The 1031335-nt window shown below is 48.9% G+C and overlaps 5 protein-coding genes and 1 long non-coding RNA gene across 11 annotated transcripts; 3 read left to right on the top strand and 3 right to left on the bottom strand.

Moving 5' to 3' along the window:
- Positions 1-135418: 135418 nt before the first annotated feature.
- On the bottom strand, positions 135419-163005 carry LOC138520522 (trichohyalin-like). The gene is made up of 5 exons (XM_069632870.1): positions 162795-163005; positions 161218-161325; positions 160814-161018; positions 137460-139266; positions 135419-137344 (listed from the first exon to the last, which is right to left on the bottom strand). The coding sequence occupies exons 1-5, from the start codon at positions 163003-163005 to the stop codon at positions 135419-135421; spliced, it is 4257 nt and encodes a 1418-aa protein (XP_069488971.1).
- A 77453-nt stretch (positions 163006-240458) lies between these two features.
- Positions 240459-743112, bottom strand: LOC138521888 (uncharacterized). 2 transcript variants are annotated; one of them, XR_011283158.1, is made up of 2 exons: positions 742316-743112; positions 240459-240901 (listed from the first exon to the last, which is right to left on the bottom strand). It is a non-coding gene; the product is annotated as an uncharacterized lncRNA (long non-coding RNA). The 2 variants fall into 2 exon arrangements; XR_011283157.1 differs by lacking the exon at positions 742316-743112 and adding an exon at positions 323930-323957.
- LOC138522122 (E3 ubiquitin-protein ligase TRIM39-like) lies at positions 324040-414780 on the bottom strand. The gene is made up of 6 exons (XM_069635379.1): positions 414302-414780; positions 409062-409157; positions 389228-389458; positions 384059-384081; positions 326779-326891; positions 324040-324074 (listed from the first exon to the last, which is right to left on the bottom strand). The coding sequence occupies exons 1-6, from the start codon at positions 414767-414769 to the stop codon at positions 324040-324042; spliced, it is 966 nt and encodes a 321-aa protein (XP_069491480.1). The 5' UTR covers positions 414770-414780.
- A 21506-nt stretch (positions 743113-764618) lies between the features above and the next one.
- Positions 764619-924011, top strand: LOC138521885 (E3 ubiquitin-protein ligase TRIM17-like). 5 transcript variants are annotated; one of them, XR_011283154.1, is made up of 6 exons: positions 764619-764834; positions 785186-785281; positions 834581-834601; positions 834699-834725; positions 870618-871169; positions 923569-924011. XR_011283154.1 is itself a non-coding variant. In XM_069635051.1 (5 exons), exons 1-4 carry the CDS (start codon positions 764640-764642, stop codon positions 834711-834713), a joined length of 327 nt encoding a protein of 108 aa, XP_069491152.1. In that variant the 5' UTR covers positions 764619-764639; the 3' UTR covers positions 834714-834725; positions 923569-924011. The 5 variants fall into 5 exon arrangements, 3 of the variants coding, with proteins under 3 accessions (XP_069491152.1, XP_069491151.1, XP_069491150.1); XM_069635051.1 differs by lacking the exon at positions 870618-871169; XM_069635050.1 differs by lacking the exons at positions 834581-834601; positions 834699-834725; positions 870618-871169 and adding an exon at positions 809466-809696.
- A 28342-nt stretch (positions 924012-952353) lies between these two features.
- LOC138520523 (GATA zinc finger domain-containing protein 10-like) lies at positions 952354-953166 on the top strand. The gene has a single exon (XM_069632871.1). The coding sequence runs from the start codon at positions 952354-952356 to the stop codon at positions 953164-953166; it is 813 nt and encodes a 270-aa protein (XP_069488972.1).
- A 33637-nt stretch (positions 953167-986803) lies between these two features.
- Positions 986804-988108, top strand: LOC138520524 (uncharacterized protein F54H12.2-like). The gene has a single exon (XM_069632872.1). It carries the CDS (start codon positions 986804-986806, stop codon positions 988106-988108), a length of 1305 nt encoding a protein of 434 aa, XP_069488973.1.
- Positions 988109-1031335: the final 43227 nt, after the last annotated feature.

Consider the following 1031335-nt stretch of genomic DNA (forward strand, 5'->3'; position numbering starts at 1 on the left):
GCAGCATTGCTAGAGACAGAATGTATTTACATGCAGCTGCTACCCAGAAGGCAATGCTAGAGGCAGGGGGTATTCCCATGCAGCTGCGACCCAGACAGCAATGCCAGAGGCAGGATATATTTCCATGCAGCTGCGACCCAGGCAGCAATGCTAGAGGCAGGATGTATTCACATGCAGCTGCAACCCAGGCAGCTATGCTAGAGGCAGGATGTATTCCCATGCAGCTGCGACCCAGGCAGCAATGCTAGAGGCGGGATTCCCATGCAGCTGTGACCCAGGCAGCTATGCTAGAGGCAGGATGTATTCCCAGGCAGCTGCGACCCAGGCAGCTATCCTAGAGGCGGGATGTATTCCCATGCAGCTGCGACCCAGGCAGCAATGCTAGAGGCAGTATGTATTCCCATGCAGCTGTGACCCAGGCATCAATGCTAGAGGCAGGGTTTATGTATTCCCATGCAGCTGCGACCTAGGCAGCAATGCTAGAGGCAGGATTAATTCCCATGCAGCTTCGACCCAGGCAGCAATGCTAGAGGTGGGATGTATTCCCAGGCAGCTGCGACCCAGGCAGCTATCCTAGAGGCGGGATGTATTCCCATGCAGCTGCGACCCAAGCAGCAATGCTAGAGGCGGGATGTATTCCCATGCAGCTGTGACCCAGGCAGCAATGCTAGAGGCAGGGTTTATGTATTCCCATGCAGCTGCGACCTAGGCAGCAATGCTAGAGGCGGGATGTATTTCCATGCAGCTGCGACCCAGGCAGCAATGCTAGAGGTGGGATGTATTCCCATGCAGCTGCGTCCCAGGCAGCAATGCTAGAGGCCGGATGTATGTCCATGTGTGCATGTTGCACATCCGATTTCATTTTAAATGCAGAAACGTTGCCAAAATCGTTTTTTGCCCCCTGTTCTCTGAATCCAGCATTGAGCACCATGAGGAGTGCCTATTCCAAGATTGCGGTCCGAGAACTGGCTGACTAGCACCTCCACCTACCCCTGCCTAAGCCCAGCTCCCTGGCTCCGGATAGGCTACTGGTGCTACTTCTTGGCCTATCGGGCGCCAGCAGGCATAAAGCCGGCCCACCTCACCAAAGCACAGGAAACAAGGCTGCTTCCTGTTCTCAGCCTGAGACCTCACAGACCTACGACCTACAGTGGAGCAGGAGCCCCATCTGGGCACTGCAGGAGCAGTGTTCAGGCTAGGATGAAAGAGCCCCCCTCCAGAGCATTTCTGGTAAGCAGATTGCCATTCTGCAGCTACTTTGCACAGCCGCTCGAAAAATCATCTGAGCACTTTTAAATTCCGAAGTGCGTGCATGTTGCACATCCGATTTTATTTTAAATGCAAAAACGTTGCCAAAATCGTTTTTTGCCCCCTGTTCTCTGAATCCACCATTGAGCACCATGAGGAGTGCCTATTCCAAGATGGCGGTCCGAGAACTGGCTGACTAGCACCTCCACCTACCCCTGCCTAAGCCCAGCTGCCTGGCTCCGGATAGGCTACTGGTGCTACTTCTTGGCCTATCGGGCGCCGGCAGGCATAAAGCCGGCCCACCTCACCAAGGCACCAGCCTTCTGCCTCTGCCGGAATCCCTGTGTGGCTTACCCCAGCACCCATGCCTCTTGAGGGTAACATTAAAGCCTAATGGCTGGCATTTTGTGACTGTCTTTAAAAATTTCAGAACGTGTCTGCATTTAACTTGTGCTCCGTGCCCAGTACACCCTTCCAATCTACTCCCACCAGCAGCTGCCGAAGCCTAGGACTTCTCTGCACTAAGTCCTGCTGCTCACCCTACTGCTCGCCATGCTCCCGTTTGTGACTGTAATATATCATGTGCCTATTCTCAAAACGGTACTGAAACACAGGTAGGGATAAAACAGACCTCTTGCTCTGTGCGCATACACTTGTATAAACAAAAAGACAGTCCGATATTTACTTAGGTGTCACTGAACACACTTCCCACAGCAAAAAAGTGGTATCAATTATCACAAAATATTATTAAGATTCTAAATTTCATAAAACAATCATAAAAATTATCATCGTACATAAAACATATACATTATGCTTAAAACCACACAAGTAGAAATACCATAAGTACGGCAAGTTTTCAGATGTTCTATAAGGATCTTACATTGTGTGTACGACTCACACTCTGATTCCTATGTCACAATACTAATGGCCTATTTCCTATTGGTATAATACAAACAACCCGACTTGTAAAAGTTTCTGTCCTTAAGATACAGTGATGTAGGACATTCCTCAGGGGAAATTGTCTTGTGCCGCAATTTAAAAATTCTTCTTTCCTAGGGGAGAACTCTGTTGGTCAAAAAAATGAACACCCTATTAGTATCTAGTCATTTAGTATCAATCTCTATTTACATAAAACATGTATACCCTCATCCCTCCAAGGGTAAAAAGTATGTTTTAAATTACATACCTCTCTGCTCAATAATGAATCTTGGGCTTTTTCAGTTAAATATTGTAGATTCCCGATTTCTTCAGGTATTCTAGCGTTTCCTTATCTCTCCCTTCTATCTAGTAGTGTGTAAATAGGGCAAAAAAATATATGGGATTTAACACAATCTCCCATATGTGTCAACTTCCCAGGCTAAAAAAATAGGTTAAAAGTCTTACCTATGTCAAAGCAGGGTTATGCTACAGTATGGCTGAACATCTTGATCCCAAGTATTCTGTAAGGATTTTGCGAGAATGTACAAAAAAGAAATAACCAAAGCCAAAAAGAACACCTTCAATGACAGGATTGAGAAAGCTAAATCCAACACTAAAGAATTATTCTCCATCCTCCGTGAACTAGAATCCCCAATTCAACCGGTAGACCATGCCCCAAAGGATAAAGTATGGTGTACTAACATACAAAATGCTCTATCGAATAAAATCCTGTCATTACAATGCAAAATTGCAAAAAAAAGGCCTCACTACCACTCACTGACCAACAAACTAGTCAACCTTCGCTGACTAGGACGGTTTATAGTCATAATGTCGACAACAAAAATGTCGAGTCAAAATGTCGAAAAAATAATGTCGAAAAAAAAAATGTCGACTTTTTTTTCAATGCATTTTTTTTTAAATGGGGGGGTTCCCCCCCAACCCCCCTTTTTTAATTTTTTTTTAATTTTTCCCTTTTTTAAACTCCCGAACCCCTAAAATAAATATATAATTAAAAAAAAACGAAAGTCGACATTTTTTTTTTCGACATTTTTTTGTCGACATTTTTGTCTGTCGACATTTTTTTTTCGACATTATGACTGACCACCGACTAGGACAACCACACCTTTTAGATTCAAGACTATCTCCATAATTGAAAAAGAAAAAATAATACTCTCCCTCAAACCTTCTAACTGTAAAGGCGACACGTGCCCAGCACAGATAATAAAGGATGCAGCTAGAGACCTAGCCCCTTTTATCTCCAAGCTGATAAACTCCTCATTTAAAACTAATACAGTACCGGCCAATCTTAAAGAATCCTGGGTTTTACCATTACTTAAAAACAAACTCTGGACCCCTCTATCCCTACCAATTACAGACCCATCACCACTGTGCCATTTCTACTTAAAATTTTAGATAGAGCTGCTTACACAGCCTCTCCATGGCACTGAAATAGCGCTGTTAGACCTTAAGACACAAATTGAAGAACTAAAGGATAATGGAAAAATAGCTTTGCTACTCCTACTGGACTTGTCGGCAGCGTTCGACTTGGTGGACCATGCAGTGTTATGCAACCACCTCCAATCTGCCGCCAACTTCACCAAAGATGCTATAGCTTGGGTCCAATCCTTCTTAGCTAACCGACCAATGAGAGTCTTCTCTACTTCAGCCTCTGCCGACCCCATTAAAATAACCTGCGGGGTCCCACAAGGTTCCTGCGTCTCCCCTACTATGTATAATATCTTCACCAAGCCTCTGTTTGACAAGTTGGATAGACTGGGTGTCACCTACACTAATTATGCAGATGACACACAGATCCTCATACCCCTTTCGGGCAACTTCGAGACTGACTCAGCCTTGGTGAACAAAATATACACCCTCATTCAGGCATGGATGCCATCCCATGGCCTCTGCCTGAATGACAAAAAAACAGAATTACTAATCTTAGGTTCTGAAGCTAATATCCAAAAACTCAGCCCAAACTACACATCCTTCAACATTGATAACAACCCTGTCAAGGTGATGTCTGTAGTTAAAAATTTAGGATTCTACTAAGACTCCTCTCTCACTCTTAAAAAGCAAGTCAATTCCCTTGCCTCATCCACAACGTACACTTGCAAACTCATCAGAGCTTCCAGACCATACCTCTCGAGAGCGAGCTGCACCACACTAGCCAACGCTCTTATCATGTCAAGATTAGATTACTGTAATGCCCTGTACTCAGGAGCCAACAAATACATTACAGACAAAATCCAAAGACTGCAGAATAACGCCCTGAGGGCAGCATTGAACATCCCTTACAGAGAGCTTTTACCGAATTCAGGAAGGAGGTTAACTGGCTGAAAATAACGGACAGAATTCTCCTCAAAACAGCATCCCTCACCTCCAAATGCCTGAATAACCTAGCACCCCATACCTTATGGATAAAATTACCAGGAGAACAGCTACCCACCCTACGAGATCTGCTAACTCATTCATGTTAGAGATTCCTAGGTTCAAACGCTCGACAGCAGGAGGAACCAGTTTCCCTGTTAAAGCGGCACAATGTTGGAACAAATTACCAATTGACCTCAGACTAGAACAACCCTATCCTATATTCAGACATAAGATACTCAATTGGCTACACACTAATGACACCTAACTGCCGAACTACACTTCTACCTCTCCAGCCCCTACACGACCCTTTGTTCCCTCAAACTACACTGTAGATTGGTTAACTATACACGCATGGTCGTCTGTTCTGTCATATTTGCATGCACCATGGATACACGTTAACGTAGACATGTAAGGTTGTATATACATATCTGTATATGTATGTGTGCATATATTGTTACTCACGATAATGCCTCCTTGACTTACCAAGACCATTGCTTCATATTTAATGTATCTTGTACCTGTATTTTTGCTCCGACTGCAATCACTGCTCTATGTATTGCTACCTTGTACTGTAACTAAGTTTTAAGATTTCTTGTTTCTGTTGCGCCCGTCAACCTAAGGGCTTGGTGCGCATTACCAAACAAATAAACAAACAAACAACAAACAAACAAACATGCAGCTGCGACCCAGGCAGCAAGAGGTGGGTTGTATTTCCATGCAGCTGCGACCCAGGCAGCAATGCTAGAGGCAGGGTTTACTTCCATGCAGCTGCAACCCAGGCAACAATGCTAGTGGCGGGATGTATTTCCATGCAGCTGCAACCCAGGCAGCAATGCTAGAGGCAGGATGTATTCCCATGCAGCTGCGACCCAGGCAGCAATGCTGGAGGCAGGATGTATTCACATGCAGCTGCGACCCAGGCAGCAATGCTAGAGGCAAGGTTTACTTCCATGCAGCTGCAACCCAGGCAACAATGCTAGAGGCGGGATGTATTTCCATGCAGCTGCAACCCAGGCAGCAATGCTAGAGGCAGGATGTATTCCCATGCAGCTGCGACCCAGGCAGCAATGCTAGAGGCAGGATGTATTTCCATGCAGCTGCGACCCAGGCAGCAATGCTAGAGGCAGGATTTATTTCCATGCAGCTGCGACCCAGGCAGCAATGCTAGAGGCAGGATTTATTTCCATGCAGCTGTGACCCAGGCAGCAATGCTAGAGGAAGGATGTATTCTCATGCATCTGAGACCCAGGCAGCAATGCTAGAGGCAGTATGTATTTCCATGCAGCTGCGACCCAGGAAGCAATGCTAGAGGCAGGATTTATTTCCATACAGCTGCGCAGAAATAGAGAAACTGGCAGAGTATCACTGTCCCAAAAATGTGGCCGCCGAGCACAAAAACATCAGTGTTTTATAGGGTTTAACACAAGGAGACATGTACAGAAAAGTCAGTAAGATATCACATTAACGATGAACATCCCAACAGAGCATTCTTGCCACTTCGGAGGGCTTGGTTTTGCATCTGCATATGAGACCTGCACTTTGCTCGGCCTAGCCACATGATACAGACCACCATTGACAGCGGATCTTACCATTACATGCAACAAGACCTCATCCGGGGTCTAGCACCCATGTGATCCCAGTGCTGGATCTCAGGCACCTAAACATGCCTTCTTTGGTGTTGTCTAACACGTCACTGGGCGCACCAGCACCCTGGGCAGAGGCTAATGTCCTGCTTGCATTGCTTTATTTCATTCATTGCGTTTTCTTATGTGATGGGGTAAGGGACCTGACCCTGTCAAGAGGGGATGTGGACCCCTCTCAGCCTGGGGTGGGAGGCCTACCAGGGTTTCCCCAGGGCCAGTCCTACCTCATAGGTGGTCTGTGAGAGCTGGGGGGGCCCAGTCCCTGTCCCTTCTACATGTGCCAGTATGTCTGAAATGAGTACCACCTTTTCTTGCTCGATACCTGTATTGCACAATCTGCTGGACAGTCTTTCATTTTGTCCCATAGCAATACCTTTCCCAGAAGGCAAAGTGGAGGAAAAAAGAATGAGCAACACAACCCGGAGACAGACAGCGAGAAATGATGAACCGGCGGAGCATTCCCCGCATCAAAGTAACAATTCCAGTGCAACACAGACCTGCATTCTACCTTCAACAGGACTGTGGAGTGGTGTACACCTAGAAGTGGCGATCCCAGCGCCGTGTGCACCACAGACACTCATTTTACCTGCAACAGGAACGCAGAGCGAAGCGGCGATCCCAGTGCTCTACATGCCACAGACATTAAATGTACCTGCAATGGTGCCATGGAACGGTCCATACAGTCAAGCGGCAATCACAATTCTCAGCCCATTACGAACTGGGACATTGCCTTTGTTGAGAGTAGGCCACCATTCCAGAATACTGGCGGGCCTGTGTTCAAAAAGGGGGGTGGGGCTTAACACCCATTATATGTCTTTGCTTAACTGTAATGCCACCCCTAGGGGGAAGAAAGACAGCATTTGGCCCAGGGAACGAGCTCTGGAAGTGACCCAATGGAGGGGGAAGGAGGAGGATAAAAAAGGCATACATGAAACAGGACGGTGCGGTTTGTTTGCATGAAGTCAAGGGAAGAGAAGGAGGACCAAAAGACAAAGTGGAGGAAGACCAGTGCAGAGGAGACTGTAGAAGGATTGCTGAAGTGTGCAAGATGAGGTATTGGTTGGTGAGAAAAAGTGGCACTTGTGTGCGAGGGTGCGTGCAAGGTGCGAGAGTGAGACTATCAGAGTAGACGTGAGTGAGAGTGAATAAGAAGGTGACTAGGGGAGTGAAAGGAGAGTGACTGTGAGAGTCGTAGTAGTTAGGGAGGGGAGAGTAGTAGTAATGTAGGGAGTAGTGATAGAAAGGAGGAGGAGAATAGGAGTAGCACGAGAACATTAGTAGGACAGAAGGGAAGAGAGAGAGAGAGAGAGAGGGAGAGACAAAGGAGAGTGGAAGAAAGAAGGGGAGTAGAGTAGAAAGTAAGGCGAGAAAGGATAGAACATCAGGGCCAGGCGTACAAGGGCGTGAAAGGAAAAGACCAAGTGGGACCCGAGTGTGTGGAAGGCATCTCTTCTTGTAGAAATGATATTGTATGACCGTGGTTAGGTTTCACCTTGATTGTTCCCATGGGGAGTTAGATGGAAAGGGTGTTTGCTCTTAGGCCATCACAAGCAGGCAGGCAGCATTTGAGGCAGTAGAGGTCACCGATCTCTAGAGACCATCCTGGGGTACAAGGACATCTGGGCTAAAGAGAAAAGTGCCCACACTAGATGAGAGAGGGAGGAAAGGCCCTTAGCAATCCCCTTTGCACTTTCTCTAATAAATACCTTTGAATTGTCTTTGAGAGTTGGTAACCCCCTTCTAAGAATGGCATGGCTGTTCTGAATAAGCTTTTAAATATACCTCCCAATCCATCGCCGTACATGACTAGCGCCCCGTGGAAGGCTGGCATTCCATGACCCACCTGGGCCATGTAATAATCCCTGTAAAGGTAAGGGTCCCCATCGTTTTTCACCACCACCATAAGTAGTCAAAGCTGTTATAAGCTGGGAGGTGTAGTTTTGTGATCACCTTGCCAAACTTGAATGAGACGGGAGCTGCCTGCTCATCCATTATCACAATGTTGATGGTGTGAAAATGGTCTTTACACACCGGCACATAGTCTCTTTTGATATACTGAATATGCACAACCCTATATGATATGATAGTTCCTTTATATAGCGTCTATACACAATGTGTTTCAAAGCGCTTCAAGGCAAGGGAGGGAACAAGGGAAAATACAATGACATTCTTGAGGCCATGAACAGTAAGGATGTGGAATTAACTATCGTACTGGGCCTGACGACATTTCAGATAGTGCAAGAGCTAAGACATAGATAAGGAAGGGAGGGGGAGAGTGGGAAGGAAATGGAGACAGACAGGCGACTACCGTACTAGGCCTGACGACATTTATGGTAGAGGCGGAGAAAAACAAAAGGTGAGGGAGAGGGGTGCAGAAAGGGAGGGGAGGAACAAAACAAGCAACTATCGTACTAGGCCTGACAACGTTTCAGATAGTGCTGGAGGGGGGGGGGCAGTAAGGGGATGGGGGAGCGATAGACGAGGCTGCTATCATACTAGGTCCAGGGACAATTCTGATAGAGTAAGTACATAGAAGAAAGTAAGGGGAGGAGGGGAGGAGATAGGAAAAGGGAGAGGGGAGGAGAGAACAGAGAGTAAGCAGTCAAAAATAGTGGAGAAGCAAGAGGGGAGAGCAAATACAACTGCAGAAGTCAGTAGTAACACATAATGTTGCAAGCCAGGATACAAGATGAAGATGGGAACAGCATGATTCAGGGTCACCATGAGTACAAGATGCAAAGGAAGTCCAGCATGAGAGTTGAGATAGGGTAACGCACTGTGAATCAATGAAGTCCATAAAAGTAAAATCCAGCATTGGCCACAAGACGGTGATGGTGAAACCATAATGTAACAGGACAGACTCCTGTGTGCGGGAATGGGGGGTACAAGGGAACAACACGGGGGGACCAGAGAGGGTAGGGATGGCCTGTGGGGACAGAGGGTGTAAACACATGTTGGTGCATGCTTACCTGCTGTCTTAGAAGGGGTTCGGGTCCTGGATCCTCCTGGTCCAAACAGGAATTGCCCTTTTCTTTGACTGCCCTTCGCTTTGGACGCCCAGGCGAGAGACGCCCTTGATCTAAGAGTTAAGAGCAGGAAGGAAGAGGCAGGGCTAAGAAGGTGGGTGGTGCTTAGGCCAGGTGACCTAGATCCACTTACACCGGCTCCCCAGCTGCAAAGGAAAAGAGGCTGGAGGGCTCCTTAAGTAGGGGAAGGAGCGGCAAGCAGGAAGGCACCAGGTGGGCGGGGCTTGCTAAGTGGTGAAAAAGAGCAGCAACCAGGAAGGCACCAAGTGGGCGGGGCTTAGGCCAGGTGACCTAGATCCACTTACACCCTTGATTGGCACAATTCTGAGCCGGGGCACGTAACTGTCACCCACCCTCTGAGAGTCTAATATGTCACAGTACAGAAATAGAGCGTGGAACCCCCGTTAATATCCGCCAGGTTTTGTTGTGAGGATCATATGCATTTATGTTCTGTACCATTCCCAAAACCCTAAAGACTTTCCCAGTGTAGGTGAATTTGGTATCTGGGTCGGGCGTTATAATAAATATTTTCATTAAACGGGTGTCTAGAGTCAGTTTGATATCACAGCGGTTTATGAATTCCGCTTTGCTTCTGGAAAAAGTGTGCCAGGTATGAGGATACTGTTCCTCTGTTAACACAACTTCACACAACCCCTTTTAAAAAATAAATCTTTATTTTACTGTTTTCAAAACTCGCCAGCCAATCTGTCAACCTATTCAAACATTTACACCAACCCCTCGCCCTTGCTCCCCCCCCAATTGCAGTTGCTAATGAATACCATGAGGCAGTCAATCGGATAGCAATCACCATATAAATATCCACCTAAGGGACATATCTTAAGAGTCTTCCAAATTACCGGACCCACAATTGTCTTTTACAAAAGAGAGTGGAAGGACATTAGCTGGCATACCTGCCCCCCACCACCCCTCTATACATACACCCAGGCTGATTTTCAATATTTATCCCCCTTACTCTCATACTTGTGGTTGTTTGGTTCCCTTAGTTCCCTCCTTCTGCACGCTCCTCACCTGAACTGCCGGAATCGTTGTCCGTAGACTGTAGGTTTCGCCTGGCCAGGTAATCCTTCTCCCTACTTGGATGAATGTGCTTGTCACGGAAGGAAGCCACAGTTACCGCTAGGAAACAGCAGTTCCGTGGCCCCTTTTCCGGAATCAAGCCAGAGGAAGCGAAAAACCCAATCGGGAAGAAAAAACCCTTCATAGCACTTGAGCTCTCTTCTTTTTCCTCTCCGTAGGTGTCGGTGAAGGCTGAGCAGGATGTGAATGAGCAGAATGGCGTGAAGATCGAGCAGCGCCTTTGAGAGGAGCGATGAGTGAAACAACGCTGGCAGAAGAGACCTCCGGAAGGTAAGCCGGTGACGGGTGAGTCCGCCCAGTAGCTCCGAAGGAGAGCCGGATTCGGTAGGGAAAGGAAGAGAGGGCAGAAAGGGATCCGGGAAGACCAGCCAGAAAGGCGGAAGAGAAGGGAGACAGAAACTGGTAAGATGGAGAAAGGCAAGTCCGGAGAAAATAAAGGAACCGGACCTAACGAAAACACAGGGGAGAGCCCAAGGGAAGAAAGGCAGGCGTCAGCAAAAGCACTTCGCGGGAGCAGCGAAGCGGAGGACAGCGGAGCGAGGTAAGGCCGCAGCAAAACAAGGAGCGCCAAGCCTCGGGAGCGCATAAACCCGCAAGGGAGACTTCCGATGCGGGTGGCAATGCGGAGTCTGCTGGGAGAAAGGAAGTTTTAAAACTCCCGGCAGGTTCCGCCCACAAGGAATGGCCGAGAATGATGACCATAGAAAGAGGACTAAAACTCACCGCCCCTGTGCCGCCACCTGTAACGCGGAAGAATCCGCCAATCGCGGCGGCGGCGGATGACAGTATGCCCCCCCCCCTAGAGCGTGGAACCCCGGGTTTCCCCGGGTGCAAGCGATGGAATCTGGCAAGCAACCGAGGGGCATGCACCTGAGAAGCTGGTTCCCAAGAGTCCTCCGACTCAGGATAACCCTTCCAGGAAATGAGGTATTCCAAACGGCCCCGATAAAATCTGGAGTCCCGAATGGTAGAGACCTCATATTCTTTCATGTCCTGTTTGGGGAAGGAAGGAAGACGGGGCACCGACCTGTGGTGTGGATCGGGAAAGAATGGTTTGAGAAGAGAGGAATGAAAGACAGGGTGTATACGACGGAGAGTGGGGGGAAGTCGAAGACGATAAGCCACCGGATTGACCTTAGATATAATGGGAAAAGGTCCCAGAAAACGAGGAGACAGTGTAGAAGGACGGACCCACTTGGGCAAGAACTTTGTGGACAGCCACACCCTGTCGCCCGGCTTCCAATCCGGACAATCCCTGCGATGCTTGTCCGCTTCCTTCTTTGTACGTCTCCTGCTAGCTTACAGGCTGCGTAAGGTGGTGGAATGAGCCTCCGTAATATTCTGCAACACGTCTTCAACTGCTGGGGAGTTGGTAAAACTGGGCATCAAAGGCAGGATGGATCTTGGATGAACTCCATACGTACAAAAGAAAGGTGAGTAACCAGTGGAAGAATGTTTGGCGTTGTTGTAGGAAAACTCCGCTGTAGGGAGCAAAGCGACCCAATTCTCCTGATGAGTAGTGACGTAACACCTCAAGTATAATTCCAGTGTAGCATTCAGCCTCTCGGTCTGTCCGTTGGTTTGCAGATGGTAACCAGAGGAAAGAGCACGTTCGATTCCCAATCGGTGGCATAGCACTGACCAAAACTTAGAGACATACTGACTACCGCGATCGGAAATAATCTTATCCGGTAGGCCATGCAGACGAAAGATATCCCTCTCAAAAACCTCTGCCACCTTGGATGCAGTTGGGAGACCTGGAAGAGGGGAGAAATGTGCCAGCTTGGAAAAAGAGTCCATAGTAACCATTATGCAAATACAGGATTCGGATGGGGGGAGATCCACAAAGAAGTCAGTAGAAATGTGTCCCCATGGGCGAGTAGGTACGTCTGCCTGCTTCAGTAAACCCAAAGGTTTGCCTGACTGGTATTTAGCCCTGGCACAGATGGGACACGACTTGACATATTTCCGAGTCTCTTCTCTTAGAGTGGGCCAAAAGAAAACTCTCGAGATGAGTTCCAAGGTGCTGTTCCATCCTCTATGTCCCGCGGTGCGTGAGTTATGACACCAGCCTAAGATCTTTTCTCGCCAGGGACCCTCTGGAACGTGCAAGCGTTTCTTATACAAGACCCAGCCATCCTTCATTTGGTAGAGAGATTTGGGAGATAGAGATAATCGAGGTAGCTCTTGCATAGCCGCTGCTCGCACTTCTTGGAGGAAGGAACCAGCCAGGGTTAGAATCCGATCCTTGGGAAACATAGGTTTGGTGCTGATTAAGGCCTTTTCCTTGCTTGAGTCCTTGCGAGATAATGCATCTGCCAACTGATTAGATGTTCCGGGGATGTAGGTGATCTGAAAGTCATATTGTGAGAAAAGGTAGGCCCACCTTGCCTGCCTGGAATTAGTGCATTCCATCTCCTGTAGAACGCTCAAGTTCTTATGATCAGTTCGGATAAGAAACCGGTGTCGGGCCCCCATGAGTAGGTGACGCCACTCCTCACAGGCAAGTTTCATAGCCAACAGTTCCTTCTCCAGAACTGAATAGTTTAGTTGGCTAGGAGTGAGAGTCTTAGATAAATACGCGACAGGATGTTCCACTCCATCGACAGCCTGAATTAACACTGCTCCAATGGCAATAGCTGAGGCGTCGGTTTCCAATATGAAAGGTTATGTCTGATCCGGATGTTGCAGGATCGGAGCAGAACAGAAGAGACCTTTGAGATGATGGAAACTCTCCTCCGCTGCGGTTGACCATTGGAATGGGACGGTGTCCTTCTTCAACAGTCGGGTAATGGGATATACCACCTCAGAGAAATTGGGAATTAATCTCCTGTAGTAGTTAGAAAGCCCATGGAATCTTTGAACCTCTCTGACAGTAGTGGGAGCCGGCCATTTGAGTATGGCGTGTACCTTGTCCTGGTCCATGCTAATCCCATCTTCAGATAGCACATATCCAAGGTATTGCACAGATGGAACTGCAAACTTACACTTTTCAGCTTTGACCAACAATTTGTTCTCCTGAAGACGCTTCAAAACCTGCGTGACTTGCAATACGTGTTCCTTCATGTTCGAGGAGAAAATCAATATATCATCAAGGTAGATGATGACCGAGACTGACAGAAGATCAGAAAACATTCTGTCCATGAACCTTTGAAATGTAGCCGGCGCATTCACTAATCCAAAAGGCATCACTTTATACTCGTATAAGCCGAATGGGGTGCAGAAGGCAGTTTTCCACTCGTCTCCTTCGGCTATTCTGAGCAGATGGTAGGCATTTCTTAGATCGAGCTTGGTGAATATTTTCGCCCCCTGGACTGTCTCAATAATGTCGGTAATGAGGGACATCGGGTACCGATCTCGTATGGTGACTTTGTTTAGGCCCCGATAGTCAATACAGGGTCTAAGCTCATTAGAGTCTCTTTTTTTATGAAGAATAAAGGAGCTCCCGCCGGGGACTTCGAAGGTTGGATGAGTCCATTCTCCATGTTGGTATCCAAATACCTACGCAACACCTGTTTCTCCATCTGCGTGAGGGAAAACATTCTTCCAAACGGAACCAGGGCATTGGGTTCCAAATCGATGGCACAGTCCTCGGGCCGATGTGGTGGCAATTCGGCATGCAACCGTTCCTGGAACACTTCTGTAAAGGTGGAGCAATAGCTGGGAAGAGCATGGATACATATGTGGTGATTAGTGAAAATCTTTACCGGCTGGAGGTCTTCCCTGCCTTCCACAGGGAGACAGTTCGTGGCACAGAATGAGGAACGGAAGCTCAACTGGTTTTCAGTCCAGTTAACCCAGGGGTTGTGTTTGCGAAGCCACATGATGCCCAGGATTTGTGCAGCCCGGATGATGTCAAACCTCAAGATTTCAGAGTGTTGATAGATTCTCATGGAAAGATCTTCTGTGGTATGTGTCAAAGGACCTGAAGACAGGGCGGACCCGTCTACTCCTTCAACCTTCTGTCCCTCCTTGCGGGCAATCCGGCGTAACCCTTGCTTATCGGCCCACAAAGTGTCAATAAAGTTGCCCGCGGTGCCACAAGGTTTCAACCTGTTTCCCTTTTAATTCTAGGATCACTGGAAGTACCGTAAGTCTGGAGTCTTCTCGGAAATCGGGGGAGGAGATGGATAAAGAAACATAGAGACGTTGAAAAGAGTTTGGTAACCCTCGGACACTGGTCCCTATTTGTGCCGAGGGAGTTCGTTTCCCGACCTCCTACTTGGTAGTTCAGTGCAGTCCTTGAGAAGATGTTGATCGGAACCACAATATGCGCACAGACCCTTTTCTCTTCTTCGCCTTCTCTCTGCAGCGGATAGAGGGGCCCTTGTGGCACCGATCTGCATTGGTTCGTCTGGAGTTGTCGCTGAGGAGTGACCAGGGAGAGAGTGCAAAAAGGAGTCCGATGAGGATCCGGAACCTCTTTGTTTGCGACGCTCTGTCTTTCATTCTTGGAGCCGATATTCTATGTGAAGAGCGTCAGCTAATAAGTCCGAAAAGGTGGGTGAGCGAGGAGATCTGGCCAGTTCATCCTTGATCTCTTCCTTCAAACCCCTCCGGAAAATGGCGTACTGCGCTGTCTCAGGCCATCCTGCTCCGGCTGCCAGGGTCTTGAACAAGGAGATATATGACAGGACATCCAAGTTTCCCTGTCTAACGTCCAGCAGATCGTCACAGGCCGTGAAAGACAGTTCAGGGCGTTCAAACGTCTGTTTGAGTAGGTTCCGAAACCCTACATAATCCTGAAGAATAGCATTACCGCTGGTCACCAACGGAGTAGCCCAAGTTAGTGCATTTCCAGTCATGTTGGAAATTAGAAATCCAACCTTGGCCTGATCCGTTACGAAAGTACGGGGCCTGAAAGTGAAGTATACTGTGCATGCTTCCAAAAATTCTTTCACCTTCTTTGGAGAGCCGTCGAATTTGCCTGAGGAAAGTGCCATGGCTGGTAGTTCTGGAGGGGAGGGTTCTCTTGCGGTTACCATCTGTTTGAGGAGCGCGTTCTCTGTCTTCACCCCCTGTAATTCTTGGGACATAGCTTGAAAGGCTTTCCATAATTCCTGCACCTGCTCTTCAGCTGACATCTTATAACTCTTTGACGTTGCAATCTGTGGTTGTTTGGTTCCCTTAGTTCCCTCCTTCTGCACTCTCCTCACCTGAACTGCCGGAATCGTTGTCCGTAGACTGTAGGTTTCCCCTGGCCAGGTAATCCTTCTCCCTTCTTGGATGAATGTGCTTGTCACGGAAGGAAGCCACAGTTACCGCTAGGAAACAGCAGTTCCATGGCCCCTTTTCTGGAATCAAGCCGGAGGAAAGGAAAAACCCAATCGGGAAGAAAAAACCCTTTGTAGCACTTGAGCTCTCTTCTTTTTCCTCTCCGTAGGTGTCGGTGAAGGCTGAGCAGGATGCGAATGAGCAGAATGGCGTGAAGATCGAGCAGCGCCTTTGAGGGGAGCGATGAGTGAAACAATGCTGGAATAAGAGACCTCCGGAAGGTAAGCCGGTGACTGGTGAGTACGCCCAGTAGCTCCGAAGGAGAGCCGGATCCAGTAGGGAAAGGAAGAGAGGGCAGAAAGGGATCCGGGAAGACCAGCCAGAAAGGCGGAAGAGACAGAAACAGGTAAGATGGAGAAAGGCAAGTCCGGAGAAAATAAAGGAACCAGACCTAACGAAAACCTAACGAAAACACAGGGGAGAGCCCAAGGGAAGAAAGGCAGGCGTCAGCAAAAGCACTTCGCGGGAGCAGCGAAGCGGAGGACAGCGGAGCGAGGTAAGGCCGCAGGAAAACAAGGAGCGCCAAGCCTCGGGAGCGCATAAACACGGAAGGGAGACTTCCGATGGGGGTTGCAACGCAGAGTCTGCTGGGAGAAAGGGAGTTTTAAAACTCCCGGCAGGTTCCGCCCACAAGGAATGGCCGAGAATGATGACCATAGAAAGAGGACTAAAACTCATCGCCCCTGTGCCGCCACCTGTAACGCGGAAGAATCCGCCAATCGCGGCGGCGGCGGATGACAATACTCTGCAGAAAGGCTAACCATTCTCCTTCTCGCATCATGTAGCAAAGCTGTAATGTTTTCCATCATATATATTTCCTTAGCCTTGCACACCCATCTCCTTTCAGCTGGCCTACGTTCCCTTTTCCATGCAATAACCAAACAGACTCTAGCGGACAACAGCAGAAATGTAACCATATGCGGAATAGACTTCACCCCCCACAATCTTCTTCCAGCCCAAACAATACCAGTACTAGATCTTGCTATCTTTCATTCCCCCCCAAACCCCCTGATCCATCCCAGTACTTCCTTCCAAAAGCCTGCCCCTTAACACAGGACCACCACATGTGCCAATAGGAGGCTTTGAGACCACAACCCTGCCAACACTTCGGGTCAACCGCGGGAAACATTCTGGAAAGACGCACTGGATCGTATTGCCATCTATATAGGAGTTTAATCCTGTGCATCTTATATCGGCATGCAATAGATGGTTTATATGTTCCCCTGCACATTGCCTCCGACAGAACCTCATCTATTTCCCTCCCCATGTCCCATTCCCATTTACCTTTGAAGTTCTCAGTACTCTTTCCCCTTGTCGCCAACAAGGCCGCATAAAGGCCTGAAATCCCTATTCCACATGTGTGTGTCCAAGATCGTTTCCACAGGAGTCTGGTCCCGCTGTATCTTAGCCTTCCACTTCTCAGCTGTCACAGCTCCTTTCAGCTGCAGGCCCATCAACACAGAAAGCTTGCCAATCCCTAAAGAGGTCTCCAATTCCAGTATGGAAATATATTTCCCCTTCACCCACAATTGACGGCCCACACTTTCCAAGCCCGCCTCGTACCTTTCCGGAAATCTCAGTGGATCAGGCACGTCGTCTCTCACCGGTGGCACCCACAGATGACTCAAGGGAGATGGCCATGATGTAACCTCCTTCATCCCCAGATGCTGTCTCTAAACATCCCATAGCACTGCCAAAATACCATGTTCCCTAATCCTATCTAGCCCTATATCTAAAATGGGAGTAATCTCAGCCATCAAATAATAGATAAAACGGTCCTAGTCGTGTCAGTCAAAATCATAGGATTTAAACTAGAAAACCTAATGCCTGCCCTCACTCTATTACAATAAATGTGCACAGGGATAATCAAAAATGAAAATAGTGTTTCAAAAAGGAAATGTCAGAAATGGTGTAACACTCTTTCCCCACATTTGAAGCACAGGGTATCAGAGGAGATGAGAAAAAGGTAGTTGAATTACACACTGTTCCTTAAGAGAGACACTGTGGCTTTTGGGTACACATCCTTCAGGTCTCCCTCCAATCGGCCCCTCAGGTTTCCTTCACCCAAGTCTGGGTCTTTTCTTAAACAAAGTTCAAACACAGTTCAAAACAAAGGCTTCCCTCAGTCCGGGTTCGAACCTGCCTTAATTCACAACACACAATAGATCTCCCTCAGTCGGGCTCGGATCTTTGTATTTCAAAAGTTCCAATTAGATCTCCCTCAGTCGGGCTCCGATCGTGAAATTTCAAACACAATGTCAAAGTAGATCTCCCTCAGTTGGGCTCGGATCTCGCTAATCAAAAGTTTCACCAAATCTCCCTCAGTCAGGCTCGGATCTGGTTATTTGGGAGTTCACAGTTCAATTAATGTACATTCACTTTTACATTGAAGACTTTTGACTGGGTCAAAGGGTTTCACTCACACCTCTGCCTGACCACTTCGACAATCACATTTTCCTACATAGGCTTCCCTCAGCCGGGGTCGAGCCCATCGCCTGAAATATCTTATCAAGGTTTTTTGTCACAGATTTCACAACCTCTCACCATTGTCTCTTGGTATTTATAGTTTTACTGTTCCTAGCCTTTTGTAGTTTCCCTTTTTCTTCACTCTTTTGCACTCATATCGTTCTGAATGAGTTTTAATTCTAGACCGCGTTACTTTCTTACTTTGTTTTCCTACACCACACACATGAAAAGGATTTTACAGAGTCTTTCGATTGTGCACAGGGTTTAGCTTGACCAGTTGCAGGACCACTCTGTTACTTTGTAATGCATGCAGCAAACTTCAAACATGCCTTCCACTTGTCAGCGTTGGCGCAGATTTCCCCAGTGATAAGGTACGTCTGGCATATTACAGTCAGGAAGAGAAGGATGGTGTTCTGCAAATACTGAGGGAGAGTGGGGTGAAGGTGATGGATTGCATGGATAAAAATATAAAAAGTCCCCGCTCTGAATCCTTTTGTAGGCCTGGCTAAATAATAGGCTAGTCGCAGTGTGCAAATCGTAAATTGATACCGGGACAACAAAAGGGCTTTAATACAAAAATGGGACTGATATAGCTGGTCCAAAGCCGCTTCCAGGCCTGCATAGGGTTCCAGCACTAGCAAATGTATGTCTTTTTTATACTCGTTTCAGTAACCGTTTGTGACCCTCTGTATATCCAGGTTACAGATACACTCACGTTCTTGAGAGTTCTCAAAATTAGGAACGTCCATTTTCAGAAGAGGTATTATTTCTTTAATGAGCAAGCGCGGGACAAGGACTTTGAAAACACAATCTGCATCCGGCTTTTCACTTTTAGAGGGGTCAGTCAATGTGTGAAACACTGTATGTTAACGTTTGGGTTTTCCAACATCTGTTACGCCACTTGTTAGTAAAGTAATAATCAGCCCCTTGTTCATATAACACTTTATCCACCACAACCCTCAGATAATGGCTAGATCTGAGTTGTAGATTTCTACTTTTTAGCCAGGATCACAGGTACACCGTATCTCTCTCAAGGTTTTAAACTTTTAACAGTAGCAGGGTGTACCGTCATACCTAGTATGTTATAAACATTGTTCAATGTTTAAAGACTCTATCAGGGTCTAACATGTCACATATTTTTCGAATAGCACGCATCATATATGAATGAGACATTTGTGTGCATCTTGTTGCGGGTCATGGTAATGGTGGCCATAACAATCATTGTAATAATCACGTTTCAAACACTACTTTACCACTGCAGCTGTTACGCCTTGAACAGACATCTCATCTGGCAGTCAAATGTTTTCCATCCCTCTTTCAACTTTTAGCAGCTCCTCTGCAAATTGACAATCCTTACATACATCTTTTCTAATTCCAAGTTTCCCAAGAATAGTAGAAATGTGTTTTCCGCACAACACTTTCTTAAGGATGGCAAAAAGTGTCTTTTCGAACAACAACTTTTGGATAATAGTAAAGAAAATTTCTCTTTTAAACACCACTTTTCAGGGATGGCGCGCATCCGAAGAGCTTACCAAGTGTGGCTGTTTGGCTGGGACCTCTGCTTGCGCCTCAGGCAGCTTGCCTTTCTTTTGCCTCATGGATAACGCCGTCTGCAAGAAGAAGTTCAAGGCTGCTGTAACAGCGACTCATCTTACTCTTGCCTCGTCAACTTTACAACTCCGCCTCCCCCCCGCCTCCAGCCCGCCTCTAACAGCGTCACACTTCCTTATTAGCACTGGTGCACGCGCACCGCGTGCGCGCATCCGAAGTGCTTATCAAGTGTGGCTGTTTGGCTGGGACCCCTGCTTGCGCCTCAGTAAGCTTGCCTTTTTTTGCCTCGTGGATAACGCCGTTGGCCAGCAGACTTTCAAGGCTGCCGTAACAGCGACTCATCTTACTCTTGCCTCGTCAACTTTACAAGTGAATCTGGACTCTCACAACTTGAACTTTTCTTAGTAATAGGAGCGCAGGTTTCCCGCGTTTCCCTGTGTCTCTATATGCTGATACCTTCTTAGGAGATTGAATAACATACTCTTCTTTCCCCACAGCTCCGCCTCCCCACCCGCCTCCAGCCCGCCTCTAAGAGCGTCACACTTCCTTATTAGCACTGGTGCACGTGCATCGCGCGCGCGCATCCGAAGTGCTTATCAAGTGTGGCTGTTTGGCTGTTTGGCTGTTTGGCTGTTTGGCTGTTTGGCTGTTTGGCTGTTTGGGTGGGCGGTGAGTGCGGGGGTGCAGGTGTTCAAGGACTCACTCTTGTGACTTTACGTGTTATTACACATTGTAATTTTTGAATGAGAACTTTGTTTGATATATGTACAGATTGCTTAGAGGCTAGAAACTTGCCTTATCTTTGAATATTGAAGCAACTGTTGTTTTACGTCTTTTTACGTCTTGGGCAGGCTTGAAGGGCAGAAAAACTGTTAGCTGCAGATTGGTTAGTATTCCGGCGAGAGTAGTAAAGTAAGTGATCTGCAAAAGGCGAAAGAACCAGCTGTTGTTAATCTGAACTATGGTAAAAAATCTGAGAAGTGGGAAATGTTGTCTTAACGGTTCCCCGAATACAATGCCTGGGGGCAATTTTTCAGATGAGGACTTGTCGGAAGAGCCCATAAATCAGGCAAAAAAAAGGGTGGAATGGGGTGATTGCAGCAGCGAGACTCGAATTTCCTGTTCTCAATAGTATGAATCCATGCAGCGCTTTATCGAACACCTCCACATATACTGGTACACAGTTGTTAGACTCTCACAATGCCCGATTAGATACATCAAAGGACAAGGGTCTCGACTCCAACGATAGCCATGTTTACCGCATAAATCCAATGTGCAACGTCCCAATCAATGACAATTCACTCCTGGGTGCTGTTGGTGATGTGTCCGCTTTTCCTCCGTCTGACACATCTCTAGTGGCCCCGGTAGTCCTGGCAGAGTTACATAGTCGTACACGACTATCCAATGGTCCATCAACACCAGCCTCAGGTTCACATGGAATCAGAGACAAGGTCCACTTTCATGCTGCAATTGCGGCCAATTTGAAACAGCTAAAAGAGAACGGGACAAAAGACTTGAGTCTAGCTGCAAATAGCACCAAGCAAAAGGCTAGCTCTCCTTCCCATGAGCATGCTGGTAACCCTAGGGATTTAATTTACCCGCAATCCCCCGTCTTAGGCCTTGATCTACAACAGCACAAAGGCTGATCCGACCAGATACGTCTACCTAACTCCTCTTTACCTTTATAACCACTGGAAGACACACTAATAGACCTTAATCAACAGGAGCTTCAAAACTTCCCGGTATTGACTAGGATTTTGAACCTGCTTGATAATGGGCATGAATATACCCATGATGCTATCAATGCTTTAAGCACCTCTAACTCAGAAATTTCGAACACGTTAAGCAGAATTGAAGGGTTCATGATGGCCCAAGAAAAATGTCATACATTCTGGGTGACCCAACTACGCAACGATCAGCAGCTTGCTCAAAAGTCTCACATGTCTTCATTATGCATCACACATGAACAGTTTACACAAACTGACCTAATTACTGATGCAGGAAGCAACTCGCAGAAGACATTTGCCCAAATTACACAACTACAAAACCCTCTTGTTGCCAGGCGTAGCCTGTCCCATGGGCCTGACTACTTAGAAATTGCCAAATTACAGCACGATCGCATATTGGTTCTGGAAAACATTCTCGTGGCAGCCTATCTAGTCCCACCCGAGATACTGAGGGGAGAACAGACTGGGAGCCCGCTTACAAAGGTGCTTTCTGCTAATAATATGCCGGACAGTCCGTCGGCCTTCACCGATTTGATTGATCTCAATGTAGCCTCTCACGTGGCGCCCCAATTAGTTCTTGAAGTCCCCTTAGAACAAAGTGGAACACAACAATCCCCTTCTTTATGTCTTGGAAAACTAAAAAATTACATGCAAGAGCACAGAAAAAGCAGGCACAGGCTAATGCTCAAACTGCCAATACTGACACTCTAGATAAAACAAAAATAAATCTAAAAAACTACAGAACTTGAAAGTCAGATGTCCTAACTCGCTTATTAAAAACATCGCTTTAAAATCGCCTGACGACATGGTTATTGACCTGAATAAATTGAACATAGAGAGTCAATCACAATTGGAGGTTAATAAGAGTCACCGAAATGACAGCCTTCCATTACCCGCACGATCTCATGTGAAACTACAAGACACGATAGAGGGGGCACAAGATCTTGACAAGGGTGTTCCCTCACAAGGTTCACCTATTTTAATTCAAACCCACCTACAAAGATTTTTTGAGAAAATGGATAAGAAAATCACATCCATGTCAGCACAAACATCAAATAATCCCATTAATACAGCAGGTATGGACAAAAAAGAAAGTGGGCTAATTGGTGTTGGGTCCGGTGAAAGTGAGCATGCTGCACATAATAACGCAATGACAGACATGTTGGTTGTTAAAGAAAAAACTGAGGGGTGTACATTACCTGTCTGGTGACAAACCCACCATCGTCCCTAGCTAATTCTGATTCCTTAAAATTTAAAGCAGCGACAAATGACAGAGCTGATGAGGCTGTGCTTAACGTGGCAAGCTCTGTAGCAATTAAGGATATATCACCAGAGATGAAACTGGTGATGGGGTATTGGGGTATGGGGTATTGGGCAGACCCAACTAAGATAGATAAACCCAACTTAAACCGAGCTGCATTGATGAAAGTTTTTCACCAAATACCGGCCCTGCGTAATCTGGTCTCTGAGGATTTAGACTGGATTAGATTACCTCACTCGCCCAATCATCGCATGATTTGTAAATTCCAAACGCCCATAATTGCTTCTCTAATTTGGAACTATCATAAAGACCTTGAGTTTCTGGGCTATAAACTGTTTGCCTGCTACTCCATGGAGGAGGCTACAAGCTTTATTGAATATCAATTGCCTGTATCAAGGCAAGAGTCAAATACTAACTCAAGGGATTTCCAGCTGGCAACGTTGAATGAAAAAGTAAGAGTACAATCTGAGTCAGTAGCATAGATACTTAACGGTCTTGCCTGGCTGGAACCCTTGATGAAATCCATAATTAATGACATACCAGTGAAGGAAAAATCATAAAATAATGTCATTGGGCCTCATTACGAGGTGGGCGGTAAGGGATTACCGCTACCGGTAAGGGCACCGGTACCGGTAAATTCTTACCGCCCTATTACGAGTTCCCTTTTCTGGTCCTCCCTTAAAGCCTGGTTTTACCAGGCGTTAAGGACGGGACCCGCAAAGGGACTTTGGTGCTAATAACGGTACCGCAATTTGTGGTACCGTTATTAGCGCCTTCCCCATTCCCATTGAGCCCTATGGGGGCTCAAATGGGAATGGGGAAGGGCCCTGGTGAATGGGGAATTACCGCCCCCGGCAACCTTGGAATGGGGCGGTAATAGCTCCATTCACCAGGGCGGAGTCGGTAAGGCCTTGGAGGCAGCCATGGCGCTAATAGCGCCATGGTTACCTCCAAACTCCTAATGAGGCCCATTGTGTTGAATTCATGGAATTGCTGTGGTTTCAATAATCTTGCATTGTGGTTTAGGAAGCTGCCTCGTAACAAACATCCGGCAATAATTATCTTACAAGAAACTATGACAATTTCAGATATTCATTTGGAGGGGTACTCTTCATTTTTTAACCATGCCGAAAAGGGCTTACTTGGGCGATCATGGGGTGGTCTTGCCATCTTCGTGAAAAATGTGTATTCCATGAAAATACAGCGGGTGTTGCAAGTAATTTCAATCCGGCACACACCCAAGTCAAAGCCCAGCACGTAGTGCACAACTGAAACCCTTATTTATATTTGTCTATAAATTCAATATTCTGAACGATATACCACTCATATCACACCCTTCTCCTGAGACCCCCCGGTCACACTGAACCAGGAATCAGGCTAGTTTGCAATGGTAAATATTTATTTATGTAAGAATTTAATCACAGTATATTTTAATAGGTAAACAACAATCACCAATGGGGTGATGGAACACTGAATAATGTCTTTAATACACTAGGAATAAGTAAGGAGCAAAACAAATGCAGCACAGAAAATAATACTTTTGTGTTTGTTCAGATCAGATAGCACTATGGTTAGAGGTTCCCCCTGCAACACCCCTCAACCCCCAATAGGCAAGGTAAAGAGATGGGAAGAGAGAGCAGGTATTCAGGAATCGCACAAATCAGACAGAATATCAGTCCCACCTTCCCCCATAAAACACAAGAGAAAAACGGAATGGACTTTTCAGCTGTCAGGTTGGCTTTAAAGGTGTCTTTAGAATTTACTGGGCAAAAACACCAAATATGGTCAAAAATACTTAAATTATTGTAAATTCCTATCGGAGCCGCTTTGAACAGTTGCACACAATCACAAGCAATTATTTAGTCCCAAGAAAACATTTGAAATCTTAAAGTCGAAGTCGGAAACAAACTACAGTTATTTCACACCTGTAAACATTTCTCAGATTTGTAATTCGCAGCAAACTTTTCCTTGCGCGATATTCGCTATAATGGGAGAATCGCACTGTTTTGGGTTCTATGGATAGCTACAGATGTTAGGTACAAGTAGGAGTTGAAATTTCATTTCTATCATAAAAATGGAGGGAGTTAGTTTTAGAGGTTTTAGTGAAAGTCGTTTTTTAAATAGGCCTGAGGATGGAAAACAGAAATGCACTTTTGAAAATTACAAATGGGTTTGCTTACACTAGAGGATGACTATGAAAAAGCGAATACCACAGAGGGATCTTACAGTCACGTGATCAGTGTAACCCGCCTACTGTGGAAACTCGACTTCTTCAGATAAGAAAAGAGCCAGCGCAAAGGTAGTTCTAACAATACCGGCTCTGAATGAAAGATAGGATGGGTATGAGATAGGGATAAGACAATGCAAATATACTATGGGCCACAGTTCTTCCTATTAATATTCACAGGATATGTTTTTAAATGGGACCGTGAGCTCTGGTCATTGGATTGGGTCTGGTCTAGGAAAGACAGCCCATCAGGCACAGTACTGGATCAGCTAGGCCGGTCACCGGATTTGCACAGGATCTGTGGGTATTTTCATCAACTGGATAGCGAGTTTCCTCAGGCAAGCCTAGTGGTGGCAAGCCAGAGAATTTCAGGATACTGGTTCAAAAGGCCCTCTCAGACCACACAGCGCTTCATTGGGTGGAGAGAATAAATTTGAGGATTTGGGCCTTGCTGAAATCAATAGTTCTCTATTGCTGGCAAGAGTCTTGCCCTCTGGATCTGGAAGAATATTAAAGCTGGATGTAGAATGCTGAATCAGAGTGCTTCGCCGGAATCAGGAAAGTGAGTGGATCTGTGAGTCCCTATGTAATGTCAGCTGTCTCTATTTATGCTTTAAAATTACATCACAAAGCGGGGTGTGGCCCGGCTTAACTAAGCCTGCCCCTGTGAGCTGGGATAGGATCAAAAATGTATCTCCGCCTTGCAATTTGAGTGATTGGATCAAGGCCGGATGATGTCACATTTTATGGTTTGCTTTACAGTCCTCAGAGACCTCCCTTTAGCCACTGGTCTCAAAATCGGATTTGATACTAAATGTACATTTCTACATTGGTCACCTTTATACAAATCACACACAAAGATGCCATATTTTATGAAGCAGCTATTCCTCAAAACCCTGCAGCGGTGGGATCTTGTCTCAACTTTCTACAGAATTTTGTCCTTTTCGCTATGAACACAATTTCCAAATTTTATGCACATTTCCACAACTCTGTGTGTTTAACATAGGGATGTGCGTGTACATTTTCACAATTCTAACATTAATACCTTTCTCATAAAACCACATATATTGCATTCCTGTCCAGAACATGTCACACAGTTCTACCGCCTCTTCACACGTGCAGCCAGAAATTAGATTAACAACTCTGTCCTTTTCATATTTTTCACCACTTTGAATAACAAGTTATGAGTCCTTTAAAAATTGTTCATTGTTCATTCTTAACAGCAGATGCTTGCTTGGCTCCACCCCTTTGTCTCTCCTGGGAGTCCAGTGCATCCCCTTCCTTGGGGGAAGTTCCTTCCAGGAGAGTTCACGACCACCTTCACACCTCCGCTTCCTGGGCTGAAAGGCTTGTCATTGTTCCTTCTCTTTCTGTAGACAAGAGTCTGTTCTGACCCGCAATTAGCATCTCCCAGTGAGTTTCTGCTGAGAGGAAGGCCCTCCTCCTAGGAGAAAAAAACCCTGCTTTTCCAGTTCTTGCAGCGCAACCAGGCTAATTAACTTCTTAAATCCAGCAAAAACCACATTTGTTGCATCAAACATAAATACATTAGTTTCTTAGCCTTAAAATCTAGGGGTTCAAAAACACAACTCAAATATGTATTACTTTTTGGCAACAATCCTTTTTATGTTTGCTGATCCAGCAGACTTTTAGTTTTACCTTGCTTTTAAGTTTCATCAGCAACTCCTCTGACAGCTGTCGTTCAGGTAGCCCTGGGTACTGCTCCCAGATTTGGGCATGGGCTGTCAGTTTTCAGACAATCCAGTTTGTCTGAAGAATGTTTTTCTCTTCACATTTGGACTTTGTATGTTCACAATACTTCATTAGATACATGGATTTTAGCACCAGGCAAGATTTTGAATGTTGAGGGGTGTTGTGTTATAGGCATTTTGGAGTTTTTGGCAACAAAGCAAATGTCATTTGTTGGCACATTTTGGAGTTTCACTTGCAAAGTGCTGCTTCTCTCTGCACTCTGTTTGCTAGTCATGGAGCCCACTGGCACATTTCTGCAGGGTGTGCTCTATTCCACTGAACACGCACCATGGGTGGCTGGTTGGGCATCCCTCTTTTTGTGTGCTGAAGCACACAGTTTTTGTAAGTTTTTGACGTGCACGAGGGTTTTGCCGCCATTGTTGCCGTTTCTTTCACCATAACTGGCAGGGTGATGCCGCATAGCATAGCGGAGTGGGTCAATACATCCCACAGAGCCCCCCCTCCCGACTTGGTTTTGACCTCCCTTCAAGGGGAAGTCAGGACATTGGGATGTTCTTTCTGTCCGTGTGGAGAACTTCAGTCGCTTCTCCCGTCAGTGCTGAAGGCGACCCGCTCTCCTTGCCGGTTCTGGTCAGGAGTATTGCTGGTTCTGGTTGGGCATATTGCTGGTTCTGGTTGGGAGTCAGGAGCGGCACTCCGGGTTCCTTGGCCTTCCTCCTGGTCCCCGAGTGGTCCTCCTTGGTAATCCTTTGGATGATTCTTAGTCCAGATGCTAGAAGATAGAACATAACATGGTTATGGATATTTTCCCACTACTGTGTCCACACGTCATCTGGGGATGTCAGCAGTGGGAAAGACACTTGCATTGGTTATAATTGGCAATATTCCCCATCTATGTTTACTAATGGTCTTAACACTCTTCTTGCACATACACGGTGAACATTTAGTGATTCTTTACGTTTCCGGATTTCCCCCCTCTGGGTTTCCGGTTGGCTCCTCCATTTGCCGCAAAGTATGCCTTGGATGGCAACTCTTCAGCTGGTTTATGTGGACCCACTTGTCTTCTCCTTCTGCCAAACTGCCCTTGGGGATGCAGATTCTGTAGGTGACTGGTGAGATTCTGTCCACAATTTCAAAAGGACCCCACCAAGTTGGGAGGAAATTGCGCTCTTTGGCTTGGTTCCTTTGGAAATTGTACAAGTAGACTCGGTCTCCTACTTGGTATTCCTTTTTAGTTGTCCTGAGATCATAGTCGGTCTTCATACTGTCTGCAGATCTATCTAGATTCTGCTGAGCATAGGCAAAAGCATGTTGAAGGTGTTTTCTCGGATTCTCAACATACTCATGAGTTGTGGAGGCATTTATCAAGGTCTCCTCTTGGGTTCTGTATAGCAGATGCTGGGGTAGCACCATCCTTCGTCCAGTCATCAGCTCAAATGGAGAAATATTTGTTGCAGAAGAAGGGGTAGATCTGATGGTCATCAGGACAAGGGGTAATTGAATGTCCCAACTTGGCCCAGAATCTGCCACAAACTTTTTTAATATGCTCACAATAGTTTTATTGTACCTCTCAACTCCACCACAAGAGGACAGCCGGTAGGCAATGTGTAGTTTCCTTTTGACCCCAAGTATCTCCCACATATTTGTCATCACTTTGCTAGTGACGTGGCTACCTCGGTCTGACTCAATCCTTTGGGTAGTCCAAAATGCGAGAAGATGTGATTGATCATCAGGGCAGCTGCTGTTTCTGCCTTGCAATTTGGGGCCGGGAGACATTCCACCCATTTAGTGAACAAGCATGTTACGGTCAACATGTACTTGTTCCCCCTAGAGGAGCGAATAAGGGGCCCGATAAAATCGACTTGCAAATCTGACCAAGGCAGTGTCATCCCCCTCTTTTGGAGGGGAGCACGGTGTGTGAGAGATTTTGGCTGACATTGTGCACACACAAGACACCCCTTCAAGTATTGGTCGAGGTCCTGCCCCATGTGTGGCCAGCATGCAACCTCTCGCAAGATTTCTAATGTCGTATGAAACCCCCGATGACCAGCTGTGGCCGCATCATGGGCGTGACTTAGCATCAGGCTTCGGAATGAGGTAGGGACCACCCACTGTTCATGGCCAGGTATGGATTTCCTCACCAACAAACCCTCTTGGATTCGGAACGTTTTTGGACATTTCATGAACACTCTGAGGTCCTCTTTCCCAATGTAATCGGTATCCGTCAGGGAAAAGTTCTCAGGGTCCTCAATGTGTTGATAAAACTTACCAATTATTGGATCCCCTTTTTGAGCCGTAATCAAATCAGCATCTGGGGTCTCCTTACTCCATTGTGCAGTTGAGAGTTCATTGTGAGCATTTGTCTGGGACCTAGTGATAGCAGTGACCTGGATTTCCCCCAACAGGGACTCGATCTCAAGTAGATCCCCTTGGATGGCTCAGGTTTTGGCCAGCTGATCAGTTAGGTCATTTCCAGTTTTGTCTGGTCCCTCTACTTTAGAAGGAACCTTGATCTTTTTCCAGTAGATGGTCATCCCATCCGAGGTAACCAGATCATCAATATGTTGTATTAATTTTCTGTGTTTTAAAGGTTTATTATTAGCACATAGCATGCCTCTGGTTTTCCAGTTAACCAGGTGCTCCACGAACCCATTCCGTACATACTCTGAATCAGTGATTATGACCAGTTCGTGGAGTTGGTGTTGGACGGCAGTGAGGATGGCTTGATGCACAGCCATCAGCTCTGCCACTTCGGGGAACGATTTTGTACCCAGCGGAGGGTTCTGGGGCATCATTCACCTGTGCATTCCCCACGCCGGCCACAAGTTCCTTTTCCCCGTTGTTGTCAACATGGTAGGAGCACCCATCCACATAGACCGTGGGCATTCCCTCATACTTGTCTTCTTCATAGACCTTGTGTGGGGAATTAAGGTATGCCTCCATGTTGTCCTTGATTTTAAGACTTTCGTCCGCAAGACAGTTTTCTCTGGCACAATCATGCAAGCCAGCCAGACCTCGTGAGAGGGGTCTCTTCTCGTTTTGGCTATATCTGACCTCCACAGGAAAGCCATGCATTGACAGAATCCAGGAAGTAATTCGGGAATTACTCACATTTCTGGCCGGATTCTGTCACTTTGAAGATATTGCAAAGGTTGGTGTGGAGTCTCCACTATGATGTGATCCCCCTGGATAAACGGGCGGCAATTCTTCAATGCCCACACCGTTGCCAGGAGTGCCTTCTCACAATCGTTGAATTTTTCCACCACAGAGGATAAAGTCTTACTCGCATAGGAGATTACTTTATTGACCTTGTCATGCTTTTGATATAATACTGCAGTCAAGCATGTATTTGAGAACCCTGTCTCCAAGAAGAACTCCTTGTTTTTGACAGGGTAAGCTAGGCAAGGCGCTTGTGAGAGGCTTCTTTTGAGTTGTCTGACTGCCTCGGCTTGTTCTGGACCCCACTCCCACTTGACCCCCCCTTCAACAGGTGGATCAGGGGTCTCGTGATTTCTGCGTAGTCCTCAATGAACTTTCTGCTGTAATTAGTCAGTCCAAGGAGGCTCTTTAGTTCCAGCAGAGTTGTGGGGTCTTTTATTTTCTGGAGAGCTTCTACTTTCTTTTCCTGGGGACAGAGACCCTCCGGAGTTATCTCATGCCCCAAGAAATTGACACGGGTTCTGCAACACTGTGCCTTTTGGAAAGAGAGTTTTGCTCCGGCAGCCCTCAACTGTGTCAGAACATCACAGATCTCCGCTATGTGTTCCTCCACAGTTGAGCTTTGGCCAGGTTACCCCTTTCACCCAAATCGGGCATGGCCTTATGCAGAAAGATGTTAAATTCATTGCCGGAGTTGATGTATCCGAAGGGAGTCTGGGTCCAAGTGTACTGCTGTCCCCCGAAGGTAAAGGCCAGCCTGTATTGGTCCTCCCTACTGACAGGTACAGTCCAGTACCCATTGGTCAGGTCAATTGCAGTGAATACCTTTGACCCCTGGATCTGGGCCAGCCCTTGGTCAATGTAGGGAAGAGGCCATCGGGAAGTATGGCCCCTTTTTTTGAGCTCCCTTAGGTCAGCACAGAGTCTCCACTGGCCGTTTAGTTTCAAAATCCCCAGCACCGGATTATTGAAGGTGCTGTGAACTGGACGAATTATCCCACGGGACTCAAGGTTCTTAATTATTTCAGTAAGGGACTCCATTGATGCGAGAGGCAAGCGATATTGCTTCACAAACACTGGAGTCATGCCAGGGTCCGTGGGAATTGTTGTTGTGTGGATGTCGGTGCGACCACAGTCATATGAGTCCAGCGCAAAGAGATCTTGAAAATCTAAGAAAACTTGTTTCAATTTTTGCTTTTGCTCCAGAGTCTCACAGGCATCAGCTAGGTTGACTCTCTCTTCAAACATCTGCCTGAAGCCCGGAAAGACTTCTGGTTTGGCTATCTCAGCGGCCTCCTCCAGCTGGGTGGAGAGGTCCCTGGTCAGAGTATTGACTTGGATCGATGGCTTCATGTTGGGAAGGCAGTCCTGGTGGACTTGGAAGATCACCTCATCCCTCCTGAAGTCACAGGTCACATATTCCTTACCATAAGGGCAGGAAGAGTACACCAGGAAATTCCCCCCATGCCGGGTGAAGATCCTATCTGGTGGTGTGTCATTGTCGCTATCACTGTCAAAACAGTCCTTGGGGATTGGTCCTAACAGTTTGTTACCTAAATCTATGGAAAAATGTCGGTCATCAACCGCCATTCCAATAATGGTGCCTGCGCCCAGAGTGATACTCTTTAGGTCGCTGTTATCCACCTCCTATTGGAATGGTGTTGTGTTCTATATTGACTAGTGGTGTTGGGTTTACCCCCAACCCTTGCTGTTGGAAATGAGCATTGAGATGAACATAGGCGTCAGAATTTTTCAGTTTCTGTCCTCTTTTAATTTTTACTTCCAGTGAGAATTGTTGGGTCCGTTCTGGGATGGTGACTTCCTCTCCAATCTGAATTTCAACTGCATATGCAGCAGTTGAGCTGACCGAAATGCTTTCTCTGGGTCATCAAAGTCCATGGGATTACCCGCTAATCGGGATGAGGCTTTGAAGTTTATTAGGTCCAAACTAATGGCAAAGCGATTGAGAATGTCACTGCCTAAATAAAATACAGCAGGGACATCTCGCACGACCCAACAATTATGGACTATGCTCTTGTTACCTATGGCAATTTTGAGCATACACCTGCTAGGCAGGAGATGTTTAGAATTGGGTGTTTCCAGGTCCATTTCCCATTTGTCTACCAATTTAAATGTGGGAATGGCTGGATCTTTTGGGATTTTGCGGAACATGGCCTCGCTGATGATGCTCTTACCGTTGTTCACACACACTCGGGAGAGAACAGAGTCCTTCCCTTCATTTAACTGAATAGGGATGAACAACTGTTCTCCATTTTTCTGAATGTCAGCCAAGCTTTGAGCTGATTTCTCCTCATTTTGGACTATAGGAGTGGGATTTTCTGATTGTGAATTTGTATAGAATTTCAGAGTGTTCCCTTCCAGTGTGGAATGCCACCTTAGACTGGAAGGAAGGTTGATTTTCAGAAATAGAGAGGACTCCCCATCACCAGTTTGTTGTCCTACTGCAATTACTGTCACGTCAGGGATTCGGTTATTTTGGAAATGGAATTCAATTTGGTCAGGTTTTTGTTCAACCATGTGGCATGTGCCATTTAAACTAACATGGTTGACACTGTGTTTTAATTTTATTGGTCGGTTAGTCTGGGTCCAGAGGACCTTGTTTACACAATCTATGAGGGGAGACAATCTACGCAAAATGTCATTCCCTAGTAAACATGGTGTGCCCTCTGGAGTCACAACTATGACCGGGTGCTTCACCTTGTGTCGCCCAATTTTAATGTCTAAATCCTCATTCCCCTCGACAGGAATTTAATTCCCATTGAAGTTCTGAAGTTGTCCAGGAAGAGGGGTGAGAGGGATTTGGTATTTCTCCCCCTTCCCGAATTCAGCTGATCAAAGGCCCTTTTTGACAGAAGGGTGGCTTGGGATCCAGTGTCCACGAGTGCCAAAATTATACATTGCCCCTGTATTTGGACCGGGGCATAAAATCTTCCCTCCTTTTCCTCAGGGGGCAAAAATAATGCACAATTTTGGCCAATTAGTGGGTTAATTTCCTTGCTTTGGATTCTGACAAAGGGGTGATTTGGCCAGGATTTTGTTTGTGATCTTGGGAACCTGTAAGAAAAAGGTGGCAATTGGATATGGGGGAGGTTTTGGGCTCCCCTGGTTCTGATTCTGGGCTGCCCCCCCCCCCTTTTTGGAGGCACTCACCAGAATTGGTTTGAACAAGGGGATTTTCTTGCTGGTCATTCCGGGGTTTGATGATGGGCGGTTTTAACTCGGTCCCCACATCTACCCAGTCTTGATCAGAATCTCTTGGGACCCATTTTTCTTTGGGAGGAGTTCCCCCATCCCTGAAGGAGAAGATCCTTTTTCCAGAATCCTCTGAGGACGCCTCTCCTTCAAATTGGAAAATTTGCACCTCCTCCACAAAATGGGCCTTTTTAGGCTCTTTATTTCTCCTACCCGCTCTCTGTTCCTTAGGTTGCAGATTTTCGGGGGCAGGAGATTCTGGTTCTGGCTCCTGGGTTTCCAGGGGCTTTCCACAAGTGGGGAAGGAAGCTTCCTCTAAGGCTTTACACCCCCCTTCCCCTTGTGCCTCCTCCCTGAGAACCGGTGGGTTGTCAGGGTTCTTCCCCCGTCATTGTTCTGGAGCACCACACCCTTGATTTGAGGAGTTCTGAGTCGCCATGCTCATCTGAGGGTTCTGTTGAGCCCTCAGCATGCGACCCAGATCCTGTGCCAAGTTCTGGACCTGGCGCTCCAGTTGGGACACCCGCTCTGGCTGGTACGGGGTCCTCTGGTCTACCCTTGGTTGATCACGGGAAGCGTAACTGTCCCTTCTCGCATAATACCCCTGGTTGGGATAGTTTTGGTACCCCTCCACCCTTGGCCTCCCCTCTCCCAGATTGCGCTGTCTGGGCTCAGGAAAGTGGGGAAAGAAAGAAGGGTTGTTTTGGGGATTGACATTTGGTGGGTACTGGGGAAGGAAACTCAACCCGGCATTTTGGGAATTACTGCCCTCCTGGGGAAAGTGAGGAGGGAAGTTTCCTGGGTTGGTAGCTGCCTGGTTGGATCCCCCCCCCTTGGGCTGGAGGAGTCCACACATAGCCCAGGATGGGTCTGTTGCCCTTTTAGCGGGGGCTGATGTAGTCCGGGGAGTTAGGGGTCCCATTTGTGGGGTTACCTCCCTGACTCCCTGTTTGGGATTGGCCCGAGGGCCTTCTGGGTTTTGGGTTGGGTAGGATTCTGCGCAGGAAGGTTTTTAGGCCCCCCCATCTCCAAATCTAAAATGGGGGCAACCTTCACCTTAGCAGCAGCAGGGGTGTTGGATGGTTTTGGGTTTTTATTAGCACTTTTACTCTCTACTGGCTTCTGCACTTCGTAAATGCGAGTTGCTTGTTCAATGACCCAGTCTAGTGATCTTTTCTCATGAAAGTCCCTCACCAGCTGGGTCATAATATAGGGAGGGCGTGAAAGAAGATATTGATAAATTCCCTGCTGTCTGTGCGCACCCTCCTGGTGGTCTGCGCAAAGGCACGTTTCAGCCCTTGGACAAATTCTTGTGGGGCCTGGTCTTCCCCGCATTGCAGGTTGTAGGCCACCTTGCGGGCCTCCTGAGGGTTTCTATGGATTGAAAAATCCTTTAAGATGGCCGCCCTATATGTGGACCATCTTAAGTGGTTCTGATCCTCCAGCCCAGCAAAGAAGCCGGAGTATTCAGGTGAAAATGTCCACCATACTATGTATTGACATACTGAATACAACTTTAGCTGTTCTTCAGGTGGAAAGTCTCCATCATTTGCTCCATCATTTGCTCAAACAATTCGAGGTGCTCCCAAACTGAATATTTGCATTGTTATGGTAGGGCGTGATGATGCTCCTAATAGTCTTGATTTGCTTCAGTGGATATTTCAGTAAGGCTCTCTTGACTTTGTTGGCCTTTTTAGTTTTGGTCACCCTTGTCCACTCATCCTCTGACTCAGAGGCACTGCTACCAGAGGTGGCTGTCTGATCTTCTAGGCTCTCCCTAATTCTGCGAGCTTGGGAATGGCTGGCAGAATGTGGGGGCCTAGTCTCTTGAGACCGCTGGTGCTCAGAAGAGTCTTCTGACTCTCCCTTGCTCCCAGGATTGGCTGAGTACCCTCCCCCACTGTCCTAGCTGGGAAGAGGTTTTTAGGATGCTCTTAGTGGGCCTATTTTCATGGAATTCTCCACCAAATTTTACTGACTGATCTCTAGGTAGGTTATATTTCTGAGGATCCAGTTCTCTGATTCTCCCCTCACTGGAGTCTCCCTGATCAGAGAAGATGGCCCTAGCATTTGGGAACCTGCACATAGATGCCCGCCCATCCATTTCTGGGTCCGTGGGAATTGTTGTTGTGTGGATGTCGGTGCGACCACAGTCATATGAGTCCAGCGCAAAGAGATCTTGAAAATCTAAGAAAACTTGTTTCAATTTTTGCTTTTGCTCCAGAGTCTCACAGGCATCAGCTAGGTTGACTCTCTCTTCAAACATCTGCCTGAAGCCCGGAAAGACTTCTGGTTTGGCTATCTCAGCGGCCTCCTCCAGCTGGGTGGAGAAGTCCCTGGTCAGAGTATTGACTTGGACTGATGGCTTCATGTTGGGAAGGCAGTCCTGGTGGACTTGGAAGATCACCTCATCCCTCCTGAAGTCACAGGTCACATATTCCTTACCATAAGGGCAGGAAGAGTACACCAGGAAATTCCCCCCATGCCGGGTGAAGATCCTATCTGGTGGTGTGTCATTGTCGCTATCACTGTCAAAACAGTCCTTGGGGATTGGTCCTAACAGTTTGTTACCTAAATCTATGGAAAAATGTCGGTCATCAACCGCCATTCCAATAATGGTGCCTGCGCCCAGAGTGATACTCTTTAGGTCGCTGTTATCCACCTCTATTGGAATGGTGTTGTGTTCTATATTGACTAGTGGTGTTGGGTTTACCCCCAACCCTTGCTGTTGGAAATGAGCATTGAGATGAACATAGGGGTCAGAATTTTTCAGTTTCTGTCCTCTTTTAATTTTTACTTCCAGTGAGAATTGTTGGGTCCGTTCTGGGATGGTGACTTCCTCTCCAATCTGAATTTCAACTGCATATGCAGCAGTTGAGCTGACCGAAATGCTTTCTCTGGGTCATCAAAGTCCATGGGATTACCCGCTAATCGGGATGAGGCTTTGAAGTTTATTAGGTCCAAACTAATGGCGAAGCGATTGAGAATGTCACTGCCTAAATAAAATACAGCAGGGACATCTCGCACGACCCAACAATTATGGACTATGCTCTTGTTACCTATGGCAATTTTGAGCATACACCTGCTAGGCAGGAGATGTTTGGAATTGGGTGTTTCCAGGTCCATTTCCCATTTGTCTACCAATTTAAATGTGGGAATGGCTGGATCTTTTGGGAGTTTGCGGAACATGGCCTCGCTGATGATGCTCTTACCGTTGTTCACACACACTCGGGAGAGAACAGAGTCCTTCCCTTCATTTAACTGAATAGGGATGAACAACTGTTCTCCATTTTTCTGAATGTCAGCCAAGCTTTGAGCTGATTTCTCCTCATTTTGGACTATAGGAGTGGGATTTTCTGATTGTGAATTTGTATAGAATTTCAGAGTGTTCCCTTCCAGTGTGGAATGCCACCTTAGACTGGAAGGAAGGTTGATTTTCAGAAATAGAGAGGACTCCCCATCACCAGTTTGTTGTCCTACTGCAATTACTGTCACGTCAGGGATTCGGTTATTTTGGAAATGGAATTCAATTTGGTCAGGTTTTTGTTCAACCATGTGGCATGTGCCATTTAAACTAACATGGTTGACACTGTGTTTTAATTTTATTGGTCGGTTAGTCTGGGTCCAGAGGACCTTGTTTACACAATCTATGAGGGGAGACAATCTACGCAAAATGTCATTCCCTAGTAAACATGGTGTGCCCTCTGGAGTCACAACTATGACTGGGTACTTCACCTTGTGTCGCCCAATTTTAATGTCTAAATCCTCATTCCCCTCGACAGGAATTTAATTCCCATCGAAGTTCTGAAGTTGTCCAGGAAGAGGGGTGAGAGGGATTTGGTATTTCTCCCCCTTCCCGAATTCAGCTGATCAAAGGCCCTTTTTGACAGAAGGGTGGCTTGGGATCCAGTGTCCACGAGTGCCAAAATTATACATTGCCCCTGTATTTGGACCAGGGCATAAAATCTTCCCTCCTTTTCCTCAGGGGGCAAAGATAATGCACAATTTTGGCCAATTAGTGGGTTAATTTCCATGCTTTGGATTCTGACAAAGGGGTGATTTGGCCAGGATTTTGTTTGTGATCTTGGGAACCTGTAAGAAAAAGGTGGCAATTGGATATGGGGGAGGTTTTGGGCTCCCCTGGTTCTGATTCTGGGCTGCCCCCCCCCCCTTTTTGGAGGCACTCACCAGAATTGGTTTGAACAAGGGGATTTTCTTGCTGGTCATTCTGGGGTTTGATGATGGGCGGTTTTAACTCGGTCCCCACATCTACCCAGTCTTGATCAGAATCTCTTGGGACCCATTTTTCTTTGGGAGGAGTTCCCCATCCCTGAAGGAGAAGATCCTTTTTCCAGAATCCTCTGAGGACGCCTCTCCTTCAAATTGGAAGATTTGCACCTCCTCCACAAAATGGGCCTTTTTAGGCTCTTTATTTCTCCTACCCGCTCTCTGTTCCTTAGGTTGCAGATTTTCGGGGGCAGGAGATTCTGGTTCTGGCTCCTGGGTTTCCAGGGGCTTTCCACAAGTGGGGAAGGAAGCTTCCTCTAAGGCTTTACACCCCCCTTCCCCTTGTGCCTCCTCCCTGAGAACCAGTGGGTTGTCAGGGTTCTTCCCCCGTCATTGTTCTGGAGCACCACACCCTTGATTTGAGGAGTTCTGAGTCGCCATGCTCGTCTGAGGGTTCTGTTGAGCCCTCAGCATGCGACCCAGATCCTGTGCCAAGTTCTGGACCTGGCGCTCCAGTTGGGACACCCGCTCTGGCTGGTACGGGGTCCTCTGGTCTACCCTTGGTTGATCACGGGAAGGGTAACTGTCTCTTCTCGCTCGCATAATACCCCTGGTTGGGATAGTTTTGGTACCCCTCCACCCTTGGCCTCCCCTCTCCCAGATTGCGCTGTCTGGGCTCAGGAAAGTGGGGAAAGAAAGAAGGGTTGTTTTGGGGATTGACATTTGGTGGGTACTGGGGAAGGAAACTCAACCCGGCATTTTGGGAATTACTGCCCTCCTGGGGAAAGTGAGGAGGGAAGTTTCCTGGGTTGGTAGCTGCCTGGTTGGATCCCCCCCCTTGGGCTGGAGGAGTCCACACATAGCCCAGGATGGGTCTGTTGCCCTTTTAGCGGGGGCTGATGTAGTCCGGGGAGTTAGGGGTCCCATTTGTGGGGTTACCTCCCTGACTCCCTGTTTGGGATTGGCCCGAGGGCCTTCTGGGTTTTGGGTTGGGTAGGATTCTGCGCAGGAAGGTTTTTAGGCCCCCCCATCTCCAAATCTAAAATGGGGGCAACCTTCACCTTAGCAGCAGCAGGGGTGTTGGATGGTTTTGGGTTTTTATTAGCACTTTTACTCTCTACTGGCTTCTGCACTTCGTAAATGCGAGTTGCTTGTTCAATGACCCAGTCTAGTGATCTTTTCTCATGAAAGTTCCTCACCAGCTGGGTCATAATATAGGGAGGGCGTGAAAGAAGATATTGATAAATTCCCTGCTGTCTGTGCGCACCCTCCTGGTGGTCTGCGCAAAGGCACGTTTCAGCTCTTGGACAAATTCTTGTGGGGCCTGGTCTTCCCCGCATTGCAGGTTGTAGGCCGCCTTGCGGGCCTCCTGAGGGTTTCTATGGATTGAAAAATCCTTTAAGATGGCCGCCCTATATGTGGACCATCTTAAGTGGTTCTGATCCTCCAGCCCAGCAAAGAAGCCGGAGTATTCAGGTGAAAATGTCCACCATACTATGTATTGACATACTGAATACAACTTTGGCTGTTCTTCAGGTGGAAAGTCTCCATCATTTGCTCCATCATTTGCTCAAACAATTCGAGGTGCTCCCAAACTGAATATTTGCATTGTTATGGTAGGGCGTGATGATGCTCCTAATAGTCTTGATTTGCTTCAGTGGATATTTCAGTAAGGCTCTCTTGACTTTGTTGGCCTTTTTAGTTTTGGTCACCCTTGTCCACTCATCCTCTGACTCAGAGGCACTGCTACCAGAGGTGGCTGTCTGATCTTCTAGGCTCTCCCTAATTCTGCGAGCTTGGGAATGGCTGGCAGAATGTGGGGGCCTAGTCTCTTGAGACCGCTGGTGCTCAGAAGAGTCTTCTGACTCTCCCTTGCTCCCAGGATTGGCTGAGTACCCTCCCCCACTGTCCTAGCTGGGAAGAGGTTTTTAGGATGCTCTTAGTGGGCCTATTTTCATGGAATTCTCCACCAAATTTTACTGACTGATCTCTAGGTAGGTTATATTTCTGAGGATCCAGTTCTCTGATTCTCCCCTCACTGGAGTCTCCCTGATCAGAGAAGATGGCCCTAGCATTTGGGAACCTGCACATAGATGCCCGCCCATCCATTTCTGGGAGGCGCTGACCTGTCAGTCCCATATTTCCCATTGTGTTGAAGTCTGCCATCCATGTGGCCCTTGGTTCATATGAACCGGTGGACATGATGGTGGCAGAGCCTGTTGAATTGAAGGGATTAAAGTCCCTGATGCCAGGGATCCTGAGGTTATGCTCAGGGGGTTCCATCTCCCATCTTACCTCATCTTTTTCAGCCCCTATTTCCTGATGACATGCCAAAATCTGACCCTTTCGTTCCTCTATTAAGGCCTTATAGGTCTCTATGATTTGTTCTTGCATGGCTATCTGTTTGTGGAGCCTATTGTTCTTTTCACAGAGAGCCTCATTGTCTCTCTGTGCTTCCTGCCTGAATTGGGAGTATTGGGCCAATTTTTGCTGCAGGAGACTCACCTCCTGAGTTTGGTCCTTACTGGTCTGATTATTCTTTTCCAAGGCATCCTCCACCTGCCTGGTGTGCTCTAGTAGCTTTTTGTAATCCATTTTGATTTCACCAAATTCCTGAAGGGACAGATGATTTTCTTCTAACTTTGTTTTTAAATGGCTGACTTCCTGGCCTAAGGTGTCCCTTTCCTGACTTAGAGTGCCCCTCTGTGCAGCCAGGTCGTCCCTCTGCTTTTTAAGTGCCCCAGCTTTCTGGCGCTCCTCATCAAACTCTGTTTGGGATTCTAGGTCCTTAATAATTAATTCATTATTTTCCTCTTTTAATTTGTCTATCTGGTCTTGTAAGACGACCATCTGTTCTACACAGATACTGTTAAAATGTAATTGCTGCTCCAGCTTTTGTTGACTCTGTTGTAGAGAGTCCAACCTTTCCTGACACTCTTTTTGCAGTGTCTGTATCTGGGTGTCTTGCTCTGCATTCTTTTGCAGTAAGAGAGCCAGATCTTCTTGGAGTTTGGCGGCATACTGCCTAGCCTCTGTTTCAGATTCTTGGCTACCCTGGAGTCTTTGCTCTGCAGAGTCCAGATTGCTCTGGATTTTCTGCATTGCTTCCCCTTGCCTCTTTGTGAAGTCTACATGGTCTGCGTATTTTTCCTGTATGACTCCTATGTGGAGGTAAAGGTAGGCCGCTATTTTGGCAATTTTGCATTGCTCCTCTTTTATTTTAGGGGTCATGTACAGCTCTATCAGGTTTGTCAATCCGGAGCCGGAGAACTCTCGACGTGTAGCCGTAGAATTCTCCTTGCCAATGTCTCCCTTTGTATGCCAAAAGGAAAACTACAAAGGTAGCAATTAGCCGAAAGACAGGATCGCTGCAGCAGCCGATGAGCAGGAGCCGAAGGGTGGTTCCTTGGACCCCCAGAGGACGGCAGATGAAGACCCCCCGAATGGAACTCAGGAGACAGGACTCAGATGCAACTTCACAAGAGTAAGAACAAAAATACAATAAACACATGGACCATATCTAAGTAGGAAAGAACATGACAGTACACCAAAGGACATTAACTGAATGGGTTTGGACACTTACCAACAGCTTTCCGAAGTGTCGTTAGGGAGGAGCTCTGCAGTGCCCAGCCTACCCTATAACCGACGACACAAGGACGCCTAAACGGTACAATAGGCAGTCTCTAGTCCGTCCCTGTCCCGCCGGAACGAGGACGCCTCACGAGCTAATGCGCCAAGTGGAAGTCTCTAGTCCGGGCGCAAATTACTGGGCAATGTAGGCTCTCTCCAGGTATTGTATCAGAAAGCTTGACAATCCCTTAACCAGTTGTGGGATGTTCCGGAGGATGTTCCGGGTGCAGTGTAGAAATGAAGTCCGAGTCAACGAGGTGCGGGTACAGAGGTAACCAATTCGAGAGGCGGGGCCAGTCCAGATGGATTTCCGAGTTGGTAATGTGCGAGCAGCGGAGTACAAAATCAGCAGGCAGTTGCAGGTGAGGTGGCGTTCCGAGTCGGCAATGTGTGAGCAGCAAAGTATCAAATCAGGGGGCAGTTGCAGGTAAGATAGCGTTCCGAGTCGGCAGGTTGCAGGAGGGTTCCAAACCAGAATCGAGGATACTGGGGAATATTAGGGATGGAACGGGGACAAGGTAGGGCAGATCAAGGTAACTAGAACAAACGGGAAACAAGAACAAGAGTTGGAGCAAACCAGCTAGCCCTAAGATTGAAACAATCAGAAGCGGCGAGTGCAGTCACCCGGAAGTGTTTTAACGGGTGGCCGTACGAGCACGTGACTCCTCCCCCATAAAGCACAATAGCGTTGTTTGTGGAGCGGCAGCCATAGTCGCCATGGTAACGTGGTCGCTGGAGTTTTGCAATGATATCGGCGTGGTAGAAGCTTTATGACCTTACATGTATGATAATGGGTAGAAGGCAAAGTCTGAAAGGGAACCTTCCTCGGGGTATTCCTGACCGTTCCCCACCTCAAAGAAGGCCTCCTCCTTTCCGCCCAGAAATCAGCAATAAGTAGAGGGGCATGGATGTTCCTAACCGGCTCCCAAGTTCTGTCCTCCGGGTCGTACCCTTTCCAATCCACCAGATATAAACGGTTCCCATAACGAACCTTAGTGTCCACAATGCGGGATACCTCATACTCCTGTGAACCCTGCACATTGACAGGTAAGGGACGACAAGGCAACCTGGTGGTAGGCAGGCACGGTTTCAACACGGAAACGTGAAAAAACGGATGTATGCGCCAATCCGTAGGCAACTCCAAGCGCACGGTCACAGGATTAATGACAGCATTCACCCGGTAAGGTCCAACAAAGCGCGGTAAGAGGAATCTACGGCCAGGTATGTGCAGATTCCGGGTTGCTAACCAGACCTTGTATCCTATAGTGTATACGGGTGCCGGGGCCCTATGAAGGTCCGTGTGGATTTTATGCTGCAATTTGGCTTTCTGGAGTTGTGCAGACACCCCATCCCGGATCTTGGTCAGATCCCTTACACAGGCAGTAACAGCAGGGTTAAAAGGTGAGGACATCGGTTGCAATGGGAGCGTGCGTGGATGCCCTCCGTACATAGCATAGAAAGGCGAGGCTCCAGTTGAGGTATGGACTGAGTTGTTATACGCAAACTCCGCCATGTCTAGGAGAGAGAACCATGATTCCTGATATTGTATCGTAAGGCATCGTAGATATTGTTCCAGTGTGGCGTTTAATATTTCTGTTTGACCGTCCGTCTGGGGGGGGTAAGCGGTGGAAAAACGATCTTGTATACCCAGGGAGGCGGTCAAAGCGCGCCAAAAACAGGAAGTGAATTGTGATCCACGATCCGAAACAATAATGTGAGGTAAACCGTAATGCCTGAATACATGGTGTAGGAAGAGCTTAGCTAGTGCCGGAGCTGTCGGAAGTCCTTTACATGGGACGAAAAGAGCCAATTTGGAGAAATAATCCACTACCACCCATATAGTATCGTGTCCATGGATGCAGGGTAAGTCAACTATGAAATCCATGGATATCATTAACCATGGTTCACTGGGTAAAGGCAGGGGTTGCAAAAGGCCAACAGGTTTGGCCGAGGGAACCTTGCACTGAGCACAGACGGCACAAGAGGCTACACACTCTAGAACGTCTTTGGACATTTGTGGCCACCATGACCAGCGCCGTAAGAGTTCTAATGTTTTCCTACCACCTGGGTGAGCTGAAAACTTGGTATCAAGGCACCAGTGCATGGCTGCACAGCGCGTTCCTGAGTCGGGTAGGTAAACCAAACCGTTGTGATACGGAATGCCCTGAGACAAAGCCAGTCCCAGATCCTGAATCGTGGGTGCGTTCTCCTCCGCCCACTTGATAAGGGCGGAACGTAGAGGGTTTTGTATTCCGCATGCACAGACCACTTGCGAAGGGAGCAGAACGGCACGTTCGTACAGAGCGGGTGGACAAGCAGTATGCATCCTGGAAAGAGCATCGGCTTTGGAGTGCCAGGAACCCGGTCGGTATGATATCTGAAAATGAAACATGGCAAAAAACTCGTGCCAGCGAGCATGCCTGGTGGTGGTGCATTTCACCGATTGCAAGGCCAATAAGTTACGATGGTCGGTGTAAACACGGACCGGAACTGCGGGTCCTAGTAGGTGATGGCGCCATACTAGGAATGCATCCCGAATGGCCAGAAGCTCCTTTTCCGTAATGGTATAGTTGGTTTCATAGGCCGTGAGTTTTCTAGAATGGAAAGCTACTGGATGTAACTCTCCGCTTTCCCTGCACTCCTGTGACAGTATAGCACCAACAGCTACATCAGAGGCGTCTGCCTCAACCACAAACGGGAGGTCAGGGTTCGGGTGCATCAACACGGGGGCAGTTGTGAACGAGGATTTGAGCTGCTCAAAGGCCGCTTGGGCCGTTGGATTCCAAGAGAAACAAGACTTTGAACTGGTGAGTGCAGTAAGAGGTGCCACAATACTAGAAAAGGCTTGAATGAACCGTCTGTAGTAATTGTCGAAACCCAAAAAGGACTGTAGTTGTTTCAGGTTAGAAGGTGTTGGCCATTCCAGGACCGCCTTGACTTTAGTGTCGTTCATTTGTATTCCTTTGTCTGTAATGTTGTACCCCAAGAATTCAACGGATGTCACATGGAATACACACTTCTCTAATTTGGCGTACAAATGGTTTTCCCTGAGTCGTTGAAGGACAGAGGACATGTGATCAACGTGGGTCTTATAGGACGGGGAATATATGAGGATATCGTCTAGGTAGACCACCACATATGTGTCCAAAACATCCTGAAACACATCGTTGATAAAATGCTGAAAGGTGGCAGGGGCATTACAAAGGCCGAACGGCATGACACAATACTCATAGAGACCGTATTTTGTCTTGAAAGCCATCTTCCATTCATCCCCTGTGCGCATTCTGATGAGATTATAGGCACCCCTGAGGTCCAATTTCGTGAAGATCTTAGCCCTGCCTAACTGATCCAAGAGCACAGAGATCAAAGGTATAGGATATTGGTTTCGTATCGTAACTGCGCTCAGTTCCCAGTAGTCTATACAGGGACAGAGATCCCCTTCCTTTTTTGGAACAAAAAACATGGGCGAGGCCGGCGGGGACCGGGAAGGGCGAATGAAACCCATATGGAGGGCCTTGTCAATGTATTCCTTCAAGATGGCATCTTCTTTGGTAGTTAAAAAATACACCTTGCCATTAGGTATCTTAGCGCCCGGAATTAGGTCTATCGGGCAGTCATATGGGCGATGAGGTGGCAACACCTCGGCACTCTTGGCATTGAAAACATCCTGGTACGAGGTGTACTCTGAGGGCAATGTCGTGTTCACCACCGCTCCCACCGTGGGTGCGACCTCAAGAAGAGCTTGACAAGGATTCAGCCCACGCGGGCGGTTGGAGTAACAATGCTTAGTGCAGTGCTCTGATGGAAATGACACAGTACTCCTGGTCCAATCGACACTTGGATTATGTTTCTTTAGCCATGGTAAGCCCAGAATGAGCTTAAACTGGGGTGCAGCAATGACGTCAAACACGATGATTTCGGTATGGCCCGTATCGGTCTTCATGGAAAGTGGTTCAGTTTGTTCTGTAACCAACCCTGACAAAAGCGATGAGCCATCCACCGCACTAACCAACTCCGGGGGACTCTTGGCGTTGAACATGACCCCTTTCTCACAAGCGTAAGAAAGGTCTATGTAATTTCCGGTAGCTCCGGAATCCAGAATGGGTTCCCCGACCCATCTATTGCCTGAGACAGGTTGAAAGACTGCCGTAACTGTGACTGGAGAGACGCCTAGAAGTTCTAGGTTTGTTGGACTCAGTAGAGGAACCCCATCTACTACCGAGTCACGGCGTTTCCCGATTTCTTGGGTTTCTTCGGGCAGGCCTTGAGGAGGTGGTCCGGAAACCCACAATAGAAACAGAGGTTATGTAGACGCCTCCTTTCTCTTTCACTAGGCCATAATGGACCATTAATGGCTCCAATTTGCATGGGTTCAGGTGCATTAGACGGGACCACAGAGGGGATGACCAAGACAGGCATTGTTTCCCTTTTTTCACCCTTCCTCTCCGCCCGTCGGGCATAGATTTGAAGAACCAAATCCAATAGTTCATGAAAATCAGTTGGTACCACCGGAACCGTGGCTAGAACATCCTTCAGATTCTCTGAGAGACCTCTGTAAAACAGAGAGGACTTCTTATCCTCTGGCCAGGCTGTTTCAGCAATCAGTTGGTTAAACTTAGCTATATATGTCAAAAGAGACGAATCACCTTGTTTGATCCCCAAGAGTTCCAACTCGGTAGCTTGGGTTTCCCATTGCTTCCAACAAGGCATCGCAATCAAATAGTAGAGGACTACCCACTTCTAGTAAGGGATTTGCCCATGTGGCAGCGTTACCAGCCAAATGAGACAGGATAAAGGCCGCCTTGGTGGCCGAATCAGGAAAAGCAGATGATCTACACAGAAAGTGTAGGCGGCACTGATTCAGGGAAGTGCGGTAGAATTTGGGATCCCCATGGAACCTTTCCGTGGGCGCCAGAGGATGAGGCGAGGCCATGACCAATGAAGGCTGAGCCGGGCCTGGGGGGGGCCGCAGCGGCTGAACCAGAGGAAGTCGCAGGAGGGGGTGTGGCTGTACTGGACGAAGCCCGAGCCTGTAACTCATCAATCCTGGCTTGGGTGGCATTATGCGCAGCCGTCATATCGGTTCGCAATTCTGCCATGAGCTGCATAAGATTAACCAGAGTGTCATTAACATCCATCTTTCGGTTTATGTTATATAGGCTTCTGATTCTATCAGGTTTGCCAATCCGGAGCCGGAGAACTCTCGACGTGTAGCCGTAGAATTCTCCCTGCCAATGTCTCCCTTTGTATTCCAAAAGGAAAACTACAAAGGTAGCAATTAGCCGAAAGACAGGATCGCTGCAGCAGCCGATGAGCAGGAGCCGAAGGGTGGTTCCTTGGACCCCCAGAGGACGGCAGATGAAGACCCCCCGAATGGAACTCAGGAGACAGGACTCAGATGCAACTTCACAAGAGTAAGAACAAAAATACAATAAACACATAGACCAGATCTAAGTAGGAAAGAACATGACAGTACACCAAAGGACATTAACTGAATGGGTTTGGACACTTACCAACAGCTTTCCGAAGTGTCGTTAGGGAGGAGCTCTGCAGTGCCCAGCCTACGCTATACCCGACGGCACGAGGACACCTAAACGGTACAATAGGCAGTCTCTAGTCCGTCCCTGTCCCGCCGGAACGAGGATGCCTCACGAGCTAATGCGCCAAGTGGAAGCCTCTAGTCCGGGCGCAAATTACTGGGCAATGTAGGCTCTCTCCAGGTATTGTATCAGAAAGCTTGACAATCCCTTGACCAGCTGTGGGATGTTCCGGAGGATTTTCCGGCTGCAGTGTAGAAATGAAGTCCGAGTCAACGAGGTGCGGGTACAGGGGTAACCAATTCGAGAGGCGGGGCCAGTCCAGATGGATTTCCGAGTTGGTAATGTGCGAGCAGCGGAGTACAAAATCAGCAGGCAGTTGCAGGTAAGGTAGCGTTCCAAGTCGGCAATGTGTGAGCAGCGAATTGTCAAATCAGCAGGCAGTTGCAGGTGAGGTGGCGTTCCGAGTCGGCAACGTGAGAGCAGCAAAGTATCAAATCAGCAGGCAGTTGCAGGTAAGATAGCGTTCCGAGTCGGCAGGTTGCAGGAGGGTTCCAAAACAGAATTGAGGATACTGGGGAATATTAGGGATGGAACGGGGACAAGGTAGGGCAGAACAAGGTAACTAGAACAAACAGGAAACAAGAACAAGAGTTGGAGCAAACCAGCTAGCGCTAAGATTGAAACAATCAGAAGCGGCGAGTGCGGTCACCCGGAAGTGTTTTAACGGGTGGCCATACGAGTGCGTGAGTCCTCCCCCATAAAGCGCGATAGCGTTGTTTGTGGAGCGGCAGCCATAGTCGCCATGGTAACGTGGTCGCTTGAGTTTTGCAATATCGGCGTGGTGGAAGCTTTATGACCTTACATGTATGATAATGGGTAAAAGGCAAAGTCTGAAAGGGAGCCTTCCTCGGGGTATTCCTGACAAGTGCTTGATGTAATGGCCCCTTGTCCTGCCAGATATCAAGATTGATTTCTGATTTCTTGTTTTATTCCCTGCAGCCATACCTATTCGTCCTGTTCTAGCCATTCACCCCTGACAAACAATTTGTGCAGTAGGTGTTCCCTTGCAATATTGATTTCCACTGGGGTCGCCATTCTGGAAATATACATTTCCTTCTGGCTTATCTCAGGGTTACTTTACTTTTGCAAACAGGCCCAACTCCTTTGAGTATTTCTTTTGAGGGGTGCTTATACAGTGTAGCACAGTATGATAACCCAACAAGGTGTATGTACCCTGTCAGCTAGCACGCTGTGTTAGACTGTCACGAGTTGTATGTCTAATTCAGGACCTCGCGACGAGCCCCCAAGCTGTAAGTGATTTCAATCCGGCACACACCCAAGTCAAAGCCCAGCATGTAGTGCACAACTGAAACCCTTATTTATTTTTGTCTATAAATTCAATATTCTGAACGATATACCACTCATGTCGCACCCTTCTCCTGAGACCCCCGCCCCCCGGTCACACTGAACCAGGAATCAGGCTAGTTTGCAAAGGTAAATATTTATTTATGTATTTAGAATTTAATCACAGCATATTTTAATAGGTAAACAACAATCACCAATGGGGTGACGTAACACTGAATAATGTCTTTAATACACTAGGAATAAGTAATGAGCAAAACAAATGCAGCACAGAAAATAATACTTTTGTGTTGGTTCAGATCAGATAGCACTATGGTTAGAGGTTACCCCTGCAACACCCCTCAACCCCCAATAGGCAATGTAAAGAGATGGGAGGAGAGAGCAGGTATTCAGGAATAGCACAAATCAGACAGACAGAATATCAGTCCCACCTTCCCCCATAAAACACAAGAGAAAAACGGAATCGACTTTTCAGCTGTCAGATGGCTTTAAAAGTGTCTTTAGAATTTACTGGGCAAAAACACCAAATATGGTCAAAAATACTTAAATTGTTGTAAATTCCTATGGGAGCTGCTTTGAACAGTTGCACACAATCACAAGCAACTACAACTATTTCAAACGTGTCAAAATTTCTCAGATTTGTAATTCGTGGCAAACTTTTCCTTGTGTGATATTCACGATATTCGCGATAAGGGGAGAATCGCACTGTTTTGGATTCTATGGATAGCTACAGATGTTAGGTTCAAGTAGGAGTTGAAATTTCGTTTCTATCACAAAAACTGAGGGAGTTATAGAGGTTTTAGTGGGAGTCGTTTTTTTAAATAGGCGCGAGGATGGAAAACAGAAATGCACTTTTGAAAATGACAAATGGGTTTGCTTACACTAGAGGATGACCATGAAAAAGCGAATACCACAGAGGGATCTTACAGTCACGTGATCAGTGTAACCCGCCTACTGTGGAAACTCGACTTCTTCAGATGAGAAAAGAGTCAGCGCAAAGATAGTTCTAACAATACCGGTTCTGAATGAAAGATAGGATGGGTTTGAGATAGGGATAAGACAATGCAAATATACTATGGGCCACAGTTCTTCCTATTAATACTCATGGGATATGTTTTTAAATGGGACCGTCAGCTCTGGTCATTGGATTGCGTCTGGTCTAGGATAGACAGCACATCAGGCACGGTACTGGATCAGCTAGGCCGGTCGCCGGGTTTGCACAGGATCTGCCCTCCTAGTCTGTGGGTATTTTCATCAGCTGGATAGCGAGTTTCCTCAGGCAAGCCTAATGGTGGCAAGCCAGAGAATTTCAGGATACTGGATCAAAAGGCCTTCTCAGACCACACAGCGCTTCACTGGGTGGAGAGAATAAATTTGAGGATTTGGGCCTTGCTGAAATCAATAGTTCTCTATTGCTGGCAAGAGTCTTGGCCTCTGGATCTGGAGGAATATTAAAGCTGGATGTAGAATGCTGGATCAGAGTGCTTCGCCGGAATCAGGAAAGTGAGTGGATCTGTGAGTCCCTATGTGCTGTCAGCAGTCTCTATTTATGCTTTAAAATGACATCACAAAGCGGGGTGTGGACCGACTTAACTAAGCCTGCCCCTGTGAGCTGGGATAGGATCAGAAATGTATCTCTGCCTTGCAATTTGAGTGATTGGATCAAGGCCGGATGATGTCACATTTTATGGTTTGCTTTACAATCCTCAGACCTCCCTTTAGCCACTGATCTCAAAATCGGATTTGATACTAAATGTACATTTCTACATTGGTCACCTTTATACAAATCACACACAAAGATGCCATATTTTATATAGCAGCTATTCCTCAAAACCCCGCAGCGGTGGGACCTTGTCTCAACTTTCTACAGAATGTTGTCCTTTTCGCTATGAACATAATTTCCAAATGTTATGCAAATTTCCACAACTGTGTGTGTTTAACATAGGGATGTGCGTGTACATTTTCACAATTCTAACATTAATACCTTTCGCATAAAACCACATATATTGCCATTCCTGTCCAGAACATGTCACACAGTTCTACCGCCTCTTCACACGTGCAGCCAAAAATTAGATTAACAACTCTGTCCTTTTTATATTTTTCACCACTTTGAATAACAAGTTATGAGTCCTTTATAAATTGTTCATTGTTCATTCTTAACAGCAGATGCTTGCTTGGCTCCACCCCTTTGTCTCTCCTGGGAGTCCAGTGCATCCCCTTCCTTGGGGGAAGTTCCTTCCAGGAGAGTTTATGACCACCTTCACACCTCCGCTTCCTGGGCTGAAAGGCTTGTCATTGTTCCTTCTCTTTCTGTAGACAAGAGTCTGTTCTAACCCGCAATTAGCATCTCCCAGTGAGTTTCTGCTGAAAAACAGCTTTTCCAGTTCGTGCAGCTCAACCAGGCTAATTAACTTCTTAAATCCAGCCAAAACCACATTTGTTGCAGAAAACATAAATACATTACTTTCTTAGCCTTAAAATCTAGGGGATCAAACAACATAACTAAAATCAGTATTCCTTTTGGCAACAATCCTTTTAATGTTTTGCTTAACTAGCAGACTTTTAGTTTTAGCTCGCTTTAAAGTTTCATCAGCAACTCCTCCTCACAGCTGTCATTCAGGTAGCCCCGGGTACTGCACCCAGATTTTGGCATGGGCTGGTAGTTGGACGCTCTATTTGAGCCCGAGCTGAAGGTTTTTTTTTTTACTCGCTACTACAATGGCAAGGTGATGTAGGTTTGAGCCCTTTAAAGCTGGACAAGTCGTGTCACTTTTTTTTTTACACTAGGGATGACATAAGATTGCAGTGAGTGGGAACATGTTTGAAGTGGGAAGGGAGGGTTATAAGGACCAGGACACACTCATTGCCATTGGGCAAGGCCTAAAATGTATTCTGCCTATTTGCTCTATTCTAGACTTGGTGAAAAAATGTAATTTTCCTCTTGTAGTACATCAGAGGGGAGAGTGCATTGGCAAAGTAAGAGCCTGGAGAAAAGCAGAGCGCCTTCCGCATCTCATGTTACAATTGAGGTAAGATTTGGGCTGAGAGGATGAGATGAGCTGACTACTACTAGTGGGAGGAGGGCCATGCAGGCCTATTGATGCCACTATCCATATGCCAGACAAGTCGGCTTTGTTGTTGTTGCAAACCAGCTTCTAGCGCTTGCAGACTCACTGCCACTCCAACCTCCAGTTCCTTCCCAATACCTTCAATCAGGCGTGGACTGGCCTATAGGGGTAGACTGGCCCATAGAGAACTCTGGAGATTTTCCGGTAGGCCTCTGCACTCTGGGCCTCTTGTGTGATATCCTATTTTATTTACACATTTTCTCATGGGAAAAGGGTTGGGCTTGTTGAAAATGTGTAATAAGGGGCCACTTTGAAAATTATTTCCAGGGCCTCTTTTGGTCCAGTCCACCCCTGCCTTCAATCCGCCCGCCTCCTTCCCCAACCACGCTCTGTGATTGGGCCTGTTGCCCTGTGTTAACTTCTGCGAGGGTCCAAGACCCTTGCAGGCTTACCAACCAGCATGATTTAACATCGTGGCTGGAAGGTAAGTTTGGTGTTTTCTTGTTTGTGTATTGTGTCTTGTTGAAAATTTGACTTTTCCTGGCAAAATAATATTTAAGACAATGCTTATACACACGTGCGTGCTATACTGCAATAACTGCAGTATACCGTCATTTCAAATTAAGGTTATCATACCGTCAAAAAATCTATATCGTGACATCCCTACAGTGTTTCTATATACCTGGGAATGATAGGCAGTCCTTGGCCTTCTATTCACAGAATATTGGAAGAGGTCATCAATATGTTTTATGGGTGGTTGAAGGGGACTGTCACATATCGCTAAAGGGGAAAGGGGGTATGTGTTTTCATCTGATGGTGCCGGGTCATCCCCCCGAGGGTCGCCTCCCCCATGTGTCTCGGGAGGATAGCTCAGGGGCAACGTGCTCGCCTTGGAAGCAAGACGACACGGAGCAACACAGGTTCGATCCCGGGTCTGCGCTCCTCTGGGTATTGAGGGTGTTATAAATAACCTATCAAATCATACCATATAGCCGCCCCCAGGATGAGGATCAGATAGCAGCTGCCGTCCCCTGGCCACATGGGGAGAGGCTACCTCCGGGAAAGGAATGATGACATCATCAGATTCATCACACTAGACATAAAACAATGTAGAATACTAAGGAATCAACAGATACAGTTCATAATATTAACACTAATTAAAATAAAAAACAACTCAATTCGTTAATGTAGGGTTACCCTCCTGGTTATTGTGATAGCTTAATCAGTAGGTTTCTTCTATTCCAGGCTCTGTGAATACATTTCACCAGGAGATAAATTACATTAAGGTGCTGAGTGAATTTACAAAGAATAATGGCATTATCGAGACTACGAACATGGTAATAATTTACAAGCGGCTTTAAATGTCTAACCCTCAAATCTCTTAAGCGGTCACACAAGTACATAAAGGGGGGGCCCGCCTCTTCTCCAATCCCACAAATAGGGCAGATGCTACTGCTCAAGCCACTCCATACACTGGGGAAACTGGCCGTGCACAATGTGTTCATTCTGAATTTAGAATAATAAAGTGCACGTGCATGTGGAGGGAAAAAACATCAAGATACTCTTCATATCCACAATCTGGCTTGTATGAAGGATACAAGGGCCACAGTCTCAATTGTGTACAAGAAGCCACTATTCTTGTGCGTGATAATGCCGCAGCTGCGCGTCTCACTGCAGATTTCGATTCAGTGTTCATTGATGGTGGATTTTGCCAGTAATCATTGAGGTCCGGGGCAGATGGCCAGTTCTTAACATGTAAAAGCCAGGGGAGTGAATGCCCCCCTTCAGAGACATGACATGCATCAGGGATTACCTGTAACGGGTCAGGTCCGGCGAGCTCCATAGCCTAACCCAGTTCAGCACTGGTCTTAAGCCCAACTCTTCCATAATTGGGCGTAGGTCAGCCTCCATATGAATTAGCGCATTGGGGGCGCGAAGAGGGACCATAAAGAGCCTTTTTAAGAACATGTTTTCAACTGTGGCCAAATCGTGGGCACTGGCGTAACCCCATATATCTGCCCCATAGAGTGCAACTGCTTTTGCCAGCATTTTGTATATCTCGGTGGCCGGGGTAACATCCCCACCACAGTGTCTATGTAGACATGTCCTTACTGCCCCGCTATTTATCTCTAGGGTAACACATGCTTTTCAAGTTGGGCTGTCCACAGGCAATTTTCAGCAAACCTTAGTCCTAGGTAGTCATATGTTGCCACCTGGTCCAACCTTCTCCCGTCCACACTAATATTTAATGCACAGCTTTTAGAAAATTTAGGTCTAAAAACCATAGCCTTATTCTTGCTAACGTTGACCTCAAATCTCATTTGCTTGCATTTACGTTGTCTCCAGGAGGACTGCATCACCCACAAAAAAGAGCAGGAAATCTATCAATGCCCAATCTTGGGGGTCCAAGCTACCCTTTCCAAGTTCTCCAATAACCTCATTGATATAAATACAGAAGAGCAGTAAACCTATCAATGCCCAATCTTGGGGGTCCAAGCTACCCTTTCCAAGTTCTCCAATAACCTCATTGATATAAATACAAAAGAGCAGGAAACCTATCATCGCCCAATCTTGCGGGTTCAAGCTACCCTTTTCAAGCTCTCCAACAACCTCATTGATATAAATACAAAAGAGCAGGAAACCTATCATCGCCCAATCTTGCGGGTTCAAGCTACCCTTTTCAAGCTCTCCAACAACCTCATTGATATAAATACAAAAGAGCAGGAAACCTATCATCACCCAATCTTGGGGGTCCAAGCTACCCTTTTCAAGTTCTCCAATAACCTCATTGATATAAATACAAAAGAGCAGTGGGGCAAGCACGCACCCTTGCCTTACTCTCTTGGCAACTTCAATGGGGCTGGTCCCCTCTCCCGCTAGCCCCCATTGGAGGACTACCGCTAGATTTCCTGTGTATAAAGGCTGAACAAGAGATCATAAATTCCCCAGGATTTTTCTATCTTTAAGGACCTGCCACAACAGGTCACGTGGCACCACATGGAACGCAGTCTTTAGGTCTATACTGCGTATATTTTTACTTTGTTAGGGAGAACCTACTTCTGGAAGATGAGAAAGAAGGAAATCCCTGATCCAAAGTCCTTTTGCCGCCTGGGAGCAGCCTGCAGAGGACTGATGATCTCCTGCGAATCGGCCAACTCCTGTAGATGCCTGAGCAAGGCCTTCGCCAAGATCTTTCCAGAGGCGTCCATCAAAGATATTGGATGATAGTTTGCGGGAGACTCTCTCCCCACTGTTTTATAAACTGGGACAATTGCCGCTCTCCGCCAAGACTCTGGGACCATTTTATGATTAATGAGTGGTAGCATCCTCCGACACTGCGGGAGCAGTGCGTTGCTCAGGAGCGAAGCAGGAGCTTCCTCCATTTTTCAGGTAGGCCTTCTGGCTTTCTACCTAGCACAGGACTCCGCTCGATTTCTTCCTGTGGCGAAGTGCAGCTACAGCACATTACCGCTGCAGCGCAGCCCGACGATTTTGCCGCAGCTGCAACGTGCCTTTGGCTGCTCTGCCCTTCACAGCCCGACATGTTAGAATCTTCAAGAGTGCCTGGGCGCCATTCCAAGATGGCCGCCCAGCAACCATAGGCACCTTGCCATTGTGCCTGGACCTTCTTCCGGACCTGCCTACGCTCCCATTGGCCACCCATGTTCTTTAACGGGCCAATCGCTAACCGGGAGGCGTAAGCCGGCCTTAGCACGAAGGCCTGCACTAAGGCTTCCTGTCCCAGCCTGTCCACGCCTTTCCTAGCCGCTGGCCGGAATCCCTGCTCGGAACCGGACTTCTCGCAGAACTATACGGTATTTTGTTGCACATCATAGGTCAATGCCTGTTCAGCCTTGTACTTCACACTGTCCTTGTCTACCATAGCTGAACTGTGCTCACCACCGTACTGCTTGCCGACAGCCTCTTAACAGGCTTACAACTATAATGGACTACCATGCTACGCGGCCCTGCTCTATTGTGTTGCAGCCTGCCCCTAGCGGCCCTGCCCTATTGTGTTGCAGCCTGCCCCTAGCGGCCCTGCTCTATTGTGTTGCAGCCTGCCCCTAGCGGCCCTGCCCTATTGTGTTGCAGCCTGCCCCTAGCGGCCCTCCTCTACTGTGTTGCAGCCTGCCCCTAGCGGCCCTGCTCTATTGTGTTGCAGCCTGCCCCTAGCGGCCCTGCTCTATTGTGTTGCAGCCTGCCCCTAGCGGCCCTGCCCTATTGTGTTGCAGCCTGCCCCTAGCGGCCCTGCCCTATTGTGTTGCAGCCTGCCCCTAGCGGCCCTGCTCTATTGTGTTGCAGCCTGCCCCTAGCGGCCCTGCTCTATTGTGTTGCAGCCTGCCCCGAGCGGCCCTGCTCTATTGTGTTAATGCCAGCTTGACTGTACATTTGTTATCTACAAATGCAGCCCCTCGGCACACACCCCACAGCGCCTATGCACCTCGCTTCTTTATCCGCCATCTTCATCCTATCCCTCTCCCTTTTGGCCATCTGCAGCATGTCACCCACGCACCCAGACCAGCATGCCCACCCATGCCCCATTCCACCATCTGACCTCATATACACCACACCATTGTCGGCACTCCAATCCACTCGCAACCACAGTACCAATCCTATCGGACATCACCCACTCCACCTCAGGCTCTGTAGACTAAGAACACGCACCAAACCCCTCCTAGCTCTCCGCAGCACCCCACCCTCCACTCTCCTTAGGAACACCAGACTCAGCTCTCGCACCCATACATCAGTCGCCCAGCTTCAGCTCTCTGACCATGCCCATCACCCTAGCACCCATCATGCCACATCTATCACGCCCCAGCTCCCCACACCCAAACACGCACCACCCACCTCCAGCACCCCCAGTGCCAATACACACACTCCACTACCAGACTTAAATTGTGCACTCATTAACGCGCGCTCTGTCCACGTCAATGCCATCAAAATCAATGACCTTATCACCACCCACAATCTTGACCTACTTGCCATATCTGAAACCTGGCTCCATGAAGCCTCCAGTCCATCCATCCTCCTCGTACTCCCACAAAACTATACCATCCTCAGACAGGACCGTAAAAACTCTAAAGGCGGTGGGGGCGTCGCCCTCATCTTTAAAGACTCCCTCACCATAAGAATGGGTAATCAACAATGGGACAACAACGCTGATCTCCTCACTGCTAAACTAGCCCTCTCCCCTAACTGCACCATAAACTTCTTTATCACCTACAGACCACCAGGTGCACCCTCCACTGACTACCAAAAGCAACTCCTTCAAAACATAGGCAACAACCTCAAAAGCACCACTAAAAGCATCCTTCTAGGAGATATCAACCTTGGCCTATATGACCCGAAGGACAAAGCAGCCGCAAATTTAGCCAAAGAACTATCACACATGGGGTTCGAACACAAAATTACTGCTCCCACGCATAACAAAGGCAGATCCATTGACTGGATAGCTGATCACAACTGCTCATCTGCAATCACCTCCATCTCAGCCCTCCCATGGACGGAACATTACCTCATTCAATTCTCCGTTCCTACCGCGCCTACCCACAAAACCCTAATTTATGCCCCTCCAGCTAAAGTAAGAAGCTCCAAAAAACTCATTGCCTCCAACCTCGCCCCTCTCCTCGACATCCCTGGACTCAAGCCCCCATTTACTCAGGACCCTACCTCGCTCGCCAACATCTATTCCAGAGCTCTCACTGAATCCATCGAACTCATTGCCCCTCTAGAAGAAAAAAAAGGGAAAAAATCAATGCACTGCAACTCTTGGTTCACTGAAGAACTATCTGACCTTCGTACCAAGAAGCGCAAAGCTCTATCCAAATGGCAATCAGCGCCCAACCAATCTTCTCTTAACGATTTCAAAGAGATCTCATTGACCTACAAAAAAGCCATATTTCACGCCAAATCCGAATCCTATAACCAGAGAATCACTAATGCCAGCTCCAAATCAAGAGAAATATTCTCCATATTTAAAGAACTCACCACACCTGCCTCCAGCCCAGACGAAATCATCAAGGATGAAGCATGGTGCGCAGACATTCAGTCAGCCCTCCTCAATAAAGTCAACACTCTCCAAAACAAAATAGCCAGCCAACGCAAAGCTCTCAACACTCCCACCTGGTCGCCCACACCTCCCACTAACAGCCCTCTCCCTAAAACACCCCTTTTCGACTTCAGAGAAGTCTCACCCTCCACCTGCAAAGGGGATATCTGCCCACCCTCCTTAATCAAAGAGTGCTCAGAATCCCTCACCCCCATCATCACGGCTTTCATCAATGCTTCATTCACATCTGTAACCGTACCACAATGCCTAAAAGAAGCCTGGGTTCGCCCGCTCCTGAAAAAACCCTCTCTCGATCCTTCCTCCCCGAATAACTATCGCCCCATCACCACCGTCCCCTTCCTCCTCAAGATCCTAGACAAAGCTGCACACAATCAAATCCAACACTACCTGGAAACCAACACCATCGTAGGCAAAAGACAATCAGGTTTCCGCAAAGGCCACGGGACTGAAACTGCCCTTTTAGATCTAAAGAATCAAATTACCAAGATAATGGACACAGGAAAACCCGCTCTCCTCCTACTCCTCGACCTCTCTGCAGCATTTGACCTGGTCGACCATAGCATTCTTACATCTCACCTCTTCAATGCTGCACACTTCTCTCAGAAGGCAACCACTTGGATCACATCCTTCCTTGAAGTTAGGGCCATGAAAGTGTACTCAGACCAGGCCAGCACCCCCCCCACCACAATAAGTTGTGGAGTCCCACAAGGGTCCTGCACTGCACCGACCCTCTACAACCTTTTCACCAAACCCCTCTTTGACCTACTGGACTCCCTCAACATAGCTTACACAAACTACGCCGATGACGCGCAAGTTCTCCTCTCCCTCTCCGGAGACTACGACCTTGACTCAGAAGCCCTCCTCAAAATCTACTCCACTATCCAAACCTGGATGGCTACCAATGGTCTCTGCTTAAACGGAGACAAAACCGAAATCCTCATTTTAGCCCCCAGCGAATATCTAAACTCAGCCCCGATTACTCTCACATGACTATCGACAGTACTAGCATACCTGTCTCCACTGCCGTCAAGACCCTAGGAGTCTACCTGGACGCCACAATCTCGATGACCAGACAAACTAGCGCCATCGCCTCAGCATCTGCTCTGACCACCAAACTCATTTATGCCATAAAACCCTACCTTACCACGCACAACTGCCTCTCCATAGCCAGAGCTACTATAGGAGCCAGACTGGACTATTGCAATGCCCTTCTGGCAGGCACATCAACTAAAAACCTAAGCAGGCTCCAAATAGTGCAAAATAATGTCCTGCGCGCTGCACTACACATCCCCAAAACTGACCATATTTCACAGACCAGAAGACTCGTCCATTGGCTCCCAGTCAAGGAAAGAATCAACTTTAAAATTCTCACTCTCACGCACAAATGCATCAATCACTCAGCACCCCCCTACCTATCTGAAACTATTATAAAGAACTCCTCCATCCGTCCTAGAAGAAGCCATCACGCCAACCAACTCTGAGTTCCCTCTGTAAAGAGAGCCAAAGCTGGCAGCATTGGCTTCCCACACTTAGCACCCAAGCTCTGGAACGCCTTCCCCAACTCACTAAGAGCAGAACCTTCGCTGCACTCCTTTTGCAAATCCCTCAAAACTACACTATTCAACTAACATCCTCCTCCCTCACCAACACCTGCTCGCATACATATGCTACGAAATGTGCCCTGTAATAATAAAAATTGCTTTGTAACCATTCTTCCTTCCATTGTAACCAGATTATTATGTCTTCATTTAACAGCGCCAGGATGCCCACGGGTTGACGTGCGCTTTAAATAAATTCGAATAAATAAATAAATAACCTCGTTGGGGACATGCTCAGATACCGCTTGTGCATGCGCTTGGGAAGCTCATTGGGGACATGCGCAGATTTTGCATGTACACGTGCTTGGGATGTTCATTGGGGACATACGCAGATACCGATTGTACACGTGCTTGGTCAGCTCAGTGGGGACATGCACAGCTATGCATGTACACGTGCTTTGGATCCTCATTGCAGACATGCTCAGATATGGTGTGTACACGTGCTTTGGCAGCACCCCACGGACGGCATCACGCAGCGCCCCATGTGCGCCTCGCACTCGTCTGGGACACCTTGCAGCGCGTCGCCGTTCTCGGCTGCTGACTGTACAGTCTTGTAAACAGGCACGACAGACCGGCGGACAACAGTGCAGGGATTAGCTTCCCACACGGCATTCGTTTCAGCAAGTCACAGCTCAGCAATATTAACGAGTCCTCTCAAATACAGCAGGAATTCGCGGGTTCTGTGCAATAATCTTTACATTTGCTGCTTCTCTTAAACCTCCTCTTTCCTTGCGACCTGCCGCCCCACCCCCGTCTTAACTGTGTACTTACCTGCCCATGGCTCTTTCCTTCGTGGTTAGTCCCAGGGGCCTGCAGATATGACATGTACAGCTGCATACACTCATCTGTATTGGAGAACACAATTAGAGGAGAGGAAAAAGCAATCTTCTTGTTTCGTTAGTTAAATAAAACACACAGGCAGACTGTCCCTATAGTGAAGAACACCCTGTCCCTATCCCACTGGATCTCTCCCTAGGAATCGGATGGTGCACCGCCTATCTAAAAGGGATAGCAGAAGGAAATCTCCCTAACCAACAATTGTATGTATCAATCAATAGAAAATCAGATGTAGATCAACAGAGTACCACTTCAAGACAGAAACCATTCAATTATGTCTTTTTTTTCAGAGTGATATGGACTAATCCTATCGTCTGGAATGTCTCTCTATGTTTTAACCTCAGTTTCAAAAGGAAGTCCTAACAACTCAAACCTTGCTCTGATGATATAAAAATATTATGCTCCTCAACAGAGCAGAAAAACCTAGAGGAGGCTGATACAGCTAGAGCAGAAAACCCTAGAGGCTGATACAGCTAGAGCAGGAAACCCTAGAGGCTGATACAGCTAGAGCAGGAAACCCTAGAGGCTGATACAGCTAGAGCAGAAAACCCTAGAGGCTGATACAGCTAGAGCAGAAAACCCTAGAGACTGATACCTGTTTGTGACATGTGCACATGTATTAGGTTGAACATCGTCATCTGCATGAGAACACTCATGCCTGGTTGGGTCGACCGGTTTCGATAACCATAGCGATTAGGGTCATCTTCTTCAGGACCATTTGTTCTTATAGTGGGGTTCCCTCCCTATCTGGATCTCTGTTGTGATCCAGGTGACACCTCCGCTTCCCGGATTCTGTGTAGTGGTTGTCCGACACGTTTTGGTAACACAGCACATCAGTTTCTGATGAATGAATCTGCTTCTCTTAACATCTTGGCAATTGCAAGTGTGTTGCAACGCGTGTTTTTCTATAATGGCTAGCTCAAACCATAGAGACGCCCGCCCACAGCGTACGTGTATGAGTAATGCCTCGCAGCTTTTTGACATACTGAGGAATACCCAGATGAAACATAGCTTGCCATTATCGAAAAACACTGCTTCGTAATACATACCGAGCAATGGCCCCTGTCATCAATGCAATAAATAGTACTGGTCCTATTGCTGCTGGTTTTTGACATTTTTATGTCTATTGCCATGTATTCTTTTCCAACCCAGACCTGCAGCATTCCTAGCCCGTCAGCTACTTTGGTGTTTGACGCAATGAGCTCGCTGACTCTGAAAGCCCCAAAATATGCCATGGAAAAAGCAGTTTTAAATAGTTGTACCTCATAGTCATCTGAGCACCCCGTTTGTAATAAATTCAGCAATACCACTCATTTTTCAAAGTTTAGCGGGCACCTCTTATCCTTGTGCTCGCCTTCTACCTTCCCCCAACCTTTTAGTGCCTAGCTTATTAGTGCACTGTGGCTTGGATCAGATCCCCCTTGCATCTTGGAAAAATATGCTACAGCCGCTAAATGCCTCTTTGCCCATTCCCTTTTCATTTTCTGGGTATAAGCCCATTCTAAGAACTGGTTAATATCTTTTGTTGTTAGCAATTCTGCATGCCCTCTCTGTGTAATTTTCTGGACCATTTGCAGACACCTACTATATTGATTTACAGTGTTTGTTGCTAGAGCTTTCTTGGCGAGCCCTAGCAATAACCCCGGAGCAGGGTCTGTGCACACGCTTAGTGATGTGCTCTTTTTGGCTCCCGTTTTTGAGGTGCCTGATATGACATTTCTCTCACCTTGGTACTGGCCATCCGGCGTTGCGTTAGGAGATTTAGTCATTTTTCGGTCAATATGTGTTAGGAAAGATTCTCATTTATGTGAAGTTTTCCCTCCACTTGTGTATCCCCCAACTTTTTTGCTGCTGTTTTACACCATAGTCTGACTTTACCAGGGGAGCACAGCCTTCTGCTGCACTCCCCTGGGCTTTTCGCTCACTTTTTATGGGGAAACTGACATGCCCTTACAGACAGTACTGGGAGACTTTGTTTCCCTTAGTCCTTGTCAATGTTGCAACTTTTCTGTAACATGTTGCAAGTGCACAATGTACCTTACAGTACAGTGCGCTTGGGTCCTCTAGCCAATTTCAAAAGGCCCTAGATACTCTCGAAGGATTTTTTAGGAGAAGTGCAGATGTGCCTTGGACAGGGCTGGTGGCAGCTTATCTTTTCATATATTTGTAACCCTTTCCTGCCAGGTAAACCGTGTTTACCGCGTTTGGCACAAATAGGTGGCCTGCCTCCAAAATGGCCATGCCACGAAGTTCTTTTTTGTCCTTTGGCCATCTTGCCCCTAAACCTTCCCCAGGTCGAGCCGACCCTGGTCAGTCCTTATTTGGGCATGCATTCTCCCGCGAAACGCCAAGCTTTTGCAGGCTTCTGCATGCCTTGTGTGTGTGCTTCCAGAATGTGGGTTGGACTGTCTGGTTCCAATAAACATCCTGAGTGCCAGAGTCTGGTGTGCTGTGAATGCCTGGGACCACCGTGGTGCATGATTTGTCTACGTACGGTGTGCCTATATGTGAGCAGATCTCCCACTGAGTCCTCGTAATTTTGGTGCAAAGGAGATTCTGGATAAGAGAAGGCTCCAAACACCCATACCATGTCGATCTCTGGCTCACTGAACAAAGGATAGGATCCAAGTATTCTGAAACTAAGAAGCCGAGTCGAGGAACCACTGGTGACCCGCTGGAAGGTTTGGCACCCTGGACCCCTCTGCATCTGATCGAACTAGAAGGTATGCGAAGATGCTTTGACCCATTTGAATAGTGGGACCAACTATTCTCGGCACCTTCATCAACCCCTGCAAGTAAGCCTTCTTGGAAATGTCCCTGGGCCAATCAGTGTGCTGACCAGCTTGCGCAGGACCTTTTCTCTGATACCGCCGCTGTTTCGAGGAGGCCCTTGAAACTTGGTACATCGCATGCTCTGTGTTCACGGCACTGTCACACCGAATTTCGTGCATTTGGCATTCCCAGGTCTGAAGTAAAGAGAGAGCGCCCAAACCGGAGTACACGCGGTTACCATGTCGCTTAGCCATGGTGACAAACTTTGCAGGTGCCTTGCAGCTGTGCCCCTCTACCCTGAAGCCTGCTACAGTGAAACTGGCCTGATCCATCCACCAGGAGCAGAGAAATTGCCACTGTCCCGTTTGGGAATCAACACTGTATCTTCGTTGCTGAAACCCGCAGAGCTGCAGAATTGCCGCATTTGAACCTGCAACCGAATTAGACTCGACTGCCAAAGTCCAGGCCAGGGGTCGGTGAGTACTTGCAATCCTTACTGGTGACCCCTAGCGCATCCACCTGTTTTTACGCACGAGTGGCTCCTGAGGGTCCCTCTCCTTTCCGTAGATAGCCTGAGCTCTCATACCATTCCCAACTTCTGGAACCTGTTCTGCCCCGTTGGGTAGACCCTCTACGAATAGTGGGAACCTATTCTGCATCACCTCACCCACCTTCCTGAGCTGCTACAGACCCTACAAGAGACCCTGTTTAGCCCATCTGCACTACCGCGTGCGCCAGCATTGCAAGTACATTTGAGCAATAGGCTCCCCTCTTCTTAGGGACTGGACTGCCTTTCAGTTAGGATTGTGATTTCTGCAGAACTGCCTAAAGACTCTGCACTACCTGCTTCCTTCCCTTTCTAGATTGTGGACCCATTTCGTGCATTAACCCTTTAGGCCACTTGGTCTTGTATATATATATTGTAGAAGGATTGTGTTGGTTTAACAGTGTTACCTTTATTAACTATTGTGTTGAAACTCAAAGGCCTTGAATAAATGTATTTGCATTTTGAATATATATGCACCTGACTGGGAGTGATTTGTAAGTGTCCTTTACTCTGTGTGCTCATTGAGGTCTTTCAGTCACCCTCACCCCTCCTGAGACCTAGTCTTGACCGCCGCCAATGCTACCTTGATTGGTCTGGCTTGTCCAGAAGGTTACCCTGTTCCAGGAAACTAGTCTGGCCTTCTGAACCTCTGCCCACCAGGTCAGAGTTCAGAAATCCCTCTTAACAATATGTCCCAGCAGTTTATGGGTATTTCTGTCCTCCTGGAGTCCGCCTCTGGCTTCAGTATGTGAAAAGTGTGCCACTGAAAGCGAGACAAGGCATCTGCAATGTTATCATCTGCGCCGGCTATGTGCTTGGCCCTTAATTCGAAATTGTTCTTCAGTGTTAAGGTAGTCATTGCCCTTAGAATTTGTAAGACTGATCGGCACGTGGTAGATTTTCTATTTACGATTCCCACCACTGCCATGTTGTCTGAGCATGCTATCAGTTCTGTATTAGCCAAGCGTTTGCCCCATACTTGCAGTGCTAGCCAGATTGGAACCAATTCAAGCAAAGTTATGTTCTTGGTCAGGCCTAGAGCGTGCCCCGTTTTGGGCCATGGTCCTGCGCACCAAGCATTCTCCAGTTTTGCACCATACCCCTTGCTATGACCATTTATAACGCGGACGTATGCCCAAAGGCACCTTGGCGCGAAGTAGTACATAGCAATAACACAGAAAAGATACCAGGGACGAGATTGGCAGAAAAGTGTGGTCTTTAGTAGACGGCGGAATGCCAAGTAGTTCTCAGTGGTCTTCAGCTTCAGAGGAGATTATTCCACAACCTACCAGCCACTACAGAAAAGGCTCTTGTTAAGGATTTCAATCAGGCGACACACACCATGGTCTCGGCCTAGTATGTAGCGCACACCTGAGATGCTTTTCTCCTTATTTTATGCAGATTCAATTTGAGATGGTACACAACTCGTATCACACCTCCTTTTCAAATACCCCGGGTCACAATGGACCATGAACCAGGCTGGTTGGTAAAATGCAATATTTATTTATTTATTTTAAAATTCAAAAGAAATCATACAATTTTTAATATGGGGCAGCAATCACCAATGGGGTGATAATTACAATGAGAATGTAAGCAATGCACTTGGTTTAACCCTCTAGTGGAAAATATACAAAACACCAGGGAATAGGAGCACTTTTGGATTTAGGAAAGATAGCACCCAAGTTAGGATTTCCCCCTGCAATGTTCCCTCAACCCACAAATAATTGAATTCTGAATAGATAGAAAGACACAGCAGGTAATCAGGAATAAAATGCGGAAAACGGAACCCAAATCTGACCTTCCCTCACCAAATAAGAGTGGAAAACGGATTTTAAACCCCTTGCAATGTTATGAAATGACACTCAGAAATGGACAAATGAATAATTAATGTGCGGTTAAAACTCTAAGGTAAATACAATTTCTCACTAAAGCAATAATGCATAGACACTAACAATCACCAGCAATGGATTACCAAGAGCATACAATGGAAAACTGAGTGGAAAGTTTAAAACGGATTGCAGCAAAATGACACATGTAAATGTTGCATTTCCTTTCAATTTCCGTGCAAATTTACTCAAATGGTTTTTAATAAAAACGGGTGAAATACTCTGATTTGGAGTGCGGTCTTTGGGCTGGGCGATAGGTATATATCACAGGTACAACATAGAGGTCTGTAGCTGGTGAATTGAGAGAGATTTGGAAGGTAGAGTGAGGTTCGTTTTTAGGAAAATATAGCAGCGAAAAAGAGAAAATTGTTTTTTAAAAGTGGAAGGCTAATATTACTTAAACTAGATTTAATAGCTAAGAGAAAAGGAACGCCACCCGTGAATATAAAAATTACGCTGCAGTTGTAACCCTTCATGCAGTGTACTCCTTTTCTTTAGGGAAAATTAATTTATAAACACAATATCGCTAATGATTTATGATCTATGCAAGACAGGAATGAAGAGAAAAGTGGCGCTAACGCTTGGAGATCAAGGGCAAGAACACAGACAATTCTGACAGTTTCAACAAGTTACCAGGATAAGGATAGGATGGCTTAGAGAGTGGGATAAGGACAAATGCAAGACAAGGTAGACTATGGATTTCTATGGGGTAGGGATTATACTTACAGTCCACTTTTAGTTTGGGATTTTTGGGCCGTCGATGGTTCTGGTCACTACACGGCAGCGCGCCTGGTAAAGGACAGCTGGGCCAAAGACAGCTGGGCAGGGGCGGGTCACCGGATGGTAATTCTGGTCACTCGATGGCACAGGTACTGAAGGCAAGCGTCCCCAAAGCGCACCCACCCCCCAATAGGAGAGGCAGTAACGGACACACCCCAGGAGGGAATGAGACCAAGACAAGTGCGGGTGATAGTAAAGGGTTTTTATCTAAGTCAAAATAGGGCATGCAAAGAACTCTGCAAACTCTGAGAGCGCTCTGTCTGACAATAGCAAAGACAGTCCTACTTATTACAAAACTACGTCATGCATGACTCACACTATAGGGGGCACATAGTTTCAGGGATTGGGTGTCGTCGACTAGATACTATACAATGTATAATGTTGCGGCTCCAGGATTGGTTGGCGTCCGTGCGGTGCCACGAGTGTTTGATGGTCAGCTGGGCTCATCGGGGGTGGAGCGCTGGGCTGGGCACAGCTTGCAGTGATGATTGGTGCCCTGTCTAACACTTTGCCCTTGTGGCTTATACACTTTCATTCATCCACACCATCCAGTGCTCTCGATGACCTTATAACTCATGGCGGTATCGTGACCTTATGTTTGAAGACGAGACAATAGAGCTGATATATAACAGGGAGGTTTGGTGCTTATCAGCTGCAATGGTACCTTGAAAGTAAGGTGGCCCCACAGGTTCACTCATGGGGCAAGGATGCAGGAGGCAAGAGGGGTTATCCTGTTGCCCTGTCATGGTGCTGTAGAGAGGGAAGGTATTTACAATCTATTGGTACAAGGGCAGGCGCCCCCCTTCATCTTAGGCCATTAGTCTGGGGTTAGCGGGGATACCAATGGGTGGTGGGGGGCCTGGGGCTGGTGCTCTGTAGTTGGTGGGATTTAGGACCAGGTGGCTCATTACTCATAAAGCCGGCAGTGGCAGCCTCTTGTCATGGGGGAGGTGAATGTCTGGATCGGGTCCAGTGAGAAAGGGAGGGGAGGCCTGGCTACACTGTTCAAGCACCAGCTATCCCTGGAGGGCCGGGGCGGGGGAAGGGGAAGATGGCCTTGTAGCTTGGGGCCTGTCTCCGCGCTTGCCCATGTACCATAGTTGGGGTGGGGGGAAGAATACCAACACGGGGATCATATACTACTTATACATACATTTCTACAATAATAAGATTATATGTTTGAGAGTTATATCACGTTACACAAAATTACATATTGGCAGTCAACATACGAACATGAGGTAGCCTTAGGCTGGAGTGTGTGCCAAGAGGCCAGGACGTAGCATATCATAATGGGTGTAAGAGGTTTCATAGGTTTCTTATACATTTCAAATAAACATCAGCACTTTCTATTCAAAAGCGATCCCACAATACTCTTGGTCCACACATCTCCATTTTAGCAGCAAACGTTAGTCGACAATGCACAGGTTACAGGAGTATAGATATATTTATATATATATATATATATCACAGCATAGGAGGTCTGGGGGCCTATCTACGAGAGAGATGCCATATATTTTCTTTGGGCAGGGTACAGGGTCAGGTCATACAGAACTGAGCTGGTTTTTGTTTCTTACTCACCCTGCCTGGTGACGGCTGGGACAATGATGTGCTGCGGAAGGTTAAAGAGTTACAGTGTCTATTTTGTTGTTGTTCGTGTCTAGTTTCTCGTGAGAACGGGCCTTTGGAAGATTTACCAAGGGATGGAGGCTGGGGAAGGGTGGCACGGTCAAGTAAGGGTCAGGCTGCAGCTTCTTGTGTATGCAAGCTGTTCTAACTGCGGGGAATCAGAGTGCCGTTTACAAAATGGAGTCGGTTCAGTGTAAAATGGAGTCTATCCATGCCACGTTATTCTAGGCAGGCAGCCTTATGTGTCGGTCTGCAGCCGCCCCGTCACCTGGGCCCTGGGACAAGGAGGCCGCCGACGAGTCACAAGTCTCCTCCAGGGTGGGAGATGTATGCGAGGGGGGGTCTTGTCGACCTGCCCTCCCCTACATTTCCCCCCTTTCGTTACTTAAGTAACGAATAACGCAGCTCCCCTAGACGTTCCTGTTCCTTTTCAGCTAGCACTGCCTCCTCCCACGCTGGAGTTCCCTTAATGGGCATCCAGGCTCTGCACACTGCTCGGAGGCTTTCCCCCCTTCGGGCATATTCGCCTGGTGTACAAGTCATATATATACATCCCCCATCCCCCTCCAGGTCCACCCACACCTCTGTGTACCATTCCAGTTCTAAAGGTTCCTTTATTGTAGTGTGATACAATCTATCCACTATATCCCCATCATAGTATATTGGTACCATCCTGAATTTTGTCTCGGCCTCTTCCCCTGTCTGTACCTGTGCCTCTTGTTTGACTGTTGCCACGCCTCTATCGCTGCCCACTGTCACCATCATCATCGCTCCTTTTGGTACTGCATCTGCGCAGCATCGAAGACCCAGCTGACACACGCAAAAAATCAGGAGCAAAAATACAATCATGGGCATTAGTATTTTGAAAGCCAGTCCCATCCACGAAGGTACCCATGAAAAAATATTGTCGAACCAAGTGCTTGGCTGTGCGCCTCCTTCGGTCCTCATGCGTTCTCCTAAGTTGTGCACTGCGGTGATGACGTGTGAAAGGGTGCCATTGTCTGCGTCTTCAGAAGGTACAAAAGTGCAGCACGCGCTTCCAATTTTTCGGCAAACACCTCCATCCATCGCTGTTAACAGGTCTAGGACATACCTGTTCTGCATTGTCATCAGCCTTAGGGCTCTTAGCTCCACCTTGATCACATTGAACCCTTCTTCAGTGTCGTTGGCCAGTTGGATCAGCTCCCAGCGTGTGATTTGGAGCCAGTCTGCGTTTGCATGTGCTTGGATGCCAGGAACGAGGGAGGCGAAAAAGGTCTCAGCCGTGTTGAATAGTCTATAGTGGTCTGGGATTTGTGCCAACAGCTCTGTGGATTCCGAGGATAGGTAGTTGGATGACCTTCGTTTCCTGGACACGACCCCTTCGGTATTGTCCTTTGATACAGCATATAGTTGTGGCTCTTCAATCTGCCGTGTCTCCTCGGTGCCCTGAGCCGTGTGCAGCCGCCCTCCTTCGATGTGGCATTCTGGAATCACCATTAGAGCAGAATGGAGTGTTGCCATGGAGCATGTGCCCCTCCATGATGGTGGGAGGTGCAGATACGCTTGTTTGCCGCATACCCAGTAAGTGTCCATGAGGGCTGCGGTCCCCTTTCTCATATCTGGAATTGTAAGTGTTTTGTTGCATTTTTCATTTGAGCCCATGTCCATTTTTCCTTCTCCTTTAAAACACAGTTCATATTCTATTTCCTTTTGCAGTTTTAATGGTTTTTCGATCGCACTAACCCATGTTAGTTTTGATATGTGTTCAGACCAGACTGGGGTGCAGGTTCTCAAGATCCATTGCAGCCTTTCTGCTGGAACCCCTCGCAGTGCTTCAGCTTTGCATATTACCACTTCGTCTTGCCACTTGTTTTCCAAAAATAATGTTCCTTTGATCACAAAAAATGGTTCTTTAAGGCACACTACTGCTTTTTGCCGGGAGTAGCATGTTTTCTCATTCTCCATTACTTCGACCATAACTGTGTGTGCCTGGAAGGTGTTCCTAATTCTGCACAGTGCAAGATGAAGGAGGCATTGGGCGGCAGTAAGAGGCAATTCTTGCGGCAATAAGACCTTAGGTGTACCTGATGCATGGGGAATCAATGAGCAGACATAGCAGCTCTCGTTTGTCGTTTGTTTTGCTGTTGAGCTCATGTCTGCGTACCATTTATTTGACTGATGGGGGTGTCGGGGGTCCTCTATTGTGTCCAGCCCTAGGCCAGAGTACTCATCATATTTATTTCTCCCCGCTCCCCTCCTTTTCCTAACATTCATTAGGGCTTTTCTAGTGGTCCTAGCTGTTTCTAGTACTGCTTCTCTATCCCTCGCCCCCCCCTTTGCCCAGTCATCATATAATATCATAAACTGATGAGCCATTTCCTCGTTCTGTTTTGTTGTATCTGTAACATCAACATTGTGTGTAGAAGGAGTGATTGTTTTTGTAGGCGGGGTTGCAGTTGTTGCATAACCAGGATATAGTAGAAGGGTCACGATCATTCAGGTCATATATACTAAAATTTCTTGGAACATGCGTTGGAGATGTGGTATCATTCCGGGGGCCATATGTCCATATAAGTTTAAAACCATCCCAGATTAAATAATGTCCTTCTTTAATCATCCCTGTTTCATTTCCCATGGTTGTTGCATTCTTCCCCCCGTCATTTATTTTGAACAAAATGAATGATATTGTTGCATAGGTCACCAGGCCAAACATTATGGAAAAGAATATAATCACAATTACAGTCAACCCACACTCATACGAATAAGTACGCAGATCAAAAGTACTATTTCTATTACTACTCTGTCTATCCGTTGCAGGCCGCCTGTCCGTTGCCATGGTTTCTCCTATACATTAAAAAATAAAGTGCATTAAGCATACTTGTGCAGTCATTTTTTGTAATTGAAAATTGAGGGGATACACGAGAGAGGGAGAGAAAGAGAGAGAGAGAGAGAAGAGTACACAATAATATAGGTACATATTTACATTTCTTTTTCCATTTTTTAGCTTTACAATTATACTCATAAAAAGGTAAGTGGCACAATTGTATTTGTAACTTTTTTAATGCTGTGAGATTTTACTTTTGTTTACACTGTGGATTTATGTTTCTCACTCCTGTACTGTTTCAGTTTCATCTGTTTCTGGACTATTAGTCGGGCTCACACTGTTATAGGCTTTTCTTACATCTGTTGAATGTATCCAGTATCTCAAGCCCTTAACTTTTACCGCGGTTGGTGTGCAATACACCACCTCATATGGGCCATGAAATCTTGGAGCACACCACCTACGCACGAAACTCCTGACATAAATCATGTCACCTGGCTCTAGTTGCCCTTTTGGATGTTCTTGATTCAGTGTTTGTTCCCCCCCTTCCTCCAGTGGGGTGAATGCTGGCGCTAGCTGTTGAGCAATGATGCGTGCTGCTCTTGTTAATTTCGTTAAATAGTCATGGAACTCTTCCCCCAGCACAGTGGGGCTTTTGTGGGCATCTGACTGTCTGCGGATGGGTGAATTGGCGGTGTGCATTCTCCTTCCTGTCACAATTTCATGCGGTGACAGGTGGTGGTCTTTGCTCGACTGATTTCTCAGTTCGAACAAGGCCAAGGGAAGGCAATGCACCCAATTTTTCTTCAAAGTGAAGCAGAGTTTTGACAGTCTTCCTTTCAATAGGTCGTTTATTTTTTCCACAACACCATTCCTTTGTGGATGATAAATAGAGCACAGTTTGTGTTTAATACCTAGCATGGACGTTACCTCTTTGAAGAGATCATTTACAAAATGACTGCCGTTGTCTGAGCGGATTACGTCACAAATTCCCCAGCGCGGGAACACTTCCCTCACTAGGAACTTTGCAGCGCACTTGGCATCTGGCCGTGCACAGGGTCCTGCCTCCACCCACCTTGAAAAAGGGCAAACCACTACAATCATGTATCTAGCTCCATTACATCTTTCTCCCATATCTGCGTAATCAATATGTAGCTCTCTGAATGGACCTATTGGCTTTGGTATTGTTCCTCTTATTGTTCTCAGAGTCATTCCTGCGTTATAAATTTGACACGTTGTGTACTCCATTGTCAATTTTGAAAGCTGTTCCTGTAAACCGGGAATGAACCAATGTTCTTGTATCTCTGCGGCAATGTGTTGCTTTGTGTTGTATGCCGGGAAGTGTAGTTGTTGGAAAGCTATTTCTAACAATGCAATGGGCATGACCACCTTCCCTGTATTTGTTTGTCGCCACAACAAATCAGTTGCTGATTGGCTGCAACCTCTCTTTTGCCAGAGCTCTTTTTCTTCTTCTGTTGCTGCCCCTTGTAGCTCCAGTATTTCGGATACAGGTAGACTGTTATACCCTTCAGGAAGCTCATTATCCACTTGTTTTCTTATTAGGTACTCACCTGCTCTTTCTTTCACTAAATAGGAGGCCTCTTTCGCTGCGGCGTCTGCGGCCGCGTTCCCTAAAGAGACAAAATCAGTGTTTGCGGTATGTGCTTGGCATTTCACTATTGCTACCACTGAGGGGTCCTTTAGGGCTTCTATCAGTTCTTTTAGTAGTTGTGCATGCTGCACTGGGGACCCGTCGGCTCTAGTAAATCCTCTTCTTCCCCACCTTGCCAGTCTTCCATGCACCGTTGTGGTCATGTAGGCTGAGTCTGTGTAGATAGTCACTGCACATCCTTTTGCAGCACGTAGTGCTTCGATCAGTGCTATAAGTTCTGCCGCCTGCGCGGAAAAGTTGGCTGGTAGGCGCTGCTGTACTAATACTTCGTACTCACCATCTTCTAGCCGTACCACTGCTATTCCTACGTGTTTCTCTCCTGTTTCAGAATTTATGGATGCTGAGCCGTCTATGAAGAATATTTCGCCTCCTGTGAGTGGGTTCTCACTCACAAATACTGCTCCATTCTCTTCTGCCTGAATGGTTACACAATCATGTGCTTGTATGTCTTCTACAGTACATGGTTCTGAGATGAATCGTGCAGGGTTAACTACTTTGCATCTTACTACATGTATGTTAGCGCTACACAGTATTACTTCATATGCAGTTGCTCTCTGTGTTGTTAGCGTGCTTTTTGATCTTTCTAGGATTGCGAATAGGTTGTGCTCCACGTATAGTGTCAGTGAACATCCCATCACTATCGTGGCACTTTTCTCAATTGCGAATGCAGCGGTTGAGAGGGCCTGTTCGCAAGCGAAGTGTCCCTGCATTACCGCGTCAAGAGTTCCACTGTATTATGCTAGTGGCTTGTGTCCAAGTGAGGTTTTTTGTGTTAAGACTGCTGTCATGAGTGCTCCTTTGCAGTGTGAAAATAGATAAAACTCACGCTCATAGTCTGGGTTCGCGAGTACTGGTGCGCTTGATATCAGTTCTTTGAGGGAATCAAAAGCATCACATATTTCTTTGCTCCAGTATATGTCTGTGTTTTCTTTTTGTGCTTCCTTGAGCCCTTGAAGCAGGGGCCTAGTGTATGCTGCGTAATCCAGGATCCATGCACGACAGTAGTTGCACATGCCTAAAAATTTCTGCATATCTTTGACTGTTTTAGGTAGCCTAACTGCTGATATTGCGGCTACTCTGTCAGGTATTATTTTCTTGCCGTCTTTTGAAATTAGTTGCCCTAGGTACAGTACCTCGCGCTGACAATACTGCAATTTTTCTTTGTCAACCATGTACCCCTTCTGGGCTAGTAATGTTAAGAGGGCAATTGAGTCTTTTCTGCACTCCTCCTCGTTTTTGCTGCAGATCAGTAGATCGTCTACATATTGGATAATTGTGCTGTCTGACGTCATGTTTCCGAGATCTTCATGTAAAATTCTGTTGAATATGCTGGGACTCTCACAATAACCTTGGGGTAGCCTGCAGTGTTCGTACCTTCTCCCCCCTAGTGTGAATGCTGTCAAGTACCTGCACTCTTCTGCCAATGGTATGGAAAAGAGTGCATTTTTTAAATCCACCACCGTGAAGTGGGATGCATCTTTCGGTATACTGCATAGTATTGAGGCTGGGTTCGGGACCAAAGGAAATTCCTTTTGGATGACATCATTGAGTGGGCGCAGGTCTTGGACCATCCTCCATGCCCCTCCTTTTGCTTTCTTGATGGGATATATGCATGTGTTGCACGGGGAACTCGATGGCACTATTATTCCTTGTGCTAATAGGGCATCTATTGTCTCTTTGATTCCTTCCTCTGCTTCTCTGGACAATGGGTATTGTTTTACTCGTGGTAAAATAGCGCCTGGTTTTGGGTTTATTCTCACTGGGTCAACCCCATGAAGTAATCCTACATCATGGGGGCCAGTCGTCCACAATTTGTGTGGTACCGACTGCATGTCATCCTTAAAGAAGGAAGGTGGTCTTCCCCACCACAGCCATCAGTTGTATAGGCACTTGTCTCTGCTGGATCATTACTTCACAGGGGATTGCTATTTCCATTATTATTTCCCCCTCATTTTCTGAGTCTGAAAAAAGGTCCTCATCTGACAAGTCTTGGAGTGCAATGTCTGCGTTAATGCACAGCACTGTGCGCCACTCGCAGCCATGCATGTCCATGGCAATGACCGCTATTCTTTTTGCTGACACTTGCACTGCATGTATGTCTAGGGACAGTATTGGGCGTGCGACCGGTCGAAACACAAATTCTGCCGGTACTCTCCAATCTAGTTTCTTTAGTTCTGGGATCACTCGGGCTAGTGTTTGTAACCCAGAAATGAACATGTGGTCGTCCACTGGTATGCCGCATATTTCTGGGCATGTTGCCCGCAAATATACCACCAACATCACTCTCATGGGGCATATACCAGGTGTCGAGCACACTATTCTTCCCCTTTCAGTAAAGGAAATAGTCATATTCAGTTTGCTGAGGAGGTCCCTCCCCAGTAAGTTTATGGGGGATTGTTCGTAATACAATAAGGGGGCTCTTACTGTCTTACCCCCCACTGTTATATCCAGATCTTCTGTGTAAGGAACTTCTACCACCGCCCCAGAGAACCCCTGCGTCTCTAATTTACGATTAGATAGTGGAAACCGGCCTTCACGTATGCATGACTTCTCGGCTCCAGAATCAACCATAAAAATAAATGGTTTATTCTCTATCTCCGCCCCTATCAATGGTTCCTCTGCTGCATTGAAGGTCGTCGACAGTACTGGACACGCAAGTACTCTCTGTGGGCTGTCCTATGCTGGGTGTCTTGTATTTCCTCCTGGGCTAAATACATTACCTGATACCACCGCTACCCCCCCATAAGGTGCAGGTGCGCCATTAGGTGTTGTGGTGAAGGGGTTGTTTCTCGTGTGAGGAATGTGCTCGCTGCTCTGTGTTTGCTGATGAGCATTGTTTTGGTGTTCTCTATATTGTTCCTGTCCTCTCTGGTCCTGTTGTTCTTGTCCCCCTTGTCTGGGCAGTCCATAGGGGCTTCCTGGGTGGGGGTGCCCATAATGCTGTGGTGTTCCTGATTGTTTTGGTTGGGTCTATCTCGACACTCCCGTGAATAATGTCCCCACTTTCCACAGTTCCAGCAGCTCCCTTGCCCCCCTCTTGGTCCTGGTCCACCCCCACCACCATTTCCTCCATACCCTTGACCGCCTCCTCTACGCCCTCTGTACCCACCTCTTCTGTTCGTTGGGTGCCAATTTTGCCACTGCTGCCCTCCATAATCTTCCTGTCCATTCCACTGCCTTTGCCCGTTGTCTGTCCAGTTTGCCGCCATTCTCCCTTGTATTGCCACCACCCCTTCCTCCTCCTCAAAGTCTTGGTCATGGGGGAGTGCAGCTACAGCCGCAGCGACCTTCACTAACTTCGTTTGAACTAACTTGGCCTCGTCTGCCAATCTTTTTTGTGCTATTTCCTTCTCCCTCTCTTTGATCCTTTTACAGTGGTGCACGATTATGCTCTGTATCTCCGGCCAGCCTTTTGCTTCTACTCCGGCTATTTTGTCAAGCACCTTTTGCACTTCTTTTGGCAACCCCTTCTTTATTATAAAATAAAATAATGACGTTGACTGGTCATAAGAGGTACCCGTTTCAGCTCTCAACATCTCCTGCACTCGAAAAATATAATCCATGGCTCCTCCCCATCATTCATAGTGCATTGCATCACTGACTGCATATCTGGCGTATCTGGAAAAGTGTCCCTTAAAGCATCCCACACACGTGCACGCACGGTGTTGAACGCAGCGCCATCATGACGGTCGCTGTCTAATGTGATGCCTGGGAAGCCCGCTTTTGCCCATACTCTATCTGCTTGGTCCCCCACCGCTGATACTAGTAAACTTTTAACATCCCCTATAGCCAGTGGCACCCCTGCGGTGTTTTTTTCAAATGCATAGATCCACTTGCTGGCCCCTCCAGTCAGCGGGGGCAATGTCTTTAACAAATTTGCCTTATCCATCTGCGTCCAAGGAATGTAGTTTGGTCTTCCTGCCCCCCTGTGTAACAAGGGAAGCTGTAACCGCCCCCCTCTTCCTCTACCAATACTCACCTTTGGCCCTTTCTTTCCCACTACCGCCGTTCTTCCCACCCTATTTCTTAGCCTCCCTGTCCATTCGGTTTCTACTGCACGACTCATTGGTGTTTAATGGAAGTTCATTAAGTCTCCCCCCACAGCTATTCCCGTTCTTCCCGCCTCTCGTTCCTCTTCCTCTATTTCACACCACAATTCTTCCCTGTCCGCTGTTGCGTCATCGACTCCTTCTGCGCTCTGGTCAAAGTCGTGGGCTCCTAACTCTCTGACACTTGTGGGTTCTTCCTGTATTCTGAACAGTACCTCTCCTTTTCTCCATCCCTCCTCCCCTGGTTTACTTAAACTCTGGGATCTGGATGATCGTTCTGATTTTGAGGAATTTGGATCAGTCTGCTCACACATGCTCTGTATTCGAGGCAACTCTTCCCTGGCAATTGACAGTCTTGCGTCTAAATCCTCTGTGAGCTTGCATATGTTTGCTGAGGGAGTACTTACCTGTTCACTTCCTCTGGGGCTGTCATATGGGGGTGGGGCTGTTGCTTGTGCTGGATGGGCTGGCGTGCTGGTGGGCACATAGGTGGGGTCGCTATACCCTGTCGCGGCCATTGGTTTATTCAAAAGGGGGTATAATTTTATTACTTCTGCTGATCCCTTAGTCCCTCCACTGTCCTTGCCACCCTCCGCTTTGGCAGATGGGGCGGCAGTGAGGGCAGGTTGACCGGGGGATACTTCTGTTTTCTTGAGAGGGGCTATTTCTTCAAATAGTCGCCACAAGTCTAATATTTCCCTTCTGTTATGGAACTGTTTACCCTTGTATTTTATGAATATGCAGGTGGCTACCATATCCAGGACACTTTTTTCGAACGACCCTCCTTGGGGCCATACCTGAGGGAAACCCTCCCCCTTCAATTCAGTAACCCACTGGTCGTGGTATTTGCTAATTCTGTCAGCATAGCCTGTTAGGCTTCTGCAAATATGTGCTAAGGGCGTCTCTGCACCCATTCTCACTTCTTTATTATTGGACTCCTTTTATGTCGGTTCTATGTCACTATGTGTGTGCAATAGTGTGCATGTGGGCCTTTTTCACAATTTCGACAAATCAACTTTCGAAAATTACTTTGCATTTAGTTCAATGACATTCAAAAATTTTAAGGTCGGGCCCGCGGCTCTCCCTTTCACTTACCAGGCCAAACTTACATTGACCTTACCATCTTGATTCAACTTTGTCAATTATAGGTACATAAAACATTTAGAGATAACAAAATAAAACTGAACTTGCAACAGACCTTATATACAACATATAGCGTTAATCCTCCCTTCCCTTGCCCTGCGCTTCTTAACTATAGCGCCCCTCCCTTTTACTGTTCTACCCCTTTCCCTACGTTTTTTGTTTCAGCCTTACAAAAAGAAAAAGAAGAAAAATAAATAAAGCTTGTTTCTAATGTCGTCACTGTGTCTCCTTTTCTCTCAGACACCTTATTTTATATCACTTATTCCCAGCACTAGTCGAGATAGCACTACGCGGCGCCGCCTTCTACCCCCTCGCGGTTGTAGGATCCCTTCCTTTTTTATTCCTTATACACCTTGTCCTAATGGCCATATGCAAAAAGTGAAAGATAAAGTATGATAGATTAATAGATTTTTCCCCCTAGTTTTCCCCTTAGGCTCTTTTTTGTTTTATCTCCGTTTAACATCACTCGCACTTTGTACTCACGTGTCTGCCTTGATTCGAGACTTCTCCGGACTCGGTCCGTCCAAGCGGCGCGGCCTCGCACTTCAACGGACCCACCCGGCTCCGGCTGGCAGTACTGGGTTTTTACAAGCGGGACCCTGAACCCCACTGTTATGAGCATGCGCACGACTATGCGTACCAGTTGCCGTAGGTGGGCGGTCCTGTTGAGCGGGCGAGCCGTGCGTCTCCAGGTGGGCCGGGGCTGTCTCGTGCCAGAGGGGACAATCCTTTAAGTTCAAATTTCCATCACGTCGGGGTCACCACTGAAGGCAAGCGTCCCCAAAGCGCACCCACCCCCCAATAGGAGAGGCAGTAACGGACACACCCCAGGAGGGAATGAGACCAAGACAAGTGCGGGTGATAGTAAAGGGTTTTTATCTAAGTCAAAATAGGGCATGCAAAGAACTCTGCAAACTCCGAGAGCGCTCTGTCTGACAACAGCAAAGACAGTCCTACTTATTACAAAACTACGTCATGCATGACTCACACTATAGGGGGCACATAGTTTCAGGGATTGGGTGTCGTCGACTAGATACTATACAATGTATAATGTTGCGGCTCCAGGATTGGTTGGCGTCCGTGCGGTGCCACGAGGGTTTGATGGTCAGCTGGGCTCATCGGGGTGGAGCGCTGGGCTGGGCACAGCTTGCAGTGATGATTGGTGCCCTGTCTAACACTTTGCCCTTGTGGCTTATACACTTTCATTCAACCACACCATCAAGTGCTCTCGATGACCTTATAACTCATGGCGGTATCGTGACCTTATGTTTGAAGACGAGACAATAGAGCTGATATATAACAGGGAGGTTTGGTGCTTATCAGCTGCAATGGTACCTTGAAAGTAAGGTGGCCCCACAGGTTCACTCATGGGGCAAGGATGCAGGAGGCAAGAGGGGTTATCCTGTTGCCCTGTCATGGTGCTGTAGAGAGGGAAGGTATTTACAATCTATTGGTACAAGGGCAGGCGCCCCCCTTCATCTTAGGCCATTAGTCTGGGGTTAGCGGGGATACCAATGGGTGGTGGGGGGCCTGGGGCTGGTGCTCTGTAGTTGGTGGGATTTAGGACCAGGTGGCTCATTACACATAAAGCCGGCAGTGGCAGCCTCTTGTCATGGGGGAGGTGAATGTCTGGATCGGGTCCAGTGAGAAAGGGAGGGGAGGCCTGGCTGCACTGTTCAAGCACCAGCTATCCCTGGAGGGCCAGGGCGGGGGAAGGGGAAGATGGCCTTGTAGCTTGGGGCCTGTCTCCGCGCTAGCCCGTGTACCATAGTTGGGGTGGGGGAAAGAATAGCAACACGGGGATCATATACTACTTATACATACATTTCTACAATAATAAGATTATATGTTTGAGAGTTATATCACGTTACACAAAATTACATATTGGCAGTCAACATACGAACATGAGGTAGCATTAGGCTGGAGTGTGTGCCAAGAGGCCAGGACGTAGCATATCATAATGGGTGTAAGAGGTTTCATAGGTTTCTTATACATTTCAAATAAACATCAGCACTTTCTATTCAAAAGCGATCGCACAATACTCTTGGTCCACACATCTCCATTTTAGCAGCAAACGTTAGTCGACAATGCACAGGTTACAGGAGTATAGATATATTTATTTATATATATATATATATATATCATAGCATAGGAGGTCTGGGGGCCTATCTACGAGAGAGATGCCATATATTTTCTTTGGGCAGGGTACAGGGTCAGGTCATACAGAACTGAGCTGATTTTTGTTTCTTACTCACCCTGCCTGGTGACGGCTGGGAAAATGATGTGCTGCGGAAGGTTAAAGAGTTACAGTGTCTATTTTGTTGTTGTTCGTGTCTAGTTTCTCGTGAGAACGGGCCTTTGGAAGATTTACCAAGGGATGGAGGCTGGGGAAGGGTGGCACGGTCAAGTAAGGGTCAGGCTGCAGCTTCTTGTGTATGCAAGCTGTTCTAACTGCGGGGAATCAGAGTGCCGTTTACAAAATGGAGTCGGTTCAGGTAAAATGGAGTCTATCCTTGCCACGTTATTCTAGGCAGGCAGCCTTATGTGTCGGTCTGCAGCCGCCCCGTCACCTGGGCCCTGGGACAAGGAGGCCGCCGACGAGTCACAAGTCTCCTCCATGGTGGGAGATGTATGCGAGGGGGGGTCTTGTCGACCTGCCCTCCCCTACAGTACCTCTGGATGCAGTTAGTGGGCAGCAAGCCAGGCTGGTTCAGGATGCAAAAGGTACCGCAGCTTTCCCCTTTTTAATGGGAAATTATTGGGTTGATTCTGGATCAATGGCCTTGCTGGGAATAGGATCAGCACTGCCTGGGTTTTGCAGTGGGCCTTGGAGTAGGGTCAGCAATGCTTTGGCCTTGTAGTTGGAATCTGGACTCAGCAGGATGAATGGGACAGGAACGCTGGCACCGGAAAATTAGGAAGAGTGTGTCTAGAGTCTTGTCAGGGACTCTTATTTATAATGCATAGTGACATCATCAAAGTATATGGCTGGGCAGGCTTAGCTAAGCACACCTCTAACTGACGTGATTGGTCCGGGGTGTTAGTCTCCACCTCGCTCTCAACTGGTTGGATTTCAAAGCCGGAGGGCAGATTTATGATTTGAGTTTACAATGTTCAAAAACCTCCCACAGTTATTTTAGCCAAAATCCGATTTTGCTACAAACGGAACATTTATACACTTGAAATCTCGCAAATTATATACACAGGTTACATATTTTGTGTACAGCAGAGCACTCCAACTCTGCAATCCGTGAGACATTGTTTTGCCCTTCTAATACTTTTTGGTAATTTTGAGTATGAACGATTCGGCCTAAAATTCCATAACTTTATTCACATGTGTGGAATATTATAAGGGATGTAAGTATATGAATTCGCATTGGCATCATGCATACTTTCCTGGTAATCCCTGATTCTTTGCCATTTCCATTCCCAAAGGGTCAGTGAATTCTACCATGTCTTAAATGAAAGCCCATAAAATGTTTACATTTTTACAAAGTCTTGCTGCAGAGATAAAAGTCTTTACATTTTTATTCATAAATAGTCTTTGGAAGCATATGGCAGTCCTTTGTCTGTCACTGGACCCTTTTTTTCTTTCTTCAGCTCCCACCAACTGTCATTTCCTCCAGAGCAAGGTGGGGGTTTCCCATCTGGATTGAAGGTTTATTGCCCCCTGCCCACTTCACACTTCCTTGTCCTGGAAATTCCATTGTCAGTGGGTTCAGCCTAGACTAGATTCTGTCCAACCTAATAATTATCACTGGGGTGTTAGTATCTGCTGAGAGAGGCCCTCCTGTTGGTAGAATTCCCCCCAAGCAGAAACCTATTTTTTTCTTTTGGAACTTGCAAAATCCAGCCAATATGGTTTAACAGTTTTACTTTCTTATATTTGGTCCTGAAATAAACAAGCCAGTTGAATAAAATGACCAATGTGTGTGTATTTTCCCCAGCAACCCCTTTCACATTGCTAGGTAATGGCAGGCTTTCATTCAACAGTTTACTTTTTAAAACTGGCATTTTCCTCCTTGAGTTTGCAAAGCCCATTTTACATGTGTGGTGAAAAGCTGGCATTTCTTTTTAAATATCAGGTTTGCATCTCCCTCCGGATTCCCACACTGTTTTACAGCTATAGTTATTTCCTTGTATGCAGGAGTTTTGTTTGAAGCAGAGATGCCTTGAAATTGACATGGCTCAGATAGCTGGAGTTTCTTTGAACTACCGAGTTTTGATACTTTGTGATGAAATGAACGCGTTTTCCTGTGTGTGAAAAGTAAAGCTCCTTGTTGATTTGACAGGGCCTGTCATTCAGAAATCATGCCTGGTTTTGCTGAAGCACAATGAGATATACTGGGAATGGCAGGGCCTTCTTAATCACAGTGATTTAAGGAAAAACAGATGGAAATAGCGTCAGAGCAGCATTTTTTTAAAGGTGAAAAAGTTTCCTTTTTAATATGGATTTTGGGCTTGCAGCAAAGCAACGCTGCTTTTTCACTTTATTCCATCTGTATATGTCAGAACACACTGGCACGCCCCCTCGGCATGTCCCCTTGTTCCATCCTGCCCAATGTATGCTTGGCAAGATGGTGCAGCCATCTTTTTGTTGCTGCACAACGCAGTTTTGCGGCCATGGTGCTCACAGGAGCCAGCGCAACCATTTTGCTGTTTCTGCCCAAATGCAGCTTGGTTTTGGTGAAATTCTGTTCAGTGGGTCAATGTAGCCCACAGATTCCTCCCCCCCCCCTGACTCTTCTGAGATCCTTGTTGAGGGAGAGTCGGGCAAGGTGGGCTTCATCAGTCAGGAGTCCTTCTTCCATCAGAGAGCGGAACGCCCCGATCCTCTCGCTGTCTCTCGTTGCAGCGTGGAACGACACCCTCAGCTTTCTCTTGGATCTTCCTTTATGGTGTTGAGCGATACTCCCAGATTTTCTTTGATTTCTCCCTTCCAGATTGCCGGGGAGGTCCTCCTTGGTCTTTGAATAGGTGCAACCAGTACGAATCTATTAAATAAATCAGAACTGGTTACTTCCTTTTCCCACTAACTGCCTTCCAATAGGGTTGACAGCAGTGGGACACGCATGCATTCAATAATAACAATTGATAGTGAAGAAAAATACTCCCTGGTACATCCTTATACTTATAAATCCATTGTTCCATTCTGATTCTTCTTTTTCTTATTCTCATGCTTCAGATGTCTCCTCTATTTGATTCTCTCTGGGATCCTCAATTTGCTGCAAAGTGACAACTCTTTAGCTGATAAATATGGACCCATTTCTCTTCTGTCAATTTGCCTTTGGGGATGCGGATTCTGTATGCGACAGGTGACATTTTATCTACAATTTCAAAAGGACTGCGCCAACTGGGCAAAAATGCACGCTCTTTGGTCTGGTTCCTTTGGAAATTCTACAAGTAGACCGTGTCTACTACTTGGTAATCTTTTTTGGTTGTTTTTAGATCATATTGAGTCTTAATACTTCTGCAGATCTTTATAGATTCCGCTGAGCGTATGCAAAAGCATGTTGAAGGTGTTTTCTTAGATTCTCAACATACTCATGAGTTGTGGAGGCATTTATCAGTGTCTGCTCCTGTGTTCTATAGAGCAAATGCTGAGGTAGTACCATCCTTCGTCCAGTCATCAGCTCAAATGGAGACATCTTGGTTGCAGAAGAAGGTGTAGATCTGATGGCCATCAGGACAAGCGGTAATCGGATGTCCCAACTTGGCCCAGAGCCTGCCACAAACTTTTTTAGAATGCTCACAATGGTTTTATTGTACCTCTCAACTCCACCACTAGAGGACAGCGGTATGCAATGTGAAGTTTCCTTTTTACCCCAAGTATCTCCCACATCTTTGTCATCACTTCGCTGGTGAAGTGACTACCTCTGTCTGACTCAATCCTTTGGGGTAGGCCAAAACGCAAGAAGATGTGCTTTATCATCAGGGCAGCTGCTGTTTCTGCCTTGCAATTTGGGGCCGGGAGACATTCCACCCATTTGGTAAACAAGCATGTTACGGTTTACATGTACTTGTTCCCCCTAGAGGAGCGAATCACAGGCCCGATGAAGTCTGCTTGTAAATCTGACCAAGGCAGTGTCATCCCCATCTTCTGCAGGGGAGCTTGGTGTGTGAGTGATGTTGGCTGAAATTGTGCACACACAAGACACCCCTTCAAGTATTGGTCGAGGTCCTGCCCCATGTGCGGCCAGTATGCAACCTCTTGTAAGATTTCTAAAGTAGTGTGAAACCCCTGATGACCGGCTGTGGCCGCGTCATGGGCGTGACTTAGCATCAGGCTTCGGAATGAGGTAGGGGCCATCCACTGGTCACAGCCAGATATAGATCTCCTTACCAACAAACCGTCTTGGATTCGGAAAATTTTTGGACATTTCATCAACAACCTGAGGTCATCTTTCCCAATGTAATCGTTATCCGTCATGGGAAAGTTCTCAGGGTCCTCAATGTGTTGATAACATTTACCAATAATCAGATCCCCTTTTTGTGCCGTGATTAAATCAGAATCCATGGTCTCCTTACTCCACTGGGCCGTTTAGAGCTAATTGTGAGCATTTGTCTGTGACCTAGGGATTGTAGTGACCTGGATTTCCCCCAACAGGGACTGGATCTCGAGGAGATCCCCCTGGATGGCTCTGGTTTTGGCCAGCTGATCAGCCAGGTCATTTCCAGTTTTGTCTGGCCCCTCTATTCTGGAATGACCCTTGATCTTTTTCCAGTAGATGGTCATCCCACTAGAGGTGACCAGATCATCAATATTTTGGATTAGCTTGCCATGTTTAAGCGGTTTATTGTTAGCACATAGCATGCCTCTGGTTTTCCAATCAACCAGGTGTTCCACAAACCCGTTCCAGACATGATCTGAATCAGTGATTATGACCAGTTCGTGGAGTTGGTGTTGGATGGCAGTGAGGTTGGCCTGATGAACTGCCATCAACTCTGCCACCTGACTACTACAGGGACCGATTTTGTACCCAACGGAGGGTTGCGGGGCATCATTTACCCAGGCATTCCCAATGCCAGCCACCAGTTCCTTTTCCCCGTTGTTGTCAAAATGGTAGGATCACCCGTCCACATAAACTGTGGACATTCCCTCGCACTTGTCTTCTTCATAGACTTTGTGCGGGTGTCAGAATCCAAGGTAGAACTCGACTTGTACCTGTAGTGTAGCCGTCGAGTTCTTTCTACCAACGTAACCCTCTGAACACACAAGGTAAAATTACAGAGGGAACACCACACGAAGACCAGGCACTGCAGAGGGAAAAAAGGGATGATTACTTGAAAAAGCCAGGCAATATTTCAAGGTAGCAATAGTAGAACAAGACGGTAACACTAACCAGAGATATGACTCTTTCTAACAGATAGGGGTCTTCTCAAACGTGATGGTTGGACCAAGATGTGATCTACAATACATAGGAAACCAAATGAGCCAAGACAGACTGAGGAGCAAAAGAATGGAATCACAAGGAACAGTACTTACCAGTCCTTGGGTTGTGAAATCTCTAGCAGTCATATGACACCCAGTGTATCCTATCCCTAACCCGATGGCACGAGGACGCCTGGATGAAGGGAGGCAGTCTCTAGTCCAGAAACTATCCCGCCGGCACGAGGACGCCTAACGGCCTCAGAGCGGTTTATGGACAGTCTCAAGTTCAGCGCTCTTAGATAATACACTGGGTGTAGCAGACTTTCCAACAGACAGGAGTGATGGTATAATGATCCCGGCGATAAACAAGTAGTGTTCCAAATCCATACGCCGAAGAGCCAAAACAAGTTGACGCAGCGTTTTAGTAGGATGACAGACGAATCCACAAGTAGATGAGGAGTCCGGAAGAAAGCTGGTTCGGTACACAGGTAAGCAAGCAGAGTTAATTCAGCAGGCAGGAGAGGAGTCCGGAGGCAAGCTGGTTCGGTACACGGGTAAGCAAGCAGAGTTGAATCGGCAGGCAAGAGAGGTGTCGGGAGGCAAGCTGGTTCGGTACACGGGTAAGCAAGCAGAGTTGAATCAGCAGGCAAGAGAGGGGTCCGGAGGCAAGCTGGTTCGGTACACGGGTAAGCAAGCAGGATTGAATCGATAGGCAATGGAGAAACAAATGGACAATCCGAGTCACAAGGGAATAGACACAAGGCGAGGAGACAGGAGCAAGAGGATATCAATAGAAGCAAAACGAAACAACGTAGAGCCGCGATTCATTCAGAATCAGAAGCGGCGAGGTGAGCAACTCAGAAGTCTAAATAGGTTGCCATGGAACCCACGTCCCCTCCTTCATGATTACGCTGCGTATGGAGAGCCACGGCAACCCGTGTCCACTGGTCCTAAGGAACCGTTTACGGGAGAAACATAATGAGACATCAGGCAAGCGCCGATTTAATGGATTTTTGTTCCTTTTGCCCTGTCTAATGCCGTGTATTGCAGGTTTGACTGATAAGGGACCAGTTAGCATAGGAGGGATCCTGACAGCTGGGAATTCAGGTACGCCTCCATGTTGTCCTTCGTTTTAAGACTTTCGTCCTCGAGACAATTTTCTCTGGCACAATCATGCAAGTCAGCCAGACCTTGCGCGAGGGGACTCTTCTTGCTTTGGCCATATCTCTCAGAATCTGTAGATTTGTCACTCGCACTTTCCTTCCCACTAGCCCACTCCTCACCTGATGATTCTGTGGGGGTCTTTACGGATTCGTCTGATGAGCTTTCCGGCTTTTCCCTCCAGGCTGTCTTTGTCTTTGTCTTGACGATCTTATTCTTCTGTTTGACGAAATAGGAGCGAGATCCCCCGGAGGCCACCTTGCCTATAAGCAATTAACCCGGCAGCGGGGAACTCCGGGGAGCCCACTCCAAACCAGGGAAAAGCCTTGCCGAAAAACCCTGGAAGATTATGTAGCTGTAGCTGGCAGGAAGTTGTTGGCGTGTGTCCGTACTTCAATAACCAGCATGCACTAGTAAGTGTTCTTTGTGAATAGGTATTACGGTCCAGTGCGGAACAGCACAAACAGTACAGTACTCCAAAGAACTTGGACAACGAAGAGTTCCCAGCAAAAAGGTGTCCGATGGCAAATAAGACGCTGAAGCAGGTGTGAGTATTAGAAGGCAGCGCAGAGCGCGTAAAGCAGCGGAAGCAGATAACAGACAGGAAAGCGGAACATACGGGAGTAGGAACCGCGAACAGCGGTAACGGAAAGACACGGGCAGATTAACAGGTAAGGAAGACACAGGAAACACAGAGTAACCACTGGAGGCAGAGCACAAGCGAGGTGTACTCAAGTCGGCAGCAAGAAAGTTGCAACGCACAGGTGTTCTCCATTTTCCGGTACTTGTAGGCAGTACAACAGAAAGACTAGACCGCACCTTGCAGTTACTCGGAGTCTAGTCCTTCTTCCATATCGCCCATCTGCTCCATACTTTCCAAGGGCGATATATGACAGTATGACCCCTTCTCAGCGGTCCTCCTCCCGGTTTACCCGGGTGTAGTCGATGAAACCTTCGGATGAGTTGGGCTGCAGAGATGTGACTGACCGGTTCCCATGAACTTTCTGATCTTGGGTATCCTTTCCATAATACTAGATACTGTAAGGTGCCTTTCTTGTATCTTGAATCCAATAATCTGGATACTTCATACTCCTTCGATGTTTCAATGGGTAGGTTACCGGTTCCTCTCTTCCTTCTTTTTCGAGGATCTTCCACATATTCCTTTAGTAAAGAGGTGTGAAACACTGGATGTATCCTTTGGAGTTTTGCAGGAAGAGCCAATCGAAAGGCAACTGGATTGATCTTGGCAGTAATCTTGAAAGGTCCGATAAAACGGGGAGAAAACTTTCCTTGATGTACCCATCTGGGCAAAAACTTGGTAGATAACCATACCTTGGTACCAATGTCCCATTGTGGATTGGGTCTTCGCTTAAGATCAGCCCACTTCTTGTTCTCTATACGGGAGGTTTCAAGATTAGACTTGGTGTTTTTGTGAAGAGACTGAAGGGTGTCCAAAAGATGATCCACAGAGGGAATGTTAGTAGACACCGGACCAAACAGAGGAATGTGTCTGGGATGAACACCGTAGGTACAGAAAAAAGGACTCATGCCTGTCGAGGAATGTCTTGTATTATTATAAGAGAATTCTGCCATAGGAAGTAGGTGAAACCAGTCATCTTGCTCCTGATTACAAAAGCACCTAATGTATTGTTCCAATGTTGCATTAAGACGTTCTGTCTGCCCATTGCTCTCAGGGTGGAATCCTGATGACAGTGATCTTCTTATACCCAGGGTCTTGCACAAGGCAGTCCAAAACTTCGAAGTGAATTGTGAGCCTCTATCCGAGACTATGGATTGCGGAAGACCATGTAGCCTAACCACGTCTTTCAGAAACACCTCCGCAGTGATACTTGCTGTCGGTAGACCTTTCAATGGTGAAAAATGCGCTAGTTTACTGAATGAATCCACAGTGACCATTATGGCCGTATGTCCATTGGAAACTGGAAGGTCTACAATAAAGTCTGTGGAAATGTGTTGCCATGGCCCATCTGGTAGAACGTCCTGTTGAAGTAAGCCTAATGGCTTACAATAAGCATATTTATTCTGAGCACATATGGGGCACGTAGCCACATATTCTTTGATGTCTTTTTTCATGGCAGGCCACCAAAACTGTCTAGACACCAATTCCATGGTGGCAAGTTGACCCTTGTGTCCTGCTGATGGGATGTCGTGACACCAAGCCATGGCCTGTTCTTGTAGATCCTGAGTGGGTAAAAATAAAGCATTTTTCATAAACGCCAGATTTCCTTTTTGGGTAATTCCATAGTCGTCTATCTTTCTGTTATTCTCTTGGGCTTTCTGTACTTGTTGAAGGAACGTGTTAACCATATTGATGAACCTTTTCCCTGCTAGAAGAATTTCTGGACCTTGATATCCTCCACAGTCACTCCCGTGACTGTGGGAAAGGGCATCTGCTAATGAGTTATCCTTTCCTGGTAAATAGGTGATTACAAAATCAAATTGAGAAAAAAAATAGGCCCATCTGGCATGTCTGGAATTTCGGCATTCCATTTTCTGTAACACCTTTAAATTCTGGTGATCTGTACGAACTTGGAAAGGACACACTGCTCCTTGTAATAAGTGTCTCCACTCCTCGCAGGCCTGTCTTATGGCCAGAAGTTCTCTTTCCAGCACTGAGTAATTTCGTTCACTGGGACTAAGGGTTCTGGAATAATAAGCTATAGGGTGTTCCAACCCGTCTTCTTTCTTTTGTAACAAAGCAGCTCCAATCGCTCCTCCTGAAGCATCGGTCTCCACAATAAATGGTAAGGATTGGTCCGGTTGTCTCAGGATAGGTGCTGTCACAAATGCTTCCTTAAGCCTTTGAAATGCCAGATCCGTCTTCTGGTCCCAGAGAAACTTGACTCCCTTTTTAAGGAGATTAGTAATAGGAAGGATGATGTCTGAAAAGTTTGGTATAAACTTGCGATAAAAGTTTGCAAGTCCCAAAAACCTTTGTATATCCTTAACTGAATTGGGTGTGGACCACTGGGTTATAGCATGAGTTTTGGCTGGATCCGTCTGTACCCGATCTTCAGAGAGGATGAATCCTAAGTAGGGTACTGTAGTAACTTCAAAAACACATTTATCAGGTTTGGCCAATAGACTATTGAGTCTTAATCTGTGGAGAACTTCTTTGACGTGTTGACGATGTTCAGTCAGAGTATTAGAGAATAAGAGAATGTCGTCCAAATAAACCACAACAGAGGAATACAACATGTCTGCAAATATCTTGTCCATGAAGCGTTGAAACTGGGACGGTGCATTTACCAAACCAAAGGGCATAACCCTGTACTCGTAGTGTCCCAGAGGAGTCCTGAAAGCTGTCTTCCATTCGTCCCCTTCACGAATACGAAGTAGGTGATAAGCTCCTCGAAGATCTAATTTGGTAAAGAGATGTGCTCCTTGGACTGCCTCAATAATGTCTTTCATTAAGGGCATAGGATACCTGTCTCGTATAGTCAGACTGTTCAAACCCCGGTAATCGATGCAGGGTCTTAGTTCTGTGGTTCCTTTTTTCGAGATAAAAAAAAGAGATGCCCCTGCTGACGATGAGGATTCCCGTATGAGGCCATTATGTAGGTTGATTGACAGGTATTCCCTCAATGCCTCCTTTTCAGGTAAAGATAAAGGGAACATCCTTCCAAAGGGTACTTCAGCCTCCGGAATTAGTTCGATCTTGCAGTCTTCTTTTCGATGAGGAGGAAGATTCCTCGGTTGGGTGTCTAAGAACACGTCCTCGTATTCCAGGTACTGGATGGGAATTGCATTGACACTGAGGACGGTATTTTGTATTGTTGGAAGCACACAGGACAAAGCGGGTTCATTAGTCAAACACTGTTGAGCACAATACGTGGATCTGAACTCTACTGTGTTAAGTTGCCAGTCAATTGCCGGGTTGTGTTTTCTGAGCCATGGTATGCCTAATATGACTGGAAAATGAGCTGCTCGAATGAGATCGAAAGATAGGTACTCAGAATGATTTGACACTCTGACCCGTAATTCCTGTGTTTCCTGACAAATGGGTCCGGAAGTCAAAGGTGTGCCATCCACTCCTTCTACTCGAATCGGTTTGATCTTAGGACGTCGAGGCATGTGGTGTTCATTAGCCCACTTATCATCTACGAAGTTACCAGCAGCTCCACAGTCCAGCATGGCTAAACATTCAATAGGTTTAGTAGAGTGCCAGTCTAATGTAATGTAATCTTAACCACCATCAGTGTGTTATTGCTGATCAAAGCTGGCTGAGCATTAGCACAGGGATGCATAGATGTCTCCCCTTCCTTATCCCTGTTCAAGGTTGGGGTCTTTCGTTTCCCTGCTTTCTGGGAGGTACTTCTGGGCAATTTCGCAACAAATGTGTGTTGGACCCACAATACATGCAAAGTCCAAGATCCTTGCGTCTCTTCCGTTCGTTGGCTGTAAGTGGTCCTCTCGCAGTTCCTATCTGCATTGGTTCTTCGTGTTGAATCCTTTCAGGTACTGAGGGTAGGCTAGTGAAAGGTACTAAAGACCGGGGCTTCCTCTTCTCAGCTTTCCTTTCCGACATGCGGAATTCTATCTGTAATACCAATGACACGAGTTCCTGAAATGAAGCAGGTCTGGCTACTCTGGCCAGTTCGTCCTTTATGTCTTCATGCAGACCCCGACGGAAAATTGCCTGCTGTGCCGTTTCGGGCCAACCTGCTTCACTTGCCACCTTCTGAAAACAGGTAACATATGTCTGTATGTCTGAGTTTCCTTGACGTATGTCTAATAGGTTTTCAAAGGTGGAGAATAAGACTTCAGGCCTCTCGAATCTTTCTTTGAAACGTGTTACAAAGGCACCATAGTTATTTAACGCTGGGTCTGAGTTTGTCACTAGTGGGGTGGCCCAGGCTAGGGCATTACCAGCTAAGTTCGAAATTAGAAAACCCACTTTTGTTCGATCCAACTCGTATGTCTTGGGCCGAAAAGTATAGTGTATTGTGCAGGCATCCAGAAACTCCTTCAATTTCCTAGGGTTTCCCTCATATTTACCGCAAGGTAGGGATAAAGGAGGTAGTTCTCCTCTGTAATCTTCTCTCTGTTGCCTCAATGCGGCATTATCAGTTTGTAGGGTTTGTACTTCAACCCTCAGAGCTTGTATGGCGTTAACCATCTCCTGATACTGTTCAAGACTAGCCATCTTCTCTTGGCGTTGCAATCTCTCAGAATCTGTAGATTTGTCACTCGCACTTTCCTTCCCACTAGCCCACTCCTCACCTGATGATTCTGTGGGGGTCTTTACGGATTCGTCTGATGAGCTTTCCGGCTTTTCCCTCCAGGCTGTCTTTGTCTTTGTCTTGACGATCTTATTCTTCTGTTTGACGAAATAGGAGCGAGATCCCCCGGAGGCCACCTTGCCTATAAGCAATTAACCCGGCAGCGGGGAACTCCGGGGAGCCCACTCCAAACCAGGGAAAAGCCTTGCCGAAAAACCCTGGAAGATTATGTAGCTGTAGCTGGCAGGAAGTTGTTGGCGTGTGTCCGTACTTCAATAACCAGCATGCACTAGTAAGTGTTCTTTGTGAATAGGTATTACGGTCCAATGCGGAACAGCACAAACAGTACAGTACTCCAAAGAACTTGGACAACGAAGAGTTCCCAGCAAAAAGGTGTCCGATGGCAAATAAGACGCTGAAGCAGGTGTGAGTATTAGAAGGCAGCGCAGAGCGCGTAAAGCAGCGGAAGCAGATAACAGACAGGAAAGCGGAACATACGGGAGTAGGAACCGCGAACAGCGGTAACGGAAAGACACGGGCAGATTAACAGGTAAGGAAGACACAAGAAACACAGAGTAACCACTGGAGGCAGAGCACAAGCGAGGTGTACTCGGAAGAGGAACGCCACCCGTGAATATAAACGTTACGCTGCAGTTGTAACCCTTGACGCAGTGTACCCCTTTTCTTTAGGGAAAATTAATTTATTTTAACACAATATCACTAATGACTTATGATCTTTGCAAGATCACAAATGAAGAGTAAAGTGGTGATAACGCTTGGAGATCAAGGGCAAGGACACAGAGAATTCTGACAGTTTTAACAAGTTACCAGGATAAGGATAGGATGGCTTAGAGAGTGGGATAAGGACACATGCAAGACAAGGTAGACTATGGATTTCTATGGGGTAGGGTTTATACTTACAGTCCACTTTTAGTTTGGGATTTTTGGACCGTCAATGGTTCTGGTTACTACACGGCAGCGCGCCTGGCAAAGGACAGCTGGGCAAAAGACAGCTGGGCAGGGTCGGGTCACCGGATGATAATTCTGGTCACTGGATGGCACAGGTACCTCTGGATGCAGTTAATGGGCAGCAAGCCAGGCTGGTTCAGGATGCAGAAGGTACCACAGCTTTCCCCTTTTAATGGGAAATTAGTGGGTTGATTCTGGATCAATGGCCTTGCTGGGAATAGGATCAGCACTGCTTGGGTTTTGCAGTGGGCCCTGGAGTAGGGTCAGCAATGCTTTGGCTTTGTAGTTGGAAACTGGACTCGGCAGGATGAATGGGACAGGAACGCTGGCCAGGGGCATAGGAGACCCATAAAATCTGGGGGGGACAGGGGACACCTTGGGGACTTTGCTTTTTTAATTTATTTATTGTGTTTTAGTCAAAGAACTCGACTTTTCACAAAATTAAAATAGCAGTATGTATTAAATTACATATATCATCACTGTATAAAACAAGAGAAAAGAAGAAAAGAAAACCGTAGAAAATTAAGAAAAAGAAAAGCAGTTCAGAGTATAAAATCCTCCCAGCGATGAACATTTAGAAAGATCTTTTATAATACTCTCACCTGCACTTTATGTGCAGATGCTTGATGGAGTTTCCCCAGCCGATCCTATCCTATTCCACTTGAGCCCCTTTATAGCAGCAGTGTATGGGCTGCAATCATACCTCGGCACCAGGGTATTCATTGGATTTACATGGATAGCGGAACAAGTGCTGTTTTGAATCTCGAGGCTCTGCTTTATTTTTTGCTGGGTCACCTTGTGGTGGCCGCTATTAAAACTTGTCTACAATGCATTAGTCAGCTGGTAGTGGTTACCAAAAATGCAGTCTTAAAACAAGCATTGGCAACGGCAACCATTTGGGCTTTAATGTAGGCATGGAAAAGGCACTTGCCAAGCACTGCCATAGTGGTATTAGGTACCCACTGATGGTAGCAGCTGCAAAATGGTGCAAGTACCTGGACATTTAATAGCAGTGCCTGGCAAATGCCCAATACGTATACACAAGCAAACACTTGCCATTGCTGGTTTTTAGCAGGACTTCAGTGAAGGAAATGCATAGTGCTAATAGAGTGGATGAAGGCATCCCTGGCTAAGACATTTGTATTACACTAGTAGTATGTTCCCTGCTCCAGTTAAGTTAACTACACAGGGCTTTGTAGTAAACATCCCTAAATCTGTGGCTTTATCTAAACCAGAACTGGCACTTTGCGTGCCCTTTATAGAACATTCTAGTGTTTTTTTAAAGGAATAGGTTATGGTGTAAAAGGAGTCTGAGGCCCGTGTGGCCTCCATCCACCAAAAACCCATGAAAGTTGCCAAGATAGCCCAATTAACATGATGCTGTGTCGCAAGGCAAGATTCCAAGCACCCTGGCACCAGCTCCCACTACAGGACAGGTTAGAGGTGAATATATACCTAATTTAAGGTTAGTCCTGACTTCAGACCTAGGCTGCAGGTAGGATTGAGTGAAAAGGGAGTTGATGCAGGAATAGCCTCCTGCTGTGACTGTCTCTTCCTGGAGAGGAACAAGACAGGAGCGCAGATGACACTGGGGCAGTGAGAGAGCGTCGAGCCCGAGCCCTCACGTTCCCTCTAATAAATCCTCCCCATGCCGGCCTGCACCTGGAAGAGGGGGGCCACTCTGTGCATTATCAGGCCCAATCAATGTGCAGACAGGTATGGTGTAGTGGATATATCTGCAATTATTTCAACAAACGACTTCTAATCATCCTCGTGCAGGCCTCGTTAGCATGGATCAAGCGTTGGAAGAAGAGGCATTTGTGACTGCACCCTTTATCTGGGAATATGAGGCGAGACACCATTCTTCCTTGTACAAATCTTCCCTCTTCACCATTCTCTACTCCACATTCTCGTCTGCTGTACACCCTTTTCTCCCAAGTGCCTTCCCTGCACCCCACACCAAGTCACTCCTCTGACACACTGCCCTCTGCACTTTCTCCTCACTTGTCTGTACTTCTCTCTCATTTGCAAAACCTGAAGCACCTCCTATGCCATTTCTGCCCTACACCACTCTCCCTGTGTTCTGGTTTTTCCTGCACCCCTCTCTCCCCTGCACACACTGGTCACCACATGCTGCAAACCATCCCTATCTTTCATCTGCACTCCGTTCTTGTTCCCATCTCTCCCCTCTCTTGCTCCTCTTTTTTTCTGTCCTCTGCACCCTTTCTACCCTTTTTCACTTTGCAGTCCCACACTCTACTGCACCCCAGTCCCTCCCTTCCCATTCCCCCATGGCCAGCACCCCACAACTCTCATCTGTACACTTACTCAGCACTTTCTCCTCAGTCTTCAGAGCACCCTCAATATCCTGGCTTACATTTCACAGGTTTTCTCTTGCATGCCTTGCATGACCAACCACTCCATATAGCTTCTCAGAATAAGCTGGAACATGCATGCCAGATCCATTACCTTTAAAGGGCCTATAAATACCTGCAAGCATTAACTCTTAAATAGTCAGGAGCATGGATATTTGGAAGGGGGGACAGACAGAGAAGTCACTAAATCCACGTACTGCCAAGGCTCTACCCCCAAAATCTGATTGCACTGCGACCACTCAAGTACGCTGACAGAAACAGCCAGGCTGAATAAAACAGGGTGAAGCTTAGCCAAGACCTACAGAAGGTTTGCGCTTGATTTCTTTTGAGAGATGAGCAGGATGGGCACCAACATATGGTTTATTTTGGGCAGGGACAGAGTTCAGGTCTGTGCTGGTAGTATTTTGTTTTATGGAATATAATAACACTTTGGTCATAGTGCTTCATGCTAGATGTTTTCAGCTTCTAGGCAATGCAATAGCAGGTATTATTACCCTCATTTGAATGGTACTGAATTTATGAAAGGTTAAGTGGACCCGGCTGCTGCTGGGTTTGAACTAGAGAAATGCAGGTAGCCCTCATGTCAGAGACCAAGCTTTAGGTGTTATACCATCCAAACTTCAAGTAGGTGTGAGTTGGTGGGAAGAGGTGGAGGGGTGTGCCTTAAGTGAGTCCTACTGATATTAGAGTATACATCAAGTGTTTTCCCTTGCCTACATTAGACATTACTATGGAAAGGAGCACACATCCCGCGTAGCGGCCCTTCTTGAGATTGGCTCATCCTCATTTTTCTTTATATGATTTCATGAGGATTTCGTATGCTATGTCATGCTGATATCTCTGGCAGTGTCTGCACTTTGCAAGCCAGGCCTGGGGTACAGGGACATCTTGGAGAAAATCCAGTCTTTGCTAGATTGTGTGATCCTGGGCGAATCGTGTGACCTCCCTACTGTGCATTTCGTTTCTCTATATGTTTACTTGGGATCACCTAGAAGTGACTCAGTTGCCAATGTACACTTTAACGAAATGCCTCAATTGTAAATGTTCTAACAGAGTTTCTTGTTGCTCCATGTATGCTAAGCATGTTGAGTGAGTGCGAAGAGGGACAAAGTGTCACAGCAATAGATGTCACCTCCGGCTGGGGGACCGGGTCTCATTATGGGAAGCAGTTATAGATACATTCATAGAATTTGTAATGTTTTTTTGCAGATAAACGTGACAGGTACGGTCAGCTTGATCCAACTCTAAGGAAAACAACTAGAAACAATCTCAAAGTAACCTGGCGGTTTAGGGGCACTAGTGTAAGCAGCAAAAATAATCATCATGCCCTTCTCCTTAAAAAAGGCAATACATAATATATTAAACAGTGTTGTGCCTGGAATTTGTATAGAAACTGCATGTACATGTCAATACCAGCTCCCATTGTGCACCCTTGATCCTCTGCTGTATCGGTGAATGGCCTCCGTATTTTGTTTGTGTAGCCTTGCAAGCCCGTGTTGGCCAATGATTGGAGCTTAAATGTGAGCCCTGGCTGCCCATAAGCAAGGAAGAGCCATTCCAATGTGATGTTCCTCTTTGGCAGGGGCACACTTTCATGAATTGAAAATTGAAAAACCTGAGGGCGGCAGGGCCTCAGGTTTTTCAATTCATGAAAGTGTGCCAACGTCAGATGTACATTTTCTAAACACGTGCAGCGCATTGCAAACTGATCAGGGCATCCTGGCCTCTTAATGTTTCATCATGAAACATTAAAAGGCCAGGATTCCTAATCAGTTTTGCAATGTGCCACGCGTGCTTAGAAACTGTATACCTGACGTTGGCAATGTCACATTCCCTCTAATAATTCCCCCCCATGGCGCCCTGCACCTGGGAGAGGGGGGCCACGCCACTTGACTTACCTTTCGGTAGTTGAGGACTCAGGTGGAGGTCAAGTCGCAAGCGGACTAGGAGTCTGTCTCACTCTGTCTCCCTCAATAACACACGCTGTCACAGAGTCACTGGAGCATGTGTCGCTGCCTGGCTTCTCATTCGTTCAGGAAAAACTAAGGCTGAGGCTGCGCAGCAGTGCACTGCGCAGGCAGGGCACATGCAGTTTGTCCCCCGGCCTGGGCACGTTCATTATGCGCAGGCGCGGGGCACTGCAAAAGAAGTTGCAGACAGTCTACTTTAACTTTTGCAAGCCGACATCGTATTTTACACGCTGCAGATACTTGCCTAGTGTTCCAGGGACAGCTAAATCACCTGACCTTTCAAGATGGACGAATTCAGATGTTGGTAGTGGTGATCCCATTAAAAGCAAATTAGATCACAAATATTCTGGCGGTAATGAGGGATTACTAGTCCGCCCACCCTATTCTAGATTATGAAAAACCTTTGGTTTTTCGTGAGGGTGAAGCTGATCCCATGGAGGGTGGCACCCCTCAAACGAGGTTGATGTGAGGCTTACTTTTTGCACTTTGCGTAAACACATTTTGGAGAAATGTTTATTATATTTTGACCAGTTTGTCAGGGGCGCAATGAAGCCATTCTTGTTGGCACCATTTGAGAATGCCCTTAAGTACTACCTTGTAGGAAGCCTGCAGATGTTAATCTTCTCCATTTCAATGTCTCTCATTTTACTGTTCTAAGCGAGATAAAGGGCTCGGTTGGGCACATGAGACATGTGATTGACTTCTTCTCTACTGGTCTTTAAGAGGGACCGGTGCTTAATAATGGCCGCCTGGGTGCATCGCCTATGTACAGGGGCTGCTTTCCACATAGGTTAACGCTTTATAATACCCATGCATTCATTCATTACAGAATTCCGTGGCAGACATTTGATGGCCGTCAGAGGAACAGAAGGTTATGTAGGCACAACCAACATGTAATTGCCCCAGCCCTAGCACAGTCTCTGAAGTACCAGCATCTATAATACTTCTGGAATATTATCAATCAGTTTTTCTTTTACAGCCCACAGAAAGATACATGGACACACCCGACCCACCTGACACATGACTGCCTCTACTCCCCAGCTCCACCTTTCAACGACAGCATAAGAAATGCACACATTTAAATTTTATGCGACACCCCCTCCACCTACCAGCGCTGTGCTGTAGTTCCATTATCCCCTGCCCCCTTCTCTCTCCCGAACGTGTATCGCCCCCAGTTTGTTAGAGGCAACGTATGCTGGTTCTCCAAATATTGGACTGAGTATTGTAGAGTGCCAGGAATATACAAAAGCGCTAAAATATCGCCACGAGGGGAAGATTTTTTCTTTTGGGACTAGGTTCATCTTTCAAGGTTAATAATTTGTTATAAAAATGCTTCCAAAAATCTCACAGGAGGCGACACAGAGTGTCGGCATGGTGACTGATGTGGCCAAGAAGGGACAGCAACACTGACACAGTGGCCTGGCAACAAAGAGCGTACCCTGGCATTGACCGGCCGAGGGAGTGAGGGCATCCGTGGCAGTGGCACATGCAGCTCTCCATGCATAGGTGATGGAGAGCCCGGGGAGGGGCAAGGGTGGCACCACTGCAGTGGAAGGGGGGTGGAGGGCACACAGGTGCCGCTGTGGCACTGCATACAGCGGGGAGCGGTGGGCGAGTCACCTTGTGTGGCAGTGCATGCATTGTGGCCAAGGGGTGAAGGGAGGAGGCAGGGCCCGCAATGGGGCATTAGGGTTTAAGGAGTCAGAGGGGGGTGTGTTCTGGCATTACATGCGCTTGATGGGGGGAGAGAAAGGGTGTGTCTTCACACAGTGCGTGTAGTGGGGTGCAGTGAAATAGATGGGCTGTGTTTCGTCACTGCATGCAAGTGTTAAAGTGAGCTAGTGTGCATGGGTTCTGGGGGTGCTTTCTTTAGGCGTTGCATGCATTATGTTGGGGAGTGTGGGTGATCTAACACTGCATGCATTGGGGGAAGAACGTTATATGGTGTGTGTGCTGGCACTGTATGCATTGTGGAAAGAAAGATGGGTTTTGTTGGGGCACTGAAAGCGGTGGTAAAAAAATGCTGTGGTCTGCCACTGCATGCCAGCAAGGAAGATAGAGCGAATGTGAATGGGGGGGCAGTCAGCAATGCGCCCCCTTCCTCGCAACAGCCCTTGACCTAGGACTACAGCGACAAAAACACTGGATGAAAAGGTGTGTGTTCTGGCACTGTGTACTGGGCAGCAGGGAGAACAACCGGCGTGCTCTGTTACTGTGGGCAAGGGGCAGGGGCGTTCTGGTCCTGGACCCAGTGAGGTGTTTTATGGCACTGCAGGAATGAGACACACAAACGTGGCATTGAGGTGAAGGCGCTAGAGCAGGGGTCTCCAACCTTTATGTTAGCTAGAGCTACTTGTAGTGGAGGCCAACAGTGGAGAGCTACTAGCGGGTGATATTTGGGTGGGGATATTTATAAACCTCAGAATTTTTACCAATATATTTTTGGCCCGATTATTTCCCATCTATAAACAGATGGAATAACATATGCCTTCACAATTATATTAAGAACTTCAAAAACCTCTTTGTTGCATTATTATTTATTAGTAGCTGTCTCAAAAAGACAGATATTTGTTGGACTACCACACAAATATGCTGTTATTTATGTGCCCCTTCCTTTGCGATTTATGCCGGCTTTCTACATGCTAGTCACACTATTGTTTTCCAAATGAGCATTTCACACTTCCATTAAAAAAAACAAAAGTAATTTCCAAATTGAAAAATGCTGCTTGCGTTCACTAGTTTTCTTTTAAATGCTTTTTTTTGTCAGACCCCACACATACTCTGTTATTTTGTGTGCCCCACTGTGTTTTAGCACAGCTTATATTTATAAAGATGTTATATGCCTGTCAAACTGGTTAATCACAAATAAATGCTTCTGTTGTGCTGACAGCAGTTTTTAGGAAATTAAACAGTGGGTTCATGTGTGCCAACTTTTGATTTTCACTACAGGGGCAGAAATATCCCCACCTACGCCCTGAATATAAGCAAGCAACCAGCCCAACCCATACCCTGGCCAAACACATTTTATAACACTTTTTTTATAAGGTATTGCAAAAAGTCATATGATTAACAACCTTTAGTTTTGAATATATAACATCTCAGCATCGGTCTGTCAACCTGCTGAGATACCCTGGTAGGCTTCTTCTGTACAGCGTGTCTATGGATCGCTTAATGTACTAAAAGTCGGTGTACCTGTGTCATGAAAGTGATTTAAAGTGGAAATGTACAGTGTGGAGTTTGGAAAGAAGCCACATGAATGAAATTGCACAATTTTTATTAATATTATTTTGAACATTTCCAGGCGAGCGGCAGTGCTACTGTGATATTTTCATTGCGTGGTTACAATGATCCTGCCGCAGCCCCGCCGACATCTCTGGCAAACAAGAGCAGCTTGCTTAAGCAAGATTGTGTCGTGGGGGCGCACAAGGCCAACTGTGGTACTACAGGCGGCCTGCAGAAGCAGAACATGATACTGACATCTGTCAGTGTATTTACAAGTAGCTCCACATGGCACAGCAGCCAAGCTCCCCACCCTCAATTGGGACAACCAGGGTTCGGATCCTGAACACGGAAAATAGCCACAAAACACACCATTCAATAATTTAACTTAAGAAAGTGTATAAGACCGCTGCACTAGAGAAACAAATTCTGGGGGGGATAAAAGCTATTATACCCCCCCCCCCACTTAAAATTGTGGGGGGGATTTGTCCCCTTCATCCCCCCATGTCCTACGCCCATGACGCTGGCGCCGGAAAATCAGGAAGAGTGTGTCTAGAGTCTTGTCAGGGACTCTTATTTATAATTCATAGTGACATCCTCAAAGTATATGGCTGGGCAGGCTTAGCTAAGCACACCTCTAACTGACGGGATTGGTCAGGGGTGCTAGTCTCCGCCTCGCTCTCAACTGGTTGGATTTCAAAGCAGGAGGGCAGATTTATGATGCGAGTTTACAATGTTCAAAAACCACCCACAGTTATTTTTGCCAAAATACGATTTTGCCACAAACAGTACATTTATACAGTTGAAATCTCTTAGCAAATTATATACACGTTACCTATTTTGTGTACAGCACAGCACTCCAACTCTGCGATACATGAGACATTGTTTTGCCCTTCTAATACTTTTTGGTAATTTTGAGTATGAACGATTCAGCCTAAAATTCCATAACTTTATTCACATGTGTGGAATATTATAAGGGATGTAAGTATATAAATTTGCATTGGCATCATGCATACTTTCCTGGTAATCCCTGATTCTTTGCCATTTCCATTCCCAAAGGGTCAGTGAATTCTACCATGTCTTAAATGAAAGCCCATGAAATAACTTTTAAACTGCAAAATGTTTACATTTTTACAAAGTCTTGCCGCAGAGATAAAAGTCTTTACATTTTTATTTATAAATAGTCTTTGGAAGCAAATGGCAGTCCTTTGTCTGTCTGTCACTGGACCATTTTTTTCTCTTCTTCGGCTGCCACCAACTGTCATTTCCTCCAGAGCAAGGTGGGGGTTTCCCATCTGGATTGAAGGTTTATTGCCCCCTCCCCACTTCACACTTCCTTGTCCTGGAAATTCCATTGTCAGTGGGTTCAGCCTAGACTAGATTCTGTTCAACCTAATAATTATCACTGGGGTGTTAGTATCTGCTGAGAGAGGCCCTCCTGTTGGTAGCATCCCCCCAACCCCCAAGCAGAAACCTATTTTTTTCTTTTGGAACTTGCAAAATCCAGCCAATATGGTTTAACAGTTTTACTTTCTTATATTTGGTCCTGAATTAAACAAGTCAGTTGAATAAAATGACCCATTTGTGTATTTTCCCCAGCAACCCCTTTCACATTGCTAGGTAATGGCAGGCTTTCATTCAACAGTTTACTTTTTAAAACGGGCATTTTCCTCCTTGACTTTGCAAAGCCCATTTTACATGTGTAGTGAAAAGCTGGCATTTCTTTTTAAATTCGGTTTTGCATCTCCCTCCGGATTCCCACACTGTTTTACAGCTATAGTTATTTCCTTGTATGCAGGAGTTTTGTTTGAAGCAGAGATGCCTTGAAATTGACATGGCTCAGATAGCTGGAGTTTCTTTGAACTACCGAGTTTTGATACTTTGTGATGAAATGAACGCGTTTTCCTGTGTGTGAAAAGTGAAGCTCCTTGTTGATTTTTCTCAGAGTTGATTTGACAGGGCCTGTCATTCAGAAATCATGCCTGGTTTTGCTGAAGCACAATGAGATATACTGGGCATGGCAGGGCCTTATTAATCACAGTGGTTTAAGGAAAAATAGATGGAAATAGCGTCAGAGCAGCATTTTTTTAAAGGTGAAAAAGTTTCCTTTTTAATGGGGATTTTGGGCTTGCAGCAAGGCAACGCTGCTTTTTCACTTTATTCCATCTGTATATGTCAGAACACAGTGGCACGCCCCCTCACCGTGTCCCCTTGTTCCATTCTGCCCAATGTATGCTTGGCAAGACGGTGCAGCCATCTTTTTGTTGCTGCACAACGCAGTTTTGCAGCCATGGTGCTCACAGGAGCCAGCGCAACCATTTTTCATTTTCTGCGCAAATGCAGCGTGGTTTTGGCGAAATTCTGTTCAGTGGGTCAATGTAGCCGACACTCTACTGCCAACTCTCTGAAGATGAAACCTAGGGACCACCACCAGACGCTCACTGCTAGAGCGAAGGATCCGACTAGGGATATACGGAAGAAACTTATCCTGCAAGAACGTCGGTCTGACTTGATAGACTGCCCGGTGAAGAATACATAAAGATTTAAACACAATCCGTTGCTGCAATGGAAGCCAGTGCAGATAACGCAAAACCGGACTGATATGACTGCCGTAGGGAGTGCTGGTGGCAACTCGAGCAGCCAGATTCTGGAGAAGTTGTAGGCAGCGAATCAGGCAAGCCGGTTGGGCCAGAAAAAGAGCATTACAATAATCTATCCTGCTCAAAACCAGTGCAGCCACCACCGGCGGGCACAGGCGGATAGGAAGAAAAGGCAGAACTCTGCGAAGAACTCTCAGCAAACACTGACCAGACTGGCACACTGCGCTAACCTGTGTAGACATAGAAAGAGATAAGGACAGATGAACCCCCAGATTTTTCACCACTGTCACCGGAATAGGAAGAGTGCCCAGAGAAGCAGGTCAAAAAGAAGATGACCAAGATTAAGGTGTGGCCGAGGATCCCACCACCAAGACCTCTGTCTTGTCCCCGTTCAACTTGAGCCAGCTAGTGCCCATCCAATCCCCCATGGGCAAAAGGCAATCATACAATCGAGACGACACGTCAGCCCGGTCAAGATCTAAACGGACCAGGATTTGAGTGTCGTCCGCGTACGAATAGCACCTAAAGCCGTGAGAGTGGATGAGGGCAATCAGTGAACGGATGTAGATGTTAAATAACATCAGGGACAAGGCAGAGCCCTGGGGGACCCCACACAACAAAGAATAAAAAGAAGACAGAAAATGAGGACGAGAAACAGACTGGCCACGAATGGCCAGGAAGCAGGTAAACCAGGCCAACACAGGGCTCGATATACCTACGGCCGCTAGTCTGGAGAGGAGGAGGGGATGGTGAACCGTATTGAAAGCCGCTGACAGCTCAAGAAGAATAAGGGCTCCCACTCCACCATTGTCAGCCAGCGTAACAAGATCATCTATAACAGAGACTAAGATACTCTCTGTACTCCTTACCGGCCGAAAGCCAGACTGGAAAAGATCAAGAATAGCAGACGACTCCAAGAAGGAAGAAAGAGGAGGCGAAATCAAGGATTCAAGGAGCTTCATAAAGAATGTCAGTAAAGAAATAGGGTGGAAATTAGACAAAATAGAAGCATCCAGAGATGGCTTTTTAAGCAAAGGGCTTACAGTGGCTTGTTTTAGCTCAGCTGGAATAAGCCCATGGCAGCAAGAGAAGTTCATATCCTGGGTAACCAAGGGAATAATCCTCGGCAAGAGATCCTGCAGGACAGATAAAGGAATAGGATCCTATGGAGGCGCTGATTTAATATGTGAAATGGGGAATAAAACAGCTTCATCAGTGAACACCGGAAAGGTGTCCCAGCTCACCACAACTGGGGAGCTGATATCAGTCACGGTTGTCATAGGCCGGGAGTACTTAATGTTGTCACAAATATCAGTAATTTTTAAGTGAAAAAAGTCTGCCAATGCATCACATTGCGATTGGGACAAAGGAACTGTTGGAATAAAGCGTGCAGTAGAGGAAAAGGATTTCACAACAGAGAGGAGCTCCTTAGACTGATTAAGAGCATCTTCTATACTATTAGTGAAGAACTGCTGTTTTGTAGTCTTAATCAGCACCTGATAATTTCCGGTCCGATAGCACAGCGAGTAGAGCGCTTGCTTTGACATCTGTGCAGAGCCTGCTGATGCAGGTTCGAATCCCGGCAGGGCCAAACTCAGCCTTTCATCCTTCCGAGGTCGATAAATGAGCACCACACACCGTGGGTAATAATAAGCAGCGCTCAGATACCTGAGGGTTTGTAGTGCTATATAAATGCAAAATTATTATTATTATTATAGACAGAGAGGAAAATATTGCTTTATCAGCAGGGTTATACGCCAAGCACCATTTGCGCTCGGCTTGACGAACCTTGAGCTTTGCAGCTCTCAAGTCATCTGAAAACCAAGGTTGGGATGGATGATAGCGAACCTTTACATGCTTGGACGGCGCAAATCGATCTGCGGCCTGCAATACGTATGAGGACAGAGTAGAGAGATCTACAATACTCTCTTTACCGCAACTTGCCCTAACAGAAGAGGCAACATGAGACATATTTACATTGCGTCAATTTCTCCTAAAAATAGGATGTTTAGCAGGGTGGGGTAGCTGAGTCGTAAGCGGAACCGTAAAGGAGATCAAATAGTGGTCTGTCCAAATGAGCGGCATAACAGCAAAAACCACTACATCTGGGATGGCTGAAGAAATAAGGTCCAAAATGCCACCCAGCTGATGGGTAGGTTCAGTTAAGAGTTGCTTAAACCCCAAATCTGACAAGCTGTCAAGAAACTGCACAAGACAAGGAGCTAATGGAGAATTGACTGTAATGTTAAGATTGTCCAACACAATAAGGTTAGGGTAGCTTAACTGCAGTGAAGCCAGAGTATTTTTCCGTTGAAATCTTTTAAGAATTCTTCCCACACTGCTAGGTCCTTTTTGACTTCCCCTCCTAACCTTAAATGCAGATGTGGTTTCTCTTTCCCTCTGGTCTTCATTTCTAAACTTCTTGCAAAGACCTTCCCCTGCGGGATGACCGTGGCAGCGAAGGTCAGGCTTCCTGCTAGGGACTGTATTTCTTTGACTGTCCCCTTGTCTTTTAAAGTCAATGCTCTGATATTTCTGAGCAGTTCATCCCTTTTTGCTCTTGCTATCCTGCATTCCCCTGCCGCTGTGTCTATTTCAATTCCCAGAAAAATTAAGTTTGTATTGGGATGTGATGTCTTTTCCTACGCTAGTGGAATCCCCCAGTGTTTGGCCATTGCTATCATCTCCTTTAATGTTTGCTCACATTTCTTGGTTCCTGGTTGCCCCACCAGCAAAAAGTCATCTAAGTAATGGGTTACCTGTGCCTTTGGGTTTTGCTTTATAAATGCCCACTGGAAAAAAGAGCTAAACTGTTCAAAAAGTGCGCATGATACTGCGCACCCCATTGGTAAGCATTTGTCTATGTACAACCTGTTGTCAAAAGTGAAACCTAACCACGGCTGTGACTTTGGATGCACTGGAAGGAGCCTAAATGCTGATGCATTGTCCAATTTTGCCATTAGCGCATCTTTACCTGCTTTATTCATCAGCCTGAGGGCTTCCTGAAAAGGAGTGTAAGATACTGCTGTCTCTGTGACAGATATCCCGTCATCTACTGACTTGCCTTTTAGATATGATAGGTGATGTATTAGCCTGAATTGTCCTAATTCCTTCTTGGGCACTAGCCCTAAAATGGAACATATGAACTGGCTAAAAGGCATTTCATCCCATGGTCCTCCAATTCTCCCTAACTTCAATTCTTTCTGGATTTTTTGTTCCACTATGGCTGGGTTTTCCCTGGCAGATTTTAGATTGTTTGGTATTATAGCAGATCCATGCCCTTTGAACGGGAAGGTGACGCCTTCTGTAAATCCTATTTCTATTGCTTGGCTTATCCCTTTGTCAGGGTAGCTCTCCAATATGCCCCTTAAATTTGTTATATTAATGGGAGTCCTGCCTGGAGTCATGTTGCCTATCCCTGAACTAACTGTGTCTATGCTGTCTTGTTGCTCTGCCTGCCTGTTATTTAAACCCCTTTTTCTCTTTGTTTGTTCAAGGTTCTTCTTTTTTTGCTGTTTTGGTGGGCAATTTGGTACACCCATTGCTGCTGTGGTCCCCCCACACTTGGTGCATGCATGCTTGTATCTGAAGTCTCTACCCCATGAACAATGCCCCTTTTCATTTCCAGCATGTGACATTGTTTCTGTTGGGGTTATTTGTTTTGTTTGAATTCTGACCTCGGGTATTGGGCCTAGCCCCCCATGGCAGCTTTTTACGAAAGGGCTGTTCTCCCTATTTCGTTGCTCTGTGTCAGTGGCTTTCCCACTGTTGTTTTGTGAATTTTTTGCTTGTGCTGCGTTTTTCTCCCCACAACATGGTGATTTAGTTTTCAGTACCTCATGCATATATATGTTTGCATCCACTTGGTCCCATTCTATCTCTGGGTGAATTGTGATGGCCCTTCTGAACTGTTCGTCGTATGTGAGCCATACGTCTCCTTCAAATGTCTCCCTAACTTGCGTGATCTTGTCCTGGTAGGCAAAGAGTGCCATGCCTTGATTGGGGAATTTCTCGATGATAACTGAAGCCATAATGTTAAATGCTTTGCACCAGTTGTCATAATGTTGAGCCACCTGTGCTTTTCTGGCTAAGTTATTTTCCTCTATCTTTTTGGGATCCCTGTAAACATCATACCCCTTTAGTTCTGCCTCCAATAGTGAAAATATTTCAATAAATTTCCTTTTGCAACTTTTTTCCTTGGCCACTTGATCAATATTCCAGGCCAGTGACCTTTTGAATCTGTTCTGCATCTCTTTCTCTGTGTGTTTAATCAGGGTGGGTATGAACACCTGCGCAAGCCCAGCGTTCCCTTCTAGGAGTGTCTGGCCGGTAGCTTCGCTGTTGTTGCCCCCTGTTGTCTCTCCTAAGTTTGTCATTGTGGGTGCTGCCCCTGCGTTTCCTATTATGGTTGGCCCCCCGTTCGGGTTGCTTATTATCACTCAGGGTGTAATGTGTGTGCACCCCACTATGGCTGGTTCTTTGTCCACGCTGGCTTGGGCGTTGGGTTGTCCCCCTACCCATGCTTGCAAGTGCCCTCTCACAGGAGATCCAGTTTTCTCTTGTTGCCCCATGCCATTCTGGTTCTCTCCCAATTGTGGCATAATTTTTCGATTTTAGCGTTAAAAATGATTTCTTTAGCATTCCCCATTGCTTCTTGCTGTGGTATGTATTTGCTTGTAAACATTTCCATAAATGCAGTCATGTCAGTTTTATTTTTACCTTCAATCTTCCATTTTTTTTCAGTCCTTCTGTGTCTGCCTCCTCTGCTGTGGCTGGCTTCTCCGCCTCCTTCGCTTTCTCCTTGGGTGGTTCACTACTGTCCAACTCCACGATGTCATCTTCTTCATCAGAGTCCTCACCCAGGCACATCCATGTATCTTCTCTGCTGCTGCAGCCCACTCCACCAGTCTATTTCCTCCTTTTACTGATGCTGTTGCTGATGTTTCATTTGCCACGTTCCCTTTTTTGTTTGCATTGACCATTGTGGCCTTGCTTCGGGCTTCTGGCTGATTGTTCTGTTGAAAACACTGACTGTGTTGTCTGTGAGCCCTTCTATTCTCTTTTGGCTGCGTGTGTGCCAGCACACTTTGTATTTCCAAATTCTTAGCCAATGTGTCCCTGTGAGTCAGCTTTTGCTTTGGCCTGTACTCGTGTTATTATTTTTAGAAAACGGTGGCCGGAGTGTTTCCTTCGTATCTTTGTGGGTTCCCTTCTGCCTCGGTGTTCTTATTGTAACCCACATGGCTTCCGTGCTGTGCTGCAAGTAGTTTCTTTGCTGAAACTGACGAGATTGCGTGAGGCTGGCCTCTCCGTCTGCTGGGGTGGTGAAATTGACGAGATTGCGTGAGGCTGGCCTCTCCGTCTGCTGGGGTGGTTTCCTAGCAACGCCGGCCGGGATTCCTGGAACATTCACTTAGCGTGGGCACCCCAGTGCCTTGACCTCCCCCCCTCCTCCATGTCCTGGCCCCTCACTCCCCCCCCCTCCTTCCCTCATACCACCCGGCATATGTCATACATCACATGTTGAAAAAACAACTCAGACACCTTATAAAGTTGGAAGAGTAAAATGCCTCAGCAGCTTTATTTTGCATAAAGTCTTGGAGTTATCTTACAGGCGATCCGTAATTCACCACCACAGGTATACTACTGTGTGCGGCTACCTAGGCATCCCTTGCCCCCCCCCTCTCCCTTACCCTCCTCGTCCGTTGGACGCCTCAGGTTGTGCCCGGCCCTTGCTATTAACCTCTCTACCCCTGGCCGTTTGTAGATTTCCCATGAGCGACTTTTGACATAGGCCCCCCCTTTTTCTCTAGGTCTTTGTTGGGAATCCCCTGCCCCCCCCTCCCCCGACACTTCACCGTGTCCTGTGTTTGGGTCTAGGTAAAACCGGCAGCCACGCGGTGCCTCGCTAGTGATCAGGTTCCTATACCGGCACCACCACAAATGCCCCAATGTTACACATATCCCACATCCGTACGTTAAAGCCGACACCGCCCTCCGGTGCCGGCCCACAACTTTCTGCCTGCCTATATGGTCATCGCTTTGCGATGCCCGTCTATTTTTTGGCCTTTCTACTCTACTCTGTCCCCCCCTCCGTCCCCCAGGTGCCGCTTGTACCGGAAGCTCTATCCTATCTATGCTGCCCCCCATGTCTCCCTTCCGTCTTGCCGAGCCCCTAAATCCTCCCAGTTCCCTCTCCCCCAGGCCTCCCTGTGGAGTCTGGCCCAGTGCCCCCCCTGCCAGCGTAATATCTCTTAGGTGTACCCTATCCCATCTCCGTCCTTCCTTTCCCTCGCTTGCTCCTCTACTCACCAGGTCCCCAGTTTTTTGGGTCCCGCCAAACCCCCCCCTCCCTGCCGTTTCTGCCCCTCCATCTCCTAGCTCCATTTCCCCCCAGAGGCAGACTTCCCAGCCCTGTTCTTCCGTACCCCGTCTCCTGTCCCCCAGCTTTTGGTCCTTGCCCCCCCCTTATTCCTTGGGGCTGGCTTCCTCCCCCCTGTTCCCTCTATTCGCCTAGCCGCACTATCTTGGATCCTCCACCATCCTCCCCCTCATGCCCCCCTCCTTCCGTGAAGACTTCCCCTTACTGATTTTGTCACCGTTACCTGAGCCCCCCGTAGTCTCCACTTGCTCCCCCCGACCGACTTCCCTTGATGGCCTTGATTGTGAGTTTATGTTGATTCCCCCCCCCCGCAATTTTGGGCTTGGAATTGGCTCCCAAGTCCCCTACGTCCCTCCCCTTTTTCCCAGGGCCTCCCCTCAGCCTAGTACTCTTGGGGCGCCGAAAGATCTAAGCTGTTGGCTGAGCGTTCCCCTATGGGCCTGCCAGTACTTCGCTACAGGGATCGCAATGTAACTCCGCTGGGCGACCTGCAAAACAAAAGACAAATCATTACAGACATTTTGTTTCTTGGGAGGGTGGGTGGGAAACAAAATCCCCGATCCGGTGGGGGCAGGAAACCGAAGGAGAATGTGTTTGGAAAAAACCTGTGCCTTTATGAGGCCGGCTTCTCCCTCGGCTCCCTGCCCCGCCCCTTACGTTTCGCGCGCTCCCGTCCGCGGGCTACATGTTCCTCCCCCACCCCTGCCCCCCCTTGAGTAGAGGGGGGAGGAGGCCGGCTGGGCAGCCCCCACTAAGGGGCGGCGCCCGCCATGCCACCTTCGCTGGCGCGTTCGCCCGCCATAGCATTGGCACCCCAGTGCCTTGACCTTCCCCCCTCCTCCATGTCCTGGCCCCTCACTCCCCCCCCTCCTTCCCTCATACCACCCGGCATATGTCATACATCACATGTTGAAAAAACAACTCAGACACCTTATAAAGTTGGAAGAGTAAAATGCCTCAGCAGCTTTATTTTGCATAAAGTCTTGGAGTTATCTTACAGGCGATCCGTAATTCACCACCACATGTATACTACTCCGTGTGCGGCTACCTAGGCATCCCTTGCCCTCCCCCCCCTCACCCTCCTCGTCCGGTGGACGCCTCAGGTTGAGCCCGGCCCTTGCTATTAACCTCTCTCTACCCCTGGCCGTTTGTAGATTTCCCATGAGCGACTTTTGACATAGGCCCCCCCTTTTTTCTCTAGGTCTTTGTTGGGAATCCCCTGCCCCCCTCTCCCCCGACACTTCACCGTGTCCTGTGTTTGGGTCTAGGTAAAACCGGCAGCCACCCGGTGCCTCGCTAGTGATCAGGTTCCTATACCGGCACCACCACAAGTGCCCCAACGTTACACATATCCCACATCCGTACGTTAAAGCCGACACCGCCCTCCGGTGCCGGCCCACAACTTTCTGCCTGCCTATATGGTCATCGCTTTGCGATGCCCGTCTATTTTTTGGCCTTTCTACTCTACTCTGTCCCCCCCTCCGTCCCCCAGGTGCCACTTGTACCGGAAGCTCTATCCTATCTATGCTGCCCCCCATGTCTCCCTTCCGTCTTGCCGAGCCTCTAAATCCTCCCAGTTCCCTCTCCCCCAGGCCTCCCTGTGGAGTCTGGCCCAGTGCCCCCCCTGCCAGCGTAATATCTCTTAGGTGTACCCTATCCCATCTCCTTCCTTCCTTTCCCTCGCTTGCTCCTCCACTCACCAGGTTCCCAGTTTTTCGGGTCCCGCCAAACCCCCCCCTCCCTGCCGTTTCTGCCCCTCCATCTCCTAGCTCCATTTCCCCCCAGAGGCAGACTTCCCAGCCCTGTTCTTCCGTACCCCGTCTCCTGTCCCCCAGCTTTTGGTCCTTGCCCCCCCCCCTTATTCCTTGGGGCTGGATTCCTCCCCCCTGTTCCCTCTATTCGCCTAGCTGCACTATCTTGGATCCTCCCCCACCCTCCCCCTCATGCCCCCCTCCTTCCGTGAAGACTTCCCCTTACTGATTTTGTCACCGTTACCTGAGCCCCCCCCCCGTAGTCTTCACTTGCTCCCCCCCCGACCGACTTCCCTTGATGGCCTTGATTGTGAGTTTATGTTGATTCCCCCCCCCCCCCCCCCCCCGCAATTTTGGGCTTGGAATTGGCTCCCAAGTCCCCTACGTCCCTCCCCTTTTTCCCCGCCATTGTGTGCTTTCGCTTTGTTAAAGCACAGACTCGAAGCTGCTCCCGCCGCGCTCACTTCTGCGTGCCACCTTCTCCGGGATAGACTAGCTCTCAACTCACACGCTTTTGGCGGGTGTCACCCGCCTTCTAAACAGCTGACTCACCCGCCAAGCCTCCTGCATGCCCATTCATTTCAATGGGCCTCTCACCCGCCAAAAATAAAATCGGGTGTTTTCACCCGCCTTTGTGACACAAATGGTTGAGAGCTATGGGATGGTAGCTAAGCTGGGTCCTTCCTCAACGCTCTTCCGATAATAAGGTAAAGTACTCTGTTGTCCTCCGAGATGCACCAGATCAAGGTGAAGCTCCCGGGTGTACCCGCTGCCAGGCACGCACCCTCTCCCTTCTCCAGCATTGGATCTTTCATGGATTCACATGCTTTGAATATTCCCCGTCGTCAGGCTGGGAATCCCCGGTACATTATATAGACCCTTTCCCGTAGGAAAACTTTTTCGACGCTTATGCGTCCTATCCACCTCGTTTTGTATCATGCGTGCCCGTGCCGTCAGGACGTCATGATATAAATACAGGCCCCGCCCCCGCGCTCCCTCAGATTTCAACCGTCTTTCAAAGCAGTGGGATCTTCGTGTTACTACTAGTGATAACTAGATTGTTTTTTTGTCTGTTTCGCGTAAGCGAAGTTCAAATCTGGAGAATTATGTCTGGAAAGGCGTTATTTCGCCCATGTGCAACCTGTGGCCTCAAAAAGGTTTATGAAGGAGACGGCCACATGGACTGTATCTACTGTCTCCACCCGCACCACACGGCGGATACATGTGAGATATGCCAGGGTTTCTCCCAAAAAACCCTTAAGGACCGTAAAAGAAGGCTGGTCGACTGGCTTAATGACGGAGCGGGTGCCTACCCGGCTTCGGAAGTTGGCTCCACGGCCTCCAGGAGCAAGTCGGAGCCTCCATCGAAGAAGGTGCGGCCAGCAGAAATTCGCCCTGAGGACAAGCATAAGGGGAAACATGCTGGATCCTCCTCATCTCATAAAAAGCCCTCCTCCTCCTCATCATCTAAGACGGAGAGGCTGGCGCTGTCTAAATCCTCCTCAGGGGACCGTCCCAGGTCTTCCGTGAGTCGAGAAGCTTCAGCCGGGAAGTCGGCATCAAAATCGACAACGAAGTCTAAAGGCTCGACGACGACGACTTCCTCGTCGACCTCGGTGTCATTGACGATGCCTATTACCGTTCAAGCAGCAGCGGTTGGGATTCCTTCGTCGACGGAAACTCAGTCTATGGCTTGGCTGCCTGAGGTCTATGACCCGATCCCCCCTGAGGTCTTACTGCAGCCAGACACGGCCTGCTCGGCGGAAGGGGAAGGTGACATGGTTCTGCAGCCATTGGATTTAGGCTTACGGCCTTCCACGTCGACGACGACGGCGACGAGTGCGAGCGGGGGTATGGTACCTATATCATCCACGTTGCTGAACCCCCAGACAGTTTTGTCTCTGGATGTGCTTAATACTCTTCAGAAGCTACTACAGCGGCTGGATACCCAGTTCCCTCAACCTGGGACGTCATCGTCACTTCTGTCTGTACCTTCCGTCGACGAGCAAACTTGTACGGCTCGCTCGTCGACGAATCACCCATCGGCTCCCCAGGCGGTAAAAGATCGTCCTCGAGCTCAGGAGGAGGGTGAGTTGTCGGAGTCCGACTCTATACATGATGACTCTGGGTCAGACATCTCCCTGTCACCGTCGAGGGACCCGACATGGAATTCGGATGTAGAATTGGAGTCTACGAGGAGCCAGACACAGCCATCTCCCCCTGATGATGTGGGAGCCTTCCATGCAATGATGGGGAAAGCGTGTTCCGAATTCGGCTTGATTCCTGAGGAGCAGAGGAAAGACTGTTTCCTTTTTGACCATATGGGTCAAAGGAGAAAATCGGTATTTGCCATCCCAATCCTTGACCACGTGTGGCAAGAAGGTCTCAAAACGATGCGCCATCCGTTCTCGGAACCAGCCATAAAGGGACGGATCGAGAAAAAGTTTAAAGCTCCGGAGTCCACTCCAAAATGTCTAACATCACAGCCTTTGTCTGACTCGGTGGTGTCGGCGGCAGCAGCTAGGAAGGCCAGGGTCCAGCAAAAATGTTCAACGCCACCGGAAAGCGAGGCTAGGAGGCAGGACGCATTTGGAAAGAAGGTGCTCTCGGTCGGAGCGACGACAGTAAGAGCAGCCAATTCCTTAGCGATCGTGTCACGATATGATAGGGAAATGTGGCACAAATTAGCCCCTATCCTAGAACACCTGCCAGACGAACACCGAAAAGCAGCTATGTTACTGGTGCGGGACGGCGAGGAGGCCTCGAACCACGCTATTAATATCGCAGTGGACCTAGCAGAGTCTGGTTTCAAACAAATCAACCATGGAGTAGTGCTTCGTCGACAAGCGTGGCTCAAATGTACTACTTTCCGTCCTGAAGTACAGTACAAAGTCCTGGACATGCCATGCGAAGGGGAGCACCTGTTTGGCGAAAAGGTTGATGAAGCGCTGAAAGGGATGAAAGAAGACACGGATACTGCTAGGTCCCTCGGCGCCCTTCAAACGGGTAGAAATTTTCGCTCTTTTCGCCCTTTCAGAGGTGCTTCTGGAAACTCCCGCTTTGGAGCCTCGAGGGACCGTGGATTTAACAGGCCCTCGTACTCTTCACAAGGGTTCAGACGAGCGTCCCAGTCGGCACGTGGAAGCAGGGACTATCAAGCCTCCAGGCGGCGAGGCTCAGGTCCGTCGTCAACGAAGAACAAGCAAACCAGCAACCAATGACGGCCTTCGGAACGTCCTGGGGGGTCGAGTCTCTCATCACTTCGACCGATGGAAATGCATCACCAAAGATCGATGGGTCCTAGACACGATTCGCATGGGTCATGCGCTGCAATTCAAAGACAAGCCTCCGCGTCTTCCTCCTTTATTCTCGACACAGCCCCACCTCCAAATCCTACGACAAGAGGCGGAGCTTATGTTGCGAAAAGGGGCGGTAGAGAGAGTTCCTGTGGCACAGGAAGGCCAAGGAGTTTATTCCAGGTTCTTTGTTGTCAAAAAGCCAAACGGCAAATGGAGGCCCATTCTCGACCTGAGGGTACTCAACAAGTGGCTAAAGAGCCAAAAATTCAAAATGCTAAAACTCCAAGAGGTTATCAGATCGGTGCAACCCATGGACTATCTCTCTTCACTAGACCTTCAGGATGCTTATTTTCACATCCCAATACGCCCACGACACAGGAGATATTTAAGATTCGTCGTCGGGAGAAAGCATTTTCAGTTCAAGGTCCTCCCGTTCGGGCTCAAGTCCTCCCCCAGGACGTTCACCAAGTGCTTGGCCCCTATAGCGGCCCATTTAAGGAAGGATGGTCATCATGTCTATCCATATCTAGACGACTGGCTAATCAGAGGGTCATCCAAGGAACAAACACGAGACAGTCTAGGAGCCACAATGTCCATCTTACAGGAACTGGGCTTCGCAATAAACTTCAACAAGTCCTCAGTAGAGCCTTCGAGGACCTTGGTCTTTCTAGGAGCGGAGTTTCATACGCACACAAGCCTGGTGAAACCATCCAGCGAAAGAATTCAGAAACTTCAAAACAAGGCGTCGGAATGGAGCGGCGGTACCAGAGTCTCTGTGCGCAAGTACATGTCCCTGCTAGGGACCATGTCGTCCTGCATTCCGTTAATAAACAACTGCCGTCTGTTTATGAGGCCTTGCCAGGAATTTCTAGCGGACCGTTGGGCACAGAGCAGAGGTCGCTGGTCCGACAGACTGGTCGTCGACGAACAACTAGTTCAAGCACTCGGCTGGTGGAAAGTGTCTACTCACCTAACGAGAGGGATGCCTCTACTGGAACCAGAGTTCCAAAAGACGGTGGTGACGGATGCATCGCTGAGCGGATGGGGAGCTCATCTGGATATGTTACAGGTACAAGGCCAGTGGTCTTTGCAGGAGTCCTCCCTGCATATCAACCTGCTAGAACTGAGAGCAGTGCGATGGGCTCTGAAGTCTTTTCTTCCGCAACTGAGGGACTCGGTGGTGCGTGTCATGACGGACAACACCACTACGATGTTCTACTTGAGGAAACAAGGAGGGACACGTTCCAGGTCCCTATCGACAGAGGCACAGAAAATCTGGCATTGGGCCCTTCAACACAACATACAAATCTTAGCATTTCACCTACCAGGAGTGAAAAACGTGGAAGCCGATGCCCTCAGCAGAGAAATGAACGAAGTTCACGAATGGGTGCTGAACGACCAACAACTTCAACAAGTATTCAAGGAATGGGGACACCCTTCCATAGACCTGTTTGCAACGAAGAACAACAAGAAATGCCATCAGTACGCAAGCAGATGGCCTCAGCAGGGCTCACTGGGGGATGCGTTCTCATTCCCATGGACGAACAAATTCCTGTACGCATTTCCTCCTTTTCCCCTTGTCAGGAGGACGTTGCAATGGATCCTCAGGTACCCATGTCGGGTAATTCTGGTGGCCCCATACTGGGCCAGACAAGTGTGGTTTTCAGACCTACTACACTTAGCGGCGGCGGAACCGATGAGATTCCAGAAGACCCCCGACCTTCTGTCTCGACAGGAGGGTGTCGTTTGGCATCACGACCCGGACAGCCTCAAGTTGACGGCCTGGCTCCTGACTTCGCCGAATTTGGTCGGCTAACGATTCCGGAGGACTGTCGACGTATCCTGCAAGCGGCAAGAGCACCTTCCACAAACGCCTCATACGCGTACAAATGGAAAAGGTTCTGTCAATGGTGTGAGGATCAACCAGGTTTGGCCCCGCAATCGATTAGGCCGGAACAGCTCCTTCCATACTTGCTGTTATTAGCTCAAATGGGCCTGTCGGTGTCGTCAATAAAAGTACACCTAGCAGCCATTTCCAGGTTTACTCGTCGACGGCACTCGGCACCATTGTTCAGCGACCGCCTGATTAAGCACTTCCTTAAAGGCCTCTTTCGGAGTTTCCCTCCAGAGAAGAAATTTCCACCGGAGTGGAGCCTCAATCTGATCTTAACGTCTCTTATGAAACCTCCGTTTGAGCCAATGTCATCATCGTCTCTGAAGTTTCTGTCGTGGAAATTGGCCTTCCTGGTGGCCATCACTTCAGCCCGACGTATCTCAGAAGTTCAGGCTCTAATGGTGGACCCACCATACTTACGATTTTTCAAGACCAAGGTAGTCCTAGCCACTAACCCACAGTTCATACCAAAAGCTCCTTCGGTGTTTCATAAACACTCTTCTATCGTGTTGCCTACGTTTTTTCCGGAGCCATGCTCGGGAGCGGAGCGCATGCTACACACATTGGATGTAAAAAGGGCTCTCAAGTTTTATCTTCATCGTACGCAACCGTTCAGAGAAACGAGACAGCTGTTTGTGGCCTATGGGTTGGGTGCTAGAGGAAAAGCCATTTCAAAGCAAGGACTTTCAAGATGGGTGTCATCTACCATCTCGTACTGCCATTCCAAGGCAGGGAAGCCTCTTCTACGACGGCCAAGAGCTCATTCAACTAGAGCAGCGGCATCGTCGACGGCACTGTGGGCCGGAGTCCCTCTAGGGGACATCTGCATGGCGGCTACCTGGGCGACTACACACACCTTTACCCGCCATTACTGCCTGTCGCAGCAACATGCCGAAGACACCCGGATGGGACAGGCGGTGCTTCGACACCTATTCCAGTAAGGTAAGCCCCGGCTGCGGGGTGGCATCCTGTGGAATTTATGACTGTATGTGGTCCGTTTTTTCCCTATGTAAACTATTACTGATGTATACATAATCTTAGGGAACGGCCTTTTGCGAAGAATGTATAGGGGTTTGCATGCACACCTCCTCTTGGGGGTAGTACTGCTATGTAATCTATTCAAAGCATGTGAATCCATGAAAGATCCAATGCTGGAGAAGGGAATAGTTTCTTACCTGTAACTCCATTTCTCCAGCATTGGTATCTTTCATGGATTCACATGCGCCCACCTGCCTCCCCTGATCATGCAAACCGGTTCCCCCACTACTTTGGGGGCCGAAATCTGAGGGAGCGCGGGGGCGGGGCCTGTATTTATATCATGACGTCCTGACGGCACGGGCACGCATGATACAAAACGAGGTGGATAGGACGCATAAGCGTCGAAAAAGTTTTCCTACGGGAAAGGGTCTATATAATGTACCGGGGATTCCCAGCCTGACGACGGGGAATATTCAAAGCATGTGAATCCATGAAAGATACCAATGCTGGAGAAATGGAGTTACAGGTAAGAAACTATTCCCTTTCCTCCGACGCCTCCCAGAGCAGGGTGAAGCTCAAGGGAAGCAAAACCGACGACGAGCAGAACAATGCTCAAAGTGGAGAGATTTCTGCGCACGCAAGCGACTGCTCGGAGCACCAGAGAGAACTGACTTTCGAGGGTCAGCTCTCCCCTTATATATGTTTTTGCCATGCCCTCAGGCATGACTACTTCTTAGGGGCTTCTTTCCCCATGGCCGGCTGAAGCTGACGGCCATTCACACCTGGGTGTGGCCTGCCACCTCCCTTCCTGCATCTCACCGTGGCCCTGATGACTCCCCTATTGTTGCACCCTCCTTCCCTGCCATGTGTTAGGTGTTGGGATGGGGGTGTGCCAGGACAAGCGGTGCCAGGCTGCCTCCTCCTTTTTGTTTCTCATGGAAAGGCTGCTTGGCCCCCCCTTCCATGTTGTTACAATTCCCTTGCCCCCCCCCCCGATTACTTGCATGCGCCCCTCAACTCCCTTGGTCCCCAAGTCTGCAGCACTTGCCCATAAGCAAGGGGGGACGGGCAAAGAAAGTTTCAGGCGCCACGAAGGCCCAGCAGCAATGGACAAACGGAGCTATTAGCACCTTTTGCCAGAGTAGGGGTTTCGCCCAGGCTTCAAAGGAAGCCACCCCAGCAGGGCTGTTTTGGGGGGGGAAGTCCAGTTTTGGGCATCCAGACCAAGCAATTTTGTGCAAATAAAAGGCAGCATTCTTCCATTGGTAATACAGCATTCAGCTGTGCCACTGACGGTGGCCTGTGTCCTCCAGTGATGCAGAGACCGAACGTGCCTTGGCGAGCTGTATGTGACTGACAGAAGTGTCACAACAGTCAGGGAATCTGGTAAAGGGAAGAAAAATATCCTAAAGTTTTACACACAACAACGGTTATATCACACACAAACACTTTCAGGGAGCATGTTCAAATGATATTGTTGGAGTGACTTGTGAGATGTGAGTGAAGAATGTCCTCCATAGTGTTTTCTCTTCTGTGTGCTGCAGCCCAAGTATGATGTCATGGAATGTTGATGACAGTGTTCCTTGTTGAAGTATAATAAATGTTCTAAGGTGGTCAGTTGGAGAAAGAGCTGAAGGAGAGGAGTCTCTAAATGTTGGGGGTCTTCTTATGCTGTTATATACTAAATAAAACTTAAGAATCACTTACCTGTCTGCGCCAGCCTCTTCATAACAATGGCGACGAGGATGGGATGTCGAGGCCACAGCGGATAGGTGAGAGGAGACCCCCAGCAGCCAGCCACACCTGTTTAGCTCCGGAAGGCCGCTGAGGACCCGCGGAGGAACGGTCTGCACCGCCCCAGAGCCCGGGTGAAGAGAGGTGGTGGCCCCCCCCAGTCAGCAGGAGCCGCGAGTTGCCATGGGCTGCTCCGCATCGCATGTGCGTTGAGCGGCCCGTCGCGAGTCGCCGTGGGTTGCTCCGCGTCGCTTGCGCGTTGAGCGGCCCTCCAGTGTGAAAGACGGGACGGCCGTCTGGAGCCTCACCAGTCCCACAAGGAACTGATCCACATCGACTGGAGCAGGCGTGGCGGTAAAGTGGGGGCGAGCGGGCCCTGACAGGACCAGAGGCGCAAGGGAGGTTGCTCCGCCCCACTCCTGCGTCGAGCGGCCGCCCACCCTCGCAGGTGTAGTCTGCCGTTGTGCCCCTGGTGTTGAGCGCCCACCGTACACCTGCATCTTTGCCAAGTAAGTGCAAGTTTTGTTTCCGCCGCGGATCCTGCACGGGACCCATCCCCACGGTTGTTCGACCTGAACGAGAAGGAACCCTGTTCGAGCGAATTTACCGTATTCCTCAGAATAGAGGGTCAAGTTACATCAGGAGGGTGCCAAGACATTACCGTAACAGATGTAAAAGGGGGTAAATCAAGACTAATTCAGCATTCTTCTGTGTAAAATGCTACTGCAAGTTCTTTGAGGGGGCGGTAACCGAACTGTTGCAGCAAAGAGGGGTTTACAGTGACAGCAAAGGTGGTCCCAGCATCAGATTATCCCAGCATCAGATAGGAAAATCCTTTTGTGTCGACCCAGCAGAGAAGAGTTTTTTTTTTGTTACAACAAGTACATAAGGTCCTTAAATACAAGTGCAACAAAAGAAAAGGAAAAAACACTCTCTGAACTAGAATTGCAACTGAAGACATGGCAGCTTTACCCGGCATATCTGGACCACCCATATTTATGCCTACGCCAGGGGTGGCAAAAATTGCCTGGCCCCAATGGCGCAAGGGTTTTATGCATTATATGAAGGCGGCTGGGGGAACGGCATATTCCAGCGAAAGGAAGTTAGCGTTATTGCTTCATTTTTTAGGTTACGAAGGCCAAAGAATTTTTTGAGACTCTCCCTCATTTAGCAAGTGATGGAAGCGGGGATGAATTGAATGATTTCGAGTCGGCTCTGATGAGACTAGACAAACATTTCAACCCAAAAAGAAGCACGATTTTAGAACGTTACAATTTCCGCATGCGTGTACAAACCCATGGGGAGTCTGTTGAAGACTATGTGACTGCCCTCCGTCATCTGGCTCTAACGTGTAAGTTTCAGGGAAGTTTTGACGAGCACATCCGTGATCAATTCATGACACATTAATAACTTTTTAGTAGAGGGACAATTCCTCTCTTGCTCCATTGTGGTGACGTTTCACCATACTTTATTTAGAGACAAATGGTCTCCTTACCTGAAATCATAAGCAGGCTTTTTAAGGTTTAAGAATAATTGACCTACATTCCTGGGTCCATTATTGTTGTGTTGAACCGCAGCATACCATCTTGTCTACACCTCATGCACACACCTCTGTCGGAGGTGAATAAAGCATATCTAGGGGCTTTATAGCCAGCATAGATTACTAGAAAATACCTCCAGAGAATGTCCATGGAAGGATAAGTAGATTGGGTTCATCCTGTTTTTACAGTTCATTATAATTGCAAACAAAAACATTGTAGAAGTAGGGGTAGAACTTCTTTCTGTCCCTATTAGATAGGCGTTGCACCACCTCCTTCCTAAGGACAGCTACACCCAACAGGGATAGGGTGTTCTTCTGCCTAGGGAAGTCTATAGGGAACACATTTGATGTAATGAGTAAAAGGTTTCTAAAATGCATTTGAACATGCTCCCTGAAAGTGTATGTGTGTGATATGACAGAAGTGTCAGCCAGCCACAGCGTCGCGCAAACTGCAATTTGCGCAACGCTGTGTCTGGCTGGCATTTCTGTCAGTCACAGCTGCCTGACAATCATGATGGCGGGCTCATCTCTCCTCACTTTATGGAGACTGCCGGGGCCTGGCCCCGGCTGGCCCCGGACCATTTAAAGCAGTGGTGGCTGCTCACACTGAGTGCTCTGCACATTTTACCAATGACTGAACCGCGTCTAAACACCAAACTAGCACCAAATCAATGTGCCGGAATGGCTTTCGTGCTGAAATGGGCGTGCCGAAAGAGGAGCTGCGGCCAAAGAGCTGTGTCAAAATGGCCAGCGCAGAAAGGATGGCGCCGAAAAGGGCTGTACAGCACTTTGCAGTAACAGCTACTACCAATAGGTGGCAGTCTGATACGGAAGAGATGTACCAAGGACTGGGCTTTGTGAAATTTATTTTGGAGCTGGAAGGGTCTCAGAAATGCCCAGATTACTTCCCGGTAATCCCATTACACTGAGCCCTTCTCTCCCTCTGGAACAGCCTCCCTGCCTCTCTCAAACTTGGGCAGAACCACCTCCGGTTCCGGAAGCAACTCAAGACCTTCCTTTTCGCTTCCGCTTTCTCTCTTCCACTCCCCTGCTGATGAACCTGACTGCTCCGCGCACTGGTCACATGGTCACCCTCTGAACTCGGGGCCCCGGCTCCTGCATGTCCAGTTGCACTCGCACTGCCTCCGGTCTCCCCAGCACTTGAGATAGAGGACAGGGTCACGTGGACCATGACGTGGGAGGAGGGAGGAGGCCGAAAGGGGAATAGAAAATCAGTATCCTGTAGTTGTTGAATAAAGTAGACGTATATTCCTTCCCTTGGTGTGCGTCCTTACTTTAGCAGGCCGCAATGCCGTAACAACTGGCGACAAGGCTGTTTACTCCTGCACACCAAGATCCTCCTCCTTGGGCATGCAAGCGATCCCGCTGCGCTGTGCCTGCTACAGCCGCCGCCACCAGGCCGCATCCACGGCCGTCTTCCGACGCCGTCCCTGCGACACCGGGGGACACGCTGTCATGGCCACAGGCCCCAGAACACAAAAACCACACCATCTAGTGATGGGGGCAATGGGTCACTTGACTCACTTATGTCCCTTTGGGACCTATAAACACAGGGGCCCTAGCTGGACTCAGTGCTGGCGCCTTTGGCGCCAGGCTCATATAGAGATGTGAGCAGGAACACTTTATTTACTTTATTTCAGTACAGCAGTGCTTTTATTTTACAAGAACTTTCCAGGAGCTGAAACCCTTTATTCCAGAGAACATCCTCATGTGCTGACTTATCAGGTGTGGCTCCCTAGGCCTGGTCTTCATGTGCTGACTCATCGGCAGGGTGTGGCAGGCAGGCTGAACCTGGTGGGCGTGGCTACAGAAGCTCAGCTATATAAGCTGCTCCATCCTTAAGGCCGGTGCTTCTTGTTACTGTGCACTTGCGTGCAACGTGACGCTCACCGCCGCTTGGACCAGTTTACTTACCTTTGAAACCAGGCGTTCTCCTGCATACTCACCTCCAGGAAACCGGTGCTTCATCGCTTCATCTGCAGACTCATCTCCTGACATCCAGTGATCTTGATCCCGACGCTGCAGCACTGCACTGCGCATCCACGAACTCGGACCCTGTGAAGAAGAAGAAAGACAAGGTTAGAACATCCGTCCTAGGGCCGTGCCGCATTTGAACCCTGCGCGCCCCTAGTTAACAATTTACCAGCTACTGTACAGCTGCAGCTTCGTTCTTCATTCCCTCCGGCTGTCGCCTCGAGCTCCGCAGCTTCTGCCGGGCCGGCAACATCACCTGCAAGGGAAGAAAGCAAAAGAGCAAACATCAAAAGTGGAACGGACAGCAATACAAGACAACAAACTTTACAATACAACAAAAACAGACGAGTAAAGACAAAGGCAAACAGGAGCACTTACCTGAAGTATAGTGGCTTAGTCGTAGCAGGACTGGACTACCACGTGCAAGGGACCAGTGAAGGAACTCGGTCCAGATTATACAAGCGCCCCTGCCAGAAGCAGCAGCACAGAGTGCTCGCCAAAACTAATCAACAGTTGAGCTTTCCAGGGACAGCGCATCCCACGGGTACCACGGTTTGGGAGAAGGGGTCTGGAAGGGGATCAGGCGCACAAGCTGGCATATTCATGCCCCCTATTCTCCACCCAGGAGCAGACCCGAGCAGCATCATCTATTACCACCAGTCACCACATAAGCGCAGAGGGCAAAGTCGGACCCGAGCGACCTCACCCCCGGGAGGGCTGCAACCGTGCCCCAACGCCTCCGCAGAGACCAGGTGAGCGTAAAACCCGATCCCGGGCCCCCGCCTTCCTCCTCCTCCTGCTGCGCCACATGACCTCCATACAGGCGGTGCAAAGAAGTAGAGCACAGTCTCCATACCGCGCGGCAGTCCGCCAGCGGCTGGGGCACCCGCCAGACTGGAGCATGTGGAACTCCAGGTGGGTGGCCCCTTCTTCAGCTGATCCTGCGGCGCCTGCCTTTTACGACGCAGCGCCATAGCCTCAGGCTGCCCTCGTAAGGCCAGCCTCACCTGAGCTGGGCCCAGCCAGCCAGCCCCCCCCCTCCCAAAGCTGCCATTCTGGAACCTGCCCGTCCGGCAATCCTGCTTGGGCTTCCACCGCCACTTGCAATCCACCACCCGCCGGCTGCCATGAGGAGGGCAGCGCTGCCTGCCACAGCCTACGAAGAATAACACAATAAGTGGTACAGCCAAGATCATCAGACAAGTAGCACAACCACCTTCTTCCACCGCCTGCCACCATGAGTTCACCTCCTGGTCCTGCTGTGCAACCCCAGGCAATTCCAGTCCCCCCTATGAGATCCACAGCTACTGCATGGCGCATGCCACCCCCATTCTCAATGACTCTGCAGGTAGACAAAGGCCTGCGGTGGGTAGAATGGTTGGAGTACTTCAATACTTTCATTGCGGGTGAGGAAAACTCTCTGAAACTGCGCAGTATGTTCCTCATCATAGCTGGCAATGAAATCAAGACACTCATTAAGGCCATCCCTGCAGCCGAACAGCCTGATTTTGTGGCACTGGTCACAGCTCTCAACAAGAGACTTGTAATTGAGCCCAATAGAGACTATGAAAGGTACATGTTCAATCAGTGTACCCCGAGAGTTGAAGAAACAGTGGACAAATTCATCACCCGTCTGAGGATCAAAGGGGCACATTGCCAGTTCCATGCCTTCTCGTTGGACGAAGCCATTCGCCTGAGGGTAATTGAAGGATGCGAATCAGACGCTCAAGAAACAACTGCTCAAGAAACCACTCTCCATCAATGAGGTCAGTGAAATGGCCAGAATCTTTGAGAGAGTAGATGTACAAGCAACCCAGATGTCAGGTAACACCACGTCCAAGCAAGAGTGACCCGATTGCAGCAGTCCAACCCAGCAACCCAAGATCCCGGGACAAAAGTACTGGAGGGGGATACCAGACAGCCCCCAGGATCCAGAGGCATTGCTACCACTGCGGGATGGCGTTTTCCCATTCAGGGGCCTGCCCCACACTCACCCAGAGGTGTGGGAACTGTGGCAGAGAAGGCCATTTCCAATCAGTCTGTAGGGAGGGCAGGCCCTTCCCCACACCACGCATGCCACCACTGTCACAGTACCAGACGTACAACCGGACCCCGCAAAGCCAGACATAGCAAATGCGCCCGCACCAGCAAGGGCCGAGACAGTATGTAAGGGTAGTGGAGGACCACTACCCTGATGACGACACTCAAGAGCTCGAGACGTATGACCAGAACCAGCGGATTCGAGATGAATATGATGGACCGCCACAGCCACGCCAAGGCCAGTACGTGGCAGCGCCCCATGGGCTGGAATACGAGGGTGACAAGTATGCCCAGTACACCCAAGACGAATATGTAAACCTCATCATGGATGAGGGAGAAGCAAGAGAGGCACCCACAATACACGTGGAGATATGCGGCAGACAGTTCTGCTTCCTGGTCGACTCAGGAGCCACCGTAAACATCATGGGGGAGAAAGAATTTCATCAAATCCCCGACAAGCCAACGCTGGCCCAAACAGTGTCTAAGATTTTTCAATGGGGAGCTGACCTCCCTCTACACTCCATTGGGTACTTCAGGCGTCGGCTCATTCACGGAGAATGATCCACCACCACAATCATCCACGTGATCCGAAGCATGACCAAGGAAGGTGTCTACTTAGTTATAGCAGAGCGTGCTGTTTAGGGCTCATTGACATTCACGTCCAAGAAGGCGATACCATCCGCTCCACTGCCCCTGCAAGAGACGCAAAGGACCAAGTTTGCACCATTTGGGATGGTCATCCACACGGAAACCCCATCCCGAAGGACATAATTCTGAACAAATTCCTGCTCCTGTGTAAAGGACTAGGCAAGATGAAAGGTCCCCCCGTCAAACTGCACATAGACACATTAGTCCGGCCTGTCCCCCAACACCCAAGGAGAGTTGGGTTTGATCTACAAGCCTCTGTGTCAAACGAGCTCAATCAGCTTCTGGAGGACGGCATCATCGAACCAGGCACGGGCCCGACCCCGTGGGTCTCACCACTGGTGATCGTGCCAAAGGAAGGGGGTCGTCTGAGACTCTGTGGACATGAGGATGACCAACACCGCCATCCAGAGGGAACGACACCCCGGACCACGCATAGAGGACATGATCGTAAAGCTAAACAAGGCTGTCCTCTTCTCCAAGCTTGACCTCAATCAGGGTGTGACGTAGTCAGTCCCTACCATACCTGATAGGGAGAATCTGTATGGATGTAATGAATTAGCTTAACCAGGAAGTCCTGCATGTAGGGACTTTCCTCTAACGATTTCGTCTCTGTTTGCGTTTCCTAGGAAACGGGAGAGGAAGAGCGAGAAAACAATGGTTACAGCTGGGCATATTGAGCGGACGAAATTGACAAGCGGTTGGTGAAAGACGTCTACGCCGTTGCGTAGATTTGAGTGATAAAAAGTGATTGTAGTTTTTAAAAGTAGTAACGCCGTTGCGCACAGTAATGTAAACAGAGTAAGGCGACTGTTGTCACTCAAGAAGGGCATAGAAGAAGTGAAGCCGTGGGAGAGATCCGAAGACGGCGTCACGCTGTGGAGGAATCTGTGGGAGAGATCCGAAGACGGGGGCCGTGCTGCGGAGGAGGAGGAGGAGACGGACGACGAGGGAGAATAGCAGATAGAGGGACGGTGAGAAACCGGAGTGCAGATGTTGAAAAGCACTGTGGAAAACGGAGAGAACGTAACGTGCATTTAATCTGAATGAAAGAGTAAGACGGGAGGTTTCCTTTGAATTACAGCTACATACATGATGCCGAGTTGGGTGAACCAACCATAACCGGCAGGATATATTAAAGTGAAAGACTGTACTGAAAGAATATGTGCTGCCTGAAGGGTCGCTGACACGTACAAGGGAAGCAGAGGCCGCTCATCACTAAACGCGGCGTTGAATCCATAAAAGTAAGAGAGAGAGGGAGACAGAGAAAGTGGGAACGAAGCGGAACAGTGACATATGAGTTGTCTAATACATTGAACAAACTAAGATCAGAAAGAAAACCAGCTGATCCGAGACACAGATGACAAAATGAACTGAACGAAATGAAATCGAACGGTTTCAGAAAAAAAGGTAAACCAGGTTGGATTACCAAGAGAGAGAGAGAGAGAGAGCTCAAGCAGTGGGGAAAAAACCTGAACTTTAAGAGAAATGAGAGCTGAAAGACAAGAGTGACTGTGAAACTAAGAACATAGCAAGAGTTAGAACAGAGTATTAAGATATTCACAAAAGTAACAAAGTGAAAAGAACACTTAAGAGAACTTACCCAAAAGAACTTACCTGCTGGGGTCATTGATCCGATTTTCCTTCACCAATACAAACTGTATCCTGAAGTCTGAAAGACCTGAATAAGACGTATCCTTTTCTGTTTTACTAAAAGAAAGAGAATTAAATTAATAAAAGAATTGGGCTCTCTTTTAGTCCAAACAACCTACTTATTGGCTAAGAACTCATTTGTTTAACCTAACCTATCATTGAACCTACCACACAGGGGTATCATCAGATGGAGCTTCATCCAGAATCAAGGGGCATCACCACCTTTGCAACACATGACGGCCTCTTCCGCTACAAACGCCTATATTTTGGCATCTCATCGGCGGCTGAGATCTTCCATGAGGCTATCAGACAGGTCATCAGGCCGGTGAGGGGGGCACTAAATTACAGTGACGATATTCTTGTGTTTGGAAAGTCATGTGAGGAGCATGACATTGCCCTGCGTGCGACCTGTGCTGCCGTCCAAGGAGCGGGGCTGACCCTCAATATCGACAAGTGCCGATTCAGCAAGACCAAGCTGAAATTCTTTGAACATATTTTCTCTGCAGATGGCATGACGCCCGACCCCAACAAGGTCTCCACCATCTTCAACCTTCAAGAGCCAGGCCAGGTAGCTGACGTGAGATCATTTCTGGGGATGGCAGGCTACTGTGCCTGGTATATCCCACACTACGCCACCATCACTGAGCCGCTAAGGTGACTGCTACAGAAGGACGCCCCGTTTGCATGGTCAGCTGATTGCCAAGTGGCGTTTGACACCATCAAACAGGCTCTGGCCGAAGCCCGGAGACTTGCCTACGTTGACCTGGACTGGCACACCGAAATCATTGTAGACGCAAGTCCAGTGGGACTGGGAGTCATACTAGCCCAGACAAATGGGATAGACGCCCATCCCAGACACATTGTGGACTATGCCAGCAGGGCGCTGGCCCTGCCTGAGCAGGCCGAGAAGGAGAGTCTAGCAGCCATGTGTTACTCACCACTCTGTGGTAGGTCAATGACGTGGATGACTGCCCTTGGAGATGATGGGTGTACAGGAATCGATATTCAGCCTTCCGTCCCAGCTCCCCTGAGTACAAAACTCAGGCTTCCTCAAAGAGGGGCTCTTTTCTACAATGTACCTCTCTGCTATTTCGATTGGAACAGACAGAGGTGTCAATTGAATAAAAGGGTGGGGAGAACACGCACCGCCAATACCAATGCTGTAAAGAAATACAAAAGATATTATAAGATGCAGAGAAAACAACCAACCAATCAATACAACAGTATAATACAAGGTATACCTAAGTAAGTATTGGAGTGGATCTTCCCCGTGATGAACTACAAAATTAAAGAAGTAACCTTAATGAGTGAACATAATCTAAAGGAGATTATCTAAAGTATTGAACCCAAAACAACAGACCTGAATTGTGGGTATTTCTAGGATTGATATGGTCCAGGAATGGAGACAACGACAGGTGAAAACAACAAACAGGAATGTTAGTATAGGGAAGTAAACCCGGGCGGCACGAGGGTCGCACTAGTGTCGGGTTGGTGCAGAGTCAGCAAAGCGTTAATATGCACTGGATGGAGAGTCACAAATTGTGGAAATGCAAATCAGTGTCCCAAAGTTCAGCCAAGGAAATACCCAATCTGTTCAGACAAAAAAAATGGAGTGACAGAGGAGCGTTGGCAGGGCTCATCCTAAATAGAACGACTACAACGTGTTACCTGAGAACACATTTATCCAAGTGGAGCGTGGAGCAGCTGAGGAGTCCCGGATGGTTGTTCGCGGGGAAATCCAAGTGGAGCGTGGAGCAGTTGAGGAGTCCCGGATGGAGCTGAGGAGTCCCGGATGGTTGTTCGCGGGTAACCTGCGAGGAGGAGCTCGCGCCGGGGAACGTGTCCCGCGTCTGCTGTCAGCAGGCTGGAGTTGAAGTACCGCGAGGGCAGCAGGAAGCAGGGAAAACGATTCCAGAGAGAAACCAGAAACAGTCCGGGTCAAAGCCGTTACGAGCAATAGAAGTGCCAGAAGGGGAGGAGACGAAGCAATCTGGGAGCCAAGCGAGGGTCAGAACCAGGAAGTCAGATCAGAGGTTTGTGAGGGGTTCTCACGAAGGGAAAAAGAACGGACATAACCGCAGTAGTTAGCAACGCTATTTAGCAGCAGCGAGCCTCTTGAAAGATGGTGATTTTAAAGCCGTTGCGGGGGCGTGTCTTGCCATACGTCTCCCACGTACAGAACGTGTCAGCTGACACGAATTCCGCTGTAGTTTGTACAGGCGCCATAGCAACCTGTATCTGCTCCACAACTGAGCTTGCAGACGTGCCGTATTATGCCGGGAAGCCCGAAGTGTAACACCATGTGGGCGTGCAAGCACTTCCACAACTTCGTGATAGGGAAGAGGTTCACCCTCATCACCGATCACCAGGCTCTGCTGTCACTTTTCGTGAACCCCAGGACCAAGATGCCCCCCAGGATTGAGCGATGGGGCATCAGGCTCCAAGAATATGACTTTGAAATCATCCACAGACCTCGGGTGAGAATAACCCGGCTGACTATTTATCACGACACCCAACGGGCAAGCCCATGCCTAGACCCGGTGACACAGAGTACATTAACTATGTGACCTCGAATGCACTCCCACCGGCTGTCTCACTTGTGGCCGTCGCTTCAGCCTCAGCTGCGGACCCCTCTATGGCCCTAGCAATCAGCCTCACAGAGAGCAACAGGTGGAAGGACTACCGCCGGGCTGTGCTGAACCAACCAGGGGCGTGCCGAGACGAACTGGAAAGACTGGCCAAGGTGCACACGGAGCTGGCTGTAAAGGATAAAATGATGCTAAGATAAAATGATACTCCTGAGAGGGTGCCGAGTTGTCATCCCAGCGACACTCCGGTCCGAAGTTATCAAGACAGCTCACAAGGGGCACCGAGGCGCGGACAACACAAAGAGGCCGCTCAGGTGTCATGCGTGGTTCCCGTTTCTGGATGCTATGGTGGACCAGTGGGTGAGAAATTGCATAGCATGCCAATGCACGGCCAGGGCTGAGGCTCTGATCCCACTCCAACTGACGCAGATCCCAAAACACCCCTGGGAAAAGGTGGCAGTAGATTTCTCTGGTCCTCTTGAATCCGGGGAGTATCTGTTACTCTTCATAGATGAACACTTGAGATTCCAAATTGTGAAGAAGGCAACATCCACAGCGTTTGCTCACGTGGCAGCGATCTTTGATGAGGTGATAAGCGAGTGGGGAATCCCGGACACTATCAAGTCTGCCAATGGTCCACCATTTAGTGGCCATGAGTTTGCAGCCTTTGCGAAACATATGGGTTTTGCCCATCAGAAAATTATACCCCGCTGACCGCAAGCTAATGGGATGGCGCAGAGATTCATGGCCTCGATTAAGAAAACCTTACAAAGTGCCCGCATTGAAGGCGCTGACCCCCACCAAGCGTTCCGGCGACTGCTAAGGGACTACTGCAACACGCCTCATGAGGCCACAAATAAGACCCCTGCGGAGTTGATGATGACATATCAGGTTCGCACCCGCATTGTAAGACACCCGCTGAGCCAGCCAGAAGCAGATCAAGAAGTCATAAGAAGAGACACTGAGCGGAAGGGAAGAGCTGAGTGGAGACAGATGAAAGGAGAGGAGCCAGACCGAAAGAATTCCACATAGGGGATGAGGTGTTGGTCCAGGAAGCCACAGCCCGGAAGACGGACTCCTGGTTTGCCTCAAACCCCCTGCAGGTCACCGCTATTAAAGGGACGATGGTGACCGCCGCAAACTCTGAATTAGAGGTAACAAGGAACAGCTCATTGTTCAAGCATGTTGTTGAGAGAGAGGATGAAAGGCCTCCACCTCCCGATCCGGACCCAGAGCCTCGTGAATCCAGAATGATCTGTGGATTCCTCCTATGCTGCCGCATCAACACTTGGCAGAACCGGCTGACAGTCCTGAGGCAGGTCGAAGTGATGGACCCATTGCCCGTCCGCAACAAACCATCAGGGAGCCACTGCGCCTCGTCGAAGATTGTTGAAGGGAAGCAAGGACATTTGTCCGGGGGTGTTGTTAGAGGGTTCATGTCTCTTTAAGATAGAGATAGGCTCACGTGGACAGGGTCACGTGGGCCATGACGTGGGAGGAGGGAGGAGGCCGAAAGGGGAGGAGAAAATCAGTATCCTGTAGTTGTTGAATAAAGTAGACGTATATTCCTTCCCTTGGTGTGCATCCTTAATTTAGCAGGCCGCAAGGCCGTAACAGTCTTTACCTCATGGGAGTTCAAAAGCATTACACTGGATATTGTTCACGAACACTCAGGGCAGAAAGAAGTGCAACGTGTCCCTTTATCAGTGAGAAATGAATCATTCACGCACGACAATACAGCAGGTCCAAAAGAAGGACGAGGGGCACGCACGTACATCTTGCAGTGAGTGATAAACATGTCACTAGAAGACCACGTGGCTGCCTTGCAAATCTCATCAATGGGGACCCCCTTGAGGGCTGCCCAGGATGCAGCCATAGCCCTTGTGTCCTCTACACCCTGGGAGACCAGCTCGCTGGGGGCCCTGATCCTTCTACACAGGGTAGCAGTGGACGACGTTTCCCTGCATGGCCAGGGCCGAATGCCACAGAGTTGATCTCTCTTTCTACAAACGGAGGTTCGGTGAAGGTAAACCATAACCACCCTACCCACATCTAGGGGGTGGGGAGAACTTTCAGGAGAGATTGGACCCAATGTGGGGTAGACCAGATCCACATGGAGGTGAAAATCAGAAAGAACCTTAGAGCGGAAAAGAGGAGAGGGCAGCAGGATCGACCCCTGAAGAACAAACATAAGTAAGGGCGGGCTAAAAACAAAAGCACCCAAATCCCCCCCGATGACTGGCCAAAGCAATAGCCACCAAGAAATGACGCTTGTTGGAAAGGAGAGCGATGGGGATCGACTCCAGTGGGTCAAAAGGAGCAGCAGAGAGGACCCTAAGTGCCAGGATCACGTCCCAGGTGGGGGTAAGTGAGACCTGAGGTGGCGACGGGAGATCTGAAATCCCCTAAGTAAGCGACCTGCTAGGTCATCTACATAGGTGAGGGGAGCCCAGGATTTATGCACAATCCAGATGAGCTCTTAAGGAGGAGACGGCCAAACCCAGCGTGAAACCCTCCCTAAGGAACTCAAGCACCTGGATGGGGAAACAAACCATAGAGTCGCGATGGGCCTGGAGAAACCAGGCAAAAAGGATCTCCAGTGCCGAGCACAGGCAGTGACAGTGAAGGACCTGTTAGACCCCTGAGCAGCCACTGCATCCAGTGCCAAGCACAGGCAGTGAGAGTGAAGGACCTCTTAGACAGCATAGGCAGTGAGAGTGAAGGACCTCTTAGACCCCTGAGCAGCCACTGCATCCAGTGCCGTGCCTAGGCAGCGAGAGTGAAGGGCCTCTTAGACCCCTGAGCAGCCACTGCATCCAGTGCCGAGCATAGGCAGTGAGAGTGAAGGCCCTCTTAGACCCCTTAGCAGCCACTGCATCCAGTGCTGAGGATAGGCTGTGATAGTGAAGGCCCTCTTAGACCCCTGAGCAGCCACTGCATCCAGTGCCGAGCATAGGCAGCCAGAGTGAAGGATCTCTTAGACCCCTGAGCAGCCACTGCATCCAGTGCCAAGCATAGGCAGTGAGAGTGACGGACCTCTTAGACCCCTGAGCAGCCACTGCAAGCTCTGAGGACAGCACCCCCTCTTTCACACGCCCTAATCTTTCCAGAGCCAGACCGCCAGATGAAGACACCTAGGGTCAGAAAGGGACAGATGGACCATCATATGGGGTGTGGGCTGAGAGCGAGGGGAACACTGGCAGATGGAAGCTGAAGAAGGAGGGGAACCACCATGCCTTCTTTGGCCATCAGGCTGCAATAAGAATGATCCACAGCCTCTCCCTCTTGATACGCAGCAGGAGCTTCTGGAGGAGAGGGAAGACACTGAGACAAGCCCGAGGCCAGCTCTCTGACATGGCATCCACCCCCATGGCTTCAGGATCCAAGGCCAAGATAAAGAGCGGGGGGAGGAGAGCAACTGCTCGAGAAGTTAAGAGATCCACGAGAGGTATCCTAGTCGGGAGCAGATGAGATAGACGGTCTGGACCGACAGGGAGTACTCTACCTAGGAGGGAAACTGGCAGCCGAGGGCATCTGCTCTGGGGTTCAGGATGCCTGGAAGATAAGCTGCTCTTATTGAGGGCAGGGGTTCTCTGCCCCGTCCATGATCCGTGATGCACCTTCCTGCAGAGAATGGGAACGTGTCCCCCTGTCTATTGATTTAGGTCTTTGCAACCTGGTTGTCCATGCCTATAGGAACAACCATCCCCGGAGGTGCTGGCACAGGGTTCAGAGAAACTCCCAAATCGTAGAGAGCTCCCTCGAACAGGAGCACCTACAGCCATCCGCATATGACCACCGGCCCTGGGTGATCAGCTGGTTGCAGGAGCATCCCCAACCCCTCTGGCTGGCATACGTCCACTGTGCGAACAAACGGCATGGGGGGGCAAGGGGAAAACCTGCAAGGAGAATGGAGTCTGACAGCAACCATTCCATCTTCCTGGCCAACTCCATTGACATCGGTACCCAAATGCTGTAATCCTGGGAGGATCCCTGCCAATGGCCCAGAAGGTAATTCACCAGAGGCCTGAGATGGCATCTCACCCAGGGGATGACCAAGACCATTGCTGCTAGGCAACCCTAAATGGTCAGCCACTGGAGCGCAGAAGCCCCTCTGGTCCCCAGGCAAGCCAAGAGTTGTGATTGGGGCTGGCCGGCCCCGGCCCGGGGGAAAGGAGACCCACCCCCTTAATGTGTTGAACGAGCCACCCACACACTCCAGGATCTGGGTTGGTTGTAGTGATGATTTTGTGTAGTTTAGGAGCCACCTGAAGCGAGTCAGAGTGGTGCAGACCAGTTTGGTGTCCCGTGTGCAGTGGACCAGGGATGGGGCATGTATTAACCAATCGTCCTGGTACGGATAGAGAGCACCTCCCCTCTAGTGAAGGAGACCTATAAGGGGGGGCCAGGACCTTGGAGAACACTCATGGTGCTGACCTCAGTATGAACGGGAGAACCTGAAACTGAAGCTGTAGACCCTCCTCAGCAAACGGATTGAGCCTCTGGTTTCCAGGATGGATTCGCACATGTGAATAAGCCACTCCAGGTCTACTGAAGTTAGGATGTCTCCCGGGACCACTAGAGAAACAATGACCTGAAGTGCTTCCTGAGGTGTATTATCGGTCTCCCAAGTCCCTGATGGTTGCTTGACAAGGAATAGGATTCTCCTCTCTTGGGCCAATGGGTGACCAACAGCCCTGAGTCCGGAGGAATGAAAGTAACTGTATGAAGTAGCCCACTCAAACAATGTCCAGGACCTTGGCCTTGGAGACCTCCTTTTCCCAAATGGGGTGGAAGTCTTGCAGGCAATCCCCCACCACTGGACGAGGCAATCGGGAGGAGAGAAACTGGGGACCTGCGGGCAGTCAGGAAGCTGGCAGGGCATGACTAGCTTTGCTCTGGCGAGGATAGCGTCAAAGCTGCTCCTGCCCTGAAAGCGACCTCTCTAAGGTCCTCACGCCATCTGAAATCATCCCCGGGACTGGTACCTGTAACCACCCCTGCAGGTGTAGATGTCTGATGGAGGAAGATCACCTGTTCCCATCCTGGGCCTCCTTAACAGTTCCCCCAACTATGAGCCAATCAGAAGTCATCCAAGAAAAGGCAGACGAAGCAGAATGGCTCTCTGTGAGGCCCCCGCCTTCCGTATACAAAGCCAAAACTGTCTCCTAGTCATAATCTCTGACACACTCTGGCGAGTGATGGCTCTGAAGAGGTCATGGGAGATGTCTAAACTGAACACAATGTCATTCTTTAGAATCTCCAGTACATCAGCAGAGTCTGCCCTTCATCTAAGAGGGAGGCCAGAAGATGGATGCCCTTCAGCAAGGACTGGGTGGCACAGCCCGGGTATGTGTTGGCTCTGAGACCAAACTTAGAGGCCCCATAGGCTCTCAACCTTCTCATTGATGGGGGTCAGAAGGAGCCGCATCCAGGGTGGCCACTGATGTGTGTTTTGTAAGAAGGAGAAAGTAAACCTTGAGTGTTTAGGGGAACTCGGTAAAAACGAACCCATGGTTGGAATAGATTCTGGCCCACCCTCTGGGTATAGCTGCTTTCTCTGGACCCTTCCACTCTCTGAAGATAATGTTTTGCATGTTCTGGAGAAATGGCAGCCCTGTCGGAGGGGTGGTAAAGTAACGGCTATATGCAAACAGCGTTCCTTTCCCCACCTAAGGAGCATTCGTATCTCTCAGGTGCAGGTTCTGCAAGAGATGGCTGTGACCTCCTCAAAAATCTCTTTTCTCTGAAATTTCACAATTATGTTCCACTCAGGCTCATAATTCTCTGAGCCATCCAGGCCCTCTGCACCCCCAGTGGATGGGCCTATGGACCAGGGGTGGGGACCTGAGGGACTGACAAGGCAGAGGCAGCTGAGCATCAACAGCAGCATTCACAGTCTCAGTGATGAGGGCCTTCTACTCTGCTGCTGAAACAGTGATGGACACTGAAGGTTGAGTGGGGTCCATAGTGCCAGGAGGGCTCATAGGTGCCACTCTATGAGCTGGGGGTGAATGGTGATGTCTGTAAGAAGGTGATCTACTCAATGATCGCACCCACTCCCTGCTCCTCTCCCTTCTTCTAGAGAGGGATGTGGAGCACCTTAACTACCATGCTTCATTACTACACTGGAGCAAGCCAGACACAGCCATCATTTAGGAGCACTCACCTGTTTAAAACGGGAAAGGAGGCTCCACATCAGTCCTGGTAGGTCCTCCTCTCACTCCAGAAAAGCCACCAGCCTTCTCAGTCCCTCAGCGTCGTCCCTCCTGATCGGGGGCGTGTGAAGGAGGAGCTACCACCCGGACAGACGTGCAGTGGGCTGTGGCACCTGTCATCAATAGGAGAAGCATTATTCAGCCCTTAAGCCACTCTTTCCAGAGAGCGAGGGCAGAAGAGGGAAGTCCACAGCGGGCCATGGAGTTCCTCCTCAAGGGTGGTGCTAATGAAGGGGGAGCCTGAGTCCTTCTGGTGGCTTACTGGTAGAAGAGTCAGTAACGGGCCTACTATGGTGCAGACAGTTTGGATACATTTTCTTACTGTAGCATGACATTTTTCACAGCATCTAGGGTACAGCAAACATGATAAGTGTTATTACAGGGCTAGACTGGCCTACATTGGTGCAGCCAGTCTATACATGCTTCCTTACTGTGGCATGGCATTTGTTACTGAGCATCAAGTGAAAACAGACATGATAAACATTTTTATGTGGACAGACTACCCTGCATTTGTGCAGCCTTTCTGGCTACATTTTCTTTCTGTGGCATGGGATTTGTTTACTGGCATCAAGGGTAAAGTCATCATGGGTGTTCGTACACGGCAGACTGGCCTAAATTGGTGCAGGGAGTCGGGGCATGTTTTCTTAGTGTGACACAGCATTGTTATTTACAAAGCTAGTAGGAGTATGTTCTTACATGGGGATAATGGTATATATTGGCAAAGCCAGCATGAATATGTTTTCTTATACTATCATGAATGATATTGTGCACAAAGCAAACTTGAGTATGTTCTGATATTGGAAGGCTGGCATATATTGGTGGAGTCAGCATGGATATGTATTGGCACAGCCAGTGGAGTCAGCATAGATATGTATCGGCGCAGCCAGCAGGAACATGTTTTTTATATTGGCATATATTGTGAAAAAGGCATCATGAAAATGCTTTGGGAAATGCTCCTGTGCACTGTTGGTGACTTGAATCTATGAGATATTTTCGTAAGCTATCCTAAAAAAACTGATTGCAAACTTTGTGGCCATTTACCCAATTCTTAACAGAGAGTGTGTTATAAAAGGCACCATTTTAAACTTGTTTTTCGGGCTATCTAGCTACGCACAGCTGATCCTGATTATTTGTGGGAAACATTTATGCTCCTCCAATTAAAAAATTCACCAGACACCACTGCCAAAATGACTTCTTTAGAGAGGAGGGGTCCTCCTTCGACACAAATGCCCATTTCCAAGGCATCCTGCTTCACTTTGTGCATCCCAAGTATCACCTGCACCTCCTAGTTCTTGCCTGAGAGGAGACATATATATCTCGTTTGGACCCAAATATCGCCAATGCCAACTCCAAAAATCCCCACCTTGGACTCTTGAGTTCCCTGGAGCTGCTCTTGCTTGGCAGATTGCATTGGTTTGGCCCCTTGAGTTCCCTGGAACTGCTCTTGCTTGGCAGATTGCTTTGGTTTGGCCTCTTGAGTTCCCTGGAGCTGCTCTCGCTTGGCAGATTGATTTGGTTTGGCCTCTTGAGTTCCCTGGAGCTGCTCTCGTCTGACAGATTGCTTTGGTTTGGCCCCTTGAGTTCCCTGGAGCTGCTCTCGCTTGGCAGATTGCTTTGGTTTGGCCTCTTGAGTTCCCTGGAGATGCCCTCGCTTGGCAGATTGTTTTGGTTTGGCCTCTTGAGTTCCCTGGCGCTGCTCTCGCTTGACAGATTGCTTTGGTTTGGCCTCTTGAGTTCCCTGAAGCTGCTCTCGCTTGGCAGATTGTTTTGGTTTGGCCTCTTCAGTTCCCTGGAGCTGCTCTCGTCTGACAGATTGCTTTGGTTTGGCCTCTTGAGTTCCCTGGAGCTGCTCTCGCTTGGCAGATTGATTTGGTTTGGGCGCTTGAGTTCCCTGGAGCTGCTCTCGCTTGGCAGATTGCTTTGGTTTGGCCTCTTGAGTTCCCTGACGCTGCTCTCGCTTGGCAGATTGCTTTGGTTTGGCCTCTTGAGTTCCCTGAAGCTGCTCTCGCTTGGCAGATTGTTTTGGTTTGGCCTCTTCAGTTCCCTGGAGCTGCTCTCGTCTGACAGATTGCTTTGGATTGGCCTCTTGAGTTCCCTGGAGCTGCTCTCGCTTGGCAGATTGATTTGGTTTGGCCGCTTGAGTTCCCTGGAGCTGCTCTCTCCTGGCAGATTGCTTTGGTTTGGCCTCTTGAGTTCCCTGGAGCTGCTCTGGCTTGGCAGGTTGCTTTGGTTTGGCCTCTTGAGTTCCCTGGAGCTGTGGTCTGGCCTTTTGAGTTCCCTGGAGCTGCTCTCGCTTGGCAGATTGTTTTGGTTTGGCCTCTTGAGTTCCCTGGTGCTGCTCTCGCTTGGCAGATTGCTTTGGTTTGTCCTCTTGAGTTCCCTGAAGCTGCTCTCGCTTGGCAGATTGTTTTGGTTTGGCCTCTTCAGTTCCCTGGAGCTGCTCTCGTCTGACAGATTGCTTTGGTTTGGCCTCTTGAGTTCCCTGGAGCTGCTCTCGCTTGGCAGATTGATTTGGTTTGGGCGCTTGAGTTCCCTGGAGCTGCTCTCGCTTGGCAGATTGCTTTGGTTTGGCCTCTTGAGTTCCCTGGAGCTGCTCTCGTCTGACAGATTGCTTTGGTTTGGCCTCTTGAGTTCCCTGGAGCTGCTCTCGCTTGGCAGATTGTTTTGGTTTGGCCTCTTGTGTTCCGTGGCGCTGCTCTCGCTTGGCAGATTGCTTTGGTTTGGCCTCTTGAGTTCCCTGAAGCTGCTCTCGCTTGGCAGATTGTTTTGGTTTGGCCTCTTCAGTTCCCTTGAGCTGCTCTCGTCTGACAGATTGCTTTGGTTTGGCCTCTTGAGTTCCCTGGAGCTGCTCTCGCTTGGCAGATTGTTTTGGTTTGGCCTCTTGAGTTCCCTGGAGCTGCTTTCGCTTGGCAGATTGCTTTGGTTTGGCCTCTTGAGTTCCCTGGAGCTGCTCTCGCTTGGCAGATTGATTTGGTTTGGGCGCTTGAGTTCCCTGGAGCTGCTCTCGCTTGGCAGATTGCTTTGGTTTGGCCTCTTGAGTTCCCTGGCGCTGCTCTCGCTTGGCAGATTGCTTTGGTTTGGCCTCTTGAGTTCCCTGAAGCTGCTCTCGCTTGGCAGATTGTTTTGGTTTGGCCTCTTCAGTTCCCTGGAGCTGCTCTCGTCTGACAGATTGCTTTGGTTTGGCCTCTTGAGTTCCCTGGAGCTGCTCCCGCTTGGCAGATTGATTTGGTTTGGCCGCTTGAGTTCCCTGGAGCTGCTCTCTCCTGGCAGATTGCTTTGGTTTGGCCTCTTGAGTTCCCTGGAGCTGCTCTGGCGTGGCAGGTTGCTTTGGTCTCTTGAGTTCCCTGGAGCTGTGGTCTGGCCTTTTGAGTTCCCTGGAGCTGCTCTCGCTTGGCAGATTGTTTTGGTTTGGCCTCTTGAGTTCCCTGGTGCTGCTCTCGCTTGGCAGATTGCTTTGGTTTGTCCTCTTGAGTTCCCTGAAGCTGCTCTCGCTTGGCAGATTGTTTTGGTTTGGCCTCTTCAGTTCCCTGGAGCTGCTCTCGTCTGACAGATTGCTTTGGTTTGGCCTCTTGAGTTCCCTGGAGCTGCTCTCGCTTGGCAGATTGTTTTGGTTTGGCCTCTTGAGTTCCCTGGCGCTGCTCTCGCTTGGCAGATTGCTTTGGTTTGGCCTCTTGAGTTCCCTGAAGCTGCTCTCGCTTGGCAGATTGTTTTGGTTTGGCCTCTTCAGTTCCCTGGAGCTGCTCTCGTCTGACAGATTGCTTTGGTTTGGCCTCTTGAGTTCCCTGGAGCTGCTCTCGCTTGGCAGATTGTTTTGGTTTGGCCTCTTGAGTTCCCTGGAGCTGCTCTCGCTTGGCAGATTGATTTGGTTTGGGCGCTTGATTTCCCTGGAGCTGCTCTCGCTTGGCAGATTGCTTTGGTTTGGCCTCTTGAGTTCCCTGGAGCTGCTCTCGTCTGACAGATTGCTTTGGTTTGGCCTCTTGAGTTCCCTGGAGCTGCTCTGGCTTGGCAGATTGTTTTGGTTTGGCCTCTTGAGTTCCCTGGCGCTGCTCTCGCTTGGCAGATTGCTTTGGTTTGGCCTCTTGAGTTCCCTGAAGCTGCTCTCGCTTGGCAGATTGTTTTGGTTTGGCCTCTTCAGTTCCCTGGAGCTGCTCTCGTCTGACAGATTGCTTTGGTTTGGCCTCTTGAGTTCCCTGGAGCTGCTCTCGCTTGGCAGATTGATTTGGTTTGGCCGCTTGAGTTCCCTGGAGCTGCTCTCTCCTGGCAGATTGCTTTGGTTTGGCCTCTTGAGTTCCCTGGAGCTGCTCTGGCTTGGCAGGTTGCTTTGGTTTGGCCTCTTGAGTTCCCTGGAGCTGTGGTCTGGCCTTTTGAGTTCCCTGGAGCTGCTCTCGCTTGGCAGATTGTTTTGGTTTGGCCCCTTGAGTTCCCTGGAGCTGCTCTCGCTTGGCAGATTGCTTTGGTTTGGCCTCTTGAGTTCCCTGGAGCTGCTCTCGTCTGACAGATTGTTTTGGTTTGGCCTCTTGAGTTCCCTGGAGCTGCTCTCGCTTGGCAGATTGATTTGGTTTGGCCTCTTGAGTTCCCTGGAGCTGCTCTCGTCTGACAGATTGCTTTGGTTTGGCCCCTTGAGTTCCCTGGAGCTGCTCTCGCTTGGCAGATTGCTTTGGTTTGGCCTCTTGAGTTCCCTGGAGCTGCTCTCGTCTGACAGATTGCTTTGGTTTGGCCTCTTGAGTTCCTTGGAGCTGCTCTCGCTTGGCAGATTGCTTTGGTTTGGCCTCTTGAGTTCCCTGAAGCTGCTCTCGCTTGGCAGATTGTTTTGGTTTGGCCTCTTCAGTTCCCTGGAGCTGCTCTCGTCTGACAGATTGCTTTGGTTTGGCCTCTTGAGTTGCCTGGAGCTGCTCTCGCTTGGCAGATTGATTTGGTTTGGCCGCTTGAGTTCCCTGGAGCTGCTCTCTCCTGGCAGATTGCTTTGGTTTGGCCTCTTGAGTTCCCTGGAGCTGCTCTCGCTTGGCAGGTTGCTTTGGTTTGGCCTCTTGAGTTCTCTGGAGCTGTGGTCTGGCCTCTTGAGTTCCCTGGAGCTGCTCTCGCTTGGCAGATTGATTTGGTTTGGCCTCTTGAGTTCCCTGGAGCTGCTCTCGTCTGACAGATTGTTTTCAGACTGTATAAAATGGCTATTTAATATGATTAAATGTTACAGTAATGAACCCTGTCTCTAGAACGAAGTACCAATGCAGTTAGTACAAAATGGTGGGAGCCGCTCTACTGAGGAAGAACACGGTTCAAATAACTTGTTCTTGGGAATGTATTCCACTCAGGAGGGTCTGCAGCCCTGTTTTAGCTCACTGCACCAGAGGCGTTGCTAGGGGGTGGGGGGGCTAAGGGGGCTATAGCCCTGGGTCTTTTGGTTGTAGCCTCGGATAGAGGCTCAAGTGCTACAACCAAAATGCTGGCTAGCCCTGTGTCCCGCCAGTCCCGACAATAGCTTAGCCCCTGATCTTTTCCAGACCTAGCAACACCCCTGCACTGCACCATTCACACAAGGAAATATCCATTTGCATATGAGCCTGGTCCCACCCACAAGGGCAGTCCAACATGGAAAGGCAATTCTCCTCTGAACACGAGTACCATCAGCAACCCCAAGCATGTGCTTTGGCCTTGTTGGGCCTCATCACTTGGGTGAAGATGAGTCACTCTAAGGCACAGTGAGCAAGGGGTCCACGTCTGGATCACCCTTCGTGACTTAGGAGGAAACCCCAAGTCTTCCAAAAATACAAAATCATGAGAGTCCCTCTACTGAGAACGAACGTGGTTCAAGTAACCTGTTCTATGGAATGTATTCCGCTCAGGGGGGTCTACAACCCGTGCAGAGAACACTGGCCCCCTCCATCCTACACTTCAGGAAGGACCTGAAGACCCTACTCTGTAACGAACATCTTGCCAATCGAGGATTGCTCCACTCAACCCTACTTCTCCCAACGCGGAGCCCCTACTGCCCCTGCTCTTCCTACCCATTCCAGCTCCTCTGCCGCCTCCACACCCTACGTGTAACCCCTGGTGTGCGTCCCCTCTGTACAGCACTCCGCTGCTTCCCAGCTAGGGTTACACTCTATAAATCCCCTGCATACGCACATTCACTCTGGACATGGACAGTACGTTTCTTCCTCATAGGTGAGGACTGGTTGTCCAATCAGATGGGCAGATTGCTGCCCATGGCGTCCATGTTCCTGCCGGTGTAGCTCACTGACATGGGTGGAGTCTTTGGATATGGCGGGGAGGGTCACTTTCTAAATGCAAATAATGATTTCATGAAAAACAACCATCGTAGAAAAAGCTTGTGTGTGTGCGCGGGCGCAAGTGTGTGTGGTGTAATATCCTGTGTAAATAAATCTATGGAGGAAGCCTGAGGAATGACACCAGAGGGGACTAAGGCAATTGTACAGCATGGGCGCAAATGCAAGAAGGGTTTTGATAATGCCCGAAAAAGAACACACAAAATATAATGGACAACTTGGTATGTACATGTCATTCAACCCTCCCATGATTCAAGGACTTATAAAACAGTGCATTTAAAGATTATTTGGGAATGGGATTTTGCAGTGCCACCCGTGAATCGTTAGGGTGATAATGTTTACAGCTAAATTGTATACTTCTCTGTACCCCAAGTCTCCTGTAACAGAATAAACCGCCGAGTGGAGCGGGACAGTGAGCGGGCTGTTCTGCGGATTTTCACCCAGTAGGTGGGGGCTTGCTGGAGAAACTGCTCACTCTCAAACGTAGGTGTGCTTTCTCCTGTTTTTAAATTTGCATTTGAAAGTATTTAAAATTGCACTGTGAAACCTGGGCCTTTTACCCCCCTATACAGGACTCTCAAACTTAGGTGTGTTCTTCTCCTGTTAAAACTTAAGCGCCTGTCTTCTTGTCCAATTGTCAACTTGTCTCATCTCCCTCTTTCTCGTCTGCTTGCACCCTGCCCTGTGTCCTTCCCCCAGTGTTCTCCCCTACCCCTCCCAACTCCTTACTCTTCTCTCCTCTCCTCTCCTCTCCCTACCTACTCTATGGTGCTCTTTGTCTCTCCTAACTTTTCTAACTGCTTCTCCATCGACTATCCTGCCCTCCTCACTAAATCTGGTAGGGAGAAGTTTAAAAAGGACATCCTGGTCTCCAACCAAGGCCTCCCTATCGCTGACACCCATATCAGTGCCTCCTCCAGGCAAACTTTCACCGACATCTTCTTTGTCGTTACCTCGCCAGACCTATGGACTCTACATATGGTCTCTGTGCTTTCTCCCTTCTCTTCCTCTCCCATTAATGGTGCCACTCCTCTAGGGTCATCATTAATGTTTACTTGAATGGTACCGTCTTTGTCCAAGGCCCTCAAGCCAACCTTGTCCTCTTTGATAGATGCTTCCCGCGCCTCATCAATTTAATTTCTTCTCCTGCTGTCCCCTCTCTCCCCTCCACGGCTTCCTCGCCTACCCCTGCTGTCTTCTGCTTGGCTACCTTGCCCGCTCCTCCTTCCTCTTCTGTCCCCCCTCGGGCTGCTTCTACACCTCCGCAGGGTGTACCTCTGATTTGTACCCCTCTCCGGAAGACTTTCAAGGATGGCAAACTTCTCCACATTGCCACTCTAAACTCTCGCTCAGCTGTCAAACACTCCTCTGACATCTGCCGCCTCCTGGAGGAACTTGACCTCGATGTCCTCGGTCTCACCGAGACATGGTTCACGGCCAGCTCTGTCACGAGCTTCGACACTCTCCTCCCTGATGGCTATAAGATCCTCTCTGTGGCCAGATCCAACCGCTCCGGAGGGGGTGTAGCCCTGATCTTCCTTGAGTGGATTCCTGCCTCTGTCATTCCTACGCAGGCCTACTCCTCTTTTGAATGCCTCGTCTGCAGGCTCTCTCTCTCCTGGCCATTCCCTTACTGTGGCTACCATCTATCGGCCACCTGGTCAGATCTCCTCCTTCCTCTCTGAGTGGGCGAACCTCTCCTCTTCCTTCCTGATCTCAACCACTCAACTCCTCCTTCTTGGAGACTTCAACGTCCACCTGGATGCTTTTTGTCCTTCCACTGGACTCTTTTGTGACCTCTGTGACTCTCTCTCACTCGCTCTCGATTCTCCCCTCTGGCTCGACTCTGCAGGGCACACTCTGGATGTTCTGATCCCTTCAGACCTTCCCCTTTCCTCCCATCTCACCCTCTCTACCCCTCATGCCAAGCCAACTCCAACACTAGCACCTAGCTTCTCGGTTATCTGACCCATGAAGCGTGTGTCAGTTGGGGCTTTCACCGCCACTTTCTCACCCCCCCCTTTCCCCTTGGCTGACTCACACCCTGACACAGCCCTTTCCATGCTCCACTCTGCTATATCTGATACTCTCGATGTTCTTGCCGCTGTCATGAGGATCCGCTTGAAGCCCAAAGCCAAGTGCAACTCTTGGTACGACTCAGACCTCGTCACCCTTAAACGTAAGGCGCCTCCTCCAAAGGCAATACCAGCTCTCCGTCTGCACCAAGAAGAGAGCCCGCATCCAAGCCCAGGTCTCTGCGGCATCTAACAACTCGGCCGAACTCTTTAAAATAAATCTGCAAAGAGCTGGCCAATCCTGCTGCAGTCTCTACCTCTCCTGTCCCCTCCCAGGCCCTCTGCACGGCCCTACCTTCTCATTTCATCTCTAGAACTCAGGACATCCTGTCCTCTCTGTTCCTTTCCTCCGCTTGCCTTCTACTCCCTGCTCTTCCTTTGGCCCGTCTTCGGCCACCTCTCCTCCCTCCTTCTCTTCCTTTCCCCTGTTCTCCTCAGACAAGGTTTCTAGACAAGTCTGATCTATGAAAGTCTCATCAAAACAGGTTCACCCCTGTTCCTCCAAAACCATCAAGGACCACATTGACACCCTGCTCTGGCTGACTTCTGCAACCACTCATTTGCCACTGGAGTCTTCCCCCTCCCCCCTGAAGCACTCCCTTGTGCACCCTCTACTTAAGAAACCCTCTGCCGACTCTTCCTGCGCGGCTAACTATTGTCCAATCTCCATCACTCCTTTCCTAGGCAAACTCCTGGAAAAGCTGGCCATCTCCAAGCTTAATCTTCACTCTGAATCTGTTGGTTGTCTCCACGACCATCAGTCTGGCTTCAGAGCTGCCAGAAGCACAGAAACTGCTCTCCTGACCATCCGTGAAGACCTGCTCTCCAACCTTGATTCCAACACCCCTGTGTCCTCATCTTACTTGATCTCTCTTCTGCTTTTGACACGGTCAACCATGACATCCTGCTCAACCATCTCTGTGATAACCTGGGTATCACCAATCAGGCCCTGGCTTGGCTGACCTCCTTCCTCTCCGATCGACCCTCCCAGGTCCAACTTGGGCCCTTCCTCTCCTCCATCTCTATCTCTACCTGTGGTGTTCCCCAGGGGTCCAACCTCTCTCCCTGGCTGTTCAACCAATACCTGGCACTTCTCGCCCACCGCATTGCAGCTCCCTGCCCCAACTTTCAGTGCTATGCGGATGACACTCAGCTCATTTTCAGGCTACCTTCTGCCACCTCTTCTCCCTCTCTCATTTCTGATTATCTGTCCGCCATCCAGGAGTGATGCGCCACCAATGATCTCTGCCTTAATGCCAGTAAGACTGAGATTCTCCTCATCGGCACACCTGCTCCCCCTTTCCTGTCGCTCTCTGGCCGGCCTCTCTTGGCCCTCTTCCTGCTCCCACCTGTGAGGCTAAAAACCTCGGGGTCATCTTCGACTCCACACTTTCCTGTTCTACTCACATCTCTGACGTCTCTAAGAAGTCACACTACTAGCTGCACCTCCTCAGAGGTTTTCTTCCTTTCCTCTCCTTCCCCCAGAAGCTCACTGTCTCCAGAGCTCTGGTTCTCTCTAGGCTGGACTACTGCAACAGCCTCTTTCTTAATCTGCCTGCCTCTACTCTCCGCCCTCTGCAACTCATCCTAAACAGGACTGCAAGACTTGTCCTTGGCCTCAAGCCCAGGGATCGTATCTCTCCAGGACTGAAATCTCTCCACTAGCTCCCAGTGGCGGCGAGGATTAAGTTCAAAACCCTCTGCATTGTCCACAAGGCCTTCTGGGGCCTTGGGCCTCAATACCTTCAACTCTCTCTTCCTAAATATCTTCCTTCTCGAGCTCTTCGCTCATCAGCCTCCAACTCCCTTAGTGTTAGTTGCTTCTCCAAGCAGCGAGTAGGTGGTAGATCTCTTTCTTCTGCTGGGACCTCCTTCTGGAACAGCCTCCCTGCCTCTCTGAAACTTGAGGAGAATCATCTCCGGTTCCGGAAGCACCTCAAGACCTTCCTCTTTGCTTCTGCTTTCTCTCCTCCTCTCCCCTGCTGATCTCCCGGCTAAATCTGAAACTGGTTACCTGGCTACCCAACTGATCCCGGGCCCAGGTCCCCTCCCGCCAATTGCACACCAGCACTGCCCCCCTGGCAACCCTTGCACTCTGTGACTGTTTCTGTATCCCTACAGCCCCTACCAGCACTTGACACCTGATGTCTGCACTTACCCGTGCACTGCCCCCAGCTGGCCGAACTTTTATTTATTATTTATTATTTATGGTCTCTATTTTTTTTTTAAGGTTATCCTATGTACTGCACTGCCCCCTCCCCTTCCCCCCACACTTTTTCCCCTTCCCCCTTCCCCTGCACTTGCGCGATCTCAATGTCACCTGGCCTAGTAGGATTGCTGTCTCTGTCTTCCCTCTGTTTCCCCTCCCTTGCCTCGTGGCGACTTTAACACTTGTGTATAGGCGCGTTATAAATGCCATATCATATTATACCTGTTGTTCAGCTGTAACCTTCTATACATTTAAGTCCAGGCACCCCCGCTCAGTGGAGCGGGGCCGTGGGTGGGCTGTTCCCACGATCTCCTGCTCTTTGCATAGCGCCCCAAGCTGTATTGTAACCAGTGCTTTAAGTGGGACTCAGAATCGAGGAGGGCTCTAGTTAGTTCCCCCAATTATAGCCCCTCCTCACCTATGGGGTGTGGGGGCCTGGCAAATGCTTTGCTCCAAGGCAGTGGGAGCCAAACAGGAGAGCTGGGGCGCATTGGTATTATACCTTTGGTGTGCCCAGATCCTCCATTCTGTTCCAAATCAGTCTCCAAGTCCCACTGCAAGGCTGCCTCTGGGGGGTTGGAGCTTATGATTAAGAAACAAAAGGAGAGGCTGCGTGCAAAAAGGTATGATACCAGTGCACCCCAGATCTCCTTTTGTTTCTTAAAGAGAGTAGCTGCGTGGTTAAAGGGCTGCTTCCAGGTGTCGACAAACACATATGCAGCTCTTTAACCATGCTGCTCCTTGAGTGAAAGGGCTGCCTGCAGGGGGGTTAGCTCATCTCACAAAAAAACTGGAGGAGAGCTGGGGCGCCTGGCCTCTCCTTTTGTTCCTTAGTGAGAGGAGCTGACGCCCAACAGGGAGCCGTTTAGCCAAAGAGCTGTGCATGGTTAAAGGGCTGCCTGCGGGTGTCTGCGCGTCCGATTAGGGAAAAGGAGAGGCACTCCTTGGTAGGACTTGAAGAGGATCAAGGCTATGTGTATCACGCGGAACGCTTTACAGACACAAAGGCATTTGATCTGCATCTCCTCGCCTTTCTCTCTGCAAGTTTGCTGGGTTTTAACGTGCAGCTGTTGTCTACTAATTGGTGCAACACAGGAGGGGTTGAGGTGGGGGGGGGGCAGACTAAGGCAGCCCCTTTAGCTGTCGTGGCTTTCCTCACCCCTCAACTGGCTTGACGATTTTGTTCCTGATCTGACCCACGTTTTGGGAATTTTGTATACTCCTATTTTTGGGTGGTTTATTCATTTATTTTGTTTTATTGTGATGAAAAGAAAGGCGACATCTCGCCTCTCCTCATACGGCTGCAAAGGGGAAGTCCCACAATATGCTTTAACCAGTAAGTGAGGCCAATATACTGATAAATGACATTGAATAACTGGTATATACTCTTGATAATGCCGATACAGCTACAGGTGGCACAGACTAAAAACAACTGCACCATTAATGAAGAACTCGTTATCACTAATGATGAAACCCCCATTAAGAAGGGAAGTCCCCTCCATCCTAGACATTGTTGGCTCTTCCAATACGTTTACTGGCACGACCCCACCCCCACCTGTGGCCAATAAGAAACAGGTGGACCCTCTTGCCAAGTTTGAAACACTGAGACATAAGGACCAAGAGGGCGGTACAAATGATAAGATTCCTGCCATAATCCATACAGTCAAACCTACAGCTAGCCTTAGAATGTCAGCTAACTGTGCTTTAACCTCAGATAATGCCCGGGTGGAGCAGCACACGCCTATGCATAATGGAGCGATTGCCCCATGTGTACCCCCACCCAATAACCAAACTGCAGGAGCAGCACCAACATTAACAGCCACTCGGCTCTTACCCAGGATGACAACCAGGGGAGGCGTCCCAGACCCACAGCCAATAGCGTTACACCTTCTTATCCAAATGATGACAATGCCCTTCTTGCAATGATAACCCCAAAGCAACCATGACATCACCCTAGTAATGACAGCAGCACCACACTGCTAGATTTTACACCCTCCCACCCCCGGTGGGGGGGACCCAACTCATTCGCCCCTCCCCACCCCGCACCAGTCATTCAGAAAGCCAGGTTGATAAAATAGCCTCTCAGCTCAGGCACACCTGGATACATATCATCAAGGGGTTAATGATGGAAACTCCAGGCACTTTCAGGTGAAGTGGGGATATTGAAGAAGATGCTCATGATATTGACCTCAGAAATGGACTCACTGAGAATAGAAGTGCATGACAGCACTCAGCGCTGCTCTCAACATAACATGAGGTCTGTACAAGCGACTCATTATCCAAGGCTGGTGCGTGTGCTGCCCTCCAACCAGTGGAGTAACTTTGCTGAAAATGTTGGGGGGGACATGACGTCTGAAGAAAAGGTGCCCCAGCCAAATGAATGGGGTCAAAATGGTGTGCCATGAAAGTTGGGGGGGACAAACACCCCTGTCCCCCCCCTAAAATTACGCCCATGCCTCCAACAAGCACCCACCACACATTGGTGAGCACAGAACACTCCTCCCAAGCGCACACCACACCTTGGTGAGTACAGAACATACCTTCCAAGCGCCGTCCACACACTGGTGAGTACAGAACACACCTCCCAAGTGCACACCACACACTGGAGAGTACAGAACACTCCTCCCGAGTGCCCACCACACACTGGTGAGTACAGAACACACCTCCCAAGCTCCCACCACACACTGGTGAGTACAGAACACACCTCCCAAGCGCCCACCACACACTGGTGAGTACAGAACACACCTCCCAAGCGCCCACCACACATTCGTGAGTACAGAACACACCTCCCAAACGCCCACCACTCATTGGTGAGTACAGAACACACCTCCCAAGCGCCCACCACACACTGGTGAGTACAGAACACACCTCCCAAGTGCACACCACACATTGGTGAGTACAGAACACACCTCCCAAGTGCCCGCCACACATTCGTGAGTACAGAACACACCTCCCAAGCACCCACCACACACTGGTGAGTACAGAACACACCCCCAAAGTGCACGCCACACATTGGTGAGTACAGAACACACCTCCCAAGTGCCCGCCACACACTGGTGAGTACAGAACACACCTCTCAAGTGCCCGCCACACACTGGTGAGTACAGAACACACCTCCCAAGCGCCCACCACACACTGGTGAGTATAGAACACACCTCCCAAGTGCCCGCCACACACTGGTGAGTACAGAACACACCTCCCAAGCGCCCACCACACACTGGTGAGTACAGAACACACCTCGCAAGCGCCCACCACACACTGGTGAGAACAGAACACACCTCCCATTAATGCAACGCCGGAACAAGGAAACTAAGAGAATGATCTCTAGGCCCAGAGAGAAAGGTGCTACACACCTGAGAAAGGATAGGATGGAAAGTAGAGCGGCTGGATTAACCTGAACCCATAAGGCAAATATACAACCTATGAACACCACCCTCTCCTGAGGCGCCACAACAACTACGTGCCACAGTTACATCAGATGACATCCTCACAACCAGGAATTGCAGGCTAATATAGCTTACATGCACAAAGTACCTAAGCTACCTATAAACCAAACTGAAACCAATGTAGGCCTTACCAGGGCAGTTTCTAGGTAATATGGTGTGCCCAGGGCAAACAACATGTGCCCCCTTCATGCATTTGCAGCACTCCCATGACGCAAACTTTGACTCAACTGCCAAGCGCTACCTTACAATGCTCAAGATCAGTGTGGACCTGCTCTTGGATCCATGTGCCCAGCTGGGCTCCTGGACGTGCCCTAGGATCCAGGTGCCCAGCTGGTCTCCCGACCCTGCCCTTGGATCTATGTGCCCAGCTTGGCTCCTGGAGATGCCCTTGGATCCAAGTGCCCAGCTTGGCTCCTGGAGATGCCCTTGGATCCATGTGCCCAGCTTGGCTCCTGGAGATGCCCTTGGATCCAAGTGCCCAGCTGGGCTCCGGGACCTGCCCTGGGATCCAAGCGCCCAGCTGGGCACCTGGACCTGCTCTTGGATCCAAGTGCCCAGCTGGGCTCCTGGATGTGCCCTAGGATACAAGTGCCCAGCTGGCCAGACCCGCTGCATTTCTGGTGCACCATACGCCTACGGCTGCTGTTAACCTCTGCGCGTCAGATGTCCCTGCACTTCCCAAGGCCGGTGGGGGACTGGGAGCACTACGTGACACGGAGACAGCAGCCCAGTAGGTCCCTGAAAACGCCATAACAGCCGACCAAACATAAGGTGTTCAGGTACTGTGCCATATTTATACCAGGGAAGGAGGGGGGGGGGGGTTAAATAAGAATTCAATAAGGGACTGATGTGAAGGCTGACTCCTTCATAGAGTTAAGGACTGGGACGAGGAAGAGGGCGATATGGAGGCCATGGATCATTGAATGGATTGTTCTTGTATATATATGTTGGCAAGAGAGAGAGTAGGGTCCCTTTTTGACTCGCCCCCAAGTTTACAAGCAAAGTGTAAAGTCACTTTGTTATATTACAAATGCTGGCAGAAGGCCCCGGCAAGGCACAATAGTTGCCTCTTTACCATATCAGTGCTGCATAAACTAACATTTTGCCATGATTTTAAAAGTTCGCTGCTCATCAAAAGTGCAGAGCTCTCACGTTTCCCATGGTCATGCATGAGAAGGACGGGCAGTTGTGTTTTTGCTTTAAATTCAGGGACTTGTAGGTTTTTCCATTAGAAATTAAGGAAAACTACAAGTTCCAGAATGCAAAGGGAATAAACAGAACTGCCTGGCCTTTTCACGCATGGTCAGGGTAATCTTGTGATCTCAAAGTGGTGGTGTATGTACTTTTGATCCTGTTTTTTTGCACTCCTGTGGATGATCTGTGAACTGAAGAGGCTTTGAAGACCAGACCTTCAGAAATTCTTGGCTTTTATCGGGAAACCTTATGTGTTTAACAAGAGCTTCCAAAGCCTGAAGCCTCTTGCCTGGAGTGGTGCTATAGTGAAGATAACATCACCCTTTTGTTCCTGCAAGCTGCTGAGCTTTGGCCTCACAGGTGTGCTTGCTTTCTTTTTGTATACCTTAGCACTCTACACACCCACCCAGTCCGCGCATCTAGGCCTCAGTGATTCTGAGTGAGTAAATCTACATTGCACCAGACATTTCAGGGGCGCTGCTCGCCTTTCATAGCCGCTGGACATCAAAGATTCATGTGCTTTTAGGGCGCTCTGCTCGCTGATGTCCTGAGGCACATTCATACCTGCCTTTGTTGTGCCTCCCCCTCCCTTTGCACCCGGGCAGCCGCCCACTCGGCCCGCCCCTAGAAACCGGGCTGGGCCTTACGAATAAATGCACCCACTGGATGCGTCATGTCAGAGGACAGACGCATTTCCGGGATACGCGATGACACACTGCGTTGCTCAAGGTTGTCGCCACAAGGTCCAGCACTCGTAGATTTCATACGTATTGAATTTGAGGGATGCCAAGGTGGCCCACGGCCTCCTAGGTTTTGGAATATAGATCTTTACACCCCACCAACTGCAATATTGAATTAAGAGTGTACCCTCCGAGAACTATTATGCTCTCTGGCCCATATTCAAACTTGGCTCATGAGTCTAACTTGCCGCATCATGCGGTACTAGGTTCTCCAGCTCGGTTGTTCCCATGGGGGAGAAGTTATTCTACCAGCCATCGCAGCAATCCAAGCAGCCTGGAAGCGAGCAATGGGCTCAACCCCATTGATTGCCTAGCTACCAATCCCAGCACGCATGAACCTACCACACGCTATACCAGTGAACTGTCAAACCTACCACACGCTATACCAGTGAACTGTCAACGCCATTGATTGCCTAGCTACCAATCCCAGCCCGCATGAATCTACCACACGCTATACTAGTGAACTGTCAACGCCATTGATTGCCTAGCTACCAATCCCGGCCCGCATGAACCTACCACACGCTATACCAGTGAACTGTCAACGCCATTGATTGACTAGCAACCAATCCCGGCCCGCATGAACACAACACACTCTATACCAGTGAGCTGTCGACGACATTGATTGCCTAGCAACCAATCCCAGCCCGCATGAACCTCCCACACGCTATACCAGTGAACTGTCAACGCCATTGATTGACTAGCTACCAATCCCAGCCCGCATGAACCTACCACACGCTATACCAATGAGCTGTCGACGCCATTGATTGCCTAGCAACCAATCCCAGCCCGCATGAACCTACCACACGCTATACCAGTGAACTGTCACCGCCATTGATTGACTAGCTACCAATCCCAGCCCGCATGAACCTACCACACGCTATACCAGTTAGCTGTCGACGCCACTGACTGACCAGCTGCCAATCCCAACCCGCATGAACCTACCACACGCTATACCAGTGAGCTGTCGATGCCCCAGCCCGCATGAACCTACCACACGCTATACCAGTGAGCTGGATATACTCCAGGACACTGAAAGACTGACTTCCTGGATCATCGTGGTTCTTGCTAAAAATATGGTAAATGCTGAATGGTGCAATTATGTAGGTGTCAGGAATCGGCCCAGGAGCAGTAGGAGTCTGATTAGAATAGCACCCTCCCCGCCGCCTCACAGGAAACAGGATCAGGCTACATTGTATCAGCGGTTACGATCCGCTCGGTTACCTCGTACTAGAGGTTTCATGAACAAGCGCAAGAACCTGGTACGACCTCGTACTTCCGTGTTTGTGCATTGGCGGTTGCCATGGAGATTAGGGCAACGACGTCGACCCACATCACGGCAGTCGCACGTTCAAGTCAGCTGACCACTGCTAGATAAACTTTAGCCTTCAGGAAACTCGTTGCTTCTGATTTTGGATTGTGAAGTCTGCTACGTCTCCTGTAAAGAACCTTGTTTTCTGTCCCTTGGAAACCTTGCATTTTTCCTGCCCTTGTCCTGCTACCTTCCGTTCTGAGTCTTGCCTTTCCTTAACCTGTTTCCCTACCCCATACCTCTCAACTCACACGCTTTTGGCGGGTGTCACCCGCCACTTAGGCAGCTCTCTCACCCACCAAGCCCCCTACACACCCATAGGAATCAATGGGCTCTCAACCGCCAAAAGTAAAATCGGGTGTTTTCACCCGCCAAAGGGCCATGAAAGGTTGAGAGCTATGCCCTACCCGCTCCTTTACCCTTCCGACCTGCCCGTGGAACTATCCCCGTTCTACTCTTTTGCCAATTGTTGCCGAAGGTTTGGGAGCGAAATCCTATGCTACAGGTTTTTGGAGTAATCTTTCTTTTTCCTTCGAATCAGCGCATAGCAGCCTCCTGCTTGGATTTTGAAGGATAGTTTGTTTTGCGTTCAGTTTGGGGTCTACTCATTTATTTTCTAGCGGTTCTCTTTTGAGTGTTCAGGCCATCATTGAACTATTTGTTTGCTGTTTTTTGGTGGGAGGCTCCAGTGGTTTTCTTAGTATAAGGAGCCAGCACATCGATAGGGCAGGTAATTTCCTGATCCAGCTCTTCTAAGGGTTGCTAGACATGTGGTGATATACAGAGGTCTTAGAGCTACAGGTTTGATAGACCCATAAGAAGCAGAAACCAGATGAATGTCTGATAACTTCTGGGAGGGATTTGCACGGTCCATTGCCTGTATTATTGGCCTGGTGGCGGCAATTGCATTAGATGCGTTGGTGGTTAGACCAGGGTACAGAGATATGTGTAGCCTCTGATAGAGGGATATTTAGTGTCATTACACCATCTAGGACATGCCAGTTAATTACATTAGAATTGTTAGTGTTAGGCAAGAATTTATGTAGTAACCCTGTGTGAGACTGCACAACACTTATCTACTTGGTATTGGGTAACCCACCTTTTGATATAGGCCTGTACAACACACGTTGGTAGTGTGACTGAGCAGCCAGGCCTATCTCAAGAGGGGTAAATGTGAGCTGTAGAGCTGTTGCAATGAAATCCACAAATACAAGTAGCCAAGTAACACTTATACTCAAGGTTTTTGTTATAAATAATATTTATTTAACAGTAGTTTTTAAATAAGCATTCTTTAAAAAGGGCAATATATGTAACAATCAAATACACTTTCAAATACTGTTCCAGAATCAACACAAAGCTAGTAGATACTCTTTAGAGATGCTTCTTAAACTCTTCCTACACCCTGAGGTGGCTTCACTAACTAGGAGTATAATGGCATTTATATATCACTAGTAAACTTGGTAGATTCTGAGGTTTTGCAGAAAGGAAAGGTTAAGGGAAGGAAAGGGGTTAAACAGGTTCTCAGAGCATATGAGCACTTAAATCTTCCAATGAAGTCTAGATAAAAACCTTTCCCAGCAATAATGGTTAAAAACCAAGTTATCACCTATGAGGGACAGTAAGTATCAAAGTCAAATGGAGTAGAAGAGGCTGCGGGGAGCCAGGACAGCCAAAGTCTATAGAGCAGAGGCACTTCTTAGATAGCAAAGTCTTGCACAAAGTTAGAGTTTGTTGAAGAAAAATCACTGTAGGGTCACAAGCTGTTACACTTGTGAAGAGTAGAGCTGAAATCCACTCTAGCAAAGTAGCTACTGCAAGTCTCAACTGAGAAAAGCAAGCTATAGACACTGAGGTAAGTACCCAAGTCAGAACAGTTCAGCCAGTCGGGGAAGATGGTCCAGTGGAGTTCGTCTCAGGGTTAGTTGGTCTCACTAACCCAAGGGAAGAAGTCGTCCCTTCCGGAGCTTCTCTTGTCGATCAGAAAAAGGAGTGTCAGCACAGCAGCAGGGCTTCACCCTCGCCTTCGAAGCAGGTTTCTCCCATTCATGCACAGTCTAGCTGTCACTCAAACAGCAAGGTGGCTGTCCTGCAAGGACAGCCAGCCAATCAGGACTGGGTGCATTCAGGCATTCCTAAAGACAAAGGACAGCGGAGTTTCGGGAACATCCCTCAATTCCTGCCCTTCCAGACACACTGGAGTCCTTCGTCTCTAGGTATGCCTGAATGCAAGTAGTCCCGATTGCCTGGCTGGCTGTCCTTTTAGGACAGCCACCCTGCTGTGTGATTGACAGCCTAGGCTGTGCATGAATGGGAGAACCCGGCTTGAAAGGCGAGGGTTTTGGGACTACAGACCACTGGGAGAAACACCCAACGAAGAAACCGTGAACGAAGCTTGCTGCTACCTCCTGGACCTTTGAATTGCCCGGTGAAGACCTGCTGCTGTGCTGAACTTCACCTTGACAGAGAAGCTCCGGACGGAACGACTTCTCCCTGAGACGAACTCCACTGGACCACCTTCCCCGACTGGCTGTGCTTCTTCGTTGCTGTGAGAACAGAATGCCAGGGGTCGAGTGTCCGTAGTCGAATGAAACGTCTAAAATGGTAACAAATCTGGCTAGAAACTCCAGAAGTCTCCCAAGGACACTCCAGAAGCAAGACGACCAGATCCTGCGTCCCCTCACCAGAGTGCAGGACCCAAGGAGTGAAGGAAGCCCAACCGGTATCCGAGATCCGCAACAGTGCTGTTTGCTAAGCGATGAAACCGCAAAGTGCCGCTGAACAGAAAAGAGCCCTAGCTGCCGACGACCTCCCAAGTACCGCTGCAGAAGCCCTCCCTCTTGTCCCTACGACTGAGGCTCAGGAACAAGGGTCTGTACCGCTGTAGCAAGACAGAATCCAGTTGGACCACTCTTCTTCAAACCAGAAGTACTGTTTAGGCTTGGGGTACTTACCTTATTCTCTTTTAGCCGTGCCTTTCTCAGTTGGGAATTGCAGTGGCTTACTTTTTAGAGTTGATCTCAACTCCCTTCTCACAGGCTTAACAGCTTGTGACCCTACAAGTGATTTTTCTACAAACCAGTAACACTTCTGCTACATGCACAGATGCGTGAACACAAAACACAAGATGGCGCTGACCCCAGATATCAGCCCGGCCCCTGAGGGGGAATGGGCAGAGCCAACGATGTGGTGAAAGGACTGTTTGGGAGTTCAAACAAACCAATTATATTTGCAAAGAAATGTCCCCACCCACCTGAGAATGGTCAGAGAAGAGCTATCCAAGCAACCCAACATAATAGTTGCCTGCCACAAAACCTTCTGCCTTTCACCAACACCATTTCGACCACAATCTACCTACCCTGCTCCACTATAGCGAGAAATATTAGACTACGCCCAAGATTAACCAGACTCCATGAGCTGGAATCCAGAACAGCGCATAAACCATGTCCCCCCTCAGTGAAGACCAACGACCACACCAGCAAAAAACAACATCAGTTCAAACCTACACCCACCTTACCTTTTAAAATAGCTAGACAGGACAAACTATCCACCAATCCTCCCAACAACAATAACACTGCCAACATTAAGGGTGCATTACTAAACGCCAGATCTTTGGTGGCACATGCGATCGAGATAGCCGACCTGATCAGGTCTGACTTCCTAGCAATTACGGAGTCATGGTTACACGCAGCTGCAGGCCCTGCCCTCCTACTTGCAGTACCTGACAATTAGACCATTCTTAGAGTTGACAGAGTTGATGCCAGAGGGGGAGGCATAGCAATCATTGCAAAGTCCAATCTAGCAATGAGACTAGCTCCATCACCTGCGGTCAAATCCTGTGAACTACTTACCATTAAACTGCCCGTCTCTGACTCCCGAACTCTTACAGCACATATTATTTACAGACCCCCAGGTCCCATTGGTGCGTTCGAGGAGGACATATCGATAATACTTTCCGACAACACCAAAGCCTCCTCTCAAGTATTACTGTTCGGAGATCTAAACCTTGGTTTCAATGACCCTAAGGATCATCACGCGCTGGCGATAGCCAACATGCTCTCTGAACATGGCTTTATCCAAAGAGTGACCCAGCCAACCCATGACAAAGGCAGAACACTGGACTGGGTGGCTGACTTAAACTGCAATGCCTCTATAACCTCTATCACTCCTCAACTCTGGACTGATCACTTCCTCCTGTCATTTACCGTGGCAGCTAATACCCCTACCACGAAGATCAATTCCATAGCCCCTCCTATCCTCACTAGGAATAAAAAGAACATTACGACGGATACAATTTTACCCCTCGTTATCCCCATCCTCAATGCTCTGCCAGCCTCAGCCGACCCTGATACTCTAGTAGAGGAGTATAATGCAACCATGTCTAAAGCCTTAGACATTATCGCCCCATTAAAGCTGCGGAAAAGCAAACCCGGAGCTCACCTGAACTCCTGGTTTACTCCCCAACTCAAAACACTGAGAACAGAAAAAAGAAAACTTGAACTCCTCTGGAGACATTCACCCACTGAGGAAAACAAAACTAACATGGTCAATATCTCTGCCCAATATAAAAAAGAAGAACAAGTTACTTACCAACTGGTAACGTTCTTTCCACTGGATGTTCCTCCAACATATTCCACATCTTTGACATGTAATGTCCACAGCTGTGCTGCTTCGGAATCTTTTTCGGCCGAGGGAGGTCCTGCGTCGCTGGCGTCGGGTCGATGCCCCTCGAAGGCCTCCGTTGAGGGTGACGTCACCAGATGTTATAAATAGGACGCACGGCGCCCGTAGCCTCAGTTTATGTTTTTTCCTCCATAACGTGTAACCTGCTTGTACACAACTCCTGCTTGACTGCACGTGCCTTGCGGGAACGCAAGCTGCAATAGCATAGGAAATTCTTCAGAGGGGCAGGCTGGGTGGGCGATGTGGAATACGTTTGGAGGAACATCCAGTCGAAAGAACGTTACCAGTTGGTAAGTAACTTGTTCTTCAAATGAATTGTGTCCTCCAACGTATTCCACATCTTTGACAGACTCCCAAAGCAGTGTCAGTGTATGGAGGAGGGAGAAGAATTTAGAATACCCAATCAGATGGCAGAATAAAGCACCGCTTGACCAAAGGTCATATCCTGACCATGGAGCGTATCCAGGGAGTAATGTTTGACAAAGGTGTGGATGGAAGACCACGTAGCTGCCTCACAAATATTCTTAATAGGAACTCCCCGCTGCAGGGCTGTGGATGTAGCCACACCCCTAGTGGAGTGATCTCTCAACCCCTCAGGAGGGTCCTTGCCCGCCAATCTGTAACATTCAGTAATGGTGAGGATAATCCACCTGGACAAGGTCTGTTTAGTAACAGCCTGGCCCAATCAGCGTCCAGTGTATCCCAAAAAAAGCTGGTCGTCCACCCTGATCCTGGACATCCTAGAGATATAAAAGCTCAAAGCTCTCCTAGGGTCCAACCTATGAAGTCTCTCCTCTTCCTTACCAGGATGAGGGGGAGGATAGAAAGCAGGAAGTACCACTTTCTGGCTCAGATGAAACTCAGACACTACCTTAGGTAGGAAGGACGGACAGACGTACCCTCAATACAACCCTATCCTTGTGGAACACAGTAAAGGGTGGCTTAGATGAAAGTGCCTGCAATTCACTCACTCTGCGAGCAGATGTAACTGCAACCAAGAAAACCGTCTTGAAAGACAACAGTCTTAAAGGACAAGAGTGCAGTGGTTCAAACGGAGCACCCATCAGGAATTTCAAGACTAAATTCAGATCCCAAACCGGCACCTGAAAAGGTGACGGCGGCAACACATTCGTGAGCCCTTTTAGAATTTGGGAAATCAAAGGAATCTTAAAAAAAGAAAATTCTTCAGACGAGCGCTTGAGAATAGACAGCGCCGTCAGGTAACCTTTAATGGTACCCACTTGAAGACCCCTGTGGGCCAAAGAAAGCAAGAAAGAAATAACCATCGGAATGGAACACTGAAAACTATCGACATTGTTTCCTCTGCACCAGTCGCAAAACCTACGCCAACGGTACAGGGATTTGGTTGCTGGCCGCCTGGCCGAAAGCAACACCTCCATCACGTCATCCGGGAGGTCCCATTCCTTATATCTCAACCTTTCAGAAACCAAGCGTGAAGGTTGAGAGTCTTGACTTCTGAATGGAGAACCCCGACCCCCCCTCGCGTGACAGAAGATCCTTTCTGTGGGGGAAGACGGCGTGGAGGACAGATGGACATTTCTAGAAGGTCCGGTTACCACGCTTTCCTGGCCCAATCCGGAGCAATGAGGATCATGTGGGATCCGAAGCTCTGCAACCTCCTTAGCACCTGAGGAATGATGGGGACCGGAGGAAACGCGTACAGAAGTGGGAATGACCAATCCACGACAAATGCGTCCCCTAAGGCTCCTCTCAGAGGAAATTCCCTTGAGCAAAATCTCTCGCACTTCCGGTTGCCACCTGTCGCAAACAGATCCACTGGAGGGGTTCCCCAAAGGGCGAAGATCTCCACAAGGACTTCCTGAGCTAACTCCCACTCGTGGGAGACAGTGCTCTGCCTGCTCAGAGCGTCCGCCGCCGCATTCTCCTCTCCAGCTAGATGAACTGCCGAGAGTGATATTCCTTGCTGTATCGCCCAGAACCAGAGCTGCATCACCTCTCTGCACAGCGGGAGTGACCCTACCCCCCCTTTTTTGTTGAGGTAATGCATGGCCACTGTGTTGTCCGTCATGATCAGGACACTCTTCCCCTGCACAGACGGCAGAAAAGCCTTCAGGGCCAGCCTGATGGCACTCAGCTCCAACAGGTTGATGTGAAGTTTGGACTCGTACGGAGACCAACGACCACTGGCGGTCAGATCGTTGGCATGAGCTCCCCATCCTGTGAGGGAAGCGTCCGTCACCACCGTCACCACCGGCCACGGTTGCCAAAACGGCTCCCCCTTCATCAGATTCCCTTCGCTGGCCCACCACAGAAGATCCTGTGAGACCGAGAATGGAATCTGAACGCGATTCGACATCTTGCCTGAGAATTGCAACCACTGATCTTGAGAACCCATTGAAGGGATCTCATCCTCAGTCTGGCTTCTCGCACCAGAAAAATGCAGGATGCCATGAGGCCGAGCAACCTTAAGAATTCGAAAGCCGGAAGACTCTGGGCACGTGATGAGCCCTCACCTTGGTAGGCGAGCGCTTCCCCTAGGACGTGTCCAACACAGCCCCGATTTACTGGAGCTTTTGGGAAAGTGTCATATGCGACTTCTTGAAATTGAGGGAGAAGCCCAGCTTGTGAAGGGAGCGGCAGGTGAGGCTGAGATGAACCAAAGCTTGTTCGGGAGAAAGCACTCGGGTCAGCCAGTCGTCCAGGTAGGGGTAGATGTGAACCCCCCCTCCTGAGATACGCTGCCACCACCACCACAAGCTTGGTGAAGACCCTCGGGCGGAGGTCAATCCAAATGGCAGGACCCAAAACTGAAAGTGCAAGTTGCCAGCCGCAAACCTCAGGTATTTTCTGTGCTTTGGATGAATTGGCACATGAAAATAAGCATCCTGTAGGTTCCAGAGACACCAACCAATCCTGAAGTCGAAGGGCCTGAAGGACCTGAGAAAGAGTTACCATCTTGAACTTGTCCTTCCTGAGGAACTTGTTCAACCAAAGCAAGTCTAAGATGAGTCTCAGTCCCCAGTCTTTCTTTGGAATAAAAAAATATGGGGAATACCATCCCCTGTTCCTCTCCGCCACGGGCACCAGTTCTATAGCGCCTTTCTCCAGCAGGGTCAAGATTTCCTGCACAAGGAGCGGATCCAGAAGCTTCAAAGAGAGATTCCCTGGTGGATTGTCGTGAGGCCGCTTTAAGAAGGGAAAGCAGTAGCTGTGGTATATTGTATCCAGAACCCACGCATCCGAAGTAATAGCTCGCCATTCTTCGAGATGCTGTGACAGTCTGCCCCCAACCGGCGAACAATGGAACATGGCCTCATAGCTGTTTTGGAGCGGCTGTGGCAACGCCTGAAGTCAAAGAGGCAGCTGCCTGAGTGGCTTTGGCACCTCTAGTTCCCCGTCCACCACGGGTACCTTTACGGTGACCCCTTTGATTAGAGGCTCCGCTGGTTCTACCAAAAGAGGAGTAGTAACGAAAAGAACCCCCACCCTCCACTGTTGTCCCCTAGGACAAAAAGGTGGAGGTTGACGCACAGCTGCGCCCTAAGATTTAGTAGCAGCTTTGGAGTTCTGCAACCTCTCAAGGCTCTTGTCAGCCTTGCTGCCAAACAAATGAGAGCCATCAATGCGCATGTTCAGAAGACGGCCTTGCACATCCGGAGCAAAACCCGACTTCCGCAACCACGCAAACGTGTGTATCACGGTGCTCTCAACCATGGACCGGCTAACACTATCAGCCGTGTCCAACCCAGACTGAAGGGATTCACACATGGCATCCTTGCCATCCTGCACAAGAGCAAGGAACCCATCCCTTTCTTCTCCCTCGGGAAAATGCTTAGCCACTAGAGAGACACAATTCCACACAGTATGTGAAAATCTTGCCAAGGCACAGGTGGAGTTGGCCGACTTCAGTGCCATACTCCCATTAGAAAATACCTTGCGTGCCCAGCCATCGAAGTGCTTGTCATCCCTATCAGGAGGGGTGGTAGGGTACTCCGCCTGCCTCGAGGTGGCCGTGCCCGCCTGTACCACCAAACTCTCTGGAGTGGGGTGAGTGGATAGGTAGCTGGGGTCGCTACTGGATGGGCAGTATTTCTTAGTCAATGACTTGTTGACCGCCGGAAGAGACTCCGGGATCTGCCAAGCAGCCACCACCCTTTTTTGCAATGCCAAATGAAAAGGCAACACTGGGTCAGTGGATGAACCTGATCCAAAATATCAGTCAGGTCATCCTGATCGAATGCAACCGGAGGACCGGACCACCCGAGATACTCTGTAACTCTAGACATCAACCTCCTATAGGAGGATTCAGCATGAGCCCCAGGCTCTGGCCTACCAAACTCCACCTCAGGAGATGTGTCAAGGCCACTGGCATCAAGCAACGACTGACGCAACTCCTCCAACTGACTGTCTTCAGAAAAGAACATGTCAGGAGCCTCATGAGTTTTAACAGGCTCTAACTCCATATATGACCTCTCCTCATCCTCATAAATATCATGCAGAGAATGAAATAACTCCTTCCTAGGGACAGGAGCGTCCCTGGAGTCCCCAACAGGCCTCACAGTCTTGGATAAAGACTTTCTCAGAGGATCCACAGTAACAGGGGCCTCCACCGGCAAATTCCGGCCGAATTGCCCCCATGGCGTTGAGGGCGCTGATGGCTTCGGCGTCGACAGAGGCGCCGAAGGCTCCGAGGGCTGGATCAAAGGCAAAGCTCAGACACCCGCACTGGACGGACAGGGTGCCGACGGTGTCAACGCCAACCTCAAGCCCTTTCCAGATTTCTGCGGTTTCGTTGGGGACGAAGACTGAGACCTTGATCTGGCACGTCTCTGGAGATCCACTGGAGCCTTGTCCGAACGGGACCTCGACGGTTCCCGATGTTTATCGTGCCGCGTGAAGGCGCGCGAGCCACGGACCGAGACCGTTCCCTGCCGGCTTCTACCGAAGGCACGGATGGAACTGTGCCCTGGGATTGAAAAATCAGCAGCATTTTAATTTTTTTATGGTGCATTAGCCAAATCAAAAATATTACTTTTTACACAGTATAACGTAGAAGCAAAGCCAAGTACATACATAAAACATCAGGAATGGTATACACAGTGCATAAAAATAAGTGATGGGTTAACAGCGAAAAAAACCAGAAAACTTTCAAGGTATTAACATACCATTCAAAATAACCCCATTACCCAACAAATTCAGCTCTTTTAAAACGGAGACAACTTCAAATGTAAGAAACGTTTCATTGCCAGAGATTAGTCTGTCCCAGAATATGCCTGAGGAAAGAAAATTGCGATCATGCACAAAGCGCTTGAATCTTGCAACTCTCGTAAGCCAAGTCCCAGCACACTCAGTCAAGAGATGACGAATTGAGTGGGTTACTTTTGCGCTGCATTTATCACATAAGTCAGAGGTATAAAGATCGACATAGCGAACATGGAGGATTTCCAATGCTGGCAATAAATTAAGTCTAAGTCTTAGGAAGTCCATCCGTGTACTCGCGTTGGACGATTTCATTAGATATTGCGGGAGGAGAGACCTTGGTTTGTCCATTAGTAGAGGGGAAGAAGATAATTTAGCACTCCTCATTTTGTCCATAGTTCTTATCCAGTCCATTCGATGTAGACTTTCCTTTACCTTAAATGGATTTTGGATAAGTGTATCAGAGTCTAGGTCTGAGGGGGTAAGAAGCTCAACACATCGACCTCTCAAAGTATTTAATAAGAGATTGGAGGATTTCCTCATAGCAGCATCTAACACCTCATACAGCGAAGTCTATAGCATGAGATCCATTTCCACTCCAACCAATTTTTCAGGGAGGTGAGGCCAAGCTCAAATCTTAAGCAGGAAATCAGAACACAGTCTGGAAGACCTAGAGACTTCTTCCAGATTTTGCTTTCAATCTTGTCCCAGTCTAAATGGTAAGCCATCAGATTACATTGCATGCCAAAAATAAGAACAGGAACCACCTTCCCAGCATAAAATTTTACAAGAGGCAGGAGACAAAATTTACAATACTGTATGCAGATTTTTTTCATCTGGGAGACTAGTAGTTAACTACCTTTAGATCTATTGCAAGGAGAGGTCACGCCTAGTAGGAAAAGCAATGATTTTAGAGCCCAAGTAAGTCACCTCCTTAGATAGGGGAATTGTCGAGTTGTCTAACTACCAAAGAAAGGGTTTAATTTTCCTAAAAGGATGTTTAAAAACGATTATCTTAGATTTTTCGGGATTGATTTTGAACTCATTGACTTTTGTATACTCCCGCAGCACATCGAGTAAACGCTGCAAGCCGACTTGTGTTTGATCAAAAACAACAATGTCGTCAGCATACACTAACCAATTTATTTTCCAGTTACCCAGTCTGGGGGCCACCATTCCCCTAGATCCGACAGATAAAGAATGAAAAGTAGGGGTGCTATCAAACAACCTTGGCGTGCCCCCCTTTCAATCTGAACAGATTTGGACAGGACCCCCAGTTTGGACAGTCGGACTCTTAATGAGGATCCTACATGCAGTTCCACTAGGATCGAGAGTAACGAGTCCGGGATCCCCCACCGCTGTAATTTTGTCCACAGTCTATTCCTATTAATGGAATCAAATGCTTGCAAGAGATCGATCCAGGCTCCAAACAAGGGAGACCCATTCGTTTCAAGAGAATCAGAGCACAGACAGCCCAAAATAAGTGTGTTCAAAGAGGTGGAAAGCTGCCTCCTAAACCCTGTCTGCTGCTTTGGAACTATACCTTTGAGCTCTGCCCATTTCTCCAATTCTGACAGAATAAGGCCAGAGAAGATCTTCCCGTCAGCATCTAGGATGGATATAGGCCGGTAGTTTGATGGGTTTAATCTATCTCCCTTTTTGTAAATGGGAATAACAATGGACCTTCTCCATGACTCTGGGGGAAGTCTTGTAAGTATAACGTTGTCAAACAAGATCTTAAGACCTTTGACCATAGCCCTGGGTTCAACTTGAGGACCGCATTGCTCAGGCCATTAGGCCCGGTGGCCCTTGAAGAGGAAGATTTTTTTATCAATATCTCAATGTCCTCGTTAGTGTAATTAAGGGACCACTCTATAGTGCATGTAACCTTGACATCCTGGCATCCTAGTAGGCCATAGAGGCCAGAGAAATGTTCAATCCAAGTGGACTCCTGTATTACCGTTTCTTGCTGGTCATAGGGGGCCCCCCCACCAACCAATCCCACTATCGACCAGAAGTTTCTGGAGTTTTTTGCACATACAGCTCTTAACATTTCCTCACCCTTTCTTTGTTCTCTCATACCTTTCTGGGAACTTAGCCAGTTTCTTTGGGCGTTATTTAGTGCTTTTAATTCATACTCCTGGAGAAGGGGGTCCTCTATGTTTTTGTTTTTTAAACGTCTTTGCCGGCTAATGTTTTTTTTCCTTTGGTGGATTATAGCATCAAAGGGATATTTGGTGGACCTCATCCTCCTACTTTGTCCTGACAATGGGGGATTTAGATCCCAGAGGAAGTCACAGAACCTTAATGGCTGACCGACCCACTCCAATTGCGTGAGAGAGAGAGGTCGGTAACAGTTGTCTGCAGGTGATCTGTAAGGAGGCGGCCACCTCTCTCAAACTTAACCACACTGTTACCTGCATTATTTACAGTTAAGATTTCAGGAAAGACATGGGTCTTGCTTTATTTGCAGCAGTTTGTGTCACAGGTATCCTTCTTTCTCACCTGTTTTGCTAGTTTTGCGGAATCCTTCTCTGGGGTCTTCTTTCGTGCAGTTCGGCTCTTGTACAAGCCCGCTCGGCCGTCTCCGGATTCCAGGATTCGTTCAGCTTCTACGTCCGGGGCACGGGGAAAGTCCAGGAACTCAGATCAAGGGAGCACGCGGAGGAAATATGCGAGGTAAGGCAAAAAGGACAGGAGCTAGGAGTAAGAGGAATGAAAGGGGAGGTCCAGGATACAAGGAGCAACACAGTTCAAGAACGAACTACGGCCCACGTCAAGCCACAGCTATCGGTAGCGATGAGACGCGCGGAGCCGCAGGGGAGTGGCCAATTTATAGTACGTGCTGCATAGGACGTAAAGGTCGATAGACCGCGTTTCTTGCATACGGCCACGTTGGGAGTACCAGAGCATGTAACCCCCGACGTGCCAGGGACCAGGAAGACCAGAAGGGGCGTGATCGATGGATCATGACAGCATGCCCCCTACTAAAACCCGTTCCACCGGGTTTACCTGGATGAATTCGGTGGAACCTTCTGAGCAAGTTGGGAGAATTTAAATTCGAGACTGGTTCCCAGATACGCTCGCTGAGTGGATAACCTTTCCATTCCACCAGGTATTGAAGTCGACCTCGTCTATATCAGGAGTCACAAATACGAGAGACTTCATATTCCAACTGGTTATCAACAATCACAGGACTAGGTCTAAGAGTAGACCGGTTGGTTTGGATGAATGGCTTCAACAGAGATTTGTGAAAGACTGGATGTATCTTCTTCCAGGAGTCCGGGAGTTGGAGTCGAAAAGCCACAGGGTTAATGATTTCTTTTATAGAGAAAGGCCCATAATACCGGGGAGCCAACTTATTCGGTCTGAGATGTCGTGGCAAAAGTTTCGATGATAGCCATACTTTATCCCCAACAGAGTAGGAAGGCCCTGGTCTTCTCCTTGAGTCTGCATAGCGCTTGGTTTGGATTCGCGCTGTTTCAAGGTGTTCCTTGGCTTTACTGTGTACATTGATGAGTGTTTCAATCCAGGAATCAACAGTTGGAACAGGTGTTGGGTGTGGAAGAACAGAGGGTAAGACCGAAGGATGGAATCCTTGGCTGCAGAAAAAAGGGCTTGTCCCAATAGCCGAATGGTCTGAATTATTGTAGGCAAATTCGGCCACTGGAATTAAAAGTGACCAATCATCCTGGACTTGGGTAGAGAAACAGCGAAGATATTGTTCGAGGGTTTGGTTCACTCGTTCTGTGATTCCATTGGTTTGGGGATGATATCCCGAAGAAAGAGCTCGTTGGATTCCTAGTATCCTGCAGAGGTGTTTCCAAAACTGAGAGATGTACTGTGGTCCTCTGTCCGAAATGATCTTGGAAGGAAGTCCATGCAGTCGAAAGAGGTGTTCCAGGAAAATACCAGCAAGTTCTGATGAGGATGGTAATTTATATAGAGGAGTAAAGTGAGCCATATGAGTGAATAAATCGATGGTAACCATGATAGTGGTATAACCTCTGGAAGGCGGCAATTCCACAATGAAGTCTGTGGCGATGAATTCCCAAGGTCTTGTTGGTGGTCTTGGTTGTAACAAGAGGCCTGCTGGTTTTTGGATATCATGTTTATTCCGATTACAGACGGAACAGGATTGAATGTACATTTGTACGTCGGTCTTCATCTTAGGCCACCAAAATTGCCTTTGAATTAAAGGGAGGGTGTTGGAAATTCCACGATGACCGGAGTGAAGAGTATCATGGCAGAGAGTTATTATCCTTTGTTGTAGTTTCTGTGTGGGGATAACCAGGTTAGTATCCTTGAACAAGTATCCGTCCTTGGTTCTTAAGTCCCATTGATTTCTTTCTGAAAGTCCTTTCCAAAGTTCCGAAGTCTGAGTTTGCATGCGTATATCTTCCAGGAGGTTGTTTGCTTGAGCCACAAATATGGTATGAGGAAACATCTTGGGAAAAGTCCAATCCTCCGGGGGTTCGTAGTCAGGTCGTCGAGAAAGGGCGTCAGCAATTATATTTTGGGTTCCAGGAACGTGGTGAATCTGAAACTGATATTGGGCAAAAAAGAAGGCCCAACGAGCTTGACGACTATTCCTACATTCCAAGGCTTGCAAAACTTGTAGGTTTCGATGATCCGTGCGGACCTCAACCGGGAATTTAGCTCCTAGAAGTAGATGCCGCCATTCTGTGAAGGCTTGATGGATGGCTAGCAGTTCCTTTTCTAAGACGGAGTAATGGGCCTCACTAGGAGTCAATGTCCGAGAAAGGTAGGCGATGGGATGCTCCAGACTGTCCTCGAATTGCTGTTTCAGAACAGCTCCAATGGCATAATTGGAGGCGTCTGTCTCCACTATGAAAGGACGATTGAGATCAGGCTGAGCCAGGATGGGGCTTGTGTAAACTCAGTTTTTAACTGTTGAAAGGCCTCTTCTTGTGTCTTGGTCCAGAGAAAGGGAACATCTTTCTTTAACAGGGCAATGATTGGTTGGACAATCTCGGAGAAGGAAGGTATGAATTTCCTATAGAAATTAGCCAAGCCCAAGAAGGATTGGATCTGTTTCACAGAGGTTGGGCTAGGCCAGGATAATATAGCCTTAATCTTGGATTGATACATTCCGATGCCATCTGGAGTAAGGACAAAACCTAGGTAGTCAACAGTAGAAGCATGGAAGATGCATTTCTCAGGTTTCGCCAGGAGTTTGTTTTCGCGTAAGCGTTGTAATACAGCCTTTACATGTTCTTTGTGTTTGAGAGGATCCTTTGAAAAGATGAGAATATCGTCCAGATATACAATTACAAAGAGAAACAGCATGTCCGAGAAAACCCGATCCATGAATCATTGAAAAACTGCGGGGGCATTAGCAAGTCCAAAGGGCATGACCAGATATTCAAAATGCCCAAAGGGTGTTCTAAAGGCTGTTTTCCACTTGTATCCAGCTCTGATACGTATCAAATGATAGGCGCCCCTGAGATCCAGCTTGGTAAATATAACTGCGCCTCTTACTGCCTCCAGGATGTCTGAGATCAAGGGCAACGGATAGCGGTCATTTAGGGTACATTGATTTAGACCTCGATAGTCCAGGCATGGTCTAAGTTCTTTGGTGTCTTTCTTGGGTACGAAGAACAAGGAAGCCCCTGATGGAGATTTAGATGGACGTATAGTGCCGTTTGCAAGGTTTGTGTCCAGATACTCTCGCAGGGCTTTCTTTTCAGGTTCTGATAAGATAAACATCCTTCCAAAGGGAATTACTGCAGAGGGTTCTGTTTCGATCACACAATCTTCAGGTCTATGGTGAGGTAATGCTTGAACAATGGCAGAGGAGAACACATCAGAAAATTCTTGGTAATTTTCCGGAATCCGAATGATGTTGGAGACTGAGATTGTTCCTTGATGAATTAGAGGAAGTCCTTCCGACGGCATAGGATCCGTGTTAGGGTGTAGGCAGTGGGCCATACAGATTTCAGAACCCAGGAACAAGGATCCCGCTGTCCAATTGATATAAGGGTTGTGTCTTTGAAGCCAGGGCATACCCAAAACCATGGGGTAATGGGCTGACTTGATGATGTCAAACTTTATCTTTTCTCGATGTTGGTTAATAGCAAGCTCAAGCTCCTTGGTCTGAAGGGTTATGGGTCCTGAAGAAAGGGGTCTTCCATCAATAGCTTCTACAGGTTGCATGATTGTCCGGAATTCGTATGGAATATGGTGTTTAAGGACCCATTCATGATCTATGAATACCCCCATAGCCCCGCTGTCGACCATTGCTAGGATGGGATGTATCTCTTTCTTGGATGTTGACAAAAAGGCCTGTAAAATTACCAAGGAATTTTGTGCAGGAGAGTTCAAGGATGGAATGGAGGTGGAGCAAACATCTCTCTCCCGAACCTGGGCTCCTTTTAGGATCGGGAGCTGGCGTTTCCCGAGCGTCGTGGAGGGGCAATTGGACACTCTCTTACTAAATGTTTGGCGGGCGCACAATACATGCATAAACCAGTATGAATCCTTTGCATCCTTTCTTGGGGGGTTATGGGTCCACGGAAGGCCCCTAGTTGCATAGGTTCAGGCTCATTGCTAGGACTAGGAGCGCCTTTGGGGCTCGAGAGTGTTCCCAAGGAGCTCTTTTGAATTGGTAACTTGGTCTTTCTTTTCTCAGCTTTTCTTTCCTGAATGCGGAAGTCAATTTGTAAGGCGAGATCCATCAGGGCTTGATAGGAACTTGGGCGAGCTACTCTGGCGAGTTCATCCTTGATCTCTTCGTTTAATCCTCTTCGAAATAATGTAAAACAAGCTTCAGAGGACCAATCTGCTTCTTTTGCCAGTTGTTTGAAGCGAGTGACATATGATAGCATATCCTGGGTACCCTGATGGAAGTCTAATAGACGTTCCTGTGCGCTGAAAAGCTGTTCTGGGCGGTTGAACATGGTTTTAAGGGCTTCTATAAAGCCGTCGTAATCATCCAGGAGAGCGTCCCCTGAGTTAATCAATGGGATAGCCCAGGTCAATGCATTACCGGAAAGATGCGAAATGATAAAGCCCACTTTAGCCCTGGGTGTAGAAAAATAGTAAGGCTTAAACGTAAAGTGGACCAAACAAGAATCTAGGAATCCACAAAGGTTCTTAGCTGAGCCGTCGTATTTGTCAACGACCCCGCCTAGAATCACCCTCTCCTTTGTAGCTGACTCACGGGATAATACCAGTTGTTTTAAAGCGGCGTTTTCAGCTTTTAAGTTTTGCACTTCGGTCGTCAACTCTTGCATGGCACGCATAAGATCCTGTACGGCCGCTTCCATATCTGTATCAAAATCGGTCAGGTGGCGTCTCAAACTGTCACAGGTATCCTTCTTTCTCACCTGTTTTGCGGAATCCTTCTCGGGGTCTTCTTTCGTGCAGTTCGGCTCTTGTACAAGCCCGCTCGGCCGTCTTTGGATTCCAGGATTCGTTCAGCTTCTACGTCCGGGGCACGGGGAAAGTCCAGGAACTCGGATCAAGGGAGCACGCGGAGGAAATATGCGAGGTAAGGCAAAAAGGACAGGAGCTAGGAGTAAGAGGAATGAAAGGGGAGGTCCAGGATACAAGGAGCAACACAGTTCAAGAACGAACTACGGCACACGTCAAGCCACAGCTATCGGTAGCGATGAGACGCGCGGAGCCGCAGGGGAGTGGCCAATTTATAGTACGTGCTGCATAGGACGTAAAGGTCGATAGACCGCGTTTCTTGCATACCGCCATGTTGGGAGTACCAGAGCATGTAACCCCCGACGTGCCAGGGACCAGGAAGACCAGAAGGGGCGTGATCGATGGATCATGACAGCTTGATGGTAGCTTCTAAGATATTATGATCATCAATGTTTCCCTCTGTGATCCGAAATTCTGTACAGCTGTCAAAGAGGGGTTTACAGAGAAAGATGTAGTCAATGGTAGAGAATTTCGAGTCCCGTTGCCAGGTATGTCTACTGGGAATGTCCCGCCTAATATTACCGTTCAGCATGAACAAGTCCCAAGATGCACCACGCATAACCATTACATTTTTTTTTTTTAACGGATAGGTTGTCCTGTTGCGTTTTTACACATTGAGCGCTAAGATCACCCCCCCATTACAATCACATAATCATCAGGAAATTGAGAGGAAAAATCAACCAGGAGGTCCGATAGAGTTCCCAAAAAATCAACCAACTGCGAGGCCATCGGATTCCAATAGAGATTGAACAGGATCCAATTGGAAGTCGACTCCTCGTTACATATTTTCATTTGAACAACCATAATACCATTTTCCTCATTCGAGAGGAGGGTGGATGCCGTAAAGATAACATTGCTACAGAGGACCATCAAACCACCTGTCGGTCACCCTTTTGGCCCTTTAAGGGCCTGTTTCTGATAAGACGAGAAGCCCTCAACATTCACGGTATCTAAACACAACGTCTCCTGAAAAGCAATTAGATGGAAATTCTGAAAAATATAGTTTTTTAACATCCACCACAGTAAACCCAGTGCCTCTCGTGTTCCATGATAGGCATCTCACTGCATCCGTTGTTGGAGTTTCTGTTTGGGCAATCCCAATTTAAGGAAAATCTGGGAAATTATTTCTGGAACACATTCCCAGATTTTGGAGCTTGCCAAGGACAGATTTTCCTGGTTCACATGGGGATTAGACAATTGGTTCACCGGCCCCTGAGGCGCCCTTGACATGTTCACCTCAGGAGCCAACATTAAAACAAGAAAGCCTCTCGTAGACCAACCAGCTGCCGCTCCCAACACTATCTCAAAGGCAACTTAGAGTTCATTTGCAATTTTGCAATGTTAACGTCTGGATAGCAGGGAAAACTCAGTTGCTTAATGTCCGCAGTAGATATGAACCTCAAAGCTGGTATGAGGCTCATTTCCTTCAAGACTCTTGAGCGATTGACAGGTTGGAGATCATTTGGAAACTTTGATAAATTTGAAATAAAGATTGTATACCCTAATTGATCCCCCAAGGGACCTTTATTCTGCAGCTGTGGGTGAGCCACATTAGCTGCCAGAAGTGATTGAGTAGGTACTTTTGCCCCCCGCCCCAGTGTGGACCTCCCCCCTCTTTTTTTAAAAACACTTTATTTTTGGATCAAAGGCATACAGATACAACAAAACGGTACAGTATTAGTAAATTATTGTTACTGTTCAGCACCTCTCTCATTCTAATACTGTTCAAAAATGGTCAGAGTCTCTTAGCCTTTGAGTGTTTTCATTTTTCAGTTCCTTCACCCATTTCCCTCCACCCCCCTCCCCATACCCCACCCCCTCCCTGCTTTAACCATAACTTCAGGACACGGAGATCAACATGTGTGAGGTCCATGGATAGGGTTTGATTTGTGTTCATTTCCTCTTACTGTTGATGGAACTTATAAGACATGTGTGTTCCTGAGAAGACTGGGTTTGAAGTATTGGGCCTCTCTGTCGCTCACCCACTCGTGGAATGGGGTCCAGACCGTCCAGCACTGAGTGCGCATATTTACTCCATGGCCATCACTCCCCAAACCTTAACCCACCACCATGCTATTATGGGGCCCTCTTTGTTTTTCCAATTCTGCGCTAGAGTCATTCTTGCCGCTGACAGCAGGTGAGTGATGAGAGTGGCAGTCGCCCCTGACATTGCATATTTGTTGTCTATGGGGACACCTAACAGGATTGTTTTCGGGGACATCGGGAGTTCGACGCCAGAGATGTCCTTTATGTGGCTCAGTATTTCCTTCCAGTAGGCCACTGCTTTGGGGCATGTCCACCACATGTGGATTAGGTCTCTCTCTCCACAGTTTCTCCAGCAGTTTAGCGAATACGTCTTAGTAATCTTATGTAAGTGGTATGGGGGCATGTACCACCTGAGGCCCAGTTTATAGGCGGATTCTTTAATCGTGGTGCATCTGGAGGTATCATGTGCTCGTGACCATATTTTGCTCCATTCTTCCTCTGTTAATGACTCTTGCAAGTCTCTTTCCCAGTTCACTTGGTATGGGAGGCGGTCTGTCATTTGAGCGGAGTTTGTAGAGTCTGGTAACCCCTTTAGTTGTCTGACTCTCCTGCAGGGTTAGCTCTAGACCTGACGGTGGTCGTGTGCCCGCCCTTTTCACCGTTGGGTGGGTTATCCAATGCCTTATTTGCGCATATCTGTAGCGCTCCCTTTCCCCTATGCCGAATTTCTGCTGACAGTCTGTGAAGAGTAGTGGGGGACCATCTTTGTACATCTCTGTAAGGGTCAGGGTCTCGGCGCCGAACCAGCCCTCCCAGTCTTTTTTCTGGAGGCCCGGGGCGAAGTCCGGGTTGTGCAGTAGAGGCAAGTATGGGCCCAGACCTTGTGGGGTGCGTTTCTTTTTTCTGGCCATATCCCAACTCTGCAGTGACCATTTTGTTGATTCCAGGAGCGCTCCACCTCTTCCTCTGTGTTTGGCTTTCAGACCTAGCAATGTTATCAGAGGGGTCGACGTGACTGATTGTTCTATTCTGCACCATCCTTTTTGACCTCCCCCCTCTTTACCCGAGACTTAAATAGGGGGTCGTTTGGCAGGACCAGCTGAGGCACCTGGTTCACGGCCGAGACCACAATTTGCGGTACGGTCAAGGTCCTGGGTGATGTAGGGCAAACCTTTGCAGCCCGCGGCGCTTTAAGGAAGATAGGGGCAATCTTCACTTTCGCTGACATTGACTTCTCCGGTTTTTTCATTTTAAGGAAAATCGGAGCATTTTCCGTGGTGGCTCCAAAATGTCTGTTTGGCTTCCCACTGAGGCTCTTTTATTTGCAGGTGATGTCCCACTGGAGTCCACAGCGGAAGCTTCTGTGGCTACAAGTTTCTTTTGTTTTTTCTCCCCAGATAGCTTTGGATCTTTACTAGACTCCTCGCTTGAGGGCATTGGATTATTTTCTTTCGCACCTTTAGTTGAACGGTTCGTTTTAGGAACGGTATTTTTTGATTTGCAGTTTTTAATGGGTTCTTGCTGCTTTCTGTTGTCTTTTCCTTCGTTTCTTTGTTTTTCCATTAGATTTCTTAGACTTTTTCTTTGAAGGTTTATTATTAGTGGAAGATTCCACCATTATTACACTTTCATCGTCCTTTCCGACAAGCAGGTTACCCTCCGCTAAGTGAGCTAACCGGATGAATTCTTCCATCATGGAAGCTGAAAGCGGCGTATCGTCAGCTTCAGCCGATGGAACGGTCTGGAGCAAACCCGGATTACAGATAGAACACTTCGGGGAGCCTTCAGCTTAATTGCTTCTTCCAGTACGTTGTTCCGACTTTCCATCTCCCCTTGGAGAGCGGAGAGCTGACTGGACAGTGAATCAATTTTTTCCGAGTGAGTCTGCAGTTGAGTGGACAGCAGTGAAGTTGTTTCAGACTTAAGTTCATTGACCGCTGTTTTTAGGGCGACCATTGTCGATTCACTTACTTCCAACTCTTTTGTTACTTCCACGAGAATTCCGGAATGTTGCTGTACCTCTAATTTGATACTTTCACCAGGGAGCTCAATACAAAATTAAGTGCTACTATAGAGTTGGATCCCATCCCCTGGTCATTTATCATCACCGGGGAGAGGTGTTTATTAACAACCTCATCGTGGATACTTATAGTTTCGAAAGACCCCTTTTTCAGCCCTTGTACTTCTTCCCACATAGCTGACAGTTCATTCAGTTCATAGGATGAGTCCATTCCAATCACTGGAGCTTTTTCTTTTCCTATTTCACACGGCAAAGGAATAGGTGGATGAGATGTTTCATTAGGCAAAGACGCCAAAGGCGAATTATTCCGTGAATTTATTTGTCCATGGAAGACATTTTGGATTGCAGACTTCATAGTAGTAGCCGTCAAGGTATAGTTTCGGTCTGAACGCAGAAGAACTTTCAGGGGGGGATTTACTGGGGTAGGGGCATTGACCTTATTTTGTCAGCCTCCACTATTTAAATTCAGACCAGAAGTTGTTGGAAGCTGGAGATCGCTTGCAAAGGTGCTCTGTGATGGAAAAAAACACCCCCTCCCCCCATTTTTATATGGTCTAAAAGATGACACTGCTTCTATGACAGCAGGAAGACCAATAAGTGTGTTCGGAGCATTCAACTTAGTAGCTACAGCTTCTTCCACTACTGAGCTTCTCAGGTTGTATACTTTAGCCATGTTTGATTTTCTTGCCAATGTTGACAGACAAACCAGTACCAAATTAGGATAAAGGCAGATGAGCAATCAGTAAGGGCCACTGCTCCAAATTCCACTACTTAGTCAGCAATGTCCAAGATTTGAGAACAGATATGCAACACACTCAATACCAAAAAATTAATAAAAATAATAATCATTTTTAAAAAAAGGCAGCTCGTCCCACTCTTAGAGAGAGCAAGCGGGTAGCCCCCAGTGAGTACGGTGCTACAGACACCGCCCTCCGGACTCTGCTGGAAGTCAGTGACTTTCAAACACGGCCGCGTGGGTCAAAGATAATACCAGCAGTCCCTACGTAAGCGGCCAGTTGCTGTAAGCACGCAATGGTCGGCGCACCGAAATGCACTTGCCCAGGGTGTCACTTAGATTTGTGTATGTGAGGATTCTTTGTAGAGTATTTGGGCGCGCCACACCTTAGGCAAAAGTCCAGTGTACCAGCGGCTCAGAATCAGCCCCACTAACAGTTACATAGACACTAATAAAAGCAGTGCCTTAGCAGTTAGTGTGGTAAACAGTTACTCCACAAATCTTACCACAGGGTCCAGAATAACAGCAGGAAAATATAAAAGGCCACCGTAGCATCCACATCCTCAGCTCCCGCAACTCCCTGAGGGAGTTCTTTCTGCTGGCTTTTTCCAGCCCTTTGCTGTAATTGCAACCACTGTGGTCGTAGCCCCCATTGCCGCTCGGGTCAGCTACAAGTCAACTCTCTGCTCTGCAGCAATTCCCGCGGCGGCTCCCAAGGGTCCAACAGCTCCCACGGCACTCTGAATCCGCCCTCACAAAGTTTGCAAGGCTAGCAGGGCAGGACTAGAGGAAAGGACCTCTAGCATTTGCTCCCTGAATGCCTCCCATTCCTCAGTTGAGGACTTAGTGGGACAAGCCACTTTCCTCACGGAGCCATCATCTGACGAGGATGGGGAAGGCGACCGGTGACGCCGCTTCTGGGAGTGCCGAGACGAGGAGGACGAGTGGCGGGACCCACTCCGGGACCGAGATCCCCAGGATTCTTTCTGACGAGTCACCCCTCGAATCGTTGGTGGAAATACCCGTAGATTTCTTGGATTTACGAGGTTTAGAACCCCGACCTACCTGTAACTTCCCCTTACGCTCTCGCAAGGCCTTGGCAGTCAACGACTGGCACTTCGAGCAGTCGTCGGTATCATTTCGTCCACAGCACAAGCAGATGCGGTGCGGGTCCATAATAGACATTTTGGACTTACAGTCCCGGCATGTCTTAAACCCAAACCGCGGAGTCGGAGGAGTAGAAGCTGAAGACATTTTCTTCTAAGAAGATAACATGAGGCGCGCCGAGTTCTCGAAGCAAACACGTTTGTGGAAAAAACGGAACTGAGGCTACGGCGCCGTGCATCCTATTTATAACATCCGGTGACATCACCCAGGACGGAGGCCTTCGAGGGACATCGACGCAGGACGCCATCGACGCAGGACGCCCTCTGCCGAAAAAATATCCGAAGCAGCAGAGCTGTGGACATTACATGTCAAATATGTGGAATACGTTGGAGGACACAATCCATTCGAAATCATACGTACTAAACAAGAGACATATAATAACAGGATCCATCAAGCCAGTTCTAACTACCAAGGATTTTTTTGTGATCCTAAGGGAGTTGGAGGCCCCCATACCTCCCACAGACAACTGCCTAAAAGATAAACTTTGGTGTACCAACATCCAGAATGCCCTCTCAATCACAATCAACCACCTCCAGAACAAGATTGCTGACAAAAAAGTGAACTTAACCAACCCAATTTTTCATGCCAGCACTACGACGCAACCTACAAATCCGCCTCAACGCTTCAGATTCACAAGAGTTTCCATCCTCGAGGTGGAAAAAATCATCTCATCCCTCAAACCCTCAAACTGTCAGGGAGATAGCTGCCCAGCCCAGCTTATCAAAGATGCTGCGAGAGACTTGGGTCCTACTCCTCCTGAAAAAACAATCTTTAGACCCATCCATACCTACCAATTACAGGCCTATTACTACAGTACCATTCCTGCTTAAGATCTTAGACAGAGTAGCGTACCTACAAATTCAGAAGTACCTAGAGACCAATCACCTCCTGGAAGTCCGCCAATATCGTTTCAGGCCTCAATCGATTGAGATGGTTCGGCCACCTAAAGGAGCGTGTCATCTGCAAACAGGCTTATCTTACAATGTGTTTCCCCTACCATGACACCTCTGATCCCCCCATTGTCCCTGACAGACGCTGACCATGGCTCCATTACTAGCGCGTATATAAGCGGGGATAGGGGGCAACCCTGTTGTGTACCCCTCCCCAATGGGAACGACCCAGACTCCCTCCCGTTGATCGCCGCCGGTTTTGAATATAGGGCCGATAGCCAGCCCACCCATCTCGGGCCCATTCCCAGGGACGAGAAGACTTCCCCCATGAAGGCCACGCTTACCCTATCGAAAGCCTTCTCGGTGTCTAAGATAGTAGGAGCGGCCCTTCCTCCCGTACTGTTCGAGCTCAGCACGTGGAGAGTCTTTTGCATGCTGTCCGCTTTTGCCTATTTAACACAAATCCCACCTGATCCGGGTGGATCAATCGGGGGAGGTGCGTCTCTAACCATGTCGCCAGGATCCTGGCTAAGATCTTGGCGTCCACATTTAAGAGGGAGATAGGCCCGTAAGAGGCACAGTCTTCGGGGATTTTCCCCGGTTTCGGTATCACCGTTATCAGGGCCTGAAGAAATGTTGGGGGTATTGTGTCTTGCCCCCTTATCTGGTGGAACAACTTGGCCATGGGCTTCAACAGTGAGGACTGGTACTGCTTATAGCAGTCGGCCGTAAAGCCATCTTCTCCCGGGGCCTTCCCTGTCTTTAATCTTTTGATAGCCTCCACCACATCCTCCCCCATTATCTCTCCCTCCAGGGCCTCAAGATCTGCTTCAGAGAGCTTAGGGAGGTTCCGGCCAGCCAGGTAGCTCTGCATGTCCTCCACCGACTCCTCTTTCTGCTTGGTTTACAATTCCTTATAGTAATTCGCAAAGCATTCCGTGATCTCGTTCCCACCTGTCCGTCTCCTCCCGCCCTCGTCTCGGATGCCATCAACCCTCCTTTCTGTCCTACAGCCTCTTGCCCTGTGTGCCAGTAGAGTCCCCACCGTGTCCCCGCTCTCATAGTATCTTTGCAGTGTATACACCTCATCTTCCTGACCACCTCCCCAATTAGGACCATGTGCAGTGCCTGTCTCTTGTCCCTCATTTCCCCTAGGCGAGCCTCGCTATCCACCTCCTTCCGGCTGAGTTGCGACCGCATTGCTCTCAATTCCTTGCAGAGGTTACTCTCAATCAATGCCCTTTCGCGTTTCTTACGAGAGCCTTCTGCAATGAGCAGGCCCCAGAAGATAGCCTTTGCTGCCTCCCATACCATTGTCAGATCGGTCTCCCCAGTATCATTGGTCTCGAAGTAGGCCCTTATTTCCTTCCTCAAGAACTCCCTGAATACCTGGTCTCCAAGCAGAGTGTAATTACACCGCCATCTGCATCTCCTCAGGGCCTTAGGCAACTTCCAATCCACCACTACAAGCTCATGGTCTGACCACGTGATAGCCTCCACAGTAGGTACCCGAGCTCCCCTTCACCCTCCCCCGATACCAGCAAGAGGTCTATTCTCGTATATGATTGATGTGGAGGGGCAAAAGAATGTGTAGCCCTCCCAGACCCGGCCACGACCTGCGCCATATATCAACCCAGTAGTACTCTTGTAGAAGGTCTTGCATGGCCAGGTTGTCCTTTGCAGCCCCTCTCACCCCCGTCCCCTTTGCCGACCACCAATCCAGCTGGGGGTCCATTATCAGGTTGAAGTCCCCACCTAGACTCTCCACCCATTCATCCATTGTCTTGAACACCTGGCGAATGAACTGAATCTGGCCCACGTTGGGTGCATAGAGGGTAGCATTCCATCACATGTACTCTTTATTCCCAGGAACCTACCTCCAAAGCCTCTCTTGGTCTCAATATCCGCAAACTGGACCGATTTGCCCAGGAGTATACCCACCCCTTCCTTTTTGGAGGATTTATGAGAAGCTCAGAGGTTTCTGCTTATTTATTTCCCCTTAATCGGTGACTCCATCCCCTGTCGGTAGTGTGTTTCTTGCAAAAAGAGAACCACCAAGTTCTGTTTGCGGAACATGTTTCTCGTGAGGGATCGCTTATTTTGAGAATTTAGGCCCGTCGCGTTCAGCGTGCCAATCCGTCCCTGAACCATCACCTCTCCTTATACTGCATGCCCTGTATGGCCGGTTGGGCAAGGGGCCTTCCTTACCATAAGAATCCAAGACATTCCCTGTACACCACCCCCTTTTCCCTCCCTCCTCCCTCCCTCTCCCTTCCATCTCTTCCCTCCTCCCCCCCTCCTTCCCTCCCTTTTGAGGCGTCCATCTCCATTTCCCAGAATAACTGGGTTCAGTCGACGAACCATCAGGGACTCGTCCCCTGCCCCTAGTTACTAATCTAACAAGGTTTTTGCTCCTTCACCCCTAAGTCGGACCTGAAGTATTCAATGTGTCCTAATGGTCTCGGGTAGGGGTCCTTGAACCCCCCAACCCCCCCCCCACAAGTCTCTGTATCCCCTTCAACCAACCAGATCAAAAAAGCCTTTGGCAGATCCTGCAAACAACAGGCATAACCTTACAAACAGTGCATCACCAGCCCCAACGGTGCCGGCAGAAACAAGGAGAAAAGAGCGTGCCAACCGTGGCAATTTGTTAGGACATTGTACTCCCACTCAGCCGACCGGATCCCTGAGGGCACAGCAGAGGGTGCACGGATGTGCAGTTCACTTGTGGAGCAGTTTCTTTTCACTTCAAGTGTCCCCCAAAAGCAGCAGGGGGGTGTTTAGTTTTCTGAAATTTTCGGGTTCCTCTCACCATGTTTTCCCGTGGTTGAGTCCGGGCCTCCAGGACCCCGAGTCGGATCCATGTCTCCATTGTCCCGTTCCGCTGAGAGGCCCATACGGCCACCAACCAGGTCTTCCGTGACTCTCTGGATGTCCTCCTCGGCCACCAGATGGTGCCTCTCCCCCTGCCATTGAAAGGCCAGATAAAATGGGTGCCCCCAGCGGTACCTGACCCCTTTCTCTTGTAGCCATTTGGTGGGGCCCACATTTTCTCCTAATCAGCAGCGTGAGGGCCGAAAGATACTGGAAAATTGCCACGCTGGAGGCCCTGTATTGTATTTCCCGAAGACCCTTCGCCTTCTCCAGATTCCTAGCTTTTTCTCTGTACTAGTGTAGACGTGCCAACACTGAATGAGGGCCTCTCACTCCCCCTTCCTCCCCCGGCTCTGTGGACTCTGTCTATCATGACCCCTTCTCCAGCATCCGCTCTGAGGGCAATCCGCATTATGTCCTGCACTTTACCTTCCAGACTGAGCGGGGTCTCGCCCTCTGTTTCCACCAGGCCGAAGAAGCGTAGATTATTTCTCCTCTCGCGGTTCTCTGTGTCGTCTACTTTGAGGCGGAGCTCCGCCTCCCGACGTTGCACCTCCATGAATCTGGCCTCCATCTGTGTCTCTAGGCGCCCAGTGGACATTTGGTTCGTTTCGACCCCGTCCATTCGATCCTCCAGCGTGGACACTTTAGCCGTGAGGTCGGCCAGTTTGGCCCCCCATGTCCGTCCTCATCCCCCTCATCTCCTCCAGGATAGTTTGGATGTTGTTTTAAATGGAACTCATTTCCGTCGAGGCCGCATGGGGACCCCCGGCCTCCATCTCTGTGTCTTCTTCCTGGAACTGGTACTTCGCCAGGGCCTCCTTCCAGCTCATGGATTGCCCACCCCTGTCGCACCTATGCCCACCAGATGGGCGTAGCGCAGATCCACTGAGGCGTGGGTCAGCCTCATGGGGTCTAAGTCAGTGATTGTGGGTGGTGAGGCCTGTTCAAGGAGGTGAGGGGAGGTGAGGGGCGCCTCAGTATGGCTGGAAGTGGCTTGCTGCGCTGGGGGGGGGGGCTTTCCTATGCAGTAGCTATTTCTTAGGGGTGGATTTCTACTGGCTCTTCGTCCCCACAATGAGTGCCAGTGATGTCACCATCAGCCGATGGGGGGGCCCGCGACCTCCCCGCAGTGTACTCTTCGTGGGGCGTGGGGGTGGGTTTGCCCTAGTTTCTGCTGGGCGAGTCCTCTCAAGCCGGCTCCCACTCCTGACGTAGGATGAGTGTTTTTATGTGGAAGTTGGCCTCCTGTAAACATATGCAATGGACCCACCTTTAATGTGCCTCCCACGTGACCCCACAGGTGCTGCCAGGCACCGTGGTGGACTCTGTTCACCCCCTCTGGGCCTCGATCTGGTGGTTTCCCCTACCGTTCAACACCTCTGTAGGTCACTCGCCACCTCCCTGTCGTGCCAATGTACTGTCCCCCTGGATCTCTGCATTCCCTTCACCATACGTCTCTGGGCATTGTGTGATTTTAGATCTGGTCTCTGGGTATTGGGCCTCCTGTCTCTCTCACTGTTCACTGTGCAGTGCTCCTTGCAAGGCACGTCCCTGAGGGACAGGGGTGCCAGGCCCACTTGCTCCCCCACTGGCTTTGTATCTGCACCTTTCCCTTCCTGCCGGGACCTCTGGTGGTTGAGGGTGCACCAGGGTGCGTGGCTCCTTCCCTCAAGTGCTGCCCCCCCACAGTCTCATAGCCGGGGCCCCTTGGATACTATGGAGGCCACAGGCTCTCCAATCTCGCCTCCTGCGAGGGAGGGGGGGTATTTCACACCGCTTTCCTCACCATAGGTGCCGCTCTAATTGCTTTCTCCCAGTCAGCGGTGTTATGGGCACGCTCCCGCGTCAGCCTGGACTGGGAGAACCTAGCTGGACAGGGGGTTCCCACTGTTGATGTTATTGGGCCCGTGTGGCTTCCCTCAGGCCAGTGAGGTGTAGGTAGGGAAGCTTCCCGCTTGCCGAAGAGATGACAGCTCGGTGCCCCTCTGCTCCTCCTCCTCTCCCTGCCGGGGGCCCGGCAGACGCGCTCTCTCCCTCTGCTGCGTGTTGTACAGCCGGTGGGGGGAGGGATGGGGCGGGGAGTGCCCGCAGTGTCCGGGTCGCCCTGCCAGCTCCAAGAGTCTCCGCTGGGGTTATATAATGGTCCATGGTAGGGGTGCAACGGCTCCCGATGAGCCGGCGTATTGACAGTGCGGCACTCTGCTGCAGTGTCTCTGTATGCCTGGGGTCGGGCCTCCTCGTTCTCTCCCGCCGTCGTGTGCTGCGTGGCTTGGGGGGAGTGGTGCCTCCGGGATACACATAGCTGTTATAGGGTCAGGGAGCACCATAGAGTCCCGAGTCTTCGCCCCTCTGTAGATCTTAGGTTTTGCCGGCGATGTATTCACCTCTGGAGCGTGAAGGGACCCTTTCTCTGGGTTTTCTCCTCAGGTTTCCCAGGGCTAGGGACGGAGCGTACAGCTCATCTTGCCTGCACCCCCTGGTGGCCTCCCCAATACTTCTTTTGACCCCCCTCCCAGGCCGGAGGCGCCATGTCTCCCATCCCAAGACACCCTGGCCTGCCTCCATGCATCTGCGTTGCAAGGCACTTGAACCAGCCCTGAGCGCAATATGCAGGAACAGTGACTCAGCAAACATGCTCCGCTGGATCACCATTCTGTAGTGAGAGAAACAGTGCCTGTGACCCCTGTGCCACTGCAAGACCAAGACACTGAACAGTGACTCAGCAAACATGCTCCGCTGGATCACCATTCTGTAGTGAGAGAAACAATGCCTGTGACCCCTGTGCCACTGCAAGACCAAGACACTGAACAGTGACTCAGCAAACATGCTCCGCTGGATCACCATTCTGTAGTGAGAGAAACAATGCATGTGACCCCTGTTAGGCAAGATTGTATGCAGTACCCTTTGGGTGCACTACAAGAACCATGACCTCCTGGCAATAGGGACCCCACCTTTGGTATAAGTCTGAACTACACCGGTTGGTAGTATGTCTGAGCAGCCAGGCTTATCTCAAAAGGGGTCAATGTGAGCAGTAATGTTGTGACAGAGTTTCACAGTACAGTTATTCAAATAAACACTTACACTCTAGGTGTCTTGATAAAACAATTATTAATTTATTTCACAGTCAGTTGTATAAGCCTTCTTCAGAAGGGAGCAATATATATAACACTTTTAATACACTTCAAAACACACTCTGTTTCTCTAAATCAGATGATACCCATTGGGGATGGCACACAGACATTTCCTACACCCTCAGGTGACTTAAATAATTAGGGCACTGTGGACATTTGATTTATCACTGGTATATTTAGAGCAATACTGAGTTTGGTGCAAAAGATAGAATAGAGGAATAAAACAATGGTTTACAAATAATTTGCAAACAGGTAAGTACTTGTAGAACCTTCCAATCGGGTACTGTTACAGAGGAGGAGAAGAAGCTGAGCAGAACCATGATGACATATTGGACCAACTTTGCAAGAAATGGAAACCCTAACAGCAAAGGTTTGCCTACATGGCCAGTTTATGACATTGATGAACAATTTCTTGAGATAAACCTGGAACCGAAGATAGGAAAACATTTCAAGGAACAAAGAATGACTTTATTGAACAAAATATCTTCTGAAAAATCTGATGCCCAGAAGGAAGAGCATACAGAATTGTAATTAATCAAATAGACAAAAATGTGGTTTGTTTTTTGATTGACTGATTTTTTTAAAACTAATTTAAAAAAAGGGTTTTGTTTTTTGCTCTTGCAAAATATAGTTTTTGATGTCTGATACATTCTAGAATGTTCTTTGACGTGCATCATTCTGTAACAAAAATGATAAATGCATCTGTCCTCAGACAGAATATTATACTGTAATATTGTGGATTAGAGAAACAGTCCAGTCTAAAAAATAACTCATACACATGTCAAGGGGGAGCTGGAGATCTTCTTTGCAGGTAGGCAAAAAGTCTTGCACAATGTTTGTAGAAAAATAGAACACTTCAAAGTTCTCTTAGACATTACAGTACCTCTGGTTAGAAGAAATGGTTCCAGCTGGCTTCTGTTCCTGTGCAGCTCTGCAGATCCTGTTGTTCCTGAGCCTCAGTCGTGGGGACAAGAGGGAGGACATCTGGGGACTCCTGCTCTGCAATGGGAAGGTCAGCGACACCAATGGGCAAACTTCAATTCAGTGGTTCTTCACTGTTTCAGCTCCTTGCGTCTGACAGCAAATAGCAACACTGCGGTTCTCGGATACCACTTCAGACTTTCCTTGCTTCTGGGGTCCATCACTCTGTTGAGGTGGCTCAGTCTTGGTCAGTCCTGCATCAGGGAAGTCTGGAGGATCTTCCCAGCGCTCGGGTCTGACTTAAAAGCAATGCACACAATCTGGTGTTCCTCTCCCTGGCACTTCGGTTCCAGCAGCAGCAGCAGTGGTAATACACCCAGCTTCGAGAGGATGTCCAGACGGGCTTACTTTGCAGTTGATTGGTCCCACCAACTCAAAGGGAGAAGTCGTCCTTGCAGGGCTTCTCTAGGCGAGGCGAATTCGGAGCTTCAGCACAGCAGCACGGCTTCACCAGGCAAACCAACGGTCCAGGAGTTGCAGCAGGCCTCTCTTCCAAGTTCTTCTTTGGATTCCTTCGTCCAGTGGTCGACTCTGCCTTCAAAGCCTAAAAGCCTTGACTTTTATGCAGGTTTCTCCCATTCATTCCAGCGTAGCTGTCAATCACACAGCAGGGTGGCCAATCACCTTTGGGTGCATTCCTGTAACCAGGGGCATTAAGCACAGGGAGTTTCGGGCACCTCCCTCACTTCCTGCCCCTGCCAGACATACTGGAGCCAGAAGCGGGCTTCATTCGTGAATCCCGCCAAAGACAAAATGAACAAGGGGACCAAACCTGGTTTAGCTCGCAGAGTAAATCTCACGAAGGACCTTTCCAATAAGAAATGGCAAACAAAGAAGACCGGGCCATTTTGACAAAATGGGCACCCATGGGTGCTTTACCAAGGAAGCAATTGCAACCCGCGGTAAAAACACACAATGGTAGTAAAAAGTAAACCACTGCCACCAGCCATGAATTGTAGAAAGGCTAACATAAAATTGTTACAAGAGAAACTAGACAAAGGGGATACTAAGTAACCCCTCCACCACCCTCTGGTAAGATAGTGTGGGCTGGGTCTATAAAGTTACAAAATATAAGTTAAGTCACTTCACTGCTCTTGGAAACAGTCCAAGAGAAGGTATTCAACCTTTAAACCTTTGGGAAATCTAAGAGACTTCCCTGTGTCACTGCACTGAAGGTGCTGTGTGTCACAATGTAAAGATGATGCCTATGGAGTTTGTCAGACTCCAAAGTCAAAAGAAACAGAGAGGTAAACAGTCCTAAAGTCCAGCAAAAGAGCTGGGGGTCTCTAAGGTAGAAGGGAATTAGCACATTTCTGAGAATTCTCCCTAACAACCCCTGTGCCACTGCAAGACCAAGACACTGAACAGTGACTCAGCAAACATGCTCAGCTGGATCACCATTCTGTAGTGAGAGAAACACTACATGTGACCCCTGTGCCACTGCAAGTCCAAGACACTTAACAGTGACTCAGCAAACATGCTCAGCTGGATCACCATTCTGTAGTGAGAGAAACAATGCATTTGACCCCTGTTAGGCAAGATTGTATGCAGTACCCTTTGGGTGCACTACAATAACCATCAGGCGCTTGTATACACAGATATGCCGCATAGAATAGACAGCACAGATCATTATGCATTTACAGATACTTATACAGGGGAAGAACCTGAGCAAGCCAAGAACTTACAAATGACTCCGAGCAAGAAAGTGATCCGGAATCCAGAGAAGAGAGACTATAGATTCCAGTAAGTAAATATCCACCTAGACAAATAGAATGGGTTCAGACCAATTATGAAAATATTCTTATGAAATGAATTCCTTACAGGTCACAAGAGATATGGTGAGACTGTAGACAAACATTAGATGCATCATGCAGTACAGGTAGAACCTTTACTTCAAAATTATTTTTGGATTACGACAAGGGCTGAGTATACAGGAATTACTAGACACGTGGGTGGATAATACAGCAATCTAACAATCCATGGATATAGGCAATGGGTCCAGCATGGACTAGACGAGTAGATCCAGAACTGGTGGATTAGAAGTCCAAGCCTATCAGGACCTTGAGTGACGTTACACTTGGAGTCAAGGGCTGAGTATACAAGAATTACTAGACACGTGGGTGGATAATATAGCAATCTAGCAATCCATGCATATAGGCAATGGGTCCAGCATGGACTAGACGAGTAGATTAGATCCAGATCTGGTGGATGAGACGTCCAAGCCTATCAGGACCTTGAGTGACATTACACTTGGAGCCAAGGGCTGAGTATACAGGAATTACTAGACACGTGGGTGGATAATACAGCAATCTAACAATCCATGGATATAGGCAATGGGTCCAGCATGGACTAGACGAGTAGATCCAGAACTGGTGGATTAGAAGTCCAAGCCTATCAGGACCTTGAGTGACGTTACACTTGGAGTCAAGGGCTGAGTATACAAGAATTACTAGACACGTGGGTGGATAATATAGCAATCTAGCAATCCATGCATATAGGCAATGGGTCCAGCATGGACTAGACGAGTAGATTAGATCCAGATCTGGTGGATGAGACGTCCAAGCCTATCAGGACCTTGAGTGACATTACACTTGGAGCCAAGGGCTGAGTATACAGGAATTACTAGACACGTGTGTGGATAATATAGCAATCTAGCAATCCATGCATATAGGCAATGGATCCAGCATGGACTAGACGAGTAGATCCAGATCTGGTGAATTAGAACTCCAAGCCTATCAGGACCTTGAGTGATGTTACACTTGGAGCCAAGGGCTTAGCATACAGGAATTACTAGACATGTGGGTGGATAATATAGCAATCTAACAATCCATGAATATAGGCAATGGCTCCAGCACGGACTAGACGAATAGATCCAGATCTGGTGAATTAGAAGTCCAATCTCTAGCCAATTTATCACAGTGCACTCCTCTTGTTCCTTAAAATTTGATAAAGTATAAATTTTGTAGTGGGGTGCCGGGGAGAAAACCAACCCTGACACTAGGTTGTATAAACTATACTATAGACAACAGATAACCACACACTTGTGGATTTCTCCCGTCCCCTGCACACCCAAAAATATTGTAAACACAACCAATTAGTAAATGATTCCTATATGTTCAATTCTGTAATTCAAAAATAACACTTTGCTAATAACTCTTGTCTTATAAAAATTCTTTACTCAAAGAAATGTATATATACACGCTTATTCATTTATGTTAGACCATACATAATACCAAACTGTTGAATTTCAAATTTTACTTTGTTGATCATTTCACAATTCGAAATAGACAATATACAGTATGACGTTTGATTATTCAATAATAACCCATCTGGGCAATATTTTCTCGAATAATAATCCGTTAACTTGTGTCTCTACGCGTTTCGGGGTTTGATGCTCCCCTTCTTCAGGAGTTGTCTATTTTCTTCAAAGGTCTTGTAGTTCCATCTATAATAAACAATTTAGATTTATAGGTTTTAAATTCCATTATTCTTTTGTTTTTCACTGTCACTGTCACTTTAATTATGATCTCATAATTAACTAGGTGATTTTGACTAATTCAGTAGGGTTTCTCGCTCATTATCAGAATTGCCTGTTCAACTTAATGCCAACAATACCAGATAAATAAGAATAGTTCAATCCTTTTACACTAATCCAGTTAAAAATATACCCAGATGGGGTGTCCAGATTTTAGTCTGTTAACTTCTTTAGTTAGATCCATTAAAATATTCACCTGTGTGATACTTCCAATGGTGTCTCCCACTTCTGTTTGGAATCTCACCACTGCTTGTGCAGTAAGCTGCCCTTGGTGATGCAATTAGGTCCCTCCTAGTGCCAGTGATGCCCTTTTGATTATCTCAATGTGTAGACCGTTCTGTGAATAAAAGTTCACAATTTGTGGTAAACTGTCTCCCCAGTTATTGTATTACAGAAATTGTAGAGACTTTATTGCTTACCTATCTACTTGGTTGTTGATTAATTAATGTTGGCTGAATATTGCCCTTCGTGATCACTATTCGGAATTTGGTTCATCTGAAAACTCTCCTTTAGTTCTAAGGGAAAAAAATCCTTTGTCACTATATTGTCCTCTTAAAAATGGGGGGGGGTTGAACTTAAGGTCAATGTCATCATACATGTAAAACTCTATTTTCTATCTCCAACATTTACCTTGTCAGACAGAAGTCTCTGTATCTCTCACTCCCAAGCGCCAAATTCTGCAGCTTTGCATGCAAACGGCCGCAAAATGGCCACCGTTCTATTTATTTACGTACTATGTGTGACGTCATCACGTGATAACGCAATGACGTCATACGCACCACCATTCTGTCTTAGTTCGATGTGTTCGTTCGATGTATTCGTTGTTTATGTTCATATCTCATGGTTTGTCGACCTGCATGGATGATATCATCACATGCCGCTGTTCTTAGTTGTGGCTTTGTCCTTTAAGGATGGTTTAAAAAAGGCCCTTGTGGTGTCATTAGGCAAATTACTATCTGATGGGTAATTCCATATTTTTCTCCAGGGGTGTCTCAAGTTAATTCTGAGATCATAAACGTGCTCACAATTTGTTTTACCATTTCTTGGCAATGAAGATAAAAGTATATCCAACCATTAGACATTAGTCATAATGTATTGTTCGTTCTCTTCTGTACATTCTGAATTGTATATATAATGTATTCCCGTTCATCTCCATGACGTTACCACATTTAATTATGATTCGTGTCCATTTATTCATTTGAACTATATTTTTTTCATCATAGATATTGTATACAGTAAGAATAGATACACATTTTAGTACTTGATACTTTCTTGGACTCACCAGTTACTTTACAGACCATATTTATATCAATTCGTACTGTAATCTGAGTTGTTAATAATGCTTTTTATCTATGATCCACCCACATTCCAGATCTATTTGGTTTTTATGGTAGTCTATATTGCATGTATTCTACATATAGATTCACTTTCCTTTTGTTCACAGAAATACCCCAAGGTTGTATTCTTCATTCATACCCCTAGGTGACATGGAGTCCAGTTTCTAAATCCAATATATCTCTCTCTGATTTAATTTTTAGTATGATTTCCCCCACGTGGAGATCTTTTTACTACTTCCAAAATGATAACCTTTAGTTGTGAAATGTTGTGTTTGTTCTCATTAAAGTGGCGTGCAACTGGTGATCTTATATTCTTAGTTCTAATGTTGCTCTTATGTTCATGCCAACGTTCCTTGGCTTTTCTGTTCATTTGACCAATGTAAAATATTCCACATGGACAACTAAGTCCATAGATCACAGATTTTGTGTTGCATGTGGCATAATCCCTAAGTTTAATCCTCATACCATTGTATGGATGTCGTACATGGGTGCCTTTGATTATGTTGTTGCAATGTCCACAGTTTAAACACGCGAAGGTTCCTGTTTTTCTTGTTTGTAGAGACATCTGTTTCTCTTTTGGTGGTCTTTCAGCATGTACTAGCTGATCTTTAAAATTCCGGCCTCTTTTGTATGCTATGATTGGTGTTTTAGGGAACAATTTATTCAACTGTTGGTCCATTTCAATAATTCTCCAATTCTTTTTGATCATCCTGGCGACATGATGGCTTTGTCCCGAATATCTTAAGGCATATATGAATGGTGTTTCATTTGATTTCACTCTTGGAGTGAGTAATTCTTCTCTTGTTAATCTCTCTGTTTTCTCTCTGGCTCTCTCTATGATATTGTTTGGATATCCCCGTTTTCTGTATTTCTCAGTCATGGTGAGATTTGCTTCTTCCAATGTTGTAGGTGTCGAAATTATACGCTTCAAGCGTAGAAATTGGCTGTATGGTAGATTATCTCGTAGGTGTTCTGGGTGGTGACTCAGATAATGTAGTGAATTGTTTACATCTGTTTTCTTGTGGTATATGTTCGTTGTTATGCCTTGTGGTCCTATCTCCAATTCAACGTCCAAAAAATGTAATTTGGGTGTACCCACTTCCATGGTAAATTTTATTCTATCGTGAATTGAGTTCAGGAAGTCTAAAAATAAGTCGACATCTGTCCTTGTTCCTCTCCAGACTACAAAAATGTCGTCTATAAATCTCTTCCAAATTATCAGGTTGGACATCCATCTTTGTTCTGTTAATATTCGCGTGCTCTCCAAGAAGTACATGAATAAGTTTGCATATGCGGGTGCCATTGATGACCCCATGGAGGTGCCTGCTGCTTGTATGTAAAATTGATTACCATATCTGAAGTAATTATTGACAAGTATGATCTTACTTAGTTCCAATAGGAAGACTTTATTCGCTGTGCATTCGTTGGTGTTAACTAGCATCCATTCTAGGGCCTCCAGTCCATCTTGGTGGGGAATCGAGGTGTATAGACTTTGTACATCAAAAGATAATAGTGTGTCGTCTTCCCTGATTTCTGGTAAGTTCTTCAGTATGTTTAGGAAATCCGTGGTATCTTTCAAATATGTCGTAGTGGTCTGGACTAATGTTTGTAAGGCCTTATCTACATAGACTGCCAAGGGGTTAAAAATACTGTCAGTTCCTGCTACTATTGGACGTAGTGGTGGTGTTTGTTGGTTCTTGTGTATTTTAGGCAATCCGTAGAATACCGGTGTTATTGGAAATTCTTTGGTGAGAAATTTCTTGGTCTTCTCAGAGATCCATCCCTCCTCTGTAGCTTTCTCTAATGTTGTTTCGATAATGTCCTTTATTTGTTTAGTGGGGTCTTGTGTAACCTTAATATAGGTTCCTTCGTCATTTAGTAATTCTTTAATTCCATTGTCATAATATGTTGTATCCATTATGACTATTGCCCCTCCCTTATCAGCTGGTTTCAGAGTTAAACTCGCGTCATCTGCTAATTCTAAATACAGCCAATTTCTACGCTTGAAGCGTATAATTTCGACACCTACAACATTGGAAGAAGCAAATCTCACCATGACTGAGAAATACAGAAAACGGGGATATCCAAACAATATCATAGAGAGAGCCAGAGAGAAAACAGAGAGATTAACAAGAGAAGAATTACTCACTCCAAGAGTGAAATCAAATGAAACACCATTCATATATGCCTTAAGATATTCGGGACAAAGCCATCATGTCGCCAGGATGATCAAAAAGAATTGGAGAATTATTGAAATGGACCAACAGTTGAATAAATTGTTCCCTAAAACACCAATCATAGCATACAAAAGAGGCCGGAATTTTAAAGATCAGCTAGTACATGCTGAAAGACCACCAAAAGAGAAACAGATGTCTCTACAAACAAGAAAAACAGGAACCTTCGCGTGTTTAAACTGTGGACATTGCAACAACATAATAAAAGGCACCCATGTACGACATCCATACAATGGTATGAGGATTAAATTTAGGGATTATGCCACATGCAACACAAAATCTGTGATCTATGGACTTAGTTGTCCATGTGGAATATTTTACATTGGTCAAACGAACAGAAAAGCCAAGGAACGTTGGCATGAACATAAGAGCAACATTAGAACTAAGAATATAAGATCACCAGTTGCACGCCACTTTAATGAGAACAAACACAACATTTCACAATTAAAGGTCATCATTTTGTAAGTAGTAAAAAGATCTCCACGTGGGGGAAATCATACTAAAAAATTAAATCAGAGAGAGATATATTGGATTGAGAAACTGGACTCCATGTTACCTAGGGGTATGAATGAAGAATACAACCTTGGGGTATTTCTGTGAACAAAAGGAAAGTGAATCTATATGTAGAATACATGCAATATAGACTACCATAAAAACCAAATAGATCTGGAATGTGGGTAGATCATAGATAAAAAGCATTATTAACAACTCAGATTACAGTACGAATTGATATAAATATGGTCTGTAAAGTAACTGGTGAGTCCAAGAAAGTATCAAGTACTAAAATGTGTATCTATTCTTACTGTATACAATATCTATGATGAAAAAAATATAGTTCAAATGAATAAATGGACACGAATCATATTGAAATGTGGTAACATCATGGAGATGAACGGGAATACATTATATATACAATTCAGAATGTACAGAAGAGAACGAACAATACATTATGACTAATGTCTAATGGTTGGATATACTTTTATCTTCATTGCCAAGAAATGGTAAAACAAATTGTGAGCACGTTTATGATCTCAGAATTAACTTGAGACATCCCTGGAGAAAAAATATGGAATTACACATCAGATAGTAATTTGCCTAATGACACCACAAGGGCCTTTTTTAAACACTTGGAGCCAAGGGCTGAGTATACCGGAATTACTAGACACGTGGGTGGATGTTATGTTATTGACATTTGTAAAGCGCACGTATGCCCGAGGGCATCATGGCGCTGGAAAGAAAGCTACCCAATCGGGGAAGACCAGTGGGAGGGACAGACTTAGAACAGGATCGTTTTCAACGCTCTTCTGAATCCAAGGTGGTTAGCCGTGGCTCTAAGAGATGCAGGAAGGCTGTTCCAAAGATTGGCCGCGGCGAAAGAAAAGGCTCTCCCACCGAGCCTTGCCCAGTTAAACCTAGGGACAGTAAGCCGGTTAGAAGTAGCGGAACGTAGGTCCCGGTCCGGGCAGTATCGGGTGAATTTGAGCTGTAGAAATTCAGCTCCCTGGCCATGAATTGCCCGGTGAACAATGCACAGAGATTTAAAATGAATTCGCTCGTTGACCGGGAGCCAGTGCAATTGGTGGAGTACTGGCGTGATGTGAGCACCATAAGGGGAGCCAGTAGTCAGCCTAGCAGCAAGGTTCTGCATACGCTGAAGGCGGTGTATGAGGCCAATCGGTTGAGACAGGTAGAGCGAGTTACAATAGTCCAGTCGTGTGAGGACTAACGCGGCCACCACAAAAGGGCGGAGGGCTTCTGGGATCAGGGGCATAACCCTCTTGAGGTTTCGAATCTGGTGGTGGGTGGACTGGCACACGGCCTTGACCTGGTTGGACATCGACAGAGAGGCGGAGAGAAGAACTCCTAGGTTCTTTACTTTACTAACTGGATTTGGTAGCGGGCCTAAGGTAACGGGCCAAGAAGCAGAGGACCACAGGGAGGGGTTAGGAGGGCAGCCTACCAACAGTACCTCCGTCTTGTCCCCGTTTAACTTTAGCCAATTCTGATCCATCCAAATCCCGACTGCCTTAAGGCAGTCGTGGAGGCACACTGAGGCCTCAGACTGATCTTGATCTAAACGGATCAGGATTTGTGTATTATCCGCATATGAGTAACAATTAAGCCCATAGGAGCGGATGAGACAGATCAGGGCCCAGATGTAAATGTTAAACAAAATCGGCGATAAGGAAGATCCCTGCGGGACACCACAAGTGAGGGAGCACGAAGGGGAAAGAAACGGTGGCATACCAAGGGTCTGTGTACGGTCTGAAAGGAACAAGTTAACCAAGCCAGAACAGAACCAGATATCCCAATCTGTGAAAGGCGAGAGAGAAGAATGGAGTGATCCACCGTGTCAAATGCGGCGGAGAGATCTAACAGGATCAAGGCCCCAACTCCGCCAGTATCGACAAGCCTGGACATGTCATCTTGTACTGAGACCAGGACACTTTCCGTACCTCTCCCAGGCCTAAAACCCGCTTGGGCATGGTTAAAAATTTTGGAAGATTCCAAAAAGTAAGATAGGAGGGGTGTGACCAAAGATTCCAAAAGTTTAGCTAGAAACGGGAGTAAAGAGATAGGGTGAAAAATGGCCGGGGTAGTGGGGTCCAGAGAGGGCTTCTTAAGGAGGGCAATAACCCTTGCAGATTTCAGTTCAGGGGGAATAAACCCAGACTGGCACGAGTTATTAATTGCTAGTGTGATTTCAGTCAGAATGTCAGGAGCAATCACCTTCATAATGGAGGCAGGGATAGAATCCTCAGGGGATGACGATTTGATCTTTAAAGGCATGGTCTAGTAAAAAATGTTATTGTCCCTATGGGTCGGCCATGTTTTTTTAAGCCTAAGTGGCTCGATTTTAGAAAACTTTCCTATGGACCTTACCCGAGTTTTCGTCCATTAAACGCACGTGAAAACAAGCACCAGGGAGCCGCCATTTTCTGATAATCCTATCTTTTCCCCGATCGCCCTGGCTGACCTGCTTTTGCGGCACTAAATCAATTCCCCCGCCCCTGAGCCTGTCATCAGCAGACTCGTACCGCCCATTTCCCAACGCCAAAGCACGTCTCGTGTCAACATTCGCTGCGCTTCAGCTAATGACGTGTCGCCATGGAAATGGCAGGACGCCTCTCTCCTCAATAAGTATAAACAGACCGTTTCACAACACACAGCAGCCGATTTTCGATTCCATTCCTCTCTCTGTGTTACTTTGAGTATTCTGTGACTCGTTTCTGTGCTCTGGTCAGCTACCTTCGTTGCTTGTAGCCCATGTGAACAGATATCAGTACCACCGCTATAAATTATTTTAGTTTGTTTAACACACAATGGCTACAATAATGCCCTACATGTACGAGCCCGAGTATACCGAGGAGGAACTACTGGAAAGGGAAGCACGCGAAAACGATGGGGATTCGGACGGCAGTTGGCAGGACGAATCAACAGATGAAGAGCCTGGGCCTAGTCGAATGGACAGCGTCTCCACCTGGTGCACATGCAATCGGTGCGAGCTAATGCCAACTGAGGACGAGAACTGCTGCTGCTGAGAAAACTCTGGATGCCTGGCCTACATTTCGGAAGGCGAGCCACGACCGCAATGCATCACCGAGCTGCCAGACCTCAGGGCAGCCTGCCTCACACGGGCCGTGTTGAGAATAATGATGGTGCTTATGCACGAACTTCGAGCAACTGTTCGTCCTCGTAATCCGAGTAACGAGTAAGTATACTCTGCTTATCATGCCACTCCTATTTCATGTTCTTCTACTATATCCAAAATTACATCTACATATCATTGTAACGCATGTAAGTCATTCAATAGTGTGCATTGTCTAGATAGCATTTGTCCGTGTAAAATACCATTAGTTACAAGAATTGTCATTGACAACAAACGTTTATTAAACTTATCTGGGTCATTTAAAAACAGTTTGTTTCATTCCTTTTCACAGGTGGTACAGGCTGGTGGCCTATCGTTCCTTTACATGGTGGCTTCACGGGAGGCTTGGACACCGCGTTCGAAGAGTGATACCCGCCTGTGCCGTTCGTGCCATTAGAGAAACGTTCCCGAGTGACAGCGGTCAGTACAGGGGATTTTCTCTCGCTCTGCTGCAACCTGACCTGTATAACCTTTAAAGTCTTCTATTTTTGTGTCATGAAAATAAGATACAAAATAAAACACCACATATATTTTAACAACGTTTGTCTCGATTTTTTAAATGAATCAAGTGTGTCTCCATTCAAGGATGGACGTCAGACACCTGTGCAGGGTGGTCACTATCTATCTAAGCTAACATAACATATTATCGATAATGCATGCACCAAATAACACTTGTTCAAAGTCTTTCAGTAGGTTATGTCTCTATAAAAGTCACACATATATCTATACTATCAATTACCATTGGATTATACATGCCCTAGGGTCTTGGCCACTATAATACACCGGTTGAAGTGTGGGTCTGTGCTCACAAGAATCTCTGGTATGTGGCATTTGTTATTGATAAGCAACGATATACTATCATTGATATAAAGGCGATATACTGTATATTGATATAAAGGCGGTTCGAGCCGGTGGATGCGCGCTGGCATGGGGGGGCTGTCCGGGGCGCGAAAGGCCAAGGTGCCAAACTGCATGTACACTTCAAAAGGTGTCCCACGCCAAGGGGCCATCGGTCACATGGCCTACTCAGACCCCGTGTCTCCAGGCAGGCCTCCCCCGAGGCAGGCCGCCCCCCTGCAATCCACATAAGTGTGTCTCCATTCAGCAGTCTTCCTGTGCCTTATCTGCACGCCCCAGGGCCATCCATCCCACCCCCCTGTATCAAAGGCGGTTCACACCCGGGGATGAGCGCTGGCATGGGGGGCTGTCCTGGGCGTGAAAGGCCAAGGTGCCAAACTGCATGTACACTTCAAAAGGTGTCCCACGCCAAGGGGCCATCGGTCACATCGCCTCCTCAGACCCCGTGTCTCCAGGCAGGCCTCCCCCGAGGCAGGCCGCCCCCCTGCAATCCACATAAGTGTGTCTCCATTCAGCAGTCTTCCTGTGCCTTATCTGCACGCCCCAGGGCCATCCATCCCACCCCCCTGTATCAAAGGCGGTTCACACCCGGGGATGAGCGCTGGCATGGGGGGCTGTCCGGGGCGCGAAAGGCCAAGGTGCCAAACTGCATGTACACTTCAAAAGGTGTCCCACGCCAAGGGGCCATCGGTCACATGGCCTACTCAGACCCTGTGTCTCCAGGCAGGCCTCCCCCGAGGCAGGCCGCCCCCCTAATACCACGACATACATACGTCATTCATTCACAAACACACCCCAGTTTCTAATACTTTAAAAACCACTCGATATGTCTCATGAGAACATCTTTGTGCTTTGCAACTCAACTCTTGAACGTGCTACCTGGGAACCACTGAGATCTATGCTAATCTGCTTGTCGTCGTGCTATCCGTGAACTCTGTGACCGACCGCTTCGAGCATACCCATCAGTGCGCTACCTGTGGCCATCCACCTATTCTCCCGCAACATACTGCTCTGCTTGCTGAACCCAACTGTTTGTTGGTCAAGGTAAGGCCATGTATCCTGGTTATATTTCGCAGATTTTTAAATTTCTATCTATTTTCCAGTAGAGTACAAAATAGTGCTATGTTCATTGCTCTCATTGGTATTGACTTCAGTTTCCATTGCTATGCTATCAATAGATCTATTTATTTTCATCTGTGACTATTGTGATTGAATTGCATCCTTCGGGGGTCCAGTCAATAATGTTAGCATGTTTCCTTCTCGTGCAAGACAGAACATCCAAGGGACGAGTCACATGTTCAGATTTCAGACACATCAATTATACATTTCTGCAACTTATGCAAATACTAAGCAGCACATAATGAATTGGTATAGTTCCTGCGACCAAAACAAACCTTGCATTGATCATTGTATGATTAATTTACTTTTGTATCAAATCTTTACTCTTGAAGATTGTATAATAATGTCGATATTTACTTTTCAGATTTATCAACAATGCCTGCCTGTTCAATTAGCGGTTGCCCTTCGAAGACCCATGCGAAATCTGAAGGAGCTACAATGCATGTATTCCCGAAAACTGTTGATCGAATAACAGAATGGGTCAGTAATTGCGGATATCCACTGGATGAGCTGGAAAGTAGAGTCCAACAAGTCTTAGAGGACAAGAGGGGTGATCGATACTGCATCTGCAGCCGGCACTTTTCCTTGGACATGTACACAACTTCTTGGGTAACAAAGAAGAATAAACGGCGAACGACACGAAAATTGCGCGAAAACGCTATTCCCACTCTATTCGTCCACATTCCGCCACCGGTGAGTCAAGTGTCCGGATTTAGCTTTAGGCCTTGCGGTAGTGTGTAGGTAGCCGAATGGATTAATTGATATTGTAGGTGTTCTATCCCCTGTAATAATTTCGATATTGATATGAGTGTATAGTTTTTTGAATAATGACATTTATCAATATATTCTTTTTCGATTTCATAACCCACAAACGCAATGTATATATATATGGGGACAGGGAACTGTGCTGTATTGAGCATTTCTCAAGTATTCTGTCGCCTTACATGGCTATTTTTAATATTGGCATTTCATTATCAATCATTAATTGACCTTTACAACTTCTTGACTATCCCTTGAATCTGAAGCAAGAACATTCTACATCCTTGACGTGGTCGCAGTTATCAACCACTTCTAGCGCGTATCAGGTAATCTTACTAGGCTAATCCGCTACATACTTGTTTTATGCATGTCAAGTAATAGTTTTATTCTATCGTGTAATTATTTTACCGAATGTTTGGTTACTGCTTTCCAATTAATATACACCTTAGTTATCGTCCACTGGTGTTTGTTTTCAGTTATAAATAGTGTTATCCATACTAATGCAAGTACTGTCTTTCAGGGAGATGCTGAAGCGTCCGCCACATCTACAACGTTTCTAGATGTTCCTACCAGCAGGAGGTATGGATACTGACAGCTCCATCGAGCGTCATCATCAGAGCTGGAATTCTTGTCGTTTGATTGTTCTACACAATGTTTCATTCGTGGTTAGCCATTGATATGTACCTGTGCTGTCGACCCCAGGTGTGTGTTATGTTTTCACAATTGTAATCCTCACTAATGCAAGTACTATGTTTCAGGCAGTTGATGGAGCGTCAACCCCTACACTTGATGCAGAGCCTGACATTCAAGTATACGAATCGGCACAACAGCTTTTGGAAGTGCGCACTACATTTGCAACATCCATAGATATTCTTCAGCAGCACGAGGTATGGATACTGACAGCTCCATCGACCGTCATCATCAGAGCTGGAATTCTTGTCGTTTGATTGTTCTACACAATGTTTCATTCGTGGTTAGCCGTTGATATGTACCTGTGCTGTCGACCCCAGGTGTATGTTATGTTTTCACAATTGTAATCCTCACTAATGCAAGTACTATGTTTCAGGCAGTTGATGGAGCGTCAACCCCTACACTTGATGCAGAGCCTGACATTCAAGTATACGAATCGGCGCAACAGCTTTCGGAAGTGCGCACTACATTTGCAACATCCATAGATATTCTTCAGCAGCACGAGGTATGGATAATGACAGCTCCATCATGCGTGATCATATAACGTGATTCCATTTGCTATACTTTCTTCCCTATTAACGCAAGTGCTGTGTTTCAGGGAGACGACGGAGCTTCCACCACAATCACAACATTGAGATGATGCAGATGTAAAGGAATCGTTGAAATAAGTCGATGAAATGTGATCATATTTGGATTTTCCTTGATTCTTTTGGACAATGCATCTTTCGCGGTTATCTCTTTATATGTACCTGTGCCGTCGACCCCAAGTGTGTGTTGTGTTTCCAATATTGAAAAGCATACTAATGCAAGTACTGTGTTTCAGGGCGATGCGGATGCCTCCTCTCCAATACAACCATTCATGGCAGTCCATGCAGAGCCAGAGGTATGGATACTGACAGTTCCATCGAAATAGATCATCACTGGTTGAATACTTGTCGTTTGATTGTTGCACACAATGTTTAAATCGTATTTGGCTATTGAGATGTACCTGTGTGTTCGTTCTCACGTGTTTTATGCTAACAATATTTTGATACATAGTAATGAAAGTACTATGTTTCAGGGAGACGATGGAGTCTCATTCCTTGCTGTCTATGCGGATACAGAAAATATAGTCCTTGCAGCGCAAGAGGAAGGGAGGACATGCGGAAACGAATCGGAGCTACAGCGTGCAGATGTTGAAGGTCGAGTCAAAAAAGTTGCAAAGAAAAAAAAACAAAAAGGTTAGTTACAAACAGTTAATAACTTTAAAACATTTTTTGTGGTGGGGACTATTTTATGTTTTTTTCCAGTCAATTCTACTACACTCCATCTTGTGTTTAAACTGAACATCCCATTCCAATCTCTCCTCCAGTTACCCGTGGGCGTCAGAACTATACACACACAGACAGTGAAGTGAATGAGAGATGTGGCTTGCCAGACCATGTACACTATGGAGGAACTATTAATTGAGGCGAGGCGTGTTCAGGCTCGAGATGCTCATGTCCAATGGCCAGAACATGAATTAGCTGTGTTTGGAGACTACAGCAAAGTTGCATTGGACCATAGCTACAGTGCGACCGGACCACCACAAGAAGATGTTATTGAATGTATTGAGGATAGCTCTGAAGTAGTTGCAGATCAATTTACACAATCTACACCCGCCAAAAAATTGCCACCAAAAAACATGCCGACATTGTTGTGTTCTCCCATCAATGTTGAATTAGCAGATGTTGAAATGAGAGAGAATGAACCAGCCGCAGCATCCATAGACGCAACAATACTTGATAGCAGCGATATTACTTTCCAATGTGTTGACATCTCCACAACGTCAAAGGCCGAAACAACGTTGACGCAGGATGACAGTATAATGAAAGAGAGCAAATACATTGTATTTGACAGTTGTTTGATGGAAATTATAAGTATGCTGAAATGTGTGCGTTCCATTATAGGGAATGTATGTGGGAAGCCATTGATTAATGTGACTCGTCAAATGAAAGGCAGTAACGTCAAAATAAATGCCGCCTGTAGATTAAATCATAGGTTCTCATGGTCTGCACAACCAATGCTGGGGAAAATGCCAGCAGGCAATCTACTGTGTGCAGCTGCATCACTTTTTAGTGGCTCCAGTTAAGAAAGTTAGAGGCTTTCTTTCAGTTTGTGGGACTCCATTTCATTTCTAAAGCGCTGTACTACACATACCAACGTGATTATCTGTTTCCGGCCATTAGTGATGCTTGGAAAATTGAACAATTGTCTCTAGCAAGTACATTCGAAGGCAAACGATTCAGGCTAGCCGGCGATGGACAGTGCGATAGCCCTGGATTTTCTGCCAAGTACTGCACCTACCACTTTCAGGACATAGATAGTAAGAAAATTGTGAGTTCGGAGGTCGTGCAGGTAACACAATCTACATCCTCAGTGGCCATGGAGGAACTAGGATTTATAAAATCAGTGGAACATCTACAATCGAGGGGGATGCACATCGACCTCATAGCCATGGATAGACACGTTTCAATTGCCAAGACAATGAGAGAGCAGTTCCCACATATTAAACATCAATTTGACGTATGGCATCTTGCTAAATCAATCAATAAGAAAATCTCGGCTGCAGGAAAAAAAAAAGGTTTTGAAAGTATTTTGCAGTGGTCACATTCTATCATCAACCATCTTTGGTGGAGCTCAAAAACTTGTGAGGGGTCAGTGGAAATACTACTTGAAAAATGGCGGTCACTGATGCACCACTGTACCAACGTTCACCGCTGGACAGCAAATGAACATTTCCACCAATGTGAACATGGCCCTTTGTCCCCAGAGGAGGCACGGAAGAAGAAGTGGTTGATTCCATCTTCACCGACACACAAAGCCATTGAGAAGATTGTTTTCGACAAAACTCTATCAAGAGATTTGAGAGGACTGACAGAATTCTGTCACACAGGAGATTTGGAGGTGTTCCACAATATGTGCCTAAAGTACAGGCCAAAGCGCTTGCATTTTAGCTTTCGGGGCATGAAACATCGCACTCTACTAGCGGTCTTGGCCCATAACAGCAATGTCGGACGTGAACAATCTAGGACTAGGGGTAAAGTAAGGATGCCTCGCTACACTAAGGTGTTTTCAAAACGAAGTAAGCAATGGGTGATCAAACCAGTCTATGATGAAATGCAGTTCGACTTTGTGAAAGGCCTTATTTTTGCTGTGTTCGAGAAGCACAGATATGGAATTTTGGACGTTTCTGTGCAGAGCAGTGATCCATTGCCACCGAACATTGCGACTGTGCCATGCCCACCCGATGCACAGCTGATTGTGAAGTACAAATCGCGGTTTAAATAATTGCAATACGATTGTCTTTTTGTAAATAAATGTTATTGTACAGTGTACCTGTAAACCTAACCCCTAACTTCACCATCATGGGTGGCGAACAAGTTAGGCGTCATCTTTGAATTCTCTCTATTCACCTCACATATGTGTATGTATATATTTTTCTCATGTCTCATCTCATGTAAATGTAAATGCTGCGCACTGTTAACAGAGGGGAGGCTTGCGTATTGCAAATAATAAAACAAACAAACAAACAATAAATCTCACTTTTAACTCAACTCCTGTGGTACTTTATACTTTCCCTGACCTTCCGCCAAAAATTAAATGTCTCAATTTGGGCTGCAAAGCTCGCACACAACGGGGACAAAATTGGGGCACTTAGAACGCGCCAGCCAAGCGGGCCGTGGCATTTGGGAGAGAAGCCAGTTCGCATTTGCACATTGAGGCGCACTACATAGACGGATTCTAAACTTCAAGTTCTCATAGATGCCTATACTACGTGATGTTGCAAATAAAGAATGCGAAGGACAGTGCCCAGATGAGGCCCACAAGTCGCACTGGAAGTATAAGGGTCTATTGTTTTTTGACCTTGAGACAGGGACCATGCCGAAAGAACTACATTTGAAGGGAGTGCGCAATAACGTAAGAGACGATAAGGCAGAAAATTCAGAAACTAGACCGAGTTTCAGTTTTAGGTCAGTATACGAAAAATCATTGTCAAGAGCCCGGTCCGTTTTACAGACTGCATTACGAAGAGACACAATGGAAATTTCAAATATAATGTAACTAAATCTTTACACGCTTTTATACCGGAATGAAGATTTAATGAATGGATGCATGAATAAATGAATGAATGAAGAGCTAGGAAAAACAAGTAAAACTGTTCGTAGTGGGCACATGGGCATGCAGGTCCACTGGTCTCACCAATCTCGCTCCTTGGCCCAGCCACTTTTCCCTGCACTACGGGACTGTCTCTGTATCCTTCAGCCCCTTGTCCCGGCATTTACCTTGCACTTGCCACCAGCTGGCCCTATTATTTAATTTGTATTCAACTATCCTTGTACAGCCCATCCCCATGCGCGATCAGAAAGACACCTGGCCTAGTAGGATCGTTGTCTGTCTGCCCTTGTTCCCCACCTGCCTCGTCACGCCTAGAAACACTTGAGTATACGCGCGTTACAAATGCCATATCATATCATTCCTCACGCATGTAGACTGTCATTTATCATTGTGTGTTGGCCTCGATTTATCTCGTTACTTTTCGCATTTATGTTAGAGACGAACATACTCCATTGAACTACCCTTGCAAGCAAATAGTTTCTGATCGGCCGTAATAAATAAAATGAGCAATATTAATGAAGTTCGGCTAGCAAGACTAATTATCATTTTTTTGTTTTCATAACAGGTATTTGATCCCTTACTGCCACTGCCATCTATTTGAGACACCGGCGGATGGATTCTTCAGCAGACACCTGCAGCTTCGTGTCAACAACTGGAGCACGATCACCATATTATGGGACGATCGCCAAGGGCCCACATGCCCTTACGCTGTACTAGTGGCTAGAAGCAACATAACAACCTTTAGGCTGGACTAGTGCCTAGTTGATGGAACAGCCTTGCGGTTCACCGTGCTTCCAAAGTGATTCTTTTTACGAAAATGAACACTCTGTGTGCCATAAAGGAACAGCGCGTGACTCAAGATGAAATGGAACAGTTATTGCGGATACAGATAAAAGAAAATAAATGGCTTCCGGAGTTCATATGTCAATTGCTGAATATTCTCTAAACATTTAATGCCAAAAAAATGTACTTTACCAAATGTACCGTGTTGCTGTTTCATTGTAAAGTACAGTTTCATATTCCGAATTGTGGCGCGCTGTGTTGTGAGTTGATCTGTGTTGGTTTCCGGGTTCTGTGTGGAGTCGCGCAGAAGACGACTGGGCGCGTTTGCCTACGCAGCACAGTAACGTCACGGGGAGAGGCGGGGAATATGAATGTTTTGATAATGTCAGGCTCAGGGGCGGGGGAATTGATTTAGTGCCGCAAAAGCAGGTCAGCCAGGGCGATCGGGGAAAAGAAAGGATTATCAGAAAATGGCGGCTCCCTGGTGCTCGTTTTCACGTGCGTTTAATGGACGAAAACTTGGGTAAGGTCCATAGGAAAGTTTTCTAAAATCGAGCCACTTAGGCTTAAAAAAACATGGCCGACCCATAGGGACAATAAAAATGTTTACTAGACCATGCCTTTAACCATAGAAGTAAGAGACTCCGAAGAGGCTAATGAATGCACAATAGAAAAGAGTTTTTGGTTTACATATGGCGTGTTCAATTTTCTGAGCAAAGAAGGTGGATTTCGCCAGCTTTACACTCGCCAGGTAGGTAGACAGATTCTGTTTATATACATCTCTAAGTTCCGGATTATAGCCAATTCGCCATTTCCGTTTGGCTTGTCTGAGTTGAAGACGAGCTGTTTTTAACTGGTCAGTAAACCAGGGTTGAGAGGGGAGCCTACGGCCTTGAATCAGTTTCAGAGGGGCGCAACGGTCGGCAGCAAAAGTAAAAGAATGAGAAAGTGAAGCTAAAGATAGTTGCTTCAAGGGGACACAACAAGAAGCAATATGACCAGCGAGTGCTTTTAGATCGGCTGAGCGCCAGGAGCGCAGTGGCACCTTGGGGGGACAGGATTTACCAGGGGAAGTCATGGGTAAAAAAGAGCATGAAACTAAGTAATGGTCCGACCAAGTCACCGGCTCAATTGGACCAGAAGATAACAGAGTCTTTAGCAAACACTAAATCCAGAGTATTGCCATGTACATGGGTAGGAGCTTGGACCAGTTGATGCAGTTGTAAGTCTAAAAGACTGTCGGAAAGAGATGTAATTTCAGCCGGGTTAGACATATTAGAGTGCAGGTTGAAATCACCTAAAATTACAAGATTGGAAAAACGCAAGTTCAAATTTGCTATAAGGTCAGCTAGACCTTTGCCAAAGGATCCCAATAGACCCGGTGGGCGATAAAGAAGCAGGAGATGAATAGTCCTAGAAGGCGAGATGGAGCACCGGATGAAGAGCACTTCAATACTAAGTGTATGAGGGCAGGGTAGTTCCACCACGGTAAATTTCTTATTAAAAATAACAGCGACCCCTCCGCCCCGTTTGGGTGGCGGATGGTCGCGGTGAATAATGAGGTGGGTAGAAGGGATCGCTTGTACTATAGCCGGTGTCGAACACGGCGTGAGCCAAGTTTCTGTGAGGCACAGCAGATCCGGTTTCCTGCTAGTAAGCAGGTCCCAGATCTCGTCAGCATGAGCTGGGAGGGATCTGGTATTAAGTAGGCATAAAGAGGGGGTATCTAATGTGGGCTCCCCCTGAGCGGGGTTAGTAATGGGGGAGTGATCTGTGTTAGGGGTAGAATGGTTCCAGCCAGCTGGCCAGACTGTGTCAGCCGGTGCTAAGGAGAGCAAAGAACACCTATCCAGGGCATCCTTCCGACCCCTCCCGGCCCGGACGGGCACAGACGGGCTTGCGCGGGCGAGCGATCCAGCACATATGTGCGAGGATCGGGATGAAAACGAGGCAGGGGGGCTGGGCCCAAGGGCGTAGAAAGAGGACTGCTAAGTAGTCCTAGCCCGGCAAGCCCACCTCCAACTGCCGAACAAAGTAAACACAAAGCACACGCACACGAGACCGTTAAAAGCGGCTATTTAAAGCAGGCATTCTGAATCCTTCATCCGTACAACACAATAATACAGTTTAAAATGCGAGGGATTCTTGTCCCAATAGAATTAAAATAAAGCTAAAAAAGCAATCAGTAAAACGCTTCAATTAACGAGTCATCAGCTGTCCTCAAAGGGAGCAGCTTACCTCCCTCAGCGCAGGCGAGCGATCCAGCACATATGTGATGAAAACGAAGCAGGGGGGCTGGGCCCAAGGGCGTAGAAAGAGGATAATATAGCAATCTTACAATCCATGAACATAGGCAATGGGTCCAGCATGGACTAGACAAGTAGAGTAGATCCAGAACTGGTGGATTAGAAATCCAAGCCTATCAGGACCTTGAGTGATGTTACACTTGGACCCAAGGGCTGAGTATACCAGAATTACTAGACACGTGGGTGGATGCGCACAGGCAGGTAACATCTAGCAAGTGGGAAACCAATACTACGGCCAGCTAATGAATCCAAGATTAGAGTCAGTCATCACACATAGAAAGGATACGTACTGTATGATCTGTCTGTGTCCTGCTTATTGTTCCATGTATGTGCACCATGTGCTCAGACCAAATCGCAAGGAAATTAACTTTGGAACATGCTGCAAGGTGAAGGCTTACATATATAGTGCCTTCAAAGTATGAGTGTCATGCTTCAATGCGGTACATCCAGGTAATGCTTTAACTGCTTACTGTCACTGAACAAAAAGAACAGTCCAGGAAATGTGATGTCATCAGTGATGCCATTTGTGATGTCATCTTTGATGTTCTGGGCGTTATTATTCTGAGCAGTGCATGGTGGGGGTGTGAGGTATGGTCGCATAGCTTAGGATAACTGGTAAATTTCTTTGGTTTTCCGATTTTGTGCTGCAACCATAACGTCCCTTTAACGTTTTCTTCACTGAACATATCACGCGCACTGTTAATGTGATAAACTGGAGAAGATATAAGGAGTAAGTGAAGAAAGTAAGATAAGGCGGTAAAAGGAGCAGAGAGAAAAATTATACAAATGTTTTGTGCAAATGTTTAGAGAAGGGCAGATGGTCAGAGGTAAGTGCAAGTAGTTAGTAAAACTATCTCAGAAAATAAAACAATGATTTGATAGTTGCCAAGAGTCAATAGTGAGACATAAGTACAATCCAAACATAGAAAGGAACATATCATTGCACACATGAATGTGTATGTAGTTAGTGCAGCTGTGTAACGGGATATAATAAACTAATATTGAGCTGAAGACCATGTGGTTTGATAAGATGTCACCAAGAGAGAGAACAGCAAAAAGAAAATAATAAAACAGCTTTTAAAAAATACTAAATAATGTTAAAACGTACCAATGGATGTAAATTAACCCTTCCTAAATGAGCCACCAGGGGTCAGTGTTGGCTAGGGAATGGAAGACTAGCAGTTACCGAGAATGATAGTGATTCATAACCATGTAAAGTGGCTTTCGTACTTAGCCGTAAAATATAAGTGAAACTCCAAAGGACAGGAATGACTCCATTAGCAGGACATTATATAATAAATATTGCACATAAAACTAATATTGAAAAGCCCTTCTTGTGCGGAAGCGGGTGACGTATGAGCAAAGTTGCTACAGTTTTGAAATGTAAATTTGAGAGCCGCATATATGGGGGTGCAAAGGACGTCTCAAACTCAGATAATGGCAGGGCCCTAGTGTAGCCCCCCTCTCTTCCCGTGTAGACCCCAAATGAAATCTGCAAAACCACAGGAGCCGCTCGAACGAGGCACCCGCCAAAACCCTTAACCCCAGCCCAAAATATATATATATATATAACCTGGATCAAAATAGCAGTGCCCCTCCCTTTCAGGTACAGGACAGTAAACGCAGCCCCCAAAACTGAGGACAGTGCCCGCCCCCTCGCTCATTTCTTTCCCCACTAAAAAGAGGCAAAGGTACCCCCCAATTCTTAAGCGTCCCAGGACAGCGCCCGAACCCGAATGAAGTAAACCCCCCTAGAAGTAAACTGACAGGTGAGCCCCTCTACAACAGACACTGCAAGGGCGAGCAGTGCCCCCCCCCCAATAAAGACGAGCCACTGCCCCCACACCTATATACACCGCTAGTGAGGGCCCCAATCTCCACCCACAGACACAGCGCCCCCTCTTACCTGCAGCCCCCATGCCCCGCCCTCACAGACACAGCCCCACCTCGCCCCACCCCCACAGACACAGCCCCCCCTTACCTGCAGCGCCCCCTCACAGACACCCCCCCCCCCACAGACACCCCCCCACCTTCTTACCTGCTGCCAGGCTCCGCTGCTCTCAGTCCCCTCCTGCCCCTGGGAGGATCCGCAGCCCCCCCCCCCCCCCTCGGTGCTCCATGTCTGGAAGAAGGGCCGCAGGGTGCGGGGGAAGGGGGCCCCGGGGAAGGTGAAGAGCAGAGCCTGGTCCTGAGCATCGTAGTCCAGGAAGATGCCCAGGACCCTGGGGGGAGGGCAGGGGGTCAGGGAGGTGGGAGGGGAGGTGAGAGCCTGGTATTTATTTACCACCCCAGAGCCGCACTGTCCAGACTCCATCCGCCAATGGTACAGGGATTTTGTTGCAGGCCGCCTGGCGGAAAGCAACACCTCCATCACGTCATCCGGGAAGTCCCAATCCTTATACCTCAACCTTTCAGATACCAAGCGTGAAGGTTGAGAGTCTTGACCTCTGGATGGAGAACCCCAACCTCCCTCCCTCCCTCCCTCCCTCCCTCCCGAGCAGATCCTCTCGGCAGGGAAGACGACGTGGAGGGCAGATGGACAGTTCTAGAAGGTCCGGGTACCACGCTCTCCTGGCCCAATCCAGAACAATGAGGATCATGTGGGATCCGAACCTCTGCAACTTCCTTAACATGTCAGGAATGACGGGTACCGGAGGAAACGCGTACAGAAGTGGGAATGACCAATCCACGACAAATGCGTCTCCTAAAGGCTCCTCTCAGAGGAAATTCCCTTGAGCAGAATCTCTTGCACTTCTGGTTTGCACTGGTCGCGAAGAGATCCACTTGTGGGGTTCCCCAAAGGACGAAGATCTCCAGAAGGACTTCCTGAGCCAACTCTCACTCGTGAGAGACCGTGCTCCGCCTGCTCAGAGCATCCGCCGCATTCTCCTCTCCGGCCAGATGTACTGCCGAGAGTGATATTCCTTGCTGGATTGCCCAGAACCAGAGCCGCATCGCCTCTCTGCACAATGGGAGTGACCCTACCCCCTTTTTTGTTGAGGTAATGCATGGCCACTGTGTTGTAAGTCATGATCAGGACACTCTTCCACCGCACCGACAGCATAAAAGCCTTCAGGGCCAGTCTGATGGCCCTCAGCTATAACAGGTTGATGTGGAGTTTGGACTCCGACGGAGACCAACGACTGCTGGCAGTCAGATCATCGGCATGAGCAGCCCATCCTGTAAGGGAAGTGTCCGTCACTACTGTCACCTCTGGCCACGGTTGCCAGAACGGCTCCCCCTTCATCAGATTCCCATTGTTGGCCCACCAGAGAAGATCCTGCGAGACCGAGAATGGAATCTGAACAGGATCCAACATCTTGCCCGAGTATTGTGACCACTGAATCTTGAGGACCCATTGCAGGTATCTCATCCTCAGTCTGGCCTCTGGCACCAGAAAAATGCAGGATGCCATGAGGCCGAGCAATCTTAAGAATTCAAAAGCCGGAAGACGCTGGGCATGTTGAAATGTGTCCACCATCTGCACAATGTGATGAGCCCTCACCTTGGGTGGCGAGCGCTTCCCCAAGGACACGTCCAACACAGCCCGATGTACTGGAGCTGTTGGGAAGGTGTCAGATGCGACTTCTTGAAATTGAGGGAGAAGCCCAGCTTGTGGAGGGAGCGGCAGGTGAGACTGAGATGATCCATCGCTTGCTTGGGAGAACGTGCACAGATTAGCCAGTCATCCAGGTAGGGGTAGACGTGAATTCCCCCTCGCCTGAGATACGCTGCCACCACCACCATTAGCTTGGTGAAGACCCTCGGGCGGAGGTCAATCCGAATGGCAGGACTCGAAACTGAAAGTGCGAACTGGCAGCCGCAAACCTCAGGTACTTTCTGTGCTTTGGATGAAACGGCACATGAAAGTAAGCATCCTGTAGGTCCAGAGACACCAACCAATCCTGAAGTCGAAGGGCCTGGAGGACCTGAGAAAGAGTGACCATCTTGAACTTGTCCTTCCTGAGGAGTTTGTTCAACCAACGCAAGTCCATGATGGGTCTCAATCCCCCGTCTTTCTTTGGAATCAAAAATACCATCCTGTGTTCCTCTCCGCTACAGGCACCAGTTCTATAGCGCCTTTCTCCAGCAGGGTCAAGATTTCCTGCACAAGGAGCGGATCCGGAAGCTTCAAAGAGACAGTCCCCGGTGGATTGTCGCGAGGTCGCTTTAGGAAGGGAAGGCAGTAGCCGTGGGCTATTGTATCGAGAACCCATGCATCCGAAGTAATAGCTCACCATTCTTCGAGATGCTGAGACAGTCTGCCCCCAACCGGCGAAAAATGGAACATGACGTCATAGTTGTTTTGGAGTGGCTGCGGCAGCGCCTGAAGGCAGAGACAGCTGCCTGAGCGGCTTTGGCACCTCTATTTCCCCGACCACCACGGGTACTTTTACATTGCCCCCTTTGACTGGTGGCCGCTCGCGTCCTACTAAAAGAGGAGTAGTAACGAAAGGAACCTCCCCTCCACTGCTGTCCCGTAGGACAAAAAGGCGGAGGTGGATGCACAGCTGCGCTCAAAGTTTTAGCAGCAGCTTTTGAGGTCTGCAACGTCTCAAGGTTCTCATCAGCCTTGCTGCCAAACAAATGCGAGCCATCCAAGGGCATGTTCAGAAGACGGGCTTGTACATCCGGAGCAAAACCCGACTTACGCAACCACGCAAACCTGTGTATGACGGTGCTCGCAGCCATGGACCGGCTAACACTGTCGACCGTGTCCAATCTCGACTGAAGGGATTCACACATGGCATCCTTGCCATCTTGCACGAGAGCAAGGAACCCATCTCATTCGAGAAACACAATTCCACACACTGTGTGAAAATCTTGCCAAGGCACAAGTGGAGTTGGCTGACTTCTGCATCATACTCCCAGCAGAAAACACCTTGCGTGCCCAACCATCGAAGCGTTTGTCGTCCCTATCAGGTGGGATGGTAGGGTACGCCGCCTGCCTCGAGGTGGCCGTAGCCACCTGAACCACCAAATTCTCAGGAGTGGGGTGAGAGGAAAGGTAGCTGGGGTTGCTACTGGAAGGGCAGTATTTTTTAGTTAACGACTTGTTAACCACTGGAAGAGATTCCGGGGTCTGCCAAGCAGCCGCCACCATTTTCTGCAAAGTCAAATGAAAAGGTAACACTGGGTCAGAGGACGGACCTTGATATCAGTCAAGTCATCCCGAACAAATGCCTCCGAAGGACTAGACCAACCAAGATACTCAGTAACCCTAGCCATCAGTCTCCTATAAGAAGACTCAGCATGAGCCCCAGGCTCAGGCGTGCCAAACTCCACCTCAGGCGATGTGTCCAAGCCACTGGCATCATGGAGTGATTGACGTAACTCTTCCAACTGACTGTCCCTGGAAAAGACAGGAGCCACACCAGGCTCAGCAGGGTCAAATTCCAAATCTGACATCTCCTCATCCTCATAGATATCATCCAGAGGAAGAAACAACTCCTGCCTAGGGACAGAAGTAGGTCCTTAACAGGCCTCACAGACTTGGATGTAGCCTTCCTTGGTGGATCCACAGTACCAGGGACCTCCATTGGCAAATTCTGGCAAAAAGGCCTCAGGGCGACGACGGCTTTGGCGTCAACGTCGACAACAGCAGTGACAGCGCTGAGGGCTGGGGTGAAGGCAAAGCCTCGACATCCGTATCCGACGCACAACGTGCCGACGCCGACCTCGAGCCTTTATCAGAATTCTGCGGTTTCGCTGGGGACGGAGACCGAGACCTGGATCTAGCACGTCTCTGGCGATCAAGCTGAACCTTGTCCGAACGGGACCTTGACGGTTCCCGATGAGTATTGCACCAAGGATCCGGGCCCGAAGGCGCGCGAGCATCGGACGGAGACCGTTCACTGCCGGCTTCTTCCAAAGGTGCGGACGGAACTGTGCCCTGGGATTGAAAAATCGCCAGCATCTGCTCCCTGAAGGCTGCCCATTCCTCCGGAGTCGAGGACTTAGCGGGACAAGCCACTTTCCTCGCAGCGCCATCCTCCAATGAGGACGGGGAAGGCGGCCAGTGATGTCACTTCTGGGAATGCCTAGACGAGGAGGACGAATGGCGGGACCCACTCCGGGACCGAGATCCCCGGGAATACTTCCGACGAGTAGAGTCACCCCTTGAATCGTCGGTGGACATCCCCTTCGCAGATTTACGGGACTTACTGGGCTTAGAACCCCAACCTACCTGTAACTTCCCCTTACGCTCCCGCAAGGCCTTAGCAGTCAGCGACTGGCATTTCAAACAGTCGTCGGTGTCATGACTCTCGCCCAGACACCACAAACAAATACGGTGTGGGTCTGTAATCGACATCTTAGACTTACAGTCCTGGCAAGTGTTAAAGCCAGACCACAGAGTCGGAGGGGTAGAAGAAGAAGACATATTCATGAGGAATACACGATGTGCGCCGAGTTCTGGAAGCAAACACGTTTGTGGAAAAAACAGAACTGAGGCTACGTACATTTTATTTATAACATCCAGTGATGTCGCCCTTGACGGAGGCCTTCGAGGGACATCGACCCGATGCCATCGACGCAGGACACCCTCTGCTGAAAACTTTCCGAAGTAGCACAGCTGTGGACGTTACATGTCAAAGATGTGGAATACGTTGGAGGACACAATCCATCCGAGGGTGAAGCCATCAATGGCAAAGGGACCAGATGGCATCTCTGACATAGTATTGATAAAGGACCCTGACATGTGGGCCAAGCTACTGAAAAACATCTTCTCCCATATATGTAAAACAGGAGTCCTCCCAAATTCTTGCCATGAATCAATACTAATCCCCGTTTACAAACAGGGCCTCCGTACCGATCCTGGCTGTTATAGACTCCTTGTTATGCTGGATTGCAGCTCGAAAATCTTTTCTGGTATTTTACTTGACATGCTTGTTCGGTGGTGGGATGAAAACCATCTTCTGAGTAAACATCACTTTGGCTTCATAAAGGGATTTGGTACTAAGCATGCCCTCTGGGTACTTAATAATCTCATCTCTGAAGCCTACAGGTATCCTGGCGGACCATTATATGTTTGCTTTGTGGACTTTAGCTAGCTTTCGACACAGTCAACGACAGTAAACTGTGGGAGAAGTTAGAGATGCTGGGCATAGATCTTTGCTTGCTATACTTTATCAAACAACTTCACCATAATACCATGGTGAAGGTTCGCCTAGCACAGGATGACACTTTATCTCAGTCCATCGAACCAAATGTGGGCCTAAAGCAAGGATGTGTATTGGCCTCACTACTTTACAATCTCTATATGGATGACCTGGATAATGTGATGAAAGCTGCTCAATACCATCCACCGCAGTACTGGCAAGATGTAGAAAACATACTTACATATGTAGATGACATTGTTGACAGGGTTTGGCGTTCAGCATTCATTGAATGCTCTTCAGGCTTATGCAGAAGAAAATGGCCTTAGGATACATTTAGTGAAAACAAAGATAATGGTATTTGGCAGAAAAAGACATGGGAGAATGAAGTTTAACTGGCATTTGGGCCCCAACAAACTGGAACAAATAACCACATGTACTTGGGACTGCAGGTAAGGGCATCCCTGACCCACACTTATTTATATGACACCATAAGACCCGAGGTATGGGCCAAGTGGTTGGCTATCAAGAAGGTGATAGATATGTGGTGGGGACGCTCAATAGAGTCCAGGATAATTGCATACAAAACTGCTCTTGTGCCTGGGATACTGTATGCCCTGGAGACACTTCCAAGGAGAGCAATGAACTGGCTCTCTAAACTAGAGGGAAAGATTTTGAGGTCCCTGCGGCCTGCCAGTTAATGTCCCGGGGGAGATGATAAGACTGGAATTGGATCTGCAGTCGATTGTCTCCACCTGGACGGTGGCAGCCTGCAAATTATCAAGTCACCATAAGATTTGGTGGCGACAGGTACCTCTCTTTTCTGCACCCCAGCGTGGCACATGCAGAATGACACACCCGCAGTATATGCTAGAAAAGAACTAAATTAAAAGCAAAAGCTCATTGTTTAGAGTTTTCTTTGCCATGCTGCTTTGAGCAGGAGGTTCTGTTTTTTCTCAGTAAGCTTGATGCTGCAAGTAGGATCCATGATAGGATCCGAACTCTTGCGCTAAAAGAGGGAAGCCGAAAAAAGCGCATTACGCTCAACAAGGGAGGTTTTCTCAGGGCCCAAGGCAGAATTTGGTCAAGTGGCGTTTCCCCGCATTGATCTATTTCGCATTACAGCTGCGCCTGGACATTCCCCCAGTTTTTGGCGTCAGGGGAGGGTTTATGGTCTTTGCATCAAATGCATTCCATCGAAAATGGAATGCATCGAAACTTATGCAATGATAAACTGTCCATTGAATTACCATACATACAATGCAAAGTGTTTATGCATCGAAACCCTTTCATCGAAAAGGTCTTTGTTGTATAAACACTTTACATTTTTTGCGTGTTCATTCAATGAAACATGCCTAATGTTAAAACGTTACATGGAGCTGTCCAGTGCTGAAATCTTTAAAGTATTTCCGCACTGGCCAGCTCCATGTAACGTTTTAGTGTTTATTATTTATTGGGGGGGTTCCCCGATAACCTCCAAGGGCACCCCTCCTAACCCTAACCCATCCCTAACCCTTTTCGTGTTTATTATTTATTGGGGGGGATCCCCCCAACCTCCTCCAACTCCCAAGGCACCCCTCTAACCCTAACTCTAACCCTAACCCTAACCCTACAAAGCCATCGAAATGTATTAATTGAGTATGCTTTTCGATGGAAATGCATTTCAATGGATAATTTTCGTTGGATTTTTATTCAATAGTACATTTTTCGATGGAAAGACCTGATAACTCAGGGGTGCATGGCAGGGCATCCCATTTGAGCAGCGACTTTGTTGGATTTGTGGGCAACAAATAGAAACTACAGGACACATCCTGACGGTCTGCTCAAATTTGAGTGCCAGTTATGATAAAGCATATGACAAGTATAGGACGCGTGAGTGCGACCAATTTTGGAGTATGCTATTTGCAGCTGAGTCATATGTGATTATCTCTGCTGCACACCATGTCTGGCTCAGAGCTCAAAGTATGCTGGAACCATAGGGTTGACTCTATCGGGGCATTGTTATATACAAGGTGTACTCAATAGTCTCTACAGAGATGGAGAAACAAGAGAGTGTGTGTTATGGATTCTAATCTAGGCCTCTCAAAAGGATATTAATTGGGGAAGTTTACCTACCTCTTGGGGCTTTTTATTTTTTTATTGTATTATCCTTTTAACAATTGATTTGCATCGAATAATGGAAATGTAGGTAGTGAAAATTGGTCTTGAAGAATTAATTGTAAATAGCTTTTTTACTGACAGTGTAAAAAGTTGTTAATAACTATATGCACTGGAATAAAGAAAAAAAAATAGATGGAATTAAACCTTTGAAAACATCGCAGCATTACAGCTTACAGCCCCTCCTACATATATCTCGTTATCTGTGCCTGTCTGTACCTGATTTGTAGTTTTGCTCAGAGAGACATGTATTGGATGTTCAACTCCCCATTGAGCTACCACTGATCTTGTAAAGGGACTGGCCTGACATACCGAGCTTCAACTGGATTGCATATACAATGACTGACACCTAACCATCCCCTCCTGCCTTTCTGAGAGCCCTCTAACAGGGTGGGCTGTTTTTGCTTTATTCCCTGCTCTCCAGTTTCACTGACCCCTCCCCCACTTAACACAGTATACCACGTAGACCATGAAGATCGTAATGTGTTGGGGAGATGAACATCCAATACATGTCTCTCTGAGCAAAACTACAAATCAGGTAGACAGGCACAAATAAAAGGGTATCTGCAGGAGGGGATGTGTACGCTGTAATGATGTGATGTTTTTCAAAGCTTTCATTCCAAACCTGCCTGAAGAAGTGGAGACATTCCACAAATGTTTGCAAATATGCTAAATAAATTGCTTTTGTTAGCGTAATTAAGGTATCAACTTGTTTCTTTCTGGATGGACAAGTCGAGAAGGTCCGGGTACCACGTCCTCCGAGCCCACGCCGGAGCAATGAGGATCATCCAGGAACCGAACTTCCGGAACCTCCGTAGCACTTGCAGGATGACGGGGACTGGAGGAAACGCGTACAGCAGCGGGAATGACCACTCCACCACGAACGCATCTCCTAAGGCTCCTTTTGGAGGAAATTCCCGCGAGCAGAACCTTTCGCACTTCCGGTTGACACTGGAGGCGATGAGATCCACTTGAGGGGTCCCCCAAAGGGCGAAGATCTCCAGGAGAATCTCCTGAGCCAACTCCCACTCGTGAGAGATCATGCTCTGCCTGCTCAGAGCATCCGCCGTCACGTTTTCGTCTCCGGCCAGATGAACTGCCGAGATCGAAACTTCCTGCTGGATGGCCCAGAACTCGAGCTGCATCGCCTCCCTGCACAGAGGAAGTGACCTTGCCCCCCCTTTTTGTTGAGGTAGTGCATGGCCACTGTGTTGTCCGTCAGGATCAGGACATTCTTTCCTCGCACAGTCGGCAGAAAAGCCTTCAGGGCTAGCCTGACGGCCCTCAGCTCCAACAGATTGATATGGAGCCTGGACTCCGACGGAGACCAACGACCGCTGACTGTCAGCCCGTTGGCATGAGCTCCCCATCCCGTGAGGGATGCATCCGTCACGATCGTCACCTCCGGCTAGGGAAGCCAAAATGGAGCCCCCTTCATCAAGTTGCCTTCGACGCCCCACCACAGAAGGTCCCGGGCGACCGAGGGCGGCACCTGAACCGGGTCCGACATCCTGCCGGAGGACTGCGACCATTGCGTCTTGAGTGCCCACTGCAAAGATCTCATCCGCAGGCGAGCCTCTGGCACCAGAAGAATGCAGGATGCCATGAGGCCGAGCAACCTCAAGAACTCGAACGCTGGGAGCGTCTGGGCATGCTGAAACTTGTGCACCATCTGCTGAATGTGAAGAGCCCTCACCTGGGGAGGAAAACACTGCCCCAGGGAAGTGTCGAGCACTGCTCCGATGTACTGGAGCCGCTGTGTTGGCGTCAAATGGGACTTCTTTAAATTGAGGGAGAAGCCCAGCCTGTGAAGGGAGTGGCAGGTGACGGATAGATGATCCAGGACTTGCTCGGGAGAGCTCCCCCTGATCAACCAATCGTCCAGGTAGGGGTAGACGTGAATCCCCCCTTGCCTGAGATGCGCTGCCACCACCACCATGAGCTTGGTGAAAACCCTCGGGGCGGAGGTCAATCCGAACGGCAGGACCCGAAACTGAAAGTGCCAGTCGCCAACCACGAACCTCAGGTACTTCTTGTGCTTGGGATGGATCGGCACATGGAAGTAAGCATCCTTGAGGTCGAGTGACACCAACCAGTCCTGAAGCTGAAGAGCCTGGAGGACTTGAGAAAGAATCACCATCTTGAACTTGTCCTTCCTGAGGAGTTTGTTCAACCAACGCAAGTCCATGATGGGTCTCAATCCCCAGTCTTTCTTTGGAATCAAAAAATAAGGGTAATACCATCCCTTGTTCCTCTCCGCTACAGGCACCAGTTCTATAGCACCTTTCACCAGCAGGGACAAGATTTCCAGCGCAAGGAGCGGATCCGGAAGCTTCAAAGAGAGTTTCCCTCCCATGATGCCGCTGAAAGAAGGGAAGACAGTAGCCGTGGGCTATGGTATCCAACACCCACGCATCTGAAGTAATGGCCCGCCATTCTTCAAGATGCTGAGACAGTCTGCCCCCAACCGGCGGACCATGGGACATGGCCTCACGACTGTTTGAAGCGGCAGTGCCTGAAGGCAAAGAGGCAGATGCCTGAGCGGCTCTGGCACCACGATTTCCCGACCACCAGGGGTACTTTTTCGCTTGCCCCTTTGACTGGCGGCCCCTCTCGTACTACCAAAAGAGGAGTAGCAACGAAAGGAACCTCCCCTCCACTGCTGTCCCCTAGGACGAAAAGGCGGAGGTTGACGCACTGTGGCGCTCAAAGATTTTGCTGCAGCTTTTGAGGTCTGCAACCTCTCAAGGTTCTCGTCAGCCTTGCTGCCGAACAAATGTGCGCCATCAAAGGGCATGTTCAGAAGACGGGCCTGCACATCCGCAGCAAACCCTGACTTCCGCAACCGCGCAAATCTGCGTATAACGCTGCTCGCAGCCATGGATCGGTTAACACTGTCGGCCGTATCCAAACCCGACTGAAGGGATTCGCACATGGCATCCTTGCCGTCCTGCACGAGAGCAAGGAACCCATCCCTTTCTTCCCCCTCGGGAATATGCTCAGCCGTAAGGAAACACAATTCCACAGATTGTGTGAAAACCTTGCCAAGGCACACGTGGAGTTGGCCGATTTCAAGGCCATGCTCCCATCAGAAAATACCTTCCGGGCCCAACCGTCAAAGCGCTTGTCGTCCCTATCCGGAGGGATGGTAGGGTACGCCGCCTGCCTCCAGGTGGCCGTAGCCGCCTGAACCACCAAACTCTCGGGAGTGGGGTGAGTAGATAAATAGCTGGGGTCGCTAACAGAAGGGCGGTATTTCTTAGTTAGAGATTTATTCACAGCCGGAAGAGATTCCGGGGACTGCCAAGCAGCTGCCACCCTTTTCTGCAAGGTAAGATGAAATGGCAAAACAGGGTCAGAGGACGGACCTTGATCTAAAATGTCCGTCAGATCATCCTGCACAAAATCCTCAGGAGGACTGGACCAGCCCAGATACTCTGAGACCCTTGCCATGAGCCTCCTGTACGAGGACTCTGCATGAGCCCCAGGCTCAGGCCTAACGAAGTCCACTTCCGGAGAAGTGTCCAACCCACTGGCATCATGGAGGGTCTGATGCAACTCCTCCAACTGACTATCTCCAGAAAAAAGTGGAGCAACCTCAATGTCACCAGGGTCCTCAACCTCAGACCTTTCCTCCTCTTCATAAATGTCATCCAGTGGGATTTGAAACCCAGGCCTGTGGACAGAAGAGGGTCTGGAGGCTAAAACAGTCCAGTAGCCTTCCTCAGAGGATCCACAATATCCGGGTACTCCAGAGGCAAATTTCGAGAAAATATCTCCGAAGGCGCCGATAGCGCCAAAGGCTTTGACATCGAGAGCGTCGACAACCTCGACGTTGAGATCGCCGAGGGCTTAGGCGTCGACGGCGACACATGTGCCGACGGCGCCGTGGGCTGGTATGATGGTAAAGCATCGACGTCTGAGTTGGACAGACACGGCGCCGACCGAGTCGACGCCGGCACCGAACCCACCGTAGGTAACTGCGGTCCCGCTGGGGACGAGGACCGAGACCTAGAGACACGTCTCTAGCGACGGTTTGATTCCTTGTCCGTACGGGACCTCGAAGGCTCCCGATGCGAGTCGTGCCGTGAACCCGAGCCCGAAGGCGTGCAAGCCACAGTCCGAGACCGATCCTGGCCGGCTTCGTCAGAAGGCGCGACCGGACCCGTGCCCTGCGATTAAAAAATCGCTAACATGGATTGTTTAAACGCTGCCCATTCCTCCGGAGTCGAGGACTTCGTAGGGCACGTAACCTTCCTCGAGGCACCATCCTCCGAGGAGGACGGGGAAGGCGACCGGTGACGGCGCTTCCTTGAGTGCCGGGATGAGGAAGACGAGTTGCGGGAACCACTCCGGTACCAAGATCATCGGGATTCCTTCCAACGTGGAGAGTCGCCCCTCGAGTCGTCCATGGAAACCCCCTTGGACTTGGAAGTACGGGACTTAACAGGCTTAGAGCCCCTACCTACCTGGAGCTTCCCCTTCTGCAAGGCTTTTGCCGTCAGCGACTGGCATTTCGAGTAGTCGTCGGTGTCGTGCGACTCTCCCAGGCACCACAAACAAATGCAGTGGGGGTCGGTAAGCGACATTTTCGACTTGCAGTACCGGCAGGTCTGAAAGCCAGACCGCGGAGTCGGAGGGGTCGAAGAGAAAGACATTGTAATGAAGAATCACACGAGGCACGCCGAGTCTCACAAAGGTAACACGTTCGTGGAAACAACGGAACTGAGGCTACAGGCGCCGTGCGTCCTATTTATAACATCCTGTGACGTCGCCCTCGACGGAGGCCTTCGAGGGACATGGACCGACGGCATCGACGCAGGACGCCGTCTGCCAAAAAAAGTTTCCGAAGTGCACAGCTGTGGACATTACATGTCAAAGATGTGGAATGCGTTGGAGGACACAATCCATTCGAAAGAAAGATTAGCAGGCAGGGAAACACAGCAAGAAAGAAAGACAGGCAGAGAGAAACACAGCAAGAAAGAGGGAGGCAGAGAGAAACACAGCATGAAAGAAAGACAGAGAGAAACACAGCAAGAAAGAGGCAGGAAAAGAGAAACAAAGCATAGGGCCCAGTAACGATTCTAATTTTCCTCATGGACTGTCAGTGGTTGGCGAGTTGTCACATATCAGGGGGCAAAGCCCAGGGGGTCGCCCACTGCCTACACTTGAATTGACACAAGGGGGTGCTAAAAGCAAGGATAGCTGCACCCACAGGGCCCTTAGGGTCCGGAGTTTGTTCTGTGGCCAGGACACTTTCATTTTGAATCGTGCCCATATACTGGACTTGTTCCACGCTATTATCCCTCTACGATATTTATTGAGCAGTGATATAAAAACAGTCGATATATGTGAGAAAGTTACCAAACCTACTTCGATTGTCTTTTTCCATTCAGACAGTATTTTGTCATATGCATTGGAGCAGGAAAGCCTGATAGGACGTATGGGATATGAGTGTGTGCTGGTGGAAACGGAGCATGGCACGAGATAGTAGTGTTTTTAGAGTTCTTCGGAAGGTCCAGTAGGAGAGTTCAGAACGTAGGGTGGGAAGGAGGAGGTTCCAATGTTTGGCCGCTGTGGCTGGGAAGCTAGAGCATCCAGCTTTGGTCCTCTTGAATTTAGGCTGAGTGATGCGGTTGGCGTAGGTAGCTCTGGTGGGTCTGGATGAGGATGCTTTAGTGATTTTGTAACAAAGTAACAGTCCCGATCAATTGGCAGGCCACAGCGCCACTGCATGTGAGCACAAGCAACCACAGGCATGCTTTGACCTTGTAGTGTATCATCAGTGTGATGCAGCCTGATTCCCTGTTCACAGCAAGCAAGAAACCCCACACCTCGGCACACTGCATCATTTAGAAAGACTCATTAAGAAAACAAGAAAGTGAGGCATGAAAGGGATTAAGCCAACGCTTCCTAGCCACTGTTACTTACTCTTAGTAGCACTCGATTCCACTGTCTATTAGCTCGCAGGTGTGCCACTGCAGGAGACCACCATGTGCAGATCAGCTCTCTCCAATAGTCCTCGAGGCGGGAAACGGAGATCATGTGTGGAAGATGAAATAATAAGCAGCACACTGTCTCTATACACTGTGAGGAGCCAGGAATGAGACACAGACACAGAGAGCTCTTAGTTTTGGCTATAAACTTTGATTCAAAATAAAAGTGGGTTGGAAAATGCCTTCCTGTCCTATTCTAGGAGGTGTTTCCCTACCTCAACCAAAACTAAGGGTCTGTCCGTTGTCAAGATTTCCAAAGCAAAAAATGTCCTGTGTCTGAAATACTATTCCGGCCCTCACATTCTAAAAGAAAACTCTAAGGTGAAAGGGATAATGTCTTTGGGCTTGAAAGTGCACAAATGTTCAAAAAGAAAAAGGCGTAACTCCAAGGCAAAGGTTCTTAATGGATACAGTTCACAGTTCCAGGGGAGTACTCCCTTCCCCAGGTTTCCTCTGCACAATATTTTAAACTCCTAAGGGTCTGAGTCTTCCTTGGAATTCTATGATCAACAAAAAAGCAACGTGACTACTAGTCCCAATTCCACAGGCTACCTGGTGTACTCCCTTGCCGGGTGTCTTCTCCTCTTTACTGTAATATGTTCTCACAGTCTTGGTATATGCATTTCCAACGTGTGCAAGCATTCATGAAAACTCAGCACCAGTCGCAAACTGGTATCAATACTTCAGAAGGTATTGTGCTGGATACAACTAAATGAAATGGAAACATGATATAAAATCCGAGCACATAACAGTATTTGCAATGTACAGCAAGAAGTAAGGCAGCAGCCAATCGGTGCTGCTCTTACTCTTCAGTGTCCTCCAGCGGATTAACCACATCAAGGTGTCAAGATTTAGAATAATGCAATTTGTATGATGGTCAGAGCGAGAATTTGCAAATGGATTTGAAAAGGGTGGGCAGGTTCCGTGTAGTGAGAAACAAAGGGGCAAAGAATAAGACTCAATATGGAATGCAGTTTTAAAAGTTGGGAGGGAAACTGGTGGGTGTGCCCAAGCCCGTCCACCACCCAGTGATGTTCTGGCATCTTCTTGCATGGTGCTAAGTAGCTTCACCCTGGATACAACCTGATGATGGTCAGAGCGTGAATAGAAGTTGTGTATGGATTGCTACCACATTTCGCTGCAGGTCCAGCATTAAGGAGTAGATGTACCCAAGCGACATTCCATTATGTTGGTATAACCGGCTGCTTACTTCACACAAGGAATTCTATTGAATACATAATCTGCAGAACTAGACAGTCCATGTTGGCTTCTTAAATTCTACTAGACAAGGATAGAGTATTTTGTGGAAGCAAAGCCAGCTGGCAGATAGCTCCATGAGTTAAGCACGTGTCCCAGATATATGTGTTCAGTCTGAAGGTTTGAAATCTGTCAGGGTGGGGCCATCTCAGCGATTTATCCTTCTGGGGTTGTTTATTGAACACTATTCATTTTGGTACTCATAACACCAAAAGTTACAATGCTTAATTTGCAAATTGTTCCTACAGGGTTTGGCTGTTGGAAAAGGGGGAATTGAATACTTTCATGGTTCAATCTGAATGAAAAGGAGACCCACATCATGAAAACCAAACGTCTTACATACCAGGGGATTTTTATATGTTCGTGACCATTATTTATTTAGTGGAGGCTGGGCTGTGCGTCCAGAGCTATTTGGTGCTAATGTCACCCGATCTTCATGGCATCCCAAGGCCATAAGCAGCAATGGAGAGGCGAGTGTTGAACACTTGACACAAACTTCAGGAAGTCTTGGTCCAGCTTCAGAGGAAGGGGAATGAGCTTCCTGAGGATGGAGCATCATGAATGAATATACCAGGCCTCCGTCCCCCCAAACTCTCAACAGCTTGTTTTCTCTAGCCAGTTGATTCTACAAGAGGAACCTTGGGCACATGGGCAGATTATAGGGAAGGAAGTTCCTGGCGAAATATCCCAGAGTTCTTCCTCTAGCCCTTTCCTTAACTAGAAGCTGATGCAAAGCTTTTTGGGCTGGGATCATGTGACCACGGTGACAGAGTCAGAAGTTTACATAAGGAATGGAGTTGTAGGCATTTTGAAGCATTTTAATGGTCTCGGTCAGGAGTCTTGCATTCATAGCGTTGGCATAAGCAAGGTGACACGTTGGAACTGCCAGGAGGGCAATCCTTCAAAGGAAGGGTAATCAGTGAATTCAGATGGTGGAAGACACTTATGGGGTGTGAATGACAGTTTTGGGTCCAGTAGTCTTGCACGGTTTCACGCTTTCTGAGTGGGTTGTGGGAGTGACATGGTGGGGGGGGACCTCAAGCAGAAGACAATGGCAATTCTGATGGGCACAATATCAGGATCCATGTTTAGACGCACTGAGGCACAATCTGTTCTGATGCATCCAATCGTATAGATGCGACTGTCAAATCGCAACTCTTGCAGTGCCGGGAGTTCTTGCTGGCTGTGGCTTGACGAGTAGCTGAGAGTCATCAAGGTATACGTGGCAGTCCATATTAGGATTCTTGATCACGTGGCTCGGAGAGCCATGTATATTATGAAGACGATCTGTGATAATGCCAGTCCTTGTTGCACCAAGCAGATGATGCCAATTGACTAGACAGTGAAGGAGCATGTGATGATCATGGTGGGTGGAAAACTCCTCAATGACAGCATGATTGTTAAACTAGGCCTTGCACAGTAGACGTTTATGGGTCACTAGTTGGATAGCATTTGCAGGCTGGAAGCCGGTTTCTTTAACACATGATTGTGTACTTCGTAACCTTCTGAGTATCTACTACTTTGGCAAGACATGGGTTTTTGAGCAGTGTATGGAGCTGGCCAAGGATTCAACACTGCAGCGTTGCAGACATCCCTGTTGGCAATGTATCCTCAAGAGCAAACAGTATCCCAGACACATCTTGTTCTTGAGCTGGGGCCAACTCCAGAGTGGTGGACCAGGTGCTGTAAAACATGTCTATACCAAGTGATGCTACTACTGGAAATCAGGAGCTAATATATTCAATCAATATCACTTTTCCCATCAAATTATATTTTGAATTACATCACAGAGGGTGTCAGGATATCACAGGGAACCACGCCCCCGTCTGTTCTCACATGCAATTCTCAACACACCGCTACCACTCCTATGGGTAGTACCAATGGGATACGCTCTGTCTCATGCCATCCACGATCAGGTTCATGGAATTCTGCAATGTCATTTGCCCGTAAAACTGCCTTTCGTTCCCTTTGGGAGTTGCCATGGAGACGTTGGTCCGCTGGTCACAGACTACGGCGCACGCCGTTGAGCAGGAGCTGTGTTCAACGTCGTCAGGTGACTTGATCCATTTAAGCTCCGCCTTAACAGAGTCTGGTGCTTCTGATTGACGGACCTTGCCTTGCATTTTCCCTGAGTTACTGCCTCATCACGAGTTTGGCAGTAACCCTTGAATGCGGCGATAACGCAATTACCGCTGCATTTAAGGGTCCGCCAAATCACAGGTTTGGCAGATTTGCCTCCAGTTCAGAGCTGGGGGCAAATCTGCTGCAAATCCCCCGATTTTCCTCGCTATTACTGCCAGTGCTAATACCGCCGGTGGTAATAGCGCCAATCATTCCCCATTGAGCCCAATGGAGAATGGGAAATTCCCGAATGGGCCCAATGGGGACTAACCGTTCCGCCAAACCCGTGATCCGGCGCTAATAGCACTGAGGGGTTTGGCGGTAGGGCTAATAGCCCTGGTTAGCGCCCAACTCGTGATGAGGCTCTTAGTATAGATATCCTGGTTTTCGATGCTGTTTTGTTTCACAGACTTCTTTGCCTCCAGTTTTGTACCACAAAGCCAGAACCCTGCCGACTCGGATTTCCATCCCGGATTGCCTTCGTCTCCCTTTCTGTCATTGTCATTGCCTGCTCGTTGCCAAATTCAGTTTCCCTCTGGACTGCCCGTTACTCTACCCATCTATCCTGCCATCTGTAACCCGCTCCATCCAAATACTGTGCACGGACTAGAGACTGCCTCATGTGCATTTTCCTTCCTGGTCTAGGCGTCCTCGTGCCGTCGTGAATAGGTGGATTACTGGGACTTTTGTGGACACTTGCTAGGCGTCCTCGTGCCGGCGGGATAGTCTTTCTGGACGCTGCAGACTACAGGGAGGTTCTACATCATCCACCTTCTATCACGCCTGTTGTAAGAACAACCCTGTATGGTTTTCTTTTCTCATATTCTTGTTCCTATTATTCCACACTTATCTAGGTTTGTTTATTACGGGGGACTGCACATCTCTTTGATAATTAAAGTGCACTACTGGTATCATTTTTCTCGCAGTAAGGCCAGGGTATTGTACCAATGCTTAGATTGATTCATTGTCCTTTTTCTTGCAGCCGGTGGTGCTCCGTGTGCGTCCTCCACATCTTTCGATTAATTGATCCCTCTGCTGGTACTATTTAGCACAGCAGAGGGGTACATTGATAGGAAGAATTCTTCTCCTTCACAACGTGTGCAACTACCAGTATCAGCACTACAAATCTCCGATGGTACGGTAGGGGCTATTCTGACAGAGGGCTCCAGATGTAGTAATGTAAGAACTCTGTCTAATCCGGTTATTATGCAGAGTAAAAACAAAGTGAATGAATGAGTAGCTGCCTAGAAGCAGCACCTTACTTTGAACAATCCAAAAAGCACACAAATTGATTAGTAACTGCACATTCTTTAATGAAATTAAATCATTATTACAAATGTGATTACGATGCATATTTGTGGGAATCCCAAATGTCCAACACAGGGGAAAGTTATCATTCATATTGGTGATCCATATAGCCTTAAATGCCAGACTCCCAGAGCTTGCGAGCATCCCCATCTCCTAAGGTGAGTGTCTTGCCCCTGAGCTATTCTCCTGATATGATATGATATGGTATTTGTAACGCGCCTATACACAAGTGTTTCAAGGCGCGACGAGGCAGGGAGGGAGGGAAACAAGGGGAAGACAGACAAACGATCCTACTAGGCCAGGTGTCATTCAGATCGCGCAAGTGCAGAGGTAAGGGGAAAAGGAGAAAGTGCAAGGAGAGGAGGTGGGGGGGAAGTGCAGTACAAGGTAAGTAGCGTAATAAAATAATAAATAATAAATAATAAATAATAAATAAAAAGGGCCCGCTGGTGGCAAGTGCGAGGTAAGTGCAGAGCAAGTGCTGGGAAGGGGGGCTGTAGGGATACAGTGACAGTCCCACAGTGCAGGGGGAGCCAGGGAGGCAGTGCAAGTGGAGAGTGGCTGGGCCCTGGACCGAGGTCGCTGAGAGTGGCCCAGATGCAGGTTTAGTGCAGAATTCAGTGGGGAGTTAAGCAGGTTTAGCAGGGGAGAGGGAGAGAGAAGGCAGAAGCGAAGAGGAAGGTTTTGAGGTACTTCCGGAACCGGAGATGGTTCTCCTCAAGTTTCAGGGAGGCAGGAAGGCTGTTCCAGAGGGAGGCCCCTGCTGCGGAGAGAGATCTACCCCCAGCTCGTTGCTTCGAGAAGCGGCTGACCTTTTCTCTAAGTAAAAAAATAGTGTAATGCCTACAAGTCCTGTTCACTTTCCTACTCCTACTGCTTTGCCACCAGTGTCCTGTATGTCCCTCAGTCAAACAATGCTCCTGCGTAAAGGCATCTTACCCAGCCCTCCAGATAAGGTGCGTAAAAGGCCCTTTTACACACAGAAAGCAGCCCTTTTAATTCTTTCTTGCATACAGCTCACACAGGCTATCTACAGCAGCACCCCCGTAAATCATGGAGTGCAGTGGCGACGGCCTAGCCAGCAGCAGCTTGCAAAACCACTCTTTACTTTAGCAATCCACACAGTTCCTTGAAAGAAGCAACTAGGAAGAGTCCTGGTCTGTTTATTTTTTCAACACTCTCTGTTAATAATTCTATTAAGATGATACTTTGAGTAATGTAGAAGGGAATTTGTGTTTTGTTCGCTTTGTTCAACTGTCAGCATTTTGAATCATGAACATGTTTTTCACATTGCTTTATGACACATATAGTATTGTGTAAAATGAACATTGTCTTAAACAAGGGCTGCATTTGTGCTTAATTTTCCTCTGTTTTAATACGCTTTAATAGACACAGCGCAGTTGCAGCAGCATGGTAATTTCATACTTTGTGTTCTTTCCATCACAGAAGCACATCAATTGCATTTAATGGCTTGGGGTTCTGGATGTCTTGAAGTGTTAGGAGAGCCACCCAGCAAGCAGTTGTTTGGCATTTGTGAGAAGGAAAAGCTTTTGGTGTTCTAGATGCCTAATGCTTTTTCCATTGATTTCATGCAACTTTGCATCTCTGACGATTATTAATCGTATCCTACATATAAAAAATGTGTAGATGTCTGTGCACAATCTTTTTCCCATGTTACCACTAGGTGGAAGCAAAGCAACAGTTCACCACCAGCAAGAAAGAGATGCAAACCAGAAAGACTGTGTTTAAGCACCACTTTCACCTTTCAGAAGCATTCCAAATGCATGCTTAAAGAATGTTGATCGTAAAAGTAACAGCAAGTGACTTTAATGTATTTATAAAGAGCATGTTTATTTGATGAATACTAATATTAGGCCTAGTGGAGCTGAAGAAAGAAGCCATTTTGAAAACGTGCTACTGCAGAAAGAATAACAAAAAGTAGCTTAGCAACCAAAAATGAATTTACTTTTATGCTTATAATTTGCTGCATTAGCAAAACATATTTAGAGGCAAGCTTACACTTCCAAACATATATTGGGGCATGTTGAAATAGTTACTGGAAACATATGCCATTGTAAGAATATTAAGCCTTAATTGTACTTATGTTATGCATCTGTGCTGGTTATCTTCTGAAGACTCAAAACTGACCTGGATTCTCAGAGTTTGCCTGGCTCTACGAGTAAGCTTTTGAGTTAATTGGATAAGACTGAAATTCTCCCTGGTGAGCTTATGAAAACAGCCATTCGTTCCATTCAGACCAATGTACTGGAAAATATATAAAGGGTAGTACATTTGTGGGCAGGGTAGCAGTCTGATTGCATTGTGGACCTGTGTGTTCTTCTCTATGTTCACCCTGCAGTGCTGCTATTAAAGATTTGACCAAACAACTTCACCAGAGATCGAGTTCCACATCTGTTTTCCGCAACAATTTTGGGCCCTTACCCGAGAGAAGGCAATACGATTTGCCTTAATGGGCATCTCACAGAAGGGAACGTCCGTGGTTCAGGGAGCCTTTGGTCAATTTAAGAATGAGCCCGTTTTCTTCATAGGACGGTTCAGTAAGGAACAAGTTACTTACCTGTAACTGTTGTTCTCCAGCATGGGTCTGGCATGGATTCACATGCTCATGAATATTCCCCGTCGTCAGGCTGGGAATCCTCGGTAAAGAAAAAACCAGTATCAGTTTCGTTTCTGATCTGTCTTTCGTAGTAATAACCAATCACTGGTCTCTGCGTCATACTGACCACAGCCAATGACTGCCCTCTACCTAAGCACCGCCTCTGGCAGCCATCTTCAGATTTGGAAGCACGTGAAGTGGCAGTATGACCAAGTGAAGAGCCGCAGAGGGGTAGGCGGGAGGGTTCGCATGTGAATCCATGCCAGACCCATGCTGGAGAACAACAGTTACAGGTAAGTAACTTGTTCCTTCTCCAGCATGGGGTCTGGCATGGATTCACATGCTCATGAATAAAGAATACATAGCAGTACACACATGCACAACCACGGGAGGTGGTAAAGGCTCAACATTAAGCATCACATAAACTCAACATTAAGCATCTTACCTCCTCACCAGGCTCACCTCAGGCGAACAGGTTGCGCAGCACTGCTTGGGCGGACTCCTCCCTGGAATCCCGGTCGACGCAGTAGAATTTCGTGAAGGTGTGCGTCGACCTCCACGTAGCAGCCCTGCATATGTCCAGCAGGGGCACACCAGATAGGAACGCCGTGGTAGCTGCGATCGCTCTGGTGGAATGGGCTCTCGGACGGCCAGGCAGCGGTCGGTTTGCCAACCGATGACAGTACATGATACAGCCGGAGAGCCATCTGGAAATGGAAGCTTTCGAGAGAGCCTTCCCCTGATTGACAGGTCCAAAGTTCACAAAGAGTTGTGACGTCTTCCGAAAACACTTTGTGCGGTCTACGTAGAACTTCAGCGCTCTAGCCACATCCAGCGAGTGCAAAGTCCTCTCAGCCGGCGACGAAGGCGACGGGAAGAACACAGGCAACACCAAGGGTTCGTTGAGATGGAAGTCCGACGGCACCTTGGGCATGAAGGAGGGGTGCGTCCTGAGCACTACCCTCGTGTCGTGGAAAGTCAAGTACGGGGCCTTGCAGGAAAGGGCCTGGATCTCTCCCACTCGTCGTGCGGAGGTGATGGCCACAAGAAAAGCTGTTTTCCACGATAGAAACTTCAACGGGGCCGAGTGCAGAGGCTCGAACGGAGGTCCCATGAGCTTGGTCAGCACCACGTTGAGCTCCCACGCCGGGGCCGGAGCCTTCACCGGCGGGAACGATCTGAACAGTCCCTTCATGAACTCTTTCACCAGACGATGAGACCACAAGGACGTCCGCCCCGTGGTTCTGGTGTATCGGGAGATCGCAGCAAGATGAATCTTGATGGACGCGTGTGCCAGACCAGCTTTGGCCAGCGTCAGCAGGTACGGCAGTACTTGGGGAGCCGTAATCCGTAGAGGGTTAATCTTCTGTGCGTGGCACCAGACAGAGAACCTCTTCCATTTGTGTCCGTAGCATTTAAGAGTCGAGGACGCCCTGGCCTTTGCAAGAACCTCTCTGCAATCGGCCGGTATGTCGTATCCTCCAAACTCTAGCGCTGCAGGAGCCAGGCCTGCAAGTTCAGCGACTTCGGGTCGTGGTGGAGGATGGCGCCTCCTTCCCTGGAGAGTAGATCCGCGTCCGCCGGCAGCTTGATCGGCGGGGACGCTGACAAGTCCAGAAGGTCCGGGAACCATATCTGCCTCGGCCACGCAGGTGCGACGAGGATCATCCTGCACCGTGACCTCTTGAGCTGGTTGACGAGCCGGATTAGCAGAGGCAAGGGAGGGAACGCGTAGAGGAACAGGCCCTCCCAGGGGAACGAGAAAGCATCGCCCATGCTCCTCGTCTGGGGAAACCTGCTGGCGAACCTCCGGCACTTGGTGTTCGTCGCCGTCGCGAACAGGTCGATCTGGGGTGTGCCCCACCGTCGGAAGAGGCGATCCACCAGATCCTGCCGTAGTTCCCACTCGTGGCACGAGCGCAGCTCCCTGCTGAGTGAGTCGGCGATGGTGTTTTTTATCCCTGCCAGATGAAACGGCACCAGAAAAATCCCTTGGGCGACGGCCCAATGCCACAGGTCCTGCGCCTCCTTGGACAGCGCTGGGGACCTGGTTCCGCCCTGTTTCCTGATGTAAAACATGGTGGTGGTGTTGTCGGTGAAGATCCTCACCACCTTGCCCTTGAGGGACGGAAGGAAGGACCTGAGGGCCCAAAACACTGCACGGAGCTCCAGGACGTTGATATGCAGGGACTTCTCCGTCGGGAGCCAGAGTCCCCTTGCGTGCAGATTTTTGGTGTGCGCTCCCCACCCTTCCAGGGAGGCATCCGTGGTCACAGTCTCCTGGTGGGCTGGGGTCTGGAAGTCCATGCCCGCCGTCAGATGCGCGCGGGTGCCCCACCACCGTATCGCTCGTCGGAAACTCTCGTCGAGCTTGATCCTTTCCTCGAAGCTGCCCGTCGTCTGGATCCAGCGCGCATCCAGGAATTCTTGCAACGGGCGCATCCGGAGCCTGCACATGGGAATGAGGTAGATGCAGGAAGACATCATCCCGAGGAGGGACTTGATGGACCTCACCTTGGCCGCGTCGGCCACCAACATCCGTTGCACCTTGCCCAAGATGGTCCTGGTCCTCTCCTCCGACGGGGAGGCCAGAAGGGACACTGTGTCGAGCCTCGCTCCCAGAAACAGTGCGACTTGCGCGGGCACCAGGTGGGATTTGGCGTAGTTCACGGAGAATCCCAGGTCCGTGAGGAGTTGGACGGTCCTTGCCGTGTGGACCACGGCGAGCTCCCTCGTCTTGGCGCGGATGAGCCAGTCGTCCAGGTAGGGGTAGACGTGAATCCCCTCGCGGCGCAGCTGCGCCGCCACCGGTGCGAGGCACTTGGTGAATACCCTGGGTGCCGACCGTAGTCCGAAGGGAAGGGCTTTGAACTGGTAATGACGCCCCTGGACCACGAATCTGAGGAATTTTCGGTGCCCCTTTAGGATGGGAATGTGGAAGTAGGCATCCTCCAAATCCAACGACGATAGGAAGTCTCCTTCCTCCAGCTGACACAGGACGTGCTGGAGGGTGACCATCCGGAACTTCTGCGCCTTGATGAACTTGTTCAGACGTCGCAGGTCTAGGATGGGGCGCCATCCTCCCGTCTTCTTCTTCACGAGGAAGTATCGCGAGTAGACTCCGGAGCCCCGAAGCCTCTTTGGGACGAGTTCGATGGCGCCCTTTCTGAGCATCGCCTTTACCTCCAGGAGAAGTTGAGGGACGTGAAGTTCTTTCCTGGCCACGGGGGGGACGCGCGGGCACCTTCTTTGAAACTCGAGCGCGTGGCCCCGGGCCAGGGCGTCCAGCACCCAACGGTCGGTGGAGATGGACTCCCACACGCTGACGAAGCCCGCCAGCCGGCCTCCCACCGGGGTGCTTCGGTGGGGGCCCGACCCCACGGCCGGTTCAATCCTGCTTGGACGCGGCCTTGCCGCCTTGACCTCCTTGGCGACGACGGCGGGGTCCGCTAGACTTGCCTCGTCCTCTGTAGGCCTCTTGCGACGACGAGCGGGCCGCTTGACGGTAGGAAGCGAAACCGCCACCGGAACCTTTGGAGGCGCCCTTGCCTCCGCCGCTCCGAAACGGCGTTCGTCGTTGCTGCAGGACTCCAAGGGCCCTGGCCGTCTCAGTATCCGCCTTGATGGCCTGAAGGGAATCGTCCACTGTCTTCCCAAACAGGTTGTTCCCGTCGAAGGGCATGTCCAGGACTCTGGTCTGGACGTCCTGCCGAAAGTCTGTAGCTTTGAGCCATCCACGACGTCGAAGGCAAACGCCGTTGCCCAGCTGGCGGAACCCAGTGTCGGCGATGTCCGTCGCCACGGTGATGGCGTGGTCCGACGCCACCTCACCTTCCTGCAGGATCTCAAGGGCCTCCGCCCTCTTGTCGTCCGGCAGAAAATCCAGCAGGGGAGCTATCTTGTACCAGAGCTCCCTGTCGTAGCGGGCCACGATAGCCAAGGCGTTGGCCGCTTTAATCGTCGTCGCTGCCGACGAGATGACTCTACGTCCCATAGCATCCAATTTCTTTCCCTCGCCGTCCGGCGGGGAAGTTGATGTGGAGGCCGCACCCCCCCCGCTTTCTTCCTGGCTGCCGCGGAGACGACGGAGTCCGGGGTAGGCTGCGCCCGGAGGCATAGGGGGGCCGTGTCCGGGACCCGGTACTTTTTCTCGTACCGGTCTCTTCTAGCTGGCGTCGTGGAAGGGTTCTTGAGGAGGGAAAGGCCCTCATCCCAAATGTCGTCCAACAGAGGCACTGCGAGGACCGTCTTCCTCTTGGCCTCGCGCCGCTGATAAAGGAAGCCTTCCTTTTTCTTCTCCTCAGGGCAGAGTTGGAAAAGCTCGGAAGCCCTGGAGATCATGGAGTGGAAAGATCCGATCTCGTCGGGCGGAGAAGCCCTGGTGGGAGGCGACGACGGAATATCCTCGTCGTATGCCTCGTCGTCCGTACCCGTCGCTGCCGTGTCAGTCCCCGTATCATCCCCTCGGGTGGACGGGGAGGAGGGCTGGACGGGGCGCGACCGTTGAAAAGGAGGTGGTGGATGGATCCTTCTTTTCTTGGTAGGGGGAACACCAGAAGGTCCCGGTTCTGGATCCCCCGACGGGAGAGGTTCCTCCGTCGGTAACGGTAGCCTCGTCCTTATCTCGGAGCATAAGGACTGTATGGCCAACAAAATGGCCGCCGAGTTGTCTTGCGGCGCTGGCAGAGGGGAATCCGACGGGCGAGCAGGGGCCCCGTCGGTATCCTCGACGATGTCGTCGTCGTCACCTGCGTCGGGGTCCATTCCGACGGGCTGGCCTTCTTCCACGCCTAGGCCGTGGCTTAAGACCTCGATCAGCTCCTCTTCTGAGGTTGAGGCCGAATCTACGACGACGCCCTGCCCCCCCTTCTTCTTCCCCACGGAGGGTTTCACGGGGGTCCTATCGATGGGCACAAAAGAAGACTCCCTCCGAGGAGGCAGGGAGATTCTGGGCCCTGAGGTCGCCACCACTGGTGCAGCCTCCACAGGCTGAGCCAGGGCCGCCGCGACCGTTTCGATAGAGGGCTTGGTCGGATGGATCAAGGCCTTCACCACCTTAGGTGCGCTCACCGCCTTATCCTTGAGGGAGGGGGCACTGCCACGCTCCTCCTCTGCCTTAGAGCTCGACCGGGGCCTCTCCAGGAGCTTCGCCGGGTGCTCGGCCTTCCTCTTACCCGACCCAGAGCGTTGGCTCGTGGTTGATGGTGCCGGGGAGGGTGCGCCCTGCCTGGCGCCCGTAGAGCCCGACCGTTCGGCGCTCCCGGTGCCAGCGGACTCGCGGTGCTTGGCCTTATGTTGGGCCCCCTTCGCCGGGGCGCCCTCAAAGGTCTTAGAAGACCGCTCGGATTTCTTCTTCTTCTCGCCAGACGGGCTCTTACCCTCCAGCCAGTTGGCGAGACGTTGATGGCGGTCCTTCATGGTCCGTTCCGACATGTTGCCGCAAAACGCACAGTCCTTCTCCACGTGCGTCTTGTCCTCATGAAGGCAGTAAAGGCAGAAAGAGTGTTCGTCCTCCTTTAAGACGTTCTGCAGCTGGCATCCAGGGCAGACCCTGAACAGCTTTCCGGGCGTCGAGCTTCCCTTCTCCTGGGCCATCTCCGAGACCGGGCCTGAGAAGCTTCTGGAGTCCTCCGAAGTGTAGCTCGACGAAATCTTCACCCTTGAGGGGCGCAGACGAATCCGACACGGGTCCCCGTTGATCGGATGTAGGATCGGTGGAGCTTGAGGCTCTTTTGACCGAAAGAATCGAAGTTTTTGTGAAAAAAGCGCGAAAAATAGCACTAACGCTCGAGAGCAATAGCACGAGGATCCCAACACATGAACGTGCGGTAAAAATCTGAAGATGGCTGCCAGAGGCGGTGCTTAGGTAGAGGGCAGTCATTGGCTGTGGTCAGTATGACGCAGAGACCAGTGATTGGTTATTACTACGAAAGACAGATCAGAAACGAAACTGATACTGGTTTTTTCTTTACCGAGGATTCCCAGCCTGACGACGGGGAATATTCATGAGCATGTGAATCCATGCCAGACCCCATGCTGGAGAAATATATAAAATTGCAATGCGTGTGTCTTTATTTGTTTTATTGGGTCTTTCTCTCGGAATAGTTATTCTGGGTCTGTCGGGACGAGTACTCTTAAAACCCCACTTGGGCAGGGGACAGTTGACTGTCAGTAGAATTAAGCACTTGCATCCATACACTATAGTCTAAAAGGGGTTTTCGTAGTGTTGCAAGTCCGTATTCTTGCAAGAATGTTTCCTAGTTAAATGTAAAAAATAAAAAAGCCGTCCACACATAATACAAACCATCTGGACAGCCTCACACCTGTCCTGCAAGTCTCACCAAACATTATAACTGGGAATAGGTTGTGTAATATGGCAGACAGCAGAGAATATCATACAGGTTCCAAAAGGTGACCAGTGTGAAAGAGCTTGTTGTCTACCCATCTACACTTCCCAAACACAATTCATTTGTGCTGCCATAGTCCGGCTGCTTTGACATATGCGACTTTGGTGAACACTTTATTGCAGTTTCTGCTGAGTCACCTCAACTTCAGTGTTCTCTGGTGAAAGCGCCAGTGACAGGGACACTTATTTAGGTTGCCCCAGTTCCAGTGGCTTTTGTAAAGGAGACCCTAGTGAAAGACACTTGTCCTTTTACTAGTTTTCTATTTCGGTCCGGTCTAGCCTAGCAAAGGTATCTGATCAGGCTCATCTATCTTTTGCCCTTATGTGAGTGAAACCCTCGTCTACTTCCCTACACTGCCCGTGACATAGATCATGTCTCGACACAATAGCATGGGGCATAGTAAATGAGCATTAGTCATGAGCTGGTGCCGGGTTTGACAGTGTCTCGTCGCTATAGCATGGGGCATTGCAAAGAGCGGCACACGCTTCCTCATGAGCAAGTCCTTGTCTTAACCCTGCGAGAATGGAAAAAAGTCAGTTGAAGCAAGTGCCCCTCCCTCATAAAGGGAGTCCAGATTATTTTATGTACAGAAGTTATTTAGCCAAGATTTTTACTTTTCTGTATCAATGGCACTATTTTTTCACGGGGTGACATCACAATGCAATTCCCAGATGAAGGTACATTCAATCTTGATAAGATTGTCTTTCTCAGGGGAGCACTAGAGTCCCTGTGATTGAAAGTCCACCAAAAACAGTGGAATGTTGAGAGGCTACCAAAAGACCCCCCAAATGAAAGATCAGAGGCCTGAAGGAGGGAAATTCCAAGAACAGCTGAAAGAGTTAAAAGCAGAACAAGAAAAAGGTGTCAGTCCATAAAAGTAAAACAGACTTCAGTTGGCTTTATCTGCCACTCCAGGGGTATCTGTGATTAAAGGACTACTGCTCTCCAGGAGTACAGTGATGGGTAGAGGCTTAACCTCCAACTCAACCCACACTATTAAACCAGCAGTTATACCAATGATAATGGTGAAAGAGGCACAGCCTGAACGGTATACCTCCTTCTCCTCTTTGGTAGCGCGGGCTGAAGACAGGCTATGTCTTCAGGAGGGGTGTGAGCTGATAGCAGTAGCAACCCAAACAGCTTTAGTGCAATAGTTCCAAAATAAAATAGTGTCCAATCAAGGTTCTAATAAAAATAAGAGATAAAATGCAAACGACCCAATTAAAAAACAATAAAAACGCCCCATGAAAATTAAACACAGAATGCAGAAATATATGTGAAAGGGGCACCCTGAGTGGATAAGCAGGAGTGTTCAGGCAAGGATTTTTGTAAATGCCAATGTTTAAGGATACATTTTTGTAGAAAGAGGTAAAGGGGGGCTTAAAAGTCACTGCAGTCTTTAAGGCACAACAGGGGAAAGGGCCTCTTCAAACAGCTTTGTCTTCTGCCTTTGGGGGCTCAACAGTATTGAGCCAGGCTTCTAGGAGCTTCCTGAGGTGGCGATTCCGCATTGAGCTGGTTGACTCGGTCCAACACGTGGCGCTGTCCAAGCGGCAACAGGCATGTGGCACAAAGAAACTTGGGACAGGCAGGCGTTGGCAGTGTAGCTCACAAGTAGAGAGAGGCGGGAACAAGGGCCCATGGCTGATCTGTGACTTCTGGGCTGCTGGGAGATTCAGTACAAGGTCTTCAGGGGCAAGGTGAAGCCTTTCTTCTGCACCTCCCAACCAGGAAGGTTTGTACAGGCGGCATTTGCAGGGGTGCTGGGTACCAGTGCCTCAGTTACAGTAGGCCTTTCCCACACAGCAGTTCACCCATAATGTGCTTTTGGAATGGGTAAGGAGAACAGCTTTCCTCTTCCTTGGACCGTCCTGTCTTCAACTCGGTTTATAGTGAAAAAACCGAATTCCAAAATATCGAAAACAAAAATATCGAATCCAAAATGTCGAAAAAAAAAATCTCGAATTTTTTTTTTAATACGTTTTTATTTCGTAATGGGGGGGTTCCCCCCCCCCCCCCCAACCCCCTTTTATTTTTTTTTTATTTTACCCTTTTTTTATACTTACCTGAACCCACAAATACATATAAATAAATAAATAATTCAAGATTTTTTTTTTTTCGAGATTTTGGATTCGGGATTTTTGTGATTCGATATTTTGTTTTCGGTTTTTTGACCGACCACCCTTCAACTCTTCAAAAAACTGTATCCCCAACAGAGGCCAGGCAAAAACCTTGTTTCAGGCTCCAAATACGAATCAAAGAATGAGGGGATGTCCCTCTCCTTTTAAAAGGCAACATGTCACAGGGGATTCGTCTAAAGCAAGACTGCTGTAAGGTGCCCAATCCCTGTTGTAACAAGTGATACTTGCCTTCTGATATCATACCCAGAGTGCCTTGCCTTCCAGAAATGTGGAGGGCGCAGTAGTAGAGAGCCCTAACAGAAATCAAGATGGTGGACCCCCTCTCACAGCCACCTCTCCCTTCTGGCTACTCTAACTCCACTCCTTAACAGTGGTCAACACCCTGGTGGTAATTTGGCTTTATGTCAGTGATGCATTTGGAGTAATGATTCCTAGGAGATCTCCTGATGAGGATCCCTGAACCCTGAGAGTAAGGTGTTGCCCTGCCTACAGGAGGATCAAAAGGCACGATCCTGTCCATTGTTCCGCATGGCAGTCAGACCAGACACCTGTCCTTTCATAGACAAGTGTGATATAAAATTGCTATGGCTGTATAAGTGTGTGCTTTTAGTAGTCATCATGCCCTAACCAGGAATAGCTTATAATTAAAGATCCACATGCTACCAGACTCACTAAAGCATACATTAATGAAGTTTGAAAAAATAGGTCCAGACGATTAAAAATCCACCTCTGCCTGCAGAAACTGTGTTCCAGCAGCTGTCGGGTATTAACATGCGCCATTTGATCCTGTCCTATGCCATTGCAGGCCTGGTGCTACTGGCGAGCGCGCCAAGATGCTGTCTCAACAAAGGCCTGTGTATGCACTATAGTTTTGCCATGGAGCATAACCTCCCTTTCAGAAACCAGGTTACCTGCATAATGTTATATACATATCAAAAAGGCAAGGGCTTTCACACCCTTCCAGATGGCAATCCATCACAGAATCCCCACTGAAAGGATATCCTCAATCAGTACAATCCTGCTATATTAAATCATGTACCTGATTAGGAACCCAATCAGCCCCAAAAGGCGGCATCTACTTTGTCAATGCCATCCGGTGGATAGGTGCAATTATAGAGCCCAGATTTATCAGTCAATAAACCCCCTGCATATAGTCAGTTCATAAGATGTTGGGGAGGAGCTAGCGCTTTGTCTAGCGCCTTCCTGCACCCATCAAGCGCTTTACAATAAGGCAAGATTTCTCTAAGCACTATAGCACTGAGAAAGCTTTTTTCATGCAAATATAATCACCTACAGTCATGGCCAGCCACTAAATGAAAATAGTATTAAATATAAGGCCCAAATAATTATTTAGCTAAATATTTTAGTAAAACTGTTAAAGGGCTTAAAGCACACAGTGAATGCAGCCCGTTCTAAAAATAGACTGCATGCATTGCGTGGGGCCCGGCTAGCTCTAGCAGAAAGCACGAGGTAACTCAGCAGTTGTTCCTGTCCATTACAAGCCAATGGAGACTAAAAAAGATTCAATGCATGACATACAGAGTACTAGGAAGACCAGGGTTTTTCGTAGGAATTACTGTGTTGAGAGAATGGCGGGAAGATGTGTTTATGAATGAATGTTTATAACATACCATATTATGCTAAACAAGAGCGACAATGTATTCCTGCATAGGCAGCATAATGTTATATAGCTTGTCCCAAACGGAACCCAGCCATGCCAGAAGGAAGAACTGCAGCATCCCTTTTAAGGAAGAAGAACAGTTTTGGATGAGCTCTGCCAGTATCCAGTGACCAAGTTGAAGAGTATAAAGGCACCTGCTTGCCATTAAGTCTGCAGGACCCAGACATGGAAGACAGAATGCTGGTCGGAATGGCGAAGTCCTCTGCCATTCCCCTCAATCCTCATCTTTGTAAGGATTAAAGTTTGTTATCTCTTGCAAGATAGACTCATGACCTTAATTCCCTAGAGGGGTGCATTTACTCTGGTTTGAGCGTGATCAGGGGTACCCCAAAATATTTAAGGGGTGCTCCTGTAAGTTGGGGTTCCCTTTCAAAGAACAATGGGAGGTTCTACTTTGCAATTGTTTCCAGCTATTGATGTAATATGCGGTGGGTGGTTGATATCTAACTTTTGTGGCGCCCCACCCGCAGTAGCAGTTCAACAACCTCTGCATACTCAGATCCATTGTCTACAGTGCACTGCCATGCCCAGGGAAGCCTGCATCTGAGTAATCATCATAGGCTTGAGCCCTTTAAGAGTGGATTTAGTGTGTTATTCGAAACCCTAGGATGTTGTGCCCTAAATAATGTACTCTTTCTCTACATAGCTGCAACTTCAGTTAGGATGCTTTTGGCCCTAACTAGCTAATGCAGTAAACAATACTAAGGTATCTTGCTTACAAGCGCTGTAGGAGGGTGATGCTAGAAGTAGTTCATATACATGCTGAATTAATACAGAGTGCCCTGAGAATTTCTTAACAAGGTCTTTCTTCAGCTGTTGATAGAACAAGGTCAGAGATTCAGTGTTGCCCTAAGGAAGGCGAGTCCAAGTATACTGGATAGCATGATAACAAAAAGCAAACATGGATCGATTGTCTGGGTGAATCATTATATAGAGGCAAAAAGCAGAGCAGAGATTTACAAATGTAAAGTGTGTCACTGTCTGTGGGATACAGGACAATATAGTCGCTGGATTTGATTCTGGCAGAAATAAGGATAGCACTAGAGAGTTTACAGCACAGAGATCTTACAGAAAGCATTAGGTGTCCTTTCCTGGCTCCCACACAGGGAGTATTGGATTGTTACAGGGGTTGTCTGGATTATAATTCCCTGTAACCGTGGCAATCCCTGTTCCTGCTTTGCATCGCAACTGATATTGGTGAATTCTGGGTAGTAGTTTGGATTGGTCAACTTCAATTTAGATGGGCTCTGCATCCTGAACACATCCCACATCGTTATTGTGCACTGACCATAAGCAATAAGGGACCTGGGATAACGATTCAGTGAGATCTAGAGACATACTTTCGTTTGGGTCTGAATCTTGGGACGGAACCCCCTGAAGTGTACCGGCCACAGCCTTGGTGATACTGCCAGAGATGTCCAGGAATACTCTGAAGTGTAAAAGATAACATATTTCAGTTTGCAAAGAAGGTCTATGCCTGAAAAACCGACCATTGCAGAAGGACTTAGCAAGAAAGCATGCTTGCCCGTGATAGGACCTAAGGTAATTGATACTGGTTCAGTAACATGGTGTGGGACTGGAGTGTTGGAAATACCCACTGTATTAATCATAGTACACGACAGAGGGACAACTGGACAACCATCGGATTAGGCAGACTTTCTATCCCAGATCTACCACACATGAAATGGATTGCCCTTCAATTGTACACTTTGCATAGGGACTTTCCTGATCTACAGGTATCGATTCATGAGTTTTCCTCTTGGGCTCTCCAGGTTCCGATCATCTCGGGCAGCAGGCCATACATTGCTCGGGGTAAATCATGGCACATCCAGGTTAGGGAATCGGGTGGATTTAGGAGTAGGGGGTGGAAAGTTCCTTTGGGGCCTGTTAGGGAACTCAGTTTTCCAGTGGCTCTCCTGCTTACAATAATTACAGGCTGTGAGGCTCACAAATCTGCTACTCTGGGGATCCTGTACAACACCTTGTCCTCTCCCTCGGATGCTTATTTTCCACATCCTCTGGGCAACCCATTTCCCCTTTTGTTCCCGTTAGGCCCTTGAAAGGGATGAAACCCCTCCTCTACGCATTCCCAGGTAAACTAGCAGCAGGGGCATCACGTCTCACTCAAACCTTACCATCCAATCCTAACAAGAAAACACTCAGTCCACACCGTGCTCCCATGCACGTCCAACTCACAGAACCTCAACCACATCCCTCTTATCACTACCCACATGACACCTCCAAAACACACATGCAACCTCATGCTCATCAATGCTCATTCTGTAGTACCAAATGCAGTAGACATTGCTGACCTCATCACCACCCAACTTCGATGCACATTTTATCACAGAGACATGTTTCACCCCCATCTCTTCATACATCCTGGATGTACTACTCACGACAGGTTACAGCATGCAACTCAACAGTGCTACAACTGTTGACTAAAATCGAGGCCAACCTGTAAAGTCAATTATAACATTTATTGGAACGTAAAATACTATTTTGACTTGTGAGCGTGTTGCAATCCAGTTTTATGTGCAAGATTGTGCATTCTTGCCGGCTGGTAGCTACTGAAGACCCTCTTGACCTCTTCCCAAACCCAGGACAGAGTTTACAAATATAAAGTACTCTCAGGATGGGGGCGGGACAGAACACCCAATTCCGGGACAGTCCCGACAAAGACTGGAAGTCTGGTCACTCTAAATAAGAGTCATTTTGGGAAGCGGATGAGAGAGAGAGAGACTAGGGGAGGGACCTCACCTCAGTGCACAGACTCAAAAGGGAGAAGGGGAGAGAGGGTGAGAGGAAAGAGAAAATACATTGCATACTACAGACATCGTGGCCCCCGAGTGAGAGGGGGTGGAAAGACAGGGAGGGAGTGTGAGACAGGGACAGTCTCAGAGAGAAACACAGAGATAGGGAGAGACAGAGCGGTAAAGAGAGACAAGGGCATAGAGAGCGACACAAAGAGCGACACACAGGTAGACAGAGACACAGACATGAAGAGACAGGAACACACACAAGCACACACACTCTTTCTCTCATAAAAAAAAAAAACAACGGCACAAAGCACTGGGGGCAGTTTGGTAACGAGAGAATTTGTTGCCATCAGAAGTGTCATGGGAAGTGCCTTATTTCTTGTTTTATTCCAAGGTAACATGATTCATTGTATACACTGCCTGGGTTATACTTGGTCCTGTAAACTTGAGAAAGTGCTACAGAGGCAGGTCTGAGGAGGCTGGTGATGAGCCCAAGTGTGTAACCTGTGAGAAATCAAGTAAAATTGAGCAATTTGTGAGTACCAGCTCACCAGAAACAGCAGAGATGAGCCAAGCCTTAAATGTTTTATACATTCCTGAAAAAAACACTGCTTTTGACAAGAAACAAACCAAAATCATGTCTGTATGGATGTTTCCGGGTTAGAGGAGTGCTGATCTCTAAGAACTAGAAATCCAATACACAGCCACAAACCCTTCCCATGCTCAAGACAGAATTCTGCCCCCAACCACCCCCTCCTCTGGTGGCTTCACAAATAAAGAATGACAAAAAGGGGGTAGAAAAAAAAGAGAATCACCCATGTGGAAATGACATCACAACTCAAATGTAACTATGCAACATTGAGATGACACTGCAGTGACAATACTCACTGTTTCATCAGGCTCAGAAAGGCGTCAGACATTTTAGACATTGCTTCTTTTAACCCTATTCAAAACATGTCCCTGTTGCTGCTTATAGCTTTCAATATTGTATAAAATGGATGACACCATGCAATCGCTTATGTTCAATCAAAAGAATATTTATTTATTGGCTAGTTATTGGTTTGTTTGAATTTCACATATTGGCAAACATCCAGCATAGGAAAGCAGGATAATATTAATCATTTTTAATAAATCGTATATACCAGGATAGAATGATAGTTTGAAGAGGATGAATTTGTCATCTCCAGCTTCTTTCATACTGCTCCACAGACTTCTCTCAATTATTGTTATCCTTTATTCATTTCCCCCCAAGCATTGTCAATGAAACGGAAACTCTGGTCTCCCTGAAGAGGGAACATGTGAAGTAAATGTTTTGGAAAATTGATTTGATCAGGACGCCAGGTTTTCTCTTTGATGGAGAACCTCCTCTCGCGGAATGGCAAGGCATGTTCTCCCAGAATGGGACACCCACCTCCGTCGCCATGGACACCAAGTTTACTCATCACGGACGCCTTGTTCTCTGAGGAGGAATATTAAAGACAAAATGCAACCATTTTAGGATCAGTGAAGCAATGGCAGGAACACATCTTTATACTTTAACTACTTTTAGAATATTTCCATTCTAGTTCTGCATGTTAAGAAAAGCCTTGCCTTAAAAATATAAATGTATGTTTCTTGTGAATGAGGATAGTCAGTGCTCTAATACTTTGCTCATGCACACTATGGAATTGCGTTCCAATCCATTCTAGGCAAAATGTGTTGCAAATGCATTTCCTGCAACATCAGTACACCCAAGATTTTATAAGATACTTCGATAATCACATTTTATTGGCCACCTGGATAATGGAGATGACGTCCATAGCTTCTTTGGAACGATGAACATACAGATATCCAGAGTAAGGACTGCATTATAAATCAACATGTGGAAAATTCTTGCAAGCTACTTCCCCTGGCGATTCTGCATAATTTGCATGGTTTTATAACATAATATGGGGACTTTAGCTAACTGTCTATTGAGACATAGACATAAAAGATATCCGTGAATATCATGTGACCTCTTCAGCATATCTGGAATCGAGCTTGCCCGCTCTAGTGTAGCGGCTCAGACATTGAGATTGACACAGGAACATTTCATTTCATGAGCGTCACAGAATTGCGCACGTTGGAATGAAGGAAAGAGAAAGAGGGCTGTGGATTGACATGAGGAACAGGGATGCAGATATCACTACTTGTAGCACGAGATGCAATGAGCACATTCACACAAGAATGTGGTGTACACTCTGTGCTTAAGCTACAAGGGTGAATTCTACAGCTTTGGCATTTTTGAATTACAGACATGGCTATGACCAAATTAAGAAATCTTGAAAGTTAGAATATATCAAAAAACATGTCAATGATATACATAGGTTTTCTTGAAGCTGCCGGAAGACGGTTAAGGGGACCGAAACATGTACCCGGAGTGGCATGATATACTGTGGTAGTCATTAAGGAGTTTTTTTATTTATTGAATGGGCTAAAATTAATGGATCATCAAATCAAAGATGATAAAATGAACAGCTGGATGAATAGACCGGAACATCACGCTAAGAGTGTTCACCCCCTATGCTAGGGTACTCTATGCATAACCTTGTACCCCATATGTGATTTCTTTAGGGAAAGTGCACATAGGTGTGCCAGTCATTGCTGGGTTTGCATGGCATGCACATGTACAGGCTTTACAGCTAAACTATCCCCCCCGCATCAGAGGTACGAAGGTCCAGATTTTGCTGTTAGATCGATGATTTATCCAACATTGAACAGATTGACAAAAACTCCTTTAAACAACCATAGACACTGGATACAGACTATATTAAAAACCAATGTAACCCTTCAAGTGTCCTTAGTACCTGGGTATAAACACGAAAAGAGGGGTCTTGATTTGCTATAACGTATATGGCATACATTACTTACCATAATTGTATTTCTGATGCTTGTATCTGCTTAGATTCACATGCTTTGGATAGGCCGACAACTAGTGGTTAGTGTGGAGTATTGCATTACTTGTTTTCGAAGTTCGAAAAGGGACGTCGACAGGCCGCGTCTGTAATACTATCCCTAGTGTGACATACACGGTACACATGGTTCTTCATGCGTCAAGGTCCTCAGATTGTTTGTTTCTGACAGGAGGGAGCATGAAATGTGTATGCGAGTACAGGAAGGTAAAGAAAGGTGTAAGATGTCTATGTTCATTCAACTCCTAAGAGGAGAGGAAGGGTGGGCACATGTGAATCTAAGCAGAGACGCATCAGAAAGACAATTACAGGTATTTAATATTGGTCTTCTGAGGCTTGTGGATCTGCTTAGAATCACATGCGTTGCATAGACTAGTGAGCAGTACCTGGAGAAAGAGGTGGGTTTTAGGTACAGCAGCAAAATGTCAGCACCGCTTACCCCACCTGAGAATCACTCCTTGTATGAGTATCCACACAGTAATGTTGCTTGAAAGTGTGAACTGAACTCCATGTTGTTGCTTTGCAAATGCCTCCAATGGCACATTTGCAATGAAAGCCAGAGTACCACCGGTACCTCGAGTTGAGTGTGCTCTGGGTTTAAATGGCAAACTGTTCTTGGACAGAGAGTAGCAGAATTGGTTCAATTTACAATCCATCTTGAAATCGCTGATTTAGAAACAGGATCCCCCTTCTCTTCCTGCAGCTAAGGAGACAACGAATTGGTCTGTCTTCGTTAATGGCTTGGTCTCATCTAGATAGTAGATTACTGCCCTTCCCTCTCTGCCAGGTTTTTGCGGGTTTTGAAAGAACGCTGGAAGTTCTATTGACTGATTAACATGAAATTTGGAAATAAATTAACAGCACTGTCTTTATGAAAGAGCTTGCAGTTCCCAGACTCTTCTTATTGAAGTGATGGCTGTTATAAAAGCAGTCTTATAGGTGAGGGCCTTAAGACTAACCTTGTGCATAGGCTCAAAGGGGGGCCCATAAGCTTAGAAAGGATTACATTTAAGTCCCACCCTAGGGGCGGTGTTGAAATTGGGTGATAGTCTTTTGAACCCCTATATGAAAGCTTTAACCACGGAAACCCTCCAACAAGATACCTTGCTGTGTGAGGTGACCTCCTGGCTGCTCCCCCCTCACAGCGCCAAGATACCCTTGGGTGACCGAGCGCTTAATAAATACTATTAACGTATGCTGAGAACGCGGCTAGATGGACTTTAAGAGAGTTAAACACTAACCCTGATTCCAATAAATACAGCAGGTAGTGTATTATATTAGAAGGTGAACAGCCAATGGGGTTGACATTACTTGCACCATAACACAAAGTGTTTCCACTTGTTGAAATTACAATGCCTTGTGTTCGGTTTACGTGCTTCCTTTAAGATGTCCATGCATTTTTGAGGTAAGTTTAAATGTCCAAGCTCAATGACCTCAGGAGCCAAGCAGCCACATTCAGTGCTTGAGGCTGTGGATGGAGGTTTGATCCCCGACGCTGGGACATGTTGAAAGAGATCTGCAGTTTGACTGGTGGGAGAAGGGACATTTTGAGCAGGTGTGAGAACCATGTTTGATGTGCCCACATTGGAGCTATTAGGATCATTTTGAGATGTTCCTGGTGCATCTTGTGAACTATTTTGTTGAGAAGAAGTGTTGGGGCGGGGGGAAAGCATACACACATTTTCCAGACCAACTGATCTACAGTGCGTTCCCCTTGGACTCCGTTTGGGGAAACCTGGATGCGCAATCGTGGCATTTTGCATTCTCTTGTGTTGTGAAGAGATCCATGTCTGGATGCCCCCAGTCTTTGAAGACGTTGTGTTGAATGTTTGAGTGCAACTCCCATTCATGTTCAGTGGGAAGCTACATGTTTCTGCTTAACACGTCTACTAGACAGTTGCGTTCCCCTGGAACATGTTGTAATAGGAGGAAGATGCTCTTGTTGAGAGGCAAATTCTAAATCGTCTAAGCAAGTTTGGACAGACTTGGAGAGTGTGTACCTCCCTGTTTATGTAAAACATGGCTGTTGTGCTGTTCGTGAGGACTAAAACGGTCTTCCCTGACAGTTGGTGTTGAAATACTTGAAGGGCTTTGAACACCACTAGCGATTCTAGAAGGTTGATATGCTGTTTTCACATCAATTGTGTCCACACGCTGTGCACTGTCTGATGGAGATAATGTGCTCCCCACCCTGAACGTGATGCGTCTGTTGTTAGAGTGGCTTCCACTGCAGGGTTGAGAAAGTTTGCCCTTTAATCATTTTTCTATGGACCACCACTGCAGAGCCTGGACTACAGCTTGCGAAACGACCTCAAGATCGTCCCAGGGACTATTTGCTTGAAACCTATGGTTCGCCAGCCACTCTTGTATTGGACGCATGTGCAACTTTGCGTGTGGCACTAGAAACATACAGGACGCCATCATTACAAGAAGGCGCATTGCCTTTCGAACAGTTATCTGACAACCGGCTGTATAATGAGGACATTGAAGCAGTATGTTTTGGACCCTCTAGTTGGAGGAAAAGACTAAGGAGTCTTCGGTTTGAATTATTGCACCCAGGAACTCTTATTTGGCTGGGGACGAGACTTGACTTCTTCTCATCGTTTGAAAACCCCAACTGAAATAGAAGGTGCATTGTGTCCCGAGTGTGCTGCGGACATATTTGTGGTGTTTCTCCTGTTATGAGCCAGTCGTCTAGATAAGGGTACACTGGGATGGATTGCCTGTGTAAGTGAGCTGCCACCACTGCCAGTACTTTTGTGAATACCTGAGGTGCTGAGGCAATGCCGAAGGGTAGCACTTTGAACTGGTAGTGAGTGGACCCTACCTTATGTGGTTTGACATATCTGTTTGCTGGACGCAGGTCTAACACAGGGTGCATAGTTAAGTCCTCCTCTGGTACAAGGAAGTACACTGAATACATACTCTTGTTTACCTCGTGTAAGGGATCCAGCTCTATTGCTCCTTTTTCAAAAGAAACTATTTCTGACTGGAGTATCAACTGATGCTCTTGCGACATCTGGATCTTGGCAGATGGCAGCACGTTTTTTTCAGAAATTCTATGGATTAGTCTTTGGACATGGTTGACAGCACCCACTGGTCTGTTGTGATTCCCTCCCATGCGTAGGCGAATTGTGAAATGCAACCCCCTACTGAGGAACCATGGGAGGGAACCTGAATGTATTTGTCATTGCTTACAAGGGGCTGAAGAGCCTCTGAGGCTGCACTTCTACCCCAGACTTCCCCCTCACCCCATCTATAACACCTTTGAAAGGAGGACTGAAAGGGTGTGGTCTGTGCCTAAGATGAGTACCACGGGGAAAATGTAGATACATGCCCAAAATGGGATTGCGATGTTCTTGGATACGGAATCTAATTGTTCTTGAATAATATCCGATTGGGCTCTGTTGTAGCTGTTGTGTTGTTGGCTATTCTAGTTTGGTATCCCGCCGAGGGTGCAATCTTTTTATCTAAAGCATAGAGCTATATCCGGGGGAGCTTCCGCTGTTGACAACGGGTATCAGCTCTCTCCAGGTTGGTGACAACCATGGAATCAACCATGGAATCTAGTTTTAAATGCCCCCTAATTCACAATGTCTGAAGGTGGTGGTTTAAAGCTTTTTTCAATTCTAGGATGGACAGCTCTAGTGAGTGGGTGAGTTGTTAAAGATGGTAAAACCTGTTTTTTTATTGATTGTAATAAAGGGTTATATTGCCCCACAGACTCTTTTCATCTACGCATCTTCTTCAAATTCGTGCGTTTGAATTTTAAAGTGGTCTGCGGCTTTTTAAGCAGATCATTGAGTAAGATTTGGTCATCTATGGGTGAGTTTGCAACGGGTTCATCTGGGACATCGGGTGATTACAGTAAGTAATCATCTGGGTCATTGTACATTGATCCTCAATGAAAACATCACCATCAATATTATTGACACTATGTGAATGTGTTTGTGACACTCTCTACCCTGGGTGTTTTTACTGGGGGTTCTCTCGCTCTCATGGAAACATACATTTCTTTGATGGGGTGTTTTTCAAGAAAGTCAACAAAGGAAGACACCTTGTCCATGGTTTCTTCAAAACGTTGTTTGGTCCATGTGCCTGTTTTGGGGGTTTTATGTAAAGGAAACACTATTGCCTCTGGATTAACATTGTGGGAATCCTCATGTAAAGCATCAGATAGGCCTGATGAAGCCTTGTATTGTGTGGTCTTCGAAACGCTTTCTGTTGGTTTCAACAGTGGTTTTGGTGTACCGACAATGGTTTCAGTGCCTGCTTCGGTGCGAGCATATGTCAAACCGTGATAGTTCAGGGTTTTAGGCACGGTAACCATTATGCCCGGCGTCTGTTTATTCTTCGAGTCATGCGCCCAACCTGAGGGTCTAGGTGCAGCGTACGTCTTACGCATCGAGTCAGTAGCACTGGAAATGCTATTTGGTACCGGGGGGTCAACCTTTGACGGTTTTGTTGAGGTGTTGCTGGGGGTTGTGTGTTTAACGTGCTTATGTGTACCCCGTGTTTGTGTCCGAGTGCTTTTGTCACCAGGTGTTGCCTTCACAGCAGAGCGCTGAGCTGGGGACGAGCATGCAGGAGTCTGCCAACTCCTACACAGTGTCTTTAGCATCACTAAAGGCGCCGTAGCTGCCGGTTCTCCCTCTGACTCCTCTGCTCTGGTGGGGCAATCTGACCAGGCCTCAGCCTGCATGCCAAGCCAAAAACAAGTAATACAATACTCTGCACTAACCACTAGATGTCAGCCTATTGCAGAGAATCCTACGGATCACCAACTAAAACCCTATATAGAGTCTTGTCCCAGGTGGCAAGGAGGGCAGCTGCTTCCTGATCCCAATCCTGGGGGTGTTTTACTGTGGGAGGATCACCTGGGTGGAGACCAGGCCTAGGGAAGTGGGGAGATTGTGCAAGGTGAGACACAGTATTTTTCCTTTGAGAGGAACATTATTGATCCAGACACAGAGGAGTAATTGGCCCATTGCCATTTTTATACATCTCAATCGTCTATTGAAGATTGTAAGGAACTCACGGTGGCAACAGTAAAGACAGACACAAGTGAATATGCTTCAAGGGTGTTTATTTTAACAGTATGCAGGTTGGAAAAACGCCTAATCTAACCTAAAGCTAAGATGGGAGCAAGCTTTGACCATCAAATTAATAATAAGGCAGTCCTTGTGGAGTCTGGGCAAAACAAAAGGGCCTATACTACACAACCTATTGCCAGTCCTTGCAACTAATATAGAAAGTGTGTGGATAAGAGCTACAATAAAGAAAAGAAGTGTTCTCAAATGATAGTCAGCATGTGCTAGTCAGGGGACCCCCTTCCCAACGTTTTGAGCACGGGATAAGGTGGCACTTCTGAGCACAGCACAAACTCGAGCTTTCCCCAGCATGAGTTGACAGTTCTGCTTTCAAGCTATCAGGCTTTTCCGATGGTCTCTTGGCACAAAAGCCCCCATCCTTCGAGGACCTTATGTATTGCACAAACTTAAAGTTCCTTTCAAACGATCGTTAGGGGAGAGTGGTTCACCCCCGAGTCCCCCTCTTCAGTGCGCAGATGTCTCTCGATTTTCAGCCTCCCTCAGTCGGGTTCACTGTGGCTATTGCTTTACTCATTTTCTCTTTAATATTCTCCAGTCTTTTAGGTGACAACTTCACCTATGGATCTCCCTCGGCCAGGCTCAGATCCCTTCTTGTCTGTTCGCCTCCCTCTGTTAGGACAACACTTGTTCCTGTTGTATTCACAGGCCTTAATGTCTTTTTAAACAACACTCCGTGGATATTTCATCGCCTTCCTCAGTCGGGTTCACTACGGCCAATCATACAGAATTCCTTCTACCTGTTTTCTGCTTTGCTGGTCAAAGACTTTCGACTGTACAGAGAATTTGAAAAGACCCCCGTATGACTACTTTAACCCCTCTGGCTAAATCCCCACTAAGACCTTCTGGTATAGGTAGTTCGGGATTTTCCAGTGTCTCGAGTGAGCATTCACGTGGTGCTGGACCCCTCTTGTAGCTGGTTTTCCCTTAACGTTAAATGTTCTTTGAACTTCCCTTCTTTAGCCACTTTGCAACTTTCATTCAACACAGTTCGGTTTCTTATTTGCTCTCCTCTCGACTCACCGACTGTGATGAATTGTTTGGCTTCTTTGGCATCCGGAGCAAAGGACAGTACCATGGTAGCAGGCCCCTCTCGCTGTCCTGCTTAGGTAGGCTCTGTGTACTGTTGACATCTGCCGCCACACACAATAGCTAGTTTCCGCTGCCTTATAGTTCTGTGGAGGGAGGTTTTGCGGGTCTGAATTGGAAAGGGCAAGGTCGCTTCTCTCCTTGTTGCCCCTTCGATGTTCGCCGCCTTTCTCCTCCTCTTGAATTACCGTGCTGCAATAGCTGTTTCATCGTGCGGTCACCCTTGCTCGTACTCTGCTCTTGTGCTCCACATTTTATCCCTGTGAGGAAGGGAAAGGGCCATCAGGTGTGTGTGTGTGTGTGTGTGTGTGTTTCTGGTCAATTGCCTGACTTTGCCTGACCCTTGTGTTGGGACATGTTAGATAAACGGCTCTGGTGTTAGTCCATTGTCTTTCGTAGTGTGTGAAAGAGTTTGTGTCAGAAAAGGGGGGGGGGCAGTGTTTCGGGACATCCTATGTGGTAGGATGGGCAAAGGTGTTGAAGGAAGGGGATACCGCATCTCACCCATCGGTGTCCCACTCCCCGAGGACCCCCCATCCAGGCAATCCTCCCTCACTGGTCCACCCCCAGGAACTGGATCCAATAGCGATGGCAGTGTCCTGGCCACCTGGAGGACAGATCCCAGGGACTAGCTAGGGAGACACCTTCAGGTTTTTCACAGGATGAAAAGGTAAAATCTGAAGGAGTAATTCCACTTCGTGTTCAACCCAAGCCCATCTGAGGGACATAAAAGGCTGCAGCTTTTCTGCCCCTTCTGTTCCTCAAAGGACTAAATCCCATAATTCTTCTCTTCATAATATCTGGGGAAGAAAGTCCATTTAAATCCATGTGAAGAATTATAGAAATTGAATTTTCTAAAAATAAACTAGAAGTCCCAGAATCCCTCAGGGACTGAGAAGAAGAGGGCTGAAGAGGCAGGCAGGAGTCCAGTTCAGGCAGGCAAGCCTAATGGTTCTAAACAACGTTAGGGAATTATTCTTGAGGGCCTATACCTGAAACCAATTAGCCCATCTGAGGGGCATGAAAGGCTGCAGCAGGGAGGACCAGTAGAAAGAAGCTGGGGCAGGAGCTGGAAGGTCGGCAGTAGCAGAAGTAGAAGTAGAAGAAGCGGAGCATGCAGTCAGCAGTTCACAAGGAAGTGTGACCACAACAGGGACGCTGGACTAGAGAGGAGGCAGATTTCACCTGCAGAGTTGGTCCTGTGCTTGCAGACCTTATATAGCTCTGATAACACTGGAAGGGAGTGCAAGCAAATGGCAGTCTTTCAAGGTGCGCCTTATTGCTGTGAATGCAGAGCTGAAGTTGCCGTGGTTCCCAAGGCCCGTGTGCATAAGCAAGCCGAGGGAAACTGATGCGTAGCAGTCTCTCCATTGATGAGGCCGGATCGGAGACACCCGTGCAGCAGAGGGGTGTGGATCCCGAGAGAGCCCACAGAAGTAGCAGGAGAAGAAGCAAAGTCGGGAAGCAGCAGCAGCCAGCAATCATATTTAGAAGTCTGAAAGAGAAGCTCCATACTTCCAAACAGAAGAATTTCCTTGCCAGTAACTGCAACCAGCTTTAATTGTACTTGTGCTGTCATCTAAGTGAGTGAATGTAAACCACATAAGTGGAAAGTCTTTTCTTAAGGGGAAAGCCACATGCGCTGATATAGAAAGTTTGCTTATAGTGACAGCCTTTCTTTCCCTAAAATCAGTATTACTTTGTTGCTGGGTGGTCGCATGTCTCCAGTTAATACGCAGAATGTCATTGGCAGCCCGACTCAAATAAAACAGACTTTCCTAAAGTGTTGCAAACAACATTTTCAAAGCCCGCACATGAGACAATGTTTCCAATACCTTGGAGACCGAGTGTGGCTGAAAGATGGGAACGAGTCTCCCCTTTAAAGTGGCAGTTCGAGAGGGAAATTAAATGGTGTGTGCCTTATTTCATTTCTAGATTAACATATATATCATGCAACACATTAAAACCTGAAGTAGCAGTTGTAGAAAAAGTTGAGGCTGAAGCCAGAGCAAGTATTACCCAAGCCTATAGAGCGAACTCTATGGAAGTAAAAATCTTCTCTCCAAAGAATGATACACCACTGTTCTGAAGTTGTTGCCCTTATCTGCCCTAAACATTGTGCTCCTATCTTTTATTTGTTTATTTGATAATGTGGTGCACGAGGTTAGGGCAAATTCAGCCTCTCTGAATGAAATTCGTACTCTTCTATTGGCTTCAAGAATACAGGCTTTCGAATCCCCGAACTACTTGTCCTCGGGCTGCGGTGCTAAGGAGGTGGCCCAGGTGCCAATCCTTTCAACCAATTCCCCTCAAAGGAGCTCTAAATCGCCTGGTGACAAAGCCTCCATTATCATAATGGATAGTGAACCAACCACCTCGGCAAAACATCGGTTTTCGAGCAACAAGAAAAAAACAAAAATCATCAAGGGGTCCTCCCGCCATAGGAACCTAGGGTTGAGGAAATACCAGAGAACCCTATTTTGGGATGCGAGTTTCCATTCTGGATATGGCAATTTCCAGAAACAGACAGCGCTCGACTTCTAAAAAAGGTGTTACTCGGTCGCGTCCTAAATCCTTAGTCCGGGAATGTGGAAAAACGAAACCAGTGACCAAATTGATTCCTACCAACGTAGTGGAAAATGGACCATCTGTAATACACAACGGCACGGTCCGGCAGCCAGGACCGAGGAAAAAACGGAAGGGAACTTTCGGAAAAGCTCCTCAATTAGAGCGAAGGCAAGAGACCACTATGCCTATCGGATTATCTTGAAATCCTCAACAAATCCAGGTGGGCGCTCTCATTCCATCCTTCGTTCTACTGCTAACTGCAATGAGAAAGAAGGACCCGTGAGATTTTCAGAGGCTTATAAATCTACATCTCATCCAAACACCGCAGCATCCTCTTTTAAGGATGATGCTTCTTCTGCAATATTCAGAACTGGTCAATCCCCAACTCACTAGGATTCTACGCAAGGGCGGTATGAGAACTTGAAAACTAGGCAAACTGATCCTGGTTAAGTTGATTTCTCAGCCAGCCCCCTGACTCCGCTGTACTTGGAATCAGTTCTCGGGATGACTGGTCTATTCCATTAAGTAGAAAGGCTGCTGTCGCTCCTCTCTTCTATTCCGGAATTGTCGTCGATATTATCGTCAGATATTACATTTATTCATCTTTTTGACAGAAGTCAATTGGGTAGATGTGAGGTTTACTTCCATTCGAAGTTGATAGAAACCCTGGTATTCCAACATCAGGAGGAATTTTTGCTTAATGGATTTGATTGCTACTAAAAACAACAGCTATTCTGGAGGGCCCACACAAACACAATCTGTCGATAAAATGTCACTTTGAATATGATCGTCAGTGGCGCTCGCATAGACCCCGGCCTGGCGCTGGTTGGGGATGGCTTGCAGACACCTTGCCACCCGTCCCAGCTGTCAGACCCGGATTCTAGGACTTCAATCTTATGCTGGAATACTCAGGGACATCACTCATTTTTACATGCGCATCACTCTTCTTCTTGGGTTGATTTTGATATCATAATGTTCCAAGAAACCTGGCTCTTAGAAATGGCAGGTATTGACAGTCGAATGACATGCATTAATTACCGTAATAGCATTTCTGATGATTGTATCTGCTTAGATTCACATGCTGTGCATATGGTCCGACATCCAGTGGTAACCACAGAGTATTGCATCATGTATTTCGGGGACGTCGGCACAGGCATGTCTGTAACACTATCCCTATCGTGACGTGTAGTCTACCCAAAATCCCTCCCGCGCTGAGGTCCCTCTGATAGTATTTTTTCTGCCATGAGGGAGCCCAAGGCTATAGTGAGTGAGTACATAAAGAGAAAAAGTAGTAAGACGTCTATGTTCCTTCCACCCCGAGCGGGGAGGTAGGGAGGGCGCATGTGAATCTAAGCAGATACCGTAATAGCATTTCTGATGATTGTAAGTAATGCATGTCTTCTGATGCTTGTTAATCTGCTTAGAATCACATGCTGTGCATAGACTAGCGAGCAGTACCCAGAGTTGGAGGTGGGTTGTGAGAAGGAACAGTAGAGAAAAGATGTCTTAGTACTGCTTGTCCCACCTGAGAAAAAGACCTAGAATGAGTGTCTAGGCAATAGTGTTTTGTAAAGGTGTGTACAGAACTCCAGGTTGCCGCTTTGCAAATGGACTCTAGGGGAACATTTGCAATGAATGCTATGGATGCCCCAGTGCCCCGAGTAGAATGTGCTCTAGGCTTGAAGAGCAGTTCTCTCTTAGCAAGAGTGTAACATAGTGTGATGCATTTGACAATCCACCTTGAGATAGCTGATTTAGAGACAAGATTCCCCCTCTCTACCAGCTGCCACTGACTCGAAAAACTGGTTTGTTTTCCTCAGTGGTTTAGTTCTTTCCAGGTAGAACATGACTGCCCTGCGCACATCTAGTGTGTGTAGGCTTCTTTCGGCCATGCTAGTGGGATTCTAGAAAAAGGTAGGTAGTTCAATCGATTGGTTCACATGGAACTTCGAGATACATTTAGGCGTGAATCTCAGATGAGTGCGCAGAACTACCTTATCCCCGTGGACTGTAACAAAGGGGTCTAGCACAGAAAGGGCCTGTAGTTCGCTAACCCTTCTGATAGAAGTGATAGCCACTAGGAAGGCCGTCTTATAAGTAAGGTCTTTTAGACTTGCTTTATGCATTGGCTCAAAGGGAGCTCCCATGAGCCTGGTTAAAACCACATTTAGATCCCATCCAGGAGCTGGGTGAGAAATGGGAGGATAAATACTCTTAACCCCTTCCATGAAGGCCTTAATCACCAGTATTTTCCACCACAACACCTTTTGTTGTGATGTGGTGTAAGCTGAAAGAGCAGCCAGATGAACCTTCAGGGAATTGAAGACCAACCCTGTGTCCAACAAATGGGTTAGGTACAGCACAATGTGTGTGGGTGAGCAATCGATGGGATTGAAGCCCTTGGTATTACACCAGATAACAAAACTTTTCCATTGGCTGGCATAGCAATAACGGGTGTTAGGTTTTCTGGCTTCGCCGAGTATGTCCATGTACCTCTGAGGGAGCTGTAGGTGTCCAAACTCTATGACCTGAGGAGCCAGGCTGCTAAGTTCAGAGTTTGTGGGCATGGGTGTAGGGTCTCTCCCCTGTCCTGAGACAACATGTTGTACGGGCAGGGTAGTTTTACTGGTGGGGAGAGGGACATTTCCATTAGATGAGCGAACCAGGGTTGGCGGGCCCACATGGGGGCCAACGGTATCATGGTAAGTGGTTCCTGGTGCATCTTGTGCACTATCCTGTTGAGAAGGGGAGTCGGGGGGGGGGGGGGAAAGCATAGACAAATTTACCTGACCATGTTATCCAGAGACCGTTCCCCTTGGAGCGGTTCTGGAGGTACCTGGAGGCGTAGTCTTGGCATTGGGCGTTCTCCTGAGTCGCGAACAGGTCGATCTCTGGGAAGCCCCATTCTGCGAAGACGTTGGACACGATGTCTTTGTGCAGACGCCATACATATTCTATGGGCAGAGGGAAATCTCTGCTCAGCACGTCTGCCAGAAGATTGAGTTCCCCTGGAACATGTTGGGACAACAGAAACATCTTGTGTTTGAGAGCCCACATCCAAATGTTTTGGGACAGCTTGGATAGCCCTGGAGAGTGAGTGCCCCCCTGTTTGTTCAGGTAATTCATGGCTGTAGTGCTGTCTGTTAGATTCAGCACTGTCTTCCCTTGTAGTTGCATCTGAAAAGCCTTTAATGCCTTGGACACCGCTAATAGCTCCAGTAAGTTTATATGATTGGACGCTACTCGTGGGGACCACACACCATGTGCTGTCTGCTGATGCAGGTGAACCCCCCCCACCCATGAGAGATGAGTCTGTCGTGAGAGTGGCTTCCACTGCAGGGGTGGTGAAGGTTTTGCCCTTCAGAAGGTTTTCCCTTGACCACCACTGCAGAGAGAGAACGAGGGCTGGCAAGACAACTACCAGATCTTCCCATTGTCCGCTGGCCTAACACCACTGGCTGTTAAGCCACTCTTGCATGGGACGCATGCGCAGCCGTGCATGGGGAACCAAGTATATGCATGACGCCAGCATTCCTAGCGAACGCATGGCTTTGCAAACCATCACCTCCTGACTGGCTACATATTGAGGGATCTGAAAAAGCATGTTCTGAACCCTCTCGGAGGGGAAGACGAGGCCGTCTTTCGTCCGGATTAGAGCTACCAGAAATTGTTTTATTTTACTGGGGACTAAACTGGATTTTTTCTCGTTGATAGAGAAACTCAGACTGAACAGAAGGTCTACGGTCTTTTGGGTGTTCAAAAAGCATGTGTCGTACGCATCCCCTGTTATGAGCCAGTCGTCGAGGTAAGAGTAAACTGGGATGGACAGTCTGCGCAGGTGTGCTGCTGCTACTGCCAGGACTTTGGTAAACACCCTTGGCGCCGAGGCGATGCCGAAGGGCAGCACTTTGAATTGGTAATGCCTGTCCTCTATCATGAACCTTAGATATTTCCTGTGCGCTGGCAACATTGAAATATGAAAGTATGCATCTTTCATGTCCAATCTTGCCATGTAGTCCCCCTGTTTCAATGGTTTAGGACGATTTTCCCCGAATAAAAATGGTCGCAATGACCAAAAGTTCTAAAAGTGCTACCACCAAAGGTTCGAACACCAAAAGTTCGAACCTTTGGTGGTAGCATTGTAAAAAAAAAAAAGAAAACAGGGTCTGCGGGGGTGTCCCCCGCATCGCCCCACTCACTATACTTTATGGTATAGTGAGCGGGGGCTGCGGGGGACACCCCGCAGCCTTCCGTTTAAAAAAAAAGAAAAAAGAAAAGGACCCTGCACCGCCGGTTCCCGATCACGGAAGTTAAAAGGGAATTGGTGCTGCAGGAACCCAGCGTGAAGATGAAGGTAAGTGGGGTTTGTTTATGTTGGGGGTGTGGGTGTGCTGAGGGTGTGGGTGGGGGAGTGTTATGGGTGTGTTGTTTGTGTGGGTGTGAGAATGTATGCGTGTTCGCATGAGAAACGTGCAAACTTTTGGTAGTTCTCATGCAGACGTTTTGCCCGCAGTAATTTCAGCCGCGGGCAAATCACTTGGATTCGTTTCAACAGTGGGATCACCTCCTGTAGCGTTACCATGCGAAACCTCTGAGGTTTTATGCACTTGTTCGCTGGGTGCAAGTCTAGAACTGGGTGCATGGTGAGGCCCTTTTTGGGGTACAAGGAAGTACACTGAATAAATACCCTTGTTTACCTGAAGAATAGGGACGGCTTCTATGGCGTCCTTCCCCAGCAGCGCTTCCACCTCTTGATTCAGGATCTCCAGATGGTCCGGTGAGAGGCGCTGTGAGCGCAGTGGTCTGAATTGTGGAGGTTGGGCGAATTCCACGCAGTACCCGTGGGCGACCATCTTTATGACCCATTGGTCTGAAGTTATCCCCTCCCATGCCGTGAGGAAAGATGTTTAGCGCCCCCCGACCGGGGTGACATGGGAGGTGTTAGGGAGAATTCTCTGTTTAGGCTGAATTTCCTAACCTAGTGAGTCCCCCAGCAACGTTGCTGGGTTTTTGAGGTTTATTTCTCCTGCCAAGAGTTACTCTTTTTATCCCACTCTTGGACATGATTTGAGGTGTTCCTTTGACTATGTATGTGTTTTATGGGCTATGGGGTCTTTTACTCCATAGGGTTTCATGTGGTTTTGCTATGTGTGTTACAAAGCACCCTCCGTGCAGTAACACAGGGATGTCATAGTGGCTCCCAAACAGACTCCATACCCTGGGACTGACTACTGTCTCCCAGGGCATGTAAAGTCACCATTGGCTTTACTAGTCCCAAATTACCAACAGAACCAGTACAAACCATCCTATTGTGGACGTACTGGTAGGGGCAATTCGATTGCCCCTGGGTCTGTTGTTCGAGGGGGGTACTGTCCCGTCCCCCCTCGTCGAGTTTTGGCTGGTGGCAGTGGATACTACTCTTTATATTCGACCGTGAATATATTCCTATGGGATTTTCCCATTGTTCGAGGCCTATACTTTTTTACATAGCCTCTAACATACCGCCGGTTTATTTATTTAATATTAATTCACCGGTTGGTATTTTTTGCCAGAACTCTGTTTTAAAATGGCGTTTGTGTTCGCCTCTGTAACTCCAAACCAAAGGTCGAGCCCTTTGTTCCACTTTTAGCGGGCTTCTACACAGAAGCCCTCCAAAGTGGTGCCACTCTGTCTGGGTACCACAGGGGTTGTGGGAGGGGGTTTAGGCACCCTGGACTGAGTTGCATCGGCAACTCAAGTCGCACTCTTGTGTGATTGGCCCAAGTGGTGAGCCGCTCGGCTCACCACTTAGCATGTTTGATTGACAGCTAGGCTGTGTGAATGGGGGTTTTCTGCATAAAAGCAGGGCTTTGGGGACTGGAACTTCAGACGTCGCCACAGGACCAAAGAATCCAAAGAGGGAGAAGCTGAGCCGACCTGCAACGACGACACCACCGGTGGAGCCCTCCTGAACCGACTCACCACTTCTTCCAACGACAGAGGAGATCTTCAATCCGAAGAGTCTTCTTCCTTTGCCTGCCTTTTCGTCTGCCTGGAACCTCTCATGGCCGCCTTGCCAGTGCCCAACACCCTGGCAACCGGGATACCACGTTTGCACCACTACCGCGAAAAAGGGTAGTACCTTTTCACCGGAGAACTCCGCGGCTGGCTTCTTCCCTGGCAGTGCAACGACCTTGAGCTTTCACCCAAGTCGAGATCTTCTCTTCATCTGGACATCGCCACGACTTGCACCCGCTGCCAGGAACAACTACCTCCGCTGGAGGATTCTCTCCACTTTCAAGGTACTGTGTCCGCCTAGCCTCCCTCGCTCCGGTTTGTGTGGGGTATCTCTTAAATCCTCAACTTACCACTTGGGTTGGCCATAGGCTGACTAACTGAACTTTTCTGAATTGAACTCATTCCTTTTCGAACTCTCTGCAAGACTTTACCAGCCTTTTAAACTGCGTGATCTTGGGCACATTTGTGTTTTACTCTCTCCAAGAGGGAGCTGAGCCTCTAAACTTTTTGCTCACCAGTAGACTTTGACTTTCCTGCCTTGCTACGAACCTCTAAAGTGTTGTGTTGCGTGCTGTTCTAATTTCTGCCTTTTCCCTCCCTTTTTTGATAACTTATTGGAGTGCCATCTTTAGTTAAGCGCTCACCTCTGTCTGAAAATAAGTGGTGTTAACTAAGACTTGTCTGATAAGGACTAAAGGGAGGTGTATATATTTCTAAGTGACTGTGTTTGGAACTTGCTCGACATATTAGTGTTAGTGTATTTTACAAGTGTGTTTTTAAATAAATAATTATATACTTTATACCTAAGCTCTGGTCAGTGTTTGCTTGTGCTACTGTATCCTTGTACCTAATGTGTATACTCTATATACTGTCTAACTCTTCTTGAGAGAAGTCTGGCTGCTCAGCCACAGCTACCAGGTAAAACTGGGTAGTACAGACTGCTACCAATTGGGTTTACTGCCAACACCTGTAGTCCTAAGCCTTTTGCAGTGGTCCCTAAGGGAACTGCACAGGTTTCTGCCTAACACTGGTGTACAGCGGTGGGATTTGTATTGAGTATACATTCTAGTGTGCCTATAGATACCTTAGTGCAACTAACCACAAAGCTTAACACTAAAAAGTTTATTTTCTGAAAAAACCTGTCTACTATGGAAACTTATAGTCAAGAGTCCCTTGCTACAAAAACTACTGATTGTCTAAGAGTTCTCTGTCAGCATAAAAATCTGCTGACTAAAGGCAAGAAAATGGAGCCAATAGAAAGGTTGTTAGCAAACCAAAGTCTGGATGGTGGTTCAGAGGAACCTACCACTCCAGCAAATGTAGATACCAGTAATGATATTGATATTGATCAAAGTATTGATAACCTTGAGTCAGAGCCAGAAGAGGAGGGTGAGGCGGTTGAAACTGTCCCCCCTAGGCCTCTGTCTGCTCTGCCAGCTGTACCTACTGGACCCTTACCAGGTCCCACATGTAATCCTGCATATTTTGAACTAGAAAAAATGAAGCTTGAATTAGAATTCAAAAGAATTAATGCTCAAACAGAACGGCACCAAGAACTAAGGCTCAGAGAAATGGAGCTTAACCATGCACTTGAAATGAAAAGAATTGTCTGTTGAGAATACTTCTCTCTCTGGCTCCTCTAGAAGTTCCAGTCCAAAAAGACCCCGGATGCCAAAGGAGTTGATTGGTATGTATGAGCCTAAATTGGATGTGTTGGATTGGTTGAGTTTGTTTGAATATAATCATGGGCTCCAGGACATCACAGGTAATGCTTTACTTACCTGGTTGTTCTCTAGGCTTCCCCCTGTTGCAACTGATGCGGTAATGGAGTTGGGGGAGGAGGATAGAAAGGATTATGAATGTGTGAAGCTAGCTTTATTAGCTAGATTTTGGAAGACCCCTTCCCAGTATCTTAAGAGGTTTAGAACCCTCAAAAAGCATGATGGTACCCCTTGGGCTACCTGGGTGAGTGAAGGGTTGAAAAACAGAGGGATGGATTAAGGGTTACAAGGTGAACACTTATGAGGGAATGAAGAATCTTTTTATGTTGGAGTCAATTTATGATGCCTGCTCTCCTGAGCTCAGACAGCACTTGGCTGATTCAACGGAATTAGATTCCAGAAAACGAGCTAAGGCTGCTGACTTGTGGGTTGCCAACAGGGCTACTCACAAGGATTCTGAGGCTACTCAGAAGAAGTGTGAGGGGAAACAGCCTAAAAAGGACTCCAAAGAGAATTCTAATAATTCCAATCCCAAAGAGGGCCCCAAACAGAACCATAAGGGTAAGCAACAAGGGAAACCTAGTGTACCTTCTGGTGCCAAACCAGAAGGAAGTCAGAACAAGCCACCATTCCAGAAAGCATTTGGTAAATGCTTTGTTTGTGGTTCTACTGACCATGTGAAAGGAGATCCCAGATGTAAGGGTAAACCTTCAGGGGTCCAGCTTGTCTCCTTAGCCTTCGCTCCAGAGGAGGAAGTACAAATGGCAAGTGGAAACATTCTACTACTGGCTGATGAACCCATTGGAGTCTCAGCCAGTGTTTCTCTAGTGTCTCTGGGTTTGTGGGAACAACAGAATTTAGATGTCTATAATTCTATCCCAGATAATACTAAAGGAGTATTATAAGGACAGTGTCCAGGTGAATGGTCAGGAGACTCCTGCTATTGGGGACACTGGGGCCAGCATAACTGTGGTGGACAAATCTTTTTTTCAGCCTGAGGATGTTGCTAAGGCACCCAAACACCTCACCGAGTTAGCTGGAGGGCCTGTGCAGATGCTTCCCCAATTACCAGTTCTCATCCAGTATAATGACATGACTGTGAAGATACCTGTCAGAATACAAAGTGAGGTACCAGGAAGGGTTCTGTTGGGTAATGACTTGAAGACTCTTGGAGTTGTGTCACGTACCCCCAGACCTCCTAGTAAAAGGTTACAGGAGCTAACCAGACATGCAAGAGAGAGGACCATGAGGGGTACTCTCCAGGAGATGATGAAGAAGGATATCACTCCTACTCCACCGGAGTTGCAACTTGCTATAACAGAATAACCTGAAGCAAAGTGGAAACCTAAAGCTTACAGAACCTCTAAACCAGCAACCAGCACTCCGGTGCTGCCAACCAAGACTTTTCCTAGGTTGTCCAAAGTTACACCTGTAAATCCCCCTCCAGCTGAGGCTGAGAGGGTGGTACAACCCTGTGTGGTTGAACTAGACTCTGAGGAAGAGCTAGTGGAAGGCCAGGAACTCATTGGAGATCTGGATCCTGTTGACCATCCTGAGCTGCAGTCTTTACTGGCAGAAGGTGGACCCAACAGGGCAGACTTCATGAAGGGACATAGAGAATGTCCAACTCTGGAAGGTCTTCGCCACCAGGCAGCTTCTCAGGCTGACGGGCAAGAGCCTGGGAAGTATAGGTTGCACTGGGAAGATGGCCTCTTCTACAGTGAACCGACTGAGTCTGCACCTGGAGACTACAAACGACTTGTAGTGCCCCAAGGGAACAGACAACAGTTCTTGCAACTAGCCCATGAGATTCCTTTGGCTGGTCACTTGAGTTTTAAGAAGACTAAGGAAAGGATCTCTCTCTACTTTTATTGGCCAAAGATGGGGGCTGAAGTAGATAAGTACTGCAAGAGCTGCCACACCTGCCAGACTTTTGGTAAGGTTGGCTCCAAGAATGTGGCACCTTTAGTGCCTCTCCGAGTTGTGGGAGTCCCATTTGAGAGAGTAGGGATTGACATTGTTGGTCCCCTTGATCCTCCAACCTTCTCAGGCAACAGGTTTATACTTGTTGTAGTAGACCATGCTACTAGGTACCCTGAGGCAATTCCTATGAGGACTGTTACAGCTCCGGCTGTGGCTAAGGCCCTCCTTGGTATTTTTACCAGGGTTGGGTTTCCTGAGGAGGTAATCTCTGACAGGGGATCAAATTTTATGTACCACTACATGAAAGCCATGTGGAAAACCTGCAGAGTTACTTACAAGTTCTCAACAGCTTACCACCCTCAGACAAATGGATTGGTTGAAAGGTTCAACAGAACTATGAAGAGCATGATAGGTGCTTTAGAGGACCCCCTTCTACTGCCATGCCTTCTCTTTGCTTATAGAGAAGTCCCTCAGGAGGGAGTAGGTTATTCTCCCTTTGAACTTCTTTATGGCCATCCAGTCAGAGGTCCATTGGCCCTGATTAAGGTGGGGTTGGAGAGTGCTCCTACCCCCAAGCCAGTCAAAGTGACTGACTACGTGATAGGTCTCTGGAGGAGAATGTCACATATGATGGCAGAAGCTAGTGATAACCTGAAGGCTAGTCAAGCTTTGGTCAAGCACTGGCATGATGCCATGCCAGTGCTCAGCCACAGCTACCAGGTAAAACTGGGTAGTACAGACTGCTACCAATTGGGTTTACTGCCAACACCTGTAGTCCTAAGCCTTTTGCAGTGGTCCTTAAGGGAACTGCACAGGTTTCTGCCTAACGGGAGGGGACCTGGATCTGATGGTCATTTCTGACCAGAGGCTGCGGCTCCTCTAGGGTTGGGGCCTCTACCTCTGGCTTTGCCGCGACGCTGACCCCTTGGTGGGTAGTATGCAGGGCTTCCTGATGTTTGTCCAGCATTAAAGTTTCCTGTGCTGTAGTTGTTCTGACTTGCATGGGACTGCCCTCGAAAGGACAGACGGGAATTACCTCCCCTTTGGGGGGGAAGGTTTTTGAGTAATTTGTTGCAAAGAGTCTCAGGCTCTTTTATGGCCGTTTCTAGGGCCTCATCGGCCGCCTTCCCAAAGAGGTTCGTTTCTTCAATGGGTTTGTTGATGAGAGCGGCCTGTGTATCAGGCTTAAAACCTGAGTTACGAGGCCTAGCGTGCCGCTTAAGTAAAGTGCCCTGGGCCAGAGACCTGCCTGCTATTTCAGCCGTCTTTTTTATTACATTCTGGTTTACTTATCTGCCTTCAGCCACAATGGTGAGAAGCTTGGACCCGACGGGTTCTGGGACCTCCTGGAGACCTTCCTGTACTAGGTTCCACTGAGCATCAGCATAACTCGCCAGCAGCGTAGTGTTATTCGCTATGTGCGTGGTATATGCAGCAGCCGAGGTGACCTGCTTACCTAAGGCATACAACCTCTTGGATTCTCTATCCGGAGGCACCTCCCCCGTAGCAAGGGGTACTCCTGCCCGTCACTACCAGGGAATCGGAGGTGGCATGACCTTTGATGTATTGAGGGTCCGAAGGAGCTGGCCAAAATAATTTTTCTACTCTTGGGTTCACTGCACGGGTCTGAGCTAGTGACACCAGGGAGGGGGCCCATCTTCTTTTAACAGAATTAAGGAGGGGAATGGCCTGGCTTGAGGGAGGTTTCTCCTTGAGAATGTCTTCTACAAAATCCTGCACAGGTACCGCCTCTTGAGTAGTGATTTGAAAGTGATCAGTTGCCTTCCTTAATATGGCATTGAAGTCCATTTGGTCAACGACAGGCGAGGCCTGGAGAGCCGGGGTGGACAGAGGAGAATCCAGGCACAGAACATCAGTGTCCTGATCTTGTTGGGGGGAGCGTCCATGGGTCCGTCCCCACTTGCTGGGTTTCTTCCCAATTGTCCGTGGCATCCGCCTGGTCCTCATTGTAGCCCTGCAGGAAGGAAGGTGGTTCTTCTTCACTGTAAATGTCCTGATAAGTATCCATCTGAACGATGTCTTCATGATGGACGGGGACAGAGGGCTGATCTTCTTGGAAAAGTGAAGAAGATTCAAGATTAGGTTCTCCACAAGATCTTTTCGGGGAAGGATGTTCAGAAAAATTGATAATTTTTTCAAGACGATCCATACACCCTTCAAATTTCTCCCTTGTCCACTTAGAGGAACCAGAAGGGCGTACGGGTGGAAAAACGTCGTCTTCCGCCCTTTGACGCTGAAATTTGTCACCCAGGGTGTTGGAAAGAGGCTCTTCATAGGTCTCGCGAGAATCAGGGCACCATGGCGTATCTATAGATTTGTCTGCGGCCTGCCCCATGTTTTTCAACGGAACAGGTATAAGCCCAACCGCCGAAGTAATTCTTGCGATACAGTGTTCGATTATCGCCGAATCGGCATGAGTTAGTCGGTCCGGAGGCCTATCGGTAGATTTACCGCCTACTGTGGCGTTAGAGAGCCTAGCGGTCGGTTTTTCGCCTTGAGGCCTAGTCGTAATTTTTGGGCCTACCGGGCCTTTCGGGACCATCGGAGTGTCGAAATTCCGCGCTTCGATGTGTAAACCTGATTTAGGGGTAGCGCCCTTGTTTGTTTTGGAATGCCCAGTCGCAAAACGCTGCTGCGGATGCGGGGAAGGCTGTTGATCTGAACGATCAGAGGAATCCGCCTACATTTTCGACAGCCCTGCTGGCGCTTTCACCTTTTTCGACATACCCGCCGAAATAGGTGGAGGGGTGGTGTGTTTAGTGTAATGCGTTCTTTGTATGCCCCTGTCGCTGGGTGTTGTCCCCGAAGCGAGACTAGTGTCAGACCTTGAAGGGTCAGGGACGGGCGTGGCAGACCTAGAAGTGTCCGCCTTGAGGTCTATGACACCCACAACAGATGTTTATCATCAGAGGTGCCCCTGTCACTTTTCGGCGGGTGTGGCGGTGGAGGGAAGACATACCGTATGTGGCCCACCGCTTTACACAATGCTCCTTAAGGGTCTTAGGCCGAAGGAGTTTACAAGCCGCATACCGCTTTTCATCGTGATCTAAGGGGAGACAGGAGTTGCACGTCCTGTGTTCGTCCTTCCACGGGTATCTGACCCTACACTTAGGGCAGAACCTAAAAGGAGTCCTTTCCATTGCAAAAGGGAAAGATGACCGGACCTAGAGGGTGTAGAGGGGGAAAGAGGAAAGACATAACGAAAATATGGCCACCCAACCCCACTCTCCCTACTGTGAAGGCCGGCCAGAGGCCCGGCCACGTGGATGCTTCAGCCGCCAGATCTTAGGCGCCGAAATCCACCGCCGTAGAGAAATCCCCTGCAGTCTTCGTCGAAGTTGTTCCTGCCGTCGAAGTGACTTAACGGGGAATAACCAACACGTCGGTTTAAGATAAACAATGTCTCTTATGTAAGAGCTCCGCTATAGGGCGACCAGTTATCGGGGGGGGGGAAAAACAATCTGAGGGATTTCGGCGCGTGAGGGATTTTGGGTACACTACACGTCACGATAGGGATAGTGTCACAGACACGCCTATGCCGACGTCCCCTTTCGGTCCCCGAAAGACAATATGCAATACTCTGCGGTTACCACTGGATGTCGGACCATATGCACACCATGTGATTCTAAGCAGATTAACAAGCATCAGAAGGTTAATTACAAATCAGCTAGGAAAGGGAAATGAGGCTGACCAAAAGGAGGGCTGTTGACTGCAATCAGAGTTAGTTGTGGTCGCTCGATCAAGAACTGGTGTTGTAAATCAGAGGCCTTATTGGCAACAGAACTAATTGATAAATCCGGTCCAACTAAAATACATTTTTTGATTATCAACATCTATTTTAACTCGATTTTCTCTCCAATTGAGGGGCTATTAGAGGACTTAGACAATCTACTCCAGGATTGTATCAGCTTACCATCTTAGTGGTAAGGGCTCCAGAGATACACACGGTAGGGCCTGGTCATCTTTGTTTTCAAGATGGGGATTCAGCCACACAAACTTACTTTTTAATGGTCGCTGGGCAAAAACACCTACTTTAAAATACTTTTCCAGAATCAACACAAAGCTGGTAGATACTCTTTAAATATGCTTTTTACACACTTCCTACAACCGGAGGTGACTTCACTATGACAGTAATGGCATTTATATATCACTAGTACATTTTGTAGATTCTGGGTTTTGTAGAAAGGAAAGGTTAAGGGAAGGAAAAAGCTTAAAACAGTTTCTCAGAGCATGTGAGCACTTCAATCTTCCAATGAAGTCTAGATAAAAACCTTTCCCAGCAATAATAGTTAAAACCCAAGTTATCACCTATGAGGGACAGGACTTATCAAAGTCAAATGGACTAGAGGTGTCTGCAGGGAGCCAGGACAGCCAAAGTCAACTGGAGCAGTGTCTATGGAGCTGAGGCACTTCTTAGATAGCAAAGTCTTGCACAAAGTTAGAGAGTTTGTTGAAGAAAATTCACTGTAGGGTCACAAGCGGTTATACTTGTGAAGGGTAGAGCTGAAATCAACTCTAGCAAGGTAGCTACTGCAAGTCGCAACTGAGAAGAGCAAAGCTAAAGACACTGAGGTAAGTACTCCAAGTCAGAACAGTACCTTTGGTTAGAAGAAGAGTGGTCCAGCTGGCTTCTGTCTGATTTCAGCTATGCAGATCCTGGGTTCCTGGGCCTCAGTCATGGGGACAAGAGGGACGACTTTGGAGGACTCCTGCGGCAGCAATTCAGAGGTCGGCGGCAGCTATGGGCTCTTTTCAGGTCAGCGGCACTTTGCGGTTTCAGCGCACGGTAAACGGCACCACTGCGGATCTTGGATACCAGTTGGGCTTCCTTCACTTCTTGAGTACTGCACTCTGGTGAGGGGACTTGAGCTCTGGTTGCCCTGCTTCTGGAGGGTCCTAGGGAGACTCCTGAAGCTTCTGGCCGGATCACAGACGTTGCACTCGACTACGGATTTCTCGACCCCTGGCACTCGGGTTCCTGCAGCAGCGAAGAAGTACAGCCAGTCGGGGAAGATGGTCCAGTGGAGTTTGTCTCGGGGTTAATTGGTCCCACTAACCCAAGGGAAGAAGTCGTCCCTTCCGGAGCTTCTCTTGTTGATTAGAAAAAGGAGTGTCAGCACAGCAGCAGGGCTTCACCCGGCAATTCAAAGGTCCAGGAGGATGCAGCAAGCTTCGCTCACGGTTTCTTCGTCGGGTTGTTCTTCCCAGTGGTCGACTGTCTTCAGTCCCAAAACCCTCGCCTTTTAAGCAGGTTTCTCCCAATCAGGAATGGGTGCATTCAGGCATTCCTAAAGACAAAGGACAGGGGTGTTTCGGGAACCTCCCTCACTTCCTGTTCTTCCAGGCACACTGGAGCCAGTGGCGGGTTTCAGTACTGAAGCCCGCCAAAGGCAAAATGAACAAAGGGCTCAAACCTGGCTTGGCGCGCAGAGTAAAACCCAAGAAAGACCTCACAAACAGAAAATGGCGAAAAAAGAAGACAGGGCGATTTTGACAAAATGGTCACCGATGGGTGCTATACTGCAGCTGAGTATTCAGCCTGTGGTAGGAAAACACAATGGTAGGAAAATTAAACCACTGCCACCAGCCATTTAAAGTAGTGAGGGTAACAAAAAAAGTTACATGAGTAGGTGGGAAAAGGGGCCACTAAGTAACCCCCATCACTCCACATAAGATGGTGTGTGCTTGACCTACAAAGATAAAAAGGTAGGTAAAGTAAATTTCAGTTTACTATTCTTGGGAACTGTAGTTCACACAAGAAAAGGTATTTAAACCTTATGAGAAATCTAAAGGATTTCTCTGTGACACTGCACTGAAGGTGCTGTGTCACCATACAAAAAGTAGATGCCTATGGAGTTTGTCAGACTCCAAAAACAAAGGAAACACATAATCCAAATCAGGTCAAAACACATGAGAGAGTGAGAAAAAGGGGTCACTCACTCCAGGGTTAAAAATAAAAAGTCCTTAAGTCCAGCAAAAGAGCTGGGGGTCTCTAAGGTGGGAGCAATTAAGCACAAAAATGAAAATTCTCCCCAACATGGGATTTCGAACCAATTCTTTAAAGACAACGCCCCTTTGTGGGCTGACATCTTGTGTAGACTATTCCCCCACATTTCGGCTGGTGCAAATTGTCCTGCCTTCTGGAACAAAGCTATTATAGTCCCAATCTTCAAATCTGGGACGAGAACAGATCCAGCAAATTACCGTTCAATAGCCCTAATTGATTAATCGGGAAAGGTATTTGCTAAAATAACCTTGAAAGATCTCACAAAGTGGGTTGAGAGCAAGAATCTGTTAAACCCTTTGCAAAACGGGCTCAAGAAAGGGGTGGGGCATTGATAAGTGCCCTGGCACTGTCTACCTGCACCTCGGCAGAATTTTTTGTAAATCCATATATGTCGCAGTATTAGATCTAACCACAGCGTTCAATAACATCGATATAGCCAGCCTCGCTGCCCGAGAACGATGATGAGCTAAAAAACTGGAACTGGATACCGGTCGCGTTGACAAAATCCAATAGAAAAAATTAACGCCAGGCCGCTCCAGCTAAATCAACAATTAGCTGTGGATCATGGAACAAACGAGGATACAAACATCTTTTCCAACAGGAGTGGATGAAAGGGCTAGGAATTATATGTCTACAGGAAACCTGGATGATCGATCCTCCCATTTCTGATGCATATGACATCTGTTTTAACCCAGCCATTAAAAACGAGAAAGGAAGGCCGATGGCTGGCTTAATCACAATGGTCAAGAAAGAGCTAGGATACAAGATAACTGAAGCTACAAATGTAAATGCGTATATACAAGTGATCCATATGTCCAAACAAGATGAAGATCAAAGGGCTATAGATTCAATCCATCTTATTAACATCTACTGGCAACATAAAATAATGAAGCCAACGTGCTATATTGACATGATAACGCAATTGCTCGATGAAATCAATGAGCAAGTTGATTCGGCTAATATTGTACTCTGTGGTGACTTAAACATCAAGTGCATAGAAGATAACAAACACATCAGCGTACAGGAGTGATTCTACCATAGCTAAGCAATGGTGTATAGAGATGGAGGCACGAAAGATGCATACGCTAAATGGAAACACGCCAGGGGATATACCAGCTAACATGACCTGGAGAAGAGACAATCAGAAATCCATTTTAGACTACTTCTTTGTATCTGAGACTTTGCATTGGAGAATAAAGACCATGCAAATCCATGAAAAGCAAGAAAGCGACCACAACTTGTTGGAAATAACTCTGACCGATATAACTTCAGAACCCCGAGCTTACTGGAAACATGATGTTGTCATTGATTCCACAAGATTACGTCTGAAGCTTGAGGATTCCGATATTAAAGACATTACAGCAATGTACAAATACGAAAAAGATGTACTGGAATATGATCATATTCTCGCTCAATTCAAGGAAAAAAATCATGGCCTTAAAAGATCAGGCTTTGTACCAAAACATACATTTGATCTAGAAATTCTAAAACAGAAACGCAAAATGAGATCTCAAATACGAGCTATGCAAATAACGAATACTCCAGAAAAACAAGCAAAAAAAAACACCACATTATGCAAATGTACAAAAATTGGTTAAAGTCCCATAAATCGATCGTGACGCAATGCGATGCTGAAATGATGTTATTAAAGCTCGATAAAACAAAAACCCGAGACTTCTGGAGTGTAATTAACCAACATGGTACCTCTCAACAAGCAATCATGACAAATGCAGTAAAAGAAAAAGACTGGATAACTCATTACACCACCGTATACAGTAAAAATGAAAATGCAAAAGAGCTAAAATTCGCACCCGTAACATCGTGGGATTTAACCTTTGATCATGATGAGATCCTAACAATCATTAAAAATCTAAATCTCTCAAGAGCTCCGGGCCCAGATGGGCTGAGCAATCACATATTAAAACAGAATCCGGATGAATGGCCAGCTTCTGTCATGTACTTAATTGCGACTTCATGCTGTACCCCAAAATCCTGGAAAGGTGCTATTGTAGTCCCTATCTTCAAAAAGGGAGATAGAAGCAATCTGAAGGACTACTGTCCAATAGCACTTTTAGATGTCTTGGAAAAGGTATATGCAACAATGCTAACACGTAAATTAAATCAATGGATCCACACTACTAACCAAATGGACCCAAGACAGACAGGATTCGTGAAAGGAGTCGGATGTGCCTTGAATTTGCTAATTGTAAACATTCTAAAAATGGAAATGATAAGATCGGGCAAAAAAAATATACATCGCTGTCATAGATTTTGCTCATGCTTTGATAGCATTCCTCGAGAAAAGGTATGGGCCAAATTACACGCTTGGAAATGTCCCATAAATCTTCTATTGGCAATACGAGAACTGCACACTGAAACTAATATACAGATTAGACTTGACAGAGCTGGTAAATTATCGGAAGCTATACCGACCCATTGTGGAGCTAAGCAGGGATGCCCATTGGCATCCATAATTTTCTATTTATTTCTTTCTGACATAGATGTCACTCTTGAACAGATCCAGTCATTTCCACCAAAAATAAATGGTCAGCAAATAAGCCGTCTTCTCTATGCGGATGATCTAATTTTATTAGATCTTACTCCTATAAGCCTGCAAAGAAAACTAAATGCCCTAGAGAGATATTTTCAAACTAAGGGACTTACCATCAACACGACAAAATCTGAAATTCTCGTGCTAGAAAATCTTAGAGGCAGAAACAAAGGCAGAGTAGGAACAAGTTACTTACCTGTAACTGTTGTTCTCCAGCATGGGTCTGGCATGGATTCACATGCTCATGAATATTCCCCGTCGTCAGGCTGGGAATCCTCTGTAAAGAAAAAACCAGTATCAGTTTCGTTTCTGATCTGTCTTTCGTAGTAGTAACCAATCACTGATCTCTGCGTCATACTGACCACAGCCAATGACTGCCCTCTACCTAAGCCCCGCCTCTGGCAGCCATCTTCAGATTTGGTAGCACGTGAAGTGGCAGTATGACCAAGTGAAGAGCCGCAGAGGGGTAGGCGGGAGGGTTCGCATGTGAATCCATGCCAGACCCATGCTGGAGAACAACAGTTACAGGTAAGTAACTTGTTCCTTCTCCAGCATGGGGTCTGGCATGGATTCACATGCTCATGAATAAAGAATACATAGCAGTACACACATGCACAACCACGGGAGGTGGCAAAGGCTCAACATTAAGCATCACATCAAACTCAACATTAAGCAAATCTTACCTCCTCACCAGGCTCACCTTAGGCGAACAGGTTGCGCAGCACTGCTTGGCCGACCCTGGACTCCTCCCTGGAATCCCGATCGACGCAGTAGAATTTCGTGAAGGTGTGCGTCGACCTCCACGTAGCAGCCCTGCAGATGTCGAGCAAGGGCACACCAGATAGGAACGCCGTGGTAGCTGCGATCGCTCTGGTGGAATGGGCTCTCGGACGGCCAGGCAGGGGTCGGTTTGCCAACTGATGACAGTACATGATACAGCCGGAGAGCCATCTGGAAATGGAAGCCTTCGAGAGAGCCTTCCCCTGATTGACAGGTCCAAAGTTCACAAAGAGTTGTGACGTCTTCCGAAAACCCTTCGTGCGGTCCACGTAGAACTTCAGCGCTCTAGCCACATCCAGCGAGTGCAAAGTCCTTTCAGCCGGCGACGAAGGCGACGGGAAGAAAACAGGCAACACCAAGGGTTCGTTGAGGTGGAAGTCCGACGACACCTTGGGCATGAAGGAGGGGTGCGTCCTGAGCACTACCCTCGTGTCGTGAAAAGTCAAGTACGGGGCCTTGCAGGAAAGGGCCTGGATCTCTCCCACCCGTCGTGCGGAGGTGATGGCCACAAGAAACGCTGTTTTCCACGACAAGAACTTCAACGGAGCCGAGTGCAGAGGCTCGAATGGAGGTCCCATGAGCTTGGTCAGCACCACGTTGAGCTCCCACGCCGGGGCCGGAGCCTTCACCGGCGGGAACGATCTGAACAGTCCCTTCATGAACTCTTTCACCAGACGAGACCACAAAGACGTCCGCCCCGTGGTTCTGGTGTATCGGGAGATCGCAGCAAGATGAATCTTGATGGACGCGTGCGCCAATCCAGCTTTGGCCAGCATCAGTAGGTACGGCAGTACTTGGGGAGCCGTAATCCGCAGAGGGTTAATCTTCTGTGCCTGGCACCAGACAGAGAACCTCTTCCATTTGTGTCCGTAGCATTTAAGAGTTGAGGACGCCCTGGCCTTTGCAAGAACCTCTCTGCAGTCGGCCGGTATGTCGTATCCTCCAAACTCTAACGCTGCAGGAGCCAGGCCTGCAAGTTCAGCAACTTCGGGTCGTGATGGAGGATGGCGCCTCCTTCCCTGGAGAGCAGATCCGCGTCCACTGGCAGCTTGATTGACGGGCACGCTGACAAGTCCAGAAGGTCCGGGAACCATATCTGCCTCGGCCACGCAGGTGCGACGAGGATCATCCTGCACCGTGACCTCTTGAGCTGGTTGATGAGCCGGATCAGCAATGGCAATGGAGGGAACGCGTATAGAAACAGGCCCTCCCATGGGAACGAGAAAGCATCGCCCATGCTCCTCGGCTGGGGAAACCTGCTGGCAAACCTCCGGCACTTGGAGTTCGTCGCCGTCGCAAACAGATCGATCTGGGGTGTGCCCCACCGTCGGAAGAGGCGGTCCACTAGATCCTGTCATAGTTCCCATTCGTGGCACGAGCGCAGCTCCCTGCTGAGTGAGTCGGCGATGGTGTTTTTTATCCCTGCCAGATGAAACGGCACCAGAAACATCCTTTGGGCGACGGCCCAATGCCACAGATCCTGCGCCTCCCTGGACAGGGCTGGGGACCTGGTTCCGCCCTGTTTCCTGATGTAGAACATGGTGGTGGTGTTGTTGTCGGTGAAGATCCTCACCACCTTGCCCTTGAGGGATGGAAGAAAGGACCTGAGGGCCCAAAACACTGCACGGAGCTCCAGGACGTTGATATGGAGGGACTTCTCTGTCGGGAGCCAAAGGCCTCTCGCGTGCAGATTTTCGGTGTGCGCTCCCCACCCTTCCAGGGAGGCATCCGTGGTCACTGTCTCCTGGTGGCCGGGAGTCTGGAAGTCCATGCCCGCCGTCAGATGTGCGCGGGTGCCCCACCACCGGATCGCTCGTCGGAAACTCTTGTCGAGTGTGATCCTCTCCTCGAAGCTGCCAGTCGTCTGGATCCAGCGCGCATCCAGGAACTCCTGCAACGGGCGCATCCGGAGCCTGCACAGGGGGATGAGGTAAATGCAAGAAGACATCATTCCGAGGAGGGACTTGATGGACCTCACTCTGGCCGCGTCCGCAACCAGCATCCGCTGCACCTTGCCCAGAATGGCCCTCGTCCTTTCCTCCGACGGAGAGGCCAGAAGCAACACTGTGTCGAGCTTCGCTCCCAGAAACAGTGCGTCTTGCGCGGGCACCAAGTGGGACTTGGCGTAGTTTATGGAGAATCCCAGGTCCGTGAGAAGTTGGACGGTCCTTGCCGTGTGCTCCACGGCGAGCTCCCTCGTCTTGGCTCGGATGAGCCAGTCGTCCAGGTAGGGGTAGACGTGGATCCCCTCTCGGCGCAGCTGCGCCGCCACCGGTGCGAGGCACTTGGTGAACACCCTGGGTGCCGACCTTAGTCCGAAGGGAAGGGCTCTGAACTGATAGTGACGCCCTTGGACCACGAACCTGAGAAACTTTCGGTGTCCCTTTAGGATGGGAATATGGAAGTAGGCATCCTCCAAATCCAACGACGACAGGAAATCGCCCTCCTCCAGCTGACCCAAGACGTGTTGGAGGGTGACCATCCGGAACTTCTGTGCCTTGATGAATTTGTTCAGTCGCCGTAGGTCCAGGATGGGACGCCATCCTCCCGTCTTCTTCTTCACGAGGAAGTATCTTGAGTAAACTCTGGAGCCCCGAAGCCTCTTTGGGACGAGCTCGATGGCGCCCTTCCTGAGCATCGCCTTTACCTCCAAGAGAAGTTGAGGGACGTGATGTTCTTTCCTGGCCACAGGGGGGACGCGCGGGCACCTTTTTTGAAACTCGAGCGCGTGACCCTGGGCTAGGGCGTCCAGCACCCAACGGTCGGTGGAGATGGACTCCCACACGCTGACGAAGTTCGCCAGCCGGCCTCCCACCGGGGTGCTTCGGTGGGGGCCCGACCCCACGGCCGGTTCAGTCCTGCTTCGACAAGGCTTTGCCGCCTTGACCTCCTTGGCGACGACGGCGGGGTCCGCCTGACTTGCCTCGTCCCCTGTAAGCTTCCTGCGACGACGAACGGGCCGCTTGACGGTAGGTGGAAAATCCGCCGCCGGAACCTTTGGAGGCACCCTGTTTGCCTCCGCCGCTCCGAAAGGGCGGCCGCCGTTGCTGGAGAACCCCAAGAGCCCGGGCCGTCTCCGTGTCTGCTTTGATGGCTTGAAGGGAATCGTCCACTGTTTTCCCAAAAAGGTTGTTTCCATCGAACGGCATGTCCAAGACTCTGGTCTGCACGTCTTGACGGAAGTCAGTAGCCTTGAGCCATCCACGCCGCCCAAGGCACACGCCGTTGCCCAACTGGCGAAATCCAGTGTCAGCGATGTCCGTCGCAATCGTAATGGCGTGGTCCGACGCCACCTCTCCTTCCTGCAAGATCTCTAGGGCATCCGCCCTCTTGTCGTCCGGTAGGAAGTCCAGCAGAGGGGCCAGTTTGTACCACAGCTCCCTGTCGTAGCGGGCTACGCTGCAGACGAGATGACCCTGCGTCCCATCGTATCCAATTTCTTTCACTCGCCGTCCGGCGGGGAAGTCGACGTAGAGGCCGCACCCCCCCCAGCTTTCTTCCTGGCCGCCGCGGAGACGACGGAGTCCAGGGTCGGCTGTGCCCGGAGGCACAAGGGGGGCCGCGTCCGGGACCCGGTACTTCTTCTCGTACCGATCCCTTCTAGCCAGCGTCGTGGATGGGTTCTTGAGGAGGGCGAGGCCCTCATCCCAAATATCGTCCAGTAGAGGCACGGAGAGGACCGTCTTCCTCTTGGCCTTGCGCCGTTGATAAAGGAAACCTTCCTTCTTCTTCTCTTCCGGGCAGAGCTGGAAGAGCTCGGATGCCCTGGCGATCATGGAGTGATACGATCCAATCTCGTCGGGCGGGGAAGCCCGGGTGGGAGGTGACGACGGCAGATCCTCATCGTAAACCTCGTCGTCCGTACCCGTCGCGGCCGTGTCAGTCCCCGTATCATCCCCACGAATCGTGGACGGGGAGGAGGGCTGAACAGGGCGCGATGGCTGAAAAGGAGGTGGAGGATGAATCCTTCTTCTCTTAGGGGGAGGGCTCCCAGAAGGGCCTGGCTCCGGGTCCCCCGTCGGGAGCGGTTCCTCCGCTGGTGGTAGCGGCAGTCTCGTCCTTATCTCCGAGCATAAGGACTGTATAGCCAACAAAATGGCTGCCGAGTTGTCTTGCGGCGCTGGTTGAGGGGAGTCCGATGGGCGGTCAGGGGCCCCGTCGGCACCCTCGACGTTATCGTCGTCTCCTACGTCGGGATCCCTCCAGACAGGCTGGTCTTCTTCCACGCCAACGCCGTGGCTTAAGACCTCGATCAGCTCTTCCTCAGAGGTTGAGGCCGAATCCACGACGACCTCCTGCCCCCCCCCCCCTTTTTCTTCTCCATCGGAGGTTTCACGGGGGTCCTGTCGATGGGCATAAAAGAGGACTCCCTCCGCGGTGGCAGGGAGACTCTGAGCCCCGAGGTCGCCACCACTGGTGTAGCATCCACAGGCTGAGCCAGGGCCGCCGCGACTGTCTCGATAGAGGCCTTGGCCGGATGGATTAAGGCTTTCACCACCTTAGGTGCGCTCACCGCCTTCTCCTTGGGGGGAGGGACACTGCCTCGCTCTCCCTCCGATGGGGCCTTTGAGCTCGACCGGGGCCTCTCCAGGAGCTTCGCCGGGTGCTCGGCCTTCCTCTTACCCGAACCAGAGCGTTGGCTTGTGGTTGATGGTGCCGGGGAGGATGTGCCCTGCCTGGCGCCCGTAGAGCCCGACCGTTCGGCGCTCCCGGTGCCAGCGGACTCGCGGTGCTTGGCCTTGTGTTGGACCCCCGTCGCCGGGGCGTCCTCAAAGGTCTTAGAAGACCGCTCGGATTTCTTCTTCTTCTTCTTCTTCTCGCCTGACAAGCTCTTCCCTTCCATCCAGTTGGCGAGACGTTGATGGCGGTCCTTCATGGTCCGCTCCGACATATTGCCGCAAAACGCACAGTCCTTCTCCACGTGCGTCTTGTCCTCATGTAGGCAGTAAAGACAAAAGGAGTGTTCATCCTCCTTGAAGACATTCTGAAGCTGGCATCCAGGGCAGACCCTGAACAGCTTTCCGGGCGTCGAGCTTCCCTTCTCCTGGGCCATGTCCGAGATGGGCCTGAGAAACTTCTGGAGTCCTCCAAAAGCGTGGCTCGACGAAAAGAAACGGTGATCGGATGAAGAAACGGTGGAGCTTGAGGCTCTTTTTGACCGAAAAATCGAAGTTTTTGAGAAAAAAAAAAATGCACTAACGCTCGAGAGCAATAGCACGAGGATCCCAACACTTGAACGTGCGGTAAAAATCTGAAGATGGCTGCCAGAGGCGGGGCTTAGGTAGAGGGCAGTCATTGGCTGTGGTCAGTATGACGCAGAGATCAGTGATTGGTTACTACTACGAAAGACAGATCAGAAACGAAACCGATACTGGTTTTTTCTTTACCGAGGATTCCCAGCCTGACGACGGGGAATATTCATGAGCATGTGAATCCATGCCAGACCCCATGCTGGAGAAAGTAAATTCCGCTGGTCATTAGAAAAGACGTTCCTTCAAAACACACCATCAACAAGATACTTAGGAATGATCAACAATTCAAGTATTAATGACGCACCTTGGATTGCTAGTGTTAAATCTAAATGCCAACAATTGGCAAATCAAGCATGCATCATCCACAAAAAATATGGACAATACTCACTCCTCCCAGCCTTGGCGTTTTACAAACAAAAAGCAGTTCCAGCACTCATATATGGAGCAGAATGTGCATTTGGCGCCCCATGGCAGCTGTGGAATTCCCTTGAAAATACCTTTTGGACTAAGGTCCTTCATTTACCCCAAGGAACTCCGACGGCGTGCATCAGATACGAACTTGGGCTAATATCAATCCACGCCAGAATCTGTTGGAACACGCTAAATCTCTATTCGAAAATAACTAACATAAATACTCCTATCCAATTTGAGATTTTAAAAAATATTGAAAACTCCAAGGAACAAAATGTGCTAACATCATGGGTAGAGAGTTTCAAGATGATTTTGAAGAATCTTGATACTGATACTGAAACCTTACACACTAACCCAAACTTGGTAAAAAAATACCTATGGAGAAGTGACTGGATCGTAACAGAAGATAAAAGAAGAACTCACAAATTGATGGAAAATGTACCATATGAAAAACGAGCATATAATGAAATTCCAAACTACCTAAAATTATTTCCAGAGGCTCGGCGACGAGATCTGTACTTTAAATTCAAACTGAACCTATTTAAGACACTAGAGCGAAAAAGTTTATGGCAGAAAAATAAAAACATGCCAAAGATCTGCAGATTCTGTGGACTATGTGTGGAGACTTTAAAACATCTTACTTTGTTATGCACAGCCCTCAGAAAGGAACGAACAAGCTGTCTTGGAGACTTGATCACAAAAAGACCTTTTTTAAATGCTGATGATTGGTGGCAAATTTTGTTTGATGAGACAGAAAGGAAATTAACTTTTGCCCTTACCTTTTCTATAGAGATTGTGGAAATTAAATTAAATAACTTTGAAAAGGAAATTGCCTGAGTAAACGGCCGAAAAAACTGTTGAGCAAAAATGCAACAATCTGCTGAATGGAAATGTTTTATGTTATGTTGATTGGATTTGATGATGTAATCATATTTTAAAGGTTTGTAATAAACCATATAAAATAAAAAAAATAAAAATAGCCATCCTTTGGGAGAAGCTAGAGAAGTGGGGTATTTGCCAAGGACTTCTGCGAATGATTCAGCTACTCTATAGTAATAACTCCGTAAGTGAAAGGCTAAACACGCAGGGAGATCTATCTAGTTCTATTGCTGTTACCAGAGGGGTCCGCCAAGGTTGTGTGCTCGGCCCCATTCTCTTTAATCTTTTCATGGAGGATTTATGGAAGGAGTCTTTGTCATGGGAAGGGCACGCGCCAAAATGGGGTGAGCTAGGGGTACATTTTATTAATAGATTATACTCCCACTAGCCTACAAAGAATTTTGGACGCGGTATACGGTTACATGGAGAGGAACCATGCCGAAATGTGGGGGAATAGTCTAAACAACCATCTAAAAATGAACCCTCAGAAGTCTTTAGTTCTGGCATACTCAACAAAGCATAAGCCAAAAGCTTATTCCTGGAACCTAAACCAGTCCAAAATTGTACAAGTTACCACCGCAATCTAAGGTATGCGCTCTCGTCAAAAATAAATTCCAGCTGGAAAGAGATAGAATGACGACTAAACTTGGGTTCGGTATCACTCTTATGTAGGCCCTATGGAGTAAACTCTGTGCTTTCTCCTCGCTGCTGCTGATTGAATTGTATAAACTAAACATCGTCGCAACGGTTGAGAATTGATGCCTTTTCTTAATAGAACCTTTTTTGAAAGACCGGAAGGGAAGGTTTGGAAGACCGTTCTAGCCCTCCCAAAGTCTACACCTATAGGTGCCATCAGGTTGGAACTGGGCCTCACATCTTGGTGGGCACAGTACATAAAAAGATGCTTGTCCTTGCACTCAAAAATAATGGCGGCCGATGGAAATTCCCTTTGCTCTTATATGAAAGATCTGCTAAAGGGCAAATTGTCCCACCCTTCATCCTTGTTTAGATTTCACAAGAGATGCGTGAACTTAGCCAGCATGATCTCACTTGCTCCCTCAGATAGTGATTATGTAAAAAAGAGGAAGATCATTGTTTGGCACAGAATCAACGACCACAACGACCTAAACAGATAGGTATTGTTCAAAGATAACCACCACCATTTGTTCACACCATCACGCAAGTTGAGATCCTACTAGCAGAAGCTCCCCTCCAAAAAATTGTGATCTCTACCTTAAGTTTCGCCTCAATGCCTTACCTACTTTTTGAAGCTATAGGGCCAAAGCTGGGGATACCAAGAGATATGCGGGGGCGCCGGATGAGCAGCTTAGTTCCACTCAAATCATTGCCCCATCTGGTATTAGAGTGCCCCTTCTTTTTGGACCTGAGAACTAGTTACTTGGGGGGCTTCTTACAATGAACGGCCCTAGTCCTGATCAAATACCTATGGGTAAGGCTAATGCTGATCTCGAATGAAGCCTTAAAAACTGCTTTGACAACACTCATTGAAAAAATAAAATAAAATGTAAGGTCTGAAGAGTAGAATGGCTGAGGAGGAAGCAGCTTGGAGGGAAATATGGGATTAATTGTATGCCGAATGACAGAACTTACACCGAGAACGCCCGGCTAACTAAATTTCAAATTGTGATCAAGTAGATGAAATTGTGTACATTTGGCTGTATTATTTCATTTTATCCATTTGTTTTTATCTACTTACATAAATTAGGGTAAGGGGCTACTAAGTAACCCCCCAGCACTACACATACGATGGTGTGTGCTGGACCTACAAAGAGAAAAGGTAAGGAAAGTCAATTTCACTTTACTATTCTTGGGAACTGTAGTTCACCCAAGAAAAGGTATTTAAACCTTAAGAGAAATCTAAAGGATTTATCTGTGACACTGAACTAAAGGTGCTGTGTGTCACCATGCAAAAAGCAGATGCCTATGGAGTTTGTCAGACTCCAAAAACAGTGAAAACACAAAATCCAAATCAGGTAGAAACACATATGAGAGTGAGAAAAAATTAGTTCACCGACTCGTATTATAGAAGTGATAGCGATAAGAAAAGAAGTTTTGTAAGTTAAATGCTTTATACTGGCTTTGTGCATCGGTTCAAAGGGTGGACCCATGAGTTTTGGGAGTACAACATTAAGGTCCCAACCAGGTGGTGGATTTGAGATGGAGAGAATATAGTATTTTAACTCCTTCCATGAATGCTTTGATTACTGGTACTTTCCACCAAGATACTTTGCTTTGAGATGTAGTGTAAGCAGAGAGTGATGCTAAGTGTACCTTGAGAGAATTAAAGGCTAGACCTGAGTCTAGAAGGTAAACATATAATGCACTATGTGCGATAGAGTAGAGTCAACTGGATTGATGTTACGTGACTTGCACCAAATGACAAATCTCCTTCACTTGTTAAAATAACAGTGGCTTGTGTTGGGTTTCCGTGCCTCTTTTAGAACATCCATACACCTTTGTGGAAGATTTCAGTGCTCAAACTCTATGACTTCAGGAGCCAGGCTGGAGCCAGGCTGCATGTTGAATGTGTACAGAGGTTTGATTGGTTTGCACGTTGCTAGTTTGAGTAGGTGTGGAAACCATAGTTGTCAATCTCACACTGGAGCTATCAGAATTAGTGTGACTTATTCTTGGTGCATTTTGTGCACTATTTTGTTCAGCAGTGGTGTTGGTGGAAAAGCGTAAGCACATTTCCCTGACCAACTCATCCCCAGGGTGTTCCCTTTGGATCTTGGTTGGGGAAACCTGGATGCGAAGTCTGGGCATTGTGTGTTTTTGTTTATTGCGAAAAAGTCTAGAGGTGAATGTCCCCATTGGGTGAAGCCATTGTTTAAAATATCTTTGTGAATTTGTCACTCGAGTTCTGCGGGGAGTTGTAGACTTCGGCTCAGTGTGTCTGCTAGTGAATTGTGTTCCCCTGGAACATGTTGTGACACTAGGTAAATGTTTCATTTGAGAGACCACTTCCAAATCTTTTGTGCTAACCTCGACAAACTTCGACAGTGTGTCCCGCCTTGTTTATTCGGATAGAACATGGCAGTACTACTGTCCGTGAGGACAAGAACTGTTTGTCTTGCTAAGTGCTGTTGAAAAGCTTAAAGGGCTTTGAGGACTGCCATCAACTCTAGTAGGTTTATGTGGTTTTTTGCTGTTTTTGTGTCCACACGCCTTGTGCAGTATGATGAAGGTAATGAGCTCCCCAACCCGAGAGTGAAGAGTCTGTTGTGAGAGTGGCTTGTACTGGTGGGTTGCGAAAAGGTTTCCCTTTTACCATGGTCAAACAACCACTAGGTTGTCCCACTGACCTGAGACCATTGTTGTGTGATAATCAAATTCTGCTACCCCTAACTGGCAACTATCTAGATGACTCCCACGTTCTAAATTCAATCTACTCTAACATCCAGGCTTGGATGAACAACAACGGCCTCTGTCTAAATGACGAAAAGACAGACCTTGATGGTCTGGCCACCATCAGTCTTAAGAAACCTCCCCCCATAATATGCCAACTTCAGTATTGACAATCTACAGATTCCAGTCTCCTCCTTGGTAAAGACCGTAGCGGTTTACCCGGATTCCTCACTCTCCTTGACGTGTCAGGTTAACGCCATCGCGACAACTGCTGCCTACACAACGAAGCTCATTAATGCGGCCAGACCTTTCCTGGCTCCAGGCGACTGCCTTACCATTGCGAGGGCCATCGTCGGAGCCAGACGGGATTACTGCTATGCCCTCTTTGCTGGCACCTCCTCTCTAACATTCACAAACTACAAGTCATCCAGAACAATGCCAGCCGCGCGGCCCTACTTAGCCCCAAAAGAGACCACATCTCAGAAGAAAGAATGAATTCCCACTGGCTGCCAGTTAAGGAAAGGATTATCTTTAAAACTCTTTCGCACTAATGCCTGTCGAACTCACCACCGTACCTCGCACAAAGCTCTGCTAAAGCCCATTCCACCAGACCCATCAGAAGAGTTTATGCCCACCACAGAAATCTTATTTAAATTCAAGCTAGCCGGGGGGTGAGGTGAGGGGTACCAGCGTCCCTTTCATTGCCATTCATCAATAGAACTCTGTTAGGGAGAATTTACATTTTAGTGTTTAATTCCTCCCTCCTTAGAGACCCCCATCTCTTTTGCTGAACTTTGGGACTTTTTACTTTTATCCTTGGAGTGAGTGAGCCCTTTTTCTCCCTCGCCCAGGTGTTTTGATCTGATTTGAACTGAGAAGTCTTTTGGATTTTTCTCAAGGTTTAAATACCCTCTCTTGGATAAACTACTGTTTCCAAGAGCAGTATAGTGAAATTGACTTTACTTACCTTTTTGTAACTTTGTAGACCCAGCACACACTATCTTACATAAGAGTGTTGTAGGAGTTACTTAGTATCCCCTTTGTCTACTTTCTCATGTAACATTTTTATGTTATCCTTTCTACAATTATTGGCTGGTGGCAGTGGTTTACTTGTTCCTACCATTGTGCGTGTTTACCGCAGGCTGAATCCTCAGCTGCAGTATTGCACCCATGGGTGCCCATTTTGTCAAAATTGCCCCGGGCTTCTTTTTTAGCCATTTCTTGTTGTAAAGGTCCCTCTTCAGATTTACTCTGCACGCCAAACCAGGTTTGGTCCCTTTGTTCATTTTGTCTTTGGCAGGGTTCACTGCAGAAGCCCGCCTCTGGCTCCAACGTGCCTGGCAGGGCAGGAAGCAAGGTAGGATCCCGAATCTCCCTGTTTAGTCTCGTTGGTTACAGGAATGCACCCCAAGGTGATTGGTTGCCTAGCTGTCCTTGCTGGACAGCCAACCTGCTGTGTAAGTGACAGCTAGGGTGCGAATGAATGGGAGAAACATGCATAAAAGGCGAGGTCTTTTGCAAGGAAGGCAGAGTCGACCACTGGACGAAGGAATCCGAAGAACATGATAGAAGAGAAGCTTGCTGTAACTCCTGGAACGTTGGTTTGCCCGGTGAAGCCCTGCTGCATTGCTGAAGCTCTGAATTCTGATTGACAAGGGAAGCCCTGCAAGGACGACTTCTCCCCTTGGGTTGGTGGGACCAATCAGCCCCAAGACGAGCTCGACTGGAACCCCTCTCTCTGCTGGCTGTACTTTCATTGCTGCTGCAGGAACCGAGTGCCAGGGGACAGGAACACCAGAATAGAGTGCATCGTTTTTAAGTCAGACCCGAGCTACAGGAGGATCCTCCGGACGCCCTCGAAGCAGGACTAACAAAGCCTGAGCCACCTCAACAGAGTGCTGGACCCCAGAATCGAGGAAAGTCCACAATGTATCTGAGAACCAAGGTGGTGCCATTTGCGAGTAGCTGAAACTGCTAAGTGCTGCTGATCTGAAGTGTGCCCATTGCTGCCACCGACCTTCAAACCGTAGTGCAGGAGTCCCCAGACGTCCTCCCTTTTGTCCCCACAACTGAGGCCCAGGAACAACCGGATCTGCAGGAACTACAAAGGGAACAGAAGCCAGCTGGAACCTTTTCTTCAGACTCAAGGTACTGTGAACTATGGGAACTTACCTCTTGTTGTGTGTAGCCTGCTTGCTCTCAGTTGAGACTCGCATTTGCTACCTTTTGCAGAGTTGCTTGCAGCTTTGCCCTTCACAAGCTTGTTGTGGCCCAACAGTGATTTCTTTTCAACAAACTATCTTTAACATTGTGCAAGCCTTTTGTGCTAATCTTCAAGAAGTGCCTCAGCTCTCCTAGACTTTGCTCAATTGACATTGGCTGTCCTGGCTCCCTGAAGACTCTTCTTACCCTCTGACTTTGCATTTAACTGTCCCTCCAAAAAGTCATACATTCTTTACTTGTATAGATGGGAAAGGCTTAACCTGCATTGTATTGGGGGATACTAAAAGTGCTTTCCTGTTTGAGAAACTTGTTAACCATTGTTTCCTCCCCTAACCTTTTTCCTTTTGACAGCAAACTCAGTATTGCTTTAAATGTACAAGTGATATATTAATGTCCACAGTGTCCTAACTATTGAAGTCACCTCAGGGTGTAGGAAGTGTGTGTGCCATCCCAAAGGGGTATCTACTTATTTACTGAAACTGAGAGCGTGTATTTTTGAAGTATATTTAAGTGTTGCATATTGCTCCCTTCTAAAGAAGGCTTATTTTAAAACTGACTGTTAAATTAATTAATAATTATTTTACCAAGAAACTTTGCGTATAAGTGTTATTTGAATACATGTCACCGTGAATCTCTATGTTGCAACCCTACAGCTCACATTGACCCCCCCTTGAGATAAGCCTGGCTGCTCAGTCACTCTACCAACTTGTGTAGTACAGGCCTATACCAAAGGTTGGGTTACCTATTGCCAAGAGGACAAGGTTGGTGTAGTCCCCCACAGGGTTACTACATACACATCTTGCCTAACAAACTCTCTCCCACCACAAACTTATTGGGCCTTCGGGAAAAGCTCTGAAAACTTGGCTTTTCACCTAGCGCCACTGACACTATTTTACTTGTTATCCGGTTTCGGCCCTCCTGCCTGTCCATACTGTAAGAGTACCTGGTTGTAACAGCACCTCGATGCCCACAGGTTTGTGCGCTTAATAAATGTAAAAATAAATAAATAAATAGTTTCCCTACCCACTCTTGCATTGGGCACACGCGCAGCCGGCCGTGTGGAACAAGATGAATGCATGAAGCCATCATCCAAGCAGGTGCATTGCCTTGCGCACGGTTATCCGATGACCGGCTATGTAGTGAGGTACTTGAAAAAGCATGTTTTGTACTCTCTCGTTTGAAGGGAAGACCCAACTCCTCTTGAGACTTTATAATTGCTCCTAGGAATTGTTTTATTTGACTGGGAACAAGACTTGATTTTCTCTCGTTGATGGAGAACCCTAATTTGAACAACAGATATTGTGCTTTGGGTGTTTTTACCAACTTGTGGCGTTTCCCCTGTTATGAGCATGTTGTAGAGATAAGGGTCAATTGGGGAGTCAGCAGTAGGCTGGTCCTTGTCTTCTGGGGATGCCATTATATATATCCGGATCGTCATCGAACTGGTCTTTTGTATATTGGTCATCTTGTGAGATTTGATCACTTTGATGAGAAGGGTCAATAATGTACAGGCCGCCTGAAGTGTCCTGACTAAGAAAAGGTTGGTTTGTGGAGGTGCTAGGCTGAGAGCTGTCTAGCCTATGTACTTTAGAAGGTGGTTCCCCACTACCTGTTGGTGTTCCAGTACCCTGTTGTCCGAATTCTTCTTGGTGCCGGTCCATAAAATCTACAAAGTATGAAATCGTGTTCATAACCTTCTTTCTGTGGTCCACTCTCTTGGAAAAGGGTTTGGTCCAGAGGGTGAGGGTTGTGACTGAGATGCAGGTTTACCATGTTGTAATGCTTCTGTTAATGTGTCTTGAGAGGGTGTGTAACGGGTTTCTTGAGAATATCTGAAATCTGGACAATTTCAATGTTTTACTTTAAAGAAGTGTCTTGGGGTTTTAGTCTTAACTGTTGTATTTTCGACAGGCCTAAACTCTGCGTCAAAGATATATGTTTCGACGTTTGTTCTTCCGCGCATGAAAGAAGGGCCTTTTTTGGAGCAGTGTCGGTAACTGGCCTACTCAACGCCTGTTTGGGAGTTTTGTCTTGCAGTGATCACGAGTGCGAGGACGCAGTGGACAATGAGTGTTTGGAACTTTTTCGCCCTCAAGACTGTGTGGCCATGTTTTACCGATGACGTGGCCGTCGTATTTGTCGGGGTTGTGCGTTTAGTCTGGTGATGGTTATGTGTGCTTTTACCGCCGGGGATTGTCTCCATCAGAGGGCCGCCGGCCTGCTTACCGGAGTCATTTCGAAAAGATTTTTAGGGGGATATCCAGTAGGGAAATGGGTCTGTAACATTTAAGGTTGTCCACCGCACCCTTTTTGAAAAGGAGGACAATAATCCCACACCTCCCGAGTGCCGGCACTTTGGCACCCTCCGAACAGTTTGCCCAGAACCGGTGCCCACCACTCTGGGGAACACAAAGAAATATCTGAGGTCAACCCATTTGGGCCTGCGGCTTTGCCGGGTTTCATTTAACCAATTGCCCCTGGAACTTCAGCATTCGAGAACTTTATATCTCCAACAGACTCTCCCACTTTGCCCCCTGCATCACTTCGAGACTTATCAAAAAAGAACCTGTGAAAATGCGCCATCCAGGTATCCTTGGCGATCCAACCTCCATCGGATCTCAGACCCATGTCGATACCCTCAGCGACCAGTTTCCAAAAGTTTATGGTCATTATTAGAAACCATTGTTGCCAGAAGGTGCCACTGGGTCTCTATAGAGGGAACGTGCACTGGGATGCCATTGCTTCGAGGCAGAGGAGCCTCTAGTACCGGAGGCTCTTCCTCTACCTCTAGCCCTTCTATAGACCCTTTGAAAATTGAATTGATAAGGAGTGGACTGAACCTGGGAATCACCCCAGGAAGAGGACTGTCCCCGATTGGATCCCTGTGAACGTGGGTATCATTGGTTGCAAAAAGAGTAGTGTGTATTGAACACCCCCATTGTATAAAAGGTTTGTAGGTGATTTGACCCAATGATTGTTTTCATGTTCTTCTTTTGCACTCTTTAGTGTATCATCGACAGATTTACCAAACAGGACATTTGGCTTGATGGGCATCCAAGGTAGCCTGGGTTTCCAATTTGAAACCGGATTGACGAAGCCATGCATGGCGTTTTATAAAAGTTAGTTCCGCTATAATGCGTCCAGCATTGTCTGCTGCATCCAAGTTATTTTTTAAGATGCAGCTGGCAACCAGTTTACCATCAGAGACTGACTTTAATATTTGTGTTTTTAAAGGTTCTGGGATGTTGTCACGTTCGCGGTGTTCCAGCGATGGCAATTATAACTGGACAATAGGGTTGTATTGTTGGCGATGCATGTTTGGTACGCTGCCAATGTTGCCACTTTCCTGCCCATAGTGTATATCTTCTTACTCTCCTTGTCAGGGGGGCCTCTGCGGATGCTAATGGGGTGCCTGCCCTTTTCCTTGTGTTTCTTGCCAGCAAGGAGTCCGGTTTTATTTGTCCTCTTATGTAGAGGGTATCTGTTGGAGCAGGTTTAAGACAATGTTCAATCCTAGTATTAACAGCTCTGGTTAAAGCGGGAGTAAGTAAAGACGGGTGAATTCGTCTTTCCACAGATTGGAGCAAGGGAATGAACTGTGTTACTGCTCTTTTATCTCCCAAAATGTCGTCCACGAAATCTGCATCTTGTAGGGCTTCTTGAGTATCAATTTGAAACTGTTGGGCGGCTTTAATTAGAAGGTCATTGTACTACATTAGATTGTCTATCGGGGAATCAGCAATTTGCTAGTCTTGGTCCTCTAGAGACGGTAATAGATATAAATCTGGGTCATCGTAATCATAAAATTGGTCTTGGCTGTATTGATTGTCCTGCGAGTACTGATCACCCCGCTGTGGAGGAGAGGGGGGTCATGAAGTATAAATCACCAGAGGTGTCTTGATTAGGACTAGGTATGGCCTGGGCTGAAGTAGTATTTGGCTCAGAAGTGTTTAACCTTTGTTCCCCACTACCCTGCAGGTTTGAGAATTCTTCTGGGTGTCTGTCCATGAAGTCTACAAAGCATGAAATACGTTTCATGACTTTTTCAAATTTGTCTCAGTGGATCTTGGTAATGGGATTGACCCTAAAGGAGAGGGTTCTGGGCAAGAGGCATGTTTCTCCTGATGTAAAGTCTCTGTTAAAGTTGTTTTAGAAGGCGTTTAAGGTTTGTCCTTTGACGTGACCTCAACAGGGTTCGAAATAATTAAGAGTTTAGTTTCATGAAACATTTTCGGTAGATGTTTTAACTGCTATTATTGCATTTTAGACCTGCCAGAGCCTAGCGTTGAGAGTTTAACTTTCGGCATTTGTTCTTATACGCTCAAAAGAAAGGATTTTTTTTTTTTTTTTTTTTTTTTTAGGAGCATTGTCAGTAATGGGCTTATTTGGCATCTGTTTTGAAATGTTGTAGTTCGGTGATCACGAGTGCGAGGACCCAGAGGACAAAGGACGGTTTGTGGAACAGGTTTTTTCCCCTCTCTTTCGAAACCGCGTGGCTGTGTGTTCCAGGCGATGTAGTCTGTGTACGGCTAGGGGTTGTGTGCCTAGTGTGAGGATGGCTGTGGGTGCTCTTGTTATGTTATCGAGTTTTATAGAGTGCTCATTCACCCAAGGGCATCTTGGCGCTAAGGGGCATCCTGAAGACAGCCAACACCAATTTAAAAAAGTAGCGTCTTAAGCAGATGTCTGAATTCCAAATGGTAACAGGTACAGCTGAGTGCGAGAGGCAGACCATTCCACAATTTACCAGCAGCAGTAGAAAATGTCTGGCCTCCCACTTGAGAAAGACGGAGCCTAGGTATCACCACCAGGCAGGCATTGGCAGAGCGAAGGTCTCCACCGGGCGGTAAGGGACAAATCTGTCTCAAAGATAGTCTGCTCCCTGCTGATAAAAAGCTTGATGAGCTAAGCAGAGCCTTAAATTCAATGCCCCTGGCCACCGGAAGCCAGTGAAGTGAACGCAGGACTGGCAAAATAAGAGAGTACCATAGGTCGAGTTTGTAGCAATTCAAGCTGCTAGGTTTTGCAATACCTGGAGACAGTGGATCAGTCCCACAAGTTGAGCCAAAAACAAAGCATTACAACAATCCAGTCGGCTAAGCACAAGCAGCCACTACTGGAGGAAGGAGGCGACTAGGCAAAAACGGTGGAACCCTCCGTAGTATCCTCAGATGAAAATGGCCAGCTTTACAAACTGTGCCTACCAGACGGGCCATAGAAAGAGTAGAAGAAAGGGCAACCCTCAGGTTTTTCACCACAGTCACTGGAAAAGGACAATTACCCAATGCAGGAGGCAAAAACGAAGGAGTCCAAAGAGTAGGATTAGGGGGAGAACCCACCACCAAGACCGACGTCTTGTCCCCATTTAGTTTCAGCCAATTGCTGTTCACCCACTCCCCAACAGCTGTCAGGCACCGACGCAACTATCACGACCCCTCCAACGGATTAAGATTGTCATGAACCTGTATTTGGGTGTCGTCGGCATATGAGTAGCACCTGAGGCGAAAAGAGCATTCGAGACAGACAAGAGGCTGAATATAGATGTTAAAAACCATAGGGGACAAGGCAGAGCCCTGAGAAACGCCATAGGATAGCGCGTGAGAAGGGGAAGAAAAAGGAAGGAGGTAAAGTGATTGGAAAGGAAAGAGGTAAACCAAGCCAGAACGGACCAGGAGAGGCCCGCCTAGGCCATGCCAGACTGCAGGATGGAGTGGTTGCCAGGGTCAAAACCCGCTGAAAGATCTAACAAAATTAGGGCACCCACACCCCCGCTGTCTACCAGCCTGGCCATATCATCAACCACAGATACCAGAACACTCTCGGTACCACGCCCCAGACGGAACGCTGACTGGAAGGGGTCCAAGAACCCAGAAGATTCCAAGAAGAAAGAGAAGAGGAGAAACCAGAGCTTCAAGTAGCTTCATAACAAGGTAGGAGAGCGATAGGATGAAAGTTAGCGGGGACTAAAGGATCCAGTGCCGGTTTTTCCCCAAGAGAAGAATAGCCACCGCTTGTTTAAGCTCCAGCGGGATATGTCCAGATTGACAGGACAGATTGACTGCTTGCGATACCTGTCTGACTATACCAGACATGATGTCTTTAAGCACCTCAGGTGGGATAGGATCCGAAGGGGCTGTGGATTTCGAGTGCATCATAGTCTGACCCACTATTTCATCCGAAAATATAGGGATATCAGACCAAGTGTGAAGTGTATCCACCATTACAGGCACTGAGTAGCTACACATAGCAGATTGCTGGGACAATTGGATATTGGCGCGTGGCAATTTTAGTGACAAAATATAAAGCTAGTGCATCACAGAGCACCTGCGAGGGCAGTACTGAGGGCAAAAGATTAGTGGTGGAGGATGGGGACCTGACCACTGCAAAGAGCTCTTGGGGCTGATTAAGGGCCTTTTCACATTGTAAGAGTATAGTGGCCCTGTTCAATAGCTATATGGTAGCCTGTAATAAGTTGACGATAAGTCACTTTTGCCAGTGACCCATATGAGTGACGCAATTTGCGTTCTGCCTGTCTCCACTTGAGATGGGCAGATTTCAGATCATCAGATAACAAGGGTTTAGAGGGGCGCCTACAAAGTTGAATAGATGTGAGAGGGGCCACAACGTCAGCCGCTGCCCTGAGAAATTCTGTTAGTAAGGAGAAATCCACAGAAGTGTTATCATTGCACTGTGAATTAAGAATAGATGCAAAAATGTTGCGATCTGCTTGGCGCCAGTTTCACTGCCAGGCAGTGACAGGCGGAATTTTTAACAGAGGAGAGGGGAGTTTGAGCAAAAAAGGAACTAATTAATCGTCAGACCAGACGACCGGTCCAGCAGAGGAGGTAGAGATTGTAGACTCATCAGACAGGACCAAGTCGAGAGTGTTACCCAGAACACGTGTGGACTCATTAATAGCTTGATGAAGACCGAGATCAGATAACAGCTCAAAACAATGGGTGACAATAGGAGGGCGGGGCTGATTAAATGTAATGTTAAAATCACCAACGACAGTGAATGTGTTTATTTTACCTGAGGTTTGGCTATTAGATCAAGAAAAGGTTTAAGAAACCCTGTATGGGAGCCAGGGGGCCTATATACAATAAGGAAGTCCCAAAACAGTGTTGCTGATATCGTGAAACAGATCAGCAAAGCTTCCATATCAATGTCTTGCACTAGTGGGGTCTGGGATGGTTGAAGATCAGATTTAAACATAATTGCCACCCCACCTCCCGGGTGGGCTGGCATTCTATCCAAGTGAATGATTTTGTAATGATCCGACAGCACATTCTTTTTTTTATTTTATTTATTTGTTAAACGCCCAAACCCTTGGGTATCACAGCGTTGTTACAGACATCTTACAGGAAAATTCAAACAGTGTTCCAATAACTTCCAGTGAGACACTGGTACAAGGATACATAGGTTAAAACATTACATGGTCACTTTCATTATATACAATTTCTAGTTCACTATATACCAAATCCCTATATACAAATATACAATTTCTGGTGACAGTCAACTGGGGAGGCATCAACCTGGGCCTGAGAGGGTGGATATTTGATCACGTGTAGTTTGACTAGTATTGGTTGAATAGCCAGGTTTTTAGTGCTTTTTTAAAGCACTGGAAGGATTCTTCATTTTGTATGTTAATTGGAAGCTTGTTCCAAAGTTTCGGGGCCATGACTAGGAAGCTGCTGCCTCCTGCTCTGGAACTTTTGAACCGGGGGACAGCAAGGAGCGACTCATTGTTAGATCTGAGCGCTCTGTTGGAGGCTTTTTTGCTTAATGAGTTATTTAAGTAGATAGGCGCTTTGTTGGTAAGGCATTTATGGGTGGTACACAGTGATTTGAAGATGATGCTAGCCTTAATGGGTAGCCAAAGAGTCTCCCTCCTGATGTTAGAGATATGGTCAAATGTTTTGATTCCTAAGGCTGCTCGTAGCGCTTTATTTTGCATTAACTGTAGTTTCCCTAGGTTGGCATTGGAGGTCCCTAATCGGAGTATGTTACAGTAGTCCAGTTTGGATAGAATTAGGGCTCTGGCTAGGGTGATACAGTTAGTGGGTGTAAGGAACTGGTGGCTCAGGGCAATCAGTTTGGAGGTGTAGGATGTAGACGACGATAACGCGCTTACATGTCTAGTCATAGTTAGATCGGCATCTAAATATACACCTACTGTTTTGACCTGTTTTGATACTGAAATCAGAGAACCATCAATGTTGATTGATGAGTAGTCTGGGTGGAGAGCATTGATTTTGGCTTGGGAGCCCACAATGGGAATGTCCGTTTTCTCATCGTTGAGGCAAAGGCTATTGAAAGCCACCCAATTATGGATTATTGCGTAAATCCTATTGATGGTTATCGTATCCTGGGCATAGTCCCCTGAGAGCGGTATAAGGATCTGAGTGTCATCTGCGAAACCCATGGCGTCCAGAGCCGAGAAGAGAAGTTTGGTGTAGGCATTATATAGTGTGGGAGAGAGGCAGGACCCTTGGGGTACTCCTATGGGGACTGGTATGGGGTCGGCTGCCTCTTTACCAATGCTTACTTTAGAAGTGCGTTCGGCTAGGAAAGATTTCACCCTAGGGTGGCATCCTTAGAAAAACAAATACCCTCAGCTAGTGTAGCACATCATTTATTGTGGTCCACTAAGTCGAATGCTGCAGATAAATCTAACAGCAGTAATATACAGAGTTTACCTGAATCCCTGATGGTATCTATCTGGATTTTCAGGTCCAGGAGAGCCGTTTCTGTGCTGTGGTTGGGCCTGAACCCCGATTGTCTGGCTCCAAGGAGATGGTTTTGTTGAAGGTGTGTTTAAATTTGATTATAAGCTATTCAATAATCTCGAGTAAAAACGGTACCGTTGTTATTGGTCAGTAGTTGGTGGGAACTGTAGGATCCAGAGAAGGGTTTGTTTAGTAATGGGGTTACCCACGCTTCTTTTATGCTTGCCGGGACTGTATTTGTTTTAAATGAGGCGTTCACAAAGTTTGTGAGAATAGGGGTAAGGAGGGGGGGCGCATAGTTTAACTAGGTGGGCTGGGAAGCCGTCATCTTTACAGTTAGAGGCTTTTAGTTTGGAGATCGTATCTGCCACTATGGCTTCAGTCACTGGAGTGAATTGGAATTGCAGGTTCGCATGTTCCTTAGTTTTAGTGAGATTGGTATTAGAAACATTTTTGCCAGTTAGGATTTTTGTTTTTGTGCAGATTTTGTTTTGGAGTAGCTCAATTTTGGATGCTAAAGCATTTTGGATGGTAGTGCACCATTCCTTACTGGAGTTGGCAGGAGTAGTGGTTGGGGTTGAGTTTTCCAATTCTTTGAGAACGGAAAAGAGATCTTTAGAATTGGAGGAGGCATTGCTAATGTGTGTGTTATATACCTTAGCTTTGTGAGATATAATTGCAGCTTTGTATGTTTTGTTGGATTCTATAGTGGGAGATTTTTGGTTGATATGATCAAGCGCTCTTTTTGTTCGTCTTAGCGAAACAAATTCTTCATTAAACCAAAAACGTGTGCGTTTGTCTGCACGTCGTGTTTTGGTTGTTAGAGGTGCTACCGAGTCGATAGTGGTGGTGAGACACCTAAAGGTAGGTCTCTGCCAGCTGATTGGGGTTGTTGTTTATGACTAAAATGGATGGCAATGAATCGGTTATAATGGGGGCTAGATTCTCAGCTGTTAGCTTGCGAATATTTCTGGTTTCATAGGTATCCGTTGCCTTGGTCATTACAGGGCTAATCTCCTTCCTAGTAAGGGAGAAGTTGATGCTATGGTGGTCAGTCCAGTCAAGAGGAACAATTGACTCGATGGATATTTTAGAGTTGAGCGTAAGTATCCAATCCAATGTTCGACCTTTGTTATGGGTGGGGGCATTCCCCAGCTGTGTAAAAATCCTATCTTTGAGTGCAGTGTGTAGGGCTTCTGCTTTAGGGTCCTGCTGATCATTAAATCCTAGATTAATACATTATGCAGCACCGGTGCACCAGCTGCAGTAAGCCAAGTCTTTGTGAGACACATTAAGTCAGGGAAATAGTCAACTAATACATCATGAACGTGGGCCGCATGGGCTACTAAAGAGCGTGTGTTGGATAAAATAACCTTGAGAGTAGGACCTACCACTTTCAAACAAATCAGAGAAGCATCAACAGTATGGGTCCAATTCAATGGAAACAGGGTATCAGCTGGGGCGAGAGCTAAGATATTTTTCTGCTTAAGTCTAGCAGCAAGTGCCATGTCCTGCCTGTCCGATACCCGGACACATTTGCCTTAAGCGTGCCTTAGGCGCGCTCAAGGTGCGCCCGCTGCGCCTGTGCTCTTGTCGTCAGGTGTTGTCTCCATCACAGGGCCACCAGCCTGCTTGCTGGAGGCGGGGACTAGCACATGGGAGCTAACGGAATCCCCATCGTCTTCGGCATCACTATGTGCGCCAATGCTGCCTTGATCGCCGTCGGACTCTTCGGCGCCTGCTAAATCGATGGACGCTTCTGCCTGCATGGCGTGGGCTGTCCAATGTTTAGTGCGGCGGTACTTCAACGTTTTGGGTTTGAAAAGCTTACAAGACTAAGTGTTTTTCTGCATGGTCTCTAGGGAGACAATGATTGTAGACACAGTACATGTTCTTTCAGGGATATTTGCGGTTTTAGGACGGACAAAATTTAAAAGGTTAATTTTCCATGTTTAATGTGAAAGGCAGCTTGACGATTAGTGGAAAGTGGTGGAATGGTAAAAGGCATTCTATAGATAAAAGAGTAAATGTCCACCCCCCACTTTCCCTGCTACAACAGGCTGGATCTTGGTGAGGGTCTCGTGTAGGCCGCAGTCAGCGGTTGTCCAGAGTCAAAGATCTCCTGTCAAAGGTGGTAACTGCAGCTGTCTGTCTAAGGTCGCTGAAGACTGGTTGTTGAGCGATGGCCGAACAAATATCAAACGGCTATTATATCTGTCTAACTTTATAATAATGCCGTTAGCCAAGAACTCCACAACACGCAACAGATTATGATGGTGGAAAAAAAACAATCCAAGGGATCTAGACACGTGAAGGACCATGGGTACAGTAGACGTCACACTAGGGATAGTATTACAAACACACCCAGTCGACATCCCTTTTTGAATTTTGAAAACAAGTCATGCAATACTTTACGACTACCACTAGATGTCGGCTTATAATTATCATGCGATTCTAAGCAGATCAACAAGCTTCAGAAATATATTTGAGATACATTTCTCACCTTAATCGTATTCCTTGTGCTTGTATCTGCTTAGATTCACATGCTCTGCATAGTCTGACATCTAGTTGTAGTCGCACAGTATTACAAGATTTGTTTTGGAAACTCGAAAACGGACGTCGACAGGGCGTGTTAGTAATACTATCCCTAGTGTGATGTGTACTGCACCCATGGTCCTTCATGTGTCGCGGCCCCTCAGATTGTTTGTTTCTGACATGAGGTTGCCTGAAGTGTAGAGCGAGTATAGATGTGATAAAACAGAAACGGTGATAACTCAGAAGAAAATCTATGCGCCTTCTACTTCAGTAGAAGGCGCCTTGAAACACTTGTGCATAGGCGCGTTATAAATGCCATATCATATCAGTAGGGGAGGAAGGGTGGGTGCATGTGAATCTAAGCAGATACAAGCACTAGAAATATGACTACGGTGAGAAATGCATCCCTTCCGGAGCTTGTGGATCTACTTAGATCACATGCTCTGCATAGATTAGCGAGCAGTATCTGGAGAAGGAGGTGGGAAGTGAGAAGGTAAAGCAGCAAAGCTGTTTTAGAACCGCTTGTCCCACCTGTGAATCTGCTATAGAGTGAGTGTGTTAGGGAGAATTCTCATTTCTATGCTAATTCCCTTCAACCTTAGAGACCCCCAGCACTTTTGCTGGACTTTAGGTCTTTTTAATTTTAACCCTGGAGCGAGTGAGCTGTTTTTCTCACTCTCTCATGAGTTTTGATCTGATTTTGATTATGAGTTTCCTTTGTTTTTGGAGTCTAAAAAACTCCATAGGCATCTACTTTTTGTATGGTGAGACACAGCACCTTCAGTGCAGTGCCACAGAAAAATGTTTTAAATACCTTTTCTTGTGTAAACTACTGTTACCAAGAATAGTAAAGTGAAATTGACTTTACTTACCTTTTTTCTTTGTAGGTCCTGCACACCCCATCTTATGTGGAGTTTTGGGGGGTTACTTAGTAGCCCCTTTTCCTACTTACTCATATAAAAAATGTTATGTTACCCTCACTACTTTAAATGGCTGATGGCAGTGGTTTAATTTTCCTACCATTGTGCTTTTCTACAGCAGGCTGAATCCTCAGCTGTAGTATAGCACCCATGGGTGACCATTTTGTCAAAATGGCCCCGGTCGTCTTTTTTCGCCATTTTCAGTCTGAGGTCTTTCTTGGGGTTTACTCTGCACGACCAACCAAGTTTGAGCCCTTTGTTCATTTTGCCTTTGGCGGTCTTCAGTACTGAAACCCGCCTCTGGCTTCAGTGTGTCTGGGAGGGCAGGAAGTGATGGAGGTTCCCGAAACTCCCCTGTCCTTTGTCTTTAAGAATGCCTGAATGCACCCAATCCTGATTGACTGGCTAGCTGTTCTTGCAGGACAGCCACCCTGCTCTTTGAGTGAAACCGGCTTAAAGGCGAGGGTTTTGGGACTGAAGACAGAGTCGACCACTGGGAAGAACAACCTAATGAAGAAACTGTGAACAAAGCTTGCTGCATCCTCCTGGACCGTTGAACTGCCCAGTGAAGTCCTGCTGCTGTGCTGACACTCCTTTTTCTGATCGACAAGAGAAGCTCTGGAAGGGACGACTTCTTCCCTTGGGTTAGTGAGACGAACTAACCCTGAGACGAACTCCACTGGACCATCTTCCCCGTCTGGCTGTACTGTTCTGACTTGGGGTACTTACCTCAGTGTCTATAGCTTGCTTTTCTCAGTTGAGACTTGCAGTAGCTACTTTGCTAGAGTGGATTTCAGCTCTACTCTTCACAACTGTAACAGCTTGTGACCCTACAGTGATTTTTCTTCAACAAACTCTAACTTTGTGCAAGACTTTTACTATCTAAGAAGTGCCTCTGCTCTATAGACTTTGCTCCAATGGACTTTGGCTGTCCTGGCTCCCTGCAGACTCTTCTACTCCATTTGACTTTGATACTTACTGTACTATAAATCATAGGGCACCTGGCGGGGTCCCGATTTACCCAGGTGGGTATACGTATCATAAACAAATAATCAGGATGAGGAGATCCAATACAGAGACACAAAAGTGCTGTGTGTGTGTGTTTATTATGTAATCACACAGGAAGTAGTTAGTGGCTCAACAATTTACTTTACATTTCTTCCGATAAGCACGAAAGATGGTTGAAACAAACGAACGGACAAAGTTAGTTATACAGTAGTAACACAAATAGGTGTCGGACTCTGGAGTGTAGAGGTCAAAACTACATTGGGATACATGTTTCCTTACAGATCGAGGGGGGTACAAGAACCCGCTGGTACAAGAAAAACACGAGCCTGAGACTGGGGATGGTCTGAGGCGTGGTAAACAAAAAGTGCACACAACAATCTTTGAATATGACAAATACAAAGTAGTGATACAGTTGTGTCACGTAGTTCGACACAGGGTGTGTTTCGGCCAAAGAGAGTGGCTTAGTTAGAGCCTGTCTTTATGCTGGCCTTCGTCAGGAAAAGGCACCGGTGGCGGTGCTGTCCGTGATGTCTGTGGGTGAAACAGAACTGTTGGGATCTCGAGTGGTTGTTCATTAAGTACTGAAGGTATTTAATACAGGCCAATCGGTGCCCAGGTGATACATCACATGGTGTATCCAAAGGACAGCTTACCTACTGCTGAGGTAGCAGAGGGATGCTGTCGGGAAATCCAAAATGAATGCAGGATAACCGGTGCAATGCTGGCACTGGGTGGGTCGGCTGTAGTTTCCTAGAGGCCGACGTGGTTCAGAGTCTCACGGTACCGTAGTGGGCCGATATTGGACCCAGGTCTGGAAGGAGAGTAGAAAAACAGGTGTGTAGTAACCCATAATCGTGGGGATTCGAGAGTGCTGGATGGTGTTCGTGACCGGCACTAAGTCGGAGGCAATTGGTGGCTATTTTGTCAACCGTGTCGAAATACCCTGTGTGCTCACGGGTCATGAGGAAGATCAAAGGTGACCGTGGGTATGGTGGACAAGCGAGGTGCTGTTATTGCTCTAAAGACACCGAGTACTAATGTGAGCTTAGTGGTGGTGCCTGGAGTACAGCGTTGGTGGTGTAAATAATAACTCGAGTGTGGTGTACAAGTTGTGCATCTCGAAGGCTTAACTTGTAGTGCATCTCGAAAAAGCTTACCCAGCGCGGGGGTAAGTGCAAAGGTTACCGAACTGAGAGGAACGCCTCTGGCTCCTGGGACACACAGTGTTCCAAACATAAATACAGTTTGCCCTTTTGAAGGGCCAGATAATGGCGGCTACTTGAAACAGGAGCAAAGCCCTGGTGAGCTGGTGGATGGTTGCCTCAAGTGAGACTGATCACTGCGTTATTGGTGGACACATACAGAAAGTGTCACGATGTGTGTGACACATGGACTAAGAGTATGTCTAGGTGGAGTGGACTCCTGTTGAGGCCCGTGAGGCATCGGCTATTGCTCTAGATACAGAAAAATTATACAACACCTAAATCAACACGGTTTTGGACTGAGGATTTCTGCCGGAGGCACATGCAGATTGTAGACATGGTTGGCATTAGTGTACATTTGTGCATAAAAGACAACACAACATAGCGGGCAACAATAAGGTTGAAAACATTGCTGCCAAAGGTGTACAGTATTAGTGGTTGTTGCACATTTCCATTTATTGAGCGTTGTAGACACTGGTAATAATCAAGTTCTAACCATTTGAGAGAAAAACTGGTGTGTGGGGGTGGCCAGTCCTCTGTGGTAGAGTGTGGGTTGGACAACCGGATGGGCACCAGGCCAAAGTGACATAATTGAAATCAATTACTGTTGCTGTAGTCTCGGTGCTGTGGCTGAAAATCCATGAATGATGTATTGATGAACCCAATGATGAAGGTGGTATCTGTAGTGCTCCCTCCGAGAGGAGGCAGGACCCATGATGGGTGAGCTAGAGTGTCTTTAGGTGTTACTTGAGGGTCAGACACCTGGGGAGGGTGTTGACGGCCATGATGGTGCCATGTTTACGGAGCACTGGTTGTTTTCTAGAAGGGTTTCCATTCAACGGTTATATTTAAACCGTTTTTAACCGACCGGTGCCTTTTCCTGACAAAGGCCAGCATAAAGACAGGCTCTAACTAAGCCACTCTCTTTGGCCGAAACACACCCTGTGTCACACCCTGTGTCGAACTACGTGACACAACTGTATCACTACTTTGTATGTCATATTCAAAGATTGTTGAGTGCACTTTTTGTTTACCACGCCTCAGACCATCCCCAGTCTCAGGCTCGTGTTTTTCCTGTACCAGCAGGTTCTTGTACCCCCTCGATCTGTAAGGAAACATGTATCCCAATGTAGTTTTGACCTCTACACTCCAGAGGCCGACACCTATTTGTGTTACTACTGTACAACTAACTTTGTCCGTTCGTTTGTTTCAACCATCTTTTGTGCTTATCGGAAGAAATGTAAAGTAAATTGTTGAGCCACTAACTACTTCCTGTGTGATTACATAATAAACACACACACACACACAGCACTTTTGCGTCTCTGTATTTGATCTCCTCATCCTGATTATTTGTTTATGATATTTTGATACTTACTGTCCGTCACAGGTGATACATTGGTTTTAAACTAATATCGCTGGGAAAGGTTTTTATCTAGACTTCATTGGAAGATTTAAAGTGCTAACATGCTCTGAAAACCTCTTTAACCTTTTTCTTTCCTTTAACCTTTCGTTTCTGCCAACCTCAGAATTTACAAAGTGTACTAGTGATATATAAATGCTATTACTGTCCTAGTTAGTGAAGTCACCTCAGGGTGTAGTAAGTGTGCAAGAAGCATCTCTAAAGAGGATCTACTAGCTTTTTGATCATTCTGACCAAGTAAAGTGTATTTGATTTCTACATATATGGCCCTTTTTAAATAATGCTTATTTAAAAACGACCGTTAAATAAACAGAACATTATTTTAACTAAAAACCCCGAGTGTAAATGTTACTTGGATACTTGTATTCGTGGATTTCATTGCTACAGCTCTACAGCTCACATTGACCCCTCTTGAGATAAGTCTGGCTGCTCAGTCACACTACCAACTTGTGTAGTACAGGCCTATACCAATAGGTGGGTTACCTAATACCAAGAGGACAACGGTGGTGTAGTCTCCCACAGGGCTACTACACCAATTCTTGCCTAACACTGGTGGCAGCGGTGGGATAGGAGTGGTTACATTGATTATTTGCTGTACTTGAGCCCAACTAAACCAGCCACAAGGCTAAGCTCCATCAAAAAGTGAAGCAATCAATGGGTGGCCATTGAGAACTACCTATTCCGCCCAGTAACGCTAGGGGAATGGCTATGGGCGCCACGAGAGGCCGCCCCGAGAAAGGTACAGATGCACAGGATCCTGCGCCCACTCTGGTCCCTCTGGAGAGTCAAGAGGGAAATGGCGGGAGTAACAACCTGGCCCTCGCTCCTGAGCCACATATGGGCACACCCCATTAGGGACCGGATCCCCGGAACATGAGAGATTACAAGACTGGTTTGAGGGAGGTGTGGAGAGAGCAGGGCAGGTCCTCAAAAAAGATGTGTTCATAGAGCTAAGTGAACTAGAAGATAAACTGGGAGGGGGGTAAGATTTCAGTATTTAAATACCTGCAACTCAAAGGGGTGCTGATGTCAGAAGATTGGAAGGAGGGCCTACAAAAGGGAACTGACACGCACAGAGAAGGTGTTGGATACAGGAAAAGAGACAAAAGGGCTTATCTCTGGATTATAGCAGGCTCTATTGGAAACGCAGGAGGTTTGGGGGGGACATAGAGATGTAAAGGAGGAAATGGGAGAGGGACATGGAGATGGTAATGAAGGACGACCAGTGGCAAAGGCTATGTGAGAACGCCCATCGCACCTCAGTGGCCTGCCAATACAAACTGCATGGGCTAGAACCTTTGTACAGATGGCAATGGGACCCGGCGAGGCTATCATTGATGTATCCCGGAGTAGACCCTCACTGCTGGAGGAAATGTGGGCTAAGGGCGGACTACTGGCATATGTGGTGGGCCTGTGACAGGGTACAGAGATATTGGTAGGAAATCCTGGGCTGGATAAAGAACCTAGATGGGGTGGATAGAAGGTTAGACCCCCTCCTGGTGTTATTCGGGATAGAGGTGACGGAGGGGGAATGGGTGAAGCTGCCGCATATGCCGCACTTCCTGCTACTGGCGGCCAGGGCTTGCTTGGCAGGAGGTTGGAAGTGGCCAAGTCCCTAGACATATAGAGAATGGAACAGCTCACTAGACAGATACATGACCAAACCCCCTCAAAGGAAATGGAATGGGCTTCCTTCCTGGAAAGATACGGCCCGGAGAGGCTCCGATCAGGAGAATGCCGGGAGTCCCCTGAAACTCAGACGGAGGGATGAACCTGGAGGGGGAAGGTATATAGAAGGGGTGTGGAGGAAAGTAACACCATGGAGGGGAGAGGGGACAATGGGAGGTGAATAGACACCAGCAGACCCCAAAGCAGACCCCGCAGTGGAAAGATGGGGTAATGTCAACAGACGACATGAATGAACTCGGAGCTAAAGAAGGGAGGAGGTGAAATAGGGGCCTGGCAGAGGCAGGCGCCAGCGAACTAAATGCTAGTCCCATCCGGAGAGCCAGAATCATTCAACAGGGGGAGGTGGGTTTGGGCTATGTTGATATTGTTGTAAAAAAAAAAAAAAATACTCACATGGTACGACGTGTAATCAGTGAACGCACAATTGCGAATCGATGTAAATTAACCATGATGACATGCCAATAAAACTAATTTGAAAGAAAAAAAAAAGTGAAGCAATCGTAACATGCCAAATATGGATAATTTTAATGAGGCAGCCCTGATTGTTCTGACAGATATGTGCAAAAACAGGGGTCTGACTCTGAGAGGAAAAGAAATGTGAACTGATTACAAGGTTGTTGAATCACCAAAGTTTGGTTAGTAGGCCTGTAACACCTACTCACCCAAGTAATATGGAAGATAATGATGAGAATGTCAGTTAAGAGTCACGCTCCAATCTGCAAGAGCAGTCAGAGGAGGTAGAAGAGTCTCAGGAAGAGAGACCCTCTCTGCCACAGCCTGCCCTTATGCTTCAGCCAGTTTCCATTGGGACCCCACAAGGTCCACATTTAAACCCAGAATATGTTTCTCTTGAAAGAATGAGAGAGTTGGAATTTAAGAAGTTACATGCCCGAGCTGAAGCCAAACATCAAGTGGTGAAGCTAAGAGAAAGAGAGATGCACCATGAAATGGATATGAAAGGGATGTCCCTTGATTCTGCTTCCTTTTCAGGGTCCTCTAGGTCTTTCTAGTCCCAAGTGCCCTCACCTGCCCAAAGAAGCAGTGAGTATGTATGAACCTAAACTTGATGTGTTGGATTGGCGGGGTACGTTTGAATACACCTATGGTCTTCAAGGAATCAGTGGGAATGATTTAATTCCATGGCTCATGTCTAGGCTCCCCCTGAATGGCCCTGATGCTCTAATTGAGTTGGGTGCCATTGAGAGAAAGGTTGAGTCAGTGAAACTGGCATTTATAGCCAGATATGGGAAAACTCCCTCCCAGTGCCTTAAGAGGTTTAGGACCCTCAAATAGACTGATGGCACCCCTTGGGCTACCTGGGTATGTGAATGTTTGAAAAACTTAGATGGTTGGGTTAAGGGTTACAGAGTGACCTCCCTTGAAGGAACGAGGAATCTTTTTTTTGTTAGAATCCGATGCCTGCTCTCCTGAGCTGAGACAGCATTTGGCTGACTCATGAGATTGATGCCAAAAAGTTAGCAGAGGCTGCTGACTTGTGGGTAGCCAACAGGGCCACTCACAAGGACTCTGGGGCAGGGGAAAGAGAATTCTAATTCAAGCCATCCAGAAGAGGGCCACAAACATAGCAAGGGTAAATTCCATGGGAAACCTGGCAAGTCTAGTGAACCCTCTGGTGCCAAACCAGAGAGGTCAACTTAAACCCCCATTCTAGAGAGAGAACATATGGGAAATGCTTTGTATATGGGTCTGTAGATCATGTGAAAGGGGATCCCAGATAAAAGGGTAAACCTTCAGGGGTCCACACTGCCTCCTTAGCCTTCATCCCTGATGGAGAAGCTCAAATGGCAAGTGCACACTTTCAATTACTGGCTGAAGACCCCATTGGAGTTCAAGCGAGTGTTTCTTTAGTGTCCCTGGGTCAACAGAATGTGGATGTGTACAACTCCATACCAGATAACACAAAAGAATATTATAAGGACGGTGTTCTTGTAAATGGTCAGGCGACCCCTGCCCTCAGAGACACTGGGGCAGGCATTACAGCATTACAGTGGTTGATGAAAGTTTTTTCAAACCTAAGTATGTGGCCACGGCACCCAAATGTCCCACTAAACTCGCAGGAGGCCCTATCCAAATGGTTCCTGTTCTGCCAGCTCTCATCCAGTGCAATAATATGACTGTTAGAACACCTGTCAGTGTACAGAATGAAGTGCCAGGGAGAGTCCGGTTGGGAAATTATTTGAAAACTTTGCAGAGTTGTAGGTAGCACCCCCAGGCCTCCCAGCAAAAGGAAGCAGGGGCAAACAAGATTGGCCAGAGAGGCAACCTTGAGAGACGCTCAGTGGGTGGTTGAGGATATTTCCTAATACCTCCAGTACACAGGAAGGCCACCCTTCTATTACAAGGAAAAAGAAAGACAAAAGAGAAATCTAAAGTCTCTGGGAGAAAGAAAGGTCTTAAACCTAAACCTGTTCACAGGACACCCCAGTGACCCCTTCCCCCCCCCATCTGAGTGGGAGGACCAACCAAACAGAGATAGCTACTGGTGACACTGTGCTGGAAGAAAACCTTCCCTGCGTTGGAGATCTGGATCCTAGAGACAATCCTGAGCTGCAGATTTTACTTGCAGAAGGTGGACCCCCTAGGGCAGACTTCAGCAGAGGTCAAAGAGAGTGTCCCTCTCTAGAAGGTCTGCACCAGCAGACAGCTTCCCCGCTGGAAGGGCAAGAGCCAGGGAATCATAGGCTTTACTGGGAGGATGGCCTCCTCTACAGTGAACCTACGAGTCTACCCCAGGGGACTACAGGTGACTGGTAGTGCCCCAGGAGGTGAGACAGATGTTCTTACAGTTACCACATGAGATTCCTCTGACTGGCCACTTGAGTTTCAAGAGGACCAAAGAGAAGTTATCTCTGTACTTCTACTGGTCCAAGATGGGGGCTGATGTAGAGAAATTCTGTAAGAGCTGCCACACCTGTCAGACTTCTGGCAAGAGTGGAGCCAAGAATGTGGCACCTTTAGTGCCCCTCCCTGTAGTGGGAGTCCCTTTTGAGATGGTGGGGATTGACATTGTTGGTCCCCTAAACCCTGCAACTTCTTCAGGTAACCGATTTATATTGGTTGTGGTAGACCATGCTACAAGGTATCCTGAAGCGATACCTATGAGAACTGTTACTGCTCAGGCAGTGGCTAAGGCCCTCCTTGGTATCTTTACCAGGGTAGGTTTTCCTAAGGAGGTCATCTCTGACAGGGGATCGAATGTTATGTCCCACTACATGCAGACCATGTGGAAAAACTGTGGAGTGACATACAAGTTCCCAACAGCCTACCATCCCCTGACAAATGGGTTGGTGGAGATGTTTAACAGAACTATGAAGAGCAGGATAGGTGCTTTAGAGGAACCCTTTAGAAGAAAGCAGGACCTTCTACTGCCATGCCTTCTCTTTCCTTGTAGGGAAGTCCCTCAAGCAGGGGTTGGGTTCAGCCCTTTGAAGTTTTCTATGGTCATCCAGTCAAATACCCTTTGGCCCTGATCAAGGAAGGATTGGAAAGTGCTCCTTCCCTACAGCCAGTGAGAGTCACTGACTATGTGTTAGGCCCCAGGAGGAGGATGGCACTCATGATGACAGAAACTTCAGATAACCTGAAAGCAGGTCAGGCTCGGCTCTGGTCAAACATTGGCATGACCAGAAGGCCAACATGGTGGAGTTTACTCCAGACCAGCTTGTTTTGGTTATGGTACCTACAAGGCAGAGGGCCTTACAGGACAAACGGGTTGGACCCTTCAAGATTGTGGGTAAACTTGGAGAGGTCAATTATTTTGTGGACTTGGGCAATCCCAAGGAGGCCAATAGGGTCTATCACACTAACCGTCTGAAGGCTTATGTTTCCAGTCAAGAACTAGGAGCTTTGCTTCTAGCCTCTGATCAAGAGGAGGAGGAGAGTGAGCCTCTCCCTAATCTCCTCGGGGCACAACCCTCAGGGTTCTCTTCAGATTTGACTCTGCAACAACAGGAGGAGGGCAAGGGTCTGTGAAATCAGTTTCCCTCCCAGTTATCACTGACACCAGGCTTGACCTCTTGGGGCCAGCATGATATTCTCACTGGTGACAGTCTCCCTGTCAAAAGCAGGGGTTACAGAATATCTATCATGTAAGATCCCACATAAAGGAAGATGTCAAGAAGATGCTTGATCTCTGGGTTATTGGGCCATCTACAGGTCCATGGGCTAGTCCAGTTGTACTAGTGCCAAAAGCAGTTGCGATTCTGTGTGGACTATAGAGCTCTTAATGCAGTCACCACGACTGATGTCCATCCTTTACCCAGGGCAGATGAGCTCGTGGATAAACTTGGTTCAGCCAAGTTCCTCAGTATATTTGACCTGACCTCAGGCTATTGGCAAATAGCTCTCACAGACCATGCCAAGGGGAAAACTGCAGTTTCCACCCCATGAGGCCTCTACCAGGTTAAGGTTATGCCTTTTGGACTAACAAATGCACCTGCTACATTCTAAAGGATGGTGAATCAAGTTCTGAATGGGTTAGAGAACTTCTGCATGGCATACTTGGATGACATTGAGTGTTCAGCCCCACTTGAGAAAAGCATCTTCACCACCTAGGATATGTTTTGCAGGCTCTGGAACAGGCCCATCTAACCATAAAGGCTAGTAAATGTCAAATTGGTCAGAGTAAAGTGTTCTACCTTGGACAAGAGGTAGGAGGTTAAATAAGGCCATTGCCTAGCAAAGTACAAGCTGTACAAGACTGGGCCACTCCTACTAATCAGACCCAAGTGAGAGCCTTTCCATGTCTCACTGGGTACTAAAGGAACTTCATAGAGAACTATGGGACCATAGCTTCTCGCTTGAATGTGATCTCCTCGCCCAAATTCTCCAAGAAGGTCAGGTGGAATGTGGAGTGCACTAAGGCTTGTGAAGGACTGAAGAAAGCCCTTTCTCAAGCTCCTGTCTTGAGAGCTCCTGACTACAACCAATCCGTCATTGCACAGACAGATGCTTCCAACACAGGGATAGGTGCAGTTATGAGTCAACTGGATGAGAAAGGCAGGGAAGACCCCATCTGCTTCATCAGTAGGAAACTGTTGGACCGTGAGACAAGGTGGGCAACTATTGACCGTGAGTGTTTTGCCATTGTGTGGTCTCTGAAGAAGTTTAGGCCATACTTGTATGGTTCTACTTTTGATATTCAGATAGACCACCAACCCTTGAAATGGTTAATGCAGATGAAGGGGGGAGAATCCTAAATTGCTGAGATGGTCAATCATCCTCCAAGGGTTTGATTTCACCATAGAACACAGGTCCCTGCTGATGGTCTCTCCAAAAACTAGGACCAACTGGATTAGGAGATTCATCCAGGAGTGGATTAAATCCTCCTGTCCCTTAGTCGCGGGGGGGGGGGGAGATGGGCAAGTGTTGGGGAGAATTCTCATTTCTGTGCCAATTCCCTTCAAACGTAGAGATCCCCAGCTCTTTTGCTGGAATTTAGAACTTTAAAATTTTAACCCTGGAGTGAGCGAGACCTTTTTCTCACTCCCTCACATGTTTTGATCTGATTTGGATTATGGGTTTCCTTTGTTTTTGGAGTCCGACAAACTCCATAGGCATCTGCTTTTTGTTGGTGACACACAGCACCTTCAGTGCAGTGTCACAGAGAAATCCTTTAGATTTCTCTTAAGGTTTAAATATCTTTTCTTGTGTTAACTACTGTTCCGAAGAATAGTAAAGTGAAATTGACGTTACTTAACTTTTCTCTTTGTAGGTCCAGCACACCCCATCTTATGTGGAGTGCTGGGGGGTTACTTACTAGTACCTTTTCCTACTTACTCATGTAAAAAAATGTATGTTACCGCCACTACTTAATGGCTGATGGCAGTGGTTTAATTTTCCTACCATTGTGCTTTTCTACCGCAGGTTGAATCCTCAGCTGCAGTATAGCACCCATGGGTGACCATTTTGTCCAAAGGGCCCCGGTCCTCTTTTTTTGCCATTTTCTGTTTGTGAGGTCTTTCTTGGGTTTTACTCTGCGCTCGAAACCAGATTTGAGTCCTTTGTTCGTTTTTTCTTTGGCGGCTTGAGCACTGAAACCCGCCTCTGGCTCCAGTGTGTCTGGAAGGGCAGGAAGTGAGGGAGGTTCCCGAAACTCCCCTGTCCTTTGTCTTTAGGAATGCCTGAATGCACCCCGTCCTGATCGGCTGGCACAGCCACCCTGCTGTTTGTGTGACTCATGTCCTATGTGGTGAAGTACGATTAATGTGTGGTATCATTAAGTGACAGATTGATTGATATGAACACTAATGAGCTATTGACTTACAACAAATTATGTAAGTAGCGGAACCAGGGAAGCTATAACCATCCTTGGAGAAGCTACGTGTCATTTTCATTTCTGTGATTTTACTTCAGTCGATGCCACAAGTACATGTACGTTAGAACAGGAAATATAAATGCACATCTTTAATTTTCGCGCATTATTCCTGAATCTCCTTCATGTTAGAGTCTGTGTTTGAAGGCAGGGCAGGCAGCAGGCCGTGGTAATTGGATATGCTGTAAATTTTGCATTGGGTACAATTCAAAATTATATTAATTCAAAGATTGATAAAGCACAATAATAGGACGTACACAAATACCTGCATTTAAGATATTCTATGGTAACCTATGCAATCATAACTCGTGCCCCCAGATGCACTGCTCACACCAACACCCATGCCAAAGATGACATCACACATGGCATCATCAATGACATCACTCATTTCTAACAATCTAGACAAAGCCCTGGCACATGGGTGTGTTTAGGGTATTGCTACCAATATATGATGGGTGTAGGTCAGCCTCTCATGAATAGTCCATGCATCACAAAATGTACTTATTCAAACAGACACTGTGTGGATAATATAGCAATCTAACAATCCATGAATATAACCAATGGCTCCAGCATGGACGAGTAGAGTAGATCCAGATCTGGTGGATTAGAAGCCTAAGCCTATTAGGACCTTGAGTGACGTTACACTTGGAGCCAAGGGGCTGAGTATACAGGAATTACTAGACACGTGGGTGGATAATACAGCAATCTAACAATCCATGAATATAGGCAATGATCCAGCATGGACGAGCAGAGTAGATCCAGATCTGGTGGATTAGAAGCCTATTAGGACCTTGAGTGACGTTACACTTGGAGCCAAGGGCTGAGTATACAGGAATTACTAGACACGTGGGTGGATAATACAGCAATCTAACAATCCATGAATATAGCCAATGGCTCCAGCATGGACGAGTAAAGTAGATCCAGATCTGGTGGATTAGAAGCCTATTAGGACCTTGAGTGACGTTACACTTGGAGCCAAGGGCTGAGTATACAGGAATTACTAGACATGTGGGTGGATAATACAGCAATCTAACAATCCATGAATATAGGCAATGATCCAGCATGGACTAGACAAGTAGAGTAGATCCAGATCTGGTGGATTAGAAGTCCAAGCCTATCAGGACCTTGAGTGACGTTACACTTGGAGCCAAGGGCCGAGTATACAGGAATTACTAGACACGTGGGTGGATAATACAGCAATCTAACAATCCATGAATATAGCCAATGGCTCCAGCATGGACGAGTAGAGTAGATCCAGATCTGGTGGATTAGAAGCCTAAGCCTATTAGGACCTTGAGTGACGTTACACTTGGAGCCAAGGGCCGAGTATACAGGAATTACTAGACACGTGGGTGGATAATACAGCAATCTAACAATCCATGGATATAGGCAATGGGTCCAGCATGATATGATATGATGTGGCATTTAGAACGCGCCTGTCCACAAGTGTTTCTAGGCGCGACAAGACAAGGAGGGGGGAAACAAGGGAGGGCAAATTGCCTTGTGTCATTCAGATCGCGCAAGTGCGGGGAAGAGAAATGGGGAGAAGTGCCAGGGGGAGGGGAAGGGGGGAGTGCAGTTAACTCAAGTGCAGCCAGCGTGTGGCTCATAAGTGCAGAGAGAAGGGACTGTAGGGTTGCAGATACAGACCCTTAAGTGCCGGGGAGCACGGAGGCAGTGCGAGGGCAACAGGACATGCAGGAGCCTGGGCCAGAGTTCAGAGGGTGACTAGGTGACCAGTGCGCGGAGCAGTCAGGTGCATCAGCAGGGGAGAGGAAGAGAGAAAGCAGAAGCGAAAAGGAAGGTCTTGAGTTGCTTCCGGAACCAGAGGTGGTTCTGCTCAAGTTTGAGAGAGGCAGGGAGGCTGTTCCAGAGGGAGGCCCCAGCCGAAGAGATAGATCTGCCCCCAACTCTCTGCATGGACTAGATGAGTAGAGTAGATCCAGATCTGGTGGATTAGAAGTCCAAGCCTATCAGGACCTTGAGTGACGTTACACTTGGAGCCAAGGGCTAAGTATACAGGGATTACTAGACACGTGGGTGAATGCGCACAGACAGGTAACATCTAGCAAGTGGGAAACCAATACTACAGCCAGCGAATTAATCTAAGATTAGTGTCAGTCATCACACAAATAAAAGATACAAACTGTATTATCTGTCTGGGTCCTGTTTATGGTCCATGTATGTGCACCATGTGCTCAGGCCAAACCCCAAGGAAATTAACTTTGGAACATGCTGCAAGGTGAAGGCTTACATATAAAGCACTTTCAAAGTATGATTGTCATGCTTGAATGCGGTACATCCAGGTAATGCTTTAACTGCTTACTATGTGATGTCATCAGTGATGCCATTTGTGATGTTCTGGGTGTTATTCTGAGCAGTGCATGGTAGGGGCGCGAGTTATGATTGCATAGCTTACGAGGACTGGTGAATTTCTTTGACTTTCCGATTTTGCGCTGTAACCATAACGTCCCTTTAACGTTTCTTTCACTGCATATATCACGCAGACTGTTCATGAGATAAACTGGAGAAGATGCAAGGAGTAAGTGAAGACAGTAAGATAAGGCGGTAAAAGGAGCAAAGAGAAAAATTATCCAAGTTTTGTGCAAATGTTTAGAGAAGGGGAGATGGTCAGAGGTAAGTGCGAGTAGTTAGTAAAACCATCTCAGAAAATAAAATAATAATTTGATAGTTGCCAAGTGTCAATAGTGAGACAGAAGTACAATGCAAACATAGAAAGGAACATATCATTGCACACATGCATGTGTATGTAGTTAGCGCAGCTGTCTAACAGGATTAAATAAAACAAAAATAGAGCTGAAGACCATGTGGTTTGAAAAGATGTCACCAAGAGAGAGAACAGCAAAAAGAAAAATAGAAAACAGTTTTGAAATAAATACTAAGATGTGCTAAGACCTACCAATAGATGTAAATAAACCCTTCCTAAATGTGCCACTAGGGGTCAGTGTTGTCTGGGGAATGGAAGACTAGCAGTTACCGAGAAATCCCAGATCATGCACATTAAAAGGGGGAAAACCAGGTGGGGGTCACAATAGAAGTCTAAATCAATTCATTAACAAAAGACCCCACTGTGCCTCCCAGCCCCCTCTCCTCCTGTGTAGACCACAAGTGAAATCTGCCAAACCACAGGAGCCGCTCGAACGAGGCACCCGCCAAAACGCTTACCCCCCCCGCACAAAAAAATATATATTACATGACCTCCATCAAAATAACAGTGCCCCTCCCTTTCAGATACAGCACAGTAACCCCAGCCCCTCTGGCCCACCCAAACAGAGGATAGTGCCCAAGCCCCCTCCCTCATCACCGCCCCCACTTAAAAGAGGCAAAAGTACCCGCACTTCTTAAATATCCCAGGATAGCGCCCGAACGCGCGAATCAAGTAACCCCCCCCCCATTATAAGAACTCCAGTTTCACCTCCCCCACCCCGTAGAAGTAAAGTGACAGATGAGCCCCCCTACAACGGACACTACAAGGGCGAGCAGTGCCCCCCCCCCCGACCCCAATAAAGACGAGCCACTGTTCCCACCCCATTATACACCGCTAGTGAGGGCCCCAATCTCTCCCCACAGACAACCCCCCCTTTCCTGCAATCCCCTCACAGACACAGCCCCCTTACCTGCAGCCCCCACCCCCAGACACAGCCCCCCTTACCTGCATGCCCCACAGACACAGCCCCCCGCCCTCACAGACACGGCCCCACCCACCCCCTCACAGACACAGCCCCCTTACCTGCAGCCCCCACCCCCACAGACACAGCCCCCCTTACCTGCAGCCCCCATGCCCCACCCCCACAGACACAGCCCCCGCCCCCACAGACACGGCCCCCATTACCTGCAGCCCCCATGCCCCGCCCCCACAGACACAGCCCCCCTTACCTGCAGCCCCCATGCCCCACCCCCACAGACACAGAGCCCCCTTACCTGCAGCCCCCCCTTACCTGCAGCCCTGCGCCCCCCCCCAGACACAGCCCCCCCTTACCTGCTGCCGGGCTCCGCTGCTGTCAGTCCCCTCCTGCCCCCGGGAGGATCCGCAGCTCCTCCTCGGTGCTCCATGTATAGAAGAAGGGTCGCAGGATGCGGGGGAAGGGGGCCCCGGGGAAGGTGAAGAGCAGAGCCCGGTCCTGAGCATCGTAGACCGAGAGCCTGCCCGCCTCATAGTCCAGGAAGAGGCCCAGGACCCTGGGGGGAGCGCGGGGGGTCAGGGGGGTGGGAGTGGAGGTGAGAGCCTTGTATTTACCATCCCAGAGCTCCACTGTCCAGAGTCCCCCCTCAGGTGATCGTGGGAGCCACTCCTTCCTGGGCACAGACTCATCACACACCCCCAGCTCCCAGCCCCTGCTGCCCCCCACCTCCACCTCCCAGTAATGCCCCCCTGAGCTCAGCCCCTCCCTCCCCAGGACACAGGGGAATATAGTGAATCTCTGGGGGGTGTCGGGCAGGTCCTGGGCTCGGGGTCCCCATCTCACGCTTCTCCCGTCCGCGGACACGATGAGCCAGGGATGAGCGGTGCCAGGATCCAGAGTCACCTCACCTGCAAGAGAGAAGCCCGGCTCAGAAACCAGCCAATCACAGGGTGCCAACAGCCTGTCAATCACAGCAACAGCGAGAGCTCAGCCAATCACAGCCTCCTGTCACCAACACCTGCAGACCCCGCCCAAAGCCCAGGGGGAATGCGGCTATTCCTCGATTCTTCAATGAAACCCCAAGTGACCCCCAAATTCCAGAGATAACGGGGAGAGCTCCGCTCCACTCCCCCCCATCCCCACAATTCCCCATTCTCCACCTCCACCAGGCCCCTTCATCTCAGGCCCCAGGGGGTCTTCGGGTCGGCAAGGAATGGGGGGAGCCAGGGGTTGCGATGGAAACGAAGAAACAGAGAAAAGAACGCAAGAGACAGCCAGAGGAGAGAGAGGGGCACAGAAGAGACAGGCAGAGAGGAGAGAGAGGGACACAGAAGAGACAGCCAGAGAGGAGAGAGAGGGACACAGAAGAGACAGGCAGAGAGGAGAGAGAGGCGGGTACAAGAGATCTGCAGGGAAAAGAGGGAGAGGCGAGACAGCAGAGAAGAGACACTGACAGAACGGAGAGACAGACAGTAGAGAGACTCAGAAAGGTAGACTGAAAAAACAAGCAGAGAGGAGACCGACTATGAATGTCGGATAGAAATAAAGAAATATTGCAGATTAAAGACAGAAAAGAGAGAGCAATAGCGACAGAGACACACGAGACGGGAACCGCCGAAGATGCAGAGAGAGCGGAACATGGAGAAAGGATGAGTGGAAGAGAGACACGTGAAGAGGAAGAGAGCAACATGGACATGATGGGAAGCAGAGAGAGGAAGAGAGGAGAGACAGTGAAGGGGAGAGAGAGGTGGTGGAACAGAGAGAGGCACTTATAATCCCTGTCACATTATTCAGAGAGAGTCCCCCCACCTCGCAGGCAGCCTCGTGATACAACAGAGTGAACTCCTGGAAAATCCCCCAAAATCCCCAAACCCCCTTCTCTTCTGACATCTTTACACACCTCACTCCCGGCCAGACAGTGACCTGCAGCTCTGCCGAGCAAAGGAAGTGAAGGGGTGAAGAGAGAGCACAGAGACAGCCAAGAAAGAGACATGTAGTGACGGGAGATCAGAGACAGCGACAGACAAAGACTGGGAGAAAAAGACAGAGCGGGGCAGGCAGAGGTGAAAGAGGGGGAGACCGAGCAGAGATGCGCGAGAGAAACAATAGGAAAGACAGAGAGACAGACTAACACAGACAAACAGGAAAGATGGAGACAGACTAACCCAGAATAACAACAGAAAAGAGAGACAGACTAACAGAGAGAAGCAACAGGAACGAGAGAGACAGATCAACACAGAGAAACAACAGGAGAGAGACAAACTAGCACAGAGAAACAACAGGAGAGAGACAGACCAACACAGAGAAACAACAGGAAAGAGACAGACTAGCACAGAGAAACAACAGGAGAGAGAGACAGACTAACACAGAGAAACAACAGCAAAGAGAGAGAAGAGAGAAAAGATGGGGAGAAGGTTGAGTGGGAGAGGAAGACAGAGGGGCAAGAGAGTGGGGAGAATGAAAGGGAGATAGGGGGATAATAGGAAAAGGCAGAGAAAAAGACATGCAGAGAGGAAATAGAAGAGCCAGTGATCAATAGGCAGACAGCAAGGGAGATAGAAATCCCAGCAGAGGGAGAGAGGGAAGGAGACAGAACACTAAAGAGGAGGGAGGGAAATGAAGAAATAAAGGTAGGACTGTCACCTTGGTGCCCCATTCACACCCCTCTGCACTCGTTTAGAGGAAAGACAGGCGTTTCTCTCGTGTTTTTAATGCAAATGCTGGATATTGCTTGAGATTCCAAAAGTGAGGGATTGGATGAAAGTATGAAATAAACCCAGAGGGGCAGAGAGAGAAACACAGCAAGAAAGAAAGATTAGCAGGCAGAGAGAAACACAGCAAGAAAGAAACAGGCAGAGAGAAACACAGCAAGAAAGAAAGATTAGCAGACAGAGAAACACAGCAAGAGAGAAAGACAGGCAGAGAGAAACACAGCAAGAAAGAAAGATTAGCAGACAGAGAAACACAGCAAGAGAGAAAGACAGGCAGAGAGAAACACAGCAAGAAAGAAAGACCGGCAGAGAGAAACACAGCAAGAAAGAACAATTAGCAAGCAGAGAAAGACAGCAAGAAAGAGAGACAGGCAGAGAGAAGCAGAGCAAGAAAGAGAGACAGGCAGAGAGAAACAAAGCAAGAAAGAGGCAGGCAGAGATAAACACAGCAAGAAAGAGGCAGGCAGAGAGAAACACAGCAAGAAAGAAAGACAGGCAGAGGGAAGCACAGCAAGAAAGAGGCAGGCAGAGAGAAACGCAGCAAGAAAGAAAGACAGAGAGAAACGCAGCAAGAAAGAGGCAGGCAAAGAGAAACAAAGCAATAGGGCCCAGTAACGATTCTAAGGCAAGGATAGCTGCACCCACAGGGCCCTAAGGGTCCGGAGTTTGTTCTGTGACCAGGACACTTTAGTTTTGAATCGTGCCCATATACTGCACTTGTTCCACGCTATTATCCCTCTACGATATTTATTGAGCAGTGTGCTGGTGGAAACGGAGTATGGCACGAGATATCATTTGGGCGTATGGGATATGAGCGTGTGCTGGTGGAAACGGAGTATGGCACGAGATATCATTTGGACGTATGGGATACGAGCGTGTGCAGGTGGAAACGGAGTATGGCACGAGATATCATTTGGACGTATGTGATATGAGCGTGTGCCGGTGGAAACGGAGTATGGCACGAGATATCATTTGGATTTATGGGATACGAGCGTGTGCTGGTGGAAACGGAGTATGGCACGAGATATCATTGGACGTATGTGATATGAGCGTGTGCTGGTGGAAACGGAGTATGGCACAAGATATCATTTGGATTTATGGGATACGAGCATGTGCTGGTGGAAACGGAGTATGGCACGAGATATCATTGGACGTATGTGATACGAGCGTGTGCTGGTGGAAACGGAGTATGGCACGAGATATCATTTGGACGTATGGGATACGAGCGTGTGCTGGTGGAAACGGAGTATGGCACGAGATATCATTTGGACGTATGGGATACGAGTGTGTGCCGGTGGAAATGGAGTATGGCACAAGATATCATTTGGACGTATGGGATATGAGTGTGTGCCGGTGGAAACGGAGTAGGGCACGAGATATCATTTGGATGTATGGGATATGAGTGTGCTGGTGGAAACAGAGTATGGCACGAAATATCATTTGGGCGTATGGGATACGAGCGTGTGCCGGTGGAAAGGGAGTATGGCACGAGATATTATTGTTTTGTGATAAATGGGAATATCATCCCAGTGAGCGATTCAGTTAAGACGCGTGGAGTCTTTTTTGATTCTCATCTTTCTTTCATATTTGAAATCCTCGTGCTCCTATCACGTGCACCTGCTGTGGCAGATTCGCCGTGACTTATCAGAGGCTAATAGGGCCCTGATTACAGCAGCCATAGTGAACACAAAGCTTGACTATTGCAACAGTCTCTTGGTGGGCACGTCTCAAGCAAATATTAAGAAGCTCCAGGTAACGCAGAATGCAGCGGTGCGTGCTGTTTGCGGCCTTGGCCACCATGCACAGTTCTCTGAATCTCGCAGGAGAATGCACTGGCTCCCAGATGAGCAGCGCTTTCAGTTCAAGGGCTCTGTCCTAGTGTTTAAATGCCTGGCAGGTGAAGCCCCGCTGCACCTCTCCTCTAGAGTGAAAAAAAACTCCCATTAGACGGGTTCTCCATTCAAATAATAGGGTAACCTTGGATCAACCGCGTGTCATCCTAAAAAAGATCGGAGGGGCCGGATTTAATGCCTGGGCCCCCCCCACCGCCTCCCTTTGGAGCTCGCTCCCGCCAGACATTAGGGGATGCGTATCTACAATACATTTTAAAAAACGTTTGAAAACCTCTCTCTTTGACAGAAAAGCTGATTAATATGAACTTATGAGGCAGGTTTCTCCCCAAGGGCTTGTCCCTCAAATGGAGTGGCCTAACTCACCCTTGTTCTTCTCTTTATGTGTTCATGTTTGTAAGTCCTGTGAGCGCTCTGAGGCCTTTGGGCGAGTGGCACCATGTACATTTCTTTTAGATAGATAGATATGACAACGGGTTACCGGCATTAAAGAATTAAACTTAAATAAAATCCCAGTTGCCCCCGAAGTTAACTATGAGGCTGGATTTCCAGCCCGTTCTGAGGGGGAAAAATCTCATTGGACTTGGCTGGCAGAATTGGTGGCTCTACACGGGGGGCCAGGCCCTTAGCACATGTCCCTGACCACATGGCGAGTCTGCTCAGTTGGAACACACGCGGACATCGCCATTTATTGGAGGGGGGTGTTACACTTTTCCGCCGCTGGTCATGGTGGCAGCACCGGCGACTATGCAGTGCAACATTCATGAATACACCCAACATGGCCGATAATCACGAGACGTTCCTGAATAGTCACGTGACTCCATATACGGATTACATCTTTGTTGCGAATTCCTGCTCATTGATACTTGACATGAGTGTGATCTTCAGATTGGGAGAGCGATCACTTTCCGCTTCTAGTGAGTCTGAACTGACATGAAGCACCTCAGACTATGTCAGCCGACGAGGAGCTTAGAGTCAATGCCGCCTTGAATCGTGTCTCATGGAACACACAAAATCTTTCTTCGATCCTGGCCCCTATACGGTCGGCTCTGCTTGGATACAAAGAGGATTGCGAAGTAACTCCCCTCGAATGCTCTAAGACCTGCGCCATTAATGCCGTTATGGATTTTGCTGTCCTGATCCAGTCGGTTATTACTAATTTCCTCATTGAGAGGAACTCTAAGGCTCGTGTGTCTACTGCTGGGTCCCACAAACACTCATTTGATAAGCAAACCACCATGAGGAGAAAGGAACTCTGTTCTCCTTAGAGAACTAGCTCGTAAGGAAAGACTGCTACAGAACATGCTTCACGGGTCAAAGAGGCCAATATTGTAAATGGTTGAGGCGCCGTAGATATGAACTGGAATGCCTTTGCTGGCGTTCATTGGTGGATTGTGCTATATCTAATGACACTCGCCAGTTTTGGAAGATCGTTGAGGGTGATTCCCACGTGACAGGTGATTTCGTCAGCGTTTCGGAAACAGCTTGGATTGATTTCATTGGCAACACCTTGGGGAGAGTCGCCACAGTGGATATAGTTAGGAGTGGTGCGACGGTGGACACCCTCACAAACTTATCTGAGAATAAGTGGACTTACTCCAAGGGTCAGGCTGATGTTCTCAGCCTAATCGGGAGAAGTAAAACCTCCAGAGCACCCGGGCCGGATGGTATTTGTAGCACTCTGATCAAAGCCGATGCTACCCATTGGGCTAATGCCCTTCACTCGTTATTTTGCTGGATCACAGAAGCGCAATTGATTCCGCAATACTGGCGGGACAGTGCCATTGTGCCTATTTGGAAGAAGGGCAATAGGATTGATCCGAGCAATTACCGGCTGCTGGCCATGCTAGACACCCCATTAAAAAACTTCACTTGTCTCTTTATTGGAGGAATTGTGGAATTGGTTAGACAGCTTGAACCTAATACCGTTCCACCAAACTGGCTTTCAAAAGGGCCTGAGAACATCCACCAATTGCCTTGCACTGTTAACGGTGATCGAACAACGCTGGAGTATTCGTCGGAGAACAGTGTATGTGGCATTTATAGACTACAGCGCTGCCTTCGACTCTGTTGATAGGCATAGGCTTTGCAATAAGCTGGCGAGTTGGAATATTCCAGCAGGTCTCCACTCTATGATAGTCGCACTTCACGATGGGACTAGAGTCAGAGTACGCCTGGACAAAGCAGGTAGGACATTGCGGTGGATTTAAACCTACCAGGGATTAAAACAAGGATGCATACTAGGGCCCCTGCTCTACAATCTCTACAAGGCCGACATGGGATCAGCGCTGCATAACCCTACCTCTATCCCGCCTAAATTTGGGAATCTTTCACTACAATGGATGGGTTATGCGGATGATATTGTCCTGCGCGACCTGACTCCTGTAGGGCTGCAGGCTGCTTTGTCTAAACTTAAGGAATATTCTGACCTGAACTCCTTGTCTATTAATCCTCATAAATCTAAAATCCTAAAATCCTAAAAGCCCAGCGTTTTGAATGGTACCTTGAAGAAAAAAAACTAGAGGTATTCGACGAATATAAATATCTTGGAGTTGTGCTCGACAGGAGGTTAATCGGGGCATTCCATCTTGAGATACTTGAGTGGAAATGCGCCCAGGCCCTAGGGGGATTGTTCAAGATGGCCAGGGGTGGAGGGGGATATTTCCTCGGGATACTGGCACAATTGTATGTGGCCAGGATCCTACCCATACTCCTGTATGGCTCAGAGGTTTGGGCTTTTGGGAACATTGCGTCGCTAAGCGGATTGGAGAGTAAGCTTTTAAAGAAACTCTTTCGCCTTCCTGCGCGTGCTCCTGTAGAGCCGATTTACCTTGAACTCGAACTGGCCCCATGGGATGCGAGATTTCAGCTGTCTTGTGCTAACATCCACTGGAAACTGACTCCCTAAACTGGCAAGCTGAGATGAAAGACAGGGAGAAACAAGTAGAGATGAGAGACAGCGAGACTGTGAGAAACAAGCAGAGATGAGAGACCGTGAGAAACAAGCAAAGATTTGTAAAATTTAAAATATAATTAATCTCCACTATTAAGAAAGTTAAACAGTCGTGGAGGAAAGACTCATGTTGTAACCTACGAAAACGTACTCCAGCGGCACTAGCTCTGCTCTTTGCTCCCTACTTAGCCAATCTCACTCAGTACAAGTCTGCAGCTGATCTGCCAGGAATATATAATAAAATGATGACTGAAGTTGTTGATAGTTTAGCCCCTCAAAAACTAAGACCAGAAAGGTCTATTCCTTCAAAAATCTGGTATTCATCAGAAATACAAAATCTGAAAATTAAGAAACACAAGAAACTGCGGAAATGGCAGAAAACACAATCTGCTGTTGACGAATCCGACTATAGCCGTGCAGCTAAAGAGCACAAAGATGCTGTCTGCACCGCAAACAAATGCTCCTATGAGAAAAGAATTAAGACCGCCGCGTCAGACACAAGAGCACTTTTTAGGATTCTAAAAGAAGTGGAAGACCCCTGACCCATCAATGTTACAGTCATGACAAACTCAGACTGGTGTTCCCAAATTGAAAAGGCTATGGCTAGCAGGATCCTAATGATTAAAGAGAATATTGAAACCAAGCTTGCTCAATTGAATCCATCATCTGTTTCTGCTCATGTTCACCACCAATCACCCAAGATCAATCCTTTAACCTTTGTAGAAGTGACCGAAGAGGAGGTCCTGGGTATATTAAGAAGGCAAAACCCACCAGTTGTAGAGGAGACATCTGTCCGGCTAAAATGGTGAAAGCTTGTGCCCAGTTGCTTGCCCCTCTGATCACTAAATGTGTAAATGCATCATTTAAAGATATGTCAGTACCACGAGACGCCAAGCAAGCATGGATCACTCCTCTCTTGAAGAAGCCTACACTGGAACCATCTATAGCGGGCAATTATCGCCCGATTACTAACTCCCCCGTCCTTTTGAAGGTACTGGACAAATTAGCACATGGACAGATTCTGGCATTTCTGAGTGCACATGGCATACTAGGCCATAAACAATCAGGCTTCCGGAGTGCCCATAGCACTGGGTCCACCTTGTTGGACCTTAAATCTAACATTCTTCAATTCTATGAAAATGGCAAGACATCTCTGCTGATGCTGCTCGATCTGGCAGCCGCGTTTGACCTGGTAGATCATTCCATCTTAGTCAGCAGACTGCTAGAGCAGGCTTTTTCTCCAAGGAAGCAGTCAACTGGGCCCTATCGTTTCTGTCAGACAGGACTGCTAAGGTTTTCCATGAGGATGCTGTCAGAGGGACTGACCCTGGAATGCGGAGTGCCACAGGGCACGTGCCCATCTCCCACTCTCTTCAATCTATTCATGCTCACACTTTTTGAACAACTTGAAAAAGATGGTATCTGTTACGCTAACTATACTGATGGTACTCAGTGTCTCTTTCCACTTTCAGGTTATCACCTCACGCTGAGATCATCAATGCAACGTACAACCAAATTCACCTCTGGATGTTGCTTAATGGCCTAGCCCTGAACAACTCGAAAACAGAGATCATAATCTTGGGCACTGGCCCTAAGCCTCGCCATCTTGATCAAGCCTACTCTTCCTTCCAAATCGCAGACTGTCTTCTACCTACCCTTCAGAAAGTGAAAACCTTGGGTGTTACCATTAACCAAGAACTCTCAATGAGGGCATATATCAGCTGCCTGGTGTCAAACATGACGTAATACATCAAATTACTGGCACAAACCAGACCGTACTTGGATGTAACCAGCTGTGCCACTTTAGCCAGGGCTATCATCGGGAGCGCCTTGACTAGTGTGCCAGTACCTTACTGGGCGTTGGTAAAGGGGAGCTAAAGAGTCTGCAAGTTGTTCAGAACAAGGCAATGAGGGTTGTAGTAGGTCTGCGAAAAACAGATCATGTGTCACCAGACAGGAGAGCGTTACACTGGCTTCTTATAGCAAAGAGAGTCATGTTTTGCACGCTTTGCATCTCACACTCCTGCCTGTATGGCAAGAGTCCGTCCTACCTGGCAGCCCAGTTTAAATGGCTTCCGGACAGATGTAGCCTCAGATCAAACAACTCTGCCCTACTCCTTATACCCAAGGCAAAACTGACACAGGTGACATGCAGATGTTTTCCATTCGCGTCCCGCGCCTATGGAACACCCTTCCACTCAACCCGAGGCTGTGTTCTAGCTTACCAAGTTTCAAACGAAACCTAAAAACATTCCTTTTGAATGAAGATTGAACCTTTGCCTGGCTTACCCCCCTCTGGCCCTCTTTGACTCCCTGCTATTTATGTTTTGTGTCATATGTTAGTCTTAGCGCTCCTATGCCTCAGGGCTCTTGTTCCAGCACTCTAGAAATAAAATAAATAAATAAAGATGAGAGACAGGGAGAAACAAGTAGAGATGAGAGACAGAGAGGCTGGGAGAAACAAGCAGAGATGAGCAACAGAGAGACCGGGAGAAACAAGCAGAGATGAGAGACAGAAAGACCGGGAGAAACAAGCAGAGGTGAGAGACTGAGATACCGGGATAAGCAAGCAGAGATGAGAGACAGGTAAAAACAAGTAGAGATGAGAGAGAGAGACCGGGAGAAACAAGCAGAGATGAAAAACAAGTAGAGATGAGAGACAGAGAGACCGGGAGAAACAAGCAGAGATGAGAGACAGACCGGGAGAAACAAGCAGAGATGAGAGACAGGGGGAAACAAGTAGAGATGAGAGACAGAGAGAAACAAGAAGAGATGAGAGACCGAGAGAAACAAGCGGAGATAAGAGACAGAGAGACCAGGAGAAACAAGCAGAGATGAGAGACAGGGAGAAATAAGCAGATATAAGAGACAGAGAGACCAGGAGAAACAAGCAGAGATGAAAAACAAGTAGAGATGAGAGACAGAGAGACCAGGAGAAACAAGCAGAGATGAGAGACAGAGAGACCAGGAGAAACAGGCAGAGATGAGAGACAGGGAGAAACAAGTAGAGATGAGAGACAGAGAGAAACAAGAAGAGATGAGAGACCGAGAGAAACAAGCGGAGATAAGAGACAGAGAGACCAGGAGAAACAAGCCGAGATGAGAGACAGGGAGAAATAAGCAGATATAAGAGACAGAGAGACCAGGAGAAACAAGCAGAGGTGAGAGACCGGGAGAAACAAGCAGAGATGAGAGACAGGGAAAAACAAGTAGAGATGAGAGACAGAGAGGAGAGACCGAGAGAAACAAGCAGAGATGAGAGACAGAGAGACCGGAAGAAACAAGCAGAGATGAGAAAAAAGTAGAAATGAGAGACAGAGAGACTGAGAGGAACAAGCAGATGAGAGACCGGGAGAAACAAGCAGAGATGAGACAGGGAGACCGGGAGAAACAAGCAGATATGAGAGACAGTTAGACCAGGAGAAACAAGTAGAGATGAGCGACAGGGGGGCGGGAGAAACAAGCAGAGATGAGAGGCAGAGAGACCAGGAGAAACAAGCAGAGATGAGAGCCAGGGAGAAACAAGTAGAGATGAGAGACAGGGAGAAACAAGCAGAGATAAGAGGCAGAGAGACCAGGAGAAACAAGCAGAGATGAGAGACAGGGAGAAACAAGTAGGGATGAGAGACAGAGGGACCGGGAGAAACAAGCAGAGATGAGAGACCAGTAGAAACAAGTAGAGATGAGAGACAGAGAGACTGGGAGAAACAAGCATAGATGAGAAACAGATAAATGAGAGCGAGTGATGGAAGAATATGGACATCAAGAAAAAGCAGTAAGGGAAAAGTTGGAAAGAGGGAGATGATAAAGAGAATGAAAGAGAGAGAGAGTGGTCTAACACCAGCACAAATTCTATGCTGGCATTAAACCAATGGATTCCTATGGACTTCGCCTGCTATTTACACCTGGTAAATGCCGGCGGATTCCACAGGAGCTCATTGTCAAGGACTCCTGCAATTGTTTAATGTGGGAGGCGATTACGCTCATTCCTTAAGCTTGGATAACTGTGTGATCATCGACAACGAGTCAAAGGAGGGATCAATCACTAATGAACCTGCTAACAAATAAAATAAGGGTAAAAAGAGCAAAAAGAAGGCGCACAAGAAAAAGGCTCATACTAAATAGAATGATTTTAGCTGCAATCCAGCCTGAGCAACAAGCCTGGCTTGATTAATTCCAGCTGAATAGTTACTACCATTGTGATCAGGGCTCATATGACACTCTACCATTAGAAGGAAATAAGACCAAAGTCTCCGCCTAACATCCTACTAAAAAACAAAACTACATCAAAAGGCTTCCAGCTGCTGAGTCCAATACTCTTTCTACTAGAGGTGTCTCCAGAAATAAAGACAACATTGGCAGGAACTCCTGTTCACCCTAAAAGCACTGGTTCATTTATACAGATTACAGAAACTATTAAGTGCCAACCATTACCAGAAGATTCCCACACTCTGCAAGATTTGGAAAACCCTTTTCAAGAGGACAATCATGGGATAACATCTAACGCCATTGCTTCAGACACGCAACCTAAACGGCTCCACCTAATATCCGTCCATGAGGAAAATGGCGTCGTTAAATCAGTAAATGGGAAGAGGGGCCTCTACCAACCTAATTCTAATTCGGATGCTGACTGCTTGGCCCTCAAAGTAAGGAGCCGTTTTTATGTTAGTCGGGACTATTATCCAAATCGAACAACCATCTTCCATTTAGTCCATGACATCATTCCTCTGCGGTGTCTACAAACGGAGGACATTGTGATTGTTGACCTCATAGAAGACGTACTATGCTAGCGCAATAGTTTATTTTCACAATCCCGCTGGACTAGATTGTGTCACGTCACATTATGCTATTTGGGAAAATTAGGTTAAAACTGTTCTATTGTTAAAGCTCCATCTAGAAAGTTTGGGCTGAATCTAGATAGGGGGGTACTGAAATCTAGTAGACCTGTTCCTTTGCTTTCAACTAGACCCCTAAATCAACACTATCTCCCAGCTCACAAGGCAGCGCTATTTCTGTCGCCATTGATGCTCTTGGGTTAAGACATGTTGGTGTTCACTCTCCCTTAGAAGAGAAAGAAGGGTTGGCTGCTACCAGCTGACAGTGGTTATCTTCAATTCTACAACCACAAAATCCACGCAGATCCTAGCCTGTCTTTTACCATTTTCTCCTGGAACACCCGAGGCTTCTCCCACTTCACTGAACCGGATGGTTTATTTGAGAACATCCCCAATTTCTGTGTAGTGGCATTACAGGAAACCTGGCTCCAGGTTAACTTGGGAATCGGCGGCCGCCATTCCATTCAACCTATGGCCACAAGGGGATTCAGGGGCAACCAAAAGGAGGACTGATCATTAGTGTTGATAACACTTAGCAAATCACCAAGATCAGCACTTCGGGCGACTAAGTGCTTGCTGCTATTATTAATTGGGCCCCGAAGTGTGGCAATACAACTTCTCTATTAATCATCAACTTTTATGATTTACTCCCGAGGCTTTATCATGCTAAACGGTCTTTGCCCAGGGGTAACGCCGGAGTAATATACCAGAGTGACTGACAATAGTGCATCGACTATCGAGTAGGTCTTAGTAAACATCAACATGAAAGGTCTTAACAAGAACAGAAAGTGACCACTTTCCCCTCCTCTCCTATATAAATTACACTGAGCCGGTTCATGATAGTGACCCTATCAGCAACATTACTATAAACCAAGGGTGAGTTGGAATACAGGTAATATCGATAAGGCCGTTTGCTTGATAAGCGATCTTGAATTATATTCACAAGCCACTTGCCGTGCAGAGGCCGTAATCAACCGCAGCATCACTTTCCTGCCAGTTGCACTGCAGACGTAGGCCTGATTCAGAGGTGCATGTTAAAATGGAAAAGTGTCGTGTCTCAGTTGAATGACACATGTTTTCATGAAGAAATGGATTCTGATGTAATCCGAGAGTGGCGGCAATATATCAAGTCTGCCACTCCTGCAAAGCCGGGATTTACAGCCTAGCCTTGCCAACCACCTCATGTGCAAGGGGCTGGCAAGGACTGTATTCTGAAGTTTAGAGCACCCTTTCTGCACCAGCCTAAAGAGGCATTAATTAACAGCACCCTGGAGGTGTTGTTAGTAATGAAAAGAGGCAGCATTCCTTACAAAGTGTTAGCTTTTCCGTAAAACAATTCTAGGACTGTCTGAAATAAGTTTTCTTTTCAAGCTGCCAGCGCCACATTTTCTGCGTTACAGAAAGTGCTGCCGAGACTCTTCAAGCTGACGACACTTTCTGTACTGTAGAAATATGTCTTTTCTTTTTGCATTTTGACCAGAGGTGCTCTGCACACGGTAACCCTGCAGCGCTCCATCTGCACATATTTTACATGTTTTTTCATGTCTGCTGCCCGACATCTCTCCTCCACGCTTCCTATCACCCTCAGAATGCAGGTGGGAGGATTTGGGGGGGATCTCGTATTACTGTTTCCTTTCCTATGACCAAGTGTCGCTGCAGGGGACTCAAGCTGCCTCAACTACTGGTGACTCTCTGTGACTCATGTTCCTTTCCTATGACCGAGCGTCACTGCAGGGGACTGTGGCTGCCTCGCCTAACAGTGACTCCTGAGATCCAGGAGGCCCCATGGAGGGTTAGAGTTTGGGATTTGTAAATCACAAGTACTCACGTTCACAGGATTTCACGTATCTCCAATCTGAAAGTAAGAAGAAAATTTAGGGTTTGTGAAATCAGACAAACCAGCGAGACATTGAAGTATGTTAAATATATTTATTACCATTAATTAAACGTACCCATTTCTGCAGGAAATGTTTCTGTAGTAAAAGAAAAACAAGTGATGTATTAGATCCCAAACTTTTCTACTGTAAAACATAACCCAGCACTCCCTGCCCTTCCCCCAATGCCTCCCCTCCAGCTCCCACCACTGCACCCCCACTCCCTGCCCTTCCCATAATGCGTCCCCTCCATCTCCCACCACTGCACCCCCACTCCCTGCCCTTCCCTAATGCGTCCCCTCCATCTCCCACCACTGCACCCCCACTCCCTGCCTTACCCCTTATGCCTTCCCTGCAGCCCCCACCACTGCACCCCACCACCTTGGGTGTCCAATAGTCATGTTTTGGCTTTTCCTCCCCAGCACCCAATAGGGGAGGGTCACACACCCACAGATCTCACGTTCTCAGAGCTTAACATTCTCAGCACACAGTAAAGGACCAGGGAAAAGGGCATTAAGATCACAGATAATGTAGCCTCTTTATTGGATCAGGCATATCATGCCACTAAATCTGATAAAAAGGACCTCCTATTTTAAACCCAATACTGGCTCAGTGTCCTTGCAAGCAATACTTTGGGGGGATTTAAAAGTGACCCCCGAGGTATTGCATTACCCCCCACCTGTGCATCTCTCAAATCCGAACGATTGCAATTGACTGCATTGGGAGAGTAACTTCATGCATTGGAACAAACATACCCTATTACCCCAACACCACAAGATCTAAAGGCGTTGCCAAGTTTCAGGCTCAAGCCGACCGTGAGGCTAAATTATTATCTGAGCTGGTCCAAATCCAGAAGTCTGGGGAAGCTGATATGCCCGAGACAATGTTGGCCAGACTGTTGTGTCACGAGTACGGTCAGACCTGTATTCAAACTATTCAGAGGCCAGGGGGTCCCTGATGCAGCGCTCTCAGGATATCATTCATGTCTTTATTGGCCTTTTGGGGTTCTCTCTACTCTACTATAACCAGGAAACATGGTCTACTGAGGTGGTAAAGATAAGATATTCAGAATCAGCCCTATGGAAAGATTCTCAGAGGCCACCCTATTCTGGTGAACAGGACGACACTATTGTCTAGCCAAACTCTATCAAGGTAGTGCGACTGGGCAGTAAGGCTTAGACTTGGGAGAGTGTGGGCGGTGATGGGTTCAATTAAGCACAGAATGTATACAAATGCACTACTATTTATTAGGCCTTGAACCATCTCTTATCAATGAAAATCACAGGGAAGCAAAACTACTAACCGTACACTATCAACATATGTACATCCGTCATTACGACCTCCAACACATGGTATAGGGCGACAACAGCCCTTGCAGCCGCGACTGCAGAACCGCTCAGTTTCCACTGCAGGAAGGGGAGGGTCCAAGCCACACATATTCTACCGGATCTGTCTTTTCACCACAATACTTCTGACCGAAATAAAATCTTTTTATTTTTGCAACACATTTTTTTAATGAAAGAAGTCTTTTGGCACGTCTCCTTTTAATATCAACAACCGTTTGGTTTATTTTTTCTGCATTATAATTTATTTTAAAGTTGTATTCCTCCCTTCTCTAAAGTAAAATGGTAAAAGACTGGTTAGCCTTTTATTGTCCCCTTCTAACTTCTCCCGCTCCCCTTCTTTAATGATTTGTGCCAGTCCTTCCATTTATCCTTTTTTAGGAGTTATTTTGACTAACTAAATTGAATATTTATAATTTAATTTTCCAATTCATCTTTTTTCACACCACTACATATTTTGCTAGATTTGATGAGTTTTATGTAATGAGTTTTATGTACAAGTCAACAAGTGCATTATCAGTGAAATGTATATGCATTTAGTTTTTTCATCCAGTCATGGATGACCGGTTCATTTCTTATAATCGACACCACAAAAAACATGGTTTTTGCTTGTCGGGAACCCCACCAATCAAATACTCATCCAATCAAACACTCATTCAATCATGGCTAGCTAACATGGACCTCGAAGAGTTAATGCCGAAGCTATCGCCAAGTGACAAAAATGCCCAGACGGCTTGGTAGCTACTAGCAGGACTGCACAAAATAAAATCTTTCAGGCCAGCCTCGGGATTCAGGGTTGCAGTAGGCCTCAGTTCTAGCCCACCTGGAAATGGAAACCTACTCCTCTCTGACCCCCCCCCTCAACCCTCGCGCCACACGAATCATCGGCATCAAACAGTTTGACCGCATTTCCCCCAACCTTTCTAACAGCCCAAATAATCTTTAAAATCGCCTTTATTACATACAAGGCTGTGGTAACCCAGCCACACATGTGCCTAGCAAAGGAACTGGTCACATTAGGAAGCCAGAGCAATTCCAGATGCCACACCCTGGCAAGACTGGAAATAAATAAATGCCCAAAAGCAAATGGACAGGAAGAGAAAGATCTCCCATTATGCGCCAGCACTGTGGCACACGATCCTAACCGCGCAGCACCATTATGCCTGCAGTTTACAAAAAAACTGAAGACCTTGCTATATAAGGAATTTCTCTAAACACTCGGTGCACCAGGTAATAGCATTCAGGGTATGCAGCTCTTGGCACCTGGACTCAAACATTGTGACGCTCCCCATTGCTTGCTATCTACCTGTGCGCTATACAAATACAAGAATACCGACATATTGGTTTTTCATTGAGCTGTGCAAATGCACATGTATTTCAATTAAATAAGTGCGTTGAGATGGTTGGAAAAGCCTTCCCGATCAGCATCACCTCTTGGGTGGGCCTGGACTCATAGCTACCTTTTAATTCTGTGAGCTTCTCCTGCAGGTGGGCATGTCGCGTGGTGCTCTGCAGCGTCGTCTCCATTCCAGGGGCATCTTCCTGGGGCTTTAGAGCCTTCACTTCACTGCACCTGAGAATTATAGAAAGATGCTGTATATAACCCTCAGCCTCCAGTGACAAGTGAGAGTAAGGGGGTCAAAACGCTGAGATAAGGGGGGGGGAGAGACGCCATTCCTAAAGATGGGAAAGGAAGGCTCTGAATCAACATGCACGAAAGGGAGGGGAGGCACATCCCCCGTAAAACAGAGGGGTAGACAGCACCACACGTGTGATAAATGAGAAACAAGAGATCAGCAGGGGAGTGAGGAAGGGCAAAGGAGCCACTACTGGGAGGCACATTCTGAATGAGAGACCCCCGGAGAGCAGAGTGTGGTCTGGGGAATCTCTACATTCTGACTGGGAGACCCCTGGGGAGGAGAGGGTGGGCTGGGGCATATCTACACTCTGAATGAGAGACCTCTGGAGAGGAGAGGGTGGGCTCAGGAATCTCGACATTCTGATACATTTTGAATGAGAGACCCCTAGGGGGGGAGAGGGTGGGCTTGGAAATCTCTACATTCTGACTGGGAGACCCCCGGGGAGGAGAGGGTGGGCTGGGGCATATCTACACTCTGAATGAGAGACCTCTGGAGAGGAGAGGGTGGGCTCAGGAATCTCGACATTCTGATACATTTTGGTATGAGAGACCCCTGGGGAGGAGAGGGTGGGCTCAGGAATTTCTACATTCTAAATGAGAGATCCCCGGGGAGGAGAAGGTGGGCTCAGGGATATCTACATTCTGATACATTTTGAATGAGAGACCCCCAGGGAGGGTGGGCTATGGAATCTCTGCATTCTGACTGGGAGACCCCCGGGGAGGAGAGGGTGGGCTGGGGCATATCTACACTCTGAATGAGAGACCTCTGGAGAGGAGAGGGTGGGCTCAGGAATCTCGACATTCTGATACATTTTGAATGAGAGACCCCTAGGGGGGGAGAGGGTGGGCTTGGAAATCTCTACATTCTGACTGGGAGACCCCCGGGGAGGAGAGGGTGGGCTGGGGCATATCTACACTCTGAATGAGAGACCTCTGGAGAGGAGAGGGTGGGCTCAGGAATCTCGACATTCTGATACATTTTGGTATGAGAGACCCCTGGGGAGGAGAGGGTGGGCTCAGGAATTTCTACATTCTAAATGAGAGATCCCCGGGGAGGAGAAGGTGGGCTCAGGGATATCTACATTCTGATACATTTTGAATGAGAGACCCCCAGGGAGGAGAGAGTGGGCTCGGGAATCTCTATATTCAGATACATTTTGAATGAGAGACCCCCGGGGAGGACAGGGTGCGCTCGGGAATCTCTACATTCGGATACATTTTGAATGAGAGACCCCTGGGGAGGGCAGGGTAGGATCGGACTCTCTACATTCTGCCGGCCTTGCAAGAAATAGCGACTATTTTGTGTAATGGTGACTCGCGTAGCATTTGGGCCATCTTGGGTGAAGCAAAGGGATGCATTAAACAATCTATGATTAACCCCATTAATGAGCATGAGTGGGTGGTGCTCCTGGCTCAGCGTAATTCCTTCCCCCGGGGCCATTGCCTTCTCAGATAGAGTTTAAACCGTCTGGTTTGGTATTTAAGATTATCGAGGAGGACATATATATGAAAATTAAGAGTTTAAAATCTTCTCGGGCTCCTGGACCCAATGGCTTGACGGCATAATCCCCATTTTTGGTCCTCCCTACTTGAAATATTATTTGATAAGGTCCTCGCTGAAGGCACAATTCCGATCTCATGGCAAACTGCAATTCTTGTTCCAATACTAAAAAAAGTCTCTCCCCTGGACCCTGGTAACTACCGACTGCTATCTATGTTGGACTCTACTGGGAAGCTTTTTGCTTCATTCCTTCTTAAGGAATTACAAAATTGGGTAGAACATGGTAGTATTTTGGATAGATACCAGTGTGGATTCCTTGGTTAAGCAAGCACAAGGCCCAAATAATCCCCCTTTATATGCTGTTTTTATCGACTTTAAAGCAGCTTTCGATACAGTCAGGAGGGATTTGCTCTGGCGCAAATTAGATTTATTAGGCTGCCCATCGGGGATACTCTATTACCTAGTTACTACACAGTAACAACACGGTGTGTCTGAGACTGGATAGTGGTGGGGCTATGACCAGGCCCGTTATTCAAATCTGTGTGGTTAAGCCCGGCGTTGTGTCACAGCTCCTCTATTATATAATCTCTATGTCTCAGACCTTCCCCTGTTTTTGTCCCAGACAAGAGGCTGTCCCCCTAAAATAGATGACACGCATTGCACGGTACTGGATTATGCAGACGATCTGGTGCTCCTGGATCACACTTTCAGTGGCATCCAACGCATAGCCAACGCTCTCTGGGCCTATACGGATAAGAACGGGCTTGTTATTAACAGGGGAAAAACACAGCTTATGTTATTTGCTGGCAAATGAATAGCCAGACCCAGGCTGCTGGTGCAGGACACTGAGATTGCCTATACTTTGCAGTACAAATATCTGGGGGTCGAATTTGAGGCTGGAGCGGGCTTTAAAATATGCATCGAAGGCCGTGCTAGGAAGGCAGCACAATTGACTGCACTTATTGCAGTTTGCTAGAAGAAGGGCAGGATATTCGCTGGCTGGAATAAGACAATTGTATTTATTTATTTGCATTTGTATAGCGCACATGCAGCCCAGAGGCATCGTGGCGCTGTTACATGAATGTGTAGCAGAGTTTTGGTTTAAGTTGGTTACATGCGACTGTGAGGTCTCTTGGTTACAGGTACATAAGTAAAACATACAAGGATTACAGTGGACAGCATTCAATTACTATTCAATTGTATCTACAGTGTCTTGTTCCGGCTGTCATTTACGGCCTGGAGAGTCTGGTAGATATTGATTTAAAGTGTCTCCAGCTGATTGAGGGTAGATTTTGGAGGAAATTACTGGGTTTACCTAAGTGTGTCCCCATGGCTATACTGAGGCTCGGGGTATTGATTCACTCAAATCTTTGGTCCTGAAGAAGAGATCTATCATGCACATAAAAATTGTGAATGGACCATCTAATCCTCTCCTAGAAAGGAACAAGTTACTTACCTGTAACTGTTGTTCTCCAGCATGGGTCTGGCATGGATTCACACGCTCATAAATATTCCGTCGTCAGGCTGGGAATCCTTGGTAAAGGAAAAAATCTGTTTAAGTTTCATTTCTGCAAAAAAGAGAAAGCAATCCGTGAGGGATAGCCGCGTCCCCTGCACACTGTCTAACAGGCCGAACGGCCTAATGGAGTTGATAATCCGAAGATTATTTTGAAAGTTTATGAATTTCTTTATATTCAAAATACAGAAGATTTAGGAAAAACACATTCAATAGACAATTAGTGATCATCAACAGTAAATTCTGTTATTTATTTGTGTTTTCAAGTGCCCAACGCGTTTCGAGTCGAAAAAACTCTTCATCAGGGGCGACATATTCATCAAACAATTTCTATAAAAGGAAAATTATATACAATATATTAGTGCTTTAGATAGACTTAATGGTGAACAAAATCTAACAACAAAATCACATTTGTTATGAAGACAGTAATTAGCTTAAACATTTTAGCTGTATTGGTGGGTAACACATTCTATTGAAAAAAAGCCCAACATTACCCTAGTCTTTCCACATTCACCAAGTTAGTGTGATTATGCCACATATGTGTCTATATAGAAAATAGGTAGCTGCCCCTATATTTTGCCTTTGGCGCAGTGAATTTTGGGGGGATAATTTATTACTAAGGAGTGCAAATTATTGTGCTGCATTGATGCAAAATGACCTCTTACCTTGAGTTATGCTAATAACCAGCAAGGACTCAGAGGGTAGACGATTGTGTATTGTCCACTAGGCTCACGGTAACTAGTTCTTTTAAATCTGTGACCAATGGGGACCGATGGCAGAAGCGAATCTCTCAAGCCTAGAGAGAAGGAAAGATATTTTATAACAATGTATGTGAAAAGCTTTCTAAAAGAAAAAAATAGGCTTAGAGCCCAAAGTTAAGTGCGTTTACTAAGTAGTTTTAAAGTCCGGTCTAAATACTCACTTCGATTCACACCAGCAATCTAGGAGGAGTTCAGGAGCCGTAGGAAACGGCAGTTGAATGAGCCTCTCTCACATTTTGCGTGTTTTTATATTGTTAAGTGTTATGACGTCACTCGCGCATGCGTTGGCGGCGTCACGCTTACGCATGACGTCACCCGCGCATGCGCGGAGTGATGTAAACAATCCCCCATGTTGTGTATGAATTAAAATGCAGCATTCTACCATAGGCGATCCATATGAGGAAGCAACGATATCGATTTTTAATTATATGGCGTTACTTAGTAAAAAGTGATGGCCGTAGATGTGTATTTCTAATCTAAAATTTGAAATAGCGGTAATCTGTGAACCTCGATATGGGCAAAAGTGGGTCAAACGGGCTAATGATTAGGCTTTTGTACTAGGGCAACTGAAGAGAGTAGGTTGCTCTCTGAATTGTGATGTTATGTAATTATAATTTGTGTATATATCATCAACAATACTGTCGTGGAAACTTTGTTTAACACATTTAGCATTTTTCAGACCCTTATAAACGTTTCTTAGTTAATCAGTGGAGCATAAGGAAAACACACATTTCAATCACAATGACATAGCAGAATCCAAAAAAGGATAAGGTTTTGAATGTAAAGAATTAAACCGAAAATAGCTTCTAAAAGACATGTCATTGGTTCGGAAAGTTATATCTAGTGTAAGGTTGACCTATGTGAGTGAGACTAAGATGGCTACCTCCTTGTAGTGGGAGTTCATAGGAATGGCCCTAGAAAATAGTCCTCATTAATTCCCAGGGGTGTCATAGCGTCCAATTTGTTGATCCAGAAGAGTTCTCTTTGTGCAAGCTTTTTAGGAAGATTTCCACCTCTACTTGATGGTCGTAGGACCTCCAAAACCACAAATCTCAACTGTGAGATATTGTGTTTTTTCTCTTCAAAATGTCTATAGACTGGGGATTTGCAATTTTTGGTCCTGATGCAGGATTTATGCTCCGTCCATCGGTCTTTAACTTTCCTGTTTGTTCTCCCCACGTAGTATATACCGCATGGGCAACGTATAGCATAAATTACATTCTTGGTATCGCATGTTGCAAATTGTTTTAACGAGATTTTCTTGCCGTTGTAGGGGTGTCTGATATGGTCTCCTTTTATTACATTATTGCAATGTTGGCAATGTAGACATGCAAACGTACCAAGTTTTTGTTTACTGAGAGTTGTCTGTGATGGTTGTTTTGGTTTCTCTGCCTTAATCAGTTGATCTTTCAAATTTCGCCCTCTTTTGTAAGCCATCATAGGTGGATCCGGGAAAAGCTGAGCAAGCGTATTGTCTGATTTAATAATGTCCCAGTTTTTGTGTATAATTCTTTTGATCTGATAGCTTTGGCTTGAGTATTTAAGTGTATGGATTAATCCCTTCTCGTTCTTCTTTGGATGGCCTTCCAATAGTGCATTTCTTTCCTGGGTTTCTGTGCGTATTATGGCTCTTTCTACCACTTCCGATGGGAATCCTCTATCCAAAAATCTTTGTTTCATAGTGTTATATTCTCCCTGGAGTGTATCTGTTTCTGAGGTGATTCTTTTGAGCCGTAATAATTGGCTGTAGGGTAAATTGTCTTTCAGATGCTTTGGATGGTGGCTTGTGTGGTGGAGACAACTATTCACATCCGTCGGTTTTCTGTATAATTTAGTTTTAAGTGAAGTCCCTGTTATTTCAACAGTGACGTCAAGAAAGTTCACATGTGGTTTGCCGATATCCATAGTGAAACCTATTCTTGTATTACAGGTATTTAGAAATTTCCAAAACTCTTGTAGTTCTGTTTCTGTGCCTTTCCATATCCCGAAGACGTCATCTATATACCTCTGCCAGCATTTGATCTTATTCGTCCAGGTTGGATTGTCCAATACATAATGTTTTTCAAAATGATACATGAAGATATTGGCGTAAGATGGGGCCACGGAGGACCCCATTGAGGTACCAGAAATTTGTAGGTAGAACTGCCCATTGTGTCGAAAATAGTTATTGTAGAGTATGATGTTAATTAACTCCAGTGCCAGAATCTTGTGGATTTTTACTTGTCTATTGGATAATAAAAACCATTCTAGAGCTTCAATTCCCTCGGAGTGTGGAATAGAGGTGTATAGACTGTTCACGTCCATGGTGAATAGTATCAGGTTGTCTTCTGTTAGTTGTAATGTTTGTAAAATTTTCAAAAAATGAGTCGTATCCTTAAGATAAGTCGATGTTGCTTGGACCAATGGTTGTAGGGCTGTATCTAGATAGATAGCAAGAGGTTGAAATATACTTTCTGTCCCGGCCACAATTGGACGAAATGGTGGATCTCGAAGGTTTTTGTGTATTTTCGGCAGTCCATAAAAGACCGGTGTTATGGGATATTTCTGTATCAAAAAGTCAGCTGTTTTATCTGTTATCCAGTCCATCATGAGAGCCTTCTCCACAGTTGTATTGATAATGTTAGTTATCCCAAGTATTGGGTCACTATCCAGTGGTGTGTAGGTCCTAGTATCTTGTAAAAGTTTGGAACAGCCTAAATCATAGAGGGTTGTATCCATTAGTACCAGAGCTCCGCCTTTGTCTGCTTGTTTGAGAGTCAAGCTGCTGTCCTCTGCCAGTTGTTTAATTAGTTTCAGTTGGTGCTTGCGGATGTTCTGTTTTTTAGGCTGGGTGTACTTCAATCTTTTAAGGTCTTTTATGGTTTTTTGTTTAAATAGATGAATCAATGGGTGATTGACCTGCGGGTAGAAGTTGCTTTTATTTTTCATTTCTAGGTATTTTGATTTTGTTCTGGTTTGCATGTTATCCTCAATGTTATTAAAAAAGACCTTTAATTCCATCTTCCTTATAAGTTTAAAGAGGTTGACTTCTTCTTCGAAGAACGTAGTGGAGTTAGTTGGTATAAATGAGATACCCAAATTGAGTGTATCTATTTGGGCCGAGGTAAGAGGTTTGGAAGAGATGTTAATCACCAAATTATTCTTTATTTCTTTTTCTGGCGGGGTTTTCTTTTGTCCTCTTCTGGTTTTCCGTCGCCTAAAAAAGGAATCTGTGGAGTGACTACTGTGGATCCACTGGTTGTAGCTTCAGATAAAATATTAGAAGCTGTTGTAGCACTTGGTATTTCTTCGAGTTCCCCACTAGTTACCTCGCTGCTTTCTGTATGTTCTTCTACTGCTGCTGGTTGCCTAGGTGGTCTTCTTGGTACTGGTCGGCTGTTTGTGTAAAATTCTTGCCAAGAGTAAACGATGTCCCGAGCGTAATCCAAAGTATCCCTACGGAATTTTCTAATTTTACGCTGTTCTATGTCCTGTTTGTAAGATTCAAGTTTACTGTTGGTATCTTCCAGAATCTGTTTGAGTTCTGTGTCTGTTTTTAGTTTGGAAAGCTGTGTAGAAATATCTTCAATTTCCTGTTGCAATGATGTCACTGATTTTGAGAGTTCTTCAATGGTGAGTAAGATGAGGTCCAAGGAACATTTATTCAGAATGTGCTCCCATCTATTAACAAAGTCTTTGTTCTCTTTGCAGAGGGTGGGTCTGAGATAAATTCTGAGACCCCTCGGGATCCGTTTAGCTCGATAATACTGAGCGAGTGTTGAAGCGTGTAATTTCTGTGAGATTTCACGTCTGATGAGGCGCTCTAATTTCTGTATAAGTCGCTCTGGATTGTTGTCAGATGGTGTGGATGTGCCGGTATCTTTGATAAGTCCAAGGATCCTTGCGGCTTCTTCAGGTGTGAAAGCTAACGTAGTAGCTGCTTTATCTGTTAGCGAGCTAATACTCGAAAATGACATTTTCTGTGTAAGGGTGCTAGTGTATTATGTAGATACCAACTCTCCAAATGAGGAGACAAACAAATGAATGAACACAAACTGGTAAATACACTTGCACACCAAATTAATAACAATTCAAATTTGTAAAATGAGGACTGTTCCAAATAATGATTACAGAGTTCAAGGTGCAGGGGAGAAAATACACAGCCTTGGTATCTAGGCTGGAAACATATGCAAAAAAGAGAAAGCAATCCGTGAGGGATAGCCGCGTCCCCTGCACATTTCTGAACGGTCTTTCTCCTAACAACCAATCACTGAGCTCTGGGTCATACTGCCCCCAGCCAATGACTGCCCTCCACCCAAGCCCCTCCCCTGGCAGCCATCTTCAGATTTGGCAGCACGTAAAGTGGCAGTAGGACCAAGAGAAGAGCCACAGAGGGGTAGGCGGGAGGGTTCGCATGTGAATCCATACTGGAGAACAACAGTTACAGGTAAGCAACTTGTTCCTACTCCAGCATGGGGTCTGGCATGGATTCACATACTCATGAATAAAGAATACATAGCAGTACACACATGCACAACCACGGGAGGTGGCAAGGCTCAACATAAGCATCTCTTACCTCCTCACCAGGCTCACCTTCAAGCCAACAGGTTGTGCAGCACTGCTTGGCCGACTCTGGACTCCTCCCTGGGATCCCTGTCGATGCAGTAGAATCTCGTGATGGTGTGCGTCGACCTCCACGTAGCAGCCCTGCAGATGTCCAGCAGGGGCACACCAGACAGGAACGCTGTTGTAGCAGCGATCACTCTGGTAGAGTGGGCTCTCGGACAGCCAGGCAGCGGTCGGTTTGACAACCAGTGACAGTGCGAGATACAGCCGGAAAGCCACCTGGAAATGGAAGCCTTGGAGAGGGCCTTCCCATGGTTCACAGGACCAAAGTTAACAAAAAGCTGAGAAGTCTTCCAGAAACTCTTCGTGCGGGCCAGGTAGAACTTCAGCGCTCTAGCCACATCCAGCGAGTGCAAAGTCCTTTCAGCCGGCAACAAAGGAGTCGGAAAAAACACAGGTAACACCAAGGGCTTGTTTAGATGAAAGTCCGACAGCACCTTGGGAATAAAGGAGGGGTGCGTCCGCAGCACCACCCTCGTCTCGTGAAAAGTCAAGTAAGGTGGTTTACAGGATAGGGCCTGGATCTCCCCCACTCGCCGTGCAGAGGTGATGGCCACGGGAAAAGCCGTTTTCCACGGCAAAAACTTTGAGTGGTGCAGAATGCAGAGGCTCGAATTGAGGACACTTGAGCCTAGTCAGCACCACATTGAGTTCCCACGCCAGGGCAGGAGCCTTCACCGGCGGGAACGAGCGGAATAGTCCCTTGACGAATTCCTTGACCAATCGATGCAACCACAAGGATGGCCGTCCTGGGGATCTGGTGTAGCGGGAGATGGCCCGGCCCAAGATGAATCTTAAAGGAGGCGTGGGCCAGCACCGACTTGGCCAACAACAGCAAGTATGGAAGCACCTGAGAGGCCTTGACCCTCAGCGGGTCGCTCTTCTTAGAACGGCACCAAATAGCGAATCTCTTCCACTTCAGTCCATAGAATTTCAAAGTAGATGATGCCCTAGCCTTGGCGAGAACTTCCTTGCAGTCCGCCGGGAGATCATAGCCACCGAATTCTAGCGCTGCAGGAGCCAGGCCTTCAGGTTCAGAGACCCTGGGTCGTGGTGAAGCATGGCGCCTCCTTCTCAGGCGAGAAGATCCGCGACCACTGGCAGCTTGACTGGCGGTGCCGCTGACAGGCCGAGAAGGTCCAGGTACCAGACCTGCCTCGGCCACGCCGGTGCGACGAGAATCATCCGGCACTGGCACTGTTTGAGTAGACTGATGACTCGAAGTAAAAACGGCAACGGGGGGAACGCATAAAGAAAAAGGCCTTCCCAAGGGAATGAGAATGCGTCCCCTATGCTCCCCTCCTGGGGAAACATGCTGGCAAATCTCTGGCATTTGGCGTTCGGATTGCCGCACAGGTTCTCCACTAGGTCCTGCCGGAGCTCCCACTCGTGGCACAAGCGGAGTTCTCTGCTCAGTGAGTCGGCAACCGTGTTCTTGACCCCCGCCAGATGAAACGGGACAAGGAACATCCCCTGAGTGACGGCCCAATGCCATAAGTCCTGCGCTTCTTTGGAGAGCGCTGGAGACCTGGTGCCCCCCTGTTTTCTGATGTAAAACATCGTGGTGGTGTTGTCCTGAGGGACGGCAGGAACGATCTGACGGCCCAAAAAACTGCTTGCAGCTCCAGTACGTTGATGTGCAACAACTTCTCCTCCGGCAACCACAGGCCCCTGACGTGGAGACTCCCGGTGTGGGAACCTCATCCCTCCAGGGAGGCGTCCATCATCACTGTCTCTGGATACGATGGGACCTGGAAATCTGCGCCTCCGGTGAGGTGTGGGCGAATGCCCCACCATCTTATCGCTCGACGGAAACCCTTGTCGAGAGCGATCTTGTCTTGGAAGCTTCTGAACACCTGAATCCAACGGGCGTCGAGGAACTCCTGCAGCGGCCCCATCCGCAGCCGGCAGGGCTGGATGAGGTAAATGCATGACGACATCATGCCGAGCAGAGACTTGATGGTCCGCACTGTGGCGACCGTCATAGCGAGCAGCCGTTGCACCATGCCCAAGATGGCCGCCACTCTCTCCTCCGACGGTGACGCCAGGCATGATACTGTGTTGAGACGGGATCCCAGGAACAGCGCGTCCTGCGATGGAGTCAAGCAGGACTTGGCATAATTCACTGAGAACCCCAGATCTGTCAGCAGGAGGACAGTCCTCGCTGTGTGTTTGACGGCGGTGTTGCGCGAGCCAGCCCGGATTAGCCAGTCGTCCAGGTAGGGGTAGACGTGGATCCCCTGCAGCCGCAGATGTGCCGCCACCAGCGCCAGGCACTTGGCGAAGACCCTTGGCACTGACTTCAGTCTGAAGGGAAGGGCCTTGAACTGATAATGCTTCCCTTGAACGGCGAAGCGCAGAAACCTGCGGTGACCCTTGTGTATCGGGATGTGGAAGTACGCATCCTCCAGATCCAACGACGACAGAAAGTCCCCCTCTTCTAGCTGTCCGAGAACGTGTTGAAGACTGACCATACGGAACTTCTGAGACTTTATGTACTTGTTCAGTCATCGCAGGTCAAGAATCGGCCTCTAGCCCCCGTTCTTTTTGCGCACGAGGAAGTACAGCGAGTAAAATCCGGAGCCCCGGAGTCGCTTTGGAACCAACTCTATCGCCCCTTTTCGTAGCATGGCCCGGACCTCCAACAGCAGTTGCGGGACGTGGTTTTCCTGTCGGGCCACCGCTGGTATTCAGGGACACTTTCACTGGAATTCTAGGGTGTGTCCATGGGTGACAGCGTCCAGCACCCATCGGTCGGTGGAGATTGACTTCCACATGCTGACGAAGCTCGCCAGCCGGCCTCCCACCGGGGTGCACGGGTGGGGGCCTGATGTCACAGCCGGTTCAGTCCTGCTTTGGGGCCGCCTTGGGAACCCTGGCGGCGGCGACTCCCTCCACCGAAGGCCTTGGAGCGGCCCCGGATAGACTCCTGGGCTGAGGAACGGGAGGGTTGGCGCTAGAAGAGGAGCCCCCACCGTAACCCTTCGAAGAATGGGGAGACTTGGATGGCCGTTGCTGCTGCAACGTGCCTAGGGCGCGTGCCGTCTCCGTGTCCGCCTAGATGGCCTGCAGAGACTCATCAACAGCCTTCCGGAAAAGGTTGTCTCTGTCAAAGGGCATGTCCAAAACCCTTGTCTGGACCTCCTGGCGAAAATTAGTGGCCTTGAGCCAGCCACGGCGACGAAGGCAAACGCTGTTGCCCATCTGGCGGAAGCCCGCGTCGGCAATGTCCATGGCCACCGTAATGACGTGGTCGGACGCCACCTCGCCCTCCTGCAAAATCTTGATTGCTTCTGACCTCTTGGCATCGGGGAGGAAGTCCAGCAGGGGTGCTATTTTGAAGCACAACTCCCGGTCGTAGCGCGCTACGTTTGCGAGGGCATTGACGGCCTTGATGGTCGTTGCCGCCGATTAGATAACCCATCGTCCCATTGCATCCAACTTCTCCCCTTCATTGTCCGGAGGAGTGGGTGCAGCTGAAGTAGAAGCGCCGGACGACTTCTTCTTGGCCACCGCCGAGACCACCGAGTCCGGCGAGTGCTGGGCCCGCAAGCAATTGGGGGCAGAGTCCGGGACCCTCTACTTCTTCTCGAGGTTGTCTCGCTTCGCCGGGGACGTTCTTCATGAGGGCCAGGCCCTCGTCCTAAATGTCATCCATGAGAGGTACCAAAATTATGGTCTTCCTCTTCGCCTCCCGAAGTTGGTAAGGGAAGCCTTCCCTCTTCTTCTCCTCTGGGGTGAGCTGGAAAAGCTCCGAAGCCCTGGAGATCATCGCGTGGAATGAGCCAATTTCGTCCGGCGGTGAAGACCTGGGAGGTGGCGACGGGAGGTCACCCAAACCCCCGTCGTCGTCCGTGCCAGTCGTTGTATCGCTGGATAGCCATATCCAGGTACCTCTCCTCCCTCTGGGGGGAAGACGGGAACGGAGGGTGGCAAGGAGGAGGAGGGTGCCTCTTCCTCTTCTTGGACGGTGGCTCCCCCGTAGCCAGCGTGTCGGCCGGCAAGGGGGCCGAGGGAGGGTTCACTGGTGTAACGGGCATCCTCCTCTGGATCTCAGAAACCAGTGTGTGCAGGGTAGAGAGAATGACCACGAGAGGTCCCTCTGCGGCGGCTGAGGCACCGGGTCCCTAGGAGGCCCCTCGGGAGTCAGGCGGGGGGAAGCTGTGGGGCAGGGGTAAAGCCATGACCCTAGTCATCCTGCTGCCCTTCGTCGTCCTCCTCGATGGTGTCTTTGCAGTCATCACCCTCACCGTCGCCCTCCTCTGCGCCCTAGCCATAGGGCGTGGCCTCGACGTTACCTTCGTCGCCAACCCCCTCATGGATGGTCTGAAGGCAGATGAGCTCCTTCTTGGAGGAGATATCCGTGCCCTGGAGTACCTCCGTACCCCCCCTTTCTTCACGTCCAGTGTGGACGGTCACGGGGAGAAAACCGGCATCTGCTTCACCGGGGTCCTCTTGATGGGCTTGAAAGACATTTCCCTCCTGGCAGGGAGAGAGACTCTCACCTTAGGCAGCGTACCCCGCAGGTCTGCCTCCGCGGCCTTCACGAGGGAAGCCACCACCACCTCAAGGGAAGGCGGGGCCTTCGCAGGGTGCGCCTGATCCTTCACGGGCAGGGCCGGTGCCTTGTCCTGACGGGCCTTCTTCTCCTTGGGGGACGGGTCGGCACCACGGTCCCCCTTGGCCTTCTCCGTCGCTGACTTCTCCAGGGCTACCTTGAGCTTGCCTGGATGGTCCGACTTCCTCTTAGACGTAGCGCCTGAGAGCTGGCTGGTGATAGAAGAGGCCGGTGATGACGAATGCTCCCTGGCAGCCGAGGAGCCTGCTGCAACGGCGCTCCCTGAGGCAGTGGACTTGCGGTGCTTGGCCTTTTGTTGGACCCCCGCGGGAGGGGCGCCCTCAAAGTTCTTAGAAGCCCGCTCAGGTTTCTTGGTACTGGGAGAGGCATGCTGCTGGGACCCACCCGGAGCAAAGGCCTTGGACTTCAGCCAATCCGCCATTCGTTTATGCTGATCCCGCAGCGTGCGAGGCGGCATCTCCTGGCAAAACGCACAATCTTCTTCCATGTGCGTCGGGTACAGGCAGTAAAGGCACTGGGAATGCTTGTCGTCCGCGAAAACATTCCTCGTGCCGCATGTGGAGCAAAGTCTGAACAGAGGGGCTCAATCCTTCTTCTCCTCCGACACGGTCCACGCGGTGTAGGCCCGAGAATCTTCTGGAAGCCTCCACGAAGAAACTCGACGAAATCCGCCCTTGAGGGGCGTTGAAGAATCTGAGAAACGGGTCCTCGTCAATCGGAAGGTAGATCGATGGAGTGCAAGACTCAATAAACCGAAAAATAGAGCAAAATCTCTCAAAAAGCAAAAAAAACGCAGCAAAAGCACGAGAGCTAAACACGAGGACTCCCAACACTGGAACGTGCAGTAAAAATCTGAAGATGGCTGCCAGGGGAGGGGCTTGGGTGGAGGGCAGTCATTGGCTGGGGGCAGTATGAGCTCAGTGATTGGTTGTTAGGAGAAAGACAGTTCAGAAATGAAACAGATTTTTTCTTTACAGAGGATTCCCAGCCTGACGACGGGGAATATTCACGAGCATGTGAATCCATGCCAGATCCCATGCTGGAGAAGTCTAGGTAATTTAGAGCAGAGATTGGAAATGAAATCCAGCTTTAGAAAGAGTATGAACTCTTTATTTAAAGATATAGGTTGGATCCCCAAATGGGGAGAAGAATATTTCAATCTCCGGCGTTGCTTTGAAAAACGCCTAGACTTGTGGGACTGGTTTGAAAATGTTGTACATTTCAGCTTGTTGAAAAGCTATACCTTTGAGCCTGATATGTTATACACCTTCAAGAAGATGCAATCCTATTTAGTCTTATCTCCTTCAATTCAATTGAGGAGATTCATTCTTCTATTACGTATTAATAGGATTCCGGTGTAGAGTGTTTCAGGCCCTTCACTTGCTCTGCCGGAACAGGAGTGTTTATGTCGTGTGTGCCTTGAAAAGGCACACACTGAGTCAGCTACACATGTTTTGACAGAATGTGCAGGATTGGGTCCAGTATACATGAAACACTTGAGTAAATTCGTATACCAACTTGACACCATTAAGGATCTGTCATTCTGGGAGAAATGCTTAAATACCTATAATAGGGGTTTGCATATTGCCTTGTATAGAGTATGGAAGGTGCTGGAAACACATTTAATTACGGTATATAAAGAAGGAAATGAAAATGCACTTTAACATATCTACGCCCCGGTTAAATGGGGCACAGAAGGTGACGAGGATATGGTGACCCTGATTATTTCAATATTTCAATATCTCAATATATGCTGCCAAGTTGCTGAGTTCCTTATCAGTTTTTCGTTTATTGTTTTACTGTTTAAATTGTTTAAACTTGGTAACCTGCTTTTATGTATTTTAACACACTATTGATACATCTTATTTATTAAATATGCATGGTGGCAACTATGAATTTGACACTGATTGTGATTAATTGCTGATTGATTGTTGATCGTCTGATACAGCGGCTTTCTAACTATTTAACTATCAATGTCAATAAGTGTATGTACAAGTGCATGTCATTTCTGGTTTTACTTCTGTGTATTGCTACTTTGTGTATTATTTATTGTATATGTGTATGTAAGGATGAGGCAGGAGGACCGGAATTTAGAAATTAACAGCCTTTTATTCAGGAAAAAAAAAAATCAAATATATTTTCAGTTCAATCTTCTGCTCTTTCCTTGGTAGGGATGCACTTGTAGCCTTCTTAAGTTAATCCTCGTAGGCCCAAAGCGTCTCCGGTGTGGCTCTCTCTCTCTCAGCTCGGACGTTCTGAAAGGAATCAGATGAAACACACACAGTCCGTTGTTAGTTTCTTCCTTATATAGGGGACAGAAGGCTCTTGGCCAATCAGAATGTACTTGGTGGTTAAGTCTATAAATATCCCCATAAGTCCCGCCCCCTTCCTTTCTGAACGAAGGTTGCCAAGATGTCTCCTTCCCTGTTCCAGTTAATTTTCCCTTCCACGTGCTGCCACCGACCGGAGTACCAGCTAAGTTTAATGTTTGTATGCCTGAGCGGGGAGTGGGTATTATTAAGTTTGTGTCTTTTCCTTCGTGGGTTACAGTTACTGCCTCGTCAACCCCCTCCCATCTGGGTTCGCTCTTTGAGTGTTCCGTTTTCTCTGATGTAACCGCGGCCGGGATCTGTCCCGTATTGCAGCTGTTATGTGGTTTAGCCTTGTCCGGGGTTCCCCTCAAAAGCCGCCCGCCTCGCGGTCAGCAGGTAATTTATGCTCCGGCTTGCGGCGGGGGTTTACTTTAGCCTCCGCCTTGCGGCCGTCACTTAATGCAGCCCCGGCCTCGCGGCCGGCATTCTGGCGGCTGGAATTTCACACAGCCTCGCGGCCGTCACTTAATTCAGGCTCGGCCTCCGCATCCACACGTTCACAAACCCTCCCCGAAGGATCGAGCCGTTCGGGTTGATCTACACTTCTGGATAAGTAATCCGGCACCACCTGGAACGCCGCTGGTCTGTGTAGGGTTTTGAAACAAAAAGCCTGGAGGGTAAGAAACCAACGCAGTATTCTTTGGTTGGAATCTTTATGAATTGCAAGCCACTGTAAAGGGGCGTGGTCCGTGAATACCGTAAAAGTTCGCCCCAAGAGGTAATACCTCAGAGTCTCCACAGCCCACTTGATCGCAAGGCACTCCTTTTCAATAGTCAAATATGCCATTTCATGTGCCAAGTATTTTCGACTGATAAAGGCAACAGGGTATAAGTTATCCTCAACCCCCTGTGAAAGCACTGCACCTAACCCGGAACCGGATGCATCAGTCTGTAAGAAGAACTCCTCTTTGAAATCGGGACACCGTAGAACCGGTAGAGCTGAGATGGCCTTCTTTAACTGATTGAAGGCTTGAAGGGCCTCAGGGTCAGAGTGCAAAGTTTGTTTGTAGGTAGATTTCAGGGCCTCTGTCAACGGAGCTGCTATGGAAGAGAATAAAGGGATGAATCTCCTGTAGTAACCTACAAACCCTAAAAAGGCTCTGATTTGTTTGCGGTTACTCGGCATAGGAAGCTGTAGTATGGCATCCACTTTGTCCAACTGAGGTCGGATTTTCCCTCCTCCAACCAGATATACCAAATATCTGGTCTGTTGTGCTCCTATTGTGGTTTTCTTTGGGTTGATTTTTAAACCGGCTTTGTCTAGTTCGGTTATTACTTTTTCCAGATGGATGAGATGATCGTTCCAACAGTTGCTAAACACTATTATATCATCTAAATAGGCTGAACAGTAGTCCCCATGAGGTGATAATATCTGGTTCATTAGTGAGTGGAAAGTAGACGGTGCTCCATGTAGGCCAAACGGTAATACCGTGAACTGGTATAATCCAGATGGAGTCACGAAGGCTGTTTTGACCTTGTCCTCTTGTCTTAAAGGGATTTGCCAGTAACCTTTAGTAAGGTCTATGGTTGTCAAATATTGGGCCGCCCCAGCTTCTCCAATAATTAATCTATGCGAGGCATAGGATAGGCCTGGTAAGTTGAAATGTCATTTAGTTTCCTATAATCCATACAAAACCGTGTGGAACCGTCCGGTTCTGGCACTAACACTATTGGAGACGACCAATGACTGGTAGAACGTTCGATGACTCCCAGTTTCAACATTTCTTCTACCTCATGCTGGACTGCAGCCCTTTTACTTTCAGGCAATCTATATGGTCTTGTTCTAACAAATTGATTCGGAGGGGTCTCTATTTTGTGTTCCATAAGGGTGGTTCTGCCAGGTACGAAGGAAAACACATGCTTTAAAGGGAAAAGGAATCTCAACAGTTCTGTCTTTTTCTCTTTTGTTAACTCTGATCCCCATTGAACTGACTGAAGTGCGGTTGGCTCTGACTCTTCTCCGGTATCGGATATGCACATGGTCTGGACTACCAAGGGTTCTTTCCACTCCTTTAATAGATTTATGTGATAGTTCTTGTTTTTTTCTTTTCTGTCTGGTTGTTCTATTAGGTAGTTGACGGGTCCTAGTACATCCAAAACCTTATATGGGCCTCTCCATTGTGCCAACATCTTGTTGTAGGAGGTAGACAACAACACCAATACCTTATCCCCTTTTGGAAAGACCGTACCCGAGAGGTACGATTGTAGTATTTCTCTTGGGTTGTCTGGGCTCTGCCAAGGTTCTCTTGAGCCACTTCTCTCAATTTTGTTAGGTTTTCTCGTAATTCTATAACATAGTCTTTCAAGTGGGTTTCCTCTTCCTGTTCTTCCCATTCGCTTTTTGCAATGTCCAGGACTGTTCTTGGTTTGTGTCCAAACAACAGCTCGAATGCTGAAAATCCTGTAGAGGACTGAGCGGTATCTCGCAATACCATAAGGACCCAGGGTAAGGCTCTGTCCCAGTTTGCTCCTGATGGCTCAGTGACCCTTTTTAACATCTGCTTAATGGTCTTATTATACCTTTCCACAAGGCCATCCATCTGCGGATGATAAACCGACGTTCGAAGTTGCCTAATCTTTAGTTGTTGTCATGCCTTCTGCATGACCCCTGAGACAAAATTCCTTCCTTGGTCTGTGATTATTTCAGCCGGAAGACTTACCCGGGCAAAGAAAGGTACCAAGTGGTTACATACATTAGTCGCACTGATACCCCGCATGGGAAAGGCCTCAGGGTATCTGGTGGCATAGTCCACAATGACCAGGATATATTGATGGCCGTGACTGTTAGGTTCCAGTGGGCCCACTATATCCATCCCTACCCGAAAAAAAGGTTCTTTTATTAGAGGCATTGGATGTAATGGAGCCTTCGGGGGTACACGGGGATTAGTCTTCTGACATACTACACACTCTTCACAGTATCAATCCACGTCTCGATACACCCCTGGCCAATAAAACCCTTTAAGCACTTTCTCTTGGGTTTTTTCCCTGGCCAGATGACCCCCAGTGGTATCATCGAGAGCTAGTTTTATCACGGTCGTTCTAAAACTTAGGGGAACTTACAATTGTTCAATTTCATCTGTTGTTTGACCCTTTGTCACTCGATATAGAAGTCCCTTTGATGATTTGAACCAAGGATAGGTCGATCCTTTCTCAGGTGAAACAATGGACTGTTCCCATGCTGTTTTCAGAGTAGAGTCCGTCCTCAGTTCACTGCGATATGAAGGATGCTTAACATCGGGTAACCAGTCTATCAAGCCCGTAAATTTGTTCCCTTCAGTCCACTCCCTTTTTCCCTTTCTGACTTCACTCCTGCTTTTCTTGTGAGGTTTTAGGGCCGCACTCCCTAAGTCTACTTGGGAAAATGGGGCGGTTTGTAGCCACTCAGCCTCTTTTACACACTCTTGGAAGGATGGCAGGTCTGTTCCTAATAACACCGGGGTTGGTAAGTGAGGCATGATGGCTACCTTCATTATAGATTCAACCCCCTTAACCTCTATGGCAACTTCCTTGGAGGGGTAGGTCTTAGTATCACCATGTACACATTTGATAGGTATTGGAGCCATCGTCCCACCCCCATTTCCACTTACTTCCGGTCTGATTGCCGTCTGTTCACTTCCGCTATCAAGCAGGGCTTGGCTGGGCGTCCCGTTCACTCTCACGTTCAGGAAGTAGGGGTCTCTGCTTCGCCTGAATTCTTTTCCTTGAATGTACCCAATTTCCATTGGTTCCGCTGGTTTGGGTTTTTTCGGGCAAAATCTTGCAATATGTCCCCAGTCCCCACAATTGAAACACTGTGGTTGTCTGCTTATGCTTGGCCAGGTTGCAATCTTTGGTTCCACCCGTGGGGTTCTGGGTTCCACTGCTCCCGGTCCCTTCATAATAATGGTTCTTGCTAACTCGAAAGTCGTTCCCCGGACCGAACCTGCCTTCTGGTAGGCGGAAGCAATGTCTATGGCTTCTACCAACGTGGGTCGGTGGTGCTGTCTCACCCACCTTTGCATGGGTGGGGGTAGAGCCTCAGTAAATTGCTCCAGTTTTATTTTATCCACCACATCTTGAACAGTACTATTAGCTGGTTTTAACCACTTGTCCGTTATATCCTGGATACGATAGTACAACTGATGGGGGTTTCCCCTGGCTTTAACTTGGTCTCTCAGAGCCTTATTCTGTAAGCTTCATCGTCCATTCCCATACGTTCTAGTATGGTCCTTTTAATATCTGTATACGCGGTATCTCCAGCTGGGTTAGCCGCTTGATAAGCCCCTTGCATGGTTCCTGTTAGTAATGGGGCTATGATGTGGCCCCATTTCTCCACTGGCCACTGGGCTTTTCGGGCTACTCTTTCAAAATTGGTAAAGAAATAGCATGGATCCTCCCCGGGTTGGAACTTCTGTAGGACTGCCGTTGGAGCCATAGGGTTCCCTCTAGTTACCACAGCCTCAGCCACCTTCTTTAAAGCATCTTGACCGGCGACCTGCAATTAAAAGGCTTGCTGCAGGGTTTGGCGATCAGTCTGGGCCTGGTGAGACTGCACTTGGATTGCTTGTTGAAGTTGCTGTTGTCCTTTAGCCAGGGCTTTTAGGATGGCCTCCATTTGCGTGCTGCCTGATCCCACCGCTGCCACCAAATTTGTAAGGATGAGGCAGGAGGACCGGAATTTAGAAATGAACAGCCTTTTATTTAGGAAAAAAAAATAAAAAAAATATATATTTTCAGTTCAATCTTCTGCTCTTTCCTTGGTAGGGATGCACTTGTAGCCTTCTTAAGTTAATCCTCGTAGGCCCAAGGCGTCTCCGGTGTGGCTCTCTCTCTCTCAGCTCGGACGTTCTGAAAGGAATCAGATGAAACACACACAGTCCGTTGTTAGCTTCTTCCTTATATAGGGGACAGAGGGCTCTTGGCCAATCAGGATGTACTTGGTGGTTAAGTCTATAAATATCCCTATAAGCCCCGCCCCCTTCCTCTCTGAACGAAGGTTGCCAAGATGTCTCCTTCCCTGTTCCAGTTAATTTTCCCTTCCACGTGCTGCCACCAACCGGAGTACCAGGTAAGTAATGTTTGTATGCCTGAGCGGGGAGCGGGTATTAAGTTTGTGTCTTTTCCTTCGTGGGTTACAGTTACTGCCTCATCAACCCCCTCCCATCTGGGTTTGCTCTTTGAGTGTTCCGTTTCCTCTGATGTAACCGCGGCCGGGATCTGTCCCGTATTGCGGCTGTTATGTGGTTTAGCCTTGTCCGGGGTTCTCCTCCAAAGCCGCCCCGCCTCGCGTTCAGCAGGTAATTTATGCTCTGGCTCGCAGCTGGCGTTTACTTTAGCCTCCGCCTCGCGGCCGTCACTTAATGCAGCCCCGGCCTCGCGGCCGGCATTCTGGCGGCCGGCATTCCACACAGCCTCGCGGCCGTCACTTAATTTAGCCCCGGCCTCCGCATCCACACGTTCACAGTGTAAAGTTTTACATTAAAACTATAACACATTAAATAAATAAAATAAAGATACATTTTGAATGAGAGACCCGCGGGGGGGGAGTGTGCTGGGGAATCTCTACTTTCTAAATGAGAGACTCCCAGAGAGGAGAGGGTGGGCTCGGGGACCTCTACATTCTGATACCTTTTGAATGAGAGAACCCCACGGAGGAAAGGAGGGGGTTCAGGAATCTCTATTTTCTGATACAATTTGAATGAGAGACCCCTGGGGAGGAGAGGGTGGGCTTGGGAATCTCTTCATTCTGAATGGGAGACCCGCGGGGAGGGGAGGAGAGGGTGGGCTGGGTATCTCTACCTTTAGATGATAGATTCTCAATGACAGACCCCCGGGGAGGAGAGGGTGGGCTCAGGGATATCTACATTCTGATATATTCTGCGTGAGAGAACCCGGGGAGGAGAGGGTGGGCTTGGAAATCTCTACATTCTGATACATTCTCAATGAGAGACCCCCAGGGAGGGGAGGGGGGGCTCGGGAATCTCTTCTTTCTGATACATTTTGAATGAGAGACCCCCGGGGAGGAGACGGCGGGCTTGGGAGTCTCTACATTCGGATACATTTTGAATGAGAGCCCCCCAGAGAGGAGAGGGTGGGCTAGGGAATCTCTACATTCTGATTCATTCTGAATGAGAGCCTTCCGGGGAGGAGAGGATGGCCTGGGGAATCTCTACACTCTGAATGAGAGACCCACGGGGAGTAGAGGGTGGGCTTGGGAATCTCTACATTCTAATACATTTTGAATGAGAGCCCTTAGCAGAGGAGAGGGTGGGCTCGGGAATCTATACATTAGGATATATTTTGAATGAGAGCCCCCGGAGAGGAGAGGGTGGGCTGGGGAATCTCTACATTTGGATACATTCTGAATGAGAGACCCCAGGGGAGGAGAGGGTGGTGTGAGGAGTCAGAAATGAGAGTCGCATACAAGTCAGCCATGTTTTGGGTTAAAGACTTATTGAAAATAAAAGGGTTGGGAAAAGGCCCCTCTGACCCAGCACTAAGAGGAATTTACCTACCTAAAACCAAAACTAAAGATCTGTCTGAGTCAGGAAGTCAAAACAAACTGCGCAGTGTCCAAATCTCTATTCTGACCCTCACACTAAAACTAAACTCTATGGTGAAAAAGGGACTTGTCTTTAACCTTAAGTGATTTGAAAAAGTGTTAATAAAGTAAGAGGACTTAAATAAAAAGTTCCTTCAAGGATGACGTTCTTGACTCCAGAGGGTAATTCCCTTCCACTGGATTTTTCTTTACTCCTTGAGGGTGTTTCACACACAACTGTTCTTTGGGTCTCTCATTGCCACGTATAACACTTGCACAAAAACGGTTTGGTTTCAAAATCTCGGTTTCTCTCAAAAACAGTTCTTTGGGCCTCTTCTGGCCAAGCACAACATATGCACAATAACTCTTGGACTTTACAATTGTACTTTCTCTCCAGAACAACTGTTTGGGCCTTTTTTTGGCCAGGGCAGCACTTGCACACTTTACTTGTTTTACTTAACAATATTGGCTTCTTTCAGAACAGTTTTTTGGGCTTCTTTTGGCCAAGTACAATGCTTGCACACCAATTTTGTTCTACACACTTCAATTTGCCTGGCATACTCCCCTGCCAGGACCTCTGCGTTATACACTTGAGATTGCCTGGTGTACTCTCCTGCCAGGACTTCTACTTAATTGGGTCTTCTGCCTGTTCCAAAAGCTGCTTGTTTTTGATATTGGATAATGTATCTTCTTGATATATCATCTTCGTTCTGCTCTTGACACTGTGTACATTTACACGTTAGAAAGGGGTTTATTTTCGATTTAAATGCCCTTTCCTACACATGTCATCTCTCTGCTTTCTCTCATGTATTGAACCTTCAATTGTTCGCTTTCGGCACTCTCGCTGACACGCCTCAGTGTCCCTGTTGCTCTCAGGAGGACTCACCGGTCTATGTAGGCGTTGGTTTCTCCTCTCGCGGGCAGCCGGTGAAGGAATCCTTGCAGACTCCCTCTCACGTTCTGCTTTCCTTCACTCAGCGGTCCTCCGTGGCTTCCACTCGACACACCTGCTGTGTTCTCGGCTCTGGTAAGCAGAATACTGCTGTTCACCAATGCCCAGGAATTCTTCACCAGCTCCAAGCATTCTCACAGCATCCCACGGCTTAGCAGTTCTTTCGTCCTCTGGTGGTGCACCGCCTGGCCCCACCATACCGGTTCTGGCTTCTTGTCTCTCCGCCTCGTGCAGAGAGGTGCAACGCTCTCTCGCCAGTCGCCACAGCAGCTGCCTTCCATTCTCAGTTTGGAATGCTTAAATTTCCCGGGCACAGGTGTGTGTCTGGAAACACTAGAGCGCTCACTAGGTTGGCAGTCTTTCCTATTCCACATTGCTCGATCTCCCTTCTTCGTCCCAGTACTTCGTGAACTCAGGGAATAGAAGTCCAATGATTTTGGAGGAGCATTAAAAGGTTTTGATGGCAAATCACTTTTGATGGACTTATAAGTGGAATTGAAAAAAAGTAATTGCATCAGATTGGCAAGGTTGGTTCACAGATCTGATAAAAGGGGTTTCGCTGCTCTTCTTGGGAAAGGGAGTGTAAACATGGCAATACGCCATGAGGTTTTCAGACATGGGGAGGTTATTCTCAAGGGAACATTGGGAATACCATTTCTCACCCGATGGAGCCATGACAGCTCCCCGGAGGCTGTCTCCTCCCATGTGATACTCCCTCATACTACCACCCCCAGGGTTTATTTATTTATTTCATTTGTTACACGGCCAGACCCTGGGGTATCACAGCGTGGTTACAGACATCTTAATAGTTGGTCACACAAGCAAGATAGTTGGTCATACAAACAATACATGTAAAAAATAGCGGAAGGCAGGTTATACAGGTTAAGCACGATAACGTTGCAGATTTGGGCAGATGGACATTATGCTAGTGTAGGAAAAAAACAAAATAAAACGGGTAGTAGTATTGGTTGAATAACCAGGTTTTCAGTTGCTTTTTGAAAGTGGGGAATGAGGTCTCTTTTTTGATGTGAATAGGGAGGGAGTTCCAATGTTTGGGTGCTAGTACTTGGAAACTGCTACCCCCTGCTCTAGTATTGTTGTAACGGGGAACCAGTAGGAAGTGATTGTCATTAGATCTTAGTGTTCTAGTAGTTACTTTTTTCTGAACTACATTATTCAGATAAATAGGTGCTTTTTTGGTAAGGCATTTGTGTGCAATACAAAGCGTTTTAAAGATTATTCTGGCTTCAATGGGTAACCAGTGTGCATCCTTCCTAGTCTGCGAGATGTGATCAGACTTTTTTATTCCTTATGCTGCCCTTAGTACTTGTTTTGCATGAGTTGTAGTTTGGCGAGGTTGGCCATTGAGCTTCCTAGCAATAGTACATTGCAATAATCCAATTTAGATAAAACCAATGCTCTGGCTAATGTGAGGCAGTTGGTTGGGGTCAGGAATTGGCGGCTTAACGCTATCAGTTTAGAAGTGTATGCGGTAGATGAAGAGAGGGTACTGATATATTTGGTCATCGTGAGGGTAGCATCTAGGTAGACACCTAGAGGGTAATTCATAGAATCTCGCAGAAAAGTGTCGCAAGCGGCTGGCGCAGAGTGTCCGCGTGCGATTGACTGCGCCAGGCACGTGCGCTAAAACCGATTTCCGCGCACAGCGTATTCATGGATTTTAGGCTTCCAAACCAGCCGTGGCGCAGAGAATCGCAGCGACCCTGCAGCAGCGCCAGTAACGCCCCCAAGAACGCCCTCGCGCAAGGAAAAGCCATCAAAATCGCTAAATCATCGCAAAGGGCTGCGCTAACCCTGGACCAGTTCACCGGGCTGGCAAACAGCAAACGCCAAGCGGGGAACGTGTATTGCAGGGGTGCGCGGGAAGTTCCACACGCGACTGGCCCCGTGCGAGTAGGGTACGTGTATTACATGGGTGCGCGGGAAGTTCCACACGTGATTCCATCAGGGTACGTGTATTTCAGGGGTGCGCGGGAAGTTACACACGCAAATGGGCCAGTGCGAGCAGGGTACGTGTATTCCATGGGTGCGCGGGAAGTTCCACATGCGATTTCATCAGGGTATGTGTATTTCAGGGGTGCGCGGGAAGTTCCACACACGATTGGCCCAGTGCGAGCAGGGTATGTGTATTTCAGGGTGCGCGGGAAGTTCCACACGCGATAGTCCCAGTGCGAGCAGGGTACGTGTATTTCAGGGGTGCGCGGGAAGTTGCACACACGATTTCAGCAGGGAATGTGTATTTCAGGGGTTCTGGGGAGTACTACACGTGAATTGGCCGTGTGGGTCCTCCCAGGTGTACGCTCCACAACCTCCACGGCCCCTGCAGGCAGCCCACACCACGGGGGACTACCCTGCACCCCTGCTCATGTCCCGCAGGCAGCCCATCCACCATGGGCATGCCCCCCAGCCAACCCACATGTCACCTTGCACTACTGATCAACAATGCATGTCTCCCACCACCCCCACCCCCCAGCAGTGCAGGGGCAGCCTCCACCAGGCCCCCACTCATGTCTCCCACCACCCCCACCCCCCAGCCACCAGGGGCAGCCTCCAGCATGCCCCCACACATGTCCCCCTGCACCCCCACCCCCCAGCATCCAGGGGCAGCCTCCACCAGGCCCCCACTCATGTCTCCCACCACCCCCACCCCCCTGCCACCATGGCCACCCTCCACCAGGCCCCCACTCATGTCCCCCTGCACCCCCACCCCCCAGCATCCAGGGTCATCCTCCACCAGGCCCCCACTCATGTCCCCCTGCACCCCCACCCCCCAGCATCCAGGGTCACCCTCCACCAGGCCCCCACTCATGTCTCCCACCACCCCCACCCCCCTGCCACCATGGGCAGCCCCCACCAGGCCCCCACTCATGTCTCCCACCACCCCCAGCCCCCAGCAGTGCAGGGGCAGCCTCCACCAGGCCCCCACTCATGTCTCCCACCACCCCCACCCCCCAGCCACCAGGGGCAGCCTCCAGCAGGCCCCCACTCATGTCTCCCACCACCCCCACCCCCCAGCAGTGCAGGGGCAGCCTCCACCAGGCCCCCACTCATGTCTCCCACCACCCCCACCCCCCAGCCACCAGGGGCAGCCTCCAGCAGGCCCCCACTCCTGTCTCCCACCACCCCCACCCCCCAGCAGTGCAGGGGCAGCCTCCACCAGGCCCCCACTCATGTCTCCCACCACCCCCACCCCCCAGCCACCATGGCCACCCTCCACCAGGCCCCCACTCATGTCTCCCACCCCCCCACCCCCCACCCCCCAGGGGCAGCCTCCACCAGGCCCCCACTCATGTCCCCCTGAACCCCCACCCCCCAGCATCCAGGGTCACCCTCCACCAGGCCCCCACTCATGTCTCCCACCACCCCCACCCCCCTGCCACCATGGCCACCCTCCACCAGGCCCCCACTCATGTCCCCCTGCACCCCCACCCCCCAGCATCCAGGGTCACCCTCCACCAGGCCCCCACTCATGTCTCCCACCACCCCCACCCCCCTGCCACCATGGGCAGCCTCCACCAGGCCCCCACTCATGTCCCCCACCACCCCCACCCCCCAGCCACCAGGGGCAGCCTCCACCAGGCCCCCACCCATGTCTCCCACCACCCCCACCCCCCAGCAGTGCAGGGGCAGCCTCCACCAGGCCCCCACTCATGTCTCCCACCACCCCCACCCCCCAGCAGTGCAGGGGCAGCCTCCACCAGGCCCCCACTCATGTCTCCCACCACCCCCACCCCCCAGCAGTGCAGGGGCAGCCTCCACCAGGCCCCCACTCATGTCTCCCACCACCCCCACCCCCCAGCAGTGCAGGGGCAGCCTCCACCAGGCCCCTACCCATGTCTCCCACCACCCCCACCCCCCAGCAGTGCAGGGGCAGCCTCCACCAGGCCCCCACTCATGTCTCCCACCACCCCCACCCCCCAGCAGTGCAGGGGCAGCCTCCACCAGGCCCCCACTCATGTCTCCCACCACCCCCACCCCCCAGCAGTGCAGGGGCAGCCTCCACCAGGCCCCCACTCATGTCCCCCTGCACCCCCACCCCCCAGCATCCAGGGTCACCCTCCACCAGGCCCCCACTCATGTCTCCCACCACCCCCACCCCCCAGCCACCAGGGGCAGCCTCCACCAGGCCCCCACCCATGTCTCCCACCCCCCCCACCCCCCAGCAGTGCAGGGGCAGCCTCCACCAGGCCCCCACTCATGTCTCCCACCACCCCCACCCCCCAGCAGTGCAGGGGCAGCCTCCACTAGGCCCCCACTCATGTCCCCCTGCAATCCCACCCCCCAGCATCCCGGGTCACCCTCCACGAGGCCCCCACTCATGTCTCCCACCACCCCCACCCCCCAGCCACCAGGGGCAGCCTCCACCAGGCCCCCACCCATGTCTCCCACCACCCCCACCCCCCAGCAGTGCAGGGGCAGCCTCCACCAGGCCCCCACTCATGTCTCCCACCTCCCCCCACCCCCCAGCCACCAGGGGCAGCCTCCACCAGGCCCCCACTCATGTCCCCCTGCACCCCCACCCCCCAGCATCCAGGGTCACCCTCCACCAGGCCCCCACTCATGTCTCCCACCACCCCCACCCCCCAGCCACCATGGCCACCCTCCACCAGGCCCCCACTCATGTCCCCCTGCACCCCCACCCCCCAGCATCCAGGGGTAGCCTCCACCAGGCCCCCACTCATGTCTCCCACCACCCCCACCCCCCTGCCACCATGGCCACCCTCCACCAGGCCCCCACTCATGTCTCCCACCACCCCCACCCCCTGCCACCATGGGCAGCCTCCACCAGGCCCCCACTCATGTCTCCCACCACCCCCACGCCCCAGCCACCAGGGGCAGCCTCCACCATGCCCCCACCCATGTCTCCCACCACCCCCACCCCCCAGCAGTGCAGGGGCAGCCTCCACCAGGCCCCCACTCATGTCTCCCACCACCCCCACCCCCCAGCCACCATGGCCACCCTCCACCAGGCCCCCACTCATGTCTCCCACCCCCCCACCCCCCAGCCACCAGGGGCAGCCTCCACCAGCCCCCACTCATGTCCCCCTGCACCCCCACCCCCCAGCATCCAGGGTCAGCCTCCACCAGGCCCCCACTCATGTCTCCCACCACCCCCCCCCTGCCACCATGGCCACCCTCCACCAGGCCCCCACTCATGTCCCCCTGCACCCCCACCCCCCAGCATCCAGGGTCACCCTCCACCAGGCCCCCACTCATGTCTCCCACCCTCCCACCCCCCTGCCACCATGGGCAGCCCCCACCAGGCCCCCACTCATGTCTCCCACCACCCCCACCCCCCAGCAGTGCAGGGGCAGCCTCCACCAGGCCCCCACTCATGTCTCCCACCACCCCCACCCCCCAGCCACCAGGGGCAGCCTCCAGCAGGCCCCCACTCATGTCTCCCACCACCCCCACCCCCCAGCAGTGCAGGGGCAGCCTCCACCAGGCCCCCACTCATGCCTCCCACCACCCCCACCCCCCAGCCACCATGGCCACCCTCCACCAGGCCCCCACTCATGCCTCCCACCCCCCCACCCCCCAGCCACCAGGGGCAGCCTCCACCAGGCCCCCACTCATGTCCCCCTGCACCCCCACCCCCCAGCATCCAGGGTCACCCTCCACCAGGCCCCCACTCATGTCTCCCACCACCCCCACCCCCCTGCCACCATGGCCACCCTCCACCAGGCCCCCACTCATGTCCCCCTGCACCCCCACCCCCCAGCATCCAGGGTCACCCTCCACCAGGCCCCCACTCATGTCTCCCACCACCCCCACCCCCACCCCCCTGCAACCATGGGCAGCCTCCACCAGGCCCCCACTCATGTCTCCCACCACCCCCACCCCCCAGCCACCAGGGGCAGCCTCCACCAGGCCCCCACCCATGTCTCCCACCCCCCCACCCCCCAGCAGTGCAGGGGCAGCCTCCACCAGGCCCCCACTCATGTCTCCCACAACCCCCACCCCCCAGCCACCATGGCCACCCTCCACCAGGCCCCCACTCATGTCTCCCACCCCCCCCACCCCCCAGCCACCAGGGGCAGCCTCCACCAGGCCCCCACTCATGTCCCCCTGCACCCCCACCCCCCAGCATCCAGGGTCAACCTCCACCAGGCCCCCACTCATGTCTCCCAAAACCCCCACCCCCCTGCCACCATGGCCACCCTCCACCAGGCCCCCACTCATGTCCCCCTGCACCCCCACCCCCCAGCATCCAGGGTCACCCTCCACCAGGCCCCCACTCATGTCTCCCACCACCCCCACCCCCCTGCCACCATGGGCAGCCTCCACCAGGCCCCCACTCATGTCTCCCACCACCCCCACCCCCCAGCCACCAGGGGCAGCCTCCACCAGGCCCCCACCCATGTCTCCCACCACCCCCACCCCCCAGCAGTGCAGGGGCAGCCTCCACCAGGCCCCCACTCATGTCGCCCACCACTCCCACCCCCCAGCAGTGCAGGGGCAGCCTCCACCAGGCCCCCACTCATGTCTCCCACCACCCCCACCCCCCAGCAGTGCAGGGGCAGCCTCCACCAGGCCCCCACTCATGTCTCCCACCACCCCCACCCCCCAGCAGTGCAGGGGCAGCCTCCACCAGGCCCCCACCCATGTCTCCCACCACCCCCACGGCCCAGCAGTGCAGGGGCAGCCTCCACCGGGCCCCCACTTGTGTCTCCCACCACCCCCACCCCCCAGCAGTGCAGGGGCAGCCTCCACCAGGCCCCCACTCATGTCTCCCACCCCCCCACCCCCCAGCCACCAGGGGCAGCCTCCACCAGGCCCCCACTCATGTCCCCCTGCACCCCCACCCCCCAGCATCCAGGTTCACCCTCCACCAGGCCCCCACTCATGTCTCCCACCACCCCCACCCCCCAGCCACCAGGGGCAGCCTCCACCAGGCCCCCACTCATGTCCCCCTGCACCCCCACCCCCCAGCATCCAGGGGCAGCCTCCACCAGGCCCCCACTCATGTCTCCCACCACCCCCACCCCCCTGCCACCATGGCCACCCTCCACCAGGCCCCCACTCATGTCCCCCTGCACCCCCACCCCCCAGCATCCAGGGTCACCCTCCACCAGGCCCCCACTCATGTCTCCCACCACCCCCACCCCCCAGCCACCATGGCCACCCTCCACCAGGCCCCCACTCATGTCTCCCACCACCCCCACCCCCCAGCCACCAGGGGCAGCCTCCACCAGGCCCCCACTCATGTCCCCCTGCACCCCCACCCCCCAGCATCCAGGGGCAGCCTCCACCAGGCCCCCACTCATGTCTCCCACCACCCCCACCCCCCTGCCACCATGGCCACCCTCCACCAGGCCCCCACTCATGTCCCCCTGCACCCCCACCCCCCAGCATCCAGGGTCACCCTCCACCAGGCCCCCACTCATGTCTCCCACCACCCCCACCCCCCAGCCACCATGGCCACCTTCCACCAGGCCCCCACTCATGTCTCCCACCACCCCCACCCCCCAGCCACCAGGGGCAGCCTCCACCAGGCCCCCACTCATGTCTCCCACCACCCCCACCCCCCTGCCACCATGGGCAGCCCCCACCAGGTCCTCACAATCCCCATTCATGTGCGTAATGATCAGCCTCCACAGCCAAAAAGCCCTACCAAGTAACCCATTCACCCACATGGAAATGGAAATCACATGTTACACCCCCAATGTTCATGAAGCTAATGAACCCATGTCCGTCACACACAATGGTTGCAATTGAATGGGAAAACACCCAACATGACATGCATGAAACCAATGAGATGATACCACACAGTGAAGTATGGAAACAAAATTGTATTGAAAAAAATAAAGAATGCTAAAGAAAGAAAACAAACTACAATGTGAATGAGAAAAAAAAAGCTGCATGTCCGTATAAAAACACAAAACTGCAAATCAGAATCCAAAATTTTTTTGTCCAAAGTCAAATGTAAAAAAATCTCCATGCAATAAATAACTATGTAAAAAAATACCAAGGGTCCATGAGCCCAACTGAACAAAGGAAACCTACTAAAAAACCTACCTAAAAATCAACTATATACAAAAAGTGGAGCAGTGTCCGTCGACTCCAAATCATAATAAGAAAGAAAGGAAACCTAAAACTAAAGATCTATATACAAAGGCGGCGGGCAAGTCCAGCGGCTCACTCCGTGGTGTCCCGGGCCAGGGCATCATCGAACTCCTGTTCGATGTCCCGGAGGCGGTCCAGTTCCATGGCCCCGAGGGTCCGCAGGGACGACGCCGTGTCCTCCTCCAACCCCCTGCGGATTGCCTCGAGGCACTCGGCCCGCCTCAGGGCCCTCCGCATGGAGTTCTCCGCCCTGACCATTGTGAGCCGCGCCTCTTCCACCCGCCGCCGCTCCGCACCTATGGCGTGGTCCAACCGCTGCCACACGGAAGACACTTTCTGTCCTGGGTCCCCCTGCCTTCCGGCCGATGCCTGCCCCTCCGATGTCGAAAGCCCCGAGCCTTCATGTCTCCCACCATGTTGCTGCTGCTGCTGCTCTGCCTCTGCCCGTGCACTGCCTCCTGCTGCCTGAACATCCTCCGCCGGCTGGGGTGCAGTTGTTGATGTGGCCACCCCTGCTGGACCTCCGACTCCCGACTGTGGCAGGGATGCCTCCTCCACCAGCCTGGCCGCACCGTCAGAGGCAGCTCCACAGGGCACCTAGGTGACTGATGGGTGGGAAGATGGCACAGAGGATGACTGGCGCGTAGGGGGTCCAGTTGAGGAGGGGGTCGGAGCAAGCCCCATCAGACAGCGGAATCCGGCCTGGGTGACCTGTCCCAGCAGGCTGACGTGGTCAACGAGCCATTCGCATGGCCCGTTGACGCAACGCCACACCAGCCAGGACAGGCTCAACCCGGACCTGGATGGCCACGTCCGCAGGCAGAGGAAGGCCAGTTGACGTCAGCTCATCCCCTGCCTGAAAACGGGTCTGGACGTAGGCATCCCTGCTGGTGCAAGATGATGCAGGGACAGGATCGGGGACAGGATTGCACACAGGCACCTCCGCGGCGGCCTGTGCTGCCTCCTGTCCCTGGTCCTGCACTGCACCACTAGCACCAGTGGGATCCCCACCTCCAGACCCCGTCTCTGGTGCTTGCACGGCCTCCTCCTCCACCAAACCCCCCACCAACCTGGATGACTTCGTGCCATCTTCCCCTGTTGGGCCCTGTGGGGTCCCAGCTGCCCCTTCTGCTGCCGAGGAGTCCAACTGCAACCTCCGCCTCTTGGACCTCCCCCCGGCAGCTGCGGCCTGGGACGCGGCACCGGACTCCTCACTCCCCGACGAGATGACAACACGGGAGGGGAGCCGGGCCTTGCGTCTCCGGCTGGCGGTCGGATCCCCGCCGCTGTGCTCCACAGCACCTTCTCCGCCCTCTTCATCAGTTGACGCTGCAGACAGGGAGAAACAAAACACAGGCATCAGGGCACTGTACAATGGACACATACACACATGACAGTTGCACATGAGTGGCATTGGCAAACCTCAGACATGGCATCACAATCCCCAACACACATGTCATTGCAACTCGCACACATGAGCCATACCACAGCCATATCGCAACTGCCACCACCATCCCTACACATACAACAGCATCAGCAGCCAAAGGGGAGCCAGACATCACATGCAACACAGGAAGTGCACCACACATGTACACACACCACCACACTTGCATGCATGTCTACACCTCTGCCAAGTGTCGCACTGTTCAGACGGGCATCCATGTCACATCTGCCAATCAGGCTTCCACATACCGCTGTCACATGCATCCATGTTGCATCACTGTTGCACCCTTGTCAAATACACACACATGCACATGTACACAGTGCTCATACATGCAGCCGAAAAAAACATACATGCCTGACATCACGGACATGTCTACTTACATACACATACATCCAAACATGTGTGCACGCACAACTGCATTTGCCATGCAAGCCCACACACACAAGCACCATCCATGTCTCACACATTACAGCCCTCGCATGTGTCAGCCCCACGGCCCTGTACACCCCCACCCATACTCGACCCCATACAAACAGATGTGCAACCTGCACAATACCGAATAATCACCACACGCACTGCTCACAATCAGGATGCATGTACACTCACCGCTCGACTCCAGACGGGTCTGCTTCTCTAGGACCTGGACGTGGAGCGCTGGGGATATGCGTTCCAGGACCCCCATCTGTTCTTCCGACAAGTGGCCCCGGCGCCCCTTGGCATCCGCTGCCTTCAAGAGGCGCCGGGTCTTGTTCAGGGTCCTGGACCTGAAGTCCTCCCAGCGCTTCCTGACATGTTGTAAGTCCCGGACTGCTACCCCCTCCGCGTTGATGGCAGTCACGATGTCAGTCCAGATCCGAGTCCGTCCTTCCTTGTCGGCGCGGGAACTTCCGAAGAGGGCATCATACTGCCCCAGGACTTGCTCCACCAGGACACCAACTTCGGTGGCACTGAAGCTGGTGCCCCTCTGCCTCTCTGGCCGGGGGTTGTCAGTGGTCACAGATGGTGTTTGCCCCGACATGACAACCCCAGAGGCAGGAGTGGGTGGGCAACTGGGTCCTGGGGCTGGGCTGTGGAGCGATGGAATTCCAGTCGGGAGTCTTCGGTTCCAGCAGGGGTGGTCACAGCAACAGCACCCCTGGCTGATGTGCAGGCAGCAAATGGCAGTGCACGTGGGCAGCAGGCAGTCAGGCAGCAGCAGATGGCAGGTGGGAGCGTGCTCGGGGCTCTGGGGGGCAGTAGTTCGGCCTTCTGGGCAGGAGCGTGGTCTTCCGTGTGCTTACGCGTGGCCAGCTTGGTACGGAGTGAATTGGCACGTGAAAATCCTGCACGTCAGCGTGAAAATCGAGGAAAGGCCCTTAGCGCGTAAGCGCGTCAGCACGCATACGCGAATCTATTGGACCAAAGGCCCTCAGCGCGTAAGCGCGTCTGTGACGTGACCCGCACGGGTGTTTCCCACACAGCACGTGATGACAGAGCACACGTGGAAAGACTGCACGTCAGAGTGTCATTGCGTGTGATTGGTGGAAATGGCCCTACACGCAGAAGTGACAAAGCGTGTAATTGGTGGAAATTGCCCTACACGCATAAGTGACAAAGCGTGTAATTGGTGGAAATGGCCCTACACGCATAAGTGACAAAGCGTGTAATTGGTGGAAATGGCCCTAGCGCGTACACGCCGCGTAAGTGACGCTGGACGTGTGGGCCTGTATAAAAGGTACGCGTAGAACACCATTTCCTTGTACGTGCTTTTTGTGGAGAGCGAGTGGGTGAATTCTGTACTTCTTGTCGTTTCACACGCGATTTACTTCACGGCGTTTCAAGTTCGTATTCCCTGTTACCTCTGACAGCTTTTTCTCTTTTTTCTCTTTTACTGGTTTACCTGGGCCTGTTCCCTCAAACAGTGTTCCCTTCTACTGTTGTCCTGTCTCCTCAGACAGCGTACAAATCTTCTTTTGGCGGGGGTGTTGCCAACCAAACACGCTCCTTTTTCACGCTCTTTGACCTGGCAGACGGTGAGTCACACACGTATCGAACATCTGTGCTTGCCCCGTGTGTAGCCTACCCCTTCAGAGGTAATTCTAGGCTGCGTGTGACACGCATACGTTCATTCTTGTGTTACTGGGTGCCACAGCGTAGTGCAGGTTTTTCTTTCTGCACACGTGGTCTAGGAGGGGTTGCGTGCACGTCATCTCCCTTTTTTGGGGCTCCTGTGCGTAGCGTGACCCGTCATCTTTCCCCAGGGGTTACAATCAGCCTTGCAAGAGCACTAGGGTACAATTACCATCTGGTACCCAACACCTTTGACCCCCAATTGCCCAGGACAATATTTTACAGCCACTCCCATACGCACATTAACATCAGTGCCATGGCTGGGAGGCGAGGATTCCGTAAGGTTGGCAAAGGTGGAAGAGCCACAAGTGGTGGCCGTGGTGGATCCGGTAGGGGACGTGGTCGTTACTTGCAGGGTGAGCCTGTCCCCCCATGTGTGGAGGACCAGTCAAGGGCACCCATAACCCCCCCCCCTCCCGTTGAGGCTGATGTGGCTGACACCATCCATGCTCAGCCCTTGTTGGACCAGCCCATTGTGGCACCAGACCTGGCTGACTCCATGGCTGACTTCCAGGTCAGCAGGCCTATGACACGTGCGCTGGTGCACGTTGATGTCACCATGCCACGTGCATCTGGGGCAGCAAGGTCATCTGCTGCACCAAGTAGGCAGGGCGGAGAGGCTGCAGGGGCAGCTGCGGCTCCATCCACCCCAGCCCTCACACACCCAGCCCGGACAGTGTCGGTCCTAGTCCATGCTGCTGACATTCCCCCTGACACCATCACACTAGAGCCAATGCCTGCACCAACTCCCATGCTGAGTGTGCAATCCCACACTCCTGATACAGAGTCCACCAGGGCTCCTGCCCCTAGTGTCCAGAGCGGCGCAGGACACTCAGGATCACCACCACCTTCCAAGCGGAAGAGGAAGAGTGCTCGTCCGGCACAGGCTGATGCCGCAGACACGGCTACACAGTCCGGCCCGTCCAGGAAGCCCAGCTTCACGGATGACGAACTGAATGCACTTGTCGAGTATGTGTCCGCACATGACAACGAGATGGTCATTGTTGCAGGATCCAAGACCACACCTGCACAACGCCAGGCACACTGGCAGACCGTTGCGGACATCGTAAGTGCCCTTGGAATCGTGAGGCGCACAGCCAATGATTGCTATAAGCGCTGGAATGACCTAAAGCGCAGGGCAAAGAGTAAGCTGGCCTCAAGTCATGCCGCAACTCTAGTGACTGGAGGTGGGTCTCCAGTAGTAGACATGGAACTCACTCCACATGAGTCAGTCGCTGGGACCTACGTCACGGAGGAACAGATCCAAGGCGTGGGAGATTTGGCTGATTACGAGGCATTGTCCGGTGAGTGCACATGCATGTGTGTGTCATCCATGTGCATGGTGTGTGTGAGGGCTTCTGTTTGTGTGCCAGGTGAGAGTGTGTGCGCCTGAGTCGTATGGGTCAGCCATGTGCTTCATGCAATACATCCTGCGCAGCTGCATTTGGCCATAGCAGTATCCCTTCTGCCAACAGTAGACATCTAGCCCAACTGCACGCCAGTTGCCCTTGAAGTGTCACCTTGCCACAACATTGTTGCTTAATTTTTCACTGTTCATTTAGTCAGATTGTTTGCATTCCACCACTTTTACTAGGCATGTCGCAGTCCTCTAGTCACATGTCTGACATGGCTATGGTAAAGTGGAGTGACTTTGTTACCTGGATATCATTTGTTCAAACATGTCCCTGTGCAATTGGACCATTTCGGACTGGCAGCTCCAGGTGAAGAATCTGACCTGTTTGAATTAGAAAAGCTATTACATGCGGGAACTGGACTGAATGAATAGGTGCTGCCCTCCTCTACATCTTCACTCAATAGCAATGGTACATGCCATCTGTGTGATGGCATGTGTGTTTCACCTGGCAATCACAGGCCAATGTGTGATGCCACTGCCAGGCAGCATGCAGAAAATGTGTTCATCTTCCATCTTGGTGTCATCAGTGTGTGCCATTTGCCTGCCCTTCATACGCAGTGAGGGTGCAGGCATGGGAGGGTTTTAGTCATGTGGGACATGTGTCAAACAAGTACTGGTTCTCTTGCTTCTCAGCCCTCATTGTGTGCCATGGTGCTAATGCCTGTTTCCATTTCTTTGTTTTTATGTCTTTGCAGGGGAAGACGCACCTGATACTGCTGGGGTTGTGGAGATGGTGCAGACCCAGGAGGGGTCCGAGGGCCGACCAACCACCAGTGAGGGACGTGGTGTGGTGGTGGGTGAGAACCCACAAGTGCTGCAGGTCGTGCTCTCAAGGGGTGTTTCTGGCTGCACCTCCCCCGAGCTGTACTCAGGTGTTGATTCGGATAAGACCTACGTGCCATCGCAGGTGAGTGTTCCAGGGAGGGATTCTGTTCTGTCCCACCCACCTGCACCAGGGTCAGAACCCTCAATGGGGATGTCAGTGTTGGCAGCTACGCCTTTGGTGGTTACGGATGCAGGGTCACACCCCGCGACATCTGATCCTGTTCCTGGGCCAGCAGATCAGAGGGGGAATGCAGTCCTGCAGCCTCAGGCAGTGCCGGCACAGCAAGGCGCAGTTCGCCTTGCCCCAGACAGGTGTGGTGCCCGCCGACGTGGTGGCCGTACGCCACCTGGCAATACCGCATGGGAGCAATCCATTTACGGTATGGCAACCCAACAGGCAGCATCATCCGAGATGATGGCTCAGGCCATGGATAGGATGGCCACTTCCATTGTCCCCCCTGAAAGGCTGATGGAGCGACTAGAGCAGACAACCGACTCCATCTGCCAGTCACACAGGGAGGACATGTTGGGGTCCAACAGGGACAGTCGGGCGGCACTGGCGACTCTGCAGGAGGCCATCTCCATTGAGTCCCAGGGCCACAGGGAAGCCCTGAGGCAGGAGCTCCTTCACCTCAGGACGACTCTTGTTGAGCTTGAGGCTTCAACACACCAAAGGACAGAACAGCAGCTGGAGCGTCTCACCCGTACGCTCTCAGCTGAGATGCAGGCAACGAGGGCGGAGGTCCGGGCATCCCGTGAGTTGTTGCATGGGGACCTCCGCACACTCATCCTCCAGAACCAGACCTACCACACCCGCATGCTTGCAGCCATGGAGGAGCAGACTAGGGCCTTGCGTGGGCTGCCTCCCATAGTGCAACCACCTCCGGATGCAGCTGCACAGGGTGAAAATAGCGACAGCAGTGATACTCCCACAATAGGGTAGCCGTGTGGGCCATGAGCCCATGGAGGTGTTTTTTTTTCCCAGGATCCACGCAGGTGGGTTCTGGTGTGCATCCTGTCCTCGGACCTCCTGGGTGGCCTCCCCAACCCCCCCGGGCCCATCAATAGCCATTTTTTTTATTTTTTTATTTTTTTTTTTATTTATTTTATTCCCAATTTTTTTGGGACGATTTGTTGGCTTCCGTGGTTCCTGTGTTTGCATACGCTGCATTGTGGCTGGGCACATGCAGGCTTGTAATGTATTTGGTTCAGATGCTTGGGTTTGAGTCACACACACCCCTCCTGCTTCTCGTTTCCATGGGCTTGCAAAGGGTGTGCCCAAGTGACAGTGAATTACACAGTGACGTTGGACTCCCATGAGCTGTGTGGGCAGTCTGTAGTCAATACTGTGTATACATTCCTAGTGCATATTGCTGTTGTGTTGTACACTGCATGTTGCATTGATGTGTAACTCATCTTCTGTGTCTACCTCCCAATTTGCAGGTCCCTTCCTCATGTCTACACAAGGACCTCTAGTCTGGAGATGTGGTACATGTTGGCAGCAGTGCACCTACAACTCTACATGGCGCCAACACTGCACAGTTGGTAGTGGTGGGAGTGCAGGCATTTCCAGGTGGTGAGACTACTAATATTTAACATTTGTGATGTCATGTTAATGGTAGTACGTGCTCAAGTTTGTTGTTGGTCCGGCATTACTGTGAGCATTCCAGGTGTTGCAAGTTTCTAATAGGGACACTGTACATTGTGACACTAGTGTCATGTTGTGGGGATTACTTTGTTTACCTGCAAATAGCATGACATGGCATGGTGTGTCGTGTGGCGGTGCTGGGGTTGGGTTGGCTGACATGGCACTGTCCTCTTGTTGCATTTTGCAAGTGGGAATTCATTTTAGCTGCTTGAATGTGTAACTTCACAAAACTGCATTGGTGGTGTCTGTGTGGGTAGGGATGCACACATTGTGACACTTCCAGGTGAACAATCTCAGGCTGATATGGTTTTGACGGTTCATTCTCCAGACATTCAGGATCAGTGTCAGGTTGAGTCATCATTGATTGTCAGATGGAATGTGCCAGGGCAGTGTGCACTCCACAGGGGTGTGATTTCTATGTGAAGTAATTAGCCACTAGCTGTGTACGGGCTGCCTCCCCCGTGCCCTTTCCCCTCCCATGCGCAGCGGCTGTGCATGTGGTTGGGGATGTGGTGCCACCACCATGTCCACGGCCAGGCCCAAGGCGTGTTGCAACGTTGTGCAGGACACATGCTGCCACTATGATCCTGCACACTACTGGGGGAGCGTACAACAGATGCCCGCCAGAACGGTCAAGGGAGCGAAAGCGTGACTTCAGCACTCCGAATGTGCGCTCCACTATGCCCCGGGTTGTAATGTGGGCTGCGTTATATCTTACCTGGGGTGGCATGGTGGGGTTCCGAATTGGCGTCATCATGTGGGGGCTGAGAGGGTAGGCACTGTCCCCTGTGGAGGGGTTATTGGTATCATTGGTGGGGTTGTGACCTTGCTCAGTATCTGACATGCATGCACGTGCAGTGGCATTCATACTCACCAAGCAGCCATGTATCGCCATGCCGCCCAGCTTCTAGGTCCCGGCTTAGGGTGGACATTCGGTAAATGAAGCTGTCGTGGGTTGACCCGAGATAGTTGGCATATACTGAGGTGATGATTCCCTTGGCATTACATACTACCTGCACGTTGATGGAATGCCAGTGCTTGCGGTTCCTATAGATGTGCTCAGATGCCCTGGGGGGACGTAGAGCCACATGGGTGCAGTCGATGGCACCTAGCACTTTGGGGAATCGTGCCACAGCGTAAAAATCCAGGGCGGCAGCATGCCTTTCTGCAGGGGTTCTGGGCAGGTATATGTGCCTGCGGGCTGATGGGCGTGCAGTGATGATGTTCAAGACCTGGTGTAGGCAGCGTGACTGGGTGGCCTGTGATACACCACCCACAATGGCACTTGTCCGCTGAAATGATCCAGTGGCTAAGAAGTGCAGTACATTGAGGACCTTCTCCAGGGGGCTGAGTGCTTGGGAGCACAGGGTGGGTGATGTGAGGTCATCCTCCCACTCACTCACCAGGTCCAGTATGATGTGTGGTGGAAACCTGTACCTCCCATGCACCTGGTCATCAGGCATCCCGAAAAGGCTGGTTCTGGGTGTGAATATTCTGGCCCTGACTAACCTCCTCCTCCTCCTTTGGTAGGCCACGCCCACTGCTGCTAGGAACAGTATGTTCATCCTGGGTCTGAGCTTGTTATTTTGTTAGCGCGCAAATGAATGCGTTGCGCGTGTTGTAGGCGAGCGTGTGACCCGCGCACCCCTGAAATCCAGTACCCAGTCCAATAGCGTGTGGAAATTTCCGCGCACCCCGGGATACAGGTGCGCTGACGTACTTGCGTGTGTAAGTGTCTGCGCACCCCTGATATACACGTACATAGGCCAATCGCGTGTACGCGCACTTTTGTCCAATGACACGCGATGAGACTCTGACGTGCTGTCCAATTACACGCGATGACACTCTGACGTGCAGTCTTTCCACGTGTGCTCTGTCATCACGTGCTGTGTGGGAAACACCCGTGCGGGTCACGTCACAGACGCGCTTACGCGCTGAGGGCCTTTGGTCCAATAGATTCGCGTATGCGTGCTGACGCGCTTACGCGCTAAGGGCCTTTCCTCGATTTTCACGCTGACGTGCAGGATTTTCACGTGCCAATTCACTCCGTACCAAGCTGGCCACGCGTAAGCACACGGAAGACCACGCTCCTGCCCAGAAGGCCAAACTACTGCCCCCCAGAGCCCGGAGCATGCTCCCACCTGCCATCTGCTGCTGCCTGACTGCCTGCTGCCCACGTGCACTGCCATTTGCTGCGTGCACATCAGCCAGGGGTGCTGTTGCTGTGACCACCCCTGCTGGAACCGAAGACTCCCGACTGGAATTCCATCGCTCCACAGCCCAGCCCCAGGACCCAGTTGCCCACCCACTCCTGCCTCTGGGGTTGTCATGTCGGGGCAATCACCATCTGTGACCACTGACAACCCCCGGCCAGAGAGGCAGAGGGGCACCAGCTTCAGTGCCACCGAAGTTGGTGTCCTGGTGGAGCAAGTCCTGGGGCAGTATGATGCCCTCTTCGGAAGTTCCCGCGCCGACAAGGAAGGACGGACTCGGATCTGGACTGACATCGTGACTGCCATCAACGCGGAGGGGGTGGCAGTCCGGGACTTACAACATGTCAGGAAGCGCTGGGAGGACTTCAGGTCCAGGACCCTGAACAAGGCCCGGCGCCTCTTGAAGGCAGCGGATGCCAAGGGGCGCCGGGGCCACTTGTCGGAAGAACAGATGGGGGTCCTGGAACGCATATCCCCAGCGCTCCACGTCCAGGTCCTAGAGAAGCAGACCCGTCTGGAGTCGAGCGGTGAGTGTACATGCATCCTGATTGTGAGCAGTGCGTGTGGTGATTATTCGGTATTGTGCAGGTTGCACATCTGTTTGTATGGGGTCGAGTATGGGTGGGGGTGTACAGGACCGTGGGGCTGACACATGCGAGGGCTGTAATGTGTGAGACATGGATGGTGCTTGTGTGTGTGGGCTTGCATGGCAAATGCAGTTGTGCGTGCACACATGTTTGGATGAATGTGTATGTAAGTAGACATGTCCGTGATGTCAGGCATGTATGTTTGTTTCGGCTGCATGTATGAGCACTGTGTACATGTGCATGTGTGTGTATTTGACAAGGGTGCAACAGTGATGCAACATGGATGCATGTGACAGCGGTATGTGGAAGCCTGATTGGCAGATGTGACATGGATGCCCGTCTGAACAGTGCGACACTTGGCAGAGGTGTAGACATGCATGCAAGTGTGGTGGTGTGTGTACATGTGTGGTGCACTTCCTGTGTTGCATGTGATGTCTGGCTCCCCTTTGGCTGCTGATGCTGTTGTATGTGTAGGGATGGTGGTGGCAGTTGCGATATGGCTGTGGTATGGCTCATGTGTGCGAGTTGCAATGACATGTGTGTTGGGGATTGTGATGCCATGTCTGAGGTTTGCCAATGCCACTCATGTGCAACTGTCATGTGTGTATGTGTCCATTGTACAGTGCCCTGATGCCTGTGTTTTGTTTCTCCCTGTCTGCAGCGTCAACTGATGAAGAGGGCGGAGAAGGTGCTGTGGAGCACAGCGGCGGGGATCCGACCGCCAGCCGGAGACGCAAGGCCCGGCTCCCCTCCCGTGTTGTCATCTCGTCGGGGAGTGAGGAGTCCGGTGCCGCGTCCCAGGCCGCAGCTGCCGGGGGGAGGTCCAAGAGGCGGAGGTTGCAGTTGGACTCCTCGGCAGCAGAAGGGGCAGCTGGGACCCCACAGGGCCCAACAGGGGAAGATGGCACGGAGTCATCCAGGTTGGTGGGGGGTTTGGTGGAGGAGGAGGCCGTGCAAGCACCAGAGACGGGGTCTGGAGGTGGGGATCCCACTGGTGCTAGTGGTGCAGTGCAGGACCAGGGACAGGAGGCAGCACAGGCCGCCGCGGAGGTGCCTGTGTGCAATCCTGTCCCCGATCCTGTCCCTGCATCATCTTGCACCAGCAGGGATGCCTACGTCCAGACCCGTTTTCAGGCAGGGGATGAGCTGACGTCAACTGGCCTTCCTCTGCCTGCGGACGTGGCCATCCAGGTCCGGGTTGAGCCTGTCCTGGCTGGTGTGGCGTTGCGTCAACGGGCCATGCGAGGTGACCTGCAGTCTTTTCATGGAGAGACTGCACGTCATCTCGAATGGCTCGTTGACCACGTCAGCCTGCTGGGACAGGTCACCCAGGCCGGATTCCTCTGTCTGATGGGGCTTGCTCTGACCCCCTCCTCAACTGGACCCCCTACGCGCCAGTCGTCCTCTGTGCCATTTTCCCACCCATCAGTCACCTAGGTGCCCTGTGGAGCTGCCTCTGACGGTGCGGCCAGGCTGGTGGAGGAGGCATCCTTGCCACAGTCGGGAGTCGGAGGTCCAGCAGGGGTGGCCACATCAACAACTGCACCCCAGCCGGCGGAGGATGTGCAGGCAGCAGGAGGCAGTGCACGGGCAGAGGCAGAGCAGCAGCAGCAGCAACATGGTGGGAGACATGAAGGCTCGGGGCTTTCGACATCGGAGGGGCAGGCATCGGCCGGAGGGCAGGGGGACCCAGGACAGAGAGTGTCTTCCGTGTGGCAGCGGTTGGGCCGCGCCATAGGTGCGGAGCGGCGGCGGGCGGAAGAGGCGCGGCTCACAATGGTCAGGGCGGAGAACTCCATGCGGAGGGCCCTGAGGCGGGCCGAGTGCCTCGAGGCAATCCGCAGGGGGTTGGAGGAGGACACGGCGTCGTCCCTGCGGACCCTCGGGGCCATGGAACTGGACCGCCTCCGGGACATCGAACAGGAGTTCGATGATGCCCTGGCCCGGGACACCACGGAGTGAGCCGCTGGACTTGCCCGCCGCCTTTGTATATAGTTCTTTAGTTTTAGGTTTCCTTTCTTTCTTATTATGATTTGGAGTCGACGGACACTGCTCCACTTTTTGTATATAGTTGATTTTTAGGTAGGTTTTTTAGTAGGTTTCCTTTGTTCAGTTGGGCTCATGGACCCTTGGTAGTTTCTTACATAGTTCTTTGTTGCATGGAGATTTTTTTACATTTGACTTTGGATGACATTTTTTTGGATTCTGATTTGCATTTTTTTTTTTTTTTATACGGACAAGCAGGTTTTTTTTTGTCATCCCCATTGTAGTTTGTTTCCTTTCTTTAGCATTCTTTATTTGTTTATATACAATTTTGGTTTCCATACTTCACTGTGTGGTATCATCTCATTGGTTTCATGCATGTCATGTTGGGTGTTTTCCCATTCAATTGCAACCATTGTGTGTGATGGACATGGGTTCATTAGCTTCATTGACATTGGGGGTGTAACATGTGATTTCCTTTTCCATGTGGGTGAATGGGTTACTTGGTAGGGCTTTTTGGCTGTGGAGGCTGACCATTACGCACATGATTGGGGATTGTGAGGACCTGGTGGGGGATGCCCATGGTGGCAGGGGGGTGGGGGTGGTGGGAGACATGAGTGGGGGCCTGGTGGAGGCTGCCCCTGCACTGCTGGGGGGTGGGGGGGTGGGAGACATGAGTGGGGGCCTGGTGGAGGCTGCCCCTGGTGGCTGGGGGGTGGGGGTGCAGGGGGACATGAGTGAGGGCCTGGTGGGGGCTGCCCATGGTGGCAGGGGGGTGGGGGTGGTGGGAGACATGAGTGGGGGCCTGGTGGAGGCTGCCCATGGTGGCAGGGGGGTGGGGGTGGTGGGAGACATGGGTGGGGGCCTGGTGGGGGCTGCCCCTGCACTGCTGGGGGGTGGGGGTGGTGGGAGACATGAGTGGGGGCCTGGTGGGGGCTGCCCATGGTGGCAGGGGGGTGGGGGTGGTGGGAGACATGAGTGGGGGCCTGGTGGAGGCTGCCCATGGTGGCAGGGGGGTGGGGGTGGTGGGAGACATGGGTGGGGGCCTGGTGGGGGCTGCCCATGGTGGCAGGGGGTGGGGGTGGTGGTAGACATGAGTGGGGGCCTGGTGGAGGCTGCCCATGGTGGCAGGGGGGTGGGGGTGGTGGGAGACATGAGTGGGGGCCTGGTGGAGGCTGCCCCTGCACTGCTGGGGGGTGGGGGTGGTGGGAGACATGAGTGGGGGCCTGGTGGAGGCTGCCCCTGCACTGCTGGGGGGTGGGGGTGGTGGGAGACATGAGTGGGGGCCTGGTGGAGGCTGCCCCTGCACTGCTGGGGGGTGGGGGTGGTGGGAGACATGAGTGGGGGCCTGGTGGAGGCTGCCCCTGCACTGCTGGGGGGTGGGGGTGGTGGGAGACATGGGTGGGGGCCTGGTGGGGGCTGCCCATGGTGGCAGGGGGGTGGGGGTGGTGGGAGACATGAGTGGGGGCCTGGTGGAGGCTGCCCCTGCACTGCTGGGGGGTGGGGGTGGTGGGAGACATGGGTGGGGGCCTGGTGGGGGCTGCCCATGGTGGCAGGGGGGTGGGGGTGGTGGGAGACATGAGTGGGGGCCTGGTGGAGGCTGCCCCTGCACTGCTGGGGGGTGGGGGTGGTGGGAGACATGGGTGGGGGCCTGGTGGAGGCTGCCCCTGCACTGCTGGGGGGTGGGGGGGTGGGAGACATGAGTGGGGGCCTGGTGGAGGCTGCCCCTGGTGGCTGGGGGGTGGGGGTGCAGGGGGACATGAGTGAGGGCCTGGTGGGGGCTGCCCATGGTGGCAGGGGGGTGGGGGTGGTGGGAGACATGAGTGGGGGCCTGGTGGAGGCTGCCCATGGTGGCAGGGGGGTGGGGGTGGTGGGAGACATGGGTGGGGGCCTGGTGGGGGCTGCCCCTGCACTGCTGGGGGGTGGGGGTGGTGGGAGACATGAGTGGGGGCCTGGTGGGGGCTGCCCATGGTGGCAGGGGGGTGGGGGTGGTGGGAGACATGAGTGGGGGCCTGGTGGAGGCTGCCCATGGTGGCAGGGGGGTGGGGGTGGTGGGAGACATGGGTGGGGGCCTGGTGGGGGCTGCCCATGGTGGCAGGGGGTGGGGGTGGTGGTAGACATGAGTGGGGGCCTGGTGGAGGCTGCCCATGGTGGCAGGGGGGTGGGGGTGGTGGGAGACATGAGTGGGGGCCTGGTGGAGGCTGCCCCTGCACTGCTGGGGGGTGGGGGTGGTGGGAGACATGAGTGGGGGCCTGGTGGAGGCTGCCCCTGCACTGCTGGGGGGTGGGGGTGGTGGGAGACATGAGTGGGGGCCTGGTGGAGGCTGCCCCTGCACTGCTGGGGGGTGGGGGTGGTGGGAGACATGAGTGGGGGCCTGGTGGAGGCTGCCCCTGCACTGCTGGGGGGTGGGGGTGGTGGGAGACATGGGTGGGGGCCTGGTGGGGGCTGCCCATGGTGGCAGGGGGGTGGGGGTGGTGGGAGACATGAGTGGGGGCCTGGTGGAGGCTGCCCCTGCACTGCTGGGGGGTGGGGGTGGTGGGAGACATGGGTGGGGGCCTGGTGGGGGCTGCCCATGGTGGCAGGGGGGTGGGGGTGGTGGGAGACATGAGTGGGGGCCTGGTGGAGGCTGCCCCTGCACTGCTGGGGGGTTGGGGTGGTGGGAGACATGGGTGGGGGCCTGGTGGGGGCTGCCCATGGTGGCAGGGGGGTGGGGGTGGTGGGAGACATGAGTGGGGGCCTGGTGGAGGGTGACCCTGGTGGCTGGGGGGTGGGGGTGGTGGGAGACATGAGTGGGGGCCTGGTGGAGGCTGCCCATGGTGGCAGGGGGGTGGGGGTGGTGGGAGACATGAGTGGGGGCCTGGTGGAGGGTGACCCTGGTGGCTGGGGGGTGGGGGTGGTGGGAGACATGAGTGGGGGCCTGGTGGAGGGTGCCCATGGTGGCAGGGGGGTGGGGGTGGTGGGAGACATGGGTGGGGGCCTGGTGGGGGCTGCCCATGGTGGCAGGGGGGTGGGGGTGGTGGGAGACATCAGTGGGGGCCTGGTGGAGGCTGCCCCTGGTGGCTGGGGGGTGGGGGTGGTGGGAGACATGAGTGGGGGCCTGGTGGAGGCTGCCCATGGTGGCAGGGGGGTGGGGGTGGTGGGAGACATGAGTGGGGGCCTGGTGGAGGCTGCCCCTGCACTGCTGGGGGGTGGGGGTGGTGAGAGACATGAGTGGGGGCCTGGTGGAGGCTGCCCCTGGTGGCTGGGGTGCAGGGGGACATGAGTGGGGGCCTGGTGGGGGCTGCCCATGGTGGCAGGGGGGTGGGGTGGTGGGAGACATGAGTGGGGGCCTGGTGGAGGCTGCCCATGGTGGCAGGGGGGTGGGGGTGGTGGGAGACATGGGTGGGGGCCTGGTGGGGGCTGCCCCTGCACTGCTGGGGGGTGGGGGTGGTGGGAGACATGAGTGGGAGCCTGGTGGAGGCTGCCCATGGTGGCAGGGGGGTGGGGGTGGTGGGAGACATGTGTGGGGGCCTGGTGGAGGCTGCCCCTGCACTGCTGGGGGGTGGGGGTGGTGAGAGACATGAGTGGGGGCCTGGTGGAGGCTGCCCCTGGTGGCTGGGGGGTGGGGGTGCAGGGGGACATGAATGGGGGCCTGGTGGAGGCTGCCCATGGTGGCAGGGGGGTGGGGGTGGTGGGAGACATGGGTGGGGGCCTGGTGGGGGCTGCCCCTGCACTGCTGGGGGGTGGGGGTGGTGGGAGACATGAGTGGGGGCCTGGTGGAGGCTGCCCCTGCACTGCTGGGGGGTGGGGGTGGTGGGAGACATGAGTGGGGGCCTGGTGGAGGCTGCCCCTGCACTGCTGGGGGGTGGGGGTGGTGGGAGACATGAGTGGGGGCCTGGTGGAGGCTGCCCATGGTGGCAGGGGGGTGGGGGTGGTGGGAGACATGAGTGGGGGCCTGGTGGAGGGTGACCTTGGTGGCTGGGGGGTGGGGGTGGTGGGAGACATGAGTGGGGGCCTGGTGGAGGCTGCCCATGGTGGCAGGGGGGTGGGGGTGGTGGGAGACATGGGTGGGGGCCTGGTGGGGGCTTCCCATGGTGGCAGGGGGGTGGGGGTGGTGGGAGACATGAGTGGGGGCCTGGTGGAGGCTGCCCCTGGTGGCTGGGGGGTGGGGGTGGTGGGAGACATGAGTGGGAGCCTGGTGGAGGCTGCCCATGGTGGCAGGGGGGTGGGGGTGGTGGGAGACATGAGTGGGGGCCTGGTGGGGGCTGCCCATGGTGGCAGGGGGGTGGGGGTGGTGGGAGACATGGGTGGGGGCCTGGTGGGGGCTGCCCCTGGTGGCTGGGGGTGGTGGGAGACATGCATTGTTGATCAGTAGTGCAAGGTGACATGTGGGTTGGCTGGGGGGCATGCCCATGGTGGATGGGCTGCCTGCGGGACATGAGCATGGGTGCAGGGTAGTCCCCCGTGGTGTGGGCTGCCTGCAGGGTCCGTGGAGGTTGTGGAGCGTACACCTGGGAGGGCCCACCCGGCCAATTCACGTGTGGTACTCCCCAGAACCCCTGAAATACACATACCCTGCTGTAATCGTGTGTGGAACTTCCCGCGCACCCCTGAAATACACATACCTTGCTGAAATCGCGTGTGGAAATTCCCGCGCACCCCTGAAATACACGTACCCTGCTCGCACTGGGCCAATCGCGTGTGGAACTTCCCACGCACCCCTGAAATACACGTACCCTGCTCGCACTGGCCAATCGCGTGTGGAACTTCCCGCGCACCCCTGAAATACACGTACCCTGATGAAATCGCGTGTGGAACTTCCCGCGCACCCCTGAAATACACATACCTTGCTGAAATCGCGTGTGGAACTTTCCGCGCACCCCTGAAATACACGTACCCTGCTCGCACTGGGCCAATCGCGTGTGGAACTTCCCGCGCACCCCTGAAATACACGTACCCTGCTCGCACTGGGCCAATCGTGTGTGGAACTTCCCGCGCACCCCTGAAATACACGTACCCGGCCAAATCGCGTGTGAGACTTCCCGCGCACCCCGGTATACACGCACACTTATTTTTTGTCAGCGGGTGTCCGTGTTTGTGGGTACCCCTTTGCACGTCATTTGTCCTGGAGGGCCACAGTATAGGACATTCATCATGGCAGTATATAGGTGCTATTTGTTGGCGCACCTTTTGGCGCACATTTCTTACAGCCGCAGAGACGCTACCGCCTGCTTTCTTGTGGCGGTCGTGTTTGTGCCTGTGCGCTGGTTTGACCGTGCGCTTTTTTGCCCTATTCTATTCCATGAATACGTGTTGTAGGCGAGCGTGTGGGCGTTCCGCACACTTGTGCCCTGTACTTCCCCCGTGACGCCCACGTTTTGGCAAGTTGTTCCCCATTCCGAGTGTTACGCCCGTGTTCCGCCTACTTTTGTTGCGTGCGCCGCACTATGTGCGATTTTCGCTGTGGCCTGTGCGATTTTCGCTGTGACCTGGCGCACGCTGTTAGATGGCCTGTGCGCCAACGTGCGCCGCGCAATTTTTTATCGCACATCCGCTGGTTTTCTCGCGCACGGCCTTCCATGAATCGATGTGCGCTGCTTTTCGTGCGATTTTCGCACTTGCACTGCGATTTTCGCTATTCCACTGCGATTCGCACGTTTTTGCCCACTTGCGCCACGCTAATTATTCCATGAATCGGCCTGCTAGTGTTTTGACTTGCTTGAGTACTGGAATTGGTGAGCCGTCTATATTGATAGAGGTGTAGTCCAGGTGAAGTGAAGCTATTTTGGTTGGTGATCCTACGATGAGAATTTCAGTTTTCTCATCGTTAAGACAGAGACTGTTTAATGCCATCCAGTTTTGGGTGATCGTGTAGATTTTGTTGATGACCAGGGTGTCCTGATCATAATTCCCTGAGATGGGTATACGGATATGGGTGCCATCTGCAAAATTGGTATAGATGATACCCATATCGTCAAGGGCAGAGAAGAAGAGCTTGATGTATGCATTATACAATGTAGGGGAGAGGCATGAGCCCTGGGAGACTCCTATGGGCACTGGTATAGGATCAGCAGCTTCCTTGCCTATGGCCACTCTGGAAGTGCATTCTGCCAGGAAAGATTTCACCCACATTGTGGCATCACTGGAAAAGTTAAAATCATTGGCTAACGAGGTGCAGAGTTTATCATGGTCCACAAGGTCAGATGCTGCAGAGAGGTCTAACAGCAGGAGGATGCAGAGTTTACCTGAATCTCTAATTGTGTCCATCTGGATTTTGATGTCCAGGAGGGCCGTTTCCGTGCTATGGTTGGGCCTGAAGCCCGATTGTCTGGTTCCTAGCAGTTGGTTCTGTTCAAGGTGTGCTTGGATTTGTGTGTATGCTATTTTATCAATGAGTTTGAGTAGGAATGCTACCGTTGTTATTGGTCGATAGTAGGTACTGTGGGGTCCAGTGTTGTTTTTTTGAGGAGTGGGTTGACCCAGGCTTTTTTGATACTGGCTGGGACTGTATTAGAGTTAAAGGAAGAGTTGACAAAGTTGGTAATAGTGGGGGTGAGGGTACTTGCGCATGCTTTAACTAGTTTAGCTGGGACCCTATCGCCTTTGCAATTGGTAGCTTTGAGTTTGGTGATAGTGTTGAGTACTATTTCTTGTGAGACTGGGCTGAAATGAAAAGGAGGCATTGGATTATAAAGAGGGGTTGGTGAGGCGTTGGTGATTACGGAGTTTTTGTCTGCTAGAAGTAATCTTTTGGTGGTAGTTTTATTTTGTAGCAACGTGATTTTGGCGGCGAGTGCGTCTTGAATAGTGGTGCACCATTCTTTGCTGGCCTTTTCTGTGGTGGTGTTGGGCGTCGGATTTTCTAATTCTCTGAGGATGGAAAAGAGTTCTTTGGCATCAGAGGAGGCATTGTTTATACGTGAGTTGTAAGCGTTGGCTTTGTGGGATATTATGGCTGATTTATAGATTTTGTTTGAATCCTCGAAAGCTTTGGCGGAATCAGAGGTGGGATGTTTGTTGGAGGCATGTTCAAGAGAGCGTTTGGTTCTTCTTAAAGATGCTAGTTCTTCGTTGAACCAGAAGTGGGACCTTTTGTCCGTGCGGCATGTTTTACTTGTCATAGGTGCTACTTCGTCGATGGTAAGGGAGAGGCAGTTGTGGTAATAGTCTGCAATGATATTAGGATCATCACTGGTGACTGAGTTGGATAGCAGATTTTTTTGGAGGGTGGGGGTGAAGTTCTCTACAGTGAGCTTGCAGGGATTTCTGATTTTGACGGTGTCCAGTAGTTTAGGTTTGGGAGGAGGGGGAGCATCAATCATGATGGTAAATGTTATACAGTGATGGTCTGTCCAGCCAATTGGGGTGATAGAGTCAATGGTTAGTCTAGTGTTTAAGGTCAGAATCCAGTCCAGAATTCTGCCCTTGATATGAGTGGGATCATTCACCATTTGGGTAAAGTTCATGTCTTTAAGAGCTGCTTGTAATATTGCAGCTTTATGGTCTTGGTTGTCATTATATCCTAGGTTCAGGTCTCCAAGGATAATGCACTTTGTATTGGGTTTAATGAAGGGAGCGAGTAGAAGGGGATTATCTGTTTCTGGGTGACTATTTGAGCTAGGAGTTCTATATATCACTATGATATTGATAGTAGTTTTCTCATTTATGGAAAGCTTTGCGAGCAATAATTCATAACCTGAGATGTCTTCAATGGATATTGATCTGAGTTGTATGTTAGTCCAGGCTATAATGGCTACGCCTCCACCTATGGCATGTGTTCTATCCGATCCTAGGATGTTATAGTCAGGTGGTAAGGCCAAAGCAAGTAAAGGGCCTGAGGCTTGGTGAAGCCAAGATTCTGTGATTATCAGGAGATCCAGATTTTATTCAGTGATAAGATCATGTATTTCGATGGCATGGGCTCTTAGAGATCGAGCGTTGATAAGAGCGCTTTTGAAGTTGGATGGTGTCTCAGGCTTATCTATTTTGTCATTGTTAGGTGGTTGGCATTGAACCTCCTTGGGTGGGATGATCGAGGCCTGGGCATTACGTAACATTTGTTTTTTGCTAAGTATAGAGTAGTTGGACTTGCGTGGGTTGGGCGTTGTGATAGGGAGTGGGTAGTGATTGTGTTTTGGTGCGTGATCTGAGGCGAAATAATCTGGCACTGCCAACAATAGGGCTAGTATTGGGGTCTGCTGGGAGCTTAAGAGTGGAAGGGTGATTGGGTGCAAGGGTAAAGCTAGTTGCAAACGGAGGAGTGGATGGCAGGGACGGAGTTGGGCAGGGTATGGGGTGGTGTCTGGGGCATGCTAACCTAGATAATCCGTTTCTGAGGATCAATAGGTGATTACCTGTGCATAGAATGCTTTCTGGGACCACGTAGTATGGGAACATGGTGATAAATAACCAAACTAACATCACTATGTCTAGAGTGGGGTGATTCTATAAGGAGAAGTAGGTATGGCTATATTTGATATTCGTAAACTTAGCGTATGGTGTAAAGTTCAGGTGAGGTAAGGCAAGTGGGCTAGGACCGATAAGGTCTCAGGATTCTGAAATGTCAGGGTATACTAGATGCAGAGTGTCAACAATAGCGGTATCAGTATATTAACCAAAAACAAAGAATCATGGTGTTGGCTAGAAGGCAATGCGAAGGTTGACTAACATGCAGTACAATATCAGCAGCACAAATAAAGGTATGATAGATGCAGAGTGTCAGCAATAGCAGTATTGTTAGGGCATCTTAAATGCAATATATTAATCAAAACATAGAAACATGGAGGTGCAGTGAGTTGGCAGTAACTTAGTTAATGGGGTATGCTAGTTATGACAGTATATTCGGATCAGAGCATTAGTAGAGGCAAGATGATCTGGATGTAATATCCTTCCAATTAATGATTTAGATCAGTGGAGGGATCTGCGTAGGCTACAGAGGGGCGAGGAGCTGTACCGCAGAGGAGACTAGGCAATTTACCAGGCTGTTACAAGTTTACATAGGCTAGTGCGGTATACAGGATGAGGATTAAATAAAAACAGGTTGTGCTGAAGGGGGCAGTGCAGGTGGAGAGCAATGGTGTTTGTAATTTTAGAATCGATTATAAGGGTGTTCTGTCATACAACATTTCGATATCTGAGAAGAGGCACACGTTATTGTGCAGTACCTGAGTGTCTCGTAGTCCGGAGTGCATATGATGCAGTGTTTAGGTGCCGAAAGGCTAGATGAGGAGTTCCACGGACAAAATGCAGTGTGACGTGGCGTATAAGAGCGTCCTTGATACGGCCGTAGACAGACCAGAGACAGGCAAGCGCCTTATAGTGCGCAACTTGGATTTGCGAGCCGGCTAATGCCTTCCAGCGATGACGCTGGGGTTAAAGGGGGAAGCTGGCCCAATCAGCGTGGCTCGCCGCAGTGCTTGTTGCTAGGCAGCGGCCCTAACAGAAATAAATGCAGCCATTTTGCAGTAAGAAATCTCGTGTCTGCTAATGGTGGCGGCACCTTACCATTAGCTTGTCGGGTGGTTCACGGATGATACGAGTCAGCTGTTGAGGTCGCTGAAGGCTGATCTTCAGCCCGGATTGCCCAGGAAAGACAGGCTGCAGCTCAGTGCTGCTTAATGATTACTGGCGTGCTCCTCTCTGGGGGTGATGGTGAGAGGGCTCCTGCCCTTTCACGTCCTCGGTCGTTAGGATCAGGTAGCGGCTGCCGTCCCCTTGCCACATGAGAGGAGGTTACCACCAGGAGATCAGTGATGACTCAACCGGATTCATCACAGTGGGCTTGGGAATTTATACATCCTGATACATTTTGAATGAGAGACCCCCCCAGAGAGGAGAGACTGGGCTCAGGAATCTCTACATTCTGATACATTTTGAATGAGAGACCCTCAGTGAGGTGAGGGTGGGCTCGGGAATCTCTACATTCTTAATGAGACCCTCCGGGAGGAGAGGGTGGGCTCAGGAATCTCTACCTTTAGATGATAGATTCTGTGTGAGAGACCGCCGGGGAGCAGAGGGTGGACTCAGGCATATCTACATTCTGATGCATTTTGAATGAGAGACCCCCAGGGAGGACAGGGTGTTCTCGCAAATCTCTACATTCTGATACATTTTGAATGAGAGAACCCCAGGGATATCTTCATTCTTATGCATTTTGAATGAGAGACCCCTGCGGATTAGAGGGTGGACTCGAGAATGTCTACACTCTGAATGAGAGACCCCCAGGGAGGAGAGAGTGGGGTTGGGAATCTCTACATTCTGATACATTTTGAATGAGCGACCCGCGGGAAGGAGAGAGTGGGCTCTGGAATATCTACGTTCGGATACATTTTGAATGAGAGACCCCCGGGGAGGAGAGGGTGGTGTGAGAAACCTGAAAGTGTCTCACTTATTAGTCCCCGGGGATCTGTCATCCAGGTGGCCAGGACGTGGCCATCGCTATGGGGTCCAGTTCCTGGGGATGGACCAGTGCAGGAGGATCACCTGGGTGAGGGGTCTTCGGGGAGTGGACGTGGGACACTGAAGGGTGAGACGCGGTATCCACAGCCTCATGACACCTTTTCCCCAACCTACTCTGTAGGATATCTAGAAACTCAACCCCCCGCCCCCTTTTTTGACACACACACTTTCTCACAGACCGCTTACCATGACAGACAAGGGACTAACAGCCATATACCTGACATGTCCCAACACAAGAGTCAGGCAGAGTCAGGCAATTGCCGCTAATTACACACACACCTGACTGCCCTTTCCCTTCCCCATAGGGATAAAAGGCAGAGCACGAGAACACACTCTAGGCAAGGCCAAAAGCATGAGGAAGCAGCGATTCCAAGACGGCAGTTCAAAAGAAGGAGAAAGGCGGTGAGACCTGAAAGGACGTCAATGAGGGAGTTGCCTTTGCCCTTTTCATCCCAGACCCACAAAGCCTCTGACAAAAGAAATATAAGACTGGAATTGCAGCTGGCGAATGGTGTGACGGATGTCAGCGGTACATGGAACCCTCCTGCACTGATTGCCAAGGCGGGGAGACGAGGTTGCCATTGTGGTACCGTCCTTGACTCCAGCGGCAAAAGAAACACCAACGAGTTCAGCACAGCCGGTGAGTCGGATGAACCGGATAGGGGACCGGACTGTGCTAGGCGAAAGGTTGCAGTGGCAACATTAAGAAGATTAAAACTACAAAGCTCTTTTGTGATCGAACTTGGTACCAGTGATAGAATGGTCCGGCGTCAAGTAGGCACTCGTTCGGAGGCCTCTGGCTGTTACCACCAGTCCTGAACAAAGAGACTGTGTTGAACGGAAAAGGTATAGAAACAACAAGTACCAAGACGCCATAGGGAAGGCCGACGTGAGGTGTCATGGTGGTCATACAAGTGTCCAGCCAAACCCCTTGTACAATCGAAAGTCCTTGACACGTTGATAAATGTTTAAGTATCCGAGGGAACAGGCGTTTGCGCCCGACTGAGGGAAACGCTGTAGCAAACCTGTGGGTGTGTGAAACCCGCACTTGTCAGACACTAAGAGCGACCCAGCGAGACATGATTGCCCTTCAGAAGTCTCTGTGAGTGAAGTTGGCAAGTGCTTTGGAATGTCTGAGCCCAGATGAGGGGGACCTAAACTAGCTCGATGTTTAAAAAGACATTGAGACTCTCTGATATTACAGGTAAAGAGATTTCGATTGAAAATGCAGCAGATTGTGATGACAAACGTGAACCCGACTGAGGGATGTCCACAGTGAGTGGTTGGTCTGAGCCCGACTGAGGGAGGCTAACATTGTGAGAAGGATCGGAGCCCGGCTGAGGGGGATGCACAGGTGAAGAGTAATCGCACGACGTAAAGAGAAATAGAAGGAACTTTTATTTTGTCATTTTGTGATACATCAGGCTCTCTGAAGCCAGAGACTTTGCATGAAAGATTCTCGGATACAGACGGTCCTGATATAAAAAGAAAAGAAACTGTAACCTTGTGCTGGAGAAGCGCAGGAGTGTGCTGTGCTCACGAGTCCCGTCTTGCCCCATGCTAGAAAACGTGGGAAAGAGAGACCCCGGCAATAACATCCTGACTTATCATTTTGTGAACACTTTTCTTTCTTGTGAACATTATCCCACACATATTTTGTAACATAGCAGTAAGGATTGGCAATAGGTTTCTTGGTATAGGCCTTTTTTATTTGATTAGACTCCACTTGGACAGTATTATCATTATTTGATGGTCATAGCTTGCTCCCATCTTAGATTTAGGTTTAGATAAGGCATTTATCTCACCCATTGTACAGTTTAATAAACACCCTTGAACTGTGATCACTTTTGTCTTTCTTGCTTTGATGCCATGCCTTTCTTTCAGTGGGCACAGGGATCTCTACATTCTGATACATTCTGAATGACAGACCACCTGGGAGGAGAGGATGGGCTCGGGAATCTCTACATTCTCATACATTCTGGATGAGAGACCCCCGTAGAGGAGAGGGTGGGCTCAGGAATCTCTACATGATACATTCTGAATGGGAGATGCCCGGGGAGGAGAGGGTGGGCTCAGGAATTTCTACATGATACATTCTGAATGGGAGATGCCCGGGGAGGAGCGGGAAGGCTCGGGGATATCCACATTCTGATAGAATTGGGAGGTAAAGGAAGGATTGCCCCCTTTTGTATTGCTTCACTGTCATATCTTTATGTTTAAATACTAATGGCGAGATTTGGGGGGAGTCGACGTTTTTGTAAATTAAGTGTAAGTATATGAGGTCGAGATTTAGGCAAGTGATCATTTCAATACGACTTTTAGGGCAGGTGAGATTTTAGTAGGTGATTAAAAGACAGATCACTTTTTGACATATTTTTCATTGTATTTGTTTACTGCCTATTTTTCACTGAGGTGGAGGTTGGCGGGCTCGGGGAACAGGGATATTAATGGGCCTCCACCCATCTTTTACAGAAAGAAACAGTGAAAATGAAATCAGTGATGAAATATGCCCGGTAAAAACACATGGAACCCACAGGGGTGGAATTAAACTTCACAATTCCTGGGATGAGAGCGGTTCTTTTAAAGATACCTCTCTCTTCCAAGTCATTCCCAGGAAAAAACTGCCAGGGACATTTTCATGGACACTAACAGGGAGAGCTTACTTCCAATTAACTATCTGAAGCGACAGGGAAAGTCTTAAGGGGCCACTAGATAACTTAGTGGCCTGCAGAGGGCTATTTGTTAGAACCTCTGGCCCATAGAAAGTGCTGTTAATAACAGTGGTACTGGAAGTAGTGTCTCTGATTCCAGTGGTAGGCTGGCTGTGCACTATAATGGAATGGACATACTAAGTTTCTGGGGCTTGACCCTCCCACATTAAGCAAAGCTGAAGACATCTCTGGGGTGTCTCCACAAGGGCAGGTCTCCCAGTGACCAGAGGCCATGCTTTAGGCACTCTGCTCATCAGGCTTTTTAGGGCAGCTAGGCTGACCTCTGGGGTGGACAGTTTTTCCACAGTCCCAGCAGGTGCTGGGGAGTCTGGGAATTACTGAGGAACCACCACTCACCTTTGAGTTAGTGGTGCCATCCTTCTTTTTGGACCCAGCCACAAGGGGTTACCCACTTCTACTTTGAGGCCCTTTAAGAAGGGAGAATGTTGGCCTGCCTTACCTGTCCCCTGATCACTGTGGTTAACTCTGTGAGAGACCCACAAGTCAGCCATCTTTGCTAGTTCCCTTGGATCGCTGATAATGGAATTAGCTAAGTGCTAATGCAAGTCAGGGAAGCAAGCATACAGGGGGTATATAGGGTTATACAGAAGGCGGGCCCTGCACTGTGAGCTTAGAGAGAGAGAGTGAGAGGCTTGCAAGGGGTAATGTAAAACCCACAGTCTCTATTTTTAAATCACACATAGAAATGCTAAAACTCCCAGAAGTTTAGATGGAGCCGGGGTCTGTAGTGTGTAATAAATGTGAGGAACAGAGGACATCCACCGGGATAAAAGTGAGTCCACATTGTGGGCACATCAAGGCAAGAGGAGACGTACCTGCTCAAGACACTCTTCACATCCTAGGGAGAGAAAGAGAAAGAGGACAAGATAAATAGTCATCCTACATTGTTCTAAACATTGATTTCCATTTTACAGAGACCCTGAACTGTGATTCAAGGAAGAGTTAGGCCGCTGCATTATCGAGTCTAGGAATCAGTTGAGCCTTCTGCGAGGTTTCTGGTCAGACAAAATTTGTGCTGGGAACTAGAGCCACTGAACTAAAGGTGGGGGGAGTAACATTCAGCTCAGACAAGTGGCCCAGAACCTGACATTACTGGGATATTTGAGGTTGCACTTAGATGTAGTGACTGTCATACAAACAAGGCATTAACTGCGATTAGATGGCATCACTGAGAGGTCCTGAGGTCGCACTTTGCATCTGCAGAACCTACACAAATGGGAATGAACATGACATACAGTGGATTTACAGGCATGCCAGGCACTAACTGGCATTAGAGGAGTTTGAAGCTGCACTTTGCATATGATGGCAACAACTGCACAAATGTGAAACTGCACATACGGCACTCAGCATTAGAGGGCATTTGGACTAGACTAGCTGTCATAATGCAGCATTCGCTGACCTAGCGATCTCTCTCTCTCTGCGCGCTGTCTCGCTGACAATTTCTCCCTAGATCCATGGTATGGTACAGGCTTTCTCTCCCTCTCTCTCGCTCTCTCTCTCTCCCCATCAGTGCCGTCTGTTTTTCTCTCACCCCATTCCCCATCGCTCTTGCTCGCTCTGTGTCTCTCTCTCTGCCTCCCCCTATAATTCCATCTCTCTTTCTCCTGGCTCTATCGCTGTAGCTTGCTCTATGTCCTTTGCCAGCTCTGTGGGTGTGCCGCTCTCTTTCTCTTACTCTCTCTCTCTTCTCTCTCTCTTATCTCTCTCTTCTCTCTCTCTCCAGCTCTGTGGTTGTGCCACTCTCTGCAGGGTGGTGTGTCAATGGGTGAGAGCAGTCTTTCATGCTGTCCCTCTCTCTCAGAGGTGTATTGTGAAGTGCACTCTCTTGGTTCTCTCTGTCTGGACAGTGTGGTGTGCTCACTGACAAGACAAGAGTTGCAGCCAGATATTTGTCAATTGAGCGAAGGTGCCACGGCATTTCACCCCATTCTGCCCTGCAGGGTAGGAGCAACAGGTGAGACACCATCTCATTTCAGAATATCCCTTCATAATAGTAGAACAAGCATTAATAAAATATAGTGCCTTGAAGGGGATAAGCAAGTGATGTTCCTATATTGTATTCTGTTAGGATATGGCATACATTACTTAATGTAATCGTATTTCTGATGCTTGTACCTGCTTAGATTCACATGCTATGCATAGTCTGACATCTAGTGGTAGTTGCATGACTTGTTTTCGAAATTCGAAACGGGACGTCGACTGGGCGTGTCTGTAAGAATATCCCTTGTGTGACATGTACTGTACCCATGGACGGGTATGCCCAGACGTGGGTCCCGTGCCTGCTGGGCCTAGAGACCCAGGCTACTCCTCACTGATGAGGCCTAACAAGGCCGAAACATGTTTGGGGATGCTTGTGGTCTCGTGCAGAAGGGATGTGACCTAGCAGTTCGGGCTGGACTGCCCCTTTTGGGGTGGGACCAAGCCTGATTTGCATATGGTCTTTCCCCTTCTGTAATGGCTTGGCAGGTGAAGAACGATGGTCTGGAGGGTTGCCCAGAGCAATGCCAGTGGTTAAGATTCATTCAAAACCTTCCAGCCATCACCTCTTTGTTTTCACTTCCACTTCTGCCTGGGTCACTTTATACCAGGAATTCCACTTCCACTTCTGCCCGGGTCACTTTTTACCAGGACTTCCACTTCCACCTCTGCCTGGGACACTTTATACCAGGACTTCCACTTCCACCTCTGTCTGGGTCACCTTATACCAGGACTTCCACTTCTGCCTGGGTCACTTTATACCAGGATTTCCCCTTCGACTTCTGCCTGGGTCACTTTATACCAGGACTTCCACTTCCACTTCTGCCTGGGTCACTTTATACCAGGACCTCCACTTCCAATCTATCCTATGTTTTAGGATGCTCCGAGGTCCCAACTCCCCCACCCCCTCCTTTTTACAAAAACACTGGACAGAGGGTGACTGACAGTAACAACATCCACTTACACACATCATACTGGACCTGTCCCGCTAATCGGGTCAGGCAAAAATTCAGGCACTCGATGCCAAGTGCATACACCTGATACCTATTAGCTCTCCTCACATGAATAAAAGGGAGCACCCAAAGGCACACTCTGAGCAAGGCAGAACACGAGTATGAGCAGGGCTTCTGGGAAGAAGGCAAGCCTACTGGAGCAGAACGACAGATCGAGGGACGGAAGCAGCGGGTCAGAAACCCCAAGAGTTCCTTACCAGAGGTTGTTGCCTCCGACAGGCCGCGGACAACACGTGCAGAAGGCCAGATCCCACAAGTGAAGATTGCATTGTGTTCAGAGCCTGCCGGAGACCCTCTCAGAAGAGACGCTCACAGCCGGTGACTTCGGAAAGCGATCTGAAAGACCGGTGTGTGTTAAGAGGTTTTTGAAGTGGACACATTTACCGCAAGTGGAGGCTGCGCGCGTGTGAATGAAACGCAAGGAAAGGCAGACCTCTGAATGAACTTTAAAGTGAACAAGTAGCTGCGAAGACAGCGATACTAAGGAACGGAGTGGTCTGGTGAAAGGAAGTAGCCCACTCGAAGGTCTCTGTTACAAGTGAACTGTTTGAAACATAAGCGTATAATCAGCAAAAGTGAAATAAAGAAGAGAACTCCCAGAGAAAGGGGGGAAAGTGAAAGTTGAACTGTGAACATTTAGTCAAAGTGGTCCTGCGAAGGTCATAGTTAAATCCATCGCACAATCGAAAGTCTTCGACTTGCTTGAATTGAAGAGACATTCTGAAAAGGAGTCCGAGCCCGACAGAGGGTGACCCGAAGTGAGACAAGCTTGGGGAAGGGAACCCCATTGCTTGTTTGTGTGGAACTATATTCTGGAAAGGGGTCTGAGCCCGACAGAGGGTGACCCGAAGTGAGACAAGCTTGGGGAAGGGAGCTTCCTTGCTTGTTCGCGTTGAATTACATATGTTGAGGGGTCCGAGCCCGACAGAGGGAGACCCAAAGTGAGACAAGCTTGGGGAAAGGAGCCTCTTACTTCTTTGTGTTAATCTTTATTTTTTGTGTGTTCTGAGCCCGGCAGAGGGGGACCTTCGGGAACTGTTTTTGATGAAATCTTGTTTTGAAGCCAATGAAAAGAGACTTAAACGTGGAAGGCCAGGCGGGCCTCGATCGACGTGGTGAACTGTTTATTGTGATAGAAGCTGAGCCAGAGTGTGTCATCCTGCCTACAGGGACAGCCTTATTCCATGAGGTTTAACATGGGGAGGAGAGCTCGTTCAACCACACTTACTTATTTCAACATTGATTTTCCTTTCGCATACATTTCTTCTTTTTACACTTTTGTACAAAGAATAGGGCAGGCATTAGGTTTTGTTAACATAGGCCATTTTGATTTGACAGACTCCACTAGGACTGCGTTATTAATTATTTGATGGCCGAGACGACTCCCATCTTAGTTATAGGGCAGACTAGGAGTTTCTCCAACCCCAACCATTTCAATAAAGGTTTTACAAATTGTACCCATTGTGTCAGTGCCATACTTGTGATACCATGTCTCCCCTACAGCAAGCAATGTCTCTCTTCTGAACATCAACTTTCATATAGGGCCACTTTTCAACCACTCTTGTCTTTTTGTTAAGGCACAAGCCAAGTACTTTCAATTCAACCTCTATTGGCTTTGACAATGTTAGTTATGACTAGTTGCTGTTCCGTTCACACCATAGTCATTCATTTACAAGCTCTACCTTTAAAGATGTTATATTAGCCTCTTTTCCTCTGGTAGCAACAGTTATTCTCAAAGAAACCTTTACTTTAGCTTATTTTGGGTGAGGGCAAAGCTTATCCAACTCTTGGCTTATTGTAATGCTTGTTTTCTTTGGGTCGCAATATTGAGGTTTAACACTCGGTTTCACAGGATACAATGTTATTGTGACTTTACTCAGGTTTGGTCTTTGTGTTAAAATCACTTTTAGGCACACGCAACTATTATTAACTTTGTTAAAGCAGTCTTTTATAATGTTCAACATCTCCTTCGACAGCGTATTCGTCTATACGCGAGTGCTACAATTGTTGCACTCCATTGTCTGACACAATCCGGTCAGCTTCAGTCAATTTTACTCCCTCGCAAGTGAAAGCAACTGGTTACAGTTGCCTGCTTGACAATGCCTGAAGGCTTAAGAACGCGCACAAACACTCACCGGCTTCTCGGCCCCTGTCACTGGCTGCTGGACTTCTACTACAGTGGTTTTCTCGTCCAGGCACACTTCCCTCAGCAAGCTGCCTTCGGTCCCACCACAGAGGCACAAAGTTCGGCTCAGCATGACCCCCTGGAGCACGCCAGCCTCCAGGCAGGGTCTGCTGCATGCTTCTTGCTGCGAAATCTCTCAAATCAGGTTAACAAGGGGGAAAGCTTTCAAATCTTAAGCTTCCCGCTGTGCAACCTCTGCAATCCAGGCTTTGGGGGGAAAGGACCAACTCAGGGATAGTAACTGAAAAAATCCTGGTGTCCTTTATTTCCTCACACTTCTGTGGATTCTGCCAGCAACGTGCTTTCCTCTGCCACTTTCTACTGCCCCAGCTGCTTCTGCTGCAGCTACAACTGCTACTGCCCCTCCAGCCACAACCACGACTAATGGCCTGCACAAGAGGGAGCTTTTTAAGCCTCTCAGCCTCTCTCGGGTGTGCTGTTACGCCTAATTGCCTGCCCTTCAGGTCTGCATTGCTCTTCAGCCCATTTCTTCATCCAAGTACTCTTGGGATTATGGGACTTGGAGTCCCAAACAGCAAAGTTAGTTCTAAATGGTGATTTTCTATTTTTGACTTTAGAACTATTTTGCTTATATATTTTTACAAATGCTTCATCCTGTTTCTTCACAAAAGGGAAAGGCAGTTCATGTAGGCCACCATTTAGAGGTTTCCTTTCTCTGTACCTTTGGGAGAAGGTTTTTTTGTTAGTTACTCCCTGTCCTGCTGCTGATACCTCTGTTCTATCTCTGGGATCAGGCCCCTGCGGGTGGATTGCTGCTCTAGTTCTATAGGTTTCTGATCCCCTCTCACCTGCAGTAGATCCACGTCCTGCTGCTGGCACTTCCTCTCCAGCTCTGTGATCAGGTCCCTGTGGGTTCGTTGCTGCTTCTCCAGTCGGGTCAGTTTCACCGGAATCTTCTTCATCTTCTCCTTTTGCTCCTTCTCCAGTCTGCTGAGCAGCTGCTGTTTCTCCTTCTCCAGAAACTGCTTCAGATGCTCAAATGTACTAAGGATTCTCTCTCTCTGCTTCATAATGTTTCCCTTAAAAATAGATTTAAACAAACAATAAACACATATTATATGTCTGATTATTATATTAACTATCATAACATATTTTACATATAACACCTGTAGTGGTTCCCTCTCAATAACTCTTAAAATCATAAACCTAACACACATGAGCTACTAATTGGCAATGATTATTTTTTTAAACCAGTTTTTATTACGTTTTTTCCATATTCCAACATTATTCCTCATATCCTTGTTCAAATACACATTCTTTTTAGTGTTGACCATTCGTCCTATCCCATTCCTCCTTACTCTCCCTCATTTTACCCCCTCCTTCCCTTGCCCTCTATCCCCTGCCTCCCCCCTCTTGTAGTATCTTGTACCGATGTGCCCCTTCTCTGAGGCATCCATGTCCCATTTCCCCCATATCTTCGGACACTTCCTCATGCCCCGCCCCTATTCCTGTACGTGATCTGCTCCATTCTGATGCAATGGTCCATTCCAATCTCTCAGTTTCCCAAAGTGGGCATTTCCTAGGTCTCCCATTTTGCCACTAGGTCCCTTTTTACCACCATCAATGGTATGTGTATTAGTGTCTCTTCCCCTCTACTTCCTTCAATCTCCCCTCTTATATGCTTATATGCAGTAACATCATTTTAGGAATGTTCCTACTTCCCTTCTACTTTTGAGACACCGGCCATGCGTTACTCTACCCCTGTTAAGCAGTCTATCTCTGGAATGGTACACTCTGTGCAGAATGTTGTATTGTATGAGCCTCATCTTGGGTGATACATTAACCTCTCTTGTAGCCACTAGCGCTTCTATCTATTTTTCCTCCTCTATTGTTCCAGGGTCTCTTTCCCATCTCCCTTTCAGGTGTGACATGGGGGAGGGGGTGTTTTTATTTATGACTTGATATAGTGTGGTTATCCCTTTCCCCTCTATTTTATCCCTGAATAGATTAATCTCCGGGGGATGGGGAGTGTTCGGGGGAAGTCCAATTCCCCTTCAAATTGAGCTTGTACAGTGTGTTTTAGTCTCGTGTTTGGGAAGAATTCTTCCGGGTCCCAGTCCATATTTTTGTTCCTGCATTGTTCGGCATGGGTTATCTCTTTGTTATCCAATACATCTCCCAGTCTGCATATTTCCTTTTCCACCCAACGTGGCTGCCTCCCTAGCTTTTGTATCTCTTTAATATTGGGATTTACCCACAGTGGGGACATTCTGGTAGCTTTCCCCTTCCATCCCATAGCGTGTGTGACTTCCTTCCTGATCTGCACCAATCTCGGTCCTGCTGGGGGGAGAGTACCCTCTTTAAGGGGGTTCAGCCTTCCATTCCAGTTTCAGTCTCGTGTGAGCTAGATTTCCCCCTCCAAATACCCACTCATTTGCTACCAGCAGATGGGCCGCCCAGTAGTATTTCCATATATCCGGCAGTCCTACCCCTCTGTCACATACCACTTTTGAGAGCATCCGCAGGGCTATGCGTGGATTCTTGTCACCCCATAATAGTCCTCTAATTATAGCTTCGATCCTTGTGAACTGTGCCTTGGGTATTTTCACCAAAGTGTTCTGCAAGACATATAGCAGTCTAGGCAGTGCCATCATTTTTAATAAATTGACCCTTCCGAGCAGTGTTATAGGTAGGTTAGCCCAATGTTCAGCATCTTCTTGTAGTCTGCGACTTATTGGTTCTAGATTATTTTTAAGAAACAAATGTTCATTCTTTTGCACTGTTATACCCAGATACTTAAATCCCCCTTGCTCCACCCGGAGGGGGCATTCCTCAGGGACTGCATCTTTCCCCCCTGTACTAGTATTTTGACTGATTCTCCCAGTTAACTCTCAAGACCGCAGTAAATTCCGAACTCCCGTATGGTATCCATTACCCTCTGGCCCGTTCTTCTGCGATCCCCTAGATATATCAAACGATCGTCTGCATATAGAGAGATTCTATCTTCCCAGTTCCTGAGCCATCGGAACCCTTGTATTGTTGGATCCGCTCTAATGCGCTCGGCTAGTGGTTCGATCGCTATGAGGAATAGCAGCAGCGACAGTGGACATCCTTGTCTCATGCCCCTCTGGAGCGGGAAGATACGGGATATGTGCCCATTCCCTCTAACTTTCGCGAGTAATTGTGCATTTAGTAGTTTCTTCTATCTTATGAAGTTGGGGCCCAGGCCTACCTTTTCCATTGCCGCTCACAGGAATTCCCGTTGCACCAAACCAAAGACCTTCTCTAGTGCCATTATTGCGTGGGGACCCTCTAATGAGTCAGTAATACTAAAGTGTTATGTGCCCTTCTCAGGTTCATCCTTTTGCTCTTCCTGGAACAAAACCACATTGACCTGAGTTCATTAGCTTGCTTATTACCCCTACTAGCCTTGTTGCTAGTATCTTGGCTAGGACTTTTGCCTCTCCATTCAGCAAAGATATGGGATGGTACAAGGCACATTTATCGGTGGGTTTACCTTTTTTGTGTATTAATACTATTGTAGTCGTTCTCACGTCAGAGTGTGCCTTGTGCACAGCTTTCCATGAACATGTCCCACATTGGCTTGACCACCTTGTCTCCGATTCATTTCCAAAATTCAGTCGGGATTCCATTTGGTCCTGGGGTTTCACGTAATTTAAGCTCTTACTTGCCTCTTGTACTTCCTCCATCGTTATCTCAATATCCATTACTTGTCGCGTTTGTTCAGCTACCTGTGGCAGGTTTAACCCATCTAAGTATCTCCCAATTTCGATCCCTGTAGGCCCTGGGACCGCACTGTATAGCCCCTGGTAAAAATGTGCGAAGTCGTCTACTATTTTTTCCCCTTCCGTGTAGATTGTTCCCTCCTCATTACTGATGCCCCTAACCCATCTGGACTCCTCCTCCCTTTTCTCCAATCATGCAAGCATCCTTCCACATTTGGACCCGAGTTCATACACTCTGGCTTTCATGGCCCAGCATGCCTTTTTTGCCTCATCTGTCACCACTTCTTTGTATTGCCATGCAACTTTTACATCTCTATTTTAGATTCTATTGCTTGTTCGTCTACGTGCCTCTATTCTGTCCTAGCCACCTCTTCTTCTAGTGTCTCCAGCTTTTCCTTTCTTTCTCTCCAATATCGCCTTATTGCCACCTCTGCCCTTCCTCTATTTACCTTTTTATACTTCCCAAAGTGTGCAGCCATTCTTCACTGTGCCCTCATTCAATTCAAAGTATGTCTCTGTACAGTCTTTCATCTCCTCCCGTATTGTCTCGATCCCTAGATGGTATGTTTTCAGTCTCCATTCCCCTTCAGTTCCTCCCCTCTTATCGTAATATAGAGCGGGGCATAATCCAATATGCCTCTTGTCAGGTATTCCGCTTCTATTACCCTCCCGGTGATGGTACATTGAACCAAAAAGTAGTCTACGTGAGACATTGAGTCGTGTGCTGAGGAATAGTACGAGAATTGTCTTTTACCGGAGTGTAACCCTCTCCAGACATCCCGTAATCCTGTTGCCTCCAAAAAGGTCACCAGCTTGGTGCGCGTCTACCCCCCGGGCGTTTCCCCCATCTGAGGACATCTATTCGCCCGTGAAGGACGTCAGTAAAGTCACCTCTCACTATGGTTACATTTGCACCATGTGTTGCCAGCATCGCCTGTATTTTGTTAATTAAGTCTGGTTTTAATGGTGGAGGTGCGTACACGTTCAGTATGGTAATTGCTTCCCCCCTTAATTCCCCCGGTCACTACCAAATATGGTCCTTCCCTTCTCTCTCTCCACTTGACCAACTGGAATGGAATGCTATGACTGATGTGGACTGCCACCCCGCTGGATCCTCTTGTAGTATCCTTCATGTTCCACCAACGTGTATTGACCGCTGCCCAGAAACCTACACTCTGAGCCATCAACTGCGTTTCCTGCAATAGTAATATGCAGGCTTTCTGCCTCATCAAATAGTTTGTCACCAGCCCCTCTCTTAATCTCATCATTTCGGCATTTCACAATCCTACATTCTCCTTGCATCGTTCCGTGTAGTGTCATTTGCCTCTGTGTTGTACTTTCCCAGGTGTGAGATCCCTTGCCTTGTTAAGTCAAGATGTATACCGAACTGCATTTGTGCATGTCTAACTACCCATATTCTCTCGCTCCCTGCCGCTTGACCTCTCGAACAAACCCAACAACACCCCCCTCCCCCACCCTATACTTCCCCCCAACTTGAAGCATCTGTTGACCCCAAAACAACTATCGCTCGTCCCAACCCTTGATAGGGGCCTCGGGATTTGCAAGGGGGGCTATGTCTGCTGGCCGCTCTACCCGAAGTCTTGAATTTTACCCACCTGAGTTTGTTGCTTATTCACTGGTGTTGCTCTCATGCTCCCCCTTCAAACTCCACCCCTCTCCTGGGACCACATCAATGTCAATTATTTGCAGTCTATCTTGCATACATGCTGTGTCCTGACTTCCAACTGCTTTTCCCTTCTCCCTGAGGGGGCCATTTCTGTTCCTGCATTTTTGTTTTGCCCCTTCTGCTTTATCCATTGCTGCGGGCCGATTGTTTATGTCCAGTCCCATGCATCAGTAGGGCGCGTGAAGAACCTAACTCCCTGAGGGGCGCAGTGTTGCTGGATAAATTGTGGCATACTTCATTTCTTTTTCCCCTAGCTACCTGTGCACTGCGTCAAAGGATTGCTGCGCGTTTTGTACCACTTTGGTGAAGTCGGGGTATATTGCAATCCTTGCCCCATTATACTCTAGAGTTCCCTTCTTTCTTGCTGCTTGTACGATTACATCTCGATCGCGGTAATTTAAAAGTTTGGCAATGATTTGTCTTGGTGGGGTGCCTCGCAGTGGCTCCTCAGTTGGTACTATGTGCCCTTTCAATTGAGAAACAATTAGAGAGCCCATGTGGGCCCATCTTTCTTCCATCTGCTGCGTCCTTTTCTACATTTTTATCATGTCTCAACGGGGTCATAACATCTTCGACAGACGATATACGCTCTTCCGCTTCTCCTACTCGCGGCGCTGACACTTATGCAGGTACCATCTCCGGAGACTGACATCCAGACCTACTGCATCTATCCTTTGCTCCAGCTGTGTCTTTGCCTCGTGTACGGCTATCAAGATTTCCTGGGTAGCCTGAGATTCTGCATTTCCCCTGTCCTCCATTGTCGACTATGTTCTTGTCTCCGGTGCTTATTGTGTTTTGGGCCCTCCTGTCCTATATGCGTCAATCTTAGACTGATGTTTGGTTTCTTGCCCTTATACTTATCCATTTTCATAATTGGGTGTAGCGTGGGTATCACTCTTTTGCCCGCTGTATAGTCTTCCAGAGAATTCCCTCCACACTCTGTCCTGCCCCGCTCCCTCTATCTCCTTTGTTGCTGTGCCTCCTGGTAATAGCGCCTTTTTCCACCCCCTCTTATGCAGGGCTTCCCACGGCTCCCAGCGCCTGACGATGGGTTGTAGTAGCTACTTGTGTTCCTTGCCGGTTGGCGCTGGGTACTGTGAGAAACCAGAGGGTGTCTCACCCGATAGTCCCCAGGGATCTCTCTCTGAGGTGGCCCGGTCACGGCCATCCCTTTTGGATCCAGAACCTGGGGGTGGGCCACTGCAGGAGGATCATCTGGGTGAGGGGTCCTTGGGGAGTGGGACGCCTGATGGCGAGACGCGATATCCCTTGCCCGCTAACACCTTTAACCCCTCCCAGCAGGTAGGATACTGGGGAACTTTAACTCCCTCCCCTTCCCTACACGAACACTGCTACACAAACTGCCCACTCTGGGAGAAAACAGACTAATACCCGAGCAATGTACCTGACCTGTCCGAATACCATGGTCAGGCAGAGTCAGGCAATTACCTTTGACAATACACACCTGACTTCAATTGAACCTCCCCACAAAGATAAAAGGCGGAGTACGAGAGCACACTTTGAGCGAGGCAAAGCACACAAAGGAGCGGTTCTTCCCAGGCAGCAACTGAGCCGATGGAGAGAGACAGCAGACCGAGAAAGGAGAACAAGGAAGGAGATACCCTTGATCTTTTTGACGAGTGATCGTTATACTCCTAGGAACTTGAAAGCAGCACGTGTAAGGCCAACAAGGGAAACCGAAGAATCCTGCATTGTGTGTCTAAGATATCCGAGGCCCGCCTGCATGAATGACTGAGTCGGGGAGGAGCAGCAGCCGCTGTGGTATCGTCCTTGGCTCCGAGATCAAAGCCGCAAACAGAGAAATCAACACAGCCGGTGAGTTGAAGGAAAATGTACGAGACCGGTCTGTGTTGAAACGAAGGTTGCAAGCAGCAACATTGTTCCCCGAAAGAGCAAACGTTGAAGCGTTTGATGAAAGACGCGGGTAAAGGCCAGACGGCTGATGAATTGTTTGAACATTTAACGTGAACTAAGATAAAAAATAGCAGAGTGGTGTGGCACCGCGTGTGTGCTCAAACAAAGGTCCCTGACTGATGTATCCCACAAAGAATCGGCAAAAGGAACTGTAATATGTAAATGTGAAAACGAAGAATAGAAATCAAATAAGAATGAATCAAAGTGGTCCTGCAAGGATATAAGTAAAATCCATTGCACAGTGGAAAGTCTTTGATTATGAATAAATGCATCAAGGTCTGAGCCCGGCTGAGTGAGACCTATTGTGAATTTATCGAACTGTGAAATAAGAAGAAAGCAAGAGTGCAAGGTCTGAGCCCGATCGAGGGAGACCTATTGTGAATCTGTGTATCAAAGGGGTCCGAGCCTGGCTGAGAGAGACCTAGGGTAAACAGTGCACCCGAGACTTTGTAAGCGTGAGACTCCTGAAGAGAAAGTAACTTTGATGTTGTGTTTTGTATCCAAGCCATTTTACGAATGAGAGACTTTATTGGGAATGAGACTTTGTCGCAGAAGGCCCTGGTTTATATCCTGACCTGCATCCTCGTGCTGGAGAAGCCAGAATCTGTGCTAAGCTCGAGTGTGCCACCTTGCCCCGTGCTGAAAACGCGGGGAAGGGAAGTTAATTGACCGGCTGTCCTGACATATTCTTTCTTGAATACTCTTTCTTTTGCATACATCATTTTCCCACACCATTTGTATATAGAAAAAAGGGATTGGCAATAGGTGTATTAGCATAGGCCCTTTTGATTTTGAAAAGACTCCACTAGGACTGTGCTATTTTTACTTTGATGGTTGTAGCCTGCTCCCATCCTTACATTTAGGGTTAAATAGGCGTTCATCCAACCCATTGAAGTTCAATAAACACCCCTGAACTGTGATCACTTGTGTCTGTCTTCACTGTTTGATATCATGCCTTCCTTACAGTACCCAAGCCCACTGTAAGTAGGGGTGTCACGGTATTAGTTTTATGATGGTACGATAACCTTCTTGCCAAATGACGGTATATCATGGTTATCGCGGTATAGCAGGTGAAGTTAACTGATCTTAACAAATATTTTCTAAAAGGTCATAAATTGACAGATTTATCATCACAAACAAAACCAGGCACCCAGGGCCAGAATTGGGCTTTTCAACATACTTTCCACTGAAATGCCTTGCTTCCACCAAACACAAACACACGTGTGGAGAGGAGGGGGTGGGGTGGAGGCCTGCTGCAACTGGCAAAGCAAACTGAAAAGCTTTTCTTAAGTGGTCATTTAGGCTTTTTGCTTCCCCACTGACTACTGGTGAAGATGAACATGGTGCCATCTTGATAACCTGCATGCCACAGATCAATGGAGGCTGACGGTAGTATACGCTTGTGCACATACACACACACGCACTTTCTTTTTGCGTTACAGCCTTTAGTTTACTTGCGGGCCAAAAGGTGTTCAGTAATCACTGACATGTTACCCTTTGGTATGGCAGCAGGGAATACCCACATAGATGAGTGAATTTCGCAGTGTGACTTATTATATGTAAATTCAATGATAGAACCAGGGAAATCCCCCATTGCCATATGTTTAGAGAACATTATCCATTATAAATATATAAACCCCAAAGCCGCCACCCCAAAGTAAACCCTTTTCCTTCTTGGCACTGTATCTATTCTTCCTATTGCTAACATATTGATTTTGTGTAAGGCACGTGTGGTTTATGGAATGGCATTAAAAACTGCTCCAACTGAAACTATTTGGCAGACGGCACATCCAACAGTGCAAAACCAAGACTGTGCAGCAATTGCTTACTGCAGCCTTTCCAAATCAGATTGAAAAGCACACTTAACGGTATGAACGGTATAACGGTATAAACAATGTGACGGTTATTATTGTTCAATTAAGTGGTTCACGGTATCTTTAACGGTATACCGTTATACCGTTACACCCCTAACTGTAAGTATGGGTGGTTGTTATTAGTAGACCCGACCCCTCATTGGTGCTAGTGTCTGGCTGCTAGTGTACTGTGTCAGCTAGCGGTATGTGGTAATCCATAGCTGGCTGTGGTTGTCGATGTGTTCCAGAGATACTGCAGTCTCTGGTTCTATAGTTCCGCTCCCAGGTGGGAATAGATGTGTTAGGAAGTCACGGACACTGACAGGAGTCGGACTCTGGGAGGGTGAGGTCCAGTTTGCTTCTGCAGGTAAACTTTCTGTTGTCACCGAGTCTCACTCCCTCAAAGCACTGTGAATGGAACTAAGCTTCAGGATTCAGGACTCTGTGATTCCAGGAGGGGTAGCTGTGGGGGTGGGTGAACTCTATCTCCCACCTCCACACAGAGGACTGTGTTGATATTCCAGCTCCAGCCTGGTTCCAGGCCCCTGTACCCCTCTCTCTGCGTCCCAACCTACCGGTCCACTACTTTCAGCCTGAGCTCCTCCTCCCAGCCATTCCGGAGCTCACTCCGTTCACTCCTCCACAGGTCCTCCCCGACCTCCAGACTTCACCCACGTGTGCCACAAGGATTCACCTCCTCATCGATTTTGTTCCGAGGTTTAGCACTGCCGTTTTTGGTGCAAATACCTTTTGGGCCCTCAATCGCGGGGCGGGCGGCACTTCTCTGCTGCTACTCCATTTTCTGTGCAACAGCACCCCCCCACCCCCAGATGGACAATGATGTATCAGCTAATGGTCAGCAGACTGACAGTAACATTCGAGTTCATAGATTGTTCCTCTAGAAATGGCCGTCAAGTTCATGCAAGGACTGGGTGAGAGTACCGGTCTAGTCATTCCACTATTATGGATCAGAATGGGTGTTAGAGGGGCACAAATACCAGAACCTCTCTCTGTCTGGTTTATCCGCGAAAAAACATCCCGCAACGAAAGGACGTCGTACCAGAATTACTTACCCTAGTGCTGGGAATTCTAGACATGATCTCTTTCTAAATTAAATCCGACAAGAAAAAGAATAGTTATTTTTGACAACATTTTTGATATAAAAAATATGTTGAATGACTTTCAGATTAAAGAACTAATGCATTTCTAATGCTTGAGATCTATAAAATTAAGAAATAATCTTTGTGCAAGGATGAAAGCCAAGATAAAGACGTGACACTAAGGTATTTTTAAATTTTAAACTTTAAGATAAGGAGCGCTGTTCTTGAGTTATCAGCATCATTCGATCATATGACATATTCTTCATAAATTCATTAAATGCTACAAAATTAATGGTAGCCCCTGTCATTTGTACACAGGGAATTTACCATTATGGGACAATGATGGAGAGGATACTAAGATAGTAATCTCACCAGGAAAGGTAATTATAATCTCCTCAGAGATACATACCACATTGAAAGTAAATAACAGTAATTTGAGATAATAACTCTCTCCCTTTTTTAAAATACTTTTGTCACCTGCAGATTTCTACAAAAAGGGTGTATGTGTGAACCCAGAATGTGAGGATAGAAGCAGAAATGTTAAAATTGTAAAAAGAAAAATCAGCCTATCCATTACAATGCTCTGTTGAACCATTTGTGTGTTTACATAGCGTTGGAAATTATATATACTCCCAATGAATGTTCTGCAACAATGAGTTGTGAACTGAAACATGTTGAGGATTCTAAGAAACAAAGTTTCCAGGATATGGGCCCATTCTTGTGGATAAGCCTTAAACATTGTGTTTGATAGTCCATCTGGACCCGTTGCTCGTGAGTTAATAGCTTTAGCTATAATCTCCAAGATGTCATCCAAGTCAAAGGAAAGTATCCACTCATGATTTGTCACCCTTTCCTTGAACATTGTCGTTACCAAAATCAAGGGTGAATAGTGCAATAAAATGGGCTACCCAGGTCTCGTCGGTGTTGGGGTTAACTTGTAAAGCCACATGTTGTGTTTTATTCATAAAGTTTAACAGAAACCAAATCTCTGCACTGTTTTTGCTGGCAATAGCTGCCAACATGTGTTCAGCATCTCTTTGGGCTAAAATGCTCCTAGAGCCTCGCTACCAATTACCCTAAGTCTAAAGTTTGTATGGTCTCTGGGGGGAATGGACCAGCAGCGGCTTCCATCATTATCGCTCCTGCTAAAATGGCTGAATCCAGATTGTCCGTAAACGTGATTAAGCGCTCACTTGTCACAGCATTCAAAGGTTCATGGAAATCCACTGTTGGGTTTGATTGTGCTGGCACAACCCCTGTCAAAGATCCACGCGCTGCCATTTGAAGGAAGTTGCGAATGTCTGAGGATGGCCGCAGTAGAATAATCGGCGGCAAGGCACTTAGCGGTGGCAGCAGAGGCATCAATGGACAGTTAATTGTAGAATCAGTTGCAAGGCGAGGTGCTTGGAGCAACTTTGCCAGCCTTGTGCACTTCAATACATAGGCATAAGACCTATTCCCTATTAATTAAGTTATATTAGGTTAACAAAATAGTTGGCCACTTACTCCTGTCTCTATACAAGGGTTGAAGTCAGAAGAGTGTTCTGTTTCAGTACGGTAAGGCCTTCGTAGGAGCTCTGCAGAAGCACCTCCCAGCCTAACAGCACTCCGAGTGCACTCTACGAGTGTGCGCATGCGGGTGTGCGCGGCCCGCACCTTTTATGCAATCCCAGGTGCTTGTAGGCAGGATTTACAGCATCCAGTAGAAAAAATAAAGTCCTTTGATAAAACAGCGATACAATGATTAAAAGCTCAGGGAGAGAAACGTCTTCTTTCTCGCAGTCTCTGAAGTGATGCAACCAAACAGCACTCTGAGTGCAGTATACAAGTGTTGGTTTCTCCTCTGCACCTGAAGGGCAGTGGGCCTGGAGGATGAGGTACCTTGGCGTGCATCCTTTGGCAGAGGGAGGTGGGGGGAAGAGGCCAGGTAGTGGGCCTGGAGGCAGCTTGGCATGTATCTTTTGGTAGATATGATGGGTTATTTATAACAGGCTTAATACCCAGAGGTTTCTAAGCCCGGACCTGGGGATCGAACCTGTGTTGCTCCGTGTCGTCTTGCTTCCAAGTCGAGCACATTGCCTCTGAGCTATCCTCCCGAGCTTGGGGGAGCTTGGGGCTTTGGCGTGCAGGGCAGTTGCCCTGAAGGCTGAGGTAGCTTGGCGTGTATCCTGTGGCAGTGTGAGCTGGAGCCGGGCGGCAGGGCAGTGGGCCTGGAGGCTGAGGTAGCTTGGTGTGTATCCTTGGCAGAGGGAGCTTTGAGATGGAGGCAGGGCAGTGGGCCTGGAGGTTGGGGTAGCTTGGTGTGTATCCTTGGGCAGAGGGGGCGGGGAGTGGACCTGGAGGTTGAGGTGGCTTGGCGTGTATCCTTTGGCAGAGGGGGTGCAGGGCAGTGGGACTGTTAGTGTAGAGTAGGCAGCACGATGACGGGGTGTGTGCTCTACTCTCTTAGTGGTGAGCGGGCACAGACAAGTGTGTGTCCTTTTTAGTTATACTCTTTTGGTGGGGGCAGGAAGCAATATTTTCTCTGGGCTCTGTCTCTCTCTCTCTGTATTTCTCCTGCTCCATACTGGAATGTGCTTCACAAATTTATGTGTTGCTTGAAACGCCATCTCTCACTGGCTCTCTTGAAAGATGAAAACATTGCTCCAAATTTTTCTGTCATGCTTTCTTAATTTGTAGCAAGTACCATGCATCCTATTTTAGTTTTTCATAAAAATATCTCTTTTATTATTTCGGTACTTACCAATCTTGTACACATCTCTCTTTACAGGGAACACATATCTAAAAAATTATTTTATACACATTCATTTGGCCAGACAGAAAAAGGTCTTCAACATAACAGTTTATACAGTAAAAATAAAACATCTTTCTTAGACACAAAATCTGGACACTGTTGAATTACAGTGTCTTTTTCCAGTTCATTTCCTTAGTTGTATAGGGCCTACCAATTTAGAGCAGTGCTGGTGGTTGCTGTATAGAAAGGTCGACACAGTGTTTTTCGGCCGTCTCGTCACTAACGGTGGTGTATTAGATAAGCAGCCTTCATCAGGACGATGATGTGATTTTCAATTACACAAACATATATGTATTGTGTCTTATTCAGTAGTGGCCTGTCCCGTTCTTTTAGCAGGTAGAAAACCCTATTATTGGGCGGAGTCCAAAAATGGAAAACAATGCGTCACCAATCTTAGGGAGGAAGACTGCAGCCACGAGTCTAAATGGTTGTGGGGATCCAGAATGCACGTCCCCGAGAATGGGAGTGAGTATCTTTTGGAGCCCGACACCTTTGTCACGCAAGCCCCTCTACCCCACTACAGGCTGTTGTCCCGAGAGCGATAGTCGCAGAACAGCAGCAGAAACAGTCGCAGGTGAAAGCAGCCCTTGAGAAGGCCAGTTGCAGGAAAGAGGGCGCGGGCAGCAGCACCAAGCAAACCCAGGCCTTCACTGTCAGAGCGCTGATGAAGAACTCTGTGGTGAGTGGTCCGCTACGTTTACCCACATCGGAGGCCACCGCCATATATGCTGTCACATTGCAGGGAAATAAGAGGTGGATGCTCTGACAGGTGAAAGTGCAGCCTCAAATGGCTTCTCTGGGTGCAGTACGCCATGTTTTGGCATGAGCCTTTTGGCGCAACACTTAGGGCGCAGAGCCCCTTTCGCAGCAGCCAGATTGGCGCAAAAACAAATTTGGTGCTGGCCTAACAAACCGGCACAGGATAACAAACTGAATACGAACTGTGGGGTTCATAAATATATATATTGCCCCCACGAGGACAAGTTGTCCACGTATTGGGCAATAATGCCATCCCTCGAGAGCAGTAATATCTCACATGTATGTACTTTAAATATCGAACATATTTTTTATATATTGGCATGGAGCTAGGCCCTTAGCCAAAATGCACTTCATCTTTGCACCTTTGCAGGGTTTGAAACTGAGATTCGATGAGAAGGAACTAAAACCAGCTCCTGGGTGTCAGGCATCACCTTGTAGGCAGGAGCACCGCAGGTGAACCAGGAGCTACCAGAGATGCTTCTTAAAATGTTTGTGCATTTTGTATGAACCATTGTGTTTGAATGTGTATTAGATGTGTTCTAATTCTTCTTTATTAACATTCTCAAATACTCAAAGTAAATGTCAGATTTACATGTTTGGAAGGTACCAGTTTGCCCAAATGTAGCTCCTGGTAGCTGTTGGTTTCAAGCTAACCAGGCCTTACTATGCTAGAAGCAGGATCTAAATAGCTTCCAGCTCCCCTCAATTTCAAACCCTGCCTTTGCATGAAAATGAAAAGCTGGAAAGAGCAATTGAGCTGAAAGCGCCTAGGTCATGCCATCCAGTTGGCAGTGATGACGTGCATTTCAGAACCTAGGGTGAGTTTTCCCGGAGAGGTTTTCGCCTGACTGTCACTCCCTCCCGTATAGGGACGAGGCGTGCAGCAGGTCACTTGCAGATCTCTCGCGAAGCAGGACATTTTGGTGCGGCTGTTCTGCTCAGCAGCCTGCATGCCAGGGCACCGCCACATTGATACGAAAGTCACTGCGCCAAAACATGCCGGTGCCTAACAGTCCCTGTGCCTGTTGGCTGTGCCCTAACGGCTGCGCCCTAACGGCCGCGCCGAAACATCCTGCTTCATCTGGGTGTGCCTTGCTGGTGGTGTGGTGTTGCTTTGTTGCCATCAAGTGGAAAAAAGTGTGAATTGATGTTACACAGACTTGTTAAGCATTATATACAGGATAATGTGAGGGTCAACCTCTGCACAGCAACGGAGGACCACTCCGTTACCAATGATAATGCCGGACACCGGTGCAGCGTGTAGACACGTCTTTATTTAACTTAATACTGAACTCCCCTTTCACCCCGGAATCCCTCCCTAGCCCTGCGTCACTTCCTTCCCCGCTTGGCCCATCGTGGCTCCTCCCCTAACCCAACAACAGCAATGGGCTGTGCTACGCTGCACAACATTACATCTCCCCCTTTTTAAACACCATAGATAAACATTTTACCCCATCTCTTCAATCAGTCGATGGGGTTTTATGCAAAATCGCTGAGGGCGTCTCTCTTGTCCTGGCGCTGCTGCCTCAGGATCATCACCGTGTCTGGCAGCCTAGTCACCTGAGTCTGAGCTATTCTGGTCAGCTTGGGTGGGGTACCACGTGTGCGTGTCTTCACCTGGGCATTTCCTGAAATGCGAGGTGTTTCATGTGATTGTCTTGCGAGACCCTCCTTGTGTCATCAGCATTGTTCCTCTCTTATGTGTTATGGCCAGCCATTCAGAGGCAAAAGCGGGATCTTCCTTCCAACCTCTAGGTTGTCGCACTACCACCTGGGCTCCCACCACTATGTTGTTTACCTTGGCTCCCCGCCTGGCATCAGCCCTGTCCTTAATTTTCTGTTTCTCCTCCCGATAACGGGCCCGGGCCGGTTATAGTGAGCTCTTGGGGAGAGTAATCGGGCCTTCTGGCAGTCGGGTACATACTGCTTTCCCAAACATGAGGTCAGCAGGACACACTCCTGTGGTGCTGGGCGCGGTGTGTCGGTACTCTCTGAGCAGCTGGTATAGGGTTTGTTCGAATGGGCTATTGTTGACGTTGGCCACCTGCAGAGATCGTTTGATGTTTGCCATGAATCGTACTGCAATTCAGTTGGCTTGTGGCCATAATGGTGTGATCCTCCTATGTTGAAAACCCATATACCTTGCAAAATTTGCAAAATCCTGACTAGTAAATGAAGGACCATTGTTGATTTGATGACTTTGGGGATTCCATCATATGTCGAGAGCATCTGATCCAGCACAGGTATGACACAGGTGGCAGATGTGGACTCAATCACCCGAAGGAGGGCGTGGTGGTCTGTGATGACTGAACACTTTTCTGTAGAGAAACAAATGAAAATACTCACAGGCCCACACAAGGGCCAGGCTCCCTTTCTCGAGCCTGCAAGTATGCCTACTTTGTGTGCATGAGGCTCCGGCTGGCATATGTCACTATGTACGAGTTGTGTGGATTATCCTGGTCCTGTTGTGTCAGAATGGCACACAGGCCGACTGGGCTGGTGTCCACGACCACCTCTGTGGTTCTGTCAGTGTGGAAATAAGCCATGTTCCTCTGCCTTCAAAATGCTATTACGGATGTTCTCAAAGGCTTCCTGGCATTCCTTTGTCCTTTGAAACGCCTGGTCACATTTCATGAGGTGTCTGAGAGGCGTACTAATGGTGGCGTAGTCCTGCAGGTATCTTGAGCAATAGCTAGAAAGCCAGAGGAACGAGCGTAGCTCAGACACATTCTGCGGTCTCGAGGCGGTGTTGAGCGCTGCTATTTTGTCATGGTCAGGTCGCATGCCTCGTTCAGAAAAGAGGTGTCAGAAAAATCTTAATGAGCCCTTGCGGAACAAGCATTTGTTTTTGATCATTGTCAGCCCCGCCACCTCAAGCGCTAAACATAGTCGGTACAGAACGGCATCATGTCCTCTGTGGATCTTCCAAAGACCAGGACGTCATCCAAGTAATTTAAGCAGTTAGGGATGTCGTATGACCTTGTGAAATTCGTCCTGAAAGATTTTGTGTGCAGATGATATTCTGACACTGAGTCGTTTATATCAGAATAGGCCCATATGTATCAAGAATGTGGTGATGTATCCCGACTCAGGGACAATTTCTAGCTGGTGATATCCCTTTGTGAGTTCTAGTTTCGAGAACACCTTTGCTCTGTGGATTAAGTGAACCATGTCTGTGATTCGAGGCACCTGATGTCTCTCTCTTTCTATCGCCTCATTTGCCCTTCTCATATCTACACATAGCCAGATGGACCCTTTGGCTGCTTTTTTGGGGACCGGCTCTATGGGGGGTTCAATGGCGTGTTGGTCCAATAGTTTCTTGAGTTCGTCCTCCACCTGTTTCTGTATGTTGACTGATATGCCCCGATAGTGTTGGGCTATCGGCTAGACGTCGGGATCTATATGAAGTTGTATTTTGCAGTTTCTGAGCTTTTGCCGAGACCTTTGAACAGTTTTGTGAATGTCCTTTCAATGTCCAAAAAGAGGTCAGGGCGCCCCTCTGCAAGAAAGAACACGGCATGATAACCTGTCCTGTGGGAATGTACCCACTCAGAATCTTCAGCCACATGTTTTACCTCACTGTACCTTTCACAAAGGAGGACTACCATTTGCATATCAGTCTTTGTCCTTCACTCTTGAGCAGTCCAGCACTGAAATGCTAGGCAATCCTCCTTTGAACAAGAGTACCAAACCAACAGCAACCCCAGACACGTGTTTCTGCTTAGTCCGGGCTCATCAGTGAGGTGGAGCTGTGCCTCTCTGAGGACAGTAAGCAAGGGGTTCACGTCTGGATAACTGTAGGTAACTTAGGGTGACCAACCCCAAGTTCCTTTTAACTTTAAAAAGAGGTCAGGGCGCCCCTCTGCATGAAAGAACACGGAATGATAACCTGTTCTGTGGGAATTAACCCACTCAGTCCGCAGCGACATGTTTTACCTCACTGTACCTTTCACAAAGGAGGAATACCATTTGCATATCAGTCTTTGTCCCGCCCACTTGAGCAGTCCAGCACTGAAATGCTAGGCAATCCTCCTTTGAACAAGAGTACCAAACCAACAGCCACCCCAGACAGGTGTTTTCAACTGGTAGGGGACGTGTACCAGCCCCATGTCTACTGTGGTCTTGAAGCTGAGGATACACCCACTGTTGGTCTCTGTCTTGAGCACATGAAGCTGGAGGCGTGCTGCATGTGCTTTGCATGAGCAGACTGCTGAAATTACTCCTCTGCATGGCAGGGGTGTTGTGGACCCATACAGGTAGATGTCTATGGTCGACGGTTAGCTTTGGGGCTGTGGGAGCCTGTTGTATGCCTCCACACTTAGGATGTTTACCATCGTCGATGAGGAACTCAGCAGGGATGTCATTAATGTGCATGATCAGTGTTGGGCTATGCTCCTTAGCCACATCATTGTTCAGTGTCCATATGTAGCCCTTTTTCCTCTGATCGTCTTTGGACGATAGAGAGTCACTGCTTGGCGCGGATCGTACTTTGATGTATCGAACATGTCGCCTGGAGCGCCACTGTCTGTGTCCGTCAGATGCTGGTTGACTGCAGGGGTATGATCTGGTGCTCTTGAGGTCATCCAGCCTGTATCTTCTTGTCTCACTTCCAGTCCCGGCCTCGTGTGAGCTTGCCTGCGTGGCTCTCCACCTCTCTTACTATGGAATGGCATCCACAGCAGGTCTCTATGCTATTGTTCCATTATCTGTAACTTTCGGGTGACCCCTTATATCTCTGACCCCCATTTATGCTTTTTGCTACTTTCATAGGATGCCCCATGTCGGCTTTCCAGCTCATCCACCTGGCTGTGGATGTCTAATCTCTCCCGCCTCCAGCACTTCTCAGTGGATGTCTTGTATCTCTCCCCTCCAGCTCTGCTCCCCGTACTCTCTGGGGATGTCTCGTATCCCTCCCCTCCAGCTCTGCTCCCCGTACTCTCAGGGGTTGTCTCATATCTCTGCCCTCCAGCCCTGCTCCCCGTACTCTCAGGGGATGTCTCGTATCTCTCCCCTCCGGCTCTGCTCTCTTCTGCTTCCTCTCCTTGAATCAGCTGTTCTGCGCGCTCTGCACATTTGCGGTCCCTACTTCAGCTGAATCTGTGTTTCTCCCAAAGGTAAGCCACTGGGGCTGACATCTCCAGCATTGGCCCCAATATCATGCCAATAATTTCATTCTGTGTGCGAGCGCTACTGTTTCTGAATTGTTTGCCGTGGATGGAATGCTCTGCATAATTGAAGTGCTTTGTTCACTATGGTCACGGAATGCCGTTTGACCGTTTAGCACTTGTTTTTTTAACCTGGTGCCTGACAATTCAAGGGCACCTCTGTTTCATCCCATATGGCCCTGTGGCACTCGGCCACATCCAAGATGGCGGCTCGCTTACTGCATTGAATCCTGCTGCATTGACTTCCTTCAGCGAGCCCGCCCCATTGGCTACTTCGTTTTCTTCTTCAACCATTGGGTGCACCAGCAGTGCGGAGCCGGCCCTTCCTTAAAGGCCTGCATCTAAGGCCCCTGTCTCCTTCATGTCCACTACCAGAATGCTACTTGATGTATTTTCTTGTCACCCCTGCATTCAAACTTCCTTGACGCCACAACCTCACTCTACCTTGAAATCTGGACTTCCATAACACTTCCTCCATAACTATTGGTACATTCCCTACTCTTGGCACGTTTCTACCCCCTTGTGCCTCAGTCCCCCTCTCTGCTTGTCCCCCATGTTTGCACCTCTGATTACACTGCATGTTCACACCCACTTCTAACTTCTGTATCTGGGTGCTTTCCAAATTTTGCTGTGTTTTCATGTATTTAGCTTAATTCAGATTTGGCTGTGTTTTCATGCATTTAGCTAAATTCAGATTTGGCTGTGTTTTCATGCATTTAGCTTAATTCAAATGTAGCTGTGTTTTCATGCATTTAGCTTAATTCAGATTTGGCTGTGTTTTCATGCATTTAGCATAATTCAAATCTGGCAGTGTTTTCATTCAGTTGGCTTAGTTGCAATCCTCTTTTTTGCCTATCCTTACCTCTCTTTCTATCCTTTTTCTCTAACTCCCCCTTCGTTGCCTGTATGCTTGCCTGTTGTATCTCGCCCCCCCGTTTGCTTAGATGTCTGCTTAATTAAATCCCTCTTCTTGCTGTCCCCTCATTTCTCCTCTCCCCCCTCCCTTCACTGTATCCTTAGCACTTACTATCAGAAATGTCGTCGAACTGTATGATAGCAGCTTGTTTGTCTCCTCCCCCCTCACTTGTTTTTTCCTCCCTCTCCCCCTCCAGCCTATCTGAATTGTCGTCAGGCTAAGTAGGATAGTTGCTTGTTTTGTTCACCTTCTCCCTGTTTCCCCTCCCCCCACCTCTTGTTAAATTCTGGCACTACCAAAATTGTCATCAGGCTTAGTAAGGTAGCCGCTTGTCTGTCTCATTCTCCTTCCCACCCCCCCAGCCCCCTTATCACTGTCAAAAGCTCTTGCACTATCTGAAATGTCGCCAGGCCGAGTATGATAGTTAATTTCACATTCTTAATGTATCAAGGTCTTATAAGAATGTCACTGTATTCTCCCTTGTTCCCTCCCTGCCTTGAAGCGCTTTGAAACACATTGTGTATAGGCGCTATATAAATAAACAATCAATTCAATTCAATACTCTCAGGGGATGTCTCCTATCTCACCCATTCAACACTGCTCCCTGTACTCTCAGGGGATGTCTCGCAATCTCACCCACCCAGCACTGCTCCATGGACTCTCGAAGGCTCCCTTGAGCCTCTCTGCCCTGAGCCGCTCTACACATATATGAAGCCATTGCTCTCACCTCAAGCTCGGATGCTTTCCTGCTTTCTTCCTCTACCCACTCCTGCAGGCCCTTCAGCTCTTGTTTCAGATGCTCCATGTGGCTGTAAAGTTTATCCTACAAGAATAAAACCAGTTTGTTAGTCAAAAGATTTCCTGTAAATAAATAATCTACACAGACAACAAGACAGAAGGGTCCCAGGACAGCCTCGCTCTTTCCCTACACCTGTATATAGTCTATGAAGAAAGCCCCCTGTATTTTCTCTTAAGCACACTTACAGTCTACAATGTATGCTCCCTCAGACTGCCTGCTGCTCCCATAGGCTAATGGACAGTCTATAAAGAATGCTCCCTCAGGCTCCCAACTGCTCCCATAGGCTAATGGACAGACTATAAAGAATTCTCCCTCAGACTCCTAGCTTGCTTCTCCCACAGGTTAATGTATAGTCTATAACAGAGGTCTTCAAACTGTGGGGCGCGGCCCCATCCCAGAGGGGTGGCGGGGGGAGGGGGTGGCAAGAGCCCAGCATGAAATGTAAAAAAAACAACTAAAAAAAATATATATATTTTTTTTTAGATTGGAGGAAATGGGCAGGGGCGGCTCACATGGTCGGACTGGACAATAAAACTGTCTCAGGCACCAATGAAAAAGCAGCCCGCAGTTGCAAATGGATATTCATTCCTTTAGTCACAGACTGTTTGAATAGTACCCAAGGGGGTGTTTTTTGTTAAGCAAATTGTGATATTTAAAGAATTTTCATTCAGCAACAATGGTCAAAACTACCAGCTGCATAGAGAAGTAACTCATCAAGCTGGCCCACATTGGCCAAAAAAAGCGCCGTTTTGACTGGCTTACACTAGCATTTTGCATTTTTGGTACGGGCATTGCCCTATTGCCCTATAGGCCAGTACGAACCTGGCGGCTCATCCATAATGGGCGAAGGGGCGTCCACCCAGTGGCCCCCCCACCCATTTTGGAGGAGCCGAGGAGCCAGCCCAGTGAAACACTGAGCACTCCCTCGGCTGCTTTTTACAGCTGAGGGAGTGCTCCTGGGCTGGCTGAACTGTTTTCCTTTGACAGTTCAGTTCCCCAGCCATACATGCTCACTGAGCCATGCAAGGCTGGAGGCGTTTTGCTTTGCAAGCCTTCCATAGCTCATTGGAAATACTGGCTAGGGCACAGCATGTCTGTATGTGAGAGGAGGAGCTCCTGCGCCACCTCACACATACGGACAGAGCAAACTGGAGCAGGGCATTTCAGCACCCACGTGCAGGCCCCTGTAGAAGGTACGTTTATGTTCATTTATTTTTTATTTAAATATTTGTATGGATGCGTGCATGCTTGTGTTATGATTGAGTGTATGGTGATGGGTGCTTGTATTAATGATAGAGTGATTGTTGTGTGAATGTGCGTGTATTTGTGTGTGCGTGTATGTGTGTGCGTTTGTTTTGGTCCGTTGAGCTGATTTTGGCGAGTGGGGGGTAGTGGGGGGGAACGAGGGTTGTACAACAAAGGCATTTTAAAAATGCCTTTTTTGCACAATCCCCTACCCAGCTGGCAAAATCAGCTCTCCTTCTGAGGTGCTGTGGAGCCCAGGGGATAGGAAAGGGATATTGTTTACTGGATATCTATCATAGATGTCCAGTCAAAAATATCATGCTTTCCCCCCTTGGCCCCCCATCGCCAATTGCAAACTGTTTGGCTTTTTTTTAAAGTATGCTCTAAAGTGCAACATTTTAACCCATTATTTAAAAATAATTCACGGTAGGGAAACCCCCCGAACCCCCCTTGATTGGTTCGGGCTCCCTCGCTACGCTCGGTCGCTATGGCATTTTCGTGGGGAATATTTATGATCCTCCACTTAAAAAATTTACCAGCTCCCACTGGCCCTCAGACTGTGTTGGGAACGGGGTGGGGGGAGCCCAGGGACTGTGGTGGGAGCAGGAAGGGCAGGAGCACTGGGATAGTGGTGGGAGCAGGGTGGGGAGAGCCCAGGGTCTGGGGTGGGGTGGGGAGAGCCCAGGAACTGGGTAGGAGTGGGATGAGGGAGACCAGCGACTGTGATGGAAGCAGGTGGGGGAGCACAGGAACTATACTGGGAGTAGGGTGCAGTGACGGCGTGCAATAGTTCATAGCCATTTGTACATACTGCCCATTTGGCATTTTTGGGGGGGCCCGGCCTGCCCAAATTTTGCTCAGGGGGGGCCCAGGCCAAAAAAGTTTGAAGACCACTGGTCTATAAAGAATGCTCCCTCAGACTCCTAGCTGCTCCCATAGGCTAATGCAGTCTATAAAGAATGCTCCCTCAGACTCCTGGCTGCTCCCATAGGCTAATGTACAGCCTATAGAGAATACTCCCTCAGACTCCTTGCTGCTCCCCTAGGCTAATGTAGAGTCTATAGGGACTGCTCCCTCAGTCTTCTAGCTGCTCCCATAGGCTAATGTACATTCTATAGAGAATGCTCCCTTAGACTCCTAGCTCCTCTCCATAGGCTAATGTACAGTCTATAGAGAATGCTCCCTCAGTCTTCTAGCTGCTCCCCATAGGCTAATGTACAGCCTAAAGAGAATACTCCCTCAGACTCCTTGCTGCTCCCCTAGGCTAATGTAGAGTCTATAGGGAATGCTCCCTCAGTCTTCTAGCTGCTCCCATAGGCTAATGTACAGTCTATAGAGAATGCTCCCTTAGACTCCTAGCTCCTCTCCATAGGCTAATGTACAGTCTATAGAGAATGCTCCCTCAGTCTTCTAGCTGCTCCCCATAGGCTAATGTAGAGTCTATAGAGAATGCTCCCTCAGTCTTCTAGCTGCTCCCATAGGCTAATGTACAGTCTATAGAGAATGCTCCCTCAGTCTTCTAGCTGCTCCCATAGGCCAATGGACAGTCTATAGAGAATGCTCCCTCAGACTCCTGGATGCTCTCATAGGCTAATGGACAGTCTATAGAGAATGCTCCCTCAGTCTTCCAGCTGCTCCCCATAGACTGGTTTACAATCCATAGCTCATCCATCTTGGAAGACACTCTGTTCATAGGGGTCCTAAGGTCATCAATCCTCATACCCTTTCCCCCATTAAATATAAATGGTGACACCACCCACGACACATATGTAACCAGATCCGAGATCCTTGACCTGCCACAAACACACCTGGTTCTCCTCAGCAGACCCTCCTACAGTGGGAGACGTATGGTCCTGGATATTGCACCCTCAGCAGGAGCACCCACAGAGAAGCTCGGGATATCCACACATGGCACACGTGAGGTCATGTGTGAGGTCACATGCTGGGCACATGCCAGGTTACGTGCATTGCAATGATCAGAGAGTGAAGGTTAAGCAGAAACCTTAACATTGGGTGAAGTGGGGCAGGGGGTGGGGGGCTGAAGTCGAGTAGCACCAGCCTTGCATGGGATGGGGCTGCGCCCCAGGGCTGGGTCAACCATTGCCCATCTGCAGAGAGCTCGCCATTGGGTGAAGTGGGGGGCTGCAGTCGAGCAAGAGGACTGGAGTCAGAAGAGGGGCTGAAGTCAAAAGAAGGGAGATTTTAGGGGTTAATTGGGGGAACAACCTCCATTTATGTATTTCCTTAAAGGAAGGGCCTCATTAGAAGTGAACCCACACCTAAAATCTGCTGCTTTGACATGGAGTTAATACTGGCTTGTAAAGCTGCAGCAACTGTCCATGCAGAATTACTGCATGTCCTGTGGGATTCCATAATGGGGAATAGCAGCAGCTGTGCAGTGTATTACTGACCAAGACATACCACACACACACCCTGTACTCTGTGGCAGCCTCCACACAGTATGAGATGCAAGGTCCCAAACATGCCACACACACCATTATACTGTTGGGCAGCCTGGAACTCAGTAGGAGATTTAGGGTCCCAAGACATGCCACTTACACCCTCTGTACTCTGTGGTAGCCTTTACTCGGTATGAGATATATGCTCCCAGGACTTGCCACATACACCCCATGTACTCTTGGGCAGCCCCCACTCACCATGAGCTTTAGGATCCCAAGACATGCAACATTCATCACGTGTACTCTTGGGCATTCTCCACCCAGCACCTTAGGTTCTATCCATGGCATGTGTACTCTCTGGGCGCGGGGGCATCGTGGGACATGTGGTTCCTGTCTGGTCACATATGCAATTTTGAAGTGACCACCGGTAAGGAAACGGGTAAATAACTTTAATATATATTTATTATATATATATATATATATATATATATATATATATATATATATATATATATATATATATATATATATATGGAGGAGGGAGACAGTGAGTCCGGCAGCAGGGGCTCGTAGCTGTTGAAATGCGAACAGCGTTCCCCACTCCAAATGATGATGTCACTCTCGTCTGCGGCACGCTCCCAGCACGCTCCCAGCACGCTCTCCCAGCACGCTCTCAGCCTGGGTTGCTGCATTGTTTGTCGACCTCTGTTTTCTTCTAAGGTAGTGCGGATGCTACCAATTTGTACATTTGGTCAGCCTTATTCTGTGGCAACCCTTTGGTCCCAAGCTTGCTATATGAACATTGTGTGGTCTTGGGCATCTTACTATAGACGACACTGTGACCTTTGCGAGCTCAGACCCTTCACATAATATGCATGGTGTGCCCTTAGGCTGCCTCCTAAATTGGACAAACAGCGTGCACCCTAAGGTCACAGACCCGTCTAATGCACACCGTGGTACTTTGGACAGACACTTTGATTCCTGCCCCTTTACATACTCTACTTGTGCTCCTGGGCACCCTTATGAGGGCGCAGGGAGGGTGCCTTTTGCCACCAGTCAAGTCACACACAGTGTGCTCTTGGGCCCTTCTTTATAGGACACACTGTGTGAGCTCTATGCTGCAGAGATACCTGGCACACACTCAGGTGTGTGGTTCTCTTCACTGTGCAGCTGCACGTGCTGGACCTCCTCCTTTAGGGGTTCGCTGTGGCTATAATGAGTGCCTGCGCCATCACATCCACAACGCATGTCCCTATAGCACACATACCTGGTACTCCTGGGCAGCATCAGAAATGAAGAGCAGTGTGTGAGAATGCACCCATGTCCCAGACTTACAGCACACACATACCTTGTACTCATGGGCAACTGCTGGGATGGAGGCACAGTGTGAGAACCCCACCCTCCACCCAACCCCATGTCCCTATAACACACATACACCTTGTACTCCTGGACAGGCGCTGGAATGAGGAGCACTGTGCAGAGAACCCACCCATGTCCCTGGCCTACAGGCTACAGCACACATACCTTGTACTCCTGTGCAGCCTCGGAAATGGGGAGCACTGTGTGAGGCTTATGATCACGTGACATGCTGCACACCACACAGATGGGTCTCTGGTCATCCTCGCAGAAGAGTTTCAGTTTCTCTTCATGTTCTCTGCACATATTCTCCTCCTGGGGGGTGTTGCTGGGGGCGGGAAGCTGTTTGGCTATTTCCACCACGTTCGCCACTAGCCTGATGGGTCGGAGGGTTTTGCTCTGTGAGGTTTCCCTGCACTGAGGGCAGGGGAAGTTTGCCTCCAGTCCCTCCCAGCACTGAGTGATGCAGGACAGGCAGAAGGCATGTCCGCACTGCACAGACACCGGCTCTGTGAAGTATTCCAGGCATATGGAGCAGGTGGCCTCCTCCTTCAGGCTCTGGAGCTGGGCGGCTGTGGCCATGTTCCTGCTCAGCTGCAAAACACGAAACACGTTACTTTTGGTTTCGTTTCTCATCAGAGCCCCTGAAGGGGGCGTGTCAGTCCTTCTCCTTCCTTATACACCGCGGAAGAGCGTGAAGTCTTTACTGCCTGTGCGACATGCCTATCAAGGTGGATGGGCGTGTCCTCTTTAGAGCAGGCACTGGTGTGGACTTGGAACAAAGATACCTTGGAAAATACTTTAGAAGAGCCCCTCTCCCCCTATCAAGCACATTTTTCCATATTGGTATTTTCCTATGTCTTCTTTTTGTTGGTGTGTTTTCAAGCGCCATGAGTTGTAGAGCTGCTTCGGAGCACTGTCCAGAGTTATGTAACACCGGATAGCACCTTGAAACGCATTTGCCTCATGTTAGCTTCTTTATTTTGTGCCACTTTATTGTACAAATGGTGTGTGGTCACAAATTGTGGGTCTGACACAGTTTTTCCTGATTCCACTTCCGAAATCCAGCACAGAAGATGTTCTGGTTTCATAATTTAGAGACCGAGAAACCAGTCCCCAGGTAATCCAATAAGCGACCCAGGCAGCGATGCTAGAGGCAGGATGTATTCCCATGCAGCTGCGACCCAGGCAGCGATGCCAGAGGCAGATGTATTCCCATGCAGCTGCGACCCAGGTAGCAGTGCTAGAGGCGGGATGTATTCCCATGCAGCTGCGACCCAGGCAGCTATGCTAGAGGCAGGATGTATTTCCATGCAGCGGTGACCCAGGCAGCAATGCCAGAGGCGGGATGTATTCCCATGCAGGTGCGACCCAGGCAGCTATGCTAGAGGCAGGATGTATTCACATGCTGTTGTGACCCAGGCAGCAATGCCAGAGGCAGGATGTATTTCCATGCAGCTGTGACCCAGGCAGCGATGCTAGAGGCAGGATGTATTCCCATACAGCTGCGACCCAGGCAGCAATGCTAGAGAGAGGCAGGATGCAGCTGCGACCCATGCAGCAATGCTAGAGGCAGGATGCAGCTGTGACCCAGGCAGCAATGCCAGAGGCAGGATGTATTTCCGTGCAGCTGCGACCCAGGCAGCTATGCTAGAGGCAGGATGTATTTCCATGCAGCGGTGACCCAGGCAGCAATGCCAGAGGCGGGATGTATTCCCATGCAGGTGCGACCCAGGCAGCTATGCTAGAGGCAGGATGTATTCACATGCTGTTGTGACCCAGGCAGCAATGCCAGAGGCAGGATGTATTTCCATGCAGCTGTGACCCAGGCAGCGATGCTAGAGGCAGGATGTATTCCCATACAGCTGCGACCCAGGCAGCAATGCTAGAGAGAGGCAGGATGCAGCTGCGACCCATGCAGCAATGCTAGAGGCAGGATGCAGCTGTGACCCAGGCAGCAATGCCAGAGGCAGGATGTATTTCCGTGCAGCTGCGACCCAGGTAGCAGTGCTAGAGAGAGGCAGGATGCAGCTGTGACCCAGGCAGCAATGTCAGAGGCAGGATGTATTTCCGTGCAGCTGCGACCCAGGCAGCAATGCTAGAGAGAGGCAGGATGCAGCTGCGACCCATGCAGCAATGCTAGAGGCAGGATGCAGCTGTGACCCAGGCAGCAATGCCAGAGGCAGGATGTATTTCCGTGCAGCTGCGACCCAGGCAGTTATGCTAGAGGCAGGATGTATTTCCATGCAGCTGTGACCCAGGCAGCAATGCCAGAGGCGGGATGTATTCCCATGCAGGTGCGACCCAGGCAGCTATGCTAGAGGCAGGATGTATTCACATGCTGTTGTGACCCAGGCAGCAATGCCAGAGGCAGGATGTATTTCCATGCAGCTGCGACCCAGGCAGCGATGCTAGAGGCAGGATGTATTCCCATACAGCTGCGACCCAGGCAGCAATGCTAGAGAGAGGCAGGATGCAGCTGTGACCCAGGCAGCAATGCCAGAGGCAGGATGTATTTCCGTGCAGCTGCGACCCAGGCAGCAATGCTAGAGAGAGGCAGGATGCAGCTGCGACCCATGCAGCAATGCTAGATGGAGGATGCAGCTGTGACCCAGGCAGCAATGCCAGAGGCAGGATGTATTTCCGTGCAGCTGCGACCCAGGCAGTTATGCTAGAGGCAGGATGTATTTCCATGCAGCTGTGACCCAGGCAGCAATGCCAGAGGCGGGATGTATTCCCATGCAGGTGCGACCCAGGCAGCTATGCTAGAGGCAGGATGTATTCACATGCTGTTGTGACCCAGGCAGCAATGCCAGAGGCAGGATGTATTTCCATGCAGCTGCGACCCAGGCAGCGATGCTAGAGGCAGGATGTATTCCCATACAGCTGCGACCCAGGCAGCAATGCTAGAGAGAGGCAGGATGCAGCTGCGACCCATGCAGCAATGCTAGAGGCAGGATGCAGCTGTGACCCAGGCAGCAATGCTAGAGGCAGGATGTATTCCCATGCAGCTGCGACCCAGGCAGCGATGCTAGAGGGGGGATGTATTCCCATGCAGCTGTGACCCAGGCAGCAATGCTAGAGGCAGGATGCATTCCCAGGCAGCAATGCTAGAGGCAGGATGTATTCCCATGCAGCTGCGACCCAGGCAGCGATGCTATAGGCGGGATTTATTCCCATGCAGCTGCGACCCAGGGAGCAATGCTAGAGGCAGGATGTATTTCCATGCAGCTGCGACCCAGGGAGCAATGCTAGAGGCAGGATGTATTTCCATGCAGCTGCCACCCAGGCAGCTATGCTAGAGGCAGGATGTATTCCCATGCAGCTGTGACCCAGGCAGCAATGCCAGAGGCGGGATGTATTCCCATGCAGCTGTGACCCAGGCAGCGATGCTATAGGTAGGATTTATTCCCATGCAGCTGCGACCCAGGGAGCAATGCTAGAGGCAGGATGTATTTCCATGCAGCTACGACCCAGGCAGCTATGCTAGAGGCAGGATGTATTCCCATGCAGCTGTGACCCAGGTAGCAATGCCAGAGGCGGGATGTATTTGCATGCAGCTGCGACCCAGGCAGCTATGCTAGAGGCGGGATGTATTCCCATGCAGCTGCGACCCGGGCAGCAGTGCTAGAGGCAGGATTTATTCCCAAGCAGCTGCGTCCCGGGCAGCAATGCTAGAGGCAGGATGTATTCCCAGGCAGCTGCATCCCAGGCAGCAGTGATAGAGGCAGGATGTATTCCCATGCAGCTGCGACCCGGGCAGCAGTGCTAGAGGCAGGATTTATTCCCAAGCAGCTGCATCCCGGGCAGCAATGCTAGAGGCAGGATGTATTCCCAGGCAGCTGCCTCCCAGGCAGCAGTGATAGAGGCAGGATGTATTCCCATGCTTCTGCGACCCAGGCAGCGATGCTAGAGGCAGGATGTATTCCCATGCTGCTGCAACCCAGGCAGCGATGCTAGAGGCAGGATGTATTCCCATGCAGCTGCGACCCAGGCAGCAATACTAGAGGCAGGATGTATTCCCATGCAGCTGCGAACCAGGCAGCGATGCTAGAGGCAGGGTGTATTCCCATGCAGCTGCGACCCAGGCAACACTGCCATAGGCGGGTTGTACTTCCATGCAGCTGCGACCCAGGCAGCAGTGCTAGAGGCGGGATGTATTCCCATGCAGCTGCGACCCAGGCAGCGATGCTAGAGGCAGGATGTATTTCCATGCAGCTGCGACCCAGACAGCAATGCTAGAGGCAGGATGTATTCCCATGCAGCTGTGACCCAGATAGCAAAGCTAGAGGCGGGATGTATTCCCGCGGGATGTATTCCCATGCAGCTGCGACCCAGGTAGCAATGCTAGAGGCAGGATGTATTCCCATGCAGCTGTGACCCAGGCAGCAATGCAAGAGGCGGGATGTATTCCCATGCAGCTGCGACCCAGGCAGCTATGCTAGAGGCGGGATGTATTCCCATGCAGCTGCGACCCAGGCAGCAGTGCTAGAGGCAGGATTTATTCCCAAGCAGCTGCGTCCCGGGCAGCATTGCCAGAGGCGGGATGTATTCCCATCCAGCTGCATCCCAGGCAGCGATGCTAGAGGCAGGATGTATTTCCATGCAGCTGCGACCCAGGCAGCAATGCTAGAGGCAGGATGTATTACCATGCAGCTGTGACCCAGATAGCAATGCTAGAGGCGGGATGTATTCCCGCAGGATGTATTCCCATGCAGCTGCGACCCGGGCAGCAATACTAGAGGCAGGATGTATTTCAATGCAGCTGCGACTGAGAAAGCAATGCTAGAGGCAGGATGTATTTCCATGCTGCTGTGACCCAGATAGCAATGCTAGAGGCAGGATGTATTCCCATGCAGCTGTGACCCAGGCAGCAATGCCAGAGGCGGGATGTATTCCCATGCAGCTGCGACCCAGGCAGCTATGCTAGAGGCGGGATGTATTCCCATGCAGCTGCGACCCAGACAGCAATGCTAGAGGCAGGATGTATTCCCATGCAGCTGCGACCCAGGCAGCAGTGCTAGAGGCAGGATTTATTCCCAAGCAGCTGCGTCCCGGGCAGCATTGCCAGAGGCGGGATGTATTCCCATCCAGCTGCATCCCAGGCAGCGATGCTAGAGGCAGGATGTATTTCCATGCAGCTGCGACCCAGGCAGCAATGCTAGAGGCAGGATGTATTCCCATGCAGCTGTGACCCAGATAGCAATGCTAGAGGCGGGATGTATTCCCGCAGGATGTATTCCCATGCAGCTGCGACCCGGGCAGCAATACTAGAGGCAGGATGTATTTCAATGCAGCTGCGACTGAGAAAGCAATGCTAGAGGCAGGATGTATTTCCATGCTGCTGTGACCCAGATAGCAATGCTAGAGGCAGGATGTATTCCCATGCAGCTGTGACCCAGGCAGCAATCCCAGAGGCGGGATGTATTCCCATGCAGCTGCGACCCAGGCAGCTATGCTAGAGGCGGGATGTATTCCCATGCAGCTGCGACCCAGACAGCAATGCTAGAGGCAGGATGTATTCCCATGCAGCTGCGACCCAGGCAGCAGTGCTAGAGGCAGGATTTATTCCCAAGCAGCTGCGTCCCGGGCAGCAATGCTAGAGGCAGTTTGTATTCCCAGGCAGCTGCATCCCAGGCAGCAGTGATAGAGGCAGGATGTATTCCCATGCTTCTGCGACACCGGCTCTGTGAAGTATTCCATGCATATGGAGCAGGTGGCCTCCTCCTTCAGGCTCTGGAACGGGGCTGCTGCGGCCATGTTCCTGCTCAGCTGCAAAAAAAGTGAAGTTAAGTTTCGTTTCTCATCAGAGCCCACGAAGTGGGCGTGTCAGTCCTTCTCCTTCCTTATACACCGTGGAGGAGTGTGAGGTCTTTACTGGCTGTGGGACACGCCCATCAAGCTGGGTGGGCGTGTCCTCAGTATAGCAGGGACTGGTGTGGATTTGGAACAAAAAGAAACCTTGGAAAATGCTGTAGAAGAGCCCCCTCCCGCTATCAAGCACATTTTTCCATATTGGTATTTTCCTGTGTCTTCTTTTTGTTGGTGTGTTTTCAAGCGCCATGAGTTGTAGAGCTGCTTCGGAGCACTGTCCAGAGTTATGTAACACCGGATAGCACCTTGAAACACATTTGCCTCATGTTTAGCTTCTTTATTTTGTGCCACTTTATTGTGCAAATGGTGTGTGGTCACAAATTGTGGGTCTGCCACAGTTTTTCCTGATTCCACTTCCGAAACCCGGCACAGAAGATGTTCTGGTTTCATAATTTAGAGACCGAGAAACCAGTCCCCAGGTAATCAAATAAGCGACCCAGGCAGCGATGCTAGAGGCAGGATGCATTCCCATGCAGCTGCGACCCAGGCAGCAATGCTAGAGAGAGGCAGGATGCAGCTGCAACCCATGCAGCAATGCTAGAGGCAGGATGCAGCTGTGACCCAGGCAGCAATGCTAGAGGCAGGATGTATTCCCATGCAGCTGTGACCCAGGCAGCAATGCCAGAGGCAGGATGTATTCCCATGCAGCTGCGACCCAGGCAGCGATGCTATAGGCGGGATTAATTCCCATGCAGCTGCGACCCAGGCCGCGATGCTAGAGGGGGGATGTATTCGCATGCAGCTGTGACCCAGGCAGCAATGCTAGAGGCAGGATGCATTCTCAGGCAGCAATGCTAGAGGCAGGATGTATTCCCATGCAGCTGCGACCCAGGCAGCGATGCTATAGGCGGGATTTATTCCCATGCAGCTGCGACCCAGGGAGCAATGCTAGAGGCAAGATGTATTTCCATGCAGCTGCGACCCAGGGAGCAATGCTAGAGGCAGGATTTATTTCCATGCAGCTGCGACCCAGGCAGCTATGCTAGAGGCAGGATGTATTCCCATGCAGCTGTGACCCAGGCAGCAATGCCAGAGGCGGGATGTATTCCCATGCAACTGCGACCCAGGCAGCAATGCCAGAGGCGGGATTTATTCCCATGCAGCTGCGACCCAGGGAGCAATGCTAGAGGCAGGATGTATTTCCATGCAGCTGCGACCCAGGCAGCTATGCTAGAGGCAGGATGTATTCCCATGCAGCTGTGACCCAGGCAGCAATGCCAGAGGCGGGATGTATTCCCATGCAGCTGCCACCCAGGCAGCTATGCTAGAGGCGGGATGTATTCCCATACAGCTGCGACCCGGGCAGCAGTGCTAGAGGCAGGATTTATTCCCAAGCAGCTGCGTCCCGGGCACCAATGCTAGAGGCAGGATGTATTCCCAGCCAGCTGCATCCCATGCAGCAGTGATAGAGGCAGGATGTATTCCCATGCTTCTGCGACCCAGGCAGCGATGCTAGAGGCAGTATGTATTCCCATGCTGCTGCAACCCAGGCAGCGATGCTAGAAGCAGGATGTATTCCCATGCAGCTGCGACCCAGGCAGCAATACTAGAGGCAGGATGTATTCCCATGCAGCTGCGACCCAGGCAGCGATGCTAGAGGCAGGGTGTATTCCCATGCAGCTGCGACCCAGGCAGCACTGCCATAGGCGGGTTGTACTTCCATGCAGCTGCGACCCAGGCAGCAGTGCTAGAGGGTGGGATGTATTCCCATGCAGCTGCGACCCAGGCAGCGATGCTAGAGGCAGGATATATTTCCATGCAGCTGCGACCCAGGAAGCAATGCTAGAGGCAGGATGTATTCCCATGCAGCTGTGACCCAGATAGCAATGCTAGAGGCGGAATGTATTCCCGCGGGATGTATTCCCATGCAGCTGCGAACCGGGCAGCAATACTAGAGGCAGGATGTATTTCAATGCAGCTGCGACCGAGGCAGCAATGCTAGAGGCAGGATGTATTTCCATGCTGCTGCGACCCAGGCAGCAATGCTAGAGGCAGGATGTATTCCCATGCAGCTGTGACCCAGGCAGCAATGCCAGAGGCGGGATGTATTCCCATGCAGCTGCGACCCAGGCAGCTATGCTAGAGGCGGGATGTATTCCCATGCAGCTGCGACCCAGGCAACAATGCTAGAGGCGTGATGTATTCCCATGCAGCTGCGACCCAGGCAGCAGTGCTAGAGGCAGGATTTATTCCCAAGCAGCTGCGTCCCGGGCAGCAATGCTAGAGGCAGGATGTATTCCCAGGCAGCTGCATCCCAGGCAGCAGTGATAGAGGCAGGATGTATTCCCATGCTTCTGCGACCCAGGCAGCGATGCTAGAGGCAGGATGTATTCCCATGCTGCTGCAACCCAGCCACTGATGCTAGAGGCAGGATGTATTCCCATGCAGCTGCGACCCAGGCAGCAATACTAGAGGCAGGATGTATTCCCATGCAGCTGCGACCCAGGCAGCGATGCTAGAGGCAGGGTGTATTCCCATGCAGCTGCGACCCAGGCAGCACTGCCATAGGCGGGATGTACTTCCATGCAGCTGCGACCCAGGCAGCAGTGCTAGAGGCGGGATGTATTCCCATGCAGCTGCGACCCAGGCAGCGATGCTAGAGGCAGGATGTATTTCCATGCAGCTGCGACCCAGGCAGCAATGCTAGAGGCAGGATGTATTCCCATGCAGCTGTGACCCAGATAGCAATGCTAGAGGCGGGATGTATTCCCGCGGGATGTATTCCCATGCAGTGGCGACCCGGGCAGCAATGCTAAAGGCAGGATGTATTTCCATGCTGCTGCGACCCAGGCAGCAATGCCAGAGGCGGGATGTATTCCCATGCAGCTGAGACCCAGGCAGCAATGCTAGAGGCGGGATGTATTTCCATGCAGCTGCGACCCAGGCAGCAATGCTAGAGGCAGGATGTATTCCCATGCAGCTGTGACCCAGATAGCAATGCTAGAGGCGGGATGTATTCCCGCGGGATGTATTCCCATGCAGTGGCGACCCGGGCAGCAATGCTAGAGGCAGGATGTATTTCCATGCTGCTGCGACCCAGGCAGCAATGCCAGAGGCGGGATGTATTCCCATGCAGCTGAGACCCAGGCAGCAATGCTAGAGGCAGGATGTATTTCAATGCAGCTGCGACCCAGGCAGCAATGCTAGAGGCAGGCTGTATTTCCATGCTGCTGCGACCCAGGCAGCAATGCCAGAGGCGGGATGTATTCCCATGCAGCTGAGACCCAAGCAGCAATGCTAGAGGCGGGATGTATTTCCATGCAGCTGCGACCCAGATAGCAAGGCTAGAGGTGGGATGTATTTCCATAGAGCTGTGACCCAGGCAGCAATGCTAGAGGTGGGATGTATTTCCATGCAGCTGCGACCCAGGTAGCAATACTAGAGGCAGGATGTATTTCAATGCAGCTGTGACCCAGGCAGCAATTCTAGAGGCAGGATGTATTCCCATACAGCTGCGACCCAGGCAGCAATGCTAGAGGCAGGATGTATTCCCATGCAGCTGCGACCCAGGCAGCAATACTAGAGGCAGGATGTATTTCAATGCAGCTGCGACCCAGGCAGCAATGCTAGAGGCAGGATGTATTCCCATACAGCTGAGACCCAGGCAGCAATGCTAGAGGCAGGCTGTCAAAACTAACAACTTCCCCTTTCTCTATGCCCAACTCCTCCTCACCTGAATCTCCAGGGGAGCCCGTAGAAGACGACCAATCCTGTCTTCTTCGATACTTCTTTGATACCGTCTTCTTCTTGGTCTTCTTTTGACGTAAATAAGGACGTGGCTCCTCGGAGGCCACCTTGACCGGATGGGAACCAAATCCGGTGATCTCCCAGGAGCCAGTCCCAAAACTCCAGGGAAAAAGCCGATAGGCAAAAAACCCTGTGTAGCAGATCTTCTCTACTGTCGGAAAGGAGTATCTGATCCACCAATTGTGACTTCCGCTATGATGAACAAAGGATCTTTAGAGGTTGTAAATATTCTGAAGTCTTTTACACAAATCAAGGACAAGAACCGATCTGTAGTTTGTAGAAACTACAAGTTCCAGCAGGCACCGCAGGAAATCAGGCAACGTTCGGAGAGTACTGCGATCCAGAAGGCACCGTAGGAAACAGGCAACGTTCGGAGAGTACTGCGATCCAGAAGGCACCGCAGAAGGCAGGAGATGCGTAGGACCAGCGGCTCCGTGGGAAACTGCGGTACAGGAGCTTCGGCACAGAAGTATGATTGCAGCGGAGAGAGGGTGCAGCGGGAGAGAGGGTGCAGCGGAAGAGGGACTGGAAGTAGACAGAGTCTCGGAAAGGTGAGAAAGAAGCAGAACAAGAAGATATATACAAAATAGGTAATAGATAGGCAGAATAAAAAGATAGTTAAATACAAGTATAGGGACAGAAAACCGAAGAGAAAGAGAAAAGAAACTCCCGTGAACTTACCAGTATAAACCGCTGCTGAGTATACACCTGAGAGGAATACACCGCGAGTGAAAGCAGAAGGGTAGAAAAAGACCAAGGCAAGAAGGAGGGGGTAAGGTCTTTCTGCGAAACAGAATAACAACGAGCAAGGGGCAATGAACAAAGTTAGAGATCAACGATGATACAACGCACCGTTGTTACTGTGCGTGATGCGTATATACGTTCCGGACGCCATCTTGGTAGAAGGCTAGACCGTTAACTAGATATTAAAGGCATCCATGCTAGGTGTATCTCCACCGATACCATAACTTCCATGGCTGGTGCATAACACAGGCTGGATGTATTTCCATACAGCTGCGACCAAGCCAACAATGCTAGAGGCAGGAGACATTTCCATGCAGCTGTGACCCAGGCAGCGATGCTAGAGACGGGATGTATTCCCATGCAGCTGTGACCCAGGCAGAAATGCTAGAGGCGGGATGTATTCCCATGCAGCTGCGACCCAGGTAGCAATTCTAGAGGCAGGATGTATTCCCATGCAGCTTCAACCCAGGCAGCAATGCTAAAGGCAGGATGTATTCCCTTGCAGCTGCAATCCAGGCAGCAATGCTAGGGGCAGGATGTATTCCCATGCAGCTTCAACCCAGGCAGCAATGATAGAGGCAGGATGTATTCCCATGCAGCTGCCTCCCAGGCAGCAATACTAGAGGCAGGATGTATTCCCATGCAGCTGCGACCCAGGTAGCAATGCTAGGGGCAGGATTTATTCCCATTCAGCTGCGACCCATGCAGCAATGCTAGATGCAGGATGCATTCCCATACAGCTGCGACCCAGGCAGCAATACTAGAGGCAGGATGTATTTCAATGCAGCTGCGACCCAGGCAGCGATGCTAGAGGCAGGATGTATTCCCATGCAGCTGCGACCCAGGCAGCAATACTAGAGGCAGGATGTATTTCAATGCAGTTGCGACCCAGGCAGCAATGCTAGAGGCAGGATGTATTCCCATACAGCTGCGACCCAGGCAGCAATGCTAGAGGCAGGCTGTCAAAACTAACAACTTCCCCTTTCTCTATGCCCAACTCCTCCTCACCTGAATCTCCAGGGGAGCCCGTAGAAGACGACCAATCCTGTCTTCTTCGATACTTCTTTGATACCGTCTTCTTCTTGGTCTTCTTTTGACGTAAATAAGGACGTGGCTCCTCGGAGGCCACCTTGACCGGATGGGAACCAAATCCGGTGATCTCCCAGGAGCCAGTCCCAAAACTCCAGGGAAAAAGCCGATAGGCAAAAAACCCTGTGTAGCAGATCTTCTCTACTGTCGGAAAGGAGTATCTGATCCACCAATTGTGACTTCCGCTATGATGAACAAAGGATCTTTAGAGGTTGTAAATATTCTGAAGTCTTTTACACAAATCAAGGACAAGAACCGATCTGTAGTTTGTAGAAACTACAAGTTCCAGCAGGCACCGCAGGAAATCAGGCAACGTTCGGAGAGTACTGCGATCCAGAAGGCACCGTAGGAAACAGGCAACGTTCGGAGAGTACTGCGATCCAGAAGGCACCGCAGAAGGCAGGAGATGCGTAGGACCAGCGGCTCCGTGGGAAACTGCGGTACAGGAGCTTCGGCACAGAAGTATGATTGCAGCGGAGAGAGGGTGCAGCGGGAGAGAGGGTGCAGCGGAAGAGGGACTGGAAGTAGACAGAGTCTCGGAAAGGTGAGAAAGAAGCAGAACAAGAAGATATATACAAAATAGGTAATAGATAGGCAGAATAAAAAGATAGTTAAATACAAGTATAGGGACAGAAAACCGAAGAGAAAGAGAAAAGAAACTCCCGTGAACTTACCAGTATAAACCGCTGCTGAGTATACACCTGAGAGGAATACACCGCGAGTGAAAGCAGAAGGGTAGAAAAAGACCAAGGCAAGAAGGAGGGGGTAAGGTCTTTCTGCGAAACAGAATAACAACGAGCAAGGGGCAATGAACAAAGTTAGAGATCAACGATGATACAACGCACCGTTGTTACTGTGCGTGATGCGTATATACGTTCCGGACGCCATCTTGGTAGAAGGCTAGACCGTTAACTAGATATTAAAGGCATCCATGCTAGGTGTATCTCCACCGATACCATAACTTCCATGGCTGGTGCATAACACAGGCTGGATGTATTTCCATACAGCTGCGACCAAGCCAACAATGCTAGAGGCAGGAGACATTTCCATGCAGCTGTGACCCAGGCAGCGATGCTAGAGACGGGATGTATTCCCATGCAGCTGTGACCCAGGCAGAAATGCTAGAGGCGGGATGTATTCCCATGCAGCTGCGACCCAGGTAGCAATTCTAGAGGCAGGATGTATTCCCATGCAGCTTCAACCCAGGCAGCAATGCTAAAGGCAGGATGTATTCCCTTGCAGCTGCAATCCAGGCAGCAATGCTAGGGGCAGGATGTATTCCCATGCAGCTTCAACCCAGGCAGCAATGATAGAGGCAGGATGTATTCCCATGCAGCTGCCTCCCAGGCAGCAATACTAGAGGCAGGATGTATTCCCATGCAGCTGCGACCCAGGTAGCAATGCTAGGGGCAGGATTTATTCCCATTCAGCTGCGACCCATGCAGCAATGCTAGATGCAGGATGCATTCCCATACAGCTGCGACCCAGGCAGCAATACTAGAGGCAGGATGTATTTCAATGCAGCTGCGACCCAGGCAGGGATGCTAGAGGCAGGATGTATTCCAATGCAGCTGTGACCCAGGCAGCGATGCTAGAGGCAGGATGTATTTCCATGCAGCTGTGACCCAGGCAGCAATGCTAGAGGCAGGATGTATTTCCATGCAGCTGCGACCCAGGCAGCAATGCTAGAGGCAGGATGTGTTCCCATGCAGCTGTGACCCAGGCAGCAATGCTAGAGGCAGGATGTATTCCCATGCAGCTGTGACCCAGATAGCAATGCAGGAGGCAGGATGTATTCCCACGGGATGTATTCCCATGCAGCTGCGACCCAGGTAGCAATGCTAGAGGCAGGATGCATTCCCATGCAGCTTCAACCCAGGCAGCAATGCTAAAGGCAGGATGTATTCCCTTGCAGCTGCGATCCAGGCAGCAATGCTAGGGGCAGGATGTATTCCCATGCAGCTTCAACCCAGACAGCAATGATAGAGGCAGGATGTATTCCCATGCAGCTGCCTCCCAGGCAGCAATACTAGAGGCAGGATGTATTACCATGCAGCTGCGACCCAGGTAGCAATGCTAGGGGCAGGATTTATTCCCATGCAGCTGCGACCCATGCAGCAATGCTAGATGCAGGATGTATTCCCATACAGCTGCGACCCAGGCAGCAATACTAGAGGCAGGATATATTTCAATGCAGCTGCAACCCAGGCAGCGATGCTAGAGGCAGGATGTATTCCCATGCAGCTGCGACCCAGGCTGCGATGCTAGAGGCAGGATGTATTCCCATGTAGCTGTGACCCAGGCAGCGATGCTAGAGGCAGGATGTATTTCCATGCAGCTGCGACCCAGGCAGCAATGCTAGAGGCAGGATTTATTTCCATGCAGATGCGACCCAGGCAGCAATGCTAGAGGCAGGATGTATTCCCATGCAGCTGTTACCCAGGCAGCAATGCTAGAGGCAGGATGTATTCCCATGCAGCTGTGACCCAGATAGCAATGCTAGAGGCAGGATGTATTCCCATGCAGCTGCGACCCAGGCAGCAATGCTAGAGGCAGGATGTATTCCCATGCAGCTGTGACGCAGATAGCAATGCTAGAGGCAGGATGTATTCCCACGGGATGTATTCCCATGCAGCTGCGACCCGGGAAGCAATGCCAGAGGCAGGATGTATTTCCATGCAGCTGCGACGCAGGCAGCAATGCTAGAGGCGGGATGTATTTCCATGCAGCTGCGACCCAGATAGCAATGCTAGAGGCGGGATGTATTTCCATGCAGCTGCGACCCAGGCAGCAATACTAGAGGCAGGATGTATTTCAATGCAGCTGAGACCCAGGCAGCAATGCTAGAGGCAGGATGTATTCCCATACAGCTGCGACCCGGGCAGCAATGCTAGAGGCAGGATGTATTCCCATGCAGCTGCGACCCTTGCAGCAATGCTAGAGGCAGGATGTATTTCCATGTAGCTGCGACCCAGGCAACAATGCTAGAGGCAGGATGTATTCCCATGCAGCTGTTACCCAGGCAGCAATGCTAGAGGCAGGATGTATTCCCATGCAGCTGTGACCCAGATAGCAATGCTAGAGGCGGGATGTATTCCCGCGGGATGTATTCCCATGCAGCTGTGACCCAGGCAGCAATGCTAGAGGCGGGATGTATTCCCTTGTAACTGCGACCCAGGTAGCAATGCTAGAGGCAGGATGTATTCCCATGCAGCTTCAACCCAGGCAGCAATGCTAAAGGCAGGATGTATTCCCATGCAGCTGAGATGCAGGCAGCAATGCTAGAGGCAGGATGTATTCACATGCAGCTTCAACCCAGGCAGCAATGCTAGAGCAGGATGTATTCCCCTGCAGCTGCCTCCCAGGCAGCAATACTAGAGGCAGGATGTATTCCCATGCAGCTGCTACCCGGGCAGCAATGCTAGAGACGGGATGTATTCCCATGCAGCTGCGACCCAGGCAGCAATGCTAGGGGCAGGATTCATTCCCATGCAGTGTGACCCATACAGCAATGCTAGAGGCAGGATGTATTCCCATGCAGCTGCTACCCGGGCAGCAATGCTAGAGACGGGATGTATTTCCATACAGCTGCGACCCAGGCAGCAATACTATAGGCAGGATGTATTTCAATGCAGCTGCGACCCAGGCAACAATGCTAGAGGCAGGATGTATTCCCATAAAGCTGCGACCCAGGCAGCAATGCTAGAGGCAGGATGTATTCCCATGCTGCTGCGACCCAGGCAGCAATGCTAGAGGCGGGATGTATTTCCATGCAGCTGCGACCCAGATAGCAATGCTAGAGGCGGGATGTATTTCCATGCAGCTGCGACCCAGGCAGCAATACTAGAGGCAGGATGTATTTCAATGCAGCTGAGACCCAGGCAGCAATGCTAGAGGCAGGATGTATTCCCATACAGCTGCGACCCAGGCAGCAATGCTAGAGGCAGGCTGTATTTCCATGCTGCTGCGACCCAGGCAGCAATGCCAGAGGCGGGATGTATTCCCATGCAGCTGAGACCCAAGCAGCAATGCTAGAGGCGGGATGTATTTCCATGCAGCTGCGACCCAGATAGCAAGGCTAGAGGTGGGATGTATTTCCATAGAGCTGTGACCCAGGCAGCAATGCTAGAGGTGGGATGTATTTCCATGCAGCTGCGACCCAGGTAGCAATACTAGAGGCAGGATGTATTTCAATGCAGCTGTGACCCAGGCAGCAATTCTAGAGGCAGGATGTATTCCCATACAGCTGCGACCCAGGCAGCAATGCTAGAGGCAGGATGTATTCCCATGCAGCTGCGACCCAGGCAGCAATACTAGAGGCAGGATGTATTTCAATGCAGCTGCGACCCAGGCAGCAATGCTAGAGGCAGGATGTATTCCCATACAGCTGCGACCCAGGCAGCAATGCTAGAGGCAGGCTGTCAAAACTAACAACTTCCCCTTTCTCTATGCCCAACTCCTGCTCACCTGAATCTCCAGGGGAGCCCGTAGAAGACGACCAATCCTGTCTTCTTCGATACTTCTTTGATACCGTCTTCTTCTTGGTCTTCTTTTGACGTAAATAAGGACGTGGCTCCTCGGAGGCCACCTTGACCGGATGGGAACCAAATCCGGTGATCTCCCAGGAGCCAGTCCCAAAACTCCAGGGAAAAAGCCGATAGGCAAAAAACCCTGTGTAGCAGATCTTCTCTACTGTCGGAAAGGAGTATCTGATCCACCAATTGTGACTTCCGCTATGATGAACAAAGGATCTTTAGAGGTTGTAAATATTCTGAAGTCTTTTACACAAATCAAGGACAAGAACCGATCTGTAGTTTGTAGAAACTACAAGTTCCAGCAGGCACCGCAGGAAATCAGGCAACGTTCGGAGAGTACTGCGATCCAGAAGGCACCGTAGGAAACAGGCAACGTTCGGAGAGTACTGCGATCCAGAAGGCACCGCAGAAGGCAGGAGATGCGTAGGACCAGCGGCTCCGTGGGAAACTGCGGTAACAGGAGCTTCGGCACAGAAGTATGATTGCAGCGGAGAGAGGGTGCAGCGGGAGAGAGGGTGCAGCGGCGAAGGGACTGGAAGTAGACAGAGTCTCGGAAAGGTGAGAAAGAAGCAGAACAAGAAGATATATACAAAATAGGTAATAGATAGGCAGAATAAAAAGATAGTTAAATACAAGTATAGGGACAGAAAACCGAAGAGAAAGAGAAAAGAAACTCCCCTGAACTTACCAGTATAAACCGCTGCTGAGTATACACCTGAGAGGAATACACCGCGAGTGAAAGCAGAAGGGTAGAAAAAGACCAAGGCAAGAAGGAGGGGGTAAGGTCTTTCTGCGAAACAGAATAACAACGAGCAAGGGGCAATGAACAAAGTTAGAGATCAACGATGATACAACGCACCGTTGTTACTGTGCGTGATGCGTATATACGTTCCGGACGCCATCTTGGTAGAAGGCTAGACCGTTAACTAGATATTAAAGGCATCCATGCTAGGTGTATCTCCACCGATACCATAACTTCCATGGCTGGTGCATAACACAGGCTGGATGTATTTCCATACAGCTGCGACCAAGCCAACAATGCTAGAGGCAGGAGACATTTCCATGCAGCTGTGACCCAGGCAGCGATGCTAGAGACGGGATGTATTCCCATGCAGCTGTGACCCAGGCAGAAATGCTAAAGGCGGGATGTATTCCCATGCAGCTGCGACCCAGGTAGCAATTCTAGAGGCAGGATGTATTCCCATGCAGCTTCAACCCAGGCAGCAATGCTAAAGGCAGGATGTATTCCCTTGCAGCTGCGATCCAGGAAGCAATGCTAGGGGCAGGATGTATTCCCATGCAGCTTCAACCCAGGCAGCAATGATAGAGGCAGGATGTATTCCCATGCAGGTGCCTCCCAGGCAGCAATACTAGAGGCAGGATGTATTCCCATGCAGCTGCGACCCAGGTAGCAATGCTAGGGGCAGGATTTATTCCCATTCAGCTGCGACCCATGCAGCAATGCTAGATGCAGGATGCATTCCAATACAGCTGCGACCCAGGCAGCAATACTAGAGGCAGGATGTATTTCAATGCAGCTGCGACCCAGGCAGCGATGCTAGAGGCAGGATGTATTCCCATGCAGCTGCGACCCAGGCTGCGATGCTAGAGGCAGGATGTATTCCCATGTAGCTGTGACCCAGACAGCGATGCTAGAGGCAGGATGTATTTCCATGCAGCTGCGACCCAGGCAGCAATGCTAGAGGCAGGATGTATTTCCATGCAGAGGCGACCCAGGCAGCAATGCTAGAGGCAGGATGTATTCCCATGCAGCTGTTACCCAGGCAGCAATGCTAGAGGCAGGATGTATTCCCATGCAGCTGTGACCCAGATAGCATTGCTAGAGGCAGGATGTATTCCCACGGGATGTATTCCCATGCAGCTGCGACCTGGGCAGCAATGCCAGAGGCAGGATGTATTTCCATGCAGCTGCGACCCAGGCAGCAATGCCAGAGGCGGGATGTATTCCCATGCAGCTGCGACCCAGGCAGCAATGCTAGAGGCGGGATGTATTTCCATGCAGCTGCGACCCAGATAGCAATGCTAGAGGCGGGATGTATTTCCATGCAGCTGCGACCCAGGCAGCAATACTAGAGGCAGGATGTATTTCAATGCAGCTGAGACCCAGGCAGCAATGCTAGAGGCAGGATGTATTCCCATATAGCTGCGACCCGGGCAGCAATGCTAGAGGCAGGATGTATTCCCATACAGCTGCGACCCAGGCAGCAATGCTAGAGGCAGGATGTATTTCCATGTAGCTGCGACCCAGGCAACAATGCTAGAGGCAGGATGTATTCCCATGCAGCTGTTACCCAGGCATCAATGCTAGAGGCAGGATGTATTCCCATGCAGCTGTGACCCAGATAGCAATGCTAGAGGCGGGATGTATTCCCGCGGGATGTATTCCCATGCAGCTGCGACCCGGGCAGCAATGCCAGAGGCAGGATGTATTTCCATGCAGCTGCGACCGAGGCAGCAATGCCAGAGGCGGGATGTATTCCCATGCAGCTGTGACCCAGGCAACAATGCTAGAGGCGGGATGTATTTCCATGCAGCTGCGACCCAGATAGCAATGCTAGAGGCGGGATGTATTTCCATAGAGCTGAGACCCAGGCAGCAATGCTAGAGGCTGGATGTATTTCCATGCAGCTGCGACCCAGGCAGCAATACTAGAGGCAGGATGTATTTCAATGCAGCTGGGACCCAGGCAGCAATGCTAGAGGCAGGATGTATTCCCATACAGCTGCGACCCGGGCAGCAATGCTAGAGGCAGGATGTATTCCCATGCAGCTGTGACCCAGGCAGCAATGCTAGAGGCAGGATGTATTTCCATGCAGCTGTGATCCAGGCAGCAATGCTAGAGGCAGGATGTATTCCCATGCAGCTGCTACCCAAGCAGCAATACTAGAGGCAGGATGTATTTCAATGCAGCTGCGACCCAGGCAGCAATGCTAGAGGCAGGATGTATTGTAATGCAGCTGCGACCCAGGCAGCAATGCTAGAGGCAGGCTGGATGTATTTCCATGCAGTTGCGACCCAGGCAGCGATGCTAGAGGCGGGATGTATTCCCATGCAGCTGTGACCCAGGCAGCAATGCTAGAGGCGGGATGTATTCCCATGTAGCTGCGACCCAGGTAGCAATGCTAGAGGCAGGATGTATTCCCATGCAGCTTCAACCCAGGCAGCAATGCTAAAGGCAGGATGTATTCCCATGCAGCTGAGATGCAGGCAGCAATGCTAGAGGCAGGATGTATTCACATGCAGCTTCAACCCATGCAGCAATGCTAGAGCAGGATGTATTCCCCTGCAGCTGCCTCCCAGGCAGCAATACTAGAGGCAGGATGTATTCCCATGCAGCTGCGACCCAGGCAGCAATGCTAGGGGCAGGATTCATTCCCATGCAGTGTGACCCATGCAGCAATGCTAGAGGCAGGATGTATTCCCATGCAGCTGCTACCCGGGCAGCAATGCTAGAGACGGGATGTATTTCCATACAGCTGCGACCCAGGCAGCAATACTAGAGGCAGGATGTATTTCAATGCAGCTGCGACCCAGGCAACAATGCTAGAGGCAGGATGTATTCCCATAAAGCTGCGACCCAGGCAGCAATGCTAGAGGCAGGATGTATTCCCATGCTGCTGCGACCCAGGCAGCGATGCCATAGGCAGGATGTATTCCCATGTAGCTGCAACCCAGGCAGCGATGCTAGAGGCAGGATGTATTCCAATGCAGCTGTGACCCAGGCAGCGATGCTAGAGGCAGGATGTATTTCCATGCAGCTGTGACCCAGGCAGCAATGCTAGAGGCAGGATGTATTTCCATGCAGCTGCGACCCAGGCAGCAATGCTAGAGGCAGGATGTGTTCCCATGCAGCTGTGACCCAGGCAGCAATGCTAGAGGCAGGATGTATTCCCATGCAGCTGTGACCCAGATAGCAATGCAGGAGGCAGGATGTATTCCCACGGGATGTATTCCCATGCAGCTGCGACCCAGGTAGCAATGCTAGAGGCAGGATGCATTCCCATGCAGCTTCAACCCAGGCAGCAATGCTAAAGGCAGGATGTATTCCCTTGCAGCTGCGATCCAGGCAGCAATGCTAGGGGCAGGATGTATTCCCATGCAGCTTCAACCCAGACAGCAATGATAGAGGCAGGATGTATTCCCATGCAGCTGCCTCCCAGGCAGCAATACTAGAGGCAGGATGTATTACCATGCAGCTGGGACCCAGGTAGCAATGCTAGGGGCAGGATTTATTCCCATGCAGCTGCGACCCATGCAGCAATGCTAGATGCAGGATGTATTCCCATACAGCTGCGACCCAGGCAGCAATACTAGAGGCAGGATATATTTCAATGCAGCTGCAACCCAGGCAGCGATGCTAGAGGCAGGATGTATTCCCATGCAGCTGCGACCCAGGCTGCGATGCTAGAGGCAGGATGTATTCCCATGTAGCTGTGACCCAGACAGCGATGCTAGAGGCAGGATGTATTTCCATGCAGCTGCGACCCAGGCAGCAATGCTAGAGGCAGGATGTATTTCCATGCAGATGCGACCCAGGCAGCAATGCTAGAGGCAGGATGTATTCCCATGCAGCTGTTACCCAGGCAGCAATGCTAGAGGCAAGATGTATTCCCATGCAGCTGTGACCCAGATAGCAATGCTAGAGGCAGGATGTATTCCCATGCAGCTGCGACCCAGGCAGCAATGCTAGAGGCAGGATGTATTCCCATGCAGCTGTGACGCAGATAGCAATGCTAGAGGCAGGATGTATTCCCACGGGATGTATTCCCATGCAGCTGCGACCCGGGCAGCAATGCCAGAGGCAGGATGTATTTCCATGCAGCTGCGACCCAGTTAGCAATGCTAGAGGCGGGATGTATTTCCATGCAGCTGAGACCCAGGCAGCAATGCTAGAGGCAGGATGTATTCCCATACAGCTGCGACCCGGGCAGCAATGCTAGAGGCAGGATGTATTCCCATGCAGCTGCGACCCAGGCAGCAATACTAGAGGCAGGATGTATTTCAATGCAGCTGAGACCCAGGCAGCAATGCTAGAGGCAGGATGTATTCCCATACAGCTGCGACCCGGGCAGCAATGCTAGAGGCAGGATGTATTCCCATGCAGCTGCGACCCTTGCAGCAATGCTAGAGGCAGGATGTATTTCCATGTAGCTGCGACCCAGGCAACAATGCTAGAGGCAGGATGTATTCCCATGCAGCTGTTACCCAGGCAGCAATGCTAGAGGCAGGATGTATTCCCATGCAGCTGTGACCCAGATAGCAATGCTAGAGGCGGGATGTATTCCCGCGGGATGTATTCCCATGCAGCTGTGACCCAGGCAGCAATGCTAGAGGCGGGATGTATTCCCTTGTAACTGCGACCCAGGTAGCAATGCTAGAGGCAGGATGTATTCCCATGCAGCTTCAACCCAGGCAGCAATGCTAAAGGCAGGATGTATTCCCATGCAGCTGAGATGCAGGCAGCAATGCTAGAGGCAGGATGTATTCACATGCAGCTTCAACCCAGGCAGCAATGCTAGAGCAGGATGTATTCTCCTGCAGCTGCCTCCCAGGCAGCAATACTAGAGGCAGGATGTATTCCCATGCAGCTGCTACCCGGGCAGCAATGCTAGAGACGGGATGTATTCCCATGCAGCTGCGACCCAGGCAGCAATGCTAGGGGCAGGATTCATTCCCATGCAGTGTGACCCATACAGCAATGCTAGAGGCAGGATGTATTCCCATGCAGCTGCTACCCGGGCAGCAATGCTAGAGACGGGATGTATTCCCATGCAGCTGCGACCCAGGCAGCAATGCTAGGGGCAGGATTCATTCCCATGCAGTGTGACCCATACAGCAATGCTAGAGGCAGGATGTATTCCCATGCTGCTGCGACCCAGGCAGCAATGCTAGAGGCGGGATGTATTTCCATGCAGCTGCGACCCAGATAGCAATGCTAGAGGCGGGATGTATTTCCATGCAGCTGCGACCCAGGCAGCAATACTAGAGGCAGGATGTATTTCAATGCAGCTGAGACCCAGGCAGCAATGCTAGAGGCAGGATGTATTCCCATACAGCTGCGACCCAGGCAGCAATGCTAGAGGCAGGCTGTATTTCCATGCTGCTGCGACCCAGGCAGCAATGCCAGAGGCGGGATGTATTCCCATGCAGCTGAGACCCAAGCAGCAATGCTAGAGGCGGGATGTATTTCCATGCAGCTGCGACCCAGATAGCAAGGCTAGAGGTGGGATGTATTTCCATAGAGCTGTGACCCAGGCAGCAATGCTAGAGGTGGGATGTATTTCCATGCAGCTGCGACCCAGGTAGCAATACTAGAGGCAGGATGTATTTCAATGCAGCTGTGACCCAGGCAGCAATTCTAGAGGCAGGATGTATTCCCATACAGCTGCGACCCAGGCAGCAATGCTAGAGGCAGGATGTATTCCCATGCAGCTGCGACCCAGGCAGCAATACTAGAGGCAGGATGTATTTCAATGCAGCTGCGACCCAGGCAGCAATGCTAGAGGCAGGATGTATTCCCATACAGCTGCGACCCAGGCAGCAATGCTAGAGGCAGGCTGTCAAAACTAACAACTTCCCCTTTCTCTATGCCCAACTCCTCCTCACCTGAATCTCCAGGGGAGCCCGTAGAAGACGACCAATCCTGTCTTCTTCGATACTTCTTTGATACCGTCTTCTTCTTGGTCTTCTTTTGACGTAAATAAGGACGTGGCTCCTCGGAGGCCACCTTGACCGGATGGGAACCAAATCCGGTGATCTCCCAGGAGCCAGTCCCAAAACTCCAGGGAAAAAGCCGATAGGCAAAAAACCCTGTGTAGCAGATCTTCTCTACTGTCGGAAAGGAGTATCTGATCCACCAATTGTGACTTCCGCTATGATGAACAAAGGATCTTTAGAGGTTGTAAATATTCTGAAGTCTTTTACACAAACCAAGGACAAGAACCGATCTGTAGTTTGTAGAAACTACAAGTTCCAGCAGGCACCGCAGGAAATCAGGCAACGTTCGGAGAGTACTGCGATCCAGAAGGCACCGTAGGAAACAGGCAACGTTCGGAGAGTACTGCGATCCAGAAGGCACCGCAGAAGGCAGGAGATGCGTAGGACCAGCGGCTCCGTGGGAAACTGCGGTAACAGGAGCTTCGGCACAGAAGTATGATTGCAGCGGAGAGAGGGTGCAGCGGGAGAGAGGGTGCAGCGGCGAAGGGACTGGAAGTAGACAGAGTCTCGGAAAGGTGAGAAAGAAGCAGAACAAGAAGATATATACAAAATAGGTAATAGATAGGCAGAATAAAAAGATAGTTAAATACAAGTATAGGGACAGAAAACCGAAGAGAAAGAGAAAAGAAACTCCCGTGAATTTACCAGTATAAACCGCTGCTGAGTATACACCTGAGAGGAATACACCGCGAGTGAAAGCAGAAGGGTAGAAAAAGACCAAGGCAAGAAGGAGGGGGTAAGGTCTTTCTGCGAAACAGAATAACAACGAGCAAGGGGCAATGAACAAAGTTAGAGATCAACGATGATACAACGCACCGTTGTTACTGTGCGTGATGCGTATATACGTTCCGGACGCCATCTTGGTAGAAGGCTAGACCGTTAACTAGATATTAAAGGCATCCATGCTAGGTGTATCTCCACCGATACCATAACTTCCATGGCTGGTGCATAACACAGGCTGGATGTATTTCCATACAGCTGCGACCAAGCCAACAATGCTAGAGGCAGGAGACATTTCCATGCAGCTGTGACCCAGGCAGCGATGCTAGAGATGGGATGTATTCCCATGCAGCTGTGACCCAGGCAGAAATGCTAGAGGCGGGATGTATTCCCATGCAGCTGCGACCCAGGTAGCAATTCTAGAGGCAGGATGTATTCCCATGCAGCTTCAACCCAGGCAGCAATGCTAAAGGCAGGATGTATTCCCTTGCAGCTGCGATCCAGGCAGCAATGCTAGGGGCAGGATGTATTCCCATGCAGCTTCAACCCAGGCAGCAATGATAGAGGCAGGATGTATTCCCATGCAGCTGCCTCCCAGGCAGCAATACTAGAGGCAGGATGTATTCCCATGCAGCTGCGACCCAGGTAGCAATGCTAGGGGCAGGATTTATTCCCATTCAGCTGTGACCCATGCAGCAATGCTAGATGCAGGATGCATTCCAATACAGCTGCGACCCAGGCAGCAATACTAGAGGCAGGATGTATTTCAATGCAGCTGCGACCCAGGCAGCGATGCTAGAGGCAGGATGTATTCCCATGCAGCTGCGACCCAGGCTGCGATGCTAGAGGCAGGATGTATTCCCATGTAGCTGTGACCCAGGCAGCGATGCTAGAGGCAGGATGTATTTCCATGCAGCTGCGACCCAGGCAGCAATGCTAGAGGCAGGATGTATTTCCATGCAGAGGCGACCCAGGCAGCAATGCTAGAGGCAGGATGTATTCCCATGCAGCTGTTACCCAGGCAGCAATGCTAGAGGCAGGATGTATTCCCATGCAGCTGTGACCCAGATAGCAATGCTAGAGGCAGGATGTATTCCCACGGGATGTATTCCCATGCAGCTGCGACCTGGGCAGCAATGCCAGAGGCAGGATGTATTTCCATGCAGCTGCGACCCAGGCAGCAATGCCAGAGGCGGGATGTATTCCCATGCAGCTGCGACCCAGGCAGCAATGCTAGAGGCGGGATGTATTTCCATGCAGCTGCGACCCAGATAGCAATGCTAGAGGCGGGATGTATTTCCATGCAGCTGCGACCCAGGCAGCAATACTAGAGGCAGGATGTATTTCAATGCAGCTGAGACCCAGGCAGCAATGCTAGAGGCAGGATGTATTCCCATATAGCTGCGACCCGGGCAGCAATGCTAGAGGCAGGATGTATTCCCATACAGCTGCGACCCAGGCAGCAATGCTAGAGGCAGGATATATTTCCATGTAGCTGCGACCCAGGCAACAATGCTAGAGGCAGGATGTATTTCCATGCAGCTGTTACCCAGGCAGCAATGCTAGAGGCAGGATGTATTCCCATGCAGCTGTGACCCAGATAGCAATGCTAGAGGCGGGATGTATTCCCGCGGGATGTATTCCCATGCAGCTGCGACCCGGGCAGCAATGCCAGAGGCAGGATGGATTTCCATGCAGCTGCGACCCAGGCAGCAATGCCAGAGGCGGGATGTATTCCCATGCAGCTGTGACCCAGGCAGCAATGCTAGAGGCGGGATGTATTTCCATGCAGCTGCGACCCAGATAGCAATGCTAGAGGCGGGATATATTTCCATAGAGCTGAGACCCAGGCAGCAATGCTAGAGGCTGGATGTATTTCCATGCAGCTGCGACCCAGGCAGCAATACTAGAGGCAGGATGTATTTCAATGCAGCTGGGACCCAGGCAGCAATGCTAGAGGCAGGATGTATTCCCATACAGCTGCGACCCGGGCAGCAATGCTAGAGGCAGGATGTATTCCCATGCAGCTGCGACCCAGGCAGCAATGCTAGAGGCAGGATGTATTTCCATGCAGCTGTGATCCAGGCAGCAATGCTAGAGGCAGGATGTATTCCCATGCAGCTGCTACCCAAGCAGCAATACTAGAGGCAGGATGTATTTCAATGCAGCTGCGACCCAGGCAGCAATGCTAGAGGCAGGATGTATTGTAATGCAGCTGCGACCCAGGCAGCAATGCTAGAGGCAGGCTGGATGTATTTCCATGCAGTTGCGACCCAGGCAGCGATGCTAGAGGCGGGATGTATTCCCATGCAGCTGTGACCCAGGCAGCAATGCTAGAGGCGGGATGTATTCCCATGTAGCTGCGACCCAGGTAGCAATGCTAGAGGCAGGATGTATTCCCATGCAGCTTCAACCCAGGCAGCAATGCTAAAGGCAGGATGTATTCCCATGCAGCTGAGATGCAGGCAGCAATGCTAGAGGCAGGATGTATTCACATGCAGCTTCAACCCATGCAGCAATGCTAGAGCAGGATGTATTCCCCTGCAGCTGCCTCCCAGGCAGCAATACTAGAGGCAGGATGTATTCCCATGCAGCTGCGACCCAGGCAGCAATGCTAGGGGCAGGATTCATTCCCATGCAGTGTGACCCATGCAGCAATGCTAGAGGCAGGATGTATTCCCATGCAGCTGCTACCCGGGCAGCAATGCTAGAGACGGGATGTATTTCCATACAGCTGCGACCCAGGCAGCAATACTAGAGGCAGGATGTATTTCAATGCAGCTGCGACCCAGGCAACAATGCTAGAGGCAGGATGTATTCCCATAAAGCTGCGACCCAGGCAGCAATGCTAGAGGCAGGATGTATTCCCATGCTGCTGCGACCCAGGCAGCGATGCTATAGGCAGGATGTATTCCCATGTAGCTGCAACCCAGGCAGCGATGCTAGAGGCAGGATGTATTCCCATGCAGCTGCGACCCAGGCAGCGATGCTAGAGGCAGGATGTATTCCAATGCAGCTGTGACCCAGGCAGCGATGCTAGAGGCAGGATGTATTTCCATGCAGCTGTGACCCAGGCAGCAATGCTAGAGGCAGGATGTATTTCCATGCAGCTGCGACCCAGGCAGCAATGCTAGAGGCAGGATGTGTTCCCATGCAGCTGTGACCCAGGCAGCAATGCTAGAGGCAGGATGTATTCCCATGCAGCTGTGACCCAGATAGCAATGCAGGAGGCAGGATGTATTCCCACGGGATGTATTCCCATGCAGCTGCGACCCAGGTAGCAATGCTAGAGGCAGGATGCATTCCCATGCAGCTTCAACCCAGGCAGCAATGCTAAAGGCAGGATGTATTCCCTTGCAGCTGCGATCCAGGCAGCAATGCTAGGGGCAGGATGTATTCCCATGCAGCTTCAACCCAGACAGCAATGATAGAGGCAGGATGTATTCCCATGCAGCTGCCTCCCAGGCAGCAATACTAGAGGCAGGATGTATTACCATGCAGCTGCGACCCAGGTAGCAATGCTAGGGGCAGGATTTATTCCCATGCAGCTGCGACCCATGCAGCAATGCTAGATGCAGGATGTATTCCGATACAGCTGCGACCCAGGCAGCAATACTAGAGGCAGGATATATTTCAATGCAGCTGCAACCCAGGCAGCGATGCTAGAGGCAGGATGTATTCCCATGCAGCTGCGACCCAGGCTGCGATGTTAGAGGCAGGATGTATTCCCATGTAGCTGTGACCCAGGCTGCGATGTTAGAGGCAGGATGTATTCCCATGCAGCTGTGACCCAGATAGCAATGCTAGAGGCAGGATGTATTCCCATGCAGCTGCAACCCAGGCAGCAATGCTAGAGGCAGGATGTATTCCCATGCAGCTGTGACGCAGATAGCAATGCTAGAGGCAGGATGTATTCCCACGGGATGTATTCCCATGCAGCTGCGACCCGGGCAGCAATGCCAGAGGCAGGATGTATTTCCATGCAGCTGCGACCCAGTTAGCAATGCTAGAGGCGGGATGTATTTCCATGCAGCTGCGACCCAGATAGCAATGCTAGAGGCGGGATGTATTTCCATGCAGCTGCGACCCAGGCAGCAATACTAGAGGCAGGATGTATTTCAATGCAGCTGAGACCCAGGCAGCAATGCTAGAGGCAGGATGTATTCCCATACAGCTGTGACCCGGGCAGCAATGCTAGAGGCAGGACGTATTCCCATGCAGCTGCGACCCTTGCAGCAATGCTAGAGGCAGGATGTATTTCCATGTAGCTGCGACCCAGGCAACAATGCTAGAGGCAGGATGTATTCCCATGCAGCTGTTACCCAGGCAGCAATGCTAGAGGCAGGATGTATTCCCATGCAGCTGTGACCCAGATAGCAATGCTAGAGGCGGGATGTATTCCCGCGGGATGTATTCCCATGCAGCTGTGACCCAGGCAGCAATGCTAGAGGCGGGATGTATTCCCTTGTAACTGCGACCCAGGTAGCAATGCTAGAGGCAGGATGTATTCCCATGCAGCTTCAACCCAGGCAGCAATGCTAAAGGCAGGATGTATTCCCATGCAGCTGAGATGCAGGCAGCAATGCTAGAGGCAGGATGTATTCACATGCAGCTTCAACCCAGGCAGCAATGCTAGAGCAGGATGTATTCTCCTGCAGCTGCCTCCCAGGCAGCAATACTAGAGGCAGGATGTATTCCCATGCAGCTGCTACCCGGGCAGCAATGCTAGAGACGGGATGTATTCCCATGCAGCTGCGACCCAGGCAGCAATGCTAGGGGCAGGATTCATTCCCATGCAGTGTGACCCATACAGCAATGCTAGAGGCAGGATGTATTCCCATGCAGCTGCTACCCGGGCAGCAATGCTAGAGACGGGATGTATTCCCATGCAGCTGCGACCCAGGCAGCAATGCTAGGGGCAGGATTCATTCCCATGCAGTGTGACCCATACAGCAATGCTAGAGGCAGGATGTATTCCCATGCTGCTGCGACCCAGGCAGCAATGCTAGAGGCGGGATGTATTTCCATGCAGCTGCGACCCAGATAGCAATGCTAGAGGCGGGATGTATTTCCATGCAGCTGCGACCCAGGCAGCAATACTAGAGGCAGGATGTATTTCAATGCAGCTGAGACCCAGGCAGCAATGCTAGAGGCAGGATGTATTCCCATACAGCTGCGACCCAGGCAGCAATGCTAGAGGCAGGCTGTATTTCCATGCTGCTGCGACCCAGGCAGCAATGCCAGAGGCGGGATGTATTCCCATGCAGCTGAGACCCAAGCAGCAATGCCAGAGGCGGGATGTATTTCCATGCAGCTGCGACCCAGATAGCAAGGCTAGAGGTGGGATGTATTTCCATAGAGCTGTGACCCAGGCAGCAATGCTAGAGGTGGGATGTATTTCCATGCAGCTGCGACCCAGGTAGCAATACTAGAGGCAGGATGTATTTCAATGCAGCTGTGACCCAGGCAGCAATTCTAGAGGCAGGATGTATTCCCATACAGCTGCGACCCAGGCAGCAATGCTAGAGGCAGGATGTATTCCCATGCAGCTGCAACCCAGGCAGCAATACTAGAGGCAGGATGTATTTCAATGCAGCTGCGACCCAGGCAGCAATGCTAGAGGCAGGATGTATTCCCATACAGCTGCGACCCAGGCAGCAATGCTAGAGGCAGGCTGTCAAAACTAACAACTTCCCCTTTCTCTATGCCCAACTCCTCCTCACCTGAATCTCCAGGGGAGCCCGTAGAAGACGACCAATCCTGTCTTCTTCGATACTTCTTTGATACCGTCTTCTTCTTGGTCTTCTTTTGACGTAAATAAGGACGTGGCTCCTCGGAGGCCACCTTGACCGGATGGGAACCAAATCCGGTGATCTCCCAGGAGCCAGTCCCAAAACTCCAGGGAAAAAGCCGATAGGCAAAAAACCCTGTGTAGCAGATCTTCTCTACTGTCGGAAAGGAGTATCTGATCCACCAATTGTGACTTCCGCTATGATGAACAAAGGATCTTTAGAGGTTGTAAATATTCTGAAGTCTTTTACACAAATCAAGGACAAGAACCGATCTGTAGTTTGTAGAAACTACAAGTTCCAGCAGGCACCGCAGGAAATCAGGCAACGTTCGGAGAGTACTGCGATCCAGAAGGCACCGTAGGAAACAGGCAATGTTCGGAGAGTACTGCGATCCAGAAGGCACCGCAGAAGGCAGGAGATGCGTAGGACCAGCGGCTCCGTGGGAAACTGCGGTAACAGGAGCTTCGGCACAGAAGTATGATTGCAGCGGAGAGAGGGTGCAGCGGGAGAGAGGGTGCAGCGGAAGAGGGACTGGAAGTAGACAGAGTCTCGGAAAGGTGAGAAAGAAGCAGAACAAGAAGATATATACAAAATAGGTAATAGATAGGCAGAATAAAAAGATAGTTAAATACAAGTATAGGGACAGAAAACCGAAGAGAAAGAGAAAAGAAACTCCCGTGAACTTACCAGTATAAACCGCTGCTGAGTATACACCTGAGAGGAATACACCGCGAGTGAAAGCAGAAGGGTAGAAAAAGACCAAGGCAAGAAGGAGGGGGTAAGGTCTTTCTGCGAAACAGAATAACAACGAGCAAGGGGCAATGAACAAAGTTAGAGATCAACGATGATACAACGCACCGTTGTTACTGTGCGTGATGCGTATATACGTTCCGGACGCCATCTTGGTAGAAGCCTAGACCGTTAACTAGATATTAAAGGCATCCATGCTAGGTGTATCTCCACCGATACCATAACTTCCATGGCTGGTGCATAACACAGGCTGGATGTATTTCCATACAGCTGCGACCAAGCCAACAATGCTAGAGGCAGGAGACATTTCCATGCAGCTGTGACCCAGGCAGCGATGCTAGAGACGGGATGTATTCCCATGCAGCTGTGACCCAGGCAGAAATGCTAGAGGCGGGATGTATTCCCATGCAGCTGCGACCCAGGTAGCAATGCTAGAGGCAGGATGTATTCCCATGCAGCTTCAACCCAGGCAGCAATGCTAAAGGCAGGATGTATTCCCTTGCAGCTGCGATCCAGGCAGCAATGCTAGGGGCAGGATGTATTCCCATGCAGCTTCAACCCAGGCAGCAATGATAGAGGCAGGATGTATTCCCATGCAGCTGCCTCCCAGGCAGCAATACTAGAGGCAGGATGTATTCCCATGCAGCTCCGAACCATGTAGCAATGCTAGGGGCAGGATTTATTCCCATTCAATTGCGACCCATGCAGCAATGCTAGATGCAGGATGCATTCCCATACAGCTGCGACCCAGGCTGCGATGCTAGAGGCAGGATGTATTCCCATGTAGCTGCGACCCAGGCAGCGATGCTAGAGGCAGGATGTATTTCCATGCAGCTGCGACCCAGGCAGCAATGCTAGAGGCAGGATGTATTCCCATGTAGCTGTGACCCAGGCAGCGATGCTAGAGGCAGGATGTATTTCCATGCAGCTGCGACCCAGGCAGCAATGCTAGAGGCAGGATGTATTTCCATGCAGATGCGACCCAGGCAGCAATGCTAGAGGCAGGATGTATTCCCATGCAGCTGTTACCCAGGCAGCAATGCTAGAGGCAGGATGTATTCCCATGCAGCTGTGACCCAGATAGCAATGCTAGAGGCAGGATGTATTCCCATGCAGCTGCGACCCAGGCAGCAATGCTAGAGGCAGGATGTATTCCCATGCAGCTGTGACGCAGTTAGCAATGCTAGAGGCAGGATGTATTCCCACGGGATGTATTCCCATGCAGCTGCGACCCGGGCAGCAATGCCAGAGGCAGGATGTATTTCCATGCAGCTGCGACCCAGGCAGCAATGCTAGAGGCGGGATGTATTTCCATGCAGCTGCGACCCAGATAGCAATGCTAGAGGCGGGATGTATTTCCATGCAGCTGCGACCCAGGCAGCAATACTAGAGGCAGGATGTATTTCAATGCAGCTGAGACCCAGGCAGCAATACTAGAGGCAGGATGTATTCCCATACAGCTGCGACCCGGGCAGCAATGCTAGAGGCAGGATGTATTCCCATGCAGCTGCGACCCTTGCAGCAATGCTAGAGGCAGGATGTATTTCCATGTAGCTGCGACCCAGGCAACAATGCTAGAGGCAGGATGTATTCCCATGCAGCTGTTACCCAGGCAGCAATGCTAGAGGCAGGATGTATTCCCATGCAGCTGTGACCCAGATAGCAATGCTAGAGGCGGGATGTATTCCCGCGGGATGTATTCCCATGCAGCTGTGACCCAGGCAGCAATGCTAGAGGCGGGATGTATTCCCTTGTAACTGCGACCCAGGTAGCAATGCTAGAGGCAGGATGTATTCCCATGCAGCTGAGATGCAGGCAGCAATGCTAGAGGCAGGATGTATTCACATGCAGCTTCAACCCAGGCAGCAATGCTAGAGCAGGATGTATTCTCCTGCAGCTGCCTCCCAGGCAGCAATACTAGAGGCAGGATGTATTCCCATGCAGCTGCTACCCGGGCAGCAATGCTAGAGACGGGATGTATTCCCATGCAGCTGCGACCCAGGCAGCAATGCTAGGGGCAGGATTCATTCCCATGCAGTGTGACCCATACAGCAATGCTAGAGGCAGGATGTATTCCCATGCAGCTGCTACCCGGGCAGCAATGCTAGAGACGGGATGTATTCCCATGCAGCTGCGACCCAGGCAGCAATGCTAGGGGCAGGATTCATTCCCATGCAGTGTGACCCATATAGCAATGCTAGAGGCAGGATGTATTCCCATGCTGCTGTGACCCAGGCAGCAATGCTAGAGGCGGGATGTATTTCCATGCAGCTGCGACCCAGATAGCAATGCTAGAGGCGGGATGTATTTCCATGCAGCTGCGACCCAGGCAGCAATACTAGAGGCAGGATGTATTTCAATGCAGCTGAGACCCAGGCAGCAATGCTAGAGGCAGGATGTATTCCCATACAGCTGCGACCCAGGAAGCAATGGTAGAGGCAGGCTGTATTTCCATGCTGCTGCGACCCAGGCAGCAATGCCAGAGGCGGGATGTATTCCCATGCAGCTGAGACCCAAGCAGCAATGCTAGAGGCGGGATGTATTTCCATGCAGCTGCGACCCAGATAGCAAGGCTAGAGGTGGGATGTATTTCCATAGAGCTGTGACCCAGGCAGCAATGCTAGAGGTGGGATGTATTTCCATGCAGCTGCGACCCAGGTAGCAATACTAGAGGCAGGATGTATTTCAATGCAGCTGTGACCCAGGCAGCAATTCTAGAGGCAGGATGTATTCCCATACAGCTGCGACCCAGGCAGCAATGCTAGAGGCAGGATGTATTCCCATGCAGCTGCGACCCAGGCAGCAATACTAGAGGCAGGATGTATTTCAATGCAGCTGCGACCCAGGCAGCAATGCTAGAGGCAGGATGTATTCCCATACAGCTGCGACCCAGGCAGCAATGCTAGAGGCAGGCTGTCAAAACTAACAACTTCCCCTTTCTCTATGCCCAACTCCTCCTCACCTGAATCTCCAGGGGAGCCCGTAGAAGACGACCAATCCTGTCTTCTTCGATACTTATTTGATACCGTCTTCTTCTTGGTCTTCTTTTGACGTAAATAAGGACGTGGCTCCTCGGAGGCCACCTTGACCGGATGGGAACCAAATCCGGTGATCTCCCAGGAGCCAGTCCCAAAACTCCAGGGAAAAAGCCGATAGGCAAAAAACCCTGTGTAGCAGATCTTCTCTACTGTCGGAAAGGAGTATCTGATCCACCAATTGTGACTTCCGCTATGATGAACAAAGGATCTTTAGAGGTTGTAAATATTCTGAAGTCTTTTACACAAATCAAGGACAAGAACCGATCTGTAGTTTGTAGAAACTACAAGTTCCAGCAGGCACCGCAGGAAATCAGGCAACGTTCGGAGAGTACTGCGATCCAGAAGGCACCGTAGGAAACAGGCAACGTTCGGAGAGTACTGCGATCCAGAAGGCACCGCAGAAGGCAGGAGATGCGTAGGACCAGCGGCTCCGTGGGAAACTGCGGTAACAGGAGCTTCGGCACAGAAGTATGATTGCAGCGGAGTGAGGGTGCAGCGGGAGAGAGGGTGCAGCGGCGAAGGGACTGGAAGTAGACAGAGTCTCGGAAAGGTGAGAAAGAAGCAGAACAAGAAGATATATACAAAATAGGTAATAGATAGGCAGAATAAAAAGATAGTTAAATACAAGTATAGGGACAGAAAACCGAAGAGAAAGAGAAAAGAAACTCCCGTGAACTTACCAGTATAAACCGCTGCTGAGTATACACCTGAGAGGAATACACCGCGAGTGAAAGCAGAAGGGTAGAAAAAGACCAAGGCAAGAAGGAGGGGGTAAGGTCTTTCTGCGAAACAGAATAACAACGAGCAAGGGGCAATGAACAAAGTTAGAGATCAACGATGATACAACGCACCGTTGTTACTGTGCGTGATGCGTATATACGTTCCGGACGCCATCTTGGTAGAAGGCTAGACCGTTAACTAGATATTAAAGGCATCCATGCTAGGTGTATCTCCACCGATACCATAACTTCCATGGCTGATGCATAACACAGGCTGGATGTATTTCCATACAGCTGCGACCAAGCCAACAATGCTAGAGGCAGGAGACATTTCCATGCAGCTGTGACCCAGGCAGCGATGCTAGAGATGGGATGTATTCCCATGCAGCTGTGACCCAGGCAGAAATGCTAGAGGCGGGATGTATTCCCATGCAGCTGCGACCCAGGTAGCAATTCTAGAGGCAGGATGTATTCCCATGCAGCTTCAACCCAGGCAGCAATGCTAAAGGCAGGATGTATTCCCTTGCAGCTGCGATCCAGGCAGCAATGCTAGGGGCAGGATGTATTCCCATGCAGCTTCAACCCAGGCAGCAATGATAGAGGCAGGATGTATTCCCATGCAGCTTCAACCCAGGCAGCAATGATAGAGGCAGGATGTATTCCCAAGCAGCTGCCTCCCAGGCAGCAATACTAGAGGCAGGATGTATTCCCATGCAGCTGCGACCCAGGTAGCAATGCTAGAGGCAGGATGTATTCCCATGCAGCTGCGACCCAGGTAGCAATGCTAGGGGCAGGATTTATTCCCATTCAGCTGCGACCCATGCAGCAATGCTAGATGCAGGATGCATTCCAATACAGCTGCGACCCAGGCAGCAATACTAGAGGCAGGATGTATTTCAATGCAGCTGCGACCCAGGCAGCGATGCTAGAGGCAGGATGTATTCCCATGCAGCTGCGACCCAGGCTGCGATGCTAGAGGCAGGATGTATTCCCATGTAGCTGTGACCCAGGCAGCGATGCTAGAGGCAGGATGTATTTCCATGCAGCTGCGACCCAGGCAGCAATGCTAGAGGCAGGATGTATTTCCATGCAGAGGCGACCCAGGCAGCAATGCTAGAGGCAGGATGTATTCCCATGCAGCTGTTACCCAGGCAGCAATGCTAGAGGCAGGATGTATTCCCATGCAGCTGTGACCCAGATAGCAATGCTAGAGGCAGGATGTATTCCCACGGGATGTATTCCCATGCAGCTGCGACCTGGGCAGCAATGCCAGAGGCAGGGTGTATTTCCATGCAGCTGCGACCCAGGCAGCAATGCCAGAGGCGGGATGTATTCCCATGCAGCTGCGACCCAGGCAGCAATGCTAGAGGCGGGATGTATTTCCATGCAGCTGCGACCCAGGCTGCGATGCTAGAGGCAGGATGTATTCCCATGTAGCTGCGACCCAGGCAGCGATGCTAGAGGCAGGATGTATTTCCATGCAGCTGCAACCCAGGCAGCAATGCTAGAGGCAGGATGTATTCCCATGTAGCTGTGACCCAGGCAGTGATGCTAGAGGCAGGATGTATTTCCATGCAGCTGCGACCCAGGCAGCAATGCTAGAGGCAGGATGTATTTCCATGCAGATGCGACCCAGGCAGCAATGCTAGAGGCAGGATGTATTCCCATGCAGCTGTTACCCAGGCAGCAATGGATGTATTCCCATGCAGCTGTGACCCAGATAGCAATGCTAGAGGCAGGATGTATTCCCATGCAGCTGCGACCCAGGCAGCAATGCTAGAGGCAGGATGTATTCCCATGCAGCTGCGACGCAGATAGCAATTTTAGAGGCAGGATGTATTCCCACGGGATGTATTCCCATGCAGCTGCGACCCGGGCAGCAATGCCAGAGGCAGGATGTATTTCCATGCAGCTGCGACCCAGGCAGCAATGCTAGAGGCGGGATGTATTTCCATGCAGCTGCGACCCAGATAGCAATGCTAGAGGCGGGATGTATTTCCATGCAGCTGCGACCCAGGCAGCAATACTAGAGGCAGGATGTATTTCAATGCAGCTAAGACCCAGGCAGCAATACTAGAGGCAGGATGTATTCCCATACAGCTGCGACCCGGGCAGCAATGCTAGAGGCAGGATGTATTCCCATGCAGCTGCGACCCTTGCAGCAATGCTAGAGGCAGGATGTATTTCCATGTAGCTGCGACCCAGGCAACAATGCTAGAGGCAGGATGTATTCCCATGCAGCTGTTACCCAGGCAGCAATGCTAGAGGCAGGATGTATTCCCATGCAGCTGTGACCCAGATAGCAATGCTAGAGGCGGGATGTATTCCCGCGGGATGTATTCCCATGCAGCTGTGACCCAGGCAGCAATGCTAGAGGCGGGATGTATTCTCTTGTAACTGCGACCCAGGTAGCAATGCTAGAGGCAGGATGTATTCCCATGCAGCTGAGATGCAGGCAGCAATGCTAGAGGCAGGATGTATTCACATGCAGCTTCAACCCAGGCAGCAATGCTAGAGCAGGATGTATTCTCCTGCAGCTGCCTCCCAGGCAGCAATACTAGAGGCAGGATGTATTCCCATGCAGCTGCTACCCGGGCAGCAATGTTAGAGACGGGATGTATTCCCATGCAGCTGCGACCCAGGCAGCAATGCTAGGGGCAGGATTCATTCCCATGCAGTGTGACCCATACAGCAATGCTAGAGGCAGGATGTATTCCCATGCAGCTGCTACCCGGGCAGCAATGCTAGAGACGGGATGTATTCCCATGCAGCTGCGACCCAGGCAGCAATGCTAGGGGCAGGATTCATTCCCATGCAGTGTGACCCATACAGCAATGCTAGAGGCAGGATGTATTCCCATGCTGCTGTGACCCAGGCAGCAATGCTAGAGGCGGGATGTATTTCCATGCAGCTGCGACCCAGATAGCAATGCTAGAGGCGGGATGTATTTCCATGCATCTGCGACCCAGGCAGCAATACTAGAGGCAGGATGTATTTCAATGCAGCTGAGACCCAGGCAGCAATGCTAGAGGCAGGATGTATTCCCATACAGCTGCGACCCAGGAAGCAATGGTAGAGGCAGGCTGTATTTCCATGCTGCTGCGACCCAGGCAGCAATGCCAGAGGCGGGATGTATTCCCATGCAGCTGAGACCCAAGCAGCAATGCTAGAGGCGGGATGTATTTCCATGCAGCTGCGACCCAGATAGCAAGGCTAGAGGTGGGATGTATTTCCATAGAGCTGTGACCCAGGCAGCAATGCTAGAGGTGGGATGTATTTCCATGCAGCTGCGACCCAGGTAGCAATACTAGAGGCAGGATGTATTTCAATGCAGCTGTGACCCAGGCAGCAATTCTAGAGGCAGGATGTATTCCCATACAGCTGCGACCCAGGCAGCAATGCTAGAGGCAGGATGTATTCCCATGCAGTTGCGACCCAGGCAGCAATACTAGAGGCAGGATGTATTTCAATGCAGCTGCGACCCAGGCAGCAATGCTAGAGGCAGGATGTATTCCCATACAGCTGCGACCCAGGCAGCAATGCTAGAGGCAGGCTGTCAAAACTAACAACTTCCCCTTTCTCTATGCCCAACTTTTCCTCACCTGAATCTCCAGGGGAGCCCGTAGAAGACGACCAATCCTGTCTTCTTCGATACTTCTTTGATACCGTCTTCTTCTTGGTCTTCTTTTGACGTAAATAAGGACGTGGCTCCTCGGAGGCCACCTTGACCGGATGGGAACCAAATCCGGTGATCTCCCAGGAGCCAGTCCCAAAACTCCAGGGAAAAAGCCGATAGGCAAAAAACCCTGTGTAGCAGATCTTCTCTACTGTCGGAAAGGAGTATCTGATCCACCAATTGTGACTTCCGCTATGATGAACAAAGGATCTTTAGAGGTTGTAAATATTCTGAAGTCTTTTACACAAATCAAGGACAAGAACCGATCTGTAGTTTGTAGAAACTACAAGTTCCAGCAGGCACCGCAGGAAATCAGGCAACGTTCGGAGAGTACTGCGATCCAGAAGGCACCGTAGGAAACAGGCAACGTTCGGAGAGTACTGCGATCCAGAAGGCACCGCAGAAGGCAGGAGATGCGTAGGACCAGCGGCTCCGTGGGAAACTGCGGTACAGGAGCTTCGGCACAGAAGTATGATTGCAGCGGAGAGAGGGTGCAGCGGGAGAGAGGGTGCAGCGGAAGAGGGACTGGAAGTAGACAGAGTCTCGGAAAGGTGAGAAAGAAGCAGAACAAGAAGATATATACAAAATAGGTAATAGATAGGCAGAATAAAAAGATAGTTAAATACAAGTATAGGGACAGAAAACCGAAGAGAAAGAGAAAAGAAACTCCCGTGAACTTACCAGTATAAACCGCTGCTGAGTATACACCTGAGAGGAATACACCGCGAGTGAAAGCAGAAGGGTAGAAAAAGACCAAGGCAAGAAGGAGGGGGTAAGGTCTTTCTGCGAAACAGAATAACAACGAGCAAGGGGCAATGAACAAAGTTAGAGATCAACGATGATACAACGCACCGTTGTTACTGTGCGTGATGCGTATATACGTTCCGGACGCCATCTTGGTAGAAGGCTAGACCGTTAACTAGATATTAAAGGCATCCATGCTAGGTGTATCTCCACCGATACCATAACTTCCATGGCTGATGCATAACACAGGCTGGATGTATTTCCATACAGCTGCGACCAAGCCAACAATGCTAGAGGCAGGAGACATTTCCATGCAGCTGTGACCCAGGCAGCGATATTAGAGATGGGATGTATTCCCATGCAGCTGTGACCCAGGCAGAAATGCTAGAGGCGGGATGTATTCCCATGCAGCTGCGACCCAGGTAGCAATTCTAGAGGCAGGATGTATTCCCATGCAGCTTCAACCCAGGCAGCAATGCTAAAGGCAGGATGTATTCCCTTGCAGCTGCGATCCAGGCAGCAATGCTAGGGGCAGGATGTATTCCCATGCAGCTTCAACCCAGGCAGCAATGATAGAGGCAGGATGTATTCCCATGCAGCTTCAACCCAGGCAGCAATGATAGAGGCAGGATGTATTCCCAAGCAGCTGCCTCCCAGGCAGCAATACTAGAGGCAGGATGTATTCCCATGCAGCTGCGACCCAGGTAGCAATGCTAGAGGCAGGATGTATTCCCATGCAGCTGCGACCCAGGTAGCAATGCTAGGGGCAGGATTTATTCCCATTCAGCTGCGACCCATGCAGCAATGCTAGATGCAGGATGCATTCCAATACAGCTGCGACCCAGGCAGCAATACTAGAGGCAGGATGTATTTCAATGCAGCTGCGACCCAGGCAGCGATGCTAGAGGCAGGATGTATTCCCATGCAGCTGCGACCCAGGCTGCGATGCTAGAGGCAGGATGTATTCCCATGTAGCTGTGACCCAGGCAGCGATGCTAGAGGCAGGATGTATTTCCATGCAGCTGCGACCCAGGCAGCAATGCTAGAGGCAGGATGTATTTCCATGCAGAGGCGACCCAGGCAGCAATGCTAGAGGCAGGATGTATTCCCATGCAGCTGTTACCCAGGCAGCAATGCTAGAGGCAGGATGTATTCCCATGCAGCTGTGACCCAGATAGCAATGCTAGAGGCAGGATGTATTCCCACGGGATGTATTCCCATGCAGCTGCGACCTGGGCAGCAATGCCAGAGGCAGGATGTATTTCCATGCAGCTGCGACCCAGGCAGCAATGCCAGAGGCGGGATGTATTCCCATGCAGCTGCGACCCAGGCAGCAATGCTAGAGGCGGGATGTATTTCCATGCAGCTGCGACCCAGGCTGCGATGCTAGAGGCAGGATGTATTCCCATGTAGCTGCGACCCAGGCAGCGATGCTAGAGGCAGGATGTATTTCCATGCAGCTGCGACCCAGGCAGCAATGCTAGAGGCAGGATGTATTCCCATGTAGCTGTGACCCAGGCAGCGATGCTAGAGGCAGGATGTATTTCCATGCAGCTGCGACCCAGGCAGCAATGCTAGAGGCAGGATGTATTTCCATGCAGATGCGACCCAGGCAGCAATGCTAGAGGCAGGATGTATTCCCATGCAGCTGTTACCCAGGCAGCAATGGATGTATTCCCATGCAGCTGTGACCCAGATAGCAATGCTAGAGGCAGGATGTATTCCCATGCAGCTGCGACCCAGGCAGCAATGCTAGAGGCAGGATGTATTCCCATGCAGCTGTGACGCAGATAGCAATGCTAGAGGCAGGATGTATTCCCACGGGATGTATTCCCATGCAGCTGCGACCCGGGCAGCAATGCCAGAGGCAGGATGTATTTCCATGCAGCTGCGACCCAGGCAGCAATGCTAGAGGCGGGATGTATTTCCATGCAGCTGCGACCCAGATAGCAATGCTAGAGGCGGGATGTATTTCCATGCAGCTGCGACCCAGGCAGCAATACTAGAGGCAGGATGTATTTCAATGCAGCTGAGACCCAGGCAGCAATACTAGAGGCAGGATGTATTCCCATAAGGCTGCGACCCGGGCAGCAATGCTAGAGGCAGGATGTATTCCCATGCAGCTGCGACCCTTGCAGCAATGCTAGAGGCAGGATGTATTTCCATGTAGCTGCGACCCAGGCAACAATGCTAGAGGCAGGATGTATTCCCATGCAGCTGTTACCCAGGCAGCAATGCTAGAGGCAGGATGTATTCCCATGCAGCTGTGACCCAGATAGCAATGCTAGAGGCGGGATGTATTCCCGCGGGATGTATTCCCATGCAGCTGTGACCCAGGCAGCAATGCTAGAGGCGGGATGTATTCCCTTGTAACTGCGACCCAGGTAGCAATGCTAGAGGCAGGATGTATTCCCATGCAGCTGAGATGCAGGCAGCAATGCTAGAGGCAGGATGTATTTACATGCAGCTTCAACCCAGGCAGCAATGCTAGAGCAGGATGTATTCTCCTGCAGCTGCCTCCCAGGCAGCAATACTAGAGGCAGGATGTATTCCCATGCAGCTGCTACCCGGGCAGCAATGCTAGAGACGGGATGTATTCCCATGCAGCTGCGACCCAGGCAGCAATGCTAGGGGCAGGATTCATTCCCATGCAGTGTGACCCATACAGCAATGCTAGAGGCAGGATGTATTCCCATGCAGCTGCTACCCGGGCAGCAATGCTAGAGACGGGATGTATTCCCATGCAGCTGCGACCCAGGCAGCAATGCTAGGGGCAGGATTCATTCCCATGCAGTGTGACCCATACAGCAATGCTAGAGGCAGGATGTATTCCCATGCTGCTGTGACCCAGGCAGCAATGCTAGAGGCGGGATGTATTTCCATGCAGCTGCGACCCAGATAGCAATGCTAGAGGCGGGATGTATTTCCATGCAGCTGCGACCCAGGCAGCAATACTAGAGGCAGGATGTATTTCAATGCAGCTGAGACCCAGGCAGCAATGCTAGAGGCAGGATGTATTCCCATACAGCTGCGACCCAGGAAGCAATGGTAGAGGCAGGCTGTATTTCCATGCTGCTGCGACCCAGGCAGCAATGCCAGAGGCGGGATGTATTCCCATGCAGCTGAGACCCAAGCAGCAATGCTAGAGGCGGGATGTATTTCCATGCAGCTGCGACCCAGATAGCAAGGCTAGAGGTGGGATGTATTTCCATAGAGCTGTGACCCAGGCAGCAATGCTAGAGGTGGGATGTATTTCCATGCAGCTGCGACCCAGGTAGCAATACTAGAGGCAGGATGTATTTCAATGCAGCTGTGACCCAGGCAGCAATTCTAGAGGCAGGATGTATTCCCATACAGCTGCGACCCAGGCAGCAATGCTAGAGGCAGGATGTATTCCCATGCAGCTGCGACCCAGGCAGCAATACTAGAGGCAGGATGTATTTCAATGCAGCTGCGACCCAGGCAGCAATGCTAGAGGCAGGATGTATTCCCATACAGCTGCGACCCAGGCAGCAATGCTAGAGGCAGGCTGTCAAAACTAACAACTTCCCCTTTCTCTATGCCCAACTTTTCCTCACCTGAATCTCCAGGGGAGCCCGTAGAAGACGACCAATCCTGTCTTCTTCGATACTTCTTTGATACCGTCTTCTTCTTGGTCTTCTTTTGACGTAAATAAGGACGTGGCTCCTCGGAGGCCACCTTGACCGGATGGGAACCAAATCCGGTGATCTCCCAGGAGCCAGTCCCAAAACTCCAGGGAAAAAGTCGATAGGCAAAAAACCCTGTGTAGCAGATCTTCTCTACTGTCGGAAAGGAGTATCTGATCCACCAATTGTGACTTCCGCTATGATGAACAAAGGATCTTTAGAGGTTGTAAATATTCTGAAGTCTTTTACACAAATCAAGGACAAGAACCGATCTGTAGTTTGTAGAAACTACAAGTTCCAGCAGGCACCGCAGGAAATCAGGCAACGTTCGGAGAGTACTGCGATCCAGAAGGCACCGTAGGAAACAGGCAACGTTCGGAGAGTACTGCGATCCAGAAGGCACCGCAGAAGGCAGGAGATGCGTAGGACCAGCGGCTCCGTGGGAAACTGCGGTAACAGGAGCTTCGGCACAGAAGTATGATTGCAGCGGAGTGAGGGTGCAGCGGGAGAGAGGGTGCAGCGGCGAAGGGACTGGAAGTAGACAGAGTCTCGGAAAGGTGAGAAAGAAGCAGAACAAGAAGATATATACAAAATAGGTAATAGATAGGCAGAATAAAAAGATAGTTAAATACAAGTATAGGGACAGAAAACCGAAGAGAAAGAGAAAAGAAACTCCCGTGAACTTACCAGTATAAACCGCTGCTGAGTATACACCTGAGAGGAATACACCGCGAGTGAAAGCAGAAGGGTAGAAAAAGACCAAGGCAAGAAGGAGGGGGTAAGGTCTTTCTGCGAAACAGAATAACAACGAGCAAGGGGCAATGAACAAAGTTAGAGATCAACGATGATACAACGCACCGTTGTTACTGTGCGTGATGCGTATATACGTTCCGGACGCCATCTTGGTAGAAGGCTAGACCGTTAACTAGATATTAAAGGCATCCATGCTAGGTGTATCTCCACCGATACCATAACTTCCATGGCTGGTGCATAACACAGGCTGGATGTATTTCCATACAGCTGCGACCAAGCCAACAATGCTAGAGGCAGGAGACATTTCCATGCAGCTGTGACCCAGGCAGCGATGCTAGAGATGGGATGTATTCCCATGCAGCTGTGACCCAGGCAGAAATGCTAGAGGCGGGATGTATTCCCATGCAGCTGCGACCCAGGTAGCAATTCTAGAGGCAGGATGTATTCCCATGCAGCTTCAACCCAGGCAGCAATGCTAAAGGCAGGATATATTCCCTTGCAGCTGCGATCCAGGCAGCAATGCTAGGGGCAGGATGTATTCCCATGCAGCTTCAACCCAGGCAGCAATGATAGAGGCATGATGTATTCCCATGCAGCTGCCTCCCAGGCAGCAATACTAGAGGCAGGATGTATTCCCATGCAGCTGCGACCCAGGTAGCAATGCTAGGGGCAGGATTTATTCCCATTCAGCTGCGACCCATGCAGCAATGCTAGATGCAGGATGCATTCCAATACAGCTGCGACCCAGGCAGCAATACTAGAGGCAGGATGTATTTCAATGCAGCTGCGACCCAGCCAGCGATGCTAGAGGCAGGATGTATTCCCATGCAGCTGCGACCCAGGCTGCGATGCTAGAGGCAGGATGTATTCCCATGTAGCTGTGACCCAGGCAGCGATGCTAGAGGCAGGATGTATTTCCATGCAGCTGCGACCCAGGCAGCAATGCTAGAGGCAGGATGTATTTCCATGCAGAGGCGACCCAGGCAGCAATGCTAGAGGCAGGATGTATTCCCATGCAGCTGTTACCCAGGCAGCAATGCTAGAGGCAGGATGTATTCCCATGCAGCTGTGACCCAGATAGCAATGCTAGAGGCAGGATGTATTCCCACGGGATGTATTCCCATGCAGCTGCGACCTGGGCAGCAATGCCAGAGGCAGGATGTATTTCCATGCAGCTGCGACCCAGGCAGCAATGCCAGAGGCGGGATGTATTCCCATGCAGCTGCGACCCAGGCAGCAATGCTAGAGGCGGGATGTATTTCCATGCAGCTGCGACCCAGATAGCAATGCTAGAGGCGGGATGTATTTCCATGCAGCTGCGACCCAGGCAGCAATACTAGAGGCAGGATGTATTTCAATGCAGCTGAGACCCAGGCAGCAATGCTAGAGGCAGGATGTATTCCCATATATCTGCGACCCGGCAGCAATGCTAGAGGCAGGATGTATTCCCATACAGCTGCGACCCAGGCAGCAATGCTAGAGGCAGGATGTATTTCCATGTAGCTGCGACCCAGGCAACAATGCTAGAGGCAGGATGTATTCCCATGCAGCTGTTACCCAGGCAGCAATGCTAGAGGCAGGATGTATTCCCATGCAGCTGTGACCCAGATAGCAATGCTAGAGGCGGGATGTATTCCCGCGGGATGTATTCCCATGCAGCTGCGACCCGGGCAGCAATGCCAGAGGCAGGATGTATTTCCATGCAGCTGCGACCCAGGCAGCAATGCCAGAGGCGGGATGTATTCCCATGCAGCTGTGACCCAGGCAGCAATGCTAGAGGCGGGATGTATTTCCATGCAGCTGCGACCCAGATAGCAATGCTAGAGGCGGGATGTATTTCCATAGAGCTGAGACCCAGGCAGCAATGCTAGAGGCTGGATGTATTTCCATGCAGCTGCGACCCAGGCAGCCATACTAGAGGCAGGATGTATTTCAATGCAGCTGGGACCCAGGCAGCAATGCTAGAGGCAGGATGTATTCCCATACAGCTGCGACCCGGGCAGCAATGCTAGAGGCAGGATTTATTCCCATGCAGCTGCGACCCAGGCAGCAATGCTAGAGGCAGGATGTATTTCCATGCAGCTGTGATCCAGGCAGCAATGCTAGAGGCAGGATGTATTCCCATGCAGCTGCTACCCAAGCAGCAATACTAGAGGCAGGATGTATTTCAATGCAGCTGCGACCCAGGCAGCAATGCTAGAGGCAGGATGTATTGTAATGCAGCTGCGACCCAGGCAGCAATGCTAGAGGCAGGCTGGATGTATTTCCATGCAGTTGCGACCCAGGCAGCGATGCTAGAGGCGGGATGTATTCCCATGCAGCTGTGACCCAGGCACCAATGCTAGAGGCGGGATGTATTCCCATGTAGCTGCGACCCAGGTAGCAATGCTAGAGGCAGGATGTATTCCCATGCAGCTTCAACCCAGGCAGCAATGCTAAAGGCAGGATGTATTCCCATGCAGCTGAGATGCAGGCAGCAATGCTAGAGGAAGGATGTATTCACATGCAGCTTCAACCCATGCAGCAATGCTAGAGCAGGATGTATTCCCCTGCAGCTGCCTCCCAGGCAGCAATACTAGAGGCAGGATGTATTCCCATGCAGCTGCGGCCCAGGCAGCAATGCTAGGGGCAGGATTCATTCCCATGCAGTCTGACCCATGCAGCAATGCTAGAGGCAGGATGTATTCCCATGCAGCTGCTACCCGGGCAGCAATGCTAGAGACGGGATGTATTTCCATACAGCTGCGACCCAGGCAGCAATACTAGAGGCAGGATGTATTTCAATGCAGCTGCGACCCAGGCAACAATGCTAGAGGCAGGATGTATTCCCATATAGCTGCGACCCAGGCAGCAATGCTAGAGGCAGGATGTATTCCCATGCTGCTGCGACCCAGGCAGCGATGCTATAGGCAGGATGTATTCCCATGTAGCTGCAACCCAGGCAGCGATGCTAGAGGCAGGATGTATTCCCATGCAGCTGCGACCCAGGCAGCGATGCTAGAGGCAGGATGTATTCCAATGCAGCTGTGACCCAGGCAGCGATGCTAGAGGCAGGATGTATTTCCATGCAGCTGTGACCCAGGCAGCAATGCTAGAGGCAGGATGTATTTCCATGCAGCTGCGACCCAGGCAGCAATGCTAGAGGCAGGATGTGTTCCCATGCAGCTGTGACCCAGGCAGCAATGCTAGAGGCAGGATGTATTCCCATGCAGCTGTGACCCAGATAGCAATGCAGGAGGCAGGATGTATTCCCACGGGATGTATTCCCATGCAGCTGCGACCCAGGTAGCAATGCTAGAGGCAGGATGCATTCCCATGCAGCTTCAACCCAGGCGGCAATGCTAAAGGCAGGATGTATTCCCTTGCAGCTGCGATCCAGGCAGCAATGCTAGGGGCAGGATGTATTCCCATGCAGCTTCAACCCAGACAGCAATGATAGAGGCAGGATGTATTCCCATGCAGCTGCCTCCCAGGCAGCAATACTAGAGGCAGGATGTATTACCATGCAGCTGCGACCCAGGTAGCAATGCTAGGGGCAGGATTTATTCCCATGCAGCTGCGACCCATGCAGCAATGCTAGATGCAGGATGTATTCCCATACAGCTGCGACCCAGGCAGCAATACTAGAGGCAGGATATATTTCAATGCAGCTGCAACCCAGGCAGCGATGCTAGAGGCAGGATGTATTCCCATGCAGCTGCGACCCAGGCTGCGATGTTAGAGGCAGGATGTATTCCCATGTAGCTGTGACCCAGGCAGCGATGCTAGAGGCAGGATGTATTTCCATGCAGCTGCGACCCAGGCAGCAATGCTAGAGGCAGGATGTATTTCCATGCAGATGTGACCCAAGCAGCAATGCTAGAGGCAGGATGTATTCCCATGCAGCTGTTACCCAGGCAGCAATGCTAGAGGCAGGATGTATTCCCATGCAGCTGTGACCCAGATAGCAATGCTAGAGGCAGGATGTATTCCCATGCAGCTGCGACCCAGGCAGCAATGCTAGAGGCAGGATGTATTCCCATGCAGCTGTGACGCAGATAGCAATGCTAGAGGCAGGATGTATTCCCACGGGATGTATTCCCATGCAGCTGCGACCCGGGCAGCAATGCCAGAGGCAGGATGTATTTCCATGCAGCTGCGACCCAGTTAGCAATGCTAGAGGCGGGATGTATTTCCATGCAGCTGCGACCCAGATAGCAATGCTAGAGGCGGGATGTATTTCCATGCAGCTGCGACCCAGGCAGCAATACTAGAGGCAGGATGTATTTCAATGCAGCTGAGACCCAGGCAGCAATGCTAGAGGCAGGATGTATTCCCATACAGCTGCGACCCGGGCAGCAATGCTAGAGGCAGGATGTATTCCCATGCAGCTGCGACCCTTGCAGCAATGCTAGAGGCAGGATGTATTTCCATGTAGCTGCGACCCAGGCAACAATGCTAGAGGCAGGATGTATTCCCATGCAGCTGTTACCCAGGCAGCAATGCTAGAGGCAGGATGTATTCCCATGCAGCTGTGACCCAGATAGCAATGCTAGAGGCGGGATGTATTCCCGCGGGATGTATTCCCATGCAGCTGTGACCCAGGCAGCAATGCTAGAGGCGGGATGTATTCCCTTGTAACTGCGACCCAGGTAGCAATGCTAGAGGCAGGATGTATTCCCATGCAGCTTCAACCCAGGCAGCAATGCTAAAGGCAGGATGTATTCCCATGCAGCTGAGATGCAGGCAGCAATGCTAGAGGCAGGATGTATTCACATGCAGCTTCAACCCAGGCAGCAATGCTAGAGCAGGATGTATTCTCCTGCAGCTGCCTCCCAGGCAGCAATACTAGAGGCAGGATGTATTCCCATGCAGCTGCTACCCGGGCAGCAATGCTAGAGACGGGATGTATTCCCATGCAGCTGCGACCCAGGCAGCAATGCTAGGGGCAGGATTCATTCCCATGCAGTGTGACCCATACAGCAATGCTAGAGGCAGGATGTATTCCCATGCAGCTGCTACCCGGGCAGCAATGCTAGAGACGGGATGTATTCCCATGCAGCTGCGACCCAGGCAGCAATGCTAGGGGCAGGATTCATTCCCATGCAGTGTGACCCATACAGCAATGCTAGAGGCAGGATGTATTTCAATGCAGCTGTGACCCAGGCAGCAATTCTAGAGGCAGGATGTATTCCCATACAGCTGCGACCCAGGCAGCAATGCTAGAGGCAGGATGTATTCCCATGCAGCTGCGACCCAGGCAGCAATACTAGAGGCAGGATGTATTTCAATGCAGCTGCGACCCAGGCAGCAATGCTAGAGGCAGGATGTATTCCCATACAGCTGCGACCCAGGCAGCAATGCTAGAGGCAGGCTGTCAAAACTAACAACTTCCCCTTTCTCTATGCCCAACTCCTCCTCACCTGAATCTCCAGGGGAGCCCGTAGAAGACGACCAATCCTGTCTTCTTCGATACTTCTTTGATACCGTCTTCTTCTTGGTCTTCTTTTGACGTAAATAAGGACGTGGCTCCTCGGAGGCCACCTTGACCGGATGGGAACCAAATCCGGTGATCTCCCAGGAGCCAGTCCCAAAACTCCAGGGAAAAAGCCGATAGGCAAAAAACCCTGTGTAGCAGATCTTCTCTACTGTCGGAAAGGAGTATCTGATCCACCAATTGTGACTTCCGCTATGATGAACAAAGGATCTTTAGAGGTTGTAAATATTCTGAAGTCTTTTACACAAATCAAGGACAAGAACCGATCTGTAGTTTGTAGAAACTACAAGTTCCAGCAGGCACCGCAGGAAATCAGGCAACGTTCGGAGAGTACTGCGATCCAGAAGGCACCGTAGGAAACAGGCAATGATCGGAGAGTACTGAGATCCAGAAGGCACCGCAGAAGGCAGGAGATGCGTAGGACAAGCGGCTCCGTGGGAAACTGCGGTAACAGGAGCTTCGGCACAGAAGTATGATTGCAGCGGAGAGAGGGTGCAGCGGGAGAGAGGGTGCAGCGGAAGAGGGACTGGAAGTAGACAGAGTCTCGGAAAGGTGAGAAAGAAGCAGAACAAGAAGATATATACAAAATAGGTAATAGATAGGCAGAATAAAAAGATAGTTAAATACAAGTATAGGGACAGAAAACCGAAGAGAAAGAGAAAAGAAACTCCCGTGAACTTACCAGTATAAACCGCTGCTGAGTATACACCTGAGAGGAATACACCGCGAGTGAAAGCAGAAGGGTAGAAAAAGACCAAGGCAAGAAGGAGGGGGTAAGGTCTTTCTGCGAAACAGAATAACAACGAGCAAGGGGCAATGAACAAAGTTAGAGATCAACGATGATACAACGCACCGTTGTTACTGTGCGTGATGCGTATATACGTTCCGGACGCCATCTTGGTAGAAGGCTAGACCGTTAACTAGATATTAAAGGCATCCATGCTAGGTGTATCTCCACCGATACCATAACTTCCATGGCTGGTGCATAACACAGGCTGGATGTATTTCCATACAGCTGGGACCAAGCCAACAATGCTCGAGACGGGATGTATTCCCATGCAGCTGTGACCCAGGCAGAAATGCTAGAGGCGGGATGTATTCCCATGCAGCTGCGACCCAGGTAGCAATGCTAGAGGCAGGATGTATTCCCATGCAGCTTCAACCCAGGCAGCAATGCTAAAGGCAGGATGTATTCCCTTGCAGCTGTGATCCAGGCAGCAATGCTAGGGGCAGGATGTATTCCCATGCAGCTTCAACCCAGGCAGCAATGATAGAGGCAGGATGTATTCCCATGCAGCTGCCTCCCAGGCAGCAATACTAGAGGCAGGATGTATTCCCATGCAGCTGCGACCCAGGTAGCAATGCTAGGGGCAGGATTTATTCCCATTCAGCTGCGACCCATGCAGCAATGCTAGATGCAGGATGCATTCCCATACAGCTGCGACCCAGGCTGCGATGCTAGAGGCAGGATGTATTCCCATGTAGCTGTGACCCAGGCAGCGATGCTAGAGGCAGGATGTATTTCCATGCAGCTGCGACCCAGGCAGCAATGCTAGAGGCAGGATGTATTTCCATGCAGAGGCGACCCAGGCAGCAATGCTAGAGGCAGGATGTATTCCCATGCAGCTGTTACCCAGGCAGCAATGCTAGAGGCAGGATGTATTCCCATGCAGCTGTGACCCAGATAGCAATGCTAGAGGCAGGATGTATTCCCACGGGATGTATTCCCATGCAGCTGCGACCCGGGCAGCAATGCCAGAGGCAGGATGTATTTCCATGCAGCTGCGACCCAGGCAGCAATGCCAGAGGCGGGATGTATTCCCATGCAGCTGCGACCCAGGCAGCAATGCTAGAGGCGGGATGTATTTCCATGCAGCTGCGACCCAGATAGCAATGCTAGAGGCGGGATGTATTTCCATGCAGCTGCGACCCAGGCAGCAATACTAGAGGCAGGATGTATTTCAATGCAGCTGAGACCCAGGCAGCAATGCTAGAGGCAGGATGTATTCCCATATAGCTGCGACCCGGGCAGCAATGCTAGAGGCAGGATGTATTCCCATGCAGCTGCGACCCAGGAAGCAATGCTAGAGGCAGGATGTATTTCCATGTAGCTGCGACCCAGGCAACAATGCTAGAGGCAGGATGTATTCCCATGCAGCTGTTACCCAGGCAGCAATGCTAGAGGCAGGATGTATTCCCATGCAGCTGTGACCCAGATAGCAATGCTAGAGGCGGGATGTATTCCCGCGGGATGTATTCCCATGCAGCTGCGACCCGGGCAGCAATGCCAGAGGCAGGATGTATTTCCATGCAGCTGCGACCCAGGCAGCAATGCCAGAGGCGGGATGTATTCCCATGCAGCTGTGACCCAGGCAGCAATGCTAGAGGCGGGATGTATTTCCATGCAGCTGCGACCCAGATAGCAATGCTAGAGGCGGGATGTATTTCCATAGAGCTGAGACCCAGGCAGCAATGCTAGAGGCTGGATGTATTTCCATGCAGCTGCGACCCAGGCAGCAATACTAGAGGCAGGATGAATTTCAATGCAGCTGGGACCCAGGCAGCAATGCTAGAGGCAGGATGTATTCCCATGCAGCTGTGACCCAGATAGCAATGCTAGAGGCGGGATGTATTCCCGCGGGATGTATTCCCATGCAGCTGTGACCCAGGCAGCAATGCTAGAGGCGGGATGTATTCCCATGTAACTGCGACCCAGGTAGCAATGCTAGAGGCAGGATGTATTCCCATGCAGCATCAACCCAGGCAGCAATGCTAAAGGCAGGATGTATTCCCATGCAGCTGAGATGCAGGCAGCAATGCTAGAGGCAGGATGTATTCACATGCAGCTTCAACCCAGGCAGCAATGCTAGAGCAGGATGTATTCCCCTGCAGCTGCCTCCCAGATAGCAATGCAGGAGGCAGGATGTATTCCCACGGGATGTATTCCCATGCAGCTGCGACCCAGGTAGCAATGCTAGAGGCAGGATGCATTCCCATGCAGCTTCAACCCAGGCAGCAATGCTAAAGGCAGGATGTATTTCAATGCAGCTGAGACCCAGGCAGCAATGCTAGAGGCAGGATGTATTCCCATATAGCTGCGACCCGGGCAGCAATGCTAGAGGCAGGATGTATTCCCATGCAGCTGCGACCCAGGAAGCAATGCTAGAGGCAGGATGTATTTCCATGTAGCTGCGACCCAGGCAACAATGCTAGAGGCAGGATGTATTCCCATGCAGCTGTTACCCAGGCAGCAATGCTAGAGGCAGGATGTATTCCCATGCAGCTGTGACCCAGATAGCAATGCTAGAGGCGGGATGTATTCCCGCGGGATGTATTCCCATGCAGCTGCGACCCGGGCAGCAATGCCAGAGGCAGGATGTATTTCTATGCAGCTGCGACCCAGGCAGCAATGCCAGAGGCGGGATGTATTCCCATGCAGCTGTGACCCAGGCAGCAATGCTAGAGGCGGGATGTATTTCCATGCAGCTGCGACCCAGATAGCAATGCTAGAGGCGGGATGTATTTCCATAGAGCTGAGACCCAGGCAGCAATGCTAGAGGCTGGATGTATTTCCATGCAGCTGCGACCCAGGCAGCAATACTAGAGGCAGGATGTATTTCAATGCAGCTGGGACCCAGGCAGCAATGCTAGAGGCAGGATGTATTCCCATGCAGCTGTGACCCAGATAGCAATGCTAGAGGCGGGATGTATTCCCGCGGGATGTATTCCCATGCAGCTGTGACCCAGGCAGCAATGCTAGAGGCGGGATGTATTCCCATGTAACTGCGACCCAGGTAGCAATGCTAGAGGCAGGATGTATTCCCATGCAGCTTCAACCCAGGCAGCAATGCTAAAGGCAGGATGTATTCCCATGCAGCTGAGATGCAGGCAGCAATGCTAGAGGCAGGATGTATTCACATGCAGCTTCAACCCAGGCAGCAATGCTAGAGCAGGATGTATTCCCCTGCAGCTGCCTCCCAGATAGCAATGCAGGAGGCAGGATGTATTCCCACGGGATGTATTCCCATGCAGCTGCGACCCAGGTAGCAATGCTAGAGGCAGGATGCATTCCCATGCAGCTTCAACCCAGGCAGCAATGCTAAAGGCAGGATGTATTCCCTTGCAGCTGCGATCCAGGCAGCAATGCTAGAGGCAGGATGTATTCCCATGCAGTTGTTACCCAGGCAGCAATGCTAGAGGCAGGATGTATTCCCATGCAGCTGTGACCCAGATAGCAATGCTAGAGGCAGGATGTATTCCCACGGGATGTATTCCCATGCAGCTGCGACCCGGGCAGCAATGCCAGAGGCAGGATGTATTTCCATGCAGCTGCGACCCAGGCAGCAATGCCAGAGGCGGGATGTATTCCCATGCAGCTGCGACCCAGGCAGCAATGCTAGAGGCGGGATGTATTTCCATGCAGCTGCGACCCAGATAGCAATGCTAGAGGCAGGATGTATTCCCATGCAGCTGCGACCCAGGCAGCAATGCTAGAGGCAGGATGTATTTCCATGCAGCTGTGATCCAGGCAGCAATGCTAGAGGCAGGATGTATTCCCATGCAGCTGCTACCCAAGCAGCAATACTAGAGGCAGGATGTATTTCAATGCAGCTGCGACCCAGGCAGCCATGCTAGAGGCAGGATGTATTGTAATGCAGCTGCGACCCAGGCAGCAATGCTAGAGGCAGGCTGGATGTATTTCCATGCAGTTGCGACCCAGGCAGCGATGCTAGAGGCGGGATGTATTCCCATGCAGCTGTGACCCAGGCAGCAATGCTAGAGGCGGGATGTATTCCCATGTAGCTGCGACCCAGGTAGCAATGCTAGAGGCAGGATGTATTCCCATGCAGCTTCAACCCAGGCAGCAATGCTAAAGGCAGGATGTATTCCCATGCAGCTGAGATGCAGGCAGCAATGCTAGAGGCAGGATGTATTCACATGCAGCTTCAACCCATGCAGCAATGCTAGAGCAGGATGTATTCCCCTGCAGCTGCCTCCCAGGCAGCAATACTAGAGGCAGGATGTATTCCCATGCAGCTGCGACCCAGGCAGCAATGCTAGGGGCAGGATTCATTCCCATGCAGTGTGACCCATGCAGCAATGCTAGAGGCAGGATGTATTCCCATGCAGCTGCTACCCGGGCAGCAATGCTAGAGACGGGATGTATTTCCATACAGCTGCGACCCAGGCAGCAATACTAGAGGCAGGATGTATTTCAATGCAGCTGCGACCCAGGCAACAATGCTAGAGGCAGGATGTATTCCCATAAAGCTGCGACCCAGGCAGCAATGCTAGAGGCAGGATGTATTCCCATGCTGCTGTGACCCAGGCAGCGATGCTAGAGGCAGGATGTATTCCCATGTAGCTGCAACCCAGGCAGCGATGCTAGATGCAGGATGTATTCCCATGCAGCTGCGACCCAGGCAGCGATGCTAGAGGCAGGATGTATTCCAATGCAGCTGTGACCCAGGCAGCGATGCTAGAGGCAGGATGTATTTCCATGCAGCTGTGACCCAGGCAGCAATGCTAGAGGCAGGATGTATTTCCATGCAGCTGCGACCCAGGCAGCAATGCTAGAGGCAGGATGTGTTCCCATGCAGCTGTGACCCAGGCAGCAATGCTAGAGGCAGGATGTATTCCCATGCAGCTGTGACCCAGATAGCAATGCAGGAGGCAGGATGTATTCCCACGGGATGTATTCCCATGCAGCTGCGACCCAGGTAGCAATGCTAGAGGCAGGATGCATTCCCATGCAGCTTCAACCCAGGCAGCAATGCTAAAGGCAGGATGTATTCCCTTGCAGCTGCGATCCAGGCAGCAATGCTAGGGGCAGGAAGTATTCCCATGCAGCTTCAACCCAGACAGCAATGATAGAGGCAGGATGTATTCCCATGCAGCTGCCTCCCAGGCAGCAATACTAGAGGCAGGATGTATTACCATGCAGCTGCGACCCAGGTAGCAATGCTAGGGGCAGGATTTATTCCCATGCAGCTGCGACCCATGCAGCAATGCTAGATGCAGGATGTATTCCCATACAGCTGCGACCCAGGCAGCAATACTAGAGGCAGGATATATTTCAATGCAGCTGCAACCCAGGCAGCGATGCTAGAGGCAGGATGTATTCCCATGCAGCTGCGACCCAGGCTGCGATGCTAGAGGCAGGATGTATTCCCATGTATTTGTGACCCAGGCAGCGATGCTAGAGGCAGGATGTATTTCCATGCAGCTGCGACCCAGGCATCAATGCTAGAGGCAGGATGTATTTCCATGCAGATGCGACCCAGGCAGCAATGCTAGAGGCAGGATGTATTCCCATGCAGCTGTTACCCAGGCAGAAATGCTAGAGGCAGGATGTAGTCCCATGCAGCTGTGACCCAGATAGCAATGCTAGAGGCAGGATGTATTCCCATGCAGCTGCGACCCAGGCAGCAATGCTAGAGGCAGGATGTATTCCCATGCAGCTGTGACGCAGATAGCAATGCTAGAGGCAGGATGTATTCCCACGGGATGTATTCCCATGCAGCTGCGACCCGGGCAGCAATGCCAGAGGCAGGATGTATTTCCATGCAGCTGCGACCCAGGCAGCAATGCCAGAGGGGGGATGTATTCCCATGCAGCTGCGACCCAGATAGCAATGCTAGAGGCGGGATGTATTTCCATGCAGCTGCGACCCAGGCAGCAATGCTAGAGGCGGGATGTATTTCCATGCAGCTGCGACCCAGATAGCAATGCTAGAGGCGGGATGTATTTCCATGCAGCTGCGACCCAGGCAGCAATGCTAGAGGCGGGATGTATTTCCATGCAGCTGCGACCCAGATAGCAATGCTAGAGGCGGGATGTATTTCCATGCAGCTGCGACCCAGGCAGCAATACTAGAGGCAGGATGTATTTCAATGCAGCTGAGACCCAGGCAGCAATGCTAGAGGCAGGATGTATTCCCATACAGCTGCGACCCGGGCAGCAATGCTAGAGGCAGGATGTATTCCCATGCAGCTGCGACCCTTGCAGCAATGCTAGAGGCAGGATGTATTTCCATGTAGCTGCGACCCAGGCAACAATGCTAGAGGCAGGATGTATTCCCATGCAGCTGTTACCCAGGCAGCAATGCTAGAGGCAGGATGGATTCCCATGCAGCTGTGACCCAGATAGCAATGCTAGAGGTGGGATGTATTCCCGCGGGATGTATTCCCATGCAGCTGTGACCCAGGCAGCAATGCTAGAGGCGGGATGTATTCCCATGTAACTGCGACCCAGGTAGCAATGCTAGAGGCAGGATGTATTCCCATGCAGCTTCAACCCAGGCAGCAATGCTAAAGGCAGGATGTATTCCCATGCAGCTGAGATGCAGGCAGCAATGCTAGAGGCAGGATGTATTCACATGCAGCTTCAACCCAGGCAGCAATGCTAGAGCAGGATGTATTCCCCTGCAGCTGCCTCCCAGGCAGCAATACTAGAGGCAGGATGTATTCCCATGCAGCTGCTACCCGGGCAGCAATGCTAGAGACGGGATGTATTCCCATGCAGCTGCGACCCAGGCAGCAATGCTAGGGGCAGGATTCATTCCCATGCAGTGTGACCCATACAGCAATGCTAGAGGCAGGATGTATTCCCATGCAGCTGCTACCCGAGCAGCAATGCTAGAGACGGGATGTATTTCCATACAGCTGCGACCCAGGCAGCAATACTATAGGCAGGATGTATTTCAATGCAGCTGCGACCCAGGCAACAATGCTAGAGGCAGGATGTATTCCCATAAAGCTGCGACCCAGGCAGCAATGCTAGAGGCAGGATGTATTCCCATGCTGCTGCGACCCAGGCAGCAATGCTAGAGGAGGGATGTATTTCCATGCAGCTGCGACCCAGATAGCAATGCTAGAGGCGGGATGTATTTCCATGCAGCTGCGACCCAGGCAGCAATACTAGAGGCAGGATGTATTTCAATGCAGCTGAGACCCAGGCAGCAATGCTAGAGGCAGGATGTATTCCCATACAGCTGCGACCCAGGCAGCAATGCTAGAGGCAGGATGTATTCCCATGCAGCTGTGACCCAGGCAGCAATGCTAGAGGCAGGATGTATTTCCATGTAGCTGCAACCCAGGCAACAATGCTAGAGGCAGGATGTATTCCCATGCAGCTGTTACCCAGGCAGCAATGCTAGAGGCAGGATGTATTCCCATGCAGCAGTGACCCAGATAGCAATGCTAGAGGCGGGATGTATTCCCGCGGGATGTATTCCCATGCAGCTGTGACCCAGGCAGCAATGCTAGAGGCGGGATGTATTCCCATGTAGCTGCGACCCAGGTAGCAATGCTAGAGGCAGGATGTATTCCCATGCAGCTTCAACCCAGGCAGCAATGCTAAAGGCAGGATGTATTCCCATGCAGCTGAGATGCAGGCAGCAATGCTAGAGGCAGGATGTATTCACATGCAGCTTCAACCCAGGCAGCAATGCTAGAGCAGGATGTATTCCCCTGCAGCTGCCTCCAGGCAGCAATACTAGAGGCAGCATGTATTCCCATGCAGCTGCTACCCGGGCAGCAATGCTAGAGACGGGATGTATTCCCATGCAGCTGCGACCCAGGCACCAATGCTAGGGGCAGGATTCATTCCCATGCAGTGTGACCCATGCAGCAATGCTAGAGGCAGGATGTATTCCCATGCAGCTGCTACCCGGGCAGCAATGCTAGAGACGGGATGTATTTCCATACAGCTGCGACCCAGGCAGCAATACTAGAGGCAGGATGTATTTCAATGCAGCTGCGACCCAGGCAGCAATGCCAGAGGCGGGATGTATTCCCATGCAGCTGCGACCCAGGCAGCAATGCTAGAGGCGGGATGTATTTCCATGCAGATGCGACCCAGATCGCAATGCTAGAGGCGGGATGTATTTCCATGCAGCAGCGACCCAGGCAGCAATACTAGAGGCAGGATGTATTTCAATGCAGCTGAGACCCAGGCAGCAATGCTAGAGGCAGGATGTATTTCCATGCAGCTGCGACCCAGGCAGCAATGCTAGAGGCAGGATGTATTCCCATGCAGCTGTGACCCAGATAGCAATGCTAGAGGCGGGATGTATTCCCGCGGGATGTATTCCCATGCAGCTGCGACCCGGGCAGCAATGCCAGAGGCAGGATGTATTTCAATGCAGCTGCGACCCAGGCAGCAATGCCAGAGGCGGGATGTATTCCCATGCAGCTGTGACCCAGGCAGCAATGCTAGAGGCGGGATGTATTTCCATGCAGCTGCGACCCAGATAGCAATGGTAGAGGCGGGATGTATTTCCATAGAGCTGCGACCCAGGCAGCAATGCTAGAGGCTGGATGTATTTCCATGCAGCTGAGACCCAGGCAGCAATACTAGAGGCAGGATGTATTTCAATGCAGATGGGACCCAGGCAGCAATGCTAGAGGCAGGATGTATTCCCATACAGCTGCGACCCGGGCAGCAATGCTAGAGGCAGGATGTATTCCCATGCAGCTGCGACCCAGGTAGCAATGCTAGAGGCAGGATGTATTCCCATGCAGCTTCAACCCAGGCAGCAATGCTAAAGGCAGGATGTATTCCCATGCAGCTGAGATGCAGGCAGCAATGCTAGAGGCAGGATGTATTCACATGCAGCTTCAACCCAGGCAGCAATGCTAGAGCAGGATGTATTCCCCTGCAGCTGCCTCCCAGGCAGCAATACTAGAGGCAGGATGTATTCCCATGCAGCTGCGACCCAGGCACCAATGCTAGGGGCAGGATTCATTCCCATGCAGTGTGACCCATGCAGCAATGCTGGAGGCAGGATGTATTCCCATGCAGCTGCTACCCGGGCAGCAATGCTAGAGACGGGATGTATTTCCATACAGCTGTGACCCAGGCAGCAATACTAGAGGCAGGATGTATTTCAATGCAGCTGCGACCCAGGCAACAATGCTAGAGGCAGGATGTATTCCCATAAAGCTGCGACCCAGGCAGCAATGCTAGAGGCAGGATGTATTCCCATGCTGCTGCGACCCAGGCAGCGATGCTAGAGGCAGGATGTATTCCCATGTAGCTGCGACCCAGGCAGCGATGCTAGAGGCAGGATGTATTCCCATGCAGCTGCGACCCAAGCAGCAATACTAGAGGCAGGATGTATTCCAATGCAGCTGTGACCCAGGCAGCGATGCTAGAGGCAGGATGTATTTCCATGCAGCTGTGACCCAGGCAGCAATGCTAGAGGCAGGATGTATTTCCATGCAGCTGTGACCCAGGCAGCAATGCTAGAGGCAGGATGTGTTCCCATGCAGCTGTGACCCAGGCAGCAATGCTAGAGGCAGGATGTGTTCCCATGCAGCTGTGACCCAGGCAGCAATGCTAGAGGCAGGATGTATTCCCATGCAGCTGTGACCCAGATAGCAATGCTAGAGGCGGGATGTATTCCCACGGGATGTATTCCCATGCAGCTGCGACCCAGGTAGCAATGCTAGAGGCAGGATGTATTCCCATGCAGCTTCAACCCAGGCAGCAATGCTAAAGGCAGGATGTATTCCCTTGCAGCTGCGATCCAGACAGCAATGCTAGGGGCAGGATGTATTCCCATGCAGCTTCAACCCAGACAGCAATGATAGAGGCAGGATGTATTCCCATGCTGCTGCCTCCCAGGCAGCAATACTAGAGGCAGGATGTATTCCCATGCAGCTGCGACCCAGGTAGCAATGCTAGGGGCAGGATTTATTCCCATGCAGCTGCGACCCAAGCAGCAATACTAGAGGCAGGATGTATTTCCATGCAGCTGTGACCCAGGCAGCAATGCTAGAGGCAGGATGTATTTCCATGCAGCTGCGACCCAGGCAGCAATGCTAGAGGCAGGATGTGTTCCCATGCAGCTGTGACCCAGGCAGCAATGCTAGAGGCAGGATGTATTCCCATGTAGCTGTGACCCAGATAGCAATGCTAGAGGCTGGATGTATTCCCACGGGATGTATTTCCATGCAGCTGCGACCCAGGTAGCAATGCTAGAGTGTCATACCATGGAGTACCTGGCGTTTGTGGAGCCTATGGCGACACGGACGCTAGTTTCGTTTCGCTTTGCCTCAGTTCGGCCACGCCCCCTTTTCCTGTGTTTTCTCTCTTCTGCCCTGATTTCATTGGTTGTGACGCTCCCCGACTCGGACTCTTTACCAGCTCCTTCCGGGTCGGGGATGCATCGCAACGCTTCCGGGTTTTCGTATCCTCAGAGCCTTGCTTGTTGTTTCACGTTCGCCCCCCTTTTGTCCGTTCCTCCTTCTCTTTCCCTTTGCAAATATCGCGCCTCCCCTGGCACCGCTTTTTTCCGCCTAGCTACCCTCTGAACCTAGCTTTTCTTTTTCTCCTTTCCCGTATCTTTTCTTGTACCCTCCTTCTTCTCCTCCTTCCAGCCTGTTACCTCCCTTCCTCCCTTCTACGTTCTACGCTTTTCTTTCTTCCCTTTCCGGTTTTTCTAGATTTCTCTTACTCTTCATTCCGAGGTTTTTCTCTCCCTCCTTACTCTCTGTTCTTTTGGGAACCTCTGCCATTGCCCTGCTGTGTACCAGATCCTTGCCTGTTCTCCGGATTGCCTATTCTTGCCGTCTAAGATACCTGCCTATTTGATCTCCGTGTACCAGACTTCTGCCTGCATTTTGGACTGCCTTTGTTTACCGTTTTGAGATCAGACGCCTTTGTTTGTTCTTGGTTGTCCGTGGACTATTGCCATTCCAAGGTACCATTCCACGGGATACTCCAGGTCTACTGTTCTACTCACCCTTCCGGAGATTCACAGCTGTACACCAAACTATGAACAATATAGGATTCAGGGGTTTTTTGTGCCTCGTAGGCTTTTTCCCCTCCTGGGCGATTCCGGGAGAGGAGCCCCCTGGTCTTCCTTATTGGAGACACGGTGGCTTCCTTTCGGGGTCGTCCCTACCTCCATAAAAAAAAGGAACCTTCCCGGAGAAGAGAAAAGAAGGGTACCTGGAAAGAAGAAGAAGGTGAGGAGTTAGGGGAGGGGGTAACTTCAGAATCTGATGCATCTGACAAAGAGATCACTAATTCCACTGACAGTTTGCGACGCCTAAAGAAAGTGATGGCCACCCCGCAGCAGGTACAAGAGCTAGTAGCTGCCGTACAAAACTTAAATCTGGAAATGCAGAACCTAAAGGCCGCTAATGCCACCCTACAACAGCGGCTGACGGACCGAGAAAGACTCTCACCTGACTTACCTCCGCTTCCACTTGTGTCAGGAAAATTTGGCGGCTCCCCAAAAAAGGTCAAAGAGTTTCTGGATGCATGCAATTTGCATTTCTCTTTTCGCACACAGACCTTTGCCTCTGACCACGCAAAGGTAGGATTTATGATTACGCACATGACCGGGAACGCCCTAGCCTGGGCTACCCCACTTGTTAATCTACCGGACCCTGTACTGCAAGATTTTAATGCCTTTAAAAATCTGCTACAACAAACCTTTCTACGAACTGAAAGTACTTTCCTTGCCTCAGAAGACCTGCTTGATATTAGACAGGGTAGCTCAGACCTCCTAACCTACATTACTACCTTTAAACAAGTGGCCGCCGAAGCAGGTTGGCAGGAGCAGGCCCAGTATGCTATATTCCGGCGGGGTTTAAGGGAAGACCTCAAGGACGAACTAGCACAAATAGAAAGACCTGGGTCTTTTGCAGAGCTCCTAACCGCGACCCTGCGGATCGATTTCAGGATGTCAGAAAGACGTCAAGAGAAGAAAAGATGTAAGTCAAGCGCACCCCCTCTCTGGGATTCTTCATCCTCATCGGTACCCTTCCAACGGTCCGCTAAAGAAGAACCCATGCAGATCGGAACGGCTCGAGCACCACTTACCCCAGAGGAGCGAAAAAGGCGGAGAGAGAACTCCCTGTGTATGTACTGTGGGTCGGCTTCCCACTTACTCAGAGATTGTCCGGATGTACCACTCAGAAAGTCGGGAAACGTGCACCCTCGGTAAATGTTGGGACACATAACCGAGGGGCCGTTCACAGTCCCTATGCTCCTCTCTCAGTATCCTCAACTGAAGTCTCTGAGGATTCACGGTTGATGGTGCTCACAGTCACACTCAGAATCGACTCTAAAGAAGTCACCACTTTAGCCCTACTTGATTGTGGGGCTGCAGGAAATTTCATGGACATCCAATGGGCAGACAGACAAGGAATTAAGAGAATTGCTAAACAAGAAAATCAGAAAGTCGAAGGGGTGGATGGCAAGCCCCTAAGTTCGGGCATGATTACTCACACCACCATAGCTCTTACTTTGTCTATCCAACAACACGTTGAAAGTATCACGTTTGACCTCATCAGAGCAGCCCACTTTCCCATTATTTTGGGTATCTGCTGGTTACGCAGACACAATCCCAAAATCGACTGGTCTGGTAATATGTTGGACTTTCAATCTTCGTATTGCAAGACAGAATGCTTACCTGAACCCAAATTCGAGATGGTAAAGACCTCCAACAGCTGTGAAGTTCGAACGGTACACTGCCTACCACACTACCTTGAGGAATTCAACGAGGTAGTAACAGAAAAGACACCCATCGAACTCCCACCACATCGCCCTGAAGATTGCTGCATAGATCTAACCCCAGGAGCATTGGTGCCTTTTGGGAGGATGTTTTCCCTTACACTGGAAGAGAAACAATACCTCCGCGAATATCTGGATCGCAATATGGAAAACGGACTCATAAAACCATCAAAATCACCCGCCGGAGCTTCACTGTTTTTCATCTCCAAGAAAGGATCTAAGGAACTGAGGCCGTGTATTGATTATCGCGGTCTCAACAAAGTCACCATAAAGGATAGATACCCCATGCCTTTGATCACCGAAATCTTACAAGCAGTCCATGGAGCCAAGATCTTCACTAAACTTGACCTAAGAAATGCCTACCACCTCCTTCGAGTCCAAGACGGGGACGAATGGAAAACGGCGTTCCGGACTCCATTCGGCCTTTTTGAGTATAGAGTAATGCCTTTTGGGTTAGTTAACGCTCCATCAATATTCCAACGATTCATGGACCGGCTATTTTCTGATCTACTGTGCCAAACCACCTTGGTGTATCTAGACGACATTCTTATCTTCTCCAAAACTCCGGAAGATCATAAAAGACACGTCAAGGAAGTTTTTCACAGGCTTCAAATCAACCATTTGTCCGTCAAACTTACTAAGTGCGTGTTCGCAGTCTCCTCCATCCCTTATCTCGGGTTCATACTCTCGGACCATGGAATCGCCATGGATCCCTACAAGGTGTCTTCCATCCTGGAATGGCCTTCTCCGACTTCAGTCAAAGAGGTCCAAAGGTTTTTGGGTCTGGCAAATTTCTATAGGAGGTTCATCCCAAACTTTTCTCAAAAAATCCTACCTATCACTTCTCTTCTTAAAAAGACGACAACATCATTCAAATGGTCCATCGAGGCCGAAGAGAGTTTCAAGATCCTCAAGAAAGCTTTCTGCTCAGCCCCCATCCTACAACAACCTAACCAACACCGGCCCTTCATTTTGGAGACGGACGCTTCCTCAGCAGCTATAGGAGCTGTCCTGCTTCAAGAAATACAGAATGTTGAACATCCAGTGGCTTACTTCTCCAAGACTTAACCACCAGTCAAAGAAATTATTCGGTCATAGAAAGAGAGTTGTTAGCCATGAAAGCGGCATGTTTAGAATGGCGTCACCTCCTCTAGGGAGGAGAGTTTCCATTCACCATTCAGACGGACCATAAAAACTTACAGGTCCTAAGACAATTCGAGTGCTATAACACCCGACAGGCACGATGGGCACATTTCTTCGCACAATTTGATTTTCATATCACCTACATTCCAGGCAAACTGAACCTGGTAGCAGACTCGCTTTCCCGCCGAAGCGACTACCTGCCAGAGACAGAGACATCTTCCGAATTCATGTTCCCCAAACCAAAATCCATTGGTGTGGTTTCAACATTCCTCAGACAAGTACAGGAGGACTCTGGAGGTCGCTTCGAGTTGGAAAAACACCCCAAAAACTTGTCTTATGAAGTCAGAGACGGTCTTTATCTAGTCAAGGGAAGACTGTACCTACCCACACAATCTTTCCGCAAAATGGCACTGAACTGGTGCCATGACTCCAAACTAGCGGGCCATCGAGGAGGAACCAACACTTTCGAGTATCTTCAACGACACTTTTACTGGCCAAAGATGAGAGAGGATGTAAATCGCTATGTTCAGTCTTGCATTGTCTGTCTTCGGAGCAAGTCTTCACGCCAACGACCAATTGGTCTCCTCAATCCATGTGAAGTGCCCAAGAGTCCCTGGAGCACCATCTCTACTGATTTTATCGTGGACTTACCCCCATCTCAAGGTTACACATGTATCATGGTAGTGGTGGACTCATTCACCAAACTAGCTCATTTTTCCCCACTACCAGGGGTTCCCACTGCGGATAAGATGGCAGGCGTATTTCTCCAGGACATCTTTCGGTTGCATGGTATGCCAAATAAGATAATATCGGACCGCGGTAGTCAATACACCTCCCGGTTCTGGAAGGCATTATGTGCCAGACTAGGGATCGAAAGAGCTCTCACTTCAGGATTTCATCCACAATCCAACGGACAAACAGAACGATTGAACGGGACTCTAGAGCAGTACCTACGGTGCTTTATCAATTCCCAACAAGATAACTGGAATACATTGCTCCCACTAGCAGAATTCTCCTATAATAATTCAGTACATTCTGCTATTGGGTGTAGTCCTTTTTTTGCACCTACGGATACCATCCTCGTTCCATACTCCCTGTCTCTGGTCTTTCTTCTGATTTGCCCGCTGTTGATTCATCCCTCTCTCTTCTCAAGGAAACTCACAAGATGGCACAGGAGGGCCTTCGATCGACTCAAGCGCGCTATTGCGTTCAAGCCAATAAACATCGTCGGCCGGTTCCGGGGTGGGAAGTAGGAACTAGAGTAATGCTTTCCACTAGATACCTCCCTCGTTGGGTCCATCCCTCCAAACTGTCTCCCAAGTTCCTAGGGCCATATGAGATAATCCAAAAGATCAACCCAGTGGCCTTTCGTTTACGACTACCCACAAACCTAAAGAGGGTTCACCCTGTATTCCATGTCTCTCAACTCAAGTCTTTTCAGTCTGACCCCTGGGCACGTCAGGCTAAACAAAACCCGATCCCTCGGGGTTCCTCACAGACAGAGTTCGAAGTTGCTCAACTCTGTGACTCAAGATATCGCAGGGGTAGATTGGAGTATTTAGTCAAGTGGAAAGGCTATCCCTCCTCAGAAAATTCTTGGGAACCCATCACTCACATAAATGCACCTTCCTTGCTTCGCAAGTTCCACTTTTTTCACCCGGGAAAGCCAGGGGGTGGAGCCTATCGGAGGGGGCATACTGTCATACCATGGAGTACCTGGCGTTTGTGGAGCCGATGGCGACACGGACGCTAGTTTCGTTTCGCTTTGCCTCCGTTCGGCCACGCCCCCTTTTTCTGTGTTTTCTCTCTTCTGCCCTGATTTCATTGGTTGTGACGCTCCCCGACTCGGACTCTTTACCAGCTCCTTCCGGGTCGGGGATGCGTCGCAACGCTTCCGGGTTTTCGTATCCTCAGAGCCTTGCTTGTTGTTTCACGTTCGCCCCCCTTTTGTCCGTTCCTCCTTCTCTTTCCCTTTGCAAATATCGCGCCTCCCCTGGCGCCGCTTTTTTCCGCCTAGCTACCCTCTGAACCTAGCTTTTCTTTTTCTCCTTTCCCGTATCTTTTCTTGTACCCTCCTTCTTCTCCTCCTTCCAGCCTGTTACCTCCCTTCCTCCCTTCTACGTTCTACGCTTTTCTTTCTTCCCTTTCCGGTTTTTCTAGATTTCTCTTACTCTTCATTCCGAGGTTTTTCTCTCCCTCCTTACTCTCTGTTCTTTTGGGAACCTCTGCCATTGCCCTGCTGTGTACCAGATCCTTGCCTGTTCTCCGGATTGCCTATTCTTGCCGTCTAAGATACCTGCCTATTTGATCTCCGTGTACCAGACTTCTGCCTGCATTTTGGACTGCCTTTGTTTACCGTTTTGAGATCAGACGCCTTTGTTTGTTCTTGGTTGTCCGTGGACTATTGCCATTCCAAGGTACCATTCCACGGGATACTCCAGGTCTACTGTTCTACTCACCCTTCCGGAGATTCACAGCTGTACACCAAACTACGAACAATATAGGATTCAGGGGTTTTTTGTGCCTCGTAGGCTTTTTCCCCTCCTGGGCGATTCCGGGAGAGGAGCCCCCTGGTCTTCCTTATTGGAGACACGGTGGCTTCCTTTCGGGGTCGTCCCTACCTCCATAAAAAAAAGGAACCTTCCCGGAGAAGAGAAAAGAAGGGTACCTGGAAAGAAGAAGAAGGTGAGGAGTTAGGGGAGGGGGTAACTTCAGAATCTGATGGATCTGACAAAGAGATCACTAATTCCACTGACATAGAGGCAGGATGTATTCCCATGCAGCTTCAACCCAGGCAGCAATGCTAAAGGCAGGATGTATTCCCTTGCAGCTGCGATCCAGGCAGCAATGCTAGGGGCAGGATGTATTCCCATGCAGCTTCAACCCAGACAGCAATGATAGAGGCAGGATGTATTCCCATGCAGCTGCCTCCCAGGCAGCAATACTAGAGGCAGGATGTATTCCCATGCAGCTGCGACCCAGGTAGCAATGCTAGGGGCAGGATTTATTCCCATGCAGCTGCGACCCATGCAGCAATGCTAGATGCAGGATGTATTCCCATACAGCTGCGACCCAGGCAGCAATACTAGAGGCAGGATGTATTTCAATGCAGCTGCGACCCAGGCAGCGATGCTAGAGGCAGGATGTATTCCCATGCAGCTGCGACCCAGGCTGCGATGCTAGAGGCAGGATGTATTCCCATGTAGCTGTGACCCAGGCAGCGATGCTAGAGGCAGGATGTATTTCCATGCAGCTGAGACCCAGGCAGCAATGCTAGAGGCAGGATGTATTTCCATGCAGATGCGACCCAGGCAGCAATATTAGAGGCAGGATGTATTCCCATGCAGCTGTTACCCAGGCAGCAATGCTAGAGGCAGGATGTATTCCCATGCAGCTGTGACCCAGATAGCAATGCTAGAGGCAGGATGTATTCCCATGCAGCTGCGACCCAGGCAGCAATGCTAGAGGCAGGATGTATTCCCATGCAGCTGTTACCCAGGCAGCAATCCTAGAGGCAGGATGTATTCCCATGCAGCTGTGACGCAGATAGCAATGCTAGAGGCAGGATGTATTCCCACGGGATGTATTCCCATGCAGCTGCGACCCGGGCAGCAATGCCAGAGGCAGGATGTATTTCCTTGCAGCTGCGACCCAGGCAGCAATGCCAGAGGCGGGATGTATTCCCATGCAGCTGCAACCCAGGCAGCAATGCTAGAGGCGGGATGTATTTCCATGCAGCTGCGACCCAGATAGCAATGCTAGAGGCGGGATGTATTTCCATGCAGCTGCGACCCAGGCAGCAATACTAGAGGCAGGATGTATTTCAATGCAGCTGAGAACCAGGCAGCAATGCTAGAGGCAGGATGTATTCCCATACAGCTGTGACCCGGGCAGCAATGCTAGAGGCAGGATGTATTCCCATGCAGCTGCGACCCAGGCAGCAATGCTAGAGGCAGGATGTATTTCCATGTAGCTGCGACCCAGGCAACAATGCTAGAGGCAGGATGTATTCCCATGCAGCTGTTACCCAGGCAGCAATGCTAGAGGCAGGATGTATTCCCATGCAGCTGTGACCCAGATAGCAATGCTAGAGGCGGGATGTATTCCCGCGGGATGTATTCCCATGCAGCTGTGACCCAGGCAGCAATGCTAGAGGCTTGATGTATTCCCATGTAGCTGCGACCCAGGTAGCAATGCTAGAGGCAGGATGTATTCCCATGCAGCTTCAACCCAGGCAGCAATGCTAAAGGCAGGATGTATTCCCATGCAGCTGAGATGCAGGCAGCAATGCTAGAGGCAGGATGTATTCACATGCAGCTTCAACCCAGGCAGCAATGCTAGAGCAGGATGTATTCCCCTGCAGCTGCCTCCCAGGCAGCAATACTAGAGGCAGGATGTATTCCCATGCCGCTGCGACCCAGGCAGCAATGCTAGGGGCAGGATTCATTCCCATGCAGCTGCGACCCAGGCAGCGATGCTAGAGGGGGAATGTATTCCCATGCAGCTGTGACCCAGGCAGCGATGCTATAGGTGGGATTTATTCCCATGCAGCTGCGACACAGGGAGCAATGCTAGAGGCAGGATGTATTTCCATGCAGCTATGACCCAGGCAGCTATGCTAGAGGCAGGATGTATTCCCATGCAGCTGTGACCCAGGTAGCAATGCCAGAGGGGAGATGTATTCGCATGCAGCTGCGACCCAGGCAGCTATGCTAGAGGCGGGATGTATTCCCATGCAGCTGCGACCCGGGCAGCAGTGCTAGAGGCAGGATGTATTGTAATGCAGCTGCGACCCAGGCAGCAATGCTAGAGGCAGGAGGCAGCTGTGACCCAGGCAGCAATGCTAGAGGCAGGATGTATTCCCATGCAGCTGCGACCCAGGCAGCGATGCTAGAGGGGGGATGTATTCCCATGCAGCTGTGACCCAGGCAGCAATGCTAGAGGCAGGATGCATTCCCAGGCAGCAATGCTAGAGGCAGGATGTATTCCCATGCAGCTGCGACCCAGGCAGCGATGCTATAGGCGGGATTTATTCCCATGCAGCTGTGACCCAGGGAGCAATGCTAGAGGCAGGGTGTATTTCCATGCAGCTGCGACCCAGGTAGCAATGCTAGAGGCAGGATGTATTTCCATGCAGCTGCGACGCAGGCAGCTATGCTAGAGGCAGGATGTATTCCCATGCAGCTGTGACCCAGGCAGCAATGCCAGAGGAGGGATGTATTCCCATGCAGCTGTGACCCAGGCAGCGATGCTATAGGTGGGATTTATTCCCATGCAGCTGCGACACAGGGAGCAATGCTAGAGGCAGGATGTATTTCCATGCAGCTATGACCCAGGCAGCTATGCTAGAGGCAGGATGTATTCCCATGCAGCTGTGACCCAGGCAGCAATGCCAGAGGCGGGATGTATTCCCATGCAACTGCGACCCAGGCAGCTATGCTAGAGGCAGGATGTATTCCCATGCAGCTGTGACCCAGGCAGCAATGCCAGAGGCGGGATGTATTCCCATGCAGCTGCGACCCAGGGAGCAATGCTAGAGGCAGGATGTATTTCCATGCAGCTGCGACCCAGGCAGCTATGCTAGAGGCAGGATGTATTCCCATGCAGCTGTGACCCAGGCAGCAATGCCAGAGGCGGGATGTATTCCCATGCAGCTGCGACCCAGGCAGCTATGCTAGAGGCAGGATGTATTCCCATGCAGCTGCGACGTGAGTAGCAGTGCTAGAGGCAGGATTTATTCCCAAGCAGCTGCGTCCCGGGCAGCAATGCTAGAGGCAGGATGTATTCCCAGCCAGCTGCATCCCATGCAGCAGTGATAGAGGCAGGATGTATTCCCATGCTTCTGCGACCCAGGCAGCGATGCTAGAGGCAGTTTGTATTCCCATGCTGCTGCAACCCAGGCAGCGATGCTAGAAGCAGGATGTATTCCCATGCAGCTGCGACCCAGGCAGCAATACTAGAGGCAGGATGTATTCCCATGCAGCTGCGACCCAGGCAGCGATGCTAGAGGCAGGGTGTATTCCCATGCAGCTGCGACCCAGGCAGCACTGCCATAGGCGGGTTGTACTTCCATGCAGCTGCGACCCAGGCAGCAGTGCTAGAGGCGGGATGTATTCCCATGCAGCTGCGACCCAGGCAGCGATGCTAGAGGCAGGATGTGTTTCCATGCAGCTGCGACCCAGGCAGCAATGCTAGAGGCAGGATGTATTCCCATGCAGCTGTGACCCAGATAGCAATGCTAGAGGCGGGATGTATTCCCGCAGGATGTATTCCCATGCAGCTGCGAAGCGGGCAGCAATACTAGAGGCAGGATGTATTTCCATGCTGCTGCGACCCAGGCAGCAATGCTAGAGGCAGGATGTATTCCCATGCAGCTGTGACCCAGGCAGCAATGCCAGAGGCGGGATGTATTCCCATGCAGCTGCGACCCAGGCAGCTATGCTAGAGGCGGGATGTATTCCCATGCAGCTGCGACCCAGGCAGCAATGCTAGAGGCGTGATGTATTCCCATGCAGCTGCGACCCAGGCAGCAGTGCTAGAGGCAGGATTTATTCCCAAGCAGCTGCGTCCCGGGCAGCAATGCTATAGGCAGGATGTATTCCCAGGCAGCTGCATCCCAGGCAGCAGTGATAGAGGCTGGATGTATTCCCATGCTTCTGCGACCCAGGCAGCGATGCTAGAGGCAGGATGTATTCCCATGCTGCTGCAACCCAGCCACTGATGCTAGAGGCAGGATGTATTCCCATGCAGCTGCGACCCAGGCAGCGATGCTAGAGGCAGGGTGTATTCCCATGCAGCTGCGACCCAGGCAGCACTGCCATAGGCGGGATGTACCTCCATGCAGCTGCGACCCAGGCAGCAGTGCTAGAGGCGGGATGTATTCCCATGCAGCTGCGACCCAGGCAGCGATGCTAGAGGCAGGATGTATTTCCATGCAGCTGCGACCCAGGCAGTAATGCTAGAGGCAGGATGTATTCCCATGCAGCTGTGACACAGATAGCAATGCTAGAGGCGGGATGTATTCCCGCGGGATGTATTCCCATGCAGTGGCGACCCGGGCAGCAATGCTAAAGGCAGGATGTAGTTCCATGCTGCTGCGACCCAGGCAGCAATGCCAGAGGCGGGATGTATTCCCATGCAGCTGAGACCCAGGCAGCAATGCTAGAGGTGGGATGTATTTCCATGCAGCTGCGACCCAGGCAGCAATGCTAGAGGCAGGATGTATTCCCATGCAGCTGTGACCCAGATAGCAATGCTAGAGGCGGGATGTATTCCCGCGGGATGTGTTCCCATGCAGTGGCGACCCGGGCAGCAATGCTAGAGGCAGGATGTATTTCCATGCTGCTGCGACCCAGGCAGCAATGCCAGAGGCGGGATGTATTCCCATGCAGCTGAGACCCAGGCAGCAATGCTAGAGGCAGGATGTATTTCAATGCAGCTGCGGCCCAGGCAGCAATGCCAGAGGCGGGATGTATTCCCATGCAGCTGAGACCCAAGCAGCAATGGTAGAGGTGGGATGTATTTCCATGCAGCTGCGACCCAGATAGCAAGGCTAGAGGTGGGATGTATTTCCATAGAGCTGTGACCCAGGCAGCAATGCTAGAGGTGGGATGTATTTCCATGCAGCTGCGACCCAGGTAGCAATACTAGAGGCAGGATTTATTTCAATGCAGCTGTGACCCAGGCAGAAATTCTAGAGGCAGTATGTATTCCCATACAGCTGCGACCCAGGCAGCAATGCTAGAGGCAGGATGTATTCCCATGCAGCTGCGACCCAGGCAGCAATACTAGAGGCAGGATGTATTTCAATGCAGCTGCGACCCAGGCAGCAATGCTAGAGGCAGGATGTATTCCCATACAGCTGCGACCCAGGCAGCAATGCTATAGGCAGGCTGGATGTATTTCCATACAGCTGCGACCAAGCCAACAATGCTAGAGGCAGGAGGCATTTCCATGCAGCTGTGACCCAGGCAGCGATGCTAGAGACAGGATGTATTCCCATGCAGCTGTGACCCAGGCAGCAATGCTAGAGGCAGGATGTATTCCCATGCAGCTGCGACCCAGGTAGCAATGCTAGAGGCAGGATGTATTCCCATGCAGCTTCAACCCAGGCAGCAATGCTAAAGGCAGGATGTATTCCCTTGCAGCTGCGATCCAGGCAGCAATGCTAGGGGCAGGATGTATTCCCATGCAGCTTCAACCCAGGCAGCAATGATAGAGGCAGGATGTATTCCCATGCAGCTGCCTCCCAGGCAGCAATACTAGAGGCAGGATGTATTCCCATGCAGCTGCGACCCAGGTAGCAATGCTAGGGGCAGGATTTATTCCCATGCAGCTGCGACCCATGCAGCAATGCTAGATGCAGGATGTATTCACATACAGCTGCGACCCAGGCAGCAATACTAGAGGCAGGATGTATTTCAATGCAGCTGCGACCCAGGCAGCGATGCTAGAGGCAGGATGTATTCCCATGCAGCTGCGACCCAGGCTGCGATGCTAGAGGCAGGATGTATTTCCATGCAGCTGCGACCCAGGCAGCAATGCTAGAGGCAGGATATATTTCCATGCAGATGCGACCCAGGCAGCAATGCTAGAGGCAGGATGTATTCCCATGCAGCTGTTACCCAGGCAGCAATGCTAGAGGCAGGATGTATTCCCATGCAGCTGTGACCCAGATAGCAATGCTAGAGGCAGGATGTATTCCCATGCAGCTGCGACCCTGGCAGCAATGCTAGAGGCAGGATGTATTCCCATGCAGCTGTTACCCAGGCAGCAATGCTAGAGGCAGGATGTATTCCCATGCAGCTGTGACCCAGATAGCAATGCTAGAGGCAGGATGTATTCCCACGGGATGTATTCCCATGCAGCTGCGACCCGGGCAGCAATGCCAGAGGCAGGATGTATTTCCATGCAGCTGCGACCCAGGCAGCAATGCCAGAGGCGGGATGTATTCCCATGCAGCTGCGACCCAGGCAGCAATGCTAGAGGCGGGATGTATTTCCATGCAGCTGCGACCCAGATAGCAATGCTAGAGGCGGGGTGTATTTCCATGCAGCTGCGACCCAGGCAGCAATACTAGAGGCAGGATGTATTTCAATGCAGCTGAGACCCAGGCAGCAATGCTAGAGGCAGGATGTATTCCCATATAGCTGCGACCCGGGCAGCAATGCTAGAGGCAGGATGTATTCCCATGCAGCTGCGACCCAGGCAGCAATGCTAGAGGCAGGATGTATTTCCATGTAGCTGCGACCCAGGCAGCAATGCTAGAGGCGGGATGTATTTCCATGCAGCTGCGACCCAGATAGCAATGCTAGAGGCGGGATGTATTTCCATAGAGCTGAGACCCAGGCAGCAATGCTAGAGGCTGGATGTATTTCCATGCAGCTGCGACCCAGGCAGCAATACTAGAGGCAGGATGTATTTCAATGCAGCTGGGACCCAGGCAGCAATGCTAGAGGCAGGATGTATTCCCATACAGCTGCGACCCGGGCAGCAATGCTAGAGGCAGGATGTATTCCCATGCAGCTGCGACCCAGGCAGCAATGCTAGAGGCAGGATGTATTTCCATGCAGCTGCGATCCAGGTAGCAATGCAAGAGGCAGGATGTATTCCCATGCAGCTGCTACCCAAGCAGCAATACTAGAGGCAGGATGTATTCCCATACAGCTGCGACCCAGGCAGCAATGCTAGAGAGAGGCAGGATGCAGCTGCGACCCATGCAGCAATGCTAGAGGCAGGATGCAGCTGTGACCCAGGCAGCAATGCTAGAGGCAGGATGTATTCCCATGCAGCTGCGACCCAGGCAGCGATGCTAGAGGGGGGATGTATTCCCATGCAGCTATGACCCAGGCAGCAATGCTAGAGGCAGGATGCATTCCCAGGCAGCAATGCTAGAGGCAGGATGTATTCCCATGCAGCTGCGACCCAGGCAGCGATGCTATAGGCGGGATTTATTCCCATGCAGCTGTGACCCAGGGAGCAATGCTAGAGGCAGGGTGTATTTCCATGCAGCTGCGACCCACGTAGCAATGCTAGAGGCAGGATGTATTTCCATGCAGCTGCGACCCAGGCAGCTATGCTAGAGGCAGGATGTATTCCCATGCAGCTGTGACCCAGGCAGCAATGCCAGAGGAGGGATGTATTCCCATGCAGCTGTGACCCAGGCAGCGATGCTATAGGTGGGATTTATTCCCATGCAGCTGCGACACAGGGAGCAATGCTAGAGGCAGGATGTATTTCCATGCAGCTATGACCCAGGCAGCTATGCTAGAGGCAGGATGTATTCCCATGCAGCTGTGACCCAGGCAGCAATGCCAGAGGCGGGATGTATTCCCATGCAACTGCGACCCAGGCAGCTATGCTAGAGGCAGGATGTATTCCCATGCAGCTGTGACCCAGGCAGCAATGCCAGAGGCGGGATGTATTCCCATGCAGCTGCGACCCAGGGAGCAATGCTAGAGGCAGGATGTATTTCCATGCAGCTGCGACCCAGGCAGCTATGCTAGAGGCAGGATGTATTCCCATGCAGCTGTGACCCAGGCAGCAATGCCAGAGGCGGGATGTATTCCCATGCAGCTGCGACCCAGGCAGCTATGCTAGAGGCAGGATGTATTCCCATGCAGCTGCGACGTGAGTAGCAGTGCTAGAGGCAGGATTTATTCCCAAGCAGCTGCGTCCCGGGCAGCAATGCTAGAGGCAGGATGTATTCCCAGCCAGCTGCATCCCATGCAGCAGTGATAGAGGCAGGATGTATTCCCATGCTTCTGCGACCCAGGCAGCGATGCTAGAGGCAGTTTGTATTCCCATGCTGCTGCAACCCAGGCAGCGATGCTAGAAGCAGGATGTATTCCCATGCAGCTGCGACCCAGGCAGCAATACCAGAGGCAGGATGTATTCCCATGCAGCTGCGACCCAGGCAGCGATGCTAGAGGCAGGGTGTATTCCCATGCAGCTGCGACCCAGGCAGCACTGCCATAGGCGGGTTGTACTTCCATGCAGCTGCGACCCAGGCAGCAGTGCTAGAGGCGGGATGTATTCCCATGCAGCTGCGACCCAGGCAGCGATGCTAGAGGCAGGATGTGTTTCCATGCAGCTGCGACCCAGGCAGCAATGCTAGAGGCAGGATGTATTCCCATGCAGCTGTGACCCAGATAGCAATGCTAGAGGCGGGATGTATTCCCGCAGGATGTATTCCCATGCAGCTGCGAAGCGGGCAGCAATACTAGAGGCAGGATGTATTTCCATGCTGCTGCGACCCAGGCAGCAATGCTAGAGGCAGGATGTATTCCCATGCAGCTGTGACCCAGGCAGCAATGCCAGAGGCGGGATGTATTCCCATGCAGCTGCGACCCAGGCAGCAATGCTAGAGGCGTGATGTATTCCCATGCAGCTGCGACCCAGGCAGCAGTGCTAGAGGCAGGATTTATTCCCAAGCAGCTGCGTCCCGGGCAGCAATGCTAGAGGCAGGATGTATTCCCAGGCAGCTGCATCCCAGGCAGCAGTGATAGAGGCTGGATGTATTCCCATGCTTCTGCGACCCAGGCAGCGATGCTAGAGGCAGGATGTATTCCCATGCTGCTGCAACCCAGCCACTGATGCTAGAGGCAGGATGTATTCCCATGCAGCTGCGACCCAGGCAGCGATGCTAGAGGCAGGGTGTATTCCCATGCAGCTGCGACCCAGGCAGCACTGCCATAGGCGGGATGTACCTCCATGCAGCTGCGACCCAGGCAGCAGTGCTAGAGGCGGGATGTATTCCCATGCAGCTGCGACCCAGGCAGCGATGCTAGAGGCAGGATGTATTTCCATGCAGCTGCGACCCAGGCAGTAATGCTAGAGGCAGGATGTATTCCCATGCAGCTGTGACACAGATAGCAATGCTAGAGGCGGGATGTATTCCCGCGGGATGTATTCCCATGCAGTGGCGACCCGGGCAGCAATGCTAAAGGCAGGATGTAGTTCCATGCTGCTGCGACCCAGGCAGCAATGCCAGAGGCGGGATGTATTCCCATGCAGCTGAGACCCAGGCAGCAATGCTAGAGGTGGGATGTATTTCCATGCAGCTGCGACCCAGGCAGCAATGCTAGAGGCAGGATGTATTCCCATGCAGCTGTGACCCAGATAGCAATGCTAGAGGCGGGATGTATTCCCGCGGGATGTGTTCCCATGCAGTGGCGACCCGGGCAGCAATGCTAGAGGCAGGATGTATTTCCATGCTGCTGCGACCCAGGCAGCAATGCCAGAGGCGGGATGTATTCCCATGCAGCTGAGACCCAGGCAGCAATGCTAGAGGCAGGATGTATTTCAATGCAGCTGCGACCCAGGCAGCAATGCCAGAGGCGGGATGTATTCCCATGCAGCTGAGACCCAAGCAGCAATGGTAGAGGCGGGATGTATTTCCATGCAGCTGCGACCCAGATAGCAAGGCTAGAGGTGGGATGTATTTCCATAGAGCTGTGACCCAGGCAGCAATGCTAGAGGTGGGATGTATTTCCATGCAGCTGCGACCCAGGTAGCAATACTAGAGGCAGGATTTATTTCAATGCAGCTGTGACCCAGGCAGAAATTCTAGAGGCAGTATGTATTCCCATACAGCTGCGACCCAGGCAGCAATGCTAGAGGCAGGATGTATTCCCATGCAGCTGCGACCCAGGCAGCAATACTAGAGGCAGGATGTATTTCAATGCAGCTGCGACCCAGGCAGCAATGCTAGAGGCAGGATGTATTCCCATACAGCTGCGACCCAGGCAGCAATGCTATAGGCAGGCTGGATGTATTTCCATACAGCTGCGACCAAGCCAACAATGCTAGAGGCAGGAGGCATTTCCATGCAGCTGTGACCCAGGCAGCGATGCTAGAGACAGGATGTATTCCCATGCAGCTGTGACCCAGGCAGCAATGCTAGAGGCAGGATGTATTCCCATGCAGCTGCGACCCAGGTAGCAATGCTAGAGGCAGGATGTATTCCCATGCAGCTTCAACCCAGGCAGCAATGCTAAAGGCAGGATGTATTCCCTTGCAGCTGCGATCCAGGCAGCAATGCTAGGGGCAGGATGTATTCCCATGCAGCTTCAACCCAGGCAGCAATGATAGAGGCAGGATGTATTCCCATGCAGCTGCCTCCCAGGCAGCAATACTAGAGGCAGGATGTATTCCCATGCAGCTGCGACCCAGGTAGCAATGCTAGGGGCAGGATTTATTCCCATGCAGCTGCGACCCATGCAGCAATGCTAGATGCAGGATGTATTCACATACAGCTGCGACCCAGGCAGCAATACTAGAGGCAGGATGTATTTCAATGCAGCTGCGACCCAGGCAGCGATGCTAGAGGCAGGATGTATTCCCATGCAGCTGCGACCCAGGCTGCGATGCTAGAGGCAGGATGTATTTCCATGCAGCTGCGACCCAGGCAGCAATGCTAGAGGCAGGATATATTTCCATGCAGATGCGACCCAGGCAGCAATGCTAGAGGCAGGATGTATTCCCATGCAGCTGTTTTCCAGGCAGCAATGCTAGAGGCAGGATGTATTCCCATGCAGCTGTGACCCAGATAGCAATGCTAGAGGCAGGATGTATTCCCATGCAGCTGTGACCCTGGCAGCAATGCTAGAGGCAGGATGTATTCCCATGCAGCTGCGACCCGGGCAGCAATGCCAGAGGCAGGATGTATTTCCATGCAGCTGCGACCCAGGCAGCAATGCCAGAGGCGGGATGTATTCCCATGCAGCTGCGACCCAGGCAGCAATGCTAGAGGCGGGATGTATTTCCATGCAGCTGCGACCCAGATAGCAATGCTAGAGGCGGGGTGTATTTCCATGCAGCTGCGACCCAGGCAGCAATACTAGAGGCAGGATGTATTTCAATGCAGCTGAGACCCAGGCAGCAATGCTAGAGGCAGGATGTATTCCCATATAGCTGTGACCCGGGCAGCAATGCTAGAGGCAGGATGTATTCCCATGCAGCTGCGACCCAGGCAGCAATGCTAGAGGCAGGATGTATTTCCATGTAGCTGCGACCCAGGCAGCAATGCTAGAGGCGGGATGTATTTCCATGCAGCTGCGACCCAGATAGCAATGCTAGAGGCGGGATGTATTTCCATAGAGCTGAGACCCAGGCAGCAATGCTAGAGGCTGGATGTATTTCCATGCAGCTGCGACCCAGGCAGCAATACTAGAGGCAGGATGTATTTCAATGCAGCTGGGACCCAGGCAGCAATGCTAGAGGCAGGATGTATTCCCATACAGCTGCGACCCGGGCAGCAATGCTAGAGGCAGGATGTATTCCCATGCAGCTGCGACCCAGGCAGCAATGCTAGAGGCAGGATGTATTTCCATGCAGCTGCGATCCAGGTAGCAATGCAAGAGGCAGGATGTATTCCCATGCAGCTGCTACCCAAGCAGCAATACTAGAGGCAGGATGTATTTCAATGCAGCTGCGACCCAGGCAGCAATGCTAGAGGCAGGATGTATTGTAATGCAGCTGCGACCCAGGCAGCAATGCTAGAGGCAGGCTGGATGTATTTCCATGCAGCTGCGACCCAGGCAGCGATGCTAGAGGCGGGATGTATTCCCATGCAGCTGTGACCCAGGCAGCAATGCTAGAGGCGGGATGTATTCCCATGTAGCTGCGACCCAGGTAGCAATGCTAGAGGCAGGATGTATTCCCATGCAGCTTCAACCCAGGCAGCAATGCTAAAGGCAGGATGTATTCCCATGCAGCTGAGATGCAGGCAGCAATGCTAGAGGCAGGATGTATTCACATGCAGCTTCAACCCAGGCAGCAATGCTAGGGGCAGGATTCATTCCCATGCAGTGTGACCCATGCAGTAATGCTAGAGCAGGATGTATTCCCCTGCAGCTGCCTCCCAGGCAGCAATACTAGAGGCAGGATGTATTCCCATGCAGCTGCGACCCAGGCAGCAATGCTAGGGGCAGGATTCATTCCCATGCAGTGTGACCCATGCAGCAATGCTAGAGGCAGGATGTATTCCCATGCAGCTGCTACCCCTACCCGGGCAGCAATGCTAGAGACGGGATGTATTTCCATACAGCTGCGACCCAGGCAGCAATACTAGAGGCAGGATGTATTTCAATGCAGCTGCGACCCAGGCAACAATGCTAGAGGCAGGATGTATTCCCATAAAGCTGCGACCCAGGCAGCAATGCTAGAGGCAGGATATATTCCCATGCTGCTGCGACCCAGGCAGCGATGCTAGAGGCAGGATGTATTCCCATGTAGCTGCGACCCAGGCAGCGATGCTAGAGGCAGGATGTATTCCCATGCAGCTGCGACCCAGGCAGCGATGCTAGAGGCAGGATGTATTTCCATGCAGCTGTGACCCAGGCAGCAATGCTAGAGGCAGGATGTATTTCCATGCAGCTGCGACCCAGGCAGCAATGCTAGAGGCAGGATGTGTTCCCATGCAGCTATGACCCAGGCAGCAATGCTAGAGGCAGGATGTATTCCCATGCAGCTGTGACCCAGATAGCAATGCTAGAGGCGGGATGTATTCCCACGGGATGTATTCCCATGCAGCTGCGACCCAGGTAGCAATGCTAGAGGCAGGATGTATTCCCATGCAGCTTCAACCCAGGCAGCAATGCTAAAGGCAGGATGTATTCCCTTGCAGCTGCGATCCAGGCAGCAATGCTAGGGGCAGGATGTATTCCCATGCAGCTGCCTCCCAGGCAGCAATGCTAAAGGCGGGATGTATTTCCATGCAGCTGCAACCCAGATAGCAATGCTAGAGGCGGGATGTATTTCCATGCAGCTGCGACCCAGGCAGCAATACTAGAGGCAGGATGTATTTCAATGCAGCTGAGACCCAGGCAGCAATGCTAGAGGCAGGATGTATTCCCATACAGCTGCGACCCGGGCAGCAATGCTAGAGGCAGGATGTATTCCCATGCAGCTGCGACCCAGGCAGCAATGCTAGAGGCAGGATGTATTTCCATGTAGCTGCGACCCAGGCAACAATGCTAGAGGCAGGATGTATTCCCATGCAGCTGTTACCCAGGCAGCAATGCTAGAGGCAGGATGTATTCCCATGCAGCTGTGACCCAAATAGCAATGCTAGAGGCGGGATGTATTCCCGCGGGATGTATTCCCATGCAGCTGTGACCCAGGCAGCAATGCTAGAGGCGGGATGTATTCCCATGTAGCTGTGACCCAGGTAGCAATGCTAGAGGCAGGATGTATTCACATGCAGCTTCAACCCAGGCAGCAATGCTAGAGCAGGATGTATTCCCCTGCAGCTGCCTCCCAGGCAGAAATACTAGAGGCAGGATGTATTCCCATGCTGCTGCGACCCAGGCAGCATTGCTAGGGGCAGGATTCATTCCCATGCAGTGTGACCCATGCAGCAATGCTAGAGGCAGGATGTATTCCCATGCAGCTGCTACCCGGGCAGCAATGCTAGAGACGGGATGTATTTCCATACAGCTGCGACCCAGGCAGCAATACTATGGGCAGGATGTATTTCAATGCAGCTGCGACCCAGGCAACAATGCTAGAGGCAGGATGTATTCCCATAAAGCTGCGACCCAGGCAGCAATGCTAGAGGCAGGATGTATTTCCATGCAGCTGCGACCCAGGCAGCGATGCTAGAGGCAGGATGTATTCCCATACAGCTGCGACCCAGGCAGCAATGCTAGAGAGAGGCAGGATGCAGCTGCGACCCATGCAGCAATGCTAGAGGCAGGATGCAGCTGTGACCCAGGCAGCAATGCTAGAGGCAGGATGTATTCCCATGCAGCTGCGACCCAGGCAGCGATGCTAGAGGGGGGATGTATTCCCATGCAGCTGTGACCCAGGCAGCAATGCTAGAGGCAGGATGCATTCCCAGGCAGCAATGCTAGAGGCAGGATGTATTCCCATGCAGCTGCGACCCAGGCAGCGATGCTATAGGCAGGATTTATTCCCATGCAGCTGTGACCCAGGGAGCAATGCTAGAGGCAGGGTGTATTTCCATGCAGCTGCGACCCAGGTAGCAATGCTAGAGGCAGGATGTATTTCCATGCAGCTATGACCCAGGCAGCTATGCTAGAGGCAGGATGTATTCCCATGCAGCTGTGACCCAGGTAGCAATGCCAGAGGCGGGATGTATTCGCATGCAGCTGCGACCCAGGCAGCTATGCTAGAGGCGGGATGTATTCCCATGCAGCTGCGACCCGGGCAGCAGTGCTAGAGGCAGGATTTATTCCCAAGCAGCTGCGTCCCGGGCAGCATTGCTAGAGGCAGGATGTATTCCCAGGCAGCTGCATCCCAGGCAGCAGTGATAAAGGCAGGATGTATTCCCATGCTTCTGCGACCCAGGCAGCGATGCTAGAGGCAGGATGTATTCCCATGCTGCTGCAACCCAGGCAGCGATGCTAGAGGCAGGATGTATTCCCATGCAGCTCCGACCCAGGCAGCAATACTAGAGGCAGGATGTATTCCCATGCAGCTGCGAACCAGGCAGCGATGCTAGAGGCAGGGTGTATTCCCATGCAGCTGCGACCCAGGCAACACTGCCATAGGCGGGTTGTACTTCCGTGCAGCTGCGACCCAGGCAGCAGTGCTAGAGGCGGGATGTATTCCCATGCAGCTGCGACCCAGGCAGCGATGCTAGAGGCAGGATGTATTTCCATGCAGCTGCGACCCAAGCAGCAATGCTAGAGGCAGGATGTATTCCCATGCAGCTGTGACCCAGATAGCAATGCTAGAGGCGGGATGTATTCCTGCAGGATGTATTGCCATGCAGCTGCGACCCAGGCAGCTATGCTAGAGGCAGGATGTATTCCCATGCAGCTGTGACCCAGGCAGCAATGCCAGAGGCGGGATTTATTCCCATGCAACTGCGACCCAGGCAGCTATGCTAGAGGCAGGATGTATTCCCATGCAGCTGTGACCCAGGCAGCAATGCCAGAGGCGGGATGTATTCCCATGCAGCTGCGACCCAGGGAGCAATGCTAGAGGCAGGATGTATTTCCATGCAGCTGCGACCCAGGCAGCTATGCTAGAGGCAGGATGTATTCCCATGCAGCTGTGACCCAGGCAGCAATGCCAGAGGCGGGATGTATTCCCATGCAGCTGCGACCCAGGCAGCTATGCTAGAGGCAGGATGTATTCCCATGCAGCTGCGACGTGAGTAGCAGTGCTAGAGGCAGGATTTATTCCCAAGCAGCTGCGTCCCGGGCAGCAATGCTAGAGGCAGGATGTATTCCCAGCCAGCTGCATCCCATGCAGCAGTGATAGAGGCAGGATGTATTCCCATGCTTCTGCGACCCAGGCAGCGATGCTAGAGGCAGTTTGTATTCCCATGCTGCTGCAACCCAGGCAGCGATGCTAGAAGCAGGATGTATTCCCATGCAGCTGCGACCCAGGCAGCAATACTAGAGGCAGGATGTATTCCCATGCAGCTGCGACCCAGGCAGCGATGCTAGAGGCAGGGTGTATTCCCATGCAGCTGCGACCCAGGCAGCACTGCCATAGGCAGGTTGTACTTCCATGCAGCTGCGACCCAGGCAGCAGTGCTAGAGGCGGGATGTATTCCCATGCAGCTGCGACCCAGGCAGCGATGCTAGAGGCAGGATGTGTTTCCATGCAGCTGCGACCCAGGCAGCAATGCTAGAGGCAGGATGTATTCCCATGCAGCTGTGACCCAGATAGCAATGCTAGAGGCGGGATGTATTCCAGCAGGATGTATTCCCATGCAGCTGCGAAGCGGGCAGCAATACTAGAGGCAGGATGTATTTCAATGCAGCTGCGACCGAGGCAGCAATGCTAGAGGCAGGATGTATTTCCATGCTGCTGCGACCCAGGCAGCAATGCTAGAGGCAGGATGTATTCCCATGCAGCTGTGACCCAGGCAGCAATGCCAGAGGCGGGATGTATTCCCATGCAGCTGCGACCCAGGCAGCTATGCTAGAGGCGGGATGTATTCCCATGCAGCTGCGACCCAGGCAGCAATGCTAGAGGCGTGATGTATTCCCATGCAGCTGCGACCCAGGCAGCAGTGCTAGAGGCAGGATTTATTCCCAAGCAGCTGCGTCCCGGGCAGCAATGCTAGAGGCAGGATGTATTCCCAGGCAGCTGCATCCCAGGCAGCAGTGATAGAGGCAGGATGTATTCCCATGCTTCTGCGACCCAGGCAGCGATGCTAGAGGCAGGATGTATTCCCATGCTGCTGCAACCCAGCCACTGATGCTAGAGGCAGGATGTATTCCCATGCAGCTGCGACCCAGGCAGCGATGCTAGAGGCAGGGTGTATTCCCATGCAGCTGCGACCCAGGCAGCACTGCCATAGGCGGGATGTACCTCCATGCAGCTGCGACCCAGGCAGCAGTGCTAGAGGCGGGATGTATTCCCATGCAGCTGCGACCCAGGCAGCGATGCTAGAGGCAGGATGTATTTCCATGCAGCTGCGACCCAGGCAGTAATGCTAGAGGCAGGATGTATTCCCATGCAGCTGTGACACAGATAGCAATGCTAGAGGCGGGATGTATTCCCGCGGGATGTATTCCCATGCAGTGGCGACCCGGGCAGCAATGCTGAAGGCAGGATGTATTTCCATGCTGCTGCGACCCAGGCAGCAATGCCAGAGGCGGGATGTATTCCCATGCAGCTGAGACCCAGGCAGCAATGCTAGAGGTGGGATGTATTTCCATGCAGCTGCGACCCAGGCAGCAATGCTAGAGGCAGGATGTATTCCCATGCAGCTGTGACCCAGATAGCAATGCTAGAGGCGGGATGTATTCCCGCGGGATGTGTTCCCATGCAGTGGCGACCCGGGCAGCAATGCTAGAGGCAGGATGTATTTCCATGCTGCTGCGACCCAGGCAGCAATGCCAGAGGCGGGATGTATTCCCATGCAGCTGAGACCCAGGCAGCAATGCTAGAGGCAGGATGTATTTCAATGCAGCTGCGACCCAGGCAGCAATGCCAGAGGCGGGATGTATTCCCATGCAGCTGAGACCCAAGCAGCAATGGTAGAGGCGGGATGTATTTCCATGCAGCTGCGACCCAGATAGCAAGGCTAGAGGTGGGATGTATTTCCATAGAGCTGTGACCCAGGCAGCAATGCTAGAGGTGGGATGTATTTCCATGCAGCTGCGACCCAGGTAGCAATACTAGAGGCAGGATGTATTTCAATGCAGCTGTGACCCAGGCAGCAATTCTAGAGGCAGTATGTATTCCCATACAGCTGCGACCCAGGCAGCAATGCTAGAGGCAGGATGTATTCCCATGCAGCTGTGACCCAGGCAGCAATACTAGAGGCAGGATGTATTTCAATGCAGCTGCGACCCAGGCAGCAATGCTAGAGGCAGGATGTATTCCCATACAGCTGCGACCCAGGCAGCAATGCTAGAGGCAGGCTGGATGTATTTCCATACAGCTGCGACCAAGCCAACAATGCTAGAGGCAGGAGGCATTTCCATGCAGCTGTGACCCAGGCAGCGATGCTAGAGACAGGATGTATTCCCATGCAGCTGTGACCCAGGCAGCAATGCTAGAGGCGGGATGTATTCCCATGCAGCTGCGACCCAGGTAGCAATGCTAGAGGCAGGATGTATTCCCATGCAGCTTCAACCCAGGCAGCAATGCTAAAGGCAGGATGTATTCCCTTGCAGCTGCGATCCAGGCAGCAATGCTAGGGGCAGGATGTATTCCCATGCAGCTTCAACCCAGGCAGCAATGATAGAGGCAGGATGTATTCCCATGCAGCTGCCTCCCAGGCAGCAATACTAGAGGCAGGATGTATTCCCATGCAGCTGCGACCCAGGTAGCAATGCTAGGGGCAGGATTTATTCCCATGCAGCTGCGACCCATGCAGCAATGCTAGATGCAGGATGTATTCACATACAGCTGCGACCCAGGCAGCAATACTAGAGGCAGGATGTATTTCAATGCAGCTGCGACCCAGGCAGCGATGCTAGAGGCAGGATGTATTCCCATGCAGCTGCGACCCAGGCTGCGATGCTAGAGGCAGGATGTATTTCCATGCAGCTGCGACCCAGGCAGCAATGCTAGAGGCAGGATGTATTTCCATGCAGATGCGACCCAGGCAGCAATGCTAGAGGCAGGATGTATTCCCATGCAGCTGTTACCCAGGCAGCAATGCTAGAGGCAGGATGTATTCCCATGCAGCTGTGACCCAGATAGCAATGCTAGAGGCAGGATGTATTCCCATGCAGCTGCGACCCTGGCAGCAATGCTAGAGGCAGGATGTATTCCCATGCAGCTTTTACCCAGGCAGCAATGCTAGAGGCAGGATGTATTCCCATGCAGCTGTGACCCAGATAGCAATGCTAGAGGCAGGATGTATTCCCACAGGATGTATTCCCATGCAGCTGCGACCCGGGCAGCAATGCCAGAGGCAGGATGTATTTCCATGCAGCTGCGACCCAGGCAGCAATGCCAGAGGCGGGATGTATTCCCATGCAGCTGCGACCCAGGCAGCAATGCTAGAGGCGGGATGTATTTCCATGCAGCTGCGACCCAGATAGCAATGCTAGAGGCGGGGTGTATTTCCATGCAGCTGCGACCCAGGCAGCAATACTAGAGGCAGGATGTATTTCAATGCAGCTGAGACCCAGGCAGCAATGCTAGAGGCAGGATGTATTCCCATATAGCTGCGACCCGGGCAGCAATGCTAGAGGCAGGATGTATTCCCATGCAGCTGCGACCCAGGCAGCAATGCTAGAGGCAGGATGTATTTCCATGTAGCTGCGACCCAGGCAGCAATGCTAGAGGCGGGATGTATTTCCATGCAGCTGCGACCCAGATAGCAATGCTAGAGGCGGGATGTATTTCCATAGAGCTGAGACCCAGGCAGCAATGCTAGAGGCTGGATGTATTTCCATGCAGCTGCGACCCAGGCAGCCATACTAGAGGCAGGATGTATTTCAATGCAGCTGGGACCCAGGCAGCAATGCTAGAGGCAGGATGTATTCCCATACAGCTGCGACCCGGGTGCAATGCTAGAGGCAGGATGTATTCCCATGCAGCTGCGACCCAGGCAGCAATGCTAGAGGCAGGATGTATTTCCATGCAGCTGCGATCCAGGTAGCAATGCAAGAGGCAGGATGTATTCCCATGCAGCTGCTACCCAAGCAGCAATACTAGAGGCAGGATGTATTTCAATGCAGCTGCGACCCAGGCAGCAATGCTAGAGGCAGGATGTATTGATATGCAGCTGCGACCCAGGCAGCAATGCTAGAGGCCGGCTGGATGTATTTCCATGCAGCTGCGACCCAGGCAGCGATGCTAGAGGCGGGATGTATTCCCATGCAGCTGTGACCCAGGCAGCAATGCTAGAGGCGGGATGTATTCCCATGTAGCTGCGACCCAGGTAGCAATGCTAGAGGCAGGATGTATTCCCATGCAGCTTCAACCCAGGCAGCAATGCTAAAGGCAGGATGTATTCCCATGCAGCTGAGATGCAGGCAGCAATGCTAGAGGCAGGATGTATTCACATGCAGCTTCAACCCAGGCAGCAATGCTAGGGGCAGGATTCATTCCCATGCAGTGTGACCCATGCAGTAATGCTAGAGCAGGATGTATTCCCCTGCAGCTGCCTCCCAGGCAGCAATACTAGAGGCAGGATGTATTCCCATGCAGCTGCAACCCAGGCAGCAATGCTAGGGGCAGGATTCATTCCCATGCAGTGTGACCCATGCAGCAATGCTAGAGGCAGGATGTATTCCCATGCAGCTGCTACCCCTACCCGGGCAGCAATGCTAGAGACGGGATGTATTTCCATACAGCTGCGACCCAGGCAGCAATACTAGAGGCAGGATGTATTTCAATGCAGCTGCGACCCAGGCAACAATGCTAGAGGCAGGATGTATTCCCATAAAGCTGCGACCCAGGCAGCAATGCTAGAGGCAGGATATATTCCCATGCTGCTGCGACCCAGGCAGCGATGCTAGAGGCAGGATGTATTCCCATGTAGCTGCGACCCAGGCAGCGATGCTAGAGGCAGGATGTATTCCCATGCAGCTGCGACCCAGGCAGCGATGCTAGAGGCAGGATGTATTCCAATGCAGCTGTGACCCAGGCAGCGATGCTAGAGGCAGGATGTATTTCCATGCAGCTGTGACCCAGGCAGCAATGCTAGAGGCAGGATGTATTTCCATGCAGCTGCGACCCAGGCAGCAATGCTAGAGGCAGGATGTGTTCCCATGCAGCTATGACCCAGGCAGCAATGCTAGAGGCAGGATGTATTCCCATGCAGCTGTGACCCAGATAGCAATGCTAGAGGCGGGATGTATTCCCACGGGATGTATTCCCATGCAGCTGCGACCCAGGTAGCAATGCTAGAGGCAGGATGTATTCCCATGCAGCTTCAACCCAGGCAGCAATGCTAAAGGCAGGATGTATTCCCTTGCAGCTGCGATCCAGGCAGCAATGCTAGGGGCAGGATGTATTCCCATGCAGCTGCCTCCCAGGCAGCAATGCTAGAGGCGGGATGTATTTCCATGCAGCTGCAACCCAGATAGCAATGCTAGAGGCGGGATGTATTTCCATGCAGCTGCGACCCAGGCAGCAATACTAGAGGCAGGATGTATTTCAATGCAGCTGAGACCCAGGCAGCAATGCTAGAGGCAGGATGTATTCCCATACAGCTGCGACCCGGGCAGCAATGCTAGAGGCAGGATGTATTCCCATGCAGCTGCGACCCAGGCAGCAATGCTAGAGGCGGGATGTATTCCCATGCAGCTGCGACCCAGGCAGCAATGCTAGAGGCGTGATGTATTCCCATGCAGCTGCGACCCAGGCAGCAGTGCTAGAGGCAGGATTTATTCCCAAGCAGCTGCGTCCCGGGCAGCAATGCTAGAGGCAGGATGTATTCCCAGGCAGCTGCATCCCAGGCAGCAGTGATAGAGGCAGGATGTATTCCCATGCTTCTGCGACCCAGGCAGCGATGCTAGAGGCAGGATGTATTCCCATGCTGCTGCAACCCAGCCACTGATGCTAGAGGCAGGATGTATTCCCATGCAGCTGCGACCCAGGCAGCGATGCTAGAGGCAGGGTGTATTCCCATGCAGCTGCGACCCAGGCAGCACTGCCATAGGCAGGTTGTACTTCCATGCAGCTGCGACCCAGGCAGCAGTGCTAGAGGCGGGATGTATTCCCATGCAGCTGCGACCCAGGCAGCGATGCTAGAGGCAGGATGTGTTTCCATGCAGCTGCGACCCAGGCAGCAATGCTAGAGGCAGGATGTATTCCCATGCAGCTGTGACCCAGATAGCAATGCTAGAGGCGGGATGTATTCCAGCAGGATGTATTCCCATGCAGCTGCGAAGCGGGCAGCAATACTAGAGGCAGGATGTATTTCAATGCAGCTGCGACCGAGGCAGCAATGCTAGAGGCAGGATGTATTTCCATGCTGCTGCGACCCAGGCAGCAATGCTAGAGGCAGGATGTATTCCCATGCAGCTGTGACCCAGGCAGCAATGCCAGAGGCGGGATGTATTCCCATGCAGCTGCGACCCAGGCAGCTATGCTAGAGGCGGGATGTATTCCCATGCAGCTGCGACCCAGGCAGCAATGCTAGAGGCGTGATGTATTCCCATGCAGCTGCGACCCAGGCAGCAGTGCTAGAGGCAGGATTTATTCCCAAGCAGCTGCGTCCCGGGCAGCAATGCTAGAGGCAGGATGTATTCCCAGGCAGCTGCATCCCAGGCAGCAGTGATAGAGGCAGGATGTATTCCCATGCTTCTGCGACCCAGGCAGCGATGCTAGAGGCAGGATGTATTCCCATGCTGCTGCAACCCAGCCACTGATGCTAGAGGCAGGATGTATTCCCATGCAGCTGCGACCCAGGCAGCGATGCTAGAGGCAGGGTGTATTCCCATGCAGCTGCGACCCAGGCAGCACTGCCATAGGCGGGATGTACCTCCATGCAGCTGCGACCCAGGCAGCAGTGCTAGAGGCGGGATGTATTCCCATGCAGCTGCGACCCAGGCAGCGATGCTAGAGGCAGGATGTATTTCCATGCAGCTGCGACCCAGGCAGTAATGCTAGAGGCAGGATGTATTCCCATGCAGCTGTGACACAGATAGCAATGCTAGAGGCGGGATGTATTCCCGCGGGATGTATTCCCATGCAGTGGCGACCCGGGCAGCAATGCTGAAGGCAGGATGTATTTCCATGCTGCTGCGACCCAGGCAGCAATGCCAGAGGCGGGATGTATTCCCATGCAGCTGAGACCCAGGCAGCAATGCTAGAGGTGGGATGTATTTCCATGCAGCTGCGACCCAGGCAGCAATGCTAGAGGCAGGATGTATTCCCATGCAGCTGTGACCCAGATAGCAATGCTAGAGGCGGGATGTATTCCCGCGGGATGTGTTCCCATGCAGTGGCGACCCGGGCAGCAATGCTAGAGGCAGGATGTATTTCCATGCTGCTGCGACCCAGGCAGCAATGCCAGAGGCGGGATGTATTCCCATGCAGCTGAGACCCAGGCAGCAATGCTAGAGGCAGGATGTATTTCAATGCAGCTGCGACCCAGGCAGCAATGCCAGAGGCGGGATGTATTCCCATGCAGCTGAGACCCAAGCAGCAATGGTAGAGGCGGGATGTATTTCCATGCAGCTGCGACCCAGATAGCAAGGCTAGAGGTGGGATGTATTTCCATAGAGCTGTGACCCAGGCAGCAATGCTAGAGGTGGGATGTATTTCCATGCAGCTGCGACCCAGGTAGCAATACTAGAGGCAGGATGTATTTCAATGCAGCTGTGACCCAGGCAGCAATTCTAGAGGCAGTATGTATTCCCATACAGCTGCGACCCAGGCAGCAATGCTAGAGGCAGGATGTATTCCCATGCAGCTGTGACCCAGGCAGCAATACTAGAGGCAGGATGTATTTCAATGCAGCTGCGACCCAGGCAGCAATGCTAGAGGCAGGATGTATTCCCATACAGCTGCGACCCAGGCAGCAATGCTAGAGGCAGGCTGGATGTATTTCCATACAGCTGCGACCAAGCCAACAATGCTAGAGGCAGGAGGCATTTCCATGCAGCTGTGACCCAGGCAGCGATGCTAGAGACAGGATGTATTCCCATGCAGCTGTGACCCAGGCAGCAATGCTAGAGGCGGGATGTATTCCCATGCAGCTGCGACCCAGGTAGCAATGCTAGAGGCAGGATGTATTCCCATGCAGCTTCAACCCAGGCAGCAATGCTAAAGGCAGGATGTATTCCCTTGCAGCTGCGATCCAGGCAGCAATGCTAGGGGCAGGATGTATTCCCATGCAGCTTCAACCCAGGCAGCAATGATAGAGGCAGGATGTATTCCCATGCAGCTGCCTCCCAGGCAGCAATACTAGAGGCAGGATGTATTCCCATGCAGCTGCGACCCAGGTAGCAATGCTAGGGGCAGGATTTATTCCCATGCAGCTGCGACCCATGCAGCAATGCTAGATGCAGGATGTATTCACATACAGCTGCGACCCAGGCAGCAATACTAGAGGCAGGATGTATTTCAATGCAGCTGCGACCCAGGCAGCGATGCTAGAGGCAGGATGTATTCCCATGCAGCTGCGACCCAGGCTGCGATGCTAGAGGCAGGATGTATTTCCATGCAGCTGCGACCCAGGCAGCAATGCTAGAGGCAGGATGTATTTCCATGCAGATGCGACCCAGGCAGCAATGCTAGAGGCAGGATGTATTCCCATGCAGCTGTTACCCAGGCAGCAATGCTAGAGGCAGGATGTATTCCCATGCAGCTGTGACCCAGATAGCAATGCTAGAGGCAGGATGTATTCCCATGCAGCTGCGACCCTGGCAGCAATGCTAGAGGCAGGATGTATTCCCATGCAGCTTTTACCCAGGCAGCAATGCTAGAGGCAGGATGTATTCCCATGCAGCTGTGACCCAGATAGCAATGCTAGAGGCAGGATGTATTCCCACAGGATGTATTCCCATGCAGCTGCGACCCGGGCAGCAATGCCAGAGGCAGGATGTATTTCCATGCAGCTGCGACCCAGGCAGCAATGCCAGAGGCGGGATGTATTCCCATGCAGCTGCGACCCAGGCAGCAATGCTAGAGGCGGGATGTATTTCCATGCAGCTGCGACCCAGATAGCAATGCTAGAGGCGGGGTGTATTTCCATGCAGCTGCGACCCAGGCAGCAATACTAGAGGCAGGATGTATTTCAATGCAGCTGAGACCCAGGCAGCAATGCTAGAGGCAGGATGTATTCCCATATAGCTGCGACCCGGGCAGCAATGCTAGAGGCAGGATGTATTCCCATGCAGCTGCGACCCAGGCAGCAATGCTAGAGGCAGGATGTATTTCCATGTAGCTGCGACCCAGGCAGCAATGCTAGAGGCGGGATGTATTTCCATGCAGCTGCGACCCAGATAGCAATGCTAGAGGCGGGATGTATTTCCATAGAGCTGAGACCCAGGCAGCAATGCTAGAGGCTGGATGTATTTCCATGCAGCTGCGACCCAGGCAGCCATACTAGAGGCAGGATGTATTTCAATGCAGCTGGGACCCAGGCAGCAATGCTAGAGGCAGGATGTATTCCCATACAGCTGCGACCCGGGTGCAATGCTAGAGGCAGGATGTATTCCCATGCAGCTGCGACCCAGGCAGCAATGCTAGAGGCAGGATGTATTTCCATGCAGCTGCGATCCAGGTAGCAATGCAAGAGGCAGGATGTATTCCCATGCAGCTGCTACCCAAGCAGCAATACTAGAGGCAGGATGTATTTCAATGCAGCTGCGACCCAGGCAGCAATGCTAGAGGCAGGATGTATTGATATGCAGCTGCGACCCAGGCAGCAATGCTAGAGGCAGGCTGGATGTATTTCCATGCAGCTGCGACCCAGGCAGCGATGCTAGAGGCGGGATGTATTCCCATGCAGCTGTGACCCAGGCAGCAATGCTAGAGGCGGGATGTATTCCCATGTAGCTGCGACCCAGGTAGCAATGCTAGAGGCAGGATGTATTCCCATGCAGCTTCAACCCAGGCAGCAATGCTAAAGGCAGGATGTATTCCCATGCAGCTGAGATGCAGGCAGCAATGCTAGAGGCAGGATGTATTCACATGCAGCTTCAACCCAGGCAGCAATGCTAGGGGCAGGATTCATTCCCATGCAGTGTGACCCATGCAGTAATGCTAGAGCAGGATGTATTCCCCTGCAGCTGCCTCCCAGGCAGCAATACTAGAGGCAGGATGTATTCCCATGCAGCTGCAACCCAGGCAGCAATGCTAGGGGCAGGATTCATTCCCATGCAGTGTGACCCATGCAGCAATGCTAGAGGCAGGATGTATTCCCATGCAGCTGCTACCCCTACCCGGGCAGCAATGCTAGAGACGGGATGTATTTCCATACAGCTGCGACCCAGGCAGCAATACTAGAGGCAGGATGTATTTCAATGCAGCTGCGACCCAGGCAACAATGCTAGAGGCAGGATGTATTCCCATAAAGCTGCGACCCAGGCAGCAATGCTAGAGGCAGGATATATTCCCATGCTGCTGCGACCCAGGCAGCGATGCTAGAGGCAGGATGTATTCCCATGTAGCTGCGACCCAGGCAGCGATGCTAGAGGCAGGATGTATTCCCATGCAGCTGCGACCCAGGCAGCGATGCTAGAGGCAGGATGTATTCCAATGCAGCTGTGACCCAGGCAGCGATGCTAGAGGCAGGATGTATTTCCATGCAGCTGTGACCCAGGCAGCAATGCTAGAGGCAGGATGTATTTCCATGCAGCTGCGACCCAGGCAGCAATGCTAGAGGCAGGATGTGTTCCCATGCAGCTATGACCCAGGCAGCAATGCTAGAGGCAGGATGTATTCCCATGCAGCTGTGACCCAGATAGCAATGCTAGAGGCGGGATGTATTCCCACGGGATGTATTCCCATGCAGCTGCGACCCAGGTAGCAATGCTAGAGGCAGGATGTATTCCCATGCAGCTTCAACCCAGGCAGCAATGCTAAAGGCAGGATGTATTCCCTTGCAGCTGCGATCCAGGCAGCAATGCTAGGGGCAGGATGTATTCCCATGCAGCTGCCTCCCAGGCAGCAATGCTAGAGGCGGGATGTATTTCCATGCAGCTGCAACCCAGATAGCAATGCTAGAGGCGGGATGTATTTCCATGCAGCTGCGACCCAGGCAGCAATACTAGAGGCAGGATGTATTTCAATGCAGCTGAGACCCAGGCAGCAATGCTAGAGGCAGGATGTATTCCCATACAGCTGCGACCCGGGCAGCAATGCTAGAGGCAGGATGTATTCCCATGCAGCTGCGACCCAGGCAGCAATGCTAGAGGCGGGATGTATTCCCATGCAGCTGCGACCCAGGCAGCAATGCTAGAGGCGTGATGTATTCCCATGCAGCTGCGACCCAGGCAGCAGTGCTAGAGGCAGGATTTATTCCCAAGCAGCTGCGTCCCGGGCAGCAATGCTAGAGGCAGGATGTATTCCCAGGCAGCTGCATCCCAGGCAGCAGTGATAGAGGCAGGATGTATTCCCATGCTTCTGCGACCCAGGCAGCGATGCTAGAGGCAGGATGTATTCCCATGCTGCTGCAACCCAGCCACTGATGCTAGAGGCAGGATGTATTCCCATGCAGCTGCGACCCAGGCAGCGATGCTAGAGGCAGGGTGTATTCCCATGCAGCTGCGACCCAGGCAGCACTGCCATAGGCGGGATGTACCTCCATGCAGCTGCGACCCAGGCAGCAGTGCTAGAGGCGGGATGTATTCCCATGCAGCTGCGACCCAGGCAGCGATGCTAGAGGCAGGATGTATTTCCATGCAGCTGCGACCCAGGCAGTAATGCTAGAGGCAGGATGTATTCCCATGCAGCTGTGACACAGATAGCAATGCTAGAGGCGGGATGTATTCCCGCGGGATGTATTCCCATGCAGTGGCGACCCGGGCAGCAATGCTAAAGGCAGGATGTATTTCCATACTGCTGCGACCCAGGCAGCAATGCCAGAGGCGGGATGTATTCCCATGCAGCTGAGACCCAGGCAGCAATGCTAGAGGTGGGATGTATTTCCATGCAGCTGCGACCCAGGCAGCAATGCTAGAGGCAGGATGTATTCCCATGCAGCTGTGACCCAGATAGCAATGCTAGAGGCGGGATGTATTCCCGCGGGATGTGTTCCCATGCAGCTGCGACCCAGGCAGCAATGCTAGAGGCAGGATGTATTTCAATGCAGCTGCGACCCAGGCAGCAATGCCAGAGGCGGGATGTATTCCCATGCAGCTGAGACCCAAGCAGCAATGGTAGAGGTGGGATGTATTTCCATGCAGCTGCGACCCAGATAGCAAGGCTAGAGGTGGGATGTATTTCCATAGAGCTGTGACCCAGGCAGCAATGCTAGAGGTGGGATGTATTTCCATGCAGCTGCGACCCAGGTAGCAATACTAGAGGCAGGATGTATTTCAATGCAGCTGTGACCCAGGCAGCAATTCTAGAGGCAGTATGTATTCCCATACAGCTGCGACCCAGGCAGCAATGCTAGAGGCAGGATGTATTCCCATGCAGCTGCGACCCAGGCAGCAATACTAGAGGCAGGATGTATTTCAATGCAGCTGCGACCCAGGCAGCAATGCTAGAGGCAGGAGTTATTCCCATACAGCTGCGACCCAGGCAGCAATGCTAGAGGCAGGAGTTATTCCCATACAGCTGCGACCCAGGCAGCAATGCTAGAGGCAGGCTGGATGTATTTCCATACAGCTGCGACCAAGCCAACAATGCTAGAGGCAGGAGGCATTTCCATGCAGCTGTGACCCAGGCAGCGATGCTAGAGACAGGATGTATTCCCATGCAGCTGTGACCCAGGCAGCAATGCTAGAGGCGGGATGTATTCCCATGCAGCTGCGACCCAGGTAGCAATGCTAGAGGCAGGATGTATTCCCATGCAGCTTCAACCCAGGCAGCAATGCTAAAGGCAGGATGTATTCCCTTGCAGCTGCGATCCAGGCAGCAATGCTAGGGGCAGGATGTATTCCCATGCAGCTTCAACCCAGGCAGCAATGATAGAGGCAGGATGTATTCCCATGCAGCTGCCTCCCAGGCAGCAATACTAGAGGCAGGATGTATTCCCATGCAGCTGCGACCCAGGTAGCAATGCTAGGGGCAGGATTTATTCCCATGCAGCTGCGACCCATGCAGCAATGCTAGATGCAGGATGTATTCACATACAGCTGCGACCCAGGCAGCAATACTAGAGGCAGGATGTATTTCAATGCAGCTGCGACCCAGGCAGCGATGCTAGAGGCAGGATGTATTCCCATGCAGCTGCGACCCAGGCTGCGATGCTAGAGGCAGGATGTATTTCCATGCAGCTGCGACCCAGGCAGCAATGCTAGAGGCAGGATGTATTTCCATGCAGATGCGACCCAGGCAGCAATGCTAGAGGCAGGATGTATTCCCATGCAGCTGTTACCCAGGCAGCAATGCTAGAGGCAGGATGTATTCCCATGCAGCTGTGACCCAGATAGCAATGCTAGAGGCAGGATGTATTCCCATGCAGCTGCGACCCTGGCAGCAATGCTAGAGGCAGGATGTATTCCCATGCAGCTGTTACCCAGGCAGCAATGCTAGAGGCAGGATGTATTCCCATGCAGCTGTGACCCAGATAGCAATGCTAGAGGCAGGATGTATTCCCACGGGATGTATTCCCATGCAGCTGCGACCCGGGCAGCAATGCCAGAGGCAGGATGTATTTCCATGCAGCTGCGACCCAGGCAGCAATGCCAGAGGCGGGATGTATTCCCATGCAGCTGCGACCCAGGCAGCAATGCTAGAGGCGGGATGTATTTCCATGCAGCTGCGACCCAGATAGCAATGCTAGAGGCGGGGTGTATTTCCATGCAGCTGCGACCCAGGCAGCAATACTAGAGGCAGGATGTATTTCAATGCAGCTGAGACCCAGGCAGCAATGCTAGAGGCAGGATGTATTCCCATATAGCTGCGACCCGGGCAGCAATGCTAGAGGCAGGATGTATTCCCATGCAGCTGCGACCCAGGCAGCAATGCTAGAGGCAGGATGTATTTCCATGTAGCTGCGACCCAGGCAGCAATGCTAGAGGCGGGATGTATTTCCATGCAGCTGCGACCCAGATAGCAATGCTAGAGGCGGGATGTATTTCCATAGAGCTGAGACCCAGGCAGCAATGCTAGAGGCTGGATGTATTTCCATGCAGCTGCGACCCAGGCAGCAATACTAGAGGCAGGATGTATTTCAATGCAGCTGGGACCCAGGCAGCAATGCTAGAGGCAGGATGTATTCCCATACAGCTGCGACCCAGGCAGCAATGCTAGAGGCAGGAGTTATTCCCATACAGCTGCGACCCAGGCAGCAATGCTAGAGGCAGGCTGGATGTATTTCCATACAGCTGCGACCAAGCCAACAATGCTAGAGGCAGGAGGCATTTCCATGCAGCTGTGACCCAGGCAGCGATGCTAGAGACAGGATGTATTCCCATGCAGCTGTGACCCAGGCAGCAATGCTAGAGGCGGGATGTATTCCCATGCAGCTGCGACCCAGGTAGCAATGCTAGAGGCAGGATGTATTCCCATGCAGCTTCAACCCAGGCAGCAATGCTAAAGGCAGGATGTATTCCCTTGCAGCTGCGATCCAGGCAGCAATGCTAGGGGCAGGATGTATTCCCATGCAGCTTCAACCCAGGCAGCAATGATAGAGGCAGGATGTATTCCCATGCAGCTGCCTCCCAGGCAGCAATACTAGAGGCAGGATGTATTCCCATGCAGCTGCGACCCAGGTAGCAATGCTAGGGGCAGGATTTATTCCCATGCAGCTGCGACCCATGCAGCAATGCTAGATGCAGGATGTATTCACATACAGCTGCGACCCAGGCAGCAATACTAGAGGCAGGATGTATTTCAATGCAGCTGCGACCCAGGCAGCGATGCTAGAGGCAGGATGTATTCCCATGCAGCTGCGACCCAGGCTGCGATGCTAGAGGCAGGATGTATTTCCATGCAGCTGCGACCCAGGCAGCAATGCTAGAGGCAGGATGTATTTCCATGCAGATGCGACCCAGGCAGCAATGCTAGAGGCAGGATGTATTCCCATGCAGCTGTTACCCAGGCAGCAATGCTAGAGGCAGGATGTATTCCCATGCAGCTGTGACCCAGATAGCAATGCTAGAGGCAGGATGTATTCCCATGCAGCTGCGACCCTGGCAGCAATGCTAGAGGCAGGATGTATTCCCATGCAGCTGTTACCCAGGCAGCAATGCTAGAGGCAGGATGTATTCCCATGCAGCTGTGACCCAGATAGCAATGCTAGAGGCAGGATGTATTCCCACGGGATGTATTCCCATGCAGCTGCGACCCGGGCAGCAATGCCAGAGGCAGGATGTATTTCCATGCAGCTGCGACCCAGGCAGCAATGCCAGAGGCGGGATGTATTCCCATGCAGCTGCGACCCAGGCAGCAATGCTAGAGGCGGGATGTATTTCCATGCAGCTGCGACCCAGATAGCAATGCTAGAGGCGGGGTGTATTTCCATGCAGCTGCGACCCAAGCAGCAATACTAGAGGCAGGATGTATTTCAATGCAGCTGAGACCCAGGCAGCAATGCTAGAGGCAGGATGTATTCCCATATAGCTGCGACCCGGGCAGCAATGCTAGAGGCAGGATGTATTCCCATGCAGCTGCGACCCAGGCAGCAATGCTAGAGGCAGGATGTATTTCCATGTAGCTGCGACCCAGGCAGCAATGCTAGAGGCGGGATGTATTTCCATGCAGCTGCGACCCAGATAGCAATGCTAGAGGCGGGATGTATTTCCATAGAGCTGAGACCCAGGCAGCAATGCTAGAGGCTGGATGTATTTCCATGCAGCTGCGACCCAGGCAGCAATACTAGAGGCAGGATGTATTTCAATGCAGCTGGGACCCAGGCAGCAATGCTAGAGGCAGGATGTATTCCCATACAGCTGCGACCCGGGCAGCAATGCTAGAGGCAGGATGTATTCCCATGCAGCTGCGACCCAGGCAGCAATGCTAGAGGCAGGATGTATTTCCATGCAGCTGCGATCCAGGTAGCAATGCAAGAGGCAGGATGTATTCCCATGCAGCTGCTACCCAAGCAGCAATACTAGAGGCAGGATGTATTTCAATGCAGCTGCGACCCAGGCAGCAATGCTAGAGGCAGGATGTATTGTAATGCAGCTGCGACCCAGGCAGCAATGCTAGAGGCAGGCTGGATGTATTTCCATGCAGCTGCGACCCAGGCAGCGATGCTAGAGGCGGGATGTATTCCCATGCAGCTGTGACCCAGGCAGCAATGCTAGAGGCGGGATGTATTCCCATGTAGCTGCGACCCAGGTAGCAATGCTAGAGGCAGGATGTATTCCCATGCAGCTTCAACCCAGGCAGCAATGCTAAAGGCAGGATGTATTCCCATGCAGCTGAGATGCAGGCAGCAATGCTAGAGGCAGGATGTATTCACATGCAGCTTCAACCCAGGCAGCAATGCTAGGGGCAGGATTCATTCCCATGCAGTGTGACCCATGCAGTAATGATAGAGCAGGATGTATTCCCCTGCAGCTGCCTCCCAGGCAGCAATACTAGAGGCAGGATGTATTCCCATGCAGCTGCGACCCAGGCAGCAATGCTAGGGGCAGGATTCATTCCCATGCAGTGTGACCCATGCAGCAATGCTAGAGGCAGGATGTATTCCCATGCAGCTGCTACCCCTACCCGGGCAGCAATGCTAGAGACGGGATGTATTTCCATACAGCTGCGACCCAGGCAGCAATACTAGAGGCAGGATGTATTTCAATGCAGCTGCGACCCAGGCAACAATGCTAGAGGCAGGATGTATTCCCATAAAGCTGCGACCCAGGCAGCAATGCTAGAGGCAGGATATATTCCCATGCTGCTGCGACCCAGGCAGCGATGCTAGAGGCAGGATGTATTCCCATGTAGCTGCGACCCAGGCAGCGATGCTAGAGGCAGGATGTATTCCCATGCAGCTGTGACTCAGGCAGCGATGCTAGAGGCAGGATGTATTCCAATGCAGCTGTGACCCAGGCAGCGATGCTAGAGGCAGGATGTATTTCCATGCAGCTGTGACCCAGGCAGCAATGCTAGAGGCAGGATGTATTTCCATGCAGCTGCGACCCAGGCAGCAATGCTAGAGGCAGGATGTGTTCCCATGCAGCTATGACCCAGGCAGCAATGCTAGAGGCAGGATGTATTCCCATGCAGCTGTGACCCAGATAGCAATGCTAGAGGCGGGATGTATTCCCACGGGATGTATTCCCATGCAGCTGCGACCCAGGTAGCAATGCTAGAGGCAGGATGTATTCCCATGCAGCTTCAACCCAGGCAGCAATGCTAAAGGCTGGATGTATTCCCTTGCAGCTGCGATCCAGGCAGCAATGCTAGGGGCAGGATGTATTCCCATGCAGCTGCCTCCCAGCAGCAATGCTAGAGGCGGGATGTATTTCCATGCAGCTGCAACCCAGATAGCAATGCTAGAGGCGGGATGTATTTCCATGCAGCTGCGACCCAGGCAGCAATACTAGAGGCAGGATGTATTTCAATGCAGCTGAGACCCAGGCAGCAATGCTAGAGGCAGGATGTATTCCCATACAGCTGTGACCCGGGCAGCAATGCTAGAGGCAGGATGTATTCCCATGCAGCTGCGACCCAGGCAGCAATGCTAGAGGCAGGATGTATTTCCATGTAGCTGCGACCCAGGCAACAATGCTAGAGGCAGGATGTATTCCCATGCAGCTGTTACCCAGGCAGCAATGCTAGAGGCAGGATGTATTCCCATGCAGCTGTGACCCAGATAGCAATGCTAGAGGCGGGATGTATTCCCGCGGGATGTATTCCCATGCAGCTGTGACCCAGGCAGCAATGCTAGAGGCGGGATGTATTCCCATGTAGCTGCGACCCAGGTAGCAATGCTAGAGGCAGGATGTATTCCCATGCAGCTTCAACCCAGGCAGCAATGCTAAAGGCAGGATGTATTCCCATGCAGCTGAGATGCAGGCAGCAATGCTAGAGGCAGGATGTATTCACATGCAGCTTCAACCCAGGCAGCAATGCTAGAGCAGGATGTATTCCCCTGCAGCTGCCTCCCAGGCAGCAATACTAGAGGCAGGATGTATTCCCATGCCGCTGCGACCCAGGCAGCAATGCTAGGGGCAGGATTCATTCCCATGCAGTGTGACCCATGCAGCAATGCTAGAGGCAGGATGTATTCCCATGCAGCTGCTACCCGGGCAGCAATGCTAGAGACGGGATGTATTTCCATACAGCTGCGACCCAGGCAGCAATACTATGGGCAGGATGTATTTCAATGCAGCTGCGACCCAGGCAACAATGCTAGAGGCAGGATGTATTCCCATAAAGCTGCGACCCAGGCAGCAATGCTAGAGGCAGGATGTATTTCCATGCAGCTGCGACCCAGGCAGCGATGCTAGAGGCAGGATGTATTCCCATACAGCTGCGACCCAGGCAGCAATGCTAGAGAGAGGCAGGATGCAGCTGCGACCCATGCAGCAATGCTAGAGGCAGGATGCAGCTGTGACCCAGGCAGCAATGCTAGAGGCAGGATGTATTCCCATGCAGCTGCGACCCAGGCAGCGATGCTAGAGGGGGGATGTATTCCCATGCAGCTGTGACCCAGGCAGCAATGCTAGAGGCAGGATGCATTCCCAGGCAGCAATGCTAGAGGCAGGATGTATTCCCATGCAGCTGCGACCCAGGCAGCGATGCTATAGGCGGGATTTATTCCCATGCAGCTGTGACCCAGGGAGCAATGCTAGAGGCAGGGTGTATTTCCATGCAGCTGCGACCCAGGTAGCAATGCTAGAGGCAGGATGTATTTCCATGCAGCTGCGACCCAGGCAGCTATGCTAGAGGCAGGATGTATTCCCATGCAGCTGTGACCCAGGCAGCAATGCCAGAGGAGGGATGTATTCCCATGCAGCTGTGACCCAGGCAGCGATGCTATAGGTGGGATTTATTCCCATGCAGCTGCGACACAGGGAGCAATGCTAGAGGCAGGATGTATTTCCATGCAGCTATGACCCAGGCAGCTATGCTAGAGGCAGGATGTATTCCCATGCAGCTGTGACCCAGGTAGCAATGCCAGAGGCGGGATGTATTTGCATGCAGCTGCGACCCAGGCAGCTATGCTAGAGGCGGGATGTATTCCCATGCAGCTGCGACCCGGGCAGCAGTGCTAGAGGCAGGATTTATTCCCAAGCAGCTGCGTCCCGGGCAGCATTGCTAGAGGCAGGATGTATTCCCAGGCAGCTGCATCCCAGGCAGCAGTGATAAAGGCAGGATGTATTCCCATGCTTCTGCGACCCAGGCAGCGATGCTAGAGGCAGGATGTATTCCCATGCTGCTGCAACCCAGGCAGCGATGCTAGAGGCAGGATGTATTCCCATGCAGCTGCGACCTAGGCAGCAATACTAGAGGCAGGATGTATTCCCATGCAGCTGCGAACCAGGCAGCGATGCTAGAGGCAGGGTGTATTCCCATGCAGCTGCGACCCAGGCAACACTGCCATAGGCGGGTTGTATTTCCATGCAGCTGCGACCCAGGCAGCAGTGCTAGAGGCGGGATGTATTCCCATGCAGCTGCGACCCAGGCAGCAATGCTAGAGGCAGGATGTATTTCCATGCAGCTGCGACCCAAGCAGCAATGCTAGAGGCAGGATGTATTCCCATGCAGCTGTGACCCAGATAGCAATGCTAGAGGCGGGATGTATTCCTGCAGGATGTATTGCCATGCAGCTGCGACCCAGGCAGCTATGCTAGAGGCAGGATGTATTCCCATGCAGCTGTGACCCAGGCAGCAATGCCAGAGGCGGGATGTATTCCCATGCAACTGCGACCCAGGCAGCTATGCTAGAGGCAGGATGTATTCCCATGCAGTTGTGACCCAGGCAGCAATGCCAGAGGCGGGATGTATTCCCATGCAGCTGCGACCCAGGGAGCAATGCTAGAGGCAGGATGTATTTCCATGCAGCTGCGACCCAGGCAGCTATGCTAGAGGCAGGATGTATTCCCATGCAGCTGTGACCCAGGCAGCAATGCCAGAGGCGGGATGTATTCCCATGCAGCTGCGACCCAGGCAGCTATGCTAGAGGCAGGATGTATTCCCATGCAGCTGCGACGTGAGTAGCAGTGCTAGAGGCAGGATTTATTCCCAAGCAGCTGCGTCCCGGGCAGCAATGCTAGAGGCAGGATGTATTCCCAGCCAGCTGCATCCCATGCAGCAGTGATAGAGGCAGGATGTATTCCCATGCTTCTGCGACCCAGGCAGCGATGCTAGAGGCAGTTTGTATTCCCATGCTGCTGAAACCCAGGCAGCGATGCTAGAAGCAGGATGTATTCCCATGCAGCTGCGACCCAGGCAGCAATACTAGAGGCAGGATGTATTCCCATGCAGCTGTGACCCAGACAGCGATGCTAGAGGCAGGGTGTATTCCCATGCAGCTGCGACCCAGGCAGCACTGCCATAGGCGGGTTGTACTTCCATGCAGCTGCGACCCAGGCAGCAGTGCTAGAGGCGGGATGTATTCCCATGCAGCTGCGACCCAGGCAGCGATGCTAGAGGCAGGATGTGTTTCCATGTAGCTGCGACCCAGGCAGCAATGCTAGAGGCAGGATGTTTTTCCATGCAGCTGCGACCCAGGCAGCTATGCTAGAGGCAGGATGTATTCCCATGCAGCTGTGACCCAGGCAGCAATGCCAGAGGCGGGATGTATTCCCATGCAGCTGCGACCCAGGCAGCTATGCTAGAGGCAGGATGTATTCCCATGCAGCTGCGACGTGAGTAGCAGTGCTAGAGGCAGGATTTATTCCCAAGCAGCTGCGTCCCGGGCAGCAATGCTAGAGGCAGGATGTATTCCCATGCAGCTGCGACGTGAGTAGCAGTGCTAGAAGCAGGATGTATTCCCATGCAGCTGCGACCCAGGCAGCAATACTAGAGGCAGGATGTATTCCCATGCAGCTGCGACCCAGACAGCGATGCTAGAGGCAGGGTGTATTCCCATGCAGCTGCGACCCAGGCAGCACTGCCATAGGCGGGTTGTACTTCCATGCAGCTGCGACCCAGGCAGCAGTGCTAGAGGCGGGATGTATTCCCATGCAGCTGCGACCCAGGCAGCAATGCTAGAGGCAGGATGTGTTTCCATGCAGCTGCGACCCAGGCAGCAATGCTAGAGGCAGGATGTATTCCCATGCAGCTGTGACCCAGATAGCAATGCTAGAGGCGGGATGTATTCCCGCAGGATGTATTCCCATGCAGCTGCGAAGCGGGCAGCAATACTAGAGGCAGGATGTATTTCAATGCAGCTGCGACCGAGGCAGCAATGCTAGAGGCAGGATGTATTTCCATGCTGCTGCGACCCAGGCAGCAATGCTAGAGGCAGGATGTATTCCCATGCAGCTGTGACCCAGGCAGCAATGCCAGAGGCGGGATGTATTCCCATGCAGCTGCGACCCAGGCAGCTATGCTAGAGGCGGGATGTATTCCCATGCAGCTGCGACCCAGGCAGCAATGCTAGAGGCGTGATGTATTCCCATGCAGCTGCGACCCAGGCAGCAGTGCTAGAGGCAGGATTTATTCCCAAGCAGCTGCGTCCCGGGCAGCAATGCTAGAGGCAGGATGTATTCCCAGGCAGCTGCATCCCAGGCAGCAGTGATAGAGGCAGGATGTATTCCCATGCTTCTGCGACCCAGACAGCGATGCTAGAGGCAGGATGTATTCCCATGCTGCTGCAACCCAGCCACTGATGCTAGAGGCAGGATGTATTCCCATGCAGCTGCGACCCAGGCAGCGATGCTAGAGGCAGGGTGTATTCCCATGCAGCTGTGACCCAGGCAGCACTGCCATAGGCGGGATGTACCTCCATGCAGCTGCGACCCAGGCAGCAGTGCTAGAGGCGGGATGTATTCCCATGCAGCTGCGACCCAGGCAGCGATGCTAGAGGCAGGATGTATTTCCATGCAGCTGCGACCCAGGCAGTAATGCTAGAGGCAGGATGTATTCCCATGCAGCTGTGACACAGATAGCAATGCTAGAGGCGGGATGTATTCCCGCGGGATGTATTCCCATGCAGTGGCGACCCGGGCAGCAATGCTAAAGGCAGGATGTATTTCCATGCTGCTGCGACCCAGGCAGCAATGCCAGAGGCGGGATGTATTCCCATGCAGCTGAGACCCAGGCAGCAATGCTAGAGGTGGGATGTATTTCCATGCAGCTGCGACCCAGGCAGCAATGCTAGAGGCAGGATGTATTCCCATGCAGCTGTGACCCAGATAGCAATGCTAGAGGCGGGATGTATTCCCGTGGGATGTGTTCCCATGCAGTGGCGACCCGGGCAGCAATGCTAGAGGCAGGATGTATTTCCATGCTGCTGCGACCCAGGCAGCAATGCCAGAGGCGGGATGTATTCCCATGCAGCTGAGACCCAGGCAGCAATGCTAGAGGCAGGATGTATTTCAATGCAGCTGCGACCCAGGCAGCAATGCCAGAGGCGGGATGTATTCCCATGCAGCTGAGACCCAAGCAGCAATGGTAGAGGCGGGATGTATTTCCATGCAGCTGCGACCCAGATAGCAAGGCTAGAGGTGGGATGTATTTCCATAGAGCTGTGACCCAGGCAGCAATGCTAGAGGTGGGATGTATTTCCATGCAGCTGCGACCCAGGTAGCAATACTAGAGGCAGGATGTATTTCAAAGCAGCTGTGACCCAGGCAGCAATTCTAGAGGCAGTATGTATTCCCATACAGCTGCGACCCAGGCAGCAATGCTAGAGGCAGGATGTATTCCCATGCAGCTGCGACCCAGGCAGCAATACTAGAGGCAGGATGTATTTCAATGCAGCTGCGACCCAGGCAGCAATGCTAGAGGCAGGATGTATTCCCATATAGCTGCGACCCAGGCAGCAATGCTAGAGGCAGGCTGGATGTATTTCCATACAGCTGCGACCAAGCCAACAATGCTAGAGGCAGGAGGCATTTCCATGCAGCTGTGACCCATGCAGCGATGCTAGAGACAGGATGTATTCCCATGCAGCTGTGACCCAGGCAGCAATGCTAGAGGCGGGATGTATTCCCATGCAGCTGCGACCCAGGTAGCAATGCTAGAGGCAGGATGTATTCCCATGCAGCTTCAACCCAGGCAGCAATGCTAAAGGCAGGATGTATTCCCTTGCAGCTGCGATCCAGGCAGCAATGCTAGGGGCAGGATGTATTCCCATGCAGCTTCAACCCAGGCAGCAATGATAGAGGCAGGATGTATTCCCATGCAGCTGCCTCCCAGGCAGCAATACTAGAGGCAGGATGTATTCCCATGCAGCTGCGACCCAGGTAGCAATGCTAGGGGCAGGATTTATTCCCATGCAGCTGCGACCCATGCAGCAATGCTAGATGCAGGATGTATTCACATACAGCTGCGACCCAGGCAGCAATACTAGAGGCAGGATGTATTTCAATGCAGCTGCGACCCAGGCAGCGATGCTAGAGGCAGGATTTATTCCCATGCAGCTGCGACCCAGGCTGCGATGCTAGAGGCAGGATGTATTTCCATGCAGCTGCGACCCAGGCAGCAATGCTAGAGGCAGGATGTATTTCCATGCAGATGCGACCCAGGCAGCAATGCTAGAGGCAGGATGTATTCCCATGCAGCTGTTACCCAGGCAGCAATGCTAGAGGCAGGATGTATTCCCATGCAGCTGTGACCCAGATAGCAATGCTAGAGGCAGGATGTATTCCCATGCAGCTGCGACCCTGGCAGCAATGCTAGAGGCAGGATGTATTCCCATGCAGCTGTTACCCAGGCAGCAATGCTAGAGGCAGGATGTATTCCCATGCAGCTGTGACCCAGATAGCAATGCTAGAGGCAGGATGTATTCCCACGGGATGTATTCCCATGCAGCTGCGACCCGGGCAGCAATGCCAGAGGCAGGATGTATTTCCATGCAGCTGCGACCCAGGCAGCAATGCCAGAGGCGGGATGTATTCCCATGCAGCTGCGACCCAGGCAGCAATGCTAGAGGCGGGATGTATTTCCATGCAGCTGCGACCCAGATAGCAATGCTAGAGGCGGGGTGTATTTCCATGCAGCTGCGACCCAGGCAGCAATACTAGAGGCAGGATGTATTTCAATGCAGCTGAGACCCAGGCAGCAATGCTAGAGGCAGGATGTATTCCCATATAGCTGCGACCCGGGCAGCAATGCTAGAGGCAGGATGTATTCCCATGCAGCTGCGACCCAGGCAGCAATGCTAGAGGCAGGATGTATTTCCATGTAGCTGCGACCCAGGCAGCAATGCTAGAGGCAGGATGTATTTCCATGTAGCTGCGACCCAGGCAGCAATGCTAGAGGCGGGATGTATTTCCATGCAGCTGCGACCCAGATAGCAATGCTAGAGGCGGGATGTATTTCCATAAAGCTGAGACCCAGGCAGCAATGCTAGAGGCTGGATGTATTTCCATGCAGCTGCGACCCAGGCAGCAATACTAGAGGCAGGATGTATTTCAATGCAGCTGGGACCCAGGCAGCAATGCTAGAGGCAGGATGTATTCCCATACAGCTGCGACCCGGGCAGCAATGCTAGAGGCAGGATGTATTCCCATGCAGCTGCGACCCAGGCAGCAATGCTAGAGGCAGGATGTATTTCCATGCAGCTGCGATCCAGGTAGCAATGCAAGAGGCAGGATGTATTCCCATGCAGCTGCTACCCAAGCAGCAATACTAGAGGCAGGATGTATTTCAATGCAGCTGCGACCCAGGCAGCAATGCTAGAGGCAGGATGTATTGTAATGCAGCTGCGACCCAGGCAGCAATGCTAGAGGCAGGCTGGATGTATTTCCATGCAGCTGCGACCCAGGCAGCGATGTTAGAGGCGGGATGTATTCCCATGCAGCTGTGACCCAGGCAGCAATGCTAGAGGCGGGATGTATTCCCATGTAGCTGCGACCCAGGTAGCAATGCTAGAGGCAGGATGTATTCCCATGCAGCTTCAACCCAGGCAGCAATGCTAAAGGCAGGATGTATTCCCATGCAGCTGAGATGCAGGCAGCAATGCTAGAGGCAGGATGTATTCACATGCAGCTTCAACCCAGGCAGCAATGCTAGGGGCAGGATTTATTCCCATGCAGTGTGACCCATGCAGTAATGCTAGAGCAGGATGTATTCCCCTGCAGCTGCCTCCCAGGCAGCAATACTAGAGGCAGGATGTATTCCCATGCAGCTGCGACCCAGGCAGCAATGCTAGGGGCAGGATTCATTCCCATGCAGTGTGACCCATGCAGCAATGCTAGAGGCAGGATGTATTCCCATGCAGCTGCTACCCCTACCCGGGCAGCAATGCTAGAGACGGGATGTATTTCCATACAGCTGCGACCCAGGCAGCAATACTAGAGGCAGGATGTATTTCAATGCAGCTGCGACCCAGGCAACAATGCTAGAGGCAGGATGTATTCCCATAAAGCTGCGACCCAGGCAGCAATGCTAGAGGCAGGATATATTCCCATGCTGCTGCGACCCAGGCAGCGATGCTAGAGGCAGGATGTATTCCCATGTAGCTGCGACCCAGGCAGCGATGCTAGAGGCAGGATGTATTCCCATGCAGCTGCGACCCAGGCAGCGATGCTAGAGGCAGGATGTATTCCAATGCAGCTGTGACCCAGGCAGCGATGCTAGAGGCAGGATGTATTTCCATGCAGCTGTGACCCAGGCAGCAATGCTAGAGGCAGGATGTATTTCCATGCAGCTGCGACCCAGGCAGCAATGCTAGAGGCAGGATGTGTTCCCATGCAGCTATGACCCAGGCAGCAATGCTAGAGGCAGGATGTATTCCCATGCAGCTGTGACTCAGATAGCAATGCTAGAGGCGGGATGTATTCCCACGGGATGTATTCCCATGCAGCTGCGACCCAGGTAGCAATTCTAGAGGCAGGATGTATTCCCATGCAGCTTCAACCCAGGCAGCAATGCTAAAGGCAGGATGTATTCCCTTGCAGCTGCGATCCAGGCAGCAATGCTAGGGGCAGGATGTATTCCCATGCAGCTGCCTCCCAGGCAGCAATGCTAGAGGCGGGATGTATTTCCATGCAGCTGCAACCCAGATAGCAATGCTAGAGGCGGGATGTATTTCCATGCAGCTGCGACCCAGGCAGCAATACTAGAGGCAGGATGTATTTCAATGCAGCTGAGACCCAGGCAGCAATGCTAGAGGCAGGATGTATTCCCATACAGCTGCGACCCGGGCAGCAATGCTAGAGGCAGGATGTATTCCCATGCAGCTGCGACCCAGGCAGCAATGCTAGAGGCAGGATGTATTTCCATGTAGCTGCGACCCAGGCAACAATGCTAGAGGCAGGATGTATTCCCATGCAGCTGTTACCCAGGCAGCAATGCTAGAGGCAGGATGTATTCCCATGCAGCTGTGACCCAGATAGCAATGCTAGAGGCGAGATGTATTCCCGCGGGATGTATTCCCATGCAGCTGTGACCCAGGCAGCAATGCTAGAGGCGGGATGTATTCCCATGTAGCTGCGTCCCAGGTAGCAATGCTAGAGGCAGGATGTATTCCCATGCAGCTTCAACCCAGGCAGCAATGCTAAAGGCAGGATGTATTCCCATGCAGCTGAGATGCAGGCAGCAATGCTAGAGGCAGGATGTATTCACATGCAGCTTCAACCCAGGCAGCAATGCTAGAGCAGGATGTATTCCCCTGCAGCTGCCTCCCAGGCAGCAATACTAGAGGCAGGATGTATTCCCATGCCGCTGCGACCCAGGCAGCAATGCTAGGGGCAGGATTCATTCCCATGCAGTGTGACCCATGCAGCAATGCTAGAGGCAGGATGTATTCCCATGCAGCTGCTACCCGGGCAGCAATGCTAGAGACGGGATGTATTTCCATACAGCTGCGACCCAGGCAGCAATACTATGGGCAGGATGTATTTCAATGCAGCTGCGACCCAGGCAACAATGCTAGAGGCAGGATGTATTCCCATAAAGCTGCGACCCAGGCAGCAATGCTAGAGGCAGGATGTATTTCCATGCAGCTGCGACCCAGGCAGCGATGCTAGAGGCAGGATGTATTCCCATACAGCTGCGACCCAGGCAGCAATGCTAGAGAGAGGCAGGATGCAGCTGCGACCCATGCAGCAATGCTAGAGGCAGGATGCAGCTGTGACCCAGGCAGCAATGCTAGAGGCAGGATGTATTCCCATGCAGCTGCGACCCAGGCAGCGATGCTAGAGGGGGGATGTATTCCCATGCAGCTGTGACCCAGGCAGCAATGCTAGAGGCAGGATGCATTCCCAGGCAGCAATGCTAGAGGCAGGATGTATTCCCATGCAGCTGCGACCCAGGCAGCGATGCTATAGGCAGGATTTATTCCCATGCAGCTGTGACCCAGGGAGCAATGCTAGAGGCAGGGTGTATTTCCATGCAGCTGCGACCCAGGTAGCAATGCTAGAGGCAGTATGTATTTCCATGCAGCTGCGACCCAGGCAGCTATGCTAGAGGCAGGATGTATTCCCATGCAGCTGTGACCCAGGCAGCAATACCAGAGGAGGGATGTATTCCCATGCAGCTGTGACCCAGGCAGCGATGCTATAGGTGGGATTTATTCCCATGCAGCTGCGACACAGGGAGCAATGCTAGAGGCAGGATGTATTTCCATGCAGCTATGACCCAGGCAGCTATGCTAGAGGCAGGATGTATTCCCATGCAGCTGTGACCCAGGTAGCAATGCCAGAGGCGGGATGTATTCGCATGCAGCTGCGACCCAGGCAGCTATGCTAGAGGCGGGATGTATTCCCATGCAGCTGCGACCCGGGCAGCAGTGCTAGAGGCAGGATTTATTCCCAAGCAGCTGCGTCCCGGGCAGCATTGCTAGAGGCAGGATGTATTCCCAGGCAGCTGCATCCCAGGCAGCAGTGATAAAGGCAGGATGTATTCCCATGCTTCTGCGACCCAGGCAGCGATGCTAGAGGCAGGATGTATTCCCATGCTGCTGCAACCCAGGCAGCGATGCTAGAGGCAGGATGTATTCCCATGCAGCTGCGACCCAGGCAGCAATACTAGAGGCAGGATGTATTCCCATGCAGCTGCGAACCAGGCAGCGATGCTAGAGGCAGGGTTTATTCCCATGCAGCTGCGACCCAGGCAACACTGCCATAGGCGGGTTGTACTTCCATGCAGCTGCGACCCAGGCAGCAGTGCTAGAGGCGGGATGTATTCCCATGCAGCTGCGACCCAGGCAGCGATGCTAGAGGCAGGATGTATTTCCATGCAGCTGCGACCCAAGCAGCAATGCTAGAGGCAGGATGTATTCCCATGCAGCTGTGACCCAGATAGCAATGCTAGAGGCGGGATGTATTCCTGCAGGATGTATTGCCATGCAGCTGCGACCCGGGCAGCAATACTAGAGGCAGGATGTATTTCAATGCAGCTGCGACCGAGAAAGCAATGCTAGAGGCAGGATGTATTTCTATGCTGCTGCGAGCCAGGTAGCAATGCTAGAGGCAGGATGTATTCCCATGCAGCTGTGACCCAGGCAGCAATGCAAGAGGCGGATGTATTCCCATGCAGCTGCGACCCAGGCAGCTATGCTAGAGGCGGGATGTATTCCCATGCAGCTGCGACCCAGGCAGCAGTGCTAGAGGCAGGATTTATTCCCAAGCAGCTGCGTCCCGGGCAGCATTGCTAGAGGCGGGATGTATTCCCATGCAGCTGCATCCCAGGCAGCGATGCTAGAGGCAGGATGTATTTCCATGCAGCTGAAACCCAGGCAGCAATGCTAGAGGCAGGATGTATTCCCATGCAGCTGTGACCCAGATAACAATGCTAGAGGCGGGATGTATTCCCGCAGGATGTATTCCCATGCAGCTGCGACCCGGGCAGCAATACTAGAGGCAGGATGTATTTCAATGCAGCTGCGACCGAGAAAGCAATGCTAGAGGCAGGATGTATTCCCATGCTGCTGTGACCCAGGTAGCAATGCTATAGGTGGGATTTATTCCCATGCAGCTGCGACCCAGGCCGCGATGCTCGAGGGGGGATGTATTCCCATGCAGCTGTGACCCAGGCAGCAATGCTAGAGGCAAGATGCATTCTCAGGCAGCAATGCTAGAGGCAGGATGTATTCCCATGCAGCTGCGACCCAGGCAGCGATGCTATAGGCGGGATTTATTCCCATGCAGCTGCGACCCAGGGAGCAATGCTAGAGGCAGGATGTATTTCCATGCAGCTGCGACCCAGGGAGCAATGCTAGAGGCAGGATTTATTTCCATGCAGCTGCGACCCAGGCAGCTATGCTAGAGGCAGGATGTATTCCCATGCAGCTGTGACCCAGGCAGCAATGCCAGAGGCGGGATGTATTCCCATGCAACTGCGACCCAGGCAGCTATGCTAGAGGCAGGATGTATTCCCATGCAGCTGTGACCCAGGCAGCAATGCCAGAGGCGGGAATTATTCCCATGCAGCTGCGACCCAGGGAGCAATGCTAGAGGCAGGATGTATTTCCATGCAGCTGCGACCCAGGCAGCTATGCTAGAGGCAGAATGTATTCCCATGCAGCTGTGACCCAGGCAGCAATGCCAGAGGCGGGATGTATTCCCATGCAGCTGCGACCCAGGCAGCTATGCTAGAGGCGGGATGTATTCCCATGCAGCTGCGACGTATGCAGCAGTGCTAGAGGCAGGATTTATTCCCAAGCAGCTGCGTCCCGGGCAGCAATGCTAGAGGCAGGATGTATTCCCAGCCAGCTGCATCCCATGCAGCAGTGATAGAGGCAGGATGTATTCCCATGCTTCTGCGACCCAGGCAGCGATGCTAGAGGCAGTTTGTATTCCCATGCTGCTGCAACCCAGGCAGCGATGCTAGAAGCAGGATGTATTCCCATGCAGCTGCGACCCAGGCAGCAATACTAGAGGCAGGATGTATTCCCATGCAGCTGCGACCCAGGCAGCGATGCTAGAGGCAGGGTGTATTCCCATGCAGCTGCGACCCAGGCAGCACTGCCATAGGCGGGTTGTACTTCCATGCAGCTGCGACCCAGGCAGCAGTGCTAGAGGCGGGATGTATTCCCATGCAGCTGCGACCCAGGCAGCGATGCTAGAGGCAGGATGTGTTTCCATGCAGCTGCGACCCAGGCAGCAATGCTAGAGGCAGGATGTATTCCCATGCAGCTGTGACCCAGATAGCAATGCTAGAGGCGGGATGTATTCCCGCGGGATGTATTCCCATGCAGCTGCGAAGCGGGCAGCAATACTAGAGGCAGGATGTATTTCAATGCAGCTGCGACCGAGGCAGCAATGCTAGAGGCAGGATTTATTTCCATGCTGCTGCGACCCAGGCAGCAATGCTAGAGGCAGGATGTATTCCCATGCAGCTGTGACCCAGGCAGCAATGCCAGAGGCGGGATGTATTCCCATGCAGCTGCGACCCAGGCAGCTATGCTAGAGGCGGGATGTATTCCCATGCAGCTGCGACTCAGGGAGCAATGCTAGAGGCGTGATGTATTCCCATGCAGCTGCGACCCAGGCAGCAGTGCTAGAGGCAGGATTTATTCCCAAGCAGCTGCGTCCCGGGCAGCAATGCTAGAGGCAGGATGTATTCCAGGCAGCTGCATCCCAGGCAGCAGTGATAGAGGCAGGATGTATTCCCATGCTTCTGCGAACCAGGCAGCGATGCTAGAGGCAGGATGTATTCCCATGCTGCTGCAACCCAGCCACTGATGCTAGAGGCAGGATGTATTCCCATGCAGCTGCGACCCAGGCAGCAATACTAGAGGCAGGATGTATTCCCATGCAGCTGCGACCCAGGCAGCGATGCTAGAGGCAGGGTGTATTCCCATGCAGCTGCGACCCAGGCAGCACTGCCATAGGCGGGATGTACTTCCATGCAGCTGCGACCCAGGCAGCAGTGCTAGAGGCGGGATGTATTCCCATGCAGCTGCGACCCAGGCAGCGATGCTAGAGGCAGGATGTATTTCCATGCAGCTGCGACCCAGGCAGCAATGCTAGAGGCAGGATGTATTCCCATGCAGCTGTGACACAGATAGCAATGCTAGAGGCGGGATGTATTCCCGCGGGATGTATTCCCATGCAGTGGCGACCCGGGCAGCAATGCTAAAGGCAGGATGTATTTCCATGCTGCTGCGACCCAGGCAGCAATGCCAGAGGCGGGATGTATTCCCATGCAGCTGAGACCCAGGCAGCAATGCTAGAGGCGGGATGTATTTCCATGCAGCTGCGACCCAGGCAGCAATGCTAGAGGCAGGATGTATTCCCATGCAGCTGTGACCCAGATAGCAATGCTAGAGGCGGGATGTATTCCCGCGGGATGTATTCCCATGCAGTGGCGACCCGGGCAGCAATGCTAGAGGCAGGATGTATTTCCATGCTGCTGCGACCCAGGCAGCAATGCCAGAGGCGGGATGTATTCCCATGCAGCTGAGACCCAGGCAGCAATGCTAGAGGCAGGATGTATTTCAATGCAGCTGCGACCCAGGCAGCAATGCTAGAGGCAGGCTGTATTTCCATGCTGCTGCGACCCAGGCAGCAATGCCAGAGGCGGGATGTATTCCCATGCAGCTGAGACCCAAGCAGCAATGGTAGAGGCGGGATGTATTTCCATGCAGCTGCGACCCAGATAGCAAGGCTAGAGGTGGGATGTATTTCCATAGAGCTGTGACCCAGGCAGCAATGCTAGAGGTGGGATGTATTTCCATGCAGCTGTGACCCAGGCAGCGATGCTAGAGACGGGATGTATTCCCATGCAGCTGTGACCCAGGCAGCAATGCTAGAGGCGGGATGTATTCCCATGCAGCTGCGACCCAGGTAGCAATGCTAGAGGCAGGATGTATTCCCATGCAGCTTCAACCCAGGCAGCAATGCTAAAGGCAGGATGTATTCCCTTGCAGCTGCGATCCAGGCAGCAATGCTAGGGGCAGGATGTATTCCCATGCAGCTTCAACCCAGGCAGCAATGATAGAGGCAGGATGTATTCCCATGCAGCTGCCTCCCAGGCAGCAATACTAGAGGCAGGATGTATTCCCATGCAGCTGCGACCCAGGTAGCAATGCTAGGGGCAGGATTTATTCCCATGCAGCTGCGACCCATGCAGCAATGCTAGATGCAGGATGTATTTCCATACAGCTGCGACCCAGGCAGCAATACTAGAGGCAGGATGTATTTCAATGCAGCTGCGACCCAGGCAGCGATGCTAGAGGCAGGATGTATTCCCATGCAGCTGCGACCCAGGCTGCGATGCTAGAGGCAGGATGTATTCCCATGTAGCTGTGACCCAGGCAGTGATGCTAGAGGCAGGATGTATTTCCATGCAGCTGCGACCCAGGCAGAAATGCTAGAGGCAGGATGTATTTCCATGCAGATGCGACCCAGGCAGCAATGCTAGAGGCAGGATGTATTCCCATGCAGCTGTTACCCAGGCAGCAATGCTAGAGGCAGGATGTATTCCCATGCAGCTGTGACCCAGATAGCAATGCTAGAGGCAGGATGTATTCCCATGCAGCTGCGACCCTGGCAGCAATGCTAGAGGCAGGATGTATTCCCATGCAGCTGTTACCCAGGCAGCGATGCTAGAGGCAGGATGTATTCCCATGCAGCTGTGACCCAGATAGCAATGCTAGAGGCAGGATGTATTCCCACGGGATGTATTCCCATGCAGCTGCGACCCGGGCAGCAATGCCAGAGGCAGGATGTATTTCCATGCAGCTGCGACACAGGCAGCAATGCCAGAGGCGGGATGTATTCCCATGCAGCTGCGACCCAGGCAGCAATGCTAGAGGCGGGATGTATTTCCATGCAGCTGCGACCCAGATAGCAATGCTAGAGGCGGGGTGTATTTCCATGCAGCTGCGACCCAGGCAGCAATACTAGAGGCAGGATGTATTTCAATGCAGCTGAGACCCAGGCAGCAATGCTAGAGGCAGGATGTATTCCCATATAGCTGCGACCTGGGCAGCAATGCTAGAGGCAGGATGTATTCCCATGCAGCTGCGACCCAGGCAGCAATGCTAGAGGCAGGATGTATTTCCATGTAGCTGCGACCCAGGCAGCAATGCTAGAGGCGGGATGTATTTCCATGCAGCTGCGACCCAGATAGCAATGCTAGAGGCGGGATGTATTTCCATAGAGCTGAGACCTAGGCAGCAATGCTAGAGGCTGGATGTATTTCCATGCAGCTGCGACCCAGGCAGCAATACTCGAGGCAGGATGTATTTCAATGCAGCTGGGACCCAGGCAGCATTGCTAGAGGCAGGATGTATTCCCATACAGCTGCGACCAGGGCAGCAATGCTAGAGGCAGGATGTATTCCCATGCAGCTGCGACCCAGGCAGCAATGCTAGAGGCAGGATGTATTTCCATGCAGCTGCGATCCAGGTAGCAATGCAAGAGGCAGGATGTATTCCCATGCAGCTGCTACCCAAGCAGCAATACTAGAGGCAGGATGTATTTCAATGCAGCTGCGACCCAGGCAGCAATGCTAGAGGCAGGATGTATTGTAATGCAGCTGCGACCCAGGCAGCAATGCTAGAGGCAGGCTGGATGTATTTCCATGCAGCTGCGACCCAGGCAGCGATGCTAGAGGCGGGATGTATTCCCATGCAGCTGTGACCCAGGCAGCAATGCTAGAGGCGGGATGTATTCCCATGTAGCTGCGACCCAGGTAGCAATGCTAGAGGCAGGATGTATTCCCATGCAGCTTCAACCCAGGCAGCAATGCTAAAGGCAGGATGTATTCCCATGCAGCTGAGATGCAGGCAGCAATGCTAGAGGCAGGATGTATTCACATGCAGCTTCAACCCAGGCAGCAATGCTAGAGCAGGATGTATTCCCCTGCAGCTGCCTCCCAGGCAGCAATACTAGAGGCAGGATGTATTCCCATGCAGCTGCGACCCAGGCAGCAATGCTAGGGGCAGGATTCATTCCCATGCAGTGTGACCCATGCAGCAATGCTAGAGGCAGGATGTATTCCCATGCAGCTGCTACCCCTACCCGGGCAGCAATGCTAGAGACGGGATGTATTTCCATACAGCTGCGACCCAGGCAGCAATACTAGAGGCAGGATGTATTTCAATGCAGCTGCGACCCAGGCAACAATGCTAGAGGCAGGATGTATTCCCATAAAGCTGCGACCCAGGCAGCAATGCTAGAGGCAGGATATATTCCCATGCTGCTGCGACCCAGGCAGCGATGCTAGAGGCAGGATGTATTCCCATGTAGCTGCGACCCAGGCAGCGATGCTAGAGGCAGGATGTATTCCCATGCAGCTGCGACCCAGGCAGCGATGCTAGAGGCAGGATGTATTCCAATGCAGCTGTGACCCAGGCAGCGATGCTAGAGGCAGGATGTATTTCCATGCAGCTGTGACCCAGGCAGCAATGCTAGAGGCAGAATGTATTTCCATGCAGCTGCGACCCAGGCAGCAATGCTAGAGGCAGGATGTGTTCCCATGCAGCTATGACCCAGGCAGCAATGCTAGAGGCAGGATGTATTCCCATGCAGCTGTGACCCAGATAGCAATGCTAGAGGTGGGATGTATTCCCACGGGATGTATTCCCATGCAGCTGCGACCCAGGTAGCAATGCTAGAGGCAGGATGTATTCCCATGCAGCTTCAACCCAGGCAGCAATGCTAAAGGCAGGATGTATTCCCTTGCAGCTGTGATCCAGGCAGCAATGCTAGGGGCAGGATGTATTCCCATGCAGCTTCAACCCAGACAGCAATGATAGAGGCAGGATGTATTCCCATGCAGCTGCCTCCCAGGCAGCAATACTAGAGGCAGGATGTATTCCCATGCAGCTGCGACCCAGGTAGCAATGCTAGGGGCAGGATTTATTCCCATACAGCTGCGACCCATGCAGCAATGCTAGATGCAGGATGTATTCCCATACAGCTGCGACCCAGGCAGCAATACTAGAGGCTGGATGTATTTCAATGCAGCTGCGACCCAGGCAGCGATGCTAGAGGCAGGATGTATTCCCATGCAGCTGCGACACAGGCTGCGATGCTAGAGGCAGGATGTATTCCCATGTAGCTGTGACCCAGGCAGCGATGCTAGTGGCAGGATGTATTTCCATGCAGCTGCGACCCAGGCAGCAATGCTAGAGGCAGGATGTATTGCCATGCAGATGCGACCCAGGCAGCATTGCTAGAGGCAGGATGTATTCCCATGCAGCTGTTACCCAGGCAGCAATGCTAGAGGCAGGATGTATTCCCATGCAGCTGTGACCCAGATAGCAATGCTAGAGGCAGGATGTATTCCCATGCAGCTGCGACTCAGGCAGCAATGCTAGAGGCAGGATGTATTCCCATGCAGCTGTTACCCAGGCAGCAATGCTAGAGGCAGGATGTATTCCCATGCAGCTGTGACGCAGATAGCAATGCTAGAGGCAGGATGTATTCCCACGGGATGTATTCCCATGCAGCTGCGACCCGGGCAGCAATGCCAGAGGCAGGATGTATTTCCATGCAGCTGCGACCCAGGCAGCAATGCCAGAGGCGGGATGTATTCCCATGCAGCTGCGACCCAGGCAGCAATGCTAGAGGCGGGATGTATTTCCATGCAGCTGCGACCCAGATAGCAATGCTAGAGGCGGGATGTATTTCCATGCAGCTGCGACCCAGGCAGCAATACTAGAGGCAGGATGTATTTCAATGCAGCTGAGACCCAGGCAGCAATGCTAGAGGCAGGATGTATTCCCATACAGCTGCGACCCGGGCAGCAATGCTAGAGGCAGGATGTATTCCCAAGCAGCTGCGACCCAGGCAGCAATGCTAGAGGCAGGATGTATTTCCATGTAGCTGCGACCCAGGCAACAATGCTAGAGGCAGGATGTATTCCCATGCAGCTGTTACCCAGGCAGCAATGCTAGAGGCAGGATGTATTCCCATGCAGCTGTGACCCAGATAGCAATGCTAGAGGCGGGATGTATTCCCGCGGGATATATTCCCATGCAGCTGTGACCCAGGCAGCAATGCTAGAGGCGGGATGTATTCCCATGTAGCTGAGACCCAAGCAGCAATGGTAGAGGCGGGATGTATTTCCATGCAGCTGCGACCCAGATAGCAAGGCTAGAGGTGGGATGTATTTCCATATAGCTGTGACCCAGGCAGCAATGCTAGAGGTGGGATGTATTTCCATGCAGCTGCGACCCAGGTAGCAATACTAGAGGCAGGATGTATTTCAATGCAGCTGTGACCCAGGCAGCAATTCTAGAGGCAGTATGTATTCCCATACAGCTGCGACCCAGGCAGCAATGCTAGAGGCAGGATGTATTCCCATGCAGCTGCGAGCCAGGCAGCAATACTAGAGGCAGGATGTATTTCAATGCAGCTGCGACCCAGGCAGCAATGCTAGAGGCAGGATGTATTCCCATACAGCTGCGACCCAGGCAGCAATGCTAGAGGCAGGCTGGATGTATTTCCATACAGCTGCGACCAAGTCAACAATGCTAGAGGCAGGAGGCATTTCCATGCAGCTGTGACCCAGGCAGCGATGCTAGAGACGGGATGTATTCCCATGCAGCTGTGACCCAGGCAGCAATGCTAGAGGCGGGATGTATTCCCATGCAGCTGCGACCCAGGTAGCAATGCTAGAGGCAGGATGTATTCCCATGCAGCTTCAACCCAGGCAGCAATGCTAAAGGCAGGATGTATTCCCTTGCAGCTGCGATCCAGGCAGCAATGCTAGGGGCAGGATGTATTCCCATGCAGCTTCAACCCAGGCAGCAATGATAGAGGCAGGATGTATTCCCATGCAGCTGCCTCCCAGGCAGCAATACTAGAGGCAGGATGTATTCCCATGCAGCTGCGACCTAGGTAGCAATGCTAGGGGCAGGATTTATTCCCATGCAGCTGCGACCCATGCAGCAATGCTAGATGCAGGATGTATTCCCATACAGCTGCGACCCAGGCAGCAATACTAGAGGCAGGATGTATTTCAATGCAGCTGCGACCCAGGCAGCGATGCTAGAGGCAGGATGTATTCCCATGCAGCTGCGACCCAGGCTCTGATGCTAGAGGCAGGATGTATTCCCATGTAGCTGTGACCCAGGCAGTGATGCTAGAGGCAGGATGTATTTCCATGCAGCTGCGACCCAGGCAGCAGTGCTAGAGGCAGGATGTATTTCCATGCAGATGCGACCCAGGCAGCAATGCTAGAGGCAGGATGTATTCCCATGCAGCTGTTACCCAGGCAGCAATGCTAGAGGCAGGATGTATTCCCATGCAGCTGTGACCCAGATAGCAATGCTAGAGGCAGGATGTATTCCCATGCAGCTGCGACCCTGGCAGCAATGCTAGAGGCAGGATGTATTCCCATGCAGCTGTTACCCAGGCAGCAATGCTAGAGGCAGGATGTATTCCCATGCAGCTGTGACCCAGATAGCAATGCTAGAGGCAGGATGTATTCCCACGGGATGTATTCCCATGCAGCTGCTTCCCGGGCAGCAATGCCAGAGGCAGGATGTATTTCCATGCAGCTGCGACCCAGGCAGCAATGCCAGAAGCGGGATGTATTCCCATGCAGCTGCGACCCAGGCAGCAATGCTAGAGGCGGGATGTATTTCCATGCAGCTGCGACCCAGATAGCAATGCTAGAGGCGGGGTGTATTTCCATGCAGCTGCGACCCAGGCAGCAATACTAGAGGCAGGATGTATTTCAATGCAGCTGAGACTCAGGCAGCAATGCTAGAGGCAGGATGTTTTCCCATATAGCTGCGACCCGGGCAGCAATGCTAGAGGCAGGATGTATTCCCATGCAGCTGCGACCCAGGCAGCAATGCTAGAGGCAGGATGTATTTCCATGTAGCTGCGACCCAGGCAACAATGCTAGAGGCAGGATGTATTCCCATGCAGCTGTTACCCAGGCAGCAATGCTAGAGGCAGGATGTATTCCCATGCAGCTGTGACCCAGATAGCAATGCTAGAGGCGGGATGTATTCCCGCGAGATGTATTCCCATGCAGCTGCGACCCGGGCAGCAATGCCAGAGGCAGGATGTATTTCCATGCAGCTGCGACCCAGGCAGCAATGCTAGAGGCGGGATGTATTTCCATGCAGCTGCGACCCAGATAGCAATGCTAGAGGCGGGATGTATTTCCATAGAGCTGAGACCCAGGCAGCAATGCTAGAGGCTGGATGTATTTCCTTGCAGCTGCGACCCAGGCAGCAATACTAGAGGCAGGATGTATTTCAATGCAGCTGGGACCCATGCAGCAATGCTAGAGGCATGATGTATTCCCATACAGCTGCGACCCGGGCAGCAATGCTAGAGGCAGGATGTATTCCCATGCAGCTGCGACCCAGGCAGCAATGCTAGAGGCAGGATGTATTTCCATGCAGCTGCGATCCAGGTAGCAATGCAAGAGGCAGGATGTATTCCCATGCAGCTGCTACCCAAGCAGCAATACTAGAGGCAGGATGTATTTCAATGCAGCTGCGACCCAGGCAGCAATGCTAGAGGCAGGATGTATTGTAATGCAGCTGCGACCCAGGCAGCAATGCTAGAGGCAGGCTGGATTTATTTCCATGCAGCTGCGACCCAGGCAGCGATGCTAGAGGCGGGATGTATTCCCATGCAGCTGTGACCCAGGCAGCAATGCTAGAGGCGGGATGTATTCCCATGTAGCTGCGACCCAGGTAGCAATGCTAGAGGCAGGATGTATTCCCATGCAGCTTCAACCCAGGCAGCAATGCTAAAGGCAGGATGTATTCCCATGCAGCTGAGATGCAGGCAGCAATGCTAGAGGCAGGATGTATTCACATGCAGCTTCAACCCAGGCAGCAATGCTAGAGCAGGATGTATTCCCCTGCAGCTGCCTCCCAGGCAGCAATACTAGAGGCAGGATGTATTCCCATGCAGCTGCTACCCGGGCAGCAATGCTAGAGACGGGATGTATTTCCATACAGCTGCGACCCCGGCAGCAATACTAGAGGCAGGATGTATTTCAATGCAGCTGCGACCCAGGCAACAATGCTAGAGGCAGGATGTATTCCCATAAAGATGCGACCCAGGCAGCAATGCTAGAGGCAGGATATATTCCCATAATGCTGCGACCCAGGCAGCGATGCTAGAGGCAGGATGTATTCCCATGCAGCTGCGACCCAGGCAGCGATGCTAGAGGCAGGATGTATTCCAATGCAGCTGTGACCCAGGCAGCGATGCTAGAGGCAGGATGTATTTCCATGCAGCTGTGACCCAGGCAGCAATGCTAGAGGCAGGATGTATTTCCATGCAGCTGCGACCCAGGCAGCAATGCTAGAGGCAGGATGTGTTCCCATGCAGCTATGACCCAGGCAGCAATGCTAGAGGCAGGATGTATTCCCATGCAGCTGTGACCCAGATAGCAATGCTAGAGGCGGGATGTATTCCCACGGGATGTATTCCCATGCAGCTGCGACCCAGGTAGCAATGCTAGAGGCAGGATGTATTCCCATGCAGCTTCAACCCAGGCAGCAATGATAGAGGCAGGATGTATTCCCATGCAGCTGCCTCCCAGGCAGCAATACTAGAGGCAGGATGTATTCCCATGCAGCTGCGACCCAGGTAGCAATGCTAGGGACAGGATTTATTCCCATGCAGCTGCGACCCATGCAGCAATGCTAGATGCAGGATGTATTCCCATACAGCTGCGACCCAGGCAGCAATACTAGAGGCAGGATGTATTTCAATGCAGCTGCGACCCAGGCAGCGATGCTAGAGGCAGGATGTATTCCCATTCAGCTGCGACCCAGGCTCCGATGCTAGAGGCAGGATGTATTCCCATGTAGCTGTGACCCAGGCAGTGATGCTAGAGGCAGGATGTATTTCCATGCAGCTGCGACCCAGGCAGCAATGCTAGAGGCAGGATGTATTTCCATGCAGATGCGACCCAGGCAGCAATGCTAGAGGCAGGATGTATTCCCATGCAGCTGTTACCCAGGCAGCAATGCTAGAGGCAGGATGTATTCCAATGCAGCTGTGACCCAGATAGCAATGCTAGAGGCAGGATGTATTCCCATGCAGCTGCGACCCTGGCAGCAATGCTAGAGGCAGGATGTATTCCCATGCAGCTGTTACCCAGGCAGCAATGCTAGAGGCAGGATGTATTCCCATGCAGCTGTGACCCAGATAGCAATGCTAGAGGCAGGATGTATTCCCACGGGATGTATTCCCATACAGCTGCGACCCGGGCAGCAATGCCAGAGGCGGGATGTATTCCCATGCAGCTGCGACCCAGGCAGCAATGCTAGAGGCGGGATGTATTTCCATGCAGCTGCGACCCAGATAGCAATGCTAGAGGCGGGGTGTATTTCCATGCAGCTGCGACCCAGGCAGCAATACTAGAGGCAGAATGTATTTCTATGCAGCTGAGACCCAGGCAGCAATGCTAGAGGCAGGATGTATTCCCATATAGCTGCGACCCGGGCAGCAATGCTAGAGGCAGAATGTATTCCCATGCAGCTGCGACCCAGGCAGCAATGCTAGAGGCAGGATGTATTTCCATGTAGCTGCGACCCAGGCAACAATGCTAGAGGCAGGATGTATTCCCATGCAGCTGTTACCCAGGCAGCAATGCTAGAGGCAGGATGTATTCCCATGCAGCTGTGACCCAGATAGCAATGCTAGAGGCGGGATGTATTCCCGCGAGATGTATTCCCATGCAGCTGCGACCCGGGCAGCAATGCCTGAGGCAGGATGTATTTCCATGCAGCTGCGACCCAGGCAGCAATGCTAGAGGCGGGATGTATTTCCATGCAGCTGCGACCCAGATAGCAATGCTAGAGGCGGGATGTATTTCCATAGAGCTGAGACCCAGGCAGCAATGCTAGAGGCTGGATGTATTTCCATGCAGCTGCGACCCAGGCAGCAATACTAGAGGCAGGATGTATTTCAATGCAGCTGGGACCCAGGCAGCAATGCTAGAGGCAGGATGTATTCCCATACAGCTGCGACCCGGGCAGCAATGCTAGAGGCAGGATGTATTCCCATGCAGCTGCGACCCAGGCAGCAATGCTAGAGGCAGGATGTATTTCCATGCAGCTGCGATCCAGGTAGCAATGCAAGAGGCAGGATGTATTCCCATGCAGCTGCTACCCAAGCAGCAATACTAGAGGCAGGATGTATTTCAATGCAGCTGCGACCCAGGCAGCAATGTTAGAGGCAGGATGTATTGTAATGCAGCTGCGACCCAGGCAGCAATGCTAGACGCAGGCTGGATGTATTTCCATGCAGCTGCGACCCAGGCAGCGATGCTAGAGGCGGGATGTATTCCCATGCAGCTGTGACCCAGGCAGCAATGCTAGAGGCGGGATGTATTCCCATGTAGCTGCGACCCAGGTAGCAATGCTAGAGGCAGGATGTATTCCCATGCAGTTTCAACCCAGGCAGCAATGCTAAAGGCAGGATGTATTCCCATGCAGCTGAGATGCAGGCAGCAATGCTAGAGGCAGGATGTATTCACATGCAGCTTCAACCCAGGCAGCAATGCTAGAGCAGGATGTATTCCCCTGCAGCTGCCTCCCAGGCAGCAATACTAGAGGCAGGATGTATTCCCATGCAGCTGCGACCCAGGCAGCAATGCTAGGGGCAGGATTCATTCCCATGCAGTGTGACCCATGCAGCAATGCTAGAGGCAGGATGTATTCCCATGCAGCTGCTACCCGGGCAGCAATGCTAGAGACGGGATGTATTTCCATACAGCTGCGACCCAGGCAGCAATACTAGAGGCAGGATGTATTTCAATGCAGCTGCGACCCAGGCAACAATGCTAGAGGCAGGATGTATTCCCATAAAGCTGCGACCCAGGCAGCAATGCTAGAGGCAGGATATATTCCCATGCTGCTGCGACCCAGGCAGCGATGCTAGAGGCAGGATGTATTCCCATGTAGCTGCGACCCAGGCAGCGATGCTAGAGGCAGGATGTATTCCCATGCAGCTGCGACCCAGGCAGCGATGCTAGAGGCAGGATGTATTCCAATGCAGCTGTGACCCAGGCAGCGATACTAGAGGCAGGATGTATTTCCATGCAGCTGTGACCCAGGCAGCAATGCTAGAGGCAGGATGTATTTCCATGCAGCTGCGACCCAGGCAGCAATGCTAGAGGCAGGATGTGTTCCCATGCAGCTGTGACCCAGATAGCAATGCTAGAGGCGGGATGTATTCCCACGGGATGTATTCCCATGCAGCTGCGACCCAGGTAGCAATGCTAGAGGCAGGATGTATTCCCATGCAGCTTCAACCCAGGCAGCAATGCTAAAGGCAGGATGTATTCCCTTGCAGCTGCGATCCAGGCAGCAATGCTAGGGGCAGGATGTATTCCCATGCAGCTTCAACCCAGACAGCAATGATAGAGGCAGGATGTATTCCCATGCAGCTGCCTCCCAGGCAGCAATACTAGAGGCAGGATGTATTCCCATGCAGCTGCGACCCAGGTAGTAATGCTAGGGGCAGGATTTATTCCCATGCAGCTGCGACACATGCAGCAATGCTAGATGCAGGATGTATTCCCATACAGCTGCGACCCAGGCAGCAATACTAGAGGCTGGATGTATTTCAATGCAGCTGCGACCCAGGCAGCGATGCTAGAGGCAGGATGTATTCCCATGCAGCTGCGACCCAGGCTGCGATGCTAGAGGCAGGATGTATTTCCATGTAGCTGTGACCCAGGCAGCGATGCTAGAGGCAGGATGTATTTCCATGCAGCTGCGACCCAGGCAGCAATGCTAGAGGCAGGATGTATTGCCATGCAGATGCGACCCAGGCAGCAATGCTAGAGGCAGGATGTATTCCCATGCAGCTGTTACCCAGGCAGCAATGCTAGAGGCAGGATGTATTCCCATGCAGCTGTGACCCAGATAGCAATGCTAGAGGCAGGATGTATTCCCATGCAGCTGCGACCCAGGCAGCAATGCTAGAGGCAGGATGTATTCCCATGCAGCTGTTACCCAGGCAGGATGTATTCCCATGCAGCTGTGACGCAGATAGCAATGCTAGAGGCAGGATATATTCCCACGGGATGTATTCCCATGCAGCTGCGACCCGGGCAGCAATGCCAGAGGCAGGATGTATTTCCATGCAGCTGCGACCCAGGCAGCAATGCCAGAGGCGGGATGTATTCCCATGCAGCTGCGACCCAGGCAGCAATGCTAGAGGCAGGATGTATTTCCATGCAGCTGCGACTCAGATAGCAATGCTAGAGGCGGGATGTATTTCCATGCAGCTGCGACCCAGGCAGCAATACTAGAGGCAGGATGTATTTCAATGCAGCTGAGACCCAGGCAGCAATGCTAGAGGCAGGATGTATTCCCATACAGCTGCGACCCGGGCAGCAATGCTAGAGGCAGGATGTATTCCCATGCAGCTGCGACCCAGGCAGCAATGCTAGAGGCAGGATGTATTTCCATGTAGCTGCGACCCAGGCAACAATGCTAGAGGCAGTATGTATTCCCATGCAGCTGTTACCCAGGCAGCAATGCTAGAGGCAGGATGTATTCCCATGCAGCTGTGACCCAGATAGCAATGCTAGAGGCGGGATGTATTCCCGCGGGATGTATTCCCATGCAGCTGTGACCCAGGAAGCAATGCTAGAGGCGGGATGTATTCCCATATAGCTGCGACCCAGGAAGCAATGCTAGAGGCAGGATGTATTCCCATGCAGCTTCAACCCAGGCAGCAATGCTAAAGGCAGGATTTATTCCCATGCAGCTGAGATGCAGGCAGCAATGCTAGAGGCAGGATGTATTCACATGCAGCTTCAACCCAGGCAGCAATGCTAGAGCAGGATGTATTCCCCTGCAGCTGCCTCCCAGGCAGCAATACTAGAGGCAGGATGTATTCCCATGCAGCTGCGACCCAGGCAGCAATGCTAGGGGCAGGATTCATTCCCATGCAGTGTGACCCATGCAGCAATGCTAGAGGCAGGATGTATTCCCATGCAGCTGCTACCCGGGCAGCAATGCTAGAGACGGGATGTATTTCCATACAGCTGCGACCCAGGCAGCAATACTATAGGCAGGATGTATTTCAATGCAGCTGCGACCCAGGCAACAATGCTAGAGGCAGGATGTATTCCCATAAAGCTGCGACCCAGGCAGCAATGCTAGAGGCAGGATGTATTCCCATGCTGCTGCGACACAGGCAGCGATGCTAGAGGCAGGATGTATTTCCATGCAGCTGCGACCCAGGCAGCAATGCTAGAGGCAGGATGTGTTCCCATGCAGCTGTGACCCAGGCAGCAATGCTAGAGGCAGGATGTATTCCCATGCAGCTGTGACCCAGATAGCAATGCTAGAGGCGGGATGTATTCCCACGGGATGTATTCCCATGCAGCTGCGACCCAGGTAGCAATGCTAGAGGCAGGATGTATTCCCATGCAGCTTCAACCCAGGCAGCAATGCTAAAGGCAGGATGTATTCCCATGCAGCTGCCTCCCAGGCAGCAATACTAGAGGCAGGATGTATTCCCATGCAGCTGCGACCCAGGTAGCAATGCTAGGGGCAGGATTTATTCCCATGCAGCTGCGACCCATGCAGCAATGCTAAATGCAGGATGTATTCCCATACAGCTGCGACCCAGGCAGCAATACTAGAGGCAGGATGTATTTCAATGCAGCTGTGACCCAGGCAGCGATGCTAGAGGCAGGATGTATTCCCATGCAGCTGCGACCCAGGCTGCGATGCTAGAGGCAGGATGTATTCCCATGTAGCAGTGACCCAGGCAGCGATGCTAGAGGCAGGATGTATTTCCATGCAGCTGCGACCCAGGCAGCAATGCAAGAGGCAGGATGTATTTCCATGCAGATGCGACCCAGGCAGCAATGCTAGAGGCAGGATGTATTCCCATGCAGCTGTTACCCTGGCAGCAATGCTAGAGGCAGGATGTATTCCCATGCAGCTGTGACCCAGATAGCAATGCTAGAGGCAGGATGTATTCCCATGCAGCTGCGACCCAGGCAGCAATGCTAGAGGCAGGATGTATTCCCATGCAGCTGTTACCCAGGCAGCAATGCTAGAGGCAGGATGTATTCCCATGCAGCTGTGACCCAGATAGCAATGCTAGAGGCAGGATGTATTCCCACGGGATGTATTCCCATGCAGCTGCGACCCGGGCAGCAATGCCAGAGGCAGGATGTATTTCCATGCAGCTGCGACCCAGGCAGCAATGCCAGAGGCGGGATGTATTCCCATGCAGCTGCATCCCAGGCAGCAATGCTAGAGGCGGGATGTATTTCCATGCAGCTGCGACCCAGATAGCAATGCTAGAGGCGGGATGTATTATGATATGGTATTTGTAACGCGCCTATACACAAGTGTTTCAAGGCGCGACGAGGCAGGGAGGGAGGAAAACAAGGGGAAAACAGACAAACGATCCTACTAGGCCAGGTGTCATTCAGATCGCGCAAGTGCAGAGGTAAGGGGAAAAGGAGGAAGTGCAGGGGGGAGGAGGTGGGGGGGAAGTGCAGTACAAGGTAAGTAGCGTAAAAAATAATAAATAATAAATAAAAAGGGCCAGCTGGTGGCAAGTGCGAGGTAAGTGCAGAGCAAGTGCTGGGAAAGGGGCTGTAGGGATACAGTGACAGTCCCACAGTGCAGGGGGAGCCAGGGAGGCAGTGCAAGTGGAGAGTGGCTGGGCCCTGGACCGAGGTTGCTGAGAGTGGCCCAGATGCAGGTTTAGTGCTGAATTCAGTGGGGAGTTAAGCAGGATTAGCAGGGGAGAGGGAGAGAGAAGGCAGAAGCGAAGAGGAAGGTTTTGAGGTGCTTCCGGAACCGGAGATGGTTCTCCTCAAGTTTCAGGGAGGCAGGAAGGCTGTTCCAGAGGGAGGCCCCTGCTGCGGAGAGAGATCTACCCCCAGCTCGTTGCTTCGAGAAGCGGCTGACCATGAGGGAGTTGGAGACGGATGAGCGAAGGGCTCGTGAAGGAAGATATTTAGGAAGAGAGAGTTGGAGGTATTTAGGTCCCAGGCCCCAGAAGGCCTTGTGGACAATGAGGAGGGTTTTGAACTTAATCCTCGCAGCCACTGGGAGCCAGTGAAGAGATTTCAGTCCTGGAGAGATACGGTCCCTGGGCTTGAGGCCAAGGACAAGTCTCGCAGTTCTGTTCTGGATAAGTTGCAGAGGGCGGAGAGTGGAGGCAGGCAGATTAAGATAGAGGCTGTTACAGTAGTCCAGCCTTGAGAGAACCAGAGCTCGAGAGACAGTGAGCTTCTGGGGGAAGGAGAGGAAGGGAAGAATACCTCTGAGGAGGTGCAGCTGCGACCCAGGCAGCAATACTAGAGGCAGGATGTATTTCAATGCAGCTGACACCCAGGCAGCAATGCTAGAGGCAGGATGTATTCCCATACAGCTGCGACCCGGGCAGCAATGCTAGAGGCAGGATGTATTCCCATGCAGCTGCGACCCAGGCAGCAATGCTAGAGACAGGATGTATTTCCATGTAGCTGCGACCCAGGCAACAATGCTAGAGGCAGGATGTATTCCCATGCAGCTGTTACCCAGGCAGCAATGCTAGAGGCAGGATGTATTCCCATGCAGCTGTGACCCAGGCAGCAATGCTAGAGGCGGGATGTATTTCCATGCAGCTGCGACCCAGATAGCAATGCTACAGGCGGGATGTATTTCCATAGAGCTGCGACCCAGGCAGCAATGCTGGAGGCTGGATGTATTTCCATGCAGCTGCGACCCAGGCAGCAATACTAGAGGCAGGATGTATTTCAATGCAGCTGGGACCCAGGCAGCAATGCTAGAGGCAGGATGTATTCCCATACAGCTGCGACCCGGGCAGCAATGCTAGAGGCAGGATGTATTCCCATGCAGCTGCGACCCAGGCAGCAATGCTAGAGGCAGGATGTATTCCCATGCAGCTGCGACCCAGGCAGCAATGCTAGAGGCAGGATGTATTTCCATGCAGCTGCGATCCAGGCAGCAATGCTAGAGGCAGGATGTATTCCCATGCAGCTGCTACCCAAGCAGCAATACTAGAGGCAGGATGTATTTCAATGCAGCTGCGACCCAGGCAGCAATGCTAGAGGCATGCTGGATGTATTTCCATGCAGCTGTGACCCAGGCAGCGATGCTAGAGGCGGGATGTATTCCCATGGAGCTGTGATCCAGGCAGCAATGCTAGAGGCGGGATGTATTCCCATGTAGCTGCGACCCAGGTAGCAATGCTAGAGGCAGGATGTATTCCCATGCAGCTTCAACCCAGGCAGCAATGCTAAAGGCAGGATGTATTCCCATGCAGCTGAGATGCAGGCAGCAATGCTAGAGGCAGGATGTATTCACATGCAGCTTCAACCCAGGCAGCAATGCTAGAGCAGGATGTATTCCCCTGCAGCTGCCTCCCAGGCAGCAATACTAGAGGCAGGATGTATTCCCATGCAGCTGCGACCCAGGCAGCAATGCTAGGGGCAGGATTCATTCCCATGCAGTGTGACCCATGCAGCAATGCTAGAGGCAGGATGTATTCCCATGCAGCTGCTACCCGGGCAGCAATGCTAGAGACGGGATGTATTTCCATACAGCTGCGACCCAGGCAGCAATACTAGAGGCAGGATGTATTTCAATGCAGCTGCGACCCAGGCAACAATGCTAGAGGCAGGATGTATTCCCATAAAGCTGTGACCCAGGCAGCAATGCTAGAGGCAGGATGTATTCCCATGCTGCTGCGACCCAGGCAGCGATGCTAGAGGCAGGATGTATTCCCATGTAGCTGCGACCCAGGCAGTGATGCTAGAGGCAGGATGTATTCCCATGCAGCTGCGACCCAGGCAGCGATGCTGGAGGCAGGATGTATTCCAATGCAGCTGTGACCCAGACAGCGATGCTAGAGGCAGGATGTATTTCCATGCAGCTGTGACCCAGGCAGCAATGCTAGAGGCAGGATGTATTTCCATGCCGCTGCGACCCAGGCAGCAATGCTAGAGGCAGGATATGTTCCCATGCAGCTGTGACCCAGGCAGCAATGCTAGAGGCAGGATGTATTCCCATGCAGCTGTGACCCAGATAGCAATGCTAGAGGCGGGATGTATTCCCGCAGGATGTATTCCCATGCAGCTGCGACCCGTGCAGCAATGCCAGAGGCAGGATGTATTTCCATGCAGCTGCGACCCAGGCAGCAATGCCAGAGGCGGGATGTATTCCCATGCAGCTGAGACCCAGGCAGCAATGCTAGAGGCGGGATGTATACTCATGCAGCTGCGACCCAGAGAGCAAGGCTAGAGGCGGGATGTATACTCATGCAGCTGCGACCCAGAGAGCAAGGCTAGAGGCGGGATGTATTTCCATAGAGCTGCGACCCAGGCAGCAATGCTAGAGGCTGGATGTATTTCCATGCAGCTGCGACCCAGGCAGCAATACTAGAGGCAGGATGTATTTAATGCAGCTGGGACCCAGGCAGCAATGCTAGAGGAAGGATGTATTCCCATACAGCTGCGACCCTGGCAGCAATGCTAGAGGCAGGATGCATTCCCATGCAGCTGCGACCCAGGCAGCAATGCTAGATGCAGGATGTATTTCCATACAGCTGCGATCCAGACAGCGATGCTAGAGGCAGGATGTATTTCCATGCAGCTGTGACCCAGGCAGCAATGCTAGAGGCAGGATGTATTTCCATGCCGCTGCGACCCAGGCAGCAATGCTAGAGGCAGGATATGTTCCCATGCAGCTGTGACCCAGGCAGCAATGCTAGAGGCAGGATGTATTCCCATGCAGCTGTGACCCAGATAGCAATGCTAGAGGCGGGATGTATTCCCGCAGGATGTATTCCCATGCAGCTGCGACCCATGCAGCAATGCCAGAGGCAGGATGTATTTCCATGCAGCTGCGACCCAGGCAGCAATGCCAGAGGCGGGATGTATTCCCATGCAGCTGAGACCCAGGCAGCAATGCTAGAGGCGGGATGTATACTCATGCAGCTGCGACCCAGAGAGCAAGGCTAGAGGCGGGATGTATTTCCATAGAGCTGCGACCCAGGCAGCAATGCTAGAGGCTGGATGTATTTCCATGCAGCTGCGACCCAGGCAGCAATACTAGAGGCAGGATGTATTTTAATGCAGCTGGGACCCAGGCAGCAATGCTAGAGGAAGGATGTATTCCCATACAGCTGCGACCCGGGCAGCAATGCTAGAGGCAGGATGCATTCCCATGCAGCTGCGACCCAGGCAGCAATGCTAGATGCAGGATGTATTTCCATACAGCTGCGATCCAGGTAGCAATGCTAGAGGCAGGATGTATTCCCATGCAGCTGCGACCCAGGCAGCAATACTAGAGGCAGGATGTATTTCAATGCAGCTGCGACCCAGGCAGCAATGCTAGAGGCAGGATGTATTGCAATGCAGCTGTGCCCAGGCAGCAATGCTAGAGGCAGGCTGGATGTATGTCCATGCAGCTGCGACCCAGCCAACAATGCTAAAGGCAGGAGGCATTTCCATGCAGCTGCGACCCAGGCAACGATGCTAGAGGCGGGATGTATTTCCATGCAGCTGCGACCCAGATAGCAATGCTAGAGGCGGGATATATTTCCATAGAGCTGCGACCCAGGCAGCAATGCTAGAGGCAGGATGTATTCTCATGCAGCTGCGACCCAGACAGCAATACTAGAGGCAGGATGTATTTCAATGCAGCTGCGACCCAGGCAGCAATACTAGAGGCAGGATGTATTCCCATACTGCTGCGACCCGGGCAGCAATGGTAGAGGCTGGATGTATTCCCATGCAGCTGCGACCCAGGCAGCAATGCTAGAGGCAGGATGTATTCCCATGCAGCTTCATCCCATGCAGCAATACTAGAGGCAGGATGTATTCCCATGCAGCTGCGACTCATGCAGCAATGCTAGAGGCAGGATGTATTCCAATGCAGCTGCTACCCGGACAGCAATGCTAGAGGCGGGATGTATTCCCATGCAGCTGCGACCCAGGCAGCAATGCTAGAGGCGGGATGTATTCCCATGCAGCTGCGACCCAGGCAGCAATGCTAGAGGCAGGATGTATTCCCATGCAGCTGCGACCCAGGCAGCAATGCTAGAGGCGGGGTGTATTCCCATGCAGCTGTTACCCAGGCAGCAATGGTAGAGGCGGGATGTATTCCCATGCAGCTGCGACCCAGGCAGCAATGCTAGAGGCGGGATGTATTTCCATGCAGCTGCGACCCAGGCAGCAATGCTAGAGGCGGGTTGTATTTCCATGCAGCAGCGACCCAGGCAGCAATGCTAGAGGCAGGAAATATTTCCATGCACCTGTGACCCAGGCAGCAATGCTGGAGGCAGGATGTATTTCCATGCATCTGCGAACCAGGCAGTAATGCTAGAGGCAGGATGTATTCCCATGCAGCTGCGACTCATGCAGCAATGCTAGAGGCAGGATGTATTCCAATGCAGCTGCTACCCGGACAGCAATGCTAGAGGCGGGATGTATTCCCATGCAGCTGCGACCCAGGCAGCAATGCTAGAGGCGGGATGTATTCCCATGCAGCTGCGACCCAGGCAGCAATGCTAGAGGCAGGATGTATTCCCATGCAGCTGCGACCCAGGCAGCAATGCTAGAGGCGGGGTGTATTCCCATGCAGCTGTTACCCAGGCAGCAATGGTAGAGGCGGGATGTATTCCCATGCAGCTGCGACCCAGGCAGCAATGCTAGAGGCGGGATGTATTTCCATGCAGCTGCGACCCAGGCAGCAATGCTAGAGGCGGGTTGTATTTCCATGCAGCAGCGACCCAGGCAGCAATGCTAGAGGCAGGAAATATTTCCATGCACCTGTGACCCAGGCAGCAATGCTGGAGGCAGGATGTATTTCCATGCATCTGCGAACCAGGCAGTAATGCTAGAGGAAGGATGTATTCCCATGCAGCTGCGAACCAGGCAGCAATACTAGAGGCAGGATGTATTTCCATGCAAGTGCGACCCAGGCAGCAATGCTGGAGGCAGCATGTATTTCCATGCAGCTGCATCCCAGGCATCAATACTAGAGGCAGGATGTATTTCCATACAGCTGCAACCCAGGCAGCAATGCCAGAGGCAGGATGTATTCCCATGCAGCTGCGAACCAGGCAGCAATGCTAGAGGCAGGATCTATTTCCATGCAGCTGCGACCCAGGCAGCAATGCTGGAGGCAGGATGTATTTCCATGTAGCTGCATCCCAGGCATCAATACTAGAGGCATGATGTATTTCCATACAGCTGCAACCCAGGCAGCAATGCCAGAGGCAGGATGTATTTCGATGCAGCTGCGACCCAGGCAGCAATGCCAGAGGCAGGGTGTATTCCCATGCAGCTGCGACCCAGGCAGCACTGCCATAGGTGGGATGTACTTCCATGCAGCTGTGACCTAGGCAGCAGTGCTAGAGGCAGGATGTATTCCCATGCAGCTGCGACCCAGGCAGCAATGCTAGAGGCGGGATGTATTTCCATGCAGCTGCGACCCAGATAGCAAGGCTAGAGGCGGGATGTATTTCCATAGAGCTGCGACCCAGGCAGCAATGCTAGAGGCTGGATGTATTTCCATGCAGCTGCGACCCAGGCAGCAATACTAGAGGCAGGATGTATTTTAATGCAGCTGGGACCCAGGCAGCAATGCTAGAGGAAGGATGTATTCCCATACAGCTGCGACCCGGGCAGCAATGCTAGAGGCAGGATGTATTCCCATGCAGCTGCGACCCAGGCAGCAATGCGAGAGGCAGGATGTATTTCCATACAGCTGCGATCCAGGCAGAAATGCTAGAGGCAGGATGTATTCCCATGCAGCTGCGACCCAGGCAGCAATACTAGAGGCAGGATGTATTTCAATGCAGCTGCAACCCAGGCAGCAATGCTAGAGGCAGGATGTATTGCAATGCAGCTGTGACCCAGGCAGCAATGCTAGAGGCAGGATGTATTTCCATATAGCTGCATCCCAGGCATCAATACTAGAGGCAGGATGTATTTCCATACAGCTGCAACCCAGGCAGCAATGCCAGAGGCAGGATTTATTTCGATGCAGCTGCGACCCAGGCAGCAATGCCAGAGGCTGGATGTATTTCCATGCAGCTGCGACTCAGGCAGCAATGCCAGAGGCAGGGTGTATTACCATGCAGCTGCGACCCAGGCAGCACTGCCATATGTGGGATGTACTTCCATGCAGCTGTGACCTAGGCAGCAGTGCTAGAGGCAGGATGTATTCCCATGCAGCTGCGACCCAGGCACTAATGCTAGAGGCGGGATGTATTTCCATGCAGCTGCGACCCAGATAGCAAGGCTAGAGGCGGGATGTATTTCCATAGAGCTGCTACCCAGGCAGCAATGCTAGAGGCTGGATGTATTTCCATGCAGCTGCGACCCAGGCAGCAATACTAGAGGCAGGATGTATTTTAATGCAGCTGGAACCCAGGCAGCAATGCTAGAGGAAGGATGTATTCCCATACAGCTGCGACCCGGGTAGCAATGCTAGAGGCAGGATGTATTCCCATGCAGCTGCGACCCAGGCAGCAATGCGAGAGGCAGGATGTATTTCAATGCAGCTGCAACCCAGGCAGCAATGCTAGAGGCAGGATGTATTGCAATGCAGCTGTGACCCAGGCAGCAATGCTAGAGGCAGGCTGGATGTATTTCCATGCAGCTGCGACCCAGCCAACAATGCTAAAGGCTGGAGGCATTTCCATGCAGCTGCGACCCAGGCAGCGATGCTAGAGGCGGGATGTATTTCCATGCAGCTGCGACCCAGATAGCAATGCTAGAGGCGGGATATATTTCCATAGAGCTGCGACCCAGGCAGCAATGCTAGAGGCAGGATGTATTCTCATGCAGCTGCGACCCAGGCAGCAATACTAGAGGCAGGATGTATTTCAATGCAGCTGCGATCCAGCCAGCAATACTAGAGGCAGGATGTATTCCCATACTGCTGCGACCCGGGCAGCAATGCTAGAGGCAGGATGTATTCCCATGCAGCTGCGTCCTAGGCAGCAATACTAGAGGCAGGATGTAAACCCATGCAGCTGCGACCCATGCAGCAATGCTAGAGGCAGGATGTATTCCAATGCAGCTGCTACCCGGACAGCAACGCTAGAGGCGGGAAGTATTCCCATGCAGCTGCGACCCAGGCAGCAATGCTAGAGGCGGGATGTATTCCCATGCAGCTGCGACCCAGGCAGCAATGCTAGAGGCAGGATGTATTCCCATGTAGCTGCGACCCAGGCAGCAATGCTAGAGGCGGGGTGTATTCCCATGCAGCTGTTACCCAGGCAGCAATGGTAGAGTCGGGATGTATTCCCATGCAGCTGCGACCCAGGCAGCAATGCTAGAGGCGGGATGTATTTCCATGCAGCTGCGACCCAGGCAGCAATGCTAGAGGCGGGTTGTATTTCCATGCAGCTGCAACCCAGGCAGCAATGCTAGAGGCAGGAAATATTTCCATGCACCTGCGACCCAGGCAGCAATGCTGGAGTCAGGATGTATTTCCATGCATCTGCGAACCAGGCAGTAATGCTAGAGGCAGGATGTATTCCCATGCAGCTGCAAACCAGGCAGCAATGCTAGAGGCAGGATGTATTTCCATGTAGCTGCATCCCAGGCATCAATACTAGAGGCAGGATATATTTCCATACAGCTGCAACCCAGGCAGCAATGCCAGAGGCAGGATGTATTTCGATGCAGCTGCGACCCAGGCAGCAATGCCAGAGGCTGGATGTATTTCCATGCAGCTGCGACTCAGGCAGCAATGCCAGAGGCAGGGTGTATTCCCATGCAGCTGCGACCCAGGCAGCACTGCTATAGGTGGGATGTACTTCCATGCAGCTGTGACCTAGGCAGCAGTGCTAGAGGCGGGATGTATTCCCATGCAGCTGCAACCCAGGCAGCAATGCTAGAGGTGGGGTGTATTCCCATGCAGCTGTTACCCAGGCAGCAATGGTAGAGGCGGGATGTATTCCCATGCAGCTGCGACCCAGGCAGCAATGCTATAGGCAGGATTTATTCCCATGCAGCTGCGACCCATGGAGCAATGCTAGAGGCAGGATGTATTTCCATGCAGCTGCGACCCAGGCAGCAATGCTAGAGGCAGGAAATATTTCCATGCACCTGCGACCCAGGCAGCAATGCTGGAGGCAGGATGTATTTCCATGCATCTGCGAACCAGGCAGTAATGCTAGAGGCAGGATGTATTCCCATGCAGCTGCAAACCAGGCAGCAATGCTAGAGTGTCATAAATCACCAAAGTATCAACTGAAAAGGATACAGTAACCAAAAAAGGATACAATTTGGTAGGGCTTTTCCGGATCCTATCTTCACACGACTTGATTGTAGGCAAGTCAAATTAGACCTTCCAAATGATACAACTCTCTGACTGAAATAAACAGGCAGAGAGATGGATCACTGGAAAGGGCGTGGGAATTGTATAGGAAGTATGCCTAGAATAGATAAGTATCATAAGACACTGTCCCAAGTCAAATACTAAGAAACACAGAATTGGGATTAATTCAAACACTGACCTTAAGGCTAAACTGAAGAATTCCAGGACAGTTTCTTGAAGAGTCCCAAGAGTTGAACAAATGACAAAGGAAGGGAAGATTAGTAAGGGAGACTTATCCCGAACGGCACGAGGCTCTCGCTAGATACCGGGTTGGTGCACCACAGGATAGCGTCTAATGTACTGTGCACAATCACCTTCCAATAGTTCATGAAATACTTCCTTTCCCACGAAGAACAAAATAAGAATTTCACCTGTTGACTGTCACAGGTACCAAAAGTTCAAAGGAGTTCAGAAAAACACGTGCAGGATTGCACGCGACAGCATACACGCAGCCAAGACAGCCGTGCTTGTAGACAGCGTCCGCGTGGAGATTTGGCACGCAAACTGGATTCACGCAGCTCAGGACAGCCGCGCTTGTAGACAGCGTCCACGTGGAGATTTGGCACGCGAACAGGATTCACGCAGCTCAGGACAGCCGCGCTTGTAGTCAGCGTCCGCGTGGAGATTTGGCACGCGAACAGGATTCACGCAGCTCAGGACAGCCGCGCTTGAAGACAGCGTCCGCGTGGAGATTTGGCACGCAAACTGGATTCACGCAGCTCAGGACAGCCGCGCTTGCAGACAGCGTCCGCGTGGAAATTTGGCACGCGAACTGGATACACGCAACCCAGGAATTAGCGTGTGGAGGAAAGCAGGCTCAAATTAGGCCAAAGAAGTTTGCTGAAAAGAATGCGAGAACGCAGGTCCGGAGTTCAGCTACAAACGCCAAAATTGATTTAATCAGAAGCAGCGAATGGAGTTTCCACGCTGCTTATGTACGCACTGCCGTGATACACGTGACGGACCTAAGTCACGTGAGAATTAACAACGTGAAAAATGCAGACGTCATTTTCCGGGCAATGTATCGAACAACCTCCATTTTGAGTAAAAAGGTCTACTGGTTCTATGGGCATAACTCATCTTGTATGGAGAAGTTGTTCCTGGTCCAGAGGTATGTCCAGCAGGCATGACAGTGCCACCCCCCAAAGGAGCAGCTTCTCCCCTTTTCGAGTGCAATCGCCTTAATAAAGCAGGAGCATGAATGTTAGACAGAGGTTCCCAGGATCTATCCTCGGGACCATAACCTTTCCAATCTACCAGATAAAATGGTTTTCCAGACCGCAACCTCATATCCAGAATGTCATGCACTTCATATTCGTCTGACCCTTTCACTGAAATAGCAACAGGCCGTATAGGTAATCTAGTAGCATCCGAACACGGTTTGATGAGTGATACGTGGAAAACGGGATGCACTCGCCACCGTTGTGGCAAAGCCAGACGAACAGCAGCCAGATTTATAACTTGGAGCACTTCATATGGCCCAATGTATTTAGGCAACAGTTTCCTTTTGCCGGGTATTCTCAAGTTTTTTGTGGACAGCCATACCTTCATTCCTGCTTTGTAGACAGGTGCAGGGATTCTATGAGCGTCGGCATAGTACTTGTCGCGTTTTTTAGCTTGCTCCAATTGCTGCTCAACTTTCTTCTGTAGACTTTTAAGATCCCTAAAAGTACGTCCTGCTGCAGGAGTATCCAAAGACAAACTGGAGTCAAAAGGAATGGATCGTGGGTGTTGCCCATACAAAGCATAGAAGGGCGAAGTACCTATAGCACTATGATAGGAATTGTTATAGGCGAACTCTGCTGCCGGCAGAACATTGAGCCAATCTGACTGAAACTGCAAGCACAAACATTGCAGATATTGTTCCATAGTGCTATTGACTCTCTCAGTCTGTCCATCCGTTTGAGGGTGATAAGCACTAGACAACCTGTCATCAATTAATAATGCCGAATTTAGTGCTTTCCAAAAACGTGACGCAAATTGTGAGCCCCTGTCAGTGATGATCACTGAAGGTAGACCAAAAAACCGGAATATATGCCAGATGAATAGATCAGCCAGACCAGCAGCTGTTGGTACACCAATACAGGGAATGAAAAGCGCCAACTTTGTAAAGTAGTCCACCACCACCCATATGGTATCGTAGCCTTTATTTCTTGGAAGTTCAACCACAAAATCCATTGATATCATGTCCCATGGTTTTTTGGGAACTGGTAGAGACTGGAGTAAACCCACTGGTTTTCCAGGAGTATTCTTGCATTGACTGCATACCGAACATGTTGAAACATATTTTATAACATCTTGTGTTATAGACGGCCACCAACACCATCTTTTCAATAGCTCTAGAGTCTTCTTCTGTCCAGGATGGGCGGCAATCAAAGAATCATGACTCCAACTGAGGGCTTTTTTCTGAATGGTATCAGTTGGCAGATAGAGTACTCCTTGTTTGAAAGGCAAACCATTGTATAAATCAATGTTCAATTCCTGAATCAATTGTGGATTTAGTTTCACCCACTCCTGTAAGTCGTTTTTTAGAGAAGGTTGTGCAGAACAACTACATATCACCTGATCTGCCAACAACTTATTTTGTACCGATGATTCTTCTTTCACCTCTTCACCGATGCGAGACAAAGCATCAGATTTGACATGTTGTCTGGCAGGGCGATAAGTAATTTGAAAATCGTATTGAGCAAAAAAAACATGCCATCTGGCTTGTCTAGCTGTGAGACACTTCATAGTTTTAAATGACTGAAGATTTCTATGATCGGAGTACACCACCACCTGATGTTTGGCCCCAAGAAGATGATGTCTCCACTCTCGGAAAGCATCTTTGATTGCAAGTAACCCACGCTCAGTGACAGTATAGTTCTGTTCATAAGGGGTAAGTTTGCGTGAGAAGAAAGCAACTGGATGCTCCTCCTTAGTTTCTGCACAAACCTGCGAGAGTACAGCTCCTGTAGCGACACTGGATGCGTCTGCTTCAACGATAAACTGACCATCCGGATCCGGATGCTGAAGTACAGGTGCAGTTGTAAATGCTTCTTTTAACTTCTCAAAGGAAGCTTGAGCATTCTGGTTCCAACAGAATAGAATTTTAGAGCTAGTTAAAGCTGTCAATGGGGCCACTGTTTTGGAGAAAGAACAAATAAATCTGCGATAAAAATTCGCAAATCCTAGAAATGACTGTAATGACTTGACATTGTGTGGGATAGGCCAATTCAATATGGCTTTCACTTTAGAATGACTCATTCGAACACCATGATTGGTAATGTCATAACCCAGAAATTCCACTTCTTGTGTATGAAAAACACATTTCTCGGCTTTAACAAAAAGTTTATTCTCTCTCAGTCTTTGTAAGACAGCTGAGACGTGATTAACATGTTCTGGAAAAGATGATGGATATATCAAAATGTCATCCAAGTAAATCACCACGAATTGATCCATCATATCTTTGAAGATATCGTTCATGAAGAACTGAAATGTGGCGGGAGCGTTACAAAGACCAAAAGGCATCACTAAATGTTCGTAAAGGCCGTACCGCGTCTTAAAAGCGGTCTTCCATTCGTCTCCTTCGCGAATGCGAACCAGATTGTAGGCGCTGCGCAAATCCAATTTAGAGAAATACTTGGAAGTTCCTAATTGGTCTAACAGGACATTAATCAATGGTAAAGGATACTGATTCTTTATGGTGATGTCGTTAATAGCCCTATAATCAATGCAAGGTCTTAAGTCTCCTTCTGTAACGCTCACCTGGTTCCCACGGAGGCGCAGACCCTGGCTGGACAGTTACCGTGTCTTCAATTGAGAAGCGCAGGACTCGGATGGTTCTCTGGACCGGACCTCCTCTTATGGAATGTCTGACTTGTAGAGTAAGGTGTTGCAGACGGAAGAAAAAGGGATTAATGGCTGGTTGTTGGTTGGGCTTCTCCTCCTTATTCGTCTTTTCCCTGAGGCCCAAAGTCTGAATGAGCTCTCACCTTAGATATGTAAATGCTGGGCTCTCCATCCTGCGACTGATGCAGGGGCGCTGGGTTCCAGTTACTTCACTGGGACTGCTTTAAGTCTCTTGTAGCCTCAGAGGGTTTAAAGCTGCTGAAGAAGCGATGCCGTCGTTTTCTGCACGAGCGGATGCTGGTCAGTTTGTAAAGTTCGTGGCCCAAAAGAGAGCACCTTTTAATGAAGTCTTTGCCTTTGTTTCTTAGGTGCCGAAATGCTGAGAGCGTGGCCACAGAGTATGCTGAGCGTGCGGATGCACGTAAGTATGAAGGTCCGTGCACGTGGAGGAGCACGTAAGTAATATGCTTGCCGACGGGTTTATTCGCACCTTTTTAATGTCTTTTTCTTGATTTGCAGGTGCGGAGATGCAGCAGAAGAGGAGATGGCGAGGAGCGCACAACTCCGGTAAGCGAAAATATAATTGCGTCCAATTCCCCCTTTTCTGAACTAACCGGGGTTCTTTGTCTTGCAGGAAGAGGCCGCGGGATTCGGAAGATGCCGTTGATTCGGGTAAGTAAGCGCGGCTGCTAAAGCGTTGCCTTTTGCTAACCTGATGTTCCTTTGCTGACAGGTGCGGCCGGAGACTGGATCCCTGGAAGGTAAGTGAAGATCAGACTCGTTTCCACAGATGCTGGAGCAGAAGATATCTCTGGAAGACTGGAGCTGACTCGGTGAGCGTCCTGCTGCAGATGCAGAATAACGCGAAGCACATTCTTCCAATCGGGTGTGGTTTAAATAGTGTTGAGGTGATTAGGTGTCTTCCTCCTCAGCCTCGCCCAAGAGAAAAAGAGTTCCTGTGTTCCAGAGTCAAGGAGTGATGCCAGCCCCACCCAGGTAAGAAAGTAGTCCCAGATTCAGAAAATAGTCCCTCCCAGCAGAAGGCTGGGGCTTCATCTTGCCAGGACTTGTGAAGGTGAGTATGCAGCATGGTCTGCTACAGGTAAGTCCACCCAAGCACCTTTACACAAAGTATGAGCCCGGCACCTCTGGCGCCGGGACCAGTGATTCTTATGAGCCTGGCGCCAACGGCGCCAGGACATGGTCCAGAGGGCCCCGGTAGGGGTCGGTTGGGACCAGGGGTTGTGAGCCTGCTTCCGGGGATGTTGGGCTTGTCCTGACTCCTTGGAAACAGTGCTCATGACACCTTCCTTCTTTGGAACAAAGAATAAAGGAGAGGCAGCCGGCGATTGAGATGGCCGCATAAATCCCATATCCAGAGCTTTATCGATATATTCTTTCAAGACAGCATCTTCTTTGAGAGTCAAAGAATAAACTCGACCAGTAGGAATTTTAGCTCCAGGAATCAATTGAATTGGACAATCATATTGCCTATGTGGAGGAAGCTGTTCTGCCTGACCTTTGTCAAACACATCGGCAAAATCTGCATATTCACTTGGTATATGCGTACCGTTCTGATGTACCACATTGATAGCAGACATTCCCTCAATAGAGGCCAACATATGTGATTTATTTGACACCACCTGGCTGGTAAAGCAATGTTCGTTACAAAAAACGGAAGGATATTGGATCAATCCCGTAACCCAGTCTATGGCGGGGTTATGAAGAGTCAACCAATTAAGTCCAAGTATTATTTGGTATTGTGGAGCCGCAATGACATCGAAGACTATCTCCTCCGAATGACCATTTGATAAAGTCATCTGAATAGGTACAGTCTCCTGAGTTACCATACCGGAAATCAAGATTGATCCATCCACTGTATTAACAGTTTCAGGTTTGTTCTTGTGTATAAGGGGTATAGAACATTTCTTGGCATATGTGATATCAATGTAATTATTAGTGGCTCCCGAGTCAACCATAGCCTTGGAAGCCAAGTCTTGATCATTGAAACGTAACATCACCTCAACAGCTATCGGTGCATGGGCTGTAAATGTAGTGGAGTCCGATGTAACACTTGACACAGGGACTCCTGCTACTGTCGAGTTTTGGCGTTTCCCGAAGGCTTATTTGGTCTTTTAGGACATGCCGCCAATAAATGCTCGGAGGAACCGCAATACAAACATAAGTTATTTCTCTTTCGGTTCTCTCTTTCGGCTTTAGACAACCGGCCTCTCATCGCGCCAATTTGCATTGGTTCAGGATCATTCGAAGAATGTGCTGGTGTATCAGAACGAACTGGTGCCGGAAGAAAAGGTTTTTTCTCTCCTTTGCGGGCATTTCTTCGGGCATCAATTTGTAAAATTAAATCAAGAAATTCTGAAAAACCTGTAGGAACCACTGGAACCGTGGACAAAGCGTCCTTGAGTTCTTCTGAAAGACCCTTGTAGAAAACAGCCGTCTTCTTGTCTTCCGGCCATCGGGTTTCGGCCGTTAATTGGTTAAATCGTGCAATGTAAGCCAACAGAGGTTGAGTACCCTGTTGTAAATTCAACAACTCCAGATCTGTGGCTTGGGTAGCATAGCGCATATCAAAGACTTTGTTCATAGCCGCCAGAAGATCATTGCAATCGTACAACAAGGGGCTATTTGATTCCAATAGAGGATTTGCCCAAGCAGCAGCTGTACCCCGCAAATGGGAAAGCACGAATGCTGCTTTAGTAGTAAGATCAGGAAATGAATTAGGCCGGCAAAGAAAATGAAGTCGGCACTGATTAACAAAGGTTCTATAGGTTTTAGGATCACCTGTGAAGCTTTCCGGAGGAGCCAAGGGAAACTGTGTGGGCATAACCACTTTATGAGTTTCCTGTGATAATGATGGTATCGTAATCCCAGATCCAGATGCAGTGGCTACTGGAACCTGTGCTCCCTGAGGAGTGGCATGCATGGCATCTTGCATAACATCCATTTGATGCTGTAGCATATCCTGTGCTGTAATCATTTCATTTCTCAAGTCAGAAATTAACTGAGTCAAAACAGTTATAGGATCCGTACCCTCCATGGCTTCTGATTCTGTCGTAAATCACCAAAGTATCAACTGAAAAGGATACAGTAACCAAAAAAGGATACAATTTGGTAGGGCTTTTCCGGATCCTATCTTCACACGACTTGATTGTAGGCAGGTCAAATTAGACCTTCCAAATGATACAACTCTCTGACTGAAATAAACAGGCAGAGAGATGGATCACTGGAAAGGGCGTGGGAATTGTATAGGAAGTATGCCTAGAATAGATAAGTATCATAAGACACTGTCCCAAGTCAAATACTAAGAAACACAGAATTGGGATTAATTCAAACACTGACCTTAAGGCTAAACTGAAGAATTCCAGGACAGTTTCTTGAAGAGTACCAAGAGTTGAACAAACGACAAAGGAAGGGAAGATTAGTAAGGGAGACTTATCCCGAACGGCACTAGATACCGGGTTGGTGCACCACAGGATAGCGTCTAATGTACTGTGCACAATCACCTTCCAATAGTTCATGAAATACTTCCTTTCCCACGAAGAACAAAATAAGAATCTCACCTGTTGACTGTCACAGGTACCAAAAGTTCGAAGGAGTTCAGAAAAACACGTGCAGGATTGCACGCGACAGCATACACGCAGCCAAGACAGCCGCGCTTGTAGACAGCGTCCGCGTGGAGATTTGGCACGCGAACTGTATTCACGCAGCTCAGGACACCCGCGCTTGTAGACAGCGTCCGCGTGGAGATTTGGCACGCGAACAGGATTCACGCAGCTCAGGACAGCCGCGCTTGTAGTCAGCATCCGCGTGGAGATTTGCCACGCGAACAGGATTCACGCAGCTCAGGACAGCCGCGCTTGAAGACAGCGTCCGCGTGGAGATTTGGCACGCAAACTGGATTCACGCAGCTCAGGACAGCCGCGCTTGCAGACAGCGTCCGCGTGGAGAGTTGGCAAGCGAACAGGATTCACGCAGCTCAGGACAGCCACGCTTGTAGACAGCGTCCGCGTGGAAATTTGGCACGCGAACTGGGTACACGCAACCCAGGAATTAGCGTGTGGAGGAAAGCAGGCTCAAATTAGGCCAAAGAAGTTTGCTGAAAAGAATGCGAGAACGCAGGTCCGTAGTTCAGCTACAAACACCAAAATTGATTTAATCAGAAGCAGCGAATGGAGTTTCCACGCTGCTTATGTACGCACTGCCGTGATACACGTGACGGACCTAAGTCACGTGAGAATTAACGACGTGAAAAATGCAGACGTCGTTTTCCAGGCAATGTATCGAACAACCTCCATTTTGAGTAAAAAGGTCTACTGGTTCTATGGGCGTAACTCATCTTGTATGGAGAAGTTATTCCTGGTCCAGAGGTATGTCCGGGAAGGCATGACATAGAGGCAGGATGTATTTCCATGCAGCTGCGACCCAGGCAGCAATGCTGGAGGCAGGATGTATTTCCATGCAGCTGCATCCCAGGCATCAATACTAGAGGCAGGATGTATTTCCATACAGCTGCAACCCAGGCAGCAATGCCAGAGGCAGGATGTATTTCGATGCAGCTGCGACCCAGGCAGCAATGCCAGAGGCAGGGTGTATTCCCATGCAGCTGCGACCCAGGCAGCACTGCCATAGGTGGGATGTACTTCCATGCAGCTGTGACCTAGGCAGCAGTGCTAGGGGCAGGATGTATTCCCATGCAGCTGCGACCCAGGCAGCAATGCTAGAGGCGGGATGTATTTCCATGCAGCTGCGACCCAGATAGCAAGGCTAGAGGCGGGATGTATTTCCATAGAGCTGTGACCCAGGCAGCAATGCTAGAGGCTGGATGTATTTCCATGCAGCTGCGACCCAGGCAGCAATACTAGAGGCAGGATGTATTTTAATGCAGCTGGGACCCAGGCAGCAATGCTAGAGGAAGGATGTATTCCCATACAGCTGCGACCCGGGCAGCAATGCTAGAGGCAGGATGTATTCCCATGCAGCTGCGACCCAGGCAGCAATACTAGAGGCAGGATGTATTTCAATGCAGCTGCAACCCAGGCAGCAATGCTAGAGGCAGGATGTATTGCAATGCAGCTGTGACCCAGGCAGCAATGCTAGAGGCAGGCTGGATGTATTTCCATGCAGCTGCAACCCAGCCAACAATGCTAAAGGCTGGAGGCATTTCCATGCCGCTGCGACCCAGGCAGCGATGCTAGAGGCGGGATGTATTTCCATGCAGCTGCGACCCAGATAGCAATGCTAGAGGCGGGATATATTTCCATAGAGCTGCGACCCAGGCAGCAATGCTAGAGGCAGGATGTATTCTCATGCAGCTGCGACCCAGGCAGCAATACTAGAGGCAGGATGTATTTCAATGCAGCTGCGATCCAGCCAGCAATACTAGAGGCAGGATGTATTCCCATACTGCTGCGACCCGGGCAGCAATGCTAGAGGCAGGATGTATTCCCATGCAGCTGCGTCCCAGGCAGCAATACTAGAGGCAGGATGTATTCCCATGCAGCTGCGACCCATGCAGCAATGCTAGAGGCAGGATGTATTCCAATGCAGCTGCTACCCGGACAGCAATGCTAGAGGCGGGATGTATTCCCATGCAGCTGCGACCGAGGCAGCAATGCTAGAGGCGGGATGTATTCCCATGCAGCTGCGACCCAGGCAGCAATGCTAGAGGCAGGATGTATTCCCATGTAGCTGCGACCCAGGCAGCAATGCTAGAGGCGGGGTGTATTCCCATGCAGCTGTTACCCAGGCAGCAATGGTAGAGGCGGGATGTATTCCCATGCAGCTGCGACCCAGGCAGCAATGCTAGAGGCGGGATGTATTTCCATGCAGCTGCGACCCAGGCAGCAATGCTAGAGGCGGGTTGTATTTCCATGCAGCTGCGACCCAGGCAGCAATGCTAGAGGCAGGAAATATTTCTATGCACCTGCGACCCAGGCAGCAATGCTGGAGGCAGGATGTATTTCCATGCATCTGCGAACCAGGCAGTAATGCTAGAGGCAGGATGTATTCCCATGCAGCTGCGAACCAGGCAGCAATGCTAGAGGCAGGATGTATTTCTATGTAGCTGCATCCCAGGCATCAATACTAGAGGCAGGATGTATTTCCATACAGCTGCAACCCAGGCAGCAATGCCAGAGGCAGGATGTATTTCGATGCAGCTGCGACCCAGGCAGCAATGCTAGAGGCTGGATGTATTTCCATGCAGCTGCGAACCAGGCAGCAATGCCAGAGGCAGGGTGTATTCCCATGCAGCTGCGACCCAGTCAGCACTGCCATAGGTGGGATGTACTTCCATGCAGCTGTGACCTAGGCAGCAGTGCTAGAGGCGGGATGTATTCCCATGCAGCTGCGACCCAGGCAGCAATGCTAGAGGCGGGATGTATTTCCATGCAGCTGCGACCCAGATAGCAAGGCTAGAGGCGGGATGTATTTCCATAGAGCTGCGACCCAGGCAGCAATGCTAGAGGCTGGATGTATTTCCATGCAGCTGCGACCCAGGCAGCAATACTAGAGGCAGGATGTATTTTAATGCAGCTTGGACCCAGGCAGCAATGCTAGAGGAAGGATGTATTTCCATACAGCTGCGACCCGGGCAGCAATGCTAGAGGCGGGATGTATTCCCATGCAGCTGCGACCCAGGCAGCAATGCTAGAGGCGGGATGTATTCCCATGCAGCTGCGACCCAGGCAGCAATGCTAGAGGCAGGATGTATTCCCATGCAGCTGCGACCCAGGCAGCAATGCTAGAGGCGGGGTGTATTCCCATGCAGCTGTTACCCAGGCAGCAATGGTAGAGGCGGGATGTATTCCCATGCAGCTGCGACCCAGGCAGCAATGCTATAGGCAGGATTTATTCCCATGCAGCTGCGACCCAGGGAGCAATGCTAGAGGCAGGATGTATTTCCATGCAGCTGCGACCCAGGCAGCTATGCCAGAGGCGGGATGTATTACCATGCAGCTGCGACCCAGGCAGCTATGCTAGAGGCGGGATGTATTCCCATGCAGCTGCGACCCAGGCATCAATACTAGAGGCAGGATGTATTTCCATACAGCTGCAACCCAGGCAGAAATGCCAGAGGCAGGATGTATTCCCATGAGGCTGCGAACCAGGCAGCAATGCTAGAGGCAGGATGTATTTCCATGCAGCTGCGACTCAGGCAGCAATGCCAGAGGCAGGATGTATTCCCATGCAGCTGTGACCCAGGCAGCAATACTAGAGGCAGGATGTATTTCAATGCAGCTGCAACCCAGGCATTTTCAAGAGCCTGTCCCGGGTTGCACCCAGCTATCTTTCTGAACGGATTCAGAGGTACGTTCCTACACGATCCCTTAGGTCACTTGATCAGGCCAAAATTTGCCAACCTAGGTTTCGACTAGCCAAATTTGGAAAAACAATATTTGATGTCTTGGCTCCAGCCACTTGGAATCCAATTCCCTTGTATCTTAAAAGCATCACATCCTTGGTTGATTTAAAAAAGAAGCTAAATACATTTCTTTTCAGGGCTATCTAAGCCCTGTCTTTTGTCTCTGCTTTGAATCTGTCTCTTTCACTCCCATTGTCTGTTTGTCTTTTTTTTGCGCGTCTTGAGGCCTAGGGGCGATGTGGCGCGTCACCAAGAATTTAAATAAATATATAAATAAATAGTACCAATGTGGAGAGTAGTGATAGAAAGGAGGAGGAAGATAGGAGTAGCAAGAGAACATTAGTAGGACGGAAAGGAGAAGAGAGAAAGAGGGAGAGACAAAGGAGAGTGGAAGAAAGAAGGGGAGTAGAGTAGGAGGGAAGGCGAGAAAGGATAGAACATCAGGGCCAGGAGTACAAGGGCGTGAAAGGAAAAGACCAAGTGGGACCCGAGTGTGTGGAAGGCATCTCTTCTTGTAGAAATTATATTGTATGACCTTGGTTAGGTTCCACCTGGATTGTTCCCATGGGGAGTTAGATGGAAAGGGTGTTTGCTCTTAGGCCATCACAAGAAGGCAGGCAGAATTTGAGGCAGGAGGGGTCACCGATCTCTAGAGACCATCCTGGGGTTCAATGACATCTGGGCTAAAGAGAAAACCTACCACACTAGATGAGAGAGAGAGAGGGTAGGCCCTTAGCAATCCCCTTTAGACTTTCTCTAATAAAAACCTTTGAAATGTCTTCGAGAGTTGGTTACCCCCTTCTAAGAACGGCATGGCTGTTCTGAATACACTTTTAAATATACCTCCCAAACCATTGCTGTACATGGCTAGCGCCCCGTGGAAGGCTGGCATTCCGTGACCCACCTGGGCCATGTAATAATCCCTGTAAAGGGAAGGGTCCCCATCGTTTTTCACCACCACCATAAGTAGCCAAAACTCTTACAAGGTCGCAGGTGTAGTTTCGTGATCACCTTTCCAAACTTGAATGAGACGGGAGCTGCCTGGTCATCCATTATCACGATGTTGATGGTGTTAAAATGGTCTTTACACACCGGCACATAGGGCCTCATTACACGGTAGGCGGTGAGCCATGGCGCTATTAGCGCCATGGCTCATGCCGGTAAGATACCGGCACCGCCTTGGTGGAAAGGGGATTTACCGCCCCATTCCAAGGTTGGAGGGACGGTAAATCCCCCTTCCACCATTTCCCTTTCCCATTTCTGCCCCATAGGGCTCTATGGGAATGGGGAAGGCGCTAATTACGGCACCGCAATTTTGCGGTGCCGTAATTAGCTCCGAGGTCCCTTTGCGGGTTGGATTTTAACGCCTGCAAAAAGCAGGCGTTAAATCCCCCAACCTGCAAAGGGACCTCGTAGTAAGGCGGTAAGGATTTACTGGTATTTTACCGGTACCGGTAAATCCTTACCGCCATCCGTGTAATGAGGCCCATAGTCTCTTTTGATATACTGAATATGCACAACCGTATTGTTTAAACCCTTGATTGGCACGATTCTGAGCAGGGGCATGTAACTGTCACCCACCCTCTGTCACAGTACAGAAAGAGAGTGTGGAACCCCCCGTTAATATCCACACTGGTTTTGTTGAGAGTATCATATTCATCTATGTTCTGCACCATTCCCAAAACCCTAAAGACTTTCCCAGTGCAGGTGAATTTGGTATCTGGGTCGAGCGTTATAAGAAATATTTTCCTTAAACAGGTGTCTATGCGTTTCATTGTCTGCAGCCTCTTGTTGATGCTCCTTAAAATGTCAGATCGTATTTAGGACTGTCCCCCTCTCTAGACTTGTTCCTTTGTTCAAAGTTCTGTAGAAGGGTGTCTGGGGCTTTATCATAATTGACACAGGTGTCTAGAGTCAGTTTGATATCAATGCGGATTGTGAATTCCGCTTTGCTTCTGGAAAAAGTGTCCCAGGTATGGAGATACCATGCCTCTGTTAACACAACATCACGCAATCCCTTTTTAAAAATAAATCTTTATTTTTCTGTTTTCAAAACTTGCCAGCCAATCTGTCAACCTAGTCAAACCTTTACACCAGCCCCTCACCCTTGCCCCCCCCTGAGTGCAGATGCTAATGAATACCATGAGGCAGTCAATCGGCTAGCAATCGCCATATAAATATCCACCCGAGGGACATACCTTAAGAGTCTTCCAAATTCCAGGACCCACAATTGTCTTTTCCAAAAGAGAGTGGAAGGACATTACCCGGCATACCTGCCCCCCACCACCCCTCTATACATACACCCAGGCTGATTTGCAATATGTATCCCCCTTACTCTCATACTATGCAGAAAGCCTAACCATTCCCCTTCTCTGGAGGCTCTCACGTCATGTAGCAAAGCTGTAGTGTTTTCCATCAAATATATTTCCTTAGCCTTGCTCACCCATCTCCTGTCAGATGGCCTACGTTCCCTTTTCCATGCAATAACCAAACAGGCTCTAGCGGACAACAACAGAAATTGAACCATGTGCAGAAGAGACTTCACCCCGCGCCCCCAATATTCTTCCAGCCCAAACCATACCAATACCAGATCCTGCTGTCTTTCAATCCCCTCCACTCCCCTGATCCATCCAAGTACTTCCTTCCAAAAAGCCTGCCCCTTAACACAGGGCCACCACATGTACCAATAGGAGGCTCTGAGACCAGAACCCTGCCAAAACCTTGGGTCAACCACGGGAAACATTCTGGAAAGCCGCACTGGATGGTATTGCCATCTATATAGGAGTTTAATCCTGTGCAGCGTATATATTGACATGCGATAGATGGTTTATATGTTCCCCTGCACATTGCCCCCCGCAGGACCTTATCTATTTCCTTCCCCATGCCCCGTTCCCATTTACCTTTTAAGTTCTCAGTACTCTTTCCCCTTGTCGCCAACAAAGCCGCATAAAGGCCTGAAATCAAACCCCTATTCCCCATGTGTGTGTACAAGATCGTTTCCACAGGAGTCTGGTCCCGCAGTAGCTTACACTTACACTTCTCAGCCGTCACAGCTCCTTTCAGCTGCAGGCCCATAAACACAGAAAGCTTGCCAATCCCTAAAGAGGTCTCCAATTCCTGTATGGAAATATATTTCTCCTTCACCCACAATTGGGGGCCCACACTTTCCAAGCCCGCCTCCTACCATTCCTGAAATCTCAGCGGATCAGGGAGGTCGTCTCTTATTGGTGGTGCCCACAGATGACTCAAGGGTGATGGCCATGACGTAACCTCCTTCATCCCAAATATCCCATACGACTCCCAAAATGGGGGTGTGGGTTGAATTCCTAAGTAGCCTACCAGTTAGGATGGGGTAAAAGTTTTACAGGGATGGGGATACCGCGTCTCGTCATCCGGTGTCCCACTTCCACTCCCAGAAGACCCCTCATCCAGGTGATCCTCCTGCACTGGTCCACCCCCAGGAACTGGATCCAAAAGCGATGGCCGTGTCCTGGCCAACTGGATGACAGATCCCCGGGGACTAGCGGGTGAGACACCTTCAGGTTTCTCACAACAGGCCAATCAATGGTGTGAATTACTTGTGAAACCTAATTGTGAAACCATCATCCCCGGGTGCCTTGCCTATGCGCATTTTGGATATGGCTCTCTGGATCTCTTCCTGGGTGAAAGAGGCTTCCAACAATTGTACCATCTCTGAACTCAACCTCGGAAGGGGGGTATTTCTCAAATACTGATCAACTTGCAGATATCCATCACTGATTGAACACCATTGAGGGCCCCATAAAATGCTGCAAAACCCTGCAGAAGCTCACCGGTTTAGAGCTCAACCCTCCCTCCGGCATCTCTATTTCCTCCACGCATCTCTCAGCTCGATGCGACCTGAGCCTGGCCACCAACAGCGAGGCAGCCAAATCCCCATTCTCATTCTCATAAAACCTTTGTTTCAGAAACTGCAATTCCCAAACCACATCTCCGGTCTCCAGCTGCTTGAGCTCCCACCTCTTCCCCCTTACTTCAGCAAGAGGACCTTCCTCCACAACCTTTGGATTTTGTATTCTTCCTTCGAGGACCTCTACCTCTTGACATAATGTGTCTCCCAATAACAACCTTTACGTCTTTCTTCTCGCCCCCTCCCTAATCAACAGGCCTCTCCATGTTGCCTTTGCCGCCTCCCAGACCGTGCAGGTATCAACCGCCCCAGTATCATTAACATCAAGATGTTCACTGTACCTCTCTGCATTTCATCCGCGAAAACTACGTCCCTTCAGAGGGAGTCATTACACCTCCACAATGTGTCACGTGAGTTCCAGCCACACATTACAACCCCCGTAACCACCAAATCATGATCCGACCACCCAGTCGGAACCAATTCACAAGATACAACCTATCCCAGTAATTCCCTAGCCACACACAAGTAATCATTTCATGTATATGTTCCATGGGGGTGTAAGGGGCAAGTATAACCCCCTATGCTAGGATTATTCCATCTACACACATCCTACTCTAACTCCTTCCGCGAACCTCCGTCCCGTAGCACCCTCCTATCCAGGTCCCGGTCCTCCCACATATGGAAATCTCCCCCTATCAACAATGGCCCCTGTGTCTCTCTCAGGATCAAATCCAAGGCATCACTAGAAACGTCTGCTTGCCCCTGATTAGGGGACTATACTGTTGCCACCACCATACTGAACCCTCCTATGCAACATTTAACCACCAAAACCCGTTCCTCCTTTACCCTCATCACCCGCGGGTCAATCCCTCTCAACCTTTTTTGAAACAATATGCCCACACACCCCTTTTTCAATTCTCCTGAAGCCCAGTAGGACTGCCCTATGAGCGTGCACAGGATGCGTCCTTCCTCCCAAGTCAAGAGCTGCATTTCCTGTAACATCAGTATGTCCAGACCCAACCTCCGACAAGTCACAAACAACTAGAGGCTGCTAAATTGGGGAGTTCAGGCCTTTTACATTCAAAGTTCCCACATGAAGCGAACTTCCTCCACTCCCCATTGTTGCTCTATGCCCACCATTGCAGGCCCACTACATCTCTCATGACTGTTACCTCAGCACCACTATTTTCCCTACCCGCATATCCACCCTCAAACACTCCCCTCCCCTCAGCACCCGTCACTCTCCCCAACCCACAGCCCACCCTCCCTCTTTCCCCCATCAGCCACCCCCACACTCCTGTGAGAAACCAGGGGGTATCTCACCCGCTAATCCCTGGGGATCTTTCTCTCAGGTGACCAGGGCACGGCCATCGCCTTTGGATCCAGACCCTGGGGGTGGACCAGTGCTGGAGGATCACCTGGGTGATGGGTCTTCAGGGAGTGGGGGTGAGATAACCGATGGTGAAATGCGGTATTCCCCCCTTTTTTGTTCATCTACCCCATCCTATTTTTTAGGATTTTCCCAAGTCCCATCCCCCCACCCCATTTTACGCAAATGCTGGGCCGAGGAAGAGGATGACTGAGAGCAACCAGACTAACTCTCTCACATCGCACTGGACATCCGAAAGTGGCCCGAGTCCGATTGAGGGAAACCCGATATATATTAAGCTTGGGGAAGGGAGCCCCCTTGCAATGTTGTGTGAACTGTATACTAAGAGGGCTGAGCCCAGCACAGGGGGACCTACGAGAACTGGATGGTGAAAGGTCTGAGCACTGGAGTGGGGGACCTTTGTGAATGTTTTGGTTGAAATATTATTTTGAAAGCCAGAGAAAGACATTTTAAACGTGGAAGGCCAGGCGGGCCTCGATCCACGTTGTGAACTGTGTACTGTGTTTGAAGCTGAGCCAGAGTGTGTCATCCTGCCTACAATACAAGGATCGCCAGCCGCTCTCAGAAACATGATTAAGTGTTGACGATGATAGTCCATGTTGTGTAGAAATGGATACATGGTCAAAGTCACTCACCCGTGTTACTAACATCACTTAACCCTAAATGTGCACACGATACATCTGTTTTTGCTGCATTAGGTACTGGCCACATAAGCAATTAAAAGTGGTCTTTCTCTTTCTCACTTCAACAAACGCCTGTAATCATAAGTGCTTTTTATGAATTTGTGTTTTTAATACTATTTACATGTATTGCTATGTACTTATTAAAATATGTTTTTGATACTATGCCTGTGGTAAGATGCATAACTAGGTGAGAATTAGTATCACCTGTCGAGTAGTCTACCTACACCTTATATGTGGACAAGGTGGGTAGCTGGTGGTGATATTGCCACTTTGTTATTTGCCTTCGGGGAGACATACAGGTTCTACTACAGAACCACGGCAAAACTCCATTTGAAATACACTGTGGGGACAAAATTGCACAGGGAATCCTGGAGAAGTGTCAAGACTTGATGGTCGTGTAGGCGATGATACCTCTGTCCCCAAGTTCCACTCGAGCAAACAGTCAATATACTGCCCGAGCAGCCCTTGAGGCCACCGGTGGTGAATGTCGTCAGCCGGAACCAGGAATGCCGGAAGATGTTTTCCCCTGACCACTGTAAGGCAAACACGCGGGTTAGATAACAATTACACCCTGTGCACAATCCTAAATGTTTATCTACAAGGAGCTTACCCTGAGTGGTTGTCTGGAATGTGATGTAGGGTGTCTGTCTGAGGGGCCGGCAGGGTTGACGACAAGGTAGCAGCCTGGCAAAGCACTTGAAGGATGGAATCACCACCTGATACGGACCCTGGTACTGTGAGCCAAACTAGATGGCACGTGATGCAGAGAGCAGAGTTCAAACCAAAGGGTAATCCAATTGCAGTCCAGGAGAAAAGCCAAGGTCGTGTCCAGGGGAAGCGGTTCAAGACAAAGTACCAAACAAGGGAAATCCAAGAAGCAGTCCGTGGGAGTAGCCGAGGTCAAAACCAGAAAGAAGCAGATCTAGGCGAGGTACAAAAGGGGAAGCGGGTCGGAATCCAAAGGCAAAATCCAAGATCAAGGATATCAGCGTCCGTAGTCCAACCAAGATCAGCTGTGAAGCGTGGATGGGAGTTCGCGCGTTGCTTTTGAACGCTCGCTCCAGTGATCACGTGGCTCACACACGTGATTGACGCACACGCAATTGGACGCGTGGAGGAAGAACGTCCAAGCGTCGGCAGCGGAGACGCGGAATGCCCATGGCGCGTCTCCACGGCAACCGCCAATGCAGGAATGGAGAGCGAGGCATACACCAGCGCCGCGCAGTTCGGCCATCCCCTTGTCGGCAAACCTGAAGGCGAGGATGTGCAATGGTGCGTGTGGGGACTTGTTGTGTACTATGATTCTGCCGTATATTGATGGAATCACGGGATGCAATAGGAGGGCTTGTGGATGTGGATGGGGGTGTGACAGAGCCCCCCCTCAAAGGCCCATGACCCCGTGGGCTCGAAGGGTACTCTTTGTGGAACCGAGCCACCAATAACGGAGCATGGACGTCAGGAGACGGGACCCAGGACCGTTCCTCAGGACCATAGCCCAACCAGTCAACCAGGTACTGCAACTGCCCTCTAACAATCCGGGACCCCAAAATAGCGCTAACCTCATAATCCTCCTGGGAGGCCAGTGGAACAGGACCGGGAGTGGGCGTCATGCGAGTGGCATCAGGGCAGGGTTTGAGAAGGGACGTGTGAAAAACAGGGTGCAGCCTCCACGAAGTGGGGACAGCAAGACGGTAAGCTACCGGATTCAGGACCTTGGAGATCCTATATGGGCCGACGAAACGGGGTAGTAGTTTACGTGAACCTGGTATGCGCAGGTGACGCGTAGACAACCACACCCGATCGCCCGGTGAGTATGAAGGGGCCTCCTTTCTCCTTTTGTTAGCGGCTGTCCGCATCGACTCCTGTGCTTCCTGGAGATGGACAAGGGTTTGAGCATGTATGGAAGCGAGATCCCGGGCACAGTCATTTGCCGCCGGAGTCCTGGTCCGTAGTGCGGGGGTATTGGAAAAGTCAGAATCAGAAAAAGGGAGAGTACGTGGATGCTGACCATAGAGTGAGTAAAAAGGGGAGAACCCAGTGGATGTATGCATGGTGTTGTTGTAGGCAAATTCTGCGTAATGTAGTGAATCAAGCCAGGTGTATTGAAATTGCAAGGCTAAACAACGTAGGTACTGTTCCAGGGCCTGATTTACTCTTTCGGTCTGGCCATCGCTTTCGGGATGGTAGGCCGACGAGAAGCGTGCGTCAATACCCAGTAGTTTGGTAAGGGCCACCCAGAAAAGTGACGTGAACTGTGTTCCACGATCTGACACAATGACACATGGCAGACCGAACAGACAGAAAACAGACCTGAAGAACATTCGAGCCAAGGAAGGAGCGGTGGGGATGCCTTTACATGGTATAAAGCGGGTCATTTTGGTGTATGAGTCCACTACTACCCAAACTGTGTCATAACCCCGAATACGTGGTAATTCTGTTATCAGATCCATGGACACCGTATGCCAAGGTTTTGGGGGTATGGGCAGGGGCTGTAGTAATCCCAATGGACGGCCTCTCTGTGTTTTGCACTGTGCGCATATAGAGCAGGTGTTGACATAAGTCTCCACATCTCGTCGCATCGATGGCCACCAGCACCAGCGTTTCAATAATTCCAGGGTTCGTCGTTGACCTGGGTGACCATTGATGAGAGCATTATAGGACCACTCCAAAGCCTGGTTACGTGTATCATTGGTGGGTAGGAATAGTTTCCCTTGAACAAAAGGCAGGCCGTCTTGTATGTCAGGATCCCAGTCAGCTAGTATCTGGGGATGTTGTGTACCCCATTGTCGAATAGCAGTCAACATAGGTGGGGGTGGTGTGCAAGCACAAACTACATGGCCTTCGCCTAGAAGCATTTCGGGATACGAAGGAAGGGGCACCCCCCCTGGTGAACGAGACAGGGTGTCAGCTTTTCCATGGATCGCCCCAGGTCTATGCTTGACAATGAAATCATAGCAGAAAAGAAAAGATGCCAACGAACTTGTCTACTGTTAACACATTTCAATGACGCTAGGTCCTGTAGGTTTTTGTGGTCAGTGTAGACTGTGGTCTGGTGCTTTGCTCCCAGGAGATGATGTCTCCAGACCAGCAAAGCATCCCTGATTGCTAGGAGCTCTTTTTCGGTGACCGTATAGTGTGTCTCGGTCGGTGTGAATTTCCTGCAATGGTAGGCCACCGGGTGTAGTGCTCCGGTGGAAGGACATGGTTGGGACAGGATGGCCCCCAAAGCGAATGAAGAGGCATCTGCTTCCACAACATACGGGAGTTCTGGGTCCGGGTGTTGCAAGACAGGAGCCGTGGTGAACGAGGTTTTGAGGGTATCAAAGGCTACCTGATGTGTAGCGGTCCAGTCAAACAACACCGCGGGACTGGTCAATGCGGTTAGGGGTGCCACAATGCAAGAGAAATTCGCGATGAATCTCCGATAAAAGTTAGCGAACCCCAAGAAAGATTGCAGTTGTTTCACAGTGACAGGGATCGGCCAGTCTATGATAGCTTGGACCTTTGACTGGTTCATAGTCAGCCCCCCTGGGGATATATGAAACCCCAGGAATTCGACTTCGGCTGTGTGAAATAGGCATTTCTCGGGTTTGGCATATAAGGAATGTTTTCTGAGTCGTGTGAGTACTTCCCTAACATGAAGGACATGCTCGGCCATAGTTTGGGAAAAGACTAGTATGTCATCTAGATATACTACGACATATACGTCCAGAATATCATTGAATATGTCGTTTACGAACCGTTGGAAAGTGGCGGGGGCATTGCAAAGGCCAAAAGGCATCACCATATACTCATACAACCCCTGACGGGAGCAGAAAGCCGTTTTCCACTCGTCACCAGAGCGCATACGGACCAGATTGTATGCTCCCCGTAGATCCAACTTGGTATATACAGAAGCATTGGTCAGTTTGTCTAGCAAGGTCGATATGAGTGGGAGAGGGTAGCGGTTTTTTATGGTGACCGCATTCAGGCGTCTGTAATCTACACATGGACGGAGGTCTCCCTCCTTCTTCGGAACAAAGAATATGGGACTAGCCACAGGGGAAGAAGAAGGCCTGATGTGACCTAATTGAAGGGCATGACATATGTATTCCTTCAGGGCCACTTCTTCTGATGGTGATAGCGAATATATGCGCCCCTTGGGAAGCGTTGCCCCATCGATCAGATCAATGGGACAATCATACGGTCTGTGGGGTGGTAGTACTTCGGCAGAGGCTTTGTCAAAAACCGAATGGAAATCGTGGTATTCCGGGGGTACCCCTGACACAGTGGCTCCCACTGTGTGTGCCCCTTCAGGAGGATTCTCAACCACTATGCGTAGCCCCCCCGAGTGCCCTTGCAGGACTGATGAGAACATCGTCGTCCAGTAGGCAAAAATGCTGGCATACCTCAGATACAAATGAGACCTGACCAGTACCCCAATCGATGAGAGGGTTATGTTTTTTCAACCAGGGAAGACCCAAGATTATCCCGAACTGGGGTGTTGATATCAGATCAAAGGACAGTTGTTCCTTATGGTTGCCCTGGATGGTCACGTCCATTTGGGCGGTTTGTTGCTTGATCGGACCGGATACGAGGGAGGACCCGTCCACTGTCTGAACTGGTTCGGGATGTATCTTGGTCACCAGAGGAAGGTTCAGTGACTTAGCCAATGATATGTCAATGAAACAACCAGTAGCTCCTGAATCAATGACGATGTGGACTTCATGTGAACACTCTCTGGCCGGTTGAAGAACCGCTTGAACAACTACTGGCCTTATTGGACCGAATGAAGGAACCCCGGGGTTATAAACCGAGCTCGCCTTGTTCCCCGTACTCAAGGGCGAGCTTTCTGAAAACCCGAAGCCTTGTTCTTTGGGCGTCGAGGACACTCCTTGATAAAATGTCCACTGAGGCCACAATAGAAGCATGCATTGTCGGTTCTTCGATGCTCTCTTTCGGTTTGGGTAATAGGGCTTCGTAGACCTCCTATTTGCATGGGTTCACCAGCACCATCTGGGGTAGAGGGCAAGGTTTTTACAGAAAGGCCTGACTCCATCTGGCGTTCAGACTTCCGAGCGTCTACCTGTAGGGCTAGGTCTACCAGATCAGAATAGGTGTCAGGAAAGGAAGGCACAACAGAAAGGGCGTCCTTCATAGCGATACATAAACCTTTGTAGAATACCACGGCTTTCCTGTTTTCTGGCCATGAGGTTTCAGCTGACAACTGGTTGAAATGTGTGATGTATTCTATCAAAGATTGTCTGCCTTGGGATAGCTCTAGCAGCTCCAGGTCCCGGGACTGGGCTTTATACCTGGTGTCCAATATTTTTGCCAACTCACTCACCAGGAGGTCAAAATCATAAAGGGCTGGGTGATCGTTTTCAAGGAAAGGATTAGCCCAAGTAGCGGCAACCCCGGACAGATGGGAAAGCAGAAAAGTGGCTTTTGTGGTGGAATCATGAAAGACTAAGGGCCGACAAAGGAAATGAAGTTTACATTGGTTGATAAAGGTACGGTATTTTCTGGGGTCCCCCTGGAACTTCTCAGGGGATGCCAAAGGAAACTGAGAGGGCAATACCACAGGAGTAGGTGGCGTGATTGGTGCAGAGGGCCCCGGGGTAGGCGGTGCCGGATCCCCAAATTCGGCATCTGGCGGTAAAGGGTTACGGTTACTCTGGATGGTGTCTAAGCGATGATGAATCGCGGTTGTGGCAGCCACCACTTCCGTTCTAAGGGATGCAACCGCTTGCATTAGAGCGGCCACGGGATCCCCGACAGCGGATTCCATCGCCTGAACGACCAGAAGGGCTTCACAGTCTGTCAAGACTTGATGGTCGTGTAGGCGATGATACCTCTGTCCCCAAGTTCCACTCGAGCAAACAGTCAATATACTGCCCGAGCAGCCCTTGAGGCCACAGGTGGTGAATGTCGTCAGCCGGAACCAGGAATGCCGGAAGATGTTTTCCCCTGGCCACTGTAAGGCAAACACGCGGGTTAGATAACAATTACACCCTGTGCACAATCCTAAATGTTTATCTACAAGGAGCTTACCCTGAGTGGTTGTCTGGAATGTGATGTAGGGTGTCTGTCTGAGGAGCCGGCAGGGTTGACGACAAGGTAGCAGCCTGGCAAAGCACTTGAAGGATGGAATCACCACCTGATACGGAACCTGGTACTGTGAGCCAAACTAGATGGCACGTGATTCAGAGAGCAGAGTTCAAACCAAAGGGTAATCCAATTGCAGTCCAGGAGAAAAGCCAAGGTCGTGTCCAGGGGAAGCGGTTCAAGACAAAGTACCAAACAAGGGAAATCCAAGAAGCAGTCCGTGGGAGTAGCCGAGGTCAAAACCAGAAAGAAGCAGATCCAGGCGAGGTACAAAAGGGGAAGCGGGTGGGAATCCAAAGGCAAAATCCAAGATCAAGGATAGCAGCGTCCGTAGTCCAACCAAGATCAGCTGTGAAGCGTGGATGGGAGTTTGCGCGTTGCTTTTGAACGCTCGCTCCAGTGATCACGTGGCTCACACACGTGATTGACGCACACGCGATTGGACGCGTGGAGGAAGAACGTCCAAGCGTCGGCAGCGGAGACGTGGAATGCCCATGGCACGTCTCCACGGCAACCGCCAATGCAGGAATGGAGAGCGACTATGATTCTGCCGTATATTGATGGAATCACGGGATGCAATAGGAGGGCTTGTGGATGTGGATGGGGGCGTGACAAGAAGACTCTATTTCCCGTTTAAGGAAGAAAGTGAAACAAAGGAAACTGATAGAGGTAGCTTAGGCTTTGGAGAGGCTGATGAAACACCTATCACTGTGTCATGCCTGCGCCGCTGGCACACGCATTGCAACCATCATGGACTACTTGGTACTCATTTATCCTCCTAATACTCCTTGAACAACTCCTTTTCACGCCTTGGTCTTTTATTTCCATTTGCTCAACTTTGGTTCGTTCTTATTTTATTCAATTAACTACATTTACCATAATGCACCTGGCTACAGTCCTCAATTCCTGGCTATTCTCATTCATCGTTATTGGGACCACAATCCCCAGAAGCCCTAGCGGCCAGTGCTGCTTCCACCTGCTCAGGACCAGAGAGAGAGAAGGCAGATTGTCATCAGGTGTGCTGCCCCAGGTGCTGTCAATTAGCCTGCCTCAGAACAGGGCAGGGCTGTATATAAGCAGCTGCCTGCAGGAGCACAGTGTCTTGCATCTCCCCGCTCCTGTTTGCCTTGACCCGCTACTTTGTATGCTGTTCCTGCATTATCCTGTTTTGATCCAGTGCCCTTTCCGGGCTCCCTGCCTTCTACCTACAGCCCTTGTCCTCTGGGCTTCCTGCCTTGCAGCCTACTACAGTCCTCTGCAGCCCTCTACAGCCAGCGGCCCTGCTCCTCTGGGCTCACTCCTTGCTGCCCTGCTCTTCTGGGCTCCTTGCCTTGCAGCCTGCCTCACTCCGGCTGCCTACAGTCCTTGTCCTCTGGGCTTCCTGCCCTGCAGCCTGCCTCACTCCGGCTGCCTACAGTCCTTGTCCTCTGGGCTCCCTGCCCTACAGCCTGCAACCCTCTGCTGTCTCCAAGCCCTTGTCCTCTGGGCTTCCTGCCCTGCAGCCTGCCTCACTCCGGCTGCCTACAGTCCGTGTCCTCTGGACTCCCTGCCTTGCGGCTTGCTACACTCCTCTGCAGTACAGCCTGTTTTACACTTAGCTGCCTACAGCCCTGCTCCTCTGGGCTCCCTACAGCCCTGCTCCTCTGGGCTCCCTACCTCGCGGCCCTATTCTTTTGGGCTCTCTGTCTGTCGCCTCCTACTTATCTCTCTCGTCCTGTTCTTCTGGACTCACTGCCTTGCAGCCTACTACAGTCCTCCGCAGTCCACTACAGTTTGCCTGCACCTAGTCCCACTCTTGACTGCAGACCTGCTTCCTACTTTGCAGCCCTTCTGTTTTCCTGACTGCTGCTGCCTTGTTCTCTTCCTTGAGTCCTCTGTACTCCACCTTAGGTTATCTACTTCAGTCTAACTGCCTTTCCTTCATTTCCTTCTGCTAGATTGCTCATTGACTTCCTTTTCGCTGGATATATCTGTTCTTATCTTCTCATGTGTCTTATGTAATCCCTTTGTACAGAGCTTGCCTGTTGGTTTCCGGCAGGTAACCTCTGCCCCTTCCCTTGTCGCGTTTTCAGTGTTAGACACCCACTGCTGTTGTTCCCAGCCATGAGCATACAGCGTGGGCCTCTGTTATAGCAATCTGTGCAGAAGGCTGGAGTTTCCTAAGGTTCGTGGAACACTCTTTCCCATTTCAGCATACACCCCAAGAGGGAATCCAGTTTGTTTGTACCTTTGTATCTTTTGCCCCTTTTGGCTCACAGCTACAGTTTCCTACTCTTCTTTCTTGTTTAACTCCCTGCTGTGTGTGCTTATCTGCTACCTTACTTCGGCACAGCCACCCAAAATCTACCTGGGTACCCTGTGCCACTCTTGACAGAGTGCCATTCCTGACACACTGAGGCAAAGAGAGAAGAAGAACCTACCATCCTTCCCAAACTAGCCTTTGCTCAGCAAAATGATCCAGCACTTGCAGATGCTTTCTTACAAGTGATTCCTGAGGAAGAAGGACTAGAAAAAGGGCTTCCTTTTTTCTTACTGCAACAGGGATTACTATATAGAAAGGAAACTGCAGAGAAGACCCAAGTAAAACTCAGTTAGTAATACCCAAAACCCATTGCAAGATAGTACTAGGGATTTCACACTCTCATTTGACAGTGGGACATTTAGGACAATCTAAAACCCAAGCTCGCATTAGTGGGAAATTCTACTGGCCAAGTATCCATGCTGACATAAGGAACTCCATTTAGACATGTGAGATATGCCATAAAACCAGCGCTCATATTCCCTTACCTGCCCCTCTAAACCCCTTGCCAATAATAGAAGCCCCTTTCCCCTGAATTGGGATGGATATCATTGGACCATTGGAAACCTCTAGACTAGGTAATACATTCGTTCTAGTAAACGTTGATTATGCTACCCGGTACCCAGAGCCTTTCCCCATGCGCAACAGCACAACCCAGCACATTTGAAAACACCTATTTCCATTCTTTTCTAGGGTTGGTTTTCCCAAGTAAACTCTAACCGATCAGGGATCCATCTTTATTAGCAAACTTATGAGGGAAGTGAAGGAATTACTACACATTACCACCTTAAGAACCTCAGATTACCACCCCCAAATGGACAGATTGGTAGAGAAATTTAACAAGACCCTTAAAATGATTTTCAGAAAATTGATAGATGAGGATGGGAAGGACTGGGGTCGTATGATCCCATGGGCCCTATCTGCAGTAAGAAAGACACCTCAGGCATCCACTAGATTCTCTCCTTTTGTACTACATTATGGTAGAGAACCAAGAGATGTCTTAGACATACTCCGGGAGACCTGGTATGAGAGAGAAGAGGCATTTTTCCCTTCTCACAAACAGCTACCCGATTACCAGAGCACATGAAAATTGTCCATAGTCTAGTCCATACTCATATGGAGAAAGCTCAAGCACAACAAAAGTCCATCTATGACAAGAAGAAGAATTTAAGATCTTTTTCATTAGGACAGAAGGTATTAGTCATCTTACCTACCTCTGAGAATAAACTCGTCTCAAAGTGGCAAGGGCCATTGTCTTGATATGGGCAAAATCTTCCTCGGGGCCAGCCCTTTGAGAGCAAAAATACCCAATTCAGCCCAAAATACAGGTTCTATTGTGCTGAGCAGTGATCTCATGCTAGTGACAAAATGACACCTTCATTAAGTTTTAGCATATTTATTCTAAGCAGTGAATTTCATATACATTTGGGATTCAAGTTAAAGAATATTACAAAGCATAAAATTTAGAGCAATGCAAAATATAGTGAAACATGGAATTTAGATAAACATCGAGAAATATAGAGAAACATAGAGAAACACAGTCTTACGTCCCTTTAATCAGCACTGGGAGACCTTGGCTTTTCATAGAAAAACAATGCTGAAGGACACCGTCAGAGCCAATTCCGGGCACTTGACTGTACACGAATCAAGTCCACAGGACGATCTCCCACCGAGTCATGTGTGCATGGATATTTTATAATCTCGTGCTGTCAGTCACCATGACGCACAGTTCCAGAACTTTCCCTGTGCAACTGGCTCATGGAAAAAACCCAACTCTCTCTGAGAGGCTCCCTGCTCGCTCCTACCCCTCCCTGGTTCCCATCTGCGAAGGCTGAGGAATGTCTTATCAGTACCTTCCCAGAGAAAAGGAAGATTAGCTTGGAGCCAGGGCTACCGTTAGTGAGGCTGAATATTCTAAGGGAAGCAGGGATGTATTAACCCCATCTGCAAGCTCTAAAAGGCATGCACTCATAGCTTAGTGTTTATAGCGCTTAAGACTGGCTATCTAAGCGCTATATAGGTGCCATGATGTTCCAAACACTCCAAAAATACCTATTAGCTACAGAGCTAGGGGCCCTCTCCCTGCCTGTCTATCAACAATGCATAATGTGACCTATTTCATACTAGGCCTGCATATTCCTTGTAGCTCACTACTGCATAATGGAAGTGCTACAACAGACTACTGTCAGCATTTTTAGCACATACCTTGAATACACTATTGGCTTTCAGCGGCTAATGCTGTCATCTAAAGCCCTGATTGGCAAGGTTGCAATTTCGTGTATCACTACATTCCACCCCTATTCAACGTTTGTGCGACAAATGCTGACTAATACCTATCAATATAGTATTTAGTGCAGTGATAAAGACCTTGGGGCTTTGCAAGAGGTTTAAGCAAACTATCTTCTAGCGGTTAGTTAGCGTGGCATGCAAGGTAAAACACTACCTAAACAAAAATGTACACAAAGTGAACAGTGACATATACCCTTGCCAAAACCTGGCCTACACAAAAATATCTACACAAAGTGAACATGGGCATTTACTCTAGCCAAAACCTGGCCTACACAAAAAATACCTACACCAAGTGAACATGGACATTTACTCTAGCCAAAACCTGGCCTACACAAAAATACCTAAATCAATTTTGTATAACTGATTGTCAGTTAAAAAGCAGCATGCAGTTAAAATGTCAAGGCAATCCAGTGTAGTCTAATCTACAATGCACTATTGCATTTATGTATGGTTACCAATTCTAAAACCTGGCAGCCTTTCACTCTAAGGGCCTACCTCCCCCTGATCCCAGGGCATTCAAGCGTGACTGTGGGCTGTGTGACTAGACACTTCCCCCAGGTAGGTGGAACCCAACCAGAAACCATCTAATTTCGTGAACAAGGTGAACCCATGGGCACCAGGTTATCTAAATAAAAACAATTCTACTAATTTACATCAAGCATGGCATGTGTTATTCATGCAATCAAAAGCAAGCAATTCAATCCATATGTATGCTGGTATCTGTAGCTCTGCGTGCCAGTGTGTGGAGGATGGTCGCCCCCACCCAGTAAAAAGCCAACACCTGCTGATCAAACAATGTTTGCCATACAATGCATCGTGTGTATATAGCAGTCTTGTTGACCTGCCCTATGGCAGAAAAAATGTCTTCATATCTAAAATTCTGCCATCTTCAGTTGGCTGTCAATACTTGTAGCAGTGTTGGGCATATCAATGGGCCCCACTAGGCCAGAAGTTCTATAGCAGAGCTGGCATCAGAACCCATAGCAGCTAGCTTATTGTGCACAGTTTCTATGTCACAAGCATATAAAGCACCTGCAATTAATGAATCTAGCTCCCTAGCTACGCGCACTCTAGTGATGGGCCATAGAAATGGACTCCATTTGTAGCAGCTTGGTAGTACTAAGGAAACATTGCCTCATGATAAATCTATGTCTAAGTGTATCACTGTAATAATGGAGGTGTGCATTACCAGCCTACAATTTACATGTTACCTTACTACTGGCAAATCTAACATGTTCACAGTGTCTACCTATTGTGACTTGGAGAATACTCTTCTTCAAGTGGGATATCTACCATATACAATATTAACTTTAGCCACAAACACCATACTACTATCCGGCAGTGGCTGTTTCATCACACCATGGTATAAAAATGCATTAGTCAAGTTATAGTCCATAAAATCTTGGCGAGAAACTCGCTGCAGTTCTTGATCAGAAAAACATCACATTAACAAATTAAACAAATCGTGTCCATTCAGTGACAAAAGATGCCTGACAATGTGCCAGGCCAGTACGCTAGCAATTCCATGTGGATACTCATTTGTAGCGCTTTTCCAAAGAATTATTCCAAATGTCTACAATCAAAAGGTGACTCTTTGCATTAGTGTGCTGGAGACAGCTGTCCCCACAAAAACATGAAACTGGTTGGTTTAACAAAAACCGTGTCACACTCTGTGTCATAAAATCAAACATCAAGTCAGTCATGGTTTCATTTACCTGCCTTAAGCTGGCTGTAAAAGTATCCAGTGTTTCAAAGATTACCATTTCAAATTATAGCTCACACACTTGGCAGCATTACTTCAATTAAGAATCTTAACCTACGCACAGGTCACTTTGATGTGCGCACTCATCTTATCTCAAAATAAATTACGCTCCTGCTTGCATAATTCTGCTGCCCCAACAATTCATAAATCATTCTCCTGCCTACGTGTAACGTAGAAGTTTTTTTTTTTTTCAAAGCAAAAAGCAAAACATCTCTGGTTAAAGCAATTCAGTTGGCAGAGTAAAACCATTTTGTTTTTTCAGATTCATCTCAACAGTGCATTTAAAAACCATTTTTCAATGTGTTAGCATTCAATTGCTGTGTCACACAGCTGTTTGTGGTGCCTGATGTTACAGTCCACAACTCATTGTCCATAGTCCTTTAAACAAGAAAGGGCAAACCATGTCATTTAAGTTATTTCCAGCAACTGAATCATTTGAATGTGTAGCATCAAATATTTGATAATTAGCCAAGTCTGCACCGTGCCAGTTCAGCAGAAGTTATTACTCTGTTGGACACCTTTCGCAGGTTGCAGCATTGAGTGCGGTGCAGGGCACGTTTAAAGTTGAAATAGCATGTCGCAGTGGCTCGCTTTCTCTGAGAATGCGTCTGTTTCCTTGATCAGCGTCACCCGGCATTTGCACATGTCTACCCCCCAATCTATTTCTTGGTTATTTGCCTAGGCAAAATACAAACAGAAATGTTAGGATTTCATCAAAAGTTCAATATCATTATTCTTCATGTTAGGATGTCATCAAAACTTCAATATCAGCGTTATCCACCCCTTCCCATAATACCACCCCCATCTTCAAAAAGTCTCATCAGGTAACTACACACTTTGTCATTGCTACTGCAATTATTTATCACCCTTCTGCATGTTTCTGGGGGCTTATTTACACTCAACCATACGGGGTGTAACTGCCTAATCACAAACTCATTTGTGCAATGCAATCATAGTTGGTCAATGGTACCTCAGACTGATCTGTGCTTTTACAAAGCCATATAATAAGTACCCAGGTCGCACAATGCTTTTCTTTTTTCACCAAAGCGATCACAAATGCCAGGCGCCAACTTGCTTCCGGTGTCTCATGATCTTGATTTAGTTTGCCCTGCTGGCATCACTCCATTTTTCAAAGGTAAAGTCTTTCAGTCCAATACCGCTTACAGTGGTACAAGCAGCTGTTTATTTATTTTTCTCCATACAGGCAGTGTCTTCCAAGCCTCTGGTTTTTTCACTTGTCATTTTTTAAAAGGGGGTTTGCTGTTTCTTGGACTACCCCTTTGAGTGCAACAGTCTAAGTCAGTTTCTTTTGTTGCTTCAACAAATCATTCATTCTTGCACTAAGCCATGAGGCTTCTGGATCATGGCTAATGTGCAGTGTTCATGTTGTCCTTCAAAGCCCCGCTCTGCATGTTGTCTCTTGCAAAACGGCTAAGCACTTTTGTCAGTTTTGCTTCCATCTGGAATGCCATAATGTCTTTGTCAGTTACTCCATTCCTGGCAATGTAGCTTGCAGTTTGCCAGATGTGTATTTTCTCTTCTCAAAGCGCCTAGAGGTTTCTTCTCCAGTGCACAGCGCTTTACTTCAGTTCACATCACATGGAGCATTGGAATGCAGCTTGCACAGCAATAGCGTTTCACTTCACATCACATCACATCACATTGGAATGCGGTTTGCACAGTAATGTCTGTTGGAATGGGCAGCTGTCTTTTCTTGGCCCATTCACAGATGCATAGGTTAATGTTTAGATGTGATGTGCCCGTCTGCCATCCTGCATGCCTTTGTTCCCTACCACAGTGTCACTGGGCAAATTCTTTACTTCTGAACAGCTCTCTGTCTTTGCACCTCCTTCCTCAGGAATGCAGGCATTGTTTATCTTTCGTGTGCACCTGGCAGCGCCATGAGCACGCAGCTTATCTCTTTTTGCTCTATAACTCTTACACTGTGGCGGCTTCAATGGAAAGGCACTCGTTTCAGACAGTTCATCCAGATTAACTCTTTCTTGTACTGTTTCTGCTTTTGTTTGCCTTCCTTTCGCGCACCTCGCCCAAAACAGCTTCAAGGCACAAGCTCTGCACACACAGCAAGACTCTTATTTTCAAAAGAGGCACTTTCCTTGTCATCAGATTCTACTCCATGTAATTTTGCAAAATGTCAAAGCGTCTTTTTGCCTGTTTTAACCTGATTAATGTCCCATTTAAAAGCATACGTTTTTTTTTTCTTTTCCTTGTAGTTTTGGCTTCACGAGCTGCTTCCAAAGTAATGTGCGATCTTTCAAGAGAACTCACAACCCACTAAATCTTTGTGCTATCTTATCACACACAGATTTTTTATTCTGTTGTACCATTGCCAAAATATAACCACTCATTTCAGTGCATTTAAAAAATAAAAATGCCAATGTTTAGTGCAGCTCCCTGCACGTTTTCCTGCAAGAGCAACCCACACTCTATATTGCTTGTGGGCTGTTTAATGTGTCAACAACATTTTTTCACCATGTATCACAGTCAACAGGTTACTATTTCTAAATCATACATCACTTATAAGGCAACAGCACAAATCCATGGCATAGCATGGGGACAGTCAAAAATACTCCAGGGGCAATTTAGAAAAATATAAATTGTTTTTCCCCCCAAACCATTGCAAACTGATTCTGCAAATTCAAATCAATACACAAAAATCGAAAATCCAAATAACATTCACTCACTTTCCTTTTTAAGTGAGTTTCTCACCCATTATAAGCATGGCACAGCCTAAAATGCAATATAACCATTTTAGTGTGTTTCCTTTAAAACAGAATTCGCCACCACCAGCACATGGAATTTTACAGTTGCCAAAAGGGAAAAAAAAAACTCTTTAGGCTCTCAGCACAGATGTTACTCATTCTCCTAAGCATGGCTCCTCATTATTCAGGAATGCCAACACTTCAAAAGCATAACTCAAAAAAGCGAACCTTCGCCTCCGAACATTACAGCCCCCACTCACTAGCACACTGGGGCTGAGTCAATGGTTAAATCACTATTCACAATTTGCATGTCAAATCCTTGCAGTTATTTTTCCCTGCCCTCATGACAGAATAGAGATGAGAACTCCGTCTCACTATGCATTCCAAATTACAACTTTAAACTGGGGAAACCGCATGATAAAATTATTTTCTAATTGAGCATACATCTTTCTTGACCATTCATCGGAGTGCTTTAAACAAAGCCATTTCCCGCTCGTTTATCGCCTTGTACTCCCTGGCTCCATCCCAAGCAATAAGTCAGTCACGACTGATTTACTGAAGGGAGTCTTAACCACACGAGCTATCGGCCACGGCAAGCCGACACAACATTGCTGCCTTTTGAAGTCTCAGAGCTGCAGTGAGACCACCAAGGAAATGCGACAGCCTGCTCCCCACTCTACACTGTGTTCTCTCACACAATTTGTCATGTCACAGCATGGCACTGCTCTTCACAAATCCCACAAAGCTGCCACCAAATGTCTTGATATGGGCAAAATCTTCCTCGGGGCCAGCCCTTTGAGAGCAAAAATACCCAATTCAGCCCAAAATACAGGTTCTATTGTGCTGAGCAGTGATCTCATGCTAGTGACAAAATGACACCTTCATTAAGTTTTAGCATATTTATTCTAAGCAGTGAATTTCATATACATTTGGGATTCAAGTTAAAGAATATTACAAAGCATAAAATTTAGAGCAATGCAAAATATAGTGAAACATGGAATTTAGATAAACATAGAGAAATATAGAGAAACATAGAGAAACACAGTCTTACGTCCCTTTAATCAGCACTGGGAGACCTTGGCTTTTCATAGAAAAACAATGCTGAAGGACACCGTCAGAGCCAATTCCGGGCACTTGACTGTACACGAATCAAGTCCACAGGACGATCTCCCACCGAGTCATGTGTGCATGGATATTTTATAATCTCGTGCTGTCAGTCACCATGACGCACAGTTCCAGAACTTTCCCTGTGCAACTGGCTCATGGAAAAAACCCAACTCTCTCTGAGAGGCTCCCTGCTCGCTCCTACCCCTCCCTGGTTCCCATCTGCGAAGGCTGAGGAATGTCTTATCAGTACCTTCCCAGAGAAAAGGAAGATTAGCTTGGAGCCAGGGCTACCGTTAGTGAGGCTGAATATTCTAAGGGAAGCAGGGATGTATTAACCCCATCTGCAAGCTCTAAAAGGCATGCACTCATAGCTTAGTGTTTATAGCGCTTAAGACTGGCTATCTAAGCGCTATATAGGTGCCATGATGTTCCAAACACTCCAAAAATACCTATTAGCTACAGAGCTAGGGGCCCTCTCCCTGCCTGTCTATCAACAATGCATAATGTGACCTATTTCATACTAGGCCTGCATATTCCTTGTAGCTCACTACTGCATAATGGAAGTGCTACAACAGACTACTGTCAGCATTTTTAGCACATACCTTGAATACACTATTGGCTTTCAGCGGCTAATGCTGTCATCTAAAGCCCTGATTGGCAAGTTTGCAATTTCGTGTATCACTACAGCCATGTGAGGTGCTAGAGCAAACCGGAACCTGTACCTATAAAATAGCCCAACAAGATAGAAAACAAAATACTCACCATTACTACATAAATCTCCTAAAGGAGTGGAAAGAAAATACTTCTGCTACCTCCTCTTCGATATTGTCTTGTTTGATACCGGAGGAGATAGATAACTCTGAACGTATTCCCCGAGAACTATATAAAAGAAAAACAAGAAGATTTGATTGACCTTATTACAGCATTCCCCGATGTATTCTGATAGAAACCAGGGAGAGTACATGGTACTTATCATTATATCAGAACTCCAAAGGGAAAAGTTGTCCATTTGAAACCATATAGTCTCCCAGAAACACGAAAACAAATAGTGGTTGAGGAAGTGAAAAAAATGCTAAAAGCAAACATTATCGAGCTCTCTTCAAGTCCTTGGTCCTCCCCTATTGTATTGGTAACTAAACCCTATCATTCTTGGAGGTTTTGCATAGACTTTGGGCAGGTTAACGCCATCCCCGCCTTCGATGCCTATGCTATGCCACGCATTTGATGAGTCAATAGATAAACTTGGAAATGCCACATTTCTAAAAACCCTAGATTTAACTAAGGGATATTGGCAGGTCCCAGTATATGGACCTAATAAGGAAAAGACAGCTTTCCCGACACCCCTGGGATTATTCCAGTTCAAAGACCTCCCTTTTGGCCTGCATGGGGCCCTAGCCACGTTCCTACAACCTATGGACAGGATATTACAGCCCTACACCGATTTCTTTGGGGCCTATATTGACGACATAGTAATTTAAAGTAGAACTTGGGAAGACCATCGTTTTCATCTTTCTACTATTATGAGGAACCTCAGAGATGCCGGCCTAACTGCTAATCCATCCAAATGCAAGCTGGCTCAATCGGCCGTGAAATACTTAGATTTCTTTGTAGGGAATGGCAGTGTCCAGCCCCAACAAGAAAATGTGAAAGCTGTCCTAGATACCCCCACACCCAAGACCAAGAGATATCTCAGGGCATTCTTGGGACTGATTGGTTATTACCGTAGGTTTATCCCACATTTCTCAGACAGAATGGACAGGTTAACAGACAAACTAAAGAATGCTGAACCTCAGAAGGTTCATTGGAATGAGGAGGACGATGCATGTTACAACAACCTAAAACAACCCTTGTGTCAGAACCCAATCCTAAAGGCAGTAGACTTTTCGAAATAATTTGTATTACAAACAGATGCCTCTCTCACAGGGTTAGGAGCAGTTCTATCACATATATACGATGGATTAGAACATTCCATCCTCTTCACCAGTCGTAACCTCTTCCCACATGAGAAGAATTACTCTGTGTTGGAATTAGAGGCCCTTGGCATCAAATGGGCAATCATCTATCTAAGACAGTGGTCTTCAAACTTTTTTGGCCAGGGCCCCCCTGAGCAAAATTTGGGCAGGTCGGGACCCCCCAGAAATGCCAAATGGACAGTATATATTGCGCGCCGTCACCTGCTCCCATCAAAGTCGCTGGGCTCCCTCATCCCACTCCTACCCAGTCGCTGGTCTCTCCCCACCCCATCACACACCCAGGGCTCTCCCCACTCTGCTCCCATCACTATCCCATGGTTCCCGCCCATTGTGCTCCCACCATAGTCCCTCGGTTCCCCCATCCCGTTCCCAACACAGTCTGAGGGCCAGTGGCGGCTGGTGAATCTTTTTTAAGTGGAGGGGCATTAAGGGGAGGTTCGGGGGGGTTTCCCCCTGTGAATTTTTTTTTAAATAATAGGTTAAAATGTTGCATTGTAGAGCATACTTTTAACAAAAAATGGGTAAATAGCCAAACAGTTTGCAATTGTTGCTGGGAGTCCAGGGGGCAGGCATTGATATTTTATTTCTATTGCGCTCGTACACAAGTGTTTCAGAGCGTGACAAGGCAAGGGAGGGGAACAGAGGAGAATAAAACAGAGATCTTACTAGGCCCAGTGACATTGAGAACGCGCAAGTGTGAGGGGAAAAGTGCATGGAAGGGAGGAGAAGTGGAAAGTGCGAAGCAGAGGAGAAACAGATAAATAACAATAAATAAATAATAAAGGCAACAAACAGTGGTAGTGCAGCCAGCAATTTGCAAGTGCTACGTTTAAGGCAGCAGACAGGGTAGGCCTGATAAGTGCAGGAAGAAAGATGGTTCTCCTCAAGTTTTAGAGTGGCAGGGCGCTGTTCCAGAGGGAGGCCCCAGCCGAAGACGGAGATCTACCCCCAGCTCGTCTCTTTGATAAACGACTGACCCTGAGGGAGTTGGAGGTAGAGGAGTGAAGAGCTCGAGAGGGGAGGTATTTGCAGAGGAATAGCTGAAGGTATTTTGGACCCAGGCCCCAGAAAGCCTTGTGGACAAGGCAGAGGGTTTTGAATGATAGATGTCCGGTAAAAAGATACCATCCCTGTCCCCTGGGCCCCACTGGTCCTAACACAATGAACATGATTATGTGTATATGCAAGGCGCTGCACATTCATACAGCAATCACTCTATCATTCACATGAGCATCCATCACCATACACTCACTCATAACGCATCCATACACATGTTTAAATAAAAACAATGAACATAAACGTACCTTCTGCATTGGCCTGTGTGTGGGTGCTGAAACGGCCTGCTCCAGCTGCTCTGTCCGTATGTGCGAGGAGGCGCAGGAGCTCCCCCTTGGACATACAGACATGCAGTGCCCCAGCCAGCATTTCCAATGAGCTATGCAATGCTGGCGAAGCAAAACGCCCCAGCACTTGCATGGCTCAGTGAGCATGTGCGGCTGGGGAACTAAACTGAACTGTCAAAGGGAAACAGTGTTTCCCTTTGACAGTTCAGCCAGCCCAGGAGCACTCCATTAGCTGGATAAAGCAGCTAAGGGAGTGCTCACTGTTTCACTGGGCTGGCTCCTTAGCTCCTCCATAATGGGTGAGGGGCCACTATGCAGTTAGTAATGTTGACCATTGTTGCTGAATATATCACAATTTACTTACATTTTAACACAAAGCACCCCTTTGGGTACTATTGAATCAGTGGGCTTCATAACTACTCTGGCGGTAGCTGTGCCGGTAAAACCGGCACGGCTGCCACTGGAGTTGCATCCGGGTCTGGCACCCGCGAATGGGCAATTACTAGGTCATGCCGAGTTAGGCGGACATGATAATTGCCCTTTCGAAGGTGCCGGTAGATCCCCATTCCCATTTGTGCCCCATATGGCTCAAATGGGAAGGGGGAGCTCGGATGCACCGGCACCGTTAATAACGGTGCTGGTGCATCCGACGAGCTGAGGTCAGACCTGGCGGGGGCTGTCAAGCACCCACGAGCACAACTCTTACTATGGCGGAACGGTAGCAACGGTGCCGGTAGCTTACCAGCACCGTTGTTACTGGTCCGCCATAGTAGTAATGAGGCCCAGTCTGTGACTAAAGGAATGAATATCCATTTACAACTGTGGGCCACTTTTTCATTGTTGCCTGAGACAGTTTCATGCTTCAGCCCGCCCATGTGGGCCACCCCTGCCTATTTCTTCCAATCTAAAAAAAAAAAAAAATCTTTTTTCATGCTGAGCTCTCAGGGCCCCCCTTGGATGCACCCGCGGACCCCTAGGGGGTCGCGACCCACAGTTTGAATACCACTGATCTAAGGTATTATCTTTTAGGGAGAAAGTTCACACTTGTCACCGACCACTCACCTTTAGTATGGATAAGTCAACGGAAGGACTCTAGCCCTCAGTTTATGCAATGGTTCTTAGACCTGCAACCCTATTGTTTCACTGTGGAACACTGAAAGGGTAAAGAACAGGGGAGCGTTGATTTCCTTTCCCTGTTCCCCTGTCATACAGAGGCGGCTACATCGCATAGGGGAAGGGTATCAGAGAAACCAGAGGGTATCTAACCTGCTAATCCCCGGGGATCTCTCTCTCTCTCTCAGGTGGCCAGGGCACAGCCATCGCCTTTGGATCCAGAGCCTGGAGGTGGACCAGTGTGGGAGGATCACCTGGGTGAGGAATAAAAGGCAACACCTAAAGACACACTCGGAGCAAGGCGGAACACGAGAACAAGCAGAATTTCCAGGACGAAGGCATACCTACTGGAGCAGAGCAACAGACCAAGGGACGAGAGTAGTGGACCGAAAGCCCCAAGGCTTCTTTATTGGAGGTTGTTGCCTCCGACAGGCCGCGAAAGACGCGTGGAGAAGGCCAGATCACACAAGTGAAGATTGCATTGTGTTTCAAGGACGCCAGCGATCCTCCCGGGTGAACGGCAGAGTTGGGGAGGCGAGGTCAAGCCTGTGGTACTAACCTTGAGTCGAAAATCGGAAAACGCCAAACAAGAAAGAATCGCACAAAGCCGGTTAGTTGACAAGCAACCTGAAAGACCGGTGTGTTAAAGTGAATGAAGTAGCAACATCATATGATGAGCGAAGGCTGCACGTGAGTGGATTATACGTGAAGAAAGGCACACCTGTGAATAAACCTTAAAGTGAAAATCAGGCCCGGCTCCAGGAATTTCATCTGGGTGGGCCAGGGTTGTGACCAGGGGGGGCCACATTCCATTGGGTGTGGGTCTAGGAGAACCCTACTCAAAGTGCTGGCGTTGATCCAGATTTTGCAGATCTCCAAAAATACATTTGCACACCTCTATAAAAAAAAGTACATAGCAAAAGAGAAGCAAGGAAAATCTTGTTGCAACATCAATCTACCTGTCTTCCCTTCCCATCTGCTCTCCCCTTTCTGTTATATCTGATCCTCCTTCACCTTTCACCATCCAGACACATTCCTCCAGCTGCCCTAATCACTGTTCCCATTTACCTACCCTTTCACCTGTTCACACCAGCACCCAACATGCACTTCCTGGCCTGGTTTAAGAGAATTCAGGGCGATGCCTTCTCCTCTTCCTCTGAGAGGGCTGAGCAGATGGATGGTGTCTGCCCAACAATACCTTCCTGAGCGCTGTGGCTACTCCCAGTGGGCCCCAAAGGGGATGCTTGTTCTCCCTCCATCCTGTTGTGAAAGATATACCCCCCACAATACTGAAGCAAGGAATAGGAGATTTTGTTTCCTACAAAATTACATTTTTTTCGAACTTCTTTGTATTTCATGAACAGAACATACCATGCCCAATCAATACAGGTAGTCTTGTTGATCTTAACAATATTTAGAGCACGACAACATATCCTCCAATAACATACACATGTATACAATTCTCCCTTCACCCACCCATTCCACAAATGCCCCCTCCTTTCCAACTGAACCCTTACATTAGTCCCATTCTGAATGTCTCCCATCAATGGTTCATGTCCAATATTGAATTTGAAACAAAATGTTATTTTTTGTTGCATTTTCGCAGCACATTTTAATTGATTTGAGAGTGCAAGGCTGTGCTAGGGTTGTAAGGGCTGCATCAGGAGGCAGACGGTGCTGGTTGAGGGTATTCCAGCCTCCTGGTATCACTCCTGGTGGAGTATGGCATGAAGGAGCGGGTCTTGCTCCCCAGCCATGCCCCTATACATCATTGTCTGGTACATACTGTACATACTGTTTACATACTGGTTATAAAATGCAATTGTCCGAGATGACTCTTTGTTTGATGTGTTCACTACATGCGGCCTGGATATTTTCAAAGGTGTGTGTGTGTGTGTGTGTGTGTGTGTGTGTGTGTATATATATATATATATATATATATCCTAATGCCTGTGCTGGCCATCTATTAAATCATGAGTGAGGTTTTTTGGAATAGCTTGTAATGCAAACTAAATCCCTTCTAGGGGCACCTACTTTTAACAGGCAAAGCATAGTGAAATTATGCTGAGCATCACACACTTTTGTTGAATGGTAAAGCCATAATTTCAGCGTAGCCTGAAATATAGATATTTGACCAAACATCAGCAGAGCTCAAGTTGGTACAAATATGTGTTGAAGTTTGGCTTTCAATAACTAAAATAACACTAAATTGTATACAGTGTACTTAAAAAATGCACCAGTCACATGATAAACCAACTTGACAATGTATTCATCATTGTAGAAACATGTTGATGAAAAGGTTAAGGTGGGGCATTTTGTTTTGAATCCTGAACTACATAGAGCAGAATTCTCCTGTTTGCGCTTTATTGCAAAAGGGGCCATTCATTAATTTTAATTGTTTCCACCAAGTACTGGAAAAGTAAAGATTAAGAGGCCGATTCATGGAATAATTAGCGCGGCGCAAGTGTGCAAAAACGTGCGATTCGCAGTGGAATAGCGAAAATCGCAGTGCAATTGCGAAAATCGCACGAAAAGCAGCGCACGTCGATTCATGGAAGGCCGTGCGCGAGAAAACCAGCGGATGTGCGATAAAAAAGTGCGCGGTGCACGTTGGCGCACAGGCCATCTAACAGCGTGCGCCAGGTCACAGCGAAAATCGCACAGGCCACAGCGAAATTCGCACATAGCGCGGCGCACGCAACAAAAGTAGGCGGAACACGGGCGTAACACTCGGAATGGGGAACAACTTGCCAAAACGTGGGCGTCACGGGGGAAGTACAGGGCACAAGTGCGCGGAACGCCCACACGCTCGCCTACAACACGTATTCATGGAATAGAATAGGGCAAAAAAGCGCACGCTCAAACCAGCGCACAGGCACAAACACGACCGCCACAAGAAAGCAGGCGGTAGCGTCTCTGCGGCTGTAAGAAATGTGCGCCAAAAGGTGCGCCAACAAATCGCACCTATATACTGCCATGATGAATGTCCCATACTGTGGCCCTCCAGGAAAAATGACGTGCAAAGGGGTACCCACAAACACGGACACCCGCTGACAAAAAATACGTGTGCGTGTATACCGGGGTGCGCGGGAAGTCTAACACGCGATTTCAGCAGGGTACGTGCATCACAGGGGTTCGCGTGAAGTTTCACACGCGATCGGGCCTGGGGGAGCGGGCTACGTGTATATCAGGGGTTCGCGTGAAGTTCCTCACGCGATCGGGCCTGGGGGAGCGGGCTACGTGTATTACAGGGGTTCGCGTGAAGTTCCTCACGCGATCGGGCCTGGGGGAGCGGGCTACGTGTATTACAGGGGTTCGCGTGAAGTTCCTCACGCGATCGGGCCTGGGGGAGCGGGCTACGTGTATTCCAGGGGTGCGCGGGAAGATCCAGGGGTGCGCGGGAAGTTCCACACGCGAATAGCCTGGGGGCGCGTGTATTCCAGGGGTGCGCGTGAAGTTGCACACGCGAATAGCCTGGGCGCGTGTATTCCAGGGGTGCGCGGGAAGATCCAGGGGTGCGCGGGAAGTTCCACACGCGAATAGCCTGGGCGCGTGTATTTCAGGGGTGCGGGGGAAGTTCCACACGTGAATAGCCTAGGCGCGTGTATTTCAGGGGTGCGGGGGAAGTTCCACACGCGAATAGCCTGGGGGCGCGTGTATTTCATGGGTGCGCGGGAAGTTCCACACGCGAATAGCCTGGGCGCGTGTATTTCAGGGGTGCGCGGGAAGTTCCACACGCGAATAGCCTGGGCGCGTGTATTTCAGGGGTGCGCGGGAAGTTCCACACGCGAATAGCCTGGGCGCGTGTATTTCAGGGGTGCGCGGGAAGTTCCACACGCGAATAGCCTAGGCGCGTGTATTTCAGGGGTGCGGGGGAAGTTCCACACGCGAATAGCCTGGGGGCGTGTGTATTTCAGGGGTGCGCGGGAAGTTCCACACGCGAATAGCCTGGGCGCGTGTATTTCAGGGGTGCGCGGGAAGTTCCACACGCGAATAGCCTGGGCGCGTGTATTTCAGGGGTGCGCGGGAAGTTCCACACGCGAATAGCCTAGGCGCGTGTATTTCAGGGGTGCGGGGGAAGTTCCACACGCGAATAGCCTGGGGGCGCGTGTATTTCAGGGGTGCGCGGGAAGTTCCACACGCGAATAGCCTGGGCGCATGTATTTCAGGGGTGCGCAGGAAGTTCCACACGCGAATAGCCTGGGCGCGTGTATTTCAGGGGTGCGCGGGAAGTTCCACACGCGAATAGCCTGGGCGCGTGTATTTCAGGGGTGCGTGGGAAGTTCCACACGCGAATAGCCTGGGCGCGTGTATTTCAGGGGTGCGCGGGAAGTTCCACACGCGAATAGCCTGGGCGCGTGTATTTCAGGGGTGCACGGGAAGTTCCACACGCGAATAGCCTGGGCGCATGTATTTCAGGGGTGCGCGGGAAGTTCCACACGCGAATAGCCTGGGCGCGTGTATTTCAGAGGTGCGCGGGAAGTTCCACACGCGAATAGCCTGGGCGCGTGTATTTCAGGGGTGCGCGGGAAGTTCCACACGCGAATAGCCTGGGCGCGTGTATATCAGGGGTGCGCGGGAAGTTCCACATGTGATTTGACAGTGTGGGTCCTCCCAGGTGTACCCTGTACACCCTCCACGGCCCCTGCAGGCAGCCCACACCACAGGGGACTACCCTGCATCCCTGGTCATGTCCCGCAGGCAGCCCACCCACCATGGGCATGCCCCCCAGCAAAGGCACATGTCTCCTTGAACTAATGAACACCAACTCATGTCCCCTTGCACCCCCACCCCCCAGCACTGTGGGGCACCTGCCAGCAGGCCCCCACCCATGTCCAACTCATGTCCCCCACCACCCCCACCCCCCAGCACTGTGGGGCACCTGCCAGCAGGCCCCCACCCATGTCCAACTCATGTCCCCCACCACCCCCACCCCCCAGCCACCAGGGGCACCCTCCACCAGGCCCCCACTCATGTCTACCACAACCCCCACCCCCCAGCCACCAGGGTCAGCCTCCACCAGGCCCCCACTCATGTCTCCCACCACCCCCACACCCCAGCAGTGCAGGGTCACCCTCCACCAGGCCCCCACTCATGTCTACCACCACCCTCACCCCCCAGCCACCAGGGTCAGCCTCCACCAGGTCCCCACTCATGTCTACCACCACCCCCACACCCCAGCAGTGCAGGGTCACCCTCCACCAGGCCCCCACTCATGTCTACCACCACCCCCACCCCCCAGCCACCAGGGTCAGCCTCCACCAGGCCCCCACTCATGTCACCCACCACCCCCACACCCCAGCAGTGCAGGGTCACCCTCCACCAGGCCCCCACTCATGTCACCCACCACCCCCACACCCCAGCAGTGCAGGGTCACCCTCCACCAGGCCCCGACTCATGTCACCCACCACCCCCACACCCCAGCAGTGCAGGGTCACCCTCCACCAGGCCCCCACTCATGTCACCCACCACCCCCACACCCCAGCAGTGCAGGGTCACCCTCCACCAGGCCCCCACTCATGTCTCCCACCACCCCCAAGCCACCAGGGGCACCCTCCACCAGGCCCCCACTCATGTCACCCACCACCCCCACCCCCCAGCCACCAGGGGCACCCTCCACCAGGCCCCCATTCATGTCTCCCACCACCCCCAAACCCCAGCAGTGCAGGGTCACCCTCCACCAGGCCCCCACTCATGTCACCCACCACCCCCACCCCCCAGCCACCAGGGTCACCCTCCACCAGCCCCCCACTCATGTCTACCACCACCCCCACCCCCCAGCCACCAGGGTAAGCCTCCACCAGGCCCCCACTCATGTCTCCCACCACCCCCACACCCCAGCAGTGCAGGGTCACCCTCCACCAGGCCCCCACTCATGTCTCCCACCACCCCCAAGCCACCAGGGGCACCCTCCACCAGGCCCCCACTCATGTCACCCACCACCCCCACCCCCCAGCCACCAGGGGCACCCTCCACCAGGCCCCCATTCATGTCTCCCACCACCCCCAAACCCCAGCAGTGCAGGGTCACCCTCCACCAGGCCCCCACTCATGTCACCCACCACCCCCACCCCCCAGCCACCAGGGTCACCCTCCACCAGGCCCCCACTCATGTCTACCACCACCCCACCCCCCAGCCACCAGGGTCAGCCTCCACCAGGCCCCCACTCATGTCTCCCACCACCCCCACCCCCCAGCCACCAGGGGCACCCTCCACCAGGCCCCCACTCATGTCTACCACCACCCCCAGCCCCCAGCCACCAGGGTCAGCCTCCACCAGGCCACCACTCATGTCACCCACCACCCCCACACCCCAGCAGTGCAGGGTCTTCCTCCACCAGGCCCCCACTCATGTCTACCACCACCCCCACCCCCCCAGCACTGTGGGGCACCGGCCAGCAGGCCCCCACCCATGTCCAATCCATGCCCCTCTGCACCTGGGTCCCAACATTCCCCAATCATGTCCGTAATGCCCATCCTCCCCTGCCAAAAGGCCCAACCAACTATCACACCCACCCACATATCAAAGGCAATTACATGTTACACCCCCAATTTAAATAATGCAATTGAACACATGTCTGTCACACACAATGGCTGCAAGTGAATGACAAAACACCCAACATGACATGCCTGAAAGCAATGAGATGATACGACACATTGAAGATTAAAAAAATAATATGTATTTAACAGCAAGTAGAATGGAAATGAAATAAGAAAAAACACAAAGCAAATCAAACAAAACAAGATGAATGTCCAAGAAAATAATCTGAAAAATTAAAATAAGCCAATGAAGAAGATCATCCTGGGTCCATGAGCCCTACCAAATTAAACCTAACTATGACTACTAACTAAAAAGTGAACTATATACAAAAAAGTGGTGCATTGTCCAATCGCAACCAAAAAAAAATCAAAAAAACAAAGGAAACCTAACCCTAACTATACAACTATATACAAAGGCAGCGGGCTATTCGGACGGCTCACTGGTTGTTGTCATGGGCCAGGGCATCATCGAACTCCTGGTCAATGGCGTGGAGGCGGGCATGTTCCCTGGCCCCGAGGTCCTGCAGGGATAACGCAGTGTCAAGCTCAAACTCCCTGCGAAGACCCTCGAGGCACTCAGCCCGCCTCAGCGCCCTCCGCATGGAGTCCTCCGCCCTGACCATCGTGAGCCGTTCCTCCTCTGCCCGCTGCCGCTCCGCACCTATCCGCTGGCACAACCTCTCCCACACGGAAGCCACTCCCATTCCAGGGTTCTCCTGCCCTCCGGCCGATGCCTGCACCCCTGATGTTGATGGCCCCGAGCCATGATGCCTCCCACGTTGAGCCTGCTGCTGCCTCCGACGCAACTGCCTGTGCCAGCACGACGGCATCCAGGCTGATGGAAACCACCGACGCCGTCGTGCACGTGCCCTGCCCGATGATGCCGTCACATCCTCCATCTGCTGGGGTCCAGTTGCTCTGGTGTCCACCCCTGCTGGATCTCTGACTCCCGACTGTGGCAGGGATGGGATCCCCACCGAGCTGGCTGCATTGGTCGGGGCAGGTCCACAGGGGGCCCTGGTGGCATCTGGGCTGGAAGACGGCAAGGAGAACGACTGGTGGATAGCCTGCACAGAGGAGGAGAGGGCCGCCACATTGGCCAACACATGCAGGAAACCCCCGAACATGGCCGATCCCAATTGGGCCACGTCGGCACGGTGCACTTCGTGATAACGTGCGTGCTCCTCCCGGGAAGCACGCACGGCATCACGAATCACAGCCGTGCGCATCGCGACCCCAATCAGGACCTTCTCCGCACGGCCAGGGGTTCCCACGTCCGCAGGTGGAGGGGAGTCAGGTGACATGGACATCCCCTCTACCTGCGGACAGGCCTGGGACGGGGCATCCCTGCTGGTGCATGGTGGTGCACTCACAGGGTCAGGGACAGCGACATGCACAGGCCCCTCCACGGTGACCTGTGCTGCCTCCTGCCCCTGGCCCTGGACTGCACCACTTGCACCAGCAGGGATGCCCCCACCAGGCCCCATGTGTGCCCCAGTGGCGGCCTCCTCCTCCTCTGTGCAAACCACCAACCTGGATGGCTCCTCACCGTCTCCCACCGTAGCAGGCCCCTGTGGGGGCTCACCCACCCCTTCCGCTGCAGCCGTGGGGGCATCCCCGCCACCTTGCTCCACAGCGCCGTCCCCGCCCTCTTCTTCACTAGCCGCTGCGTAGAGGGAGACAAAGAACACAAGCATCAGGGCACTGTACAATGGTCCCCTAGACAGGAAGCAATAGCAGATGAGCACCAGTGTCAAAGTACACTTCCATCATGTCCCTCCACAACACATGGGTCAGTCCAGGCAAAACACACACAGTAACAGGCATGGTGCATGCCATGGACATTTCCATGCATGTCCAATGGACTCTTGAAACATTCAATGATATGTAACTCACATGCATCATGGCTCATGCCCATCACATGCACACACTTCACCTCAGTCACATCCATCTGGCCCCAAACACACCAAACACAGCGGATACAAGGGTAATTTGGCTGCTTTACTGAATCTCTGCATTGTCACACACATGTGTCATGCATCCATGGCATGCACAAGTCACAGACACGCAGGTCAGGCACACAGACATGGCTACCATATATGTACCTGGCATCAGCACCCATCCCTCACCCCCACCCATGTCCTGGTACAGAGACTGGCATGCTCTCATGTTCAAAATCTGAATAGGGCTCCCCATGCGGCATTTCAACACATGCAACAACCATGTGCATCACACATCACTGGTCGCACATGCATTACCATGATGTCCCTGCACACATACATGCATACATGGCCTATGGCACACATACAGGCAAGTATCATAGAACCAGCACACCGCAACATGCCCTGTCTCACACAGTAATGCATGGACACTTACTGCTCAACTCCAGACGGGCCTCCCTCTCAAGGATCTGGGCATGGAGCGCTGGGCGTACGCGTTCCAGGACCCTCATCTGGATGGAACTTATGCGGCCCCGGCCCCCCTCCACGAGGCGCTGGGCCTTCACAAGGGTCCTGGACCTCAAGTCCTCCCAGCGCTTCTTGATCTTCAGGACGTCGCGGGTTGCCACCCCCTCCGCGTTGATGGCAACCACACAGTCGGCCCAGATCCTCTGCCGTCCTTCCTTGCTGGCGCGGGACGATCCAAAGAGGGCATCATACTGCCCCAGGACATGCTCCACCAGGACACCAACTTCGGTGACAGTGAAGCTGGTGCCCCTCTGCCCCTCTGGCCTGGGGTTGCCACTGGTGCCAGATGTGGAAGTGCCCGACATGGCAACCCCAGAGGCAGGTGTGGGTGGGCAACTGGGTCCTGGGGCTGGGCTGTGGAGCGATGTAATCCCAGTCGGGAGTCTTCAGTTCCAGCAGGGGTGGACACAGCAACTGGACCCCTGCAGATGGCTGATGTGCAGGCACCAAATGGCAGGGCACGGTGGCAGCAGGCAGGCAGGCAGGCAGCAGCAGATGGCACGTGGGAGGCTGCTCGGGGCACTGGGGGGGCAGTAACTCGGCCTTCTGGGCAGGAGCGTGGGCTTCCGTGTGTTTTCGCGTGGCCAGCTTGATACGGAGTGATTTGGCACGTGAAAATCCTGCACGTCAGCGTGAAATCCGAGGAAAGGCCCTTAGCGCGTAAGCGCGTCAGCACGCATACGCGATTCTATTGGACCAGAGTCCCTCAGCGCGTAAGCGCGTCTGTGACGTGACCCGCACGGGTGTTCCCCACTCAGCACGTGATGACGGGGCACACGTGGAGATACTGCACGTCAGAGTGTCATCGCGTGTAATTGGACAAAAGTGCGCGTACACGCGATTGGCCTATGTACGTGTATTTAATGGGTGCGCGGCCACTTACACACGCAAGTACGTCAGCGAACCTGTATCCCGTGGTGCGTGTGAATTTCCACACGCTATTGGACTGGGAACTGGATTCCAGGGGTGCGCGGGTCACACGCTGTATCCCGTGGTGCGTGTGAATTTCCACACGCTATTGGACTGGGAACTGGATTCCAGGGGTCCGCGGGTCACACGCTGTATCCCGTGGTGCGTGTGAATTTCCACACGCTATTGGACTGGGAACTGGATTCCAGGGGTGCGCGGGTCACACGCTGTATCCCGTGGTGCGTGTGAATTTCCACACGCTATTGGACTGGGAACTGGATTCCAGGGGTGCGCGGGTCACACGCTGTATCCCGTGGTGCGTGTGAATTTCCACACGCTATTGGACTGGGAACTGGATTCCAGGGGTGCGCGGGTCACACGCTCGCCTAGAACACGCGCAAAGCATAAAATTGCGGACTTTAACAATAACAAGCTCAGAAGCCAGGATGAACATACCGTTCCTAGCAGCAGTGGCAGTGGGCTACCAAAGGAGGAGGAGGAGGATAGTCAGGGCCAGAATATTCACACCCAGAACCAGCCTTTTCGGGATGCCTGATGACCAGGTGTATGGGAGGTACAGGTTTCCACCACACATCATACTGGACCTGGTGAGTGAGTGGGAGGATGACCTCACATCACCCACCCTGTGCTCCCAAGCACTCAGCCCCCTGGAGAAGGTCCTCAATGTACTGCACTTCTTAGCCACTGGATCATTTCAGCGGACAAGTGCCATAGTGGGTGGGGTGTCACAGGCCACTCAGTCACGCTGCCTACACCAGGTCTTGAACATCATGACTGCACGCCCATCAGTCCGCAGGCACATATACCTGCCCAGAACACCTGCAGAAAGGCATGCTGCCGCCCTGGATTTTTACGCAGTGGCACGATTCCCCAAAGTGCTAGGTGCCATCGACTGCACCCATGTGGCTCTACGTCCCCCCAGGGCATCTGAGCACATCTATAGGAACCGCAAGCACTGGCATTCCATCAACGTGCAGGTAGCATGTAATGCCAGGGGAATCATCACCTCAGTATATGCCAACTATCCCGGCTCCACCCACGACAGCTTCATTTACCGAATGTCCACCCTAAGCCGGGACCTAGAAGCTGGGCGGCATGGCGATACATGGCTGCTTGGTGAGTATGTATGCCACTGCACATGCATGCATGTTGGATACTGAGCAAGGTCACAACCTCACCAATGATACCAATCCCCACCTCCACAGGGGACAGTGCCTACCCTCTCAGCCCCCACATGATGACGCCAATTCGGAACCCCACCACGCCACCCCAGGTAAGATATAACACAGCCCACATTACAACCAGGGGCATAGTGGAGCGCACATTCGGAGTGCTAAAGTCACGCTTTCGCTCCCTTGACCGTTCTGGCGGGCAGCTGTTATACGCTCCCCCAGTAGTGTGCAGGATCATAGTGGCAGCATGTGTCCTGCACAACGTTGCAACACGCCGGGGCCTGGCCGTGGACATGGTGGTGGCCCCACATCCCCAACCACATGCACAGCCGCTGCGCATGGGAGGGGAAAGGGCACGGGGGGAGGCAGCCCGTACACAGCTAGTGGCTAATTACTTCACATAGAAATCACACCCCTGTGGAGTGCACACTGCCCTGGCACATTCCATCTGACAATCAATGATGACTCAACCTGACACTGATCCTGAATGTCTGGAGAATGAACCGGGAATACCATGTCAGCCTGAGATTGTTCACCTGGAAGTGTCACAATGTGTGCATCCCTACCCACACAGACACCACCAATGCAGTTTTGTGAAGTTACACATTGAAGCAGCTAAAATGAATACCCACTTGCAAAATGCAACAAGAGGACAGTGCCATGTCAGCCAACCCAACCCCAGCACTGCCACACGACACACTGTGCCATGTCATGCTAATTGCAGGTAAACAAAGTAATCCCCACAACATGACATCAGTCTCACTATGTACAGTGGCACTATTAGAAACCTGCAACACCTGAAATGCTCACAGCAATGCCGGACCAACAACATACTTGAGCACGTAGTACCATTAACATGACATCACAAATGTTACATATTAGTAGTCTCACCACCTGGAAATGCCTGCACTCCCACCACTACCAACTGTGCAGTGTTGTCGCCATGTAGAGTTGTAGGTGCACTGCTGCCAACATGGTCCCCATCTCCAGACTAGAGGTCCTTGTGTGGACATGAGGAAGGGACCTGCAAATTGGGAGGTAGACACAGAAGAAGAGTTAGTACAGCAGTGGGGGGTATTTTGGAATATCAACCATCAATGTCCTGCGCTAGATAAGCAGAGGTGGCAGCTGAACAGTGGAGTGACGAAGTGATAAACCCCCTACTCCGGTAAGTATGAAGTAAGTATATAGGGCTCAGGAGGAACCCTGCTCCACTTTAGATCAATCTAAAGTGGAGCAGGGTTCCTCCTGAGCCCTATATACTTACTTCACAGAAGAAGAGTTACACATCAATGCAACATGCAGTGTACAACACAACAGCAATATGCACTATGAATGTATACACAGTATTGACTACAGACTGGCCACACAGCTCATGGGAGTCCAACGTCACTGTGTAATTCACTGTCACTTGGGCACACCCTTTGCAAGCCCATGGAAACGGGAAGCAGGAGGGGTGTGTGTGACTCAAACCCAAGCATCTGAACCAAATACATTACAAGCCTGCATGTGCCCAGCCACAATGCAGCGTATGCCCACAGGAACCACGGAAGCCAACAGATCGAAGCCACCAGATCGTCCCAAAAAAATTGGGAATAAAAGAAATAAAAATAAAAATAAAAATAAGAAACGATCAAAAATGGCCATTGATGGGCCCGGGGGGGTTGGGGAGGCCACCCAGGAGGTCCGAGGACAGGATGCACACCAGAACCCACCTGCGTGGATCCTGGGAAGATAAAACACCTCCATGGGCTCATGGCCCACACGGCTACCCTGTTGTGGGAGTATCACTGCTGTCGCTATTATCACCCTGTGCAGCTGCATCCGGAGGTGGTTGCACTATGGGAGGCAGCCCACGCAAGGCCCTAGTCTGCTCCTCCATGGCTGCAAGCATGCGGGTGTGGTAGGTCTGGTTCTGAAGGATGAGTGTGCGGAGGTCCCCATGCAACAACTCACGGGATGCCCGGACCTCCGCCCTCGTTGCCTGCATCTCAGCTGAGAGCGTACGGGTGAGACGCTCCAGCTGGTGTTCTGTCCTTTGGTGTGTTGAAGCCTCAAGCTCAACAAGAGTCGTCCTCAGGTGAAGGAGCTCCTGCCTCAGGGCTTCCCTGTGGCCCTGGGACTCAATGGAGATGGCCTCCTGCAGAGTCGCCAGTGCCGCCCGCCTGTCCCTGTTGGACCCCAACATGTCCTCCCTGTGTGACTGGCAGATGGAGTCGGTTGCCTGCTCTAGTCGCTCCATCAGCCTTTCTGGGGGGACAATGGAAGTGGCCACCCTTTCCATGGCCTGAGCCATCATCTCGGATGATGCAGCCTGTTGGGTAGCCATACCGTAAATGGATTGCTCCCATGCGGTATTGCCGGGTGGCGTACGGCCACCACGTCGGCGGGCACCACACCTGTCTGGGGCAAGGCGAACTGCGCCTTGCTGTGCCGGCACTGCCTGAGGCTGCAGGACTGCATTCCCCCTCTGATCTGCTGGCCCAGGAACAGGATCAGATGTCGCGGAGTGTGACCCTGCATCCGTAACCACCGAAGGCGTAGCTGCCAACACTGACATCCCCATGGAGGGTACTGACCCTGGTGCAGGTGGGTGAGACAGAACAGAATCCCTCCCTGGAACACTCACCTGCGACGGCACGTAGGTCTCATCCGAATCAACACCTGAGTACAGCTCGGGGGAGGTGCAGCCAGAGACACCCCTTGAGAGCACGACCTGCAGCACTTGTGGGTTCTCCCCCACCACCACACCACGTCCCTCACTGGTGGTTGGTCGGCCCTGGGACACCTCCTGGGTCTGCACCATCTCCACAACCCCAGCAGTATCAGGTGCGTCTTCCCCTGCAAAGACATGAAAACAAAGAAATGGAAACAGGCATTAGCACCATGGCACACATTGAGGGCTGAGAAGCAAGAGAACCAGTACTTGATTGACACATGTCCCACATGACTAAAACCCTCCCATGCATGCACCCTCACTGCGTATGAAGTGCAGGCAAATGGCACACACTGATGACACCAAGATGGAAGATGCACACATTTTCTGCATGCTGCCTGGCAGTGGCATCACACATTGGCCTGTGATTGGCAGGTGAAACACACATGCCATCACACAGATGGCATGTACCATTGCTATTGAGTGAAGATGGAGAGGAGGGCAGCACCTATTCATTCAGTCCAGTTCCCGCATGTAATTGCTTTTCTAATTCTAACAGGTCTGATTTTTCACCTGGAGCTGCCAGTCTGAAATGGTCAAATTGCACAGGGACATGTGTGTACAAATGATATCCAGGTAACAAAGTCACTCCACTTTACCATACCCATGTCAGACATGTGACTAGTGGACAGCGACATGCCTAGTGAAAGTGGTGGAATGCAAACAAACTGACTGAATGAACAGTGAAAAAGAAGCAAATATGTTGTGTCAAGGTGACACTTCAAGGGCAACTGGCGTGCAGTTGTGCTAGATGTCTACTGTTGGCAGAAGGGATACTGCTATGGCCAAATGCAGCTGCGCAGGAAGGATTGCATGAAGCACATGGCTGACCCATACGACTCAGGCGCACACACTCTCACCTGGCACCCGAACAGAAGCCCTCACACACACACCATGCACATGGATGACACACACATGCATGTGCACTCACCGGACAATGCCTCGTAATCAGCCAGATCTCCCACGCCTTGGATCTGTTCCTCCGTGACGTAGGTCCCAGCGACTGACTCATGTGGAGTGAGTTCCATGTCTACTACTGGAGACCCACCTCCAGTCACTAGAGTTGCGGCATGACTTGAGGCCAGCTTACTCTTTGCCCTGCGCTTTAGGTCATTCCAGCGCTTATAGCAATCATTGGCTGTGCGCCTCACGATTCCAAGGGCACTTACGATGTCCGCAACGGTCTGCCAGTGTGCCTGGCGTTGTGCAGGTGTGGTCTTGGATCCTGCAACAATGACCATCTCGTTGTCATGTCCGGACACATACTCGACAAGTGCATTCAGTTCGTCATCCGTGAAGCTGGGCTTCCTGGACGGGCCGGACTGTGTAGCCGTGTCTGGGGCATCAGCCTGTGCCGGACGAGCACTCTTCCTCTTCCGCTTGGAAGGTGGTGGTGATCCTGAGTGTCCTGCGCCGCTCTGGACACTAGGGGCAGGAGCCCTGGTGGACTCTGTATCAGGAGTGTGGGATTGCACACTCAGCATGGGAGTTGGTGCAGGCATTGGCTCTAGTGTGATGGTGTCAGGGGGAATGTCAGCAGCATGGACTAGGACCGACACTGTCCTGGCTGGGTGTGTGAGGGCTGGGGTGGATGGAGCCGCAGCTGCCCCTGCAGCCTCTCCGCCCTGCCTCCTTGGTGCAGCAGATGACCTTGCTGCCCCAGATCCACGTGGCATGATGGCATCAACGTGCACCAGCGCACGTGTCGTAGCCCTGCTGACCTGGAAGTCAGCCATGGAGTCAGCCAGGTCTGGTGCCACAATGGGCTGGTCCAACAAGGGCTGAGCATGGATGGTGTCAGCCACATCAGCCTCAATGGGAGGGGGGGGAAGGGGGGGGGGATTGTGGGTGCCCGTGACTGGTCCTCCACACATGGGGGGACAGGCTCACCCTGCAAGTTACGACCACGTCCCCTACCGGATCCACCACGGCCACCACTTGTGGCTCTTCCACCTTTGCCACCCTTACGGAATCCTCGCCTCCCAGCCATGGCACTGATGTTAATGTGCGTATGGGAGTGGATGTAGACTATTGTCCTGGGCAATTGGGGGTCAAAGGGGTTGGGTACCAGATGGTAATTGTACCCTAGTGCTCTAGCAAGGCTGAATGTAACCCCTGGGGAAAGATGACGGGTCACGCAACGCACAGGAGGCCCAAAAAAGGGAGATGACGTGCACGCAACCCCTCCTAGACCACGTGTGCAGAAAGAAAAACCTGCACTACGCTGTGGCACCCAGTAACACAAGAATGAACGTATGCGTGTCACACGCAGCCTAGAATGACCTCTGAAGGGGTAGGCTACACACGGGGCAAGCACAGATGTTAGATACGTGCGTGACTCACCGTCTGCCTGGTAAACGAGCGTGTAAAAGGAGCACGTTTGGTTGGCAACACCCCCGCCAAAAGAAGATTTGTCCGCTGTCTGAGGAGACAGGACAACAGTAGAAGGGAACACTGTTTGAGGGAACAGGCCCAGGTAAACCAGTAAAAGAGAAAAAGCTGTCAGAGGTAACAGGGAATACGAACTTGAAACGCCGTGAAGTAAATCGCGTGTGAAACGACAAGAAGTACTGAATTCACCCACTCGCTCTCCACGAAAATCACGTACAAGGAAAACGTGTTCTACACGTACCTTTTATACAGGCCCACACGACCAGCGTCACTTACGCGGCGTGTACGCGCTAGGGCCATTTCCACCTATTCCATGCTTTGTCACTTCTGCGTGTAGGGCCATTTCCACCAATCACACGCTTTGTCACTTCTGCGTGTAGGGCCATTTCCACCAATCACACGCTTTGTCACTTCTGCGTGTAGGGCCATTTCCACCAATCACACGCAATTCCACTCTGACGTGCAGTCTTTCCACGTGTGCTCTGTCATCACGTGCTGTGTGGGAAACACCTGTGCGGGTCACGTCACAGACGCGCTTACGCGCTGAGGGCCTTTCCTCAGTTTTCACGCTGACGTGCAGGATTTTCACGTGCAAAATCACTCCCTACCAAGCTGGCCACGCGTACGCACACGGAATACCACGCTCCTGCCCGGAAGGCCGAACTACTGCCCCCCAGAGCCCGAGCACTCCCACCTGCTGCTGCCTGACTGCCTGCTGCCCCTGCACTGCTGGGGGGTGGGGGTGGTGGGTGACATGAGTGGGGGCCTGGTGGAGGGTGACCCTGCACTGCTGGGGTGGTGGGGGTGGTGGGTGACATGAGTGGGGGCCTGGTGGAGGGTGACCCTGCACTGCTGGGGGGTGGGGGTGTTGGGTGACATGGGTGGGGGCCTGGTGGAGGCTGCCCCTGGTGGCTGGGGGGTGGGGGTGGTGGGTGACATGAGTGGGGGCCTGGTGGAGGGTGACCCTGCACTGCTGGGGTGTGGGGGTGGTGGGTGACATGAGTGGGGGCCTGGTGGAGGGTGACCCTGCACTGCTGGGGTGTGGGGGTGGTGGGTGACATGAGTGGGGGCCTGGTGGAGGGTGACCCTGCACTGCTGGGGGGTGGGGGTGGTGGGTGACATGAGTGGGGGCCTGGTGGAGGGTGACCCTGCACTGCTGGGGGGTGGGGGTGGTGGGAGACATGAGTGGGGGCCTGGTGGGGGCTGCCCCTGGTGACTGGGGGGGTGGGGGTGATAGGGGACATGAGTGGGGGCCTGGTGGGGGCTGCCCCTGCACTGCTGCGGGGTGGGCGGGTGGGAGACATGGGTGGGGGCCTGGTGGAGGCTGCCCCTGGTGGCTGGGGGGTGGGGGTGGTGGGAGGCATGAGTGGGGGCCTGGTGGAGGCTGCCCCTGGTGGCTGGGGGGTGGGGGTGGTGGGTGACATGAGTGGGGGCCTGGTGGAGGGTGACCCTGCACTGCTGGGGTTTGGGGGTGGTGGGAGACATGAGTGGGGGCCTGGTGGGGGCTGCCCCTGGTGACTGGGGGGGTGGGGGTGATAGGGGACATGAGTGGGGGCCTGGTGGGGGCTGCCCCTGCACTGCTGCGGGGTGGGGGGGTGGGAGACATGGGTGGGGGCCTGGTGGAGGCTGCCCCTGGTGGCTGGGGGGTGGGGGTGGTGGGAGACATGAGTGGGGGCCTGGTGGAGGCTGCCCCTGGTGGCTGGGGGGTGGGGGTGGTGGGTGACATGAGTGGGGGCCTGGTGGAGGCTGCCCCTGGTGGCTGGGGGGTGGGGGTGGTGGGTGACATGAGTGGGGGCCTGGTGGAGGGTGACCCTGCACTGCTGGGGTGTGGGGGTGGTGGGAGACATGAGTGGGGGCCTGGTGGGGGCTGCCCCTGGTGACTGGGGGGGTGGGGGTGATAGGGGACATGAGTGGGGGCCTGGTGGGGGCTGCCCCTGCACTGCTGCGGGGTGGGGGTGGTGGGAGACATGGGTGGGGGCCTGGTGGAGGCTGCCCCTGGTGGCTGGGGGGTGGGGGTGGTGGGAGACATGAGTGGGGGCCTGGTGGAGGCTGCCCCTGGTGGCTGGGGGGTGGGGGTGGTGGGTGACATGAGTGGGGGCCTGGTGGAGGGTGACCCTGCACTGCTGGGGTTTGGGGGTGGTGGGAGACATGAGTGGGGGCCTGGTGGGGGCTGCCCCTGGTGACTGGGGGGTGGGGGTGATAGGGGACATGAGTGGGGGCCTGGTGGGGGCTGCCCCTGCACTGCTGCGGGTGGGGGTGGTGGGAGACATGGGTGGGGGCCTGGTGGAGGCTGCCCCTGGTGGCTGGGGGGTGGGGGTGGTGGGAGACATGAGTGGGGGCCTGGTGGAGGCTGCCCCTGGTGGCTGGGGGGTGGGGGTGGTGGGAGACATGGGTGGGGGCCTGGTGGAGGCTGCCCCTGGTGACTGGGGGGGTGGGGGTGATAGGGGACATGAGTGGGGGCCTGGTGGGGGCTGCCCCTGGTGGCTGGGGGGTGGGGGTGGTGGGTGACATGAGTGGGGGCCTGGTGGAGGGTGACCCTGCACTGCTGGGGTTTGGGGGTGGTGGGAGACATGAGTGGGGGCCTGGTGGGGGCTGCCCCTGGTGACTGGGGGGGTGGGGGTGATAGGGGACATGAGTGGGGGCCTGGTGGAGGCTGCCCCTGGTGGCTGGGGGGTGGGGGTGGTGGGTGACATGAGTGGGGGCCTGGTGGAGGGTGACCCTGCACTGCTGGGGTTTGGGGGTGGTGGGAGACATGAGTGGGGGCCTGGTGGGGGCTGCCCCTGGTGACTGGGGGGGTGGGGGTGATAGGGGACATGAGTGGGGGCCTGGTGGGGGCTGCCCCTGCACTGCTGCGGGGTGGGGGTGGTGGGAGACATGGGTGGGGGCCTGGTGGAGGCTGCCCCTGGTGGCTGGGGGGTGGGGGTGGTGGGAGACGTGAGTGGGGGCCTGGTGGAGGCTGCCCCTGGTGGCTGGGGGGTGGGGGTGCAGGGGGACATGAGCAGGTGTGCAGGGTAGTCCCCTGTTTTGTGGGCTGCCTGCAGGGGCTGTGGAGGGTGTACAGGGAACACCTGTGAGGACCCACCCAGCCTAATCGCGTGTGTAACTTCCCACGCACCCCTGTAATACACGTACCCAGCCAAATCGCGTGTGATAATTCCCGCGCACCCCTGTAATACACGTACCCAGCCAAATCGCGTGTGATAATTCCCGCGCACCCCTGTAATATACGTACCCAGCCAAATCGCGTGTGATAATTCCCGCGCACCCCTGTAATACACGTAGCCAGCCAAATCGCGTGTAAAACTTCCCGTGTACCCCTGTAATACACCTACCCAGCCAAATCGCGTGTGATAATTCCCGCGCACCCCTGTAATACACGTACCCAGCCAAATCGCGTGTGATAATTCCCGCGCACCCCTGTAATACACGTACCTGGCCAAATCGCGTGTGATAATTCCAGCGCACCCCTGTAATACATTTACCCAGCCAAATCGCGTGTAAAACTTCCCGTGAACCCCTGTAATACACCTACCCAGCCAAATCGCGTGTGATAATTCCCGCGTACCCCTGTAATACACGTGCCCTGGCTAATCGCGTGTAAAACTTCACGCGTACCCCTCTAATACACGTACCCTGGCCAATCGCGTGTTAAACTTCCCGCGTACCCCTGTAATACACGTACCCTGGCTAATCGCGTGTAAAACTTCCCGCGTACCCCTGATATGAACGTTACCCGCTTTGCGTTCCTTGTTTGGCAGCCCTGTAAACTGGTCCAGGGTTAGCGCAGCCCTTTGCGATGATTTAGCGATTTTGATGGCTTTTCCTTGCGCGAGGGCGTTCTTGGGGGCGTTACTGGCGCTGCTGCAGGGTCGCTGCGATACTCTGCGCCACGGCTGGTTTGGGAGCCTAAAATCCATGAATACGCTGTGCGCGGAAATCGGTTTTAGCGCACGTGCCTGGCGCAGTCAATCGCACGCGGACACTCTGCGCCAGCCGCTTGCGACACTTTTCTGCGAAATTCTATGAATTACCCTGTAAAACGGGTGCAAATCACTTTTGATCTTTACTTTACCACTACGTGTCTGGAAAAGTGTAAATCACCTCCACAATTAATGATTGTGGGAGTCATCCGCAATGGATTCCTTTTGACTCGTGTAAAAGTCGGCAGATCTCATTGGAATCCATTGGATTTCAGCCAACTTAAAAATACATACTGCTGGAATGCCAATAGAATTTGGCAGGGGGGGCCTTGTTAAGTTTGATCTGCTCTCCAACTTCGCTTGTCAAATCATCCAAAATCCTGTAGCTCATACAAAGTGGAGCTAAATGTATTTAGCGTCACTTCGTCCACTCTGCTTGTCCTGGAAAAGAATCCCTTATCACTGTAGTTTTATTTTCCTCATCCTGAATGGATGCCTACAAGCTCCAGCATAGCAATGAATGAGAATTTACAAAAAATCTCTTACAGACACAAGTGAAATGAAATGCATGTCAAGGTTATTGTTTCACACAGCTTGTTCTGTACCCCCTTAATTACTAATCACCTAACAATCACACTTAAACAGCTTCTTAAAACCCTATATATTTTTTTAAGTGCCACAGCAATGATCACTGTCTTTTTACCTTTTCTCATCTCTAATTTATTTATTTATTGAATTTATTCCTAAAGCACAATGACAGTGGCCCGGGGGCATAAGAGCGCTGACATGACATGCAATAAAAAACATAAACCTCAGCGAAGCCTAAGGAGAAACCCGAGAGAAACTAGTGGAGGTCAAGGATCCATTTACTCAAAAGGCAAGGTTTTCAGGACATGTTTGAACCTGGGAAGACTGGCACACAGCCTCAAATCAGGCAGGAGAGTAGTGCACAAGTGAGGAATTGCGGCTGGGAAGCATCCATTTTGCACCTGTACTAGTTTGGCCTTTGGGGTGAAAAGCAACCCTGTGTTATTGGATCTTAGATTACGACTGTTAGAGAGCCACTTCAACTGTGCTGCCATATAAAAAGGGCTTATTCCATACATGCAAGCCCCTGAAATGCAAAAGGTACGAAACTTGATTCTCTTTGTAATAGGAAGTCAATGTAATGCTCTGCTTGCTGTTGAGACATGATCTGTTTATAACGACCCTAACTGCATTGTTCTGGACAGCTTGCTGACGATTGAGCTCTCCTTTGCCTACCCCAAGTAGACTGCTGCCACAGAGGTCCGGGCGGCTCCCAATGATCGCCCTGGCTAGGGTGGCACAACTGCAGGCCTCAAGGAATGGTCTGAGTTGTGCCAAAAGTATAATGTAATATAATGTTGAGTTTGACACTAGGCCGCTGATATGGGACCTCAATTGTAACTCCCAAGGTTTTTATTGTTTTTTCAAAGTGGGGAGCAGACAGTCTGCGATTTGAAAGAATGAATAGGACTGATCAGGCTGGCGCCACTTGGGGCTGGTGCTCAGGATAGTAATCTCAGTTTTTAAGTTATTCAGGGATAGGCCATTATACATCATCCAGAGCTGGATTTGGTTGTATGTGGCATTAATGACCTCAGTGTCTCTGGAGTGGTCACCTGATAAAGTGAAAAGACACTGAGTATCAACAGCATATTTGGCATAGCACCTCCTAATGTAAATAATCTGCCTCTGAGACTTGTTAAAAGATACAACCTCAATGGTAGGACCTGTTCAGCCCTGATGTTTGCATGTGAGGGGTGATGGTAGAGCAAGGGAGGGGCATTGGCATGTGTCCCTTGTCTAAATGTTAAATCCACCTCTGATTGTACTCTTTAGAAAATATTGAAATACTGATTTTTATTTATAAAAGATGTACACCTTATATACTTTGCCCTGGAACATTATAGAAAACGCTCTTCTTTTTTGTTTATTTTGTGGGTGTTCATGTTTAATTTCTGGCACTGCCTAAACACCCAGCACCCATGATTTACATCATACTTTGCAAACTCTGTAAAGTTACTCAACAGATTAAGGTTATGAAGTCAGTACTTATCAGTTTGAATCATGAAACATTCTGGCAGAGTAGACTAGGCTTCAAAACAAAGATACATTCTATTTAGGTCAGAGCCCCACTGGTAAGTATGCATGAGAAGATCTGAAACTTGTCTAAACTTGCCAACCTAGCCTAATAATTTTCAGGTAGGGCCTTGTTGGACCAGCTCAGTGCAGCTTGATTCCCAAGGCATAGCCAGCAAGACACCCACATCTGGGCACATACACATTAACTTAGGGAGACAAACAGAAGCCAACATGCATCAGCAAAGCCAACGGCTTGGGCTTTTGATTAGGCATGGATAGGCATTTGCCAAACACTTCCATAAGGACACCACATAAGGGTACCACCTGGTCATAAGATGGGAACAGCTGGAAAATGGTGGCAGTAACTGGGCATATGATGGCATTGACTGGCAAATGTCTAATACCTATGAGCAAGCCAAAACGGATGGAATGTGATTGCTTGCTTATGACATGACTTCAGTGCAATCGCAGAAGCATTGACAAATATATTGCTTATAAAATCAACTGGCTGAAGACACACATAAAGAGAATTTTATTACACCAGGAGCTTATTTACACAGGTAATTAAGTAGTTAAACACTCAAAACAATGCTTAGATATAACACTGGCAGGCCCTATACAGCAACATGTTTGGTGTTACTTTGTTATAGAGCTTGCTCATAGAGTTCTAGAAACGTTAGGTTTTTCTGGTGAGTTATTAACACAGCTATGGCTAGTCATTAGGTGGGTAAATGAACAGACACACCCATAGGATGTGTGTTTCTTCTCACATTTTATCGCCATCCTAGCTGTGTTTCACTGCATGCGTTCTGGTTGTACCTAATAGGTAAAAAGTCTATGAATCAATTAAAACCACTGTCATTGCTCTGGACAGCCTTGCATACTATTGTTTGCATATCAGCCTTGGCCCTGTCACTAATATCAGAAGCCTGTCCCAACCTTCTAGTCCACAGGGCCTAAAAATCCATGTGGTTACTTGTGTTCCAGTGAAGATGGAAATTGAGACCGAACTGCACCTTTTGGTGGCAGCACCAAAAGTCATTTGCTAATGGCTTGTCCCCTTCTCTAATGGTACAGACATACTGCAAAATTAAGTCATGGAATGGTGCGCAGAGCAACGGTAGTGGTAATGTTTCGTTCAAAGCCCTGCATGTATCACTTTTTGATTTTACTACACTCTCCCCTCCAGAATTACATTTTTGTTACAACCAACCTTATCTTTTCACTTATACTCAAGTAGTTCATGCAGCAGAATATATACTTTGAATGTAATTTGTAAGAACCCCAAGTCAGGTGACGTACCTTGCGCAGAAATCTGTGTTCAAGCATCTTACCTGTCATTTATATAACTTGATACAGTTAACCATTTTATTAAGCATGATGTGAAAAACCATTATATTCTCACAAAAAATAAACACAATTTAAACTACAGAAACCAACATTGTGATTGTAGGTTTGAGAAAATAGTTGTAGGCAGCCTGCTTGAATATGTGTGCTACCTCACTTAGAGGTGTGCATGGCTCTCCATCTCTCTGGTTATTTGTACATGGCTGTGGGGCATACATCATTGTCTAGGGCAATAAAACAAATCCTGCAGTTCAGCCTCTCAGAAGGTCTTTGAGGTTGCTGATTAATGTTTAGAGTGCCGTCCATCCCCCCACTGCCTTGGTTACTAGTGGTGTATAACACCACTGACATGGCCTCCTTTCCAGGGGGGGCCAGGGGCTGGATCTGGGGGGGCCTGGCCCCCCTGCCCCACTGCTGGAGTGAAATACAGCTGCAAGATAAGCAATAATAAGTAACGGAATGGTCCGGTGAAAGGAAGTAGCCCATTGAAAGGTGCATTGTTTGAAGCTAAATGGCAAACAATCAGCAAGAGTGAAAGTAAATAGTGAACTTTGAATTGAAGTGGTCCTGCGGTGGTCTATAAAGAAAGACTCGCACATTCGAAAGACTTCGACATCCGAAATTGGTCTGAGCCCGATATATATTAAGCTTGGGGAAGGGAGCCCCCTTGCATCTTTGTGTGAACTGTATCATAAGAGGTCTGAGGCCGGCAGATGGGGACCTTTGTGAATGTTCTGGTTGAAATAATATTTTGAAAGCCAGAGAAAGGAGCTTTAAACGCTTAAGGCCAGGCGGGCCTCGATCCACGGTTGTGAACTGTGTACTGTGTTGGAAGCTGAGCCAGAGTGTTTAATCCTGCCTACTAGGAGCGCCTTACCTCGTGAGGCCTAACGTGGGGAGGAGAGCCTGTTCAGCAACATTATCATTTGAACACTGACTTTTCCTGTTCCATGCATTTTCTCCTTTTTACACTTTTTGTACAAGAAATAAGGCACGCATTAGGTTTTTATTAGTATAGGTCATTTTGATTTAACAGACTCCACTAGGACTGTTTTATCGTTTCATAGTCAAGACTACTCCCATCTTAGTTATAGGGCAGAATAGGAATGTCTCCAACCCCTACATTATCAATAAAGGTTTCACAAATTGTATCCATTGTGTCAGTGTCAATACTTGTGATACCATGCATTCCCTACACTCCCCACCCAGAGACACCCATCTAATCAATGGGCCGCTGGGATAAGCTCGCTTCCTCCTCCACTCCTCCCCTTAAACAGACTTCACTTTGCGCTTGACCCCCTTTCCTCATAAATCACAGTGTTCAATGTCCTTCAATCTGAATGAATCCATGTCCAGGCCTGTACTCAGAAACCATCACAAAAGTCACGTCACTGAGACGCATTCACAGCCATCGAAACTTCCTTCCGCAGGAACCCGTTTTTGTGGAGGCAAGGCCCTGGCCCAATCATGCTTCTTTTCTCTCTACTCTCCTGGAGGATGATTCCCCTCTTCATGGACCTCCTCTGAAGGATGGTGGAGGACCTGTGTCGCTTACATTCCCGATGTGACCCTATAATCCGCCTCTGTGACTTAAAAAATCAAGGCAAATGGCGAGCCTTCTATATGTGATGCCCCTTTCATTCAGCCAAGCCATAAGCGGGCGACACTCCCTCTGTCTGGCAAGAGTGAAACTGGACAAGTCCTAGTATATACATGGGGTCTAGCCCTTTCCAGCACTGCAGCCTTTTCTGCATAGTTGTGAAAACAGACCACCACCTTCCTAGGGCCATTTCCCCCTGCCCCTCTACCTCTATGTGCTCTGTCCAATGTTTTTTTTTTACCACCCTCTCCCAGGAAAGGAATATTGACAATCTCTTAACCTTACTCGCCACTTCACCAGTCGTTTTCCCTCACTGCTCCTTGAGGCAGAGGACTCTCAGATTATTCCCCCCCCCCATTTTCTAAATCATCCAATTTCAGCCGGACCTCTTCCTCCTTGGTCTCCAAGTCCAGCAATCTGGCGTTGTATCACATCTCCACAAATCTGCACTGATTTGATTGTTCTCCATGCCTCCACCCTTTTTTCCAATGAGTCAACTCTGCCCCTCAAGTCTGTGATGTAGGTCTCTATGTCACCACTCAGCGCTCTGATTTCCTGGAGAATGCCCTGTATGTCGTCATTCATGGCCACGGCTGAGAGACCTCCGGTTTCACCCTCCTGTAGAGCCGTGTCCTTGCCTCCACATGCCATCTTCTGGTCCCTACGAAAATTGCTGTAGGGCGTGAACACTTTGTAAGCCTGTTTCCTCCAGTGTACCGCCGGAGAATCCTACTATTATCTCAGCTGGGTGGTAATCAGGCCAATCTGGATCAGCTTGTCATGCCGCCTCCAGTCTCCACAACCCACGCTGCAGAGCTGGCCCGACAAGGAACTCCCCAAGCTCTCCTCTGCTGCTCGCCCAATATTCCCCACAACAATCTATGAGCCTGGGCACTGTGGTGAAATGGCCAGCTCCCCAAATTTGTTCACTCCACCAAGACTGCACCTTGCCCCACTGCTGAGGCCATAAGGACACCCTCCTCTAACTCACGAAAGTCTGCTTCAGCAAGGGGGGGTCACGACACCTGTCACAGGGCCTCCACCACTTTCATTGGTGTATCTGGTTCACACACTCTTCGTCCATCTCCAGGGTCCCTCTCACAGGCACCAGAATTCAGTCAGCTGCTCACGTGCTCTTCTGGGCACCGTTGGAATGAAGTTGTTTCATCTAGCGGCCAGGACATCTCAGGCTCTCTGACAGGGGAGCAGTGTGCCTCATCCCGTCCGTTTGCCTGCGCCTATGTGCTCTATCTTGTCGCCCGCCGGGGTGGTCCCGTCCCAACCTGCTTGCACCTTTGCCTCGGCCTGCGTGGCCAGCGATCCCGGCCTTCCACCTCCTTTCCATGGTTCCATTCCGTTCACGGTGCTGCTCCTCAACGCCCTTCTCTGTCTTCCAATCGGAACGATTGATCCACACAAGGACCAGGGTGACCACCCTCCTCACGCTGCTCCAGTACAGGGGGTGGGGGGTCAATGTCACTCCAGTGCATCTCCGGAGTGGGGATTTCTCAGAGCTTGACTTAAACCGGCCATCTTGGCCCACGCCTCCTAGCAGTCTCCCCACAATCCTTTTAAATCTACGAGTTTGGCTACTTATTCGTTATAATTGGAGATGTGATTATTGGGAAACTGTCCATGGAGGCATTTGATGGTAAGGTGATATGAAAAGAGGTAATTTCAATTTTTTCATTGTTTTGTTCATGTCGGAAAGGTTGGTTACAGGTCCTTCAAGGAGCTAGCAAAAATCCAACTATTGAAGTCGTCATGCCAAGCCTCTCATTTAACCAGAAACTCCTTCTTAGAGCCTGTAAGCTGTGATGCAATAATCGTTTCCACGTGGTACACGCTATCAGGATAATTTTTTATTCTCTGCAACTTCTCTGCATGAAAAATACCTTTTAAAACCTCATTGTTATAGCCCTTCAGACGGTAGATGGGTACCCACTCCGTGATGTCTACTTTATCTACTATAAACAACTCTATCGTATGCGTTTGCAAGTATCCCTTGGTAAATACACCTTGCAGCTTTCAGATCCTCACGTGGTCTCTTTTTTGAACCCACATTTTAGGCTTTTTGGGTTGCATCTTGCGGTGTGAATGTTTTGCAACACGGTTGAAGCGTTATCGGGCGTCACCTGCTGAGGGGACATTTTTATATATATAGCATTATACATCCGTATAAACATCTGTAAGACATCTTTGTACATGTAGGTATTGCTTCCGATAAAATAACGCCATAGTATGCTTTTCAACGTTCTATTAAAGCGTTCGATTATAGAGGCCTTGATGTTGGTATGCATCTCTATGTGCTATATGTCAGGTTTCTTTAGCAAGGTTCTAAATTACTTGTTCAAAAAAACTCTTTAAGGGCATCAGTCTGTACTTTTACGGGTATCCGTCCCTGTTTGAAAATTAATTTGAAGCATTAGTCAAGGTCGATACCCATCTTGTCTTTAAGAATCTCTGCAAAGGAATACTTGGATAAGACATCTCTGACTGCCCATATATGGGGGGTCATTACGAGCTTGGCCCCATTACGAGTCTGCTCGCGGGACCCGCAAAGGGTGCCTGGTAAAACCAGGTGCCCTTAGCGGGTCCCGCTAGCCGACCAGGGAGCTAACAACAGGCCTGTTATTAACGGGCCCGTTGTTAGCTCCCTCCCCATTCCCATTGAGCCCTATGGGGGCTCGAATGGGAATGGGGGTGTACCGGGTCCGGGTTCCTCGAATGAGGAATTACCAGGTCCTCCAAGGTTGGAATGGCCCGGTAATTCCTCATTTAAGGAACCCGGACCCGGTACCCGGTAAGGGGGTAACCATGCCGCAAATTGCGGCATGGTTACCTCCAAGGTCGTAATGACCCCCATGGTTATAATAGTCTTTATGCTTTGCTAATTTGCTCAAATGAATTCAACCTGCTTGAAATTGATGGTTTAAAATCCCAATTATTGTAACCCTGCAGGGATAATGCCTACTAGTGGTTTATGCATTATGTAAGAATCCTCCCTTCATAATCACTCTAGGGGTTTGATACCCCTGTAGCTGCCCACTAACTCTGCAGGGTAGTAGATTTTGCATAACAGCCTGTCCAACATCTTTCTCTCCCAGCAATAAATCCACAAGAGAGGTTCCACACTTTAAGACTTTTATTTTATGACATTTTCTCAGAAGTATACAAATGTGCATTCTTTAGGAATCAGGGTTACATTTTCTGCTAGATGCAGTGGCACATTTTTTGACAGTTTTATAAAAGACACCCCTCTCAATCCTTTTGTAGGCCTGGCTAAATAAGACACTAGTTGCATTCAGCAGATCGTGCAATTAATACTGGTACAACAAATGCCCATTGACCTTTCACCCACATGCCCCGCATGGATGGGGCCCACCGTTTTATCATATGTCTTCGGCAATAAAACGACCGTGAGACAAAAAAAACATGTTCAATATAAAATAACATTCATATAAAAAAGACATTAAATATGAATATTAAAAAGAAATAAAAATGCAATCTTTTTTTATTTACAAACATTCATTTTTGATTAAAAAGAAATAAAAAATGGCTGGGGCGGGTCATCATGCCTTTGGGGTCATCCCTCTAGGGACCACCTGTCACGTTTGATGAATGGTATCCCTATATACTATTTTGGTACATTGGAGTTCCACAATCTCCAGTCTTCCGATTACAATCCACAAGTCTCTCTTCATTTGGGGAATGCTCACCATGTAACGACTTGATTCTCTAGGAACTTGCAATTCACATATGTCTCAATGGACCACCCAGTCCCATCTGTATCTCTCCCACATCCCGCCATTATACAATACATTAGAGCACACGTTGCTGGAACATGCCCACACCCATTGAAGACACACCTCCCTGTCTCACTGATGTAGTGTCATTTGGAAAGCTTCCATGCTTTCCTCAAGGGCCTTAGCATCACTGAGACTCCTGAATCTTCATTTAATGCCATAGGCTGGGACTGGTACTTGACGTCATCACAGATCGATCTCAGCTGGTCATCCAGGTAATCTTGCACTGCTCCATAAACGATGCCCTGCTTGATCCTTTGTGCTGAAATTGTGATTTTGAATATTAGACTTGTTAACACTGTTTGCGTGATACTGCTTATAACACCAATGACATGTACTTCTAATCTTGCATCTATATTGGGCATTTGCAATCCTGTCATTAATCATTTTGCTTTCTCCAATTCCCCCAATCTTTTCTCATGCATTGTTCTGCTGTACATATTCCCGGCACAATGGATACTAATTTGGCCCTGTCCCAGATTAGACCTTCGAGGATTCTCTGCTCTCTGCTTTTCAGCATCAGCATGTCCTTCTGCTGCACCAGTTGTATTGCTGCTCCTGTAGAACCATTAGAAAAATAAGATGTCATTTGAAAGTGTAGGATTGGCAAGAAGAACTGCACAGAGCCAAGGGCTGTATTTAGGATTTCCCATCTCTCTAGACTTGTTCCTTTGTTTAAGGTTCTGTAGAAGGCTGTCTGAAGCATTATCAAAATTGCCCATTTCAAATGTTTTGTCTTTAGGTGTAGAAGAAGTATTCACTGGATGACAGTTGTTACAGAGTGGATGTTTATTGTGAAAAAGGCCAGACCAGGGAATTAGGTTAAAGTGTTTCATTAATAAATATGTACAGGATTGGCCAAAATAAACAAATATGATCTGAATGAAAGAATGAAAGTAACGTCTCTCAGGGTGGTTCTTCTGCTCAGTGGGGGGGGGTGCTTTGGGAAAGCTTTTCCTAAAGGAAGTGTCTCTCTTGAAGTGAAGGGTCACAATGAAAAGCCTGCCAGTGCTCAGTAAGTCCAGGGGCTGCATGTCCCCCTGGTAAATCCGGACCACACTTGTGAGTTCAAAGTCCCCTGCTTTCAGATGTTCCCACGCCCTATTGTCAAGATGTGCGTCCCTAGGGCGCTGCGTACCTGTGTTTCCTGTAGGCTTGCGTGCCGGGGTCGCCAGGACGTTGCTTGTAGAACGAAAGATGAGAGGGTAACGCCAGGAAACGGCCCAGGTCCCGTCCTGATTGCAGGATTGAAAATGGGTCCGATTCCTGACGCCACGGATGAACACTTCCCTGGATTTACGTGGCGCCAGAACAGTGCGAGCACTGAACAGGGAAGGCCGGTAGATGTAGACAGCTAGCTTGAGTGCATTGCTGTGATTCTGCAGAATCCTTCTTGAAGATGTTGAGAGAAGCCAGCCGGGACTGTAGTATGGCAGCAATGGCAGACAGCAAGAGGGACCGAACAAAGGCACCGAAGGCACTGGCACCCAGCACAAGGCCGAGGAATATTCAGGTAAGGAAGGTGGTCAGGCAGGAGAGGGATAGGTGGTAAGGAGGAAAAATGAAGGGACCGGAGGAACCAGGCCAGGACCGGACAAAACCCAACCCAGGGGAGCAGACCCTCGACCAAGGAACCAACCACCAGGGTAAGGAAGGCCGGGCAAACTGGAAGGGAACAAGGAGGCAAGCGGGGAGACCAAGGAGAATAAGGAATTCCAGAAGCGAGCGGGAGGTCAGGACCAAACCGCGTTGAGACGCGGCGAGGACAGATCCGGAAGCTCCTTTATAGTGATTCGGCAGGAAGCGAGGCTTGACCCGCAATCCAAGTTGGCGCATGCGCGGAATCACGGTATTCGTGGGAACAAGGCTTGAACCACAAGCCCATTCCCTGCCGCTTCCGCGTATGCACGCATGCACCCCAACTCGCCCGAAGCGGGCACGCACCCCGAATGAGCGATGAGCTCGAAGAATGCGCCCACGACCAAGGCGAAACCGCGGGTACAGCCGCCAGGCATCACCCCGCCCACGAGGACACGGCAGATCCCGATCCCGGGTGAGTGTCCTAACACCATGCCCCCTCCCAGAAAGACCCGGGGCCCCCGGTCTACAAGGATGGGGTAAATAGAACTAACGCACCAAACGGGGAGCATGGACATTCCCAACAGGTTCCCAAGTGCGGTCACAAGCCGAATACCCCTCCCAATCCACCAGGAACTGCAATTGACCCCGATGGAAACGAGAATCACAGATTTCCCGGACCTCATATTCAGGAACACCCTGCACCTCCATGGCCGCAGGACGAGAGCCCGAGCGCCTATAGGGGTCCTCCAGGTGAGGCTTAAACAAGGAGACATGAAACACGGGATGCACCCGCCAGGATGGGGGTAGATCTAGTTTGAATGCCACCGGGGAAATCTGTCTAGTAATCCGGAAGGGTCCTAGGAAACGGGGAGCAAGTTTCGTAGGTAAGTTGCGAACAGGTAAGTTCTTGGAAGAAAGCAACATCTTCCCACCAACCTTGAATATAGGTTCCGGGGTACGCCTCTTATCTGCCTGGACCTTCATGTCCTCACGTGCCTTAACCAGGGTACCAGTCGCCTGGGCATGCAGTCCCCGGATCTCTTGAATCAGCTGATCAGCAGAGGGAACCGTGCTTGGTCGTACAGGAACAAACGGAAAAAGTCTAGGACTGAGTCCATAGGTACAAAGAAAGGGGCTTAATCCTGTAGCAGAATGAATCGAGTTGTTGTAAGCTACCTCAGCAAAGTCCAGTTGCAATGCCCAGTTGGTTTGAGATGCGTTGGAGAAACAGCGCAGATACTGTTCCAACGTCTGATTGGTCCTCTCCGTCTGTCCGTTGGACTGTGGATGATAGCCGGAAATAAGTGCTCGATGTATGCCCAGGTGATGACACAGTTGTTTCCAAAAGGATGATATGAACTGGGAACCGCGGTCCGAGATGATCTTATCAGGTAGTCCATGTAACCGGTAAATGTTATGCAGAAATGCTCGGGCCATGGAACTCGCAGTGGGAACTTTAACAAAGGGGATAAAATGAGCCATCTTGGAAAAACAGTCAACTACTACCATAATGCATGTGAAGCCCTCGGAAGGTGGTAGTTCCACTATGAAATCAGTAGCTATGGTGTGCCAAGGATAGGGCGGTGTCTCGATGGGTTGGAGTAGACCGAGTGGTTTCCTTCTGGGTATCTTTACTTGTGCACATACTGGACAGCATTCCACGTATTGTTTAACTTGTTTGGCCAATCCTGGCCACCAAAACTGTTGGGCGACAAGTTCTTGTGTAGCACGTATGCCCCGATGACCCCCAATCTTCGAATCGTGAAATGCATGCAAAATGGCAATCCGAAGAGAGTCGGTGGGTGCATACAATTTCCCACTGAAGAAGAGCAACCCCTCGTTCTCACTAACTTGGGGCAATTTCAATAGTTCCGTTCAGTAAGGGTCTGCCAATGTTTCCTGTAAGAACGTATCCAGGCAATGAGACACAGAAAACAAGAAATGTTCTGGGGCTAGCAATAACTGGTTCTGGCTGTCTTGCTTGATGTCTTCCAAGGAGCGAGACAACGCGTCTGCTTTCAGATTCCGAGCATTAGGTATGTAAGTGATTGTGAAATCATAATGAGAAAAGAAAAACGCCCAACGGGCCTGGCGGGAAGTGCGACATTGAAGGGATCGTAGATACTGTAGATTTCTATGGTCGGTACGGACCTCAACAGGAAACTGGCCTCCCAAAAGATGATGGCGCCATTCTTCAAAAGCCAATTTGATGGCTAAAAGCTCCTTCTCGATCACAGCATAATTCCGTTCGCTCGACGTTAGTTTTCGGGAAAAATAAGCCACTGGGAATTCAACATCCGACTGCGGGTCCTTCTGTAGCAAAACTGATCCAACGGCGAAATTTGACGCATCTGCTTCCACAATGAATGGTCTACTTTGGTCGGGATGGTGTAGGATGGGAGAGGTGCTGAAGGCGTCCTTGAGATGTTCGAATGCATTAGTAGCTTCCTCATTCCACACAAACAACGTCTTACTGCTGGTTAAACTGGTTAAAGGTGCTGTGAGATTGGAAAAACCTGGTGTAAAGCGCCTATAGAAATTGGCGAATCCAAGGAATCGCTGAAGGGCCTTCACATCGTTAGGTCGTTTCCATTCTTGAATAGCCCGTGACTTAGTTGGGTCCATCTGTATGCCAGAACGGCAAATCACGTACCCAAGAAACTCAATCTTGTCTTGATTGAAGAGACATTTCTCAGTCTTGGCGTACAAGTTGTTCTGACGTAAACGGTTGAGAACTTCTTTGACATGTATGATGTGTTCCTTCTCATTCTTAGAGAAAATCAGTATATCATCTAGGTATACCCACACTGATATTCCGAATAAATCCGAAAATATCTCATCCATCAAACGCTGGAAAACGGCTGGGGCATTGCATAGTCCGAAAGGCATTACACGATATTCATAGTGCCCTAAGGGTGTCTTAAAAGCCGTTTTCCACTCGTCACCAGTCTTGATTCGTACCAGATGATATGCCTCTCTTAAGTCCAACTTAGTAAATATACAGGCAGAGTGCAAGGATTCCAGGATATCACGTATTAGAGGCAATGGATATCTGTCCTTCCGAGTAAGTTCATTTAACTGCCGATAGTCCACACAGGGACGTAACGTACCCTCCTTTTTCTTGACGAAAAACAGCGGAAATCCCGCAGGAGACTTGGAAGGGGTGATATACTGTTTCTGAAGGCAGTCATTTAGATATTCTTGTAAGGCTGTTCTTTCTTGTGGGGATAAGGAGTACACTCGTCCATGTGGAATCACAGAATCTGGCAACAGATCTATGGCACAATCAAAACTTCTATGAGGAGGCAGGGGAATGTCCCTAGGTTCCGAAAACACAGAGGAATAATCCGCATATTCAGAAGGTATGGTAGACAACAGGCATACACAAGATGTTCCATTCACCTCTGTCTGCGTGGCAGTTGTAGATATCCCAACAGACAACCTTGCGGAGGAACAATCCATCAAACAACGATCCGAATTGAATGTCAATGTACGGGTTACCCAATTAACTTTAGGGTTGTGGTACAACAACCAGGGTAAACCCAACACGATCGGATAAGACGGTGACTTAATCACATCCAAAGATATGTTTTCCAGATGTTCATTGATCCACAACTGCAGAACTCCGGTGTGATGTTGAATGGGACCAAAAGACAAAGGTGTCCCGTCAATGACCTCAATTGGTGTAGCTTGCCTTTTCTTAAGTAGAGGGATCTGGTTCTTCTTGACGAACTCAACATCGATATAGTTGCCGGATGCACCACAATCTAGAAGACCCATGATTTCAGTTGACTTATCCTGCCACAGTACTTTAATTCGGAGTACCAAAAGGGCTGCGGGAGACATGGGCAGTAAGATCCCATCGGTATCCGGAAAGGCTGGTGTGAACGGTAGGCCTGTCATTGCCTTCCTTATACCTGACAGGCCTATTAGTTTTCCGACTTCCTGAGTGGTCGTAACTGACAAGTACCCAAATAGTGCCCGGAGGCACCGCAATATAGGCACAAGTTCAAGTCCCTTCGACGTTTCCTCTCTTTCGCGGACAAAGGTCCACTGAGTGCCCCCAATTGCATGGGTTCCGGACCCGTTTCTGCTGTACTTGAAGCACCAGCAGGTGATGGAAAAGACCTGGAGTACGGCCTCTCCAACCGACGTCTTTCCCCCTTCCGCTCAGCCAAACGGTGATCGATTCAAAGAACCTGTTCCAGAAGTACCTGTAAAGTATCCGGTTCTGGTATATGAAGAAGTTCGTCTTTGTACTCCTCTCTCAGACCTCGCCGAAAAAGCGTCTTCTGTGTTACTTCTGGCCATTGAGAATCCGCCGCCAATTGACGGAACCGACCAATGTACGAGATCAGATCACTTGAACCCTGTTTTAGATCCATCAATTGGTTTTGTGCAGTGGCGGCCAAGTTAGGTGACTGGAATACTGCCAGAAACGCTTTCTCGAAGGCGGCAAAATCACCCAGTATTGGACTGTTTGCGGACACCAAAGGAGCTGCCCATGCAAGCGCATTTCCGGTTAGATTTCCTAGAATATATCCAATCTTCGCCTTCTCGTCGGTAAAATAGGAAGCCCGGAACAAAAAATGGATCCTGCAGTGGTTACAAAATTCGGCCACTCTTCTAGAATCCCCGTCGAAATTCATGGGTGTCGTCTGTCCCATGGCAGAATCAGCCTGGGTTGTGGTGCTAGTCCTATGCACCACCATCTGATGTAGAGTCTCGTTTTCTAGACGAAGTGCTGTCATTTCAGCCCTTAAAGACCTGATTTCGTCTCTCAGATCAGAGGTTTCCTCCATCTCCGAGTCTGAACCGGAGGTTAGGCGTCTCAATCTGTCAAGATGTGCGTCCCTAGGGCGCTGCGTACCTGTGTTTCCTGTAGGCTTGCGTGCCGGGGTCGCCAGGACGTTGCTTGTAGAATGAAAGTTGAGAGGGTAACGCCAGAAACCGGCCCAGGTCCCGTCCTGATTGCAGGATTGAAAATGGGTCCGATTCCTGACGCCACGGATGAACACTTCCCTGGATTTACGTGGCGCCAGAACAGTGCGAGCACTGAACAGGGAAGGCCGGTAGATGTAGACAGCTAGCTTGAGTGCGTTACTGTGATTCTGCAGAATCCTTCTTGAAGATGTTGAGAGAAGCCAGCCGGGACTGTAGTATGGCAGCAATGGCAGACAGCAAGATGGACCGAACAAAGGCACCGAAGGCACTGGCACCCAGCACAAGGCAGAGGAATATTCAGGTAAGGAAGGTGGTCAGGCAGGAGAGGGATAGGTGGTAAGGAGGAAAAATGAAGGGACCGGAGGAACCAGGCCAGGACCGGACAAAACCCAACCAAGGGGAGCAGACCCTCGACCAAGGAACCAACCACCAGGGTAAGGAAGGCCGGGCAAACTGGAAGGGAACAAGGAGGCAAGCGGGGAGACCAAGGAGAATAAGGAATTCCAGAAGCGAGCGGGAGGTCAGGACCAAACCGCGTTGAGACGCGGCAAGGACAGATCCGGAAGCTCCTTTATAGTGATTCGGCACGGAAGCGAGGCTTGACCCGCAATCCAAGTCGGCGCATGCGCGGAATCACGGTATTCGTGGGAACGAGGCTTGAACCACAAGCCCGTTCCCTGCCGCTTCCGCGTATGCACGCATGCACCCCAACTCGCCCGAAGCGGGCACGCACCCCGAATGAGCGATGAGCTCGAAGAATGCGCCCACGACCAAGGCGAAACCGCGGGTACAGCCGCCAGGCATCACCCCGCCCACGAGGACACGGCAGATCCCGATCCCGGGTGAGTGTCCTAACACCTATTTCCCCAGTTCTCAGGGTCACTTCTCCTTGGTTCTCAGACACTTGTGCTAGTCCCATACTTGGAGCTTATGAGTGGAATCTGTAATAGAGGCTATGAGGGGAGAGCCTTCCCAGAAGGATTGTAGTCAGAGGATTACAGGAGGCTTCACTACCTTTGGGACAGGGTTCTTGCTAGGTTCCTCCCTCTCTGTCAGGGTTCTGCTCCTTCAGCCACCTACTCCAATTTCTATCTTCTCCAATGGGCCTTGCCTCATGCCTTGCACTCACAAAGCTTCTCACCTGCCTTCCTTGGTGTACCCCTCTTGCTTCACATTGCTCTCTACTTCCTCCACTAGTCCTTTCCTTGTCATCGACTTCACCTGTTCAGTTCTGTCTACTGTTTCCTTGAGGTTACCCAAAGTTTACCCTTACTTCTCTCAGTCACAACCTCCTTTCCCATCTGACGTTTTCTCCACTTCTCCCCCTCTTTCAACCCATTCTATATTTCCTTTTTTCTTTCCTTACCTATCCCTCATCACTTTTGTCTTGCTGCAGCTGTCTATTCTGCTCTCCACCTTCTAATCCCCTTTGAGCATCTCTTTCAACTCTTTCGTTACGTCCCCTAGAACAATTCAGGCTTATCAATTCCTTGTTATCTCCCTCCTTCACACCCTTGAGCATCCCCCTTTAAAGTAATTCCAAATCACCAGTTCGCTACTATCCCCCTCTTCTTCATCATTTTGGGCACCTCCTTCACCTCTTTGGGTACCGTTTTCCCCCCACTCACCTGGGACCTCATCCACCTGGCCCGCCGGGCCATTCTTCTCCCAACCTCCTTGACCTTTTCCTCCACAACCTTCTGGGTCTTGTTCCTTCCAGCCCACTTGGTCTCTGGGTCTATTTGTCAATGTGATGGATCTCCGCAGAAATGGATCTCCTGTAACAATCATTGAGCACTCATACCCAAGTTTGTAGATGCAATAACAATGGTCCAGGACATATGATAGTGTGGTCTCTGTGGTAAAATAAACATTTGAGTTAGCCTTACTGACATCCTCACGTAGGTCCACCAAAGCTATGTCTCTGCTGTTTACAAAACGCAGGGGAATAACATTATGAAGTAGATCCAACAAGCATGACCGATTCAGATGGAAAGTGTGTTCATGTCCGAAGACACTCTCGATCCTCATTGCTTTCACAGTGCCCTCATTATTTAAAGGATTGGGTCAATTCTTGTCAGAGTTCCCCCTGGCACTTTGGCCGGATTGTAGGTTTGTCATCACTTCAGTGTCAACAATGTTTTTTCATATATTAGAGACCTCTCTAGGAGGGCGCTCCTTCTAAATGTTACACTGGCATGGTTGTTGGGCTGCCAAGGGACCTCCTGCTTTTAATTGCTGTTGGCGTCCAATACTGTCTTCAGTGCTGATTGAGAAATTGTCTTCACCCACTGCCAGTGCATTTTTAGACACGCAATTCTGAGCAGCAGATGACTGTCCATTTTGCTGTTCGCCTCCGGAGCCGAATTAATACCATCAGATGTCGTGACTGGATTAGTAGGCTCCACTTGAGTTAATCGTGATATTTCTTTGTTGATTCTTTTTGTTTTATCTGAGAGGTGTTCATACATTGAGGCTTGCCTCACCACTTTTCTCTTTTTGCGTTGATACCATGAGTTCTGATCAGTTCCAAACCTTTCATTGTTCGAATAGGGTGAGATCAGGTATAGTGGGAGGGGGACGTGTGTTTACTGTTGAGTTTTAGGACAGTTGATTAATGTTCATACGCTTATCCATGGTGTTTAGGAATGTAGTGATTTTTTCACGTTTAGCGCACAGCAAATTCATTTTCATCCCAGCAGAGTCACTTTTACCCAATAACTGCCTCAATATAGACTTTAGTTCAGAGAAGATGGTTTCTGAGGCGCTGTTGTCACTTACATCAGATGGGCAAGTACTAATTGCCTCTTGGGTAGTTACATCACCGTTGATGATACTGCATTCTCCCCCTCAAGGTTGTGTTCCTATTGTGCCTGGTGAAGATTGATCTGGAGAAGTAAATCTCTTTGCTGTAGTTGTTGAAAAAGCAGGTTCCCCCTGGATTAGTTGTATGAGTTCTGGTCAAGGTAATCCTCCAGAAACCCATCCTGTTCCTGCATTATCGGAGAGGGTAAAGTAGTCGAGGGAACGCTGGTCATGGGGGTGGAAAAACAAGAAATGTTTGTATCCATGGTCGTAGTAAGATTATTCGGTCGATGGGGGACAATCAATGCTCTAACGACCGCTTCAATGTTCTCTGAGCCAAGACAGGGCACAACCGCAATAAGTTCGTCTGTGAGTTTGTCCACTAAATCGGAACAAATTGGTGCGTTAAATGATCACTTCGTTAGGTGCTTTATTCTCGATCTCATTCTCATTCACAGGCCCATCCGCAATCCGCTCTTGATTAGCCTGGGCGGAGTAATAGTCAGTAATTGGTAACATTTTTACCGGGGGTTTGTTTTTAGCTAGCTTTTCTGCTAGTTTAACTGTACGTTGTGGGCACGCACGTCCCCTTCCTCTCGTGCTTTTGTCATGAGTTGAAGTTGGTGTATATTTGTCAGGATCAAGAAAATTACAGTTCTTTTCATTATTTTTTGTGCTTGAAAAGTCCTCATTCGAAATAGTGTCCATTTCCGCACTAGACTGCATAATAGAAGTCATGTGAGATTGATTAGCCAGCGCGGCCTGTCTTGTGGCATGCGTGACTATAGCTGATGTTGCGCGGCACTTCAGAGTGAGGCAAAGTTGTCAATACCTCTACGGTTACCTTGAGGGATAACCTCGTCAAGAAAGACAGTTAGCAGGCACAGGCACAAATACAAATGTATCAGACAGTTTCACAAACAAACTGCAGAAGGGGCAAGAGCGAAGCGGTGGAGCAGTAGTTCAAAACTCATCAGAGTCACAGATGTTATACAAGGGATGTCTTTCCAGAACCTGCAGTCAGATGCTCCTCAACAGTTTCGCCCTTCATCCCTAAACACAGAAGCGCACACTGTGCGCTCCGCGAGTTTGGCAGGTTTTAAGTCCCACTTCTTGGCTGGGACAGGGAAATGAAGGAAAGACTCGAAATGTGCCTCCAGGCAGAGTCAGTGAAGCAGAGTTAGACACAGCGGTTCTGGCAAAACACAGAAACACAATTTTTTGTATCTTTATCATTTAGAATCCATTGCAAATTATTTTGCTATAGCATGTATTTCTACCAGATCCATTATATCGTTATGTATATTGCACAGCAATATGATCCAGTCTTTTCTGAGATGTAATTGAATAAAGTAAGGTTTTCATTCGACACAAAACACTAAAGCTTCTCTCAGCCTCACAGGAAGAAACTGGAACAGTTAAGATGTGCAGTAGCTTCACCTGTACAAAGAAAGCTCTTTCTCGGGGGGAGATTACTTTGAAAATGAAGTACCAGTTTAGAGACTGATGAATACTTGTGGATGCTTGATAAGGTTGTCAATTGTGTAGAGAGGAGGACATATTTGGTTTCTGGGTATTTTACAATCCTTTCAGAGCTTCTCCCTGGTTAGTGGAAGAGTGGAAAGGAAGAGGTCAGAAGGGGAGTGGGGAGAGTGAAAGAAGGGAGTGGACACGAGGATAGTTGTTAACAAATAGTGTGAGAGTGGTGGAAAAGGATAATTAGGGGGGAGCAGCATATAAGAGGAAGAGAGTGTTATAATTAATGTCCAAATAAAAGGTTGATAGATACTCATTTGCCTATTACCAGGCCTGCTGCAGCATTTTAGACTCCACTAAGAACAAGCAATGACAAAGCAAATGGTGTTGGCTGCTGTATAAGCATTTTATATGCATTGGTGTTAATCTTCAGGTACCTACGCTAATTACCAGCTATTTCAATCATAAGCCCAGAAAGTAACACAATGTGTCAGGTATTGGCAGTATGTGATCTGGTACTCACACCACGCACCATATATTGATACCCTATACAAAGTAATTCAATCAAAAGCCCAAGTATTTCCAATTTCAACATTTTGTTATCAAAATCAAAGGTACGCATACCATCACCAAGGATTTCCATCAATACATCAGGTTCTCACTCAGTTACCATCCAATGCCCAGGTAACTCAATCGATTATCAAGACTATGCAAAATTAGCATTCTCGAGCCAGTGTCCACGATGCCCGGTTAGGAGGCAGTGCAGATTCCATTATGTCCAGTTAGCAAAGACATGCCTGGCTATTTTATGCCCATTTAGCATAGCAGTGCAAGATTCTGTTTCACCCAATTATGATGTCAATGCAAGGTTCTATTAGGCCCCTCATTCACCTAGTCCATCTAATCAGCCGGGTCCCAGTACTTGGGCTACAAATGAATTGTCTGTGCCAACGCACACCTCGGGCCCTAAATATGCGGGTTCAGAAGCAGGCGCACGTCGGGCCCTACATATGCGGGTTCAGAAGCAGGCACACCTCAGGCCCTAGATATGCGGGTTCAGAAGCGGCCGCACCTCGGGCCCTAGATATGCGGGTTCAGAGGCAGGCACACCCTGGGCCCTAGATTTGCGGGTTCAGAGGCAGGCACACCCTGGGCCCTAGATATGCGGGTTCAGAAGCAGGCACACCTCGGGCCCTAGATATGCGCGTTCAGAAGCAGGCACACCTCGGGTCCTAGATATGCAGGTTCAGAAGCAGGTGCACCTCGGGCCCTAGATATGCGGGTTCAGAAGCAGGCACACCGTAGGCCCTAGATATGCGGGTTCAGAGGCAGGCACACCTCGTGCCCTAGATATGCACGTTCAGAAGCGGCGCATCTAGGGCCCTAGATATGCGGGTTCAGAAGCGGGGGCACCTTGGGTCCTATATATGTGGGTTCAGAAGCGGGCGCACCTCGGGCCCTAGATATGCGCGTTCAGAAGCGGGAGCACCTAGGGCCCTAGATATGCGGGTTCAGAAGCGGGCGCACCTTGGGTCCTAGATAGGCGGGTTCAGAAGTGGGCGCACCTCGGGCCCTAGATTTGCGGGTTCAGAAGCGGGCGCACCTCGACCCCAAGATATGCGGGTTCAGAAGCAGACACACCCTGGGCTCTAGATATGCGGGTTAAGAGGCAGGCGCACCTCGGGCCCTAGATATGCGGGTTCAGAAGCAGGCACACCACGGCCCTAGATATGCGGGTTCAGAGGCTGGCACAACCCATGCCCTAGATATGCGGGTTCAGAGGCAGGCACACCCTGGGCCCTAGATATATGGGTTCAGAAGCGGGTGCCCTCGGGCCCTAGATATGCGCATTCAGAAGCGGGCGCACTTCAGGCCCTAGATATGCGCGTTCAGAAGCAGGTGCACCTCGGGCCCTAGATATGCAGGTTCAAAAGCAGGCACACCTCGGGCCCTAGATATGCGGGAGAAGCAGGCACACCTCAGGCCCTAGATATGTGGGTTCAGAAGCAGGCGCACCTCAGGCCCTAGATATGCGGGTTCAAAAACAGGCACACCTCGGGCCTTAGATATGCGGCAGAAGCAGGCACACCTCAGGCCCTAGATATGCGGGTTCAGAAGCAGGCGCACCTCGGTCCCTAGATATGCGGGTTCAGAAGCGGGCACACCTCAGTTCCTAGATATGCGCATTCAGAAGCGGGCCCACATCGGGCCCTAGATATGCGCGTTCAGAAGCGGGCGCACCTCGGGGCCCTAGATATGCACGTTCAGAAGTGGGCGCATCTCAGGCCCTAGATATGCGGGTTCAAAAGCAGGCACACCTCGGGCCCTAGATATGCGGGAGAAGCAGGCACACCTCAGGCCCTAGATATGCAGGTTCAAAAGCAGACACACCTTGAGCCCTAGATATGCGGGAGAAGCAGGCACACCTCAGGCCCTAGATATGCGGGTTCAGAAGCAGGCACACCACGGCCCTAGATATGCGGGTTCAGAGGCTGGCACAACCCATGCCCTAGATATGCGGGTTCAGAGGCAGGCACACCCTGGGCCCTAGATATATGGGTTCAGAAGCGGGTGCCCTCGGGCCCTAGATATGCGCATTCAGAAGCGGGCGCACCTCAGGCCCTAGATATGCGCGTTCAGAAGCAGGTGCACCTCGGGCCCTAGATATGCAGGTTCAAAAGCAGGCACACCTCGGGCCCTAGATATGCGGGAGAAGCAGGCACACCTCAGGCCCTAGATATGTGGGTTCAGAAGCAGGCGCACCTCAGGCCCTAGATATGCGGGTTCAAAAACAGGCACACCTCGGGCCTTAGATATGCGGGAGAAGCAGGCACACCTCAGGCCCTAGATATGCGGGTTCAGAAGCAGGCGCACCTTGGGCCCTAGATATGCGGGTTCAAAAGCAGGCACACCTCGGGCCCTAGATATGCGGGAGAAGCAGGCACACAACTCAGGCCCTAGATATGCAGGTTCAAAAGCAGGCACACCTTGGGCCCTAGATATGCGGGAGAAGCAGGCACACCTCAGGCCCTAGATATGCGGGTTCAGAAGCAGGCACACCTCGGGCCCTAGATATGCAGGAGAAGCAGGCACACCTCAGGCCCTAGATATGCACGTTCAGAAGTGGGCGCATCTCAGGCCCTATATATGCGGGTTCAAAATCAGGCACACCTCGGGCCCTAGATATGCGGGAGATGCAGGCACACCTCAGGCCCTAGATATGCGGGTTCAGAAGCAGGCACACCACGGCCCTAGATATGCGGGTTCAGAGGCTGGCACAACCAATGCACTAGATATATGGGTTCAGAAGCGGGTGCCCTCGGGCCCTAGATATGCGCATTCAGAAGCGGGCGCACCTCAGGCCCTAGATATGCGCGTTCAGAAGCAGGTGCACCTCGGGCCCTAGATATGCAGGTTCAAAAGCAGGCACACCTCGGGCCCTAGATATGCGCATTCAGAAGCGGGCACACCTCAGGCCCTAGATATGCGCGTTCAGAAGCAGGTGCACCTCGGGCCCTAGATATGCAGGTTCAAAAGCAGGCACACCTCAGGCCCTAGATATGCGGGAGAAGCCGGCACACCTCAGGTCCTAGATATATGGGTTCAGAAGCAGGCGCACCTCAGGCCCTAGATATGTGGGTTCAAAAACAGGCACACCTCAGGCTTTAGATATGCGGGAGAAGCAGGCACACCTCAGGCCCTATATATGCGGGTTCAGGAGCGGGCACACCTCAGTTCCTAGATATGCGCGTTCAGAAGCGGGCCCACCTCGGGCCCTAGATATGCGCGTTCAGAAGCAGGCGCACCTCGGGGCCCTAGATATGCACGTTCAGAAGCAGGCACACCTCGGCCCTAGATATGCGGGTTCAGAAGCAGGCGCACCTCGGGCCCTAGATATGCGGGTTCAGAAGCAGGCACACCCTGGGCCCTAGATATGCGGGTTCAGAAGCAGGCACACCCTGGGCCCTAGATATGCGGGTTCAGAAGCAGGCACACCTCAGGCCCTAAATATGCGGGTTCAGAAGCAGGCGCACCTCGGGCCCTAGATATGTGGGTTCAGAAGCAGGCACACCCTAGGCCCTAGATATGCAGGTTCAGTAGCAGGCACACTTCGGGTCATAGATATGCGGATTCAGAAGCAGGCACACCCTAGGCCCTAGATAAGCAGGTTCAGAGGCAGGCACACCTCGGGCCCTAGATATGCAGGTTCAGAAGCAGGCGCACCTCGGGCCCTAGATATGTGGGTTCAGAAGCAGGCACACCTCGGGCCCTAGATATGCAGGTTCAATTGGATGTCCCATAAGTGCCACAAGGCTTGAAAAGGCACTTTTAGGCTGCACGAAACACGTGTTGACATGCCTCTGTAATACTCACACTGGAACCTTACACAAAAAAGTGCAAATATTAAAGCACTGATATGGAAGCAACATCTGACTATAAAAACACTCTTTGTTAAAAATACATGCAGACAATACAGCACAGTATCATGACGTACAGCACAGTATCATGACGTACAGCACAGTATCATGACGTACAGCACAGTATCATGACGTACAGCACAGTATCATGACGTACTGCACATCTCACTTGCGATTGCAACTGTCTCTTAACACTGGCGTATAGACTCACCACAACATCCATGTAAAGCTTGTGTGTTTGCATGAGAGCCCCTTGGTGCCACCTTTCTCTAAAGTCTGAACTGAAAGGGAAAGGGGGGTGCGCATAGGGTGGAGCTGAGGGTCACTCAGCATCCTTGCCACTGAAACTAGGGGGCGCTATAGTGTAAGGGCGGGACAGGATCAGGTGGTGTGCTGGATCAGAGAGATGCGAAGGGGAGAAGGAATAAAGCCAGAGGACAGAGGAATCATGGATTGCCTCAGAAGTATAGTAGAGAGGTCTGGGCTGGTGGGTGCTGGGAAGAAAGACGGGTGCTTGAGGACAGAGGTTGGGGAGAAGAGGGACGGATGGGTAAGAATTAAGCGCTTTTTACAGAAGCCATTTTTGTTCAAATGAGATATTGTCAAATGTACGCTTTTGAATGAGGTGGTGGAGATTAGCCTGTTTCCAAACATTCACAATGTGTTTTTAAAGAAGGAACAGAGGCACAGGGTGATACAGTGATTAGCTCTGAACCGCACAGGCGAGCAAGACGGAAATATAAATCAGGGTTCTTGATTACAGGGTCAGCCACATAGCCATTGGACAGCACCCCAAAATAGTAACTATAGCACATCTCAATTTAGGCACTAGAGATGTACTAAACTTAGTTATCAACATCAAATCTCAGCAGAACACATCTCAACTTAGTCACTAGAACACATCTCAACTTAATCAATAGAACAGACCTGAATTTAGCCTGTAGAGTACATCGCAACTTAGCCAGTAGAGTAAATCTCAACTAAGCCAGTAGAGTACATCTCAATTTAGCCAGTAGAGTACATCTCAACTTAGCCACTAGAACACATATCGACTTCGCTGCTACACCACATCACAATTTGGACACTGGACATGTGTCATCTTAACCACTCAATCACATTTGGACTTAGCCACTAGACCACCTCTCAATTATTCATACCAACTAGTCCCCTAAATCTGAATTCATATTAGCCACTGTATCGCATCTTAGTATGCCCGAAAGGCAAACGTTTAAACTAACCACTATATTACATCTGAGTTTAGCAACTGGATTACGTCTCAGTTTAAACAGTAAATCAAATGATAGTGTAGCCACTACACCATATTTCAGTGTAAGCATGACATCATATATGAAGTAAGTCATCAGAGCAGAACACAGCACATGTACCAGATCACATTCGAACTTGGACACCGAATCAGAACTTCTCTCTGGCCACCACAAGTTGCAGGGATGTGTGTGGAGTAGCAGCCACGTGCTCAGACACCCCAGTCTTAGCAGGTCTCTTGACTACCTCTAGTCTCTGTCACAGATCTCCGTGAACACAGAGGTCCGCCTGACCAAGGCTAACGAGCTGCTGGTGAATCATCACCTACTGGTGGGATGCCTGACCCTGGCTAACGAGCTGCTGGTGAATCATCACCTGCTGGTGGGATGCCTAACCCAGGCTAACGAGCTGCTGGTGAATCATCACCTGCTGGCTGGACGCCTGACCCTGGCTAACGAGCTGCTGATGAATCATCACCTGCTGGTGGGACGCCTGACCCAGGCTAACGAGCTGCTGGTGAATCATCACCTACTGGTGGGACGCCTGACCCAGGCTTACGAGCTGCTGGCGAATCATCAACTGCTGGCGGGATGCCTAACCCAGGATAATGAGCTGCTGGCGAATCATCACCTGCAGGTGGGACGCCCAACCCCAGCTAATGAGCTGCTGGCGAATCATCACCTGCTGGTGGGACTGTTTGAGAGAACCAAGAACTGCTCCAGCCAGATTCACGTATCCTTTCCCAGTGTTTCTCACTGTCTTTGCCTCATCTCTGGCCAACAAGACACTGCCACGGAGACCCAAAGAAGACGGCATTAGTCAGTGCTTCCCATTCCAGAAGGCAGGTTATCCGGGCTCTGTATACTACGCATAACACAATGGCGCCAGATGGAGAGAAGCGGCTCCACCTTTTACTCTTCATAATCGCCTTTTTACACCAGACCACATCTTGGATTGTTGATACACTAGTATCTTTCAAGGAAGCAAATGAGAACTGATGTGAAAGGGCAGTGACGGGGCAGATGAACAAGTTACTTTCTTACCTGGTAACGTTCTTTCGATGGGATGGTCCGACGATGTATTCCATATCTAGCTGTGACAGGTAATGTCCACAGCTGTGCTGCTTCGGAAAATCTTTGGCGTCTGCGTCCTGTGTCGATGACGTCGATGCGCCGTCCCCGAGGTCCTCCTCCGACGGACAACGTCACCCGATGCGATAAGTAGGACGCACGACGCCCATAGCCTCAGTTATAGTTTTTTCCCACAGAACGCGTGCCACCAGTTTTCTGCCAGTCAGACACACAAGGCCTTGCAGAACGCAAGCTGCAATCGCAAAAGAAATTCTGCAGCGGGGAAGGTAGGGAGGGAGCGATATGGAATACGTCATCGGACCAACCCATCGAAAGAACGTTACCAGGTAAGAAAGTAACTTGTTCTTTGAGGGGATTGGGTCCTCCGACGTATTCCATATCTCTGACAGACTCCCAAAGCAGTACCAAGCAAGGAGGTGGGAAAGAATTTAGAACACAAATTTAGCATGCCCAATCAAATTGCGGAACATAGGACTGCCTTGCCAAAGGCCAGAAATAATCCAACGAGACAAAGTCTGTTTCGTCACAGCTTGTCCCAAACGCTTTCCAGCGTAACCAATGAAAAGTTGATCGTCCACCCTGACCCGGGACATGCGCGAAATATAAAAGCTCAACGCCCTCCTAGGATCAAGCCTATGGAGCCTCTCCTCTTCCTTACCAGGATGTGGAGGAGGACAGAACGCCGGAAGAACAACCTTCTGGCTCAAATGAAAATCCAAAACCACCTTCGGAAGAAAAGAAGGACGAACTCGAAGGACAACCCTGTCCTTATGAAACACAGTGAAGGGTGGCTTAACTGAAAGTGCCTGTAACTCACTCACTCTGCGAGCGGAAGTAACCGCAACTAAAAACACAGTTTTAAGAATTAGCAGTCTCAAAGGGCAAGAATGTAAAGGCTCAAACGGAGCACCCATAAGAAACTTAAGAACAAGGTTCAAATCCCAACCGGGCACCAGAAAAGGTGACGGAGGGAACACATTAGTAAACCCTTTCAAAAACTGAGAAATTAAAGGAATCTTAAAATAGGAACATTCTTCAGACGAGCGCTTAAAGATGGATAGCGCCGCCAGGTAACCTTTAATGGTCCCCACTTGCAAGCCCCTGTGGGCCAAAGAAAGCAAAAAAGACAGAACCATGGGAATGTCACATTCAAAAAGGATCCACATTCTTAACTCTGCACCAGTCGCAGAACTTTCTCCAACTGCAACGGTACACAGACTTTGTTGCCGGCCGCCTGGCCGAGAGCAACACCTCCATCACGTCTTCAGGAAGGTCCCAATCCTTATACCTCAACTTTTCAGAAGCCAAGCGAGAAGGTTGAGGGATCTGACCTCTGGATGGAGAACCTGACCCCCCTCCCGTGAGAGCAGATAGTCTCGGTAGGGAAGATGACGTGGAGGGCAGATGGACAAGTCGAGAAGGTCCAGGTACCACGTCCTCCGGGCCCACACCGGAGCAATGAGGATCATCCGGGAACCAAACCTCCGTAACCTGCGCAGTACTTGCGGGATGACGGGGACTGGAGGAAACGCGTACAGCAGTGGGAATGACCACTCCACCACAAACGCGTCTCCTAAGGCTCCTTTTGGAGGAAATTCCCGCAAGCAAAACCCTTCGCACTTCCGGTTGACACTGGAGACGAAGAGATCCACTTTAGGGGTCCCCCAAAGGGCGAAGATCTCCAGGAGAATCTCTTGAGCCAGCTCCCACTCGTGAGAGATCGTGCTCTGCCTGCTAAGAGCATCCGCCGTCTCGTTGTCGTCCCCGGCCAGATGAACAGCCGAGATCGAAACTTCCTGCTGGATGGCCCAGAACTCGAGCTGCATCGCCTCCATGCACAGAGGAAGTGACCCTGCCCCCCCCTTTTTGTTGAGGTAGTGCACGGCCATCGTGTTGTCCGTTAGAATCAGGACACTCTTTGCTCGCACAGTTGGCAGAAAAGCCTTCAGGGCTAGCATGACGGCCCTCAGCTCCAACAGATTGATATGGAGTCTGGACTCCGACGGAGACCAACGACCGCTGACTGTGAACTCGTTGGCATGAGCTCCCCATCCCGTGAGGGATGCGCCCGTCTCGATCGTCACCTTCGGCCAGGGCAGCCCAAATGGGGCCCCCTTCATCAGATTGCCTTCGACGGCCCACCACAGAAGGTCCTGGGTGACCAAGGGCGGCACCTGAACAGGGTGCGACAGCCTGCCGGAGGACTGAGACCACTGGAGCTTGAGTGCCCACTGCAAAGATCTCATCCGCAGACGAGCCTCTGGCACCAGAAGAATGCAGGATGCCATGAGGCCGAGCAGTCTCAAGAACTCAGACGCTGGGAGATTTTGGGCAAATTGAAACTTGTGCACCATCTGCTGAATGTGAAGAGCCCTCACCTAGGGAGGAAAACACTGCCCCAGGGATGTGTCGAGCACTGCTCCGATGTACTGGAGTCGCTGCGTTGGTGTCAAATGGGACTTCTTTAAATTGAGGGAGAAGCCCAGCTTGTGAAGGGAGTGGCAGGTGACGACAGATGATCCAGGACTTGCTCGGGAGAGCTCCCCCTGATCAACCATTCGTCCAGGTAGGGGTAGACGTGAATCCCCCCTTTCCTGAGATGCGCTGCCACCACCACCATGAGCTTGGTGAAAACCCTCGGGTCGGAGGTCAATCGGAACGGCAGGACCCGAAACTGAAAGTTCGAGTCGCCGACCGCGAACCTCAGGTACTTCTTGTGCTTGGGATGGATCGGCACATGGAAGTAAGCATCCTTGAGGGCAAGAGACACCAACCAGTCCTGAAGTTGAAGGGCCTGGAGGACTTGAGAGAGAGTAACCATCTTGAACTTGTCCTTCCTGAGGAGTTTGTTCAAACCGCGCAAGTCCATGATGGGTCTCAATCCCATGTCTTTGTTCGAAATCAAAAAATAAGGGGAATACCATCCCTTGTTCCTCTCCGCTACAGGCACCAGTTCTATGGCACCTTTCTCCAGCAGGGCTTGAATTTCCTGCGCAAGGAGCGGATCCGGACTCTTCAAAGAGAGGTTCCCAGGTGGATTGTCATGAGGCCTCTGCCGAAAAGGAAGACAGTAGCCATGGGTTATGATCTCCACAACCCACATATCTGAAGTAATGGCTTGCCACTCTACAAGATGCTGCGCCAGCCTTCCCCCAACCGGCGACCCATGGGACCTGGCCTCATGACTGAGTGGTAGCGGCTGCGGCGTTGCCTGAGGGCAAAGAGGCAACTGCCCGAGCGGCCTTGGCACCTCGAGTACCCTTGTTTCCACCTGTGGCACTCTTACGGTGGCTTCTTTGACTGCTAGGCTCCTCTCGCTTTACTGAAGGACGAGTAATAGCGAAAGGAACCTCCCCTCCATTGCTGTCCCCTAGGACGAAAAGGCGGAGGTTGGCGAACTGCAGCGCCCAACGACTTCGCTGCAGCTTTGGAGGTCTGCAACCTCTCAAGGCTCTTGTCAGCCTTGCTGCCAAAAAGGTGTTCACCGTCAAAGGGCATGTTGAGGAGCCAGGACTGCACATCAGGAGCGAACCCAGACTTCCACAACCACGCAAACCTGTGTATTACGGTGCTCGCCGCCATGGACCGGCTGACACAATCTGCCATGTCCAAACCGGACTGAACGGCCTCACACATGGCATCCTTGCCACCCTGAACCATAGCAAGGAAACCATCCCGTTCGTCCCCTTCGGGAATACGTTCAGCCGCTAATGCAACACAGTTCCACAGAGTGTGTGTGAAACGAGACAAGGCACATGTGGAGTTGGCCGCCTGAAGCGCCATACCCCCTGAAGAAAACACTTTCTTCGCCCAGCCGTCAAAACGTTTGTCGTCCCTATCCAGAGGGATGGTAGGATACGGCGCCTGCTTTGCCGGGGCCGTAGCCGCCTGCACCACCAAACTCTCCGCAGTGGGGTGCCTGGACAAGTAGCAGGGGTCGCTACTGGCTGGATGGTATTTTCGCAAAAAAGACTTGCCCACTGCCGGGAGACTCTCCGGAGCAGTCCAAGCCACCGCCACCCTTCTCTGCAGAGCCATATGAAACGGCAAAACTGGGTCAGTGCGGGGACCAAGATCAAGGATGTCCGTGAGATCATCCTGAACGAACTCCCCTGGGGGAGCTGACCAACCCAAGTACTCGGTGACCCGAGACATAAGGCGCCGATATGAAGAATCAGCATGAGTGCCAAGCTCCGGCCTACAAAACTCCACCTCCGGAGAGGTGTCCAGGCCACTGGCATCATGCAGTGACTGCCTCAGGTCATCAAACTGGCTATGGCCCGAGATAAGCTCATCTGGTACCGTAGCCGGAACCAAGCCGTCATCATAGCCTTCATCACCCTCTGAAATGTACTCCAGGTGGGGAGAGGAAGACAACGGGGGACCAAAGCAGTGCCTGACCTTAGCCAGAGCCTTTCTAGGGGCTAGCCCCGTGCCACGGGGCCCCTCCGACACCAGCGCCTCGAAAGGCATTGAGGGCGCCGAACGAGTCGGCGCCGACAGAAACGGCATCGACATCGAGTGAATCTGCGTCGACGTCAGCTGCAGCGCCACCAGCATCGGCGGCGTCGACACAGGCCTCGAAGCTGGAGCTCCGAGCGTGTCTCTGGACAACCTCGGCGCCGACAGCGTCGACGACCCTCTCGGAGGCGGAGCCTCGAGAGAAATCGTCGACGACCTCTGCGCCACAGGCGTCGACGTCTTCTTCGAAGATGGCACAGGCTCACGCGGTCTCGAGCGCGTCGAGGACCGGGAACGGGCATGGCGAGAACGGCTACCTTGTCCGAGCGGGACCTCTCCCACGAGCCGTGCCGACCACCCGAGCCCGAAGGCATACGAGCGGTGTCTCTCGACCGGTGCAGACCGACCCCACTCGGAGGCGCGGACGGACTGGTGCCCTGCGATTCAAGAATCGCTAGCATCTGCTTCCCGAAGAAAGCCCATTCTCCGGTGTCGCTTGCATGGAGAGATAAGCGACCCGCCGACGGGCGGAGTCCTCAAAGAGGACTGGGAAGGCGACCGATGCTGGCGCTTCCGGGAATCCCTCGAAGAGGCGGAGGAGTGGTGAGACCGACTCCTGGAAGGAGACCCACTGGACTTCCGACGATGACGCGGAGAGTCGCCCCTCGAGTCATCCGTCGAAAGCCCCGCAGACCTCGACTTCCGGGGCTTAGACACCCAACCTACCGACAGCTTCTTCTTGCGTTCCCGCAAGGCCTTTGCCGTGAGCGACTGGCAGTCGACACAGTCGTCCGTATCATGGGCCTCCCTAAGGCACCAGAGGCAGGCGTTGTGCGAGTCCGTGACCGACATCTTGGACCCAGAGTCCCCGCATTTCTTGAAGCCCGGACGCAGGGTTGAAGACGAAGTAGACATCACCACGAACAGGTCTTCACAAAAAAACCGAGCAGGTTCAACGAACCGAGAATTGAAAACAGCAAACTCCAAAGAGTCGAGGCGTACCGAGATTCACGAAGTGAACACGTTTGCAGAAAAAACGGAACTGAGGCTATGGGTGTCGTGCGTCCTACTTATCACATCGGGTGACGTCGGCCATCGGAGGGGGTCCTCGGGGACGGCGCATTGACGTCATCGACGCAGGACGCAGACGCCAAAGATTTTCCGAAGCAGCACAGCTGTGGACATTACCTGTCATAGATAGATCTGGAATACGTCAGAGGACCCAATCCCCTCGAAATATGGGTAAGGGAAAATGGATCTTCAACTAAGTTGAGCGGTTCTTGAAATGACCCTACACCACCCTTTTATTCTGCTGTAATCGCTGCTGCCGAGGAAGGCCAAAACATTACTGGACAGGTCCAATACTTCCAAACTTGTCTGTTGCATGTGAAACCACCCACACCTGAACCTTGGTGTAGATCCATGGCTGTCATCGGACGATTGTTTTTTGACTTGAGATTTTCTTTCTGTCTCTTCCCCTAGCCCATCCTATCACATAGTATTTAAGCAAGGTCTTAAGGTAACGACGCGGTAACATCCAGGGACGAAGAGTTTCCCACTGCGACAAGCATGTGAACCTTCACTCGTCGTCATGTTATAAATGTAGGTGCCACAGACGTTTTCATTTAGGGGAACATCAGAGTTTGCCAATACTTGGGTCCAAGGACATTTACAGGAGTGAGTTCCAGGTTTAAAAGCAGGACTGACCATCATGGAAGCAGAATTATCTCTCACTTTCCAGACCCCATTCAGCTACTGTCAGGCCTTAGACTAACCTTCCTTTACCAGGGAAACCCCAAAAGGTGATAGTCATTCCGAGCTTCTTTACCTTCGCTGATGACTCTTGGTAGCATTTAATTCCCTTGTGTTTAACTCAACTTTGCCATTACCCACCATATGCAACTTTCCAAATGAACAGTCCCGGTCAATTGCCAGGTCACCGCGCCAGTGGATGGGAACACAAGCAACCACAGGCATGCTTTGACCTTGTAGTTTATCATCAGTGTGATGCAGCCTGATTCCCTGTTCACAGCAAGCAAGACACACACACCTCGGCACACTGCATCATTTAGAAAGACTCCCTGAGAAAACAGGAAAGTGAAGCATGAAAGGGATTAGGCTAACGCTTCTTAGCCACTGGTACTTGCTCTTGGTAGCACTCGATTCCACTGTTTATTAGCTCGCAGGTGTGCCACTGCAGGAGACCACCATGTGCAGATCAGCTCTCTCCAATAGTCCTGGAGACGGGAAACGGAGATCATGTGTGGAAGATGAAATAATAAGCACCACACTGTCCCTAGGCACCATCTTAAGAACCGAAAGATGTCCTGTCTGCAGCAGAACTCCTATGTGTCCCTAGACCAGAGATCAGCTATCCTTGGCTCTCTAGATGTTTGGACTAAAATACCCATCGGCTCTAGCCAGCACAGCGAATGGTGAGGGGGGTGTCCAGTCATAATATCGAAAAAATAAAGTCGAATGACAAAAAAGTCGAATCAATAATGTCGAAAAAAAAAAAGTGGAATTTGTTTTTTTATTATTAATATATTTTTTTTGGGTTTGGTAAGTAAAAAAAAGGGGTAAAATAAAAAAAAAATAGAAAAAAAGGGGGGTTGGGGGGAACCCCCCCATTTCGAATAAAAAACGTATTAAAAAAAAATTCGACTTTTTTTTTTCGAGATTATTTTTTCGACATTTTGACTTTCGATTTTATTGATTTCGATTTTATGTCTAGGAACCGTGAGGGGTTATGGGAGTTATAGTTCAAAATATCTATAGTGCTGCAGGTTGCAGGCCCCTGCTCTGGACCATCATTCTCCTTGACTCTGCTGATAGCTCAGTTTCTGCTACTTCAAGGCGCTTCAGTGTTCCAAGCGGCTCGTGCATCTCTTGGATGGGAAGCAAGAGAACAGTCGCCGCCTGCAGGTAAGGACCAGGAATTCCTCATCTAGCCATCTTGGAACTTATGGTTGGGCGGCCTCTGGGGCAAAAGACTGAAGGGGAGAGGTAAAGAGAGTACATTGTGTATTATCATTAATTCCACTGTTTGTTGTCTGTGATAATCACCATAGCTACTTGGGTTGTGGAAAAACCATTGCTGCTGCCTGGGACCTTTCACGCCCTGCACACGGGGGTTGCTTGTCAGTGGCTTTGTTGTGGGAGGGACAACTTCTCCCTACACCTGCTTTCATAGCTCCCCCACTTTTTACGTGCCAGCCTACATTTGGGGAAAAGATTCTTGGGCGCTGAAATGCACTATGTTTATTTAACTCCAGCATTCACTGGTGCCTGTGTGAATTCCAACTGCTTGCTGTTTAGCTTTTTCACTTCCTCCACTTATTTAGCAAGAAGTGCGTTTTGGGAGTCAGTCAGCACCCTAAGGATTAGGATATGTAGTGTGCGATGTAGATGGGGTCGGACTGCCTGACTTAAGGATGGCTGATCCCTTTTCATCCTGTCTGCTCCCCCATGGCTCCCGCCAACCCTGATGCACTGTAGCTCAATACAGGAGAGTGGGCACTGTCCAGGATCTGCTGGGTTGTGTCAAAGGGGGTGTGCCCCTGGCTTCCCCTTAAGACAGTTTAGGTGTCCAACTTTGTGTCTGTGTTTATTTGTAGTGGCTCATTTCCTAAAAGGCCTTTGCCAGTGATGGGGTGTTAGGAGTGTCGGGAGAGTGAGAGACTTGTCAAGTGACTGGCTGTGCTTAGGGCCCTTATGGAATTTCAGAAGCATGGATCTACTCTTTTACTTGCCGCTTTCTCTATATCTTTCCATACTTTGACCAGACAAGGGTAAAACAGAAATGCAGGGGTTTTAGTGTGGTGGTCATCCAGAGCAGCACCCCCCTGCACCCCCAACGATCTGGATGCAGTGGAGCCGAAGGAATGGAATCGGAGGAGACCTCACTTCTGCCCACCCCAATCGTCCAATTGTAGCTTGGCGTGCAGCGTAGCACCAGTGGGGAAGGCCGCAGGTAAGAGACATCATGGCTGCCTGGGGTCAACCAATGTAGAGATATCACATTGGCTGGATTGTGCCCTGTGTTTGGGACGTCACATATTTATATCCAGTGCTATCTCTGGAGAACCAGGACTATCGCCCGGAGACTGCAGGAGTCGCGACAATAGATGATCATGACAAAATGTGCAGAATGACTTAGTATCAATGAGAGCTCATCCTATGGACTCAGAGGCTTCTAAGAATGAGAACTGGCTTATGTTATGTTAGTGTGTGCATGAGAGTCTGGGAGGGGCTGTGAGGGTGGGGGTCTTCAGGTCGGAATGCAGTTCAGGTGTCTTGCTAGAGGGCAAACCCTACACACCGATAGTTCCTGCTTCCTGCAATAGGACGAATCATAGACATATGCAGGGCAGGCCATACATAACATAGCAAGACTTTACTCTCATAGACATATGCAGGGCCGGCCATACATAACATAGTAAGACTTTACTCTCAGACACCAAGAATACCACATTTCCACTTCAGCCCACTGGAAGGCAGCCAATAACAGCTCTGCAGTTCCTGCTTCCCGCAATAGGACGAATCATAGACATATGCAGGGCGGACCACACATAACATAGCAAGACTTTACTCTCAGGCCCCAAGAATACCACATTTCCACTACAGCCCACTGGAAGGCAGCCAATAATAGCTCTGCGGTTCCTGCTTTCAATCATTAGATATTTGTTATGTAATTAATATCATGCGTCAAACCCCACTCTTGCCCGTATTCCGGTGCCCCTTGATGAAACTCCATTACAAGATGTGTGATATGCCCTTAGATATTTGGCCAAAGAGTATAATGGTAACTAGTTACCCGAGTTTGGTACGTTGTTCTGGGAATCTTTATTAACCCCACCATGGCAATCCCATTGTGTTTTTATTGATACTTTAATTATGAATAACATAATTGATCACCCAATAACTATTATTAGTCACCTTGAGAATATGGTATGAGTTACTAGAGGCAGCACAAAGAGGTCACTGTGTATCCGGTCATCAAGTACCACTCAATAGCCAGACACAGGTCTTATGTGGAATGAATTAGTGATGTAGGAAGCATTTACTCATACACAGATGCACAGCCAGGATAGTCTTGTAAGTGGGGCCTGACGCTAATGTAGTTGAGCCCATCACAGTGACATTAACGCTGCAAATGCCCACACAGCGCTGATGAGTGGGCATTTATAGATTTTTAGTGGGCCTTGCCTGCTCAGGCCATGCCCTGTCTACACCTCTGCTCACACAATGTTTTCCACTCTCTTATCCCTTGTAATCCCCCTTGTCCCTAACCCAGTTTTTCTGCCCATCTATTGAACATACATGTGTTCATGATGGGACTCACTGTTGTGTGTGTTTTGATTGCTTTGACAAAGTGTGACCGCACTAACACTTTGTTTTGCTTTCGCCATCTTGATATTATTTTTACTGCATCATTTTCATCTGTACAGCCCTGTTTTGAAAAAGGCCCAAGTGACGCCGAAACACGTGTCAGTAAAAAAGGGCAACCATCGCACTCATCAACCAATAGTTCGTATTCATTGACTAGTATTCAATTGATCACCCATCATCTGGAGTTAGCAGAATGCATGGCGCTGCGTCTAGGCGGCCTCTTTTGAAAAAGTATATATTTATAAGCGCACAAAGCTGGATTTGCTGTTTGATCACTGTAACGGCTCCCCCATGCTTCTGCCTTTCCCATACACCCCACGGCACATGCAATTGTGGTATAACCAAAGTACTGTGAAACACATAAGAAAGCCTGGCATGCAAGTTCACCAGGCAGCTGAAGCTGTATCAAGATACCTGGCAGGGGAGTACACCAGGTGATCTGAAAACCCATAAGAGACGTCCTGGCAAGTTAGTATAGCAGGCATCTGAAATTATACAAAGATTCCTGGCAGGAGGGTGCACCATGTGATCTGCAAAGTTACAAGAAGGATTACCGAAAGACTGTTACCATACCTATTGTTTAACCAAGAACTTGTGAGTCCAATGAAGGCCCAAAGGAACTCTCAACTAAAGAGACATTTTGTACTATTCTATTTAAGAATCCTGGGGAAGGGAGACACCCTCTGGAACCAAGAGTCTTTTGTTTGGAGGACATTTTCATTGGAGTTATTCTTGTATTTTTGGTTTCGAACACTTTTGCCAATAACAAGTAAAATACATTTTCCTTGCATCCTTTTATTGTTTTTTTGTTTGTAGTGTGAGGGTCAGGATAGGATGTTTTGGAGACGTGGATGGCTTTTCATTTACTGACATTCTGACACAGACAGATTCTTAGTTTTAGTTCCTACATAGGGAAATTCCTCTTTAGAATAGGACCAGAGAGGCCTTTTCCTAACCCATTTTCATTTAATAAAATGTCTTGTTTTGAGAATACAACAACTTTGTGTCCGGTTATCAGCACTGACCCATCACAGGTGGCCCACGCAACTTATCACAAGCCGGAGTGGAACAGCTTCCTGCACACTGGAAAGACCGCTATTTCACTGCAGTGAAACGAAGACCATACGCCAGAGGAAACGTTGGATCCGAAGCCAGAAAAGACTGTCGATGGCACAGACTCAACAAAGGGAACGGGGCTCAGTGGATTTTTTAAAAAGCTTTGATCTCGTGTAACCCGACCCCTGGGGAAAAGACGGACAGCAATTAGCCCGTAGTGTCAGATGAGCAGTGGAGCCAATGGGGAGGGAATGGAGAGGCGGAAGCAATGAAAGAGCCCTATAAAAGGGGAATTTGGAAAATACAGGACCTGGGTTGTTCGGGTAAGGTCATGTAGATGGGAGGTGAACCAAGAGAGCAGGTGGAGGAAGAATGGTGGGGTATACACGCATTTCACCGCGGTATTTTTCATTGCATGTTTTTTCATCGCCGTTTTTATTTCGAAAAAAAACTCGTTTTTTTTGGGGGGGGGGTTAAAAAATTAAATATATGGTTGTGGGTGTAACGGAATAAAAAAAAAAAGGGGGGGCTTGGGGGGGGATTACCCCCCACAAAAAAAAAAAAAACATGAATTTTTTGAGAAAAAAAACAGCGATGAAAAATACCGCGGCGAAATAACGTAGAACCAATGGTGGACCGGAGCGCGGCAGAGACTCGGGTGGAGATTGTTACAAGTGAGGTGTTAGTTGTGAGAGAGAGAGTGGTACCTGTGTACCTGTGTAAAAGCATGTGTGAATGATTGGTGCAAGGCGTGAGTGAGAGTTAGAGAAAGAGTAGGTGAGGGTGAGTGGAGTGCAGGGAAGAGTGCCAATGGCAAATGTAAGTCAGAGGAGATAAGAGTAGAGGGTAGAGTATAGGAAAGTGGAGTGGAGAGTAGAGATGAGAGAGGAGAGGAGAGGGGAGAAAAGGCCAGAGCGTGACAAAGAGAGAGAGCAGTGAGTCTGGGTGATCAAAGGGACAGGAGGAAGGAGGACATAAGGATGGAAGAAGAGGGAGTTTAGTAGTTGTGAGGTGGAGCATCAGGAAAGGAACGTCAGGGACAGGAATGTAAGGGCTTGGAAGAATCGAGTGCTGGAGATGCCTTTTGGAGGGACAGGGCCTCCTAGTCCTTGCCCTACCACTAATCTGTGTGTGTTTTCTATATGTTTTCTGCCTCAGAGGTCCAGCCTGGACCTCTGGCAGTGCAGCTGTTCTTTTGGTGAACAACATGCATGTTATGGCATCCAGGGGTGGGGGTACACCCTTGTACACCTTATGTGTGTTTTGGGCACCTCTATGTTGCCCACAGAGCAGGGTATGGTCTGGTGGCAGCTACATGCTGACTTGGCAGTGGCTCTGAGTATCCTCCATTGTTGGGACACCCAGGCCCTGCCAAAGGAATCAATGGATTCCTGAAGAAAGGCAAGATGGCCACTGTAACCTCTGGATTTCTATTGCCTTTAAAACTTGTTTTCCAGAATCCTAGGAAGCCATGACTCTGTCCCTTCCCCCTGACTTCTGCTGGGTGGAAGAACCATATATGGCTCTGGGGCTGTCTCCTGTCAGACTGACTGGAGCCTTCCCAGGGGCTGTGTGTTGTGGGAGCACCCTTGGGGTGGGACCTGTATGAATGGAGTGTGAAGTCAAACCATAGTCTGTGTTGTTTTCTGGTTTTGGTTTGTGTGAGACAATGTCTAGGCCAGTACTGACTGAAACTGGAGTGTATGCAGTGTAGTGTTCTGAAAGGCTGGGTGCTTACTCCAATCCACATTCTGTGTTATGGGTGTCTGGTTTGGGTGAATGGCCTAAATTCCTGTGAGTCTGATTGGCTGCCTGCATGAATGCACTTGTGAATGCTTGGCTGCCTGAGAATACATGCATACACTGGGCAAGGCTAAATTTGTGGAAGTCCAGATGAGGTGAAGTGATGGTTGAACAGTTCCATGTATTAAGGAAGGAATCCAGAGGATAGAGATGTGAGATATCAAATTCTCTTATCATGCAGGTTTAGCTTTGTTTGAGTGCTGCCAAATAAAAACCCTTGAACCATTCTCTGGAGTCTGAGCATCCTTAAGGCCATTGCTGACAGCCTTTTGTAGGAGGCAAACAAGTGCACCAGCCTAAATTAGGGATCTTCTGCACTTTGTTCCATTTAAAGCACTGTCTGAGCACCCCTTCCCGGTCCCAGAGAGTAGGGAGGATCCAACCGCCCACATCCCCGGTCTAAGGGCTGATCAACCCTGCTGAGGCTGGACCCCAGCCAGGAGCATGCCCTTTACTTCACAGAGACTCAGTCCTGCAATATAATCAATCAGCCTCATATAGTGTTCGGCATACTGCAATACCAAACACCACCACATGAGGTTCCAAAAGCTACCCCGTTCAGAGTGTAGCAATGTCAGACTAGAGCAGGGCCCACAGGAGGGAGAAGCATGTGTAGCCCAGGGCTCAAATTGGGTCCAGCTAGGCTGGGCTACATGCTTGTTCCCTGTGGGACAAATAGAAATAAAGACAGAGACACCAGGGTGTGGGAAATAAAATAGTTTATTTGGTATAGTGTAGGTATGTAGTGTGTGTGTTTATTGTACTAACCTACCTGGACTGAACCATCCAGCCCATCATGGGAAGAGAGAGCGGCCCGCCCCCTGCATCCCTCCAAAGCTGTGAAGAGAGGCCGGGCCGCGAGGCCTTGCTGTGCACTGTGGGCACCGCAGTAATGTTTGACGAATCACAATAATCCATCACTTCTCCCCAAGGGGGAGCTTTTCCCTGTGAAGCCAGGGAGATTAGCCCACTACGCGACACCCTCCCTAGGGATAGAGGCAAGCGGGACCTCACCAGGAGAGACTCCCCCCCCCCCTTTGGGGACATGGACTCTCGTTCTTACGAGGAACTCCCTAAGAAACATACCAATGATATACCTGCAAATACATCCAGTGAAGAAAGGTTTGGAGAACATACCAAAATGTGTTCATGTCATCAGGAAACTCTGGTTATTTCTTTAATGAAATGACTGCATTGTACTGAGGTGAGGAAAAATATATGTGGAGGAATACAGAGCATAAAACAAATAGAGAGAAAGGACTGTGACATTGTGCCAGGGAAGTCTGACGGCAGTTTAATAAAGGAAAGAGGCAGAGACTGGTAAATGAGAGCGAGAGCCCGCGTGTTAAGAACTTGCTCACAGATGTATGCTAAAGACCAACAGGATGCGCGGCGTCCAATGCCGAAAAGGAAGCTCAGTGGAACTTCAGACGTGCAGTGTCGTGAAGGGTAAGAAAGGAGAGAAGCTGACGTGGAAATGAGAGGTCCTCATCCCGAGTGAGAGCTAAATGGTCAGGTGACCGCAACTGAGCAGAGGTAGACCCGTGGGTCTGTGAATGATGCCGATACTACCTCCTTTACTTTGACACAGAATGCCCGGGCAAACAACGAAGCTGGGAGAATGTACGTGAAACCAAGGGAATTACGAGAGGCCAACCAGACAAGTGGTAGAGAACGTCCCAACCAAGCGTGAACCCAGGTGATGCTATCCCTGTACTGGACAGGTTCCTCTTGGAAAGCGGGAGACCGGTGAGGGGGAATGAGAATCATTACTGGAACGCTGATACTCCTCCCAGTCGAGATAAGATATTGGCATTGAATGAAGAGAAAGAGAATTATTACTGGAAAGCTCATACTCGTCCCAATCGAGATAAGACAGGGTCCGAAATTCCAGGGCGCTGAGCGCTAAATAGCTCATGGATTGAGTGATTTGGCGCCTGGTAAGGCCTCCCAGTAAGGCTGCCAATTGCTGTAAAAGGAACCAAAACAGATTATGTAGTAATTTCATGCTACCACCACTAGATGGAAGCAGAGCCTAACAGGAGCTGAAATTTGGCATTGTATGCACACACAACTTGCACTCAGCCGAGTTGAAAAGAGAGCCGACCATGACCTTGGGCAAAGCGCTTTGTAAATAAATCGGGGGAAGGGCGGAAACAGGATGCATACAACGCGTTGCTCACAGACTTTGGAATACAAACAATGAATGAGCGGAGCTTGCCCCCATGCCCCATCTTTCTTATCTGAGAAGTGAAGGCGCAGACGTTTGTGGGATTGTTACTCTGAGCAGAATACCCCCCTTCACCATTACGCCGATTGTGAGCGCAGTGTATATCATACGCACTCAAAGGAACGCGCCCCTCAGAGATTGTTCACCGGTGGCAGAAGCTCAATTGATGGCCCGTATTGGGGTCCCGAGGCCAGGAGCTGCCGTGGATCGTGCACGCTGCAGACGCGACTGTGCCAGTGTAACGTCACTTTTTGCTATCTGTCAGGAAATCCTATCTTGCTGACTGAGCATGCCTGCCCATGCTCAGTCAGTACTTAACGGATAGGATTTATTGACAGCAGGAATGTGGTGTGCCTGTGTGTGTGGGGTCCCAGGGGTACAGTTTCTGTAACTTGATGTGAGCCAGGCTCACTGAAATATCAGAACACGGTGAAGCTGTGTTAAGAGCGACTCATAAACAGACACAAACCGCACGAACCCAGTGGACTCAAGAAGATGAATGCAGCGGACACTGTATTTCATAAAGTCCCAGGATTCTAATAAGCATTAAATGTGCAAAACATATGAAAGTAGCCATAACAAATATATATGTACCTGTATGTGAACTAAGTGCATCATTATCACGTTAATAATGCACTTATTTCACATACACGTACATATTTGTGATAAATCCGGTGTGCGCATGCGCCCACATGCTCAGTCATGACTTATAGTTAAGCAGCGGGGGCAGGGCCGCTGAAATAGCAGAGGAATCTTTGTACAGATGAAAGCAGTGGGGGCAGGGGAGGGGGCGCTCAGCCATCTGTCCACATTGGCCTCTCAGCCCTTGGTGATGTCTCCCCATGCCCCCCACAGGCTCTTTAACGCAGAGTGCCTAAATAAACTCACAAAGGTTCGAAAGGGTTCTGTCTCACTTCCCAGCGCAGTCTTCATTGGAAGGAATGGGGCAAAAATGGTGAATTTTACAGCACACGTTTCAGTACTGTGGGTGCAAAGCCGTAGATTGTTTGCAAACCATTTAACGGTGTCAGATAGTAGAAAGGAGAATTCTGCAACACACGGTCATGTGGGTCATTGTAACAAGGTATGCCAGTCATGCTATAGTGAAACGCATCTTCATGCTGCTTGTTGCCACTCAGTATCCAGTTCGGGTCCCCTAGGGGCCGAGTTCTGCCACCATTGGATGGAGAGTCGTATGCCGAAAATGTTGGGGAGAGAATGAATTAGTGACACTTTGGCTGTGTCAAGAAAGGAGGGAATGAGATGGGGAGGAGTGATGGGGTGGGGGGGTGAAATCGGGGCAGGGCTTGACCTCTGGATTGGCTGTTGTTGCTTTAGGGGTGGGCTAGACAATGAAGGAACAAAAAAAACACGAAAGGCACTAGATTTATCCCCAACGGAAAATAGCCAAACGGTAGGCTAATACATGGGATCCTTTGATCCAAGTAAACAAGATACTACCTGACAAACATCGCTTTGGAGCAGATCTATACATTTTTCCTTTATACTAAAGCACACAATCATGAACATGGCTCAAACATGTTGTGATTGGCATTAACTTCGAGCTGACAGGTGACAGTAGTATTCCTTTCCTATTGTTATTACTGCATCTTGTCCCTTAAAGGAATTTATTAATAAAGAACTGTAATTGAGCAAAACAGAAATGCAATAGTACTGTACCCTGCGTTGCTTGCAACAGCAAAAGATAGATGCCCGCAGCTCGTCATCATACTGGGGAGCATAGGCAGGTAGTGTTTCGCAATTTGTTTCTGAGCGCCGCCTCGGACCGCGCAGGGTTGGAAGCTAGTTGGAAGAGTTGGTTATTGGGCAGGGAATGCTTTTGGTCTGTTGGGAGGTGGCAGCAGGGGTGGACTGGGAACTAAAAGAAGCCCTGGAAATAATTACTGGGGACCAAAAGAGGTCCTGGAAATAATATGCGAAGTGGCCCCATATTACACATTTTCAGCAAGCCCAATGCTTTTCCTATTGACAAAATGGGGAATACCACACAAAAGAGGCCCAGGGTGCAGAGGCTCAGCGGGTAATCGGCAGAGTTCCCTATAGGCCAGTCCACCTCTGGGGGAGAGTATGGTGCGGTTCTAGGCGTCTGTCGGAAATTTAATGCACTGTGCCATTGTGTTGGGGGCGGCTGCCCAGAAATGGCAGGCCGGTGCTTATGTGTTTTTCTGCGCTTAAAGCATGACCCTCCCGCTTCTGAGCACTGTCATGCCAAGGGGAGTGTGGGGCTCTGGCTGGCGTAACGAGGGTGGGGGAGCTGGGGCACTTCGCAAGGGAAGTACAGCCAAAGGGGTAGTTGGCAAAGTAGTGTCAGAGGCTGGGAGGACAGTGAACGTTAAGTGGGGGCAATAGGTGTGTGGATGCTAAACGTTAGGAAACGGTTGGCCCCCACAATAGGATGAAGGAGTTTTCGGTATGAGTAAACAAGGAAAGGTTAGGGGGGTTTGCTACCAGAAGAGCAGATCATGGGTAGGATGCCCCGCCCAATCTATAGAGGCGTGATGAGGAGTATGGACTGGGGTGGCTTTGTGGTTGGACATATGCTGTGTCCTCCACTACTAGTTGGAAAGTATAGGCAGCGTCACCCTCTAATCCACACAAATAAAGCGGGTATGAGGAGGCAATGGGCATGTCATTGTCTGAAGTGTTCCTCAGGATGACGGAAGCACAAGGTGTTCAGGACTCATCAAACTGGGCCACACTGGCCAGAAACCTCTCAATATAAATCACATAATCCCACAATTGGACAATATACCTTTGGATTAGCGCAAGATTTAACCCAGGTGTCTATCTGATTTCTATAAATTAAGCACATCGGTAGGTTTGGGAGGGGGAAGGGAAGAGGGCGACCATTATTAGGGTGAAGTAAATTACTGTCTCATGACCTATACTGATAAAATGTGTCTTTTGTTTCTAAGGTGGCCACGTTTTGTGGGGTCAACAAAAGAAAGAGGGGGGGGGGCACAGTTCCAAGACAGCTGTCCTTGGCACAGAATTGCAAATGTACTTGCGCATACTGAGTTAATAGTATGTTTAAGAAAATAGTTAGTACACATATGGAATGGAAGACGAAAGGGATGCAACAGACCGGAAAATAGGTAAAGTAAGGCGGGACAAATGCCTGCTGTCACCCAAACTGAGCTGTTAGGTAGTACAATGGTGCAGTGTACTCAAACAGCTAGCTCAAGGGCCGGGCAAACAGAGTTAAGGTAAGGTGCGCAAGTTCGATCCTCTTCTCCCTAAAGCGAGAAATTGCAGGGGAGAGGGGTGCTCTGGCGGGCGCAACTGGAGGGGATTAGGGGGATTCGTATACGGCAAGAAGGAAGAAAGGCAAGGGGACAATAAATAGCACCAAAAGGGGATTCTCTCTTCCTCACTCATATGGCACGTGCATAGGATATGCTAGGGATAGCGCACGTATACACCAGTGTTTCAAGGTGCGACGAGGCGTAGGAAGTGGACAAGGGGGGGCAATGGGACAATCACCTTCCTAGGACCAGTGACAATGAGGTTGCACAAGTGCACGGAGGAGAAAGAAGGCAAGGATGACAATGCAGTGGGAAGGTTGCCACCTCAGCCAAACGCCCTAACATGGGAACTAACATGTGAGTTTAAGTCAGGTTGTGTTGCGCAAAAAATTAGCAAGTAGAATTTTCTGTGTGGCTGGGCATTGCGGGTATTCTGACTTGCTGTGTTACGGACTGTTTAAAAGCCCATAATAACATTGATCCTGAAGTTGAAGGGCCTGGAGGACTTGAGAGAGAGTAACCATCTTGAACTTGTCCTTCCTGAGGAGTTTGTTCAAACCGCGCAAGTCCATGATGGGTCTCAATCCCATGTCTTTGTTCGAAATCAAAAAATAAGGGGAATACCATCCCTTGTTCCTCTCCGCTACAGGCACCAGTTCTATGGCACCTTTCTCCAGCAGGGCTTGAATTTCCTGCGCAAGGAGCGGATCCGGACTCTGCAAAGAGAGGTTCCCCGGTGGATTGTCGCGAGGCCTGTGCCGAAAGGGAAGACAGTAGCCGTGGGTTATGATCTCCACAACCCACATATCTGAAGTAATGGCTTGCCACTCTACAAGATGCTGCGCCAGCCTTCCCCCAACCGGCGACCCATGGGACCTGGCCTCATGACTGAGTGGTAGCGGCTGCGGCGTTGCCTGAGGGCAAAGAGGCAACTGCCCGAGCGGCCTTGACACCTCGAGTACCCTTGTTTCCACCTGTGGCACTCTTACGGTGGCTTCTTTGACTGCTAGGCTCCTCTCGCTTTACTGAAGGACGAGTAATAGCGAAAGGAACCTCCCCTCCATTGCTGTCCCCTAGGACGAAAAGGCGGAGGTTGGCGAACTGCAGCGCCCAACGACTTCGCTGCAGCTTTGGAGGTCTGCAACCTCTCAAGGCTCTTGTCAGCCTTGCTGCCAAAAAGGTGTTCACCGTCAAAGGGCATGTTGAGGAGCCAGGACTGCACATCAGGAGCGAACCCAGACTTCCACAACCACGCAAACCTGTGTATTACGGTGCTCGCCGCCATGGACCGGCTGACACAATCTGCCATGTCCAAACCGGACTGAACGGCCTCACACATGGCATCCTTGCCACCCTGAACCATAGCAAGGAAACCATCCCGTTCGTCCCCTTCGGGAATACGTTCAGCCGCTAATGCAACACAGTTCCACAGAGTGTGTGTGAAACGAGACAAGGCACATGTGGAGTTGGCCGCCTGAAGCGCCATACCCCCTGAAGAAAACACTTTCTTCGCCCAGCCGTCAAAACGTTTGTCGTCCCTATCCAGAGGGATGGTAGGATACGGCGCCTGCTTTGCCGGGGCCGTAGCCGCCTGCACCACCAAACTCTCCGCAGTGGGGTGCCTGGACAAGTAGCAGGGGTCGCTACTGGCTGGATGGTATTTTCGCAAAAAAGACTTGCCCACTGCCGGGAGACTCTCCGGAGCAGTCCAAGCCACCGCCACCCTTCTCTGCAGAGCCATATGAAACGGCAAAACTGGGTCAGTGCGGGGACCAAGATCAAGGATGTCCGTGAGATCATCCTGAACGAACTCCCCTGGGGGAGCTGACCAACCCAAGTACTCGGTGACCCGAGACATAAGGCGCCGATATGAAGAATCAGCATGAGTGCCAAGCTCCGGCCTACAAAACTCCACCTCCGGAGAGGTGTCCAGGCCACTGGCATCATGCAGTGACTGCCTCAGGTCATCAAACTGGCTATGGCCCGAGATAAGCTCATCTGGTACCGTAGCCGGAACCAAGCCGTCATCATAGCCTTCATCACCCTCTGAAATGTACTCCAGGTGGGGAGAGGAAGACAACGGGGGACCAAAGCAGTGCCTGACCTTAGCCAGAGCCTTTCTAGGGGCTAACCCCGTGCCACGGGGCCCCTCCGACACCACCGCCTCGAAAGGCATTGAGGGCGCCGAACGAGTCGGCGCCGACAGAAACGGCATCGACATCGAGCGAATCTGCGTCGACGTCAGCTGCAGCGCCACCAGCATCGGCGGCGTCGACACAGGCCTCGAAGCTGGAGCTCCGAGCGTGTCTCTGGACAACCTCGGCGCCGACAGCGTCGACGACCCTCTCGGAGGCGGAGCCTCGAGAGAAATCGTCGACGACCTCTGCGCCACAGGCGTCGACGTCTTCTTCGAAGATGGCACAGGCTCACGCGGTCTCGAGCGCGTCGAGGACCGGGAACGGGCATGGCGAGAACGGCTACCTTGTCCGAGCGGGACCTCTCCCACGAGCCGTGCCGACCACCCGAGCCCGAAGGCATACGAGCGGTGTCTCTCGACCGGTGCAGACCGACCCCACTCGGAGGCGCGGACGGACTGGTGCCCTGCGATTCAAGAATCGCTAGCATCTGCTTCCCGAAGAAAGCCCATTCTCCGGTGTCGCTTGCATGGAGAGATAAGCGACCCGCCGACGGGCGGAGTCCTCAAAGAGGACTGGGAAGGCGACCGATGCTGGCGCTTCCGGGAATCCCTCGAAGAGGTGGAGGAGTGGTGAGACCGACTCCTGGACGGAGACCCACTGGACTTCCGACGATGACGCGGAGAGTCGCCCCTCGAGTCATCCGTCGAAAGCCCCGCAGACCTCGACTTCCGGGGCTTAGACACCCAACCTACCGACAGCTTCTTCTTGCGTTCCCGCAAGGCCTTTGCCGTGAGCGACTGGCAGTCGACACAGTCGTCCGTATCATGGGCCTCCCTAAGGCACCAGAGGCAGGCGTTGTGCGAGTCCGTGACCGACATCTTGGACCCAGAGTCCCCGCATTTCTTGAAGCCCGGACGCAGGGTTGAAGACGAAGTAGACATCACCACGAACAGGTCTTCACAAAAAAACCGAGCAGGTTCAACGAACCGAGAATTGAAAACAGCAAACTCCAAAGAGTCGAGGCGTACCGAGATTCACGAAGCGAACACGTTTGCAGAAAAAACGGAACTGAGGCTATGGGTGTCGTGCGTCCTACTTATCACATCGGGTGACGTCGGCCATCGGAGGGGGTCCTCGGGGACGGCGCATTGACGTCATCGACGCAGGACGCAGACGCCAAAGATTTCCCGAAGCAGCACAGCTGTGGACATTACCTGTCATAGATAGATCTGGAATACGTCGGAGGACCCAATCCCCTCGAAATATGGGTAAGGGAAAATGGATCTTCAACTAAGTTGAGCGGTTCTTGAAATGACCCTACACCACCCTTTTATTCTGCTGTAATCGCTGCTGCCGAGGAAGGCCAAAACATTACTGGACAGGTCCAATACTTCCAAACTTGTCTGTTGCATGTGAAACCACCCACACCTGAACCTTGGTGTAGATCCATGGCTGTCATCGGACGATTGTTTTTTGACTTGAGATTTTCTTTCTGTCTCTTCCCCTAGCCCATCCTATCACATAGTATTTAAGCAAGGTCTTAAGGTAACGACGCGGTAACATCCAGGGACGAAGAGTTTCCCACTGCGACAAGCATGTGAACCTTCACTCGTCGTCATGTTATAAATGTAGGTGCCACAGACGTTTTCATTTAGGGGAACATCAGAGTTTGCCAATACTTGGGTCCAAGGACATTTACAGGAGTGAGTTCCAGGTTTAAAAGCAGGACTGACCATCATGGAAGCAGAATTATCTCTCACTTTCCAGACCCCATTCAGCTACTGTCAGGCCTTAGACTAACCTTCCTTTACCAGGGAAACCCCAAAAGGTGATAGTCATTCCGAGCTTCTTTACCTTCGCTGATGACTCTTGGTAGCATTTAATTCCCTTGTGTTTAACTCAACTTTGCCATTACCCACCATATGCAACTTTCCAAATGAACAGTCCCGGTCAATTGCCAGGTCACCGCGCCAGTGGATGGGAACACAAGCAACCACAGGCATGCTTTGACCTTGTAGTTTATCATCAGTGTGATGCAGCCTGATTCCCTGTTCACAGCAAGCAAGACACACACACCTCGGCACACTGCATCATTTAGAAAGACTCCCTGAGAAAACAGGAAAGTGAAGCATGAAAGGGATTAGGCTAACGCTTCTTAGCCACTGGTACTTGCTCTTGGTAGCACTCGATTCCACTGTTTATTAGCTCGCAGGTGTGCCACTGCAGGAGACCACCATGTGCAGATCAGCTCTCTCCAATAGTCCTGGAGACGGGAAACGGAGATCATGTGTGGAAGATGAAATAATAAGCACCACACTGTCCCTAGGCACCATCTTAAGAACCGAAAGATGTCCTGTCTGCAGCAGAACTCCTATGTGTCCCTAGACCAGAGATCAGCAATCCTTGGCTCTCTAGATGTTTGGACTAAAATACCCATCGGCTCTAGCCAGCACAGCGAATGGTGAGGGGGGTGTCCAGTCATAATATCGAAAAAATAAAGTCGAATGACAAAAAAGTCGAATCAATAATGTCGAAAAAAAAAAAGTGGAATTTGTTTTTTTATTATTAATATATTTTTTTTGGGTTTGGTAAGTAAAAAAAAGGGGTAAAATAAAAAAAAAATAGAAAAAAAGGGGGGTTGGGGGGGAACCCCCCCATTTCGAATAAAAAACGTATTAAAAAAAAATTCGACTTTTTTTTTTCGAGATTATTTTTTCGACATTTTGACTTTCGATTTTATTGATTTCGATTTTATGTCTAGGAACCGTGAGGGGTTATGGGAGTTATAGTTCAAAATATCTATAGTGCTGCAGGTTGCAGGCCCCTGCTCTGGACCATCATTCTCCTTGACTCTGCTGATAGCTCAGTTTCTGCTACTTCAAGGCGCTTCAGTGTTCCAAGCGGCTCGTGCATCTCTTGGATGGGAAGCAAGAGAACAGTCGCCGCCTGCAGGTAAGGACCAGGAATTCCTCATCTAGCCATCTTGGAACTTATGGTTGGGCGGCCTCTGGGGCAAAAGACTGAAGGGGAGAGGTAAAGATAGTACATTGTGTATTATCATTAATTCCACTGTTTGTTGTCTGTGATAATCACCATAGCTACTTGGGTTGTGGAAAAACCATTGCTGCTGCCTGGGACCTTTCACGCCCTGCACACGGGGGTTGCTTGTCAGTGGCTTTGTTGTGGGAGGGACAACTTCTCCCTACACCTGCTTTCATAGCTCCCCCACTTTTTACGTGCCAGCCTACATTTGGGGAAAAGATTCTTGGGCGCTGAAATGCACTATGTTTATTTAACTCCAGCATTCACTGGTGCCTGTGTGAATTCCAACTGCTTGCTGTTTAGCTTTTTCACTTCCTCCACTTATTTAGCAAGAAGTGCGTTTTGGGAGTCAGTCAGCACCCTAAGGATTAGGATATGTAGTGTGCGATGTAGATGGGGTCGGACTGCCTGACTTAAGGATGGCTGATCCCTTTTCATCCTGTCTGCTCCCCCATGGCTCCCGCCAACCCTGATGCACTGTAGCTCAATACAGGAGAGTGGGCACTGTCCAGGATCTGCTGGGTTGTGTCAAAGGGGGTGTGCCCCTGGCTTCCCCTTAAGACAGTTTAGGTGTCCAACTTTGTGTCTGTGTTTATTTGTAGTGGCTCATTTCCTAAAAGGCCTTTGCCAGTGATGGGGTGTTAGGAGTGTCGGGAGAGTGAGAGACTTGTCAAGTGACTGGCTGTGCTTAGGGCCCTTATGGAATTTCAGAAGCATGGATCTACTCTTTTACTTGCCGCTTTCTCTATATCTTTCCATACTTTGACCAGACAAGGGTAAAACAGAAATGCAGGGGTTTTAGTGTGGTGGTCATCCAGAGCAGCACCCCCCTGCACCCCCAACGATCTGGATGCAGTGGAGCCGAAGGAATGGAATCGGAGGAGACCTCACTTCTGCCCACCCCAATCGTCCAATTGTAGCTTGGCGTGCAGCGTAGCACCAGTGGGGAAGGCCGCAGGTAAGAGACATCATGGCTGCCTGGGGTCAACCAATGTAGAGATATCACATTGGCTGGATTGTGTCCTGTGTTTGGGACGTAACATATTTATATCCAGTGCTATCGCTGGAGAGCCAGGACTGTCGCCCGGAGACTGCAGGAGTCGCGACAATAGATGTTCATGACAAAATGTGCAGAATGACTTAGTACCAATGAGAGCTCATCCTATGGACTCAGAGGCTTCTAAGAATGAGAACTGGCTTATGTTATGTTAGTGTGTGCATGAGAGTCTGGGAGGGGCTGTGAGGGTGGGGGTCTTCAGGTCGGAATGCAGTTCAGGTGTCTTGCTAGAGGGCAAACCCTACACACCGATAGTTCCTGCTTCCTGCAATAGGACGAATCATAGACATATGCAGGGCAGGCCATACATAACATAGCAAGACTTTACTCTCATAGACATATGCAGGGCCGGCCATACATAACATAGTAAGACTTTACTCTCAGACACCAAGAATACCACATTTCCACTTCAGCCCACTGGAAGGCAGCCAATAACAGCTCTGCAGTTCCTGCTTCCCGCAATAGGACGAATCATAGACATATGCAGGGCGGACCACACATAACATAGCAAGACTTTACTCTCAGGCCCCAAGAATACCACATTTCCACTACAGCCCACTGGAAGGCAGCCAATAATAGCTCTGCGGTTCCTGCTTTCAATCATTAGATATTTGTTATGTAATTAATATCATGCGTCAAACCCCACTCTTGCCCGTATTCCGGTGCCCCTTGATGAAACTCCATTACAAGATGTGTGATATGCCCTTAGATATTTGGCCAAAGAGTATAATGGTAACTAGTTACCCGAGTTTGGTACGTTGTTCTGGGAATCTTTATTAACCCCACCATGGCAATCCCATTGTGTTTTTATTGATACTTTAATTATGAATAACATAATTGATCACCCAATAACTATTATTAGTCACCTTGAGAATATGGTATGAGTTACTAGAGGCAGCACAAAGAGGTCACTGTGTATCCGGTCATCAAGTACCACTCAATAGCCAGACACAGGTCTTATGTGGAATGAATTAGTGATGTAGGAAGCATTTACTCATACACAGATGCACAGCCAGGATAGTCTTGTAAGTGGGGCCTGACGCTAATGTAGTTGAGCCCATCACAGTGACATTAACGCTGCAAATGCCCACACAGCGCTGATGAGTGGGCATTTATAGATTTTTAGTGGGCCTTGCCTGCTCAGGCCATGCCCTGTCTACACCTCTGCTCACACAATGTTTTCCACTCTCTTATCCCTTGTAATCCCCCTTGTCCCTAACCCAGTTTTTCTGCCCATCTATTGAACATACATGTGTTCATGATGGGACTCACTGTTGTGTGTGTTTTGATTGCTTTGACAAAGTGTGACCGCACTAACACTTTGTTTTGCTTTCGCCATCTTGATATTATTTTTACTGCATCATTTTCATCTGTACAGCCCTGTTTTGAAAAAGGCCCAAGTGACGCCGAAACACGTGTCAGTAAAAAAGGGCAACCATCGCACTCATCAACCAATAGTTCGTATTCATTGACTAGTATTCAATTGATCACCCATCATCTGGAGTTAGCAGAATGCATGGCGCTGCGTCTAGGCGGCCTCTTTTGAAAAAGTATATATTTATAAGCGCACAAAGCTGGATTTGCTGTTTGATCACTGTAACGGCTCCCCCATGCTTCTGCCTTTCCCATACACCCCACGGCACATGCAATTGTGGTATAACCAAAGTACTGTGAAACACATAAGAAAGCCTGGCATGCAAGTTCACCAGGCAGCTGAAGCTGTATCAAGATACCTGGCAGGGGAGTACACCAGGTGATCTGAAAACCCATAAGAGACGTCCTGGCAAGTTAGTATAGCAGGCATCTGAAATTATACAAAGATTCCTGGCAGGAGGGTGCACCATGTGATCTGCAAAGTTACAAGAAGGATTACCGAAAGACTGTTACCATACCTATTGTTTAACCAAGAACTTGTGAGTCCAATGAAGGCCCAAAGGAACTCTCAACTAAAGAGACATTTTGTACTATTCTATTTAAGAATCCTGGGGAAGGGAGACACCCTCTGGAACCAAGAGTCTTTTGTTTGGAGGACATTTTCATTGGAGTTATTCTTGTATTTTTGGTTTCGAACACTTTTGCCAATAACAAGTAAAATACATTTTCCTTGCATCCTTTTATTGTTTTTTTGTTTGTAGTGTGAGGGTCAGGATAGGATGTTTTGGAGACGTGGATGGCTTTTCATTTACTGACATTCTGACACAGACAGATTCTTAGTTTTAGTTCCTACATAGGGAAATTCCTCTTTAGAATAGGACCAGAGAGGCCTTTTCCTAACCCATTTTCATTTAATAAAATGTCTTGTTTTGAGAATACAACAACTTTGTGTCCGGTTATCAGCACTGACCCATCACAGGTGGCCCACGCAACTTATCACAAGCCGGAGTGGAACAGCTTCCTGCACACTGGAAAGACCGCTATTTCACTGCAGTGAAACGAAGACCATACGCCAGAGGAAACGTTGGATCCGAAGCCAGAAAAGACTGTCGATGGCACAGACTCAACAAAGGGAACGGGGCTCAGTGGATTTTTTAAAAAGCTTTGATCTCGTGTAACCCGACCCCTGGGGAAAAGACGGACAGCAATTAGCCCGTAGTGTCAGATGAGCAGTGGAGCCAATGGGGAGGGAATGGAGAGGCGGAAGCAATGAAAGAGCCCTATAAAAGGGGAATTTGGAAAATACAGGACCTGGGTTGTTCGGGTAAGGTCATGTAGATGGGAGGTGAACCAAGAGAGCAGGTGGAGGAAGAATGGTGGGGTATACACGCATTTCACCGCGGTATTTTTCATTGCATGTTTTTTCATCGCCGTTTTTATTTCGAAAAAAAACTCGTTTTTTTTGGGGGGGGGGGTTAAAAAATTAAATATATGGTTGTGGGTGTAACGGAATAAAAAAAAAAAGGGGGGGCTTGGGGGGGATTACCCCCCACAAAAAAAAAAAAAAAACATGAATTTTTTGAGAAAAAAAAACAGCGATGAAAAATACCGCGGCGAAATAACGTAGAACCAATGGTGGACCGGAGCGCGGCAGAGACTCGGGTGGAGATTGTTACAAGTGAGGTGTTAGTTGTGAGAGAGAGAGTGGTACCTGTGTACCTGTGTAAAAGCATGTGTGAATGATTGGTGCAAGGCGTGAGTGAGAGTTAGAGAAAGAGTAGGTGAGGGTGAGTGGAGTGCAGGGAAGAGTGCCAATGGCAAATGTAAGTCAGAGGAGATAAGAGTAGAGGGTAGAGTATAGGAAAGTGGAGTGGAGAGTAGAGATGAGAGAGGAGAGGAGAGGGGAGAAAAGGCCAGAGCGTGACAAAGAGAGAGAGCAGTGAGTCTGGGTGATCAAAGGGACAGGAGGAAGGAGGACATAAGGATGGAAGAAGAGGGAGTTTAGTAGTTGTGAGGTGGAGCATCAGGAAAGGAACGTCAGGGACAGGAATGTAAGGGCTTGGAAGAATCGAGTGCTGGAGATGCCTTTTGGAGGGACAGGGCCTCCTAGTCCTTGCCCTACCACTAATCTGTGTGTGTTTTCTATATGTTTTCTGCCTCAGAGGTCCAGCCTGGACCTCTGGCAGTGCAGCTGTTCTTTTGGTGAACAACATGCATGTTATGGCATCCAGGGGTGGGGGTACACCCTTGTACACCTTATGTGTGTTTTGGGCACCTCTATGTTGCCCACAGAGCAGGGTATGGTCTGGTGGCAGCTACATGCTGACTTGGCAGTGGCTCTGAGTATCCTCCATTGTTGGGACACCCAGGCCCTGCCAAAGGAATCAATGGATTCCTGAAGAAAGGCAAGATGGCCACTGTAACCTCTGGATTTCTATTGCCTTTAAAACTTGTTTTCCAGAATCCTAGGAAGCCATGACTCTGTCCCTTCCCCCTGACTTCTGCTGGGTGGAAGAACCATATATGGCTCTGGGGCTGTCTCCTGTCAGACTGACTGGAGCCTTCCCAGGGGCTGTGTGTTGTGGGAGCACCCTTGGGGTGGGACCTGTATGAATGGAGTGTGAAGTCAAACCATAGTCTGTGTTGTTTTCTGGTTTTGGTTTGTGTGAGACAATGTCTAGGCCAGTACTGACTGAAACTGGAGTGTATGCAGTGTAGTGTTCTGAAAGGCTGGGTGCTTACTCCAATCCACATTCTGTGTTATGGGTGTCTGGTTTGGGTGAATGGCCTAAATTCCTGTGAGTCTGATTGGCTGCCTGCATGAATGCACTTGTGAATGATTGGCTGCCTGAGAATACATGCATACACTGGGCAAGGCTAAATTTGTGGAAGTCCAGATGAGGTGAAGTGATGGTTGAACAGTTCCATGTATTAAGGAAGGAATCCAGAGGATAGAGATGTGAGATATCAAATTCTCTTATCATGCAGGTTTAGCTTTGTTTGAGTGCTGCCAAATAAAAACCCTTGAACCATTCTCTGGAGTCTGAGCATCCTTAAGGCCATTGCTGACAGCCTTTTGTAGGAGGCAAACAAGTGCACCAGCCTAAATTAGGGATCTTCTGCACTTTGTTCCATTTAAAGCACTGTCTGAGCACCCCTTCCCGGTCCCAGAGAGTAGGGAGGATCCAACCGCCCACATCCCCGGTCTAAGGGCTGATCAACCCTGCTGAGGCTGGACCCCAGCCAGGAGCATGCCCTTTACTTCACAGAGACTCAGTCCTGCAATATAATCAATCAGCCTCATATAGTGTTCGGCATACTGCAATACCAAACACCACCACATGAGGTTCCAAAAGCTACCCCGTTCAGAGTGTAGCAATGTCAGACTAGAGCAGGGCCCACAGGAGGGAGAAGCATGTGTAGCCCAGGGCTCAAATTGGGTCCAGCTAGGCTGGGCTACATGCTTGTTCCCTGTGGGACAAATAGAAATAAAGACAGAGACACCAGGGTGTGGGAAATAAAATAGTTTATTTGGTATAGTGTAGGTATGTAGTGTGTGTGTTTATTGTACTAACCTACCTGGACTGAACCATCCAGCCCATCATGGGAAGAGAGAGCGGCCCGCCCCCTGCATCCCTCCAAAGCTGTGAAGAGAGGCCGGGCCGCGAGGCCTTGCTGTGCACTGTGGGCACCGCAGTAATGTTTGACGAATCACAATAATCCATCACTTCTCCCCAAGGGGGAGCTTTTCCCTGTGAAGCCAGGGAGATTAGCCCACTACGCGACACCCTCCCTAGGGATAGAGGCAAGCGGGACCTCACCAGGAGAGACTCCCCCCCCCCCTTTGGGGACATGGACTCTCGTTCTTACGAGGAACTCCCTAAGAAACATACCAATGATATACCTGCAAATACATCCAGTGAAGAAAGGTTTGGAGAACATACCAAAATGTGTTCATGTCATCAGGAAACTCTGGTTATTTCTTTAATGAAATGACTGCATTGTACTGAGGTGAGGAAAAATATATGTGGAGGAATACAGAGCATAAAACAAATAGAGAGAAAGGACTGTGACATTGTGCCAGGGAAGTCTGACGGCAGTTTAATAAAGGAAAGAGGCAGAGACTGGTAAATGAGAGCGAGAGCCCGCGTGTTAAGAACTTGCTCACAGATGTATGCTAAAGACCAACAGGATGCGCGGCGTCCAATGCCGAAAAGGAAGCTCAGTGGAACTTCAGACGTGCAGTGTCGTGAAGGGTAAGAAAGGAGAGAAGCTGACGTGGAAATGAGAGGTCCTCATCCCGAGTGAGAGCTAAATGGTCAGGTGACCGCAACTGAGCAGAGGTAGACCCGTGGGTCTGTGAATGATGCCGATACTACCTCCTTTACTTTGACACAGAATGCCCGGGCAAACCACGAAGCTGGGAGAATGTACGTGAAACCAAGGGAATTACGAGAGGCCAACCAGACAAGTGGTAGAGAACGTCCCAACCAAGCGTGAACCCAGGTGATGCTATCCCTGTACTGGACAGGTTCCTCTTGGAAAGCGGGAGACCGGTGAGGGGGAATGAGAATCATTACTGGAACGCTGATACTCCTCCCAGTCGAGATAAGATATTAGCATTGAATGAAGAGAAAGAGAATTATTACTGGAAAGCTCATACTCGTCCCAATCGAGATAAGACAGGGTCCGAAATTCCAGGGCGCTGAGCGCTAAATAGCTCATGGATTGAGTGATTTGGCGCCTGGTAAGGCCTCCCAGTAAGGCTGCCAATTGCTGTAAAAGGAACCAAAACAGATTATGTAGTAATTTCATGCTACCACCACTAGATGGAAGCAGAGCCTAACAGGAGCTGAAATTTGGCATTGTATGCACACACAACTTGCACTCAGCCGAGTTGAAAAGAGAGCCGACCATGACCTTGGGCAAAGCGCTTTGTAAATAAATCGGGGGAAGGGCGGAAACAGGATGCATACAACGCGTTGCTCACAGACTTTGGAATACAAACAATGAACGAGCGGAGCTTGCCCCCATGCCCCATCTTTCTTATCTGAGAAGTGAAGGCGCAGACGTTTGTGGGATTGTTACTCTGAGCAGAATACCCCCCTTCACCATTACGCCGATTGTGAGCGCAGTGTATATCATACGCACTCAAAGGAACGCGCCCCTCAGAGATTGTTCACCGGTGGCAGAAGCTCAATTGATGGCCCGTATTGGGGTCCCGAGGCCAGGAGCTGCCGTGGATCGTGCACGCTGCAGACGCGGACTGTGCCAGTGTAACGTCACTTTTTGCTATCTGTCAGGAAATCCTATCTTGCTGACTGAGCATGCGTGCGCATGCTCAGTCAGTACTTAACGGATAGGATTTATTGACAGCAGGAATGTGGTGTGCCTGTGTGTGTGGGGTCCCAGGGGTACAGTTTCTGTAACTTGATGTGAGCCAGGCTCACTGAAATATCAGAACACGGTGAAGCTGTGTTAAGAGCGACTCATAAACAGACACAAACCGCACGAACCCAGTGGACTCAAGAAGATGAATGCAGCGGACACTGTATTTCATAAAGTCCCAGGATTCTAATAAGCATTAAATGTGCAAAACATATGAAAGTAGCCATAACAAATATATATGTACCTGTATGTGAACTAAGTGCATCATTATCACGTTAATAATGCACTTATTTCACATACACGTACATATTTGTGATAAATCCGGTGTGCGCATGCGCCCACATGCTCAGTCATGACTTATAGTTAAGCAGCGGGGGCAGGGCCGCTGAAATAGCAGAGGAATCTTTGTACAGATGAAAGCAGTGGGGGCAGGGGAGGGGGCGCTCAGCCATCTGTCCACATTGGCCTCTCAGCCCTTGGTGATGTCTCCCCATGCCCCCCACAGGCTCTTTAACGCAGAGTGCCTAAATAAACTCACAAAGGTTCGAAGGGGCTCTGTCTCACTTCCCAGCGCAGTCTTCATTGGAAGGAATGGGGCAAAAATGGTGAATTTGACAGCACACGTTTCAGTACTGTGGGTGCAAAGCCGTAGATTGTTTGCAAACCATTTCACGGTGTCAGACACGGTCATGTGGGTCATTGTAACAAGGCATGCCAGTCATGCTATAGTGAAACGCATCTTCATGCTTGTTGCCACTCAGTATCCAGTTCGGGTCCCCTAGGGGCCGAGTTGTGCCACCATTGGATGGAGAGTCGTATGCCGAAAATGTTGGGGAGAGAATGAATTAGTGACACTGTGTCAAGAAAGGAGGGAATGAGATGGGGGGGTGAAATCGGGGCAGGGCTTGACCTCTGGATTGGCTGTTGTTGCTTTAGGGGTGGGCTACACAATGAAGGAACAAAAAAAACACGAAAGGCACCAGATTTATCCCCAACAGAAATAGCCAAACGGTAGGCTAATGCATGGGATCCTTTGATCCAAGTAAACAAGATGCTACCTGAAAAACATCTTTCCTTTATACTAAAGCACACAATCATGAACATGGCTCAAACATGTTGTGATTGGCATTAACTTCGAGTTGACAGGTGACAGTAGTCTTCCTTTCCTATTGTTATTACTGCATCTTGTCCCTTAAAGGAATTTATTAATAAAGAGCTGTAGTTGAGCAAAACAGAAATGCAATAGTACTGTACCCTGCGTTGCTTGCAACAGCAAAAGATAGATGCCCGCAGCTCGTCATCATACTGGGGAGCGTAGGCAGCGTAGTGTTTCGCGATTTGTTTCTGAGCGCCGCCTCGGACCGCGCAGGGTTGGAAGCTAGTTGGAAGAGTTGGTTATTGGGCAGGGAATGCTTTTGGTCTGTTGGGAGGTGGCAGCAGGGGTGGACTGGGAACTGAAAGAAGCCCTGGAAATAATTACTGGGGACCAAAAGAGGCCCAGGGTGCAGAGGCTCAGCGGGTAATCGGCAGAGTTCCTTCCCTATAGGCCAGTCCACCTCTGGGGGAGAGTATGGTGCGGTTCTAGGCGTCTGCCGGAAATTTAATGCACTGTGCCATTGTGTTGGGGGCGGCTGCCCAGAAATGGCAGGCCGGTGCTTATGTGTTTTTCTGCGCTTAAAGCATGACCCTCCCGCTTCTGAGCACTGTCATGCCAAGGGGAGTGTGGGGCTCTGGCTGGCGTAACGAGGGTGGGGGAGCTGGGGCACTTCGCAGGGGAAGTACAGCCAAAGGGGTAGTTGGCAAAGTAGTGTCAGAGGCTGGGAGGATAGTGAACGTTAAGTGGGGGCAATAGGTGTGTGGATGCTAAACGTTAGGAAGCGGTTGGCCCCCACAATAGGATGAAGGAGTTTTCGGTATGAGTAAACAAGGAAAGGTTCGGGGGGTTTGCTACCAGAAGAGCAGATCATGGGTAGGATGCCCCGCCCAATCTATAGAGGCGTGATGAGGAGTATGGACTGGGGTGGCTTTGTGGTTGGGCATATGCTGTGTCCTCCACTACTAGTTGGAAAGTATAGGCAGCGTCACCCTCTAATCCGCACAAATAAAGCGGGCATGAGGAGGCAATGGGCATGTCATTGTCTGAAGTGTTCCTCAGGATGACGGAAGCACAAGGTGTTCAGGACTCATCAAACTGGGCCACACTGGCCAGAAACCTCTCAATATAAATCACATAATCCCACAATTGGACAATATACCTTTGGATTAGCGCAAGATTTAACCCAGGTGTCTATCTGATTTCTATAAATTAAGCACATCGGTAGGTTTGGGAGGGGGAAGGGAAGAGGGCGACCATTATTAGGGTGAAGTAAATTACTGTCTCATGACCTATACTGATAAAATGTGTCTTTTGTTTCCAAGGTGGCCACGTTTTGTGGGGTCAACAAAAGAAAGAGGGGGGGGGGCACAGTTCCAAGACAGCTGTCCTTGGCACAGAATTGCAAATGTACTTGCGCATACTGAGTTAATAGTATGTTTAAGAAAATAGTTAGTACACATATGGAATGGAAGACGAAAGGGATGCAACGGACCGGAAAATAGGTAAAGTAAGGCGGGACAAATACCTGCTGTCACCCAAACTGAGCTGTTAGGTAGTACAATGGTGCAGTGTACTCAAACAGCTAGCTCAAGGGCCGGGCAAACAGAGTTAAGGTAAGGTGCGCAAGTTCGATCCTCTTCTCCCTAAAGCGAGAAATTGCGGGGGAGAGGGGTGCTCTGGCGGGCGCAACTGGAGGGGATTAGGGGGATTCGTATACGGCAAGAAGGAAGAAAGGCAAGGGGACAATAGCACCAAAAGGGGATTCTCTCTTCCTCACTCATATGGCACGCGTATAGGATATGCTAGGTATAGCGCACGTATACACCAGTGTTTCAAGGTGCGACGAGGCAAGTTGGATCCCCCTCTCCCTAAGGCAAACATTTGTGGGGGATAGGGGTACTCTGGCTGGCGTAACAAAGGGGGAAAGGGAGGTATCTGATGAAAAGGGCAAGGAACAGTGCAGAGTGTTGGGGGGCTAGAAAGGACAGTGGTTGTAAGGAATAGTGAACAAAAGGGGGGCATAGGGGGTAAATGTAAACAAGGAAGGAAGTGGTTGGCTTCACAGCGAGATTAAGGTCTTGCTAGGGGGAGTGAACTAGTAAAGGAGAAGAGGGTTGAGTAGCGAAAGGTAAAGAAAAATGAAGAGTAAGTAAAATTATAAAAAGGTAAAGGCAAACATAAAGCGGAAATAAGCTAATTTTTATGTAAAGTGAAAGTAGGGCGTGCAAGCTAGAACACCTTCTCCCTAAGGCAAGAATTTGTGTGGGAAGGGATGCTCAGGTGGCACAACGGGGGGGGAGGGGGCAAGGAGGGTATGCAGAAAATGGCACTGATAAGGATTCCTGGATGCTTGCCTAGGGCAGAACATCTCAGGACGATAGCTGGGAGCGATAACCCACACGTATGGGCCAAGGAAGTATAGGTAGGAGCAAGAGAGATGGAAAATGTCGGTGAGACAGTAGGGAACGGTCACCAGCAAAATCCAACCATATTTAAAAGTAATGTGTAAGTGATTAGTAAGCGAAAGCAAGAGAAGTTAAGTGTAAACACTTAAAGAAGAGGGTTAAGAAAGTAAGGGAATTAATAAATAAAATTAAAAAAAGATAATTATAATGCAACCAGAAAGCTAAAGTATGGCGCGCAAGTTGGGATCCCCTTCTCCCCAAGACAAGGATTTGCAGTGTGTGGGGGTGCTCTGACAAGCGTGATCAGGGGGTGCAGATGGGGAATAGGGGAAGGGGACCGAGGGGGGATATAGGGGTCAAATGGTAAAGAAAGGAAAGGGGAAAGTAAAGTAAAAGCGAATAAGTGATTGAAAAAGGAAAAGTGTGCAAGGTCACGGGAGAGGACGGCGGCGGGGGCATAACCTCTGATGCACCACGGGGCATGTGGAGGGTGGTGGGAGGGGGATAGAAAGTAAAAAGAAAAGTAAAGTAAAATGTGAAAAATGGGTGCAAAGTGAAAGATGAAAAGTAAAATTGAGAATAAGCTAATTATTAGAAGTGGAAGTTTAAGGTAGGGCTCTCAGTGCCTAGGGGACGTTAACTGATCTAAGCTAACGGGAGCTCCGAATGGGGAAGGGACGGGCACCAGACCAGGTAAAGAGGCCTACGAAGAGGCAGGTGGGGGAACTCTCAGGTGCCGTAAGCTGCCCAAAAGTCATGGCGGTGGTCTACGTAGCTGGCAGTAGGGGCTGGCAGGTAAAAGGTAACAGGGCACAGGGGGAATCCAGTTGGTCGGTAAAGGGTGAAGGGGACAAATGTACAGAAAGAAAGCAGCGCAGCTACTTGGGGAATTGGTATAGGACTAGTGGTCGGGTACCAGTGGGGAGCAAAGAGGGAGGGAGGAGAGTGGGGGGGGAATAACCCCCAGGGGAATGAGGGGCAGGCAACAGGGGTAAGGGAAGGGGGCAAGTGCAACGGGGAATGAAGGTGAATTGAAACCTAATGGGGAGCAACAATGGGGGAGTCACACAAGCAACGGGGAGTGAGTAATAGGCCTGGAGACTGTGTGGACGGGGCATTTTCCTACCCCGTCACTTTTTCCTACCCCTAGGTGGGTTGCCCAATGCCTGCTCTCGGTAGGATTTTCTGACGGGTAGGAAAAAATGACAGGTCAGGCTGTCAGATTTTCCTACCCCGTCACTTTTGCCTATCCCTGGGTGGGTTGCCCAATGCCTGCTCTCGGTAGGATTTTCTGACGGGTAGCAAAAAATGACAGGTCAGGCTGTCAGATTTTCCTACCCCGTCACTTATTCCTACCCCTGGGTGGGTTGCCCAATGCCTGCTCTCGGTAGGATTTTCTGACGAGTAGGAAAAAATGACAGGTCAAGCTGTCAGATTTTCCTACCCAGTCACTTTTGCCTACCCCTGGGTGGGTTGCCCAATGCCTGCTCTCGGTAGGATTTCCTGACGGGTAGCAAAAAATGACAGGTCAGGCTGTCAGATTTTCCTACCCCATCACTTTTTCCTACCCCTGGGTGGGTTGCCCAATGCCTGCTCTCGGTAGGATTTTCTGACGGGTAGGAAACAATGACAGGTCAGGCTGTCAGATTTTCCTACCCAGTCACTTTTGCCTACCCCTGGGTGGGTTGCCCAATGCCTGCTCTCGGTTAGGATTTTCTGACGGGTAGCAAAAAATGACAAGTCAGGCTGTCAGATTTTCCTACCCCGTCACTTTTTCCTACCCCTGGGTGGGTTGCCCAATGCCTGCTCTCGGTAGGATTTTCTGACGGGGAGGAAAAAATGACAGGTCAGGCTGTCAGATTTTCCTACCCAGTCACTTTTGCCTACCCCTGGGTGGGTTGCCCAATGCCTGCTCTCGGTAGGATTTTCTGACGGGTAGCAAAAAATGACAGGTCAGGCTGTCAGATTTTCCTATCCCGTCACTTTTTCCTACCCCTGTGTGGGTTGCCCAATGCCTGCTCTCGGTAGGATTTTCTGATGGGTAGGAAACAATGACAGGTCAGGCTGTCAGATTTTCCTACCCAGTCACTTTTGCCTACCTCTGGGTGGGTTGCCCAATGCCTGCTCTCGGTAGGATTTTCTGACGAGTAGGAAAAAATTACAGGTCAGTCTGTCAGATTTTCCTACCCCGTCACTTTTTCCTACCCCTGGGTGGGTTACCCAATGCCTGCTCTCGGTAGGATTTTCTGACGGGTAGCAAAAAATGACAATTCAGGCTGTCAGATTTTCCTACCCAGTCACTTTTGCCTACCCCTAGGTGGGTTGCCCAATGCCTGCTCTCGGTAGGATTTTCTGACGGCTAGCAAAAAATGACAGGTCAGGCTGTCAGATTTTCCTACCCCGTCACTTTTTCCTACCCCTGGGTGGGTTGCCCAATGCCTCCTCTCGGTAGGATTTTCTGACGGCTAGCAAAAAATGACAGGTCAAGCTGTCAGATGTTCCTACCCCGTCACTTTTTCCTACCCCTGGGTGGGTTGCCCAATGCCTGCTCTCGGTAGGATTTTCTGACGGGTAGCAAAAAATGACAGGTCAGGCTGTCAGATTTTCCTACCCCGTCAATTTTTCCTACCCCTGTGTGGGTTGCCCAATGCCTGCTCTCGGTAGGATTTTCTGACGGGTAGCAAAAAATGACAGGTCAGGCTGTCAGATTTTCCTACCCCGTCAATTTTTCCTACCCCTGTGTGGTTTGCCCAATGCCTGCTCTCGGTAGGATTTTCTGACGGCTAGCAAAAAATGACAGGTCAGGCTGTCAGATTTTCTTACCCCGTCACTTTTTCCTACCCCTGGGTGGGTTGCCCAATGCCTGCTCTCGGTAGGATTTTCTGACGAGTAGGAAAAAATGACAGGTCAGTCTGTCAGATTTTCCTACCCTGTCACTTTTTCCTACCCCTGGGTGGGTTGCCCAATGCCTGCTCTCGGTAGGATTTTCTGATGGGTAGCAAAAAATGACAGTTCAGGCTGTCAGCTTTTCCTACCCAGTCACTTTTGCATACCCCTAGGTGGGTTGCCCAATGCCTGCTCTCGGTAGGATTTTCTGACGGCTAGCAAAAAATGACAGGTCAGGCTGTCAGATTTTCCTACCCCGTCACTTTTTCCTACCCCTGGGTGGGTTGCCCAATGCCTGCTCTCGGTAGGATTTTCTGACGGGTAGCAAGAAATGACATTACAATTCCTGTCAGATTTTCCTAGTGCGTCAGATTTTCCTATAGGTAGGATTTTCCGACAGTGCATTGCCGTCAGAGGGAAGACAGATTCCACGGGCGTGACAGTCATCATTTTGTCTGCACTTCCCTTTGCAATTTAAAGACTTGCACGCTTCATTTATGTAGTGTGTGTGTTATATACCAGACGACCCTCCTAGCACAGACGGCTCGAGGCTCCTATTTTACTAGAATGATGTCATACCTGTCAGTTAATTTGCCCCATTCACAGAGATTACATCACGTCCGCTTATTAGCGATTTCAACCAGTACATCCCAATACTGCGTCAATAGCTGGTGTATTATGATCCTGTGATGCCAATGTGGCTTTCACGTGGGTTACCCTGTGTCCTTGTTTTATATAGTGAGATCCCATTTTGATATAATGCCACGTGCTGCAACCCTTCCACTTCTAGGCGCTAAGTTAATATTACCCAGGAACAGTCTATTGACATCGAAGCACTTGAAACGTGCATATCTCCTGCTTTTAACGAAGGAACTCCCGAGACCCGCTGGGTTGAAAAAGTTTTGCTCCTGTAAGTGCAATTATTTTAGCAAATGTGTGAAGGTCACCCGGACAAGCAAAGGACAGGACGCATTCAGCGCCTTTGAACGACATTCACCTGCACCTGTGACTCATTCCCGTTACAGGAGCGCGAAAACATCCCGGCGGCCAAAGGTCCCCGCGCCCGGCTGGCTGCAGCGAACAGGGCGCGCCACAACAGGACCTGCGCCCATCTGGGCGCGCCAAACAAGCCTGCGCCAAACCGGCGACGCCGAAACGTCCTGCTCCGAGGAAACAGGAAGTACATTAACAAGATACATTTGTTTCCATGTTTGCAGAGGCGCTGCCCAATCAGGGCCGCCCCCTTTACACTTCAGAAGATGCATTGGATTTCCTCAGTGTCGCAGGACATGCAAGGTATCCATTGAGGTTTGAGTGCTAGCAGCTTACTCCAGTGAGTGCTGATATGGAAAGCGATGCACTGTGCACTGCAGCGTTCCTATGGGTCTAGGGAGCCAGAAGCACTGTATTTAGAAGCTGCTGCATCCGAGAGACATCAGAATGGGCCTGCAGCCAAAGTGCTTCAGCTGCTTCAACGGGCACTCTGCAAAAGTGCCTCAGCTTCAACGGGCACTCTGCAAAGGTGCCTCAGCTTCAACGGGCACTCTGCAAGGGTGCCTCAGCTTCAACAGGCACTCTGCAAAGGTGCCTCAGCTTCAACGGGCACTCTGCAAGGGTGCCTCAGCTTCAACAGGCACTCTGCAAAGGTGCCTCAGCTTCAACAGGCACTCTGCAAGGGTGCCTCAGCTTCAACGGGCACTCTGCAAAGGTGCCTCAGCTTCAACGGGCACTCTGCAAAAGTGCCTCAGCTTCAACGGGCACTCTGCAAAGGTGCCTCAGCTTCAACGGGCACTCTGCAAGGGTGCCTCAGCTTCAACGGGCACTCTGCAAAGGTGCCTCAGCTTCAACGGGCACTCTGCAAAGGTGCCTCAGCTTCAACAGGCACTCTGCAAAGGTGCCTCAGTTTCAACGAGCACTCTGCAAAGGTGCCTCAGCTTCAACGGGCACTCTGCAAAAGTGACCCAGCGTGCGCTGCGAATCCGTTTCTCTGCACTCTTTGTTTAAAGCGCTGTGTGCAATTGGACTCGCCATTGTTAACTACAGCAGATAATACACAGGTTGTAGGAGGTGCTCATTTCTTATTTGTTAATAATTGTGTCATTACCCTGGGTATGACCATTTGCGTTTCAAAGCCCCCATGTGCTTTTCCATCTGTGCCTGCTCTTAATTAAAGCAAATGACCAAGTATTGGTCGAATTAAAACTTTTTGAAACTGACTGGTCAATGATATCTGCTTGTTGTGCAAAATCAGAAGTGGTGCCAAGGAGCGGCTTGTGTGCATTACCAGCTTCAGTGAGCTATGCAATTGCCAACTGCAGCAATTACTTTGCATGTGGATTATGATTGTGCAGCAGAAGAATGTGTTTACTACTGCAAAGTGGGTTCCTCCCATGAGGCCAGGTACGTGTATGTCAATCTCCAAAGTTATTGGTGCAAACTGCACACGTTGGAATGCAGGGCCTCGTTTCGTTTGATAATAGCAACATCTGTTATTCGCAATGCCCAGAAGCTAATGGCACGTACTGTGATGCAGTGAAGATTGCATGTTGCGCACGTAAGGCCCTAGACTGTAGCAATGTTGTGAGAATCTGGCACAAGAGCCAATGAGATGGCTGAGTAGGTTTCTCCTTTTGACCATGCAGTAGGAGTTCCAGATGATGGCCACAGAAAACAAGCCTTATTCAGTAGCTGTTTCCTTCCTCAAGGCCCCCCAATCCCATTACCCACAAGCAGTCCTCCAGCCCACTCCTGCCATGCTGACCCATCAGCTATCACCAATGCCTTTTCTTATGCAAAAGGGCAAAGTCAGTTACTCTTCAAACGCTACCCTGGATCTTCATCCAACAAGAGATACGGCAGCAGCAGAGCGCAAGAACAAGCCTTTAGCAGAGTTAAGGCAGCAAGAAAGAGAAAACTACCAGGGCAGCGATGAGATGGCAAGAGAGACTGCACCAGTAAAGCACGAGAACAAGCCTTTAGCAGAGGGGAGGCAGCGAGAAAGAGAAAACTACCAGGGCAGCGATGAGATGGCAAGAGAGACTGCAGCAGTAGAGCATGAGAACACACCGTTAGCAGAGGGGAGGCAGCGAGAAAGAGAAAACTACCAGGGCAGCGATGAGATGGCAAGAGAGACTGCAGCAGTAGAGCACGAGAACATGTCTTTAGCAGAGGGGAGGCAGCGAGAAAGAAAACTACCAGGGCATCGACGAGATGGCAAGAGAGACTGCAGCAGTAGAGCACGAGAACACGCCGTTAGCAGAGGGGAGGCAGGGAGAAAGAGAAAACTACCAGGGCATCGACGAGATGGCAAGAAAGACTGCAGCAGTAGAGCACGAGAACAGGCCTTTAGCAGAGGGGAGGCAGCGAGAAAGAGAAAACTACCAGGGCAGCGATGAGATGGCAAGAGAGACTGCAGCAGTAGAGCACGAGAACAAGCCTTTAGCAGAGGGGAGGCAGCGAGAAAGAGAAAACTACCAGGGCAGCGATGAGATGGCAAGAGAGACTGCAGCAGTAGAGCACGAGAACAGGCCTTTAGCAGAGGGGAGGCAGCAAGAAAGAGAAAACTACCAGGGCAGCGATGAGATGGCAAGAGAGACTGCAGCAGTAGAGCACGAGAACAAGCCTTTAGCAGAGGGGAGGCAGCGAGAAAGAGAAAACTACCAGGGCAGCGATGAGATAGCAAGAGAGACTGCAGCAGTAGAGCACGAGAACAAGCCTTTAGCAGATAAGAAGCAGCGAGAAAGAGAAAACTACTAGGCCAGCGACGAGATGGCAAGAGAGACTGCAGAAGTAGAGCATGAGAACAAGCCTTTAGCAGAGGGGAGGCAGCGAGAAAGAGAAAACTACCAGGGCAGCGATGAGATGGCAAGAGAGACTGCAGCAGTAGAGCACCAGAACACGCCTTTAGCAGAGGCGAGGCAGCGAGAAAGAGAAAGCTACCAGGGCAGCGATGAGATGGCAAGAGAGACTGCAGCCGTACAGCACGAGAACACGCCTTTAGCAGAGGGGAGGCAGCGAGAAAGTGAAAACTACCAGGGCATCGACGAGATGGCAAGAGAGACTGCAGCAGTAGAGCACGAGAACAAGCCTTTAGCAGAGGGGAGGCAGCGAGAAAGAGAAAACTACCAGGGCATCGACGAGATGGCAAGAGAGACTGCAGCAGTAGAGCACGAGAACAAGCCTTTAGCAGAGGGGAGGCAGCGAGAAAGAGAAAACTACCAGGGCAGCGACGAGATGGCAAGAGAGACTGCAGCAGTAGAGCACGAGAACAAGCCTTTAGCAGAGGGGAGGCAGCAAGAAAGAGAAACCTACCAGGGCAGCGACGAGATGGCAAGAGAGACTGCAGCAGTAGAGCACAAGAACAAGCCTTCAGCAGACGCGAGGCAGCAAGAAAGAAAACTACCAGGGCAGTGACGAGATGGCAAGAGAGACTGCAGCAGTAGAGCACAAGAACAAGCCTTTAGCAGAGGGGAGGCAGCGAGAAAGAGAAAACTTCCAGGGCAGCGATGAGATGGCAAGAGAGACTGCAGCAGTAGAGCACAAGAACAAGCCTTTAGCAGAGGGGAGGCAGCGAGAAAGAGAAAACTACCAAGGCGGCGACAAGATGGCAAGAGAGACTGCAGCAGTAGAGCACGAGAACACGCCGTTAGCAGAGGGGAGGCAGCGAGAAAGAGAAAACTACCGGGGGAGCGACGAGATGGCAAGAGAGACTGCAGCAGTAGAGCACGAGAACGCACCGTTAGCAGAGGGGAGGCAGCGATAAAGAGAAAACTACCAGGGCAGCGACGAGATGGCAAGAGAGACTGCAGCAGTAGAGCACAAGAACAAGCCTTTAGCAGAGGGGAGGCAGCAAGAAAGAAAACTACTAGGGCAGCGACGAGATGGCAAGAGAGACTGCAGCAGTAGAGCACAAGAACACGCCGTTAGCAGAGGGGAGGCAGCGAGAAAGAGAAAACTACCAGAGCAGCGACGAGATGGCAAGAGAGACTGCAGCAGTAGAGCATGAGAACACACCGTTAGCAGAGGGGAGGCAGCGAGAAAGAGAAAGCTACCAGGGCAGCGACGAGATGGCAAGAGAGAGTGCGGCAGAAGAGCACAAGAACAAGCCTTTAGCAGAGGGGAGGCAGCGAGAAAGAGAAAACTACCAGGGCAGCGACGAGATGGCAAGAGAGACTGCAGCAGTAGAGCACCAGAACACGCCTTTAGCAGAGGCGAGGCAGCGAGAAAGAGAAAGCTACCAGGGCAGCGATGGCAAGAGAGACTGCAGCCGTACAGCACGAGAACACGCCTTTAGCAGAGGGGAGGCAGCGAGAAAGTGAAAACTACCAGGGCATCGACGAGATGGCAAGAGAGACTGCAGCAGTAGAGCACGAGAACAAGCCTTTAGCAGAGGGGAGGCAGCGAGAAAGAGAAAACTACCAGGGCATCGACGAGATGGCAAGAGAGACTGCAGCAGTAGAGCACGAGAACAAGCCTTTAGCAGAGGGGAGGCAGCGAGAAAGAGAAAACTACCAGGGCAGCGACGAGATGGCAAGAGAGACTGCAGCAGTAGAGCACGAGAACAAGCCTTTAGCAGAGGGGAGGCAGCAAGAAAGGGAAACCTACCAGGGCAGCGACGAGATGGCAAGAGAGACTGCAGCAGTAGAGCACAAGAACAAGCCTTCAGCAGACGCGAGGCAGCAAGAAAGAAAACTACCAGGGCAGTGACGAGATGGCAAGAGAGACTGCAGCAGTAGAGCACAAGAACAAGCCTTTAGCAGAGGGGAGGCAGCGAGAAAGAGAAAACTTCCAGGGCAGCGATGAGATGGCAAGAGAGACTGCAGCAGTAGAGCACAAGAACAAGCCTTTAGCAGAGGGGAGGCAGCGAGAAAGAGAAAACTACCAAGGCGGCGACAAGATGGCAAGAGAGACTGCAGCAGTAGAGCACGAGAACACGCCGTTAGCAGAGGGGAGGCAGCGAGAAAGAGAAAACTACCGGGGGAGCGACGAGATGGCAAGAAAGACTGCAGCAGTAGAGCACAAGAACACACCGTTAGCAGAGGGGAGGCAGCGATAAAGAGAAAACTACCAGGGCAGCGACGAGATGGCAAGAGAGACTGCAGCAGTAGAGCACAAGAACAAGCCTTTAGCAGAGGGGAGGCAGCAAGAAAGAAAACTACTAGGGCAGCGACGAGATGGCAAGAGAGACTGCAGCAGTAGAGCACAAGAACACGCCGTTAGCAGAGGGGAGGCAGCGAGAAAGAGAAAACTACCAGAGCAGCGACGAGATGGCAAGAGAGACTGCAGCAGTAGAGCATGAGAACACACCGTTAGCAGAGGGGAGGCAGCGAGAAAGAGAAAGCTACCAGGGCAGCGACGAGATGGCAAGAGAGAGTGCGGCAGAAGAGCACAAGAACAAGCCTTTAGCAGAGGGGAGGCAGCGAGAAAGAGAAAACTACCAGGGCAGCGACGAGATGGCAAGAGAGACTGCAGCGGTAGAGCACAAGAACAAGCCTTTAGCAGAGGGGAGGCAGCGAGAAAGAGAAAACTACCAGGGCAGCGACGAGATGGCAAGAGAGACTGCAGCAGTAGAGCACAAGAACAAGCCTTCAGCAGACGCGAGGCAGCAAGAAAGAAAACTACCAGTGCAGCGACGAGATGGCAAGAGAGACTGTGGCAGTAGAGCACGAGAACAAGCCTTTAGCAGAGGGGAGGCAGCGAGAAAGAGAAAACTACCAGGGCAGTGATGAGATGGCAAGAGAGACTGCAGCAGTAGAGCACGAGAACAAGCCTTTAGCAGAGGGGAGGCAGCGAGAAAGAGAAAACTACCAGGGCAGTGACAAGATGGCAAGAGAGACTGCTGCAGTAGAGCAAAAGAACAAGCCTTTAGCAGAGAAGCAGCAGCAAAACCACCAGGGCAGCAACGAGATGGCAAGAGAGACTGCAGCAGTAGAGCACGAGAAGAAGCCTTTAGCAGCAAGAAAGAGAAAACTGCCAGGGCAGCGACGAGATGGCAAGAGAGACTGCAGCAGTAGAGCACGAGAACACGCCATTAGCAGAGGGGAGGCAGCAAGAAAGAGAAAACTACCAGGGCAGCGACGAGATGGCAAGAGAGACTGCCGCAGTAGAGCACAAGAACACGCCGTTAGCAGAGGGGAGGCAGCGAGAAAGAGAAAACTACCAGGGCAGCGACGAGATGGCAAGAGAGACTGCAGCAGTAGAGCATGAGAACACGCCTTTAGCAGAGGGGAGGCAGCAAGAAAGAGAAAACTACCAGGGCAGCGACGAGATGGCAAGCTGGACTGCAGCAGTAGAGCACAAGAACACGCCGTTAGCAGAGGGGAGGCAGCGAGAAAGAGAAAACTACCAGGGCAGCGACGAGATGGCAAGAGAGACTGCAGCAGTAGAGCATGAGAACACACCGTTAGCAGAGGGGAGGCAGCGAGAAAGAGAAAACTACCAGGGCAGCGACGAGATGGCAAGAGAGACTGCAGCAGTAGAGCACAAGAACAAGCGTTTAGCAGAAGGGAGGCAGCGAGAAAGAGAAAACTACCAGGGCAGCGATGAGATGGCAAGAGAGACTGCAGCAGTAGAGCACAAGAACAAGCCTTTAGCAGAGGGGAGGCAGCGAGAAAGAGAAAACTACCAGGGCAGCGACGAGATGGCAAGAGAGACTGCAGCAGTAGAGCACAAGAACAAGCCTTCAGCAGACGCGAGGCAGCAAGAAAGAAAACTACCAGTGCAGCGACGAGATGGCAAGAGAGACTGTGGCAGTAGAGCACGAGAACAAGCCTTTAGCAGAGGGGAGGCAGCGAGAAAGAGAAAACTACCAGGGCAGTGACAAGATGGCAAGAGAGACTGCAGCAGTAGAGCGCAAGAACAAGCCTTTAGCAGAGAAGCAGCAGCAAAACCACCAGGGCAGCAACGAGATGGCAAGAGAGACTGCAGCAGTAGAGCACAAGAACACGCCTTTAGCAGAGGGGAGGCAGCAAGAAAGAGAAAACTACAAGGGCAGCGACGAGATGGCAAGAGAGACTGCAGCAGTAGAGCACAAGAACACGCCTTCAGCAGAGGGGAGGCCGTGAGAAAGAGAAAACTACCAGGGCAGCGACGAGATGGCAAGAGAGACTGCAGCAGTAGAGCACAAGAACAAGCCTTTAGCAGAGGGGAGGCAGCAAGAAAGTCTATGGTGACCATGATCTCGGTTTTTCCTCGAGAAGGTGGCAAATACTAGCACAAACTCAGTGGATAAATGACTCCACAGCCGGGAAGGTACTGGTGCTTGCTCCAAAAACCCAATAGGCCTTTTCGTGCTATATTTATATTAGGCACATACAGGACAGGAGGATATAAAGGCTTTGATGTCTCCAAGGCCGTTAGGCAACCAAAATGTTCTCTGTACAAGATCCAGGGTTGTAGTAAATCCTCTGTGTCCTGCCGACTTACTGTCATGACACCAAGTAAGGATTTGTCTTTGCAAGGATGGTTTCGGAATCACCAGACACCCCAGGTAGAACAGCATACCTTCCTTTCAAAAGGTTCCCCCCTATGTCCGTACTTAATGAAAGAGGAGTTACAGCAGGCTTCCTTGATTTCCTGTAAAAAATATGAAACTTGAGAACCACAAATCTGTTCCGTTGAAACATGGATTCCCTGGGTCTGGGAACAGTAGAGTCCTGGTCCTGGTAGCAAGACAAGGCATCAGTGATGACTTTCTGGGTTCCCGGAACATAGGTTAAGGAGAAAACGAACTGTGCTAAATAATGAGCCCATCTTGCCAGTCTGGGGTTCCCACATTCCATCAGTTGTAAGACTTTGAGATTCCGGTGATCAGTCCGGACCTCAAATTGATTCTTGGCCCCTTGTGAAGCCAGTTTGATAGATAACAGTTTCTTTTTGATGACCAAGTAATTGCACTCGCTAGGAGACAGTGGGCCTCATTACGAGTATGGCTGTCTCCAAACTCAGGTCTGGGTCCGGGTTCCCTGAATGGGGAAATACTGGGCCATTGCGACCTTGCAGGGCCCGGTATTTCCCCATTCAGGGAACCCGGACCCGGTCCATCCCCATTCCCATAGGGCTCAATGGGGAGCATGCTAACAACGGGCCAGTTATTAGCATGCTGGGCCCCTCGCGGGACCCGCTAAGGACGTCTGGTCTGACCAGACGTCCTGAGCGGGTCCCGCGAGGGGACCTTGTAATGCCGCAGTATGGGTTTAACGGTGCCAGCAGCTCTACCAGCGCCGTTAAACCCATACCGCCAGGGTCATAATGAGGCCCAGTGTCTTGGATAGATAAGCTATGGGATGTTCCAGCCCCTCACCTTCTTGTTGGAGTACAGCCCCTACAGCCAAGGCATCAGTTTCGATTGATGAAAGGTAGGTTCGGCTTAGGTTGTAGCAAAATAGGAGCTGTACAGAATAACGTCTTGAGATGTTGTAAGGGTTTTTCCGCTGAAGTATCCCACCAAAAAGATACATTCTTCTTGAGAAGCGCTGTGATAGAAGCACCAGCTCCGTAAATCCATGAATAAACTTGCGGTAGACATTTGCAAACCCAAGAAACTATTGTATCTCTTTCACAGACATGGGTGCCAGCCATTTAAAGATAGCTGAAACCTTCCTTTGGTCCATCTCGATACTCTTATCCGTATGTTTTAAGCCCAGATAGGGTACAGATGACACTCCAAACAGGCATGTCTCTGGTTTAACCAAAGGATGATGATCATGCAGTCTGTGTAGAACCTCAGAGAGCTGATTCTGATGCTGCTGATGTGAAGAGGAAAAAAATCAAAATATCATCAAGATAGATGATCAGGGAGTGAAACAACATGTCAGAGAACAGTCTGTCCATAAAACGTTGAATCACTGAGGGAGCGTTTACAAGTGCAAAGAACATGACCTGATACTCAAAGTGCCCAAAAGGGCATCCAAAAGGCTGTCTTCCCCTCGCCCCCGGACTTGATACATAGAAGATGGTAGGCCCCTCGCAAATCCAGTATGGAAAATAATACTAATCCTTGTACGGCTTCCAAAATATCCTTCATTAGGGGCATCGGATATCTATCCCTAACAGTAACCTTGTTGAGACCCTGATAGCCTATACATGGTCTCAGTCCATGGGTGTCTTTCTTAGGTATGAAAAAAAAGAGAGACCCCGGCTGGTGAGCGAGAGTGACCGTTCTGTAGAGTGGAATCCAGATATTCCCTAAGGGCAGTCTTTTCTGCGACAGACAATGGATACATGCGGCCAAAAGGTACTAGTGCCTCAGGAACCAGATCTATGGGACAGTATTCCGGGTGAAGATCCTTAGGCACCTTACCTTGAAATACATCAGCAAATTCAGAGTCCGGGAAGTATGCAGTTCACTCCGATGACTGGGGTGGGTTCAGCAGAACTAGCTAAAACAGTATTTTTCTGGATCTACCCCAGGCATTGGTTAGAACAATAATCAGACTCCAACAATAAGATGTTCTTGGTCCAGTTGATACTGGGATTATGTTTTCTCAACCAAGATATGCCCAGAATCACAGCAAAATGCGTGGCATGGATGACATCAAAATGCAATGTTTCATAATGGTGGAAAATCTTCATTTCCATCAATTCCATACTGTGTGTGATGGGTCTAGAGCTTAAGGGTGTTTCGTCTATTCCTTCTACAGTCTGGTTTTCCTTCCTCACCTGTAACGGAATCCCTTCCTTCTTAGCCGAATGTGTCTACACAATTTCCTGCTGCCCCGCTATCTGTGAGGGCTAGAGTCTCTATGGCCCTTTGATCGATAGGCAAATGGATACATACTACCATAAGCCTGGTATCAGTCTGCGCAGTACAGGTAATGAGAGTGGTTGAGGGACTGACATTCTGACCCTGGTAACTGGCCCCTCCAGTACCAGGGTTTGTCATTTCCCGAACGCCGGGGTGGCACTTCCAGACAGCTTTGCAGGAGATCTGCGAAACTAAAATACATGCAGAATCCCTTATTGTCATGACTTCGGTCGGGCGGCGTGTCTTTTCTCTATGGAGACGCCATTGACTGTTCCACCACGTCTGACGGCCGTCTGGGAACACCGCTCTAGTGTTTTTCCAAGATGGCCGCCGGCGTTTCTTACAGCCGGCTCACTGTGGCGTTCCTCGCGTTGCACCTTCACTGTGTTTCTCCCGACTGGAAGGTAACGCTTGGTGTGTCCCTTCTACGTGTATTTCCCCCTGTGATTCTTCCCGTGTCCCGTCCTCCTTTGGTTTCCCTTTGGCTGTTCGCTCCGGTACAACTCGTACTGGACTCTCTCTCTCTCTCCGTTCCCTCTCCCCTCTGCCCTTCAGCTGTTCTACCCTCGTCCGTGCTTCTACTCCCATAGAGCCTGGGGCGTTTGTTGTTCCATACTATCCGGAGCAGTTTGTGGGCCGTTCTGGCTACGGCTGGTACACTTACCAGTAGCTGTTCTTTCGGATCCTTTCTACTGTGCTATTCTATGCTGAAGGATCGCTCGCCTGGACTTCTCATTGCCACTGACTCTCTCATCAGGACATTTGCAGCACGGTTTTTTCTGCCCTTTTGGGCTTTTTCCCTGCATAGGAGCCGGCTCCCGGGAGTCCCCGCTGTTCGTGTTCCCTAGTTACCCGACAGTGTGGCATCCCAGGGAGCTCGCCCCTACTTACGTCAAAAGAAAGAAGCAAGGAAGACCGATAAAGCACAGACCCGAAGACGTCCTGGAAGAAGGCCGGAACTACAGGAAAGGTCCACAGACGATTCAGGTGAGGAGGAAGGAGGGGATAGTTCAACCAACCCTGATATCCCTGACAGCGTGCAACGCCAAAGGACCCCCATGGCTTCTCTCGAGCAGTACCAAGAATTGGTGGCAGCCATACAGGGGCTTACCGTAGAAGTGCAATCACTTCGGTCCGAAAATCAGTCTCTGCGACAACAGGTAGCAGCTTGTGAGGATGCCCGTGGAGAACTACCTCCCCTTCCTTTACCTTGCGGGAAATTCGACGGAGATCCAAAAACATTGAAGGCATTTCTGGACGCATGTCAGTTGTATTTCACCTTCGGCCCTCCTATTTATGAGACCTCCAGGGCCAAGGTGGGTTTCCTAGTATCTAACTTAACGGGAAGTGCCTTGGCATGGGCTTCACCGTTGGTATTACAGGCTGATCCAGCTACTGCTGATTACGATCAGTTTGTGCAATTCCTAAAATCTCGCTTTGATCGACCCGAGGTACAGTATGCCTCTTATGAAGCATTCCTCGATATCAGACAGGGTACGCACGACGTACTGACTTATGTTACCTCCTTCATACAGCTTGCCACAAATGCCGATGGCCTGATTCTGCTCAACAGACTTTGTTTCGCCGCGGCTTGCATAAAGAGATAAAGGATGAACTGGCACGTATTGCACGACCTCAGATGTTTCAGGAACTAGTGTCCCTCGCTCTCCAGATTAAGTATAGGTTGAGAGAAAGAAGACAAGAAAGGAAACGTCCACGACCTCCTCCCTCAACCTTCTCCCCAAACCCTTCTAGGGAACATCCAACCTCATCCGCTGGGGAAGAACCGATGCAAATAGGCACCACCCGAGGACCTTTATCAGCCGAAGAGAAGAAGAGAAGAAGGGAGCTAGGCCTCTGCATGTATTGCGGGTCTAGCAAACATCTGCTCCGTAACTGCACTGAGGTTCCTCCACGCCGCCAGGGAAACGGTTCACCCCGAACCTAAACAGGGATAGGTCCGGGGGTGTTGGGATGAATCCCTGTACCAACACTTTGACTCCTCTTCCCCGTGAAGACAATCGTCTTATGGTATTTCAGGTTAAACTGTCCCGAGACTCCTCTACCTTCTGGGAAGCCTTAGCCATGTTGGATTGTGGGGCAGCAGGGAATTTTATAGATGTATCCTGGGCTCAAGAGAATGGTGTGCCCATTGTTCCAAAGAATCTGCCCATTCCGGTGGAAGGGGTGGATGGCCAGCCTCTGTCCTCAGGACCTGTTACTTAAGAGACTCTGCCACTTCGGGTCAAATTGTTTCAACATCAGGAGGAAATGGCATTCGATCTCATCAAGGCAGCGCATTTCCCGGTGATCCTCGGGATCCCGTGGTTGCGTAAACACAACCCAAAGATCGATTGGTCAAACAATACTATCCAGTTTCAGTCGCATCTTTGTCTTAATGAATGTCTAAACAATGAATACCCCCTAGACTCCCTGCAGAAGAGTGAATCCGTGCTGACAGCTTCACTCCATCAAGTACCGGAACACTATCAGGAGTATGCAGAGGTCTTCATGGACAAACAACCTCACTCCCTTCCTCCTCACAGAAGAGAAGACTGCACTATTGAGATCCTACCAGATGCGTCTGTTCCTTTTGGGAGGATGTTTCCCCTATCTTTACCCGAGCGGAAGGCTCTTAAGGAATACCTAGACTGCAATCTACAGAATGGGCTCATCCAGGAGTCCAAATCACCCGCTGGAGCATCGCTATTCTTCATCCCGAAGAAGGGATCATCGGAACTCCGTCCTTGTATCGACTACCGGGGCCTAAATCGCCTTACTGTTAAAGACCGTTACCCTATGCCGCTAATCAAAGAGATAATAGAAGCTGTCCAAGGTGCGTCTGTCTTCACAAAATTGGATCTCAGGGGTGCGTACCACCTGCTTCGTATAAGACAGGGTGATGAATGGAAGACGGCATTTCGGACCCCACTAGGGCATTTCGAATATCGAGTTATGCCTTTCGGTTTGGTAAACGCCCCTGCTATATTCCAGCGCTTTATGGATACATTGTTTACCGACCTCCTATTCTCTTCAGTGGTGGTATGCTTGGATGATATCCTCATTTACTCTTCCTCTCTTCCTGAACATAGAAGACAGGTCCGACAAGTGCTGAAACGTCTACGGGAAAACAAGCTACTTTTAAAGCCTGAAAAGTGTGTCTTCGAGGCCCGTTCGGTGTCTTATTTGGGTTTTATCCTCTCCCATGAGGGCATTCGCATGGATCCCTGTAAGATACAAGCAATCACCCATTGGTCCGCTCCAAGAAACGTTAAGGAAGTACAACGTTTCCTCGGTCTGGCCAATTTCTATCGCCAATTTATATCAGGCTTCTCCAATATGGTTCTTCCAATCACATCACTCTTGAAGAAGGGCGTTGTCTTCACCTGGACACAAGAAGCGGATTCAGCTTTCCAAACTTTAAAGGAGGCATTCACCTCGGCTCCCGTATTGGTACAACCGGATCAACTTTTTCCCTTCATTGTAGAGACGGATGCCTCAGGTGGAGCCATAGGAGCTGCTCTCTTGCAAAAGGGCAAGGACGGACTTGAACATCCTGTGGCTTATTTTTCAAAGACTCTGTCACCCAGTGAAAGAAATTATTCTGTCATCGAGAGGGAATTAATGGCTATCAAACAGGCCTGTGAAGAATGGCGTCATCTTCTTCAGGGAGCCATGCATAAGTTTACAGTCCGTACCGACCACAGTAACCTTCGTATACTCCAACAGATGGAATGTCGCAATGCCAGACATGCCCGTTGGGCATACTTTTTCTCTCAGTTTGACTTTGTGATTACCTATCTACCAGGCAAACAGAATATCTTAGCTGATGCCCTGTCACGCAATCATGGGTCGGACTATGAGGCAGGTTCTAGCCACGAATTATTGTTAGCGGGCAAAGAGGTACGGACTGTGGCAAATACTTTTTTACGCGAAGTCCAGTACGAACAACACAGTGCACCGATGAAGACAGAAGCAGCCTCCAAATTGGAAGAAAGAGAGGGAATCCTGTTCAAGGGTCAAGCCTTGTATCTGCCCAACAAGAAACACCAAAGGCTGGCCCTTTCATGGTGTCATGATTCGCCCATGGCTGGTCATAAGGGCATTCGAGCCACCAAAGATTTGGTGTCCAGGCTATTTTGGTGGCCAGGTTGGAACCAAGACGTACATTCTTATGTATCTACCTGTGCCATCTGTGCTTCCAATAAGTATCGTTCAACCAAACCCCTAGGTCTTCTGCAACAGGAACCTGCTCCCAAACAACCATGGACCCACGTTTCTACAGACTTTATCGTGGACCTGCCTAATTCTGAAGGGAACACTGTCATCATGGTGACTGTGGATTCGCTAAGCAAATTGGCTCACTTCACTCCCTTGAAAGGATTACCTACAGCCCCTGAAACAGCCAAGACCTTTCTGAAAGAAATAGTGCGGCTTCATGGCCTTCCTGAGACCGTGATGTCCGATCGAGGTCCTCAATTCACTTCCCAGTTTTGGGGTGCCCTCTGTAAACAACTAGGGATTCAACAAGCCCTTTCATCTGGGTTCCATCCACAAAGCAACGGACAGACGGAAAGGCTCAATCACACGCTGGAACAATATCTTCGATGTTTCTGTGGCAGAAAGCAAGAGGACTGGAACGTCTTTCTCCCTATGGCTGAGTTCACTTATAACAATACCAAACATACAGCCACTAATATGTCTCCCTTTTTTTGCACATTTGGTTACCATCCGAAACATCTGCCATTGGCAGATATCCAACCCTCAAAATCGCCTGCTCTTGACCACCTCCTGAAGGAACTCAAAGACACCCATGCGCTAGCCAGCAAAACCTTGGACGCAAGCCGTCATGTTTATAAGATATGGGCTGACAAAAAAAGGAAGGCTGCACCTTCTTGGTCGGAAGGTGATAAGGTTTGGTTAGCCACTAAATTTCTACCTCGTTGGACGCACATAGGGAAATTTGCACCAAGATATATCGGACCCTTTCAAATCAAGAAGAAGGTAAACCCTGTTGCATTTCGCCTTCAGCTACCCCTCTCCCTTAAACAGGTGCATCCCGTGTTCCATACCTCCCTTTTGAAGCCATACCTTCCGGATCCATATAAGAGACGATCCAAGAGGCGTTCTGCTGATGTGCAGTCTGGACCAGCTGAATATGAGGTTTCACATCTGGTGGATTCCCGCTACCATCACGGTAGTCTACAATATTTGGTTCACTGGAAGGGTTATCCCATCGAAGAACGGACATGGGAGCCCGTGAGACACATTCACGCCCCTCGACTCATTAGAAAGTTTCACAGACTGCATCCGGGCAAGCATGGGGGCCCCCCATGTAGAAGGGGGCATACTGTCATGACTTCGGTCGGGCGGCGTTTCTTTTCTCTATGGAGACGCCATTGACTGTTCCACCACGTCTGACGGCCGTCTGGGAACACCGCTCTAGTGTTTTTCCAAGATGGCCGCCGGCGTTTCTTACAGCCGGCTCACTGTGGCGTTCCTCGCGTTGCACCTTCACTGTGTTTCTCCCGACTGGAAGGTAACGCTTGGTGTGTCCCTTCTACGTGTATTTCCCCCTGTGATTCTTCCCGTGTCCCGTCCTCCTTTGGTTTCCCTTTGGCTGTTCGCTCCGGTACATCTCGTACTGGACTCTCTCTCTCTCCGTTCCCTCTCCCCTCTGCCCTTCAGCTGTTCTACCCTCGTCCGTGCTTCTACTCCCATAGAGCCTGGGACGTTTGTTGTTCCATACTATCCGGAGCAGTTTGTGGGCCGTTCTGGCTACGGCTGGTACACTTACCAGTAGCTGTTCTTTCGGATCCTTTCTACTGTGCTATTCTATGCTGAAGGATCGCTCGCCTGGACTTCTCATTGCCACTGACTCTCTCATCAGGACATTTGCAGCAGGGTTTTTTCTGCCCTTTTGGGCTTTTTCCCTGCATAGGAGCCGGCTCCCGGGAGTCCCCGCTGTTCGTGTTCCCTAGTTACCCGACAGTGTGGCATCCCAGGGAGCTCGCCCCTACTTACGTCAAAAGAAAGAAGCAAGGAAGACCGATAAAGCACAGACCCGAAGACGTCCTGGAAGAAGGCCGGAACTACAGGAAAGGTCCACAGACGATTCAGGTGAGGAGGAAGGAGGGGATAGTTCAACCAACCCTGATATCCCTGACACTTATTCCTTCTCCTCTTCCTTTCTGTAGGAGAAAGCAGCCCTCTGGCAGCCCCGACTTGCATGGCTTCTTCAGGGGAAGTCGGAATAGGGAGAGAAGCTTCTGGGGACATCAATTGGGGTCCCCTGTTCCTTTTTCTCTCAGTTCTTCTCTCCGTTAGGCAATGTTCTATATGTAGAATCATAGATATCATGGCAGCCAAAGTATCAGGACGGTTGGTGCTGGCTAATTCGTCCTCGATTTCCTCATTCAAGCCATGCCTGACGATGGTGTATTGAGCTTCTTCTGGCCAACCGGCTTCAGGGGCAGTACACTGGAACAAGGTCACATAAGACATGACATCCACTGATCCTTGTCGTATGTTCAAGAGGGATTTGCATGCAGAAAACACCACTTCAGGTCATTCGAAAGTACATCTCAGAAAGGCTAGAAAAGCCCCATAATCTTGTAGCACCGGATTGGCAGACGTTACCAATAGAGTAGCCCATGCAAGAGCGTTACCAACCATGTTCGATATCATAAATCCTATCTTGGAGTGGTCAGAGGCATAAGTGCCGGCGCAGAATGTAAAATGCACTACACAAGCATCTATAAACTCCTTCAGTTTCTTTGGTGATCCATCAAACTTCCCCGAAGCCAAACCCATGGGGGGAAGATCTGTAGGGTGGTGTTCTCTTGCAGTGACAAGTTGCTTTAAGACTGTTTAAGTTTCTGAACTTCTAGAGTTAAGCCTTGTACTGCAGCCAGTAGCTCTTGCACCTGCTCTGCAGTAGCCATTGTTTCTTCTCACCTGAACCTTCCGAGGTGGTGTGGGGGGATTGTTCCACAGGTGTCTTCACCTTGTCCTTCTATTTTTCTGGAGGTCTTCCATTCTTGGTAGAGGTATGGCCTGCCACAGGAAGTAGCCACTATGCCTATCTGCTGAATTCAGCCAAGGCAATGGACTCACTTCCTGAACACCCAAAAAGCCACAAGGCACAAAATAAACCCAGATGTTAATCTTGTAAAATGCAGGTTAAGTAGGAATGCAAGCCACACAGTGAACCAAACCCAGTACCAGAACTCTACAAGCAAAGGAGGATAATCAGCAAGCAGGAAGAAGAACAGGATACTAGATGGAGGCAGTCTCAGGACAAGGTAGCAGGCAGGTAAGGAAATAAATCAGTAGCTGAAAGGAAGGATGCAGCGAAGGGTAGCGCAACCGCTGGAAGAAGTGAGGCAAGGGGAGGAGAACCACTCAGAGCAAGGAGGAGGGAATGCAGAAACTAGCGTCTTACCGGTAGATAGGAATACGGGTTGCAAAGCACCGACGTTGCAGTCCGGAATGAAAATATCCTGCTGGTGGCCGACATGTTTGAAAATAAGTTAGAGCATGCAAAACGCTCCGGAGAATGCATGACGACACTAATGGCGGCCAGTTCCTCTCCACCAAGCCGTGACACAAATCGACATTTTCTGAGATTTTCAATGTTTTTATTTTCTATATTGGATGTGTAATGATTGTATTGAAATATGTTATATTATTTGTGTGTATGCTAAAGACAATTCTGTCGAATAAAGCATTATGAACTGAACTTATAATTAAAGATTCACATGCTACCAGACTGACTAAAGCATACAATAATTAAGTCTGGAAAAATCGGTGCAGCAGATTAACAAGCCACCTCTGCCTGCAGGAACTTTGTGTTAAGGCAGCTGGTGGGTATGCACGTGTCTTTTGATCCTGTACTGTGCCACTGCAGGCCTGATACTACTGCTGAGCGCGCCAAGATGCTGTCTCAACAAAGGCACATGTGTGCACTATAATTTTGGCATGGAGCATATCCTCCCTTTCAGAAACCGAATCACCTGCATAGTTTTATATAAGTATCAAAACAGCAACGGATTTAACACCCTTCCAGATGGCAATCTATCACAGAATCCCCACTGAAAGAATGTCCAGAAGATAACCTTGATTTGCACAATCCTGCTATGTTATGTTATTTGGCATTTAAATAGCACTCCATATATCATTGGTATGACCTCAAAGCACTTTTGGGTTGAACGGCCTCGGGGACCATAGGCCAGGTCAGTCGAGAGAGTAGGGTATCATAGGGTGCTTGGGTGTACTCAATATGTGTGCAGCTGATGCAATTGGCTGACGGTAGCTGCATCCTAACATTAGGTGTGGTGGTATTGAGATCAGTCGAATGTGCGCAGTCTGGAGGTTGGACTCAGAGACTGAATTCTGGCTGTGTTAAGCCTGTGTCGGACGCTTATGTGTGCAGCTAGGCCATTTTTCGTGGTTATGGCTGCGTTTTAGCAGGATGTTGAGGTGTTCATGGAGTATTGTTCATATGTGAGCAGCTAGGCTGAAATTGATCGAGGGGTGTAGCTGTGCTCTATTGTGTGTTGGTGTAGAGAGTGAGCATAGTGATAGGAGATGTGAGTGTCTGGAGTGGAGGTTATACTCTTACGAGCCCAATGTTCCAGATTTCATTTACAGGTTTTAAGGTTGCTGTATTCACAATTCTACCTAAATGTGGCAATGGCTAACATCCACAATTCTATCCAAATGCAGCAATGGTTAACATTCACAGTCATGTCTAGATGTGACGCAGGGTAATATTCACTACTCTATCCAACTGTGGCAATGGCTAACATCCACAATTCCATCCAAATGTGGCAATGTCTAATATTCACAATTCTATCCAAAAGTTGCAATGGTTAACATTCACAGTCATGTCTAGATGTGAGTAACTATAGCAAGGGAGTAACTGGATGTAGTGCGCTCAACTTTCTTAAATCATATCTGAATGCAGCAGAAACTATACATGAGGTTCCCCTTGATGCCTCAAATAGTGATATACAAAGTAGTTATGTTGTATAGTGAAACTGTCCAGTATGTGAAGGGTGATTTTAATTCAGGTACAACCGACATGTGTTTCGACCAGCAGGTCGTTCTCAAGGCCAAGATGTTACTGGGGGTTAATCCCTAAATGGTTTTGTAAGGAAATTTCATGGATGAAGAAAAATTGTTGCAGTTAGTACGGACATGTCTTGCAGACCTTCATTTGGGATCTAACCCAACACTAGATCACAAGGTATTGGAACCTTGTTTTCCATTAAAGATTTATTGAAAAAACAGGCCAACGCGCAGCACTTTATTCTTCACAAGGCATTTGAGCCATACATTAAGTGGGCTTTTTCCTCAGATTTAATAAAGAGGCAACAGTCTGTACTAACTGCAACAATTATTCTTCATCCATGAAGTTTCCCTACAAAACCATTTAGGGATTAACCCCCAGTAACATCTTGGCCTTGAGAACGACCTGCTGGTCGAAACACGTGTCAGCTGTACTTGAATTAAAATCACCCTTCACATACTGGACAGTTTCATCTATCATATTTGAACTTGTTATGTGATTGGAATTTCATTTAGAGAGTATTGAATACTATGATTTATTAATCTGTTTGCGCAGTACAACTATACAACATAACTACTTATATCTAACTGTGGTACTTGCTAACATTCACAGTCCTGTCTAGATGTGACGCAAGCTAACATTTACAATCCTGTCTAGGTGTGACGCGAGCTAATATCCACAATTCTATTTAAATGTGGCAATGGCTGATATTCGCAAGTCTATCTAGATGCAGCACTGGCTAACATTCAGAGTCATGTCTAGATGTGATGCGAGCTAATATTCGCAAATTATATCTAAATGTGGCACTAGCTAACATTCACAATCCTGTCTAGATGCGACGCAAGCCAACATTTACAATCCTGTCTAGGTGTGACGCGAGCGAATATTCACAATTCTAATTAAATGTGGCATTGGCTAACATTCACAATCATGTCTAGAAGCAACGCAGGCCAACATTTACAATCCTGTCTAGATGCGACTGTAGCGATACACAAAATTGCAAATTAGCCAATCAGGGCTTTAGATGACAGCATTAGCCACTGAAAGCCAATAGTTTATTCAAAGTATGTGCCAAAAATGCTGACAGTAGTCTGTTGTAGCACTTCCATTACGCAGTAGTGAGCTACAAGGAATATGCAGGCCTAGTAGGGGTGGTAGGTCACATTATGCATTGTAGATAGACAGGCAGGGCGAAGGCCCCAGCTCTGTAGCTAATAGACATTATTGGAGTGTTTGGAACATTATGGCACCTATATAGCGCTTAGATAGCCAATCTTAAGCGCTATGAACACTAAGCTATGAGTGCATGCCTTTTAGAGCTTGCTCACATGGGGTTAATTCATCTCGGCTTCTCTTAGAATATTCTGCCTTTCTAACGGTAGCCCTGCATGACTTCGTAAACAAATCCTCTTTCTCTGAGAAGGCACTGATAAGACATTCCTGAGCTTTCGCGCAGATGGGATCCAAGTAGGTAGGGGCACAGAAAAGGAGCACAGTGGAAATCCACAGAGTTGGGTTTTTCCATGAGCAAGCCTATATTTTGCACAGGGAAAGTTCTGGAACTGTGCGTCATGGACTGACAGCACGAGATTATAAAAATGCATGCCCACATGACTCAGGTGGGAGATCGATCTGTGGACTTGGTTCGAGCATGATCAAGTGTCCGGAATCTGTGGCTCCGTCGGCACCCTGTAGCGCTGTCCTCTGAGCGGGGCTTGTTACAGCTAGCTTATGAGGGCCAGGGTCTCCCAGTGCTGATTGAAGGGGCTTAAGACTGTGTTTCTCTATGTTTCTCTAAGTTCTATGTTTCTCTATATTTTGCATTTCTCTAAGTTTTGTGCTTTGTAATCTTCTCTAACTTGAATCCCAAAATGTTGCTGAAATTCACTGTTTAGAATAAATACTAAAACTTTCTGAAGGTGTCATTTGTCACTAGCATGAGTTCACTGCTCTGCACAATAGAACCTGTATTTTGGGCTGAATTGGGTAATTTTTGCTCCCAAGGGCTGGTCCCAAGGAAGATTTGCCCAATATCAAGACATTTGGTGGCAGGGGTGGGATTTGTGCAGAGCAGTGCCTTGCTGTGAAATGACAAATTGTGTGAGAGAACACAGTGCAGAGTGATGAGCAGGCTGTCGCATTTCCTTGGTGGTCTCACTGCAGCTCTGAGACTACAAAAGACAGCAACGTTGTGTCGGCTTGCCGTGGCCGATAGCTTGTGTGGTTAAGAATCCCTTCAGTAAATCAGTCGTGGCTGACTTATTTCTTGGGAATGGAGCCAGGGAGCACATGGCGATAAACAAGCGGGAAATGGCTATGTTTAAAGTGCTCCGATGAATGGTCAAGAAAGATTTATGTTCAATTAGGAAAGTATTTTATCATGCGGTTTCCCCAAGTTTAAAGTTGTAATTTGAAATGCAAAGTGAGACGGAGTTCTCAACTCTATTCTGTCAGGAGGGCAGGAAAATAGTTGCGAGGATTTGACATGCAAATTGTGAATAGTAATTCAACCATTGATTCAGCCCCAGTGTGGCTGTAATGTACGGAGGTGAAGGTTCGCTTTTTTAATGTATGCTTTTGAAGTGCTCACATTCCTGAAGATAACGTGGGAATGAGCCGTGTTTAGAAGAAAGAGTAACATCTGTGTTGAGAGCTTAAAGGGTTTGTTTTTTGGGCAACTGTAAATTCCATGTGCTGGTGGTGCATTCTGTTTAAGGAAACACACTAAAATGGCTACATTGCATTTTAGCTGTGCCATGCTTACAATGGGTGAGAGACTCACTTAAAAAAGGAAGTGAGTGAATGGTATTTGGATTTTCGATTTTTGTGTATTGATTTGGAATTGCAGAATCAGTTTGCAATGGTTTAGGGGGAAAAGACAATTTATATTTTTCTAAATTGCCCCTAAATTGACCCTGGAGTGTTTTTGACTGTTCCCACGCTATGCCATGGATTTGTACTGTTGCGTTATAAGTGATGTATGTTTTGGAAATAGTGACCTGTTGACTGTGATACATGGTGAAAAATGTTGTTGGCACATTAACAGCCCACAAACCATATAGAGTGTGGGTTGCTCTTGCAGGAAAAAAAAACATGCAGGGAGCTGCACTACACATGGCATGTTTTAAATGCACTGAAATAAGTGGTTATATTCTGGCAATGGTACAACAGAATGAAAAATCTGTGTGTGATAAGACAGCACAAAGATTTAGTGGGTTGCGGGTTCTTTTTAAAGATCGCACATTGCATTGGAGTGAGTTTGTGAAGCCAAACTACAAGGTTACGAGGAAAAAGAAAAAAAAATGTATGACTTTTAATGGAACATTGATCAGTTCAAAACAGGCTAAAAGACGCTTTGACATTTTGTAAAAATTACATGGAGTAGAATCTGATGACAAGAAAAAAGTGCCTCTTTTGAAAATAAGAGTCTTGCTGTGCAGAGCTTGTGCCTTGAAGATAACTTGCACTGTCTTGGGCGAGGTGCGCGAAAAAAAAAAAAAAGAAAACTGTTGGAGGAAGGCAGAAAAGCAGAATACTGCGCTCCTGTTCAGTGAAATGGTGTTTACAGAAGCTGGCAGTTATGGGAGCTTTTCTGAGTTGCTGAAGCAGTGCAGGAAACAGTTAATCTGGATGAACTGTCTGAAACGAGTGCCTTTCATTGAAGCCGCCCCAGTTTATGAGTTATAGGCAAAGAGATAAGTTTGCTGCGTGCTCATGGCGCTGCCATGTGCACATGAAAGATAAACAATGACATTCCTGCATTCCATCCCCTGTGAGAGACACCGTCAGTGTGAGCAAAAACTGAGGAGGGGGGTGCAAAGACAGAATGCTGAAACAGAACTGAAGGCAATAATTGCTGTGAGTGAGAAATTGAAAAAGAGTGCAATCTACCTTACATGCTGATGTACGCATGCTTTCTAACACCGGCATGCAAAAACAGAGCTGATCAGAAGTAAAGAATTTGCCCAGTATCAACACTGGAAGGAAAACAAATGCTGCATGCAGGATGGCAGACGGGCACATCGCATCTGAACATTTGGGGAACCTGTGCATCTGTGAATGGGCTAAGAAAAGACAGCTGCCCATTTCAAGAGACATTGCCGTGCAAGCTGCATCCCCATGCGCCATGTGATGTGATGTGAAGTGAAGAGACATTGCCGTGCAAGCTGCATCCCAGTGCTCCATGTGATGTGAACTGAAGTAAAGCGCTGTGCACTGGAGAAGAAACCTCTAGGCGCTTTGAGAAGTGAAAATACAGAGCTGGCAAAAATGCAAGCTACATTGCCAGGGCTGGAGTAACTGACAAAGACATTATGGTGTTCCAGATGGAAGCAAAACTGACAAAGGTAGCCGTTTTGCAAGAAACAACATGCAGAGCGGGGCTTTGGAGTATCACATGAACACTGCACATTAGCCATGATCCAGAAGCCTCACGGCTTAGTGCAAGAATGAATGATTTGTTGAAGCAACAAAAGGAACAGACTTAGACTATCGCGCTCAAAGGGGTGGCCCAAGAAATCAGCAGACACCCTTTGGGAAAATGACAAGTGGAAAACCAGAGGCTTGAAAGACACTAGCTGTATGGAGAAAAATAAACAAAGCTGCTTGTGCAACTGCAGGCGGTATTGGACTGAAGGACTTTACCTTTGAAATATGGAGTGATGCCAGCAGGGCAACCTAAATCAAGATCATGAGACACTGGAAGCAAGTTGGCGCCTGGCATTCGTGATTGCTTTGGTGAAAAAGAAAAGCATTGATCCATTGAGAAGTGCGACCTGGGTACTTATTATATGGCTTTTGTAAAATCACAGATCAGTCTGAGGTACCATTGACCAACTATGATCGCATTGCACAAATGAGTTTGTGATTAGGCAATTACACCCCGTATGGTTGAGTGCAAATAAGCCCCCAGTAACATGCAGAAGGGTGACAAATAATTGCAGTAGTTACCTGATGAGACTTCTGAAGGTGGGGGGTGGTGTTAAGGGCAGGGGTGGATAACGCTGATATTGAAGTTTTGATGACATCCTAACATGAAGAATAATGACATTGTACTTTTGATGAAATCCTAACATTTCTGTTTGTATTTTGCCTAGGCAAAAAACCAAGACAGTTGCGTGCCATGATTGGGGTAGATGTGTGCAATTTGCGGGTGACACTTATCAGTCAAGCAGACGCATTCTCAGAGAAAGCGAGTCACTGCGAGATGATATGTGAACTTTGAACCTGTCCTGCACTGCACTCAATGCTGCTAACATGCATGACGTATGAGGACATTTGTTCTGCAATCTGCGAGAAGTGTCCAACAGAGTAATATCTTTTGCTGAACTGGCACGGTGCAGACTTGGCTAGTTATCAAACATTTGATGCTGCACATTCAAATGATTCAGTTGCTGGAAATAACCTGGTTGATATGTTTTGCCTTTCTTGTTTAAAGGACTGTGGACAATGGGTTGTGGACTGTAACATCATGCACCACAAACAGCTGTGTGACACAGCACTTGAATGCTAACACATTGAAAAATGTTTTTTAAATGCACTTTTTGAGATGAATCTGAAAAAACGAAATGTTTTGCTCTTCCAACTGAATTGCTTTAACCAGAGATATTTTGCCTTTTCTAAAACTACTACGTTGCACGTAGGCAGGAAAATGATTTATGAATTGTGTGGGCAGCAGGATTATGCAAGCAGGAGCGTAATTTATTTTGAGATAAAATGAGTGCGCACACCAAAGTCAGCTGTGCGTTGGTTAAGGTTCTTAATTTGTAGTAATGCTGCCAAGTGTGTGAGCTCTAATTTGAGATGGTAACCTTTGAAACACTAGATACTTTTGCAGCCAGCCTTAAGGCGGGTAAATGAAACCATGACTGACTTGATATTTGATTTTATGACACAGTGTGTGACACGGTTTTTGTTAAACCAACCAGTTTCATGTTTTTGTGGGGACAGCTGTCTCCAGCACACTAATGCAAAGAGTCACCTTTTGATTGTAGACATTTAGAATAATTCTTTGGAAAAGCGCTACAAATGAGTATCCACATGGAATTGCTAGCGTACTGGCCTGGCACATTGTCGGGCATCTTTTGTCACTGACTCATATGACTGGTGTTTATGAAATCCTCAGCCCAAATGTTTCAGTGAATGGATCCAACGATTTGTTTTTCTGACCAAGAACTGCAGCGAGTGTTCTCGCCAAGATTTTATGGACTATAACTTGACTATATGCATTTCACACAATGGTGTGATGAAACAGCCACTGCCGGATGGTAGTATGGTGTTTGTAGCTAAAACTAATATTGTATATGGTAGGCATCCCACTTGGAGAAGGGTATTCTCCAAGTCACACAAGGTAGAAACTGTGAATATGTTAGATTTTCCAGTAGTAAGGCAACATTTAAATTGTAGGCTGGTAATGCACACCTCCATTATTACAGTGATACACTTAGACATAGATTTATCACGAGGCAATGTTTCCTTAGTACTACCAAGCTGCTACAAATGGAGTCCATTTCTATGGCCCATCACCAGAGTGCGCATAGCTAAGGAGCTAGATTCATTAATTGCGGGAGCAGCGGGGAGTAACAGGAGCTTTAAACGATTTTGACATAGAAACTGTGCACAATAAGCTAGCCACTATGGGTTCTGATGCCAGCTCTGATATAAAACTTCTGGCCTAGTGGGGCCCATTGATATGCCCAACTCTGCTGCAAGTATTGGCCACCACCTCAGATGGCAAAACTTTAGTTATGAAGACACTTTTTCTGCCATAGGGCAGGTCAACAAGACTGCTAAATACACACGATGCATTTTATGGCAAACATTGTTTAATCAGCAGGTGTTGGCTTTTCACTCTGAGTGGGGGCGACCATCCTCAACACACTGGCACACAGAGCTACAGTTACCAGCAAACATATGGATCAAATCGCTTGCTTTTGATTGCATAAATAACACATGCCATGCTTTAATGCAAATTAGTAGAATTGTTTTTATTTTGATAACCTGGTGCCCATGGGTTCACCTTGCTCATGAAATTAAATGGTTTTTGGTTGGGTTCCACATACATGGGGGAAATGTCTAATCACACAGCCCATAGTCACGTTTGAATGCCCTGGGATCAGGGGGAGGGTAGGCACTTAGAGTGAAAGGCTGCCAGGTTTAGAATTGGTAACCATACATAAATGCAATAGTGCATTGTAGATTAGACTACACCGGATTGCCTTGACATTCTAACTGCATGCTGCTTTTTAACTGACAATCAGTTATACAATAATTATTTAGGTATTTTTGTGTAGGCCAGGTTTTGGCTAGAGTAAATGTCCATGTTCACTTTGTGTAGGTCTTTTTTTATTTTTGTGTAGGCCAGGTTTTGGCAAGGGTATGTGTCACTGTTCACTTTGTGTAAATTTTTGTTTAGGTAGTGTTTTTACTAACCTTGCATGCCACGCTGACTAACCGCTAGAAGATAGTTTGCTTAAACCTCTTGCAAAGCCCCAAGGTCTTTATCACTGCACTACATACTATGTTGATGGGTATTAGTCAGCATTGTCGCACACACTTTGAATAGGAGTGGGGTGAAGTGATACACAAAATTGCAAATTAGCCTAATCAGGGCTTTAGATGACAGCATTAGCCACTGAAAGCCAATAGTTTATTCAAAGTATGTGCCAAAAATGCTGCCTGTAGTCTGTTGTAGCACTTCCATTACGCAGTAGTGAGCTACAAGGAATATGCAGGCCTAGCAGGGGTGGTAGGTCACATGATGCATTGTAGATAGACAGGCAGGGCGAAGGCCCCAGCTCTGTAGCTAATAGACATTATTGGAGTGTTTGGAACATTATGGCACCTATATAGCGCTTAGATAGCTTAGTGTTCATAGCGCTTAAGATTGGCTATGAGTGCATGCCTTTTAGAGCTTGCTCACATGGGGTTAATTCATCTCGGCTTCTCTTAGAATATTCTGCCTTTCTAACGGTAGCCCTGCATGGCTTCGTAAACAAATCCTCTTTCTCTGAGAAGGCACTGATAAGACATTCCTGAGCTTTCGCGCAGATGGGCTCCAAGTAGGGAGGGGCACAGAAAAGGAGCACAGTGGAAATTCACAGAGTTGGGTTTTTCCATGAGCAAGCCTATATTTTGCACAGGGAAAGTTCTGGAACTGTGCGTCATGGACTGACAGCACGAGATTATAAAAATGCATGCCCACATGACTCAGGTGGGAGATCGATCTGTGGACTTGGTTCGAGCAAGATCAAGTGTCCGGAATCTGTGGCTCTGTCGGCACCCTGTAGCGCTGTCCTCTGAGCGGGGCTTGTTACAGCTAGCTTATGAGGGCCAGGGTCTCCCAGTGCTGATTGAAGGGGCGTAAGACTGTGTTTCTCTATGTTTCTCTAAGTTCTATGTTTCTCTATATTTTGCATTTCTCTAAGTTCTGTGCTTTGTAATCTTCTCTAACTTGAATCCCAAAATGTTGCTGAAATTCACTGTTTAGAATAAATACTAAAACTTTCTGAAGGTGTCATTTGTCACTAGCATGAGTTCACTGCTCGGCACAATAGAACCTGTATTTTGGGCTGAATTGGGTAATTTTTGCTCCCAAGGGCTGGTCCCGAGGAAGATTTGCCCAATATCAAGACAGCGACGCAGGCTAATATTCACAGTTATATCTAGTTGTTAAGGGGTTAGTATTAATATCCTGGTCTGCTATGTTCTCGGGGTAGGTTGAATGGCAGGGCTTCCGGAGTAGAGCGATTGCTCTACTCCCACCCAGGCCACACCTACCTTGATGGTTGCTGCTGGTTGACGTCTGGCCTCCCCTGCCGACACCTGTAGACACAATCTGGAGTCGCGCCTATGTAGGAGCCGCCCTTTGCCTTGGGGCCCTTATCCGCAGGGGCTGCACCGGGCCATTCAGGGGAGGGGGCGGGAAGGGAGGAGGGGATAAGGCCAGGACCAGGAAGTGGGAGGGGGAGGCAGACAACGGGCTGTGCGTGGAGCCCGAAATAATTTTAAAAATGCTGCAGGGCTAGTGGAGCAGGCTATGGGGCTTTGATCTATCTCAGAAAGCACAGAGACAAATGCCGGGCCTATATTAAATCCTATACCTGATTAGGAGCTCAATCAGCCCCAAGCGGTAGCATCTGCTACATCATCTCCATCTGGTGGATAGGTCCAATCAAAAAGCCCAGATTTATCTGTCAGTGAACCTCCTCCATCTAGCCAGTCCTACCGCTATAAGAACAATGGGAGGCTCTACTTCGCAATTATTTCCCGCTATTGATGCAATATGTGATGGGTGGTGGATATCAAGATTTTTTGGTGCCCTACCTACAGTACCGGTTTAACAACCTCTGCATATACTGAGATCCACTGGCTACAGTGCCCTGCCATGCGCAGGAAAGCCTGCGTCATAGGCTTGAGCCCTAGGAGTAGATTTAGTGCATGTTGGTGTTCAATACCCTGCTATGATTTTGTGTCCTAAATAATGTACCCTCTCTACATAGCTGCAACTTCAGTTTGGATGCTTTTGGTCCCAACTAGCTAATGCAGTAACAATTCTAAGGTATCTTGCTTACAAGCGCTGTAGGAGAGTGATGTTAGAAGTCGTTCATTAACCTGCTGAATTAATAGAGTGCCCTGAGAATTTTCTAACAAGGTCTTTCTTCAGCTGGTGAAAGAACAAGGTCAGAGATTCAGGAAGGCAGGTCCAAGTATACTGAATGGCATGACGACAAAAGGCAACCATGGATCTACTCTCTGGGTGGATCGTTATATAGAGGAAAAATACAGAGCAGAGATTTACAAATGTAAAGTGTGTCGCTGACTGTGGGATACAGGACAATATAGTAGCTGGATTTGATTCTAGCAGAAATAGGGATAGCACTAGAGAGTTTACAGCACAGACACCTTACACAAGGCATTAGGTGTCCTTTCCTGGCTCCAACACAAGGAGTATTGGATTACTACAAGGGCTACTAGTCTGAATTATAATTTCCCATTTCAGGAGTGACTAACAGTGGTAATCCCTGTTCCTGCTTTGCGGCGCAACCGATGATAAATTTTCCGTAGTAGTTTGGACACATCCCACATCGTTATTGTGCACTGACCATAAGCAGTAAGGGACCTGGGATAACGATTCTGTGAGATCTAGAGACAAAATTTCCTTTGGGTCTGAATCTTGGGACCGGACCCCCTGAAGAGTACCTAACACAGACTTGGTGATACTGTCAGAGATGTCCAGGAATACTCTGTCTGGAGTGTAATAGATGGCATATTTCAGTTTGCAAAGGAGGTCTGTGCCTGAAAACCGACCGTTGCAGAAGGATTTAGCAAGAAAGCATGCTTGTCCATGATAGGACCTAAGGTAATTGATACTGGTTCAGTAACATGGTGTGGGACTGAAGTGTTGGAAATACCCACTGTATTAATCATAGTAGATGACAGAGGGACAACTGGAAAACAATTGGATCATAAGGCAGACTTACTATCCCATATCTACCACACATGAAATGGTTTGCCCTTCAATTCTACACTTTACATAGGGACTTTCCTGATCTACAGGTGTCAATGGATTCATGATGAGGTTTCCTCTCGGGCTGTCCAGGTTCTGATCTTCATCTGGGGTCGCAGGCCATACCTTGTTCGGGGTAAATTCAGGGCACATCCGGGTTAGGGAATTGGGTGGATTTAAGAGTAGGGTGTGGGACCTGTTAGAGCACTCATATTTCCAGTGATCCTCCTGCTTACAATAATTACAGGCTGTGAGGCTCACAAATCCGCTACTCTGGGGATCCGGTCCAACACATTGTCCTCTCCCTCTGATGCTTATTTCTCACATCCTCTGGGCAACCCATTTTCCCTTTTGGGGTTCTGTTAGGGCCAGCAAAGGGAGGGAATCATCCGTGCTCTATGCATTCCCAGGTAAACAAGCAGCAGGTGCATCACATCTCACTCACACCTTACCATCCAACCCTAACATGAAAACAGTCACTCCACACCCTGCTCCCACGCACGTCCAACTCACAGAACCTCAACCAGATCCCTCTTACCACCCACATGCCACCTTCAAAACACACATGCAACCTCATGCTAATCAATGCTCATTCTGTAGTACTAAATGCAGTAGACATTGCTGACCTCATCACCACCCAAATTCGATGCACATTTTATCAGAGACATACTTCACCCCCACATCCTCGCACATCCTGGATGCACTACTCCCTACAGGTTACAGCATGCAACTCAACAGTGCTACAACTGGTAACTAAAAGATTGGTGATGCGAGGGCAACCTGTAAAGTCAATTATAACATTTATTGGAACGCAAAATACTATCTTCACTTGTTAGCACTTTCCAACCAATTTTATGTGCGAGATTCTTGCCTGCTGGCAGCTACTGAAGACCCTCTTGACCTCTCCCAAAAACCAAGACAGAGTTTACAAATATAAAGTACTCTCAGGAAGGGGTTGGGGACAGAACAACCAATTCCGGGACAGTCCAGACAACACCTGGATGTCTGGTCACCCCAAGTAAGAGTAATCTTGGGAAGCGGATGAGAGAGACAGGCTCAATAGGGAGAAGGTGAGAATTAATATTACGCGCCGTGAGGCCTACAGGCATGTGGCGTGTAATAAGAATTAAAATAAATAATTAAATAAATACTTGAGAGAGAGCAAAAGAGACTCCTATTGAGTGCACAGATTCAAAAGGCAGAAGGGGAGGGTGAGAGAGGAAAGAGAAAATACATTGCACCCTACAGACAGTGTGGCCCCTGAGAGAGGGGTGGAAAGACAGGGAGGAAGCGTGAGACAAAGGGACAGTGTCAGAGAGAAACACAGATATAGGGAGAGTGCGGTAAAGAGAGACAAGAACATAGAGAGAGCAACACACACACACACACACACACACACTTTCTTTCTCTCATAAAAAAACAACGGCACAAAGCACTGGGGGCAAGTTGGTAATGAGAGAATTTCTTGCCATCAGAAGCTCAAGGGTCATGGGAAGTGCCTTATTTCTTGTTTTCTTCCATGGTCACATGATTCATTGTATACACTGCCCGGGTTATACTCTAGTCCTGTAAACCTGAGAAAGTGGTACAGGAGGTGTGAGGAGGCTGGTGTTGAGCCCAAGTGTGTAACCTGTGAGAGATCAAGTATAAGTGAGCAATATGCGAGTACCATCGCGCCAGTAACTGTGAGAACTAAATGTCTTGGAAAAAAAAGAAATCTATGTGATCAGGACGCCAGGTTTTCTCTTTGATGGAGTACCTCCTCTCGCGGAATGGTAAGGCATGTTCTCCCAGGATGGGACACCCACCTCTGTCCCCATGGACGCCAAGTTTTCTCATCATGGAGGCCTTGATCTCTGCTGAGGACTATTAAAGACAAAATGCACCCATTTTAGGATCAGTGAAGCAGTGGAAAGAACACATCCTTATACTTTCTTGACTACTTTTAGAATATTCCCATTCTAGTTATGCACGTTAAGAAAAGCATTGCCTTAAAAATATAAATGCATGATTCTTGTGAATGACGATAGTGGATGCTCTAATACTTTGCTTATGCGCACTATGGAATTGCGTTCCAATCCATTCTAGGCAAAGTATTGTACATGCATTTCCTGCAACATCAGTACATCCAAGATTTTATAAGATACTTCGATAATCACTTCTCATTGGCCACCTGGATAACGGAGATGACGTCCCTAGCTTCTTTGGAACGATGAACAAACCGATATCCAGAATAAGGACTGTCAACATGTGGAAAATTCTTGTAAGCTACTACCCCTGACGATTCTGCATGATCATTTGCATGGCTTTATAATATGATAGAGGGACTTCAGCTAAGTGTCTATTGAGACATAGACATAAAAGATGTCTGAGAATATCATGCGATTTCTTCAGCCTATCTGGAATCGAGCTTGCCTCCTCTGGTGTAGGGGCTCAGACATTGAAATGGACACAGGAAAGCTTAATTTCATGAGCGTCACAGAAGTGCGCATGACGGAATGAAGGAAAGAGAAAGAGGGAAGTGGATTGACATGAGGAACAGTGATGCAGATATCGCTACTTGTACCAGGAGATGCAATGAGCACATTCATACGAGAATGGGGTGTACACTCTGTGCTTAAGCTACAAGGGTGAATTCTATAGTCTTTGACATTGTTGAAATACAGACATGGCTATGACCAAATTAAGAAATCTTGAAAATCAGACTATCAAAAAATATATACATGATATACATAGGTTTTCTTTAAGCCACCGGAGGATGGTTTTGGGGACCAAAACATGTACCTGTAGTGGCAGGATGGACTATGGACGCCATTAAGATTTGTTTTAAAAAAATGTCATTGAATGGGCTAAAATTAATGAATCATCAAATCAAAGAGGATAAAATTAACAGCTGGATTAATAGTCAGGATCATCAGGCTAAGAGTGTATATCCCCTATGCTAGGGTACCCTACGCAAAACTGTGTACCCATATGTGAATCTTAGTTTTTTCTTTTAGGGAAAGTGCACATAGGTGTGCCAGTCATTGCTGGATTTGCATGGCATGCACTTGTGCAGGCTACAGGTAAACTATTGCCACCCCTGGCCCCCCATGTCAGAGGTACAAAGGTCCAGATGTTGATTTTAGATTTAGCCAACATTGAACAGATTCGCACAAATTCCGCTAAACACCCACAGACACTGGACAAAGACTATATTAAAAAGCAAAGCAACCCTTCGAGTGTCCTTAGTACCTGGGTATAAACACGAAAATAGGGGTTTTGATTTGCTACAATATGGGATACAATGGGATACATTACTCACCGTATCTGATGCTTGTTTTTGCTTAGATTCACATGTTGTTTACGAAACTCGAAAAGGGACGTTGACAGGGCGTGCCAGTAATACTATCCCTAGTGTGACGTCTACTGTACCCATGGTGTTTCACGCGTCGAGGTCCCTCAGATTGTTTTGTTTCTGACATGAGGTTGCATGAAGTGTAGCGCGAGTACAGGTGTAGTAAAGCAGATCATGTATCAGATAAGCCCAGAAAACATCTATGCACCTTCTACTCCAAGGGGAGGAAGGGTGGGCACATGTGAATCTAAGCAGATACAAGCATCAGAAATACGATTAGGGTGAGTAATGTATCCCTTCTGAGGCTTGTGGAATCTGCTTAGATCACATGCTATGCATAGATTAGTGAGCAGTGTTTGGAGAAGGTGGTGGGTTGTGAGAAGGTACAGCGGAAAATAGATGTTTGTCCCACCTGGGAATCTGCTTTAGAGTGAGTGTCAATGCAGTAGTGCTGAGTAAAAGTGTGGAAAGAGCTCCATGTAGCTGCTTTGCAAATGGCGTCCAGCGGGACGTTTGCGATAAAAGCTAAGGTAGCTCCTGTACCCCTGGTGGAGTGAGCACTTGGTGTCAAAAGCAGTGTATTATTTGATAGAGAATAGCAGAGCTATATGCATCTGACTATCGATCTGGAGATAGCGTTTTTGGACAAGCGCTCTCCTTCCCTGCCTGGAGCTATGGAGATGAACAGTTGGTCTGTTTTCCTTTACATAGTAAAGGACCGCCCTCCTTACATCTCGTGTATGGAGTTTCTTCTCAGCCGAGCTTGATGGATTTTGGAAGAAAGCTGGTAAATCGATGTCCTGATTGACATGGAACTTTGAAATGAATTTAGGTAAAACCTAGGGTGCATTTTATTTATTTTCTAACTTAATAAAGTTTACAGGTACAGTTAAGCATATTCAATCATTGTTAAGCTGTTCAACGTCTGTTAGATTCACATTCCCACACTCCCAGTAGAACCCTCCCTAACCCAATCTATGAACAGTAACTACATCACAGGGTCTTATTTCTTGGAGTTGCAAATGATCTAAGTCAAGTTATCTTCTAGGATGATACGTGCTGTGGGTTATTAGGTGCTTTGTGTCTCTTGGTATGTTTGTGTTCGTCTTCTTGTCGGAGGATACATTCAGGGGGTTTTGTCGTCTGGCGAGGTGTATAGTTCTTGCACTAGCGCATTCCACGTTGTGATGTCTGCAGAGCTTTCTCTCCCCCCTTTTACTAGCGCTTCATACCATACTGCAGTTTCCGCTGTTGTCCACCTTTTCAGATCTTTCCACCACATTTCTACATTCGGGCCTTCTTTGGCTTTCCACTTCATTGCTATTCGCCATTTAGCTAATGCCCACGCTAGGTCTATCATCTTTTGCTCGGTTTTGTTTGGGTATTTGTATAACCCTAAGAGGCAAGCTTTGATTGTCCAGTCTTGGCCCTTTATTCCATTTTTCCAGAGTCATCGTTCTATTTCTTGCCAGTACTTTAGGATCACTGGGCAGAACCAGGACATATGTCCCATGTCAGCTTTTCCTCCGCGCATTTCGGGCAACTCTGTATGCCCGCTCCGGGGAAGTGTGATATTCTTTTCAGGTCAAGTATGCTCTGTGGAGCATATAGAATTGTAGCTGTTGTAGTTTGGCATTTCTGGATATCTTTTTGGGATATAAGTTCGCCTTGGTCCATTCCTTATCTGTAATTTCTCTTCCTATTTCGGTTTCCAAAGTCTGTTTGCCTTTGGGTAGGTCTTTGGGTATTTCTTCCACAAGTGTCTGATATAACCTAGATACCATATGTCCTCCTTCAGTTACATCGTATAGTAGGTTAGCACCGGGTTCTCGGTTTGCAGGGCGTAATTAGAGACATCTTGATTATAATTGGGTAGCATTCATAGTACATTCATTTGCAAAACAATTATACAAACAAATACATATTTTGGACGCATTAGTTGTCGTTACATCACACATTTACAAATTTGCATGTTCGGGGTACAAGTCATCATTTCCTTGGTGTCTATATAGGGAGGAGGGTTACCGACTGGTATTAACTAGGTAGCAGCTGGCTAGAATTGGTTAAATAGCCAAGTTTTTAGTAACTTTTTGAAACACTGGAAAGAGGCTTCATTTTTTATATGTTTATGGGGAGTGTGTTCCAGTGTTTTGGGGATATGACTGGGAAGCTTTGCTCTGGAACATTTGTAGCGCGGGACCACGAGGAGAGAATTTTTGTTAGATCTAAGTGTTCTGTTAGATTCTTTTTTGGTTATTGATATATATGGGTGCTTTCTTGGCGAGACATTTATGGGTAACACACAGTGATTTGAAGATGATTCTAGCTTTGATGGGTAGCCAATGGGTCTCCCTCCTGATGTTGGAGGTGTGGTCTGACTTTTTTGGTTGATCCACTTTCAGCATTTTCTTAGCTCTGTTCCATATCTGCTGTCCTAGCCGTAGGAATGTCGGAGGATGTGCTAGTCTGTTTTCCTCTAGCCAGCACGTTTCCTTGAGGAGTTATGGAGTCAGAGTGGCACTCAGCAGGGCATGTGCTATTGTTTCCCTATTTGTCAGCCAGTTTTCTACATGTTGGAGTTGGCCCGCTAAATAGTATAGTTCAAAATGTGGAAGGCGCACTCCGCCCTCTGTGTAGTATCTGCATGGCACTTCCATGGCTACTCGTTTCCGGCTTTCCCCATATGAAGCTACTCAGTGTTGAGTTTAGGTCTCTGAAAAATGTTTTTGGAAATTGGTACGGTACATTTATAAAGTGATATAGTAATCTGGGAAGGGCTATCATTTTTACCAGCAAGATCCGTCCCATTACTGACAGGGGGAGTTTTCCCCAAGAATTTTATGGATGCTTGTATGCCTTTTTTTGCTCTCTGTGTGTTGGTAATGTGGGTGTTTTCCATGTCATGGCATATATTTATGCTTAGGTAGCAAAACGTGTGTGGTTTACATTGGTGAGCGAGGCTAGGAAGTTGGTCTTGTCTGCCTGCCCAACCTGCTAGGGGGAACAAACAGGATTTACTTTTACTTATGAAAATTCCTGATAGTTGTGCAAAGTTGTTCAGCACTTCTAGGTACGTCTCTAAGTTGTCTTCTGGGTGTTTTATATACAATAGTATATCGTCTGCATAGAAGGATATCGTGTGTGTGGTCTCAAATATTTGTAGTCCTGTATCTGCGAATGATTCTCTTATATAAATCACCAGGGGTTCTAGCACTAAGATGCACAGTAGGGGCGACAATGGGCAGCCCCGTTTAGTGCAGAATCGGGAGTGTGTCTGATATATATCTGCCTGTGCGGACTCTCGTATATGGTTTTCTGTAGAGCATGCATATCCATTTCATGAATCCCTGTCCTATCGCATAATGTTCTAAAACAGCGAACAGCCATTGCAGGGAATCAAATGCCTTAATGGCATCTAGTGCCGCTACTGCACAGCCTTCTGGTCTAGAATGTGTCCTATCTATAATTGCCTGAAGTCGCCTCAGGTTTGCCCTTGTGGCTCTACCCGGGATGTACCCTGTCTGGTCTGGGTGGACCAGTGTGGTGATTACTCTTTTGACATATTCCCATCAAGGCTTATAATTAGTTTATAGCTCTGAATAATTACTCAGAAACCCATTTGCTGTCATTTGTCCCAGACCGCGCGCCTCGCCAGGTCGCGATCACGTGGTTTTTTAAAAAGGAGCGTTGTCTGGGCAATGCTCCGATGCGAACAACGCAGTCACACGCCGGCAAGCGAGAGGAACAGTCCGACTCCTCGCTGGTCTCATGGTAAACTCCCCTGACGTTATGACACGTACTGTTCACACGGGTCCCACCCGGGTTCCTTACAATGTCTTTCTTACATTTCAGCTTATATGCGCCTTGGCACTGATTTTGTCCGGGCAGCTTTCTGCCCACCTCATGGTTCTGGTTCTCCAAGCCACTTCCCATGCAAGCATTCTGCCATTTTCTCACGTAAACGCGTTCTGCATCTCTTGTCATCGCTAACCTCATTACTAACAGACTTCTTATTGCTCATTCTTTTTCTTTTTCTATTTCTATTTTTTCTTTTATGTATCAATCGATTTCGTCTTCTTCTACCACTACAATGATTGGTATGTTATTTACATTTTTTATGCGAATGTGCATTGTGATACACTTTCTTTTGGATGTTATGTAAACGTACATTTTAATTACAGACTTGCCCTGACGAAGGATTTGTAAATCCGAAATGCATTGGCAAAAAATTGTTTTGGTCTGATGTAAAATGCTAATGGTTTTTTTCTTCCTCACTAAGAAGATATTAGTGACGCCTCATACCAAGAGATGTTTATATTTTTTTACAAAACCATTGATTGATAAAAGTCTTTATGAAATACCACTGAACTTTCATTATTATCATTATTTTTGAATATGTAAACATTTTACTTTGGAGTTTACCAAGCTTTGGAGAGTTTACATTACTTTCATACCCTGATTGGGTCTTCTGAGAGAGCGGCTGTGTGACCTTGTATCCCACTTGGTCTTTGGCTTCTTGTGTATTTTTGAATTAGGGTGTCTCTTTATACGTCACAGCCAGCTCCTTTTTATAATTTGACAACAAGGAATCTTCAGAGAAACTAAACTTCTTCACAGAAACAAATATTTGAGAAACGTGAACATCGTACAGTGGTGCCCACTCTTTTTGCTTTCTGCTTTTTTCTTCCCCAATTTTGGTGAGACACACCAGAGTGGAGGCACACATTTTCTTTAGCATTTAAAGGATAAAAATGATATTACTATGTCATTTGAGGACATTGAAGGATTATCGAACAAATGTGCAGAGACCGTAGGGTTTTCATCTGAGGAAGCGAATACCATTTTGGGATTAATCAGTGACACATCGATTGGCACACATGGAACTTCACTTAAGGATCCTGCAAAACGGATTAGACAGCTAGAATACCTAATACGCAAAGAGATCAACAGAAAATTACATGCAATCACATTAGGGCGTTATTTTAAGAACCAACGGATCCCTAGAGGCCTACGGATACAACTTCGACCAACCCTGTGTAAAGAAAGCAAGGAGTTTGTCCGTAAGTGGGAGGCAATCTTGAACAAATGTTCATTAGACCTCATTCTGTTAACCATCCAAGAACTCTCCAAGAACTTGACGACGCTTAAGATAGAGATTGAAGATATTGAGAAAGAACTAGTTGGTACACTAGGAAAGGAGGAATATGATACCATCTTGCTAGACATTAACACCAAGCTTGAAGACTATAAAACGGAATTGGAACAGAAAAAGGTTAAAAAATGTAAACGAGACACCTACGACTACATCAACGATGAAGTCTTTACATGGATGGAACGGTATGGTCCTGTAGCACCCAAGAAACTTTTTAAATACACATCAGATAACACCAGTAGTTCTGATTCAGAAGCCCAGAGAGAACCCGAAACATCCACGGAACAGACGATAGAGGAGCTCAACACAGGAACTGGTCCTGCAGCACAAGCACCTTCCTCTTCGGCTTTTTTAGGCGCCTACCCAAAAAGGACCCGCAGGGGGAGGAGGAAACCCAAAAAACAAACCACAAACCAGATTTCAGTCAAGGAGAACCTAGTTTTTTTTTTTTTTTAAATATTTTATTGATTTTATATTTTAGAAAACCAAACAGCACACAACACAATACAACTGTTACAGCATGTCGTCATCGAAGCACCATATTACATTACAGAAACACGAAAAAACTCCCCCCACCCCCCATCAAGCCAGAGCCGGCTCCCTTGTATCATCAATCGGGGCACCGCAGGGTGGAGCATTGTCCGTATGCCCATCATCCGAATTCTCAGATTCATCCAAACCCTGTTGTGGGTTGGTCATAGAGGCCACCAATTGTCGCCAGGCCAGCAAGGGCCCTATCTCCTCCTCGCCCCCTCTAGTGACTGCTTCAAACCATACCACGGATTCCGCCTCCGCCCACCTCACGAGGTCCGCCCACCATAGTTCCACTCTCGGCCTGCTGGCCACTTTCCAGTTCATGGCAATCCTGCGTTTGGCCAGAACATATGCCAGGTCCGTCATCTTGCTCAGGTGCCTAGAGTGTCTGGGCCTGGGGAAGATCCCAAGCATACACGACCAAGCCGATCCCACGTCCAACAACACTCCCCCACCTGCGAGCTTCATCTTGACCTCCTCCCAAAATCTGTACACTTCTGGGCAGGCCCAAAACATGTGTAGCAACCCTGCATCCACCTCCCCACACCTGGGGCATTTTTGAGTGATCGAGCCTCCAAACCTTGCGATCTTCTGGGGAGTCAAGTAGGCCCTGTGAGTAATGTACAGCTGGAGTTGTTGGAGCCGTGCATTTCGGGACACCTTTTTATGATACCTCAGGACCCTCTTCCACTGACCCTCCGTCATAGGTCCACCCATCTCCTCCTCCCATTCATGCCTCAGTTGGAGCAACTCTTTCCCAGCCTTCGCTCTAAGGAGTTCGTATATCCGTGATATTTCATGCCCGCCCTCTGAGACATCATACATAGTTTCAAGGGAGGAATCAGGGTCATCTGCCAGTGCCGTCTCCGGCCATCTCTCTCTTACTCGTTTCACAAGCCTGGCATAGGTGATGTATTGGCCTCTATGCACCCCCGTCTCATCCTGCAACTTTTGGAAGTCCAACGCCTCCCCCTCCTGCCATATGTCCCCGAGCGTGGCCAGGCCCACCGGCTCCCAATGTCTACGGACAGACTGAAACAGTTGGGAGTTGTTTCCGCACAGTGCCACCAACGGGGCCTGCTGAGAGAGCGGTTCCGACTCCCCCATCAATTTCCACGTTCTGTGCCAGACCTCCCATCCCAACCTCAATAGCCGCCCTCTTCCCGTCAGTTTGTTCCTTTGTAGCCACACCACCTCTCTTAGGAAGTATGGGGCCGTGTCCTCCCGCAGCAACCTAGATTCCGCCGAATCTTCATCAGACAACCACCTGGCCACATACAACAGCTGCCCCGCCAGATAATATAGTTCGAAGTTGGGCAGGCCTATACCCCCCTTCTCGCACGGGTTCTGGAGCTTCCACAGGGCCACCCTATTCCTGGAGTTACCCAAGGAGAACCTAGTTATTAATATATCCAGCCGACCACTGAGCAGGCCAGAGGTGGACACGTTACAAAAAGGTCTGAATTTTGTACCCACTTATGGTACCACTCTGTTCGACACAAAAATTGAGCTCTACAAATTCATTAGGAAATTGAAACTGAAGGTCTTTTTTGAAGAACTAGAAGTCCAAGAGAAACCATCAGATGGTCCAGATTTCCAAGAATTTAGAAGAAAGAGCGGTTTCGTGCCTCCTATCACTGTTCCATCCATCGACATCTTCCAAAAAATGGTGACCCGTGACTTGGAGAGAATCAGCTACAAGAATCCTCCACACAAAAATCTGAAACCTCACGAGATGAGACTCATCAAAGACTTGTAAAGTGACAAGAACATAACTATCCGTCCAGCGGATAAAGGTGGAGCGTTGGTCATCCAGAACACGGCTGACTATGATGCAGAATGCAACAAGCAACTTCAAGATAGGACTATTTATGCCACCTTAGATCAAGATCCAACTGTCACGATCAAGCAGAACCTGAAGACTTTACTAGATAAAGCTCTCGAACTTGAATGGATAAACGAACACACCCAAAAATTGTTTAACGACCACCCAAGGATTCCACACTTCTACACTTTACCAAAGATTCACAAACATACTACTAACCCACCAGGAAGATACATTGTTGCAGGCATGGAAAGCATCAACCAACCGCTGGGTATTTACATTGATTTTTTTCTACAGCCTCTGATTCAAAAAACTTCAACATATACTCGTGATACCACACATTTCCTACAGAAACTTAATTCTATAACTCCCGAACAGGATGATTTGATGTTCACTATAGACGTTAAAAGCCTTTATACGTCTATACCACATGACCTCGGAATAGAATCAGTAGAATGGCTACTGCTACAAGCATCTGAAATCCGAGCACAGAAAGAGTTCATACTAGCCCTCCTACAATTCATTTTAGAAAATTCTTACTTCCAATATCGCAATCAGTTTTACCTCCAAACCTCGGGGACATCTATGGGAGCAACAATGGCACCCTCATATGCCAACAGTTTTATGTATAAGTTTGAGACTGATAATGTACTCAACAACCAGCTTTGGAAGAATGACATTCACCTTTGGACCGGGTACATCGACGATATTTTTGGAGTGTGGAGAGGCACAAGGATATCCTTCGACAGTTTCTTTGAATATCTCAACAACATAGACAAACGGATCCAATTCACGAGAGAAATTTCATATGACACTATCACCTTCTTGGATGTTTCCATTAAAAAGGAGACCACGTGTTACAGCACCTCAATCTTCCGTAAACCAACTGATCGCAACAACCTTTTACATCGTCTGAGTTTTCACCAGCCCAGTTTACTCAAAAATCTCCCATATAGTCAACTTCTAAGGGTTAAGAAGATTGTCAGCGACCCCAATGACTGTTTAGCCCAACAACAGATCATGAAAGAGAAATGTTTAGCCCGGGGCTACAAACAAGCAGAACTGGATACAGCATCAGCTAGGGTCAACAGCCTGACACGAGAGACCTTGTTATCTACCCAAAATCCTATAAAGAAGAGAGAACTGAAAACACCTGTATTTGTATCTAAATTCTCTATCCAGCGCAACAGAATTAAGAAAACCATCAGTAAGCACTGGGGGATCTTTAAAAATGACATCAGAGTACAAAGTTTATTCACAGAATTACCGGTGTTTGCTTACCAACGTAGAAGGAATCTGAGAGATGAACTTGTGCACACAAGACCACCCCTTAAGGAACCGATAACCCAACGGACGGGCACATACCCTTGTTTGAACTGTACTAACTGCAATTTAGTTATCAAGGGAAATTCAATTAACCATCCCAGAACAGGGAAAAAGATTTTGCTCAAAAACTATGGTACCTGTGATAGCACCAATATAATTTATGGCATTAAATGCCCGTGTGGAAAATTTTATGTGGGCCAATCCACAAGAATGGCCAAAACAAGGTGGAATGAGCATCGTTCATGTATTCGTAATGCTAACACCAACTCTGCTGTAGCACGGCACTGGTTGGAGAATGGACATAATTTGACTCAGATTAGATTTGTGGTTTTAGAGGTACTCACAAGAAACAACCCACATGAAGACCTTAACCAGCGGTTGAATCGCAGTGAGTCATTCTGGATTGACAAACTTGGGAGTCTGGTTCCCAATGGGATCAACGAGGAGATTAATTATCACTGTTTTCTATAATTTTGTAATTTCTTTGCTTTAAGGTATATATCTCTAGCTACTATATACTGCGCTATACCTTATGTGTTATGGACCTAGGCCACCCCGCTGTGTTTCCTGGACTTTTGTCTGGGACCCAAGGTGCCGTCTGGCGACGACACCATTACAGTGGGGTGGCACTTCAATTATGACTCATGCCTCTAACCTACTCTCTGTTTTTTCCTATCACTATATAAAACAGCCCCAGATGCCGTCGTTTGATGACACGGTCCAGTGAGGACATATATATATATTAATGTTGATATAGATGTTATTACCATGTGTTTACTTTGCAACTTCCTTTTATCAGCCCAGTTTTCCTTTGGGCTCTTTTGTATTCGCTATTTCTCTTTTATGACTCTCTCATCTTTCTTTTACTTGTTCCACTCCTGTTATTAGTTGCTCGCTTGTGATTTTTTCCTGCGTTGCAGTATTTCTTTTATCTCTATGCTTTCAGTTTCCTTGTTTTTACATTATTTTGTTTCCACAATTCTTGACATATTCCCATCAAGGCTTATAATTAGTTTATAGCTCTGAATAATTACTCAGAAACCCATTTGCTGTCATTTGTCCCAGAGCGCGCGCCTCGCCAGGTCGCGATCACGTGGTTTATTAAAGGAGCGTTGTCTGGGCAACGCTCCGATGCGAACAACGCAGTCACACGCCGGCAAGCGAGAGGAACAGTCCGACTCCTCGCTGGTCTCATGGTAAGCTCTCCTGACGTTATGACACGTACTGTTCACACGGATCCCACCCAGGTTCCTTACAATGTCTTTCTTACATTTCAGCTTATCTGCGCCTTGGCGCTGATTTTGTCCGGGCAGCTTTCTGCCCACCTCATGGTTCTGGTTCTCCAAGCCACTTCCCATGCAAGCATTCTGCCATTTTCTCACGTAAACGCGTTCTGCATCTCTTGTCATCGCTAACCTCATTACTAACAGACTTCTTATTGCTCATTCTTTTTCTTTTTCTTTTTCTATTTCTATTTTTTCTTTTATGTATCAATCGATTTCGTCTTCTTCTACCACTACAATGATTGGTATGTTATTTACATTTTTTATGTGAATGTGCATTGTGATACACTTTCTTTTGGATGTTATGTAAACGTACATGTTAATTACAGACTTGCCCTGACGAAGGATTTGTAAATCCGAAATGCATTGGCAAAAAATTGTTTTGGTCTGATGTAAAATGCTAGTGGCTTTTTTCTTCCTCACTAAGAAGATATTAGTGACACCTCATACCAAGAGACGTATATATTTTTTTACAAAACCATTGATTGATAAAAGTCTTTATGAAATACCACTGAACTTTCATTATTATCATTATTTTTGAATATGTAAACATTTTACTTTGGAGTTTACCAAGCTTTGGAGAGTTTACATTACTTTCATACCCTGATTGGGTCTTCTGAGAGAGCGGCTGTGTGACCTTGTATCCCACTTGGTCTTTGGCTTCTTGTGATTACTCTTTTGAGCCGTTCTGCCAATACCGCTTAAGGATCTTGGTGTCTTAGTTCATTAATGCAATTGGCCGATAGTATTCGCAAAATCTACGGTCTTTGCCTGGTTTTAGGATGGGGAGCATCAGGGCCTTTTCCATTGTGTCTGGTAGGGTGCCTGCTTCGTATGCCTCTCCCAGGACCCGCTGTAATTGTGGGGCTAGTAGGTCTGTATAATCTTTATAAAATTAGTCTGGAAGGCCGTCGCTACCTGGTGTTTTCCCCGTGGGTAGTGAGGTGATGACTCCTTGTATCTCCTCTAAGGTGAGGGGGGCCAGCTAACATTTCCCTTTGTTCTACGGTTAATGTGGGCAGTCCTATGTCTACTAGGGTTTCATTTATTTCAGTTTCTGTAGGTTGTGTACTATCTTCATATAGCTTGCTATAGAAGTCGCTAAAGGTGCGGTTGATTTCTGCTTGTGATCGCCACATGTGCCCGCATTCATCTGCCCACATTCATCTGCAATTTCCACAACTTCTTCCCTGGTATCGGAGTTCCGGACCAACCAGGCCAGAAGACGGCCTGGTTGGTCACCCTGTCCATGTATCTTTTCTGTATATTTCGCAAAGCTAAAGTTGCCCAGTTTCTGCCATTGTTGTATGCATTTTTGTCTCAGTGCTATGAGGGCACCTTCTTTGTTCTCCTATATTGATTCTGTTCTCTCTAGTTTTTTAATCTCTGCTTCTACTCCTGATATTTAATTTTCCAGGTCTTTTTGGACTCTGCCTGCTGCGGCTGTGGCTACTCCCCGTATGACCACCTTGTAGGCATCTCATACTGTTCGTATATGTTCAACGCTCCCCAGATTGTGCTCTACCCTTGTGGGTGGGACCAGACAGATATGCAAATGGTAATTTCTCCTCTGTGAAGAGTGCAGTGAGCTAAAATGTGGTTGTAGACCCAACTGAGTAGAATATTATTTGCAACAATATTATCTGCTTTCAGTGACAGTTTTTAGAATTTCTGTACGAATAGGGTCTGGGAAATAATCTAGTTGAGTTTGTACTTTATCCCAAAGGGATCTATTGTAACTGGAGAGCAGGGTTGTGCTGTTAGCAATTCACACATGGCAGGCGGCTGACGTTGCTACCCTTTTCCCTAGATCGTAAAGCTTTTTGCTCCCTTTTTTGGGGGTGCCTCAGCAGAAGCTAATGGTGTCCCTGCCCTTTTGCGGGTGGCGATAACCACTGAGGAGTCAGGTTTGAGATGGCCATTGATGTACAAAGGGACAGAAGGTGCAGGCCGAAAAGTGTTTTCAATTCTGGGGTTAACAGCCCTGGTAAGAGATGGTGTAACTAGCGAGGGCTGTTTCCTTTTATTTATTGACTTTAGTAAAGATATAAATTGACCTACTGCAGACTTCTCTTCGAGCATCTCGTCTACGAAGTGTAAATCTTGGGGACATCTTGTGTTTGTATCTTAAAGTGATCTGCTGCCCTTTTGAGCAGATCATTGTACAAGACTTGATCATGCACAGGAGAATCAGTTACTGGCTGATCTACATCTGGAGGTGAGGGGATTAAGTATTGGTCATCAGCATAATCGTCCTCATCACAATATTGATCATCATAATAGTCAGTATTGACTTGATCTACGTCAATGGCTTCGTCATGTGCAGAGGTAGTAACATGGGGCTGTAAAAGAGCATCCACCTGCCACCTGGAGGACTCAGAGGGAGGCTCTCCTGGCATTCATTCTATTTGCACCTGGAGGACTTGGAGGGAGGCTCTCCTTGAATTAATTCTATTTGTTTCTCTGTAAGTGGGTATTTTTCCATAAAGGATACAAAGGAAGACACTTTGTCCATAGTTTGTTGGAATTTTTCCCTAGTCCAAGAACCTGAAGTACGTTTTTCTCTGAAAGGGAATGTAGCATCCTCAGGGTTATGATATGGGCTATAACCCAAAGTAGGGGACAAAGGAGAAGAGTCTTCAGTGTAATGGGATATTTTCAGAGACACATGGGCTTGCGCTGAAATCTGGGAATTCATGCATTTCGATGGCTGTTTGTCTTTTGAAGTACGTTTGGTGGTGTGAGCAGTAGTCGGATATGGCATCTGTTTCGGCAAATGTTTAGTTGAGTGCGCAGTGGAAACTTGTGGCCCATGTTTTATATGCACTGATGTTTTTCGCTCGACATTTGTCATGGCATGACATGGCATGAACGAGATGTGGGCGCAGAGGACTGCATTGAGGCAGATTCGCAGGAGTAGCGTTTCTGTTCCGCGTAGCCATGTTTCGAATAAATGTTTCGTCCAATGGCTTGGGTTTCTGAGTTTCTCTCGAGTGAGCGTGAGTTTGTCCATGTTTCTATGGCCGTGTGGGCCACTGTCGCCAGGTGTGGTCTCCATAGCGATGCCGCCGGCCTGCCTTTCGGAGGGGGACTGGCACTTGGGAGCTGCTGTTCCCGTTTCCTCTTTGATCTTTCCACTAGCTACTTTCAGTATCAGTCCTCTCCTCCATTCCCCAGTGCTCCCTGCTTCTCTCTTCACAAAAAAAATTCAGTGTGACCTACGCAGCTTTAACTCTACACTTTTCTTTGACAACTGTTCTGCTAGACTTCCTTCTCTCTCATATCTTTCTACTCTCAATGCTGATGAGGCAGCTTCTGCCATTTCCTCATCTCTTTCTCTCTCCCTAGATCAACTCTATCCTTCATCTGCTTTGCATTCTACTCAGAAACCCTCTCATCCTTGGCTTTCCCCTCACCATCGCGCTATGCAACGCTTTCTCCACCGACTCGAAAGGCAGTGGCTCAAATCCAAATCTGGACCTGATCATTACTCTTACTTCTCCTATTACACACTTTATGACGACTGATACTCTCTGCTTAGCAGGTATACTTTTCTGATCTTCTTCACACTCAAATCTGCCCACCCTAGGCGTTTTTTTCAAACCCTTGCACGCCTTCTGTCTCCTCCTACACCTGACCACTCTCATAACTCCACTGTGTCCGCTCTTGACTCGGCCCACTTCTTCTCATCGAAGTGTCTCTCTTCATCAAAACATTGAAGCTTCCCTTCCTTTAGGCTCGCCACCTCCCTCTTTTTCTATCCCTTCTGCCTCTATCTCTCACTTCGCTCCTATCGCCAACACTGATGTTCTTCTCTTAATTAATAAAGCCCACCCTACTGCTACTCCCGCCGATCCAATTCCCTCTGTTCTCATACCTAGGGTCTATCCTCTTCTAATACCCTATCTTGTCTCCTTCTTTAAAAAACCCACAGCTAATCCCCAGATTGTCTCAATTTCCACCATCTCTCTCTTTTACTCTATCTCTCTAAGCTCCTTGAGTGTCTTGTTTATTCTCAGATCTTATCTTTTGTCACTGATCTCTCACATCTTCCTAGATTTCAATCTGGCTTTCATCCTCTCCACTCTACCGAAACTGCTCTGATTTCTGTTCTCAATTCCCTTCTCACAGCTCCATATTCTAAACACTCTTCCTTTCTCATTCTTCTTGATTTATCTGCTGCATTTGACACCATGGATCACTCCTTGCTTCTGGCTTCACTTTCTTCCTTTGGTTTTAAGGGTTCTGTTCTATCTTGGTTTAGCTCTTCTCTCTCTAATCTGACCTTCTCTGTATGGGCAGGCAAAACCTCTACATCTTTCCCTCTTGACCATGGGGTACACCAAGGGTCAGTCCTAGGCCCTTTCCTCTTCTAATTGTACACTTCACAACTCGCGGCTATTATCTCCTCCTTTGGTCTCTCCCATCACTTCTTTGCGGATGATACTCAGCTCTTTCAATCTTTCTCATCCTTTACTCCTGAAATTCACTGCACCCTCACAGCCTGTCTTACCGTCTGTTCTTCCCTGCCAAAACCCCCCCCCCCATCCTCAACCTCTGTTCATATCCTTCCCTCCCTCTAATTTTCCAATCTCTACTACTGCTCGTAATCTTGGTCTCCACTTTGATTTCAATCTTTCCTTCTCTCACCACATTTCTCTCGCTTCCATTCATTTCGTTTTCACCTTCATAATATCCGTAAAGCTCGCCCCTTCCTCACTTTCCAGGCATCTAAACTTCTAATTTCCTCACTGATCTTCTCTAGACTCTTACTGTATTTCTACTCTCTTTGGTCTTCCAAGCTCTCGTCTTGCCCAACTAAAGTCAGTCTTTAACTCTTCTATTCGTTCACGTTGTCTTCTTTCCTATTAAGACTCTATTTCTGCTTCTCTTGCCACACTTGGTTGGCTTTCTTTCTATTCTCAAGTCAAATTTCACTTTCTTTGCCTTGTCTTTAAATACCTCTATGGACTTGCGCCCAACTACCTCTCTGTGCTTTTATCTTTGTATACCACGACCCATTCTCTTCGGTCTTCCTCTCTCTTTAGACTTGTGCTTCCTCATCTTTCATGTGCCCAGTCTCACTTCCGATCCTTTCAGCTTCTTGCTCCTCTCAACTGAAATGCCCTTCCACTCACACTTCAATCTATCAGTGTTACTGTCTTTCGCGCTTCCTTGAAAACCCATCTTCTTCAACATCCTTGATTGATTACTATCTGCATTTTGTTTTACTGTCTAACCATCTTTTATTGTACTGTACCCTGTTTCAAAATGTTCAGCACTATGGATTAAGGTGCTTTATAAAACATAAATAAAATAGAGGAAATTAATTCCTCCTCTGACTCTTGTGTGCCTGCTGGCGCCTCTATGGAAGCCTCGGCCTGCATGGCGTGGGCCGTCCAACGTTTAGTACGCCGGTCCTTTAGAGTCTTAGGTCAACAAATCTGGCAGGCAGCACAGCGCTATTCGGAGTGATCTTGTGGAAGGCACAAATTGCACACCTAATGGGTGTCCTTCCAGGGATCCATATTATGACAGGAGGGGCAGAATTTAAAAAGGAGTGTTCTCCATGATAAAGGATACTTGTAAAAAGTCTAGGTAGAAAAGCGGTAAAGAGAAAAGGTAGGCATTCTCTAAGAGATATGTGGAATGCGACCCCCCAAACCCCCTAATGTGCAGGCCAAAGGCCTGAAGTAGGCTGAAGCATGACGACAGTCCATCAGGAGGCTTGTCTGTCGAAAGCTCTGTCAAGGACAAATAACTGCAGTCATCGAACTCCATATTAAATTTAAGTATCACCAATATAAGTAATAAAGGCTACATGCCACAAGCAACAATCTGAGGGACTTCGACGCGTGAAGGACCATGGGTATTACGAACGTCACACTAGGGATAGTATTACAGACACGCCCACTCAACGTCCCTTATTTCGACTTTCGAAAAGAAGTCATGCAATACACTGCACGTACCACTAGATGGAACGTATCTCAGTGGGACCTGCTTTTTGGTGAACAGAGGATAGCACAGGGGCAGCGCGCTGGTCTTTGAAACAAGACCATGCAGAGCAACAGAGGTTTGAATCCTGGATTTGCGGTTAGAAACCGAACTCAGGTACATTATTAGGCATGTTATGAAAAAATAATTAAATAAATAAAGCATGGGATTCTAAGCAGATCTACAAGCATCAAAAATATGGGATACATTACTCACCGTTATCGTATTTCTGATGCTTGTATTTGCTTAGATTCACATGCTATGCATAGGCTGACATCTAGTGGTACCTGCGGAGTATTACAATTTTTGTTTTCGAAACTCGAAAAGGGACATCGACAGGGCGTGCCAATAATACTATCCCTGGTGTGACGTCTACTGTACCCATGGTCCTTCACGCATTTAGGGTGTCATATTCCTATTTTACACTTTTGAGAGCATCTTCCACTGCTTTCCGAACAAAGCGTTGGATTCAATGGGTATGTTAAGGAGGGTTGCATGGGTTTCAAGTTTGAAGCCTGATTGCCGTAGCCACGCATATCGTTTAATCAGTGTGCCTTCCACCGTGATTCTCCCTGCATTGTCCGCTGCCTCCAAGTTGTTTTTGAGGATACAGTTGGCTACTTGTTACCCCCTGCGATGGCGAGTGAGAGCAGTGTTTTGAGGGGCTCTGGGACAGAGTCGATCTGTTTGGCGATTTCATCCCACTTGTGACAATTGTAACTGGCTAATAGCGTCGGGTTATGTTATGTTACTTTGCATTTATATAGCGCCTTATGTACCATTGGTATAGTCTCAAGGCGCTGGTAAGTTGAACGCCCTCGGGAACCGAAGTTCAAGTCAGTATAGAGAGTAGAGAGTGTCAAAGGTGCATGTGAGCACCGGATATGTGTGCAGCTGGTGTTGTATTCATGTAGTAGCTGCTTCATAGCGGTAGGTGTGGTGGTCGAGAGATCAAGAGTATGCGTTCGTTCTGGCAGGTTTTATCCAGACCGGTTCTGGCTGCGTTAGGCCTGAGGAGAACGCCTGGCTGGAGGGTGTGAAACCAGCAGTGTTTAGTTAGAGTGATGTGGGATATGAGGCAGATGTTAGTATGAGAACAGCTATACCGAATGGTGTCATAGTCTCTCTGTGTTCTAGTTCAATGGTGGTGTAAGGAAGAGAGTAAGCATGGTGATGTGATATGATGGTTTTCATGCTCTTTCAAATGTTACGTGCACTCAAACCCGTTCGATGTATGTTGCGCACTTCTATGCGCTCCAGTCAGTTCCATGCACTCCAATCAGCAATTCCTGTTTGGTAAGCTGCCAAAGAAGCCACCTTCCTGCCAAAGGTGTAGATTTTTTTCCTTGTCAAGAGAGGCCTCAGCAGAGACCAGAGGGGTTCCCGCCCTTTTTTGTGTAGTAGTAACTACCAAAGAGTTAGGTTTTAACTGCCCCCTAATGTATAAGGGATCTGAGGGGGCTGGTCTGAACATCTTCTCGATGCACAGGTTGACTGCCCGTGTTAAATTGGGTTTGAGCAGAGAGGGTTGCACGAGTCTCTGCACTGATGCAACAGGGGGATAAATTGGGTTGCTGACCTTTTATCCCCGAGGATGTCTTCCACAGTCTGTCGACTTGGGCTTCTTGTATGTCTATCTTGAAGTGCTCTGCGGCCTTCAGGAGCAGGTCATTATATTGTAATTGGTTATCTACCGGTGAGCCTGCCACCGGTGGGTCGGTGTGATCTTGTGACTGGATGACGTAAACGTCCTCATCATAATATTGGTCCAGGTCCACTGTGTCCCCTTGGTCGTCTGGGTATGTATAAGTGGCAGGGTGGTCCTGGGAGTCTTGGATGGTATAATAGTAAGTATCTTGCCCTAAGTCCTGATGCGAGGTGGAAGCCTGGGTGGGGTCTAGGCGGGCTCTTTTGGCGGTTGGCTGAGTAGCTGCTGCCCCGCGCTGTGGTGTTCCTGAAGATTTTGGAGGACCTTGGGGTGGTCAAAGAAATTAACAACACAGGACATCCTCCTCATAACTTTATCAAATTGTTCTGTTGTCCATAGTGAGGAGCTTGGTATAACTGAGAGAGCAGGAGTAGGAGTAGTGGGTATAGGAGGTGGCTCTGCGACAGGGGTTTTCTTATGGTGCATAGACCCTGAAAGAGTGCTCTCTGTTGTAGTGAAATCCCTGCTTTTAGAAGCTTTGGCTTTTTTCCCTTGGGACGCCATGGACGTCTGGTTTTTCAACGTACGGCCTTTTAACAGAGTACCGGGAACATATTTTTTGATGAACTCTCATCTTCGAGCTGTTTGTGCCTTTCTTGGAGGCCGTCAACGCATCTTTCGACACCAGTCGTTGGCGCCCGAGGACTTTGAAGGTTTAGACATGGTGTCGGAAATGGATTTTACCGCCTGTTTCGTGGGCCTGTCGTGTGGTGATCATGACGGCCCAGAGGACAGGGAAATTTCAGACCTCCCCCTCAAGCCACACGCGGCATCATCGGTCAGCGGCATTGGTCGACTTTCTGCCGTCAAAGGTGTGAATTGTGTGTCGAGACTTGGTCGTGCTTGAGCCGCCGGGTGTCGTCCTCGTAGCAGAGCCGCCAGCCTGCCTGTTGGGGTCTCGCACGTGGGAATCCGATGGATCCCGATCGCCCTCGGCATCACTGAATAAGTCGATGCTGCCCTCGCTGGAGGTTCCCTCGACTTCCATGGCAGCCTCGGCTTGCATGGCGTGGTGGGTCCAGCATTTGGTTTTACGATCCTTGAGTGTTTAAGGCCTGAACAGTTTGCAGGACTTGCACTGTCCCTCGGCGTGATCCCTGGGGAGACAAAGATTGCACACCTGGTGCAAGATTTTCCAGGAAAATTTCCTATTACAGGAAGGACACAACTTAAAAGGTGCGTTTTCCATAATGTATGGGAATGGCAGCCTGGCGAAATAGATGGGAGTAAAGGGGAATATACATTCTCTTAATGAGAATAGGATATGAACCTCCCCCCGCTCTCCCTACTGTGCAGGGCCGAGGCCTGTTGCGGCCTTCTGAGGCTGTAGACAAAGGATCGTTGAGACAGGTGTTGTATCGACGATGGAAACAACAACTTGTCCTTGAAGCCATCGCCGAAGTTTTCGTGGTAAACAGATATCGAAAAGACAGGAAGACATACTAGCTTTTTCTAAATAATGGAGTTAGCCAAGATGGCACTCTGCGATATGCGTCTGACTATGATGGTGGAAAAAAACAATCTAAGGGACCTGGACACGTGAAGGATCGTGGGTACAGTAGACGTCACACTAGGGATAGTATTACTGGCACGCCCTGTCGACGTCCCTTTTCGAATTCCGAAAACAAAGACTGTAATACTTGCAGCTAACACTAGATGTCGGCCTATGCATAGCATGTGATCTAAGCAGATTCCACAAGCCTCAGAAATATATATACATACATACTGTGACGAGTCACAGGTACTGTCACTTCTCCCCAAGGGGGAGACCTTTCCCATGAGGCTAGGGATGTGCGGCCACCACCCAATATTCCCCGTAGGGTTGGTTTAATGCAGGAGCACCTCATGAGGAGTGTAAGGAAGGCATGGTATCAAACAGTGAAGACAGACACAAGTGATCACAGTTCAAGGATGTTTATTGAACTTCAATGGATTGGTTAAAATGCCCAACTAACCCTAAACCTAAAGATGGGAGCAAGCTACGACCATCAAATAATAATAACACAGTCCTAGTGGAGTCTTTGTCAAAATAAAAGGGCTTATACTAATAAACCTAATGCCAATCCTTACTTCTAAATACAAATAGTGTGGGATAATGTTAGGCAGAATCCTGTGCAGTTCCCTTGGGGAACACTGCAAAAAGATTAAGGCCACAGGAGTAAGCAGTAAACCCAATTGGTAGCAGTCTGCACCAACCAGATTTACCTGGTAGCTGTGGCTGAGCAGTCAGACTTCTCTCAAGAAGAGTAGGGCAGTATACAGAGCATACACAATAGGGCTAAAAACACAGTAGAGCAAACAAACACTGACCAGAGCTTTGTATCAAAAGTATATAATTATTTATTTAAAACACACTTTAGGCAATACACTAGCACTCTAAATCAAAAGGAAGTTAAAATACAGTCAGGCAAAGTATACACACCTCCCTTAATGACAAGTCAGAGTTAAAACACCACTATTTGTCAAGGCAGATGTGAGCGCGTAACCTAGATGGCACTCCAATAGTTAAGGAAAAGGGAGAGAAAAAGGCAGAGCATAAAAATAAACAGTTCCCAATACTTTTCTAAATTCAAAGCAAGTAAGTGAAGGCAGTATACACTGTAGAGCCAAAGTGCATAGGCCAGGCCCACTTTAAATGGAGCAAAGCGAAATGTGCCCAAGATCACACAGTTTAAAATGCACTAAAAGTCTTTGCAGAATGTTCAAAAGAGGTTGGGTTGATTCAAGAAGTAAAGTTGGAAGGTCTGGGGCCAACCCAGTTGGAAATCCAAGGATTTAAGCGTCACCTTTAGCAATCCGTGGAAAGGGAGGCCAGGCAGGACACAGTACCTTAAAGAGAGAAGAAGCTCCAGCGGTGGCAGTTGTTCCTGGCAGTGGTTGCAGTTCGTTGTTCCGACCAGGGGAAGAGAGGATCTCGTCGAGGAAGTAACGTGGAGTCGTTGCACTGCCCAGAGATGAAACCAGCTGTGGAGTTCTCGATTAAAAGGTGCAGTCCTTTTATTTGCGGTCAAAGTTGTGAAGCTTGGCTATCCGGCCGCCGGGGTGCTTGGCACGGGCGATTCGACCAAGAGACGTCTTTGGAAGGCGAAAAGGGCGAACTGGTTGGTCCCACCAGCTCAGAGGAAGAAGACTCGTCCAGCAGAAGATTTTCTCTTGTCGTTGGGAAAGTGGTGAGTTTGTTGCAGCAGGGCTTCACCGGTGGTGTCGTCGCTGCAGATGGCTCAGCTTCTTCCCTCTTCGGATTCTTGGGTCCTTTGGCGACTTCTGAAGTTCCAGTCCCAAAGCCCCTGCTTTTATGCAGAAAAACCCTCATTCAACAGCCTAGCTGTCACTCACACATGCTAAGTGGTGAGCCGGGCGGCTCACCACTGGGCCAATCAGAGTAGAGTGCGACTTAGGTTGCTACGGCAACGCAGTCCAGGGTGCCAATTCCCCCCTCCACGCCTCCTGTGGAACCCAGACAGAGTGGCACCATTTGGAGGGCTTCTGTGGAGAAGCCCGCCGAAAAGTGGAACAAAGGACTCGACCTTGGTTAGAGTTACAGAGACGGACACAAACGCCATTTTAGAAATGAGTTCTGGCAAAAAGACCCAACCGGCGATTTAATATTAATTAAATAAATCGATCTTTAACATCGCACCAAAAAGTGGTGCGTTTAAAATCAATGGGAAAATCCCATAGGAAATATTCCAGAGGAATATTTTGCGTGGTAACCACTGCCACCAGTGAGTAACTCGACAAGGGGGGACTGGACAGTGTTCCCTTGGAAAACAGACCAAGGGCCAATCGAATTACCCCTACCAGTACTTCCACAATATGGTGCTTTGTGCTGGTTCTGTTTACAATTTAGGACTAGTAAAGTCAATGGTGACTTTACCTGCCCTGGGAGAAACTAGTCAGTCCCAGGGTACGGAGTCTATGTTTGGGGGTCACTAGGACACCCCTGTGTTACTGCACTGAGGGTGCTGTGTAACACATACAAACACAGATGATGCCCTGTGGAGTAAGAGAGGCTACCCCATAGCCCATGAACACAAACTAAGTCAAAAGCACACCTCAAATCATGTCTAAGAGTGGGAGGAAAAGAGTCTCACTCTTAGAAGGAGAAAAAAAACAAACCCCAAAAATCCAGCAAAACTGCTGGGGGACTCACTAGGCTTGGGAAATTAGCCTTTTAAGAGAATTCTTCCTAACAGATAACAATGTATGCAAAATGAAAAAGTGTTCAGGAAAGAATAGGGCAGGATAGTTGAGCAGTTGGCTTCCCTTCCCCACGTTTTCAGCATGGGACTCGGCGGCGTGTTCGAGCTTCGCGCTCACTCTGGCTTCTCTGCCACGAGGATACAGTTCAAAGTATAGATATCAGGGCCTTCTGTGCTAAAGTCTCTTTACCATTCAAAGTCTCTTATTGCAGAGGGCCTAACGTAACAACAAGCATTAAAGTTCCTTTCTTCTCAGGTTTTTCACATTCACAAGTTCTCGGGATCACTATTCACCATTGGTCTCTCTCCTCGAGGTTCGGACCCTCTTTCAGCACAATATTCACAATTGGTCTCCCTCATTCAGACTCTGACCCCTTAACTGAGTGTTCTCAAATCGTCTCCCTAGTTTGGGCTCGGACATGTCAAAAATCAAAGACTTTCGTTTGTGCAATGGATTTTCCCTAAACCGTCGCCGGACCGCGTCGATTCACTTCATTTCTCACTCATCTTTTACTTTTAATTACTTTTAGCTGGACACCTTACTGAGACCTTCGATTGAGAACACTTATGGTGCCGGACCACTTTGTCACAGGTGTTGTATCTTTTTTCTCTTAGTTCAAACATCCATCAGCAATTCAGCTTTCCTCGCATCTTTCATCATACGCGTTACAAATCTTCCATCTTGTGCTCTTTATACGATGTTGCCGCTTGCAACATTGACTTCAACACAGATCGATCTTGCATCGGTCTCTCCAACTCAGCGGCTGTGTTAATCTTACTGGCGTTGCTTTAACCTCTAAGCCAAGGACGGTATCACAGCAGCTGCCGCTCCTCCCCGACTCAATCAGCCATGCAGGAGGGCCCCGGGTATTGCTGACACACAATGCAGGACTGTTCAGTCTTGTTTCCTGGCCTTACGCCTTTCAATCTGAAGGACTTTTGAAAGTAACAGTATCTCCCTCCTAGTGCACCCTTCTTGGTTTGCCGTCTTTCTCCCCTCGTTTAGCTGCCGCCTCAAAAACACTGTTCCTTTGTGTGCTTTGCCTCGCTCAGAGAGTGCTCTTGTGCTCCGCCTTATATCCAAGTTGGGAAGCTTAATGGAAGTCAGGTGTGAGTGGTTAGCATTAATTGCCTGACCATAGTAGTGGGACATATCAGGTGCAAAGCTTGGGTGCAAGTCTGTTTTCTCCCAGAGCGGGCTGTCCGTGTGAAAGTGTTCATGTAGAAAAAGAGGGGAGAGGGGGGTTTAAAGTTCCTAAATATCAGATCAGGTAGGATGGGGCAAAGGCATTACAGGGAAGGGGATATCGCGTCTCGCCATCAGGTGTCCCACTCCCACAAGACCCCTCACCCAGGTGACCCTCCCACACTGGTCGACCCCCAGGAACTGGATCCAAAAGCGATGGCTGTGTCCTGGCCACCTGGATGACAGATTCCCCAGGGACTTGCGGGTGAAACTCCTACTGGTTTCTCACAGGAGGGACTCCCCTCCTGGGGATAAGGATGACCAGCTGGGTGATAGCATGCACAACACCACTACCCAAACCTTCCCAAGACCTCTAGCACCTTCTTTCACACCCCCTCTGACTAGTACCTCCATGTGTTATTGTAATACTATAACCATTACACCTACTGAAACAAAGAGGATTTGTAGCAACAAAAAGATAATGGCTGACCCAAGTACTGGCATGAAGAAGATGCGCGGAAGCATTGACAGCGAGTCATAGAAAATAACAAAGGTCTTTAATAGGACCTAAAAGATACCAACGGGTATAAAAACTGAGAAGGGACTTATATGGTGGTCAACAGAGCCCCGGAGCAGCAGCAGGGGAGAAAGCTGTGGAGTGCGGAAGCAGAGAAGCGACAAAGACCAGGAAGCTGCGGACGCCGGCAGAATGCAGACCGTACCTCTCTGAAACCCGACGTCGACTGATCCAGACAGAAACCAGCGAGGCAGTGGTACAACCTCCAGGAGGCGGTGGAACATGCAGTCCGCTAACTGTACCCACACTGTAATGAGCCACAAGACGCAGAGAGAAGAAATAGACTGTTACGGAAGGCAAAACAAAGACCAGCTCCAGTCCTGGGAAGAGCCACAGCCATACGACAAAGCCCTAGAAGGTAACAGGCGATATGGGCTGGCCAGCAGGGACATGGGGAGGTTAAGGGGGTCTCTGAGAAGCACCCAAAACACAGTGAGGCCTAGTGAGGGGCCAAGAAGGGTCGGGACCCTAGAGCATATGAAGAATGCATCAGAGCAGGACTTCCTCATCCGAGTGGCATACCCAAGACCATTATCATACAGAAAAGGGTCTGGGGCTCTACGAGTACATCAGACGTGTGCATCCTCATCCCAGTGCTGTCTAGGGGACCATTGAGACACAAAGAACGGTCTGGACCCTGTGCAGTGTGAAACAAACATGGAAGTAGAACCAGGGGAACGAGCCCTTCCCCCTGGTCTAGAAGTTACCAGAGGAGGGTCTGGAACTCTGTACAAAATAAAGTACAAAATTGGCAAGAGTTAAGAGCCATACAATTGTATCAGAAACCAGGGGAACAGAGTCATTCCCCCTGGTTTAGAATTGACGAACATTCTTAACAGTACATACCGGCCAGGTCAAGGGAGTCATTCTCCTGGTAGTTGAATTACCGAGGGCATGCCAAAAAGGACGGCAGGGGAAGGGAGTCATTCCTCTGGGCTCAAGGACAGAATATTAAAAATTCAAGCCAGTCAGGAGAAGGGAGACATTCTCCTGGTCCACAAGAGAGTGACACTTTGCCTGTGGAAAAACCAAACAGCCCGGGTAAGGGAGTCTTTCCCTCCGGGGAAGGGAGTATTTCCCCCTGGCCTAGGCCTTTGGTTTAATAGACTTTCCTTCCAAGGAAGTTTTGGTACCATATTTTCAAAGAAACAATGATATCCTCTTTTCTTCACAAGAACCTCCAACATTCAACAGGGGAAGGAAGTCATTCTCCTGGTGTGAGAACTTTACATTTATTAGAACTCTTTGGATGTAGTGTAAGGGATAGAGACAGATTCTTGACACGGGACAGTGAACTTTCAGGTGACGGACATTCAGACTTTCCTTTAGTTTTAGGTTGGGGCAGGGAAACCCCTCAGAGATAGCGATAGATAGGTTTTTGCAAAGCTCAATAAAAGTGTATAGCCCAAAATATGTCACATTCTGGTCAGTCTCCATCTTCAGATCTCTTACAATACACACACACATATGTAGATAAATAAGTCCCAATAAGGGTGTGGTAAGTCCTGTGCCCACCACCTAACATCACTGCATCCAACTGAGACAGCCAAGCAAAGCTTTTTTGTATTGGTACCCCTGGAGAGTGAGGAGGGGGTGGGTAGAACTGAAAGGTTTTAACAAGTCGAAGCAAATGATGATGCCAGAAATGAGCCAGGAAGGCAAGGGACCAACACCCTGTACTCACAGCAGAGTCCTGGAAACAGGGAACTATTTCCCCTAACTCAGACTCTCCTAAATAGCCCAGGGGTGAACAATGAATTATGATGGAAATCCCACCAACAGCACAGAATGGAATGATCTGAAGGGGAGGCTGTCACTGAAGAACAGAAGCCGCCCGAAGACCCCTTGTCTCCCTCCAAATCCTGGAGCAAGAAGCCAGGAAAAGAGCCCCCTCTGGAGAAAGGAGACCCCCTGGAGCAAGGAACCAAAGAGTACTGCCTAAAGGAAGGCTGTGATAATCTGGAAGAAACTCAAGAGAAGCCAGGCTGGAAGCTGCCCATGGAGCCTGGGCAGAGAGACTTGCCTGGATGCGGGAATAAACCATCTTTCAAACCTCCAGGGAATTGACAGGCTGAGGCTGTCCACCAGCGATCCTCGGGTACAAGGGAGAAAGACCTGAGCCATGGCAGGAGTGCGACTACATTGGATGCCTGACAAGGTCCCTACTTTGAGGGACGGGGGTTGCACCCATTACTGCTGTTATGAATGCAGAAAGAAACCTCAAGGTCTGGGAGAGACCTGTTGTGAATCCTGACAAACCCAAAGACTGTGAGGGGTGTACTGTAAACCCTGAGTACTGCAAGGGCTGGGAGAAGTCTACAAGTGGCTGTTGCAAGGCAGAGGAACCGCCTGAAGGAGAGAGAACCATTAAGCTTCAAACCTGGAAGAGTTGTTGAGACCAAAGGTGAAAACAGAGAGGCCTAAAGGAGTGACCAGAGTGAGTAACTACTACAAGAACATTCCCAGAGGAAAACTTCTAGACAACAGAGTTGGACTTTGGAGGCTAGGTTTGTGAAGCCTTTACACTGGGCCAAAACCTTGGAACATTTGTGCTGCTAGTTTAGGGGAGCCAGGGGGTTAAAAGACTTGTTAAGATTAGGTGCTGGAACATTTCGTTGCATGACTATTTTGAGACTTTACATTGTAGGTGAGGGCGCTCAAGTAGAGACAAGAACTTGCAAGAACAAGTTAAGAACTTTATGATTTGAACCTGAATCAACTAAAGTGTTGGACACCTGGACGAAAACCCCCACTTTGTGTAGTTACACCCTGTGCGCTGTTTGCTTTAGGACAATCCTTATTATTTGTAGTTCATCCCCTATACCAGTCAGTGTTTAACTATCACAACTAACCATCAAAGGCCCACTAATAAGAGGTCAGTCGCAAGTGTGTCGTTGCTCGTTCTTCCACCCAAAACACTGCACTTTGGACTCCACTGTTGTCAAGATATTTATTTTAAATCCTGATTTAAAGGGCTTAGGGGTGTTCAGAGGAGCTTAGCGCAATGTCTGGAGCCTGCTCTTTCTGGCTCAACCCTGCTGCGAGTAGCTCTGCTCTAATAGTGCCATTTCTCTTGCTTGATGGGGTTCAATCACTGGCTCCTGGGGTCTTGCCCGTGGTGGTGGAGAGCATTTATTGGGTTAAGCTGCCCAGGCTATGTCTGCATCGGCTCAGGTGCATGCTCTTAGCATTGTAATGAAGCCAGATCAACGTATGGCACACTAGATTGACCTTGCACTATAACATGATCACAGAGACTTGTGATGCTGGACCTTGCACCATAACATGATCACAGAGACTTGTGATGCTGGACCTTGCACCATAACATGATCACAGAGACTGTATGATGCTGAACCTTGCACCATAACATGATCACAGAGACTGTATGATGCTAGACCATTCACCATAACATGATCACGGAGACTGTAAGATGCTGGACCTTGCACCATAACATGATCACGGAGACTGGAAGATGCTGGACCTTGCACCATAACATGATCCCGGAGACTATATGATGCTGGACCTTGCACCATAACATGATCACAGAGACTGTATGATGCTGGACCTTGCACCATAACATGATCACGCAGACTGTATGATGCTGGACCTTGCACCATAACATGATCACAGAGACTGTATGATGCTGGACCTTGCACCATAACATGATCACGCAGACTGTATGATGCTGGACCTCACACCATAACATGATCACTGAGACTGTATGATGCTGAACCTTGCACCATAACATGATCACGGAGACTGTATGATGCTAGACCATTCACCATAACATGATCACGGAGACTGGAAGATGCTGGACCTTGCACCATAACATGATCACGGAGACTATATGATGCTGGACCTTGCACCATAACATGATCGCAGAGACTGTATGATGGTGTACTCAATGGCTGGGTGTATTAATTTCCACTATCTTTCCAATACATTCCTCATATATTGCTGAACACAGGAACAGGGCAGGAACTGTTTGGTACAGTGACCCAGCAAACATGCTCTGCTGGATCCCCATTCTGTAGAGAAAGAAACAATGCATTTGACTCCTGTGCCACTGCAAGACCCAGACACTGAACAGTGACTCGGCAAACAAGCTTCGCTGGATCACCATTCTGAAGTGAGAGGAACAATGCATATGTCCCCTGTGCTGCTGCAAGGCCCAGACACTGAACAGTGACTAAGCAAACATGCTCCTCTGGATCCCCATTCTGTAGTGCGAGAAACAATGCATGTGACCCCTGTGCCGCTGCAAGACCCAGACACTGAACAGTGACTAAGCAAACATGCTCCTCTGGATCACCATTCTGTAGTGCGAGAAACAATGCATGTGACCCCTGTGCCGCTGCAAGACCCAGACACTGAACAGTGACTAAGCAAACATGCTCCGCTGGATCACCATTCTGTAGTGCGAGAAACAATGCATGTGACGCCTGTGCCGCTGCAAGACCAAGACACTGAACAGTGACTCAGCAAGCATGCCCCGCCTTATCACCATTCTGTAGTGAGAGAAACAATGCATTTGACCCCTGTGCCATTGGAAGTCCAAGACACTGAACAGTGTGAAGGAAACACTGCTGTCCAAGGCACAGAGATAGACTGGGCACTGCTGTCTCAAGCTCAGAGCAGAGACCATGAGCATTGCAGGAAAGGCAGCTGTGGTAAGCACAGAGCGAGCGAGAGACTGGGCACTGGTGTCCCAAGCCCATAGCAGAGAGACACTGGGCATTGTCCAGGGAAGACACTGCTGTACCACACCATGAGATGCACTTAGCAGTGCATAAAACATTGCTGTGTCAAGTCCAGACAGGTGCTGAGCAGTGCTGGAGACGCTGCGGTCTCAAGCATAAAAGCATAAAGAAACAGTGGGTAATGTCCAGGAGAGACACTGCTGTACCACACCTTGAGATGCACTTAGCAGTGCATGAAACACTGCTGTATCAAGCCCAGACACTGAGCAGTGCTGGAGACGCTGCTGTCTCAAGCATAAAGAAACAGTGGGCATTGTCCAGGAGAGACACTGCTGTACCAAAGCTTGTGTTTAGGGTATCGTAACCACGGTTACCATGCTGCAGGAGAGATGAGACCCCAAGCATCTAACTAGTTAAGCAGTAGGCAACTAGTAAACCGATCAAGAGTTTGTATACACAGATATGCCGCATACAATAGACAGCACAGATCATTATGCATTTACAGATATGTATACAGGGAAAGAACCTGAGCAAGCCAAGAACTTACAAATGACTCAGAGCGCAAGAAATTGATCAGGAAGCCAGAGAAGAGCAACTATAGACTCCAGTAAGTAAATATCCACCAGGACGAATAGAACGGGTTCAGACCAATTATGAACATATTCTTATGAAATTCATGAATTACAGGTCACAAGAGATATGTCGAGACTGTAGACAAACATTAGATGCATCATGCAGTACAGGTAGTACCTTTACTTCAACATTATTTTTGGATTACAAGATTTAGCAAAAGTAAATATATTGTATATTATTTGGAGAACTATTAAGAGTTTTTACATACTCAAAATACATAATTATACTAATATCTTCCTGTATTCTCCCCCCACCCCGATACAGGTTTATGCAATTGTATTTCTATACAAAAAATGTATCAATATTTGTTTAAATGATTAAACTGATCCTGTAAATAAGGAAATCGCCCTGAAGAAGCTCACCGTAGGACAGCTGACACATGTCCCATGGGGTGAAGTACGTGTAGATGGACATTAATATGTGGTATCATTAAGTGACAGATTAATATTAACACTAATGAGCTATTGACTTACAACAAAAGATGTAAGTAGTGGAACCAAGGAAGTAATAACTATCCTTGGAGAAGCTACGTGTCCTTTTCATTTCTGTGATTTTACTTCTGTCGATGCCACAAGTAGATATACGTTAGAACAAGGCATAAAGTAGTTTTCAAAAATGTAAATGGATTAGCAGAGTTTGCTAATTAAAACGTTCTTGATTAGCAAACAAACCCATTTGATTAGCAATGTTGTACTAATATTTATAATGCCACCAGACGTTATTTGTACCCAAGATGGAACATGAGCAAAAAAATTGCATTTTTGTTTAACGCTGAAGAAAGACATTAGTGCAAGGAGTCAAGCCTTGCAAATTCTTTAAAATTCTGCTAGACCTGCAGGTGTAGTAACCTAGTTTACCTACTCGACCTAAGAGAATGCACTCTACCCATGGCAACAGATTAGAAAAAATGTAAATGCACTTTCTGTAAAATGGTGCATGCCATCACAAACCCACTTTGTTTGGCGCACTGCTGCTACCCAGAGGCCAGCAATGCCCAGCAAAACTTTTGTTTGACATTTATTGCAAACAAAGCAAATGTTAAATACAAGTTTCAAGCATCCCCTGTAAAAGGTACTCATCCTGCATAAAATCTACTCGACTATGCGAGTGGACAAGCAGACTTTGCGAGCCCTGGATGAGTGTCTGTAAAATGTAAAAGGTTAGCTGCATGAATGGACACAAATAGATATGATATAATGGCTCTGAAAATGTTTTGGCCAGCTCTCTCCCACAGGTGCAGCTATAAAATGCTGGTGGATGATATAGGCCGGCTGGGCTAAAAACAACGAGTTGCAGTAATCCAGCCTGCTCAGTATCAACGCGGACACCACCAATGGGCGAAGAATCGCCAGAAGAAAGGGCAGAACTTTCTTTAATACTTTAAGATGGAAGTAACCAGACTTGCATATCGAATTAACTTGCGATGTGGCAGACAGAGACTCTGAAAACAAAAACCCCAGATTCCTGACTACCGGAACAGGTAGAGGACAGGGGCCAAGCTCAGAAGGCCAAAAAGCAGAAGACCAACGTCATGAAGAGGCAGGGGAAGAAGAGGGGCCCTGTGAAGAAGCAGAAGAACCCACCACCAATACCTCTGTTTTGTCTCCATTAAACTTCAGCCATTTTCTCCCCATCCTACCACTAATGGCTGCCAGACATACCTGCAGCTGAGACGCTGTGTCTGGCTTGGCACGATCCCCCACATGCACTGCTCACACAAACACCCAGGCCAAAGATGACATCACACATGGCATCATCAATGACATCACTGATGACATAACTCATTTGTAACAATCTTGACAAAGTTCTTACAGAGGGTTGTGTTTAGGGTATTGCCACCAATATATCAAAGGTGATAGGCCGATCTCGATCTCACATGAATAGTCCATGTATCACAAAATGTACTTATTCAAACAGACACTGGGCCTCATTAATACCACCAAAATCGCTACAGACACCGGCACCCGCGAATGGGCCATTACCGGCCCATTACGAGTTGAATGGGCCGGTAATTGCCCATTCGCGGGTGCCAGTATGGCCGGGCTCCCGATCCCCATTCTGCCCAATAAGGCAGAATGGGGGTGGGGAGCATGGTTGCACCGGCACCACTTAGAACGGTGCCATCACAAGTTCTGCTTGCGGGTGCCGCTCTGCATGCCTGGTCTGACCACGGTGTCAGTAGCACTACCAGCGCTGTTGTTGCCTTACTGCCACATTCGTAATCAGGCCCACTGTCTGTGAATAATATGGCAATCTAACAATCCACGAATACAGGCAATGGCTCCAGCATGCACTAGACGAGTAGAGTAGAGTAGATCTAGATCTAGTGGATTAGAAGTCCAAGCCTATCAGAACCTTGAGTGACGTTACACTTGGAGCCAAGGGCTGAGTATACAGGAATTACTAGACACGTGGGTGGATGCACATAGAGAGGTAACATCTAGCAAGTGGGAAACTAATAGTACAGCCACCGAATGAATCTAAGATTAGAGTCAGTCATCAGACATATAAAGGATATAAACTGTATGATCTGTCTGGGTCTGGCGTATTGTTCCATGTATGTGCACCATGTGCTCACGCCAAACCCCAAGGAAATTAACTTAGGAACATGCTGCAAGGTGAAGGCTTACATATATAGCCCCTTCAAAGTACGATTGTCATGTTCTCAAAGCAGTACCGCCAGGTAATGCTTAAACTTACTGTCGCTACACGAAAAGAACTTTCCAGAAAATGTGATGCCATTTGTGAGTTATGGTTGCATAGCTTACGATAACTGGTGAATGTCTTTGGTTTTTTGATTTTGCTCTGCGACCATAAAGTCCCTTTAATGTTGTTTTTCTTAATTTCAAAAGGTTTTTATTGGAGCAACTAAACCATAACGCCCCTTTAACGTTTTCTTCACTGAATATATCACGCACACTGTTAATTGATAAATTGGAGAAGATATAAGGAGTAAGTGAAGAAAGTAAAATAAGGCGGTAAAAGGAGCAGAGAAAAATTATCCACGTTTTGTGCAAATGTTTACAGAAGGGGAGATGGTCAGAGGTAAGTGCAAGTAGTTAGTAAAACTCTCTCAGAAAATAAAATAATGATTTGATAGTTGCCAAGAGTCAATAGTGAGACAGAAGTACAATCCAAACATAGAAAGGAACATATCATTGCAAACATGGATGTGTAAGTAGTTAGTGCAGCTGTGTAACGGGATAAAATAAAACAAATATAGAGCTGAAGTCCATGTGGTTTGAAAAGATGTCACCAAGAGAGAGAACAGCAAAAGAAAACCATAAAAGAGTTTTTAATAAATACTAAGGGGGTAATTCATAGAATTCAGCGCCGAAGTAGCGCACGCGGCCAGCGCAGAGAGGGAGCGTGCGCCAGCATGCACCAGCCACATGCACCAAACAGCATTGAGGCGCACATTGTATTCATGGATTTCCCAAGCCATATGCAGCCGTGGCGCAGCGAACATCCAGCAGCACCAGTTACGGCCCCAAGAACGCCCCTTGCACCAGGAAAAGCCATAGAAATCCCCAATACGGCGCAAAGGGCTGCGCTAACCCTGGACCAGTTTACAGGCCCCCTATGCTGTAATCGCGTGATAAACTATGTGTACCCCGCTCACGGCTGCCAAACCATGTGAAAATACCCCCGCGTACCCCCTTCAATACGCGTACCCCGCTTGCGGCAGCCAAAAAACGCGTGATAATCTACTTGTGCACCACCCCCTTGAATACGCGTACCCCGCTCGTGCCTTCATAAATCATGTGAAAAAGGCCTGCCGTAACCCCGCGAATATGCGTACCGTGCACGGGCAGCCAAATCGCGTGAAAATCTCCATGCGCCTCCCCCTGCAATATGCGTACTCTGTCTGTGCCAGACAAATCGCATGGAAAAAGTCCCCCCGTGGTGTGGGCTGCCTGTGGGGCATGGTCACTGGTGTTGGGCTGCCTGCGGGGCATGGTCAAGGGTGATGGGGTGTCCCCTGTGGTGTGGGCTGCCTGCGGGGCATGATCACGGGTGTTGGGTAGTCCCCTGTGGTGCGAGCTGCCTGCGGGGCATGGTCACAAGTGTAGGGGTATCCCCTGTGGTGTGGGCTGCCTGAACACAGCCGTGCGCCACCGGACAATACTGTGTGGGAGAACTCCATTTTTGCAATTGCACAACAACAGTGGGCATCATGTGAGATGATGGCTCAGGCCGTGGAAAGGGTGGGCATTTGCATTCTCCCCCCGAAAGGCAGATGGAGCTCCAGCAGCAGGCAACGCAGTTCACGTGCCGCTCACACAGGCAGGACATGTTGGCCACCAACAGGGACCGACGGGCCGAACTGGGTGCTCTGCGCACAGCCATATATGCAGAGACACAGGCCCACAGGGATGCCCGGAGGGAAGATAACACCTCCCTCAGAGCTACTCTGGGTGCACTTGAGAAGGCCCGGAGTACACGGTCAGAACAGCAGCTGGAGCAGCTAACACGCAACAGCTCAGCTGCAGCCAACCCGTGAGGATGTCCTTGCATCACGTGAGGTGCTGCATGGGGAACTCCGGACCATCATCCTGCAGAACCAAACCTTTCATACCCGCATGTTTGTTGGCATGAAGGAGCATGCCAGGGCTTTTCGTGGTCTGCCTCCCATACCATGCACACCTTCTCATATTCCACCAGAGTGTGACAACAGCGACAGCAGTTCTCCCACGATCGGCTAGCCGGGCAGGCCATGAGCCCATGGAGGTTTTTTTTTTCTCAACATCCACGCATGTGGGTGTTGAGGTGCACCCTGCACCTCCTCCCTCCTGGGTGCTCCCCCCCCCCCGGTCAACCATGGCCATTTTTTAAATTTTATTTTCTCTTGCTTTTTTCACTTTTTCTGTCTATTGTGCATTTATGTAACAGTGTGTTGCTTTGTGTGGCATCCAAAGGCATCCACTGTGTGTTCCAGCTGGGCCCATACAGGCTTGTCTTGTGTTTGTGTCTGAGGCTTGGGGTCCAGGCACATATGCCACTCCTGCTTCCCCTTTCCATGGGCTTGCAAGGATGGCACTGTGTGACAGTAACTTACACAGAGGCATTGGGCTTCCATCAGTTGTGTGGCCAGTCTGTAGTCCAAACTGTGTATACACCCCTAGTGGGGATTCATGGTGGTTTCTCCAATGCATGGTTGATAAGTATATTACTCATTGTGCATATTTACATGTTGCTTCTTCATGTGTTACCTTGCCTGTCTCCATTGCAGATGCAGTTCATGCTGTATGCAGTACCCTGCCACATTTACCTACCAGCAACACACTGAAGATGGGAGGGGTCCATGTGGTGGCTTTCTCGGATTGTGACACTTGGGCTATTGGGTTTGGTCACTGTCTGACGTTGCCACTGTTGGGTCCTGTATTTGTGATTTGTCATGCAGGTAAATATATGGTCATGGGTACAGTTTCATTTTGATATGTAAGAGGGGATTTCTGACGGTGCACTTTGTGACAGTTGTCTCATGTGTTGTGCATTTATTTGGTTGCCTTCACATTGCATGCCATGGCATGGTGTGTCGGGCGGGTGACATGGGCTTTGGGAGGGGTTAGGTGACATACCAGTATTTGGCTGTGCCGATTTGCAAGGGGGTAGTGGATTATGCAGCATGAATGTGTGCCTTTTGGTCACACTGCATTGGGTTTCTTTAAGTAGCTAGGGATGCGCACATTGTAGCACTTCCAGGGACACATTCTCAGGTTGGTAAGGTTGCGACAGTTCACTGTCCCTTTTTCATCATCGATTGTCACCTGGTATGTGCCAGCCCTGTGTGCACTCAGCAGGGGTGGTATTTTAGGTGAAAAATGTAGCCACATGCTGGGTACGGGCTGCCTCGCCATGTGCCCTTTCCCTCCCCATGCACAGGGGCTGTGGGGGCACCAACATGTCCACCGGTATACCCCGTCGGGTTGCAACGTTGTGCAGGACACATGCTGCCACAATGATCCTGCACACTACTGGGGGCGCATATAGTAGCTGCCCACTAGAGCCGCCAAGGGAGCGGAAACGTGACTTCAGCACTTCAAATGTGCGCTCCACTATGCCCCGGGTTGCAATATGGGCTACGTTGTGTCTTACCTCGGGTGGTGTGGTGGGGTTCCGTATTGGCGTCATCATGTTGGTGCTCAGAGGGTAGGCACTGTCCCCTGGGGAGGTAATAATGGTTGGGATTAGTTGGGTTTCTCCATTTCTGTGGGTAGTGACATGCATGCATGTGCACAGGCATTTGTCTCACCAATGAGCCATGTTTCGCCATGCCTCCCAGCTTCCAGTTCCCGGTTTAGGGGTGACAGTCTGAATATGAATGTATCATGGGTGGACCCTGGATAGTTTGCGTAGACAGAGGTGATTATTCCCTTGGCATCACATACCACCGGCACATTGATGGAATGCCAGCACTTGCGGTTGCCATAAATGTGCTCAGTGGCCCTAGGTGGACGTAGAGCCACATGGGTGCAAAAAATGGCACCATGCACTTTGGGGAAGTGTGCCATCCCGTAAAAGTCCTGTACCACGGCCTGCCTTTCTGCGGGTGTTCTGGGCATGTATATGTGCCTGCGGACTGAGGGGCATGCAGTCATGATTGCCGGTGTAGGCAGCATGACTGCGTGGGCTGGGAGACGCCCCCAACTATGGCAGTTGTCTGCTGAAATGAAACAGTGGCCAAGAAATGCAGTACATTTAGCACCTTTTCCAAGGGGCTCAGTGCTTGGGAGCACAGGGTGGGTGATTTGAGGTAATCCTCCCACTCAGTGATCAGGTCTAGGATGATATGGGGTGGTAACCTGTACCTGCCATAGACCTGGTCATCGGGCATCCCAAAAAGGCTGTTCCTGGGTAAAAAAATGCAGGGCCTGGCTATCCTCCTCCTCCTGCGGTGTGTCACGACCACTGCTGCGAGGAGCGGTACATTCAATGTAGCAGTATAAGCTTGTTTGTTGTTTGCACGCTCTTTTATGCTGCACGGGGGCGCTTACTCCAGCTTTCGCCTGGCGCATGTGTTTCCGGCTTAGCTCGTCTTTTGTGGCGCACAGGTTTCGCCTGTTCGATTCCATGAATACGTGTTGTTAGCGTGCGTGTGGGTGTTGCGAGGATTTCGCTGTGGTACTTTCCCCGTAACGCCCACATTTTCACGTGTTGTTCCCCATTCTGCGTGATCTGCCCCCTTTTTAGGTATGTGCACAGTGGGCAGTGTGCGCCTTCACTGGGCGTCTCGCGCACGGCCTTCGGGATGTCGCAATGACGTGTGCCACATGCGTATTCGGCGCAGGTCACAGGTAAGCCACGCGCATCGCCTTCCATGAATCGCCAAACGGGCACTTGCGCGGCTTTCGCACGCGTGTGCTGCGATTTTCACGCTTGCGCCCACATTAATTCCATGAATTACCCCCTAAAAAAAATTAAGACCTACCAAGGGATGTAAATAAACCCTTCCTAAATGTGCCACTAGGGGCCAGTGTTGGCTAGGGAATGGAAGACTAGCAGTTACCCAGAAAGCAATAGTAGCAAGAAAGATAGTGATTCATAACCAAGTAAAGTGGCCATCGTGCCATATAGATTAGCCGTAAAATATAAGTGAAACTCCAAAGGAAAGGAAATTTCACTGAAGAAATGACGCCATACAAGAGCCTATAGCAGGATGTTATATAATAAATATTGCAAATAAAACTAATATTGAAAAGCCCTATTTGTGCAGAAGCGGGTGATGTAAGAGCAAAGTTTTGCAATGGAAATGTGAGAGCCTGTGACAGGGTCACGAGTAAAGCATGGAAATCCCAGATCATGCACATTAAAAAAGGAGGAAAAACCTGGGGGGGATGAGGGGGGAGGCACAATAGAATAATAAAACACTTAATTAACAAAAGACCCCACTGTGCCTCCCCGCCCCCTCTCCTCCCATGTAGACCCCAAATGAAATCTGCAAAACCACAGGAGCAGCTCGAACGAGGCACCCGCCAAAACGCTTAACCCCCGCTAAATATATATATATGACCTCCATCAAAATAACAGTGCCCCTCCCTTACAGATACAGGACAGTAACCCCAGCCCCCCCCCCCCCTTAACAGGATAGTGCCCACCCCCTCCGTCATCCCCACTCCCACTAAAAAGAGGCAACAGTACCCGCACTTCTCAAACATCCCAGGACAGCACCTGAAAGAAGCAATTGCCCCCCCTTTACAAGAACATCAGTCACCCCCAGAAGTAGAGCCCCCTACAACCTGCACTGCAAGGACGAGCAGTGCCCCCCCAATAAAGACGAGCCCTACCCCCACAGCTACCCCAATCCCTTCCCTCCCCACCCCCACATGTCCCCCAGACACAGCCCCCCCTTACCTGCTGCCGGGCTCCGCTGCTCTCAGTCCCCTCCTGCCCCCGGGGGGATCCGCAGCTCCTCCTCGGTCCTCCATGTACTGAAGAAGGGCCGCAGGGTGCGGGGAAAGGAGGCCCCCGGAAAGTGAAGAGCAGAGCCCGGTCCTGAGCATCGTAGACCGAGAGCCTGCCCGCCTCATAGTCCAGGAAGAGGCCCAGGACCCCGGGGGAACGCAAGGGGTCACGGGGGTGGAAGGGGAGGTGAGAGCCTCGTATTCACCATCACAGAGCCCCACTGTCCAGAGTCCCCCCTCAGGTGATGCTGTGATCCCCACCTTCCTGGGCACAGACTCATCACAAACCCCCAGCTCCCAGCCCGTGCTGCCCCCCACCTCCAAGTAATGCCTCCCGGAGCTCAGCCCCTCCCTCCCCAGGACACAAGGGTGATGAATCTCTGGGGGGTGTCGGGCAGGTCCTGGGCTCGGGCTCCGCGTCTCACGCTTCTCCCGTCCGCGGACACAATGAGCCCGGGATGAGCGGGGCCAGGAGGATCCAGAGTCACCTCACCTGCAAGAGAGAAGCCCGGCTCAGAAACCAGCCAATCACAGGGCGCCAACAGCCTGTCAATCACACCCACAGCGAGAGCTCAGCCAATCACAGCCTCCGGTCCCCAGACACCTGCAGACTCTGCCCACAGCCCAGGGGGAATGGGGCTGTTCCTCGATTCTTAAATGAAACCCGAAGTGACCCCCAAGTTCAACAGATAACGGGGAGAGCTCTCCACCTCCCCAGAGACGAGACAGCAGAGAAGAGAGTGGGAGGGAGAGGGACACAGAAGAGAGGCAGGCAGGGAGGAGACAGGCGGGTGCAAGAGATCTGCAGGGAAAAGGCGGAGAGAGAAGACAGCAGAGAAGCAGAGAGGAGAGTGGGAGGGAGAGCGACACAGAAGAGACAGGCAGGGAGGAGACAGGGAGACGGGTACAAGAGATCTGCAGGGAAAGAGGGAGAGACAGCAGAGAAGAGGCACTGACAGAACAGAGAGACAGACAGTGGAGAGACTCAGAAAGGTAGACTGAAAAACAAGCATAGAGGAGACTGACAATGTCGGATATAAATAAATAAATATTGCAGATTAAAGACAGAAAAGAGAGAGCAATAACGACAGAGTAAGAGACACGAGAGGGGAACCGCCGAAGATGCAGAGAGCGGGGAACATGGAGGAAAGGATGAGTGGAAGAGACACGTGAGAGGGAGAGAGCAACATGGACATGAAGAGGAGCCAAGAGATAAAGAGAGGAGAGACAGTGAACAGAAACAGTCAGAGGCGGAACACAGAGAGACACTTATAATCCCTCTCATATTATTCGGAGAGAGTCCCCCAACCTCAGAAGCAGCCTCGTAATACAACAGAGTGAACTCCTGGAAAATCCCCCAAAATCACCCATCCCCCCCTTCTCCTCTGACATCTTTACACACCTCACTCCCGGCCAGAGAGTGACCTGCAGCTCTGCCGAGCAAAGAAAGTGAAGGGGTGAAGAGAGAGCACATAGACAGCGAAGAAAGACACGTAGTGACGAGAGATCAGAGACAGCGAGAGGTAGAGACCGGGAGAAAAAGACAGAGTGGGACAGGCAAAGATGAAAGAAAGCAACAGATCAGATGGGAGGGGAGAGACTGATTAGAGATGCGCGCGAGAGAAACAATAGGAAAGATAGACAGACTAACAGAGACAAATAACAGGAAAGAGTGACAAACTAAAAGAGAGAAACAGGAAAGAGAGAGACTAAGAGAGAAACAACATGAGAGAGACAGACAAACAACAGGAAAGATGGAGACAGGCTTACCCAGAACAACAACAGGAAAGAGAAACAGACTAACACAGAGAAACAACAGGAAAGAGAGAGACAAACTAAAAGAGAGAAACAACAGCAGAGAGACGGACTAAGACAGACAAACAGGGCAGATGGGTACAGACTAACCCAGAATAACAACAGGAAAGAGAGACAGACTAACACAGAGAAACAACAGGAAAACGAAACAGACAGCAGAAACAACAGGGACGAGAGAGACAGACTTAACACACAGAAACAACAGGAAAGATAAAAGACTAGAGGAGAGGGAGTGAGGGCGATAAGCAGAATGGAGAAGTCGACGAGACACAGTCGAGCAAGGGCGAAAGGGACAAAGAAGGAAGAGAACCCAAGCAAAAAAGACAGAGACAAACTAACATGCAGAGGAGGAACGGGAAAAAGAAAGATAAAGCAAAGAAAGAGACATGTAGTGACGGGAGACCAAGAGAGAAAAGGGCGGGAAAATAATAGAGGAGGCCAGAGAAATACAGGCGAAGAGAAAGAGGCGACAAGAAGAGAGCGACAGACCGGGTGAGTGACAAAGGAGCATGGACAGAAAATTAACCAGGAAGAGACAAATGGAAAGACAGACAGGCCTACGGGCGAGAGAGAGAGAGAGAGAGAGAGAGAGAATACGGGCCTGCAAAGGGGAGAGACACTAGGAAAAGACAGAGGAGGCGGAAGAACAGAGAACATGGACACAAGAGAAGCAGAGACAGAAAAGATGGAGAGAACGTGAGGGGGAGAGGAAGACACAGGTGGCAGAGAGTGGGGAGAATGAAAGGGAGATAGAGAGGGATAATAGAAAAAGACACGCAGAGAGGAAATAGAGGAGCTGGTGATCAATAGGCAGACAGCACGGGAGATAGAAATCCCAGCAGAGGGAGAGAGGGAAGGAGACAGAAAACTAAATAGGGAGAGAAATTAAGAAATAAAGGTAGGACTGTCACCTTGGTGCCCCATCCACACCCCTCTGCACTCGTTTAGAGGAAAGACAGACGTTTCTCTTGTGTTTTAAATGCAAATGCTGGATATTGCTTGAGATTCCAAAAGTGAGGGATTGCATGAAAGTATGAAATAAACCCAGAGGGGCAGACAGAGAAACACAGCAAGAAAGAAAGACAGGCAGAGAGAAACACAGCATGTAATAGAGACAGGCAGAGAGAAACAGCAATAATGAAGTAAAGGCAGACAGAGATAAACACAGCAAGAAAGAAAGACAGGCAGAGAGAAACACAGCAAGAAAGAGACAGGCAGAGAGAAACACAGCAAGAAAGAGACAGGCAGAGAGAAACACAGCAAGAAAGAACGATTAGCAGGCAGAGAAACACAGCAAGAAAGAGGCAGGCAGAGAGAAACGCAGCAAGAAAGAGGCAGGCAAAGAGAAACAAAGCAAGAAAGAACGATTAGCAGGCAGAGAAACACAGCAAGAAAGAGGCAGGCAGAGAGAAACAGCAATAGGGCTCAGTAACGATTCTAATGTTCCTCATGGACTGTCAGTGGTTGGCGAGTTGTCACATATCAGGGGGCAAGGCCCACGGGGTCGCCTACTGCCTGCCCTTAGGGACCGGAGTTTGTTCTGTGGCCAGGACACTTTAGTTTTGAATCGTGCCCATATACTGGACTTGTGTCACGCCATTATCCCTCTACGATATTTATTGAGCAGTGATATAAAAACAGTCGATATATGTGAGAAAGTTACCAAACCTACTTTGATTGCCTTATTCCATTCAGACAGTATTTTGTCATATGTGTTGGAGCAGGAAAGCATGATTGAACGTATGGGATATGAGTGTGTGCCGGTGAAAACGGAGTATGGCACGAGATATCATTTGGATGTATGGGATATGAGTGTGTGCTGGTGATATCATTAGGACGTATGGGATACAAGTGTGTGCTGGTGGAAACGGAGTATGGAACGAGATATCATTTGGACTTAAGGGATATGAGTGTGTGCTGTGATATAATATGGACATATGGGATATGAGCGTGTGCTGGTGGAAACGGAGGAGGGTACAAGATATCATTTGGACGTATGGGATATGAGCGTGTGCCGGTGGAAACGGAGTATGGCACGAGACATCATTTGGACGCATGGGATACGAGCGTGTGCGGTGGAAACGGAGTATGGCACGAGATATCATTGTTTTGTGATAAATGGGAATATCATCCCAGTGAGCGATTCAGTTAAGACCCGTGGAGTCTTTTTTGATTCTCCTCTTTCTTTCATATTTTAAATCCTCGTGCTCCCATTATGTTCACCTGCTCTGGCAGATTCGCTGCAACTTATCAGAGGCTAATAGGGCCCTGATCGCAGCAGCCATAGTGAACACAAAGCTTGACTATTGCAACAGTCTCTTGGTGGGCACGTCTCAAGCAAATATTAAGAAGCTCCAGGTAACGCAGAATGCAGCGGTGCGTGCTGTTTGCAGCCTTGGCCGTCATGCACAGTTCTCTGAATCCCGCAGTAGAATGCACTGGCTCCCAGATGAGCAGCACATTCTGTTCAAGGGCACTGTCCTAGTGTTTAAAAGTCTGGCAGGTGAAGCCCCGCTGCACCTCTCCACTAGAGTGAAAACAACTCCCATTATACGGGTTCTCCATTTAAATAATAGGGTAACCTTGGATCAACCGCGTGTCATCCTAAAAATTATCGCAGGGGCCGGAATTAATGCCTGGGCTCCCTCCCTTTGGAACTCGCTCCCGCCAGACCTTAGGGGATGTCTATCTACAATACATTTTAAAAAACGTTTGAAAACCTTTCTTTTTTTGACAGAAAAGCTGATTAATATGAACTTCTGAGCGCAGGTTTCTCCCCAAGGGCCTGTCCCTTAAATGGAGTGGCCCAACTCACCCGTATTCTTCCCTTTATGTGTTCATGTTTGTAAGTCCTGTGAGGCCCCTGAGGCCTTTGGGCGAGTGGCGCCATATACATTTTTTTAAGATAGATAGATAGATAGATAGATAGATAGATAGATAGATATGACAACGGGTTACCCGGCATTAAAGAATTAAACTTAAATAAAATCCCTGTTGCCCCCGAAGTTAACTATGAGGCTCTACGCGGGGGACCAGGCCCTTAGCACATGTCCCTGACCAAATGGCGAGTCTGCTCAGTTGGAACACACGCAGACATCGCCGTTTATTGGAGGGGGGTGGCTTGATGGAAGAAAATTATGACTACACCCTGGTAGATCTCCAAGAGACTTGGTTTACTGAAGAATTTGTCATTGATGGTTGGCAATCTTGCCATAAGCTTGCGGCCAAGGGTCTACGGGGGTCGCCCGAAGGGAAGCCTACTGCTCGCAGTTAAGAACCCCCTTATTTTGGTAGAGATTGTTATTACTTCTCCGAGTGTGTTAGTTGGTAAGATTACCTTTCCAATTGGTTCACTCTGTGGGGTGTCCGGTGAACTTGTTGTGAACATCTATGATCCACCCTAAAGGACCCCACAGGAGATGGTGATGTCCGAGTTGGACTTATTCCCCCAGTGTAAGCTTGGATGTACCCCATGTATAATCTGTGGGGACTTTAATTCCAGGATACCGAGGGAATTGTCCCGCCCGGACTGTGAAGCCACCGCCTGAGATCATTCTGACAGATGAGGATCTGCTCTCACGTTGCTGTAAGAGGGGCTTGGAGTGGGCAAGCATCTTATACTTGTGTGGGTTTAAAATGCTAAATGGATCTGTGCCGTCCAACTGCCCGCCACAATATACTCGCACGGGACAAAAATCGAGTACTATACTGGATTACGTCTTTGTTGCAAATTTCTGCTCATTGATACTTGACATGAGTGTAATCTTCAGATTGGAGAGCAATCACTTTCCGCTTCGAGCGAGTTTGAACTGCCGTGAAGCACCTCAGTCTATGTTAGCCGACGGGGAGCTTAGAGTCAATGATGCCTTGTATCGTGTCTCATGGAACGCACAAAATCTTTCTTCGATCCAGGCCCCTATGCGGTCGGTTCTGCTTGGATACATAGACGATTGCGAGGTAACTTCCCTCGAACACTCTAAAACCTGCGCCATTAATGTATTTATGGATTTTGGTGTCCTGATCCAGTCGGTTATTACTAATTTCCTCATTGAAAGGAACTCTAAAGCTTGAGTGACTACTGCTGGGTCCCACAAACACTCATTTGATAAGCAAACCACCATGAGTAGAAAGGAACTGTTTTCCTTAGAGAACTAGCTCGTAAGGAGATGACTGCTATGGAACATGCCTCATGGGTCAAAGAGGCCATAAACTCTTATCGTAAATGGTTGAGATGCCGTAGATATGAACTGGAATGCCTTCGCTGGGGTTCATTGGTGAATTGTGCTGTATCTAATGATACTCGTCTGTTTTGGAAGATCGTTGAGGCGGATTGCCACGTGAAACGTGATTTAGTCGGTGTTTCGGAAACAGCTTGGGTTGATTTCATTGGCAACACCGTGGGGCGAGTTGCCACGGTGGATATAGTTGGGAGTGATGCGACGGTGGACATCCTCACAAACTTATCTGAGAATAAGTGGACTTACTTCAAGGGTCCGGCTGATGTTCTTAGGCTAATCAGGAGAAGTAAAACCTCCAGAGCACCCGGTCTGGATGGTATTTGTAGTACCCTGATCAAAGCTGATGCTACCCATTGGGCTAATGCCATTCACTGGTTATTTTGCTGGATGACAGAAGCACAATTGATTCCGCCATCCTTATGCCTTTTTGGAAGAAGGATAATATGATTGAACCAAGCAATTACAGGCTGTTGGCCATGCTAAACTCCCCTTCAAAAATCTTCACTCGTCTCTTATTGGAGGAATTGTGCATACAGCTTGAACCTTATACCTTTCACCCAGACTGGTTTTCAAAAGGTCCCGAGTACATCCACCAATTGCCTCGGGCTGTTAACGGTGATCCAACAAGCTTGGAGTATTCATCGGAGAACAGTGTATGTGGCGTTTATAGACTACAGCGCTGCCTTCGACTGTGTTGATAAGCATAGGCTTTGGAATAAGCTGGCGAGTTGGAATATTCCAGCAGGTCTCCACTCTATGATAGTCGCACTTCACGATGGGACTAGAGTCAGAGTACGCCTGGACAAAGCAGGTAGGACATCGCAGTGGATTTCAACCTACCAGGGTTCAAAACAAGGATGCATACTAGCGCCCCTGCTCTACAAGGCCGTCATGGGATCGGTGCTGCATAACCCTACCTCTACCCGCCTAAATTGGGGAATCTTTCACTACAATGGATGGGTTATGCGGATGATATTGTCCTGCTCGACCTCACTCCTGTAGGGCTGCAGGCTGCTTTGTCTAAACTTAAGGAATATTCTGACCTTAACTCCTTGTCTATTAATCCTAATAAATCTAAAAATCATGATTTTTTTCACCGCAGCATGTGCTAAAGCCCAGCCTTTTGAATGGTACCTTAAAAAAAAAAACAACTAGAGGTTGTCAACTAATATACATATCTTGGAGTTGTGCCCGACGGGAGGTTAACCGAGGCATTCCATCTTGAGATACTTGAGCGGAAATGCGCCCAGGCCCTGGGGGATTGTTCAAGATGGCCAGGGGTGGAGGGGGATATTCCCTCGGGATACTGGCACAATTGTATGTAGCCAAGATCCTACATACACTCCTGTATGGTGCCGATGTTTGGGCTGTTGGGAACATTGCGACGCTAAGCAGATTGGAGAGTAAGCGTTTAAAGAAACTCTTTCGCCTTTCTGCGCGTGCTCCTGTAGAGCCGATTTACCTTGAACTGGAACTGGCCCCATGGGATGCGAGATTTCAGCTGTCTTGTGCTAACATCCACTGGAAACTGACTAATGCAACTAGTGGCTCTCTAAACTGGCACATATCTGAGGCTGCCAGGACTAAGGTTCATCTTATGCCAAATAGTAATCCGGCGAATATCTTGGCTATGGTGGATCACTGGCACCCCCTGACAACTGGTTCAGGTGAGAGTACCAGTTATGCACAACACAAACTGCATATGAAAAACATCCTCCAAAATGTTCATGAACAACTGAAAACTAAACTTTCTGGGAAAAGGTCTTGTGTTTTATTCCTTGGTTATATCACACAACAAGCTCTACTCAATCCCTTGGTGTGGGACTATTTTAAGATTAAAACAAATGTGGCAAAGTCCTTGGAAATAACCAGTGTTTGGGTCCATATATCGCGGACATTCCGATACTGCAGGCTTTCTGGGGAATTCAAAATTGAAACCGTGAAACATCTCCTAATGAACTGTTAAGCTTTAGGGCCTTTGAGGGCCGCCGCATGTACCACTGCGGGAATATCTGAACGTGATGACGTATTGTGGATGTTGTTTTTAAGGTTTGGGTCTATTTAACCTAAAACATTTGATCTAATCATATTTGATGGAATTTATTTGACCTTTTTTCCGGTCTAAAAGCCCCGCCACTTCCCCTCAACCTAATCTATACCGTTACCCACCCCATATATATATATATATATATATATATATATATATATATATATATATATATATATATATATATATATATATATATATATATATGATACATTACTCACCGTAATCGTATTTCTGATGCTTGTATCTGCTTAGATTCACATGCTGTGCATAGGCCGACATCTAGGGGAAGCTGCAGAGTATTACAGTTTGTTTTTCAAAACTCGAAAATGGGCGTCGACACAGGGTGTGCCAGTAATACTATCCCTAGTGTGACGTCCACTGTACCCATGATCCCTCACGCGTCTAGGACCCTTAGATTGTATTTTTTCTGACATGAGGTAGCATGAGGAGTAGCGTGAGTACAGATAATCCAAGCAGATAGATAGATAGATGAGACTACAAGCATCCAAGCGCCTTCTCTCAGAGGGGAGGAAGGCTGGGTCGCATGTGAATCTAAGCAGATACAAGCATCAGAAATACGATTACGGTGAGTAATGTATCCCTTCTGAGGCTTGTGGAATCTGCTTAGATCACATGCTGTGCATAGATTAGCGAGCAGTGTTAGAAGAAGGAGGAGGAGGTGGGATGTGAGAAGGGTCATGAGCAAATAAATGTCTTAGAACCGCTTGTCCCACTTGAGTATCCGTCTTGGAACGGGTGTCAATGCAGTAGTGCTGAGTAAAAGTGTGAATAGAGCTACAAGTAGCTGCTTTGCAAATGGTGTCAAGGGGTACATTTGCAATGAAAGCCAGAGTGGCCCCAATGCCTCTTGTAGAGTGGGCTTTTGGCGTGAAAGGCAAAGTTTTTTCAGAAAGGGAGTAACACAGCTGGATACAGTTAACAATCCACTTAGAGATGGCACCTTTAGAGACGCGATCTCCCTCTTTGCCTGTAGCTACGGAGACAAACAGTTGGTCCGTTTTCGTTAACGGTCTGTTTTTTTTTTTACATAGTATAGGACCGCCCTACGCACATCAAGGGTGTGTAGTTTCACCTCAGCTGAGCTTTGTGAGTCTTGGAAGAAAGCCGGAAGCTCGATGGACTGGTTCACGTGGAATTTAGAAATAAACTTAGGTGAGAACCTAGGGTGTGTACGTAAAACTAGTTAACTTTATGAACCGTAAAGAAAGGATCCTGCACTGACAGAGCCTGAATTTCACTGACCCTTCTTATAGATGTAATTTCTACTAAGAAGGCCGTCTTATAAGTCAGGTGTTTCAGACTGCTTTTATGCATGGGCTCGAATGAGGGGCCCATGAGTTTAGATAGCACCACGTTAAGGTCCCATCCTGGTGGTGGGTTTGAAATTGGAGGGTGAAGTCTCCTTACTCCTTCCATGAAGGCTTTAACCACTGGTACTTTCCACCACAACACCTTGTTATGGGAGGTGGTGTATGCTGACAGAGATGCCAGGTGTACCTTTAGTGAGTTAAAAACCAACCCTGCGTCCAGCAGGTGGAGCATGTATGTGACAATTGTGGAAGGAGTGCAATCAACTGGGTTGATTTGCTTATTCTGGCACCAGATAACAAATCTTTTCCATTTGTCAAAGTAGCAGTGCCTCATGTTCGTCTTCCTAGATTCTCTTAGGATGTCCATACATCTCTGCAGTAAATTGAGATGTCCGAACTCTATGACCTCAGGAGCTATGGCCAGGTTCATTGAGTTGGGTTGAGGATGCACTTTCTGACCTTGGTGCTGGGACAGTAGGTTGTACCAGCCAGGGAGTTTGATGGGTTCGCACACCGCTAGTCTGCGTAAGTGTGGGAACCACAGTTGTCTCGCCCACATGGGAGCAACCAGGATGAGCGTCATTGATTCTCTGTTCAACTTGTTGACCACCTTCCTGATGAGAGGTGCTGGTGGAAAAGCATATGCAAACATCCCTGACCAGTTCATCCACAGGGCGTTCCCCTGGGAGTCTGGTTGGGGGAACCTGTATGCGAATCCTGGGCACTGTCCGTTTTCGCTTGTGGCGGATAGGTCTATAGTGGGGAAACCCCACTGAGAGAAGATATTTTCTACGTTTTCTCTGTGTAGACACCATTCGTGTTCCTCTGGGAGGGGGTCTCTGCTCAAAGCGTCCGCCAGAGAATTGAGATCCCCTGGAACATGTTGAGATGATGGGAAGATGTTCCGTCTGAGTGCCCATATCCACATTTTCTGGGCAAGCTTGGACAGATTTGGCGAACTAGTCCCTCCTTGCTTGTTCAGGTAAAACATGGCTGTAGTGCTGTCCGTCAGGATCTGCACTGACCGGTTCAACAGGTAGGGCTCGAACGCTTGAAGCGCTCTGAATACTGCCAGAAGCTTTAGCAGGTTGATCTGATTCTTGGCCACTGAGTGAGACCAGAGACCCTGAGCTGTGTGGTGGAGATGGTGTGCTCCCCACCCTGACAGGAATGCGTCCGTTGTGACTACCGCCTGTATCTCGGGATCGTAAAAGGGTTTCCCCTTGGACAGATTTTCTCTTGTCCACCAGTGAAGGCTTTGTACAAGTGTTGGCGAAACGACCACTAGATCGTCCCACTGACCCCTTGCCTGAGACCACTGTTTCGCCAACCATTCTTGCATGGGACGCATGCACGCTTGGGTGACCAGGTAAATACATGACGCCATCATGCCCAGCAAACGCATTGCTTTGCGTACCGTTATCTGGCGACCGGCCTGATGTTGCGGAATTTGCAGCAGTATATTCCGAATTCTTTCCTCTGATGGAAAGGCCAATCCCTCTTGTGTGTTTAGGACAGCTCCTAGGAACTGTTTGGAGGTGCTTAGCACCAGACTTGATTTTTTCTCGTTTATGATTTACTCCCGAGGCTTTATCGTGCTAAACGGTCTTTGCTGAAGCGTTATTTTTTACAGAGTAATATACCAGAGTGACTGATAATAGTGCATCGACTATCGAGCATGTCTTTGTAAACATCAACATGTACCAAAATATGAAGGTCTTAACAAGAACAGAAAGTGACCACTTTCCCCTCCTCTCCTATATAAATTACACTGAGCCGGTTCATGATAGTGACCCCATCAGCAACATTACTATAAACCAAGGGTGAGTTGGAATCCAGGTAATATCGATAAGGCTGTTTGCTTCATCAGTGATCTCGAATTAGATTCACAAGCCACTTGCAGTGCAGAGGCCTTAATCAACTGCAGCATCACTTTCCTGCTAGTTGCACTGCAGACGTGGGCATGCTTCAAAGGTGCATGTTAAAATGGAAAAGTACCGTGTCTCAGTTGAATGACACATGTTTCCATGAAGAAATGGATTCTGATGTAATCCGAGAGTGGCGGCAATATATCAAGTCTGCCACTCCTGCAAAGCCGGGATTTACAGCCTAGCCTTGTCAACCACCTCACATGTAAAGGGCTGGCAAGTACAGTATTCTGAAGTTTAGAGCACGCTTTCTGCACCAGCCTAAAGAGGTGTTAATTAACGGCACCCTGGAGGTGTTAGCTATGAAAAGAGGCAGCATTCCTAACAGTGCTAGCTTTTCCTTAAAAAAATTCTAGGACTGTCTAAGTTTTCTTTTCAAGCTGTCAGCGCCACATTTTCTGCGTTACAGAAAGTGCGGCCGAGACTCTTCAAGCTCGCTGACACTTTCTGCACTGTTGGATTTTGGCCAGAGGTGCTCTGCACACGGTTACCCGGCAGCGCTCCATCTGCACATATATTACATATTTTTTCTTGCCTGCTGCACAACATCTCTCCTCCACTCTTCCCATCACCATCAGAATGCAGGTGGGAGAATTTGGAGGAGGTAATGTCGTATTACTACATGGCATTTAGCGCATGCTCAGAATCAGGCCTAAGTGTCGCTGCAGGGGACTCATGCTCCCTCACCTACTGGTGACTCTCTGTGACTCATGTTACTTTCCTACGACAGTGTCGCTGCAGGGGACTCATGCCGCATCACCTACTGGTGACTCTCTGCGACTCATGTTGCTTTCCTATGACAGAGTGTCGCTGCAGGGGACTCATGCCGCATCACCTAATGGTGACTCTCTGCGACTCATGTTGCTTTCCTATGACAGAGTGTCGCTGCAGGGGACTCATGCCGCATCATCTACTGGTGACTCTCTGCGACTCATGTTGCTTTCCTATGACAGAGTGTCGCTGCAGGGGACTCATGCCGCATCACCTACTGGTGACTCTCTGCGACTCATGTTGCTTTCCTATGACAGAGTGTCGCTGCAGGGGACTCATGCCGCATCATCTACTGGTGACTCTCTGCGACTCATGTTGCTTTCCTATGACAGAGTGTCGCTGCAGGGGACTCATGCCGCATCATCTACTGGTGACTCTCTGCGACTCATGTTGCTTTCCTATGACAGAGTGTCGCTGCAGGGGACTCATGCCGCATCATCTACTGGTGACTCTCTGCGACTCATGTTGCTTTCCTATGACGGAGTGTCGCTGCAGGGGACTCATGCCGCATCATCTACTGGTGACTCTCTGCGACTCATGTTGCTTTCCTATGACAGAGTGTCGCTGCAGGGGACTCATGCCGCATCATCTACTGGTGACTCTCTGCGACTCATGTTGCTTTCCTATGACAGAGTGTCGCTGCAGGGGACTCATGCCGCATCACCTACTGGTGACTCTCTGCGACTCATGTTGCTTTCCTATGACAGAGTGTCGCTGCAGGGGACTCATGCCGCATCATCTACTGGTGACTCTCTGCGACTCATGTTGCTTTCCTATGACAGAGTGTCGCTGCAGGGGACTCATGCCGCATCACCTACTGGTGACTCTCTGCGACTCATGTTGCTTTCCTATGACAGAGTGTCGCTGCAGGGGACTCATGCCGCATCATCTACTGGTGACTCTCTGTGACTCATGTTGCTTTCCTATGACAGAGTGTCGCTGCAGGGGACTCATGCTCCCTCACCTACTGGTGACTCTCTGTGACTCATGTTGCTTTCCTATGACAGAGTGTCGCTGCAGGGGACTCATGCCGCATCATCTACTGGTGACTCTCTGTGACTCATGTTGCTTTCCTATGACAGAGTGTCGCTGCAGGGGACTCATGCCGCATCATCTACTGGTGACTCTCTGTGACTCATGTTGCTTTCCTATGACAGAGTGTCGCTGCAGGGGACTCATGCCGCATCACCTACTGGTGACTCTCTGTGACTCATGTTGCTTTCCTATGACAGAGTGTCGCTGCAGGGGACTCATGCCGCATCACCTACTGGTGACTCTCTGCGACTCATGTTGCTTTCCTACGACAGTGTCGCTGCAGGGGACTCATGCCTCATCATCTACTGGTGACTCTCTGTGACTCATGTTGCTTTCCTATGACAGAGTGTCGCTGCAGGGGACTCATGCCGCATCATCTACTGGTGACTCTCTGCGACTCATGTTGCTTTCCTATGACGGAGTGTCACTGCAGGGGACTCATGCCGCATCATCTACTGGTGACTCTCTGCGACTCATGTTACTTTCCTACGACAGTGTCGCTGCAGGGGACTCATGCCGCATCATCTACTGGTGACTCTCTGCGACTCATGTTCCTTTCCTATGACAGAGTGTCGCTGCAGGGGACTCATGCCGCATCATCTACTGGTGACTCTCTGCGACTCATGTTGCTTTCCTATGACGGAGTGTCACTGCAGGGGACTCGAGATGCCTCACCTCACATGGACTCATGAGATCCAGGAGGCCCCATGGAGGGTTAGATTTTGGGATTTGTAAATCACAAGTACTCACGTTCACAGGATTTCACGAATCTCCAATCTGAAAGCAAGAAGAACATTTAGGGTTTGTGAAATCAGACAAACCAGCACGACATCATAGTATGTTAAATATAATATATTTATTACCATTAATGGAACTTACCCATTTCTGCAGGAAATGTTTCTGTAGTAAAAGAAAAACAAGTGATGTATTAGATCCCAAACTTTGTTACTGTAAAATACAACCAGCACTCCTGGCCCTTCCCCCCAATGCCTCCCCTCCAGCTCCCACCACTGCCTCCCCACCCCCTGCCCTTCCCCCACAATGCCTCCCCTCCAGCTCCCACCACTGCAACCCCACTACCTTGGGTGTCCAATTGTCATGTTTCAGCTTTTCCTTCCTGGCATCCCATAAGGGAGGTCATACACCCACAGATCCCACTTTCTCAGAGTTGAACATTCTCAGCACACAGTAAAGGACCATGGAAAAGGGCCTTAAGATCAGAGATAATGCAGCCTCTTTATTGGATCAGGCAGATCATGCCACTATATCTGATAAAAGGACCTCCTATTCTGAACCCAATACTGGCTCAGCGTCCTTGCACGCGATACTTCGGGGGGGTTTTAAATGTGACCCCCGAGGTATTGCATTACCCCCTACCTGTGCATCTCTCAAATCCAAACGATTGCAATTGACTGCATTGGGAGAGTAAATTCATGCATTGGAACAAACATACCCTATTACCCCAACACCACAAGCCCTAAAGGCGTTAATGCTAAGTTTCAGGCTCTGGCTGACCGTGAGGCTAAATTATTATCTGAGCCGGTCCAAGTCCAGAAGTCTGGAGAAGCCGATATGCCTGAGACAATGTTGGCCAGACTGTTGTGTCACGAGTACAGTCAGACCTGTATTCAAACTATTCAGAGGCCAAGGGGTCCCTGATGCAGCGCTCTCAGGATATAAATAATGTCTTTATTGGCCTTTTGGGGTTCTCTCTACTCTAATCAGGAGACATGGTCTACTGAGGTGGTAAAGATAAGATATTCAGAATCAGCCCTATGGATAGATTCTGAGAGGCCACCCTATTCTGGTGACCAGGACGACACTAATGTCTAGCCAAACTCTATCAAGGTAGTGTGACTGGGCAGCAAGGCTTAGACTTGGGAGAGTGTGGTTGGTGATGGGTTCAATTAAGCACACACATAGCACTCTAATAACTCAAGTTAGGCAGAATGTATACAAATGCACTCATATGTATTAGGGCTTGAACCAACTCTTATCAATGAAAATCACAGGTAAGCAAAACTACTAACTGTACACTATCAACATATGTACATGCGTCATTACGACCTCCAACACATGGTATAGGACAACAGCCCTTGCAGCCACGACTGCAGAACCGCTCAGTTTCCACTGCAGGAAGGGGAGGGTCCAAGCCACACATATTCTACCGGATCGGTCTTTTCAACACAATACTTCTGACCAAAATAAAAACTCTTTATTTTCACAACAAATTTTTCTTAATGGAAAAAGGCCTTTGGCATGTCTACTTTTAATATCAACAACCTTTTGGTTTATTTTTTCTGCATTATAATTTATTTTAAAGTTGTATTCCTCCCTTCGTGAAGTAAAATGGTAAAAGACTGGTTAGCCTTTTATTGTCCCCTTCTAACTTCTCCCCCTCCCCTTCTTTAATGATGATTTGTGTCAGTCCTTCCATTTATCCTTTTTTAGGAGTTATTTTAACTATTTATAATTTAATTTTCCAATTCATCTTTTTTCACACCACTATATATTTTGCTAGATTTGATGAGTTTTATGTACAAGTCAACGAGTGCGTTATCAGTGAAATGTATATGCATTTAGTTTTTCATCCACTCATGGATGACCGGTTCATTTCTTATAATCGACCACACAAAAAAACATGGTTTTTGCTTCTTGGGAACCCCACCAATCAAATACTCATCCAATCAAACACTCATCCAATCAAACACTCATCCAATCAGGTTCCATGTGTTAAGATCCCCACATAAATATCGCCATACAAAAATATTGCTATATTTTTGCAGCTATATTAAGGCATTGAACCTGCGGGGGACACCCCTGCATTATTTTGAAAAGAGCGGGGGACACCTCCGCAAGCCCCGCGCCCAAAAAAAACAAAAATGACCCCCCCCCCAAATATCACGTATGGCCGTTCCAAACAACCATATATAGGGCAATATATTTGGTGGGGATAATATTACCCGATACCTCCAATCATGGCTCATCCAATCATGGCTACCTGGCATAGACCTCGAAGAGTTAATGCCGATGCTATCCCCAAAGACAAAAAATGCCAAGACAGCATAGTAGCAACTAGCCGGACTGCACACAATCAAATCTTTCTGGCCAGCATCAGGTTTCAGGGTTGCAGTAGTCCCCAGTTATAGCCCACCCGGAAGTGGAAACATACTCCTCTCGGACCGTCCCCCTCAACCTCGCACCACACAAATCATTGGCATCAAACAGTTTGACGCATTTCCCCCAACCGTTCTAACGGCCCAAATAATCTTTTAAATAACCTTCATTACATACAAGGCTGCGCTAACCCAGCCACACCTGTACCCAGCCAAGGAACTGGTCAAATTAGAAGCCAGAGAAATTCCAGATGCCACACCCTGGCAAGACTGGAAATAAATAAATGCCCAAAAGCATCTCCCATTCTGCGCCAGCACTGTGGCACGATCCTAACCCACAACCGCACAGCACCATTATGCCTGCAGTTTATGAAAAAACAGAAGACCTTGCTATATAAGGAATTTCTCTAAACACTCAGTGCACCAAGTAATAGCGTTCAGGGTATGCAGCTCTCGGCACCAAAGAGCCAGCCTCACCTGGACTCAACCATTGTGACGCTCCCCATTGCTTGCTATCTACCTGTGCGCTATACAAGTACAAGAATACCGACATATTGGTTTTTCATTGAGCTGTGCATATTTACATGTATTTCAATTAAATAAGTGCGTTGAGATGGTTGGAAAGCCTTCCCGATCAACATCACCTCTTGGGTGGGCCTGGACTCATATCTACCTTTTAATTCCGTGAGCTTCTCCTGCAGGTGGGCATGTCGCGTGGTGCTCTGCAGCGTTGTCTCCATTCCAGGGGCATCTTCCTGGGGCTTCAGAGCCTTCACTTCACTGCACCTGAGAATTATAGAAAGATGCTGCATATAACCCTCAGCCTCCAGTGACAAGTAAGAGTAAGGGGGTCTAAACAGTGAGATAAGGGGGGGGGGGGAGAGACGCCATTCCTAAAGATGGGAAAGGAAGGCTCTGAATCAACACGCACGAAAGGGAGGGGAGGCACATCCCCCGTAAAACAGAGGGGTAGACAGCACCACACGTGTGATGAATGAGAAACAAGAGACCAGCAGGGGAGTGAGGAAGGGCAAAGGAGCCACTACTGGGAGGCACATTCTGAATGAGCTACCCCCGGAGAGCAGAGTGTGGGCTGGGGAATCTACATTCTGACTGGGAGACCCCCGGGGAGGAGAGGGTGGGCTGGGGTATATCTACACTCTGAATGAGAGACCTCTGGAGAGGAGAGGGTGGGCTAGGGAATCTCTACATTTGGATACATTCTGAATGAGAGCCTCCCGGGGAGGAGAGGGTGGGCTAGGGAATCTCTACATTTGGATACATTCTGAATGAGAGCCTCCCGGGGAGGAGAGGGTGGGCTAGGGAATCTCTACATTTGGATACATTCTGAATGAGAGCCTCCCGGGGAGGAGAGGGTGGGCTGGGGAATCTCTACATTCTGAATGAGAGACCCCGGGGGAGTAGAGGGTGGGCTCGGGAATCTTTACATTCGAATACATTCTGAATGCGAGACCCCAGGGGAGGAGAGGGTGGTGTGAGGAGTCAGGAATGAGAGTCGCATACAAGTCAGCCATGTTTTGGGTTAAAGACTTTTATTGAAAATAAAAGGGTTGGGAAAAGGCTCCTGTGACCCAGCACTAAGTGGAATTTACCTACTCAAAACCAAAACTAAGGATCTGTCTGTCAGGAAGTCAAAACAAACTGCCCAGTGTCCAAATCTCTCTTCTGACCCTCACACTAAAACTAAACTCTAACGTGAAAAAGGGACTTGTCTTTAACCTTAAGTGATTTGAAAAAGTGTTCGTAAAGTAAGAGGACTAAAATAATAACATTTTCCTTCAGGGATGACGTTCTTGACTCCAGAGGGTAATTCCTTCCCCTGGATTCTTCTTTACTCCTTGAGGGTGTTTCACACACACCTGTTCTGTGGGTCTCTCAGGGCCACGTATAACACTTGCACAAAAACAGTTTGATTTCAAAATCTTGGTTTCTTTCAAAAACAGTTCTTTGGGCCTCTTCTGGCCAAGCACAACATTTGGGGGCTCATCACGAGGTATACTAATATTGAAGTCCTAGATAGCCAATATGTGTACCACATAAATCTAAAAAAGAATGTGGTTAAGTGGCTAAATGGAAGAGTGGGTTAAAATCCCAGCTTCACTGTTTAACTAACGTGTGTGTGTGTGATACTAAGAACTGAAGATACTTTTGAACTGACCAACAATGTCAGTCCAGCAAAATTCTACATAAGTAAGCACCATAGCAAGTCTCACAATATGTGTTTAAGTGCCATACGTTAACAAGAATATCAAATTTTTGAGGGGTCCGAGTTTAAACATCATGTGACAGTTGTACATTTATTTTTAGGCAGGTGCGCTTCTGGGGAAAAGAAATAAACTGTACAGAATGAACATGTCCCGCATCTAGCATTGCTGCTGGGTCGCAGCTGCATGGGAATACATCCCGCCTATAGCATTGCTGCCTGGGTCGCAGCTGCATGGGAATACATCCCGCCTCTAGCATTGCTGCCCGGGTCACAGCTGTATGGGAATACATCCTGCATCTAGCATTGCTGCCTGGGTCGCAGCTGCATGGGAATACATCCTGCATCTAGCATTGCTGCCCGGGTCGCAGCTGTATGGGAATACATCCTGCCTCTAGCATTGCTGCCCGGGTCGCAGCTGCATGGGAATACATCCTGCCTTTAGCATTGTGGCCCAGGTCGCAGCTGCATGGAAATACATCCTGCCTCTAGCATTGCTGCCCGGGTGGCGGCTGCATGGGAATACATCCTGCCTCTAGCATTGCTTCCTGGGTCGCGGCTGTATGGGAATACATCCTGCCTCTAGCATTGCTGCCTGGGTCACAGCTGCATGAGAATACATCCCGCAACTAGCATTGCTGCCTGGGCCGCAGCTGCATGGGAATACATCCCGCCTCTGGCATTGCTGCCTGGGCTGCAGCTGCATGGAAATATATCCTGCCTCTAGCATTGCTGCCTGGGTCGCAGCTGCATGGGAATACATCCTCCCTCCAGCATTGCTGCATGGGTCGCAGCTGCATGAAAATAGATCCTGCCTCTAGCATTGCTGCCTGGGCCGCAGCTGCATGGGAATGCATCCCGCCTCTAGCATTGCTGCCTGGGAATGCATCCTGCCTGTAGCATTGCTGCCTGGGTCACAGCTGCATGGGAATACATCCTGCCTCTAGCATTGCTGCCTGGGTCGCAGCTGCATGGGAATACATCCTGCATCTAGCATTGCTGCCCGGGTCGCAGCTGTATGGGAATACATCCTGCCTCTAGCATTGCTGCCCGGGTCGCAGCTGCATGGGAATACATCCTGCCTCTAGCATTGTGGCCCGGGTCGCAGCTGCATGGAAATACATCCTGCCTCTAGCATTGCTGCCCGGGTGGCGGCTGCATGGGAATACATCCTGCCTCTAGCATTGCTTCCTGGGTCGCGGCTGTATGGGAATACATCCTGCCTCTAGCATTGCTGCCTGGGTCGCAGCTGCATGAGAATACATCCCGCAACTAGCATTACTGCCTGGGCCGCAGCTGCATGGGAATACATCCCGCCTCTGGCATTGCTGCCTGGGCCGCAGCTGCATGGGAATACATCCTGCCTCTAGCATTGCTGCATGGGTCGCAGCTGCATGAAAATACATCCTGCCTCTAGCATTGCTGCCTGGGTCGCAGCTGCATGGGAATGCATCCCGCCTCTAGCATTGCTGCCTGGGAATGCATCCTGCCTGTAGCATTGCTGCCTGGGTCGCAGCTGCATGGGAATACATCCTGCCTCTAGCATTGCTGCCTGGGTCGCAGCTGCATGGGAATACATCCTGCCTCTAGCATCGCTGCCTGGGTCGCAGCTGAATGGGAATACATCCTGCCTCTAGCATTGCTGCCTGGGACGCAGCTGCATGGGAATACATCCCGCCTCTAGCATTGCTGCCTGGGTCGCAGCTGCATGGGAATACATCCTGCCTCTAGCTTTGCTGCCTGGGTCACAGCTGCATGGGAATACACCTTGCCTCTAGCATTGCTGCCTGGGTCACAGCTGCATGGGAATACATCCTGCCTCTAGCATTGTTGTCCTGGTCGCAGCTGCATGGGAATACATCCCGCCTCTAGCATTGCTGCCTGGGTCGCAGCTGCATGGGAATACATCCCACCTCTGGCATTGCTGCCTGGGTCGCAGCTGCATGGGAATACATCCTGCCTCTAGCATTGCTGCCTGGGTCTGAGCTGCATGGGAATACATCCCGCCTCTAGCACTGCTGCCTGGGTCCCAGCTGCATGGGAATGCATCCCGCCTCTAGCATTGCTGCCTGGGAATGCATCCTGCCTGTAGCATTGCTGCCTGGGTCGCAGCTGCATAGGAATACATCCCGCCTCTAGCATTGCTGCCTGGGTCGCAGCTGCATGGGAATGCATCCCGCCTCTAGCATTGCTGCCTGGGAATGCATCCTGCCTGTAGCATTGCTGCCTGGGTCGCAGCTGCATGGGAATACATCCTGCCTCTAGCATTGCTGCCTGGGTCGCAGCTGCATGGGAATACATCCTGCCTCTAGCATCGCTGCCTGGGTCGCAGCTGAATGGGAATACATCCTGCCTCTAGCATTGCTGCCTGGGACGCAGCTGCATGGGAATACATCCCGCCTCTAGCATCGCTGCCTGGGTCGCAGCTGCATGGGAATACATCCTGCCTCTAGCTTTGCTGCCTGGGTCACAGCTGCATGGGAATACACCTTGCCTCTAGCATTGCTGCCTGGGTCACAGCTGCATGGGAATACATCCTGCCTCTAGCAATGTTGCCCTGGTCGCAGCTGCATGGGAATACATCCCGCCTCTAGCATTGCTGCCTGGGTCGCAGCTGCATGGAAATACATCCTGCCTCTGGCATTGCTGCCTGGGTCGCAGCTGCATGGGAATACATCCTGCCTCTAGCATTGCTGCCTGGGTCTGAGCTGCATGGGAATACATCCCGCCTCTAGCAATGCTGCCTGGGTCGCAGCTGCATGGGAATACATCTGCCTCTGGCATCGCTGCCTGGGTCGCAGCTGTATCCCGCCTCTAGCATTGCTGCATGGGTCGCAGCTGCATCCTGCCTCTAGCATTGCTGACTGGGTCGCAGCTGCATGGGAATACATCAGCATTGCTGCCTGGGTCGCAGCTGCATGGAAATGCATTCTGCCTCTAGCATTGCTGCCCGGGTCGCAGCTGCATGGGAATACATCCCGCCTCTAGCATTGCTGCCTGGTTCGCAGCTGCATGGGATACATCCCGCCTCTAGCATCGCTGCCTGGGTCGCAGCTGCATGGGAATACATCCCGCCTCTAGCACTGCTGCCTGGGTCGCAGCTCTATGGGGATAGATCCTGCCTCTAGCATCGCTGCCTGGGTCGCAGCTGCATGGGAATACATCTGCCTCTGGCATCGCTGCCTGGGTCGCAGCTGCATCCTGCCTCTAGCATTGCTGCATGGGTCGCAGCTGCATCCTGCCTCTAGCATTGCTGCCCGGGTCGCAGCTGCATGGGAATACATCCTGCCTCTAGCAGTGTTGCCCTGGTCGCAGCTGCATGGAAATACATCCCGCCTCTAGCATTGCTGCCTGGGTTGCAGCTGCATGGGAATGCATCCCACCTCTAGCATTGCTGCATGGGTCGCAGCTGCATCCTGCCTCTAGCATTGCTGCCCGGGTCGCAGCTGTATGGAAACACATCCTGCCTGTAGCATTGCTGCCCGGGTCGCAGCTGCATGGGAATACATCCCGCCTCTAGCACTGCTGCCTGGGTCGCAGCTGCATGGGAATACATCTGCCTCTGGCATCGCTGCCTGGGTCGCAGCTGCATCCCGCCTCTAGCATTGCTGCATGGGTCGCAGCTGCATCCTGCCTCTAGCATTGCTGCCCGGGTCGCAGCTGCATTGGAATACATCCTGCCTCTGGCATTGTTGCCAGGGTCGCTTATTGGATTACCTGGGGACTGGTTTCTCGGTCTCTCCGACCCAACTGGCTAGTGGCAAACATGGTGGAAATAGCCAAACAGCTTCACGCCTCCAGCAACACCCCCCAAGAGGAGAACCTGTGCAGAGAACACGAAGAGAAACTGAAACTCTTCTGCGAGGATGACCAGAGACCCATCTGTGTGGTGTGCAGCATGTCACGTGATCAAAAGCCTCACACAGTGCTCCCCATTTCCGAGGCTGCACAGGAGTACAAGGTATGTGTGCTGTAGCCTGTAGGCCAGGGACATGGGTGGGTTCTCTGCACAGTGCTCCTCATTCCAGCGCCTGTCCAGGAGTACAAGGTGTATGTGTGTTATAGGGACATGGGTGTGTTCTAATACAGTGCTCCCCATTCCAAAGGCTGCCCAGGAGTACCAGGTATGTGGGCTATAGGGACATGGAGGGGGATGGGTTCTTACACAGTCCTCCCCATTCCAGCGGCTGCCCAGGAGTACAAGGTGTGTGTGCTGTAGGTCTGCATAGTTTGCACTACAGCTCTAGGGAGAAAGGAGGCCGTGCATAATGCTTCCCATTCCAGACTCTAGCGTCCAGGATTACACAGTATGTGTGCTGTATATAGGTCAAGGAGAATAGTGGGGGGTCAGCCTCCCAGAGGAAGATGGGTAACGTTGTGGATGTGATGGCACTCATTATAACCACAGTGAACCAATAAAGGAGGAGGTCCAGCACGTGCAGCTGCACAGTGAAGAGAACCACACACCTGAGTGGTTGCCAGGTATCTCTGCAGCATAGAGCTCACACAGTGTGTCCTATAAAGAAGGGCCGAAGAGCACACTGTGTGTGACTTGACTGGTGGCAAAATGCACCCTCATAAGGGTGCCTAGAAGCACAAGAAGAGTATGTAAAGGGGCAGGCATCAAAGTGTCTGTCCAAAGTACCACGGTGTGCATTAGACGGGTCTGTGACCTTAGGGTGCACGCTGTATGTCCAATTTAGGAGGCAGCCTAAGGGCACACTATGCATATTATGTGAAGGGTCTGAGCTCGCAAAGGTCACAGTGTCGTCTATAGTAAGATGCCCAAGACCACACGATGTTCATATAACAAGCTTGGGACCAAAGGGTTGCCACAGAATAAGGCTGACCAAATGTACAAATTGCATATGTGACCAGACAGGAACCACATGTCCCACGATGCCCCCGCACCCAGACAGTACACATGCCATGGATAGAACCTAAGGTGCTGGGTGGAGACTGCCCAAGAGTACACATGATGAATGTTGCATGTCTTGGGATCCTAAAGCTCCTGGTGAGTGGAGGCTGCCCAAGAGTACATGGGGTGTATGTGGCAAGTCTTGGGAGCATATATCTCATACCGAGTAAAGGCTGCCACAGAGTACAGAGGGTGTAAGTGGCATGTCTTGGGACCCTAGATCTCTTACTGAGTTCCAGGCTGCCCAACAGTACAATGGTGTGTGTGGCATGTTTGGGACCTTGCATCTCATACTGTGTGGAGGCTGCCACAGAGTACAGGGTGTGTGTGTGGTATGTCTTGGTCAGTAATGCACTGCATGGCTGCTGCTATTCCCCATTATGGGATCCCACAGGACATGCAGTATTTCTGCATGGACAGTTGCTGCCACTTTACATGCTAGTATTAACTCCATGTCAAAGCAGCAGATTTTTGGTGTGGGTTCCAAACCCATAAACTGGCGAAGCGGTGGCCTGACTTCTAATGAGGCCCTTCTTTTAAGGAAATACATAAATGGAGGTTGTTCCCCAATTAACCCCTAAAATCTCACTTCTTTTGACTGCAGCCCCTCTTCTGATTCCATACCTTTTTCCCCATTGCTCGACTGCAGCCCCCACTGTCCCCCTCTTCATCCAATGGTGAGCCCTGGGGCAATGGACCCAGCCCTGGGGCGCAGCCTCTTCACATGCGAGGCTGGTGCTACTCGACTGCACCCCTCCACTCCCTCCACTTCATCCAATGGCGAGCTCTCTGCAGATGGGCAATGGTTGGACCCAGCCCTGGGGCGCAGCCCCATCACATGCGAAGCTGGTGCTACTCGACTGCAGCCCCCCACACCCCCCCACTTCATCCAATGGCGAGCTCTCTGCAGATGGGCAATGGTTGGACCCAGCCCTGGGGAACAGCCTCATCACATGCGAGGCTGGTGCTACTCGACTGCAGCCCCCCACTCCCCCCACTTCATCCAATGGCGAGCTCTCTGCAGATGGGCAATGGTTGGACCCAGCCCTGGGGCGCAGCCCCATCACATGCGAAGCTGGTGCTACTCGACTGCAGCCCCCCACACCCCCCCCCACTTCATCCAATGGCGAGCTCTCTGCAGATGGGCAATGGTTGGACCCAGCCCTGGGGCGCAATCCCATCGCATGCGAGGCTGGTGCTGCTTGACTGCAGCCCCCCACTTCACCCAATGGCGAGCTCTCTGCAGATGGGCAATGGTTGGACCCAGCCCTGGGGCGCAGCCCCATCACATGCGAGGCTGGTGCTACTCGACTGCTGCCCCCCACTTCATCCAATGGCGAGCTCTCTGCAGATGGGCAATGGTTGGACCCAGCCCTGGGGCGCAATCCTATCACATGCGAGGCTGGTGCTGCTCGACTGCAGCCCCCACTTCACCCAATGACGAGCTCTCTGCAGATGGGCAATGGTTGGACCCAGCCGTGGGGCGCAATCCCATCGCATGCGAGGCTGGTGCTGCTTGACTGCAGCCCCCCACTTCACCCAATGGCGAGCTCTCTGCAGATGGGCAGTGGTAGGACCCAGCCCTGGTGCGCAGCCCCATCACATGCGAGGCTGGTGCTGCCCGACTGCAGCCCCCCACTTCACCCAATGGCAAGCTCTCTGCAGATGGGCAATGGTTGGACCCAGCCCTGGGGCGCAGCCCCATCACATGCGAGGCTGGTGCTACTCGACTGCAGCCCCCCACTCCCCCCACTTCATCCAATGGCGAGCTCTCTGCAGATGGGCAATGGTTGGACCCAGCTCTGGGGTGCAGCCCCATCACATGCGAGGCTGGTGCTACTCGACTGCACCCCCCCCACATCCCCCACTTCATCCAATGGCGAGCTCTCTGCAGATGGGCAATGGTTGGACCCAGTCCTGGGGCGCAGCCCCATCACATGCGAGGCTGGTGCTACTCGACTGCTGCCCCCCACTTCATCCAATGGCGAGCTCTCTGCAGATGGGCAATGGTTGGACTCAGCCCTGGGGCGCAGCCCCCCACTTCACCCAATGGCGAGCTCTCTGCAGATGGGCAATGGTTGGACCCAGCCATGGGGCGCAGCCCCATCACATGCGAGGCTGGTGCTACTCCACTGCAGCCCCCCACTCCCCCCTCTTCATCCAATGGCGAGCTCTCTGCAGATGGGCAATGGTTGGACCCAGCCCTGGGGCGCAGCCCCTCACTTCATCCAATGGCGAGCTCCCTGCAGATGGGCAATGGTTGGACTCAGCCCTGGGGCGCAGTCCTATCACATGCGAGGCTGGTGCTACTCGACTGCAGCCCCCACTTCACCAAATGGCGAGCTCTCCGCAGATGGGCAATGGTTGGACACAGCCCTGGGGCACAGTCCCATCACATGCAAGGCTGGTGCTGCTCGACTGCAGCCCCCACTTCACCCAATGGCGAGCTCTCTGCAGATGGGCAATGGTTAGACCAGGCCCTGGGGCGGAGTCCCATCACATGCGAGGCTGGTGCTGCTCGACTGCAGCCTCCACTGCCCCCCACTTTACCCAATTGCGAGCACTCTGCAGATGGGCAATGGACCCAGCCCCGGGGCACAATCCCATCACATGCAAGGCTGGTGCTGCTCGACTGCAGCCCCCACTTCACCCAATGGCGAGCTCTCTGCAGATGAGCAATGGACCCAGCCCTGGGGCACAATCCCATCACATGCAAGGCTGGTGCTGCTCGACTGCAGCCCCCACTTCACCCAATGGCGAGATCTCTGCAGATGGGTAATGGTTGGACCCAGCCCTGGGGCGCAGCCCCATCACATGCGAGGCTGGTGCTACTCGACTGCAGCCCCCCACTTCACCCAATGGCGAGCTCTCTGCAGATGGGCAATGGCTGGACACAGCCCTGGGGCGCAGCCCTATCACATGCGAGGCTGGTGCTGCTCGACTGCAGCCCCCCACTTCACCCAATGGCGAGCCCTCTGCAGATGGGCAATGGCTGGACCAGGCCCTAGGGCGCAGCCCCATCACATGGGAGGCTGGTGCTGCTCGACTGCAGCCTCCAATTCACCCAATGGCGAGCTCTCTGCAGATGGGCAATGGTTGGACCCAGCCCTGGGGCGCAGCCCCATCACCCAATGGCGAGCTCTCTGCAGATGGGCAATGGTTGCACCCAGCCCTGGGGCGCAGCCCCATCACATGCGAGGCTGGTGCTACTCGGCTGCAGCCCCCCTGGGTTGCATTTTCACAGTAACTCATAGTTAATGTTAAGGTTTCTGCTTAACCTTTACTCTCTGATCAGTGCAATGCACGTAACGTGGCATGTCCCCAGCATGTGACCTCACACATGACCTCACGTGTGCCAAGTGTGGATATCCCAAGCCTCCCTTGGGTGCTCCTGCTGAGGGTGCAATTTCCGGGACCATAAGTCTCCCACTGTAGGAGGGTCTGCTGAGGAGAACTAGGTGTGTTTGTGGCAGGTCAAGGATCTCAAATCAGGTTACATATGTGTCGTGGGTGGTGTCAACATTCATATTTAATGGGGGAAGGGATATGAGGACCTCTATGAGCAGAGTGTCTTCCAAGATGGATGAGCTGTGGATTCTCTATAGACTTTACATTAGCCTATCTGGGCAGCCAGGAGTCTTCCGGAACATTCTTTATAGACTGTACATTAGCCTATCAGGGCAGCCAGGAGTCTTCCTGAACATTCTTTATAGACTGTACATTAGCCTATCAGGGCAGCCAGGAGTCTTCCGGAACATTCTTTATAGACTGTACATTAGCCTAACAGGGCAGCCAGGAGTCTTCCGAAACATTCTTTATAGACTGTACATTAGTGTATGGGACCAGCAAGTAGTCTGAGGGCTCATTTTGTATAGACCCCATTAGCCTGTGGGGGCAGCAAGGAGTCTGTGGGAGAATTCTATATAGACTGTACATTAGCCTATGGGAGCAGCTAGGAGTCTTATGGATAATTCTTTATAAACTACATTAGCCTATGGGGCAGTTAGGCGTCTGTGGGAGCATTCTTTATAGACTACAGTAGCCGATGGGGGCAGTCGGGAGTCTGTGGGAGCATTCTTCATAGACTTTACATTAGCCTATGGGAGCAGCACTGAGTCTGAGGGAGCATTCTTTATAGACTTTCGATTAGCCTATGGGAGCAACAAGGAGGCTGAGGGAGCATTCTTTATAGACTGAACATTAGCCTATGGGAGCAGCACAGAGCCTGAGAGAGCGTTCTTCATAGACTGAACATTAGCCTATGGGAGCAGCATGGAGTCTGCGGGAGCATACCCTATAGACTGTCTGTTAGCCTATGGAAGCACCTAGGAGTCTGAGGGAGCATTCTTTATAGACTGTACATTAGCCTATGGGAGCAGCTAGGAGTCTGATGGATCATTCTTTATAGACCAGTGGTCTTCAAACCGTTTTGGCCTGGGCCCCCTGAGCAAAATTTGGGCAGGCCGCCCCCCCCAAAAATGCCAAATGGACATTATGTACAAATGGCTATGAACTATTGCACCCCGTCACCGCACCCTACCCCCAGTATAGTTCCTGAGCTCCCCCACCTGCTTCCATCACAGTCGCTGGGCCCCTCATCCCACTCCTACCCAGTTCCTGGGCTCTCCCCACCCCATCACAGACCCTGGGCTCTCCCCACCCTGCTCCCACCACTATCCCAGTGCTCCCGCCCTTCCTGCTCCCACCACAGTCCCTGGGCTCCCCCCACCCCGTTCCCAACACAGTCCGAGGGCCAGTGGGAGCTGGTACATTTTTTAAGTGGAGGACCATAAATATTTCCCACAAAAATGCCATAGCGACCAATCAAGGGGGGATTTGGGGGGTGGGGGGGGGGTTCCCCCCCAGGTTCCCCCCCGTGAATTCTCTTTAAATAATGGGTTAAAATGTTGCATTTTAGAGCATGCTTTAAAAAAAGCCAAACAGTTTGCAATTGGCGCTGGGGGGTCAAGGGGGAAAGCATGATATTTTTGACTGGACATCTATGATAGATATCCAGTAAACAATATCCCATCCCTGTCCCCTGGGCTCCACAGCGCCTCAGAAAGAGAGCTGATTTTGGCAGGTGGGTAGGGGATTGTGCAAAAAAGGCATTTTTAAAATGCCTTTGTTGTACAACCCTACTCCCGCCCCCCCACTAGCCCCCACTCGCCAAAATCAGCTCAACTGACCACACACACACACACACACACACACACACACACACACACCCACACCCAAGCACCCATCACCATACACACACGCACATACAAGCACCCATCACCATACACTCAATCATAACACAAGCATACATGCATCCATACAAATATTTAAATAAAAAATAAATGAACATAAATGTACCTTCTGCAGCGGCCTGCACGTGGGTGCTGAAATGCCCTGCTCCAGTTTGCTCTGTCCGTATGTGTGAGGTGGCTCAGGAGCTCCTCCTCTCACATACAGACATGCTGTGCCCTAGCCAGCATTTCCAATGAGCTATGCAAGGCTTGCGAAGCAAAACGCCTCCAGCCTTGCATGGCTCAGTAAGCATGTATGGCTGGGGAACTGAACTGTCAAAGGGATACAGTTCAGCCAGCCCAGGAGCACTCCCTCAGCTGTAAAAAGCAGCCGAGGGAGTGCTCAGTGTTTCACTGGGCTGGCTCCTCGGCTCCTCCATAATGGGTGGGGGGGCCACTGGGTGGACGCCCCCTCGCCCATTATTTATGTTATTTTATTATTACATTTATTGTACGCCCAGACCCTGAGTTATCACGGCGTAGTTACAGACATGGGCAAATTACAATCTTGGTGATGAATACAGCACTCAGACAAAAGATACAATTTACATTTCTTACATTATATACACTGGTGAAACATTTATATACAGTGGATGTGCGGAGTTGGCCTGGGATGTGATGTTCTTGGGAGCGACTAAAACTGGTTGAATAACCACGTTTGAAGTCATTTTTTAAATTGTGGGAAGGATGTTTCATTCTTGATATTAGTAGGTAAGGCATTCCAGTGCTTGGGAGGTAGTACTTTGAAGCTGCTGCCTCCTGCTTTTTCTCTTTTATATCGCAGGATATCAAGGTTTTCCCTGTTGTTATATCGGAGGAGTCTAGTATGGGTTTTCTTGGTGACTGTGTTAAGCAGGTATTTAGGGGCTTTTGTTGGCAATGCATTTATGGGAAATACTGAGGGTTTTGAATAGTATTCTGGCTTTGATGGGGAGCCCGTGATTTTGTCTCCTAATATTGGAGATATGATCTGATTTTTTTATGCCTAATGCAGCTCGGCGGGCTTTATTCTGCATGAGTTGGAGTTTGGAAAGGTTACTGTTGGAGGTGTCTAGGAACAGGACGTTACAATAGTCAAGTTTAGATAGTAAGAGCGCTCTTGCTAGTGTGATGCGATTTTCTGGTGTCAGGAATTTGCGACTGAGAGAGATAAGTTTGGCTGTGTAGGAGGTAGAGGATGCTAGGGTGTTTACTTGCTTGGACATGGTAAGTGTCGCGTCAAGGTAAACCCCAAGTGTCTTTTCTTGTTAAGTACTGGGATTGTGGTGCCATCAATGCAGAATGCTGAGTAAACAGGCTGTAGGGATGCTATCTTGGAGGATGATCCTAGTATGAGCAGCTCTGTTTTGTTATCATTGAGACATAGACTGTTATTGGCCATCCAGTTTTGGATTATTGAGTAAATCTTATTGATAAGTATGGAGTCTTGCTCATGGCTTCCTGTTAGAGGGATAAGGATTTAAGTGTCATCTGCGAAGTTGGTGTAGATGACACCCATGGCATCAAGTGCTGCGAAGAGCAGCTTGGTGTAGGCATTGTACAGGGTGGGGGAGAGGCAGGAGCCTTGAGGGACGCCTAATGGGACTGGTATGGGATCTGCTGCTTCTTTACCAATCTGTGGCCTGGTTGGATAGGTTAAAGTTGTTGTTTAGGGTGGCACAGAGTTTGTCATTGTCAACCAGGTCAAAAGCCGCAGAAAGGTCGAGGAGCATTAGTAGGCAGAGTTTGCCCGATTCTCTGGTGGCATCCATTTGGATCTTCAGGTCGAGTAGGGCTGTTTCCGTGCTATGATTGAGGCGGAACCTTAATTGTCGGTCTCCTAGTAGTTGATGGTGTTCTAAATGATTTTGAATTTGGGAGTATGCTATTTTGTCGATGATTTTCAGGAGAAATGGGACGGTGGTTATGGGTCGGTAATTGGTAGGGATTGAGGGGTCCAGGGTCGGATTTTTGAGTTGGGGTGTTACCCAAGCTTTTTAAATGCTAGTGGGGACTGTGTGAGAGCTAAAGGATGCGTTGACAAATTCAGTTATGACTGGTGATAGGGTATGGGAGCAGAGTTTGACTAGATGGGAAGGGAATTGGTCTTCTTTGCAGTTGGAGGCTTTGAGTTTCATTATGGTGTCTAGTACCTCTTTGTTGGTGACTGGGGTGAATTGAAAGGGGGTGCCTGAGGGAGTGATGGGAATGTTTGAGCCGTTAGTAGGAAGTGTTTTTTCGGCAAGGAGCCTTTTTTTACTGTAGATTTTCTTTTGTAGCAACAACATTTTGGAGGCTAGTGCATCTTGTATTGTGGTGCACCAGATTTTGCTGGAATTATGGGGTACTGTCACGTGGCATGGGTTCTCAAGCTCTCTGAGAATGGAGAACAGTTCTTTGCTGTCAGAGTTAGCATTGGTTATACGCTTGTTAAGAGCGTTGGCTTTGTGAGAGATTAAAGCTGATTTATATTTTTTGTTAGCTGTTATGAATGCCTTTGCTGATTCATTAGTGTTGGTTTTCCTATGTAGATGTTCAAGTGTTCTTTTAGTACGTCTAAGGGAGACTAGTTCTTCATCAAACCAGAAGCAGGAGCGTTTGTCAGGTTTCCGAGTTTTAGTGGTGATAGGTGCGAGTGCGTCAATAGTGCGGGTGAGACTTTGTTGATAGCAGTCTGCTAAGTAATCGGGATTGTTCGTATTGGGAGTGACATTAGCTAGGGCCAGGTGCAGGATGGGGGAAAGGTTGTCTGCTGTGAGTTTTTTGATATTTCTTGCTTCAAAGGTGTCTGGTGCTTTAGGGCTGGTGGGGTCGGTATTTTTGTAGTCCAAGGTGAAGGTGATGCTAAAGTGGTCTGACCATTCTATGGGGAGGATGGACTCTATGGTGACTTGAGAGTTGAGGGAGAGGATCCAGTCTAGCGTTCTGCTTTTGGAATGAGCTGGTTCATTTATCAGCTGGGTGAAGTTCATATCTGACATAGGTGAGTGAAAGGAGGCAGCGTCCGTGTCAAGGGGGTTGCTGTACCCTAGATTGATATCCCGTAAAATGATGCATTTAGTCTTGGGTTTGATGAAGGGCGTAACCAGTAAAGGGATGTCTAAGATCGGGTGGCTGGTTTTGTTGGGTGACCTGTATACTATTAGGAAATTGGTAGTGGTTTTGGGGTTGGGGGAGAATTTGACTAGTAAGAGTTCATAGCCCTGAACTTGTTCCAATGGGCACTCTCTGAATTGCAGCGAGGTTCTGTCTATTAGGGCAACTCCGCCTCCTTGGAGGTTGTTTTTTTTTTTTTATTTAAGTGTATTTGGTTTATTTCAAACCTTTCACATCAGTAAAACAATTCGTTTCATGAAGAGATCTGTCGTAATGAAATCACATTGAACTCGACAAAGCAACGATCCAAAGAATAAGTAAAAGGTAAGAGGTAACAAAAAATTAGCTACAAATTAACTCAAGAATAACTAGAAAATCAGAGAAGCTGAACTAATTTAAAACCTCCATTCGGATTCGAGTGGAGTACTTAAAATAAATTTCGATTACCAACAATATTAATTAAGATAAAATTATTAGATCAATGATTTGGAGTAACAAGTAAATATCTAACATTGACTCAACACAACCTTTCATTCGTTCAAGTTCATTGTTTATTATGTGTTTCCCTCATCAATATGGTCTAGCTGTCATGATGCCTACCTCCAAGGAGCCAGGTCCGACCCAGCAACCCCAGAGGCAGGCATCATTTCCCCCAGGGGAGTGCCAGCGGGCCCAAGCTGGGGCCCTTTGGACGCAGTCCTGGCACCTTAGGCGCCAGGCTCATGTTGGACCTCTTTCCTGGCGCCTTAGGCGCCAGGCTCATAAAGCTAGACATGTGTTCAAGTGTTTTAATGTGCACTTACCTGATGCAGACCATGCTGCCACATCCAGGCCCTCTTGAGGCCTGAATAGGAACTACTTTACCTGTGGGACTACTTTCCACCCGGGTGTGGTCGGGGAAGGATACATACCTGATCGGAGGAAGGATACACACTTGGAACTTCTTCCAAAGCTATTTAAACCACACCCGATCAGCAACTCACGCTTCGCGTTGTTCTGCTCCTCGCAGCTGGACGCTCACCGTGTCAGCTCCTGCATCTGGACTTCAGCCACGCCTGTCAGCATCCTGGGTCACCTGCAAAGGGAGACAAGAGACCTACCAGCTAATCTGCACCACGGAGACATCACCGACGATCCTGAAAGGGAAGACATCATTTTTAAAAGCATTTCGTTACGATCGCTGCAGCGCTGCATTTCACTCACCTTTCCTGGGTTCCTCCATCTTCAGCAGCGATCATCCGGATACACAGCCACTTCCCAGAGCCTAGAGAAAAAGACAAGAATAAGAGGTGAGAGAAGGAAGGGAATAGGAAAAGCTCAGTTTCCTTCTAAGACTTACCTGTTGGGTCATTCCCATTTCATTTCGGGTCTTGCTGCTTCCAAGCAGGACCCCGGCCCCTATGGGGAAAAAAGACAAAGACATTAGATGAGCGAATGCAAAAACATTACCTGAGCGCTCATCTAGGACTTACCAGATCTTTACTGGAACTGCACGTTTCACTTCGGGTCGGCGCCATCTCCGGCATTCCGAACCCCGGCCCCTATGGGGAAAAGACATCAACATCAGCGCTTTGTTGCAATAAGTCTCCAAAGGAATCTTCATTCAATACCTGAAAAAAGACAATGAACATTATTATTTAAAGCTTGAACTTTTGAACTTGCAACAGAACTTTTACAGCGCCTTACCAGTATAATCAAGCTTACCTGAACTCCCATCCAACCTCAATCCAGTGAAGTAACTGGGTTCAACGCGCCCCTGCGTCAGAAGCAGGATGGAGAGCTCATCCTTTCAGACCCTAAGGTGAGACTTCACGGGGAATCGTGGAAGGGTATCGTGGAGGGTTGGAAGAGAGTGGGAGGCTTGAGCATAACTCAGTCAGTAGGTAATACTCCCTTTTCACGCACAGGGGAATATTCCTGCGAGCCGGAGAAGCCAGAGTAGAGGGCCCTTCCTGTCCATCTTCAGAGTCCTGCGCTTCACCATTGAAGAAGCATCAGCACTCGAAGCCAGACCTGCGCCTCCGTGGGAATCAGGTGAGCGTTACACTAGCCTTTTTAGGGTATTTTCTAAGAATTTGACCATTGCAAAGTTTATTTTTGGGGATTGGCAAGTGTAGATTAGACTCCACCATTTCTCCGCATCTAGATCGCATAAGTCAGAGATGTTGCTTGCTAGAAACAAGTTTCGCAGGTCTCTTAATTCTGTGCAAAATAGCACTAAATGAGTTAGAGATTCTTCGCTTCTTTTGCACAGTCTGCATTTTGTACATATTTCCTCTTTCGTATATCTTGCTTTTGTAGAATATTCAGTCTGAAACGTAATAACAGATCTCTTTGTTTCGAATTTGGGAATTTTTTCAAATAGTCTGGTAAAATAGACATCACACCACAGTTGGATTTCAGAAGTGTATGTGTTTTTGCCAAAGCTCGTTTCATTTCAGTATTCGACCAATCCTCAGCCCAAAGCGCTCTTTTTACAGCTGTTGGTTTCTCCGCTAATGTTTGGGTTTTGATGCCAAATTCTGTCAGGGTTTGTTCGTTTCCATTTTTCCAATCTTCTATTACTTTTTCTTCATAGTTGTTGGATTTGCCCAGTATTTCAAATTGGGGAGGTGTCAAATTGATCATTGTTTTTCTATACAGCATCAATTGGTTGTAACGTATGTGTATATATATTGATGTTAGGCCTAGTTCATGGCGAATTACCGAGATTGGGATCGCTTTTGGTATCGGGAGGACGGTTTTCCAAAAAAGACCTTCTAGAGTGGTCCAGAATTTTTTGGGATGTTTGTACCAGTTTCTGCTCCATATATTAGTGTAGGAATTACTTTGAGCTTATAGAATGTTATCACTGGACAGAGAGAGAATTTTCCGTATCTTTTGTTGATGATGATTGCTTGGGCTGTTAACTGTTTAGTTTTTGTCTTTAGCATCTTTTTCCAGGGTTCTTCATTTTTTATTCCGCTTATTTGTAAACCCAAGTATCTCATTTCATCACAAGGTTTTATCCAGGTTTCGTTCACTTTCCATTCTTCATTTTTGGTCTTTTTCCATCTTTTATCACTGATTATTAATATCTCGGTTTTATCTGCATTTATTTCTAGGTCATTGTTTTCTATGTATTTTTCGACCTGGTTTAATGCGCGTTGCAGACCAATTTGTGTATGGTCTAAGATTATCAGGTCGTCAGCATAAAGCAGATGGTTGACTGGTTTACAGTTTAATCTCGGTGGAAAAGTCCTGATATTTTCAAAACATTGTTGCAGATCTTCGATATAGAAGCAGAATAAAGTGGCTGCTAGCGGGCATCCTTGTTTAAGGCCTTTTGCTGTTTTTATATCCTCAGATAAGTTTCCGCCTTGATCTAATTTAATTCTTATTGAAGTTTCGGCGTACAGTTCTTTGATTGCTTTCAAGAGATCAGAGGGGCACCCTTTGGAGGCCAGTTTTTCCCAGAGTCGACTTCTGTTCACACTATCGAAGGCTTGTCGAAGATCTATACTGGCTATATACAGTTTTTGTTTATTTGTGTAGGCCCTTCTTTTCATCAGACCTAGGATCAGAAGATTTAAATTGCACCCCACATTTTCGACAAAGCCTGATTGTCTTTTATCATAGGTATTCGAGGCCTTTATCCAGGTCTTTAGTTGTTTTAGCAAAATAGTGGCAAAAATTTTCCCGACACAATCTAACAGGGCGATTGGTCGGTAATTTTTAGGATCCATTCTATTACCTTTTTTGAAAATAGGGACGATGATAGCCAACTTCCATGATCTTGGTATTTGGCCTTGCTTCACAATTCTCTTAAAGAGTCTTTCGCAGAAAGTTGCCCATTTTTCTGGATCTTCTTTTAGCACTGCATTTGACAAGCCATCTGGACCTGGGGCTCTTGACGAGCTTGCTCTCAATATTAAGGACTTTATCTCTTCCTTATCGAATTCAATTTCCCATGGACATGGTGGTTCTTCTTTAGTGTTGTCCTTATCCGGAGTTTCTGTCTCGTTGAATAGTTTTGTGAAATGTTCTGCCCAAACATTTTCTGGTATTGGATTCGTGAGCGCTGCCATTGATTGTTTCTCATTTAACAGGTCCCATAAAGATCTACTATTTGCATTAGATATTGCTTTCTGCATGGCTTCAGCATCTTGTTGGAGCAGTTGTGATTTATGGGCTTTTTGCCAGTTTTTGTATTTTTGTTTTCTTCTTTGGATCTGTTCTTTCAGGTCTTTGTTCTTTTCATTTTTTAATGCACATATGTCTTTCCTTAGAAGTTTCTTTTGTATCGCTACTTCTGGGTCATATACATGTAACTTTCTGACTCTTGGTTTTATATTTTTTCCACGGCTTTGTTTAAATATCTGTAATGATGTCTCATATTCTACGGACATTTGTTCTTTAGATTGCCACTTTTCTAGGTTCTTTAGTACAACATCAAAGTCTCTTTTTTTCAGCCTTAGGCGATTTAGGCCATGTTCTAACTCTATTTTCGTATCCCATATTTGATTTGTTCGAGTCTCCCAGTGTAAGAATTCAGCAATGATTGGTTCATGGTCACTGTAATTCGAAGGTGATATCCTAAAGCTTTGTGCCTTTGCTAGTAATCGTTCGCACACAAACATATAGTCAAGTATATTACTCACATTGCCATTTGACCAAGTCTTTGCAGGTGGAATATCGCCCTTCATATTACCATTAAGTCTGTGCAATATTCTTGTTTCCATTTCTTCATTCCATATTTTGCCACGTTTACGTTTATAATCGTTTTTGTTTGTGTCAGTTTGGGGAGCTTTGTTTTCTTCGAAGCAATTCGCATTCAGATCGCCACAGATGATAATATTTAGGTCTTTGTGTGCTTCTGTTTTTCCATCTAAGCATTCCATTATTTGGTCTATGAAGTGTTCATCTTCATTTTTTGAGGGGTTCCCATAGACGTTTAGTATTAACATTTTTTGGTTGGCTTTTGGAGCATCTAGCTGAAATTGTATGATTGTTGCTTGAGTGTGCGAATTAACATTTTTAGATTCAATCACCTGTATTCCTGACCCATTTTTAATTAGAGTTAAGAGACCTGCAGATGGTCTTCCAAACAAGCTTCCTTTAGCGGGATTGCATAACACAGTGAATCCTTCCTTAAAAGGGGCTGTTTTTAGCCAGGATTCCTGTATGCATATAATATCTAGCTCGTTTAGAAGAGGATTGAAGTCATTAAAAAGATGTCGGAAGCCTCTGGTGTTCCAGCTTCCTATTTTCCATTGGTTGGTGTGAGTTTGTTTGAGTGGCTACAGTTTTGGTTTGGTAACGAGAGAGCCTGCTAACCAATTCCAATATTTCGGATCTTCTTTTGTCGTTTGTTGCATATTTATTAGTTCGCTTGTATTTTCATTTCTTCTTATTGTTATTTTTATTTTATTTAAATGCTCTTTTTCTCGCATTTGTATTTGTTCTTTATTTCCATTTTCCATCACTGTGCTGTATGGTGATTCTATAGTCAATCCTGATTTGTTTTTATTTTCACTCATGTTACTATGGTCATGTTGATAATTCTCTCTTTGATTTGTCTTTCTATTTTTCGATTCTCGAATTGATAAGATGCGGGCCTCCATCTCCAGAGAATGTTCTCTCAAAATGTACAGTTTTCTTTTTTTTTTCACTGGTTCCAGGCTCTTCATATGTAGTTTGAGCATCAGCTAGTTCAGAGATCGTAAATCCCAGTGCTCTGAAATTCTCGTAGGCCTCTAGCATAATCGAAGCAAGTATCGCTGAGTTCGTCACAATTTCCACCAAGTCAACACGCGCTTCGTCCGGAAAGCTTACTGACAATAGTTCTTCCGATTTTATTGTTTTTAATTGAGGGATGTATTGGAGAAGTCTCATAATTGCTGATCGGTTTAATGTCAGTCCATCCGAATTTTTTACTGTTTTTTCAATTATTACAACCGTGTTTTTCGGTGGTTTTGGTTTTTGCTTGATCCATTTGGAATTCGCGCCGGTGTTTTTAAGATTTCCTTGTTTTCCATTCAGGGGCCAAGGCTCCCTTCTTGTATCATTTTGTTGTGCATTTTTCGGGAAGGTGAATTGCAGTTCTTTTTGTGAAAAATAACCCTTCGGTTCTTTTGATTCGAAGTATTTAGCTGTGCATTTTTTTAGTTTATCGCTTAAGGTTAGAAAATCTTCATTGGGTGCCTTGGGATCAATGCTTACTTCTTTGGCTTCGTATGCATTGAAATCCATGATCACTCGTTCCTGTATTTCATCTGTTTGAACATTTTCGTCATCGTATACCGAGCAGTCTAGGAGTTCTTGTATACTTCCGTCTTGTGAACTATCTTCTTCTGATGACACAGAGACTGTTGGGATCTTTTCAGGGATTAGCTGGGTAGGTGACTCTATGAGTTTACTGCAAGAGGCGGTGCTAAGCGGCTCTTTTTCCTCTGTGTCTTTTACATTTTGTAAAAAACTCCTTGATCCACATTGCTTCTTCTTTTCTTTGCTGGTCACGTTTTTTGTTTTACTTAAACTTTTTTGGCTTTTCTTTTGTGTGTTATTTGTGTTTACTACTTCTGACTTCTTATTTGCATTTGGATCGAATATTGGGAAAGCACTTGTTTTTGCTTTCTCTCCATTTTCAGTCGATTTTTCAGCAGTCTCAGATGTGGTATTTTGGCCAATTTCATTTTCCGTTTGTGTTGGAATAAGGATTGTTCTTGTATTCAGAGGCACGATGTCAGAGGCTCCTGGATGTATTGATTCAAGTCCCGTCATATGTGGAGCACTTTGAGCCTCTCTCTGTTCCTCACATATGCGAGGCCGCATGGGGCTCAGTCTTGGTTCAGTCTTTTTTGATTGAGGGGCTAAAATTGTAACAATTTCTCAAATTCCTTCTAAGAAATGATGTTTGTCGGTTTTAGCTTCTTTTAGTAAATCAATCAAGGTTTTTAGGACCACTCCGTCCATTTCTTTCTCTCGACTTCGCTTTTCTTTAATTTGCTCCATGACTGATTCCACGTAAATCATTTTGCTATTCATTAGGGCAATCATTGTTGATTGGTCTCGTTGGTTTTCATTTAAAGCTTCATAAAGTTTTAGAAAAGGGGCCAATGTTATTGATACAGATGCTATGATTGCTTCTTGTGTCTCTTTTAGCCACCTCACTTCATTTGTAGATCCATGGATAGTACTGTTTGTACGTCTTTGTAAATTTGTTCTTTTCTTTCTATTGCTCTCATTTGGACTGGACTCTGAAGAGGATGAAGAAGTGTCCTCTGATGTCATAGTTTCTATTGGGCCTTTTTTTGTGTGTGGTAAGAAGTTTTTAATTTGGTCTTGTAATGCTTTTATTTCCAGGTCACGATTTTTGTTTATCTCTCTCTCTTCGAAAGTCCTTTGTCTGTGATTTTCTAGTTCGAGCATTATTTTAGTGGCAGTGTCACTAGTCGAGGGTTCTTTATTAACAGAGTATGTGGGGTCCTCCGATGTATTGTGCGGAGAGATTTTCTCTGGTGAGTGGATTCGAGGGCGCTTAGGTGCCCAAGAATCATTTACTTCATTCTCTGTGCTTCGTTTTGGAGTAGATTCTTTCTGGTTTTTCATAGCATTCAATTTTTCTATGGTTGGGTTTATCGTCTGTGTATCTATAATCTCTACTATGTTGTTTAATAGGTCGTCGTCTGTTATTTCAGTGGTCACGTTTCCTATGAGAGGTGTATTGCTTTCTTTAGGCACGGTTCTTGCACTGGAAATTTCGATTTTGTCACTATTTGCAATTTTGCTTTTTTCTAAGGGTGCAATTTTTCCATTAAAGTGCCATCTAAGAGTGCCAATCTCTGACGTGCCGTAAGCTTCCAGTCCTTTATCTTGGCCACCATCTGCATTAGTGACCAACTTTTTTATGCTAATACTTTTTTTTGGAACTTTGGGATGTGTGTTTCCATTTGAAGATTTAGGCACTTTGTTTTCATTTAGAACATTTAGTGGTTGGAGGGGGTGAGAGGCTGCTTGAGCTATCTCCGGAGACATTTGCAAGGTCAAGTTGTTTGTTTCAGCTGGTCCTGTTTGCCTGTGCTTTTCTGTAGTCGGGAGCCTTTCATTTTGGCTTTCCTCTTCTCCGGACACGAGAGAGTTAATTCCTCTCTCTGCGTCCGCAGCACACAAGGCCAGTTCGAGCTCCTGAATGACTCCGCCCATGCTCGGCATCGAGCCGCGCGTCCCCTCGCAACCACGGGGCTCAGCGTCCGCTTCTCTCGGGCCGTCCGCCTCCGCTGGCCGTGAGACCGCGGCAGAGCACAGGGGCTCCGTGCACGGCCCACAGCTCGTCTCCTCTCCACTGCAGGGAGCCACACGGACGGCGCCCACGTCAACGCTCGCCACCAACTCGGCAATCGCAGGCGGCTCCTCCACGCCTACGACCACAACCCCCTCGGCCCGCCTCTCCCACTGGCCGCGCCGCACACCGACCACAGCCCCGGCGAACACCCCATCACAGAGGGCGCCGGAGCCGCGGCGACAGTCACACGCCTCCTCAAAACATGCCGGCGACCCTCCAGGCGCCGCGCAAGCATCCGGAGAAGGTGAGGAGCAGTTGTTTAGCGGGATTGGGGAGGTGTTTCCATTTGTGATGGTATTACAAACTTTATTGAGGCTTGAATTAGATGGCAGTTTTTTGCATTGTTTCCCAATGCCTTTTATGCCAGTCTTTATGCTAGGTGGGATAAGAGTGGTGGCTAATGATGCGTTAAGAGACTGTTTTTCTGCCAAGACATCTAGTGCACGTACCTTACTCCGTGTTCTTGAGTGCATGTCTCCTGATGTCTCAAGGTCCATTTGCTCGCACATCGGCGAACACTCGGCAAACACTCCGCTAAGCTCCGCGTCTGTGGGTGGTTCTTAAGGGTTCCAAATGTAGAAACAAAGAACAGACTCCAACAGAGCTTCTCCTTCTCCTTTTTTGCTGCCAAACACTCGGCAAACACTCCGCTACGCTCCGCGTCTGTGGGTGGTTCTTAAGGGTTCCAAATGTAGAAACAAAGAACAGACTCCAACAGAGCTTCTCCTTCTCCTTTTTTGCTGCCAAACACTCGGCAAACACTCCGCTACGCTCCGCGTCTGTGGGTGGTTCTTAAGGGTTCCAAATGTAGAAACAAAGAACAGACTCCAACAGAGCTTCTCCTTCTCCTTTTTTGCTGCCAAACACTCGGCAAACACTCCGCTACGCTCCGCGTCTGTGGGTGGTTCTTAAGGGTTCCAAATGTAGAAACAAAGAACAGACTCCAACAGAGCTTCTCCTTCTCCTTTTTTGCTGCCAAACACTCGGCAAACACTCCGCTACGCTCCGCGTCTGTGGGTGGTTCTTAAGGGTTCCAAATGTAGAAACAAAGAACAGACTCCAACAGAGCTTCTCCTTCTCCTTTTTTGCTGCCAAACACTCGGCAAACACTCCGAGGTTGTTCCTATCTGTTCTAAGGATACTGTACCCTGAGGGTAAGGCAATGGCTAGAAGGGGGCCTGCAGCAGGGTGTAACCATGTTTCGGTGATTGCTAGTATGTCAAGTTGTTGATCCACGATGAGGTCATGGATTTCTATGGCATGTGCACCAAGAGATCGAGCATTGATGAGAGCGCCTCTGATCGTGGGGGAGGGCTAGATGGGGGGGGGGTGATTACTAGGTTAGGGAGCAGAGTCAAGGTTTTGGAATCTGTGGATGGTGTGGTGTGTTTTTTCGAAAAGTCTTTGAGTGGTCTATTGGTTGGAGTGACCGTTGTTTTGGTACCAGTGTCTTTGGTTGCAGAGGGTTTGGGTACTTGGTGGTAGGAACTGGTTCTGGCTCTAAGTCTATTAAGTCTAGTGATCCCCATGGAGGGTATAGTTTGATGGATGGTTTTGTTGCAAGGGGTGGATGGTGTGGGATTGTGGCTAGGAGTGGTAGGACCACCTAGATTGGTGTCATTGGTACTAGCGATATTGTGTACACTTCTGGGGGGGAATGTGGGGAGGGATGGTAGAAATTATGGATGAGCCGCCAGGTTCGGACTGGCTTATAGGGCAATAATGCAATGCCCGTACCAAAAATGCAAAATGCTAGTTTAGGCCAGTCAAAACGGCCACTTTTTTGGCCAATGTGGGCCAGTTTGATAAGTTACTTAACTATGCAGCTGGTAGTTTTGACCATTGTTGCTGAATGAAAATTCTTTAAATATCACGATTTGCTTAACAAAAAACACCCCCTTGGGTACTATTCAAACAGTCTGTGACTAAAGAAATGAATATCCATTTGCACCTGCGGGCTGCATTTTCATTGGTGCGTGAGACAGTTTTATGGTCCAGTCCGACCATGTGAGCCGCCACTGCCCATTTCCTCTAATCTAAAAAAAAAAAAAACATGTTTTAGTTGTTTTTTTACATTCATGCTGGGCTCTCGCGCCCCCCCTGGGATGCAGCTCGCCCCTCTGTGGGGGCCCACCCCACAGTTTGAAGACCTCTGTTATAGACTATACATTAACCTGTGGGAGAAGCAAGCTAGGAGTCTGAGGGAGCATTCTTTATAGTCTGTACATTAGCCTATGGGAGCACCTAGGAGTCTGAAGGAGCATTCTTCATAGAATGTCCATTAGCCTATGGGAGCACCTAGGAGTCTGAGGGAGCATTCTTTATAGACTGTCCATTAGCCTATGGGAGCACCTAGGAGTCTGAGGGAGCATACACTCTAGACTGTCCATTAGCCTATGGGAGCACCTAGGAGTCTGAGGGAGCATTCTTTATAGACTGTCCATTAGCCTCTGGGGGAAGCTAGAAGTCTGAGGGAGCATTCTTTACAGACTCCATTAGCTTATGGGAGCACCTAGGAGTCTGAGGGAGCATACACTCTAGACTGTAAGTGTGCTTAAGAGAAAATACAGGGGGCTTTCTTCATAGACAATATACAGGTGTAGGGAACAAGCTAGGCTGTCCTGGGACCCTTCTGTCTTGTTGTCTGTGTAGATTATTTATTTACAGGAAATCTTTTGACTAACAAACTGGTTTTATTCTTGTAGGATAAACTTTACAGCCAGATGGAGCATCTGAAAAAAGAGCTGAAGGACCTGCAGGAGTGGGTAGAGGAAGAAGGCAGGAAAGCATCTGAGCTCGAGGTGAGAGCAATGGCTTCATATATGTGTAGAGAGGCTCGGGGCAGAGAGGCACGAGGGTGCCTTTGAGAGTCCATGGAACAGTGCTGGATGGCTGAGATGTGAGACATCCCCCGAGAGTATTGATTTGAATTGAATTGAATTGAATTCATTGTTTATTTATATAGCGCCTATGCACAATTTTTTTAAACGCGCTTCAAGGCAGGGAGGGAACAAGGGAGAATACAGTGACATTCTTATTAGTCCTTGATACATTAAGAATGTGAAATTAACTATCATACTTGGCCTGGTGACATTTCAGATAGTGCAAGAGCTTTTGACAGTGATAAGGAGGGGGGATGAGAAGGAGAATGAGACAGACAAGCAGCTACCTTACTAGGCCTGATAACAATTTTGATAGTGCCGGAATTTAACAAGAGGTGGGGGGGAGGGGAGCAGGGAGAAGGAGAACAAAACAAGCAACTATCCTACTAAGCCTGACGACAATTCAGATAGTGCTGGAGGGGGAGAGGGAGGAAAAAACAAGTGAGGGGGGGGGAGATAAACTGTCACGGAATTCCCCCCTTCTCACCTGAGACCGATCTTTGCAGGATATCTTGGGCGGTGTCTTCTTGCGGACGGACCTGGTCTTGTATAAGCCTGCACGAGTCTCTTCCTACTCCAGCGTGCGTTCAAAGTTCCGGGATGCAATATTCCGAGGATCCGGGAAACGAAGAAGGTGCGCAACATGGCACACGAGTCCAGGAAGCAAGAAAGAAGGGAGAGGGACAAGGAATGGGAGTGGAAAGGCCAGGAACCAGGATAACCATTCTGCGAACTACAGAGCACACGTCTAGTCGCTACTTCGCAATAGCATTGAGACGCGCGGGGCCGCGGGGGCGCTGTCTATTAGTAGAATACGCTACGTCCGACGTGTAGACCGAGGAAGGCGTTTCACGTTAGACGGCCATGTTGGGAGTACCAGGGAGTGCTAGTACCATTGTGATAAGGACCAGGAAGTCCAAAAGGGGCGCGTCCTGTGGTTCATGACAGCATGCCTCCTCCGAAGACCTGTTCCACCAGGTTTGCCCGGGTGTATGAGATGATATCTTCTGAGCAATCGAGGGGTATTCAGATTAGAAAGTGGTTCCCAAGTTCTTTCGCTAGGAGGATATCCTTTCCATTCAACCAGGTATTGAAGCTGACCCCGTTTATACCTGGAGTCGCATATTCGGGACACTTCATATTCCAGTTGGTTGTCCAAAACCACAGGAGTGGGTCTGCAGAATATCCGGGAGGATCGGATGTAGGGTTTTGTTCTGACTTGAGTGTCGTGTAGACCGTTGAGACCTCCGTCCCCAAGTGACGCACAGGGAAACCAAAAGAAACCCGCTGTGTGACCTTTGGGGCCACAGGTGGGAGATGTTACTTCCCGGATCCACGGAACCTCTGGAACACCGATGCTGCTGCAAAAAGAACGAGGTTAAGTACCAGGCAATTACAATATAAATCACAAGAATCAAAGGATCTGAATGGTCTTACCTATCCAGTGTTTGGAAAACCCAGGAAACCTAGGAGGGAGGTTCGAGACTCAGATGAAGCGGTCCCTAGAACAAGAGGGACGCAGGCAAGCGTGGATACAGGATAAGCCACCTGTAACTTGAATCCCAAGAGGGAAATAGCGTAAAAGTTCAACAAGGTACCAAGGGATGATCCGAAGACAAAGTGAGGGACGTGTCAAAATCCAGTAATAGGTAAGCAGTTCCAAGCAAAGGTACAGAAGGGTAATCCGAAGGAGTCCAGGTGAGAGTTCCAAGATCAAGATAAACCAGTAGTGTTTGTCCAAACGTAGCGCCAAACAGGGTCTAAAGACAGCTGAGAAGCGATGAGTGCTCCTTGCATCAGGCTTTATATACTGTGCTTTTCGGGGTCATGTGACGTCCACCAAGGTCACGTGGGAAACGCCGCTCTGAATCAAGTGAGCAAGTGAACGATCGGCGTGGAGGTGTTCCGCCGCCCCTTCTGCTGTATGTTCTCCATGGCAACTGCCAATGCAGGAAGGGCTGCAACCGAGCCCGTAAATTGTACCTGGTACGGAACTTTCGGTCCTTTGGGTAAACCGAATCACATGAGCCTCGAACCCTGGAGGGAGTCGTGTGGGAACCCGAGGAAGGTGTAGGGGAGATGTGAGCAGTGTTCTGGTGTGCAGAGGATCGTCTAACAGGTTTTAATAAAGAAGTGTGAAAAACTGGGTGAATTTTCTTCCAGGAGACTGGTAGCTTGAGCCGGTATGAGACTGGATTTATGATTTTCTTGATGGGAAATGGACCATAGTACCGGGGGGCCAATTTGTTTGGCCGTAAATGTCGGGGTAGTAATTTCGAGGACAACCAGACTTGATCACCAACTGCATAAGAAGGCCCTGGTCTTCTTTTGGAATCTGCATATCTCTTAGTATGTGTTCTGGCCTTCTCTAAGTGTTCCTTGGCTTCCTTGTGTATGTTGATGAGTGTTTCGATCCAGGAGTCGACAGTAGGTACCGGTGTGGGATGTGGAAGAACAGAGGGTAAAACCGATGGATGGAATCCTTGGCTGCAATAAAAGGGGCTGGTCTTAAGTGCTGAGTGATCGGAATTGTTGTAAGCGAATTCAGCCACGGGTATCAGGAGCGACCAGTCGTCCTGAACCTTGGTGGCGAAACATCGAAGGTATTGTTCCAGGGTCTGGTTAGCACGTTCTGTGGCCCCGTTGGTTTGAGGGTGATAACCTGATGAGAGAGCGCGTTGGATTCCTAAAATGCGACAGAGATGTTTCCAGAATTGTGAGACGTATTGAGGTCCTTGGTCTGATATGATCTTGGAAGGAAGTCCATGAAGACGGAATATATGTTCCAGGAAGATTCCAGCGAGTTCAGATGAGGATGGTAGCTTACATAGGGGTGTAAAATGAGCCATATGAGTGAACAAGTCAATGGTGACCATGATAGTAGTGTATCCTCTGGAAGATGGCAATTCCACAATGAAGTCTGTAGCGATGAATTCCCATGGCCTTGTTGGTAGTGTAGGTTGCAGCAGAAGACCCGCCGGTCTCTTGTTATCGTGTTTGTTTTGACTACAGATAGCACAGGGTCGGATGTACAGCTGCACGTCAGTTTTCATTCTAGGCCACCAAAATTGTCTTTGTATGAGGCGGAGGGTGTTGGTGATGCCACGATGTCCGGAGTGAAGGGTATCATGGCAGAGGTTTATTATCCTTTGTTGTAATTTCTGTGTAGGGATGACTAGAGCATTATCCTTGAACAAATATCCGTCCTTGATTCTCAGATTCCATTGATTCTTCCCTGGAATATCCTTCCAGAGCTCAGAGGATTGGGTTTGCATCTGAATTTCTTCCAGGAGACTGACTGCTTGAGCTACAAAAATCGTGTGGGGAAACTCTTAGGATAGTCCCTATCTTCAGTAGTTTCGCAGTCTGGACGTCGAGATAAGGTGTCAGCAATCAGGTTTTGTGATCCAGGAACATGACTGATGAGGAACTGGTACTGGGCAAAGAAGAAGGCCCAACGGGCCTGATGACTGTTCCTACACTCCAAGGACTGTAGAATTTGAAGATTCCGATGGTCCATGCGGACCTGGACTGGATATCTAGCTCCCAGAAGTAGATGTCGCCATTCTGTGAAGGCTTGGCGGATGGCTAACAGTTCCTTTTCCAGGACGGAGTAATGTGTCTCACTGGGAGTCAGGGTTCGTGAAAGGATGAACATCCTCCCAAAGGGAATCACTGCTGAGGGCTCTGTGTCTATGGCGCAGTCTTCAGGTCTGTGAGGGGGTAGAGCCTGAACTATGGCAGTTGAAAACACATCAGCATATCCCTGATAGGCCTTAGGGACCTGTATGATATTGAAAACCATGAGTGGTACTTGCTGGTCTATTGGTGGTTCTTTGGAAGGTGTCGAGGAGGGATCCAGGAATAGACAGTGAGACATACAAAACTCTGAGCCGAGGAATAGGGATCCTGCTGTCCAGTTGATATACGGATTATGTTTCTGTAACCAGGGCATACCCAATACCATGGGGTAATGAGCCGACTTGATGATGTCGAATCTAATCAGCTCTTGGTGATGGTTTATCGAAAGCTGGATCTCTTTAGTCTGCAGGCTTATGGGTCCTGAAGTGAGGGGTCTTCCATCGATTGCTTCCACCGGCTGCATGGTGCTTCGTGTCTCGTATGGAATGTGATGACTAAAAACCCAATCTTGATCAATGAATATTCCCATAGCTCTGCAGTCAACCAAGGCCAAAACGGAATAGGTCTTATTCCTGGAGGGCGATAGGAAGGCCTGTAGAATCACTAGGTTGTTTTGTCCAGGAGAGTTCAAGGATGGAATAGACGTGGAGCAAACATCTCTCTCCCGAAGCCTTGCTCCACCTAGGATCGGGAGCTGGCGTTTCCCGAACGCTGAGGAGGGGCTAGAGGACATTCCCTAACCAGGTGTTTATCCGAGGCACAATACATGCATAACCCCGTATGAATCCTTCTCATCCTCTCTTGCGGGGATATGGGTCCACGGAAGGCTCCTATCTGCATAGGTTCTGGTTCAGTGACTGACCCTGGGTTGTGTCAGTCTTGGAGGTACTCTCAAAGGACACCTTCAGTGGCGTTACTCTGGATTTTTTCTTCTCTGCCTTCCTTTCCTGGATACGAAAATCTAGTTGCATGGCAAGGTCCATAAGTGCCTGGAATGAGCTTAGGCGAGCCAATCTGGCCAACTCATCTTTGATCTCCTCATTCAGTCCTCTTCTGAAAAGGGTAAAACTTGCTTCAGGAGACCAGTCAGCTTCTTTGGCCAATTGCTTGAATCGGGTTACAAACGTGAGCATATCCTGGGATCCCTGCTGAAAGTCTAACAGGCGTTCCTGGGCACTATAGACCTGCTCTGGGCGGTCAAACATGGTTTTAAGGGCCCGTATGAAACCTTCGTAGTCATCCAGGAGAGCGTCGCCGGAATTGACTAAGGGCATAGCCCAGGTTAAGGCATTTCCGGAAAGGTGAGAAATTATGAAACCCACCTTAGCCCTGGGAGTCGAAAAGTAGTAGGGCTTAAAAGTAAAGTGGACCAAACATGAGTCCAGGAATCCACGAAGGGTTTTTGCCGACCCATCGTATTTGTCAACAATGCCGCCCAGCAATACACTTTCCTTTGTGGCAGAATCACGGGATAGAACTAATTGTTTGAGAGCGGCATTTTCCGCTTTTAAATTCTGTACCTCGGTTGTTAGTTCTTGCATGCCACGCATCAGATCCTGAACGGCCGCTTCCATGTCAACTTCGAGTTCGGTCGGTAGGCGTCTCAAAACTGTCACGGAATTCCCCCCTTCTCACCTGAGACCGATCTTTGCAGGATATCTTGGGCGGTGTCTTCTTGCGGATGGGCCTGGTCTTGTATAAGCCTGCACGAGTCTCTTCCGACTCCAGCGTGCGTTCAAAGTTCCGGGATGCAATACTCCGTGGATCCGGGAAACGAAGAAGATGCGCAACACGGCACACGAGTCCAGGAAGCAAGAAAGAAGGGAGAGGGACAAGGAATGGAAGTGGAAAGGCCAGGAACCAGGATAACTATTCAGCGAACTACGGAGCACACGTCTAGTCGCTACTTCGCAATAGCATTGAGACGTGCAGGGCTGCGGGGGCGCGGTCTACGCTACGTCCGACGTGTAGACCAAGAAGGCGTTTCACGTTAGACGGCCATGTTGGGAGTACCAGGGAGTGCTAGTACCGTTGTGATAAGGACCAGGAAGTCCAAAAGGGGCGCGTCCTGTGGTTCATGACACAAACAAGTTGCTATCATACAGGTCGGGCGACATTTCTGATAGAGTAAGTGCTAAGGATACAGTGAAGGGAGGGGGGAGAGGAGAAAGGAGGGGACAGCAAGAAGAGGGATTTAAATAAGCAGACATCTAACCAAACAACAGCGGGGGGCGAGATACAACAGGCAAGCATACAGGCAACCAGGCGGGAGTTAGAGAAAAAGGATAGAAAGAGAGGTAAGGATAGGCAATAAAGATGATTGCAACTAAGCCAACTGCATGAAAACACCGCCAAATTTGAATAATGCTAAATACATGAAAACACAGCCAAATCTGAATTAAGCTAAATTGCATGAAAACAAAGCCACATTTGAATTAAGCTAAATGCATGAAAACACAGACAAATTTGAATTAAGCTAAATGCATGAAAACACAGCCAAATTTGAATTAAGCTAAATGCATGAAAACGCAGCCAAATTTGGAAAGTACCCAGATACAGAAGTTAGAAGTGGGTGTGAACACGCAGTGTAATCAGAGGTGCAAACATGGGGCACAAGCAGAGAGGGGGGGCTGAGGCACAAGAGGGTAGAAGCGTGCCAGGAGTAGGGAATGTACCCATAGTTATGGAGGAAGTGTTATGGAAGTCCAGATTTCAAGGTAGAGTGAGGTCGCAGCGTCAAGGAAGTTCCAGTGCAGGGGTGACAAGAAAATACCTCAAGTAGCGTTCTGGTAGCGGACATGGAATAGACAGGGGCCTTAGATGCAGGCTTTTGAGGAAGGGCCGGCTCCGGCCTCCCGGTGCCCCCCATTGGTTGAAGAAGGAAACAAAGTAGCCAATGGGGATGGCTCGCTGAAGGAAGTCAATGCAGCAGGATTTAATGCAGTAAGCAAACCGCCATCTTGGAAGTGGCCGAGTGCCACAGGGCCATATGGGATGAAACGGAGGTGCCCTTGAATTGTAAGGCAACAGGTTAAAAAAACAAGTGATAAACGGTCAAACAGCATTCCGTGACCATAGTGAACAAAGCACTTCAATTATGCAGAGCATTCCATCCACGGCAAACAATTCAGAAACAGTAGTGCTCGCACACAGAATGAAATTATTGGCATGATATTGGGGCCAATGCTGGAGATGTGAGCCCCAGTGGCTTACCTTCGGGAAAAACACGTATTCAGCTGAAGTAAGGACCGCAAATATACAGAGCGTGCAGAACAGCTGATTCAAGGCGAGGAAGCAGAAGAGAGCAGAGTTGGAGGGGAGAGATACGAGACATCCCCTGAGAGTACGGGGAGCAGAGCTGGAGGGCAGAGATATAAGACATCGACTGAGAGTACGGGGAGCAGAGCTTGAGGGGAGGGATACGAGACATCCCCTGAGAGTACGGGGAGCAGAGCTGGAGGGGAGAGATACACGACATCCATTGAGAGTACATGGAGGCGGGAGAGATTAGACATCCACAGCCAGGTGGATGAGCTGGAAATCCGACATGGGGCGTCCTATGAAAGTAACAAAAGGCATAAATGGGGGTCAGAGATATAAGGAGTCACCCGAAAGTTACAGATAATGGAACAATAGCATAGAGACCTGCTGTGGATGCCATTCCATAGTAAGAGAGGTGGAGAGCCACGCAGGCAAGCTCACACGAGGCCGGGACTGGAAGTGAGACAAGAAGATACAGGCTGGATGACCACAAGAGCACCAGATCATACCCCTGCAGTGAACAACAAGCATCTGATGGACACAGACAGTGGTGCTCCAGGCGACATGTCCGCTACATAGAAGTACGATCCGCGCCAAGCAGTGACTCTGTATCGTCCAAAGATGATCAGAGGAAAAAGGGCTACATATGGACACTGAACAATTATGTGGCTAAGGAGCATAGCCCAACGCTGATCATGCACATTAATGAGATCCCCGCTGAGTTCCTCCTCGACAACGGTAAACATCCTAAGTGAGGAGGCATACAACAGGCTCCCACAGCCCCAAAGCTAAGACGGTCGACAATAGACATCTAGCTGTATCGGTCCACAACACCCCTGCCATGCCGAGGAGTAATTTACTGTATGCTCACACAAAGCACATGCAACACGTCTCCAGCTCCACGTGCTCAAGACAGAGACCAAGAGTGGGTGTATCCTCAGCTTCAAGACCGCAGTAGACATGGGGCTGGTACACGTCCCCAACCAGTTGAAAACACCTGTCTGGGGTTGCTGTTGGTTTGGTACTCTTGTTCAAAGGAGGATTGCCTAGCATTTCAGTGCTGGGCTGCTCAAGTGGACGGGACAAAGACTGATATGCAAATGGGTATTCCTCCTTTGTGAAAGGTACAGTGAGGTAAAACATGTGGCTGCGGACTGAGTGGGTTCATTCCAACAGAACAGGTTATCATGCCGTGTTCTTTCATGCAGAGGGGCGTCCTGACCTCTTTTTAAAGTAAAAGGAACTTGGTGTTGGTCACCCTAAGTTACCTAGTGTTATCCAGACGTGGACCCCTTGCTCACTGTGCTCAGAGAGGCACAGTTCCACCTCACTGATGAGTCCCGACTAAGCCGAAACACGTGTCTGGGGTTGCTGTTGGTACACTTGTTCAAAGGAGGATTGCCTAGTGCTGGACTGCTCAAGAGTGCAGGACAAAGACTGATATGCAAATGGATATCCCTCCTTTGTGAAAGGTACAGTGAGGTGAAACATGTGGCTGAAGACTGAGTGGGTACATTCCCACAGGACAGGTTATCATGCCGTGTTCTTTCTTGCAGAGGCATGCCCTGACCTCTTTTTGGACATTGAAAGGACATTCACAAAACTGTTCAAAGGGCTCGGCAAAAGCTCAGAAACTGCAAAATACAACTTCATATAGACCCCGACGTCAAGCCGATAGCCCATCACTATCGGGGCATATTGGTCAACATACAGAAACAGGTGGAGGACGAACTCAAGAAACTATTGGACCAACACGTCATTGAACTCGCCATAGAGCCCACGCCCTGGGTATCCCCCATAGTACCGGTCCCCAAAAAAGCAGCCGAAGGGTCCATCCGGCTATGTGTAGATATGAGAAGGGCAAATGAGGCGGTACAAAGAGAGAGACATCAGGTGCCTCAAATCACAGACATGGTTCACTTACTCCACGGAGCAAAGGTGTTCTCGAAACTAGACCTCACAAAGGGATATCACCAGCTAGAAATTATCCCCGAGTCGAGATACATCACCACATTCGTGACACATATGGGCCTATTCTGATATAAACACCTCAGTACCAGAATATCGTCTGCACACGAAATCTTTCATGACGAATTTCATAAGGTCATACGACACATCCCTAACTGCTTAAATTACTCTGATGACGTCCTGGTCTTTGGAAGATCCACAGAGTAATATGATGCCGCACTGCACCGGGTATGTTTATCGCTTGAGGCAGCCGGGCTGACAATGATCAAAACAATGCGTGTTCCGCAAGGGCTCATTAAGATTTTTCAGACACCTCTTTTCTGAACCAGGCATGCGACCTGACCATGACAAAGTAGCAGCGCTCAACACTGCCTCGAGACCGCAGAATGTGTCTGAGCTACGCTCGTTCCTCTGGCTTTCTAGCTATTGCTCAAGATACCTGCAGGACTACGCCACCATTAGTACGCCTCTCAGACACCTCACGAAACGTGACCAGGACCAGGCATTTCAAAGGACAAAGGAATCCCAGGAAGCCTTTGAGAACATCTGTAATAGCATTTCCAAGGCAGAGGGACATGGCTTATTTCCACACTGACAGAACCACAGAGGTGGTGGTGGACGCCAGCCCAGTCGGCCTGGGTGCCATTCTGACACAACAGGACCAGGATAATCCACACAACCAGTACATAGTGGCATACGCCAGCCGGAGCCTCACGCACACGGAGTAGGCATACTTGCAGGCCGAGAAAGGGAGCCTGGCCCTTGTGTGGGCCTGTGAGTATTTTCATTTGTTTCTTTACGGAAAAGCGTTCAGTCATCACGGACCACCATGCCCTCCTTCAGGTGATTGAGTCCACATCTGTCACCTGTGTCATACCTGTGCTGGATCAGAGGCACTCGACATATGATGGAATCCCCAAAGTCATCAAATTCAACAATGGTCCTCCATTTACTAGTCAGGACTTTGCAAATTTTGCAAGGTATATGGGTTTTCAACATAGGAGGATCACACCATTATGGCCACAAGCCAACTGAATTGCAGTACGATTCATGGCAAACATCAAACGTTCTCTGCAGGTGGCCAACGTCACCAATAACTCATTCGAACAAACCCTATACCAGCTGCTCAGAGAGTACCGACACACCCCGCACAGCACCAGGGGAGTGTGTCCTGCTGACCTCATGTTTGGGAGGGCAGTACCCGACTGCCAGAAGGCCCGATTGCTCTCCCCAAGAGCTCACTAGAACCGGCTTGGGCCCGTTATCGGGAGGAGAAAAAGAAAATGAAGGACAGGGCTGATGCCAGGCGGTGAGCCAAGGTAAACAACATAGAGGTGGGAGACCAGGTGGTAGTGCGACAACCTAGAGGTCGAAAGGAAGATCCCACTTTTGCCCCTGAACGGTTTGTCATAACACATAAGAGAGGAACAATGCTGATGACACAAGGAGGGTCTCGCAAGACAATCACATGAAACACCTTGCATTTCAGGAAACGCCCAGGTGAAGACACGCACCCGTGGTACCCCACCCGAGCTGACCGGAATAGCTCAGACTCAGGGGACTAGGCCGCCAGACCCGGTGATGATCCTGAGGCAGCAGCGCCAGGACAAGAGAGACTCCCTCAGCGATCTCGCATAAAACCCCAACGACTGATTGAAGAGATGGGGTAAAATGTTTATCTATTGTGTTAAAATGGGGGGAGATGTAATGTTGTGCACTGTAGCACAGCCCATCGCTGTTGTTGGGTTAGGGGAGGAACCACGTTGGGCCAAGCGGGGAAGGAAGTGACGCAGGGCTAGGGAGGGATTCCGGGGTGAAAGGGGAGTTCAGTGTTAAGTTAATTAAAGACGTGTCTACACGCTGCACCGGTGTCCGGCATTATCATTGGTAACGGAGTGGTCCTCCGTTGCTGTGCAGAGGTTGACCCTTACATTATCCTGTATATAATGCTTAGCAGGTCTGTGTAACATCAATTCACACTTTTTTCCACTTGATGGCAACAAAGCAACACCCACACCACCAGCAAGGCACACCCAGACGAAGCAGGATATTTTGGCACAGCTTTTCTTGCGCCAGATGTTTCGGCGCGGCCGTTAGGGCACAGCCGACAGGCGCAGGGACTGTTAGGCGCCGGCATGTTTTGGCGCAGTGACTTTTGTATCAATGTGGCTGTGCCCTGTTATGTAGGCTGCTGAGCAAAACAGCCACACCAAAATGTCCTGCTTCGCGAGAGATCTGCAAGTGACCTGCTGCACACCTCGTCCCTGTACAGGAGGGAGTGACAGCCAGGCGAAAACCTCCCCGGGAAAACTCACCTTAGGTTCTGAAATGCATGTCATCTCTCCCAACTGGATGGCATGACCTAGGCGCTTTCAGCTCAATTGCTCTTTCCAGCTTTTCATTTTCATGCAAAGGCAGGGTTCGAAATTGAGGGGAGCTGGAAGCTATTTAGATCCTGCTTCTAGCATAGTAAGGCCTGGTTAGCTTGAAACCAACAGCTTCCAGGAGCTACTTCTGGCTCCTAGGGCCAACTGGTACCTTCCAAACATGTAAATCTGACATTAACTTTGAGTATTTGAGAATGTTAATAAAGAAGAATTAGAACACATCTAATAAAACACAATGGTTAAACACAATGGTTCATACAAAATGGACAAACATTTTAAGGAGCATCTCTGGTACCTCCTGGTTCTGCTGCGGTGCTCCTGCCTACAAGGTGATGCCCGACACCCAGGAGCTGATTTTAGTTCCTTCTCATCGAATCTCAGTTTCAAACCCTGCAAAGGTGCAAAGATGAAGTGCATTTTGGCTGGGCCTAGTTCCATGCCAAATATAGAAAATATGTTCGATATGTAAGGTACATACATGTGAGATATTACTGCTCTCGAGGGAAGGCATTATTGCCCAATACGCATCGCGTGTCCACAGGGCAACTTGTCCTCGTCGGGGCAATATATATATTTATGAACCCCACAGTTCGTATTTAGTTTGTTATCCTGTGCCCCTTTGTTAGGCCAGCGCCAAATTGGTTTTTGCGCCAATCTGGCTGCGGCGAAAGGGGCTCTGCGCCCAAAGTATTGCACCAAAACGGCCGAAGCCAAAAGGCTCATTCCAAAACATGGCGTACCGCACCCAGAGAAGCCATTTGAGGCTACACTTTCACCTCTCAGAGCATCCACCCCTTATTTCCCTGCCTTGTGACAGCGTATATGGCGGTGGCCTCAGATGTGGGTAAACGTAGCGGACCACTCACCTCAGAGTTCTTCATCAGCGCTCTGACAGTGAAGGCCTGGGTTTGCTTGGTGCTGCTGCCTGCGCCCTCTTTCCTGCACCCGGCCTTCTCTGGGGCTGCTTTCACCTGCGACGGTTTCTGCTGCTGTTCTGCGACCATCCCTCTCGGGACACCGGCCTGTAGTGGGGTGGAGGGTCTCGTGTGACAAAGGTGTCGGTCTCCAAAAGATCCTCACTCCCATTCCCAGGGACATGCATTCCGGATCCCCACAACCATTTAGACTCGTGGCTGCAGTCTTCTTCCCTAAGATTGGTGACGCATTGTTTTCCATTTTTGGACTCTGCCCAATAATAGGGTTTATACCCGCTAAAAGAACGGGACAGGCCACTACTGAATAAGACACAATACACATATGCTTGTGTAATTGAACATCACGTCATCGTCCTGATGAAGGCCGCTTATCTAATACACCACAGTTGGTGACGAGACGGCCGAAACACACTGTCGACTTTTCTATATAGCAACCACCAGCACTACTCTAACTAGGACAGGCCCTATACAACTAAGGAAATGAACTGGAAAAAGACACTGTAATTCAACAGTGTCCAGATTTTGTGTCTAAGAAAGATGTTGTTTTATTTTTACTGTATAAACTATTATGTTGAAGGCCTTTTTCTGTCTGGCCAAATGAATGTGTATAAAAGAATTGTTTAGATATGTGTTCCCTGTAAAGAGAGATGTGTACAAGATTGGTTAGTACCGAAATATTAAAACAGATATTTTTATGAAAAACTAAAATAGGCTGCATGGTACTTGCTACAAATTAAGAAAAGAGGGGAGTGTGACTAAATGTAGCCTTGACCATTTTCTGTTTGTTTAACCTCTCAGAGCATGACAGAGAAATTTGGAGCAATGTTTTCATCTTTCAAGAGAGCCAGTGAGAGATGGCGTTTTAAGCTACACATAACTTTGTGAAGCACATTTCAGTATGGAGCAGGAGAAATACAGAGAGAGAGAGAGAGAGCCCAGAGAAAATACTGCTTCCTGATGTTGCTTCCTGCCCCCACCAAAAGAGTATAGCTAAAAAGGACACACACTTGTCTGTGCCCGCTCACCACTAAGAGAGTAGAGCACACACCCCGTCATCGCGCTGCCTACTCTACATAAACAGTCCCACTGCCCTGCACCCCCTCTGCCAAACGATACACGCCAAGCCATCTCAACCTCCAGGTCCACTCCCCGCCCCCTCTGCCAAAGGATACACGCCAAGCCACCTCAACCTCCAGGCCACTGCCCTGCCCCCCCTCCTCAAGCTCCCTCTGCCAAAGGATACACGCCAAGCCACCTCAACCTCCAGGTCCACTCCGCGCCCCCTCTGCCAAAGGATGCACGCCAAACTGCCTCAGCCTCCAGGCCCACTGCCCTGCCCTCCCACCCCAAGCTCCCTCTGCCAAAGGATACACGCCAAGCCACCTCAACTTCCATGCCCACTGCTAAAGGACACACGCCAAGCTACCTCAGCCTCCAGGCTTACTGCCCTGCCCCCACTCCCTGCCCCCTCTGCCAAAGGATACACGCCAAGCTACCTCAGCCTTCAGGGCAACTGCCCTGCACGCCCAAGCCCCAAGCTCCCTCTACCAAAGGATACATGCCAAGCTGCCTCCAGGCCCACTACCTGGCCTCTTCCCCCTCCCCAAGCTCCCTCTGCCAAAGGATACACACCAAGCTACCTCAACCTCCAGGCCCAGTGCCCTGCCCACCCCAGCTCCCACTGCCTGCTAGCTCAGCCTCCAGGCACACTGCCCTGTACCCCCTCCCCAATCTCCCTCTAGCAAAGGATGCACGGCAAGCTACCTCAACCTCCAGGCCTACTGCCCTTCAGGTGCAGGGGAGAAACCAACACTCATAGAGTGCACTCAGAGTGCTGTTTGGCTGTTAGGCTGGGAGGTGCTTCCGCAGGGCTCCTACGAAGGCCTTATCGTACTGAAACAGAACACTCTTCTGACTTCAACCTTTGTATAGTATAGAGACAGGAGTAAGTGGCCAACTGTTTTGTTAACTTAATATAACTTAATTAATAGGGAATATGTCTTATGCCTATACATTGAAGTCCACAATGCTGGCAAAGTTGCTCCAAGCACCTCGCCTTGCAACTGATTCTACAATTAACTGTCCATTGACGCCTCTGCTACAACCACTAAGTGCCTTGCCGTCGATTATTCTACAGTGGCCATCCTCAGACATTTGCAACTTCCTTCAAAAGGCAGGACGTGGACCTTTGACAGGGGTTGTGCCAGCACAGTCAAACCCAACAGTGGATTTCCATTAATCTTTGAATACTGTGACAAGTGAGCACTTAATCACGTTTACGGACAATCTGGATTCAGCCGTTTTAACAGGAGCGATAACTATAGAAGCCGCTGATGGTCCGTTCCCCCCGGAGACCATACAAACTTTAGACTTAAGGTAATTGGGGTTTCCAGGAACGTGGATAGAAACAGCTAAGGTTTTTGGGGGTGTTGCAGTGCCTCCAATCTCTTCTGAAACGTCACTGATTATGGCTCAGGTCCATTCTGCAAATAATAATGTTACTCTATATACCACACTTAATCTGGACAGAGAAGGTTCCAGAGACTTCAGTGCTTCATTTCCTCACATGGAAATACAAATACCAGATCAGTCTCCTAATATATCGCAGACTGTATTGCCGACTATCCAAGAAGCGGTCCCTGCTCGGAAGGAAAAGAGGGGTGAGCCCTTGAAGTAAGCACTGCGGTCTAGGGGCTTGGAGAAAATCGAGGATGTGAACCTATTGGCTTCGCCAAAATATTGTATGCCGACTCCTTAGATTCCTCCTCTATTTCTTCAGTATCATTTGTACATCCTACTCCCAGAAGATCTTTTGAGTTAATGGCCCCAGTTACCTCCTCAGTGCAATTAACCTTGTCTGCAATGAATACCACTATGCAATCATTGGTAAAACGTTACGATTCTTAAGTGTCACTTCTGAGCACTTGGAACTCGAAGATGTCCTTTATTGAGGGATGGATTTCCTCTTTAACAAGTATCCCGCTGTTAAAACCTTCGCCTACCAATATTTTAAATGAAGCTCCTATGAGTCAATCAATAAAACAACCAATACTTTTTAATAATCACATTTTGTCCTGTCCTCAAATGAGTCAAGTGTCAGATACTAAGGTTACTCTGCGTTACCCAGAATTTCGTACCCTGGAACAAAAAAGATTATCTCATCAACAGTCCCATGGGAATAGTTAGTATGGGCCTCCTTGTAGCAAATAAGAAAGGACTCAGTGTTAACTAAACGGAGTAGGGTCAGAAGTCATGAACAACCATTGCGAGACATCTCAACAGCAAACTCTGAGGAACCAAAGTGTCAGTATTCTTTAAACAATAATACTGACCTTCCAGTTTCTCCTCGGCGGTCCGCTGTATACCATTCGACTTCTTCTCATTGTTTACTATCCGAACGTTTGGTAGATTCAAATGTATTGTTGACATTGAATAGGTCTAATGTCTTGAGGTTGTTTGACGCTGTTCCTAGTTTACGTTCTATTCAATCTCGAGATATTGCAATGGTTGAATTTATTAATGATAAAATCTTGGATATAATTCTATTGCCGGTTCCATCGAGATTGATATTCGAGACAATATGGGATGCAGGGAAACATCTGCGCCCACTGGGATATGACATATTTGAGGTTGACAGGGAGGAAGTCTTAGACTCCTTGAAATCCTTCCTTAGGGCCTTAAGTATTTATTTCAAACCCACTCATTTTTTGCCTCTTAGGGTGACATGTTCCCAGACAAATTTGTTGAGAACTAGAGGGATAGAGTTTATCAAACCAGCAGTGGTTGATTCTGGTAGGGAGGGTTGGTCTTGGCTTCCTGAAGAATTGGTTAGTAGATCAGGCTCCCACTAGCTAAGCAGTCTGAAAAAGACAGACCATCTAAAAATGCGTTCATGGAATACCAGAGGGTATAAACAACTGTTCATGAAAGAAGATAATCTGTTGGGTATTTTGGATATTATTTTTTTGCAGGAGACGTGGTTTATGGTTCCTCCCATTTTGGATGGGTATTCTCTTATTCTATCTTGTACGACTGGAGGTACACAAGGCCGCCCTACATCTGGTCTGTTAACTGCTTGTCGAAATGGAAGAGGCTTTGTTTAATCACCCTGGATGTCCCCAAACCCATCTATACAATTGACAAAATTGATATGGGAAAACACACAACGGGGCCCGGGGAGAGTCATAGGCTTATTTAATTAATATTGGAACCCAGCGGGGATAACCACTGAATCCTTTCTGGATGGGATAGTGAAGCATTTAAACATCTGTGCCTTAGATCCAAAGCTTTTTACTGTGATAATGGCAGAAGATCTGAATTTTTCCTGTTTTGTTTGGAATGGTGCTGCAGCAGAGAAGGGATCCACAAGTGGGTTGCATTTGTTGGAACTGAGAGGTTTCCACATGGTCAACTGGACTCTAAAAGGGGACGTTCCCCCCCCCAGCCTAGATTACTTTTTTGTCTCAAGTAACATTTATATCTGGATTGATGAATTAAAGGTTCTCCAACAAAGAAGGAGCGATCATGATATGGTCTTAACAAATTGGACCATTCCGGTCATGAACCAAAGAAAGAAGGATATATATAGGCCTAGCTTGGAGATTGGTTCTGGTAAAAACCGGTACAGGTGGAATGAGAGTTCCCTGGTTGCCTTTAACAATCAGTTGGTTAAAGGTTGTGCCACTAATACTTTTGAGCTGGTCCAGCAGCCGTTTGATTATATGATCGTGTTAAACCTATTTATAGTTAACTCCAACATCTTGAAACAGAGTTTTTTTTCACTCAAGCATGTGTTTGATCTCAAAGTTCAAACTAACATCTTTTCCTATAGAGCAGAACTGAGATGGTTGACTTTTCCCCTTGAAGAGAGAATTATGAAAGTGAAATTACTTAAACAAAAGTTTAGGAATTGGTACAAGTCAACCCCATAGCCGAGGAAACCTGGGTAGCCCATTTAACTGCACTATTCACCCTTGATTTTTGTAACGACAATGTTCGAGGAAAGGGTGACAAATCATGAGTGGATACTTTCCTTTGACTTGGATGACATCTTGGAGATTATAGCTAAAGCTACTAACTCGCGAGCAACGGGTCCAGATGGACTATCCAACGCAATGTTTAAGGCTTATCCACAAGATTGGCCCCATATCCTGGAAGCTTTGTTTCTTAGAATCCTCAACATGTTTCAGTTCACAACTCATTGTTGCAGAAAATTCATTGGGAGTATATATCATTTCCAACGCTATGTAAACACACAAATGATTCAACAGAGCATTGTAATGGATGGGCTGATTTTTCTTTTTACAATTTTAACATTTCTGCATCTTCTATCCTCACATTCTGGGTTCACACATACACACTTTTTGTAGAAATCTGCAGGTGACAAAAGTATTTTAAAAAAGGGAGAGAGTTATTATCTCAAATTACAGTTATTTACTTTCAATGTGGTATGTATCTCTGAGGAGATTATAATTACCTTTCCTGGTGAGATTACTACCTTACTCTCCTCTCCATCATTGTCCCATAATGGTAAATCCCCTGTGTACAAATGACGGGCTACCATTAATTCTGTAGCATATAATGAATTTATGAAGAATATATCATATGGTCAAATGATGCAGATAACTCAAGAACCGCACTTCTTATCTTAAAGTTTAAAATTTTAAAATACCTTAGTGTCACGTCTTTATCTTGGCTTTCATCCTTGCACAAAGATTATTTCTTAATTTTATAGATCTCAAGCATTAGAAATGCATTAGTTCTTCAATCTGAAAAACATTCAACATATTTTTTATATAAAAAATGTTGTAAAAAAGAACTATTCTTTTTCTTGTCGGATTTAATTTAGAAAGAGAGCATGTCTAGAATTCCCAGCACTAGGGTAAGTAATTCAGTGTTAGAGGACCATTAAACCTTCTGTGTTATAGATATTCAGTTTGAACCTCACTTCATGCCTGTTGATAAAGGTATACAATACTGAACTAGTTACTTACTTACCATAATCATGGCACAGTCCGTCATGAATTCGCCAGTATTTCCACCTCCCAAAAGTTTTCTCGTTTGAACAAACCTGGTATTTTATGTCCCTACCTAACCAATTGTCATCCAGGATGAATTCACACAACTGGACCAGCAATCTCATTCGGCTGCTGTATCAACCAAGCAGCTGTCTTTGAGGGAGATCACACACTATCGAGCACGGCGAAACTGGATGTGTGCAAATGAAAGAAAGCTGTAGGGGTACATATATCCGTGTGCGGAAGTTCAATTGAAGTCAGATGTGTATTGTCAAAGGTAATTGCCTGACTCTGCCTCACCATGGTAGTCGGACAGGTCAGGTACATTGCTTGGGTATTAGTCTGTTTTCTCCCAGAGTGGGCGGTCCATGTAGCAGTGTTCGTGTAGGGAAGGGGAGGGAGTTAAAGTTCCCTGGTATCCTACCTGATAGTTAAAGGTGTTAAAGGGAAAGGGATACCGCGTCTCGCCATCAGGTGTACCACTCCCACTCCCCAAGGACCCCTCACCCAGATGATCCTCCCGCACTGGCCCACCCCCAGGGTCTGTATCCAAAGGTGATGGCCGTGCCCTGGCCACCTGAGAGAGAGATCCCTGGGGACTAGCGGGTGAGACACCCTCTGGTTTCTCACAGTAACCAGCGCCAACCAGCAAGGAACACAAGTAGCTACTACAACCCATCACCCGGCACTGGGAGTCGCCTCCAGACAATCGGCTAACCAGAGCCCTAAGGCCGAACGGAATTGGGGGAAGGGACACGTCAGGATTTTTAAAAGGTTTCCCCCCCCAGCACCCCAGGTCAACAGTGAAATGGTGCATGGGAAGCCCTGCAGAAGAGGGGCTGGAAAAAGGCGCTATTACAAGGAGGCACGGCAACAAAGGAGATAGAGGGAGCGGGGCAGGACAGAGTGCGGAGGGAATTCTCTGGAAGACTATACAGAGGGCAAAAGAGTGATACCCACGCTACACCCAATTATGAAAATGGATAAGTATAAGGGCAAGAAACCAAACCATCAGTCTAAGATTGACGCATATAGGACAGGAGGGCCCAAAACACAACAAGCACCAGAGACAAGACCATAGTCGACAATGGAGGACAGGGAAAAACAGAATCTCAGGCTACCCAGGAAATCTTGAGAGCCGTACACGAGGCAAAGACACAGCTGGAGCAAAGGATAGATGCAATAGGTCTGGATGTCAGTCTCCGGAGATAGTACCTGCATAAGTGTCAGCACGAGTAGGAGAAGCGGAAGAGCGTATATCGTCTGTCAAAGATGTAATGACCCCCTTGAGACATAATAAAAATGTAGAAAAGGACGCAGCAGCTGGAAGAAAGATGGGCCCACATGGGCTGTCTAAATGTTTCTCAATTGAAAGGGCACATAGTACCAAGTAAGGAGCCACTGCGAGGCACCCCACCAAGACAAATCATTGCCAAACTGTTAAATTACCGCGATCGAGATGTAATCTTACAAGCAGCAAGAAAGACGGGAACTCTGGAGTATAATGGGGCAAGGATTGCAATATACCCCGACTTCACCAAAGCGGTACAAAATGTGCAGCAATCCTTTAATGCGGTGCACAGGTAGCTAGGGGAAAAAGAAATGAAGTATGCCACAATTTATCCAGCAACACTCAGAGTCTGCGGCCCTCAGGGAGTTAGGTTCTTCACGTGCCCTACTGATCCATGGGACTGGACAGAAACAATCGGCCAACAGCAATGGATAAAGCAGAAGGGGTAAAACAAAAATGCAGGAACAGAAATGGCCCCCATGGGGTGAAGGGAAAAGCAGTTGGAATTCAGGAAACAGCAGATATGTAAGATAGACTGCAAATAATTGACATTGATGTGGGCCCAGGAGGGGGGTGGAGTGGGGAGGGGGAGAATGAGAGCAACAACAGTGAATAAGTAACAGACTCAAGTCAGTAAAATTCAAGACTTCGGGTTGAGCGGCCAGCAGGAATAGCCCCTCTTGTAAATCCTGAGGCCCCTATCAAGGGTTGGGATGAGCAATAGTTGTTTTGGGGTCAACAGATGCTTCAAGTTGGGGGGAAGTATAGGGTGGGGGAGGGAGGTGTTGTTGGGTTTGTTCAAGAGGTTAAGGGGCAGTGAGCGAGAGAATATGGATAGTTGGACATGCACAAATGCAGTTCGGTATACATCTTGACTTAACAACAAGGCAAGGGATCTCACACCTGGGAAAGGACAACGCAGAGGCAAATGACACTACACTGAACGATGCAAGGAGAATGTAGGATTGTGAAATGCCGAAATGATGAGATTAAGAGAGGGGCTGGTGACAAACTATTTGATGAGGCAGAAAGCCTGCATAGTACTATTGCAGGAAACGCACTTGATGGCTCAGAGTGTAGGTTTCTGGGCAGGGGTCAATACACGGTGGTGGAACATGCAGGATACTACAGAGGCTCCAGCAGGGTGGCAGTCCACATCAGTCGTAGCATTCCATTCCAGTTGGGTCAAGTGTAGAGATAAGGGGAGGACGAAATCTGGTAGTGACCGGGGGAATTACCGGGGGAAGCAATTACCATACTGAACGTGTACGCACCTCCACCATTACAACCAGACTTAATTAAAAAAATACAGGTGATACTGGCAACACATGGTGCAAATGTAACCATAGTGAGAGGTGACTTTACTGACGTCCTTCACGGGCGAATAGATGTTCTCAGATGGGGGAAACTCCCGGGGAGGGGAGACGCGCACCAAGCTGGTGACATTTTTGGAGGCAACAGGATTACAGGATGTCTGGAGAGGGTTACACTCCAGTAAAAGACAGTTTTCGTACTATTCCTGAGCACACAACTCGATGTCTCGCTTAGACTACTTGTTGGTTCAATGTACCATCACCGGGAGGGTAATAGAAGCAGAATACCTGACAAGAGGGCTATTGGATTATGCCCCGCTGTATATTACAATAAGAGGGGAGGGACTGAAGGGGAAAGGGGAATGGAGACTGAACACATACCACCTAGGGATCGAGACAATACACGAGGAGATGAAAGACTACGCAGAAATACTTTGAATTGAATGAGAGCACAGTGAAGAGTGGCTTCACACTTTGGTAAGTATAAAACGGTAGTTGGGGGAAGGGCAGAGGTGGCAATAAGGCGATATTGGAGAGAAAGAAAGGAAAAGCTGGAGACACTAGAAGAAGAGGTGGCTAGCACAGAAAAGAGGCACGTAGACGAACAAGCAATAGAATCTAAAATAGAGATGCTAAAAGTTGGTGGGCAATACAAAGAAGTGGTGACAGATGAGGCAAAAAAGGCATGCTGGACCATGAAAGCCAGAGTGTATGAACTCGGGTCCAAAGGTGGAAGGATGTTTGCATGATTGGAGAAAAGGGAGGAGGAGTCCAAATGGGTTAGGGGCATCAGTAATGAGGAGGGAACAATCTACACAGAAGGGAAAAAAATAGTAGACGACTTTGCACATTTTTACCACGGGCTATACAGTGCGGTCCCAGGGCCTACAGAGATCGAAAATGGGAGATACTCAGATGGTGGTGAACCTGCCACAGGTAGCTGAACAAACACGACAAGTAATGGATAAAGAGATAACGATGGAGGAATACAAGAGGCAATTAAGAGCTTAAATTCATGGAAACCCCAGGACCAAATGGAATCCCGACTGAATTTTGGAAATAAATCTGAGACAAGGTGGTCAAGCCAATGTGGGACATGTTCATGGAAAGCTATGCACAAGGTACACTCCCACGAGACGTGAGAATGGCTACAATAGTGATAATACTTAAAAAAGCTAAACCCACCGATAAATGTGCCTCGTACCGTCCCATAACTTTGCTGAATGGAGAGGCAAAGGTCCTAGCCAAGATACTAGCAACAAGGCTAGAAGGGGTAATAAGCAAGCTAATGAACTCAGGTCAATGTGGTTTTGTTCCAGGAAGAGCAAAAGGATGAAACTGAGAAGGGCACATGACACTTTAGTATTATCTGACTCACTAGAGGGTCCCCACGCAATAATGGCACTAGAGAAGGTCTTTGGTTTGGTGCAACGGGAATTCCTGTGAGCAGCAATGGAAAAGGTAGGCCTGGGCCTCAACTTCATAAAATAGAAGAAACTACTAAATGCACAACCACTTGCGAAAGTTAGACGGTATGGGCACACATCCCGTATCTTCCCGCTCCAGAGGGGCATGAGACAAGGATGTCCACTGTCGCTGCTGCCATTCCTCATAGCGATCGAACCACTAGCCGAGCGCATTAGAGCGGATCCAACAATTGAAGGGTTCTGATGACCCAGGAACTGGGAAGATAAAATCTCTCTATATGCAGATTATCTTTTGATATATCTAGGGGATTGCAGAAGAACGGGCCCGACGGTAATGGATACCATACGGGAGTTCAGAATTTACTGCGGTCTTGAGAGTTAACTGGGAGAAATCAGTCATTATACCAGTACGGGGGGGGGAAGATGCAGTCCCTGAGGAATGCCCCCTCACATACATGAGACTAAAACACACTGTACAAGCTCAATTTGAAGGGGAATTGGACTTCCCCCGAACACCCCCCAGCCCCCGGAGATTAATCTATTCAGGGAGAAAGGAGAGGGGAAAGGGATAACAACACTATGGGCCTCATTACACGGAAGGCGGTAATGGTTAACGGCCACCGTTAATGGTAACGGTGGCCGTTAACCATTACCGCCTTACTACGAGGTCCCTTAGCGGGTTGGTGTTTTAACGCCTGCTTTTTGCAGGCGTTAAAAACCTACCCGCTAAGGGCCCTCGGAGCTAATTACGGCACCGCAAAATTGCGGTGCCGTAATTAGCGCCTTCCCCATTCCCATAGAGCCCTATGGGGCAGAAATGGGAATAGGGAAGGGCAATGGCGGAAGGGGGATTTACCGCCCCACCAACCTTGGAATGGGGCGGTAAATCCCCTTTCCGCCAAGGCGGTGCCGGTAATTTACCGGCATGGTCCAGGGTGCTAATAGCACCATGGCTCACCGCCTTCCGTGTAATGAGGCCCTATATCAAGTCATAAATAAACCCCCCCCATGTCAGACCTGAAAGGGAGATGGGAAAGAGACCCAGGAACAATAGAGGAGGAAAAATTGATAGAAGCGCTAGTGGCTTCAAGAGAGGTTAATGTATCACCCAAGATGAGGCTCATACAATACAACATTCTGCACAGAGTGTACCATTCCAGAGATAGACTGCATAACAGGGGTAGAGTAACGCATGGCCGGTGTCTCAAATGTAGAAGGGAAGTAGGAACATTCCTAAAATGATGTTACTGCATATAAGCATATAAGAGGGGAGATTGAAGGAAGTAGAGGGGAAGAGACACTGATACACATACCATTGATGGTGGTAAAAAGGGACCTAGTGGCAAAATGGGAGACCTAGGAAATGCCCACTTTGGGAACCTGAGAGATTGGAATGGACCATTGCAGCAGAATGGAGGAGACCACGTACATGAATAGGGGGGGGGCATGAGGAAGTATCAGAAGATATGGGGGAAATGGGACATGGATGCCTGAGAGAAGGGGCACATCGGTACAAGATACTACAGGAGTGGGGAGGCAAGGGATAGAGGGCAAGGGAAGGAAGAGGGTAAAATGAGGGAGAGTAAGGAGGAATGGGACAGGATGAATGGTCAACCCTAACAAAAATGTGTATTTGAACAAGGATATGAGGAATAATGTTGGAATATGGAAAAAACTTAATACAAACTGGTTTATAAAAAATAATCATTGTCAATTAGTAATTCATGTGTGTTAGATTTATGATGTTAAGAGTTATTGAGAGGGAACCACTACAGGTGTTATATGTAAGATATGTTATGAGAGTTATTATAATAATCAGACATATAATATGTGTCTATTGTTTGTTTAAATCTATTTTTAAGAGAAACATTATGAAGCAGAGAGAGAGCATCCTTAGTACATTTGAGCATCTGAAGCAGTTTCTGGAGAAGGAGAAACAGCAGCTGCTCAGCAGATTGGAGAAGGAGCAAGAGGAGAAGATGAAGAAGATTCAGGAGACACTGACCCGACTGGAGGAGCAGCAAAGCACCCACAGGGGCCTGATCACAGAGCTGCAGAGGAAGTGCCAGCAGCAGGACGTGGATCTACTGAAGGTGAGAGGGGATCAGAAACCTATAGAACTAGAGCAGCAATCCACCCACAGGGGCCTGATCACAGAGCTGGAGAGCAAGTGGCAGCAACAGGATGTGGATCTACTGAAGGTGAGAGGGAATCAGAAACCTATAGAACTAGATCAGCAATCCACTGCCAGGGACCTGATCTCAGAGATAGAACGGTGGTTTCAGCAGGACAGGGAGTAACTACAAATCCCCCTTGCTCCCAAAGGTACAGAGAAAGGAAACCTGGAAATGGTGGCCTACATGAACTGCCTTTCCCTTCTGTGAAGAAACAGGATGAAGCATTTGTAAAAATGTATAAGCAAAATAGTTCTAAAATCAAAAATAGAAAATCACCATTTAGAACTAACTTTGCTGTTTGGGACTCCAAGTCCCATAATCCTAAGAGTACTGGGATGAAGAAGATGGCTGAAGAGCAATGCAGACCTGAAGGTCAGGCAATTAGGCTTACAAGCACACCTGAAGGAGGATGAGAGGCTTAAAAAGCTCCCTCTTGTGCAGGCCATTAGTCGTGGTTGTGGCTGGAGGGGCAGTAGCAGTTGTAGTAGCAGAAGCAGCTGGGGCAGGAGAAAGTGGCAGAGGAAAGCACGTTGCTGGCAGAATCCACAGAAGTGTGAGGAAAGAAAGGACACCAGGATTTTTTCAGCTACTATTCCTGAGTCCTTTCGCCCCAAAGCCTGGATTGCAGAGGTTGCACAGCTGAAAGCCTAAGATTTGAAAGCTTTCCCCCATGTGAACCTGATTTGAGAGATTTCGCAGCAAGAAGCATGCAGCAGACAGTGCCTGAAGGCTGACATGCTCCAGGGGGTCATGGAGAGCGAACTCTGCGCCTCTGTGGTGGGACCGAAGGCAGCTTGCAGAGGGAAGTGTGCCGGTCGAGAAAACCAATGTAGTAGAAGTCCAGCAGCCAGTGACAGGGGCCCGAGAAGCCAGTGAGCGTGTCTGCGCGTTCTCAAGCCTTCAGGCATTGTCAGGCAGGCAACTGTAACCAGTTGCTTTCACTCGCGAGGGAGTGAAATTGACTGAAGCTGACCGGATTGTGTCAGACAATGGGAGTGCAACAATTGTACCACTCGCATATAGACAAATACGCTGTGGAAGGAGGTGTTGAACCTTATAAAAAACTGCTTTATCCAAGTTAATAATAGTTGCGTGTGCCTAAAAGTGATTTTAACACAAAGACCAAGCATGAGTAAAGTCACAATAACAATGTATCCTGTGAAACCGAGTGTTAAACCTCAATATTGTGACCCAAAGAAAACAAGCATTACAATAAGCCAAGAGTTGGATAATCTTTGCCCTCAGCCAAAAGAAGCTAAAGTAAAGGTTTCTTTGAGAATAACTGTTGCTAGAAGAGGAAATGAGGCTAATATAACATCTTTAAAGGTAGAGCTTGTAAATGAATGACTATGGTGTGAACGGAACAGCAACTAGTCATGAACTAACATTGTCAAAGCGAATAGAGGTTGAATTGAAAGTACTTGGTTTGTGGCTTAACAAAAAGACAAGAGTGGTTGAAAAGTGGACCTATAAGAAAGTTGATGTTCAGGAGATAGAGACATTGCTTGCTGTAGGGGAGGCATGGTATCACAAGTATGACACTGACATAATGGGTACAATTTGTAAAACCATTATTGAAATGGTTGGGGTCGGAGAAACTCCTAGTCTGCCCTATAACTAAGATGGGAGACGTCTCGACCATCAAATAATTAATAACGCAGTCCTAGTGGAGTCTGTCAAATCAAAATGGCCTATGTTAACAAAACCTAATGCCTGCCCTATTCTTTGTACAAAAGTGTAAAAAGAAAAAATGTATGCGAAAGGAAAATCAATGTTGAAATATGTAAGTGTGGTTGAACGAGCTCTCCTCCCCATGTTAAACCTCACGGAATAAGGCTGTCCCTGTAGGCAGGATGACACACCCTGGCTCAGCTTCTATCACAATAAACAGTTCACCACATCGATCGAGGCCCGCCTGGCCTTCCAGATTTAAGTCTCTTTTCTTTGGCTTCAAAACAAGGTTTCATCAAAAACAGTTCCAGAAGGTTCCCCCTCTGCCGGGCTCAGAACTCACAAAAAATAAAGTTCAACACAAAGAAGCAAGGGGCTCCTTTCCCCAAGCTTGTCTCACTTTGGGTCTTCCTATGTCAGACTTGGACCCCTCAACATATATAATTCAATGCGAACAAGCAAGGAGGCTCCCTTCCCCAAGCTTGTCTCACTTCGGGTCTCCCTCTGTCGGGCTCAGACCCCTTTTCAGAATGTCTCTTCAATTCAAGCAAGTCGAAGACTTTCGATTATGCGATGGATTGAACTATGACCTTCGCAGGACCACTTCGACTAAATGTTCAACTTTCACTTTCCCCCCTTTCTCTGGGAGTTCTTCTTTATTTCACTTTTGCTGATCATACGCTTATGTTTCAAACAGTTCACTTGTAACAGAGACTTTCGAGTGGGCCACTTCCTTTCACCAGACCACTCCGTTCCTTAGTATCGCTGTCTTTGTAGCTACTTGTTCACTTTAAAGTTCATTCAGAGGTCTGCGTTTCATTCACACGCGCGTGGCCTCCACTTGTGGTAAATGTTGCCACTTCAAAAACCTTTTACACACACAGCAGTCTTTCAGATCGCTTTCCGAACTCACCGGCTGTGTGCGTCTCTTCTGAGTGGGTCTCTGGCAGCCTCGGAACACAATGCAATCTTCACTTGTGGGATCTGGCCTTCTCCACGTGTTGTCCGCGGCCTGTCGCCAGCAATGACCTCTGGTAAGGAACTCTTGGGGTTTCCAACCCGCTGCTTCAGTCCCTCGGTCTGTCGTTCTGCTCCAGTCGGCTTGCCTTCTTCCCAGAAGCCCTGCTCGTACTCGTATTCCGCCTTGCTCAGAGTGTGTCTTTGGGTGCTGCCTATTATTCATGTGAGGAGAGCTAATAGGTATCAGGTGTATGCACTTGGTATCGAGTGCCTGACTTTGCCTGACCCGATTAGCGGGACGGGTCCAGTATGATGTGTGTAAGTGGATGTTATTACTGCCAGTCACCCTCTGTCCAGTGTTTTTGTAAAAAGGGGGGCGGGGGAGTTGGGACCTGGAGCATCCTAAAACATAGGATGGGTTGGAAGTGGAAGTCCTGGTATAAAGTGACCCAGTCAGAAGTGGAAGTGGAAGTCATGGTATAAAGTGACCCAGGCAGAAGTGGAAGTGGAAGTCCTGGTATAAAGTGACCCAGGCAGAAGTGGAAGTGGAAGTCCTGGTATAAAGTGACTCTGGCAGAAGTGAAGTCCTGGTATAAAGTGGCCCAGGCAGAAGTGGAGGTCCTGGTATAAAGTGACCCATGCAGAAGTGGAAGTGGATGTCCTAGTATAAAGTGACCCGGGCACAAGTGGAAGTGGAAATCCTGGCAATAAGACAGAAGTGGAAGTGGAAGTCCTGGTATAAAGTGACCCAGGCAGAAGTGGAAGTGGAAGTCCTGGTATAAAGTGACCCAGGCAGAGGTGGAAGTGGAAGTCCTGGTATAAAGTGACCCAGGCAGAAGTGGAAGTGGAAGTCCTGCTATAAAGTGACCCAGGCAGAAGTGGGAGTCCTGGTATAAAGTGACCCAGGAAGAAGTGGAATTGGAAGTCCTGGTATAAAGTGACCCAGGCAGAGGTGGAAGTGGAAGTCCTGGTATAAAGTGACCCAGGCAGAGGTGGAAGTGGAAGTCCTGGTATAAAGTGACCCAGGCAGAAGTGGAAGTGGAAGTGGGAGTCCTGGTATAAGGTGACCCAGGCAGAAGTGGAAGTGGAAGTCCTGGTATAAAGTGACCCAGGCAGAAGTGGAAGTGGAAGTCCTGGTATAAAGTGACCCAGGAAGAAGTGGAATTGGAAGTCCTGGTATAAAGTGACCCAGGCAGAAGTGGAAGTCCTGGTATAAAGTGACCCAGGCAGAAGTGGAAGTCCTGGTATAAAGTGACCCAGGCAGAAGTGGAAGTGGAAGTCCTGGTATAAAGTGACCCAGGAAGAAGTGGAATTGGAAGTCCTGGTATAAAGTGACCCAGACAGAAGTGGAAGTGGAATAGGGATGTAACGGTATTACGGTATACCGTTAAAGATACCGTGAACCACTTAATTGAACAATAATAACCGTCACATTGTTTATACCGTTCATACCGTTAAGTGTGCTTTTCAATCTGATTTGGAAAGGCTGCAGTAAGCAAGTGCTGTGCAGTCTTGGTCTTGCAGTGTTGGATGTGCCGTCTGCCAAGTAGTTTCAGTTGGAGCAATTTTTAAATGCCATTCCATAAACCACACGTGCCTGACACAAAATCAATATGTTAGCAATAGGAAGAATAAATACAGTGCCAAGAAGGAAAAGGGTTTATTTTGGGTTGGCGGCTTTGAGGTTTATATATTTATAATGGCTAAAGTTTTCTAAACATATGACAATGGGGGATTTCCCTGGTTCCATCATTGAATTTACATATAATAAGTCACACTGCGAAATTTACTCATCTCTGTGGGTATTCCCTGCTGCCATACCAAGGTGTAACATGTCCGTGATTACTGAACACCAATTGGCCCGCAAGTAAACTAAAGGCTGTAACGTAAAGAGAGAGTGCGTGTTTGTGTGTATGCGCACAAGTGTGTACCACCATCAGACTCCATTGATCTGTGGCATGCAGGTTATCAAAATGGCAACATGTTCGTCTTCACCAGTAGCCAGTGGGGGGGCTAAAAGCCTAAATGACCACTTAAGAAAAGCCATTCAGTTTGCTTTGCCAGTCACAGCAGGGCTCCCCCCACCCCTCCTCCTCTCCACACATGTGTTTGAGTTTGGTGGAAGCAAGGGGTGGCATTTCAGTGGAAAGTATATTGAAAAGCCCAATTCTGGCCCTGGGTGCCTGGTTTTGTTTGTGATGATAAATCTGACAATGTATGACCTTTTAGAAAATATTTGTTAAGATTAGTTAACTCCACCTGCTATACCGCGATAACCATGATATACCGTCATTTGGCAAGAAGGTTATTGTACCGTCATAAAACTAATACCGTGACACCCCTAAAGTGGAAGTCCTGGTATAAAGTGACCCTGGCAGAAGTGGGAGTCCTGGTATAAAGTGACCCAGGTGGAAGTGGAAGTCCTGGTATAAAGTGACGCGGGCAGAAGTGGAATTGGAAGTCCTGGTATAAAGTGACCCAGGCAGAAGTTGACGTGGAAGTCCTGGTATAAAGTGACCCAGGCAGAAGTGGAAGTGGAAGTCCTGGTATAAGGTGACCCAGGCAGAAGTGGAAGTGGAAGTGGAAGTCCTGGTATAAAGTGACCCAGGCAGAAGTGGAAGTGGGAGTCCTGGTATAAGGTGACCCAGGCAGAAGTGGAATTGGAAGTCCTGGTATAAGGTGACCCAGGCAGAAGTGGAAGTGGAAGTCCTGGTATAAGGTGACCCAGGCAGAAGTGGAAGTGGAAGTGGAAGTCCTGGTATAAAGTGACCCAGGCAGAAGTGGAAGTGGAAGTCCTGGTATAAGGTGACCCAGGCAGAAGTGGAAGTGGAAGTCCTGGTATAAAGTGACCCAGGCAGAAGTGGAAGTGGAAGTCCTGGTATAAAGTGACCCAGGAAGAAGTGGAAGTGGAAGTCCTGGTATAAGGTGACCCAGGCAGAGGTGGAAGTGGAAGTCCTGGTATAAGGTGACCCAGGCAGAAGTGGAAGTGGAAGTCCTGGTATAAAGTGACCCAGGCAGAAGTGGAAGTGGAAGTCCTGGTATAAAGTGACCCTGGCAGAAGTGGGAGTCCTGGTATAAAGTGACCCAGGTGGAAGTGGAAGTCCTGGTATAAAGTGACCCGGGCAGAAGTGGAATTGGAAGTCCTGGTATAAAGTGACCCAGGCAGAAGTTGACGTGGAAGTCCTGGTATAAAGTGACCCAGGCAGAAGTGGAAGTGGAAGTCCTGGTATAAGGTGACCCAGGCAGAAGTGGAAGTGGAAGTCCTGGTATAAGGTGACCCAGGCAGAAGTGGAAGTGGAAGTCCTGGTATAAAGTGACCCAGGCAGAAGTGGAAGTGGAAGTCCTGGTATAAAGTGACCCAGGCAGAAGTTGCAGTCCTGGTATAAAGTGACCCAGGCAGAAGTTGCAGTCCTGGTATAAAGTGACCCAGGCAGAAGTTGCAGTCCTGGTATAAAGTGACCCAGGTGGAAGTGGAAGTCCTGGTATAAAGTGACCCGGGCAGAAGTTGAATGTACTGTGAAGGAAGCAGGTGTTGCTCACGGTGTTAGGAGAGAAACACTGTGACTTTATCCTGACAAAGAAGTGGTTGTGTTTCATGGTGCTGAGAGAGAAGCACTGTGATGAGAGTTCAACTAAACTGTGTTTTGGGAATCAACTAAGTTGTGACGGAAAACATCCTAACGAAAATCTATTGGTACTGTTTAAGGAACTTTGACTTGTGCATTTCCTGGAGGAAAAGGATCTTTTCTGTGTTGAACTGTGGAGTGTTGGAAGTTTTTCTTATCAAACTGACTTGGCCGAAAACTGTGTTGGAACTTTGTTTCAAACCTGGGTTTTCTTGTTGTTTTGAGTTATTCAACGGAACTAACCTTGACTTAAAACCTGGGGAAGGGGAATTCGCTGAGGTTACAATCAAAGACTTGAATGTGTTGCTAATACAAGTATTGCCATATGTTTTCTTGTTTATGTTTATGTATAAGTCTGAGGGCCAGAAATGTTATGCTAGAGTGTTTTCCTTAGTTGATGTAGGCAGAGAAATCCCTGTTATAGTAGGGCAAGTGAGGCGTTGGTTTGCACTTTTGATTTAATAAAACGGCATTGTTTGAAAAATGATCTAAATGTTGTCCACCTCACATTTCTGACCCCTGACACTACCTAAACAAAACGGAACCCCTACAAAAAACAGATCAGCCCTTTGTTTCCATAGCATCTGGTAGAGAAGGAGATCATGTCTCTAAATCCACTATCTCAAAATGGATAGTCAAATGCATCCAAGTTTGCTACTCACTATCTAAAAAATGCTTACCTTTCACACAGAGAGCCCACTCTACTTGAGGCACAGGGGCTACTCTAGCTTTCATTGCAAATGTTCCATTAGATGCAATTTGCAAAGCTGCTACTTGGAGTTCCATTCACACATTCACACAACACTACTGCTTAGACACACACCCTAAAGCAGATTCACAGGTGGGTCAAGAGGTATTAAGACATCTATTTGCCACTGTACCTTCACACAACCCACCTCGTACAGGTACTGCTCACTAATGATTATAAGCAGATCCACAAGCCTCAGAAGGCATACATTACTTACCGCAATTGTATTTCTGGTGCATGTATCTGCTTAGATTCACATGTGCCCAGCCTTCCTCGCCTCCTGGAGTTCATGGTTCATAGATGTCTTTCACCTTTATCTTTTATACTTTGACTTTGTTGTACTCACGCAAACACTTCATGCTCCCTCATGTCAGAAACAAAGCAATCTGAGGGATATCGACGCATGAAGGACCATGGGTACAGTACATATCACACAAGCGATATTCTTACAGACACGCCCAGTCGACGCCCCGTTTCGAATTTTGAAAAACAAGTCATTCAGTACTCTGCGACTACCACTAGATGGCAGACTATGCATAGCATGTGAATCTAAGCAGATACAAGCATCAGAAATACGATTACATTAAGTAATGTTTGCTATATCCTCACAGAATACAATATAGGAACATCACTTGCTTATCCCCTTCAAGGCACTATATTTTATTAATGCTTGTTCTACTATTATGAAGGGATATTCTGAAATGAGATGGTGTCTCACCTGTTGGTCCTACCCCGCAGGGCATAATGGGGTGAAATACCATGGCACCTTCGCTCAATTGACAAATGGCTGCAACTCTGTCTTTTAAATGGAATAAATGCTTTGGGCAGCTCTTACCAAGTACAGGTGGCCAGGCCGTGAACTCTCTGCTTCTAGAATAAGGACAGCAAGCTTGCTGTTGGTCTTCCACGATAAACTGAGAACATTCTCTACTCCACAAACCGGGGGTCAGGTTAGCAAAAGCTTTGATGCCCGAGTGTGGCCGTAAGCGCTGTACAAATCACACACATAACATAATCCATCAAGAAAACGAGAGGAGAAAGGGGGAGAGAAAGATGGACAAGGGAAAGAGAGAGGGGGCAGAGAGAAAGGGGGAATAGAGGCAGTGGGACAGGGGGACGAGGACAAATGGGGAAAGGAGGGAGGGGAAAGATGGAGGTGAAGGGGCATGGAGGGAGTGTTAGGGAGGATGCGTGGCATGGAAGGAACAGGGAAGCAGAGGGATGGAGGGACACAGAGACAGAAGGAGGGAGAAAACGAGACCGCAACGACACAGAGAGCGCACACCAGACTGCACTATTGCGATTTTGCAGGTTCTGTTCTCTAACCGAGGGATGAGAGAGAGAGAGAGAGAGAGAGAGAGAGAGAGAGAGAGAGATGACAGCTAGTCCAGTCCAAACACCCCAGTAATGCTGAGTGCAGTCTCCCACTTGTGCAGTTGTTTCCATTTGTGATGTCATCTTTGATGTCCTGGGTGTTAGTGTTAGCAGTGCACGGTGGCGCGAGTTATGGTTGCTTATCTTACCATAACTGCCGAATTTCAGGGGTTTTTCGTTTTACTTTGAACCATAACGTCCCTTTAACAAAGTTTTTTCACTGAATTTCATAGGTTTTTAGTAGCGCAACTTAACCATAACGTCCCTTTAACAAAGTTTTTTTACTGAATTTCATAGGTTTTTAGTAGCACAACTTAACCATAATATCCCTGACTTCATATACATGTAACATAGAACATACTGAGCCCCCACGTAGTGATTTTGATGTCCTGGGACTACCGTCATGTCCGCGGACATATCGAGAATCTGAGCGTGGTGAATGTAAATTTAAATAGTGTGCCCCGTTTCCCCTTTGAAGTTGGCTCTGAAAAGAGCATTTTTTTTTGTTTTTTTTACAGATGCTTGACAGACACCTGTTATTTTGTATTTTTATTCTTGTTTTTTTTTCTTACTTTACTCCTAAAATCTTCACATAACCTTCTCCAAAGCAACCCTTACATTCCAAAATAGAAAGGCATTTCCCATAAAAGATAAAGAGATGCCATCATCTTTAAAATTAACAGTATTACTGGCATCAATATTCTCATTATTACAGAAGAACATACCAGCTCTAAGCATGAAGGCACACATGCCTCGGTTGATGACACACCTAGCAATGTTTTGCTGAGGACAAAAAACTGAACTATTGTCCCATATTGTCCTAGGTAGTAATCCAGAAAAAATTACTTTCGCATTTGGAAGGATCTTCATTACGGCTTGAACCAAGCGTTCCAAATCAGCCAACAAAGTAGGGGCACTGACGTTGCCCAAATGGAAAGCACCATAGTGCAAAACTACCACATGCGGACTGTTCATCGTGGACATATCCTCATAAACTTGTACAATTCCCTGTACATTGCAATCAGGCACAGTGCTCCACACCACCTCCACTCCTTTCACATCAAAGTTCTTTTCAACATGCCTGCATTGAGCGTACTGTTGTAAACCATGCACAAACATATCTCCAAGCACCAACACCCTCACTTTCTCTACTTCTGCCATCTTCACCACACACAGTCTCTTTCAACACAAATCCACAACCTCGACATCGGATTGGCTGATCCGTACAGTCTTCTTTCCATGTTGGATTTGCTGGAAAACCCCGGATGTAGCATGCCATGTCCACGGACAGCAGCGGTGTCCGCAGACCGCGTAACTCTTCGACACCCCTTCTACCATTTCCACTTTACTCTCTGTGCCATTCCCTCATTGCATACAGCTAAGCAGTCACACAATACGAAGAACGTCCTCAGAACACCCCCATTTTGTTTATTTTCGAACATTTCAGGACAATTATCATTTCATTATTCAACATATTAACATTACAAATATTATACTTTCATCTTGTACACTGCAGACAATGCTATGTTTCTCCATTAGTAGCTCAGTATACTAGATAGAACCCCATAATACAATGCTATTTATATCAATGCATCGTTCAAAGCACTAATTACGGTATGATATTTATTGCAATGATCCTTGACACTTTTTTCGCAACATTATAATAAAAATCCCTAGTACACAAATTTCATGAAAAGTACATACACATGTGATGTCATCAGTGATGTCATCAATGACATTTGCGATGTCATCTTTGATGTCCTGGTTGTTAGTCTTAGCAGTGCACGGTGGTGGCGCGAGTTATGGTTGCTTAGCTTACCATAACTGGCGAATTTCAGGGGGTTTTCGGCTTTACTTGGAACCATAACGTCCCCTAAACAAACTTTTTTTTATTAGCACGCAAACAATATACAAACATGGAGTGTAAAAACCAACTTCTCACAGATGGCTTTACACAGAATGTTGCAAAGTAAGAATTTATGCTCGTTCACAGTGAAGGTCAGCTGCTTCCATTTTTTGCTCGCGGCCCGGATAGGCCCACGACTCGCCCTATAAGGTTCTATTGTGTTTTGACCTTGACAGACAGGGATTGTGCTAAAAGACTTCTTTTGAAGGAGTGTTGCAAAAACGTAAGACACGATAAGGATGACATTTCTGAAACGAAACCACTTTTATATATTATATCACTATGAGAAAGATCGTTGGCACACGCGGAGTCGTATTTTGGGACTGCACTACTCGTAGACAATGGAAATTGCAAATGTAATGTAAGTAACCCTTTAGATTATTTTATACCGAAATATAATAACAATAGCGTAGCATTAAAGCCCACTCAAGTTGTACTTGTTCGTTTAATGTGGCATATTGTTTTCTACCGCGCACTATCACCGCCGAATTGATCCCCTGTCGTTTAGAGGGCTCTGAAAAAGGCAGACGCCACAGGGTGGGTTAATAGAAATAATTTAACCGGTCTGTAGCCGATCAAGCGCTCTACTCGCTGTGCCACTTCACTGTAGCCGGTCAAGTGGCACAGCGAGTAGAGAGCTCGCTTTGACATCCGTGCACAGCTTGCTAACGCAGGTTCGAATCCCGGCAGGGCCACACTCAGCCTTTCATCCTTCTGTGGTCGATAAATGAGCACCACACACCGTGGGTAATAATAAGAAGCTGAGATACCTGACGGTTCTTAGCGCTATATAAATGCGAAAATATTATTATTTTATTATTAACATACTCTGTTGCACTATCTTCGCTAGCAAATAGTTTCACGCCCTAATAAATAAAATGAATATTTTTAATAAAGATCGGCTGGTGAGACTAATTTATGTTTTTTAAAACAGGTATGTTGCCCCATTTTGCCAATGTCACGATGTTCAGACTCCAGCGGATGGATTTTTCAACTGCCAGGTGCAGCTCCATGTAAGCAACTTCACGACCCTCACCATTTTATGGGACAATCGCCAAAGACCAATATGCCCTTACGCAGTACTAGCGGCTAGAAGCAACATACCAACCATTATGGTGGTCTAATGCCTCGTTGTTGGAGCAGCCTTCCGATTATCAGTGCGACCATTTACTGCTTTTATCATAAACCAACAGCCTATCTACCGCAAAGGAACAGCGCGTGGCTCAAAATAAACTTTTGCTGATCGACAGCAGAGACAATTGCAAATCGCTGAATATTCACTAAACATTTCATGTGAAATAAATGTACTTTACCAAATGTACAATCCTGCTGTTTACTTTTAAACCACAGTTTCATATTCCGAATTGTGGCGCACTGTGTTGTAAGCTGATCTAACACCCTCTGTACCGCAAAGGAACATCGCGTGGCTCAACATGAACTTTTGCGGATCGACAACAAAGACAAATGCAAATTGCTGATTATTCTCTAAACATTTGATGTCAAATAAATGTACTTTACAAAATTTACAATCTTGCTGTTTGCTTTTAAATCACAGTTTCATATTCCGAATTGTGGCACGCTGTGTTGTGACATAATGTGTGTTGTCTTCCGGGTTCTGTGTAAAGTCGCGTAGGACTGGAGACGACTGGGCGCGTTTGATGACGCACCCTGTAACGTCACGGAGAGAGGCGGGGAATATGAATGCTTTGATAATGTCAGGCTTAGGGGTGGGAGATATGATTTAGTGTCGCAAAAGCAAGTCAGCCAGGTCAATAGCGCCAGTCATAGGATTATCACATAATGTCGGCGCACACCAGCCTGATTTATCGTTTCTTTAGTGGACAAAAAGTCGGGTGAGGCCCATAGGAAATTGTACTATCAGCGGACAAAAGGAGGGTTCTTAGAACACTTTCAACCTGACAACGAACAATACAAACAACGTTCTCAGAACACCCCCATTTTGTGTAATTGCAACCATTTCGGGACACCGCGAGTGTTCTTAGAACACATTCAACTTGACAGATTACAATACGGACAGCGTCCTCAGGACACCCCCAGTTTGTGTATTTACGAACATTTAAGTACACCGCAAGTGTTTTTAGCTCAATTTTACCTTCCTTGCGAACAAAAAGGACACATACTCCGTCCTCTGAACACCCCACCATTTAGTTTATTTACAAAATGTCAGAACAGCCGTGTTCTCCGCGGACAAATCGAACACAACAAAAGCGTATAGCACATAATAAAACAAAACATTGAACCTATTTCATACTCCCCCACCCTCCCCAAACACTCTTACACACCAACACACTCCACTAAATACAATTTTTAATCCAAGATTCACCGCGCTGTACGCGGTCGACGGCGAATACAAGATGGCGGGCGCCACACAAAATCTGACGCGCTCCATTCCCCATGCCGTCCAATCAGCGAACACGTCGCATGTCCGCGGACATGACGCAAGCCCATGGGCCAATCGGGGTGCTGTCCGCGGAGCGAACAGGGAAGTCCGTCCGCGAAGCGAACACAGATATCACTAATTTTTTTGCCTTACATTTTGGTCATTTTTTAAAAAACTACTGGACGGATTTACACCAAATTTGCAAAAGCACGCTTTCGGGACCAAGCCGCCGCTACTGCCGCAAATTTGGTGTAAATCCGTCCAGCGGTTCGGGGCTGTAGCCGTGCGCAAAGTTTTTTCCCATTATGTCTATAGGAAAAAACAAAAGTTTTGGGACCCCCCCCTATAACTTTGCCCCCCCTGGACCAAACCTCTCCAAACTTTGCAAAAAAATGCAGACTGGGCCATATACTTTTTTTGCAAAGTTTGGTGAGGATTCGTCCAGAGGGAGCAAAGTTATAAGCCACCCAAAAAGTGCTCTTCCTATGGAAACACCAACTTAACCATAACTACATGGACGCTACCGCGTCCATGTAATATCATAATAAATGAAAAACTGATAAGGAACTCAGCAATTTAGCAGCATATATTGAGATATTTAAATATCGAAATAATCAGAGTCACCATATCCTCGTCACCTTATGTGCCCCATTTACCCGGGGCGCAGATACGTTAAAGTGCATTTTCATTTCCTTCTTCATGTACCGTAATTAAATGTGTTTCCACCACCTTCCATGTACTATACAAGGCAATACGCAAACCCCTAATATAGGTATTTAAGTATTTCTTCCAGAATGACAAATCCTTAATGGTGTCAAGTTGTTATACGAATTTACTCAACTGTTTCATGTGTACTGGTCCCAATCTTACACATTCTGTCAAAACATGTGTAGCTGACTCAGTGTGTGCCTTATCAAGGCACACACGACATAAACACTCATCTTCCGGCAGAGCAAGTGAAGGGCCCAAAACACTCTACACCGGAATCCTATTAATACGTAATAGAAGAATGAATCTCCTCAATTGAATTGCAGGAAATAAGACTACATAGGGTTGCTTCTTCTTGAAGGTGTATAACATATCAGGCACAAAGGTATAGCTTTTTAACAAGCTCAAATGTACCACATTTTCATTCCAGTCCCACAAGTCTAGGCGTCTTTCGAAGCAACGCCGCAGATTGAAATATTCTTCTCCCCATTTGGGGATCCAACCTATATCTTTAAATAAAGAGTTCATACTCTTTCTAAAGCTGGATTTCATTTTCAATCTCTGCTCTAAATTACCTAGACTTTGTAGGAGAGGATTAGATGGTCCATTCATAATTTTTATGTACATGATAGATCTCTTCTTCAGGACCAAAGATTTGAGTGAATCAATACCAGCTGGAGCCTCAGTATAGCCATGAGGACACACTTAGGCAAACTCAGTAATTTCCTCCAAAATCTACCCTCAATCAGCTGGAGCCACTTTAAATCAATATCTACCAGACTCTCCAGGCCGTAAATGACAGCCGAACAAGACACTGTAGATACAGTTGTCTTATTCCAGCCAGCGAATATCCAGGACGGTACAATGCGTGTCATCTATTTTAGGGCGACAGCCTCTTGTCTGGGACAAAAACAGGGGAAGGTCTGAGACATAGAGATTATAGAATAGAGGAGCCGTGACACAACGCTGGGCTTAACCACACACATTTGAATAACGGGCCTGGTCATAGCTCCACCACTATGCAGTCTCAGACACACTGTGTTGTTACTATGTAGTAACTAGATAATAGAGTATCCCCGATGGGCAGCCTAATAAATCTAATTTGCGCCAGAGCAAATCCCTCCTGACTGTATCAAAAGCTGCTTTGAAGTCGATAAAAATAGCATATAAACGGGGATTATTTGGGCCTTGTGCTTGCTTAATCAAGGAATCCACACTGGTATCTATCCAAAATACTAAAGGACAAGAAAAAGTACCCACTTAGGGAAATCCCGTCCCCTGCACTCTAATGATGGCTTAAACAAGCTCAAGGTAATTATATTCCCAAATCGGGAAATCAATGTAAATTTTGTCAAAGAATTACAATATATGTACGTACATAGTATTCAGAAACATAGGTTTTCAGGCAAACAGTAATTAAAAAATGATTTAGGTACAATTCGAAAGTAGATTAGTTTTCCAACGAAGATTTATTTTTCATAAGCATATGCCCAACGCGTTTCGAGATAATGTTCTCTTCATCAGGGGCTGTAATAGTTCATGCAATAATCAAAGAAGTTTTCTAAAGAAATATATAAAAAAACAATATTGTCAGAATACATGGTAATCAGACTTAATGTGTCAAAGACAGAAAATGCTCAGGTAAACAACATGGTGGATGATGTACAAGCAATAGCTCAATATTGTTAGAAGCTAGAACCAGCATTCTCAACATCTGCCTGAATATAACAGATTCAAAATGTTCTTATATATGTGGATGATTATCCCATTAGTGTCAAAAATTGCATAGTTAAAGAGGAACATCAATTTAGTGAATTATACCCAGGTGTAAAAACCTATCAATTCCAAGACGAATAAAAAACAGGCCTACCGTGTGTTCACTATAAGTAGGAGGTAGGTGAATTATTTGGAGGGTGTAGCATCCATGAAGAAAGTCTGTATCCCCTATAAGTGTAAAAGAAGGGGGGATGTAACTATGTAAAAGGTCCTGTTCGTCTTTTAAAGAAAGTAAATGGGGAGCTAAAGTCAAGATGGGCAGACTTACTGGAAAAAGTCCAGGAGACTGCTAACATTCTCGTCCGTCCAAAGGGACCGTGGCGTTTAAGACTTCAAAGGGAGGGATCAGCGGTGTATCTCCATACTCTAGGCGGCACCTAAACGAAGGAGCCACGTGTTTACGAGACTCGTAAGAGTCACAACAATCACTGGGGTTAGAGGTAAGTATGTGTGCTCTGTAGCCCTGGAAGGGCATAAAGGCACAACAAAGGGAATGCCCGTGTACTTACTAGTGTTACAAGGAGAGGATTTCCGTCAACAACACCCAATCTGATCCAGCGCTGTGTGACGTGCTGGCAAGATGGCGGGTGCTAAATCCGTCACGAATGTGACGTCATCACGGTGTGGCGTGCGTGACATCACAAATGTAAACAATATTCTCGCGTCTGTACTGGATAGACAGGCTGATGCATGTGATGTGGTCGTCATAGATGTAACGTCATCACGTTGTGGCGTGAATGACATCACAGATGTAAACACAATTTTCGGGACTGTTGTAAAAAGTACTAACTCATGCATGAGATGCGATAAAAGGTGGGTAATGTCAAGTATTTAGGCGCGGCTATATAGAAAAAGGCCGGCTAAATAATAGGTAATATGTGGAATTTAGGAGAGTTAGTAAGGTAGTGGTGACGTCTGTCTCTCAAATGGTCTCTATATCAAATAGATAGTGAATAGATTAAATATTGTACTAGGTACAATAGCGCAAGAGTGTTACAAAAATATGTTAGCACGGTGTCAAGGAATGACAAAAATTATGATGCCATGTGTTTTCCAAGGCAAATTGAAAACAATTTGCTGAGGTACAGGAATGTGGATAAATGTGTAAAAAAACATGCACTGGCTGAGTTCAATCAATGTGAATCATAAAGTAAACCACTGTCTCATGTAGATAGAGTTCACAGTCTATTGATGTAAGTTGGATGACAAGTACCTCAAAAGAGGGTCCATTACTTAGTCAGCTGTCTCTGGAATAAGAGTTCACAATCTTAAATAAGATTACTTTGGATAAGAGTAATCTCAGCCTCAAGGCGTGGTTATGTACCTAAGAGGATGTGCAGAGTAGATAGAGGAATCTAGTGTGAGGTCATATAGAGAATATTGCTTTAAAGGAATGGCCCAAGGTAGTAATCTTCATTTAAACCTTGGGGATTCACTGCGTCCAATCTATGGATCCAGTATAGTTCTCTCTGTGCTAATGTTTTGGCAAAGTCTCCCCCTCTCGGTAAAGAGTGTACTACTTCTAAAATTACCCATTTTAGTTGTGAGATGTTGTGTCCATTCTCCTTAAAATGTCTAAATGATGATGATTTGACATTGCTGGTCCTAATATTGGCCTTGTGCTCTGTCCAACGTTCTTTGGCTTTCCTAATAGTTTTGCCTACATAATATTTCCCACAGGGACATTTTAAGGCGTAGATAACATTTTTGCTGTCACATGTGGCATAATCTGATCAAGGTATTTTTTTGCCGTTGTTTGGATGGCAAATGTACTCTCCTTTGATATTTGAGCAATGTTGACAATGTAAACATGGGTAGGTTCCTGGTTTTTGTTTTCTCAGAGATGTTTGAATTGAGGATTTTTTCTTTTCTGCTTTAACCAAGCTATCCCTCAGGTTCTTTCCTCTTTTGTAAGCCAACATTGGTGGTTCCGGGAATAGTCTGTTGAGATTAGGGTCTGCTTTGATTAAGTCCCAATTCTTGGTGATGATCCTTCTGATCTGATAACTCTGACTAGAGAATTTCAGTGTATGGATGGGTCTAGTTGTACATTTTTTAGGTTTATCTTCCGATAGGTCTGATCTAGATAGAGTATCCATGCGTCTGACTGCTTTATCAATGGTTGCATCAGGAAAGCCTCTTTTGATAAATCTCTGCATCATATCATCGTATTCACCCTGGAGTTGTGTGGTGTCCGACGGACGAGAACGGTAGCAGTCTCCTGGACTTTTTCCAGTAAGTCTGCCCATCTTGACTTTAGCTCCCCATTTACTTTCTTTAAAAGACGAACATGACCTTTTACATAGTTACATCCCCTCTTCTTTTACACTTATAGGGGATACAGACTTTCTTCATGGATGCTACACCCTCCAAATAATTCACCTACCTCCTACTTATATTGAACACACAGTAGGCCTGTTTTTTATTCGTCTTGGAATTGATAGGTTTTTACACCTGGGTATAATTCACTAAAATGATGTTCCTCTTTAACTATGCAATTTTTGACACTAATGGGATAATCATCCGCATATATAAGAACATTTTGAATCTGTTATATTCAGGCAGATGTTGAGAATGTTGGTTCTAGCTTCTAACAATATTGAGCTATTGCTTGTACATCATCCACCATGTTGTTTACCTGAGCATTTTTTGTCTTTGACACATTAAGTCTGATTACCATGTATTCTGACAATATTGTTTTTTTATATATTTCTTTAGAAAACTTCTTTGATTATTGCATGAACTATTACAGCCCCTGATGAAGAGAACATTATCTCGAAACGCGTTGGGCATATGCTTATGAAAAATAAATCTTCGTTGGAAAACTAATCTACTTTTGAATTGTACCTAAAGCATTTTTTAATTACTGTTTGCCTGAAAACCTATGTTTCTGAATACTATGTACGTACATAGATTGTAATTCTTTGACAAAATTTACATTGATTTCCCGATTTGGGAATATAATTACCTTGAGCTTGTTTAAGCCATCACTAGAGTGCAGGGGACGGGATTTCCCTAAGTGGGTACTTTTTCTTGTCCTTTTGTATATGTACAACCCATATGCCAGGGTTGTTATCTTTCTCCCCTGCACCTTGAACCAACTTAAGAACAACTCTATTTTCATAATAGAGGATCACATATCACTAATTATCTTTTAAGATTCTCAGTGCTAGGTGTTTACCTTCCAGTTTATCTATCCAAAATACTACCATGTTCTACCCACTTTTGTAATTCCTTAAGAAGGAATGAAGCAAAAAGCTTCCCAGTAGAGTCCACCATAGACAGTAGTCGGTAGTTACCAGGGTCCAGGGGAGAGCCTTTTTTTTAGTATTGGAACAAGAATTGCAGTTTGCCATGAGATCGGAATTGTGCCTTCAGCTAGGACCTTATCAAATAATATTTCAAGTATGGAGCACCAAAAATGAGGATTATGCCGCAGGACCAGATTATCCAAGCCATTGGGTCCAGGAGCCCGAGAAGATTGTAAACTCATAATTTTCATATATATGTCCTTCTCGGTAATCTTAAATACCAAACCAGACTGTTTAAACTCTATCTGAGAAGGCAATGGCCCCTGGGGGAAGGAATTACCCTGAGCCAGGAACGCCACCCACTTATGCTCATTAATGGGGTTAATCATAGATTGTTTAATGCATCCCTTTGCTTCACCCAAGATGGCCAAAATGCTACTCGCGTCACCATTACACAAAATAGTCGCTATTTGTTGCCAGGCCGGCAGAATGTAGAGAGTCCGAGCCCACCCTGTACTCCCCGGGGTTCTCTCATTCAAAATGTATCAGAATATAGAGATTCCTGAGCCCACCCTCTCCTCCCTTGGGGTCTCTCATTCAAAATGTATCAGAATGTGGATATCCCTGAGCCCACCCTCTCCTCCCCAGGGGTCTCTCATTCAGTGTAGAGATTCCGCAGCCCACCCTCTCCTCCCCGGGGGTCTCCCAGTCAGAATGTAGAGATTTCCGAGCCCACCCTCTCCCCCCCCCAGGGGTCTCTCATTCAAAATGTATCAGAATGTCGAGATTCCTGAGCCCACCTTCTCCTCCCCAGGGGTCTCCCAGTCAGAATGTAGAGATTCCCCAGCCCACACTCTGATATGATATGATATGATATGATATGGCATTTGTAACGCGCCTATACACAAGTGTTTCATGGCGCGACGAGGCAGGGAGGGGGGAACAGGGGGAGGACAGACACCGATCCTACTAGGCCAGGTGTCATTCAGACCGCGCAAGTGCAGGGGTAGGGGGAAGGGAAAAGTGCAGTACAAGGTAAGTAGAATAGAAATAAATAGATAAATAAATAGGGCCAGCTGGTGGCAAGTGCAAGGTAAGTGCAGACAAGTGCTGGGAAGGGGGGGCTGTAGGGATACAGAGAACAGTCCCACAGTGCAGGGGTTGCCAGGGAGGCAGTGCAAGTGGAGAGTGGCTGGGCCCAGGACCGAGGTCGGTGAGAGTGGCCAAGTTTCAGATTCAGTGCAGAATTTAGTGAAGAATTAGCAGGGGAGAGGGAGAGAGAAAGCAGAAGCAGAGAGGAAGGTTTTGAGGTGCTTCCGGAACCGGAGATGGTTCTCCTCAAGTTTCAGGGAGGCAGGGAGGCTGTTCCAGAGGGAGGCTCCTGCCGCGGAGAGAGATCTACCCCCAGCTCGTTGCTTCGAGAAGCGGCTGACCCTGAGGGAGTTGGAGACGGATGAGCGAAGGGCTCGGGAAGGAAGATATTTAGGAAGAGAGAGTTGCAGGTATTTAGGCCCCAGGCCCCAGAAGGCCTTGTGGACAATGCAGAGGGTTTTGAACGTAATCCTTGCAGCCACTGGGAGCCAGTGTAGAGATTTCAGTCCTGGAGAGATACGGTCCCTGGGCTTGAGGCCAAGGACAAGTCTCGCAGTTCTGTTCTGGATCAGTTGCAGAGGGCAGAGAGTGGAGGCAGGCAGATTAAGATAGAGACTGTTACAGTAGTCCAGCTTCGAGAGAACCAGGGCTCGGGAGACAGTGAGCTTCTGGGGGAAGGAGAGGAAGGGAAGAATACCTCTAAGGAGGTGCAGCTGGTAGTGTGACTTCTTAGAGACGTCAGATATATGAGGAGAGAAGGAGAGTGTGGAGTCAAAGATGACCCTGAGGTGTTTTGCCTTGCAGGTAGGAGCAGGAAGAGGCCCAAGAGAGGCTGGCCAGAGAGCTGCAGGGAAGGAGGGAGTGGTTGTGCCGATGAGTAGAATCTCAGTCTTACTAGCATTAAGGCGGAGGTCGTTGGCAGCACACCATTCCTGGATAGCAGACAGACAGTCAGAGATGAGGGCAGGAGAGGAGGAGGCCGAGGGTAGCCTGAAAATGAGCTGGGTATCGTCCGCATAGCACTGAAAGTTGGGGCAGAGGGCGGCAATGCGGTGGGCAAGAAGTGCCAGATACTGGTTGAAAAGCCAGGGAGAGAGATTAGATCCCTGGGGAACACCACAGGTGGAGAAAAAGATGTCAGAGAGGAAGGACCCAAGTTGGACCTGGGAGGGTCGATTGGAAAGGAAAGAGGTCAGCCACGCCAGAGCCTGACCAGTGATACCCAGGTTATCGCGGAGACGGTTGAGCAGGATGGCATGGTTGACAGTGTCAAAGGCAGAAGAGAGATCAAGCAGAATGAGAACACACGGAGTGTTGGAGTCGAGGTTCAAGAGCAGGTCATCACGGATGTTCAGGAGAGCAGTTTCCGTGCTTCTGGCCGCTCTGAAGCCGGATTGGTGGTCATGAAGACTACCAACAGCTTCAGCATGGAGGTTAAGCTGGGAGATGGCCAGTTTCTCCAGGAGCTTGCCCAGGAAGGGAGTGATGGAGATTGGGCGATAGTTAGCCAGGCTAACTATCCGGGGCTCTGCTCTCCGGGGGTCTCTCATTCAGAATGTGCCTCCCAGTAGTGGCTCCTTTGCCCTTCCTCACTCCCCTGCTGGTCTCTTGTTTCTCATTTATCACACGTGTGGTGCTATCTACCCCTCTGTTTTATAGGGGATGTGCCTCCCCTCCCTTCCGCGCCTGTTGAGTCAGAGCCTTCCTTTCCCATCTTTAGGAATGGCGTCTCTCCCCCCCCCCCTTATCTCACCGTTTAGACCCCCTTACTCTTACTTGTCACTGGAGGCCGAGGGTTATATACAGCATCTTTCTATAATTCTCAGGTGCAGTGAAGTGAAGGCTCTGAAGCCCCAGGAAGATGCCCCTGGAATGGAGACAACGCTGCAGAGCACCACGCGACATGCCCACCTGCAGGAGAAGCTCACGGAATTAAAAGGTAGATATGAGTCCAGGCCCACCCAAGAGGTGATGCTGATCGGGAAGGCTTTTCCAACCACCTCAACGCACTTATTTAATTGAAATGCATGTAAATATGCACAGCTAAATGAAAAACAAATATGTCGGTATTCTTGTACTTGTGTAGCGCACAGGTAGATAGCAAGCAATGGAGAGCGTCACAATGGTTGAGTCCAGGCGCCGAGAGCCGCATACCCTGAATGCTATTACCTGGTGCACTGAGTTTTTAGAGAAATTCCTTATATAGCAAGGTCTTCTGTTTTTTCGTAAACTGCAGGCATAATGGTGCTGCGCGGTTAGGATCGTGTGCCACAGTGCTTGCGCATAATGGGAGATTTCCTGTTTTTTTGCTTTTGGGCATGTATTTATTTCCAGTCTTGCCAGGGTGTGGCATCTGGAATTGCTCTGGCTTCCTAATGTGACCAGTTCCTTGGCTGGGTACAGGTGTGGCTGGGTTACCACAGCCTTGTATGTAATAAAGGCGATTTTAAAGATTATTTGGGCTGTTAGAAAGGTTGGGGGAAATGTGGTCAAACTGTTTGATGCCGATGATTCGTGTGGTGCGAGGGTTGAGGGGAAAGGTCAGAGCGGAGTAGGTTTCCACTTCCAGGTGGCCTAGAACTGGGGAATACTGGAGGCCTGAAACCCGAGGCTGGCCAGAAAGATTTGATTTTGTGCAGTCCTGCTAGTAGCTACCAAGCCGTCTGGGCATTTTTCTCACTTGGGGATAGCTTCGGCATTAACTCTTCGAGGTCCATGCCAGCTACTCATGATTGGATGAGTGTTTGATTGGATGAGTGTTTGATTGGATGAGTGTTTGATTGGATGAGTATTTGGTTGGTGGGGTTCCCAAGAAGCAAAAACCATGTTTTTTTGTGGGGTCGATTATAAGAAATGAACCGGTCATCCATGACTGCATGAAAAACTAAATGCATATACATTTCACTGATAATGCACTTGTTGACTTGTACATAAAACCCATCAAATCTAGCAAAATATATAGTGGTGTGAAAAAAGATGAATTGGAAAATTAAGTTATAAATAGTTAAAATAACTCCTAAAAAAGGATAAATGGAAGGACTGACACAAATCATCATTAAAGAAGGGGAGGGGGAGAAGTTAGAAGGGGACAATAAAAGGCTAACCAGTCTTTTACCATTTTACTTTAGAGAAGGGAGGAATACAACTTTAAAATAAATTATAATGCAGAAAAAATAAACCAAAAGGTTGTTGATATTAAAAGTAGACATGCCAAAGGCCTTTTTCCATTAAGAAAAATTTGTTGTGAAAATAAAGAGTTTTTATTTTGGTCAGAAGTATTGTGTTGAAAAGACCGATCCGGTAGAATATGTGTGGCTTGGACCCTCCCCTTCCTGCAGTGGAAACTGAGCGGTTCTGCAGTCGTGGCTGCAAGGGCTGTTGTCCTATACCATGTGTTGGAGGTCGTAATGACGCATGTACATATGTTGATAGTGTACAGTTAGTAGTTTTGCTTACCTGTGATTTTCATTGATAAGAGTTGGTTCAAGCCCTATTACATATGAGTGCATTTGTATACATTCTGCCTAACTTGAGTTATTAGAGTGCTCTGTGTGTGCTTAATTAAACCCATCACCACCCACACTCTCCCAAGTCTAAGCCTTACTGCCCAGTCACACTACCTTGATAGAGTTTGTCTAGACATTAGTGTCGTCCTGTTCACCAGAATAGGGTGGCCTCTCAGAATCTGTCCCCAGGGCTGATTCTGAATATCTTATCTTTACCACCTCAGTAGACCATGTTTCCTGATTAGAGAACCCCAAAAGGCCAATAAAGACATTATTTATATCCTGAGAGCGCTGCATCAGGGACCCCTTGGCCTCTGAATAGTTTGAATACAGGTCTGACCGTACTCGTGACACAACAGTCTGGCCAACATTGTCTCGGGCATATCGGCATCCCCAGACTTCTGGACCTGGACCGGCTCAGATAATAATTTAGCTTCATGGTCGGCGAGAGCCTGAAACTTAGCATTAACGCCTTTAGGTCTTGTGGTGTTGGGGTAATAGGGTATGTTTGTTCCAATGCATGAAGTTACTCTCCCGATGCAGTCAATTGCAATCGTTTGGATTTGAGAGATGCACAGGTAGGGGGTAATGCAATACCTCGGGGGTCACATTTAAAACCCCCCCGAAGTATTGCTTGCAAGGACACTGAGCCAGTATTGGGTTCAAAATAGGAGGTCCTTTTATCAGATATAGTGGCATGATATGCCTGATCCAATAAAGAGGCTGCATTATCTCTGATCTTAATGCCATTTTCCGTGGTCCTTTACTGTGTGCTGAGAATGTTAAGCTCTGAAAAAGTGAGATCTGTGGGTGTGTGACCTCCCCTATGGGGTGCCAGGGAGGAAAAGCCGAAACATGACAATGGACACCCAAGGTGGGGGGGGTGCAGTGGTGGGAGCTGGAGGGGAGGAATTAGGGAAGGGCAGGGAGTGGGGGTGCAGTGGTGAGAGCTGGAGGGGAGGCATTGGGGGAAGGGCAGGGAGTGGGGGTGCAGCGGTGGGAGCTGGAGGGGAGGCGTTAGGGGAAGGGCAGGGAGTGGGGGTGCAGTGGTGGGAGCTGGGGGAGGCATTAGAGGAAGGGCATGGAGTGGGGGTGCAGTGGTGGGAGCTGGAGGGGAGGCATTGGGGGAAGGGCAGGGAGTGGGGGTGCAGTGGTGGGAGCTGGAGGGAAGGCATCGAGGAAGGGCAGGGAGTGGGGGTGCAGTGGTGGGAGCTGGAGGGGAGGCATTGGGGGAAGGGCAGGCAGTGGGTGGGTGCAGTGGTGAGAGCTGGAGGGGAGGCATTGGGGGAAGGGCAGGGAGTGGGGGTGCAGTGGTGGGAGCTGGGGGGAGGCATTAGGGGAAGGGTCGGGAGTGGGGGTGCAGTGGTGGGAGCTAGAGGGGAGGCATTAGGGGAAGGGCAGGGAGTGGGGTGCAGTGGTGGGAGCTGGAGGGGAGGCATTAGGGGAAGGGCAGGGAGTGGGGGTGCAGTGGTGGGAGCTGGAGGGAAGGCATCAGGGAAGGGCAGGGAGTGGGTGGGTGAGAGCTGGAGGGGAGGCATTGGGGGAAGGGCAGGGAGTGGGGGTGCAGTGGTGGGAGCTGGGGGGAGGTATTAGGGGAAGGGCCGGGAGTGGGGGTGCAGTGGCGGGAGCTAGAGGGGAGGCATTAGGGGAAGGGCAGGGAGTGGGGTGCAGTGGTGGGAGCTGGAGGGGAGGCATTGGGGGAAGGGCAGGGAGTGCTGGGTTATGTTTTACAGTAGAAAAGTTTGGGATCTTATACATCACTTGTTTTTCTTTTACTACAGAAACATTTCCTGCAGAAATGGGTACGTTTAATTAATGGTAATAAATATATTTAACATACTTCAATGCCTCGCTGGTTTGTCTGATTTCACGAACCCTAAATGTTTTTCTTGCTTTCAGATTGGCGATACATGAAATCCTGTGAACGTGAGTACTTGTGATTTACAAATTCCAAACCCTAACCCTCCATGGGGCCTCCTGGATCTCGGGGGTCATATTGAGGTGAGGCAGCTTGAGCCCCCTGCAGTGATACTCTGTCATAGGAAAGGAACATGAGTCACAGAGAGTCACTAGTAGGTGAGACGGCATGAGTCCTCTGCAGCGGCACTTGGGACAGATTCTGAGCCTGTGCTAAATGCCACATAGTAACACGTCATTCCCTCCTCCAAATCCTCCCATTCTGAGGGTGATGGGAAGAGTGGAGGAGAGATGTTGTGCAGCAGGCAAGAAAAAACATATAAAATATGTGCAGATGGAGCGCTGCAGGGTTACCGTGTGCACAGCACCTCTGGCCAAAATGCAAAAAGCAAAGACACATTTCTACACTACAGAAAGTGTCGGCGAGCTTGAAGAGTCTCGGCAGCACTTTCTGTAACGCAGAAAATGTGGCACTGGCAGCTTGAAAAGAAAACTTATTTCAGACAGTCAGAATGTTTTATGGAAAAGCTAACACTTTGTAAGGAATGCCGCCTCTTTTCATAACTAACGACACCTCCAGGGTGCCATTAATTACCGCCTCTTTAGGCTGGTGCAGAAAGGGTGCTCTAAACTTCAGAATACAGTCCTTGCCAGCCCCTTGCACATGAGGTGGTTGGCAAGGCTAGGCTGTAAATCACGGCTTTGCAGGAGTGGCAGACTTGATATATTGCCGTCACTCTCGGACACAGCACTTTTCCATTTTAACATGCACCTCTGAATCAGGCCTAGAGACACAGCACTTTTCCATTTTAACATGCACCTCTGAATCAGGCCTAGAGACACATCACTTTTCCATTTTAACATGCACCTCTGAATCGGGCCTAGAGACACATCACTTTTCCATTTTAACATGCACCTCTGAATCGGGCCTAGAGACACATCACTTTTCCATTTTAACATGCACCTCTGAATCGGGCCTATAGACACATCACTTTTCCATTTAAACATGCACCTCTGAATCGGGCCTAGAGACACATCACTTTTCCATATTAACATGCACCTCTGAATCGGGCCTAGAGACACATCACTTTTCCATTTTAACATGCACCTCTGAATCGGGCCTAGAGACACATCACTTTTCCATTTTAACATGCACCTCTGAATCGGGCCTAGAGACACATCACTTTTCCATTTTAACATGCACCTCTGAATCGGGCCTAGAGACACATCACTTTTCCATTTTAACATGCACCTCTGAATCGGGCCTATAGACACATCACTTTTCCATTTAAACATGCACCTCTGAATCGGGCCTAGAGACACATCACTTTTCCATATTAACATGCACCTCTGAATCGGGCCTAGAGACACATCACTTTTCCATTTTAACATGCACCTCTGAATCGGGCCTAGAGACACAGCACTTTTCCATTTTAACATGCACCTCTGAATCAGGCCTAGAGACACATCACTTTTCCATTTTAACATGCACCTCTGAATCAGGCCTAGAGACACATCACTTTTCCATTTTAACATGCACCTCTGAATCAGGCCTAGAGTGACACCACTTTTCCATTTTAACATGCACCTCTGAATCAGGCCCACGTCTGCAGTGCAACTGGCAGGAAAGCGATGCTGCGGTTGATTACGGCCTCTGCACTGCAAGTGTCTTGTGAATCTAATTCGAGATCGCTGATGAAGCAAACAGCCTTATCGATATTACCTTGATTCCAACTCACCCTTGGTTTATAGTAATGTTGCTGATTAGGGTCACTATCATGAACCTGCTTAGTGTAATTTATATAGGAGAGGAGGGGAAAGTGGTCCCTTTCTGTTCTTGTTAAGACCTTCATATTTGGGTACATGTTGATGTTTGCAAAGACATACTCGATAGTCGATGCACTATTGTCAGTCACTCTGGTATATTACTCCGGTGAAACGCCTGGGCAAAGACCGTCTAGCATAATTAAGCCTCAGGAGTAAATCATAAATGTTGATTAAAAGAGAAGTTGTATTGCCACACTTCGGGGCCCAATTAATAATAGCAGCAAGCACTTAGTCGCCCGAAGTGCTGATCTTGGTGATTTGGTAAGTGTTATCAACACTAATGATCAGTCCTCCTTTTGGTCGCCCTTGCGTCCCCTTGTGGCCATAGTTTGAATGGAATGGCAGCCACCGATTTCTAAGTTATCCTGGAGCCAGTGTTCCTGTAATGCCACTACACAGAAATTGGGGATGTTCTCAAATAAACCATCCGGTTCAGTGAAGTGGGAGAAGCCTCGGGTGTTCCAGGAGAAAATGGTAAAAGACAGGCTAGGATCTGCGTGGATTTTGTGGTTGTAGAGTTGAAGGTAACCACTGTCAGCTGGTAGCAGCCAACCCTTCTTTCTCTTCTAAGGGAGAGTGAACACCAACATGTCTTAACCCAAGAGCATCAATGGTGACAGTAATAGCGTTGGCTTGTGAGCTGGGAGCTTGTGAGCTGGGAGATAGTTTTGATTTAGGGGTCTAGTTGAAAGCAAAGGAACAGGTCTACTAGATTTCAGTACCCCCCTATCTAGATTCAGCCCAAACTTTCTAGATGGAGCTTTAACAATAGAACAGTCATAACCTAATTTTCCCAAATAGCATAATGTGACGTGACACAATCTAGTCCAGCGAGATTGTGAAAATAAACTATTGCGCTAGCATAGTACGTCTTCTATGAGGTCAACAATCACGATGTCCTCCATTTGTAGGCACCTCAGAGGAATGATGTCATGGACTAAATGGAAGATGGTTGTTCGATTTGGATAATAGTCCCGACTAACATAAAAACGGCTCCTTACTTTGAGGGCCAAGCAGTCAGGGTCCGAATTAGAATGAGGTTGGTAGAGGTCCCTCTTCCCATTTACTGATTTAGCAAGACCATTTCCTTTCATGGACGGATAGTAGGTGGAGCCGTTAGGGTGCGTGTCTGAAGCAATGGCGTTAGATGTTATCCCATGATTGTCCTCTTGAAAAGGGTTTCCCAAAACTTCCAGAATGTGGGAATCTTCCGGTAATGTTTGGCAATTAATAGTCTCTGTAGTCTGTATAAATGAACCAGTGCTTTTAGGGTGAACAGGAGTTCCTGCTAATGCTGTCTTTATTTCTGGAGGCACCTCTAGTAGAAAGAGTATTGGACTCAGCAGCTGGAAGTCTTTTGATGTAGTTTTGTTTTTTAGTAGGATGTTAAGCGGAAACTTTGGTCTTATTTCCTTCTAATGGTAGAGTGTCATATGAGCCCTGGTCATTGATCACAAGGGTAGCAACTCTTGAGCTGGAATTAATCAAGCCAGGCGTGTTGCTCAGGCGCATTGCCACTAAAATCAGCCTATTTAGTATGAGCCATTTTCTTGTGCGCCTTCTTTTTGCTCTTTTTACCATTCTTTATTTATTTGTTAGCAGGTTCATTAGTGATTGAGTCCTCCTTTGACTCATTGTTGTCGATGATCACACAGTTATCCAATCTTAAGGACTGAGCGTAGTCGCCTCCCACATTAAACGATTGCAGGAGTCCTTGACAATGAGCTCCTGTGGAATTCACCGGCATTTACCAGGTGTAAATAGTAGGCAGAGTCCGTAGGAATCCATTGGTTTAATGCCAGCATGGAATTGTGTGCTGCTGGTGTTAAACCATGTGCTTTTTTGGGATGGAGCAAGGATATATGATGGACAGTGTTATTCTGTTCAGTGCCCGAGTCTCCTGAAAACAAAAAGAAAATCCCAAAAATTGGAAAAAAGACAGGATTTCATGTGTAATGCCTATCTTTACACTTTTTCCCATCCAGGGTTTTGCAAAATGACCCACTGTCTTTCTTCCTTACTCTCTCTCTCTCTCTCTCTTTCATTCTCTTTATCGTCCCTCTTTCCAACTTTTCCCTTGCTGCTTTTTCGTGATGTCCATATTCTCCCATCACTCGCTCTCATTTATCTGTTTCTCATCTATGCTTGTTTCTCCTGGTCTCTCTGTCTCTCATCTCTACTTGTTTCTGTCGGTCTCTCATCTCTGCTTGTTTCTCACTGTCCCTCTGTCTCTCCTCTCTGCTTGTTTCTCCTGTCTCTCATCTCTGCTTGCTTCTCCCGGTCTCTCTGTCTCTCATCTCTGCTTGCTTCTCCCGGTCTCTCTGTCTCTCATCTCTGCTCATTTCTCCCAGTCCCTCTGTCTCTCACCTCTACTTGTTTCTCCCTGTCTCTCATCTCTGCTTGTTTCTCCCGGTATCTCTGTCTCTCATCTCTGCTTGTTCCTCCCGGTCTCTCATCTCTGCTTGTTTCTCCCAGTTTCTCTGTCTCTCATCTCTACTTGTTTCTCCCTGTCTCTCATCACCGCTTGCTTCTCCCGGTCTCTCATCTCTGCTTTTTGCTCCCTGTCTCTCATCTCTGCTTGTTTCTCCCTGTCTCTCATCTCTGCTTGTTTCTCCCTGTCTCTCCTCTCTGCTTGTTTCTCCCTGTCTCTCCTCTCTGCTTGTTTCTCCCGGTCTCTGTCTTTCATCTCTACGTGTTTCTCCCCGTCTCATCTCTGCTTGTTTCTCCCGGTCTCTCTGGCTCTCATCTCTGCTTGTTTCTCCCGGTCTCTCATCTCTGCTTGTTTCTCCCGGTCGCTCTGTCTCTCATCTCTACGTGTTTCTCTCTGTCTCTCATCGCTGCTTGTTGCTCCCTGTATCCCCTGTGCCTCTTCCTCTTGTTCCTCCTATTACTTTGTTTATCCTACCTGCCTCTCTTTCCATTATGTCTGCTTCTTTCTCCCTGTGTCTGTCTCTCCTCTGCCTCTTCCCTGTCCCTCTCCTCTGTCTCTCCATCTCTCCTCTCCTGTCTTTTGATCTTGGTCCCCCTGTTACTACCTCTCTCATACCTGCCTCTCTCTCCTCTCTGCCTCTTGCTCGTGTGCCTCCCATCTCTCTCTCTCTTTCCTATATGCTTCTCTCTCCACTCTGCCTCCTTCATCCTCTCTATCTTCGTTGCCTGCTGCTTTCTCTCTCTCTTCCACTCACTCTTTCTCTTCACATTGCCCTCTCACTCTCCCTACTCATCTGTGTCTTTGTACTCTGTCTCCTGCTGTTTCTCTCCCTGTTCTGCTTATCTTTCTCTCTTCCCTGCCCAGTTTTCTCTCCCTCTCCTTTGTCTCTGCTTTTCTCTCTTGCTATGTTTTCTTTCTCTCTATCTCCTCCTGTCTCAACCATTTACATTTCAATATGCCTGTCTCTCTGCCCGTGTTTCTTTCTCTCACCCTATTATTATAATTATAATATAATCACTCTTGTGTCTATAGCTCCTCCTTGCCTGTTGCTCTCTTTATTTCATGCTATCTTTTTCTCTGCCTGCTTATCTTTCTTTTTGCTGTGTTTCTCTGTCTGGCTGTCTTTCTTGCTTGCTGTGTTTCTCTCTGCCTGTCTTTCATTCTTGCTGTGTTTCGCTCCGCTTTTCCCTCTTTTCTTGCTGTATTTCTTTGTCTACCTTTCTTTCCTGTTCCTTCTCTCTGCCTTTCTTTTTTGCTATCTGTGCCTCTTCCCGCTTCCTGTCTTTGGTCATTGCTGTGTTTCCCTTGGCCTGCCTATCTTTCTTTCTTGCTTTATTTCTGTCTTTCTTTCTTGCGTGTTCTGTATCTCTTTGCCTACATTTATTTTTTGCTATATTTCCTCTGTTTGCTCCCTGTCTGTCTTTCTGTTTTGCTCTGTTTCTCACTGCCTCTCCCTTTCTTTATTGGTGTGTTCCCCTCTTTGCAGTTCTCCCTTTCTTTCTTGGTGTGTTTCCCTCTTTGCATCTCTCCCTTTCTTTCTTGGTGTGTTTCCCTCTTTGCATCTCTCCCTTTCTTTCCTGCTGTGTTTCTCTCTGCCTGTCTTTCATTATTGCTGTGTGTCTCTCTGCCTGTCTTTCATTATAGCTGTTTTTCTCTCTGCCTGTCTTTCATTATCGCTGTGTTTCTCCATGTCACATGTCTCCACTGTACCAGAAACAAATCCGTGCATACAAGAATGAAATTCAAAAGGCAAAGAAAAGACATTATGATGACAGAATCAACAATGCCACCAAAACACAAAAAGAAATGTTAGAAATGAGGAACCCACCAGGCTGTGATAACACCCCAACCCCCTCAGAAAAACTATGCAACGACCTGGCAGATCACTTAAAAAAAAGAAATCAATGACATCTGGCAAACCATACAAAAGCGACCAACCAACCACAACATACAACCCAACAAACCCAACTCGGAACCGCAACACAAACTCCAAAGCTTTCCTGAAATATCAGCAGAGGCATTCGCAATGCTGGTTAAACGAAGGAAGAAAGCGGGATCACCCATGGACCCATGTCCCCCAGACATCTACAAATCAATCCTCGAGCAAGGATCGCCAGCAGAACACTACAGAAACCTTCTAAATCTATCACTATCAACAGGGACTGTACCGAAGATCTTCAAATCAGCATACATCAAGCCACTCTTAAAAAACACAAGTGGTGACGCAGATGACCTTTCCAACTACAGGTCGATTTCTAACATCCCCTACCCAGCGAAACTTCTAGAAACCTACGTATATAATCTAACCCAAGAACACGTAGAAAAACACCACCTGCTGGACCAAGCTCAAATCGGTTTCAGACCAGCGAGAGGAACGGAAACAGCACTACTATCCATCTGGGACGACCTCAAAACTAACGCAGACTCAAACACTACTTCAGCCCTTATTCTGCTCGACCTCTCTGCAGCCTTCGACACAGTTAACCACGACACCCTGAACAAAAGACTAGAAAACATAGGCATAACAGACACAGCACTACGCTGGACCAAATTATTCCTAGCAGACAGGACAGAAACCGTTTGGATCAAACCTTTCAAATCCACTCCACGAGTTAACGATTGTGGAGTACCACAAGGATCCTCACTATCTCCACTATATTTCAACATCTACCAGACTCCGGTCATCAGAATTTTCAAAAAATACAACATTACATGTTACAACTACGCAGATGACACTCAGATCATCTACAAAATCAAAGACACCGATGCCGACCATTCAACCCTTACCGACTGTCTGAAAGACGTCTTCGACTGGATGGATGCCAACAACCTGAAAATCAACCCAGGAAAGACAGAAATCATGATCGAATCCAAAGACCAAGAGAACGAAACCACCATCCCGTGGCCTACGGAAATGGGAAACGCACCAACACCATCGAAGGTAGTAAAAAATCTGGGAGTCCTAATGGACAACAACCTAACCCTGGAGCCACAAATAAACGCAACAGTGAAAAAATGCTTTTTCCTCCTCCGAACGGCAAGAAGAATTCTACCTTTCCTCTCCTTCGCGCACAAAACACTCACTATTGCCGCCCTTTATCATGTCTAAAGTAGACTATGCAAACGACCTCTACCTCGGAATACCTGAATACCTCCTGAAGAAACTACAACGGATCCGAAATGCAGCAGCAAGACTACTCCTCAAACTATCCAGAAGAGATTGCATCACTCCAGCCCTAAAAACCCTACACTGGCTCCCAATTAAACATTGCATCACCTTCAAAACAATGTGCATAACGCACAGGGCAGTCAGCGGACAAGGAGCAGAATTCCTACAAAAGAAAATAAGTCGGATCCACCAGGGGGCGCCGAGATGTTCTGAAGCATCTCCGCTCGTCTCCCCAACTGGGCGCTAATCGAGGGACCTGAGCCCCTCCCGACACCCCCGGAGCGAGACATACACCCCCCCCCCCCAGTACGAAGGTGCAGTGCACCCCCAGCTCAAACCCGAGCCTCGGGGGTGCAAAGGAGCCGGAGTTACAGCCCCGCGAGTCCAGAGGGCGTGAAGTCCCTCCCCCCTGCGGCTCTAGAGGCTCCGCGGCACGCAGCGCCGAGCCCGGGCCCAGGGAAGGCCCACAGAGACCCAGGCGACCGAGGCCACAGGCATCCACCTCGGCCTGACGGTTGTCGGCGGCGGAGCAACGGCCCGAGAGGGGGTCCCGGAAGCCCGAGAAGAGGATGCGGCGGCAGGCCGCGAAGCACTCCCAACGGGGAGGCGAGATCGTGCACCCCAGAAGCGCGCAGAACCCCCCGACCGGCGCAGGAGAGGCCCCCCGAGGTAAGGAGGCCCAACCCGGAGCTGGGCACCCGCCGGGGGTAACAAGACCCATCGGGGGGGAAGGAGAGAAACCCTGTGTAGCCCACACAAGCACCCGGAGACGGATTGGGGCGCCGGGCCCACCTAGGAGCATCTACCCCCCGCAAGTGCTGCATAAAGTCGCCCCGAGGGGCCCGGGACCCCCTCCCCGCCCCCCCCCTAGCTACACCACCCCAGGCCACGGCCCCAACTGCGGTGAACTACAAGGTGAAAACCCGAGAAGGGGAGGCCCCCACCCACTACGATCTCCCGGTGGTGGTCCCCGTGGAGCAAGTGGGCCCGAAGTAGGACTATGTCCTGGAGGGAATCGCTACAGAGGTTCCGGCGTCCGCTCCCAGAACCCCCCACAGCCCCTGGAATGGCGGCCCAAACGCAGCAAGAAGCAACAGATGCAAACGTGGTCTCCAGGGGAATGGCGGCCCTTCTCGAGGAAATTAGAGGATTCCGCGCAGATATTACCCATAGGCTGGACTCCCTAGACAAAAAGGTGGACAATCTAGATGACAGGGTGCAGGCATTGGAAAATAACACTACCTCGAATGGCATCTTCGAGACGCAATTTGACATGCGCCTATCGGAACTGGAGAGAAGAGAGGAGAAATGTTCTCTAAAAATGGACGACTTGGAAAATAGGGAACATCGCTGCAACCTACGCTTCTTAGGTTTCCCGGAGCAAGATGGCGAAACCCAGGCGGACATCGTCAAGGCCGTAAACGCGGTGGTGCGAGTGCTCTTTGATGGGGCCAATACCAACGAGCCCACTATTGACAGAGCCCACAGAGCGGGGGCAGCCTCCAGAGGCCCCAGGTCCGTCTTAGTCCGCTTCCACTATTTCTCAGAGAAAAGCAGGATCCTCGAGCTCGCTCGCAAGAAAGGCCTGGTGGACTGGGAGGGGGCCCAGATCTCGGTTTATCAAGACTTATCGGCCTTCACTCTGGCGAGACGCCGCCTTTGTTCCCCTCTGACAAAAATGCTCCAAGCCAAGGGAGTCCGTTACAGGTGGGGGTATCCTTTTTCACTTTCTTTTGAGTTCGAGGGATATAAATATGCCCTGGTCACCGAGGACGACATCCATAGGGTGACGGGTGAGCTCCTAGACGGCTCGGGTTTGGAACCAGGTGACCACGATCGGGAGCGAGCCCCGAAGGGCCCAAAAGGGAACAATGCTCCGAAGGAAAGGCGCAGAGTACGAGGCCAAAGGAAATTCAGGAGAGTGGCCCCAACGTCTCCGGACATTCAGAATGGTTGAAACGAACCATTGGTGTCCGACGATCAATTCTTTCAAGAACGTTTCAAGGGGGGTGGTTGTTATGATATTCGATGTGTATTGTCCCCGAAGAAGGGGGGGGGGCTCATAAGGGTGCTTATGAAGAGGTAATGAGCCCGGAGGAGGGAGACATGGTTGGCCGGTTGTGTGACTTTGGGACGATGCCTCAACACAACCAGGCGATCTGGGGGGAGGTGGGTGGGGGGAGAGAGGGGGGGAAGTTGGGTTGTTGGGGAAATAGTTATATTACGCCAAGGCTCGGAGACTTGACCACACAATTTGAGATCTACGACACTTGCATCCTCGAAATTGGAGCTATGAGCATCAAACTGCGCCCCAATGGATGATTCACTCCAATCCTTGTCAGTGGGGTCTTTAAATGTACGTGGGCTCAACTCACCCACCAAGAGGTCGCTCCTTTTGCGTGAATTTAAGAGGATGAATCTACAATTCCTCTTTGTGCAGGAGACCCACTGGGTCCGGGGGAAGGAGCCCAAACTCAAGGCCAAAAGCATAGAACAGGTGCTCTTTGCCTCTGCCCAGACTAAGAAGAGGGGAGTGGCTTTACTGGTGTCTCCCGGGTCTCACTTTGGGTTCAAAGCATCTAAAGCTGACCCTGAAGGCCGGTACCTCATGGTAAAGGGGGATGTGCGGGGACGTCTGTTCACCTTGGTCTGCATATATGCCCCAAACGAGTCACAGGACACTTTCTGGGAAAACATGAAGGAGACAATAGTCGCGTTTACGGAAGGCACCCTCCTGGTGGGTGGGGACTTTAATATGGTGCTGTGCCCCGAGAGGGATAGGAAATCCGTGAACCCTTGCCCTAACTTCCGTCTTCACAAAAAAATGGCATCAACCTTTCAGAAAGTGAATGAGGAATTGGGGTTGTGCGACTCGAGTACACCCAAGGAAGGTCTAAACCCCGGCTTCACTTTTTACTCAAAACCCCACGATGTTTTCTCACGAATACACTACATTCTGGTGGACTCATCCATGCAGAGGGAGGTCGCCGGCGCAGGGGTGGAAACCGTCCCCTGGACGGACCATGACATGGATAAGATTAGGATTGGCCTCCCCCCTGCCCCGGCGGTCTGTTCCCGTTGGAGTTGTAACGACCTCCTTCTGCATGACAAGGAGACACGCCAAACCCTCCTGAAGGCCATAGAAGACTACTTCTCCCTCAACGACAACGGAGAGGTGGGCACCATGGGAGTGTGGGAGGCGTTTAAAGCAACTATCAGAGGTACCCTGATTGGCATTGGGGCGGGAAAGAAAAGGGAGAGGGAACGGGAAGAGAAAGATCTGAAATCCAAAATAGAGGCCATACAACCGGGTGGAAAACTGAAAACACAGATGTTTCCGGGGCAGTGGGAGGAGCTGCAGAGGCTGCGCGCTAAGCTAGCCGACCTGCAAATAGGGCAAATGGAAAGGAAGCTCTCATTTTTGAAACAAAAATACATGGAAAAAGGGGAAAAAGGGGGCGTGGCTAAGCGGCCATGCGGTGAGACGCGTTACTAAAGAGCTCCGCAGCGATCCGGTCTAAGATCCTCTTTAAACTGACCAAAAGAAGCCCAAACTCGAGGAAAAGGTGTCGGAACACTAGTGGACCACTCGTCCCGATCCAGGAGTAAAATCGGACCAGGAATCGGGTGAAAACGGCCCGAAGAAGAGGCGATTCCCAAAAAACAAGATGGCGGCCTGCCGAGCGGACCCCTCCAGTGCGGAGGTTTGAACCGAAGCCGAGGCTGCGGAACGGGAGGCGCGAGAGCGAACCCGGCACCAGGAGGATCCCCGCAGAAGCCACGGCGGAGACCCGGTCTCCCTGAGGGAGAGGAGGGAGGCTCGAAGCGAGGCCCACACAGCGGATGGCGAGCAGAAGATGGGAGCCTGATCCGCCACTCCGCCCCCGGAGCGAGAACGGGGACGTCTGAGGCGGGCACCGCCGGCCGGCAGCCAGCGGAAGCCCACTGCGCTGTTCCGCCTTTAGGTCGGGGGCGAGGACGCCCGCTGGCCCACACAGCGGAGGAGGTGTCGGAGGACAAGAGCCCGCTCCGCCACCGGAACACTCGCAGTAACATTCGCAGAAAGGCACACGAGAGGGAGAAAGGCCCCTGCTCCTGTCCTCGGGGAAGAAACAGCAATACCGCGGCCCCGCACACGGTCAAGACATCCCAACTGTAAGCGAAGCGGGCGGGGAGGAGCTGGCACGTTCCCTACTTGGTCCCTCCATCGGGAGATAAGCCCGTATACCAGCGGGCGGACCAGCCCCAAAGAAGATCGCGGAGGGCCGGGAGGTACGTGAAAGGCGCCGAGCACATCCTGGGAAACACAGACACATCCTGGGAGACAAGGATAAGCCGAAGCCACAAGCCATACACCCCTAGGGACGAGGAAGGAAGCAGACACAAATTACAGCCCCGGAAGCCACCAGTAGGGTGGACCAACAAGCATCGAGGACGGAAGCCTGCGGGGAAATAACAGCGCAAGAGGATTTCCGAGGAACTCCGAAGGTCCATAGCCAACCGGACTCAAGCGCCCACGACGGGCCCTACACAAGTGCGCGCGCTCAGTAAACGACAGTAAGCCATACACAGTGGCCATGTCCAACAAGAAAAACGAAGGGAAATCCAAACAAAGCAGCATGGACATTTTCACTAAAACACCGGGGGACAAACAGCAGAACCCACCGGATACAACAAGAGCGGGGACGGGCACCTCCCATCGGCCAGACCAGGGGAAGGATGACCACATCCTCGAGGCGATAGCCTCCCTAAAGACATCCCTGGAAAACAAAGTGGATGCCGCCATAGGAGCACTGAAGGCATCCCTAGAACAAAAATTAGACACAGTCATGGTAGATGTGGGCCTCCTCCGCCAAGACGCAAGGAATCTGACAGACAGAGTGACGACAACGGAGCAGCAAGTGCAACAGAACACCGCAGACGCCACGGTTGCACGAACCCAAATGTCAGAAGTGATGCAGAGAGTTAAGACCCTAGAGCGAAGAGTTGAAGATGCGGAAGGTAGGGCAAGGAGGAACAACGTCCGCATAATTGGGGTCCCGGAGGGAGAGGAAGGGAACGACCCCACAGAATATGTCGAAAACATGCTTCTCCAAGAGAACGGACCCGGAACATTGTCCCAAAATTTTGTGGTGGAGAGGGCGCACAGAGCCCTGACTAGGAGACCCCGGCCTGGTGCCCCGCCAAGGGCGATGATCGCCAAGATTATGAACTTTAAGGACAGAGAAAAGGTACTAGCATTCTCCAGGGGGGGAGGAGAGATCACCAGGGGCTCCTCCAGGATCACCATATTTCCAGACTACACAATCATGGTCCAAAAACAAAGAGCGCAGTTCGGGCCCACAAAAGAACGCCTCAGAAGAGCGGACATCCGATACATGCTCCTGTTTCCGGCCAAGCTGAAGGTCCTACACAAGGGCAAAACGTCCTTCTTTGAGTCCACAGAAGAGGCCCAGGCATGGATGGACGCCCAGGGGATCCCCCAGCTGGAACGGAGAAATGGCAACAACGAGGCAAATCAGCCCCGGTGAAGAGCCCCGAGGGCAGTTAGAAGCAGTGACACCGAGCACCCGATGAATACACGGGTCAGGAAGAACAGAAATGTGAAGGAGCAATTAACCCTAGTTAGTCGCACCAAGCCGAGGTTACTTGCCCCCAAGAAGAAGAAGAGACGTAAACTAGTTAAGATGTCAGTTTTAAGGCATCACGCTGCGGCGAGTCGGCTCCATCCAAGGGAGCAAGACGAGAGAAGCGGCGAGGCCCGAGCAGGAGGAGGGTGGCTGGGTGTTAGTTATTCAGTTACAGTTCGAGTCCGAGTTATGGACTGGTTTAAACGGCATGTGAAAGGCATGGACAGCACGGTCGAAGAGGGAGGAAGATGTGAGGGGGGAATTTCAACAACACTGAGAGCAGGCGCAGGCGACAAAGGACAAACGAGAGGCTATGGGACCATGGAGCCGGACCAAACAGCTACGCATGGGCCTGGATGACCTAGTAGTCGCGTCCTGGAACGTGAGAGGGCTAAACGCATATGTTAAGAGGCTGAGAGTCTATACTTGGCTGAACAGGATGAAGGTGAAGATAGCCATGCTCCAGGAGACGCACTTGACACCAGAAAAGCAGACTAAGGTCGTCCAAAAATGGGGAGGACAAGTATACAGTGCCACGTACTCAAAGTATGCACGAGGAGTACTAATATGGATTGCTCCGGGGGTCCCATTCCAGCTTATGAAACATGAGACTGATTCAAAGGCAAACTGGTGCTGGTACACGGCATGCTAGAAAACAGGGAAGTGTGCCTAGTTAACACTTACGCCCCAAACCAGGACGCAACAGAATTCTTCAGGAAGCTGGCGCCCAAGCTAGCCCAATATAGAGAAGCCACGTTCGTTTGGGCTGGAGACTTCAACTGCACCCTGGATCCGCTCCTGGACAGGTCGGACGACAAGTACAAGAAACCAGCACCCCCTGCCAGGGAGCTGCACAGAGCCCTTGACCGCCTGGCACTGGAGGACGTCTGGAGACAGGTACATGGAGGGAAAAGGGGGTACACACATTACAGCGCACCCCACGGAATATTCACACGGATAGACTACATATTCACAGGCACTGAGACACTGCAGGAATTCACAACGATTGACATCAAAGCCCGAACACTCTCGGACCATGCCCCGGTGCTAGCAACATGGGCACACACACACCGGAGAGCCCCGATACCAACATGGAGGCTCCGGGCAGAGGCGTTGGGGGAGGGAGAGTTTGAGGGACACCTCAGGGAGGTGATCGAAGACTACTTCGAAATTAACGAGGGAAGCGTAGGAAGCAACGCGACACTATGGGACGCGTTCAAAGTGGTGATAAGGGGAGCGGCTATTGGCAGGATGGGAGGACTGAAAGGCGCAGCCATAGAAGAACTCAACGAATTGGAGAGGCAAATAGAAATAGAAGAGCAAAGAGCGGAGACAGCGGGGGAGGAGCCGAGGGAACTGATGGAGTTGAGAATGAGATGTATAGGATTGTGGGAAAAACTAGGAAAGTTGAACTATGCGAGATACCTACAACGATTGCATGCAGAAGGGGATAAGCCCGGTAGGCTCCTAGCATGGCTCACCAAGCAAGAGACCAAAAAGGACCCCATAATAGTCATAAAAGACGAGACAGGGATAGAGGTCAGGGACCAGCAATGTATCAATCAATCATTCGCCCGCTTTTACGAACAATTATATGCTTCCAACCCAGAAACTGGCCCAGAGGATATCACAGAAGCGCTGGCGGAAATAAGACTGCCAAAGTTAGCAGAGGAACAAGCGCAAATACTCGAGGCCCCAATCAAGGAGGAGGAGATAGAGAGCGTAATTGCAGAACTCCCCACCGGCAAATCCCCAGGCCCAGACGGACTCCCAGGAGAGTTTTATAAAACATACAAAGGTACCATCACCCCGAAACTATTAGGAACATATCAAGATGCATACGAAAGCGGACAGTTACCGATTAGTATGTCGGAATCAATAATAGTACCGATCCTTAAACCAGGTAAACCGCCCACGAAATGCGCCTCATATAGGCCGATTTCCCTTATCAACCAGGACGTCAAGATACTCACCACCGTCCTGGCCAACCGCCTGAAGCAAGTGATCCCTGTCCTAATACACTCTGATCAGACCGGTTATGTCCCAGGGAGGAACACGTCATGGAACCTCCGTAGATTACACCATGTGATAGATAGGACAAACCAGAAACAAGGGGAGAGCGCGATAGTCTCCCTGGACGCCGTCAAGGCATTTGATTCGGTGAATTGGGGGTGGCTACTGAGGGTTCTCGCTCATTTTGGTATTGGAGAGGGGTTTCTTAGATGGATAAGGCTACTGTACAGAGACCCTAGGGCAAGGGTGAGGACTGGGCGTATCATTTCGGGAGAATGGAGAATACACAGGGGGACCAAACAGGGATGCCCACTGTCACCAATGTTGTATATCCTGGCCCTTGAACCCCTGGCGGTCTTCCTTAGGGAGGAATATGGGGGCACAGGGATAGACATAGACGGAGTACTACATCAAATCTCGTTATACGCAGACGACATGCTGCTTTTTGTGGGAAACCCGCGCGCTAACCTGCCCCGCCTGCTGGAAGTGATTGGGGCATACACCAGACTCTCCGGCATAGCAATCAACAAAGAAAAATCCCTGATTTTTCCCCTCGCTGGCCTGCAGCGGGTTCCCCCAACAGAGCTGCCAGACTTGGGCCTGACCTGGGCGCCACGCTCCTTCCGATACCTAGGGATAGAGATATATCATGACACTGTAGACTCTCATCAACACAACACGCAAGCAGCCCTGGAAGGGACACAGAGGTCCATGAAATTCTGGGGAACACTGCCACTGGGAATGATGGGTAGAGCGGCACTCCTGAAAATGGTGGTACTCCCACGCTTATTGTACTACTTTACGAATATCCCACACAGAATCCCCAAGACCTTCTTCACCAGGCTAGACTCGATAGCAAGAAGCTTCCTCTGGGCGGGGGGAAGAAACAGAATTGCGCTAAAGACCTTACAGAGAGACTATGAAGAAGGGGGCATCAGACTCCCGGACTTTGAAAAGTACTACTTAGCAGGGCAGCTCCAGTTCGCAGTCAAGTGGCTAGGAGAGGAGGAGACGATTGATACAATCATCCTCCAACCAACACTAAAAAAATACTATCTGAGAGAAATACCATGGCTGGACAACCCCCTACTTAAGACCTTACCACGCCTGCTTGGCCTCGCGGTGGGGTTATGGAACAGAGCGTGGAAGTTACAGGGGACACAGGACCCCCAATCGGCACAGATCCCCCTTGCGGGACTGGTGGGCACGGACATGAACACATTAGCAATCTACCGAACCGAGTGGGAAGGCAAAGGTGTGGCACAAATAGGGGACCTGAGGAAAGAAGGGAGGTGGGCGGACTTCCAAGAAATGGTGGGGGAATACGACATACATGAAGGACAATTCATCCTATATAACAGAATGATCCTTAAAATCAAGAAAAGATGGCCGGAGTGGGAGGACCAGGAGGGCGCCACAACGGAGCTGGACACGTGGTACGACATATCGGAGGGAACGCACACAACATCCAGACTATACGACCAGATGCTAAAAGCCACTAATAAGGAAGAACTTCACATAAGACTGAGCTGGGAAAGAGAACTTAGCAGACCCTTTAGCGACCAAGAATGGAGCAGAGTGTTACAATATCCCAAGAAAGTGTCCAGGAACGCGAGATTCAAGCAGGCACAACTGTACGTGACACACAGGGCGTACCTCACACCAGTGAGGATGAACAAAATGTATGGGGGAAACCAGAACAAGTGCCCCCGCTGCTCGGCGGAGGAAGCAGACATGCTCCACATGTTCTGGACCTGCCCAACCATACAAATCTTTTGGGAGGGCATCAGAGCCAGAATAACAGACAGCGGATTCCAGATACAGGTGGAGCACCCAGAGAAGTACTTGCTGGGCCTCTTCCCGAGAGGGGGGAGACAAGGAACACACCTAGCAAAGATGAAAGACCTGATATGTATACTAGCTAAAAGAAGGATAGCGATGGCCTGGAAAACGAAAGATGGCCCGACCGTCGAGTCATGGTGGTCGGACCTCCGTAAATGGACCCTGGCGGAAACCGCAGTGTGGATAAGAGCAGTGCAAAGAGGCGAAGGAGAAACGGCAGAGAAAATAGCAGCATGGAACTCCCTGGTTCAGGACTTATTTGGCCAAGAGGAGGAGGGTGAGGGAGATGATGGCCTAGAGGAGGCGTGAAGACAAGGAGAGATATAAGACAAGGACACAGGGGCACCCAACCGAATGGACAGCACAGATGGGAGGGTAGAACCTGCCCACATAGACAGCCGGCGACATGGATAACAAGGTCGCCAAGAAGCGCAAAGGAAACGGACCCGACCAGAGATATCTACAGAAATGCCAACATGCCAGTTATGTTATGTTATGTGTTTGTACGTTGTAACTTCCCTTCCCCTTCCCTTCCCCCATTTCCCCTTCTCCCTTTCGGGAAACAATAAAGATATTTAAAAAAAAAAAAAAAAGGGGAAAAAGCCGATAAGATTCTGGCCTGGAGACTCCGCGAACTTAGGAATAGCAGGAGAGTGAACTCAGTCCGCGCCGCGGACGGCGCTTCTACTGCAAGGGATTCCAAGATAGCGGAACAATTTAGGCTTTATTATGAAAAACTATACTGCTCAGAATACAAGGGAGAGGGGGTGGACATTGACAGGTTTCTGGATTCTCTCCCTGTCCCGGGCCTGCTACCCGACACAGCCGACACCCTGGAAGCCCCCATCTCCCCGGAAGAAGTAATCGATACAATCACCTCTCTAAAGAGCGGCACTGCCCCGGGGGACGACGGCTTCTCAGTCAAATTTTATAAGACCTATAGATCCACGCTAGCCCCCTTTCTGGCCAAGGTGTTTAACGTTGCACTTAGCCACGGGTCCCTCCCGCCCACGATGATGTCGGCCCTCATAGTGGTCTTACCTAAAGAAGGCAAGGACCCCGCTTTATGCCAATCATATCGCCCCATTTCGCTCCTAAACACCGATGTTAAAATCCTGGCCAAGCTTCTGGCGAATAGATTGGCAAAACTCCTCCCTACCCGGGTACATGGGGATCAAGTGGGCTTCATCCCGGGGCGCCAAGGGTCAGACAACATAAGAAAAACCCTCGACCTTATGCATCAGGCATCCGAACAGGGAGTGGAGGGATACCTCCTCTCACTCGACTCAGAAAAGGCCTTCGACCGCGTCGAATGGCCTTACATGATCAAGGTTCTTCGTAAGACGGGATTGGGAGTTAATTTTTGCGGGTGGGTCGCAGCACTGTACAACTCGCCCTCGGCGAGAGTACTGGTTAACAGGGGTACATCTGAGCCTTTTTCCCTCTCTAGGGGCACCCGGCAAGGATGTCCCTTATCGCCCCTCCTATATGCCCTGGCCATGGAGCCCCTCGCCATAGCAGTCAGGAACGACCCGGCAATCATGGGAATACGGTGTGATGAGTGTGAATTTAAGCTCTCCCTATTCGCAGACGACATACTAGGTTACCTGACCAACATTCAACAGTCCCTAACGAGACTGTTCGATCTCATACACTCTTTTGGCTCCTTTTCGGGGCTTAGAATAAATACATCCAAATCAAGCATCATGCCCATGGGCCCGGGGGAACAAGATATCGGGAACAATTCCGACATTCTGGGGGTCAGAATCGAGCGAGAATCCACAAGATACTTGGGCACCACCATCCCCAGAGACCTGTCAAAACTATACCAGTGTAATTTCCCTGGAATCCTCGCCCAGGTCAGTAGTGATCTTAAAAGATGGGCTCCCCTCACTCTCTCCTGGCTCGGACGCATGGTAACGGTTAAAATGAATATTCTACCTCGCCTCCTTTATCTCTTCTGTGCTCTCCCCACTGTGGTTCCCGAGGCCTTTTTCGAGGTGCTCCAGTCCCGTATTTCCCACTTCATCTGGAATGGCAAAAGACCCAGGATCAAAGCATCCACCCTTACTCTCCCAAAATCCCATGGAGGCTTTGGACTCCCCGATTTCAGGCTTTACTATAAAGCAGCCCAGCTTAGGGTATTGCTGGAGCACATGCGGGACGACATGCGTACGTATTGGGCGTATGTCGAAGATACCCACGCTCACCCAAAAAAAATCAGAGACTACCTCTGGGCCTCCCCCAGGTCCCTCCCCCCACAGCTCAGGACACATCCTACCTTAGCTGCTCTTTGGGCGCTGTGGAGACCCAATAGGGCCAACAAAACGCTTACCACATGGCCTTCTCCGCTGTCATCGCTCTGGGGCCCGCCCATCAACTTAGACATGAGGGGCTTCCGGGATACCCAGGCCTGGTCTGACATGGGCCTGGAAAGAGTCTCCCAGCTTTTACGAGAAGAGGGCTTCATTGAACTCGCCGACATGGCAAAGGCTCTGGTGGATAGGCCCCCCTCGGTCTTCGAATACCTGCGATTGAAAGGGATACTGACTCAACCAAGGTGGTCCGAGCAGCTCAGCCGCCCCCTCACCCCATTCGAACTTATTTTGGCCAAAAGTACATCACGAAAAGGCTCGCTGTCTAGGTTCTATAAAGTACTGGTTACATCGGACCTGGAGGGCAGACAACCCTTCAAACACATATGGGAAGAGAGGACGGGAATGTCACTGGATGATCACACCTGGAGGGCGGTCTTTAAGTGCATCTTCTCGGGCTCCTTATACACAGCAGCTATGGAACATAACTTTAAAATCCTTCACTCATGGCATCGCCCCCCGGCCTTGTTGTCCAAAATGTTCCGGGACGTCTCCCCTTTCTGCCCTAGAGGGTGCCACCAATGGGGGACTTGGTTTCACATGTGGTGGAGCTGCCCGCTCATACAAGTTTATTGGGCGGAACTACTTAGCTGGATCAAAGATATAGAGGGTTACGGTCCAGCGCTGCACCCGTTGGAAATTCTATTGGGCTCCCCCTTGCCCGAGTCCGAGGTGAATGCCTTCCCCAAGGTCATTGGCGCCATGTTGCGGGCAGGGAGGGTGGCGCTCGCGCAAAAATGGAAGAGTGCCCTGGCACCCTCTAAAGAGGAATGGCTCTGCAAACTCAGGGTGATTTTCAACTACGATAAACTCACCGCAATAGCAAACGATACTATGTCAGACTTCATCCAAGAATGGACAGCAGCTGCTGCACGATGATTGTATCTCAATGCGATTATAATGGGACAACTGTACAAAGGTTTGCATGGCATAGGCCCACTCATTCCTCAGAGGTTTGGTCCTACCTTGGCCCAACCGCTTTGGGGTTTATCCCCACAGTTTCAAGGATCACTCATTACTAATGTATGCTAAGCAAGTGTACTCCGTTAAGCTCAAAGTATTAGCATCTTCTCCGAACTTGGCAGGTTAATTGTTGGGGGGGAGGGGTCGGGAGGGGGTAAGAGGGGTTGGGAGTTTGGGCAACGGGGGGGGGAAACCTATCGGAAAATGTTACTGACAATATGATCTTCTTCTTGTTTAACTTCTTTTTTGCTACTTGGACAGGCCGCATGGCCCTCCCTGTTATGTATGTTGTCAATAAACAAATATTTAAAAAAAAAAAAAAGAAAATAAGTCTACAAACCAACGAGACCCCTCCGATCGAGCAACGAAATCCGCCTGGAACTCAAACCATACCTCAAGAAAAAACTTGAAGGCACCTCCTTCTACCACTTAGCCGCAAAAACAACAGCATCCCAAAGGAAATAAGAAACACTGAAGATCACCTTAAATTCAGAAAATCACTAAAAACCTGGCTCTACAACACCACAGACTAAACCTGGAAAACGAAACTGGTAAAAAGGATAACTAAACCGAAAAGACACGTACAGCCCTGACCGGGGAGAGCAAAGCCCACGGTAGCTGGACGGGTGACATCGGATAGACAGGAACACAGGCAGCACGCACGGAGACTGAGTCAACTAACACAGACAATCCCACCAACACCTTCGCCCACCCCTTAATTAATTACCGCCAGGTACCACATTGGTGTGGGATTACCAAGACACTGGCAATCTCCCCCACTACCTGAGAGGTTGTCATTGGCAGGCCCACTAGAGTCTAAATGGAGGATAAGGGGAGCTATCAGAGAGCATATTAGAGGCGGGGGCTAGAGGAGTATGGAACCTGCATGCCAGTCAGACCCAGATCAGGACAGAGCCGCAACAGGGGAGACTACGCAAGCCGAGCGCTCCAATTCAGGATAGAGACGCAAACTAACCAACCCTACTAACAATTTCCCTTTCTGCATACACCTCTCAAACACCAAACCAAACACAACCAAAACCTACAGCACAACAAACCGCACAAACTACACTACATGGCAACAACAAAACAAAAAAGCACATAGCCTTGCACAACAGTACACGACGACTACCGGCCGCAAACACCCCAGGCCCAGCCAACGGACCCACCGGGCTGAGGCCGCCAACAGCACATCACTGCTCTCTTGCACTTTTCCTGCTTCCTCCCACTAACTCATCCTCCCCTCCTCTTTCAGAGCCGCCAGAGCGCCAAAGGACCACTACGGTGGTGATAGTGCGCGGTACAAATGTCCTTTAACATTAACATGTCTGCCTCTCTCTTTCATGCTGTTTCTCTCTGCCTGTCTTTCTTTCTTGCTGTGTTTCTCTTCCTGCTAATCATTCTTTCTTGCTGTGTTTCTCCATGCCTGTCTTTCATTATTGCTGTGTTTCTCTCTGCTCGTCTTTCATTATCGCTGTGTTTATCCGTGTATGCCTGTCTATCATTATCGCTGTGTTTCTCCATGCATGCCTGTCTATCATTATCGCTGTGTTTCTCCAGGCCTGCCTCTTTCTTTAGTGCTGTGTTTCTCTCTTTGCCTGCCTTTGTTTTATTCTTTTTTTTAAATTTTATTAACATGCTACATAACTATACAAACAACCGTTTTTTCAGCACACAATACAAAAACATGAACCCCCCCCACTTTTCCTAACCATCAGCTCGAAATGTAATTAGCGATTTACTTCCACCCACCCATTCAGTCCCACCCTTCATTATCTACTACCCGTCTAAAATCAACATTATTTTCCTCCACAAGATAGTAAAGTAGATAATGCAAGCTTCATTATTACCATTTAAAAACAACATCCACAATACGTCATCCACAATACGTCATCCCGTTCAGATATTCCGGCAGCGGTACATGCGGCGGCCCTCAAGGGCCCTACAGCGTCACAGTTCATTAGGAGATGTTTCGCTGTTTCAATTTTGAGTTCCCCACAAAGCCTGCAGTAACGGAGTGTGCGCGATATATGGGACGTGATATAGATTGCCCCAAGCACTGGTTATTTCCAAGGACTTGGCCACATTTGTTTTAATCTTAAAATAGTCCCACACCAAGGGATTGCCCACAACATTGTGAATATAATTAGGGAGTCGAGCTCGTTGTGTGATATAACCAAGGAATAAAAACACAAGACCTTTTCCCAGAAAGTTTAGTTTTCAGTTGTTCATGAATTTCGGAAGATGATGTTTTTCATGTGCAGTTTGTGTTTTACATAACTGGTATGCTCACCTGAACCAATTGACAGGGTGTGCCAGTGATCCACCATAGCCAAGATATTCGCCAGATTACTATTTGGCATAAAATGGACCTTAGTCCTGGGAGCCTCAGATATGTGCCAGTTTAGGGAGCCACTAGTTACATTAGTCAGTTTCCAGTGGATGTTGGCACAAGACAGCTGAAATCTCGCATCCCATGGGGCCAGTTCGAGTTCAAGGTAAATCGGCTCTACAGGAGCACGCGCAGGAAGGCGAAAGAGTTTCTTTAAAAGCTTACTCTCCAATCTGCTTAGCAACGCAATGTTCCCAAAAGCCCAAACCTCTGAGCCATACAGGAGTATAGGTAGGATCCTGGCCACATACAATCGTGCCAGTATCCCGAGGGAATATCCCCCTCCACCCCTGGCCATCTTGAACAATCCCCCTAGGGCCTGGGCGCATTTCCACTCAAGTATCTCAAGATGGAATGCCCTGGTTCCTCCTGTCGCGCACAACTCCAAGATATTTATATTCGTCGACTACCTCAAGTTTTTTTTCTTCAAGGTACCATTCAAAACGCTGGGCTTTAGCACATGCTGCAGTGAATAAATCATGATTTTAGCTTTAGTAGACAAGGAGTAAAGGTCAGAACATTCCTTAAGTTTAGACAAAGCAGCCTGCAGCCCTACAGGAGTGAGGTCGAGCGGGACAATATCATCTGCATAACCCATCCATTGTAGGGAAAGGTTCCCCAATTTAGGCGGGATAGAGGTAGGGTTATGCAGCGCCGATCCCATGTCGGCCTTGTAGAGATTGTAGAGCAGGGGTGCTAGTATGCATCCGTGTTTTAAACCCTGGTAGGTTGAAATCCACGGTGATGTCCTACCTGCTTTGTCCAGGCGTACTCTGACTCTAGTCCCATCGTGAAGTGCGACTATCATAGAGTGGAGACCTGCTGGAATATTCCAACTCGCCAGCTTATTCCAAAGCCTGTGCCTATCAACAGAGTCGAAGGCAGCACTGTAGTCTATTAATGCCACAGACACTGTTCTCCAACGAATACTCCAGGGTTGTTCGATCACCGTTAAAAGCGCGAGGCAATTGGTGGATGTACTCGGGGCCCTTTTGAAAGCCAGTCTGGTTGAACGGTATTAGGTTCAAGCTGTCTGCCCAATTCCACAATTCCTCCAATAAAGAGACAAGTGAAGTTTTTTAATGGGGTGTCTAGCATGGCCAGCAGCCGGTAATTGCTCGGATCAATCCTATTGCCCTTCTTCCAAATAGGCACAATGGCACTGTCCCGCCAGGATCGCGGAATCAATGGCACTTCTGTGATTCAGCAAAATAACCAGTGAAGGGCATTAGCCCAATGGGTAGCATCGGCTTTGATCAGAGTACTACAAATACCATCCAGACCGGGTGCTCTGGAGGTTTTACTTCTCCCGACTAGTCTAAGAACATCAGCCGGACCCTTGGAGTAAGTCCACTTATTCTCAGATAAGTTTGTGAGGGTTTCCACTGTCGCACCACTCCCAACTATATCCACCGTGGCAACTCTCCCCAAGGTGTTGCCAATGAAATCAATCCAAGCTGTTTCCGAAACACCGACTAAATTACATCTCACGTGGGAATCGCCATCAACGATCTTCCAAAACTGGCGAGTGTCATTAGATATAGCACAATCCACCAATGAACGCCAGCGAAGGCATTCCAGTTCATATCTACGGCGCCTCAACCATTTACAATATTGGCCTCTTTGACCCGTGAGGCATGTTCTGTAGCAGTCTTTCCTTACGAGCTAGTTCTCTAAGGAGAACAGAGTTCCTTTCTCCTCATGGTGGTTTGCTTATCAAACGAGTGTTTGTGGGATCCAGCAGTGGACACACGAGCCTTACAGTTCCTTTCAATGAGGAAATTAGTAATAACCGACTGGATCAGGACAGCAAAATCCATAACAGCATTAATGGCGCAGGTTTTAGAGCATTCGAGGGAAGTTACCTCGCAATCCTCTATGTATCCAAGCAGAGCCGACCGCATAGGGGCCTGGATCGAAGAAAGATTTTGTGCGTTCCATGAGACACGTTTCAAGGCGGCATTGACTCTAAACTCCCCGTCGGCTGACATAGTCTGAGGTGCTTCATGTCAGTTCAGACTCACTCGAAGCGGAAAGTGATCGCTCTCCATTCTGAAGATCACACTCATGTCAAGTATCAATGAGCAGGAATTCACAACAAAGACGTAATCCAGTATACTACTCGATTTTTGTCCCGTGCGAGTATATTGTGGCGGGCAGTCGGACGGCACAGATGCATTTAGCATCTTAAACCCACACGAGTATAAGATGCTTGCCCACTCCAAGCCCCTCTTACAGCAACGTGAGAGCAGATCCTTTGTCAGAATGATCTCAGAGGTGGCTTCACAGTCTGGGCGGGACAATTCCCTCAGTATTCTGGAAATTAAGTCCCCACAGATTATACATGGGGTACATCCAAACTTACACTGGAGGAATAAGTCCAACTCTCACATCACCATCTCCCATGGGGTCCTATAGGGGGGATCATAGACGTTCACAACAATAAGTTCACTGGACACCCCACAGAGTGAACCAATTGGAAAGGTAATATTACCAACTAACAAACTAGGAGAAGTAGTAACAATCTCCACCACAATAAGGGGGCTCTTAACTGCGAGCAGTAGGCCTCCCTTGGGGCAACCCCGTAGACCCTTGGTCGCCAGCTTATGGGAAGATTGCCAACCATCAATGACATATTCTTCATTCTCCAGCATGGCGTCTGGCACGGATTCACATGCTCATGAATATTCCCTGTCGTCAGGCTGGGAATCCTCGGTAAAGAAAAAATCAGTATCAGTTTCGTTTCTGATCTGTCTTTCTTAGTAGTAACCAATCACTGATCTCTGGGTCATACTGCCCCTAGCCAATGACTGCCCTCTCCCTAAGCCCCTCCTCTGGCAGCCATCCTCAGATTTTTACCGCACGTTCAAGTGTTGGGAGTCCTCGTGCTTAGCTCTCGAGCTTTTACTGCGTGTTTCGCGCTTTTTCAGGAGAATTTTCTCATTTTTTCGGTTAATCGAGCCTCAAGCTCCACCGTTTCTACTTCCGATCAACGGGGGCCCGTTTCGGAATTTTCTACGCCCCTCAAGGGTGAAGTTTTCGTCGAGTTACGCTTCTTGGAGGATTCCAGAAGACTTGCGGCCTACACGGACATGGCCCAGGACAAGAGCACGTCGCCCGGATCCAAGCTGTTCAGGAGCTGCCCTGGATGCGGGTTACAGAATGTTTTCAAGGAGGACGAACATTCGAGATGCCTCTACTGCCTCCACGAGGATAAGGCGCACGTAGAGAAGGACTTTGTGTTCTGCAAGAACCTGTCGGAACGGACCATGAGGGACCGTCGATCCCGCCTCGCCAGCTGGTTGGCAGCAGGTGAGAAGAAGAAAGGGTCTGAGCGGTCTTCTAAGTCCTGTGAGGGCGCCCCGGAGACGGGGGCCCAACAGAAGGCAAAGCACTGCGAGTCCGCGGGATCCGGGAGCGCCGAAAGGTCGGGCTCTTCGGTTGCCAGGCAGGGCGCGCCTTCCCCGGCACCATCAACCGCGAGCCAACGCTCTGGTTCGGGGAAGAGGAAGTCCGAGAACCTGGGTAAGCTTCGGGAGAAGCCCCGGCCGATCTCGACGGAGGGGGAGCGAGGCGATGTCCCTCCCCCCAAAGTGAAGGCCCTTACCCATCAGGCGAAGGCCTCTATCGAGGGAATCGCGGCATCCCTGCGAAGCCAGCAGAGGCTCCGCCAGTGGAGGCGACCTCGGGGCCCAGAGTCTCCCTGCCACCAAGGAGGGAAGCCTCTTTCCGGCCCATCGATAAGACCCCCGTGAAGACCCCGGTGGAAAAAGAGGGGGGGGCACGGTGGCCATCACCGATTCGGAGTCAGCCTCTGAGGAGGAGCTGGTGCAAGCCGTGAGGAACCTCAACGAGAGATTCGAGAAGGTTCATACCCACGGGACAGCCCCCCGGGAGATAGTCGAGGAGATCGACGAGGACGACGACGAGCAGCCTGCTCTCCCGTCGCAGCCAGTGCTCGAGCCTCAGGATAGCTCGGCTGCCATTTTGTTGGCGATCCAATCCTTATGCACGGAGATAAGGACGAGATTACCACGGACCCCGATGGAGGTTCCAGAACCAGGCCCGTCGGGAAGCCCCCCCGAACAAGCGGAGGAGGATCCACCCCGCCCCGCCCTTTGTGCCCGCAAGGCCTGCGGAGCCCTCTTTTCCCTCGCCTGACCCCGGATCGGACACGGCGACGGATACAGCGACAGGGACGGAGGACGACAGTGGCGACGACGGAACAGGCCTCCCGTCGCCTACCCCACGGGCTTCTCCCCCCGACGAAATTGGCTCGTTCCATGCCATGATCGCCAGGGCGTCCGAGCTGTTCCAGCTCTGCCCGGAGGAACAGAAGAAGTAAGGCTTCCTCTATCAGCGGCGGGAAACCAAGAGAAAAACGGTCCTCGTGGTACCGTTGCTCGACGACATTTGGGACAAGGGGCTTGTCGTCCTGAAGAATCCTTCCACGGCGCCCACAAAAAGGGACCGGTACGAGAAGAAGTACCGGGTCCCCGACACCGCCCCCCTGTGCCTCAGGGCCCAGCCAACGCAGGATTCGGTCGTTTCGGCAGCCGGCAAGAAGAAAGCGGGGGGGGGGGCAGCAGCTTCAACCTCCACTTCCCTGCCGGACGGCGAGGGAAAGAAATTGGACGCCATGGGGCGACGGGTCATTTAGTCGGCGGCGACGACGATCAAGGCGGCCATCGCCTTGGCTATTGTTGCCCGTTAAGATAGGGAGCTTTGGTTCAAAATAGCCCCCCTACTGGACTTCCTACCAGACGACAAGAGGGCGGAGGCCCTAGGGATTCTGCAGGAAGGCGAACTGGCGTCGGACCACGCCATAACGGTGGCAACGGACATTGCCGATACCGGTTTTCGCCAACTGGGCAACGGGGTTTGCCTGCGACGACGAGGATGGCTCAGGGCGACTGACTTCCGTCAAGACGTTCAGACCAGGGTGATGGACATGCCGTTCGACGGCAACAACCTGTTTTGGAAGACGGTGGATGAGTCTCTTCAGGCCATCAAGACGGACACGGAAATGGCCCGAGCCCTGGGAGCCCTTCAGCAGCGACGGGCCTTTCGGAGTTCTGGAGGCAGACAGGGGGCCTCCAGAGGATCCAGCGGTGGCTCCTCTACCTATCGCCAGGTGGCCCGCTCCTCATCCCAAGAGGCCTACAGAGGCCGCGGCAAGCAAGGAGGATCTCGCTGCTGTCGGCAGGGAGGCCAAGGCGGCAAAGCCTCGGCCAAGCAAGACTGAACCAGCCGTGGCGTTGGGCCCCCACCGGAGCACCCCAGTGGGAGGCCGGCTGACGAAGTTCATCGGCGTGTGGGAGACCATCTCCACCGACCGTTGGGTGCTGGATACCCTGACCCGAGGACACTCACTCGAATTCCAAAAGAAGTGCCCTCACATTCCCACCGTGGCCAGGAAGGAAAATCACGTCCCTCAACTGCTGTTGGAGGTAAGGGCGATGCTCAGAAAAGGTGCCATCAAGCTCGTCCCGAAGAGGCTCCGGGGCTCCGGAGTGTACTCAAGGTACTTCCTCGTCAGAAAGAAGACGGGCGGCTCGCGCCCCATCCTGGACCTTCGTCGTTTAAACAAATATATCAAGGCACAGAAGTTCAGGATGGTCACCCTCCAGCACGTGCTCGGACAACTGGAGTAAGGCGACTTCCTGCCGTCGTTGAACCTGGAGGATGCTTACTTCCACATCCCCATCCTAAAAGGACACCGAAAGTTCCTCAGATTTGTAGTCCAGGGCCGTCACTACCAATTCAGAGCCCTACCATTCGGATTGAAGTCGGCACCCAGGGTGTTCAGCAAGTGCCTGGCGCCGGTGGCGGCGCGGCTGCGCCTGCAAGGGATACACGTCTACCCCTACCTGGACGACTGGCTCATCCGTGCAAGGACAAGAGAACTCGCCATCGAGCACACGGCGAGGACCGTCCATCTACTCACAGAACTGGGATTCGCCATCAACTACCCCAAGTCCCACCTGGTACCGTCGCAGGTGGCCCTGTTTCTGGGAGCGAAGCTCGATACAGTGAGGCGCCTGGTGGCTCCGTCGGAGGAAAGGACGACGGCCATCCTGGGCAAGGTGCAGCGCCTGCTAGCCACGGACGTGGCCAGGGTGAGGTCCATCAAGTCCCTCCTAGGGATGATGTCCTCATGCATCTACCTGGTGCGCCTTTGCAGACTACGGATGCGCCCGCTTCAAGAATTCCTCAACGCCCGTTGGACCCAAGCGACGGGCAACTTCGAAGACAGGATCCTCCTCAACAAGGTATTCCGTCGAGCCATTCAGTGGTGGGGCTCCCGTGCGCACCTCACGGCGTGCACGGACTTCCAGACCCCGGCGTACCAGGAGACGGTGACGACGGACGCCTCCCTGGAAGGATGGGGTGCCCACACCGGAGATCTACACGCAAGAGGCCTTTGGCTCTCGGAGGAGATGTCCCTCCACATCAACATCCTGGACCTCAGAGCCGTGTACTGGGCGCTCAGGTCGTTACTCCCGTCCCTCAAGGGCAAGGTGGTGAGGGTCTTCACGGACAACACCACCACGATGTTCTACATACGGAAGCAGGGCGGAACCAGATCCCCAGCCCTATCCAAGGAGGCCCAGGGGATGTTTCTGGTGCCTTTTCATCTGGCAGGAATAAAAAACACCATCACCGACTCACTCAGCAGAGAGCTGCGCTCGTGCCACGAGTGGGAACTACGCCAGGATGAAGCGGATCGACTCTTCCAGCGATGGGGCAAACCCCAGATCGATCTGTTCGCGACGGCGACAAACTCCAAGTGCCGGAGGTTCGCCAGCAGGTTTCCCCAACCGAGGAGCATGGGCGATGCTTTCTCGTTCCCCTGGGACGGCCGATTCCTGTATGCATTTCCTCCACTGCCGTTGCTGCTCCGGCTCATCAATCAGCTCAAGAGGTCCCGGTGCAAGATGATCCTCGTCGCACCGGCGTGGCCGAGGCAGATCTGGTTCCCGGACCTTCTGGACTTGTCAGCGTCTCCACCAGTCAAGCTGCCGGCGGACGCGGATATTCTCCCCAGAGGAGGAGGCGCCATTCTTCATCACGACCCGGCGTTGCTGAACTTGCAGGCCTGGCTCCTGCAGCACTAGAGTTTGGAGGGTATGATATCCCGGCTTACTGCAGAGCGGTGCTTGCAAAGGCCAGGGCCTCCTCAACTCTCAAGTGCTACGGACATAAGTGGAAGAGGTTCTCTGTCTGGTGCCGTGCACAGAAGATTAACCCTCTGCGGATTACGGCCCCTCAAGTACTGCCGTACCTACTGTCGCTGGCCAAAGCTGGACTAGCTCACGCCTCCATCAAAATACATCTGGCCGCCATATCCCGATACACCAGAACTGCAGGACGGACGTCTTTGTGGTCTCATCACCTGGTGAAGGAATTTATGAAGGGACTATTCCGATCATTCCCGCCGGTGAAGGCCCCTGCCCTGGCGTGGGAGCTCAACGTGGTGCTGACCAAGCTCATGGGGGCCCCATTCGAGCCTATGCATTCGGCACCGTTGAAGTTCCTGTCGTGGAAGACAGTTTTTCTCGTGGCCATCACCTCCGCACGATGAGTGGGAGAGATCCAGGCCCTATCTTGCAAGCCTCCATACTTGACTTTTCACGACACGAGGGTGGTGCTGAGGACGCACCCCTCCTTTATGCCCAAGGTGCCGTCGGACTTCCACCTCAACGAGCCCTTGGTGTTTCCAGTTTTCTTCCCGTCGCCTTCGTCGCCGGCCGAGAGGACTTTGCACTCGCTGGATGTAGCTAGAGCGCTGAAGTTCTACGTGGACCGCACAAAGAGTTTTCGAAAGACGTCACAGCTTTTTGTGAACTTTGGACCTGTGAACCAAGGGAAGGCTCTCTCAAAGTCTTCCATTTCCAGATGGCTCTCCGGCTGCATCATGCACTGTCATCGGTTGGCAAACCGACCGTTGCCTGGCCGTCCGAGAGCCCATTCGACCAGAGCGATCGCTGCTACCACGGCGTTCTTGTCTGGTGTGCCCCTGCTGGACATCTGCAGGGCTGCTACGTGGAGGTCGACGCACACCTTCACGAGATTCTACTGCGTCGACCGGGATTCCAGGGAGGAGTCCAGAGTCGGCCAAGCAGTGCTGCGCAACCTGTTCGCCTGAAGGTGGGCCTGGTGAGGAGGTAAGAGATGCTTAATGTTGAGTAATGCTTAATGTTGAGCCTTTGCCACCTCCCGTGGTTGTGCATGTGTGTACTGCTATGTATTCTTATATTCATGAGCATGTGAATCCATGCCAGACCCCATGCTGGAAAAGGAACAAGTTACTTACCTGTAACTGTTGTTCTCCAGCATGGGTCTGGCATGGATTCACATCCGAACCCTCCCTCCTTCCCCTCTGCGGCTCTTCACTTGGTCATACTGCCACTTTACGTGCTACCAAATCTGAGGATGGCTGCCAGGGGAGGGGCTTAGGGAGAGGGCAGTCATTGGCTAGGGGCAGTATGACCCAGAGATCAGTGATTGGTTACTACTAAGAAAGACAGATCAGAAACGAAACTGATACTGATTTTTTCTTTACCGAGGATTCCCAGCCTGACGACGGGGAATATTCATGAGCATGTGAATCCATGCCAGACCCATGCTGGAGAACAACAGTTACAGGTAAGTAACTTGTTCCTTAAGTGAAGTCTCTTGGAGAGCCACCGGGGAGTAGTCATCATTTTCTTCCATCAAGCCATCCCCCTCCAATAAATGGCGATGTCCGTTTGTTCCAACTGAGCAGACTCGCCATGTGGTCAGGGACATGTGCTAAGGGCCTGGCCCCCCGTGTAGAGCCACCAATTTTGCCAGCCAAGTCCAATGAGATTTTTCCCCCTCAGAACGGGCTGGAAATTCAGCCTCATAGTTAACTTCGGGGGCAACTGGGATTTTATTTAAGTTTAATTCTTTATTGCCGGGTAACCCGTTGTCATATCTATCTATCTAAAAAAAATGGATATAGCGCCACTCGCCCAAAGGCCTCAGAGCGCTCACAGGACTTACAAACATGAACACATAAAGAGAAGAACAAGGGTGAGCTAGGCCACTCCATTTGAGGGACAAGCCCTTGGGGAGAAACCTGCGCTCATAAGTTCATATTAATCAGCTTTTCTGTCAAAGAGAGAGGTTTTCAAACGTTTTTTAAAATGTATTGTAGATACACATCCTCTAATGTCTGGCGGGAGCGAGCTCCAAAGGGGGGGGGCCCAGGCATTAAATCCAGCCCCTCCGATCTTTTTTAGGATGACACGCGGTTGATCCAAGGTTACCCTATTATTTGAATGGAGAACCCGTCTAATGGGAGTTCTTTTCACTCTAGTGGAGAGGTGCAGCGGGACTTCACCAGCCAGGCATTTAAACACTAGGACAGAGCCCTTGAACTGAAAGTGCTGCTCATCTGGGAGCCAGTGCATACTCCTGCGGGATTCAGAGAACTGCACGGCGGCCAAGGCCGCAAACAGCACGCACCACTCCATTCTGCGTTACCTGGAGCTTCTTAATATTTGCTTGAGACGTGCCCACCAAGAGACTGTTGCAATAGTCAAGCTTTGTGTTCACTATGGCTGCTGCAATCAGGGCCCTATTAGCCTCTGATAAGTCGCGGCGAATATGCCACAGCAGGTGCACGTGATAGGAGCACGAGGATTTCAAATATGAAAGAAAGATGAGAATCAAAAAAGACTCCACGCGTCTTAACTGAATCGCTCACTGGGATGATATTCCCATTTATCACAAAACAATGATATCTTGTGCCATACTCCCTTTCCACCGGCACACGCTCGTATCCCATACATCCAAATGATATCTCGTGCCATACTCCGTTTCCACCAGCACACACTCATATCCCATACGTCCAAATGATATCTCGTGCCATACTCCGTTTCCACCAGCACACTCATATCCCATACGTCCAAATGATATCTCGTGCCATACTCCGTTTCCACGGCACACACTCGTATCCCATACGTCCAAATGATATCTAGTGTCATACTCCGTTTCCACCAGCACACGCTCGTATCCCTTAAATCCAAATGATATCTCGTGCCATACTCCGTTTCCACCAGCACACGCTCATATCACATACGTCCAATGATATCTCGTGCCATACTCCGTTTCCACCAGCACACTCATATCCCATACGTCCAAATGATATCTCGTGCCATATTCCGTTTCCACCGGCACACGGTCGTATCCCATACGTCCAAATGATATCTCGTGCCATACTCCGTTTCCACCAGCACACGATTGTATCCCATACGTCCAAATGATATCTAGTGTCATACTCCGTTTCCACCAGCACACGCTTGTATCCCATAAATCCAAATGATATCTTGTGCCATACTCCGTTTCCACCTGCACACGCTCATATCACATACGTCCAATGATATCTCGTGCCATAATCCGTTTCCACCAGCACACGCTTGTATCCCATACGTCCAAATGATATCTCGTGCCATACTCCGTTTCCACCAGCACACTGCTCAATAAATATCGTAGAGGGATAATAGCGTGGAACAAGTGCAGTATATGGGCACGATTCAAAACTAAAGCGTCCTGGCCACAGAACAAACTCTGGACCCTAAGGGCCCTGTGGGTGCAGCTATCCTTGCCTTAGAATCGTTACTGGGCCCTATTGCTTTGTTTCTCTTTGCCTGCCTCTTTCTTGCTGCGTTTCTCTCCGTCTTTCTTTCTTGCTGCGTTTCTCTCTGCCTGCCTCTTTCTTGCTGTGTTTCCCTCTGCCTGTCTTTCTTTCTTGCTGTGTTTCTCTCTGCCTGCCTCTTTCTTGCTTTATTTCTCTCTGCCTGTCTCTCTTTCTTGCTCTGCTTCTCTCTGCCTGTCTCTCTTTCTTGCTGTCTTTCTCTGCGGGCTAATCGTTCTTTCTTGCTGTGTCTCTCTCTGCCTGTCTTTCTTTCTTGCTGTGTTTCTCTCTGCCTGTCTTTCTCTCTTGCTGTGTTTCTCTGTCTGCTAATCTTTATTTCTTGCTGTGTTTCTCTCTGCCTGTTTCTCTTTCTTGCTGTGTTTCTCTCTGCCTGCTAATCTTTCTTTCTTGCTGTGTTTCTCTCTCTGCCCCTCCGGGTTTATTTCCTACTTTCATCCAATCCCTCACTTTTGGAATCTCAAGCAATATCCAGCATTTGCATTAAAAACACGAGAGAAACGCCTGTCTTTCCTCTAAACGAGTGCAGAGGGGTGTGGATGGGGCACCAAGGTGACAGTCCTACCTTTATTTCTTAATTTCCCTCCCTCCTCTTTAGTGTTCTGTCTCCTTCCCTCTATCCCCCCTGCCTCTCTCCCTCTGCTTGGATTCTATCTCCATTGCTGTCTGCCTATTGATCACCGGCTCCTCTATTTCCTCTCTGCGTGTCTTTTTCTCTGCCTTTTCTTATTATCTCCCTTTCATTCTCCCCACTCTCTGCCCCCTCTATCTTCCTCTCCCACTCAACCTTCTCTCCATCTTTTCTCTCTTCTCTCTCTTTCCTGTTGTTTCTCTGTGTTAGTCTGTCTCTCTCCTGTTGTTTCTCTGTGCTAGTTTGTCTCTTTCCTATTGTTTCTCTGTGTTGATCTGTTTCTCTCGTTCCTGTTGTTTCTCTCTGTTAGTCTCTCTCTCTTTTCTGTTGTTATTCTGGGTTAGTCTGTCTCCATCTTTCCTGTTTGTCTGTGTTAGTCTGTCTCTCTGTCTTTCCTATTGTTTCTCTGGCGCATCTCTGCTCGGTCTTCCCCTCTTTCACCTCTGCCTGCCCTGCTCTGTCTTTTTCTCCCAGTCTTTGTCTGTCGCTGTCTCTGATCTCCCATCACTACATGTCTCTTTCTTGGCTGTCTCTGTGCTCTCTCTTCACCCCTTCACTTCCTTTGCTCGGCAGAGCTGCAGGTCACTCTCTGGCTGGGAGTGAGGTGTGTAAAGATGTCAGAAGAGAAGGGGGTTTGGGGATTTTGGGGGATTTTCCAGGAGTTCACTCTGTTGTATCACGAGGCTGCCTGCGAGGTGGGGGGACTCTCTCTGAATAATATGACAGGGATTATAAATTGTTCTCTCTGTTCCACCACCTCCGTCTCCCGCACCGTCTCTCCTCTCTTCCTCTCTCTGCTTCTCATCATGTCCATGTTGCTCTCTCCCTCTTCACGTGTCTCTCTTCCACTAATCCTTTCCTCCATGTTCCGCTCTCTCTGCATCTTCGGCGGTTCCCTCTCGTGTCGCTTTATCATTATTGCTCTCTCTTTTCTGTCTTTAATCTGCAATATTTCTTTATTTCTATCCGACATTCAGTCAGTCTCCTCTCTGCTTGTTTTTCAGTCTACCTTTCTGAGTCTCTCTACTGTCTGTCTCTCCGTTCTGTCACTCTCTTCTCTGCTGTCTCGTCTCTCCCTCTTTTCCCTGCAGATCTCTTGTACCCGCCTCTCTCTCCTCTCTGGCTGTCTCTTCTGTGTCCCTCTCCCTCCCACTCTTCTCTCGTCTCTGCTGTCTCGTCTCTCCCTTTTCTCTGCAGATCTCTTGTACCCGCCTCTCTCCTCTCTGCCTGTCTCTTCTGTGTCCCTCTCTCTCCTCTCTGCCTGTCTCTTCTGTGTCCCTCTCTTCCCTGCCTGCCTCTATTCTGTGTCCCTCTCTGTCCTCTCTGCCTGTCTCTTCTGTGTCCCTCCCTCTGCTTGTCTCTTCTGTGTCCCTCTCTCTCTTCCCTGCCTGCCACTCTTCTATGTCCCTCTCCCTCCCACTCTCCTCTCTGCTTCTCTTCTCTGCTGTCTCTCCCTTTTCTCTGCAGATCTCTTGTACCCGCCCCTCTCCTCTCTGCCTGTCTCTTCTGTGTCCCTCTCTCTCCTCTCTACCTGTCTCTTCTGTGTCCCTCTCCTTTCCTTTCCTTTCTCGCTCTCTCCTCTGGCTGTCTCTTGCGTTCTTCTCTGTTCGTTTCCATCGCACCCCCTCGCTCCCCCCATTCCTTGCCGACCCGAAGACCCCCTGGGGCCTGAGAAGAAGGTGACTGATGGAGGTGGAGAATGAGGAAGTGAGGAGAATTGTGGGGAGGGGGGGAGCTCTCCCCGTTATCTCTGGAATTCGGGGTTCACTTCGGGTTTCATTAAAGAATAGAGGAACAGCCGCATTCCCCCTGGACTGTGCGCGGGGTCTGCCGGTGTCTGGCGACAGGAGGCTGTGATTGGCTGAGCTCTCGCTGTTGGTGTGATTGACAGGCTGTTGGCGCCCTGTGATTGGCTGGTTTCTGAGCCGGGCTTCTCTCTTGCAGGTGAGGTGACTCTGGATCCTGGCACCGCTCATCCCGAGCTTATCGTTTCCGCGGACGGGAGAAGCGTGAGATGGGGACCCCGAGCCCAGGACCTGCCCGACACCCCCCAGAGATTCACTATATTCCCCTGTGTCCTGGGGAGGGAGGGGCTGAGCTCCGGGGGAAATTACTGGGAGGTGGAGGTGTGGGGCTGCCAGGGCTGGGCCCTGGGGTTGTGTGATGAGTCTGTGCCCAGGAAGTGGGGGCTCACAGCATCACCTGCGCGAGGAGTCTGGGCAGTGGGGCTCCAGGCTGGTAAATACAAGGCTCTCACCTCCCCTCCCACACACCTGACCCCCCGCGTTCCCCCCAGGGTACTGGGCTTCTTCCTGGACTATGAGGCGGGCAGGCTCTCGGTCTACGATGCTCAGGACCGGGCTCTGCTCTTCACCTTCCCGGGGGCCCCCTTCCCCCGCACCCTGCGGCCCTTCTTCTGGACATGGAGCCCCGAGGGGGGGCTGCGGATCCTCCCGGGGGCAGGAGGGGACTGAGAGCAGCGGAGCCCGGCAGCAGGTAAGGGGGGGCTGCGTCTGGGGGGGGCGCAGGGCTGCAGGTAAGGGGGGGCTGTGTCTGTGAGGGGGGTGCTGCAGGTAAGGGGGGGCTGTGTCTATGGGGGGCTGCAGGTAAGGGGGACTGTGTCTGTGGGGGTGGGGGCTGCAGGTAAGGGGGCTGTGTCTGTGGGGGTGGGGTATGGGGGCTGCAGGTAAGGGGGCTGTGTCTGTGGGCAGGGGCGTTGCTAAGGGGGGCTAAGGGGGCTATAGCCCCTGATCTTTTGGTTGTAGCCCCTGATCGAATCTCATGAGCTACAGCCAAAAGACTAGCTAGCCCCCAGTCCCAACAGTTCCAACATAAGCTTAGCCCCGGGTCTTTTCCAGACCTAGCAACCCACAATCTTGAAGGGTCCAATCCGTTTGTCCTGTAAGGCCCTCTGCCTTGTAGGTACCATAACCAAAACAAGCTGGTCTGGAGTAAACTCCACCATGTTGGCCTTCTGGTCATGCCAATGTTTGACCAGAGCCGAGCCTGACCTGCTTTCAGGTTATCTAAAGTTTCTATCATCATGAGTGCCATCCTCCTCCTGGGGCCTAACACATAGTCAGTGACTCTCACTGGCTGTAGGGAAGGAGCACTTTCCAATCCTTCCTTGATCAGGGCCAAAGGGTATTTGACTGGATGACCATAGAAAACTTCAAAGGGCTGAACCCAACCCCTGCTTGAGGGACTTCCCTATAAGGAAAGAGAAGGCATGGCAGTAGAAGGTCCTGCTTTCTTCTAAAGGGTTCCTCTAAAGCACCTATCCTGCTCTTCATAGTTCTGTTAAACTTCTCCACCAATCCATTGGTCAGGGGATGGTAGGCTGTTGGGAACTTGTAGGTCACTCCACAGATTTTCCACATGGTCTGCATGTAGTGGGACATAACATTCGACCCCCTGTCAGAGATGACCTCCTTAGGAAAACCTACCCTGGTAAAGATACCAAGGAGGGCCTTAGCCACTGCCTGAGCAGTAACAGTTCTCATAGGTATCGCTTCAGGATACCTTGTAGCATGGTCTACCACAACCAATATAAATCGGTTACCTGAAGAAGTTGCAGGGTTTAGGGGACCAACCATGTCAATCCCCACCATCTCAAAAGGGACTCCCACTACAGGGAGGGGCACTAAAGGTGCCACATTCTTGGCTCCACTCTTGCCAGAAGTCTGACAGGTGTGGCAGCTCTTACAGAATTTCTCTACATCAGCCCCCATCTTGGACCAGTAGAAGTACAGAGATAACTTCTCTTTGGTCCTCTTGAAACTCAAGTGGCCAGGCAGAGGAATCTCATGTGGTAACTGTAAGAACATCTGTCTCACCTCCTGGGGCACTACCAGTCTCCTGTAGTCCCCTGGGGTAGACTCAGTAGGTTCACTGTAGAGGAGGCCATCCTACCAGTAAAGCCTATGATTCCCTGGCTCTTGCCCTTCCAGCGGGGAAGCTGTCTGCTGGTGCAGACCTTCTAGAGAAGGACACTCTCTTTGACCTCTGCTGAAGTCTGCCCTAGGGGGTCCACCTTCTGCAAGTAAAATCTGCAGCTCAGTATTGTCTCTAGGATCCAGATCTCCAACGCAGGGAAGGTTTTCTTCCAGCAGAGTGTCACCAGTAGCTATCTCTGTTTGGTTGGTCCTCCCACTCAGCTGAGGAAGGGGTCACTGGGGTGTCCCGTGAACAGGTTTAGGTTTAAGACCTTTCTTTCTCCCAGAGACTTTAGATTTCTCTTTTGTCTTTCTTTTTCCTTGTAATAGAAGGGTGGCCTTCCTGTGTACTGGAGGTATTAGGAAATATCCTCAACCACCCACTGAGCGGCTCTCAAGGTTGCCTCTCTGGCCAATCTTGTTTGCCCCTGCAACCTTTTGCTGGGAGGCCTGGGGGTGCTACCTACAACTCAAAGTTTTCAAATAATTTCCCAACCGGACTCTCCCTGGCACTTCATTCTGTACACTGACAGGTATTCTAACAGTCATATTATTGCACTGGATGAGAGCTGGCAGAACAGGAACCATTTGGATAGGGCCTCCTGCGAGTTTAGTGGGACATTTGGGGGCCTTGGCCACATACTTAGGTTTGAAAAAACTTTCATCAACCACTGTAATGCTGTAATGCCTGCCCCAGTGTCTCTGGGGGCAGCGGTCGCCTGACCATTTACAAGAACACCGTCCTTATAATATTATTTTGTGTTATCTGGTATGGAGTTGTACACATCCACATTCTGTTGACCCAGGGACACTAAAGAAACACTCGCTTGAACTCCAATGGGGTCTTCAGCCAGTAATTGAAAGTGTGCACTTGCCATTTGAGCTTCTCCATCAGGGATGAAGGCTAAGGAGGCAGTGTGGACCCCTGGAGGTTTACCCTTTTATCTGGGATCCCCTTTCACATGATCTACAGACCCACATACAAAGCATTTCCCATATGTTCTCTCTCTAGAATGGGGGTTTATGTTGACCTCTCTGGTTTGGCACCAGAGGGTTCACTAGACTTACCAGGTTTCCCATGGAATTTACCCTTGCTATGTTTGTGGCCCTCTTCTGGATGGCTTGAATTAGAATTCTCTTTCCCCTGCCCCAGTGTCCTTGTGAGTGGCCCTGTTGGCTACCCACAAGTCAGCAGCCTCTGCTAACTTTTTGGCATCAATCTCATGAGTCAGCCAAATGCTGTCTCAGCTCAGGAGAGCAGGCATCGGATTCTAACAAAAAAGATTCCTCATTCCTTCAAGGGAGGTCACTCTGTAACCCTTAACCCAACCATCTAAGTTTTTCAAACATTCACATACCCAGGTAGCCCAAGGGGTGCCATCAGTCTATTTGAGGGTCCTAAACCTCTTAAGGCACTGGGAGGGAGTTTTCCCATATCTGGCTATTAATGCCAGTTTCACTGACTCAACCTTTCTCTCAATGGCACCCAACTCAATTAGACCATCAGGGCCATTCAGGGGGAGCCTAGACATGAGCCATGGAATTAAATCATTCCCACTGATTCCTTGAAGACCATAGGTGTATTCAAACGTACCCCGCCAATCCAACACATCAAGTTTAGGTTCATACATACTCGCTGCTTCTTTGGGCAGGTGAGGGCACTTGGGACTAGAAAGACCTAGAGGACCCTGAAAAGGAAGCAGAATCAAGGGACATCCCTTTCATATCCGTTTCATGGTGCACCTCTCTTTCTCTCAGTTTCACCTCTTGATGTTTGGCTTCAGCTCGGGCATGTAACTTCTTAAATTCCAACTCTCTCATTCTTTCAAGAGAAACATATTCTGGGTTTAACTGTGGACCTTGTGGGGTCCCAATGGAAACTGGCTGAGGCATAAGGGCAGGCTGTGGCAGAGAGGGTCTCTCTTCCTGAGACTCTTCTACCTCCTCTGACTGCTCTTGCAGATTGGAGCGTGACTCTTAACTGACATCCTCATCATTATCTTCCATATTACTTGGGTGAGTAGGTGTTACAGGCCTACTAACCAAACTTTGGTGATTCAACCATTGTTTTGAGCTGTTATCTGATCTCGGTCTTCACCAAGCTATTAATGAGTCCACACGTGTTCTGGGTAACACTCTCGACTTGGTCCTGTCTGATGAGTCTACAATCTCTACCTCCTCTGCTGGACCGGTGGTCTGGTCTGACGATTAATTAGTTCCGTTTTTGCTCAAACTCCCCTCTCCTCTGTTAAAAATTCCGCTTGTCACTGCCTAGCAGTGAAACTGGCGCCGAGCAGATCGCAACATTTTTGCATTTATTCTTAATTCACAGTGCAATGAAAACACTTCTGTGGATTTCTCCTTACTAACAGAATTTCTTAGGGCAGCGGCTGACGTTGTGGCCCCTCTCACATCTATTCAACTTTGTAGGCGCCCCTCTAAACCCTTGTTATCTGATGATCTGAAATCTGCCCATCTCAAGTAGAGACAGGCAGAACGCAAATTGCGTCACTCACATGGGTCACTGGCAAAAGTGACTTATCGTCAACTTATTACAGGCTACCATATAGCTATCGAACAGGGCCACTATACTCTTACAATGTGAAAAGGCCCTTAATCAGCCCCAAGAGCTCTTTACAGTGGTCAGGTTCCCATCCTCCACCACTGATCTTTTGCCCTCAGTCCTGCCCTCGCAGGTGCTCTGTGACGCACTAGCTTTATATTTTGTCACTAAAATTGCCACGCGCCAATATCCAATTGGCCCAGCAATCTGCTATGTGTAGCTACTCAGTGCCTGTAATTGTGGATACACTTCACACTTGGTCTGATTTCCCTATATTTTCGGATGAAATAGTGGGTCAGACTATGATGCACTCGAAATCCGCAGCCCCTTCGGATCCTATCCCACCTAAGGTGCTTCAAGACATCATGTCTGGTATAGTCAGACAGGTATCGCAAGCAGTCAATCTGTCCTGTCAATCTGGACATATCCCGCTGGAGCTTAAACAAGCGGTGGCTATTCTTCTCTTGGGGAAAAACCGGCACTGGATCCTTTAGTCCCCGCTAACTTTCATCCTATCGCTCTCCTACCTTGTTATGAAGCTACTTGAAGCTCTGGTTTCTCCTCTTCTCTTTCTTCTTGGAATCTTCTGGGTTCTTGGACCCCTTCCAGTCAGCGTTCCGTCTGGGGCGTCGTACCGAGAGTGTTCTGGTATCTGTGGTTGATGATATGGCCAGGCTGGTAGACAGCGGGGGTGTGGGTGCCCTAATTTTGTTAGATCTTTCAGCGGCTTTTGACACTTGTCAACCACTCCATCCTGCAGTCTGGCATGGCCTAGGCGGGCCTCTCCTGGTCTGTTCTGGCTTGGTTTACCTCTTTCCTTTCCAATCGCTTTACCTCCTTCCTTTTTCTTCCCCTTCTCACGCGCTATCCTATGGCGTTCCTCAGGGCTCTGCCTTGTCCCCTATGGTTTTTAACATCTATATTCAGCCTCTTGTCTGTCTCGAATGCTCTTTTCGCCTCAGGTGCTACTCATATGCCGACGACACCCAAATACTGGTTCATGACAATCTTAATCCGTTGGAGGGGTCGTGATAGTTGCGTAGGTGCCTCACAGCTGTTGGGGAGTGGGTGAACAGCAATTGGCTGAAACTGAATGGGGACAAGACGTCGGTCTTGGTGGTGGGTTCTCCCCCTAATCCTACTCTTTGGACTCCTTCGTTTTTGCCTCCTGCATTGGGTAATTGTCCTTTTCCAGTGACTCTGGTGAAAAACCTGAGGGTTGCCCTTTCTTCTACTCTTTCTACGGCCCGTCTGGTAGGCGCAGTTTGTAAAGCTGGCCATTTTCATCTGAGGATACTACGGAGGGTTCCACCGTTTTTGCCTAGTCGCCTCCGTCCTCCAGTAGTGGCTGCTTGTGCTTAGCCGACTGGATTGTTGTAATGCTTTGTTTTTGGCTCAACCTGTGGGACTGTACACCGTCTCCAGGTATTGCAAAACCTAGCAGCTTGAATTGCTACAAACTCGACCTATTGTACTCTCTTATTTTGCCAGTCCTGCGTTCACTGCACTGGCTTCCGGTGGCCAGGGGCATTGAATTTAAGGCTCTGCTTAGCTCATCAAGCTTTTTATCAGCAGGGAGCAGACTATCTTTGGGACAGATTTGTCCCTTACCGCCCGGTGGAGACCTTCGCTCTGCCAATGCCTGCCTGGTGGTGATACCTAGGCTCTGTCTTTCTCAAGTGGGAGGCCAGACATTTTCTACTGCTGCTGGTAAATTGTGGAATGGTCTGCCTCTCGCACTGAGCTGTACCTGTTACCATTTGGAATTCAGACATCTGCTTAAGACGCTACTTTTTTAGATTGGTGTTGGCTGTCTTCTGGGTGCCTCTTAGTGCCAAGATGCCCTTGGGTGAATGAGCACTCTATAAAACTCGATAACATAACAAGAGCACCCACAGCCATCATCACACTAGGCACACAACCTCTAGCCGTACACCGACTACATCGCCTGGAACACACAGCCACGCGGTTTCGAAAGAGAGGGAAAAAACCTTTTCCACAAAGCGTCCTTTGTCCTGTGGGTCCTCGCACTCGTGATCACCGAACTACAACATTTCAAAACAGATGCCAAATAAGCCCATTACTGACAATGCCCCTAAAAAAAAAAAAAAAAAAATCCTTTCTTTTGAGCGTATAAGAACAAATGCCGAAAGTTAAACTATCAACGCTAGGCTCTGGCAGGTCTAAAATGCAATAATAGCAGTTAAAACATCTCCCGAAAATGTTTCATGAAACTAAACTCTTAATTATTTCGAACCCTGTTGAGGTCACGTCAAAGGACAAACCTTAAACGCCTTCTAAAACAACTTTAACAGAGACTTTACATCAGGAGAAACATGCCTCTTGCCCAGAACCCTCTCCTTTAGGGTCAATCCCATTACCAAGATCCACTGAGTGGACTACAGACAAATTTGAAAAAGTCATGAAACGTATTTCATGCTTTGTAGACTTCATGGACAGACACCCAGAAGAATTCTCAAACCTGCAGGGTAGTGGGGAACAAAGGTTAAACACTTCTGAGCCAAATACTACTTCAGCCCAGGCCATACATAGTCCTAATCAAGACACCTCTGATGATTTATACTTCATGACCCCCCTCTCCTCCACAGCGGGGTGATCAGTACTCGCAGGACAACCAATACAGCCAAGACCAATTTTATGATTACGATGACCCAGATTTATATCTATTACCGTCTCCAGAGGACCAAGACTAGCAAATTGCTGATTCCCCGATAGACAATGTAATGTAGTACAATGACCTTCTAATTAAAGCCGCCCAACAGTTTCAAATTGATACTCAAGAAGCCGTACAAGATGCAGATTTCGTGGACGACATTTTGGGAGATAAAAGAGCAGTAACACAGTTCATTCCCTTGCTCCAATCTGTGGAAAGACGAATTCACCCGTCTTTACTTACTCCCGCTTTAACCAGAGCTGTTAATACTAGGACTGAACATTGTCTTAAACCTGCTCCAACAGATACCCTCTACATAAGAGGACAAATAAAACCGGACTCCTTGCTGGCAAGAAACACAAGGAAAAGGGCAGGCACCCCATTATCATCCGCAGAGGCCCCCCCTGACAAGGAGAGTAAGAAGATATACACTATGGGCAGGAAAGTAGCAACATCGGCAGCGTACCAAACATGCATCGCCAACAATACAACCCTATTGTCCAGTTATAATTGCCATCGCTGGAACACTGCGAATGTGATAACATCCCAGAACCTTTAAAAACACAAATATTAAAGTCAGTCTCTGATGGTAAACTGGTTGCCAGCTGCATCTTAAAAAATAACTTGGACGCATCAGACAATGCTGGACGCATTATAGCGGAACTAACTTTTATAAAACGCCATGCATGGCTGCGTCAATCCGGTTTCAAATTGGAAACCCAGGCTACCTTGGATGCCCATCAAGCCAAATGTCCTGTTTGGTAAATCTGTCGATGATACACTAAGAGTGCAAAAGAAGAACATGAAAACATTGTCATTGGGTCAAATCACCTACAAACCTTTTATACAATGGGGGTGTTTAATACACACCACTCTTTTTGCAACCAATGATACCCACGTTCACAGGGATCCAATCGGGGACAGTCCTCTTCCTGGGGTAATTCCCAGGTTCAGTCCACTCCTTATCAATTCAATTTTCAAAGGGTCTATAGAAGGGCTAGAGGTAGAGGAAGAGCCTCCGGTACTAGAGGCTCCTCTGCCTCGAAGCAATGACATCCCAGTGCACATTCCCTCTATAGAGACCCAGTGGCACCTTCTGGCAACAATGGTTTCTAATAATGACCATAAACTTTTGGAAACTGGTCGCGGAGGGTATCGACATGGGTCTGAGATCCGATGGAGGTGCGATCGCCAAGGAAACCTGGATGGCGCATTTTCACAGGTTCTTTTTCGATAAGTCTCGAAGTGATGCAGGGGGCAAAGTGGGAGAGTCTGTTGGAGATATAAAGTTCTCGAATGCTGAAGGTCTAGGGGCAATTGGTTAAATGAAACTCGGCAAAGCCGCAGGCCCAAATGGGTTGACCTCAGATATTTCTTTGTGTTCCCCAGAGTGGTGGGCACCGGTTCTGGGCAAACTGTTCGGAGGGTGCCAAAGTGCCGGCACTCGGGAGGTGTGGGATTATTGTCCTCCTTTTCAAAAAGGGTGCGGTGGACAACCTTAAATGTTACAGACCCATTTCCCTACTGGATATCCCCCTAAAAATCTTGTCGAAATGACTCCGGTAAGCAGGCCGGCGGCCCTCTGATGGAGACAATCCCCGGCGGTAAAAGCACACATAACCATCACCAGACTAAACGCACAACCCCGAGCCATACGACGGCCACGTCATCGGTAAAACATGGCCACACAGTGTTGAGGGCGAAAAAGTTCCAAACACTCATTGTCCACTGCGTCCTCGCACTCGTGATCGCTGCAAGACAAAACTCCCAAACAGGCGTTGAGTAGGCCAGTTACCGACACTGCTCCAAAAAAGGCCCTTCTTTCATGCGCGGAAGAACAAATGTCGAAACATATATCTTTGACGCAGAGTTTAGGCCTGTCGAAAATACAACAGTTAAGACTAAAACATGTCCCCAAGACACTTCTTTAAAGTAAAACATTGAAATTGTCCAGATTTCAGATATTCTCAAGACACCCGTTACACACCCTCTCAAGACACATTAACAGAAGCATTACAACATGGTAAACCTGCATCTCAGTCACAACCCTCACCCTCTGGACCAAACCCTTTTCCAAGAGAGTGGACCACAGAAAGAAGGTTATGAACACGATTTCATACTTTGTAGATTTTATGGACCGGCACCAAGAAGAATTCGGACAACAGGGTACTGGAACACCACAAGGTAGTGGGGAACCACCTTCTAAAGTACATAGGCTAGACAGCTCTCAGCCTAGCACCTCCACAAACCAACCTTTTCTTAGTCAGGACACTTCAGACGGCCTGTACATTATTGACCCTTCTCATCAAAGTGATCAAATCTCACAAGATGACCAATATACAAAAGACCAGTTCGATGACGATCCAGATATATATATAATGGCATCCCCAGAAGACAAGGACCAGCCTACTGCTGACTCCCCAATTGACCCTTATCTCTACAACAGGCTCATAACAGGGGAAACGCCACAAGTTGGTAAAAACACCCAAAGCACAATATCTGTTGTTCAAATTAGGGTTCTCCATCAACGAGAGAAAATCAATTCTTGTCCCCAGTCAAATAAAACAATTCCTAGGAGCAATTATAAAGTCTCAAGAGGAGTTGGGTTTTCCCTTCAAACGAGAGAGTACAAAACATGCTTTTTCAAGTACCTCACTACATAGCCGGTCATCGGATAACCGTGCGCAAGGCAATGCACCTGCTTGGATGATGGCTTCATGCATTCATCTTGTTCCACACGGCCGGCTGCGCGTGTGCCCAATGCAAGAGTGGGTAGGGAAACTATTTATTTATTTTTACATTTATTAAGCGCACAAACCTGTGGGCATCGAGGTGCTGTTACAACCAGGTACTCTTACAGTATGGACAGGCAGGAGGGCCGAAACCGGATAACAAGTAAAATAGTGTCAGTGGCGCTAGGTGAAAAGCCAGGTTTTCAGAACTTTTCCCAAAGGCCCAATAAGTTTGTGGTGGGAGAGAGTTTGTTAGGCAAGAAGTGTATGTAGTAACCCTGTGGGGGACTACACCAACCTTGTCCTCTTGGCAATAAGTAACCCAACCTTTGGTATAGGCCTGTACTACACAAGTTGGTAGAGTGACTGATCAGCCAGGCTTATCTCAAGGGGGGTCAATGTGAGCTGTAGGGTTGCAACATAGACATTCACGGTGACATGTATTCAAATAACACTTATACGCAAAGTTTCTTGGTAAAATAATTATTAATTAATTTAACAGTCAGTTTTAAAATAAGCCTCCTTTAGAAGGGAGCAATATGCAACACTTAAATATACTTCAAAAATACACCCTCTCAGTTTCAGTAAATAAGTAGATACCCTTTTGGGATGGCACACAGACACTTCCTACACCCTGAGGTGACTTCAATAGTTATATTAATGTCCACAGTGTCCTATCACTTGTACATTTAAAGCAATACTGAGTTTGCTGTCAAAAGGAAAAAGGTTAGGGGAGGAAACAATGGTTAACAAGTTTCTCAAACAGGAACGCACTTTTAGTATCCCCCAATACAATGCAGGTTAAGCCTTTCCCATCTATACAAGTAAAGAATGTATGACTTTTTGGAGGGACAGTTAAACACAAAGTCAGAGGGTAAGAAGAGTCTTCAGGGAGCCAGGACAGCCAATGTCAATTGAGCAAAGTCTAGGAGAGTTGAGGCACTTCTTGAAGATTAGCACAAAAGGCTTGCACAATGTTAAAGATAGTTTGTTGAAAAGAAATCACTGTTGGGCCACAAGCTGGGAGGCTTGTGAAGGGCAAAGCTGCAAGCAACTCTGCAAAAGGCAGCAAATGCGAGTCTCAACTGAGAGCAAGCAGGCTACACACAACAAGAGGTAAGTTCCCTTAGTTCACAGTACCTTGAGTCTGAAGAAAAGGTTCCAGCTGGCTTCTGTTCCCGTTGTAGTTCCTGCAGATCGGTTGTTCCTGGGCCTCAGTTGTGGGGACAAAAGGGAGGACGTCTGGGGACTCCTGCACTACGGTTTGAAGGTCGGTGGCAGCAATGGGCACACTTCAGATCAGCAGCACTTAGCAGTTTCAGCTACTTGCAAATGGCACCACCTTGGTTCTCAGATACATTGTGGACTTTCCTCGATTCTGGGTTCCAGCACTCTGTTGAGGTGGCTCAGGCTTGGTTAGTCCTGCTTCGAGGGCATCCGGAGGATCCTCCTGTAGCTCGGGTCTGACTTAAAAACGATGCACTCTATTCTGGTGTTCTTGTCCCCTGGCACTCAGTTCCTGCAGCAGCAATGAAAGTACAGCCAGCAGAGAGAGGGGTTCCAGTCGAGCTCGTCTTGGGGCTGATTGGTCCCACCAACCCAAGGGGAGAAGTCGTCCTTGCAGGGCTTCCCTTGTCAATCAGAATTCAGAGCTTCAGCAATGCAGCAGGGCTTCACCGGGCAAACCAACGTTCCAGGAGTTACAGCAAGCTTCTCTTCCATCATGTTCTTCGGATTCCTTCGTCCAGTGGTCGACTCTGCCTTCCTTGCAAAAGACCTCGCCTTTTATGCATGTTTCTCCCATTCATTCGCACCCTAGCTGTCACTTACACAGCAGGTTGGCTGTCCAGCAAGGACAGCTAGGCAACCAATCACCTTGGGGTGCATTCCTGTAACCAACGAGATTAAACAGGGAGATTCGGGATCCTACCTTGCTTCCTGCCCTGCCAGACACGCTGGAGCCAGAAGCGGGCTTCCGCAGTGAACCCTGCCAAAGACAAAATGAACAAAGGGACCAAACCTGGTTTGGCGTGCAGAGTAAATCACAAGAGGGACCTTTACAACAAGAAATGGCTAAAAAAGAAGCCCGGGGCAATTTTGACAAAATGGGCACCCATGGGTGCAATACTGCAGCTGAGGATTCAGCCTGCGGTAAACACGCACAATGGTAGGAAAAAGTAAACCACTGGCACCAGCCAATAATTGTAGAAAGGATAACATAAAAATGTTACATGAGAAAGTAGACAAAGGGGATACTAAGTAACTCCTACAACACTATTATGTAAGATAGTGTGTGCTGGGTCTACAAAGTTACAAAAAGGTAAGTAAAGTCAATTTCACTATACTGCTCTTGGAAACAGTAGTTTATCCAAGAGAAGGTATTTAAACCTTGAGAAAAATCCAAAAGACTTCTCAGTTCAAATCAGATCAAAACACCTGGGCGAGGGAGAAAAAGGGCTCACTCACTCCAAGGATAAAAGTAAAAAGTCCCAAAGTTCAGTAAAAGAGATGGGGGTCTCTAAGGAGGGAGGAATTAAACACTAAAATGTAAATTCTCCCTAACAGAGTTCCATTGATGAATGGCAACGGAAGGGACGCTGGTACCCCTCACCTCACCCCCCGGCTAGCTTGAATTTAAATAAGACAAGTCTGTGGTGGGCATAAACTCTTCTGATGGGTCTGGTGGAATGGGCTTTAGCAGAGCTTTGTGCGAGGTACGGTGGTGCAGAGTTCGACGGGCATTAGTGCGAAAGAGTTTTAAAGATAATCCTTTCCTTAACTGGCAGCCAGTGGGAATTCATTCTTTCTTTTGAGATGTGGTCTCTTTTGGGGCTATTGAGGGCCGCGCGGCTGGCATTGTTCTGGATGACTTGTAGTTTGTGAATGTTAGAGAGGAGGTGCCAGCAAAGAGGGCATAGCAGTAATCCCGCCTGGCTCCGACGATGGCCCTCGCAATGGTAAAGCAGTCGCCTGGAGCCAGGAAAGGTCTGGCTGCATTAATGAGCTTCGTTGTGTAGGCAGCAGTTGTCGCGATGGCGTTAACCTGACACGTCAAGGAGAGTGAGGAATCCGGGTAAACCGCTATGGTCTTTACCAAGGAGGAGACTGGAATCTGTAGATTGCCAATACTGAAGTTGGCATATTATGGGGGGAGGTTTCTTAAGACTGATGGTGGCCAGACCATCAAGGTCTGTCTTTTCGTCATTTAGACAGAGGCCGTTGTTGTTCATCCAAGCCTGGATGTTAGAGTAGATTGAATTTAGAACGTGGGAGTCATCTAGATAGTTGCCAGTTAGGGGTAGCAGAATTTGATTATCACACAACAATGGTCTCAGGTCAGTGGGACAACCTAGTGGTTGTTTGACCATGTTAAAAGAGAAACCTTTTCGCAACCCAACAGTACAAGCCACTCTCACAACAGACTCTTCACTCTCGGGTTGGGGAGCTCATTACCTTCATCATACTGCACAAGGTGTGTGGACACAAAAACAGCAAAAAACCACATAAACCTACTAGAGTTGATGGAAGTCCTCAAAGCCCTTTAAGCTTTTCAACAGCACTTAGCAAGACAAACAGTTCTTGTCCTCACGGACAGTAGTACTGCCATGTTCTATCCGAATAAACAAGGCGGGACACACTCTCAAAGTTTGTCGAGGTTAGCACAAAAGATTTGGAAGTGGTCTCTCAAATGAAACATTTACCTAGTGTCACAACATGTTCCAGGGGAACACAATTCACTAGCAGACACACTGAGCCGAAGTCTACAACTCCCCGCAGAACTCGAGTGACAAATTCACAAAGATATTTTAAACAATGGCTTCACCCAATGGGGACATTCACCTCTAGACTTTTTCGCAATAAACAAAAACACACAATGCCCAGACTTCGCATCCAGGTTTCCCCAACCAAGATCCAAAGGGAACACCCTGGGGATGAGTTGGTCAGGGAAATGTGCTTACGCTTTTCCACCAACACCAATCCTGAACAAAATAGTGCACAAAATGCACCAAGAACAAGTCGCGCTAATTCTGATAGCTCCAATATGGGCTTCACAACCATGGCTTCCACACCTACTCAAACTAGCAACGTGCAAACCAATCAAACCTCCGTACACATTCAACATGCAGCCTGGCTCCAGCCTGGCTCCTGAAGTCATAGAGTTTGAGCACTGAAATCTTCCACAAAGGTGTATGGATGTTCTAAAAGAGGCACGGAAACCCAACACAAGCCACTGTTATTTTAACAAGTGGAGGAGATTTGTCATTTGGTGCAAGTCCCGTAACATCAATCCAGTTGACTCTTCTCCATCGCACACAGTGCATTATATGTCTACCTTCTAGACTCAGGTCTAGCCTTTAATTCTCTCAAGGTACACTTAGCATCACTCTCTGCTTACACTACATCTCAAAGCAAAGTATCCTGGTGGAAAGGACCAGTAATCAAAGCATTCATGGAAGGAGTTAAAATACTATATTCTCTCCATCTCAAATCCACCACCTGGTTGGGACCTTAATGTTGTACTCCCAAAACTCATGGGTCCACCCTTTGAACCGATGCACAAAGCCAGTATAAAGCATTTAACTTACAAAACTTCTTTTCTTATCACTATCACTTCTATAATACGAGTCGGCAAACTCATTTTTTCTCACTCTCATATGTGTTTCTACCTGATTTGGATTTTGTGTTTTCACTGTTTTTGGAGTCTGACAAACTCCATAGGCATCTGCTTTTTGCATGGTGACACACAGCACCTTTAGTTCAGTGTCACAGATAAATCCTTTAGATTTCTCTTAAGGTTTAAATACCTTTTCTTGGGTGAACTACAGTTCCCAAGAATAGCAAAGTGAAATTGACTTTCCTTACCTTTTCTCTTTGTCTCTTTGTAGATCCCGCACACACCATTGTATGTTTAGTGCTGGGGGGTTACTTAGTAGCCCCTTATCCTAATTTATGTAAGTAGATAAAAACAAATGGATAAAATGAAATAATACAACCAAATGTACACAAAATTTCATCTACTTGATCACAATTTGAAATTTAGTTAGCCGGGCGTTCTCGGTGTAAGTTCTGTCATTCGGCATACAATTAATCCCATATTTCCCTCCAAGCTGCTTCCCCCTCAGCCATTCTACTCTTCAGACCTTACATTTTATTTTATTTTTTCAATGAGTGTTGTCAAAGCAGTTTTTAAGGCTTCATTCGAGATCAGCATTAGCCTTACCCATAGGTATTTGATCAGGACTAGGGCCGTTCATTGTAAGAAGCCCCCCAAGTAACTAGTTCTCAGGTCCAAAAAGAAGGGGCACTCTAATACCAGATGGGGCAATGATTTGAGTGTAACTAAGCTGCTCATCCGGCACCCCCGCATATCTCTTGGTATCCCCAGCTTTGGCCCTATAGCTTCCAAAAAGTGGTAAGGCATTGAGGCGAAACGTAAGGTAGAGATCACAATTCTTTGGAGGGGAGCTTCTGCTAGTAGGATCTCAACTTGCGTGATGGTGTGAACAAATGGTGGTGGTTATCTTTGAACAATACCTATCTGTTTAGGTCGTTGTGGTCGTTGATTCCGTGCCAAACAATGATCTTCCTCTTTTTTACATAATCACTATCTGAGGGAGCAAGTGAGATCATGCTGGCTAAGTTCACGCATCTCTTGTGAAACCTAAACAAGAATGAAGGGTGGGACAATTTGCCCTTTAGCAGATCTTTCATATAAGAGCAAAGGGAATTTCCATCGGCCGCCATTATTTTTGAGTGCAAGGACAAGCATCTTTTTATGTACTGGGCCCACCAAGATGTGAGGCCCAGTTCCAACCTGATGGCACCTATAGGTGTAGACTTTGGAAGGGCTAGAACGGTCTTCCAAACCTTCCCTTCCAGTCTTTCAAAAAAGGTTCTATTAAGAAAAGGCATCAATTCTCAACCGTTGCGACGATGTTTAGTTTATACAATTCAATCAGCAGCAGCGAGGAGAAAGCACAGAGTTTACTCCATAGGGCCTACATAAGAGTGATACCGAACCCAAGTTTAGTCGTCATTCTATCTCTTTCCAGCTGGAATTTATTTTTGACGAGAGCGCATACCTTAGATTGCGGTGGTAACTTGTACAATTTTGGACTGGTTTAGGTTCCAGGAATAAGCTTTTGGCTTATGCTTTGTTGAGTATTGTATTGTATTGTATTGTTTATTTGATAATGCGCACAAAACCCAGGGGTAGCCGGGCGCAGCAGGTACAAGGTTACTTAAGCTTGGGTTACATACAGAGTATAGGCGAGAAACAACATAACAGTACAGTAAGAACATATCAATACACGCTGTGTGGAAGGAAAAAAACTAGCATATTGTAGTTTTGAGGGAGTGTACAGGTATAGGTATGAGAAAAGAATCGTTTTGGACAACGGTATCATGGTCATTGGGTGCCACGAGAGTTAGTTGTCGTTTGTCCAGAGCCAGTTTTTTACCTTGCATCTAAAATTGGAGTAGGGTAAGTTGGCTCTCAGTGCAATGGGCAGTGCGTTCCAGGCCTGGGCAGCTTTGACAGGGAAGCTTGCTCCGCCCGCTTTGGAACGTCTGAATCTAGGGGTTTCGAGCAGGTAGTGGTTAGTAGCCCTAGTATGGTGCCTGGATGATTTTCTAGTCAGTCTGGCTGAGATGTAGGGGGGAGCAGTGTTGTTGAGCCCTTTATGGGTAAGCAATAGTGTCTTGAGCAGGACTCTGTCGCTGATTTTGAGCCAGTGGTGGTCTTTCCTAACGTTTGAGATATGTGCTTTGCGGGGTATGTCAAGGGCTGCTCTAAGAGCGTTGTTTTGAAGGATTTGCATTTTATTTATGATGGATTTGTTGGCACCTGCATAGTATGCCAGAACTAAAGACTTCTGAGGGTTCATTTTTAGATGGTTGTTTAGACTATTCCCCCACATTTCGGCATGGTTCCTCTCCATGTAACCGTATACCGCGTCCAGAATTCTTTGTAGGCTAGTGGGAGTATAATCTATTAATAAAATGTACCCCTAGCTCACCCCATTTTGGCGCGTGCCCTTCCCATGACAAAGACTCCTTCCATAAATCCTCCATGAAAAGATTAAAGAGAATGGGGCCGAGCACACAACCTTGGCGGACCCCTCTGGTAACAGCAATAGAACTAGATAGATCTCCCTGCGTGTTTAGCCTTACACTTAGGGAGTTATTACTATAGATTAGCTGAATCATTCGCAGAAGTCCTTGGCAAATACCCCACTTCTCTAGCTTCTCACAAAGGATGGCTATTTTTATTTTTTTTATTTTATATGGTTTATTACAAACCTTTAAAATATGATTACATCATCAAATCCAATCAACATAACATAAAACATTTCCATTCAGCAGATTGTTGCATTTTTGCTCAACAGTTTTTTCGGCCGTTTACTCAGGCAATTTCCTTTTCAAAGTTATTTAATTTAATTTCCACAATGTCTATAAAAAAGGTAAGGGCAAAAGTTAATTTCCTTTCTGTCTCATCAAACAAAATTTGCCACCAATCATCAGCATTTAAAAAAGGTCTTTTTGTGATCAAGTCTCCAAGACAGCTTGTTCGTTCCTTTCTGAGGGCTGTGCATAACAAAGTAAGATGTTTTAAAGTCTCCACACATAGTCCACAGAATCTGCAGATCTTTGGCATGTTTTTATTTTTCTGCCATAAACTTTTTCGCTCTAGTGCCTTAAATAGGTTCAGTTTGAATTTAAAGTACAGATCTCGTCGCCGAGCCTCTGGAAATAATTTTAGGTAGTTTGGAATTTCATTATATGCTCGTTTTTCATATGGTACATTTTCCATCAATTTGTGAGTTCTTCTTTTATCTTCTGTTACGATCCAGTCACTTCTCCATAGGTATTTTTTTACCAAGTTTGGGTTAGTGTGTAAGGTTTCAGTATCAGTATCAAGATTCTTCAAAATCATCTTGCAACTCTCTACCCATGATGTTAGCACATTTTGTTCCTTGGAGTTTTCAATATTTTTTTAAATCTCAAATTGGATAGGAGTATTTATGTTAGTTATTTTCGAATAGAGATTTAGCGTGTTCCAACAGATTCTGGCGTGGATTGATATTAGCCCAAGTTCGTATCTGATGCACGCCGTCGGAGTTCCTTGGGGTAAATGAAGGACCTTAGTCCAAAAGGTATTTTCAAGGGAATTCCACAGCTGCCATGGGGCATCAAATGCACATTCTACTCCATATATGAGTGCTGGAACTGCTTTTTGTTTGTAAAACGCCAAGGCTGGGAGGAGTGAGTATTGTCCATATTTTTTGTGGATGATGCATGCTTGATTTGCCAATTGTTGGCATTTCGATTTAACACTAGCAATCCAAGGTGCGTCATTAATACTTGAATTGATGATCATTCCTAAGTATCTTGTTGATGGTGTGTTTTGAAGGAACGTCTTTTCTAATGACCAGCGGAATTTACTTTCTCCAGCATGGGGTCTGGCATGGATTCACATGCTCATGAATATTCCCCGTCGTCAGGCTGGGAATCCTCGGTAAAGAAAAAAACAGTATCAGTTTCGTTTCTGATCTGTCTTTCGTAGTAGCCCTCTACCTAAGCCCCGCCTCTGGCAGCCATCTTCAGATTTTTACCGCATGTTCAAGTGTTGGGATCCTCGTGCTATTGCTCTCGAGCGTTAGTGCATTTTTTTTTTCTCAAAAACTTCGATTTTTCTGTCAAAAAGAGCCTCAAGCTCCACCGTTTCTTCATCCGATCAACGGGGACCCGTGTCGGATTCGTCTACGCCCCTCAAGGGTGAAGATTTTGTCGAGCCACGCTTTTGGAGGACTCCAGAAGTTTCTCAGGCCCATCTCGGACATGGCCCAGGAGAAGGGAAGCTCGACGCCCGGAAAGCTGTTCAGGGTCTGCCCTGGATGCCAGCTTCAGAATGTCTTTAAGGAGGACGAACACTCCTTTTGTCTTTACTGCCTACATGAGGACAAGACACACGTGGAGAAGGACTGTGCGTTTTGCGGCAATATGTCGGAGCGGACCATGAAGGACCGCCATCAACGTCTCGCCAACTGGATGGAAGGGAAGAGCCCGTCAGGCGAGAAGAAGAAGAAGAAATCCGAGCGGTCTTCTAAGACCTTTGAGGACGCCCCGGCGACGGGGGTCCAACACAAGGCCAAGCACCGCGAGTCCGCTGGCACCGGGAGCGCCGAACGGTCGGGCTCTACGGGCGCCAGGCAGGGCACATCCTCCCCGGCACCATCAACCACGAGCCAACGCTCTGGTTCGGGTAAGAGGAAGGCCGAGCACCCGGCGAAGCTCCTGGAGTGGCCCCGGTCGAGCTCAAAGGCCCCATCGGAGGGAGAGCGAGGCAGTGTCCCTCCCCCCAAGGAGAAGGCGGTGAGCGCTCCTAAGGTGGTGAAAGCCTTAATCCATCCGGCCAAGGCCTCTATCGAGACAGTCGCGGCGGCCCTGGCTCAGCCTGTGGAGCCAACACCAGTGGTGGCGACCTCGGGGCTCAGAGTCTCCCTGCCACCGCGGAGGGAGTCCTCTTTTATGCCCATCGACAGGACCAACGTGAAACCTCCGACGGAGAAGAAAACGGGGGGGGGGCAGGAGGTCGTCGTGGATTCGGCGTCAACCTCTGAGGAAGAGCTGATCAAGGTCTTAAGCCACGGCGTTGGCGTGGAAGAAGACCAGCCCGTCGGGAGGGATCCCGACGTAGGAGACGACGATAACGTCGAGGGTGCCGACGGGGCCCCTGACCGCCCGTCGGACTCCCCTCAACCAGCGCCGCAAGACAACTCGGCGGCCATTTTGTTGGCTATACAATTCTTATGCTCGGAGATAAGGACGAGACTGCCGCTACCACCAGCGGAGGAACCGCTCCCGACGGGGACCCGGAGCCAGGCCCTTCCGGGAGCCCTCCCCCTAAGAGAAGAAGGATTCATCCTCCACCTCCTTTTCAGCCATCGCGCCCTGTTCAGCCCTCCTCCCCGTCCACGACTCGTGGGGATGATACGGGGACTGACACGGCCGCGACGGGTACGGACGACGAGGTTTACGACGAGGATCTGCCGTCGTCACCTCCCACCCGGGCTTCCCCGCCCGACGAGATTGGATCGTTTCACTCCATGATCGCCAGGGCATCCGAGCTCTTCCAGCTCTGCCCGGAAGAGAAGAAGAAGGAAGGTTTCCTTTATCAACGGCGCAAGGCCAAGAGGAAGACAGTCCTCTCCGTGCCTCTACTGGACGATATTTGGGATGAGGGCCTCGCCCTCCTCAAGAACCCATCCACGACGCCGGCTAGAAGGGATCGGTATGAGAAGAAGTACCGGGTCCCGGACGCGGCCCACTTGTGCCTCCGGGCACAGCCGACCCTGGACTCCGTCGTCTCCGCGGCGGCCAGGAAGAAAGCGGGGGGGGGGTGCGGCCTCTACGTCGACTTCCCCGCCGGATGGCGAGTGAAAGAAATTGGATACGATGGGACGCAGGGTCATCTCGTCTGCAGCGTAGCCCGCTACGACAGGGAGCTGTGGTACAAACTGGCCCCCCTGCTGGACTTCCTACCGGACGACAAGAGGGCAAATGCCCTAGAGATCTTGCAGGAAGGAGAGGTGGCGCCGGACCACGCCATTACGATTGCGACGGACAACGCTGACACTGGATTTCGCCAGTTGGGCAACGGCATGTGCCTTGGGCGGCGTGGATGGCTCAAGGCTACTGACTTCCGTCAAGACGTGCAGACCAGAGTCTTGGACATGCCGTTCGATGGAAACAACCTGTTTGGGAAAACAGTGGACGATTCCCTTCAAGCCATCAAAGCAGACACGGAGACGGCCCGGGCTCTTGGGGTTCTCCAGCAACGGCGGCTGCCCTTTCGGAGCGGCGGAGGCAAACCGGGTGCCTCCAAAGGTTCCGGCGGCGGATTTTCCACCTACCGTGAAGCAGCCCGTTCGTCGTCGCAGGAAGCTTACAGGGGATGAGGCAAGTCAGGCGGACCCCGCCGTCATCGCCAAGGAGATGAAGGCGGCAAAGCCTCGTCGAAGCAGGACTGAACCGGCCGTGGGGTCGGGCCCCCACCGAAGCACCCCGGTGGGAGGCCGGCTGGCGAGCTTCATCAGCTTGTGGGAGTCCATCTCCACTGACCGTTGGGTGCTGGACGCCCTAGCCCAGGGTCACGCGCTCGAGTTTCAAAAAAGGTGCCCGCGCGTCCCCCCTGTGGCCAGGAAAGAACATCACGTCCCTCAACTTCTCTTGGAGGTAAAGGCGATGCTCAGGAAGGGCGCCATCGAGCTCGTCCCAAAGAGGCTTCGGGGCTCCAGAGTTTACTCAAGATACTTCCTCGTGAAGAAGAAGACGGGAGGATGGCGTCCCATCCTGGACCTACGACGACTGAAAAATTCATCAAGGCACAGAAGTTCCGGATGGTCACCCTCCAACACGTCCTGGGTCAGCTGGAGGAGGGCGATTTCCTGTCGTCATTGGATTTGGAGGATGCCTACTTCCATATTCCCATCCTAAAGGGACACCGAAAGTTTCTCAGGTTCGTGGTCCAAGGGCGTCACTATCAGTTCAGAGCCCTTCCCTCCGGACTAAGGTTGGCACCCAGGGTGTTCACCAAGTGCCTCGCACCGGTGGCGGCGCAGCTGCGCCGAGAGGGGATCCACGTCTACCCCTACCTGGACGACTGGCTCATCCGAGCCAAGACGAGGGAGCTCGCCGTGGAGCACACAGCAAGGACCGTCCAACTTCTCACGGACCTGGGATTCTCCATAAACTACGCCAAGTCCCACCTGGTGCCCGCGCAAGACGCACTGTTTCTGGGAACGAAGCTCGACATAGTGTTGATTCTGGGCAAGGTGCAACGGATGCTGGTTGCGGACGCGGCCAGAGTGAGGTCCATCAAGTCCCTCCTCGGAATGATGTCTTCTTGCATTTACCTCATCCCCCTGTGCAGGCTCCGGATGCGCCCCTTGCAGGAGTTCCTGGATGCGCGCTGGATCCAGATGACGGGCAGCTTCGAGGAGAGGATCACACTCGACGAGAGTTTCCGACGAACGATCCGGTGGTGGGGCACCCGCGCACATCTGATGGCGGGCATGGACTTCCAGACCCCCGGCCACCAGGAGACAGTGACCACGGATGCCTCCCTGGAAGGGTGGGGAGCGCACACCGAAAATCTGCACGCGAGAGGCCTTTGGCTCCCGACGGAGAAGTCCCTCCATATCAACGTCCTGGAGCTCTGTGCAGTGTTTTGGGCCCTCAGGTCCTTTCTTCCGTCCCTCAAGGGCAAGGTGGTGAGGATCTTCACCGACAACACCACCACCATGTTCTACATCAGGAAACAGGGCGGAACCAGGTCCCCAGCCCTGTCCAGGGAGGCGCAGGATCTGTGGCATTGGGCCGTCGCCCAAAGGATGTTTCTGGTGCCGTTTCATCTGGCAGGGATAAAAAACACCATCGCCGACTCACTCAGCAGGGAGCTGCGCTCGTGCCATGAGTGGGAACTACAACAGGATCTAGTGGACCGCCTCTTCCGACGGTGGGGCACACCCCAGATCGATCTGTTCGCGACGGCGACGAACTCCAAGTGCCGGAGGTTCGCCAGCAGGTTTCCCCAGCCGAGGAGCATGGGCGATGCTTTCTCGTTCCCCTGGGAGGGCCTGTTTCTATACGCGTTCCCTCCATTGCCATTGCTGATCCGGCTCATCAACCAGCTCAAGAGGTCACAGTGCAGGATGATCCTCGTCGCACCTGTGTGGCCGAGGCAGATATGGTTCCCGGACCTTCTGGACTTGTCAGCATCCCCGTCAATCAAGCTGCCAGTGGACGCGGATCTGCTCTCCAGGGAAGGAGGCGCCATCCTCCATCACGACCCGAAGTCGCTGAACTTGCAGGCCTGGCTCCTGCAGCGTTAGAGTTTGGAGGATACGACATACCAGCCGACTGCAGAGAGGTTCTTGCAAAGGCCAGGGCTTCCTCAACTCTTAAATGCTACGGACACAAATGGAAGAGGTTCTCTGTCTGGTGCCAGGCACAGAAGATTAACGCTCTGCGGATTACGGCTCCCTAAGTACTGCCGTACCTACTGACGCTGGCCAAAGCTGGACTGGCGCACGCGTCCATCAAGATTCATCTTGCTGCGATCTCCCGATACACCAGAACCACGGGGCGGACGTCTTTGTGGTCTCATCGTCTGGTGAAAGAGTTCATGAAGTCACTGTTCAGATCGTTCCCGCCGGTGAAGGCTCCGGTCCCGGCGTGGGAGCTCAACGTGGTGCTGACCAAGCTCATGGGACCTCCGTTCGAGCCTCTGCACTCGGCTCCGTTGAAGTTCTTGTCGTGGAAAACAGCGTTTCTTGTGGCCATCACCTCCGCACGAGGGGTGAGAGAGATCCAGGCCCTTTCCGGCAAGGCCCAGTACTTGACTTTTCACGACATGAGGGTAGTGCTCAGGACGCACCCCTCCTTCATGCCCAAGGTGCCGTCGGACTTCCACCTCAACGAACCCTTGGTGTTGCCTGTTTTCTTCCCGTCGCCTTCGTCGCCGGCTGAAAGGACTTTTCACTCGCTGGATGTGGCTAGAGCGCTGAAGTTCTACGTGGACCGCACAAAGGGTTTTCGGAAGACGTCACAACTCTTTGTGAACTTTGGACCTGTCAATCAGGGGAAGGCTCCCTCGAAGGCTTCCATTTCCAGATGGCTCTCCGGCTGTATCATGTACTGTCATCGGTTGGCAAACCGACCCCTGCCTGGCCGTCCGAGAGCCCATTCCACCAGAGCGATCGCAGCTACCACGGCGTTCCTATCTGGTGTGCCCTTGCTGGACATCTGCAGGGCTGCTACGTGGAGGTCGACGCACACCTTCACGAAATTCTACTGCGTCGATCGGGATTCCAGGGAGGAGTCCAGGGTCGGCCAAGCAGTGCTGCGCAACCTGTTCGCCTAAGGTGAGCCTGGTGAGGAGGTAAGATTTGCTTAATGTTGAGTTTGATGTGATGCTTAATGTTGAGCCTTTGCCACCTCCCGTGGTTGTGCATGTGTGTACTGCTATGTATTCTTTATTCATGAGCATGTGAATCCATGCCAGACCCCATGCTGGAGAAGGAACAAGTTACTTACCTGTAACTGTTGTTCTCCAGCATGGGTCTGGCATGGATTCACATGCGAACCCTCCCGCCTACCCCTCTGCGGCTCTTCACTTGGTCATACTGCCACTTCACGTGCTACCAAATCTGAAGATGGCTGCCAGAGGCGGGGCTTAGGTAGAGGGCAGTCATTGGCTGTGGTCAGTATGACGCAGAGATCAGTGATTGGTTACTACTACGAAAGACAGATCAGAAACGAAACTGATACTGGTTTTTTCTTTACCGAGGATTCCCAGCCTGACGACGGGGAATATTCATGAGCATGTGAATCCATGCCAGACCCATGCTGGAGAACAACAGTTACAGGTAAGTAACTTGTTCCTACTCTGCCTTTGTTTCTGCCTCTAAGATTTTCTAGCACGAGAATTTCAGATTTTGTTGTGTTGATGGTAAGTCCCTTAGTTTGAAAATATCTCTCTAGGGCATTTAGTTTTCTTTGCAGGCTTATAGGAGTAAGATCTAATAAAATTAGATATTCCGCATAGAGAAGACGGCTTATTTGCTGACCATTTATTTTTGGTGGAAATGACTGGATCTGTTCAAGAGTGACATCTATGTCAGAAAGAAATAAATAGAAAATTATGGATGCCAATGGGCATCCCTGCTTAGCTCCACAATGGGTAGGTATAGCATCCGATAATTTACCAGCTCTGTCAAGTCTAATCTGTATATTAGTTTCAGTGTGCAGTTCTCGTATTGCCAATAGAAGATTTATGGGACATTTCCAAGCGTGTAATCTGGCCCATACCTTTTCTCGGGGAATGCTATCAAAAGCATGAGCAAAATCTATGACAGCGATGTATATTTATTTGCCCGATCTTATCATTTCCATTTTTAGAATGTTTACAATTAGCAAATTCAAGGCACATCCGACTCCTTTCACGAATCCTGTCTGTCTTGGGTCCAGTTGGTTTGTAGTGTGGATCCATTGATTTAATTTACGTGTTAGCATTGTTGCATATACCTTTCCCAAGACATCTAAAAGTGCTATTGGACAGTAGTCCTTCATATTGCTTCTATCTCCCTTTTTGAAGATAGGGACTACAATAGCACCTTTCCAGGATTTCGGGGTACAGCATGAAGTCGCAATTAAGTACATGACAGAAGCTGGCCCATTCATCCGGATTCTGTTTTAATATGTGATTGCTCAGCCCATCTGGGCCCGGAGCTCTTGAGAGATTTAGATTTTTAATGATTGTTAGGATCTCATCATGATCAAAGGTTAAATCCCACGATGTTACGGGTGCGAATTTTAGCTCTTTTGCATTTTCTTTTTTACTGTATACGGTGGTGTAATGAGTTATCCAGTCTTTTTCTTTTACTGCATTTGTCATGATTGCTTGTTGCGAGGTACCATGTTGGTTAATGACACTCCAGAAGTCTCGGGTGTTTGTTTTATCGAGCTTTAATAACATCATTTCAGCATCGCGTTGCGTCACGATCGATTTATGGGACTTAATGTGGTGGTTTTTTTTGCTTGTTTTTCTGGAGTATTCGTTATTTGCATAACTCGTATTTGAGATCTCATTTTGCGTTTTTGTTTTAGAATTTCTAGATCAAATGTATGTTTTGGTACAAAGCCTGATCTTTTAAGGCCATGATTTTTTTCCTTGAATTGAGCGAGAATATGATCATATTCCAGTACATCTTTTTCGTATTTGTACATTGCTGTAATGTCTTTAATATCGGAATCCTCAAGCTTCAGACGTAATCTTGTGGAATCAATGACAACATCATGTTTCCAGTAAGCTCGGGGTTCTGAAGTTATATTAGTCAGAGTTATTTCCAACAAGTTGTGGTCGCTTTCTTGCTTTTCATGGATTTGCATGGTCTTTATTCTCCAATGCAAAGTCTCAGATACAAAGAAGTAGTCTAAAATGGATTTCTGATTGTCTCTTCTCCAGGTCATGTTAGCTGGTATATCCCCTGGCGTGTTTCCATTTAGCGTATGCATCTTTCGTGCTTCCATCTCTATACACCATTGCTTAGCTATGGTAGACTCGCTCCTGTACGCTGATGTGTTTGTTATCTTCTATGCACTTGATGTTTAAGTCACCACAGAGTACAATATTAGCCGAATCAACTTGCTCATTGATTTCATCGAGCAATTGCGTTATGTCAATAAAGCACGTTGCCTTCATTATTTTATGTTGCCAGTAGATGTTAATAAGATGGATTGAATCTATAGCCCTTTGATCTTCATCTTGTTTGGACATATGGATCACTTGTATGTACGCATTTACATTTGTAGCTTCAGTTATCTTGTATCCTAGCTCTTTCTTGACCATTTTGATTAAGCCAGCCATCGGTCTTCCTTTCTCGTTTTTAATGGCTGGGTTAAAACAGATGTCATATGCATCAGAAATGGGAGGATCGATCATCCAGGTTTCCTGGAGACATATAATTCCTAGCCCTTTCATCCACTCCTGTTGGAAAAGATGTTTGTATCCTCGTGTGTTCCATGATCCACAGCTAATTGTTGATTTAGCTGAAGCGGCCTGGCGTTAATTTTTTCTATTGGATTTTGTCAACGCGACTGGTATCCAGTTCCAGTTTTTTAGCTCATCATCGTTCTCGGGCAGCGAGGCTGGCTATATCGATGTTATTGAACGCTGTGGTTAGATCTAATACTGCGACATATAGGGATTTACAAAAAATTCTGCCGAGGTGCAGGTAGACAGTGCCAGGGCACTTATCAATGCCCCACCCCTTTCTTGAGCCCGTTTTGCAAAGGGTTTAACAGATTCTTGCTCTCAACCCACTTTGTGAGATCTTTCAAGGTTATTTTAGCAAATACCTTTCCCGATTAATCAATTAGGGCTATTGAACGGTAATTTGCTGGATCTGTTCTCGTCCCAGATTTGAAGATTGGGACTATAATAGCTTTGTTCCAGAAGGCAGGACAATTTGCACCAGCCGAAATGTGGGGGAATAGTCTACACAAGATGTCAGCCCACAAAGGGGCGTTGTCTTTAAAGAATTGGTTCGAAATCACATGTTGGGGAGAATTTTCATTTTTGTGCTTAATTGCTCCCACCTTAGAGACCCCCAGCTCTTTTGCTGGACTTAAGGACTTTTTATTTTTAACCCTGGAGTGAGTGACCCCTTTTTCTCACTCTCTCATGTGTTTTGACCTGATTTGGATTATGTGTTTCCTTTGTTTTTGGAGTCTGACAAACTCCATAGGCATCTACTTTTTGTATGGTGACACAGCACCTTCAGTGCAGTGTCACAGAGAAATCCTTTAGATTTCTCATAAGGTTTAAATACCTTTTCTTGTGTGAACTACAGTTCCCAAGAATAGTAAACTGAAATTTACTTTACCTACCTTTTTATCTTTGTAGGTCAAGCACACACCATCTTATGTGGAGTGATGGGGGTTACTTAGTGGCCCCTTTTCCCACCTACTCATGTAACTTTTTTTGTTACCCTCACTACTTTAAATGGCTGGTGGCAGTGGTTTAATTTTCCTACCATTGTGTTTTCCTACCGCAGGCTGAATACTCAGCTGCAGTATAGCACCCATGGGTGACCATTTTGTCAAAATGGCCCTGTCTTCTTTTTTCGCCATTTTCTGTTTGTGAGGTCTTTCTTGGGTTTTACTCTGCGCGCCAAGCCAGGTTTGAGCCCTTTGTTCATTTTGCATTTGGCGGGCTTCAGTACTGAAACCCGCCACTGGCTCCAGTGTGCCTGGAAGAACAGGAAGTGAGGGAGGTTCCCGAAACACCCCTGTCCTTTGTCTTTAGGAATGCCTGAATGCACCCATTCCTGATTGGGAGAAACCTGCTTAAAAGGCGAGGGTTTTGGGACTGAAGACAGTCGACCACTGGGAAGAACACCCGACGAAGAAACCGTGAGCGAAGCTTGCTGCATCATCCTGGACCTTTGAATTGCCGGGTGAAGCCCTGCTGCTGTGCTGACACTCCTTTTTCTAATCGACAAGAGAAGCTCCGGAAGGGACGACTTCTTCCCTTGGATTAGTGGGACCAATTAACCCCGAGACGAACTCCACTGGACCATCTTCCCCGACTGGCTGTACTTCTTCGCTGCTGCAGGAACCCGAGTGCCAGGGGTCGAGAAATCCGTAGTCGAGTGCAACGTCTGTGATCCGGCCAGAAGCTTCAGGAGTCTCCCCAGGACCCTCCAGAAGCAGGGCAACCAGAGCTCAAGTCCCCTCACCAGAGTGCAGTACTCAAGAAGTGAAGGAAGCCCAACTGGTATCCAACATCCGCAGTGGTGCCGTTTACCGTGCGCTGAAACCGCAAAGTGCCGCTGACCTGAAAAGAGCCCAAAGCTGCCGCCGACCTCTGAATTGCTGCCGCAGGAGTCCTCCAAAGTCCTCCCTCTTGTCCCCATGACTGAGGCCCAGGAACCCAGGATCTGCATAGCTGAAACCAGACAGAAGCCAGCTGGACCACTCTTCTTCTAACCAAAGGTACTGTTCTGACTTGGGGTACTTACCTCAGTGTCTTTAGCTTTGCTCTTTTCAGTTGCGACTTGCAGTAGCTACCTTGTTAGAGTTGATTTCAGCTCTACCCTTCACAAGTATAACAGCTTGTGACCCTACAGTGATTTTTCTTCAACAAACTCTCAAACTTTGTGCAAGACTTTGCTATCTAAGAAGTGCCTCAGCTCCATAGACACTGCTCCAGTTGACTTTGGCTGTCCTGGCTCCCTGCAGACTCCTCTAGTCCATTTGACTTTGATACTTCCTGTCCCTCATAGGTGATAACTTGGGTTTTAACTATTATTGCTGGGAAAGGTTTTTATCTAGACTTCATTGGAAGATTGAAGTGCTCACATGCTCTGAGAAACTGTTTTAAGCTTTTTCCTTCCCTTAACCTTTCCTTTCTACAAACCCCAGAATCTACAAAATGTACTAGTGATATATAAATGCCATTACTGTCCTAGTGAAGTCACCTCCGGTTGTAGGAAGTGTAAAAAGCATCTTTAAAGAGTATCTACCAGCTTTGTATTGATTCTGGAAAAGTATTTTAAAGTAGGTGTTTTTGCCCAGCGACCATTAAAAAGTAAGTTTGTGTGGCTGAATCCCCATCTTGAAAACAAAGATGACCAGGGCCTACCGTGTGTATCTCTGGAGCCCTTACCACTAAGATGGTAAACTGATACAATCCTGGAGTAGATTGTCTAAGTCCTCTAATAGCCCCTCAATTGGAGAGAAAATCGAGTTAAAATAGATGTTGATAATCAAAAAATGTATTTTAGTTGGACCGGATTTATCAATTAGTTCTGTTGCCAATAAGGCCTCTGATTTACAACACCAGTTCTTGATCGAGCGACCACAACTAACTCTGATTGCAGTCAACAGCCCTCCTTTAGGTCAGCCTCATTTCCCTTTCCTAGCTGATTTGTAATTAACCTTCTGATGCTTGTTAATCTGCTTAGAATCACATGGTGTGCATATGGTCCGACATCCAGTGGTAACCGCAGAGTATTGCATCTTGTCTTTCGGGGACCGAAAGGGGACGTCGGCATAGGCGTGTCTGTAACACTATCCCTATCGTGACGTGTAGTGTACCCAAAATCCCTCATGCGCCGAAATCCCTCAGATTGTTTTTTTCCCCCCAGATAACTGGTCGCCCTATAGCGGAGCTCTTACATAAGAGACAATGTTTATCTTAAACCGACGTGTTGGTTATTCCCCGTTAAGTCACTTCGACGGCAGGAACAACTTCGACGAAGACTGCAGGGGATTTCTCTACGGCGGTGGATTTCGGCGCCTAAGATCCAGCGGCTGAAGCATCCACGTGGCCGGGCCTCTGGCCGGCCTTCACAGTAGGGAGAGTGGGGTCGGGTGGCCATATTTTCGTTATGTCTTTCCTCTTTCCCCCTCTACACCCTCTAGGTCCGGTCATCTTTCCCTTTTGCTATGGAAAGGACTCCTTTTAGGTTCTGCCCTAAGTGTAGGGTCAGATACCCGTGGAAGGACGAACACAGGACGTGCAACTCCTGTCTCCCCTTAGATCACGACGAAAAGCGGTATGCGGCTTGTAAACTCCTTCGGCCTAAGACCCTTAAGGAGCATTGTGTAAAGCGGTGGGCCACATACGGTATGTCTTCCCTCCACCGCCACACCCGCCGAAAAGTGACAGGGCACCTCTGATGATAAACATCTGTTGTGGGTGTCATAGACCTCAAGGCGGACACTTCTAGGTCTGCCACGCCCGTCCCTGACCCTTCAAGGTCTGACACTAGTCTCGCTTCAGGGACAACACCCGGCGACAGGGGCATACAAAGAACGCATTACACTAAACACACCACCCCTCCACCTATTTCGGCGGGTACGTCGAAAAAGGTGAAAGCGCCAGCAGGGCTGTCGAAAATGTAGGCGGATTCCTCTGATCGTTCAGATCAACAGCCTTCCCCGCATCCGCAGCAGCGTTTTGCGACTGGGCATTCCAAAAAAAACAAGGGCGCTACCCCTAAATCAGGTTTACACATCGAAGCGCAGAATTTCGACACTCCGATGGTCCCGAAAGGCCCGGTAGGCCCAAAAATTACGACTAGGCCTCAAGGCGAAAAACCGACCGCTAGGCTCTCTAACACCACGGTAGGCGGTAAATCTACCGATAGGCCTCCGGACCGACTAACTCATGCCGATTCGGCATAATCGAACACTGTATCGCAAGAATTACTTCGGCGGTTGGGCTTATACCTGTTCCGTTGAAAAACATGGGGCAGGCCGCAGACAAATCTATAGATACGCCATGGTGCCCTGATTCTCGCGAGACCTATGAGGACAGTCAAGAGCCTCTTTCCAACACCCTGGGTGACAAATTTCAGCGTCAAAGGGCGGAAGACGACGTTTTTCCACCCGTACGCCCTTCTGGTTCCTCTAAGTGGACAAGGGAGAAATTTGAAGGGTGTATGGATCGTCTTGAAAAAATTATCAATTTTTCTGAACATCCTTCCCCGAAAAGATCTTGTGGAGAACCTAATCTTGAATCTTCTTCACTTTTCCAAGAAGATCAGCCCTCTGTCCCCGTCCATCATGAAGACATCGTTCAGATGGATACTTATCAGGACATTTACAGTGAAGAAGAAGAACCTTCCTTCCTGCAGGGCTACAATGAGGACCAGGCGGATGCCACGGACAATTGGGAAGAAACCCAGCAAGTGGGGACAGACCCATGGACGCTCCCCCCAACAAGATCAGGACACTGATGTTCTGTGCCTGGATTCTCCTCTGTCCACCCCGGCTCTCCAGGCCTCGCCTGTAGTTGACCAAATGGACTTCAATGCCATGTTAAGGAAGGCAGCTGATCACTTTCAAATCACTACTCAAGAGGCGGTACCTGTGCAGGATTTTGTAGAAGACATTCTCAAGGAGAAACCTCCCTCAAGCCAGGCCATTCCCCTCCTTAATTCTGTTAAAAGAAGATGGGCCCCTTCCTTGGTGTCACTAGCTCAGACCCGTGCAGTGAACCCAAGAGTAGAAAAAATATTTTGGCCAGCTCCTTCGGACCCTCAATACATCAAAGGTCATGCCACCCCCGATTCCCTGGTAGTGACTACCACCCGGAAACGGGCAGGAGTACCCCTTGCTACGGGGGAGGTGCCTCCGGATAGAGAATCCAAGAGGTTGTATGCCTTAGGTAAGCAGGTCACCTCGGCTGCTGCATATACCACGCACATAGCGAATAACACTACGCTGCTGGCGAGTTATGCTGATGCTCAGTGGAACCTAGTACAGGAAGGTCTCCAGGAGGTCCCAGAACCCGTCAGGTCCAAGCTTCTCACCATTGTGGCCGAAGGCAGACAAGTAAACCAGAATGTAATAAAAAAGACTCTGGACACGGCTGAAACAGCAGGCAGGTCTCTGGCCCAGGGCACTTTACTTAAGCGGCACGCTAGGCTTCGTAACTCAGGTTTTAAGCCTGATACACAGGCCGCTCTCATCAACAAACCCATTGAAGAAACGAACCTCTTTGGGAAGGCGGCCGATGAGGCCCTAGAAACAGCCATAAAAGAGCATGAGACTCTTTGCAACAAATTACTCAAAAACCTTCCCCCCCAAAGGGGAGGTAATTCCCGTCTGTCCTTTCGAGGGCAGTCCCATGCAAGTCAGAACAACTACAGCACAGGAAACTTTAATGCTGGACAAACATCAGGAAGCCCTGCATACTACCCACCAAGGGGTCAGCGTCGCGGCAAAGCCAGAGGTAGAGGCCCCAACCCTAGAGGAGCCGCAGCCTCTGGTCAGAAATGACCATCAGATCCAGGTCCTCTCCCGTTAGGCAGAAACCTGTGCAGTTCCCTTAAGGACCACTGCAAAAGGCTTAGGACTACAGGTGTTGGCAGTAAACCCAATTGGTAGCAGTCTGTACTACCCAGTTTTACCTGGTAGCTGTGGCTGAGCACTGGCATGGCATCATGCCAGTGCTTGACCAAAGCTTGACTAGCCTTCAGGTTATCACTAGCTTCTGCCGTCATATGTGACATTCTCCTCCAGAGACCTATCACGTAGCCAGTCACTTTGACTGGCTTGGGGGTAGGAGCACTCTCTAACCCCGCCTTAATCAGGGCCAATGGACCTCTGACTGGATGGCCATAAAGAAGTTCAAAGGGAGAATAACCTACTCCCTCCTGAGGGACTTCTCTATAAGCAAAGAGAAGGCATGGCAGTAGAAGGTCCCTTTTCCTTTTTATGGGGTCCTCTAAAGCACCTATCATGCTCTTCATAGTTCTGTTGAACCTTTCAACCAACCCATTTGTCTGAGGGTGGTAAGCTGTTGAGAACTTGTAAGTAACTCTGCAGGTTTTCCACATGGCTTTCATGTAGTGGGACATAAAATTTGACCCCCTGTCAGAGATTACCTCCTCAGGAATCCCAACCCTGGTAAAAATACCAAGGAGGGCCTTAGCCACAGCCGGAGCTGTAACAGTCCTCATAGGAATTGCCTCAGGGTACCTAGTAGCATGGTCTACTACAACAAGTATAAACCTGTTGCCTGAGGAGGTTGGAGGATCAAGGGGACCAACAATGTCAATCCCTACTCTCTCAAATGGGACTGCCACAACTCGGAGAGGCACTAAAGGTGCCACATTCTTGGAGCCAACCTTACCAAAAGTCTGGCAGGTGTGGCAGCTCTTGCAGTACTTATCTACTTCAGCCCCCATCTTTGGCCAATAAAAGTAGAGAGAGATCCTTTCCTTAGTCTTCTTAAAACTCAAGTGACCAGCCAAAGGAATCTCATGGGCTAGTTGCAAGAACTGTTGTCTGTTCCCTTGGGGCACTACAAGTCGTTGGTAGTCTCCAGGTGCAGACTCAGTCGGTTCACTGTAGAAGAGGCCATCTTCCCAGTGCAACCTATACTTCCCAGGCTCTTGCCCGTCAGCCTGAGAAGCTGCCTGGTGGCGAAGACCTTCCAGAGTTGGACATTCTCTATGTCCCTTCATGAAGTCTGCCCTGTTGGGTCCACCTTCTGCCAGTAAAGACTGCAGGTCAGGATGGTCAACAGGATCCAGATCTCCAATGAGTTCCTGGCCTTCCACTAGCTCTTCCTCAGAGTCTAGTTCAACCACACAGGGTTGTACCACCCTCTCAGCCTCAGCTGGAGGGGGATTTACAGGTGTAACTTTGGACAACCTAGGAGAAGTCTTGGTTGGCAGCACCGGAGTGCTGGTTGCTGGTTTAGAGGTTCTGTAAGCTTTAGGTTTCCACTTTGCTTCAGGTTTTTCTGTTATAGCAAGTTGCAACTCCGGTGGAGTAGGAGTGATATCCTTCTTCATCATCTCCTGGAGAGTACCCCTCATGGTCCTCTCTCTTGCAGGTCTGGTTAGCTCCTGTAACCTTTTACTAGGAGGTCTGGGGGTACGTGACACAACTCCAAGAGTCTTCAAGTCATTACCCAACAGAACCCTTCCTGGTACCTCACTTTGTATGCTGACAGGTATCTTCACAGTCATGTCATTATACTGGATGAGAACTGGTAATTGGGGAAGCATCTGCATAGGCCCTCCAGCTAACTCGGTGAGGTGTTTGGGTGCCTTAGCAACATCCTCAGCCTGAAAAAAAGATTTGTCCACCACAGTTATGCTGGCCCCAGTGTCCCCAATAGCAGGAGTCTCCTGACCATTCACCTGGACACTGTCCTTATAATACTCCTTTAGTATTATCTGGGATAGAATTATAGACATCTAAATTCTGTTGTTCCCACAAACCCAGAGACACTAGAGAAACACTGGCTGAGACTCCAATGGGTTCATCAGCCAGTAGTAGAATGTTTCCACTTGCCATTTGTACTTCCTCCTCTGGAGCGAAGGCTAAGGAGACAAGCTGGACCGCTGAAGGTTTACCCTTACATCTGGGATCTCCTTTCACATGGTCAGTAGAACCACAAACAAAGCATTTACCAAATGCTTTCTGGAATGGTGGCTTGTTCTGACTTCCTTCTGGTTTGGCACCAGAAGGTACACTAGGTTTCCCTTGTTGCTTACCCTTACGGTTCTGTTTGGGGCCCTCTTTGGAATTGGAATTATTAGAATTCTCTTTGGAGTCCTTTTTAGGCTGTTTCCCCTCACACTTCTTCTGAGTCGCCTCAGAATCCTTGTGAGTAGCCCTGTTGGCAACCCACAAGTCAGCAGCCTTAGCTCGTTTACTGGAATCTAATTCCATTGAATCAGCCAAGTGCTGTCTGAGCTCAGGAGAGCAAGCATCATAAATTGACTCCAACATAAAAAGATTCTTCATTCCCTCATAAGTGTTCACCTTGTAACCCTTAATCCATCCCTCTGTTTTTCAACCCTTCTTTCACCCAGGTAGCCCAAGGGGTACCATCATGCTTTTTGAGGGTTCTAAACCTCTTAAGATACTGGGAAGGGGTCTTCCAAAATCTAGCTATTAAAGCTAGCTTCACACATTCATAATCCTTTCTATCCTCCTCCCCCAACTCCATTACCGCATCAGTTGCAACAGGGGGAAGCCTAGAGAACAACCAGGTAAGTAAAGCATTACCTGTGATGTCCTGGAGCCCATGATTATATTCAAACAAACTCAACCAATCCAACACATCCAATTTAGGCTCATACATACCAATCAACTCCTTTGGCATCCGGGGTCTTTTTGGACTGGAACTTCTAGAGGAGCCAGAGAGAGAAGTATTCTCAACAGACAATTTTTTTCATTTTTCATTTCAAGTGCATGGTTAAGCTCCATTTCTCTGAGCCTTAGTTCTTGGTGCCGTTGTTCTGTTTGAGCATTAATTCTTTTGAATTCTAATTCAAGCTTCATTTTTTCTAGTTCAAAATATGCAGGATTACATGTGGGACCTGGTAAGGGTCCAGTAGGTACAGCTGGCAGAGCAGACAGAGGCCTAGGGGGGACAGTTTCAACCGCCTCACCCTCCTCTTCTGGCTCTGAATCAAGGTTATCAATACTTTGATCAATATCAATATCATTACTGGTATCTACATTTGCTGGAGTGGTAGGTTCTTCTGAACCACCATCCAGACTTTGGTTTGCTAACAACCTTTCTATTAGCTCCATTTTCTTGCCTTTAGTCAGCAGATTTTTATGCTGACAGAGAACTCTTAGACAATCAGTAGTTTTTGTAGCAAGGGACTCTTGACTATAAGTTTCCATAGTAGACAGGTTTTTTCAGAAAATAAACTTTTTAGTGTTAAGCTTTGTGGTTAGTTGCACTAAGGTATCTATAGGCACACTAGAATGTATACTCAATACAAATCCCACCGCTGTACACCAGTGTTAGGCAGAAACCTGTGCAGTTCCCTTAGGGACCACTGCAAAAGGCTTAGGACTACAGGTGTTGGCAGTAAACCCAATTGGTAGCAGTCTGTACTACCCAGTTTTACCTGGTAGCTGTGGCTGAGCAGCCAGACTTCTCTCAAGAAGAGTTAGACAGTATATAGAGTATACACATTAGGTACAAGGATACAGTAGCACAAGCAAACACTGACCAGAGCTTAGGTATAAAGTATATAATTATTTATTTAAAAACACACTTGTAAAATACACTAACACTAATATGTCAAGCAAGTTCCAAACACAGTCACTTAGAAATATATACACCTCCCTTAGTCCTTATCAGACAAGTCTTAGTTAACACCACTTATTTTCAGACAGAGGTGAGCGCTTAACTAAAGATGGCACTCCAATAAGTTATCAAAAAAGGGAGGGAAAAGGCAGAAATTAGAACAGCACGCAACACAACACTTTAGAAGTTCGTAGCAAGGCAGGAAAGTCAAAGTCTACTGGTGAGCAAAAAGTTTAGAGGCTCAGCTCCCTCTTGGAGAGAGTAAAACACAAATGTGCCCAAGATCACGCAGTTTAAAAGGCTGGTAAAGTCTTGCAGATAGTTTGAAAAGGAATGAGTTCAATTCAGAAAAGTTCAGTTAGTCAGCCTATGGCCAACCCAAGTGGTAAGTTGAGGATTTAAGAGACACCCCACACAAACCGGAGCGAGGGAGGCTAGGCGGACACAGTACCTTGAAAGTGGAGAGAATCCTCCAGCGGAGGTAGTTGTTCCTGGCAGCGGGTGCAAGTCGTGGCGATGTCCAGATGAAGAGAAGATCTCGACTTGGGTGAAAGCTGAAGGTCGTTGCACTGCCAGGGAAGAAGCCAGCCGCGGAGTTCTCCGGTGAAAAGGTACTATCCTTTTTCGCGGTAGTGGTGCAAACGTGGTATCCCGGTTGCTGGGGTGTTGGGCACTGGCAAGGCGGCCATGAGAGGTTCCAGGCAGACGAAAAGGCGGGCAAACTGGTTATCCCCACCAGTCACAGGAAGAAGACTCTTCGGATTGAAGATCTCCTCTGTCGTTGGAAGAAGTGGTGAGTCGGTTCAGGAGGGCTCCACCGGTGGTGTCATCGTTGCAGGTCGGCTCAGCTTCTCCCTCTTTGGATTCTTTGGTCCTGTGGCGACGTCTAAAGTTCCAGTCCCCAAAGCCCTGCTTTTATGCAGAAAACCCCCATTCACAAAGCCTAGCTGTCAATCAAACATGCTAAGTGGTGAGCCGAGCGGCTCACCACTTGGGCCAATCACACAAGAGTGCGACTTGAGTTGCCGATGCAACTCAGTCCAGGGTGCCTAAACCCCCTCCCACAACCCCTGTGGTACCCAGACAGAGTGGCACCACTTTGGAGGGCTTCTGTGTAGAAGCCCGCTAAAAGTGGAACAAAGGGCTCGACCTTTGGTTTGGAGTTACAGAGGCGAACACAAACGCCATTTTAAAACAGAGTTCTGGCAAAAAATACCAACCGGTGAATTAATATTAAATAAATAAACCGGCGGTATGTTAGAGGCTATGTAAAAAAGTATAGGCCTCGAACAATGGGAAAATCCCATAGGAATATATTCGCGGTCGAATATAAAGAGTAGTATCCACTGCCACCAGACAAAACTCGACGAGGGGGGACGGGACAGTGCCCCCTCGAACAACAGACCCAGGGGCAATCGAATTGCCCCTACCAGTACGTCCACAATAGGATGGTTTGTACTGGTTCTGTTGGTAATTTGGGACTAGTAAAGCCAATGGTGACTTTACATGCCCTGGGAGACAGTAGTCAGTCCCAGGGTATGGAGTCTGTTTGGGAGCCACTATGACATCCCTGTGTTACTGCACGGAGGGTGCTTTGTAACACACATAGCAAAACCACATGAAACCCTATGTAGTAAAAGACCCCATAGCCCATAAAACACATACATAGTCAAAGGAACACCTCAAATCATGTCCAAGAGTGGGATAAAAAGAGTCTCACTCTTGGCAGGAGAAATAAACCCCAAAAACCCAGCAAAGTTGCTGGGGGACTCACTAGGTTAGGAAATTCAGCCTAAACAGAGAATTCTCCCTAACACCTCCCATGTCACCCCGGTCGGGGGGCGCTAAACATCTTTCCTCACGGCATGGGAGGGGATAACTTCAGACCAATGGGTCATAAAGATGGTCGCCCACGGGTACTGCGTGGAATTCGCCCAACCTCCACAATTCAGACCACTGCGCTCAGAGCGCCTCTCACCGGACCATCTGGAGATCCTGAATCAAGAGGTGGAAGCGCTGCTGGGGAAGGACGCCATAGAAGCCGTCCCTATTCTTCAGGTAAACAAAGGTATTTATTCAGTGTACTTCCTTGTACCCCAAAAAGGGCCTCACCATGCTCCCAGTTCTAGACTTGCGCCCAGCGAACAAGTGCATAAAACCTCAGAGCTTTCGCATGGTAACGCTACAGGAGGTGATCCCACTGTTGAAACAAATCCAAGTGATTTGCCCGCGGCTGAAATTACCGCGGGCAAAACGTCTGCATGAGAAAGGTGCGAACTACCAAAAGTTCGCACGTTTCTCATGCGAACACGCATACATTCTCACACCCACCCAAACAACACACCCATAACACTCCCCCACCCACACCCTCAGCACACCCACACCCCAACATAAACAAACCCCACTTACCTTCATCTTCACGCTGGGTTCCTGCAGCACCAATTCCCTTTTAACTTCCGTGATCGGGAACCGGCGGTGCAGGGTCCTTTTCTTTTTTCTTTTTTTTTAAACGGAAGGCTGCGGGGTGTCCCCCGCAGCCCCCGCTCACTATACCATAAAGTATAGTGAGTGGGGCGATGCGGGGGACACCCCCGCAGACCCTGTTTTCTTTTTTTTTTTACAATGCTACCACCAAAGGTTCGAACTTTTGGTGTTCGAACCTTTGGTGGTAGCACTTTTAGAACTTTTGGTCATTGCGACCATTTTTATTCGGGGAAAATCGTCCTAAACCGTTGAAACAGGGGGACTACATGGCAAGATTGGACATGGAAGATGCATACTTTCATATTTCAATGTTGCCAGCGCACAGGAAATATCTAAGGTTCATGATAGAGGACAGGCATTACCAATTCAAAGTGCTGCCCTTCGGCATCGCCTCGGCGCCAAGGGTGTTTACCAAAGTCCTGGCAGTAGCAGCAGCACACCTGCGCAGACTGTCCATCCCAGTTTACTCTTACCTCGACGACTGGCTCATAACAGGGGATGCGTACGACACATGCTTTTTGAACACCCAAAAGACCGTAGACCTTCTGTTCAGTCTGAGTTTCTCTATCAACGAGAAAAAATCCAGTTTAGTCCTCAGTAAAATAAAACAATTTCTGGTAGCTCTAATCCGGACGAAAGACGGCCTCGTCTTCCCCTCCGAGAGGGTTCAGAACATGCTTTTTCAGATCCCTCAATATGTAGCCAGTCAGGAGGTGATGGTTTGCAAAGCCATGCGTTCGCTAGGAATGATGGCGTCATGCATATACTTGGTTCCCCACGCACGGCTGCGCATGCGTCCCATGCAAGAGTGGCTCAACAGCCAGTGGTGTTAGGCCAGCGGACAATGGGAAGATCTGGTAGTTGTCTCGCCAGCCCTCGTTCTCTCTCTGCAGTGGTGGTCAAGGGAAAACCTTCTGAAGGGCAAAACCTTCACCACCCCTGCAGTGGAAGCCACTCTCACGACAGACTCATCTCTCATGGGTGGGGGGGCTCACCTGCTTCAGCAGACAGCACATGGTGTGTGGTCCCCACGAGTAGCGTCCAATCATATAAACTTACTGGAGCTATTAGCGGTGTCCAAGGCATTAAAGGCTTTTCAGATGCAACTACAAGGGAAGACAGTGCTGAATCTAACAGACAGCACTACAGCCATGAATTACCTGAACAAACAGGGGGGCACTCACTCTCCAGGGCTATCCAAGCTGTCCCAAAACATTTGGATGTGGGCTCTCAAACACAAGATGTTTCTGTTGTCCCAACATGTTCCAGGGGAACTCAATCTTCTGGCAGACGTGCTCAGCAGAGATTTCCCTCTGCCCATAGAATATGTATGGCGTCTGCACGAAGACATCGTGTCCAACGTCTTCGCAGAATGGGGCTTCCCAGAGATCGACCTGTTCGCGACTCAGGAGAACGCCCAATGCCAAGACTACGCCTCCAGGTACCTCCAGAACCGCTCCAAGGGGAACGGTCTCTGGATAACATGGTCAGGTAAATTTGTCTATGCTTTTCCCCCCCGACTCCCCTTCTCAACAGGATAGTGCACAAGATGCACCAGGAAACACTTACCATGATACCGTTGGCCCCCATGTGGGCCCGCCAACCCTGGTTCGCTCATCTAATGGAAATGTCCCTCTCCCCACCAGTAAAACTACCCTGCCCGTACAACATGTTGTCTCAGGACAGGGGAGAGACCCTACACCCATGCCCACAAACTTTGAACTTAGCAGCCTGGCTCCTCAGGTCATAGAGTTTGGACACCTACAGCTCCCTCAGAGGTGCATGGACATACTCGGGGAAGCCAGAAAACCTAACACCCGTTATTGCTATGCCAGCAAATGGAAAAGTTTTGTTATCTGGTGTAATACCAAGGGCTTCAATCCCATCGATTGCTCACCCACACACATTGTGCTGTACCTAACCCATTTGTTGGACACAGGGTTGGTCTTCAATTCCCTGAAGGTTCATCTGGCTGCTCTTTCAGCTTACACCACATCACAACAAAAGGTGTTGTGGTGGAAAATACTGGTGATTAAGGCCTTCATGGAAGGGGTTAAGAGTATTTATCCTCCCATTTCTCACCCAGCACCTGGATGGGATCTAAATGTGGTTTTAACCAGGCTCATGGGAGCTCCCTTTGAGCCAATGCATAAAGCAAGTCTAAAAGACCTTACTTATAAGACGGCCTTCCTAGTGGCTATCACTTCTATCAGAAGGGTTAGCAAACTACAGGCCCTTTCTGTGCTAGACCCCTTTGTTACAGTCCACGGGGATAAGGTAGTTCTGCGCACTCATCTGAGATTCACGCCTAAATGTATCTCGAAGTTCCATGTGAACCAATCGATTGAACTACCTACCTTTTTCTAGAATCCCACTAGCATGGCCGAAAGAAGCCTACACACACTAGATGTGCGCAGGGCAGTCATGTTCTACCTGGAAAGAACTAAACCACTGAGGAAAACAAACCAGTTTTTCGAGTCAGTGACAGCTGGTAGAGAGGGGGAATCCTGTCTCTAAATCAGCTATCTCAAGGTGGATTGTCAAATGCATCACACTATGTTACACTCTTGCTAAGAGAGAACTGCTCTTCAAGCCTAGAGCACATTCTACTCGGGGCACTGGGGCATCCATAGCATTCATTGCAAATGTTCCCCTAGAGTCCATTTGCAAAGCGGCAACCTGGAGTTCTGTACACACCTTTACAAAACACTATTGCCTAGACACTCATTCTAGGTATTTTTCTCAGGTGGGACAAGCAGTACTAAGACATCTTTTCTCTACTGTTCCTTCTCACAACCCACCTCCAACTCTGGGTACTGCTCGCTAGTCTATGCACAGCATGTGATTCTAAGCAGATTAACAAGCATCAGAAGACATGCATTACTTACCGTAATAGCATTTCTGATGATTGTATCTGCTTAGATTCACATGCGCCCTCCCTATCTCCCCGCTCGGGGTGGAAGGAACATAGACATCTTACTACTTTCTCTCTTTATGTACTCACTCACTATAGCCTTGGGCTCCCTCATGGCAGAAAAAGTACTATCAGAGGGACCTCAGCGTGGGAGGGATTTTGGGTAGACTACACGTCACGATAGGGATAGTGTTACAGACATGCCTATGCCGACGTCCCCGAAATACATGATGCAATACTCTGTGGTTACCACTGGATGTCGGACCATATGCACAGCATGTGAATGAATCTAAGCAGATACAATCATCAGAAATGCTATTACGGTAATTAATGCATGTCATTCGACTGTCAATACCTGGCATTTCTAAGAGCCAGGTTTCTTGGAACATTATGATATCAAAATCAACCCAAGAAGAAGAGTGATGCGCATGTAAAACTGAGTGATGTCCCCGAGTATTCCAGCATAAGATTGAAGTCCTAGAATCTGGGTCTGACAGCTGGGACTGGTGGCAATGTGTCTGCAAGCCATCCCCAACCAGCGCCAGGCCGGGGTCTATGCGAGCGCCACTGACGATCATATTCAAAGTGACATTTTATCGACAGATTGTGTTTGTGTGCGCCCTCCAGAATAGCTGTTGTTTTTAGTAGCAATCAAATCCATTAAGCAAAAAGTCCTCCTGATGTTGGAAAACCAGGGTTTCTATCAACTTCGAATGGAAGTAAACCTCACATCTACCCAATTGACTTCTGTCAAAAAGATGAATAAATGTAATATCTGACGATAATATCGATGACAATTCCGGGATAGAAGAGAGGAGCGACAGCAGCCTTTCTACTTAATGGAATAGACAAGTTATCCCGAGAACTGAATCCAAGTACAGCGGAGTCAGGGGGCTGGCTGAGAAATCAACTTAACCAGGATCAGTTTGCCTAGTTTTCAAGTTCTCATACCGCCCCTGCGTAGAATCCTAGTGAGTTGGGGATTGACCAGTTCTGAATATTGCAGAAGAAGCATCATCCTTAAAAGAGGATGCTGCGGTGTTTGGATGAGATGTAGATTTATAAGCCTCTGAAAATCTCACAGGTCCTTCTTTCTCATTGCAGTTAGCAGTAGAACGAAGGATGGAATGAGAGCGCCCACCTGGATTTGTTGAGGATTTCAAGATACCCCGATAGGCATAGTGGTCTCTTGCCTTCGCTCTAATTGAGGAGCTTTTCCGAAAGTTCCCTTCTGTTTTTTCCTCGGTCCTGGCTGCCGCACCGTGCCGTTGTGTATTACAGATGGTCCATTTTCCACTACGTTGGTAGGAATCAATTTGGTCACTAGTTTCGTTTTTCCACATTCCCGGACTAAGGATTTAGGACGTGACCGAGTAACACCTTTTTTAGAAGTCGAGCGCTGTCTGTTTCTGGAAATTGCCATATCCAGAATGTAAACTCGCATCCCAAAATAGGGTTCTCTGGTATTTCCTCAACCCTAGGTTCCTATGGCGGGAGGACCCCTTGATGATTTTTGTTTTTTTCTTGTTGCTCGAAAACCGATGTTTTGCCGAGGTGGTTGGTTCACTATCCATGATGATAATGGAGGCTTTGTCACCAGGCGATTTAGAGCTCCTTTGATGGGAATTGGTTGAAAGGATTGGCACCTGGGCTACCTCCTTAGCACCGCAGCCCGAGGACAAGTCGTTCGGGGATTCGAAAGCCTGTATTCTTGAAGCCAATAGAAGAGTACGAATTTCATTCAGAGAGGCTGAATTTGCCCTAACCTTGTGCACCACATTATCAAATAAACAAATAAAAGATAGGAGCACAATGTTTAGGGCAGATAAGGATAACAACTTCAGAACAGTGGTGTATCATTCTTTGGAGAGAAGATTTTTACTTCCATAGAGTTCGCTCTATAGGCTTGGGTAATACTTGCTCTGGCTTCAGCCTCAACTTTTTCTACAACTGCTACTTCAGGTTTTAATGTGTTGCATGATATATATGTTAATCTAGAAATGAAATAAGGCACACACCATTTAATTTCCCTCTCGAACTGCCACTTTAAAGGGGAGACTCGTTCCCATCTTTCGGCCACACTCAGTCTCCAAGGTATTGTAAACATTGTCTCATGTGCAGGCTTTGAAAATGTTGTTTGCAACACTTTAGGAAAGTCTGTTTTATTTGAGTCAGGCTGCCAATGACGTTCTGCGTATTAACTGGAGACACGCGACCGCCCAGCAACAAAGTAATACTGATTTTAGGGAAAGAAAGGCTGTCACTATAAGCAAACTTTCTATATCAGCGCATGTGGCTTTCCCCTTAAGAAAAGACTTTCCACTTATGTGGTTTACATTCACTCACTTAGATGACAGCACAAGTACAATTAAAGCTGGTTGCAGTTACTGGCAAGGAAATTCTTCTGTTTGGAAGTATGGAGCTTCTCTTTCAGACTCCTAAATACGATTGCTGGCTGCTGCTGCTTCCCGACTTTGCTTCTTCTCCTGCTACTTCTGTGGGCTCTCTCGGGATCCACACCCCTCTGCTGCACGGGTGTCTCCGATCCGGCCTCATCAATGGAGAGACTCCTACGCATCAGTTTCCCTCGGCTTTCTTATGCACACGGGCCTTGGGAACCACGGCAACTTCAGCTCTGCATTCACAGCAATAAGGCGCACCTTGAAAGACTGCCATTTGCTTGCACTCCCTTCCAGTGATATCAGAGCTATATAAGGTCTGCAAGCAGAGGACCAACTCTGCAGGTGAAATCTGCCTCCTCTCTAGTCCAGCGTCCCTGTTGTGGTCACACTTCCTTGTGAACTGCTGACTGCATGCTCCGCTTCTTCTACTTCTACTTCTGCTACTGCCGACCTTCCAGCTCCTGCCCCAGCTTCTTTCTACTGGTCCTCCCTGCTGCAGCCTTTCATGCCCCTCAGATGGGCTAATTGGTTTCAGGTATAGGCCCTCAAGAATAATTCCCTAACCTTGTTTAGAACCATTAGGCTTGCCTGCCTGAACTGGACTCCTGCCTGCCTCTTCAGCCCTCTTCTTCTCAGTCCCTGAGGGATTCTGGGACTTCTAGTTTATTTTTAGAAAATTCAATTTCTATAATTCTTCACATGGATTTAAATGGACTTTCTTCCCCAGATATTATGAAGAGAAGAATTATGGGATTTAGTCCTTTGGGGAACAGAAGGGGCAGAAAAGCTGCAGCCTTTTATGTCCCTCAGATGGGCTTGGGTTGAACACGAAGTGGAATTACTCCTTCAGATTTTACCTTTTCATCCTGTGAAAAACCTGAAGCTGTCTCCCTAGCTAGTCCCTGGGATCTGTCCTCCAGGTGGCCAGGACACGGCCATCGCTATTGGATCCAGTTCCTGGGGGTGGACCAGTGAGGGAGGATTGCCTGTATGGGGGGTCCTCGGGGAGTGGGACACCGATGGGTGAGATGCGGTATCCCACTTCCTTCAACACCTTTCCCCATCCTACCACATAGGATGTCCCGAAACACTGCCCCCCCTTTTCTGACACAAACTCTTTCACACACTACGAAAGACAATGGACTAACACCAGAGCTGTTTATCTAACATGTCCCAACACAAGGGTCAGGCAAAGTCAGGCAATTGACCAGAAACAGACACACACACACACACACACCTGATGGCCCTTTCCCTTCCTCAAAGGGATAAAATGTGGAGCACAAGAGCAGAGTACGAGCAAGGGTGACCGCACGATGAAACAGCTATTGCAGCACGGTAATTCAAGAGGAGGAGAAAGGCGGCGAACATCGAAGGGGCAACAAGGAGAGAAGCGACCTTGCCCTTTCCAATTCAGACCCGCAAAACCTCCCTCCACAGAACTATAAGGCAGCGGAAACTAGCTATTGTGTGTGGCGGCAGATGTCAACAGTACACAGAGCCTACCTAAGCAGGACAGAGAGAGGGGCCTGCTACCATGGTACTGTCCTTTACTCCGGATGCCAAAGAAGCCAAGCAATTCATCACAGTCGGTGAGTCGAGAGGAGAGCAAATAAGAAACCGAACTGTGTTGAATGAAAGTTGCAAAGTGGCTAAAGAAGGGAAGTTCAAAGAACATTTAACGTTAAGGGAAAACCAGCTACAAGAGGGGTCCAGCACCACGAGAATGCTCACTCGAGACACTGGTAAATCCCGAACTACCTATACCAGAAGGTCTTAGGGGGGATTTAACCAGAGGGGTCAAAGTAGTCATACGGGGGTCTTTTCAAATTCTCTGTACAGTCGAAAGTCTTTGACCAGCAAAGCAGAAAAAAGGTAGAAGGAACTCTGTGTGATTGGCCGTAGTGAACCCGACTGAGGAAGGCGATGAAATATCCACGGAGTGTTGTTTAAAAAGACATTAAGGCCTGTGAATACAACAGGAACAAGTGTTGTCCTAACAGAGGGAGGCGAACAGTAAAGAAGGGATCTGAGCCTGGCCGAGGGAGATCCATAGGTGAAGTTGTCACCTAAAAGACTGGAGCATATTAAAGGAGAAAATGAGTAAAGCAATAGCCACAGTGAACCCGACTGAGGGAGGCTGAAAATCGAGAGACATCTGCGCACTGAAGAGGGGGACTCAGGGGTGAACCACTCTCCCCTAACGATAGTTTGAAAGGAACTTTAAGTTTGTGCAATACATCAGGTCCTCGAAGGAAGGGGGCTTTTGTGCCAAGAGACCATCGGAAAAGCCTGATAGCTTGAAAGCAGAACTGTCAACTCATGCTGGGGAAAGCTCGAGTTTGTGCTGTGCTCAGAAGTGCCACCTTATCCCGTGCTGAAAACGTGGGGAAGGGTGTCCCCTGGCTAGCACATGCTGATTATCATTTGAGAACACTTCTTTTCTTTATTGTAGCTCTTATCCACACACTTTCTATATTAGTTGCAAGGACTGGCAATAGGTTGTGTAGTATAGGCCCTTTTGTTTTGCCCAGACTCCACAAGGACTGCCTTATTATTAATTTGATGGTCAAAGCTTGCTCCCATCTTAGCTTTAGGTTAGATTAGGCGTTTTTCCAACCTGCATACTGTTAAAATAAACACCCTTGAAGCATATTCACTTGTGTCTGTCTTTACTGTTGCCACCATGAGTTCCTTACAATCTTCAATAGACAATTGAGATGTATAAAAATGGCAATGGGCCAATTACTCCTCTGTGTCTGGATCACTAATGTTCTTCTCAAAGGAAAAATACTGTGTCTCACCTTGCACAATCTCCCCACTTCCCTAGGCCTGGTCTCCACCCAGGTGATCCTCCCACAGTACAACACCACCAGGATTGGGATCAGGAAGCAGCTGCCCTCCTGGCCACCTGGGACAAGACTCTATATAGGGTTTTAGTTGGTGATCCGTAGGATTCTCTGCAATAGGCTGACATCTAGTGGTTAGTGCAGAGTATTGTATTACTTGTTTTTGGCTTGGCATGCAGGCTGTGGCCTGGTCAGATTGCACCACCAGAGCAGAGGAGTCAGAGGGAGAACCGGCAGCTACGGCGCCTTTAGTGATGCCGAAGACACTGTGTAGAAGTTGGCAGACTCCTGCATGCTCGTCCAAAGCTCAGCGCTCTGCTGTGGAGGCAACACCTGGTGACAAAAGCACTCGGACACAAACACGGGGTACACACAAGCACGTTAAACACACAACCCCCAGCAACACCTCAACAAAACCGTCAAAGGTTGACCCCCCGGTACCAAACATCATTTCCAGTGTTACTGACTCGATGCGTAAGACGTACGCTGCACCTAGACCCTCAGGTTGGGCGCATGACTCGAAGAATAAACAGACGCCGGGCATAATGGTTACCGTGCCTAAAACCCTGAACTATCACGGTTTGACATATGCTCGCACCGAAGCAGGCACTGAAACCATTGTCGGTACACCAACACCACTGTTGAAACCAACAGAAAGCGTTTCGAAGACCACACAATACAAGGCTTCATCAGGCCTACCTGATGCTTTACATGAGGATTCCCACAATGTTAATCCAGAGGCAATAGTGTTTCCTTTACATAAAACCCCCAAAACAGGCACATGGACCAAACAACGTTTTGAAGAAACCATGGACAAGGTGTCTTCCTTTGTTGACTTTCTTGAAAAACACCCCATCAAAGAAATGTATGTTTCCATGAGAGCAAGAGAACCCCCAGTAAAAACACCCATGGTAGAGAGTGTCACAAACACATTCACATAGTGTCAATAATATTGATGGTGATGTTTTCATTGAGGATCAATGTACAATGACCCAGATGATTACTTACTGTAATCACCCGATGTCCCAGATGAACCCGTTGCAAACTGACCCATAGATGACCAAATCTTACTCAATGATCTGCTTAAAAAGCCGCAGACCACTTTAAAATTCAAACGCACACATTTGAAGAAGATGCGTAGATGAAAAGAGTCTGTGGGGCAATATAACCCTTTATTACAATCAATAAAAAAACAGGTTTTACCATCTTTAAGAACTCACCCACTCACTAGAGCTGTCCATCCTAGAATTGAAAAAAGCTTTAAACCACCATCTTCAGACATTGTGAATTAGGGGGCATTTAAAACTAGATTCCATGGTTGATTCCATGGTTGTCACCAACCTGGAGAGAGCTGATACCCGTTGTCAACAGCGGAAGCTCCCCCGGATATAGCTCTATGCTTTAGATAAAAAGATTGCACCCTCGGCGGGATACCAAACTAGAATAGCCAACAACACAACAGCTACAACAGAGCCCAATGGGATATTATTCAAGAACAATTAGATTCCGTATCCAAGAACATCGCAATCCCATTTTGGGCATGGATCTACATTTTACCCGTGGTACTCATTTTAGGCACAGACCACACCCTTTCAGTCCTCCTTTCAAAGGTGTTATAGATGTGGTGTGGGGGAAGTCTGGGGTAGAAGTGCAGCCTCAGAGGCTCTTCAGCCCCTTGTAAGCAATGACAAATACATTCAGGTTCCCTCCCATGGTTCCTCAGTAGGGGGTTGCATTTCACAATTTGCCTACGCATGGGAGGGAATCACAACAGACCAGTGGGTGCTGTCAACCATGTCCAAAGACTAATCCATAGAATTTCTGAAAAAAACGTGCTGCCATCTGCCAAGATCCAGATGTCGCAAGAGCATCAGTTGATACTCCAGTCAGAAATAGTTTCTTTTGAAAAAGGAGCAATAGAGCTGGATCCCTTACACGAGGTAAACAAGAGTATGTATTCAGTGTACTTCCTTGTACCAGAGGAGGACTTAACTATGCACCCTGTGTTAGACCTGCGTCCAGCAAACAGATATGTCAAACCACATAAGGTAGGGTCCACTCACCACCAGTTCAAAGTGCTACCCTTCGGCATTGCCTCAGCACCTCAGGTATTCACAAAAGTACTGGCAGTGGTGGCAGCTCACTTACACAGGCAATCCATCCCAGTGTACCCTTATCTAGACGACTGGCTCATAACAGGAGAAACACCACAAATATGTCCGCAGCACACTCGGGACCCAATGCACCTTCTATTTCAGTTGGGGTTTTCAAACGATGAGAAGAAGTCAAGTCTCGTCCCCAGCCAAATAGAGGGTCCAAAACATACTGCTTCAATGTCCTCATTATGTCCTCATTATACAGCCGGTCGTTAGATAACTGTTCGAAAGGCAATGCGCCTTCTTGTAATGATGGCGTCCTGTATCTTTCTAGTGCCACACGCAAAGTTGCACATGCGTCCAATACAAGAGTGGCTGGCGAACCATAGGTTTCAAGCAAATAGTCCCTGGGACGATCTTGGGGTCGTTTCGCAAGCTGTAGTCCAGGCTCTGCCATGGTGGTCCATGGAAGCCACTCTAACAACAGACGCATCACGTTCAGGGTGGGGAGCACATTATCTCCATCTGACAGTGCACAGCGTGTGGACACAATTGATGTCAAAACAGCATATCAACCTTCTAGAATCGCTAGTGGTGTTCAAAGCCCTTCAAGTATTTCAACACCAACTGTCAGGGAAGACCGTTTTAGTCCTCACGGACAGCACAACAGCCATGTTTTACATAAACAGGGAGGAACACACTCTCCAAGTCTGTACAAACTTGCTTAGACGATTTGGAATTGGCCTCTCAACAAGAGCATCTTCCTCCTATTACAACATGTTCCAGGGGAACGCAACTGTCTAGTAGACGTGTTAAGCAGAAACATGTAGCTTCCCACTGAACATGAATGGGAGTTGCACTCAAACATTCTACACAACGTCTTCAAAGACGGGGAGCATCCAGACATGGATCTCTTCATAACACAAGAGAATGCAAAATGCCACGATTGCGCATCCAGGTTTCCCCAAACGAAGTCCAAGGGGAATGCACTGTAGATCAGTTGGTCTGGAAAATGTGTGTACGCTTTCCCCCCGCCCCAACACTTCTTCTCAACAAAATAGTTCACAAGATGCACCAGGAACATCTCAAAATGATCCTAATAGCTCCAATGTGGGCACATCAAACATGGTTCTCACACGTGCTCAAAATGTCCCTTCTCCCACCAGTCAAACTGCAGATCTCTTTCAACATGTCCCAGCGTCGGGGATCAAACCTCCATCCACAGCCTCAAGCACTGAATGTGGCTGCTTGGCTCCTGAGGTCATAGAGCTTGGACATTTAAACTTACCTCAAAGATGCATGGACATCTTAAAGGAAGCACGTAAACCGAACACAAGGCATTGTAATTTCAACAAGTGGAAACACTTTGTGTTATGGTGCAAGTAATGTCAACCCCATTGGCTGTTCACCTTCTAATATAATACACTACCTGCTGTATTTATTAGAATCAGGGTTAGTGTTTAATTCTCTTAAAGTCCATCTAGCCGCGTTCTCAGCATACGTTAATAGTATTTATTAAGCGCTCGGTCACCCAAGGGTATCTTGGCGCTGTGAGAGGGGAGCAGCCAGGAGGTCACCTCGCACAGCAAGGTATCTTGTTGGAGGGTTTCCGTGGTTAAATCTTTCATATAGGGGTTCAAAAGACTGTATCCCCCAATTTCAACACCGCCCCTAGGGTGGGACTTAAATGTAATCCTTTCTAAGCTTATGGGCCCCCCTTTGAGCCTATGCACAAGGCTAGTCTTAAGGCCCTCACCTATAAGACTGCTTTTATAATAGCCATCACTTCAATAAGAAGAGTCTGGGAACTGCAAGCTCTTTCATAAAGACAGTGCTGTTAATTTATTTCCAAATTTCATGTTAATCAGTCAATAGAACTTCCAGCGTTCTTTCAAAACCCACAAAAACCTGGCAGAGAGGGAAGGACAGTAATCTACTATCTAGATGAGACCAAGCCATTAACGAAGACAGATCAATTCTTTGTCTCCTTAGCTGCAGGAAGAGAAGGGGGATCCTGTTTCTAAATCAGCGATTTCAAGATGGATTGAACCAATTCTGCTACTCTCTGTCCAAGAACAGTTTGCCATTTAAACCCAGAGCACACTCAACTCGAGGTACCGGTGCTACTCTGGCTTTCATTGCAAATGTGCTATTAGAGGCATTTGCAAAGCAACAACATGGAGTTCAGTTCACACTTTCAAGCAACATTATTGTGTGGATACTCATATAAGGAGTGATTCTCAGGTGGGGTAAGCGGTGCTGACATTTTGCTGCTGTACCTAAAACCCACCTCTTTCTCCAGGTACTGCTCACTAGTCTATGCAACGCATGTGATTCTAAGCAGATCCACAAGCCTCAGAAGACAAATATTAAATACCTGTAATTGTCTTTCTGATGCGTCTCTGCTTAGATTCACATGTGCCCACCCTTCCTCTCCTCTTAGGAGTTGAAAGAACATAGACATCTTACACCTTTCTTTACCTTCCTGTACTCGCATACACATTTCATGCTCCCTCCTGTCAGAAACAAACAATCTGAGGACCTTGACGCATGAAGAACCATGTGTACAGTATATGTCACACTAGGGATAGTATTACAGACGCACCCTGTCGACGTCCCTTTTCGAACTTCAAAAACAAGTAATGCAATACTCCACACTAACCACTAGATGTCGGCCTATCCAAAGCATGTGAATATAAGCAGATACAAGCATCAGAAATACAATTATGGTAAGTAATGTATGCCATATATGTTGTAGCAAATCAAGACCCGTCTTTTCGTGTTTATACCCAGGTACTAAGGACACTTGAAGGGTTACATTGGTTTTTAGTATAGTCTGTATCCAGTGTCTATGGTTGTTTAAGGAGTTTTTGTCAGTCTGTTCAATGTTGGATAAATCATCGATCTAACAGCAAAATTTGGACCTTCCTACCTCTGATGCGGGGGGGGGGATAGTTAGCTGTAAAGCCTGTACATGTGCATGCCATGCAAACCTAGCAATGACTGGCACACCTATGTGCACTTTCCCTAAATAAATCACATATGGGGTACAAGGTTATGCATAGAGTATCCTAGCATAGGGGGTGAACACTCTTAGCGTGATGTTCCGGTCTATTCATCCAGCTGTTCATTTTATCATCTTTGATTTGATGATCCGTTAATTTTAGCCCATTCAATAAATAAAAAAACTCCTTAATGACTACCACAGTATATCATGCCACTCCGGGTACATGTTTCGGTCCCCTTAACCGTCTTCCGGCAGCTTCAAGAAAACCTATGTATATCATAGACTATGACTGCAAAAATGCCATAGACTGTAGAATTCACCCTTGTAGCTGAAGCACAGAGTGTACACGACATTCTCGTGTGAATGTGCTCATTGCATCTCGTGCTACAAGTAGTGATATCGGCATCCCTGTTCCTCATGTCAATCCACAGCCCTCTTTCTCTTTCCTTCATTCCAACGTGCGCACTTCTGTGACGCTCATGAAATGAAATGTTCCTGTGTCAATCTCAATGTCTGAGCCGCTACACTAGAGTGGGCAAGCTCGATTCCAGATATGCTGAAGAGGTCACATGATATTCACGGATATCTTTCATGTCTATGTCTCAATAGACAGTTAGCCAAAGTCCCCATATTATGTTATAAAACCATGCAAATTATGCAGAATCACCAGGGGAAGTAGCTTGCAAGAATTTTCTACATGTTGATTTATAATGCAGTCCTTACTCTGGATATCTGTATGTCCATCGTTCCAGAGAAGCTATGGACGTCATCTCCGTTATCCAGGTGGCCAATAAAATGTGATTATCGAAGTATCTTATAAAATCTTGGGTGTACTGATGTTGCAGGAAATGCATTTGCAACACATTTTGCCTAGAATGGATTGGAACGCAATTCCATAGTGTGCATAAGCAAAGTATTAGAGCACTGACTATCCTCATTCACAAGAAAAATACATTTATATTTTTAAGGCAAGGCTCTTCTTAACATGCAGAACTAGAATGGACATATTCTAAAAGTAGTTAAAGTATAAAGATGTGTTCCTGCCATTGCTTCACTGATCCTAAAATGGTTGCATTTTGTCTTTAATATTCCTCCGCAGAGAACAAGGCGTCTGTGATGAGTAAACTTGCCGTCCATGGCGACAGAGGTGGGTGTCCCATCCTGGGAGAACATGCCTTGCCATTCCGCGAGAGGAGGTTCTCCATCAAAGAGAAAACATGGCGTCCTGATCAAATCAATTTTCCAAAACATTTACTTCACATGTTCCCTCTTCAGGGAGACCAGAGTTTCCGTTTCATTGACAATGCTTGGGGGGAAATGAATAAAGGATAACAATAATTGAAAGAAGTCTGCAGAGCAGTATGAAAGAAGCTGGAGATGACAAATTCATCCTCTTCTAACTATTATTCTATCCTGGTATATACGATTTATTAAAAATGATTAATATTATCCTGCTTTCCTATGCTGGATGTTTGCCAATATGTGAAATTCAAACAAACCAATAACTAGCCAATAAATAAATATTCTTTTGATTGAACATAAGCGATTGCATGCTGTCATCAATTTGATACGATATTGAAAGCTATAAGCAGCAACAGGGACATGTTTTGAATAGGGTTAAAAGAAGCAATGTCTAAAATGTCTGACGCCTTTCTGAGCCTGATGAAACTGTGAGTATCGTCACTGCAGTGTCATCTCAATGTTGCATAGTTACATTTGAGTTGTGATGTCATTTCCACATGGGTTATTCTCTTTTTTTCTACACCCTTTTTGTCATTCTTTATTTGTGAAGCCACCAGAGGAGGGGGTGGTTGGGGGCAGAATTCTGTCTTGAGTATGGGAAGGGTTTGTGGCTGTGTATTGGGTTTCTAGTTCTTAGAGATCAGCACTCCTCTAACCCGGAAACATCCATACAGACATGATTTTGGTTTGTTTCTTATCAAAAGCAGTGTTTTTTTCAGGAATGTATAAAACATTTAAGGCTTGGCTCATCTCTGCTGTTGCTGGTGAGCTGGTACTCACATATTGCTCAATTTTACTTGATCTCTCACAGGTTACATACTTGGGCTCATCACCAGCCTCCTCACACCTGCCTCTGTAGCACTTTCTCAGGTTTACAGGACCAAGTATAACCCGGGCAGTGTATACAATGAATCATGTTACCTTGGAATAAAACAAGAAATAAGGCACGTCCCATGACACTTCTAATGGCAAGAAATTCTCTTGTTACCAAACTGCTCCCAGTGCTTTGTGCCGTTGTTTTTTTTATGAGAGAAAGAGTGTGTGTGCGCTTGTGTGTGTTCCTGTCTCATCATGTCTGTGTCTCTGTCTACCTGTGTGTGTCGCTCTTTGTGTCGCTCTCTATGTCCTTGTCGCTCTTTACCGCTCTGTCTCTCCCTATCTCTGTGTTTCTCTCTGAGACTGTCCCTGTCTCACACTCCCTCCCTGTCTTTCCACCCCCTCTCACTCGGGGGCCACGATGTCTGTAGTATGCAATGTATTTTCTCTTTCCTCTCACCCTCTCTCCCCTTCTCCCTTTTGAGTCTGTGCACTGAGTGAGGTCCCTCCCCTAGTCTCTCTCTCTCTCTCTCTCTCTCTCTCTCTCTCTCTCTCTCTCTCTCTCTCTCTCTCTCTCTCTCTCTCTTTCTCTCATCCGCCTCCCAAAATGACTCTTATTTAGAGTGACCAGACTTCCAGTCTTTGTCGGGTCTGTCCCACCCCCCTGAGAGTACTTTATATTTGTAAACTCTGTCCTGGGTTTGGGAGAGGTCAAGAGGGTCTTCAGTAGCTGCCAGCTGACAAGAATGCACAATCTTGCACATAAAACTGGATTGCAACACGCTCACAAGTCAAAATAGTATTTTACGTTCCAATAAATGTTATAATTGACTTTACAGGTTGGCCTCGATTTTAGTCAACAGTTGTAGCACTGTTGAGTTGCATGCTGTAACCTGTCGGGAGTAGTACAGGATGTGCGAGGAGGTGGGGGTGAAACATGTCTCTTTGATAAAATGTGCATCGAAGTTGGGTGGTGATGAGGTCAGCAATGTCTACTGTATTTGGTACTACAGAATGAGCATTGATGAGCATGAGTTTGCATGTGTGTTTTGGAGGTGGCATGTGGGTAGTGATAAGAGGGATGTGGTTGAGGTTCTGTGAGTTGGACGTGCATGGGAGGAGGGTGTGGACTGAATGTTTTCATGTTAGGATTAGATGGTAAGGTTTGAGTGAGACGTGATGCCCCTGCTGCTAGTTTACCTGGGAATGCGTAGAGCAGGGGTTTCATCCCTTTCAAGGCCCTAACGGGAAGAAAAGGGGAAATGGGTTGCCCAGAGGATGTGGAAAATAAGCATCCGAGGGAGAGGACAAGGTGTTGTACAGGATCCCCAGAGTAGCAGATTTGTGAGCCTCACAGCCTGTAATTATTGTAAGCAGGAGGGTCACTGGAAAAATGAGTTCCCTAACAGGCCCCAAAGGAACTTTTCACCCCCTACTCCTAAATCCACCCGATTCCCTAACCCGGATGTGCTATGATTTACCTCGAGCAATGTATGGCCTGCTGCCCAAGATGATCGGAACCTGGACAGCCCAAGAGGAAAACTCATCATGAATCCATACCTGTAGATCAGGAAAGTCCCTATGCAAAGTGTACAATTGAAGGGCAATCCATTTCATGTGTGGTAGATATGAGATGGAACGTCTGCCTTATCCGATTGTTGTCCAGTTGTCCCTCTGTCGTGTACTATGATTAATACAGTGGGTATTTCCAACACTCCAGTCCCACACCATGTTACTGAACCAGTATCAATTACCTTGGGTCCTATCACGGGCAAGCATGCTTTCTTGCTAAGTCCTTTTGCAATGGCCGGTTTTTCAGGCATTGACCTTCTCTGCAAACTGAAATATGTTATCTTTTACACTTCAGACAGAGTATTTCTGGACATCTCTGGCAGTATTACCAAGGCTGTGTCAGGTACACTTCAGGGGGCCCCGTCCCAAGATTCAGACCCAAAGGAAGTTATGTCTCTAGATCTCACTGAATCGTTATCCCAGGTCCCTTATTGCTTATGGTCAGTGCACAATAATGATGTGGGATGTGTTCGGGATGCAGAGCCCATCTAAATTGAAGTTGACCAATCCACACTACTACCCAGAATTCACCAATATCAGTTGCGATGTAAAGCAGGAACAGGGATTGCCACTGTTACAGGGAATTATAATCCAGACAACCCCTGTGACAATCCAATACTCCCTGTGTGGGAGCCAGGAAAGGACACCTAATGCTTTCTGTAAGATCTCTGTGCTGTAAACTCTCTAGTGCTATCCTTATTTCTGCTAGAATCAAATCCAGCGACTATATTGTCCTGTATCCCACAGACAGCGACACACTTTACATTTGTAAATCTCTGCTCTGCTTTTTGCCTCTATATAATGATCCACCCAGACAATAGATCCATGTTTGCTTTTTGTTATCATGCCATCCAGTATACTTGGACTCGCCTTCCTTAGAGCAACACTGAATCTCTGACCATGTTCAATCAACAGCTGAAGAAAGACCTTGTTAAGAAATTCTCAGGGCACTCTGTATTAATTCAGCATGTAGATGAACTACTCCTACAGTGCTTGTAAGCAAGATACCTTAGTATTGTTTACTGCATTAGCTAGTTAGGGCCAAAAGCATCCAAACTGAAGTTGCAGCTATGTAGAGAAAGAGTACATTATTTAGGGCACAACGTCCTAGGGTATTGAATAACACACTAAATTCACTCTTAAAGGGCTCAAGCCTATGACGATTACTCAGATGCGGGCTTCCCTGGGAATGGCAGGGCACTGTAGGCAATGGATCTCTGAGTATGGAGAGGTTGTTGAACTGCTGCTGCGGGTGGGGCGCCACAAAAGTTAGATATCAACCACCCATCGCATATTACATCAATAGCTGGAAACAATTGCAAAGTAGAGCCTCCCATTGTTCTTTGAAAGGGAACCCCAACTTACAGGAGCACCCCTTAAATATTTTGTGGTACCCCCTGATCACGCTCAAACCAGAGTAAATGCACCCCTCTAGGGAATTAAGGTCATGAGTCTATCTTGCAAGAGATAACAAACTTTAATCCAGAGGACTCTGCCATTCCGACCAGCATTCTGTCTTCCATGGCTGGCTCCTGCAGACTTAATGGCAAGCAGGCGCCATTATACTCTTCAACATGGTCACTGGATACTGGCAGAGCTCATCCAAAACTGTTCTTCCTTAAAAGGGACACTGCAGTTCTTCCTTCTGGCATGGCTGGGTTCAGTTTGGGACAAGCTACATAACATTATGCTGCCTATGCAGGAATACATCGTCGCTCTTGTTTAGCATAATATGCTATGTTATAAACATTCAAACATAAACACATCTTCCCGCCATTCTCTCAACACAGTAATTCCTACGAAAAACCCTGGTCTTCCTAGTACTCTGTATGTCATGCATTGAAACTTTTTTAGTCTCCATTGGCTTGTGATGGACAGGAACAACTGCTGAGTTACCTTGTGCTTTCTGCTAGAGCTAGCCGGTTCCCCACGCAATGCATGCAGTCTATTTTTAGAACGGGCTGCATTCACTGTGTGCTTTAAGCCCTTTAACAGTTTTACTAATATATTTAGCTAAATAATTATTTGTGCCTTATATTTAATACTATTTTCATTTAGTGGCTGGCCATGACTGTAGGTGATTATATTTGCATGAAAAAAGCTTTCTCAGTGCTATAGTGCTTAGAGAAATCTTGCCTCGTAAAGCGCTTGAGGGGTGCAGGAAGGCGCTAGCCAAAGCGCTAGCTCCTCCCCAACATCTTATAGGGGTGAACTGACTATATGCAGGGGGTTTATTGACTGATAAATCTGGGCTCTATAATTGAACCTATCCACCGGATGGCATTGACGAAGTAGATGCCGCCTTTTGGGGCTGATTGGGTTCCTAATCAGGTACATGATTTAATATAGCAGGATTGTACGGATTGAGGATATCCTTTCAGTGGGGATTCTGTGATGGATTGCCATCTGGAAGTGTGTGAAAGCCCTTGCCTTTTTGATATGTATATAACATTATGCAGGTAACCTGGTTTCTGAAAGGGAGGTTATGCTCCATGGCAAAACTATAGTGCATACACGGGCCTTTGTTGAGGCAGCGTCTTGGCTTGCTCGCCAGTAGCACCAGGCCTGCAATGGCATAGGACAGGATCAAATGGCACATGTTAATACCCGACAGCTGCTGGAACACAAAGTTTCTGCAGGCAGAGGTGGATTTTTAATCGTCTGGACCTATTTTTCCAAACTTCATTATTGTATGCTTTAGTGAGTCTGGTAGCATGTGGATCTTTAATTATAAGCTATGCCTGGTTAGGGCATGGTGACTACTAAAAGCACACACTTATACAGCCATAGCAATTTTATATCACACTTGTCTATGAAAGGACAGTTGTCTGGTCTGACTGCCATGCGGAACAATGGACAGGATCTTGCCTTTTGATCCTCCTGGAGGCAGGGCAACACCTTACTCTCAGGGTTCAGGGATCCTCATCAGGAGATCTCCTAGGAATCATTACTCCAAATGCATCACTGACATAAAGCCACATTACCACCAGGGTATTGACCACTGTTAAGGAGTGGAGTTAGAGTAGCCAGAAGGGAGAGGTGGCTGTGAGAGGGGGTCCACCATCTTGATTTCTGTTAGGGCTCTCTACTACTGCGCCCTCCACCTTTCTGGAAGGCTAGGCACTCTGGGTATGATATCAGAAGGCAAGTATCACTTGTTACAACAGGGATTGGGCACCTTACAGCAGGCTTGCTTTAGACGAATCCCCTGTGACATGTTGCCTTTTAAAAGGAGAGGGACACCCCCTCATTCTTTGATTCGTATTTGGAGCCTGAAATAAGGATTTTGCCTGGCCTCTGTTGGGGATACAGTTTTTTGAAGAGTTGAAGACAGGACGGTCCAAGGAAGAGGAAAGCTGTTGTCCTTACCCATTCCAAAAGCACATTATGGGTGAACTGCTGTGTGGGAAAGGCCTACTGCAACTGAGGCACTGGTACCCAGCACCCCTGCAAATGCCGCCTCTACAAACCTTCCTGGTTGGGAGGAGCAGAAGAAAGGCTTCACCTTGCCCCTGAAGACCTTGTACTGAATCTCCCAGCAGCCCAGAAGTCACAGATCAGCCCTGGGCCCTTTTTCCCGCGTCTCTCTACTAGTGAGCTACACTGGCATCGCCTGCCTGTCCCAAGTTTCTTTGGGCCACATGCCTGTTGCCGCTTGGACAGCGCCACGTGTTGGACCGAGTCAACCAGCTCAATGCTGAATCGCCACCTCAGGAAGCTCCTAGAAGCCTTGCTCAATACTGTTGAGCCCCCAAAAGCAGAAGGCAAAGGTGTTTGAAGAGGTCCTTTTCCCTGGTGCACCTTAAAGGACCTCCGTGACTTTTAAGCCCCCCTTTACCTCTTTCTACAAAAATGTATCCTTAAACATTGGCATTTACAAAAATCCTTGCCTGAACACTCCTGCTTATCCACTCAGGGTGCCCCTTTCACATACATTTCTGCATTCTGTGTTTAATTTTCATGGGGCGTTTTTATTGTTTTTAATTAGGTTGTTTGCATTTTATCTCCTATTTTTATTAGAACCTTGATTGGACATTATTTTATTTTGGAACTATTGCACTAAAGCTATTTGGGTTGCTACTGCTATCAGCTCACACCCCTCCTGAAGACATAGCCTGTCTTCAGCCCGCGTTACCAAAGAGGAGAAGGAGGTATACCGTTCAGGCTGTGTTTCTTTCACCATTATCATTGGTATCACTGCTGGTTTAATAGTGTGGGTTGAGTTGGAGGTTAAGCCACTACCCATCACTGTACTCCTGTAGAGCAGTAGTCCTTTCATCACAGATACCCCTGGAGTGGCAGATCAAGCCAACTGAAGTCTGTTCTACTTTTATGGACTGACACATTTTTCTTGTTCTGCTTTTAACTCTTTCAGCTGTTCTTGGAATTTCCCTCCTTCAGGCCTCTGATCTTTCATTTGGGGGGTCTTTTGGTAGCCTCTCAACATTCCACTGTTTTTGGTGGACTTTCAATCACAGGGACTCTAGCGCTCCCCTGAGAGACAATCTTATCAAGATTGAATGTACCTTCATCTGGGAATTGCATTGTGATGTCACCCCGTGAAAAATAGTGCCATTGATAGAAGTAAAAATCTTGGCTGAATAACTTCTGTCCATAAAATAATCTGGACTCCCTTTAGGATGGAGTGGCACTTGCTTCAACTGACTTGTTTCCATTCTCCCAGGGGCAAGACCAGGACTGGCTCATGAGGAAGCGTGTGCCGCTCTTTGCAATGCCCCATGCTATAGCGACGAGACACTGCCAACCCCGGCACCAGCTCATGACTACTGCTCATTTACTGTGCCCCATGCTATTGTGTCGAGACATGATCTATGTCACGGGCGGTATAGGGAAGGAGACGAGGGTTTCACTCAAATAAGGGCAAAAGATAGATGAGCCTGATCAGATCCCATTGCTAGCCTACACCGAACCGAAATAGAAAACTAGTAAAAGGACAAGTGTCTTTCACTAGGGTCTCCTTTACAAAAGCCACTGGAACTGGGACAACCTAAATAAGTATCCCTCTCACTGGCGATTTCACCAGAGAACACTGAAGTTGAGGTGACTCAGCAGAAACTGCAATAATTGTTCACCAAAGTCGCATATGTCAAAGCAGCCGGACTATGGCTGCACAAATGGATTGGGTTTGGGAAGTGTAGATGGGTAGACAACAAGCTCTTTCACACTGGTCACCTTTTGGAACCTGTATGATATTCTCTGCTGTCTGCCCTATTACACAACCTATTCCCAGTTATAATGTTTGGTGAGACTTGCAGGACAGATGTGAGGCTGTCCAGATGGTTTGTATTATGTGTGGACCTCTTTTTTATTTTTTACATTTAACTAGGAAACATTCTTGCAAGAATACAGACTTGCAACACTACGAAAACCCCTTTTAGACTACAGTGTATGGATGCAAGTGCTTAATTCTACTGACAGTCAACTGTCCCCTGCCCAAGTGGGGTTTTAAGAGTACTCGTCCCGACAGACCCAGAATAACTATTCCGAGAGAAGGACCCAGTAAAACAAATGAAGACACACGCATTGCAATTTTATATATTTACTGAACCGTCCTATGAAGAAAACTGGCTCATTCTTCAGTTGACCAAAGGTTCCCTGAACCACGGACATTCCCTTCTGCAAGATGCCCATTAAGGCAAATCATATTGCCTTCTCTCGGGTAAGGGCTCACCTGAGATTCCTCTGGGGCACCTATCAGCCAATGAAATCTGAGAATAAAGGGTCCAAAATTGTTGCGGAAAACAGATGTGGAACTCGATCTCCGGTGAGGTTGCTGGGTCAAATCTTTAATATCAGCACTGCAGGGTGACCATAGACAAGCACACACAGGTCCACAATACAATCAGACTGCTACCCTGCCCCAAATGTACTACCCTTTATATAATTTCCATTACATTGGTCTGAATGGAACGAATGGCAGATTTCATGACCTCACCAGGGAGAATTTCAGTCTTATCCAATTAACCCAATAGCTGCCTCGTAGAGCCAGGCAAACTCAGACAATCCAGGTCAGTTTTGAGTCTTCAGAAGATAACCAGCACAGATGCACACCAGAACTACAATTAAGCCTTAATATTCCTACAATGGCATATGTTTGAAGTAACTATTTCAACGTGCCCCAATATATGTTTGAAAGTGTAAGCTTGCTTCTAAATATGTTTTTCTAATGCAGCAAATTATAAGCATAAAAGTAAATTCATTGTTGGTTGCTAAACTACTTTTTGTTATTCTTCCTGCAGGAACACGTTTTCAAAATTGCTTCTTTCTTCAGCTCCACTGGGCCTAATATTAGTATTCATCAAATAAACATGCTCTTTATAAATACATTAAAGTCACTTGCTGTTACATTTACCATCAACATTCTTTAAGCATGCATTTGGAATGCTTCTGAAAGGTCAAAGTGGTGCTTAAACACAGTCTTTCTGGTTTGCATCTCTTTCCTGTTGGTGGTGAACTGTTGCTTTGCTTCCCCCTAGTGGTAACATGGGAAAAGATTGTGCACAGACATCCTACACATTTCTTATATGTAGGATATGATTAATAATCGTCAGAGATGCAAAGTTGCATGAAATCAATGGAAAAAGCATTAGGCATGTAGAACACCAAAAGCTTTTCCTTCTCACAAATGCCAAACAACTGCTTGCTGGGTGGCTCTCCTAACACTTCAAGACATCAAGAACCCCAAGCCATTAAATGCAATTGATGTGCTTCTGTGATGGAAAGAACACAAAGTAGGAAATTACCATGCTGCGGCAACTGCGCTGTGTCTATTAAAGCGTATTAAAACAGAGGAAAATGAGGCACAAATGCAGCCCTTGTTTAAGACAATGTTCATTTTCTACAATACTATGTGTCATAAAGCAATGTGAAAAACATGTTCATGATTCAAAATGCAGACAGTTGAACAAAACACAAACTCCCTTCTACATTACTCAAAGTATTATCTTGATAGAATTATTAACAGAGAGTGTTGAAAAAATAAACAGACCAGGACTCTTCCTAGTTGCTTCTTTCAAGGAACTGTGTGGATTGCTAAAGTACAGAGTGGTTTTGCAAGCTGCTGCTGGCTAGGCCGTCGCCACTGCACTCCATGATTTACGGGGGTGCTGCTGTAGATAGCGTGTGTGAGCTGTATGCAAGAAAGAATTAAAAGGGCTGCTTTCTGTGTGTAAAAGGGCCTTTTACACACCTTATCTGGAGGGCTGGGTAAAATGCCGTTACGCAGGAGCATTGTTTGCCTGAGGGACATACAGGACACTGGTGGCAAAGCAGTAGGAGTAGGAAAATGAACAAGTGAACAGGACTTGTAGGCATTACAATATTTTTTTACTTTGATAGTCTGAGGCCAGGAGAATAGCTCAGGGGCAAGACACTCACCTTAGGAGATGGGGCTGCTCGCAAGCTCTGGGAGTCTGGCATTTAAGGCTATATGGATCACCAATATGAATGAAAACTTTCACCTCTGTTGGACATTTGAGATTCCCACAAATATGCTTTGTAATCACATTTGTAATAATGATTTAATTTCATTAAAGAATGTGCAGTTACTAATCAATTTGTGTGCTTTCTGGATTGTTCAAAGTAAGATGCGGCTTCTAGGCAGCTACTCATTCATTCACTTTGTTTTTACTCTGCATAATAACCGGATTAGACAGAGTTCTTACATTACTACATCTGGAGCCCTCTGTCAGAATAGCCCCTACCGTACCAACAGAGATTTGTAGTGCTGATACTGGTAGTTGCATACGCTGTCTAGGAGAAGAATTCTTCCTATCAATGTACCCCTCTGCTGTACTAAATAGTACCAGCAGAGGGATCAATTAATCGAAAGATGTGGAGGACGCACACGGAGCACCACCGGCTGCAAGAAAAAGGACAATGAATCAATCTAAGCATTGGTACAATACCCTGGCCTTACTGCGAGAAAAATGATACCAGTAGTGCACTTTAATTATCAAAGAGATGTGCAGTCCACTGTAATAAACAAGCCCAGATAAGTGTGGAATAATAGGAACAAGAATATGAGAAAAGAAAACAATACAGGGTTGTTCTTACAACAGGTGTGATAGAAGGTGGATGATGTAGAACCTCCCTGTAGTCCGCAGAGTCCAGGAAGACTATCCCGCCGGCACGAGGACACCTAGCAAGTGTCCACAAAAGTCCCAGTAATCCACCTATTCACGACGGCATGAGGACGCCTAGACCAGGAAGGAAAATGCACATGAGGCAGTCTCTAGTCCGTGCACAGTATTTGGATAGAGCGGGTTGCAAGGTGGCAGGATAGATGGGTAGAGTAACAGGCAGTCCAGAGGGAAACTGAATTCGGCAACGAGCAGGCAATGACAATGACAGAAAGGGAGATGAAGGCAATCCGGGATAGAAATCGTCAGGGTTCTCGCTTCCCTGTACAAAACTGGAGGCAAAGAAGTCTGTGAAACAAAACAGCATCGAAAACCAGGATATCTATACTAAGGGCCTCATCACGAGTTGGGCGCTAACTAGGGCTATTAGCACTACCGCCAAACCCCTCAGCGCTATTAGCGCCGGATCATAGGTTTGGCAAAACGGTTAGTCCCTATTGGGCCCATTCGGGAATTTCACATTGGGCCCAATGGGAAATGACTGGTGCTATGCGGTAATAGCGCCGGCAGTAATAGCGCCGAAAATCAGCGGAATTGCAGCAGATTTGCCGCCAGCTGTGAGCTGGGGGCAAATCCCCCAAACCCGTGATTTGGTGGACCCTTAAATGTGGCTGTAATGGCGCTACCGCTGCATTTAAGGGTTACCGCCAAACTCGTGATGAGGCAGTAACTCAGGGAAAATGCAAGGCAAGGTCCGTTATAGCAAGAACAAGGTTGGTGCACAGGAATCGGAGTTCAAAATTTGTGTGATCCAAAGTAGCTACGTGAAAACAATCGGAAGCACCAGACTCTGTTAAGGCGGAGCTTAAATGGATCAAGTCACCTGACGACGTTGAACACGGTTCCTGCTCAACGGTGTGCGCCGTAGTCTGTGACCAGCGGACCAACGTCTCCATGGCAACTCCCAAAGGGAACGAAAGGCAGTTTTACGGGCAAATGACATTAACTGTATGTAGTGCTGGAAGGCATCTAGTAAACGCTGAAGCCCAATCTGGGTTTTGGAAATTAAAACGAGGTCGGCCGCGTACATAAGCGTTTGTATCTGATGATTATTGAATTTAGGCGAATCAGATACAATATTAGACAATGGTGCTCTGACATCGTGTATGAAATAATTAAAGATGGCAGAGGCCAATGCACAGCCCTGCTTTAGACCTCGATTAGTAAAAATATTTTTTGAAAGTAAACCATCCATAGTGATTCGAATACGGATGGATGTGTTAGAGTGTAAGGAATGGATAATGTCATACAATGTGGCTGGGCAGTGATCTCTTCGTAGCTTTGACATCAGTAGCAGGCGACTAACTGAGTCAAATGCTGCTTTGAGATCTACAAACACAAAAAAACATGTCGCTTTTGCGCGTGACATTGGGCTTTGATGGCATTAAGGGCCAATAAATTGATGTTAGTTCCCATTCCCACCACGAACCCAGTTTGATTAGGGTCACGCAGATTACACTTCATTGTCCAAGCATTGAAGTCATGCAAAACCAATTTGGTGAAAATCTTGCCCGGTGTGTCCAAAAGCGCAATAGGGCGGTAGTTCGAAGGGACGCACTGGTCGCCCTTTTTAAAGATGGGAATGATGATGGAGGTTTTCCAATATGGCGGTATGAGTCGCGTGTTTAATATGCCTCTAAAAATGATTTCAAGGATGTACGCCCATTCATGAGGGTTTGTTTTAAACATATGATTGGATAGCCCATCAAGGCCCACAGCTCTTGAGGTGCTAATCCTCAGTAGGAGGGCACAGATTGTGTTATATGAAGACTCGAGCTGCCAAGCTGATGTAGATACTGGCTCATAGTGAAGATTAGCATAGTGTGGGTCGCCATACAAGGCCGAAAAGTGGGCGATCCAATCTCGTTCATGTACACCATTGATTTGAGCATCACCTTGTTGGTGATAGGTGTGATTGTTTAAAAGATGCCACATTCCTGCAGAATTTTTAATACACATTGTATGTGCCATAGCTTCGCTGTCTTGTTGATCTAAAAATGCTTTCCGACCTCAAAGCCAGTTTTTATACCTACATTTGGCGGATTTTAGATCTTGCCAACGGGTCCAGAGAGGAGAAAAAAGGAGTTGTCTTTTAATTTTTCTAAACTCATCCCTAATGCGATGGGTTTCCAAGTCAAATGCATGAGAATGACGCATTTTATTACGATGTGGAATCGAAATTGTTGTTACAAATGGGTGCAGTAAATCAGAATACTGTATTGGGAGTGCGGGTGTGGAATTAACATCAACCGCATTCTGCACTCGCATTCCAGCTCACTCTAGATCGAGCGGTGTTTACAGTAAGTTTAGAATGATAATACACTTTTTTTTATCTGTTTGGGAAAAATTCCAGTCAAGCTGTAAGATCAGAAGACTATGATCACTATTTGAATTATCTTTCCCAGTTTGTTTACGTTCTGAAAAAGCTTGTAATCAACACAGATGTAATCAATAATACTGGTGCTCAAACCACGGTGCCACGTGTAATGCGGAGGCAAATCACCCGGTACTGCACCGTTAACTATGTAATAGTTGCGTTCACTCATAAATGTCATCCATTTTCGCACTATTTGGTTTTGGCGCTTGTCATTCCAACAATCTAAATTGAGGTCCCCCACAATGACAGCATGGGTGATTGCAGGGTCTGATAATATGTTGTGAAAAATGTTGATCAAACCAGAGTAGAAAGTCTCATCTGACATCGCCACCACATTACGGTGTATGTTAATCAAGGCAAAAGTCTTAACATTGTTGGTAATTTTTACGAGCTGGATGTGCGCACCCACAGAAGCCCATGGCGTGATGGAGAAGCCTGACTTAATGTGTGCCGCTACAAGAAGGCCAGAGGATGGTCTGCCTCCACTAGGGACAGCCGGGATCAAAGCAAGCTCGTAATTGTCCCATATTGGAGTACTTGTTAGCCATGTTTCCTGAAGAGCTATAATATGATATAGCTTAGGTGTGTTTTTGAATGAGGAGTGGAGATGGGCATGGCCTCTAGTATTCCAGCTTACAATTGTTAAGTTTGATGAGGTGTTACAGATTGGTGGTTACTGGTAAGAGCTCGTAGTTCTTAATGTATCTCGACTTTCTCTGTTAGTGCCCTGGTAGATATTTGGTTTCATTTTAGAAATTACAGATCTTGTAGGTGCACTTTCCGGGTCCTCAGCTAATAGGAAACCCATATCAAAAAGTTGCATTTTGCAACGCCATATGGATTGCCAAACCACTCCATACTCGGACTACCGAGAGTGAGCAATCTGTGGGGAATTCAATTTGATCAATATCTCATGTGGATATGTTATGCAGTTCTTCAATTTCTCCAAAAAATGTTTAGAACACTCTGCCGGTTTAAATCATATACTGGATAGGTTCCCTCTCTACATTTGAAAATGAATGTATGAAAGTTTGCCCATTGAGGATGCATGTGTCGGGGAGTGATCTGTAACTCGGGCTTGCGAGGCATCCATTTCAATTGGGCCGCAGGACCATGGGTCTTTTGGGGACAGTGTTCCTCTGGCCAAGATATACCCTTGGTTCTAGCAAGTGTGTTTATTTGTTGGCTTGGGCGCAGGTCCGCTATGCACCGCAATACACCAGCCATGACATTTTGAGGCTCTGCAGATTTAAGAAACACTTTTGCCAAATTTGTAGCTAAATATTCATCCACTCTCTTTAAGTTCTTCCACAACAGCTTGTGACATGCCTGATTCCACATGGAGACTGTGTTTACGTTGAGGAGCAAAGGACACTGTTCTCGGGTGTAAGGAGGGTTCCCCCATAAATGGGTGAGGTCTCACTATCTCCTGAGTGGATTGGCCTGTAAGCCCCTACGGGTTCGTAGCTAAAGTGTTAAGTTGTGCGTCCCGAGGACGAGGCGTACCTGTATCTCCAGGAGTCTTGCGTGCCGAGGTAGCCAGGTCGTGGTAGATGTAGACAGGTAGCTGATGAAGAGAAGTGACGCAAAGAACCAACCCCGTACTCGTCCTGTAATACAGGATTGAACAGGGGCCAGCTCCTGACGCCACGAATGACACTTCCCGATATTAACGTGGCATCAGAACAGTGCAAGCACTGATTGGGAAGGTCATAGAAGTTACTGGCAGATACTGGCAAAGTATCCCAAGCAGCTATCCAGGATGGTGAAGGTTCAAGGTAGCCAGTATGGGTAAGCAGAGAGTTCAAGGTACCAATGTAGGTAAACAGAGAGTCTAAGGTACCGGTGCAGGTAAGCAGGGAGTCCAAGGTACCAATATAGGTAAACAGAGAGTCTAAGGTACCGGTGCAGGTAAGCAGGGAGTCCAAGGTACCAATGCAGGATGAAGAACAGGAATCCACCGAAGCCGGAGAAGCGGACCAGGACCACAGGAACCCCAGCAGGAGGCGGGCAACACGGGCAATAGAAAAGGAGCAGGAAGGGGAACCAGAGAGAAGAGACCAGAGAACACAGGAGAACAGGTAAGGGCAGGAGGGAAGGCAGCCTGGCTAGAGGAGGAGCAGAAAGGATCAGGATCAGGACCCAATAACCCCAGAACCAGAGAAGCGAAGCGGAAGGGAACCAACCGCGTTGAGACGCGATGGAGAACAAAATCGGATCGCTTAAGTAGCGGTCCTGTGCGAAACCGAGGCTTGACCCACGCTGCAATGCGCATGCGCGAATGGGTGCCGCCGCGCGAACGAGTCTCGAAACGCAAACTCGCTCAAACAGCTATGCGAACGACACCCGTGCCCTACACGGGTCAGGACGGAGAAACTCCGCCGGGGAAATGCGCCCAGAGCGGCGCGTCGTCTCCACAACCTGAGACGTGGGTACAACTGCCAGGAACCAGCACGCCCCCCAGAGCCCCGTCGCCCCACACAGGTAGGTGTTCTAACATAAAGATGGCTTGGCAGCGGCAGATGGGGCATCAGATTGGCTGGTCTCAAATGCGCGGTCAACCAGCGGGACAGCGTCCCCTGAATGTTGAAGCGTATATACCAATTGGGAGAGTGGGAAAAGGAGTTGTTTGACCCCTGAGTGTGACTGGGGGCGCGAGTGGGGTGTGCGGACTGATGGTCAACCATCGCCTTCATTGGTGACTCAGTTTGGTTTGCTGTTGGCGCCAACCCAGTTTTATGGACTGTGTGTGATGTGGATGTTTTTTCAAGTGCTTTTGGATTCCTAAATTTGAGCTGCTGTAGGTGTCCTTGTCCCAAACGCGGTGAATCATTGGCTCTCTTACCATTGGAGGCAACCGGGATGGGTGCCGAATCACTGAGAGTTAACTGATTTTCGCTTGATATCGGGTTAGGCAACCCAGGAGAGAGGTGGACTGAGGTGCAAATGATGCCAGGAATTGGTGGTAGGGGACAGGGGGCCATAGCCGGTGCAGCCACAGCCACTGGCGGCTTTATTGCAGGCTCAACAACATGTTGCTCCTCTGTACACACAACCGAGGGGCTCAGCACCACATATATAGACTGATCAAGTCCCCCATTATCCTTTTTTATTAAGTTTTGAGAGGATAACCATTTCGTTAGTTCCTCAAATTGGGTTGTTTGGTGAGCTAATTTGGAGTCGAGTGATTCAAATAGTTTGCATAAACTGAAAATAGCGGTGTTGATGGCTGTAAAGGCTGGTTGAATCATGAGTAGATGATGTAGGGAGTTATCAGTCGTGGGTATTTTATTTGGACGGGGGTGGGGAGAGCAAAAGACTGTAACATGGGATTAGAGTGCACGGTCGAAGGTTAGAAAGACGCTGATTGTGAGCTAATCGTGACAGCAGCCCCCCTCGGGGAGATGGGAGACTCGCGTGAATATATATGACAGAGTGGTCTGGATACAAATGCGTAAATTCAATGGGAGAGAGGAGCATGTCCAATTTAGGCGGAACCTGGCAGTTTTTCGTGGAGGCTAACATCGTAACATCCGAGACTGGCTGGGGGTTTACACGCCCTAGTGGCGTACAATAAGAAGCATGCACCTTCCCAATAGTCAAGGGGGAGGAGGTGCGCCCACTAAACGTGGAAGAGGGAAGCGGGGATGAGGAGATCAGTGCCGCCCTATTTGTTTGTGCATTAAATGGGAATCTGGTTTGTGTACTAGCCGTACAGGCATTGGGCGTCATTGAGAAAGCAGAAAAAAAGGTCTGAGGATTTGTGCCCGAGCAGAGATTGTCTTCTATTATAGACACGGGCATAGATAACATTGGGAGCATTAACGGAGCAATAGCCAGCATATTTGTGGTAAGTTTATACGCTGCAAATGCCATCACTATTGATTAGAAAAACACAATAGACAGCAGAAGATTATGGTGGCGATTGACAGCGACACACAGAGCAGAATTGCTCACTCACCGACTGTAAATACCTGGTCCCCAGTGGTGTAACAAATGACCTTGCTATGCGGTACAAACCAATAAAACCATATACAGCCGCGTCTCCGTGGCTTTGCGGCGAAGCGGCCAAGCGTACTTACACAAGTACTTGCTAACGAGTGCGCACGAGCGGGCTCGTATATATTAAAAGGCTGCAATTGGTCGAGGACAAAGGCGGGACCTAAACAAATAGAAACAGTGTTGGCAATTAGTCCAGCATCAAAAATGTGTTGAAAATGCGTTGAAAATGCGTTGGCAGGGCACTTGCAGGGAACAGTCTATGGCTCGCTTACTTGAGTCCACAATTCCACAGTCACAGTACACCAAGTTCCAAGCACGGTATCGGGCACGAAGAAAGGCAGCAAAAGCAGGAAGCGGCACGTCCAAGCGACCAAGCATATTTACACAAGTACTTGCTAATGAGTGAGAGCGTTTCCCATTGGTACTACCCATAGAAGTGGTAGCGGTGTGTTAAGAATTGCGTGGGGGGGCGTGGTTCCCTGTGATATCCTGACACCGTCTGTGATGGAATTCAAAATATAATTTGTCTTGTAACTTTATTTAACTTGATGGGAAAAGTGATATTGCTTGAATGTATTAGCTCCTGGTTTTTCAGTAGTAGCATCACTTGGTATCAACATGTTTTACAGCACATGGTCCCCCACTCTGGAGTTGGCCCCAGCTCAAGAACAACATATGTCTAGGACACTGTTTGCTCTTGAGGATACATTGCCAACAGGGATGTCTGCAACGCTGCAGTGTTGAATCCTTGGCCAGCTCCATATCCTGCTCAAAAACACATGTCTTGCCAAAGTAGTAGATACCCAGAAGGTTAAGAAGGACACAATGATGTGTTAAATAAACACGCTTCTAGCCTGCAAATGCTATCCAACTAGTGACCCATAAACGTCTACTGTGCATGGCCTAGTTTAACAATCATGATGTCATTGAGGAGTTTTCCACCCACCAGGAATCTCACTGCATGGTGTCTGACGTCCATTGTAGCTTTACCCATAATAAGGGACCTAAACCGGCTTTCTGAACATACCAGAGGAATTCCTTTTATCCAGAGAAGAAGGGTAGCCCTGCACCCTACTCCTTCTGATCCTCTTTGCAATGACAACCTGCTCCTTCATAGGCAACACCTGCTTGGTGCAACAAGGACTGGCATTATCACAGATCGTCTTCATAATATACATGGCTCTCCGAGCCACGTGATCAAGAATCCTAATATGGACTGCCACATATACCTTGATGACACTCAGCTACACCTCAAGCCACAGCCAGCAAGAATTCCCGGCACTGCAAGAGTTGGGATTTGCCAGTCGCATCTATACGATTGGATGTATCCGAACAGATTGTGTCTCCGTGCGTCTAAACATGGATCCTGATATTAGGCCCATCAGAATTGCCATTGTCTTCTGCTTGAGTTGGTCCCCCTCCATGGCACTCCCACAACCCACTCAGAAAGCGTGAAGCCTTGCGAGACTACTGGACCCCAAACTGTCATTCACACCCCACATGTTCCAACTCTAAAGTGTCTTGCACCATCTGAATTCACTGATTACCATTCCTTTGAAGGATTGCCCTCATGGCAGTTCCAACATGTCACCTTGCTTATGCCAACACTATTAATGCAAGACTCCCGACCGAGACCATTAAAATGCTTCAAAACTTCTACAACTCCATTCCTTATGTTAACTTCTGACTCTGTCACCGTGGTCACATGATCCCAGCCCAAAAAGCTTTGCATCAGTTTCTAGTTAAGGAAAGGGCTAGAGGAAGAACTCTGGGATATTTCGCCAGGAACCTCCTTCGCTACAATGTGCCCATGTGCCCAAGGTTCCTCTTGTAAAATCAACTGGCTAGAGAAAACAAGCTGCTGGGAGTTTGGGGGGACGGAGGCCTGGTATATTCATTCATGATGCTCCATCCTCAGGAACCTCATTCCCCTTCCTCTGAAGCTGGACCAAGACTTCCTGAAGTTTGTGTCAAGTGTTCAACACTCGCCTCTCCATTGCTGCTTATGGCCTTGGGATGCCATGAAGATCGGGTGACATTAGCACCAAACAGCTCCGGACGCACAGCCCAGCCTCCACTAAATAAATATTGGTCACGAACATATAAAAATCCCCTGGTACGTTAGACGTTTGGTTTTCATGATGTGGGTCTCCTTTTCATTCAGATTGAACCATGAAAGTATTCAGTTCCCCCATTTCCAGCAGCCAAACCCTGTAGGAACAATTTATAAATTAAGCATTGGAACTTTTGGTTTTATGAGTACCAAAATGAATAGTGTTCAATAAATGACCCCAGAAGGATAAATGGCTGAGTTGGCCCCACCCTGCCAGATTTCAAACCTTCAGACTGAACACATATGTCTGGGACACGTGCATAACTCATGGAGCTATCTGCCAGCTGGCTTTGCTTCCACAAAATACTCAATCCTTGTCTAGTAGAATTTAAGAAGCCACCATGGACTGTCTAGTTCTGCAGATTATGTATTCAATAGAATTCCTTGTGTGAAGTAAGCAGCCGGTTATACCAACATAATGGAATGTCGCTTGGGTACATCTACTCCTTAATGCTGGGCCTGCAGCGAAATGTGGTAGCAATCCATACACAACTTCTATTCACGCTCTGACCATCATCAGGCTGTATCCAGGGTGTGAAGCTACTTAGCATCATGCAAGAAGATGCCAGAACATCACTGGGTGGTGGACGGGCTTGGGCGCACCCACCAGTTTCCCTCCCAACTTTTAAAACTGCATTCCATACTGAGTCTTATTCTTTGCCCCTTTGTTTCTCACTACACGGATCCTGCCCACCCTTTTCAAATCCATTTGCAAGTTCTCGCTCTGACCATCATACAAATTGCTTTATTCTTAATCTTGACACCTTGATTTGGTTAATCCGCTGGAGGACACTGAAGAGTAAGAGCAGCACTGATTGGCTGCTGCCTTACTTCTTACTGTACATTGCAAATACTGTTATGTGCTTGGCTTTTATACCATGTTTCCATCTCATTTAGTTCTATCCTGCACAGTACCTTCTGAAGTATTGATACCAGTTTGCGACTGGTGCTGAGTTTTCATGAATGCTTGCACACGTTGGAAATGCATATACCAAGACTGTGAGAACATGTTACAGTAAAGAGGAGAATACACCTGGCAGGGGAGTACACAAGGTAGCCTATGAAATTGGGGCTAGTAATAAAGTTGTTTTTTGTTAATCATAGAATTCCAAGGAAGACTCATATCCTTAGGAGTTTAAAATATTGTGTAGAGGAAACCTGGGGAAGGGAGCAATCCCCTGGAACTGCGAACTGTATCCATTAATAACCTTTTGGTTGGAGTTACGCCTTTTCCTTTTGAACATGTGTGCACTTTCAAGCCCAAAGACATTATCCCTTTCACCTTAGAGTTTTCTTTTAGAATGTGAGGGCCGGAATAGTATTTCAGACACAGGACATTTCTGCTTTGGAAATCTTTGCAACAGACAGACCCTTAGTTTTGGTTGAGGTAGGGAAACACCTCTTAGAATAGGGACAGCAAGGCATTTTCCAACCCACTTTTATTTTGAATCAAAGTTTATAGCCAAAACTAAGAGCTCTCTGTGTCCGCGTCTCATTCCTGGCTCCTCACAGTGTATAGAGACAGTGTGGTGCTTATTATTTAATCTTCCACACATGATCTCCGTTTCCCGCCTCGAGGACTATTGGAGAGAGCTGATCTGCACATGGTGGTCTCCTGCAGTGGCACACCTGCGAGCTAATAAACAGTGGAATCAAGTGTTTCCAAGAGTAATTAACAGTGGCTAAGAAGCATTGGCTTAATCCCTTTCATGCTTCAATTTCTTGCTTTCTTAATGAGTCTTTCTAAATGATGCAGTGAGCCGAGGTGTGGGTTTCTTGCTTGCTGTGAATGGGCAATCAGGCTGCATCACACTGATGATACACTACAAGATCAAAGCATGCCTGTGGTTGCTTGTGTTCCCATGCACTGGCGCTGTGGCCTGGCAATTGATCGGGACTGTTAGTTTGTTACAAAATCACTAAAGCGTCCTCATCCAGACCCACCAGAGCTGCCTACGCCAACCGCATAACTCTGCCTAAATTCAAGAGGACCAAAGCTGGAGGCTCTAGCTTCCCAGCCACAGTGGCCAAATATTGGAACCACCTGCCTCCCACCCTATGTGCTGAACTCTCCTACTGGACCTTCCGAAGAACTCTAAAAACCCTACTGTTTTACTGAATGCGGGTCACAGGCCCCTACCTGGTCAGAACTCTGAAACTACAGTAATTGTTTTGTTACTGAACAACTATTACACTGTGCTTATCCTAATGTCTGTAACAGCGCCTTGATGCCCTTGTGCTTAGTGCGCTTTACAAATGTAAACATAAATAAATAAATAAATACATAAAATACATTTGGAAAGTTGCATATGGTGGTTAATGGCAAAGTTGAGTTAAACACGAGGGAATTAAATGCTACCAAGAGTCATTAGCAAAGGTTAAGAAGCTTGTAATGACTCTATCACCTTTTGGGGTTTCCCTGGTAAAGAAAGATTAGTCTAAGGCGTGACAGTAGCTGAATGGGGTCTGAAGAGTGCCAGATAATCCTGCTTCCATAATGGCCATTCCTGCTTTTAAACCTGGATCCCACTCCTGTAAATGTCCTTGAAGCCAAGTATTGGCAAACCCTGTGTCAAACTCGGTAGAAACCTCCCTCCCTTGCTCCTCACCTGATTCCACAGTCCTTTCTTTGGGATCCTTTTTTTTCTTGCCAGAGGTCTTTGGCGTGGGGTCTCTCTTCTTCTTTTCCTTCTTCTGATGTAAGTAGGGTCTCTCTTCTCGGGATGCCACACTGTCGGTAGGGAAAACCCTCAATAGTGTGTTCTCCCCTGGAGTAAGCCCAAAATACAGGGAAAAGCCTCCTGGCTGAAAAACCCTGTTGGTCTGCTATGGAAGGATGGGTCTGACGTGTTCTTGCAACCGACTGAATCTGGAGAGGATAACTGGTTTGTGGGCACAGTAGCCGAGGAGAGAATACTGAATATCACGGGAGGCGATGCTCAGGCAGTAATCCTTGTAGCAAGTTGGATCTAAGGTGACGAAGGGCAGGCAGCGGCAGAGATCCAGTGAAGATCGGACTCAATAGTACAGAGTCCGCAGGAAGGCATACGCTGGCCCCTACCACAAGAATACAAGAGAGAAAAGAAAAGAAGAACCGGCTCAGGGTGAGCCCAAGAAACAAGGCGGAACCGAAGGTAAGTCAAGAATGGAATACCCGAGAATCGGGAGATAGACGCGCAGGGGCGCAAGGAAAGTTTAAGAAAAGGAAGGAAGGAAAATGAACAGGAGTCCGAGTACCGAACAGAGTAGTGTTCTCATGTATACTTTTCTTATTCTGTGTTCTGGTGTTTACTTTTCTTATTTCTCACTTAAAATGGTTATTTGTACATCCTATGTAGTGTTGACAAAACAGAGTGATTGTGATGTAACGAAGTTCTAATGAGAATGTTTTGGCTTCATTGTATGTTCTATGGTAGTCAGTTGGAGCCTGCCTCTAAAGGGGGTGCCTGCTGTCTACGTGTGATCTTAATAAAGTACTTCTGAACTTGTTTGCCGTCTGGACCTCGAACTTAACATTGGCGACGAGGATTGCTGATTACTCACCGTGGAACTCTGTGTCTCCTGTGCGGTGGCGCCGCCCGGACCCCGGCTCTCACTCCCTGGAAGACGGCAGGCAGGAGGCAGGCGTAGGGAGGTGAGCGCATATGGCTGTACTTGGGCGCATTATGCTATGCTTGGCCGGGCACCGCCGCTAACAGCTGTTCGATTGACTTTGCCACCGCTGTGAGTGCTAACCTTTAGGAAGGGGCCCAGAGCCGCTGGAGAGCCTGCGCGAGCCATATCCTGTGCGTGCCCCAGCGCAGACGCCGGCGCAAGGTTCCCTGCAGCGCTGTAGCATTGAGGAAGACAGCGCGCATGTCCTTGCAATGTTGGGCTGCATTTAAACTCCGGCCGGGAGCCCGGCATTTAGAAGGCCAACGCAAACACAGCGCGAGCACACGCGCGAGCCCCCCTCTTCAGCGCGCCTCCAGACACGCGCTGCAGAGGGCTCGTGGATCTCCACGAACTCCGGTCCTCCCACTTTGACGTTGGTTGCTCAGCAACAGGTCTTCCACGCCTTGAGGAGAGGAAACAAAGCAGAACTCGATCTGCAAGTCTGACCAAGCCCCGGATCTCCCATTGTGACAGATACTACATAGCAACAGTATTTTCCCACCCTGGGAGCAATTTACATTCAGGTGGTACGCCAGGAGCCCATTGTAACAAGACAAGGTGGCACATTATGTTAATGGGAGCGTACAACAAATAAAAAATAAAAAAATTAAAAAAAAACATTTTTTTTTTCTATCTGCTCTCTGTTGCTCTTAGACATTAGGAAGATTACCAACAGCTCTGTTTTTGGTGTGCTTGCTGCAGCTGTACGATATGGCCACTTCCATTCCACCGCCTGTCCCCCTCCCGGGTGAACCGGGACAACCTCCAATTGCTTGGGATAGGGATAGGTGGAGAGACATGTTTGAAAACTACCTGGTGGCCATGGGAGGGGAGAGATTTCCCTCTGCACGTAAGAGAGCCTTACTCCTTCACAACCTTGGCATAGAAGGACGCAGGATTTATGATGGACTCTCTAGGAATCGTGCTCCAGATGCTGATGACATGGATGAATACATGTTTGCTCTCAACCAACTTCGTGATCACTTTGAACCAAAGAAGAATGTTAGTTTTGAGAGACACAAATTCTTTCAGAGGGTTCAAGAGAAGTGGGAGTCTGTGGAATCATACATTGCTTGCCTCAGATCCCTGAGTTATACTTGCGAGTTTGAACATTTAACGGATTCGCTAATCAGAGATCAGCTTGTTAGATGCACTAACAATGTGAGAGTCCAGGAGAAACTTCTTGCAAATGGAATTTGAAGAAATCTATGAAATTGGATGAGGCTGTAGAATTAGCCAGAAGCATCGAGCAAACATCTGAGTACGTTAAAGAATTTAGGATTGACAAACCAAATCTTTCAACAACCTCTGTGTGTGTTGTTATTCAAAAGAAGAAAATTGGTTATTCCACAGTGAAGAAAGGAAGCAGTTATACAAAGAATATGTGTTCTCGTTGCGGCAGTTCAAGACATGGTGTGAATTATCCTTCATGCCCCACCAAATATGCAGAATGTTTCAAGTGCAAGAATAAAGGGCATTTTGCTAACGTCTGCAAGGGTAATGCCATCAACAGTATAGAGTGCAAAAAATTGGATAATGGTGAAGATGAGATTGGAAAGGGGTACAACATCCATGAAGTATCCTGTACACAAGAATTCTCACCAAGGCACATTTTTGAAATTTCAGAGATGTCTGGGATGACCAAAGGTCCGGTGGATAAGTTTCACGTTGCTGGTATTGAGCTTGAAATGAAGGTAGATACTTGTTCCCCTTGGACTATCATCTCTCAAGACACGTTGATAAACATTTTGGGGAAGAGCAATGCTGTTGTTCGCCCTACCAATGTTAGGGTGTGTGGATATGCAGATTCCGATATAAAGATCTTGGGTGAATTTCTTGCCAAAATATCTTATAAGGAAAGGGAATGCCAGGCCATGCTCCTTGTGGCGGAAAAAGGGACCTCTCTCTTATGCTGGGAGGAGCAGAGGAAGTTGGGTTTAAGGGTGCAGGCTTGTGCACCAGATCCTGTCACCATTGCCGAGGTGGGCGATTCCTGGACCAGGGAGTTTCCACAAGTGTTTTCTGAGAGTCTAGGAAGGTTAAAAGAGTTTGAGCATCACATTAAGCTTAAGAGCAATGCCCAACCGGTGGTACACAAGGTACGTCAAGTACCACTGAAAATGAGGGCACAACTCAAGGAGGAACTTAATAATTTGGTTGACAAAGGGGTGATTGAACCCATTGTAGCTACTGAATGGTTGTCTCCGATTGTTCTGGTTACCAAGGCAAATGGTAAGATGAGGTTGTGTGTCGACCTACGCAGTCTCAATAAGAACATAGTGGTGGAGAGGCATCCATTACCAAATATTTCAGAAGTTTTGTCCACACTAGGAGAACCTAAGTTATTTTCCATCATTGATCTCTCTGCTGCCTATCATCAGGTTCCGCTGTCTAAAGAGTCCCAACATCTGACTGCATTCATCACTCCTGAAGGTGTTTTCAAGTATAACCGAATGCCCTTTGGTTTGGCCTCTGCGGCATCGGTATTTCAGAGAGTAATGGAGACAGTACTCAAGGGTCTTGAAAAAGTAACAGTGTTCCAAGATGACATTCTCATTTTTGCCAAGGATGGTCCTGACCATGATAGGATACTTAGATCAGTGTTGGTCAGGCTCAGGGATGCGGGTCTGATGGTACAAAGGGAGAAATGCAAGATTGCAGTCACTGAGGTGGACTACTTGGGGCATAAGATTTCTTGCAATGGTATTTCTCCCAGAAGATCACTGGTTGACAGCATTGTAGGTGCTCCCCAACCCCTGGATAAGGAACAGTTACGCTCGTTCATGGGGTTGGCGGAGTACTATCACAAGTTTGTTGATGGGTTTTCTACCATGTCGTCTCCTTTGAGAGATCTATTAAAAAAGGGCACCAAATATGTGTGGTCGGAAGAATGTCAAACTGCCTTTAGTAAGATTAAAGATAGCATTGTGAAAGCACCTTCATTAGGAGGGTTTGTTTCTGGTAGGCGAACTGTGCTGGCTGTAGACGGAAGCACATTAGGGCTTGGTGCCGCTATCTTTCAGTATGATGGTAACATTGAACATATTATAGCTTTTGCCTCGCGACCACTGAGGGGAGCAGAAAGCAACTATTCCGTGGTGGAGAGAGAGGCACTAGCTGTGTCATGGGCTGTGTCTCATTTCAAATTTTTTCTATGGGGCCAGTCGTTTGTTGTAAAAACAGATCATAAACCGCTGGTCCAGTTATTGGGCAGTGCAGAGTGGGCTAAAGGTTCACCCAGAATATCTCGTGGATGATTGACTTGCTGGCATATGATTTTAGAATGGTGTACATACCTGGGGGAGAAAATGTGGTAGCTGATTGTCTTTCTAGACTGCCTGCACAGAATGAGAGTCTTAAGGATGTGAGTGCAGAGTGTACTGTGGGCATTTGCGAACTTGTACATAATGCCATAAGCAAGGAGGAATGGGAATCCGCCGATGCTAATGATGAGGTCCTGGGGCGAGTGAAGTTGTGGACCAGAACAGGTTGGCCCAGGAAAGACCTTATTGAGAAGAAGTTTGATTCCTTTTATTGCATTAAAGAGGAGTTGAGCATGTCAGGGGATGGATCTCAACTCCGAAAAGGTATGAAGATTGTACCTCCCGGTGATATCAGGCCCAGATTAGTGGACATAGCTCATCAAGGCCATTTTGGTATGGGGGTACCAAAAGGCATATCAGGCAATCCTTTTGGTGGCCAGGGATTGATGGTCAGGTAGAAAGGTGTGTGAGGAGTTGTAAAGAATGTGAGAGAAGTGACAAAAGCAAGATGGTTAAAGAACCCCCCTTAAGACCTGTCAGTGTTCCGGGAGAGCCATGGAGAAAATTAGCAGTGGATCTAATAGGGCCTATACAGGAATTGGGAGAGGATTTTAAATATTTTATTGTCCTGGTGGATTATCACTCTAAATCGGTTGAGTGGAAAGCCATTAGAGAAGCAACTACTTCACAATTGATTAGATTGAGGAGGTGTTCTACAGGGAGGGATTTCCCTCAGAGCTTGTTTCAGATAATGGTATACAGTTCTGTTCGGACAGAATGGTGGAGTTTTTCAACAGATTTGGTATTAAGCACTACAGGACAGCACTTTACCAGCCTAGAGCGAATGGTCTTGTTGAGAGAGCTAACAGATTCTTAAAGGGAGGATTACAATTAGCCATGGATTCGGGTCTAAGGTGGCAGACAGTTCTCAGGGAGATGGTATGGAACTACTGCGTGACTCCACACTCTGTCACTGGCATTTCACCCTTCATTTTTCTCAAGGGAAGACAACCCGGTACAAAGTTGTGTCCGGGCTGGTTGGACTTAGCAAAGAGTGTACATGTAAACAGAGAAAAGATCATGGATCGCATCAGAGAGGCCCAAGATGAGTACAAAGGGAGGTTTGATACAAAAAGGGGTGTCAAAGTGATACCATGGTCAGTGGGGGACTGGGTCTATGTAAAAAATCCCAGGGTTTCTCCCAAGTGTATTGAGAGTAAATTCATTGGACCTAAGAAGATTGCTGTGATCAGAGGGAATGTTGTCATCATGGAGGGCGGAGAATGTTGGTCAATGTCCAAATTAAGTAAGTGCAATAAGGTTGACGATGATGTCGGTGAGGGAGAGAGAGAAGAGCAGGTTTCGGGTGAGCATGGAAAGATTGAGCGTAGGTTTGAACAAATTGAACCGAATGTGAGAACAGCGTTCAGTCACAACAGCAGTTTGAATGCAAACAGAGTAAAAAAAAAAACCTGTCAGATTGAATGATTATTACCTAGGTTAAATTGCCACAAATTAAAGGGAAGAGATGTGTTCTGATGTATACTTTTCTTATTCTGTGTTCTGGTGTTTACTTTTCTTATTTCTCACTTAAAATGGTTATTTGTACATCCTATGTAGTGTTGACAAAACAGAGTGATTGTGATGTAACGAAGTTCTAATGAGAATGTTTTGGCTTCATTGTATGTTCTATGGTAGTCAGTTGGAGCCTGCCTCTAAAGGGGGTGCCTGCTGTCTACGTGTGATCTTAATAAAGTACTTCTGAACTTGTTTGCCGTCTGGACCTCGAACTTAACAAGTAGAGAGGATAGAAAAGGAGCGCAAACGCGCAGAGACTAAAGATATCACGAAAACCAAGAGAACCCCAGAAAAGGGAAGGGTATGAGTGCTAGTGAAAGCTGAAAAATACGAGTAAGCGTCAGAGCACAGGAAATCCAGGTGCAACGCACCGCGGTGCAGTGTGAGTGTCCGTATATCCATGGCGGCGGCCATCTTGGAAAGAACTAGACCGCAACAAACGGAACGGCAAGAAATGTAGTGGAAAACTAGAGACGCCGCCATCGGTCCCATGTTTTCCATGAAGGCATGACACCCTGATGTTCCCCTAAATGTAACCGTCTGTGGCACCTACATTTATAACTTGACGACGAGTGAAGGTTCACATGCTTGCCGCAGTGGGAAACTCTTCATCCCTGGATGTTACTGCGTCGTTACCTTAAGACCTTGCTCAAATACTATGTGATAGGATGGGCTAGGGGAAGAAAAAGCAAGAAAATCTGAAGTCAAAAAGCAATCTTGGAATGACGGCCATGGATCTACACTCGAGTTCAGACGTGGGTGTGTTCACATGCACCAAACAACTTTGATAGCATTGGACTAGGCCGGCAATGTTTTGGCATTCCTCGGTAGCAGCGATTACTGCAGAATAAAATGGCGGCTTTACAGTCAGTTCAAGAACCGCTCAACTAAATTGAAGATCCATTTTCCCTAACCCATTTATCTCCCCCTTCACTGCCCTTTCACATCAGTTCTCATTTGTTTCCTTGAAAGATTCTAGTTTATCAAAAATCCAAGATGTGGTCTGGTGTAAAAAGGCGATTCTGAAGACTAAAAGGGGGAGCCGCTTCTCCACATCTGGCGTCATTGTGTTATACCTACCTTCTGTAATGGGAAGCATTGAATAATGCCATCTGCTTTGGGTCTTCGTGGCAGTGTCTTGTTGGCCAGAGATGAGGCAAAGACAGTGAGAAACACTGGGAAAGGATACGTGAATTTGGCTGGAGCAGTTCTTGGTTCTCTCAAACAGCCCCACCAGCAGGTGAGGATTCGCCAGCAGCTCGTTAGCTTGGGTCAGGCGTCCCACCAGCAGGTGATGATTTGCCAGCAGCTCGTTAGCCGGGGTCAGGCGTCCCACCAGCAGGTGATGATTCGCCAGCAGCTCGTTAGCCGGGGTCAGGCGTCCCACCAGCAGGTGATGATTCGCCAGCAGCTCGTTAGCCGGGGTCAGGCATCCCACCAGCAGGTGATGATTCGCCAGCAGCTCGTTAGCCTGGGTCAGGCACCCCACCAGCAGGTGATGATTCGCCAGCAGCTCGTTAGCCGGGGTCAGGCGTCCCACCAGCAGGTGATGATTCGCCAGCAGCTCGTTAGCCGGGGTCAGGCGTCCCACCAGCAGGTGATGATTCGCCAGCAGCTCGTTAGCCGGGGTCAGGCGTCCCACCAGCAGGTGATGATTCGCCAGCAGCTCGTTAGCCGGGGTCAGGCGTCCCACCAGCAGGTGATGATTCGCCAGCAGCTCGTTAGCCAGGGTCAGGCGTCCCACCAGCAGGTGATGATTCGCCAGCAGCTCGTTAGCCGGGGTCAGGCATCCCACCAGCAGGTGATGATTCGCCAGCAGCTCGTTAGCCTGGGTCAGGCATCCCACCAGCAGGTGATGATTCGCCAGCAGCTCATTAGCCGTGGTCAGGTGGACCTCTGTGTTCACAGGGATCTGTGACAGAGACTAGAGGTAGTCAAGAGACCTCCTAAGACTGGGGTGTCTGAGCATGTGGCTGCTACTCCACACACATCCCTGCAACTTGTGGTGGCCAGAGAGAAGTTCTGATTCAGTGGCCAAGTTAGAATGTGATCTGGTACATGTGCTGTGTTCTGCTCTGATGACTTACTTCATATATGATGTCATGCTTACACTGAAATATGGTGTAGTGGCTATACTATCATTTCATTTACTGTTTAAACTGAGACGTAATCCAGTTGCTAAGCTCAGATGTAATATAGTGGTTAGGTTAAACGTTTGGCTTTCGGGCATGCTAAGATGCAATACAGTGGCTAATATGAATTCAGATTTAGGGGACTAGTTGGTTTGGACAATTGAGAGGTGGTCTAGTGGCTAAGTCCAAATGTGATTGAGTGGTTAAGTTGACACATGTCCAGTGTCCAAATTGTGATGTGGTGTAGCAGCTAAGTCGATATGTGTTCTAGTGGCTAAGTTGAGATGTACTCTACTGGCTAAATTGAGATGTACTCTACTGGCTTAGTTGAGATGTGGTCTGGTGGCTAAGTTGATATGTGATCTAGTGGCTAAGTTGAGGTGTGTTCTAGTGACAAGGTTGAGATGTGTTCTAGTGGCCAAGCTGAGATGTGTTCGAGTGACTATGTTGAGATTTGATGTGGTAACTAAGTTTAATACATCTCTAGTGTATAAATTGAGATGTGCTGTAGTTACTATTTTGGGGTGCTGTCCAATGGCTATGTAGCTGACCCTGTAATCAAGAACCCTGATTTATATTTGCGTCTTGCTCGCCTGTGTGTTTTAGAGCTAATCACTTTATCACCCTGTGCCTCTGTTCCTTCTTTAAAAACACATTGTGAATGTTTGGAAACAGGCTAATCTCCAGCACTACATTCAAAAGCGTAGATTTGAAAATCTTTTAATTTTATTGTTCATTTATAACGCGCTTAATACCAGCAAGTGGTTTCTAAGCGCCGGATTGGGATTCAAACCTGTGTTGCGCAGCCTTGTCTTACCTCCAAGACAAAAGCGTTGCTCCTGAGCTATCCATCATCTCACCTGAATAAAAAAGGGATCTGTAAAATACACTTAATTCTTACCCGCCCGACCCTCTTCTCCTCAACCTGCGTCCTCAAGAACCCGTCGTTTTTCCCAGTACCCACCAGCCCAGATACTCAGACCGCCCACTAAACTCTGTACCATATTTCAGAGACAATCCACGAATCATCAATCCTCTGGCTTTATTCCTTCTCCCCTTCGCATCTCTCTAAGCCAGCACACCACCTGACCCCGTCCCGCCCTGACACTATAGCGCCCCCTAGCTTCAGTGGCAAGGATGCTAAGTGACCCTCAGCTCCACCCCATGCCTACCCACCCTTTCAGTTCACAATTTAGAGAAAGGTGGCACCAAGGAGCTCTCATGCAAACTTGGATGTTGTGGTGAGTCTATACGCCAGTGTTAAGAGACAATTGCAATCACAAGTGAGATGTGCAGTACGTCATGATACTGTGCTGTACGTCATGATACTGTGCTGTATTGTCTGCATGTATTTTGAACAAAGAGTGTTTTTATAGACAGATGTTGCTTCCATATCAGTGCTTAAAATATTTGCACTTTTTTGTGTAAGGTTCCAGTGTGCGTATTACAGAGGCATGTCAACACGTGTTTCGTGCAGCCTAAAAGTGCCTTTTCAAGCATTGTGGCACTTATGGGACATCCGATTGAACCCGCATATCTAGGGCCCGAGGTGTGCCTGCTTCTGAACCCACATATCTAGGGCCCGAGGTGCGCCTGCTTCTAAACCTGCATATCTAGGGCCCGAGGTGCGCCTGCTTCTGAACTCGCATATCTAGGGCCCGAGGTGCGCCTGCTTCTGAACCCGCATATCTAGGGCCCGAGGTCCGCCTGCTTCTGAACCCGCATATCTAGGGCCCAGGATGTGCCTGCTCTGAACACGCATATCTATGGCCCGAGGTGTGCCTGCTTCTGAACCCGCATATCTAGGGCCTAGGGTGTGCCTGCTTCTGAACCCGCATATCTAGAGCCCGAGGTGCGCCTTCTTCTGAACTCGCATATCTAGGGCCCGAGGTGTGCCTGCTTCTGAACCCGCATATCTAGCGCCCGAGGTGTGCCTGCTTCTGAACCCGCATGTCTAGGGCCCGAGGTGTGCCTGCTTCTGAACCCGCATATCTAGGGCTGAGATGTGCCTGCTTCTGAACCCGCATATCTAGGGCCCAGGGTGCGCCTGCTTCTGAACCCACATATCTAGGCCCGATGTGTGCCTGCTTCTGAACCCGCATATCTAGGGCCTGATGTGTGCCTGCTTCTCCCGCATATCTAGGGCCCGAGGTGCGCCTGCTCCTGAACCTGCATATCTAGGGCCCTAGGTGCGCCTGCTTCTGAACCCGCATATCTAGGGCCCGAGGTGCGCCCGCTTCTGAATCCGCATATCTAGGGCCCTGGGTGTGCCTGCTTCTGAATCCGCATATCTATGGCCCGAAGTGTGCCTGCTACTGAACCCGCATATCTAGGGCCTAGGGTGTGCCTGCTTCTGAACCCACATATCTAGGGCCCGAGGTGCGCCTGCTTCTGAACCCGCATATCTAGGGCCTGAGGTGTGCCTGCTTCTGAACCAGCATATCTAGGGCCCAGGGTGTGCCTGCTTCTGAACCCGCATATCTAGGGCCCAGGGTGTGCCTGCCTCTGAACCCGCATATCTAGGGCCCGAGGTGCGCCTGCTTCTGAACCCGCATATCTAGGGCCCAGGGTGTGCATGCTTCTGAACCCGCATATCTATGGCCCGAGGTGTGCATGCTTCTGAACCCGCATATCTATGGCCCGAGGTGTGCCTGCCTCTGAACCTGCTTATCTAGGGCCTAGGGTGTGCCTGCTTCTGAACCCGCATATCTAGGGCCCGAGATGCGCCTGCTTCTGAAACCGCATATCTAGGGCCCGAGGTGTGCCTGCTTCTGAACCCGCATATCTAGGGCCCAGTGTGTGCCTGCTTCTGAACTCGCATATCTAGGGCCCGAGGTGCGCCTGCTTCTGAACTCGCATATCTAGGGCCCGAGGTGCGCCTGCTTCTGAACCCGCATATCTAGGGCCCAGGGTGTGCCTGCTCTGAACACGCATATCTATGGCCCGAGGTGTGCCTGCTTCTGAACCCGCATATCTAGGGCCTAGGGTATGCCTGCTACTGAACCCGCATATCTAGGGCCCGAGGTGCGCCTTCTTCTGAACTCGCATATCTAGGGCCCTGGGTGTGCCTGCTTCTGAATCCGCATATCTATGACCCGAAGTGTGCCTGCTACTGAACCTGCATATCTAGGGCCCGAGGTGCGCCTGCTTCTGAACCCGCATATCTAGGGCCTGAGGTGTGCCTGCTTCTGAACCCGCATATCTAGGGCCCAGGGTGTGCCTGCTTCTGAACCCGCATATCTAGGGCCCAGGGTGTGCCTGCTTCTGAACCCGCATATCTAGGGCCCGAGGTGCGCCTGCTTCTGAACCCGCATATCTAGGGCCGAGGTGTGCCTGCTTCTGAACGCGCATATCTAGGGCCCGAGGTGCGCCTGCTTCTGAACCCGCATATCTAGGGCCAAGATGTGCCTGCTTCTGAACCCGCATATCTAGGGCACAGGGTGCGCCTGCTTCTGAACCCACAAATCTAGGCCTGATGTGTGCCTGCTTCTGAACCTGCATATCTAGGGCCTGATGTGTGCCTGCTTCTCCCGCATATCTAGGGCCCAGGGTGTGCCTGCTTCTGAACCCGCATATCTATGGCCCGAGGTGTGCCTGCCTCTGAACCTGCTTATCTAGGGCCTAGGGTGTGCCTGCTTCTGAACCCGCATATCTAGGGCCCGAGGTGCGCCTGCTTCTGAAACCGCATATCTAGGGCCCGAGGTGTGCCTGTTTCTGAACCTGCATATCTAGGGCCCAGTGTGTGCCTGCTTCTGAACCCGCATATCTAGGGCCCGAGGTGTGCCTGCTTCTGAACCCGCATATCTAGGGCCCGAGGTGCGCCCGCTTCTGAACCCGCATATCTAGGGCCCAGGGTGCGGCTGCATCTGAACCCGCATATCTAGGGCCGAGGTGTGCCTGCTTCGGAAACCGCATATCTAGGGCCCGAGGTGCGCCTGCTTCTGAACCCGCATATCTAGGGCCTGAGGTGCGCCCGCGTCTGAACCCGCATATCTAGGGCCCGAGGTGCGCCCGCTTCTGAACCCGCATATCTAGGGACCGAGGTGTGCCTGCTTCTGAACCTGCATATCTAGGGACCGAGGTGTGCCTGCTTCTGAACCCGCATATTTACGGCCTGAGGTGCGCCCGCTTCTGAACCCGCATATTATGGGCCCGAGGTGTGCCTGCTTCTGAACCCGCATATCTAGGGACCGAGGTGTGCCTGCTTCTGAACACGCATATTTAGGGCCTGAGGTGCGCCTGCTTCTGACACGCATATTATGGGCCCGAGGTGTGCCTGCTTCTGAACGTGCATATCTAGGGACCGAGGTGTGCCTGCTTCTGAACACGCATATTTAGGGCCTGAGGTGCGCCTGCTTCTGAACACGCATATTTACGGCCTGAGGTGCGCCTGCTTCTGAACCCGCATATCTAGGGACCGAGGTGTGCCTGCTTCTGAACACGCATATTTAGGGCCTGAGGTGCGCCTGCTTCTGAACCTGCATATCTAGGGCCCGAGGTGTGCCTGCTTCTGAACCTGCATATTTACGGCCTGAGGTGCGCCCGCTTCTGAACCCGCATATTATGGGCCCAAGGTGTGCCTGCTTCTGAACACGCATATTTAGGGCCTGAGGTGTGCTTGCTTCTGAACACGCATATCTAGGGCCCGAGGTGTGCCTGCTTCTGAACCCGCATATTTAGGGCCTGAGGTGTGCCTGCTTCTGAACCCGCATATCTAGGGCCGGAGGTGTGCAATAACCGACTCGTCGTCTGCCCTAGTGTTCATTGGCACAGGCATTAATTCATTTGTATCCCAAGTACTGGCACCGGGCTGATTAGATGGATTAGGTGAATGAGGGACTCGTTGTAGAGGTAGCGGAGTCAGGCCTCTCTGGTCCAACATACTGGAGTTCAAGGCCGGATCCCCAACACAGTTGCTCAATATAACGTCCGCTACCTTGGCAAGGATTCGCTTAATATCAGTCTGCTCCTTAGCTATCTATGAACACAACACAAACATGGCGTCGACTGTAGAAGCTATAGTGCTGAATGAGGGAGATGGCAGTGAGGTCTCATGGTTAATGAGGGAGATGGCAGTGAGGGAGATGGCAGTGAGGTCTCTTGGTGAGTGAGGGAGATGGCAGTGAGGTCTCATGGTTAATGAGGGAGATGGCAGTGAGGTCTCTTGGTGAGTGAGGGAGATGGCAGTGAGGTCTCATGGTGAGTGAGGGAGATGGCAGCGTGGTCTCATGGTGAATGAGGGAGACGGAAGCGAGGTCTCATGGTCAATGAGAGAGATGGCAGCGAGGTCTCATGGTGAGTGAGGGAGGTGGCAGCGAGGTCTCATGGTGAATGAGGGAGATGGCAGCGAGGTCTCATGGTGAGTGAGGGAGGTGGCAGCGAGGTCTCATGGTGAATGAGGGAGATGGCAGCGAGGTCTCATGGTGAGTGAGGGAGATGGCAGCGAGGCCTCATGGTGAATGAGGGAGGTGGCAGCGAGGTCTCATGGTGAGTGAGGGAGATGGCAGCGTGGTCTCATGGTGAGTGAGGGAGGTGGCAGCGAGGTCTCATGGTGAGTGAGGGAGATGGCAGCGAGGTCTCATGGTGAGTGAGGGAGATGGCAGCGAGGTCTCATGGTGAATGAGGGAGTTGGCAGCGTGGTCTCATGGTGAGCGAGGGAGATGGCAGCGAGGTCTCATGGTGAGCGAGGGAGATGGCAGCGTGGTCTCATGGTGAGCGAGGGAGAAGGCAGCGAGGTCTCATGGTGAGCGAGGGAGATGGCAGCGAGGTCTCATGGTGAATGAGGGAGATGGCAGCGAGGTCTCATGGTGAATGAGGGAGATGGCAGCGAGGTCTCATGGTGAATGAGGGAGATGGCAGCGAGGTCTCATGGTGAGTGAGGGAGATGGCAGCGAGGTCTCATGGTGAATGAGGGAGATGGCAGCGAGGTCTCATGGTGAATGAGGGAGATGGTCTCATGGTGAATGAGGGAGATGGCAGCGAGGTCTCATGGTGAATGAGGGAGATGGCAGCGAGGTCTCATGGTGAGTGAGGGCGATGGCAGTGAGGTCTCATGGTGAATGAGGGAGATGGCAGCGAGGTCTCATGGTGAATGAGGGAGATGGCAGTGAGGTCTCGTGGTGAGTGAGGGAGATGGCAGTGAGGTCTCATGGTGAATGAGGGAGATGGCAGTGAGGTCTCGTGGTGAATGAGGGAGATGGCAGTGAGATCTCATGGTGAATGAGGGAGATGGCAGCGAGGTCTCGTGGTGAATGAGGGAGATGGCAGCGAGATCTCATGGTGAATGAGGGAGATGGCAGCGAGGTCTCATGGTGAGTGAGGGAGATGGCAGCGAGGTCTCATGGTGAATGAGGGAGATGGCAGTGAGGTCTCATGGTGAGTAAACCCTCATGAAAACGATGAAGAGACCTCATCGCTATCCGAGGAAACTGAAGGCGAAGCAATGATTCCAAGATCCGGGGTGGCAGAGAGATTAGTGCCGATGATATTGTCAAAATGAGCTGATGATTTGTTTGCCACCTCAATGCCACCCATGGTGCCTTTGGAGCCCCAGACACAGGTTCAGCAAAGAGTTATTAATGTCAATAAGTGGTGACAGGTTAGTAGCAAGCACAGGTGAGATGTCATGGCTTTGGAGAGGCGGGGATGTATGTCCTAACAGAGTGCCTCCTTCCAAAGCTTGGCTTGCCATGCCAAGAACACCAGTGATTTGGGGTTGCACGTCGGGGGTACTGTCCATTTCGTCCTTCTTGGAACATGGGGCATCAGTGTTCTGTCGAGAAACCGCTGGAGGGCTACGCAAGCCTTTACCAGAAGGCACAGGGTTACTCCTTAGCCCATACACTTCAGTTTTCAGTGTTTTTAATGAACATGTACTCACCACAGCACCAACTCGTTCCTCCGCCTTGTGGCCTTAAGGCAATAAGGCACTCTACACTGCACTCACCGACCATGGCCATTCCAACCCAGTTTCTGCCCCTCATCAGCCAAATAACCTCCTCATGGGAACTCTTTGAGCTCACTTTAATCGAGCCGTACCATCAAACTAGGCACTCGGAGGGCCTGCCAGTGTTTGTTCAAAGCAGTCTTCTGATACTTAATGGGCCTCATTACGAGTTTGGATGTAGCCATGCCCGGGCATGGCCGCCTCCAAACTCGGGTCTGGGTTCCCTGAATGGGGAAATACCGGACCATTCCGACTTTGAAGGGTCCGGTATTTCCCCATTAAGGGAACCTGGACCATCCCCATTCCCATTTGAGCCCCCATAGGGGGCAATGGGAATGGGGAGCATGCTAACAACGGGCCCGTTAATGACAGGCCCGTTGTTAGCATGCTGGCCCCCTTGCGGGACCCGCTAAGGACGTCTGGTAAAACCAGACGTCCAGAGCGGGTCCCGCAAGGGGACCTCGTAATAGGGCGGTATGGGGTTAACGGCTCCGGCGCCTTTACCGGCGCCATTAACCCCTTAACGCCCACCTCGTAATGAGGTCCAATTACTTCATTGGAGCTGTAAACGTGCAACTGTTGTAATACAAATGTCTTAACCAAGTCTGCATTCAGCCACTCGATTTATAAGCACTGTGCATGTCCTTCACTGAAGTCCTATTAAAAACAAGCATTGGCCAAGCCAACAGATTTGGCTTCTGTATAAGTATTAGGCATTTATCAAGTATTGCTATTATATGCCCAGGTATTCACACCATTTTGCACCTGCTACCATCAATGACAAGTTAATACCACTACAGCAGTCACTGGCAAGGGCATTTTCCATGCCTACACAAATGTCCAAACTGTTGGCATTTCCAATGCTTGTTTTTAATTTGGTGTGAGAAAGGCACTTGAATGCATTTCTTTTTGATTAATTGGGTACATTGAAAGGACATATATTCTGAGATGTGGTCAACATTAAGAAACTCCTTTAATTGTAAAGTATGAAGCAGGCACAGCATATGCCCAAGATCTGCATAGGCAGCACGTCCCATCACTGCATATGCACCCCAGGCAGCACTGCAAATGCACACCACTGCACTGCACACCGCCCAGCACTCCGTATACACCCAATGCAGCACTGTGCATACACACCACCCCACTGCACTGCATGCCCACACTGTGCAACCCTGCGCAGTGTGCAACCCTGCCTCTCTTGGCCCTCTTCCTGCTCCCACCTGTGAGGCTAAAAACCTCCGGGTCATCTTCGACTCCACACTTTCCTTCTCTCCTCACATCTCTGACGTCTCTAAGAAGTCAAACTACCAGCTGCACCTCCTCAGCGGTATTCTTCCTTTCCTCTCCTTCCCCCAGAAGCTCACTGTCTCCAGAGCTCTGGTTCTCTCTAGGCTGGACTACTGCAACAGCCTCTTTCTAAATCTGCCTGCCTCTACTCTCCGCCCTCTGCAACTCATCCAAAACAGGACTCCAAGGCTTGGCCTTGGCCTCAAGCCCAGGGATCGTATCTCTCCAGGACTGAAATCTCTGCACTGGTTCCCAGTGGCTGCGAGGATTAAGTTCAAAACCCTCTGCATTGTCCACAAGGCCTTCTGGGACCTCAATACCTTCAACTCTCTCTTCCTAAATATCTTCCTTCTCAAGCTCTTCGCTCATCCGCCTCCAACTCCCTCAGGGTCAGTCGCTTCTCCAAGCAGCGAGCTGGTGGTAGATCTCTTTCTTCTGCTGGGGCCTCCCTGTGAAACAGCCTCCCTGCCTCTCTGAAACTTGACGAGAACCATCTCTGGTTCCGGAAGCACCTCAAGACCTTCCTCTTTGCTTCTGCTTTCTCTCCTCCTTTCTCTCCTCCTCTCCCCTGCTGATCTCCTGGCTGAATCTGTAACTGCACTGGTTGCCTGGCTACCCTCTGATCTCGGACCCAGGTCCCCTCCCCGCCAGTTGCACACCTGCACTGCCCCCTGGCAATCCTTGTACTCAGGGACTGTTTCTGCATCCCTACAGCTCCTACTAGCACTTGACCCCTGATGTCTGCACTTACCCTTGCACTTGCCACCAGCTGGCCGCACTTTTATTTATTGTATTTATTTATTTTACTGTTATCCTATGTACTGCACTGCACCCCCCATTCCCCCCTGCACTTTTCCCCTTCCCCCCTCTCCTGCACTTGCGCAATCTCAATGTCACCTGCCCTAGTAGGATGGCTGTCTGTCTTCCCTCTGTTTCCCCTCCCTTGCCTCGTCGCACCTTGAAACACTTGTGTATAGGCACGTTATAAATGCCATATCATATCATATATCATATCATACACACCACCACACTCTCACACACACACACACTGGACATACTACCCAGCCCACTACACACCCACACTCCTCTGCACTCATAACACCCTAATGCACTGAAGATATGCCTGAAGCCCCACACTGCTCTACACTCACACCATCTCCACAATGCACGAAGATCCATGGTCCCAACACTGCTCTGCACACTGTATCCAGTCCTGTAATCACACCATCCCTGCCCTAAATTCGGACACGCAGCCCCAACACTGCTCTGCACACATTGCATCACTGCGATGTACACACCTGCACACAGACACACTTACAGCCTCTTGCACTGCACACACGCTCACACACTGCCCCAGTAGTTTATTGCACATGCAAACCACGTTTAGCACCACATGCATTGTCTTTCACCAGCACTCATTGTTCTGTATGAAGACACACTAATATCAGCACTGTGCAGACCCCACCCCAACACTGTGCACATATACCATACCCAGCCCTGTGCACATATACCACCGCTAGAATTTCACACGTCACACTTAGCACTGCATACACACACATCACCTTTATAACTGCACACACACCCACCCCCAGCACTCCTTACACATGGCCCCAACACTGTGCTGTATACACACAAACCCGACCCCAACTATGCACTCCATATATACGTCCATACACATAAACACCCACACAAGTGCACCGCTCAGGTAGTGCACTGCACAGAAACCATGAAAAGCATTGCACACTCACCACCCACAGACACAACTCTCAGAGCTGCACTGCACACACATGCACACACACACAGCATTCCAGCACTGCACTTCAAACTACCCTCAGCATAGGAATGCACACACGTCACCCTGATGTGGCTACAGTGCCCCAGCACTGCACTTGCTCACTCACGCTGCCCTCAGCACCACACACATGCATCCAACCCCACACACACATACAGCCTCCTGCAGAATATGTAAGTGCAGTGCTATACAAGCATATTGAAGTCTGGGTTTACTGTGCTGGTTTATATAATGCTATCTCGCTCTACTGTGAAAACTACAAATAATTTAATGTGGCATCACTGGGCTAGTTGGGCATAATTGAATCCGCATTCCATATGATAACTTGGCATATTGGTATCTGGCCTTGTGCAAAGTGGGCCTAATAGAACCTTGCAGTGACATCATAACTGGGTGAAACAGAATCTTGCACTGCTATGCTAAATGGGCATAAGATAGCCAGGCGCGTCTTTGCTAACTGGACATAATGGAATCTGCACTGCCTCCTAACCGGGCATCGTGGACACTGGCTCCAGTATGCTAATTTTGCATAACCTTGATAATCGATTGAGTACCTAGGCATTGGATGGTAACTGAGTGAGTACCTGATGTATTGATGGCAATACCTGGTGATGGTATGAGTACCTTCGATTGTGATAACAATATGTTGAAATTGGAAGTACTTGGGCTTATGATTTAATTACTTTCTATAGGGTATTGATATATGGTGCGTGGTGTGAGTACCAGAGCACATACTGCCAATACCTGACGCGTTGTGGTACTTTCTGGGCTTATGATGGAAATAGCTGGTAATTAGCGTAAGTACCAGAAGATTAACACCAATGCATATAAAATGCTTATACAGCAGCCAACACCATTTGCTTTGGCCCTCATTACGACCCTGGCGCAAAGGGAAAAACGATGGCGGTAAACGATTACCGCCATCGTCTTCCGCTAGGGCCGATTACGACCCATGACCGTAAACTACGATGTCATTAGCGGCATCGTAGCTAACGCTGCCGCTGACTGCGCCAAGGGCGCGCGCGAACATCCACACCGTACTTAGCGCCTTGGCGGAAAGGTACGCGAATGCCGACCCAAGCGGACATGCCCCTAACGCCATCACCCAGCCCGTTAAGTACCTTACCGCCATGGTGCTAATTACGCCATCGCGAACCAACCGTAAAGGGCCATGTTAAGTGAATGCAGCTGCCACAGGTGCACAGAAACAGCACAGGTGAAGGCAATACAGACTCAGGAAGTACAAAAAGAGCACACCCCACCCCTTCCCACACCCAGTCACACTCCACAATGATACCAATAGGACTAGCAATGTTGGGGCTGGAGGACCTGATAGCAATGCGAGTGCTACAACAGCAACTACAACAACAACAACAACAACAACAACAACAACAGGCTGCACAGAGGAGACGCAGGAGGAGAAGGAGGGCAAGGCAGGCCCAGCAAGCCCCACCAGCACAGCCAGTGCCACCACGCAGGCAGCCCCCAATCCCACGCATCAGAGCCAGCCCATTCAACCTCAGCGCTGAGCAGATCCACACCCTGTACCGACTGGACCGGGACACCATCACCACCATTGTGGACATGATACACAACGACATCGTCAGCATGATTGAAACACCCACTGCCACCCCCACCCCTACTGAAGGTAGTGTCCGTGCTCCACTTCCTGGCCACAGGCACCTACCAGCACACAGTGGGGCACTTGCATGGCATATCACAACCATTATTCTCGCGTACACTGATGCAAGTGCTCGATGCCCTCCTCAAGCACACAGATGACCACATCTCATTACCACGGTCTGCCCAGGAGATTGCCAACACCAAAGTGGGTTTCCATGCACTGGCCGGCATACCTGGTAGCATTGGTGCCATTGACTGCACCCATGTTGAATTGGTGGTCCCACATGCCATGGAGGTACCGTACCGCAACCGTAAACATTTCCACTCAATCAACGTGCAAATGGTCTGTGACTCCAACAGGATCATCACACATTGTTGTGCCAGATTCCCCGGATCAACCCATGATTCTATGGTCCTTCGGAACTCCACAATACCACGCTACATGGAGCGACATGCAGGCCCAAGATCCTACCTACTCGGTGAGTCAAATGTCATGAGCATGGAAATGCAAAGTGGGTGTTGAATGACGTACCAATGCATATTTCATCTGGCAGATACAGGGGGGTGATGCATACGTCACATGGGTGCAACTAGCAGTAGCCAGATCATTCCCTGTGGCAGCACTGACGTCAACAGAGTAGTATACACATCATGCCTGACCTAATCATCCCAACATGTGAATGAAAGTGCATCCCAAAAACGACACAACCATCTGCAAGTGCATTGTGCAAATTGTGACCGCATTGACCCTAAAGAAAACCACCAACATGCACGTCACCATGCACCAACTACTGAAAGGCCTGTCCCCCACAACTGCGCACAAAGGAGGCACATGACAGACAGGAACATCAATGCACCACTACAAGACCCACAAACTGTCCCCATTGACACCAGTAATGCTCACTCTGGTCATAATGAGCCAGACATCAATGTTTCTATCATGTGAGCTTCAGGCTCACAGGACACGTGCAAGGTCACATGAATGACGGCCTGAACCGACACAGTGGATGGCCACTCACAAGGCAATCGTCCCCCCTGCATTGTGTTTTTGCATGCAAAACAGTACATGAGAGCCATGAACACATACTGGTTGCACAGTGTAAATCCATAACCACAACTCCAATTGGTGCACAGTAACAGTCAGAATCAAGGCATGGTTGTGCGTCATGTTCACATATCAATCTCGTTCCTGACACATTCTTTTCTCACATTTTACAGGTGATGCGGGCTATCCCCTGAAGAGGTGGCTCCTCACACCAGTGCGGAACCCATCGAACCAGCATGAGGAGGACTACAACCATGCCCATGCACGTACCCGTGTGGTGATAGAGCATGCTTTTGGCCTACTGAAGGCACGTTTCCGCTGCCTCAGCAGGTCTGGCGGGGCACTCCTGTACCGCCATGAGAAGGTTGCAAAGATCGTCATGGCATGTGTCATGCTACACAATATGTGCATCAGACGAAACGTGCCTCTGCCCCCTGACGCAGAACCACAACCACCTGATGATGGGGATGATGATGATGGGGATGGGGCAGCACCTCAGGGAGGCAGCGATGCACAGGAGGGGCATATAATGCGTCAGAATGTCATTGACCGATACTTCTAGCACACACAGCGAGTGTGTAACATATGGATGGCACTTGGGGCAATGTGTGTGTCCGGTATGTCAACACTGTGGACTGTAAAACAACAAAGCACACATACGCAATGAGCAATGTCCACACATTTCGTTTGTGAGAAAAGAAAAAGTGTATTGTTCTTCTGAATAGGTATAGCAGAACCCCTCCCCCTCCCCCTGAACACTCCAACACACCCAATTCCCCCCTCCCCCTCCCCCCTGAACACTCCAACACACCCAATTCCCCCCTCCCCCTCCCCCCTGAACACTCCAACACACCCAATTCCCCCCTCCCCCTCCCCCCTGAACACTCCAACACACCCAATTCCCCCCTCCCCCTCCCCCCTGAACACTCCAACACACCCAATTCCCCCCTCCCCCTCCCCCTGAACACTCCAACACACCCAATTCCCCCCTCCCCCTCCCCCCTGAACACCCTGCAAACATGTGACAGTGCCCGTGGTGAAGTGTGTATAGTTTAGCACACTATTGACTGCCCCCTCTCCCTGAACCTGGGGCCCCCCTGCCTGTGCTCCTCAGGGTCCTGGATGACCTGCGGACGGGAGAGGCTTGTGCTGAACTTGTAGCTGAGGATGTACCGAGCTGCTCAGTACGGCATGTGTCCAGAATTGTCTGGATGAGCTGGCTCATCATCTGCCGCACTGCAGCAAGTTCGGTGCATATGTCCCTGCTGGCAGTTTGGATGGCAGCCCTGATGCCATCAGCACTCCTCTCCATGGCTGCACTGGCACTTCCACATTCTGCAACATGCTGCGTGAGGAGTGTGCCCAGTGCTTCCTGCCTGTTGGCAATCTGCTCCAGCGACAGCTGGAATTCTGGCCCAATGGAGGGTGCCAATGGGGGACCAATGGGACTACTCCCATCTTCCACAACTCCCACTGGGCTTGGAGTTGCTGGCCATGAATTAGCTGGCGATGGGCCCTGGGTGTCATCTCCATGATGGCTGATTGGGGATAGGTGTGGTGAGTGCAGTTGCGTGTTGTGGTCAAGTCCAGTGTCATCCTCCACATCACTGTCGGAGCAGGCAGCGATGGCTGCAGTCTCCCCAACAGTACTGCTCCCTGCTAACACATTGCCCTCAGTGGGCAACAGTGGGTGTTGTTGGGCTGCAGGCGCTGTCACGACCCCTTCCTCGGGGGACTTTGCTGCCCTGGCCTCTTCAGCCTGGCGTGGTTTCTGCCTGGGTCCAGCAGAGGTGGATGCATGGTTCCCTTCTCCCACTTTCCTGGCCTTCTTGGCTGGGGTGCTGGTGCTGTCGTCCCTGCCAGTGTCCGATTGCGAGCCTGTGGTGGAGCAGAGGAGGGTGACTGTTATTGATGGTTCAGCGGACATTGAGCAGGCATTGTGAAGAGTGTAATGGATAGATGGTGGAGTTAGTAGCCCGTGACATACAGGTTGCCTCCCTTTAGTTTCGGTTTTGCATGCAGGTGTGTGTCTGCCTACTGTACAGTGTACATGCTGCATGTGCGCAGGGTGTGGCTCATCTGCTGATGTGTTGCGTCTGCCACATTGTGATTGTCACGTGCAAGTGTATCAGGGTGTCTTGCAAGTCTGGATATGAGGCACCTACCTGTGTCTCCAGATGTCGGGGCCCCTCTCTCCATCTCGCCGACACCTTCGATGCACTCAATGCCAATCAGTGAGGCACATGTCTCCTCCCATGGCTGCATCTTCAGTGGGGAGTCTGCTCCCCCGCCAGTTCCCAGGGCCAGGTTACGGTTGGCAGACATAATGCCCCGGACCCTGATCCGCAGGTCGTCCCATCTCTTGCGGCACTGTTTGGAGGTGCGTGGGGTGGTTCCAACAGCACTGACACGTTGTGCCACAAGTTCCCACACCTCCTTTTTGCGGCCTATGGCTGTCCGGGTCATCTCAGTGGAGAAGACAACATCGGCCTTCTCCTGGAGCGTGTCTGCAAGCATTTGCAGTTCCTCTCGACTGAAGCGCTCCTGCCGCTGCCTGTCACATGCCTTCTTGACTACTTTCGGCATGTTTGGCTGAAGAAATGGGTGGGTTATGGGAATGTCAGGGTTTGAGGGTTGGTTGTGGTGTGGTTGGGTAGGATGGCAATGGATTGTGTTTTTTAAGATGGCCGCTGTGCTGTTTCCCGTTCCGCCGCGATTACGCTATTTCCGGTTCCGCCTAATTGCAGTCACCGCTAATTACGGTGACCGCTGACTACGGTCGGCGCAATGATGGGTGGCGGTAGGTCACCCTGCGCTGTTAACGAGGGCGGTAAGGGCTGTTTACGGCATGGCGTAGTTTACGTTACCGCCATGGCGTAATGCTCGTGCGCGATGGGTCGTAATATGGCGCTCTTATCGCCATCGGACCATGGCGTTAACGCTCATTACGCATGGCGGTAATTTCGATCACTTACCGCCTGGGTCGTAATGAGGCCCTTTGTCAGTGCTTGTTCTTAGTGGAGTCTAAAATGCTGCCGCAGCCTGGTAATAGGCAAATGAGTATCTATCAACCTTTTATTTGGACATTAATTATACCACTCTCTCCCTCTTAAATGCTCCTCCCCCCTGATTATCCTTTTCCACCACTCTCACACTATTTGTTAACAACTATCTTCGTGTCCACTACCTTCTTTCACTCTCCCCACTCCCCTTCTGACCTCTTCCTTTCCACTCTTCCACTAACCAGGGAGAAGCTCTGAAAGGATTGTAAAATACCCAGAAACCAAATATGTCCTCTTCTCTACACAACTGACAACCTTATCAAGCATCCACAAGTATTCTTCAGTCTCAAAATTGGTACATCATTTTCAAAGTAATCTCCCCCTGAGAAAGAGCTTTCGTTGCACAGGTGATGCTACTGCACATCCTCTTAACTGTTCCAGTTTCTTCCTGTGGGGCTGAGAGAAGCTTTAGAGTTCTGCGACGACTTAAAACCTGACTGCATTCAAGTACATCTCAGAAAAGCCTGAATCATATTGCTGTGCAATATACATAACGATATAATGGATCTGGCAGAAATTCATGCAATAGCAAAATAATTTGCAATGGATTCTAAATGATAAAGATACAAACAATTGTGTGTTTCTATGTTTTGCCAGAACCCCTGCGTCTAACTCTGCTTCACTGGCTCTGCCTGGAGGCACATTTCGAGTCTTTTCTTAATTTCCCTGCCCAAAGCCAAGAAGTGGGACTTAAAACCGGCCAAACTCGCGGATTGCGCAGTGTGCGCTTCTGTGTTTAGGGGTGAAGGGCTGAAGGGTGAAACTGTCGAGGAGCACCTGACTGCAGGTTCTGGAAAGACATCCCTTGTATAACATCTGTGACTCTGATGAGTTTTGAACTATTGCTCCACCGCTTCGCTCTTGCCCTTTCTGCAGTTTGTTCTTGAAACTGTCTGATACATTTGTATTTGTACCTGTTGCTAACTGTTTTTCTTGACAAGGTTATCCCTCAAGGTAACCGTAGCGGTATTGACAACTTTGCCTCACTCTGACGCGCCGCGCTACATCAGCTATAGTCACGGGTGCCACAAAACAGGCCGCGCTGGCTAAGCAATCTCACATGACTTCTATTATGCAGTCTAGTGCGGAAAAGGACACTATTTCGAATGAGGACTTTTCGAGCACAAAAAATAAAGAAAAGAACTGTAATTTTCTTGATCCTGACAAATCTACACCAACTTCAACTCATGACAAAAGCACGAGAGGAAGGGGGCGTGCGTGCCCGCAACGTAGAGTAAAACTAGCAGAAAAGCTAGCTAAGAACAAACCCCTGGTAAAAATGTTACCAATTAATGACTATTACTCCGCCCAGGCTAATCAAGAGCGGTTTGGGGATGGGCCTGTGAATGAGAATGAGATCGAGAATAAAACACCAAACAAAGTGATCATTCACCGCTCTGCTCTTTGTTCCGATTTAGTGGACAAACTCACAGACAAAGTTATTGCGGTGGTGCCCTGTCTTGGCTCAGAGACCATTGAAGCGGTCGTTAGAGCATTGATTGTCCCACATCGACCGAATAATCTTACTACGACCATGGATACAAACATTTCTTGTTTTTCCACCCCCATGACCAGCTTTCCCTCGACTACTTTACCCTCTCCGATAATGCAGCAACAGCGGGAACAGGATGGGTTTCTGGAGGATTACCTTGACCAGAACTCATACCAACTAATCCAGGGGGAACTTGCTTTTTCAACAACTACAGCAAAGAGATTTTCTTCTGCAGATCAATCTTCACCAGTCACAATAGGAACACAACCTTGAGGGGGAGAATGCAGTATCATCAACGGTGATGTAACTACCCAAGAGGGAATTAGTACTTGCCCATCTGATGTAAGTGACAACAGCTCCTCAGAAACCATCTTCTCTGAACTAAAGTCTATACTGAGGCAGTTATTGGGTAAATGTGACTCTGCTGGGATGAAAATGAATTTGCTGTGCGCTAAACTTGAAAAAATCACTACATTCCTAAACACCATGGATAAGCGTATGAACATAATACTCAAAACAACTGATCATATGAGCAATGACATTAGCAGCTTAATCAACTGTCCTAAAACTCAACAGTAAACACACGTCCCCCACCCACTATACCTGATCTCACCCCTACTCGAACAATAAAAGGTTTGGAAACTGATCAGAACGCATGGTATCAACGCAAAAAGAAAAAAGTGGTGAGGCAAGCCTCAATGTATGAACACCTCTCAGATAAAACAAAAAGAATCAACAAAGAAATACCGTGATTAACTCAAGTGGTGCCTACTAATCCAGTCACGACATCTGATGGTATTAATTCGGCTCCGGAGGTGAACAGCAACAGACCGCCTCTCAATATACCACAAAATGGACAGTCATCTGCTGCTGCAAATTGCATGTCTCAGAATGCACTGGCAGTGGGTGAAGACAATTTTTTCAATCAGCATTGAAGACAGTATTGGACGCCAACAGCAATTAGTAGCAGGAGGTCCCTTGGAAGCCCAACAACCATGCCAGTGTAACATCGAGAAGGAGTGCCCTCCTAGAGAAGTCTATAATATAGGGAAAGCCATTGTTGACACTGAAGTGATGACAAACCTACAATCAGGCCAAAGTGCCAGGGGGAACTCTGACAAGAATTGACCCAATCCTTTAAATAAAGAGGGCACTGTGAAAGCAATGAGGATCGAGAGTGTCTTCGGACATGAACACACTTTCCATCTGAATCGGTCATGCTTGTTGGATCTACTTCATAATGTTATTCCCCTGCGTTTTGTAAACAGCAGAGACATAGCTTTGGTGGACATATGTGAGGATGTCAGTAAGGCTACCTCAAATGTTTATTTTACCACAGAGACCACACTATCATATGTCCTGGACCATTGTTATTGCATCTACAAACTTGAGTATGAGTGCTCAATGATTGTTACAGGAGATCCATTTCTGCGGAGATCCATTGACAAATAGACCCAGAGACCCAGTGAGCTGGAAGGAGCAAGACCCAGAAGGTTGCGGAGGAAAAGGTCAAGGAGGTTGGGAGAAGAATGGCCTGGAGGGCCAGGAGAATGAGGTCCCAGATGAGTGGGGGGAAAACTGTACCCAAAGCGGTGAAGGAGGTGCCCAAAGTGATGAAGAAGAGGGGGATAGTAGAGAACTGGTGATTTGGAATTATTTTAAAGGGGGATGCTCAAGAGAGTGAAGGAGGGAGATAACAAGGAATTGATAAGCCTGAATTGTTCTAGGGGACGTAACGAAAGAGTTGAAAGAGATGCTCAAAGGGGATAAGAAGGTGGGGAGCAGAATAGACAGCTGCAGCAAGACAAAAGTGATGAGGGATAGGTAAGGAAAGAAAAAAGGAAGTATAGAATGGGTTGAAAGAGGGGGAGAAGTGGAGAAACGTCAGAGATGAAAGGAGGTTGTGACTGAGAGAAGTAAGGGTGAACGTTGGCTAACTTTAGGTAACCTCAAGGAGACAGTAGACATAACTGAACAGGTGAAGTCAATGCCAAAGAAAGGACTAGTGGAGGAAGTACAGAGCAATGTGAAGCAAGAGGGGTACACCAAGGAAGGCAGGTAACCAGGTAAGAAGATTTGTGAGTGCAAGGCATGAGGCAAGGCCCATTGGAGAAGATAGAGATTGGAGTAGGTGGCTGAAGGAGCAGAACCCTGACGGAGAGGGAGGGACCTAGCAAGAACCCTGTCCCAAAGGTAGGGAAGCCTCCTGTAATCCTCTGGTAACAATCCTTCTGGGAAGGCTCGCCCCTCATAGCCTCCATTACAGATTCCACTCATAGGCTCCAAGTATGGGACTAGCACAAGTGTCTGAGAACCAAGGAGAAGTGACCCTGAGAACTGGGGGAAATAAGGTGTGGGAACCTCGGAAAGCAGGGGACTTTGAACTCACAAGTGTGGTGTGGATTTGCAGGGCCGGTCTTTGCATCAAGCCATGCAGGCCGCTGCCTGATGTGCCAGCCTCCAGGGGGCTCCACCGCCAGCAGGTGTGAATGGGAGAGTGAATCGGAGGCTAGGGTTAAAACGAACTTGCAGGAGTAAAAGCAGTGCTTTTAATCCTGCAAGTTAATTTTGACATTTCAAAAATACATGGCCTGATGCAAAGATCGGCATTGCCCCCCACCCCCAGTCCCCGCCCCACACACACACACACACACACACACACACACACACACGCACATACACTCAGACAAATGCGCGCTACATGCACTTCTAAACTCAGGCGCCTATGCTGAACCTTCAGACACTCAGGGAGGCCTGTGGCATAGGAGTAAAACGCAGTGGGGAAACTTGGGATGATGCACCAGGCCACACATGTGTCTGGGGAGCAGGAATGGTTCCGTCAGGTTGAACATGCCTAGTCACTCGTCTCGTGGCACTTAACTCAGATCTCTGTGCCTTCTAAAATATGTCCTATCATGCATGTATAATGGGAATTGAAAACCCCAAGAACCAGAATTTAAACTGATAGGACTTAAGAAAATAACCACTTGCTGAACATCTCACTACTGTGGGCACCATGGGGTGTTCTCAGAAATAAGGGACAGTCATCTTAAAAATATAGGGCACACACATGCTTTAGTTTACCCACCCACACGTGGAAAACACATTTGTTACAGGAGCATTTAAAAGCACATGACTGGGCATAGCAGAGTGTGAAGAGTAGTCGCAAAACATGCCGAAAGCATGAGTTTTTGATGAACACTTGCATAGCTGTCAAGTGGTCCCATATCATGCCCGATAACATGAGCCTGTTCTTGCTTTTGACTTTGCATGCTGGAATTTGTAGGACCATACTTAGCAGGTGAAACATGAAACTACAAATCCAATCATGCAACGATAAACGCCAGGAATGGCTCTTAGTGGCTCACATGGCAGCTATGCACTTGGACATCAAGTAGTGGCAGGGAATTTCGGAAATGGAGGCAAGGGTCCAAAGTGCACTGACTGGACAGGATAGGAAGACGACCATTAAATGCAGCACAAGGCATATCGGACTGAAACCCATGTTTGGGCGACCAGTTAGTGATGCAGTGCTTGGAAGCATGTGTGTATGTATGTATTAAAACGACTTCCTTTATAGCACAGAAATCCTCCTTTGTCGTGTTTAAAAATGCCAGCATAGTCTGTGGTAGGGAACCTTTTTGCAGAAGTCTGCTAAGTAGGCTTGCAGTGTGCACCCCTTAACAGAGAACTCAGCGGCATTCCTTTTGTAAATGACTGTGTATTGTAAGGGCCTGTGGGCATTGCCCCCACCAAACACCTGCAATGGCGCATGTATCAGAGTGTTGCCAAGCAATACGATTTACCCATACCTTTTACCTCTCTCCATCATACTAAGCTTACGTTTTAGTGGTGCAGGAGCCATATTTGTATAGTAAACTGTAGAAATGAAGTCATACTAAAATGCCTCTTTTAATAACCAGTGTTCAAGAGAATGACTAACATATATAATGTTGTTAAATAATACATTGTATGGTGGGAATATTCTGCAGGGAAGATTATGCAGGTGTAATTAGTTTATTATTTCTAACCATAGCCCACCCTGAATCACGCCCCCAAAATACTATAGTGCGAGGGTGCGTGCTGATCTGCACACAATTTATGTTGTTGTCTTTTCTTGTTGTGGGGGAGGGCGCCAACGATGCCTCCTGCCTGGGGTGCAATCTGGTGTAAGACCGGCCCTGCGGATTTACCAGGGGGACATGCAACCCCTGGACTTACTGAGAACTGGCAGCTTTTTACTGTGACCCTTCACTTCAAGAGAGACACTTCCTTTAGGAAAAGCTTTCCCAGAGCACCACCCCACTGAGCAGAAGAACCACCCTGACAAACGTTACTTCCATTCTTTCATTCAGATAATGTTTGTTTATTTTGGACAATCCTGTACATATTTATTAATGACACACTTTGTTGACCTAATTCCCTGGTCTGGCCTGTTTCACAATCAATATCCACTGTGTAACAACTGTCATCCAGTGAATACTTCTTCTACACCTAAATACAAAACATCTGAAATGGGCAATTTTGATAAAGCCTCAGAAACCCTTCTACAGAACTTTAAACAAAGGAACAGGTCTAGAGAGATGGACATTCCTAAATACAGCCCTTGGCTCTGTGCAGTTCTTCTTGCCAATCTTACAATTTCAAATGACATCTTACCTTCCTAATGGTTCTACAGGAGCGGCAATACAACTGGTGCAGCAGAAGGACCTGCTGATGCTGAAAAGGAGAGAGCAGAGAATTCCTGAAGGACTAATCTGGGACAGGGACAATTTAGTATCAATTGTGCCTGGAATATGTACAGCAGAACAATGCATGAGAAAAGATTGGGGGAATTAGAGAAAGCAAAATGATAATCACAGGATTGCAAATGCCCAATATAGATGCAAGATTAGAAGTACATGTCATTGGGGATATAAGCAGTATCAGGCAAACAGTGTTAACAGGTCTAATATTCAAATTCACAACTTCAGGACAAAGGATTGAGTAGGGCATCGTTTGCGGAGCAGTGCAAGATTACCTGGATGACCAGCAGAGATCGATCTGTGAAGACGTCAAGCACCAGTCCCAGCCTATATCATTAAATGATGATTCGGGAGTCTCAGTGATGCTAAGGCCCTTGAGGAAAGCATGGAAGCTTTCCAAATGACACTACAACAGCGAGACAGGGAGGTGTTACTTCAATGGGTGTGGGCATGTTCCAGCGACGTGTGCTCTAATGTATTGTATAATGGCGGGATGTGGGAGTGATACAGAAGGGACTGCGGGGGTCCATTGAGACATATGTGAATTGCATGTTCTTAGAGAATCAAGTCGTTACGTGGTGAGCATTCCACAAATGAAGAGAGACTTGTGGATTGTAATCAGAAGACTGGAGAGTGTGGCTGAAAGAGCCCCTGCAACTGCAATGTACCACAATAGTATATAGGGATACCGTTCATCAAACGTGACAGGTGGTCCCTAGAGGGATGACCCCAGAGGCATGGTGACCCGCCCCAGCCATTTTCTATTTCTTTTTAATTCAATTGATTTTGTATAGAACATGTTTTTTTTGGATCAAGGTCGTTTTATTGTCCGAAGACATATGATAAGACGGCGCCCCCCATCCGTGCGGGGCATCTGGGTGAAAGGTCAATGGGCATTTGTTGTACGATCTGCTGAATGCGAATAGTGTATTATTTAGCCAGGCCTACGAAAGGATTGAGAGGGGTGTCTTTTATAAAACTGTCAAAAAATTCGGCACTACATCTAGCACAAAATGTAACCCTGAATTCTAAAGAATGCCAACTTGTATATTTCTGAGAAAATGTAATAAAATAAAAGTCTTAAAGTGTGAAACGTCTCTTGTGTATTTATCTCTGGGGAGAGGAAGATGTTGGATAAGCTGTTACGTAAAATCTACTACCATTCAGAGTTAGTGGGTAGCTACAGGGGTATCGAACCCCTAGAGTGATTATGAAGGGAGGATTCTTACATATTGCACAAACCACTTGTACGCATTATCCCTGTAGGGATACAATAATTGGGGTTTTAAACCATCAATTTCAAGCAGGTTTAATTGATTTGAGAAAATTAGCCAAACATAACGACTGTTATAACCATATATGGACAGTCATTGATGTCTTATCCAAGTACGCCTTTGCAGAGATTCTGAAAGACAAGATGGGTATCGCCTTGACTAATGCTTCAAATTAATTTTCAAACAGGGACGGATTCCCGTAAAAGTACAGACTGATGCCCTTAAAGAGTTTTTGAACAAGTAATTTAGAACTTTGCTAAAGAAACCTGACATATAGTACATAGAGACGCATACCGACGTCAAGGCCCCTATAATCAAAGTTAAAAAGCAAACTGTAGTGTTATTTATCAGAAGCAATACCTACATTTACAAAGACGTTTTACAGATGTTTATACTGTTTATACTGATGTATAATGCTAAATACCACAGGTCTATCAAAATGTCCCCTCAGCAGGTGATACCTGATAACGCTTTGACTGTGTTGCAAAACATTTACACCGCAAGATGCAACTCAAAAAAGCCTAAAATGTTGGTTAACAAAAGGGACCACGTAAGGGTCTGAAAGCTGCAAGGTGTATTTACCAAGGGATACCTGCAAACCGATACGACAGAGTTGTTTATAATAGATAAAGCCCAGATGTGATTGAACCCCAGGATGGCCTTTAGAGAGCGGTGACCCCTACTGCCTCACATTCTGCCTGCCTGCTTGTGATGGCCTAAGAGCAAAATCCCTTTCCATCTAACTCCCCATGGTAACAATCCATGTGACACCTAACCAAGGTCATACAATATCATTTCTACGAGAAGAGATGCCTTCCAGACACTCGGGTCCCACTTGGTCTTTTCCTTTCACGCCCTTGTACTCCTGGCCCTGATTTTCTATCCTTCCTCGCCTTACCTTCTACTCTCCTCCCCTTCTTTCTTTTCACTCTCCTTTGTCTCTCCCTCTCTCTCTCTCCTCCCTTCTGTCCTACTAATTTTGTTTCTTGCTACTCCTATTCTCCTCCTCCTTTCTATCACTACTCTCCACATTACTACTACTCGCCCCTCCCCAACTACGACTGTCCACTCCACCCACACCCCCCCCCAGTCACCTTCTTATTCACTCTCACTCACCCCTACTCTGATAGTCTCACTCTCGCGCCTTGAACGCACACTCGCACCCAAGTGCCACTTTCTCTCACCAACAAATACCTCACCTTGCACACTTCAGCAATCCTTCAACAGTCACCTCTGCACTCTCCTTCCTCCACTTTCTCTTTTGGTCCTCCTTCTCCTCCCTTGACCTCATCGAACAAACCAGACCGCTCTGTTTCAAATATGCCTTTTTTAATCCTCCTCCTTCCCCCTCCATTGGGTCACTTCCAGAGCTCGTTCCCTGGCCCAACTGCTGTCTTTCTTCCCCCCAGGGGTGGGATTACAGTTAAGCGAAGACATGTAATGGGTGTTAAGTACCGCCCACTTTTTAAACACAGGTCCGCCAGTATTCAGGAATGGTGGCCTACTCTCAACAAAGTCAATGTCCCAGTTTGTAATGGGCTGAAAATTGTGATAACCGCTTGGGTGTATGGACTGTTCCATGGCACCAATGCAGGTACATTTAATGTCTGTGGCATGTAGAGCACTGGGATCGCCGCTTCGCTCTGCGTTCCTGTTGCAGGTAAAATGAGTGTCTGTGGTGCACAGATCGCTGAGATCGCCACCTCTAGGTGTACACCACTCCACAGTCCTGTTGAAGGTAGAATGCAGGTCTGTGTTGCACTGGAATTGTTACTTTGATGCGGGGAATACTCTGCCGGTTCATCATTTCTCACTGTCTCTCTCCAGGTTGGGTTGCTCGTTCTTTCTTCCACCACTTTGCCTTCTGGGAAAGGTATTGCTATGTGACAAAAAAAGACTGCCCGGTAGATTTTGCAATGCAGGTATGGGGCAAGAAAAGGAGGAACTCATTTCAGACATACTGGCACGTGTGGAAGGGACAGGGACTGGGCCCCTCCCAACTCTCACAGACCACCTATGAGGTAGGACTGGCCCTGGTGAAACCCTGGCAGGCCTCCCACCCCAGGCTGAGAGGGGTCAACATGCCCTCGTCACAGGGTCAGGTCCCTTACCCCATCACATAAGAAAATGCAATGAATGAAATAAAATATTTGGGAGAGTTGTGATTAAAGCACACATGTGGGGAGGCTGTTGAAACAGACAATATTTTATTTCTGAGAGGCCCTGAATGTACATGAGCAGCAGGCAGAGCAAAATCACAGCCATGTTTAGGAGGTCGCGAAGCGAGAAGTGGGATTATTTAGTATATACAGGAAAGCCCACAAGGCAATGCAAGCAGGACATTAGCCTCTGCCCAGGATGCTGGTGCTCCCAGTGACGTGTTAGACATCACCAAAGAAGGCATGTTTAGGTGCCTGAGACCCAGAACTGGGATCACATGGGTGCTAGACCCCGGATGAGGTCTTGTTGCATGTAATGGTAAGATCTGCTGTCAATAGTGGTCTGTATCATGTGGGTAGGCCGAGCAAATAGTGCAGGTCTCATAAGCAGCTGCAAAACCAAGCCCTCCGAAATGGCAACGGTGATCTGTTAGGAAGTTCATCATTAATGTAATATCTTACTGACTTTTCTGTATAAGCCTCATTGTGTAAAACCCTATAAAAACCCTGATGTTTTTGTGCTCGGCGGCCACATTTTTGGGACAGTGATACTCTGCCAGTTTCTCTATTTCTGCACAGCTGTCTGGCAATACATCCTGCCTCTAGCATTGCTGCCTGGGTCGCAGCTGCATGGGAATACATCCTGCCTCTAGCATTGTTGCCTGGGTCGCAGCTGCATGGAAATACATTCCGCATCTAGCATTGCTGCCTGGGTCGCAGCAGCACGGAAATACATCCTGCCTCTAGCTTTGCTGCCTGGGTTGCAGCTGCATGGGAATACACCCTGCCTCTAGCATTGCTGCCGAGGTCGCAGCTGCAGCCCACCTCTAGCATTGCTGCCTGGGTCGCAGCTGCATGGAAATACATCCCGCCTATAGCATTGCTGCCTGGGTTGCAGCTGCATGGGAATACATCCCGCCTCTAGCATCGCTGCCTGGTCGCAGCTGCATGGAAATAAACCCTGCCTCTAACATTGCTGCCTGGGTCGCAGCTGCATGGGAATACATCCCGCCTCTAGCATTGCTGCCTGGGTCGCAGCTGCATGGAAATAAACCCTGCCTCCAGCATTGCTGCCTGGGTCGCAGCTGTATGGAAATACATCCTGCCTCTAGGATCGCTGCCTGGGTCGCAGCTGCATGGAAATACATCCCACCTCTAGCATCGCTGCCTGGGTCGCAGCTGCATGGAAATACATCCCGCCTCTAGTACCGCTGCCTGGGTCGCAGCTGTATGGGAATACATCCTGCCTCTAGCATCGCTGCCTGTTTCTCAGCTGCATGGGAATACATCCCGCCTCTAGCATCGCTGCCTGGGTCGCAGCTGCATGGAAATAAACCATGCCTCTAGCATTGCTGCCTGAGTTGCAGCTGCATGAAAATAAATCCTGCCGCTAGCATTGCTGCCTGGGTCGCAGCTGCATGAGAATACATCCCGCCTCTAGCATCGCTGCCTGGGGCGCAGCTGCACGGAAATAAACTCTGCCTCTGGCATTGCTGCCTGGGTCGCAGCTACATGGAAATACATCCCTCCTCTAGTATCGCTGCCTGGGTCGCAGCTGCATGGGAATACATCCTGCCTCTAGCATCGCTGCCTGGGTCGCAGCTGCATGGGAATATATCCTGCCTCTAGCATCGCTGCCTGGGTCGCAGCTGCATGGGAATACAATCTGCCTCTAGCATCGCTGCCTGCATCACAGCTGCATGGGTATACATCCCCCCTCTAGCATCGCTGCCTGGGTCGCAGCTGCATGGGAATACATCCCGCCTCTAGCATCGCTGCCTGGGTCGCAGCTGCATGGGAACACATCCGGCCTCTAGCATCGCTGCCTGGGTCGCAGCTGTATGGGAATAAACTCTGCCTCTAGCATCGCTGCCTGGGTCGCAGCTGCATGGGCATACATCCTGCCTCTAGCATTGCTGCCTGGGTCGCAGCTGCATGGAAATACAATTTTTGAACTTGAGGAACTTTTTTTGTGAAGATATCTTATTTTTGTACCTACGCAACTTATATAATTTACTCCTTGTAATTGCCATATTTTCTTTGAGTATTTTTATACTTCCTTTTGTGTTAGACAGTTGTTTGTCGCATGAGTGAAGGCCACCACGGAGACACTGAGTTCCTCTACTCCGTCTGTAAACATTAGGAAAGGTACGCTTGTGCCTGCACCCCTCTGCGCCAATAGTAGATAAGTAACCAAATTGAAACAGCCGTTGTATCTCAAGTAGAAATTTTATTGGTTTGGTTTATTTTTGTTTTGTTAGCCCCTCTCGGATGACACGTGTTTCGGCGTATATGCTGCGCCTTTTTCAAATCCGGGCTACTCTTGTTCAAAAGAAATAAAGAGAAAAAAAAAAAAAAGAAACACATTGCAAAAAATATATATATAAAAATAATCATAATAAAGATCATATATAGAAACCTTCTCGGTTGTTCAGCTAATATTACTAAAAGTGACTTCATTTGTGCTCTAAACCACATACCATGTGTTAAGAAAAACATGTTTGAACCACACTTAGCACCTCGTGCATTTTTCTAGTGACTATTTACATATATTCATATTGCGGAGCTGAGTCGGAGAATTACAAATTACAGGCCTTATTGTCAATTATATCTTGCTATGATCATTGTGTTATTTAGACACACTTTTGAAAAAAGTTACCCTTCGGGTGTATTCATGCACCCAATAGTCTGAATATTTTTGATATAATATTTTCTTTCACACGGGATCAGTTTTTGCGAAATTTAATGCCCTATGTTGATGACACGTGTTTCGACGTCTACAACGTCTTTCTCAAATCAGGGCTTCAAAATGTATATAAAATGTATATATAATTTAAAGATATACCAAGTGCCAAAACCAAGACATAGGGCGCAGAGTTCTATTTCACAAGTACCTTGAATAGATTCCTTATTTAGACACACATCATCCTTATTAATTATCCAAACATTTTTCCTCATGTGTATTTACCCTTTAAATGAAGCTGCGGTTTCCCCATTGATAAGTATATTTCTGGTCTTGTCCAGTAGCTACAAAATTCATGGGTTCAATCCCTCCTATATTAAAAACATGAATTTATGTATCAGCATCTGTTTACACCGAATTGAGCCTGTCACTAGCTAAATAGGCTCGAAACACACTGTGCTTTTAGTCTTTAATCTCCTATAGATAAGCCCATATTCCTATATCCTTATTGCCCAATAGTAGTAGTGCTAAACTGTACCTTTCATCAACTGACAGGCAGTAACCACGCCCCTACCGGAAGTCCCGCCTCTCTGGGGTGTCCATTGTAACGCAGGTCCCTGCTTACCGGATGTTCCTGTGCTGTAGTGACGTCATGCGTTGTGTTGGGGGCAGTGCAGGCGTAGGAAAGGGCGTTTCCCGGTAGTGATGTCGTGGGTGAGGTAATATTTTGGGGGCTAGGCGTGGTCCAGCAGGGATGGTGACATCACGGGCGTGTCTCTGAAGTTTCCCCTAAGGCCTAACCTAATAGTGACATCATGTTTTGTGTTTAGGGGTGTGTAGGCGTAGATAAGGGCGTTTCCCGGTGGTGATGTCGTGGATGAGGTAATATTTTGGGTTAGGCGTGGTCCAGCAGGGATGGTGACATCCCGAGGGTGTCAAGGTCCAGGGCTCTGGGGAGATGATGTAGGCATGAAGTTGTGATGTCAGGGGGCAGGCCGGGGGGCGTTGTGGGGGTGATGTAGTCATGTGCCCTCCCATAGGGGCGGAGTGTGGTGTATATATAGAGAAGGAACTCTGGAGAGAGGTAGACGGTGCTCTTGGAGTCTGACTGTACTATTTGCATAACGCTAGAAATATCCCTGAATCATGAAGCGTTACAGCTACTACTCTAAGAATACCATAGGGAAAGACGCCTGCAACACCGCTGAAAAGGCCGATAGTCCTAGAAGTCCGACAACAATAATTCCTGTAGCTGATGAGGAATCGTAATGCCCCACTGGTAGTGGGATAGCGTATGAGAGGAGTTGAGCCAGGGCCTTTTTTTAATGAATCTGGGTGATATGACACCTCCTGATTCTTACCCTTTTAAAGATGCTGATGGTGTAGAGGCTGGTATAATGGATGCAGACTATACAGAGTACGATCTGAAGGCTATGGACGAATCTATGAAGACTCTTGAAGAGCCCTTGTATGCGGATCTGGTGGTTTTGGACAAGCTGTTTCCAGAGGTGGCCATGACCCCGGAGTTGGAAACAAGTCCCGATGAAGATAGGCTGTTTATGGAGACAGCTGATGCTGTGGAGGCCGGATTGTCTATGGATGCCGCTGTTGCTATGGAGGTGGAAACGGAGGGCCCTGTTCTGTGCAATTTGCTATGTAGGAAAAGGTGTGTTTGTGTTAACTATGTGTAAAAAATTTCTTTCTTTTTTGAATTGCAGAAAACGGCAGATAAAGTTGACGGCGCTGAAAGTCAGCGGTCTTCATTTAATACTGTCAATTTTTACTGTGTGTGCTGTTCAAAAATGATCGAAAGTCCTGCAACACAAGCCCGTAATAAGTGCAAGAAGTGTGTTTGTTTAAAACGCTTTGAAAGTTCTGATGAAGAAGAAGAAGAGGAAACTATGACTTTTTTGGAAACCTCAGCTGTTCAGGCTTTTGCGGCCTGTGTGGTGGAAGTATGCTTGAAGCGTGATTATTACCGCTGGTGCTATGGACATAAATGTGATGACCCGCAACAGGATGCTCATGACTGTTTACTTCCGAATTATCACGCTAGAGCAATACGTCGGATATGTTTTATGTTGAATTCATATAAAGCTTTTCAGTTGCTTAAAGCTGTATATAAAGGCATGGGCATGCGTGTACATGCTAGTGTGGAGAGTGTTTTATCTAAAACATGGATAGAAATATGTCATTGCCGCAATCCTGAGAATAAATTGAGATCTTTACAGATGGCTGGTCCTGTGCTTTTTAGAAACAGGGCAGCCGGTTTAATGGATAAAGATTTTTGTGACATATACACTTTTGGGAATCCCCTGAAGCCTTGTGTAGCACGCAAGAAACTGTTTTAAAGTGAGAAGAAATATCCAGAGTTTGTTTCTTATATGTGTATATTTGTTTCTAGGATAAGATTTCTGAAGGGCCAGCAAGGCATGTGGATCGTAAACTGAAACCTGGCCGTGTATGTGTGGAGAAACTGTTATACGCTATGCTGAAAGAGCGGATATCGGAGATTGCCCCAGATACCCTGAAATATCTACTGATACCTACCCCCCCCGACCAGAGCCGTTTTGTAAAAGTTTGATGTGTATAGGTAACATATGTACCAACACTTGGCTCCCGGTATTGGATGAATACTGGCATCTGTACAAATATGATATGGGTTCTTTATACCTACACCCTAGAGAGGTATTACATCAGCTTTTGGAGCAATTGTATGAACATTACTTTAGCATTAAGGGATACGCTTTACAGGACCGCGAATTGTATGAACTTTTAAATGCCTCAAGTGTTTTATGTATACAGAGTTATATGCGGGGGGAGCGTGGGATTTTGTATAATGCTATTTATAAGGCTGCAGAAAAAATATCAGAAAGGGTGACGTTGTGTCAGACGCTATATGTATAAGAGTTGTAATAAAATCATCTTTCACCCATTATGCCTTTGTTTATTTTTTGAAGTGTTTCAGTGGTGAACATCTCTTATTGAAGCATGCATGAAAGCTATTATGATGAAAGCGGCATTGGCAGTTATGGGGGTGTTGATGCTCTTTATAAAAAACTACAACATGACAAGAAACCTATCACACGCGGAGCTGTTAAGGAATGGTTATCTGGTGAAGAGGCATATAGTCTTCATAAAAATGCTAGAAAACGTTTTAAAAGAAGAAGAACTGTGGTTTCCCAAAGAGACGAACAATGGCAGTGTGATTTAGTAGATATGCGGCCCTATGGGAAGCAGAACGATGGGGCGCAGTACATCCTGATGGTTATTGATATTTTATCAAAATACGCCTTTGCCGAAGTTTTGAGGGATAAGACCGGATCAAGAGTGACGGCCGCTTTCAAACATGTTTTTAGCAAAGGCCGGGTGCCTGTAAAATTACAAACGGATGCCGGCAAGGAGTTTTTAAATAGACCCTTCCAAAATCTTTTAAAACAACATAATGTGTATCATTTTATAACGTACAACAAGGTTAAGGCTGCTATTGTTGAACGCTTTAATAGAACTTTAATATCTAAGATTTGGAGATTTTTTACAGCAGAGAATACACATCGTTATGTGGACGTATTACAACGTTTTATAGAGGCGTACCACGATAGCTATCATCGATCTATAAAAATGACTCCAAATTCTGTAACGTCTGAAAATTCCCTAACCGTTTGGAAAAACTTGTATGCTGACATGGTAATGAAGAAGGTCAAGAAACCATCCTTTCGAGTGGGGGACCATGTCCGAGTTTCCAAGCTTAAAGGTGTCTTTACAAAGGGGTATCAGCAATCATTTACGGATGAAATATTTATAGTGACCAAAGTGTCTGTGAAAGAGGGGGTTTACATCTACCAGCTGGTTGATTGTGATGGTGAGGGTGTGAGCGGTAATTTTTACACCGAAGAGTTAAAGAAGGTCACCAATGAGCCCCAACGCTTTTATAGGATTGAGAAAATTCTTCAGAGTAAAGGTAAAGGAAATAAAAAACAAAGTCTGGTAAAATGGACAGGGTGGCCTGAGAAATTTAACAGTTGATTTAGCGCTTCATCTCTAAAGGATCTACAAAGCAAAGGCGCTCCCTGAGAAGATGGAAAGCAGTGGATTTTATATCACCTTACCCAGTAACGCTTCTCTCGATACATTCCCCAACAATAAAATATCAAATTATTGTGTTAAAATGGCCAAACCCGTTGATTTACAAGGTCTGTGGGAAGCGGGTCTAATGGAGATTCAATACCCCATACCTGGGACACTGTGTCTAGAAGAGAGGCCAAATTTACCATCAAGCGTGAAGGTCCTATTGAACTGTTACACGCCGGTTTTCCTCCTGGATTTTACAGCAGTATACAAGCTTTGTTAGAGGCTATCAATAAAAGTCTCGCAAACATTGAACGCTATTGTGATATACAGTTGTTTCTGGATAAGGTGCAGAGAAAAGTATTTCTAAAATCGACGGATCTTACCACCAAGTTTATATGTACTGGGAAACTTTTTCGTGTTTTGGGAACCGTTCAACATGTAAAAAGTACTAAAGATTTGGACAAAACACATGCTGATATTGATGGGGGCTTTTACATTCTTAAGATCTACAGTGATATAGTAGAATATCAAAGGGTCGGTGACTCCTACGCCCCCCCAATGAGTACAGCCCAGGTGAAAGGTGAAAATAATGGCATTGTTAATATACAATATATTAAACCTGATTATATACCAGTTTCTAAGAGTCATTTTGACACCATCAATATACAGATAAGGGATGATCAGGGGGAGTTGGTGTCATTTAAATACGGGAAGGTGCTAGTGAAACTACACCTCCGTCCTAGGAGAGAAAAAGACTATTAAAAACATGGTATTTATGAAAAACTATGGGGAGCCGTACGTTTATAGGGATTATTACCGCCGACAAGCTGGTTATGGCAATCAACCTTACTTTCAAGGGGTGCCCGTTATGTATGGTGCGGGTTTCGGAAGTATTTTTAGAAGCCTCTTTCGAAGGGCTATGCCGTTTCTACGAAAGGGGTTTGAATTAGCCAAACCACATGTGAAAACAGCAGCTACAAATATTGCTAAGGATGTGGTGTCTACGGCTACAACCTCCATCGCAAATCGTTTTAACCAACCACCGCAAGAGGGTTCTGGCCTGGTTTATGTGAAAAAAAAACACAAACAAAAGAAAAAGGAAAACATCGCACAGATGGGGGCCTCCAGGGATGCATAAAAAACCAGGCTCAGCAACGAAAACTGCTCAGAAGAGAAAAAGAACTCGCAAGAACAGATCGGCCAAGAAAAATAAAACTAGCCCCAGCATTAATATTTTCTAAAAGATGGCATTTATCCATTGTGCGTCGGGGGAATGTGTCAAATCTGAACTCAATCTGTTTGCTGTACCCCCGACACAAACTAGCACCGAAAACAGCTTTTTCATGGAAGTGGCTCCCCTTGCTGCACTATCTCCGCTAGCGCCTATAGAGCTTTACATATCAGGCTCAACAGAGATGTATCTGGATTTAAATGACACGTTACTTTACCTCAATTGTAAAATAACAAATGCTGATGGATCAGCTATCCCAGCAACGGCTAAAGTTGCTACAATTGCTTACCCCGTGGCTACCCTCTTTAATCAGGTTTATATTACTCTAGGCGACCGTCTGATTACACAGAGCGACAACATGTACGCCTATAGGGCCTATATAGAAAGCATTTTGAACTACAGCAATGACGCTTTGGACACTCAACTTACAGCAGGGCTTTTCTATAAGGACACAGCAGGCCATATGGAGGATTATGCTCTAGATGGGGCTAATGCCGGTTTTATAAAAAGAGCGGCACATGCCACAGGGAGCAGTAATTTTGATTTACTAGGCCGTCTACACTCCGATCTATTTTTCCAGGAGAAACTAATGGTAAACGGTGTTGATCTGAAAATTAAACTTTCTAGAAATAAAGATTCTTTTTGCCTCTACAGCGATGATGCTGAAGCCTACAAGCTGATCATAGTATCAGCTAGTTTATTTATTGAAAGGGTGAATGTGTCACCCACTGTCAGATTAGCTCATGCTGATGCTCTACAAGTATCAAACTTAAAATATCCGGTGGAGCGGACATCTTTGAAAATGTTCAGTGTTCCAGCGGGTAGCCGTGTCGCCAGTCAAGATAACTTATTCCTTGGACAGTTACCGAAAATAATCATCATTGGTTTTGTGGACAACACAGCTTTTTCCGGGGCTTACGCCAGCAACCCTTTTAATTTTAAACATTACAACATCAACTACGCAGCTCTTTTTAAAGACGGGGTCGTTATACCGTCTAAAGCCTACAGCCCCAGTTTTCAACAAAAAAATACAATTAGGGAGTATTTGGGACTTGTCTCCATCAGCGGTAAACACTTGCATGATAAAGGTTTTGTTATACCCCGGGACACTTATGGTGGGGGTTATACTCTGTTAGCTTTTGATTTGAGACCTGATAATACATCAACCAGACATTATAATCTTATTAGAAATGGTAATCTACGCATAGAGATACGCTTTGCTGCAAATTTACCCAACACAGTGAATCTAATTATTATGGCTCTATTTGACTCGGTTATGGAACTGAACAATCAACGACAAGTATTGTACGACATGTAATGGATACTTACCAGATCAAACATTTTCTTTAAGACAAACACGCTAAGAAATCATTCAAGGGTGTGTATTCATGTGATAACCTTCCAAGAGACATTAGTAATGAGCGACCCATTAGTCTTGTGGCGAACACCGATCCCCAAGATCAGGAAGGCACCCATTGGATAGGTATGTTTATAAACAAGGATACAATAACTGTCTTTGACAGCCTGGGGTGTTTCCCAAGCCACCCCATATACAGAAGCGCAATCCTGGACTATGTGAAGGATATAGCCCCCGTCATACATTATAATAGAACACCTGTGCAACATCCTAAAGACATCACGTGTGGACAGCACTCCTGTTACTTTGTATCTAACATGTCTGAGAAACACTCTCTGATAAGGGTTATGCAGACCTATTCACTGGACCTCTGGCAAAATGATGTCATGGTTACTGCTTTTGTGAATAAGACAGCTTTCGGAGATCCCCTGTAAATGTTTTTGATCGTTGGCAAAAATTTACTCTTGTTACTAAACCTTAAAATTGTGTACACATATGAATAAACACAATTTCTTTTTAATTGAAACAGTCTTTTTTGTCTTTTTTTTCATTTATTTAATATTTTATAAGCATGTTAGACATAATCGAAATGATTAGACATAACGCATTTGAAAGTATGAATAATATTTTTATTGTAATTATAACCTTTTTTTTACAGACTGGAAAGCTAATATTATTTTTTAAAAATATACATGTATATACATATTTTACAACGGTTAAAGAATTTGTTAAAAAAAAAAGAGGTTACACGTTAAACCAAGAGGCGCGTTCACTGGATTTCTTTTTTTTCTTTTTTTTATTGACATTTCAGATGATTCAATAGCTGATGTTAAGGGTTTGATCACAGAGTCTTTTAAATTTAAACAGTTCGCAATGTCCCATATTTCCAATTTCCAATTAAGGTTGCGGGCAGGTTCACATCGGCAGCTGCTTGCATAAACAGGTCCCACCCTCGAGGTTTTGTGTGTCTTCCAAAAGCCTGAGGATTGGTAATGCTGCGAACTAAATCGTGAACATTTGATCCTTTAACAACTGTTCCTTTATAGACAAATTCTCCCTTGTTGTTCCATGTTGCCACATTTTTTTCACTTCCCATTTTGTTCAGCAAAAGTTCTGCATTTTTCCGATAATGGGGGTTAATAGTGTCCAAAACTTCCATTACAATAGGATCCGGGCAGAGGTTGATAGGGAGGGTTTAGAGCTAATTGCAGGGTCTTTGCGGGTCATGTACAACGTCAGTTTATTTTTCTCATTTTCGGCCTGTCTAAAGTATGTTAAGTATTTTTGTAGAATAGTTGAATAGAGCCCCACCTTATCATAGTCTGATAAATCATGCCATTTTAAAACCTCTTGCATTTCAGAGTCAAGCCTTAAAGTGGCTGATTTTCGGATATCTGCTTCTTCCCGCTTCGGAGTACTTATTCCCTCCAACTGGCGTTTGTCAACCAAATACATCTTTTGGGCATGCTCCATTAACCACCCCCTAAAAGCCTAGTAATCAGAAGCAATGCCAAACCTAGGAGCGCGCCTATAAAACCCCAGATTGTTTTAAAAGCTTTCTTTTGGTTTTTATAGACGACCTCTTGTTACTCAGCTTTTTAAGAAGGGTTTTTTTCTTTTTTAAAGCGCCTAGCTGCCGGGTGGATAACGGAACGTTACCCTTTATAGTGTTGAAGGCAATCTCTGCTATAGCCGATACTAGATCATCAGAGGCTGAGCACAAAATGGCCTTTCGTTGTTGGGGTGGAGCTGTTACTAGCATTTTAAGAAGAGCAAAGTTCCTACGTATACGGGCCGTCATGGTAGCTGGTCGTCATCGCTAATGAGGAAAGATTGTTTTTCACCGGGGTTTTCTAGACGTCTTTTGTACGTAAACCACTGGTATATCTGGAGGGAAAACACCAGCCCTCAATCTGTAGTCTTCTAAAGTGTTTGTTTTTAGATCCACCAAGAGGTAACCGTAAGGTTTTAAGGTAGCGTCTTCAAAAGCATCCATAAAAAAACGGGTATTACCCGGGTACATTTGTCTCGCTAGGACGGTTAGTTGGTGTTTATCTCTAGGGTTTTTAAACAACACTATATAACTGGCGTTTAATGTTATCGAGCAGTTGCCCTTTTCGCGGTAGAATACATTTTGAACAATGTAACAAATGCTAAGGTTCCTGTGATGCGAGTATTGTGTGAAGGCTTTTTCGATTTCCGAGCTATGCCCTCCTCCCATCATAAGATTTGGTGGTAGCAAGCGGTCATCATTCAAAGAATTTGGTAAGCCCTCCACAAACTTCAGATGTGGTATTTTAGATGGCAATTCATTATACAAGGGCTGCCAGCAAGAAAAAAAACAGATCACATTTTCAGGAATCGTATTCATAACAGAGGGTGCATTTTCTAATAGCTGTTTAATAAAATAGCTTTTACCACAGCTAGAAGGTCCCGCTAACACGTATGAAAAAGGGTGTTTTAACTGGGTATCCATCGTATACGATGTTCCCTTTTCAATAACCATAGGGTAATGTAAAGTGATACCCTTTACTTTCATACAGACAACACCGTTGGATGTCCTATAGGAATAGGTTTTGGGACCTGCAGAAACAAATTCTACAATGTGTTCGCCCGGAGCTAGTTCGCTTGTTAAATTACCTAGATAATCCCCCAGGGGCGGGTCCTCATCACCGGGTGAGCTGACAAAAATAACAGAGTCAGTATTGTGGTACAAACAACGTTCTTGGAGGGCATCCATGATTTTATAGAGCTCCAAACGGGCGTGGGCTGTTGTCAAACATGCAATAAAAATATTTATGTTGTTGGAGCACGTTGGGTACTCTTTGGCATACTTCCAACAAAGACGCGCTGTTTCCTCATCTATAAACTGTAAGCTTAAAATGTCATAACCCAGGTCAAAAAAATAAGCGGTCAACTCTTCAGGGTCCGTTATAATGGCTGTGTTTGGAAGGTTGGTTCTTTGCGCAAATTTACCCCATAAGGAATTTAAACACAGTTTAGCTAACTGGCGTCTAGAGGGATTGCTTTCAATAAACTGTATCCCTTGGTGTTTGTAATACTCGTCTATATACCATTGCCGGGATTCAGCATCCTTGCAACTCTCGGGGTAACGCGACGCTTCCTGTTTGTCTCGAAGAAAAAGACAAATGTATTTTGTGAACAGCTCTACTGTAGCTTTCCCAAAGTGCCATATTTCATAAATCCTACCAAGCCGGTATCCTTTCTGCAAGGCCACTTGTAGCTCAACAGTGCACCAGGTACCAGTAATAGATCGTTCCTCGTCACTGTGTGTGCATTTTTCAGTTTGTTTTGTAGTGGCACAAGTCATACATAGCGGGAACATTAGTTTTCCAGAAACTCTTTGAGGGAGCACTGGAAAATAAAGGTTTTTAGGTGGGTACACCTGACATTTAATCAGTCCAAAATATTGTTCAACATCTCCAAAATCTTCATAGATGATTTGGGGGTACACTAGAGGGTATGGTTTTGAATTGTTAACAAAGGGGTAGAGACTGGTGTAGTCCAAGTAATGTATCTTTTCACCAGGAGCTATCGCGTGGTAAAGTTTAACAGCATTAGTCCTTCCCCCAAAAAGAGCACCACGGGGTTCTAAGGGTTCTGGTAGATTTGTTTGTTTCAAAAAACTGTTTAGCCCCTCATCATTTTTTAGCGTATCTGTCCAGTCATGCTCCCAAAGTGTAATAACGCGCAAACCATTGTTTTCAAGAAAATTATTTTTTAAAAGTGTTCTTCTATGTAGATGGTCATTATGGTGTTATAGTCATTTTCCTGATAGCAGCGGGGGCATCCATGAAAAAAACAATCATTAAATTCGTAGGCCAATTCTTTCCCATTTATACACGCATAACCATCTAAAAAATAGGGACCGATCTTTTTTTCCCCCTCCACGCAGGGCATGCTGTATAGGTATACCATCTTGATGGGACACATACATCAACCACTGTATAGAAGGGGTAGAAAAGCGTTTTTGTTTTCCATGGTACAAGTCGATTGGCACAAGGGCTATTGTTTCAGGCTCTAGAAACAGTTGCTTGTATATATGCATACACATGCTAGCTAGCGTGATAAAATTGAATGGATCTACATACGTCACATATTTTAACTCCTCAGGAGTATCGGGTTTCAAAATGTGCTCCTTTTGGGTTAGCTCAATGATACCGTTTCTAAAAATGTTACAGGCTGTTCTCAAAATATTGACATCTTCGCGACAATACCTTTTTAGTTCCCTCAGAAAATCAAAAACATCTTTACGGGCCTCTGAGTACCATTTTAGAAATGCCTCCTTTTCTTCAGACATCATAAATTCTGAACCAAAACACTCCACAGGGGGAATGGGGCCCACATAGTTTTGATTCTGCCGGGTATTGAAAAAATGTGGAAAATAACCTTTCGACCATGGAAATCCAAAAGCTTAAGGCAGCTTACTTAAATTCATAGGCAAGAAATTCAAGCTGTCAATAAACCTAATTTTAAAGTCTATTATCTCTAGAAGTTTTAGCTTTGCACCTTGCATTATCAGTTTGACTGCTACTCGTTCTTTAATCATTTCATGTATCAAAAAGAAAGAATCATACCCTTGACTGTTGTGTGCCAATAAGCTATACCCCCTAAATTTTTGATCCAAGAAATTAGTAATAAAGCGCTTAATGCAGTCTATACCATAAAAGGACCACGTCTTATCACCCGTCAAATGTTTGGCATAAACATAGTTTGGGATGTGTATGCCTGTCTCTTGCATACACTCTATATCAAACACAATATAATCCTCAGTTTTAGCCACATCTTTTGGAACGGCCATGTAACACAAATGGTCCTCCAATGAAACAACTTCAATTTTACATCTAGGACAAATCTTACCACGACATTCATGATTAGCTTTTATAAAGTGACCGCATGAAACACAGTCCATTTTCAAATAGCATTGGGCTAAACCCTGCGCTGCTTTCTCAATGTGTTTTTCAAGGCATTCTTCAGACCGGGCAAAGGTTTTACACTTGGGACATTTAAACCTTGATTCATCCATCACAAGACACCTGTCTCTTTGACACATGTGACAATGAAATCTACATTTGTGAGACATTCGATTGCTGTATATATGACAACAAAAAGGGCATAAATTCTGTACCCCTAGAAAACCTTGTAGATTTAAAATACCGTAATAGTGTTTCTCATGATGTAAAAGGTAGACAGTGTTTTTATTAAAAGTGTCACCCTGGGGAAAATATTTCCAAGTCCTGTCTTCATTATACAAAATTTTGATCGGCACCCCAAAGTAATCTTCAAATAGACACACTTCATTAAAACCAACCATGACGTCGGGGGTATACCCAGAGTCTGGTGGACCTCTAAAGCCTTTCTTTGTATGTAACCGTCAGTAACAGTTCTAGGCTCCAGCAGACCTATGGTACTGGAAGCCATACATATATTTAAGTCCCCATAGTTAAAATCCAAAAGCCAACGCTTCTTCTTAGCCACAATCATACTGTAGAGTGGTTTCTTTAAAGGCCTGTACACGCCTCCCTCTCTAGATCTAACAATCACAGTTACAATTCTTAAGGGTTCCGTTACAAGAAGCTCCGCCTTACTCTGTAGCAAACAGCCAATGTTTTCTAAAAACTCTAAAACATCAAACACTTGTCGGTGGGATCGTCTGGTAAAAAGAGGTCTGTTTAAAGTAGAACTGTCTAAACGGATCTGGACAAAGTCATTAGGACCAGCTGATTCCAAAATGTGGGAAACAAGCCTCTCAACCGATTCTGTTATCAGTAATAGTGCGTGACCTGTTGAGGTTATCCGATCTAGATACATAAAACGAAAAACTTCATAGTATTCAACACTTTTATATTTTGGTATATCATGATGGTATGTTCCCAAACTCTGTAAAAAAACAGTTTCTGTATCAGACGTGTCAGGTGTATTTGGAGAGTGAAGCTCTAAATCTTTCTTTGTGCGGCGGCTAATGATAGCTTTTGCTTTTTTTAAGCGTTTCAAAAACATTTTCCTCTGTCTCCTAGAGCGAAGCCATTTTAAACGCAAGGCCTCTGTACCTTTTACAGGTAAATGTGGTATGTCTACAGGCTGAGGGGGTGTATGCACATCTTCCAAACCATGCCCTGTGGTGCTAGGGGGTGTTATTACGTCTACACCATTTGTGGACTTGCCAAGACCTAGCCCAGTCCTTAATGCCGTTATGGGGGTTGCCAACTGTTTTGGAGCAGCCCTAGCTTTTTTTTTAAAGACTGCTTTTTATAGTCTTGAGCCAATACATTGGTTTTAGATTTCATGTTGAACAAAAGGTGTTTGGCCTTACAAACACGTCTACGCGTATCAATTAAAGCTTTTTTAGTACACTTTTGCTTTAATCTATACCTCTGGCGTCCTAGGTTTACTTTCTTATGTTAACCTGGTAAATGTTTTCCTTTTTTACTATTTAATACATTTACCCCAAATAACCGCTTAGCAGCGCCACCCCTTTTATAACCGGGAACCGTCACCCTGGCGGCTGGTGTGTTAACGTGTTTAAAGGTATGTAGGGCAGACAATGGTTTATTATCAGTCTTGTGAAAATTTTTCACTGCACACACCCGTTTGTTTACACCATTTGGCCCTGTGCTTGAAAGATCTAGTGGTTTAGGGGGATCATTTAACCTACAAATAACAGAGGGATATACAAATGCTTCACAAGCTAATTTTATGTGGGAGTCTGAGTTAACTATAATAGGCTCTTTTATAGGGGGATTAACAATAGGCTCTTTTACAGGGGAGTATATAGCTATTATAACAGTCACCTTCTTATTCACTCTCACTCACCCCTACTCTGATAGTCTCACTCTCGCGCCTTGAACGCACACTCGCACCCAAGTGCCACTTTTTCTCACCAACAAATACCTCACCTTGCACACTACAGCAATCCTTCTACAGTCTCCTCTGCACTATCCTTCCTCCACTTTCTCTTTTGGTCCTCCTTCTCCTCCCTTGACCTCATCCGAACAAACCAGACCGCCCTGTTTCAAATATGCCTTTTTTAATCCTCCTCCTTCCCCCTCCATTGGGTCACTTCCAGAGCTCGTTCCCTGGGCCAACTGCTGTCTTTCTTCCCCCCAGGGGTGGGATTACAGTTAAGCAAAGACATGTAATGGGTGTTAAGTCCCGCCCACTTTTTAAACACAGGTCCGCCAGTATTCAGGAATGGTGGCCTACTCTCAACAAAGTCAATGTCCCAGTTCGTAATGGGCTGAAAATTGTGATAACCGCTTGGGTGTATGGACTGTTCCATGGCACCATTGCAGGTACATTTAATGTCTGTGGCATGTAGAGCACTGGGATTGCCGCTTCGCTCTGCGTTCCTGTTGCAGGTAAAATGAGTGCCTGTGGTGCACAGATCGCTGAGATCGCCACCTCTAGGTGTACACCACTCCACAGTCCTGTTGAAGGTAGAATGCAGGTCTGTGTTGCACTGGAATTGTTACTTTGATGCGGGGAATGCTCTGCCGGTTCATCATTTCTCACTGTCTCTCTCCAGGTTGGGTTGCTCGTTCTTTCTTCCACCGCTTTGCCTTCTGGGAAAGGTATTGCTATGTGACAAAAAAAGACTGCCCGGTAGATTTTGCAATGCAGGTATAGGGGCAAGAAAAGGAGGAACTCATTTCAGACATACTGGCACATGGGGAAGGGACAGGGACTGGGCCCCTCCCAACTCTCATAGACCATCTATGAGATAGGACTGGCCCTGGTGAAACCCTGGCAGGCCTCCCACCCCAGACTGAGAGGGGTCAACATGCCCTCGTCACAGGGTCAGGTCCCTTACCCCATCACATAAGAAAATGCAATGAATGAAATAAAATATTTGGGAGAGTTGTGATTAAAGCACACATGTGGGGAGGCTGTTGAAACAGACAATATTTTATTTCTGAGAGGCCCTGAATGTACATGAGCAGCAGGCAGAGCAAAATCACAGCCATGTTTAGGAGGTCGCAAAGCGAGAAGTGGGATTATTTAGTATATACAGGAAAGCCCACAAGGCAATGCAAGCAGGACATTAGCCTCTGCCCAGGGTGCTGGTGCTCCCAGTGACGTGTTAGACATCACCAAAGAAATATGTTTAGGTGCCTGAGACCCAGAACTGGGATCACATGGGTGCTAGACCCCGGATGAGGTCTTGTTGCATGTAATGGTAAGATCCGCTGTCAATAGTGGTCTGTATCATGTGGGTAGGCCGAGCAAATAGTGCAGGTCTCATAAGCAGCTGCAAAACCAAACCCTCTGAAGTGGCAACAGTGATCTGTTAGGAAGTTCATCATTAATGTAATATCTTACTGACTTTTCTGTATAAGCCTCATTGTGTAAAACCCTATAAAAACCCTGATGTTTTTGTGCTCGGCGGCCACATTTTTGGGACAGTGATACTCTGCCAGTTTCTCTATTTCTGCACAGCTGTCTGGCAATACATCCTGCTTCTAGCATTGCTGCCTGGGTCGCAGCTGCATGGGAATACATCCTGCCTCTAGCATTGCTGCCTGGGTCGCAGCTGCATGAAAATACATCCCGCATCTTGCATTGCTGCCTGGGTCGCAGCTGCACGGAAATACATCCTGCCTCTAGCTTTGCTGCCTGGGTCGTAGCTGCATGGGAATACACCCTGCCTCTAGCATTGTTGCCGAGGTCGCAGCTGCAGCCTGCCTCTAGCATTGCTGCCTGGGTCGCAGCTGCATGGAAATACATCCCGCCTCTACCATTGCTGCCTGGGTTGCAGCTGCATGGGAATACATCCCGCCTCTAGCATCGCTGCCTGGTTGCAGCTGCATGGAAATAAACCCTGCCTCTAACATTGCTGCCTGGGTCGCAGCTGTATGGAAATACATCCTGCCTCTAGGATCGCTGCCTGGGTCGCAGCTGCATGGAAATACATCCCGCCTCTAGCATAGCTGCCTGGGTCGCAGCTGCATGGAAATACATCCCGCCTCTAGTACCGCTGCCTGGGTCGCATCAGTATGGGAATACATCCTGCCTCTAGCATCGCTACCTGGGTTGCAGCTGCATGGGAATATATCCTGCCTCTAGCATCGCTGCCTGGGTCGCAGCTGCATGGGAATACATTCTGCCTCTAGCATCGCTGCCTGGGTCGCAGCTGCATGGGAATACATCCTGCCTCTAGCATTGCTGCCCAGGTCGCAGCTGCATCCCACCTCTAGCATTGCTGCCTGGGTCGCAGCTGCATGGAAATACGTCCCGCCTCTAGCATTGCTGCCTGGTTCGCAGCTGTATGGGAATACATCCCACCTCTAGCATCGCTGCCTGGGTCGCAGCTGCATGGAAATACACCCTGCCTCTAGCATTGCTGCCTGGATCGCAGCTGCATGGAAATACATCCCTCCTCTAGTATCACTGCCTGGGTCGCACCTGCATGGGAATACATCCTGCCTCTAGCATCGCTTCCTGGGTCTCAGCTGCATGGGAATATATCCTGCCTCTAGCATCGCTGCCTGGGTCGCAGCTGCATGGGAATACAATCTGCCTCTAGCATCGCTGCCTGCATCACAGCTGCATGGGTATACATCCCCCCTCTAGCATCGCTCCCTGGGTCGCAGCTGCATGGGAATACATCCCGCCTCTAGCATCGCTGCCTGGGTCGCAGCTGCATGGGAACACATCCTGCCTCTAGCATTGCTGCCTGGGTTGCAGCTGTATGGGAATAAACTCTGCCTCTAGCATCGCTGCCTGGGTCGCAGCTGCATGGGGATACATCCTGCCTCTAGCATTGCTGCCTGGGTCGCAGCTGCATGGAAATACAATTTTTGAACTTGAGGAACTTTTTTTGTGAAGATATCTTATTTTTGTACCTACGCAACTTATATAATTTACTCCTTGTAATTGCCATACTTTCTTTGAGTATTTTTATACTTCCTTTTGTGTTAGACAGTTGTTTGTCGCATGAGTGAAGGCCACCACGGAGACACTGAGTTCCTCTACTCCGTCTGTAAACATTAGGAAAGGTACGCTTGTGCCTGCACCCCTCTGCGCCAATAGTAGATAAGTAACCAAATTGAAACAGCCGTTGTATCTCAAGTAGAAATTTTATTGGTTTGGTTTATTTTTGTTTTGTTAGCCCCTCTCGGATGACACGTGTTTCGGCGTATATGCTGCGCCTTTTTCAAATCCGGGCTACTCTTGTTCAAAAGAAATAAAGAGAAAAAAAAGAAAAAAAAAGAAACACATTGCAAAAAATATATATATAAAAATAATCATAATAAAGATCATATATAGAAACCTTCTCGGTTGTTCAGCTCATATTACTAAAAGTGACTTCATTTGTGCTCTAAACCACATACCATGTGTTAAGAAAAACATGTTTGAACCACACTTAGCACCTCGTGCATTTTTCTAGTGACTATTTACATATATTCATATTGCGGAGCTGAGTCGGAGAATTACAAATCACAGGCCTTATTGTCACTTATATCTTGCTATGATCATTGTGTTATTTAGACACACTTTTGAAAAAAGTTACCCTTCGGGTGTATTCATGCGCCAAATGGTCTGAATATTTTTGATATAATATTTTCTTTCACACGGTATCAGTTTTTGAGAAATGTAATGCCCTATGTTGATGACACGTGTTTCGACGTCTACAACGTCTTTCTCAAATCAGGGCTTCAAAATGTATATAAAATGTATATATATTTTAAACATATACCAAGTGCCAAAACCAAGGCATAGGGCGCAGAGTTCTATTTCACAAGTACCTTGAATAGATTCCTTATTTAGACACACATCATCCTTATTAATTGTCCAAACATTTTTCCTCATGTGTATCACTTCTTACCCTTTAAATGAAGCTGCGGTTTCCCCATTGATAAGTATATTGCTGGTCTTGTCCAGTAGCTACAAAATTCATGGGTTCAATCCCTCCTATATTAAAAACATGAATTTATGTATCAGCATCTGTTTACACCGAATTGAGCCTGTCACTAGCTAAATAGGCTCGAAACACACTGTGCTTTTAGTCTTTAAGCTCCTATAGATGAGCCCATATTCCTATATCCTTATTGCCCAATAGTAGTAGTGCTAAACTGTACCTTTCATCAACTGACAGGCAGTAACCACGCCCCTACCGGAAGTCCCGCCGCTCTGGGGTGTCCATGGTAACGCAGGTCCCTGCTTACCGGATGTTCCTGTGCTGTAGTGACGTCATGCGTTGTGTTGGGGGCAGTGCAGGCGTAGGAAAGGGCGTTTCCCGGTAGTGATGTCGTGGGTGAGGGCATATTTTGGGGGCTAGGCGTGGTCCAGCAGGGATGGTGACATCACAGTCGTGTCCCTGAAGTTTCCCCTAAGGCCTAACCTAATAGTGACGTCATGCGTTGTGTTTGGGGGCGTGCAGGCGTAGATAAGGGCGTTTCCCTGTGGTGATGTCGTGGATGAGGTAATATTTTGGGTTAGGCGTGGTCCAGCAGGGATGGTGACATCACGGGCGTGTCCCTGAAGTTTCCCCTAAGGCCTAACCTAATAGTGATGTCATGTTTTGTGTTTAGGGGTGTGTAGGCGTAGATAAGGGCGTTTCCCGGTGGTGATGTCGTAGATGAGGTAATATTTTGGGGGCTACGCGTGGTCCAGCAGGGATGGTGACATCACGGGTGTGTCTCTGAAGTTTCCCCAAAGGCCTAACCTAATAGTGACATCATGTTTTGTGTTTAGGGGTGTGTAGGCGTAGATAAGGGCGTTTCCCGGTGGTGATGTCGTGGATGAGGTAATATTTTGGGTTAGGCGTGGTCCAGCAGGGAGGATGACATCCCGAGGGTGTCAAGGTCCAGGGCTCTGGGGAGATGATGTAGGCATGAAGTTGTGATGTCAGGGGGCAGGCCGGGGGGCGTTGTGGGGGTGATGTAGTTATGTGCCCTCCCATAGGGGCGGAGTGTGGTGTATATATATGGAAGGAACTCTGGAGAGAGGTAGCCGGTTCTCTTGGAGTCTGACTGTACTATTTGCATAACGCTAGCAATATCCCTGAATCATGAAGCGTTACAGCTACTACTCTAAGAATACCGTAGGGAAAGACGCCTGCAACACCGCTGAAAAGGCCGATAGTCCTAGAAGTCCGACAACAATAATTCCTGTAGCTGATGAGGAATCGTAATGCCCCACTGGTAGTGGGATGGCGTATGAGAGGAGTTGAGCCAGGGCCTTTTTTTAATGAATCTGGGTGATATGACACCTCCTGATTCTTACCCTTTTAATGATGCTGATGGTGTAGAGGCTGGTATAATGGATGCAGACTATACAGAGTACGATCTGAAGGCTATGGACGAATCTATGAAGACTCTTGAAGAGCCCTTGTATGCGGATCTGGGGGTTTTGGACGAGCTGTTTCCAGAGGTGGCCATGACCCCGGAGTTGGAAACAAGTCCCGATGAAGATAGGCTGTTTATGGAGACAGCTGATGCTGTGGAGGCCGGATTGTCTATGGATGCCGCTGTTGCTATGGAGGTGGAAACGGAGGGCCCTGTTCTGTGCAATTTGGTATGTAGGAAAAGGTGTGCTTGTGTTAACTATGTGTAAAAAAAATATATATATATATTGAAGAGTTACATTTCTTTCTTTTTTGAATTGCAGAAAACGGCAGATAAAGTTGACGGCGCTGAAAGTCAGCGGTCTTCATTTAATACCGTCAATTTTTACTGTGTGTGCTGTTCAAAAATGATCGAAAGTCCTGCAACACAAGCCCGTAATAAGTGTAAGAAGTGTGTTTGTTTAAAACGCTTTGAAAGTTCTGATGAAGAAGAAAAAGAGGAAACTATGACTTTTTTGGAAACCTCAGCTGTTCAGGCTTTTGCGGCCTTTGTGCTGGAAGTATGCTTGAAGCGTGATTATTACCGCTGGTGCTATGGACATAAATGCGATGACCCGCAACAGGATGCTCATGACTGTTTACTTCCGAATTATCACGCTAGAGCAATACGTCGGATATGTTTTATGTTGAATTCATATAAAGCTTTTCAGTTGCTTAAAGCTGTATATAAGGGCATGGGCATGCGTGTACATGCTAGTGTGGAGAGTGTTTTATCTAAAACATGGATAGAAATATATCATTGCTGCAATCCTGAGAAAAAATTGAGATCTTTTACAGATGGCTGGTCCTGTGCTTTTTAGAAACAGGGCAGCCGGTTTAATGGTTAAAGATTTTTGTGACATATACACTTTGGGGAATCCCCTGAAGCCTTGTGTAGCACACAAGAAACTGTTTTAAAGTGAGAAGAAATATCCAGAGTTTGTTTCTTATATATGTATATTTGTTTCTAGGATAAGATTTCTGAAGGGCCAGCAAGGCGTGTGGATCGTAAACTGAAACCTGGCCGTGTATGTGTGGAGAAACTGTTATACGCTATGCTGAAAGAGCGGATATCGGAGATTACCCCAGATACCCTGAAATATCTACTGATACCTACACCCCCCTGACCAGAGCCGTTTTGTAAAAGTTTGATGTGTATAGGTAACATATGTACCAACACTTGGCTCCCGGTATTGGATGAATACTGGCATCTGTACAAATATGATATGGGTTCTTTATACCTACACCCTAGAGAGGTATTACATCAGCTTTTGGAGCAATTGTATGAACATTACTTTAGCATTAAGGGATACGCTTTACAGGACCGCGAATTGTATGAACTTTTAAATGCCTCAAGTGTTTTATGTATACAGAGTTATATGCGGGGGGAGCGTGGGATTTTGTATAATGCTATTTATAAGGCTGCAGAAAAAATATCAGAAAGGGTGACGTTGTGTCAGACGCTATATGTATAAGAGTTGTAATAAAATCATCTTTCACCCATTATGCCTTTGTTTATTTTTTGAAGTGTTTCAGTGGTGAACATCTCTTATTGAAGCATGCATGAAAGCTATTATGATGAAAGCGGCATTGGCAGTTATGGGGGTGTTGATGCTCTTTATAAAAAACTACAACATGACAAGAAACCTTTCACACGCGGAGCTGTTAAGGAATGGTTATCTGGTGAAGAGGCATAAAGTCTTCATAAAAATGCTAGAAAACGTTTTAAAAGAAGAAGAACTCTGGTTTCCCAAAGAGACGAACAATGGCAGTGTGATTTAGTAGATATGCGGCCCTATGGGAAGCAGAACGATGGGGCGCAGTACATCCTGACGGTTATTGATATTTCATCAAAATACGCCTTTGCCGAGGTTTTGAGGGATAAGACCGGATCAAGAGTGACGGCCGCTTTCAAACATGTTTTTAGCAAAGGCCGGGTGCCTGTAAAATTACAAACGGATGCCGGCAAGGAGTTTTTAAATAGACCCTTCCAAAATCTTTTAAAACAACATAATGTGTATCATTGTATAACGTACAACGAGGTTAAGGCTGCTATTGTTGAACGCTTTAATAGAACCTTAAAATCTAAGATTTGGAGATTTTTTACAGCAAAGAATACATATCGTTATGTGGACGTATTACAACGTTTTATAGAGGCGTACAACGATAGCTATCATCGATCTATAAAAATGACTCCAAATTCTGTAACGTCTGAAAATTCCCTAACCGTTTGGAAAAACTTGTATGCTGACATGGTAACGAAGAAGGTCAAGAAACCATCCTTTCGAGTGGGGGACCATGTCCGAGTTTCCAAGCTTAAAGGTGTCTTTACAAAGGGGTATCAGCAATCATTTACTGATGAAATATTTATAGTGACCAAAGTGTCTGTGAAAGAGGGGGTTTACATCTACCAGCTGGTTGATTATGATGGTGAGGGTGTGAGCGGTAATTTTTACACCGAAGAGTTACAGAAGGTCACCAATGAGCCCCAACGCTTTTATAGGATTGAGAAAATTCTTCAGAGTAAAGGTAACAGAAATAAAAAACAAAGTCTGGTAAAATGGACAGGGTGGCCTGAGAAATTTAACAGTTGAGTTAGCGCTTCATCTCTAAAGGATCGACAAAGCAAAGGCGCTCCCTGAGAAGATGGAAAGCAGTGGGTTTTATATCACCTTACCCAGTAACGCTTCTCTCGATACATTCCCCAACAATAAAAAATCAAAATATTGTGTTAAAATGGCCAAGCCCGTTGATTTACAAGGATTGTGGGAAGCGGGTCTAATGGAGATTCAATACCCCATACCTGGGACACTGTGTCTAGAAGAGAGGCCAAATTTACCATCAAGCGTGAAGGTCCTATTGAACTGTTACACGCCGGTTTTCCTCCTGGATTTTACAGCAGTATACAAGCTTTGTTAGAGGCTATCAATAAAGGTCTCGCAAACATTGAACGCTATTCTGATATACAGTTGTTTCTGGATAAGGTGCAGAGAAAAGTATTTCTAAAATCGACGGATCTTACCACTGAGTTTATATGTACTGGGAAACTTTTTTGTGTTTTGGGAACCGTTCAACATGTAAAAAGTACTAAAGATTTGGACAAAACACGTGCTGATATTGATGGGGGCTTTTACAGTCTTATGATCTACAGTGATATAGTAGAATATCAAAGGGTCGGTGACTCCTACGCCCCCCCAATGAGTACAGCCCAGGTGAAAGGTGAAAATAATGGCATTGTTAATATACAATATATTAAACCTGATTATATACCAGTTTCTAAGAATCATTTTGACACCATCAATATACAGATAAGGGATGATCAGGGGGAGTTGGTGTCATTTAAATACGGGAAGGTCCTAGTGAAACTACACCTCCGTCCTAGGAGAGAAAAAGACTATTAAAAACATGGGGCCTCATTACGACCCAGGCGGAGGACCATGGTGCTAGTAGCACCATGGTCCATGCCGGTAACTTACCGACTCCGCCACGGTGGATGGCGGAATTACCGCCCCATTCCAAAGTGAGTGGGGCGGTAATTCCCCATTCACCATTTGCCTTTCCCCATTCCCATTTTTGCCCCATAGGGCATAATGGGGATGGGGACGGCGCTAATTACGGCACCGTAAATTACGGTGCCGTAATTAGCACCAAGGTCGCTTAGCGCCTTGGACTTTAACGCCTGCAAAAAGCAGGCGTTAAAGTGTGAATCTGGCGTTAAGGGTTTAACAGCGCCGCAGCCTTTTTACGGCGCCGTTAACCCTTTAACGCCAGGGTCGTAATGAGGCCCATGGTATTTATGAAAAACTATGGGGAGCCGTACGTTTATAGGGATTATTACCGCCGACAAGCAAGTTATGGCAATCAACCTTACTTTCAAGCGGCGCCCGTTATGTATGGTGCGGGTTTCAGAAGTATTTTTAGAAGCCTCTTTCGAAGGGCTATGCCGTTTCTACGAAAGGGGTTTGAATTAGCCAAACCACATGTGAAAACAGCAGCTACAAATATTGCTAAGGATGTGGTGTCTACGGCTACAACCTCCATCGCAAATCGTTTTAACCAACCACCGCAAGAGGGTTCTGGCCTGGTTTATGTGAAAAAAAACACAAACAAAAGAAAAAGGAAAACATCGCACAGATGGGGGCCTCCAGGGATGCATAAAAAACCAGGATCAGCAACGAAAACTGCTCAGAAGAGAAAAAGAACTCGCAAGAACAGATCGGCCAAGAAAAATAAAACTAGCCCCAGCATTAATATTTTCTAAAAGGTGGCGTTTATCCATTGTGCGTCGGGGGAATGTGTCAAATCTGAACTCGATCTGTTTGCTGTACCCCCGACACAAACTAGCATCGAAAACAGCTTTTTCATGGAAGTGGCTCCCCTTGCTGCACTATCTCCGCTAGCGCCTATAGAGTTTTACATATCAGGCTCAACAGAGATGTATCTGGATTTAAATGACACGTTACTTTACCTCACTTGTAAAATAACAAAGGCTGATGGATCAGCTATCCCAGCAACGGCTAAAGTTGCTACAATTGCTTACCCCGTGGCTACCCTCTTTAATCAGGTGGATATTACTCTAGGCGACCGTCTGATTACACAGAGCGACAACATGTACGCCTATAGGGCCTATATAGAAAGCATTTTGAACTATAGCAATGACGCTTTGGACACTCAAACTTACAGCAGGGCTTTTCTATAAGGACACAGCAGGCCATATGGAGGATTATGCTCTAGATGGGGCTAATGCCGGTTTTATAAAAAGAGCGGCACAGGGAGCAGAAATTTTGATTTACTAGGCCGTCTACACTCCGATCTATTTTTCCAGGAGAAACTAATGGTAAACGGCGTTGATCTGAAAATTAAACTTTCTAGAAATAAAGATGCTTTTTGCCTCAACAGCGATGATGCTGAAGCCTACAAGCTGATCATAGTATCAGCTAGTTTATTTATTAAAAGGGTGAATGTGTCACCCACTGTCAGATTAGCTCATGCTGATGCTCTACAAGTATCAAACTTAAAATATCCGGTGGAGCGGACATCTTTGAAAATGTTCAGTGTTCCAGCGGGTAGCCGTGTCGCCAGTCAAGATAACTTATTCCTTGGACAGTTACCGAAAATAATCATCATTGGTTTTGTGGACAACACAGCTTTTTCCGGGGCTTACGCCAGCAACCCTTTTAATTTTAAACATTACAACATCAACTACGCAGCTCTTTCTAAAGACGGGCTCGTTATACCGTCTAAAGCCTACAGCCCCAGTTTTCAACAAAAACATACAATTAGGGAGTATTTGAGACTTTCTCCATCAGCGGTAAACACTTGCATGATAAAGGTTTTGTTATACCCCGGGACACTTATGATGGGGGTTATACTCTGTTAGCTTTTGATTTGAGACCTGATAATACATCAACCGGACATTATAATCTTATTAGAAATGGTAATCTACGCATAGAGGTACGCTTTGCTGCAAATTTACCCAACACGGTGAATCTAATTATTATGGCTCTATTTGACTCGGTTATGGAACTCAACAATCAACGACAAGTATTGTACGACATGTAATGGATACTTACCAGATCAAACGTTTTCTAAGCAAAGACAAACACGCTAAGAAAACATTCAAGGGTGTGTATTCATGTGATAACCTTCCAAGAGACATAAGTAATGAGCGACCCATTAGTCTTTTGGCGAACACCGATCCCCAAGATCAGGAAGGCACCCATTGGATAGGTATGTTTATAAACAAGGATACAATAACCGTCTTTGACAGCGAGGGGTGTTTCCCAAGCCACCCCATATACAGAAGCGCAATCCTGGACTATGTGAAGGATATAGCCCCCGTCATACATTATAATAGAACACCTGTGCAACATCCTGAAGACATCACGTGTGGACAGCACTCCTGTTACTTTGTATCTAACATGTCTGAGAAACACTCTCTGATAAGGGTTATGCAGACCTATTCACTGGACCTCCGGCAAAATGATGTCATGGTTACTGCTTTTGTGAATAAGAACAGCTTTCGGAGATCCCCTGTAAATGTTTTTGATCGTTGGCAAAAATGTACTCTTGTTACTAAACCTTAAAATTGTGTACACATATAAATAAACACAATTTCTTATTAATTGAAACAGTCTTTTTTGTCTTATTTTTCATTTATTTAATATTTTATAAGCATGTTAGACATAATCGAAATGATTAGACATAACGCATTTGAAAGTATGAATAATATTTTTATTGTAATTATAACCCTTTTTTTACAGACTGGAAAGCTAATATTATTTTTAAAAAATATACATGTATATACATATTTTACAACGGTTAAAGAATTCGTTAAAAAAAAAAGAGGTTACAAGTTAAACCAAGAGGCGCGTTTACTGGATTTATTTTTTTTCTTTTTTTTATTGACATTTCAGATGATTCAATAGCTGATGTTAAGGGTTTGATCTCAGAGTCTTTTTTACATTTTCCAATAGTTCGCAATGTCCCATATTTCTAATTAAGGTTGCGGGCAGGTTCACATCGGCAGCTGCTTGCATAAATAGGTCCCACCCTCAAGGTTTTGTGTGTCTTCCAAAAGCCTGAGGATTGGTAATGCTGCGAACTAAATCGTGAACATTTGATCCTTTAACAACTGTTCCTTTATAGACAAATTCTCCCTTGTTGTTCCATGTTGCCACATTTTTTTCACTTCCCATTTTGTTCAGCAAAGGTTCTGTATTTTTCCGATAACGGGGGTTAATAGTGTCCAAAACTTCCATTACAATAGGATCCGGGGCAGAGGTTGATAGGGAGGGTTTAGAGCTAATTGCAGGGTCTTCGCGGGGCATGTACGTCAGTTTATTTTTCTCATTTTCGGCCTGTCTAAAGTATGTTAAGTATTTTTGTAGAATAGTTGAATAGAGCCCCACCTTATCATAGTCTGAAATGCAAGAGGTTTTAAAATGGCATGATTTATCAGAGTCAACCCTTAAAGTGGCTGATTTTCGGATATCTGCTTCTTCCCGCTTCGGAGTACTTATACCCTCCAACTGGCATTTGTCAACCAAATACATCTTTTGGGCATGCTCCATTAACCACCCCCTAAAAGCCTAGTAATCAGAGGCAATGCCAAACCTAGGAGCGCGCCTATAAAACCCCCAGATTGATTTAAAAACTTTCTTTTGGTTTTTATAGACGACCTCTTGTTACTCAGCTTTTTAAGGAGGGTTTTTTTCTTTTTTAAAGCGCCTAGCTTCCGGGTGGATAATGAAATGTTACCATTTATAGTGTTGAAGCCAATCTCTGCTATAGCCGATACTAGATCATCAGAGGCTGAGCACAAAATGGCCTTTCGTTGTTGGGGTGGAGCTGTTACTAGCATTTTAAGAAGAGCAAAGTTCCTACGTATACGGGCCGTCATGGTAGCTGGTCGTCATCGCTAATGAGGAAAGATTGTTTTTCACCGGGGTTTTCTAGACGTCTTTTGTACGTAAACCACTGGTATATCCGGAGGGAAAACCCCGGCCTTCAATCTGTAGTCTTCTAAAGTGTTTGTTTTTAGATCCACCAAGAGGTAACCGTAAGGTTTTAAGGTAGCGTCTTCAAAAGCATCCATAAAAAAACGGGTATTACCCGGGTACATTTGTCTCGCTAGGACGGTTAGTTGGTGTTTATCTCTAGGGTTTTTAAACAACACTATATAACTGGCGTTTAATGTTATCGAGCAGTTGCCCTTTCCGCGGTAGAATACATTTTGAACAATGTAACAAATGCTAAGGTTCCTGTGATGTGAGTATTGTGTAAAGGCTTTTTCGATTTCCGAGCTATGCCCTCCTTCCATCATAAGATTTGGTGGTAGCAAGCGGTCGTCATTCAAAGAATTTGGTAAGCCCTCCACAAACTTCAGATGTGGTATTTTAGATGCCAATTCATTATACAAGGGCTGCCAGCAAGAAGAAAAACAGATCACATTTTCAGGAATCGTATTCATAACAGAGGGTGCATTTTCTAATAGCTGTTTAATAAAAAAGCTTTTACCACAGCTAGAAGGTCCCGCTAACACGCATGAAAAAGGGTGTTGTAACCGGGTATCCATCGTATACGATGTTCCCTTTTCAATAACCATAGGGTAATGTCTTGTAATTAGCAGTAAGCACATGCTTATCAAATACTACCCTCAAGGTTTTTTGCAGCGTTTCACTGCTAATCTCCCATTGTTTCTTTTTTCACACTATTGAAGGTTGTTGAACTGTGATATTTCTGGTTATATTGTTTAAAGAGTACTCCTGCACCAGCTCCTTTAAACTGTCAAAATTAATTTTTAAACTGTTGCTAACATTTAAAGTGATACCCTTTACTTTCATACAGACAACACCGTTGGATGTCCTATAGGAATAGGTTTTGGGACCTGCAGAAACAAATTCTACAATGTGTTCGCCCGGAGCTAGTTCGCTTGTTAAATTACCTAGATAATCCCCCAGGGGCGGGTCCTCGTCACCGGGTGAGCTGACAAAAATAACAGAGTCAGTATTGTGGTACAAACAACGTTCTTGGAGGGCATCCATGACTTTATAGAGCTCCAAACGGGCGTGGGCTGTTGTCAAACATGCAATAAAAATATTTATGTTGTTGGAGCACGTTGGGTACTCTTTGGCATACTTCCAACAAAGACACGCTGTTTCCTCATCTATAAACTGTAAGCTTAAAATGTCATAACCCAGGTCAAAAAGATAAGCGGTCAACTCTTCGGGGTCCGTTATAATGGCTGTGTTTGGAAGGTTGGTTCTTTGCGCAAATTTACCGCATAAGGAATTTAAACACAGTTTAGCTAACTGGCGTCTAGAGGGATTGTTTTCAATAAACTCGGGTCTTAACTGTATCCCTTGGTGTTTGTAATACTCGTCTATATACCGTTGCCGGGATTCAGCATCCTTGCAACTCTCGGGGTAACGCGACGCTTCCTGTTTGTCTCGAAGAAAAAGACAAATGTATTTTGTGAACAGCTCTACTGTAGCTTTCCCAAAGTGCCATATTTCATAAATCCTACCCAGCCGGTATCCTTTCTGCAATGCCACTTGTAGCTCAACAGTGCACCAGGTACCAGTAATAGATCATTCCTCGTCACTGTGTGTGCATTTTTCAGTTTGTTTTGTAGTGGCACAAGTCATACATAGCGGGAACATTAGTTTTCCAGAAACTCTTTGAGGGAGCACTGGAAAATAAAGTTTTTTAGGTGGGTACACCTGACATTTAATCAGTCCAAAATATTGTTTAACATCTCCAAAATCTTCATAGATGAATTGGGGGTGCCCTAGAGGGTATGGTTTTGAATTGTTAACAAAGGGGTAGAGACTGGTGTAGTCCAAGTAATGTATCTTTTCACCAGGAGCTATCGCGTGGTAAAGTTTAACAGCATTAGTCCTTCCCCCAAAAAGAGCATCACGGGGTTCTAAGGGTTCTGGTAGATTTGTTTGTTTCAAAAAACTGTTTAGCCCCTCATCATTTTTTAGCATATCTGTCCAGTCATGCTCCCAAAGTGTAATAACGCGCAAACCATTGTTTTCAAGAAAATTATTTTTTAAAAGTGTTCTTCTATGTAGATGGTCATTAGTACAGCCCATCATGGTGTTATAGTCATTTTCCTTATAGCAGCGGGGGCACCCATGAAAAAAACAGCCATTAAATTCGTAGGCCAATTCTTTCCCATTTATACACGCATAACCATCTAAAAAATAGGGACCAATCTTTTTTCCCCCTCCACGCAGGGCATGCTGTATAGGTATACCATCTTGATGGGACACATACATCAACCACTGTATAGAAGGGGTAGAAAAGCGTTTTTGTTTTCCATGGTACAAGTCGATTGGCACAAGGGCTATTGTTTCAGGCTCTAGAAACAGTTGCTTGTATATATGCATACACATGCTAGCTAGCGTGATAAAAGTGAATGGATCTACATACGTCACATATTTTAACTCTTCAGGAGTATCGGGTTTCAAAATGTGCTCCTTTTGGGTTAGCTCAATGATACAGTTTCTAAAAATGTTACAGGCTGTTCTCAAAATATTGACATCTTCGCGACAATACCTTTTCAGTTCCCTCTTAAAATCAAAAACATCTTTACGGGCCTCTGAGTACCATTTTAGAAATGCCTCCTTTTCTTCAGACATCATAAATTCTGAACCATAACACTCCACAGGGGGAATAGGGCCCACATAGTTTTGATTCTGCCGGGTATTAAAACAATGTGGAAAATAACCTTTCGACCATGGAAATCCAAAAGCTTTAGGCAGCTTACTTAAATTCATAGGCAAGAAATTCAAGCTGTCAATAAACCTAATTTTAAAGTCTATTACCTCTAGAAGTTTTAGCTTTGCACCTTGCATTATCATGCACCTTGCATTATATGCTACTCGTTCTTTAATCATTTCATGTATCAAAAAGAAAGAATCATACCCTTGACTGTTGTGTGCCAAAAAGCTTTACCCCCTACATTTTTGATCCAAGAAATTAGTAATAAAGCGCTTAATGCAGTCTATACCATAAAAGGACCACGTCTTATCACCCGCCAAACGTTTGGCATAAACATAGTTTGGGATGTGTATGCCTGTCTCTTGCATACACTCTATATCAAACACAATGTAATCCTCAGTTTTAGCCACATCTTTTGGAACGGTCATGTAACACAAATGGTCCTCCAATGAAACAACTTCAATTTTACATCTAGGACAAATCTTACCACGGCATTCATGATTAGCTTTTATAAAGTGACCGCATGAAACACAGTCCGTTTTCAAATAGCATTGGGATAAACCCTGCGCTGCTTTCTCAATGTGTTTTTCAAGGCATTCTTCAGACCATGCAAAGGTTTTACACTTGGGACATTTCAACTTCGATTCATCCATCACAAGACACCTGTCTCTTTGACACATGTGACAATGAAATCTACATTTGTGAGACATTCGATTGCTGTATATATGACAACAAAAAGGGCATAAATTCTGTACCCCTAGAAAACTTTGTAGATTTAAAATACCGTAATAGTGTTTCTCATGATGTAAAAGGTAGACAATGTTTTTATTAAAAGTGTCACCCTGGGGAAAATATTTCCAAGTCCGGTCTTCATTATACAAAATTATGATCGGCACCCCAAAGTAATCTTCAAATAGACACACTTCATTAAAACCAACCATGACGTCGGGGGGTATACCCAGAGTCTGGTGGACCTCTAAAGCCTTTCTTTGTATGTAACCGTCAGTAACAGTTCTAGGCTCCAGCAGACCTATCATACTGGCAGCCATACATATATTTAAGTCCCCATAGTTACAATCCAAAAGCCAACGCTTCTTCTTAGCCACAATCATACTGTACAGTGTTTTATTTAAAGGCCTGTACACGCCTCCCTCTCTAGATCTAACAATCACAGTTACAATTCTTAAGGGTTCCGTTACAAGAAGCTCCGCCTTACTTTGTAGCAAATGGCCAATGTTTTCTAAAAACTCTAAAACATCAAACACCTGTCGGTGGGATCGTCTGGTAAAAAGAGGTCTGTTTAAAGTAGAACTGTCTAAACGGATCTGGACAAAGTCATTAGGACCAGCTGATTCCAAAATGTGGGAAACAAGCCTCTCAACCGATTCTGTTATCAGTAATAGTGCGTGACCTGTTGAGGTTATCCGATCTAGATTCACAAAACGAAAAACTTCATAGTATTCAACACATTTATATTTTGGTATATCATGATGGTATGTTCCCAAACTCTGTAAAAAAACAGTTTCTGTAATCAGACGTGTCAGGTGTATTTGGAGAGTGAAGCTCTAAATCTTTCTTTGCCTGGCGGCTAATGATAGCTTTTGCTTTTTTTAAGCGTTTCAAAAACATTTTCCTCTGTCTCCTAGAGCGAAGCCATTTTAAACGCAAGGCCTCTGTACCTTTTACAGGTAAATGTGGTATGTCTACAGGCTGAGGGGGTGTATGCACATCTTCCAAACCATGCCCTGTGGTGCTAGGGGGTGTTATTACGTCTACACCATTTGTGGACTTGCCAAGACCTAGCCCAGTCCTTAATGCAGTTATGGGGGTTGCCAACTGTTTTGGAGCAGCCCTAGCTTTATTTTTTAAAGACTGCTTTTTATAGTCTTGAGCCAATACATTGGTTTTAGATTTCATGTTGAACAAAAGGTGTTTGGCCTTACAAACACATCTACGTGTATCAATTAAAGCTTTTTTAGTACACTTTTGCTTTAATCTATACCTCTGGCGTCCTAGGTTTACTTTCTTATGTTAACCTGGTAAATGTTTTACTTTTTTACTATTTAATACATTTACCCCAAATAACCGCTTAGCAGCGCCACCCCTTTTATAACCGGGAACCGTCACCCTGGCGGCTGGTGTGTTAACGTGTTTAAAGGTATGTAGGGCAGACAATGGTTTATTATCAGTCTTGTGAAAATTGTTCACTGCACACACCCGTTTGTTTACACCATTTGGCCCTGTGCTTGAAAGATCTAGTGGTTTAGGGGGATCATTTAACCTACAAATAACAGAGGCATATACAAATGCTTCACAAGCTAATTTTATGTGGGAGTCTGAGTTAACTATAATAGGCTCTTTTATAGGGGGATTAACAATAGGCTCTTTTACAGGGGAGTCTATAGTTATTATAACAGTTTCAGAAGCAGGGGCTGTTGGTATATCTGGTACCAACGGGCCCCGTTTTAAATTTTGGAAAATATCAGCATACCGCTCGCTGTTGGGGCTTGTGGGTGAATAGGTATGGGGTGTTGGATAATCTCCACAATCCAGAGACCGCTGCCTAAAAGTGTCCGGTATTGGGTCTAAAGCAGGAAAATCTCCAAGAGGTTCTTTTATAGGGGAGTCTATAATTATTATAACAGTTTCAGAATCAGGGGCTATTGGTACCCCTGGTACCACCAAGGCCTGTTCTAAATTTTGGGGAATATCAACATACCTCTCACTGTTGGTGATTGTGGGTGAATAGGTATGGGGCGGTGTACAGTATCCATAATCCGGAGACCGTGCCCTAGCGACGGCAGGTATTGGGTCTAAAGGGGTTCCGGCCTTTAAAGATGAAAGCACATGAGGTGGGGTAATCTCGCCACAACCTATACTCTCCAGCCGCGAGCTATCAACTGATGGGTCTATAGGTGTTATAACTAGGGGTGTACCGAACTTCGGCTTCGAGCAAACATTCGGCCGAATTCCGGCTGAAACCAGCTATTCTGCATCCAGCCGAATAATTCTTGAATTGGCACTCGTATGCGTCATGCAATTGTACTACAGTGTCCTTAGCGCTTCCCTGCCAGTCTGCTCCTAGGATCTAGGTCAGCATTATAGTAATTTCCAAACATGTTTTCCTCTAAACTATTTTTGGGCAGAACACCATTGGTACGCGTGTTTTCTACGTCGGTGAACGTTTTGGCTTTGGCAGAAAATTGAGACAAGCGAGGCGGCAGTCCTTCTGGGCCTGGGTGTGCCAGCAACATTACCATTTCATGAAAGGGTCACAGCCTTCTCGTTTGTTTTGTAAAGGTTTAAGAGGCGGAGCACAGCAAGAGTTCTTTTTGTTTACACCCAAAGGACAGCAAATGTCAGCAATGGGGTTTTGTTTTAATGGGCTGGCGTCTAAGAGGTGTCATCACCTGGGGGGACAGCCCACTGCTTTGCAGGCATTTCATCGCAACCGTGTTTGTAACATTCTGCGGATTGACAGAATGTATACCCGCTGCAATCAATCATTTGGTTTTCCTATGTTCACACAGAGGGTGATACAAAAATGGCAAGAAAACATTAGTGCACCGTTCCATGTTATCACTGCGCAGGGGGCATTTATTTACTGCAACATACTACAAAAACTGCTCGCATTGTAAAAACATGCGCGTTTCACTTAAACCTCTGGGCTATTAGGCATCCTTATGCAATTAGGTCGAACGAACTGGCACCTCTGCGCTTAAGGGTTATGTGTAAACTGCTAGAGTAGGTACAACAAGAACATACGTGCTCTTGGTGACGGGCCGTTTCTACCTCGGGTATAACAGTCTCTGGTGCTGCAGCACACACAGCTAGATGGGCTCCCAACACATATAGCACTCCAATAAGGAAACAGGAACCTTTGCCGGGATGAAAGGACTCCTACAGTTAAGGAATGGTGCATAATGTTGTTGCGAAGATAACCTTTGCAACCTTTGTCATCTGCACCACCCCGCAGCTGATCACTGTCAGCACCCCCACCTGAGCAGCCTTCCTCAGCTGCATAGAGGATAAAAGACCTGAGATGGAAAGGGCTGCGGAAGTAAAGCTGTTTTGCTGTGGCGAGTGGAAAGGAAAGGAAGTTGAGACTCTCCATCTATCTATCTATCTTCATTTTGAACCCAGAGAAGCCAAAGAAGCCTGTGGAAGAGGGTAGAGGTGCGTGTGCCTTTAAACAACTTGGCTGTCAGCTGACCACCCAGCTGACTTCTTAAGGCCGCCTCCGTGACCCTTGCAGCGTGAAACCCTGAGGTGGAAAGGGCTGCGGAAGTAAAGCTGTTTTGCTGTTTGGCGAGTGGTGAGTGGTGACCAATGGCGTCGACCCTGTCCCCTGTTCTGAGGACACGGGCTCAGAGGCGGCGAGATGGTGTGGCCGTCACAGACGATCCTGCGGTTATTCAGCGCCGTCCACGCCCTCATCACACTTGCACTTCTGAGACAGTTGAGTACAATGAAGCACTTTCTCATGCACAGGATGCACTGGTCTCTGAATCTGCAGCGATTAACACCTCCCATACACTCCCTCTCTGTGACATTGTGTTCCAAACTGCAAGTTATATGACTGAAGCCATTCACGCACAAGATGGAACTCACGTGGTGTGCGGTGCGGCTGGCGAGTTCTGTGTTCCCGGCTGTCAGTGGCCCCCGGTGTGCGACCGCGGCGAGCGCCGAGTCCGGTGCATCCGATGTCTCTGGGGCGTTGTCTTGCAGCGGCGGCGTGGGCGCCGGTGGGGATTGGGCTTCGCAGCGGCGGTGCTCTCGTCCCGGCGTCTGACGCGGGGTGCGCTTGTCTGACCTGTGCTCCTGGGAGTGACGGCTCTGAGGGGGCTGGACTCGGAGCGAGGGTGACTTTGAACTTACATGGCCCGAGCGGCTTGCAACGCGAGGTAGTTCATGGCGGCAGGGAAGAGGGTGCAGCTCCCCCTAGAGGCGAGCACCCCTCTGAGTCTGTTGACGATCAACTTAAAGATCGAAACTTTGCTGGAGCACGGAACACTGCAGCTCGGTTATTGGATTGTTCTCTCTCCAGCTTACCTTGTGAGGACGTGGGGCTCATTGCGAAGGATACAGATGCAGTGATCACTGCAAGTTCCCCAGTGTGTGTAACCACAAACTTGGAAACAGTGGGTTCGCATGAAGGTAACGTGAATGACCTTAGCTACCAACAAAGCACTTTAAACTCAGGTATGCATGGTTGCGACCACAACTCAAAGAATGGCAATCTGAGTGAGTCGGAGGCAAGCCATTTAATGACTGCAAGAAGAGACTCACTCGGGGTTGTGAACAATGTTCTTCAGAACCTAGTGCTCCTGAACAAAGCGTGTTCAAGCAAGTTGGCTATAGAGCAGAGGTTTCCTGCCGAAATTAAGGCAAAAACAGCCGTAAAACGTAACAACAGTCAGTTGTTGGGGGCAACGTCTGACATATGGCCAGAAGCTTGTTACAAAGGGCTAAAGTCAATCGATCACCCGTCAAAGGGTGAATCGAGGCATGAGATATCTGACATCCATTTGACCTCCCAAAAAAGACATGCCACCTTTAACTGGAAAACAAATGGAGTCATTGAGGAACCTGACTGCAATGAGCACTCCTCACACAACGATTCTATGGACTCTTCTATAATGGAACGCCCGTTTCCTAAAATTCGCCGCGACAAGGAGCCTTATGTTGCCAGACCTTCTGAGTTCCACGCAAATTTATCAAGCAAGGTTTTACCGGCTGTGTCATCTTCGACGGAACCACAAGCCCTTCTTATGGCTTCCTCGTCGATCTCGTTGGCCCCGTTTATGAAACTTTATGAGAATATACACGAGGCCACTAAGGATCTAACAACCGTTGTAGCAATGATGAATTCCAAATTAATACAACTGGAAAAAACTTGTGATCGCTCTTATGTTGAACAACACAAGTGCTTTAAAAGACTGGATGCAGCGTTTGTCTTGTTAAGCGAGAGCAGGAAATGTGACTCATCTGACAAAAGACTGTTTGCAGAAGTGGCCCGAGAGACTCTTGCCCTATTTAAACATGACACTAAAAACGCAGGCAGGCATGTGTCTGAAGAGTGTCCCTGCTCCGATGGTAAGCAACCGAGTGTGAAGTGCAAACCTCAAGCTGAACAAGAACATAATAGGTCAGTAAAACAACGGCATCTTCCCACTGATGCTGTATCCACCCAAGAACCTCAATGTCCTCAGTCGTCAACATCAACGCACATTACTTCAGTGGAAGCGGACCCAGTACTGGCATCTGCAAAGGTCTTCGAAGCTCCCCTAGACACAGGATGCAAGGTCACAAAACTTTCATCGAAGACTGGTCCTTGCTCGTCGGTTATTCCGTTTGAATCGAATGTTGTTGACCTGTCTTTTAACACAGCGTTCGAACAGGCAAGATGTCCGGCCAATAAAATTTGTCATGACCCCCAAATGGCTTCATCTTCAGGTGTTGGTTTTCTAACTGAACCAACTTCAGAAGTTTCAATTACTTCCTCCATTGTGGGCCTACCCAATGTTTTCTCAATCTTCACAGGCGGCCATAATGCCACGGAGAAACCCGCGACTTTGCCATTAAAATCAAAATGCGCTGCAACCAGCAAGAAACCGAAGAACCAAAAGGCAATGAAAAATAATGCTTCAAATGGAGCACGAAAATTCCTGCGTAACATAAAAATGGTACAGGCAGATCCTTCTGACTTGGTTATGATCTCTACTGCCCTGCTTCATCTAATATCCATGCCAAAAATCAACAAAAAAGTGCTCTCTCAATTTCGGTCAAACAGACCCAAACAAAGAGTACCACGCCATCTGAGGAGGACGTGACGGAACTTCTGGACCTGTCAATTTATGATGAACCAGAACAGGTTGAGTTAGAAACCGACTTACCAACAAGCTCTGAGTTGCCCCTCCATACTGGATCTCTGCCAAATGTGGTCCCGATTCAATGTAAGGAGAAACCTGTACGATCGACGGCTAATGTTGTCTTGTATAATCCTGCAATAATGCAACCACGTAATGTGGAGGTCATTGGCAAAAACCCTGCGACTAATCACAAGTCTCATGAAAGATATTGCGAACTGATCGAAGTATGTGATAACACGACCTCATTGTCTCTGCCAGTAGTCAGTCCTGTGTTTATGACTATGGATGAGAAGAGAAAACATTGCATAGCTAACGCTCTAGTCGTTAGACCAGGGAGGCCATTGTTAATGTCAGGACAAACTAACAAAATAGGTAAGGAAAACGAGCCCTATAGGACACAGATGGGAGGCTTGGAGGCTGACGACCTGGAAAGCAATCGAAGAAAGCTGAAAGAGCTGGCGTTTGATAGACGTCCTCAAACCGTAAATAAAAACTCTTCAAAATCAATGCTGAACAAAGGCCTTACATATAAGCTGAAAATTGAGAGTCTTGAACCAATCAAGAATTTGATCTTGAATCGAAGAACGGTTCTTCAGCTACTCCATCTTGTACCAAGCTTACGTGCAATTTCCTCTAATGACATAAAAGTCGTGGAGTTTCCAGCAGAAGGAACCAATGACAAGGTAGTGCTCCATTTTGCCTCGAATCTTCTAATTACATCAATATTAGAAGAAAATGTAGCATTGTTTTCACTAGACTTTGACGTCTATGAATTGAACGAGTCTGATGTACCTCGACCAAATTACAATGGAACCTCCAATAACGTAAAGGAGGCACCTCCGAATGTAGTTACAGCACCTATGCCTTCAAAAGATACGGCAACAATGACCTCAGAAGGGTCGTCTCACTTGATTCACACCAGTAATCAAAATCAAAATCATATTCAATTACAGTGCCCGTCAAGGATACCTCAATTGCCAATGAGTGATATTAGTGTAAAATCTGACGGCCTAAATGCACAAATAAGAATCACAATCAAAAGAAAGGAGCCTTCCGACGAAACCATTAAAGAGTCTCATCAATCCTCAACATCTGCATCTGGAAATCATGAATGGCATTGGCTAGCAGGGGCCTTAAATGCAAAAAACAGCCAATAATGCCAGGACTCGGTAGCCCCCACGGTTTGTTCCTTGGCCTCCTGGAACACTCGAGGGTTCTCACACTTGTTTAACACACTCTGGATAGACAATCTCCAAATTGTGTGTTTACAAGAAACATGGCTAAGTGAGTTACCAGTCACCTCGGACTTTGAGTCTGTAATGAATCCGGCCATAAAGTCTAAGCTTGGCCGCCCTATGTCAGGCCTTTTAACGATGGTGAGAAGAGCATCAGGTTGGCGTGTTATAAATTCCATCAATCATTCTCCCTATATTCAGGAGACTATCATTGAAAGCTTTGGGGGACAGGATTCGGCGCAGGACAAGATCATAATCTTGAACTTGTATTGGAACCATCTACGGGCAGGAAAAATGGAGTTCATTGATCAGATAACAGGTCTAATTGATCTCCGTATGGAATCATCAGACTTGCCAAAGATACTTCTGTGTGGTGATCTAAATATCGATCTACTTAAGGAATCAAACTCAGACCAAAACTTAGTAGCACAGGCTTGGTTAACCGAAATGAGGCTACGCAACTTTCAGATGTTGAATGGCAGTACCTGTGGCGACATACCATCAGTTCAAACATGGCATCGTGCGGATTCATCCTCAACAATTGATTACATGTTTGTATCCGAAGCTTTGCATCCTAGGATACAATCGCTGACGATTTGTGAAAAAGCAAATAGCGATCACAATATGTTGCTCATGAAATTTGCAACAGTTAGACGTACTAAAAGATCAAAATGGGCACATAAACTTGAGGTTGAATCAAATAGAGTTCGTTTAAGACTGGAGGAGAGTGAAGTCAAGGGCGTAATGATCCAGTACTGTCAACTGAGTGCTGACCTTGAATATGATCAACTATTGACACAATTTAGAACTGCAAAAGTGGGCTTAAAAAATCTCAACATGGTCCGTGCCCATCACTTCGATCTCGAGATCCTTATTCAAAAACGAAAGATGCGTGCGGCCATTAGGAGAGCTAAGTCTCTTGACATTGACACTCGCAAATTGGAAACAAAGGCGTTGAAGCAAAAATATAAGAACTGGTTGAAAATGCATAAATACACTCTAATGCAAAACGACGCGGAACAGATGCTAGCCACTCTAAAGAATAAAAACTCGAGTGACTTCTGGAGACTCATTAATAACTTTCAAGCTCCTCAAACGGCATTGCAGTCCTGCATGGTCTCGGAAGCAGCTTGGGTTGACCACTTCGAAGCCCTCTACAAAGCAGAAGTCCCTGGCATTATTACATTGGAACCAACTTCGAAACCATGGGATTTGACGTTTCCAAGAAAGGAGATTGTGTCTACAATTAACAAGGCAAAAAAAATCTAGAGTTCCTGGACCGGATGGTTTTACCAACTTCACGATTAAACAGCAGCCTGAGCTATGGGCATCAATATGCGTAACCCTATTTGACAGAATATGCAAAACCCAGAAGACTCCTAAATCCTGGAAATCCGCTGTTATTGTCCCGATATTTAAGAAAGGGGACAGAACATGCCCAAAAAACTATCGCCCAGTGGCATTACTGGATATTGTGGGGAAAATCTACGCCACAATGTTACAGCAAAAACTGGTGACCTGGGCAATCGAGTCTAATCATGTAGACAAAAGACAATCTGGCTTTGTGAAGCAAGTGGGCTGCTCATTAAACTTGTTACTCCTGAACCTGATGAAAATGGAAGCGATAAAATCTAAATCTAAGGTATATTTGGCCTTTATCGACTTCTCAAGTGCCTTTGATACCATCGACAGGCCTCGCTTGTGCTCAAAACTACAAAGTTGGGGCTGTCCAGCTGACTTAATGGCAGCAATTCGAGAATTACACTCCGAAACCTCCATAAAAATCCGGTTGGATCGATCTGGAAATGTAACTACCCCAATTAAAACCTATAAAGGGGTAAAACAAGGCTGTCACTTAGCTGCCGCAATATTCAGTCTATTCATCTCAGATATTGGGTTAGCAATTGACTCTGTAAGATCATTTCCCCCGAAGATTGATAAGACCCGTCTAAGTTGGCTGCTATACGCCGACGATCTCGTTCTTATGGACCTAACACCTGTCGGCCTACAGAGGAAACTGAATGTGGTCGACCAATACGTTGCATCTAACCACTTGGTGATAAACACAAAAAAATGTGAAATTTTGGTGTTAAAGAATCTTAACAGCGGAAGACAAAACAAGTTGAGACAACCAAGATGGCACTTGGGTCGGGACGCCATTCAGATATCTCAGAACGTAAAATATCTCGGAATGCTGATAAATTCATCAATCAACGATGGACCATGGATTATTGAAAATAAAAGGAAATGCAAACAATTGGCTAGTCAAGCGGTCATCATACAGAAAAAATGTGGGAAATTTTCATTAAAACCAGTTCTTGCTTTTTACCATCAAAAGGTAATCCCAGTGTTATTATATGGTGCTGAAAACGCCTTGGGTTGCAGTCATGATACATGGTCATCGTTGGAGCACTGCTTTTGGTCTAAAGTTTTGTCTTTGCCAAGGGGAACTCCGACATCTTGTGTGAGGTATGAACTCTCGCTTATCTCGCTACATGCTAGGGTATGCTGGGCCCTAGTAAGTTTGTATCGGAAATCTCGTCAGCGCGAGCACATACCACAATTTGACATCTTTCATGATCCATCGCCAGCTAATAATAGCATGGTGTCATTATGGTCTGAAAGATGCAAAGAGATCTTGAGTGATCACGGAATCAGCCTGGATAAGCTGCATAATGACCCGAATGCTGCCAAACTGAAAATCTGGCGCACGGACTGGGAGCAAACTTGCTCACAACGTGCCACAGCCTCCATGATGAAGGATGCCCTGCTTGAAACAAGGCCATTTAACGTGCTACAACACTATATCGAGAGGTTTCCAGACTCACAGGCTCGAAGAGTGTACATGATGCTGCGTCTGAACGCATTTAAAACTAACGAGCGGTTGGCGGCATGGAGATCAAACAAAGTCTCAACCTTAACGTGTAGATTATGCGCTAAAGATAAGGAAACCCTGAAGCATTTGGTGCTATTCTGCACGGCACTTCGCTCAGAAAGGACAATTTGGGGCTTTGGGGCATAAATTACCCCTCACGTTGTGCTGACGACTGGTGGGCCCATATGTTTCAAGGATGGGACATGAAACTGATATTACCACTAACTCGATTTCTAATGTAAATTGAAAAATGCCTGAATATATTGTCGGCTGATGAGTAATGACGACAGTGCATTGCTTACTTGTTTGATAACTGGGAGGGGTATTTCTAAGGGATTCCTAAAGGATGACGTATTCTGATTATGTGTTGTGTTTTGTGTTTTGTTTGTAATCATTTTAAAGGTTTGTAAGAAACTGATCAAATTAAAATAAAAAAAAAATAAAAAAGACCTTTTGTTGTCAGTGGGAGGCTGAAAGGCTACACTCCCCACAAACGGCACTGCTTCTCATTAGCCCCTCCTCAAAGTCAAAAGCTGAGTGCTGCCCTGATCCTGTTATACACTAATGGGGTGAGAAAGGACAGTAGTGCCTTAAGGTATCACACATGGCAAGGGGCCTCGTTGAAGCTCCAGAAACTGAGATAGCTGGAGGGCATCAAACAGGTGCAGGACATACACTGACACAGCCTGTGGAGCTACACCACATCTAAGCAGACCGAGGCAGCTTGGAGTTCATGTAATTTATTATTAATAAATGGCATCATTATAAGTCGGGATTAAATGGCATTTTTAACACAATGGGTACAAAGAATGGACTTTAATGGGTTAAATAGATAATGTGTTCTTTCACTTACAGCACATTCAGTGTATCCCCTGCCCTGAATATCCAATTTAATCCCAAATCATGATTGGGTGGTATTTTAAAAACATGTGCTATATGTTTTTCACATTGCCACAATACTCATCATGAGACCCAAATTAGGAGTGATGCATTGCGCAGTCCCAGCGAATTAAGGGCATCTTGACAACCGTTGAGGTAACACTAAAACAGATGTTATTTATAGAATACTTCATATTTTAGCACCAACCTATAACAGGTAGGGCAGCAAATACCACCACCAATACCTTTAAATTACTTTTTAAAGGTATTGCTTTGTTATTAGCAGTGTCATATTGTAATATATATGTTTAAGTAATTGGAGTTGTGATGGAATATTTTATTAGGCAATGAAAGCAAGCAATGATAAAACTCCCCTTCTAAAGCTTAGTTACACCTATAAACTATTTATAAGCACTATGCATGTCCTTCACTGAAGTCCTGTTAAAACAAGCATTGGCAAAGCCAACAGTTTTGGCTTGTTATGCATATATTGACACATTTGTAGTAATTAATGACTATTCGGTTCACTATTCGGCTCAGCCGAATTCTTCGGCCAACTATTCGGTAATCGGCCGAATGGTAAATGTACTATTCGGTACACCCCTAGTTATAACCTTTACACGGGACCGTATATTTTTATCACAGCTAACAGACTGGGCCTGAGGGTCATCCGCCAGAGTGTCCTGAATACTTTGAGCTTCCACAGTTTCAGAGTTAGCAACATTTAAAACATGTTGAACCCCTTAAACCGTACATCTTTTTTCAAACTTAATTTACAGGTTTTTATTTTCTTTAAAATATTTTGGAGCCCCACACATTCCTCATAACCCCCATCTGTTGTTGTGTCAAAGTGTTCTGTGTAGGGCTGACCTGTTTTCTTCACACGAGTCGTTGGTGGGACCGCAAAGGGCGGAAGCGCAACACTAGACCCTAAACAGAAACATAATTAAAAGAAAATTAGATACATAATTACAAACTAAAAGCAAAAGCCTATTCCTTATAAACATACACCATCCTATAGCCTAATACATGCTTCCTTTTGAAACATCCAAATCCCATGAAGACCTATAATAAAATACGCCCTAGATACCTTTATAAAACTTAAAGCTGCAAAAATATTTCGTTAGCAAACATAAATAACATACCATGCGTACTGTCCCCTGAATAGGTCCTTTTCAAAATCCCCTTAAAACGCTCTAAGGTCGGGCCTGTTTTTTTCACACGATCCGCTGCCTGGCCTCCAGAGGTAGCATTCGCTAAGCCTTTAGACTTTTGCACAACACTAGGCCCTAAAAAATGACCATAACATAATTAAATACATATTTACAAAACTAGAAGCATGAGTCTGATTCTTTATAAACATACAAACTCATAAACCCCTGATACGTTTCCTTCTAAATCATCCAAAACCCATTAAAAAAAAAAAAAACTATAATAAACCTTAAAGCTCCAAGAATATTTTTGTTAGCAAACATAAATAACATACCGTGCGTATCTGTCTCCAAACGCTTCCTTTTCAAAATCCCCTCAAAACGCTCTAAGGTCGGGCCTGTTTTTTTCACACGATCCGCTGCCTGGCCTCCGGAGGTAGCATGCGCTAAGCCTTTAGAGTTGTGCACAACACTAGGCCCTAAAAAATGACCATAACATAATTAAATACATATTTACAAAACAAGAAGCATGAGTCTGATTCCTTATAAACATACAAACTCATAAACCCCTGATACATGTTTCCTTCTAAATCATCCAAAACCCATTAAAAATAAAAAATAAACCTATAATAAACCTTAAAGCTGAAAAACGTTTTCGTTAGCAAACATAAACAAAATACTGCGCGTATCGTATCTGTCTCCAAACGCTTCCTTTTGAGCTGTCCCTCAAAATGTTGTGCTCGGCCCACCAATTGGAAATCTATATAAAAAACATTATAACATAAATCCAAACTTACATAACACACTCACAGACACACGCACACACAATAAAATAAAAATATTTTATTACCTTTGCCACCCTCAACTATAGCATTGATATGCTTTCTCTTCTTTGAAGCCTTTTTGCCATAGGCATGGTCTACTGTAATGTTAATACAAAAGCATATATTTTAATTCCTATGTGATTAGACCTTAAATCCTAATGCCCTAATGCTGCAGGTGTTCAAAAACAACACTGTAAAATATGATTTACAAAACGCCTTGTGTCTTTACACAGTATAACAGCCACACCACAACCCTATGCAAACTAAAAATGCCCTTTAAAGGTTGCACCAGCCCTTTTAAAACAAACCCATGTTAAACATTCATGGTTCTACTACCGTTTTAAAAATCAGATTTCTGCTCCGCTTCGAAATTAAAGAGACATATTTTTCATAAAAGCCCATCAGCTTGTAACCCCAACTGATTCAACTTAAAAGGTTTCGTAGCCCATGTCCATTTATACATTGCTGTTCAATATTGATCCACGGTGTCCTGTTCAAAGAAAGAAATCAATATTATAGATTGGCTAGTCAAATACATCTTCTTTTTTTTTTTACATAGCGCAAGTCACCAGACACATGTTAAACAACCTTATTTCTTCTAAAGTGTCGTATTGCTGCTGTTTTTTTTTGTTCACTCATTTCTAGAATAAAAAGACATTTTATTTTTTTATTTTAATAGGCTCAAATAATCTTCTGTCCACCCTGGATTCAAAACTCTCAAATTCACGAGTCTAAAACATTTACTGCCTAGATCCTTTAGAAAAAAAAAGCTCAAAGTCCTTTGCGCTCCTCCGCGGGTCTAACTAATCAATATTAGAGATTACCTATGCATATATCTTTTACCGAGCGCCAAAGCAACAAACACATGTTAAACAGTGAAATTACCTTCTAAAATGCAAACGTCCTGATCTTTTGATGCATCTAATATAAATAAAACACATAGTGTAGCTTTATTAATCGACCATAAGCTCCTATTCAGTCCCTAAATACAATTCTTTTGGTTTTACAGACCCTCGTATGTTTACATTGCCTTTTTTTTTTATTCACGGGACTCTTTTTCAAACAACTTAAACACCTTCCAATTGTAACATTAATTGAACACTTATGAAACAAAATACACATACCCTTACCTAATATTATTTGGAAGTCAAATTCATCGTAAAAGGACGGTGCTTCGTATCTCTAAATAAAAGGAATCAATAATTATACACCTTAAAGCATTTTTAAACATTAAAAAAAAAAATGCACTTACTTCGTTTCCAAATTCCATGACCCCTTTATTTCAGGCGCAGAAGTGTGAACAAGAAAAGACCGCTTCCCAGTTACCGTTATTTTTTTTTTTAAACGTATTTTATTGATTTTGGTGAAAAGAAAAAAAAAAAAACGTGCAATACAACGAAAAATTAAGCAGTGATTCAAACAAGGGAGGGAATAGTACAGGGGGGAACAGGGAAGAGGGAAGGAACAAACAAAACAACAACAGTCTTCATGTTGTAGCAAACTTTTCAGTGGATGGATGGGTCAAGGCCAGCGACCCAGAGTCTCAGGAAGCAGGAGGGGTCGCATACAGGGGCTGTCCTTTCGGGCTGGGAGCAGGGGATTAGGGCCAGTGTGATGCTACGGGATTTCAGGGGGGCTTGTGGTCGGCGGTGAAGCGTATGTCTCTGAGGAGGGCCTTCCATGATTCTTAGTTGCCGCTCTCAGTTTCGCCGCTTGACGTGATTCCTTCTTGCCATGCCCTGGTTTCGGCTACCGTCCATCTCTCGAGTTCTTTGAGCCATTGTTCGTGCCTGGGGCCTGACGGCGTCTTCCAAGCCATAGCAATTGTTCTCTTAGCCAGGATGCATGAGATATCCATTAACCTGACAGCATGCTTGAACTTGCTAGGTCTGGGGTACTTTCCCAGAAGGCACTCGCCGGGAGTCCATTCGTACCTCGTCATTCCGGCGTCCATGCAAGTCTGTTTGGCTTTGGACCATAGTGTCATCGCCCTAGTGCAAGTCCAAAACATGTGGATCATATCCGCTTTATCGTTCCCACACCATGGGCATGCAGGGGAGGATGTCTTGTTGAAGGAGGCGACCCTATGTGGGGTCATGTATGTCCTATACAGGACGTTCAACTGAATCTGGCCGAATCTAGCATTCCTAGACACTTTTTTGGGAAATATTAACACTCTTTCCCATTCTTTGTCCGTAATCGGGGTCTCGAGGTCCACTTCCCATTTCGCCCTCAGAGCTTCGCCTTTAGGGTTAGGTTTGTCGCATAGTCTGCTATAGAGCCTGGAGACTGGTCTCCAGCCATCCGAGAGGTCATGCATTTCTTGAAGTAGAGGGTCAGGGGAGGGTTCCTCCGGCCAGCCGTTCCATTGTTTCTTGGCAGTCTGCTTGAGGCGGTGGTACCAGAGGAACTGGCCCAGAGGTATTCCTTCGGTGGCCTTAAGAGATTCAAAGTCCCTGAATTCCCCTTCCTCGAACATGTCACCCCATGTGTATATGCCGGCTTCTTCCCACCTCCTTGCTGTGGAGAGGTCTGCATCCGTTCGGCAGGTATCTGCTAAGATGGGGTTATCCGGAGAGTATGGGTGTTGCACTCGCCTGATGTAGCAGGACCGGGCCCATATCCTCCTACCCAGGTCAATCACTTGTAAGGTGGTCGGGGATTGCCGTGTGGGGTGCCATAGGGTTTCCTTGGGGATCACGTTGTTCGAGGATTGCCTCAGTAGTTCCGTCTCGGCCAAAGGTTTGTCCGAGAGCCATTTCGTTATGTGACTTAACTGGGCGGCCAGGTAGTACAGCTGGAGATCCGGTAGCTTTATTCCACCCTCTTTATGTGGCAGGGAAAGGACGGATAGCGACAGTTTATGCCTGTGAGGGCCCCATAGGAAGTCCTTGATGATAGCCTCCAGTTTCTTGAAGAAGGGCAGTCGGACATAATGGCAAATATTCACGAAGAAGTATAGGAAACGGGGGAGTACGATCATCTTGACTATCGCTGCTCTGCCCACCATGGCCAATGGGAGCTTGGGCCAGAATTTTATAGAGCGTCGAAGACTCGTAATGGCGACCTCAGTGTTATGTTCGTGCGTGAATAGCGGGGTGTGGCTCACGTTGATCCCCAGGTACCAGAACTTGACCAGTTGCCAACCTATTCCTATCACTGGGAGATCGCTTTCTGATGTGTTTCGTAGGCCCGCCAGGGGGAATGCGGAGGACTTGCTTCTGCTGAATCGGATCCCCGCGTACTTCGCGTAATTGTCTAGCACCTCCAGTGCTGTCGGTGCATTAACTTCGGGGTTTCTTAAGTATAGGAGAACGTCGTCTGCGTATAGAGATATTATGTGGTGTACATTGCCCACCATGATGCCAGCGTCGAAGAGCTGCTGCCTGAAGTATAGTGCGATCGGCTCCAGGCCCAGTATGTACAGCATGGGCGATAGCGGGCACCCCTGTCTTGTTCCCCTTTGTATTTCCCAGGCTGCTGATACCATTCTTCCCGTTTTCACTCTTGCCATTGGGGAATTATAGAGGACCTCGATCCACCTGATGAAGCCCCCTTCGAAGCCGAATCTTCTCAAGACCTCCCTGATCCATTCCCAATATATGGAGTCGAAGGCCTTGATAGCGTCGAGGGACAACACCGCCAGGTCTTCATCTCTCGCGTATGTTTCGCCCATTACATGTTGTAGCCTCCTAAGGTTAGCTGTGGTGTTGCGCCCAGGCACAAATCCGTTCTGGTCCTCATGGACGATGGATCCCACCACTCTGGCCAGTTTGCGGGCTAATATGGATGTGAGAATCTTGGCATCATAGTTTAGCATGGCCAGATGGCGGTAGGACTCACAGTCGGTGGGTGATTTGTGCGGCTTGAGCATGGGAATGATTATGGTCTCTTAACTGGGGTGAGGATGGACTCGTACGTTTTGTAAAACTCAGGTGGGAGGCCGTCGCTGCCAGGGGCTTTGCTGTTAGAGAGGGACCTGATTGCCCCTTGCACGTCCTCAAGAGTGATCTCCATCTCCAGTTCATCTCTCTGCTCGGGTGAAATACGGGGGAGTTCTATCTCCTCAAGTGTGTCTATAATGTCTTCAGTAGGAATTTGTGCCTCGTGGGCATACAGTTTAGTGTAGAATCTGGCAAAGGCGTCATTGATCCCCAGCTGAGTCGTGTGGGATGTCCCATCGGCGTCCCGTATCTCCATTGGGAGGTGTTTGGGGTGTTCCGGCTTGCAGAGCCAGGCCAGTAACCTCCCTGGTTTGTCCGATTCCTTGTGGGATCTGATGGTGTGTGGTGAAATCGAATTTCTCCAGTCTTTCCCAAGCTTGTTGACATTCTGCCCGGGCTTCCTTCAATTTGTTCTCGGCCACTGTGGAGTTGTCATGGGTAGACTCTAGTCGGGAGATCTCTGCTTCTTGTGCTTCAAGCGTTATCTTCAATTGCCTGCGAATTCCGCCGGCTCTCGATATAATTTCTCCTCTGGTCACCACCTTCATAGCTTCCCATAATGTGCTCCAGGAGGATACCGACCCCATGTTGATTTCCAGGTAGTTTTCCAACTTTTCGGCCAGGTTTTCCCTGAACTCGGGGTCTTCAAGTGCCGCAGTCGGCATCCTCCACATAGGGATCGGGGGTCTGGGGCCCCTCAGCTGCCATAGCATGGTCAGTGGGGAATGGTCGGAGATCGTTCGCCCCAGGTACTCTGTGGCTGTGGCACATGGGGCGAGCTCCTTGTTGATAAACAGGTAGTCGATTCTTGTGTGGACTCCGTGTGGAGCTGAGTAATGGGAGTAAGTCCTATCGGCCGAGTGGTGTTCCCTCCAGATATCCACCAGATTGAGCTGCTCCAGAGTTTCCTTCAGGGCCAGGGGTGCGGGGTTGCTCGGGTGGGGTGGAGGCAGCGATCTGTCCATGCTTGCGTCAACAACGCAGTTGAAGTCGCCTCCCCATATAAAGGTGCAGTCCCGGTGCTGAGTCAGCTTTGTGATCATTGTGGTGAGGTACGCCGGTATCGCGTGATGTGGGAAGTATGAGTTGACCAGGCAGACCGGGGTCTGTTCCATTGTGCCCCAAATCACTACGTATCTCCCTTCTTTGTCTTGTTCACACCCCTCCATCTGGAAGGGCACATCTGGGCTTATCCATATTAGCACCCCTCTCGCGTATTTAGAGTAGGGGGACCCTCTCACAGTCCCGGCCCATCGGTCTGCAATCTTGGACATGGCCTCTGTCGTGAGGTGGGTTTCTTGAAGGAGTGCTATCGAGACTTTCTTCCTTTTAAGGTAGGACTGTATACGATTACGTCTGAGGAATGAGCCCATACCCCTCACGTTCCATGTCATCAAGGTGAGCTATGCCGCCATCGGGTCTGAGTTTCGGATCTGATGCGGGACACCGTCCCCGGAGTCCGGCTCTGCTGTAATCCGCATTAAGTAGGCTGCGAGGGGGATACCACTGGTTTCCGATCTACCGGGTCAAGTCCTGGACCCATCTCGATTGGCGAAAGAAGCATGAAGACTGTACAACTAGTGAAACTAATAACAAAACTCAAACTGGTGCGCCCAGCGACTACAACATCGTCGCGGTGCTCAGGCGCTCTCGAGCCGTCGGAGCCCATCCGGGAGTCGGGCGCGAGCTGGGTCAGGCGGGTGCCTGGACCGGGTGAATTCTACGCTGGGGGTGGGGCAAGGGCCTGGCGGCGGAGCCGAGCGAGGCCGTTTCCAAATAATAAACTGAAGTTCGATTACCTTCTGTGTTCTGGCGTCGTATGTGGTGGTTCTTACTCTTGCTTGGGGGTCGCTTGTGGGATCCGAGGGGGTTAGGCCTCAGTCTGTGAGTTGTCCTTGCCATCGGCCAGGTTATTATCCTCTAGCCACATGCTGGCTGCTTCTGGGTTATCGAGGAACACCACTCTCTCCTTATAGATGACCCTGAGGCGTGACGGGTATAGTAGTCTGTATTTTAGGTTCAGTTGGCGGAGCCTAGCTTTTATCGGGACAAATGAATTCCTCTCTCTTTGCACCTTCTGCGTATAGTCCGGGTAGATGGAGATTTTGGAGTCCCCTCTTTCGATGGGGCCACCTTCCCTAGATCGCCTTAAGACAGTATCTCTGTCCTGAAAGTTCAGTATCTTAGCAATTATAGGTCTGGGGTGCGATCCAGTTTGCCGGCCCCAATTTCTTGCAGCAGAAGGGTTTCGACGAAGGATGTGGTGTTTGCCCCCTCGTTCCCCTCCGGGACACCCAGGATCCTGATGTTGCCCCGTCTGGCCCGGCCTTTGGCCTCTTCCGCCCTTTCCTCCAGGAAGGCGACTTTCCTCCTCAGGAGGGCGACTTCTGACTTCATAGCTGTGGTGGCCGTAGATGTTTCCTCTGTTGACTGTTCGACGGTTGTGACCCTCTCAGCTAAGTTGCGAGCGTCCTGGCAAATTAGTTGAATGTCTATTTTGAATTTGTCGATCTTAGAGTCTATATGCGTTTTTAGTGAAGCTATGGCATCAAGTATCTGAGAGTGGTTATCGGTGGCCACCCCTTCGCCCGCCTGGGTGACTTCAGAGGGGCCGGCCCTGGCTTGAGTGGGGGTCTTCACCTTGGTGGAAACAAAGGAGTCCATGGTGGTGGCTCTGGTCTTGTTGTGGATGTCCTGGGCCTCAAAAGTTAGGTAGCTTGCGGGGTTGCTAACGAGGCCCTCTTCTTAAGCTGGACTTCGGGCCGTGGGCTGTATTTAGCCAGCCCCCATGTCTGGGTGTGCGGCCCCCGGAGGCGGATATCAGAAGAG

This window comes from Ambystoma mexicanum, chromosome 13 (assembly GCF_040938575.1).
Source record: "Ambystoma mexicanum isolate Mex_15411 chromosome 13, UKY_AmexF1_1, whole genome shotgun sequence".
NCBI lineage: Eukaryota > Metazoa > Chordata > Amphibia > Caudata > Ambystomatidae > Ambystoma > Ambystoma mexicanum.

What these genes read in the sequence shown, in the direction of transcription:
- LOC138520524 (XM_069632872.1), top strand. Translation starts at nt 986,804, where the DNA reads ATGGCATTTATCCATTGTGCGTCGGGGGAATGTGTCAAATCTGAACTC.
- LOC138520522 (XM_069632870.1), bottom strand. Translation starts at nt 163,005, where the DNA reads ATGGTCAAAGGTCTTAAGATCTTGTTTGACAACGTTATACTTACAAGA. An exon ending in AAATCTGGAAAGGGCTTGAG is followed by an intron (nt 139,267 to 160,813) that starts GTTGGCGTTGAC and finishes ACAATCTGTCAG; the next exon opens with ACGAGAGCAGCTCCAGGGAA. An exon ending in AGGGAACTCAAGAGACCAAA is followed by an intron (nt 137,345 to 137,459) that starts GCAACCTGCCAC and finishes CAATCTGCCAAG; the next exon opens with CGGGAGCAGCTCCAGGGAAC.
- LOC138520523 (XM_069632871.1), top strand. Translation starts at nt 952,354, where the DNA reads ATGCCATCTGCTTTGGGTCTTCGTGGCAGTGTCTTGTTGGCCAGAGAT.
- LOC138521885 (XM_069635049.1), top strand. Translation starts at nt 764,640, where the DNA reads ATGGTGGAAATAGCCAAACAGCTTCACGCCTCCAGCAACACCCCCCAA. An exon ending in AGGCTGCACAGGAGTACAAG is followed by an intron (nt 764,835 to 785,185) that starts GTATGTGTGCTG and finishes TTATTCTTGTAG; the next exon opens with GATAAACTTTACAGCCAGAT. An exon ending in GGAAAGCATCTGAGCTCGAG is followed by an intron (nt 785,282 to 809,465) that starts GTGAGAGCAATG and finishes TCTATTTTTAAG; the next exon opens with AGAAACATTATGAAGCAGAG.
- LOC138522122 (XM_069635379.1), bottom strand. Translation starts at nt 414,769, where the DNA reads ATGAGAAACGAAACCAAAAGTAACGTGTTTCGTGTTTTGCAGCTGAGC. An exon ending in AGGCTGCACAGGAGTACAAG is followed by an intron (nt 409,158 to 414,301) that starts GTATGTGTGCTG and finishes TTATTCTTGTAG; the next exon opens with GATAAACTTTACAGCCACAT. An exon ending in GTGAAGAGTGTCTTGAGCAG is followed by an intron (nt 326,892 to 384,058) that starts GTACGTCTCCTC and finishes TATAATTCTCAG; the next exon opens with GTGCAGTGAAGTGAAGGCTC.